This window comes from Mustela nivalis (genome assembly GCF_964662115.1).
Source record: "Mustela nivalis genome assembly, chromosome: X".
Taxonomy (NCBI): Eukaryota; Metazoa; Chordata; class Mammalia; order Carnivora; family Mustelidae; genus Mustela; species Mustela nivalis.
Genome location: NC_139040.1, coordinates 127,971,998 through 129,125,430, shown reverse-complemented (window position 1 = coordinate 129,125,430; position 1,153,433 = coordinate 127,971,998). Strand labels below are relative to the sequence as shown.

General features: G+C 47.9%; 3 protein-coding genes, 2 long non-coding RNA genes and 1 pseudogene across 16 annotated transcripts in view; 3 read left to right on the top strand and 3 right to left on the bottom strand.

Moving 5' to 3' along the window:
* Positions 1-389,306, top strand: part of LOC309856265 (steryl-sulfatase-like) — a 430,475-nt gene extending 41,169 nt beyond the window's left edge. For 2 of the 7 annotated variants that reach the window (XM_082717182.1, XM_082717180.1), the window contains exons 2-10: positions 31,843-31,986; positions 34,669-34,790; positions 34,879-35,001; positions 37,232-37,655; positions 44,704-44,840; positions 69,434-69,571; positions 86,685-86,844; positions 91,824-91,945; positions 102,175-105,140. In XM_082717182.1, coding sequence (XP_082573308.1) covers positions 31,843-31,986; positions 34,669-34,790; positions 34,879-35,001; positions 37,232-37,655; positions 44,704-44,840; positions 69,434-69,571; positions 86,685-86,844; positions 91,824-91,945; positions 102,175-102,548 — 1,744 coding nt within the window. In that variant the 3' untranslated portion in view covers positions 102,549-105,140. Of the gene's footprint in view, positions 1-2,003; positions 2,175-2,199; positions 2,287-31,842; positions 31,987-34,668; positions 34,791-34,878; positions 35,002-37,231; positions 37,656-44,703; positions 44,841-69,433; positions 69,572-86,684; positions 86,845-91,823; positions 91,946-102,174; positions 105,142-236,038; positions 236,125-288,514; positions 288,638-341,863; positions 341,933-389,231 lie in introns of those variants that run through there. The other 5 variants (XM_082717185.1, XM_082717186.1, XM_082717184.1 and 2 more) reach the window with 5 other exon arrangements.
* A 119,604-nt stretch (positions 389,307-508,910) lies between these two features.
* On the bottom strand, positions 508,911-535,479 carry PNPLA4 (patatin like domain 4, phospholipase and triacylglycerol lipase). Of its 5 annotated transcripts, none has more exons than XM_082717191.1 (7): positions 535,381-535,479; positions 533,705-533,889; positions 530,016-530,110; positions 529,714-529,849; positions 519,237-519,302; positions 509,876-510,028; positions 508,911-509,182 (listed from the first exon to the last, which is right to left on the bottom strand). In XM_082717191.1, exons 2-7 carry the CDS (start codon positions 533,882-533,884, stop codon positions 509,051-509,053), a joined length of 762 nt encoding a protein of 253 aa, XP_082573317.1. In that variant the 5' UTR covers positions 533,885-533,889; positions 535,381-535,479; the 3' UTR covers positions 508,911-509,050. The 5 variants fall into 5 exon arrangements, with proteins under 5 accessions (XP_082573317.1, XP_082573313.1, XP_082573314.1 ...); XM_082717187.1 differs by lacking the exon at positions 535,381-535,479 and adding an exon at positions 535,029-535,110; XM_082717188.1 differs by lacking the exon at positions 535,381-535,479 and adding an exon at positions 534,507-535,000.
* Positions 535,480-535,959: 480 nt separating this feature from the next.
* Positions 535,960-963,058, top strand: LOC309856269. Its single transcript, XR_014307123.1, has 6 exons — positions 535,960-536,630; positions 786,929-787,152; positions 863,211-863,341; positions 864,146-864,257; positions 945,625-945,721; positions 962,655-963,058. It is a non-coding gene; the product is annotated as an uncharacterized lncRNA (long non-coding RNA).
* LOC309855677 (large ribosomal subunit protein uL30 pseudogene) lies at positions 623,928-624,431 on the bottom strand (annotated as a pseudogene). Its single transcript has one exon. The product of its transcript is annotated as a large ribosomal subunit protein uL30 pseudogene (transcript).
* ANOS1 (anosmin 1) lies at positions 934,644-1,110,157 on the bottom strand. The gene is made up of 14 exons (XM_082717179.1): positions 1,109,797-1,110,157; positions 1,076,122-1,076,169; positions 1,012,862-1,012,924; positions 994,871-995,093; positions 986,423-986,607; positions 984,275-984,404; positions 974,931-975,136; positions 972,259-972,403; positions 963,980-964,126; positions 944,486-944,580; positions 942,081-942,252; positions 940,914-941,134; positions 939,540-939,681; positions 934,644-938,500 (listed from the first exon to the last, which is right to left on the bottom strand). Exons 1-14 carry the CDS (start codon positions 1,110,001-1,110,003, stop codon positions 938,442-938,444), a joined length of 2,043 nt encoding a protein of 680 aa, XP_082573305.1. The 5' UTR covers positions 1,110,004-1,110,157; the 3' UTR covers positions 934,644-938,441.
* Positions 1,110,158-1,111,244: 1,087 nt separating this feature from the next.
* Positions 1,111,245-1,113,191, top strand: LOC309855864. The gene is made up of 2 exons (XR_014307012.1): positions 1,111,245-1,112,291; positions 1,112,793-1,113,191. It is a non-coding gene; the product is annotated as an uncharacterized lncRNA (long non-coding RNA).
* Positions 1,113,192-1,153,433: the final 40,242 nt, after the last annotated feature.

Below are 1,153,433 nucleotides of genomic sequence, written 5' to 3'. Positions count from 1 at the left end.
ATGGAGCCATGTCGTGGGGTCAGAGATACGTTGCCTGGGACGTGGATTCCCACTCTCCACCCGCTGGCGCGTGTCCTCAGGAAGCGGATGAAGTTCCCAGTGTCCACACCTCCCCGTGCAAAATGGGGGCTCAAAGGACAGGTTCCTACGGTGACTGAAACAGCTCTTGAGTTTGGAGGAGCTTTGCTGCTGGTGGGCGGAGGCTAGGAGAGCTGCTCAGGACCCCACACAGCCCAGCCCCACCACAGAGACCCTCCCAGCCCCGACTGGCAGCCTTGGGAGCTGCAGAAACCCTCCTTGCGGACTTAATCTTCTCTTTCTTCCCAGAATACATTCAGTGGTCTTCTACGTTCAGGGAGCCGCGTTAGAATGAGAATTAAAGAGAAGAAAAAGAGAAAGACCTTTTAGGATTTTTTTTTCCCCTATTAAATGGAAACCCCACTGCAGAGGTTTCTCCTACCTCAGGAAACAGCCACGGAGGCTTAAAGCCTTGGCTTGTGTCCATTCTTAATGCTGAGCCGCTTCACCGATTCATTTTTCTATTGTGATTTCTGTAATTTGTTCCTTAAAAGGCTCATTGGTTCCTTTTCTCTGTTTCAGAAACAAACTTTTCGGGGGTTTTAGAGGAGAATTTATTTTCTAAGCGTATCGTTCATGCAGGAGCTCGCTCTGCGCTCTGACACAGCTTTCACAGCCGTAAGCACCTGCTCAGTTGACTTTTATTTTTACTCCCCTAGGAAACCACCGGACTTTTTGCAGCGAAATGCTTTGAATCTGTGTGTGTGTGTGTGTGTGTGTGTGTGCGATTTTAGTCTAGAGGGGACCGGGACATTCTCCGGACCCAGCCAGAAGAGCTCGGGGAAAAAATGGACAGACTCAGTAGCTAATTAAAAGTATGCAGCTGAAAAGGCTCATGGTTTATTCATGATAAACCAATACACACTCATTATTCTTCCCTAATGTTCGGATGTGAAGTGGGGGTCTTTCGGCGGGGACCACGATATGTGTGCTCACATACCTCGTGACCATATCCATTATATCTCACCAACATGAAGCCATCCTCGAGGGGTATGTTAATGTGCTTCACAGTTTAAAACACGGGGTCCGAAAGGCAGCATCTTAAACTTTTCCCGTCTCCTTGAATGGACTGGCGATCGTCAAGAAAAGACTTGAATCTTATCTCTGATATTTCTCTCTTTTTTCTCCTCCCGAAAAAGGATTCGCGAAATTAAAGTTTTCTTATGAACCCCCCCCCCGCCACCAAAATGTCCTTTTTATGAGACATCATGTTGTTTGACAAGACCTGCTAGCAGGTCCCTTGATGTACTCTGCTTATATATGTACTAGGAGAGTAATTTTTTCATCCTTTGGTGACAGTGAAAAGGTGCTTTCAAGGGGACGGTCAATGCTCAGTAGGGATGTTTTTCTGGTAGCAAGTACCCACGAGAATACACACATTTCGGGGTCAAGATGGTGCCAACCAGGGAAATTATGGTCAGCGTGTTGTGTGTCTCCGAGAAAGCAAGGTTCATGATCAGATACAGCGTGAAAGAAAATGAATCAATCCTTCTAAATAGTAATCAAAAGCAACCAATCAATGTAACAAATCAATCAATCAAACAGAGATGGTTCCGTTGACTGACTGATCGTCAACGGGAGGGCGCCGTGGTGTCCCAAGCGTCCCGATCAGAGGCAGCAGGAACAGGACATCAGCTGCGGAACGTCCCTCCCAGGAACCTTGCCCTGGGATCTGATCACGAGGAAGGGAACGCACAGACCCAAAATGTAGCACATTGTCACAGATAGTTGACCTGGATTCTTCCAAAATAGTCAGTGTCGTGGGACACAGCGGAAGGTCAGGGACTGTTCTGGGTTGGGAAAGGTTTGCCTGAATGTGGAAAGAGTCCCAGATGGGGATGGGGGTGGTGGGGGGGGGACCAGGAGACACAGTTACGTGGAGACCGTGTCGAAGCTGAGTGTGCCGATTCGGCGTTCGCGTGCAGGGCCGGTGTGACGGCCTCGTGCTTATGGAGGAAATGTCCTCATTCTGGGAGACCCACGCCAAGCTCTTCAGAGGGTGACGGCGATGGTTTCTGCAGACACATCCCTGGCGAAACGTCATGACGCACAAGCACAAGTCCATTTTCCATCCTCTCTTCGGATGCAGAGAAAAGGTATGCGTGGACGTGCGTGTGTGCATATGCGTGTGCGTACCTGGGGAGAGACAGCAGGCGAGCACGCAGTGCAAAGTGCGAGCCGTCCGTCAGCCTATGTGGAGGAGGATACGTGAGTTCGTTTTTCTTTTTAATTATTCAGTGAGTTTGGAAGTTTTGCAAAGATAAGTCTTGGGGAAAATACATGTGCAGTGTCGCTGTCCTTCTGCTGTCTGGGGAGCTGTTTGGGTCCCATCGGTGGTGGTGGTCGGAATTTTGTGCAGAACCCGGGTTCAAGAGGCACGTGTCGTGTGCCTCGGGGATGCCAAGTCTGCCACGACGCTGAGCGTATCCTGGTCCCATCTGTGTTGGACGGGTCCTCATGCCGTGTGCTTGTGGGCGGTGCTTGGCAAAACCTCGTCCCTGGAACTCTGAAGATGGTGAACCCTGTGTCTCTGTTGCGTGATGTTCACAGAAAACCGTGGAGGCCATCATGCCTTCTGTGTGGCCTCTCTGTGTGGTACGCAGTGTTTCGTGAGTCACTGTCCATCCCTGACGGGGTGCACGGCACAGCTCGGTCCAGGCACGGTGCCATCGTGGGAGCACAGTCAGGTCGCGGAGGAAGGGTGGTGTGGCTTGGACCGGCCATTCCGCCTTTGCCGATGCGTGGTTTGCCGAGGCAGGCCGGGCCCCGGGGGCCTGGGCCTGTGGGTGCTGGCTTCGGAGCAGAAATATCAGAGTCCACCTTGCTTACCTCTGACCAGCAGCCCCTGGCTTCAGAATCTGGAGCAGCAATTTCGTTGTCCGTTTCTGTCAACGCGTGTCTCGATACCTAAGGAATAAAGCGTTCCGTTGAAGAAGGCATCTGCACACACACTGGCGTCCAACGCTTCGTTTGCGAGCTTGACATCTGTTCGAGGGGACACGTGGAGGACGCTGGGCCCCCTAGGTCGTGCTTGGCACACTGTTCCCGTCGGAAGCGTGAGGGAGCTCCATGGGAAGCCTCCTCGCGCCCGGGGACAGGGGCTCACGTTGACCCCGCCGTCTTCTAGCGCAGCAGCTCTGAGTTTTGTGTCTGTTGGACTTTGTTAGGAGCGAAAGATGCTGTGAGTGAGCGCAGCGGCAGCTCCCGGTTTGCCTGCCTGCCCTGTTTTGGGACTGAGGACCCCGGGGGGTGATGGAGGTTTGATGACTGACATCAAGACGTGCGTCTGTCCGTGGTCGCAGCTGGGTCTTCGCCACAGTTCGGTGAGCGGCATGGCCGTCCAGACACGGGGACGGACAGCGAGAGCAGGGACACATGCCTTACGCTGGAGGACGGGGCCTTCAGAGCATAGAGATCTCTCATGCACAAGATCAGCCGCCACCAGCATTGCTTTCCAGGTGTCCCTTGTCTGTCCATCCATGTGTCCCTCCGTCCATACTGGCCCGGCCAACCATGCCTTGGGCTGAGCTGTCCTCCGGTGACAGGTGTGCGACACACTTGCCTCCTACTGGACTGTGTCGTCCGCGGGAAGCCAGACGCATTTCCTCCAGCCTCGGCCCGGTGCTCCCTCTGGCCGTGCTGGGGCTCTCCGGTGGCTCCCCACTAGAATGGAAATGGGATTCTGCAACCAGGGCCGGGAGGGGCTCCACTGTGGGTGTCCTACCAGCTCTGGCCCTAGCAGACACATTGCATGATAAAGCTCTCCCACTTAGCAGGCACTGCCCCCCCCCCAGGGCTCCACCACCAGCCAAATTCTCCTGGCTTGAGGCCTCCGGCTGGGTGAGGCGCCCTTCCCCCTGCAGACATTCCTGCCCCGTGTGGGATGTTAATCCCGTCTCAGAGGGGATCATGGGTCCCGTCCTGATGCTTGGAGTCACCTCTGTCTGCAGACCCGTTGCACGCTCTGGAGGCCGGAAACACTAGCTGTGGAGTCTGTAAGCGTTGAACGCATGAGTGGGAAAGGATGTTTCCGATGGTCATAGTAGTGGTAAATTTGGTTCCTTCGACTTTTAGTCAAATAAGGTTACTTGCAAAAAAGTGGGGGGGGGGGGGGATAAGGTTTCTGATAGAATTTGGCCTGTCACGTACCCCAGTGTAGAGAATGGTCTTTAACTGTGGGGTGCCTCGAGCTGTGGCTTTGCCCAATAGGATGGGGTGGGCACTTGTTAGTGGTGATCTCTCCTTAACCCATGGGGGTTCCTCCCAGGAGCCAGCGCATCTCGGTCCCGGAGGAGGCGTGTGCTCTTCTTGTTTCTTTGTGCACAGAACCAACACTTTAAAGTCGGGTCCCTGAATTTCCTGACGAGGTCGTCCTGTAGCTGACCACACTGGAAAGTCAGAAAGGCAGCCCCTCTGTCTGCACCCCATGTGCGGTGTTATGTGGATTAGGATTCTTTTTCCCTTTCAAAAGCTTCTTTTAAGCGTCTCATTCTAAGAGTGAGTTCTGTGCAAAGACCATCAACTCGCCTGTGGTTCCGGGTATGAAATAGGAGACGGGCTGGGGGTCAGGAAGAAATCCGTAACGTTCATTGTCATCTCTCCGGAGGAAGTGATGAAGTCCCAGAACCTTAAGTCAGGTTCGGTGTGGTGAGGAGGTTCGGAGCCGACGACTAAAGAAAGAATTCTTAAGACGTCATTGGTGCAAAATGGTGGTTTATTAAAGCACGGGGACAGAACCCGTGGGCAGGAAGAGCTGCTGCCCCGGGTTGTGAAGGTGGGCATGTTATATACCCCACGGTTGGGGGGAGGTGGTGAAGGAATGGGGGATTTCGACAGAGTTCTCACATGCTAGGGAGGGTCTACAAGGTGCCGGGGGGGAGTCTTTGACATTATGGCTTGATTAATGTCGTCCCTAGGTCAAGCACTAACATCAAGATAATGGGGGATTCTTGGTGGGGCATTATGATCTGGCTATCATTTACATTCCTTTCTACCCCAGTCTCCTCCAGTTTATGGTGGGAGGGGGACATTAGGGCTTCAGGAACCAAGAGTTATTTGCCTTTGGAAATTTGTGCTATTGATAAGGTAACCTCCCTGTTTAGGTCTCTAGGACATCTTGTAGGGCAAGGGAGATTCCTGTTCTGCAGGATTGTGATCCCTGCAAGTTAACTATTTATTGTTTTATGGCAGTCAGGGGTGCCTGAGGAATGCTACACATATGGAGGGGAGCGGGTGAAGAGGGGGTGCAAGGCGCCAGCTTTTGCTTTGTCCTCAGCCAGCCTCCTGCTCCCTCATCATTCCCCCCTGAACAATTTTGACCCTTAAATCTTTAAGGTGGTTGAAGGTGGAAGGTCTCATCTTCTGTAACTTCTTCGTGCTGAATAGGGGTGTAGAGCTGTCCCTACCTGCTCGGGTCAATATTGGTCAGGGTAGGAACGTATAAGGGAGTTACAAAAGGTGGAGGCAGCTGAATCCAGGGCTGACAGTGAAGAGGTGTCCTCGCGCATGACAAGGATGGTCTGCCGTGGTGAAGTCATTGTAGCAATGGAGTCTTGGCACCAAGTAGGGAAACATGGAACAAAGCAACATATTAAGATTAATAAGGCGATAAGAATAAGAAGCCCGAAAAGGAGATTCGGCCATAGTCCTCCTTCAAATTAGGAACTTAACCATTTACTGAGAGAGAGAGAGGGATCTTGTAGGGCCTTAATCTGGGTATTCATATCTTTTATTAATCCCGTGACATTTTTGTGATAGTCTGGGATGTATACGCAACATTCTGTCTTGATAATTGCACATTTGCCACCCTGGGCTGCTGTCAGGACATCCAAGGCCATCCTATTTTGTAGGACTGCCTTGCGTATTTGTGAGACTTTGGTATTAAGGAGGGAGATGCCATTTAGTGGATCATTGAGTGCCTTTGTAGTATATTTAGTAAGGGCTTCTACATGCCACATGACATCCTCTAGTCCCGCAGATGGAACAAAAATGGATGCTAAGTGATCATACCATTTAAAAACAGATTGTGTCCATCTTTGTTTCAAGTTGGGAAGATTAGCTGGAGTGGTGATGGTTTTAGTAATGCGCCCATGAATCCAGGCAAATCCTAAAGTACAGCGACCTATCCACCCTGGAGGAAGCCAGGCCCACAGGTTAGTTCCACATATCCAGTGGGTTCCATTTGGAGCTGGCCATCTAATTCCAGGTCACCTTACCCAATCAGTAGCAAAACATTCAGTAGCCTGGAGTACTATTACTTGGGAACACATTTCTAGTGGTAGCCACCCCAGATATCGTGCGTTTTTTGCCCAAGTATCACTCGTATGATTTCTTTGTTCCCAGCATAAAACTGCCTTTTAACTGAGCTGTCCAATCGTGGGTGTGAACCACAAATATGTATCCCGGATCTGATATATGCCATCTTCAGTATAGCGATAAGGAGGGTTTTGTAACTTAGGCCCATATTTGATTGGAGAGTTATGGCTTGATAGCAATCCCCTTTCCTTCCAAATAGCTCCATGGGCATGTAGTACCAGGAAAGCATATTTGGAGTCAGTATAAATGTTAATTCTTAGGCTTTGGCAATTGCAAAGTGCTAGTGAGCACTATGGCACACCTAGCTTTTCTTATTCTTTTCTATGAAAACTACTGTCATCAGAAAATCAACTGTCATTCGTATTTTTAACAGGGGCATCTTAAATCTGGACAAATAGAGTAAGCAAGATCAATAACTTTTGAACATTTTTGCTCTATAGAGAAAGAAGTACAGTGGTCAGGTTCAGGCATACAGGTAACTAGGTTTAAAGTATGACAAGTTTTAAGTATTATTTCTGGCATATCTGTTAGTGTAGCCCAGTATTTAATAAGTTGGCCTCCATCATCCATTGGTGGCCTTTGGCTTCTAAGACAAATCTGGACCTGATGTGAAGTCATTACAGTCAGGGACTGTTTTATAGTGAGCTTTGAGGCTCTTTTTATGAGGAGGGCTGTTCTATGCTTAGCTAAAACATCTGTTTGCAATTGCACCTCAACAGAGGTGGCCTCTAGGATAAATATGACTAAGGGATGAAACCAATAAGACGACCTTTGAGTGGTCCAGCCTTAACAATATCCTGATTACAGAGGATCATTGTCAAGTGGGAGAAAACTTGTCAAAAGATAAGGGGAGTCCCTCATGGATCATTCAATCCATTCATAAAGAAAGTGGGGTCATCCATTATTTCCACAAGTCCATAGTTAATCCTATGGAGTGCGGTATGCTGGCTTTTAGACAATTTCATTATCCCAGCCACACATAAGGTGTTAGTTAAGTTATACAATTGCAGGGAATCAATCCCATTTTCCAGTTGTTTAATCATGTGCAGTGGGGTCTGCTAATATCCCCACAAAATAATAAGATCGACTAAAGAAGCGATTGTACAACTTCTCTGAAGTTTATCTCAAATTTTTTAGCTTAGGTAAACATTTAAAGACAATCAAATCTAGAATTCAACATCCATAAAGGTGTGTTATTAAAACATAATTTTTTTTTTCTCTAAAATAACCCTCATTTCCAGAGATAGCCAAATCAGGACTAACTCACTTGTGAAACAAGTCCAGTGTTAACAAACTTGGCCTATTATTTACATAAGCTCAGCAAGAACAGTGAGTGTGATCAATAGATCTTTTAGAATCTGCTTTGCTGGAACTTTGTATAAGGAATCTCTAGGTTGAACTTTTAGTAGCCTCTCCGGGCCAGAAGCCAAGCCCTGTACTTGCCATGAGGCATGCCTGCAATACCTTTGGGCGAATTCCTCTTCCCGAGACTGCGCCTACCAAGGAGTGACATTCTTTACTCACCTGGTGGGGCTGCTGGGAACTCTGTAAGCAAGGTATCAGGCCAACAGTCCCAAGGGGCTTTATGGCTCCAGGTTTCATAAAGTCAACCTTAGTTCCTTAAAGCTGTCTGGTCATATCTGAGTCTTTTCAAATATGACATCCCAGTCAAAGCCTTGGTAAAATAACCAGTTTCCAATTCTTTCCTGTTACAAGGAGAACAGATTCTTATTGAACTTATGCAAATGACTGATTGCCGTGGAAGAATGAATACTTACTGAGACCTTTTGGTTTCAGAGGGTTCAGATAGAGAGAAAATTTGAATGCTTTGAGCACTTTTACAAATGAGCACTTTTACATCTCTATAAGTTACAGATAACTAGGAGGGAGTATCCCTAGTCTGTAAGAGCAAACAGTAGAGAGAACCAGCAATGTTTAAAGACAAAACATTAAGAGACACAACACTATAATCTTTTAGTTCATTTAGTCCCATGTTACTAATTCTGGTGAATGCGGCTTTAGTCAGTTTTGGAAATTCTTACCCGTTTCAGTTTTAGGATTTTCAAGCATATCAAATATCTGTATTTGTCCTGAAAGTCCTTTATAGGAATCTCCTTGAAGATAAAACTCATTTTACCAGAGAATTAAAACAATTATAAATGACAAAAACTCAGAATGGATATGGTTAGAGCTAAAGAGACACGGGAGTTTACAATTTAGCTGCAAGGAAATCAGGTTATTTCTGTGATACATAGCATTTCCATAATTACAGTATCAAGCGATGATCTCTCAAAACATTAAAACTTTAGGAAGTGCATAGAATCTCTAGAATAGTTATAGCATTTTCCCAAATGTAATCCAATGTTTATCACTGGTTCAGTAGTACTTCATGAGCAACTTCACATACCAAGGAAAAGCCTGAGTTAAAGAGATTTATGATTTAAATCTTGTCAACATTTGCTAAAATCTTAGAAAGTTTTAAAGCCCATGCCTAAATATAATTAGGGATGTTAAACACCTGATAAAACTGAACATAGAAACTCGTTTTTCTGGGCAGGCAAAGAGAAAACCATTTACATTTTCTTAACAGCAGATCAATTGATCTAAGAAAACATTGTCCTTTTGAACAGAGAATTTCAGTCTTGTACCAATGTACCTTTAAAACCCATTCATTTCAATCTTAATCCATTCTTGACCAGGCTAAAATTCCTTTTCTGAAGATTTCCCTTCACAAACCTTCTACAACTTTCCTTTGCATTCAGGTTTTGTCCCAAGCCATTTCCTTCTAAACAACCATCTCATTTAGGACAAAATTACCTTCCTTTACCTTCAACAAAATGTATTCCCATTCCTTAAATCTTTCTTACATACAGAGTTTCCCTTTATTTCCATCAGTCTTAGTTACACTAAGCAGAACTTCGTAATCTTAGAAACACCTTTAGTTATTAACCAATTGTGAACTGTTACAACAGAATTCTTCAGGTGGCAATTTATGAATCAGTTAAGTGGAAAACAAGTTTACCAGCAGATTTAAATACTCTTAGTTTCTTTGCAGTAAGAAGTCAAAAAGCACAAGAAATTAACGACTTAGCATTTTATCCTGTTTGGTTAAGACCTAGATGTCCACAATTTAATTCCATTTGTCATCCAAGCAAAACTTTAAAACTTTCAGGTTACCAAAGACTTTGAAAGTTACTTCAGCAATTACCCATTAGAACTTTGAGATAGACAATTAACCATCAGTTTAGTCATTTCTTTGCTAACAAATTTTAATAACACAAGCTTATTTGACCTTCAGTAAACTTTGATAGAATAAAAGCTTCACATTTACTGCTGTTAACTTCAAAGATGCATCTATCTTAATTAAACCAACAAACTTAACTTAGTTCCAATAGTGATTTATGTTCCACCTGGGCCCACTCCACTTTGAATGTTTACCTGAGACATGCGTGGGAAGATCTGGAGTGGGGGTGTTCTTCTTGCTCCTTGACAGTGAAGAGAGAAGGAGCCGTGGTGCATGATCTAGAGGCTAGTCATGCAGGCTGCACACACGTTGGTACAGAAACACGTAAGGGGGAAACAGAAGAAACAAAGCGCTGCCAGGAGGCAGAGAAAAGATTCCCGGTTTCGGAGCTCATAAGCCCCAACAGAGGAGCAGATGCCATGCTTTCCCACCAGCAAGGGGGAAGGGGTTAGGCAGTCCAAGTCAGGCCAGAGAACACAGGGAAACTTCCCCGAAACAAAGAGAGTTTCGGCAGCTGCTTGGGAATATTCCTTATAGTCTCTGTCTCGAGTTAGACCAACCCCAGTTGGCTCCAGTTATAGCCATTAACACGGGAAGTGAGTGAGGGAGAAGCCCCCACATCTATTAGGAGAAACAGAGAAATAAAGCCAGAGTCCCCTTTGCTAGGGATGGCCCAGCAACCTGGGTTTACTAGAAGAAGGCTTATTTATGTAATTATCACCGAATATGTCAGGAGAACGTTTACTAGCTGACTCATTTGGGCAAACACATTTCACAAAAGCCCCTTAGGGGTCCTGGTGTAGAGCAATGAAGGCCTAGGTATGAGCGGTGCAGGCACCCTAGGTCCATTTGCCCTCTTTCCTGCAGAGATCTAACTGATAGATCCCACTGAGGCCATGCAGTGTTACAGGAGCTCAGTCCTTTCCTAAGTTTTGCAATCCAAATTATTTCCAGTGGGTTAAAAGGCACCCCAAGGTAGAGTCCTTGGGAACTGAAGCCAGAAAAGTAATGAAGGTCCATTACCAAATCTCCCCTGACTCCTGGGTAGCGTCCCACGCAGGATATGTCAGAGGTTCCTGTGTGTCAAAAGCGACCAGAGGCATCCCTCAAGATATCGCTATTGATCACCGTCATGCCTTAAAAGGCCCTGGAGGGGTGCCGGCGTCCCTCCACTTCCCCATCGCATCCTAGGCTACAGATGGGTGCCTGGTGAATGGACTAGGAAATTGTGCCATGCCAAGCCATTGTCTATCCTGAAGACTGCATACTGTTTTGCCATATTAACCCACGGAAGTACTAGAAAAGTTTGGCAAGGGGAAATTACCCAATTTCATAGCTTTAGGCGGTTTGCAGAGGACACTGACGAGAAACAGTAAAGATTGAAATCCATCATGGTCTATGCGACATTCCAACACATGTGGTCCTTACAGCCAACTTCCCTAGGAAACGGTCCCCGGTTGGGTTTTAATTCAATCGGGTACTGGTTTCGGCCGGCTCCCAGTGGAGGTCTCGCGGCCAGAAGTGGCTAGACCGGGCATGTGGAGGGGATCACATTAGATCAATCAGGAGGAAACCTCACACGGGAGTCTTAAGATTGGCAGCCGTCCTGGTGACTTAGGTGGCTGTCCCGTGCCCAAGAGAGACAACTTTCTATAAGAACAGGAATAGAGTGAGGCCATCAAGTTTCTGGGTCTTATTGCCATTCCGGCCAGGGTACTAGCTTACAGCCAAAAGGCAGGCGCTCTCCTCCCCGTGGAGTAGCCACGGGCTAGAGGATTACAGCCTGAGCAATTGACATGCAAGTGTTCCAATAAGACCATACTCCTTGAAAAAGCCCTGGAATGAGAGTACAGGAAAAGGAGAGAAAGTACTCACCAATTTGCACCGAAGCTCAGAGTCCAAATGTAAAGACTCACAAATCTCCTGGCTGGCTCGCCAAAAATGATGAAGTCCCAGAACCTTAAGTCAGGTTCGGTGTGGTGAGGAGGTTCGGAGCCGACGACTAAAGAAAGAATTCTTAAGACGTCATTGGTGCAAAATGGTGGTTTATTAAAGCACGGGGACAGAACCCGTGGGCAGGAAGAGCTGCTGCCCCGGGTTGTGAAGGTGGGCATGTTATATACCCCACGGTTGGGGGGAGGTGGTGAAGGAATGGGGGATTTCGACAGAGTTCTCACATGCTAGGGAGGGTCTACAAGGTGCCGGGGGGGAGTCTTTGACATTATGGCTTGATTAATGTCGTCCCTAGGTCAAGCACTAACATCAAGATAATGGGGGATTCTTGGTGGGGCATTATGATCTGGCTATCATTTACATTCCTTTCTACCCCAGTCTCCTCCAGTTTATGGTGGGAGGGGGACATTAGGGCTTCAGGAACCAAGAGTTATTTGCCTTTGGAAATTTGTGCTATTGATAAGGTAACCTCCCTGTTTAGGTCTCTAGGACATCTTGTAGGGCAAGGGAGATTCCTGTTCTGCAGGATTGTGATCCCTGCAAGTTAACTATTTATTGTTTTATGGCAGTCAGGGGTGCCTGAGGAATGCTACACATATGGAGGGGAGCGGGTGAAGAGGGGGTGCAAGGCGCCAGCTTTTGCTTTGTCCTCAGCCAGCCTCCTGCTCCCTCATCAGAAGCGTCGGAAGACACGCGTGAGCTGCCTGTGGTCAGATCGGTTTTATAACATGGGCACAGTCTTCTAATTTTAAAGCAGTAATCGCTTGATGAGGAGCGGTTAGCATAATGCTGTTGCAACTGTACTGTGGAGACAGTTTCCGACTCTTTATTAAGTCTGGGCTCAGCCCCTGTGCGACCCTCTGTCTCTATTTTATTAAAATCAACGCTGAGATTGACTACAGGATGGAAATTGACCATCGAATATCACGTTTTCCTGGTATCCTTCTTCTGTAACCTAAGAGGTGCATTCTGTCTTTGAACTCTACATTGTTTTTACATTTTTTTTAAAACATTTTTACTTATTTATTTGAGTGACAGAGAGGGCACGAGCCGGGGGGATGGGGTAGAGGAAGAGGGAGAAGCAGGCTTCCCGGGGAGCAGGGAGCCCGACGTGGGGACTCCATCCCACGACCCTGGGATCCTGACCTGAGCCGAAGGCACACACATGACCCACTGGTGGTTGGGGAGCCAGGAGACTTCAGTTATCTGTCTCGTTTGTGTATTTCAAGATCTCACACTCGGGGAGGGGGTAGATCAAGAGCTCGGTTCCTGTGTATTCGCAATAGTGGCTTAGAGGTCGTTTCCGTGATGACTCATGGGCGTTCTTGGCTTTGAAAAAGAAGCGTGAGACTCGTTCTTCTGAGGGACAAAGAAAAAAACATGGACTCCAGAACACCTTTACCTCCAAAGAACATTTCTGTGTGCAAAAAGCGGGAAATGGCCTCACTATGTCCGTAGCTATTGGCGACGTTACTAGGGCAGTGCAGAGAGGTCTGTTTTAAGTGCATTTAATAATGCTGAACATCGGGACTCCTGGGTGGCTCAGTAGTTAAAGCCTCTGCCTTCGGCTCAGGTCATGATCTCAGGGTCCTGGGATCGAGCCCCACATTGGGCTCTCTGCTCCGCGGGGAGCCTGCTTCCCCCTCTCTCTCTGCCTGCCTCTCTGTCTACTTGTGATCTCTCTCTCTCTCTCTGTGTCAAATAAATAATCTTTTTTAAAAATGCTGAACGTCATACCAATAGCTACAAGCGCTTGTGATTTTCTACTCAGATTTAGTTCACGTTTCAACTATCAGAGAACTTTCTGAACTTCTATTTCCCCCTACCCGTAATACTAGTCTTTAGTTTATTTGAAAGATGATTCTAGGTCATCTTCCTAAGGAATGTCAAAAACTGAATTAATCCCCATAGTCTTGTTTTCTTGTGAATCATCTGACCATAGTATTTAAGGGACATTTTTTGTGGTCTGTGTTCTTTCATGGCGTTGAAAAGTGTGCAGGAGGTATGAGGTCATTCCCTTGGGAGAACTCTTTGTCAGACTTGCAGGAAATGTTGAGGTTGCATATGGGAACTCTAGACTTTTTTTTTTTTTTACGATTTTATTTATTTATTTGCCAGACAGAGATCACGAGTATGCAGAGAGGCAGGCAGAGAGAGAGAGAGGGAAGCAGGCTCCCTGCTGAGCAGAGAGCCCGATGCGGGGCTCGATCCCAGACCCTGAGATCATGACCTGAGCCGAAGGCAGAGGCTTAAGCCACTGAGCCACCCAGGCGCCCCAGAACTCTAGACTCTTGTATCTCGAATCGTCTTGCGGTGTATGTGACGGGGACAAAGGCACGTTTCACCTTTCCCTGCCTCATCGATGGAATGGACACCTTCACACTCTCATTTCCGGTGACAGGCCATACTAGAAAGGCAGTGAAATGAGCTCCGTTCTTTTTCCTCCTCTGTTTGGATGGTTGTTGGGTTCCGCGTGGAACTTGATGGGATAAGAGGGAAAAAAAAGATGGGGAGACGCAGGAGAGGGGGTCAGTCTGGTTTGTTTTTTATGGAGGGATGGGAACGAGTCTCCAGCAGTGAAGGTACATGCGGAGTGCCACGGTCGGCGCGTTTCGCGAGTGCTGAGTCTGGTGGTAGGAGCCTTCATGGGTCTGCCCCAAGCACATAAGTCCTAGTGGGTTTTCCAACCCATCACACACAGCCTGTCAGACGGTGAAACTCTCAGACTCAGCAGCACAGATGCTCTTTTAAGAACATTCCCAGCGTGAGAACCCAAACTGATTTTGTTTTCTTAGCCTCTCTCTCTTGCACCCATCCAGGGATGCTTCGGGGCAGAGCAAAGGTGCAGGGAGGTCACTGCGCTAACCACAGACGGTAGGCGTCAGCCTCTTCTCGTACTGGTGAGGGCGTCACTTTGCACCCAGCCTGCGTTCCACCCATGCTGCGGGACGATGTCCCGTCCCCTTCGTCCGTGCCACTCTTCAGTGCCTTCTTCTGGGTGGCAGTCTCCCCGCAAGTGGCTGGTCTTCCGTGGCTTCTCTGTGTGTTTGGGGGGGATCCCGCTGCGGGAGGGGGCCTCCCCGGAGGCTTGTCACCCTGATCTTGGGACACACTGATTGAGATGCTTCCCATCCTGCTGTCGGGGCTGCAGAGCCTGGACCCACCCACCATGTAATACGAGAACAGAGTTTTGAGACGTGAACAGGAGCCGTCCCCAGACTCTGGGCTCGTGGTGCTGCGGGCAAGGAGGGACCCGCACAGTCATGACAGTCTCCTTCCTAACGCCCCCCGTTCGCGTCCACGGTGCCCCCACTGCAGTCTGAAACACTGTCTGTGCCTTTGAACGCTCTCCCTCTTGTCCTCACACGCTTTGGTGGGGGTTTTCTGCTTCTCCAGCTAAACATACTGAAAGAATTGCGGCAAAGGAAGCGTGTTCATGTCTGGGGAAGGCGGCCGAGATCCCGGGTCGAGGCTTTCGTCGGATGGTTTGAGATCCGCAGCTTCAGGGGACGTTGCGCCGTTGTCCTCAGGTTTCTTCCACGAGGGAAGAACTCCGGAGATGAGAAATCGGCGTTAATTCAATTCTCTCGCGATGAGCGTTTATTAAGCATTTACCATGTGCTTGTCTTAAGAGAATAAGCACTTAAAAGGATTTCTCTGAAAAGAAAATCTTTCTCTTTTTTTGTTTATGATTACATGACAGAGAGCAGCTGCATAGCATTTGACGGAATATCATGATTTAAAAATCAGAGCTCATCACGCTGAAGTCGTCTCAATTAGGTTCTCTTCAGGCCAACGGGAAGCCCGGGTTCATTGTCTTTTTATTCCCATGAGTGTAAATCATCATATTGGAGGAGTTCTGTAAATTTAATTGTGACATTGGATCCTTTGGCGCAAAGGAAGTATGATTAAGTTGTACTCTGGAAGCCTTTTTCTGGCTATAAACATAAGTAGAGTATTTGATAAAAGCAAGAATTGTATTTGAAAACCATGTTAAAAAAAAAACAAAACTTCTGGCTGACCCACGCCTGAAAAGTGGTGTTCTTGTTGTTGTTGTTTTAAGATTTTATTTATTTATTTGACAGACAGAGATCACAAACAGGCAGAGAGGCAGGCAGAGAGAGAGAGGAGGAAGCAGGCTCCCCACCAAGCAGAGAGCCCAAGGCAGGGCTCCATCCCAGGACCCCGCGACCATGACCTGAGCCGAAAGAGGCTTTAATCCACTGAGCCACCCAGGCACCCCTCAAAACTGGTTTTAAATGAAGTTCTGTATTCCTTCTTTCCAATTACATGCATGTATCTCTACACACAGGTACAGCTCTAACATACACATCCATGTTAAAGCCTCTGCCTTCAGCTCGGGTCATGATCTCGGGGTCCTGGGATCGAGTCCCGCATCGGGCTCTCTGCTCAATGGGAAGCCTGTTTTCTCCTCTCTCTGTCTGTCTGCCTCTCTGTCTACTTGTGATCTCTCTCTCTCTCAAATAAATAAATAAAATCTTTAAAAAAAATAAGAATTTATGGGCTGCATAATATTTTATGATGTAATTGACTTACGTTTCCGCAATGTCTTCAGCTTTGCGGATTTCTACTGTTGGTAAGCATGTGTTGGTAAGTCACGTGTGTGTGTCCCTCCGCATCTTCCTGAGATGAACTCCTGGAAACTTAAACGCCGGTTCAGAGACTGTGAAACTCGTGACATACCTGATTGTCAGTCGTGCTCCCGAAAGTCTGTCCGACTTTGATTTGCACAGTCGATGAGCACGCGTCCCCATGACCTGCCCCCCTTTGCAAGAGACGGTGTTCGCACAACGTAGTATTAACCCCATCAGTAGGTCACAAGCAGCATTTTCCTTGTGTGTTCATTTTAATTTTCGATTCCTAACAGGACTGGGTATTTTGTGACGTTTCTGTTTGTTTCTAATTGTAGGACGTGTCTGGTTCCTGTTTTCCCTCCCATGATTAATTTCTTCCCTTCCCTTCTGCTTTCTTCTTAGCTTATAATAATGACCTGCTTCCTTTGAACCACTCTGCGGCTGCCCATGGTGTGTTCCACTCTGGGTTCTTCTCGAGGACGGTTCCCGGGGCCTCTTATTGCCGATGAACAGGATTGGGTTCAGACATGTCGGGTGCTCAGACCTCATGGGAAGAGAAAACAGAAAGACCCTGTCTGGGGTCATGTTCCCATAAAACCTTGCCTTGCCTTGAGCAAGTTTGGGATTCTGCAGCCCAGCCCAGTGAAGACAGGTGAATTCCGTGTGCTCTGGGACGTGGCTTCCGTCCGGGGGAGTCAACGTTGAGACTAAAGCGTGATTGCTGGCGCAACACCAGCCTCCCGAGCTCACGGTCAAAGAGAGAGAGAACGGGGATTTAATTATAGCAATTCTTATTAATCAGGTTTTGCTGTTTCCCCCCAAGACAAATGTGACATTTCCCTACACTTCGTGTTTGGGGATGTCCCTGAAGAGTGGGTAACACCCAGAAAGGCAGGCAACAGGGCGGGAACGCTCTGTCCCCACGCCAAGGGGTAGGTTTTTTGGAAGCAGAGGCCAGCGGTCAGTGCTGGGTGTGTGCACGGGCTCTGTTCCTGGGTCCCCTGTGCTGGTTGTGCGACGTCAGCTTGGAAATCATTTTCCCTTGGAATTTGGGGACTGTTGTTATCTGACACGATTCGGCGTGGCTGTGGAAACACCAAAGCCGCTGGGAGTCTCTCTGTGGCTCTTCCACATTGCCGTTTGCATGCAAGTACGTCCTTTCCTTGGCCCTCCGTGTCCTAAGGCTCCATGATAACCGGCTTTTCCTCCGGGTCTGTTTTCAGTCGTGCATTTGGACCCGTGCTCATCCGTTCAACGTGGACCCTCACTTCCTTTAACATCTGTCACTGTGTCTTGTGTGACTGCTTTGGGAATTTATCTGCGCATGGGGTGCCTCTCTCTTCTCTCCGCTGGTTGGACCTCTCTTTCGGAGTCCCAGCTTTCCTGGCTTCTCCCCTGTTATCAATCACCTTGATGTTTTGTTCTGTCTCCCTTCGAGAGACCCTCCATTTCCTCTTCCCGGCTGATTTATTTCCTCTGTCCTGTGCTGTATTTCCAAAACTTGTGTTATGTTCTCTAAAATGGGCTTTTTTTTTTTTTTCAAGGCATCTTTTATTTGTCTACTTATTGATTGATGGATGGGTTGGTTGATGATTTTAAGATTTTTTTTTTTTCTTTCTTCCTTTTGTCTCTGACCCTCATGTTGGAGACCCCTCGCAACGGTCTTCTGGTCCTTTGCCTGTGTTTGTAGAGAACAGGAAGGTCCTGCATTTTGCAAAGCCAGGGGGAAACTCTGTGCTCATGGGGACGTTTACGGAGCTCTTGCTTGTCTGAGAGCTGGCCTTGGCATCCGGGACCTGCAGCTCTCCAAAGCCGTTGTCCCAGAAAGCCCAGTATTCTGGAACCAGGACTGGCAGGAGCAGTTCCCTGGCCCTGTGGGACATTGTGGCCCACCCCATTCCGGTATCACGGGCGCTGCCCAGGGCCCTTGGCTTTCCAGCCCTCCTGATTCTTTACTCAGAGACCCTCTAAGGTCTGCTTGCCATGCTCCAAAATCGCTGCCTGGGTCTTCTTTCCGTCTGCCTTTGCCCGACTGACTTGGGAGATGCTAACGTTTCCTTAGTGCAGTTTTAAGTGTTGTGTAGAGGATATTGTTGGTGATGCATGTGTCATTTTACCCTTAAAACTCTCTGCTGCTGGTGCCCTATCTGTAGAGGAGCAGTTTCTGTAGCAGCCTCGATAGTAAGGGATGGCTGGGAAGTTTCCTGAGAGCCACCCAGGTGACCCGTTGAAGCTGACGTTGGCTCCCAACTTCACGTGTTGCTTATTTTCATGTAAAGTGTCTGTTCGGGCCATATGACACAGTTGATATGCATATGTGACCTACATGATGGACATTTCAAAGGTTTCATCCTCGTGCTTTGATAAAACGATCGTGATCTCAGGGTTGTGAGATTGAGCCCCACGGCCAGCCCCGCATCGGGCTCCGTGCTGAGCATGGAGACTGCTTTAGACTGTCTCTCTGCCTCTCCCTCTGCCCCTTCCACACCTCCACACTCTCTCCCTCTCTCAAAGAAAGATCTTGTCCCAGCTCTCAGGAATTAAAGCTTTTCCATAGTCGTAATACTAATAAGCGTCAAAGAAAAGGATGGGTGCCTCCGTGTTGGATAAAATATCCTATATCCTAAGGGGAACGTTATCCACTTCTGTATCATAAATGGAAGGACGTGCTAACCCCAGTTATGCTGAAAAATTGTGTTGGGACCTGACTTCTTATTTGTCAGATCGCACGGACCCGTGGCTATCAGAGAAAATAATGTATGCGTTTACGTTTGCCGAGCGAATTGATATCCTTTTCCTGTAATCCATTTTGAGAGCTTACAGATTTGATTAAAAATCATACCTGTCCCCTCCCGTAAAGTAAACATGTTTTTAGGAGATGATTGATTTCCCTGCATGGCTCAGGACTCAACGTTAACATCGCATCACCCATTCGAAGCACGGTAATTGGGTGCGTATGCGTGTCCTTCCCGAATTTCTTCGGGATCCTGTGTAGGATTGATGACCTACTATGCCTTCTGTTGTATAGTTTCCAGCTTTTAAATTGTGTTTGAAAACAATTAGAGATTCAGAGATCGATACAAAACAGGAGAGCAGGGAGGCGTCTTGGGTAAGGGACTGTTGTTTTCGACTGCTTTCTGGACTTCTAGTCCTAGAAATTCCGGAATGATGAAAATTCTCGCTGTCGCCCTCCGTGTCCTGCCTCCCGTCCTAGCTTTCTTTCCTCGCAGCCTCCCTCCCTCGGCCTGCTTCCGAGGACTCTTCCCTTGTCTTCTGGGTTAACTTTCTAGGGCCAGTCTCAGAAAGCGCGGCAAAGCTGGTCAGACGGCAGACGGCGGAAGCTAATGATGACCCAACCCTTCGGTGGTCAGAAGTGGGGGTCAGCAGGCTGGCACCAGGGTGTCCACACGGCCAGTCCCTCCGGGAGCGTCTAGGACAGGATCCGTTTCTGTGCTGTGCGCGGCATAAGCCCAGATTCTTTGCCCATCTCAGGGTCTTTAACTGAAACACCACGGCAGAGTCCCTTTTGCTTTCTAAAATGAGATAATCACTGGTTCTGAGGGTTAGGACCTGTCTGTCTCTGGGGGGGCTGGTTTTTGTGCCCGCCCTACTTCCCTTTGTTCCTCCTGCTCTGAGGCTGGTCCATGCGGACGCGTATCCTGGGCCTTGATCGCGTGCCCGCAGCCGGGCGGGTGTCTGTAGCATGGTGGCTCCGTGCAGATGGTCCCCTACTTGTGACGGCTTGACTTGGGTCCTTTCCACTTTTCGTGTTACGAGTCTGCAAAAGCAGTCGGGAGTGCGACTTTGGATCCTTTCCCAGAGGAGAGGCAGGCAGCCCTGGGCTGCGAGGCGACGCCCGGCAGAGGCAGCTCCCAGCCAGTCCCGCCGTCACGGGGGGGCCGAGAACCGGCACACTGACAGGCATTCCGGCCCCAGACGGCCATCTGTTTGTCACTTTTCGCATTCGGGAGAGGACACAGTCAACCCTGTATTCTAGAAAAAGGCCGTGTTAGAAGATCCTGCCCAGCCGCGGGCTCACGGAAGGTCGGAATGCGCCGACGGCAGGCTCGGCTGCGCGGGGAGGCTCCGTACGATACGTGCCTGCAGTGGGTTTTTCAGTTTCCGGTGTTTTCCACGTACGGTGGGTTTTTGGGGACGAGTACACCAGCAGAGCTGCACGATGGTCTGTCCGTATTTGGAGACAGACTGCAGAAAAAGAATTGGATGCAAGCACAAAGGGCACAGAATTCTTTCTTGCCTAAGTGGGTCACGTCTATGCATTTATCACGCAAATATCCCTAGTCCGAGATCTGCGTCATTTGCATAGGAGCGCGTGTGCGTTAACGTTGATACGCACTGTATTTGTGGCTCTGTTTGGTGATAAGCAGTAGCTGCAGACCGCACTCTTGTATTATCTCCCAGTCTCTGCGGGTCACGAGTCCATGCCTGGGATAGATAGATCCATTGAGCCTCTGCCCAGGCGACCGCATCCAGGCGTCAGCCAGACGCCCTTCTCCCCCGAGGCTCAGGATCCTTGTCCACCTTCGGGGCTGGTGGCAGGATTCAGCTCCTTGCTGTTGGGGTGTGAGGTCCCTATTACCTTGCTGCCTGTAGACCCTGGGCCACCTTCGCCTCCGAGAGGTGACCGGTGATTCCCGGAGGGAGCTGGCCTCCATAGGCAGCTCCTGTCGGAGCTCTGGATTGCTTCTTCCAGGCCAGCTGAGCACTTCTGGCTTCCCTGAGGAAGCCGTCCCATGATTGGGTCAGGCCCACCCAAGGTCACATCCCCTTTGAATGAACTGAAAGTCAACAGATGAGTCATCGCGTTACAGGAAAGACCTCCATCTTATTCAGAGGTCCTGTCCTCCCCTCAGGGGGGTGGGATTAGACAGAGCATGCACACCAAGGTAGCGGGATTATTGCTGGCCATCTTGAGGTCCTGCCTGACACTCCCCAGTCTTTCTGGGCTCTACCCTTTGAACCTCATCCCTCTATAGGACGCAGTGCTCCGTGCAAACAGCCCTCTGTCTCTGTCTTATATCCGCAGTGTCGTCTTCTGTCCTGAGCTGCCGTCACTTGCTGCGATTCCCAGGAGGCCCCGAGGTAGCTGCTGGTGGGGTTCAGGGAGCAGGCTGGCCTGCTGGTGGACTCAGTTAATGCCGGCTTCCTTGCTTTCCTCCCCTTTCCCTCCCTCCCTTCCTCGTTCGCTCTGTTTCCCGCTTCCTTCCTTCTTTTTTTTTTTTTTTTAAAGATTTATTTATCTGATAGAGATCACAAGTAGGCAGAGAGGCAGGCAGAGAGAGAGGAGGAAGCAGCCTCCCTGCTGAGCAGAGAGCCCGATGCAGGGCTTGATCCCAGGACCCCGGGATGATGACCTGAGCCGAAGGTAGAGGCTTTAACCCACGGAGCCACCCAGGCGCCCCCCTTCTCTTTTTGTTTCAGGGCTGGAGCAGCCCCTCCCTGTCCAACATGGGTGGGAGGCGTGTGTCCAAGGGTAAGACCCAGGCTGGGATGGAATCCAAACCCTCGCCCTTCCCTTTAACCTCCGCTTCCCTCTGGGGCCTCCCCCACGCAGATCCACGCAGCCAATGGTCTCTGTGCGTTCCTGTCTCTGTCCGCCCATCCTGGGACCCGTCAGAACCTGTCAGGACCACGCCAGCGAAGAAGTGCCGTGTGGGCTGTGGTCAAGGAGAGCTCACAGGATGGCTGAGTTATTGGAAGGTTTCGGGGGAGAAGGGCATGAGGTTATCAATCCTTTGGAGAGCAGGAGGTCTCAAGCTAGACTTTATTTCATGGAGAGTTTACTACTCATAGTAGGGGATTTTATGTCCTGTTTCCGTTGGACTGTGTGCCTTCTTGCACTCAGAGTGAGTTATTCTAAATAGGTAAGTCTTCTAGGGGAGGTGACCCCTCTGAGATCACCAGCATGCGTCCTTACGTACCCACATGTGAACCACAGCTCTGCCCTTTTGCTGCAAGGGACCAGGACGGCCCTGAACGAGTTTCTTGCTAGCAAGTGCAGTGTGTTAATGAATTTGCATGATATACTTGTCATCAGCATTAAATGTAATGCTTGCGGTTTAAGGATCCACACACCTCCTTGCTGTTGGAAATGCAGCCTAAAGCAGTTTGTGATCAGCCCACAGGTTTGCTCTTGTTTCTTTTTCCCTTGTAAAAATCGCCTCCATCTCTGACTGTGGGAAAGGAACCATATACACAGCCGTCTTCCCAGGCTGGTGCCTTCCTGACGTTATCGAATCCCACTGGGATTTTTGCTCCTCCCAACGCGTCCCTGCCTGTCTGCTGCAAGGATTGTTACTTGCTTTTGTTGGAGGACTGCGTGGGCTCTTTCGGACCTTACCGTGTAAAGGATTTATCCGTAATCCTATATCACAGAAGCTCCCATGGGTGAGCACTGAGAGAGCTGCACAGACACCTGATTGTGGGTCCTTTTGAGTTCAGAGGACATCCCGTGACAGAGACCTCCGTATCTCTGATAGATCAGAGACACTGGCAAGGATCCGCTGGCTGATTAAGGTGGCTGACCCAACAATCTGGGCTCACATACTGTTCCACAAGATCACGAGGACATGGGAACGGAATTCTGGAATATTCCATATTTTTTAGCAGATAATTATTATTTCTTTTTAAAAAAACTTTTCCTAAGTCTTTCATTTTAATTCCAAACCGGTACTTGTTTTTGTGCATTTCCGACGGGGGTGTAGGAGCAGGAACATTTTCCCTTCTTCCCTTCGTAGGTTCTTTTGGCCATTCTATTAATGACATTGGCGTAAGACCGATAAACAGAGAAAAATTTAATTTTATGCATATGTGCGGGGCTCCAAGATAGGCCATTGAAGCGTATGTACTATCCTGAGCTCAGGAGAAAGGGGTCACGGTCTGGGGCTTCTCAGAAGAGGAAGGGAATTTGCAGGAAGAGCAGGTGTTTGGTGAGGGTCACAGAGAGAGATCCGAACACATAGGGCCTGGCCAAGCCTCCCCCAGTCAGCCCAGACTCTGTGCTTCTCTCGGACGACAGGGACCAGCCCCTCTGTCTAAGTTCTCCCAGGCAGGGAAGGGGGAGGTACAAGGCTCTTCCTGAATCTTTTGGGCTTTGAACGTCTTCAGCTCACAACAAAACACGTGCCCACGTGGCCCATTTGGGGAAGGCTCGTGCCGAACCCCCTCCGTGGAAATGGTAAGAGTAAACATCATTATTTTGCATCCAAGGGTTGAGTTTCTTAAGAGTCATTTTATTTTTATCAAAAACAACCTTCAACCTGAAGAGTCCATACCAATGTATATACACATATATCCATATGCATACACATGCACATGTATACATATATACATGCATATACACACATGTACATATACACACGTATACACGTATACACATATAAACACACATGCAATGCACAGATATACATCTGCAAATACACACACACATACACAATGCACACCTACATAAGTGTGTATATATATATGAGGCACCCTCATGGGAATTTGGGAGGGTCATTTCCTGCAGCCTGGGGATTTTCTCTGTCCTTTACCACACATTCTCCTTTGCGTAATCGGTCATAAAATACTCAACGCAACCATGTATAAAGTAAAATAGAATGCTCTTTGCAGCCACAACATGATGCTTGGGGGTACCATATGGCTGGGCCCCTCTTGTCACAGTGCTCTGTGAACGGATTTGGGGTCCACGAGTACTGGACTAGCAGCCGTTCATTCCATCAGTCACTTGCCACACATCCTTGAGCTGGTGGTACCACCAGTCAGGTTGACTCTCCATGTCTGTACCATAGGAGACGTCCCAGAGCCTGCCATGCTGGTTGCTGGACGTGGAGGGTGGTCTCAAGTTGCTGGACATAGAGGGTGGTCTCCGGTTGCTGGACGTGGAGGGTGGTCTCCACTAGTTGGATGTGGAGCGTGGACTCTGGTTGCTGGACGTGGGGGGTGGTCTCTATAACAAGGTACTTAGCTTTCATCATTAATGCTATGACACTACTATAATGAGCTTAGTTGTAGCATGTGTAGTTGAGTGTGTGGACATGTGCAGAGACCCGAGCGCCATCTCCTGCGGCAGAGTCCGTAAAAACAACGGTTTGTTGAATAAGTAAAACGTGAATATTTATTTTAAAAGAATTGCAAGCAATTTCTTGCTTTTTGTTAAAGGACACTTGGCACACGACGTTGCATTAGAAAAATCACAATGTAAGGAGCCATTTAAATCTATAGAAACACCTACCTGTTTTAACACATATTCAGATAGGTTTTTGCTGTCCTGATGTCAGACGGTTTTTATGGTTTGAAAACAGGACATCTGTTTAGATAACCCTTTGTTAACCAATTTCATTAGTCAAGAAATTTATTACATATGGTTTAAATGGAATAAAATTGCCTTTGTTTTAAAAAAATATGGCGTGTAATGTAGGGTTTTCTCTATTTTCAATCTGCCTTTTTCTCCATTGAGCAAAGACATCAGGAACATTTTTGTTGCCATGGTGAAGCTTCTGTTATGGAAGCATCGTGTTAATTTTTCCTTAATGAACAAATTTAATGTAATTACATCTCCAGTTACTAAAATGTTCTTTTGTCTCTCTCTCTCCCTCATAATAGCTCTGTTTCAGGAATACCTACTTCCTCCCAAAAGTGTTTTCATGCTTTTTTGCCAAATTAGGATTGTTCAGAAAAATAATTTAATTTTCGAAGGAGGGAAATTATGCTGTTTTTCAGAAGTTAATGTGCCATACTTGTGTTTTGGAGTAGAGCATTTTCATTTCTATTTTAAGTACTTTTATCAACTAACAGTGTTTTAATAGTTTGAAACATCTTTATAAATGCCCATGCTTTGGGGGAAAAAATAAGTTCTGGTTCCTTCAGACAGTAGTAGTTTCTATGCAGAGAGATTCTGAATGTCTGTTAACAGACTGACATTTTCTAGCATTTTTCACTGGGGTAGGTGATCTTTGTCACCCGAGGTCTAGCTGTATCTACGGCGGGCACATTTTGGAGGTACGGTCAATGACAGAATGTCCCATCGAGGTAACCAAACCCAGCCATTCTGTGATTCACAAATTAATACTCTGTAGATACTAATAGTTATTAAAGGGCTTTGATCCTAATTTGATCCTAATTCTAATTTAAGAAACAGAAAAGGTCTACACCTGAACTAAGCCTCTCAGGACAATGCACAGAAACCTGGAATGGATTGTTCCAGTCATGGATGCTCATTGTGGTAATGTCTCAGCGTGAGGCAGATGTTGTCGTGAGCCCCAGACATTTTATGTCTTCATTGTTCTCGCAAAGCGGATGGCCACCATGTCTTTCCGGAGAGCAAGGCTGACGTCTCATTGACTGCTCTCTCTCCCTCTGACGCCTTCTATCCGGTTAAGTACCTGCGTGTATAAACTGCATCTCTGATCAGTCCCGTTGTTCCCTCCCACACGCCCCCAGCTGGTCTGGGTAGCAGCACCTCTGTGGCATCGTGGCCCGGCATTCTGTCCCAACTCTGCCATGTCCATCCGTCACAGAGTGGCAGAATGAAGGGGCATGCACGTCACCCCCAGATTAAATTCTGCAGTGTCTGCCCGTCGTGTCCTGGTTGGGCTGACAGTGCTGTGGTCCGTTTCTGGCCCCCACTCTTCCTGGAGGCTCTCTCCATCTGACAGTGAGGGTCTTGCATGGAGGAAGCACAGACCAAAGCAATGGCATGCGGCTGCAGGAACGTTGTGCGTTCAGACATTCCGGGGGGCAGCACGAGAACAAGAATGTGGAGGGAAACCCATCACCTGAGTGGTTCTCTGCATAGTGGCTGCTCGGTTTTCCCTCTGTACCTTCAGAATAAAAGCAAAAATGCAACAATACAACGTTGATTTTTATGTCCAGTAAAAGCCAGGTGGGCCAAAGTCAGTTTTGAAAGAGCTGGATTTGGGGTAGAACTTTAAGACTTTCATGGAGCCTGGATTTTGCTTCATTTAATCTCTGTCAACCGTATCCCTCTGGGCTGCCGTAAGTCCATTTTTCATTCCCGGTATTTTCAACTTCGGGTCGTAAAACAGAAATTCATTCTTCACATGGTTGGTGAGCGGAGCCGTGTGTCTTTAAATTACTTACATAAATTCTGACTGCTCATTGCTAATGAAGCCTGTTCTTAAAATAAGTTCAGCATGGCCTTTGAGCCCCTGCCATGGAGAGTCTTTGCAGGTCCTCATTAATGCAGTGGAATTTCCCATCCAAAGCTCTTGGCCTTTGTATTAGTTTCTGCTTCTGTGGAACACGTGAGTGTAAAAGTCAGCAGCTCAAAGCAACATGTGTTTATTATTTCAGAGTGTCTGTGGGTCAAATCTGATACAATGTAGCTGGTGCATTGGGATCCAGGTGCCATCCAGGGCAGTGGTCTCATCCGAAGGTTCCGTTCCCAAGCTCACTCCGGTGTTTTGGGCGGGATTCTGTTCCTTGAAGATGGTCACCATGGGGGTCTCATGTCTTTGCTTCCTGTTGGCTGCAGGCCTCCCTCAGTTCCTCGTCGTGGGGGAGGGGGAATCTCTCCAACATAGAGTCTCACTTCTTTGAAATCCAGCCAGAGCAGGAGGCTGCTGGCCAGATGGAGGTCGTGATGTAACTACAATGTCAGGTTCTATCCGTTTTCCACATTCAGAACCAGGTTGTGAGTTTCTGCCACATTCGAGGGGACAGGATTATAAAGATGAGGATACCCGAAGGCGGTCACCGGGGCCAGGTAGTCGGCTGCCACAGTTTGTCTGAAAGTCTATTGCTGTCCTTATTATGGTCTACACAGAGTTGTAATAGCAGCACCGTGATGACTACCACTGACAGCTGCTGGCCTGTAGTGATGAGTCCCGTAGGCGTTTATAGCGCTCAGTGTATACTTTTATCTTCTCCATTGTATGCACAGGGTATTGTTAGGATTATCCCCGTTTTACACAAGAAAGTACCAACAGAGAGGCTGAATCACGGCCCCGGGTTTCTTCGCCACCGGTCAGGGGGCCAGGACTGAAATGTCACATCACCTGCCAAAACCACGTTTGTCACTCCAGTGCTTACTGGGGTGGGTGCTGTGATCCTGTGGATTCCCTCCAGAATGGGGTCATTCTGTGACACGTGCAACCCTGAAACCTTCCGGAGGCCGTCACATACGTTATCCAGTTTTTGCCCCATAAGTGGGTTGAACTGGAATGGATTTGGTGGAACTGTCAGTGACTTTCTCATCCTCCATTCAGGGGCTGTCTCCCACTGGATCATTTCGGAGACTTGTTCTTCTCCTTGTAGGGAGGCGGGGAGATGTACTTCCTCCCCCACCCCCCAGCTTTATTGAGGTGTAAGGGACAAATGAAATTGTGTACATCTGTAACGGAAACGTGATGCTTTCATATCTATATAGATTGTGAAATGATGACCACAAATCAGTTAGTTCACATACTCCTCGACTCACGTAGTAGTCAGCATTTTGTGGTGTGCGGTGAGAATGTTTACCATCTACTGTCAAAGGGCGTAGCAGGTGTAGAGCCCAGAATCATTAACTGTAGTCATCGTGCTGTCCACCGGGTCCATAGGACATGGTCATCATTTAACCAAACACGTGTCCCCTTGGACCAGCTTCCCCAGTGTCTCTGCCCCCTAGCGAACCGTTCAGTTCTTTTCCTTTTTCAAGGTTGCCCATTTGTTTTCATACCGCGTTTGTCTCTCTGCGTCTGGCCTAGAATCTTCCTGGTTCATCACGGTTCTCGCCGATGGCAGCCTTTCCTTCTTTTCACGACTGAGTAATATTCCACCATCCATACAGAGACCACGTCTTCTTCATGCATCTGTTGGCCGATGCGGGGCTCGTTCCTGAGCCTTGGCCGTTGCAAACAGTGCAGAGAACACAGGAGTGTGGGGGTCTCCCAGATGGTGGTTGTCTGGAAACCCTTTATTTCCACCATGGGGGCTGACTCCCCGTGGCAGAGACAGGATCGCAGGGGATGGTGCGTGAGCCCGAGGCACAGGCAGCTTGTGCTTTGTGCCCAAGACCTCGGGGCTGGTGGCCTGAGTGGGACAAGACCCCTGACTCGTAATTCTCCACACGCTGCTTCCCGACAAGCAGGAAGGAAAAGCCACCAAGGAGAGAATGGAGAGCAGCGTTAGGGATAACCCAATGGCTTCGATCAGAGCCACAAGTCCATGCGTTGCTTGTCTTTAGAGGAAGGGAGGGCTGGAGAGCAGAGTTTGATTTTTCCAGAAGGGAGGATGCTTGGTGGAGGAGAGAGATGCAGGAAGGGGGGCAGTGGAAGTAGGTCTGGACAGAGAAGACAGAGAAGACGGTGTCGTTCCCGGCCACCAGCGTGTCAGGGGGCCGAGGACCCTGTCCTTTGGGTTCCTAGAGGCAGCTGGAAGATGAGCGTTGGGAGACGGGTCTCCCCCGGTGCGCAGGGAAGCTGGTGCCCTGCACACACCGCAAAGACCCACAGGAGGCAGGTGAAGCCCGGTCAGGGCCCCACCTTCTCTTTGAAGGCCTTCACAGGACTGCTGCGCACGTGCGCGGGACTCGAAAGCTGCTGTGAGCGGTGGGGGTCCGGCCCGGCCGACGGGCGTCATCGGTGAGCGTTGAAGATAGGCCCGTGGGTGCAGAGGAGGAGTTCGCGGTGACTCGGGTGGGTGGCCGTTGCCACATCCTCCTGTAGACGCGGCCTGCTTGCGCGGGTGAGCAGAGAGGGTGGAGGCAGGCGCGGGACGCAGACGGGAACTCGGCGGCTCTCCCTGGTGGCCGTTTTGCTGGCGGGGAGCAGGTGAGCATTTTCTGGTGAGCAGCAGGCCCCAGAGCAAGGACTCCTCCCATCTCCGGCCTCAGTCCTGCCCAGGCTGGCCAGCCGTGTGCGTATCAGCGGTCAGCTAAGAACCAGTCCTCGTTGATTTACTAGATAAACCAGTCGCAGTCATGCCGTACAGGTAAATCAATCGGGGGATGAGCACCTCCTCCCAGGACTTGTCCATGCAGGTCACTAGGTACAGGACCAGCCAAAGTGCGTACAGGGCCTGCGCCCACTCGCCAGGCTGTGGTTTCCAAGTTGAAAGTTGTATGTCTTTACTCTGGGTATGAAGTGATGCGTGAAAGACAGAGGTGAAGCCGTGACCTCAGGGCTGTGGCTGTCGCCTTGTCGGGGCGGGAACTGTCCCCCCTTGTGTGCTTATTAGGGACCTGCTCCTTTAGGTGCTGCCGGTATCAGTTAGGGATTTGCAAGGCGTCCAGTCCACGCAGGGACCCCGGCCGTGCCCACTGTCCACATCCCATGGGCATCCCTAGTGGGGTCATCCTCAAGCTGTCCTGTGTGGCGGTTCTCCTGGTGACAGACGGATGCTTGTCTTTGAATCCTCCTCTTACCCGTACAACCTTCCAGCCGTCTGACACGCACTGCCCCGTGCTTGTTAATCGCCTGTTCGGGGGAGTAGGAGCGAGGCATGTTAATGCAGCAGAGAAAGAACGTCCGCACTTTGTCTCACGCAGCTTCCCTGGGTCCCCGTTTCCCCAGCCGCTGCCCCCGTGGGGCCCACGGCATGGTTGGGGATGAGAGCATCTTTCTCGGCTTCTGTACACACTAGCGGTCAGTGGTTTTTGCACCTTTGCTCAGAGATGGTCCGACCACATTTGCTCGGTTGCCGAGACCGCTTGGCGTCCGAGGGTATGTTCTGAGAGGAGGGCGTGCAGGCAACACGGCAGTGGGATACGACTGCAGACTGTGGTGTTGGGTCCCCACAGGGCAGGGCCCTGAGCTCCGCCCCAGCCAGGGAGCCGGGTAAAGAGCATCCCCACCAACTCGCGTCCTCACTCTGGCTCAGAGTGGATGGGAGCACCGGCTTGGGGCTGAGAACCCCCGAGACAGACGGGGACAGAGTGCGGACGGAGACCGCGGATGCACGGGAAGCTGACGTTCTCCCACAGAGCAGAGACTCTGATGCCGAGGAGCACAGGCTTCTGGGTCCCGCTGGAAGGTTGAACAAGGACCCTGACCCCCACCTGCTGTCCAAGAAGAGGGCAGAGCAGGAGCACGTCAGCAGAAGACAGGAGGGGAGACCTCCCTGCCCATGGACCGACAAGCCAGCAGGAAGAGCGGGTTTAAGCGTCCCGAGACCTGGAGAACAGAAGCTCCAGGTGGTTCTGAAGGTGGCGCAGGAAGGACAGTGGAGACCAGAGGACTGTTTGCACCTGTGCGCGGAAGACACTGGATTGCTCGGTGTCTGTCCGAAGGCTGCCGAGCGGGCAGGGCCCCGGGGTCACGGAGAAAGGGCCTCAGGAGACTCTGAGCTCTGGGTGCCAGACCTGGCTGGGGCCCAGGGAAACGAGGGGTCGGGACGAGGGGGGAGCATCCACGTCCGTGTCGCGGAGGGAGGGCAGCCGGCTCCTCCCTTCACCGCAGGCCCGGAGTGCGGCCAGCCAGAGACACTTGTCCCCCTGCAGGAGATGCGGGTGCTCCACAGGACACAGGCCGGGGCAGGAGGCTGCGGGGTCCTGACCGTTCATCCTGCCCACACACACGCAGGCCTTTGATGCGCTTCCTGCGTCCTGCCCCGCAGAGGGATTAGACCCGCAGGAGGCCTGGGATCCGAGCAGGGTCTCTACCCCGGGGCGGGGACGGCTCCGTGCTGTAGGACGGAGCGCTGAGGGCACACGCAGCACACAGTACGCCGGCCACGTGTTCGCAGGGAGCGGGTTTCCCTCGATACCGTAACCAACAGGGACCGCTCCGGAGGCCTTAAACCCCAGTGATTCACGCATCCCAATGTTCTGGAGGCACGAAGTCTGCAGGGAGGCTTCTGGGGTTGAAATGAGCGCGTCCGCCGGGCCCTGCTGGACGCTGGCAAGGGCAATCGGCTTCCTCGTCTCAGCGGCTTCTAGAAGCCCCCACACGCCTGGGCTCCTGGGTCCCCATCACGCCACCTTCCCCCTCCCTTTGCTCCTGTGGCTGCCGGATGCCCCACTGCCTCCCGTCTGTGAGGACATTCAGGAGCGCGTTGGGCCCAGCTGGACCGTCTCGGCTCACCTCCCTGTCGCAAGATCTGGACTGCCATCCGCAGAGTCCCCTGCCCCGGGAAGGTCACGTGCTCGCTGTTAGCAAGGGTTAGGATGTGGGCGTCACGGCACGCGGGTGTGCTTGCGATGACCATGTGGGTTCCCTACGTTGGGGGTGTTTGCTCCGCCTGATGACCCAGCAGCTCTCACAGCTGTGCCTTGAGTTTGCAACTATTTACCCCGGTTTCCTTAAAAAAAAGAGAAAAAAAAGTGTCATTTTACAAAAGAACTGATTTGGGAGCACCTCTCAGTCCGTGGCTCAAATAGAGAGCTTTTACCTAAGCAAGGAGCTGGCCTGCTAGAGAGACCTGACCCGTGATTGCGTTTGCATTTTTCCAAAGAGAGTGTATGTTTTGGCGTCGGGTAGAAATGAGGGGTCATTGGTTGCCTGTCCTTGGAGAAATGAGGGGTCATTGCTGTCCTTGGAGAAAGAAGTGCTTGTTTTGGAAACAAGGAGATGTGTCAGCATGTCTTTGGGGCACATGCTGTCCGGGGCGGACGGGTGAGAGGAAGGTCCCAGGAAAGGAGATGGTGGGCCACACGCGGGCATCTTTCACTTCCCTCTGTCTTCTTGCCCTTTGCAGAAACATGAGGGTCCCTGTGCCGCTGCTGCTGCTGCTCCTGTGGGAGGCCCACAGCCACGCGGCCTCGAGGCCCAACTTCGTCCTGCTGATGGCCGACGACCTTGGCATCGGAGATCCCGGTTGCTATGGCAACAAGACGCTCAGGTGCGCTGGCTGGCGGGGTTGCTGCGTGGACAGCGGGCCGTCCTCGCCGGCCGCGGCCACGAGGGATGTGAGCTCACACACACACACAGAGCGCAGAACGCCCACACGGGTCTTGAAGACAAGACACTTAGATCCATACCGGTGGCAACGTTCACGGGTGACTTTACGTAGCTACGCACTGACAGTGGTGTTAGGAAGACGGGTGGGACTTGGGCTCTTTGCACAAGGTAAGCCCAGAAAGCTAAAAAGACCTTCACAAGGACTCTTTCTCACTCAGCCATGCTGGGTGGCTTTTCACCCATCCGCCTTCAGTTCTTCCCGTTGCTTTAGATGTTTTAGGTTAAGTCTCTCGGTTGGGTACTCGCTTCACTGCAGTGGGCACCCCCGTGGCCCCCGTCCCTGCTCTCCAGCTCCAAGTCTTGTTTTTACAATTACCAGCCACCCTGGCCTGGAACAGGTGGCCCAGGGACACACACCAGGTTGGAAGACTGCACAGCTTCTCAAGCAGCCGGGGTCATTATGGTAGGGGAGAATCACAACGGGCACAGGACTTAGGGACAGAGGGGGGCTTTCTGTGTCTCAGCACCCTACGTCACACCGCATTGACGTCAGACGACGTGGAAGGGCCCCTTGATTTAAAAACAAAAGTCGGTCCTTGTCTCATAGGATAGTGGCATCAACACTTGCATTTTCTCTTTATAATCATGGAGAGATGTGACCTGAACGGCTTCTGAGCCTCATGTTACCAACAATCAGTACGAACGGAATGACACAAGGTCGGGGAAATGGAGATCATTAGCTTTTCCTAGAATTTTCTTGTAAGATCTGTGAATCATCATCAGAATCGCGTGATGCCGGGGGACGGATGCACCGGAGAGTCCCGCGGACGCGGGTGGTCTCACGCTGGCTCATCTTGTTTTCAACCTGGCGAGGGTTCTCGGAAGACTGTTACGTAGCATTGTGTCAGATCAAACAGAAAGCGGGCATCCGTTGTCCTTTTGAGGACGACACGGCCTGCAGATGTGGGTCGGTTCCGTGCTGAAGCTTTGCGTCAGCGGCTGCTTGTCGTGTTTGAAACGTGCCTTCACCTGCACCATTGGTTAGAGCTTGAAACACACGGACAAGGACAGAATCCAACGGACTGCTTACGTTTTCCTCCCCACCTGGGGCCTCGCGTTGTAAAACGTGTAGGTCTTACGTTTGGACGCTTTCTTATACCTCCGTTGCTACTAATTTGTTTTTTTCTGAGCAGAGTCTTTGTCATTTCTTAAATTTTGTTTATGATTTTTTCACTTTATTTTTTATTGTATTGTTATTTAAAATTAATTAACATTTAGGATATTAATAGTTTCAAGGGTAGAATGTAGCAACTCATCAGTTGCACACAATAGAATACTCATTGTATCACGTAAGCTCCGTAATGCCCATCACCTAGTTACTTCACCGCCACCCGCCTCCCCTCCAACAGCCTGCAGTTTGTTTTTCCTAGAATTAAGTGTCTCTCATGGTTGATCCGCTCTCTGATTTCATCTTATTTTGTTTTGCCTTCCCTTCCCCGACGCGCGTCTGTTTTATTTCTTAAATTCCACCTTGGAATATTACTCAGCCATCAAAAAGAATGAAATCTTTTCCATATACAATGACATCTCCGGGACCAGAGAGTATTAGGCTAAGTGAAATCAGTCAGAGAAAGATAAATATCCTATGATTTTTAGGATCATACGGATTCCCGAATATCACTGAGATAATACGTGACCTTTACGACGCAGGTGTTTTAATCCAAAAATTACAGTCAAGTTTTAATGTTCCATTTCTACCAGATCTCAAAAGAAAAAAAGAAAAGCATATACAATCACAGTGAAGAACTTATGCACCTGTCTTGTTCCATAACAGATTTCAGTTCCTTACGAATTTTATTTTTGTTTTATATGGAATCAGCTCAGACCCCCAACGTAGTCAGATATTTCTGTGGGCCAGTCTAGGCATGAGAAGGTTGAAGTCAGATACACAGATTCGGTCTTCTGTGCCTTCTAAATCTCGTGACGGAAGGCAGGAGCACGGGGGGGGGGCTGTTAAATGCATATGCTGAATTCATGGATGAGAGAGCAGGTGGACGTGAGCAGTGCAGGGAGATGACCTTCACCTTGTATCAGCAAGGGCTAGTCTGTGTGGGCCCCGGAGCAGAAGGCTGTGGGCCATGATGAACAGGATGTGTACTCCTGCCTCTGTGCATCTGTGTCTAAGGGAGCAGTTCACCGTGCTGTCCCTTTATAATGAGGAGCTGCTGGGACAGGGTCTGTGTCCTACATATGTCCCTCATGGGACAAGGTTGGCCGTAGGAGGCCCACGAGAATCCCGTCTCTGCCAGGAGCTAAAGGATGGAAGGTAGCCAGGTTGGCAGAGAGGCAGCGGCCGCGTTCCCAGTGGAGGATGTGGGCTGAGCGCTCAGCACAGCCGCAGAACGGAAAGAGGTTCATTCCTGAATGCCTCGCAAGAGTGGAATGACACCGGGACAGGATCAGCCAGTCCATTCCCAGAGCAGAGGCACCGGGATGACTTGTGCTGTGTCACCCTTCCTTCTGCGAGCTTCCCTGGATGATTGGGAGGTGACCCGTGATAAAACGCACAGTGCAAACCGTATGTTTCAAGGTCGTCATGAATGACATGAGTCTTCTGTTTTAGGACGCCCAATATTGATCGGTTGGCTGAAGGAGGGGTGAAGCTCACCCACCACCTGGCAGCTTCACCCCTGTGCACACCAAGCAGGGCAGCCTTCATGACAGGCCGGTACCCCATCCGATCAGGTAACCCCCAGGCTCTGTAGCCATGGCTGTGGTCCTCCTGGGGGCATCCCTGACCTCCTCCTTCAATGGATCGTTTCTCCTGCTTCAGGAATGGCGTCTGAGTCCCTCATGGGGGTGTTTATCTTCTCCGCCTCTTCTGGAGGACTTCCCACCAGTGAGATTACCTTTGCCAAGCTTCTCAAGAATCAAGGCTATTCGACAGCTCTGATAGGTATGGGTGGCTGAGGAGGGGGAGTCGAGAGTCTGGGCAGGATGAGTGAGAGAGGGCATGATCACTGCCTTCGGAAGGATGACACCAGTGATTACAGTTTGCACAACTTCACATAGGAGAGAAATGATTTCAATTCTAAATCCAAATACAGCACACCTGTCCTATTTGAAAGTAAAGATGTGTGTGTGTGTGTGTGTGTGTGTGTGTGTATGGATGGTTACATAGACGATAGATAATGATAGATGGGTATATGGGTGGACTGGTGGATGTATGGATAAATAGATAACATCAGTGATAGAGGGAGGAATGGATAGATCAGTAGATGAAATAGATGATGGATGGATCATGGGTGGATGGATGGATGGATAGATGGATGGTTGGATAATAAATGGATGGAGGGATGGAGGGGTGAATGATAGTTAAACAGATGAATGGGTGCATGGATGATGAATGAATGAATGGATGATGGATAGAGAGATGGATGGATGGTTGGATGGATGGATGATGGGTGGATGGATGGATGGATGGATGGATACATGGTGAGTGGATGATGGATGAATGATGGATGATGGTTGGATGGATGGTTGGATGGATGGATGGATGGATGGATGGATGGATAGATGGATGGATGGATCGTTGGATAGATGGATGGATGGATGGTTGGATGGATGGTTGGGTGGATGGATGGATGGATGGATGAATGAATGGATGATGGATGGATGGTTGGATGATGGTTGGATGATGGTTGGATGGATGGATAATGGATGGATGGACTGTGGATGGATGGATGGATGGATGGATGGATGGTTGGATGGATGGATGGATGGATGGATAGATGGATGGTTGGATAGATGGATGGATGGATGGTTGGATGGATGGATGGATAGATGGATGGTTGGATAGATGGATGGATGGATGGTTGGATGGATGGATGGATAGATGGATGGTTGGATAGATGGATGGATGGATGAACGGATGGTTGGATAGATGGATGGATGATGGATGGATGGATGAAGGGATGGATGATGGATGGATGGTTGGATGATGGTTGGATGATGGTTGGACGGATGGATAATGGATGGATGGACTATGGATGGATGGATGATGATTGGATGGATGGATGGATGGATGATGGATGGATGGATGGATGATGGTTAAACATATGGATGGATGCATGCATGATGGATAGATACATGATGAATGGATGATGGATCCTGATGAGTGGTTGGATGGATGTTGGGTGAATGGATGGTTGATGGATGGTTGGATGGATGGATACTGAATGGATGAATAATGAGTGGATGGATGGATGATGGATACCTGGAGAGGTGATGGGTGGATGGTTGGATGGTAGATGGATGGATGGATGGGTGATGGGTAGTTGGATAAATGGTTAGAAGGATAGATGAGTCACAGAGATGAGACAGATGATAGATAATAGATTGATTAATAGATAATTATGCATGCCATGCCTCATACATACAAAACTACATACACGCACAGTGCTATTGAACATTTTATTTTATATATTAATACTAAAACTACCAGACTTTGTTTCAGTTGACATTCTCATTGGCTTTATTAAACGGATACGAACGATCTATTCTCCCTTTTTACTTGATAAACATAGGTCCACATGGGACATCAGACGAATCCTTAAATCTCTCAAAGCAGCAACATGACCGTGCTCTTTCCTCTCCTCTTGTCATAAAACCATCATGTTTTTCTTTTGTGAGGCACTCACTAATCTAGTGCTATAATCAACATTTTATAAGAATTGTACATAGATGTTTAAAATAATTTCTGAGTTACGAGTGTGACTCCGTTATGCTTCAGGGGTAGTGTTTTGGGAAAGTATTCATTTCCCCTTTTAACATTCAAGGGACAAATCCAAGTTGGTTCTGCAACTTTAATTTTAAGGAAAGGTCTTTAAAAAACACTTGTGTTTTTCTATGTATTTTTGTCACCTGCCCATTCACTATGTCAGGTGTTGGTCTTTTGTTTTATTTGGTTATGTTCAGCACAGAATTGGTAGTTGTTTTCTGGCTGAGTGAGTCAATGCCCTGTTGTGCGTGGAGAAGGAACAGAAGCACTGTGGGGTTCTACAGAACAGGAGCTGGGCTAGTCCGTGTACAGAGCGACCCCGCGTTTCCTCGTGTGGGGAGCCGAGGCTGACACTCACGTGGGGGTGTTTGCCGGGTCTGAACGTATCATGCGTTTGTCTTCTCAGGCAAGTGGCACCTTGGGACAAACTGTCACAACAAGACAGATTTTTGTCACCATCCCTTGAGCCACGGCTTTGACTATTTCCATGGGATCCCCGTGACCAACCTGCGAGACTGCAAGCCGGGGCAAGGCAGCGTCTTCACCGGGGGCATCCGGGTGGTGGTGTTCATCCCCCTGCAGATTATCGCCGTCACCCTCCTCACCCTGGCGGTGCTCAGGTTCCTGGGGCTGGTGCACGTGCCCGTCGGGGTCTTTGTCTTCCTCCTCTGCCTCGCCGCCCTGATCCTCGGCCTTCTGGTGTGCTTCCTGCATTACTTCCGGCCCCTGAACTGCTTCCTGATGAGGAACCGCGAGATCACCCAGCAGCCCTTGTCCTACGACAACCTCACGCAGAGGCTGACGGCCGACGCGGCCCAGTTCATGCGACGGTGGGTATCGCCTTTTCTCCGGATGCTGCCTGTTGCCGCGCGGTGCTTGGTGATCTCCGCGGCGGCTGGAGACTCCGGGGTGGCTTCCCTGTGCATGCTGTAGAGGTGGCAGCCAGGCTCTCAGAGGGAGGGGTGCGCCCCGTGGAATGGCCCGTGCAAGGAAGCGCGATGCCGTGGGCTCTCATCCAAGTGGCTCTGCCACGAGTCCCTCGCGTCCTCTGCTTCTGAAACCATGCCAGAAATGTCTCCTAGCCGATCCACGCCCGTCACTCTTGGAGTGGGCATTGTGTAAAGATCCGTGTTGTCCTTGAGACAGAAATGATGTAGGGAAGTCTGAAAGGGTCTGTGCAAATTTCTGAGCAGCACAGCCGTGTGAGCGGCCTGGCCGGGGCCAGGGATCTGGTTTGGGTGTGTGACGACCCGCTGAGTGCACAGTATTGAGGGTTGCCATCGGCTAAGGGAGTAACCCTCCACGGAGCAGGGCGGTGTCCATCCCAAGGAGACACTATGTCAGGAGCCCCTGCTATTGAAGGCAGACCAGACTCTTGTGTTGTCTTTGGAACGCTGGTGTGTGTGGCCACTTGGCACGTACATGCTGAGAGCGTGTGTGGCTCGGGTCCCCTGCGCGGGTCCCAGCTAAAGGGCAGGAGGAAGGACGTGATGCTGTTCCGGACAGAAGGAGGAGAATTTTAGGCTAGCGGTCACGCTCCTGGCCTCTCTCGTCATCACGGGCACGTGGAGGTACTGCTGAGTTAGCGGTGCCTTCGAGAGCCTGAGTAACCGTTGGCCCACACAGCCGGAGTAGGGACTGCCTAGGCTTTGTGTTAGCACAACCTAGAGGCGGTGACCGCCTGCAGATCACCAGTCTCACGTCCTGCCCTTCCTACTGTGGAGCGATCGGGCAAGGCCGCACGCTCCCTGCGCGCGTCTGAACCCCGTGTCTCCTAGGACGCTCGGAGAAGTAGCTTGGGCGCCGTGGGGGTTTTGCCACCAAAGCCACAGCCGTCATCATGCCTGTTGCTTTTTCTCCAAGGAGACGCTGGCTTGTGATCAGAGGCAAGTCTTAGAAGTGTATGAGGTCCACAGTTGATACCATCATCGGGTCTGGCGTACGCAGAGTGTTCCTAGAAACAAGGTTCTCCTCATTTCTTCCTAGTACGGGGGTCGCTTCTGAAACTTTCCCTCTTCCTGGGCTGAGTGTTCACTTTCAAAAACCCTCTGGCGGTGACAGTAAATTAGTGTCGTCGCTCAACAGTGGGGCACGGTCCGCGTGGATGACAAGGCTGTCAGCTCGTGGGTTAACTCGCCGGGTTTTAGGAGCCAACGAACGGCCATTCCCAGGTAGGACGGCGCCCCACGGGGTTGCACTTGTGTCCGTCGAAGCTCGAAACCCAGCAGCGTGAGGATGCCAAGATTGAAAGCGTCTGGATGAAACCATCCTTGTCCCGCTGTGTGCGACGTGCGATACCTGACTCGGCCCGTGGCATAGCCAGGCACCTTGAGAATCCACTTCCTATGGCACCAGAGAAACATAGCCGTATTTGCAAAAAAAAAGAATATGATTTTGAGGATGGGAAGACGCATTTCTAAGCACGCCTCACTGCCCGGCATATCCTGGGATACGTAAGGTCTTTATTTACCATGTTCACGCGGGAAAGGGGTTCAGACGTCGGAGCAGAAGGAAAATGACCGAAAACAGACGCAGTGTTTGTGGCGTCCGTGCGTACGCGTCTGAGTTCAGAACTTCACGGTGCAGAGTGCTTCCTTCAGGGCATTCACAGAAGAGACGGGGGCGGCCCACTTCCCGTCCAACTCATACGTCGGAAGTAGCGCAGAGGATGATTTACACGCTTATTTCTCAAATTTACGTTCGTCCCGTAAGCCTTATCTCTGGACGGGTTTACCCTTGCCAGGGTTGCTACCAACGTGCCCCCGGATTGAAGTGCACACGTCTGTACAACGGCGCACTCCATGGTGCCCCTAATTCCTAAATTAGGAATTTAGTCTTAGGGATGAAATGCATCCTGGGGACATGCTTCTGTTGGGAAGCCAGATAATTAGGTCTCCACACCATATGTTAAAAGCCACAGAGTCGTGCAAAAGACAGGTCATCCTTAATGCAATTTAATTAGCAAGAAGTCCATGTCGCTCTGTCAAGCAGAATAGAGCTGTGGGTTTCTTAGGGATGCCCAGCGCGCTGTCTGTGTCCTGAGTGAAGGACCCTGCAGCCATCCGGCTGGTCCCCTGGGCTGTCGGTTGCTTCCGGGCTCTGTAACTCACAGACAGCGTAGGGTCACCGTGCGCACAGCGGCGTAGCTTGGGGCACGTTCAAGTGTGAATGACCTTCACGGAGCGCTTGTCTGTGACCCACCAGGCCCTGGGGATACGCACGTCACCCGGGACACATTCCACAATCACCATCTCCTTCTTGCTGCAGAACATCCCCGTGGCCTGGGAGAAAGAGACGGCTTCTTGTGGAGGACTTTGAGTCTCCACACTTAGGAGCGGAGGGCCAGAGCCGTGTGGGTGATAGCAGAGATCGGATCCAGATAGCACAGCACATTGCCTACGAAGGCCGTCCTCTCTGTCGGACTGGGCCATGTGGATCTCTTTGACCTGCTTCGGACTCTGCCAGCTCACCTCCTCTTTACAAGAGGAGGAGGAAGCAGATCAGGGAATAGTATAGATGGAAACAGAAGACTCGGGGTCTCGTGCCCCCGAAGTAGAACGCATCCCGGGGATTCTTACGGGAGCTCTGATGTCCGTCCCGTCATTGCCATGGAGATGGAGACTTGGCTGACTCTGAAAAGAATTCACAAGCTGCCTAGGAACAGGTGAACTCAGTGAGTTTATTTGATTCACCAAGTAGTTTTCCCTTCGTGTACGCCAAGGCCACATTTAAAAAGGTTGATGCCAGTGGGGAGAAGGAGACCTATGTTGCTTGTCGTCTTGGACAGAGCAGGTGAACTTTGGTCACTCTCGGTGCGCAGAGCTGGTGATGTCGGACCCTTTCTTCCCTAAATACATCGAAAACGATGCTTGGTGGCTGGAAAGAACATTTACGTTGAAAGAAGCTGCTCTCTTTCTCTGCGAGCCACCCATGTGTAGGCTGAAGAGGGTGTTTCCAAGGAGGATGGCGTCCTACGCACACCCTTGAGATTTGTACGGTTTACGGTCTCCGGTCACTGCGTTCGTAAATTCCTATGACCTTTACCGCAGGTGTTCGGATGCCCAGGCCTCCACGTTCAAGGCGTACTGAACAAACTCTGGGTGTATTTTGTATGTATACATCGTGTTTTCCGCCAGCGCGTGGGTATTCTAAGAGGCTGTCATCAGAAGTGAGATAAACGGTAGTCATTCCCGGTTATGCTCAGGATGGGACATCTGAGGACAAACCCACCGTCTGGAAAAGAGCTGGACGTCTGTTTTTAATCTCTGCCTTCCCAGAGCGGTGAGATCACGTTTCTGCCACGTTAACACACCCTGACCCCTGACTGGTCCCACAAGAGAGGTGAGCGCGCTGTGGAAGTGATGGAAAGCATGGTGCACTGGGGGACGTCACGTGGTCATGGAAAGACGACGTCCTCACAGGAGGGTGGTGGGGAAGAGCTCCGTGTGCCGTGTCCTGTGCTCTGGAGCTGTATAGGAGACTGAGACTTCCTCCTGCAAGTGCGGTTGGTGTCCTCAAAAAGCCCTAAAACGTGGGACCGCTGATAAATGAGCCATTAGGAGACCTGACCTTTTATCCGGTTCTGCTGCCGTCGATACTGGGCACAGTCGGAAGCCTGACATGCACTTACAGGGTAGCCTTTGACAGCCAGGCCTTTGACACCTGCAGCCACACCGTGGTGGACGTGGCCATACTGAATGGCTGGGATTTGGCACAGAGCATGTTGCAAAGAAAGAGATCGCAGGATGACTTGATGAGTTTCAGTAAGTGTTGAAGCCACACGGGAGTAGCGGGGGTATCGATCTTTAATTCACGGCTGCGGTCATGCATCAGAGCAGAATTCAGGGTCGCACACAGGGAGACACACACACGCACACGCTCGCCCGCGGAAAGGTTAGGTAATTCAAGAACGGTCTTGCTGCGTAAGGCTAGATGCCCTAGGATGGGCCTCTGCTGTGCCCGGGTCATTGGGACACAGGTTCCAGAGTGAAGGGGACCTCTGGCTCGTCAAAGGGGCCCCCGTCCCAGGTAGAGCGTTCTGGAAGCCATCTTCAGTTGTGGAGGGAGGCTTGCTTTTCGTGATTCCGCGATCCGTGTCATCCCTGACGGAGTGGGGCTTCAATAAGGCACTGTCCCCCCCCCCACCACCCCGTTCTCTATCAAACACACAGATCCCTTTTATGTCCTGGGATCATGGTCCAAACTGGAAATCAGGAGGCATGAGCCCTGCCTGTCGAGTTCACAGGTCCACGGCAGGTCCAGGGAATGAGGGATGGGTGGTATCGGTCCTGGAGCCCCCGGGAATGGGCTGTGACTCAGCTCCTTCCGGGTGGTGAGCGGCTGCCCTACAGGAATGCGGGCTGGGGCCGCCGACTTCCCGCTCTGCAGACTTTGCCAGAGAAAGCAGAAATGCTGGTTCGTGAGAGGAGCCCCGTGGGGGGAACTTCCCAGTGGTCTCGATATTACTTTGTTTTTTTAGCGCTCAGAACCCTGCTGGATGATTGAATGGCTGCTCTGTCTGCACCTCAGCCTATACCCTGGCCGACTCTGCTCCCAGGGTCATCAGTTCCTGTCCCTGTCCCGCATGAACGTCCAGAATCTGTCTGGTATTGTCTGAGTCGGAACACTTATTCCTAGCAGGACAGATTTGCTCCTACGGGGTGAATACACTCTCTTCTTCCTCTCCCCTTCGAGGGTCCGTCTAAGGAGGCTCTCTGAACCTTTTAAGACGCTCTTCTGGCGATGGCCAAGACACATGATTGATTTTCCAAAGCCACCTTGGAAAATGCATCTCCTCTCTCAGAATCTCATTTCCTATTACAACAATTTTAGTTGTTTTTGAGGCCTGCCACCTAAACTGCAGGGAAACTATCCGTCTGTCCATCGGTCTACCTAATTTGCCGCATAGGCTCAGTATCTTGCCGTCTCTGGGTTCAGACGATGAATCATGCAGGGAATTTACAGCCAGAATGAGCAAAGCATCTTTCCTGCACCTGTTGCGTGGTGGGGGCGTGTGGGTGGCTTTAGGTATTTTTATTCGGATCACACTGGGGTTGGAGAGGGGCCTCACAGGTGGTGATGGACGGGGTCAGAGTCTGGCATCCTCACTGGCCAAAAAGCTCTTGATCTAATGAGAGACCTCACAGTCACAACGAGGCTGCGTCCGCGGAATCCTTGCACAGAGAGCCTCGTGTGAAGCCCTGTCCAGCTGCTGAAGCCAGTGTGCACACGCGACAAGGATGTGAGCAAAGCCCGAAATCAAGCCGCCTTTTAAACTCTTAGACGAATTGGCTTTTAGGACAGAGTGTCCATTGCATCTTTTTTGGGGGGGGAGGAAAGAGTGGATTCCCTACTTTTCTTGTCTTTTTTTATTTTTGAAATAAAAACGTCTCTCCATGTTTCTGTGGCTGCGGCAGGGACATGTGCAACGCTAAAAAATTAAAGGACCAAAGCGTGTCAGGGAGAAAGTTGCAATTGTTGCTGTTGAAACGGCAACAGTTGAAATCCTGGTGTTCAGTCCGTCACACCAAGGACTTGCCTTCCGCGACCCAAGATGTAGCAAAGCTTGTGTATTCGTGGGGTTTTTCTGAAAGTCTTTCCAACTGCATGGACTTTCATTTTATTTTTTAAAGATTTATATATTTATTTTAGAGATGGTTCCCAGTAACGTGCCCAGGTTGGTCCTGAGCCAGCAGGGACCCGGCTCGCTCAGAGTTTGAGTTTCGGGCTGATGATCTGTTTCAAAAGCCAACGGGAACCTCCGTGCGAGGAGCCGCCTTCCGTGTAAAGGGTGATGAGCAGCTGGTCTGCGGACGGCCCCGTAAGGCATTATGGGGACGGGACGAACCCAAGCGGTGTGCTCGCGGACGGCCCCGTAGAAAGGGGGTTCCTCCACATGTCGAGTCGGTCCTTCACTCCGTTGGTGCCCGGCAGCCGTCGGAAGGGCACTCGGACAACAGCCCCACTGAGATGGAAAGGCGTTTCTGGTGCTTTCCAGGAGAAAGGTGAACTCGGAACCGCTTCCATGAAACCGAAGGGCCTCCTCAAAGTGCGTTGGTCAGAGATCGGCACCAGGCAGAGAGCAGGTGCTGGGACTTCCCGACCCCTTCTCAGCAGACCCGGGTAAAAACCCCGAGACCTTCCCACACTCCCCAGGCTCGTGACTGTTGTCACAAGGTGCCCCCCGCCCCCCGCCCCGGTTGACAGCAACTTACAGCTCTCCCCCAGCTGCGTGTTCTCACCCGTTAGAACACAGGCTGTTTTGATACACCGAGGAAAGGCTTTTGCAGTAACTTGACACTCTTTATCGCTTGGGACGCGTTCAAAGAATGTTCCCGGTGACTTCCAAAACGTCAGTGTGGACGGCGGGGCCTTTATTCGAGGAGACTAGTTCGGTCGTAGAAGGTGGGCAGTATGGCGGAACAGTTGACTTGGCGGTAGATGGGGGACAGGTGTTGCCGTAAGAAGTCTAGAAATGGGAGTATTCCAGGCAGTAGCTTGTGTGTGTGTGTCTGTGTGTGTGTTCATATTCCAAAGGGAATAGGCTTTTGAAGGCCCTCGAGTTCCTACTCATCACTGTATAGAGAAGGAAGAATAGAATTCAAGGTCGTTCCCACAACATTCCTTCCAGAGCTGTGTCCTTGGGGGACGTGTTGAGAACATAGCGGGTGAGCCTGCTGGCCCGGACAGGGCGACCGTGACTCTTCTCTTCATAGACACACCGCGCACACGTCCGTTCTCCAGCGGACACGCGCCGTGTTGGACGTCACCGTGGGGTGCTGTCTGACGTTTCAGACGGCCTCACGTCCTGCGAGGTTGGTGGCGGCGGGAACGGAGGCCCACATGCTCACGGCGTTCTGGCTCTCTCTCCTCTCGCAGGCACGCCGGGACGCCGTTCCTCCTGGTCGTGTCGTACCTGCACGTGCACACGGCCCTCTTCTCCTCCAAGGACTTCGCCGGCAAAAGCAAACACGGCGCTTACGGCGACGCGGTGGAGGAAATGGACTGGAGCGTAGGTATGTGCGCGTTTGGCTTCCGTGGCGTGTGCTCACGGGGTCTCTGAGTCATTCTCCTTCTCCCTCACGTCCTGGGAAGGGCCACCTCCGCAACCCCATGCCTGTAAAGACAGCAGATGGGTTTTTGGACAGTTTGAAAAAGGCTGGGAAGACGCCTTTTTTTTTTTTTTTTAAGTGTCCTCTCCATGTCTGTGAGATCACCCTGTCCCCGCCGTCTTGGCTTTTCTCTGGTAGACCCGGGCGATGTCGGGTGTGTTCTGCAGCGTGAAGGGGAAGCAAAGGGTTGGGAAGCCGGTGGTCTGAACCCGTCACTCAGCACCTGCCGTTGCCGGTGACACTGTCCCTTGTGTGGATGCTGCGCAATCCCTGTGGAAAACAGGGGACACCGTTGTCCAAATGTCACCAGCCCATAGGTTGCTTATGATTTCCATGTATTTGTTTTCCTTTCCTCTTTTTTTCCTTCTCTCATTCTTCCTGTTTTTCTTTGTGCACCAAATTGATAGTTTTTCACTCTTTCATCTACATGATTTGGAAATAAGGTGACCATTGCCAAGGAGCATTTTTTTTTTTTTTTTTTTGGTCGGTTGGTTTTGAGCTACAAATGGAACGTGATGCTGGTTGCTTATGGGGACGATGAGAAGAACAAGTTTTGGTTTGTTCCGTTTTGTTCAGTCTCAAAAGGAGCGTTGGGAGGAGGACAGGAGCCTCGTGCTCCCTCTAACTGTCCACGCACAGCGTCCGTGAATCCGAGAGAGTCTTAACTACTTAGGCTTCCATTCTGTCGTCTCTCGTTGAAGAGTTCACATAAGGCAAGCCCTTGGCTTCTTTCTTCTCTGAGGGTCTGGGATTCTGTAGAAGAACAGAGAGGGGGTCCCTGTGATGAATGCTGGGGCTCACGAAAGCACAACATTCCCCTTTTTGAGACTGACGGGACAGATGCCTGTACTTCCGTGGCGTGTGCTCACGGGGTCTCTGAGTCCTCCTCCTTCTCCCTCACGTCCCGGGAAGGGCCACCTCCGCGCCCCATGCCTGTGCAGATTTTCATGTATGTCCCGGAAGCCAGGACGAGCTTGACTCTCGTCTGCTTCTTTCAGTGTCGCCTGTGAATCCCTTAACGTGTTCCACACCTTCGCGGTGTGACTCGGTAAAACGTTTCACCTCCTGGATGACTGTTGTGTTTCTTGGATGACCGCGTTGGTGGGGTAACGCGCGGGCTCGTGCTGGTGCCATCCAGCGGACTGATGAGTTTTTGTTTCATTATCTTGCCTGAGCAAGTCTGGCGCTCAGTGTTTTCCCCCTTCAGTCCCCTCTAGAATGAAACAGTTCATCTGTAGATGATTCTGTGCTTTTCTTTTTGCCAGAAAAGCAAAGCAGTGACGTCCATGCGTCAGGACATTTCTGCTGTTTTACCAGAACATCAGAGTGTTTCAAGGAACATCCCTTCCTTCCAAGAAAAGCCTTTCCTTAGGAGGCTGAGGGGGCGGCGGCGTTCTGAAAAATTACATAATAAAATGAAACGGGGATATTTGCTTGACAACGATGCCTCCTGCAAGGGAGGCTTGTGAGAGGGCAGTGGGTAGCAGCAGAGGGCATATCTCTTCCTTTTGGAGCATTTTCTTTCAAAATTGTTGGACGCGACCTCATTCTGTAGAACCCAGCATTCTCCAGTGCAGGGTTCCCTGAACCTGGAAAGATATCGCCATGACGGAAACGTTCACTACTTAGTTGTGCTTCCTCCGTGGTCATTCCCACGCCACGTCCTTGTGTCATTGCCTTATTCTTAGCCGAGGGACGCCACTGTCTTGGGTAGCTATGGTGAGGGGGCAGATCTGCAGCGAGGACCACAGAAGGGGTCCTGCACGGACCCCACATGGTAGACTCACATCCTGGATCTAGAAATCCCTCTAAGGAACCGACGGGCGGTGAGCCTTCGTTCATAATCTCAGGGACTGCCGGCGCGGGGAGTCTGCACACGTGCCGTCCTCTGTGCCATGGGCCGTCAGTGTGGGACTCTTTGTGCTCATTGTCCCCATTCTGAAGGTGAGGCAGGTGAGGTGGGTAAAGGCTGACGCACCTGCCTGCCTCAGGTGTACATCTTACAGAATCAGTAGACGCGATGAGCAGGAACCTGAATGCAGGTGTTTCCCCAGAGCGTGAAGGTGGTTGCACCCGGTCCCACCGCTTCCCTGTGATGGGAAAGGCCACCTCGTCAGTGCCGGATGGCCAGCCATCAGTCAGAGGGAAGGAGCTCACTCTTGCATTACGCACGTTTGTTGAATATGGGAGCCTCATTTTCTTTTTCGGAGGCGGTGAGTAATATGGATATGGTCCTTGACGTAAGGGAGGTTAGGAACCGTGGAGGATTTAGCATTCTTCCAGGAGATCCCAAAATAACACCGTGTGGAAAGGGCTGAAGGTGTGTCCTGGCAAACCTGCCGATGTGCTGCTCCAGAGTTTGGGGAAGGGATGGACGGGCATATGGGGCCAGGACAGCCCCCCGGGTCATTCTGGCAGGATACCCCCACACTGGTATCCTGGGGGCACCTGGGAGACCTTCACAGGTAATTTTCAATCCCAAGTAATTCTGAAGATGTAGAGCTTCGGGGAGGAATAAGCCAGATCAGTGTGTTCATATGGGCACCCGGTATCTTGAGGGGGTGCCGTCCTAGCTGTTCTCCGTCCCCCAGGAAGTGGACTGATTCTTTCTTGGGATCTGTAAAGTCGAGCGGGGCAGAGGGAGCAGGCGGAGGGCCGGAGGCGGTTGCCGTCGCTGGTTTCTTCTGTGTGCCTCGTACCATTCCAGACGACACCTCCGGTCTGTCGGGCGGAATCGGCATGCATTGACCATTCATTCAGAGCCCCGTACTGTTCGTAGAGCCACGGGAAGGCATCATCAATCAGCACTTCCTTAGGATTCCACTAGCCTGTCCTGGATCCTACAAAGGGAGATGCAGCTCAGGCACAATGAGGTGAACGCTGATATAAATCTCAGGCTTCAGGTCGGTCCTTTCAACTAAGAAAAAGTCCCTGATGCTTCAAGGGTTGGGATCCCGTGGCTGACATGGCTTTTTTTTTTTTTTTTTTCCTTTCTTTCTTTCAAACCAAAACCATAAGCTTTTTTCTTCAGCAGAAGCACCACCAGCCTTGCTGTTGGCATGGAGAAGTCTTGAGGAGCGAGGTCTCCGTTGCCCAGTATCTGTGATGTGGTACCCACTGGTGGCTGTGTCTGATGCTCTGATCGTCCCTTTCTCCCTGCCTTTCCCTCCGTGGGGCTGGACAGGGCCACCTTCTCTGGGTGCAGGGAAGGAACACACAGCCAACCAGAAGGAAAAAAGAGCAGATGTGTTCATGCAAGACAAGCTAGGTGTTATGGGACAGCGCGAGCTCCTCTTTTCCGTGCCCGACGTAGAGTTAAGCACATAGCACGTGGTATCTGTGGCCACACATCAAATCCATCTTGAGGAATGGAGAATAAATTGGAAGGTCTCATTTAGCAGGTCAGGATAGTCCCAAGAACCTCAAGGAACACAAGCATGGGGAGACTTGGGTGTTGGTCAGAGCCCCTCAAACCTATGGCGTAATTCTAACCAAGGTTTGGCTTATTGGGCAAGAGTCTAATGGAGTCTCACTTTAAACATGGACTCTTTCTAGGACCGTTGTGAGACCCCGTGGATAATCCCTCACTTAGTAGGTCCATGTGCATGGGCCTAAGTGCTCTGGTTGGGTTCATGTAGAAGACATTTGCTTCTGGAATGCTGCAGACCAGGAGCATAGCAGGGGCCCCAGAAAATCATATTTAAGGGTGAAATCAGGGGAGTCAGGTGCCTGATACTTGCAAGGTCCTGTCCAAGGTGCTAAGATTGCTAGGAAAGCGTGGCTTTTACCTGTGTGCATGAAGGTCCACCTGTGGGAGTGGATAGGCATGCTTTGAAAAGATACAGAAAACACTTGAGTAAGTCATGACTCAAGGTTTCCTTCTGTTTAAATCCAAGGTAAAAGTTGAGAGATGAACTTCCATGTTTCTGCTTCTCGTCAGCTAGCATCACAGGGTCTAAAAAGGCAATGGTAACATTCTTTTTGTGATTCTTTGGTTCTCTGAGGAATGTAATCTGGGCCACCATGCTGGATATTTCCTTTGGGATTCAATACATCAGTTTTCTGTCTTGAGTGTTTAAACGCTCCTTTTCTTGATAAACGGGGACTCCCTCTAAAGCGTGTAAATAATGTGTTTGCTTCTGATGCATTCTGAAAATGGAAGGCCGGGTCAACCATTCAAAGGAAGGGCAAAACAGAAATAATCCCCAAAGGAAAAACAAGAAGTGTAGAAGACCAAGAAGAATAGGAATGGGGTTATCAGAACTCAGGGGTAAAGAATGCTTCAAAAGACAGTCAACTCCAGCTAGGAAGAGGTGAAAAGACTCAAATAGGTTTAGCTACTAGGAATGTTAGAGTCGTAGGATGTACTCGAGCGCTCAATATTTGAAGAGCTCAGGGTCAGTGGGGGTGGTTTCTTCAAGCAGCACAGAGAGACGTGATTAGGGGGATAACTTACTGGACTCTGTCTGGTCTGTGTTCTGCTTGGAGGGAGACCAGGAGTCAGGTGTTGGCTCAGAATGGGCAACTGGGTAATTTTCAGTCTGGCATTGAGGCAGCAGATGGATCATTGAATAGACTGTTGACTGAAATGCTGCCAGAGAGTATCACAAAAGACAATTCAGCCTTGGAGTTTGGGGCATTAGGGAATGACCCACGTGTCAGGCCATGGCAGGGAAATGAGGAGAATGGGGGGCTAGTGGCTTGGGAGGTGATGGGTTGCACCTCCAAACATGATGCGTTGGAAACCTGGAAGGAGGTCAAAGTGTTTACATGGCAGAGGTGGAACCATTTCAGGTATGCACAGGTGTGGGGGATGCTTTTAGGGGTTTGGATAAAAGACAAGAAGTCAAGCTTCTTGTGTCAAGCACAGCAAGGAACAGGAGAGCCGGGGCATCCAGCTGGCTACTTCTTTGTGAGTACACACGCATAAAAGACACCAGGCTCCGCTCCCCTGTGACTGGAATAGCTGATTAGGTCCATTCACTTTCAGAGTGGAGGTTGATGTCTGCACAAGACACTGGATGAGTAATGGTGTGCTTCAGAGGGAGCAAGTAGAGCCATTATGGACCAACATTCATTAACTCAGCTTCCAGTTTTATCAAATGCTCAGTGGAGACCTGAAAATTATTTCAAGGGTTGGTCACTGGCCAAAGTTCCAGGTTTTCTGTAGGTTTCTGGGAGGGAGGGAGGTGGTCTGTGCACACTAAAGCATGCTGGCTTCCGGCTCTGTACAGCACAGCCCCATCTGTCAGCTCCATGGCACGGAGGCGGTATTAAGAGTGAAATGCTGAGAACGTGTGACTCATTGTCACCTTGTAGCTGTGTTGCACATTGCAGTGGACTGTGCTCAGGACCGTTCCTACTCTGATGTAGTGGGAAGCAGAACATTAAAGCCTTTTGTAGCAAAACTCTAAAGCTTCTCATGTGGAACAAGTATGTCCTCCAGTCTTCTGCAACCAAGGTTGGATGTGTTGTGAGTTCTTGAGTGTTCTTCACTCACATTGTGTTTAAAAGGGTGCTGTGTAGAGTTTAAGTAAAAATAAATAAATGAAGCCAGGATGCCCTGGCCCCAGACTAGACAGAATGATGGAGAAGAACACTAAGCCCAGAAAGAGAATCTCTTGTAAATGTAAAGTTGGCCTTTCAAGACAGACGGCTAAGAATAGGTGATAATGTTAATTGCCATAGGATGGTTACACTTTGGGAGACATTTTGATTACCTTGGTGGTACTGGCCCTGTAGTGAGTGTATTGCATGCACTGAAAAGAGACAGAGGGTATGATGATGATGGTGGTGGTGGTGGTGGTCGTGGTGGTGCTGGTGGTGGAGGTGAAGGTGATGGGGATGGGGATGATGATAGTGGTGATGATAATGATGGTTATGATGGTGATGGAGATGATAATGATGTTGGTGGTGGTGATGGTGGTGAAGAAGATGACAGTGATGTTGGTGATACTGGTGATGTTGATAGTGAAGAAGGTGATGGTGATGATGAAGGTGATGATAATGAAAAAGATGAGGATGATAGTTGTGATGATGGTGGTGGTTAATGGTGATGAAGGTGATGATTTTGAAGAGGAGGGTGGTGACAGTGATGATGGTACTGATGGTGATGATAATGATAGTGATGATGATGATGATAAAGGTGATTTTGAAGAGGAGGATGGTGATGGTGATGAGGATGAAGAAGATGATTTTGAAGAAGAGGAGGTGATGGTGATGATGGCGATCATGAAGATGATGGTGATGCTCCATCATCACCATCATCACACATCACCATCACCACCACCATCATCATCACCATCATCACCATCACCATCACCACCATCACTACCATCACCATATGGTCAGCTATGGTCAGTGATGATGGTGATGGTGATGGTAATGATGGTGATTTTGTAAAAGATGATGGTGATGGTGATGATGGTCATGGTGATGGTGATGGTGCTGCTGCTGATGGTGGTGGAGATGGTAATGATGATAGTGAAGATGATGGTGATGGTGATGGTGATGATGATGGTGATGATGATGATGGTTATGATGTTAATGATGGTGATGATGATGGTGGTGATGGTAGTGATGATGGTGATGATGATGATGGCTATGATGTTAATGATGGTGATGATGATGGTAGTGATGGTAAGTGATGATGGTGATGATGATGATGGCTATGATGTTAATGATGGTGATGATGGTGATGATGGTGATGGTGGTGGTGATGGTGGTGGTGATGGTGATGGTGATGATGGTGATGATGGTGGTGGTGATGGTGATGATGGTGGTGGTGATGATGATGGTGGTGGTGATGGTGATGGTGATGATGGTGATGATGGTGATGATGGTGATGATGATGGTGGTGGTGATGGTGACGATGGTGGTGGTGATGGTGATGGTGATGATGTTGATGATGGTGATGATGATGGTGGTGGTGATGGTGCTGCTGCTGATGGGACTGATGATGGTAATGATGATGGTGAAGAAGATGATGGGGATGGTGATGATGATGATGATGGTGGTGATGATGGTGGTGATGATGGTGGTGATGATGATGATGGTGATGATGATAGTGACGACACTGATGGTGTGATGGTAGTAGTGATGGTGCTGAAGGTGATGATGATAATGAAGAGGGTGATGGTGATGGAGATAATGGTTGTGGTGAAGAAAATGATGGCGAATGAAGAATGATGAAGATGAGGATGGTGATGAAAATAACAAAGACGAAGAAAAATGCAGGTCCAGACAAAGAAGGCAGTTTCTCAGGGAGCTGTAGTTTTGGCAACTAGAGTGACTTACCCAAGCTCATGGAGGGGGCATATGACACCTGACCTGCTGTTAATCTGGTTTTGTGCTGTGCCGCTGTCCCCCACTCATCTAACTGAACTGCCCATGCAGATTGAGTTTGGAAAATTGACCCGTGAAAGAATGCAGGGACATCATTACTGTTGGGCTTTACTTATCCAGGATATGCTTAAGCCAGCTCTTTTTAAGTTTAAAAGCAAAGAAATAAACAGCAAACGACAATACTGATGGACTCACATAAAATTTAAATTTCTGGACGTCAAAAAAGATAAATCAAAATACTGGTAACAAGTCAGTTTAAAAGCACGTGTAGCAGCTACTACAGAGAAAATCCCTGAAATGTAGAAGGAACGTGTACAAAGGAATGGATTAAAAGATAAATACCAGGAAAGGGAGTTGTTTATGTCAACATCGTGCGTCCGATCACTACACACTTGGTAGCATTGAGCATTACGATTTCTGAAATGATAATAATGATGACAATAATCACCTCCCCTCCCCCCCAAAAAACCTTCAGTAATATGATGAATGACACAGGAAACCTGTTAAAATGACGTGTGCCGTGTTATATGGGGTCTTCAAGAAAGCAGACATTTCTCTTGGCTTTTTAAAAAATTGAACAAATAAAAAGCCTGTTGTCATTTATGCGGCAGAGTCAGCACATTTTCTTACGCCCCTAATCCCAGGGCGCCCTGGTGAAGAGCCAAGGCCGTCCAGTCTTCTCCAAGTTGCCGCTGCTAACCGTAGCGCTCAGTTTACTTACAAGGTCTATTTTAACGATTTAGCCCGTATCGGCTTTTTCTGAATCCCAAGGCTTCTCTGACACAATTATTAAAACTCAACTCAAGCAACAAATTGGATTTTATTTTCACACTGGTGCTTCTCGTCGTTGAAAATTCCCTTTTGGAATTTTTTCAGCAGACTTTAATTTGCTTGGGGGCGTGTGTGCGTGTGCGTGTGTGTGTGTGTGTGTGTGTACATGGAGTCCTCTGACCTCATGTGTCTCTTCAGGTGCATCTTAAATAGCACACTTTTTTGGCAGAGTTTGTTAAATCTGTTTAATTCAGTAACTTCCGTGGGATGCTAATTCCCCAAAGTGGAGATTGATTAAAATTTAAGAAAAGGCAACAAAACAAGGAACTCTACTAGCTTACCCCAGACTATCAAATCTTGTGTATAGCCTTAGCGTGGTACCTCAGCTCTGAATCAGATAAAAGACCGCTTCCAGTCCTGTCGCCGTAAGCCCTTCTTACCAAGATAATGATGACCTAGAGCCTGCCGACTGACAGTCTCTTCCCAGAACCTGTATTACAATACCCCTGCCCAGTGGACAGATTTTTTACTCCAGCAGGTCTAGCCAGGAGAGAAATGAAATCACTCCCAGAGAGCACTGTTTACCTGCATGCAGGATACCTAATGAGGTTGCAAAACCTTGAGGAAGACATCTAGGAAGTGAGACAATGCATACATTGTAAAGGGACGTCTAATACAGACCTACCTAGGTATAATTTTTTTCTCCACGGTCGCCAAACTGATTTAATCAAGAGATAGTATAAAGAAATCACATGCTTGATTTGCAAAGGTTTGCACTAAGCTTCGGGGCGTGTGCAAAAAAATTCAGGAAATGTGCCGTGGAGGTAGGTCAGAACACTTAATGTATATTTTTAAAATACAGAACTTCCTCTGTGTCATACATGGGATGTTGTTCCTAGTATATAATTTTATTTAAGTTCGTACACCTTCCAGATGTGAAGAAAAAAAAAAATAAATAAATGAATTTCGTGTACATGAAAATAAAATAATCCGGGCCAGGAGTTTCTGTGATTGTCACTTTCTGAGATGTGTTTGAGGACTCCCTTATGAGTGCTGGTTTGCAGGCCACAGCCAGCACGGGATGGCCCCGACCGACGTGGAATCTTGCTTCCCTCTGTGCTTCTGTGTGGGGACAGTTTTCTGTCCATGCAGGGGCTGCCCTGCGGCAGGACAAGCCAACAGCTGAGTCCTGGGTGCACAGAGCTCAGGAGGACAGCTTGGAGGTACCTGTCCATCCGCATCTCAGTTTTGCAACATGGCTTTGCCATCAGTATTTTTAGTCTAGATTGAATGTTGTCCTCATTGTGGTTGTTTTTCTAATTGCCAAAGGAATCGGACACGAGCAAAACCAAAGAACACAGACCCAAGTGGTGTTACAGACATGCCTTCCCCGTGATGGGCAGCTTCACAGACCATCTCAGACACAGAGTCTACTCCTTCTGTGTTGCCCATATTATATAATAAATTAAGACATGGTCCTATTATTAAGAGTGTGGTTTTTTTTTAAATATTTTATTTATTTATTTGACAGACAGAGATCACAAGTAGGCAGAGAAGCAGGCAGAGAGAGAGAGAGGAGGAAGCAGGCTCCCTGCTGAGCAGAGAGCCTGATGCGGGGCTCGATCCCAGGACCCTGGGATCATGACCTGAGCTGAAGGCAGAGGCTTTAACCCACTGAGCCACCCAGGTGCCCCTTATTAACAGTGTTTTATACAAACTCTCCACACAGGTTTTTGGGACCGTGGAGTTGCTACCAAGTTGTTGTTTTTCTGTTTCAGGTAGCACCATGGTGACGATTCTCTTCTGTTTATCTCTGTGAATTTGTGGGACGTTCCTGAAAGACAGGTTTCCCAGAATTAAAAGTGCTGAATCAAAGGGTCATAGAAAATTGAATTTTAGTAGGTACTGTCTGAAACCTGTTGTCTTTTTTAAACCTTTATAGGGGGACACACATTGGTGATGTGTGTGAATACTAATCTTCTCATAATATCAACAGCTCTAGATATTATGATTTGGAAAAGATGTATACTTTTCTATTTCTCAGGCGAAAACTGCTATTTCACCATTTCAGAGTCCCTTCCAGTTACACCTTTAGTTGAAACTATACATTTTCATGCCGTTATGTTTTTCCTTCTAAGAATTCCATTCTCATATCCCTTCAGTGCTTTTTATTGTGTTGTCTGTCATTTTTGTTATTGATTTCTATGGGCTCTTTACATAGGAAGGACATTAATAGTTTCCTTGTTGTATGTTACAATTTTTTTTCCTGCTTTTTTTGTCTTTTCATTTTATTTGTAGGCTCTTTTTCTGGTGAATTTCTGTGGTCAGATTTGAGTGCCTCTCCTTTGTGACTTTGGGGATTGCCGATGGGTTTTAAAAAGGCTTTTTCTGCCTACAAAGTTATGTATCTTTTCCCTTGTGTTTCCTTCAAATATGTGTTCGGTCTCATGATTTACAGTGAGGTATGTAAAGTATGGAAAGGAACAGGTGTGTGACCATTTGCTCGTTGTTCTAGCTGTTGGTTCCAGGTGGTCCGCGCTCCTGGCTAGCGTGGTTGTTGAGGAAGATGGATTGTGCTGTCCCAGTGCTGCACTTTGCCTCTGGGCAGCAGGCATCGGGTCAGGCTCTTCCTGCAAGGTGTGTGCAGAGTTGACACTAATGAGGCCCCCAAGGCCACTCTCAGCCTGGTCGGTGTCGACCAGCGGTCACGTCCCAAGGTGAGCAGCACCAGTTGGTTCATGAGGGAAGGTCTGCTCTGTGAGTGGGCGGTGCTGACGGTTCCTCCCTGGGTCATCACCAGTGGCTTTGGTGCTAAAGTACATGAGGGCACACAGGGGGGTCTGTTGACCCCTCCCCCCAGCACCTGTCCGCCGCAGGTGTTCTTGCTGTTCCTGGCTGGGACACAGACCCTTCGGATCACATCGAGATGTGGTTGTCCCCAAATGCCCCCAACAGGACATTGCTGCTGTGCTGCGTACCGTCTTCCCAGGCTGCAAGGGAAGCCTGGGGCATCCTGACCTCACTGGTGATCCCACTCGCGTCCCAGAGCTCCAGGTGTGCTCCCGGGACTCTGCGCGGCTGCCCCCTTGATGGGCTCTACTTGTAGTTCATCTATTTAGTTGTTTGACTTTCAAAGAGAGTTAGGGAGAGGGAGGAGGCAGAAACTAGCATGTGTCTGTCTCGTTTCCAGGATATTCAGTGGCCGGTGTTAAAGCCACATTAATGTTTGCCTTCAGCACGGGGAAGAGAATAATGAAGGATCATTAGAAGACATTTCTAGCATGTTCACGAACATATGATTTAATGAAAATTGAACAATTCGCGAGCTCGGTTCTTGCTTCCACCTAGTAAGGCGACTGGCCAAAGGCTGTTAGGGATGTGGACTGTTCCTGGATGTTGTGTTAAGTGGGTGGCTCAGGGTCATGGGTTCACGTCTCCCTCTGGCTCTTCCGGTTTCCTCCGTCATTCCAAATGTCCCATAGCCACACCGCTGCCAACTGCCCCCTGCCGTAACGACTCTGATCCTCCTGATGATAAACATCCTGGTCCTCACTCAGGACCACCTTCTGTCTCTGGGCATCAGGCCTCCATACTCATCTTCATTTGGTCTCCTGAGGACGGACCCTCGCTGGCCCATTTGGCCGATACGGATAGGAAGGCACGTGGGAGGGATGTGGTGTGCCCCGCAGGCTCTCACAGCCGAGAAGGGGCAAGGGTAGAATTCAGACCCAAGACCATGCGTTTGTGTCCTTGATGGTATTGAGCAGGACGCATGGCCTCGTGACGTGTGACTTGTGCATGTTTTGGCAGCCGCCGTGCTAGGAAAGGGTGGAGATTTGGGGCCTGAAGCTTGAGGTTCTGCTGCAACCCCGGGAGCCCCTGGCTGGAAGCCGGGGCAGATTATCATTCTCACTGTGCCTCTCTTTCCTCGTCTGTAAAATGGGGTTATACCATTGCCTGTGTTGCTGGATGTCTTGAAGCAGTCCCGGGATGTATGAAGACCTCTGCACGGTTTGCTATGATGGTGATGATGGCGGCTGCACACACAGCGCCCATCGACTCCCTCCTGTCTTTCTGTGCCTCGCTCGTGCCATTTCTCTAAGTAAACTTTCTAATAATGCTCATTTGCTGGAGGCAGAAGGCACGTGGCCATAGATGTCCCAGGACACGGTTTCATGGGATGGAGTCTTGCTACCCATCTGCTCGTGAGACAGCGGTGACCGCCACCTTTCCATGTCTCTGTCCTCCGAGATCACTGCGCCTGACTGTGTGCCTACAGTCTGTACGAGTGGCATCTCCAAGGAGCCCTGAGCAATGGGAATTCAGGTTTGCTCAGAGCCTGGTGGTTGCTCACCGTCTGCCTTCTGAGCGGACTGCTGGGCTCAGCCGCCGGACCCGCCTCTCTCAACACAGCACCGGAGCTCCGGGCTGGAGACGGTGACGGCTCAGGACTCTTGTTTCCTTAGGAACAAGGCATTTGGGGAGGACAGTTTCCTTATGACAGTGTGTACATTGTTTTATTTGCTCCCAAGCAGTGAGGAGAAAAGTAGCACGTTTCCATAAATGACTCCTTCTCGATCCAAAATAGATCTTTTCCACAGGGCACCGCCAACGCCATCGCTGCAGAGAGTTCCAATGGGGACAGAGATCTGTCCTTTCTGGACTTCCGTGGGTGCTTGCGAATTGCACACCCGATGTCCTTCTTCTCACGTCTCCAACTGTAGGCGGCGTGTCCATTGGCTTCTGACGTTTACCAGTCCCTGACGTCACAGAACGAGTCCTCAGTGACATTCAGCTGCGGAACACCTTGAGCCCGTTGCCGTGGCGAAGCGTCGCTTCTGCACCTGTGCACGTCTCCGGTTAACGGAAGTGCGTATCGAAGGAGCGCTGTTGTCATAACGTCGTTTCATTCCGAAGTAAGACAAGACTCGGGAGAGAACAAATACGACAACATTTTAAGGATTTTAACTTGAATCATTGGCAGGTGGAATTGCCTATCAGATACTTTTGTCGGCACTGCTGTGTGTTGCCACGTCTCTCCAGTAACAGCATCGTATAAATGCATTTATGCGTCTCAATTTTAGCAAGTAAACATGCCGTACTTTAGGCAGAACACAACCTACAGTCACTAAGTTTCTGTGACCATCTCTGAAGCCTCGAGGACTGACTTTGAGGAAAAAAACCCATTTCGCCTTGTTGACACAGCTTGACATTTAGGTTTTGTTTTCTGCTATCTTGCAGCTAAGCAGAGTGGAGGCCGAGAAGTCAAAGCACATTGTGATTTATTTTGACGTGGAAGGAATTAACGGTATTCGCACGTAGGGTGGTTGCCTCCGTCTCTGAAATGCTTTGTCGTTTTATGCACGGGGGTCTCTCTGGGCGGGCATCCCAGCTGGGGGCTGCTTCCGCACAAACCCAGCTCCAGCAAAAAGGAGCAGGTGCTGCTCAGGTGCCGTTGGCCCAGGACGGTTGCCGTCCACGAGGCAGAGGAATGACAAAGGGAATCTTTGGCCAGAATAGTGTGAAGGACACAGGGCAGCCACAGTGTTGGCGAGGACGGGCAGGATCCTCTCCAGACACTATGCGGTCCCCTGCCTCTGTGTTTGCAGGAGCTTTAATATCCTGCCGGGTTCCCCCCGGCCTGTCTCACCAGGAGACAAGAGATGCCCCAGCTGATGTGCCTCCACAGGTGACCTCTGCTTGCTTGGCCACAGCTTCCTTTTTCCGGACCTCACGTTGGAGTCCATGCCCGTGCCACGGCGGCTAGCCTCAGAAAGGCCGTTTCCTTATTCTCCCACGGAAACTATCTATTTTATGTGGAGGAGGGCTCTTCTTACCTTGCTGGTACCTGGATCTAGGTGGCCCTGGAAATGCACACCGTAGGCCAGGGCCATCTCTTCCCAGGTTCACTGTATGAAATGCCACTGGCCTGCTGTTTGTTGTTGGTTTTTTTTCTGCTCTGAGAGCAGCCATGGGAGAGGTCACAGAGCTTGCTTTTATTTTAGGGGGAAGGATGACATCTGCGTATGTGACTGTCAGCTCTGCAGATCTCATGGGCCCTCTGGAGGTCAGCTCTGCAAATCTTACTGGGCCTGTGGAGGTCAGCTCTGCAAATCTCGTTGGGCCTCTGGAGGTCAGCTCTGCAGATCCCATTGGCTTTCTGGAAGTCAGTTCTGCAAATCTCATTGGGTCTCTAGAGGTCAGCTCTGCAAATCTCGTTGGCTGTCTGTCCCTGTCTGCTCAGCAGGATGTGGCATCTGTGCACACGGGTGACCTCCTGGCATCTGAACGTGGAGCTCCTCGTGCCCACGGGATGTGAGTTCCTCAAACATGTTTATCAGGCTTTGCACTCAGCACGTTCTGAGGAGATAAAGGATAGAATTCCTACCAGAGAGCCAAATGCGGAGTAGTGTGTGGTTAAAGACAAAGACACATTGGGCCACCAGGGACATACGAGTGGAGCTGTTAAAGTTCGTTTCTGTCTGTTCCTCCACGACCGTCTGACCCATTTGCTCACGCATCAGACATGCTACGTCATCGCCGCCGTTGGTCCCAGACTCTGCCCTCACCTGCGTTCATTTTCATTGCTTTGTTCTTCCAGATTCACCCTCATCTTCACCAGGACATGCTTTTCTCCATTAACCGATTCTTGGTGGTGGGTGTGCTGCATGTAAGCACATCTGGGAAGCTGCACATAAATCACAGTATCAGAAAAACCCAGTGACAGGGCAGCAAGAGTAAAAGAAACGTGCATGGTGCACATCTTCCTTTCTCTCTCGTTCCTGTGTGGGTTTCCAGTAATGCTGCATGTGTAGCAAAGTACTCCATTGTGTGCAAAAAGCGGTTTTTGCAACCTTAGCCCAGGGGTGTTAAAAACTACAGAGTAGGAGATGGAGAAACACGGGGGAGGTCACCCGGGGAAGGACCAAGGCACGTCTGGCAATCCCCGCAAACATTCCGCTGTAATATTTAGTTGGAAATGCATTGTCTGGACTATTGATTCTGGTTCTCTAAATTAATTTAGCTCATAAATCATTAACCTCTGGATTTCATCAACTCTCTAGGAACGTTACCGTTTTTACAAAGCCCGAAGCTTAATTTTACGTTCCCAGGCTTGGACGGATATTATTTTACCTTGAATTTACATCTCAAATTAAAATGAATCGATTCTAATGCTGTTGGATACATCCTTTCCATAAACCGAGCAACATCATAAATTATCCAGGAAATCAAGTCCCAACTAATTCGAACGGGATTAGTAAAACATGTGGGCGCGTTTGATAATATGGACGTGAGCCGCCATCCCCTCCCCCCCCCCGTGCATGGAGGAGGAACGTTGGTTGAACAACAGCTGCTGGCCTGTGGAATCGTTTGGTGACACTCCGGTAACTCACTGAAGTGTTGCATGTGGGTTCATGAGTTTACGGGGAGGCGTTCTTCTCATGTGTCCTTTATAGGTGAGAAAGGGAGGTTTTGAGAGGGGACGTAGCCTGTGTGTAATCGCCCTGCCAGCCCGCCGACTCGCCGCCCCTCCTCCTCGGAGCCGGAGGGGAATCTGGGCTGTTGCGTTAGCTGGGGCGGGAGACGGCTTCTGTCCAGCTGTGCACTGTCTACGCAAGCCCGTGTGCAGGCTTTTGTAGGGTGCATTTCCAGCTCCTGGGTTCTAACACTCCACCGAGCCCCATGTTTTCACGTTTGCCCTGTATACCGTAAAGACATCTGCGTTCAAAACTGGACTCCCGATCCAGAAAACAGTAAGACGTCCGTGTGGGTCGTGCAGGACAGCAGTGTTTGGGGTAATGTTTCCTGCCCCTTCAGTTAACCATTTTAGCATGTTGAATTTGCTCGTTACTGTTTCTAGGCGTGGAAGGAGAAGAGGCACGAGGGCCCGGGATGGTGAGTTAGAGCAGTGTTTGGGTAACATTGCACTGCGTACCGCTGTGTTTACTTGAAAGGTGAGGTCAGAATTAGAGGTCAGGGGGAGATCTGAGACCTGTTGCTTTTAAATCAGGACCCAGCGAGGGCCTGTCCAGAGATCAGACAAGATGCCTCCCCCCGCAAGCTGCCTTCTGCCCGCTTGAATTCACGGCATCAATCAGCTCTCTGAGGTCATGTCTTCAGAGTACAGTCCACAGTGCCCCGTATGCTCAGGTAGTCAACAAATGTCCTTTTTTTCTTCTTGTTATTTCCCACATGTGGGAGACCTCTTTGCCTGGAGTGTACACACGATGCCTCGACATCACTGTGACCCCCAGTTTCCCGGGGCACAGCTTCCGTGCACTGTCTCCTAAACTCTGAGGTGACACATGGGCTTGACGGGGAGATCGCCAGCTCTTGGAAACAGTTCGTGGATGAGAAAAACGTCGGATGGAAAAGCGAACTTGAATTCACACCGTCTCTGAATATCGCGATGGCTACTGTAGCTTCCGTTTGAGATGGCCCGCGCTGGACCTCATGCCTTCCGGAAGAGCCCGTGTGCCCAGAGCCTCGGCAGGAACGGCGGAACTCTCCCCGGGAGCCTGAGCACTCAGAAGGAGACGCAAAGGTCACTTCGATGAGGGAGAAACACCAGGAGGGGAGCTCGGTGCCGTGTGAGCCCGCGTGCCCGGCAGGCCTGGAATGGGAGTTACGTGCCGGTGTAACGGAATTTCTGACTGTGTGCCTGTGGCTTTGGAGATGGTAGAACCCAATGCCAATAAACAAACAAACAAAACGCAACAGCAACATAAACCCCCGCTTGTAAAGTAACAGTGAGTGTGGGTGGTGTCCTTGAGCATCAGGAATGTTGATTGGACCCTGCATGCCATGAGGCAATGTCTGGAGAACCCCCAGGGCAGGTTCGGCCGGTGGCCGTTCAGAAGGGCAGAGCGCTGCCCCCAGCGCCCCCAAACCTTAGTGTCTAGCAGACAGGGACGTGCAGGAAGTACAACGGCCTGGCAGGTTCACGCGTGGGGAGGGCATTTGGTCCCTCGGAGCACTGCTTTTGCAGGCAGTTCTGCACCAGTGCTGAGAGACCCTGCTGCCCGGGTCCGCCGTGCCACTGTGATGTTTAGGACGCTAGGGAAGCATTGACCGAAAGCTCAAACTCGGAGTGGCTTCCTCTGAGTCACAGGCACGCCAGCTTTGGGCTTCCTCCCACACCCGTGTGTGATTGCTCTGAACAGCCGCGGGGACACTATTCTTCCGCGTGCCTTTGCCTCGTGGACGCAGGAGAACCCCGGTGAGCTCACGGGGGGTGAGAATGAGCTGAATAATAATTCAGATTATTTTCAGCAAATGCAATGCCCCGGGGTTGGGGGTGGGGGCGTGGCAGAAAAAAAAACCAGAGGTTACTGTTAACCCAAGAAGAGAGCAGAGTCGAGCCGCGAAACAGCCCAGATGGCGAGCGCAGGTGCGGGGGATAAATCACACATTACGGCTGTGATGAGGGCACAGACAGGCTTAATGGAGGAAATCACAACATTATCATAACAACCAGGTACCGCGCGAAATAAGGACGCATTTCCCGGAAAAGCGGAGCTCACACAGGAACTGACCGGAGGGAGACGTTCCAGCAAAAAGGGAGCCCAGGGTCATCTGTAGGAGAGCCACGTTGGAATCCTGGGCTTTTCCCCTTTGGTAACTCCCCTAAAAATCCCAAGTCTACGTTACTATGTTTCCTTCCTGAGTGTAAAGTTAGGTGTGAAATGGATACTGTATCCAAATCTCATGATGAAATCCCTAAATGTCAACCATCTCCTTTTATTACACATCAGCGTTTCTTAAACATTTAATCACACGTGCGCTTTCTTCGGAAAGTATGTCCTTTGCAGACGGACAGATGTCATGTAGGAGCGTTTCAGAAGTTCTGCAGGCCCCAGATGGACTGAATCACTCTTCCCGTTAGCGTGGTCCCCAGGGCGGTCAGTCGGCTCGTTAAAATTGGGAGAACGCCAGTGTGTGATGGGAATGTGCTGGGGAACCTGTGTTCTAAATACAAGGTCTCCCTTGTTAGTCTTCTTCCCCCAGAAGAAGGAAAAGCAAAATACCTACATGAATGCCTAGAGCAGCCTTGTTGGATGCCTTGGTGTCGCGTTGGCTTACCTCCCCGCAGCTCTTTGCAAAGTGATGAGCGATGTCTCCTCAATGTGTTTGGAGGGAACTTTTCATGTCCCCGTGGGAGATGTGAAAGTCCTCGACATGACTGAAGGGGGATCCCCATGTTCGTGGGTATGGTGAGTCTGATGGAGCGGAAATCAAACAAGATGCGGCGTTGGGTGCTTTTTACGATATTTTGCTTGCTTCTCCCTAAAAATACCCTCAGATGACAGAGGAGAAGTCTTACCAAAGGACGTCAGCTCTGCCCCCACAGCACAAAAGCCAGCCCATCGTATCCATATCTCTGGGGACGTGAGAGGGGAGATAAAGAATCCCATCTCTGGGATTTCATTTTTGCTCAGATACTTTTTTTTTTAATGTGTGAGCGTTTGGCCTTGGTTTTATGCTATAGATAACTCATAGGCTTTCCAACGTCCCATCTGCGAGATCTCTTGAGCTCCACGTCACAGAGACGATCAGAACCAAATTTTGGAAATCTTGACCATTTGTTCTGGAAGTACTAAGTCAAGTTTACCTGCGTTCAGCGGGCGCTGCTTCCCACTGGAGAGAGAGTAAATGTCTTTGCGCGTTGGCAGTTGTGTCCTGATATATGGGACGTGGGCTCTGCTTCTAATCCCACGTAAGCTAACAAAGAATTGCCTTTCTAGGGCCACTGACAGTCGGATTTCTCTGTGCCGGTCGGTAATAGGTTTGGGAGAGCGTGAGGACACAGGTTAAAGCTAGCTTTCTAGAACAACACCAAGCACGGCACATGCCCCACAGAGGGTCTGGGCCACCCTGACAGACTGTCGTTAGCGACTCTCATTTATTAATCTTCAGCTTCTAAACCCCCCCCCCCCCCGCCCGGGATCAGTTCAGTCCCACCATTAACCTGTTGATCAGATAAAACACTTCCTAAAATAGTTTTAGGGGCCCTTCTTTTGTTCCCTGGGGGTCATGTTGAGTTGGTGGAAATTTTCTTAATTATTCTTGTTGTCTGCTGCTTGAAACATTTTTTTCCCCCTTAATAAGAACGGTGCTTCCGAAGAGTTAAATGGTTATTTCACAGTATTTTGGTCCAATATTTTGTCTGGACCGACCTGCCTTGTAGGAGAAAAGACAAAGACAGAACAGCTGAAATCACAAGTCTTCAAGGAGGCGAGCCTGTTTTCTGACTCCATTGTAAGAACCAGGGTGACTTGATCAATCATAGCGTGACCAGTCTTGGTCTGTGTGGTTTGAAATTCCCCTCTTTTCTGTCTCCTGGCAACACTTTCACTATTGGACATCGTCCTCTCTGACTTAGAAGTTAAAAACCCCACTGAGCCCGCCGGGGACGGACGAGTCCAGCGAGGTCTCTCTTACACGAGCCAGGAGGCAGAGCCTGAACCCTTAGCTCCATGTGGAAGCCTCTCTCTTGGGCAGGATGTAGAACTGGCGTGTGCCTGGGGAAGCCTTCTCTGTCCTGCGTGGAGGGTCACTGTCTCATTCTCGACAGCAGTTTAACACTTGTTTGTGGAATGAACAAATGGAATTTGTTTGAAATTCTGTCGAAATTAGGCTTCTTCTGGAAGCCACATTCACACCCGGAGAAGGAAGGAGCCACATCTGTACATTTTCCAAATTGTGTCCTTCTGGTTTACTTACAAAACCCGGGTCTGAAGTTCTTGCTTTTTGGTAAGCTGGGTCTTGTTGTCCCCAGTTAACTAGCCAAGTGTTCCCGAAATGGCTTATTTTCTGTATGTGTTTCGTGCAGGGAACCATGTGAGAAAGGTTTGGAAACAACACATTTCATTTATCAGCTATCCTACAGCCCACCGTCGGTCATTTGAAACTATCATCCCGTATGAATTGGTATTATTATACCTTGAGAACCTTGCTGAAAAATAATATTTGTGGACCTCTGACTTGCGGCACGGTGCTCTGAAAGCAAGAATAATACACCAGCATTTGTTCTCACGGGAGATTTCCGTTCAGCGTTTTTAGAAGAGAAATATGTTAGACCGTTACGGGATCAATCTTATGAAAACTTAAACAGTTCATGGGCTTGGGGTTTTACAAATGAGATTCTGACCTAAGACCTAAACTGCATGGGATCCAGAGTGCATCTTTTGGGGAAGAGAGAACTCAAAGGAAATCAGAAAGCTGACAGTTTCTGCACACATTTGGCCAACTAGTCCTTTGTTTGCCGATGCGTGATGGGCTCAGCTAGATTCTCTTGTATTCATCCGAGCCCAGCTGTAGCAGGGCACTTTTGATGAAAAAAATGAAGTCATCACTGTAGGCAACGGATGAGAAAAATTGACGGGGACAGAGTGAATATCTTATTATGGTTATTGGGAATACTGGGGTTTGGAAGAAATCCCGGGGGGGTAGGAATGTTGGCATGCGGAAAGATATAATATGTATTTCATAGAAGGAGTCTCGGTCGCAAGTACAACTGTAGGTTCATCTGGAGATGGAAAGGGCCTGCCGGGGACATGGAAAACCGGCGTTGCAGCGAGCTCGAACCAAGAACACCGGTCTCCCGGAGGCTCTGAGGGCCTGGACCAGTCGCCCAGGCCCCCGCCCTCCGCACGCAGCCTGTGCTGCCCAGGTGCTTCCTGACGCGTGTTGGGTACGTGGATGAGGAGTCTTGGATGGAGACGTTGCATCTGAAAAGGCACTTTTTCAGAACGTAGCTGGCAGTTTTTTTCAGCAGTTTTCAGTTTGCAGGAACCTTGAGTCGTAGGTCCTGTTTTCCTTTTCTCCCTTTCTTTTGCACGGGTCCCCTTAGAATATCGTGAATTGGTCGGGTGCATGGGGTGCCCTCCAGCCGACGCAGATGCTTATTGTTGACTAGACGTCAGACTTTCTAGAAGGATTCACTGTTGGAGTCCTGCATTCTGTGGGTTTGGGCTGCGGAGTAATGACATGTACCCATCATCATGGGTGTCTTGTCTTTTTTTTTTTTTTTAATTTTTTTTTTCTTTTTTGTATTTATCAGAGAGAGAGAGGGAGAGAGAGCGAGCACAGGCAGACAGAGAGGCAGGCAGAGGCAGGCGGAGAAGCAGGCTCCCTGCTGAGCAAGGAACCCGATGTGGGACTTGATCCCAGGACGCTGGGATCATGACCCGAGCTGAAGGCAGAGGCTTTAACCCACTGAGCCACCCAGGCGTCCCATGGGTGTCGTTCTGTTGCCAGATGCCTCGGTTTTTTTTTTGAGCAGCATAACATGCCATTGTCTGGTAGACTATGCTTCATCGAGACTGCTACTAAAGGACATCTTGGTTGTTTTCAAGATTTTCATAGTAATACATAAAACTGCTGTCAAATAGGTGTGTGCAGGCTTTGTGTCCATACAGATCATCCCAGATGGCACAGTTTTTTTGAAAAAAATCATGCTAAGTTCCTTCTCAATCTATGGAAGGTGAACTCTGTTCGAAATGGAGGTGCACAGTGGCACAGCTTTTGCAAACTAATAATGACAACACAAGGAAGTAAAATCTTCAGTCGTCTGCTAACGGATAAGTCCGTGTTCTTTTTTTTTTTTTTTTTTTAAGATTTATTTATTTATTTGACAGACAGAGAGAGATCACAAGTAGGCAGACAGGCAGGCAGAGAGAGAGAGGAGGAAGCAGACTTGTGGCTGAGCAGAGATCCCGATGCGGGGCTCGATCCCAGCACCCTGAGATCATGACCCGAGCCGAAGGCAGAGGATTTAACCCACTGAGCCACCCAGGTGCCCCAGTCCATGTTCTTTGACTCTGAAATTGCTGTATGAGTCCAAAGGGGCATTTTCCCTTCAAAGTGTTCAGCGGGGTTATATTCTTCTTCGTGCGTCAACTCATTGAACGAATTACCATATTCGGAACGATATAATGACATAGAATGATAATTCAGCAGAAATTAGTGTTCGCGTCCGATGTCCCCAAGCATGTAGGTGATTTGCTTTGCTGTACTAACACCACAGTCAGTGTCTGCCTGATCCTGATTTACCCTGGGACACAAATCCAAAACAGCCCTCATGCATCTGATTCCTTGGTTCCGAGTGTGACATTTATGTATATGGTGTGGCTTCTGGGATGTTTATTCTAGGAGGTAAAAATTTGAAGACTGAACATACCATAACTTGTAGCATTTGCCGTCAAATAGCAAAAAATTTGTTTTGTAACAGATTTCTCGGGTTCTGCGTTGGCTTTGGGAACCATCTGTGCCTCCTCCATGGAAAGCTGACTCTGCAGCCTCTGCCCTCCATTTCTGGACCACCGAGGTGAAGGGGCAGCCCCAAAGCAGAGGGCCTGTGCCCACTGGGGCACGACCTGTGTGCCGGGTCGCATGTGCTCATATTCAGTTATTCCTGGTGCAAGGGATTTCTGCCGTCCTTATAAAATTTCAATGGCTCTGCTGATCCTGAAGCCATGAGACAGGTCCCCTGCCCTCAATTTGGTTCCCAGATCTCGACTAAGGATGCCACACTAACAGCAAGAGGCGATGAAAAAAAAAAATTAAAAAGGTTAATTACGCCCATGATGAGGCTTTCTTGGAGGGGAGCAAGGTTGTGCCCCGGCTGGTCTGAAAATAGCTTGAGAGGGATGAGAAAAGAGAATGATTGACCTTTCACGGTGGGAAGAGGTCCGGGTCGGGCGGAGCATTTCAGCAGGGGCTGCCATAGCTTGAATGTCCCCACAGCACTGCCGGGGACAGCACCCAAGCTTTCTTCTTAGCTCCCTGGGCGCGCGTCGAATAAGGACTGGCCAGGCTTACGAGCTCTTCCCAGTCAAACATCAGAAGTGGAGTCAGACCGTAATACCGCAGTCAGAGTCCAAGTGCATGCGTTAACTTACGAAGTTAAGCTGGAGTGTACGGCTCTCTGTGGAGATCACAGATGGGGTTCCTCTACTTTGACCGTCTTTTACTGCTGATGTGACTGCCGACCACAGCGTCCTAATCGGACAGGCCGTATTTCAGCCCCTTCTGTCTCCAAGCAGCTTCTGTTTCTTTCTCATGGAAAATGTAGACATAAACAGGAGTAGGCAGAAAAGTACAGTAAACTTGCACGCATCCCTCATGTGCATGGAACAGCCGTGAAGTCATGCCTACCCTTGTTTAGTCTGTACCCCAGCCTTCCTTCCCTTTGTCCTGTATGAATTTGAAGAGAAGCAGCTGTCCTAGCATTTTGTCCAGGAGAATTTCAGTAGGCATCTCTACCTTCCCCTCTTGTAGAATTGCATCGAGCCCATCCGCTTAAGTATGTAAGGTTTGTGGGTCTGGCCTTTGGAAGCAGTTTTAACCCTTATCTGGGCTTTTCAACGTCCTAACTTAGTGTGAGCTTCAGCAGGTCACAGTCCTTACAGAGCCCTGTAGTTCCCATCGGAGAAGGGGAGCCTACAGCGTTTACTCCTAGGGTTTCAGGTGTTCTGAATAAGAGAGTGTGTCATAAAGGGGTTCGAGAGCAAAGAGCAAAGAGTAGGTGGTCCCTGTTGCTCTTACTGCTTTGGTCAGAACTGTGGTTCTGTTGAAGCGTTGCTGTGGGGGCGTGGTAGTGTATGATCTCTGGTGTGGGGAGGACGATGAGGACAAGAAAAAGGAAAGTGTAAGGAACACTGGTACTCGGAATGGATAGTTCTACTGTATCTACGAGTATCTACTGCAGTTATCAAAAGAGGGCGTTCATCATACAATATTTATAGACATCTTTGTTCATATAAGAACGTTGGGGCACTTGGGTGGCAGAATTGGTCAAGTGTCTGACTCTTGGTTTCGGCTCAGGTCGTGATCTCAGGGGTGAGATGGGGCCCAGCGTCAAGCTCTGTGCTTCCCGTGGAGTCCATTTGGGATTCTCTCCCTCCCTCTTCCCCGTTCCCCGACCCCCACTTTCTCTCACTGTCTCTCAAAAATAAATAAGTAAATCATTGAAAAATAGAAGAACATTGATGGTTTGGTGTTCTGCACAGACTACGAGCAATTGGTACATTTCTTTATGTCCTGAAGACCGTCACACCTTCCGCTCAGCAGGGCATGACCTCAGGGCCTGGTGCTTCCAGAATGCTTTCTCGTGTCTCTGTACAGAACCACTGCATGGTGCCTAGAGTTTCACATGATGGTTATAGGTGACACTGGTTCAGTGACTAGACCTTCTGAGAACCCTGCCGCAGGTGGGCCTTCTGATTGCATGGCGTCCCCCAATGGGATGAGTGTGGGACCGCTGCCGCGCGTACGGGAGAATCCCCTTCCCATCTTCAGAGGAGCGGATGACAGCAAGTGATCTCCTTTTCTTGTGTAAAAATGAAACTGTGTAAAAATGGAACATTTCTCTCCTTTAGGGCAGATCTTGGATGTCCTGGAGGAGTTGAAACTGGCTAATAACACACTCGTCTACTTCACGTCGGACCAAGGAGCCCACGTGGAGGAGGTGAGCACCAAGGGAGAAGTCCACGGAGGCAGTAACGGCATCTATAAAGGTGAGGAATCTGTGAAGGCGGGAAGCGCCAATGTCGGCCAGCTCTGGCTTCCCAGCTCACAGGTTGGGCGCCTTTGCTTGGACCTTTGAGCTTTGACATTGTCGGCTCCTTTCCGATATACGGACTTTACTGCACTGCAGGCACTGAACAGGAAAGTGACCAGGTCCCGTTTCCATTATGGTCCCCACGGAGGTTAAAAGCACAAGTTCTCGGGGTGCCTGGGTGGCTCAGTTGTTTAGGCAACTGTCTTCGGCTCAGGTCATGATCCCAGGGTCCTAGGATCAAACCCCATGTCGGGCTCCTTGCTTGGCAAGGTGCCTGCTTCTCCCTCTCCCTCTGCCTGCTGCTCTGCCTGCTTGTGCTCTCTCTCACTCTCTGTCAAATAAATAAATAAAATTTAAAAAAAAAAAAAAAGCACAAGTTCTCAGCTGAGACATTAGAATGAGGGCATTTTCTCTTACAGTAAATGCAGCCTCTCTACTGGATAGCTGGTTAAAACAATAAGCTCGTGTATTAGTTCCCTGTTGCTGCTATAACAAAATAACACAGACTTCCGGCTTAACACAGTTTCTTAAAGTTACTCTTCTGGAGGTCCAAAGTCTGAGATGGGTCTCACTGGTCTAAAATCAGGGTGACAGCAGGGCTGTGTCTTTCTGCGGGCTCTGGGGAAGCATCTGTTGTCTTGTCTCCTCCAGCTTCCGGAGGCCACCTGTGTTCTTTGGCTAATGACCGCTTCTTGCATCTTTAAAGCCAACAATGGAAAAATCTCCAGACCTCCCTTCCTCTCTCTCTGACCTCTGATTCCATAAGGCCATCTCCTTCACTCGCTCACTGTGACAGATGGTTCCTGAAGGACCGCTGTGTTTCTCTTTGTCCCATCCAGATCGTGCAACTGATCCTCCCATCTCAGGATGCTCATCACCTCCGCAGGCTTCCTTTTGTTGTGGACGGTCGCATCGGCCCTGGTTCTGGGGAATGAGAATGTGCCCCTCTTTGGGGGATGATGATTCTCCCCACCTGGGTGTGCAGGGGTGTTTTGGCCTCATGCCTCATTCCTGACACAGCCTCAGATAAGCCACCACCGTGACCAGTCACACTACTCACTGGGAATATGAGCTAATCCAAAGTAGACCCAACCCAGCTGCTGACCTCCAGATGGCTGGTAGCGTGCACATCTGTCTTGGTGAAGTCAAGATATACCTGTCTCATTTAGATAAAATGTGACTCTTTTCACAGACTTAGAGGAGAGGCCCAAAGGGGCATATCCGTGCTAAGGGTTAGGACACTCCCCTGAATCTGTGGTGGGTGTGGATTTTTGGTCGGTAGGACAGGTTGAGTGGAGGTGACCGTGGTGAACCATCATGTCCCAGCGGGTGGGGACCACCTCCATCAGACGACACGGGAAAGCAGGTGACTAAAATTTCCCTAATGTAAGGTGAAACAGTCTCTTATATGGGTGTATCAAAGATTCCCAGGGATGCTGGGAATCTGAGTTGATGTCCAAAGATATAAAAGGATAATAAGTAGGATGCTTGGGTCCATTAATTGGTTCGGAAATATTGATGTGGCTGTGCATCGGGCCCTGGGCTTGAGGCATCAATAAATATAAAACCTGGTCTGTGCCCTGAAGGAACTCAGGGTTTGCTCGTGGCTGGCTGGGTGCGTAGCGGGAAGCCTAGACCACAGAATTTAGGAAGGGCGTTAGTATTTAGGCACAAGAAATAGTGGTGTGTCCAGCCAGGAGAGCATCAGGAGGCCCTGGGACCCTGGAAATGTTTGCCAAGTTGGCAAGGCTGGAGGGAGTTAGCCACAAGAGCGTGCCTCCTGTCTTGTTCTGCTTTTAGCTCTGCCAGCGTTCACGCACTCTGGTCCTGGGTGTGCAAAGAAGCTGGACACGGCTGTATCACAGACAGCGAGGCAGAGAGGCGGGGAGGGGAAGTGTGTCATCTGTCCCAAACGTGCACACCTTGCACTTCTGTTTACCCCTCTCTGCGTGTGTCTGCCATCCTCTTCTGAGGCCTTGGGGTCAGGGACACTGTTTCCACATTCAGTTCCCTGGAACCCCAGACAGAAGGATCCCTGCTGAGTGCTGGTCAGGTTGACCCTCAGAGGATGTGCACGCCTCTCCTTTGCCTGCCCCTGTTGGCTCACCAGGGCCCGGCCCCCAAATGCTGTTGGACGTGGGTCAGGTGGACGGACCACTCGGTTTCATCAGCCCAGGATTGACCGGCCCCAGTAGCCAAGCTTTCGGCCAACCCCCCTCCTGCCCCCTCCTTCCATCGTGTCATTTTAGTGTAGGGAGAAGTGGAAACGTGGATTCCTATATGTTAAGATTAGGTGTATGGCCGGATGTGGGTGAGGTCGTGGCCTCTGTGGACAGAGTTTTTGTACCTTATTTAGTGACGACAGCGTCTCTCAAGGTGGACTTACAGGTTGTGCCTCGTGCTCACGTCCAGCCTTTCATTCACTCTTCCCCCAAAGGACATTCCAAAGTAGGTTAACAGCTGCCAGTGAGACACAGGAATGCGTGGATACAATACTTTGTATCCAATACTTTGGATACAAAGTAATCCGTGATTTCAGAAAGTCACATACATGAGGGCTTAGAGCCTCCATTCACAAAGATGACCAGAGGGCCAGCGGTGGATGGATCTCGGAATGCGGTATACATGAGAAGGAAAATCCAATTAGCATTTGACTACGATGCTTGACTCTCTTGAAGGCATCAGTGGGGTCGGTCAGAAAGAGAATGTCAAGGGTCCGGAAGGACGGTCCCAAACCAAGGTCATCGCAGAGCCCGAACAGCACGTCAGGAGCCTCTGCCCGATTTTCTTTTTTTGGAAGAACCCTATTGGGCGTGTGAGCAGTGTTTCGCTATTTTACTTGAGTGCTGGAAATACCTCTAGTACGTGACACTGTATTAATATCTCTGTAGCTAAGCATTATCCCTTTGTCACATTGAGTTGGAGTCAAGCTCACAGCGCAACATTGTTAAAATATGCTGCCCCGAAAGGAAGCTGTGGTTTCCTTCCAGCGGTCGGAGACGATCCGGAGACTCTGGTCGATGTCACGTCTCGTTTTGTAGAGCTGGAAACCCCAGCACCCTTGGACACAGAGGACTCACGCTGTTGAAACTCGCTGGTCAAAAGAGCATCTTTTTTTCTGAGCGGTTAATGATTTTTAGTCTTAATCCAGACCTCTCAGGAAGATCGTTAGTGTGTGGGCAAGTGCTTCTACCATTTTACCCAGGCACATCTACGTCCCTGACGAAGTCTGCGGGTGAGTTGGATAGAATGGATACACTTAAATCATCCTTCTCTAGAATTCAACCCCATCTTCTTTTTAATCATAGGGACAGGAGATCCCTGCGGTCGTCTTCATGTTAAAGAAAAAATAATATGATACAGGTGAGGGAATTGTGACACCATTAATGCTTTCTCTCATGTTTTTTAAAAAATTTAAACATTTAGGAAATGTGTCTGCAGTCAGCATGAATCTCCTGACTGAATTTAGAGAAGGGTAAACCGAGTTGGTCAAAGGCTGTGATGTCAAAGGAAATTGAACGATAGAAGTAGGGTCCAGTGTGGGTTTTGAATACGACGCTAGTGAAATCGTAGCAGTCTTGGAAGCGTCTTCATCCTAACAGCTCCCGATACACGGACTTCTGAGAGCCTCCTAAATCCATTTTCCTCTGACGGTCCACATGTTCTCAATGATTGGGTCGGCCGTATACACCTAGCCATATTCACCTAGTAACAATCCGCTTCCCTCCTGAGATTTCAGGAAGCGTGGGCTCCGTTAGTGTTTCTGCTTAATCTGACAGGGTTCCCATACTGAGCTGTTAGGATTTTTGCCAAGAGCAAGATAAATAAGTGATCAACAAAAATGCCAGAACGTTTACATTGGCCTGTGACCAACGTATAGCAGTTAAATGTAAGGATTCCAGCAGGGCTGTTGAAGTATTAAAAATGTGCACATTGCTCATTTGAGAGTGGGGATTAGGAATCAGGGCTTTGAAGGAACAGAGGATTTACGATCTCTGTGCGAATTTGTACTGTCTCTGGGACACAGAGGTCATGGCTCTCCCGTTTGTGAACCTGCACCCTGGGAAAGGGTTGGGTCTGTGGTGAAGTAATCCTCACAAGGCTGTCTTGCTTCTGCACCCTCACCGGGACCAGGGCTCAAGACAATCGTCCCATAAACAGGGGTTCTCTTGTGGAGGGAGCAGCTGGCCCCAGGCTACGTCACCTGGTGTCTAAGTCAACATCTGAAGCCCACAGAGCCCTTCTTGTAGTGATAGGCGTAAGCAAAGTCTTGGAACCCAGATTTCGCTTTTCCTCCTCCACTGGCCTGCCTCTCCAAGGTGGAGACCTCTGGGGCTCTTTCCTGAATTCCCTCACTTCCTTACTTACACACTCACACTCTATGATCGCATCCAAAGGCATGACCTCAAGTGCCATTTGGAGTGCTGGTGACCCCCACAGCCAGCCTTGACCCTGGCTGGGAACCCCGGACTCCTCCATCTGGCTGCCCGCATGACGTGGGATATGGGTGACGTGGGACAGGATGTAGACACATCCTAACGAGCAACTCTGCTCTAGAGATCTCCTTCCCCAAGACCACGTGTCTCATGGGCTAACCCCTCTCATTGATTTGGACCTGTCTTCACTCAGTGATCCAACCCCCTGGGTTCTTGGAACTCCCAAAGCCTCTTTCTGTGACCTTCTCTGTACCTCAGACTCCAACAGCATGTCCTGTAAACTTAATCTTCTAAGCATACCTGCCATCGACCCCGTTGTCTCACTGCCAACCATTACAGCCTCCTCCAGGCCAGCAGCACCGCCTGGTCATTGGCCCAGATGGTCTGCCGGGTGCTTCTTTGTTGTCGATTCCCTCTCCCCCCGGCACTGGCTGAACTTTAGTACGTGTGCACGGTCACTGTACTGTGTTGCGTCTCCTAGGGCGGCCACAAAGTGGATGGCTTCCAAGCAGCGAGTTACTCTCTCTCTCTCTCACTTCCGGACGCCAGAAGTCCTAAATCAGGGCTCAGCGGGACCATGCTCCTTCTGAAGGCTTTATTGGAGAATCTCTCCTTGCCTTCTGGTGGTCTCTGGCAGGCTTTGGCTTTCCTTTGCCTGTGGACACATCACTCCAATCTCTGCCTTCTCTGTTTGTTGAGGCTTTTCCTCCTTTCTTAAAACACTCTATCCCCACGCTCAGAGCAAAGTGTGAAGTCTGCATCTTGATGATACACAGCACTGACATGACCCAGAGCTGCTTTATCTTCCTCGGGACTTTCTGGTTTTTTTCTGGGGTCCCCCAAGATTTTAAGCTTGTTTCCACCTTAGGGCCTTTCCACTGGCAGTTCCTTCTGCGGGAGGCTCATCTCTTGGTCTTTACATGGATTGGGTCATTCATCCCCATGATGCCTCTGTGAGACCCCTCTGGGTCCCTCAGCCAGAACCCAGCACACCTCCTTAGTATACTTGATTGCGTGTCTGGTATGCTGTCTGTTTATGATTTATGTGCTCGTGATCTGTCTCCCTCCTTATAAGGTAGATCCCATGGGAGCGGAGATCTGGGGTGCCTTATTCACGTGTCTGTGTCTTTGCTGCAATAAGCACCTGGTAGGTGTTCCGTAGACACTTGCTGAACGAAGAGTGGAGATGCCCCAGATTTCTCTTCCTCCGACTGCTGGTACCAGACCTGAGTACCTCCCCGCCTTTCTCCTAAAATACCCTCCTTTCCCAGGAACCAGAATAACTTCCCTAAGATTTTCTTACAGTCAAGTTTAGAGTTTCCAGCCTCTTTTTCAGAGCAGAGAGCTCCCTGTAGTGTCAGGAAGAGAACAGTTTAGACAAGCTCTGGCTTCATTTCCATTCCTCTCTCCAGTCAAGGTCACCCTGAAGGAGGCTCTCCCCCGCCTCCCTTTTACTCTGCCTGAAGGCACGGAATAAATGTCAATGGAACGGATAAATTAACTCTATGGACGGCCTCTGTGGAAGCGTGGGGGTGCTGGAAATTCTATTTTCCTGAGCTGTTCACAAACGTAGACTTTCTGCACATGTAGGAAAAGATTTTCCGAATTCCCGGACGCCAATGTCTGAGGCCCTGACACCCCTGGCCTGTCTCCTTGACCTTCAGTGCGGATTCCAACAACCAGTTGGGCTCCTGCCTGTACGGCTTATGAGCTGCTTCTTACACTCCCTGAATTCGGCGTGCCGTGTCCTCATGCAGCAACACAACCTTCAGAGAACCGTTGCTGCTTTTGTTGGAGAACAACAACAACTAAAGTCAACAGCAACAGGGTCTGGGAGTTTATTAGACGGTGGTTATGTAACGTGCAGGTTCTGACTTCAGATTCCGACAGATATTTTCATCAGCTTCCCCAGAGTAGGCAAAGCGGCCCCCGTCTTGCTGGTGTGGGTGTTTATTGTGCCGGGAGGCATCCGCAGCCTTTTCACCTCTGAAAGAGGATCGCCCGCGGTCTTCCTTTCTGAGTGCGCTCGTTCCGTTCCATTCCGTAACCAGCACTCATTTATTGACTCCGTACCGTACGCCAGGCAGGGGGCTCGCGTCTAGGGCGTGAAGGCCAAGGAGATGGGCTCCCTGAGCTCTTGTAGCTCATGTGCTAATGTTGAGATGCACATCTACAGAGATAGTTTCAGAGTAATAGACTGTGAAGGGAACTCTCAGGAACCAGCAGTTAGAGGTAGTCAGCTTAACCTGGACTTCTGAGACCCTCCCAGGGGGAGATGACCTTCTGCAGGCTGGTGCGTTGAAGTGTCGGCAAGGAGAGGAAAAGTGAGGAATTTGCTCTAGATGGGAGGGAGATGCTTATGGTTAGCCCAAGAGCAGCAACGTGTTGCTAGAGGTGGAAGAGTAAACCGGGAGTGTCGGGTGATGTGGCCCCTGAGGTCCCCCACATCCAAGTCACATGTCCAGTAGGAACGTGTTAGAAATAACCATTGTCATTCGGGTAGTAAAAATTGCATGAGAAGAATATCACATCACCCGAATCCAGTATAAGGACAGGGTAGAGGTGTGCGAGTAAGGGTAAACTGAGGAATGACTGAGTGTCGGTCCCTCCTCTTTAGACCTGGAGGAATAGGACTGTTGTTAGAGGACTATCATGAAGAAATTTGGTGAGGATTAACAACTCAGTGCCTGTAAAGTGCTGGCAGATGCGCTCAGTGCGTGCAAGGGGTTCCTGTCATCCACAAAGGCACAGTATCTGTGACAACATAAGTGTCATTTACGCACTTCTATAGCTGCAGGAACTACAACAGTGCCTCATGGTTTCAGAAGTTACTTCTGACTGAGTGCATAAGTGGAGAAAAAAACACTTGAGCTTGGGTTTGAAGGACACATACTTCATGAAGTGAATGAAGTACATGAAGACGGATCTGGAAGACCTTGGTAACTCCAGGGCTGATGGTGGTTGATTGGAGAGAAGGCAAGACATCCATGATGTGTCCTGTGTTTTCGGCTTGAGTGGTTGTGTAGACGGATGGAGGATCTCTTGATGAATTAAGACTCATGGGCAGAGACCCATAGTGGGTTGGCAGGTGGGGCGGTGTATGAGATTGTTTGGTGCAAGAGGAGAGTCAAGGAGCATGCCCTGAGGAACTCTTCCCTAAAGGGTGAGGTGGACAATGACGATACCGTAAAGGCAATGTTGACAGAGTGATTTGGGACCTAAGAAGAGAACGAGGAGATGATGAGATTCAGGGAACAGCATGAATGGTGTACGGCGCTACAAAGGCCAGTAAGATGGGGACACGTGTCCATTGCATTCATTACCACATGGTGCTCACAAGTATATTTTTAGTGGAGAGGTGGGGGGCAGAAGCCAGATGGATGGAAATGGGGGGTGAGGGGGAAAAGTCCTCACATTCTTTTGAGAAATTTGTCTGTGCCTGGAGGCAGGCTGTTGTAAGCAGGACTTGGTCATGGGAAAGGTTGGAGCCTGTGTGATGATCCGGGGTGAACTTTCATAGAGAGCTAACACAAGGCATCCCTGAGAAGGTCAACTTCCTAAGAGGATTGAGATTTATGGAAAACAGATCCATTTTTCATTGATGCCTGGTGTCTTACTGAGGAGGTGTCAACTCGTGTCAGAGTTTATGTGAGAGGTGGAGTTTGGGCAAGGATATGACGGGCAATGGTGCACTGCATGATCAGAGCCGGTCATCAGAAACGTAGACAGGACAAGGTTAGCAAGCACCCTGAACATTGCAGTGCCATGATGTGGCATGATTGGGACTGTCTCCCTAAGCAGGGAAGAGACCTGCAGAATGCTTAGCATCTTAGTCCCATGATAGAAGGATTTCATGAGCTGCTTTCATTTGGCAGAACTTATGGCTGTAGATACCATGAAGTAAAATACGGCAGCTTGGGCCCATGGTTACAGAACCCATATCAGGTGGTGAGATTCATGGCTGGATGATGCGTGTTTGATTTACTCACTTTTGAGCCGGAGCAGATGGAAGTGATGTGGTCTAGCACGGTCAGTGCAGAAGAAGGCTAAGGCTGCACGGCGGCAAAGTGCTGGGAAAGATATGTCATGGTATAATAACCAAGGTCTGGGCGGGTGGAGTTGAGAAATTTCGTGGTAATGAGCTCCTTTTCCTGGATAACACGTGGTGTGAGGTTCTCTTCTGAGTGTAGTAAAACTCTGGAGGAGAGAACGTTTGGAATGTAGTTGATGAGAGAAGTGAAAAGTCCTAGCAATATCAACGGACAAACAAGTGATTCATCCATTATTTCATTCATTGAAGATATAGATTGGCCACTAAAATTTGGAAAGGATGATGCTGTGGAGGTCTATTGAGTAAGGACTGAGTTAGACAGTTTGTTTTCAAGATTGTGGTCATGCTGGGATGATGAGAGGTGCACCAAATTGATCATCATGGTTGTCAGGCATCCCATCAACAAACAACTGGAAATACCACAAGGAGGTGGACAGTAGGAAAATGTCACCTGCAGTGGTGGTTGTAGGAGGCTTAATTCAGTAGAAGGGGCATCATGTTGTCCGGGCTTTCAAGGATGTGTAGCATCATTTGGGGTTTGGGAGACATCCGGGAAAGCAAACATCCAGACATAGAACTTTCTAGAAGGCTAGACAGGTTGAGCTGTTTCCTGGGGCACTAACGTGAGACTTAGCTGAACCAAGGTGTGATGTGGTTCACTTTACATTTTCGGCCAAGGTATGTGCTTTAGTTTTCTTCTCGCGGGAGAAACAAAGAAGGTGTTGAGTTGAGTGAGTGACGAAACGCATTGTTCATAGAAGCCTCTTTGACATTTCCTCTCAATACTGTAGGATTTACCATGGCGGAATAAGGTTGGTTGATGCACTCACTGGACCGCACAACCTAAATTCAGGGCTTAGCCAGCTGTGACGTTAGGGTTCCACAAATGGAGCGTGAAGCCTGATTTTGTGAATAAAGTTTTATTGAAACACAGCCACACTCATTCCTTGATGTGATGCCTCAAGCTAGGACACCAGAGATGAGTGTTGGGAAACGAGTTACACAGCACTTGAGAGATGTTGACCAACACCTACGCAGATGATTTAGCAGATGGATGTCATGTTCCTGAAGGAGTTCCTCTTCAAAGTGTGTCAGTTCATTTTAAGGGTGTTTTCCAGTGTTTTGCCCCTCCTTGGAGCACAGACATCCGGACACTGTTCGGTCTTTATTTTGCCCTCAGCATAGGTTGATAGAATGCAGATCCTTATCCTATCATCTCTCGCGACTGGGTTGGATTAATGAAGGAGAGAGTAAAGTCTAGCCTCTTGGGTGAGAAAGCGTTGAATGCAGACGGCACCCTTCCTACACATCCCTGAGGCTCACATCCATCCAGAGAAGCCGTGTTGTGCAGACAGGGAGATGCCCAGCAGGAGAAAAATGGCCACAAGAGCATTGCCTAAAGCTGTATGCCCAGATCCAGCACAAGAATGAGTGGCATATGCTCTCGCCACTGGAAGTGATTTGACCTGACAGGTGGCGGCATTAGAAAGGACAGAAATCGAAGCCTGGTTCGGAAGCAGCTGTTCCTCACAAGTCTCATAGGAAATGTAGAATTTTCTCTGCACTTGCCTGGAGAGACTGATAGGCTCAGCCTTCCTACCTCGGTGACTTCCCATCATGGCAAAGCGCCATCTAGATGTGAGACGGGTGACTTTGACAATTATTTGACAATTCCTTGGTCAGATTTTAAATTTAGACTTTGCTCCTTTTCTCTGCTCACCCATTTTCAGGGGAAAAAAAAAAATCCAGATTTCTTACCAGGTTGGTCTATTTTTGTCCTATCAGCTGCTTCCAACTTTCCTGTGCCTAGTTCTCCCTCACAGCCCAAATCAAGCCTCTGTTGAGTCAGGGCCGGCATTCTGGGGGAGCCCCCCATGCGCTGTTGACTCCCGGTCAGAAGGATCTGTGAGCTGTCCTTGAGAACGTGGCGTTTCCGGGGAGTGAGATCCGTGTCTGTACAGCGTTGCGTTCCCTGTGGGATTCTGAGAATCAGGAAAAGCTAGGGTTTGGGAGCCCCGATTCTGGAGCTGGAGCTGGTGCTGTTGCTTACTTGCCCCATCACCTTGGGCAGAGATTTGCCAGCTGTGAGATGGGGGACCTGTGTGGCCGAAGGCAGTGGGGAGGGAATGAGTTAACATCTGCCAGGAGCTTGAATTGTTCCTGGAACCCAGGGCACTCCATCATGACTCCTGGTCGTTGTAACTCATTGCTTCATAAATCACGGCGCTCGGCGCTGGAGCGTCTGTGAGCAGTTCCCGGGAAGGGAGCAGTGTGTGCTGTCCTTTTGAAGCCCGCTGGGTGCCTCTGGCACACGGCCCTTCTCAGGGAACACGGCAGGAGGAATGCGCCTTTGAGTTCCACCATCTGACGAGTAAGGATATTTGCTCATGAACACATGCCTGGAAATGTGTGATCGTACTTTATCAAACATGTTGTTCCCTGGGGAGAGTGCGCACGGATGTGTTTATCATCTGCTAAAAAATTTTTAAGTATTTTCTTCTTTTACCATTCTTGTAAAAAAACACTCCTTTTACAGCTTTCGAAAGTTGGGCAAGATTCTGTTTATTGATCTATGTCTCTGGTTTCTGAATATAAATTCGGAAGTGTACGATGTGAGACTTAGGGGTCCGTATTTTCCCGACAGTGTAATAGCTCATCCGGACTAGGAGGGTGTGTCTTCCGAAAAATAGTTGGGGATGACAGGGTCCCTGGTCCTGGCATCCTGTACATGCATGGGCTCGGGGGGGGGGGGGGGTGCTGGGTTTGGGGGGTTTACCCCACGGGCTGCCAAGGAAGTCTCATGCCTTCCACAAGGGTGCTTTGAGCATCATACCTGAGCACAGGTAAGCCCCTTCCCTGCACCCACATGCTGTCGGGGAGCTGTTTGTGGCTTGGAACTCTCTAGGGCATCTTGAATGTCTGTCAGGGTGTGATCTCTCGAGGTCTTTGGTGGAGTGTTGTTTTGTTGACAAAGCAGTTCTATGTCTCAGAGACGTTGATGCCATCACCTGGAGGTCTAAGATCTCAGCAAAGCTCCTAGAGCAGAACAGATCCCTGATGTTTGAGTCCTGATAGATACGTGCCTTCAATGAGCCTGTGGATTTCTATGGCAGTGTCTGCGTTTTGTGTGTGTGTGTGTGTGTGTGTGTGTACACGCATGCCTAGAGAAGAGGAAAGGCCTTTGTAGAAATGGTAACAGAGATGCAAAAACTATGGTAAGACTGAGTCTCATTTATGAAGGAAAAGCAAGTATTTCCATTGTTGGTTTTTTCAGCTTTTCTAAAGTAGAAGTAATAAAAATTGTACACATTTAAGATACGCGATTTGATGTTGGAGTGTATGTATGCATTGTGAAATGATCGCCACAGTCACGGTAGTTAATTTAACGAACACTTCACAAGTTACCATTTTTGTCTCTTCTTTTGTTGTTGTGCTGAGAACACTTGAGACATATGTTCTCAACTCCTGTCATGTATACAATGACACAGTGTAGCGTGTTTAACTGCAGTCATCTTGTTACACATTAGGTCCCAGAACTGATTCATCTTGCATAACTGAAACTTTGTATCCTTTGACCAGTATCCCCCCACCCCCGCAGTTTCCCGGCCCCCTGCCGGTGGCAGCCACCAGTCTACTCTCTGCTCCCGATTAGCAGTGTTCATTGTTCTGTGTCTGGTAAAAAATCAAAAAACAACAACAACAAAACAGAACTTCCGTTTGGTCCCACAGTCCCAGTTCCGGGTACGTGTCCAAAGGGAATGAAGTCAGAATCCTGAAGAGATGTCTGTGCCCCGTGTTCATGGCAGTCCTAGTCTAAGACAGGGGAGCTCTAGCCAAGAAGGGGAAGTTTGGCCCATCTCAGTCCCGCTCACGTGTGGATTTGTCGCTGCTGTCCCTTTACTGTCACCCGGGGAGCCCCGGGAGATTGTCCTCGGTCACTGCCTTTTTCCTTATGGAAGATGCATCTGTTGACTGCTGAGAAGGTAAAAGAAGGTGCTCAGTGTCCCTGTTGTTTCTTAAGCCTTTGGTTTAGAGTTGTCTTTCCGCACATGTAAATCCAGCCCACCTGTGGTCCTCTTCCAGCGGTACACAGGCGAGCCAGCGCCGACTGTCTCCTGCAGCAGAGGTGAGGGGGATTGAGGAATCGTGCAAATGCACAGACCCCAGCGTGGCACCAAGCTGGATTTGTATGTGTGCCCTGACTCACCGGATCAGTGACCTTCAGTCCGTAACTCTGCTCAGCCCCCTCAGGAGCAGGGATGGGTAGCCCCCATCTAGAAATTGGTCAGTGACGGTAGCACCACCCTGCGGGGTAGGTGTAATGATTTAATGAGATGAGACGCATATCATAGGCCATCCAACTTTGCTTCTATAGATGGGAAGACATAGTAGGGCCCTTGGGAGGTGGATGTAAGGATTTAGTGAATGAAATGCATATCCTGCTACATATCCCATAGTACGTGATCAGTTAAACGTGAGCCATTAGCAACAGTACATATGGGGCACCCGGGTGGCTCAGACAGTAAAGTCAATGACTTTGGCTCAGGTCTTGGAATCAAGACCCGCATTCGAGTCCCGGCTGAGCCCCGAGTCTGCTTGTCCCTTTCCCTGTGCCCCTGTCCACCACTTGCTCTCGCTCTCAAATAAATAAATAAAATCTTTTAAAAAATGAAACAAACACTGCGTATAAAGCCCTGTGAAGTAATTCATATCGTTTTCCCTGAGGGCATGTGGAGGATGCCAAGTACTTAGTCAACTGGGGGAACACAATACCATCTCTGTTTAGGATAGCTTGTACTTTGGAATCCATACAGGTTCACAGAATCACAGAGATATGAAAGGTAGCTACGGCTTCCCCTGCACCCAGCTTCCTGCAGTGTTCACTCTCTGCATAACCACGATTACTTATCCAGAGACTAACCTTGGAACATCGCCTTTCACTGAGCTACACGTGGTCCACGAATGCACTCTTTCATTTCAGGATCCCATCTGCAACACCACCTTCTACCCGGATGATACATTCTTAAAGGATTCTTTTTCATGATTGTGGTATTTGGGTCTACCTTCCGATTTATTTATGTGAACCAGTGGGACAATAAATATAAACATCTTTATGTTATATAGCAAACTTCCTTTGTTGTTCATAAATGTAGAGTGAGGTTCCGTGAACTTGATCTAGTAGAAGGATAGTCAGTGGCGTGCTTTATCAGCTTGATCCTGCAGAATAATACCCATCTGAAAATTCTATGAGGTACATCTAGAAGGACAGTCGTGTGCATCTAGAAAGATACACAAGAACATATTCATCTCATAGAAGCATGAAAATATTCTGAACTTGATCCCACAGGTGGATAAACAAAAATTCTATGAGATGAATCTAGAAGGATAGTCAGCAAATATTCTATGAGTTTGAACTTGAAGAAGACTCAGAGTTAAGTCTATGAGTTTGACCTCGTAGAATAGATTTTTTTTTAAATTCCATGAGCTTAATCTAGTAGAATAATGGGTGAAAATTTCATGAGGTTCATCTGGTAAAAGGAAAGCATGTGCATCTCCTATGAGTTAAATCATACAGAAGGATAAATATGAAAAATCTATGAGTTTGATCCAGTAGGACAAGCAAGTGAAAATACCATCCGGTTCATCTAGTAGAAAGATTGCATGTGCATAATCTTTGATTGATCTCAAAGAATAAACAGATGGTAGTCTTTGCTCTTGATCTACTAGATGAATAAGCAAGTTTAAATCCTGTGAGCTTGACCCAGTAGGAAGACACATAGATGAAAGTCTGTGACCTTGATCTAGGAGAGGGATAAGCAAGTTTAGATCCTGTGAGCTTGACCCCTATAGGAGGACACATAGATGAAAGTCTGTGACCTTGATCTAGGAGAGGGATAAGCAAGCTTAAATCCTGTGAGCTTGGCCCAGTAGGAGGACACGTAGATGAAGAAGGTCTGTGAGATTGATCTAGGAGAGGGATATGCAAGCTTAAATCCTGTGAGCTTGGCCCAGTAGGAGGACACGTAGATGAAAGTCTATGAGCTTGATCTAGGAGAGGGATAAGCAAGTTTAAATCCTGTGAGCTTGGCCCAGTAGGAGGACAGGTAGATGAAAGTCTGTGAGATTGATCTAGGAGAGGGATATGCAAGCTTAAATCCTGTGAGCTTGACCTAGTAGGAGGACACATAGGTGAAAGTCTACGAGCCTGATCTAGTAGAGGGATAAGGAAATTTAAATCCTGTGAGCATGATCTAGTGGAGGGATAAGCAAGTTTAAATCCCGTGTGCTTGACCCAGTAGGAGGACACATAGATGAAAGTCTGTGAGTCTGATCTAGTAGAGGGATAAGCAAGTTTAAATTCTCTGAGTTTGGACAAGCAGGTGAAAATCCCATCATCTCGCTCTGGTAGAAGCGTAAACAGGTGCACCTTGTGCGTGTGATCGAGCAGAGGGATAAGCAGGTGGGATGCCGTGAGCCTGATCTGGTAGACGAATAAGCAGGTGAAAGTTCTGTGTGCTCGATCTCACAGACGGATCATCAGACTAAGTCACAGGTTGGGATTCCTCTCGTAGGTCACTCCGCTATGGACAGCTTGGCTAAATGAGTGCAAAGTCGTTGAACTTCCCTATTCTTTGATAGGATACCCGTGATGCGAGCGTGACGGTATTTGTCAGATAATTACCTTACTATCCTGTTGAAAAGGTGGAGTGCGATGCTCTTGACTTCTCGTGGAGGCCGTCATAGGAACTGCAGACTATAATATGAATTCTTGTGTGAATTTTCCCTGACGTCTGTACATAAAAAAACATGCCGTGTCTGACGTTTAAAGATCTTGTACGAGGAGTTCAGGCTTCCGTCGCGGGCTACAGTTCATTCTGCAATGGTCAGAATTCAGGGTCGTGGTCATCGAAAGGCAGCATGATGAAGGGAAGCTTTGCTTCAGGACCCCTTGAACCTCTGTCTGTGGCAATCCATTTTTTACGTTTCAGGGGCATTTGCAGCCTGCCTTAACCACGCGTCGTTTTCCTGCCTTCTCTCCCGGCCACACATCTGCCTTCTCCTTCCACTTTCTTCATTTCCCTCTTGATCTCGTTCTTCGTCTAAAGCCCGAGAAGGTATTTTCAAGCAGCTGAACGTCCGTTCTCTCCCTTTCTGTCCAGCCTGACATCCAGTGGTTATTAGACCTGGGCTGCTCAGCTGTGCTCAGTGCGTTTCAAAGCTGTGGGGAACGACTTTGGGGGAAACCAGGCATCTGCTTTTACATCTGTGTCTGTGCTTCCTGCATGGTCTGAGGGGATCCGGCCCTTGGGCTCTCTGAGCTCCTTGCCAGCAAGCCGCTGCCCATGTCCCTCCAGGCGCGTTCTCTGCAGGCCTTGGAGAGCATCTTCTCTGCAGAGCCCCTCCCCGCAGAGCCTAGCGTGCCGTGCCGTCCGGTCCCCTGTCCCCTGCCGTGCTCTGCCTGCTTATAGTCAAGTGACCTCGAATGGACACAGCTCGTTTCCTCAAGGAAACAGTAAGCTGTCCTGCTTGTAAAGGACAAGCATTGATGGAAACGGCCATCTCAGGGGCTCTTCTGATGTCTGGGCACTGCCCTTGGCGATGGGGATAATCCCACAAAATACTCGGCCGACTGTGTTGGGGGTGTGGGGTGCGGACCAGGGAACCGCAGAGCTGCAGTTTTCCTTTCCTGTGGCTGCCCGGAGCTTTGGTCCCTCAAAACAACACAGAGTGAGTATCTTATAGTTCTGGAGTCCAGGGGTCCAAAAGGGGTGCGCCCATGTGAAAATGAAGGTGTTGGCACAGCTGTGTGCCTTTGGGAAGGCTCTCGGGGAGACTTTGTTTCCGGGCCTTTTCCAGAGTCTAGAGGCATCTGGATTCCTTGGTGGGGGAAACTTTTTCTATCTTCAGGCCCAGCCGAAAAGCCTCAGCCAGCCTCGCTGCCTTGGTTCTCACTCTCCTGCCTCCCTCCGTCCCTTACAAGGACCTTGTAATCACACTGGACCCATTCAGATAACCCAGGGTCATACTCAGATTATCCTGGGGTTAGGGAACCCATGTCAGCTACGCTGTGCACCTGCCTCCCTTCCTCCTGTACCAGGACCCCTGAGATCGCATCACACTGGTCCCACTCAAATAATCCAGGATCCTAAGCCCTTTGGCCAGGGAAGGCACCGCATCGCCAGGTTTTAAGGATAAAGACATGGACATTTTGGGGCGCCGTTGCTTTGCCCATGACCACTAGCACAACGTAGAAATGGAATTTTAACTTGGGGACTCTGTAGTCATCGCCTGGAGTCCTTCCTTGCTTTGGGAGTTGAGTTTCCCAGGTGGCAGCCGTAGCTCGTGGCCACCGGGCACAGCTGGCGTGTGCCGTGCACCGTAGGGAACACGTCGTATTTTTTCCCACCACCGTGCGTGCCGTCCTGCTCGCAGAATTTTCAGTGACTCCATGTCCTTAGAGCAGTTTGTTCTTCCAGATTTCCCCCTCCATGGTGGACATGGGAGAGCGTACTGGAAGGAGCCTTCAACCAGGCTTTGAAAAGACACGCGTCTCCCTGCTGCCTCTGTGTTTGGTCTTCCAGGGGGAAAAGCCAACAACTGGGAAGGCGGTATCCGCGTCCCCGGCATTCTGCGCTGGCCGGGGCAGATCCAGGCTGGGCTGCACATCGACGAGCCGACGAGCAACATGGACGTGTTTCCTACGGTGGCCAAGCTCGCCGGATCGCCGCTGCCGGAGGACAGGTACTGTGGCTCACACGCACTTAGGGTGGGTTTGTGTGCGTGACGCCGTGACCGTCCACGGCCGGACTCGTCGTCCACGTCCAGTTCGGGGACGGAGCGGTGGAGCCGCTGATGCGGAAACACCATCTGTCCTGTTATCCCAGGAGGAATGCGGCGGTGAGGTGTGGCGTGCATATGTGGTCCGTGAGCCTTATGCTTTCAACGTCCCACCGATCCCGGGTCCTCTGGCCGTCACGGGGCCGCCGGGCAGCCGCCTCTTTGACCCACCATGCCTGGCTCCCCGACCTTTGCTTGGGGGCGCTCTCCGCTGCTGCTTCCTGCGGCAGTGAGGAAGGCAGCCTGTTCCCCGTTAACGGCTCTCGCTCCCAGCGTGTCTTCCGTTAGCAAGTTCTCAATGAAACGTCTTTCCCTTACATTTAAATACAACTTCGTAGGACACGGCCGGCGGTTTCTTCTTAAGTGTTACTGCCAGTCTGAAGAGTTGTCAGTGAGGCACAATGATTAATTGTCTTCGTTAGTTCGGTGGCAGGCCTTGCGGATGTCATACAGGCGGGCGGCAGAGCTCGATTCAGGCCAGCCGCCCGCGAACAGAGAGGAAACGGGAAACCAGAGAGGCCAGGCCAGCCCTGCCTGAGCTCAGTGCCTGCGCAGGCTTGCTCCTGACCCATCGCTTCTAAACTTGTTCTGTCGTTTATTCTATTGCTTCGGAGTATCTCGTCCCACAAGCGTGTACACACACACATGTGCACACACACACACACGCACGCGCGCGCACACACACACACACGCCAGAGCCGAGGCAGCATTGGACAGCTCAGCCCTGCACCAACATTGTGGTCTCATTGCCCGCCTATATCTTCCGTGACTGACGAACCCAAATACTTTTTGCTTATGTGGATTCTGTCTGGCAACACTTCCCGTAGGAGCCTTCACACCTGAAAACATTGTGAACACACAGGAGCCCCCACCTGCGGACCGTGATGATGTCCCCTCCTGCCGTGAGTGTAGAGAGACGGTGCTGTGCGCTCCTGCGCAGGCCGTAGCTCAGGCAGAGAGACTCTGGTCTTCTCGGGAAAACAGTGCTGGCCTCGTCGGACCCTTTGGAGGGTCTTGGGGGTCCCCGTGGGTCTCTGGGCCACAGTCGAGGAGCATCTGGGAGCATCTGGTGCCGTGCCTGGAAGCAGGGACCATGCTTGGGTTCTGATCTCAGCTTCTGCGCTAGGTCCGTGTTTCACATAATGGACCTGTGTTCCTCGTCCGGAACGTGGCTTCCCTAAGGACGCCGACCCTGCAGGCTCCGTGGGAGGACTGACAGCATGAGAGCACGGTAGCAGGTGAACCTCGTGGGGTTCCAGCACACACTGAGGGCGAAGGAGTATGTGGCTGCATTTCTGTCTTCTCCCACAGTCAGAGCTCATCCGCAATCCTAGAGTCCTGACGGGAGAGAGCTGGGGGCGGCACTGTAGTCTGGTCAGCCTACGTCTTCGCTGTCTCCAGGACAGACGGAAAACGGGGCTGCAAGAAGTCCTAAAACGCTGCTCGGTGTGAAGCCGGACATCCCGCGCCGTGTCTCACCTGCTCTTGTTCCTACACTTGGAGCAAAACTTCCTCTGGCCTTAAGCAGCACACACAGTGTTCAGGTCATTTCATGACTGACCTTTCCCTCTGAGCGCTCATAGGCTTAAGATGAGCAGTGCCTCTGCCTTCCCGGTCTCTGTAAATGGGTTTCTCTGCTCTTCGCGGAAAGAGAGGGGCAGGGAAGGGGCAGGGGCAAAGCGGAGAATCCGCTGAGGGGAACCTTGTCTCACGCGTCCTGCCCACGGCCGTTGGACGGTCGTGGAGGTCACTCTGTTTCCCTTCAGTGCGCCCAGTGAAGACGGAGGCGGCCTCTGTCTTCGGCACGCCCAAAGGAGTTCCCGCGGGAGCCGTGACCTTGCTAAGAACCCACGTTCGCAGGAGCGAAGATGGTTCTTGTAGATCTCAGTGACCCGTGTAGACCCAGCTCGGGGCAGCAATGCTGGCTCTGGAGGGAGCTGACGGGCCCCAGAGAACGCCACGTCATCCTGGAGACGGCGCAGAGCAGGGCACGGAACTCGGCCTCCACATCCTCCGTGGACATAGAATCAGTCCCCCGGTACCTGATTTAAATCATGTCACCAGCCAGGTCCAGAAAACATCGCCCTGTGCCTGTCCGGGAGACGGGGAACATCCAACGTGGCGATTCTTACCCAGGGTGGCTCTGTCTCCCAGCACCCGTGGACCGGGCCTTGGAGATATTTTTGATGGTCTTGACTCAGTGTCACTGGCCTCCAGAGGCCAGGGATGGCCCCAAACATCCTACAAGGCTCAAGACGGCTTCCCACGACAAAGAATAATTCAGCCAACACGTTAGCAGTGCTGGGCGTTCCCAGACGCTGGTCTCAGGTTCCCCGCTGCTCTTTTACGGAAAATGTCATTAAAATGCATTCACGTCGTCATTTTCAAGCAGGGCTTGAGAATCCCCATTAACAGAAGACGGAACACTTATGTCTTCTCTTCCGGAAAGAAAATAAAATTAAAACGTGATTTTTTTTTTTTTTTTTCCAAGTTAAGAAAAGAAATCAGTGCTTGAACGCTTGGTACCACTTTGGTGGGATGAAGACAGGGGAGTGACTTGATTCTCCTGTTTAATGTCGCTGCCCAGTTGCTAGGAAATACAGAAGGGTAGGTGGTCGGAGTCTGGCAAATAAAACTAGTCCCCCTGCATTTTGGGGAGTAAAAGCTGGGACTCGTCCTGTGCGCACCGTCACGTACGAACAACCTTGCGTGATATTTGACTTAGCGAGTTGCAGGATTGCAAAGGGAAGCGTGTTTGATGTTTCAGCCTTCTGGTTACTTGGGGTTTCCCTTCGTTTGGGACAAATGCACCTACCTTCCCCTAAAAGTGTTTTCTTCGCTATGACTTTCTACATGGAAGAAATCACTTTGTTTTCAGAATCGCGCCGGTCACTCATGAACTTGGTGACCCAAATTAACCTCTTTGCCAGTGCCCCCACGTTGTCTGACTTCCGTCGCCCGACCCGCAAAGCTTTCCTTTGTCGTATGGTCCGCAAATCCGAGAGCCGGCCGGGTACAGGCGAGGACATCTGGGCAGACGGTTCCCTGGCTCAGAGCTAAGACAGAAGCCAGGAGGAAATGACATTTACTGGAGCCCGAGGAACATCCCCAAAATGCACTCTTTGCTGTGACGGGAAGGTCGTCCCCGTGGTACCGAAGCCGACCGGAGGTTCTGAAATGCACGGTGCTTGGACACGGATGCTTGACCTCGAGACCGTCGACGTGGCACAGGAGCCCACGGGGGAACGTTCCTACCTCTCGCTCCGCACGAAACAGCCTGTCCGAGGAACAGGCATGTCACAGAACCCGGCGGACGCTGTGGAGGCGTCCGTGCCGTTTCCTAAGGGGGCCCTGTGTGCCCGCGTGCTCTGAGAACTTGAACGTGTCGGCAGGCGAGGCCGGTGGAGGGGACTGTGGAGAAGACACAGCGATGCTCTGTGTCACGTCGACAGAGCCTCGGCCACGGTCCCCCGGGTTGAGACGTCGTGGGACCATTTCCATACAGATAGTGTCAGCGGTCGTGGGCTGTCACTGGGTCACAGCCACGGCTCACTGTGACTCGCACACGCGGTTTAAAACCATCCCCAGGGTTCCGACGGCCCAGGCGCCCCTTAAAAGTTGAGCATGTGCAGTGTCCCATTTTTTAGTGGCAGAAACGAGCCCCGTTTTGACAGGCCATATTTCTGTCTCTCTCGTCCACGGTGGCTTTCCGTGGCCGTGTGATTTGTGGCCCGCTCCTAGGGAGGAGCACGTTCAGTGTAGGATATTAAAAAAAAAAAAATGAGCTGTAGGTCTAGGACATGGAGGTAGAGACCGTGTCCAGGAGATGAAAAAGAGAGTCTGTCCTGACTGGTCCTGGAAAGGCTCTTTCCAGGGAGGTGGTGGTCCCAGGAGGGGGCGGGGGGTGCGGTCCTCTGTTCCCTCCTTGGGGTCATTTTTCATTTCCCGGGGTTCTCTCCTTCGGACACGTACACTGGCTCACTCTCGGGCAAGTATTCAGACTTCCATATTCGTACGGACGGGCTCTTTCCCGAAAGGGATTCGAAAGGACCAAAGCACCGTGACTGCCGTTTTGGGGACAGGAAGCACGTTCCAGAGAGCAAGCCGGTTCTCAATAAAAGCGTGTCTCTGCTTTGCTTCTTTTGTCTCCCCCTCTCATGGCGAATGGGAGTGCGGGCTTGGGAAGGGGGCCAAGGGGGCCTTTTGTTCTTATTTTTAACTCGCGATAATAGAATCTTTTCCGTCCGTGGGCTGCTGCGGAGCTTGTGATTAACAACGAGGGTTGGGGCCAGAGACGTGCTACCCAACGGGGCTGGAATTCTAGGACGGGGGTTTTGGGGACTCCAGGATATTTAAACCTCCCGCGACGCGAACGCCAATGGTATACAGCCCAGTCTGCCTTCTAGTTTCCAAATTCCTCACAATCGGGGTGACGGGCCATGGCGTGTTTTGAATCAGAGGAAGAGAACCGTCAGGGGAATCTACGTCTTTCAAATCACTCTCTGTGCCCCGTTCGATGACGGGGCCTGGTGCTGTCCATGACTTGCGTTGGTCTAGTGGCCGGCCACCCTCAAGGCCGGTCCCAATCCCATGACCTCGGGTAAGTCGTGTACGCTTTCTAGTTGACGTTACGTCAACTCATTGCCCCGGGATGGCCATGGTCCCAGCTCACGGTGCAGGATTAAAGGAGTTTTGACGAGACCGGAATTGGCCCCGTGGGGTTGCATATGGCGCCTGAGACGGGTCCGTGGGTGCTCTTTGTGCTATCGGGGAGACTGACGCACGCTCTCGTGTATGGGAAGGAACACTCAAGGGTTGGGATGATGGAGCCCAAGAACCGTGGGGCTGTTTCCCAGCTGATGCCTCCCTGGTGTGTCCGGCAGGATCATCGACGGACGGGACCTGATGCCGCTGCTTCAGGGGAAGACCCAACACTCGGATCACGAGTTTCTCTTCCACTACTGCAACTTCTACTTAAACGCCGTGCGCTGGCGCCCTCGGAACAGTGAGTACAACATGCCTTTCCGGGCTTCTGAGAGGTCCGCCGTCGGTGCCGGGCAGGGAGAGGAGATGGCGAGAGCTCTTGGCCCTGGAGAGGCCAAGGGACGCCTCTGTGGGTCACGGTGCTTGGCCTTGAGCTTCTCCTCCTGCCTTCTCTTGTTCCTTCTGGTCCCGCCACTCTCCAGGCACAATGTCCGTGGACCCTGGTGGTGACGAATGAGCGGCTCTTCCTCCCAGGCCGAGGAGGGCCCAGTCCTTCATGGCCCGCTGGCTGGCTGCCCGCCCGGCTTCGAGCCCGCAGGTCGCAGTCCTTCTCAGGCTGACTGACGTGCAGCGAAACCGGCACCTCTGCTCTCGGGGGCACGTGCCTTGTGTGTGTGTCCGTTGTCTGCTCAGAAGGATTCCCCTTCTCTTGCATTTCGGGGAAAGCTCAGCAGCTTCGCAGCGCCCGCCTCCCAATGCCTGCTGCAACACAGCCCGTGCCCGCCGTCTAGCGCTTTGTGCCCTCCTGGAGCTTCACGCTGTCCCGCGGAATGGCCTGTAGATGTGCACGCGGCTCTTTCCCCGAAGCCTCGGCCGTGCCAGGGGCAGGAGCCGGATTCAGATGTTGCACGCTCAGTGCAGATGCCTCTGTGTCCCCGTACGTCCCCCACTGGGTGTCCTTTGTGCCGTGTGGTTGGCCCGAATCGGCACGGAGTCCGGGTTTCTGCCCCCACTTTGGGAGTTGTGTCGGTCACGGGCATGAAGGAGCAGAGGCAGCCGGGCGGTCGACCTCGCTGTAGGGATAGGGTTTTGGTTTTGTTTTGTTTTGTTTTGTTTTTTCTTTCCTGGGTCTTTAAACTTAGAATCGCAGTGCTGCTCAGATTCCCACGAGTCGTAGGCACATTACGAAAATGGTTTCTGCCAGCGCTGCCCGTGCGGCAGGTCACTGTCAAGGAGGGTCTCTCCGATTCCTCTTCAGACGTGGAGAAGGACTCCCCTTCTTGGCTCCCCGTTGAACTCGGGGTAACGTTCGTGCTGCTTTTCCACACCCCCAGTCCCCGCCGCGCACCCCACCCTTCTGCCGCGGGCTGGTTTCAAGACCAGCCTCGCCGCTCGGGTAAAAAAAAAATTTCAGTCGTCGCCTTCGCCACGGGTACCCGAACAGGCTGACGAGGTTCTGCCTGAAACCCGGGTGGCTTCCGTGCCCTGTTGCCCAGCAGACAACTAGGACAGAAGCATGAGTTCAGGGTTCCAGGCCAGGAGCGTTCTGATCACTGATCTCGCCAGTGTGTCTGTCGTTCCGGACGTCCGTGGGATGCGCTCTCTAGTTCAGATGGACCGAAACGGTCAGCGTAGCCGTCGAGGGCCTGGGACGCGGGTCCTGCTTCCCAGTCGTGTTTATAAAGAGTCTTGCAGCACAGAAGGAGGTTTCGGGGACTCCTGGCTGGGGAAAGAAATGTGGTCTCGAACCTGTCCCGAACCTCCCAGAACTGCATTTCCCTAAAGCCGGCAACCCCCACCCCCCACCGCCATCGCCCGCGGTCGGAGGAGCCGGAAGGAATATATAGGTTCAAGGGCTACAGACATGCTTGCTGTGTAAGACAGACAGACAGACAGACAGAGACAGACAGAAAGTAGAAGTGCATGAGAAGAATGAGACCCAGATCCCGACGGGCAGCTGGGATGAAATGTGCTTCTCAGACACGCCCCAGGGACATTTCCTTCCGTTGTGTGACCCTCGAACGTCTGCTACAGGAAAGGAGACGGGGCGGTGTTCTGGGGAGGGAGGCGTCCCTGCCGCAAAGGGGTCTGGACGCCGGACGTCGTATCTGAAACGTGGCCACGGTGCTTGTCCACAATCACCACGGTCCCTGGCTGTGGGGCTGTCTACGCAGCACGTCGCCGATTTCTTTGTTCTCCAAATGCTTTTGAGCACCTACGAGGGGGTGCCCTCTGTGCTAGGACGCGTGCCCGTCCGTGAACAAAACTGACCAGATACCGTGCCTTCGGCGGTTGCACAAGGCCTGAGCCACGAGATTTACGATCGGGGTTGAGTCGGTGGTGGGAGCCAGCCCCCACTCGGTCGGGAATGTTTGCCGCGTGCCGTTCAACCGGCGCCGACTTCGAGTCCGTCCACATCGGGCGTGTTGGCCCCATGAAACTCGGCGGACGCAGCCAACCCAGGCTTTGTGTCGCTCTCAGAGAGGACTGGCTCACCGGCAGGTCGCCGCTTGCGGGGAATTGGCCCCGACCGTGCGTGTGTCGTGAAGGTCCCGTTCCCATTTGTCCTGATTAGTTCGAGGCCAGGGTGTTCGAGACGCATGAAGTACTTATTTTCCAAACACTCTGAGCCGCCCTCCCGTTTCCCCCCGTTTGAAACACGGATCCCTTCTAAGGGCTAGATCCAGTGTCTGCTCTATAATTTAATAATTCCATCATGATCATAACGATATAATTTAGTTGTCTCAGCCAGTTGAGTGACATAATTTAATCATGCGCTCGTATCATTTCTCCCATTACGGTGGGGAAGAACTCACCAGTGCGTTACTGAAAAAAAGCCCAAGGGTTCGTGCATTACAATGGGGCCGTCGGAGTGAAAACGGACTGTTGGACGTGCGTTAAAAGTCTTGGCTTCAGGTTTGGGCGTACGCATCCGTGCTGTTAAAAATTTGGTATCATGACAGCTTGATTTTATGGACCAAATTGACCTTAGAAAGGAGGCACCTACTGAGCTCTGGGATTCTGTTCCCGAATTTCAAGCTTGTGAACGCAGCGTATGAAATAAATGCTCACGTGAACGGGGAAGAGCCTCCAGCCCAGCCCGACATGCAGAAACGCACGGGATGTGGTTATCCCGATGCTGAGCCCAGAGGGCCGCACAATTCTGGCTATGTTTTCAAGACCTTTTTTTCTGTGATTTTTTTTTAAAGAAGCATCTGTAAAAACATCAGAACAGAAACACTGTAGAATGATAGAATTCCTTCTCAAGAAATGTGATCTTACCCAACCTCTTAAAAGGTGCCTTCTTTCCAAAATAGGGGATGAGGAAGGTTTATTCTTCTTTAATGATGTAATCTTGTTTATTATTAGGATTTGGGTAAGGAATGTGCAGATTTCGTTAACTCCTCTCTGGTTCCCATGCCTCTGTAGGACATAAGCAAGGTTTAAAATCCAAACAGCACAACGGCGGTTAAGGAAAGAAAAGTGCTTGCTTTGTGGACCATCTCAGTTTTCCACATTTAACAAGTTCGTTTTGCTCTAAATTGCACCCAAGAAAAGAGAAAATATGCACTAGTGGCTGCTTATGCCTTCCTGGCTTCATGGTTCCCCGGGGCTGTGGTTGGCTTGCGTCTCTGTTACTCATCCCGCTGGAAGCCCTTCCCCGTCTGATGGCCGGACATCGCATCTCAAGGGTTAGGACCCGGACGGTCGAGGCTGTTAGGACAGGGGCTGTGGCATTTTTGCTGCTAGGACCTGCTACGGATGTGCCCGTCCTTCAGGTGACCTTGAGGAGGCTAGCTCTTGCCCTCTGCCGGGACTCATGTGGCCAAGGGACAGACGGCTGTACCTGGAGGGATGTGCGTGAGCCTCAGGCTTCTGGAGGGGACAGCACGCGTGCGGTCCGCCGTGGCCGCACGGGCCCGATGGTGCCCCACGACACGGCGGCATCCGGGGGCAGCCTCTGACGTATGAGGATGGAGAGGGCTGCCCAGAAAGGACCAGACTTGAATTTCATTTATTTTCTCTCATTAGCGCTCAGACTCCCAGGAACGGGCTGCACTTCCTGGCTGTTCATTTCTTTTAATGAGAAAAAAAAAGTCATAAATGGACTTTTTGTGTTCCTCCATGGAATCCAGTCAACGTATATTTTCATATGGCACTTTGTGCCCTTTTCTGTTAGCGCTACTAGACCGTTTTTAAAGGAGGCATCCAGGGGCGTCTGGCCGGCTCAGTCGGTGGCACGGGCGACTCTTGATCTCAGGGTCGTGAGTTCAAGCCCCGCGTAGGGTGTAGCTAGGACTTGAAAATAAAGGCTTTAAAAAAGGCATCTTCTCTTCGACTAAAGATTTCGTAAGCCTGACCTAAGATTTCATGAGTAGCACGGATGAAGAAAGGGTCAGCCGTGACTTTGGTGAATTTGTGACGATAGGTCTGGCTGGCTCCGCGAGGAGAGCCCACGACTGTGGACCAACAGCGTTGTGAGGTCCAGCCCCATGTCGGGTATAGGGATTTTCTTGAAAATAAAATCGTGCGGGCGCCTGGGTAGCTCAGTCGTTAGGCATCTGCCTTTGGCTCAGGTCTTGATCTGAGTCAGGATCCTGGGATGGAGCCCCGCATCGGGCTCCTGCTTGGCCGGAAGCCTGCTTCTCTCTACTTCTCTCCCTGCTTGTGTTTCCTCTCTCAGTGTCTCTCTGTCGAATAAATAAATATTTAAAATAAAACAAAATCTTTAAAACAGGAATGCTCACAACACCAATTTCCCTTTTATAGAGACAGACCACATCAAAATTAAATTTTCTTTCTTACGTAGCAGGAAGGACAGTGTGTTGAAGGTGCCAACACCTTCTTCGATGCAAGTGGGGAATGCGGCGTGTCCTCATCTTATCCGACGTCCTGTGTTCTGCCCTTTCCAGCCTGCCCACTGGGTTCGACCGTTTCACTGATGGTCTACACTGGTTTGCGCGTCTCCTCCGTGTGACCTCAACCCGGGGCCTATCGCCGTGCTCCTAGGATGCCTGCTGACATTAGGGCCGCCTCCCGGTGTGCTTCCGTGGGGTCTGGGACCTGCCGTCTGCCACGGAGACCGTGTAGAGCCAAGCACGGCATGTCCTATTTCTCAAGTCTTTGGGTCTTTGTGGACTCTGCATCTTTGATGGAAACCTGTGTTTGTTGTAGGCGGTAACAGGCTCTGTTCTCCAGTCATTGTTCATTCGTGAAACTGGTCGCCTTTTCCTCCTGGGGCCGTGGTCTGTGTTTTGAAAATAGACTTGCGAACCGTACATCTTCGCATCTGTCTATCAGACACACTCCTGCGTGCTTTGCCTCTGATACGTCTTCTACTCCTTATGGTTTACAGAGGTTTTGAGGACATTTATGCCAGGTTCCTCTGTAGCTGGAAAACACAAAGGAACAGTAGCGTCCGTCGCGGGGGGCCACTCCTTTGTCCATCTTATGAGTGACGCGTCCAGGAGCATGGTCGAGGCAGTCTTGCGTCGCACGCTCCAGGCTCCGCTCCACCATCCGGAAGGTGCAGCAGGGTCCCGTGGGCAGGGGGTGGCGGTGGTGTCCACCGAGGGGCAGCGGGTTCGAGAATGAGTGGGAACAATGAGAGGGGAAGAGTGCGGGTCAGTTTTCTCCCCAGGAGGATACGCAGACTGTCCCAAGTACATGCCACAGGCCAGAAGGGGCTCACCCGTCCACACCTGTTTTCAAAGGACGCCTGGTGGTGGAGCCTTCCTGGGTATCTGTGTGCCCACGTAAGACCTGCTGGCTGTGCAAGGCTCGGAGGACAGGTACTGGTGTCTCCCACCGGGGTTCCTCTCCTTTACAGCTGGGGAGACACAGGTGAGCAAGCCACAGCGTCGGCCCTCGGGAGCCGAGTCGATGGCAAAGTTGGATCCTCACAACAGACGTGTTTTGAGTCGGTCCCCACGTGAATGGGAACGTCTTTACCCGCGACCGTGAGCCTCTGATGCAGGCTTTCCCGAAGGCACAGGTGGCTTGTGTTGGCCATGCCTGTCCGTCCGGAGAGCCCGTTGTTCAATGTCAAGAGACTCCAAAGTGTCCAACATCCTCGTTCCCGTATTTGCCGTTAGCGGGATGCTCCTGGGGGAGGCAGCAGAATGCACCGGGCTTCCGTGTGCCCACGCCGGCTCTCACGAGGGCAGCCGGCTTCTTCCCCCGTTCCGTCCTGCCCCCGTCATGGTGTTGTTTGTTGGCTTACCCTGCTGAGGGCCGTGCAAGGTGTGAGGTGCCGGGCAGACCAGATATGCGGGAGATGTCGCTGCCCGTTCCGAGAGCGAGGGACGTGGCGAGACATATGGAGGGAATCCACAGACCGCGGATGTGTCGTGAGCGCTGCTGAGCAGGACAGACGCACCGACCACGTCCGCTGCGCTTCGGGCAGGCCCGCGGAGTGGGCATGGTGGCTCAGCCAGGAACGCTGGGGGCGTTCCACAGACGGAGGCAAAGAGCAGCAGGCAAGGCACTTAGCGTGCCGCGGGCACCCACTTTGTGCTGGGGTTCACGCTTCTGCTCCCACGGACATGTGGCTTCCACAGCGGACGGCTAGTCAGAGGGAGTCTTGTGTGTTCTGACAATCAGGCCTCCGTCAGGGGCGCTGGAGTTGTTGGAAATCCTGCCTGCGTTTGGAGCAGATGCTCTTAGCTCGAGCCCTGAGCTGCGTCCTCGTTCGAGCTACTGCTGTCACGCGGGGTCCCAGCCCGGAAGCAGGCTCACCGGTGATGTACCGGTGTCGGGTGGCTGGCACAGGACAGGGGAGCAGACAGCGTGCTGCTGGAGGTGTATCCCGGAAGCAGGGAGGTCACCGTAGGCTGGGGGTGGGGGGTGGGTTTGCAGACATATGTAGATGGCGTGCACATTCCTGGGGGGTCTCGCCTGGGGTCCCGTGGGCGTGAGTCCCCCCGTGGTGTGAAAACAGAGTGTTTCTGAAGTGGTTTTTTTTTTTTTTAAGATTTTATTTTTCTTTATTTGACAGAGAGAGATCACGAGTAGCCAGAGAGGCAGGCAGGGAGAGAGAGAGAGGAAGAAGCAGGCTCCCCGAGGGGGCTCGATCCCAGGACCCGGGGATCATGACCTGAGCCGAAGGCAGAGGCTTAACCCACTGAGCCACCCAGGTGCCCCTCTGAAGCGGTTCTTAAAGGACTTGAAGGTGACCGTGTAGCAGGAAACCACACCAGAATGAAATCCTCGACGGCGTTCAGCACGGGATGTCTGGGTCTCAGTGATAAAAGCCAGTGTCCCCAAGCCACTGCCATCGAATGGTCTCTACCCGTTAGGCAATTGTAGCGGGCAGGCGTGTCTTAAGACGTGTGACAGGGACGGGATATAAGAGCAGAGGGAGTCCACTGGGTCTCTCGCTTAGACGGAAGCTTGATGTTCCCACACAACGCTCAGTGGCCTTTACTGGGCACCTGACTCTGTATCGAGGGGTTTCCACTCTCAAGGCGGTATCACAGGGCAGGGACTGTTACCCTCCACACTGTGTGGAAGCGGAGAGTGCGCTTCCCAGGGAGCCGCGTCTGAACCCAGATCAGGGCCAGCCTCCCCAGGGGGTGGGTCGCTGCTGAGGACCAACAGGGACCCTAATGTCAGGGACACGCACGTTGGAATGTGCATTGACGTCCATTGTGCACAACAGAGTATCTTCTGCATGACGCTGAGCGAGGTGCCTCTTGGTTCCCCTCCGTTCTGGCTGTAACATGGAACAGTGGGTCCTTGCCGCTCTGTTCTAAATGAGTTGGACATCCCGTTGGGGTCCACGTATTGATCTGTTGCAGCGGCGGGAGAACAGTCTTTCTTCAGAGTAGGGTGGGATTCTAGCAGTAGAAAAGACGTATTGTTTGTTAAAAATCCCAATATTTTCCTAGTCTACGGAGAAATGTAGGAAGGAATACATTATCAACATAATTTGGGGAGATAGGACAAAATACAGCTATTGGCAACGTAAGAGGACACCAGAGCCTACCTGCTTTATCACATGCCTGGGATGTCGCGGTTTCCTTGGAAACGGGAGCTCTGAAAATGTGGATTCCCAGGTTCCCGGGGAAGGAGGAGTGGGGATGAGGTTCACGTGCTGTGAGCCTACAGGCCTTAAAGTGTGTTTCTATTGCTCTGAGTGGAGCAAATCCAAAATGGTCCAGGAAGCAGCAGAGAGAATAGGCCATGTTTTTTGCAAAAATGTTTAAAATTCACATTGGACAACAAAAAGGTGCATAGCCCACAGAGCATACCAAGCCGGCCGAGAGTCAGAAACACGGGTGCTCCGTTCTGCCCTTGTCCGAGCTGCGTAGCGGTTCTGCCGATGCTCCCGGGTGCGGATGTCCGGATTTCCCTGCCCGGCCTTTCCGTCAGGGCTGTGGCTCCTGCGCCGGCAAGCTGGGGCGGAGGCTGTCCGTGATGGGAATCTGTGAGCGTCCCCGACCACGGATGGGCCCTCCGTGGCGGTGGCGTCTGTCACCGGAAAAAGTTCTAAGGGAAGTCGGTCGTACTTGGGGGGACACGGGGAAAAGAGGAGTTCACAGAGAGAAGGTCACGGAAAGCCACGTGGGTTTTAACAGTCTGCTGGAGAGGGTAGCCGTGCTCGAGGCACTGTGTCTGCAGGCTGGTGTGCGGTGGTGGCGCGCTGGGAGGTGGTGCAGGTGTGACGTCAGCCTGTCCCAGCGTCCCCGAGGCCGAGCCTGCCGGCACCCGGAGACGGATTCCCCGTAACGTGTTCATGCATGGCCGAGGCACACAGCGTGCCCTGGGCTTCCCGCGAGTCCCAGTTGTCCCCCAGAACCACGGTGCGGCTCACATGCCCTTGCCTGAGTCTATGCGAGAGCAAGGTTTGCTGGGGGACAAAGCGACACCCACAGCCGTGTGTGAAGTGGACCCCTCGGTTTATTTCCCGCCGACAATGGCTGTCTGCCGAGCGGGCCCCCTAAAATATGCAGAGTACGCAAATGCGGTAGCAGGTGCGTCGGGGGTGCCGCACCGTGGGAACGACTTTGGGGGAGTTCGGAAAAGCCCTGCGGGGAAGTTGCAGAGGGGCGCGTTCTCATTGGGCACCGGCTCGCATGGGTCAGGGGCTGCTCAGGCTGTTGCTGTGGCCACGTTCTCCACACGCAGGAAGCTGTTGGCAGAGCTCTGTCAGAGGCTGTTTGCTGAGCCCTCAGGTCCTCCGAAACGCCTAACATCCTGGAGTCAACTGGGAATCCGTGGTTTCCTAACCATTGTCGGCGAGGCAGGCTGTTCTTTAAAAAGGAGATTGAGTATTGGGGAGATATAAGGGAACACAGACTTGGTTGTCAAAGAGCTAAATTTTTAGGGACGCCTGGGTGGCTCCGTCGGCTAAGTATCCAACTCCCGATTTCTGTTCGGCCTGAAATTCAGTGAGGCTCGTGAGTTCAAACCCCACATCGGGCTTTTAAAAAATATAAATAAAATAAAACTTAATTTTTAAACAATATAATCATCCTACTGTGGGGTCAGTGAATGCTCCTCATTTGGCATTTTTAGCAGCTTTCCTAAAAAACAAGTTGCCCTGAAATTCCAGTTCTGCGGTTTTTAGGAAAGTACAGAGCTCTGCACACGCAGTGCCAGTCCCCGTTGGCCGTCTGTCCGTCCGTCCCTGTCCTCACTCGGAGGCCCCCTGCGTCCTGGACTGGCTGCTTTCAGGCTTTGTCAGGGCAGAGAAGGAAAATGTTCCCTGAGGTCTTAGCAAGAGTAAGACTGAGTGTGAGTCCGAGCCTGTGCGTGTGTCTGTCTGCATGTGCATGTGTCTGTCTGCGTGTGCGTGTGTCTGTCTGCGTGTGTCTGTCTGCGTGTGCGTGTGTCTGTCTGCGTGTGCGTGCGCTTCTCATGTCTCTCGTGCACGTCAGCCGCGAGTCTCCCTGTTCCGGAAGCTCCTGTCCGTTTATCACAGAAGCAGAGGCCGCAGGTGGAGAGGGTCGGGGAGCAGGCGGAGGTGGAGCTGCGAGCTTATTAAGTCTGTTGGTCCGTGTGTGCGTGTGTGTCGGTCGAGAGTCTGCTGTGCAGCTCCACGCTGTAAAGTCTGCGACCCCCCAAACGCCGACGCCGGCTGAGCTCCCCGTGCAAACACAGCAGAGGCTTTGTCTTCTCTTGCCTGCACAGCATCGCCTGGGGCCTTGGGGGTCAGGGAAGAGGAGGAGGAGGGAGAGACAGGCAGGAGGGCAAAGAGAGAGAAGGGTCTTCTCCATGAGAAGAAGACGCCTTGGGGAGCGCGTGTGAGTGTGCCTCGTAGAAGCTGTCGTTCTGCCGCTGCTACCCCTGCCCCGTCCTTGGTGCTTACGGCTAACTGCATGCTCCTGCGCGGTTTCTCCGAGCTGTGGCTCTTCTTCGCAGCGGTCGGGACGAGCCCTCTATCCGTCCGTCCGTCTGTCGCTCTGCTGACTGAGCCTTTGCTTTCCGGGAGGAAGCCCCCCAGCCCCCCGCCGGCTTCCGTCCCCTCTACGGGGACGCTCAGGATGCGTCCCGGCCCGCGCCAACCTGTGTCCTTGTGCACCGCAGGCACGTCCGTCTGGAAGGTCTTCTTCTTCACGCCCAAGTTCAGCCCCGAGGGCGCCAACGGCTGCTTCTCCACGCACGTGTGTTTCTGCCACGGCCACTTTGTGACCCCGCACCACCCGCCGCTGCTCTTCGACCTGTCCAAGGACCCCCGGGAGAGAAACCCGCTGTCGCCGGCCACGGAGCCCCGCTTCCAGGAGATCGTGGACGCCATGCGGCGGGCCGCCGCGCGCCACGCCGAGACGCTGCAGGAGGTCCCCAACCAGCTGTCCCTGGGCAACGTCATGTGGAAGCCGTGGCTGCAGATGTGCTGCTCCGCCTCCGGGCTGTCTTGCCAGTGTGACCGGGAGACGGCGGCCCGGAGGGCGAGCCGCTAGGTGCCCGTCAAGGGGACGCGACAGTGGCCCGGCGCCTGTCCCGCCTCCTGCCTTATGCACGCACATGGGGGTGGCCCAGCGGAGAGCCGGCCCTGTCGGCCTCACACCGGGAACCTCTCTCCATCTCACCGCCCCACGGCTCCGTCGAGAGCTCCCTGGTGACCCCAGGGGGGGCATCAAAGTCTACGGTACCTGCAGGGAAACATGCCACAGCTGGGGCTTCGTGGCCAAAATTCTGAGTCCTGTAAGCGTGGGAAGGTTAGGCATGTAGGAAGGAGCGGAGGGAATCACATCGATGCCTCTGCAAATGCAGGACCCTTGGCGTAAGGGGCCATGATCCCTCGATGCTGTGAGGGGCGTGCTTCCCTTGGCCCGCTGCTATAAGGGGGCATCGCATTGAAAAAAGCCGCAACAAAATCTTAACACATGGAACTTAGAATGACTAAGGGGCCTTCTTCACCAGTAATAGATGCCGTGCATGGCAGATTGGTTTGGAAGGCCGTGGCCATCAGTGTTATATAGAGCACATAGTCGAAACTCTCTCTGATCGATGGACCTACAGGCACATAGTTTATGTCTTTCTTCCGGAAGTCAGAGATACTTAAACCATAAAACTAGATGTTTCACGCTATGTAGGGAGAAGGGAGAGAGGCTCCCAGATGCACTTTCTTCACGCAGCACGCTTTTTTTTTTGGTGAAATCCTTCGGGAACCAGAATCTCCGAACAGTCTGTCCTGAGCGGATATCCGTGGCGTCCCTTATAGTGTTATATCTGGGTTTTACTGTTTCTTTGGCGAATGGACTGTGTCAGAGAAAGGCTACCTCGGGGACACGGTCGCACGAGGAAGCCCTCCCGGTGCGGTGTGGAATTACTGGCCTGGGAAGTGGACTGCTGGGCCGGGCGGACTCGTAAGCACTTTGTGACCCACGCACAATATCGGGATAGCTTTAGTTCTTGCAGAATGTGCTACGACCGCAGGAGCTCGTCTCAGAACCTTTGTTTGACACTGGTGTGATGTAAGAAACACGTGTGGCTTCTGTCTCCAGTGAGATGTCCCGTTTTGTTCTAATCCTGCTTCTTCCAACATCAGCAGTGCAGGACAGGGCAGCGGCTGGCCACGGGCGGGGTGGGTGGGCACGGCTCCGAGGGCGGAAAGGCCTGCGTCTGCACCGCCAACCCCCACGGAGGAGAGTACAACCCTAAGTATTAGACGCTCCTGGCCCTCGATCAGACACCAGACCTCCTCCAACAGGATCACGCGGGCCTTTCCGGTCCGTGGAGAGGAGCCGTACCTGCCCTGTTCCTCTCTGTAGTGCACGTGTTTGCTCCGTTCCGGGAGACGGCAGACAGCCGGAAACCTGGACCGCCGCCCCCGTGGTCGTGTGGACACTGCCTGTGCTCTCAGGCACACTGACCACGGGCCATATGTCTCTCTACGTGTCCCCCACCCCAGGAGAACTCCCAAGATCCGACAGTATTCCCGCAGTCCCTCTTGAGGTCCGGGATTCCACATTTCGCACTTTGCTTTGCTTTCTCTTACAGTCCACAAGGGATGTTGTTAGCCTCCCCTCCCCGGGAAGGGTTGAAACATGTCGGGCAAACAGGTGTCTTGCTTTTCGTGGGGATTTCGAACTCCAGAAATTGGCGGGATTCTGTTCCCTTGCTTGGCTGGTGTTACTATGCCAAAACTATTTAAAACCACTGTTACGGACTTGTGTTTTACGCTGATGGTGTGTATTTAAAGTTGAGCACCCTCAAGGCAAGTGGCCTTCTCGACAGCATTTCCGGGGGTGGGGCTGTGTGTTCAGCATTGAGTGAGAAGACGCAGTTTTATCGATTCTGTGACTACGTACGTAGGTGAAGACTTGTCCCGTCTGTACAATGTGACCAGCCAATGAAGGACACATATACCTCTAGAAATAAAATCAGCTTTAAAGTATTGGCCTCAGGGAGGCCCGGGCGGCTCCGTGGGCTCGGCGTCTGCCTTCAGCTCACATCGGGATCGCGGGGTCCTGGGTTCAAGCCTCACGACGGGGACCGTGCTCAACGGAGAGCCTGCTTCTCTTGCTGCCCGCCGCACTCCCTGTTTCTGTGCTGTGTCGTTCTCTCCAACAAATAAATAAAAATCTTGGAAAAAAAAATTGCCTCAAAATAACGTAGACGACCGTTACGGAGCAGGGTATTGGAAAATCCGGTGTGTCCATGATAAGCGTAATTCCGAGGTTTCAGCCCACTTGCCCTGTCAAAGTTTGGCTTGGGATCCACGGCAGGAAATTGGAATTCTATTTTCAGCAGACGCCTAGCAAACCTCTTTTATGACCTAGTCTGTGTTGTTTTTACGAGGTTGTGTGAGCTGCTTGTTTTCAACGCACCTCATGGGTATGACCGCTTAAGCTGTATGTCCCAACCTTACAGGGTTTTGGAACTTTAAACAAATTCTTTTAAAAGAAAACCTATCAGGGTACCTGGGTGGCTCAGTGGGTTAAAGCCTCTGCCTTCGGCTCAGGTCCTGATCCCAGAGTCCTGGGATGGATCCCCGCATCGGGCTCTCTGCTCAGCGGGAAGCCTGCTTCTCCCTCTCCCACTGGCCCTGCTTGTGTTCCCTCTCTCGCTGTGTCTCTCTGTGTCAAATAAATAAAATCTTTTAAAAGTAAATAAATAAATGAAATAAAAGAAAGCCTCTCTATCTGTCCCATGTCATAGATCTAACGTACCAAGCAAACAGGGACGTACGGACGGGTCTCTTTTCCCAAGGCCTATAACCCTGCCTCAAAAGCTGAGTCCCAGGCGCCGGCGGCGGTCAGCTTCCAAGAAAGGAAACACGTCGCATTGCCCTGGAGGACATACGGCGGAGAGCGGGGGAGAAGGTGCAGGGAAAGGACGCGGTCCGTGTCCGGGAGACGCTCTCTGTAATGACACACCTGCTTAAGGTTTCTGAGAACCTCGTGGCAGGGTCCGTGCGAACTGAAAATAAAATTTTCCTTGACAAGGACATGTGCTGTGCCTTCTCGCGTGACTCGATGCAGCGAGTCTGGAGGGGGCGGTTCGCTGTGTGGCGCGACGGGGCACGGTTCCATTGGAGCAGTCCTGATCCCGAAGCCGCAGGGAGGGGGACACAGTGCAGAGCCGGGCAAGAAACAGACCAGCCCCTCCCCTCTGATCAGGCGGGCGCACCGCCTCGGGCCTCTTCGGGGCACGTGGAAAGTTCCCTAATTCCTTTTAAAATCAGAAGGAAGAGGATGGACCTCGAGGATTGACGATCTCACGCACTTGTGTGCCGACACAGTCGTAAGAAAGGAATCTGGGTGTGTTTCCATGTATTTTAGGTCTGCACACAGCACATCACTATCTTAAAACGGATTTACTGTGTTTTCCCTCCGCGGGCACGTCAGAGTCTCGGGTGGGCCCACACGTGGGGGACACACCTCTTGTGCTCATGAGACATGGGCAGCGGGGAAGTCTGCGGAATCGAAAGGGCAGAATGGAGAACGTTGATCTGTGTGGTTGGGTACCGGGACGGGCTGCCCTCGGAACACCGGAGCCGCGTCAGGATAAAGCACGGCAGCGGGAAGAAGGCTGGGCAAGCATTGCGGGCACAGGGGGCTCTGGTGGGCTCCCCTGTGACTCAGCACTTCTGCACAAATGCCAGCACGGGTCCTGCGGGAGAGGCCAGTGTGGGCGATGTGTGGGGACTTGTAGACGCTCCCCGCTGGCTTCAAGCCTCATGACGCGCTTGTTAGCCCTCCAAGAATGTGCCCTGTGATGTCAATGCTGGCTCCCTCCAGGCCACCTCCAGGGCGCCCGAGTGGGGGACTCTAGGGTCCTGGCTATCCTTGGGGGATCCTTGGGGTCCCGGCACCACAAACTTCCGTGCTGCTAACGCCAGCTCCAGCAAACATGGCTGAATACTGTTGGAGCTGGGTTTACTGCGCTCCCAATAAAACGATCGTCCTAACGTGCCAGTATTTAAGGAATTAAGGAAATTCAGTTCAATTAAGGAGATGCCAGCCTTCCTTCTTTGGGTAGTTTCCAACACCTCGAACGAATACACGTGTTCGCAGAAAGGAGACGTCATTCTTCTAGCGGCGTATCCATTTCCTACGAAGAAAATAGCATCTTGGAGACCCTTAGATGTTTGCCCTACTGAGGTTCCATGACTCGTGAGGGCCGTATGTTCTGAACGGTTTGCAGGGAAGCCCCGTTGAGCTCATAGTCAACTACATTTAGAGGCGGACTGTGCGATGCCCGGTCGGCTTTACCCGGTATGCGGTATGCGGTATGCGACCCTTCAACGTTCGTACCAAAGCCTGGGTTGGAAAATTGGCCTCACGGATCACGTGAGACTCTCAGGTCACAAACCCTATCGTCTACGGTGGTGTTTTCCTAAAGGCAAAATCCCCAGCGGCTGCATTTTTACAACTACGCAGTTTGAGTTGACTATGAAAAGGCGTGCTGTCTTAAATTGAACGCAGCGTGTGAGGTTAAGTACGTACAATGCCGTATTTACCAAGTCAGGCCGTGTTCCTGTCTCTGTCATTACCTCTGAGACAGAAACGTCCTCCTGTGACGGCACCGTTTTGAGTCGGTGGGTACGAGGCAGGGACGTATTTCCATCAACCCTTTTCGTCAGGTTGGGACTCTGAGACGCTCAGGCCTGGCCGGAAGGTTCCGTGTACAACCTCTTTCCTTGAGAGCACTGAACACAGTGCCGGGTAAGGAGTCCTCGAAGACCTGAGGAAGGACGGTGCCGCGGTGCGGTTACAGGAGCCTGGACCCCTGAGCCTTGTCACCACCCAGGGCACCCAGGGAGAGCTGCCTGGTTACCGACGGACCCTGAGCTGACCAAGATCCAGTCTTTTCTCTCGGAAGCCGCCGAGATTCGGAAGTTGACGGTATCCCAGCAGGTTGACTAGGAACCTTGGTTCGCCGAGTCGATTGGCCGCACTCCATCAGCCCGACGTGTTGTGATGGCTCTTTGGACGGCAAATGATGTGTCTGACTCACGGGTGCTGCTTTTCGTAGCCGCTCCGTGCATTACTTCTCGGGTGACTGTGTTCTTTTCTATTGTTTTTTAATTTTAATTTGATTGTTGTCCCAGCACTGAAGCTGGGATCCAGCCCGTTTGGTTTTTAAGTGTACAGCGCTGCTGTTAACTGAAGACACCAGCTTGCGCAGCAGACCTCCAGGACCCATCGTTCTAGCCATTGATTTGCAGCCCCCCTCATCTTTGTTTTTCCTCATATCCCCTCCACCAGTCTGCTGCTACTGCTGCTGCTGCTTCTCTAAGGCGGACGCTTGTAGGTCCCTCCCGTCAAGGAAAGGCTGAAGTGTTTGTCCTCTTGTCGCTGACGTGATTCCCGTCACCTCGCGTCCTTAAGGTTCATCTGCGTTGTTGCCTTTACGCAGATTCCCTTCCACGTTAACATCGAGGGGCAGGAAACATTATTAAAAAAGAAAAAGCCATAAGGATTGAAAAAGATGTAGAGAACCTTCGTGCTTTGGGGACATGCAAAATGGTACAGCCACTTTGGAGAACAGGATGGCGGGCCCTCCAAAAAATTAAAAACAGGATTACCATACAATCCAGCAATACCCCTTCTGGGTGTGTATCCAAAGGAATCACAGTCCGTCGGGGCACCTGGGTAGCTCCGTCACTTAAGCATCTGCCTTTGGCTCAGGTCATGATCCCAGGGTTCTGGGATGGAGCCCCGCATCGAGCTCCCTGCTCAGCGGGGGTCTGCTTCTTCCTCTCCCCCTCCCCCAGCTCATGCTCTTTTTCTGTTAAATAAATACCTAAAAATCTTTTTAAAAAAATGAGATATTCTTTAAAATCCCTGTAGACTTTATGGCGTTTGAAATCCTTAAACGCATCCTTCCTGTGCATACATTAAGCTGTCTGGTGACTGCGTGCTTTAATTCTTTCTTTTTTTTTTTTTCTTTTTTTAATCAGATTTTAGCCTTAGAAAAAGATCAAAAGGCAAACATAATGTCTTCAAGCCACCTTGTTTCGGCAGGCTTTGACATGATACCATGTAACTCCCGGTTAATATTTACAATTACTCCATGCGATCCGTGCTGCTTTTGCTTTTCTTTACAAGTCCGAGTGGAACGGGTTCCGTTACTGTCGTGCACCAGGACGTTGTACGGCGAGATCTGAGAGTCGTAGCCTCACAGGTCGAAGGCAGCAAGCACCGTGGGAGGAGGTTGGGAGAAGTCAGGGTTTCAGATAATTCAGGAGCAAATGCGTATGGCGTTTCATCAGACAAGGCCAATGGGCTGGGTCGGGAACTGCTGAGAGACAGACACATCAGACCGGCCATCTGTTAGCGCTTGTCTTAGGGACCCGTTACCAGCCGTTGCATCTGGAGCGGAGATCAAGCGAGTTTCTGGAGCACCTTGCATAGCCCTGCAGGCGAGGCAGGAGCTGGTCCCAGGAGCTGCCTCATTGGGAGCGGCTGGGATAGGGGCTTGTGCTCAGTTAGCTCCGTGCATCCCTGGCCTGACTCCCGAGTGCCTCTGTACGTTGATCGACTTAATCTTCACTATGCATCTGTCCGATAGATGTTATGATGGTTTTGCTACAGAGGAGGGAAGTGATAAATAAGTTGCTTTAGGCTTAGATTTATGGAGTGATCTCTTGGTTAAGAAAACAAGTAAAGTAGGGCACCTGGCTGGCTCAGTCTGTAGAGAGCAGGGACCCTTGATCTCAGATTGATAAGTCTGAGCCCCATGTTGGCTGTAGAGGTTACTTAAAATCCTTAATCGTTTGTTGTTTGTTTTCTAAGGAGGCTCCATGCCCACCATGGACCTCAAGGCGGGACTCGAACTCACAACCTTGAGATCAAGACCTGAGCTGAGGTAAGAGTCAGATGCTCAAACAACTGACCTACCCAGGCGCCCCAAAAAGTAAAATCTTGAAAAACAAGTGAACAGATACATTTTCAGGATATCCACATATGACCGCCTGTGCTGTGTACCACCCAACTCCAGGGGCCACATTAATACACTGCTGTGGGAACACCGCTTCTTAAATTTGTTCAGTGCACAACCTATGCCACCATATGCAGTATCGGTTAGGTTGTGACGTTGTATAGCGTCAATGACCGCACTCCTTTCACTGGTTTGCCTGGCAAGAAACCCCGAAGGACTGTGTGTGAGTTAAAGCCATGTGTTGAATCCATGAGCTCACATCTGGATTTGACATTTTTCCAGATTGAAAGAAAACGCCAAGCGTGCCAATCATGAAAATACAGTTCAAATGAATCCTTGATGTGCTGCGTTCGAAGATAAGGGCGCTTGGTTTTGTGTTTGTGTGTTTACCATCATGTACATCTCATCCTTGGACTGGGCACAGATGTCCACCTGGCTCCAGAGTCCAGGCCTATAGTCTGTTCCTCTAGGGTCAGTGCATCAGTTCTCAGTATGAAAATGCCCCCGTACATTCTCAACATCCCAGGTAGAGGCTCCTCCCCCTGGCGGTGTCAGAGAGCAGGTGACACCACAGAGAGCCTCACATAACCCTTGGTGACCACACAGGGTGACCACGAGATACTCCTTGGTGGCTGGAGTGAGTGAGATCTGCGTGTTGTCACAACAGAACGAGCACATTCCACTCATCTTGGAGGCTTCCCTTATCACCCCGTTCCTGCAAAGGAATAGTCACGAAATGGGGCAAAATACTTCATAGGTATTTGTGGGAAGCAATCCCATGGCATTTGGGACACTGGAGTAACTGAGGCTTAATCAGGCTTCTAGAAAAATGTTTTACGTAGTGGGAGGAGGAGAATGGTGAGGATGGCTTTGGGCCAGTGTAAAACGAAACAAAGAAGCAAACAGAAGTGAGTGTTTAGGTTGACTGTATCTTCAGAAATAGACACATCTGGGACACCTGGGTGGTTCAGTCAGTTAGGTGTCTGCCTTCGGCTCGGGTCATAATCCCAGGGTCCTGGGATCGAGTCCCACGTCGAGCTCTCTGCTTGGCGGGGAGCCTGCTTCCTCTTCTCTCTCTCTGCCTATTTGGGATCTTTGTCTGTCAAATAAAAAAATAAAGTCTTTTTTTAAAAAAATTAAAAAAAAAGAGGGGTGCCTCGGTGGCTCAGTGGGTTAAGCCTCAGCCTTCGGCTCAGGTCATGATCCCACGGTCCTGGGATCGAGCCCCGCATCAGGCTCTCTGCTCAGGGAGCCTGCTTACCCTCCTCTCTCTCTCTCTCTCTCTCTCTCTCTCTCTCTCTGCCTGCCTGTCTGCCTACTTGTGATCTCTTGCTGTCAAATAAATAAATAAAATCTAAAAAAAAAAAAAAAGAAAAGAAAATAAATAGACCCATCTGCTAACCTTTCCAGAGTGGGAATTAGGGAGGTAAATACCCCTTCGCACATCTTACATCACACTGAGACGCGGTACCCGTTCTGCAAGCTCAATTCTCTTTAATTGTATGTTAAAATTTGGGGACCATGTATTTTAAGCAAAAAAGGATAATGAGACCGCTACTGTTTATTTGCATCCTGCTGTTAGCTTTTCAAAGCAAGTAAACCATCTTTCGACCTTTTATCTTTTGAATTAAGTTTGCCCCTCCTCCCTTTTCTTCCACCCCAGTAATGTTTGGTGAATTCTGGTGCTAAAAAAAATATATATATATATATATATATACAACATCATTATCTTCCACAGCAATTTAAAGGGCGTCTTGCATTAGGGAAATATTGTAAACCACATTGTGTAATTTCTGTCCCAACAAGGCAGTGTGAAAGGCTCTCCAGGACTATAAATGGTTCTTCTCGTGGAGAGTTCTTATACTCTACGAGGATGAGGATATTCCACAACGAGGCCACGAACTGTGTATTGACAGTGGCAGAAGCGGGGGTGAGGCTGCACAGGGACCGGTGTGCGGGACAGAAGCTGCGTCACCCCCACTTCTGTTTGTGGCCACGTTCTCCTTCAAGATGATAAACCAGAGGTTGGGGGTCCGACGGGCCGTCGGTCGTGGCGTGGCAATTACCCAGTACGACTCCCGTCTGCCGTGATCTCCGATAATGCATGGGAAAGGGCTTGATGAATGCTTCTGTCCAAAGCACTGTTTAGCTGCGGGGCAGGCGGAAAAGCCAGAACTCAGGAGCTTCACCCCTCACTGTCTTGAGTGTCAAAACCACGCTGGCCTCGGTCAGCTCATCACTTACCGCGCTTCCAAAAGTCATATTTCTCTGCAGAAAGATGGTCTCTTGGCGTCTCTGCTTCGCACAAGTTTTCTTGAAATACAAGAAATCCCTCTCGACGGAGGCGGGCATTCATTCTAGGAGATGACAGCGTTCTTGGATTATCTTCTGATGAGATCTGGCCGTGAGCGGTGTCCCTAACAGCTAGGTGGCATGGTGCCCTTTCTAGAAATTAATGGCAGTGACAAAACTGTTTTTACCGCAGCGCGGGCAGCTACGTAAATGCTCACTCTGCGGATACCGTAGATAATGAACATCACCCACCCATTTTGAGATGTTCTGTGGCTGGGAAGGGGCGAACCCCGTCCTGTTCTGGCTCTTCCGTACTTCGGATGAATGACCTCTTCCTTTCTCCTTTTCGTGACATGAGCACAGACAGCAGCACACCACGGAAGGAAAAAGATGCGACCCACCCAGTGAATCGTACCCCCAATCCCTCATTTTGAGGATTTCAAACATAAAACAGTTCCGTCTCTGCCATATGAGTAATTCAGGATGGTGAAGACGGCGGTCGCCGAAGTGTGAGGCGCCGTGGTGATGAAACACGATTATTGCATAGAACACATTTTAATTATCCTCCGAAGAGACCGTTCCCCAATTAGAAAATGTTTTCAGCAACACCCTGGTAAGACCCATTCTGATATCTCCTTCCCACTGTTTTAATTGCAGTTTCTAAGGAACAAATGGAACCTGAAATAGTAGTTTAAACCCTTTCCTACTTGGTGGATGAGTATTTTCCTCCGCCATGAAGTAGGGACTTGCCAATGGAGAGAGTTAATCATGCTGCCCTAGATTTTGTTTGTTGTTGGCAGAGAAAGAGAGAGCTCTTTCCAGCGTGAAACTCCGTTCTCTGACTGCTCCGTGGTTCGTTTTCGCTCCCAGTACCGGAGGTGTTACAAAAGCAACACATCTTCATCAAATGCTAAAATATGAGGGGACCTTCCCAGGCAGGCCCTGTGCAGTCTGCATTTCTCTATTACGTGTGGTATTAAGAAAGACCATCTATGTATAATTTGCATGGGATTGCATTGTGTTTCCGCTGCAAGCAACGTGCTTTCCCATCCACCCGTGGAAGCCTCACCAATTTGGAACAGAAGCTTAGAGTACAGTGATGTCGTCCGTTTCGTGAGCGAGGCACTGATGAAAATTTAAATTTTAAAACCCGCTCTCATCTCTGCTGTTCCAAATGGGGAGGCGGGATGGAAAGAGCCCGTTGCAGTGGCTAAGCCTCATTAGAAACAAAACGAAACAACGTACGGTGGGAGATGTCAAACACACACAGAAGTGGAGAGGGTAACTTGGAACCCTCCGTGACCTCGTCCCCAAGCTTCAAAAACGATCCCCGCCGTGTCCGTCTTCAAACACAACTGGGTTGCCGTATTTTAAAATTGTGCATCGTCCTCCATGAGCAGAACAGAAACATTGTAATGTTTTGTAGCACCGACCGCTATGAAAATATTTTGTCTCCAGAGTGTATCTGTTTTCATAGCCCTCCTCCAGATGATCTAGTGATGTCCGCATTGGAAATTTTTTTTTATAATTTAACTTAATTTATTCATCTGACAGAGGGAGAGATCATAAGTAGGCAGAAAGGCAGGCAAAGAGTGAGGGAGAAGCAGGCTCCCTGCTGAGCAGAGAGCCCAACTCAGGGCTCGATCCCAGGACCCTGACACCATAACCTGAGCCAAAGGCAGAGGCTTTAACCCCCTGAGCCACCCAAGCGCCCCAAAGATTTTATTTACTTATTTGATATATAGAGAGAGATCAACTAGGCAGAGAGGCAGGCAGAGAGAGCGGGAAGCAGGCTCCTTGCTGAGCAGAGAGCCCGATGTGGAGCTTGATCCCAGGACCCTGAGACCATGACCTGAGCCGAAGGCAGAGGTTTAACCCACTGAGCCACCCAGGCACCCTGCATTGGAAAAATTCTTAACGGGTCAGGGTGCTAACATGATCTTTCAAAGGAGCACATGTTTTCTGACTGTCTCCCTATCTGGGGTACCCAGAAGGGGCAGGTCACTTGGGAGACCCATCCCAGCTCAGCTGTATTCAGCGTCATCCAGATCACCCAATAAAAACGGCTCCAACAATGACGATTTCCGTGGGAATCCTAGCGATCTGAATTTATGTGTCCAGCACGTTTACTTAATCTCTCATTAACCTAAACATCTCCCCTAAATGACTGATTGTGTGTCATCTGGCTCCCCTTACCCCATTAGAGGACAATTTCTTGTTTTCTTCGAGGCTCCTTTGAAATAAACTGAACATCGCATGACATAATCCTCGAACAGCAGATTCCAAACATGATCTGGGTTCCAAATCCCCAGGGATATTTTGGTGTATGTGGAAAGTTACATTTTTAGCAATAAAAAAAAATCAAAATGCAAACTTGGCTACCTCTAAGAATAAAAGTACCAGAGCCACACACACACACACACACAAAAAAAAAAAAAACAAAAAATTATTATTATTGGGGCACCTGGTTGGCTCAGTGGGTTAAAGCCTCTGCCTTCGGCTCAGGTCATGGTCTCAGGGTCCTGGGATCGAGGCCCACATCGGGGTCTTTGCTCCATGGGAGCCTGCTTCCCTTCCTCTCTCTCTGCCTGCCTCTCTGCCTACTTGTGATCTCTGTCAAATAAATAAAATCTTTTTTTTAAATTATTATTATTTTTGTGGATAACACAGACCTAAGACAGTTGTGATGCATGTTTGAATATAATAAGAGGAATAGGGCCCTGGACTAATTAAAATTATTCCTAATGATTAGGAAAGTACCTAAATGCAACCATAGTACAACTTTCCGTTACTTGAGAGATCACACACTTAGGGTTTGGCAATGAGAATTAAACTTTAGTCATAGAATTAAAGCCTTAAAACTCAGTGTTCAGCAATGTGTTTGTGTTTGCAGTACCCCATCAATCAAATGGATTGGTTAATTATTTTCTTATTGTGTGAGCTGTTCTCACATTTGGGGGATTAAAGACATGAAACAATTTTCCTAAGGCCTGATGTTCTGAAGAAGATGTAGATTTTTCCGAGCGCAAGTGAAATCCATCTGAGCTAATGGGCTGGCGTCAGGTCCAGAATTAAGTGAGTCCCTAAACTGCGAGAAAAATCACAGAAGGACTCAAGTTTGTATAGATTGTAAATGCGTTAACTGTACCGTTTGGTGACTTAAAAAAGTAAAATTTCTTGGGCATTTATGATGCACTTAGTTTGCATAAATACACATTTGCATGATTTGACAATGGAGCATTCAGCAAGGCTGGTTTAGAACACGCCTGTAGTTGCACGGGATTATTTTCGCTCTCTTGCCCGTGTCTTGGTTTGGGGTCTGTTTGGTAATGATCTCTGGTCTTCAGCTCTAGTCATTCCGTAGAAGTCCGTGTAGTGGAAAACCATAGTTGCAGACCTTCAAAGAAGTCCTTTGCTGTGACCCAGGCTGTGGCTTGGAAAGTGTCATGTGTTAGTTAGCTACTTCCACAATGATGCTGTGTAACAAGCAACTTCAACTCAGTGGCATGGAAATAAGCATTTATTCTTATGCTTGTTGGTCTACAGCTTATCTGGTGTGGCTCTGTTGTGTGTATTGCATTCAGGACCCAGGAGCAGAGGACAGAAGCCCCCCAACGGGCAAGAAGAGACACCTGCTGCTCTTCAGATCTGTGCCTATAAATGCCATTTCTGTCCACATTTTTGTGGCCAAAGCATGTGGTATGGAAGTCTGTCCCTCCCAATAGATGTTGAGGAGACATTTATGTTAGATAGTTTTCATTCCTGTGTAATGCATACTGCAAAGCTAGCAGCATAAAATAATACCCATGTAATGTCCCATAATTCCGTGAGGCACAGTCCAGTTCAACCAAGCTGGGTTCTCACCATGCTGAAATCAGGATGTCAGCTGGAATTCACTGCAGTCCTCACCTGGGGCTTGAGAACCTCTTCCAAGCTCAACGGTTATTCAGAGAATGACTCTCCCTCCCACACTTCCTGCCTAGGTTCCTCCGTGGTTAAACCGACAACAGCAGGTGAAGTCCTTCTCTGCCATTTTGCTCTCTTTAGCCACTCAGTGGATTAGGAACATTCAGATGGAGAACAATCTGCTTGGCTCAGTCTACAGAGTCAGATGCTAATCTCATCCAGGAACACCCTCCTAGACACACCAGAACAGGATTTGCTCGATATCTTGGCACCCCCTAGCCCAGTCAGGGTGACACAGAATAAAATTAACCATCACGGCGAATGCCAAGTTCATGAGCATTGTCGAAACACAGAGCAGAGTTGGGGCTGGGGAAAGGCAGGGACCCTGTGTGGAAGGTCTCCTCGGAGATCTTGGCCTGTATTCTAAAAATGTCAAGGACCCCACTGGAGGAGTTGAAGCAGGGGAGAGGGCTGATCACATCTGAAAGATCATTGTTAGCATGGAAGAACAGAGGAATTTGTTGGGGGCTAAGGCCTCACTATGTGTATGACCTCATCTGTCATCTAGACAAGAGATGACGGTGGCTTGGCCATGGGTGTACCATTGTAGGATGTAGACAATGGACACTTTCAAGAGTTTTTTCGAAGGTGAAGTAGATGGGAGTTGGTGGTTGACCAGACATACAAGCTGTAGCAAAAGAAAGGATATGCCCTAGTTGGGGGACTCCGGACGGTTGTAAAGATCTTATGTGAACTCTGGAACAAGGATTTCCAATTGTAGTCTACAGATTGCCAGAGTGTCTGTCTGTGCATTCTCTGTAGAAAATGTTATCTTGCATTATGATTTTACCAATAGACCAAAACCAAAAGTACCTAAATCTTCTGCCTCATGACGGAGCACTGCCATGCTGTTCCAGAGTCTCCACTGGAATTTCCATAGACAGTTACATTAGTGTCCTACAGGGTCCTCGTTTTGTCACAGTAAGCTTGGTCTTAGTTCAAGAGCTTGGTCTTAGTTCAGTAGCTTGGTCTTAGTTCAGTAGCTTGGTCTTAGTTCAATAGCAAAGTTTTGAGGGAATGGAAGTTACTGCCAGGACTACAAAGACAACAAATCCAGAAAATCTGTACGTCAGAAATCAACGTCAGGAGTAGGAAGCATTCTCTCTTACAGTGATTAATGCCCCATACACTGATACTGTATTAGAAGATACTAGCTCTCAGGATGTGGCAGTCGGCTGTAGAGTGTGTCTTGGAGGCTACATGACAAGAGGCAGGGCAGCTAGGAAGGAGGCACACAGCAGTGGATCTTCCAGTAGGAACGTTGCTGCCCACTGTCGGCATCTGTGATAAAAGGGACAGGTCCTGGAAGAAAACCCGTCTGCTCTTTCCAGCATAGGCAACACTGCTGGGAAATCAGAGCTGCCTTAGCACTCCCGCAGCCCCTCCAAGGGTGTGTCCTTGGTGGAACCAGGTCCCTGGCTCTGTGTCTTCAGGTCTGGGCTCACATGTGGCCTGATCAGAGCACCCTGCCCTGACTCAGTTGCATTTCCTCTTCACTGGGGCTTCTTTGCCTTCATAGGACGGGTCAGCATCTGGTTGGTGGTGGTGCCTTGCCACCCCTCTTGTCCCTAGCTGGAGTGCCAGCTCCACGTGATCAAGGACTTCCTGTTACGGTCAGTGCCGATCCCCAGTGCCAAGCTCAGCGTGGAGCTTGGAAGTCATCAGTCAGGCTATGTAATAAATAATGCCTGGTCAACAGAAAACAAATCTGTGAATGAACAAAATAGAAGAGTGAGATGGGGAAAATGCATATGCATAGAAGGTAGCTGGGGATCCCTCCCCATAACGAAGTCCAGGATCTAAAGGAGGGCTTCGGTGAGAAGAAGGAGTGTGGCATGTTGTATCAGTGTGGAACTGAAGGTTGTAGGGAACGGGTGCAAGCTCTCCTTCCCCATCTCATAAAGGCGTTGGTGAAGCCCTCGATGGGCTCTCTCTTCTTTCCCAGAGATTACCGCAGAGACCATGGTTCACAGTTATGGGGACAGGGGTTCCTGGGCCACAGCGGGCAGCTCTGGGGACAAGCAGATTGCTGAGGGCTGTGTGGAAAGAGTAAGATAGACAAGAGATCCGAAGAAACACCCCGGGAGGAACGGATAACCCCTCTCTTAGTGTGGCTGATCTTTTGAAGGACCCAAGGTCCCCCTGGCTTCCCTTGCCCACTCTGGAGGAAGCAGGCAGAGCAGATGGGGAGCTGTTGAGTTCCAGGACAGAGTGAGGGCAGCCTGAGCCCCTGGGGCCTGCTGTCAGGGAGCAGGAAGAGAGGGGGCTGGGACAGCGTGGGCTCAGAGAAGAGAGACGGGTACCCACAATGAACTTTGGGTTTTTTACCACTCACCGGAGTCACGATTGCTGTGCGTCGGGTCGGGATCAAGGACTTTGATGACCGCATATGGTAATTAAAATCAAAGGCTTGGCACTCGTAGTAGAGACCCGAATTAAATGTGATTTACACAATCCTGAGCTTTATTTCTCTGCCCCATAAAATGTGCACTAGCATTTGGCTGCCTTTTTGTTCAAACTTGGTCAGGGGGGATTCATGGTCCTTCCATCTTGTTCTTTTGTCGCCCCCGGGGTGCTGCTTTCCGAGACAATTCACTGCCATGTGATATTACAGGGGGAAAGCAGAAAAGGGGAGGTATGCCTGTTCTGTCTAGGACTTTCTTCTAGAAGTTGGACAGTGTCTGGCTCTTAGCTCTCATTGGCTAGAACAGAGTCATGTGACCAGGCCGAGCCACAGAGGAGTCTGGGAAATGTAGTCTTTTGCAGAGAGCCTAGTGCTCCGATGTTTCTGTAATTGTGAGATACGTGCAGAATAGGTTTGGATGCCAACAGCTGCCCCAACCGCCCTTCGGGATGACGCACAGCCGCGTGTCATCCGTCTTGCCTACATCAAGCCATTTTATTCTCATGCCGTATCCATGAGGGAGGGCGCGTTTTTCTCAGCTTCTGAGTGAGGAAGAGGAGCTTCCCCGGAGGGAGGTAGTTTTTAGTGAGTCGGGAAAGCCGCGCGGGGGTGGGAGGCAGAAGGTGGCACAGGAGCTGGGGACGGAAGGGGGACGTGGGGCCCGACATTCTAGCGATTGCAAAGCCATTAACGTGCTTGTGCGTGCGTGTGTGTGTGTGTGTGTGTGTGCATGCCTGTGGGGGGGGTCTGCCCTCGTGTGTGCGTGTGTACCTGTGTCCGTGTGTGAGTCTGCTTGCATCTGTGTTCACGATGAGGGCTGCAAGAGAGCGGTGTGTGAAGAGGCAGCCTTGCGAGGCTTTACGGGAGGGACTGAGGTGTCTCTGAGACACGCAGGTGCGTCTGCTCTGCGTCCTTGGCACCTTCCGAGCCCACCTGGCTCAGGTTGCCAAGAACCGATGGACATAAAGGTTCCAGGTTGAGTCCTTGTGGCAAGTCTGTGTCCATGCCTTGGTCTAGACGAGAACCTCCGGGTGTGCGACGGAAGGGATGTGCACACCGGACTCTGTGCCGCTTTCTCTGAAACGCACCCATGCTTCCTCCTGGCTCAGCAGCGAGTTGTGCTTTGGGGCTTGGAATCTCGTTCCTGTGGGCAGAGCGTCATTTTCACAAGACGCTCACGTCCCCCCCAAGGACGAAGGAGGGAATGTCCCCTGTACAGGGCTGCTCTGTACAGAGCCCTCTGTGTCCTACCCTCTCTCCCATCCAGTTCCCTCCACACTGCCTGTTTGCAGGAGCCTGGAACGTCCCGCCGCAGGCAGATTCGAATCACGTTAGGATTGTGAATGAATTCGAGTCGTCACAGATGCAGTAGAGCGGCTGCTGTCTTCAGGGAGGACATCTATGCCGAGCTCTGTATCTCGGAGGAAAGATGGCCGCGGCCCCGTTCTCCTTATGGACTCGGAGGTGCCGCAGGAAGCGCTGCACAGGCCAACACGGCCGGGGTACAGAGAGTGACGGGGCTGTAACCGCCCCGGCCTGGCAGCCCGTGCTCGGTGTGTTTAAGGGGATGAGCCTACCTCGCACTGTCTCTGCAGCGAACTCTGCCCAGAGCACCTGCTCCGAGGCCGTGCCTACCTCTAAACTAGGTTCCCCCTTCTCGGCTCAGCTCGCGGTCCCCCAGACATTCACACAAGCAGCGGGGAGCAGAGTCTGAGATCCAGCGACGGAGCCGCACCAGCGCCGCAGGACATGCGGGTTTGGTACAGGGTACATTTCATGTGTTGCTCGGTTCTCGTGTGACGGAGGAGCCTGCCTTGCCCTGGGGCAGACCGTGGAGGGTCATCGCTTGGAGACGCGCGTGGACGCCGAGGCTGGGCTTCCCGGCGAGCCGGCCGGAGACCGCTGGTGCGTGGTGATCACGCAGCCGGCGGCCCAGGAGGACAAAGTAAGAAACAGACGGAAGGGAGCCACACATGGACGCCCAGCACGGCGTCAGGAGAGGCGTGCGTGACAAGCCGAGGAAGCAGGTGTGTCGCCTGACTCTGCGGACTGCAGCTGAACCGTCCGTCGGGTGGTCCCGGGGACAGAATCCGCACCAGGATTGTTGCGCGAGGCTTCTCCAGACGTCCAGCTCCCCGCCCGGGGCAAGCTTTCCCTCTCTGTTGTCTCACGCAGGTGCAGACCAAGAACAAGGGAGCCACCAGTCCGGCCCCTCGAAGCCCTCGGTGGCCGGCTGGGTGCCCAGGCACGGGCTCCCTCCCCTGCGGGGCAGGTGTGCAGACCGCTGTCACCACAGGCGGCTTTGGCATGCGTGATGGACACACAGACACACTCATGCTGGCGCGTTCACACTCCGCAGACCGTGGGCTGCCCCTGGTTCCCCAGGACCGCTCGGCGCCCCAGATACCGTTGGCCGTCCTCGGGTGCACTTGGCGTCCTCTCTGCGGGTTCTGTCCCCTCCCCGGGAGCAGCGGCTGCTGACCTGTGGTCCCAGCTCCACGTCTCTGGCCCCGTGCCCCATGCCCCCACTCTGGACCGCAGAGCTCAGCGTCCTGTGGGACATTCATCTGCAGTGTTGCGTCCGGTCCCCGCCACGTCTCTAGGATCCCGAAACACTTAGGGTTGTTTCTGGTAACTTCTAGCCGCTCCTGCTTCCTGACCGATTACCCTGCCCTCAGCCCTGTCTCCAGGACACCTCCCCTGTACACTGACAGTGTATCCCACTCTTTGTGGCCATCCCAAAGCTTGTTTTTCCTTGATTCCAAGCCCCTGCTGCCGTGCTGTGCGGGGGATGGATTTTCTGGGCGCTCTTGTTCCTCTCCGCGTAGACTCCCTCCTGCCTGTCTTCCTTCCTCTCAGAAGGGACGTCGGACCCCGTCAAAGCTGCAGTCTGTGTTAGGAAGTCCTCCCCATACGCTTGGAATTCAGTTCACCCCCACACGGAGTGGACGAACCTCCCCTTTCCCCGGGAATGCTTAAAAAAAACCCGCATAGGTAGCCCCACTCCTTCTGTGGCGTAACCGCATTCCCAGCTTCCCACTCAGGTCGCCTGGACGTACTGAAGTCACCTTTTCCTCCTTGGCAAATGTTGGTTTCATTTCATTGAGTTCTGTGGATTCCCCTCGAGAAGCTTGTGTTGAACTTTCGCCTCCGTGTTGGGCCACTCTCTGGCTTTGAGGTCTTGTCGTCTCTCACCCAGATCATCTCTGGTTCATCGTCTTCCCTGCTGTGGCTCCTGGTCCGTTGTCGTCTGCTCTGCAGGGAAATGCCGCGCCTGTCTGCCTCGACGCTCCGTCCCTAAGCTGACCTTCCTGTCCGTGTTGGCTCTTGTCTTGATGTTACCGTGTTCGAGGTTCGTCACACGCCTCACCGTTTCCTCTTGCCACTCGTGGCGCTATCTCCGGGCTCGTGTGAGCAGCCCGTACGCCTTGCAGTGACTTTTCTCTGTTCTGCTCTTGGATGTCCGCCTTGGGGTTCTCTTGCTGCCGTAGGAAAAACATCACCGACTTAGCAGCGGAAGACATCCCGCAGGCATCCTCTGGCAGGTAGGTGGGTCAGAAGTTGTTTGGGGGAGGGTGGTCGGCTGACTTGCCTGCTCTTGGTCTCAGAAGGCGGTGAGTGGCCGGACATGTTGAGTGACGCTGGAGACTGTCGGGGAGACACACAATGCTCAGAGACGTGCGCAGATGCTTGACAGGATTCAGTTATATGCAGGCTCAAACGTGCATTTCCTTTCCCCCTGCTGACCGAGCCGGCGACCCTTCTCGGCTCCTCGTGGCCACCTCCGTAGCCTGCCCTGTTGGCCCTCCGTCTTCAGACAACCAGCACGTGCGTCGAGTCCTTCAGACGTCCGATCTCTCGGACTTCTCAGGATAGTACCCTCGTGCTGTGCTTGTGAATGTCCCGTTAGTGCATTATTTTCCTTTATGTCATATTTGGTTGCACGAACTTACCAGTGTGCCGTTATACATTGCGTGAGCTCAGAAAATGCACCACCGTCACCTTGATATCCTGTGGGGCATCCAACACACGGAGGTGCGTTTGTGAAAGAAAATGAGTGTGTTTATAATTGTTTGCTGAGTATTGATGAAATGGTTGACATGTGCAAGACCCGGAGACCCCCAGACCATGAGCCAGTTGAAGGCATCGGCGGATATGAAGGCAAATGTTGGGGCGCCTGAGTCGGTTACGCATCGGACTCTTGATCTCGGCTCAGGTCTCCATCTCAGGGTCGTGAGGTTGAGCCCCACGTTGGGCTCTCTGCTCAGCGGGGATTCTCCTCGAAATGCTCTTTCCCTCTCCCTCTCCCCTTCCTCCACTGTGTTTTCTCTTTCTCTCTCAAATAAAGCTATAAAAATGTTTTTAATTAAACAAATTTACAAAGGTGAACGTATGATAGGTAAATCTTCCTTAGGGCTGCTTACGTCAAGGTACACTCTGGATTACGTGGAAAGAGGAATATGCCCCACAATTGGCTTTATTTTGGGCTCTTTTTTAAAGATTCTATTTATTTATTTGGCAGAGAGAGAAAGAGCCCAAGCAAGGCGAGCAGGGGACAGAGAAGCAGGGTGCCCATTGAGCAGGGACCCTGATGTGGGACATGATCCCTGGAATCTTAACCTGAGCTGAAAGCAGACGGTTTAACTGACTGAGCCACCCAGGCGCCCTGTGCCCCGCACTTGTTCTATCCATTGTGTGTTGCTGTGTAAGCAGGTAATACACACTCAGGGCTTAGAACAGCACAGGTTCATGATCTCACACTCACTGTGGATCAGACATGAAGGCAGACCTGAAGTAGGTCCACAGCTCTGGCTGCCTCACGTGACTGCCGTGCATGTGTCATCCCGGGCTGAGGTCTCATCCGAAGGTCCGACTGGGGAAGGGTTCCTTTATAAGCACATGTGGTCGCTGGCAGAGTCCGTACCTTGCCAGCTGTGCGCTGGAGACCTGTCTCTGTCCCTTCCCACGTGGGCAGTTCCACCTGGTATGTTGCTTCTTAGAAGAGCTCCAGCCAAGAAGGCAAGAGAGACCCGAAGCACGGTGAAGCTCTAATCTTCTATAAGCTGATGACAGAAGTGATGTCCCAGTTGTTGGCTCAAAGCGGGTTTCTAGGTCAGCGCCCATACCAGGGTAGGTGGTAACATGAGGGCATGGATTTTCCAGAGGCGGGATCATTGAGCGTCAGTGAGGGGTATGCTTACTCCATTCGTCTTTCCAGAGACAGGAATGCTGGACCATAGGATGTCCCTCAGTGGGCTGAAAAGCAGGTGCACTGGTAGGACAGAACCAGAGTGGGTGTTGGTAGAGCTTGGTGATGGGCACTTGGAGGAAACTGACTTGGCAGAGGGAGAGATGATCAATGGAAGACTAAGACCAGAGTTCCTAGTCTTGAAATCAATAGGGTGTCTAGCAGTTAACGACCATGCCTGCCCACTAGCAAGCATGGGGCAGCTGCACAGAGCACCACGTTGTGTGTTGGAAGCAGGATGGGTCTAGGATAACCCTCCTCGAATGTTCTGGTCTCAGAACCCTATCTCGGTGTTAAATGTTACTGAGGACCCCACAGGGAGATGTATATGGGCGACCGCTCTGGCTGTGTGCTCCACGACAAGTGAAAACAAAGATACTTAAAAATAGTTACACATTCATGTAAAAGTAACAATCACAAACTATTCCGTGGGAGCATAAAATATTTAGAAAGATAACTACATTTTCAGGGCGCCTGGGTGGCTCAGTCGGGAAAACGTCTTCCTTCAGCCCAGGTCATGATCTCAGGGTCCTGGGATGGAGCCCTGCTTGTGCTCTCTCTCTGTTTTAGTCATATAAATAAATAAACTCTTAAAAAAGAGATTTTTTTAAATAAAATAAGTAATTTTATAACATAATTCTATATAAATCTAATACTTCTAAATATAATTATAAAATATATTTTCTAATCTAATAATTCTATATATAATTATAAAATATATTTTCTAAAATAAGATAAAATGGGGAACTCTGTAGCATTACATTTTTGGGGCACTTTTGTCCATCTTTTTTAATGTCCCGATTTTACCAACGGACAGCCGGACTGTTATCGCTGCTAACGCACTTTGTTGAAATGTGTTGTGTCGGTTGGCGTGTCCTCAGGAAATCTGGCTTCCCACAGTAATGTGGTTGGAAAAAACAGGATCATTAATAGCTGTGGATATCTTTCTCTATTACGACAGCAGAACTCAACACCAGTAGCTTCTTGGAGGTTAACCAGTGTCCTGTGGACCTCTGTCCGTATGCATTTTCTTCTCTATAACATTAAAACTCATCGTTTTATCTTGCACTTAAAGTACACATTTTATGCATGCCCAATTGTGTGACATTATGCATTAGTTTTTTCACAAAATAGCAGTTGGCTTAGTTATACGGGCCTTCCAAATACTCACACATCTCATATCCAACATGGAAACCTCACATATATTAGCGAGTTTATTTAAAAAAAAACCAAAAACAGGTTTTTTTAGGAACGAATTGAGGAGTGTGGGGAGGCCATCCAGTGTACGGCGGCAGAGACAAGATTTCTAAAATACTGATTTTTTCCTGAAATCTTGACTGTGGTGATTGGCAGCAAAGACTTGTCAGCTGTTCACCATCCAGTGACAGACGTGCTTTGTTCATTTTTGAGAAAACGTCTGCCAGCCGTCCTATCGCGTCAAAGTGGCCGCGGCGGAGTCACGTGATGAACGCACACCGTAGCATTTCTTCTTCCTCTCCCGTGGAGACAACCATCAGATGTCCTCATGCAGGAGAACAACGCTATGTGTATAGCCCCCATGTTGCCATGCAGGATATCTTTTTAAAACATTTTATTGATTTAAGGTGACCTCAACTTCACACACCCCTGCTTTTGCTCCCTGAGTGCAATGGTTTGCATGCTGCAAACAGCCCACGGCATTCCTGTATTATTGGGAAGACGGACGTGTTCCCAGGGATCCTGTAAAAATGTCTCCCAGACTCCCAGGGGACCAAGGTTCACACTCTGAAAGCTGCTCACCTGGAATGTAGCAGGCGGTATCCTTGGGTGAGGCTGTGGGAGGTCAGGGAAGTCATGATCAGCTTTACGGAGAGCTTGGGCTTGCTCTGTCGTGCAGTCTGTGGCTCAGCCCCCGCTGGGCATTGCCTCTTCTGCCGTCGCGTTGCTGGTCACCAAAACAAAGCAGAGCTTCTCAACCGAGAAGAAGCTCCTTACTGGCTGTTTCGACTGTAGGCCTAGCCAGGTCTTTGAGCCTCCTGGGTTCTGGTTTTAGTGGTCGTTCATTCATTTAATTGTTGTGCATTCCCTTGGAGCTGTTACTCGTTGACCTGTACCGTCACTCGTGGGTGGACTGTTCCCTCATTTACTTGGGTTTGCACATGTCTGTCCGGCTGGATTCAGTCAGTCTCTGCAGATACTTTGCCTTGGCTCGTTTCTTACACTACCGTTGGAGCTACAGAGATCATTGTTCAATAAAGAAAGAGAAATGGACACCGTCTCATCATACGATAAAGAAAATGAAGATACAGTTCAGCTTATCAACCCCGCGGAGAACGCAGCTGTCCTTGTTTTTGTGATAACAAAAGAGCGGTTTCGAAAGAGAAACACACTGAAACGAGCTTTTCATTCTTGTGCGGCTTAAAGCGCACCTTGAAGAGCTCCCAGAAACCCACACCGAAGACAGCACCAGCCGTTACCCATAAAGCCAAGCTCGAGAGAGAGAGAGAAATACGAGTTGAAATGAATATTGATTGGACAACACGATACGCCTAAAAGCAAGCGATTTTTAATTGGCCTTTGATCGGTGTAGCTTGCACGAGGGAGCGATCTTGAAATGTAGTCGTGACTCTCCATGTTCTCGCCCCCGTGGTATTCGCATTGTAAGGTTTGCTGCCTGGCGTGCCACGGGGAGGAGGTCCGTATAAGCTCGTGATGAAGGACCGCGTGCTGTCCCCCGTGTTTCCACCGCATGCTGGACTCCCCACATGCAACCCACAGTGTCTTTTCGTCATAAAGGCGGGACCTGGTTGTCTTCTTCTGAGCACGGCGTCGTTGGGGGAAGGGTAGTCTTGGCTCTGTTTTCTGCGAAATGGGAGTAAAGTCGGGTGCCGTTCAATCGCCGTGTCAGTCGGGAATCCTAACATGCGCAACGAGTGTGATGTGCTTTCCTAAGGCCCATCGTCCATGCTCACATCATGATTTTTCCAATCCTCTGCTCTCTGAGAAATGGGATTTTTAAAAAATATTCAAAAATACACCCCCCCATAACTCATGTCTTGGAAGACACGTTCGCAAGGGATTTTCTCTCACCACTAATGATGGTAAGGGACCCCGTCTCTCTGCCACTCCTGCCTGTATCTGAACCTCGTGGGCTCCCATGCCCTGCGTTTCCCTCCGTTACGTGGGCTTCATGCGCTTGCAAAAAGCTTTCCTGGGAAATGGTTCTGCGTGTCTGGTTTCATTTTGCCGACTTTCTGTGGCGGACGGGCGTGGGACTCTCGGGAAAACAGAGACCCCCCTGCTTCCGCGGCTGCTGTCATGGGTTCCTCTGTACCATCCACGACAGATCTCCAGCCCCAAGAGACGTGGGCCACGGTCGGGTGACCTGTTGGGAGTGTGTCTTGACTCTTCCTTGCCTAGGTCGGCCTCCGAAACATCAGCCCTTCCTTCGTGCACCGCACTCGCGACGAGATACAAGACATGGCAGGAAGACAGCGTTCGTTGGTTTCTGGAATTCTGATGCATTATTAATTTTCTCAACCAAAAAAATAAAAAAATGTGCATGTCAAGACTGATTAAAATCCTTTATGGGTCCGTCGTTTAAAGATTGTTTCAACATGACTTTTCCCCGGTACCACTGATGGTGGGAAGGAGTGATTCAGAGTCTGGTAGTTCTGCTAAGAGTTACGCATGAGTGTCGCATCTAATGATCTCAGACAGGCTGCCTGGTGACTTTATGTCTGCACCGCCATTGACGCTTGCTTTTCCTAATTGAAATTAATTGGGGTACATATGTGTCAAAGAGTGAAACGCAGAAACCTAATTTTAATGGAATGATTGAGCTCTTTTTCATACTCATGAGCCTGCGTATATTTTCTCTCCTTCCAGAGGTCCGCTTTGATGTGGCTCTTAATGACGGTGTGTTTTTCATAGGCTCAGTCCTCAAATTTCTCAGAAGTAGGGTAGGGTAGCCTCCTGGATCTCCGTTGTGAATGAGAAGAGAGGGGGTCATTTCACGCGTGTCACAAAAGTAGCCAAGGCGGTGAAAAATCCAGTCCTTCCAACGAATGGGCAAAATACCGCTATTGCGTCAAGTAATTATTCCAGAGGTGCTAAGTAAATATATCTGAAATGCACACACGTGTTCGATTAGAATTTTATGGCCTTGGTATCCGGCACAGATGCGGACAGAGCTGTCCACAGGCTCAGGACGTTTCGAGTACTTACTGGGCATAAAAGATGTATTCGCAGGCAAGGCTGTGTCTTGGAATCATTGCGAAATTTGTAATTGGCAATGACTTTCACAGTAGCCCCTAGGTTCCCCAAGTGCTGCGTATTAGTCACGTCTTCTGAGTTTCCCGTGCAGACGTGGGGACACTTTCCCTGGGATAGGGTCAGATGCCGCGTCTGTGCTGGGGAACCGTAGTGAAGCCAACACGTGTGCTGCCGAAAGAAGTCCCGTTGCTTAATTAATTCTGAGAATGTCGTGTGCATCTTGGTTGTTGTATCTTAATGGCATGAAATATCATCATTGTTGTCTACCATATACGTGGTTCTGAACATGGGTCGTGTCGTGTGTGGATACACACGCGGTTGATGGAGAGGAAGGCCATGGCTTTCTAAGGTAATCCTGGTACGGGTGGCCACAGAGGCACAGGCGGGGTGCTCAGGGCCAACCCTCCAGACACATCCAGGCATCCTGGGAGGACCAGACTGTCCCCGAATAGGTCAGACTTCTTGGCTGCCAGGGGTCAGCAGCAAGCCCCTGTCTCTGCAGCCTCTGAACCATCCGACGTGGGTACCGCCGGACTTAAGGCTGTGGGGACTGAGCATTCGTATAAGGTTGGCACAGGAATTTGCCTCGAGATCAGCTTGTGGGAAACTCCCAGGAACAGGGCAGGCAGAGGAGAGAATCCTTACTAGAGCACTGGGTTGGCGTTGCAATTCTTTGTTCTGGCTCTGGAGTCAGTCCCATTGGGTCTATCACAAAGGAACCGTCAGAAGCTACAGGAATGCTTGCTTCAGTAACCAGACCCTCGGGGCCAGGAGCAAAACGTGTGGGTTTACTTCCCACTGCATTTCCCCCGGCGGTGGGATGGGGAGTCACTGTCAGCGGCTTTTTTGTGGCCTCATCTTCTGGTCAACACTTCCACGTGCGCTGGTGCTGGGGGCAGGAGAGATATCTCAGATGCTCAACCCGTGATTCTGGGCAGCACCATGAATTCTGCTTTTATGTTTTAGGTCAATATCCAGAATCAGGGGCGCCTGGGTGGCTCCTCGGGTTAAGCCTCTGCCTTTGGCTCAGGTCATGATCTCAGGGTCCTGGGATCGAGTCCCGCATCGGGCTCTCTGCTCGGCAGGGGGAGCCTGCTTCCTCCTCTCTCTCTGCCTGCCTCTCTGCCTACTTGTGATCTCTGTCTGTCTAATAAATACATAAAATATTTAAAAGAATATTCGGAAGGAGACTCCCAACCAGGTCGGAAACCTCTTCCACACATCTCAAAACCGGGCTCACGCTGGTTCCCAGGGGGCTTCCAAAGCTTCTGGGAGTGGGGAGAGGGGCAGGAGGGTGTTCTTTCTCCTTTCATCCCTTGCTTCCTGCCCCACTCAACTCCCTGCAGTGGGCATAGCCCAGGGTCAGGCCTCCGGATGAAAGAGCTGTGCTCTCATCTCCCCCTCAACTCCCCCTGTCGTCTGCTGAGAACCGTCTTTACTTGTTAACCTGTGCAACTGTCCATGGACTGTGGGCAGCAAAATGCCAGCATTTCTTTCCACGCCTTTTGCGCTTGGGCTATCACAAAACGCTTTTTGAACGTGGAAAGCTCTTTTGTTAAGCGTGATTTTCAGACCGTGGCGACGTGGGTGCGTGTAAAGTTTGAAACACAGGTGCCGTGCCACCCAAGGCGGAACGAGGCGGCTTTGTTCTAGGCACGGGGGCCTCCTTCGGATGGGACCCACTGTGCCGTTTCCCCGGGTGCGGTGGGCACGGCTTCGGGAGCGGCGGGGAAGGAAAGCTATTTGGGTTTAATGCTCTAAGTAGACTATTAGCTTTATGCATTAATATATGTGTATTTTCCATGCAATCACGGATTCCCTGCCTCCAGCTAGTTATTGAAATAAGGCAGTTTTGCATATTTATATTTAGGATAAGGAGCAATTTTCAACGCTAATATTCTAAAGGGGCGAGTGATTGCGGAGGGTGAGTGGAATGGGAAGACGGGCGTGGACACGTTCTTCCTCAAAGACAATGCACGAGGGTCTTTACAGCTCGGGGCAGACTCTGGTCCTCCGGGCGGATTCCCGGGGAAACGGCACAGTGGGTCCCTTCAGAAGGAGACCCCAGGAGCAGGGGAGGCACACGGGTGTGGGGACGTAGAGGACAGGACATCGCCGTCTTGTAGAGCGCCCCTACACCCCCAGAACCGCCAAGACCCTAGGATGGGCGCCCACCGACCCAGTCACCGTGGCTCAGGAAGGGGCCCTCGCTCCCACGTGGGGCTTGGAGAAGGTCCCTGGAGAGTCCCATTGATTCACAGGCTGCCTCTCGATGAGCACAGAGGGCTCTCCCCTCTCTGTGGTCTCTGTTCAAAGCTGGAGAGTTCCCGAAGGGGAATAGGGCATAGACCGGCCAAAGGGGCAAGATGACTGGCGCGTACGGAAGAACTTTACATGTGTGGACATTTCTGGAAAAGCTTTTCCTCCAACATGGTCCTGACATCAAATCCCTGCTTCGCCTAGAAGAAGACTTGATCATTTGGTTTGTACGTTGTTCGGCGTACCTGGAGGTTTCCCCGCTTCCCCCAGAAGCCCAGGAAGGACTGCCGGCCCCGCTGGTAACGCCCCGTGGCAGAGCCCTAGCTCGGCGGACTCCGGGACCTTCTGATGTTGGCGGTACTCAGAGTCATGGTGTGAACCGAGTGAAACGCGCGTCCTTACGGGGCAAAAACCGTGAAATACAAGCAGTGCACATGCTCTGAGGTTCTACCCTTTGGCCTTTACCGCTTGGCTTCCTGGTGGAGTCCGCACCTCAGGGGTGCTGGAGAGATGCAGCAGAGCCGGAAGAAGCAGAAGCCGTTGGCCAATGTCATCTTCGTGGACCTTCTAGACCCACGTCGTGGGACCGCCAGAGGTTCAGACACGAGCGAGGCAGGGTCATCCCGTGAAGGTCCCAACACAGGACCTGAGGCCCCTTCTTCCACGCTCATAGGTGGCCTGCTATCCTCTCTTCACTTTGTGCCCAGCCCCTGGGTGCAAGCCACATCCGCGGCCATCACCCGTGCTTCCCCTCCTGGCTTGTCAAGTACCCGGCCACCTTACCCAGAGATTTCCAGATCGAACTCTCTTTGCTGGGTTAAGCAAAACGGTGCATGTGTTCTTCCGCGCACGGGACACAAGCGTTCAGGACTGTGGTTGGAGGGAGCTTTTCTGAACCCTTTCTTCAGAAAGAAAAGGTCCAGCGTCCCATCCATCTGGGGAATGATGTTTCTTCTAAGCAGATTTCTTTACTGGCTTTTCCTTGGGCCTTTTTATTTTTGAAAATGTGAAAAATTCAAGCAGGATGTGTATCACGAATCATTTCTGAAACATCCTTCACTAAGGAACTCGTCTTCCGTGCTTGCTGCTCATTCTGTGTTTCTTTCTCCTATCATCCCATTTCTTGCTTTGTACACGGCTTCCTTCCGTTCTCGAACCAGACCAACCTGAGGAGTGATCTCCGTGTCTTCTCTTTACTCCTTCTCAAGAAAAATTAATCCCACACGTCCTTGTAAAAATCTCAGTTGCAGACCCAGGCATGCTGTATTGATGCCCTCTGTCCGTATCTCCGTCTTTCAGGAGAGACATTTTCTAAATCACTTTCTGGGCTGGAAAGAGGCATTATTCTAATTCACCTTACCATCCTCTGTACCCTGCCTCTCTTCGCTGGATGCCTTGCACCAGCTCATGCTAGCGTTTCTTAAGGTGGGATTTGGGATGTAAGAGCTCTGGTTCCACACATGTTATGAGTCTGGGCGGCTGTCACCATGGCCAGGAGAGTCAAAGTAGTAGGCACGTTGCTGAGAATGAACACCGAGGCAGAAACAGAAGAGCAGCCTACACCCATCATCATCCACAATCCTTTTGAGGATTCTAGGCTAGGCTACGGTGGGGCGGAGATTGATATCACAGCTCCCCAATCCATCAGTCCTGGGCAGGCAAGCCCCAAGACGAGCAGATGTTTGGGACGTACCCAGCATGTCCCTTCAGATCCGAGATACAGGATTCATTCTGCTTCCCAAGCAAGGGTGAGTTGAGCTCCCTCATGTGAGGGAGCACCTGTCTTCTCCCTCTGAGACCTTGTTCTCAGGATGACGGTGGCAGAGAATTATTTCTATTATATGGTGAACCCAGCAGGAAGGGATTCAAAGGCCTTTCCTAGCAAGAGTGATAGTTGATCTCAAACCCAATCAGTTAAGTGATCTTTCGTTGAGCTGGATTTTTCTTGAACATGAGTCTGGTATGGCATAGGGAGTGGCGAGGCTCGTAGGTGTCCAAGGGACTCCTTCTCTCTGCCGATAGCCTCCAGAGGTGGGACATCCAGTGAGATGGTACAAGAAAGCATTCCGGTCTTACAGGGGCCCTCTGTACCTTTTTCCTAATGTCCTCACAGTCCTCTTCCATCTTGGATAATCTCAAACCCCCACCCATCCGTGTGTAAAGACAACTCGTGAAAAACAAGAGCTTTTGACTTTGGGTCACGGATTTTTAACCTCCAGCCCGTAGAAATCTACATTTTCCAGTGTCGACGGAGAGACGGGGGTGGTAGGGACAGGGAGGAGCAGAGTGAGAAAGTACATTGTCATTGTGTTTCTCAAGCCTTACGGGCTTGTTTCCATGTTGGGAGTTCAGAGCCTTTCTGAAATGAAATAAGAAAGCAGTGTGTTGGGATGCCTGGGTGACTCGGTCTAACTTCAGCTTAGGTCATAATCCCAGTGTCCCATATCTGATCTCCCTGCTGAGTGGAGACTCTGCTTTTCCCTCTCGCTCTCCCTCTCTGTCTCAAATAAACCAATAAAGCCTTAAAAAAAAAGAAAAAAAGAAAAAAAAAAGAATGCACTCTATTGAGAAAACCCACAGAACGTCTGTGTGAGCGCGTTGATTAAAGTCTAGGAGGAGAGGGATTGCTTGTTGTGAATAGGGGTTGTGCCTTTTGCTAACACAAAATCGTGAGATGATGAAACAAGAAGGCGGAAGAAAAGGGAATGAAATCGTGGTTGGAATAATAGATCAAGGAATCCATTTCTCTATATTTTATGTGTCTCGAGTATAATTTCTTTGCATTTAAGCCTTCTATTATCTCGGGCGTGCAGAGTCGATGAAGTCTATTAGAGATACTTATTAAAGGTCTGTGTTCTAATCAATGTAAAATTCATTTTCTGTTTAAAATAGAGAAGTGATTTTTTTTTTTTTTTCAAGGACCTCTCCTAAGCGTCTGGTACAAAACAACACCCTTTACAAGTACAGTAAATGTGCTGCAAGCCAACCAGGGATTTGTTTGCTCACATCTTCCCGAAGGTTTTGGATAGGCCATTCAAACATGAATGCAATTCTCAGTGGGACTTCAACTGCCTAAAAGCTGGAGAAACGAAATGAATACAAGTGCCACTAAGAGAAAAAATATGTTTCTTACAGTGGAGAAGAAATATGCCAGAGCACACACACAGTCTGTACTAAGAAGACACACACACACACACACCCTTTGTACGCAGAAGGCATATTGGTCTTGCTCTGCTGTTATCTCAGAGTATCACAAAAATAAACAAATTCTGCACATTCCATGCCACGATGGAAGTTACGGCTTGCTGGTAGGAGAAGTGGGCATGGCTCTCGGAAGATCACTCTTCTGACACAACCCTGATGACATGACAGTGAAATTTGGCGTTCCCAATGAGGGGCTCTGCGCGCAGCAATTTACGCAGACCATGTCAAGTTCTCCTAATGGTGTAAATTGTTGTTTTCCATATTTGTCACGTCAGAACATTTTTCAAACTAGTTTCTAGAGACAGTCTTCCAAATGAAGCCAAGAAGGCTCTATGCGAGGAGCCCATTTTTCAGAATTATTTTAAAGATTTTTATTTATTTGGTTGAGGGAGAAAGAGTGACCAGGAATGGGGGAGCCCAACACAGGACTCCATCCCGGGACCCCCGAGATCATGACCTGAGCTGAAGTCAGGCACTTAACAGACTGAGCCACCCAGGTGCCCCTATCAATTTTTTTTTTTTTAAGTGAGCTTCACATCCAGCATGGAACCCAGTTGTGTGGCTTGAACTCATGGCTCTGAGATCAAGATCTGAGCCAAGATCAAGAGTTAGATGTGTAACTGACCGAGTCACCCAGGCACCCCACAGTAATCAGTTTTATAAGACTACTAAGCAATGAATCCACTTACTTATTTGCTGATTTCTGAGTACCTAAAAGAGTGCCTGGTGCATCCTAGGACTTAGTACCTATGGGTTGAGTAAGGGAATGAATGAGCACCTCCTGTGTAAGAAGGTGTTGCTGGGTTATGGGGTAAACAGCTGACTGAAATAGGGATGTGGCTCTCATTCCTGATATGGGGAGTCTGCCTTGCTTATAAATGTCAGAAGTTGGAGACAGATGTCGTATGTGAAAAGGGGGTTCTCCCACAAAAATAGAACTTGCAAGTCCATAGCCAGAAAGGGTTAGTGGGAGAGAGGACATCTTTATTTGATCAACTCATGGGGTCAAGAAGCCAAGAGTCACAAAACGGAAAAGCCAGCGGATTTCAGTGCAGATAACAATTGTCTGGGAACCCCCAAAAGAAAACCTAGAGGCACAAGATCGAGTTTTGGGGAGAAGTCACACTCTGTATGCACACACAAGAGGCATCCCCCCAGAATCCATTTGAGGCAATCTTTGAACATTGCCATTAGAATGATGAGTACGCTAGATAGAATAATGACCCCCTCTCCCGACCCCAAAGATATCTATGCCCTAAGCCCTGGAGCCCGAGAATATGGGAGCTTGCATGGCAAGGGGGAAATTTTGCAGCTGGGATTCAGTTAAGAACCTCCAGTTGGGTGGGGGAGGGTTGTCTTGGATTATGCAGGTGGGGTCCGTGTAATCACAGGCATCTTTACAAGAGGGAGACGAGGGGTTGGAGTCAGAGAAGGAGCTATGCCCACAGGAGCTGAGGTCAGAGTGACGTGACTCTCCACCGAGGAAGGTGGACAGCCTCTAGCAGTTGGAGAGACCTAGGAAACGCATTCTCTCCTGGAGCTGCTAGAAAACCTGCTCTCCTGTGTGCACCTAATTTTGTCCCTTTCACAGTATTTCAGACTTAGGGCTTCAAGAGCAGTGAGATACTCCATATGTGCGGTTTGACGCACTTGATGGTTACAGATACAGTGAGCTAATATGTTCTGGGATCCACCAGCCTTTCTCACCGTCGTGTCCTTGCTTGGCCTAGAGCAACAACCTCAGGAGCTCTTCCGCATTCAACACCGTGTCCTGATTGACACGGCCACCGGTGTGAGCTGTGTTTCTGGTGGCACACAGCAGGCCGACCCTTGGAAGTGAATCCACGCTTGATCATTTGCGTCCTGTTGCTATGGGGCCTGGACAAAGTGGGACTACTGCTTCTTTTCTCCCAGAAGGGCAAAGCCATCAGCTCACATATTCCAAGAAAGATGTGCTATTTGTCATCTTGATTCCAGGAACACAGATGGGCACATTATTTTTTTTTTTTCCAGAAGTGTGTGTGTGTGTCAGAAAATCATTTCAATGAGCCTTCAAAATATTTGGGAGGACATGGCCTAAAATGCATAGTTATTTACATCGATTCGGTTAACCTCTGCCCTAGGCTCATCTCTTCTTTCCTATTGTCCCAGAGCAAGTCGTGAATTGTTTGCCCCAAAATAGGAAAGACGTGCACACATAGGACAGCATCTGTTTTCTTGTCTTTCTCCCATGTCCATGATGAAAAATGATGCTTAGATCATCACCGATAATTATGACATTCTCCAAGTGGGATTAAAAACCTACCATCACACATACAACCTTCAAGGATTTATCAGAATGTGGGGAGTATGTACTGCAATTTGTTGTTTAATGACATCTACACAGTTAGGTTCTTTGGTCAACTCTGGAAAACATCACAGACTCTTTTTTTTTTTAAATATCTTATTTTTATCTTGTTTTTTTTCAGTGTAGCAAGATTCATTGTTTATGCACCACACCCAGTGCTCCCTGCAATACGTCCCCTCCTTAAAACCCACCATTCTTTGGATCCAGATTCTTTGGATTTCTACGAAACTAGAGAAATCCAACTGCACTGCAAATTTCCTGGAAGGGGTGAACATTTTTAACCCCAGCCTTCAACGCTGTGTGAACCCATATAGACACAGGGATGTATTTGAGTTGGTTCTTGATTTGCAACAGGACCTCTGTTAGGATACAAACTATGGGCACACCAATCCAGTCCAGCCTCCATGATCATGGGGCATCCATCCAACCCTGACATTCAGATAGTCCTATCTCTCAGTCACCTTAAAGCGCAGCAGGGAGGAGTGAGTTCTGATCTAAGAGAATTCCAGTTTCCCAGGATGCCTGGGTGGCTCAGTCAGTTAAGCACCTGCCTTTGACTCAGGATGATCACGGGGTCCTGGGATCGAGCCCTTCCTTGGGCTTCCTGCTCAGCAGGGAGTTCGCTTCCCCCTCCCTCCCCACTGCTGTTCTCTTTTCCAATGTCTATCGCTATCTCTGTCCGTCTCTCTCAAATAAATAAAATTAAAAAAAACAAAACAAACAAAAAAAGCTTTCCAATTTTCCAAACCCACAGAGAAATGTGCATGGCTATGTGATTAGGAATGAATGCTAAACGTTCTGTTTTTCTGCTTATTGTAATTGTCTACAAAGACAGTTGAGGTGGGAAACAAGTACCTATCTAGAAAACATCAGTTTAAGTCTCCACCTGTTGTAACTCATTTGCCTGGTTTTCAGTTGTTCAGAGATTCTCCCGGTTAGATTTAGATGACCAGATTTGAAGACCCAAGCCCAGCATTGTTAGAAGAACTTCCGGATAGTCATACAAAAATGTATATTTTATTATAGAATGTCTTAGTCCATTTGGGCTGCTGTCACAAAATGCCAGAGTCTGGGAGGCTTATAAACAACAGACATTGATTTCTCACAGTTCTTGAGGCTGGAATTCTAAGATCGTGAGGCTGCAAGTCCAAGTTGTTGAGGCTAGAAGTCCAAGTTCTCGAGGCTGGAATTCTAAGATCATGAGGCTGCAAGTCCAAGTTGTTGAGGCTAGAAGTCCAAGTTCTCGAGGCTGGAAGTCCAAGTTCTTGAGACTCGAAGTCCAAGTTCTTGAGGCTGGAAGACCAAGATCTCAAGGCTGGAAGTCCAAGTTCTCGAGGCTGGAATTCCAAGTTCTTGAGACTAGAAGTCCAAGATCTCAAGGCTGGAAGTCCAAGTTCTTGAGACTAGAAGTCCAAGATCTCAAGGCTGGAAGTCCAAGGTCTCGAGGCTGGAAGTCCAAGATCTCAAGGCTGGAAGTCCAAGTTCTTGAAGCTTCAAGTCCAAGTTCTCGAGGCTGGAAGTCCTTGTTCTCAAAGCTAGCAGTGCAAGGGTCCAGAATCAAGCACCGATAGACATAGGCATGTTGTCTGATGAGAATTCTCGCCTGATTCGTAGGAGGCTGTCTTATCATGTTGACCCTTGGTAGAAGGGGTGTGGAGCTCTTTTGAGATCTCATTTATAAGGACATTAATCGCCATTCATCGGGTCTCCACCCTCATGACATGATCACCTTCCAGTGGCCCCACTTCCAGATACCTTCCCATCAGTGGTCAGAATTACAACATAGGAACTTGGGAGGAAACAAACATTTGAACTCTAGCAAACAATTGCAGTAGGAAAAAATGCAAGACCTTCAAATGTCTGTCAGAGCTCCAACTTGAAAGGGAAGGTGTCAAGAAGACTTGCTCCTTCAGGGTGTGGCAAACCCCTCCAGAGGGTCCCAGATGGTTGATGCTGTGGTACCCAAGGCAAGAGTGACTCTAGGCCTCACTGAGTGCTTGTGTTGGAGAAGACCTTGCTGTGGGTGGCACGATCTCAATGGCGAGAGTGTGCCCACAAAGTCCCTGTGACGAAATACCGTGTTGTAGGAAAATGCAGCAAAAAATAAAGCCTTGGAATGCCATGTTCCAGTATGAAGATTGAACTGGTGTGTCTGTGGGTATGTGACTGCCTCTGGGCACAGTGCTTGCCATGATGCTCATAGTTGAACCAAGAGTTTTGACGTATGGTGGGGAGTAGTCTCCCAGCGTGGAGGGGAGATGTCAGTTGTCCTGTGGATGCTGTCTGGTGCCGGTGCTGAGGTCTCCTCACTGCCACACCAGGCCTGGTGCTGTGTGTGTATGTGTGAGTGCTTTTAGCATTTATCCCTTTTTTATTTGCATAGATTTGTCACACTTAATTTTACCCACAATTGCAATTTGTGCTGGTAATTTCTCCGTCTGCGCACATTGACCTAGGAAATTGATGATGATTATAATTATTATTATTATTATTATTTTGATTTGGTACTTTGGTTTTGTAAACCTCTGGAAATTGTCCTTTTAAAATTTTACACATATGGAATAAGGAAAGGGGTTCTTTCATCTCTCCTGGAAACTGTAGGGAAATTCTGCTACATGAGTTCCCTGGTTTTCAAAGACCCTTTCAATCAAAGTCTCTCTGTCCATCATGTAGGACTATAACTGGTTCTAGTCCTTCTGGTTAAGATAAAAGTTCTCTTCTTAATATTTCATAATAACCCTCGCTGCTAGACCTCCGTGGGCGTGCCAAAATTATTGGACCCGTTATTTTAGGGTGGGGCATGGGGTGAGAGAGGTGTTGCTTTCTGAATTTCAATCATTCGAATCAGAACTCAGTCCAGGCCTGCCCTCTGAAATGGCTCAGGTTGGTCTGGATAAAGTTGGACCAGATAAAGGGAACTCAAATTGAAAGCTCTAACCCTTGGAGTGCCTCTGAAGCAGTGGGTTTCCCAGGGCATCTGTAGAACGTGCTATTTTATCCCGAATTTGCCCTGATCTAAACCCAGGGCTCTCTACCAGTCTATGCATGTCCTGAAAGTTGGGGGCATTCCAAATCCAGGGGCAGCCCTGGGGCAAATCTCTTCTGACTGCAGGAACTGAATTGGCAGACGCAAGTAGGATTTGGGAACCCTGGCCATGCTGTCCAGGCTTGCGACGTCTCACAGCGGTTTACATGATCTTTTCAGTGTTTACTAAGGCTGCTTCGGGAATGAGAAATGCTTTAGGGATTTTTAGCTTTCATGGTCTTCAGTTGTATTTAAAAATACTGGTTTCTATATTAAACATTCACCTTTAGTTTTATAGGAGAGTTTATCAGAAACTGTTAAATGTGGAGGACCTGGGTGGCTCAGTGGGTTAAGCGTTCTGCTTTTAGCTCAGGTCATGATCCCAGTGTCCTGGGGTCGAGCCTCACATCCCCAGCTCCTTGCTCTGTGGAGAGCCTGCTTCTCCCTCTCCCTCTTCCTGCTCCTTCCCCTGCTTGTGCTCTCTCTCTCTGTCAAATAAATAAGTAAATAAATAAAATCTTTTAAAATACAAAATGGTGAATGCAGAAGATTTTGGAGGCATGAAGTCTGTGTGGGTGACCAGCTGCTTGGTTAGCTCTTCATGATGCTTATGGATAAATTGCACCCAAATCCATGCTATTGATGGTTCTCGCCTTCCCTCCAAGAGGGAAATTATGAACAAAGACTTGGTAACCAAGGCCCCCATACTGTTCTAGGTTGACGGTCTTAGCCAGTGCTTTAGAAGAACAGCAGGGTCTGCACACTTTCTGTTGTCATTGACGTAGCATGGACGTTTCCATGCTTAATGAAGCTATCTGTCATTCCAGTGTGAGTTTTAGCCTCTGGGCTTGAGTACACGTGAATGCCTTGTCCTATAACTAGTCCAGCGAGGGTTGACTTTGGGGAGTCTGATGTCTAAAGAGAAGGTGTTTGTAAAGGGTCTGTGGTAGTGGGTAGTGTATCAGTTATCTGTTGCTGTGTAACAAATAGCCACCAACTTAGCAGCTTCAGTTGACACCCATCAATTATCTCCCACATTCCATGTGTTGGGAATCTGGAAACTTCACTGAGTCCTCTGCCCAGAAGGCTGTGGTCAAGATGTCTGCTGACCTACGTTCTCATTTGGAGGCTCGGTGGAAGGAGAATCTGATTTTGAGCTCCCTTAGCATGTTGAGGGAAATTCTTTCCTTGTGATTAGGGCATTCATGGCAACATGTTCCTTCAAAGCCAGCAAGAGTGGCTGGAGGAGGGGGTTTTTGCAGCTTTGTCTGGAGGTCTTCTTTTAACACGCTTCCCCTGATTAGGTCAGGCCCACCCAAGATAATATCCCCTTGGATGACCCCAAAGTGAATCAGTGAGGTATACTTCAATTGTATCTGTGAAACCACTTCACTCCCATGGCCTCTGCCACACTGAGAAGAAAACCAGAAGGAAATCCAGAGCCTATGGGAAATATTAGGCAATGGACAGGACAGCCCCCCCACAGCAAAGAGATAATTGGTTTAAAATGTCAATAATGCCAGTGTCAACAAAAGTTCTCTACTGCGTTTTGGCTTAATAAATTGTTCCTTAAGCATTGCTTTTAGGGGGGCAAAAAAAAAAAAAAAAGAAAAAGAAAAAGAAAACACACGCCCCCCTTTGCTATCATGGAGTTATGCTTTGGACGTAAATATCCACTGCTGTTGGCCTTGTATTTAATCCAGTTCATTTCTGTGATTCCTGCCTCTCACTTCTTTTCAAGTCTTTACGATTTTCCCTGGAGGTGTTTTGCTGTAACAAATTTGTTTGTTATTTCTCTGTGTCCTGCTGTGTCTTCTGCAGCTCTGGGATCCTTGAAAGGGGTGCGATAGAAAATAAATAACAATAATGTTGATGTATATGGTACTTATCCCCAGCAATTTCAGGGGCATCATGAAAGCAGACACAGAGAAGCAAGTAACAAAGGAGTGACTTTGCATCTTGGCGTGTTGTCTATAAATAAGCACAGACTAGCTCTTGTCTGTGGTGAAGTATCCATAGATTTTTTTTTTCCCGTGCATAAGCATGCATTTCGCATTGTATGTATTTTACCCTTGGATACATTCAATTTGTCCTCATTTTGCAGTTTATTCTGTTAATTAGAAAGGGTTATAAGATTAATAACTAGTCACTGCTAATACATCTGGTGGACTTCAGGTATAGCTCGATAAGGGCTCCCCATCTCCGTTCCTCCGCACAAAGAGACACAAATGGTTAATCCGTGAACATTGTATCAGGCATTTGATCAAATGCACTGTGGAAAAAGTGCTCAAGACTCTAGTGGTCTTGTAATGATTTCTAAAATTATCCAGACTTCAAAAATGGAGTTATGTGCCATGTGTGTTTTAGGTTGACGAACCCTTTGAGAGTTAAGACATCATTAACTGAGATGTTAGAAACCACGCGAGCCGATTCTAGGTGAACATCTATAATGACAGCACTAGTACGATCAGGGAGAACATCAGAAGTTTGTATTTGATTCAGGTTCACAGTGGCCTGAGGATTTCACCTAGAAACACAGACACCCGTGAACTTTCACAGGCAGATCGTGCAGATTTTCCCCCCATAGTAGTGAAAAACAGATTGAAGATTGTGTATTCGATGGAAACTTGGAGCTCAGCCCATTTCTACTGACTTTGGGTTTGTTTGCTTTTATATGATAAACCAAGCTCGGTTTTGGTCCAGGGGGCAGGGCGGGGGGAGGTAATATTTACAAAATACTGTAGGGTCTGGGGAGAGCATATTACATCAGTTAGTACAGAGGGAAGTAGTTGCGTATGCAGAGGTATGAGGACACTGGTCTGACTTGTGCACGGCCGTCTCCTCACGTGACTTCACACGGTCGAGACAGGGAGGGAAAGTGGGAGATGAGATGTTGGGGTCTCTTCTCATGGGGGCATTAATCCCTTCACGGGCACCCCCTTTTGTGACCACCTCTGACACTCATGACCCCCAAAGCCCAACCCCCCACCGCCTTTGCAGATGCCATCATATTGGGGGTTACGGCTTCAATGTGTGAGTTTTTGGGGGGACAGAGTTCTGTCTGCTGCCGTGCCTCTGGTTACCGATTGGGAGGCAACCGTCGCGCAGTGCGGCATTTCAGAAAACAGAGCTGGCAGACGCGCTCTGAGCTAGCGGCCAGATTTCAGGATTTTTCTGGGTGATGTTTAGGGACCTGTGATTGGCCTCTCACGGTTACCTGCCTTCATGTCATCCCCAGTCACATGCTATGTCTGTCCACTGCACAGTAACCTTGTAAGTACCGGACTATTAAAACGTTGGGGGTGCCTGGGTCGCGGTGTAGGTTAAATGTCTAACACTTGATCTCATGTCTGGTCTCGATCTCAGGGTTGGGAGTCCGAGCGCTACGTTGGGCTGTGGGCTAGGTGTGGAACCTACTTAGAAAAAATATTTGTTACCATAAGAGACTCTTAATCTCACAAAACAAACGGAGGGTGGCCGGGGGGAGGGGGTTAGGGAGAGGCTGTCTGGGTGATGGATATTGGGGAGGGTATGGGCCATGGTGAGTGCTGTGAAGTGTGGAAACCTGGCGATTCACAGACCTGTACCCCTGGGGCTAATAATATATGTTAATAAAAAATCAAAAACTTAAAATATTTGTTTAAAGGACCCCATGTTTTAATGGAAAGGGTACAGCCTTTTGAAAGGTGGCTATGGGGCTGCCGGTTACTTTCTGATCACTGGCAGAGGGCCAGGACCGTTTTCACAGAGGAAATACTGCAGGGTATTTTAGAAATAGTATTTTACCATTCTGACGTTTTAAAAGTTTCCATTTAATAGATGATAATACCACCTTCATTGAATGTTGCCTTTTAAAATTTTCATCACTCTTTTTAAACACCTTTGTCACCACTTTTTAAAAGTTATTTATTTTTTAAAAAATTCTAGTATAATTCACGCACAGGATTATATTAGATGCAGGTGTACAAGACAGGGATTCAACACGAGGATACCACGCCCCGGGCTCATGGCAAGGGCCTTCCTTCACGTCCCCCATCCCCTGTTTCATCTAATCCAATCCCCCGACCCTGCTCTGGTGACCATCAGTTCGTCCTCTGTCATTAAGAGTCTGTTTCATGCCTTTTGCTCATTTTCAATTGTATTGTGTGTTGGGTCTTGAATTATGTAGGTTCTTTCTGTTCGTTTTTGAGAAATGTCTACACGCGATGTGAGATCAAGAGTTGCGTGCCCTATACGTCAGCCGTGTGCTTCCGCTGTATACGTTCTTTATACGTTTGGGGGCACCAGGGGGTTCGGTTGTAAGCTCAGGCCATTCCCAGGGTCCTGGGATGCAGCCCTGTGTGGGGTTCCCTTTTTCCCTCTCCCTCTTCTCCTTGTGCTGATGCTCTCTCATTCTCTCTCAAATAAATAAAATCTTTAAAAAGAAAAAAACAAGATAGGGCACCTGCGTGGTTCAGGGGGTTAAAGCCTCTGCCTTCGGCTCAGGTCATGATCCCAGGGTGCTGGGATCGAGCCCCGCATTGGGCTCTCTGCTCAGCGGGGACCCTGCTTCCTCCTCTCTCTCTGCCTGCCTCTCTGCCTCCTTGTGATCTCTGTCTGTCAAATAAATAAATAAATAAAATCTTAAAAAAAAAAAAAGAAAAAAGAAGTTATTTATATATTTTTAGATAGTAGTCCCTTATCGGATATGTCCTCTGCAGGTTTGTTCTCCCATTTGATGGGCTGTCTTTGCGTTCTGTTGACAGTCTCCCTCCCCGTGCGAGAGCTCTTTATCTTGATGAAGTCCCAATAGGATCATTTTCCTTTTGTTTCTCTCGCCTCCGGAGACACATCTCGAAGAATGTTGCTACAGCCGATGTCAAAGAGATCAGTGCGTCTGGTTTTTTTTTTCGAGGAGTTTTATGGTCGCGGGCCTCACGCTTCGCTCTTTGATCTATTTGGGGTTTCTTTTTGTGTGTGGTGTAAGAAAGTGGACCAGTTTCATTCATTTTCGTGCAGCTTTACGGGTTTCCCCAAAACCGTGTGCTGAAGACACTGTGTTTGCGCATTGCATATTCTTGCCTTCCTTGTCATAGATTAGTTGGCCATGAAAACATGGGTTTATTTCTGGACTCTGTGCTCTGTCTCATTGATCTTTGTGTCTATTATTTATGCCGTTTCTATAGTGTTTTGATTAGTACAGCTTCGTCGTCGGTCTTGAAATCAGGGATTGTGAGACCTCCAGTTTTCTTCGAACTGAATCTCACTTTTGGCTGATTATTTCAGACTTTATAAGTCAGGGTAAGATTTAGAAACCAGGAATTGCTCTATCTTTTCTTGATTAATTATTAATAAAGCCAATTAAAATTAATCAATTAAAATTAAAACGAATGGGCCATTGGTTTAGGAAAACCAAACCATGGTCTTGTTATTACGGACAGGCATTGGATAGAATGCATCGGTGAGGTCACCTTGAATAATTAGAAAATACTACTGAGTTGCTGGTACTAAAATTGGAGAACGCAGATTTTAGTTGAGAAAAACATGACAGAGTAAGGGACCCCTGGCTGGCTCAGTCAGTAGAACATGTAACTCTTGATTTCAGAGTCGTGAGTTCGAATCCCACGTTGGGGATACAGTTTAGTTAAAAAAAAAAAAATTTAAAAACTGGCAGGATAATACAAAATATAGGAACTGTCCTGAAAACAAGGCAAGTAGATGAATGATATCTAATGTTTCTGGATTTTCAATGGGGATTTTTTGAGTACACTTGGACGTGCATGACCGTTCCCCCCAGTGGTGAGACTTTGAGAAAGTCTCCTCCTAACTTTACTGTTTATAGGAGAGTGACAATGACATCCACGGCCAAGAAATGTTGGGATTGAGTATAAATGAAAAAACAAACAAACAAAACAACAACCAAACCAACCAAACACAAAACAAAAACCAAAACCAAAAAAAAGCTCGGAGAAATAAAAACCATACAAATAAACAAAAAGGAACAGTAACCAATTACCAAGCGATAGTCAAGCAGAATTTCCATTTTATCGTGCATGTTCTCATCCAGACGGGGGAAAAAAAAAAAATGACAGCCAGTCACTTTGGCTGTTAGATCTTTATGGAATATTCGTTAACGACGTGGCAGATTTCAAAATTAGGCTAGGGAATGATCACTGTGGGAAGACAGACGGGATCCTCATACAAGCACAGCTCTCGGGACTTGGAGACGATTTCGTTACTTCCTATAAAGTCAGAGTAAAAGTAATTCCCTCCCCCACCCCCCCGCCCCTGCCCCGATACACAAGGCAAGTCTATAACTTTTGAAATAGAAGGGCTTTATGACAATTCTGTTGCAGTTCCAATTCTGTGTATTATTCATCGTAAATCCTGAAAACTACGGTCCGTTGTCCAAGATGTTGAGGCAGTAGGGACTGTGATCCTGACTTGTATGTAAACCCTTTTCTGGAACCACATTATGATTTCTACTTTCATTTTGAGGAGTTTAAAGATCTTTGGGGGCAGAATGCTAGTAGGTTTCTAGAAATACACTGGATTTGTCTGCCTAGACTTTTATTTTATTTTGGTTTTGTGGAGGTGTTTATTTATTTGAGAGAAAGAAAGAGAGCCCAAGCAGGGGGCAGAAGCGGACTCCACACTGAACAGGGAGCCTGATACTCGGGACTTGATCCCTGGACCCTGAGATCGTGACCTGAGCTGAAAGCCGACGCGTAACTAGCGGACCGAGCCAGCCAGGTGCCCCTTGTGAGCCTAGATTTTTAGAGAAACCTAGTAGCTGAAAACAACACACATTTATCATGTCACAGGGTTTTTGTGGGTCAGGAGTCCGTGTGTGGCTTTGCCGGGCCCTGACGCTTGGGATCTCTTACAAGTCTACAATGATGGAGATGACTTAGGCTGTGCTCCCATCCAGAAGTCAGTCCCGTTCTTCGCCATGCAACCAGGCAACAGGGAGTTGGGTTTCTCCTTGACTAGTAGGAAGCAGGGGTCATCGTGGAAGTCTACGCGCTGCAGATGTCTGTCTCCTAACTCACTAAATCCCGGAGTGAAGCACTTAAGAACAACGAGATGAGGGACTTGGCTCGTTCACGAGACTTGGCGTTGATCAAGAAGGCACGGACGGGAATGGAGCCCTTCTTCTCAGTGTCCGAGACCCCCCTGACAGTCTTCCTCCTTTTCAACTCCGTGGGTCCGGCCAGCATGGCCTGATTCCGGCTACGAAGGAGAAATTCATCCTTGGACTGGTCTCCTGTGGCTTCCAACGTCGTGGTCACGACATGAAGAGGAAAGCGCCTGGGCTGCCCCCGTGCTCATACAGGGTTCGTCCCATCTGCTGTTGGTGGAAACAACCTGCGCGCCTTCACGACCTTCCAAGCCCAGGGACAGCCGGGATGTGAGAATGTTCTTTTCAAATATGCTTCTGTGTCAGTTTTACCAACAACAGACTGTTAGTGCCTGGAGCGATAATGTTGATCATGTTGATTCAGTTGGGAATTTCACCTAGTCTCACTTTTTACCCCATTTCTCTTCAAGGGAGCTCTAGAGATTGGTGGCTGCTGTGTCGATTGGTGGCTCCTATGTCAGCTGTACTCAGATTAAAAAATTTATAGAAATAAAGTCATCTTCTCTCTACACACAGAAAGATGGCCGTGGGGTTATGACCACGTTTTATTCTCCGTTAACAGTATTTGTTGTTTTTCTTCCTGACCTGTTGCTTGACGGGCTCCCCCTGACCCTGCCCCCCAGCCGTTGGCATATCCCCCTGAGTAGACACATTATCGTGTCTAGCAAAGATACATACTAAGTACCGGGTCTGGGCTAAAGTCTGGAGATGCTAAGACAAATGACATCTGTGCTGTCCCTCAACGAGCTTACAGCCGGGAGAGGGTCTGATGAGAAAACCAACAGATGAAATGCAAGTCGAGATGTTGTAGGAAATGGGAGCTTGTTGCTGTAGGGGTGTGTTGCGTTAGGTAGACAGAGAAGGGCCAGAATTCTTCCTGGCAGAGGCAACAACACTGTGCTGGGAACCGTTGTGAGATGTTTAAGGGATTCCCTGTTATTGGTTATCTGACGAACAGATAGCAGATGTGTGATGGGACATGGACGTCTCAGGGGTTACCCCTGAGACCCTCAGGAAGACATTTCCTCCATGGGATGAAGGAGGTGACTGCACTGTGAGAAGACTGTTGGTCAAACCTAAGTGATGCAGGAAGCACAGAGAGGAGGGCAGAACGCCAAAGACACGGCTGCCCAGACGGCATTCCTGGTGCCACTTGAACGCGTGTTGACGGAGACCATCTGTAGGCAGCACGGGGCGGATACGAGAACCAGCATCCCTAGCATCGCAGAGAAGACCTTGCTCTCTAACTCAACCTTGCGCTCCAAAGCATTGGGTCCTTCTCAACATGACTGTATCTTTTATTTCACATCATTGGATTCAAGTAGTCCCAAGAACACCAAACCCAAGAAAGGGTAAACCAGGAGGTAAAGGAAATAGATCTCCTTCACCGTCAATGCCCAGAAGACTGCACAGTGCTTCGGCGCTGAGCGTGAAGGTGATCAAGTCTCATGTCTCATTTCCCTGAAATCTGGGATGCATTGTTGGTCCAGTCAAATTATCCACGTCACCCCAGTGCACAAATTATAAGACACGCCCCCAGGAATGTTTATCGTTAACAGTGTTTAACAACATGAAAAAAAGATACATCTGCATGGTTTAAAAAAAAAAAAAGATTTTATGTATTTGAGAAAGCAAGGAAGAACATGAGTGGGGAAAGCAGCAGAGGGAGAGGGAGAAGCAGACTCTCCACTGAGCAGGGAGCCCAATGCGGGGCTCGATCCCAGGACCCTGAGATCACGACCTGAGCTGAAGGCAGAGGCTTAACCCACTGAGCCACCCAGGCATCCCCCGTAGTTTTCATTAAAAATTTGTGTTTAAGGGTAACATAGGAATCAGGCAATACTTAACCCCAATCCGTTCACACATGACCCACATTCAACATTGCATCCCAAAGAACTGGGTCCTTCTCCACAAAACGATCTCTTTCACTTCACATCGTTTGATTCAAGTAGTCCCATAAAGTTATTAATTTCCTGTTGAAATGCAAATGCTGGCAACAAAACCGTAGTCCCTGGGGGGGGGGCGGTTTGCAGAACAATGCTTTGATTTTACACCAGCACCTTGAGGCCCAGGGTAGAGCCCCGTTGGTTATGACGCGTCACCATTTGTGACACGCGGCTGGCGGCGTGGGCTAAAATTTTCTTTCCGTCTGTCTTTCTCTCTCTCCCTCCCTTTTTTTTTTCTTTTGTTGGATCTGTTGAGGAAGATGGGCCCCTACGTATTCTTTCTCATGCCGCTTTGTTGGAGTGAAGATTATGTGAGCACCGTAAAATGATTTATTGAACCTTCCCTTCTCTGTTCTCCTTAAGAGTCTGAATAAAATTTGAATTACTTGTTCTTTGAGAGCTTCATAATCATCACTGATGAAGCTGGGTGAGCCTGGCATTTTCGTTCTGGGAGTAGTTGACTAGGAATTTAATTTTCTTTTTTTTTTTTTTTTTTTTTTTTTTTTTAAAGATTTTATTTATTTATTTGACAGAGAGAAATCACAAGTAGGCAGAGAGGCAGGCAGAGAGAGAGGAAGGGAAGCAGGCCCCCCTGCCGAGCAGGGAGCCCGATGCGGGACTCGATCCCAGAACCCTGAGATCATGACCTGAGCCGAAGGCAGCGGCTTAACCCACTGAGCCACCCAGGCGCCCCGGAATTTAATTTTCTTAAGGCATATATGACTGGAGGCTTTCTTATTTATTCTCTTGGTTTTTCAATGACATCTTTTTTGGGGGATTTATGGCCTGAATGTTTTTCCTCATCTCTTTAGTGACGTACGATCTTAAGGTACCCCCATTTTCTTTTGCAATATTGGTTATTTCTACTTCTGTCTCTCCTTGCCCGTTGAATGATCAGACTTGCTAATTTGATCCTTTTATTGGACCTTTTGAGAACCAATTTTCATTCTCATCCATGTGCCCGATCCCATATTTACTTTCTATTTAATTAAATTCAGCTCTTCTCTTGTAGGTTTCCGTCTTTCTGCCTGCTTCCTGATTATTGACCAATTTTTAACATTTTAGGGTGGTGATGATTTTGTGAATGTTCGGTCTGTCTTCTTGGCTAATGCACACGGTTTCCAGGAACACTGCTCTAGGTGCACCCAAAAGATTTGATACGTAATTTTCAGATCATTTATTTAAAAACATTTTCAATTTCCATTATGCTTTCTGCATTTACTGGTGGATAATGCAGCCTTTCAAAAACATTTCCCAATACCTGCGGATGTCACAGTTAACTGCATAATATGTGTTTTCAGACTTTGGAAACACACTGAGACTTCTTTTCTGGTGCAACAGAACAGTGATTTACATGGACCTTTTCTGTATGCTTGCAGAGAACTCATACTTTTTAATTTTTAGTGCAACATACATATGTCGATTAAATGTGTTAATTGAAACATTTTATTTTATTTTATTTTTTAAGATTCTATTTATTTATTGCACAGACAGAGATTAGAAGTAGGCAGAGAGGCAGACAGAGAGAGGGAGAGGAAGAAGCAGGCTCCCCGCTGAGCAGAGAGCCCGATGCGGGGCTCGATCCCAGGACCCTGGGATCATGACCTGAGCTGAAGGCAGAGGTTTTAACCCACTGAGCCACCCAAGCACCCCTGTTTATTTGGTTTTTAAAAGATTTAAATTCGTCCATCTGTTTGCTGCAACGTCTTTGTATATTTTTGTTTCGGTTATAAAAATACCAAAATGCATTTATTCATTCACCTGTTGATGGCCTTTCGGGCTGTTTTCTCCTTTGGGATTCTTCGCACCAAGCTGCTATGAACATTCTTCTACCTGTCTTTGTGTGGACATGTCCTTTCATTCCTTCTGCGTAAATATCCAGGAGCAGGCCGGCTAGGTCATGTTTAACTTTTTCAGAAATGGCCACAGTGTTCCCCAATGGGATCATTTCATACCGATCAGTGTATCGTGGTCACAAGAAGAGAAATATTTTGATTTTCAGCACCACAAACTCGTCTTACAGGAAGGGACACAGAGAGCTGATGCAAATAGAACATCGTGACCCCATTCCTGATGGACAAGCCCTGCGCTAGAGGACCCACAGGACGCTCAGCTCAGCTTTGTCGTCGTGAGCTCCGAGCACACGAAGAACAGGGACATCGGGCTGAGGCATAATCAGCCTGCAGTAGGCAGCCCGTCCTACTGGATGATGCTCAGAGGCTTGGCGAGGTCGCAAAGACATCTCTGGCATGAAGAAGGGAAGCGTCTTAATCCATCGTGTGGCTGTACATGAATCCAGCGATTCTTACCAGGCGTCCGTAACTACGTCCGGTTACTGACGTCAGTGCTCAGGGTCTACCTTGGAAGACATGAGGGAAGGACCCGTTCCATAGTTAACTTTTACCTTTCAAATTCATTCCCTTCTTCCTTCCTTCCTTAGTAATATTTACTCCCAACATGGGACTCCCATCCCTGAGATCAAGACACAAGCCCCACTCACTGAGCCAGCAGCACTCCCCAGTTACCGTATCCTTTTGGTCCATTATGTGACCTGTCTGTAAAAAAACATGCCTTTCCATTTTAAAGGCTGGTGTCCAAGAGGGTTTTTTAAAAAGTTTGAATGTTATTAAACAGATACATGTTTTTAATGAATAGATTTTCGTTGGGGGCATCTGGGAGACTCAGTCAGTGAAGCGTCTGCCCTTGGCTCAGGTCATGATCCCGAGGTCCTGGGATCGAGTCCCACTTTGGGCTCCCTGCTCAGTGGGGAGCCTGCTTCTCCCTCTCCCTCTGCCCCTACCCCCTGCTCGTGCTTTCTCTTTCTATGTCTTTCTGTCTCTCTGAAATAAATAACTTTTAAAAAATGGTTTTCTTTTTAAACATCGTTTTATATTTGTAGAAAAAATGAGCAGGAAGTAGTGTCTTAGCACAGAGTCCTCTATCTGCTGCTTTTCCTGCCATTGAAGAAGACAAATATTTTTAAACATCATTTCACTAAGGACACCCAGAAGAAGCTATTCACTAAGTCAAGTCTAGAAATGATACTGTCAAAAAAAAAAAGAAAAAAGAGAGAGAGAGAGAGAAAGTAATGATGCTGCAAAGAAACATACCTGGAAATAAAATTCCATTTTCCCAAAATCCTATTTTTGATTTTAGTGTTCTGAGTCAGTGTGGCAGATTCAGCGAGAAGGGTGTCCTTTTGGTTACACACAGCAAAATTTCAGATACAAAACGCCCTCATCTTTGAGAAGGTTACCGGAAATGGGCGAGTTTATGATCTAGGGACAGGGCTTTATAATGTTTGTGAAACTGATTTCATGGCGGAACAGGATTAGATTTCTCGGGCCCTTAATTTCAGGAGAGTGAGCACCGTTCACTTTGAAAGTTACCCATGACTGAACTATAGCTCAATCCTGGAGCACTGAAAGAAGTTGGGAGAATTTTTATGTTTGACCTGGAGAAGAAGCAAGAGTACCTCGTGTTTCATTAGCATTCCTTTTTTCATATCCTGTTAGGGGGATTGTTACCAGTATTTCCATACCCCTGTTTTTCTGCCCATACTAATAATTTGTCTTCTGACTTTTACTATTTCCTGAAATTTGTAATCCATGTATAAATTTATATATAATAATATAGTGTGAGTGTTCGTAGTTTATGGTCTTATGCAACTCAAGTATCCTTTGCATCGAAAAATTATTCTTCCCGCGTCCCACTTGATTGCTAACAACAGACATTTGTCAGCTTGGCGAGTCTCTGTGGACGGCTCTCCGACCTGCTGTTCCGAAGAGCTGGGTTAAGATGTTAAAGAGGAATAATGGGGTTGACTCTTTTTTTTTTTTTTTTTTTAAGATTTTATTTTTATTTATTTGACAGAGAGAAATCACAAGTAGATGGAGAGGCAGGCAGAGAGAGAGAGAGAGGGAAGCAGGCTCTCCGCTGAGCAGAGAGCCCGATGCGGGACTCGATCCCAGGACTCTGAGATCATGACCTGAGCCGAAGGCAGCGGCTTAACCACTGAGCCACCCAGGCGCCCCAATGGGGTTGACTCTTGAAGAACCAAGTCATACACCCAGCCCACGTGTGCCAACACGGAAGTAGAAGCCAGTGTGGTCGGCAGGAAAATTCAGCAAAGCCTGTCGGTGCCTAAGGAGTATCTGCCTTCGAAAATTAAAGAAGGATTTTGGCTTGGAAAAAATAAATGAGGTCGTGATACGGTTGTCTTTAAAACCCTTCAGAGGTCTCCTCTCGTTAACTTGCCAGTTTCCGTGCCCAAATCTCAAGGAGGTTCCTCTTATCAGTCGGAGACCACGCGCTTTTTTTTTTCTCTTTTGCCATTGCTCCGAATTTGAGGTTCTATTTATATCCCTGTCTTGAAATTCTTAGTGATTTCGGAGAAGGGCCCCTGCGTTTCTCTTTCTCACGGCCTTGTGTGCACTGGGGAGGGCTCAGGTTTGGTCTACAGCGAAGTCTACTGTCTACAGTGAAGACTACTGTTGGACTTCACCAACAGTCCAAATGCTGTAAAACTACGGCGTCGCATGTTTGCATGTGACTTTTACGCTCTCCGTTCTCTTTTAATGCATCTCCGGAACTTTCTCTCAATTCCTCGTTGACTCTGCCACGGAACAGAGGTGTTCCCAGTTAGGGGTCCTCACTTCAGTTGTACAGATTATAGATGGATACATGAGCTATACCGAACTCACGGTATAACCAAGAAACAGTATATATTTTTTTAAGATTTTATTTTATTTATTTGACAGAGAGAGATCACAAGTAGGCAGAGAGGCAGGCAGAGAGAGAGGAGGAAGCAGGCTCCCTGCTGAGCAGAGAGCCCGATGCGGGACTCGATTCCAGGACCCCGAGATCATGACCTGAGCCGAAGGCAGCGGCTTTAACCCACTGAGCCACCCAGGCACCCCGAGAAACGGTATTTTTAAAATAGATGTGGGGTGTGGTGGGCCTATCAGTCATTAGTGACTTTGGAGATAGATACAAATGTTTTTGAACTTCTGAATCTTTTATGTAACTTTCATAGCTAATCTGCTCTTCCCTTACAATTTCTTTTTCTGTGAACTCATTCCTTATACTATGCGTAGATAATTTTCTATATAAAATTAATTTGCTCTCCCCCCTCATATTTCAGTGTTGATGCAGAATATTCCTTCCCAAGCCCCCACCCCAAATATGCAAGTCCGAACCCCACAGTCACCCTGACTCATGCCTGTGTTCCTTTCTCAGACACCACCGTTGACAGAATCCCCTATAAAAATCTGTTTCATCTCCCCGTTTAGTCCGTCATCTTTGCCAGGGTCTGAGTTGGGCTTCATGCATTACAACCAGGTTTCTCTCTTGACGTTCTCTGTTGCTGCCTTGGGCCGGTACTCTGTGCTAGCGTCAAAGGATCTCTGTAGAACCTCGATCTTTTCATGGGCCTGTTTAAAATCCAGCAGGAGTCATTCCTGATTTCCACTGAGATCCAACTCCAGGTTCTTTAACATGGTGCCGAGGCCTCTGGCAATCTTCTTGTCGGTGGCTTGTGATAGACTTTCTGTACAGCTGCCTACCTATGTCCGTTTTCACTTGCTGCTCTCCCAAGAATAGACATTTTCCCCTGTACTTACTTCTTTTCCCGTGTGCTCATTCCTCCTCATCTTTAAAGACACCCCCCCCAGACTTTTGGGGGAGCAGTGGCTCGTACGCTCTCCTGGGCTGATTTCCGACGTCTCACGTGTCCCCATGCTTTCTGGAGTTTATGGTCGCTGCCACATACTTGAGCTTGTGTTGCAGTTTCTCTTGGTGGGGCTGTGGTATGCATGTTGTATGTTGTATGTTGTATGCAGAAGCCAATGTGATTTAGTCGTGCAAAAGCAATCTCTTGTTCAGCCCGGAAACTTCCTAAGTGTTGCGTGCTATACATCTGGGGGGCGGGGGGGTGGGTGAGCGCATGTTTATGGGAATACTGTCTTGGTCTCTCTTGAATGTCTTTGCAGGCTGCGACCATAATCAACCCCCAGTTCTTTTCATTCAGAACTGAGCTCTTTCTATTTGAAAACCAATAGAAAATCATCTTTGTCTGCATAAACATTGACAGAGAGTATAAGGATTAAGAATCTTCCTTCTGCCGAAAATGCATGGGAGTCACCCAATCTACCTTAAAAATACCAGCAGAGATTTCCCTACTGTGGTAGGTCCTTTAGAAAATACCATTCTTTACCGATGAACACGCTTCCCCAGACGGAAGACGATCGAGAAGCTGTCACATTAATAATAAGTAATATATTTTCATTATTTACATCTAAATCCTTGAGTTTCAAATTAACAACACTTGAAGGAGACCTGTTCACACAAATGAAATTTGAATTGTAGATCAGGTGACACTTGGGAAGGGTTAGGTCACGTCACAGCTTTTCAACACCGCCGAGATGTAATTTATGTAGTGTCATTGCAAAGAGAGAAGTCTAATGGCTTTTTAATTATTCTCAACTTCAAAGAATAAATGGGAGGGAGACGCGTTGCCAGACAAAGGCAGGAGATATTGGAAGCTGAGTAGAGATAATTATGCAGCAATGCCCTAGTAAAAGTATCCTAGGACAAGGGAGTGGAGCATGCTTCTCTGCCCATGGACCTGGGGAGTGAAACTCAAGCACACCCTTTGTTCATGTCCCTACTGTCACGCCTCGCTCTCCAAGGCGGGTGGCCACGGCGAGTCACGGAACGTTGGTGGAAAGCTCTGGTTACCATTTTAGGGAAGCGTGTTGGGCTGTGGGTTACAAAGAAGGAGCAGAAGCATCTGTTGTGTTCATTTGTGGAACTCAGAGATAGAGTGACTTTGATATAGTAGCTTCAGAACAACCCACCAAGAACGTTGTCCAGAATAAAACGTTGTCAACAGTGTGCGATAAGAGAAAACCGTTTCTGAAGCTTCAGTCTCTTTGGGTCCATTGTGGGAAGAGAATTTTGGCCCCACTCGGCTAAGTGGGATATGATGGCCTTTCGCTCTGAAAGTGGATATTGAGTTTTTAGTTATAAAATATGAAGCTTGGATGAGAGCTCATTCCCTTAGAGAACATGGAACTGGCGTGTTCACACAGCAAATACGTGCTCTTTCTTAATCATAATGTTTACGATTTATTGAAGCTTTGTAGCCTGCCAGGGACTAGAGATTTACTCCCGGGGGGGCTTCTTGGAGGAGCCAGTTTCATTCCAGTGAATGTAAGGAAGAAAAGAACAGGTGGAGGGACAGAGAGACAGATTAGAGAAGCAATAAAAACTAAGGAAGACAGAGGTGTCGGTGCCATTCTGATGAACACAGGGCATGGCGACCATCCGTAGCCTCTCCTCCAGCAGTCCTAGTAAAAATTTTACAAGGAGGATCTTGAGAAAACCCAGGTGTGCGTGTGTTTTCATTAAATAAAATGACATAAACCAAGACGTAAAGTGTTAGGTTGATAGGAGAGAAAACGAGTTCTGCCAGCCACCGTGTGATAAAGTTTACCGTTTTGGTGAAGTCTTTCTGACGGCGCCTGGGTTCCTACTCAAGTGTAAAGATTCTCCTCAACACTGGCTTAGAGTGAAGTTCCACGCGTCTTTGCAGAGCCTTCGCGAACTATCTGAAAATATCGACTTTGTGACAAGAGGCATTAAGAGTTACTCTCTGCAAACTTGAGCTTCCTATCAGTGGTGTGGGGGAAGGTGTCCAGTTCCTCAGGTTTTAGAACTTTGAATTATAGGCTCAAGGGAACGATGAACAATGCATATGGAAATACATGTCACTAGCTAAGGGGGACATGGCAACAGATTTGGTTAGCGGGTTCTTCTGCCAGCGTGCAGTAGTTCTTTTACGAAGAACTCTTCCAGCATTTCAGAGAGGTGTCTAGTTCTGTGTCTTCATAGTTTCTGTCCCAGTTTGTAAGCAGCAATTTATTCTAGTTCCAAAGTTTAATGTCAAAAGCGTAATATCCCATGGGTAAGCCAACAAGCAGGACTCACGGACTTCAAATGTAGTGAAGGAAGCTGCCCAACCTGGAAAATGTCCACATCAGTGTGGCCGTCAAGGTACACACGGAACCCACCTTGAAAACCAAAGTTCATAGATGCTGTGTACAGAGACACCATGTGTAGATGCTGTGTTCACTGCTTCCCAACATGTTTCATGGTGAGAACATGAAAACCACGTGTGGGATAAGGTTGAAAATATTTGTTTTATGGTATTTCTTGACTCCATGAGCCTTTGATCTCTTTCTGCTTGGACAACGTTATATTCCCTCGTCCTTTGCATTTGGGGGGGGGGGCGATTCCTCCCACCTCCTTTCTAAGCAACATACACCTGCCATATAAAAGCAATGAATGATGCGGAATTGAGGAAGACCCCAGGAAGGCTACCATCTAGTGAAAGAAGCAGACATATGCAAAATCTACCACCCCCGCCATTGTTTGGCAGATGCCAAGAGAACCCATAAAAAGAAGTGAAGAAGCAAGAAGCCTTAGCAACGTCAAGTATAAAACTCATTCAGTGGGCCAGGAAGTAAATCATCCCTAAACTCAATGAGTACAAAGATTGTTCTGTTTCGTACCTCGCGAGGGCCAGTTGTAAACTGTATGTCGTCATAGCCACTGCACAATCTGAAAATGGGCCAATGGCATCAGTTTGCAGAATACAAGAAATAGTGAGCATGCTACATTTGCGGGCCATCGGCATCGTGGGAACATCTCCGAAGGATCCAAGAGGATGTTTCCCTCTTGCAACAAAACTTGAAAATTGACACAACACATCCTTGGTTCCCTACCAAACTTCTCCTGTCACTGGAAGTTCAGAATTTGAATTTTCCATGATTTTGCTGCTGGAATTCCAAGATATTAAAGAATGAATACAGCAGAAGGGGAAATATTCCATCTTCCCCTCATTCCCTCTGCCTATCATCACCGCCATTTTGTTTCTCTAGACTTAAAACCACCTCAGTACATGCCATGTCTCGCATAATTAGGACTTGGCAGTATATGGCTCTCTTCTGCATAACCACATGTGTTCCCATTACTGAGTTTTTTTTCCCAAATTCCCTCTTCCCTTCATTTATTCAAAATCTAGCTACACTTTAAGGTACAAAGGCAATCATGTCTTGGCCATCCTTGTCGACTATAATTTCTCTCCCATGTGCTAAGGGAGTATTTCCTCTTTTCATGAGTGTGTTTGGCAATTATGCTGTAAGATCTTAAGATGGCTCTGTGTCTTCCTTGTTTTTTTATTATCATAATCTCAATAAAATGTATAATGTTGACTGAACTATAATAGTTCCCTACCATGTGGCACAGGGCTGCTTGGAAGGCCTAGAATAACAATGAAATCTGTCCATTTATTTATTCATTTTTGTCCTTTCATGGTTGCCTTCTATGTTTGGAAATTACATGATAATTCTACGTTTCAACAGTAGAATTGCAGTATGCATCTTACATGAAAAGTGACATTTGTTAATAGTTGAAAGAATGTGTATCGCTGAGGGGTCAGGGTGGGTCCAGTCAGTTAACTGTCCTACTCTTGATCTCAGCTCAGGGCTTTATCTCGGGGTCATGAGTTCAAGCCCTGTGTTGGGCTCTATGCCTACCACATTCACTAAAAAAAAAAAAAAAAAAAGGAATTACATCATTTAAGGAATTTAAGGTTTGAAATCATTCTAATTTCTAGAAGTTGAAAAAGTGTGAATCATCTGAAAATCCTGATCATCTAAAGGATACTGCCAGGAAACAATCTATAAAAATAATTGTAGACACTTGCAATTAAATTCCATATTTTTAAATGTAGAAGGAACATGGTACCTGTTGAGTGATATACTGTTTATCACCATAAACAACTTAAGTCTAAGATTCATGTTCTCCTACAGATGTAACAGACTGGAAGATATATTGCCTAGATTAAAATTCGGTCTCTTCCCTGCCTTACAAACATGAAGAAGAAATCAAACTCCATTGCACCTTGAACATTTAATAACAAATAGCAATAACAGATACTTATTTTAACCAGGCAATAATCCATCTGTGAACACGTGTATGAACACTGATAACAATATGAATTATGGAAACAAAAGAAAACAAGACCGCAGAGAGATGCATCATTTAGCATGATTTATGCACTGGCTGTTCCTATAAGGTAGACATATACTCAGACCTCACAAAGCATATCTAGGAGAATAACATGCGTGAGAAGCTCTCCAGACGTATGTGATTATCCAGCAAGATTAGGTACGCTATCGGTGGTGTTGGAAGAACCTTCAGGAAGGATCATTTTTAGGTGGTCTTTGTGATGGACAGTAAATCAGGGAGGGAGAATTCAGGATAAGATTGACTGAAAGAGTCAGGAATGGCAAGGATGCGCACATCTCAAGGACGTAAGAGATAAGATGTCAAAACCCACAAAGAGCGAGGAGGCCTCTACATGTTGTTCGTTATATTTTTGGCCTGAAAAACTTCCTTCCAACAGTCTAAAGGTGAGGGAGGTAATTCCCAGACCTCAGGCATAAGGCGTCTTTCTTTAGCTCTGGCTTGATATCAATTGGGGATTATGTTGGATTTGGATTCAGTCAGGGATGGGCGTAAATCTCTTCATTTCCGACAAGCTCCAAGGTCATGGTCATGATGGTGGTCTGCAGAGCACAAGGACGTTGTCCTATAAGAGAAACCGATCACTGAGAAACTGATCACTCCATCTTGGAATGGGTAAATGGAGCCAGGAATGGCTGGCGTTCTCGGCCGCCATGTTTATTGATACCAGTGTGGCATGACGATGTGCTCATTTTCTGTATCTGCTGGGACAAGAAAAGGGTTGACATGCATGCTGTCACACCATGTTACAGTGGTAATCCTGAGAAATTTATATGCAGAGAGAGAAATCCAGAAGGGGAAAAAATGGTGAAAAGTGGTGCCATTATAGATACTTGGAAAATCAGAGGACAGAAGAGTTCGGGACATGTTGTGCTTGCAGAACAACGAAGATGCTCGCATGGAGATGTTCAGTGGGTGTGTTGGGTAGAATTCTGGCCCCCGTGACTTCTGACCTCTGGCATAACTCCCATAGTTACGTTACATGGCAGAAGACCTACTGATATAATTAAGGTTACTCATCTGCTGACCATATGTGGGGAGATAATGCTGGTTTATCAGGGTGGGTGTTGCATAACATGAACCAGTAAAAGCCGGGAATTTTGCAGACTTGGAGAGGAAAAGATGTGGCAGAAGGGGGGGAGTCCCGGGGAGCTGAAACCTGAGAAGGACGTTATGCAGGAAGGTGAGACCGCAGTGCTCCAATGCCATGCAACGGGAAAGCCAGCTGCCACAATGCACCTAGAAGTGAGTCTTTCTCAGAGTCTCCGCTGAAAGCTCCCAGTGGCCTGCGTGTTGATTGTGGCCTGTGAGACCGGGAGCAGAAGAACCCGCTGAGCCCAGCCGCACTTGTGAACCCCTCAGCTGTGAGATGCCGTCTTCCACTGCTGACTTGGGTCTGGTTTGTTACAGCAGCAACGGAATACTCATACGCCAGAGGTATATGATTTGTGATAAAGGGGGTTTTCTGCACGGTTTAATAAAACACTGCCGAGACAGAAGGTCAGGGGGAGGGTAGGAAGAGTGGAGGGGCTGTGAAAACCGCCGTGTTCCCAGACAACCCGCAGTAGTTCCTCCCCGCCCACGCCATCTTCACGCACACCCATCATATTCCCGGTTGCCTCTGTGGGGATGGGAAGGTAGGGGGGCTCTGTCTTCAGTCCAGTTTTCTTCTCAGAAATTCCCTTCTGGGCAACGCTTTCCTGAAATACAGGAAGCGGCCGTAGGTGACAGCCGTCTGTGTAAAGTGCCAATCCCACATGCGTCGATGGTCTGTTTCCTTGGCCGGGAGATTGAAGATACGAGTACGTGAGGGCAGGACTTTGTCTTCTCGTCCCGATGGCTGGAACCAAGCTTAGCACCTGCCAGCCCTGCAGACCTATTTATTGTATAATGGATGAATCTATATTGTACATGAATGAAGTAAACATAAACATTTAAATGCACCATGAGCCACGTGTGAAGACTAGTCTACAAGCTCAGGGAGGCAGAGGCTAGAAGATCTAATAAGAGCATTGTCCCCATTTCCATCAGTCCTTACTCCTTCCCGAACACGGACCATTGAAGGAAAGTAGTAGCTTACTTTTTCCTTCAATGCATTTTTTTATTGTTTCCCTGTCGTATCTGCACAGCCACCTATGGGGCCCTCATAGCCCCCTGCCGTTACATACACTGAAAACCTGCATAATGAGGCTGTGAATTTATACATGTGGGGATATTTGTGCTGCCCATCGTAAATTTGTAATTCATTACCCCAGAACACCGCCTTGGACACCGGGCACCAGAAGGCATCTTCTGCATGAGCAGAAGATGTTGGCCTTTTGGACGAAAGGATTTGAAGTACCGGTAGGATTAATTTAGCTGATTGAGCTGCCATTGTCTGATTACATTGTCCCAGTACATGCAAAGTGGCTGTGTGTGAATATGAACATTTTCACCTCAACATACTAACATTGAGCGTGTCATGAAACCAAACCTTGCTTAACATCCTTTGCTAGTGTAAAAAAAAAAAAAAAATGCTTTGCTGATTTTCTGTTTTTTGTTTTTCTTTGTGCTAAGATGAATGGTGTCAGGAAAGGAATATAATTGCTCTTATCATTTGAAAAGTTCTGGAAACATTTGGTGCTGCCCTTTGGAAAGATGACTGTATGACATTGAGCAAAGATGGTCAAGGCCATTTATTCTTTGGAAACGGACCCTGTCATCTGTGTCCGGGGGGGCTCCATTTTCCCCTGGAGGGATCTTGTCTATGTGTGTATCCCATAAGGATAATTTCCAGCCGCCCTAGTAGCCAGTCGGCACATGACTGGGCAGGGCAAGCATCCTGAGGGGATGGGGTTTTCCATGCGAAACAAAGCAGATTGCATGAGCTCTCCAGGTCAGTCGTGAAGGGCAAATACTGGGCAAAGAGAGGGAACCAAAGCTGGAGATGAGAAAGTGTAGGGGACTAAGATATCAGCATGTTCCTAGAGTCTTCTCCTCTCTCTTCTCACTTTCCTGGGACCGTCCAATGGGCTTTTCATAAGATAAATATCGGGGAATCCCCAGCGCTTCCAAGAGAGTGGACATGATTAGTCTCAACTTCCTATAAATTCTCTTTTGTCACACCAGAGCCTGATGTCCCCCACCCCCCGGTCCAAACACAGACATGGTTAGAGTCGTGCACTTAATAACATCTATTTCAGACACAAATATGCCATTCTACAATTATTAATATGTACAAGGGTCTAACACAGACCATATTCGGTCATGGCACTTCTGTGTGTTCATAATCACAGTGCACGGCGAGTGCACTGAAGTAATTCAGACAGACACATGCATGTTCTTCCAGAAAATGGCCTGCAGAGCTGCCGGGGAGTTGGGTTTTGCTTTGCACCATGGTTTAAGCATGGTCAGTCCTCCTTGCCCTTGTGGTACGCCCCGCACGCTTCTCCGTCTGGTCCTCCTCTAAGGCTGGGCACTTGGAGGAAGGTCCCTGTGTTGCAGGCTCTGCACGGTGGGGCGGCACTAGCAGTGATGGGTGTCACTGGGTTGAGTTCTGGGTTGAGGCAGCTGCCTTGACTTGCCTCTCCGGGGCTCTGTCCCCTGCTGCTCGAAAGCTTAACAGCTCCTAGGGACATGGTGGGCTCCATAAGATGGCAAAGCCTCCCTTGGCCAGTCTGTGAGCGCCAAGGATGAGCAGAACCTCTCCGCTCATTGCACTGGGGTTGAGGAGTGGGTAAGGCATCCAGCTTTGTGTTCTACCCCAGAGAGACTTCAGAGTGGTTGGGTACGGTCCTGGAACCTGGCTTATTCCCGCTGAAAGTCTCTGGGGAGGGGGGTTAAGTAGTGACAGCAGGCTGTACTCACTTCTGCTTGCTGTCCACGACGAGTTTGCATTCAGCATTTACATGACATTCAGAGGGGATAAGTGACCACTGCGAAAGCTCTAGCTGGTCCTGCAGATCACAACCCACTAGAACGCCGATCTGGAAACATCTTCTTCCTGGGAGGTTGTTATCATGAGTTCTGAAGTGCCTGGACCCTGGCCAGCGTTCTCCGCAGCTCTGACAAACTTGATTAAGTCAGAGACCCCGAGTGGGTAGCTTGGAGGTCCTTGGGGTGGCACACGGTTCCTGGTTTGGCCTGGGCGGTCGAGAACGGTAGAAAAAACATCTTGAGCATTCACAAACACTCCTAATATCACTAGCGATTAATAAGAAATGGCACTCCGAAGTGCCTACCCAGAGTCCACAGACAGAGAAGTCCTCCTTGTGGAGTGGAGCTATTTCGACATGTTCAATTATAATAATAGGAAACTCGGCCGTCATTTCAGTGTTAGGTGGTCGAGGACCCGGGGAAAATTAACATCATGGCCATGGGGAACAATTAGAAGGTAGGCTTGACAGAAAGAGGGAGGAGCGGCTCCTAGGAGAAAATACGAATTTATGCAGAGCGTTTCCTCCTAGTCTTCCTTTTATCCCTAGGGGAAGAGAGAAACCTTCCACTTTTATATTTATAGATACACTTATAAATGTGGTGCACTTCTCTTTTCAACTGTAAGAAACTCGGCTGGCGAAACCTGGCGGCAAGCAGAATAGAATCCCACCCAGGCTGTATCGTTTGGGGGGGGACAAAACCCTTTTCCACAAACATCCAAAGACGAACAGAGTAAGCGTTGCCACGATGTTTTTTTTTTTTGCTGCTCCGTGGGAGTAGGCGGCAGATTTCGCCATCCATTTCTGCATAAGTCCTCGTTTGGTGATAACAAAGTCTATTAACAACCCTTGTTTTGCAGTAAAATGCTGTACCGATGGAATGGAATTAAAATAATAATAATTAAAAGGGAACAGGAGACAAAGGGGGGGTGTGCTGTGAGTCAGAATTATTCATCGCAAACAACCTACCTGGCTTCCTTGTTCGAGGAATCTGATTTTGTATAAAGAGAAGTCATCAACGTCTTTGAATAGAAATAATGGCTGCAAATGCTTGAGTCATTTGTGTCAGAATTAGAAAAAAAGAAGTTTCGCTGATGCAAAAGTTTCATTGATGAACATTAAGTGATTGCACAGCATCGGGCAGAGGAGTAAGTTCATGAGCTTACAGAAGACAAAGTTTATGATGCCGGCAGATTTTTCTCTTTTCTATCTCCCTCCCCTGATTGTGTTCCCCATTGTCTGTGTCCTCAACAGCCCTGGGGGTTCCCAGATGCCCCGTTTCCATCTCCCGCAGGCTTTTTTCTTCTCTGCTCTCTTGCCTTTCCTAGGACCCCTCCTGCTACCTGCTGCAATTAGGGTGATGTTAGAGTGAGATTAGAAGCCGCCGCTCTAACGAATGGTCTGCTGATTCCGGGGCAACGAGGCGTCTCCCTGGTGGAAAGGGCTGGTCTTCAGAGCTCTGAGGTCTAACCGGGGTTGTGGCTGGTGTCCAGGAACCTGGACCCTCCTGTGTCCTCACTGCCGGGAACTGGGTCTTAGGAGAAGGTGCTGCAATGATCGTGGAAGTTCTCTTCCTTGTTGGTACTTAGAAGAATGTCTCTGTTGACTTGGGCACTGCTCTGTGGAGCCCTGAACTTAGCGAGATGAACAAGGAGATGCGAAGTCAGAGGAGGGACAGGACGTGGATCCTGAGGCTGTGCACAAGACTAAAGGTGGTACTTGGTAGCAGGTTGCTTTGATGTTCCAGTGCGTGATGGCGGGGGCCACCTGCTCCACCTGCTCACGGGAGGGTCCTGGCAGAGGGTAGGTGGGGTCCCTGCAAACAGAGGCACCAGGGGGCCCTGAAGCCATCGTCTTTGTCAACCATGGAGCCTTGCCTGTGCCTCGATGCCGTTGTCAAGAGCTTTACGTAGCCAATATGGGCAGAACCTAGGCCTCCTTTTGACACCAAGTTCTTTCCAATGACCTTCCTCTTCCGTCTTGCTGAGTTTGCTCAAAATACCATGGCCTTTAACGCACCTTTTTTCTTTGTGCGTTTCATGAGACGGTCTCTCTTTTCAGCATCCTGCCAGTCAGTCTTCATTTAGCCTTCATAAAGAGAGAACACCAACGTGGTGTGGGACATGCAGCGGTTAAGGGTATTTTGCTGACCGTGGCTGGGTCTGAAGTGACTTTGGCCGTTTCTGGTTTGGACAGCGGGGCAGGGCTGTCTTCTGAAGTAGCAAGCTTGCGGGCAGAAGAGCTCCCGGTGGTGGCTGGAGTCCTTGCCTACAGGCGAGACCCTGACCCTAGAAGCTCTGTTTCAACACACAGCGGGCCTCGCTGAACGGACCGGGGTGTCCATGTATGTGGAATCAGGCCAGTTTGGATCTGCCCGCAGGAACCCGCTTGGAGCCCTTTCCTGGTCAGCACCGGGCCACAAAGCCAGCCTGGTGAGAGATGAATCGGAAGTTCACGATGTCATTGTGCAGATCTGCCTGTTCTGGATAGAGAGGCAGACTGTGGACCGTCGCCGCTGGGGTACGCGTTTGGATACTGGAGAGTGAATTCTCTCTCCTCACCTCTGCTCCTGGGCTTTCTCCTGAGCCCTTTCAAGCTAATTGCTTTGCTTGTACTATAATCTGGCATCAGAGAATAACTCAAGTACAAATAACGTATGCACTACCATATAATCGAAACCATTTTCAGTCTTTTGCGAAGCTATTACGAAGAATTCCTTCTCGGTCTATTTTTGTGCATTGTGCAGACGGGCTGTTCTCTCTAAGTGCCTCCCTGTGCCCGCCGCAGGAGGGGGCTGGCCATTTGCAAGAGCTGAGATCCCGGAGTACAGGTGAGAGAGGGAACAGAGGTGCACCAGACAGTTCCATCAGCGCCCAGAGTGGCTCAGAAGCAGTCAGAAAGGAGGGCTGGAGACGGGACCGGTGACCAGGCCCTTCCTGTGTGTTATGGCTGAATCACGTGCCCCCCAAATCTGTGCATGGAAGGTCCAGCCCCCAAGACCTCAGAATTTGCAGACAGGGGTCTATACAGAGGTAACCGATGGCATACAAGGTCCTGCGTGTGGTGTCCTCCTGAGAGAAGGATATTTGCCTGTAGATGTTCACATAGTGATGGAGAGAAACGTGTGTCAGATAATGAAATCCTGTTGGTTAAGGTCGTTAGTGTGTGTGGTACTTGGTTATGGTAGACAGAGCAGATGAAAGCGTTTGGGAAGGACACTGTGTGTGTGTGTGTGTGTGTGTGTGTGTGTGTGTGTGTGTTTGTAGGTGTCTGGCTGTAGCTGTCTTTCCAAGATAAAACCAGAAGTCAACCTAGTTGACTTCAACCTAGTTGGTTGAGCATCTGCCTCCCGTTCTGCTCCTGGTCCCCGAGTCCCAGGATCGAGGCCCACGTCATGCTCCCTACGGGGCATCTGCTTCTCCCTCTGCCCCTCGCCGTGTTCACGCTCTCTCTTTCTGTCTCCAATCAATAAATAAAATCTTAAAGAAAGAAAGAAAAAAAAAAAAGATAAATCCGGAGACCTAACTCAGTCCTGCCCCCTAGAGCAATGAGGATCCACACTCCGAGGTGATCCCACGACGATCGCGTCGGGCCCGAGGATGGGCAGGGTAATCGCCTCCCCGAGATTGCCACGACCCGATCTCCGGAAACTGCGAAGGCCATGCGCTCCTGGCAAAAAGGGACTTTGCAGATCTGAGCAAAGTCGTGGATCCTGAAATAGAGAGATGATTCTGGATTATGGGATCGGGCTCCATCGGATCCCTTGACCTGTTCGAAGTCACAGAGAGGGGCAGGGGCGCCCATCCAACGCAGTAGAAGCAGAGGAAGCAAGCGGCCAGGTGAGACTTTGGACTATATGCACACATGCTGGTTCAAAATCTGTGTTTGGCCAGGATGCCCAGGTCATTTCTTGCATCCGCCAAGGCTGCCTGTGTCGATTCAGAGATCCAATGAAAACGAGGAACTTACTTCTTATTTAGCAACACGAGGAGAGGTTCCCAGAAGTTACTTCGATAAAACAAATCTCTTAGCGACACCACTAAGGAGGCGGCCGTCTGTGCAACCTTTCTTCTTCGTCGTCGTCTCTTTGAAGCCTTGTAAATACACGTAATTCTCGTGGTCTGTCTCGCTGCTGGCGAAGCTTGTGTTAATGCGGCGTCGATAGGAGCGTTCCTGGGAACAGAGCTGACTTCAGCCCGGATCTTGGCATTTTCAGCTCCAGAGTCGGTTTTGCGTGTGAACACCGATCCGGGCAGGACAGGGCAGCAGCTGCTGTGGAGGGCTTACGCCAAGATCAGAAGTTGGAGGGTATTAGATGTTTATGAAACCACCTTATTACCCCCCTTTCATCACGAACACCTTGGGGCTCCCTCAGTTGTCTCTCTGTCTACCTCCCGCCAGCCGCCGGAGTGTATTATCCTCTGAACCCAGCCACTCCGTCTTCACTCACTTGTCAACTCTTGAAACCCGGAGTGATCATTCCTGTTGGACAGCTGGTCTGGGGAGGCGGCGGGCATACTCATAATCAACCTGTCTTCCCTCTCCTCAGGGTTATCTTGTCTTTACGGGACTCTCCATCAGGTTCTGCCTCCCAGATCCTTGATCTCAGCCCCGTGTTTATCCAACACGAGATGCTCTCAGCCCAGATTTCCGCGCTCTGCACTGTTGTTTTCTTTGCGAACTGCCACACTTGCCAAGCACTTTCCCTGCACGCCAGTCTTTCAAGCATCCTGATTGTCCAACAAGAGGCAAACAAGCTACTTTGATCTAGCTTTTTAAGAGAGAACGTATCCCTGATAAAGCGTTCCCGGAGGCAAACCCAGATGGATGTCAGACTCAAAAAAAAAAAAAGGAATATAGCTTGACATGGAAGTCTAATGACTAATGCATGTCGGACTCAAAACAAACGGAATGTAGCTCGACGTGGAAGTCTAATGACTAATACAGGTAAACTGGGGATTAATTTGTTGAGAAGAAACTCCCTCTAACCTTATCGAGAGGGTGTTCATCGGATATGAAATTATGATTTCAAATGTTGTAAGCTGCCTGCTGACTTTTTAAAAAAATCTTGATATTTGTAAGAAATAGAAACCAAGTGTTATTGCGCTCCTACTGTGATGAAGAGGACAGTCCTGTTGTGGTTAAGATTATTGTCTGGGTGTGACAGTTTAAGCACACGTACAACTAGGGAAGACGCAGCTTGGGGGAAGCTGTACTGCATACATTCAGGAAATGCTGGGACTAAAGTGTGGGCTTTGGAGCTCAGGGCGGGAGGTATAGTCCCCTGGGGAAATTTAAGTCCCACCACAATCCAAACTAAAGATACCGATAAGTGACGTGTTCGTCGAAACACCACAGTCACAGAGTGAAAATGTCACGTAGGGCCTTGGAGAAGGTAGTTGTGACATATAGAGAGAAAAGAGTAATATACTGCATAAATAAAGAACATCTTTCAGTCAGCACCGGATTGGCGGAAAACATAATCAAAGAGATGGGCTGAGGAGGCACTTGGAAACACCACCACGTAAATAAGCAAGATGCATATGGAAAGTTTCCCAGTTTTGATAATCAATCAGGAGAATGGCAATTGAATGCATAGAAGAGTGCCACAGGACAACCTCCAGAAGTTGCCGGAATGGAAAACATGGACGATATCAAGTGGGGGTAAAGAGGGGGAGCGACTGGAACTCTTTTGGGCGTGTACCCTGGTCGGTCTATGGACCCCACAGCATGTGCCAAAGCAAGGATGTGTGCCCACCATGTGGCTCAACAGGTCCGGTCTTAGAAATCCACACGTTTCTTCCCCACCCACATGGAAAAAAACGATTTTTTTTTTTCCATAGCACTATTTATGATTACCTTACACAGGAAACTACTCAGACAGTCATGCGCAATAAACTGCATAGGAAAATACCAAAGAAGTCTTGACAAAGGAAGTGTCCTTTGAACTCAGTATGGAAGAATGAGTTGACTTTTATCCCGGATCTAGTCCGAGAACTCGCTTCTTTATGCTTCTGGTTATTTGTCCGCGTATTTCCCAGGCCTGGCCCAGGGCCCCACATACATCAGTGCGTGTCTCCTAGAGAAGAAGAAAAAAATCAGATAAAACAACTTTTGCCTGCTACTTTTTTCCTTTCAGGTTTATTCAGAGGGTCATTTGCAAACTTTAAAAGGAAATTTAATTACATGAGAGACTATCTGCTATGTGATGCCTCTGTCACTTATGTTGGCTAATTGGGTTTGGCTGCTGAGACGGAGAAGTGGATTCTGAAGAATGGGAATTGAAACTCTCTCATCTGTCGTGTTCAAAAGCGTGCCTAACTGGTGGCAAGAGGCACCCCAGATAGCTAAGTCCTTGGCCGTCCTTCTTGACCTGTATTTACTTCTTCTGAGAGACACACTCTTCAGTGGAGGACCCTTATGTCTGAAAACTTGTGTTCTTCTTCACAGTCTGCTAAGAAATCTAGCTCTCTGAAGAGGAGGAGATGATTCAGATCACTGGTTCCTAAATAATAATACTGTCATAATAAAGATCCTTAAGCTGTCTCCTCCAGAGATGTGGAATTCATAACCCCAACATAAAAATGCCATATTAAAAAAAAAAAAAAAGAATCCGTGCAAAGAATACTTGTGTTTAATTTGAGGCATAAAAAATGCCATTTTTGGGAGAAATCCTTGTGTCAAAACTTTGTGTTCAATCTCTGGGTAGAACAACAAAAAAGAGGGAATGATGATTTATGGCTTGTAACAGCTGAGACCTCTTCCCCAGACTTTTGGTCTGTCCACGCATCTTCTCCTCTGATGTGGTCAGGAGGGGATGTGTGGTGCACCCGACCCTTCAGGAGGTCACGTGCAGGGAAAGACCCTTTGTTATTCTCACGATCTGTTCTGCATGGGAAGCAGGCACAAGCTTAAGCTGGAGCCCAGGTAGGGAAGTAAAGCCTGGATTCTTGCTGTTTCTGGAATTCTTGGTTTGGGCTCATTATCCTAGGCAAATACATGAATTCTAATGATCTGGTTACTTAACGTGCATAAGTAAGATACTATACTAAAGGGTCTGCCTCCATTTTTGATGTTTGTCTGCTGACAGCTTTCATGCAGATCAGCTCCTCCCTTGCTGTCCTACATGCAAACACAATGATAAGAATGCCTAGGCGTACCCTCCTTTGGCCAGGGTGGGAGGTTTAAGCCGTGCAAGCCCCATCCTGTGCTCAGGAACCCTCAGACCATCTCCATGCCCTAACCACCATAAAAGCGTAGCTGTGTCTTTCCGTGCTCTTTAGAGCAATTTTGGAGCAGTTCGAGAGCCTGCCCTATTCTCCCCCAGAAAGCTTCATTATGTGAGTAGTAAATCTTTTCGGATATATTTGATGCTTGTGCTGTTACGGATCTTGACCTCTAAACCAAACTGTGAGTGGAAGGGGGTCTAACCCACCACTGTGGAAGGACTCAAGCAGATGCTAAATCTTAGCCCTGAGCCTACCATGGAGGAGGCCAATATATTCAGCAGAACAACGAGAGCTCCACTCCTTTGAGCCAAAAATGTACTCGCCCATCAATATTTGAATAACTTGCTTCTTCTAGACTTTCCAAAACTGATATATTCTATTTACTGCTCTTTCCTCGGATGCCATCTACATGGGGTTGGGGGTCTAAAGTGGTTCTCTCCCCTATGAACTGACGTAATGTTTCGCTTGTCACTTTCTTGTGCAATTGATTACAGTCTCCCTTCGAGTATAGTTATGTGGGCATGCTACATTGCTTTGGGCAGTGGGGGTATCTGCTCATGATGAAGCAGTGTCTTACACAGTCCATGCTCAGTGAACGTGTGAATGAGGACATCATGAACTCCAGTAGAAAGGTGTGAGGAAGCACAATGCTATTCAATTTGCACCGAGCATTTATGAGGACACATTGAAGCATTTATAGATCCATCTTCAGCCACCGTAGCAAAGATGTAAGAAGCAAACGCTGTTTGTTTTCCACCAAGCCTTTATGAGTACACATTTAAGAGGGTCAGACAGGCTTTTCCTTGCTGTACCACTGGACAAGATCACATGTTTTCTTGTTCACTAATACGGGACAAAAGAGAGAATGAGCCTTGACTGTGACATAACCAAGTGTCTTATGGAAATACAATACTAACTTCTTATCTGTGGAACTGTTAATAGGTGCTACCCATTTTTCTGCCCCATTACATGTAGTAATTCTGGTGACCACGTCAACAGCACTCTAAAGTATGTATCATTTATAACCCCATTGATGAGATCTGTAAAACTGAGGACCAGTGAAGGAAGCTAATGGTTTGTCAAGGTTATAGGATGCTATGATGGGATGCCAGGCACACGAACTAGGGGTTCTCCTGCTAAATTGCATGTATGCTCTTAGCGCGTGCTCCGTTCAGCCTTTTATTAGAGTCCACGCTGCCTCCTAATGTTCTGAACTCCTGGAACCCACACCCTCATGAAGTTGGCTTGTCTTGTGTATGGAAAGGACCTGAATCTTGCTTCTAACCAACAACACAGCAGAGGAGATGTGGTGCCACTTCTGTGATGATGTAACATGAGGTTGTAACTTCTGTATCTCTTGGAGTCTCTCTTGTTTGCTGGCTTTGAAGAGGGAGGCTGCCATGTTGCAGATGCCCAGAGGGCAGAGAGCTAAGGGCTGTGTTCAGCCAACAGGAAACTGACGCCCTTAGTCCTGTTGTTCATGAGGACCGAATTCTGCCAACAGCCGTATGAACTTAGAAGTGGAGCCTTCCTCACCTGAACTTCAGATGAGACCACTGCCCTGGCCAACACCTCAGGTGAAGCCTTGTGAGGGGCCCTGCCGTAGAAGACCAGTCAAACCACTCCTGGACTCCTGACCCACAGTAACATAAGATAATAACTTCTGGTTGAAGCCCCCGAGCATAGAGTAATTTGTTGCACAGATGTGGATAGCAGGAGGGTTAGTACATTTAGAAGACACCATGATTCATTCTCAAAGCCTTTATCCCTGACAGCTTCATTGTCGAACACTTTTCTCTTTTTTTCCCCCTACCTCTCATCTCTGAAAGCAGTACTTTCTTTTTATTTACTTATTGTTATAAAGATTTTATTTATTTATTTATTTATTTATTTATTTATTTGACAGAGAGAGAGAGGGTGAGCACAACCAGGGTGAGCAGGGAGCTCAATGCTGGACTCGATCCCAGGACCCCAAGATCACGACCTGAGCTGAAGGCAGATGCTTAACTGACTGAGCCACCTGGGTGACGCAGAGCAGTGCCTTCTAAATGATCCTGGTCATAAGAATCACCTGGGAGTGCTTTTGAAACATGCACAATTTCTACCCTTTAGGACTGAGTTAATTCGTTCCGGCGTCTAGAGTTTCACCAAGGTGCTCCTGTATTTTTGTGCACAGACAGAGTCACAAAGCACTGTCCTAGATTCCGGCGGCCGATCTTGACTTTATATTCTGGACTCCTGTGGAGTTTGGGGCGCCTTTTCTGCAGTGAAGCCTTGGGACTGGTTTTTGATTTTGTTTTTGTTTTTGTTTTGTTTTTATAGATGGTACCCAGGTCATTTTAATGTGCAGCCAGAGTCGAAAACTGCTGACTTAGAGCAAACTCAACCTCAGTAACTGGCCAAGACTCTATCAAGTAACCACGCTAGTTTTCTAGGCGGGAAGGCATGTCGAGACAACTCAGGTTCAAGCAAATCTGTACTTTCGTATAAGACTGACTCCCTCAAAGCAGAATGGTCCATTCATCCTTTAAAGAGACTGATTCTGAACTATCCCATAATGTAAGCATAAATTGAAAAAAAAAAAAAAAAAAGCTGGCAGTGAGAAGCCACGTGGCTGACTCTATCATAGAGCACATGATCTTCTGAACCCCAAGCTGGGTGTAGAGATGACTTAAAAAAACAGATGTGTCCCAGGAAGATAAGGGCAGAATTTTCTTTATAACATCTAGGTTCTTCTAGAAATGTAGGTGGGATATTTAAAGAGTACGGATCCACACAGTGTCGGCTGCATAATTTGTAGAGTCCAGGAGAAACTGGAAATGTGAGGTCCCATATTCAACGAGTAGGAAAAGCATGCCGTCAAGGGAACAAGGTGTAAAGCTGTTTCCTTACTTCCATACTCTCTGTCTCTTGCCTTCCGGTGGTGTTTTGCATTTGCTCTTTAATGCTATTCTAAGTAAATGAAAATTAAATTTTTAAAAATTATTAGCTTGGGTGTTACCATACATCTTTCTGTCGTGCAATGCCAGTTTTAAATGCAAATAGAAGAGCACTTAACTTTCCTACGGAAAAGTTAAGTGCTCTTAAGTGTTTCATTTGAAACAATGATTGCATTTCTGTCAGGCCTGGATTGTTTCTCACTCAGCTTTCCTGAGTATGACAGCAAGGACGCTCCTAGAATTCTTTACACGGCTGTGAGAGCTGGCAGGGTCCCTCCAGCTGAATGTGCTCTTGGGGAACCGTGGTGATCTGCTCTCAGAGGCTCAACGCAGTGTGCACGAACGTACGTGTGTGTGCGCCTTTATATTGCGTTCATGGGTTTGGGTGGATGGAAGATCTGACTCTCCCAGATGTTAAAGGCAAGAAGATGCCTGGGAGGTCCACCCGTGTTTGCCTCCAGAAAAAGACACAATCAGCCATCATCCCAAGACTTCTCCTGTCTTAAAAAGATTAATTTCTTAATATGCCCTTGCATTATGCACCCTTCCAGGGGCCTTGCCTGCTTGGGGCCCTAAGACGCTACTTAGCTGAAACCATCCATGGCCCGTTTCTTCTGTGAGACCACGCTTGACAGGGGCTGGTGGGGCCCGCCCAGTCTAGGCATGCTGCAGGAGGTTTTGAGGCTGCCGGGAGTGGGTGAGGTATGGGGACACCGCAGTAATTATCACATTAACTCACGTCACTTTATTCAAAGACTTTCAACCTTTGAACTGGTGGATCTACGCTTCAGCACTTGTCTTCTCTCCCCCGAATCCTGATGCTTATGTCGAGTAAATTTGGTGAGGAGCAAACTCATTGTGAGGTTATTATTTGAAAGAACAGTTGACCGTCGTGCAAACTAGGATGCTATTCACACATTAACCTTCTTTGATTGCCTGCCTTTAAGAAGCCAGGCCAACGGATCCCATTAGCAATTTCCATTGTTATTTTGCACCGCTAATAATTAGATTCAGCTCATTAATGTGGGTTCCTTAGACTTTTTTTTTTTTTTTTTTTTTTTAGACCATGAATTTTGCATTCATTGATGCACAGGAAAGAAAATGCAAACCTGAACTACTCTCACACGGGGCCCCAGGTTTAATTTTCTTTCCTGACTTCATTTGTTGGGGACGAGAAATTTCTCCTCCCGCCTCTCAGGCTCATTATGTGGGCGTGCGAGAATGAGCGTACGTGTGCGTTGAAGTGAGCATTGGCCATGTGAGAGTTAAAATAACGAAAGAAAGGTGAACAGGAGAAAAGGCACAGTGTTTATTAATTTCTGTGGGCACAGAAGGGTAAGAAAGCACAAATGATTTTGCTCAGAGGATTATATACCTTTTTAACAAAGATTATATATCCTTTGGGCTTCAAGGGCTGATACATTGTGTGAAAGAGGCTAGGAAATGGGTGGGGGCTACTAGGGCAAGGTATTTTACTAAAGTTCATTTGTGCAAAATCACTGTGGTGTCCACTCCCCTCGGTGCTGATAAGAAACGTTACTCTTGGGGCGCCTGGGTGGCTCACTTGTTAAGTGTCTGCCTTTGGCTCAGGTCATGATCCCAGGGTTCTGGGATCGAGCCCCACATCGGGCTCTCTGCTCAGCCAGGAGCCTGCTTCTCTCTCTCCCACTCCTCCTGCTTCTGTTTCCTCCCTTGCTGTGTCTCCCTTTGTCAAATAAATAAATGAAATCTTTATTTAAAAAAAGGAAGAAAGAGAAATGCTACTCTCCTGGGTGGACAGGTGTCTGAATGTCTACGTACACCCTGCTCTTAGCCAGACCCTAGGAGGCAGGTAACTCTTCCCTAATTTGTCGATTCTCGGTTGCCGGTAGCTCAAAATGATCGTTCTGCCGAAGTGGTGTATTTTGGGATACCAAATTCGGATCCTCTTTCCCATTTTGTCTGTGTAGTTGGAAGTTGTTCACTGTGTTTTTATTCTTATAATATGAATATGTAGGTGTTTAAAGTTTAATATGAGTCAGGGCTTTTCCCGTGAGGATCTCCAGTTGATTCCACTCCATGTAAGATCATTTTTCCCCCACTTGAACTGCACAGTGTTGCCCTAAACTTCCCAGTTTTGCCCCAAATCAAGTGTGGGGGGATGACTGGGTGACTCAGTCCGTTAAACGTCTGCCTTGGGCTCAGGTCATGATCCTGGGGTCCTGGGCTCGGGCCCCACACCGGCTGTGTGCTCACTAGGGAGTGTGCTTCTCCCTCTCCCTCTGCTACTCTCTCTCTGTCAGATAGATAAATAAAATCTTAAAAATAAAATAAAAGAAAAAGAGAAAGGATGGTTCATTGAACAGAAAGAGATACATCAAGTGTAGGTCTCTTTAGGACTCTCTGTTCAGTTCTGTTCTTGAGTCATGACCATACCGTGTTAATGACTTGGTTAATATTGAGAGACCGTAGATCACATGGGCAATGTCCAGATCAAATACGAAAATAGAACTTGGACCAGCCCACAACCCTAACCCCTGTCCCTGCACCAGGTGGCCTGGAATGCTCAGGACCTGGTCACTATTACTGTTCTACCAATTGCCCTAATGTTTCCCCTTCCTTACAACTCAGAACGAACCGGAGAAAGACCACCATGCCCCCCAAACCAGTCCCCTAAGATGTCTTGCTTCTACCTAGCATGTCTCCAGCATCCTCACTGACTGAAGACTCTTGACTTATTTAAAAGAGTTCTTGGGGCACCTGGCTGGCTCATTGGGTTAAACCTTCTGCCTTCAGCTCAGGTCATGATCTCAGGGTTGTGGGATTGAGCCCCACTCAGGCTCTCTGCCTGGCAGGGAGCCTGCTTCCTCCTCTCTCTTTCTCTGTCTCTGCCTGCCTCTGCCTACTTCTGATCTCTCTCTCTCTCTGTCAAATAAATAAATAAAATCTTTCAAAGAGGTCTCATTTAGACGGAGAGATATCTTTGTTTATTTCCACAATTCTGAGTCCTCAGGCGTGGTAGTATATGTCTTCCAACTTTGCTTTTCCTCAAGAATGTCTTGGCTGTGCTGGTCCTTTGAATTTCTTTATTTTCTTTTTTTTTAAATTTTATTTATTTATTTGATAGAGAGCACAAGTAGGCAAAGCAGCAGGCAGAGAGAGAGGGAGAAGCAGGCTTTCCGCCGAGCAGGGACCCTAATGTGGGGCTCGATCCCAGGACCCTAAAGGCAGATGTTTAACTGACTGAGCGACCCAGGTGCTCTGGTCCTTTGAATTTCTATATAAATTTTAGAACCAGCTTCTCACTTTCTATGAAAGTCTGCTTGATTTTGTTTTTGTTTTTGTTTTGACCAGGATTCAATTAAATTGATAAACCCGTATGGGAACAGGACAAAGCTTGGTAACCTTAAATCTTCCCATCCATGCCAGAGTTTCAAACAGGGCTTTCTTTCATTTTGCCGACCAAAGCTTTAGACTGTGTCTTCAACACATAGACCCCTCAGGGACAGGCTCGTGGTGGCCAGTGACTGGAAGGACAGCTTCAGCGCTCGCACACATCCTTGCTAGCTCACCTCAGGGACTTGTCTTTCATACTACCTGATTGTCAGTCACCAGCACCAGATCTGCCTAAGAAAAAAAAAATAAATGAAGTTTACATTTTATCTGTCATTTTCTAGTTTCTGTACTGGATGGGGTTGTTGCTACATCCAGTTGGCTGGACAGTTAGAAATGGAGCTTCTCAGGTTTAAGAAAATGTACTTTAATGTTCCCAAGTTTCCTAGTCAATTAGGTAATAGTATACCATGGAGTTAATGGATTTTTCCCGCTATTATTTCTTCTTTTTTCATTAATACTAGGGCTTTAAATGCAGAGAGCTAGTTGTATTCTAAGCAACAGAAATATATTTATAAAACTGAAAAAAATTAATAACCAGAATTTTCTTCTCAGAGGAAGTTTGCTTGGATTTAAATTTACCGATGTATATAATGAACAGAAAATCCTTTTTTCTTACTTGTATAACTGGAGGCAAACAGAAAAGATTTCATAAAATTTTTCACGTAGAGGGCTATGCGTCTCTAACAAATTAAAATTTATAGAACCCACTGACTTTCAAATTACATTGCAAATACATAGAGATACACATAAGTTATTTTTAATTTAATGTTTTGCAAAAATTTAGCAGCCACATTCTTTATAGACAAAGATATCTTTATAGCCCACTGATTCCCTCTCTGTGTTCCAGTAATAGTGGTGATTAATCCGATAGCTCAGAACATTACCTCTTCAATGAGTAATATCGCTGTTATAAATCGTACTTTCATATTTTTATTTTCCATTCAGTGACTCTTCAAATATATCTGGCTTGGAATAAGTTCTTTCTCTGTGTTTCTTACACAGCTTCTCTGTTAACCGTTGGCCTTGGATGGTAAGACCAAAAACCGTTGGAGAAGTCTATTTCGCCTGTGTTGGCATTGTTAATTAGGTGTATGGTCAAGGTTTTATGTTATTCTGTTTCCTTCCTTGTTCTCTTCTTTCTTCCTCTTTCCCTCCCTTGCTTCCATCATCAGAACATGATGCGTAGCTCTAAATTCATTGTGGTTCTGGTACGATGTTGAGTAGCGTAAGGTTCCTACCCAACTTTGTCAAGGCTTCATTTCATGGGTAAAACCTACACTGAAATCTTGTTTGCCTGTCATGACTTCTGTGTAATTGGCTGTAAATTGTTTTTTTTTTTTTTTTAAGATTTTATTTGTTTTTTTGACAGAGAGGGAGAGATCACAAGTAGGCAGATAGGCAGGCAGAGGAGGGGGGAACCCACCTCCCCGCTGAGCAGAGAGCCCGATGTGGGGCTCGATCCCAGGACCCTGAGATCATGACCTGAGCCGAAGGCAGAGGCTTTAACCCAATGAGCCACCCAGGCACCCTGGCTGTAAATTGTTATTGCTCTATGCATGCACAGTGGGCATACAGAAATCCTTGCTATGTCATGTGCCAAGGAGACTCACATATTTCAGTGAGTATGAACATAGGGGTACATTCATGCACAGGAGCATGGTGGGTCTGGGAACAAATATCTGTGTGACAGATGTCATGTCGAGTACCATGGATTTCAAGTTCTCACAGAAATCATTTTCTTCCTCCTATTTTGAGGAAGGAAGGGATACGTCTGGATGTCTGGTGTGTCCTTGCAATGGTGACTGTAGATCTTGCAATGTCTCCTGCCTTTCCCTCACTCCCTACCCCCACCCCGTCCCCAAGGGACATGGAATGCCTTGTCTGAGTTGTCAGAGGCACGCTTCCACCAGCTGCATCATTGTCCCTTTCTTCTGGGAGTCAGCAGCCCATGGGACTGTCCATCTGTCCACATAATAATGTGGCCAGATTTGTCTCCATGAACCTTTTTTTCCTGATTCCTTTAGAGCTTCAATGGGACAGAGGGATGCTATGAATTGGTCTTCTTGACCTTCAAAGAGGTGCTCTGGATTTATGACCTTTCCTGAGAGTCTTCCAGTGAGCCCACTAGAAGCAGAACAACGGTGAGGTCTTGGTCCACAAAACAATATAGCTGTGTACGCATATGACCTGTATTGTGCATGGGGACTAGGTATATGGGTGTTCTGTTCCTACTGTTCCAGTGCTCATGTGATAAATGGTATCCAACGAAATGATTATTGATGCTGGGGCCAGACACAAAGCTCTCACTGATGTCACATCTGGAATGTTCTTTTATCTTCCATGTAATATCGTCCGCCAAACCGTGACTTGGAGGCTGTGTTCTTTGTTTTCATTTTCGTCCATCTATTCTGCATGAGTTCCATCTTGAAAGTTCAATAAGCCTTAGAATTAAGAGTAAATGGTATCAGCCTTGAGGAGTGACATAAATCATTGTGTGTGTCAGTCAGAATGTCGGTCATCTAAATAGGACATGACACTCGAATTATGCATACATAGAGGGTCATACATAGGCCCATAGCTCAGGATGGAAACACAATTCCTTTAATAGATTCGGCTGTGATTATGCATAAACTATAATCTGCAGCTCTGTGCTGTTTTGGTTGGAGAAAGTTTTTGGAACTGTTTAAAATCAGGCAAGTGTGGGTTCAAAAATAATCAACTTGTTGTAACTCAGGGGTATTTACTATCAGATGAATAATTCCAAGACTGCTGATGAGATTCATAGAAATTAAACATTACAGGATTTGAATTCTCTTAATACCTGAGACTTAACTGACCTTCCTATTACAATTCCTGGAAATAATTTGCAAAGACTTTCTTACAGAGCAGGAAGTTAATTGCTTCTTCTTTTGAGAACCGCTGTTCTGCATACTTCTTTTTATGTATGTTCTTCAAGTTGTATCTACTTTAATAGAAACCTGATAGGACTTCTGTTCCTTGAAATGACCTTGTGACTCCAAACAGAAAACAAAACTTCAAACGATACTCTCCACACTCCATATCGTGTGTATGAAAATAAGTCCCAGAACTCGAGTTCTAAGTGAAACCCTTATGTGAGGCTCTCACATCCACACCAATAGTACGACTCACAGCTCGCAAGGATTCAGAAGAAAATGCTGCCTTTGGTTTCACTGGGATTTCATTTTTATTTTAGCATCAGAGTCAAATTTCTAGTCATGTCCACCTTAAAGGGACCTATAGTGAATGTTTATCTACTTAGAACACATTTAACTGGACAGAAGTGGCGTAAAATGTGGGGCTGGTGGACAGTCATTGCCCGTCCATGACATAGTTAGTTTAGATACATATCATTTGCCTTGAGAAAATAATGTAGCTTTCTTATTTCCACTAAATAAGTCATGTCTGGCATGAAGTTATACATAATGACTGCTGTATGTTGGATAGCTTATCTCAGAGAATTACTGGTAACCTTATGTCAGTTCTCTGTCATCTATCTGTGTATCAATCCATTCATCTATCCATCTGTCCACACATCCATCCAATCATCCATACATCTCTCTGTCCATCCACACATCCATCCGTTCATCCGTCCATCCATCCATCCATCCATCCATCCATCCATTCACACATCCATCCATCCATCCACCATCCATCGATCCATTCACCATGTATCCATCCATCCACCCATTCACCCATCATCCATCATTCATCATCCATCCGTCCATCCACACACACATCCATCCATCCATCCAGAATCCATTGATCGCTACATCCATCGTCCATCCATCCATCCATTCACCACGTATCCATCCATCCACCCATCCACCCATCATCCATCATTCATCATCCATCCGTCCATCCACACACACATCTATCCATCCATCCACCATCTATCCATCCATCCATCCATCCACACATCCATCCATCCGTCCACCCATCCATCCATCCGTCCATCCATCCATTCATCTATGCACACATGCATCCATCCATCCATCCATTCATCCGTGAATGTCTATCATCTTTCAAAATAGAAGTTTACGGACAGAGTTGACAAATTCTTTGTACACTTTCCCCATTCATTCCCATCCTGCCTCCTCCCCCACCCAAAAAGTCTGGATCCTCAATGTGACATATATTTTTTGTTACTTGTCTTTAAAACGTTGCTGTGGGGGACATCTCTTCAGAAATAATATGTTGACTTGTTTTGCAGGGTTTAAACCTTTACACAAATGGGATCATATTATGTACATCCTTCTAGTACTTATGATCTGTGCTCCCCCATTTGTGTTAGAGATTTTTGGATGTTGGCGCGCCTTTGGTTGATTTATTTGATCTGCTAGACAATTCTTTTCATTGCTTGAATATCCAACATAGGACTCTGCTTCTCTATTGATGGAAAGTATAGTTGTTTCCAGTTTTCTGCTGTTCTAGGAAATGCCTCCAGGAAGCTGTCCATGTGTGTTGTTTTGGACACAGGAGTGGTTTTTTAAAATATGTGATTAGGAATGGAATTGCTGGCCCTAAGGGCAGGTGCATCTTTGTATTGTTTTACCATGTAGAGTTTGAACCAACTTCTAACAATTGGCTTTGGCAGACTTTTTAATACTGGTTGATCTTGTGAAATAACACCTCATTGGTGTCATAGTTACATTACTGTGGTTAGTGGTGCGCTCAAGTATCTTTTCGTTTATTTATTAGCCATTGAAATACCCTTTTCTGAGAATTTCCTGTTTATATTCTTTGCCCATTTTTTCTTCTTTGGTTTTTGTTTTTTTAAAGATTTTATTTATTAATTTGACAGAGAGAAATCACAAGTAAACGGAGAGGCAGCCAGAGAGAGAGAGAGAGGGAAGCAGGCTCTCCGCTGAGCAGAGAGCCTGATGCGGGACTCGATCCCAGGACTCTGTGATCATGACCTGAGCCGAAGGCAGCGGCTTAACCCACTGAGCCACCCAGGCACCCCTGGTTTTTGTTTTTTATTGAAGCTTACAAATATGTGGATATATGTATGTATTATCAGTACAAAAATCTTATATATATTTATATAATATGCATCCTAAAACACGTTATATATATTTATGTAATATGCATCCTAATTATATATTATAGATATAAAACTTTCATCAGTTTTTATGCACACAAAAAAAATCAGCTGTGTTTTATGTGTTTTGTTTATTAGTCCTTAAAGTTAAGGCTACAGAATTTATTGTATAATTTTGAGCTGATCAACATATCAGTCATGACCTTCTTGATTTGTATTCTTTGGATCAGTTAAGAAAACTTTTACTACTCAAAGTCATAACCGCCTTTTAATCTATTTTCTTGTCGAAGTTTTAAAGTGTTGTTTTTTTCCCCCACACTCAGGTACAGCGGAATACATTTCCGTTCCAAGTAGCACTCCATCACAACCATCTGGCTTCTGAAGTGTTTAATACCCATCCACTCGGATAATTAGTATGCAAGATGTGTCCTCAGAGTTGAAGGAGGGAAAATAAAACGTACATAACAGCCTCCCGCTTAATCGCTAATAAAAATTAAGATCATCGCTGTAACTCCACAAAGCATCATTAACAGCCTCAACAGGGGCCCGTATAGATGTGAAACCAAGTCTTATACAAGGCAAGCCTTTTGCTACCCGACACTTGCCATTATGCAGGCAATTAGGGCTCCACACCAGTGAGCTGGGAGAAAGGAGAGCTTCTAGCTAATCCCACAGGCAAATCCCCACCCTCTTGAAGGGTTTAGGACGTTTATGCGGAAGCCCGGCTGGCACCTGTCTCAAGTCCCTTTTCTCTCCTTCCAGCAGAAATGACCGTGTCAAAATAGGCCCCGTTTCCCAGGTTCGTTCTGAGTGGCCGTGGTGGTTCTGACCCGAACGGTGGGCCTTGCCTTCTCGTGGCTGTTGCGGACGCCGACATGTTGTTTCATAAATTATTCTGTATCGTTCTGAATCAATTTAGCAGCGTCGGATCGACGCCGGGTAAATAGATAAAAATTGTATTCTGGAGCTGGTTCAGACTGTATTGATCTGAGAGCAGAGGTGGCCGTATTAATCCGTGGACACCCTGTTCTTATTTGCTATCTCAATCCCTGCGTGGAATCGGAAAGAAATGTCCTGTGCTCAAGGAACCCTTTTGTTACTCTGGGTGTCACACCATTCTTGGGATGCCTTGTGGGAGACCTGCGTCACCCCAAACTTGAGATAGCCTAGCCCGTTTGGGGGGGATCAGAGAGAATGCAAAAGACTGCAGACCTAGGGCGCCTGCGTGGCTCAGTGGGTTAAGCTGCTGCCTTCAGCTCAGGTCATGATCTCGGGGTCCTGGGATCGAGTCCCGCATCAGGCTCTCTGCTCAGCGGAGAGCCTGCTTCCCTCTCTCTCTCTCTGCCTGCCTCTCCATCTACTTGTGATTTCTCTCTGTCAAATAAATAAATAAAATCTTAAAAAAAAAAAAAAAAAAAAAGACTGCAGACCTAGTTTTTTCATGCAAGCATGTTTTCTTAATTCTCTTACTGCACAAGTTCCGTGTGTTGCCTCGAGACACTTGTGCAAGGTTATGGTACCTGGCTCGGTGAGCATGGGCCTGTAGTAGTCAGAGGTGAAGAAACGTTCCTGGTAACGGTCATGGTGCCCACGATAGCCCGAGATGCTGGTCAGATTCCCCCACAGCAGACCCTGCGCTAGATTCTTGGGGTCCACAGAGGGAAGGCCAGCCAAGCAGTGAGAACACAGGGCAGGAAAGAAGAGAAGTCCCCAAAGAGGGTGATTTCTGCAAAATCCCAGCCTCAGCCGGATTCCAGGAGGACCCCGGGCCGTCAACAGTGCCTCACAGGTTTTGTCTTTGTTTTGCAGGAAGGTCTGGGAGCTGGGCCGTCCTGTGTACCCCCTATGCAAGTGCTGGCTAGTTTGGGCTGTGGGGTGGATATGATAGAGATGAAAAGTGAGAGAGCCCCTCTCTGTTCCATTAGCCTAAACGCAGTCGGTCCCCTGAGGCAGGTGCTGGAGGAAAACCCTCCCCAGAGTAAGTGCTGGGCACAGGGAACTGGCAGAAGGGTGTGCTGGGAACACATCCAAATCCCAACAACATGGCCGAGAGGAGACATTCGGTATTTATTCAATCGAAAATCTGCCTGTAGAGTTTGCGGTAATTCAGTCTATGGCCAGGTGAAGACGTCATGGGGGGAAAAAAAAAGGAGAAAGGAAAGAAAGAGGGAAAGAAACCCCGTCTCCATCTCCCATATTTCCTGCCTGGAAAACACGGTTCCTGTTGACGGTTTTCTCAGCAATCGTCCTTGAAGAAAATTGCCTCATCGCAGAGTGCCCTTTTGCAAACGGATTCCGTCAGCCGTGCGGGGCTGATCGAAGCTGGAGTTTGCAGGAGGGAAATGGGTTGATCCAAATAGACAGAGGGGACTTAATTGGGGGGAAATTATCGAGGAGCTTTATGGAGTGGCAGAAAGGGTTATCACTTGGGAAACAGCCAGAGAATGCTGCATCGGAGCAGGGATCGTGGAATCAAGGAACAGGTTGCCTGAGAATAAAACAACATGCGATGGATGACACGTGGTGCAAGAGCCGTGACCGACCTTCCGTTGGAAAGGAACTCAGAGGTGCTCTCCTCTTGCCCCCATAACAGGTTTTCACAAACGATTACGTCGTCCGAACTTGTGTGGAGTTGCACCTGGCGTTGTTTTTTGTCGTTGTGGTTGTGTGTTCTTATCCTAGAACAGGATCTCTTCCAGCAGTTAGATACAGGTGCTGTTTCATCTTTTTCGAAGTTCTGTTGCTTCTTCGTTCCTTGTCAGCATTGACCCCGTAGGACAGGCCTCATCCTGTCCAGCGCCTGCTTCTGTCAATAAAGTGTTCTTGGAACAGAGCCGTGGTCATCCTTAGTGCTGCAAGAGTAGAGATGTGGAGGGACAACAGAGACCGTGTGGCCCACAAAGTGTAAAATATTTACAGTCTGGTCTTTTTTAGAAGAAGTTTGCTGACCCCTGCATTAGGGGATGGGAATTTCTTAGATACCCCGTACCCCTCTCCTTCCTCAGCGTTTTGTTTCAACATCCCCGGGGGAGCCCGAAACTCCAAACAATGGATCTTGAGAAAAACAACACGTTCTAAAGTCTGATCTTTTGTTTAATGGTCTCCAAATTATTATTATTTTTTTACGATTTTTATTTATTTATTTATTGGACAGACAGAGATCACAAGTAGGCAGAGAGACAGAAAGGAGGAAGCAGGCTCCCCAGGGAGCAGAGAGCCCGAAGCGGGGCTCCATCCCAGGACCCTGAGATCATGACCTGAGCCGAAGGCAGAGGCTTTAACCCACGGAGCCACCCACGTGTCCAACAGTTTCCAAATTATATGCTGAGACAGACAGACAGGAAACACAGCCAACTATAAACAGCAGTTTACCTCTGACTACTAAAATGATAGAAGAATTTTGTTTTATTCTTTGTATCTGTCTGTATTTTCTGCGCTTTAACAATAAACATGCAAGTGTATGTTCTATAAAAGAAAACACAACTTTTTCAGGGTTTTTAACCTGAATTTCAGTACAGTTAGCATGCCCTGTCCTATTAGTTTCACACACAAGGAAACAAATTTCTGTTGGCAAAGCTACAGACTTGCCAACGGGTCTCAGAGAATTCTTTTCTCCCCGGGCAGGAGAATGATAGGTTTGGGTCTTGGACACAGATCCACATTTAATGAGCATTTTTCAGCGTTGAGATAATTTGACATATCCTCCATAAACGTGATGTGATGTGTGATTTATAATAAGAAATATATGTATTTGGTCTTTGACTTCTGGCCCTTCCGGCCCAAAGCTCCTAAAACCCTTGGCATTTCCTGAAAGGAGAGACTCGGAGGTGCCTTTTGTGATGATAATGAGGAGACTTTTGGAATGCCCCTGAGGAAGGGGGGTGCTTGCCTGAGAAACAGCTGGGACCAAAAGGATAGAACTTTCCGGGTCCCTTCTGAGGACGGGGGAGGGGCTGGAGGTTGGGTCCCTCGCCTCTGGCCAATGAGTTAATCATTCCCGCTGGGGTAGCAAACCCTCCGTAAGGCCTGGGTCAGAGAGTTTGGGTTGGTGAGCACACGGAGATTTGGGGAGACAGGAGTGCCCGGAGAGTGAGTCCAGGAAAGCGCCGTGCCCTTTCCGCCACCCCCTGGTCCTCCGCCACCCTCTGGTCCTCCGCCACCCTCTGGTCCTCCGCGTCTGTCCCAGCGGGGCTGTTCCTGAGTGACATCCTTTCGTGATAAGCCGGAGATCTAGTAAGTCACGGGTTTCTCTTGGGACCTTTGCTCAGAAGTACAGGGGAGAGTGCGGACTCGAATTGTGGTCTGGAGTCTGAGCGTGTGTTTGTGTGTGGGAGCGGGGGAGGGCAGTCTTGTAGGACCGAGCACGTACCCTCGGAATCCGCCTCTTGCTCCCAGCAGAGCGAGCTGAACGGCGGGGCACCCGGCTGGTGTTGGAGGGGTTGGCTGGGCGTGTGGGCAGGAAAACGCCGCAAAGAGTAAATCATAGAGTAATTAAATGATCTTCGCGACCATCTCCAATCCAAATGGTGGGTCTTCATTCGTAAGTGAGTAAGGGGAGGTTTTAAATAGACATTTGAATGGTGGGGCCCAAGTTCACAAGTACCTAAATTAGGTCACGTGTGTTTGCCTCATGTGCTTAAGACGGGGTTAATAAGAATATTTTCTAGAAGAGTCATCCCAGAATTTCCTTCTGTTCAAGGCTGACTCTGGTGGGATAAAATGGGGAGTCCCCTCAGCAAATGGCTAAGTATATTGGAAAATGCTGTCGATCAGATTTTTTTTTTTTTTTTTTTGGTACTGCAGGACTTTTCAGAGCCTTTACCTTTGTGAATGTTCAGGAGAGCTTTTCGGGGGGATGCTGTCTGGCAAGACATTTTTGGTTGCAACAGGAGGGGAGTATGGTGTATTGTTGACCATCCAGGGGGCCCCTAGGGATGCTGTTGAATATTGTGTCGTGCCCAGATGGCCCCCGGGGGGAGAAGCAGAGGGTTTGCAGAGGCTCTGGGTTTGTCTGACCCTCCGAATGTATATCATGGTGTGGAAGCGTTTCATGGAACTCCGGGACTCTGAGAAGTGCAGCCGAGGAGGGTTGGGCAGGGAGGTGGGGCCCCGAGGCCTGGCGGACCAGGAGTGTCTGGGTGTTTGTGACGAATCGTCCCAAGAGACAGGTGTGCTTGAGAGTGGAAACAGCTCGTGAGAGAGCATTAGACAGCTGCCGAGGAGCAGGCATTTCTCCGAACATCTGGTCAACCCGGCCAAGTGCTACCAGCGTCAGTCTGTTGGGTTGGGCTACGAGATTCCTGGTGAACAGATGTGCTCCAGGTAGAGAAGGTGCCCAACCGAAGCCCTCACCCTGTTCAGGTGAGCAGCACCGTTCTGCGTGATTCATATCCAGAAGTTGTTTCGAGGTCAAGGACACAGGGGTCAAATTTAGGAGACAGGATCTGGATGGTCTGATCTGCCCCGAGGGAAGACAGTGGAGGTTTTGAAGACTGAAGTAAGGGATGTTCAGGTTTATTGGGTATTTTGTCTCCCTGGCGCTCAGTGAGTGAAATACAGAAGGAGCTTGCGGCCAGAACAGGACATGCCCTGGGGACATCCAGTGACCGCCGAGACGGGAAGCCTGTTCTTCCTCCTCCCTGCTGCTCCGGGCTGCCGTGCACCGCAAACCCGAGACACCTATCCGTTCGCCTCCCCGGGGGAACCGGGGGCTGGCCGTGGCCATGCTTCCATCGCGTGTGGGTGCGGCATACCGCCGCCACGGTGCTGGCTGGAGGGGTTTGGGTTTGCGGGAGGTCCGTCGGCTTCAGTTTCTAGCACAGCTGAAGAATAACTCCGATGGCAAGAGTGAACCAGCAAATTGAATGAAATCAGATGTGGACTAATGGAAGAATGAAGAGCCGAGAAATAAAAGCTGAGAAGTTATAGGGCTTTGCAAAATCATGGAGGGCTTGAGAACATTATAGGGCTTTAGAAAATGTCCAAATTGCCAAGAGAGAGGAGCTTGTTCTCTGGCAAGAGAGGCTCCAATAAAGTGCACTGTGGGTCGGGATCATAATTGTGGCTGCATATGAATAATGGGAATGGTTAGTAGGAAGACTGGGCGTGCGCTTCTCTTGTCGTATGGCTTCCATCCTCTGCTCTGCTCTGCCCTTGCCGTCTTCGTGCATTAACTGGACACCTGCTGCATTCTGGGAGCTGTGCTTGAATTTGGGAACATAGACATGAATGAAGCCCACTCTCTACCCTCCAGAGTTCACGGTGCAGAGTGAAAGACAGACGTGTGCCCCGAACGGCAGCATCATGTCATTTTGTCGTGCTGGACCCTGCCTTGATGGCCGGAGAGGCCATGGTCTTTAATAACACTGGGGGAGTGGACTGTGGGCTTGGGAGGGGTTTATCCAACAGCAGGACCTTGATATAAATATCCTCTTCAAAGGACATCCAGAAAGCCCGTCCTCTGTGCACGGTAATTTCCGATAGGGAGAAGGGAGCAAGGCCATCTTTGAGAGGTGTCTAAGTCGCCAGCAGCCACTGTTCATCGGGATCAAGCAGTCCCCTAGCTCAGAGTGCAAATCCCCTTGTCTTGCAAAGGGAGCCCACCAAGCCATGGTGGGTCTCGAGACCCCTGGGTGGTCCCTGGGTGGGGGGGGGGTCCCACAGCCCTCGGATGTTTTCATGGGTTATTATCCCTCTCCACATGCGAGCAAGATCGCATCTCCCCCACCTGGAGCATGAAGAAATAAACCCGCTGAAAAGACTTTTCAAAGTCAAAAAGTCAGTGCGATCTGCGGGCCAACAGCTTAACTACATCGCACGATTTCAGGCTTCTGTGTAGGATTCCTGAGGTGTGTGTTATCTGTCTCAGCACACACAGTGCTGGAATTTGCTAATTATTGATTTCACGCGAAACAGGAAAAAAAAAAATGAAGAGGTATTTCCTATGAACGCGGTGTTTTCAGAAAACCCGTAGCCCATTGTGTTGTATTTATAGGAAAGTGACTGACTTTCTATATCCAGTGGGATTCAGGCGTAGGTTAAAGGCTAGGTCAAGTGCACAGGGGAGAAGAGGCAAGTTTCTGTCACTTTTTTGTCCCCCCGAGGCACGAGGTCTGGGAGATGGTGGGAGGTTATTCAGGATAGATTAGATAGAATAATACATCCAGAGATGGGGCCCATAATCGGGGAAAGGAAGGGAACTTGTGTTCATGGAACTAATCGATTTGGATAGTTTGGTAAACACCAAATCAGCTTGATTCAGTAATCAAACAGCAGCCAAAGCCGCTTGTTGATATATTTGCAAGTAATTCCAGCTTCCAGGGTATGTGGACCCGAAATGACCTATTTCTCGAGACATCTGGTATCTGACATATTGGATTTTCTTTCTCAAATGCAAAAATCTTTCAATTAAAAAAAAAAGTGATTTGGGGGGAAATTCTTTTAAAACCTTTGGTTCATCGCTAAACACTACACGTATTTTTTTTTTTTTTCAAATTTTGATGGCATTTATACAGGTTGCTTTTAATTCACTGATCTGCCAATAATGTACTTCATAGCGTTTTGGGTTCTACCTAACCTACTCCAGAGTTGAACCCTTAGAGCAAGGCTGTGGAGATAACTTGCTCAATGCCTCCGTGTCGGGGCTGATAATTCTATACCCCCCTCCACGTTTCTCCCCATGACCTGCCTTGGTTCATGGGTCCTCCCCTCGCCCCCTTGGAGAACCACCTGACCCCCTGGGCAGATTTCCTGTGTCTGAAGGAGTCTGGGAACCAGTGTCGTCTTGCTCACTTTCTGTCTCCTTCTGGAGGTTCTCGAGTACCTTGGTTCTGGGGGAAGGCTTGGCCATCTTCAAGTCTAGGGGCGTCTGTGAGGAGCCCCACTGGTCTTCCTTAGCCTCTACTAGAAAGTTTGTGGTTTTGTTCTATTGACTGATGCTGTCGGAGTATTGGAACAAAGCTTACGTATTTGCCGGGGCATTTTTTGAAGGATCGTGATGCGTTTCCTCCTTTTCTATCCAAGAAGTACAAGGCTTATCCTCGTTCCGTGAATCAACAGTCTGTTAAAATAAGGAACTGCATGAAATGCCGTATGCATACTTTAGACCGTATGAATAGATCAGTACGTCTGGGTTTCCAACTCCCAGTGCGGGAAAATGATTGCCGTTTGGAAGGTCTACGTTTTGTGGAACATCTCACGAGCTACGGTCTTCATGTTACATGTTTACATACGTGTGTCTATCGTCACCGAACTTAGAGGCTGGGTAGTTTGCCCCAAGGAGGTCCGCATGCTGGCAAATCCGCCGGAACGTTTTACCGGAGGAATGGGCTCCGTGTTGATTAGTTTCACCAGATGATTTCATCAAGGTCACTCAAGAGAATTTTATGTGACAGTAAAACTAAATAAGTTCTGATTTGGGTATTCTCTTCTTGCGTGGACTTCTTTTAAGTGAGGAGTTGTGGAAGAGAAGGATTTGGGGAATGAAGACCTCTCCAACCTTTAATTAATATTCTCTTGATTTGAAGTTGTTGTCCATAATACGTTTGTGGCGGGTATGAATTTAGGAGGAGACAAGCCCTGTTTTGCTCTGTGACCATGCATCTGGTTCGACTCCAAACTTTGATCCAGTTTCCCAGACAGCAGGTTTCACAAATGTTGAGCACACGCTATTTGATATTATAGGGGAAACTCCTGTTCCTGTCCATCTGTTCACTGACAGAAAAGACAGGGGAAAAAATCACTTGAAAGGGAGGATTGCAGAAGATACTTCCAACGCACGGTGCAGAAAAATGCCCAGGCTTGTGCATCCTACGATTTCTGTAACCTGCCTCGAGTCCCAGCCCTGAGGTTATAGACCCACCGAATGAAAGAGACCTAACGGCACAGATAGTCTCGGGACAGGAGAATCATTTCTTCGCAGCTCTCCTTGGGCGTGATGCTTGGGCTCACTGAGGACGGGTTCCCTGGGCTGGATCCAAGCCAGACAAAGTCAGGGATGCGGATGGTACCTGGTCATTTCATGTACCTCAGACTGACCCGCTGGCTGAACGGAGAGTCCCATCACTGAACGGTGATAAGTTATCAGATGCTTGTAATTCTAGGGACCCCCAGAGTTTCCAGAAGTGGTAGATAGTTCATAGCTCCAAACCCTCGTGATAATTATCAGTGGACAAAACGTCACTCCCGGCTTTTGCCGTGATCACGGGCTGCTCTAAGAAATACAAAATTAGAATTCGCTTCTCTTCTGTAAGGCTAGATTAAAGGGATTGTGTCTGTCTATTATCTGTCTCTGTCTAAGGTCCTGTGAAGGACGTCCCTGGTATTTTGTTGCGTTCACTGTACTGTGATCCGTTTCACCAACCGTACGGATGAATAAATACTTAGAGTGTTTCTAAACTTTTTTTTAAACAAAAATGGGAAAAGTATGTGTGTAGATGTGTTTGCACATTTCCCTGGTGATGGTCCCGGGATAAATGTCTCAGGTGGGATTGGGGAGTAGATAAGACACGCATATTTAAGATTTTGATAATGTGTTTCTCTACATTTGCTGACATTATTTACTGATATTGGGTAGCTCTAAATATTTTCATCTTTGTCGATCTACCTGTTGAAACAAAGACATTTTTTTTCTCCAGATGTATGAGGTAACTACTTTTTAAAAAACTCAACTCTTTTTTCTTTTTAAGAAAGATAAAAATTAAAAAAAAAATATATATATATATATATATATGTGTGTGTATATATATATATATTTTCTTCCTTTGCTACAGCTGGACTTTTTTTCCCTCATATTCTAATGATTTCCGCTGATCTTATAGTTTGCTTTTATCATTGTGAAAATCAGTTTTTTGTTAGGTCTTATTTGAAAAGAAGGGTCCATAGCTAAGGAAAGGTGAATGATTTAAGATCCAGGGGCGCCTGGGTGGCTCAGTGGGTTAAAGCCACTGCCTTCTGCTCAGGTCATGATCGCAGGGTCCTGGGATCGAGCCCCACATCAGGCTCTCTGCTTGGCGGGGAGCCTGCTTCCCTTCCTCTCTCTCTGCCTGACTCTCTGCCTAATTGTGGTCTCTGTCTGTCAAATAAATAAATAAAATCTTAAAAAAAAAATCCATACAACAATTTATTTGTCAGAAAACTGACTTCTGAGCTTAGGAAACTGAGCAAAAAATGTTTTTTAAATTTTATTAATATATAATGTTTTATTAGCCCCAAGGGGTACAGGTCCATGAATCGCCAGAGCGAAATTTTTAATACAGAAAAGTAGAGGTATTTGTAGTCATTATCCTCTATTGAGGTCCTAATTATTATGAGAGGATACACAAATTAGGATGACTTAAGCATTTATCATTTTCCTAACAAAAGCTATTTCCTCTATGTTAGTCATTCGCTTTTAATCAGGCATGTGTAGGAGAAAAGAACAAATCCAGCTAAATCATTCTTTGAACGCAAAGAATTGAATTATTGGTATGAAGTTTAAAAAAAAAAAAAAAAAAGAAAACCTCAAAGCACTATAAAGCAAAATGGAATTAATAGATGTTCAAATTTTGACATCTATGTTAAAAAGAAGACGTTTTCTAGGCAGGAGGGGGAGAAATGGAATTTTACCAGGACTTCTGTCGTGCTCTACATACGTGGTGGGGTCAAAACATATTTAAGTAATGCTCTTTTGGGGGCGCCCGGGTGGCTTCGACCGCTAAGTGTCTGACGCTTGGTTTCAGCTCCGGTCATGATCTCGGGGTTGTGAGATAGAGCCATGTGCTGGGCTCCATGCTAGGTGTGAGGCCTGCTTAAAAAAATAAAACAGGATGCCTTTTTTTTTTTTCTTTTTTTTTTTAATCTGAATGAGTTTTTTTGGAAAGATGCATCCAAATAGCAGCGTCACTGGGATTTGTTGGGTGTCATTAATCCACATGGGGGGTACTTTCTGGGAACCCGAGCAGCTATGAGAGCTGGTATGTAAGTGCACATTCACCCCAGGTGAACTTAGGAGGAGAAATCTGTCACGGACCCTGAAGGGGACAGAAAACATCCAGGTGCAGCCCGTGTCCTAGGAAGGAAACCCCGTAAAGCAGTGAGGTCTTCCCACAGGCCACCCCTTACGGCGGGGGTTAGAACCAAGAAAAGATAGAAGTCGTCCGTCTTGATTCTGGTGCTGGGACCCCTTCCTTACCTAAGACCATGGCCATCTTTGCATGATTCACTGGTCTCACTTTAGCCAAAACAATTCTGGAAACCCTGTCCAGGAAAAGGAAAGAAGTCAGGGCTTTGGAGAGTTTCATGATCAGCAAGTTTTGACCTTTTTTAAATTTTTTTTCCTGATGATCTGAATATCTTATCGGAGGCACTTTTGTTTGCAAACCGCAGAAAACCTTGTAGGCGCTGAATGAGATAAGCAAACGGAATTTATTACAAGGTTAGAAGAACCTCCTTTAGAACCCCCTGGGTGGGTGGGTTTTATTTCATTGTATTCTTGAGGAATAAAGGTGTGCACCGCAGAGATCTTGGAAAACAGGCGTTGGTTCTCTCCCTCTTCTGCGTGGTCTTGTAAGAAAGAGTCGTAATTCGTTGAAAAACTTGGCGTTGGCTCTCATGTGCCCCTCCAGATGGCTGACTCTCAACCTGTTTGTGGTCTTGGAGCTGCGTTGGACTTCTTTTTTGCTCAAGACAGAATTGGAACTGACCAACCCCCACACCCCCCGAAATAGGTTTTGCCTTGATTTACAGTTCAGTCCCTTTGCTCCGTAGGACTGTGTTGCTTTTCCCCACTTTCGAACCAGCTCTAACATGGGTCTGGGGTTCTTGATGATTAATGAGCAGAATAAAATCTTTAATGTGTTCATTTTTCATCTGTATAAGAGTCAAGCTTCACCTTTTTGGGGAAAATGACCTCTCTTCTCTTGCTTTTACGGATTCTGCACACAGCCAGGAACGTGGCGGTTTCATCCCATGCTGATTTTGCATGATTTGGGTTCAAAGGGACAACGTTTCTAAATCTCAGGTACAAGTTCCTGATAGAGGAGAACATGTCTGCATGTGTTCAGCTGACATCATTGTACCCTTGAGTGGTTAGATGAGTTGAGAGGGTGAGACCTCCCAATGCCCACATGTTTAATGGGCCCAGGATTTAGGATGTTGGGGAGGAAGTTCCGAGGAGAGAGAGGAAAAAGAGAGAGAGGGAGACTGTACATGTGTGTGTGTGTGCACTCTTGGGGGTTGGAATGGTTCTTGGCCAGAGCAGATAGGCAAAGGTGACTCTTGCAGGTGTCATGGCTATAAAAGTCACCCAGACATGCCTTACAGAATCCGGGATTCTTCCGTGGGAAGGGGCAGAGGACCTTAAACCGGAATGAGCAATGTCCATGCCTGCATCTCACAACATTTCATTGAATTATGTCTGTTGTGCAAAGCCCCTGTGAGGGGCTCTGGCATAGATCATGGGGTTGCAAAACAGACATAGAACTCACAATAATTCAAATTAATGTGCGATAAGTACTATTAAGAATGACAGATAAAGGTTGTTGGGAGTCTGGAAGATGTTACCATGACATCTTGGTGGAGGGAATTAAATATGGCTTTCTGCTCTCCTAGCAGGCCGCATGGATCCTGAAATAAGAGACCAGATTGGAACTGGTCCTTTGTGGTGTAGGGGCGTGGTGGGGTTGGGAGTGGGAAGAGGTAGAAAGACACCAGGTGCTCTGCCATAGAAATCTTGGCATATCCTAGAGCCCACTCTTCTGGGCTGTCTGTTCCCGGCACCGTTCATTGTCTTTTAGGTACTTTGTGTCTTTGTGTTGTAGCTAACGGATAGGTCTGCACACTTGTCCACTCAGGTAGACTTTTGTCTGACCAGCAGGAAAAAAAAAAAAAAAGCCAGTTTGCCGCCATATGCAATTTGGGTGTTTTGTTGACTTGGCCTTTCCACAAACTAACATCGTCTTTTTGGCTCCCTATTGCAAGAGTAGAATAAAATCTTTAGGACACACTCATTTTCCACCTGTTTCATGGGCATGACTTTGTCTTCTCCTGCAGATGCGTCTTTGAAAAGCCCACCTGCTAGATTCTTGTTTTGTTGTGGTTTATCTTCCTCTAGTAAGCTCCCAGGCTGATCTCCCCTATTTCAAGAAACTGTTGTTTAATCAACGACATATTAAAAAAAAAAAAAATCTGAGCTCCTACCTGTAGAAGGAGGGATCTCACTGGGCCCATTCTGGCCACAGTGTTTATCCCAGTTCTGATCTGTTGGCAGGACACAGGCTCACTTCATTGTGTGAGTTATGGAGCTTGAAGACAAAGTTCATTATGTGAGTTTTCTGTCTCGGCTAGCAATGCCGCTCTTAATGACGGAGGCACCTCAACCTAGTCATCTCTTGGTTAGCTACCGTGTCTGCAAGATCTGATGTATTTCATAATGCGGTGGAACTCTGTAAAACAGGAGCACGAGATAAAGGCAAACAAAACTTAGTCTACAAAAAGCTAGGAATTCTCTTAATTTATGACAGTAAATCTTTTCCAAGGGAGATTTAAACCTATGAATCTGATATCTAAAATATTTTTAAGTAGAGGTAAATAGTAAAGTCCCTATTGGGACTTTATAGGTCTCCAGTCAGTGTTTAAACGGTGGGAATTTTTTTGCTTGGAGTTTGGTACGATGAAAATTCTTTCCCATTTCTCCCAGCTGCTGTATCGTCTTGGCACGACAAAACCATTTAGGTTTACTTATTCTCTAGCAGTTGTGGAATTGAGGCAAGAGTGTAAAAGCCTTTCTGACCAACCTCTGAGACACTTTGATTGCCCTGTTCATACAGAGGCAACATCCCGCTGAATGTGCATCCTGAGGGCATAGAAAATTAGAAAGTACCCTGGCAAAGGAAGGGCTTCTAGCAGTATTTGAGCTCTTCACTGGTGAGTTGGGACGCAGCTTACTGAACTCTCGGGCACGTGGGACATTATCAGGAAGCTTTGGTAAGATCAACTGACAAAAGCAAAGACAATGGATTTTGAATTTTTAAATAATTCTTAATCCACAGCTCCATGGTGTAGGAGTAAAGAGCAAGAACAGGCCAGACTCCGAGATAATCCCCAAAACGTGATCCGTGGCTGGGGACTCACTGGGCTGGGGGTTAGAAGAGAAGCTGAAAGCGTCATCTTCGAACTGTGGAAGGTGTTTATTCCAAAGTGGTTCTCAGCGACTGTGACATATATGTGTTCTCCGCCTCTCCATTTAGTGGAAGACGTGGACGTGGAAATGGGAAGCGTTTGTGAAAATTGAGAAGACCTATTTCAGAATTTTTAATTCCACAGAATCCATGCTGTGTTCCATCATGTTATTTTTATGTAAGTGCATGTCCTCTTCAGACGCGTATTTTTGAGGTCCGTGTCCATGTAAAAGGAGGAAACAATGAAGCAAACCAGGGGAGACTTTTTTGGTGTCTTCTCATTCTTTTCCTTTAGATGGTGACACCATTAAGAAGATTACCGGGACCATAAATGACCGTAAACGTACCACAGATGCATTCTGTATGTTGAATTAATTGAAGATACATTGCGGACAGAGTCTCAAAAAAGTGGCAACTGGTGATGAAAACAAATGCAATGAAAATAAAATTGATTTTACTGCACTCTTGCAACCTCATATATATATATATGGGTTTGTGGTATTCATCCTTGGATCCATAGGTCATACCTTCTTTCAAAGATGTCACCTCTACTCTTTATATGTTGGGTGCATACGCTTATTATCAGATTTTAAGTCCCGTTCTTTGGGAGTCATTTTTCTGAGCTAGCAAATGCTTATACGTGTCAACATCGAATGCTCTGGAATATTTTAATTTTAACATTATTTTAAACTTACAGAGAATTTGGGAAACTAGTACACAGAATACTGTGTACATTTCATGTAAAATCATCCATTGTAGGCGTCTGCCTCCGTTTTATCTGTCTCTTCTCTCCTGACGCTTTGAGAGCAAGTTACAGGCTCCTTTACCCCTAAATCTTTCATTGTATGTTTCTTACGAAGCACAGAGACGTCCTCTTACCGAAGTAGGTACGGTGGTCACAGTCAAGAAATTTGACCTTCATGCAGTGCTATTAGCTAATCTACTTCTGTGTTCATATTTTGTATATGTCCCTGGGGTTATGTCTATGTCTCGGAGCAACCTACGATCGGGCATTACATTTAGTTTTACTTTTATCGGGAAGAGTTCCTGAGCTAGTTGTTTCCCAAGCAGCCCTCGCGGGCATTGGGTGTCCAGCACTGAAGTGAGTGACGGAGTAGATTTCACATTCCGCCGACGGCATTAGGTGCCAGAGGATATGTAGTTATAGGGTCAACCTGAAGATGAACAAAGAGGCAGTCATCTGGGTCCTCAGAGGGGGCCTTGAGGTTGGTAATATATTGAAGAGGAAGACCCTCTCCTGCAACGGAGGTCTTCAGCCAGGAGGTCCAAGACTAGGTTTTGTTCATTCATCTCCTGGCTGTATGCCTGTGGCCCAAATGCTTGTGGCTATGGTGTTGGCCCCAGTAGTTTTCATATTGTAATGACTCTACAATTGGCCATGTCCTCTTTGACCCTATGATGAAAATAAAAGAACCTCCTAAGGCCAGTAGAATCTGTAGGGGAGAGGTAAGGAGGAACTCCCAGCTGGGCCCCTCCTAGGTAAGTGAATTAATTCAGCCGTTATGGGACGCTGCTGTAGTCGACTGGTCCGCTGGAAAGCCGGTTGTCTGTCTAGAAAACGGTGGATGAAGGGGAGGAAGGCAAGAAAGATGTGGTGGACGTTAGCAGGGACCGGTTTATGAGGAGCCCTGGGGGTCCTGGTGAGGAGCAAAATTTAGTAGACGTTGAAGGAGAATGCTTATCAAGTAAGGTCCACATACATCTGTCCCCCTGTCTGCATTTTTTATGTGTTTATCTCCCGTGTTTCTATTTTGTTCACAAAAGTGTGGAAGAAACAGACGGAATAAAGATGCTCAGACAAGGGAATTACTCGGTTGTGATTCAATTCGAAAACCAGCATAAAAATTCATAGTGGAATATATCAGTTTTGGTGACATCAAGGACAAAGAGGCCAAGGAGACAAGATGATTGAGTGCGGGGTTTTAATCTTCGCCTCGATGGAGGGAAACCGGATAGATAGCAGCTCGAGTCAGAAATGTCCATGTTTCCTTCTGCTCTGCAAACATCTAACCGGAGGGGTTGGCCTTCGGAAAGGCAGAATGTTTGGAGAAGGGAGGGGCTTGGGCGTGAGGAGGTGAGTTCCAGCAGGGCTGGGAGTTTGCAGCAAAGACGGGCAGGTGAGAGCTGAGTACTGGGATCCTGGCCAGTTCAATGCGTCTCGGGTTTCAAGGTCGGGGCAGAGAAGCTTCGCCTCGACTGCAACCATTCTGCTTCTGGTTTGTTTAAAATTGTGTGTTCGATTGCTCTTACTTCCACAACCTAATTACCACAGACCCAGCAGCACCAAACGACTTCTTTGTATTAGCTCAGATTTCTGGAGGGCAGGCGTCTGGGTGGGCTTGGCTGGAAGGTCTGCTTAGGGTCTCACAGATTGGAACTCAAGGTGTTAATGGGGCTGGGTCCTTCCTGCAGGCTCTGGGGGAGGGGATTTGCTCCTAATCCCACTCAGATTATTGGTGTGAAGGTGACAGTGGATCTAAGGTCCCTGGGTCTTTGCTGGCTTTCAGCCAGGGGTCACTGTCCGCTTCTGAAGGCCACCCACACTACTTGCCCTGTGCCCCTTTCCTTTCGAAAGCCGGCAATGCCATTACCAAATCCTTCTTATACTTTGAATTTCTCTGATTTCCTCTCTGTCTCTGCTTTCAAGGGCTTATGTGATTAACATGGAAACTTCCTGGATTCCTACCAGGATGCCTACGGTGATCATCTCCCCATTTTGGGGTCAGCTAATCAGAAACCTTAATTGTATGTCTGCCAAGTGCCTTCTGGCTTATTTCTAGCCTCTGGGATGAAGGCGTGGAAACTTCATAGGAGTCAGGGTCCTGGCCACAGATTTCGGTCGCAGTGTGGCCCGATTGACGGCAGCTCTGCGTCTCTGCTCTCCAGTGTTTTCGGAAGTAAAACGAGGAAAATGGTCCTGTGTGTTATGGGGATGTTGAAGCATGCGACATCCGTTGTACGGCAGACAGAACAGAGCCGACGTGTGGTTCGTGCCCGCGGGCTGTCAGTTTTCATTTTGCAGAGGACGCGTGAGTGCAGCCAGGATCCGATTCTACAGAGGGATTGCTGGGGAGACAGGCGTGGGGCTCCAACACGGAGATCACTGGTTGGCCTGAAGGTCAGACTGGCTCACGGCAACCCAAGCCAGTTCCTCCTGTAGGGGGGGGGGGTTGAGTTTCGTTGATAAGCAAACACATGAGCATATGCGATTATTTCAAGTATGTTTGAGTGTGAAGGAAGGAATTATACAGGAGATCCAGGGAGAATATGGAACTGAAAACGTCTGCTCCTCTTCTGATGTCCTCCCCGTGAGAGACGCAAAACCGTGCGTCCCACTGAAGGAAGGTTCTGAGATCTGCTAGGAAACTAGGAGACCCGAAGGAAAAGGAATTCTTAGACCTTAGAAATTCACTGTGCAGTAATCCACACTGTTAATTCACTCTGCCTGACTTTTAGCAGATATCCGCATAATTTACATAATCTTATGATTTTAGTGGCACTTCTGTTTTCTTCTCTCCTCACTTACCAAAGAAATCTCTTCTTCATTTTGTCAGGAGAAGTTCTTCCTCGAGGATGTATGAATCTTTTAAAATTGTCCAGAGATTCATTGAATGTCCTTAGAACAAGGAAGACGAATGAATTGCCTATCTTTTTTTTTTTTTTTTTCTTTTTTTGGTGCAGAATATCAACTCTTCTTGTTCAGATCCAGAAAGCAGAGCGCCAGGGGGTAGGAAGTCTGCGGGGGAAGGAGGTCAGCGTAGGCCACCGCAGAACATTTCTTAAGCTTCAGAGAGGATTTAAAGTTTTCTGCAGTGCAGAACCACCAAACATAAAGTAAAAAGAAGACATTTTTATTAGACTTTCCTCTTCGTTTCCATGACTCCCATTAGCATAGCGCTGCGAACAAGATACCGGTTCTGTGTACAGAGAATAATGGAAGGTAAACCTCTTTCAGCTGCTTTCAGAAGTTGTCAGACCTAACTCGTGGAGGAAGATAGCGGAACAAGTCTAACTTCACGCTGAAATGCAAACATATATCGAAATATAAATTGAAATGTATAACAGTCTGTCATATATGGGTGTTACAATGTTGTAATACATTGATATATGCATACATTATAATATGTATATATGCATATGCACATATATGTATTTATTATATACATAATATATGTCATGCAATACATTTATGTACTAAATTATGATGCTATGCACAATGTCATACATTGTATAAACACACAATGTTACATTGTATTAACATGCAATGTTATACATTGTATAAATAAACAATGTTATACAGTATATAAATACTCGATGTTATACATTGTATAATTGTTGTAGGACATTGTGTATATGCAACAATGCTTTTTACTGTAGGGTGATGTCATATATACATTATATAATAGGTTCTATTTTTTAAAATTTTATTTATTTATTTGAGCTAGAGAGTGAGAGGCAGAGAGAGAGAGCATGAAGAAGAGGGACAAGCAGGCCCCCACTGAGCAGGGAGCCCCAAGCAGGACTCGATCCCAGGACCTTGGGATCATGACCTGAGCTGAAGGTAGACGCTTAACTGTCCACCAAGCTGCCCCATCTTTTTTTTTTTTTCCTGTTTTGAAAGATGTTTTAAATTTTTAAGTAATTTCTACATCCAACATGGGACTTGAACTCACAGCCTTGGGATCAAAGGTCACATGCTCCACTGACCTAGCCAGCCAGGTGCCCTGTTAGACAATGCTTTGTGTGTCTCTGCATATGGGCATACATACACATGTGTGATTTGGGTGTATCTATCTCGTGTGACCAAAAGCAACACATTTTCCAATTTTTGTCAACGATTTGAGGTAAGCCCGCGTCTAGATGGATTCCTATTTATGTACCCAGGACTGTACATTTGTTACTAGCTGTCCAAAGAATGGACTGTTAGGGAAATTCATTTTTCCTTGTTTTGGGCTGTATCTAGATTTGGGTTTGACGGCAAAGAGAAGAGTTACCGAGTGTTCCCTGGACACAGATGAAGTGTCAGGCCTTGTGTGTACATAGACATAGGCACCAACACACAGTTTACACACTAGACGTGTCATGTACGTAAGAGTCTTAACGAGAGTCAGCTTCCTTCTCTGTCCTGACTGCGTTGTAGCAATCTGCTTGTTCTGCGGGGTGTGCCTCCCTGCCTACAGCCCAGGGTCACCCTGGGTGGACCGTACCCTGGCACAGGTCCGAGTAGACCATACTGTGGTAGGGGGACGAGCAGCCTTTGTGTGGTCCTGACGTGGCATCCTGGGAAGGGGGTGGTGGGCTGGCTGTGGGGCTCTGTGGGATTTGTGTTCTGGCGCGGGACCCCGGCTCCTCCTGTTTCTGTCTCTGTAGGGAATCTGGGGAAGTGGCATCACCCCTTGCTCTGGGTGCCAGCTTCCAGGGATGGCCATAGCTCTGCTGGTCCTTCTTGGGGAGAAGGAGGGAGCTTCTGGCCCCTGGAACATCACAGTCCAGAAAAGAGGGAGCCTGACCATGTCATCCTGCAAATAATCCACTGGTCTCTGCACGTGGACTTTCCTAATGAAAGGAGAGACGGTGAATATCTGCGGTGGGTCCCCTTGAACACTAGTCCCCATTCACAGCGGTAATGACTTCCCAGTGGTCTGCACAAGAGCCAACGCCCAGCAGACTCCTTAAGGACACACAGTTTCTGTCCATGGTGCAGATGAACAAGCAAAAATCTGTTTTTAATTGCATGCGTGCCCACGGAAGGTCACCAAGGAAAATGCAGCCCGAGGTGGCAGCCAGATGTTTGTGGCTGATTCCCCATCTTAAGGTTGAGGGAGAAAGAGATGGGAGCTTCTCGTGGGGGAGGCAACTTACGGGAAGGGGAGCGGGGACGTCTAGGGTAAACAGTGCGGTCTTGTTAAGCAGGTAAGTGTCTCAGGTAGTTATAAATTGTCTCCAGGGCTGATTCTCCTTTTGGTGAAAGACATCTTTACAAATGGAAATTTCCTTTTACAAAAGGGGAAATTTATGTGCCCTCCTTTGAGGTGGTTAGAGGGTGGTAATGGGTACAGAGGTGTCCCTGAGTTTGCCGGTTCTGCCTGGCTGTGGCTGAAAACAGCCTCTGTGACAAACAGGTATATCATGGGGTGCGTACTCTGGGACCCTACAACTCAGACTATTGTAGGGACTTGTAAGTAGAGGTTAGGAATTACGTGATGGGACCCGCAGAATATACGGAGAGTCTTAGAGGGCTCATTCCTTCAGCCTACATTTGTGGAGCCCCGCCGACCTGAGCCGAACTTTGTAGATGCACAGGACACCGTACATTCTGCACATGGAGGTCGAAATCCATCCCAGACCTAATATCGCTCTGTGTTTGTGGAGCATGGTCTCATTCACAGAAGGAGATGGTCATCATAAATTACTGTTTCTGTGCGCGCCGCTCTGCCCTGACCCGAGGTTCCCGGCCACGCGTGTAGACACGTACGACAACAGCTTTGCTTTTGTGTGTTAATTTCTGCTTGTGCTTCACAATCTGCATCCGATCTTCTTTTTCCTCTCTTGTTTGCCTAGTTTCAAATTTCCATCTCCCTACTTCCATAGTAAGTGGAATGTGTTCCGTGTGAGGGAAACGTGATTTCCTTGATGGAACGTGGGGTTAGGGAGTGTGTTCGCGAACGTACCCCCAGCGTCCATAGCACGCGGCGTCAGGTTCTTGGTCGTTAGGTTTCCATTACCGAGGCTCTGGGGGTCGCCTGGGACGGATACCTGGCATGACCGAGCTTCACCAGAACAGGGTAGGTGTGATCCCAGGGCCTGAGCACTCAGCCTCCGTTCCTCCGATAGGTGCTGATGTACCTTCTGTGCCCGGCATCTGTGGGCTATTGGTCAGTCTGTGCCCCTGGAGAGATGACGATTCGATGTCTTTGGAAAGAGTGGGCCACTCCAAGTAAGGCTCTTGGAGATTTAGTGATTCCGATGAAAGAGGAATGGACTCCTACTGCAGGGGTGGAGAAAAAATTTCCTTCTACCCTCTTGAGTTCTTGGCTGAGACCCCAGAGTAAGGTGAACAAGAGAAAAAAACAGAAACATAGTAACCAACGTTTCTCCTATACGCAGGGGGGACCCAGGGAAAGCGAGTCACTCCCTCAGGTGGCCTATGTCACCCGCATAACCATCTTCAGCTAATGGTGAAAGGAAGAGGGGTGTGCGTGTGTTTGGGGGTGTTATGGTGGGGAAACGGAAGGGGATGATAAACAATGATTAGATGTCTTCATGCAGATTGGAGGTGGTGTCTTTTCCACTGGAAAGATTCTTTTCTCCCCTTGGTGCTGAGTTGAACACACCTTTACGCACGGAGACGCCTTTATAAATGCGAATTTTCCTTTCCCCAAAGGAACTTCTCCTGTGTTTTCGGAGCTTCTCCTGCATCTGCTGTTGCTCAAAATAATCAGCTCAAAAAATTTCTTATGCCAAAGAGGGCTATTTTGGGGCACTATCGTCTGCTTTTCTTCATCAGTCGGTGGATTACACAAAACTCTGAGGGACGCTGAGCACACCTGCTGAGGTACCATGTCCCCCCGGGACAGATGTGTGTGTGATGCGTGAGACATGGGGGTTGGCCAGGTCCAGATCCTAGCAGCATTGTCGTGGGTGGGGGGTTTGGGGGGACACCTGTGCTGAGGGTCCCTCCAGGGCTCGTGGGAGATGGGTGGGTACCGGTGCTAACAGAGGTGAAGACGGACAGGATGAAGTTGGGCTTTCTGCTGTTTCTCTTGGCGTAACCCAACCCATGGCCCTCATGCCTCCCCGCCCTGTTTCACACAGTCTGGGTTCAACGTCTCCGCCCCGTGCTGGTCACTCGTGTAAAGACGTGATCTGATACTTTCAGTTCTTGAAAGCTCATCCCTTTGTTTGCCTGAAACGTGCTTATTTTCGATTTCAAGGGAGGTTTCTGTGGGGCTAATGGACCAGAGGGATGTCCCCATAACGTAGCGTCTTATGCTGCTAGTGACCTGTTGGCATATTTTCCGTTAGCCTTTCGCCATCCCCGAGCGGGCTCTCAACCCATAGATTAGTGAGGAGAGAAGCCGCTTCCGCGGGCCGGGCCCGTCTTTCCCTTCACGGTCCGCTGCCTTGTTTCCTCCCTGAGAAACGAGCGTCGTGAACCCTGACAGCCTCAGAGATGTTGTGGGACACGAGAGGCAATCATCTTATTTACTCGTACTGGAAGTGGAGTCGCTCTTGGAGTGGAGGACGCAGAGATGCCGAGGCAGGATGTGTCCGGCTTCGTGGATTTTCACGCCGCGAACCGACGAGGGTCACCGCCGCCAAGATGAGGAAGCAGAACGTTGCTTGCCCAGAAGGCCCGTCGGTGCTCGCTTGGAGTGACCGTGGGCCCCCGAAACACGGCGCTGAGCCCACTCATGTCTGAGTCGCTCCATTCTGCCTGTTTTCTTCCCTTCCTGTTAAACGGTCTCCTGTGCGATGAGCTCTCAGCGGGTCTGTGCCCGGCGACCTGCACTCTGCGCGGTGGTTCGGAGACACGTGCGTGGTGAATACAGCTGCAAATCACCCATTTTTATTGCACTAAAGGACTTCATTGAATATCCCTTGCATAGTCCTGTGAATGTTTTATCTCTCCCCTCAAATTTTTGGGCAGAACATATCCTAAGAATTTATTTTTTGAAAGAAGAAGCATGTGTGCCACAGACGTTACGAGACCTTGATTACTGAGAGACGCTCTCGTGCTCTTCAGCGGTTGGGATGTAAAATCCCGGTGCCCGGACGCCTGGCGGGCTCAGTCGGGGGCACATGGGACTCTTGATCTCGGGGTCGTGAGTTCAAGCTGCACTTGGGGCATAAAGCATACTTTAAAAAAAAAATGAAAAATAAACAAAAAATCCCTAGTGGAAACACGTTTTCCTTCAGAACTTTGAAGTCCTAGCTTTATTCCTTCAAGTCCCTAAGGATGTGATAAGACATGTGTTTTTTGTTTTTTTAAGATTTTATTTATTTGTTTCAGAGGAGAGAGAGAGAGAGCATCAATGGGTGGAGAGGGGCAGAGGCAGAGGGGGAAGCAGGCTCCCCACTGAGCAGGGAGCCTGATGCGGGACTCGATCCCTGGACGCTGGGATCATGACCTGAGCCGAAGGCAGACGCTTCACCGATGCAGCCACCCAGGCTTCCTGAGACCTGTGTTTTTTAGAAAGAACGTCACCCGCCTCCTTCTCTTGACGTTTTTAGAATTTTTGTTTGTCGTCCTACGGTTCTGGGCTTTCACCAGAACGCAGTGTGGCTGTTGTCTCATTAGGCTGCCTTCATGTTGCTCCGTCTGGAGGTGCAGCCATTTCTCCTACGACTGATTAAATTATCCCATAATTTAATGTATTGCCTCTCCCTGCTCTGGGTTCCCACGTTCTGAAAATGGTCTGAGTTTATACTTGTAGCTCCTTGTTCCTCCCTCTAAACCTCTTCCATTTCCTTGCCGTCTCTCTGTATTTTTTGCTCTACGTTCTGGAAGCTTTGCTCAACTTTTCCGTGTGGATCATAAATTTATTCTTCAGCCCTCTTCGTTCTGTTCTGAGATTTTCCACGGACGTTATTTCTACTAACGATCATTCCCTGCCCCTTTTGGTAACATAGTGGACCCTCTCGAGGGTCCCTTAAGATACTAATTAGATTTCAAGAGGATTTTCTTTCTTGAGTTCTACCTGCTTCGTATATTTTTACGTGTTCTTTGACATCCTGGTGGTGACTTCATCTTTGTTTTTCTGCCACCTGGTTGTCCTTGTTGCTGTTTGTAGTAGTGGATACAAGACTGTGTGCACTGGTGGAGGTCCTGGGAGTGAATGCTTCCCAACTGGATGGCTCTGTTCCTAACAGACTTTCTTCACCGACGTGGAGGTGACAGGTCCTGTTCCCCGATGGGATTTTCTGAGAATATATGTGGGGTTCACATAGGCACTCTTGGGATCTCTGTGAACTCAAAACAGAGGATGCCTTGATCCTGCAAAATGAAGATCTGAGCTTTTCATTCCTTGGCACATGTTCCTTTCATTTCATGGTCTGCCTCCAAGAATCATCTCAGGTTTCCTTGCTTTTTGTCTTTCCTCTCTCTATGTCTTTGCATCCACCGCTCTACGAAGCACTGTTCCGTGAAAATCTCTCCCTGATTAGAAAGCAAGCGTGAGGCCTTTGGCTTGGAAGAGAGTCTGCGGCTGACTGTGTTTATACACACTGGGGTGAGCGGCTATCTGGTAGACCACATAGCACGCGATCTACAGGTCACATACTTACATCATTGCTGAAGCTTCCCTTATCCTTTTTATGCTCGTACTGTCTCATTTCCATCTCAGAATGCTCTGGAGGTACCCTGTCTTCTTTCTGACCCTACCATGAAGTTGTGAAGTTGGCATTAGTCTTTTATAACTGTAGCATCCCGGGGAGGGAGGGAGGTAGGCTAATGTGTGGCTTCACTCACCATATTGGGTTAGAAATCCCGTCCCCATGTAATTAATTGACGTCCAGACTGGCCATACAGTTGGTCTATAGCTTCTTCAAATTCCCTTTATAAATGTTTATCCTATACGAGATGATCAGAGCTCTTTTTTTTTTTTTTTAATGCCGGATTTACAGAGAATGTTTTGTGACTTCTACATTTCCTGTTTGGTCAAACATGTTTGTCTTTGGTGGCCCCGAAACACATTTGACCGCGTTGGAAGATGGCCATGCTGCTCAATGCTGTCTTTGTCTTTCGACGTTTGACCTCCCTCTGGTCCATTTGGAATTCTGTTTCAAAAGAGATTCTTTGACCTACCATGACCATCTTTGACCAGGATGACGCTTTCAACGATTTCACGTATCTGTCTCTGTCGCTACTTTTTCTCTTTTTTTTTTCCCACCTCCTCTTTTCCCCCGCGCTTTTCTATTTTACCCGCCCAACTATGCACACGGGGTATGCGTCATTGTTATTAGCAGCCGATCGACCTTGTCTCTATCAGGAAGCCCAAGTGTTACGTTCAGGCAGATTCTGTTTCCACTAATGAAGGCGCAGGAAACATCACTTCATTTGCAAGTTTGTACCCCCTTCCTCGCTCTTAACAAAGAACAGGGCTTTGTCATGTGGAGCTATTTCTTGCAGTTGGATTTCCTCGTTTTTGAAGGAAGCTTTGCAGTCGATAAAAGGGCAGGCATTTGCAGGAGAAGGTGGTTTTCCTGGTACATTTATGAGGTGGCGTGAAGCTAGAAGCAAAATCATCTTTATAGAAGTGCTTGAAAACCGCATCTCATTTTATGTAAATGGCCACTTAGAGCATTTCACTGGAAATAACAAACTATAGAATATATTGAAGCTATGGTGGTTTCTTAGAAGAGGGACTATTTCAATAAGAGAAATATTTTATTAACTGTCCTATCCCTGTTGAGGTATAATTAATCTAACCTAGGACGTCAACACGTGATGATTTACTTAGCAGTGGTTTTCAACAACCAAAAGTTGGTTTTGCCAATGGTTAGTGCTAACAGAAAAGGCATTTCACCCAAATTAGGACTTTTATTGAATTAGTTTGGTATGCCTCATCTAGCAAACAATAGAACCAATCTACGTGGCTCGGAAATAGTAACATAATTTGGTGTTCGGAGCCCACAGAACAGTAATACTAAAGTATTGGATGCCATATGGTGGGGAGCAAAGGTTTGTACCGAAACTTGGTGGAGAAGAGGTTCCAAAGCCTATTCTCTTGTCTAGTGGTTTTAATTACGGTGCCTCCTCTACCTACTCATAGTTTATTAAAAGACACACGAGTCGTAAGTGAACCTGGATTTCTCGTACAATTTGGATTCTCACGTAGAGTCTTCCATTTCTCATTAGAACCTCAGGCAAGGGACGATGTCTTCAGCGTCTCTCCTCCTCTGTAAAATTAAGGCATTCGACATTCCAAGTGATTTTCTTTTTCCCCTTCAACTCTGAATTGAGGAGAACTTGGCTGATAGAAAAATGTTTCCTTGGCTAGCCCCAGGGGAGTCACATACCACGTTGAGGATGTGTTTCAGGGTGAATCTGGTAGCAGTTATACGGGACTGGTTTTGCTGTTCTAAGTGGCTCCATAAGTTATTTAAAATCTTGTTTTAACATTTGAAATCAGTAATTCCCTATTATCCAGGTACACAGTCCAATTCTTGGTCCATGGTCTTATTTAAGCTTTTTGGAATTTTACGTTATGTCGTATTTTTAAACCTTACTGTTTAAAGGAGATTTCTGAAAGTCTCCTGCTGCAAATCAAGCTGCTGAGTGACTTGAGGACTCTTACCCTGTGTTCATTTGAAACTTCCTGTCTCAGGAAATCCTTCCGTGGAAACCCTTGTACAAATACTGATGAGTGTCCAGTTTTCAGGAAGTAGAGTTGCATGGGAGAAAATGAAACAGTTCCTGTACTTTCCTGTTAATCAATCAACATGTAAGTTCCATAACAAAGGAACAAGTAGGTGCAGAGTATTAAATGAGGGAGATCTATGGGTCATGTATTAAAACAGTGCTTCCCATGCATTCTCAAGAGAAATGGTTGAGCATTTTAATGGGAAGAGGCAAGCAAGGACTCAAAGTGTACTTTCATCAACCATGTACTCATTCAAGCAGAGGACCTACAACATAGTCCTAGGCTAGATGTCCAGATTCATGAAGTCACCAGTGGTTTTCATGGTGATGGTTTCCATCAACCATGTACTCATTCAAGCAGAGGACCTACAACATAGTCCTAGGCTAGATGTCCAGATTCATGAAGTCACCAGTGGTTTTCATGGTGATGGTTTCCATCAACCATGTACTCATTCAAGCAGAGGACCTACAACATAGTCCTAGGCTAGATGTCCAGATTCATGAAGTCACCAGTGGTTTTCATGGTGATGGTTTCCATCAACCATGTACTCATTCAAGCAGAGGACCTACAACGTAGTCCTAGGCTAGATGTCCAGATTCATGAAGTCACCAGTGGTTTTCATGGTGATGGTTTCCATCAACCATGTACTCATTCAAGCAGAGGACCTACAACATAGTCCTAGGCTAGATGTCCAGATTCATGAAGTCACCAGTGGTTTTCATGGTGATGGTTTCCATCAACCATGTACTCATTCAAGCAGAGGACCTACAACATAGTCCTAGGCTAGATGTCCAGATTCATGAAGTCACCAGTGGTTTTCATGGTGATGGTTTCCATCAACCATGTACTCATTCAAGCAGAGGACCTACAACATAGTCCTAGGCTAGATGTCCAGATTCATGAAGTCACCAGTGGTTTTCATGGTGATGGTTTCCATCAACCATGTACTCATTCAAGCAGAGGACCTACAACGTAGTCCTAGGCTAGATGTCCAGATTCATGAAGTCACCAGTGGTTTTCATGGTGATGGTTTCCATCAACCATGTACTCATTCAAGCAGAGGACCTACAACATAGTCCTAGGCTAGATGTCCAGATTCATGAAGTCACCAGTGGTTTTCATGGTGATGGTTTCCATCAACCATGTACTCATTCAAGCAGAGGACCTACAACATAGCCCTAGGCTAGATGTCCAGACTCATGAAGTCACCATGGTTTTCATTTTTTTGTTGCTGTTGTTGGCAAGCCTGCTGTGTTGGAAAGGCTTGACCAAAACTGTTACTGAATCCTTCTGGCCACCATGCCCAGTGAATCTGAACCACACATATTTTACGAATGAAACAATGGATGCTCACGAGGCAGGAGACGTTTGCTGGTGAGGGCAGGCAAGGGCAGCCGTTGATCCAAGACCTTCTGTGCATCATCTGTGGTCATTTACATGACACGCCCCTTGTTCGGGAGATGTGGTTTAGCGAATGTTAATTGTGAGTATGGACCCCACACACCCTTGAACGTTTATGAAAGGATTTCTAAATTTGACCAAATGTTGCTGACTTACATTTGGTGAACTGTTTCTAAATTTGACCAAATGTTGCCGACTCCTTTTTGGTGAAACACTCATTTAGCTGGTCTTTCTCGACCTCTTTTCCATGTTCCTCATAGACACTCATGCAACCTTCATTCCTTTGTCATTCCATAAACGTGAAAATCAATCCCTCCCAGGAGGTCTGTCTTTTTGCTGTGCAACTGAAACAAAGACTTTAATTAAAAACAGATTTTTCTCTGATGGCTGGCCTCCCATCCTCTGCTACAGGGATGCACTTTGAGCACATTTAGTTGGTATTAGTGTCCGAGTTTTTAGTTACATGCCACGTTATTTCTGCTAGGAGGTCAGCTGTGCCTCTCGAGTGCAAAATGTTAGCTGTAGTCCATCGAGCTAACAAAACACGACACCGGTCCTGGGTGCCCTCCCACTGCTAGCTTGTAACCCAGTTGAAATTATTTTCTTGAAACTCTGTGTTGCTTGTTTTCGAGAATTTTGGCAGACGTGAATTTTGAAAGTGAACCCATGCTTGAATCAGAAACATTTATATTTTGGAAAAGGTTTGTTGGTTGAGTGGTGGACATCAAGCGAGAGCACGGAAGGTTTTTCTCGCCACGTTACGGAACCCATTGCCGCTTTTCAGTACCTTCATGACCAGGGGCGCTCTGAGAGATCCTGGCTCGCGATGTCGCAGAGGAACGAGTGCATGGAGATTGATTTTAAAGGGAGGTAGGGTCGCTGCTAATTTGGGCTGTATGATATGGCAGAGTTCCAGAAGAGCAGACAGAGGGGTAGAAGGCAGTGCGTTTGCTGGGCTGGAAGCCAGGGCTCAGAGTCATTGTACTTGTAGATGAAATAATAATTATTTGGGATCGTTGGCTAATCAGCAAAACCTTGGAAGTGGCTGCTGACAAGCACTACTGAGATAATTAAGGTGAAACAGTGAATTTGCATGCATTTCCACTCTGATCATTGTTTGCAAGAGTCCCTCTCTCGAAACAGATTTCACTTCTTTCCAAATGCTCACGAAATCCGAGGAAGGGGAAGAGGACACTGTAGCCCAGCAGTAATGCTTCAAACAAAGATCACAGTATCCCCTCTCAGGGAGACAGTTATCTGAAGATGCTGTTCCCTTCGTTTGTAAGGCAGGCTCACCTTCTTCTTTGCAAATTATGAGCTATACCTAATGCATATTCTGCTTTTTGACATTGTCCGTCAACTGAAGGTGGGGGCTTCGGAGACACATTTGAAAGGCTTGTCACGATGTGTGGTTATTGATCATAGAGTACGTCCTACTCCCTGTGCATGTGTGGAGTGGCCTGTTCTAACGATTAATGAAGAGTTGGGCATTGCCATTTTATTTCAGGAGTGAAAGTGCTTACGAGACGTGAACACAGGGCCGGATCGAATCTTTATGTACGGCCAGGACTCCAGGTTCAACAAACTTCCCGTGTGGCTTCCAAATTTATTTATTTATTTTAATGAGTTAAAAAAAAATATTTTTATTTATTTATTTGACAGAGAGAGAAGCATGAGCTGGGAGAGAGCGAGAGTCAGTCTCCCCGCGGAGCAGGGAGCCTGACGCAGGGCTCAGTCCCAGGACCCTGGGATCACAGTCTGAGCTGACGGTAGATGCTTAACTGACTGAGCCACCCAGACACCCAAGGATTTCAAATTTAAAGTAAAGCTTAATTGCAGAGGGGGCGCCCCTCTGCAATATCAGATGATATTGTGATTTGTGCACTGAGCATGGAACGCTTGGTCCAGACCACGGTGTTGATCGGTTGCGTGGCCTCGGACAAATGAATCTGCTGTCCTGGTCTTCAGTTTCCTTCTTTAGAAAATTAATGAGTGAGCCCCCAGGACTGTTGGGATCTCTTCCAGTGCCTACAAGCCTTGAGAAATCACATCAGTAACTTACAGTTATTATGATTGTTAATGAAATTCTGTGGGCTTGGGTTCACAGATGATTTGGAACTTGTAGTTTCTTTACATTCTGTTTTGTTCATGTAAGTACGTGTTTCGTGACTCATGAGAACTGGACATTTTTTTTTTTTTTAAGTGGTGGGGCTTTGCAGATGAACTGGAGAGACGGGATGTCCAAATGGATGGTGCACAGACCCTATGTGGCCATAGTACTCAGATCTGTCTGTCATCTCTTCAGCAATCACGTCTACAGTCCAACGTGCACCCTTTTCGGCAGTCTTGCTAGAAGGGTCTACCTCTCTTCCCATTCAGGACCAGCTAGAGAAAGTGACACCTGCTCCCAAGCTGAGCCCTAGGTCACTCGTGTGTTTGCAGCTCCCCAGGCCAATCGTCTGTACTCATGGCACAGCTGAAGCCTGCCTTAGAGTGTGTGTCAGGCCTTAGTGATGCTGGCTGTCTCCCTGTCTATAGCAGCCTCTGTTTGCTTGCGTTTGAGGGAAGGGTGAGGGGTCTTTGTTGATCTCCACCAGCATGAGATGGCTTCTAAGACAGCCAGGCACCCTGGTGCACGCTGACCGTACCCCCATCCTTGTAGGTCACACGTTGATTTCTGTTTTGCTCGTAGGCGTGTCTTTCTCCTTCATGAAAGTCAAGACTAACCAGAGAATACAAGCGTGACATTGTTGGCTTTGTTGTTGTTGTTGTTTGTTGGCTTTTTATTAATAGTTGAGAGCTAATTTCCCAGTAAGCCCAGTGCTGCTGTTTTTCCTCTCCCCAGGTCTGAAACTTGAGTCAGCGAGGCAGAGTGTAAACGCGGGTGCCCAACACTGGGAGTGGGAGGGAGGAGCAGGACATGGGTGGTCGGTCATTTGAAGAGTTGATTTTGTGCAGAGACCCACCCCAAGAGGGATCTGTGATGGCCGAGGAGATTCGAGCCATTGGAAGGCAATTTATCCGACGGTTTTGGAGAAAGGATGAGAGTCAGGGAACGTGGGTACGGCAGAACGGACGTGTTCTGAGTCGCGGGCTACATCTAAGTGCAGCTGATGGAAGACAACGGGTACTTAACCGTAGGAGCTCTTTGTGTGGGGTTATTTGATCTGGGTTTTTATCCTGCTGCATTCTGTGATCCTAGGCACAGACCTCTGAAGGCTTGCTCTGTATAATATGGTTTTCCTAGCTACGGGCGTCCGTGAGAAGAGGAAAGGTAGATGCAGGAACTGTGAAGCCTCTTTGGTGTTGTCTGTTCTAAGAGACGCCCTGTGGTCTCTCCAGGAATTTCGCGGGAGCAGGACGTGGGTGCTTTGAAGAAGCAAGGCATTGTACAGCTTAATTCTGAGGCCATTTAAGCAAAGAGACTCGAGGATAAGTTGCGAGTTTGATCCCTCGGAAAGGAAGAGACAGACAATGTTTCTGAAAATAAATGCGTTTGAACATAAAACAGAGAAATGGCACGAAAGCAGTCTTCTGTGTTTGATGGCAATTGCCATTTCTGTTTCAACCACTTTTTCAGACAAAATTACGGTGGAGCTGGCTTTCCCATTCAACCTGTCTCTGGATAGAAACCCCAAACCTTTGGCTATTGACTTTGAAACACTGCTTACCGAAAAGGTACCTCTGAGACACACTCACCGTGTGTTTCTTCATAAAAAGAAATCCCAGTAGGACATGAGGTCCGTACCCATGTAACTTAAACCGTCTTAGCATTTCACAGGAGAAGCAGAAGGGCCCTGCTCAACCTCTCATGAAAGCTCGTTGGGACATTTTCAGTGAAATTTGTTGGGAAATGAGGATTTGAAGTTGAGGGCATTTTAGCTACTGATTCTCACATCCTGTCGGGTGGAGGGTGACCCCCGGGGTGTTAACTTCCCAGCAGGAACCCCAGAGGTCTTCAGAGCCGGGAGACCATGGAGCTGCGTAGGGATGTTGGTGGGTTGTGGAGCTGTCTAGTCCCATGGTGCTGAAATGAGGAGAGACGGGAAGACACAACGTCCGTCCCCGGGAGCGACAAGGCTCGTTGGGCTCATGCGGTCCGTGAGGTGCATATATCGTGTGTTCGAGAAAGCCATGGAGAAGGGCCTTAAGGCACAGGACACTCATAAGGGAATTGCATACCGGGGCTGTCCATCAGGATACCTGATGGTAAAAACCAAGACAGGAGATGAGAACGTTGAGTCTGTTGGTGGGGGCTCTTGCTAGGGCTCACTCAACTGCTGGAGAGCAAGACGGGCCTTCCTGAGAACCTAGAAAGTCATGAGCGTGAAAACCCAAATGCAAAGGGAATTTATTTCAACGGGGTTAGATGATTCCATACGTGACTTTGTGAGAGAGAGGGGGGAAAAAAAAAGTGCTGGTTTTTAGTTATTCAATGATAAAAAATTCATGAACCCCACTTACTTCCTGGAACAAAGGCATTTTCTACTAACTCAGCCCTTTGGTCTTTCCAGGGTGGCAGGATCGAGAACCTCTGGCCAGGACACTTTTCCAGTCCTTTTGGGACCATGGACATTTTCATGTTCTGTTCACTGGAGTGATCGTCCTATGAAAATTGTCATTAATTAAGCACACGGGGGGAGAAGCCCAAGTCAGCTGTAACACGGAAGCTACAAAATCATTAGTCAGTGTCTCTCCAGAGGGGATTACACGTTGACCAGGGTTATGTCGTCCTGAAGGCATTTCCACCAAGAAATCCAGAAAAATGGGAACACTTTTCCATACCATAGCTCAGAAGAAAATGCAACTTTGGAGAGGACAATTGTGACAGAAGACAGTGCTCATATCCTCGCTGTTTGAATCACGCATTCCAAGATTTGTCTGTTAGCGGACTATGGCTTAATTTGCCTTTTACGTGAAATCACTCATTTAGTTCATATGTTGGGTTTTTTGGCCGCTGTCAGTTTAACGCCGTACGTATCTTAAATTCTCTTTGTTCCCCTGTGTCATGTTTTGCCTCTTTTCTGTGATTTACTGACGTAGCCTACTCCCCACATTACACGGGTCATTCAAGAGGAAAGCACCGTTTGGAGCATAGCTCGCGTTCATGAGCGCTGAGACGTCTCCAAGGGTCCGTTAAGTGTTGGATCACCATCGAGTGTCAACACAGTCTTCCGTATTGATTTCCACTTGATGGGGTCGTTTCTGCAGTGCAGGAAGGTGTTGTGGCTCTCAGCGTGCACTTCTTTGTCGTGAAATTCTCACTCTCAGCGTGTCAGTCGGAGGGTCGGCACTTCTGGGCCCGGTATCTGAACTTCTCCAGTATTCTCAACAAGGGTCCATGGTGGCCTCACGGGGCTGTTTCACGAGGGGTGGTCTCCGCAGCTCTCTGCTGGCTCGCTAACTCTGTGTGGGCGTCAACCATAGGGTCTTCGTTCTTCCATCTTCTTGTGCATCTGTCTCCCCTAAGCTCCCATGCACACATCCACATATCGACCGTGTCTCTTAGCTAGTAGAAGACACCCAGGAACTGCTGGATAATGTCACTGACCTAGGGTGTAGCCCACCCTCTGGACGTTGGGTCTATTGTTTGGTGGAAGAGGTGGAGGCAGTAACGTGTCCAGTCAGGCGTATGACTTTGCCTTATCCCTTGTTCAGTCTGGATGGGCACTGAACAAGGTGCAGAGAAGAGGCGATATCTGTGATGCAACTCCTCAGCGGGAAGTCAGTGCCTTGTCATTGTGTTATAGGGGATCGACTGTGTTTTTCGTCTTGAATCTCCTGTTGCCCTTATCAGAGCGCTTGCTTTGGAAGAAATGCCAAATGCCCTTAATAATGTGTAGACCCCAGACAGTGTGGCCCATGTAGATGGTCAGGGTTGATACACTATCTCCCCCAAAAGGACCAGACTTGGAAAAATTAACCAGTTGTATAACTCTGTCCCCAGCGATATACCCCAGAGCCAATTTCTGTTCAAGGGACCCTTGGACCCTCCAGAATTTATCCATGATATCAAGCGAAGAATCCCTACATAAGGGTATCAGACTGATATGTGACGGGACTTCCTCGAACATCCCGTTCCCCTGAACTCGGATATTCCAATCAAGTCTCTGGCTCAGGACTTGAGGACACCGAGTCTTTTTCTTTTCACTAATCCCTTCCAACGGGAGCCTTGACTTTTCATTTCCATTGTGCGTTCCTTGATAGCGTGCCATGCCGTGGATTGGGAGGGCCTGGCAGAGCCCTGGATGCGTGGCAGTTTTTCGATAAACAGTTGTCGACCCCTAGCCCTTAGGGTGTGAATGATGCGTTCTAGCAAAAGGCACGGGTTCCATTTGCATAAGTATGAGCTGAAGACTGGCAGGGGAAATGAGGTGCTGACGGACTTGAGACTTGCTTTGGCTGCTACTTCTGCTGGAAATAGTCCGCATTAAGAACATGGAGTCTTCCAAGTTGAAAGTTCCAGAAGCCAAAGGATACGTGTTGTCGTGGGAGGAGTTACAAGGAACATCCTTACGCGCTCAGGGAAGGCTGCAGAATTCCAGCGTGATCAGTTAAGAATGATTGTCCAGGAACGACGCTCGGAAAACGTTCTAGGGACATGGAACTTTGGAATAACCATCGGTCTGATAGCCCCAATGTAGGGATTCTTAGCTTCACCTCATGGATAAAGTCTGGAGGGTCTAAGCGTCCCTTGATAGAACATCAGATTAGGGACATGTGGTGGGCATTTAAGATTCTCGAAGGCATATGTTTCTTTGGAAGGGAGGACCCGTCGCTGTTCTGAGGAGATCCTTTTTCCCGAGTGGGTTCTAGAGGTAGAGAATGCGGCCATACCTCGGTTAGCAGAAGGGACCCCCAAAGCACGTGTGGTGTCGTGCCTGTTGGGATGGGGAGGTACGAAATGTGCTTTTGAAGACATTTGCCACTAGCAAAAATCCGCGCTGTCCAAGCCGTTCATTGGCTGCTCTGACCTGTTCTCTCACGAAAAGGTAATGATGCAAGTGATTAGCTTTGCATTTTTCTCTTTTCCGAACCTCTTCTGCGTTGCCTTTTGGACTCCTGTAAGAACTCTGTTCTAAGAGTCCTCTGGGCACCACCCGGCTCCCCGCAGACATGTAGTGACGGATTACCATGAGCCCTGCCTCTCTTCATTCTCTGCTTTTCCTGAGCCCAACTTAATTCGGTTTCTGCAGGCAAGCCATTTTTCTATCTCGTACCTCCTCTAGATGAATCATTTTGTTACAATTCATGACTCAACGAATCGTGAGAGCTTAGCACCGTTCACTCTGGGGATTGGAAGACAATGATGCGTTGCCACAGGTTTGCAACTCGGTTTCCTCTTTCCAAGATTCTTCCTGGCCTGAAGGGTTTGTTCCACGTTTTGCAGATACAGATGTTTCGTACACGGGACGAGACCAGGGATTGCTCAAGATCGCTTTGCACACCTCAGTCGTGGACCTTTACAAAATGTGTCCAATCAAGAATGATTATATGATAATAATTTAAAAGAAAAAAAAAACTTGCTTTCTTATATAGACTAAAAAAATATTGGTGGGAACCACTGACCCTTAAGAAACGAAACTGTGGTTTCTTGAAGTCTGACCTGCAGAGCCCTCGTACCTGGGCGCAAGTCAATGCCGTGATCCGAAATGGTGTGAATTGTCGCTTCATTCTTCCCCGCTGTACGTTGCTTGTGTATGACAACCCTGTTTCACTTAAGAATGCCCTTCCCGAAGCAAGGGGACAGTCTGGATGCCATCAAGTCTCAACACGGGGGTATAATAAGTCTTATCAGTATTCACTGTGACCAGACGGGGAATGTGTGTACGCTGCTAACAATGTCACGGGTTTGTGGGGGAAAGCGCTTGTCTCGGTCTTTGGGTCTCGTGTTCAGTGGGTCGCTTTTCTTGTGGGATGTCATTTCCAATCGAAAGAGTGATTGCTAGGTGCACTTCAGACTGCATAATTTGAAGGACGTGGTTTTTGAAAGCGATGACAAGGAAACGGTCACTCCGAAAACAACAAGTGACAGTGATCTTTGACAGCTCCCCGCGGCTTGAAGGCCGTTCTGAGGATGCCAGTCGCGATTTTAACAACTGAGGTTTTTAGTACTTTTTAGTAGTACAATGTCCAAGTATTTAGAGGATCTGCAAAACATACAGAAGCATTATTTTGTACATGAATAATGCATCGTGTTACGGAATCATGCATGGCCAAAATATCCTTTTGAAATGCAGGGTATACCCACGGATTTCACTATAACAGCGTATGAAACTTTTATGGATACTGAGTATAGATTCCAAACTTCAGTTAATTGTTAAGAAACTAGTCCTTATAGAATGTGGATGTAACATCAAAGAAGAATGTCCATAGTTATCTGAAGAAGCTATTAAAATACTCCTGTTTTCCAACCATATAGATAGACAAGAGTGGGTTTTTGTTTTTTTGTTTTTGTTTTTGTTTTTTGCTTTGTTTTTCCAGCAGAGAGTAGAATCCGGTCCCTTACAAAGCCAGGCATTAAAGAGATATTCAAGAGTATACAAATAATGACACCCTTCTACATTTTGCAAAATATACTGATTTCCTACAAATCTGTTATTGATGTTCTCACATAGCATCACCTAGTAAATATTCTGGAACTGTCTCCGTTTTAATTTCCACGGTGGAAACCAATAAAGGGATTCACTCTCTCGGAATCCTCAGCGGTCTCTAAGAGTGAAGAAAGGCTCAGAACATTAGTTGGAGAATTGTCTCTGGGAGGTATTCCTGAAGCATAGATTTTTATGAAAATCCGCTGGGACGGGGTTTGACCCTATGGACTGAGAATTCTATTTCGGGGCCGTGGTCCTCGCTCCTGCTTCAAAGGAAGCAACAATGTGTTTTCTACTTGTTTGGGTTTTTCGATTGACTGGTGGATGTAGGCATGGTTGTCTTTGGGGAACCTGTACGTGACTGATCACTCCCTGCTCAGGTGTGGGGCTTGGTCGCTAAGTCATGTGTTTCAACGGGAGAAATGAGTCTTTTGTGTGACCTCCTATGTGTTCTGTGGGCTTGCAGTCCTGTGGCCTGGATGGGCTCAGAATATAACATGCTTCGATTTTCTATTCTCTCTCTCTCTATTTATTTTTTTGTTTTGTTTTGGTCTTTGCTCCGTTCATTCGGTCAGGCGTGAAACACAAATGTTCTTATTTACCAACCTAGTTGCGCCTCAACAGGAACAGCTTGTTAAAAACTGCCATTTCCGTGAAAGAAAACACGGGATACAGTTTCAAAGACGTAATTTCTTCATAATTCCTATGTCATTTGTCGTTAATGCTCAACTGTAAAAGCTGAGGAGGGACCTTGTACAGACAATCTGTTTCATCATCTAGAGAAAGGCTATGAAATAATGGTGAACGGTGATATGGTGAGAAGTTGGTAACAGGATTTACATAGAATTCCAGAGGAAAGGTTTTTTTGTTTTTTAAAGATGTTATTTATTTATTTGACAGACAGAGAGCACAAGTAGGCAGAGAGGCAGACAGAGAGAGAGAGGAGGAAGCAGGATCCCCGCTGAGCAGAGAGCCCGATACGGGACTCGATCCCAGGACCCTGAGATCATGACCTGAGGCTTAACCCACTGAGCCACCCAGGTGCCCAGAGGAAAGGTTTATAATGATGGATCTTTGAAAAACATAAACACATCCAAAAAAAAAAAAAATCCACCAATATTCAGTTTGATTTAAAAAATGTTGAGCTACAGCACGACTGTGAAAAAAAGACATATATTATATGGTTTTGTCCTTTTTTCAAGAATTTCAAGTGTACGATCAGAGAGCTGGACAGAGTCATGCCCAGTTGGGAGTGTCCTATAAAGTGTTGATCATAAATAACGTGGTCTTCTGGAAATGACAATAAAGGGTCCTACACAGAGAGCAGTTAATAGGAGAATAGTAGTTCATAGTAGAAACAGTAACAACAGAAGTTAATAGAAACAATATTGTTGCAATAGTTGTAACAATGGCAGTTAATAGTAGAAACAATATAAGAGGTAAAAATTGGGGGTCATCACACCTTAAGATATTTGGTAACCAAACACAATAGCGCAAGTGACATCATTTCAGTTGTGATTTGGGGGATCTTAGATCTGAAGGGGGGACGCAGGTGGGTCAAGTTGGCGTTGTAATTTTTTTAAAGGATTTATCTATTTTAGAGAGGGAAGGGAGGTAGGGGAAGAGGGACAGAGGGAGAAAGAGAAATTCTCAAGGAGGCCACCGTCTGAGCACAGAGCCTGACGCGGGACTTGATCCCATGACCTTGAGATCATGACGTTTGCCAGAACCAAGAGTCAGGCCCTCAACAGACTGAGCCACCCAGGTGCCCCGGCTCGTAATTAAAATAAATCAATCAATAAAAAGACAACAGTTGGCATTGAACCAAAAGCCATCTCGGCGACATCTCTGTAGAGACAGACACAAAAGCTGCAGACATCTTGGGTCTCGGAGTGGACACTGGAGGCATATTTTGTCAATCTTTAAAGCTGCAGGGTGGGAATCATCCAGCACTCCCTGAACCCATACGTTCCCTACCATTTGGATCATCCCTACCATTTGGACCATCACCCGTTGGAAGCAAGCAACGCCATTACGGCCGGGTCGCTTTTTGCAGACTGTTCAGGAAATACATTTGCAGGTAGATGGGAACCTGGGTGCGGTGGATGGATGTGAATACGCCAGAGTCTTCTCAAAATGCGCCTCGCGAGAGGCATTATGTGTTTATGGAGACCTCCTCCTGGGAACCATCGACATAGCCCCTTGACACATTTCCCCGTAGAAGAGTACATCGTTCCACAGCCCAGAGTGGGGGTTGCTGGTAAGAGCCACAAAAACAACTGTATCCAGTTTTAACCTGGAGGCATTGAATGGAAGACCATTCCTCATGGGGAGGCGTCCTACAAAGGCTGGAAAATCCACCGTTGTAGGGTTCACTGGTGAGTTTCAGAGTCTGAGCAGATGTCTCTCCTGGGCCACCACGGTGTGACCCTCTGCAGATATTTGCAGGTGCTGAGCTCAGCCCATGGAGGTGATGCAAAGACCAGTTTGCTGGCTCGGGCGTGCAGGATTCCTAGCGTTCTGTTGTAGTATCTACATGTGGGGATTCCACACTGGACCTTCGTAGCATAGAATTCACGCCATAGCTGGTGTCTACATAATCTACTCGTACGCAGCCTGTGGTTCTTGGGACAGAAAACATGCTTTGTGGCAATAACGGATTCCCTTTTTACGCGTTAACTGTGAGAAATCTCTTTCCCCAGCTGCTGGATTTGGTATATATCCAGATAATAATAATGTCTCTAGTAAGAAGTGATTTAATTGATGGGAAAATAACAGCCTTTCATCATTGGAAACGTCAAGATGAAACCAAATGAACCTCCCCAGATTTTCTTTGAACTGTCCAAAGTAGCGCAGACCTTCTAAACTATTTGGAAAGTTACGGAGATGCAGAGATGGGCCTTGATTCAAGAAAAGGTGACCCGTCTGAGAGAGGAGTTATAGGAGAATATGATGTGCCACTTACTGGATAATTCAGGGAAAGTGCTTGATTCCTGAGAAAACGTAACCTTTCAGAATTGACATGGAGAATGTAGGAAACTTTAAGCTTTAAAAACAAAACAGAACAAAACAAAAACAGAAACAATCTGGGTCGTTCAGTCAGTGAAGCGTCTGCCTTTGGCTCAGGTCATGATCCCAGGGTCCTGGGATGGAGCCCCGCGTCGGGCTCCCTGCTCCATGGAGCGCCTGCTTCTCCCCCTCCCTCTGCTGCTTCCCCTGCTTGTGCTCTCTCTCCCTCTCCAATAAACAAACAAAATCTTTAAAAAAAAAAATACACTACTAACATACTTCATTTAGTAGATGCCTTAATGGCTGGTTTCTATGTACTTAGTTAAGAATTCCAGCATCATTTATGGCATTTCTAAGAGTGGGGATGGGCCCCCCACCTGGCAGCTTGTTAGAAACCGAAATCGTCAGGACCCCCCATCGGTCTCCCTGAACCGAGTACATTTGCTGCAGGGAGGAGGCCCAGAGGAATCTGTCATGTAAGCAGCTTTCCAGGTGGTCCTTCACGCAACTCGAGTTTGAGAAGCTCCCGTTTAAAATACCGGAGACCGCAGTGTAGGGGAGGAACGGAATTGTCTCTCTGCCTACCGCTCGGATGTCTTGGCTCACACCTGGTTACAAAAGGCAGATTAACAAGGGGAAAACAAAAAAGTGTATTAACATGCACACCTCCTGCTCGCACACGCACGCGCGCGCTTGGGAGATCGGCAGGGAAAATGAGTTCCCCCGGGTGCCTTAGAGTTTCAGCTCTACAGCGTCTCCAAGGAACAGGGTACTGGGGAGAAATGGCAAAGGGAAACCGGGTAGGGCGTCACCGGGTGGGGGAAAAGGCTGGCCAGCGGCATTTGTCAGGTAGATGCCCCTGGTGCCTTCTTCAGGCTTGTGGGGTCTGAAGTCCTCAAAGAGACTTAACGTTTCTCCTTCCGGGGGAAGGGGGGTGAGGAGAGGCACCTTTGCAAATTCATGCCCGGCTTTTAGGCAAATAGGGGATCACCAGTAGCTTTTTTGGGGTTGCATATAGGCCATCTTCCAATAGAAAATATGTCAATGGTCAATTCATTTTATACACGAGTAGAATCACAGGAATGAAAAGATGGGATGAGAAAATTTAAAAGGACATAGAGTACTTTTCTTTATGAATACAGGTGGAACCTCTGCCTAAAATGTTGGCAGGTATTAGAGACGTACAGCTACAAAGAATGATACGATCAAGTACAATTTCATAAATGAACAAAGTTTCAACTTCAGGAATTATATCAATATAATTATGACCATAAAAGTGGGACGCGAGTCCTATCTATGGGATTACTATGCCTGTGGATGTCACGTAGACATTTGATAAGTACAGCAGCCCTTACCAACAAAAAAATCCAGGGGCGCCTGGGTGGCTCGGTCGAGTAGGCCGATCACCGCTCAGGTTTTGAGGTGGTGAGTTCAAGCCCTACTTCGTGCTGGGCGTGAGGAACTTAAAGAAAAAGGCAAAGAAAATCTAACTGAAACAGATAGAGAAACTGCTTATAAATGATAAATATTATTGACCCACAACAACAATCAAGTCTGATCGTGACTCTGGAAGATGTCTGTTCCATTTGGGTACAAGATGGTGACCTCAGTTTTAATCCCTCTTACTAAACTCTTTTTGTTTACTTTAGATAAGGAAACACGAAAGTCGATGATAAAAAAATCCTTTTATTATTATTTTTTTTTACAAAGATATTGTTTATTTATTTGTCACAGAGCACAAGCAGGAACCTGGGATCCTGACCTGAGCCACAGGCAGACGCTTAACCCACTGAGCCACCCAGGCGTCGCTGATAAAATTTCTTTTCATATGAAAATATGAGACAGAATTAATTTGCTCTTCAGTCTACTGGAGGAGAAGTAAAGGCAAAATGAAATTAAGTCCATCTTAAGCGAAAACAACATCAATACAGGTTAATCCACAAATCAATATTTTTGCTTCTCTGCAGGAGTCATAATTTCACCGAAAACAATGCAGAAAATTACCAGCTCCTAATAATGCTGATAATGATCACTTCATAGAAATAAATTGAGTAAGAAAGATTGAGAACGTGTATGCAGGAATCTGTGAAATCCCAAGGACAACATATCAAGCCCGAGCATTTATAGAGATAGTCCCTTGTCCTGCATTTGAATATTTAATTTTATAAAAGGCACAAACATGCAAATTGAAGGCATCCCAGTAAAATCCTAACGAGTGGGAGGAGTTGAGGAAAGGGATTAAATATTCATCATAATAATCTTTTGTGAGAAAGGACAGTGTTTGTACAGTGATGTCTGTGTGTACCTTACCAGAAGCCAAAACTTTCCATAAAGTTCCTGTTAAAGTAGATCATATCTTAACTATTAAAGCAGATACAATGTAACATTTTTAATCATCAAACTAGATAATGTTTAAACACTAGCACAGCTGAAAAAGTAGATGAATTTATTAAACAAGATACTACCAACAGATGTAGGAGTATCTGAATTTATATATGCCAGCCAATATTAAGTATGTAATGAATAATAAAGAATAAATATATATGGCATCAAGCCAACAGTGCAGCTCCGTAGGGAAAACACAAAATTAATTTATTTGGTAACTGATTCTGTCATCAGTGGCTCTCTATTTGGAATATGTTAAAAAAAAAAAAAAACCCTACCTTCAGTCATATTTATAAGCAAATTGCACAAGAGTTTAGTAATTAATGAAACATATATACTGTTAGAGGAAAACTGAGCAGACAAGTGTATCCTGGAGTTCACCTCATTACCAGACTTTCTGTTACCCGTGCGCATACATTTGCATTATTTTTAAGTCATTTTGGGGCTGTAAATGTGTAAATGTATCTAGTGGTGCATTCGACGAGAGGAAACATGTACCAAGCGTCATGCCTGCGTTCCAGAGCCAATAAGTTGTTAATTATTTATGAAAAGGGGACCCGTTATTTTTGTAAAATCGCAGGTGTACACAGTTCAGAAGAAGGACAGACGGACTTCGGGGTCAGCTGATACACAAAAATCTTAGTGAAAAGCCCACTCAGCGTGTCGTGCTGTCTGAAACGGTGTGGGCCATGGGATGTGTGCCTCTCGCATGACGTTTCCAGACTATCCCCCAAGGGGTTGAGCTCTGTGCAGACAAAGAACACGGAGTGGCTGGTTGCATAGATGCGTGTACCGGGTATTTGGGGCAGAGCAGACGTTCTAGGTGCAGAATTCCATCGGGAAGAGGATCCGATTCTAATGGTCACGTTCCTTTCAAAGCAGTGGATGTTAGCGCATCTGGGGCGCCGATCAAACAGAGATGAACACAGCCAAGGGACCCAGGACACTTGGCTCTTGTCGGGTTCATGGCGAAGGACCCTGCCTCTTGCAGCCGAAGCTGAGGCAAGGCTGGGTTTCAGGGTTTGAGGACGAGGCAGCAGGAGTGTCCTGTCGGGGGCAGGAGAAGAGGAAGCACTGGGTTGGCTCCCGCTGGGGGTCAAGGTGCTTGGCACATCTGGGCGGAGGAGGAATCTGAAGAGCTGTGCTTGCGGCTGACCTGGGGTCTGGAGGTCGCAGAGGGTGAGCTCCAAGGGGGAGCAGCAGAGCTTTGTAGGATTTTCCCTAGAGTCCTGCATGGGACGAGGGAACGCAGTGTGGGAGCTCCTGAGAGCTGAGTCAGGGTCTAGGGCAAGACTAGGGGACAGAGTTAGGTAAAGGGAGAATCACTGTGTCTTTGGGACACTGCGTCACGTGTGCGGGTTCTGCGTGGTTATACATTGCGGGGTCCCTGCCCATCGGTCTCTACCTCTGGACGACGTCGCCGCGGACACTCGGCTGTGCACCTGCGCGATCGCGTCCGCTCGGTCTCTACCCCCGGGGAGTTCCCCGCGGACACTCGGCTGTGCACCTGCTCGGTCCCGTCCGCTCGGTCTCTACCCCCGGGGACGTCCCCGCGGACACTCGGCTGTGCCCCTGCTCGGTCCCGTCCGCTCGGTTCTACCCCCGGGGACGTCCTCACGGACACTCGGCTGTGCACCTGCGCGATCGCGTCCGCTCGGTCTCTACCCCCGGGGACGTCCCCGCGGACACTCGGCTGTGTCCCTGCGCGGTCTCGTCCGCTCGGTCTCTACCCCCGGGGACGTCCTCACGGACACTCGGCTGTGCACCTGCTCGGTCCCGTCCGCTCGGTCTCTACCCCCGGGGACGTCCTCACGGACACTCGGCTGTGCACCTGCGCGGTCCCGTCTGCTCGGTCTCTACCCCCGGGGACGTCCCCGCAGACACTCGGCTGTGTCCCTGCGCGGTCCCGTCCGCTCGGTCTCTACCCCCGGGGACGTCCCCGCGGACACTCGGCTGTGTCCCTGCGCGGTCCCGTCCGCTCGGTCTCTACCCCCGGGGACGTCCTCACGGACACTCGGCTGTGCACCTGCGCGATCGCGTCCGCTCGGTCTCTACCCCCGGGGACGTCCCCGCGGACACTCGGCTGTGTCCCTGCGCGGTCCCGTCCGCTCGGTTCTACCCCCGGGGACGTCCCCGCGGACACTCGGCTGTGCACCTGCTCGGTCCCGTCCGCTCGGTCTCTACCCCCGGGGACGTCCTCACGGACACTCGGCTGTGCACCTGCTTGGTCCCGTCCGCTCGGTCTCTACCCCCCCCGGGGACGTCCTCACGGACACTCGGCTGTGCACCTGCTCGGTCCCGTCTGCTCGGTCTCTACCCCCGGGGACGTCCCCGCAGACACTCGGCTGTGTCCCTGCGCGGTCCCGTCCGCTCGGTCTCTACCCCCGGGGACGTCCCCGCGGACACTCGGCTGTGCCCCTGCTCGGTCCCGTCCGCTCGGTTCTACCGCCGGGGACGTCCTCACGGACACTCGGCTGTGCACCTGCGCGGTCCCGTCCGCTCGGTCTCTACCCCCGGGGACGTCCTCACGGACACTCGGCTGTGTCCCTGCGCGGTCCCGTCTGCTCGGTCTCTACCCCCGGGGACGTCCCCGCGGACACTCGGCTGTGTCCCTGCGCGGTCTCGTCCGCTCGGTCTCTACCCCCGGGGACGTCCTCACGGACACTCGGCTGTGCACCTGCTCGGTCCCGTCCGCTCGGTTCTACCCCCGGGGACGTCCCCGCAGACACTCGGCTGTGTCCCTGCGCGGTCTCGTCCGCTCGGTCTCTACCCCCGGGGACGTCCTCACGGACACTCGGCTGTGCACCTGCGCGATCGCGTCCGCTTGGTCTCTACCCCCGGGGACGTCCCCGCGGACACTCGGCTGTGTCCCTGCGCGGTCCCGTCCGCTCGGTCTCTACCCCCGGGGACGTCCTCACGGACACTCGGCTGTGCACCTGCTCGGTCCCGTCCGCTCGGTCTCTACCCCCGGGGACATCCCCGCGGACACTCGGCCGTGCACCTGCTCGGTCCCGTCCGCTCGGTCTCTACCGCCGGGCATGTCCCGCGGACACTCGGCTGTGCACCTGCTCGGTCCCGTCCGCTCGGTCTCTACCCCCGGGGTCGTTCCCGCGGACACTCGGCTGTGTCCCTGCGCGGTCCCGTCTCGCAGCCGCCGTTCTCTGCCGCGGGAACGGCGACTCGGTGCTGACTTGGCTCCGGCGGGCGTCAATGTCCGGCCGCGGCGGGAGCAGATGCTGGGAAGAGTCGGGAGCCTCCGCCGCCGGCTCTTCGCCGCCGCTTGTGCGGTTTGGGCTCCACAGCGGTCAGCCCAGCGGAGCAGGTGTTTCCTCGGCGGTGACTCGGCGATCCACTGGTTTTCCTGGACCGCGGGGAATCGAGTCATCGGGGATCGATAGTTTTCCCTGGCTCAGCTCGATGGACTCGGTGATCCACTGCTCTTCCTGGCGTAGCCGTCGGCTCTCGGCGCTCAGCTGTGCGTCCTGGCGCCGCCCCGGCCTCCCGCCTGCCCTGAGCTGACGGACGGACGCGCTACGGCGCTGTCGTCGCGCTGTTCGCTCGCGATGCCCGAGCCGCGCCCGCGGTCCGGGGCCGACGGTCTCTCCGCTGGGAACCCGGTCTGCCTGGACGGACGCGGTCCCTCCGCCTGAAGCCGGGTCGTCCGCTCTGTTCCCGGGAATGTCGCGGCCGCTGGTCGTGCAGGTGGACGGAGCTCGGCGCGCGCTCCTCGCGTGCTTCGGGGAAGGACGCGCCGGTTTTCCGCCGATCGGAGAGGATTTTCGTGTTACGGGGTCATTCGGCAGAATGGATGTGACCAGCTCTGTTGTCTGCAGGGACTCGGGCATCGACTATTTCTCCTCCTCTGATTCAGTCCACGACCCTGTACGCTGTGCTTGCTCGGTCATTGACTACGTCTCCTCCACCTGGTCGGTCATCGACTATGTGTACTGCGCCGACTCGGTCATCGACTCGATGTCCTGCGCGTGATCGGTCATTGACTAGATCCACTGCGCCAGGTCAGGCATCGAGTATCTGTCCTGCGCTTGCTCGGTCATCGACTAGATGTCCTGCGTGTGATCGGTAATCGACTAGATCCACTGCGCCTTCTCGGGCATCGACTACCTGTCCTGCGCGAGATCGGTCATCGACTAGGTCCTCTCCGCCTGCTCGGTCATACATAGGTCGGCTGCACCCGCTCTGTCATCAACTAGGTTGTCTGCGCTGCTCGGTCATCGACTGTGTCCCCTGCGCTGGTTCCGTCATCAGCTTTTCCCTCTGAAATAACTGGACCTCCCTGGTATTTGCTGGACGCACTCGTTATCAGCCGTCTGCCCCAGGGAAAGCAATGACGTCATGCTCTAGTTCTCCCGACCGACTCAGTGATGCGCCGTGTCTCCTGTGCCCGCGTAGTCGTCGGCTGATTACTGATTCCGCGAGCGAGCTCGGTCGTCGACTCTTTTCCCTTGAGTTCTCTTCCGCTCCTTCCCCTGGAGCAGCTCATCCTCGTTGATCTGCCGTCTCCCCGGGTGACGACGTCATCCACGCTCTCCTGAACTCGGTCATCGACTGTGTGCCCTGGATGATCGGTCATCGACTCTTTTCCCTGCCTGAGTCAGTCTTGGATGGTGTCCCCTGGGCTGGCTTTGGGTCATAAACTGCTTTCCCTGCAGTGGGCGGGTGGCTCTTCCCCATGACGTACGGACTCACTTGGACACTGGCTTCCCAGACTCCGGGGTCGCTCACTGCCGTGTCTCCATCAGTCGCCTCTGGCAGCGTTCTGCCCACAGGCTGGGTTCTCTGGGCAGAGAGTCACCGCCCGCCCTTTCCGATCTTGTCCCTGGACTGTTGCTGTCACTGACGGTTTCCCCAGGAATAACTGGGTCATCGGCCTTTTCCCCTGGGCTGATTTGGTTCTCAGCTGTTTGTCCTAAAATAAATGGGCCATCCACTCTTTTCCCTGGAGTGACTCGTTCATTGACTCATTTCCCTAGAATACCTCCGTCATCAACTGATTGCCCTGGAGTGAGTTGGTCATTGACTGATTTTCCTGGAACAACTCGGTCCTCGACTCATTTCCCTTGGAGTGACTGAGTCATCGACTCATTGTCCTGGAATGACTCGGTCATCGACTCATTTCCCTGAAAGACTTGGTCATCGACTGATTTCCCTGGAGTCCTTTGGTCATTGACTAGTTTTCTTGGAATCACTCAGTCATCGACTGATTGCCCTGGAATGACTCAGTCATCGACTCGTTTCCCTGGAAAGACTCGGTCATCGACTGATTTCCCTGGAGTGCTTTGGTCATTGACTAGTTTTCCTGGAATCACTCAGTCATCGACTGATTGCCCCGGAATGACTCAGTCATCGACTCGTTTCCCTGGAAAGACTCGGTCATCGACTGATTTCCCTGGAGTGCTTTGGTCATTGACTAGTTTTCCTGGAATCACTCAGTCATCGACTGATTGCCCTGGAATGACTCGGTCATCGACTCGTTTCCCTGGAAAGACTCGGTCATCGACTGATTTCCCTGGAGTGCTTTGGTCATTGACTAGTTTTCCTGGAATCACTCAGTCATCGACTGATTGTCCTGGAATGACTCGGTCATCGACTCGTTTCCCTGGAAAGACTCGGTCATCGACTGATTTCCCTGGAGTGCTTCGGTCATTGACTAGTTTTCCTGGAATGACTCAGTCATCAACTGATGTCCCTGGAATGACTCGGTCATCGACTCATTTCCCTGGAGTGACTCAGTCATCACTGATTGGCCTAGAATGGCTCGGTCATCAGCTGTTTATCCTAGAACGACTCGGTCATCTATTCTTTTTCCTGGAGGTCTTTGGCTCTTTTCTGGAGTCCCTGATTCCTTGACCGGTTGTGTCCTTGGCTGTTCCTCTGGAGCGACTCCTTCACGCGCCCTTTCCCTGCCATAGTCCCTGACTGTTGTCCGTAGAATAACCTGGTCATCCCGTTCCAGTCTCCGGCAAGAACTCTCTGTCTGCTGTGACGTCATCGTGTGGTTTCTTTGGGGCGATTTGCTCACAGTCTAGATTTCCTTGTCTTGGCCGTTTCAGTCATTTTATCCAACTCTTTACATCAGCCGAGTCATCGGCTCTTTCCCGCTCCGACGCAGACTCTCCTGTTCGCTCTGTGACGGCTCCAACGCTTTATGCGGGAATGACTCGGTCATTGATTGTTTTTCCTGAAATGACTCGGTCATTGATTAATTTTCCTGAATGAGTCAGTCATCCCCTGGTTTTCCTAAATGAACTCCCGGAAGGCGTTGGTCGTCCACTGTGTTTCCTAAAATGACTTGGTTATCAGTCCTGGAGTGGCTTCATCATAGGCTGCTCTTCCTACATTGAAACAGTGATCAATTGTTTTTTCGGAATGACTCTGTCAATCCACTGCTTTTCCTTGAATGACTCTGTCATTGATTGTTTTTCCTAGAATACATCAGTCATCGACTGGTTTTCCTAGAATGAATAGGTTATCGACTATTTTTCCTGGATGGACTCTGTCCTTGACTAGTTTTCCTAGAATGAGTAGGTCATCTACTATTTTCCCTGGAATGGTTGGATCATCGACTGTTTTTCCTGGAGTGACTCTGTCATTGGTTTTCCAGGAATGACTTGGTTATGCATTGTGGGTTGTGTCATGACTCTCTCATCCGCTATATACGCTTCGGTCACCGTGTTCTTTACAATGTGTTCTGGGATGACTCGATGTGGTCCTGGGCAGGCCCTTGCACGTACTGGGTGTACCAGATTGACTTTGTCATCCACTCTGTGTCCTGGTTTGACTCGGTCATCCACTGTGTGTCCTGGATTGACTCGGTCATCCACTGTTTGTCCTGGGTTGACTCGGTCATCCACTGTGTGTCCTGGATTGACTCTTCCATCCACTGTGTGTTCTGGATTGTGGTTGTGGCATGACTCTGTCATCCGCTATATTCGCTTTGGTCACCATGTCCTTTACTGTGTTTTCTGCGATGACTCACTGTGTGTCCTGGGCTGGCCCTTTCATGTAGCGGGTGTAAAGGATTGACTTTCTCATCCACTGTATGTCCTGGGTTGACTCGGTCATCCACTCTGTGTCCTGGTTTGACTCGGTCATCCACTGTTTGTCCTGGGTTGACTCAGTCATCCACTGTTTGTCCTGGTTTGACTCGGTCATCCACTCTGTGTCCTGGATTGTGGTTGTGGCATGACTCTGTCATCCGCTATATTCGCTTTGGTCACCATGTCCTTTACTGTGTTTTCTGCGATGATTCACTGTGTGTCCTGGGCTGGCCCTTTCATGTAGCGGGTGTAAAGGATTGACTTTCTCATCCACTGTATGTCCTGGGTTGACTCGGTCATCCACTGTGTGTCCTGAATTGACTCGGTCATCTACTGTGTGTCCTGAATTGACTCGGTCATCTACTGTGTGTCCTGAATTGACTCGGTCATCCACTGTGTGTCCTGAATTGACTCGGTCATCTACTGTTTGTCCTGGGTTGACTCGGTCATCCACTGTGTGTCCTGGATTGACTCTTCCATCCACTGTGTGTTCTGGATTGTGGTTGTGGCATGACTCTGTCATCCGCTATATTCGCTTTGGTCACCATGTCCTTTACTGTGTTTTCTGCGATGACTCACTGTGTGTCCTGGGCTGGCCCTTTCATGTAGCGGGTGTAAAGGATTGACTTTCTCATCCACTGTATGTCCTGGGTTGACTCGGTCATCCACTGTGTGTCCTGAATTGACTCGGTCATCTACTGTGTGTCCTGAATTGACTCGGTCATCTACTGTGTGTCCTGGATTGACTCGGTCATCCACTCTGTGTCCTGGATTGACTCTTCCATCCACTGTGTGTCCTGGATTGACTCTTCCATCCACTAATTTTCCTGGACCGACTCTGACATCGACTGCTTTTCCTGGCCAGAGGAAGATGGCCTCTCACTGTTTGGGTTGCAGGTGCTAAAGGCCTGTTTCCTGGGGGACTGAGCGCGTGCATTCATCCCTGGGTAGGTACACGTGCACACGCACACACACGCAGGCACGCAGGCACACACGCACACACTCATCTACTGCAGTCTGTGCCATCGAGAACCCCAGGAGGGCCCTCGCAAGGTGAGACTGATGCAGACGCTGAGTGTCCCCCAGCTTGCACAGTGCACAACGCTGTCCACTGTACGTGTGCTTGGCTCGTGCGGACCCTCGGGTTTCGGGGCTGCTTCTCCATCAGCTGAGGAAGGAGCGGCTCCTGCAGGTGCATGGCAGCCGCCTGTGCTCGGGTGCCGCATTCGTATGAGGTTGCCCTTGGGTAGGAAGGACACAAGACTCTCAGGGGACCGTCGTGCACACGCCTTCCCCTGCGCACCGGGCCAGGATGTCTCACCAAATAGGGGCACCACAGGGCGCAGCGGATTAAGCCTCGCACTCCCGGTTTTGGGTGAGGCCAGGATCCCGCGTGCGATGGGGGCATCCAGCCCCGCATCAGGCCTCACGCTCAGTGCGGGTCTGCGTGACTCCCTGTGTCGGCGTGCACTCCTGTCGGAAACTGCTCCATGTGTAAAAACAACATAAAACACCCCCAAAATCCGTCCTTGCCCTCTTCTTTGGTCCCGCGCGAACTTCCACGTCCTTTGATCTAAGTCCGGACAGTCGTTTGTGATCGTTTCTCTATGCAGATTACAGGAATTATAGAAATTATCAGAGCGTGGAGATCATGGTAATTCTGGAAATTAAGTCACCGAAGGGCACAACTGTATGATTTTGAATCTTCCTGTTCATGTATGTTTGTCCATTTCTTCAGTTTACTTTTCAGAGATCTGTAAAGTCTTTCATTTATGGATTTCTTTCTGCACATCTCTTTTTTAAGGTTATTTGTGATTTTTTTTTAAGATCTTATTTATTTATATGACAGAGAGAGAGATCACAAGCAGGCAGAGAAGCAGGCAGAGAGAGGGGGGGGAGCAGGCTCCTCGCTAAGCAGAGAGCCCGATGCGGGGCTCGATCCCAGGACCCTGAGATCATGACCTGAGCCAAAGGCAGAAGCTCAACCCACTGAGATACCCAGGCGTCCCTTTTAAAGTTATTCTTAAGTATATTATCTTTCTTGGGTTTTTTTTTTATTTGCATAGAGTTTTTTCCTACATCAAATTTGGGATACATTGATTACTTCTGTATGTTACTTCTTCGACTGGATTATTCTATAGTTTGTTACTGGGATCATTGGTTCTCTACCATTTGCAAAACAACTTCGATTTCTTCCCTCACCTCCCCAATCCTTACGCCTCTAATTGTCTTATTCCTTTCTCTGTGCATGAGCAAACACCTCCGACATGATGGTGAATATCTGCACAGATGTTTTGGATCCTTGCATGTTTTGGTTGAATCCTTCTTGGTCATGGCACGTTTTTCAACCCGGTCATAGATTGTTTCAGGATATCTTATTTACTATTTAAACGGGAGTGTTTGTAACTAATAGGAGTCTGACACTTTTTCATTAGAAACTGACACACATTTTGAGTTAGAATGTGGACTCTTTCATTACAGCATCAGAAAATGACATAGCTTTCAGTTGTGTGTAAAGTTGACATATTAACGTAAAAATCTTTTATTGCTCTTACAAATGTTTTCAATTACATCTCGGTATCAGAGGCTGACAACGATTATCCTTTTTAAAGTATATAAGTAAACACTTCAACAACTGAAAAATGTACATTATTATGTTTTCTTCCTTGAAAGAGTATTTATATTTCATCTGGGCCAAGAATCTTATCCTCAACACAAGAGGTTTTTCTGAAAATGTTGATCGTATCAGTATCCTTCTCTACGACCACATTTGTGGATAAACGGAAAAGTGACTTTTATTCCTAATTTCTGAAACAGTAGTTACTTGTGTAGCCCCTTTTTCCGAGTTACTGTATTTTTATTACAATGTATCAAAACATAAATATTTTATTACAATGTATGAAAACATAAAAATAAATATATTTTATAACGGGCGTTTTTATGAGGGATATGTGGGGACGATAAAATAATAGGTCAGCATGAATAGGTTCCAATATTCTCCCGGCCCCGTCGTTGCGCTTTGAACTCATCATTTAGGCACCAAACAATGCCACCAGCCCTAGAATAAATGCTAACACCACAGCCAGTCATTTGACCCAAGACGTTGACCAGTGATCTTTAATCTGGGGTAATCACTACCCAGTGTGTACAAACCACACTCAGGAGGCGTATGGTTTCAATTCTTTTGTTAAAGTCTGGAGGACAGGCCTCTCACGCTTGCCTCAGTTCTGTCTGACATTGAACCCGTAGACTTACGGTTTTTACCTGATTACATTATGGTTGGGTTTTACTATCATGGAAGTATACATATAACTAAACTAACTATAACATATAACTAAACTATCTGTATAAACTATCTATCTATCTATATATATAAAATATACTTACTATATATATTATAGAAGCTATATATAATCTATATATGTAAACTATATATATGATATATATATATATTATATATATAACATATAACTAAACTATTACAAAAAATGTAGATTATTGGAATGAACTTTAGAAGGTACTATGTGTTTTATTTGTGTGTGTATGTGTCTGTGCCTATGATGCCGATTGAGGTTTAGAGTGTAAAGCTTGAATAATGGAAACATTCTAGATGGTCATTATCATTGTTAGAGAAAAGTTTATAAGGCAAATATGATTAACAGAGACAAAGGACACTGAATAATACAAAACAAGATATTCAACTAAGAAAATACTCAAAAGTCTTAACTTGGGGCACCTGGGTGGCTCAGTGGGTTAAAGCCTTTGCCTTCAGCTCAGGTCAAGATCCCAGGGGCCTGGGATTGAGCCCCGCATCGGGCTCTCTGTTCAGCAGGGAGCCTGCTTCCCTCTCTCTCTGCCTGCCTCTCTGCCTATTTGTGATTTCTGTCTGTCAAATTAATGAGTAAAATCTTTTTAAAAAAGTCTAAACTTGTATGCAACGAACAATTTTACTAAAAACAAGAAAATTGGGGCCCCCAGATGGCTTAGTCAGTGAGCTGTCTGCCTTCGGCTTGGGTCATGATCTCCAGGTCCTGGGCTCAAGCCCCACATCAGCCTTCCTGTTCAGTGGGAAACCTGCTTCTCTCTGTCCTTTTGCCCCTCCCCATTACTCATTTCCTTTCTTTTTCTCTCAAATAAAGAAGACTTAAAAAAACTAAATACAAGAAGATCAAAGTGCCATAGTAACTAAAAGAACAAGAAAAAAACAAAAAAAAAAATTGAAAAAAATAGAGCAAGGGAGATTAAAGCAAAATATATCGATAATTTAAACAGCACAATTAACAGGTGGTAAAATAGATACATAATAAAACTTTTCCCCATTGATAGGAGAGTACACAGAGTATTCAAATAAGAAACATGATGAATGTATCCCCGCGCCATGTCTCAGTACAATAAGCGTATGCCGTCCCCCTCTCTGAACATGAAGAAATTAAATTTGAAATCAAGTTAAAATACAACTGGAATCGCACATTGTTCACAATTAAAATGTAATTCTTTTTAAAAATTTAACTTGGGGCCCCTGGGTGGCTCAGTGGGTTGGGCGCCTGCCGAAGGGCTCAGATCATGGTCCGCAGGTCCTGGGATCGATGTCCTAGTTGAGCTCTCGGCTCAGTGGGCACCTGCTTCTCCCTTTCCTTGCCACTCCCCTGGCTTATACTCTCTTTCTCTCTCTCTGATAAATAAAAAAAAATCTTTGAAAAATTAAATTCTTTAAAAAAATAAATAAAAAGATTTATGGTGTATATTTGAGAGCGTGGGTACAAATTGGGGGAGGGGCAACGAAGAACGAAATCTCAAGCTGACTTTGCACTGAACGTGGAAATGGACTTGATACTTGGTCTCACAACCCCAAGATCATGACCTGAGCCAAAAAGCAAGAGTCACATGCTTAGCCGGCTGTGCCACCCAGGCACCCCTAAAATGTAATTCCAAATATTAATACTTTAGGAAAGAAAGGTTACGTGAAAATGAGAAAATAGGACTCAACCAATGTGTTAGGTATGAACATCCATGAAATACTGCTAAAATGAGAATAATCCTGTTGATCCAAGGGAGATTAATAGTCCAAAATATTTACATAGGGTACAGGTTAGAGAAGTTTAAAGATAAGGAAGTAGTCTTCCAGTGTAAGAATACAGAAAATGAAAAAAACAAGAGAAGATGACAAAAGGACATTGGGGCACGAATCTTTTATGCGTACTCTACACAACTGTGTCTTCTGTTCTTTGACACTGTAGGAACCAAGCAGATGGTAGACAGTAAGCGTAGAACCCAGGGCACTTTGTGTCTTTCATCTGCATACGGTGAATTACTCACCCGTCCTTGGTTGAGTCCACAACAGTTTGGGAAATGGGATGGAGGTTCTGTTCTTCCTCAAATTCTCAGTTCTTCAAGGTTTCCTCACTTCCCACCCATGATTTTAGGTGCCCAGAAGCTTGGTCCAGGAAGCAGGACATTTGCTGGGTGGCAGTATGTTTAGCTTGTATATTTAGCTTGGGACACCATATGACCCAGCCTTGCACATACTTTGGCAAAGCCAGAAGAACAAGCGAGTCATGCTGTCTTCCACGCAGTGCCGGCATGGGTGGGTTTCAACGGAATGATCCTCTGTGCATAGACACAGGCAGGAGATGAAGATGGAGTTAGTGGCTGGACTGTCCCACCACTATGTGCCCTAGCTGGGTCATCCCAAAGAGCCCATTTTTTCAAGCCTACCAAGCGGCCATCCTCAATGACTGAGGAGTCGGTGTGAAGGTGAATGCGTGTAGGTGACGTCAGAGCAGAACCCCTAATGGGCTGGAGAGGCTCTGTGGCGTGTGATCTGCTGATGAGAAGTCTGTGCCCTCTCAGCGGCGAGCTCTTAGCGGTTCCTCTCATGGGACACTTTGGAAAGCCATGTGGTGAGACTGAAGGAAGCCTGTGATCACCGGCAGCCCTACTCCTGGTGCAGAGGAAATTTCATGTGGGTGCAGATGAAGACATTAGGGTACTTTGTCCCCGATAGGTTGCCAGGTGGGACATTTCGAACAGCCAACTGCTCGAGAGATCAAAGTGAAAGGAAAAATTACAGTGAAAGGAAGCAGGAGCTCTCCGTGGGCAGAGACAGACCGGCGAACCCGAACTGAGCAGTAAATGTGACAAAAATTTCTGGAAGCAAGAACCACCACCAGCATACGTGTCTGTTTTCTCTCTGCTCATAATTTCCATCATGGCAAAGTCTTGTAGGGTGTGTCGAAAGGGGAATGCACGTCCCAGTCATCGATCAGGGGAAGAGGACATCATTTCCAGGCCAGAGCTCATTTTCCAGATCAGCTTAGAATCGTGGTCATTTTTAATCAACTAAAAAATGGCGGAATACATTATTAAACCTGGTAGAAGCCGTGGGATATTCCACATAATGTGTTTACTAAGCTGGAAGAGGGGAAGAGACTCCTGAAAATCAAATGTGCAACTTCCCTTACTGTATATTTTCCGGCGAGGAAGTCTCGATAGCTTAGAATTTGGATATTACACATGATTCATGAGATTTTGTGTGGTCTTTTTTTCCTTCTCATCTATAATATGTGACTCTCTATTTTTCTCATCCTGAGACTCATGCCCAGAAAGTCAATCTGTTGTTTTATATTCCTTTCAGCTGCCAAGAAAAAGAAAAATGCACTTTTACCTTCTGTTAAAAATCTGTAGAATTTTCACACACAGTGGATTTTAAAAAAAAAAAAATTCCTCCCAATTCAATAGTTCCTACGAGAACGATGTATTCATTAACCAGGATGACACAGAGCAGAAATGTTGTTGATGGTTTTTAATTAACATGGTTTTTAATTTTATATCCTGGGTTTCTCAATGTTTGTTTTCAAAGATTTCATTTCTAACAAATGTCTTCTCCCGACCTAGGGCTCGAACTCACAGTTCCAAGATTAAGAGTGGTACACACCAGTGACTGAGCCAGCAGGGTGCCCCCTGGGTTTCTCAGTTTGAAAGTAAGTGGAAATGTTGAAAGATCCTACCCTAATATTGCTGTAAACACTTTGCTAACAGTTTATTTTCAAATCAGGGGAAGTTGGCTACGAATGGGTCTAATTCTTCTAATGCACAAAGTGCTTGAAAACTAATGGTAGAATCAAGGTCTACATATATGAAAATATATCGGGATTATACCCTGTAGATGATAAAAATAAGACATGCTCATGTAAGAGGAGTGACTTTTACTAATCCTAGTAAGAGCGGCGGAGATCCATTTGTACATACATGGAGAGAAAACGTGAAATCTAGGACTTAATGACCCTCATGATCTTGGTCAGCTTTGGGGCCGACAACTTGTGAAATGTTAACGTTGGCAACATTGACAAAAACATTGAGAACACACGGGGCAACTCAAGAGCTCTGTTAAGTGTTTGTTGCCCTAATTTTGTCAATTATGAGATGTTCAAATAGTTTGTAAGACGACTAGAGTCTGCCTCGTCAACAGGATTATTCTCAGACGAAAGTTCTCCCATCTGGGTGTGTACTGTTCGTCCTCCGCAGACGTCCGGGCATAAAGCCCACTTTCATGAGTAGTACTTCAAGTGCCTACTCCAGGCAGATCCTTGTAAAGAGAAAAAAAAAAATTCTTTAAATTTTAATGTCACAGATTTTGATTTAAACTCTAAATTTTTTTTTTTATTTTATTTTTTTTGGACTGTGGAATGATAGAAGCCACTCAAGCTCTTTAGAGAATACCCAAGTCAAACTCATTTGGTGAGAGTTTGCCAAGCCTTGACTCTGATAATAAAATGATTATGGTAATTAAAGCTACTGTTCCTTCCACATACATATATGTAACAGTCTGATGGGCCAGGCACTTATACTGCGTGATAAAAATAAGCATAGTAGGAAAAATATATACACCGTCACTGCCTTCTGTATGTGTTTGTGTGTTTGCTCAGAGCTGCAGTACGTGCACTTAACTTGTGCCAGGTCCAATGGATGTAAAGACCAAGATTACAAAAGTGAGGAGAAAGCCAGTTCTCTGGGAGAAGATAGTCTATTGGGATAGGTTGGTTGGACAGTTCCTCCAGCAGAGGAAATTGCATGAGCAAAGACCCTGGGCAGGAAATTCCAGACCCAGGCGAGGCAGCAGTGTTATGAATTTCTGTGTCTATCCTAGAACTTAGAAGTTCCTAGAGGCTCTTATGTGGGAATTGGACTTACATCAGACTTTCTAACTGAGGACAGGCTCGGATGGATTTGAGAGACAAAGACCAGGAGGGGATGGATTTGAGGGACAGACAAAGACCAGGACGGGATGGATTTGAGGGACAGTCAAAGACCAGTCAACTTGGTGGTTCTCATAGGTCTGTAGAACTAGGAGGTGCAGAGCACATGCGTAAACTTATACCCTTGGGGACGGCAGCCAGCACCCTTTAATGCACTTAAATGAGGTCTTTTCTGATCACAGAATCTTGCTTTGGGTTGAGTCGCAAAACCCAATGGCGACAACAGAAACCATTGTCCATTGCTTGGTGTCTGTTTCTGCAGCACTATTCAAGTCTGTTGCTACTGTTTGTTCTTCAGCCCCTTTTCAAGATAATTATCTCTTTCTATACCTCCATACCAGCCCAGAACTCACCCACCCATGTTATCAGGGTACCTATAATTTACCCTGTAATGGAGAGGGAAAGGGGAGGTGTGGGCTCTGCATGCTAGCATCTGTACATCTCTCTCGAGCTGGAATATAGACCTATTCTCCCCATTAAATATGAGTAACGAGCTAAATTGTATGGTGCTGGCAAGAGCAGTCCTGATGTACATAAACAAGAAAGCAGTACTTCTGAGGACATTCATAGAACCCTGGAATCTGTACATTGACACCAAAAGAATACCTATTTAGGGGTGTATGAGTGGCTCCATCTTCAGCGTCCAACTCTAGGTTTGAGCTCAGGTCGTGATCTCAGGGTCGTGGGATGGAGCGCCACATCGGGCTCCCTGCTCCGGGCAGAGTCTGAGATTTTTCTCTCCATCTCCCTCTTCTCCTCCTGTGTGTGCACATGCTCTCTGTCTGTCTCAAATGAAGAAATAAATCTTTTTTTTTGTAAAAAGAATATCAATCTAAAAGCACAGATGTGTTTTTAAAAAGAATTCTAATAATTAGGGACAAGATTTCATGCAGTTTCTGAAAGACTTCTCCTGTTGGGTGGGGAGAAGCAATGACTGATTTGCAACTAGAATTTGATTCTCTCCGCAGACCTTTATGGAATGTTACGGTTTTTGCTTGTTAGGAATTTGAAGACTCTTTGAATGTTGATTTTCTTTCTTGTTCGTCTTGGCTTCTGATATAGCCACAGGCCTAAGGAATGTCGGGTACATAGATCGACTTGTTGTATTTTTTTCATTGCTTCTCGTTGATGGCCTAACCCCTGGTTAGCCAAAGGAATTGGACAGCATGCCAGTGCCTAACTCGCAGACCTAGTTCTACTGATGTGCACGTGTTGCTTTAATGATTCATGGAGGGGATTGGTCCTGTCTGTCATTCTCCAGCTGACTAATTTATTGAACATGTCTCTGGGTTAAGTCTTCTTATCTGTAAAATGGTGAAAATAGTACCAGCCATACTAGGGAGTTGTTCTAAGGACGAGAGACCTGAGAAATGTAAAAATCCTAGCTCATTATAAGTAGACCCTACATGGTAGAGTTGTTACCGACCTCTCTGCAAGCAGAGAAATGGCACAGCTAAGTTATTGCTTATGATCTTAGAATATGCACACGATTTTCCAGTATAATGCCTAAAAAAGAGGCATTCAAAGGTTTATCCACCACGACAATCTCAGTTGGATTGGAGGTAGTATTTTGAGTGACCCATCCTTCGGAGATACTTCAAATTTCTTAAATAATGTGATGGACGGATACCCTTGGGTGTCTGTTTTCCATCCAAGTGGATCAATTGAAGGTACTGGATTCAAGAGGAGAATGGGCCATGGTCTTCAAAGGGAGGGACTCTCTGTACCGTCGGGGATGTCCCAAATTCCTTCCTAGCACAATGCCTGGCTGACGGTGGGAATCGCTAAATGTCACGCCCTCCCCTTCTCTTTCTTTCCTGCTCCTTCTTTTCTTGCATCCTCCTCCGTGATTATAACTACCCCTAAGGAGAGGCATCAAGAGGCCACAAAGACCCTGCCTTACCTTGGGCATTTCCTTATCATAACGGCAGTGTTCATCCAGTGCAATGAATAGCAATCTTTAAAAAACAAACAAACAAACAAAACCCATTTTAGCACCGAAGTTCTGAAGCCGTCTCTAAAGATTCAGAGAGAACAAAAACGGCCAAACTTCTTCTCTAGACGGATCAAAGTAAACAGATGAGGTCTGCGTTTTCCATCCCACGGGAACAGATTTTTTCCAGCAAGCACTGAAGACATCAGCCCTGATGGTCCTGGTGAATAGCGTGCTGTATTGCGCAGTGTGTGTGGTCAGTAAAAGTGAATGGATGGAGGGCATTGGGTGGCTTCATTGGTTAGACGTCCACCTCTTGATTTCGACTCATGTCATGATCTTCGGGGTGTGGGACTGAGCCTGACATTAGGCTCCATGCTCGATATGGAGTCTGTTTGGGGTTCGCTCCCTCTATCCTCCCCCCTTCAATCACACATACTCTCTCTCTCTCTCAAATAAATAAAATAAATCTTTTTTTAAAAAGTGAGCACATGATTGAGATTGCAGAAGAATGTTCTGAAGGTCTAGGTTGTCGTTGAAGGTTGAAGGTTCAAGGTAGGGGAGGGACCCATTTACCGAGAATACCTTTGTTCCTTTGGCTAGGGGACCCCATATTTATTTTTATTCGATCCATTTTTAGATGTTCTTTAGCTACAATGTCTGTAGCCACCTCGTCCCTCCTCAGCAGCTGGAGGAACGTGCCTGGATCCATGCCCGTGATGATGACCGAAAGGTGTTGTGGGAGGTGGAAAAAGTCAGGGACCTGAGGAACCGAAACGGTAGCTCCGAATAGGTTCGAACGTAGAACGGTCCAGAGCAGGGAAGGTGATGGAGAGTTTGACAGCCTTAAATGCCAGGCTGACCGTTTCAAATGAAATCTGACCTATGGGTTTAGACGAGATCTGGTGTGTTCAGGGTGGTATGGCTGTCGACAACCAGAAGTTCTTTAGATAGAATTTCTTTTGGCTTCCTGGTATAATAAGGAAAGCAAAGACAAGGGACGGACCCCACAGACTCTGCACTGTCTGTCTGTGATCACCCTGGGTTTCCCACAGATCTCGATATCTGATTGCTACTCAATAAATACTTTTGAAACCATGAGCACATTCAGCTGGAGATACCAGGTTGAGCCAGCAGTGATTGGGCAGTGGAGGGAATTTAGTTGTGGGGGTCTACGGGTACCCGTTATGCGTGTGATCGTTGTATAGACGTTCTCTGTGTTTCTAATGCTCGTTCTACGCTTCCTGATATTGTCTTTGTATCTTAATCTCTTTGCTTGGAATACTTCACGTCCCCTTCTCAGAGGGCTGAGGAGCTGGTGTCCCATCCTGGGGCCATAACTTGGAGAAGGCCACTGAACCCACTTGTATCCTCCCTAGGATATTACATCCAAGAGAGAACTCACCTTCTCTCTTGGAGAACACCAGGTGTGTGTGTGTGTGTGTGTATGTGTGTGTGTTTGCTTTCTTACATCTTCACATTAGACTGTATCCATGCAAGGAAATGTAAACAATTCAGCCATGAGTGTCCGTGAAATAATTTGCAACAACATGAAGGGACGGTGGGTGTTTTGTTTAATTGTTCTTGGATATGTAGGCCAAGCCCAGGATTCTGGTGCAAAGAATAACGTTCTCCTGGGTTCGAGGGGGTGTGTCTTGAGAAGAACTGTCTCCAGTGCAGATGAGAATATCAGGGAAGATCTTCCAGTCCTGACTTGAGAAAATCTAGTTTAACATAATCACACTGGATTTGTCTGTGTATGTTAGGATAAAAGCCCTACACAGACCTATAATTTATCACTCGTTACTTTGCTAGCTGCTGGAGTATTCCAGGGGGGGAAAAATGGAATGAAATCCAGTCAAAGTAGGAAAGCTCTGGAACGTAGCAAGAATGACAATGTTGGGTCACGGTGGGCTCTCATGGTCACCTCCTTCCACTGGTCTCATGGTCCAGTCCTTTGGGAAAGGCACAGCATGGTGAACATGGCCAAACACACTTGAGTCTTGGTCAGTGGGAGCAAAGAAATGGGTGTGTTTGTTCATGCAAAGAATGATAAGAAGCAGAGTGAGGCTCTCAGAACCCCTAGGAGTGCTGGCTTTGCATGTACCCCTGTAAGACTTAGACAGAGCCCAGGAGACTCTTGCCCCCTTCCCAAATTTGTCTTGTTTCATCCTAGCAGTGCATGAAGTTGATCTGTCCTGCAACCCCCTGCCAATACTTCCAATAAAAGATATCTCCCATCATATTGAATGACAAGTGGAAGCTAGTCTTAAAAAAATGATTTCAGAGGACAACGACTTGGTTTCCAAACAGCTTGCAAATGTTCTCCTAATACCGACGGGACAATGAGTTAGTTATTTGCTGCTGGAATTCCCCGGGGCCTCATGCATTGTGTGGAGTAATTCTTTTAGGAGAGCTATGACTGAAGTCTTTGAAAAAGGAAAAACAAGGTTTCCTGATAAACTCTGGCCAGTCCCACCTGCCCTCTGGATGCGGCCCAAACAAGACATATCGTTCCCGATGGCTGTTTTGCAGGGGCCGGCCCATAGCTGTGTCTTTTGTCAGATCGCCATTTCCTGCCAAGACCTCGAAGGAAGACGTGTCCTTACTGAACCAAAGGCGTCAAGCGTTGGCACAACCGTTTATTTAAAACTTAAACACATTAGTGATTTACACCTCCTAATGCCTCATATTTCACAACCACCTTCACAGCAACCTTCAAAATTTGGTTGTTCACAAATTTTGTTTGTTCACAACACCCTTTAAAATTTGGTTGCCTGTTGAGAAATCTGACCCAGTCATTTTGGGAAAAAAAAAATAGCACCTCATCTTCTACGGTGGATATGTCTTCTGATTTTTGTAGCGAGTCCAATCTTCCTTCAAAAAAAAAAGGCATAAAAATGAAATTAGACATTTGTTGAATGTGGGAGATCATTTTCACAGACGGAAATGGTGTGAATGAGATGCAAGCAGATGGTAAGACGGTGTGGCTGCTTGCCCGCTCTGTCGATGGCACAGAAGTCGTGTCAAGGTGAATGGGGTAGTGAAAATAGGAATGTCCTCATCCTCTTTCTGCCAGAAAAGCCAACTGACTCCTCTGACTCTTATCTTCATCAGCTTGAAAGGAAAGTTCCCGAGGGATGAGTTTACACGTTGCAACGGTGTTGAAATCCAAAACAAAACAAATAAAACCTAGTCCTTCTTCTCTGTTTTCCCATATAAGAGAGGAGCCAAAATGAAGTGTTTTCTCTTTGAGGGGACGTCTAGAGAGCAGATCCTGAAGTGCAGGAGAGCAGTGTTGTCCTCTCGGGGGACGTTTGGTGATCCCTGGAGACCTTTCTGGTCGCTCCAAGTTGCAGGGGGAGGGGCAGCGTGTGTGTGACTCACCTCTCGTGGTCAGAGGTCGAGGATGCTGCTGGGACCCTAACCGAGCACAGGTTGTAGCTCCACTCCCCCGCTAGCACAGCGAAGACAAAGATTCAGCCCAGAGGTACTCTGGTTTGCAGAACGGGGAGGAAGAGGTCTTGCTTCAGAACCTTCATGGTCACAAACCAGGCGCGCGCCTACCACTTCCTTCCACGTCCTGCCCATGGACACTAAGTGCTCGGTGTAGGGGCATGGCTGGCGCTGGAGACTGAGGTCGGTTCCCCCTTTCCCCGAGAAACACTGAAGAAACAAACATCCTAAACCCCACGGAGCCACGGTATATCGTAGAGCAAATCGAGAAGGTGCCAGGTTTCATAACTGATTTCTAGCAAATGCGTGCTTTATCTGTTTACGGACACAAGGAAGTTGCTTCTTTTATGTCGGGGGAAAAAAAGTAGCTTATATAATCCAAACAAATTGTTCTCTTTAAAAAAAAAAAATTAGCTCTTTATTGTTGTTCATGAAAGAAGCTGCCTCTGCCTTTTCTCCGTTCTCAATTTTCTGCTCATTCCTTTGTCTCCCTCTCTGCGGTAGGTTGGCTGTGGTCACCCCCATTTAGTGTATTTATGTGAGCAACGCAAACATCTCTAATTCCTCTCTGTCTCATAAAGTTGTTTGAGTTTCTGAGGATAGCTTAATTGCCTGAGTAGCAATTAAGATTTTAGCTATCAATCTGGCCGTTTTTCTCTCAAGGGCAAATACCAAAAGCTCAATTCCCCAACTTTATCCCAGAAACATACAAAATGGGGATCGTCCGTCGTGATTATCCCGGCCAGTCGCTTCTCTTTGGAGGTCCCCAAAGGGAAAACACAGCCATTGTTTGGCTTTAAATCTACCACCAGCAAGTTAGTGGCCGTGAGAGGTGGGTTGTTAGTCTGTAGTATTAACACACGTACCACTCATGGTTGCTTACAGCCCTGGAAGCATTGTCTCTTCATGTTTTCGCATCCCTATTGCAAATTCCAACTCCGTGTCAGTAGATGTTGATAAGCAAATGATACAAGGGAAACCCACTTGTAGCCTCTTCCACGAGTGAGGTGCAGACTTGGTTTTCATGGACCACCGTGGTGGCTGCCGAAAGCTATTTCCTGATGACACCATGGAGTTCCTCCTACATCTGGCTGCTTCTTTGTTGTTGTTCTGGGAGTTTTCTGTTGGAAATACATCTAGGGGTCTACGTTTAGGCCCCTTCTACAGTCTAAGCTATGTGGTTCTCCCACGACATTCTTTGTGCTTCCATTTCCTCAAGTCGATTGCGTTACCGGAAAGTAAGCGTCTTCTCCAACTGGAGCTAGAACGATGTGTACGGTAGCAATGCTAGAAAAAGGAAAGTCTACTGAATGCTTATGATGATGTTAATAAACCGAGTCTTACTTCTTGTATGTTAACTTTGCCCTTTGGGCTCTTGGACTCGGTTATAGGAGTCAAACCGTTTCGTGGTTGGAAGTACCTTATAGGGTTGAGCCTGGCTGCGTGTACTGCCTAGTGCCCTACAGACCGCATGAGATGCTCCTCCAAGGCCCAGAGTATATGCCAGTACTACAGAGGAAGACACTTTCTACTCCCCGATTCTCTCTTTGCATTACCTACCTGCAGAATGCAGAGTTCACAGACAGAGGTGTGTGTGTATGAGACACTGGTTGCTTTTTACCCTATATGTATTCATAATGAGTAGTTCACTGAACGGGATGGGGATTTTGTTTTTTTTAACATGAACAAAATTATTATTTCAGCATCTAAGGAGATACTTTCTAAAACCTTCATTTTTACTTTTTAGTTTTTAAAAATATTTTATGTATGTATTTTCGAGAGGCAGAGAGCGAGAGAGAAGCAGAGGGAAAGGGACAAGCAGATTCCCCGCTGAGCACAGAGCCTGATGTGGGGCTCGATCCTACAACCCCGTGATCCTGACCTGAGCCGAAATCAAGGCTTGGATGGTCAACCAGCTGAGCCACCCAGATGCCCCTAAAACCTTTACAGTTAAAGGGACATTTACTATTTCCTACTTGCATTACTTGCCTCTCTCATCAACAAAGTAAGAGTTTGGTCAATATACTTTGATCCTTATCCTGCCCGTTGGCCTTATATGGAATCACCAACCAACCAAGATCCCAGCTTTGCTTTCCAAAGACCTAGAGGAAATAGCTCCTTGAAGGAAATGAGAGTCACACAAAAAGAAACGAAGAAGCCAGTAAGAAACACGCTACTGAGGATTTGCAAGTCAGGTGTACATGAAGATCGTGGAATTTTGATGCCCTCTTTAGCTACTTAAGGCTTCCTTCCTTCTACATTTTCTTTTGATTTGAAAAGGTTTTTTTTGATTTTTGGTTTTTATCAGGGTATGACGTTGGCTTCCCGGAGTGGTGCTCCCATGTGGTAAGTGAAAACATCAATGCATGGAGGGGATACCCAGATGAGTTGGGTCCCTATGAGACACTGCTACCAGGACTTGATGAGGATGGTTTCCTCTGAGCTGGGAGCATGGGGGTGTCTGGGCAGAGGCACAGAGGAATAGCCAAATGCTTTGTCCAGAGAGATTACAGTCAAGATGGAGGGGTTGACGAAACACCACCAGTCCTATGTTTCATGGAAATACACGCAGGGTCCTCGTGAGAATGTTGCTACTCATGTTAAAAGTGATTCTGATAAAATCACTCTGATGTTGCGTACTTTGAATCGATATTTTTATACCTTATGCAAAACTATGAAAATGTGGAAGAAAGCGGAAACGCAATTATCATTCGCTCTCAGGGGAGAAGAATCATTCATTGCCTACTCTTTGGGATTTATTTAAATCTCGTCAGTCACACAGTACCTTACAGTTGGTAAGCCTTTTTAAACATGAGTCTTGTGGGGAGCCTGGCTGACTCAATGAGTAGAGTGTGCCATTCTTGATCTCAGAGTTGTGAGTTCAAGCCCCAAGGTCATTATAGAGATTACCTAAAAAAATTTCAAAAAACCAAAATGTGTATTTCATTTGGTGTTCATGACCTATTGCGAAGAAACATGGGGTCGACCTTGCTTCAGCCAGACCGAGACCACTGGAAACCAGCTCTCCTTCTTATCAACGATCCTATGATCCCACTTTTGTACATTCATAAAATGATCCCACATTACTGAGTGAGATGGGACGGCAAGACGCAACTCGAAAGCAAATTCGTTTTCCTGAACTCTTGTGAAATTCCCAGAAGGAGACTCCTTGTTCAGGAGACAATTAAGAGGATACACCTACTTTGCAACGTTTCCTCTAGTACTTACTCTACACAGAAATCTCTTTAGAATGAAGCCTACAGAGAAAAGGAATTGCGCCATGGTTGTCTGGTAGGCAAGGTGCCCACATGTTCATCTCTCCTCTCCACTTGCCAGCCCCTTGTATTGTATCGACCTTCAAGACAGAGTTCAGAAATCATTGTCTTACAAAGTAGGTTCCATGGGTCCTTGGTTGTGTCTAAAAAAGGCTGTATTTTGTTTCATTAATTTTTAAGATATATATATATATATATATATATATATATATATATATATATATTTTTTTTTTTTTTTAAAGAAAGAAAGAGGGAGAGACAGAACTTACATGGAAGGGTTAGAGGGAGAGTGAGGAACAACCTCAAGTGGACCCTATGTTGAGCCTGCAGCCTGAAGAGGGACTCGATCCCATGACCTTGAGATCATGACCTGAGTTGAAACCAAGAGTCAGACACCTAACCCACGGTGCCATCCAGGTGCCCCCAGGCTGTATTTTAATAAGTCACCTCCTGTTTCTGGAATTTAAAGACATGAATTCAAGTCTATGAGAAAAGAGTCATTGGCCTTAAAACTCCCCATGAAGGGTGGAGACCATGAACATTCAGGAATGATTTGCCCATTGGAAATTCACTTCGGAGCTGAACGGAGTGTCTGTTGAAGGCATCACACGCTCCTGCTTAGTCTCAATGAGATTCACGTGTTCCCTTGTCGTGACTCATATCTTTCTCTACTTCTGCATGGACAGTTTTGTGGAAGGTTACTCAGGAGTGTCCAAGCTTGTTAATGGTATGAAAACAGGCACGAGACGAACCAACTGAGAATACGTGAGTTCATGATGATTTACTACCACGATGACCGGTATTTCTTCTTCCCTCATTTTCTCCTTTACACCTTTGTGACAGACCATCTGGCTGGGCTTTTGCAGTCTACAGCTCTACCCCTGAGCTCTACCCTTGTGTTTGGATTCTCATCATCGAATGTCAGATTGTGTGTGAGCTTCACCACGGTTTTTCAGCTGAGGTCTCATCCAGGGAAGCAGGGATGCAGTCATCCGTCATCCACCTGAGAAAATGCATTACAGTTGTTTTCTGGGATTCTAGACTTTCTCAACACATACAGAGGTAGAAGCTGACCCCATTGTGGTGTACTGGATTCATGAAGGATGAGAAAGGATCGTCCATTTCAGACCTTTTCACGCCACCAAAATGTCATGAGAAGTTGTACTGGGACATCACATTTCTTGAGTGTGTTTCGGGTTGAATGGGATGAGATCCGTTATGGTTGTAAGCGGTTTTGTTCCAAGCACACGGATCTTCATCTTGCCTTTTTCCTCTCCCTTCCATGCGTTCACAAGAAAGCCGCGATTTTTATGGGATGAAAAGTCAGGTTACAAAATCAGTGAGCGAAGGTAAGCAGGGAGAGAAGGAGGAAGGTTGACTGGTTCTCAAATCAAACATCATGCTCCAAACCTGGGAAGGATCCCCTTTGGAAGATCTTTGCAAGGATAAACTATTTTGATTCTCTTTAAGGAGGCACCTCACAGTGGTGTCATGTCTTAAAAAAGAATTTTGGCACACCCATTCCCTCCTTGAAATCAGGTCACAGTGGAGTGCCTAATATAATTCTATTTCTGGGCTCTGTCCACAGCAGGCAAGAACATTAAATGTTGTTGGGTTATTTTTCGAGAAAATGTTTATTGCCTGCTCCCTGCTCGGTACTCTTAAATTCTTCAGAAATACCGAAACACCAGCAAATTTAAACAGTTTGTGATCTCGTGAGGCAATGCTTGGTAGCCTTTTTCAGATACGGCTGGAGGTAGGCTCTGTAGGGAAGCAGTCTGGGGAACAGAATACATTTTCTGAATGTAATTCTTTGAACTGTAAACTTAATGTTTATATAGCCATTAAAATTAAAAAAAAAAAAAGTCAGGGATATTCGGCTTAAACATTTGCCTAATGTGTTGACATGGTTCTGAGTTGCCTACATTTAAGTGGTTCAGTCCCAAGTTCAGTCCTGTCCCATTAAATTAAAATGTGGTCATGCTAAATTAAATTAAATTATGCATGATCGTGTAAGCATACCCATTTGGGTTCCTTTCCCTCAGTACTCTGGGCTACCTTCTATGGTGTATTTGCACGAGTTTTCATTTCCAGAGTCAATTTGTCTCCCATTTGGTATTTTCTGGCTGCCATGCTTACCTTGGATCACGTTCTCCAGAGCGACGATTCTTCTGGCTTTCAGAATTGTCTTGAGTCTGGTTAAAAGAGAACAGTGAGCAGAGGGAGGCACGGATCTAGAGCTCCATCCAGTGACAATGATCTCAGATGTTGAAACTTTGCTTTTTATAGTCCTGGACGTAAAACAGAACCAATCATGAGACCTCATGGCCTTTTCAGTCCTGTTTCGGGTTAAGAAGCGTAGTGCAAAAGCAGACGACTTAGATCTCCAGTTCCCTTTGGTAGTTGTTTTTGTTACATTGCATTTTTTTTTCCCTCAAAAAGCGCTTCTGTGGGACTTTATTCAAATTAGAGCTGACCTGTAAACAATATGGGTTTGAACTGGGCAGTTCCGCTTACATGCAGATGGTTTCTGATAAATACTGTTCAGAGCTGTGAATTTAGTTTCTCTTCCTTATGATTTTCTTAGGCACCTTTTCTTTTCTCTAGCTTACTTTATTGTGAGAATATAGTATAGTAATATATGAGTATATGAGTAATATAGTATAGTACAGACATATATGAGTACATATACAGAATATATGAGTAATATAGTATAGTACAGACAATTTAAATCCTATGCATCAGTCAGCTGCTGATGTTATCAGGAAGGCTTCTTCTGGTCAACAGTAGACTATTAGTAGTTGAGGTGTGAGGGAGGCAGAAGTTAAACATGGATTGTCAGCTGGGGGCAGGATTGGTGCCCTTAGCCCCCTATGTTATTCAAGCGTCAAACTGAACCTTAGTTCCTCTGCAACTGTAGTGCATGTGCTTGGCGAAATGCACACGCTCTATCAGATTCCGTTTTCGTTAACTGAGACTCGGGCTTCTGAAGGCAGCATGAGTCCCAAGACTCTGAAGGCAGGGCTTACCCAAAGAACGATGCTGTGCAAGTAGAAAGACTCCAGCTGCCCCCCCCCCAGTCCTGCTGATGTCCTCTCCCCTGTTTTCAGAGTTCCTCTGTGGGATTGAGTGTGAACCAAACGATGACGTTTTCCACGTCAGTCCGTCACAGCGTCCCACTTTCATCTATTAGTTAGAAGTGAGGGTATAAATTACCTGTCCATCCTCTTGGCGGTGGGACTAAACATACAGTTGTTTTTCTTAAAATTAGTTTCTCATTGGTGGAGAATTTTTATTAAACAGATGCTTCGTAAGAATGTCTTCATTCTCCCTCTGGTATGACATATATCTATTGATTGAATAAGGAGAGCAACTGTTTTTAAAGACTTTCTGGGGTGGGGATCTTATGACACACGATTGGTGACCTGGGTTTCGTGGTCTTCTCCCTGGGTAAAACTGACCTGAATTTGTGGATGTGGAGAAGGGACAACGAGAGAGGTGTGTTTGTTGATGCCATGCAATGCAGTAGGGTGTGGAAGAGTAGGAATCTGAGCCTGTGGTCTAAGGTGTCTCAGAAACACACCATGTCAAGAACCCATCACTGGTAGGTCTGCAACGCTAAACACCATCTTTGGCATTTACAGGTTGGTTGGTACACACTCCTTAATGAACCTGAATGGAACTCAAGGGCACTGGGTTGAAATGATGTTGGTTTGTTTGCAGATTCTTTATGAAATACTGAGAAGAACTAAGAAGGACATTGAGCATCACAGACACGCTGTCACATGTTTAAGATAGCTGGTGTATGTGGGCTTAGGGTTTTTGATAAATGCCAGCCACATGTGGGTAATTCCATTTAAATTAATTTAAATGTGAGTCCCATCACTGCACGAAGCCATTTTTCAAATGCTCATACCTTTGTGTAGTTACTAGGCTCCCATCATTTCAGAAAAACGTTCTGTGGGACAGAGCTGATGTTGACTTACAATCCTAGGAATATTTCTCAGTTCCAATGGGCTTCTAAGCCAAGGAGCCACCATGAGTCCTGCTCTCTTTGTTTAGTTTTTAATTTAATACGTAAAAAATATGCAACCGTTCAAACATGCAGAAAATAGTGCAGCAAAAATCTCACCCTCTGTTTTTGGCTGCTCCCGCATGCTGGCTACTAGCCAGATGGTTGTACAGTAGGACTGCCTCCGATGCCGTGCCGTGAAAAAACACCACACCTGCTTTCTGCATAGAGTGCTTTGTTTTAAAGGTTGTTATCTATAAGACTAAAAGAAAACACAAAGGGGGTGTAATAAAAAATAACAAGTAAGGAAAGTATAGTAAAACCTTAGTACATTCATCTTGAGGGCAAACCCTGCCTCTTTGTCCTGCTTTATTTTCTTCTGGAGCTTTTATCACATTCTCATAGACTATATAACCTGTGTGTTCATTATGTTTATTGGCAGTCTTCCCTTACCAGAAGTCGGCTCCTTGAAGGCAAGGGTTTCGTGTGCTTTTGCTCACTGTTGTATATTCAATACTATGGACACGTGTGGGGACTCAATAAATATTTGTCAAGTGAAGGGATAGAACAATCCCACTGGTTTATCCTTGTTTTTATTTGGCTTATACATGGTAGTTCGGTTGGCAGGAATTCCTTTTAACTCTATTAGTCTGCTGCCTTGTTATTTCTAAGGATGGGACTCTATCTGGTCTCAGATCTTGGTCAGCAATAAGTCCACAAGAATAGGGCACACATTTCCACAGGGGAAACATGGTGGTGGTGGGGGGGGGTGTCTGTGTGTAGGTGCAGAGAGATGGACCAAATTACAAGAGTGCAGAATGAGGGAGAGGGTCATAGGTGTATGTAGTTTGAAAATGCATATTTAATAAAATGAAAGATTTTCATACTGAAAGACCTCTATTTTTGCAATGCAAATTGGAAGAAGCAAGAAGTGAAGCTGGCAGAAATCTAGCCTGAGTAAAATTCAGGAAAGATGGAACATGTCTCCTCAATAACGTGCTTCTGGGCGTCTTATTCTCAATTTATATGCCAGATGGGAGCTTTCCATGAAGATCAAAGGGATACCCTGACATGCTCAAGAGAGTGATTCTAAACTCTTTCCACCTAATTGAGAGACTGAAATGCACAATGGTCCTTGCACGACATTATGGGATGTTGATATTTTAATCCCATGAAAAGGTATTTAAGAGAAATTTTATCATCAGAAAATATGACCATGTTCTCTATGCAGTGTCAAACCTCAGCCACAGACACAATTATCTTTAATAGGGTGGTTCTGAATTTTTCCTGAGACTGGTTATTTGCTTCAGTTAGAGTGGCTTGTCTTTTATGAGCAGACATCTAGTAGCAGATTCCTGAGACTTGAGAAAAGATTTTGGAAGAAAAACTTTAAACTGACAATTTTTAACCATTGACTTAGGCATCCCTTTCTCCCATGAACTGGGAAAATACGTTGCTTTTGATGGCAGCTGCACGTTCTGTACCTCCAGTTTACGGACTGAGTTCCTGGGAGCAAATGTGTGTGCCGTGGAGATGCAATTAGCACAGAGTGCCATCTGTTAATGGGGGTCTGTCCTGGTGTCTCATTGTCTCCCATGGCTGTTGCTGAATTCAGTCTAGTTCACTGAGTACCTATATTTTGAATTTCTGTGATATGCAGGTTATGGCCTGACAGTGCCAGGGCTATAAGGAAATGAGGCACAATGCTTTCAGTTTTCCAATGTGGAAGAAGAAAATAGTGAACCAGCAAATAAACTCATCTTAGCGGGCTCCCTGCCCTTTGAAAGCATGGTCTCCTTGGGGACAGTCTCAGTTAAAAATAGTGAAGCGTGACTTGATGTGAGCATCCCAGAGTCCTGTGACAATGACCCAGTCTTGCCAGACTCCAGTGATGTTTGCATATTGTGTTGAACATTCTCCACTTTCAATTTCCTTCTGTCCATTCCCCTCCAGCCTCTGGGCTCTGGTCGGTGGGAGTGGACTGCATGAACCCATCCTTTAGTCCTTACTTATTATCAGTTGGACTATTGGGGAATATTGGATTCTTGGCAGGACATTCAAAGAGGTGAACATGAAGTCACTGGTGCTCCTCTCTGCTGTTTCTCTGGGAGAGTTCACCAGCTGGACAAGGGGGCTGTTTCCTGATTTTACATAAGTCAAGTTCCCGCATGTCTGTGAGGAGTTCTTGAGTAAATCTTAATGACCTTGTCTGAATGTGCCGTCTTTTGCTGGATGCCATCTTGAGTTTATAAATACCATGGACGGCGTCAAAAATTGTATAAATTCATGGACGGCGTCAAAAATTGTATAAATACCATGGACAGTGTCAAAAATTTATAAATACCACGGACAGCGTCAAGACATTTTAAAGTACCACGGACAGCGTCAAAGATTTTATAAGTACCATGGACAGCGTCAAAAATCATAAAAGAGCTCTGTTGCTTTCTTTCCCTTTTCACTCTCTGCCTTCCGAGCTCCTTCCTTCTCTTTGTAATTTTAGAGTAAATAGTGAAAAGATGACAATCAGGAACGTGTAGTCTTTGAGTTCCTTCAGTATACCAACAACATAGCCACAGGTAAAGGATTTATCAGACCCATGGCGTTCTCTTAGTAAACAGGTTAAATTCCAGCCTCCCCCAAACACATGATCATCAAATCGTTCCAGTCATTTGCACAATTGCAAAAAGTGAGATGTAGGTTTAATCCATCTAGACGGAAAAATGTTTTCTTTTGTTTCAATTCAAGGAGTGGGGTTTGGTGGGGGGCGGTGCGGTTAAGAAAGCCCGCAGTCCAATGATTACATAAATGGAAAAACAGCAGGAATGTAACTTCTCTCCTGACTGCTCTGTGAAACCGTGTATTGTAAGTCTTATTTCCCACCGACTTGTGAATTGTGTTTATTCCCATGCCTAAACTCACCACATCAGGCTTAAATTAAAAATAGTTCCAATCCTCCGGCTCTTGATAGAATTTGAACGTCAAGCTTGGCGCCCGCTTTCTTTTACTAACAAAAACTTTTATGCCGCTGGAGTCATTGTACTTTGTGGCATTGTCAGTTCCAGAAAGGCCATCTGTAACATCTTAGGATTGTGTGAATACTGGCATTTGTAGGAGATAGGATCAGCCAAGTCTACTCCATGCGTGAGAGCTGAGTAACCAAGCGTAGGCTGGCATAAGGGTTTTATGTCTGGAGACCAGACGAGGGGAGATCATTCTCTTTTATTTAATGTTGTATGTTAAGTGAAGCCTACTGTGCTCCCCTCCCTGATCATACTTTTCTCCTCTTCCTGCAGATATGTGCACTGTCCTCAACTGTTTATTGCCCTTATTCCTGGGTCTGTGTTCTGAAATGATACATTGTTTTATTTTGTTAAACATTTTTTAAAAGATTTTATTTATTTATTTGACAGACAGAGATCACAAGTAGGCAGAGAGGCAGGCAGAGAGAGAGGAGGAAGCAGGCTCCCCACTGAGCAGAGAGCCCAATGCGGGGCTCCATCCCAGGACCCTGAGATCATGATCTGAGCCAAAGGCAGAGGCTTACCCCACTGAGCCACCCAGGTGCCCCGATACATTGTTTTATACATGTAAACGGAGTTTCTAAACAGAGTTTCTAAACAGAGTCCTGCCATGTATCTTTCTGTAAAGAAGACTCGGAGTTTTCTCTTTGAGGCAGTGGGGAGTCACTGTAGAAATTTCAGCAGGAAAAGTGACTTGTTCCCCAAACTCCATGAAGTCCGTGAGCCTCACAGAATGATGAGAGGGTGGAGAGCAGGGGAGGGTGAGGAATTCTCTCCATGTCATGCTTTAGCAGAATGAGGACAGGTCTAGAGGTTTTGCTGGGCTTTGGGGGAAGGACATGTTGGAGAAGAGCCAGGCAGAAACCATCTGAGATTCAACCCCATATGTGTCTTCAGATGCCCTGCTGGCTTGGATTCTGGATTTGAGCCAGTGGTTCCCATTTCTCTGCCTGTGTCTGTGTTACCTCATGAGACCTACCCTTGGGGGGCGGGGGTGGTTGGAAGGGACCTTCTGCATCCTTGAAGCCAGGTACGTCTGTCAAAGGGCCTCTCTGGTGTCTTACAACCTTCAAATGCTGGAGCTTGTCTGTGTTAGGAAGTCTATCAGAGGAGTGGGGATCAGCTGTGAGGCGTTCTGTTTTCTGTAGACTCGAGCAAGGCCCTTCTCCCCTTGCCCGTGGAATTCATGTTTTGCAGTCTCCTGCGAAGGAGCTGACCTTTTTACCTCGTGGGTTCCTGTATCAGAGTTCAGGATGAGCAAAGCTCCACAGGGTCAACAGGACGAACTTTCCACATCAGAACTCACTCGGTTACGATCCCCAGCTCAGAAATTCTGAAACCGAGGGCAGGTCTGACAACACCATCATAAACGATCTCTCTGACAAATATGAGGATGGAGGTATCTTTAAAAATGCATGTAGTTACATAAACGAGAGGGCATCTTGACGGTGACCTACCATGTGGTTGGAAAGTGAATGAGAATTGCTTTATGCAGTGATATGTCCCCTCACCAGAAAGGTGGTAAGTCGAGAAAGTAAGGGACAGGGGAGTTGATATGGAATGTTGCTCCTTTTTCTTCAAGGAAGGGGAAGAATAATTTCTTTTCATATATGTGAATATAGAAGAATTAAAAGGCTCTGGAAGGGGGGATAGCCAGAAGTGGAGGAGATTTCTAAGGAGGCAGGAGACTATTCATTATACGGCTTTTTATATAATTTTTGTTTTGAACTATATAGTTTTACTTGTTACAATTCTTTTAAACAAATAAGATCTACTTGACGACATTGTATCGATGTTCATTTCTCTTAGTTAATAATCGTGCCTTGGTTATATAAAATGTTAGCAACAGAGACTGTGGGGTGAGTCCAAAAAGGAAACGAGAGGGCATCTTGACGGTGTTTGGGGAACTTTTAGTATAACCGTCTGAAATGAGATGTTTTATTTTAAGCAGATACACAAACCGCTGGCAAGCACAAGAAAATGTGTTGGACTTCATTAGTTATCTGAGAAATCCAAATTTAAAGTGCAAAGGGGACATGTGGCGGCGGGGGAGGAGTTCGTCAGAGAAGTGTCTGACTCTTGATTTCTGTTCAGGTGATGATCTTGGGGTCGTGAGATCGAGCCCAGTGTTGGGGTCCATGATCATCAAGGAATCTGCTTGAGATTTTCTCTCTCTCCCTCTCTCTCTGCCCTTCTCCACGCTCACTGGCTTGGTGGTGCAGTCTCTGTCTTTGTCTATCTCAAATAAATAAATAAATAAATAAATAAATAAATAAATAAAATCTTTAAAAAGTAAATATAAGTGCAATGAGACACCAGTTGCTTAGCAAATAGAATGGCTAAAATTAAAAAAAAAAAAAAAAAAGGTGACAGTAGAAATTGCATAGGAGAGAATGAATCTCTTCTGTCCAAGAACTTTGGAGACATGTGGGCTGGTTCTTGGAAAATGAAATATGCATCCACCCTTTGACTGAGAAGTACCAACTTTTGGTGTTTATGCATGAAAAGTTAACTATGCAAGACTGATGGTATCAGCTTTATGTACAAATGCCCCAACCTGGAAATAACCAGAACGCACAACAGGAGAATGCATAAACAGTTCCTTGTGCCCAGAGGAGGCAGATCGTTTTCTGTAGACTCATGCCATGCCTTGTTGCTTAGCAATCGAAAGGATGACGCTATTGATCCAAACAAGAGTATAGATGAAGGTCCCAGATTGGATGATGAATGAAAGTCACCTGAGACTCAAGAATCCATACTGTGTGGTTCCATTTCTAGGAGGTGCTGCAGTAAGCAAAAGTAGGCAGGCCAAACGATGGGGCAAAAAATGGCAGAACAGGGTTTGCTGGAGAGTTGGGTAAGGAGAGACAAGAACTCTCTGAAGAGATGAAAATGTTCTGTATGGTGTTAGCATTTTGGATTACAGGGTATATCCAGTCATCCAAATAGTCTAAATCATTTTGGTGTATTTTGATGTGTGCATATTTTATCTCAGGAAAGGTCTGTAAAAAGAGTAACCACATGGGAGTTGTGAATGGGTAGAGAGATTGAATGGCCCAGGATGGCAGAATATTGATAGTTTTTGGTAGGTTGGTAGATTACTGAGATTTCATTATACCATCGCATTAATTTTTTTTTCTGTGTTTGATATTTCCTGCGGGAAAAAGTTTAAAGTATTTTAGAAAGAAACAAAAAGAAATACAAGGGTTGCTTTAAAGGTAAGCAGTCCTTTGCAGCAATGGCTGGGATTTTTTTTTTTTTCCATGCTAAGATAGGAGTTTTTAGTATATTTTATGCTAAAAGGATTTATGGAGCATCACGAATATTTGAACTTTAGCTGTCCCTTGGGGAGGGGCAGAGGGAGCTACAGAGGGAAGGAAGGGGGGTTAATATTGGCACCCAGGGGTCATGGTTAGAATTAGGTTTTCAGCAATATTGTGTGTTTCTCATTCTTTTCTCTCCTAAATAGGAGATTCTAAATTCATTGTTACAGGCTTCTAGATAGTTGTGTTTAAGCGCCATCTGTCTCTTGTTTCAAGTATCTGTGCTGGCTTAAAAAGAAAAATCACAGTTAATTAAGGGGCTGTTTTCTAAAGGGCAACCCTACTATGTGGAGAAAAGAGATACACAGTGACATTCTCTTTGTCCAGGTTTCCGTGCTCATACTGTCAGACGTTAATTTGTATTATTTTGTGCCTGTCACCCCTTAGCTAATAATCACCAATGAATTAACAAAGCAGAGGAATCACGGCAGCGTATCCCCACCCCCAGCTCCGTTAATGAGTGTTTCCGGTGATTCTGCAAAGAGAAGGCAGGAGCAAATTGCTGAGAAAAAACAAAAAACAAAAAACAAAAACAACAACAACAACAAAAAACAAACCTGACACACTCCTCACCTTCTCATATTCTCTTTTCATTAACCTTGTGCTAGGATTTTAATGACCATCTCTCTCTGCATACCAGCAATCTAGTGGGGAAAATCAATTCTGGGTTTAGGACAACTTCCCACCTCCTGGCTCAGCCACCTTCTGAGTCCTACTGATTATCTTTGAGGGTGTGATCACCAAAGTAAGAACTGTCGGCAGCCTTTCCGGAGGTGATAGCTTCGCGCATAATTATATGCAGCTTAGAATGGTTCTCTAAAAGTTTTCCTTGTTTGTGCAAATTACAATCTGTTGGGGGGGAAAAGGGAATGATATTGTGAGCTTCCTTGGTGTTCCCCGTGTGAAATATTACGATTGAGATGGTTCTGAGGGAGACTTTACAATAATTATCTCAGTAGTTGGGATAAGGGACTGATCTGAGAGTCAGGGTTATGGGCGTGTTAGGAGCTCTGTGACCTGCGGTAGGTCACGCCTTCTCTTTGCGTCAGGTTTTGTCATCAGGGACAGTAGGGACAGCCCTCATCTCTCTGCAGGACTGTTAAAAGAATGATCCTGGACAGAGCCTGGGAGAGCTCCAAGGAGCTCATACCTGTATGGACTTAGCTTCTCTTCACACCCCATTATGTTCTTCCCCTTATGTTCCCTTCCTTTCCTTTTCTTTTCTTTTTTATCCCCCAAAGTGTTTATTTACTATTGGTTGAGTTCCTTCCTTTCATTTTCAAAATAAGCTTCTGTTTTCTTGTTGCCCAGGGAAGAAACATTTCCTTACTTGGCTTTGTGTGGGAGACAGTTTTTCAGAATTTAAATCTCCATAATCCCTAAGCCCACATTCCTTTTGACCTGGTAGGTGTTGTTGGGTGTTCAGAGGTGTCAGAAAAATAACTGGACGTGGGAGTTTTGCTTGGATTGGCTGAGTCGGGTGCTGCTGGGAAGTCTTAGGAAGCACGAATAAGAAATAGGACAGTGGGCAAAAATTAATAATGATGATGATGAAGAACTCAGAGCAAAATGTGAAATACTAGAATGTTCAGGAAGAAAACACGTAGAAAAATGGTAAGATGAGTATCAGAAGTTATCGTTTGGCCAATGTCTCAGCATCCCATAATACCTTTCTTGGAGATTTTTGCTGGTTCGTTACCTAAATAAAATGCAAATTGAAATTTTTCTTAACCTTAGGCCAGGAATGAAAGGCATTCAAGGTGTAATAGGCTTATTTGTGTGGTGAGTTTAACCAATAATAACAAATACTGCTTCCTGTTCCTTGGTGTTGACTTCTGACACAGTTCAGTAGGCCCAACGCTGTAACCCACTTTCTGTGTCGGAAGCTAGGAAAACCTCCAAGCCATCCAGTGAAGCCCACTGTGGTTGCTAATTAGCACCGCCGAGTTTCTGAGTTTAGAAAGAATCTGTTGTGTAACTTTCCTACTCTTGGATGCTGAAAGTATAAATGATTCGTCCTGTGATGGCTAATCCCTTTTGTCCATTTGAAGGGACCATCAGGTGCCTACGTATTTGGTCAAATGCTATTCTGGGTGTTTCTGCAAGGGTGCTTGTGCATGACATTAACATTTAAATGGATTTTCTGAGTAGAGCAGAAGACCCTCCCTATTGTGGAGGGCCTCATCTAATCAGTCGAAGGCCTACTAGATCAAAAGGCTGACCTTCCCTCCTGTGAGAGAGAATCATCTGGTTTAAACTAGGATGGTCAGCGAGCTTCAGGCCTTTGTATATGATGTGGGAAATTGGCTGTGCAGAGTTTACATTGGCCAGTCTCCGTCATCTTGTGAGCTGATTTCCTATAATAAGTATTATATTGAATATATCTATTAAACCATATATAGTGTGACATAATATGTATTACCTCCATTTAATATAATATATTCCCTATAATAAGTATGTGCATATGTGTGTATGTATATGTATATATTATATGTATATATTATATGTATATATGGTATGCATATAATATGTATACATATATACACACATATGATATATACATATATAGTTATATATGTATATAATACATACACATATGTATACACACATATATATGCACACACATGTGTTCTGGTTCTGTTTCCTCTGGTTCCTTCTGGAAATACCCTCTCTACTTACACATACATCGTGAAAATGGGTTTAAATCCTTCCCCAATGCCCCCAGGTCACAGGCTGGTAGTAAAGCATCTGATTAGCATGGGTTATTCTTGCAGACTGAGACTGGAATGGAATGGTAGAATTCAGGCATTCGGTTTAGGAACAAAGAACATTTCATTAATTATCTTTGTTTTGTGCTTCTGTGTACTTTTAGTAAGCCAGCCAACCTAAACTCTGACCCAACTTTCATGGGCGTGGTATTACCAGATAAGGTTCTTTTATGATAGGGCTGGTTTGTGTGAAGAAGGATTATTCTGTTGGGGATATGGGGTGGGCGTGGAAACTCACGAGAGGCAGGGTCCAAGACACATGGGCGTTTGAGAATATAATAGCGTTTGGTGAGCGCTTTCTAGTGTAAGAAGGTACACTTCCGTAAGGACAGCAGTCGAAGTCTCTGTGTTAATGTTTCTCTGTGTAACGAGAGCCTCCTCCTTCGGGGCCGTGAGAAGCGCACAGCTTCACAAACTGCAGGAGAGACACAAGAGCTTCTCTGTTAGGGGTCGGTGGGCTTCCTTGGCAAGGGCTAGACAGTAAATGTTTCGATGTTGCTGGCCGGTCTGTGCTGTGGACGGCCAGCTCTGCCATTCCGGTGCCAAAGTCAACACGGGCAATGTGTAGCCAGAACACGTGGCCGTGCTACAGGAAAACGATATTTGTGGACCCTAATGCTGGAATCTCACATACTCTCCACATGTTGTGATATAGTCTTGGTATTCTGGGAGAACTATTTAAAAATGTAAGAACCATTCCTAGCATGCCGGCTGCACAGAATCAGGCAGCAAGCTGGATCTGGGCTTTGGGACATGGTGTGCCCAGCACCTGTTCTCTCTTTCTGTATATATATATATATATGCATATATATATGTGGAGATATATATAGTGAGTATATGTATGTCATATATATACATATATGTATGATATGTAAATGCAGTACTTTATATTAATATTTTCTATTGTTACATATCTGTATATAGTGTATATATCCATCCATATATATATATACTGTGTATATATATCCTATGGATAAATATACTATATATATCTATATACAGATAGTAGAATATATGTACTATGTAGTAGTGTAGGAAACAGTACATATAGCATATACAGTATAGTATATATGGTATAGTATATAGAGGGCAGTTTATATAGTGTAGTATAGTACAATATACTATATAGTATATATATAGTATATGTAGTATATGTATATAGTGTACAACATAGTATAGTTGTACCATATAGTATACCAAGTGTAGTATGTATAGTATATGTATATAGTGTACAACAGTATAGTATATCAATTGTATATATATAGTATATGTATATAGGGTACAACATAGTCTAGTATATCGAGTATAGTATATATAGTATATGTATATAGTGTATAACATAGTATAGTATATTGACTGTACTATATATAGTATATATAGTATACAACTTGGTATAGTATATCAAGTGTAGTATATATAGTACATGTAGTATATGTATATAGTGTACAACATAGTATAGTATATAGAGTGTAGCATGTTAGTATACATAGTATATGTATATAGTATACAACATAGTATAATTTATATTATGTATATATATTGTATAGGTATATAGCATACACAGTAGTATGCTACATATAGTATATATATATTATATTTATCTACAGGTGTGTTGTATAGATCTATATCCTGTAGATATGTATATGTGCTATGTATATGCTATATATTTATGTCCTGTATGTATTCTATGGATATATACACACAGTATTTTTATATTTACAAGGTATTCTATGTTATCCTATATTCTATATGATTAATGTTGCATATTCAAAAAATTCTGTTAATACACTCTTAACATATGTATTCTATATCCATATATATATTTCAATAAAGGCCTCGGTATGTCATTCTGAGAGCTCTGAAAAGCACCAGCACACGCCAGCTGTTGTGTAAAACATTGCTGTTGCAGCCGGATCTCCTTAGGAGAAATGTTATGAGGGTATTTGTGTGTGTGTGTGTGTGTGTGTGTGTGTGTGCATTTGTGTCTGTTGTGGGGGAAGCTTTTTGCTCGCTCTGGAGTGGTCCTGGAGTTGACGTGGATCTCAGGCTTGTCATTACTACAGGGGGGTCTAATTCAGGTATGCAAGCTGCTTCTTTTTTAAAAAAATATTTCATTTATTTATTTGACAGAGAGAGAGAGGGAACACAAGCAGGGGGAGAGGGAGGGGGAGAAGCAGATACCCCACTGAGCAGGGAGCCCGATGTGGGGGTTGATCCCAGGACCCTGAGAACATGACCTGAGCGGAAGGCAGACACTTCACTGACTGAGCCACCCAGGTGTCCCTGCAAACTGCTTCTTAAAAGGCCTGCCAGTGAATGTTTCATGGGTCAGACCATTTCTGTTGCAAACACCCTTCTCTGCTAGGGTAGCGTTCAAAAGCAGCCAGAGACGCTATGGACAATCTGAAAGTTCATGACTGTGACTGTGTTCTAGCCAACATGAAGGTCCCTAGACAGGGACCAAGATCTGTCCCTTGGACTCTAGTCTAGCTGCTCTTAAGATACCTTCAGATAGGGAAACCGAAGCATGCTGCTTCCTAGAAGTAGGCCATCTCAGGACGCTTGCAATGCTTTCTTCTTTAGTCCAACAAGTTGATCTTATCTGCTTTTTATAATTACAAAACGGGGGGCATAAGGTAGGCTAGTTACCTGTGGCAGTTCTATCAGTGAATCCTTTCTTGGGTCCATTCTTCCATAAAAGGAATCATGTGCTTCCACACATTTACAGGTTTTCGTGAACACCTGTTGCTGACTTGGAGGCCACTTATGGAGAAGAACTCCCTACCATTCTTCTGTTTGGTATTTGTTTGATATGGAAGCGTTCTGCTTGGGAACAGTTCCTAACTTGGGTACCAGATAGGCCTAGACCCTACGAGGGAGGGTCTCAGGCCACGGGGCAAGAAGGTTCTTGGCTTTGTGTGAGAAAGAATTCAACAGCAAGCCATTGAGAGAAAGGGACAGTGATTTAGTATCCAAGGAAAAGAAAGGAGCTACCTCATAGACAGAGGACTGTTCTCTCCATCCAGGTGACAGAGAGGACCTACCCCCTTCCTTGCTTCTGTTGAAGGGTTTATACATTTTTTTCTCGAATTAGCTAACCATATAGGGAGATGCCTGTTTTTCAGCGTTGGGTTTCATGTGTCCTACGGGTGGTTAGTTTCCCAGTGTCTCAGGGTTGTGGAATTACTCTTGGGAGCAATTTTCAGCATCCAGAGTATGTGTCCTATACACCGGAGGGTGTGGGGTCTTGTATGCCCTGAGTCTGATCTTGTGATTGTTTTTAGGACCTGCTGACTTTTAGGTTAAGGGGATGCCTAATGTCAAAATGGCTTTCCGTGGGTCAGCTTGTGGCCTCAGCCTCCCTTCCCTCCTGCCTTAACTCGGAGGTCACCTTATGGAGAGGAATGCCCAACGGTGAACTCATTAGTATTTGGTTGATATGTAAGCTTTATGCTTACAACTTGTGAGGACCATGGTTCATTTAAACACAGTCTCCCTCCTTAAATTTCCAACGTAAGCAAAGGTTTGAAGTGCATTTAAAAACCACGACAAACTGTACTACTCCTCATGGGGAGCCTTCCTGTCTTTTTTCATTATTTCTCATGTGGAGCGTGCCAGGCAACGTAGCTTAGAGAGATACAGCGAATTCGGGTTACAGAAGGCAACAGGGTCATTCATGCAAATTGCAAATGTCCGGAAATGTATCTGAAGTGGCTGTAGAGAGGGCCTGAGGTCCTTGAACGGGCCAAGGGCAATTCACGATTCAGGCAACCTTCCTTAAGTGATCTTTCTTCCATAACTCGGTAGTTTCTGTAGGAAGACTTGTATCGTTGTGAATCTATGGTAGGGTTTCTTGTAAATGCTCTGCTGCGTGGCATGGCGTCCGAATTACGTCTGTCACTCACGTATTTCAAGAAAGTGACACTTTCAGAAGTCACACTGCAGTGAACTAATCCGTAATGTGTATCTTAACCAGCCCGGGTCAATTTTTTATGTGAAATGTGGCTCGTATTGGTTGATCGAGGAATAGAAGGGTTCCTTTTCCCAGACGGTGTGAGGTTTGACGTTCTTGATGGGCGACGGATTGTTCAAACGGCCTGTTGAAATGTTTAGTTTAAAATCTTAAAATGAGTGAATGATTTGGGGTATGTATTCATGATTTTACGTTTCTGGTATATCGCCAATTGACCTAAAGGTATTATTCAGTGAGTGTATCAAATATTTATTTGGTTACTTAATTTCTATCTTCCTACTGGATAAACAGTAACTGGACACCAAGATGTGGTAACTGCTGTGTATGCTAGCAGGTTTTCAGCCAATATTTGTGGAATGAATTAAGAATGAATATCATATTAGACAGATCATATGAGATGGCTACATTAAGCTTTGTCTTATCCTTGTAAGTAATCCGTAAATATATATTTTAGGGATTTAAATAGAAACTCTTTGAATTCATATTCTTTTGTTTTTAAAGAGCTCCCCCAGGGGATTATACTGCCTTAAAAAAAAAAAAATCTGGCTTATTTTAGCTACACTCGCTTTGGGATCTATAAGTCAAATTTATATCAGCTCCGTGTTCTGTTCTTTGGTGCCCAGTGTGGGATCACACCAAAGGTATTGAAAGCACTCGGTTTCCATTTTTCACTCCTTCATGAAACCTTAGGTTTGTTTTGGGAGTTCTGTGTATGCTGGTGAGTTCTCAGTCTGAGAGCATGGGTGGAGTCCTTCAGGGAGAGCATGCAGAACAGAAAGGAACCAAGTGTAAAGTCTTGGTTTAAAAAAATATAGATAGATAGATAGAGATAGATACAGATACCTATCTCTATCTATAGATAGATATCTATATCGATCAATATCTATATCTATAGATATCAATATCTATATAGATATAGCTATCGATATATAGATATAGCTATAGATAAATATATCTATAAATATAAATATAAATATATCTATAGCTATATCTATATATCGATAGCTATATCTATATAGATTGATAGATAGATATTGATAATAGATAAATATACCTATAGATATATTTATCTATAGATATATTAGATAGAAAAATATATCTATAGCTATATCTATATATCGATAGCTATACCTATATAGATTGATAGATAGATATTGATATCTATACATAGATGTCTATGTATGTATGTATATATATATAGACACACACACATATATATACACACACACACACACACATTCTGTATATATATATGTAGAATATATATAGAATACATATATCTTCTCTCTCTATAATATATATGCTAAATACTTGTGTGGTGTGGGGAGTTAGAAAATGTAACCAGGACCTAGTCCTACTAAGTTAATGAAAGCCACATACAATAAGCAAATTCTATTTCTTGACATTTTAAAAGGGCCACTAATATAAGAGATCTTTCTGTTATCTGTAATATCAAAGGTAGAGCATTTATTGTTTCTTTCTTTCTTTATTTGAGAGAGGGTGAGTGCATGAGCTGGGGGTGGGCAGAGGGAGAGGGAGAAGCAGACTCCTCATTGAGCAGAGAGTCTGATGTAGGACTCGGTAACAGGTCCCCGGGATTATGACCTGAGCCAAAGGCAGATGCTCAATTGACTGAGCCACCCAGACGCCCAACGTTAGAGTAATTTAATTACGATTTTATAAGATTTCTTCATTTTGAACAATATGGAAACAGTTTCAGTGTTTGTAATATATGTCACTATGCATCAAAAGTGTAATATCTTAACCTACCAGAATGGATAAAGCTAAGATAGAAATAAGAGATAGAATTCTACCCCTTGGTATGTCACTGTGAGAAATAAGTTCCTATCCCCACCCCAACCCACCCTGCAAAAGACACAGATAAGAATATTTACAGGAACTCTGTTCATCCTTGGCCCAGACTGGCTAGAATCCAGCCGTGATCATTAAGATAATATAATCACACTATATTCTTCAAGTGGGGCGTTATCTCACAATAAAAAGTGAATGAATGGTTCATGTAAGAATATGGGTCGATGTCACAGACATAGAATAAAAGATGTTAGACACAAAAGAATACATGTTGTAGGATTCTGTTGCTGGGAACGTTTTGAGAACATGTGCACTGTGTTTTTTGTTTTTTTTTAATTGTTCTTTTTTTGTTTTTGTTTTTTTCAAAGATTTTATTTATTTATTTGACAGAGAGAGAGATCACAAGTAGACAGCAAGGCAGGCAGAGAGAGAGAGAGAGAGAGAGGGAAGCAGGCTCCCTGCTGAGCAGAGAGCCCGATGCGGGACTCGATCCCAGGACCCTGAGATCATGACCTGAGCCGAAGGCAGCGGCTTAACCCACTGAGCCACCCAGGCGCCCCTGTTTTGTTTTTATAATGCACACTGTTGGATAGAAATCAAAATAATCAAGAGGAATCAAAATCAACCAAGAGGAAATGTTGGTTGGAAAGGAAATTAAGGGAGCTTTCAGGTGGGGTAGGAAAAGTTCTCTATCTTAATCTTAGATTTGGCTTACAGGGACATGTTTGTATAGGAAAAATCATCAAGCTGTGCTCTGTCACCTTTAAGCTATAGAATAAATATGCACTTAATACTTTATATATTTTAGGATCATTCTTTTACGTTGAGGTTTTCCTATGAATACAGTCTTTCCTTCTTAATTTCCACATTGGGAATCTTAACCATCCCAACTTTGCACATTTTATCAGTATCTCGAGAAGGAAGCGTTTGAGTCAAACATGTCGATTTTGTAGAAAAGAAAAGAAGAAATCTCCCACTGCCGTCTTTGGTTCATACTGATGCGAGTCAGTCGGTTACTTCTGTATGATCGAAAGCGACGCCCGGTGTTGGCTTCCCTGAGCTCTCATTCCGTTTCCTGCCAGCCGGTTCGAGAGCGGAGCTATAATGCAGTTTACTCCTGTTTGTGAAGAGCAGTTCATATCCATTTCTGCTGCTACATCATATCTTTTCCTCTATAGGTTTTTTTTTTTTTTTTTTTGCCAATGTAAGAGCTAATACAATCATGTAAGATCGGGGGCGGTTAGAGGATTTCCCTGGAGTTTTCTTTTCCTAATGAATACACTCCTTCATTGTAATGGGTTGACCTTTGAACACTAATGTAAATCTTACGGCTGGTTATTTTATTAATTGCTAGGACCTCGCTCACTGGGGTTGTTAATTCACCCTCAGCAAGGACCACCTGCAATTAATCTGTTTCTAATGCTTGACACCATGGCTTACTATTATTGATTCCCTTTTTAATAAAAAAAAAACCAATTAGATATTTTAGTCTTCTACAAACTGACATAAAACTGCAGGTCCCTTAAATGATTGCTGTGTCAAGAGAAAAGAGCCCTTAGCAGCAGCCCAGAGTGGTAGACAAAGCTGAAATTCATTTGCATACAGTAGTCGGTTTAACTCTTTGAATGGAAACCTCCTTTGTAAGGGACACATGGATACCAATATCCCATTCGAGGAGCAAAGGAATCCATATAGGCTGACAAGGACAATTCACACCTGCCTTGTACCTTATAAATCAGAGCGGACAGGTACAGACTCACCCCTGACTGACCATGTCCTTCACGGTGGCGTGGAGGACCAGGGACAGCAGAGGAGGAGGCCAGGCATCTCTACACAACAGCTACTTCTATTCCGAACCACGATCTGAAACAAAATGGTACACGCTCATGGGCCAAGCCTACTGAGATAGGATAATTTGTCTCCCGACTGGGCGATGCCTCTATTTCATGTTTTCCTTTTCCCAGTTTACTGCATTCCCTATATTGGAACTTGGAATATTGGAATAGTTCAGGAATATTGGAATATTCCAACGATATTGGAATTTGGATATTGACTCCCAAATTATCCCCCCCACCCCACTGCCCGAAGTCCAGACTCATAAATGCAACCTTTATTCATGGACCCTTAAAGAACGTAACCTCCAGGAGGACAGGAGGTGACAAGCGTGACACACAGGAACAGGGACAGAAAGGTGGTGGTGTCAGGATTCAGACGGAAGGGTTTCGAGCCATCAGCCACTTCTTCCGTCTCTGCGTTCTTTCTGCTAACCCTTCAGTTCAGCTCTCAGACATCCTGTGGGCTCCCTGTTGATCCTGACTGATTTTCTCCTGTAGTTCTCTGCCCTTTGGTATCTTGGTATATTTCTTGTCTCCTTTTACCCACTTTGGCTCTTCGAGGGACGTCAAAGTAAAGACTTCTGCCCACCAGCCAAGACCCCTCCTACTGACATATCCCAATAGGAAGCTGTATTAGTTCTTTTCTCTTCTTGGCCCTCATATCCAAGAACTTGTTCCTGGAGGTGGGTTTCCCTCGGAGGACACCTTCTCTCTTACCTGAAGATTCAGGGGGAATGTATCTTGAGGAAAAATAACTTCACTCTTCAACTTTTTCCCTCCAAGATTAAAAATGTATTCCAATTAGCTTAATATGCCAATTAATATTTTTCATGTTCACTAGAAAGTCCATGTAATTAAAATCTTAAGCATGAACATTTATATACTTTATTATTTTTCAATACCGACTTGTTTGGCATTACTTAACGGGTATATGGTTTATTTTTAATTTCTGTTTACTTTAGGGTTCACTCTACTAGAATTTTTCCTACCACCCACCCAACAAAACTAACCTTCTCAGGATCACCAGTTATCTTCCTCTTAGTAAACCTCACCTTTCTTTTAATCTGGCAATCTTTAATCCTCATTTTATCTGATATATTAACATTATTTGAATCAACTGAGCAATCCTTTTACTTGATAAAATGCTCTTTTACATAATTCGAGAAGGCACACTTTGCTGATTTTCCTCCTACGTCTGTGCCCGTTGTCTTTAATCTCAAGTGTATCCTCTTGTGTCCCTGTTCTGTATTTGGAAGGCGCCCCAGTGTTCATTCCGCAGACATTTTCTTTCACGTCTATACCTGATGTCAGATTTCTATGTCCCCTCAATGATAGTGACTCCCAAGTCATGTCACCCCCCCCCCACCCTGAAGTCCAGACTCATAAATCCAACCTTTATTCAGGATTTCTTCCCACCTCATTGTCTCACGGGTGGGCCCTCCGTCAGATGTCGTCCCATATTAAACTCTTGATAACCCTGTTTGAAACCTGCTGCTGGGTTTACCAACTAAGGAAAAGGCCCATGAGTGCTGAGTCCCTGTCCCCCAATTTCCTATGCTTCTTTGCTCAAAGCTCCCAGGGCAACCTTTTTTGGAGAACTGTCTTTTGAGGACCTCAGTCAGGCTTTTAGAAACACCTGACCCACAAATGTGCAAAGGCTAGGAGACCTGTTCTCTTTTTTAGGACGGTTTCAAAGAGGTAAGTCCTTTGCATTTTCATATAAATCTTGAAATCAGCTTGGTAATTCCTTAAAAAAGAAAAAACAAAAAAAACCTCCTTGTGGCTTATACTTGGAATAACGTTGAGTTTATGGACCATTCTGGGGAGAAATGACATGTCACCAATAATGGAATCTTACAGTCTGTGAAAGTGGTCAGTATCCCTGTTAATTGATGTCTTTGTCTTTGTCTTTGTCTTTCTCTCAGCAATGATTGGTGATTCTTAGTGTAGACATTATGGACAACTTTTTTTTTTTTTTAAATTCATATCTAAGTGATTTTTGTGGATGATCCGAGACTAAATGATGATGATAGTTTTTTAAATGTCATTTTCCAGTTGCTTTCTACCAACTTGGAAACACTAATCTTACTAAAACAGACACAAAAATGGCATGTATAGCAAGCAGCTTTATATCCCCAAAGTCTTGCCAACTGAAGGGTGATAGGGGAAAGTCTGTCATTCATGCCATAAGAGGTTTGTGAAAAATTAGAAAGGTGCACAGAGTAGCAGATGAATTCTCATGTAGTTTCACATTCCTCGGGTCATAGCATGGTGAAATCAACGGAATGCACATGACGGCAAATACAATTTGTTTTTTAGCACAAACGCAGCTCTGTTATTTAGGCTAATCATGAACAAGAGGAATGAGGGTGAGTGGAGTCTCCAGGTAATCTCAAATGTGATTTTAATCAAGGGTCTTCAAACACTTTCCATCTCCAAACATGCATACACATCATTATCAAGTAACCGGATTCACTAGATTCAATTTGGCCGCTTTCATTCCCATTTCTGTCTGGCCGGGCGTCTTGTCCATAATTAATGAAACGGCCCCGAAGGAGGCCGACGTGAGAGTGACGGCTGAGATTAGGTACTCATTGATGAGCAGCAGTGAAAGGCATGGTTGGGATACAGGCAGGAGCAAGCTGAGATTTCAGTAAAATGAGGGCGGCTGAAAGGAGAAGCTGAGAGAATTTGGAGACCTTCAGTAATCATTTTATACTTGTGTCGCCTTCGTGAAACAGCTTAGCTGACGCAGTCACTTAGCCTACAAATTATCACCGTTTTCTGGATGGGGTCACCCTTCCTTTTCCCCGTGCCTCTGTCTTCTCTCCTCCATCCTTCAACCTGAAGTCCCAGCTTTCACCCGTTTATACCAGTATATCGCCAGGGCCCCGGCGGGGCTCCGTTCCTCCAGAACCATCTGGGTCGAACAGCAGATAGTGGTGAAGTCTGCAGAGCCTCTCCATTGTTTCTGAGAATGCAGAGCTTTCAGGGTGCAAGGGAAGGGCTCCCAGAGCCATTTAAACTGTTCACTTTTAATGTTGGCTTTTCCTTGGGGTGCCTGGGTGGCTCGGTCGGTTGGGCAGCTGACTTTAGCTCAGATCATGATCCCAGGGTCCTGGGATCGAGTTGTGCGTCAGGCTCCCTGCTCTGTGGAAGTAGATCTCAGCGGGTTGGTCAGGCACAGGACCGTGCTTCAGTTGTGAACATTGGACCACCAGTTTCTTTTATAAACTTCCCCATTGCAAGGCTGGACAAACACGATGAAAATATCACATACACGGTGAAGCCGTGATTTAAAAAAAACTTGAGGCGTATGGAGATGCACGCAGGAGGTTAGTTAAATTGTTATTTGCTAAGCACCAATACAGAGTTCACAGGCTGCACGGTTTGGGTAGTATCGAGGAATCCGGTTTTATAAATTCACTGAAGCTGATTATAAGGTTAGTTGTTCTGTCTCACACACTTGTAAATGGACCCCGTGATACGGGATGGAGTCTGCAGTGATGGCATAGACTAAATGCAGCGTTGGACAACGGTGGGTCTATGGAATTAGTAGAAACAGAGCAGCAGGTAAGGACGCTCGTGGAAATGGACAACACAGTGTAATCTTCAGACCTCCCGTCGGGCCAGGCGCTACTTGGCTACGGCATGTTTTATGCACATTTGTACTCGATAACCAGTCCGAATAGCCAAGACGGGCTCTTGCATTCTGCTGGGAAGCCTGGACTGTTCCCCCTCACCTGTCCGTGCAAAGGGAAGAAGACGGGCACCCCTCCAGCAGAAGGGCTCTCCTGAGCTGGGAGCACGGTGGTGCTCTTCTCATTAAAAAGGGGGTGAATGGATCACACACATTTGTATGTTCTCTCTCCACTCCGTGACGGTAACAGAATGAAAATGAGAGAGTGGAGAAATACGTCTGAATCAATCTCAGAAACGGCAAACATGCCACACGCAGAAAGGAGCAGTTGTAGCAGGTGCGTAAGGACGAAGACCCTTTTCCTTAGGCGCTTCTTGAGGGTTATTAGGGTTCGGGATTTGACGAAACAAGGCTTGTGAGGGCTGTACGAGAGACAGAATGTGAGAACAGGAGAGCCGAGTGGGCTTACAGAATAAATTATCGAGCCCCTTCAGCTTCTCCTACTCTCAACGACGTCAAATGCTCATTGATAGTCTGGGACAGGAAGGTAAAGATTTCGTCTTCCTTATGGGGAGTAAATGTGACCACATCCACAGGAAACCACCTGTATCCGCTACTGTGTAACCACATCCAGTAACAGACCCGCTGCCACAGTTGATACATTTACCCCCTGGACAAGTGACTGAAGATTTGTATCCAAAACAGAAGGATTGTTAACGAGCCGAGGTAGAAGAAAAATCACCCAGGCTAACGTGGGGAGAGGGTGCAGAGCTTTGTGGGAAAGAATGGGCCTGATTAGTGTCCAAAGAAAAGGTAAATTAAAATAACAATATGCCGTCCTGAAAGTACAAAAGAAAGGAAGCAAGGAACACTCCAACCTCGCAGAATTGGTTTTGTGTGGGAACATACGGTACAGCAAAGAGGAAAAGAGGCTGAAGGGGGTGCCCGTTGGATCTTTCACATTCTGTTGTCTTGGGCAAATCTTTCATCTGAGCAGAAAAGAAATAATGGAGGGATTGAGAGAGAGAAAGAGAGAGAGAGACGGTGGGAGGCGGAGTGAGGGAACCAGAAAATGAGAACGAACTTCTCAGCTCATTACAAAGATGCTCTTAATTGACATCCTTTGCAATTTATCTTCGGCTTTTTCGTACGTGAAAAATAAAAGACTTTGCAGAATAAAATCTTTGTGAAGGTTATTTCCCATAGAACAGGCGGATAAGTAGATTCACTCGATATCCTATGATTTGAACTTGCCATGAAGGGATGATTTTTTTTTTTTTTTCTCTCTAAACAGCCGTGGAAAGGACTGTGTTCAAGGGGAGTTGCCTATTTTCATAAAAGCTCACATTAACCTATCTACGGACAGAAATAAGGTCTGCGATATTCTGGGCAGCTTTCCCTTTCTCGTGGAGCTCTGTAATGCAGCCTTGCAAATCTCACCGTGCAAAACCGTTTAAAATGAGCTAGAAAATCTTCCTTCACGAAACTCCTCACCATTCTCTGCAGCAGGGTGTCTGCACAAAATACTTTCTCTTCCTCGGGACGTCATGATTGGCAAGGAAAAGCTCTGCATGATTGGAATTATGTTTATCCACAGGCTGTGTCCAAGACGCCCACCTCACCGTCATTCTTTTGTGGTGTCTGGGGTAATAACAGAAATTGCAGGAAATACTGGGAAAGCTGAACAATGCTTTGCGAGGGCAGTGAGGAGTTTGGAGGGTCTGCGAATGACGATTCCAAGGGCAATGAGAGAACGTACGGGGCAGGTGGAATATTTTTTAAAAATGGTCTCCATGAACAGCTTGGAAACTGTCCACCGTTATGAGTAGAAACATACCCCGAGAGAGAAACATGCAAAGATTTTGCCCCACGTTAGTCTGTTTTGAAACACCCGAGTGCCGTGCGGTACCACTTTTTATAGGCGTGTTTTTTATGATTATCCACCTGGGGAACCAAAACCAATTCCCCTAAATAAGAGAATAGATAGTATTGTTTTAAGCAAAGCTGTTTAATGTATCGTGGAAGTAAGGGTCGGTGAAAGGAATTCATAGGTCCCACCTTATAATGATTTCATGTTTCATGAGGTGACCCAGAGGCATTCTTCCACTCACGGTCGCCTCTACCGCACAACGAAGCTCTTTTCCCGGAACGCTGCCCTGCGGGCTGGCCACGCTTTGTCGACCGCTTATGTTTATTTATGAGTCTTGCTTGGGAAAAGATTTGTGAAGTCGGCCCGGGAGTCCTCCGATGTGTGTTTACTCTTCTTTGGGCTTGGGCATAGCCAGTCGCGGCCGCAAGATCGCTAGTTCCAGAATGAATTATGCATCCAGATCACGAGGCACAATGCCGCCTCGATGTGCCCCATTCAGCGGTAGGGACGGAAAGAGGGAGACTGGGACGATTTGAGTTCCACCGAATCCGCCCGATTAAAGCAGCACGGAGACGCAAGTTCTTGGCACAGTCCTTGCAAAGGAAGACTATTGATTAGGGAGAAAAGGAGTATTATCTCTCCTGGATAGAGTACGGCTAAGGCCATGAAGCTACTATTCTTTGCCGCCAAGGACAGTGTCCGCTTTTTTGCTGAAGAACCGTATCGGGTTAGGGTCCCCTAAAACAACGGGGTATGCACATATGATTCTCTTTGCCTACAAATATCCATGTCTGGAAGACAGATTTATTTTAAGGAATTGGTTCGTGCAGTTGTGCCGGGTAAGTCTATGCCCTGGGGTTGTCTGGAAGGCTGGAAACTCTGGGAAAGATGACATAGCGATTTGGGTCTGAATTCTGTCTTTAGAATGGCAGGCCCTCACGCTGGAAATTCAGGCAGGGAGTGAATGTTGTAGTTTGGGATCTGAGTCCATAGGGCACACCTGCAGGCCGGGAGGTCAGGAAGGATTTCTACATTCCAGTCAGAGGCAGCAAATCTTTCCCCCTCCAGGAACCCTATTTTCACAGTTACTGCCTTCAACTGATTGGGTAAGGCCCACCATGGCAAAGAGGGTAATTCAGCAGATGGGAGAGGTTGACACACCTTCTTGGCAACATCCAGGCTAATGTTTGACCCGTTAGGCACCATTGTGTAGCCAAACTGGCAACAGTGTAGCCATCCCAGGATTCCAGGCCGTCTTACAAAGAAGCGTTTCCAAAAAGGAGGTGCCTTGAATGAACAGTGCACAGCACAGACTTCTGTTCAATGGCTGTTCAGCTGGAATGCGTACTCTTGGAGCTCTCTTATAGGCTTGACTCTGAACACAAGCGATCTTCAACGTCCATAGCAGCCAACATCTGTCAGAAGTAGGCGATATCACATAACACTAGATGGGTATTGGAGAGTCTTGTAGGAGTGATACTCCGATCGTGGTAATTTTAAAAAGCTGTTTTAAGTTCTGTAAGGACAGGAATTAGTGATCTGGTCATCTCTTCATGAGAGGGTGAGTGTCTAGAACAGCACTAAGAAGTGAGAGCTATGGAGCCTTTTTGAATGACTCAGTGAATGAGCAGCTGTTGAACAAAGGTAAGAAGACTCCTCGGGGGACGAGAGCCACTTACGCTTCTTCCTTTAGAGGCTGCGGTCGCGAGGTCTTCGTGGACCGGAGAAGTGGCTGTCGTTCAACATCCAGGGATGGGTCCATGGATGAGAAGGGAAGATGATTCCTCTGCCAATAACTGGTGGGCAAAGCAGTCCTTCTATGGAAGCTCTCCATCATTCCCCTGTTTTGTTCCATCATTCTCTCTGTTTTGTTCCCCGTTTGGCTCTTCTCAAAGGCCCACTTTTTTTTTTTTTTAAGATTTTATTTATTTGTCAGAGAGACCACTAGCAGGAGAGCAGCAGGTAGACAGAGAGGGAGAGGCAGACTCTCCACTGAGCAGGGAGCCCGATGTGGGACTCTATTCCAGGACCCTGGGAGCATGACCTGAGGCGACAGAGACACTTGGCCGACTGAGCCACCCAGGCATCCCCAAAGGTCTGCTTTTTTGTCGTGAATCAGTGTCAGGAGGCACAGCCCACGTGACCCACTGTAGCGTAACCTAGGGAGTAGGTCGCTCCTTCGCAACACCGGTGGTTGTCCTTTGGATTTCAATCATAAACCAAAGTTGGGCACTTCTGCATTCGGCCGGCAAGCAATTACGTCCTTACGGGATGCTGGGCCTATCATGCATACTGGAGAAGCCCCATAAAGGGATTTAAGAGGGTGTCTGGTCTGGGTGTGGAGCCCTTGTCTCTCCTTCCAAAGCCACCATTGCGATGTCGGTGCTGCCGCTGGGCAAATACCTTTCTCCTTTGTCGGTTGGGCGCCTGTTGGCTGCCACCCATTTGGGGCCCCGTAGGAGCTGTTGGGAGGCAAGGGGAGGAGAGCAGACAGTCTCCCTATTTGTCCATTTGCTTTCCCTCACCCCGCTGTGATACCTGACCTGGATACTTCCCCGTTCCATGTTTTTCCAATTACACATTGAATGGCTTTTGTTGGGCTCTTCTCCCAGATCCAGGATCCTTGGTCCATCCCACCTTTGGGACCCTGAAAGCATGCCAGTAAGCTCTTCCCGGGCTCACGTCCTAGAGAAGGTGTGCCAGGTTAGGCAGGATGGTGTTCATATTTTGTGTTGTGACATGCATCTCAACTCTCATGAAGAACACCGCTATAAACCTAGGCATGCACGGATCTTTTCAAGACACTGCTTGTTGTTGTATCCAGAAGGGACATTGCAGGATCATTCTGGTGAGGCTATTTTTAATTTTTTTTGGAATTTTCCGTATTGTTTCCCAGAGTGACTACACCATTTTCCATCTCCACTAACATGGTGCAAGGGTCCCAATTTTTCCACCTCCCTGTGAAGACTTGTTATTTTTGTTAATTGCCTTGACAGTAGCCATCCTAATGGTTATGAAGTGATCATATCACCATGGTTTTGATTTGCATTTCCTTCATGATTCCTAACGCTGAGTATCTTCTCGTATGATTGTTGGCATCTTTGGAGAGATAGATATTTAAATTCTTTCCTTGTTTTTTAATTTTTTAAATTTATTTCGTTCTCTCATTGCTGTCAAGTTGTATGAGTTTTTTTTATCTGCTGGTATCAGCCCCTTGTCAGAGGGATGATTTGCAAATGTCTTCTTTCATTCCATAGGTACCCTTTTCAATCTGTTGATGGTGTCCATGGATGGACTGAAGTTTTAAGTTTTGGTGTCTCAGTTTAATCTGTTTTTAAGTTTGTTGCTTGAGAGGAAGTATTTTTAAGAAATTAGAAAACTGGGGCGCCTGGGTGGTTCAGTGGGTTAAAGCCTCTGCCTTTGGCTCAGGTCATGATCCCAGGGTCCTGGGATCAAGCCCCGCATCAGGCTCTCTGCTCAGCGGGGAGGCTGCTTCCTCCTCTTTCTCTGCCTGCCTCTCTGCCTACTTGTGATCTCTATCTGTCAAATAAATAAATAAAATCTTAAAAAAAAAAGAAATTAGAAAACATTTCAAAATGCGACTATTGGGCTAACTTGAATAAAGGCAAGAGGTTGGCCTCTGTGACTTCGTTGTGTGATATGGTACGGGTGGCGTATTCTAACTACAGATGGTCGAGTATCAGAGGATACCCTATAAATTTAGTTCTTCTGCTCTTTCATTTGAAACAACACAAAATTTTTTTTTAAAGATTTTATTTGAGAGAGAGAGAGTGCAGAGGCTGGGTGAGCAAGAGAGGGGAGAAGCAGACGCCCCGCTGAGCAAGGGGCCCGATGGGGGGGCTCGATCCAAAGACCCTGAGATCATGATCTGAACCGGAGGCAGACCCTTAACCAGCTGAGCCACCCAGGCGTCCCCAAACACAAAACTTTAATACCTGGTTCAGCTCAGACAGAGTTACACGGTCAAATTTGCTGTAACACCCATTGTAGGAAAGAAACTCCACACCTGCGTGCTAAACTTCTGCTTCATAATGCACAGTTTCAATTTGAAATAAAACTAATTTTACCCTGAGTAAAATTCTTACAACAAACAAGAAAACTAAATCAGCCATCCTTCACGCTCAATCAAATAGCAGAGATGATTAAGGTAATGATTTTTAAACGGAACGTCACTCTATCATAGCGTATAACCACGCCAAAACGTGCATTTGGCGGGGACCCAAATGAAATACGCAATAAAGCCAGGAATGATCATTCAAAAGATCTAAACGAAAATGCTCAAGCGTCATTTCGACAAGTGGCTTTGGAGGCACGGGTAGAATGCAAATGACCGATTCTGCCGCTGTGCCTTCAGCCTGGGCTTGTGGGAGATGTGTCTGGTGGCACCTCTGGGAAACGCTGTTGGTACATACGGTCCAGTGAGGTCCTTTGAACTTGCATACACAAGGGTGCTGGGTTGTTGTGTATCATCGTCTTCTCTGAGTAGTGGGAATAACCAGGTGTCCCTACGGTAGGGTCCCAGACACCCCTAAAATGTCTGCAAGACATTGTGTTGCTCGTGTCATTTCCCTTTGCGGATGACCTTGGAATCACGTGCCGTTGTGTCCAGAGCCTGTGACCTGGGGAGGGGGCTGTTTCAGCCCCGGGCGCTCACGCTGCTCTTCTGGGGTCTAACGCTTGCCTGCTGGTTTGCCCTTTGTCCTTCCCCGGGCAGTCACAGAGCTTGCCTCCTGAGAGGCTGGTTTTCAAGATGACCTCATTGTTCCTTCTCTTAGAAGTCTGCATAACTTATTTTTTTAAAAATCGAGTTTTTAGCTATTGGGTAAAATGACTCCTATGCTATTTTTTTTCTAATTGATTGCCTAACCCTTTGTAATAATTACGGGCTACAAGACCCTCATCTGTGTATAGAAGACCCTGAAAGGTGTCTAGCTGAAGCTTTGTACGCTGCTTGCTCAGGTCCCTTTCCCCGTTCGGTCAGTTCTGTGGGATCTACATCTCTTTGATCCCTGTGGTCAGGGACAAAAGGGACTCCGTGTGCCATCAGGTGCTACTGCTGTACCGGTAGACACTGTAGGAGAATCCCTTTCTGAGAAGAGTGGCCCGTAAGTGTTTGTTGGAAGGAAGTCATGTGATGTCAGTGCCTTTGGGAGCCTTCCTGACCTTTTGGGTCCTTTAGAACAGCCTGCAGTGTTATCTTTACTGATGAGGATGGTTCTGCCTTTACTGCCCTTCTGGAGTTCCCCAGTCTCTGTCCCACAAATTATTTTCCTTTTTCCTTAAACTTTGTCCGTGGTATTTGCACGTCGGAAAGCTTACACGTGTGATGACTAATGGAAACCAAGTGGGGCGGCGGGAGGTCATCATCCCGACAGTCAGCTGAATTGTAAGGAATGATCAATCCCCCTAACGTTCAGACACTGATTGTACCATAGGGATGAGACTAAACTAAACATGGTAGATAATGTGACGTCTGGCGGGAAACGTACTTCCTTTTCGATTTGTAGTCCTGTAGGAGAAATGAGAGAAATACAGAAATGACTATATAATAAAACATGGAAAAAACTGCGAGTGAATCATGCAAGTGAGTGTGGGTACGGGTTAGGGGAAGGGAAGGTGGTGAGTGATAAGATTCGAGAGACCGCTCCATTCACGTGCTCATTTTGGACTCCTCCATTCGGTATATCCAACACGCCACGTCCGTTGTTCATCATCAGAGACCTAGAGACTCTTCCCGTGTTTTCATGGGAAAACACTTTTGGCCTTAACTACAAATGTTTTATCGTCTGTCACAATAAGGGCCAAATACTTTCTGTAAATGGCTGCTTTCCCCTCAAAAAGATCAAAACAGACATCTGTCTTACAATTGTGACGGAGTACGGCAGCATTATTTCTAAACGGCACAGAGCCGCAACATGGTCCTGCCGATGCTGTTAGGTGACTACTGTGAAATATTTGGGAGGAGTTCTCCCTTACGATGACGTGGGGATACAAAAGGCACGGTGAAAGTCACTCTTGGGTGTTTCGTCACAATGTTTATATACCATCTTAGAGAAAAAGCAGCCTTCCTGCAAGGTTACTTTTTAGATAATTAGTAATAATAAGATAGACCTAGATCTCTCTTCACCTAAGTCCTTGAGAGTCTTAGTGCCCCCGAGTGAGTGCTGGCAACCTTTCCCTGCAAAGCAACAGACAGTAAATGATTTAGGCTACCTAAACCATACGGCCTTTGTTGCAACGAACGTGTTTTAATGTGCAGCATTGAAAACAGCCATGGGAAATGCATACGGGAACGGGCAAGATGTCTTTCAATGATGTTTTATTCCTTAAAACAAGGAGTGACAAGATTTGGCCCCAAGATCACTGTGCAGGAACCCCTCCTTTGAAATTAGGAGTGCATTGCTTTATTTCTATCCAATTGTAAGAGATTTTAAAGTAGCCAAAATCCAAGTGTTAGGAAGAGACTCAATACCTAGTCCTCAGAGATGCTTGTATGTCTGATTTCTCCAACGGAATTGTACGTTTCTGTAAGGTCCACATGACATGTTCACGATCTTTGTGTATGTCCCAGCAATAGGACCCAGTTCCTTCGACCAGGTGAGCATGGTCGAAGGGGTCATATCCTCCACGGAGACTTCTCCAGGGCAAAGACACCTGTTCCTTCATCTTCCTAGTGTTCTGTCAACAGACATCTCTTGAGTGTGTCTTCTGAATTACCCTCAGCTAAAGAGACCTCCTGTCCCGTGGCCTTGCCTCACGCCATGGGCAGCCTTCATTCAGTTAACGGTCTTGGCCTGGGTCGAAGCATTGATTCACCACCTCATTTCATGGGTGGGTCATCTTGAGGGGTCAGTCCTGTCCCAGAGGTGTCTAGGTGTCTCCACTGAATCCGCTGAGGCTTTTCATGAAGGTTTTTTTTTTTTTTTTACATCAGCTCTTCCCTTTGTAGGTCCTGTGCCCTTCATCTCCAGGACAGGACCTTAAGGAAGGGGAGATCTCTATAGGCGTTGTGGTGCGAGGGGAGATTGCGGGGAGAGAGGCCAGAACGTGGCCTAAAGGAAGGAAGGCGGGGGCAGGAAGTGACCATGCATTGACATAGGACAAGTTTGGGGACGTGGAAAAAGGGATCGGGTCCGGGAGCAAAATGAAGGCACGCTTCGTTTTAGGGTTAATGATAATGGTGTAAAGGGATCCCCTTTGGACAAGTACAAAACATTTTATTGGAAAAGTACGTATTTATTTCTTCAGATTTAAAGGTCAAAAATTATATTCCTATGTATACACACAATGTTTGACCATGAGAGTTAATGTCCCTTAGCCGTTGTTATGAACAGATGCAAAGCATGTCAGCAGGGGTTTGCTACAGTTTCAACAGGACGTCCTGAAGTGTAGCTGATTACATAGTTGCATGAAAAGATGTCCCTTGGTGTAAGAAGGTAGCCGATCTCTGCTGTCGGAGTGTCCCCACTTGCGATACGTGCACCGTGAATTGCACATGCCATGCAGAAATACAGAAATGCCCCCAAAGTAACTTCTAGCACATTGAATTCCCAGCTGTGTTTGTTGGCCTTCATTTTTTTTAAGTTTTTTTTTTTAAATTTTGCATTGAGTGTCCTTCCTTGACCATGTAAACCATAACACTAAATATTTAATAGACATCTGTTCGTTGATTAAACAGAAATTCAGTCCTGATCCAGGCTCTCACATTTAATTCAAGACACGTCTTTGAATTTCCAGTTGTGCCAAAGGCCATTTTTACGAGTCCTACCAGGATGTGGTAAGGAATACTTAGAGCTGATTTCTAGAAGTTCACTGCTCTTTTGAGAAATCGTGTTTCCGAACATTCAGGCATAACATGTATTAATTTTTAATCAGTCGAGTACAGTCTCTGCTATTTGGAAACGGGATTGTTTCCAAAGACTAAGTGCCCTTTTCCAATTGAAAGAGTTCCTAGAAAAGCTGAAAGTGTTGGTCTTGCAATAACCAGAAGGCACGTTACTTGCTTTGGACAGCAATCCTCTAGAAAGCAAGACTTGTAGGGAACTTGATTTTAAAAGTTACTGTGTTTAATCTGCAAGCATCCAAGAAGTTCCTTAGCGCCTCTCTTGTGATTTATATCCGTGCTACAGTAGCAGAATGTGTCCTTACCCCCCCCCCCCCACCTTCCCAGAAACTGCTCACAACTAGTGGGTCTATTTCATGCCCGGAGGAGATTTGAATAGTGAGGTCATTTAAGAATTTCCATGTATGGTTCCTTCCTGTCTAAATTTAGTGGTTTACGAAGGCTTCTCCCTGTCACTCAGGATCTACGATGGGCTTCTCTCCATGGGCAGTTCCATAAAAACAGCACTTGGGTTGATACGCAATGAATCTCGCAGCCACAGTACTCTGCAGCCCACCCGGAGAAGCAGTGCGGGGGCGGTTTGCAAAGCTACCGAGCCAGCAAAGATGTGGGTGCGATGGCTTCTTGTAAAGGCTCAAAACCCACAACTATTCCGGTTGTAAGTCATTCATTTTAGGTCAATCACTTTCAGCGTCTTTAATTTTTCAGGCATCGTTTTAGCTCCCATAATAGAACTGTCATGTGTGAATTTTTCTGGTACTTATTTGCAGGTTTCCTTTTTTTTTTTTTCCTCCTCTGTATTTGCCGCCAGCCTCTGGTTTTCTAGGTTATGATTCCTGCACATCGAGCCGTTGTTATCTGCTCCGGTGTGTTAACGTCTCTTTTCTGTTTGCCTGAAATTGCCCTCTTCGCAGTTATAAGGGAAAGGGCATCGTGGTAACCTGGGATTTGGTGAACAAGTCCGTGTTCATCCCAGGTCTTTCTTTTATGAGTTTATAAACTTCAGTGCTATCCCCTGTCAGCCTCGGTGTTTGCGGACGGAATCCTGCTAATCCTTTCATGCTGTCTGGACTTTCAATCATCCCGTGTTCCCTTTTCTGGACCTTTCCCTACTGTGCTATGACTTTATTGAAATGCAGTGACCTGAACAGCGTGCATTACTATTCTTTCTGCCGTGGGTTTTCTTTAAATTCTAACTATCATCATCATCATCATCACTATTATTATTTAATTCATGGTGTCCGTGGTTTCCCTAAGAGGAACAGGGGCATCGCTATCTTAGGCAGCAGAAGGGAAGAGAATATGGGGGATATTTATGGAAACGTTTTGGGAGTCAGGCTCAGAGGTGACGCCCTTCACCTGTGCTCACACACCGTTGGCGAGAATGTTGTCAAACAGCAGCACTTAAACATTTATTCATGTTCCCTATAAACTTTGTGGGGAGCTTTCTCAGGGCAATTAATATTTCGGCGGTGTTTTACTAAGTTCCTATAGATATATTGGCTGAAAATGTGGGAAGGCCTTTTAAACATGGAAGCAAGGCTCTGCTGTGCATGGATCCGAGGGCCAGTACAGTCTGAGGCTTCCTACAAGGGCAGACTTTGCTTTCCTAAGGAAGAGATCTGAAACTCTCCATGCATGTTCTTGACATCAGCTGGCATTATATAAAATACACCGAGTGGAAGAGAAGAACCTTTGTTCATTTGTACAGCCCTCCCCGGTAGCCCATACCTTCTGGATTCGTAACCAGTAAGACCCGTGAATGAGACTGTCGTGCAATGGCATTGCCTTCTTGCTAGAAGTCCAGCGACTGGGTGAGGAGGCTTAGGCAGGAGGGAGTCCTGTGTTCCTAGCACTCATGCAGGGGGCTCCATCTTCAACTCACAGCGTCCAGGAGTTTCCTAAAGGGTCATCACGCTATCCCGCTCAGCAGAAAGGGGGAGGGAACCCTGGAGGAAACTCACGGGAGGTTTTTATGAGCCAGAGCTAGGATGGGGGGGAACTTTGCTCATAAAGCATAGACTAGAACATCATCGAGCAGGCTTTAACTGAAAGCGAACTCGAAGAGCGTGCTGTTTGAGCTGGTGTCAACGAGGAAGAAATCGATGAGGTGACTAGGTGACAGTCCCCGTAACCCTTTCATTGTCCTACTTTGATTTTTGCCCTTTTTTGCATGCAGCCTGTGTTTTGAATGAGTAGAAAACTCCACGTTTGGAGGAACGTCCCCACAGGAAGGGTGATGAGTGCTAAAGGTTGGTGCTGGCAGACGCACGGAGGGACGTGGAAGCAAGCACATCTCTCCCGTGCCCCGTGTCAGAGGCTACATTTGTGAAGCAGAGAGAGACGAAGGCCAGAAGTGCGAAAGCATCGCAACTTGAAATACAAAGCTTTGGGAGACGGGAAGGCAAGGTGGAGTTCCCAGAGCAGGAGACTGGGAAGGATCCCACATTCCCCTGACTTGGTGGGGTTGCGGGTTAATATGGCAAACGTGAAAAAGCTAGTCAAGAGTTGGAAGAATCCATAGAGAGTCTGATTCTGGTTCCAATTCTGGTTTATTTCTTTAAATTGTATTACAGGTTAAATATTCTGTGAAAGTGAAGTCTGTGTTGTAAAATCAGTATGTATCTATCGTTGTGACTCCTGTCCTTGGTTTCAGGTGTCCTCCTTAGACAGAAAGACACCAGCTGGTCTACTTAGATCTAGTAGATCTCTAGAGGTCTACTTAGATCTCTGGTTCTAAGATCTCTTAGATCTTCTAAGTAGATCTAAGATCTCTTCAACCTTCTAAGTAGATCTAAGATCTCTTCAATCTTCTAAGTATATCTAAGATCTCTTCAACCTTCTAAGTAGATCTAAGATCTCTTCAACCTTCTAAGTAGATCTAAGATCTCTTCAACCTTCTAAGTAGATCTAAGATCTCTTCAATCTTCTATGTAGATCTAAGATCCACTTAGATCTTCTTGTTTTCTACCTCTGGTTGGACAGTTGACCTTGAGATGCCATTGACTCCTTGATATTTTCTTTTGGAATAAGTACAAATGGGAATATTTAAAGAACCATTAATATATGTCCAGAGTGATCCCAAAGGCTTTACCTGGATTAACAGAAAATCTTAAAACATCTCCGTGGACGAGAAAATAGTATTATTCCTGTTTTGTAGAAACGGAACGAAGGGTTAGAGGTTAAATAAGTTTGTCTAGGTCATACAGGCAGCAAGGGTTGGCACTGGAACCCCAGGTTCAGGCCGTATTTTTACTTATTTATATGAGTTTTGAAGAAAAAAATCATCTAAGTCATGCTCAGCACTGTATCTGGGGAGTTCTTCCAACAGTATGCAATGGTACGGATGTGATCCTTCTCAGTCCCACTGCAAGCTTAGCTTTGAACAACTTTATTATCCATTCTTCCTGCATTTTATTTTATCAAGAAATGTCTGAAACAGCGCACGTCATGATCCTGTCCGCACGGTCAAGGGAATAGACCTTTCCTTCCCCTACGAATGTCTCCTTGCATTTCCTAGTTGTGTTTCTGGTTTGGTTTTGTTCATTGTCCTAAGAGCACTTAACAGGGGCTTTTCCCTCTTCACCAAAGTGTAAGTGCACAAGACTGAACTCTTCACTCTAGGCCCCGTATTGTGCAGGAGATCCCTAGGATTTATTCACTCTTGCACTACTGACTGTGTGTGTGCCCATGGAGGAAGAACTCTCCATTTCTACCTTCTCTCCGCTCCTGGCAGCCACCCTCCTGTTCCTATTCTCCGAGTTTAGCTATCGCAGATGCTTCATGTAAGTGGAATTATGCTGTTTTCGTCCTTTTGTGTCTGCCTTGTTTCTTTCTCTATCGTGTCTGTGTGGTTCAGCCGTGTCATTGCAAATGACGGGACGTCCTTCTTCTTAAGGACTGACTGATGCAACGTTGTATGACTATACCCCAGGATCCCTAGTCTGAAACTCACATTTGTCTTGATCTATGTTATCCGTGAGGATCTGCGCATCTCGTAGGCAGGGGGAGGGGGAAGATGGTGAAAATGTTCGAGGACCACGTGCCTAAAGAATGTGGACCATCGAGTCTTCATTACCACCATAAGTGTCATTTCATTAAGCATTGATTTTGGTGCTCTGCCATGTTTTTTTTTAATCCTGGATTTTTGTTCTTTCTTCACCTTTTATTTCCTGCTTTTTACTTCATTGCTCAAGTGTTGTCTTTTTTTTTCCCCACGAATGTTTGAAAATGGTACCAATGAAAACAGAGTTGGAGATATAGTTCTAAAACAGTCTCACTGCCCTCTGCCCATTAGTAATAATTAGCACAGTTTTTAGCTTTTAGCATCATTTCACCTCTCTCTCGAGATTGGGGTAAAAATGAATTGATTTCTGTTTTTTTAACATCAAGACTACTGTAACTTTATCAGTTACAATGTAGTATTTTACATTCTTAAACATTGTTACATTATTTTCTTTTTTGTAGGTTTAGTTATGAATCTTGGTTATACTGTAGTTATACTTAATCACCATGATTACTGTTTCGAGACCAGCGAAGAGTTTCATGGTTTCGTCGCTCGTTGACAGATTGATTATATACAGAACTTCTCCTGATGAGTTTTTGTGAATTTGATTGCTTTGTATGCTTGCTGGAGTTCTGAAAGATTTTTTTTAAAGAATAGCATGCATTTGATAACACGTTTAAGGTCATCGTACAGTAGAAGGTTTTCCATCGTCTGTCTGTCCAATCTGTGCATTATGATCATAAATTCCCAAGTCTCTCTTTGCTTGGAGTTTGTACTTTGGAAGATAATTCCGGAGTTTGGCTTGTATTTTCTTTGGAATAATCCGGTTTCTTAAAGAAGTCAGGCACCAAAGACTTGCCGAGTTTATCCCAGTTTTGAATGCAGGCACTTTCTTAGGATGTATTCAGTCTGGGGTTTCTTGTATCAATTCAGAGCCTCCTCTGGTGTGGAGGTGGCTGTGTTTTCCAGTATGACATTGTATTGTAAGGGACTCCACTGCTCTGTCCAGTTTCCCTCCTCCGTTTCTAACTCTGGACCACAGTCTGGGAAAACAATTCAATGCAGCAAGCTTCCCTGCAGATAAGAGTGGCCGCGGGACATGGGAGTGGCCAGTGAAACAGGTAGCTTCTACTCCCTTTTTTTCTTTACCTTTTCTTCCTCCTTGGAGATCTGGTATGCCAGCCAGAGGCTCAGCCAGCAGCTGTCGGCTGACCGAGCACAGAACAACTAGGAGGAACGAAACCCACAAAGAACCTTGAGTAATAGGGACATTTCTTATGTTGTTCCCACAATGCCTACAGTGTTTCCCGAGATCAATCTGCCCATAACTCTGTAAATTACCCTGCAGAGATTTCTGTAACGTGGAGCCCGACGCAATCCTTGTGGGCACTTCACATGCCTCTCCATTCGGAGTTAGGGTCAAATGCTCGCTCTCTGTCTACTGCTATGGGTAGGGAAACAGTTATGGTGAAATTCAGCTCTGCACGTTTAAAGGCTATGTTCAAAGATCCTGATAGAGCATTATCATTGCATTTGTAAGAACCCACCCATAAAGATCTTTTGCAACACCTCCGATGAAACGTCCCAATAACACTGTGCTCACTCACGATGCTTTCCTTTCCAAATCCAGTCGTCATTCAGACGATTTTGCACCACATTTCCAAAACCGGGCAAGGATCTGACCAAGAAATTCAGGAAAAGGGAAGCACCTGTGGCTGGCACCCAGGGAAAGTAGTCTGTTCTAGTCAAGACGGAGGAAATGAGAAAAATAAAAATGCTGTTTGGACCTGACACGCTGGCAATGTTCGAAAGCTGGGTAATAATCAGTGTTGATGAAGGGACAGGTAAGGACTAACGTGGGCTTGATGATCATCGTCAAGGCAGTGTCGTGGCCGAGGGCAAGAACTGACGTGACTACAAACCTGGTTATCCATCAGAAAGTCAAATGGGAGGCGCTGGTTTTGCTCGTTACCAACAAAACCACTTGTAACGGGAATGGGATACAATGTGTGCTTATGCGATCATTATGAAAAGCAAGTAAATGGAAACCGTGGTTTGTTTTTCACATTATTAAAAATAATAGCTGTTACCAAGGTGTTAAAATTAGTATCGAACACAACAGCTGCTCGGCTCATTTTTGAGAATGATTTTTATATACCGCAGACCAAGTACCTTCATTCAGCAATAAACTAAATTCTGTAGAATGTAAGCACTGAAGCTGTGCGACAGATGGCCGCTCGTCATTTCCCGATGCATTTTGTAATGGAAATTTAACCGAGAAAAACGCTAATAATAATGCTGTTAATATAGTGCCTTTTCCCTGGGAGCTCCAAACACTTGACAAACATTACATAATTAATGCTTAAATATTATGCAAACATCCACGGGACGTGGGAAAGAAGGGGCCTTGTTCTGTGTGCAGACAGCCTGTGCCTTCACATGCCGACGCACTGTGCTTAAGGAGAAACAGGTACAGAAGTGGTTTCCAATTGCTTCTGAACCTCGGCATCACCCCCAGATAGTTCTAACGTGAAGGACGTCCTAGTCCTCATGCTCCCACACTCCTCCGTAACTGATAAAGTCTGTGACAGAACTTGCTGCTTTTTCCATGCCTGAGCCCAACTAGCCTGCAGACTCCTTCCTCAGACCGTATATGGTTTGGGTTTCCGAACCACAACGTCCAAGAGTTAGGATAGTCTTGCGAGTCAAGAGTTATGACTTATGTCATCACTTTTGTGGTTTTTTTATTGTTGATTGTAGCCCGAACATTGGCTTTGGATGGATAGTGTAGACCAAATTACCTCTTTGGCCAAAGGCTGGACCCAGAAGTACATGAGATCGGCTCATCCTTGATTGTAGGAGAAGCCTGGCTCCTCACCATGGGTTTCTCTCATTAAAAACTCCGATGTGAGCCTTCAGGATATTGATGTGTGGTTTTATGAGTGTCCCTTTGTGTAAGGATTAAGAGACAAAGAAAAAGATGCTTATTAACTGGGAAAGTCCATTTTCTCTGATAAACCCTTTGATGGCTCTCATGAACGTCGAAGGCTGGGATGGAAGCTATAGGAACCGGAAAATTTTCCAATCAATCAGTAGATAATTGATGTCGCCATGACTGGAGGAAATTAATAGGTGGGGGAACGTTATTTCTACGTCTTCCTTTTAGAAATGCTATTGAGACCGCTCCTTCAGCCATCAGGCCAGGACACGTTGCGTTAGGCTTGGGGTTAGGGGTCCCTAAAGAGAGTCAAACCAGTGTTTCCTAGCAAAAGGTAACTTGGAACCGAAGCCGTTGACTATGTTCTGCCTTTGTAAGAGCAATTTAAAAAATTTATTTGTTTCATCTTGTGCACGGTTTTCTGGAGGTGGGTAGGAGTGGCTGCAAGGTCCCTTATGTGATTCTGCACTGGACCCAGCGATGGTTACCGCTCAAAAGCATGACCGTATCTGTAACACATGTCCAAGTGTGTGTCTCCCCGGTTTATAAAAGTGTTGGACTTTAGTACAACTTTTAGTGCCAGTGGACTCCCACAAGGTGTGTGTGTGTGTGTGTGTGTGTGTGTGTGTGCGCGTTCTTGCAACTGTGACGCTACTACAATTGAGCATCACTAATGATGTAAATCACACGCTTTTTATGACTAATTTGCCACAGAACCCCTTACTGCCCTTGAAATCAAGTGCCGTCCGAGGAATTCTTGTCATGAACATGGCCCCGATGTCACTCTCCTCACGACATTTCTATTAACACCCTCCAGCATCATTTCAATGTTTTAACAAAACTGTGTCTTGTGCTTTTTCTCCTTCGAGCAAGTCTCTTTCCCCAGGTTCTTGCTGTCCTCTGTTCACGCTAGTATGCTGTTGACTCTCTGGGCTTGTCCTGCATGCCCTTGAGCAAGGGAAATGTTATTTTTAGAGCAAGATTTAAGTGGAATTTCGAAAAAAACAATACACAATAATGGACGTGTGTTTGGTGTCAATTCATCGTTGTGATAAAATGAAATTGAAGATATGTTTTATTTAAAGACAGTTCAGTGTTACAGCTCTTTGGGGAGTTTGCATGGCCGTGTTCTAATAGCATTAGCGACGCAGTGCTGTTCCCACCCATGCACTCATTTAGCTTTGTCCCATCCCTGAGTGCTCTGTGGGTTCAAAGCTTCACTGCTGTCCCAGCACCTTCAGGAACCCCAACTCAGAGCCCTAACTCATTAGGCAGCATTAATGAGCAGGAGAGTTCCAGGATGTGGGGAGCGCTGGGTTCATCGTTCTGGCCCTGCCCTCCATTATCTTCATGACCTTGGACCAGATCATTTCACTTCTCCAATCCACAGAGCCTGCGTTTGAAAAGGGAGTTGATGAGGTCCATTCTCCGGGGTTGTATGAGGAGTGATAAAGGATTTCTGCAAGACGGCGGTGTTTGTCTCGCACATGAGGGGCTTGATAAATGCTGCTTCTCTGTCCGTACTCCAGCGCAGGCTCACTGACTTGATGTGCGAGAGAAATTCGAGACAACAGCACCTTGTGCCCTGGGCTTGGATGAAACCACAGGCAATTAGAGTTCAGATGGCCATGTGAGCGTTCAGGAGTGACGGATGCCTGTGTCTGAAGGGCGGCTTGATTTCACCTGAAAAAGCAGGTTGCATAAGCCATGCAGAGTGTTTGCAGTTTCCGAATAGAGGAATGGGAGCTAATGGAAAAGCAGATACTGGTCTCTGCCTACAGTTCCGAACAGATCTCCTAAATCCTTTATAAGCCCCCGGGTGATAAGAACATCTTGTGTTTTAGTGAGATGACTTGATGGGCTCATGGTTGGGGGCTGGCCACTACAAAGACCAAGCCCCAGTTAGAAGTTTGGAAATGTCCATGTGAAACCCCAACGTCCAGGAAGGGGAAAAGGGCTGGCATGGAATTAGGGTGGGTTGTGATGAAGCCACCATAGAAATTTGTGTAATATAGGGGAGCTTGTAGCCTGGAGAATAATTGGAGGTTCCAGAATTGAGTTGACTTGTAGGGTGTCCAGTTGGTGTCGCAGACTTGCTTGGAGTGGGAAGGCCCCTCCAACCCCTGGTCTCAGAATTGCTCTGAGCAAGGCATCCGTGTGAGAGTAAAGCAGAAATGCTTTAGGTTTTCTAACCAGGCAACGGGATAAATATGAAACTATGTGGAGAAGTAGATTAATGGTCCTTAACGATGAGCTATTTCATTGTTCCCAGTCTAGGGCCATTTCTACCCCCCCCCTTTTTTTTAACAGCTTTATTGAGGTGTAAGTTATATACCATAGAACTCACATGTTTAATTTTTTTAAATAATTTATGCAGTTGTGTGACTATCCCCACAATCTAGCTGGAGACAATTCCCATCACCCGAGGAAAGATCACTTGTGTCCACGTGTATTTGATCCCTGCTGCAACCCCTAGATTCCAGTCACCACCAACCTGCTTTCTGTGTCCACACAGTCACCTACTCTGGTTTTTTTAGGGCTTTTTTTTTAAAGGATTTATTTACTTAATTGAGAGAGAAAGAGAGAGCCTGGGGCAGGAGGGAAAGAGGGAAGAGACTTCAGCAGACTCTGTCCTCAGTGTGGAGCCCGGTGTGGGGCTTGATCTCATGACCCTGAGATCCCAACCTGAGCTGAAACCCAGAGTCGGATGCTTAACCGACTGCACCACGCAGGTGCCTCACCTGTTCTGGGCTTTTAACGTCCACAGGATGATACCCGACATAAGAGCCTCTGTCTGGCTTTTTTCACGTGGCAACACGTTTTTGAGGTTAATCTGTGTTGCTAAATTGCATTGCTTCCCTGTTTTAGTCTTCTTTACTGATAGGGTAACGTTAGGCCTGTTACGATGAAACAGTGTCTGAAGGGCACTGGTGGGACCAATCTCCGGATACTTTGTTGTTGATGGAGTACAACACACGTAAAACATCACGGTACTGCATGCTGCTATGATCCAGAGCTTAATAACCAGTGTTTTTGTTGCCATAATCGTCCTATGCTTAAGAAACTATTGCTTTTTATTCGGTTACCACCATGGTCATTATCTGTTTCATGCATCTGGTGGGGGGGCAGGCATCTCTTGCTATTCATCATTTATGGGAACTTCTATAAATTCATTTCGGGTGGTTTTAATGACATTTGTTTCATTCACTTCTGGAGCCTCAAACTGTCTCCCAGTGCCAAGAAGGGTTCAATGAATGCTTGTTGGAAAAGAAAGAAAGAGGGGATGGGTGGCTTCCCAGCACCAGTAAATGGGGGAATCCAGTAAATACTTCTTGAATAAAATTAATAGAGTTCCAATAATTAAAAATACTACAAAACTATAACCGAAGGTTTAATGACTTAAAGGCATGAGATTCTAATATTTTCCAGGCTCTGATCCAGCAAGGTACATGTTTCCACTCAACTGTTGTCTCGTTGAGGTGCCAGGATCTTAGGCAAAATTTGGAAGTTGTTGGGAGTAGTTGTTCAGGAGTGAGAAGCAGACAAAAACTCTATGTGGAGCCCAGCGTGCTTCCTAGGGCAAACAGAGATGCTGAATCTTGGCGCAAGGAGGGTTCTTGGAGATTTTGGTAGCACTGATGGTGTTTTAACTAACGTGACTTTGAGAAGGTCCTTCAAACCGCCTATAGCTAGCCCTCAGGGGTTAGACCTACCCCTTTGTGGATTGTGATGCTCATCACCCTTGGAAGTCACCATGCACAGGCCAACAGGTCACCCAGACAGGCCCATCGTGCAGGAGAGAGGAAGCCAAGCTGCGGGAGAAATACTGAGACACCAGCACCCAGGGGCAGAAGAACATTTCTACAGACGCCTGCAAGCCTGACAAACACTGCGGCCTGGTTAGCAATCTTGGAAAGTAACACTAATAAAAGGGATCGCCTTTTGATGTCTAGAAGACACATTTAATAGTGAGGGGAGGAAAAAAAGTCTTCAAAAATCAACATTTTTCAAATTAATTTTGTGTTGTTTTCTGTAAAGATGTCTGTGATTTGGTGGGCCCTCAGGTGTGGGTTTAATTTCGTTTGCTTTTGATGTATGACCGCCGAAAGGTGTTATTCCTGAAAAGCCATCAAAATATAATTAAAAAGTCGGCAGACGCGATGTCTCATCGCTGGCTTTGTTTATTTTTTTAATAAAAAAGAAAACCCCAGTTGGGCTCTGTGTGGTGTACAATGACCATAAACCAAGGAAGAGAATTCACACAGTTGGAAAATGCTGCACAGGGTTTTCCTTGGAAACAGAAGGGACTGTCACAGTGCAGAAGGCATATAGAGATAGTCCCCACCTGGATGTGTCTCTTCTTCCAAAGACCTTTTTTTTAAAGATTTTATTTACTTATTTCAGAGAGAGAGAGAGAGCACAAGTGGAGTCAGCAGCAGAGGGAGAGGAAAAGCAGACTCCTCACTGAGTGGGATTCCGAAGCAGAGCTCAATCCCAGGACCCTGGGATCACAGCCCAAGCTGAAGGCAGATGCTTAACCGACTACGCCACCCAGGTGTCTCTGAACTGAGTTCTATTTAAATGATGTTTACAGTGATGGGACTTTCAGGAGGTCTGTACGGGCATGTATTTGCATATAATAATATGCGTGTAATTATTTTTACATGGAAATCTCATGCACGTGAGGTAGAGTGTATATTTTTAGTGTTTGCTCACACTGGACTATTTGCAGTTCTATACTTGTTTTCTGCTCTTGCGACTGCCTCCCTGATTTCTGCCTCCTCTGCAAAGAGGGGAGTGATGCTATGGAGGGAGGCATTGCAAGTGTCTTTCTTTGCACATAATCAACAAGATGCCTTGGGCTTAGAATTGCGCACGCAGGGAGTCATCCAAAGATTCCTGGGCATCAGGAATTCTGATTTTTTTGCTCTGGGTTGATGCCTATGAAAATGCACCTTGCTGGTGATGGGCGGGTGTCATTCCAAAAATCCAATCAAGGCCATCAATGTAAGGGAATCTACTTGTTTGGCTGTGTCATCTCTTCTCAGCCTTGGCCCAGGGAACACACCGGCTGAGTCGCTTCAAAGCGTGCTACACTGATCGCTCCTCCCCTGCACGTTCTATTGCTTCAGTGACGCGGGAGCCCTCTGAACCCTCCCAGGGGACAACCTCAGGACCTCAGGTGCGGGGGCGGGGGGCGGCTCTTGTTTTATGGGAGCCGTTCATTTTAGCATCCTGACCCCTCTTACCCTCGAACCTCCTCTTAGCTCTACACTGAGGTCCGCCACCTCCCTCTTATGTCCAGAGGCCATTTCTGGGTCTGCTGTTGCACGTGTCATTCTCTCTGCTCTGGATGAGTTTTCAGAAACTCAAAGCGCGTGTCACAGGTGAATGCCACCGTGCCAGGGATGTGCCTTGTCTAGCGGTGTGGGCTGTTTCCCCCAGCCTGTCTTCGGCTGCACCGTCACACGCAGCCCTGTCGCTGGGGTGAGTGAGGCCGGTGGTGTCTGTCCTCGGGCATACAGGCTGTTCGTTTCCGCAGAGCTGGGGCTCCTGCTGCCTGGCTCGTCTGTGATGAGATCTGAGGAGAGGACCACAGCAGTGGTCGGGGACCAGCCGGAACCATGTGGGCTGGGAACGTCGCGGAAGGATGGGTTCCTGGGACCCTCCTGAGACCCATAAGTGTGGGGCTTGGTGGTCCATGCTTGAGGCTTTCGGGTGATTCTAATGCAGGTTGAACCTTGAAAATCCCAACTCTTGGGGGCCCAAAGAATGATGAGGGTGCGTCTTGAGGAGGGGCGCCTGCTCTGGGTGAGGTCATTGCAAAGGAAGCAGTGGAGTGAGGCCATCAGGAGTGTTCCGTGGGAGGTGGCTTTTGAGATCCTTCTGTCAGCCTTCCAGAAGTCTCAGGGACTGCTCGTCCCCTCCCGAGGCCTGTTTTCACACACCGGGCCCGTCACGACTCCACATCCGGACATCGGGTCTCCTCTGCACCATTACTCTCCATTCTGGTCTTGATTTTCAGTAGACCTGCCCTTCATAGAGCTACCTATGGGGTCTCCTAGCCTGCACAGAATCCATGAAATGGACTGTTAGCCACGTGTCCCTTTTTTCTTCCAAGGCTTCCCATGTTACTGAAAGCAACCACCCCCCTCTATACGCCGCACATGTGTTGTGTCCTCGTTCCAGTTCAGGGCAGTGGCAGTGGTCTCTGGATCTCCAAAGTGTTGTCTTCCTCCTGCGGCTGGTTTCAGTGTTCCACAGAGGGAAGCCTTGGTAATTGTGAGATCACTGCTGTGAGACATGTCCTCAGCACTTAACCAACACCAGTACCGTCCCTACTGCTTCAGGGAGGTCGGAGGATGTGGATTTTGAATCCCGTCCATAGGAGTCTGCTTGCCGGCATGAGGAAGTCCCTACTGTCTGTGCCTGGGTTCCCCAGAATGTAGGACATGCCTTAGGGGACCTTAAGCAATGATGTTTTACTATGAGATGCAAGCCCAAGGACATCCAGTAAAAGACCACGCATTCCAGATCTGGTCCCAGCAAGACAATGAAACATGGCACGATGCAGTTTGGACGTGTCTAAGGTGGAAGACAGATCTTCTGGAAAAGTCCACTGGGGCAGAAAGGGAGGTAGAGTTATTGTTGACTATGCGATCTGCCCTACTGGGTATGAACAGCCTTGTACGGGGAGGCCTTCCAGCCAACCACTGGGAATACCCACACCCAGAAGTCTGGAACTTCATGATTTCACATGTGAGAGAGGGAGATGAGGTACGTTGATGGAGTCCAAGTGCCGTAGCTCCCACTAGAGTGGACAAGATGGCAGCCCCACTGGGGCCAGCCCTTGTCCCAGCTCTGAAGCCCGGAGCCACTGTAGACAGTGGGTGCCTGGGTGTCTGTGGGGAGGAAGTGTCTCAGGGCACAGAGGCAGGCATATGCCAGGAGAATCCAAGGGGTCCATAAATAACTTCCAATATAGTAGTTTGGGGTGGGCAGCTGTCTCTGTGTTCTTCAGAACTCTGTCCGTTAGGGCAGCAACGTTGTTTTTTGAGTTTATCATGTTTTTCCTTTTCCATATTTCATGACTGAAAGGCAGCAACAACAACAACAGAAAACCCCAAAATGTTTTCTAGCTGAACCTTGTAAACAATTCATATTAATGTCATGTTGATCTAGAAAGAGGGAAAAAAAAATGAGTAGTGCTAAAAAGCTCTGATCTGGTTCTGTGAATTCTTAGTTTTGTTCTGTTTTGTTTTGTTTTTGTTTTCCTGGGGAGGGCCGTCAAGAAACATGAGTTCAGGAGTTGTCTAATTTCCGTGCCCTCTAATAAACCCTAAAGCAATTAGGAAGGTTTCCATTGCCTGCAACAATCAGGGGCCCATTAATTTTTAATCTCATTTTTTTACAATTTCCAAGAGCAGTCGTTTTGCATACTCGAGGTCTTAGGATTTACCCTACCTTCCCCCTCTCTCAAAAGTCGAAGCTCTTGTTCTCTTAGACCCGGCTCGTCTCGGAAAGTTAGTGAGGGAGCAGAGGAAGAAAGGGGCGGCTGTGCCAACAAGCGTGGCGGGACCCGGTCCAGGGGCGGACGCGTCTGGTTGTCCTGTGTCTGTTACCTGCCTGCCTCTGACCTCAACGTGCCACCTCGTAGCACAGCGGCCCCTGCGAAGAAGATACTCAGGCACACAGATAATCCGCGCCCGCCCAACTCTTGTCTTTAGACCTCTGTTTCTCGTTGTCAACCCCTCTGCTTGCCCCCGCATGTCCCTGCTCAGCTCACAGTGCGGCCCTGACTCTGAAGGGGGGGGTTCCCCCTCCCTGTGGCACCGGCGGCGATGGCGAGAGGGTTTCCCCCGAGCCTGATGCACTTCCCGTTCTCAGCTACGATCACATTTACCTTCTACGGCTGCTCTGTCGTGCCTCCCTTCCCCCCCTTCCTCTCTCTCCCTCTCTTCTCTCTCCCCTTCCTTCCTTCTCTCCCCCCCTCTCATTCTTTCTGGGTGTCTTGCTACCTTCTCTCTTTTTTTAAATTAAATTCCTCTCTTTTTCATTAAGTTAACAGATCTCCAGCTTCCTGAGGGCGGCGTCTAAGCCGAGTTTGCGCAACATTGTATCTCTAGTCTGTATCTGTGGAAACAATGAACGTAGAAAGTGAATCCAGACTTGAGTACCGGACACGCTATATGAAAAACCAACAGCCAGGGGCGTCTGGGTGGCTCAGAGGGTTAAGCCGCTGCCTTCGGCTCAGGTCAGGATCTCAGGGTCCTGGGATCGAGCCCCGCATGGGGCTCTCTGCTCAGCGGGGAGCCTGCTTTCTCCTCTCTCTGCCTGCTTCTCTGTCTGCTTGTGATCGCTCTCTGTCAAATGAATGAATAAAATCTTAAAAAAAAAAAAAGAAAAGAAAGAAAAGAAAAACCAACAGCCAAAATGCTGGTAACCCTCTTTGACCACACTGCGTATTTTCTCGAGGTTGTGTTTGGCCCTTGGTCTTGGAAGCCCATCAGGGGTGCGTCGTTACAGAATCTGCTTTCGTGGGCCTGGGTGATTGCGGCATCCGTCTGCATGCGGTGATGTCTGCCTTGCTTGTGAATCTGTCTTCCTTCCAGAAGGCTATGTGGTGGCACAGAGGGAGACGTTTCTTCCAACACGTTTGCCTCTGTGTGCAGACCTGGCTTACTCCCCATCTCCTCTGCAGCAGGCAAAGGGGGGCAGTGCAGGTGTTTTCAGCCGTTCATGGGGCGCCCAGCCGTGGGGAGCTCCTGTGTCAGCAGCTGGTGTTGGCTTCCGTCATGTGCACCAAAACACACACTTCAGCTGACGGGAGATCAGGGCCTCAACTGGGAGAGTGAAGTCGTGCCCGGGGTCTCTGGAATATAGTATCCACTGACCACGGGCTCCACGGCGTCTGTGGAAGGAGTTCAGGACAGCAGCGATTGGCGTCAGAAAACGTCAGGACAGCTGTCATTTCTTGCCGATTGAAGCCATTTCTCCTTTTTCTGTGACTTGAGGTAAAAGACGTGGGATCACTCAGTTATTGAAGTTCGTCTTATTCTGTCCTTTGTCAGATCAATTCTTTTAAAAAAAAAAAAATTAGCAACTGGGGTACCTGGGTGGCTCAGTGGGTAAAGCATTTGCCTTTGGCTCAGGTCCTGTTGTCAGGGTCTTGGGATCGAGTCCTGCATCGGGCTCCTTGCTCAGCGGGGAGTCTGCTTCTCCCTCTGCCTCTCCCCCTGCTTCTGCTCTCTCTCTCGAATAAATAAATACAATCTTTTTCCCAAACAAGCCATGAGAATTAGCGTCTTAAAGGTCTTGGCAGTCTCTCTACCACTGTTCTGTGGATTTGATGTGATATTTGACTTTCAGGCTCTTCCCGGGAATATTACCTGGTTATGGAAACACAGGCATGTTAGTGTGAATTCCTTCATCCCTGTTCTGTACCTGAGACCGGGTTCTAGGTGTGAAGGGTCTCGCAGTGAGGCACAGACATGAAAACCTGCATTCTTGGAGATCATATTTACAAGATTTTAATTGCATGGATTTTTCTTCTTCTCCTTCTCCTTCTCCTTCTTCTTTTCCATTTTTGACTTCAGCTTCTTTCCAACCATCCGTTTGAGAACCTCACATTATTTGTTTAACTCCACTAAATTTCCCACAATTGACTTCTAACTTCCAGACCTGATGGACAGTTTCCTTCCCAAGTTCTGCTCCGACAGCGGTCTCCGAAGGCGTCCATGAGAAAACACCTGGGTTTCGAAGAAGAAGTGGGATTGGCCGTCATTATCTTCCTACTGATCTGTCCTCTGTGATCTGCTCCTTCCTCCATTATTTTGCTTTGATTCTGGAATCAAATGGAAATGTCCTTGATGTCATTAAAATAAAAAGGCAGTAAGGAACCACATTTTGCCCCTATAAAGAATATTTTCTGTTTTAATGAAAGGACATTTTTATGAAGTCATTACCCCAGTTGGCTGAGTAGCTTGGGGTCCCTGCATCAAATGTCCACCTTTGCTGAAATCCAACACTGCAGGTATTTTGCAATCTTTTCTCCGACCTTGAAGGTGTGTTCCTGGGCACGTGTCGAACCACCAGGCATCTCGCTTTTCTTTTTGATTATTTCACTTTCGAGGAATCTGTGCCACTTTCATCTCCTCGTTCTCACCAAGGACAAAGGAAAATCTGTTCTGTTCTGGGTCTAATTAGGAACGAAATGTCAATAGAAAGCTTTATTTTCATGGAACTAGTCATGTGCAAAGTCTGTTTCCGGGAGAGTTTCTGGTGCAATTATAAGACACAAAATTTTGTACATAGATGCGGAGTATGAGGAAGAGAAGTCTGGCCAAATTCATCTCCCTTTTACAAATTCTCCAGTGGTGTTCTCCAGTTAGACAGAAAGCACCATCCACTTTTTCTTTTTTTTCATGATCCAGTTTTAAATCATATTCTATACTTGGAGCACCTGGCTGGTTTAGTCGGTGTGGCATGCGACTCGAGATCTTGGGGTCCTAAGTTCGACCTGTACGCTGGGTGTAGAGACTATTAAAAAAGAAAAACTAAAAAAATAAATAGCTTTTTCTACCAAAATTAAAGACAGTGTTAATGCTATGTCTATCTGTGTATAAACATACTTACCCCCCCCCACCCCCAATCCCCACATGCACAGTTATATAGAGTTATTATTAAACATGAGGATATAGGATGCCTGGATGGTTCAGTCATTAAGCCTCTGCCTTTGGCTCAGGTCATGATCTCAGGGTCCTGAAATCGAGCCCCGCATTGGGCTGTCTGCTCGGCAGGAAGCCTGCTTCTCTGTCTAACAGTCTCCCTGCTTGTGTTCCCTCTCACTGTCTCTCTCTCTGTCCAATAAATAAATAAAATCTTTATTTTAAAAAAAGTGAGCATATATATGTATATACATATCTATCTATCTATCTATCTATATATGCACATACACACATTTGGAAACGTTATCAGTGACAAAATGCATAATGTCTCGCTTTGAAGCCCTTCCAAGGTAGATTTTAATTAAAACAACATAACTGTCTAAACACATCCCAGCGAGATTGTGTCCTTGCATGATTTCATATGGTATCTTAGCAATTTCTGCTAATGAGGTTTGTATTTTGTAAAAAACTTTTACACTCTCCATGGCTTACCCAATCTGTAGGAAATGTTTTATTCGCAAATGTAATTTTCCATATTTTTCCCCTTAACGTTGACTTTGTACATATATATATACTGAACAATTATATGTAGATGTATATGACATATATATAATGTGTATCGATATGTAATAATGTATTATAATGTATGTAATAGCGTATATGAAAACTAATATGTATCTACATAGTAACTAATTATAGCCATATAGCTATCTATCTGTGTCTATATGTAAAATCTTCCAATCCTTTTCTCGAAGTCTTCAGTGAAATGGCCAGAGACGGTGGAAACACTGTTCCTTTTGAAGTCAGCTGAACTAGCTCTTCTTCGACAACCTGAGAAAGAAAACTAGCCTCCAGGTTCCACACACAGCAACGATTTTCATAATCAAAAAATGCAGAAAATCCTGAGAAACAGCCCGTGGTTGGCAAAACATTCAGCACTTGATAGATTATAAAAGGCAGCACATTCTGGCCCACAGACTTATTAGAAATTGCAAGAAACGGTGCTGCAAAACTCGTCTAGCCGTATTAATCCACTTGCCTTGGAAGAAGAGATGCTGAATCAAGGTTAAAAGGGTCATTCCCAGTGAGGTCCGCGCTTGGGAAGCGCCTAGATTAATTCAAACGTAGAACTTCTGTTGATTATACGCAGAACAGGTACCAAGTTAACATGTGAAGCAGAACCCGTCTTCGTGTGAGTCCTGAAGAACAGGACAAGGCTCTTCTTCTACTTCTTTTTTCCCTGCTTGATTTTCAAATCTTAGCAAGGAAAGGGGTTTTTTTAAATTTTGAGAAATCGAGTGAAATGTTATTTTTTAAATGTGTGGATAAAAGAATGTTTTCTGTCCTTCTCAGATGCAGCTCGGGACAATTAATGAGTTAGAGATCATTTTAAAACATCATTTAGGGGGCGCCTGGGTGGCTCAGTGGGTTAAAGCCTCTGCGTTCAGTTCAGATCATGATCTCAGGGTCCTGGGATCGAGCCCCGCTCAATGTCTCAGCCTGCTTCCTCCTCTCTCTCTGCCTGCCTCTCTGCCTACTTGTGATGTCTGTCTGTCAAATAAATCAATAAAATCTTAAAAAAATAATAAAACATCATTTAGGATTGCAAGCATAACGTTTTCCATGATTATCACTCACGTGCATTTTTTTAAAGCACTGCTTATGAATTCTTTGTATGTGCTGTACACAAACACTACATTTTACATCATACTATAGTCATTAGAAATGACTTCATGTCTCTCTCATGTTTTCTTTCATTCTTTCCTGCCTTTCCTTGACGAATATTTACTTAATAAATTACCATGTGTACCGTCATGTATTCTTAAGGCTGAAGTGAGTCAGTTACTCAAGCCACAAAATCTATCTTTATAAAATATGACGCTTTTCTCCCCTTCTATGCCAGTACAGCGCTTTGCCGAATTTCATTTAACCAACCACGTGAAATCAGGCTGGGTTTCTAATTTAAGAGTGAACCTGGAGGGGTCAAGGGAAACAGAGGCATATGACCCCACAGACTCCCCATTCCATCACTGGATAAGGAACACAAGGAAAGTTCTTCCTGACAATGCTCGGGGACACAGAAAACAGTTGCAGTTGTGTTTTGTGCACTCGGTTTACGGGGTCTGAAAATGCATTTTTAAAATGGTTATTCACGGTGTGGTTTACTGTGTTTACCCATGAGAGGGCAGGTGAAGCTGGGTTGGGTTGGGGGCCAACTTGGGTTCATTTGACTGCTTCTGTACTATAACCATCGGAGGGGGAGACGTGGTCTGCCTGTGTTTCGCGAACCTTCCCCCGTGGCAGAAGGTTCAGTGCTGGGTTTGCAACACTCTGGAGGTCCGTCTCTGCTCGGCCCTTCAGGGTAGACAGGGGAGCAGGGAGATTTTCCTTCCTTCTTGCCGTCTGTTGGCCTGTTCAAGGCTCACCTGGTGGAGGGAGTCCCCTCGAGACGTGTCTGTGGTTCCTCAAACTCACCGACTCTGCTAAACACGGTTTTGTCGCAACATTCCTTAGCAGCACGGACTGTAGGGCGACTGCGTCCAGCTTTGCTTTCGCTTCTCAGCTCATGTGAACGTTGGTGACACGGCATCACTGTGCTCCGGTGCTGATGGTGGACACCGATCTCGCACTCGCTTGTTAGCCGGTGAGACCCTCCCTGTGCTCCCATCGAATACAAAGGAACAATTCTGCAGCCCAGAGAGGCCAGGGAGGTTTCTCAAGCTCCCAGAGCTGGCCACTGGCAAAGCCAGGAATAACCCTGAGACCTTACAACTCCCTGCCCTTCGTCCTCCGTGCCGAACGAATTGTTTCTTTTTAACAGGCTGCCGTGCTAGATAAATGCGATTGTTAGGAAATAAGTTCATGCCCGGGAGCGCAGCGTTTGGGAAGGGAGTGGGCAAAGCTACAGCAGCCAGATGGCAGCGTGAAACGGAAATGCTGCGTTGAGTTTGAGAAGGTTTGTTAGGTAACGAGTGCATCGGACAGGGGAGCGTCTCCGAAAACTGGAAAGCAAAGCCTTCAGGTCCTCAGCTCTGTAAGCAAGTCTGAGTCTCGGTGGGGTTCAGCTACTAACCAGCGCGGAACTCAGACCTGGCCTAAAGCAGGCAACCTTACACTGGATGCATTTGCAAAAAAAAAAAAAAGGTACAATTTGCACAGATACCTATGGGCGTCGTGAAGGAGGCCAGTCTTCTTTTATTTGAGAATGTGAACACAAAGGAGTTCTGATATTATGAATGTGACTGTCCTTTAATTCAGTGGGGAGACTCAGCCAGAATGGCTGGAGGTTGACCGGGGGAGGGGGGCAAATCCAGACTGTGGACGGGAGGCCTTGCATTTTCTAACCTCCTTGACTGTGAACCCTTTTCTTGGTGCGTGTTTTGGGGGAGAAACACACGCGGAGGTTTGCAGGTGTGAAGATTGAAACAAAAACAAAAACAAAAAACGAAACAAACAAGAAAACCAAAATAAAACGCCAAACACGGGGGATCTAGTTCGGTGCACAGAGCATAGAGAGTAACCTATTGTTTTTTTTTTTTTTAACCGAAGTCAGGGAGGCTACATGGTCCAGAACCCAAACAAGGCAAAACTTGTGTTTTACCCCAACACCAGAAGCCGGGGTGGAGACTTCGGTTCTCTCGTGCAAGTGCCTGCGACAAGGGTGGTTCGTGTGCTGAGAGAGAGCACGGAGGGAGTGTTCTCACCGCACGCGTCGCCGCGTGTCGCCACAGCCTTGGTCCCTCGCGCTCAGGGTCCTGGGCTCTGCTGGCCCGGAGTGACACCCTCCTTCCCCGAGGGGCACAGAGGAGACACGAAAGCCTGAAAAAGCAGATTTTTGCCCCAAACCCGGGAAGAGCCTTGAGCTTAAACCAATGTCACTCTGAAACCACCCGGTGTTTATTTCCTCATGGTCCTAACTTTCCTTCTGCTTTTGGTTTTGGGGTTTCAGTTGTCTTTTCCTCTCTTTTTCCTTCTTGTTGTGGTATATAGACTTTGCTTTGCAGAAAAACAGCAGCCAGTGTAGCGTTCCCGTAGAACACCTCTCGCTGGGCCTTGATGATGACAGACGCTTCCATCGTCCTGTCGGGAAAAGAAAATGGGGAAAGGCTTTGCTCATGGTCTCCATGAGGCCTGATGGGCTTGGCTATGAAAGGACCCCCCAAAGGGTATTTGTCTGGTCCCAACTTAGCTCTAGGTTTGACATTTTTATTATCAGGGTCTCCCGGGGGTATCTTTCCCCTCCCTCCGAGGCGCCGTTGTATCAGGTTTCCCGTGTACAGACCTTTCATCGCCCGGTAGCAATTTCTTAGTAATTGATACATCAGGTGATTGTCATTAAGACCAGTCTGTTTTCACGGCAAGAGTTATTACGTTTTTCAACAGCAAGGCTTCCCGGACCCTTAAGTCACCAGAGACCAAACAAAAGAGCCAATAAACGGCCCCGGGGTGGGAAAGAAAAACAGCTTTTCGGAAGAGCAGCCCTGGGCACCGAAACCGTTTCCAACTCTGGCCTCCAGCTTCAGCCGCCGGGACACGGGGCGTCCCTGTGCTGTTCTGAGCGCGGCCGGCTTTTAGCATTCGGTGTCCTTGCTAGCGCTCCGTGTAGCGACTTCATGTCAGAGAAGAATTCAGGCTCTGCCCTGCCAGTGTCCCCGAGTTCTCCGTGCCCACACCGGACTCCATACGTGGGTCTCCCTGGGCGGCGGGTAGGGGGCGGTGTGCGATCACCCAAACAGGGATCTTTTTCCCTCAGAAGCTCTGAGCCCCAACAGTTCTTGCAAAAGGAAAGGGCCACCGTGAAGTGGAATGAGGTCGTGGACACCTACGGTGGTGCCGCCGGGGGAGCGGGAGGTGATTCTGGGGGAAACAGCGCGTCACTGTTCAGGTCTCCTTTCCTCTCCGCAGCAGCACTACTGCGTCCGCTGGAGAATGTGTCTTGAGGCCAGCTCTCGGCTCGTGCTCTGTCCCCGCGTGTGTCTTCCTAATTTCCTTTCGTTGTGGTTATTTCAGCCCGTGATTCATATATCGTCACTTATCATTAGGCCGTTATCTTGTCACGAGGCAGTTGGGATGGACGGAGACGCCGTGTCGGGTGTCCTACAGGAGCCCGTGGCTGATAGCCCCGGAGACGAGGAACGCCTTGAACACAGAAGAAGAGTTCTCTCCAGCCCTCATCAAGATTCCAGACCAAGGTCCAGCCAGCTCTCTCTGCAAAGGACCCGATAGTAAATATTTCAGGGATTGCTGGCGAGGCAGCCTCACGCTCTGCCGCGGTGGCTGGGGGAGGCAGGCACAGACAGTGCGGGGATGCAGGAGCGGCGCTGAGTTCAAAGGAGCTCGGAGGGAGCTCGGGTGCCGCGATGGTGGGTCCTGGCCCCAGGCGGTAGCTGGCCGTGCAGACCCCCGTCGGAGCTCTGGAAGAGAGCAGAGATATTTCTTCACCTTCACATGTAGAGCATCCGTGATGGCTGGTTTGCCTCTGATAATGTGTCCGGAACAACCTTGAATGCTTCGGGCGAGGGTCCTTGGAGTGATTCTAGATAACGCTGGTCGGTGACTTGGCGCGCGCTCGCCTCTGAGAATGACATCTCCACAGAGCACCGCAGAGCGGGTGTGGAGGTGCTGGGGGCGACAGCCGCTGCGCAGACCTGACACACCGGAGGCGGAGCTGTACTAAGCAGGGTTCTCAGAACCTCACCGGGAAGATGTTTGCATATGGCGGCCCGTGGGTAGGGTTTCGACCAACACGGTCCCTGTTGTGTGGGAACGCAATGGGGAAAGGGACTCCAGGCGGTGGCTTTGACGTTCCCGTCGACCCTGTGCTTTGGAGCTGATTATACGTCTAAGTCGGTGGTGTTTATCCTTGTGTTGGTATACACGCACACGGATGTGTCTGTATGTATATAGTTATATGCATGTATGACATGACGTGTGTCTACAAGTAGTAGTCTATGGTCATTTTCATGTGTCCTAACTACTCAACTTTATCATCAGAGTGATTAAAATTGCTTGGGGTATTAAATAACATGGGAATCTGGAAATAGAAAAAGCTATTGACTATGTCATCTGAAATATCGTTGGTTTGAACCCATTGGAGGTTTGAACCCATTGAACCCAGGCACGGACGCACAAATCAGCATTTGCGCTGACTCAGATTTAATATTTAGGGAAAAGTCATTTATTGTCACTTATATCAAGATGTGTTGCATATACTCTCTTGTAACAACTTTTTAAAAAAATCTTTATTGGGTTATGTTCGTCTCCATACAATCCATCGTTAGTTTTTGATGCAGTGCTCCAAGATTCTGATGTTACTGAACATTTAAAGTTTTACCTTTATGTTTTTTTAAGTTGAGTTGTGTAATTAAATATCGTTTTGGAAGCCTAGTTGATACCAGGGTGACATTCGTTACAAGTGTATGACACAGTCATTTCAACAGGTTTTCGTATCTTGTGATTATGAGTTTTCATTGTTTTGCTCGTCCATTTGTTGACTGTGAATTATTTAAATGATTTAGAGGAATTATTGGAGGGTCTCCTGGGGGGCTCAGTGGGTTGAGCATCTGTCTTCGGCTCAGGTCATGATCCCGCAGTCCTGGGATCGAGCCCCACCTTGGGCTCCCTGCTCGGTGGGGGTCTGCTTCTCCCTCTCTTTTCTCTCTCTCAAAAAAATAAAATGTTTAAGAAAAAAATAAAGAAATGATCTGACATTCAGGGTAACATACTTCGGCTCTCATAGTCAAAGCCATAATGGTTTATTTTATATCGAGCTCAAAAAGAATGTGTTGACTGTCCTGTGCATTACATCAAAGAGGGAAACAATGCTGCTAAAATTTAAAAATGATCAAGTAGAGGGCACACCACCAGGATGTCTCCGTTAGTCACCTGGCAACTCTTGATTTCAGCTCTGGTCGTGATCTGTGGGTCATGAGTTCGAGCCCTGCTTTGGGCTTTCTGCTGCTTAGGGAGCCTGTTTGAGATTCTGTCTTTCTCTCTCCCTCTGCCTTAACCCCCTCAAGCTTGAGTTTGCATTCCTGTTAAAAGGAAAAAAAAAAAAAAAAAAAAGGTAACGTAATTTCTGCAGGAATCCAAGTTTTTGCCTTTGCGTTCTGTTTTCAAAGGTCATGGAAGTGTTTATTGGCTTTTATCTCTTTTGTCATATTTTGCCATTGTTGGGATCATCCCGTTTGTAGGTTGTGATGGAAGCAGATGTGTATTTCTTCAGAACACCAAGACCTGCGATTGTCCATTGTCTGCGGCAGTGCAGCTTGGAAAGGGGGCTCAGGAGAACCGGGCAGCTTTGGTTCCAGGAGCGGATTCGCGGTTTCCGTCCTGGGCAGCCGTATGCGTGCAAGAGTCTGAACACATCCCTCATCCCTGAAGACAAAGATAATTTTCAGTTGTGAGTGGCTCAACAGCATCGTGCCGTCCTGCCTGGCCTACAGGCTAATCTGGGTGGTAAAGCAAACCTGAATTCAATTACATCAGGTCGAGAGCATTTCTTCTAGAGCTGTGTCCTTCACGGAATGGCCCTGTCCCGCGCACGGCACGGCAGTCTTTGCCCCCGTTCCTCTAGTGTCTGCGGAATGAGTCGGATCGGAAGCATCTGAAAATCATGGCCCCAAATTTGGAGGTTCCAAAGATTGGTGGCATTGAGCGGGGATACGTCATGCCTTTCTGACCAAGTAGGGGAAGCTAGGAAATGAGTCTGATTAGCTCTACAGCCCAAAGTGTTTGTTTTGTATTATTCTGTAATAGTCTGGGTTCCCATCTCCCCATGTCCCACCCCCAGCAGTAGTGAGTGAAGGTAAGAAGGGAGATCATCAGAGGCTTTTCCTTTCTTCCAGGAAAAGGTGGTCAGCTAGGAGAAAGGAGGTTGAATGCCCAGGGAGTGTGCTGTGTGCATATGAAAGGGGAGAATTCTGGCGAGTCCTGGGGTTTGCATGTTTCCTTCTCCACCCCCGTCTCCTGTTGAGTCCCTTGTGGGCCACAGCAGACTCCCCAGGCATGAATCCTGCCTCCCTAATTCTGGACCGCACATGGGAACAGACCCCACTACACTTTGTCAGCGGTAGGAGTGGGGTAACTTAACCTGAAGTGCTGAGCAGTCAGCCTTGGACCTGTGTACCCCATCTGTGTGCTGCCCAACCAGTAGACACCTGTCACCTGCCTCGGACTGTGCTTGTGCCTCGGGACGCCCTTGTGTTCCCCACGGCCATGATGTGGAGGGAGAGACAGCCTCTCCTCGTAAAATCTTGTACACAGCTATTTATTTTTATTTTTATTTTTTTAATTTTTAGACCATCCTTATACTGAACGTAGGGCTTGAACTCACAGCCCTGAGATTGAGAGTTGCATGCTCCTACCCCCCAAGCCAGCCAGGCACCCCCCCCACTGCTACTTTTTGAAATAGAAGTTGTTAGAAATAGTCTTGTGGATGGCCATGGGGTCATGGGGTGCCTTAGCCGCTCAGGGGTCCCTGATACTTTCGTAAGAGATGGACGAGGTTGGGAGTCACACACGCACCAAATAAGCAAAGAAAGATGTTTGGGGCTGAAGGAGGAGTGTTTCTTACTAAAGAAGGGTAACGAAAAAAAGTTTGTAATGTTCTGACATAGCAAAGGAAGGCACTCAGAATGGGCCGCTTTGGCATAAGGATTATTTGGAGCTAAAAGGAATTAGATATCAGCCATGGAATGAATCTATCCGCTTTCTGCCTCAAAACAGGGCATATGTTACTGTTTGCAAAGGTAACAGAGTTTCTTTGGAAAACTGTCGCTTTCTCTGATATCAAGGAGAAAACATCTCTGCATCACTAGAGTGGACTGTTAACTCCTGGCAAGTTGGCACACCAACTTGTGTCTGCATAACGAACCTTACTAACCAAATCCTTTTCTAGCATTAATTTCCATCATGTATTTCTTTTCCATAGTTTGCCACCCCTAGAAGCCCAAATTCTCCTTCCTTAGTTGTCTAGTCTCCTCTCAACAATTAACCCCTCCTTTGTTAAATTGTTATATAGACTTCTGGGTCTAACTAGCTCTTGGAGGTTTTAATTTCTTTTCTGCGAATCCCACCCCTTGCATGTAAAATACTTATCACCAACGGAATCTATAGACCTGTACTTCTACATACCTTTACCCTATGGGGTTCTCACCTTTACTTGTGTTCCTCTGTTTAATTGGTAGTTTAATTTGCATGCTCCAGTCACTGAACCTAAAAGTGTAAAGGGAAAGTTTTTACTCTCTCAGAGCACACGGCGTCTACACATGCTCCTGAAGGGGATTGTGGAGGAAGGAGGCTGAACTTAATGTCTTGGGCTATAATGGGTCTCGCTGTGTTGAAGAGTATGGTCACCTCCAACACACTTGTAAGACAAGGTTAGACCTCCTGGCAAAGGTGCCAGCTGCAGATCCGATGCTCACCCAGAGTTCCCAGGACCAGCTGAGGCAGCCGGAGAGGGCCACAAGTCCTGAGTGGGGATGGAGTGACCAGCTCTCCAGGTGTCCGTGGAGAATGCGGCAGGACAGCTAGTGACCAGGTGGATTTTCTGGGTGTGTTGCGGACGAGACCGTGGGAGCCAGGGGAGTCTGTATCCAGACCGTTTCACTACTTTGTACCATCTTGAATTAGGAAAACACACGCACACAACCCCCACATTTCCTGGATAAACGCACAGTGGTGATATACAGAGAGTAGACTGTTGGGAACCGTGAGTGTCTGAGGATACGCTCCTAACACATTCTAAACCAGTACGATTAATGGGTAATGTTCCTCTCTAAACACAGGGGTGTGTGTATATACATATAATGTAATGTAACATTAGGACAGAATACAAAGTGCATACTTTTTTTTTTTCCTTCGTGTCCCAGCCAAGGTGGAGGGTAAAAACACACTTGAGGAAAACCTCATCTTTTTTTTTTTTTTCTTTTGCATGGACGAGAGGAATTTCTGGGTATCCCTTGTGCCCTGGATGGGGTGTCCACAGACAGGCAGCATCAGCATGCCCAGGAAGGCCGTTCCTAGGGCAGAATCTCCCGGCCCACTCTGTCCTCGGGAACTACACCTGCATTCTGTCCCGAGACGTTTGCATGATTCCTGTGCACTGTAGCATGTAGGAAGAGCTGCTCTAAGTGATGATCAATGATGCTGGGTAGAAAGAATGAATACATGAGTGTATCTAGGAGCAAAATATTGAATAGTGGAGCAATTAAAAACTAGTTCCGGCCATGTGGTTCTCTACACTTGTCTCGAATTCTGAACACAGAGTCATGTTTGCTGGCTTTACGCCAGGCTTGCTCTCCCCTACCTGGCTTCCTTCCAAACCGGACCCCTTAGCTGGTGGTAGTGGAGCTGGGTTTCTTCCCTGAGCCTCCTCGTCGCTTGGACAGATGAAGGTGTCCCCAGCGCACCGTCTGCATTTTAAACTGCCAATCTGTATAAAACCTAGTCCTTGGGATGTGAGAGTGGGCGTCTGTGATACGTGCCTTGTGTTCTCTTATCATACCTGCCTAGGCATGGGAGTAGATGCCAGGGGCTCCTTGCAGCGCTACTCTCTGTGTTACATTGTATTTGATGTTTCTGTGTTACATTGTATTTGATGTCTCAGTGTTACATTGTATTTGATGATTACGACATCATCAGGTTCATACCCTCATTTGTTAGATGGCACTCAGCAGGCTGTTTGCTGAAGGCTGTGTATTATTTTGATTTGCATATGGCTTCTGGAGGTCCGTTGGTTTTGTTCTTAACATCTTGCTGTAATAATTTCTTTTTCCATATGGAAGCTATTTCATGAGTTGCACACATGAGAAAAAGTATCAGAGTCTCGAGCTTAAAAATGCTTCTGTTTATATTTTTCTTTGAATATATTGTCATAAAGTATTATAAAGTATTATATTATATCGGTACGACGTAAAGTAGTACGTTACTTTGAGGCGTACGACAGTGATTCGATGTGTGTCTATATTGCAAAAGGATCAGAGCGCTAAGTCTAGCTCACGTCCATCGCTATAGATAGGTACCATTCTTTTTCTTGGGATTATACCTTCTTTTAAGTTTTCCTTTTAATTCTAGAGAGGGAGCATGCAGTGTTATGTTAGCTTCAAGGGCGCGGTATAGTGAGAGATTGCACAATTTCCGACATCCCCCAGGGCTCACCCCAACAAGTGCCCTCCCGAACCCATCACCTACTAACCTCAACTTCCACCCGCTCGCCCCTGGTAACCATCAGTTTGTTCCTAGAGGGAAGGGTCTGTTTCTTGGTTCGCCTCTCTCTCTCCTTTGGCTTGTTTTTTTTTTTTTTTTTTTTTTTTTTTTTTTATCACATTCTACATAGGCGTGAAATTATGTATTTCTCTGACGGACTTATTTCACTTGGCATTATAATCTCTAGCCTCATACCATGTCCTTGAAGATGGCAAGATTTCATTCTTTTTTATGTCTGAATAATATTCCTCTGTATGTAGATCTGCGTCTGTATCTATCTGTCTCGCATGTTTATGCATTCATCAGTCCCTGGACACGTGGCTGCTTCCGTATCTTTGCTTTGTACACAATGCTGCAGGGAACATCAGGGTGCGTGTATCCCTTTGCATTCCTGTTTATGTATTTGGGGCGTAAATACCCAGTCGTGCGACTGCAGAATCCTAGTGTACTTCTACTGTAAACTTCTTGAGTTCCCTCCATACTGTTCTCCCGGAGTGGCCACACCAGTGTGCATGCGGCGTAAGAGGGTCCCCCTTCTGCCCCTGCCGGGACCTGCTGTTTCTTGGGTCACGGATTGTAGCCATTCTGACAGGTAGGAGGAGACACTGGATTGTGTTTTTGATTTGTATTTCCCTGATGGCGAGTGATGCTATGTGATATTGACCTGTTTTTCACATGTCTGTTGGCCATTTGTAGGTTTTCTTCGGAAAAAAATGTCTGTTTATGTCTTCTGACCCCATTTTTTGATTGCGGTATTTGTTTTTTGTATCAGTTCCTTATATAGTTTGGATATTAACCCCTCATCCAATGTTGCATTTAGTAAAAGATTTTATTCATTTATTTGACAGAGAGAGATCACACTTAGGCAGAGAGGCAGGCAGAGAGAGAGGAGGAAGCAGGCTCCCTGCCGAGCAGAGAACCCAATGTGGGGCTCGATCCCAGGACCCTGGGATCATGACCTGAGCTGAAGGCAGAGGCTAGACCCACTGAGCCACCCAGGCGCCCAGGTATGGCATTTTTGATTCCCTTCTCCCATTCGATAGGCTGCCTTGTACTTGCAGTGATGGCTCCTTTAGCTGTGCAGAAGCTTTTCGTTTTGATGTAGTCCCAGAAGATGATTTTTGCTTTCATTTCCCTTGCCTTAGGAAACAAATCTGGAAATAAATTGCTATGTCTGATGTCACAGAGGTTATTACCTGTGTTCTCTTCTAAGATGCTCACGTTTCCTTGTGGTTTCTCACGTTTCGGTCTTGTATCCCTTTTGAGTTTGTTTTTGCGTATGGTGTTAAAAAGTGGTCTTAAGTTCATCCTTCTGCATGTTGCTGTCCAGTTTTCACAACACCGTTTTTTGAGATGATCTTTTAAGCATTGAATATTCTTTATTTCTTTTTAAAAATTAAAAAAAAATTTATAAACGTATAATGTATTTTTATCCCTAGGGGTACAGGTCTGTGAATCACCAGGTTTACACACTTCACAGCACTCAACATAGCACATACCCTCCCCAGTGTCCATAACCCCACCACCCTCTCCCTAAGCCCTCTGGTCGGCAACCCTCAGTTGTGAGATTTAGAGTCTCTTATGGTTTGTCTCCCTCCCGATCCCATCTTGTTTCATTTTTTCCTTCTCTACCCCCCAAGCCCTCCACCCTGCCTCTCAAATTCCTCATATCAGGGAGATCATATGGTAATTGTCTTTCTCTGATTGACTTATTTCACTCAGCATGATATGCTCTAGTTCCATCCATTTCCATCGCAAATGGCAAGATTTCATTTCTTTTGATGGCTGCATAGTATTCCATTGTGTATATATACCACATCTTCTTGATCCATTCATCTGTTGACAGACATCTAGCTTCTTTCCGTAGTTAGGCTATTGTGGACGTTGCTGCTATGAACATTCGGGTGCACGTGCCCCTTCGGATCACTACGTTTGTATCTTTAGGGTAAAAACCCAGTAGTGCGACTGCTGGGTCATAGGGTCGTTCTGTTTTCAACTTTTTGAGGAACCCCCGTACTGTTTTCCAAAGCGGTAAGCATCAGATATTCTTTTCCTGCCTTGTCAAAGATTAATTGACCATATTATGGTGGTTTCATTTCTGGGCTCTGTACTTAGGTCCGTGCATCTGTCTGTTCTGCCAGGACCGTATTATCTTGATGTCTACAGCTTTTTAATGTAACCTGACGTCCCGAACAAAGCCTTCAGCTTTGCTTTTCTTTTTTAACGTTGCTTTCGCAATTTGGGCCATTTGTGGTCCCATACAAAATTTGGAATTGTTCATTACAGCTTTGTGAAAAATACTGGTGGACGTTTTTTAGGAATTGCATTAAATGTGCTGATTGCTCTGAGTAGTATGGGCATTTTAACAGTGTTCTTTCCGTTTCTGAGCAATGTCCTTCCATTTCTTCGTGTCACTGCCAATTTCTTTTTTTTTTTTTTGAGATTTTATTTATTTATTTGACAGAGAGATCACAAGTAGGCAAAGAGGCAGGCAGAGAGAAAGGGAAGCAGGCTCCCTGCTCAGCAGAGAGCCCGATGTGGGGCTCGATCCCAGGAACCTGGGATCATGACCTGAGCCGAAGACTACCAATTTCTTTCTTAAGCGTTTTATTCATTTTCAGTTGCAATTATAATTTTTAAGATTTATTCCCTTAGCAACTTTCAAAATAAACAATGCAGTGTCACTAACAGTCATCACTGTGGTGCCTATGATAGCCTCAGTACTTATTTTCTAATGGATAGTCTGCCTTTTGACCCCTTTCACCGACGATAGCTACCCCTACTTTCCGTCTCCGACACATCTGTGTATTGGATTTCATTGTTTTATGTTGTTGCGCTCTTCTTGGTGTTTATTGGTTTTGTTTGGTTTCAAACGCCACACGTAAGAGTTGGTATCTTTGGCGTCCTGTGCCTGACTTGTCTCACTTTGTATAATACCTTCAAGACCCATGCGTGTCATCATGCTTCCGATTATGTTACGATTTCATCCATAATTGTGTTCTTGAACTATTACTGCGATGCCATAGCTAATGTCGTCGAGATGTTCTGAACCGCAGGGCTTGCTAGTCTCCTAACCCTAACTGGTTTCTCTCCATACAAGGTTGGAGAGCTTAGTGACTAGCGTATGGGGGCAGAATGTCAGTGCGGGCTTCTGCTGTCGTGCCCGCAAGCATTCGTTCACTGATGGATTTAATAAGCGTTTGTGGTACAACCGTTATGGGCTGGTTATGAAGATGAGAGTCTGCGCTCGTCATGTCGGTGTGGGAAGGATGGTCTTACGAACAGCGGGTGATGGGGTGCTATAGCGTCGGCCGTCTGGCCGGCCTTGGGACTTCACTGAGGACAGCTGGGATGTCCACCTGTGTGAAGGGGACACCTCGCGGAACAGGGTCCGCTTACGGCGCGCCTGAAATGATCAGTTGGGTTCTCCTTATCCCCTCCCTCTAGGTAGTCTTCCTGAAGTTTTAGAACATAAGCGAGGTTCAGTGCGGTGGAGTCCGGAGCCAATGACCGACAAAGAATTCTTAAAATGTGTTTGGTGCAAAACGGTGGTTTATTAAAGTGCGGGGACAGGACCCGTGGGCAGGACGAGCTGCTGGGGCAGTGGAGTCATGAGGAATGTCCCGTTCTCTATGTGCGATTTGGAACGGGGTTAGGGATCGCCCCCGTGTCTAAGGAATTTTGGAAACAAGATTTCTAGGACCTTGAGGGGGTAGCTGTTATTGGGAGAAGGTCCATTTGTTACCGTCTAATAAAACCCGAGTCATGAGACCCTTCAGATGTCTATCGGTGGGCCGTGTGCTTGGGGCTGATGGCCAGCACGCATCTAGGAGGGTTTAAAGATGAAGGAAATTTCCAAAGGAGTTTTTATATGTTAACGTAGACTTGCAGGATCCTGGTTGGGGTGGGGGTGGGGCAGGCTAGGACTGCCTTTTGCCCTTAGCCGACTGTTAAGGAGGAGGCAGTGGAGTTTCCATTTGAGGGGCCTCTAGGTAGTAAGGAAATTTAATAACTTTTCTTCTGCCTCTGTTTCCCACATCATTCTCATGGGAAACCCTCCGTCGGATTTTGGAGGGGGCGAGGGGGTGCAGCAGCTCAAGACAGGGAGAACCTCTTGAACCCCAGTGTCCAGGAGAATGGGCTGGTCACATTCCTTTGTCAGTAGTTGTGTGCCATTCAGAGATATGTGTGCTTTGTCCCTTGATCCCCAACACGGTATGGAGCCCTGGAAATGCCTTTTTCTCAGATCTTGTTCTAAATAAGAAAGGGATCTTCCTTGACCTGTCGCTTGGAAAACAGTTGATGCTTCCTTTCCGGTACCACCAAGCAATGATGTTGTTTTTCTGCCTGCTTTTTATCCATCTGGCCATCTGTCCTCTGTCTTTTTTTATCTCCCTATCTCTGTTTTTTGGTACAGAAAACAAATGCCAGGGCCGCCTGGGTGGCTCAGTGGGTTAAAGATTCTGCCTTCGGCTCAGGTCATGATCCCAGGGTCCTGGGATCGAGCCCCGCATCGGGCTCTCTGCTTGGCGAGGAGCCTGCTTCCTCCTCTCTCTCTCTCTGCTTGCCTCTTTGCCTACTTGTGATCTCAAATAGATGAATAAAATCTTTAAAAAAAAAAAAAAAGAAAGAAAGAAAGAATACAAACGTCAGACAGAACAAGACATAGCATGGCAGGACAAGGATGAGAAGAAGATCTGTTTCTTAAGTAGAGACTGCGAGGCCGGGCACGGCAGTCACAGGGTCTGGGCGTGGGGCTCTGCTCAGAGGGCAGGTCCCGTCTGTGTCTGCAGTGCCGCCCAAGGTCAGTTCAAATGCTAAAAACATGCTCCTGAATGCTTCCTTGTCCCCATCCGCTCTTTCTTTGTAAGTGTTTGTTTTTTTCTAGCGAGGAACACAATTCAGTGTGGAGACAGCGGCTGCAGAAGCCGTCCTATGAATCTGCTAAATCGGTCTTCTCGGGCTTAGCTGTGAGGTGATTCAGGCCCTTGATGGACATTGGTGCTGCCGGTGGGGCGTGCGGAGCTCACCGTGTGCGGGTCTACACCTGCATCATTTTGAAGTCTTCAAGAAGCAGGCTCCTGACCTTTTTGAAGTAAAGCCAAGCCATCCATCAGCCAAACCAACCAACATCCAGACACCCACGGGGCCCTCCTCTGTCTTCTGGAGGGAGCGAGCCAGTAAGAATTCTGTGCTTTTCCACCAACACCCCAAGATATTTGGTTTTGTTTCCTCTCAAGCCACAGGAACTAAGCTTTGCAGTTATGGGCTGTAGAGGATTCACGCCGGAAAGCCGTTCCGAAATCATTTCACTCAGGCTCCTCCGTTTGCGGAAAGCTCGATGTCATTAAAATAAATGTCGCAGTCCCTGTCCTTTCTTGAGATAAATCCTGTCTAACGCGTGGTGGTGGGCGCGGCCAGCTTAACCCCTCGGGGGCTGGGGCACCTTCCCTTGAATCCGTGGCTGTGAGTGTTGCCCACCGGGTATTTTTCTACAGGGGCTTCTGTTGGCGCGTGAAGCTTGCCTGTGGCTCCGTGTCTCGGGACTCGTGGTTCATCAGTGGACTTACTGGTGTAACTGGTGGATGGACTTTGATCCCCGTGTTCAGTCCCTGAGCTGGGCTCGTGGACGGGGAGCTGACATTTCAGGGGAACCACGACTGTGTCTTTCTCAAGTGCCGCTGTCCTGCTTCTTGGGCACAGGACGTCGCTTGGAGCCTGGGCACTTGGGACATTTGGCGCTGGCACTTTTTTTGTGGCGGGGGAGGGTGGGGACTGGTCTCTATGATGAGGGAGCAGGAGGCTGGCTGAGGACAAAGCAAAAGCTGGCGCCTTGCACCCCCTCTTCACCAGCTCCCCTCCATATGTGTAGCATTCCTCAGGCACCCCTGACTGCCATAAAACGATAAATAGTTAACTTGCAGGGATCGCAATCCTGCAGAACAGGAATCTCCCTCGCCCTACAAGATGTCCTAGAGACCTAAACAGGGAGGTTACCTTATCAATAGCACAAATTTCCAGAGGCAAATAACTCTTGGTTCCTGAAGCCCTAATGTCCCCCTCCCACCATAAACTGGAGGAGACTGGGGTAGAAAGGAATGTAAATGATAGCCAGATCATAATGCCCCACCAAGAATCCCCCATTATCTTGATGTTAGTGCTTGACCTAGGGACGACATTAATCAAGCCATAATGTCAAAGACTCCCCCCCCCCCCCCCGCACCTTGTAGGCCCTCCCTAGCATGTGAGAACTCTGTCGAAATCCCCCATTCCTTCACCACCTCCCCCCAACCGTGGGGTATATAACATGCCCACCTTCACAACCCGGGGCAGCCGCATCTCCGCCTGCCCACGGGCCCTGTCCCCGTGCTCTAATAAATCACCTTTTGCACCCACGACGTCTTAAGAATTCTTTCTTTAGTCGTCGGCTCCGAACCTCCTCACCCCACCGAACCTGACTTGGGTTCTGGGACTTCATCATCTACATGCATACAGACTTACGGGGGCAGCCGCCTTTTCAAGATGACCAGACGTAGGGAGTCATACGTGAAGAGACAGACAGTTTGCTGCAAAAATCCTTTTCCTTTGGGGCGTCCAGCTGCCTCCGTCAGTCCATCAGGGGACTCTTGATCTCGGGGTTCTGAGTTCGAGCCCCACATTGGGTGTAGAGATTATGTAAAAATCAAATCTTTAAAAAAAAAATAAAAAAAGACTATCCTCGCTAAATTTTAAAGGATTTAATCAGTCTTGGGCTATTGCCGGCGTCCTCTGCTGGTTCTGGGTTCTGGAACGTCAGCTGTGGCTGGTCTTGGCAATACCTCCGAGCTGCACTAACCTTACCAGCTTGCGTCATAGCTTGACGTAGACCCCCTGCTTGATGGGAGGGACCCCAACTTGCTCTCTGTGTTGTCTCTCTCGCACACATGCACACGCCTCCCCTCCCCCCGCCAAGATAGCCAAGGGTCTTCTGGTCTTTCCTTGCAATGGAAGGACATTAACTGGGTAAACTTACCACAGTGAGATCTTAGTGATAAAGCATTACTAATTCCAGTGAATTCAGAAAGTACTTCGAGGCAATTCTTAACCAGGGTCTGGTTAATTCAAGCAAATAGGTCGTGAGACCCACGTTCTAGTGCTCTCGGAATGCGCCTGTCAGCGGGGCTTGGAGTTAGCCCTTGTTAGAGGTGCTGCTTTGTTGGGGGCGTCCCTGAGCAGGGCAGCGGGTCTGGAAGGGGAGCGCTTGGTCCCCCAAGCCCAAGGAAGACACTACATGAAAAAGACGTGGAGGAGGAAATATGAGCCAGTGTTTTGAATATAATGAAGTGTCAGTATTTGAAGTACCAAACAGTCCCTTTTAAGTACTTTTGGAGTACTTAAGTTTAAGTGCTAAAACAGAGCAGGAAAACCTGCCTCTTGTATTTGCTACCGTGGCTGTCTGCATGACGCTTTAAGCAACTGGCTACCTTGTATCCGTTCCTGCTACATTGTCTCCCCTCTGGCCCAGTGCAACAACATCTCTGTGTTTCCTCTTTGAAAGGTTTGGGTCCATTTTGAATTTGCATTTTCATCCCCTAATTGTGTGATGCTTGCATACGCGCCTGCTTGTTTTGTTTTGTTTTTGTTTTTTAGAAAGAGAAGAAGGCAAGGTTTATGCATTCAGATTCCACACCAATGACGTGATCGCTCAGGCATTATGCATTTTTTGGTATAGAAGCGGTTCACTCATGAGTCTCTTATAATTTGATACTGCCTGCATCTCTTCTCGTTGTGCAAAAACACATGCTCTGCTATGTCCTGTTGGGGAAGTATCCTGTCTACTCCTCTCTCCCCTTTGGAGAAGACTCCAAAGGCCTCAGCTCCTTCTCAGTTAATGCAAATGCCCCAGTCCAGGCAACTTGACCAGAATCGTGCCTCCACGCTTATGGTTCCTTCCCACGGAAGATCTCTGTCATCAGAGGCAAGGTCCAAGCACAGAAAAGGACCATCTGAGTCATGGCCAGTTTGGGCACGGCTTTGTGGTGCACACATGTCCCCACACGCCTGTGTATATGCAGGCACAGTCATGGCCACATCTATGCACACATGACACACACACACACACACACACACACACACACACACACACTGCTTTTTTTCTCTCTCCCCTTAAAGGTTTCTCTTGAACATATAGGGGAGAAAAACAACCTTTTTTTTTTTTCCTTCTCCCTGCTAAATTCAAAGGCTAGAGCCCTGAATCAATCACCTAAATGACAGAGTAACAAGGTGGGGAGCCTTTTTCACTCATTTGCATTCACAAAGACAAAGGTGATGGAAGGAGGCCTCGAGATAATTGAGGTGTTACACCGTTTTAAGGCTAAAAAAAAAAAAAAAAGCCAAAGAGGTTTGGCCTTTGGTGGGGGAGGCAGTTTGGGTGGGGAAGGGGGAGAAGCTGTATCTGGCAAATAGTCAAATAGAGTCTCTTTCCGGGAGAAAATAATTGCCTGGGGACTAGGTCTCCACCTGGTTTGGAAACATCTTTACAAATGGAAATTTCCTTTATAGGTATCAATTTCCATTAGAAAAGGGGAAATTGACTGGGTCGGCTGAGGCTGATGGAGGCAAAAGCTTCTCTTGTGTTTCCAGGGTCTCAATTGTCCTTAGCTCCAAATAATCCCAGAGCCCAAGAGGCTTCTATGTGAGGCAGCTTGTTCGGGTACCCTGCAGACATAAGGAAAAAGTTATTTTCAGGTGTACCACCATCTTCCCAGGATGACACAGTACAGAATACAAACTCTGCTTTCTGGTTTTACTCATTTTGGGGGCAGTCCTGGAAGGGTGGCCCAGGAGGGGACCAGATTTGGACAGAAATGGCTAGAACCAAAACAATCAGGAATGGATGTCTCGAAGCTCGGTGGTGAAGAAAGGCTGTGTTGTCCTGCTGAACGCTGAGCAAACACGGACAGAAGGGTTGAGTTTGTTCTGTGATTACGGTGAGCTCTATGTGGATCTTTGAAGGCCCTCCTCTGGTTGAGCACAGCACTTAGAAAAGAGAAAACAACAGCTCCTTGGGGGAGTGGAGAATACTCCTGAAGCTGTGTCTTTGCTTTTGAAGGACTCTGTATTTTTCGTAAGCTTTTGCTCTCTTTTGGTTGACCTTTCAGGCTTTACATTCAGTTGCAAGGTGCACTCCTACCCCCTCTGTTGCTTTTGCTGACATTCTGAATTTTCCCATTGGTCTCACTCTGCTAAGCTTTGAAACTAAAGAGTTGGAGCAGGAAGGACATTGGGGGGTGGTGGTGTAGTCATTGGATGTTGGAAATTTTAGAATGCAGCAACAGGTGTAGGCCAGGGTGCATGTTTATGATGAGGGAGCAGGGGGCTGGCTGAGGACAAAACAGAAGCTGGCACCTTGCACCCCCTCTCCACCCCCTCCCCTAGGTAATGTGTGTGACATTCCTCAGGTACCCCTGACTGCCCTAAAAGAAGAACAAATGGTTATCTTGCTGGGATCACAGTCCTGTAAGACAGGAGTCTCCCTTGGTTTGCAAATGTCCTTGAGATTTACAACAAAGAAGTTACCTTATCAATAGCCCAATTTCCAAGGACACAGAACTCAGTTCCTCAAGCCCTAATGTCACCCTCCCCTCCACAAAAAAACCAAAGGAGCTGGAGGTAAAAAGTAAATAAAGTTAAATTTCTTCTAAACCTAAATCTCACTCACAAGGACACTTGATAGCAGGAATGTAACATTCCACCAGGAGACTCCCAATTGTCTTTATGTTAATGCTTCATTAGAGGGAAAGTGGCCTTGGCTTGATCTAACCAGCCCTTCAATATCCTGACAGTCTTCTTTACCCCCATAGCCCTTCTGAACACCCCTTTGTCCTCACCTTACCCAACTCCTGTGTATATACCAGCCACTCCTCACAGGCCCTGGGCAGCTGCATCTCTGCCTGCACACGGGTCCTGTCCCCGTGCTCTAATAAACCACCATTTTGCACCAAAGATGTCTCAAGAATTCTTTCTTGGTCATCGGCTCCGGACCTCGGCCCCCCGAACCTCACCTAGGTTCTAGAACTTCATCAGTTATGATGAGGAAGCAGGAGGCTGGCTGAGGACAAAACAGAAGCTGGCACCTTGCACCCCCTCTCCACCTGCTCCCCTCAGTAATATGTGTCACATTCCTCAGGCACCCCTGACTGCCATAAATGATAAACAAATAGTTAACTTGCAGAGATCACAAGACTGCAAGACAGGAGTCTCCCTTGGTTTACCAATGTCCTAGAGATTTACAACAAAGAAGCTATCTTAACAATAGCACAATTTCCAGAGGCAAATAACTCAGTTCCTCAAGCCCTAAATAAAGTTAAATTTCATCTAAACCCAAATCTCACTAACAAGGACACTTGATAGGAGAAATGTGAAACTTCATCTCTAGATCTCCAAGATAGTGTTGAGAATCATTCCCAAGCATATGGCCCATTGATATACATCTAAAGGGTCTCACGAGAAGATTTTTACTACTAGTAATAAGTAACCTTTCTCCCAATAATAGCTAGCCCCTCAAGGTCCTGGAGACCTTGCTTCCATAATTCCTTAGAGACTAACATCACCCCCTTTGTTCTCACCTACCCAACTCCTGTGTATATGACCAGCCACTCTTCACATCCCAGGGGCAGCAGCTCTTTCTGCCCATGGGTCCTGTCCCTGTGCTTTAATAAACCACCATTTTGCACCAAAGATGTCTCAAGAATTCTTTCATGGTCATCGGCTCCGGACCTCAGGCCGACGAACCTCACCTAGGTTCTAGAACTTCATCAGTTAGAACAACATTTCCAAAGGGCATATCAACTGCTGTGTAGGTCCTGGTCTATTGCTATCAGCCTCCACGCATCTTCTAGAACCTTGGGGGGAGTTTAAGGCATTTAGGACCTAATCAAAGGTCATTTAGGACAAGACTCTCTGGGTTGGAAGTTGTATCCCGCCAGAGTTTTGGAGTAAGGAAGTCAGAGACAAATAGGTCTGGGCTCATAGTTGGGCTCTGTCCTGTGTCAGCTGTGTATAAGAAAAACCACGTCATGCAGTCTGATAGAGAGATTAATGACGTGACGTCCTAGTTATCTCGATGCTAAGGAGATCCCGTGTTGGCTGTTGTCATTACTGTTTGGGTTAATAATGTTCCTTTCTGTGGTCCGTGAGGATGGTGTGGATACTTAATGACCTCAAATGATAAGCCCTCCAGGGGTTGGTGGGCACTTTTGCCAACAGCAGACAGTGAGGACACAGAACTGATGTGGGAAACAGAGGCAGAAGAAACTCATTAAAATTCCTCACCTACTGACAAGCCCTTGAAACAGACCAAGTGGCTTTCTTTCGCCTGGGGACTCAACTGCCCTCACCTTGAGGTTTTGCTAAGGTCAATCCTAGCCTGACCGACCCCCTACCCCGACAGGTCTGACCAGGATCCTCTAAGTCTAGTTTAACAATTTCTTTAGGAAACTTTATCTCTAAACTTCCAAGATAGTGTCGAGAATCATTCCCAAGCATACGGCCCACTGATACACATCTAAAGGGTCTCACAGGAAGATTTTTACTACTGGTAATAAATAACCTTTCTCCCAGCAATAGCTAGCCCCTCAGGGTCCTGGAGACCCTGCTTCCAAAATTCCTTAGAGACTTACGCCATCCCTAATCCCCTTTGTCCTCACCCACCGCCGAGTCCACCCCTACTCTGCCTGTAAAAACTCTGACTGTAATCTGGTTCGGGGTCCAAGTCCCTACTCTGCTATGTCGGGTGTACTTGGGCCCAAGCTTAAGCTTGTCAAATAAACCCTCGTGTGATTACATCGGTGTTGGCTCCTTGCTGGTCTCTCCGACACGAAAACCTGGGCATAACAAGACACATGATGTGGGTACTGACATTTTGCTAAATAAAGCTTCTAGTTAGCAGCCGGGTGATTTTATGAGGTCGGTCGGCCCAAGACTTTTAAGGTGCTTCAAGCTGTACCCACACCTCGTCCAGATTATTAACGTCTCTTTGCTTAGAAGCAGGAGGATTGGAGGCTTTTGTTTTTTGCTTTTTGTTTTTTGGTTTTTGGGGTGTGTTTTTTTTTTTTTCCTTATAATGGTTCGATTGCTGAATGTGAGGGGCCATGTGCAATATGGACCAAGGAGGGATTTTGTTTCTTTGGTGTTGGGTCAAGTCAGAGAGGAGCCTGGGATTTCCAGGGCACTGGTCAGGTTGTTTGGTGGAGGATGAATGAAAATGTTTGGATTTCAAACATGTGAGTGTAGCATAGATCCTACCTTCTGGTCAGAGGCGTCCTCTCAGATTACAAAAAGGAGGCCTCTTTGTTATTGAAAAGCAGCAGTCAGGAGAGATGAAAGTCATGTCTTCCTGTTCTCATTGTGGTTAAGGAGACAATGGAAAGAAAATGACCTACAACAAGTGAAGAGGAATGAAATGAAAAAAGAAAAAGTATTACAAGTGGATGTTTAAGAGAAAATTGAGAGAAAGAAAGAAGGAAAGAAAGAAAGAAAGAAAGAAAAAATTGAAGAAAACACAGTTGAATGGGGATTTTCTATTAGACCTTACGTAAGTGGGAGGAATGCCAGGATGGTATAAACTCCCAAGAGGGCAGTTGGGAGACTGAGAAGTCTTTAGCCAGGAAGCACGTAAAGGAGCTGGGGAAGATGAGTAAACTGCTGGCCAGGCAGATCCCACGGAACCTACCAGGACAACATGAGCAGTTTGATAGAAACTAGTATTTACTTATGGGATTTGTTTCTCACCTACGTGGACAATGAGAACCCTTCAAGGGTAACCACTGCCCGTGGGGGACAGTTTGGAACGTAGCAGGACCACTGGAACTCCCTGGGATTTCCCTGATAGCACCGGGATGGACTGGAACCTCCCCAGGACAACTGAGACCCTCTAGCATACATGGGTACCCATAAGAATTGCTTGGATCTACCAGGACAGCCCGAGCCTGTTGGGGATCGCCTGGTGCCCAAGGGATCACTTGGAATCTGCCGGGGAAATCGTAAACCACATGTCTTCAATGCTACGTCTAAACCTGACAATGCTGGGATCTGCCGAAGACGCCAGTGCTCTTTGCCTGACGCTGTGTGTGTACCTGTCCTAGGGACTGGGGTTGGTAAAGGGATTGTTCTGGAAGGATGCTGACCAGTGTGGTCCCAGGTGCCATGTCTACCAGGTGTGTCGAGGACATTGGTGACAACTTGAGTGCATGCATTCTGTCGTGGGCCCCAATCCAACCTGCCAGGAGCATCTGGGTGACTCAGTTGTTAAGTGTCTGCCTTCAGCTTCGGTCATGATCCCAGGGTCCTGGGATCGAGCCCTACATCGGGAAGCCTGCTTCTCCCTCTCCCGCTGTCTCTCTGTCCAATAAATAAATGAAATCTCAAAAAAAAAAAAAAATAGTTGGAAGCAAACCAAGCTTCTGCAGTAGCTGCTTCCCAATGTGCTAGAACTTTCCAACATCACAGAACTTTCCCTGTGGCCAGCGAAATGCATTCCGGAAAACAAAGAACCAGATAACCTATATTAACACCGAATCAAAGTACCACACATAGTTTTACTGAAATCTAGTCTCATTGGTTCCATCTTATAATTGGTTTATTTATTTGAGAGATTTACTGAACTTTGAAGGCTATTCATTTATTTGAGAGAGTGAGGGAGAGCGCACGCACAAGCAGGGGGAAAAGCATAGGACATTGAGAAGCAGCCTGCTCCTTAAGCAGGTTCAGACCCAACACCCCAGGATCATGACTGGAACCCCTGAGTGAAACAAAGGCAGAGGCTTAACCAACTGAGGCACCAGGGGACCCTGAAGAGTCGTGCATTCAAACCTCCAGGTGCACAGGCCCGTCGTAAAGCAGTCCTTCTTAAAACGGGGACTCCGTGCCTTCACCCAGCTGGCCCAACAAAGAGAAGGTGAATCATATAGACACGTGCCCATGATCACCCCTTGTTCTCAGTGTGATGGTGAGGTTGATGGTCAGCTCCCTGTGCTGGGTTCCCTCAAAACATAGACGAGGACCTTGCCAAGGTCTCTCATGGGTTCCTTGTCCTAGAGACTGTCCCATTGGGGGACCCCCTCCATTCAGCGGAGATGATGATGATGGTGAGGATGATGATATTTTGTAGCATCAGGGGCCAGGAGGAGTCACTGTCACATCGAAGGAGTAATTGTAGCAGAATTGTCCATTCGTAGGACCTTCCTGTTCTGACTGGATCCAACTTTGGAGGAGACGGTTCTAAGAGAAACATTTTTAATGTTATAAAGAAATGACCACCTTAAAGGCATGACAGAGATTTGCGTTCGAATGCATTCATTTCCAGAACGTGGACTCATCCACGCACGATCATTTCATACTCGGCGTTCGATTTTGTGGGCGCCGAGGGAGCAGAATTAACTTCTTGTGGTTAATTATCTGTGGTCTGCCATAGGTCTGTTAGATGGGTAGAGGGAATGAGAAAGGACTTTGGGTCAGAAGCGGCACAAGTGTTCTCTCTCTCTCATTGGGCTGTGTGGGGCCACATGGTACCTATTTAATGGATTTGGATCTACTGCATCCCCTGTTTTGTCTGGTACACAGAAAAGAGAAAGATGATGAGGATACGGTTTGTGATTTTCTGAGAAACAGCCTGATACAGTGTATGCTCTGCCAGGTCTGTCAGATGGAAAGGCTTTTTTGCAAGCAGAACTCGCTATATTTGATGTGTGCTTTGTTGAAAAATGGACTGAGTTTCCCTGAAGTACGGTTTCCGTGTTTTTAACATGTTCTGCGTGCATGTACTCCTCCATTTTCACACAAAACGCCTTCCCCGCCTCCGAGACTCGGACGGGCAAAAGATGGGGCCCGCGCGTGTGGCCCTCTCCGTCTGTCCCGCTGAATCCGTAGTCCCACGGAAATATCTTCTTGTGAATGTTGCTGTCGTGTTGAAGGAAACTCTTCTACAGAGTCGTTTCTGTAATTAATACTCTTCCTTTTTTAAGATTGCATGGAAGAAACCGTTATCCCCCTGGCTTTTCGATGCAGTTACAAGATTCCTGGCCTCAACGATTAAATTTTCTTCGTTGATGTCCTTTATGTAGATCTGATTCGTAACATATTACCATGAGTAAGAGTGTAAAGTAGGGGGACCCTGGGTGGCTACGTCAGTTAAGCGTCCGACTCTCGATTTCGGCTCAGGTCATGATCTTGGGTTCATGGGAATGGAGTCCCGTGTGTCAGGTCCGTGGTCCGAGTGGAGTCTGTCTTTTATCCCTGCCTCTTGTCTCTCCTTCCTCACTCCCTCGAGCATGCTCTATCTTAAAAACATAATAGTCTTTTTTTTTTTCTTTTTTCGTTTTTTTTTTTAACGTGTGAAGTACGGAAGCCGGTTGCCTGGTTTTCGGTGATCGTTCTGCACGTATTACATGTATGATCCTAGGCGAGCCACATGGCATCTAGGTTAGTCTGTTTCTGCAGCTCTAAGATGGGATTATCCAAGGACCTCTTTTGTGGTTATAATGAGGATTTCAGGAATATTTGTGAAGCGCGTAGAACGTCTCATGGGCTGTAATAACACTACAGGCATGCTTGTTAGTATGGTGAATGTATAACGCGCACTTCAGACATTTGCTTTTGCCAGCGTAGGAAATCTGGACACGGATCCTGTCCTTCAGCTAACTGTGATCGGACCCCTTTGAGTCCCACAGGGTGTCGTGCTAGGGCATGGCCTCCGGGAGCCCAGCATTGGCATAAATCATTTCGTTTGGCCGGGATCCCTTGTTGTTCGCCGTATCTCATTGCCCTTCCGTGTCCCCGTCATGCCCCAGGGGCTGTGTGATCGCCCTGGTCTGCTTTCCGTGAGAATCGAGTTCGGTCGTTTTAGCAAAGAATGTCCCTGCCTCATCAGTGATTTTTTTTCCCCTTTTCTACATGATTATGAATGGATGAATCGGTCAAGGACGTGAGAGAGAGAGAGAAATGAGCAACTGTGACCCAGCTTTAACTCTGGATGAGGACGTTGTGTCCTATGCAGGCACATAGTTGCAGACCAAGGGTGTGAGACTGTAGGTAGCAAGCCGGACAGAGAAAGACAAAGATGGTATGATACCACTTCTGTGTGCAATCTTTAAAAAAATAAATTGGAAAAAAAAAATGTTAAACTCGAGGCACCTGGGTGGCTGAGTGGGTTAAGGCCTCTACCTTTGGCTCAGGTAATGATCCTCTACCTTTGGCTCAGGTCATGATCTCAGGTCCTGGGATCGAGCCCTGCATCAGGCTCTCTGCTCTGCAGGGAGCCTGCTTCCTCCTCTCTCTCTCTCTCTGTCTGCCTCTCTGCCTACTTGTGATCTCTGCCTGTCAAATAAATAAATAAAATCTTTTAAAAAAAAAAATGTTAAACTCGTAAGCACTGACAGTAGAATGACGGTTGCCCGGGGCTGGGGTGAGGTGGTGGGGCAGCAGGGTGATGGGGACTGGGGTCCGAGGATATAATGGTTAGCGTGGTGACGGCAGTGGACGGAACGTTTGCGTTACTGAAGTTCCATACCAGAGTCGGTCCTCCGTGTTCTCGTGCACACAGAGCATAAATCCATTTGTGATAGATACAGGGGAATCCTTTCGAAAAGTATATGGCAGCCAAGCATTGCGTTGTAAGCTTTAAACATCTCGCGATTTTATTTGTCACATATGCCTCTGCCAGGCTGAAAAAATACATCTGGGTCGTATCGACGGCGTCTCTCTGAGCATTTTATTTCTCGCTGTAAACAGTCTTTTTTTTTTTTTTTTTTTTTTTTTTTTTTTGGGTGTCACCATAGAAGAGTCACTTATGTTCAGCATTGATTTTCAACTTGAGAAAGAGAGCAAAATTACAGCCTTGCTTCGGGGACAATCAAAGAGAGAGACAAGCGAACCGCTCCCAGATCACACGCGCTCCCTCTTTACCAAGCCGCGTGTTTCAGAAGCACAGGTGTCGCCGGCGGTGTCCTCGCGGTTGGATGCAAGGAGCCTTTTTATTAAATGTATTTACTTATTATTACTAAATTTATTTACTGTTTTCTCAAGGAGGAGGATGGGGCCTGGAGATGGAGCCTAGAGAATGCGTCTTTGTAGACTCAGTGTCTGCACTTAATATATAATAAATGATTTCTTTTTTTAAACTCCACATACCCATGAGCATCTCCAGCCTTGACAATGTGTTGGGAGTTTCGCTTCTGTCATCGAGGCTGAGAGTCTCTCGCAATTAAGTGCTGAGCGCTGACATGCAGAAGGGACTCTGTCCGTTGCTTCCAAAGGACTCGGTGGCCGACGGGAATCCCAGGCAGGGAGAAGAGCCCAGGCCGTGTCCGTACACGTGGATTGGAGGTGGCAGGTGCCACCTTCCCACTTTTTGCTCATCTGATGGGGGGTGGGGTGGTGAGGAAGAGGAGTCAGTGATGAAGCCGTGGTCTTCCCTCAGTCTGTGTGGAACAGCGATGCTTTCGGTGCAGCTGGAGAGCAAGGAAGGGTCACCTTGCAGAGCCCGCGTGATGGGCAGGAACGCGACCTGTGGGCATAAGTTCAGGCATGGTTCCCAGGTACAAGGGAGCTTCTGGGGAAGTTGGCCCTTCATCTGGGTGTTGCTTGCAGAAGCTGGTAAGAGCAGAACGCCAGGAGGGTCAGAACAGAATGCCTCAAAGCTGCATCCTTGGGGAGGAATTGGGAAGCTTCGTGGGAGGAGGTGGAGGGAACGGAGGGCCAGGCAGGAAACTGAGAAACACTGACACGTTCGGGAGGAGTGGGAAGACAGAGCCGCAGAACGCAGCAGAGAACTTCACCGTAGACGCGGGACCAAAACAGGTCACTCTTTTTTAATTTGGTTCATTATGCTGTAACTTGCATCGGGTCAAGTTAACCCTTTTAAATGGTCAACGTGGTCGGTTTTGGGACATTGATGGGGGTCTACAGTTGGGCAACACCATTCCATCAAGACAAAGGACAGTTCCATGAGCGCTCCTGCCGCTTCCCCACCCCCTCCTCTAGGTGTCTCCAACATACCCCTTGCATAAACCCGTGGGTCACTTCTCCAGTACTTGTCTCTCCAGTACTTGTGTCTCCAGTACTTGTGTCTCTGTATCCACCCTCCTACGGAAGGGCATGTGGGCTGTGTCTGGGCTTTTGACGGCTGGGTCACAAAACTGTCATCCGTGGCCCATGCTGGAAGGGGTTTAAGAGTATGGGTTGAGGGTGCCTGGGTGGCTCAGTGGGCTAAGCCGCTGCCTTCGACTCAGGTCATGATCTCAGGGTCCTGGGATCGAGTCCCGCATCGGGCTCTCTGCTCAGCAGGGAGCCTGCTTCCCTCTCCCTCTCTTTCTGTGTACTTGTGATCTCTCTCTGTCAAATAAATAAATAAAATCTTAAAAAAAAAAAAAAGAGTATGGGTTGAGATGCAACCAGAGTGAGGTAGGGTGAGCAGTGGATGGACAGTAGTGGGAAGGACATGTGTGTTAAAGACTCCTACGTTACGAATTCTGGTCGTGAAAGGACAGGTAGCCAGAGACGTGTGGTTCCGGGGACAAATACAGGGAAACGTGGATTCTGTTATTTTCATGTCAGGAAACGTAAAGGTATTGGAGCAAATGGATACTTTCAAGGCAAATACAAAGGTTATGTATTTTATTTGCTGGGTGTTTTTGTTTGGTTTGCTGTTACCTCGTCCATACCCACCCCAAAAGATCACTGTGGTAATCAGACAAATAAATTGTCCCAAAAAAGAGCTGGGCTTGAAAGACCCTTCCCCCAGTTGGTAACTAATTAACTGCTCTTTTGTCTTCTTGTAACCGCTTGTGCAAGAATACCCCTCCTCCCCTTGCAATAAAAGACCCTTCCCCCAGTTGTTGACCAATTTAACCGCTCTTTTGCCTTTCTGTAACCGCTTGGCTTTTAGAGTGTGACACTTGTCTCCTGTTTGAACAAGATACCTTCTGCTGATAGCCGAGGCATGGTCAAGTAGGCAGGGGGCCGCAAGGTCACATAGGCAGGGGGCCGCATGGTCACGTAGCCAGGGGGCCGCATGGTCACTTAGGCAGGGGGCCGCATGGTCACGTAGGCAGGATGCTTCTCTGCTGAGTAATAAGGTCCAACTCCCTCTCATCACTCCCCCTTCCCGCCTTTCTCTTCGCGCGCGGGGGTCCTCCAAAGCCAGTCCGCCAACACCAAGTATGCCTTTTTCAAATGTTCAAATTATCCAATCAGCTCCGCCCCACCCAAAACTTGTTTGTACCACTCTATAAAAATCCTGCACCACCCCAGCCTGGGGTGCTCAGCTAGCAGGAGCTGCTGACCACCCGCAGGCGCCCGCGCTGCAATAAAGAACCTCTTGCTGTTTGCATCCTGTGGCAGTGTTGAATTCTTGGGTAAGGGGATCCGCAGGTCTTTCAGGCTGTTTTCCTGTTGAAAATAAATCAGGAACTTCTTTCTCAAAGCCTTCGGTACTTTGTATCCTGAATAACAACAAAAGTCAGTACAATGGTATCAAAACTACTAGGAAATGAAACACATTGGAAGTACTCATTTTATTTTATTTTGTTTTCTTTTCTTGTTTTGGAAGTACTAATTTTAAATGTTTGCAAAGATGAGTGTAGGATATTATTGAAAATTAAATTATGATATCTTTTAAAAATGATTTTTATTTATTTATTTGAGAGAGAAAGAGAACAAACAGATGGAGAGGGAGAAGCAGGCTCCCTGCTGAGCCCAGAGCCAAATGCGGGGCTGGATCCCAGGATCCTGAGAGCAGGACCTGAACGGACCTCCCGAGCCCCGCAGGCGCCCCTAGATAATGAAACCTTGACGGGGCGGGGCGAGGACGTAGGGAAGGATTGGGAAGACTACAGTCTGGGAAAGTGAGTTGATCAGCGTGTCCTCGATGGAGGGGGTATCTGGCTGCCTGTTTCCATCTCTCTGTTTACCCGTGTGGCTGATTGCTTTCTGCCATGTCCATGTACTTTGTATTCTGTGGCTGAGGCTCCCTGGTATAAAACATTAATCTCTGGAGTAAAATTTATATGAAGCAGCGCAACTTCTGCATGATCCCGGCATCATTCCCCCAGCGATCCGCGGCATCGGAGCTCATTCATGACGCGGAACAGGCGTGTATCCGCAGAACGAATGATGCTCAAGGTCCAGGCGAGGAAAGTTCGGAGTGACGTTGCAAATAATTCAGGATCAGATAGATGTTGCTGTGATTCATTCTTTAAGTCTGAAATCCTCTTGGGACGGTTGGAGGTCAACTCCTGATTTTATGAACGGATCGTGTTCCGTAACATAGAGAGGGTCATGTTGACCTCCCGCATGGTGCATAGGCAGCATTTTCCACTGCGGAGATCGGTATGGACCATTTTTCTGAATTTTTCAGTATGACGCTCATCATTGCCTGGATACATCCATGTTGGAGAACTCTTAATAGGATGAGTATAGCCCTTAATGGGATGGACAGATAATTTCATAGGATCCTCTCTAAAGAGACTTACCATTGGTTCTATGGTTTGTCACTTATTTTCAAGAATAAACCTACGCTATCCTTGCCAGCTTGTTGGGCAGAGCCAGGAAGCCAGGTTCACAATACAACATGCCAGTCTCAAGCCGTGACCCCAGACTGCCTCAGCCGCAGAAACGAGGGCTGTGACCGGGGTTCGCTTTCTCATGGATGTGGTGATGGGTGGTCAGTTCCGATCTTGGCCCCGATAATTTCCCTGCTCCGTCTTCAGGATTAAGCCTGGCATGCTGTTGCGTAACGATGCATTCGTGCGTGGACCTTCTCAGTGAAAGCCAGACGTGGGGAGCGAAAGATTGTATCCCCTTCATCTTTGAATCGAGGCTGTGGTCCGTGCTGGGCCGCCGGAAGGTGATGCACTCTGTGCCAAGATGCTGAGTGTACAAACAGGAGAGGGATCCGAATGTTGTCCAGTTCGTGTGAACTCATTTAGACGGAGTGCGTGCCTTCACAGTCACCACGGCTGAGCACTGTTGTGTTAGGATTGGGGGCACAGTGCTACAGACCGGGGCGGTTCAGAGAAGAGGCAAAGCCACCCACCTGGTGTGCACACCGACACCCGCGGGTACGATGACACCGTAGCCTGTTTGAGAAACAGACGCAGCTGTCGGTTATGGCTGCAGGGGTGTCTAGCGCTGGGACTTTGGGCAGGGCTTATTGTCTTCTCCTCCACGTTCTGTCCTGGCAACGGCACCATCCGAGTTGCCTGGGAGCTGGTTAGAAATGCCCACTGTCTGTCTGCACCGCAGATCGGCGAAAACACAATGTGCGGGTTACCTGTATCCCAGGGCATGGGCGCGTATACTGTTCGGAGAAACATGCCTAGACTGGCTTCACTTGAGTCCTTCGTTGGTAAGACAGAGGAACATCACGGGCCTAGGAAGACATGAAGGTTCCAGAATTGCGTTGAAATGCTTAAAACCCCGTGGTGGTATAGAAACGCAGACTCTTAAAAACCGAAATAACTGTAAACTGTCCCAGGAAACGGGGTTTGTGTTGGCTTGAATGGAACTCTAGGGGAGAGTGAGGCCCTCTTTCTTTTTCTCTCTGCACAGGCCCACTGAGCTCTGGACCTGTGTTCATCTTCAGTCGTGGCACTGGGTGTCGATTTGAGGGCTTTTCACCCAGGAGATGCCTGGTAATGTCTGCCCATGTTTTTCGTTTACGTGATTGGGTGGGAAAGACCTTAACGGACACTACCAAGGGGTAGTGGCCAGGAAGGTGGCTAACATCAACATCCTATAACACACAGGATATTGACCTACAACCGAAAATGAACCAGTCCCGAGGCTAGGAGTGCCCAGCATGAGAAACACAGAACGACCTGTAATAGAAACATTTCTTTGTAGAAAAGACACATGTGCAAGTAAAGGTCTTCGAGGAGGGACCCAGATCAATTATTGTCATTTGCAAATGTCCTCCGTCATCAACCGCGGATCATATCAGGCGGGTTCCTCTGTAACAGGAATAGAGGAAGACGTCAGAACTGTCTTGAAATCAATTTCTCCCCATCTCTAAGTACATGGTGTTCTAAAAAGGTTAACGCGGTTGGTTTCTTGCACGTTAGGAAAGTCTGGTAAAACCTGGGGATTGACTATTAAGGCATTTCATGTTGCACGTGTAAGACCGTATGACATAACCCACTAGAGATTACACATTGAGCTCTGAGGCCGTATTTAAACAGGGATTTATGCCTTTAAGCACAGAATACTGCTAAAGATAAAGAAATGTCCAACTTCTATGTGGTAGGGATATCACGTGGAGAATTATTTCACTTATGACAAATGGTCACATTAGTTCTCTGTAATAAAACACAGTCTGGGTCATAAAAACGCACGTCCGACGGAAGATTTACCTTAATTTATGACCTTAATTTTGTGTCCAAATATCCCTAGCCATTCCTTTTTATTAATTTTATGTTTTTTTTTATGGTTTATTTATTCATTTATTTATTTATTTATTTATTTATTTATTTAAAAGATTTTATTTATTTATTTGACAGGGAGAGATCACAGTAGACAGAGAGGCAGGCAGAGGCAGAGAGAGAGGGAAGCAGGCTCCCTGCTGAGCAGAGAGCCCGATGCGGGACTCGATCCCAGGACTCTGAGATCATGACCTGAGCCGAAGGCAGCGGCTTAACCCACTGAGCCACCCAGGCACCCTTAATGGTTTATTTATAAGCGGAATGCTGTCCCCAGACGGATGAGCCTGTTTACTAGTAAATCGGTAAACTGTACACATTGCCTGAAAATAAAGAATTTGGTCGTGATATATCAAAAATGAAGAAAGGTCGGTCTCCCAAGAGAGTGTGGTAGGTTACATCAGGTCAACCAAACTGGGCGTCCATGAAGCAGTAATGTTTGCGGGTTGATGAGCCTTGCAGAGCACAAACTCTCGTTTTTCCTGCTCGGCACATCTCTATCATAATAAATCGGTAATTGGTTTTGTCCTATGATACTCTTCCTCTGTTACTGTTGGCAATCATCACATATAAATCTATAGGCTTATGGTTTCCTTTATGATACGCTTTTCATTAGTTTAACTCATCTTCCCCATCTTTGTGGAAGAGCTCCAGCAGAGATAATCCCCACAGTCAGACCTAGCACAGGCCTTGTATTTGGCCTTGGTTACTTCACTAGCCCTGGCAATAGACTTACCATCTAAAGAGACGTGATTTTTCCTTCCACAAATGACTTTTTGGGATGAAGTCCCGCTACGGATCATTTTATTTATTTATTTTTAGAAGATTGTATTTATTGATTTGACAGAGAGAGGAGATACAGCGAGAGAGGGAACACAAGCAGGGGGAATGGGAGAGGGAGAAGCAGGCTCCCCACTGAGCAGGGACCCTGACGTGGGGCTCGATCCCAGGACCCTGAGATCATGACCTGAGCCGAAGGCAGACACTTAATGACTGAGCCATTCGGGCGTCCCAATATGGAACCGTTTAAAGTGTCATGTACATGTAGCCTTAGCATTCTACAATGATCCTTAAAAAGATGAAAAAATGGGCTCGGGAGAGAATTTGAAGAATGTTTGTGCAAAGTAACATTTCCGCCCTAGAGCACACGCAACCCATCACCAGGGAAACGCAATGTGTCTTACCATACAGGTGAAAGGGAATAGCACAGTTTTCAGTAAGAATTCCTAGCGTTATGCAAACGCTCAAGGTAGTTCTACATCCACGTCCCCCTACCTTCGTAACTTAATAGTCTGATTAGTCTTCAAACTACTGGGGGCTTGTATTTATTACGCTCTGGCTGTTTGTCCTTCTTGTCTCTCTGCTCATGAGGGTCTCTAATGAGACATTCAGAACATGTCTGTTTTCCTGGAAGTTGCCTCTGAACGTGCATGATTGAGACTGCTGCGTGTCGAAGTGACTTTTCAGCTGGACACCTTTTCCGCAGCACTCTTGCGAAGCTACGGCTTCTTGTTTGCCGGCCGTGGGCTTACAGGGTCTCATTGCTTTCATACGTAGCCTGTTCCACCAAGGAAAGAAGCCCTGGGAATCCCAGCGCTCCCCCTACGGTATCGAGAGTCTCGACCGGGTGGTGAAGGAGACAAGAGAGGAACACGGCGTGTCACCTGCAGGCCTCACCTGCTGTATCTCCCGTCTCGTTCTGTCCTCTCTAGTGACGCTTGTGAAGTCAACGCCTTACTTCCTTGTCCTTCCCTCGGACGTGGCAGACCACGCTGCCTGTCCTAGTTCAATGTCCCCATGACTTCCTCTGCGGATGGAGGTCAGCCCAAACACACCCAGAGAGGGTAGAGCCATCTGCGTGACATCCACGAGACAGGGCTCCAAGTTGTCTCCTCCCTAAGAGGAATGAAGAAGGCTTTTTTGGTACTTGAAATTCAACATGCAACGTAGGGGAAGATTTTGAAAATGTGTGTATGAAGACAGGTTTGTTTTTGTTTTTGTTTTTGTTTTCTGGATAATAAGAGACAAGAAATTTAACTTAATGTAATTCAAACTAATTTAATTTTATTTTAACATAATCTCTACACCCACTGAGGGTCTTGAATGTACAACCCCCAGATCAAGAGTTGCATGCTGTACAGACAGAGCCAGCCAGGTGCCCCTGAGACCAGGGATTGCAAATGAGTTTTTGGGTGGGATCCCGTATCTGTTTACCTATCCTACCCCCGATGATACGATCCTGGAGTTTTTGGGGGTGGAGAGGGTTGCATTGGCATCCTGAAGGGGTGAGCATGTCCTGTAAATTAGACCAGTTGGATCGTATCTTTGGGGAATTTGGGTGTTAAATGGAGCAGGAAAAGGGCCTCAGCGGATTCATCCCAGGAACGGCCCTCAAACGAGACACTGGGACAGTCAGTTCCTGCTGCTTGCATCCTGGAGATGTCTTTGTCCTTGTTGGATAATGGACTCAGTGTCTCCAACCTACTAGTTATTCCCATAGGAATAGGATATTTCAATAGGAATTGTGTTAGTCACTGCACAGTTTAAAATAAAAATCAGAACATCTCTCTCATATCTATGTTCCCGTCAAATGACTCAGAGCAGTAGAAGCCAGAGTGATTTCTTTAGTACAGAGCGTTGCCTGTCGTATGGGAAATGCAATCCGTATTCTTGTGTTCAGGTCACCCGCAATGGAATGCGCTTGGGCTCGGCATGAAGTCAGAGCAGAGTAGCGGGCCTTCAGGCAATGGGAAGTGCAGGAAGGATGAAGGGGAAAACTGCTTGTGACAGGCTGTCCGTGAGGCCGTGGTGATGGAGATCACACCCGAGAAGGCCATCAGCACTGGTTACACCACAATCAGAAAACCCGCGTGTGTGCATTGAGCCGCACGTGGTCACGGATGAGATAAACATACAGAGGATGGATTGTGTTGTGCATAGCCCGTGATCACAGATCTCGATGCAAATCAGTTTAATGACGGCTAAATGCATGGTCTTGATTGATCAGTATGACGTTTGCCTTGGGAGATTTCATCTGATGCCGTTGTATTTCACAATCCTCCCTCACCTTGCAAATGTTTGGAAGCCCAGGCCCTCTGGAGCTGCTCACTCTGTTCCCCGCTGAACCATTAGGAGACATGCGTGGGCAGCGAGGATGAATGTTCGGTCTTGGACGTCACCCCCTATTACGAAGGCTAGATATCAGCCTTTTGGGAATGTGTTTTGACTGGCCCTGGGAAAAGCCACACTCCCCCTCCTGTCACGTCTTCTTCCACCATGAAAGACCAGGGCAGTGCCCAAGGAGGGCACGTTTGTTTCTAGGAAACCGAATGTTACCAAGTTAGGGTCCTCTCTACGGAGTCATTGTGCAATGATAGTAAAATAAAGAGCTGAAAATGTCCACGTGGACCGTGCCGTTGACGGCGGATAGTTGGCTATTCATGAATTGATGACGGTGATACGTGGGCCGTGGAAGGGTTCTTTCTGTTCCGTTGCAAAACCCTAGAATGTCTATTCCCCAGTGGGGAGTGAAGGGGCTGACGTGGTCTTCCTGGTCGTGATGCCCTCGAGGACTGGGATGTAGGTCAAGCACGAGTCATTAGGTCAATTATAAACAAACACAGACACACACAAGCAGCACGGCTTCTGTGATTAAGCAAGTGTCCACTTTAGAAAACTAGTGTAGACCTGCCTTTGTCTTCTCTTTCCGTTTGTAGTTGTTTGGAGCTCCCGCTAACACGTCTTCAGAGCTTTGCCTCCTGGAAACTAATGTCTCCACGTTCAGTGTTGTTTAACTAAACTTCCCGTGGCTCCTCTGACTTAGGAATCTTTTTCTTTGTGTTTCCTCAAATGGACATAATGTTCTTGATACATATGTAGGATATCTATTTTCTTTAGGCTTAAGACTCAAATTTTAACATTTTAGGAGTCACCTTGAGGTCTCCTAATAACCCAGCCTCTCCCGTCGGGAGTTCCACGAATTATTTTTCTCTTAAAACTTTTTCAGACATTTAAAAATAAAAAAAATAAAAATTCTCAGCTCATGAAATGTGTGAAAATGGGCGTGGAGACGATTTGGAGACCTGGGGACATGGTCTGCTGGACTGTGTTTCATGTCAGCATTGGGTCTTAGAGCGAACTATTTGCAAGAGAGAGAACAGGCCTGTCTGAATAAGGAGACCTGTTTTCTGATTTTTCTCCCGATTCTGTAGTGCGTTGAGAGTTCTCTGAATGAACCATGGAAGGAAAGAACTTCATGTATATTTTTACAAATATTATCTTCATCATGTGTCCTGGGAGAGTAGACACCGAGGCCCCATTCGTATTTCCAAATGTTTATTTTAGCTTCTAGATGTCATGTTTAATGCAGAGATCAACCATCTGTTGAATTGTTGTGTATTTTTTTATGATGCTCTAGATCAGTGAGACATACAAAATGCATTGACCAAGATTTATAGAAATTGGTCATTGTCTAAACATGATTTCATTGGTGTTTTCGGAGCTGACTGTAATTCCTCTCTATATTTCCATATGTCCGTACTGTTACAGCTAAGGACAGAATCAAACCTTTACATACACTGTTCTGTAAAAGCTTTGAGCCTCAGGTGGTGCACTTGGCTTGGGGAATTTGGGAGGTTCTATTGTGATGTCATGTTTAGACAATCGACTGCCATGAGATGTAGCCTATAGTCAAGGCTGGTTGATAACTTCCAAGACCACATAATATCCTAGCTTTTCTTGGATAATGTAAGTCAGAAGGCTCAGGGAAGGGTGTCCTAATCCTCAGGAGGAAAAACTCTGTGGTAGTTCTAATCCCAGCATCTAGCACTCGACATGCCACATCCTCAAATCTAAGATGGTACTGATTAAAAGTGAGCCTCTCTATGCCACCAAGAAATTGTTTTAAAAGGTCACTTTAGCACAGTCCATCAATCTTAAGACACACGCCAACTTTAAGTCTGTTCCTTAGAATCAGTGAAATACAGTATTAAAATGCCAGGTGATACACAGCGGAGAATTACCTAATTTCAACTTCGAATGTGATGATGATCAAGGCAATACTGATTATCGCACACAAACCATTTTTATTTTTCAGTGCTTTATTTCCTTCTTTCTAGTTGTACTAATACGATCGTTTCTGGGGAGTCAATAGCATGAGACATGTTGAATATCTTATTGGACCTTACACAGTTAATTACTCCATGAGCTGGCAAAACGCAGGTGCACATATGTACCGAATGCTGAAAGGTCACAGAATGTGTGTCTGAGTGGCAGGCTACTTCCCCCCATGCAGGACTGGGGACCCAGGGTCCCTGTGTCTTATGGAAGCACCATCTTCCCCGCCAGCGTTCCAAGCTTTCTGGGCTTGGGGCTTCAAGTTAGTAGAAGTTGAATGAGCGTGGGAGGTTTTCATACTGAGGCTCAACGCTTTTGCTTCCGTGCCTTCCTCTGGCCCTTGGTCACATGACAGCCCGCAAGGCGAGGGGTCCGTTGGGAGGCAACTAGGTGAGGTTGGGATGCGGTCTTGCCTTTCCCTCCAACTGGAATCTTTGAGGTTTCCTTAACTCATATGCCTCTAGTCCACTCTTTCCAAATTCTATCCCAATGGGCAAAGATGACCAACATGTAGGCAACCATGGTCCTCTCCTGCCTTCCCATACCCCGTCTGTCCTTCTCCAGTGTCTTTCATGTTCAATGCAATGGGCGATTCTGAACTTCACTCCCTGTGACTTTAGAATGACGCTCTTTAAATTTTTGACAGTGACATTTCTTCCTAGGCTGGGAATATGATCCTTGCTCTAACCTCCTAGTCTACTGTAGTGACTGACAGGTAATAAGTGTTAAAATTAGCAGCTCAGAATTTCACTGTCATGGTCCTGATGCCTGTTGGGAGGTGTTTCCGGAAGATGTGCTCACACAGGTTTGTGCATTCCATCCACGCTTTAGGTTAAAACCCCATCATTGTGAGAGAAACAGTCAAGCTGTAAGTAGCCAGCACTGGGGGAAAATTGGCTCATTTTAACAACTTACTTGTAGAATGGATGAGACTGCCAAAAATTCTGGAGTGCTTTTGCCTTCTCTTGTCCCCGTGGTGCTTTCTGAATACATTTTATGTTTCTGATCCTGGGATGTGAATAAAAGCCCATCATTGCCAACAGGTGGGGAACCAGCCAGGCACACAGGCGGGAGCGGTTCTCCCTGCTTTACTTCGTGATTGAAACGTCCCACTGAGAGGCTCGAAAGGCTCAGCCATCCCAACAGCTTGGAATTGTGCTTATTGCATTCAGCCTTTTGCTTGATTTTTTAAAAAGTAATGAATCAATTATGCAGATGTCTTTGTAGGGCTCTGCATTGCAGAAATCATGTCTCTTGGCATGGACAATGGCATTAACGCAACAATGAAGGGTAAAAAAAATTGCAAATGTTGATCTTGTATGTAGAAAACCCTAAGAGTTCCATGCAAAAAGTGTTAGAACTAATAACTGAATTCAGCAAAGCTACAAGATGCAGGCACAAATCCAGGCACAAAAATTACTTGCTTTCTGTACGCTGACAGCGAACTCTCTGGAAAGGAAATTAGGAAAACAGTCCCATTTAAAGCAGCATTAAAAAGAGTAAAATACTTAGGAATAAACCAGAGAGATGAACGCTTGTTCACGTCCAACTGGAAAACATTGTTGAAAGAAATTAAAGAAGACAGAAATAAATGCAAAGTCATCCTGTGCTCATGGAGTAGAAGACAGTATTGTTAAAATGTTCACACAACACAAAACACTCTACAGATTCAATGCAATTCCTATCACAGTTCCAGGACGACAGGGGTGCCTGGAGGGCTCAGCGAGTGAAGCATCTGACTTTGGGTTTCAGTTCAGGTCATGACCTCAGAGTTGTGAGATCAAGCCCCGTGTCCAGCTCTGTGCTTGGTGTGGAGCCTCTTATGATTCTGTCTTTCCCTCACTGTCCATTCCGCTCCCAGCACGCACATGATTGATCTCTCTCTCTCCCACTCTCTTGAAAGAAAGAAAGAAAGATAGGAAGAAAGAAAGGAAGGAAGAAAGGAAGAAAGAAAGAAGACAGGAGTAGGACAATAAAACATAAAATTAATATGGACTCACAAGGGACCTCAAATAGCGAAAACATTCTTGATGAAGAACAAATCCCGAAGCCTCACACTTCCTAATTTCAAGACGTATTACAAAGCTCCTGTAATCCAAACAGTGTCCAACGGAACAGAATTGAGAATCCAGAAATAACCTGTTGCATATGGTCAGGTCATTTTCAACAAGAGTGCCAAGACCACACAATAGGGAAATGGATAGTCTTTTTTTAACAAAGTGTGTTGCAAAAACTGAATATCCCTATGGTAAAGATTGAGGTTGAAACTGTACCTTAAACCATATGCAGAAGTTAACTCAAACTGGATTAAAAATGTAAACCCAAGACTTAAAAGTATAAAATTCTTAGAAGAAAATGTAGGGACAAGCTTTATTCCATTGCATTTGGCAATGATTTCTTAGCTACGGCATCAGAAGCAGAGGAATTAAAAGTAAAAACAGACTAAGTGAGACTACATCAAACTTGAAATCCACAGAGCAAAGGAAACAACAAAATGAAAAGGCAACCTACAAAATGGGGGAAATATTTGTAAATTATACATTTGATAAAGGGTTAATGGGCAGAATATATAGGGCTCCTACAACTCAACATTACAGAAAAAGCCCAAGGAGCACTTGGATGGCTCAGTTGATCAAGTGTCCAACTCTTGATCTCAGCCCACGTTTTGATCTCGGGGTTGAGTTCAAGCCCTTGTTGGGCTCCACCCTGGACATAGGTCCTACTTCAAACAGACAAAACCACACCAAGAACGTAAGTGAGAAAAAAAAAAAAAAAGATCAAAAACTTGAATACCCATTTCGGCAAAGAAGATATACAAGTGTCCAATAATCATATGAAAGGATGCTCCACATGAGTACTGATTAGACAAATGCAAACCATAACTCCAATGAAATATCATTGCATGTCCATTATGGTGTTGAGTATTAAAACAGACTCACCGAAAAACCCTTCAAGTGTTGGTGAAGGTGTAGAGACATGTGAGTCCTTTGCACTGTTTAGTGGGCCTAGAGAATGGTATAGATTTTTTGGTGAGTCTGTTTTGGGGATATCTCAGAAATTTAAAAAAAAAAAAATAGAATCATCACATGACCCAGAAATCCACTTCTAAATATTTATATCTAGAAGAATTTGAAGCAGGATGTCAACAAGGCATTTGAGTATCCGTGTGCATTACAGCATTGTTCATAATATCCAAGATGTGGAAGAATTCCAAGTACTCGTCAGTGGATGAATAGAATGTTCTTCAGTCTTAATAAGAAGAAAGAAATCTTATTTCATGCTTCCAAATGCATGGACCTTGAAGACATTATTCAAAGTGAATTAAGCCAATCAAAAGAGACACATGCTACATGAATCCGCTATATGAGGTATCTAAATTAGTCCTATCCGCCAACTCAGAAAGTCGAGTTGTGGTTGCTAGGGGAGGGAGACATGTCCAATGGCAGTAGAGTTCCATTTTGCAAGGTGAGAAAGTTCTAGAGACCTGTTGCGCAACCGTGAACGTACTTCACATATATATGGTGTCATCCCTTTAAAAATGTGTAGCAAGTAACACAAAAGGCTAAATAATAACATGGAAGCCTTCACACTCTGTTTATTTCAAAATACCTTTTTGAGTCACGTCTCCAACGATTCCACACATGTCTTTCGAACCAGATTTCATTATCTAATCACTGTGGGAATCATGTCATTGAGGGTATGTTATTGAAGTCTTCAGGGCATTTTTGAAATCTATAATTCTTTCTGGAGAGCAAGATTGCTAGTTTCTACCTGAAAATTTGTGATTCTGGGCACTGTAGCACGTCCTTCTCTTGAAAGGCTTCCAACAATGCAATTTTTTTTTGGCAATTTTATTGAAAGTACAATAAATACACCCATTGGAAGTTTTACTTTTTACTTTTGTGTGATGTGTCTTTATGCAAATATATAAATAATTTTGAGAAGAATAGTTCTGCACCTACTGAGCATGACCAGAAAGGTAAAACAGGATTTCTTATGTCAGTTGTGAGGGGGAGGTATTAGGACGTATCGTTTGCTTTAGTTTGGGTTCCTCCATGAGTGCACATGGTGATTCGTGTTCAGAGGAAGGGGGTTGTTTGAAATCTAAGGTTAGGTGAATGGGAAATTGAGACAGGGCAGGGAAGGTTGTATTTAGAGAGAGAAAGAGAGCATAAGCACAGGGAGGGGAAGAGAGAAAGAAAGGGGCAGAGGCAGAGGGAGAAGCAGACTCCCTGCAGAGTAGGGATCCCTTCCTGGGGCTCAATCCTAAACCCCCAAATCATGCCCTGAGCCTAAGGCAGATGCTTAACTGAACTGAGCCACCCAAGTGTCCCTGGAAAATGTTTGTTTTAATAATACACCACTCTTAACTCAGTGTACCTGAACTACTATTTGATCATGTAATCAATATAACATTAGTGAGGTCTATCGTGTACATTTTTTATATTAAGTCTTCGGGGTGGGTGTGCATTTTGCACAAAAGCATGTCTTGGTCCAGATGCTGCACATTTCAAGTGCTCAGTCAAGTTGTGCTTAGTGGCTACCCTGTTGGAATTTACAGCAGGAAACAGGGGGTTCTGGGCAGGCTTCCGAGCGAATGCAGAGGGAACGTGCAACATACTGGAAATTTCCACGTGTTTTCATTATAAACATGAAGGAAATACACAGTAACAAAAACGTTATTTTAGAAAATAACATAAATTATTATCACGTCCTATCCTGTTCTAAGGTTTTTTCATGGTGGTATGCTAATTTTTACTCAACTGAATATGAAATTTGAATTTTACCCCCACTCCACAGTTAAGAATTTCCGAGGAATGTTCTAAAAGTCTTCTCAACTTGCTTTGGATCTCTTCCAAGGAAGCCAGTAATTAGGGCTTGAACTTTACTGTCAAGGTTTTGAGCTGATTAAACAGGTTTTCAAGTTAATTAAAATGTGTCAGAATATATCCAGCGTCTCCCTCTTTTCCTAGGTTAAATGATATCTAAGATGAAGGGGAGATTAAAATCTGACATTATCAGGCTTTTTAAACTATATTCAATGTGAGGCATTGTGTCTGGATCGTAGTTTTTTTGTTTGTTTGTTTTTACTAAATCTATAATTCACCCATAAATATCCACATTTACTAAGACATTAAAGCAATTCTTGTAATGAATCATTCTTCCTTTTGGAAATTATCTAAGATGTGGGTTTGCCGGTGCATGTATATTTTCCTAATGAACACAAGGCATTTTGACTTTTAAAGACCTTTGATTGATCTCTGACATCATATTATCTAAAATATCTTATTGCTATAGATGGAATTTGATGGGGGAAAAGAGGAGTCGCTCTCAAGACCTCGAACGTACTCACCTCACAGTGATATTCCCAATGAATTTGAAGAGCCTTGGCGTTGAGTTTGCTCCACACCGCCTCCTAAGTAGTGAGTAGGGAGTCACACTCTGCCCATGTATGCATTCGGGGGAAAGAAATTAAAGAATCATGGTCCTATCATAGAGCCCATAGTACCCATTTATTGGGTTCATTGCCCCTTACCATTAAAATAGGTCTTTGGCGGGAAACTGTAAATGTACCTACACAGAGCTGCGCCGTCCATACTGTCCTGTGGTCATCCTAATAATGCATGTCCTCTCCACGTGCACATGTGAGCCTGTGCACAGCAGATCCTGGGGTACTCTGCAAAGAAAGCACCTGACTAAATGCCTGGATAGGAACTCTAACTGGCATTGTCCGTTATAGTTTACAAAGTGTTTTACCATACCTATGGGAAAGCATATGCACCCTTTCTCTCGAACTAGCTGGCTTTTGCCAATATCTTGCCCACTGTCCTATGCTGTGCTAGAGAGCGTAACTCCTTCTGCAGGTTGGGGAACATGTCCAGCACTGAATCCCCACACACTCTTTGAGTTGGTGTCTGAGATAAGGAATGTCTTCCCTATATCCCAGAGAAAAGCTATGGGGACGTCTCTTGGTCGAGGACTCCAAGTTCCACTGAAAATACGTAATTTGTTCAAGTTCACCTTGCGTATAAATGGTCACCCAGGGAGTTAAAGCTTTATTTCTTTCTCCCGATATGGCCATGTGGATGGGACTGATGTACGCCATTGAATTATGACGTACAGTTAATAAGAAATCATCATCTCAGACCTCCCTGATGAAACCCTAAGTTGGAAGATGGACTTGGAAAACAGGACTTTCCTTCAAGGGATGATGTTGTAGGACGACTGTCTGGAATGTGGGTCATAGGATGGACGTATTTCCGATGTCCTTTTAGGGTTGAGTCTGGACCTGATATCATTGTAGCTTCTGGTTCATGGAAATGTTCAACAAAAGTTCCAGTTGACATCTAAAGAGAGGCGAGAGTGACCGGAAATCATACCCCTGTGAATGCACCATGAACTGTCTCACGGTGGTGTATCAATGCCGGATGGTACTAATGGCTCTGAAGAGCTCTGTGGTAGCACACCAATGATGAGACTATCTAACCATGGGCCATTCTCCAGTATCTGTCACTACGTAAAGCTGTGTACTGTTTGATTCATCACCATAATCATTTAATAAACGTTGGAGGACCCAAAATGTCTGGGAGTTACCAACCAAAGAGGAGCTAAACATTCTTTTTAAAGGGCTGCTTGGGGGAACCACATGTCTATATTGTTGCCTGTCCTGCCCAGAAGAGAAGGATCCTCTTCCCAGAAGTTGAGCTCTTCAAGTCCTGCCACATCGAGGGATAGCAATGGACAGCTAAGGTACGGTGTCATGTCTACTGTTTCATCTGCAACGTATTTCCAGTCACATGTAGTATTTTGATCTGGCAGTCACAGGCATTGCTAAGATGGTCCCAAAAGTCTAATAATTATAAAACTGGATTATGTAGTAATCACAAACATGGAATATCCAGGTCCCATATTACACCCATGAAGGAACACTGACAGATCTCTTCATTCAGTTCTGAACACCAAGTGACCTCCCAATTTGCAAAAAATGCAATATTTATGGAAGGGTGGATTGCAGATGGGGTAACTCTCCTGTAGGCCTGCTTGGCAGGGGTATCCATAGTCCCTAGAGTAGCAGTAACCTGGTGCTGGAATGAAGTTAAGTGGTAAAACGAGAGGAAGGGTTTGGTCTCCATGCCTGAAGTCTGAGATGTGACAAAGATGGTTTGTGAAGGAATTTCCTGGCCTTCGGATCTGCAGTTAAGTGGGACGTCCTTAAAAGCGTGGATTTAGGAGTTGGCCAGGCCTGCAGCCGAATGCCCTTCTCAGTCCTGGTTGGGGCTGGGGAGTGCATAGGAATGGGTTACTGTGTTGTAGGTATATGCACCTTCCAGATTCTTGGTGATGCCAAATTAACGTTGGCCATCCTTCAGTGGTGCACACTTGCATCTGAGGGTTTGAGAGTTTTCACTTCCCTCTATCCTTGAGGCTATGTTCTCACTGGTATTATGTATTATAAGGATCTTTGTACATCCCAGGGTTGTTGGTGACATATGGAAAGATCAAAATGGATCCATCCTGCTACGTTGCAGAATGTGATTTATAGCTGCTGTTCAATACTATTGGGGAACTTTCTGATTATTTCATGTGTTTTCATGGTACATGGCGGACCCCTTGGAAAAGCACTTTGTTCAACCCATTGAGATTCTGTTATTTCCAAATGAAAATGTTGGTTTCGATATGTATCAAAGTCTCGTTCTTATTATCCATGACTTGTCTAGAACTTGGTAGTGACGTGAAATGGCTCTCCTTTGAAATGAAATATGAGTCTATGGCCATACCACCCTGAACACGCCCGATCTCGTCTGAAATGAAAGATGAATGGTCTGAATTCATATGAGTCCATTTCACTATCTTAAGATATCAAGTCCTATAAGAATTTGTCTGAAATAAATATTTCTTTATAAGGAAAAAAATTACACTAATAAAAAACGTTACAATGAACTATTCCATCCATAGGATTTCCTACCATGAATATGTCAAACTACAATTAATTCTTGGAATGGTCATTTGTTTGGTGGTACGGATTTAATGCATGTGTGTCCTACCACCTTCAAGGTTCATGAGCTAATGTGCGACTCTCCAATGTGATGGTGGTGTTTAGAAATGGGGAATTTGGGAGGTTTCACCTAACCATCCTAAAGACAGTCACCTACCACCCAAAACGACGTCTCTCACCAGAACTTGCCCTTCCTGCCACCTAGATGCTGGGCGTCAGCCTCCAGAGCTCTGAGAAACAAATGCTTGGTGTTGAAGTCCCTCCCCCCGTGGAATTTGTTATAGCGGCCTGCACAAACTAAGACAGATCGCTTTCAGCTTTGCTCTGTTTTCTTTAGGTTGTACCATTAAGGAATTATGCTGCGCACTGCCTTGTCTACTTCAGGTTGGAGATCGTACCTGCTAGTCCATACCCACCCTTCTCGGAGAGCATTTTGGTGATTCGTGGCCCTTTTTACACTTTCAGATACATTTAAAAAGATTTCCTCGAGTTCGATACCGTTCTTTTTTTTTTTTCTTGCCCCTCAGTCCTTTTTGTACTTGAGATCCTCCTTCTGGGAGCATTTTTTTTTCCCCCTCTTCCCTAACTACTTGCTTTAGGGATTTCTTTAGTGGGCCTGTCTTGATGGTAAATTGTCACAGTTTCTGTGATCTAAAATCTATTCCTACCTTGTCCTTGAGAAGATTGTTCTGTTGGGAGTGCAGTTACGGGTTGTCATTATTTTCTGGTGATGAGACGAGTGGTTTTGACTCTGCTCTGACTGCCTTTGATCCTATGGAGAAGTTGACTGTCCGTGTGCAGGAAACACCTCATTGGCTAGTGAGTGTGTGTGTGTATGTGTGTGTGTGTATGTGTATACACAGGAGCCGTTCAATCTCCTCTTTGACATTGGTGTTTGGGGCATCTGCCATTTTCATTACTATCTCCACGTGTGGATTCCTTGTCTTTTTTCCTACGTGAGTTTTGTTTGTCATTACTGAATCTGATAAACTGTGGTGCATTTCATCCTCTGTGGGAAATGCCTGTTCTCAACCTGAGGGTCCTGATTCTCTGTCCGCTCTTCCGGGACCTCCGTTTCCTGGTAGTAGAGTTTCCCATGCAGTTTTGTCCTCATTTCATTGTCTGCATTCCTTCCCATACTATCGTATCTCTCTTCCATGTTGATAGTTTAATTTTTATGTCTGTGTCCTCTGCTCCTTGAATATGGCCACCCACAGATTGTAATTTGCATTGGTTGGGAGGTCAAGACGTCCTGCGATGGTGCAGACAGCTGGATTTCATGTCCTAGTTCTGATGCATATTAGCTGTGTGACTTCAGGGCAATCAATTACTTTCCACCCCATAAGCCTGTTGAAAGGATTACATGAGTCAATGTGTTACAGTTCTTATATCTGTTTCTTGCATGTTGTAAACCATATCTTATTTAGGATATTGCTTCCAGTTTCAAACATATATTCACATTTATATAATTTTGAAGCTTCTTCCAACTCTTTTAGTTTTTTTTATTCCCCTAATTTAATACTACTTTCTCCTTACTCATGAGCAGAAACACTTCTTTTTGTTTAATGATATTGTTTACTGTTTATTACTTTGTGTTGGGTTGTTCCAATATCTAAAGTATCTAGAGTGTCCGATTCTGTCATTTGCTCATTTTCTCAACTCTTGCACATTCCCCTGGTCCCTGCTTGGTCTGTGGCTTCTGACTGACTAGTGTTTGCTGGAATTTTGCATAGGATAAGTCTTTGTGGATTGTGATTTCAATCAGCCTCTTTTTTTTTTTTTTTAAGATTTTATTTATTTATTTGACAGACAGAGATCGCAAGTAGGCAGATAGGCAGGCAGAGAAAGAAAAAGGGGGAAGCAGGGTCCTTGCTGAGCAGAGAGCCCAGTACAGAGCTCGATCCCAGGACCCTGAAGGCAGAGACTTTAACCCACTGAGCCACCCAAGGGCCCCTCAATCAGCCTCTTAATGGAAGATTTGTGTTTACACTCGGCAGGGTCCTCAATGTATTAACAACCTAAACCCACATCAAATCATATTTCTGAGCTTGAATTTTTTTAGCTATACAATTGGTGTGAATTCACACCAGAAACCTATAGGGATTTTTAGGGATGGCACCCCCCACCTCAGATGCATCCAGGCCTATCTCAAAAACATAAAATTTTATTTTCCCTTGATTCTGAGTTTTTGTTGTTTTCACTCATTCGTTCACCTTTTCGCAGGATGGATGCATTGCAAGTGTCTGGCCTTATCCTTGTCTTGTCAGAACCTAAGACATTTTCTCCATTACTTGTGCAAACACTAAAATCGAGGCTCTTCCTGGCTGGGATGCACATATATCATAATGGCAGGGACAAGGATTAGTACTAGTTTACTTCTCTTGATTTTCTTTTCCTTCTATTTTATTTTATTTTGCTTTTCAGAAATAATCTTTTGTATAAACTCATGTGCATTTTAGAGGATGCATTCAAGTATTTTATCCTGGCATTCCTACTTCAAAATATGTAGTCTACCACATTGCTAGAGTTGGAGCATCTTGTAATTGAGTAGAAACCCCTTAAAATACTTCTTGAATTTTTATTGAGTTTCCCATTTTTCTGTCCCAGCACTTCTCCATCATGAAGCATCTGTTCTGATTCTTCTCCCCAATTTTGTTCTTGTTGGCTGTTGGTCCCTTTGGATGGATGCCAGCTTTTCTCTCTAGGTTCACTGGGCTTCTGCGGTGTGTTCTTGAAGGATCTGTTCCTGGTAGATTCAGGAAATGGTGCAATAATCAGGATTATTTTAGATGATGTTTTACAGGCTAGATAATTTCTCCACAGGTGAAAGTCTGCTCTCCATGGAGTGGATTATAGCATGGTTTCCATTGTTCAGTGTGCTTGCACATCACCTGGTTTTGTAAAACGCAACTATGATTCAGTTGATCTAGAGTAGACCCTAAGAGTCTGTATTTCTGGAAAGGTCCCCGTAGTTCTAAACTTCTTGGACCAGGCAGCACACTTGGCATAGCAAGGGGTTAGCAGAGAAGGATGAAGTCTTAGGGGAGTTAACTCTCGGGAAAGACACTGTTCCATGTTCATGGAATGGTGATCAGGAGTGACTTCCACCAGTAGGCAGGATAAGCAGTATAGTACAATGAGAAGGGTGAAGACGTTGAACTTAGGCAGGCCTAGACTGAGGACATATTTCAATTAGCAATGGATATGCTTCCTGCATTCCTTAACAAAGGTGCAAATTCTACTTCTTTATCTTTGTCAAGTTATGCCTCGCCCTGTGAGTTGTTAGCTGATAACATGTTGACCAGATGCATCTGTCTTCTGTCTGTCGTTCTCTCTCTCCATTTAGAATCACTTTCTTGCCACCCTATAATTTGTGACGAGCTCCCAGATGACTTATAGGTGTGTACATGTACAGAGGGGACATGATCCAAGCAGCGGGGCCAGGTAGCTTCTGGGAGGGCTTGAAGTATTGCCTCAGCTTTCCATAAGGAAGAATTAGATGTTTGTTGGTTGCACTGGTGAGATTTGGGGATTTCTTATTACTACAGCACAGTCTAACCCTTGATGAGTCACACGCCCAAAACCAGTAAAACTGAAGCTTTACTTGGAAGGGTTGGAAATAGGAACCAGGTTAGTCAATGGAGCTCAATCCTTCTTTTGGGAAGGGGAGATGGTGAACTTACTGGATTGTTACCAAGACGAGTGTATTTGGAGAAGTGTGTAGATACATAAAAGATAGATAATAAGATTTTAAAAATATAGGAATTACTTTTAAATTGCTGTTTTTGTGGAAATAGAATTGTAGGACATGGGTCAACAAACCACAACTTAGCAGGCCAAATTTGATCCTTTCCTTGTGTAGCTAAAAAAAAATGTTAATGAAATACAGATTCTCCCATTCATTTATAAATCATCTATGACTGCTTTGTTATGATACCACCAGGGTTCCATAGTTCAGAGGTCCTATTACCCACTAAGCCAAAAATATTTAGTTTCTCACCTTTTATAGACTGTCTTTGTTGACTCCTGTTGTAGACCTACATCCTAGGCTAACATGGGATGGTACAGGGGTTAAGTGTGATTTTCTTGCCAAACGGACATCTCAGCTCTTTCTGGTTGGATGAAGGTGGAACATGTCAAAGAGAATTGGATATGGCCATCAGGAGTGACTTCCACCAGTAGGCAGAACCATGAGGCGAGGTCACCAGTGTTTTAACAATACTAGGTCATCTATTGGGTTACACCTGATAGGCTATTTATGTAAAATGGGATCTATTCACCGTGTCCTCTGATATGTGAAGTACGACACTAGGTTTTAATATTGGGGTGAAAAAAAAAAGTCCCTTCTTACTTAGATGCTTCTTCCCGAAGAAGCAAAATCAAGAAATGACAGCACACTTTATGCCTCCAGGTGGCAGATTTCTATAGAAGAGTTTTTTTTGAAAGCCACTATTCTATTGTTTTCCTACTGTAAAAGATAAGGGCTCTTTAAAAGAGCAACTAGGAGGATATAACAGTGAGAAGAGCAGCAAAGAGTTCTTTAAAGATCTGTAACAAAAATATGTCACAATTTTAGCATTGTGAAAGCAAGGAGCAGTAATTGAAAAACTACAAAATTAATGGCAGAGGACATGCCTTTGGGCCTCTCTCTCACACGGACGGCTGCGCTTCCTGCTGAATCAGCTGAGTCCTTCCCATTCTCACAGCTTATGGCCAAAGAAATAATGATATGTGATGCCAAATCTAATGGTGGATAAAATACAGATGCAAGGGGGAGATGGCAGAAGGAGGTAGGTTCTTCCCAGCTTTGGAGATTGGATTTGTGTCTACAACGTGAATCCTGGCAGTTAGCCACTTGGTGGGAACAATGCCAGCCAAGATAGGGAGATATGATTTTCTTTTCTTTCTTTCTTTCCTCCTTATTTGCTTTTGGGGGAGGGGGTAGTGTCCGTGTGGAGGGGGGAGAATTGCACATGCTATTGCATATGGAGTTCTTCTGGGGCTCTGAATGTAAATGGCCTTCCCATCCCTTATCAAGGATTGAGCAAGCGTGGAGGCTAGGCTGGTCATATGCTCCATTAGGACACCAAATCCTGTTTAAATTAAATGATGAGACTGGATTGGCATTCACCTGAGCAGCAGTATGGACACGAGAGAGAAATTATTATTTCTTGGGCTGCCCTATCTGTTTTTCATTTCAGCCCTGAATTTTTGGTTATTCCTTAAATTGCATGGACCATAACCAATTCTTTCCAATCACTTTTCTTTTGTTCTTTTGTTAGTTGTGAGTAGTTTAATTGTGTTAAACCAATTATCCCTATCCAACACCCATAGGTATCACATTTTTCGCTTTTATTCTTGTTTCTTCAATTCTGGTCTGTAGGGCCAAAGTTTACACAAACCTAGCCACTATTAGAGCTAGGTTTGAATTGCATCCCCCCAAATTCATACGGAGAAGTCCTAACCCCCGGAACCTCAGTGCATCACTGTATTTGGAGACAGGATCTTTATCAAGGTAATTACAGATAAAATGAGGTAGGTTGAGTGAGGCCTTAATCCAAGAGGACTGGTGTGTTTTTAGGAAGATGAGGTTACAGCTCAGAAAGGCACAGAGGGAAGATGATATAAAGACCGTATCTTCATATCATCAATCATATCATATCAAGGGGAAAGATGGCATCTGCTTATCTGAGGATACAGGCCTCAGGAAAAAACAACCCTATCAACACCTTCATTTCTGAATTTTCATCTCATCCTTGAGAACGTAGATTTCTGTTGCATAAACCATTTAGTTAGTGGCATTTTGTTATGGCATCCCTAGAATTGTTTTTATCTAGTATAGAAGCACTTACATTAGTGGTATTGGGTTTGAATTAGAAGTGTTTCAAAGGATCTACTGCTGTCATGTTTATGTAGTGGTCCTACCCCTACTATCGCTGACATTTCTGTGTAGTTTCAGCATATGATGGAAATGAACGTCCCGGTTGGAAATGGGTATCTTGCTAGTGCAGTGCACTAGGGTTCACAGCTATTAGGAATTCTATGGTGAAATCAATGTAATTCTCCGTGTGACTTCTCTGCGAATTCCTTGTTCCTTTCCCTTAATTAACAAAACCCGGCAAATTCTCTGGAAAATAGTGTATTTTCTTCACTGGAAAACAGAGCCAGGAGAAAGGATGATGTTTCGATGTTTTATTTTGAAGGTGCATCCCAGAGCAGGGAAGGTGAGAGAACTAAAGATGAGGGCATTGCCGCATCATGTGCTAATGCACTAGCTTCTGCTCTCAATAAATCATGAGTCTGTGCAGATAACATCTTGCATCTTCTTAGCGGTAATAAGAAGACTTGAAACAGGTGTCCTCGCTCAGCCTGGTGAGTAGTCTACAGTGAGGCAGAAACAGAGAAGCCAAGGAAAGGTTGCACTGTAGGGAAAACATGCGGAGGAATTTATTTGTTGAGTTTCTGTCTTCTGTCATCCATTGGTGAACATGTACCCCATGGTAGATAATTCACTTCTTCATCTAGCCACAAAGAGGCAAACAATGGGAGATACTCGTTTGGCTTCATATTCACATAGAATCCCTTAGGTGTTGCTGTGATGGAAGTAGAACAAAATATTGATGAGCCAAGAGATCACCAAGGTCACAAGAACCAGGAGAGACCTACAAGATCTGAGAGGTAAATAGCAGAACTCAACGTTTTGAACATCACTTATATTTTAGTAGTTAGTGTGATTAATTAAAGCAGCAGGCTGTACACTTTCTACAAAACCTTTCTAAACTGAAAATGGAAAGATCGATGTTCTAAGCCTGGCTCTAGAAATGCTCCTCATCCTTTCTGACCTCATGCTGTTGTTCAGAACCTCACCAGATCACATGGCTATACCTAATGGTAGGATTCGTGTCGTGACCTGGGTGGAAAAGCCAACAGAGTTGGAGGACACATCACTCTCCTTCTGCAATGGCAGCATCCCTTGGACATTCTCTGTACTGTACGCACTACATAATACAAGTAGTAGAACAATGATATTGTTGGTTGGAGGTACAGTGGCATCCCTGGGTAATAATATTCTTTCGTATTTATAGAACACTGTCCAGTTCATGCTATCCTCTATAGAAGAGCACTAATGCCATTGGAGAGGCTTTAGGGAAGATTACTAAAGAAGATTAAAGTGATAAATTACAGGAAGATAATCAAAGGAACTGGACCTGATTAGCTCAAGATTAAAAAATGACAAAAAGAGAGAGAGATTTTCAGCTCGGGATCATGTAAGCAACAAAATTTAACTTTTCCTTTTCCAAATCCAATGAAAGTGGCCAACATAAGAAAGCACTGCTGGAAAGTAGTGATTGGTCCATCTCACGTAGAAAAAATAGGATAATGAAGAATGAAATTTCCGTCCAGCTGCAGTTGGCTTCGGAAGGGAAGCTTCACTCTCCAGACAGTCTTATGCTGCATAGTACAAAAGATGTTGGTTGTAATCCAGTGGAGTTTGAGAGTATAACACAGGTGAAGAGAAAATGTCCATCTGATGGCATTTTGTGGGGGGAGCAAAGTGACAGACTCTGGAGAACATGACTTTTGCTCTAAGGTGCATGCCTAGTGCATCATATTAAGAGGCTGGCAAAGATTTTGAGATGGGGCCTTGCCGCTCTGGGTCTTTGGAAAGTGGTGGTGTCCATTACGTGGGACGCTCCCCGTTCCCTCCAACTACTACTACAAACACCACAAACAAAAATGTTGTTGTTCATCAGAACGGGCATCTCAGTCTATACCAATCCCTCCTTGCTCTCCAGGCAGCATGCTTTGGGTCATAGAGAAAAATGACGTTGTAGAAAACCTGACTTAATACTTGCCCCCTTTCATATGGAAACCAAACTACTTAACCAGGTTGGCAAATCATGTGTGCCATTGCATGTCAACACCCCAAATAGAAAAAAAAAAGATGAAGCGTAAGTTGCCTTCAGTAGTGGTGCACAAACATAATAGTGACTGTGCAGGCATTTTAATATCCACAAGAAATATTCTCAAGGGCATTGTCATTAGGATTTGAGAGATTACGAAACAAGAGCAATTGTGGGAAGATGGCAACCATAGATCAAGAACATGAGAGATTAAATGGAAATTGGTTTCTGAATATTTAAAATTACAATTAGAACAGGGACATGTATGTTGGATGTGTAGAAGGGCTGAATTGGAAGGTGAAATCTTGAAGTTACCCTATAACTAAGATTATCAAAAAACAAAGAAGTGCAGTTGGTGAGAGAGAGATGTGTTATACACAGTATCCAGAAACTCAACGTGATTGGAAAAAAAATAGAGATGCAATAGGGAATAATAGAACCAAAGGTGACTGAGTAGGAGACCTTTAGTTTTCATAGGTAGGTGGGCAAAATGAAAGGTACCAATGTATTCTAGTGATTTTCATTTTTAATATGTGCATTAAAGAAAATAATCCTATGATATAAGCTCTTTGGCAGGATAAAAATGTCAACAGAAAATGGTACAGAAGAAGAAACTAATCAGACTTCTTTTGACAGTAAATTCCAGAACATAATATAGCAATAGATTGGATTGTGAGAATAAATGGATATGACATTAAATTTCATTCCTCACTTTAAGGTACTCATTTATAAGGGTAATAAAAACATATTCTTAATGTTTAATAGTCACATTTTTTTGTTGTGAAAACTACTTCAGGAAATTCTGTAACTGTTATATTTTCATGATTGATCAAACCACTCATTTATCAAGGCTTCTTCTTGACTCCGGTAGTAAGATTATGGTGATGAATTACCAATAGATCCATAGGAATCAAAACACAGAAAAATAATGATGGGCGAATGAGGGCTTAATATTTTTGGAAGCTAAAAATTGTGCACAAATTATAATTTATTAAATACGGATCTTTTGGGGGGCATCTGGTTGGCTTAATCTGTTGAGTGACCAAATCTTGATGTCTACCGGAGTCATGATCTCAGGGCCATGGGTTTGAGCTGCATTGGCCTCCCCACTCAGCAGGGGGTCTGCTGGAGATTCTCTCCCTCCCTCTGCTTCTGCTCCTCCCCATTTTCATGCACTCACGTTCTCTCTTTCTCTTTCTAAAATAAATCAATCTTCAAGATAACACAGATCCTCCTTGACTAATCGTGGACTGTGTCCTGATAAAACTCATCATGAACTGAGAATATTCTAAATCGAAAATGCATTTAATACTTCTAACCTCCTGAACACCATCGTTTAGGCCAGCCTACCTTGAATGTGCTCTGAACACTTATATCAGCCTACGGTTGGATGGAATGGTCCCACAGAAAGCCCATGTTAGAATGACCTGTTGAATGGCTCATTGAATTTATTGAATACTATACTGACTGTGACAAATAGAGTGACTATCTAGGGACCGAATACTTGTCAGTGTATCAGTTGTAGACCCTCATGATCATATGGCGACTGACATTGGAGGACCCCCCTGCCAGGATCATAAGACAGGATTGTCCCACATGTTATTGGCCTGGGGAAAGATCCAAATTCAAAGTTCTAAGTATAATTTTTACTGAAGCATATTGACTTTTTCCAATTCTTTTGTTCTTTTTGTGTTTCTTTCTGTATAGTTTCTATTGTTATACCTCAGCTTCACTAATCTTTTCTTTTGCAGTGTCTAATCTGCTGTTAACCTGCGCTGGTGTACTACCTCAGACATTATCCTTTTCATCTCTCATTCTTTTCTTTCATCAAGAATTCAACTTTTTTTCCATGTTGGGTCATTTTTAATCATCAATGTAACCAACTTCCAACTTACTTTTTGAACATGTGGAATACAGCTATAGTCACTATTTTAATGTCTTTTTCTCTCGTATGGGTTCTCTTCTATTGATTGATTTTTCCATCATTTTCCTCCTCTTTTCTTCTGTTCTTTCTTATGCATAAATATGAACAAGAGATAAAACTGTGAGTCAGGAGCTATGTTCTTTATTATCCATGCCATTTTGTTTGTTTATCAATATTGAAACAATTATCCCCATAATATATATAACTGCTAGAAAATGCATAATGTTGAAAAATACATTGACCTTTCAGGAAATACCCATTACTGTCCCCAGTATCCATACAACACCCCAGAAAGCAGTTTGAATTTAATTCTGTGCATGACCATGTCTTTGAGAAGGAGCTATTTACTTATATATGAAATACTGGCCCTTTCCATTCATTCATAACTCCCCCTTGGATATAAGTCAATATCTTTTCCATTTGACATCTTCAGAGCTTTATTTTATTATTCACAAAACATTACTAAAATCAAGAGTCTTCCTTGAAACTGATATAATTCACATCACAATCATAAACTCTAAAAGTCGATTTATTTTGATCTTAGAGCATGTGTACATGGTAATTGTGGATTATTAGAATGTATCACGCTGGATGATATATTTTTAAAGTATGAAACAAGTTTTATCAATACTATTTATATTATATTCTGTAATGGCAAAAGTGCATTTAGGAACTGTCTTTCCAGTGTGGCGATGATCATTTCACTTTATTTTGGTAAACTCAATGAAAATATTTTTTTTCCCAATGAAAGTATTATACTCTAAGTTAATGTTTGAACATTTGAAAAGAAGTTGTTCTGCTGGGGTTGTGTTCATTCTCTTCTCTCATCTGGCATTTTACAGTGTTTTCTTTCTCTGGGATCTTTCAGAAATTGTGAGGGGTGCTTTATGGGGCAAAGTAGGAGGCCCTGGCTTTTCTTGTCCCAGAAATAACTACCCAGTCTTTTCTTTGTAGCTCTGGTCATGCCCCCATGTTGTGCTGATCTCCTGTGGCTTACTTATCCTCAACATTGATTATTATGCGTTAGGATCACCAGCCATCTTTCCCTGTCAGTCTCTAATTCCATAATCATTTTCTCCAGCCCCTTTCTCTTATGGACTAACCATTTAGATGCATATGGTATCTCACTTGCATTTCACCTTGGTTTGAACTTAGAGAGCATTTTCTTTTTACCCATACTTCTCACCAGGGAACTCAGCCATCAAATCTCCTGTTATTTTTGGCTTAGTACTTTAACTTCCGCTCTTTATCGTTGCTTTTTTTTTTAAATATATAATGTTTTATATATTGTTCTTAAGATTAAACGATGTCCCCTGCTTTCCTGATCACCACCTCTATATGCTCCCTACCTATAACCACACTCAAATCTGCCCCTCTAGAATTGTGTGAACCATGCATTCACTTAGGGGATTTTTCCACTGTCCTGCTTTCAACCCTCAGGAAGACTAAGCTGCTGTTTTCTCCTGTTCAGTCTTATCTCTATAGACCAATTTTCACTTCCAAGGGCTCCATATGCAGACACATGGCTGTGCTTCGGTGGTGGAAATGTAAAGTGTAATTCGTGTAGCCCTTAGAATCTAGGTGTCAAAATTCAAGACAGGTTTCTATGTAAATCCAAGCAGACTTCTGCCATGACACTTTCTTTGCTTGTAAATCCCCCCAAAATTTGGAATAGAGATTCCATTATCTTTTCCTTACTACTTGTCTGAAGAGCTGATAAAAATAGTGTCATTACATGCAGGAAAGTAAGCTGTTATTACTACCAGATGGCTCCCCATGATTTGCTCTCAATTCACACCAATTTTCTTCCAATTTATCACCAGCCCTCAACCCCCCCACCCCATCTTCATGTCTTTACACACCATTACTTATCTATAGAACAGTCTTACCACTTCCACTGTTAGTCCTGAATGGTAAACTGAACAGAAACATGCTTTTTCAAAACTTTTCTTCTAGTGCCATTTTGTGAGAGTCATTTTCAACAGTCTATTTTCCCACCTCCTTTAATGTTGGTATCTAAACATTTTCATGTGCTAAATGCTGGCAAAGGATTTTATTATCAGCTATATTTGCATATAGCTGTTGTGTATCTATGTCTACAACCTCTTTTTTTTTTTTTAAGATTTTATTTATTTATTTGACAGAGATCACAAATAGGAAGAGAAGCAGGCAGAGAGAGAGAGGAGGAAGCAGGATCCCCAGTAAGCAAAGAGCCCAATGTGGGGCTCGATCCCAGGACCCTGGGATGATCTGAACTGAAGGCAGAGGCTTTAACCCACTGAGCCACCCAGGCACCCCTACAACCTCTTTCTTTAGAAATATTGGAACAGCATATTTAGCTTCTGTTGAAAAAAAAAAAAAAGTACATTATTTACTGAAACCTGTAAAACCAGTCCTCCAGGTCTGATCAAAAAGCCAAATTGGATTGATTTTCTATCAAAAAGTGTGATTCCATTTTTCATTTTGGATAAACGTGTTGATGTTGGGAGGGAACACTCTCCATCTTGAGCGCCGTTGGAGTGATGAGCCACTTTGTCCTCAAGGTGAAGGAAAATGGCACCATGAGACATGTGGAGTGAACGTGAGCTGATGAGGTCTGTCCAGGGAGTGATCAGGTTACTGATGCCATTTTTCTATTCTGCATGGCGCTTGGGGAGTTACTTGGGACTCTCTGTCCAAGATCTGTGCTCCAAAAGACCTGAATCTCCACTGATTGCATCTGGATGCCCCATGGACCATTCAAGCTGACTCTTCCCCCAAGTTAAAGTTCCTAGAAACCTTCTAGTCACCTTGACATCGAAGACGACAGCTCACACATTACCTTGACTGGGTGACCAACTCAAGTTCATAGTAAAGATCAAGGTTATTACTGGGGAGAAGTTAGGATGCTGGCTTGTACTCAGTGATGTGATGTGAGCAGAAAGGTCCTTCACCTCTGTGGTCTTTAACCCCTGTCTCGTCATGTGGAGAAGAAGAAAACCATACAAACTCATAATAATAAAAAATATGCTACACAATTTCTGTCAAAGAGGAGGGGCATTTGACAAACTCTAAGAGGCCACAGGAAATTGAAGTGACATGCAAACTTAATTTAGTGCAGGATCCTGGGACAGAAAAATATCATGAGTGAAATCCAACTCATTAATTACCACGGATATGCAATGGCAGTGTTTTTCGTTGTGATACATGTATCATGGTGATGTAAGATGCTAACATTAGCAGAAATGGGGGAAACACATGTGCTAGAACTTTCTGCAGTCTCTTTCCAGCATTCCTGTAAATCTGAGTTTGTTGTAAAACAGAAAAGATCATTGAAAAAGCAAACCTTGATTCTCACCGTGGGCATCTCCCTAAGTTTTGCAGGTCCTAGCATCCCGTCTTCCTGGAAGATGTTTCTCTTGCTCCATCATCAAATTGTGACCAGTTGCATTCCCAGGCATTCCTTGGGACATTTGTTCTCAAGCTTTAATGCCACTTAAAGCTCCACGAGTCCAAGACAGTTGGCTTTTTGCTTTTTTAAAATTTGGTAACTGCCTCAAGGAATGCACTCTCTTTTTCTTCATCACCAATGTCCATAGTTTATATTGGGTTCATTCACGATGTTGAGTATTCCGTGAATTTGGACAAATGTCTAATGACTTGTATCTACCATTACAGTATCGTACAGGATAAATTCACTGCTCGAAAAATTCTCTGTGCCCCCAACGATTTTATCTCTGTCTTGCCCTCAAGCCTCCTGAGAGCCATTGATCTGTACGCAGTCTCCATAGGTTTTCTTTTTCCAGAATGTCCTGTGGTTGGAATGAGACAGTGTGTCACCTTTGCAGATGGGTTTCTTTTTCAGAGTTGTACGCGTTTAAGGTTCCTCCATGTCTTTTCATGGTTTGGTGCCTTGTTTCCTCTTAGAACTAAAAATACCTCATAATCTGAATTTATTGCTTCCTATTTACCCATTCACCCACTGAAGGATATCGTGGTTGCTTCCAAATTTTGGTAATGATGAATAAAGCTGCTATACACATCCACGTGCAGGTTTTTGTGGGGATTTAAGTTTTCATTTCCTTTGGGTTTGTACCAAGAGGTGGGATTCGTGTGTTACGGTAGGAGCATGATTTAGTTTGGTAGGCAACAGCCCAGTGGTCTTCCAAAGGGTCGCTACCATTTTGTATCCTCTGTGCTGTGGAATATACTTTCAAATCAGGGCCTTGAATGGCAGCTGGCACAGAGGATACCAGTAAGTACTTGTTCAATACTGAAGGATCAGAAGCACCTGGGCTGTGTATTTAAAGTGTGCGTTTCTCAGCCCAGTCCCTGGAGACTCTGATGCAGTCGGTCTGGAATGGGACCCAGGAATCTGCCGGCATAATCAGTGCCCGGGGAAATGCTAATGTGCACGGGCTGAAACCCTCGCTTTGAGGCACTGCTTTATGAGCTCACTCTGGCTGCCTTCCCTCTGCTGCCTCGTCCCAGAAGATGGTTTGCCCGCTCCTGAAAAACGGCACTTCCTAGGGTACCCTATTACTGTATCGCTGTGTTCTGAGATGGCTGCTAGCTTATCCTTAAAATAAAGCAGGCTGCTCTGAGGGAAGGTGGAACCCTGGCTCCCTTCAAAAAATATTTACTGGAATGAAAATCAATGATCATATATGCAAATTCTGACGGTAGGATTTTGGGTAACGATGTCGAGATGGGAAGGGAAATAGTTTTCATACATAATATAGACACATGAATCTTATTCAGGTATTTGACTATGCTTCCCTGCAACAAATTCAAGACTTTGCACAGATAAAGGCCTTAGGAATAGTAAATAGTAAAATACAGCATTCTCTGGCATAACCTTATGTAATGCATAGGATGAAAATCAGGAACGTAACCCTGATCCAGTACTATTCTCTATCTAGAGACCTAGACAGACGCTGCCAACTCTAAGAATAATGTCCGAAGGGTGCCTGGGTGGCTCAGTGGGTTAAAGCCTCTGCCTTCGGCTCAAGTCATGGTCTCAAGGTCCTGGGATCGAGCACCGCATTGGAATCTCTGCTCAGCAGGGAGCCTGCTTCTTCCTCTCTCTCTCTCTCTCTGCCTGCCTCTCTTTCTCCTTGTGATCTCTCTCTGTCAAATAAATAAAATCTTTAAAAAAATAATGTCTAATATTATCCTTCAGTTGCTCTTTTCCTTTAGTGTTTTTTTTTTATTTCTTTTTTTTTTTTTTTAATCTAGAATAACTTTGAGTTTTTCCTGTTAGGTCACGACATTGACACTTCTGAAGAGCGCCATCAACTATTTTACTGAATGACTTCATTTTGAGTGTGTCATTATGGGCTGATTAGGTTCTGGTTATGCAATTAAAAAAAAAAAAAAACGGACTGGATTTTACAGGCAGTGTGCTTTTTTTCCCTTGGCTTCAGGTACGTCGTTTAAGGGAAGATGGATAGCTTAAATGTGTTGGGAAGCTTTCAAGATGAAATTCTGATTTTCTGGAAGGGGAATGATTTTACTGAGGAATAAAAAAATTATATAGGAGAGGAATCTTTCTTCGTTTTATCTGTATCCCAAACTGACAGCGTAGAGTGTGATAGATCACTGAAGTATGTCTTCTGTCTTCTTACCTTTTATTTGACCTCCCTTTGCCCTTTTCCCATGCCATCCATTTGTTGGCGAAAACATTTCTATTTCTAGGAGAATATCTACATTCTAGAATTTGAAGAATGCTTCTTCCTGTTGTGTTTTCAAATGGAATCCCTCTCAGAAAAATAAACGGTGCATGAGTAATAGAGATATCAAACCCTGGGCCAAATTTTGAACCGTTCCTTAAGCACTTGTCTTTTAAGCTTTTAGTAAAAAAAATAACAGGCATTTTGCAAAATTCACTCGGGACACGTTTTGCAAAGTTCTGTTCATTTCTTTTTCTTAATCCCAGACCGATAGTCCCAGAAAAATCCCTTAGTCATGGTGTATCTGGATTGTCCTAAGTGTCCTGTTGGTTTGTAATGATTGCATCCACTTTTCTTGAGTGCTTTCGTATGTGAAGGACATTATAGACACCATCTGGATCTCCTGGTCCTACAGATCAGAATGTAGGCGTGAGGCAAACTTACATTCAGTTCTCAGTCCTGCCTCTTTTTTCTTGTGTGTATGCATGAACTCCTTGTGTCCCAGCTTCATTATTTATAAAATAATGATATTACATTCGCTTCTGACGGTACTTGTGAGGATTAAATATTGTAAAAATTAAGTGTAGGTCAACATCACGTGGTGCCTAGCATGTAGTAAATCCTGAATAATTTGCATTAATTATCACTACCCCTGTTGCACAGTTGTTGAGAGGATCACAGAAGCCCCATCTTGGGAATAAAGTCTCCCAGCTCCAGGGTCCAATGCCAAGGTAATTTCCATAATACCATGTTGCCTTGTTGTGGACGATTGAAAAGAAAGCACTCTGGAAAATAGTTGATTACACAGGTTTGTTTCCAGTTGGCTAACCCCAGAGGTTCTACGGTGAAATCCATCAATGCCGAGAGTAGGATGTGTGTTCTGCACGGGCGCTACTGGATCCTTACCACCGTCTCAGATTTGAGAAAAGCAACTGGGCTGAAATTAGGGTCATTTTCCAAATGCCAAATGGAAAGAACCTACTCAAGATAATGCTCGAGAGGAATTAAGGTTTTAAAAATACAAATGGGTGTAATTAAATACTTAAGTTTCAGTTATGAGATTCAGTACTTTATCCATGCACACTTGTGACTTAGTCCCATAAAAACAAAGCTGAACAAACACTAGCTAGATTACTTTCAGATTTTGAACTTGCTGTGAAATGTAGTAGGAGATTTCTGTGCAACACTACGAGACCCCTGTCTGGCCTTCTGAGTTCTTTGGGACTGAGTAGGAGACATTATGGATTCTGCATATGCTGCAAGTCCCAAGCACAGGGATTTGATGAGAGGGGTGGGCACTGGAGGCCTCCATGTCCATGGTCATGGTCTAGCACTGAGGAATAAAAAGCCACCTCAAACTATGTGGTATGATGCTACCTGCTGGGGATCAACCAAAAAATATGGTTCCATGATGCTCTTAGAGATTTGCCTGGATTGGGGCTTGATGGTACCAGTCCGGCCTCATGAACTGAATAATTATATGCAGCCCGTCAAGGAGAAGACCAGCAGACAACAGAATCATCATGGCCGGCCAGTGAAGGCACACCTGAGGGCTTCTCTCTTTCCCCTCTCGACGCAGTGTCAGAAGAACTTGGATTATACCTGGAAGTTACCCAGCTCTTTGTGTGGGCGTTGGATAACAAGGCTGTTGCAACCAATAAAGTGATAGCAGTAGGGGATGAGACTGAGATGATGTTATAGGACTAAACTTCTAGGATGGGCTCAGTCATGTCTCCAGAAGGTCCGTATGCTGTACCCTGATTCCTAGTATTTGAGAGCATGGCTGTATTTAGGGATTGGGTTTTTAAAGAGATGATTTATGCAGAATGATATTATTCATGTAAGCCCTATTCTAGTGTTTCTCTGTCTTTATAAGACGAGGTAAGGACACAGGGAGAAGATGGCCATCTACGGACCAAGGAGAGAGACCTCAGGAGGAATCAGCCCTGATCATGCCTGGATTCCAGACATGTATTCACTAGGTTAAATGAGGATACATTTCTTCTGTCTGAGCTGTCCAGTCTGCGGTACCTCTAGATAATAGCTATTTCCCTGCCGGGACAGGCTGTACTTCACAATTGTGCCAACCCCTTGGTCCCTAACACAATGGCTGACTCATAAATATTTCTCAAGTGAGGTCTTATACTACCATGATGAGACGTTTCCCACGGAATAGGTGTCTGTCCCGGTACTGTGGGAGGAAGAGCGTGCCGACTGTTGATCCTCCGATAGGAGCTGTATTTCCTCGTCAGCCTCTGCAGGGGTTACGTTCTGACTCTCAGCTGTCACATTCCGTGAGCTATTTCAGGACAGTAATGGCGGCCCCAAGTTCACGGTGAGGTAACACACCTCCCACAAAAGGACAGAGGAGGTAGACTCCGTAATAGCTATTTTTTGGTGTGTCGGCTCCCAAAGGGTGGCAGGAAATTGTAGTGAGATTACGAAGATTGCTTTACAGTGGTGGCCCTGTAATTACCCTCATAGCACAACCTCTCCTGTCTTTTGGTTCTACATGAAAGATCCCAAGTACTTGAACTGAATGCTCACGGCTGAGCTCTGTCTTCCATCAAAGCCAATTGAAAATGCCATTTCGTTTGCTCCTTTTTGCATCCAAGCCCTGCTGTCAAGATAGCTCTAATGCCTGTGCCTTCCTTGTGCTGGGAATCACTGCGGATGAAAGGCTACGATTCTATCTGTACGCGTGTAGAATGGGGGGTAAGGGTAAAGAGAGATGGAGGCAGAAATACCTACTTTCAAATGCTTCCTTTGGGATAATCCTCTTACTTATCTTTGAGATGATTGTGAAGAAGTTCAGGCTGGGAAAGTAGGCAAGGTCTTATTTATCCGGCAGACCTCAAATTCAGACAATTCTGGAAAAGCATACTTAGGAATTGTAAGAAACAATTCCATCAATATCTATGTCTCTTCTCGTTCAATTCCAGGGACTAAATTTATTAATTTTCCCTTTTCGTCAATTGGCATCCAGACTTGTCTCTTTGTAGGCAGAGAGCTACTGTGAAACACAAACAAAAAAAGAAATGATGGCTTTGGAGTAGCTCTTTGTTTGATGTTGAATATTTTCTTACATAATGCTAGGCTTCATCTAACGTGCCCGTCTACACACATATATCTCCTTATTATTTATTTATAAATCTGTCTGGCATTAATGGAAAAGATAAGGTATAAGGGAAAACAAGATAAAACCTTGTTTTCAATCATCGGAAGGCTGTAATTCAATTTGCTGTTTTAAGTATTTTCAGAGGATGTCATACTCTGTGTCAATATATTGCAATTAAATTCTGTTTCACTGACACTATAATTCATTTATACTGTGAAATCCCTGATGTTTCCTTAATTGATGAATGCTGTATTCATTTGAAATGTCCATGAATTACTTTTATTTATATTTGAAGTGCTACTGTCTGAGTTTGGGTTTTCATTTCCTTAAGTGGAAATCTATCATTTTATTACAAGAACAAAAATGTATGGATTTGCAGTGATGATTGAATGTAGTGGTGAATCACGTAGACTTTACACTGTCCATAGCTGGGGTAGATTAAAGATGGTCACAGATTTTGTGCCGATCTCAAATGATGGAGTCCATTTCCCAACCCCACGAATTCCGACTGGCTTCATGGTTTCTTTTCATCAATAGCATGAAACAGAACGATTAATTTTTCAAACCTGAACTCCTAAAATTCTAATAGGCTTGTACTTCTGTTCTTTTTGGATACTGTTGATGTAAACAGGACCGTGCTAGCCTCCTGGAAGAAGTCAGGTCAGATAGGCAGAGGCTCAGACAACTTTGCTGACCCAGACAAGGCCCCAGAACGTTGACCGATCCCAGAGATACCACCAGTGATCAACGTGAGTCATCTGTGTTGAGCCCTGTCCAAAATAACAACCCACAGTAACGGGAGAACAGAGATCATTGCTGTTTTAAGCCATGAAATCTTGAGTAGGTCACTATGTAGCAAGAGGTAACTGGAGGCAGTAAATATAATCAGAAAATTCATCGCAAAATATATCTATACAAAGGCTGGTGAAAGATAGTGACACTGAATTGAGACCTCAGCTAATGTAGAAATCGCACTTATATCCTAATTGCCCTGTTCTTTGCAGAGGAAGGTAAGTTAGAAATTTCTTTCATCATCAATAGATTGGCCAGATAAACACATTTTCTTTTTTTTTTAATTTTTAAATTTTATTTATTTATTATTTTTATTATATATTTTAAATTTTTATTTATTTTATTTATGTAACTTTTTTTAAAATTTAAAAACACATGTTTTCTTGATGCCAAATTTCAAGAGGGACTTGTCTTGTGAGCAGTTTATATATAGCAACTGTGTTGAAGAGAATATCAAAATTATTTTTTCTTTCTTATTCTGAAAAAAGGTCATTAATGAATAGACAAAAGGAATTAGTCTAGGGTGAACACGGTGACTATTTCTGGAGACCTACGTTGACCAATTTTCCAACTTAGAAAATCTAAAGAACACATCAGATTCACATGGCCCATCAACCACCTTTCACAACCCGTCTCTAACTCCAATTGTGCTTTCCGTTTGCAGTTATAATCCAAATTCAACTTTGCGTTGTGTCCAACGATGCCTTTAATGAGATTGTTCTTGAGGGCAGTCAAGCTCATGGTCTAGCTCCTTAGTTCCACCGCTCTCGGGATACGATGTGCTTCCAGATTTGTCCAACATCCAGTGGAAATCCAGATTTCTCTCATGAAATTATAGCTTTCAGCAGTGCATGCAATTATTCATTTGAGAGTTTGTATTTATGTTACTCAAAGCAGAAAGAGAGTATTTTGGCTTAGTAAATGCCATGTGTTTGTTGTTGTTGGCTAGTTGGTTCAAATGTGAAAGTGTTGGTCTGTTGGTTGTTGTCCATTGGTTGGTTCAAACATAAAAGGCTCCGTTGGTTGTTTGAAATGTCAAAGTGTAACTTCATCATAGGTACTTAGTTCTGGTTTTAGGCATCAAGGTCTCATCAGGCAACTGCTGGGATGAATTTGATGTCAGGTGCACCCCGTGCAGCAAATAACACTTATTGAATGACACAATGAAAACCATTTTTCATAAACACGTCTGTAGTGTCTACAATACCATCGTTGAGCTCTCCTTTCTACTTGGAATTTTCCATCAAATTTCAGTGTTCCTTCCTGGCCTCATGCTCTCATTCCTTGCCCTATCCTGTAGACACGCTCTTCATGACGTGACTCTGTAGCTACTGTCAGCATTGGTTCACCTCTGTTGAGTTGAACTGGGTGAGTTCACCTCTGTTCTTGAGTTCACCTCTGTTACTTGGTTTTACCAGCGGATGTCAACACTGTGTCGTGACAGAGGTTGAAAATATCCCTGTGCTCTCCTGCTCATCTGCCACACCCTGAGAGCACTCCAGAGATCGACAGAGCTGGTTGGGGCCACCATCTCAGCCGATAGCCAGGCCACTGCAGGCTACGGGAGTGACGTCAACGGACAGCCCCAAAACTGCCCACCTGAACCCAGTCTAAGTGTCCAACTGACAGCCTCAGGAATGAAATGACTGTATTTTACTTTGCGCCACTGAGAAGAGGGATGTGTACTGTGTGACATTATGGTGGTTCTTGGTACCTGATCTTTTCTCACGTTTGCCCTTGTTCCGTTGACAACACATTGAAACCACCGCACTAGAACAGAATAGAGAAGAGAATCAAAAAAGCTCTTCTTCCCCTGGCGTGTTGTCATGCAATCCAAGCATTGTCTGGTTAATCGACTTAAGTTATTCTACGTTAATTATAGAACATCCCCCGCCCCATCTTATATTAACATGTTAATAATTGTAATCATGATGTCCCTACGGGAGAGACAGAGTTCAGTTGTGTTTCAGACCACATGAGATGAACAGCTAAGATTAACACCAAGACGAAAAGTGGGTTGCCAGGTTATCACTTTTGAGGTATGAAGTCATCCTGGTGCCTTCTGGATAAAGTCAACCTATAGAGCAAGAAAATCTTAAAAAAAAAAAAAAAAATACCCTTCAAGTACTCCTAAAAAAAATAGGGTGAATAATCAAAACCATCATGGAATCTATGGTTTTGGCAGTTACATTGTTTCCAGAAGGACAGGGAAATCTATTAGACTTTGGTTGTGGTCTCCAATATTAGTTGGGCTGCCTAACCTTGGAACAAAGGAGGCCTGTGTTCAGATGCCTGCATGGTAGTTTTTCATGTGGGGGGATTCAGGTAAAGGCTTCACAGATCTCTGAGCGTCAGCTTTCTCCTAAAAACACGAAGTTATTAATATTACTTCCGTAAGAGTGTTGCTTAGAGAATTAAATCTGGAGGTACATTTAGAATGCTTAGCAGAACACCTGGAAAACATTTACGTGTTTAATAAATTATCCTTATTATTATGAAGGCTGTTTGCTGCTCATATAGGCCTGAAAATGTGGGAACAGCACTTTATGGAGAATCCAATTAGTGTAGAATTCTGATAAGCTCTGCAGAGAAGTCAGGAATCACAGTGTTAGGGACTCAGAGAGCTGTCTCTTTTTGAAAATGGTGCAGATGATTGTATTTTTCCTATTTGTCCTAACAGACTCATGCCCAAGGGATTCGAGGAAGCAGAACAAGGATTTAGGTGTCTTGTTTGAAACAAGATGGGAAAAGGTGGTGGAAAGAGATGACCCAGAGTAGCCTCCAGTTAGGATGATTAATCGTACGAATCACAACATTCCAGACAGCATTGCTGATGCTCCCGTATCATTAATGCATTTTGGAGCTACACAGAGAATTTCAGAACTTTGAAATTACCGAGTTTTGGTATCTTTTAAAGAACAATTGCAATGATAAAAATAATTATACGCTAGGAGAAAAGCTGACACTTACAGACAGGTGAGAAGAAGAAAAAATAGGAATCTCTCTTTTTCAGAGCATAAATGTTTTGGTGTATTGTCTCCTCATCTTCCTTGACGTTTAAAGGAGAACCACAAACTAAATTCAGAATTCCTTCATGGAAACTAGTTTTGTTTTTGTTTTTTTAAAGAAAACAGGTGTTACTTCAGAGTCTCTGATAGAGGAAGCTAAACTGTGAATTCTGAGATTCCAGAAACAACATTCCATTAAAATATCAAATCTCTCGTTTGTACCCTTGGAATTTAATCCTTGTTCTACTGAAAGGTGAGAGTTAACTGTAAGCAGGTGTCTATCATAAAATTATATTAGAAGAGGGGCACCTGGGTGGCTCAGTGGGTTAAGCCTCTGCCTTCGACTCAGGTCATGATCTCAGGGTCCTGGGATCGAGCCCCACATCGGGCTCTCTGCTCGGCAGGGAGCCTGCTTCCTCCTCTCTCTCTCTGCCTACCTGTCTGCCTACTTGTGATATCTGTCTGTCAAATAAATAAAATCTTTAAAAAAAAAAATTATATTAGAAGACCCTATATTAGTAGGTTGGAAATATGCTGATGAAATAAAATCAACAGTGTCTTGAATAAAAACAGAAGTGTATTTTCTGGTGTCTCTACCCACCCCAACCCACCCCACCCAAAGGAAAGCCCAGCTCTGAAATCTGCTTTGGTTTTACGTTTATGGGTGCTCTGACTTAAGGAAGGGAAATTTTTTGTTTAATTTTTCTTTATTTATTTGACAGACAGAGATCACAAGTAGGCAGAGAGGCAGACAGAGAGAGAGGGGGAAGCAGATTCTCTACTGAGTAGGGAACCCGATGTGGGGCTGATTCCAGGTCCCTGAGATCATGACTTGAGCTGAAGGCAGAGGCTGAACCCACCGAGCCACCCAGGTGCCCCAAGGAAGGGAAATTTATAAATGATCTCACAGTGCTTCCTATAAGTGCAGTCCATGAATCACTGTGATAGAGACATATTTGATTTCCTGATACCAATTTTAATCGGGTGCATGAGAATTGACTGTTAGCTGCCTAGTGACACCCAGAGTCCTGGTCGATTATCAGTCCAGAAGGGGGTTGGGTGCAATGAGGTCTGATGGTAGCTTGAAGGCTGTTGGAAAGCTACGTAGGTAATTGCCCCTTGAGGATGTAACATTGCTTCTGCATCCTGGATTGAAGTGAATCTCTTGGGCTCCTTGAAAAATGACATCTTTCCCTGGACTCATATACCCTGGGTCATGCCAGACATTCCTGGGGTGGTCGACCACCATCCGTCAGCTCAGTGATCCAGCTCTGTACATGTGTATGTGCTTACATGGTTCTGGACTTGGCCGTACTCAGCCCAGGAGTACCTTTAAGTACTCCTGTACTTAAAGGAGTAAAGGGAACCCTTTCAGCAGATAAAGGAAATTGCTAGCGACCCACTTCTGTGACTCTGGACCTAAGCCATATTAAGAAAAGAACAGCAAATGTATCATCTCTACCACCTGTGCCTTGCAAGAGGCCGCGAAACGAGCAGAATCTTGCAATGCATGTGCCAAACACATGAATTTCCCTGTCGATTCTCTGTAGAGTTGATTTCTAAAGATGGAATAAAGAGAGCAGAGCGATGAATCCGCGCCTGGCAGATCCGTAAGTCTTATCATGGAGGAATGACGGGGAGCCTGCCAGATAATGCAGGAATTCCCCCTTCAAATGATTGCTTTAACTCAGATTTACAAACAGATCTTAAAAATACAGAGCAGGAGGTCCCAAATCACTACCTTTCAACGTTAAACACCAGAAAACTTACTCATCATCACATTTTCTTTCCTAGAAAAGACCTCCTTTTTGCCACGTATTAATTAAGCACTTACTTGAGTCATTACGTCTTTGCTCTCAACATGTCGTGATTTTGGCACTTCCTAATTGCTGCCCACCCACTACATTGAAATTTCACCTTTTTTTTTTTTTTTTTAAGTTCAGTCAGCCAAATGACTGATCTTTTCTACAAATATATACAAGCATTAAAACTATGAGTCGATGCAGTGGTTTAATGGGAATTCTCACACCCCATACTAGTGTTTCCCTAAGGAACCCCACGCTTTATTTCCAGATTGTGCTGATTGCTTAGTGCAGATAGATGAGAGAGAAGCACCTGGGACCACTTTCCTGCCCACAAATTACATTTTGTCCATAGCTGGCTCCTCTGTTTTGTTGTTTTGTTGCTATGGTTGTGCTCACCCTAAAGGAAAGATTTTAGTGTGAAAGGGAAGTCTGGGTTTGGGCTTTGAAAATGTTTGTCGAAGAAGAAGGTAGTAGGTGTGTTCATTGCAGCATAAGCTTCATAGAGTGTCAATGACCAGGCCATCAGCCCTTTATAGATATGAATCTCCCCACTTACTCACGTTCCGTCCACCCCTTTTGAGGTTTTCAGTGCCCTCCTTGCCCCCACAATTTAAAGGCAATTAAATGAGGGAATGTCTGGGATACTTCCATGCATCAGGTGAGGTTGGACACGGAGTGGTATTTAGGGGGCACTGGAACAGGTGGACATAGACATGAACTGAAACCAAGAGTCAGATGCTGAAGTGACTTGAGCCACCAGGCATCCTTCAAAAAGACAGCATCTTGATGTTGAAGTCACAAGTTGGAAGAAATGACTGTAGGCTGTTGGTTTCCAGAGGGCAGGTCCAGACCTCAGAGGCATAACTTCGTAGGAGGCAGAGATAACAATAGACATTAAAATATGCTAGGTGTTATAATCTAAATATGCTACTGTCTCATTTATATTATGACGTAAATTGGGTTTTCCAAAATATAAGTGTTTCCTCGTGATAGTAATTTCATTGCCTTTCGTGTTGTCTGCCCCTTAAGATATGTTCAGTGAGTATGGTTACTGTTATTCTTGAGGTTGTTATTGTTACTTTATTATTAATTCAGGATTTTCCTAGATATTAATAAAGTCTTGGCAGGCACAGATCATAGGTCACTTGCTGACTTCATTATTGTCAGTGCTATTGTCATTCCTGACATGGTCGACACTCCATGAATACCTGGTCATTAGTAAACAAAAGCAACACAATGAAAGCAATATACTCTTTTTGGGTCTGATGGTTGAATAAATATAAAAAGACACTGGAAACCATGCAGAGAAAGCAAGATATAATTATATTAGGAACCCCTGTGAAACAGTCACTAATATTGAGCAATACATTTAGTCCCAACAGAGTTTTTGGTAAATCGAAGGAGGCGCATTGGCGGATTTCACTGTGTATTGAAAAACGGAGATGTTCGCAAAAATGTCAGCTAGGTCCCTCAAGAGGGGCCCAGGTGTTTCTATTTAGATGTGTCGGACACCGTGAAACACCCAAATGACTTTTAGAAGAACAGTGTTGCTGCTAAAGATGTGTCATTTTAATCTAAAAGGAAATGCAACTTGTTTCCTTTAATAACAATGTGTGTGACCTGAGAAGATTTCCTTACATAACTAGATACCGAAGAGCCATGATTATTTGATAGACAAGTATTTGGGTATGGGTGAATTAGTTTATAGTCTCCAGAGGACATGAGTCTGCTACTTCATATGCTAATCTAAGTATGAGTAAGAACGTCTACAGACTTCACGGGGCATGAATGAGCTAGTTGACAGGCTCCATTAGGTATGGGTCAGCTAGTCTGTAGAATTTAGTGGCTATCAGTAGCTAGTCTACAGATTCCACTGGGTATGAATAGGCTTTACTAGGCTTTAAGGCTAAGGCTTTACTAGGTTTAAGTGAACTAGTCCGTAGATTCCACTGCATATGGATAAGCTAGTCTACAGAGTCAATGAGTATTTATTGGTAAACTATTCTATGGACTTCACTAGGTATGAGTAAACTAGTCTATAGACTACAATGGGTATGGGAAAGCTAATCTGTAAACTTCCCTGGATATGGATAAGCTAGTCTACAGAGTCAATGAGTATTGATTGGTAAACTATTCTATGGACTTCACTAGGTATGAGTAAACTAGTCTATAGACTACACTGGGTATGGGAAAGCTAATCTGTAGTCTTACCTGGATATGGATAAGCTAGTCTACAGAGTCAATGAGTATTGGTAAACTCTTCTATGGACTTTACTAGGTATGAAGAAACTAGTCTATAGACTACACTGGGTTTGGGAAAGGTAATGTCTAGACTTCCTTGGGTGTGGATAAGGTGGTCTACAGACTCCACTGGATATGCATAAGGTAGTCTGTCGACTTTGCTGTGTATTAAGATGGTCTGTAGGCTTAACTGAATTGTCGGCAAGGTGGTCTGTGTTGTGTATTGAGAGTGAGTAAGCTAATCTTTAGTCTTCACTCCATACAAGCAAACGAGTCTGCAGACACCATTGGGTTTGGGTAAGCTATTCTACAGACTGAACTGGATTATGGATAAGCTAATCTTTAGGTCCATTAAGAATGGGCCATCTAGTCTATAGATGTCACTAGATATGAGTCAACTAGTCTACAGACTGGCTACATTCTGGCTGTGGATAAGCTAGTCGAGGACTCCAGTAGGTACGGATAAGCTAGTTCAAAGATCTCCCTGGGTGCTATGTGTACAATAGCCTGTGGACTTCTTTCATAGAAACAGGACCATTTATTTGGGGAGCAGATGAACAAGTGAATATGACAATGTGTGCGGGTGGCCCAGTAGTGTTGGGAACAAAAACTTGGATAGAATATTAGCAGTATTTTCCACGGCGTACAGGCTTCCTATATGTTTTCCGTGTGTTCTCGCAATCACCAAGTACAAAATGAAGCAAAATGGATCAGTGCTTGCTCATGGTTAAGGAGTGACTTCCTGAGGTTGCTTCTGATTGCAAGTTACAGTAGTAACAGAGAAGATGGTGCTATTATTAAGTCAGAATGAGAAGTCCTTTGGCTGATGGAGCCTCAGATGAATGTCTCTGAATGTGTGATGGGTTAGAGAATGGTTCTTAGAGCTCAGAATGCTCAATAATGTTGAGGGTTTAGGAATACCTGAACAGTTTGGGATAAACATTTAGAGAAGTCTACATAGACATACTGCTAATTCAAAGGTTTTAATAGAAGACAAGGGGACATTTAAATACTCAGCTACTTCTTTTACATACGTATTCTATGTTATTTAGTTCTTTAACTATCTGTAATAATTTGACTAATGCATTTCTAATACTGGTAATTATAACTAGATAGCAAGTAATGAATTAGATGTTTAAAAGTCACATATTCTAAAATTATAATTGTGTGAGTCATAACAAAAAATTATAATAGGTTATAATGTATAAATTATAATATAAAAGTCACATATTCTAAAATTGTAATTGTGTGAGTCATAACAAAAAATTATAATTAGTCTTTCACAATAACATGTCAGTGATTCATTAGTTCTCAGAAGTTTTTTGGTAATTTTTGCTTCTCTGTAGCTAATTGTTTTCTGTGACAAACTGACGGAAAGAATATTAGGCAGAATAAATGAAAAGAAACTTTTTCGATCGTTGTCATGGTCTAAGGAAACGTCAGGAAAATCTGAGGGTTTTTTTTCTTTTTTCACAAATGATTCCTAGTAATGAAGTGTGTTCCTTGGCTAAGTCTTTTTGAAATGACAAGTTATTTACACCTCTGTTTTGTTTTATTTCATTTTTTAAAAAGATTTTATTTATTTGTCAGAGTTCACAAGTAAGCAGAGAGGCAGGCAGAGAGAGAGAGAGAGAGAGGAGGAAACCGGCTCCCTGTCTAGCAGAGAGTCCAATGCAGGGCTCAACCCCAGGACCTTGAGATCATGACCTAAGCGGAAGGCAGAGGCTTTAACACACTGAGCCAGCCACCCAGGCACCCCTACACCTCTCTTTTAGATGGGTGTCATCACGGCATTTTAGATCCTCCAATTTGTACACTTGCGACTCTCTAATTGCATAAGCAACAAGTCTGCACAGTTCATAATGATACGCAAGGATAATTCAGATGGAAGAGTGTATAATGCCGCTGAACAAGCGGTTTGTTTTATGGAACACTGCATCCTAGACTCTTTAGTAAACAGAAAGGATTATTCTATTACCTGCTCCAGAAAGATGGAATTTAAAACGCAGAATACCTATTACAAGTTGGAATTAAGCATCTTTTATGGCATTAAAATATTTCAGGGATGGAGAGAGTCCAAATCACTGGAGTCATTTCACGGCTTCACTGAGCCCTGACAGATCAATTTAATAGGTGAACATCATTAACGTCAACGTTTCTCGTGCACGTTAAGGCCACCACCGTATAACACAGCGACCAAGTCCCGATTCGGACTTGGAAAGATAGTGAAGAAAGATCATTAAGATTTAGGAGTAGGAGAAATGACAGTGATTAGCGAAGTAGTATGAAATATTCTAGAACATTCTCCACTTAGGCTACCAGATACTAGTAGAGGGTAGAGACACTAGTAGAGACACTTATGGAGTGTCGTTGACTACAAATGTGCCGGGCAGGTTTCAGTTATGGTTCCAGAGTTCATGTGTGTGTTCTTTATCCAGTATGGATACAGAACCTACAGAGACACAGCTCACTTTTACCCCAACCACCTTTCCACCATCTTGTTTTTTATGAAAAGCAGAAGTTGTGAACAGCCAACATGGAAAGCCACTGGACATGGGCTGACCCTTCCTTTTAGGCATTTAGTCCTAAAATAGCACTTCCTTTTCTCTCTTTTCCATGTGTAACAGGAACATACTTAGGGCTATTTAGAACTTTATGTTCCTTCTCAAGTACAAAGACAGAGGATATTCATTTTATGCCAATTATCATAAATACTGCCATAAAGTGTTTTTTAAAAAAATAATTGTTTTTATCTCTAATATTTTCTACTGCAAAAGAGTATGTTTTTTGAGTTGTATTACAAAAATAAATAAATAATAAATCGTATGACAGGGGGTGCCTGGGGGGCTCAGTCACTTAAGCGTTGCCTTGGGCTTGGGTCATGATCCCAGAGTCCTGGGATCCAGCCGCATGTAGGATTTCCTGTTCAGTAGGGAGCCCCTCTCCCTTCCCCCTTCACTCTCCTGCCTTCTCCCCTGCTCATGCCTCTGTTGTTATCTCTGTCTCTCTCAAATAAATAAAGAATACCTTTAAAAAATAAAAATAAATGAATTTACAGGTCTTTGGTCTTGTAATCAAGTCATGAAAAGAATGCGCCCACAAAAGATTGACTTTAGACACTTTGGATTGTGTCTGTTGAAAAAATAAAAGTATGATAGAAATTTGAAATACTTTTAACTTCATCTCATTGGTGTTTTAAATGGAAATATGATATTTCGAAAAGGAGATCAAAATATGAAAACCATAGAACTTGCCTCTGAAATATGTGAAATCAGGTACAAATTCCTCGTAGTTGGAAAGGTGGTTTCTCCTTGACTTCATTTTGCCTGGATTTTCTCATTCTCAGACACACAGTTTGTGATGACAGTCTTTAGACATTCATGCACACAAGACAATTTAACATCCCTATCACAGAATAATTATTATTCTGTGTTTATAGACCCCTATTTCAGGACACATTCATTACAGAGCCAATTTTCGTAGATCCTGTCTAATTAATAATGCAGTTAATGAAAATTTTGTTCTCTCCTGGAAGGATGAGACAGATTTTGAGAATTTTTCCTCTTGGTGCTTCCATTTTTGCCCAACTTAAAAATGAGATGTCAATAATCAGTTATTGAGTTTTGTTAGTACTATGGGTGACCCTCTTGCTTTCAGCAGATCTTAGGGGAGAATGACAGTCCAAGAGCTTCTTCATGAATAAGCCATAGCCCTCTGGTAAAGCCACACCACACCTGTGTCCCTGCATCTCCGAGTCTTGGTTATGAGTTCATGTCTGATTCTTTTTCTGCCAATATTCAGGCATCAGTGGGATGGGAAGGAAATTCAGAGGGAGCCAGAGGGTAATTGCACACTTCAGGGAGGTGAACAAAGAGCTCTTCTCCTTCTGCATTAATTCCAGCAAGTTCAGTTAGGATTGGAGAGGGTGGTCAAAAGTCCTAAAATTATATGATATTCAAGTCAAATCCTATAAAAAGATTCTGATAGAACTGTAGAGGTTACCTTTTGCCTAATATGTAGACCTTACTTTTCCCATCATACTTTTCCCATAATATTTTAAATAACGGTGGATCTGGTTATTTGATCAAGTTCAATTAAGCTGAGTCATTGTTGCATCGGGAATGAAAACATGTTCATTTACTCTCTGGACTCAGAGATGAGTATCTGAACCATTCACCTTATGCTGTGCCTGCTTGGGAAGCCTAAATGTAGACGATTTAATAGAAACCTATCCGTTAGAACTGAAAGTATGCAACCTTATTAAACAGACAGCCTTATGCATTCAGAGAAGTTTACATAAAACCTATGCATGCTCTGTATAATGAGTGTTACTGTTCTCGGTGTTGGCTTTTGCTTTATTTCCTTGTTTTTGATTTTACATAGGCAGTTCATCTTAAAGTATGAAAGAAAACTTCTCATTCTCTGGGAGGCTTGCATTTGCGTGATTTTTGAAAGAGGAACCACTGTCTTCTGGAAATGCGTCGGATTTAAATTCAGCCTTTTCATTGATTAGATTGCCAGCGATTTTCTTTATTCTCCCGGAGCTCTCTTCTAAGAGCGGGTTAAGGCGTGTCAGAAACCCACTGAAATCCTGGGAGGGCTAACCGCGAGCTTAGGGTTTATGTGGTCCAATTGCTTTGTTTCTTTGAAATGCACACACGGTACGCTGAGCTGTGTTCTTCCCTAGAAACCTTGAAGTAAGGAGTTCTGACACTTGAAGCTGGCGGTGCCCCAAACCACATCCTCTTGTGGTAAGTCAGGAGGTCAGCTGCCTCAAAGATGAACCTGGGCTTTCAAGTATGATACTGTGTCCGATTATCAGCATTATTTAATAATGATTGAGGCGTACGCGGTCCGGCGAATGGCTCTGATCTTTCATCAAGAACCTTAGAAGATATTTGGTCGTGAGAAGCTCTAGAAACGCACAGAAGGGATTTATAGAATGTTCCTCTCGTTCGTCTTATATGCGATTTTAACATTCTAGACTCTGTTTGGAGGACAAAGGATTTTTAAAAGCCACCCTTTTTATCTAAAATATTTTCAAAGGCATGTTAAAAAAAAAAAAGAAAAGGAAGATCCTGTCAATCAAATATACTATACTTAGCTAATTTGTGTCGTCACGTAGAGACCATCATTGCCGGGTCTAAATTTTAGAATATTGATGCCAACGTTGAAAGCAATGAGTATTTGCAGAGTGAAAAGAGAGGTTTGCATTTGAGAAATTCACCGTATCTTTTTTTTCCTCTCCCTTTCCTTCCCCAAGTGCTAATAAAAGTTGAGATAAAGTTTTAGAATACAGATATTTTTTTTCCCTATTGCTACCATTAGCATATTTCATAGCCATGGTATTTCAAACTATTTTTGAGATTTTTATTATGCCTATGGGGGTAAGCAGGGAAAAATAACTTGATGTGATTTTTTTCTGTTTCTCTTTTGAAAACTTCAACAGGTGGCTTGTCAAAGCAATGCTTCGTTGTAATAACATTTTACTATGGTACATTATTAGCGGATGATGGTGTGAGATGTTCATTTCTGTCACAGTCAGGGAAACCATTTTCTTGCTGTGCTCTCAATTTAACTTAAATCTTACAATTTCATGTTTTGAACAAACACCTACTTAATTTCTGGCGCTCACTCCCTCCCACCGACAGCCCGGTTTCTGGTGGCTGCGATGATTAATGCATATGGTGTTGGCGAGAAGAATGTATTAAGTCAAACCTTAACTTGAGGAGGGCTAAAATCACTTAGAGCCGAGCAGCGTTTCCCCATACATTTAAAAAATATCCATAAAAATAAATAATCTCACAGAGTCAGATACTTGGGTTTTTTAATCACATCCGCAGAAGTTCTCCACATTCTTTCGGTGTACGCACAATAGGAACCAGTCCTTTAGGGAAGACATCGATTTTGACTTATTCCTCAACTCTTGACGAAAGAAGAATTTGAGTATAGAGTGACCAGCAGATACCTGAGATGCTCCTGAATCCTGCAAAGTCTTTGAGTATTTCTTTCTGGGACACGTCTGGGTGTCTTGGTGGCAAACACACATTCTGCACAAATGTAATTTGGGGAGCACACAGGTGTAGTCATGAGGGAAAGAGAACGCTGGTTGATTCTGACAAGCCCAGCACCGTTGCATCTGACGGTAGGACATCTGTGCAAGGCGGTGAAGCCTGTTGGGGGCCTCAGACACATTGCAGATAGTCCCCTCAGCGAAATAGCTCCGGTCAAGTGTCCCTCTTCTTTGTTCATTATCCCACTTCTGTGCCAGTCGTCTGTCTGTCCAGGTCAGCGTTTCAGCTTCTTCCTGGAGAAAAACGTTTTGTGCCCACATAATGCTTGTGTCCACACGGAGGGCATGGCTAGGCATCGTAGCTCGGGTCTCGCCGCTTGGCTTCCCTTCCCGAATGCTCCTTGTACCTCTAGGGCATTGCTTGTGGCTAACTGCAGCCATCGCTTCTTCATAAGGCTGACAAGGCGTGGGCTCCTGTCAGCTGATCTCACCTACCGCGTGTTCATCCATATTGGATGTTACCTCTTCTCTAACCAGTCTGCTCTTGGTGTCTGTGATTTCCCCCGAGTCAGTCTCCATGCACTGGGGAACCAGACCATGAGCATAGCCACGCCCTCAGAAGAACCCCACCGCCAGCATGCTCCCTCCTGCCCTCCCCTGCCACGCGTCCTCCCTGCATGGACTCCACCTGCAAACCAGTATTCAGAGCTCTGCAACCACAAGGATGCACCTGCGTGCGTGGAAGTGAGCCCACAGGCTAATGTCTCCTCGTACACCTAATTTAGCCCAACATCCTGTGCTCTTCTTTAAGCAGATGACCCTCAAGAGAGCATATCTTCGCTCTAATGCATGGGAGCCAACTCTACAGAGCTGGGAAATTCAAAGTTTAAAAGGCTTATGTCTGGCATTTCAATAAAGGACACCTATTTAGTCCTACACAGATAATGGTTGATGCATCAAAGCTTGAACGTCCTTTGAAACCTATGGGAAATGAACAGTTTTATTTAAAAAGATCCTTTTAAGATCATTATGGCCAAAATAGACAATGTCCAGAATATACATGCACCCACATATATTCATTTTATTAATGTGACTTAAACATGTATTATAAAATGAAGCAATAAATAATTAGGTAGAAATGAATAGGAATTAACCTCTAAAGTCACAGAGGTCTACAATATGTGCCTATGAGTAGCATCTGTATTGTTCACATCAAAAAATTCCACGTGTAATCATGTATGGAGTGATTAAATTTATAGAATTTTCCATGACCCATTTATAGAATGCCTTATCCCATGATTATGCTGAGAAGTCTTGGAGAGCATGGCGGGCATGGGGGACAGGGTTGGGGAGTGGGAAGGATCACTGCTTGGCATTATTGGGCCGTTGGCCAAAGCCCAGGAGCCAGTCCATGTCTAGGGCTCCTTAGTTTCCTCCAAAAATCTCTCCCTGCTTTACCGAACCTCATGAGGTTATGATTCTGGGTCTGACTCACTCAAGGCATCCACCAATCCTTACAAGCTTGTTCGATGCTGGTGGAGTACCTAAACGTACACACAGCACTCAAATGACGTTAGGGTGTCAGGCCATCCCCAAACGTGGTAGGACATCCCAGTTAGCTCCAGATTATTTGAAAAGTCCCCACTACAAGGCTTAACGGCAGAGAGAAGGTAGCCAGATCGCCGAGGAGAATCACAAATCCAAATGTAGGGATGAGGTACCAGAGTCGTCTTGGGAACTGGCTGTGGTTTGACCCATCCGGTTGTGTCCGTGACCTCCGCCATCCATACTGGCTGTTACCTCTTATCTAATCTGTCTGCACCAGCAGTACGTTGGCTGAAAGTTAGGTTTCCACTCAACATGGCATCCGAATGAGTCTGGGCAGGCACGTCCTGGAAAAGTTGGAGGGATATCCCCAGTGACATGAGAGAGCAGGAGATGGTCCAGGACCCGTGACTTTGGGTTCAGACTCCAATTCCAATACTGGCCTTGTATCCTCCTGCAAAGAAGATTCATGTTCACTTTCTCTCTCTACCAATTCCATCTTAACTAAAGCGTGTTTCTGTAAAGATGAAATATGCAAGAAATGTAAAAAAAAAATAAATAAAATCACATTGTCTACTCCATAAATATTAGTTCCTCACAAATCTCCAACACAGATTTGGGGACGTTAGCTGAGACCCTCAACTCTCTTTTTAATACAAAATGAAATGAAACATGGTGTAGAATTTTATTTCTTTTTTTTCTTTAATATTTTTTCACCTCATTAAGATTAACAGGATACTTCTATATGCAAACATCCGTTGCAAGTTTTCAGCCACAGGAAACTGAATTCTCTTTCCATAAGTAAGCTTCTTTAGACACATCACTTTGTATGTTATAGAAAACACTTCTCCTTAGGTCCCAAATAGGAAGGGATGAAATTTGGAAATGCTGCAAAGACGATTCCAAATCTCAGCTAACCTCTTGCCCCAATTGCAACCACTCAGTTAGCCACTAGAGACCAAAAATAGTTGCTTAAACGTCGGTGTTTAAGGGTGTGAGATTCTGGTCACTACAAAATCCCTCCAAAGGCAGTAATGGTAAGTCAGGATTACTGGAAAGCTCAGAACACCTGTAAGGCTTCATTCCAAAGTATTTCACAGAAGGTCACAATTTGTGTTTTCCTAGGTGGAGCTAGGAGCTCCAGATTTCACTTGGCACTGCCCAAAGTGAGTGTCCCATGTCACCTTTTTTTCTCTTATCTTGGATTAGCTTGCCCCAATATACCATAGCCCAGCCCTGCAGCTGCCCAGGAAGCCACTAAGCCTTACTGGCCTCCTTCCTTCCATGATCTTGGCAGCCGCCTTGGCCACCTGGCAACCATTAGCTCCAGATTGGTGTCCCAGGGTCCACCTCCATTGTTAAATACTTCTAAAATAGTCTACATATGAAATCTCCTCCAAAGGAGGTGATCCAACTTTGGTGTTTCTTCCCACGTAGTTATGTGCAAACTAATCAGAATCCACAGTTTTAAAACGAGCCACTGTCTGACTTGAGAAGCTTCATGAGACATCATGAGAGGTCATGAGGCTTCAGAAGACGTCATGAGGCTTCATAAGGTTCCAAAACATCAGTATCATTCATTGTTAATACTGCCTTTTCCAGAACTTTTGAATACATGGGTCTAAGTGAAATTTGATCTTTTAGATCCTGAGAAACATACACAAGATCTCTCCCATGTGCCTTCAGAGGACAGTGCATGGCCAGAACTTTTTCTTTTGCCGTAAGGAGCATTGTTGATCCACCATCAGTCAGGAGAGAAGAATTTGCAGCTGTTCGTGTGCCATAGTGCTCGATGAATGCAGTTTTGAGTTTGGCCATCTGCTTCAGAGAGGAAGGAGAAATGCCATCATCTTTGTGATCTGTATCTTTTCCTGGTACTATGAAGAGTGGAGCATCAGAGAGGAGTCCTATGCCTTTTTGGCCAAGCTGTGTAAGGGCAAGGTGTACTCATCCCAGTCCATCTGGGAAAGAGCAAAGCCGGTGGTCAGTCCATCTGCACAGTGACCCATTTTCTCACTGGTAGAGAACTTGGCCACTGCAGGGAGCTCTAATGATAGGAAATTTAGTCTGAAGCTAGAGACTAAGGGTGCTTGCTGACCCAAAATCTTGGCCTCATGAAGATCAAGCATCATGTTCCTTATTTTCCTTGAATGACAAATACAGCCTCCAGAAATTCACAGTCATGACCCCACCACCCTGTGCAGAAGTTATCAAACCAACACGCATAGTCTTGGGTTTGATGGGCAGAGCTGTAAGCCATGGTGATGGCGTGAGCACGAGTCTCGTCAGGGAAGCCAGCTCTGTAGGCAACCTCTCCAGCCACATCAGTAGGACCAAAGATGATACAACTGACAAATTCCTTTGGGACGTTGGTCCAATGCCGCAAACCAGAAAGTGCTTCTCCAGCCAAATCGTGCATGGTCTTTCTACAAAGTGGCCTGACTTCAAAAGTGGACCGTGCACACCAATCCACCACCACGATACTCCTTTGGTTGGGATTGGGTGAACTTTTCTTTGATTGGGTCTGGGCAACTGGGGCAGCTCTTGCTTGGAGGAAATACACAGAGAGGTTCTTGCAGAAATTCAGAGGCTCCCTTGTGATGTCCTGGGAAGATTTTTAAGACAGACTGGGAGTAACTATAATTTAATTTTTAGGCTGAAAAAAAAAACAGGGGTCGTATGAAATCCGTTTCATATGTAGACTATTTTAGAAGTATTTAAATATGCTCTTTTGGAGTCTGAGTCTCTGTAATGGCCCAGACTTCTGAGTATTTAGCAATCAGGAATGGCTATTGGTTGATCAATTCAACAATTGGGAACAATAGTCAATCTGTTCGTGATACTGTCTACTCTTGAACTACTCTTTTTCTTTTTCCTTTTCCATCTCTTTATCTTATAATAAGGTGGCAAAATAAAAAGGATGCATTTTCATGTGTATAGAGGAAACTCAACCTAAACTTAAAAGTATATTTATGTAAAAAAAATCTGACGCGTGATCCTCTGCGTTTTAAGTCCATCCTGCAAGTTCTGTGTGTGTGTGTGTGTGTGTGTGTGTGTGAATACGTGTCATAGACATTTTGTATGTATACACACCTATATGTATATATACATATATGTACACACACACCTATATGTATACACACAGTCATCAAAAGTTGATGGTCAAAGAAAAAGTTGATTGTCATTGTTCTAATTTTTTTTTTTTTTTTAACTTAGGGAGGGCTATGAGTTAACTGTTGGCATCGGCACCGAAAATGCTTCCATTAATGTCATTTACTGGAATGTTATATAAAACTTCCTGATAATTCCTGTCTTCCAGTGTTTTGATTTTTTTTTTTTTTTTTGCTTCTGGACTCCTGGGTGACAAATGTGCTTTCTTTTCATTTGTTCGATTCGTATATCTGGTTTCTGTGCTTCAGTAAAAATGCCAACTGACAGGTTTTTTTTTTTCCTTCTGTGAAGAATTTTTTCAGCACTCCAAAGGAAATACAGAAAATACAAGATAAGCTACTGCATGAAATAAAATTCATAAAAAAGCCCTTCCTGAGTGGTTCTCAAGAAGCATCCCCTGCAACTTTCTACAGAGTGCTAAGTTTATCTCTTTGATTCAGTGGTACAAGGCAGCTTCCACTTTCATCCTGCCGAGGCGGGGTCGTTTACTTTTCAAGGAGGTCATAAAACACCCTGTTTATAAAGCACTTAGCTGCACTGCACAATGCAAAGAATAACATGTTAAAACACACGGAAGCCCTTCCTGTGGAATTTGAGATTTAAAAGCATCACGGCACGATGGATCTTTCTCCAAAATCTGCCTTGTCGGATTCATGATTTCAATGAAACGAAAGTTTCAAAGGCAAGTCCTCCGGAATTTGCCAAAACAGGCAGACTTCTCCTCTCTTGTCCTGTTGTATTTGAAAAGAGAACTAAATACACCACTGGCTTCTTCTAGTCTTTGTCACAGAAAAAGTCAATTTGCTCAGTTAACATGTTTCCACATATATTAGCCAATTATCCATCAATGCCGTATTTTGATATTAATTTTGTACCAGTAAACAGCGGGTGTACTAGGCGTGATTTGGAGTAAAGCGCCCCAAGGGTCCCTCAACTTTGCAGGCACTCACGTTGGGGCTGGATAATGCTTTCATCTCTAACCTCGAGATTTTTCACGCGTGTAACCTAGCCTCCCTTTTCTACGTTGTAATAACAAAAAAATGTCCCCTGATACTGCCCGTGGTCCACTAGGGAACAGAATTGTCCTTGTAGGGAAGCTATGTCATTCTCAGCTTCCGGATGTTTAAGTTAGTATGGGGAGTGCTGTGAAGTGTGTAAGTCTGATGAGTCCCAGACCTATACCCCTAAGGCAAATGATACACTCTATGTTAATAAAAATATATATATTTTATTTTTAAATTAGTATGTTAAACCACTCGTGGTGATTCTACTGTGCAGCCAAGTTGGAGAACGGGTGGTCTTTTCCTTTGTGGCTCAAGGTCTGGTCCCCTAATCAGGAGCATCACTTGGGAGATTGTTAGAAATGCGGAGTAGCAGGATCTGCCTTTTACCTGGACCCCCAAGCGCATCTCGATGCATGTCCTTCGAGGAAACGTCCTCTCTGAGAATTCTGTCACTTCCGAGTCCTGCTTGTGTCAGCAGTTTGCGGGGGGTGAGGGGGAGACGTGTGCTGTGGTGTTGGATGTCGGGGCAGGAGCCGTCGGAAGGTAGAGAGCCCATCGAATTCTCTCTGGAGAGTTTGTTCCCGTGAGAGACTCAGAGAGATTGTGTTAGGTCTTCCTGGAAGACAGGGCAGGCGGTGCACAGAGCTGACGGATGATGAAGGAGCTCCTTCTACTCTCATCCTGCTCTCTCTTCCTCTCTTTGCTTCCGAGCCCTGCCTTATAGATTTTCCTTTGCCTCCGGCTGTGGTGGAACAGTGTCTCAGCAGATCTCGAGTTAGCTTAGGCGGGCTTTGCTCTTTGCAGCCAGTTACACTGAGACCAAAAAAGAAGAAAAAAATGATGTTCCATTTTAGGTTAATAAATTTGGAGTGTGGGGATAGAAAGGAATGGGAATCTGTGCCACTACGTTTATAAAGAAAGTTCTGTCACTACACGGTGTTGCTTCAAAGCTTCTGAAAGGCCATTTAATAAAAGCCTTTTAAGTGGCTAGAAATGAATACCTACGTCACTGTTTAATATTGCTTTTACGTACATATGTGTGGCTAATATATGTGAAAACATGTTAACTGTGTGTGTGTATGCTTTTTTATTAATTATTTCTATTAGCATAGACTGTGTTATTAGCCCCAGGGGTGCAGGTCTGTGAATCATCAGGCTTACACACTTCACAGCACTCACCATAGCACATACCCTCCCCACTGTCCATCACCCAGCCACCCTCTCTCTACTCCTCCTGCCCCCAGCAACCCTCAGTTAGTTTTGTGACATTAAGAGTCTCTTATGGTTTGTCTCCCTCCCAATCCCATCTTGTTTCATTTTTCCCTTCCCTACCTCCCAACCCCCCATGTTGCCTCTCAACTTCCTCATATTAGGGAGATCATATGATAATTGTCTTTCTCCAATGGACTTATTCTGCTCAGCATTAATACCGTCTAGTTCCATCCACGTCATCGCAAATGGTAAGATTTCATTTCTTTTGATGGCTGCATAGTATTCCATTGTCTATATAGACCACATCTTCTTTATCCATTCATCTGTTGATGGGCATCTAGGCTCTTTCCATAGTTTGGCTTTCCTGGAATTGATGCTATAAACATTCCGGTGCCCGTGCCCCTTCAGATCACTACATTTGTATCTTTAGGGTAAATACCCCATAGTTATGCATGCTTTTATATACATATAAACATATGTTTAGAAATAATCCAAAAGAATGAAAAGGGGAATTAAAACAATTCTATGTTAGCGGATAGGTGAGTGTGAAACGTTTTCGTAAACGGGTAGACCTAACTGACAGCCATTAAAATGATAATCTCTGTGTTTATATAAGAACACTCAAAATATTTGTGTTCTTAAATGACAAAGACAAAACCCAAATTTTATTCATGGCAAGAACTGCAGCTGTAAAATGTGTGCCTGCGTAAGGAGGAAATGGGAGTGAAGTGCAAAGAATAAGCTTAATTGTTTAAAAATCGAGATCGTGCACATTTTTCTTTGTTTTCATAAAGTGAGACAACAGATGAAAATATGCCTGTGTTTCTCGCATCCAGGAGACCATAAATACTGTGTCATTTTTACATAAAGCTTGGGCGACACAAATTTAGGTGTTTTCTTCTTTTAAATAGTTTTCAATTCCCTGTAAACAGAAATACAATATAATGGTTTCGAGTATACCCAGGTGTGGGAAATATGAAACCATTACTTTGTCTGTAGAATCAGGTGTTTTTAGGGTCCCTGGTTAAGCTGTTTTTTATTTGTGTTTTCATTAGCAAAAATGCAGATGTGAATGACTTGGTTGGTCCTGTGTTTAGAGCCTTGCTGCCACTCATGCGACTTTTTGAACTAGGCTGGCTTTCTAAACGTCTGCATCCTGATGCATGAAATAGTTATGCCTATAACACAATGGGTGCCAAGGTTTTGTGTAAGTTATAGGGGACATTGACACACAAAGCTTTGCGCACTGCCTGGCAAATTATTATCACTTAATGGATACCCGTTGTCTGTTGCTTCCGTCATACGTCAGCAGCAAATTCCTGTGTGCGAAGATAACAATAAAGTCATCATCTCCTTTTTACAGATTTTCAGTTTCAGTGTTTTACCACGGTGCATATGCATTCACATTTGACCTGTATTTATTAATATGTTAAATGTCAAGGCATACTTAATGAACCTCAGTTTATAAAGATGATTTAATGAAAGTGATAGAAGCATGCTCACAGATACTTGAATTCCTGTTTAAAATGTTGGCTTGATTGGACACACCCAAACACAAAATCATTTTTTAAGGAGCCCTCATTCGAAAGTACATCTGCATAACCGAGTTTTCAGTAAGTTAGACTGCTGTGTGTTGAGGTCCCCTCGAAATGTGTTCCTGGGAAGATGGTGGCACCACACTGGTGTTCGGCGTCTACTTCCTGTAATAAAGCATTCAAGTTCCTCAAGCTTAGAATTCCTCTCCTGTAACTTAACCCACAGCCCCTGTAGGCTTCCATCTCAGCACATCTGCTTCACCCTGAAGGACCTCGGGGCAGGCAGAACTGATGAACATAGGGTCGTGTTCTTGTTCCTGCTGTGCTGTGAGTAATAACGTTTCCTTCTTCTCTGACCCGGGATCTCTAGTCTTCTGCCAACACTCATGAAACTGAGGCGGGGGTCCTGTTGACTTGCAGGTAGGGAATCGTCTCCACTCCTTCAGGTCTTGGTGTGTGCAGGTGTCAGCCTCTGTAAATACTCAGAACGAGATGCTTGTAGGGCACTTCCGGATAAACCTTCTCTGTATTTACAAGCTCCACTTCGTCCCGTAGTGTCTGGGTTCTCGTTGCAGATACTTTCACATCCACGTGATTCATGTTGTTTCACGCTGCTTGTATTTTTTAAGGATTTTAAAAAAGATTTTATTTGTAAATAATCTCTACAGCCAACATGGGGCTCAAACTCACAACCCCAGGATAGAGTCATGCTCTAGTGACTGAGCTAGCCAGGTGCTCCTATGTTACTTTCTTTTCTTAATTCTAATCATCTATGATCAGCTGTTTGGTTCAGTTAAAAAAGAAAAATTGCCTATGAGTGTGTGTGGGTATATATGTACATACAAATCAACATTTATATTGCATTTTTTTGCAAAGCCCAGGGATTTTTAAAAAATTTACTTCTCAATATTAATTAAAACGGTTCTTTAATCTTGGCAGTAGCACATTAGCCCGAAGGAAGCGTACATTTTAAAAGTGCGAGTGCTTCCATAGAACAACTATATCAAAATCTCTTATTAAATCTCTTTATGTAATTTTAAACATGTGATCAAATTTGAAAAGCATTGGACTGACTTTGCAAAAGGAGATGCCTCGCCTTGCCTCACTTTTGTGCTTCCCAAACTTTAAGACCCATATGGATCCCCTGGGAATCTTGTTAGATTTGAGGATGACATTGGGTCAGTCTGGAGAGGGGGCCCCTACTCTGCTTTAGTACCAGGTCCGCAGCTGAAGTCATTGCTCCTGCTCCAAGTTGAAACGTTGAAAAGCAACGTCATCGTGACCTTTCTCCTCAAAGATTGTGAAAAACAAACCAGTATAAAGCAAAATTTAACTCCATGTTCAAATGTTTCATCGATGGAGATGTAGAACATGTTCTTAAAGACTTTTTCAATAAGAGCAATGGATGAAAACCGGGGACTAAGATAAAGAGAAAAATGGCTCTGCCAGGAAGGGAGCAAACCATCTCTCTGTATCCCATGCACTGAGTTTTGCTGTGTAAATCAATGTCTGCTACAGAAGAAAGCTCACGGAATTAGAAAGTTGTAATCAGCTGAAGGCTCCCTGCCTTGCCTTGGCATTTATGTCCCTGAACGGGGCCATTAGTCTGGGAAATGGTCTCTTTGTGTGGCACGATGTTCATTAGGACCTCACTGTCTCTTCCCTCGTATTTCTTTAGTGCCCCGTCCTGGAGAGACAAACATTGACGTGAACTGTACCATAACACTCTTACCATGTGGGCCGTTACAGGTGGTCTTAATGTGCTCTTAAAAGCAGAATAATTGAAACACAGGAACAGTAGGAAGTCTAGAGATTCTTCTCTGTTCTTTTTTTTTTTTTTTTTTTCCCCTAAACAGTGAGTCAAGTTCCAAAGGCAAGGAAAAACGCAGGTGACAAATATGGTGTAGCTGAAATCTTATTCACGCGTGTGCTCATGCACAGACACACACACACACACAGAGGATAGAGTGATGAATCCACAAGTATAATTTCAGGTGTGGGTATGGCCTGCATTTATACCCTGAATTCACAGGGTATGAATAATGAGCTAAGTGTATCACCACAGAGACGGGCATCCCTGGGTCTTCATTGATGGGATGGGACTCTTGCTTGGAATATAGCAGTGACAGAGAAAGTGTTGTTCAGAGGTGGGTAGACCTGTCATAGAAGGTACGTGTCACGCTGTACATGCAGAAGGCCTAAAATTTATAGAAAACTGTGAACCTGACCTAGAAAATGCAATACAAGCCTTTAGGATTGAAATAATTAGACAACTGTGTAATCTGGTGTGATAGGAGCTTATGGCAATGGTCAATGTCCAGTGACTTCATATGGGACGTCTTTCCTTTGCTTTTTTACACTCTTCTTCCCTCCCCTCCCCTACATGGGGCTCAAACTCTTGACCCCGAGATGAACAGTCCCATGGTTTTTCAACTGAGCCAGCCAGCTGCCCTCGGAAAATGTTTTTTAAACAAAAACTCACAAGTGACATTCACCATAATAATGGGCAACAGAAGGCTACTTTCTGTGATGAACAGAGATCAGAGAGTCTTACTTCCTGAGATTTTGACAAAACCCATGGACATGAAATCATTTGTCTATGTTTGGACGCATCTGTGAGCTTACAAGTTTGTATGTTTGCAAAGATGCATGCACCGTGTGTGTATGTGGTGTGTGTGTGTGTGTGTATTTGCAATCATATAGGCACACATGTCTTTGTGCATATCTATACCTAAAATTTTTTTCTTTACACGTGTAATTTTTGCATTTCCACAAAACCTTGAAACCCTTCCTTTATGGAGCTGACGGAGGGGGGACTCTGAGAGCTTGAATAAATTGTCACGTGTCCATGAGCTAGTCATGGACAGAGCTGGAAATTAACCCACTATATATTTGTTTAATGTATTAAGCAGGGGCACCTGGGCGGCCCAGTGACTTAAGCATCTGCTTTCGGCTCAGGGTCTCAGGGTCTCTGCCATGGTCTCAGGGTCCTGGGGTAGAGGCTCGCATCGGGCTCCCTGCTCAGTTCGTGTCTGCTTCTCTCCCTCCCTCTGCTACCACTCCCCCTCCTTGTGTCTCTCTCTCTTCCCCTGTCAAATAAATAATAAAAAACATACTGAGTGAATTTACCTACATGCTTCCACTTCCTGATTTGACCCAGTTGGGTTCCTGCACCACTGCTGGTATATGCTATGAAATCATAGACCTGTAGTGTGGAAAGATAGAAAAAGAAATGAATCCTTTCCTGTGCCTCTTTGTCCCTAAAGAGGAGAGGCCTCTTGTCCAGGATGGGATTCGTGATGAGCTCATCCCTAACCCTACAGACTGTGCTGAGTTGGTGTGACTGTTCTCAGGTCGTCTGCGAGGAATCGGCCCTCGAGATGGTCAGCTGTCCCCTTAGTTGCCCTAACAGATTGGCACGCATGCCGCCACTCTGGGACCCTGCATTCACCCAACGAGAAGGGGGATCCAGAGCCTTAGTTAAAATCAGAGCGAGAGGGCTGGGCGCAGCATCCTCTTGCCTCTGGTGGATTGAAGCCTTTCTACTGACCAGAAGCTGTTCTGTGGACGAGTCATGTGGCCTGAACCACAGACCTCACTGTGGGGGCCCTCTGTGTCACAGCCTTGTCAAGGATCCCGTACTTCCTATCGGGCAACTTTTTCTTTAGTTTTTGTTCTGAGGACCTCGCAATATTGGGCTTACGTGGATAGTCTGTGATTCGGTTCATGACCCTTCTGTGCGTCTAGACTCAACATCCCTGCCCTGCAGCCCCTGAATTGAGATGCTCCAACGGGTCCAACAATAAGACTCCCAGGGACCTGAAAATGGGCTAAGCCTGGTCCTCCATGAACTACGCTGAGCTCAACGAACCCTATACTGAACGCCTCTTTGAGTGTCGTCACGGGAAAGGGTTCCTGTGCAGGTTCAAGGAACGGTGTGGAGTATCACGTGACCGCCCCAGTGGGTCCGTGTTGCTATGGTGTGGTGTTGTTAAATAGTTGTTAAACAGTAAATAAAAGCGTGGAGAAGACAGGAGATGAAATTGGCTTGAAACTCAGGGAGTGTTCTTCGACTGGGTGACATGGTTTGCGTTCTTGCTAAAGGAAGTGTGACGAACTAGGACAGTGTTTTTGTTTTCATTGATCTGGTTCTCAGGTCACTTGAATAATCCATTTCAACAGCAACGTCTGGCCAAATCGGGCTTCTTCCGTGGTGATGTGAGAATTTCTGCCCCCGTCTTTGTTCTTTTGCGCTGCTGTAATGGATACTATGGACTTGAGGGTTCATACGTAAGAATCCATTTCTCATTTTTTGGAGTCTGGAACTCCGCGATCAGGGCATTGGCAGACTCGGTGTCTTGTAAGAGCGTGTTTCCTGGTCCAGAGATGGTCAACGTCTCGCCGTTGCCTCCCATTGCAGAAGGGGTGAGGGAGACCTCCGGCACTGAACCCATTCTGAGGGCACGATCCTTGTGACCTAATCACCTGCCAATGGCCCTGCTTCCAAATACCATCCCACTGGGGAACGAATGTGGGAGGTGAATTTTGGAGGGTCACTAACATTTTGGCTCTAGCAGTTCTTAAGGCTGAGTTGGCTTCATGGCGCCATCTTGAATGAGGATATGACGTACACATGGGAAATGAACCAGGAAGCCTACCCCTTTTTCCTGGTAGACTGTAAGCAAGAGTGTGAAGTGATTAGAAACCAGGATCCTCGTTTCCCTCAACTGTTTTAGGATGGAGCTGTGTAAACATTGAGATCCTATGAGAATGCTCTAGTGTACTAGATCTTGTCTCCATGGTATCTGCTGGGGCCATGACCAAGCCATCAGAGAAAGCCGATTCTCACAATGGCTCGTAGTCTCACGTGGTTATAGACACGTCATCTGAAGGACCTTTCTCTGTAGGTTGGGGCGTGGCCTGTGACTCATGTGAGCTTTTGTGTGACGTGTAGGGAATGAATTTTATGGAAGTGTAATGAAGAGAGAGGAGGTGCTGAGAGGGTTAGAGGGTCACCAGAGGCTGGCGAGAGGGAGGGAAGTCTTTCTTGTACATCTTGTAAACCAGAGACCTATGGCACATGCTCCCAACAGGATAGACTCCCCTGATACATAACCGAGTCCAAGAGCCAGACCACACAGGTTGCTTTTGCTGCAGAGACGAGTGAATATTCAGGGAACCCATGTGGCTCTAAGCTTTCCTTCTCTTGAGCACCATGACGTCTTGATAGTTTGCCTAACGACATGGATGTCATTGTGCTGAGAAGCAAAACTTGGGGCAGTGGGGATGAAGACTGAGGCTTTACCCAAAAGTCCAAGCCATACAAGAGATAGAATGGAAGACACCATCAAGCTCTGGTTGGATGGTTGGAAAAGTGTGATCAGCTCCATTAATCAGGTGGGAGGGATTCGATCTACCTTTCGACCAATCAAGAAGTCATACACTTCCTTTGCAGTTCTGAGTACAGAACGAGAACATTTTCCCGTGTAGTAGAGAGAGTGGGATGTAGGTTTCTAATCTCATTCTCTGATACCGTGCCACGTTGTAAACTATGGATCAAGAAATCACCTTTTCAGTAAAGCCTACAAAGTAACCTTGGCATGTAGGTCATTTTCGTGCACAGTTTGGAGAGAATTCAGAGTTTAATCATATTCTCCGTTTCTGGGGGCAGAAGAAGGGCGAGCCTTTGGACGCATACACGAAGAGTTCTCTGTAGGCTGGGAGTGAGTTGGAAGGGCTGCCTTGCTAAGTTTACCTCATACGCCTCTATCCCTTCAGTTGGCTCCGGGCACTGTGGTTCCCAGGCAATCTTTGTGACAGACGCACTGCAGTGCTGACTATCAGAGTGAACACTTAGGGCTGTATTATTAAAAACATATTTTTGCTGGAGAGTTTACCAGAATGAAGCATCTTGCTCCTGTTGGTCTTGGGAGAGGTCTGGCTAGTTTACAGCATCCCAATTAGAAAACTCTAGGAACACAGTCATTTATCTGTGTACATCCGTGGTGCGCACGCCCAGATTTCTTTCCTAGGGTGTGTTTTTAAAAATGCATGGCTTGTAGACTAAAATAATCTCTTCAAAGACTGCTGCAAGTAGGTAGGTTAAACAGACGATGATTTCAGAGCTGTTTTTTATTCCCCTCATGGTTGAATCGCGAAGGGACTCTGTGCCGTCCTCCATACCGTCGTCACAAACAGAAGCTTTGTATTTTCCCAGATGTGTGCCAGGGAAACATTCTGGTTGACCATGGCCCATTTCAAGAGGAGGGGTCATAAGGGCCTTGGGCAATTTTAAGTTTGAATAATTGTAGATGAACAGAGGATGATGCAGATACCTTAATCTGATTGTTCATTCATCAAAACCCAATTCTTCGGAGGAACTCCGGGTCAAGTTCACCAACTCAATTTACAAAATTGCTCCGCAACATCTCACTAAGCTAGAACTTGTCTGTGGGAAACTTGGAAACTTTGGACGAAGGAGGCAGGCATTTGCTCTTAATGGAACACGATTTTATGTAGTCAGTGAGGTTGTTTCAATCATATGCACAGATGTGCTTTTTAAATCCGAAGGTAACCCAATAAATGCTCCCGGCAGAACAGCCCGCCTCTTAGAATATTGGGGGATTTCCTGATGGATTAGGTCCAAGAAATATTTTCCTTTCCCAGAGAAACATTACCATATATTTTCTTATAAAAGTTTCTTACAGGTTTCCTTTTCACGTTCCTCATCTGTCAGTAATGAAGTTTATTTTAGATGTGAGGGGCTAAGTCCATGTTCTTTATTTTCTTTTCTATTAATCACCAATGATCCCATCACACTGAGTGATGAGTCCCTCTGTGCACAATCTGTGGTGCTGCCTCTATATTATGTTGTGTTTCCACACATGGATTTGTATATTTCTGGACTAGCTCATCCTTTCTTTTCCGATGGTGACCTGTCCATGTTTGAACCAACAATTATAATCGACTATCGAATGTATTAAGGCTACCTTACCATGTTTTTCTATAAACGTCTTCCAGGTTTAACTTTACTAGGTTTCATAGATTTTTATTTTTAAGGTTTTATTTATTTATTTGACACAGAGAGAGAGAGCGAGAGCACAGACAGTGAGAGCTGTAGGCAGAGGGAGAAGCAGACTCCCCGTTGAGGAGGGAGCCTGACTAAGGGCTCACTATGGGGATCCTGGGATCAGGACCTGAGCCGAAGGCAGACGCTTAACCAACTGAGCCACCCAGGTGCCCCTAAGTGCCATAGATCTTATGATTAACCATAATTAAAAAATATATATATTCATTCTAAGTAATTTCTCGTCTCATTAAATATCATATAACTTGTATATTGATCGTATGGTAGCCCAACTTGAACGGTTCTCGCCTCTGTTCAGTACTTGGCCCGTGCATTATTTTGGGTTTTCCACAAGGCGATTATTTCATCCACAAGCCGTGGCCTTCATTTTTCTGTCTTATCCTTATCCTTTTTGGCTAATGCCAAAATAAAGCATTATTTTAGTCTATAATACATTCTATTCTGTATCTATTCTATTCTATATCTACATTCTATATCTATATATCTCCCATGCAGAATACAATAGAAATGATTCTGTCTTACCCTTGTTATGAACTCGACGTTTGTAATACTTCATTAGGTAAGGTGTTTACTTTTCCTATGTCACGGACGGTCAGTACCATGAATGAGTGTTGAATTAAATGTTTAATAAATTTGCTCTAGGGAGACATGACTTTTTTTCTTTTTTCTTAAGAAACATCCTACCTTGGCTGCCTGGTGGCTCCGTTGGTTAAGTGACTGCCTTCTGCTCAGGTCACGATCCCAGGTTCCTTCTTAGCAAGAGTCTGCTTCTCCTCCTTCTGATCCTCCCCCTACTCATGCCCTTTGGTCTCCCTCTCTCTCTCTCTCTGTCAAGTGAATAAGAAAACATCTTTAAAAAGAAAATATCAGGGCGCCTGGGTGGCTCAGTGGGTTAAAGCCTCTGCCTTTGGCTCAGGTCATGATCTCAGGGTCCTGGGATCGAGCCCTGCATCGGGCTCTCTGCTAGGCAGGGAGCCTCCTTCCTCCTCTCTGCCTGTTTGTGATCCTGTCTGTCAAATAAATAAATAATATCTTAAAAAAATATATCCTATGTATACTTGTAATCAATAATAAGTTAGGTGTATAATATTATAAGTTCATTCCAGTCTTTGTGAAGACTAAAATTTAGCCTGTTTTTACAAAGATCCTGTTGAATAGATAAAAAAAGCAATTTGGCAATTCATCCTTAGGAATTACGGTGTCATTGATAATTATCAGGACGTATTTGATAATTGGCGACTGAGTTATGAGATATAACGTTTCCACGTGACAGTTCATAATATGGACATGGAGTCGGTCAGTGGACGCATTGAGATCACGCCACACATATTAATTGATTTATCTAATATCTTGCATGACATTGATAAATATCAGTGGGTAGAACCACAACATCTCAAGAACAGAGTGTCTTGTATAAATTAGCTATAGTATCATGTCGATGCAGTGTTCATACAAATGACATGCCTTTTCTGGCATGCACCTGTTCCATAAAGGCAATGAGTGGCCCCAGGTGTTGACGAGGGAAGCGTTGGACGTGACACAGAGCAGGTAATCTAATCTTCATGTATTCAAGAGTGCTAGACCAGACACCAGCCGGTGTTTTGTGTTTGGGAATAGAAAACAGATTCTTTCAGCTTTGCGAACCTGGGGTTCCCCTTTGCCACTCGTGGTTGTTGTAAAGCGGGATTAGCCACAGAGAACACGTGACCAAGCAGGCAAAGCTCTTTCAATAAAACTTGATGTAGGAACACTAACCTTTGCCTTTCGTGTCATTTTCACACGCCATGAGATCATGAGCTTCTTTTCATTTGTTCCCTGATGATGGAAACGTGCAGTCCCCCGCCTTAGCTTGTGGGGTGTACGGTAACACGCCGTGGACAGTGGGTCCATTTCCCAGTCCCATTCTGTGTCACAGCCGGGACTGAAGTTGATGAAATGCCTGTCGTGGACTGTATCTTTTTACTTCTCTCGAAGAGACGATCCTATCCAGGGGGTAACTGGTAAGGGTGCCCATTCTGTGTCTTCCCCACTCCCTACCTAGAAGGGAGGACCTCATAGTCCTGCACTCAGCGCTCCTGAGTTCCTCATGCATCTGGACACATCCCAGAGACACACTGTCATTGTCCCATGGATTTAGCTTGATAGGACGCTTTCTTTTGTCTCCTTGAGGGACAGTACCTGGGAGTATTTTTAGTATTTATAGTATTTTTATATATTATATATATTTATATATATTTTTAGTATTTATAGTATTTTTATATATTATATATATTTGTATATATTTTTAGTATTTATAGTATTTTTATATATTATATATATTTATATATATATTTAGTATTTATAGTATTTTTCAAGAACACGTTTGCAAAAGAATGTTATATGACATAACACAGACAGACCCTTTATTCTGATTAAAAATCCCTGAACTAGTACGCAGTAACACCGAAGGGCAGCTTGGCAATTTGTTTCGATGATGGTTTTTTCTTATTTTCCATAAATCAAAGAAATCATTTAGGTTTACTTAATGATAAGCTCATCCTGCCTTTTAAAAAGAAATGTATGACCTTTCTGTGAATACATTTCTCTGGCCTGTTTTTCTGGAAATTTCCCACAGTCTTGTGATAAATGTTGATTTCCGGCAGACTCAGTGTGATCAGGTCCATTCACATAACCTTCACTCTGTCATGGCAAGAAATGTGCTGTCTCCTGCTAGCCCTGCCGGGGGATCCTTCTCAAACACCACCAAAGACTTCCTGATGACAAGTTCTGCAGATCATTGCCTCTGCACATCAAATTTATGATTGAAAGATTGCCCACCAGCCTCACTTATCTACCTAATGAGCAGGAATCGATGACCAATTGTATGCTAGATTTTGTGCCTGGCTCTAAGGAAACAAATGTTTTTGCTGTTCTCTTACACATTAATAATTAACATGGAAACGCGTTCTTCATTTATCTGGATCCCATCTTTGAAAAGCGTTGGGTTAGCTCCTGAGTATAGCGGAGTGTTAGGCTACAGTTGTGTAAATCAACAGCAATCTAGACCTGCCCTTTTCAGACACCGCAGTGAACACTTGGCTGTCATCGTCAAGGTTTCTGAAACTCTCCAAATGATAGGTTCCGCCTTCCTTAAGCAAAATGCCTTTTAAAGTTCCATTTTGCCATACGTACCCAAATTATGAAATAGGGTAACTGCACACACTTTGAATTAACTTACCACTTAACGTGTGACTCTGAGATGAAATAAATGCAAGTTAATTATTTCAATATGTATTTTTCAGCGGGACTGTAGCTCTGGCATTTATACCCAGGTACGAGACAATTAAACACCCAAACAAGACTCCTGCATACATTGAAACGTGAAAATTAACTCACACGAGAGAGCTTCAAACGCTGATTGCCTCATCGGCAAATGACTGTAATCGAACTGCATAAATATTCATGAACCTCTCAAGTTTGGAGTTGCTGCGGTTGAGTTTTGCTGCGTTCCTTTTGCAGGGCTAAAATGGGAATTCTTCTCTGGATCTCGGGAACGGGCCATTATTAACGTGGCCTAGAGAGGTCCCACGCAGTAATGTACACGCTAAGAAAAAACGGGAGTGTGAGTAGAATGATGGTAAATGCATTTAGCTCAGTCTGTCTCTTACGTGCGCCTGAAAAGTCAGTCTTTCGGCAGAACCCGCAGACGTAGCCGGAGACAGTTATTTTGTGCTTGGACACTCTCCGCGATCTGGATGAACTTTTGGTCGTACTAAAAATTAAAACAGCAATCAGCTTACTTCTCCATGTCCGTGCCCAGGGGATAAACTATCGGATGGCGCCTGCGTTCCGCGTCTAGATGTCTTCTGAAGCTGGAGAGCGAACACTCAGGCATTGCTGTAATGGGCTTCTCTGTTTGTTTTGTCTCTACATGTAGGAGGGGGTGCCAGAGGGGTGTCGACTTTGTTCTGGACCTTTGGGACAGTTTCCACACATTGCCATTTTTCTAACCAAAGTTACTTACTAAGGGGCAGGAAAGGTGTAACGGAACTCTTTGGTTTTTTTCTGTGACAAAAGGGTTCCGATATTCTTTTTAAAAAAATTACCCCCATCTACTTGGAGTTAATGACATTTTATTCTATAGCAGGTGTTGTAAGTACGTTTTTTAAGTGGACCTCCCGTGGGCATCCGGTGGCATATATAGACGTGCACGGAGCCCTAAATGAAAGTACTTCTCACTCCTGTCTCCTCCCTGTGTGCCGTGAAGCTGTTCCCCGCTGCACGCAGACTCACATGTCCATGAAACATCACAATCTCACGTGGAATGAATGCAGCCGAATGGAATACACGGTTCAATCGGTCGCCCATGCGGCCCCAGATCCCACGCAGACGTCCGACACAGACTCACCCATTGGTAAGGATGTTCCCCACCGAAGCATGCAACGGAATTAAGTCACACCGTTGCATGTAAAGTGGTTTGCGCTGGGGGAGGAATGTTGTACGTGACAGCCTGTGGATAGGCTCTCCCTTTAGAGAACACGGGCCCAATCAAGAAGAGGCTCCAGGAGGCGTCCTGTGTCCACGAACATGCTGGTTGGGCAGGATACCGTTTGAATGTGGACGGCGTGCGGACAGTTTTTGGAAAAAGGCTTGACTAGGTTTTGGGAGTAGGAGATTGAAAACACCAGACCTCCTGGTGATCCTTGTGGAGCTCCCGCTGTATGATGGGACATGAATGTGGAGTTTAACTCGCTGGGATGACCCAGCCCATCTTCACACCGTCCCCAAAGGCCACCTAGCAGGGGTTCTCTGACCCCAGGAAGGAGCACGCTGATAGCACTGGGCAGCTACTTTGCCGGTGACCCTCAACCCGCTAGGGCTGGAGTTGTGATGAAATGTGCCAGCTTTGGGGCACCTGGGTGTCTGTGTCGGTTAAACATCTGCCTCTTAATTCCAGCTCAGGTCATGTTTTCAGGGTCGTGAGATCCAACCATGTTTTCGGCTTTGTGTGATGTGTGATTGGCATGGAGCCTGCTTAAGGTTCTCTCTCCCTCTGCCTCTGCCCTATCTCACCCCCTTGCTCCTAGGCATGTGCTCTATCTTAGGGAAAAAAAGTCCTGGTTTCTTGGCCCCTTCATTGGACAACGCTGAGACCTGTTCTACAGTGACTTGGAGGATTGGGCCCCTGTTCGCTAAATAGATACTCACTTGTTAACCTCAGGTTGTCGTCCACTCAGCTGGGGAGTGGACACCCAATTTGACACAATAAGTAGAATTTTGGTCCTGAATTTTATGAGATTCGATTTAAGCTTCTGCAGTATCGTTTAACACACCCCCCCCCCAAAATACACACACGCAGTACCCACTGCTTTGCTCTGTCGATCAGCCGTCCTGTTATCTACTCTCTGGTTGTGGGTGTCTTTTGGTGTAATAGTACGCTGCACATTTCTGGTTGAAACATTAATTGTATCATGTTCGGATTCTGTGGGCCAAGGAAGAGAGATGGATGACTTTCTATCTGGCTTCAAAGATACGATGTTGGACTGCAGTTCCGAAACGTTGCCTGTGCTTATTTAGTTCATCAAGAAAACACTCAAATCCTCTGTGGTTCTGCCTCCCTGAACCAATTCAGCTCTTGGCAGGCTTTGGGGGAAAATGGTCCGGCAGCTCTGGGCATCTACGATTCAGCTGCCAGCACCGAGGGAAGGAGGCTGCCTGTTGTTCTAACCTTGAACTGAGGGATCTCTTCAGCCAACATTCAGGATTTCCCTTGCAGCTTTAGCTAAAGGTCTTAATAAAATGAGATGTAAAAAATATTTTAAAAGTCAATAGCAATAGTAATGTTAAAAAAAATTTAATGCCTTGCACATTGGGGAGCCCAAGGGACAGTCTGCGGCTCAGAGTCAATTTCCTGCAGGGCAGGGCAGGAGACCTGTGTGACTATGACTTCACCCGAGATGTAGACTGGTAAAAACCCATTTTCTGGGTGTGGGTAATTAGGGAACACCTTGCTTGCAGCTGTCGAAGCCATCAGGAAAGGGATGGCGCATACGAATCAGGACACTGTGCTACAAAGTCTGGGTTTTAACATCACACTGAACTTTCCTTAATTAAGAAAAATCTTACATGATATCTTAATTGTCTCTTTGCCTCTAGTTTTAACTTGTAAAGCCTCTAGTACACTAGAGTTAATGCATAGATATTTTTGAATGAAAGAAGGCATTGTCTGTGTGTGTATGTGTGCCTGTGTCTTTCATTCCACTTTGTATCTTTTTACTAATCCCCGATTACTGTGTTGCACATACAGTTTCTTTTACTTGGTCTTAGTGATTAAACAGAAAAGAGCTTCCCCCCCGTGTTGCTAAGAGCAACACAAGTAAAGTAATAAGAACCAAACAATCGACGTAGGGAACGTGCATTTTTTGCGTTGTTGGAGAGGAGTATTTAAGGGAGGCATTGCTGTTTGCAGACTTACATGTCAAGGACACAGTGTGGAAACTGATGGATTTCTTTCAACAATTCCCAATACTGTCTCACCTGCCCGATTTCCTCCCTTGTGATCTAAATAAACACATTTGGGAAAAGGACTCAGTATCCCAAGACGATTCCTGCTTCGAGACTGGAAACTGAACTTTTACTTACTAGGGTGAAGTTAACAGGTAATGAGTGTAAATGTTTGTGAGTGGAAAAAAAAAATCTAATTATGGATACCGAGTACTGTTGTGAACAGATGTTGGATGACCATACAAGGAAAAATTGGGATTTATACTGATGTGTTGTACATGTCCTTACCAACATTTAACTGGAACTTTGCCCTTTTCCATTAAGAATTTCCCACATTTGGGATGCCTGGGTGGCTCAGTGGGTTGAAGCCGCTGCCTTCAGCTCAGGTCATGATCTCAGGGTCCTGGGATCGAGCCCCGCATTGGGCTCTCTGCTCATCGGGAAGCCTACTTCCTCCTCTCTCTCTCTGCCTGCCTCTCTGCCTGCTTGTGATCTCTGTCTGTCAAATAAATAAATAAAATCTTCGGGGAAAAAATGAATTTCGCACATTTCCTATTCTCTACACCTTGCATGGGTGCTCTAATTTCTGTGACTAAATATCCAGGACGTGTCATTAAAACAACATTCTTCTCCAGGGGAAATCCCATGACACAACACTCAAAGCATAAAGTGATTAACCTGTAGAGACCTTCATTATCTTTTTAGCGTATTTGACCAGGAGATGGTTGACCTAAAGCTAATCTTATCTATTATTTATCATTTTTTGGTTGTCAGGAGATTGCCTCATTCCCAGGTCTCAGGTGTTACGGTAACAATTGTTTGTTTCTCCTGCTAATTCGTTTTCTATCCTAATGCCTTCTTCTAACGATCAATTTTACATAAAAGAAATGATAAGTGATTTTGAAAATGAAAAATTGGATCTCTTCTAATGCCTTTTATGACCAAGAATCTTTGGTTAATGCTTAATAACTTTGATTGTCAAGACGATCTCTTTCATCTCATACCTAACCTTCCCTTGTTAGCACTTAAATCCATGTACTTGTGCTCTGTGGAGATTAAGAAGACTCGGCCAGAGTTCTCTCCAGAGTAACCCTTCACTTGCTTGCTGACAGTTACCGAGTCAAGCTTCTGGGGACATGTCTCCAATTGGACTTCTTTGCTTTCCCTCAAGCCCGTGTTCACTGCTGCTCCCATAGGTTGTGCTAGACCCATGCGGTGATGTTTCAGAAGAAGAGGGTGAGCTCCCTATGAAGACATCCTTGTCCAGCTTCCTTCCCTGTCTCTGGAGACGGTGCTTCAGAGAGGTTGGCCCACCTGGTCAAGCCCAAATTATCTGAGTGCTTGCTCTGTTGGTTGTCGTCTTGGGCCAGTTCGGGTTGGACATTCATCAGATTAATGAAGAGACTGAAATTGGGGGTTGAGAGGCAGAGGCAGGCACGTCTGGTCCCTGGGATGTGTCTGTGGCTGCTCCCTGGAAGATGTGCCATCTTCAGGGAAGGATCTGCAGTTGTCCTTGTCTCTGGGCTTCGTGTTGTTTTTCCAACTATTTTAGTCAGTCAGTGAGAAACTTAATCCTTATTCAAATTCTCATTTAGGGCTTCAGGTAGTAAAGATTGATGTCTGCTTCTTGAAATCCCAAGTATCCTGCAGGTGCCTGGGTGGCATAGTCAGTTTAGCATCTGACTCTTGGTTTCAGCTCAGGTCTGATCTCGGGGACCTGACCTCACACTCATCGGGAGGGGGTTCTGCTTGGGTTTCTTTCTCCCTTACCCTCTATCTCTCCCCCTGGTCTTTATCTCTTGCAAATAAATAAATTAGTTTAAAAAATTACCCTAATACATGTTTCAGTGCCCTGCCTCTCAAAGAAAAAATAATTCAGCCCAGGATTCTTATGGAGAGAGTGGGCGACCATGTAGCAGAGCTCTGTTATCCAGGAGGGGATGGTGTTACCCTGATCACCACTGTTGACGAACCCTCAGAGGTGGCACGAATGACATTAAATTTCTTGGTTACATCTCGATCTCCTGTATTTGCTGAGGTGTTTACAGGAAGCGATAGGGATGTACGCATGGTTTTACGGGTCCCCAGAAGATGTTCCCTCAAGGAAAGCTTTCACAAGTATCAATGCATGAGGCCTTCCCTTGGCAAAGGAAAGACCATTCCAGGCACGTGGACTGAAACCCCATAACCAAAAGAAGGAACAGCCTGGTGTCAGCCGAAAAATATTTACAGTGGAGATCGAGCAGCTCTTGAGAGCCTACCTAAGGAATGAGGTATGCTAGATGGTTTTCAGCCGTTGCTACATTGGTATCGAGAAGAAAACTACAAGTACAATGAAAACAGATAAGCCTTCTGGACACGGTTGTATGCCGAGGGCAGAGGGACAGGTTAGGCATGAATAATGGTCAGGAGGTGGCTGTGGTCTTGATATTCCTCTCGCACTGCTTCTCTCCCTTCCTGCTTCATCATCATTGTGGTTTTAGTGCTCGGCCCAGGCTGCCTTGACATAATTTGTTTTTCTTTGTCCAGTTATGTTTTGTGTCTCTGCATCCCACGTGACGAGGTCCAGGATCATGTCTGTGTTGTTCCCCTCTTGCATCCACAGACCCAGAACGGTGGCCAGCACATGGCGGGACCTGAACGTTCTTGGTGAATGTATTATGTTGATGGTTCTAGTGCAGAACGTGTAAGGATTCTGTCCCAGAGCTTTCTTCCTCACTGACTTCGGAAAGAAGGAGTGAGACTGGGGTCATGGATGAAGACCCTGAGCGGGTACAGTAGCATGTCAGTCTCTGAGATTTCTTACAGTCCTTTAGCAGCTTCAGCAAGTCCCCCGTTCTCTCGTAGGAGAACATGGTTGACCGTCACCTGGGGAGAAGTAAGAGAAAAACTCCTCTAGTACCATGGCCCCATCCATTTTAGTACCACTGCCCCAACCACTCTCTTACCATTGCCCTGTCCACCCAATTCCCTTGGAGAAAAAACAAAAGAGATTCACCTTTACAGCCATGGCGAAGACTAGAGAAACTAACTGGTTCCCTCCAGTGCTCAGGACATTGTCCCATCTATTTGGGGATGTCCATTCACCTGTCACACAATGACTTCTGTTTGCAGAAATTTAGGTAGATATTTTTTTTCCATTTGCATTGGAAATAATAATCTTCAGTTTAAAAATGTCACCATGAGACAGCACCTTTTTGCACCTGTTGTCATGAATTTGTAATTGGATCCATTGTAAGTAATAAAAGGACACCTGCTGCTTTGAACACCAGCAGAAAATGAAGATACAAAGAAAGCTCACTTTCAGAGCTGCGGACAGGGGCCACCTCCAAGGGTGGGCGGGATAATGTTCCAAAGCTCTAAAGTCATGAAGTGTTTGCTTGTGGGTGCATGGAACTGTGTACTCATCCGAGACGCCTGCTACATTAACATTTGCTAGATGGACATGCATGTAGGTCTTACCATCTCAGATTGTGGGTGAAGATATAGCTCTTTTTTATAAAACAGATTCCTCCTGGAAACTTTATTCCCCAAGGGATGGTTGCTGGTAGTATCTTTATTTTTCAAAGCCATAATGTTTAGAACTCGCCTTGCCTCCATCACGCAAAGGTCCCAATTGCTAAGTTTTGCTGATGAAGATAAAACTCCGAAGAATGAGTTGGCAGAGAATGAGTTGGAATTGCTATCAAGAGTGACAGATATTTAAAATATAAAATTATTCTACGGAACATTTCTACTCAGGCAAAATGCATTCCCTGTAATGAAAACAGAAAAGGGTGCGTGAATATAAAAAATATTTTAGAAATGGATAAAGAGGGTATCATGTTAGCTGATCCTACATTAGTCATGATGTCGCCATACATGTAAATCAAACCCTTATCCTGCACACACAGCTTCGACTAATGCCACACGGATGTGCCGATTATTCCTCATTAAAATTTAAAATTTATTTCTTCATTTTGTGTGGCTAAGGGTTATGTAGGAAGAGAGCGTGTGGATGCTAGTGTGAAGTATAATCAGATTCGTCTCTGGGGAAGGAAATATAGGGGATACTGAGTCACAAATGCAGCTGAACCCACTGGGGCTTAGTGAGTATTTTGCAAGGAAGGCCAAGCCACCTAGAGGCTAAGAGTTTCTTTTGCGCAGTTGCAGACCTGTGTTCAAATCACGCCTAGGCTACATTGGGGGATGTTGAGTGAGTATTGTCCCATATTGTTAAGCTGCAGTCCTCTCATTGTTTTTTAAAGAATTTATTTATTTATTTGACAGTAAGAGTGAGAACATGAGCAGTGGGCAGGCAGAGGGAGAGGGAGAAGCTGAGCAAGGAGTGCCAGTATGGGACGTGATCTTAGGAACCTGAGATCCTGACCTGAGCTGAAGGCAGATGCTTCTCTGAATGAGCCACCCGCACCTGAGTCATCTCATTTATAAAATGTTTATTTAAAAGGCATTCAGGGGCACCTGGGTGATGGAGTCAGTTAAGCGTCCAACTCTTGGTTTCAGCTTAGGTCATGATCTCAGGGTCTGGTCGTGAGATTAGTCTCCTCACTGGACAACACGCTATGCATGGAACCTGCTTCAGATTCCCTCTCTGCCTCTGCCCCTGCCCTCCACCCTCTAAATGGATGAACGAATGAGAATGCCTTTCCTTTATAGGACATGTGTTGAAGGTAATAATGAATGTGAAACCCTCAGTAGCGTGGTGGACACACCCCAATGCAAGAGATTGAATCTCTAATGCCAGTAGGTGTGACTCCAGATGGCAGAACTGAGGGAGGTTTTGGTGAACCAGAAACTACACTCCTGAGATATCTGGGGTCACCATTGGTGACGCATCTGCCTTCAGCTCGGATCATGATGTCAGGGTCCTGGGATTGAGCTCCACATCAGGCTTCTTGCTTGGCTGGGAACCTGCTTCTCCCTCTCCCTGCTTGTGCTCTCTCTGACAAGTAATTAATATCTTAAAAGAAAAGAAGAGAAAAGAAAAGAGGGAGAAGGTAACCATCAGCTCCAACCTCTGACCTGAGGAAACAGACATCCAGGTAGTGCCACATCTTTAAATGACGTTCCAAGGGGCACCTGGGTGGCTCAGTGGGTTAAAGACTCTGCCTCCAGTTCAGGTCATGGTCCCAGGGTCCTGGGATGGAGCCCCGCATTGGGCTCTCTGCTTAGCAGGGAGCCTGCTTCTCCCCTCCTCTCTCTGCCTGCCTCTCAGCCTACTTGTGATCTGTCAGATAAAGAGAATCTTTTTAAAAAAATAAAGTTCTTTTTAAAAATAAAATTACTAAATGAATGACTTTTCAAAAGCAGCTATAGTAAATTTAGGCTGTTAGTGCCATTTTTTTTTTTTTTTAATGTTTGCAAGTGCTTCTTTTTTTTTTTTTCCTTGCAAACCTCGTGCTCTGCAAATGAACACATCTAAGGGCTGTGAATATTTATCCGACCACCAGCTCAGGACCTCCGCTACAACGCATTTTCTCTTAGATTCATTGTTATTCTGTCAGCGTACTCTGATGATGGATATCGTGATGGTTATTTTGCTTCTCTTTTGGTAGCAAAAATCTCTCTCTCGGGATACGGAAACTGTTAGAGAGTAAACAATACATACTGTCATGGAAAATCAGTTGATATGCACAGGTAGATACAATTCAATTTAAGATATCAGTGTTTTATAAAAGGTGCCGGGACAGGAATGAATTTTCTTTCCATTTTCTTTCTTTCTTTCTTTTTTTTTTTTTTTTTAAGATTTTGTTTATTTATTTGAGGGAGAGACAGAGACAGCAACAGAGATAATGAGAGAGAGCATGGGTGGGGAGAGGGAGAAGCAGGCTCCTCGCTGACCAGGGAACCCAACTGGGGCTTGATCCCACGACTCTGGGACCGTGACCTGAGCGGAAGGTCATCTGCCCAACAGATTGAGCCACCCAGGACCCCTTCTTTCCATGTTAAACACGGTTCTGATGTGTGTTCTCTGAAACGCTTTGGTTCATCGTATTCCCATCTGAAATGGAATTCAGACCGATGTCGGTCATATCCCACGTGGGTCATGATCCCCAAGGGAGCTTGCTGTGTCTACTTATTCATGAATGTCATCAGCGTCACCATGGCGTGTACTCAGACAGCTAACCTGCTTGTGGACGTCAGGTCTGAAAACCCGCTTTAAGTATTGCACATTTCCTCAGGGTTCATGAACGTGACACCAAGTATGCAAATTAGCACTTGTTAGGCCTTTGAAGACCTGAGTGGAGATGTTAGATCCAACAGGGGCTTGCTGCTGTAAGGGAGTGAAAGCTTCTGCGGGTGTATCTGTAGGGCCACACTCACGTGCCTCCTATAACATACGGTGCTCTTGTGAAAAAGTCTAAGTCACTAATTATGTAGCTTTTGCATCGTGGGTAACACTTTTACATTCTTCTGTTTTGTTTTGTTTTGTTTTAAGGCGTGCAATCCTTTATTCTATTTTATCTTTCATTTCATTTCATTTCATTATTCTATTTTATTAATTAATTTTCTTTTAAGGAGGTTCCATGCCCTGCATTGGGGTGCCCAATGTACGAGCTTGATCTCACAACCCTGAGATGAAGACCTGAGTTGAGATCAAGAGTCCCAATGTACTGGACAGGGCCACCCAGGTGCCCCAAGGCGTGCAAACCTTATACTCACTCTGTAAGGCCGGTGGAACTTGATGTTCGTTTTACCAAAGAGGAAACTGAAATATGTAGACGTAAGGAATTCAGAGGAAGGAAATGGGCGAATTAGAATTTCAACCCAAGGAGTCAAGATTTTTAGGGTCAATGCCCTTAACTTTCTTCATAAGTTGGCTTACTTTTCATTCTTTTTTTTTTTAAGATTCTATTTATTTATTTAACAGAGATCACAAGTAGGCAGAGAGACAGGCAGAGTTGGGGGGAAGTAAGCAGACCCCCCGCTGAGCAGAGAGCCTGATGCAGGACTGGATCCCAGGACCCTGAGATCATGACCTCAGCCAAAGGCAGAGGCTTTAACCCACTCAGCCACCCAGATGCTCCTATAAACTGGTTTTCTAGAGCTTTTCCACTGGTCTGTTGAGTGGGAACCGTGATCTGATCGACAGTATTTGTGGGCATCATGGTGTTGAGCTGGGAACCCTAACCCAGTGATCCTTGCTGACCGGTGAAAGTGTGCTCCCTTTGGAAATGCTGAGCCACCTGTTTCTGATTTAATTTATATCTGTAGTCATTGTAGTCTCCAGGCCACTGCGATTCAGTGCCAGTGTTGTTTCTGAGAGTCCTGGGGGCACGAGGTGGCACCCATTCTCCATATGAACGTGTCGGTCCAGCGTATGTGCGTAAGACTCTGCTATCAGATCCCCAGACTTCTGGAGCATCGCTTTCCTTTGCTCTTTGGCATTTCTTCTCTGGCGTGCTTTTCCTGAAATATTGTGTGCCTGTGTTGTTCACAGTGGTACCCCTTACCCCAACTTATACAACAAAAACAAGATAGACATGGAGAGACTAACCAAATTATGGAATGGTTCTACAGGCGTCCTCTGGAACGTATTGGGCAAGACAGGCTTCCCTCTTTGCTAGAACGATTTGATGTAGCTGCTCCAAGAAATCTATAGCTCTTTGCCTTACTCCTGTAGAACTGCCGTTGGCCTGGAACATGTACACAAATATTTGTCAGCCCGTCCCGTCACATTTCCCCACACGGTTTACGATACCCAACGTCTCACGAGACGATGTAGACATTACTTGCGCAGCCCCAGATGGCTTACCAAGAGCTGACGTCTTCCGAGCCTGTTCTCCACATGGGCATAGAACCACATTTGTGATATTTTTAATCCTAAAGCAAGCCAAGTAGATGACTGTGGCTAGTCATCTCCCCAGGCTGAGTAACGGGATCGGTGCATCTCAGTTGCGTGGGCGCACATGGGGAGGTTTTCAGAAGCGTGCGTTTTACGGTCTGTTGTCTACACTCTAAGGGAAAGGGCAAGTCAACATTTTACCTGAAGTGCTGTTTGTATTCTTGCCTGACAGAAATCCCAAGAGGCAGCTTTGAGGTAGAGCTATAGATGTTGGGGACAGCCGCTTTTTGGTGTTTTAGAAATCACAGCAGGACGTAAGGCTGTTGGTCATGTGGTTCTCCCAAATGCCAGGAGGGAGGTATTTGGAGAGGATGAAATTTCTTGCTTTTATTTCAACTCGTCTACATGTACCATAATTTCTCAACCTGACCCTGTTCATGCAGGGGGTCAGTAATTCCTGGTGGGGCAGGGAGAGGTATGATCATCTGTTCGCCAGCACCCATGGCTTCTGCTGACTTTGGTGGCAGAACACCTTAGCACCTGCTCCCAACTTGTGACAAACCAAATGTCCGCGCTGTCCCCAAGGCTGGGTCTGGAATAAAGGAACATCCCCCCCTAATTGAGTACTGTGGCTTCTAGAATCATGTCATAAGTGACTCCTTGGGATTTTAACTATTTTCTTCTTATCTGTCTACAGCTTTGGTATCCAATATGGTAGCCATCAGCCACTTCTTCCCATTTAAATTAATTACAGTTAATTCACTCACATGAAACTACCGGTTGCTCTCTCTTACAAAAGATTACTTCATTACAGCGAGTTATATTGGACCGTGCTGCTCTAGACCTAACGTTCTCAGCGGGAGATCTCTCATCTGAGAGGACAACAAATTCTTGTTGGGGGGATAAAACCCTACTCTTAGTATGTATCAAGTACAGAGATACTCAGAGTATCTAAGCATATAAAAAATCAAGGCGTACAAAGCACAGATGGGGTGTGAAAATTATATGTAATTTGGGTGGGATTACAGAAAATGAAGTTTGAAATGCCTAATTTTTTTTAGGAAGAACGTAGGCACCACCCCTAACAAAAGGGGAGAAACACCAATGTAAAAAAAGTACTTGTGTCTCTCTTTTAAGCCATTATTTGGACTTTGAAGGGCTAGATTTGAGAATGCAGAATAGCAGGTTTAAGATAACTCTATGATGAAGACTGTCTTCTCATTTATTCCTGTATTTATAAAGGCTTTTAAATAATTTAAGGTAGCTGAATGTGAGATTTTCATTGAAAAGCAAGCAACAAATTCAGTGACATTTTGCAGAAGAATAGTTTATGTTATAGTCTCCCCTAAATGCACCGTCATTATGCAAAGGAACCCTGTTTGAAAACATTAGATGGATTTTGTATTATAACCCTGATTTACTATGTTAACATCTTAAATTTAATAATGAGAAAAGAATGTTCTAAGAAAATAGTGCTTTGATGATAATTAATGCATTTAATTTACAACAAAAAAGAAAGCCTCTGGCTCTCTCAGTAGAAAGGTTATTGTAATAGACGTGCATAATTATTTGCTCTCCTGAATTTGACACCTGAAACTCTTGGTGGGTTTGGGGAAACTGTTTGTTACTGGGTTTAAGGGAAGACTGAGTGGTGCGGTTTGCTTTCAAAGCAGCCATCTCATATTCTGGCCCAATCAACCACAGAACCGTGACTTTATATTAGCCTTTTGGATGTGCCCTCTCAGGAATTTACATCTGGAGCAGTTGACACAACGTTGTTGGGTCACTTACAATCTTGGTCAGCTACGTCATTTTTAAAAATAAACCTCCATGCTTTTTATGTTCCCCAATACCAATAAGTGTGATTTGTGTCTAAGATTCTTCTCTAACTATTTTCTATGAGATACATCTCTGGTAGGAGTTTTATTTTATTATTATTATTATTATTATTATTATTTTAAAACTTCCTTGGGGCATCTGGGTGACTCAGTTGGTTAAGCATCTGCCTTCAGCTCAGGTCATGATCTTGGGGTCCTGGGATCAAGTCCCACATAGGGCTCTCTGCTCAGCATGGAGTCTGCTTCTCTCTCTCTCTCTCTCTCTGTGCTAACTCTCTCTCTTTTTCTCTCTCACAAGTAAATGAACAAAATCCTTTTAAAAAAAAAAAAAAGTTTTAAGTAAGCGCTGTTCTCATCATGGGACTTAAACTCACAACCCCAAAATCAGGTGTCTTTTGCTTTGCCCACTGAGCCAGCCAGGTGCCCCTCTGCCAGGAGTTGGAGAACATCAGTGCTTTCTGGAACTCTGCCCTGCAGGTTGTTGCTAAGACAGCTTCTCTGAATTTTGTCTGTGTCTTCGCAGCTATATTGTCCCCTTGTGCATTTATCACCTAAAGTGGTCCTCCGGGCACATCGTTATCGCAAGTCTCAGAGTCACCTAACATTTTCTTCTGTCCACCGTCACGTTTCTGTCCTGGCCGTTGTGCAATATCTGAAGGTCATTGTTTCGTACATTTTGTCCAATTTCCTGGTTGTTGATCGTTTAATCCTTTTTCGATCTAAGGGAGAAGCCACACCTCTCCTCATATATTGTGATGTAAAAATGTAATCAGTATCACTGTGGATATATCCGAGTCTATCGTATTTTCCCTGTTTTACCTAAGGTAGCCACAGCCGTGGTTCCTAAAGTCTCTCTCTGTTCCTTTCCTTCTTATAGAATTTCAGAATACGGAACAAAACATCCTTCTGAACCCATTGCTGTACTTGTTTATTGGAAGTCTTGTCCTTGGGGCACTGTGTTTGCACAGAGAATGTGCCCTTGAAATGTGGTCATCATCTAGCTGAAATGACCTTATAGCCCACGAATTTGTAGACTGATCATTTCACAATTAAGTTTGTAAATTTTACCCCCCCCCTTTTTTTTTTCATTTTTTTAGAATACGATCTCTTAGAGGACTTTCCTACGTATCATTTTGAGAAGGGGGATGATTTCATATTATTCATAGATAAAAATAACAAAATACTGAAAGTTCATCTGAATAAGGTTTACTCCTCGGAAAACATTTCTCAGGTTATAGTATTGTCATTGCAAGAATCCCACAGATAGATAGACAGCCAGTGGGCGATCAGCAAATACTCTGGGGGCGCCTGGGTGGCTCTGTCCATTGAGTGTCTGTCTTTGGCTCAGGTCATGCTCTCAGGGTCCTGGGATCAAGCCCCATGTTGGGCTTTCTGCTCAGTGAGGAGTCTGCTTCTCCTTCTTCGTTTGCATCTCCTCCTGCACTCTCACTTTCTCTCCGTGTCTGTCCAATAAATACAGTCTTTAAAAAAAAAAAAACAAAAAAACAAAAAACAAATGCTCTGTATGGTTTTCCATATAAGCCGAGGACCACACAGCCCTCCCACACAGGTCACAAGGATCAGTTTTAAACATTTCACCTCTTCTGTAGCATCCTAAGCCAATTCTCGGTGGCCTGGAAGAGAAAACAAGACACAGGGATTCCTGACATGCGCTCTAGAAGAGTGAATGAAAGTTTCTGCGTGTGACATTGCTGGCTGGCCGTGTTCTTCTTACTTTGTGTCTCCTCTGTTTGCTGAGTCACTGGGTTGAACCATATTGCTGTCATCCTCAAACACATCCAAGTGCTCCGTCTCCCCGTGTGGCGTCTTATAGCAGTGCCCGAGGTTTTCTCCTTCTGATCACGGCTCGTGACATTTGTCCTCATTCTCATTCAGGAACCGTAGTCCGACATCGTAAAGCAGTGGGTTATCCCGAAGCGATAGACGGAGTCCGCTCTTCATCAAGATTCGATCCCACACGTCACGGGAGTACATCTCTCAATGACTTTTTAAACCTATTTGAAGTTTGGGGGCATAAAACGTATTTATTTTTGATGCAGTTCACAATAAGAAAGCCTACAGAAAATGAAAAGATTACCACGGCTGTTTTTCAAATCCTAAAACTTTAGATTACCCAATAAATTGTAGATTCAAGAAAATGCTGGGAAAACAGGTACCAAAAACACGTCTCTCGTCTAGAATGGTCTTTTGAAACACCTGCCTCCGAAAACAGTGTGGGTGTAATTGTCACTTCTTTTGCATGAGCATGCAGCCGGTGTAGACAGATTCTTCTTTTCAAATGCGTGGAAGTCCTTCTGAGACAGCAGAATGTAAGGGGCATGTAAAAGTCACAGTCTGGTGATTTGGACACGGGAGGGTGCCAGCTAAATTTCACTGGGGCCCGTTAGACTGTGGGTCAGGGAGAGCCCTCCCCTTGCTCCTCCTAGAGATCCCACTGGGTGTCAGCAGGAAGCTGGCATGAGATTGCTCTTTCAGGATTCGGGGGGGAAGAAAAGTCTGCAGTCACAGGCTTAGGTCTGGAGAATGAGAACGGACAACAAAGGAGGGGAACAAAGCTTCAGACACCATTGATTAGGAGATCCCATGATCTGATACCCAAAACATGTAGGCTCCAACGGAGATTGATGACTAGCCTTTCCAGGAATTGCCCTGTGCGTTGACAATAGCCATACTGTGCTGTCCCCTTTCACAAAGCTGAGACCCAACCGCTCCCTCCATTGAGAAGGTTGGTTTTTCAGCCCTGTGAGCACCTGTACCCCCAGTCATCCTAACTGCGGGCATGTCTTGTTATCAGAACTAGCCCAGAACAGGAAGTTCCCGTCCTTGATGGGTCCCGTCCTTCTTCAGTCTAAGAGCATTGAGAAAATCGGGCTGAGACAATATTCTAAGATGGTGAAGATTATGGGAACCAAATGATTTCCTAACTTCATACCTGGCCTGCTTACTATAATGTACTTATTTCCCATAGTTATGTGCGTTGTTTGAGGACGTAGCAGGGCTTCCTAAAAATAAGGTTGATAGACACTTCCATTGGAAGGAAAGAGAGCTAACCTGGGGTAACCTGTGAAAATCTCTTTAAGGACTGAGAAGCATTCATCTTAAGCTAGTAAGATAGGCTCTGTTCTCTGCAGAGGACATCTGTTAATGTAGGGAGACATTTGTGGCTGTGTGACTGGAGAAGGGCGCTTCTGGTATCTGGTGGATAGTGTCCAGGGATCAGACCAAACATTCACACAAGACACAGCACAGCCTGACTGACCATGAGGGCTATCCCACTGACAAAATGTCAATAATGCCAAGATTGGGTAAAATACCGCATTAGGCAATTCAGTGGCAAGATAATGAAAGTAGAAATTACTTTCAGTTCCCTTCTAGAAGATCAGTACTTTCTAATTTCCTGCATTTGCCAAGGTGTAGAATTCACCAACGTTCCCTTCTAGAAAATCTTGGCTTGTAATTGGAAGCGTCCACTTGAGCGAAATCTGAAGAATAAAAGTGAGTTTATTGATGTATTCCCATTATTGAATCCAGATGCTTCCCTCGATCAATACAACCTTCCCATCATTTATTAATGGAGTTGAATTTTACAATCTGTAACTTCTCTGTTCCAAATTTCTTGAAAGGCCTCTTACATTAAGAGAATCTTAATGTATATTTTCAGTCCTTGGCACCATGGGTTAAAAAGCATCCCACTGATTTCCACTTCCAAGGTGACTACTTGTTAGGTTCACTTGTTTTTTTATGAACACGCAGTAGCTCGTGCTATGTGTTCCTTAGGAAAATACCAGGTTCTTCTCCATGGGTCCAAATGGCATTCAAGTCTGTGTCTTCTTTGGAAATCCATGAAGGTTCAAACCTCTTCCTGCCCCTGATCTCCCCAACATTGTGTTTCCTACTGTAGGTAATTACCATGTCTGGTTTTGCCCCTTGGACCATGAACCTGTTACCCATTGCTCCTCCGTTAGATTTTAGGTATCTTCTTCCGCTTTCTTTCTAACTTTGGGTTTCTGCCATGGGCGAGTCATGGCGCCTTGAGAAAAGGAGACCCATATGGCAATCCTCTGCATGCCCCGCAGGAATTCGTTCAGTGTCAGAACATAGTAAGACTGTTCATCAAGGCTCACTTGTGGGCATGTGATGGGTCATCGTTGGCCAGTATTTTACTCTATGATATATATTACATGACACAGGTGTAAATGTGAGGTACAGCATGTATGTTTAGACCATATGTATAGGGCCTATGCACATGGATAAGATACGTGTATGCCACATGTCTTTACAAATACACCTATTATGTGAGTTTATATGTCCATATTATATATATATATACACACATATCATCTATATGTGTATACAGTAGATCTGTGTCATATGTAGAGTTGTGTGTGTATGACATATATGTGTGTGGCTGATATATATATATATATATATATATATATATATATATATATATATATATATTTGAAGACAGAAATCACAATACAACTTATGGGGAGGACAAACCTGTAAGCTCTCAGGAATAGTAGACCAAGCACTTTAGTTCATGACCCCGGCCCGGGTTAAAGAGCTCATGACATTTTCCCTTCCCTTTTGTCTTCATTTCTGCTTCCCTTTTCTCTGTGTGGCTGTCTCTGTTTCTCCATTCCTACGTCTCACACATGTCTGCCCAGATTCCACCTGTGTCGTGGTGCCTCTGGCCAAGCGACTGGTGTCCTGTATGAGCTCACTTTCTGCATGTTGTCTCCAAGTCTGCTGACTTGGCGTTTGTAGCAGGAGCACCAAGGAATGCAGGCTGGTGGGTGGTAAAAGAGTATATTGAAGAGACACTTAACATCTTGCATGATCACCAGGAAAAGTGGAGAACCGTAGTAAGAATGTGGGTGGGAATAATGGGAATCCTTGGGAGGTAGGTCCTGCAGATGGGGTACTGACAGGGTCTGAGGAGGACACCATTGTTTTTAGCACAGGGCATTGATGACACAGCTTTGCCTCCATCCAAGAAGCATGGACACATGGTCCACTGGCCCCAGAACCTGCATCTTGTGGTTGCCACTTCCTTGGCGAGCAGGAATTTTCTCTGACATTCCTGATTTTGGGTCACTGGAGACAAACTCAACATCCTCATGATCACATAATCAAACCCTGTCTGATAGGTGGAGGAAGGAACCACAAGTTCTTTTGTTTTCTATGGTAAGAGGTAGACTCTGTCAGCATGACAGCATGCATAGTGTAGGTATCCTAGCAAAGGAAATGGGTTTTGTGCCGAGTGATTCCATTTGGCCCATCTAGATGTGCAACCTTCATTTCCCTCTGCCAGGTAGTGTAACAGACTCCTGGTTTTTGCAATTAGGATATGCACGTCTTCAAGGCCATTGTTCTACTGACCACAGTGACTTGACTTATCAATGATATTTTGGTGAAACAAAACGGTATTTGATGTAAGGAGACGTGGATTTGAGTAAGAAAAATGGTCTTGCGGGCTGACTTTTGTATTTATTAGGCATGATCCAGATTACGAGGCTCAAACTACCTCCTCCAATGTTGTTTTGCTAACTTTTCGCTAAGTCGTGTCTCCCAAAGGAATCTTGTGTGATGGTTCTGTGTGGTGTGGGAACCAGATCAATCTTGCTTTGTATCATGACTGAGCCTCTTCTAGTTAAGATTAATAAGTTCCTGAGTTTATCCATCGCCATTTTCTCATCTCTTTAAGTACAAACTCTTAGGACAGTTGTGAGAAGTGAGTGAGGCCATTGAAGTCGAGAGTCCAAGTGTCATGCTTGGTTCATAGCAAATTAATACCAGAAAATACTTACGTGTATTTAGACCGTGGTCTCTCAAATGTTGCACTCTGGGCCTTTGAGCCTGGCTAATTATTTTCGTTGGCGGTAGAGAGGGCTTCCTTATGTGTTGTGCGATTATCAGTGTACCTGGGTCTTCCCATTAGGGCTGTAACCTCCTCCCCTTCAGCCAAATGTTGTTGGTGGGGGAGCCTGCCACCGACTTATGAAAAGCCCTTCTCTAGATAAATAACGTGTCAGATAACCATATGTTCTTTACAATGTTTAATTGTGAGTTATACATTTAACTCCCATATAAAACACTAAGGGCTAATACATCTGCATGCTGTCCTACAAGTAAATGATATGTAATATGGGCAACCTGCTCCAGGCATGGAGAGAAAAGTGTAAATGACTTTTTTTTTTTAACTTTGTGGTTGGCAGATAAATATCTGATTTATTCAAGACCAAGGAGCCCACACTTAACATCCTATTTAGTTGGGGATACACTCTTCCTTTTTTAACTTATGTACATTCATTTTGAGGCAATTACTACAACATTCTTATCAGTTTAACTTAATCAACTGTGTACGTTCCTATTTTGTTAGAATACAAATCCAAAATAACAAGTGAATGGAGAAAGCTTATCTTTTTCACTAAAACCTATTACTTTTGCTCTTATAAAGGAACCTCAAGCTGTGCTTGCCTAAATGCAAGCTGTGTAGGAAAGCCAAGGCATGCTCAATGTTTTAATTGTAGGCTTCTTGGGGAGTGGGGTGACAGTGACCCCTACCTTTCCACCTTGACCTTAAGGAATATGTAAATTGGGTACTCCAACAGGTGAGAAAGGGACAGCATAGAAAGCTCCTCGTTACGTTTCACAAAATTATATGGATTTTTGATTAGGTTCACACTATGGAACAGTTCAAAAAGATCACCCTCCAGTGGGCTTACCAAATGGGAACCTTCTGCCAGCCGAGAAATGGACATTGAAATGATGACTCTGCTGATTGTCCATTATACACTGATCACGAAAGTCTTTCCCTGTAACCTGGAGTCCAGTGGATTAAAGGGCAGAGATGAGAATGTAGACCCCACTCAACTTTAGGACACAATTCTGAGAGTTAAGAAATGGCCATTTTTGCCTAGATGATGTCCAGACATTGGCTGGGAGGCTGGGACACATCCCATGTTAGAGTTGGGTGGTTTTTAATTGCAGAATGATGGAGAGCTTCCAGAAAATACTAGACCCTTCTTGGTTCTTCAGGCATTCATTTGAAGACTAGACCAGGGCTATAGGGCAATGTGAAATGGATGATGCTGAACTGGGACCTTCAAGGATGTCCAACTGAAAAGACAGAAGGTGACCCAACAGCTGTGTGAGGGCACTGAGGGTCATGTGGTAAAGGATCGCAAGCCAAGACAGCTTCCCAACTGGTAAGGTTCTCGATCACCTTGTCATAATCCAGGAGATTTATACTCTCTCTAGGGAATGTGATTAGGTGCGTCCTAGAAAGAGGTCATGTTCTTGGAGAAAGGAGTGTGGACCCTGGAAAGGTTACCAACGATGGACATAAGCCCAGCAACGTGTGAGGAACCAAGTGGGAGAATAAGCGTACCCTGGGGGTCATCTGGGCTGAGGAATAGAAGGCCTGGTTTTGAGCCTTGGATTATAAGATCCAAGCTAGAGTATATCCAGAATTCAAGGAAACTCATTTCTTCCGCAAGATGGCGTTTGGCAGTCTGCCAGAATTTTGTCTTGGGAGTTGAGTGAGCATCAAAGTCACAGTATGGACGGCATGAACTGGACTTGCCTTTGGATCCCAACCCAGAGACTTGAGGATCAGTCTGCTACAAACGCACGGTTGCGAATGGTTCAGCATTTAACAAAGTCTCTGCTGTTACCTTCAGACGAAGGAAATGTCACCTTCCCACCCGATCCCTACATGGATTTATTTTCTAAAACAGACTTAGCCTTGGGTAAGATTTTATTTTTAGTATTATCTAGACTCGAGATAAAGGATCCTCTTCACAGGAATAGAAAAATAGAGAAATCCGTATCAGCGTGGGATTTTTTTTGTCAGTTAAATTATTAGTATTATTCTCATCTTTCAAATAGGAAAGTCACAAACTGTAAATAGGCCAGAGCCACTGAACCACAAAATGCGTTCTGAATGAAAATAGCTTTTATTATCTTGCCAGTGCAAAGTGAAAATAATTAGTATAGGGGTGTTTGTCAGGTATCATCTATAAGGGGTCTTCAGACTGGCCTAATAATAACAGTATTGAAAATTAGAAATGAAGAAGTTCAGATGATAGTCAACAGAGGACTAGAGCAGTGTAGAATCCATTAGCTTGGAAAAAAGGAAGATAAGTGCACATTGTCTCTAATGCATTTATGTGGTAGGCTAACCCTTCATTTTATACACTGAAGATGATTTCCCAGCCAACAGCTCCAAGTTTCTAACTAGCAGCTATGGCCTTCAAAGAAGAAACAAGCATGTTTCAAATCTCTAGCTTCTCCTAGTGGATAAGTCACAGTGAGGGCTACCAGTAGCCAATAGGAAGTCAAAAGGCAATGCAGAGAGGCAGCTTCTGGTGGGTTGGGGGTGGCTTGGGCGTTAGAATGGAATCAGGTCAGCTTCATCATCACTTGACCCTGGGCAATGTTTGGGTTTGCAGATTCTTGGAGGAAGAAGGCAGTGATGGAAGGGGATGTAGTCTGTGTAGGATCATTCTTGCTCACTGGCAGGGAGTATACTCACTGGTGTCATTTCTAAAAGTCAAGGCTTGGTCAAGGTTTTGCAGAAAGGCAGCTTTTTAAAATCTAGATGTACATCAAGGCAACAGTCTTCTTTGGCACTGGGAAAACAAGCAGGACTAAGTCAAGTTCAGAGAGGCTGTCAAGATCACCCCAAGGTTACACCTTCCTTGTGTCAGCCCAGTCTGAGTCAGAGATGTGCATCCTTCCTGAGGCCATGGACCTGTAGTGTCTCAGTAATTACTTTGGGATACTTCCAAGTAATAAAAAGGACCAAACAGTTTGGACCCACTCAACTTAAGAAGAACGTATCAGGAGCACCTGGCTGGCGCAGCCAGTAGAGCATATGACTCTTGATCTTGGGGTCTTGAATTCAAGCCCCATGTTGGATGTAGAGATTGCTTACTCACCTACATACATAAAGAATGTATATACTAACATTGTACTCAACACCAAAAGAAGTATATATATGAAAGTGTTAAAAAAGCACATTTTTACTTTCTTCTTAAATGACCGCATCTGTTTAGAAATGGTTATGCCTGTGAGTCGCTGTAAAACTTCACCAACTTTGGAATCAGCTTGAACTTACCCAACCTGTTCCATGTAGATTTCTCACACAGCCCCAGACTCAGCTTTGCAGGAAAGTAGCATGATTTAATGTTGCTGATCAGAACACCTGCCAGCAAATTGTTTGCTGCCATCTGAAAGAAGTCAAGTGTTTCTGTGTTTCCCTCAAAAATTTAAAATATCTTCCGTGCCTCTGTAGGTCATCCAGCCTCAAAACATAAAACAGTGGGTGTGGTCACGTTCTAATAAAGTCTTATTTGTAAATTTGCAGGGAATGTGATTGATTTGGCACATACGTCATAGTTTGCCCACCTTTGAGCAAACACTTTCTGTCTTATGTTGTACATGACTGTCTCAAAGATGGGCACGGCCATGAGTCCTCATTGTTTCATTTAATTCCTGTAAGAATCCATGTGTTACAATGTCTGCATTCTAGAGGAAGGCTTTGGGCTTAGAGATGGACTTACTAAAGACCAAACATTAGCCATGCCATGTGGCTAACACTTGGGTTCAAACCAATTCCAGCAAATTGGCAAAGCCCTAGGTCTTTCCGGTCTACTATATTGAAATGGAGACTGGACGTAGGTTCTCAGTGATTTGCTCTTAATTTTCTCCAGTACAGTAGCTTCCCTGGGATACATTCATGATTGAGACAGAGCTAGTGATTTTCCCTTCCCTTTCCAGGCCTCTTCCAGCTATGAAAAGGTCACAGATGTGAAAGATTCTGGAAAAGCAAGGAATATCAAAGCTATAAGGTCCTTCTTCTCAAGAATGGGATCTTCATTCCCTTTTTCTTACCCACATGGGTTTTTGCATGCAGCTATCCATGCTCAACACGTTTTGCAAACTATTTTGTCAAAGGGTCGTTCAATGTTGTTATGATTCACATCTCGATGTCTCTTCTTCCTCCACAGGCTGAAGTTTATTGATTCCTTGTCATTTCTAAATTCTTCATGTTTTGACTACCACAAATTCTTCTCTAGGGCCCATTTGCTCCTCTGATCATAGTTTGGCTTATGGGGACTAAGTAAGCTATCTTCTTTTGGTTAGACAAAACAATTTTCTATTTCAGAAAATATTCCATTTCTTTTAGTCTGTTCTCAGAATACTTCTTTTTTCTTAATTGCTGAGAGTCCTAACAGCATACAACTGAGAGGAAATACCACAGATTGCCAATTCCATAATAAGAATGTAAAAAAAATAAAAATTCACACATAAATCCAATTAACATTTTTGTTTGTGACTTAACTAAAAGATTGGGGAGATTACTACAATACTTGTTTTTTATAATACTCTTCATAATATACAAAATGAATATAGTTTTAAGCATAAACAAGATATAATTGGGGAGGTTTTCATTCTAACTATTTAAAAATTTGTTTGTAAATGCCTTTATTTCTCAATTTAATAGCAACTGCTGATTCACATCCTTGCCCTGTTCTTTTAGAACTCCATAAGGAAGCAAATGTTAGTGTATAGTGGCAGCGATTTAAGCATTTGGAGCTTCTCTCAAATGAGAAGGAGGAAGGACAGAAGAAGAAAAAAACGATGTTTGTGGGAAATCCAAGAAAATAGGAAATAGGGAAAGGTAATGAAAAGGTCACAGATGTGAAAGATACTGGAAAAGCAAGGAATATCAAAGCTATAAGGTTCTTCTTCTCAAGAATGGGATCTTCATTTCCTTTTTCTTACCCACATGGGTTTTTGCATGCAGCAAAACCCTATTTATTGGGTTGATAAATAGCCATGTTGATTTTGTCCGATTCCCATTGCCCTCAATTTATTACAAGTGCAAGATTTCTTGAACATGGCGTCGATATCGGCCAGTGTCAGTGTTCACTGCTGAATTAAAATCTTCCCTTGGTTAGATTTCCATTGCACAAGGAATGCCAAGCAACCCAGTGTTGGGTATGACAGCTGAGGGGTGACGGATGGACACCACCCGTCTTTAGCAGCCATACCACTGCCCCTTTTGAAGACTGAACTTGTGTAAATCAAAGGCTATTCAGAAATGAAACACCTTTTGAATGGATAGCTTTGTGGGGGCATCGAAAAGCGTTCAATAGAGAAATGTACCTTGATGCTGATGTCACCCATGGTTATTGTAATTTGGATCACAGAAATCCAAAACAAAACAGAAAACAAAAAAAGAAAGAAAGAAAACAACAACAAAAAAGAAATTTTCATTCACTTCACTCCTTTGAGATTGTACCATTAATAGACTAAGTTAATATGAATGATAACTGACAAAATGGGTTTGTAGTTTGGGAGGAAGATCATAAATGGTAGTCTGGAAAATTGATATTATATCTTCATAAGTGAACATGATTGACCAGCCTTTCTGGAATCTTGAGGGATGGAAAAAAATGGAAGATACGCACTTGTCCATCATGCAGAAGTGTGATCAGTTGGACGCGTATATTCATTCCATACATGTGTACGCCACATGTACTACGTGTTAAGCAGAATTAGGAAAGAATCAGAGAGGGTAGTAAGTACAAAAGGAACGTTATTGAGATCTTCTTAGGAAGATCTCTGTGTGAAAATTTCTAAACACACAGAATGAATGAGGATCCCGTATCATAAACCTCACTGCTGAATAAGAAAGCCACATGCATTGTTCCTTGTCAACACCGTTCCTCCCTATGTGTGTGCTTCTTGTCCTATGACTTTGGGGTTTTTTCCACTAGCGGCAAAGTATGTTTTCCCATCCCATTGTTGTGCTTGGTCATGTAACTTGTCTTGATCAGTGGGGTGCAAAGGAGGCTTGTAGAGTGTTTATTGTGATGAGGAGTGCACGTTTCAACTTTTGCCACAGCCATAATATGAATGTGGCCCAGATTATTAGTCCCTCCAAAGACTGTGTGAAATGGAAGAGTCCTGCCCAGGAAAGTACAGCTCAGACCCAGTGCCCACCAGATGACCCATACACGTGTGAGAGAGAAGAAACAATTATTCTCTTAAATCACTCAGGGTTGGGAATTTTGTTACACAGCAATTGCTGACTCATACATCCACGTGTGAATCATCTAGATTTCACTAATGTCAGCCCTTGTGACATATTGTATTTGACTTTTAAATTACTTTTTCAAAGTAAATTGTAGATATCGTTGCATTTTATTCCAAGAATAGCTTTTAGGGACATCTGGTTGGTTCAGTCAGTTGTGTGTGTGTCTCTTGATCTCAGTGTTGTGATTTCAATCCCCCCATTGGGTCCAGGTTACCTACAAGTAAAATCTTCAAAACAACAAAACAAAATATCATTAAAAAAAATGAAAGTAGGGGCGCCTGGGTGGCTCAGTGGGTTAAAGCCTCTGCTTTCGGCTCAGGTCATGATCCTAGGGTCCTGGGATCAAGCCCCGCATCGGGCTCTCTGCTCAGCGGGGAGCCTGCTTCCTCCTCTCTCTCTGCCTGCCTCTCCAACTACTTGTGATCTCTGTCTGTCAAATAAATAAATAAATAAAATCTTAAAAAAAAAAAAATGAAAGTATCTCCCACGAAAATCACAATACTATTTGCATACCTAACAGTGAAGTCGTTTCCTGAAGATCCTCAAGCCATATTTCAATTTCCCCAGTTGCCTCCACCAGGATTGAATCAAAGTTGCTTCTTGAAGGCTACGTTCATTACCCCAACCTCGTCATTCTTCAATGATTCTGAGTTGGCGTTGGAGAAACAGACCAGTTAGCTAGAGTGCTTTTTGGATTTGTCTGGTTGTTTTCGTGTGTGTCAACTTGCACTCTCGCCTGTATTTCCTAATTGTGGGTAATTTTACAGGCTTTAGAGGTAGCATGAGCATTTTTGTCACGACGCCTTCCTAAGCCATGTTGTTTAATTATATCTGGTGGCCTACGGTGCTTGATGGTCGACCACACAGAGTCTATGAGCTACACTAAATAAGTGTGTGGGAGCCTAGTCCCTCGATTTTACACTGACATTTACCCCCGCTGTAACCATTAATTTTGTAGGATGGAATTTTGGCGCCTACTTCCCAGGTACCTTGCTTTCGTAATAAATTAACTTTTAGATTTTCTAATACTTTTAAATTTTCAGGAAAAAAGACAAATAGAATACCAGAGTTCCCCTCTAAGCCACATCCCAATTCCCATTTTATCCCACGATATTATGGGATATCCCGGGATATTATATGTATTATATATATTATATATATTATGTTATCCCGGGATATCCCATAATATCCCGTAATATCCCATCCAAATCGTACGTTGTGTTTAGTCGTCATGTCTTCTTAGACTCCTTTTGGGGGTGACCGGTTTTCAGGCTTTCCTTCCTGTTGATGGCCTTGACAGCTTGCAGGAGTGCTGGCCAGTATTTTGTCAAAAGTGTATCAATTTGAATTTGACTGACGTTTTTCTCATGATTGCACTGGGGTTATGGGTTTTAGGGAGGCTGACCTTAGGGAGTGGAGTGTTCTTTTTATCACATCATATCACAGTTGCATATATGATTTAACGTTGCAGGTGTTGACCCCTGATCACCTGTCTGAGTTATCATTTGTCATGTTCCTCCACTCTAAACTTTTCTCTTTTTTTCTCTTTTCTTTATCCCTACACTTTGGATTTTTTAGAAGGAAGTCACTCTGAAGAAGGAGGAAATTACTCTCTACCTTCTTACGGTTGGAGCACAATGTAAATTATTTTTAATTCTTATGCATGAGTTTTGTTGGTTTACTTACCTCCAAGGTCTAATATCAATTATTTCATTTATATTATCACAGACTCATGGATATTTATCTAAAAATTTGGGTTAGTAATCCAACACTACTTTATTCATTTGGGCCATTAAACCCATTAAACTTTTACATAATAGTTCTATCAGTCACAAATCTTTGCATGGTATATGTGTGTTCGATGCTTAGAAAATATTTGTTTTAACTCTGTCATTTCTTATTCACATATACTATGTACCTGTTCACAAGGAAGTGTCCTTTGCTTACCTAGGGCAACCTGGTTCCCTACAATTAAATTCCTAAAGTGGCAGGACAGTGTCTGAAATACAGCCCTTCGGTCACTAATTTGCAGAGGTAGGAGTTGACGTAGTGGTCTACAAATATTGCATTGGTCATTGTTTTTTAAGTTGAATTCATTCACCAGTTATGACGTGGAAGTCACTACACATTGTTTTGTTGACCTCTCACAAGGACCATATGAAAAAACCCAGTGGGGTGGGAGGTTCACTTAATTTGTGCACAATCGTAACCCTCTCTTTTTACTTCTTACTCTTCTCCCGAGGCTCATGAAGGATATACGTCAGCATCCTTGCTTGGGGGTCCTCCAAGGTCTAATATTTTTCTACCTTTTGTCATAAATCCCCCGCACTTTCTAAGCATTATGCACCACCTAGATCTGCCTCTGCTTACATCTTCAAATATCTGTAGAGCCTCGAATGGTTTATCACATAAGATTATTATTCCCTGGTGTCTTCCCTTCCAGCTTTTATTAATTTAAAGTGAGAGAATGCCACACCTCCTGGATGTCCTCCTCATTTCTCGTCGGCGTCTCTACTTCCCAACACACAGACACTCCGTAACAGGCGCAAAACTGGGAGTGTTCCCTGTTTCCGCAGAAGCTGGCTTTGCCTGCTTTGTGGGTGTTTCTCCCCATTTCTACAGCTGCAGATACACAGCGCCGGCCCATAGGAAAATGCACACCGCCCCGGACTCTGTGCTCCCACGTCGGCCTGCTGGTCCCGAGTTTCGTTATGAAAGAGAAGGAGTGTGATATGGGCTTGAAATAGTTCAATCTGTCTCCACGACAGAGCTGCTGTGGGTGCTCATGGGGGACGGCAGGAAGGCCTTCGAGAGCTACAATATAGGAGTCCGTTGTCACACAACAGCCATGCCCCTGAGTCAGTGCCCGGGATCTCACGGGTGCTGTAACTCGGGCCGCATCCCGTCCAGCAAGTGGAGGGCAGCTCTGCACAGACAGACACAGTGACAGGTTCGTCGAGGTCGAGCGGGAACAGGAGGAAAGGCCAGCTGTGCCAAAGAACCCATGGGGTAGGCAAGGTCACCCTCCCAGGGGGAACGAGACGGGCTTAACGGGGAAGTTCTTCACATTGACGAGGAGGGTTCCCGTGTTCAGCGGTTCAGGATTCCGCGCCGGGGGCCCTGTGGATGCCGACACAGTGGGCATCAAGTCTCCGTTTCCTGACTGGGGGCCTTTGCCTGCGCAATGCCCCGTTTGGGTCAGTGGTTTTCTTTCTTAACCATGTTGGCCTTGTTCCTCGATGTGGGAGCAAAGGGTGCAGGACGGCCCTGCTGTTTCTGACTCCCGCCCTCCGCCCGGCAGACCTGGGTCCCCGAAATTGGCTTCTCCTGGAGCTTCACCCACCTCCTGGGATGTTCTGCAGCCTTTTGAGAACACGTACATTCAAAGCCTGGGATGGAAAACAAAATGCTCTGACGCAGCTACGAAAAATTACCAGTCACTCCCTCCCTCTTCCCTAAGAGTCTCCTGAAGAGGAGAAACGTTAACATAGTGTTGAGACCTTTCCAGAGTGCAAAGGGGTTGGTGTTTCACAGCAGTGACTGGCATTGAGGAGAAGGGCCTCGCTGGGCTCAAATTAGGCATTCCGAATCAGATCTTAAAATAGGACGAATTTATTTCCTCGTGGCTTTTGAATTAAAAGATGGTTTAGAAAAACCTCAAACCCAATGACTCATTTATTTACTCATACAAATGAATAAATGTTGTGCATGAGAAGTTCATCGATTCCCATGTATTTCTGATTTTTATCTCTTTCTTATTTTTATTTTTTAAATTTTTATTTATTTTAATCTAAATATATATAATATGGATTTTACATGTGTGAAGAATATTTGTATAAAATACTCCTATAGATAAAAAATATTCCTATAGATACTTAAAAAAATTTTTTTTTCTTTTTAATTATTTTTTATAAACATATATTTTTATCCCCAGGGGTACAGGTCTGTGAATCACCAGGTTTACACACTTCAAAGCACTCACAAAGCACATACCCTCCCCAATGTCCATAATCCCACCACCTTCTCCCAACCCCCCTCCCCCCAGCAACCCTCAGTTCGTTTTGTGAGATTAAGAGTCACTTATGGTTTGTCTCCCTCCCAATCCCATCTTGTTTCATTGATTCTTCTCCTACCCACTTAAGCCCCCATGTTGCATCACCACTTCCTCATATCAGGGAGATCATATGACAGTTGTCTTTCTCTGCTTGACTTATTTCGCTAAGCATGATACGCTCTAGTTCCATCCATGTTGTCGCAAATGGCAAGATTTCATTTCTTTTGATGGCTGCATAGTATTCCATTGTGTATATATACCACATCTTCTTGATCCATTCATCTGTTGATGGACATCTAGGTTCTTTCCATAGTTTGGCTATTGTGGACATTGCTGCTATAAACATTCGGGTGCACGTGCCCCTTTGGATCACTATGTTTGTATCTTTAGGGTAAATACCCAGTAGTACAATTGCTGGGTCATAGGGTAGTTCTATTTTCAACTTTTTGAGGAACCTTCATGCTGTTTTCCAGAGTGGCTGCACCAGCTTGCATTCCCACCAACACTGTAGGAGGGTTCCCCTTTCTCCGCATCCTCGCCAGCATCTGTCATTTCCTGACTTGTTGATTTTAGCCATTCTGACTGGTGTGAGGTGATATCTCATTGCGGTTTTAATTTGTATTTATTTAATATACATTGTATATAATAATATTTAATAATCTAAATATTATTATATACAATGTATATTAAATATATGCATGTTTTATGTGTACAAGACATATTCAATATATTGTATACATTTCTTGATTTTTCCACATTTTTGTAGGTTCTTGTGTCCTATCTTTTCATCTTTGAAATGATAGAGAAAACTCTTGTTTGTGGAAGTGTCAGTGGGACCCCCAGGGGTGTATCGTAATGTGGACTTAATGCCCAGTGCAGACAGATGTTTGAAGTTACCTACAGCCTTGCTATGTCCAGGTGTGGTCTAGCAGCATCCGTGTTTCTGAGCCTGTTGGAAATGCAGGCTCCTGGGTCGGACCCAGACTTACTGAATCACAGGACACAGTTAAACAGTATGTTCCGGTGATACACATGCAAAATATCTAGATGTCTGTAGGACGAGAGTACGTCTTGGGGATCTCGTGTCCAGCTTGGTGAGTGTAGTTAGCAAGCTCTTATTGTACACTTGTACACTTTGTTTGCTAAGGATATTCCTTAATTGTTCTCATCAAAGCAAAAAAAATAAATAAATAACTCTGTGATCATGGTGATGGATATGGTTATTAGGATGATTGCGGTAAACATTTCAGTGTAGACATACGTCAAAACGTTTTGTGTTTCTTAAATAGATACTCTTTTTATTTGTCAGTAATACCTCAATAGAGTTGGGGATAAAAAGACTGATGCTTGACCTTTGGTTGAAGATACTCTGAATTATTTATCTAGCGGAGTGTTCGGGGTATAGGACTTTGTTTATGCTCTCCAGAGGATTGGTCCAACCTGAAGTCAATTCTTAAAACTTTTGAGCTAGACCTTTGTCGTCATGCCTCTTCCTCTTTGTTTCTCGTAGTATGATCTATGCGCCATCTACCTGTGAATCAACTGGGAGGTCTCTGGACATTTGAGATCTTGGACCCTTGAATATTAAACCTGAGCAGCATGGCCCTGGGCCTCATGAGTCTTTGGGGCTTCCAGATTATGTGTTTGACTTGGGGGTTATTCTACCTCTGTCCATTTCTATCTGGGGGATAGCAAGACTCGCACTGGATGCCCTGACTCAGATCTTCTCTGTTTCGGACTTTAATTCTTGCCTCTTGATCTCGATTTCTTTGCACTTTCAAAGGTCAGTGTTTCTTACCTCCTATGAATGAAGTGAGCCCTGTGTTTCCTTAGCAGGTTCTTTGCTTTAGGATATTTCTAACAAATGGTTGAGCTCCAAAGTTCATTGGATTATCCTAGCCGTACAGGAGGAGAGATCTCAATTATCAGACAAAACGGTCGGTCAGACATGTTTCTGGAATTCGGGGTGCTTTAGGCCCTTGAATCAGTACAACCTTCATCCCCTGTGATGTTAAGACAATAGATTAACATCCCAGCTAGCTAACGGCCATTGGTGTAGAAGAAAGTCCGTGATAAAGGGCCACATCAACTAGTCCTTGCTTGGCTTCTTGTACTTTACATGTCATATGCTATTTCTGCTGTAAAAAGACAGTAAAATGTGAATTTCTGATTCAAAAATGGTCAACTCTATAAAATTTTAGCTTGTTTCCCAACAGCTGATGGAAGGATAGAAAATAAGGTTGGTTTAATCTATTAATGATCAAATGTGGCCCTTAGGTTTTTCGCAGGGATTGATTCCATCCTGAGTGCCTTGGGTTTATGTGGTAATGGGTTATTCCATTTAATGGAAATAGGGCGAATCAGACAACACAACTGTCTAGGTTAGGATTTCTACAGCTCCTTTCCTTTCTTCCAAATTTCTGCCCATCACTCACTCCATTTGGCCATTTAACTTATTGGGATGCAAACGGAATGTGTTCTTGGTTCCCATAGGTTTTTTTTTTCTTACTGCCGATTTCATAGGATAAGGACATCTCTCTACATGGACAGTACACCCTGAAGTTTATATTCCAATGACGATGAATTTATGACCTCTCCGTTGCTGCCATTTTCAATCAGAAACACTACACAGTATTGGAAACTGGCCTGATGGTTTAGAAACCCAGGTTCTCTGCAAACTGCTTTCATCCCCACCGGATCCTTGAACTCAAGGAAGTCGTCTGACTTGTTGCTGACACTGTCCATCCTACTTTTACGAAGAGCTGGGTCTTACAGTCTGTGAGGAGACTGTTCACACCAGCTACATATGTAGATCTTCTTAGACACTCGCCTATTTCCCAGTATTAAGATGGCACAGAAAATGATCTGCATAGAAATATATATTTGAACACGTGAGTCACCATTCTGTAGCAACCAATGTAATAAGAGTGCTGTTTGTGTAATATAATTTAGTATCGATAAAACGATAGATGGGTGTCTGTATTTTGCAGAAATGCAGGTGAAAATACGGTTACAAAATTAAATATTCACTAACCGGATTGATCTCCCTGATGTAGAATCACAGCTAGCCTGATCCTATGCCTAAAATTTAAAAACAACCAAACAAACAAACAAACAAAAAAACCAACTTGTGTGATGCATTACGAATATTCGGGTAAAATCACTTTCTGGCATCATTTTAACATACGAGGTTTTCATTGGAAGCGTTTAAAAAATGTGCAATTCTTCACAACTGTCAGTGGATGTTATATAATGCTCTTCAAACTGTATAATACTAGTGCGGGAGGCAAAAGATAGATCAGAAATGACAAGGGCGCCGGTATTAAGTAGCTTTCCAAGGAATGATTCTCAGCCAATACCCTGGAGGTTCAGGAGAGGTAACATACTGTTTCCCATTAGAATGAGAATACTGATTTTTTGGGTCAGGTGCAAAATACCCATTCACAGCTCATCTTCACTGAGAACTTGTTCATTCCAATTTCCTAATCTAGATATTTTATGGTGTGTTCACAACAGACCCGGGGGACTTTCCCCCTGGTTTCCACAGAGATTCCCTAGACCTCGAGTCTGAATTCCCTTTTATAATAATCAGCCCTTTTTCAGGGACTCCTACAGGGGAGTTTGGAGAACAGTATGAAACTTCCACTTGAATAATTTGACAAAATGACATTCATAAAAAATAGATGAATCAAGAACAATGTTGTTGAACAAGAAGGGCTCATGTTTGTTTCTTTTGCATGAAGATTCTCGGGACTGTAAAATCCAGCGGTTCCTTCATTTGTAGAATGTGTTTGCAGAATTGTTTATTCAACCTCCATGTGATCCAAGCATTCCCTAAGGCCATCTTGATTTTACCATGTACTCTATCCAAATACAAAATAACGCAGTATGTATGGGTGGGTCCTATAGACAGCAAAGGAGGGTTTTCTTACTTTGAACCAATATTTCAAGCTCCAGCGCATTTACTTTTCATCTGAATTACTTGGTTTGTCAACTTTATGCACCGGAGAATTTACTCGATGAACATGAAACCTTTCTTTCGAACATGTACTGTTTGCTGCATAGATGTTCACCATAGCGAGGAAGCCAAATTCATGGCGATGATATGAGTTATCTGTCCTGTGGTGACTGGTTTATGTCACATAGCCTAGTGCCCTCAAGGTTCTTCCGTGTTGTACCATTTATCAGAATTTCCTTCCTTCTTATAGCTGAATAACATTCAGTAAGGATCTCCCGTGACTGTTAACAGAAAAAGCATGTGCTGAAGCCAGTGCTTCCCAACGAAGGGGCATCATCAGGCCTCTCGCTCATCAGCGGTCCGCCATGTAACACACCTCGGAAGCCCACCTGGTCATTCCCGTCCAGGCAGCTTCTCTCTACTCTCCCACTGTTTTTGCCCAAGTCAAATCCTATCAACTAACACGTTCTTCCAATTTACTTGGCCATTTCTTTTGGTCCCTTTTGGCCTGTCATGGACCATGGCTAAGTAAATCCCTGGAACTCTGCACAGGCTACTCTGTTACTCATGTTCCCTCTGCCGTAAAAATCACACTTGCTACAGAGTACTGCAACGTGATTTCTCCTCTGTATATGTGAGTCTAGGACACTGCCCCAGAGGTCCTGAAGCACAATTGTAGATTTGGAGGGTATTAGGTCAAGAGGTACTAATGTGTTCGGGGGCTCAGTAGGGTAAGCCTCTGCCTTTGGCTCAGGTCATGATCTCGGGATCTGGGATCGGGCCCCACATCGGGCTCTCTGCTCAGCAGGAGCCTGCTTCCCCTCTCTCTGTGCCTGCCTCTCTGCCTACTTGTGATCGCTCTCTCTCTCTCTGTCAAATAAATAAATAAAATCTTTAATAAAAAATCCGTTGGAATTAACCAACAAGAACTTAACTCTGCATTTACTTTGTTATGGCCTTATGCATACTTTTTATCCTTCCCTACAATGACTGAACAAATGGGTCCTAAGAAACTGTCAGTCCCTTCCCCTCAACTTCTGGTGTGTTTTTTACGTACACACAGTGATATCTGCCACCAGTGAAATGGAAAGTCTGAGAAGAGCACAAAATGGCGGCAGACGTAATTTGAGATTCGTGAGGCACACTCTTCATTTTCTCGTTGGGGACGGAAGAGAGCAGAGCGCTGAAACGGCGGCCCGTGTTCCTGTGATGCCCAGGATTAAATCCCGTGGGCACATTCCAGTGACCGTTTCCTTAGTGTCTGCTTTTCGCCCGCATGTGCGTGTTTGCAAGTCTGTTGAACGTGGGACTCCCTTGGTGGGCACCACAGTGTCTTATTTATGGAAGTACAGTCCGTGCACAAAAACTTACTAAAAAGGAATTCCAGGGACACCTGGGTGGCTCAGTCTGTTAAGCATCTGACTCTTGACTTTGGCTCTAGTTGTGGTCTCAGGGTTGTGACATCACGCCTCACATGGGGCTCTGTGTTGGGTGTGGATCCTACTTAAGGTTCTCTCAAGGTCTGCTGTCCCTACCTGCCCCTCTCTAATTAAAAAAAGGAGACAGAGAGAGAGTCCGTTCCATTCTTTGTGTCTCTCCACAAATATTAAGAAGAATCCAATTAATGGAATGTTTTTATTTTCTGAATTCTGCCCCATTCAATATGATGGAATCTTTTATTCAGTAATCTTCTCCCAAACCATCCTTTTTATTTTTTTTTTACTTTTTCATACTATTTGAATGCTATTCTCTTCGCCCAGCTCACAAATCTACTGAGTCACAAGAGAAGGACACATTTTTATTAGAATCTCCCAGAGCTATTATTTATTTATTATTTATTTATTTGGGCTGTTTTACTTGGTTTAGGTCTCTGTAGTCTAGCATGTCACTTAAAATCTCATTCCCTAGCAAACCGTCAGAGGCAAGATAAGAAGAGATGAGCTAGATTAAGCAAATGAACAGGTTTCTTGACGATGAGCCTGAAGACTGTCCATGAATGGACCAACACACCAGTAGGGAACGTCTTGGCTTTCCGGGTCTTTAGTCCTGATATGAGTCGCAATTCGTCACATGCAAGTACCTGAGGCAAGTTCAATTGTTTTTATGGGATCTGAAGCTTAGAAGGATCATAAATAAATTAGTGAATTGAATCAGGGTTTAAATAGCTTTTCCTTCCAACTGGAATCACTACCAGGTCACAAGGTCCAATAGGAAAGAGTCAAAGACATACTGGAAAACAAGTACAAGATGGCCTGAAACCCAGGAGGAGAACCTTGCAGTCCATTGTGAAGTGTCTTTGACCCACCAGGACCTCATGGAGGGATAAACAGGGGTCCCCCAGTGATGCCGGGCGGAGGTTGTCTTGGGGCTGCAGAGAGGAGGGCAGCACGCCTTGGATAGACACAGGAAGCGGTGCCACATTCAGTTCACCTCAGAAAAGAAAGGTTATACCTTCCTGGAGAGTCAGAGCAAAGGCATCCAGGGGCTAGAGGCTTGCAAACATCACTGACCAAAGTACGTTTTATCTCTGTATCGGTTGGAGTTGGGATCAGAAACAGGAACTGTGTTATTCTGTAAACATTTCTTTTTATTTCTCACTCCCTGTGGAGAGTTTCATGTTTACCGTTAGCTGTCTGATAAAAGCTCTGCTTGAACATTTCTGAACACGTCTCCCATCAACTCATTGGAAGGATACCAACTCATGCAAGAGGTTCCAGCAGACTGGAACGGAGTCTAGCTTTCCAAGATGAATGCTGATGGGGTGAATGTCCCAGCCTTCCTGCAGGTGGCCTGAGGAGAACTTTAAAAAGAAAACAGACTGTGGTTCTCTGGCACAAGATACAAATAGCGTCATGTGTCTTATATAATAAGTTGAAGATGGGCATTGATGGCAAAGAGAGTCGCATAAGATATCAGGCTTCATTCCCGAAGATGCATGTCTGGAATGGAGGTGGGGACCAGGTTGTGGCCCTGCAGGCCAGGAATCAATCGTGGACGATTGGAGTCAATCGGCTTGGAGTCAATTGGCTTGGAGTCAATCGTGGACGATTGGAGCCAATCGGCTTGGAGTCAGTTGGCTTGGAGTCAATCGTGAGGACGAGGACTTAGATACACTTGCACGCACTCCAGACACGTTCCCTCCATTGGGCGTTGGAGTATCTGCCTATCTGTGGTGACATGGAAGTCTCTGAGAATCTTGGTGTTGAGAACAAAGTGACTGTAGGAGGTGTGAGTCCACAAGAAAGACCCCTCCACGCCCCACTTGGTAGAGAATTGTACAACCTGAAGAGCTGAGCCGTACTTGAAGAGAAGCAAAGGTCCTAGTCAAGTTCCTTGACTGCTGGAGGTTTGCTTTGTCTCATCAGTTGCAAGGGGAGAAACAACACTTACCTTTGATGGGATTTTACCCTCACAAAGGTCAGAGGACCTGCCAAGAAAATTCTGTTTGATTCTTGGACTGGTTCTTTTACAGCGGAATTGAGTGAAGACTCTCAGTATTCAGTGTCTTCTCTTTATCTCCTTCAAAAATATGACCCAGGGACGGGTTAAGAGTACAAGCTCTGGCCTCATAGTTATGATGCATCCTTGCCTTGTGGCCCATGCAGCATAGCCACGAGGATAGATGATAAGGAGCTCCAGAATCCTACAAACCCTGGTGGAAAATGCCTGCCTAGATTTCTAGTGATGGGGCCTCCTGCCTCTCACATTGATAGGAGCATTCTAGCCCCGAATCCTGAAATGGGAGGATAGTGCAAGTCCTCATTAGAGCATTTTCTCTGCTTGCATGGTCAGGGACCGTTGAGGAAAGGTGTCTCGGTGGCGGTATTAGGTCAGAAAGCCTTGTCCCTTGTCTCCCAGACAATGGTTTTGGTCAATGCACCATCTCCTCCCCTGCAGATAGGAGCAAATTAGCTTCCCAAACAGTACACGCTGTGGGAAACTGACTTGAGGGTCAACAGTACGCTTGTGTTGACTCAAGGAGTTGTCCTGCTGTGGAAGGGGTCGGTGCTAGTTTCCTTCCCTTGACGTATTTATTAATTTAGGCCGCGGAGAAAATAGGACGCCTTCTGCAATTGAGATGTGAATTTTTGTATTTCGGCAAGAAAAGTGAAATTAAGCCAAGAGACTAAGATGTTAGATTGGGACGTTAAATTAATGTTACATGCCCCTTAGCACAGGCAAATAATGCAAGGTGTGGGGGGGTAATCAAATACCCATATGTCATTTTTGCATTTTATTAGAGCTGTTGTTTATGGCTGGTTTATAGTGGTTCCGTTTTAAGCTTTACATAAAGATACCCGAATTCCCCTATCCAAATGAACATTTCCTTTCAATGTAGTCAACTTGTAAAGTCACCTACTTATTCGAGTAGTGTTTAAAATATTTTCCATGGGGTGTCTGCATGGTTCAGTTGGTTAAGCATCTGCCTTCCGCTCAGGTCATGATGCCAGTGTCAGACCGGGCTCCCTGCTTAGCAGGGAATCTGCTGGTCTCTCTGCCCCATATTTCCCCCCTGCACCCCTCTCCTGCTCATGCTTTTTCTCAATAAATAAATAAAGTCTTTTAAAAATATAAATAATTTTTTTAACATGTCCTTCAGAGCCTAAGGCATTTCCTTTAAATATTCTTATTAACCGCAGGTTTTCCTATGGAATCTAGGTTGATGTCGTGATAAGGCAAAAATAATCTTTCTTTAGATTTAAAAAAAGATATGTGTTTACATAAAGGACAGGAAAGGATGAGAAAATAATTTGCAATCAAAAGGCAGAAGAGGGGGCGACTGGGTGGCTCAGTGGGTTAAAGCCTCTGCCTGCGGCTCAGGTCATGATCTCAGGTCCTGGGATTGAGTCCCGCATCAGGCTCTCTGCTCTGCGGGGAGCCTGCTTCCTCCTCTCTCTCTGCCTGCATCTCTGCCTAATTTTGATTTCTCTCTCAAATAAATAAACACTTAAAAAAAAAAGGCAGAAGAGGTCAATGACAAAAATGTGGCAGCGATCTTGTCAATCGATGTGTGTGGTTTCAAGGCGCGGCGGTACGGGGAGTGAGAGGCGAGGATGTGACGATGGCCCATGTCTTCTCATCTGTCTAGATGATGGTACGTTATGTTGGATGCAAAGCCGTTCTCAAGGTGAATGGGCCACATTCGTCCAAGTTTTATCGGTCATTCTGTAGCAGTGAAGTGCCTTAGTCCAAAGTACTGCCATGCCATGCACTCATTCAGTATCTGTTGATGTATGTGTAGTCTCCGATAGGAACCAAGTCCTTCCAGCGTTGTTGTGATCAACCAATCCATAAGAGAATGGTCAGTGTTTTGGACCGATAGGAAGACGGGCAGAGGATCTCTGATGACCTGTCCATTGTACATACTCTCCTCTGTATTTGATGCAAAGAAGAGGAAACGGAGAGCCTTTAAAACCAAGAGAGACCGATGGAGGCTTCCTAGGTTCTCTTTGACGCAGTGATGCCACCGGGTCCCATAGCATTAGGAGCTTCTGGGTCTCAGCCAGGTTGAAAGAGAGCCTACGTTGATGGTCTTCATGCAGGATGGAAAGATAGGTGAAACTTGAGGAACTCCTGAAAACCATAAGCTTGCCATCGTTATTTCCATTCGCCAGTGACTTATCCCTAAGGCGTCCCTCAGATGACAGACGGCTAACAAAGTAGAAACCAGAAGACATACTGAGTCTCTGCATTCACGTATAGATTCCCCATGTGGGAAGAACCGTACCAGACAGTGGTGATCTATAATATATAACGGGGAAAATGAAAGTATAAGAAGATCTGCGGGGCACCTGGGTAGCTCAGTGGGTTCAGCCTCTGCCTTTGGCGCAGGTCATGATGTCAGGGTCCTGGGATCGAGCCCCACATTGGGCTCTCTGCTCAGCAGGGGGCCTGCTTCCTCCCCTCTCTGCCTGCCTCTCTGCCTGCTTGTGATCTCTCTCTCTTTCTAAAAAAAAAAAAAAAATGATCTACAGAAAACGTTTAGTCTGGACTGTTTAATTTTTTAAATGAAAGTTTATGGGCTTAGCATCCTGCAGCTAAATTCATTTCTGTAGGTTCATTTACGCTAATTCACTTAGGTCACAAACGACAACAGGTTTGCACTCATATGCTACTAAGTAAGGTACTGAGGGGCACATAGGGAAAAAAAGTGAGCCTGCATTCTGTATCTTTTTCCTCTGACCCCCTCAGATTTCATCCCCAGAAGCAACCATGTTGCTGGCCTTGTGGAATATTTACCTTGACCTCATTTTATCCTGTTCACATCAAATCAAGACAAAATGAGCACAGCCCTGTAGACAGGAAAAGGGGGTCAGCAAGTTACTGCCTCCCTTTCTGCTGCTTCACAGATGAGAAGCATAAATGCCGGGGGCTGGGGGTAGGTAGTGAGGAACCTGGAGATGAACACAGATAAAAACCCAGGAAGCCTCATACAGCCCATCATCCCGGGCTGCAGAATGCTAGTAGGGTGTCAGTGTGGACCATGTGCAGTCATCCATCTTATCTCCCAGAGCCCACGCAAAACCGATTTTTTAAGGTCACATGAAATATTAATAAGGCAGTGCCTATGTTCCATTAGTTGCAGAAGGTGAAGAACCAGCATTGTTGTTGGTGCATCCGGGGCCCTCGTCTGCGGTGCTGTAAAGGGGCTGTCGCCACAACCGAAGATTTAGGAGATATACGTGAGCTTGTTAGGAGAGAGGAAGAATGACTGAGAAGGTGTCCGGTATCCGAGATTCATCTCAGAAACGTACGGAGGACGGATGCTGGGCTGATGTGGGTTGAGGACTGCGGGGTAGGGTGGGGTGGGGAAGGCAAGTCGTTGACATCGCTGTTCGTGTTTGGATGTGAAGCAGAAAGGCATAGCTATAGTACTTGTGTGATCACAGGATCGAATTTTTTTTTAATAAGAGAGTTGAACGTCAGCCTTACCTCGTCAACTTACTGTCAGATCAGGGTGAGTTTTCCAAAGAGGCACACGTGGCTGCCTCATCTTCAGTAGACACCTCACCTCCTACAGACGTAGACACCCCTTCCCTTGCCATGTTCTGGGTCAGGGATGACTGAGGTAGGGGCAGTGATCATAGCTGGTATCCCCTGGGTGCACCCTGTTCTATCTCATTTATGCACATCACGCCATGTCATCATCACAAAGGCCCAGCTCAGTGTTATGACCTCTACCACAAGGGGCAACATGGTGAGGAAGCCAAGGTTTAGAGAGAGTAGCCAGTTTTCTGCAGGCCACCAGCTGATCGGGGACCAGGCTGTTATCAGACTCTCAGAAGCCCGCATCTGCCATGCTGTTCCCTTACCCTTGTCTGCCACTCACAACGATAATCAACAAGTGGGTGAACGTGTGCAGAGATCTTTGATCTTCTGGACCAAACCTCTGGCCGTAAAGCCCATGAATGTAGCACTTGGGTCTAAGTGTGGTCCTAGGTCTCTGCACTTGCCTCTCATTGACGTATTTCCTGGTAAACACAACGAACTTTGTTACCCTCAGCTGCAGCTCTGAAGAATCCGGGATTAGCAGTGTGCCAACAGACCAAAAGGAACGCACGTTTATCCAGTGGGCTCCTACTGAGAAGGCTCAACACAGAGGGCTCTGTTCTCTTAAGTGCGAGAGGCAGGAATGTACCTCACTGAGGTTGGGATCGCTCCGTGTTATGACGGACTTTCATGTGTCAGTATGCTGGTGCCCAGAAGCTTGCTGAGACTGTAGTGTCCATGTTGGTGTGGACGTTTTGCAGCCGTGAGCAGTTTCTGCTATCAACTGTCTACAAGGAGATCAGCCTGGATGATATGGGTGGATCTTCTTCCCCTCCCTCGTAGACCATAAATGCCAAAAAGGGCGGGTCCCTGGAGTATGAGATTCAATTTCAAGACTATCATGTAGAAATCCCAAGTTTCTGTCCTCCTGGCCTGCCCTACTAATTTCGGCTCTCGAGATCATACAAGCCTGCAGGCCAGTCTCAATATATGTGAGTACGGTGGTCTGGGTCTAGATAGACCTCGAGAACCCATACGTGTGTCTGTCTTTCTACCTTCTACCTGTCATCTTTTGGCCTAGCACGTATTAGTCAATCGGTCCATCAGTAGATCTCTCCTCTGTTTGTCTATGATCCACCCATCCTGTCGATTTTTCTCCAGAAATCCCTGACTCTATCCATCCACGTGAGGTGGCAGAGGAGTATCAGGGAGAGCTCATGGATAGAACTCTTGTTTCCACCCCTTTCTTTCCAGCTGCCTGTGGTTTGATGACTCCTGTCTGGGCTTGTGGTTGGACTCGTTCTCAGAGTTGGTTCTTTGATTTTCACGTGCTCTTCTCTTTCTTTCAGGATTGTTCTTCTTCTTCTTTTTTTAAAGATTTTATTTATTTATTTGACAAAGAGAGATCACAAGCAGGCAGAGAGGCAGGCAGAGAGAGGGAGGAGAAAGCAGGCTCCCTGAAGAGCAGAGATCCCGATGTGGGGCTCGATCCCAGGACTCTGGGATCATGACCTGAACCAAGGCAGAGGCTTTAACACACTGAGCCACCCAGGCAGCCCCACAATTGTCCATCTTCACCATCAAATATATCTTTTTCCCTCTTGATCTCTTTGTCTTCTTCTCAAAATTTCATCAGTCATTCTACCTTTTTTTTTTTTTTTTTTTAGTTTATTTATTGAAGTCATCTCTGCACCCAGTGTGGGACTTGAGTTTCCCAACTCGGAGATCCCGCCTCTCATGCTCTTCTGACAAATACAACCAGGTGCCCTGGTAATTCTACATTCTTTTAATTGCGTCCACAGACTCGGGCAGTGTGCCATCCCTCCGAAAATTTACTATGCATACATCGCTTTTTTGTACCAGTCAAGATGCATGGTTTCCTGTGATCCCCAGAGGGGAATGCTTGCTTTGGCTCTAAAGGACTCAGGTCACCATCACGTCCAGTGCTGTTAATTACTTACGTACTTCATATGCAAATTTTGCTTTTATGTCTGTCCGTCTGGTACCTCTTGACCACCCTGCTGGGCAGGAATGCTAAGCGACTTGCCTCATTTACTAGAGCAATTCTTAATCTTTGTTTTATTACTAATGTCTATTATAAATTTCATCGGTGGCTTTGGATTACAAACCCAGCTGTTAAGTCAGAAAGTTAATGTTTACAGAGGTAACATAGCTCTATTATTTTATCAAAGGTCACTCCATAAAAATCCATAGACGTTTGGTGCCAGATGAATCTCTTTACAGAAATATGGCTCTTACAATGTATGATCTGAAAGCAAAAACAACAATTTTAATCTCTACAAGTGTCTTGTGTTATTTTCACACGCTATTCCATAGCTAAGGAAATCATTACCCTTTTCCTGTGCAGTTAGTGTGTGCACTTTCAAGTATTAATGGAAGAAATAGATCCCCAGGAGACAAAGAATGTGTATTACAAAAAGAAGATGTGTGGGGGCACCTGGGTGGCTCAGTGGGTTAAGCCTCTGCCTTCAGCTCAGGTCATGATCTCAGGGTTCTGGAATTGAGCCCTGCATTGCACTCTCTGCTCAGGAAGAGGCCTGCTTCCCCTCTCTCTGCCTGCCTCTCTGCCTACTTGTGATCTCTCTCTCTGTGCCAAATAAATAAATAATTTTTTTTAAATGAAAAATAAAAAATAAATAAAAAGATGTATGAGTATTTAATGATAAAAGTGGACAATGTATTACAAAATAAAGTATGAAATGTTGTTTCCTAGAGTGCCCCTTTTTTCTTAAAATATACTTTGGAAATTATTTCTCTTGGTTCCCTGTGCTGCTTAAGTTTTCTCTGATGTCTTTGCAATGATATTGCTCTGCAGATAGCTGAATTATGTCTGATCTACAGATCACATGAGCAGGTAGCCATAGCAACGGACAGGCCAGGTAATGGTTCTGATTTTATATAGATTCATGAGCCCTTAAAATTAGACCTTTTCCATTTTAATGTAAAAATAAAGGTAACGTTTCTACCCTTAACAAGTATGTATATTTCGTGATTTTTACCTTTGACAACGGTACGTACGAGTGATTGGTTTACAATTAAAGCAAGAGTCAGATCCGGTGAGTCAAATGTAGATCCTATTTTGAAAATGTCACGGGGATAAATTGTCCATCAATATAGAAGCTCTGTAAACCTCACTCCTTTACATTCATGGATACAGTCGTTCTAAATGATATTACAATTTGATGGTCTGTACCGGTTTACTACTTGAAACCTTTGTACGATGTAGGAAAGAGAGCTTTGCTTTCGCAATGCTAACATTTTGCCGGGCGATGTCTAGAGCTCATGAATTCTCAATTAGACCAGCAACAATGAGATGTTATCTTTGGAGGGGAATGTCTTAATTAGTAAGTGCCCGTTCATCTGGTGTGTGGAATCAGCCTTGCGTCCGATGGCCTCTTCCTACAGCTCCCTGCACTGTCTGACGTGCAAGGACCTTTCCAGGATGACACAGTAGCACTGTGAGATGCTGATGTAAGCGTCTGAGGGTCTATAGTATGGGGCACCTTTTCCGACGTAGTATTTAAGCAAAAATAGTCACATTAATAAAGCAGTCCCACTGCCACTGACTCATTCTCCTCCTTAAAAATTGCCAGCTAAGATAAGAGATAATACTTAAATTTTATTTACTATTTTAAAGATGCGTATTTATTTATTGGGCAGAGAGAGAGAGTGTGTGTGTCTACAAGCAGAGGGAGTGGGAGAGGGAGAAGGAGACGCAGACTCCCCGCTGAACAGGGAGCCCGTCACAGGACTCGATCTCGGGACCCTGAGATCGTAGCCTGAGCTGAAAGCGGATGGTTAACCCTCTGAGCCACCAGGTGCCCCCGAATCATGCATTATGCTTACAAATTCACAGCAGAACCTTAAACGTGTATTACAGAGGACAAGCAGGTGCTCTTCAAACACTACTTACTCTAGGATTCCAACTATGTGATATGCTGGAAATTGCAAAACAATGTAGACGGTAAAAATACCAGCACATGTCAGGGACGAGGAGGGGCGGAAATAGAGCATGGGGGGCTGGCTGGGGGGCTGCTTTGGTTGGGCCTCTGCCTTCAGCTCAGGTCACGATCCCAGGGTCCTGGGATCGAGTCCCACATCGAGTTCCTTGTTCGGAAGGGAGCCTGCTTCTCTCTCGGCCTCTGCCTGCCTTTCTGCCTACTTATGCTCTCCCTCTGTCTCTCTGGCAAATAAATAGATAAATAAAATCTTTTTAAAAAAAAAATAGGACCTTAAAAAAAAAAAAAAGACTCAAGTTAAGTTGTTCTTACTTCTTCATTCTGCATATTGCCTGGACGGTCCTTAGTTCCCGTGTCCCTGGGTCACGTCGGTATGACACACGTCTTGACGTCTTTCCCCTGTTGCCACATAGAATCGCTTCGCTGCTCAAGAGGACGCCATGCTGGTCGCAGCTGCCCCGTGCCAAGGTCTGTGGTCTGTGTGCGTTTCTTCCCCGTACAACCCTTTGCGCACGTTCTCTGCACGGTGTCGGCAGGAAGGCTGGCTCTTGAGAAGGGTACGCCGGGTTGGGTTTGCTTGTTGCCCGTGTTCTCTGCACCGGCCGTGTCCCTGTGTTCTTTGAAAATGACTCGTCGCCCGCATGGTGAGGGCAATAACTGCATCATCCCCGTCTTCCAGATGTTGGACCCGAGTTTTGTTGGCCGCAGGTGACCAAGCACTCTTTTCTGGTGGAATTCTATCATTTTGTTAGAGCTCGTGTCTGAGGGTCTTTCCAGCTTCAGACATTGGTATCTCCGTGATCTCATGCACAGAAAGGAAAAGGAATCTCACCTCATGAATCCACAAATGGCTTTTCTTGGGTGAAGAAAAGCCGGTCCTGTGTCCGTGTAGAACTTACAGATTGACGGAGCAATCATTAGAGGAACGCCAGAGAGGAGGCCTGGACTGTCTCGTGGCTCCCTTCTGCTCTCTGGGACCTATATTTTGCAGCTACAGAGACATCGTGTGGTGTCACAATAGCGATTTCCTGCTGGAGGCATCCCTGGGTCTCATTGGCATGTGCGCCAATGTCATGGCCCAGGGGCCGTTTCAGAGACGAGAGGTGTTGGCCGCCCCGTCCAACCAGTAGGGGAACTTAAAATACGCTATTGCCGGATTCTGATTTAGTTGGTCTGGGGAGACACTGGGATTGTTGAAAGCTATTCTAGTGGGCTGTCCCAGTGGAGAGCTTCCAGCTTAGGACTCGGCACCGAATCAGGTGATCGGAGCCTTCCGGGTGGCTTCTTGGGAGGTAGCAGTGGGTAGGAATGGGTGAGAGGACCCAGGGCATGTCCTGAACCAGAGAAGCAGACATTAGGGAAGACTTTGTGGACTTTACGGACATCCGAGTTTGCTATAGGCAGTGACGGACGAGAGAAACTTTTATTTTTTTTAATTAGGTTTTTTTATTTTATGCCAGTAAGAGGGAAACTTGTAAAAAATACAAGTGAATACACTTTCCTCCAGTAATTTATCTTATGTATTTCTTGGGGATGTGGCAGGTTTGGGGGAAGACGGAGAAAGACTCTTCAGCAGGCTACACACCCCACGTGAGCCCAATGCGGGGCTCTATCTCAGGACCCCGAGATCCTGACTTGAGCTGAAACCAAGACTCAGTTGCTTCAGCGATCGAACCCCCAGGATCCTCACCCTGATGCCTTTTATCCTTTGGGTCTCCATTCGGCAGCCCTCGTAGTAGGGGACGCGTGGCAAGGCAAGGCTGCTATTTAGGTCCAGCCGTGCAGGGTAGTGATGGCTTCTGTGTTGTGCGACGTGCGGTCCCCGTAACGGGTCGGCATTAGTAATCATGCTTCGAGGTTAAGACACTTGACAGAAGACCCTTTCGTCAGCAATCACCAGCCGGCTAGTGCTCGTCACTGTTAAACTAGCTCCAAATGACGGACCTGACTCCCCACCTCTTGTAGAACTGTTGGGATGTGTGCAAGCTACAAACGCCGATGCTCCCTTTCCGCAGGGGGGCTGTTCCAATCATTCAGATACATTGTTTCCCTTTAGTTTGTAAAGTGTAGCAACGGGTTGGTAAGTTTCCATTGCCACCTACTTACCCCCTGGGCTTTGTAGCTGATCTGCGATGCCCTCTCTCTGCAGGAAATGGGCATTTCTTTTCCCGTCTTCAATAAGGAGCCCGTGTGCTCTTCTCCACCCTCCTCCCCTACCCGCTCTCCTCGTGCAAGGAAAATCGCGTGCCGAAGTGCATTTCAAAAAATATACGGCTAGATTTATTTTAAAATCCCGTGTGGTTTCAGAGAAAAAGCTTTGGCCTCTACGTCTCGTTGAGGGAGGGTTGAAATGCAACATCATTTTTTTTTTTCCTCTTGGCTTTTATGCTTCAAATCTAAAAAGTCATTCATTTTTAATTTTCATCCTGAGGGCGTTTTCTTTCCCATTTACACGGTGCCCAAGCATCTCAGGGAATTTTAAGGAATGGAGAGAATACGTTTTTTGTTTCTCTTTTGATTCCTTTAATCACAGAGAGTTGACACTCTCGGGTTGAAGAAAGGCTGGGGGAGCCGTCGCGTCACGGACCGTGCCCACGGCTCTGTTTGCTATGTATTATTGACTGTATCCTACGTGGGAAAATGCATTCTGTGCTTGCGGTTTCGAAACTCATTTTCCAAAGGATGCTTTGAGTCGGCGTTGGGTTTCTCCGGAGTCACGCTGGCGGCACCCAGAGCCGCAGGTCTCCCTCTCGGCAGTTTCCTCCCGGTGCACAGAGCTCCCCGCGGGCCCCGGCTCCAAGCTTCATTCCCAGAGCCCTTCTGAGCTCCCCGGTCTTGGTTCTGCTGATCCCACTGGATGCCCAGTGACGGAGAAGGAGGGCAGGGAGTGGGTTGGAGAACACACTGTTGAGGAGAAAGGAGGACATGGCCAAGCACCAAGCAAAACAAGGAACTAGCTGCCTTGCATTCGGCATGTGCTCATCTCTCTCTCTCTTTTTTTTTTTTAAAGATTTTATTTATTTACTTGACAGACAGAGATCACAGGTAGAGAAGCAGAGAGAGAGAGGAGGAAGCAGGCTCCCCGCTGAGCAGAGAGCCTGAAGCAATGCTCGATCCCAGGATCATGACCTGAGCTGAAGGCAGAGGTTTAACCCACTGAGCCACCTAGGCCGCCTCTGTCCTGTCTTGTGCTCCTTCCCCAGCGGTCCTCTTGGCTCCTGATCCTGGGTCCAGGATGCTGCACCATGTGTTGTCCTCTGTTCTGCCCCTAAGATCCTCCCCTGAGTTCCTGGGTCTGGTGCAGGTTCCTCCCACAGACTCCCTCTCCCCCAGGTCCCTCCCTGTCCCGTGTCCCGCGATAATGCCGCGGTCAGGCTAAGCGTTCACAAGATAAGATCACTGAAATAATTAGTGTCAAGAAGGCTGGCTCCAATCCTCGGTTAGAATCAATGCATGTAACCTAAGAATTGACTTAATTTTTACTGTTATTTCAGACTATTCGCTTGACATTTGCAAATCTTTTAAGGCTTCTGTGCAACATCATTCCCCCCATATTGTTGGCTGCTTTGTTCCCCACTTCATGCCCCAGCCTACTTGTTGGAATTGATCTGTCCTGACTGAGCACTGCCCTGGCTTTTCTTTCTTTCTTTCTTTCTTTCTTTCTTTCTTTCTTTCTTTCTTTCTTTCTTTCATTGTGCATTTCTTTCGGCCTGAGAGAGTTGTTTGTAGTTCCTGATTTCTACAAGCTTCTTGAGGGCAGATTTTCCGACAATTCTGATAGAAGCAGCGACTCCCTTCTTTACACGGAGTTTTCTACTGGAAAACCCACAGCATTCACCCCCAGTGTACCACTATCCTTTGCTGGCCCAGTCTGAAGTAGAGGACGTGCCCACGTATAGGTATCTGAATTAAAAGTATGTTGATGTTGTTCATTGGTGTGTGTTGGCTGCTTTTTTTTTTTTTTTAAATATTGACTGAACATTTGCTGCTTCACCTTTGTGAAGTCATTTTTATCCTTCTAGTGAAATATCAAAAAAAATGTCTGCTTAAAACTTGGGCTTATCTAAACATTCTATTTAGGGCCACTACACGATATAAATAGAATGCAGAAAGAGAGCTTGCTGTGGCAAAGTCGGGAGTTTTATTCTTTACGGCAACTCGAGTCGTTACATTTTTCTACATCAGCTGACTGGTTTACCCCTAATTTCCTATTTTTCACTTGTTACCTGAGTCATACTGAGCTATTTTTAACGCTACGTTTATGCCAAAGCCCTGAAATTGGGTAAGAAAAGCGTCGTATTCCCAGTGTCTGTTTCCCTAGAGTCGCGGGCAACTTTTGCTTGTAGAAGTTTAATTTGCAAGGCACCATTTATAACACTATAAAGAGACGTTTCTCTTGAAACCAAGGGCCCTATCATTTCTTTTCTCCTTCGACATCTGCAGAGCGAGAGTAAATATTTCTTAATTTAGAGGAAGGTAAGGCTATTTTTCAAGTGAGTCCCTTAAATTAATCCACAAGGGTAGGCGTCCTGTCCTCCATCACACGTCTGCCTGCAATTTCGTACCGACCCAGATGAGGTACAGAAATAGCTTCAGATTTAAATGGGTGATATTGTCTCATCTGGAAGAGAGGAGTCTCGTCGGCGATGTCAATGTAGCCGTGTTTTATACCCTGGATTTGCAGCGGCTTTATTTATTTATTTTTTTCCACAGGGCTCCTTTATTGGGTGTGTAATTAATGGAGAGGTTTCGCTGTGCCCTTCAGAAGCTTTTCATTTTTCGAGGAGGGTGCAATGACTTGCTAATAATGAACTCGTGCTGTATTTGGGGGCTACCTATCCATCTGTTTTCTGTCTACATCGTTGATTTATCTCTAGCCTGTCTCCTGCCAGAAGCTTCGAAGGTGGGAACCTGTATTAGGAAATGGTCTTCTGTATTCATTGTTCCTTTTCTTGTCCTCCGTTTGAAGACACCAGACTCTGGCAACATGACGGTTAAGAGGCCAAGGGATGGTTCTACATGAGACTTGGGATTCTAGTCCTATCACAATAGGCAGGATCCGGAATAGTCCGGGTAGGTTACCTGCCGGTAGGTGCACACGTGGGAACCCACGGGGCCCGCCCATCCTGCCTGACTCTGGTGCATTTCGGCAGACTGTTAGGTACCGAGGTCCTGTCTCCTGGGCTTCCCACCCCGGGGGACTGGGGCTACCATAAGCAGATCCCAGAGACTGAAACGATGGAAATGTCTGTTCTCCCGGTTCCAGAGGCTGGAACTCAAGAGAGCGGGAGATCAGCATCGTGGGATCTGAGTCCGTGTCTGTTGCTTCCACAAAACTCCGAAGCCGGGGTGAGTCCTGAACTGGCAGGAATACATTCTTCACCGTTCTAGAAGCCGGGAAGTCCGAGATCAAGGAGCTGGGCAGATTCAGTGTCTGTCCAGCGAAGAAGTTCTGGTTCCTGGATTTCTAGTTTTCTTGCTGTGTCCTCAAGCCGCAGGAGGACAAACAGACAAATATGTCTGTTTTGTAGCGGTGAAGCCCCATGACTGCGTCAGCTCCTCTATGTAACATCACATTGGAAGTGAGGAGATTTTATTAAGTTTTTATAATCTGTTTGTTTTTAAGTAAGCTCCACACCCAGTGTTGGGGCCCAGACTCATGACCCCGGGATCAAGTGTCGGCAGGATTTACCCACTGAGCCAGCCAGGTGCGCCGGGAGTGAGGATGTCATCTATGACTTCTGTGGGGACACAAACATTCGGCGATGGCGGCTGAGGTCTGGGGTGGGCACCCTTCCTGGCTTGTAGACTGCAGCCTTCTCGCTGTGTCCACCCCTCGTGGAGGGTAACAGCTGTGAGGTCCCCTCCAATTCTCTAAGGGTCCTCATCCCTCCCAGAAGGCCTGGTCCTCGTGACCTCAGCTAAACCTACTTAGATGCCGTGGGTCCATCTCCATTTAAGACCATGCTGGGCATCTGGACGGGAACATACGAATTTGGGGGACACACAGTTGACTGTGTAGCACCTCTGGTTTTATTATGCTTTTTAGAGATTTTATTTATTTGTTAGAGAGAGCTCAAAGTCAGAGGAGTTGCAGAGGGAGAAGGGGAAGCAGGCTCCCCGCTGAGCAAGGAGCCTGATGCGGGACTCGATCCCAAGACCCTGAGATCATGACCTGAGCCAAGGGCAGACGTTTAACCCACTGAGCCACCCAGGCATCTTGCACCTCTGATTGTAGATGAATTTTTTAAATGTTTTTGGTGGATGAAATTTTAAGCACACACTTTAAGCTCAAATTTTGACCTTTGATTTCTTGCCTTCTAACATGTAGAACTGAGGGATAAAACATCAAAAGTAAAAACCAGAGTGATCATTAAACTCCCAAATGAAGAAATAATTTTTCAGGGGAACAGAAACACCCAAACAGTGAGGGACCAGCGTTGCTGGACTCTTGGTCCGGAGCAGGGACAGGTTAGGGGAAATCAGGGAAAGTCCCTGATGCGTCCTTGAACTAGAATTCCTGGAACAGGAATATCGGGGCTCAATATTTCCACTCTCTGTCCTTTTGGGACTTTGCCCACCTTCTCCGTTAATATTTCAGTAACCTTTGTCCCTGTGTCTGTTTATTTCACTCTGACGAAGACGTTGAGTAATTAACCACAAGATGTTGTAGGAAAAATTTATCATCCAATACTCACTGCTGTTTCCCCCTTCCAAAGTAATTATCGATGCAACCAGAATAAAAGGGGGATTTACCTACAATAATAAAAATCTTTCCCTTCCTAGGAGGGAAATCTTTTGGGTCCTTTTATTATTTTTTATTTTTTATATTTTTAGAGCTCCCTGATGTTTGGAGACCCGGGGAATCTAGCTCGCAGGGGGCCTTGAACATGCGGTCAAGTGAGACACAGAGAAAAACACAGCAAAGCCCTTCTTTTTATATTCAAAAGGTTTCAAAAGGCTTTGTTGATCTGGATATTTTGTTTTTTCATGCACACCGGTATGTCTGGGAGCGGCTTCTGTCCGTGACCTCCTGTTCCAGTGTCCCTCTCCCAGCAGCAGCACGGGAACCGGGTAAGGGTCCTCGGCCCGTCAGGAGGGCCCCAGCCTCATGACCTCGTCTAAACCCAGGCTGACGTCAGGCAGTACACCTGTGCATGGGTCCGAGAGGCCACCGTTCCGCTCCGCACAGTGTAACGGCATTCACCCAGGTGCGGCTTCCTCTTTTCTGGTTCCTCATCCAGAGGATCTTTGACTGAGGATCCCAGCTTTAGGCTAAAAATTGCTCTGTGTACTCTACTACGGGAATAAATTTTGTTTAAAGATTTTATTTATTTATTTGACAGAGAGAGAGATCACAAGCAGGCAGAGAGGCAGGCAGAGAGAGAGAGGGAAGCAGGCTCCCCCTGAGCAGAGAGCCCGATGCGGGGCTCAATCCCAGGACCGTGAGATCATGACCTGAGCAGAAGGCAGAGGCTTAACCCACTGAGCCACCCAAGTGCCCCAGAAATAAAGTTTTTAAATACATTCTTTGTTTTTTTTTTTTTTTCAAAGAATATATGACACATGTTCTGACTATTGGGAAAGTCTCAAAAAGGATGAAGTTGGTTCAGTTCTCCAGTGAGGAGGTTCTGAAGCAGGTTCTCTCCTTATTCACCTGCTTAACCTCTTTGCAAATATAGGGACAGTCATGGAATGAGTGTAGTCATCAGAGATTGCAACGATGGATATCATTAAGACACACACACACAGGGCACCTGGGTGGCTCAGTGGGTTAAGCCGCTGCCTTCGGCTCAGGTCATGATCTCAGGGTCCTGGAATCGAGTCCCGCATCGGGCTCTCTGCTTAGCAGGGAGCCTGCTTCCCTCTCTCTCTCTCTGCCTGCCTCTCCATCTACTTGTGATTTCTCTCTGTCAAATAAATAAATAAAATCTTTAAAAAAAAAAAAAAAAGACACACACACACAGACGCGCACGCGCGCACACACACACACGGGCATGTCTTAGGGAAATCAATGCCGACCTTGCATGTTGAGGGTTTCCTCCTGGGGCTCCTCTAGCTGAACAGTCTGGTGACATATGATCATGACTCTTGAGGGAAAATGAGCCATGTAATATGATTGTGCATGAACCCTGCCTTTCAGACATGCAGGTTCCCCTGTGCTGTCCTCAGCACTTGGACAGAGCAATAGCACACATACCCTTGCACAAAATATCGCTCCGTCAAAGTGAGTCCTTGGGGCGGACGCTTGGATGGTTTGGAACCAGGGAAGCTGTGCGACGTGCGATTGAGAAAGACAGACATGGAACCAAATGCACAGGAGTGGCGGTTTCTACAGAAAAGCGTCAGCCCAACAGTGAGGATGTCCGTTCCCTGGCAATCCCCCAAAATGACCTGTCAGTCCAGACGCATTTGCTCTTGGAGCTGAAGAAATGCCGATGAACCTGGGCTTAATCCAGAGTGCTATACCTTGGAGGAGTGACATGGACAGTCACTAACCCACTTATCTCCCCTAGCCCTTCACGGAAATGCTGCTGCCCTTCTGTCCCTTCCGTTGGGGCCCCGTATACAGTCCCCGCAATTCATTATGAAGGAGCAAAACCATGAATCATTCCGTGGCTTATTCAGACACCTGTGAAGAAGGGCGTTGCCCGCTGTGTCTCCATCGTGCTTGGCAGTCCGTGGCGGGGCTCATTTCCGGGACCAACGAGAGGCTGACATTCCCACCAGCTCAAGGTCGTGAGAAGAGGTGAGAATTTTAATCCCCACCCCTTCCAGTCCTGGAGGGTCCATCGCCCTGTAGAAAGCACACCTGCGGGAAAGCGTATCACATGCCCAGCAGAGCAAACACCTGAGCTGGTCCCCAGGCTCCTGAGGCTCTCACGCCCTTATTCTTCCCCGCCAGCTGTGGCCAGCACCGTGTCTAACCACAGCAGCCTCCGTGTCCGTATCAGACATTCTTGGTTTTCTTGTGGTCCCAGCTGTAAACCTTGGCAATCCACTCGACGTCGGAGCTCAGCGTCTTCCTTGGTCCAAATGATGTGTCAGTGTCCATGTTTCAGGGTGAACGTTCAAGCGTCAGCCGTGGACATACATACATCAAGACCTAAGCAGCATGTCAGGCTTTGAGAGGTCAGATCGAGTCAGGAGTGCCTTTTCTTGGTGGATGGCTTTCCCGTGGGGACATGGCCCTCTTGATCAAGTCTTCTGCAACAGGGCCAATGGAAGTCATAGCCACCAGCTCCGGGATGCTCTAGAACAAGAACTAGGTTTGCAGACCATACGGTGGTGGCCCTTGGCTCTGTCTGACGGCACAAGGGAGTTGGGAAACCTAGCTGTTTTTAAACCAAGCGGAAACACACTTTACTATGACATTGCAAAGCTCTCCCGCTCCCGTAAGCACCAAATGCTCAACGTTGGGAATTGCCCACCGGTAGGCAATTAGTCGTGTCTCACCCCTTTACCCCAAAAGCTTTCCTTTAAAGGAACATCCTCCAGCATGGCAATTCTACCTCTGGAGCAGGGATAAATCCAAAGGCAGAACGCATGAAGCCTGAATGTGCAGACCTACTCCTGCTTAGCTGAACTGGAGCTTTTGTCCCTGGCTGTGTTCACAGTGTCTCATGTTAGCCTTAGTGGCTTGTTTGGGTTCAAAGTCTTAACAGAAGTGCAAGAGGAATAGCATGTGGGTGTGTTCACGTCCTATGCCCTAAAGCAGGGCAACTTGAAAAGAAAGTGCCCAGTTTCACTGCCTGCTTTCTAGCCTGTCCCGATGAGGCGATCTTGTACTTATATCCATGACCATGTGCCATCACGATGGCCTCATTATTAGCATTTGTGGCCCACATGCCTCAGTGGGGGTGACGGGCAGCGGCCTGCTAATTTCTTAAAAGAAAGCAAGAAGAGACTGTCTTTCCTGTTGGAGGTGGGTAACAGGGGGTCCAGCTTACTGCCCTTATGAAACCCTATGGTCTCCAGATTTCAGACCACCTGATGAGGTTTGCTGAGCGCTCAGGAATGTGGATCCTGTTTAGCGGACACACAGTTCACTCTCTTATATTGTTGTCGGTGCGTCAAGCAGAACTCAAACCTTTCTGGGAGTTTCTAAGCCCCAGAGGGAAAGACTGGGGCCATGGAACAGACATTATTTTCAAGATCCCAGAGCACTTTAAGGTTTTCTTGTGTGCTTGGTGTACAAGGTTGCGTGTGTCGCTTTATCCCCAAGCTAAAATTTCTGAATCGTTGCAGTTGGAATGTTCCTTTCTGACCGCTTTAGATGTTTGCAGATGCCTGACAACCAGATTCCTTAGGCGTCCGTCTTTCTTTCCTTTATAAAGATTTTATGTGTCGGAGAGGGAGAGAGCATGAGCAGGGGGAGGGGCAGAGGGAGAGAGAGAAGGAGGCTCCCTGCTCAGCGGGGAGCCCGACATGGGGCTCCATCCCAGGACCCTGGGGTCATGACCTGAGCCAAAGACAGGCACTTCACTGACACGCGTGTCCCTCCATAGGCATTCCTGTCACCCCATTTGCGGATGGAAAAACGGGGAGGCCACTTGCAATGTGTGTTTCTTGACGGTCATCGTCACATCTGTCTTCCCAAACTGGGGCTCTGAACGCTTCCTCCCTCCCCAGTGCCACGGAAAAACATTTCGACAGTTCAGCATCGTAATGGGTGTCAAGTCTAGAGAGGTCACAAAATGGGAGCTGCTCTCAGTTTCCCTGAAAGAGTGTCATTCTGTTGACTTCCTGCCTTTAGTCTCTGTCCTGCCTGGTTCATCTCTTTCACGGTGGGACTGGCGTGGTCCTTTAACTCTTTTGAAGTAATTACAGTGCCGTCTCTTGGAGTGATGAGCAAAATCTTATTATTCCCCCGGGAGCCTCCATCAGTCACCACCCTCCCCCTCAAGCAAGCTTCACGTCTAATCATTCCCTATTGCGCACCTTGTGAACGTGCGGAAGAAGTGCTACCTTGGGAATATTGATCCAGTGGCAAATATCGATGGAATGCTTAGCTTTCGGAAGAAACACACAGGTTCTGAGAGGTACGGGGTTTCTGGGCGCTTTGCCTGGGTAAGATCCTGTTCAAACTCAACCCTCTGCCTTCTGTCTCTCAGCATGGGCTAATCTCGTCTAAGAATCAAACCTATTTCAAGGCTGAGATAAATATAGTCCTTCAAAATGTTTTTCTAATTCCGTATGGGTTATCTATAGACGTGGAAAGGGTTCACAGCGAGGAACTGCTTTTCAGAGAAACACGGGTGAGATACAGAATTCTCCAGGTTTACCTGCCCCTTACCTTGGAAAAGCGTGAGGGTTTCAAACAGAATTTTCATCTGGAGATGTTCGAGAGCTTCCTGATACATACTCAGCTTCCTAAGGAATTGGGATTCGTTTATAATTAGAATATTTGGAGTGATTTTATTCTTCCAGATTGCAAAGACACAAAAGCATTCATGGAGTATAAAAAGAGAACAGGACAAGAAGAGACCTGATCAAACCACAACACAACAACAAAAGAATCCAGAAACCCAAAACTCAATGACCAAATTTAAATTTTCCTTGACATTATTAAAGAATGGAAGAGACACACACAGAAAAATCAATTTCCTGGCACGTACACACGTGGGACACTTTTCCAGATGGTGGAAAAGTAGGGAAAATAGATTTAAATGGAAAGAGATTTAAATTACAAATGACAAAGAAACGCATCAACCCATAATTAGTGTTCTTGATGGTGACTCGAAAGCCCACGGAGCAGAAATAATCGTCAGGGTTTGGGACAAAAGAAAACCTCGCCTTCGTGAGGAGCCAACAGCATTCCGGTTTGAATGGGTTCACCAGGGTTTCAGGCAAAGTTAATTGAAATGGAACTGAACCAAGACATGCCGTGCCATCGTGATTTCAGTAACGGTGCCATAGCATCCGAGGTAACCTGGTAGACAAAGCAGGGGACACAGGACGTGAGCAACACTGGGCTTGTCTCAAGCTGATCCGCTAAACCAGGTGCTAAAAGAGCAAGTGACATTTACACAATGTCAAGGGGTTCGTATTTCTGAGACATGCATTCAACCTAAGATTCTCCTCACCTGGGAAGGGAAGAGAATGATATTCTCAGGGGCGCCTGGGGGCTCAGTCGGTGAAGCGTCTGCCTTCAGCTCAGGTCATGATCTCACGGTCCTGGGATGGAGCCCTGCACACCATCGGTCTCTCTGCTCGGTGGGATGCCTTCTTCTCCATCTGCCTCTTCCTGCTTCTGCGCTCTCTCTCTCTCTCTCTCTCAAATAAATAAATAAAACCTTAAAAAAAAAGAAGAAGAAGAAAGCTATTCTGAAGAATGCTGTGAATCATGGTATATGCCATATATGTAACTTTCCTGAAAAAGAGAAAAATTACTTGAAAATATATTCGAGAATACCAAGATACCGATTACGATGATGAATATAAAATTGTTCCCGATGATGAGCCAGTAATCGAGTTATTTGTTTAGGTTACTGGGCAATTATTAATAATGTGGTTGTCACTGCAGTGATGAACTCCATGTGATGTTCGAAAAAGATTAAATGGGAGAAAATACTTATGTGGTGACTACCCTTGTCTATGCAACTTCTAGAAGCCATTCGCTGTGTCTTGCAGTTCCTCTGTCACCTCCTTTCAGGCTTCTGAGAAACGTATGGGTTAGATATTTTTAGCCCCAACACATAGAGAAGCATGCATGTGATGGTATGTCTCCACGATGACGTGGATATTTTGTAAATACTAGATTCAGGAAGACAATTTTTAAAAAATGGGATGACAATTACAATTACTCTTCTAAAGTAGAAAAAATCAAGACCAGGGGTTTCCCAATGTATTTACACTTTGGAAATAACCATGGGAATGTCGAAATCCAGTGATGTCTGCGTGCCCCACTCCTAGATTCTGATTTTATCTTCTGGTGTGTCACATGGCCTTTGGAGTTTGTAAAAATCACGGGATGATTCTAAGGTGCATACAAATTTGGTCGTCACTCATCTAGATGATATCTGATGATATCTAACTTCCCCCCAAAAGACCAGGGCATTGTGTGAGAGGAAACAAAAGAAGTTTATATCGTTCTTTCGTTCAAGGAATAATCTTCACGTGTGGGTGTGTTGCTCATTTTGATAATGATTGACTGTTTGAAGACCACTTCACTCCCTTCAGGGAACTCACGGGAAATGGTAGAAGACTCTAAAAGCATGTCCCCATGGAGTGGGATTGAGCTAGGTCCGTGGTGCTCAGGTGGAGGGTGACTGTCCCCTCAGCAGATACTTGGGAATGCCTGGAGACCTTTTGGGTTGGCATGAGACAGAAGAAGGATCTGGAAGTTGGCTTTGGTGTCTAGAAGAAGCTAGAGATGCTAATGAAACTCGAGGAGGAGGGCATGGGTTTCTAGCACAGAGCGTGTGATGAAAGTGCTGAAGATGTGTGATGGTTCATTTTATGTATCAACTTGATTGGGCCACAGGGTGCCCAGATACTTGGTTAGATATTATTTCTGGGTGTGTCTGTGAAGGTGTTTCCAGATGAGTTGGAATTGGTTGACTGAGGAACGCAGACGGCCTTCCCCAGGGTGGCCGGGCATCCTCCAATCTGTTGATGGCATGAGCAGAACAAAAATCTGGAGGAAAGGAGAAAGCACTCTTTCTGCCTGACCGTGTGGGCTGACTGTTGGTCTTCTCCCGTCCTTGGCCTGGCACTTGACTCCGCCAGCTCCCTGGCTCTCTGGTCTTCAGACTCAGGCTGGAACTAACCACCAATGTTCCTGCATCTCCAGCTTGGAGATGGCAGATCGTGGGACTTGTCAGGCTCCATATTCACAGGGGCCAGTTGGTGGTCTGGTTGGTGACTGAAGGAAACAGCCACGTGAGAACTTCTCAGCTGGCTTTAGGAGGCCCTCACTGCAAACACACGCAAACCACGTTTTATTCACAAGTTAGGGAGGCCAAGAACCCTCCCCAAAAATCTATGCAAAAGGGGACAACGAATGAGTCATACAACCTCACAGTCAGTGACTAGTTTAGGAAAACCTGCCCCTGGAACATTTTGGTTGTAGTTGTGTTCTCTGCCGAGCACTGTGTACAGTAACTTTGGTAGCAACTCTGCACAATCGTGCTATTGTCAAGCTGTAAGTTCATGTACATGAGGATTCTTATAATTATCCTTAGGGGTCCACAGAACCGTTTGGAGCAGTTCTTCTCCCGAAACTCTTCCGCAGAATGATCTGTCATCTTCTCTGCACCAGCCATGGGTCGACAAGGCAATGGTATCAGGAACCCTTCAGACATTGCATCCAAAGAAAGACATCCCTTGAAGGTACATAACAGTTTTCAGCCAATTGCTAATTTTAATGGGCAATGATTTAAGTTCATCAGTTGACTTAGCACACTCTCCTGCAGGTCCTTCTGCTTCTTTCCTTCTAGGGCTGAATCATAACCTCTTGTACGCATATGTTTTCTTTCTCCATTTATCTCTTGACGGACACTTGGGTTGTTTCCTTGTCTTGGCTACTCTGAGTAGTGCGGCGATCAATATAAAGGGTGTAAATATTTCTTTAAGATCCCAATTTCCATTATTTTCGATATGTACCTCCACATGGGTTAGCTGGGCACTACGGTAGCTCTATTTTTAACTTTTTGAGACTCTCCGGTACTGTTTCCATAGCGCGCCACCATTTTGCCTCCCCGGCATTCCCCGTGCCGTCTCCAGAGGTCGCAATTGTCTCCTCATCCTCCCCAACGGTTGTTACCTTGTGTGCCTCTTGTGGTGCTGTTGCCAAGCTAACGGGTGTGAGGTGATATGTCACTGTACTTCTAATCTGCATTTCCATGATGATTATTTTTGGTATTGAACGTCTTCTCCCACACCGGTTTGGACTATTTGTATGTGTTCATCGGGGAAATGTCTTTGCAGGAGAAGCAAGCCAGTTGCAGAAGAACGATGCCAGGACAAAAAAAAAGTACATGAGCCTCCTTAAATTGTCCAGAACACTGCACGATTCTACTTACATAATCGGACGCATAGGAGCGGAGAATACAATGGCGGTTGCCAGGAGCTGGGTGGAGGGGGAAATGCAGAGTTTTGCTTTAGTGGGTATAAAATTTCAGGTATAAAAGATGATTAAGGTCTAGAGACCAGCTGTACAACATAAGGCCTGCAGTTCACAGTATGTTGTAAGGGCAAACTTGAATTTCTGTTAAGACAGTAAATACCGTGCAAGGTGTTCTTTCCACAGAACCAACAAAAAACCAAGACAGGGAACACAAGGACATTTGAAGAAGTGTCGGAGAGATCCATTGTCCCCACTGTGTTACTCTGATCCATGGATGTGTGTGTATGTCCAATCTCATCCGAGAGCACACATTTAAAAAGTACCATTTTCCGTGTGTCAGCTAGACCTCAATAAAGCTGAAAAAAATAAAATAAAAAATAAAAGTCCTCCTACTGAAAACATTTACAGTATCAAAAGTCGTATTAGGCAGAAAAAAAATGTTACATTCAAGGCTAAGAAGATAACAAATAAATTATTTGAGAATCCATAAAACCAAACTTGTGGGGTTCTTTTTTTTCTGTTTCTGAAAGCAATACTATATCAAGAACAATGGAGAAAAGTACTTTAATAAAGAAAGCGTGCCTGTTTTAAAAGTCACAAGTCGATAATGGAAAAATTTTCCATTTAAAAATTGTTAATCTGTATTAAGGAAGTCCTGCCAAAAAAAAAAAAAAAAAGAACTGGGAACCTTTCGTGAATTTATAGGCACCGTTTGCCAACCCGATCCAATTTTTCCTCTTGTTGAAACCGCTTCATTAATTTAATGTGCAAGAAATAAATATTTGATGTGCAATTAGTTGGAGATGATTATGGCCATCGTGGAACCTTTCCAAATAAACAGCTGCTGCAGCAGTTTCAATGCATGACAAGCAATGCACAGAATGCAGAATAGAACGACGCAGCAGCTCTACAGAGGAAAGAAAGTTAAAATATTCCATTAGTGAGTGAGGTGGTGGCTCATTTGGAAGTTTGGCGACAGTTTATCAAAGCAGAACGGCCAAAACACAGGCACACGTTCAGCCGAATATCCGTCCACCTGAACGGCCGTGGCCATGCTTCTGTGTTGATGGGAGGCATTCCCCCCAAGACGAAAATTCTATGGAAATAGATGTTCATCCGGTCTAGCGATTGTTTGGAGCTTGTCCATTTTATGTATTTATGGATGTATCCGTGTGTATTGGTTGAATTTGATTATTGTAGATTAGCACGTAGGCACATGCTCTACGTGGCTATTTCTATATCCAGGAGGGAATGTTTTGAAAACTTCCTGGAAATTTCAACGCTGGCTGGGTTGTTTAAATTTAGAGGAAGGCTTTGCTACTTCACGGCCCTGGCTGAGCCTCTGGGAAGGAGCTCGTTGAGGTACTTAATCTCCCCGTGAGTTTTACAAAATTGTACCTTCCTTTTGAGAGAGGCCGCAAGAATTGGAGTTTACCCCCGTCCTCCGCTACTGCACCGGGAACCACGTGAGGGGAGACATTGTGACAAATAGCTCAATATCTCCAAATCCTTTTTCATGCTCTTCCTCTCGGGGAGCCAGCATCGGAAGGGCAGAAGGGGGTTCCGGGTACTGATACGGTTCTGGCTCGTGAGCACAGATTTGACCGTCAAAGTAGTCGGGACGCAGTGCTCACGAGGCCCCCTGTTCTCCGATCGTCTTCTAGAACCCAGACGTGGGGCCCGTTTATTACGGTCACGCTCTGCTCCATTCGGAGGTCAAGTTCTGCAGAGTCCTACATTTTCCCCTTATTCTGCTCTGAAACACCCACCGCTCAAGGGAGGCCAGATTCTGGGTTTTGTTTTTGTTGTTAATATTTTACTTGGAGAGCAAGCACGAGCAGGCAGAAAGGCAGAGGCAGAGGCAGACGCAGGCTCCCCATTGACCAGGGAACCCAATGCGGGACTCGGTCCCAGGACCCTGAGATCCTGACCGGAGCTGAAGGCAGACGCTTTCACCGACGGAGCCACCTAGGTGCCCCGATTCTGTTATTTATTTATTTTTTTTTGTCTTAGCCTCTGCTGCTTGCATGAAGGACACACACGCACGAACCACAAACACTACAGAGAAACACACAAAGATGTAGAAGCAACAGTGTTCTACCACGTTCGTTCTCCCGCTGCAAGAAGCTGTCTGGTTATCTGTCGAGGCAGAGCGTCCCTGAGAAGGTCTGTGATGTCACTAGGGCAGACGGGATATTCCTTGCTGTCTCTAACGCCTAGGTACCCCAGTAGCTCAGCTTCTCCCTAGGATTCGTGGCACTCACGTGGGGACCCACCGCCGTGCCCTGGGGAAGCCAGGCGGCCGCGCGGACAGGGAACACGTGCGTGGCTGCCAGCAGTCCTGCGGAGGTCCGGCCTGTCCTCCCCCTACCGGGGAGAGTCCCCGTGCTGATGACAGCCTCCAGCTATCCTCTGGCAAGCCAGCTGTCCCCGCATGGAACAGGGACAAGCGGGACCCCCTGCGACCAGCTGCAACTGCAGATTGGTGACAAATAAAAAAGAAACGGTTGCCGTCGATGTCAAGCTCTGAGCATCGGAGCCTTGTCGGAGAGCAACACAAAAGTGACACACACACACGTGCCAGACGTGGGGCCACGTCATCAAGGGGTTTTTAGGGAACAATGGTCAACGGCTATGGAAATGCTGGCCGCGTTCCTACCCGTATCTCTGTCGCCCTGCCTGGCGCAGACGGAGAGGAGAGAACATGTCAACAGCCTTGCCGGAAAGCCGAAGTCAGCCCCTTCCTGCTGGCCGCGGGCCTCCCTTGTGAGAGGGAAAATTGGGATGGAGATGTCAATTAGTGCCGTAGGGCAGGACACAGGAGCGGTCTGCAAGCTATTCAGGCTTCACCTGTGCGTGGAGAACCGCTGTGGGCCAGAACGTTGCCCTGTCCACGTCCTCAGCGAGGAGCCAGATCACGTGACCAGGGAGCTTGTATCCGTGGAGGTGTAGACGGGTAGCCCGCCTGCACGGGAGCGAGGCCACTCTCGAGGGAGACGTGAAGACGGTACAGCCCATGGGAGCCGCGGAGGTGAGCTGGGACCTTAGCAGGGAGTCTGGGAATTCTCTGATGGAACGGCATTTACGTGTGGGCCTGTGCCGAAAGGTGGCTGGCTTTGCCGGCACTCCAGGGACCAGGGAGGGGACAACGGAGCCGGCGGAGGGCCCCGTTGAGAAAGACCGAAAGCAAGGAGCGAGACAAAGCAGTGCAAGGAATATTTTTTGGAGAAAGGGCCAAGCTACAACTGCGGCCCTGTAGGACGGGGCAAGCCACGGCGGGGTGTCGCAGGCCGTCGGAAAGTGCTAGAGCTGTGTTGTTCTGACGGCCGTGGGAAGCCGCTCTGTGGTGTTAAGCAGAAGACTCTAATAATTATTCATCTGTGCTGTTGACAAAGCTCGTCCACTGTCCTGTGGCAGCCGGACCAGAGCAGAGCCAGGGAGACCCGTAGGCTGCAAACCAGACAGCTCGGTGTCCCGTTTTCATCATTTCTGTGCCCCGAGTTTGCGCTCACGTGCTGTCTGGTGTGCATAAGAGTAAGAAACCGGTGTTGGGTCTTACAGGGAAAATCATGAGGGACCTCTGCATCTCATAGATGTGAGGCGTTGGCCTTGCGTCCCACATAAGTGACCAAAGGATCGGTTGGAATGTGCTGTGTTTAAGAGAAACACACTTCAAACAAGGTTACGTATGGATGGGTGGGTAGACATGCGGTGACCAAAGGCTCCGAGAAACGTAGCTGGATATTCTGACCCCTGGGCATAGTTCCGTGTTCGCTCATTCGATGTTGATGGCTCCTGGGCCGACCGTCTCCGCGGCTTAGTGAGGATCAACTGGTGTCACTAGGTCCACGGAGCTTGTGGGGATTGAGAGCGACGCAGATGTCTGGCATGAAAACCCCCGCACGAGTCCCCGGTTCTGATGTTCAGTGGAAGCTCGGAAAGACCCAGCCGAGGAGAGTGTCGTATATGGGCCTACGGAGATGGCGACATCTGAGCCTTGAAAGAAGCTAATGGGGAAGAAATTTATTAATTGCGGGCGCCTGGGTGGCTCAGTCTGCCTTCAGCTCAGGTCATGATCTCGGGGTCCTGGGATCGAGCCCCAAGTCGGGCTGGGCTCTCTGCTCACCAAGGAGCCTGCGTCTCCTTCTGCGTCTCTGCCTGCTCATTCTCTCTCTCAAATAAATCAAATCTTCAAGAAAAGAAATTTATTGATTGATCCCATATACGCGTGTATTAATCTGGGAACTGTGACTCCACAGGGAATAGGAAGCTCAGCTCAGAAAACTTACAAACCAGTTAAGGTCATGGCCTCCGGTATTTTGAAGGGATATATACATATTTTTTTTCACACAGGTCAAGGACCTCAACCCTTATCCACCGCAACACGTTTATGAACTCAAAGGAATCACAGTACGTGGAACAAAATCCGCCCTCGGAGTTAAGAAAACATGCCGTAGCTCAGGTAACAAATGTTTTTCTCTTTGTCGAACTAGAACGTGGGAATGGAGGCTCTAACAGGGGAGGAGAGCTCGACTTTGTAGATGTGAACGTGCTTCACGCGATCGGTCACATGAGAAAACCCAGATAAGGAAAACCCTTATAATACCCTCCCTAGCCACCCGTCCTCCCTTCTCTTCTTCCCTCGGCAGTGAACCCTCGTGCGGCCTCACAGACTGCCCCAGAATCTAGGAATACTGGAGGACTCACATTCTCCTGGGGGGAGAGGCAGAAAATTATCAAGGAAACATGCATTTCCCAAGGGTATGGCTGTACATGGAATAAAATGCCAGAAAGAAAATACAGTTCCCTGGTACGGGGTAGGAATGGGCAGGGGCCAGTTCTAGGAGACGGTGAAGAAAGCAAAACCAGAATAATGCTCTGTGTGGCTAGAGAAGTAAAAATGGAAACAATCGTTCTCTCTACACGGTGCGCTTCTGGACACGTTCTCTGTCTATGCACGCAGCGTGATGGGAGACCTTCGGCAAGCACCGCGGCGTCTCTGAGTGGCGGGAGACACGGGGCTTCACCCGCGGCCAGACAAGGCTGTGTTCTGGGTGGCGTGCGCGGGTCCTCTGCGTCAGAACCGCGGGGACACCTCGTGGAAAAGGCAGGTTCCAGAGGTCCTGGAACATGACGGTTCCAGATTCATCGTGGGCAAGGACATGGTGGGATCATCTTGCACCGTAACCCTTAAGAAAGTCCACGTGTCTGGTCTAAGGTCGTTTGCTTATAGGGACAGCAGACATATCCTTGTGGTCGGGAGTCCCACTGGACCTTGTCTCTTCACGGGAGAACATTCTCGGCCTTCCTACACAGTGCCACGTGCTTGCCGTTCGGAGAAGGGGGACTTGGCTGTGTGAAGGGGAGAGTGTACAGCCAGAAGTTCCAGCCGCGTTTAAGGTCTGCTCCTGGGCAGGCAGCCTCTGCCCTCCCCAGAGTCACGGCAGAGCAGAGGCAAAACCAGCCCCAACGGGGGTCCTTGACCGGAGGCTTCGGGGCTCAGAGACACGCCAGAGGGGACCGAGATCCGACTCTGTGCCAAGACCGTTGCCGGTATCTCCGTGGAAATAAACGGGTCAAGAAGAGAAATCCACAATCTCAGTCTGCTTTTGCCACCGCTCCGGGTGATCTCCAAAAACGTTTGTTTCACTGTTTGAGTCCAAAACCCTTTTAAAAATAAAAGGAAGAGTATTTTCTGTAGTCCCTGCTGGCGTCAGGCAGAAAAGGTTTCGATCTGGGTTTCCTTATGCAATCAGCCCGCCCTCTCCTACCGTTGAGCACCGTGTTCGAGCACGAAACCGTGGCTGAGATCCAAAAACTGTTCGTCACAAGCCTCAAAACCTGTTCATAACTCAAGTGGTGGCTTCGGCGCGGCGGCCGGCTGACCACGAGCGAGATGTTCGGGAACTTATTGCAGAAATTTATATCTATGTGTGTATTTTTTTTTTTTTTTTTTTACTATTGATGACCATCATACCTACTCATATTTCAAGCATGGCGTTCCATTGCCACGTGTATATTAAGTGTTTAATATACTTGTTGCCTTGGATAAAGGTTAGGGTTACGGTTAAGATTTTATTTATTTATTTATTTGACAGAGATCACAAGCAGGCAGAGAGGCAGGCAGAGAGAGAGGAGGAAGAAGGCTCCCCGCGGAGCAGAGAGCCCGATACGGTGCTCGATCCCAGGACCCTGAGATCATGACCCGAGCTGAAGGCAGTCGCCACCCAGGCGCCCCCTCTGATTGCTTATTATTAAAGCAATTTGCTTATTATTAAAACATTTGTCCTGTGACGTGAAGCAGGGTATCTGCCCAAATTTTATTAATCCATTTCACTGCATAGGGTGAAAATCACTATATTGAATATACCTATATTGAATATTTACCAAATTGTAATAAAAGCATATTTAAATGTATGTCCTCTAAATGTATATAAAAGCACTCTGTAGAGAGTATATTAATGTTTTGCATGCACCTGCTCGTAGATGTGTAAGTGTACATACTTATAAACCGGACACACATGTACATGCAAACACCTGTATGTACACATATATATGTATATACAGAATTCTTAAAATCCTATATGATTTTATAAAACCCACACTCCAGCAGCAAGCTCTGACCCGTAGTTGCATGAGCTCTAAAGGGTGAAATTCATTTATTCTCTAGACATAAGTATCTCACTCAGCACACGGCAATCACAGAATTTACTTTCCCATTATTTTAGACATCAGTTCCCTTTCTATACAGCAAACATTCCACTGGAGAAGGTCTCATACTCCTGTGCCTTACTTTTCAGTTTTTTCAACCCCGTGAAATTTAATAGAACAACATTTTACAAACAAGAGAATTAATTTCTATTAACTATCTATCGGTTTGTACAATCCGCGGCTCATAAATCAAATAAAATGTGATACCCTCGAGTAGAGAAGGACCCGTAATACGCCCGCCCCAACATGATGTTTATTATCCGCCTTTGCCTCCAGAGGAATTCGGGGAGTGAATTACTGAAATCTGCTTTTATTACGGATTCATTGCATTTGAGATCAAGAAGCGGCTTCGGATATTCAAGAATTCAAATTGGATGGAGACGAGGAATTCTGACGTGTGTTGTAGGGAAAGGATGGGGAAGACAAAGAGGGAGGTTTTTGATGGGGTCGATTTCCAACGCGGGAGGCGCTGGGTGCCTGGGCCAAGGGGCGAGGGGGTGGTTTGTGACCAAAGCATTAAAAACCCTCGGCCTGATCCTTTTAGCATGACCACCAGTCGTGTCAACGGCTAAGGGCAGACTTGTCCATGGAAGGATCCTGTGACGGCCTCAACCCCTACGTAAACCCACGTACATAAACCCACCAAACTGGGGCAGCAGTCTAGCCCCTTCCAGAAGCTGGGCATACACCATCCAGCTTGTGTGCCTTTCTTCCCTGTGATACTCGTCGGCTAGGGAGGGCAATTATGGACCAAGGCGTGGCCGTTTCTTCTTGAAAGCTTTGTTGTGTGCACAGAGAGAAGGGAGATGGGCGGCTGGAGGGGCTAGAGTGTCGTTTGTATTGCCTGGGTTTCCTCCAGGTGTCTTGCTACTTCCGAGTCTTTCCTCTCGATAGTCCACACTGGGAGGAGTTGATGACACTGATTTGAAGCTTATCAAAAACACGTATGAAATAGAGTGGTCCCTTCTGAGAAAGGCTGGGGTTGGACAAAGCCTTTGGTATCAGGTCTTGGGCTCTGTGATGCTTTGAAACGTGCTTCTGGACAAGAACCTTGCTCCCCGTGTACATAAAGAAACGACAAGCTCTAGATGACTTCGTATCTATGTCCCGGGGAGCGGAAGCCCAACAAAGCCCTTCTAGCTTCCAGCTGAACAGCCGTCCCTGTTCCAAATTGACCCACTCTCTCGCTTTCTCTTCTAGTTTGGAAGTTGTGTGTTTCTAGGGACGCCTGTTGGTGAAACGTCAGTTTGTGGTTTGGACTCAGGTCACGATCTCAGGGGTGTGAGATCGAGCCCTGCGTTGGGCTCTGTGCTCAGTGTAGAGTCTGCTTGAGAATCGTTCCCTTTCTTGACCCCTCTGTCCCTCCGTCGGCCCTGTGCATGTTCTCTTATTCTAAAATAAAAAAACTCTACAAGAAAAAGTGATGCACGTCTCCAAATTTAGGCAAGAATGGGTTTGGTTAAATTGCAAATGTTATAAACCCTTGCCTTATGTTGTTTCGTTTTGCCGTTGCTACCCCAATAAGGCACCTACCACTGTCTGCATGACCACGGAATAAGAGAAAATTCTAAATGTTGCCCAGAAATATGTCCCCGAGGCACTGGAACTTTATGAAGGCATCAGGGACACAGAGAGCGGGCAGCTCGAAGCAGGGAGGTTGGAAAACCTGATGGAGATGCTGTAAACTTGAGACATGTGTCATTCTGCTAAGACCATCCCCGCAATGGAAAACGTCATAAAAATTAATTGTACTTCAATAGAAGGCAGTTGTACAGATGGGAAAGTGAGCATCTCAGGCCGGCGTGCGCAAGGACCGCCCGAGTTGCAGTGGGGAGAGCACGAGGAGCCCTCCAGTAGAACCAGAGCTGCATGTCAAGGGATTCGAGAGGATACAAAAAGGCTGTGTTTCAGCATGAACATTTAAAACACTAAACAAAGGCGCTGTGTTCAGTCACAGCAACTGAAAAGATGCCAGGATGTGACCTGACCCTGAGATGCTCTGCCCCAGATGGCCATGCCCCGAAGACCATCTATCTACCCACTGGGCACGCCGAGGGTTTAAAATGTCTTCACGTACCTCTACTCCTTTAAACACCTTCACTGTTCTCCGCGGCTGGTCCAGGCTCATTTCCTGACAAGAAAAACTGAAAGGCTGAGGGACGTGACCCCAGAAAGTTCTAACCATGTCCAGGGTTTTCTCTGGTCTTCACGAGCTGTGGGACGATGACGGCCACATCCCCAAACGTCCTCGGCAAACTCAGAACCTGCTTCCAGACCTCACAGGTTCATGTGGGACATTGGAAATGAACTCACATTCTTCGACAGTCGCACCTGCAGAAGGCTAGTGACAGAAATACGTAAGCCACTTAATGCTATGAGAACTAGGTGAGTTAACACCCGTGACCTTCCTCCAAGGTGTACGTCTACCATTAAAACTGTTGTTGATACCGTATTAGTACGGTGGACCTGAAAAATGGGCATTGTCTTTGGGGACGCCGAGGTCTTTCCAATCGGTAATACAGAGGAGTTTTTGGCTCCTACACACAGTGTCTTGTAGACACTGTCCTTTGTGCGCCGTGAGCACTATGTCCTGCCTACCAGGGACAGTGTCCTGCTACCAACATCATAGAGGAAGCAGGAGGTACTCTGACCACCATCAGGAATGATCCTTTAGTACAGCCGTTCAGTAGTACCGTCTTGGGCACTTGCCCTTGCTGGGCCACAGCAGAGGTATCACTGGAACCGCTGACCTCACAGAGGAGGCAGGCCCAGTGGCCGTGCCGTAACAACAGAGCAGCTTCAGGACGTCACGGGGGGCCGGTCGCGGCCACGTCCGCTGCTGGATGGGAGCCCCGAGCTGGAGAAGGGAATGCTCGGAGTTTACCACGCACGAAGCGTGCGGGCGTGTGTATCTGAACCTTGGGGAGGAAGACCGAGCGCTGTCCGGGGTGCTGAGACCCAGCTTGGCAGGTTAGGGAGCGGTCCACGGTGTGGTCACCACAGTGAGCACAAGGAAAGGAAAGACCTAAGAGAGGGAGGGTCACAGAGGCCGAGACATGGGGGGTCGTGGAGCTGAGCGCCGTAGGAGACGGTGGGTCTTGTCCACATCGGAACACAGAGCCATTGGAGGGTCCGGAGCAGCGCTCTGAAGGGAGCCGGTGGATAGGATCGTCCCACTGCTGAGTGAGAAGTGGGTTGGAGTGGTTGGAAGGGCAAAGCCGGGTGGCACAGGCTCTCTCACTCCTAACGCATTTACGGAATGGAGAAGATCTGGAACACGTGGTCTGGCGCGGGCTGTAGGATGTTAGGTTGTGCCCGGAAATGCTCTTCCCGTAGAAGTATGAAATACAGTCGTCCTCGCGGAACACCTTATAAAGCCCCAGCGTCACCCCGCTGCCAGCATCAAGGTGACCCAATCCCATGGGAGGCACGACCGCCCCACAGAAGGTCGGACCAGCCGTGCCCTAAGCCTCAGGCAGCATTCTTGAGGAGGACGAGGCAGGGAGCTGTGTAAAGCGTGGCCTGGGGATGCTTCAGAGCACGCTTGGCGAAACATCTCTCGTTTAAATATTTAAACATGATTTAGTGGATGATGGGAACTGGAAGTTCATGACCAATCATGTTATGGGCGGGACAAAATAAGGTGGTTTTTCTCTTCTTTGATTCTTTTGTCAAGCACAGTCTGATTGCCGGGACCTGGCAGATGCGGACGTGCACCCTCTACCCTGACCTTCACCGCTCCCTGCTCTCTCTCTCCTGACTGTAAAGACGATCGTTCCCACTACACTTCCGAACGGCGGCTTGTAGACTGTCAATCGCACCCCCCCCTCCTTTTTGCTCAGCACCATCTTAATCCCGTTTTTCGTCTCACTTCCCGAAGGGGCTCACGTCTATTTCTAACTTGTGATTCCCGGGTCCACATTTTATAGCATCCTGATGTGCGCCTTCAACTACTGTAAAACGATCTCCTGGTGCCTCCTCTGGGCTCTTGGGGGCATGCAGCTGTCGCCATTTTGCTTTTTTATTTTTTGTTTATTTATTTTTTTCTTTTCCTAATCGGTTCTTCCCAGAAGGCCGTTTGCTGACGTTTGTCGAGTTTGGTCTGTTATAGCGAGGAAAATGGGCTAAGGACGTCTCCGTAGCATTGTTCTCGAAGGTAATGCTGTGTGGGCTCCCGTGTCCAACCCAAAATGGTCCATGGGGAATGCCTCATTTCTACTTGGATCTTTTATCATGTATCAAAAAGGGATGAGGATGTATTGTTGTGCTGCTGAAAAATGCAAAACTTTTTTTTTTCTCCCCGAAATGATGCTGAGCAGAAGAATGCCCTCACTGTGTGTTGCCTTCAGGGAAGGGACGTTTTGGGGCAAAGGCAACATGAAGCCTGTAGCTCTGTCAGAGAATATGAGATCGGGCAAGGGCGGCCTGGGAGGAAGACCAGAAGGGCCTCCTGCTGTCGTATGCAGTTGTCAGGAATGAATCACCCATTACCTCTGCACAGGGAGCCTCTCCGTGGGGGATGTAAAAATAGAAGGAGGCGTTCATAACCCACTCCGTCATTCTTTCTCCGTGGGAAACTGCTTCACCAAAGACCAGAGACAGAAAGCTTTGATGACAGAGGTGAGATCAAGGTCTGTTGCTGCCAAGGAAATCTTCTGCATGGAAATGGCTGGAGAGTGGAAAAAAAAGAAAAAAAAGAAAAAGGCAGAGTCCCTTCCTTGAGATTGGTGATGCTTGACCTAAGCCGGTGAGACGTCTTTCTGAGTCAACTAGGTCTGTTGGGGTGTTTCAGACACAGACTTTCTGGACCTTCCAGAATGTGCTAATTGAGAGACTATAATATATAAATATATATATAGCTATATACATGTAGCATGTTTTATGCCTGCTTTCTCTAGAGAATATATGACAGAGATTCCCATTTGAGTTCATCTTTTGGGCAATTTGGAGAATGAATTATTATTCATCTCCTCCACGGTCAGTCATCAAAGCCCACACAAGAAGACATTTCCTGAATTTTCGTTTGGCGGATGTGACAGCGAGTGTAAGAGAAGGAAGAAATAGGGTTTCTACAAATAAATGTGTGTGTTTTCTTTTACGAGCCAAGGATAATATTAGACCCATGTGTCTCTGTTGAGCGTATCTCTCAACAAATGTCGACCTAAATTCTCAACCCGAATTTCTCAAGCAACTGAATTTGGGTGCATAGGAGCACCGCATTCCCAAGTTTTCCGATCGATTGCATCCTGATTCATCTTTATGTTTTTAGTCTGTACTTGGTCTTCATTGAGGAGTTGACTCCTGACCACACGGTTGTCAGCAGATCCAGACTTCAGATGAATGAACAGGCTTATCTTTCCTGGACGCTGTGTATGCCTCATTTTCCTGAGAGTCTCAATTTTCTTGAGGAGTCTAGAAATATTTTTCTCAGTTACGGTGTAGACAGTTCTAAGACGAGGCAGGCTAACGGTTCAAGGCATCTTTGGGCATCCCGCCGCGGTCTGTATTATCTAGATGGTTCATCAAAAGGGAGACATCTTCGTAATTCACTATCACATAAGTCAATGACCCAATATACCATATATATTATATATTAAAAAAAAAAACGGAACAAAAGTAAAAACATTGTAAGTGCAGATTTGATCTCCCGAACCATTTGGGATGGTGGAAGTTGATTGTTAAAGGATAAGCTTGCCTAATGAGTTGGAAGGGATAGATGTTCCTCCATCCTTCATAGATGACTCAGAAATCGCTTGGAGCCATCAGAACTCCCAGTCTCTGGACACCTCATCTTCCCTGTTGTCGACAAACCCTGCCAGTTGCTCACGCACTAAATGACCCTCTTCATCGTAGACCATAATCCTGATTGCTGGCTTGAGAAGGTCAACGTTCTTCAAACTCGTTTTTATTTTTTAGAGTCGATATTACTGTGCAAAGATCATGCAAGCCTGGTTGAACCCATATTTGGACTTAAGCTGCATAATTTATCTGATGAGGTGTGATTCATTATTCAGTCTTGGACATGTCGACAATAATCATGTTACTAGCTTCTGGTTTTCTGTCTTTTGGCAGGTAGTCATGAAGTGACGAATGTCCCTTCCACATGCACACGTCCGGGGCTCTGGCTAACCGGCACGTGGGAGCACCGTCAACCGCAGAAGGGTCTTCAGCACCATGTTGGACAATGAAAGAGATCCGAGTGTCCAGGATAAAAAAGGTAAGCCCATCATGGCACTGGTGTAATATGAAATTATTATGCAGCTGATACGAATTATGTTTCCAATGTGTTGGGTTCATGGGTGAAGTTCAAACATAGCATATTAATTCAGAAATGCAGCCCATAACACTCGATAGAATTAAATTTTGAAAGATAGAAACATATGTATCTACGTGACCTATGTGTACACCTCTTTACGCTCCCTTACGCACTTCCCAGAGATCACACTTAACAGAGAGAGAAGAGGGGGTGCGTGGCCAGGAGAGGATGGAAGGAAACATATTCAGAATCTGGAGGGAGAGGAACAAATCCCTATCTCAGGTAAAGACCTTATACCTTCCCTTTCCTTTCTTCTTTGCCTTTGAGCAGTTATAAAATAAAATTAAATAGTATCCCAACTTGTTATTTTGTAAAAATCAAACGTATATGAGCGTGAGGAATGTGCAGGTTATGTGAGAAGCGTGACCTATACGGATGCATGCCTGCCTAGGAAGAAGGAGCTCTGTCCTAGATGGGACCTGACGATGGTGTGCGGGGTTTTGGAGAGATGCAGCCCTGAAGACTTCTGGGTACAGACGTGAGGGGCAGCCCTTGCTCTTGGTCACGGAGGGCAGGATAAGGCATGCATCTCAAAATCGAGATCAGGGATCTGAGGCTTCCTCTTAGGCAAGCCAATGGGCCCGGTGTCAATGCTGCCTCCCCAGCACGTTGCCCCTAATTGGCGTGGAGGCATGCAAGTCAGACCACGTCACTTAGCCGTGGAAGGACACCAGCCTCCCTCAGCTGAGCCCAGGAAGTCGGTTGTATCAGAAGCAAGCAAGCCTGGCTCTCCAATGGTGATGATTCTCCATGATGTTCTGCTACCCTGGTCTCCCCTAGAAGCTCTTTTTGAGCGGTTGAGGAGGGAGAGGCACAATCTTCCCTTTGGACGTGTACAAAGGAAATACAGATTGTTCCTCCTGTAGCTGAAATGCACATCCCAGGAGCTCCTCTGTTACACAACTAGTGCTGAGAAACACAGCATGCTGGTTCCAACGTGGCCATGCCGCAGGAAATTGGATGATCTAGATTGACTTCCGCCAAGGCCTAAGAGCCAAGCAGGCCCCGTCCTGCCCTCCCTGTGCTGACCAATGGCCGAGTTGCCCTATGTCATTCGTGTGAGACACTCACCTGGGAACCCGCGGTGAACGAAACATCCGCGTGTCACGTAAACAGTGACCATCGTCTGTCAGCAACCTATGGCGGAAGGGTTAGAGGTGCTGGTTGTGAGATTTAAGATAAGATGTTGCTGTTGGTCTATGTCCGTCAGCTCCAGAAAGCAAAGATACTCATTTCGTAACTTCGAGCTCTCCTGGGACAAGCTATCAGGTGTTCCTGACTTCTCGTGGTACACAAGTCTATTGGAATTTGGCCTATATTTTAATGTTCTTATTTTGATTGCTCTCACGTTAAATCCGGGAACCTTGGTGAAAACTATTTAAAATTACTTGGCTCTTGTCCCTCAGTTTTAATCCTTCTTTTCCCATTCATTTCTGTTGTAAATGCATTTCTTTCTCTGTGATGCTAGCACGCACCTGGTCAGTTTTTCTTGGCCTTCCTATCACTTCTGTCCTCCTTGTAAATGGTGGGTTCTCCCAAGGCCCCATCCTGGACTTCCATGTTTTTTTCCAGCTGCTGTGTCTCCCCAGGCAATGTTATCTATTCCCACGGTCATATATGCCCTGTGTATCAAGAAGACCCCCCAGTTCTTGTCTGCAGCTCTGACCTCATCCCTAAAATCCCAAGTGCAGCTACCGACTTGTTGTCGACCCTTGGGTGCCTATAAGCCGCTGTAAGTAAATATCCCCAGCATAAAGCTGTTGCTTCTGTATTGCACAAACAGATACTCTCTCCCCCAGCTTCCCCAGCCCAGTAAACAGCAGGCGACTCAGACGTACGCATCGCATTCCCGTCTTTCTGTCCCGCCACACCCACTAATAGACCACATCAATAAGGCTGTCTGGTCCATTTTAAAATTATAGTGCAGGGGCGCCGGGCTGGCTCAGGCAGGATAGCTTGTCACTCTTGATCTTCTGGTTCTAAGTCTGAGCCTCTCATGGCATATAGAGATTATTTAATAATAAAATATCTGAGGGGCGCCTGGGTGGCTTAGTCGGTGAAGCGGCTGCTTTTGGCTCAGGTCATGATCCCAGGTCCTGGGAGTGAGTCCTGCCTCAGGCTCCCTGTACAGCAAGGAGCCTGCTTCTACCTCTTATACCTCTTGTAGCTCAGCCTAAAATGCCTTCTGTGACTTGCCTTTATCTCACTCCCCGGGCTCGGCCCTGTCTCCCACCCCCCAAGCATGGTGTTCCTCCACTGGCGGATGGTTTTCAGCTTCTCAGGCACAAGGCACAAAAAATATCTCATAAAGTTGTCTTTAGCAAGCAGTAAAGGAGTTAATATGCATCGAGTACGTAGAGCCATATTCACATGGGCCCTCAATAAATTTACTTTTGCACCCAGCATTCGATGACTATTAGCAGGTCATATTAAGTATCCTATTATCCAGGATACGAACTCACTTGTCTTAAATCACATGTAATAATGAGGCCATATTTCTGCCACGCGGTGACTGTATCCAATTTCTAAGTCATCCTTGCTGTCTCCAAAGTGAAGCAGGTCAGGTGGCCTTTTATTTTCTAAATTCTGTAGCTTCAAAATACTGCCGAGTGGGGCACCTGGGGGGCTCTGTCTGTTAAGCGTCTGCCTTCAGGTCCGGTCACGGACCCAGAGTCCTGAGATCGAACCCCTGGTCAGGCTCTCTCTGCTTCTCTGCTCTCTGCCTACTCCTGCTCTCTCTCTCTCCTGCATGCACCCTCTCCCTAATAAATAAATAAAAATCTTTTTTTAAAAAGCCATAAAAAAGAGAAATTAAGAAAAAGAAATACTGCTGAGCAGCGGTATAACCGTTGTTGCCTGTCTCAGTGAACACACGTACCTGTTAATGCTGGTATTTATCCGGGAGTGGCAACGTTGGGTCACATGGTAAACGTGTCTTCAACTGTGTGGATCCTATCAGACGGTTTCCCAGAGTTCCTTTTTCCAAATTACACGCATATGCTGGGTTTTTTTTAACGTCTAGTTGAATGCTTTTCATATCAGCTATATTGATAAGTAATTCCTTCCAGAATACAGTCCATACGACAGAATGTATCCGTATTAGCTCATAAGAGTATTCTAATGACAAAGAAATGCATCAACCTCAAAATTATCTAGGAATTGCAAAGGACGTATCATTCTGTTTTGTATTGTATGTGTCGTTGTTTGGGATACCTCATTCTTTTAACTGCAATCTTCTACCGCAGTTGTCCTAGTCACAGCAAACAGTATTCTGTATTTTAGGAATAAATTAAATATTTCATCTAAGAGTTCATCCTTGCATTCTGCCTTCGTGTGCATGAAAGGATCAACGTCTCTGTTAAGGCTCACAGGGATTTGGAATCCACATACGTATATCATTAGGCTGACCGTGAACATCTTTAAGGTAGATTGACCAGCAGTCTGGAATGTTACAATGATGACTAATGTGCATTTCTGCTTTTAACTTATCACACGCAGTTCGTACACGCTGAGATATCCACGTCGCCTGACCGACTGTAAGGTTTCGGGACCACTGAACTCAGAGCTGCTGTCCTGTAGTTGTTTTATTGGGGTGTTATGGTTGAGTTTCAGATGGTAGTAAAAAAGTTGAACGTAAGGGACACCTGGGTGGCTCCGTGGGGGGAGCTTCTGCCTTCGGCTCAGGTCATGATTCCCGAGTCCTGGGAGGGAGCCCTGCGTCGGGCTCCCTGCTCAGCGGGAAGCCTGCTTCTCTATCTCCCACTCCCCTTGCTTGTGCTCTCTCTCTGTCAAATAAATAAATAAAATCTTAAAAAAAAAAAAAAAAGTTGAACTAAATAGTGCCATTCTGTTGGACTTTCCTCTGCTTACCAAAATGAAGATCCTTAGAGCTGGCCGTCTGTGGTTACATAAATTTTGTGACTTTGTTTCTTTAGTGAAACTGCTTCCTACTCTACAGTGTATTTTTTTTTAAATATTTCATTTATTTATTTGACAGAGAGAGACATAGAGAGGGAACACAAACAGGAGGACTGGGAGAGGGAGAAGCAGGCTTCCCGCTGAGCAGGGAGCCCAATATGGGGCTCGATCCCAGGACCCTGGGACCATGACCTGAGCCAAAGGTAGATGCTTAACGACCGAGCCTCCCCGGTGCCCCTAGTCTACAACGTATTGAATCTGAGCTGTATGCCGTGTATGGCATGGTTCATTCCTTGGCCCAGCTAATGTGCAGATCTGATCGTGGTTTCACTTGGCATTTCTTGTTCCCTGTTTAACCAGATTCTAATGGCACAAACTGCCCACTTTTAGCAAAATTCCTTCTCTTCTGTCTTTTGCAACTGCTTTGTATCAGTTTCCTCTTGTGTTTGTATCATCTCTTGTGTGTCGTTCAGCTGGGGCTCACTGATAGACACAGATGAAGAAATAACTCCTACAGAGGTAGAAATCTCCTACAAGCTTAATACTGGGGGAATGAGCCAATGTGGGTTCATCCACTGGCATTTGTGCTTTTCTTGGCCCGAATGGATTTTGGAGTAGATGGAAAATAAGGTCCATTTGGAGCATGCACGGACCCGAAGGTTGGTCTACGCTTCTTCCTGTTTCTGTCCTAATCCACCACAAACCCAAACCCACAGTCTTCATCCAAATGAAGGCAGAGTGTCTTATACACAACAGGCTTTTATTTCTCATGGTTCTTTGGCTGGAAGTCCCAGATTAAAGTGTGAGCAGGGGACTGGTGATACCTGACTTCCTGGTTTGTAGTCTCCATGACTCCTCTTTGGGTTCCCTTTGTAAGGTTAGGAACCCCACTCATGATGACCCTCATCACCTCGTCACCTGCCAGTGACCTGTCTTTCCAAACACCATCCCATTAGGGCTGAGTTCTCACTTGAATTTTGCGGGGGGGGTGGTGGTGGTGGACAGAAACATATACTTTGCACCAAATTTGGAAACCTAAAACGTGACTGCGAAGGGAACAGAACACCATGGCAGGATTTATTTCTCTCTAAGTATGTCATTTCTTAGAGGGACAGAAACAATGACATGTTATAAACATTTGATATAAAATAGCTATTCCTAAAAGGGCTGTGAGTCCCGGTCTCGAGTCCTTAAGGTCCCATTTTTACCAAAACGAAACTCGAGAACCCTAACGCTGTGTGATTTGTATTTATATCTTGGCTTCAGTGGGAGGGAGGGCAGGAGACGTAACAGGAACTTCGGAGTCTGGCAAATGTGAGCTCGGAACCAAGCTCTGACAGGGGACTTGACGTTTTACGTCTCTAAGCTTTCATTCCATTCTCTGGAGGACACGGAGAATACCATCAACAGAATCTGTAAAGTGCTTAGACGGTTAGACCCACGATCTTTCAAAATGGTTGTACCAATTCACCATCTTCTAGTGCCACTTGAGAATTCCACTGACTTCTCTTCGTCTTGGCCCATGACCAACGAGCCGCTAAGCTCTTGGAACAGAGACATGAATGGTTGTGTGGCGGAAGCTTTGGGTACCCGCGTGTGACGGGGTGTGGCTGGTGAGATGCTGCCGAGAATGCGGGAACACCCAGTTCGTGGAGAACCCAAGGGTCATACTCGGTTAATGTTGGTCTTCACCCTAAGAGGTGAGGCTCTTTCAACGTCTTCTCTCCTTTGGTCATCTGATCTGTCTTCCTTCCCACGTCCCTTGCCTCCTGTCTGGATTGGCACTTGTCTCGTGTTTCCAATCACCTTCCCCAAAATGGAACTTTCTTTTTTTCCTTCTCTCTCTCTCTCTAGCCTACTTTATTCGAGTCCATTGCAAATTCCTGGTTCATCCCTGATGTGACTTTCTCCAGGAAGATTGACTTACACCTGTCCTTGACTTGGGTGGCGTTCTGAGTAAAATCACGTGTCCCTCAATGGAGATACCCATCCCCGCAATGGTTTTCAGAAAGGCACCTGTTTCTCCCCTATGCCTGGCATCCCCAAGGCAGGAAAGGCCTGCACTCTGTTCTCCACCCCTTACCAAATACTCTTTCGTTCTCTTTGCTTAATTCCCGCCCTCCAGCAACGTCCCCCTTCCGAGGCTCCTCTGCCACCAGCCTTGGAGGATCCCTTGACCAACCCACGTGATTTGAGGATCCATGGATTGTGCCTTACAGAAGCAAGCCCCCAAATCCTGACTGAGCGACAGAAGACAGTGAGATTTATAAAATATAAGTGGTATCAAGTCCATTTGCCATGCCTCTAGTGAACTGTGTTCACAGCTTCGCCTGCGCTGTTTCTTACCATGTTGTTTAGAATCGGCTTCCTTTCTCTTCCTGTTTCTTTGTTAGTGAGTTTCCTCATTTCCCCCAGAGACGTATTGAATCCTAGATTTTGCGGCATTTAATTAATTTCTATTGAGTATGGTCTCGGCATACGTCAGACGTACAGGCAGCGTCTACGGATCTCCGTCAGCGACTTCCTGGCACATCCTGAGTTATCAGCCCGCAGAACAGGACACGTACAGCCTCATTAATCTCGCCTCAGCTACCCCAGAGTCCCGCTCCTCCCAGACCTCCGTGGGAAACGTATTGAGTACCCAGTTTCATATATTATTTAGAGAGCCCTATTGATTTCTACAACTTTTCCTGGGTCAGAAGTCTGGTGATTCACTGCCTCCACATTCTGTTTCACTGCGGGAAGAGAAACCGTTGACGCGAGTACAAGTTCTCCGTGCACGAGACCGTGGCAGAGGGTTTTATCTGCTTTCGGCAAAGAAGAGCTCTGTGTAGGTACAACCAACCCCTGGGCCGTGGGGACTGCTTGGGGAAGACACTTTTCGCAGATAAGGAACAGTGAAAATGGTGGAAGCGATCACGGCGACAAAGCTTTCCCCAAGTCAGAGATTATCCCAACACTGATGTGCGGATGAAGAGACTTGAGAGTATTTTGGATCCTATTTCTAGACCTTTCCACAGTAGTGATGAACAAAGGAGTCAGATGGGTCCACAAACAGCTCCCGTTTCTTAAAGCCATTTCTGTATGAAGCAAGTGCCCGTTCCTTACTAAGAACTCCGAAATCCACTTCCGTTACGCGTTTTTTGTGCACATCCTAGAATCCCCACCTTGGCTCACCGGACGTCCCGAAGTTAGCCAAACAAGCAAATCGTGCTTCACTCCCTGTATTTTGTGATGTTTGAGAATTTCAACATAATGGTCCAGTGAAGAGTTTAGAAGGAACCTGAAGGCCAACATCTTAACACCCTTGGAAAAGACAGGGCCCCGGGGCAGTGTGGCAATCCATTCTTTCCTTTGGCTCTGGACATGGAGGAGAAGAAAGACAGGTGTCAGCTCTGGTCAGTGTGTGCAATGCTGTCTCCTAGCGGGAAGGGCCCCATGCTGTCTCGTGGTAGGGAGTCCGTATCTGTGATCTGCTTCAGCCAAACATAGCTGGCGTACATAGGATTCTTTGTGGATTTAGTATTCTTTGTGGATTTATTCTTTGTGCATTTAGTATTCTTTGTGGATTTAGAATACATAGCATTCTTTGTGGATTTCTGGATTTATTCTCCCCAGAAACTACCACAGGATCTACGTCACCATCTGACCACAACAGGAGACGTTTTGGAGACCATGTTCTTTATACAGACTGTTCCCACCAGCAGTGCTTAGTGACTTGGAACGTTAAGCAAGGACCAGAGAGTGTCCTCATGAAAAAAGACAGAACTAGAACAGTGTGGACGACCCCAGACCTTGTTTTCCAGTGTTGAATTATTAGGAAAGTTTGATCCTGGGTAGGATCTGAGGATCTCGTGGAGTAACCCAGTATAGCTGATCTCTACGCTGATTTTAATTTTCTTCACTGTTGCCTATAAACATACACATGTCACATTTTAACATTTTATATCGAATCTTCACTTAGTTCCGTCATATTTGTGAAGAAGAAAGGAAGCTGTTTCACGGTGTATTGTATGGCTTGACTCTGAATAATAGGTATAGAGCCTTAATAATATAAACTCATAAGTCTTTTGATTTAGCCAAAAATTGTGATTGTTACATGGGGTTATGGAGTAGACGTGTTGGAGTAGAAATGTAAGGGACAGAAATCCATAAGTAACAGGTGGATAATCTCTAAAACTAAGAAATAAAAAGAGCACATCTTTGCTTTAAAAAAAAAAAAAAGGAAGTTAATTCTCAAAGAAATAGCTAAAATAGTTAAAAATGCCTAGCTCTCGAGTTCCAGAGACGGGGAAGAGTGAGATAAAGGGCTACAGGTTTTAATTATAGCACGAGTAAAGTAATTTTGCTTTATATACACACGCACATACGTGCCTTTAATACATCTTTAAATTAAACACTTTTACGAACTAAAAAGGCTGACGTAGCCCTGCTTTCCACCAACACCCTCGGTTTCCAGCTCCCGAGTTTTCTGTCCCAAGCGTGCATACCGCACACGTATGCAGGAGCCGACTGATCAGGGTCATCACTTTGGGGCCGTCTGACGGCGAAGCAGACTCGTCACTGACTCTTTGTGAAGCAGACTCAAATCTGATTTTTTTTTCTATTACCGCTCAGGAAATGCGTGTTTTGTCCTGTGTCAACGTAATAGTTTAATTTGCATCATCTTTACCAATTTTGTCCCTTCTCCGTGGTGGTGCCATCGGGCCGCGCTGGGTCCCTTCATTCTAGCTAACACCCTTCTCACTTTTCGTCTGTTCTATCTTATCCCACGCACTGTCTCCCACTGTGGGCGATGTTTGAAGCTGTCTCCCAGCTTTTTCCGCATCCTGGGTCACCTACCACTAACTTCTTTTACTCACTCTGAGAGAATGAAAATCTCAGAATGCATTTCTTAAGCTTTTAATTCTTTAGGACTTTCTAAAGCCAACACTGCATTCATATGCGTCTGGTCCGTCTGTTGTCCCTCCTCTGCCTACAGGGCTCTGTTCTCTTAACCCTCAACCACATACATGGTTTCCTGTCTGAACTGAGATTCTCCAAGGTGGGGAATTCCTCTTGATCGCTTGGTTACAGGGTGAAGAAGTCAACGGACAAATGTCTAGCCTTCTCGTGGTGTAAGGGAACAGCGATCATTCTTTCTCTCCTACGCGCAAACTGCCCGAAACCTAGAAACGCAAACCTACAATGACACCAACCATCGTTCACAGGCTGTTTTTATGGACACCGAAATGAATTAGTCCCTTTCCAATTCTCAAAGCATCCCCTTTTATACGAAAACATAATGGCGTTTTCATAAGACGGTTGTCATAGTGGAAGCAATTGTGTCTATCAGCAGAGGACGCTCGGTTCTGTCATGGAAATGAAACCACATGCCGCAGGACGCGCCCGTGTTCGCTCAGACTGAGCTTCCCGAAGTCCTTTTTGTGAGACCTCATTGATGTGCGACTATTTATCTGTCTTTGCCGTATAATTACACATTATGCAGATGAGGCAGCCGTGGTAGAAATCGTCTCTGAACGTTGCAGAGAAATTACGGGCAAGCTCTCGGAGCTGATTGGGAGCTATTGTTAGTCTTCTTTTGATCTGTAATGTGCGGAAGGGAATGCTGAGCATTTACTATTTGCTAAACCAAGTCGACACGTGGACGTGGAGGTCGGTGTGTGTCCCCCCTTGAGCAACTGAAGCTGGATTGTGACCTTCAGTCTGTCCTTTTTTCTTCACATTTATGCAAACGGATGCCTCGCTGACCCGGCATGCTGGGTTTCCATTTATTTTTACATAGTCAGCATCTTGTACCTGCTTGTATACGAGTAATTATTATTATTATTATTATTATTATTGAGTCAATGTAGGGAAGAGAAATGCCGTCTCTGATGGTGAAGAGAACACAGACGGACCACCAAGTTGCCTGTGTCCATGAGGACCGGGAAGAACACAAAAGGAGTTCTCTTCTTCCCACCATTTTATACGTTTCAGTATTTCTAAAGGCCAAAATGTCTTCGAAGAGCTGGGATTCACCTCGTGGCCCGCAGACCTGCTGCCTGCCCTCTGCCTGTCCCCTGGGAGCCTCTGAGAAATGCAAACCCTGAGTCCTGCCCCCAGACCTTCTGAATCAGATTTTGCATTTTGACAGGCTCCCCCGTGTTTCATGTGCACGTTAACGTTTGGAAGGCACGAGTCTAAAAGATTTTGCCTCAAGATCTGGCAAAACATATGTCTCCACACCCCAGCCCCAACTTTTATTTATTTATTTATTTATTTATTTATTTATTTTAAAAGCAGGCTCCGCGCCCTGCTCGGAGCCCAGTGTGGGGTTTGAACTCAAGACAAGACCTGAGCTGAGATCAAGAGTCAGATGCTTAACGGACTGAGCCACCAGGCACCCCCGCCCCATTTTAAAAAGATACTTGATTGTGCCAATAATGCTTTTTGCTTTCTCAATATACATTAAAATCATTGAGAAATGGCGGGGCACCTGGTGGCTCAGGTACGTGTCCAACTCTTGACTTCAGCTCTCAGCATTACCTCAGGGTCAGGAGATCGAGCCCCACATCGAAATACACACTCCGCGGAGAGTCGATCTTGTTCCTCCCCGGTGCTCACTCTCTGTCTCAAAAAAGTCAATAAGTCTTTAAAAAATATCGAAAAAGACTTGGTGAAAAATATGACTGCCGACTTCATCAGGTGCTGCAGAAGGTCCTGTCTCCGACAGCCTGGAAGGTCATGCGGAAGGAAGCCAAGCGGGTATAGGAGGAAAATCCTAGTGAAGGATCGTGGGCATTGCTCGTGCCTTTGGGCGGGGACATGGCGGAGAGGTCAACTTTACGCCATTTTGATTCATGAGATCTTGGTGGGAGTTCCTGGAGACCAGCAGCTCGAAACCTGTGAAGACCAGGAGAGTGGTGTACCCAAGAAGAACCGACCAAGGAGGTTGGAAACAAACCGCTATGGAAGGACGGAACTGGACAGCGGGGTGTGCACATGAGGAAAGGTTTCCAAGGTGGAGACCATGAAGACTGTGTCCAATGACACACTGAGTCCGGGTGGTTGGATGGTGGAAGCAGGCGGGGAGATGGTTGGATGCGTTGAGTCCCTCTATTGTGTACCTGAACACATTATAACTCTGTACACTAACTGGAAATTGAATTTTTTATATGGTGTAGTAAGTTCACGTGGCTGAGGAATGGCCTAGCGTGCCACGTGGAGGTCACGTGGCACACTCGAGAAATGTGTGATAGAGATCCAAAGACGTCATCATCAACCAGGTTCTTTCCAGGGTGTTTTACCCTCAGGAGAGAACTGGGCAGTTCCTGGAAAAGGAATTGGGGACATTCCCAATCTTCCAAGAAGACTGTTTTTTCTGTTTCATTTGGTGGGCGTGAGGTTTGATGGCAGAGTGATCGCCGCTGCTGGTTGGTGGGGTCTAGTCCCGTGCGAGCACCTCATAATGACAGAGAAGGTCAGGAGGGCTGCGGAAGGCTCAGAGATATCCACGCTGACCGGCCAGTGGAGGGGCACCGCGGTGGACGGAGCTCACGGAGGGACGGCTGGATTGTGGGCGTGACGGTGGGTCGGTGGGTAGACTCGGAGGCAGAGCCAGTGGAATCTCTCTGCTGATGGCTTCATACTTTTTCAGTAAAGAGGAAGGTCATGAACCACAAGCAAGAATGGGGAGAAGGTCCCGCACATCGGACGCATGCCGACATTGAGCTGGGAGATGTAGGATCCTATTAGAACCCCGCCGTTGAGAGTGTGGTCTGCGGACCAGCGGCATCGCCACGACCTCGAGTCCTGCACTTAATGAGTTAGAAGCCACAGGGTCTCTTGTGGGGTTTTTTCTTCTTTAAAGATTTTATTTATTGACTTGACAGAGAGAAAGAGAAGGACTATGCATTGTGGGAGGTGGGGAGAAGGAGAGAATGTCTCAAGTAGGCTTCATGCCCAGCACGTGATTTCAGCTCGTGCTCTGAGCTGAAATCAAGAATCGGATGCTTAACCCCCCTGTGCCACCCAGGTGCCCCGATCAGCCATTGATTTCTAAGCCACTTGTTTCCAGATTTGCACACTGGATCCAACTGGGACGGTTGCCTAGGCTGCGCACAAGACGAATTCCGTGAGAATACAAACACAGCATTCTTTGAGACCACCCGCACCCCAGGGTTCTAGTAGGAAATCCATCTTCCTGAGCGTGTTCTGGGTCTGGAGGTACGTGGATGAACTCAGGAAAGCCCCCAGAGGTCCGTGGCCGTCCTGTGCTTGAGGAGCCCGTTCTGCTAGGTTGGATGTTTTTCTCCAGCTCTCGACTATGGCACCAGTGCAGGTGTCGAATGCGCCACGAGGTGCGTTTCAGGAGGACGGGGGTTTTGCCAAGCGACAGGAACGGGAGCTGAGCTCCGCGGACCCTCCTGCTTCCCTCCCCTGCTCTCTCCCTCTCGCTAACGACAGCAGGTACATTCGGAGCTCTCCTACATTTTTGATTTCTGCACAGGATTTCAAAGAACGTTTTTGAGAGCGGAATGTGCTGATGTGTCCTGTGCTTCCCCGGCCCCGTACTCTTGACCTATTGGCTTCAGAACCATCAGAGCGTGCGATAATAACAGTGCAGTCCCATCGTCTGTGTGTGTGTGGGCAAACGATATTTTGTTGTTTCCACTTGAATAGACTTATCAGTAAATCTCTGATACCCCAGAATCTTTTTTTTTTTTAAGGCTTTATCTATTTATTTGACAAACAGAGATCATGAGCAGACAGTCAGGCAGAGACTGATGGGGGGAAGCCAACTCCCCACCAAGCACAGACTCCAATTCGGGGCTTGATCCTGGGACCCTGAGATCATGACGTGAGCCAAAGGCAGAAGCTTAACCCACTGAGCCACCCAAGTGCCCCAGTGACCCCAGCATCTTGACTCTCATTTCCTGATATTTGTTTATCTTTTTTGCTTTTTCATTTGTTTTATTGATTTACACAGATTTCCATGTTCCTCTCGAGGGCTTGATTTAATTTGGGTAATTTATATTTTCCAAGGATTATTCCCAATTTCTACGCAATTTTCTGGTGTCTCTGCACAGACTCGCACAAGGCATTGCCTTACGCATCCTTAATTTATTTTCTGTGTCTCTTACATATTCTGTTTCTCATGTGCAGGTTTGTTCATTTCCTTCATCTGCCATTTCTTTTTTTTCTTGACTCCTGCTTTTTCGTCATCGTTTACAGAGTTTTGTCTCTTTTCCTAATTAAATCAAAGACTAATTTTCTGGGGGCTTATTAGTATTCCCTGTTTTTTTTTTATGAAATTATATGTGTGTGTGTATATACATACATATATTAGACACACATACTTCTCGTGGAGCAATTCGACCGCCCACGTAGGAAAGGGGAGGGAGGAACAGCCCTCGGATAGAAAGCCTCCGGGACATTGGATGGCTGTCTGCAAAGGTGTGTCGTGTGCTTTTGTGAACAGATGCCCGCTGCCTACGTCGACTTCATCTGGTCCCTGAGTATCGTCCTAATCCCGTGCTCTGTTTGTGGCTTCTTCCCAGTTTGACAGTCACAAAGTCGGAAATGCAGTCGTGGAGCCCGGAATGCAAATGTTCCCAGCTTCTCACTTTGTACCTACAAGCACATTTCTGGGCCACCGTGCGAGCCTTCCTTCTCCAGAACCTTCTGGGGGAGTCAGAGACCGTCACACCTGCCCCCGGCGATTGTGAATGTGAGCATTAAAATGTGAGCAGAAAAACGTGCATTAAAAATGCACCAGGTCAATGCCTGTTGTATAAGCATCTCTTGGTCCACGTTCGCTGGTTTCAAGGTTTGTTTTATGATTGTAAACAAATTATTTCTGAATCTCCCAATTCCCATCTTGTATGGTGATCTGACTGTGTGTACATTTTCCAGAAGCACGACCGTGAGATAAAAGGACCGGAGAGGTTTTAGGTAAATAACCCTCCGGAAAAAGCAATCGTTGACAGGGACACACAATGCTTCCCCACTGTATAATACGGCATTTTCAGAGATGAAAAATTGGGTTGGTTTAATATGACTTCATTGGACGACAGTGGGGTTAAACACTATATGCATGAAAAGTGAGTCCCTATCGCCCTTTTCAACACAGATTCTTTGAGAGAATGAGGCCCTGAGGGTCATGATTTTTTATTTTTTTAAAATTTTTTATTTTTAAGTAATCTGTGCACCCAACCTGGAGCTCAAATGAACAACTCCCAAATCAAGAGTCATACGCTCTGTAGACTGAGCCAGCCGGGGACCCCAGGAATGACTTTTCTTTTGTGCGTTCGTTTCCGTGCTAGATTTAAGACAATGGTCACTAAAATCCCTGTTTCTATGCTGTGGGTCAGATCAACAACCGTCACTGAGAAGGAATTAACAGGAAAAATGAATTCAAAATTCAAATTTGCGTTCAAAAGTGAATGCAAGTTCATTTACTGTACGTAAGATGAATTTCCTGAAAACTGATTTCAGGAAATTTCATAAATTGGGTATGTTCCATAGTTATCAATTGCCTTCAAAGAACTCGTTTTTACTACTGTGACATTAGATGAGTTAAATTGCAAAAAATTGGCTATTTAGTAAATAGACCTGGGGCCATATTGTTTGATATGTAGCAGTTAGTTCAATCTTATTAATTATTCATTTTCCTTGTTTATTTTTGCCTTGTAATCAGTCAAAAGCAGAAAAAAGAAAAGGTTTTTTCCTTCAACTGTTCTCTTTCTGTTTGTTTGCCCATTATTTTTTTTTTCAATTGTAGAGGCACATTTTTCTGAACTCATTAGTTGCCATGTTCATCTATATTTGGTTTGCTGTGGTGTTTTAAGGGTTGTTCCCTTTCCTTTTCCCTTTTGTAACTAATTAAGTTGAATGACTCATGAATGTGCAGTTGGTTTTGCTCGTTAGCTCTCTGTGAGAAACTTTTATGAGTATGAACTTGCCTCTAAGTACACCTTTGACCAATGCCCGTACATTTCAGTATTCTGCTAGTTCTGGTCACCCGCACCACCAGTGGCCACTGACATGCCTCTCCATTGTGTCCCTGTCACCTTATGCTTCTAAATGAGATGAATGAATGAATGGAGTGGACATTTTGTCTTCTTTAACCCAACTTGTCCAATGTATGTATTTCAAAACATTTAATTATTGATGGCATTGTTGAGTAAGACCAAGAAAACTGAGGGAAGGGCCAATATATCAATATGTAAGGCAGTGAGCTCATGAATAAAAAGGTTATTCATCCTTAGAACAGTACGGCGTGAGCAGACGAAGAGAGAAACGGGCAAATGGAACAGATCAGGCAGCTGAGAAATAGACCCACACAGAGTCAAGTGATCTTTGACAACGGAACAAAGGAAATACAATGGAGAAGAGATCATCTTTTCACCCAATGGCCCTGGAACAACCGGCCCTCTGTGTGCAAAGAATTAACCCTAGAGATGTTCAGTGAACTCAGTTGGAGAGCTAAGGACTCTTGATCTCAGGGTTGTGAGTTTGAGCCCCATGTGGGGTGTAGACATTACTTAAAAATCCCACAGGGCCGCCGAGGTGACACTTAACTTTACACTTTACATTCTGTTAAGTGTCTGACTCTTGGTTTTCGCTCAGTCATGATCTCATGGTCATGATATTGAGCCCCAAGTTGAACTCTGTGCTTAGCTGGGAGTTTGCTTGAGGTTCTCCCTCTCCTTCTGCCCTTACCTGCAGTCCCTTTCTAAAATAACTAAGTAATTTTTTTTTAAGATTTTATTTTTATTTATTTGAGAGAGAGACAGTGAGAGAGAACACGAGAGAGGAGAAGGTCAGAGAGAGAAGCAGACTCCCCGTGGAGCTGGAAGCCCAATGCGGGACTCGATCCCGGGACTCCAGGATCATGATCTGAGCTGAAGGCAGTCGTCCAACCAACTGAGCCACCCAGGTGTCCCAAGTAATGTTTTTTTTTTTTTAAATATCTAGAATAAAGACCTTATACCCTTTTGTGTTTTTTTTAAGATTTTCTTTTTAAGTAATTTCCACACTTAACATGGGGCTCAAATTCACAAATCCCAGATCAAGAGTTATATGCTCTACCATCTGAGACAGATGGCATCCCAGTCCTTACGCCCTTTAAAAAAATTAACTCAACTCCATCATAGATGTAAAATGCAAAGCCATAAACATCTAGAGGATAATACAGCCGAAAATCTAGATGATCTGGGTTTTGGCAATGACATTTAATTACAACAGCAATCCCTGAAAGAAAGAACTGATGGCCAACATTGCATTAAAATGAAAAAGGTCTGCTCCACAAAAGACACCATCGCAGCAAAGAGATGACAGGCCACAGGTTACAAGAAATATTTGCAGAAGACACATCTGTCGAGGGACTGTTGTTATCCAAACGTAGTCTTCACACTCAACAGTCTCAAAGAAGTCTTAACACTCAACAGTAAGAAAATAAACCACTCAGTTTAAAAATAGGCAAAATAAGTAGACATCTTAGCATAAAGATATACCAATGGCAAATTCATGGATAAAGAGAAGCTCCACAACATATGTTACTAGGGAATTGCAAATTTGAATAACAATCCAGTACACAAATGTTGGCATGGTAAAAATGCAAAATGTTTACAACACTAATTGCTGGTAAGGATGTGGGAAAACAGTACCTCTCATACACTGCTTATACCCTGATGTCAAGCACAGTCTCTTGGGTACTGTGGGTACCCAAGGTGGGTCGATGTTCATTTGTGGATTTTAACACCTTGTGTGAGATGTTAATCGTGATAGTGCACCAATGGCGGCAGGGGGTGTTTGAACAGTCTGATCTCTGCTCAGCTTTACTGTGAACCTAGAATTGTTCTAAAAAATAGAAGCTCTTTGATCTTAAGATTTTATTTATTTATTTGAGAGAGAGAGCGAGCAGGAGGAGCGGGCAGAGGGAGAGGGAGAAGCAGACTCCCCAGTGAGATGGGAGCCCAACGCTAGGCTCTATCTCAGGACCCTGGGATCGTGACCTGAGCCAAAAGGCAGATGCTTAACCAACTGAGCCACCCAGATGCCCAGAAACTTTTTTTTTTTTTTAAGATAATTCACATGTTTTGAAGAAAACACCTGAAGTTACTATGATAGAGAGATGTGGAGGAGGCAAATTTTGAAGGGTAATTGGTGTTCTCTCTGAGAGAGTTTAAATTCTTTTTTTGGGGTGAAGGAGGCTGTCTAGTTCCAGGCTTTGCTGCTGCTGTTCAGGTGAGAAGAATATCGTTACTACCATATTGTTGGCAAATTGTGTGTGTTCCAAACAATATTTTCAGAACTGTTTTTCTTCAAGCTAATATCATTTTCTTTATTACCTAACATATGATCCTTCTGGTGAATCAAAACCGAAAGAGCCATCTCTTTCTAGGACTCAAGGTTTCATTTATATCTATTAGCCAACATTATTGATCAGACTGTGCATATTCTCTACATTTTCATTAATTTATTTCTATCCACTTCTTCGGTCAAAGACTGGGAAAGTTTGTCAACGTTTCCCCCAAACAATTTAGCATTTTTGCGTTTTAAAACACATTTTGTAATGTGTAAAACACATTTCAAATATATTTGGAAGCTTTGTCCTCACCTCATAAATATTCATGAGGATAATAGCTCCATTGACATTTTATCTTAATTGATGAGTGCTTTCAAATTTTGTCCTTGACATATTTCACCGAATCAAACTTTGTTCAGTTTTAAAGTTGCCTTTAAAAAAAAAAAAAAGAACTTTTTTGTGTGTGTGTGTGCAGATCCATTGGTTAAGGACTTGGAACATTAATTTTCTATATACATTTCTAAAAAAAGATGAACAGAATTACTTAAAATCAACTTCAGATTATGAGAAATAGGGAAAAGTACTTCTCAATAACCTTTCCTAGGCTGATTAAAAGAAGCACAGCCACCGAAGCACTAAATGAAGTCATCATTCGATATGTGCTGATTCTGAAAGGAAGTGGGTGTGACAGTCCAGCCTATATTTTTTAAAATAAGAAAGAGAGAGAACTAAATAACATCACTGGATGTATTTATGTGGTTGAGACATTGGTAGTTAATTTTTATTCAGTGTGTTTCCGAGTGTCTCATCAAATTATGGTTTTCGGCGGGGAGTGCCTAGCTGGCTCGTTGGGTAGAACATGCAACTCTTGATCTTGGGGTCATGACTTCAAGCCCCACCTTGGGTGTAGAGCTTACTTCAAATTATGGTTTCCATGTTACCATGCCATGGACTTCATCTTAGAGACTTTGTGCCATGACATGCCTTGTCTTGTATTTATGGATTTCACTTGGCAAATTATTAAGTGTTAATAGTTATAGGCTTAGAGGTTTCAAAATCAATGCATGAGATTTCGATGTTTTCACATTTTGGGTGTTCCTGCAATAGGCATAGAGAAGATTCCATTTAACAACATTATCGTTGGACATATGTATCAGAATTAGATATACATATACACAACAAGAGCATAGCTTTAAAACGGAATGATGTGGTTTTCAAAGTATAATCTAAATTTTATGCCTAAAATCTCAATCTCATTGGCTCTATGTGCTTCAGTTTCAGATGTGTGACACAACAGGAAGTAGATGATTGCTCCGCCGAGCAGAGTAATGCCCCTTCCCACAAAGATGTCTGTCTGGTTCTTCCCCAAAGGGTGACCACATCACCTGGAAAGTCGAAGGAGAATTCAAGCTGCAAACACAATGAAGCCCGCTAATGAGTAGACCTTAAGATAGAAGGATTATCCTGAACTTGGTCCAGGTGGGCGCGCATAATCGTAATCAATGTGTAAGTGGGAAGCAGAGTCAGTGTTTGAGGGAGGTGACATTGGAGTGGGGGAACTCAGTGGGTCAGGGTTGGCTTTGAAGAGGCGAGGGTCCCCAACCCAAAGAATGTGATCAACCTTCCTACGTTGTACAAGACAGGAAACCGTGTTCTGCCCTGGAGCCTCCAGATAGGACTACAGCCTTGCTGACATCTGTGGAGCTCGTTGTGGATTTGCAAAATCCAGAGCTCTACAAAGATCGGTGAATTTACGGTGTTTCGATCATTTATTAATTTGCACTTGCTAGATTGAGTCCCTTGGTATTCAGGTATTTGCCTCAAAGCAAAAACTCCTCTTGGTTGTCTAGAATGATAACCCTTCTGTCCGCAGAGCAGCACAGTGATGGTTGGTTGGCCAGGTCAAACATGGTCCACCGGGAGGGGGATCACCATGTGTGTAATGCCGCTGTATCATAACTTCCTTCACACCCCCCGTGCGGAGCTCAGAGAGTCCATTGTGTAAATGGGGATGCTATTGCAATTTTGCAATCTCAAGGATTTAGAGCTTTGTTGGAAACAGCGTGATGCCTGCCCATTCTTTATTGTCATGTCATGCTTGGCTTTCATCCATGCCATTGCTAGATTGAAACAGAAGGAGAAGAGCTCAATGAGCTTTTTATTTTATTATTTCCTTTCAGTTAGTCAGTTAGTGAGGCACACGCCTGAAGTTAGCAGAAAGCCTTCTTGGCGATGACATCCTACAGTCATATTGAATTTCATCATTTAATCAATAATTTTATTATTTTATGGGGAGCTCTGTATAGCTCCCCTTTCTGTGTACATATGCACATAACTAGTTTTGTTGTTTTGTAACATCCATTCCTGTCCAAACTATTTATATAATTTTGAAATACTAAAAATGTCCATGTTTTGTTCCTGTCCGCATGCTGCCTTGATTATATCCTGGAAGATTGCTGTTGAGATCTAAAATTTTGACCAGTGACCACCACAAATCTATCGATGTTTTCCATTTTACGTTACAGGAAACGTCTGTGTGTTGACTGTGCTGCTGAGCTTCCAATGCATGTTGTGTTCAGCTGATTGGAGTCCTGGTTTTTCCTCCACTTCTGCTTCAGCTCATGGCTCTGACATACAACAGTGTAGCTGTGTGAGCTACACCTGGAAAGTGAAAATCTAGGAGATTCTACAGGTATTTTTCCTCACCACTTACTGCTAATTCCCACCTCAATACAATGCAAGGAAATGCCCAGATAATGTCATGTCTCCACTTGTGACATGGAAGAATTGTTTTTATTATTTTTTTTAAGGGGAAAAAAGTACTTTTAGGTTCTCTGGCTTTTGTAAGAATCTTTCTACCTAAGTAACGTTTACTCTCACTTTGTGTCCTAGAAATGTTCTGTATATTTATCCTGAGTGATTCTAACTAGTTTATGGGCAGTTTTTTATTCCTCCCAAAGTGGTATTTGAAGATGATTCCTTTTTTACAAGAACGTAAGTGTGCTTTCTCTTTGTGACAGTCCCTTGTACCTCCTGCGTACCCATGCATCTCTTTATTCTTACTTTTTTTTTTAACTTTTAAAAACAAACAAAGGCTTCAGAGTTTTGCAAACCCACAAAAACCCCCTCTGTTACAAATCCTCTTGTATTTAAGGAATTTTTAACCTCGTTTCCAGTTCCATTAATCCCCTGCCCTTCTTACCTTGAGATAATTATCTGATTTCTGTAGTAGAGGAGAAGTTGGTTAGCATTTTGGCCCTCAGATGTCCAGGTGGCATTTTCCATTGAAAACATCTGCAAAGCATTTTTGGGATCAGGGAAAAAGGAAACCAGGTCTGGTCTGGTAGGTCTTCCTGCTTTGAAGAGACGGCTATCTACCTTATTTTTAGAGAAGTAACAAATATGTGTTGAGCTGCCATCGTCCCCCATGTCTATAATTTTCATAAAAACATCAGAATGAGTCCCGTATTTATTTGTTGGACCCATTCTGGTTGAGGAGATGAAGGGACTTGCAAGAAACTGAGAGTAGAGGAGAATTGTGTATTGTCTGTGCACCAAGTCCAGGCTCCCGTGTCTGTCGTCTCCCGTATTTCTGCCACAGAACAGGGACGGTTCTCCAGGCAACTCATGTCCCCGGGCCGTGAGGGAGTACGTGGATACACTGTTGAAACATTGCTCTCTGTCCGGGAAAGCCAGAGAGGATGAGGTTAAGTGGATAAAAAAAGAAGAGTCATTTTAGGAATCTAGGTTTAAAAGAGGAAATGAAGCAAGGCAAGATGATAATTTGGTTATAATACATAATGGATTCCTCAAACACTTAAATGTCTTCAAAGATATCAAAAGGGGAGCACCTGGGTGGCTCAGTGGGTTAAAGCCCCTGCCTTCAGCTCAGGTCATGATCCCAGGGTTTTGGGTTCGAGCCCTGCATCGGGCTCTCTGCTCCGCAGAGAGCCTGCTTCCCTTCCTCTCTCTCTGCCTGCCTCTCTGCCTACTTGTGATCTCTCTCTGTGAAATAAATAAATAAAATCTTTTAAAAAAAGATATCAAAAGGGTAGAGGGGAACATAAAAATGTTATGAATACACAGCACTGAAATTAGTTGCTTTCTTGAGACATACTCTAGTTGAGACTCTTAAAAACAAACAAAACACAAAACAACAACAACAATTCCAAGAGAGAAGGCCCTTTGGGAAGACAAAGATGAGGTAATGGAGCTGCTGCAGGTCGTCAGACCGGGGAAGGTGGGGCAAGGGACGGAGAACAGGGAGGTTCATCATAGGCTGGCCTTCAAGAGAGCCTCTGAAGGACGGTGACTTTGTCCACAGCGCTGATTCCATCGGCAATGGAATAAAAGTGGATTCAATTCCATTGCCATCAGATCCTTGAGATTTTGTATTTTCAGTTCTATTTTCTAGAGCGTAACGAATCTGGAATTTATGTTTGGCAGGACTGTCAAGAAAGCAACATTTCTCTTGATCTGCCTGCTCTGATGATTATCTCATTATGAGCCTGGAATCTTCCAAAACGTTCTCCCGCTTTCAAAGGCACAAGGAATCATCAGATTTCTCCCTCAGATTCATATTTTTCCTAAAAAATGCAGTGTCTTAGCATGGGTTGATCTCCGCCAGATGATGGTGCTGGTCAGTGCCGCAAGGTTGTGCAAGTTCCATTCTTTCCTTAAGAAGGCATTTTGAGATAGGAAATTGGATTATTGTATATACTTTAAAAAAAAAAAAGTGCTGAAAGGTATGTGCCTTTTCTTCTTAGAAACAAATAGTAATTTTTAATCTTAAAAAAACTATTGGAATTCCAAGGCACGTATGTGTATCAGTGAGAGCACTGTGTCTGGACCTCAGGCTTGCCAACATTTGTGTCTGGATCCTTCCCTGCGGTGGTGTCCTCTGCTTCAAAGGACATATTTTTTTTTTTATCATCTGAGGTCTTCCTACCCTCACATCGCAGAAAATGTAAGCTCTGTGAGAACAGGGATCTTGTCCATTCTTCCTTAGCATACTCAGAGCCCCGCGTTTTAATAAATACTTCTTGAATAAATGAAATATAATAAAAATAAATCTGCTCATGCTTTATTGAGTGGATAAAAGAAGATGTGATTTCATTAATAATATATTTAACTCTATTTGAGTTCTTAAGCTTTGTGTTAAATGGAATTTTACTGACCTTGGATTAGTGAATTTTACAAGTAATATAAATCTTCTGCTCTTTCCCATTCTCCTCTCTGTTAATTGGGTTAGAAACTCAACGGATAGGCATTGTGTGCAAGGTTGTAGAGAGATAAATAACAAATATATTAGATATTGTGATTGCTTTGTAATTGATAAGTGGAAAAACCACAAAAGGTGAGGACACCTTGTTGATTGAAACGGAAAAGGGCATTCATATCATTTAACTGGTTGCTTGGCTTTGATTAGTTTCCAGCGGGATGTTCTGGGGTCAGGCAGCTTGTTCAGACTTTGAGGAAGGAACTGATGGCGGCCAAGCTCATAGACTTCAAGAGGAATGGAAGCCACTAGAGCAGCTTCATGACAGACAGGTTACCCAGCAACACTGGAGAGTCAGGGATGGAAGCAGATGAAGGACGTGCTGTCATTCCAGGGACCACACAGGCTGTGCAGAGGTGAGTGCTAGGCTCTGTCTGCAGCTCCAAAGACACCAGACTCAAAAGCCAGAAGCCAAAATGTCTGCAGTATCCAAAATCTATTGTTTATTCATGAAACTGTGGGCAACAGGCCTGGCCGATCTGGAAGCAGCAAGCAACCTGGGGAAGCCATACAAGGTAGGTAGCTGTTGTTGGGGATTTTGAAGAACAGATAAGGGGAAGTTGCCCATCACTGGGGTGTAGGCACTAGGGTAGGTGTTCAGTCCTCTCAGGGGCCAGAGTTACACCTGCCGGTAGACCTGAGGGCTGACGGTCCTGTCGCCTTGGAGGGTTGTCAGGGCTGATGACTGGGTGTTTCCAGACTCACGGATCTCGGGAGATGGGGGGTATGCTTATTTCCTCTGAGGACTTCACCAACTGAGCTTGTAGTGGGGCCATCGAGTCAGAAATGCATGGCTCCACGGTGGCCACTGGGCACCCTCTCCAGCCCCCACACGCTAGGCCACTGTCTCCCTTCCCTCTCCCGGTGGGCGTCAGAGACATGTGTCTTCTGCTGACGCTGGGGACTCAAGGGTACCACGGTTGTGCCATATTGGAAGGGAGGGAGGAAGGGAAGGGAAGACAAGGGATGGAGAGAGAAGAGGAAAGAGACAGGAAAAATGCAAAGAAGGAAAAGATGGAAGGAGAGAGAGGAAGAACGAAAGAACATATGCGGAGTTTTGGAAAAGTCTTAGGTCTTTCATAGGTCTCGTGCTGCAATTACAAGGATAGATTGCACAGTTGAATGTCCAACCTGTGGATATTCTATCTAACTCGTGTCTTGCTATCTTCTGTGGGTTTGATAATGTTGGGAGTGTAGACAGTCCTTCTGGGAACTCTTCAGACAGAATCCCCTGGAATAGGCCAGGCTTCCCCTGCCTGTGGCCTTCAGTGCGCCGGTTCCCGGAACAGAGAACGCCCGGTGAGCTCCAGCTCTCACGGAATGCCCCTTTGTAAGAGTGATTTCCAGTCGGAGGGCACAGGTAGGGAAGCTTTCCACAAATGTGAGTTCTTGGCCTTCTTGGACTATTAAGATATTCAGGTGCATTTTGTGAATGGCTCTTCCCAACATGTCCCCTCAGGACAAAACTTTCTGCCTCCGTATTTCGCTGCTCAACAGCCCGGCTGAGAGCTTCCCCTTGCTGTTATCGATGAGCTCTGCCTCTTCTCTTCAGCGCCCACTTTTAAACCTCCCTCATTCCCCTGATCTCCTTGGGTGCTGGAGCCCGTGGCCCAGCTGCTGCTGGCTCCACTGAGAGATCTCCCCACCCCAGAACTTTAACAGGAGGTACCGGTCCCTTTCCTTACTGGTTTCACTTCCTCCCAGAATGCTTTGTCCCAGGACCCTTCCATTCTCTTGCCTGTGAGTTGTGGGCCTGAGACTGGATGTGGAAGAATCGGATACACCCCACTCCTTTCCCTCCATCTCTAGCACGGCGTTGGGTCTTGTCTTCTCTTCCCGAGCACCTGCCACCAGGCCTTTGGAATCTCCTCACCCCCAAAGCTCTATAGCTGCCAAGGCAGCAAACCCAGATACCGACCCGGGTCCCAGAGCTCCCAGCCGGGCTATTTTTAAACACCATGTCTCCAGTTCCTGCACTGAGTTTGTGCCAGAGCAGCCCCCTCTGGTCTAGACCGTACTTCTGCAAGGTCATGTTGTTCACCATTTTCTTCCTCTTGTCCTCTCCTCAGGGCCAAGGCTGCGTTCTCTGTGGCGCCGAGGCTGGGGTTGTTTCATTCTGGTTTGCACTGAAGGGAGGCTCTCGCTTGAAGGTGGGAGCACATCGTGTGGCACTCCAGCCCGTGGACGGCTGCCCCCTGGGCAGAGCAAGGGCTCCACCGAACTCCACGCCCAAGTGTGAGCCATGAGTCACTCCTCTTGGAGCCAGAGAGTCTGGAAAGGTCCAGCGTCCCCCTGATCTCTCTGGCTTTTGGCTCCTCCCAGGGACCAGCGGTGTGCAATTCTGTAGTCTTTGCAGCTCTTCAGCTCTTGCAACAAGTCTTTGAAAGCTTGATCCTCATTAATTCATAATTAGGGCCACTAATATTTACGATAAATTTCTAAAGAGTATATAATAACTCACTTGAGCAGAAAGAGTATTCCTAAAATATCCATTCCCAAAAATGTATGAAATAATAATGACAAATTTGTGGATGCTTAAAAAAGAGAGAGAGCGTCATTAAAAGGTCATTTCATCCAGATTTAGAAGAATTATTTTGAGTCAGAGTGGAGACATCTAAGGGACCCGAGTAGCATTAATGCAAGAGGAAACGCCATGATTGCTGTTTTCTCTGTCATTCCTTTAATCCCGACCCCTGTCCTGCCCTCCCGGAATTGTAATTCTCTTTCATTCTGCTTACTTCAATCTTTCCTGGTTCTCGCTTAGGGACTTGTGGTTTCTGTTCATGAACTGAGGTGAGGCTGCCTTCCTGCTTTCACAGAGATCCTCCGTGTCTCGGACCGCTGAAGCACTCCGTGCACAGGATTCATGTGGGCCAGCACAGCTCTCTCTCCAGAAGGGGCTGCACTGTCATCTCCCACCATTTGCTGTCCTGCGTCTGGAGATACTTCTGATGGACGAAGGTCACGTGAGCATGGCCCCTGCTTCCAGGGATCTGTGTACACGCTCTTTGTTCTCCCAGAGCGATCTTCCCCGTCTTCCCCAGCCGTGCCACTCCACGAAGGCTTCCGTTAACCACCCCTCCCAAGGCACGGACGCCTTCCCCAGTCTCATTTCCCGGGCCTTAACTCAAAACCTTCCTGTTGTTCTCGGCTGGCTCGGTTGGAGGAGCCTGGAACTCTTGATCTTGTGGTAGTGAGTTTGAGCTCTAAGTTGGGTGTAGGGATTACGTCAATAAAAACGTAAAAAAAAAATCTTTCAGGGGCGCTCATGTAGCTCAGTTGGGTAAGCCTCTGACCCTTGGTTTTGGCTGAGCTCATGAACTCAGGGTTGTGGGACTGAGCCCTGCATCGGCTCCTCACGTAGCCAGGAGTCTGCTTGCAAGAGTCTCTCTCTTGCCCCTCCACCGCCCTCCCCGCCCCCATGCTCCTGCTCTCTTTCTCTAACAATCAATCACTCTTTAAAAACAAGTCTTCCAGTCTACTCTACATGTCAACACGTGAGGACTGCTGTCAATGTCGTGGTCCTGGTGGGTCCTGGAGCTGTGTGTCACCATTTGCGTACCCCCTTTTCCTCCCTCCATATAGTGCACACTGCATGTATGACATAGAGTAATCCATCCTTAATCTTAGGGTTTTTTTCTTTTTAATCATTCTAGTATATAGGATTAATGCACGTATGTCTTTGTAGCAATGAGAATTGTGATCCCAATGAATGTCACCCTTAGCAGGGGAAACTAGTCACCCACCTCATTAAGAGGCCACCAAACCAGATGCTGAAGAATGACAGAAAGGGCAGTTAGCGATGAAAGAGAAGCCCGAACAGAGGTGCGCTTTTTACAGTAGGCCTCGGGGAGGGACCCTAAGCTTAGGGAAAGTAAATCCAGGTGTTAGAACAGTCTTCCTCTCTGTTAGAAAGAAGGATTCTCAGACGCAAATAAGAGGAACCCAGAAGGTGTGTTTCAGCCCAGAATCCGCACGGTCAGAGCTAAGCCAATTGGCCGAAATTTTCAAAAAAATTGAAATTGCCAGCTGAAAGTTAAAAAAATAAAAAGGCTACATTTGGTTGCTATCCACTTAAAGCACCCACAGAACTCTGTTCTTCTGGGGTGGTCATGGGAACTCGCACACAATGCTAAACATTTGCAAGTCATCAACTCTGAGACACAAGGAACATCTGGTTCCAGAAAAAAAAAAAAAAATTATATCCCTCCCATCAAACTTCATTCACCAACAACGATGCTCACTTTTAAGCATTAACTTGAAGCTACGGGGAAGGAAAATCTTGAAACAGATTTCATGAGCACGAGACGGCAGCCGGTAACCCATCGGAGAAGTCCCCTAACTCCGACGTTTGTGTCATTCACATGCTTCAAAGGCAAGACGTGGGTTTGTTTTAATGGAAAATTGTACTTATCTGGAACTTCCGTGATACTTACTTGTCAGTGTGGTCCCTGTAACCATTTTCACAGAAGGTCTTCAATCATGCCTCCGAAAGGCACGTAGTTGGTTTGATGTCGTTCCTGGAGATACGTTGCTGTGTTGTCTTTCCGCAGTGAACGGTGAATGAGCGAGTGCTTAACGGAATGCCGCACGCAGGTCTCTTGTTGGCGTTTCTTCCTCTTCAGATCCTACCTACCTCTCCAGTGAGATTTAAATGAGGACAGAAGGGCATTTATTGGCTTCCTGGCTGTAGCATTGCTTCCTAATTCCGTTCATCAGATTTTCTGGGAGTGGTTAATTTTAGAAGGACCCTAAGCAAATATCAAATTGTGAGGTTGATTCTAATGTTGATTAACACTTAAGCATGTATCGATCGTGTTTATGTGTGTTAATCTGACATACAGACCTTGCTCTCATTTGGAATTACTTTTTAGGACTAGGCAGAAGGCACAGCAACCTTTCTGTGAGGTACTCCATAAGAAATAGTCACTTTCGTGAAAATTTAATGAGCTTACCCAATGTTTATCTTCAAATTTTATAAAAACTTGGGACATTTCAGATGATCCTTTTTTCCTTGTCATAGAAAAATCATTCCTTACTCTCCGTTTTAGAAATCCGAACTCAATTAGAAATATTAATTCAAACATCACATTGGTCTTAGAATTTTAGTTTATTTAGACACAATCTGTGAAGAAATGTGCAGACTTCTCTCCAGCTGCACACCATTTGGTATAAGCAAAGAAATTCAATAAAGTAGAATTTCACAAATCCCATTAATCACGTACAAGCCCAGCAAGTATTTGGCTCACAAAGTCGGAGGAGCATTGGATATTCGTCCATATGTATCTCCTGTTCTCTTAATTACCCGAGCTCAGACAGAACTCCGGTGCAGATCTGCAGAAAGACCCGTCTCTTCAAACCGTTCCACGTCATGTGTAGTGGAGAAGGATGTCTGAGGAAACTTCTCACTCTGCAACATCTCCTCCTGTGCAAACTGTAGAGTCCAGCTTTGGACACATCAGGGCTGGCAGAGAAAATTCTAAACAGACTTACCAAGGTAGATGGGTTACAACTCATGGGCTTCTTGGCGTCTCTCATGAACGAAAAGAAAACCAGACGTGGCCTTCATGCTTGAATTGGGAAATAGGAGTTGAGGGAAAGCCTTGTTTCAAGGCCGAGAAAGGTTCCTGGAGAAGCCCTGGGCAATGAGACAATCTGCCTGCAGATGACTTTCAGGGACACTTGTCTCTTGGATAGATGTAAATGAAGGAATAAGAAAGAGATGCTGCAAGTTTCCCCCCATGACCCCTCCCCTCGAAACCACGGAGAAGAGCTTTACCCCTCCCTGGAGATACACCATCGTGTCCACCAGTTCTAAGAGGGAAAGGAACATATTAACAAGGAATTCAAATAGTGAAAATAGCACAAGGCATGATTTTCTGAATATGCACAAACTTGATCTTTACTGGGATAAAATCAACCCAAATGAAGAGTAGTATGATCTCTAGGTTAAAACAAAGGCCTACTTCCCATTTGTTTATTTTTGTCTACGGGGTCAGTGACCTTTGAGAAGACTGATACTATCCATTGTCGGTGATGGTGGGGTGAAAAAGGTTCCAAAATCTGTTGAGAAACCTTATTTCGTTACAACCTTTTTTGGAGGTCAGTTGGCCCAGGAGCTTTTGGAATGTTAACTGTGTTCCCTGTAGCAATTGTACCTGTAGGAGTTTTTCCTGGTGTAAATATGTATGTTGTGCAACGTTTCATGCATAAAGATTGAAAGCTAAGTGACCACACGTAGGAAATGGTTAGTTGACTTTCAGGGTCCTGAGACAAGGCAATTTAAAAGTAATGAGTGAATTCAGGGGAATGATTTCTGTGATATGCTACTGGATATTGAAAAAAACAAAGTTGCGGAAGAATATATACTGTGTATAAACTATGAACCGAATCTATTCTTTATCTCAAAAAATGTATTTCTGTGTGTGTGTGTGTGTCACACAAAAAACAAATATATACCAAAAATATAACAGGTAATATTCCTAATATAGGGATATGAGGAATGAATTGAAGACTTTTTTTTTTTTTAGATGTAGAGAACGTTCTCATTTTGAATTCAAACACACACAACCTTAAAATAAATACAGATAGACAGCTTTCAAAGTAAGATTAGCCACCATTTGCAAACTTTTGACAAACACTCAGAGGGAAATTGGAAGGGGAGGTGAACCATGAGAGACTATGGACTCTGAGAAACAATCTGAGGGGTTTGAAGGGGCGGAGGGTGGGAGGTTGGGGGAACCAGGTGGTGGGTATTGGAGAGGGCACGGATTGCGTGGAGCACTGGGTGTGGTGCGAAAACAATGAGTACTGTTGTGCTGAAAATAAATTAAAAAATTTTTTAAAAAGTTTGCTCAAATAAAGTCATTTTTACTGATTGAAAAAAAAAGAAAACAAAAACACTCAGAATTTGTGCAGTAGGAGGTAGCTGGGTGTTTGGGTGCAGTTTATTGACCACTTATGGCTTGATAGCCCAAGAATTCTTTCTGTATATTCTATTTAAAGATATATATGGGGGCACCTGAGTGGCTCAATCAGTTGGGAGTCCGACAGTTGGTTTAGGCTTGTGGTCTCGGGGTCTTAGGATCGAGCACTAAGACAGGCTCTCTGTTGGGCGGGGAGTCTGCTTGGGATTGTCTTGCTATCCCTGTGTTCCTCCCCTTCCTTTGTTGTCTCTCTGCCTCCCTCTGCACCTCCCCCTGCTTGCATTCTCTCTCTCTGTCAGATAAAGAAGTCTTCTGAGTCATATTGATGAGGTAGACCCCACACCCCAAAGCTAACATGTCACATCTTGTCCATCACAGACCTCCCTCTTCAAAATAACCACAAGGGCACGTCGAAAGCATCTGTAAACCCAAGTGAATTTTTTCCCCTACAAAATTTCAGGAATATAAACTTCTGTGAATATTGTTGCAGATTCTCTCGTGTCATGAAAGTTGAAAGAATAAGAAAATTCAGCTAAACACAAACAGCTTTAAATAAGAGAGTACTCTTCAGGGGTATGAAGACGGGGTGCCTGGGTGGCTCCGTCAGTCAAGCGTGCAACTCTTTGTTTCCACTCAGGTCATGACTTCAAGGTGGATGTGGTCAGGCTTCCCGGTCAGTGTGGAATCTGGTTGAGATTCTCTCTCTCCCTCTTCCTGTGCCCTCCCGCTACTTGTGGCACACACCCTCTCTCTCTCAAGTAAAATAAATAAAATCTTAAAAAAAAAAAAAAAAAGTACGAAGATAGGTCTTTTACAGATATGCGTCAGAATCAAAATACATTAGCAAGCCCACGACTAAGGATAATATAAATGTTAACAACTATGAATAGTATGTCACTGCTTTGCATGGGTTCTGCCTTGTATCGGATTTTCTGTATTTTGTTATTTGCTGTAAACAAAAGTTTGTTTCCCTTTTTCTTGGCTGTTTTCTCCCATAAATAGCATTCTCCTGATAGTTGTGGATTATTCAGGAAGACTAAGATAATGGCAACTAAAATAAGTAGGTAAGGAGTATTTTTCTTGATTCTAACCATTCCATCTGTCTGACTATATTTATAGTATGTAAAACACCTGTTTTTATTTCCAAGGGACCAATCTGGTTCTAAAGTCGCAGCTGGTGATAGTCTGTGAGGGTGTTTAGATACTATTTCTTGAGCAAGGCAGATGGCTATCAAAAGCAACTTCATAGTTTTTCTTTTCTATCACCATCCCCAGATTTGGACAATCGCATGTGGACAGAATTCACAGGACGTGAGCTTGAAAAGTTCAGGGCATGTGTTGTGCTGGTAATGCACAAGGGATCACCATAATAAGCATGGGAATGTCGAAGGGACCAAACACGGAGAAGGTTCATGTCATAGAAATAATGCTAAGAGAAGTCAGTACCCAGGACTAAATGCAGGTAAGCAAGAATCATTGTCACTTCCAAGACAACATTGACCTCAACGGTCAGATTCGCTGCCTTTGATGACCAGGTCCATTTCAGCACCAGCGGTGGTTGAGAACGGCCCTTCATGTGTATACCGTGTATATTCATACACGGTATGAATATGTTTATGATGCTTATGCATCATGAATATGATGACCTGTACTAAGAACATGAGATGTTCAGATCAAGTGCCGTCAGGGCCAAAATCCCCAATAAAATCAACCAACTGTTGGAAGCAGTGACTTGGGTAATTCCTTCTGTAAAGGACTAAAGATAAGATTAAAAGTAGGACCCCTCCGGTTGAGGAATTGACAGAAGGAAAATCGACTGGGAACGCACAGAAATTTCCATGACCTAGTCCAGCGGATACACCAGATCGTTGAACCATGGGCAGCCATGTGCAACCATCTGAATACTCTTTATCTTTAGGATTAGAAATATGGAAATAGTCAATGTATATACAGTTGCTAAAATCGACGAAATGCAAGAAACACAATTCTAATAATGAATAAGTGAATAAACATATAGATAATAAAGAAATGCACATTTTATTTAACTTATTAGTACTTTTGATCTTATTATCCTGAGTGAATCAGTCCGATTTTCAACATATTCAATATTACGTGCACTTACTGTGTCTGCTCTTAAAGCATTTAAGAAAGACACATCAGACTGTGATTTGAATTAAATGATTAGAAAATGTCATTAGTTGTGTCGTCAATGTTGAAATGTCTATAGAAACCTAATCTTTTTGTATAATAACTTTTTGCTTTATTGGTTCCATAAATAAAATATGGGTCTTTCGAAGAATGCCACAGAAATAAATTGGGTATCGAAGTAAAAATAGTGGTATTCTTCACGCACATAGATATGAGGAATCTAGCAACAGTTAAAAGGGCAGATGTATCGGTATCCTACCTTGTTCGTAGCTAGTAGAAATGGAGATTGAATTTAAGTTCTAGAAATAACTGCTGGAAAGGAGAGGTAAAACTAAGGAAAGACTTCCATCTGGAATATGGTAAAGAAGCTCCTAAAAATATGAGTTATGATCACTATTTGAATATATGTGATTTTAGAATATTTAAATCAAGTAATGGGAAGCAGAGAAGACCACTCCATGGAAATATTTGTTGGATATTCATAGAATTAATTATTCCTCTCTCTCTCTCTCTGTTTTTTGTTTTTTTTTTTTTTTCCAAATAATCCCTATGCCCCACATAGGGCTCATACTCCTGACTCCAAGATCAAGAGTTTCATGCTGTAGCTACCGAGCCAGCCGGGTGCCCATGGAATTAATTCTTAATAGAGGTGTCCACCATTGAAGAGGAAGGATGTGATAGAACTCAGCAGTTCAAAGCATAAGAGGAAAGAACTCAAAGTCAAAGGATAACAGGTAAAATGGAAGACTGTCTATCGTTAACCCTGTGGAAACCACTTGAGAATGTAGAGCATAACAGAGGGCCACTCATGACTGCAGGACAGGAGGGGTGAAACTGGGAGTTCCGTGAAAGCCTTGTTAAGTTTGAAGGCATTTCTGAGACCACCCAGTGGAGGCATTCAGTAGGCACTTGGATGGATGGATCTGGAGGTCAGGTGAGGGGGGCATTTGGGCCATGGCTAGGTCTTGGGCACCATGTCTGATGGACTACATGTCAAGGCTCACACTGACCATTGGGAAGGAGTGGGAAAAGTGGGAGCTTGCAAGGTTTTGTGATGTGCTCCCCCCACCCCCAAGATGTGTGCAGAAGAAGATGCTGGCACAGGGCTCTTTGAAAAGAGGTGAAGGGTTACAAGGTCAATGCACAAATCCTCTCATAAGAGAGGAGAGACTTTCTCTTCATGTGAGCACGGAGGAAGGAAGGGAAGGTGGGAGTGAGTGCCAGATGTGCTGGATTGGTTTTGAGAAGCTAGTGGGATTTCCACTGGAGGCACTTGATTTTCATGGCATGGAAGATGAAGTTCCTGGCTGATTCTGAGAAGAACAGGGGAGGGGTGATAGTTGAGCACAAGAGACAAGGAACAAAACTTTGATCACAGTAGGGTAGCCAAAGAGTGAATTCACTTGCGAACATTTGGCATTGACACCTTTCAAATCTTAGAAGTCATGTAATAGAACTCGAAGACAGATTTTTGCAAAGTTTGGGTATAGAAAAATGATAACACATAAACTTATGCAAACTCTTAAACTCAAAATTATTAAGTGAACTGCTAAGGTCGTTCTACCATTGGAGGGAGCGAGGCCAATAGCATTACCCGCCATTAAAATAAGTTACTACAGAACCTCCCAGCCCTTATTAACAGACTCCTCAAATGGTAATGGGATTTGGATGTTTGTTTTCTGTGAATGTCAAAGGTAAAATGATTTTCTCTAATGAGCTTAAAGCCTTGCTCGCCAACACTACGGTCCGAGGTACAGAAGGTTTTATGGAATTTGGCATCCAAAGGAAAATAACTTGTAATTGTAGTATTCCCCTGTTTCTCTCCCAGACAGGAGTACCTTACTTCTTCTAACCCGTTATCCTACTCACTAAAATCAACATTAGCTCTGCCAGTAGAGGTTTTCTCTGTTGCCACCCTAGGAGCCTTCACTCCATAAAATTCCACTTTTTGCCACTTTCCCACCATCGGAATCCTTAGTCTCTGTTTCCAAGTGTCTGCTATTTAATCGTGCTAGAAAGCCATGGAAGCCACAGAGTGGTTTCCTGAATTGTAGAATAAACGATCCAAGCTGGCTGGGCAGACCCACGTTTCCTTCATAGCTGTTCTAAACTTGAATGGTCTGCCTTTTGTTCTGAGATGAAAGCCAACACCCTGTTTGTTCTTCCGGACCGCTCAGAAATGTTTTGCATAGCCAGCGAGTCTCCTGAAGGTTCTGCTTTTCTGAGAGTTCCTCCTCTGTTTTCCACTAGTGCTTTTGAGCTGGTTTCTACCACCTTCTGCTGGGTTCCCTCTCTGCTCTCTGCCTTTTCCCCCGGGCACTGGATTCCCTCACCTGGTGACAAATGTGTCTTCCTCTTCCTTCCCTGTCTCCCAAGTGTCCCCAACCAAAAGTAGTATCTATCCATACATCTAGCTTCCATGTTAACGGTCTTCTCTCCATCCCTTTAATATCAAACATCCTGGGGAAAAATCTGTTTATAAAATATAGCAATATTGTCTATGCTGTCTGCCATTACTGCCCCCCCCACCCCAGAACAGTCTCTTCTTCCCATTACTATGGAAACTACCATCTGACCAGTGTTTCTCAAAATTCAATGAATCACTTAGTCATATAGTTTAAAATGCAGATTCTATTTATGAGGTTGAGCCTGAAGCCTGAGCTTCTGCATTTCTAACAAGTTCCCAAATGATGCCCCAGTCTTGGTTGAAGAACCACAGTTTGAAATCCAGGAACCTGAAGGTACATCACTCCAAGATTTATTCATGTCTTTGGAAGCTGTCCCTTGAGAACTAAAGAGTAGACTCTCATCTACATTGTTTCAACTACTTTAACTGTCCAAGTCAATATTGGTTTCTTGAGGCCATCCGTCCACAACACTGGTTCTCACTGGATCGACAGTCCTGGGGTGTCACGTTCAACGACTGTGCCATCCATATCTTACAGGTCTTCTCTGCTGAACTCAACACAGGGCACCACTCAGGCAATTAAACTATACAACTCTGGCTCCCTTGGAAGAAGAGTTTCTTTTACTAATATTACTGTGCAAACATCCATTTTATTGAAAGCCAGTGATTAAAATATTTCCATATTTCTCCCTTCCCTTTGGGCTCCAGGACTGAACTTTCAGAATATCCAACTCGAAGTCCACAGCGATGATGCATGACCCACTGGAGCCCAGTGAGAATGTTCTCTTGGACTTTATCTTAGACCTATCCAAAAAGGAATCCCTGCCTATGTCCTATGACCACTTACATGGTAAAATAATGGGTTTTTCTCAGAGAGCAGCCACCTCATTCACCATCTGGAGAAAACCTGTTCTAAAGCTAGATCATACCTGTTGAAGTGATTTGAGCAGCTACACACAGATGTGCCTGATATACCCTGGATTGTGCAGCCAAAGGTACCAGTCCGTGCCCTATAGCATAGCAACTATTGTTCTTATATTTCTTTCTCTTTCTTCCTTCCTTTCTTTCTTTCTTTCTTTCTTTCTTTCTTTCTTTCTTTCTTTCTTTCTTTCTTTTTTTAAAGATTTTATTTCTTTACTTGACAGACAGAGATCACAAGTAGAGAGGCAGGCAGAGAGAGAGAAGGAATCAGGCTCCACATGGGACAGAGAGCTCAATGCAGGGCTTGATTCCAGGACCCTGGGATCATGAACTGAGCCGAAGGCAGAGGCTTTAACCCATCGCGCCACCCAGGCGCGCCTCTTTCTTATATTTCTCTTTGAATTAAGGTCTTTTGAATTGGGTTTCCTTCCCATGCAACAATAGCTTTCAACAATTAACTGCCCTGAAAATGACCTTTATTTGGCTTTCCTTAAATAAAAAAAAAAAACATCTCTAATGCCTCCTTGGAAAAGTGGACAAAAGATATTAAAGAAAATAATGAAGAAGCTTAAGGTCACAAAATTACTTAACCTTTCTTGGCCGTCGTGGAGTGTTTCTTCCGCCAGCTGAACTTTCACATGCATTTGTCACATTTCGAAAACATAAACATTGTGGGTGTGAAAGAAATGTGCAACATTTGTCCCTTAGTAGGAAGAGACTAGATACCGCCCGGAATTTGAGGTTCCTATTGCAAAACATTATATTGTAATGATCCCATAAGTAGGTAAATCTGTAGTGATTGTGTTTCTTTCCCATTTAAAAAATTTGTTTAAAAATTTATTTATTTGAGAGAAAGAGCCATAGGGCACAGGGGGAAGGGCAGAGGGAGAGGGACAAGCAGACTCTCCGCTGAACATGGAGCCTCGTAGCTGGGCTCCATGTCTCCAAGAGATCACGACCTGAGACCAAAATCAGGCTTCACCGACTGAGCCACCCTTGCACATTTTTCGAGATGATGGGCATTGTTTTGTTATTGTCAATGCACTGTTCCATCTCTTAAGTTCTGGTAGAAGAAAAGCACCATTTTCATATATTTCTGTCGACTTTGTAATGAATCCTTCCTGCAGTACTTTTCAGTTGATCGTCTTGTTTTTCGAGGCATGGAGTCCTTCATTCCTTAACTGGGGAGGATTTTGGTGTCCTGGACCCATCTCCAAAGGAAAATGTCTTTGCTCTGTTTTTCCACCATAAATAGAAATGTCATTTTACTGGCATAAGGAATTCAAACAGTTGCAGAAATGACAGATTCCAGAGCAGAGGGAGAGGAAGTAGAAGACAAGCCTAGAGAATCTTGTTCCAGAAAGCAAGGAATTACTCAACGGATGAGGAGGATCTGACATGGGATGGTGACAGGGGAGTCGGCCAAACTAGGTTCCCACTGAGCAAACAGTCACTCTGGGCATCAGAATAAATCATGACAGTAGCTGATTATAATGCATTGAATAAAACAGGAAACCACGAGTCCACACGGAGATCAACTGACCGATTGACGAAGCAGGAGATATGTATATGCTTTTGAAAACGCTTCTCCACACACAGATATGTGTTGATTATAAAGGGGGATAGAGTAAGTTTATGGGGGAAAAGCCTGGTGAACATCCCTTTCACCAAGGTCAAGTCTCATCCCAACTGTGAAGATGCCATGAGAAAGCGGCAGCATTGCATCTGGGATTTCCTTGCCAATCATGAGGATACGCGAGATAAACCTAAACTGAAGGAAATCCTTTAAAATCATTCACGGGACGAACAGTGACTCCCCAAAGTCCTGTCCATCCAGAACCCCAGAATGTGACCTCACTTGGAAATAGGTCTTTGCAGATACAATTCATTAAGAAGGTCAAGATGAGGTCATCCTGGAGGTAGGGTGGTCTCTGGATGCACAGACGGGCATCCTTATGAGATCGTAAACAGACACAGACACGTGCTCAGGGAAGAGACCCAGGGGAAGGGAAGCAGATGTTGGAACGATGCTGCTATAGCTAGGAAATGCCCATGACGGCCAGCGGCCCCCAGAGGTTGGGAGAGAGTCATGGCGCAGAGTTTTCTTCAAGCCTCCAGGAGCAACCAACCTGGCCCACCCCTGGATTTTTGGATTCTGGCCTCCTGAGTCTGTGAAAGAATAAGTGTCTGTTGTTTTAAGCCAGCCAGTTTGTGGTCCTAGTGATGGCCATCCCAGGGGACGCATGGAGAAACGCACCCATCACCTTCCAACCTCCCACTGATACTCCCAGTGCTGTGAAGTCAAAGGAAAACTGCGTAACGGGGCCCTAATGGAAGGAAACTGAAGAGACACGGTCCAGATCAAGGAGACCCCAAGGTGCTCCCTCATCCCTTATGCCTTGTAATGACACAGGGAGAACTTGGCTGGACTTCGTCTACGAAGCTGGATGCCTTCATCTCCGACTTCAGCCTCCAGAAGCGTGAGGAGTACATTCCTGTCATCTGTATGCTACTCATGTGTGGTTTTGTTCTCGCCGCCCAAAGGACTAGCACAGCTCGACACGGACGACAACACTGATCAGGAACGGCCAAGGCAAGCGCTTGCTTCCGCTCCCTCTTCAGGAGGGATCAGCTCTGCTAACTGCCTTGGATTTGAAACCGCCACCGGCTACGTCTGCTTCAGGCGGGTCCGCGCGCCTTCGTCTCCCAGCTGCACAGCCTTGCTCGGAGCTACGGGAAGGGGGCCCATTGCGATTGTCTCCCCCATGTGAGTAAACCCGGGGAGCATTCTCTCTCTGCGCAAATATGCCCCTTCGTCAAGCCACTTCTGCATTGGAACAGGTGTTAACCCTCTGCCTCTCTACTAGCATTGTGGTCCCCCGCCCAGGTGAGTGACAGGTTGGGGGAGAAGGCAGAGCTCTGATCTTGGCTAGCAGTGGACACCAGTATGTCTCTGTCGTCTCTACTTACTTTGTGACCAAAGGAAAAGCAGCAACCCTGCCCCCCCTCCATTTCTTGCATCTCGAGTTCTTCGTTGATCACATGAGCGGCACAAAGGCAGGAGCCCACACGTACGTCCTACAGAACCGTTGTATGGCTCAGTCCCGGTCTTCGGACATAGAACATGTCATCTGACCTCCACTCTTCAGGATGGGGTCATGTCTAAATGCATGAGGCTTCTCAGCCTACAGACCACAGCCCTTGAGCTGGGGGTGGGGAGGTTGGTGGCAGGGAAGGGGGCACAGCTGCAGAATCGTACGGCAAAGCTGAGGGACCCATCACGGGAGGGCTACGTTCCTGCACTGGCTGCAACTTTGTGGCTTTCCACATGTGGCTAGTACACCGATTCCCTCTTTCTTCGGTCTAACCACAGAAGTGAACTGGATGGTGTACAGCTCGAAGGACACTTGTAAACACGGCGGAGAAATGGAAACTTCACAGGAAGCAAGCGAAAGAACTCAGTAAGTGCATGCTTGCTGTCTGCCCTGTTGAGAGGCACATGCCCCGCGCTTCCGGTCCCTGCGTGCCCGCGTACAGAGGCACGTGTAAGGACGCTCGTCCACATTCGTGGTGGCTTTAGTTGTAGATGACGCTGGATGCGCAGTTATGTAAGGAGGGCAGGAATGTCCCTTCGGAAATCCTGTCTACGGTGTCGAAAAGACTGAGCCCTCTGTTTGCCTCTCCGTAACGCAGGCCCGTGCCTGAGGAATTACACTGAAGGGACGGGTGTCAGGAGTGCCTCGTGACGCGTATTAGCGCGGAGCAAGCCAAGGTTTCGGTTGTGTCGCCAGAGGCAAAACGGAGGGCAGAGCTCAGTGATTACATGGTGAATTCAGCCCAACGGAACGGTCGATCTGCAAATAATAATAATAATCGTGATTAATAATAATGACTAGCGATTATCCGTAATTGCTACTGATCCTTCGTAATTATTACTGTTGTTGTTTAAAAACGGGTCCACTTCTGGTGGCCCGCACAGACCGCTTTTCCAGTCCTGCTTTGGGTTATGTGGATAATTGACGGCAACTTTCAGTTTTACTTTGCCAGAGTGCAGACACAGCTTAGGCAAGAAAAACCTCCAAACCGTGAACCTCCTTAATGATTGGTTCCTCTGCTATAAAATTAATAAACTGGATCCAAAAACTTTCTGGGACTCATATTTACAAATATCAAAAGGGAAAGGGAGTCTGTGTATGTGTGTTAACTATCGGGGAAAAAGTGAAGAGCAGAAAAACTGAAACTGGCCGCAGAGAAGGGCCCTGGTCTGTGCAGACTCCTCGTTCGATGCCCAGAGCTGAACGGCTGTTCTCTGTGAGCTGCTGGTGGTGCACACAATACCCCCGATATTGTGAAAGCAGAACGGAACGGAGGTTGTATTTTTGTTTGTTTGTTTTAATACACTGCTTGTTCCTTTAGAGCATTATTTAACTTCAAAACCAAATCCAGTTTCCCTAATTGCCCATGGAAACAGGGGGTGACCCTAGTTACACAGTAAAGAGGGTTCCTGAAGAGAAGAATAGAAAAACTAATGAAATTTTAAATGACAGATTTGAAAGCATTAGGAAACTGCCCCGACCGGGGACCAGGGACGTATCAGGCTGACAATCACAGGAATTACCCAGCAAACCTATCAGGATCTGGGTCTGTTCGGAGTGCCTGGTTTCTGTCAGTCCAGACGCGTGAGGACGCGCTGTGAGCGGCACAGAGCTCGCGTCGGGACCTGTCCCACCGGAGAACTCGGTCCAGGAACCCTGGCTCGCAGAAAGCAGCATTGCAGGATGCTGCTACGATTCCCTCACGGTAGAACACGGCTGCCCTGCACGTACCTGTCCGCGAGCTAACCACGGTGTTCCGGGGGAGTAGTGTCCACCAGGACGGTCAGAGACATAAGCAGTGCGTGATTTCACTTCGATGTCTAACAGGCTAACATTTGTTTGTGCTCACGGGGGCGCCCATAAAAATGGGTTGAAATATCCTCCAAATAGGAGAGTCACATAAAAATGATAAAAAGGGGGGAAATGTAGCGGACAGACAGATGTGGAACTAAACTGAAGATGTTCATGTCACGTCTGAAGCGACGTGTTATGATTCAGCTACCTGTTTTCTAGAGGAGCAGGAAATAGACACCCCAAGGACGGTCACTACCGAGGCCCGAGTCTCTGCATAACTTGTAAGGAAAGAGGCGATCGGTGGTGGTTATGTGCTAAAAATTGTGTATTTGGAGCTTTTAGGAGCCATAAAACTGATTTAAAGGATGGTTTCAAATGTTAAAAGAGAAATGCATAACAATTAAATGCAGGCAATGAAACCGGTTTGTTTCTAACTGCCTCTTAGTAATTAAGAGTTTATGCTTGGCAAAGCCCCACCAACACAGATTTAAGACTTGAGACAGTGTCCAGGAATTAGTATAAACCCACATCCAAGTCCTCAAAAGTGATAGGATTGCTACTTAGGAAGTGGAAAAGCTAAATCAGTGTAACATGACTTAAAATAATGGATGAGTGGCTATTTTCGATTGAATTCTTCTTTACTGGGCGACCGGGTGGACCTGGTTCTTCATATGTAGAAGTGTATCTTCTCGGTTCCTAGAGTAGATTTACCCACTACCGAGAGTGATGGGTCAACATCTGATGGTATGTGGCCTGGCTGGAGACCGAGAGAGGAAGCAAGACTTCAGCTGTAAGAGACAGAGATAGAGATATGGGTAAAGAGACAGAGGTATTACGGAGAGCTGAGGGTTTACAAGAGGGAACCCTGAAAGCAGCCTGATAATCATCTTAGCGGGGATGCCGGGGGTGGGCTGCGGTATAAAAAGACTACGGTGGGCAGGAATGCGTGTCTGCTGAAAAGTAAGGCAAACCCCCCCAGTGTCCGAATCTGCTGGGCTTCCGGGCTGCCACGTCACATTGTCTGTAGGAAGAATGGCGACCTTCAGTTTCAACATCCCATGGTTCACCCAAATGGCTTACCCTCTAAATTTTCCAAAGGACCTGCCTCTCCCTGGAAAGGACTCCTCCGGACCCGCGTCCGTCCTGCCTAATAAAATACCTCTCATTTCCTTGCACAGAAGAAATAATCAGAAATATTACAAAAACTAGTAACAGAGAATCCCAATAGGTTTGTGCTTTTTTGTTTTTTTGTTTTGTTTTGTTTTTTTAATGATTTCATTAGAAACCTCCATCAACAACGATGTGGACAAAAATTAAAAAAAAAAAACAAACAGACGAGTATGCAGTCTTCTCTGCATTATAAACTCGTATTCATTCTATTCAAACCAATTTTCTTTGAGGAGAAACCTAATGGCGTCATCAAAGCCAAGTTGATACAGGGATTCCATTTTCCTCTTGCATGGTGGGAAGAGGGCTTGGTTAAGCCTCACCAGGTTTGCCACGGACAGCTAGAAGAGAACAGATTGAAGGTAGAAGACAGCACAGGTTAACGGCACTGACGGTTTCTTACCGTAGATACAAATCGTGGCTTTAGAAAATCAGTTGGAGAAAATGGAACTTTAAAGGTCTAACTTTAGCCCTAGATGAGCTGCGGGTTTCTCAGCCCCGGCAGTGAGGATGTTTGGGGCCAGACACTTGGCTGTTGTGGAGGCTGCGTGCTGACTCGCAGCGCTCACCCCTATGTACCGGATGCCAGCAGCACCCCCAGAGGAGACAGCCACCCATGTCCCCTACCCGTCACATCGCCTCCTGTCCACAACCACTGGGAGTGGAGGGGAGGGAGCCCATATTTTACCTAAGTTATTCAGTTGAGCTCCAAAGCTTTTGTTCCATATTTTGCCACACTTAACAATCATTTTTAAACAAATGAGCTGATTTAAAATTGCACTGAAAACCTGCCGTATGTTCTCTGTCCTGAGGAAGAGAAGAAAAACAGAGCTTTCCCCAAACAGATAATACAGAGTGAAAGGCCTGTGCACTCACAGTGCGTAGGTTCCCCGACCTGTGTTGTCGACTAGTAAGAAACTATGGCCGAGAAGATGCCATGGGCATATAAAATTATCAATGAGTTTCCAACGTTTCGGAAGCGCGTGGCAGTTTTTAGGTGATTATCTGCAAATGTAATGGTGTCTCCAGCTCACCGTGACGTCCTGATTGGCGAGATTCACGTAGAGGTCCAGCTGCCCTTTGTCCTGCGGGGAGATGTCCAGGCGTCCGCTGAAGGGTGAGATGGTCACCGTCCGGCCGACGGGAAGGATGGGCAGGCTGTTCGTGAGGCCTCCATCCACCCACGTCTGTGGAAACAAAGACCCCTCGTCAGCGCCCGCCAACGTCACGGCGCCTACGAAGAGGAGCACAGACTTTCCAACAGGGAAATTTCCTTCTCCTCGAATCCGTGCCCTGGAAATGCTCTTAAATCACCACCAATCATCACCCATCAGATGGCTGATTTCTGTACGAGTCCGTGCACACATACCATTTACCTATATAATGAGGACCTCACAGAATCGGGAAGCCTCTCCAGCTGCTTATTAATTTTGTAAAACATTTTATTTATTCATGAGAGACAGAAAGATGGAAGCAGGGGCAGTGGGTGAGGCCGACTCTCCCGTGGCCAGGGAGCCTGATGTGGGACTTGATCCCAGGACTCAGGGATCAGGACTTGAGCCGAAGACAGACTGAGCCTCCTAGGCACCCCTTCTCTAGTTGTTTAAAAGCTTTAGCTGGATTATTGTCCATAAGGAGTACCTAAATGTTTATAACAGTGCATAACACAAGAAGCCATGGAAGAAGCTTGGGATGCATCATTAAGTCAAAGTGGAAAGCCACCTTCACAGCTGGTACTGCGTAGACCATCCACCATCACAGGACATTGTTGGGTTTATTACAGGCAGTAGAAACTGGCATTTCCTGTCGCAAACTTAAAGGCAAGCTGAGCAACCAGAAATCCTTCTATTTCTAAAGTGGCACTCGTCTACAAGACAGGAGGTTTCAAAGCCAGAAACAATGGGAAGTATGACCTTTCTAACAAAACAAAACGAAACAACAAACGCTATTGAACTCCGAAGAGGTTCTGTGTTTTCAGACCCCGATCCAAAGGGGACAGGTAGGCAGAGCAGGTAAGAAAAGCTTCCAGAAGCTCCTGGATAACTATGTTAGGAAAAAGGACAGAGAAACAGAAATCCTTATGCTACCCATTTCAAAGCAAGTGAACGGACAGCACTGACATCTTCGGGTCTAACAACAGACACGCAGACACACACAACAGAAGTACAAATTCTCCAGGTTGTATCTGTGATGGAAATAACCTTCAGTTGACAGGGAAAAAACACAGTCTGATCACGGTTGAAAACCCCTTTGAACAGAACCTTGAGTGGAGAATTCTGCTACGCTGTTTTCCCCTGAACATTTGGAATGCGACGTAGGAAAACGCAAGCTGTTCTGTTCAGCACAAAGGCAGTGCTAGGAGAGAGAAACGAGTTAATACAAAATGCCCTGAACTTGGTTAAGACATACATTCGTTTTGTTCTAAGGTATCTGTGTGTGTGTGTGTGTGTGTGTGTATGTCTGTATGTCTTACTCCTTTTTATCGGTAAAGCTGGTGAATGATCAGTCCCTGTACAATTCACAATGGCTTCATCCAGACACTAACTACCCCCGCGGTTGAAAATTTGAGGGGTGTGCATTTTGGTGTCAGAAAAAACAGAAGTAGAGTGGATGATAATACACCAACCTGCGTAACTTGCATATTGTCGTTTTTTCTAAAAGAACATAACAGATATCACCATGTAATTACGTTCTATGTCTCATATAGACACATTCGTGTGTGTGTGTGTGTTCAACACACCCGTGTTCCCATGTGTTTGTGTCTACATATGCTTAAAAACACAGTTCAAAATAAGGGAGATTTGCAGTGAGGAGCCCCCCAAATTCTGCTTCCGTGCCTCCTGGTCCCAAAGCCTCCGTTTGTTTTTCTGATTGCTTTGGGCATGGATACGGATTTCTGGCATTTGTTCATTGCTAGAGAGGGGGAGGGGAAAAAAAAAAAACAACCTTCCAAAATCATCGTTCGTATTCTCAATAGACCATATCACCAGTGATCGAAAAGTCTGGGTAGTTTTCATCAAGCGAAATTAGAAATATGTACGGTGTGTCACATGAGCTCATCTGACGCGTTCAACTTAAGGGAAGGGAGGCTCATCAGGGTGCAGAATGCTCTCATTTACCACAGGGCTAATGACTGCTGTCTCCGGGAACTGAAAATTAGTTCTCCGAATTTTCCTCATTCTCGTTAGCTTATTCTGATTGGATAAATGATGGTGGAAAACGTATAGCTTATCCAATGTCTTGATTAGATTTGCAGTATTACCAGCTCCGCTAGAACCGTCCTCGGTACCAGCTCAGGTTCTCCAAGAACTCTGGACTGGGTTCCTGATTTACACTCTCAGGAGCTGTATTGTTCCCAAAACCACGCATTCCTGCAGGCATGCGGATTCTAGCAGCATCTCTAGAAACAACGGTTACAGCAGTAAACGTTCCTCACCCCCAAATTAAAAGTGGGGATCTTCTATATTTACCGTGCTCTGGTTTACAAGCCTGCACTTACACGCTGCTGTCCGTGAATTCATGGGCAGTTTGCCACAGGTTTCTGCAAGTCCCTTCATCCTTACCCCCCTTGTGGGAAGCATTCCGCAAGGTGGTAACTACCGCCATGAGCTTCTGTGATTCCGGAATCTTCTTTGGGGAGAGAAGCAAACTGTGCTGGTGCTTCCCGTGATGGCTTGGTACCACTTCTAAAGGCACAGTGGTAACTGTCCCATCCACACAGGGCAGGTTATGACGTGGCAGGATGTGTCCAAGTTTGCCTGACACACGGATGTGCTCGGGAACAGATGAGGAACATGCCCCGAGATTCATAAACTCAGACAATTCTTGGTCCATATCTAAAGGGGGAAAAGCTAAGGAAGGCATCTCTCTTCTAAGGGCCTTGTGAATTCATTCTGCAAGGACCTCAGCACATCTGATGTGGACACGGATGAGATACGGATGTTCGTGAGCAACACGGGATGCAGGGCTGAACTGTCTTCAGCAAGTGAGTTCAGAATTCTTTGTCAGGAGAATGAACGCGAAGTTGAAAGCTAGAATTCCTGGAAGTGCCATGGCACAGGGCCTCACGGTTTAGGAAACCAACCCCCTGTATGACTTGGTTTATCTTGGAGAATGCCGGCAGATGGGTAGGTCATGCTCGTATCCTCAGTTTTCCCGTCTTACAGGAGAGGAGACGGAGGCTTGCAGGGTTCGTCACGCTAGGTTGCTGCTAGCGTGCTTTTGTAAGTAAAGTTTTATTGGCATACAGACGCGCCCTGTAGTTCACGTTTTGCTGTTACTGCTTTCCCATGGCAACAGCAAAGCTGAGCGCCCGGGTCAGCAGAGCCGGCCTGCCCCACCGTGCCGCGCGTATTTCCTCGCGGGCACCTTCTGGAAATTCTGTGCACCGCCGTCCTGCGGAGTAGGCACGCGGGAGGTGGGCGGCGGGTCCCCTCACGTGCACGCTGCCTTCTCGCACACGATCACACAGCCCCGGAGATCAGAACCGTTTCCGGAAGGGGCAGCAACGAAGTCCTGACGAATCACTCTGCATTTGCAGGCCTGTCTGATCTTGTGTGGTACAGAGGAAGAATCGTTATGTCCACGAGAATATGCTCGGTCCTTGCGTCTCAGAATGGAGGCCGTGAGGAGAGGCAGAGAGACGAGGAGAGGCCTGGTCTCCGCGACGTGGGTCCGAATCTCCCATCTGAAGTGAAGAAACACAAGTGGGAAGGAGAGACCGACGAACTTTCCTCAAGAAAAGGGAGACGGCTGAAGATAAATACGAAATTTCGGAAGAGGTGGAACAACCCTGCTACTATTTTTACTAAAGATTACTGGTACATTGTGTTAATTTTGGAGCTTTTCATTTTTTAGTTAAAAGATGGGGACATTCAATTTTGAGAAAACACGGAGTGTTACATCAAAAATATTCCCTGGAAGACTAATAATGTGTTTTTTCAAAAGGACCATGCAAAAAATTTCAGAATGTTGCTGAAAAAATAAGGTCTTCTCTTTCCGATGAAGGTGAGAATCGATGCGCAGATTTCCATCCTGCCTGGTGGCTGGTGACCAAGCCTTTGAGGGGACTGAGCCACCTCCCCATGGGAAATGTCTAATCATAAAGAAATAGAAGCCTAAGGTCTGTGGTAACGATTTTATACAAATACACAGTGACGTAGACTATGCCACAGCTCTCCTTCCCACAAATGTCAATAATGAAAGAGTTAATAATCCGTAGCCCATGAAAAATGCTCAATCGACCAGAAGAAGTCAATGTTAAATTTTCTTCATATAAGTCAAAATATTCCCTGAATTCTATTTCAGACAACGAACAAACAACAAGACCCCCCAGAATTCTGAAGCTTTTCTTGAGATGTGCATCTGTCAGCTCTAGGGATGCTCTTATTCTGTTATTCTGACATTTTAGTCACTTGCCAGTCACAGTGCCATCTCTGTGAAACAAAACAACTTGCTAGTCCAGAGCTCCTCTTGAAAATGCTCACTTGTGTTCCAAACTGATGGCAAGAACCTGTGAAGACGTGGCCTGACAGCATGCATGTCCGGAGGCCATACGTACGGATAGAAACGTCATTAGTAAAAAACACAAGTCTGACCTTCAGTGTGTGTGCATTCTCCGTGTATTCAGCTGTAAATGACTCCCTACCATAAATAAGGTTTTGAAAATGCTCTTAAAAGATGAAGCCAGGAAAAGCGACAAGAACTTTTTTTGTTGTTGTTTTTTACGATTTTGTTTATTTATTTTAGAGAGAGAGCGAGAGCGCTGTCAAACTAGGAGAGGGGCAAGCAGAGTGAGAATCAGACTCCCTGCGGAGTAGGGACCCTGAACTGGGGCTCGATCCCAGGATGCTGGGATCATGGCCTGAGCCAAAGACAGATGCTTAACCGACTGAGCCACCCAGGCGTTCCTATGAGGAGTTATTTTTTTAAAAAATTAGGTTAAAGAAAATAGAGGTCATTCCACTTCAAACAGCTGGTGGACAGGTTCGGAAGGAAATAGACTGTTAGTCAAGCGAATCCTCAGTGTTAACAAAAGTATGACACTCTTAAGTGATTAATAATTGATTTTTAAAATATGAACATTCGGTCCACAAATATATATTAATGAAATCCACGATGTTCAACACGTCGTTTCTCCCAGATGAAGAACAAGGAGGTCTGTGCGTTGCTTGGGGCCGGCAGGAGCAGAGTCTGCATGTGGCCTTCTTGGTCTCTGCCACATGGGCACTGCTCTGTGTCCCAAGCCTCGACAACGGCCCCAGTGCAAGTCGTCCGGTCCCTCTGCCCTCACTGTGGGCACAACCTCCCTTGCTTCCGAGAAACCACCTCAGCAAACACCCCATTCAAGACCCGAGTTCCACAAAAACTTTAAAACCTGGAACTCGAGAGATGTTTTCAGCCTGATGGAAATTTTTCTGTAATTTAAATCCTAGGAAGAGCTCACACCCACAGCAGGACACTGTGTTTAAAGCACACGTCCCATTTCCTTGAAAATGGAACAGTTCTGGAAAATAACTTGGCCTAGAAACCCTCTAACACCGTGGGAGGCTGTCAGGCTGATGGAGAGTCCAAGATGAGCACAGAGCGAGGCTGCCCTGTTGTTTGGGGTCTGCGTCAATGGACGAGACCTCTGAGGGCACTGTCCGTCCTTGGCTTCATGCCCTTTCCTCTTGGTGGACATCAGTAAACCACCAAGGAAAACCGAACGCTGTCAGAAGGCATCAAAATTAAGTAGTTATCATGTGTCTCCTATGCACAGATGCGGGTCATCAGGAAGACCTTGTCCTCCTGCCCAAGGTCAGGGGCCTCGGCACTGGTCTCCATCCTTTTCCCGGCCTGGAGGCCGCATCCCCTGCTGCAGAGCTGCGGCTGGGCTTCCACAGCCAAGTCCAAGCGCTCAGTCAGGTAAGGGGAAACGCAGCTGAGAACAGCTGACCCTTTTAACCACTGCTCGTCGTGAGCTCACAAACCGAAGAAGCAGGAAGATGGAGGGAGATAAGCCGTGGGAGATGGAGGGGCACACTACGCCAACTGGGGCAAGAGGCACGGACGGCAGAGACACAGTGGTTGGGGATCCTCCTGGGAAGGCGGCCCCCTTAGTAGCTAGGTGGCCTCGGGGAAGTAACCGAACATCTCTGCATCTGCATATCCTCATCTTTAGATACCAGGGAGTAATCCTTTCTGTTGCCGCTGACAACAACCAGTCACAGCACAAGTTTTACTTCCTTCTCTGGGAAAGAGAAAATGCACGGTGGTGTGCTACAGGTGGCCTCCCCAAATCATTTAGGGCCTTTCTAGCTCACTCTGTGGCCATCTCCAGGCGGTGATTTCTCCGACCTCATGATCCACAACAGCTGCAATGGTTCCAGTCATTGCATCAAGGTTCCAGGCAGCAGGAAGTAAACAGAGTTAGGTCCCTCTGTAATTCAGCTTATCTGTCTGGCCTGCACTTAGATGTATAGCCACAGCTGGTGATAAGGGAAGCCAGGAAATGTGGCCTTTTAAGCACAGTCCTCCAGGTCCAGCAAAGAGCTGTGACTCCGTTGTAAGGAAGGAAAGAAAAGTTGATGGTGCAGAAAAATAGAAGCCTCTCCCACCTGCACCTGCTTCGTGATACTCTTACCAATACTTCAACGGGCAAGTGTTGAGCATGGTCTCAGGGACAATGTCTGGGACTTGGCTGTGCGGTCCCCTCGACTCCATCCTCCCTTTCTGAAATTCCCACCTGGTTATCGTCACGTGCTGTATTGACATCCTCCCTGCCCAGTCACCACCTCTGAGTCCTTCATCACACTGGCAGCTCTCCTGATTGGACTCCCGCACCCCCCTTTCATAATGCATAATCTCTAAAACACCTTACCATGGTTTCCCCAGGAGCCATTTCTGTCACTGTTATTATAAATTGAAGCTCTGAAGTAAAACGATGATATTTCAGATCATTATAAAATTAACGTTCCTAAGATAGAGTTGATTTTGATGGTATCTGTGTTCAAAATTTACAGCTAAAAGTAAATATGAATTTTTACTCTTATAGCAAGAAAGAAAAGGCTAACTTACTTTAAGTCAACTAATTATGTAACGTCCAATACCTTCCAAACAAAATTTTAGATGACAACGTAGCCCACGCTCCTTGGGAACTGGATCTCCTGCTTTCATGCGCTGACGTTTAAATCATTTTATGTTGCTCTTAAAAAAATGTATCTTTTGTTTCTAAGCAGTCGCAGAGAGGGCTTGAGCCTTCTGTACGGACCGTATGCATCCTGCTAATCAACAGAGTTCGAGTCACAGTAACGGTCACACTTCGCCTCTGCCTCTTAGTACCTCCACGGCCTTCCCAGTTACTTCATGTCTCTGTCCCTCGCTCTCCTTCCCCGGCCCTTTAGACAGCCGTCCTGGGGCAGAGCCACTGGGGCCCACCACTGAGCAGGGAGCAAAGGACTGGAAAGCCCAGGAGAGCTCCAAGAAAGAAAACCACGAGGACTCGCGAGATCAGAACCCACACAGGTTCCCAGTCACGCGAGGTGAGAGATCCGGACACGTGCTTCCTTCTGAGCGGCCACCGTGCCGGGCCCTCAGAGTGGGTGCGTGAACGGACGAATGAATGAATGACGGATAGCAAGCGTTTTTCACGTACCCACTAGAGACTAAGGACATATTACATACATCATGAAACCCATAAAATGCGTGGCCTTTATTCTCCCACAAGTATGTGCCTGATCTTGGGTGTTAAATTGGTAAATGTATTTGAGGGCACCCCGGGGTCTCAGTGGGTTAAGCTTCTGCCTTCGGCTCAGGTCATGATCTCAGGGTTCTGGGATGGAGCCCCGCATTGGGCTCTCTGCTCAGTGTGGAGTCAGCTTCCTCCTCTTTCTTCCCTTGCTCATGCAGGCTCTCTCTTTCTCAAAAATAAATAAAATCTTAGGAAAGATACTGTATTTGACTCTACAATATGTATCTTTGGTATGTGTTAAATGGATGCTGTATTTGATTAGAAATACAGATCTCTGTTATGTGCTAAGTTGATAGTGCATTTGATTATAAAATAATTATAAAATAATTATCAATTATAATATAATTATAAATTATTTCTGGTATGTGTCAAAGAGATGGTGTATGTGACCATAAACACTTAACCCTTATAAGTGTTAAAATGATACTGTGTTTGATTACAAACATGTATCTCTGGCACGTGTAGTTAGTGTATTTCATTGTAAGGAGCTAGTGTATTTCATTATAAAATTGTATCTCTGGGGGCACCTGGGTGGCTCAGTGGGTTAAGCCGCTGCCTTCGGCTCAGGTCATGATCTTGGGGTCCTGGGATCGAGTCCCACATCGGGCTCTCTGCTCAAGGGGAGCCTGCTTCCTCTCTCTCTCTGCCTGCCTCTCTGGCTACTTGTGATCTCTCTCTCTCTCTCTCTGTCAAATAAATAAATAAATAAATATTTTAAAAAAAATTGTATCTCTGGCCGTGTTACATGATAGCATGTCTGATTATAGGAGTGGGTCCCTGTGCAGGAGCGGGGCAGGTAGGACCGTAAAGGAGCTGCTAAAATTCCTTCCCTTGAGGTGCCTGGGGGCTCAGTCGGGGGCGTGGCTGCCTTGGGCTTGGGTCATGATCCCAGGGACCTGGGGAGGAGCCCCGCATCACATCTAGCCCCTGCTCTGCAGGGACTCTGCTTCTCCCTCTGCCCGTTCCCCTGACTCCTGTTCATGCGCGCGCTCTCTCTCTCTCTCCTTCTGTCCTTCTCTCTCAAATAAATAACTGAAATCTTTCTAAACAATGAAAAGAAACCCCCTCCCCAGTGTGCTGACCAGGAGCAGATTGTGGGGGGTGAGCCGGTGGGTGCTCACCGCTCCCCTCCCCTCCACAGACCCGCTACAGCCGTCAAGGGCAGCCCCCTGCAGCGCAGACCGTCTGACAAGCGCCTGGGTAAGTGACAGGCCTGGCAGGGGAGGGGGTTGCTCCCCAGTGTGGGGCTCCTGTGTGGCGGACCGAGGGGACAGGGCTCCAGCTTTGGTCAGGTGGGTAGGATATGGGGGGCCCTGATGCCTTTTCCCACCTGATAGCGCAGTTCTGCTAACAGAAGGAGCGCTGAATGGGACTTAATTTTTTTTTTTTTAAGTCTTTCCGTCTTTTTTTAGAACAAGGAATGAAGCTTTTAATCAAATGAAAAGAGAAGCTCCCTGATCATTCTGAATCTCGACATCCCGACTCTAAGGTCCCAAGGCCCCTGTACTTGATTTTTTTTTTTCCTGTTGCAAACAAAAGTATTATGAAAAAAAATCATATAAGCTAATCTGGAACTACCAGAATCATGATAACATCGGATCCCCTGAAGGAAACCTGGGACTGCAGGAGTCACGGGTAATTCACCGGTTACGAGCGACCGTCACCTGTCCTCTGTACTCCACCGGTTTCAGTCCCGCGTAAATGGGCACGAAGCTACTGGCCAACAGCACCTACGTGAACAAAATAAAGAAACACCTCATAAATGTTGGCATTCGCATGCATCCAACAGATTTGATAGATTGACTCTAAAATGTGGAATTTTAAAAAAACAGAACATCATCCGGGAAGACATGACGTGAGTTCCGTGTATCTCCAGGGCACACAGGACACTGAACTGGAAGACGGCACGTTCCGTATCGGAGACGACCTTGGAGGGACACGGACAGTTCAATGTTCTGCGGCTCCGCGGGCTTCACGCGAGGAAGATCGGGATTTGAATAACAGACAACGGAGTCCCTCCCACAGTAAACTCCGGGTAAGGCTCCGTTCTTGAGTAAGTCCTCATGAGCTAGTCAGAGCGCGTGAGCTCAGACTAAAAATCATTCTAACATTGCACCCGTGTGGTCCCGGCTGGCTCAGTCCGTACAGCCTGAGTCTTTGTCTTGGGCTCATGAGTTTGGGGCCCACACTAGTAGCAGAGTTTACTTAAAAACAAAACAAAACAAAACCAAGAAAGTCAGGGGCACTCGTATTTTTCCGAGGAGCGGACCGCTCTGGTTTTCACAGCAGAGACCAGCCTGCGGCGTGGGGGTGTTCTAATTTGTCACAGGATGTTGTTAAGGGGAGCGAGACATTTCGTGGGCTAACAACACGGTCTGCAGACGTAATGAGGCAGTGGCAGGTACGGACCCAATTATCTTTTATCTTCCTTTGGGAAAGTCAAAAAAGGTTGCCCTTGAAAATATTACCATTTCTTCCAACGGAAGAAGCTGGGCATTGGGAACCTTTGACATGTACGTATTTTCCAGTATAGTTTCCAGATCTCTCCTGTTCTGTTTGGTAGACAGAAGACACCGAACATTTAAGCTATAATCTTCCAGCTAGTAAGCGACGATGGTATGGCTGTTCCCTGTGAAGGATTTCCTGAGATTTGGGGGCGGGGCATATAGTATTCAGAAATGGGTTATGGCCCCAAAACTGATGTGTAAATCAAGTATGTAGAATTGTTGAGAACTCAGAGGCCATTTCCTCCAAAGAAACGGTATTGTAGGTATGTTTTCTGAGGTTAACTCCCAAAGGTCAATTTATTCTGAACTGTGAGTAAACAAAAGATCTGGTTGCCCGCAACATGCGCTTTCTATGGGAAATGCCCTCTGGGTTGTCACCTGCCACAGCTGAAGCCCACTCGGGCCTCCATCCTGTCCTGCAAGCTGGCCCAGGATTCCCTAGCTATGCAACGGCTCCTGCTGGCTCCTCGCCGCCCAAAGCTGCCGAAGGGAAAGGCTGTGTGTCTCCTGCACCGTCAGTCAGCCCTTCCCAGGGTGGGTCCTCGACAGATGGCGGTTGTCATCTCCCTCCCCCTCTGCTGCTTCCCCGTCAGTCTGACCCGCAGGAGAAATGAGGCTTCTCCCGTGTGGTTGGGGGCACGTCGAGGACAGACAGAGAGGGCCTCACAGCACCGGGCTCCTGCCACGGGGCCCACAAGCATGTAGGGCGTCAGATTTGTGTGGTCGCAAATTCACTGGTACCCTAGCACAACGGAAGGACTCCGGCGGGAATGGGGGGAGGGAATGACACGGGTCACGCACCTCCGTGGTCCCAGGCTGCTGCTGGGTGCCGGAAGAGCTACCTAGTTAGTGCAGAAAGAAAAGCCAGGTATCAAGGACTGCGGGATGTGGAACGCAGGGCATCAAACCAAAGCACCAGGGCAACCTCGCGTGAGATGGGTGCCCGGCCTGCAGAGAAGAGTGAGTGTCGACAGGCCCGTCGTGAGGCATTCCTCTCGGCACGAGTGGCCCAGCGTGCAAAGCAGCAAAGCAGGAGGGGGCGCGCGCTCTGCCTTGGCGGGACAGTGCCTCCCAAGCCCGCGGGGGACAACAGGACAGAGGCCAACCTCCTGAGTTCCAAAGCATCAGCAGTTGGGTGCTTTTCAGAGAAAGGCCATTCAGCGTGCGGGCCCTGCGTTCGCCCTGACTAAATCTGGCTCTGCCAGCCATCGGCTACTCCTTTCAAAAAACAATTACAGACCCTCGGTATGTTTTGCGGGCACACTGTGGCCACTTAATGACGTTATTTGGCAAAACGCCCCATCGCACTGTGGCAATAACGGACACAGTTTGTGGATCGCGCGCGTACTGGGAAATGGCACTACTTAACGCTCTTTAAAGAACCGAAGGCGCTCTGTAAGCATAGTGATTTATTTCATTATGCTGCATAATTATATCTGCCCTGCAAAAAAAAAAACAAACAATCACTACCATTAGAATCAGAATTATGTGTACTTCCTCCCCAACCCCGTGTCAGAGTATAATGTGAAGTTCAGAAGTTAATGCTTGGAACACTTTTGCGGCATTTGGTTGAAAAATACTATTCAATTACTTTCCTATAGATAAGAACAGTTCCCGTCCTCGCTGATAGGAAGAGCTCACCCAATGGGAAGATGCCTGCCGCTCCTCTAAATCAATGTATTTACTCTGCCATTCATCACTTGCCTTTACATACGCTGCTGGTTTGTGGGTCAAACTATGTTTGGTGGGAAAATTAGCTTCCACAGTTAGGAACAAAGTGGCTTTTCTTATTCTTGTGTGGTCCGCTTCTGGCCATTTTATGGCAAGCAAAGAGGATTTTCTAAGGAAAGAGACAAGCGCTCATATTCTTAGGCGGGAGGCGTACACGTGTCCTTCTGCTGTGTCTTACCGCGTCGTTTTTCCAGGGAGAGTTTTCTCAGTCTCAGGCCCTGGAGAGCAGAGGTTCTTAGCAAAGGGAGGGAGTGTCTTCACTTAGCGATGTCTGGAGACAGTACTGTATGTCACGTGTGTGTGTGTGTGTGTGTGTGTGTGTGTTGGGAGGGTGGTAGGTACTACTGGCGTCCAGTGGGGAGAACCCACAGATCCTTCTACACATGCTGTTGTGCACAGGACACCCACCACAGAGAAGCAGAGGACCCCAATATCAGGGGTGCCGTAGCTAACAACCCTGAGGCAGAAACTGTAGTCTGGCCATTCACGGCCCGTCCCAGGGCCCCGCGCCTTAAGCGATGCGTGGATTTGCTTTGTCTCCTTCTTACTAAATACACAATGATGAAGATAAGTCAGTCACTTCCTGCGGCAACTGTGTCAACGTTGCCAAGTGCATATGCAATCCACGTTCTGACGAGCTCTTTTCATTTCACATTTTATAGAAAAGGGGTGTTTAGAAAATTATGTGGCCTGGCTTCCTCGGAGAATAAATTCCCCACAAGTTCCGTTTATGCCTGAAGTTTGCGGTGGAGTTTAATGAGGATCTGGCTGTTTATTCAGAACCTGCTGGCGTAGTTGAAATGCAAAGACGGATTCAAATTTATCTTCCCCGGTCTTCTCAAGAAAAGGACCATCTTAAATTCAGGCCTTACTTCACCTTCAGAAGGCTCCGTGGGAGAAGATCTTGCTATCAGAGCATTCTCGCTATGTGCGCAGAAATCTAGAACATCCTAGCAACGGAGACAGAGTTGTTCTTCTTAAGGGGGACACGGGGGAATAGCCTTTCTGGGAATACAGATCAGTGAGCTTTCACTTGGGTGAAAAGACCAGCTCAGACCACTCATGTCCATCAGCTTGAAACCTGAAGAACTCAGTGACTGATCCTAATTCAGACAAGTGGCCAGCACCAGCGCTCCACGGCACGGATAATTTCAACATAATTTCTGCTCAGCTGTGCAAGTGACTTACGAGTTTCTTATAAACAAAGGATTTACCTCCCTAATCACACTCGGCTGAAGGCTAATATTAAAATGTGCTTGGATTTCCTGATCGCATCTTTCCTTGCGAAGACAAATAGCGCAGACATCAGGCGATAATGTGTAAAGGGGCTCGCAAGGAAAGGACTTGACACAGACCCATGGCACACAGGAAAAGAGTCAGAAGAGCCAGGGTCCCTGAGCTGGTAGGTACTCAAAGGACCTGAGGAAGCACTTCCATGGACGTGATCTCTGCCTCTGACTGTGGGATAGATGGCACAGCGTGGATTCCAACTTACAAAGAAACCAAGGGACCGAGAAGTTGTGCCAACGATCCCCAAGAGACCAAGGGATAGAGAAGTTCTGGCAATGATCCCCAAGAGACCAAGGGATAGAGAAGTTCTGCCAACGATCCCCAAGAGACCAAGGGATAGAGAAGTTCTGGCAACGGTCCCCAAGAGACCAAGGGATGGAGAAGTTCTGGCAACGATCCCCAAGAGACCAAGGAACGAAGACGTTGTACCAATGATCCAATCACACTCCACGCAACACAAGGGCTAAGCTCTTCCATCACCAAAGCACCATTGCCTCTGCAAAATGGGGCCTCGATTTGGTACTCATCTGTCGAAAACAACCGACCCACAGCCATAAATGATCAGCAGACTTCATCCTCCAAGGGAACACTATTTTCATCCGCCCCTCAACTCACTCCCCTCCCCCGAAAAAAGTGCGGCAACCAAAATGAGTCTCTCTGGTTGAGGAGAACAGAAAGTGAGGCCTTTGCAGGAGGGGGGCCTCTTGGGGGCTCCGGTCTAAGTATATAAAGGGATTCTCCGGGGTGGGGGGTTCATCTCCTCCTTGTGTGGTAGCCAGATCACATGATTCTTCCTTTCTTGGCTCAGTCACAACAGGGGAGCAGGGGCGGACTTGACAGAAGTAAATTCTGGACAAAATAATATGTGAAGACCACATGCCTGCCTTGCAGTGGGAGAGAATGGGGCGGAAACACCTCCGCTACCAGTCCTGACGGTCTCAGTCTTATCCAGGCTGCTCTAACAAAATACTATAAACTGCGGGACTTACAAACAACACCACAGTTCTGGGGACGGTAGAGCCCAAGAACCCAGCCTCAGCAGGTCTGGTGTCTGGTGAGAGCCCACTTCCCATCTTCTTCACTGTGTCCTCTTGTGACCGAAGGGGCAAGAATGCTCTCTGGGATCTCTTTATAAGGTAAGGTTGCTCTTCCCGTTCATGCACGTTCTGTCCTCGTAATCTCGTCATCTCCCAAAGGCCCGACCTGCTAATACCATCTCGTGGGGGTTAGGTTCAACCCACACTTTGGTGATAGAAACATTCAAAACATAGCATTCCACTCCTGGCTCCCCCGAAGTCATGTCCTCCTTTTGTGCAAAATCCATTCAATCCCCCCCAACAGCCCCCAAAAGGTCTTCATTTGTTCTAGCAGCAACTCAAAGTTTAAAGTTCCAAGTCTCGCTGAAATGTCATCTCAGTCAACCCCGGCGAGCCCCGCGGTACCCTCCATGCGGAGGCGACCTGCTCTCCCGCTGTGAGCCTGTGAGATCCCGGTGTTCTGTGCTTCTAAACTCAGCGGTGAGGAGGCACAGGATAGACATTCCCCTTCCAAAAGGGAGAACTAGGGAGGCAGAAGGAGGGGACACGTTCAGAGCAGGTCCGAAGTGCAAGGGGGCAAATGCCCTTCGACCTTCAGTCTGGACGACAATCCTCCTTGGTGTGCCGTGCGGCCCTGCAGGCCCGTGGCGGTGGGTCCTGCCCCGGATGCTCTGCTGGGCGGGGGAGGTGCCCCACCTCTGAGTGTCCTGCCAGGAGCTCCCCAGAGCTTTCCTCGTGTCTGGGGTCTCCACGCCCATGGCTCCGAGCGGAGGAGGGTTGTCCGGTGAGTGGAGAGCGTGTGTCTCCAGTCGTCCTCGTACTCTGGGCTTCTCCGGAGAGGGCCATCCCTGAGGACGTCTGCAGTGGCTCATGGGTCACACTTCCATCGTCTTGGACAGTCGCTGTGGCTTCTCGCTGGGTGGCCGGCCGCCTCCTCATCACGTGGCCGTGGGCCGCCCCTTCCAGCTCCGTTCTGAAGACGCAGTCCCTGTTCAGGAAGGACAGGCTGAGAGCGGGCCAAGTCTTTCAGCTCGACCTTGCTTTTGATAAGAGATTCCACCTCGAAGGCCTTTCTCGCTTCTTGCACTTCACACAAGCAGGCAAGAGACGCCAGGCAGCATCTTCAACACTCTGCTTAGACGGCAGCCTCGTCACATACCCATTTTTATCTCTCGCAGATTCCATCTTCCAGAAAACACTGGAAGCCTTCACGGATCCCCCACAGGAGGGAGAGCCTTTAGTCCAGTGTCCAGGACCACGTCCTTGTTTCTGTCGGAGACCTCATGACCCCCAGTCCTACCGCCATTCCGCTCATGGGCCCTTCGAGAGTCCCTGAGAAGACAAGGCTGTCTCTGCAGCTCAAGTCTCTCTTGTCCAAGTCCTCTGCACACGTGCCTCTCAAGGTCCCCTCACGGCGTCGTGGGCTCTTTCCAGCACGCGCCTCTCCCAGCCTCTGTCCGCTACCCGCTTCACAGCGCCCCCACGTCTCAGTGCCGCTTTTCTGTCTTAGTCCCTCTGGGATGCTGCTGCAAAACACAGACGCGTGGCTTCCAAACAACAGGGACTGATTCTTCATGTTGCTAGACGCTAGGACGTCCAAGGTCACGGTGCCAGCACATTCCATGCTTGCAGTCAGCGTGCTTCTCACCATGTCCTCCCAAGGCAGAAAGATCTTTGGACCACATAATTGGTCAACACAAGTTCTAAGAGAATATTCAGCGATCATTGCAGATATCAGAGGAAAGACTGATCTTTTATGCAAAAATAAGCAAAGTTGATACAATGTAAGTGGGAGTCCTCACACAAGAGCACATTTATAAAAGGAAGCCAGTGGTCAAAGGATGCAAAATCCTATGCCAAAAGGTGGTAAAACCAGGTAATGATCCATTTCCCGAGATATTGTACAGGTAGGTCAGCCCACTAGTCATGAGCACAGAGGATAAGGTAGGGGCAGGAGAACCACTTGGGCAGGAAAGGCTGACTCCCGCTCCGCAGAGAGCCGGCTGGCACACTTGACATCTCATGACCGGCTCACACCGGCATGCCGACCAGTCACGCGTGTGGCTTAGTACCTGACCTGTTTACTACTTGCTGAATACGGGCTGTGACCAACAGCCAGAAACGCGCTTCTGCTTGCTTTATTCATTGTTCTCCCTGGTAACACAGGTGGGGTTATTGCGTCCATCTCACAGCTGGGAAAACCGCGGCTTGAACATCATTCGCGCTGGAGAGCACCGTCAGGAAGTGACAGACCTGGATGCGGTACTGAGAGACGCACGTAAAACACGCAGTAGTGCAGGAGACCACCCACGCGCACACGTGCACGCACAAAGGGCTGGACACACGTACACATATGTACATGTGCACACACGCTTTAACATATAGAGACACCCCGTTTGGAATTAAAGGTGGCCGTCACCTGGTGGGTAGTGAAGAGCCCAGCGTTAAGAAAAAAATAAAAACACTAGTTAGAAAGGGAATAAACGAGTTAACGATAAAACGGGAATAAAATGCAACTTGCTGGTCGGAATCCGTAGTACTCAGTACTCCCGGCTCCTTCACCAGCGGCCAGCGGACACCTGACGTCCTCTACCCTCTGGTTTTCGTCTCCGTCTCTCGGCCTGTGTCGGCGTTTGTCTCTCTCACCTCCAGCATCTCCGAACACTGGGAAGGACACCCAAGGCTGTGTGCGGAGGGCCAGGTGTGCAAAGCTGCCAAGAGACCCAAGTGTGCACCGTGGTGCTGCTTCCCCGCTTGGCTCCGGGGCCTCCGTCTCCCCCGGAGGGAGGGAGCGGAAGGGCCGGCAGGCGGCTTGCTCCGGACCCTCCCCACTGCCCGAGGCGGTCAGCACGGCCGGCCTGCCGCGTGGCTCCTCACTGGCCATCCGCCACGGGCCTCCTCGCTGCTCAGAGCACAGAAGCTCACGATGTCCCCGCCACGAGGGAGTCTGCTCTCTTTCCTCTCTATGCCTTCTCCTCTCAGTCCCCACCCGGTCTTACTGTGGAACTAACTGCTTCTTCGTATTCCTGGGACGGGTCTCCGACATGTCCTAGCCACGGCCTGCCGTCAACGATCCGTCCATCCTTCCAATTTCTAGTTCTGAAAAAGGTTAGCGCATTCTGCTCAATGTTTAAAATGCTGCTTGTATAACCTAGGATAAATGTTAATTATTCAATTATTCTCCTTACAAGATATTACACATTTGTGTCAACCGTTTCTCTTCCGTTCAGTGAACTCAAGTAATTACACCAATTCTCTGAATAGTTATTATCCAAAACAAAGGAAATTGAAAAAAAAATCATGTTTACTTACTGCAGTAGTTTGCTATTGCTGCTGTAACAAATTACTACAAACTTGGAGGCTCAAAATAACAAACACAAATCTCTTACTACATAGTCTGGAGATCAGAATGTCTCGTGCAGCTACAACCCAGGTATCAGCAGGCCTGCATTCCCTCCGGGAGGCTGTAGGGGACAGTGCTTCCTGCTGGGGCACTTAAGTCCCCTTTGCTTTGCTGGCCGTCAGAGGGGATGGCTCACAGCACCCACTACCTCTGTGCTCTACCAGCCTGAGAGCTGGGAACCGCAAACGTGCTTGGCATCCAGGAACGATCTCCATTTCCAAGGACTTACGGATTTATTTGGACCCCCCCGGATAATCCAGGGTCATCTCACCATTTCAGGATCTTTACCTCAATCATGTCTACAAAATGCTTTTTGCCGTGGGAGGTGGCATGTCCACAGGTGCCGGAGATTACGGAGTGGACATCTCTGGAGGCCACGATTCAGCCAAGCACATTGCCATATGAAAGGAAGTGAGAGTGGGCTAGTAGATCCCGCACGGGATGTCACCGAGCAGAACGCTGGACAGCTGGTCGGTGGTCGCAGCGGGGACACTGACCAGCTCAGTCATTTTGTAAAGATCCCTCAACCTGTAGGATCCGGATGCTTCCTTCTTTTTCTTTCTTCTCTTTTTTTAAGTAGGTTGCACCTCCATTGTGGATCTCAGTGCGGGGCCTGAACTCACAGCCATGATCAAGAGTTGGATGCTACAGGCTCCTGGATGGCTGAGTTAGTTAAGGGACTGCCTTTGGCTCAGGTCATGGTCTCAGGGTCCTGGGATCAAGCCCCGCATCGGGCTCCCTGCTCAGTGGGGAGCCTGGTTCTCCCTGTCTCTGCTCATGCTCTCTGCTGTCTCTCTCAGATTAAAAAAATAAAATCTTAAAAAAAAAAAAAAAAGAGTTGGACGCTTTATCCGCCAAGCCACCCAGGCACCCCTTCGTTTGTTCCCAGGGAGGCCACTGTCACAGATGCTAGCTCATTCATCTACCTACCCATTCCCATTGTCAGGCACGAGGGCTGTCACAATGGACAAAACAGAGCAACCGCTGCCCGCTGGGAGCTTACACTCATGCGAGGAAAGACTGGCGATAAACACCGAGTATGTAAGGCAGTAAACGACACAGCACATGAACGGTGACGGTAAGTCAGGAGGATTGCATGTCTGCACCGGATTCCAGCAAAGTGCCTATTTTTTGCGATGGAGAGACTGTTCATTTGTAAGTGCAAGAGTGGCGTAGTCAGCACACCGAGTAAAAATATTCTAATCTCTGAAGTCACAAAGTAATTTGACTTGTCAGTTCAGCATTTCAGGTTATATCATTCACACGGTGGAACTCCAACCGTTAGACTCGACAGTAAAAATCAATGCGTTTATCACGTAATTCGGGCAGAAGTTTCCCCACTTACCCTCAATCCATCGCCCACCGCTGTGTCCAAACACGCATTCTTCACATGGTGTGAAGCCGGCCGTGACTCCCACCAAAGGGAAAACAGAGAAAAAACGGCCCGGCTTTTGTAAGAAAAGTGCACTCTTTCCAATTTACAAATATTTGATGTATTACCTTAGCAAGCACAGTGTTATTTGCACCTGTAGCCAAAGTATTTCCCAGAGATGATAAATTCGCAACCGAGCAACTTTCCAATGTGTCCGGGTAGAAAAAGCAAGAAAACGGATTGGGAAGGTGAAACGGAACGTCAGATGGGGACGTCAAGAGACCCAGGGTCCAGAATGCCTCCCACAGCCGGTCGGTATGACCCTGGTCATACCGTCACGTAAAATCTCTCCACCCGTATCCTCTCTTTAAAAGAAGAAAGCAGTCAAAGGGCAGGAATCACAGCTGCCCTCCCTGATGTACAGACAGCCTGCGCAGGACTGAGTAAGACCGCACAGGAACGAAGTCTTCCAGGAACGGGGAGATCCCAGCGACGTCATGCAAGGCACTGAGTACCACTGTGCTCCCCGGCCGCACGGGCGACCCGCTTCCCAGGGGCTCGTGGGTGAACAGCAATCACAGGGAAAGCAGGGACCCAGTACGGGACGTCTCCGGGGCCTCCGAGGTGGCCTCTGAGGGACGCCAGTTAAGCCACTCACCACCCCCTTCACTGATCGAGCCCTCATCGTGTCGCAGGCGTGATAGGAGACCTTCCTTCTAAAGAACACGGTGATGCCCATGGCCTGGGGGAAGGAATTAAGTCCTTGCTGAATCCCTCAGCCCTGAGATGCGGCTGTGTTACCTTAATGAGGTCCTCCCTGGAGCGAAAGCTGGACACCAGGTAATTTTCTCTGGTTTTGGTGTTGGTGATGGATACGTGCAGGCGGCTGTGGGCCAGCTCATGAGCGTTGGAAGGGAGAATCCGCTCCATTCCGCTTCTAAAGCAGAAAAAGTGCCTGCGTTACTCACCTTGAATTATTGAACGCCTTGTAAATATTTTAGAAGGGAGAACGCTGCCCCGAGCGTGCCGCAGTTTACACAGAGTGTCCTCAGCCGTCTGTCCGCACGCGCTTTGAGGGAAATCGTCTCTATTCATGTATGTACCTCAGTCGGGCCATGAAATCGTAGCCGGGTGTCACCGCCCCAAAAGACTGCCTTCGGGTTTCTTCGGCAAACTCGTAGGTGAATTCATTACATTCCTGAGGAAGAAAACAAATACGGGAACCTCTGATTTGTAGAGAAAGAGAAAATTCCTTCTTTTTCCAGAATTCTCTGGCCATCCCACAAGGTGCCTGGACCCCACATCTTCTAAACCCAACACTCAGCCCTCGGCGTCCCTTTCCTTCACAGCTGCGTGAGTCCCCACCCGACCCGTCGTCACCCCACTATGCTTAGTCCCCTGGCAAGCTATGCGGCTCCCCAATCCAGTCCCCCCCCCCTTTCTTTTTAAACCATCTCGAAGGGCTTTGCCCACATCTGGGAAATTCTTGACGGCTCAGTTCTGATTCTCATTTAGCACGTGTCTTCAGCACAACGGACCCCCTCTCCCATGGCAATTCTGTGACCTCTGACACAGTCTGATGGCAGCGGTTCTGATTACTAAGGACGATAGCGGTGACCAAGAGAGGAGTCGTGACGATGATCGGTCTTGGGTATTGGGAGCCTCCGAGTGGTGAGGAGGGTGGACACGTACTGTGCTGGGACTCCCTGATGCAGATTCTGGAAGCTCTTGTAACCCTGGGAGGTGGATATAATACCCCACTTGACAAGTCAGAAGACCAGGGCTTGGGAAGATTAAACATCTTTCCCAACAGCTCATCAAAACTCGTCCAGAATCAGGGTCTGAATCAGGCCTCTCTTTCCTTTATTAACTCCCGCACAACACAACCTGTACTGCGCCCTCGGCACTGGGGCTCGGGTACAATGAAGTACCAAGAGGTCCTGCCCCCATGAGACCGAGGACTGCCTTGTGTGTAGATCCAAGAACACGATGAGGGGGCCTTGAAAGTGCAATAACCTAAATCAAGCCCCTCCTCCAACGATGGCTACATTCTAGTCTCTGGATCCTGTGACGGTTTCCTTACAGGACCAAAGGGATGTTGCAGAAGTGAGTGAAAGATTTTGAGACGGGAGGTTATTCTGGCTTATCCAGGCGAGTCCGGTGTCATCGCAAGGACCCCTGTAAGTGAAAGAGGGAGGCTCGAGTGTCACCGCCAGAGACGGAGATGGGAAGACGCTGTGCTTCAGGCTTAAAGACGGAAGGAAGGGCCACGCGCGTAGGCATGCAGGCTGCCCGCAGAAACCGTAAAGGGCAAGGAAACAGATTCTCCTCCGGAGCCCCCAGGGGGGAGCACTGCCTGGCTGAGAATTTGGTTTTAGCCCAGGGAGACCATTCCAGAACTATGACCTCCAGAAATCTAAGACGATAATTGTGTGTTGTTTTAAGCCACGGAGTTTGTGGTCATTCAGTGTAATGAGCAAGAGAGATACTACACAGTGGGCGTCAGCCAAGGCTTCCCTCCAGGGAGACAGCCAGGCTAAGACCTACCATGTGAGGAGGAGCGGGATGGGAGATGGGGGCAGAAGAGGAAGACTGGCAGGGGCAGCTGGGAGCACGAGCCAGCAAGGGCCACTGGCCTGAAAGTCAGCGAGCCAGTGGAGAACCAAGTCGCGGGGGCTCCCGGGAGGCAGCCCAAGAAGTCTGGATCCTGTCCTAAGTCCAAACAGAGCCCTGTGGGTGGCAGGGGAAGGGAGGGGGAGTAAGACAGCCGGATTTGTGTTTGTGAGGTGGTGGTTTCTGGTCGTGAGTGGACACAGGGCTGCTGTCGGGACGCTGCCCCCAAGATGTGCGCTCCTTCTACCAGACCAGACTGCCCACTTAATGTACTTTCTTGTATTAATTTTACTTACACACACACGCACACGCACACACACAATCCCCTGACCGCACTGGAACCTGATTAAGCAACGGACTTACTCATCTTTGTGCTCTCTGCTGTATATCTCACACCGTGCCTTGCAGATTATGGGCTGAGAAAAGGCCGGCAGCACTGAGCTGTTCCATACGGACGTCTAAATTTGCCTGCCTCCCAAAATACATCCGGCATCAGGTGCTCCTCTTAATTATACATGCATAAACTCAGAGCTAGATTAATTACTCACGTATTTGTCACAACACCGCAAAGCTCGAGGAACCATCCGCAAGAGCTGAGCTAACACGGATGTGAGTAAGTAGAAAACAGTTTGCTAAAAAAACTCAAAGCAATGGTGTATTTCAGATGCTAACAACAAAAGAAATAAAATAAACTTAAGTCAATGGGCTGAAAATTTATTTTGACAAAGGAGAAATGAGGATCGTGCAGGTAAAGACGCAGAATCATTTCATACCTTCCAGTGTGAGCACCCCGTACGTCCTGCTCCTTTACGCACCCAAGAGCCCACCCAATCTCACCCACACAGCTAGACAGTACAGCAGGGTCTTGGATTCACTGAAAAAAGATACAAGAACAGGTAATCTGGCTTGAATATGATATCAAGTCTCAGATCCAAAGGAACCATTTGTGTCTGAACACCACAGATTGTCAGTTAAGTGGCTATATCGTGGCAGTATTTCTGAGTCACGTTACTTGTTAATCACACTTAATACAGTTCTAAATCTGAAGATTGAAAACCAAATCTGTTCAATTGCAAAGCTGAGGATTTGCCCCACGTCAAGGAAAGATGGCACTGAGGAGAACACAACCCCTTCGGTGTCCCTGGCCTCAAGAGTTCTGGAAAGGAACTAGCCTGCAAATCCAGCTCCTATGGTCCTGCTAGCTTGGGGGTGGGGGGGTTGTGTTCACACCTTACGTCTACCTTCACTGCTTTCAGGTTCTCGTTCTGTGCGATCTGTATGGCACTGCATCCGTTCTCTGGTTTCCCAGAATGCAACGTGCAGAGACAGGAAGAAAACCTAAGTGGGTTCTTGTAGGACTGGCTTCAAATCCAGTGTTTCCTACGTAAGCAGCTCATCTTAGGTGATGAGAACAAGAGTCTGAAGGTTTCAAGTTTTGTAGTTTTGACATTTTAAATGGGACTTAAATTTATGCTCGGGCACACACGTGTTCGTTATTGAGTTGTTGTTCAAAGCCACTAGAGTGTGTAAGTCACGAGTGAATAGGATTTTCGGCACCTCTAGAAGAAGACAGTTTTCCCAGTCAGCAAATGCAGGATTGCTGTCGAGAAGCAGAAAGCATTTTTACAACATAGATGGCATTCAGTGGAATACCTAATGAAGGTTAATTTTCATTACTTCTGGAGAGACTGCTTAGAATTCACAGGTTTTTAACCGGGAGAATGAAAAATAAAATCTCTCCATCATTCTGATGAATAGAAATTCTTGGTCTACATTTTCCTTTAGACACCTGTTTGTAAACGGGAGGGAACAAAGCATATTGGCCCTGTGTTCCGGGTCTTGAAAACAGGGCTGGTTGTTCTCATGATGAGATAAAGAAGACATATCCTTTGCTTGAACGAAACAGAGAGCTGGGACCTTAAGACTAAATAGACACCCAAGGTGGGCGGGGGAGTGGGGGGGAGGCATTTTATTTCCTTGTCTCATTTCGGAAATAATCTTTCCCAAATCCAAGAGACAGGTGCATAATGATTAATTTTTGAAAGAAAACTCTTAACCTTTTGTGTTAGCCAGGCAAAGGATTATTTCTCTGCAGCTCACTTGGTGGGGGTAGCCTTCATGTCAGTGTCGGGGTGTTAGTTTGCTGGTGAGAAATGCAGCCCGGTTACAAGTTCATTACCTCGATTTTTTCTGGTGCGGTCAGCAGCACGGTAGCCACCAAGGATCCCGCAGAAGCCCCTGCAAAGGCCTTGACAGCCTTCAGGAGCTTCTGGCCGTGTCTACAAAGTGCAGATGCTGCCCCCAAGTGGTAAATGCCCAGGAATCCGCATGCTGCAAAGGACAAGTTGATGTGCTTCATTCTAGCTGCAAAAAAAAAAAAAAAAAAATTAAAATTAAAATTAAAAATTAAAAATCCCCCAAACAAAAACAAACAAACAGAAAAGGCTGTCAGTCCGTACAGTATATTGCACATGCTGTGTTGTCTCATGCCTCATCCTTCCAAGATTTTGTTTTAATACAAATGTTCTGTGCTCCACACAGTACCGTCCGTGAAAATCTCATTCAATATCAACATGTTCAAGGAAACTTTTTTTTTTAAACCCTCTCATCTTGTCCCAATACAGCTGTATTAATTTTTAAAAAGGGCAGTGCCCTATGTCCTCATCACATAGACTGTGCAAATCTGCTATTTGATGCACCTGGCGAGAAACCGATCACTAGGTTCCATGTGGCAGGCCTCTGGTGTTTTTGTTGTTGATGAGGTTTTTTGAACTTCTTGGGGGACGGCTACTGTTGGGAAGGTGGATTGCTACACAGTAGCGAGTTGCAAACAAAGTAGCGAGTCGAGTTGCAAACACGCGAGCTCGCGGCGAGTGCATCACCGCATCTCAGAAGCTCCTGCCTCCCTGGCCCCACGCTCGCGTTGCAAGCACCCGTGTGGATAGTGAAGGACCTCCAAACCCCAACCCAAAGGAACACACAACAATGATGCCCCGGTTCTCGAGACAGACAGAGGTCACGGCCGGCAAGGGCACTGGAAGGCTCCGAGGCAGGTTATTCGCGGCAGGCGCCCACTCGTGATCAGTTAAACGATGCAAGTGTTTTCCCGGAGGCTCCGTGGGCCCGAGGGGCACAGGTGCAAGCCATCGCGCAGTCGCAGAGCGGCTCACCTGCCCCCTCCCCCCGGGGTCTCGCCCCCACCCCTCCCCCACGCCGGGGCGCTCAGCCCGGGCCTCGAGTCCGGGGGCCTTAAGACGTTCGTTGGGCTCGGGAGTAGCCGAGCCCCGGTTTGGGTTTCGTTTGGGCAGAGTGGACTGGAGTGGGGGCGCTCAGCGTCCAGGCGGCAGCACGCGCAGGCTCCGCATCCCTCTGGGGGCCTGGGGACCTGGTGGGGGGGCCGGGGGTCACCGCCGCACCAACCCGGGGGCCGCAGAACGGCTCCGGCCCGCCCACCTCCGGGAGAGACCTCTGCGGACCAGAGCCCGCCCAGCGCTCCGCCCTACCAATGCATCTCTGAGGCACCTCCATGTTGAAAGGCCCCCCCCAACCCGGAAGGCGGAGCCGCGCCGTCACTCAACAAGGCTCCGCCAATCAGAGCGGCCCTACGCTCGCGGAGGGCCTGCCCAGGAAGGTCTCGCGGAACAGGGTCGGGGGCGGGCCTAGCGGCGCGGGACTGCGACGTCATCAAGCCGACGCCCACCGTATTTAAGCCACCGGGCTCAAGATGGCGCCGCACATTCGGACGCTTGACCCCGGTGTCCGGGGCGCGGGTAATGGGCACCGGTGTCATCTCGCGCCCTGCTGTGTGGGATACGCGGCGATGCGCTTTCGTGCGCCCGCGCGTCTTAACGGCACCTGCGGGCGGGCCCGTCACTTGCGAGGTTGCTCGCCCCGAACGGCCCTCGTTGGCGGCGCCCCGGAAGCGCTTGTCCCTGCTGGCGTCGGTGCCCCGGAAGTGGTTCTCCCCTTGTTTTCCTCACTCTGGGGGCGGTCCAGCCGGCCGCGAGGGCGGCGTCCACGTGCCAGGTCGTGGGCAGTCGGCGTCCCGGCGTGTTCGGCGCCTCGGGCTGGTTTTTACCTGAGCGTGTCGGGAAAGCGCGCACGTGGGCTTCGGGCGGCGTCCGCCCTGGACCCCTGAGGCTGGGGGACCCCGGGCAGCCTGGCTGACCTCTCGGAGTTTCCCGGGGGACATGTGTGCCCCGTGGGAGGCGGGCATCGTTGCTGCTGCTCGGTCCTCGAGCTCGGGGTAGACTCGGGACAGCGGGACGCGGTGGCCCGGCCCGCCGACCTGCCCCGTCGGCCGGCTGCCCTGTCCGGTCCGAATCGGCGCGCCCGGAGGAGCCGCAGAGTCCTGCTTGGAGGATGCCCGGGGCCCCCGGCTGCAGGACGGGCTTCCTCTGCGGCCGCGGAGCAGAAACAGCCGTGCCCCCGGGGCCTGCCTGCCGAGAGCCGGAGGAGGGCAGGCCCCCGCCCAGCCTGCACCACGGGCTTTTTCTGTCCCCTGTTTGGGATGCCCGGGCGCACCTGCACGCGAGGACTCAGGGAGACCTTGTGTCCTGCGCTGACCCCCTTGATGCTGGCGACCCCGTCATGCCTCAGCACGGCTCAGCTCCTGGGCGAGTTCTTGACCGCCCCGAGAATCGAGGCCCAGGCAGGGCAAGCTGTCCTTGGGGGAAATGCAGAAGGACAAGCGCTTGGTTCTGGCACTCGGGGGCACAAGGTGGTCCTCGCCTGAGACCACCCTCCAGGACACTTCCCAGAAAGGACCAATCGGAGGTCTCCTAGCCGAGCTCCGGGTGCAGAATCTGCGTGTCAGCAGAGCCCCCCACCCCCGGGGCTGGCCATGCTTGTCAAGTCTGGGAAGGCCCCTGTCTCGCGGGTGGCCTGCTGGGGCTCACGGAGATGCGGGGACATCAGAAGTTTAGGGAGAGACAGAGCCCGCCCGGCCAGACGCTGGCGGGGACATAGCCCTTGCAGCTGGACGCTGCCACCAGGCGGATTCCCGAGATGAAACAGCTGTCACTGGGCAGCTTCGATGAACATGGGACTGCGAGAGCCTTGGCGGAAAGGGGAGGGGACATCTCCCGCTGGGAGCACACCTGCCGGTGAGTCACATTCCACTACCTCTGAGTGTCCCGGGACAAGGGTTCCCAAAGTTCCAAAAGTTCATTCTTACCGTGTTAAACTTTCTCTTAAAAATTAAGTCTCCTCCCCCCACCCAGGTGCAGCTCGTTAACACGCTCAGCTCCCCAAGGTAAGGAAGGATTTCCAATGCATCACGTTTTGTTTTTGCAATTTAAGGGCCAGCCATAACATTAAGGGTGTCGTCAATAAATACATTTTGTGTGTTAGATTTAACTAAATTCCTGTTCTGAACATAGAGTAATTTAATTGCCCTTAAGACCTCTTTTTTTTCTTTTTAAAATTTGCTGGTTTTTGCTTCTCCGTGTTCTTTAGTAGTTTAGTTTCGAACTGGTTTATTGATTTAACCATTTATCTCACGTTTCTTAGGCTGCTGGTCCGGGGCTTACAAAGTTGGGGGGAATTTAGTGGTTCCTCATCAGAGATGCAGACGCGAGCGGGCAGGGAGTCGGTTGATGGATCGTTACAGAGACCGGATCCTGTGCGGGGCCTGGGCACGCAGGTGCTCTGGATGGGAGCGCTGAGCTGGGGGAGTAGCAAACTCTTAACTCGGAGAGACACCTGGAGAGAAAACAGACTGTTGGAACCTGACTCTCCTTTCCCTGTGCCCGGCGGCGTCGCGTAAGATTTTATCGTGTGTTCCACAGAGAGGGACAAGGGGACAGAAGAAGGGGTATTTGCCACACTCTGACCCCAGGACAGGACCGTCGTCTCAGTGTTTCTGAGTCTAATCTCTTCTAACAATCTGCTCTGCTCTTAGTGTTTTTTTTCCCATGTTACCCCCTTAACACCAACTAGTACCGGGGGGGTGGGCATTCATTGCCCCTGCAACACCCGTGTCCTCCCTCCTTTTCCGGGAGTCCTCACTCTGTCACCGCCTCCTCGAATCTTGGACGCTGATCCTGATTTCAGGAGGATGCGGCCACACTGTTGGAGCGCACAGCAGTGCCCTTTTCGGGGGAGCAGGGGCAGTAACAGTTCGTGTTGGCCTGCACTTTGTGCCTACTTGAAGCATTCCCTTGTTTTAAAAGCACCGTGGAATTCAGGGAGAGGTGAGTTGGCAGTCATGGAGGAGAACTTCCCCGCTAAACATAGGGAGACAGGCTGTGTCCCTTCGTAGGTGTGGCTGTCCCTAAAGAGGGACACACAGTCACCAGTGAATGTGGCCACCCAGAGGTGGCCAGCCCCCAAGTGAAAGCAGCCGAGGGGGAGTTAGGGCTGGAAACAGAGAAGCAGGGGTAAGGTGTGAGCGCATTTCTTGAGCCTGAGGCTACAGCTATGCGTGTCCCAGAGTTACTCCCCATTGGTTCCCACCCCTTTCTGTTTGCTTTCTGAAGGTAAGAAATCTTGCAAGACAGTTCTCACTGAGGGATGCACTTCTCCCACTGCATCTGACCATTTTCTCGACCAGTTTGCTGGAAGAACCGGTTATTCAAAGGAACACTAAGAGTCTCTCTCTCTCTCTCTCTCTCTCACACACACACACACACACACACACACACGGGAGGGGCAGAAGGTGGGGGAGAAGCTGACTTCCTACAGAGCAGGAGCCTGTCTTGGGGCCAGATCCTGGGATGTCAGGATCTTGACCTGAGCAGAAGGCAGATGCTTAACCAACTGAGCCACCCAAGCGACCCTTAAGTGAATCCTTCCTAAATGGGAAGATATTTTTTCAAGAGATGCACGAAGTATGTGTTTTATGTATTTTTTTCCGTGACATACGTGTATATGCACGCATAACAAAGGACTTGCGTGAGATCTGAAAACATTTCCAAGTAGACATTCTAAAGTGTGGTTCATTTCTGGTTGGACGCATCTAGGAGTATAGAGTCACCTGTAGGTCTTTACATGACAGAGAAATCGAATACCAAGTCGTTTCTATGCAACAGACATCTTTAAAATTTGACGTTGATTTATAAGCTCGTTGTATTTCTAACTGTTTAAGCTTCATTCTGTTTTAACACATTCCCAACGTGCTACGCGTTTGCACTGGACAGCGGAGACGGTGAAGGTGTTCGGAGCGTTTCCGCTGCCCTATAGGAAAGAGTTACGGCACTTGTGGGTGATGATGTACACAAGCATAAGATAGAGCATCTTTTAAAATGGGCGTTCTTCATATATTTTATGGGAAAGGGGTGTAGGTCTTTGATACGCACGTGGTGGGGTTGGGCTACCGAGTGCATTAGAGCATCCTAAATATCTCAGAAAGCACAATAGAGGAAAATCTGTGTCCTCTGCTCCGTTTGCTGTGTTGCCCAACGGCTGTACTCCGTGACCTGACCACACTCGTGGTCCACGGTTTGTACAGGTAGATGGAAATTGTCTCTCTTTCTATCCTTACGTGGTGTTCTTAGAGTAGAAGAGATCATTAGGGAGATAATGTAGATGTCAGGTAAGCTAAATTGTTGAGTGGCAAACAGAATGTCAGTTTTGGTGCCTTCAGCTTTATTAAATTTACCAAAATACTCTCTTTTAATGTGGAGGACTGTATTTAAGCATCGCTGCTGCTTTTATCCAGAGAAACACCCTAATTGCTAAAACATCCAATTACCTAATCACCTCATTTTTAGGAGACAAAATAAAGATTTTAGTCTGTTTCCTATTTGCAAAACGCTTTCGTTTCCTGAGCACCTGCTTCTGTTTACTGGGATCTCGTTATTAACAACGACTTCACCGTTGACCTTCCTCGACCTGCCAGTCCTTCACTCGCGTTGTCTTGTGTCACTTTTGCAACGAGGACGAAAGGAAAAAATACACGCAATAGGTGAAAATGTGGAGTTAGAACAATTTTCCCACATGCACACACAGATGCACAGACGGTCCGCCCAGGTCCCCCTCAGCCCCAAGCACGCCCTGTGCAGAGCCTCGGCTCTCCTGCGCGGTTTCGGCCGTGAATTAATACAGACTTGAGCTCTTCTTCTGTGCTGACTTGTGCCACCACAGGCTTCGGAACCTTGGACCGGTTCTTTCTCTGGTCAGAATTTGTCATCACTGTTCATTCATATTTAGAGATATATGATTTTACTGAAAAATGGCACAAGTCCTTAGTCCTTACGACCTATGAATTTGTTTATTTACTTAAAGCATTTAGAGAACTCGCTCATAGCTAGGAAAGAAAAAAATACAAGCAACCCAGAAATTAATGAAAGCTCGCCTTTCTGCGCTTATCCATCTCAGCAATAACTCATTTTGATGATGACTTTTCCTGGAAGCTGCGGCGGAGAGTAGGTTATTGTAAAAAGAGGCTAATTTCCTGTAGGAGCAATGTCGTAAAAGGCCATCCTGTCACTGACCAAGGTCTTAAGTCCCAAGAAACTGTTTATCCAATCACTTATCTTTATGCCTTTGCTCATGCTGTAAACTGTGTTTGGTGTCTAATACATGACAAGGACTTGGACTAGGCATTAGGGAAAAAAAATTTCTAAAGATAAACTTCTTGCCTTCTGTTCACTGGGTTTTCTTACTGGAATGTCCTTGCACATTTTTCTTTTCGGTTCGGTCCTACTTACTCTTCAAGGCTGAGAGCCGGCTCTGCTGCCTCATTGTCTCCTTTTGGTGGTGTTCAGCCGCCGTCTGTCGGTGTTTGCCTTCCCTTCCTCTCTGTTGGTGCATGAGGCATTGCCATAGCATCTACGACTTTCTATTTTGGCAGACTTGTGTTGCCTCCACACTCTGTGCTCGGTTCATTTGGAGCAGGGACTGTCTTGTACTTCTTGGTTTTTGCCAGGTTCTGGTAGAGAACTCAAGGCTCGTAAATATTCATTAAGTGTGGGGGCATCTTCAGTTGGCATGTTTCAGATATCTAACTGGATTAAGCAGGAAGTGAACTGCTAGTTGAAATAATCTCAAAGTTAGACGACGGGTGAACTGCAGGTATGGCTGGATCAAGCACTTGGGTTTCATTTAGTTTCGTTTTGCAAGTAGGGCATCTCCAAGAGGTCACTGGCTCCATGTCCTCTTCACCTGTCACTGTCTACCTCCCAGATTTAGGAACCAAGACTCCTGTTTTTATCATAGGACTATCCCTGAATGAGTCATTTATTGGGATGCCTGGGTGGCTCAGTCAGTGAATCGTCTGCCTTTGGCTCAGATCGTGATCCTGGAGTCCTGGGATCGAGTCCCATGTCAGGCTTCCTGCTCAGCAGGGAATCTGCTTCTCCCTCTCCCTCTGTGCATGCGTGTGCGCTCTCTCTCTTTCTGTCAAGTAAAAAAATAAAATCTTTTAATAAATAAAACAATGTATCTGCTATAGTATGTATTGTGTCGTATGTATTGTATGTATATAGTATGTATAGTAAGTATTTGTTGAATTAAACCCAAGGAAAAATGCAGGTATAATCTCTCTATGAAATAGAAAAAATGTATTTACTCCTTCGCTCTATAAAACTGTACAATACATAATCATCTGATGAGTATTCCCCTAAAGAAAGAACACTGTTGTGGCGTTTGATGCCTTGAGAAGTTAGTGGCGGTGCGCCTGGGTGGCTCAGTGGGTTAGAACCTCTGCCTTCAGCTCAGGTCATGATCCCAGGGTCCTGGGATCGAGCCCCGCATCGGGCTCTCTGCTCAGCAGGGAGCCTGCTTCCTCCTCTCTCTCTGCCTGCCTGTCTGCCTACTTGTGATCTCTGTCTGTCAAATAAATAAATAAAATCTTTAAAAAAAAAAAAAAAGTTGGTTGCAATGTCAGTTCTGTTCATTACAGTATGTCTAGGAAGTATTAGTTGGCATAAATGTTGTTTAGCATTCTATTAGCAAAAGTGTTGTTTGTCCTTTGTTTTTGAATTACCTGCGACACTTGGTATGTTGTCATCAAGTTCGTGTAAATGGATGGAAATGTTTCACTGTGATACATTTCCTGTACGAAGGTGTGGTACACTTGAAGCTGTGGTAAGCATCTTACCTTAGACCTAGGGTCAAAAAACGGATGCTGGCAAACGTTTGTTTTTGACACAGTGACCGTAATGGCAATGCCGTTCTACCAAAAATATTTCACCGAATAGAACGTGTTCCCAAATATCTTTTCATCTCTAATTTTAAACCGTTTTGAAAAAAATTGTGGTCACCATTTAGTAAGTGTCCATTACGATATCTCTTATTTTCTTTTAGAACTGTAAAGAAGTATGTAATTGATGCAAACTCTTGAAAACAATCTCTTTTTTTCCCCCTAAGATTCTTTTATTAGAGTGCACGCACACACATGAGCGGTGCGGGGAGAGGCAGGGGGAGAGGAGGAAGCAGGCTTCGCGCTGAGCAGGGACCCTGAAGTGGGGCTCAGTCCCAGGACCCTGGGAGCATGACCCGGGCTGAAGGCAGACACTTCACTGGCTGAACCACCCCGGCGCCCCTCAAGAGCTTTCGTTACAGTCTCCTCACTGAATTTCTAAGGTAAAAATGCCATCCCCAGCTACACAGATGTGCTCCCTATGTGGAACACTACAGAATGAACAGTGACGATGGATCAGAAGTCTGCGTTTCGAAAGGACGCAGCCTGACGTGTAACAGACTGCCGTAATTTCAAGATCTGTGATGGCTTGAACTTCCAGGACGCAGGCTGCGGAGTAGGAACTAATGACCTGTGACCGTACAGCGTGGTAGCGTTTGTTGAATTAGACGGCCTGGTGTGGTTTTGCCCGAGAGGAAAACAGTTCCCGAGTTCTAATGAACCGTCCTAGATCCCTCTAGGCACATATATTTAAAATAATGAAAACATAGAATTCGTTCTCTGGAGAGAGAAGCTGGCAAGTTCAAAGTCATTCCAACCACATCCCTTGCCTCGGGAAGCCTGCCTCCAGGTGTGGGCCCGCCTAACGTACCTTTGCGTTTGTGGATTTCTCGTGGACGGCTGCTAGCTGCACTGAGGCTGTCGTTATAAGCACCAGGCTTTCTTTCCAGTATGTTCTGCTCGCTCTCTCTCTTCGCCTTGGGGTGCGCGATCCCACTGTTAACATAGTTCTGCAGTGCCATATTGAGAAAGTTGGCTTTTCGTACATTGTATAGGCCTTGGACTAGCCATAGCTTCACGTCTCACTTAAAAAGCCATGTAGAGGCACCTGCGGGGCTCAGTCGGTTAAGCATCTGCCTTTAGCATGGGTCACGATCCCAGGATCCTGGGATCGAGTCCCACATCGGGCTCCCTGCTCAGCGGAAAGTCTGCTTCTTTGCCTGCCCCTTCTTCCTCTCAAGGTCTTTCTCTCAAATAAATAAACAAAATCTTTAAAAAAAAATAGTAATAGCTACTAATAAACAGTTTACAGTTACTGAGCGTGGAGCGTGTATCAGGGTCTTTGTTAGTCATACATGTGTCACCTCAGTCTTGACAGTAGCTGCTCAGGATGACGTTAAGAAAGTGTCCTCACCGACATGCTAAGACAGTGTTCCCAGATGATCTGGGCAATGGGGCGCAAAGGAAAGAAACCCAGGTTCATCAAAGCTCAGAACTGTACTCTTTGTGTCGCCGGAACCTAATAAATAAAGGCTGGGTTTTTTGTTTTGTTTATTTTAAATTTTATTTATTTGACAGACTGAGATCACAAGTAGGCAGAGAGGCAGGCAGAGAGAGTGGGGGAAGCAGGCTCCCCGCTGAGCAGAGAGCCCGATGCGGGGCTCGATCCCAGGACCCTGGGATCGTGCCCTGAGCTGAAAGCAGAGGCTTTAACCCACTGAGCCACCCAGGCGCCCCAAGGCTGGGTTTTCTTTAAAGTGATGTCTGCCGCCAGGGTGGGACTCATTCTCACAAACCCAAAACCAAGAGTGGCACGCTGCCCCGACTCTGCCCAGCACCCCCGCGAAGGCCGGGCCTCGTATATAGTCTGTGGAAAGGCTGTTACTGCTCTCTTTGACTTTCCATTTCCCCATGGTTATCCATTGTCTGCCCTCAAAGAGTTGAGGACACTTCTGGTTCTTGATTTTGTTCAAGGAACTCCGTGAAAATGATAGTCGCAGTTACGCACAGCAGATTCTCAGAGATGCTTGCCCTTCGTTAATGAGTGACTTCCACAAAAGAGGCTGTGTATTCTCCAAGATGACGCGCATCGTCCCACAGAAACGGATTCCACGTGGAGCCGACCCGTGTGGGAAAATAGGCTGCGGACTGCGTGTTGTGTTCTGTGACTCTTTCCCGGCTGCCCCCTCCTGGGAGGTCCCATAGAGTGGGACCCTTCACTCACAACAGAAGTATGTCAACGCCCAATGCCGGGAAGAAGCTCCAGGGAGGTCTCCATTGCATGTGGCCTCCGTCCTGTCGGAAACGGACCTTCCTGTATGGCGCCCTGCCCCACGTCACCTCCGCAGCAGTCAGAAAGGGTGCACTCCTGCTGTCATCTACTTGCTGCTTCCGAAGGGCTTGTGGCTTGGGGTCATCAGGAGTGAAAGGTCCATGTAAGAGTAGATGCGTGAACACTGGAAAGCAGATAAGTTAGGTGAATGGCGGTCCCTTGGGTCCTCGTCCTCCCTGGCTTTCCTCGCCTGTACTCTGCACGGCGCTTACTGATTTCAATCGTAGACGAACTAGATTCTCTCCTGATAAGGAATTACGTCGGATGGTTAGAGATACTTGTTTAGACTCTTTTTAATGCTTCATTGTATTTATAATGCTCATTGCGGTGCCAGTTAAGGCACAAGTTAATATTAAGTCCACATTATGAATTCATTTTTTTTTTTTTTTTAACTGAAGAAGGTTAAATTTAAAAAAGAAGCATAAGGTGGAGCTCCTGGATGGCTCGGTCTGTTATGCAGTCCAGTTCTTCATTTCAGCTCAGGTCATGATCTCAGGGTCGTGGGATCGAGAGCTGCGTCGGTCTGGGTGTTCGGTAGGGAGTCTGCTTCAGGTGTCTCTCTGTCCCTTTCTCTTGCCCCCCCAACCCCCCCAGCTTCTCTGCACACATGTGCGCACTCTCTCCCAAGTAAGTCTTTAAAGAAATAAAAAGCCAGGCACAAGGTGATTTCTGTATTAGCTCGTATAGTTATTCATTAGCTTTCGTAATTAAAGCTAATGCGAAGATAACATCTAGGTCGTGAAAATAAGCCATAACGCTTTGTGTGTGGACACAGGAATGCACTCAAATGGGGATAATTATTTCACAAAACAAGTGTCTTGTTTTTATTTCTGTTAGAGTATAGCTTTTTAAAGAAATAAAATCTTATTCTTGTTTCCAAGGAAGCATTCCTCGTAGAAGATCTGGAGAATACCAATATAGATTTAGAGAAATATTGACTAGGCCTGTAATATTTCCATATGTGGTTATGTATCACACACCTGTCTAGGTAAGTGTAGTGTATAATTTACTTTCTATCTCAAATTTTCTATCTCAAATTTTAATACAAAGCATTATACCAAAGGCCATAAATATGCGATAACCAGATAACTGACAATAACTTGATTATCTAGTAAATAGGCTGATACTATTAAATATATGTAAGATTCCTTTTCGCTTGTTGGCTTCCAGACATCTTATCTGTAACGTGGACCGGTGAGTATCGTTTTCACACATGGTAATGCCCGCTTGTGAGTGAGACCAGAACAAAGATTAGATTCGATATTCGTGTTCGGTTACCTACTAGGCTTTGTTTCCACCTCGATGACCTCTCCCCACCGATTTTAATAACCAAGCTGTTTCAAGTTTAGGTCTTTATGAATTTATAAATTCTGATACACCATGGGCCTTCGGCTAGAAGTTTAAATGCTGAAGACAAGGATGTGTACGGTGTTAATGGAGCAGGTTTTTAAAAGCCCATCTGTTAGAGCTCGTCCTTTGCAGGACGTGTTTTGGTGAACACGGCTGCCTAAGAGGTTACGCGTCGTCTCCGCAGTCTGGGACTGTCGGTCGTGAATGTATTGATTCAGCAACGCCGGGTGCTGTGTGTTGGCATTTTCACAGGCCCTGTGGATGGAATAATGGATGAGACACGTAGGCTGCCGTGTCGTGAGGGAGAGCGGTGACAGCCAGCCCTTGTGAGACAGGAGTTCAAGCCGTGAAGGGAAGGCGGAATTCCAGTGGTGGGTGGGGTGCTGACAGAGAAAACAGTGTCCCAAAGAGATGAACGCAGAAGCAGACATGGGCTCCAGTTGTCTTCCCTTACCCCAGGCGTTAAAGAGATTCGCAAAACGACGGCACACTTCTCATCACATTTTTTGTTGGGGAAAATACATTTTTCATAAAAATATATGAAATATGTAGATGTATATGTAAAAAAAAAGTGCATGAGTCATGATGGCTATAGTTAAAGCCAAGAATGCCTGCTACTTCGGGAGACGGTTAGCGTCACATTGACCTTGGAAAAGCCCCAGGATTTGGAAGAGGGAACGGCGTGCAGTAGGTACCCTGCGAAAGCTTCCTGATGATTGACTGACATAATGATGGTTGTGCAGCTGCGAAATCCCTGTTGAGGTCTAAGCCCAGATAGGTCCAAGCCTCGGACGGCTCCCTAATTCGTTATCTCACTTCCAAGAGTGCCCGAGTCATCCGAACGAGAGAGTCCAGGCGGCCAAGGCATGCGGAACCGGCCTCTGCCTCTTGGGGTGAGTACTGCTTGGATTCTAAACTTGGGATACATTGGTTTACATCAGACTCGTTTGACTTAAAATCACCCAGTTGGCACATGCATGGATACGTTGACCTATGTACACACACTCACAGTCTAAAAGTCTAATTGACGCGGCTTGAGGTAAGTCGGCCTGTGTTTTTCCTGCTTTGTGCTGACTAGTTCCAAGCCAGGCTCTGCCCCTTGTGACTGTGTGACCTTGGAAGGTTACTTGACCTCTCTGTTCCCCAGTTCCTGATCTTGACGTTATGGGTGATGATTACATCTCAGTTGCAGAACGCGTATGATGCTCTGAGAAGTAATACGTGTAAGGAGCGTAGATACTGTTTGTGACCCAGAACTGTGTAACTGTTGTACTGTCGTTATCCTCAACTCGAAAATATTAACGTTAAGAGCATGTAACTCACCACATCCAGGTGTCTGTGCGATAGTTCTCAGTATATACCTAGTCTGTACAATAGTTGTCAGTATATACATGATAAAGTTTATACTTGAAATTTTGAATGTTTTGGGGGGCACCTGGTGGTCTTAGTTGGAAGAACATGCAACTCTTGACCTTGGGGTCATGAGTTTGAGACCCACATTGGGTGCAGAGATGGCTTAAATAAATACACTTTAAAAATTCTTTTAAATGTTTTTGAAGCCAAATCCGTCGATATAGCAAAGAGAAGAGAATACTGTGTTGTGGTAATAGTCTATTGTTACCGTTTTTATCCGTGATAATATTAGAAACATTGAGATTACTAGATCAAAGTAATACTTCAGTTTACCATCTGTCATAAAGGTTTTGGTTATTTTCAATGTTTTAAATCTGTAGAAAGGCATGAACTACGAAAACGAGGAATGAAATTAAGTGGAGAAAATGGAAATGGGTCATTAGAATACCTTTTCTGTCTTCAGATGAAAAATATATCCTCAAGGAACTCAGTTCCTTGGAACTGAATACATTTTAAAATCGAATTCATTTTTCTTGCAATTTATGGATCTGGAATTATTAAAATGTTCGTATCTTTGAGCTAATGTGGCATAACAAATTTAATTTGCAAAACAAAGATGACATGACTAGAACACGATCCATAATCACTTTTTTTCCCTTCAGCTTCTCACTGTAGGCACTCTGTTAGGAAGATAGACAAGTCAAGCGTATTTTATAACTTCATAGAACTTTCCCAATAAATAAGCTCTTAGAAGATCATCAAGGAGTAGAATTTTGGAACAAAGCAATTCCTCAGAATTTACCTTTTACGGTGTTTCTCAGTTGTGTGGGGCACGACCCTGCGGCGCTTGGCAGGGGTGTTTGTTTGGAATGTTTGGGGGTGCTCTGGGCTCGGTGTACCTGGGTACGCGTCGCGAGATGGGGGAGTTGGGGGAGGACTGAGCGGAGAGGACAGGCTGACCAGAAGCTTGCCACAGAGCGGCAGTCCTGGGGCAGCCATGGCCGAGCTCGTTCCGATGACCGAGCCCGAGCCTCGGCTGCAGCTTCCCCGAGAAGAGTGGGCCCTCCCTTCCCACGCGGCAGCACGTCTGCAGGGGCTGCGTTTGGAGACGGCCGGCCCAGCGCCTTCCTTGCACGGGTGGTCTCTGAGCTCCTTCTGCAAGGCCGACTGGATTGGAGCAGCACAGCTCCATGGCTGCTGGTCACCGACGTGTCTAAACCCAGTTTAGCACCTGCCCGTGGTCTGATTGTCCCGTGTCTGACAATGATGACCATGTTCAGTGTTGGTATGCTTCTGGGCTGTCTGATTTCATAGTGTCCTCTTTGAAGGTCATTCATGTGTCACACTGGTGTTTTGGCAGAGTCTGTGGGAAGAGGGTAGAGATGGTCAGGAATCCCGTCTCTCGGAAGGGCCGTTTACTCTGCCCGTAGCGGGGGTGGTGGTTGGTGCCGGCAGTGGGAGTAATTACAGTAGTGAAAGGAGCGGAGGGAGTGGGAGGAGGAATCGGGTAGCGGGATTAGTAACGTTCGTGTAGACTGGCCCCAGGACTAGGGACTGCTGTGTAAACGCTCGTGAGCTGCTTCCAGCGACACGGCAAGGAACGGATCAGTACGATTCACACGTTAGAGGCAGCGTACAGAGCAGTGCAGTAACTTGTCGCAGCTCGTCAAGCGCGTAAGTGAGGGAAGTGGAGTTCAGACCTGTCAGACCGATCCCTGCCACCGGCTCCCGTGGTCTACCCTTTGAATCGGGACACGGGCTCCGTTATCCCCAGTGCTGGTTGTGTAATCTGATCACAGCGGATCTTTCATGCCTGGATTTTCCCATGCACAGAAAGTCTGTAATCCTCATCACCATCTGACTTGGTCGCGGGGTCATGTGGGGGAGAAGGAGAAGATGATGTCAAAAGCACGTTTTGTAAACTGCAAACCCTTCATCAGTAAAGGCTGGTTCTTACCTTGCTGGTTTTAACTGTTCCGCATTCTAGAAATGAGAGTAGCACGTGGTTCTAAAGCGTTGACAGCAGCGAGCGCTGTAGATTCATTTTCAGGAATGATCCCAGATCTTAGGAGCTGGAGGTCCTCTGGTTCATAGGCCCTCAGCCCTGCTGCATATTTCTGTCCTTGGGGGGAGGTTTTAAAATGACTGTTGCCCAAGATTCTGTTCACTTTCGGAAACTGGATTTAATTCGCCTGCTGTAGGGCTTAGGCATCTAAGTATACTTGCTTGCATCCGTATTTGTACTGGACATGGCTGGCTTGAGCAACAAGCTTCCTTCTGATGTGTGGGGCAACCGTATGTTTACAAGGGACAGCCCCCTTGGTGCCTGTTGCCCACTGTCCCACCTGGTAGCCATCCCTTTCACTCTCCAGTGTCTTTGAGATGGTAAATTATATATATTATATAAATCATGTTTCCTACTGATGAGGAACCGAGGCGTGAGGAGGCTGTTTTCCTCCTCAAAGGAATTGAATATGGGATTGCTTTAGAGTTACGTTTCTTCAGATTCTCAAGCTGAGAGCATTTCTTGATTTTTCTTTATGATAAGAACTGTTTAAAGTAGAAATAGGCTCTGTTTCCATGTAAGCCAACAAAATTTTGCAGTACTGAGGTCTCCTGTCCCACCAGATTCATTTATGTAGAAAACAACTGATCATCCTTTATGATTTCTGAAACCACTTTCTTGTGAATACTGCCCTTTGTTATTTCAAAAATTGAAGTGAGAAAACAAATCAGTGGTTTTATTAACTGTCCCAGTACCAGTTTTCTGAACATTCCACACGGCCCTGCTGGATATGACATGCCTAATGACCATGTTTATGAAACCTGGAACCAAACAAAATTTGACTCTGACCAAAAGATCTGACCTGTCGTTTCTCCGCGGGCTCTGATGCGGTCTTCTTAGCTGTGTCTTTGTCAGCCAATGTCAGACTTGGTTTGGACATCAAGGTCAGAATAGCTATAATACTTTCCAGCCGATAGCCTGGCTTTTCAAGGGCACACGGACGTCTGCATTCAGTACACATACCAGTCCGGGCCTGTGGGCATCTTGTGATAGCAACAGTAATAGTACCGTCTCATCATCGGACACATTGTTGCAGGGTGGCCCAGTCGGAGGCCCAAGTCTCGGGAAATAACACATCTCGGTTGAAGTCCATCAGAGTGAAACCAAATAGTAGAAGTTCCTGTCATCCGGCATTAATGACTCGATCTGCCTGTGGAATCCGGGGCCTGTAGGACGCCGTGAAGATTCCGTGCAGTGCAGCCTGCGAGACGGCGGTGTCCACAGCTTCGTCGGCGAATGATCATGGAGGAGAGTCAGAGGTGGGTTGAATTTTTTTAATTCCAGTGTAGGGAACGTAGGTGTCATGTTAGATTCAGGTGTAGAATACAGTGATTCAGCTGTTCTCTGCATGACTCCGTGCTCGTCAGGATCAGTGTCCTCTTCACCCCATCACCTGGTTCCCCACCCCCCATCTCCCCTCCTCTCCACACTCGAGTCTGTCCCTTGGTGAGCCTCTTTTCCCCCGTGTTCCCTTCTTTCTTAAATTCTACCTGTGAGTGAAGTCATACGGCGTTTGTCTCTAACTGACTTAGTTGGCTTAGAATAATCTCTCCAGCTCCATTCACACTGTTGCAAATGGCGAGATTTCGTTCTCATAACTACCTAATTTAAGAAAGAAAGGTCAGCAAGTTTCTGCAGACATTTTCTGAGGGAAGGGGATGATGAAAAGAGTTGTTTAATCCAAGTGTCTTTCTGATTCTTCCAAGACATGCTGGGTGTCCGTCCTCTGCATGCTTAGGGCACGGTGCACACATCCTTTCTCAGGATTCGAGCCGCAGTGTACTATAATTACTATTTTGCAAGCCCTTCTCTGGTCTAGAGCAGAAACCATGTCCTACTTAGCTTTGCATTCCCAGCACTTAGCAAAGACATCAACCCAGACTGGATATTTAAAAAACTTTGAGTGAATTAATAACTTACCACGAAATGCAGAGGAGCTTGAGTATCCAATCAAGAAGTGCATCCTGGGGCGCCTGGGTGGCTCAGTGGGTTAAGCCACTGCCTTGGGCTTAGGTCGTGATCCTGGAGTCCTGGGATCGAGTCCTGCATTGGGCTCCCAGCTCCACGGGGAGTCTGCTTCTCCCACTGACCTTCCCTCTCATGCTCTCTCTCTCTCTCTCTCTCTCTCAAATAACCAAAATCTTTTTTAAAAAAAAAAAAGTGTGTTCTTGGAGAGAACATGTAGTCAGGGAGCTATGATATTTGGGCTGACATGAAAGTATACAGTGATGCATCCTGGAGACCAGGCATTTCCTACGAAGAGAGCACTTAAGCTCATTCAGGATTCCGAGACAACCGAGCACCTTACTCTTGGAGCTTGAGGGAATGAGGGAGGTTGGAAGAGCTTATCAAAAGCCAGTTTTGCTCAAATTGATCAATATGTTTTAATGACCCTCCCGTGAACGCAGAAACAGTTGCGCTCATCAAAGTGCATTTTGACTTAATCTGATCCGTGGGGAGTCTCTGTCACTGTGGAAACGGCCAGAGCTTCATGGATAGGCTTTCTGGAGCGATGGGTGAGCTCAACCAAGGATGACCCAATGCAGAGAGTTTAAGTAGTCGTAGATCTGCATGAAAGTGACAGCTGTATACACAGTGACAGTGAGTGGCTAATGCTACTGTCACCTGCTAAGAAGGGCTCCACTGCCACAGCTCTTTCCAAAGAGGCAGTTCCGTGGTCAGCTGCAGAGCGTAAGAACTCTGCCCCTTCCCGAGCCCGTGAGACGTTCCTCCAGCCCTCGGTCCATGGAGGTATCCGTTCCTGAAGCACTGCATGACCTACATGATGAAGAGGAAGGGGAGTGAGAGATGGACTTGGCCCCTGAGCAGGAAGGTGCTGTCTGTAATACCAGGTCCTTCCCGATCTCCCCGTGTGTGTTCAGAGGAGTGTAAACCCCCTGGCCGAGTTCAGTTGTGTCCATCCATAAAGCGCCAGGCGGCCCCCAGACGGCGGCCTTGCTTACTAATCACAAGCCAGAGCCGTGTCTCTGTTGGCGTAAAGCGCAGGCTGGTGAAGGTACGCAGTCGTCCTGGGACTGGGGACGTTCTAGAATCCCCCAGCCTCTGTGCATCACCGTCTGTGATGCTTACAGGCCGCTTTGGGGATGTTTCTCCGAGGATGAGTCTATCCCTTTCATCTTAATATCATCTGTATGTCACTGGGGTCTTTGGCTCTGCGTTTTTACCTGTGGGCAAGATGAGTGGGGAGTCTTCCTTTTGGATCTCAAACCAGCATGTGACCTGGGAAGCAGCCGGCCACGTGGGAACCCCACCCGACCCGTGCCAAGCGCTCTGGGCCCTGGGCTGTCAGCAATGTGTGTAACCACTCGGGGGTGGGGGTTGCGCTGCTCTCCGGAAGCAGTTTGTAGAGAAAAGTTTCTCTGACGTTAGACACGTGACTGAGCCACCTGGTGTTTCTTCCAAGATATTTCCTTTGCCTTTCGGCTTACAGAAGGGGAGCTGATATCTACGGCTGTCCGCCATCCTTTGAAGGAAATCTTGCAGAAAATCCACCTCTCAGTTTGCCAGTGGCAGGTAACTGTTTTATGTGACGGGAATAATTTCTCTGCTTTTTGAAAAACAGTCATGACTTTAAAATGGAATGTACACCACGGGGCGCCTGGGTGGCCCACCTCTGCCTTTGGCTCAGGTCATGATCCTGGGGTTCTGGGATCGAGCCCCGCATCGGGCTCTCTGCTCGGCAGGGAGCCTGCTTCCCTCTCTCTCTGCCTACTTGTGATCTCTCTCTCTCTTTGTTAGATAAATAGAAATCTTTAAAATAAAATAAAATGTAATATACACCAGTACTATTTTTTTCTAATGTTTTTTTAAATAAGCTCTATGCCAGACGTGAGGCTTGACCTCATGACTCCAAGATTAAGAGTGCCATGCCCCACCAACTGAGCCAGCAGGGGCCCCTTAGAGCAGTGTGATTTTTTTTTTTTTTTTTTTTTTTAATTTATTTGACAGAGAGGCAGGCAGAGCGGGGGGGGGGGGAGCAGGCTCCCCGCTGAGCAGAGAGCCTGATGTGCGGCTCGATCTCAGAACTCTGGGATCATGTCCTGAGCTGAAGGCAGAGGCTTTAACCCATTGAACCACCCAGGTGCCCCAGTAGTGTGATTTTTTAACAAGAATATATCACCCATGAGCTGCATTAGTGAAATAGTTAAGTCTAATTGTCTAATGTATTTTCTCTGTATACTGTTCCACTGTTTTTTTTTTTGTTCCTTTTCTATATTTCATAGTATTTAATCTACAGAAAATGATGTGTTTTAGAAGTGGAGGGCTCTGCCATTGTCTACTTCTAGTTTAGAAAACAAACATTTATTTTTTTTTTTCACTTCTGTTATTAGCGTATAATGTATCATTAGTCCCAGGGGCACAGGTCCGTAAATTGTCAGGCTTACACAATTCACAGCACATGCCCTCCCCAGTGTCCCATCACCCAGCCACCCTCTCCCTACCTGCAGCCCTCAGTTTCTTTTTGTATTTTAAGAGCGAGAAAGACCTTGCCTAGGCACGAATGGGGGCAGGGCGGGGAGGGGAGGGGTGTGGAGGGTGTAGCCGATACCAGCGGAGCCAGACAGAGGGCTCCATCCCACCGTGACCCAGAGATCCTGACTCCAGCCGGACTCAAGAGTCAGACACCCAACTGCCTGAGCCACTCAGGTGCCCCCAATGAAACATTTGTGAGGTGATTTTGAAAAAAGTCCCATTTTCGTGGTGGAGTTAGACTTCCCAGGAGGAAAGCTTTTCTCAGCAGGATCTGCAGTGTAATCGCCACGACACGACCGGGTCTGCGTTTCACAGCGATGAGGAAACCAGTAGATGAAGCTGATGTTGAGGACTGTCGCCTTTAGAGCTGCTCTCGTGGTATTACCGGCGCGCCCAGCTTCCTGCGATGGAGGACTTACTGGAATCCCTTTCTTAAATGGTTCAGTAGGGTCTGTCGTGAAGGAAGACCTGAGGATTGGTTTCTTCAGCCTTTTGATAAGGTTCTAGGAGAGATGGGGTTTCTTGCTCCTAGATAACTGTTTTCTCAAATAATCGCGAATGTTCTCTTGGATTTCATAGACGCGGGTGCTCTGCTCAGGCCAGAATTCCGGAGAGAGCTGGATCACATTCGGGTGAGCGGGCGCTGACTCGGCCGGGCTCTTGGTCTGTCCTGGTCCGGACCGTCAGGACAGTGTCCCGTCGCAGCCTCTTCAGGGCGTTCTCCCGCGCTCCCCGCAGGTGGACGTCTCCGCCGCGGAGCTGCTGTCTGACTTTCTTGATGCCTTTCTCCGGACAGAAGGGCCCCTGCTCTGAAGCCCGTCCGACTCAGAGCTGCAGGGAGGCCAGAATTCTGGGACCGCAGGCGCAGCGGCTGATGTTGCTCGTCGGCCCAGACTCTCCCGTGACGCCGCGAGGACTCTCCATCCGTTGAAACTGGCCGAGAACAGACGGCAGCGAGCCCACGGAAGGACGCGCTGCACCTCCGTCCTCCGGGAAACGCGGATTAGAACCACGACCAGGTGGCCCCACGCAACGGTGAGAAGCGGGGCCGTCCGAAACAGCGACAACAGCAAACCCAGGGGTGGAGAAGGAGCAGCTGGGACCCTCGCACGCACGCACGGAGGCTGGGGGAGCGAGACGGTGTGGCTGCGCTGGGAGACGGCGCGTGGGCTTCTCACGGAGCTGAGCACCGTCTGCCCACGCGACCCAGCTGTGTGCTCCTTGGTCTTTGTTTACCCAGAGGAGCTGGGAACGTGCGTCCGCATGGAAACCTGCGCGCAGACGTGCGTGGGAGCTTCACTGATAGCCGCCGAAGCCCGGAGGCCGCCCAGACGCCCTTCAGGAGGTGCTGAGTAAACGAGCCGTGGCCCGTCCACACACGGATCTTACTCAGAAAGGAGTGAGCTCTCGGGCCGTGGGAAGACAGGGAACTTGCAGTCCGTGATTACTAAGGGAGAAAAGTGGACGTCGAGATGCTCCCTACTGTAGGGTTCCAGTTCTGTGACCTGTTTGGGAAAGGCAAAACCCCAGAGACAGTGAACAGATCTGTGGCTGCCTGGCGCTGGGGCTCACGGAGGTACAGAGGCTGTATGTTCAGGGCATATGATACTGTATGATACCGTATGATACTGTAGTGGTGGGTACATGGCAGTAGATGTTTGTGCAAAACCCGCAGACCTGCAGCACCAATAGTGAATAATAAGAAAACGGTGGACTTTGGACGAGTGTGGTGTGTCACTATAGGGTCATCAGTTTGTGCCATGCTCACGTTGCTAGTAGGAGAGGCGGTGCCTTTGTGGGGGAACAGTGTCCGGGACGTCCCTGGATCTTCCTCTCAGTTCCATGGTGAGCCTGAGGCTAAAACTGCTCCAAGAAATAAAGACTTAACAAGAACAGCAACTCGTCCAGCACCTGTGGGGCTCCGTCGTCGGTGCTTCCGACTCTTGATTTCAGCTCAGGTCGTGGTCTCAGGGCCATGAGATGGAGCCCCGCGTCGTCGGCTCTGTGCTGAGTCGGGATCTACGTCTTTCCTTTTCTGTCTCCTGCTTCTCCACTTGCTTGTGCGCTCTGTCTCTGAAATACATCTTGTTTAGAACATTAAAAACGAGTGATCCAATTTTGGTGTAATCCGATCAGTTAAGAGATTGGAACCTCAGTTTATTCAGTTCGAATGCAGTTTAGCTTGCTGGTTGGTGTAGAATTTAAAAGACCCTGTGTTCTCTCTCTGGGTTCAGGACCTGGTGTCTTTGCAGAACTTCTGCTTAGGCCCTTGCTTGGGTTATTTTATGCATCCGTGTCTGTATACTAAACCCTGCAGTGTGCTTCCTGCACGCTGGTGGCATCCGTTGCCTTCTCCTTGTGTTGCTTTAATATGAGCCGCTGTTTGTGCGTGCTGGCAAGGGTCCGTTACCGGCTCGGGTGGCGGGCCCGGCCGGGCATCTGTCACGTGAACTTGCACTCCGGAAAGCCTTGCAAACCACATTTCCGTCTGAACGTTTGGCATTTTCATAATTTTAGGAACAGTTTACCAAGTGCCGCTTGAGAGGCACTTGCCGTGTAACCTTCCTGTAACGTCCCAGACAAGCTCTGTTAGGTCGCCCCAGCCTTGGAGTCGAGGTCGCTTTCTGCGGGGAGTCTCTCTGTTTCACCGTGAGCTCCGTCAGCACCCGCAGGATTCTGTGGACGCCGGTCTCTGTACATCTCTGTCTCCCTGATCTGCAGTGCTGAGACTTGACCGTGAGGCCGGAGTATGTGCTCCAGTTACCCAGTGCCCGTTTCCTGCGCGTGCATAGCTCCGCAGCCCTGGCTGGCTGTGACTGTGATGTCGCCAGGCCGCGATGCGGGGGAGCGGCCCTCTCTTGCTCTTCTCCGCCCCCTCAGCTCTACCAGGCAAACGACACATCCCCCTGCAGGAGCCTGTGGGCGTCTTGTGCGCAGCGTGTCCTCCGAGCTGCAGCCGTCCCGGACTCGGCTTCTGGAGCCTGACTTACGTCCGTCCGTGTCTCCTTCCCCTCCTCTCAAGCTCCTTCCGGCTCCCTTTTCCTTGCCCCCACCCCCATCCTCTTTCTCTCTCCTCCTACCTCTCAAATTCCTCTTTCTCCATCTCTCCTCTTCCTCTCTCTCTCTCTTTCGGTGCTGACCCGGGGCACGTGGCTGGCTTACACCGGATAGCCTTGCTCTTCTCCATGTCAGCCTCAGGCGTTCAGGCCCCGCAGGGGATGTAGACGTGACCTGAATAAATAAACATTTAAAAAAATTTTAAACACTGAAAATACATGTTGACTTCCGATCTTCAAATGACAAGGTAGAAATAAAGACAAATGTAAAATTCAGCAAAAGAAACGCAAGATCATAATGATAATGAGAATGGGGTAGCTCTTGGTGGGCCCTTACAGGAACAGCTTCGTTTCTGGACTCCCCATGACCGTGCTTGTGCCAGGGGTCCCTGAACTTAGAGTCTCCCTTTTCAAGAATCGCTTGTGTTCTTGTGCTTCTCTGCCCTTGCACACGCTCTGCTCACTGCGCGTGCCTTCCTCCCTCCGTTGCCGCGTTCGTCCGGAATCTGCAGACGGCTCTTTTGCATCTACCAAAGTCTGCGTTCTTTGGGCAGGAGCCTTCACGTGTGCCCTCCCCCGTTAAGGAAGAAATGATGCTTTCTTCTTACTTTCTTTTTTTTTTTTTTTTTAAAGTAGGCTCCGTGCCCAGCGTGGGGCTGGAACTCATGACTCTGAGGCTGAGAGGCGTGTGCTCTGTAACGGAGCCAGCCAGGTGCCCCTCCTTCTTGCCCTCTTGATCTTCCGTGACAGCCTCAGTCCACTGGGTCATCCCTGTTTAGGTGCACGAACGTGTTTATATCAGTGTTTATTTATGGACAGATTTTGGACTTCTCTCCTGTTCCTCTTTGTACCCTAACACCGCGCACTGCGTCTCGTACCTCCCTACCGGGAAATGCTTTGCCAACGGGCCTTCCCGCTGCACAGTGACTTCTAAGACGCTCACTCATTCAGCCTGGAGCTCCATCCGTCTTCGGATGGAGAAGACGTGACTTTCTTTCATGAACCATAAGCACATACATCCATGGCGATAATTTTTTATCTCAAAAGCTGCATTACTTATTGTAAAAAAAAACTCCCCATTTTTACAAGCTTGCAGAAATGGCGAAAGTGAGTTCGTGACTTTCACCCAAAGTATAACGAGAGAGCTGGTGATTTCCTTTCAGTGTGCGTCCGTGGAGTTTTGTTCCAGCGGGGTTATATGGTTTTTGGAAAAAGCAGGTATTTCGGAGTGCTGCGAAGGGGTCTGTCTGGTCTCCGGAGTTCCTGAGAACCCCGCCTGCGGACGCTCGCCGTCCTGGACCTGACCGTGCCGTCTCCGTTTTGCCTTCCACCGTGTGGTGACCAGCGAGTGTCCCTTATTTGTAAAGTACGGTGTTTTATGTCATGATATTACAAGAGAGAATCTGAAGATGGTTTATAAACGGGAGGTAGTATAGAAGCCCAAGAATCTTCCAGCATACAAACGTAAGCTGTTCATTCCTACTCTCTTGTTTTCTGTGTCTTTCCTCTTCTTCCGCTCCGTCTCCTGCCCCTCCCTTTCTTTTATGAGGGCTGCCTTCTGGCGAGCTGTGCTCACCTGCATAGCAGGTGCCGGCCCGACGGCTCATGAAGATGTTCCTTACCGTAGGGAACGCTAGGGATGTTTGTTTGAATCCTTTTCTCTCTAGAAAGGAGAAACCAAAGAGAACCCTTGTGGGATGCTCTGCCGCTCAGCAAGCGTCGCTGCTGCCTTCGCAGTACGGCTCACCTGACCCTGTTGATGGCCCTTGGGCAGATGTGATGCGTTTCACCCACAGGGAAACCTGTATTCGGGGGACCACCCTGCACCTGTTGCAGTGAGGCCTGTGCGAGACTCATGTGTGCCCTGGATACACCGATAAGGCGGGACTCGGAGAGCAGATCTGGGCTGCTGGTCAAAATGGGAACCCCAGAACAGTTTTCTTGGATGGACGTCTGCCCCCGAGACCTGTACATGGCGTGGGTACCTGTATGTGACCCAGCGGCACCCCAGGCGCTGATCTGGATTACTGGGTCCGCGTCACGTGTCCTGCTGCCCCGTTCTGTTGCGCTTGGAAAACTTAGTACTTAATGCGGATCATTAAACATTCTTCACGGGGGCAGTGTCGCGTGTCGACAGCGGCGCACGAATGCGCGTGGTCGCCTTTCTAATATGTTTGTCACTGACGTGTTCCTATGAAACATTCTTCCAACTAAATAAAGTACGTCTACTTAATTTCCTTCAGGATCATGACTTCTGTACAAGAAGAAGCTGTTTTCTGGGGAGTCTTGTTTCTTTTTGACCTCGCTGTGGCTTTGTCACTAATGCTCCGTTCTGTTCTGTGAGGACGTTGCTCGGCCACATGGCCCACTTTCTTTTCCCTGCACTTTGCTTCCCCTCTTTGCGTAAGTTCTGGGCGGCAGGTATGCTGCGTGCATTTCCACGTGCGTCCCGTTCTCACGGGGACACGTCAGCAGCCACGGTGCACTTGCCCTGAGCACAGTCCTTAGGGGCGCGTTCTCAGCGCGCGAGCATCCGTATGGGGATTCTGTGCAGTGTCCCCCACGGCAAACAGTACTTGACCCCTCAGCACTGCTGTGCAGGATTTTCCCCAACTGTTTCCTTAGACCTCGGAAAAACACTCATCTAGTTTTCATTTTTGTTCTTAAGATTTTCTTGTTCATTTCATAGCGCACGTGTCCTCAAGAGTTCGTTTCCTGTCTTTAGGTCTTTCTTAACATTTGTTTCAAAAATAAACGTGATGACCTTTTGTAGATGTTTGGAGAATAAAGCCCTTCGTTTAGCGGACAGGAGCATGGGACATATTGATAGGTGCCTGCAAAGGGTCCGGGTTGTAAACTTTATTGGTTCACCGATGACCTTTTCTTTCCCTCTCGTTTCCAGTGGCTGTCTAATCCTTTTCTTACAGTGCTAGGTAAGTCCATCCCTTTGAAAAATTATTGCTCCTTAACAAGGAGGTGGGACATACCCACATGGGTTTATGTGTGTACATATATACACATCACACACACATACGGCACACACACTTTATGTGTATATATACACACACATAATACATATACGCTGTACGGGATAGTATATCAGTCATATGTAAAGTATATATTTGTTGGTAGTATATGCATCATGTACAAACTACATAGAAGTAGTATGTATTATATTTACACAGGCATGCGTGTATATACACATATAACGTATTTTTACATCTGTGTGTGTATATATGCCATATAGATAGTATATATTTATTAGCATGTTTTACATATATACTATGTGTGTGTTCTAAATATACATATATCTACCTCTGTACTACATGTCTATTATACCCGTGTGTATATGTGACAGTGTGTGTGTATATATGTATATATAGTCTTATTAGTAGCATATGCATCACATACATATATACTACATATATGTTCTATATATACATATACATACTTCCATACGCAGGCAATATGTATCTGTTATACCTGTGTGTGTATATGATAGTGTACGTATATATATGTCATATATAGTCTATATTAGTAGCATGTGAAGCATATATGTATACTATGCATATGCTCTATAAACATATACATATCTCTGTACACATGTAATACATGTGTGTTATACCTGTATATATGTAATAGTGAGTGTGTATATGTCCTATATAGTCTATATTAGCACGTATATCTCATATATACACTGTGTATGTTCTGTGTATACATACACATACCTCTATACAAATGTAATACACGTCTCTTTTGCCTATGTGTGTGTGATAATGTGTGTGTATATATGTCATATGTAGTCTATATTATTAGTAGCATGTGTATCATATATATACCATGTGTATATTCTATATGTACACACACAGACCTCTATACACATGTAATACGTCTGTTATACCTGTGTGTGTATGTGATTGTGTGTATATATATATGTCATATATAATCTATACTATTAGCATGTGTATCTCATATGTATAGTACTTGTATGTTCTATATATACATACATATACCTCTGCACACAGGTATTACATGTCTGTTTTACCTCTGTGTCTCTGTGTGACAGTATATATACATGTGCACATGCTACTAATAAATGTAGACTCTATATATGACATATACATACACTATCATATACACACAGGTTTAACAGACATGTGCTACACATGCATATCGGTAAGTATATACACACTACGTGTATGAACTATACATACATGCCTGTGTAGACATAGAACATGGATCTGTTCTACCTATGTGTGAGTGTATCTGTGATAGTGTGTGTGCATGTATGTCATGTATAGTATGTATCCGTACGGTGTGTGTCATATTAATGCTACGTGCATGTACTCTACATATATATACACGTATATATACACATGCATGCATAGGAACTTTGAGTGTAATAGTAATGCATCCTTACCCTGCAGCTTAACTAATGAAGTTGACAGTAAGTGTGCTAGAGCTGAGGAGGACCTGAAGGGCGGAAGGCCAGAGAAGTCCTGTCCTCACACAGATTTCTAGTTAGTTGTAGGCGAGGGCCGAGGAAATACTGGGCAGGGGGGCCGTGGGTAATCAGGGGTTCTTGGCACCGTCGGTGATAGAAGACGGCCGTGGAGGATGAGGGAAATCCGTAAAGGTTCAGGCAAGAGAAAGTAGAAATCGAGTCCATCTGAGAGATGGAGAGAAGTGCTCATGGAGTCTCCAGGGGTCATTGTCAAAACCAGCCAACCGGGCCTTTGGGCTCGTGCCCTTTGTACGATAAGGAACTGAGCTGGAAAGCAGAAATCAGTGGGAAAGCTCAGTGGTCAATGGGCCAGGAGCTCAGCCACGTCTAAACTATCTTGTCGTCCAAAAAATGTGTATTCACTGAAAAAAAAAAATTTCAAGATGCAGATTATAAGTAAGAAAATAAGTAGCATACACATAAGTGGCAAGATTCACACTGAAGTTTTGTTTTGCTGTTAATTGAGGTGAGCTGGTGGGTGAAGAGGGACAGGTTCTGGGAGAGGTGACTCGGAGTGCCAGTGACCAAAACTCCTAGAACCTGACGTTATTTTCGTGGATTTGGCCAGAGGCGGTTACGGATCTCGGGGTTTGGTGTCCAGGTGAAAGGGGGAGACCTGGGAACGTACCGGGCCGGGCTGGGGAACCGAGCTCATTTGGATGCAGTGGCTCCACGGAGAGCAGCCTGGAGCCGAACTTTCTTCTGTTCCTATGGGGACCCCTGGGCGTTTCTGCATCTTCGCTGTGGTCGAAGAAGGGCAGGGCAGCTGGCAAGGTAATGACCTGATGCATGCGTGAAATCTCTGTTTTTGTGAATCTTGGGTCATCTTTCTTGGGTTTGAGGTTCTTAGTGCAGGGTTCAGAAGTCTGTCGTGGGGACTGCAGTTCTCCAGTGGAAGTTGCTGTTCTGCTCCAGTCCAGGAAACTCAGGCTCCCTGAAAGCTTGCAGTGATTGATTGATCGATTTTATTTGAGAGAGAGGGAGAGAAAGCTAGAAAGACCACAGGCAGGGGGTGGGGGGAAGCCGTGGAAGAGGGAGAAGCCGACTCCCCTCTGAGCAGGGACCTGACCCCAGACTCGTTACCTAAGCTGAAGGGAGACAGTTGAGCAGCGGTGCCACCCAGGTGCCCCCGCCGGAAGCTTTTATGGGACCGAGCCAGAGGATGGCCAGAGGAGCAGACCCGTGTGTGTAGATCAGTGCAGGTGCGTTCCGCCTGACGCTCCAGAACGCACACTCGCAAGGAACGGGCGGCTGGCAGGAGGGGTAGTACAAGGGAAGTCCCTGGGTCCTGTTCGGCACGGGTGTGCAGGGGCCTCTGACCAGGGGCCGCAGGTTCCCTTCCCTTAGGACACGTAGAGTCTCCCGGCACCAAGCACAGCACTAGAATGAAACTGAAAAGAAGCGCCGCCAATTGAATCCTTTGCGTGTAGACCCAGGCCGTAGAATTGACACAGGGCTCCAAGGTAACCTCTTCATGCAGCACACGGTCTCCTGACAGCCCCCCCAACTTTCTCCCTCTTGCACCGTGTGTCTTTATTTTAGCCGAACATGAAACCAGCCCAGGTTTCTGAAGACCCAGTAGATCACAAGGATGGGAAAACAGGAGACCGATGACAGAAATAATCAAGTACAAAATCGGTACATCAAAACTTTGTACTTTCCGCCTTAGAATATAGGTGAACCAGCCATCCTGTGTCATAGTGAATTCAGATAAACCGTTTATGAGCCTGAAAATTACGAGACCGTTTTTACAACGACAGAGATAATTGGGTCTTGTGTATTTTCCACAAGAGAAATTCTATCATTGAAAGTGCTAAATGGGGTGTCCTGGGGCAGGGCTCAGTCGTTAAGCCTCTGCCTTTGGCTCAGGTCATGATCCTGGGGTCCCAGGATCGACTCCCGCATCGGGCTCCCTGCTCGGCCAGTAGTCTGCTGCTGCTTCTCCCCCTGGGTTATGCTTCCTCCCTCTCTCTGTCAAATAAAAAAATAAATAAAATTTTTTTTAAGCAAATGCTGTATGAAAGGGCCCAAGATTGTTCTTAGAAGATTTTGGGTTCTGGGTGGACCAGTTAACTCTTCGTTGTCTGCACGGTCCCCCCGCCAGGACCTTCCGCCCAGTCGACCGTCTGTGAAGCATTCGTGCCAAGAGCAGCTTCTCCATTGGTCTCTCCAAGAGCCTCGCAGACAGCTAATGTGTGGGGAGGAATGTCGTGAGCCTCCAAGTTCAGCGCAAATTTAGAGATGTCATTAAAGTATATAGTCCTTGCTTTAAGTAGCAATATATATACGTTTTTTCTTTTAGAACTTTATTCATAAGGAATTAAGTACTCCTGGAATAGTAATTCTAACTCCTTGAGTAGTAAAACGAACGACAATTTCTTTTTCCTGCTATATATGCCATTTGATAGCAAGACAATAATGTTTAAGGCTTTCATAGGTTTAATGGATAACGGAGATTAGAACTCTTTTTTTTTTTTTAAATGATCGAATTTGTCCTTGAATAAAAAGGCATTGTAGTCAAATTAGTATTCAGTTGGCTTGTTCTATCCCAACTTTGTGAGCGATTTCCTCAAAAATCATTGCCTATTTGCCACCTCTTTTAAAATTCAGAAAATGATATTTAGGGAAGCGTTCCATTTTGGAAAGATAAAAGCTACGCAGCATCGCAGGGGTACTTAACGCTGTGCAGATATGTAGAAAATATGTAATAGGGGTTTTGGTGGGGCTCAGAATGACAACCTGGTTTCTGGTGACGCTTGCTAAAATAGACCGTTGCGCTCTTCACCCACCGTGATTTCTCTCGTACGGGCTGATTGATTTGGACACCTGCCTGGGGATAGCACGGACAGGACAGAGAGTCTCAGACCGCGCGGATAGTTGCAACAAGGAGATGCGTTTCTGCTGGACCGCCCCGCAGGAGGGGGCACGGTGGGGTTGGCTGCGAGGCATGGACTGAGACCTTTCAGACCCAGTCCTGGGGGCGATGATGGAGCCCCCGATGTCATTCTCCTAGTGGAGGGAGGAAGCGTTCAACAACCTGGCGGGAATGTCTGATATGCAGACGTGTTGCAGGTGAGCCCACCACCCTGGTGGACACGGGATGGCTTTTGGAGTTAACATTCGGTACAAGATAAAACAGCTGTTTGTGGGGCGAGCCGGGGAGCCCCTCTTCTGGAGATGAGCAAGTCAGTCTGCAGGTGATGGGCAGAACGCAGTAGGTTTTCTTCTGCCCCACAGCACAGGGGGTGTCGCTGAGGTTGCATCGCCTGCCATGCCAGGTAATAATTTCCCTCCGCATAAAAGCCCTTTGCAGTTAAGGCTTTTGACTTCTCCATGAAATTGTCCTGAATGATGTGTCTTTTTTATTTTTTTTCTTTGTGGGTTCTTGGAAGACCCAAGAGAGTATGAACGTGTGTTGCTCCTCGTCTGACCACCGCCGTCTGTATTTTACGAGAGGCTCTGGGGAGGAGACGGGAGTCCTGCCGTGACTGCTTGTGTCCTTGGCAGCCCGGCTCCGCCATTCCGCGGCACGTCCCCGTTCTTGCATAAAAAGTGTCAGTCACTTGATGATGGTTTGTACTGACAAATACGTCCGCGGACGTTAGCTGCCGTGCGAAGCGCCAGGTTGCTGGGCAACCGTAAACCGACGTGGCATCTTTGACCAAAATACTTCAAGGAAGAATGAATTAGCAGGACCGTCTGGATGAGAATGTTGTTCCTGAACCAGTCGGGATTCTCAAAGGGTTTTCGGGAAAGCATGGATAAGAAGAGCGCGTGGCGTGGCCATGGGATGCTCAGGGTCGTGGTGGGAGAATCTGAAGCCCCGAGGGAAGGCTGGGTCTACTGTAGCCTCACGCTGCGAACACAGACTTTGTCTCCGGCGCTGTCGGAAGCCTTGCGGGACATCCCGCGCCACCTCTGAACTGGCTCTTCCTGGGAGGGACTCCTTCGAGTTTCTGTCCGACTCCGCGATTCCCCGCTTGAGTTGGGTTTTGGCACAACTTTCCTGAAGCCTCGGGTGCCGGGATTAAACTCAGGGCCGTCACGTTTGCCCTCCAGGAAGTCACTGGCAAACACCCGTTCTTGGTTTGTGTTCACATCTGTTACGTGGCCGGTGGCCAGACGTGTCCATCGGCCAGAAAGTGTGTCTCCTGCACGTCACAGCTGTAGTCCATTTGCTGGAACAAGGCCGACCTGCCAGTTTCAGAGGAGAAAGGCGGGGTCACTCAGGAATCCCATCTAATTATGCAGAATTTATGTGTTTTGTTTTTGTTTCTCCTGAGGGTTGAACTGTAAAGGGCAGCTAACGAGAGAGAACACGAATCAAATGCCTTATGGGGTCAGGCAGACGGCAGACGTGTCATACGGGGTCCTTCTCCCTACTCGTGGGCGCCTCTCCCTGTCCTTCGCCAGGAAGAGAGTCACGTGGTAGAGGTCACCGGTCCAAGCTTCGGCCAAGGGGACGAGTGCAAAACGGTGCACGTGTGTGTGTGCGTGCATGCATGTGTGTGTGTGAAGATCTAAGAGGGCAGTAAGCTTAGAACACGCGGTGGCTTGCCTCCTAGCAGCCGGACTGAAGCCGCAGAGGACGGTCGTCCACTCTAAGAACCGCACGTGCTTCGTTAGGTGAAGGGTAGCTCGCTGCGTGGCGATCTGGTGGCCAACGTGTGCCCCAGACAGTTTCAGAAATACCATTATGGGGGTGCCTGGCTGGCTTCATGGGTAGAACGTGCAACTCTAGTTCCCCAGGTCAAGAATTTCAGCCCCATGTTGGTGTGGAGCTTACTATAAAAATAAACAGAAAATAAAGTTTTAAAAATTAAAAGAAGGCAAGCATCAACTGCCTTAGGAACAGCTCTGGTACGTGCCGGGCTCACGCGGCAGCTGGGGAGACACACTGATATGTGGGGGCTCACGCGGCAGCTGGGGAGACGCACTGAACATTTCCATGTCTCCACGGCCAGCCGTCGGCAGGCCTAGCCCTGACCTCCACCAGCTCTCGAGCTGCTTTACGCTCCCTCTCACTGCACGTCGTCTCCTGGTCTTGCTCGCAGCCTACAGGTGGCAACTATTGTTAGTTTGGGGGCAGAAACAGGGGAGTAAGTAATGGAGCGACGCCCAGCGCATGCCGTGAGGGCACAGTGATGAGAGAGAAGTGCTTACGGGATCTCAACCCTACGTGTATTTACTTGAGCCGTTTCTACTTGGTAATTCGGAAATGGCACGAAGAGGTCTTGAAGAAGGACACACTCGGGTTCAGAAGCTGTGTCTTCTGTGCTTCCTCTGCCCTGTGCTATTTCTGGATCCATAATCCTTTGATTTTGGAATTCACAGCAAAATTAGAACTGTCATTCCTGGGTGCATGATAACAAGCTAAAAGGAGCGGAGGCAGAGTTCAATGGGCTGCTCTTCATTTCCGAAAAGGGCAGAAAGTATAAATTGAATGATGCCATCATCCTTAACGCGCTGGCCGGATGGAACACATGGCTAGATCTGTATACAAGCAAAGTGGGTTATCTGCCCGTGACCGGAATTACTTGTCAGGCTAGTCCTGGCAACATGTGATTTGGAGATTTTGCCTGGTGATCACCAAGAAAGATGCCAGGTCCGATGGAGTAGAATGAAATCGTGTGCAAATTAGTAAAACAATGTCACGACGGCCTGGGGAAGCCTCCCGCCGAGTCTGATTCCAGAGCTTTGTGACACAGGTGGCGGGACGGACACCCGTAGGCGGGGCGCGTGCTGCCCGTCGGTTTCGATGGACATCACCGGGGGCGGCTCTCGTGGTTGCTTAAGCAGAGACGGTTCATGGGCAGAAAAATAGGAGACATAAATGTCTCCGTGATGCTTTCTGCATGGCTTTGTGTGACTCTCTTCCTTGAAACACAAGTCCTGGGGATGTGGTGAGTTAGCCAGTACGGACTCACGGAGAGGAAAGCTGAAGGAAGCCTTTAGAGGGCACAGTTCACTTCCGTGAGACCAGGAGCCCGGGACGTTGCTTAGAGAAGTGTCAGCATTTTGCCATCCCAGGGATTGTTGCCCGGTGACAAGGACGCAGGCTCTGCCGGGCTGGGACTGCCCTTTCCGATCCTCCTACCGTGACCTCCCGGCAGCCAGCTGGCCTCGCAAGCGTGCTTCACCCGCGGTCACCGCTCAAGAAGTTGGATTAGGTATTTAAGAATCAGAGGCCGGGGCGCCTCGCTGGCCCAGTCAGTGAAGCGTCTAACTCTTGATCTCACCTCAGGTCTTGATCTCAGGGTGATGAGTTCGAGCTCCACACTGGGAGCTCCAGACATTAAAAAAAAAAAAAAAAGAATCCGCTGGAATAAGGTCACCGGCTCTGAAAGGCGAAGATTTGAGGGGTCCTCCTGTTCACACTCCTTACTCAACAATGTACCACGGAGGAGAGGAAACATCTCTTGTTCCTCTGCCCTTTTAAGTTGTGGACTAGGACCAGGTAACAGAAGACACATTAGCGGGGGAAACTACGCAAGTCGAGTAGAAGTTGGCGTGGCGTGGAGGCCGTGGTGAGGAGATGACGACCAGAAGACAGATTGCGCGTGAGTGCGTCTGTGCTAGAGTTGATGCAGAGTGCGAGGCTGTGGACCATTGAGGTCTCCCGGGGGATCTTCTGCAAGACCCGGGGTGTTCAGATGCCCTTGTGCTGCCTTCTGTTCAGAGGTGGGGACCCTCCTTTCTCTGAGGATGGGGAGGGCACCTCTCCCGGGAGAGCAGGGGACGCCCAGAGGGGCCTGTCTGTACTTCTGGAATTCCTGCTGCTGGAAATGTTCAGTTAATGGAGGTGCACGTCCTGATCCCCATCCGGTGAAACCTGAGCAGGTCAGGTTTCCATCAGGTCAGGTCAGGAACGGGACTAGACTCCCCGTTCTTCCCCTCCATACAATGCCGTTCCCTTGACCCAGTGCGATACCCGTTCCTCTGTCGGACACTACTTACTTTCTGTGACTTATTCGGATTGTAATCCGTGTTCGGTTAGAAATATCAGATCTTGGGTATTTGCCTGGAGCCTGGGTGGCTCTGTGAGTTGAGCGTCTGCCTTCAGCTCAGGTCATGATCCCAGGGTCCTGGGATGGAGCCACAATCAGGCTCTCCGCTGGTCGAGGAGCCTGCTTCTCCCTCTGCCTCTGTCTGCTGCATCCCCTGCTTCTGCTCACTCTGCATGCGTGTTCTCTTTCTCTGACAAACAAATAAAATCTCTCTTTTTTTAAAAGATTTTATTTATTTATTTGAGAGAGAGAGAGAGAGAAAGTCAGAGGGAGAAACAGACTTCCCATGGAGCTAGGAGCCCAATGCGGGACTTGATCCCAAGACCCCGGGACCGTGATCTGAGCTGAAGGCAGTCGCTTAACCAAATGAGCCACCCAGGGACCCCAAACAAAAAAAACTTAAAAAAAAAAAAAAATCAAATCTTCTAGTTAAATATTTAATAAGAAAAAATATTTCTTTAAATCCTCTTTTTCTGTTATGACACTCTGAATGTTTCCCAAGAGTGTGCATTGTCTGTTGTTTGGTTGGTTGGTTTTTAGATTTATTTATTTATTAGAGCTTAGGGAGGGGCAGCGGGAGAGCTGGGGAGAGAGAGCCGGGCCACGCACAGAGCTTACCACGAGGCTCCAGGCCAGGACCCTGAGATCACAGCCTGAGCCGAAGTCAAGAGTCGGCCGCTTAACCGGCTGAGCCACCAGGTGCCCCAGGATTTTGCGTTTCTATCAAGGAATTCTGCGGAGGCACATTGTATCCGTTCATGTGTTATTGTGGCTCAAGAGTTGTATCCATTAAGGTAAACTCGACTCACGAAGGTTTCCTGTCTTATTTGGTCACATGACGGGGGCGGCTACTTTAAGGAGTTATTAGTTCTGGTGACCTTTCTGATTAGGCAATGCACATTTCAGACTGAGTTCTCGTGGAGGTTTACCAACACAAACCAGACCGTTACAGACACGACGTGTCACACAGCACCTGGTCGGGGGGACCGTGACACATAAACTGTGGGGAAAGTGAAAGAACAAGACACGGTGTAAGATGCCCAGATTTCTCCTTTCCTGAGTCTGTGGTCATTCCCCTTCTTACTTGCTGCTTTGCTTTCACGAGACAGAGTGTAATTAAGGTGGCTTTGCTCTGTGGTTGCTGTCCCTCACGTGGCGCCTGTCGGAAATGAGGCTGGAGCACGGGGGCGGCTGGTCCGCCAGCCCGAGTGCCGTTAGCCACACGTCGACAGAAACGACTTTGATTCTTGGCAGCGCGGGTTCGGCTGCTCCAGAGCCTGCCTGACTGGGATCATTTACCTTTAGCGGGTCCCTGTGTCTCCCCCACTTCCATGTCCTGCCGTCTCCTCACAGCGGGCCCAGAGAGTACCTGCCTGGGCACCCCCGTTTCAAGGCTTTTGCTCCCCGTGTTTCCTGTCCCCTGCGCTCCCATCTCTGCTCACCCGCGTCCTGCTCAGCCCCGAAGGTCTCCCTCCCGCCCCTCAGTCACCGATCTCGATCTCGGCTCTCTCGTTCCTCACGTCCCTTCCTGTCTCTGGGTTGCGCCTCTGCTCCCCACCCTCCTCTGTCGTTGGTATTTCTGCCGAAGGTGGTATTTTCTGAAAAATACTCCGGTGCTCTTGCTTGCCCTTGGGCATTGCTTTTTCCCCCAGTGAGCCGGAATCATCCATTATCTGAAATGCCGATAAGGGTTTCTAAAGCAGGAAAGGGAAGCAGAAATAATGAGGTCATTGTTCACCACCACCCCCAAGCCCCCTGCTTTTGGAGAACGGGTCCTGAAAGTCAGGCTTTATCAGGGAGCAGGGGGATTTACAGCTGCCTTTACATATGAAAAGGGACGCGGTGGCCTGAATGTCAAGTGTCGCTTCAGTCCTAGAACAGAGAGAGCCAGGCGAAGTGTTCGCTGGGAGCCGCAGACGGATGCTGTAGCGCTCGGAGAGTCAACATTGGCCACTCGCGCCTCCGCGGGCCCAGCCTCGCAGTCCAAAAGGCCCGTCCGCTGTGCTTCACCCGGGGAGCGTGGCTGAGCCCCAAACAGGTCATGTGAGCCCCTCCATCTGAGTGGAAATCACTTTCACGTGTCACTAAATCTTCTTTTGACTTTTTTCACCCATTAAAGTCAATGTCCACAATTCCAAATTCTTACCTGTCGGGCCGTACACACCCAGGACAGAGGCTCCATTTCATCTCCCTGGGGCTGTGGCCTGCAGACCTCGGACGTAAAGGCAACTACCCCCCCCAACACTCCACGTGGGTCCGGGGTGGAGGGGCAGCAAGAAGGGAATACGACGTGTACGAGGCTCAGGAGCAGATCTCCGGGGTCGTTTGGAGTTGCCTGCAGTGGGAAAGGCCAGCAGGGAGATTGCGGGGAAGGAAAGCCAGGCGCGCGGGGCGTTTTCCCTGCTTGCAGCTTGAAAATCTGCGGCCCAGCGGCTTAGAAAGGGTGCGGTGCTAGCACGCGGTCAGGGATGCCCAGCGGGGTGCAGATTGTTGGTGACATGACCGCGGGGCCTCGCTCGGGGAGCCTGCCCCTGTGTGCAGCGGGGAACCCCGTGCATCATCAGGACTCCCTACAGGGGCTGGGGGGCGTCCCAGAAAGTGAGTCAGTCGTGGTGGCAAGGGGCCCAGTGACCTCCAAGCAGAGGCACTGGGGTGGACAGTAGGGGACATCCGTGGCACGAAGAAGAGGAAACGGTCCCCACAGGAGTTGACCTCCAGCCCCAGGAATTTAATTCATGCATTTTCCCCCTGAACTGTCGTACTGTCAACATATGTATTTATTTCCTCTCAAAACGGGGAGTCCTTTGAGAAGACTGTCCACTGTCTTAACCCCCTTTGTCGCTTGGACTCTAGCCTCACTGCTGTAAGAAGCACGGGTGCCTGATGTTGTCGTTGAGTCAGATGCTGACGGGCTCATTTTGTCAATCCCATGAGTCTTGATTTGGGCTCAGGTCATGGTCTGGGGTCTTGAGATGGAGCTCAGGGTGGGCTGTGCTCAGCATGGGGTCGGCTTGTCCCTCTACCCCGTTCTACCTCAAGTAAATAAATAAAGAAAATCTTAATAAGAAAGACTCTATGGTGTTTTATATGCATCTTTCATACAATGAAAAGGAACTGAAGACCCAAACTCACATGTTTTCCTTTAAGCCTGTGGTTCAAATTATTTTATAATTATTTGTCTAATCTTCATGGTCGTTAATGCTCCTAGATTCCTGAGCAAGAACTTTGGGTGGTACGTGGTAAGGAGATTTGTGTTCTCTCCTAAGGAACCTTCACAAAGTTAATATTTATCTTACTCTTTGTTTTTCTAACTTTTCTACGGATCTTCACATTTGGTTGTTCTTTGTTGCTGTATAAACCGACACTTTCCCCTTTCTTTCTCTTTCTCTCTCGTTCCTGAAGGGAGCGGACACTCACCACGTGGGGGGTGAGGTGGTTGGTCAAGAGCACGGTCTGTACCGAGAGCTTTATGAACTTCCATGGTAGAGTGTGTTGAAAGGCAGCACCTACCTAAATTTCATCGTCCCAACCCATCACCTTTCAGACAGGATTTCGTATTGCTGTTTGGGCACTTTGGAAAATGTGTATCGGAAATTTGGTGGTTTTTCTTAAACGCAGTGCAAATCTGCAGTGAATGGAAGGACGGAAGAAGCCGATGTGGGCTTCAGAGTTGCGTTCCGTGATGGATGTGACTGCAGTGTAGGAATATTCCTAAATACTGGGGACGAGCGTTGTTGGTTCCCTTCATTACAGCACATGGAAAATAAATCGGCTGCATGCCACAGCTAAGGATTATGGTTTATTGAAAAAAAAATTTTTTCTCTGGGACACTGTTAGGGGCTGAATTGTGTGTCCTCCACCTCCCCCAAATTCATAGCTGGAGTTCGGACCCCGGGACCTCAGGAACGGTCTGTCCTGGGGGACACAGCCTGGAAAGAGGTGATGACAGTAACACAAAGTCACCAGCTGGGCTCTCGTCTGACCGGTGCCCTTAGAATAAGAGAGGATGAGGTCACAGACACACAGAGAAGGGCCACCACGTGAGGTCACGGGGGAAGCTGGCATGCGTGTGCTAAGGAGACAGCCCAGCTCTGTTTATGCTGTGATCTCAGACTTCCAGAATAGTGCGGGAATCAGCGTCTGCAGTTGAAGCCCCGGTCAGCAGGGTTCTGTTGTAGAAGCCTAGAAACGAGTACAGAGGCCCTGGTGGGGGAGGGGGTGGGGTTTGCAGATCCCAGGAGATGTGGATGATGAACACAGATGTTCTAATACCCCATTCTGGCTGGGAGTCCTTCAGCTCATGACCTGCCGGTATTGAGATGGACAGAGCACTGGTGACCGTTGAAGCTCCCGGAGCAGTTGGCCTCAGTGTGGCTCATTTGGGGAGTACGTTGATGTCTGAGTGTCACTGGGGTATGGCCAGCTGGCTGGTCCCCGTAGGCCTCAGAGGGCACAACCGACTCCAGTGAGTTCTACACGTCCAAGATTTCATCCTTCGCTTTCAAGAGTCAGAAATGGATTCAGGTAGAACCCGCAGGGGTGGGTCTGCTCTAGGTTTGATGACAGTCAGTGTGACTGATGAGGTACTCGGTCTGGTCCGACTGTGGTCTTCTCGTCTGCGTCCTCTTTTTTTTTTTTTTTTTTTTAAAGATTTTATTTATTTATTTGACAGAGAGAGATCACAAGTAGGCGGAGAGGCAGGCAGAGAGAGATGAAGGGAAGCAGGCCCCCTGCTGAGCAGCGAGCCCCACGCGGGACTTGATCCCAGGACCCCGAGATCATGACCTGAGCCGAAGGCAGTGGCTTAACCCACTGAGCCACCCAGGCGCCCCGACGTCTGCGTCCTCTTGAAAGGGCCTTCGAACATCATGATTGTCAGCATGGTGTGCCGGCTTTGTTCAGCATTCAGAGGACCGTGGGTGTTCTGGTGCTTTCCCAGCCCTGGCGAGGTGCTCTTTCTGCCAGGAACACAGCTACGCACGCACGTCGGTCCCTTTCCGTCAGCGTCAGCCGGGTGCTTGCTGTGGGGGCTGGTGTTAGGGAGACAGCAGCCGGATGACGGGAACATGTGCAGGCCGTCGCGCGCAGCGCCGGGTGACTTATGCTGCTGGTCCCCCCCCCCTTTTTTTTTCTTTCTTTAATGCAGAAGAAATAGTGCAAATACTTGGAAAGTAGCTATTGTTAAAAAAAAAAAAAAAAAAAGCTATGTGCCCAGAATGGCTTCCCTCAGGCCACGTCTCCAAACTGGGGCTTCATGCTGAACCTAATTGCAGTTTGAAAATCGGTCAGCGACCGATTTTCTGATAAGCACCTGCGAGGCTAATTGGAGTTGCTATCGTCACCGTAATCCATTTTTCTTTTAGTAGATGATTTAAATGCTTTTTAGTTTATTCCACTCTCGTGCCAAGTAGTTTGTCTTTAAGAGACGACACATTGAAGCCATTGGATACTCTCTATATAATCCTGAAGGGATGAAACACGACACAATACTAATAATTCTAATTCAAGCATATTTCCTTTACATGAGAGAGGATTTGAATCCGCACGTTGAAAAGACACACTCTATAGCTGGGAAAAGTAACCTCGGTAAAACCGAGATACATACTTTAACCAAATTATCAGACTTCTTCTCTCCCTCCCTTCTTTCTGTCCGTCCGTCCGTCCGTCCATCCTTCCTTCCTCCCTTTCTTCCTTAAGATTTTTCAGTAATCTCTACACCCAGCATGCGCCTCAAGCTCATGACCTAGAGATCGGGAGGTGCACTCCATCCTCTGAGCCCGCCAGATACCCACAATTTACCAGGCTTTAAAGAAACAAACAAAATCATCCCCAAGACTGCCTCCAGAAAGCACTACAACGGTCTTTCATTTTTGAGCCCTAAGATCTTTTTGGATTTCTGATTCCCAGAGCTGTGAGGTAAACCTTTTTTTTTTTTTTTTTTTTTTAAGATTTTAATGATTTATTTGACAGAGGCACAGTGAGAGAGGGAACACAGGCAGGGGGACTGGCCGGAGAGGGAGAAGCAGGCTTCTACTGTGCAGGGAGCCCAACGCGGGACTCGATCCCAGGACCTTGGATCATGACCTGAGCCAAAGGCTCAATGACAGAGCGACCCAGGCGCCCAAATGCGTGTCATTGTAAGCCACTAAATTTGTCGGTCAGCATGGCAGCAATAGGAAACTAGTAGAGGGTCCATTTTATTTTCAGTTGCTCTGTTTTGCAGAAGGATTTATGGAGACTTCAGAACGGTGCTGCTGTGGGAGTGCCTGGCCGGCTCTGTGAGTCGGGTGTGCGACTCTTAATCTCGGGGTCATGAGCTCAGGTCCCACAATGGGCATCGAGCCTACCTAAAAATTAAAAAACCCTATAGCCTTTATCTTGTCTTTGACATACCATTTTCTAAGTGATGATTTATTTTAATTTTAGGGCGTGAGACTCCATTGAATGCACATTATTAAATAATATATTCCTCCCCAAAACCGGGATTGGAAGCAGTATTTTATAGGTAAGAAGACAGGATCCATGATCCTGCCTTTTAAATAGAAATACGTGTTTTTAAAGAAAACATGCCGGGCTCGCTTGTCGCGTATAGGAAGGAAAAAGGAAATGCGTGTTGTTTTTCACTCCCTCTTGGCAACTCGCGTGCTGTGGCGACTGAAATCGTTCCTGGGCGCCTTCCCCGTAGGTAGCACGTTTGTGCTTCTCTGAAGCTGTTCTAGAGACAGGGAAGCCGGGAGCCCGGAAAACGTGTGTGTGTCACCCAGAAGGAGTGTGCCACACTGCCCTCTGGCTCTGGGAACTGCTGTGGACGCAGCACTCACTGCTTAGAAGCTATATCGAGATGACTGATCACGAGGACCTTTGGGAAACGTTCTTCCAAACAAAGGGAGCAGGGATGGTCAGTGGGTGATGTGACAAATAGTCCCATTATAGCGACTTGGGATAATAAGGATCTAAAACTGGGGCATACACTTCATAGATGCCCTGTCCCCTTCTAAGGTCTTCTTAAGCTCTTCTCTTAAGTTAAGCCCTTTTGCTTAAGACCTTAGCAAAAATCCCAGCCCTGTAGCCCACCTCCCGATTTGCCCGCACAGGACACTGTGCACCGTGCCTGCTCAAGGTTCTGGTGCCCGAGAGAACTGAAATGAACGCGTGGTCTGCTGTCGCTGACCTTCATTTGTGACTCCGGCTGCCGGCCGTGGTTGACAGTCACCCGTCACGGACTGTCAGAGTCCTCTGGACCTTGGAGCTGTCCTGTACGACATGGATCACCTTTCTTATTACGACCGAAACCTCAGGACAACAAAGAAGAACTCAAGGCATGATACCTTAGGGATGCAGAGTCTAGACTCCAACATCCTTGCTGCAGTCAAGTGAAATGGAGCTTTGGGACTCGTGTCCGGATTAACCCGCTCTGTAAGCAAGCGTCGGCAGACTGGTCAGCGGCGAGCCGTCGGCAACTACTGAAGCGGTTTTGTTGAGAGCCGCGTTCACAATACCCTGGGACGTTACTGGGAAGCATTCTCTCTCTCTCTCTCCCCCCTGTTTTTAAAATACTGTACCTACTTGTGCAGAGATCTCTAAGCCCTTCCAAATGCTATTTCATGAATCCTGGTTCCAGCCATCGAAGAAGCCTACGTGTAATGGTAAGTTATTTCAATAGAAGTTGGAGAATAAAGGTCCAGAAAGGGCTCAGACTTAGAGCGCGGTCAGTGATGCTGTGAGGAAGACGCATGGCTGTGATCTACATCACTTCTCTGCAGAACGATACAGCTGCTCGTTTGTTTTGTTTCTGCCATAACTTTAGGGCCATATTATTTATTAGAAAATAGGAAACCAGTTGCCCGCGAATCTCTCCCTTCGCCGCAGCTTTCTGTTCTCTTTGCACCCCTTGTCTGGTTCTCGGTGCCAGGAGTGGTCTAGCTGCATCCAGCTCCTCTGTTTCCTGCCAGCTCGAACTTCTGGTTGCAGCTTGCTTCAGGTGGCTGTGTGTGTGTGTCCGCATTCTGATCCTCCAGCTCACCCCTAGCACAGTTCCTAGATCCCTGTGCCACACGTCGTCCCTGAGCGTTCCTGTGTGGGGGGCGTCTCCCGAACGAGCGTCTCCCAAACTGTTTGCCGGCCGGTGTGTGTCTCACACTTCAGGGCACCCTCATAGCTTAGTCCCTGGGATACTGTGAGTGTAGTACAAGTGGAAGGAATACGAACCGATCCGTTTGTTCATTGAAATGACGTAGCCGAGCTGCTACCAGATTGGAAACATCATCATGTCATCAAATATCACTCAGCATCTCGATCCCAACAAAGATTCACTAACTGTGGAGATCTGGGAGTTTTGCCTGCAGCCCTAGCCTTTGGACTGTGCGCTGCATACCCCCTGAAATAACCCGTCAAAGCATGCTCCGTCAGACACACAGGTGCCTGAATACACCGTGGATATTATTCGATTTTATAACCACATACGGGAGGGAAACCCTAAAGGCAAACACTTTATTTTATGAGAAAGGTGTAGCGTTTGAGAATCAGTTTGGTCAGTAAACATAGAAAAGTTTAGGACAAAGAAGCTATTTGTAGAAAATCACAGCAATAAGTATAAGGTGAAAAACATTAATCTCATTTTTTGAAAAAGTAAGTACGGAGCTCTGGGCAGAAGTTTCCCCCACCCAGCTGATGGTTGCGTCAGATGTGACTGTAGAATACTGCACCCCCCCCCCCCCCGGAGCTCCAGGCCAGCAGTGAATGGTGGAACCAGCGTCATCCTCACCAACTCCTTTGAACCCCAACCCAGTGCATATTCTCTTTTACTCTTGCAGATTCTCAAACTTGCAGAATCTCTAGGGAGGTCATGACCACCTGACATCTGTATGTGTGCATCTCCATAATTACATTTTTTTTTTTCAGGGGAAGCATCTTAGTATTTCAAGTTTCTCAAAAGGTCTTTTTTCTTTTTAAGATTTTATTTATTTATTTGTCAGAGCGAGAGCACAAGCAGGGAAAGTGAGAGAGAGCGCACACAAGCAGGGCCAGCGGCAGGCAGAGGTAGAGGAAGACACAGGCTTTCCACTGAGCAGGGAGCCTGATGCGGGGCTCGATCCCAGGACCCCGACATCATGACCTGAGCCTAAGGCAGACGCTGAATCCACTGAGGCACTTGGGTGTCCGTTCAAAACTTTTTCTGACCCTTATGAAGCACAGATAGAAAAGTCAATAGCAAAGGAAACCTGTACCACGGAAACACAGGCAGTTTCCCATTGCTTCTATTTAAAAAAATATGCTTGTCACTCCCACAGAACAGACCTTTAAAACAATTTTTTTTAAAAATATAGAATAAATAAAAATTCAGAATGCACACACACACACTCACACACACACACCATGGCTTATTGATTTGTTAGGACGGCCCTAGAGACAATGATCATAAAAGGTGATAGTGGTTCTTCCGTTACATACAAATAATACATAAATTGTGTAGCATTTCCAGGAGCCAAATAATAGATGACAGTGTTCCAGTAAAACTCACTGATAACATTCATGTGTAACAGCAGTCTCTCAGTATAAAAGGGGGTCTCTGAGCCTGTGGACTTAGAGATGAGCTTTCCTTACTGTAGGGGTATCTGGGTCCCGCAGGCGCCGCAGTGCCGGGAACCACGGCTCCGAGGCATCGTGTACACAGCGCGCCCCCTGGTGTTGGGCGGCGCGCAAGTGCAGGCTCCTTGCCGCGGTCCTGATTCTGTGAACCAAAAGGGAAGAGCTCTGGGAGAAGCTGCTAAACACTGGCCACATTTCAGGCAGCAACTGGACGAGACTCAGGGGGGAAGGAGGAGCTGATGACTGGAAAGCGAGCAGGCAGGGTGCCTGCGAGGCTGGGGTGCTGTGTTCTGGTGCGTAGAACGCACCTTCCCTCACAGGCTGAATGTACACCCAGTCTCCGAAGAGAATCTGGGTTCTGAACGCAAGCGGGAGAGACGAGGCAGGGCCCCACTCCGCATCGCCCCCACTGATCCACGGGGGGACTGTGCACTTTCTGTGTGTGCCGCTCTCAACTTGGCCAGGTCAGAGCGGCCCATCCCCAGGGCAGGACACCTCTGCCAGGGGACCGAAAGAATCCCCTGAAGCTGTGTGCTACTTCTGCAGCCGGGGCCCATTCCACGCCCTGCTTGCATTAGGCACGAAAAGGAGGGGTCATCATTTTTGACCTTCATCGGAAGAGATAGGCACACAGTGAGGTGACGGGGCCAGGGAGGAAGAGGTGCATCACCCAAAGGGTCTGCTTTCAGCACAGCGGGGTGCCGCGGCCATGCGTGTGGAGAAGCTGGGTGTCCGGCCGCAGACCCCGCAGGCACGAGGGCTCCTGTCCCTGCCGCGTGCAATGAGCTGTCGCACTGGAGGCTGCTGTGGGCGCTCTTGACCTTTCTGTACTTAATTCCCCCTGGAGGAGAGGCGGGGTCGCCCTGGAAGACGTGGGATCCCTGATCAGAGATGAGGACAACGGAGGAGTGTGTGGGCGGGAGGCAGCCCCTTCACGGCTGCTGTAGCTGCACCGCCCGAACTAGGGGGACCAGCATGCAAAGGCTGCTTGCAGGAGGGACGGTGCTTGGAGGCGTCTGCGGCCTCACCTCCGGTGGGCTTGGCTGGACCTTGGCCAGGTGGCGCTGGAGTCCAGCGAACGGCTCCTTCCACCCAATCGTCTTTCCAAGGCCCCCGTGCAGGGCCCGTCTCCGTATCGAGTCCCAGATGACCCAACCTGCGGCACCCGTGTTCTCTGAACAGCATTTCTTTAAAGAAGATTCTGGACGATTATCTACTTTGCCGTTTTTCCATTTGTTTTCACCACTTGGCTACATTCTGAGAACTTGACGACAATTAGTTTGATCCACGTACATGAATTCTGAGAACTTAAGTCCAGTGACCCAGAGTACATGAGATGGTGTCCTATCTGAAGTAAGGACAGTGGAGGCCTCGTTCCTGGATTACGGGTCATTGTAAGGCAAGAACCTCTCTGCAGAAATGTACTTTGCTAGATTTTAACTCCCTGACTGTGGGATTCATTTCCCCATGGTGAACTGCAGTTTGTGTTGCGTTTTGTTTTGTTTTGTTTTGTTTTGTTTTCATCGCATTCTGGGTGTATCTGTTATAGATGGTGGACAGACAGCTTCCTTTTCTGCACATTTTTGTAACGTGTTTAACATTGTGTTCCAAAAAAGAAAGCCAGTTTATTGGCGCATGTTGCTGTGAGCTGAATCAGTGCAACATAGTAGCCCTTCCATCTGAGGTTCCCTGGGGAGACTTCTCACCTGCAGCTCTCCGAAGTAAGGAAACCTAATTCCAGACCCTGAGAGGTTAGGGGAAAAGCCTTTCCTGTGGAAGGGACGCCGCTCGTTGTTCCTGCAGGGGGCGCTGTCCCACAAGGAAAAAAGACCTGTCCGTGGTGCTTGGTTTTACCCTGCCCTCCCCTCACACCTCTGCTGTTGGGCGTCTGGACGGAAGGTCTGCAGAATGTTTTCCGTCCCGTGACAGCAGCCGTGTTTGCGGCAGTATTGGCTAGCTCCTGAACCTGGTCTTTTATTTAAAAATGGACGTAGATAGAGTTTGAACTTCTCTGCATGTCAGATTCTCATCTTCAGCACATTTTTGTTCTCAGTACCCAAATAGTGAAATGATGTCGTAGCTTGCTGCAGCTCATTGTAGCAGCCTCCTCCTCCCCCTCCCGAGTTTTACGAAGCCGGGAAGCCTGCGGGTTGGTTGAGTCATCCTGAACGCAACTGAATTGCCTGTCTTTAGGCAAAGAACTGGGGACTGGGGCCCGAAGACACAGGGTAGTCACCGGTGGTTCGGACAGAACGACACCAGCGCTCTGTTGACAAGCCTTACGGCCTTCCTTGGGATCAGCTGAGAGAGGAACCGCCTTGGCACACGGTTCCTGCGTTCCTCCCTCACAGGATCTGGGAACTGAGGTCCTGTGCCTGAAACCTTTGGAGTCTGTCCCTCTGGAAAGACCAGAGCTGCAGTACTGCTGCCAACTTGAGTTTCCACTGGCGCTGAGAAAGAAGGCCGTCTCCAGGGTTGGCATTCAAATGCAAATCGGAGCTTGCTGGCCCACCGCAGCCACTCTGGGGAAAGAGCTCTCAGAATCCTGAGGCTTCAAGGACTGGGGTGGGGGGGGGGGACCTTCACTTTCTTGACTCTTCTCAGCCCTTCCTCAGTATCTCGCTCCTTCTGTCTGTGCAAGCGTGGGTCACGCACAGGCACACGCGCAGCAGAGCAGCCCAGGAATCACGCAGCTGGTGGCTCTGTGTTTCCATGCGCTGTTACCACTGTGTCCACCCAAGACCCACCTAAACTGCCCCCAGCGCTGCTTCACCCCCTTGAGCCTCCTGAGCACCCGTGCTGCCCCTGGGAAGCTGACTTGTGTTTGCACATGGCCCGGCAGTAACTAGAAGCTTCACTCGAGTGCTCCGCGGTCGAAGGCTCTCTTTGCGTGTTACTTCTTCTCCTGACCCTGTTCTGAAACTTAATCTGATGATACGGACTCCGAATGTCTTACAGACCAGGCCCTCCTGAGCCTCGTGGAGACCTGTCCCCCCGGGGGCGCTGCTAACGTGGTTTCCGCATTGCCGCCCCCAGCACGTGGGAGGCATCACTGATGAACAGTGAGACAGTCTGGCGCTGGATGATTGGAGGCACCTATCCGTCGTGAGAGGGTCCCATGGACTAACACAGCCAGAGTCTCCCGTTTTTACCTTCTTGTGCGTGTCTGAGGCCATCTCGGTTCCCCGGTGCTAGGGCATTTCAGTCACGCAGCTCGGCGTCCCCGAACGTCGTGCCCGTGCCGTAGGTCAGCTCAGGTCTCCTTCACCCTGTAAACCTGTACTGTTTGCACCCAGGCATCCCCTTTCCCCCGCTCACAGCCCCTCACCAGCCACCTTCCTGCAGTCTCTTTCGAGGAGTTTGACTTTGATTTTTTCTTAGAGTCCACGTAAAAGCGAGACTGGGCTGTTTGTCTCTTTCTGGCTTATTTCACTCAGCGTCGTGGTCTTAATGTCCATCCGTGTCTTCAGAAGTGGCAGGACTCCCGTGTCTGTTAAGGCTGGGGGAGGCCTCTGTCTCAGCCTGGTTGAGTCTTGGGCAGCTTAGGGATCACGAGGATGGCGTCTGTTCCGGGCCGGAGTTGGGTGCTTGTCTACCTGCTCGGCCTGTGCTCTTCCGAGTAGCAAATCTTGCCTGCAGTGTTAAAGAGGTTCATTTTTTTCCCTACCAGGTAACTGTCTCTATAACAATTTAAGGAGAATCTTTAAAAAATCCATATTTACAAACACAGCAGAATACTGTCGTGAGGGTAACACAGCTTGCGTTCTGGAATGAAACTCCATACTGAGAAGCGACTGTGCAGACACTGATGTGCCGGTGCGCTCTGTGCACAGTGGGCTCTAGAACACGTGCAGGGGGCACAGGGGAGGACTTGCCCTTGCTGTGGAGCCGAGGGCCCTCCGTGCCGGGCAAGCTCGCTGCTGGGGAGTTCGTCCTGCAGCTCCTGTTGGCGCCGGAGCGAAACTTCTGAGGAAATCCCTTTAGAATTCCTCTGGCAATGGTAGCTCTGTTTTATTGTTTTGTTTCTTTAAGATTTTATTTGTTTAGTTGACAGAAGGAGAAGGAGAGGCAAAGGGAGAGGGAGAAGCACACTCTTTGCTCACTTGGGAAATGTTTACAAGCAAGAAATCCCCTCATTTACGGGACATGCGGACTCTATTTCATTACGTAAAGGTCAGGCTCCTCTTCGGATCCGAATGCATCACTAATCACAACCACGTGGCTATGCTGCGGCAGTGCAGACTGCGATAGCCTAGCGGGCAGTTAGCAGGTGTATTTTAGGGATTTTTCTAAGAAATGACCGCTTTGCGTAGAACAGAAACATTCTCTCGTCTCCGTGTCATGTGGGATGCTCACACAGTTGCTTTTAAATGCTGCCCAATAAGAAATCTAGAGACATTCTGGGAGTTTGTATTGCTTCTTGTTAAATGCCCAGCTTGCTTTCAAAGTACATGCTAGGTCTAATTCCTTTCTTTATTTTTTATTTTTTAATTTTTAAGATTTTACGTATTCTTTAAAAGATTTTATATATTTATTTGACAGACAGAGATCACCAGTAGGCAGAGAGAGAGGCAGAGAGAGAGGAGGAAGCAGGCTCCCCGCTGAGCAGAGAGCCCGATGTGGGGTTCAATCCCAGGACCCTGAGATCATGACCTGAGAAGGAGGCAGAGGCTTAATCCACTGAGCCACCCAGGTGCCCCAAGATTTTACTTATTTATGAGAGGGAAAGAGAGTGCAGAGGAGAAGGGCTAAGGGAAGGGGAAAAGCAGAGACCCCACTGAGCAGGGAGCCCGATACACGACTCGACTTGGGACTGGATCCCAAGATCATGACCAGAGACTGAAGGCAGGTGCTTAACCGACTGAGCCACCCAGGAGACCCATCCCCTTTCTATTTTATTTTATTTTATTTTATTTATTTGACAGACAGAGATCACAGGTAGGCAGAGAGGCAGGCGGAGAGAGAGGAGGAAGCAGGCTCCCCGCTGTGCAGAGAGCCCGATGCGGGGCTCGATCCTGACCTGAGCCGAAGGCAGAGGCTTTAACCCGCTGAGCCACCCGGGCGCCCCCCATCCCCTTTCTTGACCACTTCCTTGTAGAACCACAAAATGGCTTTCACCGAGAAACGGAAGAGTTCGAAGTAAGAGCCACCACGGGGCACTTCAGTGCAGACTGAGCCTGAACCACATCGAGCATGTGGGGGGAGGGAGCCCGTGTTGCGCCGGGAGGAAATGGGAGCTCAGGAATGAAGGCTCTTACGAGATTATTTTCCTCCAGGACAGGGAGCAGAGAAAGCCATATAGAGAAGCAGAGCAGATCAGAGCTAGTGACATAGTCCGGGAAGGCCTTGTCCAGGCACGGTCTCTGGATAGTAAGCGGCAGGATGGTAATGGATACATAATGGATACGTAAACTGCAGGGAGCAGAAGTTTGCACGGGGCCCAGCTGCTCTCTCTGGGTGACACAGCGGGCCAAATGGGACCAACAGGCTTCGTTCCTCTCTCCTCGGTGGGGGCCCATGCAGACTCTGCTGCCCAGAACAACAGAGGCTGTAAGGACCCCAGGGGTTCCCAAGGGCCAGGTCCCAGCAGCTGTAAATGGCCCATGCCCAGTCCCGACCACGGAGCAGCCCCTCCGCGGTGACAGCTTTGTTAAGGTGCCCCTCGGGTATAACCCTCGCATTTTAAATGAGCTGAGACCTATACTTGGTGCCCGCTCAGGAAGCAGCCGTGATCAGGGTCTAGAAGGAAAGAATTTCGTCTGAGTTTTTAGAGATGGCAAATACCAGTTCCTCTTTTGATACCGACAGATACGCCTCTGCTGTCCAGACTGCAGAGTGCGGAGTTACGATTGTCACGTAAACGTCATCTTTACTTTTGAAATCCGCGTGGCGTTTTAAGAGAGACAGAACCAACGTGGAATGTTTCCAATTAAATTTCACATACCTCTTAAACCTGTTTTCTGCAAAATTCATCAAGTGCAGGTGCATTCAGAGTAAGAGCTTCCCAAGTGTTTTTTTAGGAAAACAGGAAGCCACACTTGGGACAATGATAGAAGCAGTCTTAGTTTCCAGAAGACAGTTTTCTAACCCAGATCGGTTTCGGTCATATTTACGTACGGATTCTCACAAGCAGTGACACTTAAATTTAGAGAATCTGCTCCTAAGGCAGTTCGTCACTTTTCTCGTGAGAAGATACAGGTCCAAGGGAGCCACCGTTCTCGGCTTGCGCACCGTTACCGTTTGGCGGGGTCACGGTCAGGGGCTGTCCTGCGTGTTGGAGGAGGTCCGGCAGCAAACCTGGCCTCCACCCACGAGATACGCGGTCTGGACATTGCTTCTGGGGGACCGAAGGGTGCACGGAGCTCCGCCTGCTCGAGAGCCGCTGGAGCACATTGTAGGATTCTCATGTAGGTTGAAGAACCCAACCCATCCGAAATTGTGGCCATAAGCATAGATTACCATTGAGATTTCTACTTGCGTAGAATTTTCAACATTTACATGATTAGATGTATTGTATTTTAAGTAAAAATTTCAAGAGAAAAAGGTGTTGGGGAATGAGTGGTTCAGCCAGGATGTCCCGAGCCCGCCCTCAGGTAGGTTGGGAAGGAAGCCTGGGCCCGCGCAGGTGCCGAGGGCGGAAAGCTCCGGCGTTTGGGAGGCCCTCCTGGCCCGTGATGCAAGTGTTCGTTTCACGGCAGCTTTTCAAATACCTTGACTCCTATTTCCTGGCAAAGCCAGCATTTATGTTGGAGACATTTGCTTGGCTCACAAGGTAACTCAGTTGTTTGCTCAGGAGAGGACAAAAACATTTGGGAAATGCTTTTCAAGTTAGTTGTCACCTAATGAGTTCTAAATTTCCTTCAAAAGGAAGTATCTGGGGTTGTGTGAGTGTTAAAATGGTTCAGGAATGAAAGACTTAGCCAAGAAGTCAGAATAGCCCCGTCACTGTTCCTTGGACATGGCGACTCTTGGCAGAGGGTTAAGGGTTTGAAAAAAGGGAAACCTGAAGATAAAACTGGAGAAAAACCTCGAGTAGATAGCAGACTAATGGAAGCAGAAACGGAAGGAGCTTAGAGGGAACAAGGAATACCATTTTATCCTGAGTCCCCCTTTTGCCAAACTTCCGTCCTTAGGCCGATCTTGTCCTCCGAAGCTGGCGTGGAAAGTTGGTAGATACCGGTACAGTGCAGGCTGCTGTTGGCTGTGAATTAGGTTTATGACCAAAGGACAACACGTCCTACTGGCAGGAACAAAATCTTTTCAATAATGGGATTCCACAGGATGCCTTGGATAAGGGGAGATGCAGGAGAGAGAGGAGGTGATGTGAAGCCCTCTTCTGTCACTGTGGGGAAAGCAGTAGTGCTGGGACGGTTGGACCAGGTGATCTCTGACACCCTGGTGCTCCCCGTGGGCAGGAATACATCTCTGATGTCAGCTCAGTAAGTTCATTGTTTCCACTTAGGTGACTGCTGCTCCTCAGTTTAGCTAAAGGCAGCACTGCTGGGTTGCAGATGGGGTATGGACAGCCATAGGCTTGAACTAGGTGTTCTGACACTTGCAGCGGATGTAGCTGACTTGCTTTTCACTGGGCAATAAAACATGATTCCAGAGATCCAGAGGAAAGGCTTTTCTTCACCTCTTTCCCCTTTTTAATCTCTTGGTGAAGTTGCCTCCTCTGTGCACTTGAAAAACTTTTTCTGTTTTACAGCCCTGTCAGTGCCTTGTTTTTTTCCAGCTGTATTATGATATGCCCAGGGAAGGGTGCCCATCAAAGCCGGCTGGGGCCATGAATAGAAGACATTCCTTGTGGTGTTTCTTAGGCACCATTTGCTGACATTCAAAGGGACTCTCATTTCTTGCAGCCTGAGGAGTGCAAACGCTCAGATGGGTAATAATCAGACTGTCTTCCCGTGAACAACAGTGTAGGTGACCTTTTACGTGCATTTCTCTATTTCCGGAGGCTTTTTGTAGTGCCTTATGCATGGAGAGTGCCCACGAGATATTTACTGAAAGGAGCTCAACTGAGATGAATTTGCTTATTGTAAAGCTCCTGGTAGAGCCACAACTCGGGGTAGGGCAGAAGGGGCAGCGTCTGTCATCGTGCAGATACGTATTTCTAATAAAGTTTGAACTCTTGAGGAGTTGGTCTGCATTCCAAGCCTTCTGTTAGGACTCATTCATCGTCTGAGAGCAGTTGAGAAGTCTTGTCAGCACCACATCATTGAGGGCACGGATGAATTCTCTCCGCCCTGAAAGGGCATACGTGGCCGCAGCCTTAAGACACAGCTGGCACTGTCCTGGGGCATTTGAGGCCCAAGGTTGCAGCTATCTGATATGGCACCGGTGCCATCGGGGTTTAATTACGCTGTGTCCAGCCCTGGCAACACTGTCACCCAAGCCGCTAAGGGAACAGCAGCCTGTTTCTTGGAGGAGTGAAATGGACTTCATTCACACTAATAGCCAAGTGCTCTATGCCAGTAGGTCACACGTAGCTATTGCTTGAAGTTAAATTTGACTTTTCTAATACGACGGCACGTTCTGGCAATTCTGATATCTAGATGTATTGATTCATGCATTAAGGCATTTATGATTTTCTAAAAACAACTTTGTGACTGCTATCATTTCACATTATTATTATTTTTATTTAAAGATTTCATTTATTTATTTGAGAGAGCGAGGGAGAGACCGCGAAAGAGAGCAGAACGCCGGGGTCATGACCTGAGCGGAAGGCAGACGCTTAACCAGCTGAGTCACCCAGGTGTCCCTCATTTCACATGAAAACAAATAAAAAAATATATGAGCTTAACGTTTTATATTTTGTTCTTAAGTTCTCCTCAGTGCAATGTCCTTTAATTCTTTGTATGAAAATCCTTACAACGCACTTCCCTTTAACTTGGCTAATAAGCATATCCATTTCCCTTGCTTAAGAAGTGTCAGTGTGTGTGTTACTGAGAATGTTCCACCTGCAGATATTAACCTGCACAAAGGTAAACACAGGGGTAGAGGAAGGACGAACGGAGCAGGGGAAAGCCGAGAATATGAGCGAACTGTGTTTCAAGTGGTACAAAGAAACAGACACATAAGAAATAGCAAACTTCTGGGGGCGCCTGGGTGGCTCAGCCAGTGAAAGCCTCTGCCTTTGGCTCAAGTCAAGATCTCAGGGTCTTGGGATCCAGCCCCACATTGGGCGCTTTGCTCAGCGGGGAGACTGCCCCCCGCCCCCGCCTGCCTCTCGGCCTGCTTGTGATCTGTCAAATAAATAAATAAAATCTTTACAGAAAATAGCAAACTTCTGCAATAGTATCCCAAGGCGACGCAAAGAGCATGAACTGGGAATGGATGGAGACGTGGTGGTTTTCAGTGGGATGGCATTCCTCCTTCCCAGGGTGTTTTGGGATTCGGAGGAGGGCCTGTTTCTGTTGTCACAGGTACAGATGTGATCCCACAGATGCTGTCCCACGTGCTAGCATTCTGCTCAAGGCAGAGGCACCTGCGTCAAGGCACCCGTGTCACACACCTTTTTTTCAGTGACCCTGGGAGAAAGTTGTGTATGATTCTCGGAAGCTAAAAACCACCGTATGGTACATAGAAACCCAAGGCATTCTCTTCTTGGTTGTTTTTTTTTTCCCTTAAGATTTTATTTTTCAGTAATCTCTATACCCAGTGTGGAGTTCGAGCCCACAAGCCTGAGCCCGAGAGTTGCACGCTCTGGTGACTCAGCCGGCGGGTGCCCCTGTGGTGTTCATATGCACTGAGGATTCTAGGATTACAACCGGCAGGTAGGTCGAAGAGATATTTTACTGCGTTTCATTGAGAATATCAGAAAGAGCCGTTCACGGCTTGAGAAAATCGCACTACTTTTGACAGTGCTCCTCGCTGAGTTGTGGGTAAGACTCCTGCTTTAGGGCTCACGAGACATTTCTGTATTTATGTTACATTTACAACTACACACACACACTTCCCTGTTTTCAGAATTCCATAATTTTCCAAAAGTATCATTATTACCAGGTGAACTATGTTTTCTTTCTTCTGTCCGAGGTTCTTTATAAATGAGAGCTAGCAGGGACATCTGGGTGGCTCCGTCGGTGAAGCCTCTGCCTTCGGCTCAGGTCATGATGCCGGGGTCCAGGGATTCAGTCCTGCATCGGGCTCCCTGCTCACTGGGGAGTCTGCGTCTCCGTCTCTGTCTGCTGCCGCTCCCCCTGCTTGTGCTGGCTCTCTCTGTCAAATACATCCATCAAATCTGAAACAAAACAAGACAAAAACAAACACACAGGAGCAGGTGTGTGCAGCCTTACTCGGCCCTCTGCTATCCTGCTGCCCAATCATCTCCATATTTAAAAAGATGACTTATTAGAAATGATATTTCCTTTATTTCTGCTGTATATGGCAGGGGCCTTTGTTTTCTGTAATGGTTGTGATACCCGATGCAGACTGTAGAGTTCATCTGGGGAGAGGTTAAAAGGGCCCGATGGAGTCTTACAGTACAGGGGGGCATGCGTGGTCAAGAGGAAACCAGTGCTGTAGCGGATTCGGGATTTGGGAGGAAGTCTAGGACGGGGGAAAGGCAAATCCCTTTCGTGACGGTCTCGAGGCAGCACTGACATTTTAGGCTTAAAAAAGTCCACCTCTGAGTATTGGAGAGGGGCCCATGGTTATTAAGGTCAGGCAGATTCTGGGAAAGCCGAGGCCCGCAGTCCCTCTGAGATGGGCTGTTTGCAGGATGTTGACCATGAATTTAAATGTCTAAAGGGGGGTTTTCTACCCCCGAGGAGAAGTCACCTGTTAGTGACCAAGCTGTGTCCTATGGAACAAAGAAGACTTTGAGGGAACACGTATAAGCACTGACCTAGGTAAAGACAGTTGGCTCAAAAATTTGAGAATGGAATTTTTAAACATTTTATGTGAGTTTTTGTGTCCCAGAATTCATTGTTCGTGCACCCCACCCGGTGCTCCATGCAATCCTGCTTAATCCCCGCCACCAGGCTCCCCCAACCCCCACCCTCTGCCTTCCAAAGCCCTCAGTGTGTTCACGTTGTATGAGATAAGATTGGTAATGTTGCAGAAGGTGCTGATGTTTGAAAGACGGAGACCACCTTTGTACGCTTCTAAAATGCTTCTGATGTCCTTTTATATTTTTACAGTTCATGAATGTGTGTGTGTCTACTTGTGCATATAATTATAATAGAAAAATAGATTGAGACGTTTAAAATGCATTCACCTGGGGGTGCCTGGTTGGCTCAGTCAGAAGATCGTGTGACTCTTGATCCAGAGGTCCTGAGTTCGAGGTCCACATGGGTGTAGAGAGGACTTAAAAACCTAAAATCTTCAAACAGCAAATGAATACATGAAAGTCGTTGGCCTCGAGATCACATACTCATATTTTTTTTTCTTGAAGTTTCATACTTTTCATTGAATTCTGTAAAGTGAGATTAAAGTTAGTTTGATTTGATGCCAAACTCTAAATCTTTGTCATTTACCACAATGGCTAGCCGGTTGCCTGGCTCCTCTTTATTGCACGTTTAAGTGTCTGTTTTAATGCCACTGTAGTTAGCATACAGTGTCATGTTGGGTGAGCAACACAGGCATGCGATAACTCTGTGTTTACCCCGTGTTCCTCGAGGTACGGGTTCTCCTAACCCCCGTCCCCTAATTCGGCCAAGCCCCACCCACTTCCCCTCTGGTCACCATTGTTTGTTTGCTGTGGTTCAGGGTCTGGGTCTGGGTTTGTCTCTCCCTCTTTCGTTTTGCTCATTTGTTTTGTTTCTTAAATTCCACGTATGAGTGAGATCATGCGGTGTCTGTCTGTCTCCGACTGACGGACTTCACTTAGCCTCACACTCTTTGACTCCGTGCGTGTTAGTGCCAATGGCAAGATTTCATTCTCTTGCGCAGCTGAAGACTGCTCCGCTGTGTGGATTAAATACCACCTCCGGGGCGCCTGGGGGGCTCAGTCAGAGAAGCGTCTGCCCTCGGCTCAGGTCTTGATCCCAGGCCCCTAGGATTGAGCCCCGCATTGGGCTCCCTGCTCTGTGGGGAGCCTGCTTCTCTCCCCTCCCCCAACTCACCCTCTCTTTCTTTCATTTTCGCTCTATCTCAAATAAATATAAAATCTTAAAAAAAAAAAAAACCCACATCTTATTTATGCGTTATTAGTCGGTGCACACTCGGGCTGCTTCCGTGTCGCGGCTGTCGTGAAGAAGGCTGCAGTAAACACGGAGGGGCGGGTACCCCTTTGAATTAGTGCCCTTGGATTCTTTCGGTCAATAACCCCGTAGTGTGACTGCTGGGCCGGAGGCTGGCTCCGTATTGAATTCTCAAGGAACCTCCACACTGTCCTGCACAGTGGCTGCGTCCGCTCACATTCCCACCGACAGTGCGCGAAGGGTTCCTCTTCCTCCCCATCCTCGCCGGCACTTGCTGTTCCTAGTGTTGTTGATGTTAGCCCTTCTGACAGGTGAGTCGTTTGGATTTTGCATTTCTCTGATGGTAAAGAGATGATGAACATCTTTCTGTGTGTCTGTTGGTCATCTGGATGTCTTCTTTGGAAAAATGGCTCTTCATGTCTCCTGCCCATTTTTTAATTGGATTATTTGTTTTTTGGGGTGCTGGCTTATATAAGGTCTTCATATATTTTGGATACTAACACTTTACTAGGTATGTCATTTGCACGTATCTTCTCCCATTCTGTAGGTTTCCTTTTAGTTTTGTTGATGGATTCCTTCACTGTCCAGAAGATTTTTTAAATATTTTATTTATTCGAGAGAGAGAGAGAGCGCACGTGCACAGAAGCAGGGGGAGGGGCAGAGGGAGAAGCAGACTCCCCACTAACCAGGGAGCCCAGCACGGAGCTCAATCCCAGGACCCTGAGATCAGGACCCGCGTGGAACACAGATGCCTAACTGCCTGAGCCACCCAGGCGCCCCAGGTGCAGAAGAGTTTTATGCGTAGTTCCAGTGGCTTCTTTTTGTTTCTATTTCCCTTGCCGCAGGAGACATATCTAGAAAAAAGGTGCTACGGCTGACGTGAGAGAAATGACTGTATATGCTCCCTCTCGGATTTTTATGGTTTCGGATCTCACATTTAGGTCCTAGTCCACTTCGAGTCTACCTTTGTGTGTGGTAGAAGGAAGTGGTCCAGGGTCATTCTTCTGCACGTGGCTGTCCAGTTTTTCCACCACCATTTGTTGAAGAGACTTTTTCCCATTGGACATGGCTTCCTGCTTGGTTGAAGATTGATTGACCGTATAATCATGGGTTCACTTCTGGCTTTTCATGTCTAGTCCGTTGATCTAAGTGTCTGTTTCTGTGCCAGTACCGTGCCGTCTTATTGCAGCTTTGTAACGTGGTTTCAAGTCCAGAGTTGTGATGCCTCCAGCTTTGTTGTTCAAGGTCGCATGGGCTATTTGGGGTCTTCAGCAGTTCTGTACAAATTTTTGAAGTGTTTGTTTCAGTTCTGTGGAAAATGCTGGTGGTATTTTGATAAGGATTGCATTAAATGCACAGATTTCTTCGGGGTAGCATAGACATTTATCAATACTTTTTTCTTTCAATCTGTGAGCATGAAACGTCTACGCAATCCTTTGGTTTCTTTCATCAGTTTTATAGTTTTTAGGAGACAAGTCTTTCACGTCGTTGGTTAGGATGCTTCCTAGGCGTTGTACTGTTTTGGGTGCAGTTGTAAATGGGATTGTTTTCTTTCTTTTTTAAAAATTTTATTCATTTATTTTACAAAGATCACAAGTAGGCGGAGAGGCAGGCAGAGGCAGGAGGGGAAGTAGGCTCCCCGCTGAGCAGAGAGCCTGATGCGGGGCTCGATCCCAGGAGCCTGGGATCATGACTTGAGCCAAAGGCAGAGGCTTTAACCCACTGAGCCACCCAGGCGCCCGTAGGATTGTTTTCTTAATGTGTCTTCTGCTGCTTCATTATTGATGTATGGAAATACAACAGGTTTCTCTGCACGGATTTTGTATCCTGCAACTTTACAGAATTCCCGTATAAGTACTAGCAACTTTTGAGGTGAAGTCTTTTGGGTTTTCTACATAGACTATCATGTTGTCTGCAAACAGTAAACGTTTGATTTCTCTTTTGCTGATTTGGATCCCTTTTATTTCTTTGCGTTGTCTGATCGCTGGGGCCACGCCCTCCCGCACTGTGTGGAACAGCAGCGGCCAGAGTGCACGTCCCTGTCTTATTTCTGACCATGGAGGAAATGTTCTCGGTTTTTCCCCATTTAGGATTATATTAGCTGTGGGTTTTTCATAGATCACTTTTATTATGTTGAGATATGTCCCCTCTACACCTACTTTTTTGAGGGTTTTTATCATGAATGGATGTTGGACTTTATCGAGTGCTTTTTTCTGCATCTGTTGAAATGATCATATAGTTCTGACCCTTTCTCTTATTGATGGGATGTGTCATGTGGATTGATTTGTGAATATCGAACCACCGTTATTGCTCTTTGTTTCTCCCCGGACTACAGCAGGCCTGGGTTAGGAGCCACCGCCCCCCCGTGAACTGATGTTTTGACACACGTTACCAGGTCCAGCTCAGGAACACTATAGTAACGGAAGTCCTGATAATACATGATAAATGGGATTATTTCCCTGATCTCTCTCACACACTGATCATTTCCAGTTTTTAAAAAATGCTGTATTGAATTTAATAGACCTCTGGTGTCTGTTCTTAGAAGGATACTCATCCCACCATGGGGGCCCACACGCACGGCCTCATCGACAGTAATTCTTTCCCCAAGGCTCTGCCTCCCACATCCCGCAGGCTGGGGGCTCGAGCTTCCACCTCGGGATCTGGGGGCACACAGACATCCCGCCCGCAACCGCATCCTGTCCCTATAAACATGGCCGTTATTTTCTCAAAATTTAATGAACAATTTTGATTTCTCCATGTTTTTGTTAAAATGCAAAGAAAAAATGTTAAATCGTTTTCTGGCTTTGCTTGTATCTCTGTAAAGATCATTGTATATTGCAATGGAATAACAGGGTCATTCCTCAATCGGTCCTATTAATGATATTGATATTGGAACTGTTCAAGTGAATTGACAGAAATACATTATTCCAGTTATCAAATCTTTATAATTCCCTTAATATATGATGGTGGCGGTCCTATGTTACATACATTTTTGTTAAAAATTTCATCAGTATTTGGTCCCTGGCTGGCTCAGTCCAGTAGAGCATGTCACTCTTGACGTCAGGGTTGGGAGTTGGAGCCCCATGTTGGGTGTAGAGATTATATAGAAAAATGAAATTTTGAAAAACAAAATTGCCTGGATATTTTCAAGCATAGATCTTCCCAGTAATTTTTTGTTACAGTTTATAGTTCTTGCTACATGCTCGTCACCTTCTGGAGATTCTTTCTTCGTGGCTGAGTAAGTGGAGTTGACGCTGTGAACTACAGGTCACAGAGTGGGTCAGCAGGATGCTTTGATTTAAGACTCATATACAGGCCTACCCACAACTGAATTAAGACTGGCCGGCTAGTGTTCCCGCATTCCAGTCTCAAAGCAGAGAACACCATTGGACTAAGTTAGTTAATTCCTGTTTTTACACACCACTTCCTAAGCGATGGGGGCAGTGAGTCGTTGGTGACCTTCATGACGTAGATATCATGTCTTCACGTGGAGACACCATGAAGAAGGAAACATTTCCATTAAACAGAGACACGTGTGGCTGGCCGTCAGCCTCTGAGGCAGCCTGGTAGTCTACTGCACGAGTCTTGTCATGGTCTCAATGCCACAGGTTAATAATGCATACTGCAGTGTGACGAACCAGATGTGGACTTTGTGATCACATCCACAGAGGCTGACCCGATCCTTCACGGGGATGAACGGTCGCTTTAGCCTGGTAGGATGCTACCACGTAAGATGGAAACTTATGCTGTATGAATGGAATATACGTCTTCTATCTAACACAGAGTGTAACGTTTATGGTTATTTGTATTAAACATATTTTTCTACTCCATTTAAAAACTGCACACAGACATATGTAGAGTATATCTTTTTAAAATAGGCGAGATTATGAGTTTACCCATGACAGCGACAAACCTTGCGTTGAAACTGCTTCCTTGTCTCCCTCCTCCTGCTTGGGAGTGAAGGTGAGAGAAGGTGAAGAAGTCGCCTGTGTCCGGAGCAGAGTGGCCGCGCAGCTTGTCCTGGTCATGCGAGGCTCTCTTTTTCTCAGAAGGATCTCAGTGGGAAGCTGGAAAGGGCACGGATCGCGTCTTCAGCCTGGCTGCCTTCTCTGACGGTCTGTGACTTGGATGTGTCTCTTTCTCAGCCTTGTTTCTGTGTCTGGATAAGTGGAAGCAGGAGCCACGTCACACTGCCGTGGCACTGTCTCCAGCACTCGGAGACGTCCAGTACTGCGGACCTATAGTCCTCTGGCCTCTTCCCTCGGCCATTCACCTTCTGCACGTGTCTTGCAAGTTCTTTCCCGCACATGGGAACCCCAGATGTGCAGTCTTTTTTTTTTTTAAGTCATCTGCACCTAACACGGGACTCCAGCTCACGACCCTGAGGTCAGGAGTCACACGCTCTGCCACCCAAGCCAGCCAGCTGCCCCGGAGGTGCAGGTCGCTCAAGGCCGTGTCCCTGGACGATTCTCCTCTGCACCAGTGCATTTCTCCTGCCGTCTTCTCAGCCAGTCTTGCGTCTCTTGGCCTTGAACGTGCGTTGGGTCTTCGGGCTGGGAATTTTTAGGTGCCACTGTCTTAGTCCAAGGTTGGGTTTCGCCTAAGATCCTTGGCCGGGTTTAACCCCTGTGGTTCTCCGTGGTCTCAAGTACAATAATACATCATTCAGCTGCACATATGAGATCTAATTTGTTTCAGGGGAACGAGATTTCTAAGTTAGAGACGTGAATTCTGATGTGCGGGTTATGACATTTAATGTAGAAATGATAGTATTACAAGAAATAAATGCATTTTAAAGGCAGCTAGGCATTCACAGCTCATTATTTCATACACAATTTAAGATAGAAATCAAATAAAGGCGGCATAGAAATCAAATAAAGGCGGCATAATTCATTATTTTGCATCAAGTAAACAGAGCTAGTATCTACTCCGAGTGGGAAAGTGAATGCATTGTAATAACATTGTTTGTTGACAAATAAATAATTTATCTTAGTTATTGTCCTAACCTGAATCAGAATTTGCGGCACATGTGCTTTTCTTAAACACTGTCAGACCCCTTGGGACGGTACCCACCGCTGAGGAAGGGTGATGCACCGGAAAGCCTCACGGACCTGCCCATGGGAGGGAAGCACGTTCTTGTCCTCGTGCTTTGCTGTCACAATGGCCACGTCTGTCGCTCTTTGGAAAGTGCCCGTCAGTGTCTTTGGCCTAATCGTACTGCGTCTTGTTTTCCATTTCTTTCCGCCTCCACACCCGGACTAGCTGTTCTTCACATGTCATGCAAGTTGTGGAACTTCCACAACTGGAAAACTTGTATTCCCCCGTGTGTGCAAATCTGCGTCACCCTGTAGCCACATGGCAGACTATGGGGCTCTGGCCTCTTTTGCACCCAGAGCCCCACATCACATTGCTAACTACTGTAGGCGCCCAAGAAAATGGATTTTTAATTACGATAAAAATGTGATTTTTGAAAATATTACCCCAATAATATCCTTTCAGAATACTTCCGCATTATTCTGATTTTATAAAATCATTTCCTCACCCTCTCGAGTCCCTTTAAATCTACTTCTGGTGCAGTCACTGTGTGAGTATCGTGGTCGAACCCAACCATACGAAGGTCCGTCCTTTCAGAGGGCGTGGTTTGCATCAGAAGGTGGGTCAGTGGCTCTTCGTTTCTGCGTGACTGACGTTCAGAGCTGGGTAACTCTTTGCTGTGGAGCTGTCCCGTGCGTCCTAAGATGCTGAGCCGCCTGCCAGGCCTCCACCCCGCTGATGCCGGTAGCATCCAGTGCCCCGCTGTGACGACCCAACATGTCTCCAGACATTGCCGCATGTCCCCTGGGGAACAAAATCAGCCCTGATGGAAAACTTTGGAGCTGGGTTAACGTCCTGCTCCTCCCAAGGCTGGTCACTCATCCCGTAGCATGGGAGACTTGGCCTGTTGTAGCAGAACAACACAGAGAAGCTGGGTATGACCGCTCATGGCTGCGTGGCTTTCCGTGCTCCCTGAAGAATCTTGGCCACTGTTGCTGCAAAGACACTCTCGGGCCTGTTTGTATCCCAACCGGGTCGGCACTCAGAGTCCACGTGCCTCGGGATTTTGTGGTCAAAGCAAGGTGTGCAGCAATCATCGACATCAAACTATCTGGATTTGAATAGCGTATGTTTCATGTACACACGTCAGTTTAAAATATCAGCTTAGGAGGAATGAATAAACAACGGGAAAAGGCAGTCTCTTCAACAGTGTTGCGAAAACTAGACAGGCACATACGGAGGAATGAACTTGGACCCGTTTTCTTTCAGCGCATACAGACATAGACTCAAAATGGATTAAAGGCCTTAACGTGAGACCCGAAACCATACAAATCCTAGAAGAAAGCACAGACAGTAATCTCTCTGACATCAGTTATAACGGCATTTTCCTAGATAATGTCTCCTGAGGCGAGGGAAATAAAAGCAAAAATAGACTGTTGGGATTTTATATAAATAAGAAGCTTCTCTGCACAGCGAAGGAAAGAACCAGTAAAACTAAAAGGCAACCCACAGAATGGAAGAAGATATTTGCAAATGATCTATCCAATAAAAGATTAGTATCCAAAATATATGAAGAACCTATACATCTCAGCTTCCTCCAAAAAGAAATAATCCGATTAACAATGGGCAGAAGAGGGGCACCTGGGTGGCTCAGTGGGTTAAAGCCTCTGCCTTCGGCTCAGGTCATGATCTCAGGGACCTGGGATCGAGCACCACATTGGGCTCTCTGCTGGGCAGGGAGTCTGCTTCCCTCTCTCTCTCTGCCTGCCTCTCTGCCTGCTTGTGATCTCTGTCAAGTAAATAAATAAAATATTTTTTAAAAAATGGGCAGAACACATGAACAGACTAAAAAAAAAAAGCATTTTTTAGATTTTAAGCAGTAGTTTTCGAGTCGGTATGACAGAGGTGGAACGGGGATCGCAGCACTGACTTGGAAGCGTCGTCTCGGTGCTGTAAGAGGAATAGTTCTCCTGGGGTCCTTTGGGTTCTTGGTATTCAGACAACTTAGAACTGTTCCTTATAACAAAATCACTAAAATTCACCTGGAAAACATGAAACATTTTAACTTTGAGCTTTGGTGTGTTTCTTTAAAATAAGTTCATTCTCTGGTAAAATTTATGTATATTCTGATCACTCGAGCTCTAATGTAATGCAGGAAGAGTTTGCTGGAACTCCAATTTAAAAATTCTTATTTTTAAAAATCACCAACTATGTTCTCAAGCATGATCCTACTGAGGGCTTTTAAGTGGCTTGGAGAGATTAGAAGGAACCTGTGAGTTAAATTCTATGATTATATGTTGATTTTAAATAATAATAAGGACAGTGATGATAAGACGTGAACAGAATTTGCCAGACGTTTACTAGGAAGGATATCTAGCCTCAAAAAGGTGAGGAGAACACACGTAAACAAGGCTGGTCCGTTGAAGGGGGTAGGAAGGGCAAGAAAAAGAAAAGAGAAGAAAGAAGAAATGAGAAAAAACTCATCGGATGTGGAATGGGCAAAGGGGGTTAAGAATACACTTATGGGGGTGCCCGGGTGGCTCAGTGGTTAAGTGGCTGGGCTCTGCTTGTGATCTCAGGGTCCTGGGATGGAGCCTCGGGTTGGTTCCCTGCTCAGTGGGAGACCCTTCTGCCCCTTAAGCCACCAGCGCCCACCCCAGTGTGGAGAACAGTCCGGAGGTTCCTCAGAAAGTTAAAAATAGAACTCTGTTGCCATCAGTAATTTCAGTACTGGGCATTTACCCAAAGAATACAAAAACGCTAATTTGAAGGGATACACGGCCCCGATGTTTGCGGCAGCGTTATTTACAGTAGCCAAGTTAATGGAAGCAGCTGAAGTGTGCATCCGTTGATGACTGGATAAAGCAGCAGGGGTGTGTGTGTGTCTGTGTGCGCACGCACGCGCGTGTAGAATGGAATATTACTCAGCCATAAAAATGAAAGAAATCTGGCCGTTTGCCGTGACATGGCTGAAGCTGGAGAGAACGATGCTAAGCAAAATAATTCCGTCGGAGAAAGACAGTACTGTATGATTTTCCTGATGTGGAATTCAAGAAACACAAGCAGATGAACAAAGGGGAAAAAAAGGAGAGAGAAACCACGAAACAGGCTCCTAACAATGGAGATCGCAGGGACGGTACCCAGAGGGCACGTGTGGGGAGGGGGACGTAGGTGATGGGGAATCAGAATACACCCGGCATGATGAAATAAAAATAGAAAATCTGCCTCATCGAGTGAAACAGCCGAGCTGTGAAAACTAATTTTAAAGATAATTACATTCGCCGTGTAGCGATCTAGGCTTGGCTTTTTAAAAATTAAAGTAAAAGAATGGTACTGAGTAAGACAATATATCCTTATTCATAGTGTTAACACATCCAGTGTTTCTGAATCGTAAGGCTTTCTATTCTGCAGAAGTCAAGGTTTTCTGATTCCTTTTGTAACTTTATTTATTGATTTTTTAGTCCTCTCTGTACGGGATGTGGGGCTCGAACGCACGACCAGAGGTCGAGGGTCACATGCCCTTCCAAGTGAGCCAGCCAGGGCCACTTTCAATGTGCCTTTCCAGAGAATTTTATTGCAGATGTAATACTTGTTAATTTTTACTTTGCAGTCATCGTAGACTACAGCATCGTTGCATGGTTGCGTGGCCACTTTGCCTTCTGTCCGCGGCTTGGATCCAGGTAGTGATGCGTGGCTCGGTCCCTTTCTGCGGTGACAGCGGCACCCCACGTCCCGCTTTGCCAGCGGCGCTCGTCCTGCTGTCACGGCGAGAGGCTTCTGTCCAGTCACCGGAGCCTCGCGCGTGCCTGTTCCTCTGAGTCCTTCCCTCCGCAGCGGCCCCTCGGCCGCGCTCTGCCTCGCGGGACCGGCCGGTTTGGGGGGTTCTGTGTGAGGTTATGTGCACTCCGTCCTGCGTGTCCCCGTGACTGTGCTGGGGTCGTGGTGCTCCAGGACTGCCGCGGACGGGACTGTGTCCTCCTTACAGCCGTCCGCGGGGGTTGGCCTGCTGGCTGGACGTGGTCAGGCCCCTGCAGGAGGTCCTGTGCGGGCCGCGGCCGGGTTCTGCTCCTCATCGGACCGGCAGTCCCTGGCTCGCACGTGCCTCGTCCGTCGTCCAGACCCCGCCGACCCCCCCACACCCGCAGGCTCCGCCGCCGGCAGCCCGGGAGTCCGGGCTGGCCCCTGTAACACTGCCCCGTTTATCCCCACGGGCACCGGGTCCGTGTTTTGAGGAGCGGGTCAGGACATGTGTGTCACCGCTGACGCGATGCTGTCGCTCCCCGAATCACGGTGCCCGCATCCCTGCTTTCCCGCACCACCTCTTCGTCAGGCAGCGCCTCGGCTCTGTCCTCGGCTGCTCGATGTGGCCCGGTGCCCGGCCCCACCGAGCCAGCGGAGCGGGTCCCTTCACGCCCGTGTGCCTTCCTCGCTCCGCCGCGCGGGGGGGACAATGCACGCGCCGCGCTGGCCCCGCCTGGCCCCGCTTGCCCCACGGCGCCCGGCTGCATCCCGCCGGCCGGACCGCGGCATCTGTCCCTCGGCGCGGCCGTACGGAACCAGGTCACGGCCTCGTCCCTTGCTGAGGCGACGGCAGCGGACACCTGACAGCCGCGCGCCCCGTTCCTCTGCCTCCCCCAGAAGCGCTTCTGTGGCCGAAGGGATCCGTCTCGGCCGTCCTCACTCACCCCGTCGTCCCGGAGCGCCCGCCGGCTTCCCCGTGCCCATGCCTCCCCCTGCCCGCCCCACGCGCCGCGGCCCGTGCAAGCTGGAGGGGCTCGTGGGATCCACAGACCCCGACGCCACTCCGTGCGGGGTGGGCAGGGCTGTCTGCGGGAGCGGCTCTCAGAGGGCGGGTCGGCAGACACACACGTGCACACAGTAGAGTCACTGGATAACGTCACTTTGTCATCATTGCTTTGCCTCTAGACGCATTTTCCCTGCCGCGCCAATTCCAGTCGGTCAGGGGCTCCGCAGGGCACGTGGGTCCCCCATCGTGGGGGTCCGGGCCCAACAGGCCCCCGCGCGCTTCCTCCTGGCAGAGCGCGGTGCATGCCCGCAGGTGAGCGGGGCAGGAGCGGACAGCAGGTACTGCCGTGAGATCATCTCACACGTTGTCGTGGTTTCTGAGTCTCCGGAAGCCTTTCCAAAGCTGATTTTCTGCATTGACTACGTACTGTGCTCCAAGATTGTCCTGTCCGGACTTCATCCGACCTTCCCAGGCTCCTGGCTCAGGGTCTCTGCTCGGACACTTACCGTTCACCCCGGATGTTGCTGGAGGAAGTACGCTCAAGTTCAGAACCGATTTTGGGTCTCTGCGCAGGAAGCTGAAGGCCCAAGCCTAATGCTTATCCCCCGAACTGGCGGACCTGGCTGCTGCGTACGGCGGTACAGTCCCTGCGTGTGGTTTAGGGACGTGTTGGCGATGTGTGTGATGCTGCTGGTAAGTGTCCTAGGACTGTTTTCTCTTCCTTTTTAAAAATGCTTTTCTAAATCCCTTGATGCTGTCCTTACAAGTCACACCGGTGTTTTGCTTATAGGTGCGCAACTCCAGAAACGCAGTTTAGCACTTCTTTTGTTACCCGAAGGGACTTATCTCTTTATTGTTTCTGCTTAATTGCAGAGACATTGTATGCTTCGGGGCAGTGTTTTATGTTTTACCCACAGTGTGGGTTGGGCTGTTTTCCAAAATATTTGTATCATTGTTGCTGACTACAGGAACTCAAGAATATGCAAGATAAACAGAGACACCTGAATTGAAGGAAACAAAAGTTGGTTAGACATAGATTCACATTTATATCCTAGCACGGCTGTTGAAACCGGCGGGTTTGTGCTGATTTATAGAGCAGCACATTAAGAAATGGCTGTTTCCTGTTTTCTGGGTTCCCGCAGTGCACCAAGAAATAATTTCTAATCTGTTCCCAGGTTGGGGAACCTCACCTAGACTCTAAGCTTCAGCTACTTTGTCTCCTGTTCTTGTTGCCATGACATGGTCTGGAAGATGTCGAGGCATCTAGAATTTTTCCCTTCGGACGTTTAGAACCCCAGTCAGTATCAGATGCCCGTCCTTTGGTGCGGAGCACGTCCGCAGCTCTCGGGGGTGCCTTCTGGTTCGTCGTGGGAGGTCGGGATGCCGCGGCGGGCCGCGCAGAGCTGGAAGCGCACGTACCGGATGCCTTGTGTCTCTGTGCATAGTTTTACTTTTTTTTTTTTTTTAAAGATTTTATTTATTTATTTGACAGACAGAGATCGCAAGTAGGCAGGCAGAGAGAAGCGGAAGCAGGCTCCCCACTGAGCAGAGAGCCTGATGCGGGGCTCGATCCCAGGACCCTGAGATCATGACCTGAGCCAAAGGCAGAGGCTTTAACCCGCTGAGCCACCCAGGTGCCCCACGTAGTTTTACATTTTATTAACTGTGCCGTGGCATCTCCTCTGATTCTCCAAACAGCCCCAGTGCGTTACAGTTTTAAACATGAATAAAATACAGTGCAGACAGGTGAAGTCACACAGTCAGACAGCGACCGGGTTGGCCCTCGAACTCCTGTTCTCCGCACCACATGCCGAGCACTTTCCCTACAGCTCATCCGCTGTGTCCCGGAATGTTGCCTGACTCACGGGGCACAGGTGGGAACTATTGTTTTTAGGTGAATGCCAGTTTGTGCTTAGAAGCCAGGAACACTGCAGTTTTCTGTTGTGTTAATAATAGTTTTTTTATTTATGGCACGGGCGGGTTAGGCATGACGTATCTTATACCATGTTTTAAGACACAGTTAAATCCCCAAAACTTTTGTTGCTAACAAGATTGTGCCGACTGGAAATTCTCTGAGCTTCCTTGGTGCACATTTGTCTTATTTTTGGAAAAGCGATCTGGGGGAGGGAATTTGAATATTGTGTCAGATCATTTTCTCTTGTAAGTGTCTAGGGTTTTAAATTTAACTGCTCAGGATGAGGCTTTAATTCAGACGGTTTTTGTAAAGTGATTAAAAGGCGATGCAGTTTTTAATCGGGTCTGTAAATCTTGTTCTTGTTTGCAATAATGAAAATACTTAAAAATATCCCTTGGCTGTGGAACAGTTGTTCTTAGTAAATCAGAAGTGGTTGTGTATCTACAGCTCCCAGGGTTCACAGTGTGAAGTTGCTGGTCTGTCGTGCTGGATGAATTATTCAGATAAGACTGCAAACTTTGGGACGCCTGGGTGGCTCAGTTGGTTAAGCAGCTGCCTTCGGCTCAGGTCATGATCCCAGCGTCTTGGGATCGAGTCCCACATCGGGCTCCTAGCTCAGCCGGGAGCCTGCTTCTCCCTCTGCCTCTGCCTGCCATTCTGTCTGCCTGTGCTTGCTCTCTCCCCCTCTCTCTCTCTGATAAATAAATAAAATTTAAAAAAAAAAAAAAAGACTGCAAACTTTCTTGGGAACACCGTTTATGTATTTTGGGTCGTTCTGTTCAGTTGACTTTGTATTTGAAGTGCAGCGTATTTACTTAACTCTTCCTAAAGGATTTGTTTATGGAAGAGCCCGTGTGCACCTCCTCATCTCGGTCAACAATGATTCTGCGTTTTCGGACCGTTATCCATGGAGACCTCTCTCGAGAGCTGCTAAGGGTCTGACGCTGTAGGAGGCTGTTGGTACATGCAGGTGTGGCACATGGGGCCTCTGACCTCCGGGGGCTGCAAAGAATGGAGAGGTCCCTTCTCCATGGTGCTTAAGAGACGGGCTTAGAGAAGATTCCCAGCGGAGGTATTTGAACTCTGTCCCAGCAGGCACCATTTCCACTGGGTACGGACATGTCAGGCAGCAAGGAAAGAGCATGTCGTGTGCAGAGAGAGACAGGGGACTTAGGACACGGCTGGCACCGTCCAGCAAGATTTTCCTGATCGGGAGCTGACACTACAGGAGCGTGGGAGCCTGATGATGGTGTGTGTTCAGGAAAGCCTGTGGGAGCGTGTTTGCCAGTGGCAGGGAGGTTTTAGGAAAAGGGAGACAGATGTTTGAGACTCTCATCAGAATGGTTAGGAGAAGAGGGAGAAGGCTGTCCTATGGGGGAAGGTAATGATCTTCATTTAGGGAATTACTCAGTGTGGGGCACAGCAGGACCTGTCTTCGGATAAGTCTGGCATCTGGGGGATACACGGATTGTGCAGGACTCGCACACTTGCCGTGTCGGAGCTGGGGTGGTATCACCAAGCCTTATCCGTGGGGATGAGTAAGGTACCAGGGAGTGTGCTGGGGTATTAGGGCAGTATTGGAAGAGCACACAGGTGATATTCTTGCTGTGGCCTAGCTTCTAGATGCTCTCCTCTGCCGCCAGGCGAGGTAGACTGGGTTGGGTCACGCTCTCCCGCCGTTCTGGCCCTCCTCAGAATGGTTTCTCTTAACGCCACTGGAGCCGTCACGGCTGACCTTGCAGGCATGGCTCCTGGTCCACCCGACGCACAGCACTCGTCCTCTGTCGAGCAGCTTCCGTAGATCACCTACCACGTCGTCAATTTTTCCCTTTGTAAAGAAATTTTGGGGGCGCCTGGGTGGCTCAGCGGGTGAAGCATCTGCCTGCGGTTCAGGTCATGATCCGGGTCCTGGGTCGAGCTCGGCACGGGGCCCCCTGCTCAGTGCGGACTCTGCTTCTTTCTCTCCCTGCTCGTATGTGCCCTCACTTGCTCACTCTTTCTAATCCATAAATAAAGCCTTTTTTAAAGAAGTTTTGATTCTAGTGTAGCGGACGCAGTGCTATGTTCGTGTCAGGCGTACAGTACAGTGACCCAGCCCTTCTATACTCAGCGCCCATCAGGATAAGCTCTGTCTCCTGCGTCTACTTCACCCACGCCTCCCCGCTGGCCACCACCGCTTTGTTCTCTGTGTTAGAATCTCTTCCGTAGCTTGTCTCTTTCTCCCCACTTTGTTTGGTTTCTTAAGTTCCACTCTGAGTGTGATCCTATGGTATTTGTCTTGTTCTGACTTATTTCACTTGGTTTCATACCCACCGTTTCCATCCACGTTGTTGCCCATGGCAGGATTTCCTGTTTCCCTTACGGCTGCGTCACATTCTGTTGTGTGTATGTGTATGTGTGTGCGTAGATCTGTATATACCCGCGCACATGTGCATACACCACATCTTCTTTATCGATTCCTCAGTTGGTGAATATTTCAGCTGCTTACGTAGTCTGGGTATTGCCGATAATGGTGCAGTAAACGTAGAGGTGTATATATGCCCCTTCGTTAATGGTTTCCTCTTCTTTGTGCAAATACCCAGCAGTGCGATCCCTGGATCGTAGCATAGTTCCGTTTTTCACTCTCTGAGGACCCTCCGCGCTGTTCTCCAGAGTGGCTGTACCGGTTTGCATTCCCCCCAACAGTGCACGAGGGTTCCCCTTTCTCCACATCCTCGCCAGCACTTGCTGTTTCTTGTGTTGTTCATTTAAGCCATTCTGACAGGTGTGAGGGGACATCTCATTGTAGGTCTGATTTGCGTTTCCCTGATGGTAGGTGATAGTGAGTGTATTTTCATGTGTCTGTTGACCGTCTGTCTGTCTTCTTTGGAGAAATACCTGCTCATGTCTTGTGCCCATTTTTGATTGGATTATTTATTTTTTGGTGTTCAGTTGTATCAGTTCTTTATATATTTTGAATACTAACCCTTCATTGGATATGTCCTCGGCAAATATCTTCTTCCATTTAGTAGGTCATCTTTCAGTTTTGTTGGTTTTTCCCTTTGTTGTGAAGAAACCATTTATTTTGGTGGAGGCCCAGTACTTATGTTTGCTCTGAAGACATATCTAGAAAGATGTTTCTGCAGCTGCTGTCAGAGAAATGTCTGCCTGTGCTCTCTTGTAGGATTCTTGTGTTCCAGATCTTGCATTAGTTCCATAATCCATTTTGAGTTTATTTCTGTGTGTAGTGTAAGAAAGTGGCCCAGCTTCATTCTTCTGTGTGTGACTGTCTAGTTACCCCAACACCATTTGTTGAAGATATTGTTCTTTTCCAACTGGATCTTCCTTCTTGCTTTGGGGAAGATTAATTGACCATAGAGTTGTGGCTTTGTCTCGGAGCTTTCTATTCTGTTCCATTGATCTATCTGTCTGTTTTTGGGTCAATGCCATACTGTTTTGATTACTATAGGTTTGTAATATCACTTGAAGTCTGGAACTGTGATACTTGTAATTGTGTTTTCCTTTTTCAAGATTGCTTTGGCTACTTTCGGGGTCTTTTGTGATTCCATACACATTTTAGGATTGTTTGTTTTAGTTTTGTGAAAAATGGTGATGGTGTTTTCTTGGGGATTGCTTGGCATGTATAGGTTGCTCTGAGTAATATGGACACATTAACAATGTTTGTTCTTCCATTCTGTGAGCACGTGGTGTCTTTCCGTTTTTCCATTTCTTTGTATCATCTTCATTTTATTTCACCGATGTTTTAATAGTTTTCAGAATATGAATCTTTTACCTCTTTGGTTAATTAAAGATAAATCTATGTTTATTCTGAACTTCATCATCACAAAGCTGAAAGTCTGACTAAAACTGCAGAGACCTTCTTTCTAATATTGGCAGTATTCTACAGTTGTAACAAAGGTCAGTGACTTGTAACCTGGAGTCTAGAACGTGTTTATTGCTGCCCAGACATTTGTTAGATTTTTGCTTCAGAAAACTTTTTCTTTGCTCAGTTAAAATTTTGAAACATGTTTAGTACGGTTAGATGAGTGTCTGACCGCTAGGCTTGGAGAAAGTAAATTTTTAACGACCTCACTAATGTTGAGTTAAACTCAAGCTAATAATTTTTTTGTCATTAAATAAGTAAGTGTGGGGTGCCTGGGTGGCTCAGTTAGTGAAGCATCTGCCTTTGGCTCAGGTCATGATCCTCGAGTCCTGCTTAGCAGAGTCTGGTTCTCCCTCTTCCTTTGCCTCTTTCTCCAGCTTTGCTTGTGCTCTCATTCTCCCTCTGTCTCCCAAATGAATAAAGTCTTTAAAAAAGTTAAGTGAGTTAAAAGTAATTTGCAAGTAAAATGCAGAATCATATGTCAAGTCCCAACAGCAAATGAAGAGCGTGAACTAAAAAAAGAACTTGCTGGCCAGTGGCAAAGCCCGAACTATACCCGGTCAGGTCGTTGATAGATTGATCCATCGTCCGTCTGTCTTTGACTTATCTATGTTTAATGAGTTAAAGTGTTCCGCTGAAGAGCACGTACGATTACAACAGAGCGCCAGGACTTGTGCTACATTCTCCAAGTCGAAAGGCCACACATTCTGTTTTTAGGTCCGTTGTTCTGAAGGGAGCCCCGCAGAGGCGTTCTGGAGCTCACGCCGCTGCCCTCCGGAGCGGGTTCAGACCCACCGCACCATCCCACAAACACGCGTTCCCGGCGTCTTCTTCAAATCCGAGGACTGCAAGGGTTCATCCGCTCGCTCGCTTCCGCGTGGACCTGCCCAGCGATGGTAGCTGGAAAAGACATACATCGAGCCTTTTCGTGCCCCCCCAACGCTTTCAGTACTCGGCAGAGCACCCAGAGGCATCTGGCCCGGAGAAGCGGGGGGCCCGAGTAACAGTTGGATGATGTGTTAACAGTCCGCAGCTGCCAAGCCGGAGACCCACATACGGACCAGGCCCGAGGTTTGATCGCAAGCCAGGCACGTGAGGGGAGACAATGAGGTCTTGGGCACGGGGCAGAGGCTGGTCTGGCTCTCTCTGCTGCGACGGAATCTTGCTTTCCGTCACATGGAGACGGATGGCCCGGCCGCTGGCTGGACAGGGGAAGCGTGGGACGCGGACGGTGAGCGTTCGGGGAGAGGAGCCGGCGGCTGCACAGCAGTGATGGGGGCGGCAGCGATACCTGAGTGCTGGGAGGGCGACACGGCGTCCGTGAGAGGATCGGAGTCCGTGGCATGGGCACCTCGTGAATTCTGCAGGCGCGCACGTTCACTGAAAATTACCTTTTTAAGACTAAAAGCGTATGTCTGTATTAGCGTTGAGAAGACATGCACGCCTCTCTGTGTGTCCCAAACACAAGAGCCAACCCTCACACGCTCATTCAGGATGTTCGTACATTTTGAGAAAATTAGGTTTCTGGAGTAAAGTTTTCACGGATTTGTAAAAATTTCTTGTCCAGCCCCGTCAGAGCTCAGAGTGGTGGTTACGAGTATTTCCCAGTTCTCATGGGTATGTGCAGGGGGTGCCTGCGGCGAGCTGGTGAACTTCTTCACATCGTGACTGTGGGAGCTCACCTGTGACTGCTCTCAGCGTCATTCCTAGAAAATAGTTTATGGATTTTTATGTGGAAAACTGAATGCACATTTCCATTAAGTTTCTATATCTACCAGCCTTTCTTTGCTCCGAATGATTGTTGGTTCCATCGTAAAGCCAAGTCATGGGAATGAAAACTAGAGAATATGGAAAGTAATCAATAATACGGAGGTAGCGTGTGGTGACAGAGGGTGACGACCGTCAGCGTGGTGAGCACAGAGGAAGGTAGGAGACGGTAGAACCAGTACGTTGTCCTTGGAACTAATCAAACATTGTTACTGTACTCCAGTAAAATAAAGGAAATTAAAAAAAATTTAAACCTACTCTAAAAGATTTCAGATACGCAGCCGGCACAAAGGAGGGGAGACTCCAAGCATGGCTGGGAGAAGGCGCATTATTAAATCAAGTCTCGAAGACAAGTGCTTAGAAGGCAGTGGATGATTTGGGTGTGCAAATGTAGGTGTTGGCCAAAGCAGTCTGTGCCCCAGAGAGACACTCTGTTAATGTCTCCGACTGTCATCCTGGAATCCTGGGGGCATAAAGAACAGCCCCCGCCAAGGCCACAGTGCTGCTGTCCGCTTACTAGATTCTGACCTCGTCCTCCGCCATTTCTTGGACGGCTGCCCGGCTGTCCCGAGCAGTGGCCATGTGGCTTCCTGCTCTCCAGGGCCGTCAGGTAGGAAGATCGTCAAGGAATGCTCACAGGGAAAATACAGAAGTTTTTCAGATTGCATGAACGTCCCATTAGGTATTTTTCAGATCAATGAATCTTGGAATATTCTAGACTTGCAAGGCTGACCTCAACATTGTGAAAATAAAAATTATGATGTGTTTAATAGGGTGGCTTTTACTTAGGTGTTGAGTATTGCATTTGGTCATGAACCTTGGAATTTTTATGGCCGTTGTTGCAGCAGGAAATTGCAAGGGAGTCATTTTATGATTTGTGTTTCACTGCTTACTCATAGCTTGGCTTCGGAGTCTGTAATGTCCCCTTACCTTTAACTCTCTGAATTAAGCTGAAATATTTTCAAGACCTTCTTTGTGTTCTAATTGTTTTTGGCTTCAGTAGATTAAGGCAGAGCCAAGTAGAATACAAGAGTGGGTCTTAAATAAAAATCAGAAAATACTGGAATCGCCAAAAGCTTTTCCCCTTCATTGACTTGGGGAACACTCTTGTATTTTGCCAGACTGTGAAACAAAATCCTATTGTCCTCCACTACCTCGCTTTCTCATCAGCTGCTTAAATGCGGCATGTGGTTCCCGTGCGTGGGAGTTGGGGGGAGGGGGCGGGGGAGATGTCTCTAGGTGACAGCAGTCGGCCACTGCCGTGTCTGCACCTGCAGAGAGCTGTGGAGGCAGGGTCCGCTTCATCACTGGGGGAGGCCTGGACCCCCGTGGGGTCCATGCCGCCGTGATCAGTGTCTTGTACAGACTGAAGTGGGGGGCTGCGCAGAACAGGGGAGCAGAGCAGCCTCCTTCAAAGTTTAGGTTTAATTGTGCGGAATTTGGATCCCGCAGGACTAAAGATCAGAGAATGTTTTGTTTGCAAAGGACTTACTGTTTCGATGCAACCGTCTACTGGGTTCGTAGATGGTATTACTGAAAACCCTCTGCAGACCTTCACTACAGAATGATGAAGTCACTACCTTCTGAGATGACCACTGGCATCTCTGTAGAGATTCCACGTTCCTGCTTCTTTCAAAACAAAAGAAGTCTCTGGAAGGCCTCTGCCTTGGTTCTTGCGCTGCCCTTCTTGGCAACGCTGAACAGCTTTGAGTTCCCCAGACGAAGCCACTAGTGGTCTTGGAGGCTTGCTTCTGTCCCGCAAGCTCCAGGTCTGGGCCCCGCTCCCCTGCCCTCTGTCCGGCGTGGGGCTCGCGGTCCTGTCACCATTAGATTCACCCTCGGGAACGTCTGTCCAGCTTGCGGCCCGCGTCCATTTGCTCAGGTCCGGGAACAGCACCCGTGGGGCTGCGTGGCAAGGGGGGGAGGTGGGAGCTGCTCTGTATCATGTTTCCTTGTGTTCCCAGTTCTGCTAATGAACTCGGGATTGCATTAGCTTTTGAGACAGTAATTACACTCTTGATTTATAATGAACTCACGGTGAAGCGACTTTTTAAAGTAGTTTTATATACTACTCCCTCATATCTAATATTTCTGGATTTGTTTTTTTTAATTATAGTTGCGGGATGCTATTTATTTTACCACTATTTTAAAATAATCATCTGTGAGTAAAATAATGCTTAGGAAACATCGAATCAAAACTATAATAACAATGTGACGATGTTACAGGATTGGGGGTTGACTTCTGTTTCCTTCGTATTGCTACTTCTGCGTTTCTTCCTCCTCCTCCTCCTCCTTCAAGATTTTATTTATTTACTTGACAGAGCGAGACAGCACCCGCACGGTGAGCGTTAAAAGGAGAGGGGGAGTCAGGCACCCCGCCTAGCGGGGATCCTGATGCCAGGCTGGATCCCAGGAGACTGGGATCATGACTTGAGTCGAAGGCAGGCACTAACCATCTGAGCCACCAAGGTGCCGCCTATTTCTGGGTTTCTCTTAACACTGATATAATATTTGTTCCCCTGCATTAAAAATAAAGCTGCCTGTCCGCCGTCCTTGCGCAGGCAGGTCAGTACCTGTCAGAAGTCAGCACGCTTCTAGAGCCATGAGTTTGAGGACGGTACTGCTCAGGGACAGAGTTTTGCATAAGCATAAAATGATGACTCTGAACCCCAATTATTTCCTAACATGTGGAAGCTAAAAACTGCTAATGAAACCATTTCAGCCCAGCCCATCTGAGGGGAAAAAAAAAAATCGCAGACCTCAGCAAGGTTGTGAGCGCCCTCGCCCTTGGGGGGCCTTGTTCAGATCTGTTTCCAGATGTCGTGAGGGCCAGGACTCATATCTTCTCTGGATCCCAGAGACATTTCTGCCATGTTCTTTGGTGTTAGGGGGCGAATAGGTTCTTAAATTTCTGGAAAGTTCTGTGAGTTGGAGGTGTGAGTCTTGTGCTTGCACATTTTTTTTTTTTTTAAATCTGGAAATTTTTAATGTGCTAAGGAAGTGAAAATGGGATTTCTAGATTGTGGATGGTGAGCCCATTCTCTTTCTTCTTTGCTTTTAAGTTTTTGTTCTTTGTTTTAAAGATTTTATTTATTTATTTGACAGAGAGAGAGATCACAAGCAGGCAGTGGGAGAGGAGGAAGCAGGCTCCCCACTGAGCAGAGAGCCCGATGTGGGGCTCAATCCCAGGACCCTGAGATCATGACCTGAGCTGAAGGCAGCGGCTTAACCCACTGAGCCACCCAGGCGCCCCTGCTTTTAAGTTTTGAGCACATTTTCTTACTCCCCTCAAAGTATGGGAGCACATGTGACACCTCTCACATATTTGAAAACTTTTCTTCCTCTTTCCTGCCCTTCCTTGTTTGTGTGTGTGTGTGCGTGTGTGTGTGTTTTCTTCCCTTCTCGCCTGCCTTCTGTTTCGGTGTCCCTTCTTCATAACTGATGTTCTCTGACACGTCCTGGGATTAGCGTAAATGACCATCCCTGGAGCACTGAGCCTGGGGTGCTTGGAGCAATCGTAAGAGATCCGGAGGTCGGGACCCCGAAGAGAGGATGGTACGTGCAGGTCAATAGCTTCTCTGAAAACGGGTGTGACCCAGCAGGTGAAGCCGCACGCGCTTGTGTCTGCGCCCCTGCGGGCCCCTCTGAAGCCTGAGGCGTCCCGGCCCGCGGATCCCTCCCTCCGGAGCCGCAGACACACACGCGTTTGTAGCTGGAGGCAGACGCGGCGGGGGAGCAGAGCGGAAGGGTATGTCCTCCCCCTCCCGCTGCTGGTGGGCAGCCCGTCCTGCTGTCCCTACCACTGCCCCGTCAGCACGCGCGCCCGGCTCCCTGGGACAGTGGGGGCCGCATGGCAGGACGTTCACCGAGGACGTGTGAACCCCACGGTCTGACGCCGTCCTGCACTGAATGTTCCCCTCCCGAGTCCTTCCTCTGCAGATGCGGGAGCAGGTGGGTTCAGCGCAGGCTCGAGAGTCACGCTCCCGTGTCCTTGCCCGCGGCCAAACACACACGACCGCGCCGGGCCCAGGAGCGGAGCTGGTTGGGGACAGAAGGGCTGCTGTCACCATCCTGCAGGGCAGCGCCTGGGCCTCCGCCTTGCTTCACCGTGGGTCGTTGTCGTCTGCACACGGCCGGAGCTTGTCGGAGGCGTCGGCAGGCAGCCTGCTGACTCACGACACTGGGCTGAACTAGGGATTTGGGGCGAAACAACAGGATAAAAGGATGTGGGTTTTTCACACAGGGCCGTCCACAGTGCGCGCGTGAAGCGTCGGGTCTGCGAGTGCGGCTGCGGCACCGGAGGCCCCAGGTGTGTGTGACCGAGAGCAGCCCCCGTCGCACGAGCCTGCACAGTCACACTCCGTAAAAGGTGTTTCTGAAGTTTAAGATCTTGAAAAGCATCACTGTTCATTTTTATGAACACGGCGGGAGAGAGTGTGCCGGAAAACGTTTCCAGGGGCGAGCTCAGCGCCCCATTGCTGTGGGCTTTGGTGGGAGCTGTGCTCGGTCATCCCAAGAGTCCCAGTGTCCTCAGTGGGTCCCCTCCTTTGCTGTGGCATCAGCTAAAGGACACGGATGTCTCCTCTTGAAAATTGGTTTTGGTTTTGGGTGAGGACAAAGTGTGTTCATTAGGTTCAAACAAGAGCAGTCAAGAAGCCATCGACTTGAACCTTGCCCGTGTTGTGCCCGCGGCCCTTCCTGGGGGACTGTTGTGATTCCTGTTGCTGACCACCCAAGTCCCCCTTTCGGACCGTCCTCCGTGGCGCGGCTGCCTTTACTTCCTGGAGCTTTGCTTGCACCGGCGACAGCACATGCACGTACGCTGAGGTCTTACTCGGTTTGGAATACGACAGGGAGGCAATAATTCAGCGAAATTAGGGGAGTTTGGGATCCTGAAGGAAGACGTTCGTGGAAGGACTGTTGTGCCACGGGCTACACAGGTGAAGCATAGCGATACGGTCCGGGGCTTCTGAGCCGAATGGGGCAGGGTCTGCGAGTTCGGTCGGTCGCTGCGGAAGCGCATGGGTAACACGAGACACCTAGCACTGCCTGCAAAAGCATGAAGTATCTTCATTGAGGCTGATCCTGAGGAAGACCCTGTTGAGCCCAGGAACGTGGCGCGCATTCACCTGCTTTCCACGTCTGGCTGGGACACGTCCGTCTGGCGGAGGCTACGGTGTGTCAGAAGCACAGCTTCGTCCATCAGTGGCGACGCACACCTGTCTTCCAGCGCCAGGACACGCGGCATGCCGGCCGTAGTGGCAGCTGAGAAGGCGCCGGGCTCTAGTCGTTTCTTCTCACCCAGCGACAGCCTGGTGCGCAGGCAGCCCGGGACCGTGTGCACACGGATGGCTCGGGGACTTAGACCCTGCGGCCTTCCTGCATGACAGCTCCCGGACTTCCAAGCCTAGGGCTAAGGTGTTGGTGGAAAGAGAGACCCGAGGATGCAGTTAGGGGGCCGTCCGTAACCCAAGCTGACTGCCCTGTGACAGGAGAACGTTGTTTGGGGCTGTGCAGTACGTAGGTCGTGTCTGGACGCAGGGAGGCTTTCAAGGGCAGGTGTTCGGGAGGACGAACATGGTAGAAACTCGCTCTAGAGTGAAGATCACGGGAGAGTGTTTATGACAGACAAAGCAGCCTCCCCGTAATGAAGATGAAGGATGTGTTGTAAGAGCGAAAAACTGCGAACTGGACCGGAAGGAACGCCAAGGAGATGTGGGGAAATTAGTCAAAGACTCGACAGGCTGGCAGGGCGTGGGTTTCTTGTGGGAGGACAGGAAGCGCGCTCTGGAGGCCTTTCTGTGGGCGGACGGGGCGCAGACGCAGCCTGGGGGGGATTCAAGGGCCTGGGGGTTGGAAGGGAGGAAGAGAGGGGGTGAATACGGAGAGCTGGAGGGAACAGCAGGACACAGCTTGGACCCCCTCTGCACGAAGGAACGGGGTGCCAACACCCTGTGGGGACAGTCCGAGGCCCGCGGTGAGGGGTAGGACGTGCACCAGGAGAGGGAGCCGCGGTGTGGGAGTGGTCGCTGTGAGCGCTCCGTGGGCACCAGGAGCTTCAGCATGACGGGCGGGGACAGGCCACGGGAGCTCCGCACAGGAGGCGACTCCTAACATCAGGGAGTTGGTGTCAGTGCATGATGTAGGAATCTGAGCCCGGGCATTCGGAGAGCAGAGCTGTGGACAGAGGCAGGACGTGCAGAGCAAACACAGAAAGGTTGCATCACGGCCTGAAGAAGCAGTGAGCTGTGGCTTCTCCCCTGAAGTGCGGGTGTTGTGCCCATAGGACAAGACACACCAGAAACAGTCTGTGTAGGCTTGTAGAGAAAGAGCCTGGGGCTGTGTTTTCCAACCGTGTGCCCGGGGTCCTGCGTGCTGACCTTAGCCAGTCCTTTAAGGGGGAGAATCCCACTGCTGGCGACTTTCATGGCATTCCCTGTGCGTAGAACTGGGTCCTCAGCAGGGATACCGGCGTGGGCTAGGGAGATGGCATCATTTAAAAAATGTGTGGGATTTGGGAATGTATGTTGACGTTGACGGGAGGCAAAATCACTCCAAGCTTGCAACACTCTTTGCCCTTCCCCCCCAACGGCATGTGCGAGGATGACAGTGCAGCTCGTCTTGCTACTGAAACGTACAGTGCTCAGTCGAGACTAATACTGTGGAGCTGATGCAGGAAGGGGCGCACTGTGAGGGCTTGTGGAGCAGAAGCCTGTGCAGTAGGGTGTGTTTGTGTGACGCAGAGAGCAAAGCCAGCCCTTCATCGTTCCCAGAAGCTTTGTAAACGGGGAAGGTGGACCCAAACATGAGCTAAGTTCATGCTCGCAGGTATTTGTAGCTCCTGAGTACGTATCTCATGCCTCAACAACACCGGCGAAGTGGAAAAGAATGAATCACTTACTTGTCTCATCACATGGAGGTCACTTCCCACCTTGGGCTTATTTTTGCTCCCAAGGCAATCTTCATGCTGACTGTGCAGAGAGCATGTGTGTGTTGCAGATGAGGAACCCGTAAACCTTACTGCCGACTTGCGTCAAGCCTAGGGGGGCGTATAAGGTGTCCACAAGTCTGGACTAAAACTGTTCTTAAAAACATGAGCAGAGCCGAAACGGAGCCAGTGTGAGCTAAAGAGGCTCCAGAATTTAGCAGAAAAAGAATCAGACACGTTGAGACTCATCCCTCAGCTTTTGCTTTACCCTTAAAGGAATATGAAACACATTTATCTGGGCTCTACAGCCTTCTCGTCCATATAGAAAATAAGCTTAAGGGGTGCCTGGTGGCTCAGTCAGTGAAGCGTCTGCCTTCGGCTCATGTCATGATCCCAAGTCCTGGGAGGGAGCCCCGCATCGGGCTTCCCGCTCAGGGGGGCATCTGCTTCTGCCGCTGCCCCTGTCCCTCCCCTGCTCCCACACGCATGCTCTGTCTCTCAAATAAGTAAGATCCTTAGAAAGGATAAGCTTGAAATGACCATCCACAAAAGCACTTCTGTCGCTCAGATTATAGGATGCCAGGGATTTGACGCATCCTGTATCTCCACCGGCTTTCTGGGGCGAGGAGAAGGAATGGTATTGAGAAGCCTGGTCCAAACGTAGCCTTGATCTCCGTTGAGCGAGGTGATCCACGGACACAAGTCCGAAACCTCTAATCACCCCTGTACAACTGGCTGGACACAGAACCTTCCAGAATCTCAGCCCTGCCCCCTTTGAGCAGGCTTCGCAAGCTGTGAGCACGGGTTCCCTGGGGCTGGGAAACAGTTTTGATTTGGAAACAAACGTCAACACGCAAGTTGGATCGATCTCGAAACGTTGAATTCATCCACAGTTTATATTTATCCACGACCCCTTCTGCCCCCAAAGATTGTGTTATTTGATCCTGTCCTCTTATAAAAGACACTGGCCCACTAGGAAGGCAGGTTTCTATAAATCCAGAAGAAGCGCGAGCGACACGGTGAGCTCACCGACAGACACGGAGAGAAAAACGATCCTGTCCCTGGGTCACGAGACGTTGACGTGAGCTTTGATCATTCAAAGGGAAGGGGAGCCTGACGGGCACTTCTGTGTAGCTGCCCGTGGTCGTACACACCCCAGCAGCAGCTGTCTGCCGGACCCGCCTGGCGTGGACTTTCTCTTAGCCATCTCAGCGGTTAGGCCTAGGACTCTGAAGTAGGTCTTGGGTGTGCGCACAGTGAGATGGACACTTGTGTCAAGAGTGTATGCGTGCGTGTGTGTGTCCGCACACCACAAGCACGCCGTGACTTTGGAACAGGCTCCAGGCAAGCCGTCATGTGCACATGTGCATGGAAGGGATATGAAGTGTCTGGTTGGCAGTTCTGGGCAGCGGGGAGCTTGCCGTGTCGTGTTCCCGACCAATTTCAAGGAGGTGATTCCCGGATCGGGAGGAGCCTCGTGGCGCCGTCCAGACGTCCGTCTGTTCTCGCCCATCCTTGCTGGCCCTGCTTCTGCGCCTCGCCCTGAGGCCCCACCGCCTGCCCCACTGTCCGTGGCGGAGGTGGCTCTTCCCGATGATGTCTCAGGCGCTCACCTTTGTGTGCCAAGAGAGGCGTGTTCTTTGGCTCCTCTCCCAGACTTTTCAGGGTCTCAGCAGTGGTTCTGAGTCCCCGAGTACGGCCAGAATAAAGCCCGGGCCCTCTCTCTCGTCGGAGTTTGTGTGGTCTGCGTGCCTTGCTCTCATGGGTCAGCTTCAGCGGCTGTGTGGTCCTGCCCAGCAGCCGTACGTGCGGGGAGATGTGTGCAGGGACCTCTGGATCGCTTGTCGGCTCTCACTGCCGGAGGAAGCCGCTGCCTGGCAGTGGGCAACTCTCTGCACTTACTGCTGCCCTTTCCTCCCGGTCCCCAGAGACTGATGCTCTCTGGGTGCAGACGTGGTCCTTCTGGGTCGCATAAAACGGACGTGTCCCAGCAAGTCCAGCATCACTGGGGAAGGTAGAAAGGAGAGTAATCATGTGGCGCTTAATGTACGTTTCAGAAACAAGTCCGCTTTTTTCTTTCCATGGTAGGAAACAGGTTCCAAAGCTTGACGATGTATATTTAGTTTCTGATGAGCTCTGGACCTTCATTCTTTAGGACATGTGATGTTAAAAGCCTGATAATCCCCACATACTGCCGACTGAAGTTAGTTATCCTAAATAAATCTAAAATGTCATTCTACAGCCTATTAAAATTGTGGACCAAGGCTCTTTCTCTATAGTCCACGTAAAGATCCTTTCCATTCCTGAATAACCTTGAATAACCTTGAATTTTGAGAGTCTGACATCGACTTTATGAGGAGTGGGATCTTTGCCCAAAAAGTTGTCTGTAATAACACACACATCTATGGTACGTGTCGTATGTTGACATGTGTATGTTTCCCGGTTCCTTTTCTAGTCGTGTGATCTGACTTTAGCTTCTCTGAGCTTTACTCACTGCATCTGTGAACAGCGGAAGAGCCGACAAGATGCAGAGGCTTTGGGACTCAGCAAAATTCGAGAGATGCTCATTAGTTTCATCGCTGTCTGTTGATCTGCGCATGTATGCGTGGCATTTCTGGGGCTTTTCTGAATATGCAGTATGTCGAGAAGACGCACACACCATCTGGGACAGGGACACAGCCACATGTGAACGTCGGCTGGTCAGCCACGTAGGGGTTCAGCGTGCCGTGATGAATATGAACTTGACTCAGAGCCCGCAGGACAGGTTCCTAAATACTGCCCCGTTATCAAAGAATTACCGACGCCTTTCCCGAATGTGTGAATCCAGAGTCGGTCCAGACTTCGACCTTGTTTTCCCCGGGTTTTCTTCACATGAATGTGTTTCTTTGTCCACCCAGGCAGTCAGGAAACCAAACTGGGGAGCGGCAAGAGGCAAGAGCGAGGTGAAAAGACAGCCTCACACTGTTTTCCTAAGAAGAGGCAGGGCCTAAACCCACCTGTAGACATGAATGAAATCACTGGGGTTTCGGAGGGTTTTTCTCAGGAAATGGCAGCTTTGTTTGTTTTCTGTTTGAGCTGCGTTTCATGTGTGTGGAGCAGGGAGCTGTGCTTTTCCTCACCTGCCTGACACCCCTGCCATGCGTAAAGGTGTCCAAGGGAGCCACAGAACCTTACGCGTTCCTGTCTCCAGAGGCCCCGGGGTTTCTCTTCGAGGCTGCCTTCGGGAGGTGGGAGCTTTGTCCGTCTCTATGCCCCGGCTCTGAGCGAAGGCAAGAGGGAAGATGCCTTTTATTCCGCTGGCGAGCAAAGAGCAAAGGCAGACAGAGGGCCGAGAGGGCTGCGGAGGCCTGTGACAAGGCACGGGAGGGAGGTCGCCTGCTTCTGGTTAACGAGCCTCTGCCACATTGCCAGCCGGCCTTGTGGGAGCCCGAGTCCTATCACAGCCCGTCAGCCTCTGGGGTCAGGTGTAAAAAGGATGCGACAGTCCCACGTAGCTTGTCACTCAGGCCGGTTTGATCCATGCGGTCATCCTGCGTTCTCAGTGCGGTGTGCAAAGCCCAGCACGGGCCAGCGAGAGCACAGGGAGCGGAGGCGGCCTTACTGCGGCACAGGTGCGGCACTGCCTTCACGGGACGGCAGGAGAGAAAGAAAAGATGGGTCTGGTCTGGCATTGTCTTGGGTGAATGTGTTGTGTTCCAGAAAGCACCACGGGACTGTAAACAGTGACCCATGGCAGTGCGGTGATTTTCACCTGTTCCTGGAAAAGCCTCTGAGGGAATGCGAAACCTCTGTCTTTCTCTCTTGCCCCTCCGCTGGACCTGCAGGGGGCAGGCGCGCGCGTCTGGGCCAAAGCTGGGCCAAAGCTGGGCCAACACCACCTGTGTTGTGAACCAGGTTTTGTGGGAAGACGGCCGTGGCCGCTTGAGGACATGTCCTTGGCCGTGTTTGCCCCCCGTCGGCAGAGTTGAGTTCTCGAGATACTCGTTGGCCCGGAGTATAGCCGAAGATGTTGGTGTCGTGGGTCTCTGCCGCAGAGCTCGCGTAGCCGCTGGCAGACCCTCGTGGTGCTCCGGCTTCCCCTTTCACCCACTCTTCTCGCCTGTTTGACCTTGGCGGCACCTCACCTGGCGCGTCTTCACCGGAATGTCTTTTACTAGACGCCGTGTCTGTACCCTACTGGAAGTGTGGCCGCCCAAGCCGGGGGACTGAGTTTTGGATTTTCTTTTTAAGGAGTTGAAATGTCAATAGTTACATTTGGCGATCGGCCCCTCGGTCGGGCGTCAGAGCGGGTGCGGCGCCTGCATCGCCCCCGGGGAGCCGGGTGGGCCGGCGGGGTCTGCTCCCGCGCGGCGTTGTGTTGTGAAGCGTGAGAGACACGGTCTTCCTTTCTTTCTTTTTTTAAAGACTTCATTGATTTAAGAGAAAGGCTACGCGAGAGAGCATGAGCAAACTCCCCACCGTGCGAGGAGCCCGATGCCCCGCTCGATCCCTGAGACCGTGACCTGAGCCGCAGGCGGGTGCTCCACCGACGGAGCCCCCCGGGCGCCCCGTTCTTACCTTTCTTGTGAAAAGATCAAGCGTTGAGCTGTTTTATTACATGGTACGCTCTCTTCGGAGTTCCTGCTGTCCGTTATTACCGTCCTTCTACTGTGTTGACTCATTTCCCAGACAGACCGTGTTTGCTTAACGGCTTTCAGTTCTTGCCACAAGAGCCTTGAGCAGTCATTTTCCTAATCTCTACGCCTTTTACGTTCACGTTTTCTCTGTCCTTCTCTTTGACCCTCTCCATTAGACGGGCGTGCACTTTTCTTGAATTATCCTGCTTGGGATTGACTGTTTCTGAATCTTTCTGATTCAGAAAATTTGTGTCTTTCATCAAACTCCAGGAAAAAAAAATGTACTTGTGTTCCATTGAATATACCTCGGACCTTGTCCTTCAGTCAGCGAAATTGAAACATTGTATCTGGTTTTCCATTCTTCTTTACCCCTGGCGGCCCCTGGTGGTTTACTTCTGTCCATTTGTGTTACAATGTATCTGCCTTCTCATCCACACTCTCAGTCTGTTTGTAATCCTGCCATTGATGTTTGAAATGTCAACCATCTTTTTTTGGTTTTTCTTCCATTTTTAAAGCTCTACTTGGTATTTTCCTCAAAAGTCTGCCTGGCCATTTTTATCTTGTTCCTTACATATTTGTTTATTCCTTCTATTTTTTAAAAAAATATATTGAATGTATACTTATTTCATCATCTGCTTTGATCGTCTCCATGTCTGATGTCTTTTGGGGTTAAATCCTCCTGTTTGATTCCAGTAAGGATCACACATGGTGGGTGGAAATCATATGTTTTATGATTTTTTGTTATGCTTCTTTTTTCACTTGAAACTACTTCTGTGGGATTTTTATGAGGCTTGTGTGGAGGGCACCTCCCGCCAGGAGAATTTACCTTTGCTGCTGATGCCTTGGAACATTTCAGAGCCGAAGGCTTCTTTCAACAGAATGTCCTCTTGGTGCTTCTCTGGCCACTCGGGGAGTTTCCTGGCCTTTCCTGTCTGAGGTCAGCTTGTTTGTTTTTAATACCTGAAATCTCAAGGCACTGTTTTTTGGTGGTTTGTGTATCTGTTTGGGATTTTTCTGGAGGATGTGTTTTTATTGTAACCCTTGTTGTGGACCTCCGTGCACAGCCAGAGAGCAGCTCCTCTGTCACTTAGGAAGAAGCCGCACCAAGGAGGTAGGCGTGCTGGGTGACACGATGCTCCCTGTCCCAGACGAGACTCCCTTCCTTTCTCCTGCAGTGTAAGAAGACAGATGTGTGAGGACGTTGTGCTGATCTCAAGGAAGCCCAAAGTCTGCCCTCTCCAGCACCCCCCGGCAAACACACACACTTTTATAATCACCCGGAACGTGTGAGCCCAGCAGATTCGGTTTGCTGAATGCATGTGTCGGTGACGTAAGCAATTCATTCCCACTGGATGAGCCCCTGTGTCCTGAATAAGTTGCTCGTGGCGAGATTCTTCCTAAGTTTCCCAGTATCTGGAAAGCACGGAATAGGGCACGAGTGGTTTCCTGGGGGGCAGATATATTTCATAAAAGTGGTTTTATACCTGCAAACTGAGAAATCTGTTGGTAAAGTGTATCTGCTTGATGGAAGGATCGGATGTACAGACAGAAAAACTTGTGTTCCTTTTAGAGACCTGCTTTAGAGCACCGCCCGGCATCCAGACTACTGTAAATGCTGGTCCTGTGTGTCTGGGACATGTTCAAAACCCCCCACCCGGACCGCTTTCCTCTAGTCCACTGGCATCGGGTTTACCAACCCTAAGATGCCTTTGCTTCTTTTTTTTTTTTTTTTAAGATTTTATTTATTTATCAGAGAGAGAGGGAGAGAGAGCGAGCACAGGCAGAAAAAATGGCAGGCAGAGGCCAAGGGAGAAGCAGGCTCCCTGCTGAGCAAGGAGCCCGATGTGGGACTCGATCCCAGGACGCTGGGACCATGACGTGAGCCGATGGCAGCTCCTCAACCAACTGAGCCACCCAGGCGTCCCGACTTTGCTTCTCTGTACAAAAGCAAGTTGTCTTAAACGTTAATGTGGGGCACCGAAATGTTTTTATCACCCTCAAGCTTAGAGAAGTATCACATGATTATCTTTCTGTTTGCGGACTTCAGGCCAGGAAACGAATGGGTGGATGACATTTTTCAAAACAGCCTACATGTCTGGGGAGATCGTTTTTTCCTATTAAGCTCTAAATTCGAGTCACAGCCTTATTTGGTCGTGGGAAATTTGCCAGAGTACAAATGTGGCACGGACGTGAATTGATCAGTGTCTGCTCCATCTTTTTTTTTTTTTTTTTTTTTTGCATTTTGCACTTGCTGTCTCTGAGACAGACATCTGGGTACACACGGGGAGGAAGTAACAGCTCAGGGCTGAGGCTCGCTGTGTTCCTTGGCTCGCTGTCCCCCGAGTCCCTGGCCGGTTGAGGGACTAGGGGCGACACGTGCAAGCCCTCGGGGTCTCCTTTCCCTCCCCCGTGAAGTGAAGGGAACGGTTTGTCAGCCCGCCGTGGGGGACACTCAGTGAGGCGATGTTTGTAAATGCTCTCATGCTGTTTAGCCTCCGAGAGATGATGCGGCGTGTTGCCGTGATGGTGACCGCTGCTCTGGTTTTCATGTTGGTGATGGTCACTGTTACATTAGAAGACATGGCGTCAGTCTGTGACGATGGCACGGTGGGGATCGCGTCTGCCGGTACAAACAGCTCCACACCGGGTGGCTGAGACTTTTGCACAGAGCGTTGGAGGAGTCAGCAGAGACACGGATTGATGACACTGGGGCCCTCGAAACCCCTTCTTTCTCCCCAGGGGGAACATCGCGTTCTAACCCAGTTCTGTATGTGTCAGTTCCTAATGGTGATCGAGGAATTCGTAAACATTGTTAACCTGTTTTTCTAACATTTTGTTTGAAGGATAGATAAAAATGTAATGACACAAAAACATGGAAAATGGGGCAATTGGGTGGCTCATTGAGTTAAAGCCTCTGCCTTTGTTTCAGATCATGATCTCAGGGTCCTGGGATCAAGTCCCGCATCAGGCTCTCTGCTCAGCGGGGAGCCTGCTTCCTCCTCTCTCCCTGCCTGCCTCTCTGCCTGCTTGTGATCTCTGTCTGTCAAATAAATAAGTAAAATCTTAAAAAAAAAAAAACCATGGAAAATGAACAGGTGTATTCTTAAAGTGGTTATGTGTGGTAAGATTGTACCTAAAAATGTATGAGAGAAGACCCCAGTCCTGATTCTGAGTAGACCAGGTAGATGATAACAAAATAACTAAACTTTTTTTTTTGTTTTTTAATGCCAAAGGTAAAAATAAATAAAGTGTCAAAGGTAAATAAGCGGCAAACAATAGTTTGATACACACATGTAAAAATGAAATACAGACACATCGGTACACTTTTTGGACAAAAATTAGAGTAAGTGAACTCAAAATGATTTGTATGGGGAAGTTCACTGCTTGGTTTTTTATTTTTGGGGAGGGAAAACTCAAACATGTACCGATAGATGAAGGTAACTGTGGAATAGACCTGTCACATGGGATACAATAAGTTTAACATTTAAAAGTTAATTCACTATACATTTGAAAAGGTATCAGTCAACAGCATAATAAAAACCAAGTTGTAGGAGAAGATTAACTCTGTACCATTCACGGTCACTAAAGATGCACAGAGCACTGTACTCAGGAGGAAATTCTCCCTTTAAAAAAAAAGATTTTATTTATTTATTTGACAGACAGAGATCACATGTAGACAGAGAGGCAGGGGGAGAGAGAGGGGGAAGCAGGCTCCCCGCTGAGCAGAGAGCCCGAAGCGGGGCTCGATCCCAGGACGCTCAGCTCATATCCTGAGCCAGCAAAGGCAGAGGCTTAACCCACTGAGCCGCCCAGGAGCCCCACCTTATTATTATTTTTTTTTATAGATTTTATTTATTTATTTGTCAGAGAGCATGAACAGCAGGCAGAGGGAGAAACACTCCCTGCTGAGCAGGGAGCCCAATGTCAGACTCGATCCCAGGACTCCGGGATCATGGCCTGAGTCAAGAACAGATGGTTAAGCGACTGAGCTACCCAGGTGTCCCTAGAACTTCCCTTAGAAGAAGAGTCTGCCTATGCGTCACATTCTTTTTTTTTTTTTTTCCCCTTTAAGACTTTATTTATTAATTTATTTGAGAGGGATGTCAACTCGGGAGGGCGAGAAGGAGGAGGGGAAGCAGACTCCCCACTGAGCACGGGGGGCTCGGTGCAGAGCTCTATCCCAGGACCCTGAGATCATGACCCGAGCTGAAGTCCGATGCTTCACCCGGGCACCCGTATGCATCAGATTCTTGGTGCTAGTTACAAGGAGCAAGAGGAGAAGGGATGCGATAAAATGTGGTCACGGGTGACTTCATCCTAATGTGCAATGTTTCGTGCTCTCTTTAAATGCCTGAGCCAGACCAAAAGTGACCTCTGTTGTTAATTCTGGATGACGTAGGTATGGACATTATTTAAATATTTTTATACCCTCTTTTCTTTTTTTAGAAACAATAAAGCACGCCTTCAACGAATTAAACGTAGACTTTCAGAACAGGATGTCACTATTTAGAGAAGAGCACCGCTGCATTCCAAGCAGAAATGTTTTCACTGTGTTTGGAAAATTAGACTTTTTTTTTTTTTTTTTTTAATCTGCAGAAACACCCATGTACTCATTCCCAGGTCATGTAATATCATCAGATCACAGCCAGTTAAATCTTTTTTTTTTTTTTTTTAAAGATTTTATTTATTTATTTAAGAGAGAGACAGTGAGAGAGAGCATGAGCCAGGAGAAGGTCAGAGGGAGAAGCAGACTCTCCATGGAGCTGGGAGCCCGATGTGGGACTCGATCCCGGAACTCCAGGATCATGACCTGAGCCGAAGGCAGTCGTCCAACCAACTGAGCCACCCAGGCGTCCCAGCCAGTTAAATCTTATCTGTGATTTTTGTCTCTGAAGGAACGGAAGCCTCAAAAATTTCATGGCGTTATCGATCACGAGCACGAGGTCCTGAGAGTCCTTCTTGACTCCAGTGGCTTCCAAGGGTTGCAGCGGTGTCGGCCTCTGTTGGATGTCCTTTGTAGGCCGTGGTGCACTGTGATTCGGGTGTGGGCAGAGAATAGTGAGGCATCTGGGAATAGAACTTTCCATCACTGTGCAACCATCGTATTCCCTCACGATTGTCAGGGAGAGGAAGGCAGTATTATTCCCGTAGAGAACATCTCTCCTCCAGCTACTCACAGCGGTAAGCCTTGAATAGTGAAAAAGGAAGGAGTGAAACTTGAACAAAGTTAGCACAATGAAAAATTAAAGCAGAAGAAACATCTTTTAAATTCGCTCTGTTTTGAGATACTGCATATTGTCATGTGACAATGACATTATTTCCTGGGTCATTCTTTGGTTTCCATAGTCATCTTTTCATTACGTAGGATCGTCACTGTCAATGCGTAGTCTGCAAAACAAACTACATTCTTGTGCCTGTTGATCTGGTCTTCTCTGTTGCCAGCATCTCCACCTTCCCCCAAATGAGTGGTCTTTTTCTTCATTCCTCCTCGTGGAGCAGGTAATTGGAAGGGCCATCAAAAGTCGTTTGCCTCTTTGAAACGTTTTCCAACAGTCTACATTTCGTGAATCAGATCCTCCACGCAGATGACGCCGTATTTACCAAGAGATCGGGCAGTCCGTGTGTTATCTGTCAGGGCAATTCGCGTCTTGTTGATTTTGCCATAACCACGCTTGTAGAGCAGTTTGTTCTTTGACTTCAGGTTTGGGTGCCCCCATGCTGTATATGGCTCCACAATCCTTAACATGTTAGCTGAAGCCTTGTTGAGCTTAACAAAGGTGCCATTGACGATTTGACAAAGGCAAAGAAGCAACACCTTCCGAGCCTTTGGCCTCACACCATCCATCCCTCTGATCCTCATGAGAAATGCCAACTTGGGTTCCACAGGTGCGTAGAAGTTGCCGGCTTTTCTTGCCATCCTCGCCGTTCGGATCTCAGTTCTGTATCTCTGTCTATATTCCTTGTGGTGATGCTTAGCTTTTTCATAGAGAAGCTTCCTCCTTGCCTTTCGAAGCATCTTTTGAGCAAACTTCTTCCTCAGACGCTTGGTCTTCGGCTCTGCGAAGTTCCTTCGCTTGTTTTTAAGGGTTTCTGGCCCAGCAGGAACCTTCTCTTTCTTCTCTTCTGCACCCTTCCTGGTTCCAGCGGGAACAAGAGCTGTAGGGTAGTATTTCTATTTTTAACCTGCTGAAGAACCTCTTTGCTGTTTTCCACAGTGGTGGTACCGGTTTGCCTTCCCACCCACAGTGCAAGAATGCTCTTTTTTCTTCACATCCTCACCTACATTTGCTGTTTCTTGTGTTTTGGATCTTAGTCATCCGGTGTGGGGTGGAATCTCATTGTGGTTTGGAGTTGTGTTTTCCCTGATGATGAGTGATATGGAGCATCTTTTCATGTGTCCGCCATCTGTCATCTTTGGAGAAATGTGTATTCATGTCTTCTGCCCATTTTTTACTTATCCATTTTGGGTTTTGCGTGTTTTATAAGGCCTTTATATAGGACACGAACCCTTCATCAGATACGTCCTTTGCCGATGTCTTCTCCCATTCCATAGGTTTCTCTCGTTGTGCAGAAGCTTTTTGTTTTGATGTCGTCCCAGGAGTTTAGTTTTCATTTCGTGTCCTTTGCCTCAGGAGACATCTCTAGGAAAAGCTGCTATGGCCAATGTCAAAGATGTTACGGCTTGTCTTCTCCTCTAGGATTTTTATGATTCTGCTTTTCACATTTGGGCCTTCAGCCCATTTGTGTGTGGCGTAAAAAAAGTGGTCCACTTTCATTTTTCTGCATGCGGCTGCCCAGTTTTCCGAACACCACTTATTGAAGAGACTATCTTTTCCCACTGGATATTCTTTGCTGCTTCGTCAAAGATTAATTGACCGTCCAGTTGCGGGCTTATTTCCGGGGTTTCTATTTGCTCCACTGGCCTGTGTGTCCGTTTTGTGCCAGTGCCATACTGTTGCGGTCACGATAGCTGGGTAATAAAGCTTAAAATCCAGATTTGTGAAGCTTCCCACTTTGCTTTTCTTTTTTAAGATTGCTTTGTCTACTCGGGGTCTTTTATGCTTCCTTACAAATTTTAAGATTGTGTGTCCCAGCTCTGTGAAAAATGCTGATGGTATTTTGATGGGGATTGCATTCAATGTGTAGATTTCTTTGGGCGGCATGGGCTTTTTAACAATATTGGTTCCTCCAGTCCATGAGCATAGAACATCTGTCCAGTGCTTGTATCTTCCCCGGGTTCTTTCATCAGTGTTTTACAGTTTTCAGGGTGTAAGTCCCATCTTCGAAGAGGTTTACTCCTAGGTATCTTATTTTGGGTGCAGTTATCAATGCGATTTTTTTCTCAATGGCTCTTTCTGCTGTTCATTATTGGTGCATAGCAATGACAGACTTTTTTCAGTGGGAGTTGGCATTTCACATACAAGGCTATTTGATTTCTTCGATTCTTGCTTCTGAATCTCTTCCTGATTGATTTAATTGCTTGTCTACTTCCTCATGACACAGTTACAGCACTTACCTGGAACCCCCAGTTACGGCAGACCTGTCGGCTTCAGCACTGAGAGCCAGGCGTCCGTGGCTCTTGGTCACACGTGCCTGCTGGCGTGTGCACCTGTGAGTTCGTGAGCACGCGCTCAACTCCACGTGTGAGGGGAGGGGTCACGTTGAGTTACTCATTCCAGACCAGGACTTAGAACAGTCACTAACCCATGGTAGAGCACCGGTACGCGAATGTGAAATGTGAATTTATTTCCTATGCAAATGTGAAATAAAGAGCTTGAGCGACCTTCCGTTTGTTTCCTCAGATGAAGAGTCACTTAGGGTTTCTCTCCCTCTCTGGTTTTGTCTTGCCGGAGGGGAGGAGGTAGGAGAATGGGGTAGCTGGGTGATGGACGTCGGGGAGGGTATGTGTTATCATGAGCACTGGATATGACCGCTGAGTCTCAGATTTGTACCCCTGCAACACATAGTACTTATATGTTGATTAATTGAATTTAAACTAAAAAGATTCGCGAGCTTGAGAGGAGAATTGGAAACCACCATTGAAGCCACGTTCAAATAGGAGAACCCGAGACAGGAGGACTTGGGTGAGTTTGAGTATGGGAGATACACTGGGCTGGTCAAACGCATGTTTTTCAGTTTTTACTCTGAAAATTTTAAACATAAAAGTTAAGGAGGAAGTAAAGAGCTACAGGAAATCACCAGTCCCTCAGCTTTGAAACGCGGGGACTCATGGCCAGTGTTTTCCCATCCATACGTCCTGCCCCTCCCTGTTGATGACTTCGAAGCCAACTGCACGTTCCCTTTCAGAGTCTGTCTCTAGAATATCGGAATCCTCTCTTCAGAGTCCGGGGAATGTGTGACTTTGGAGAGTAGGCGAGGGCTGTTTTGTGAGGGACACAGGTCGACGTGGTCAACACACAGCAGTGTAGCCCAGACAGAGTGCGCGTGGAGTGAAAAGGTCAACCAGAGAGAGGCCGTGCTTCACCTTGATGAGAAGGACAGCCTACATGGCTGACTGTGCATTCCCTTTGAACGCGCGTTCCCCCAGGAGACGCCTTCCGGCTGCAGCCTGCCGTACGGCTGTGGCCTCTGACTCAAGGCGGTGTTTTCCAGCTGCCTCAGTGACACTCACCAGAAACCTTGTTTTGTCACTTTCTGTTTGTGACAAGTAGAGGTCTGAGATTAGAATAGGGTAAGAGAGCCGGTGGCCAACTGACCTGCTTGTGCAGGGACAAGTTCAGGTTTTGCTCTTTGTCTGAGACTAACGCCTGAGTGTAGACCCTTTCTGATTCATGTCCAGGCTTGAGGCTTCTAATACATGGTGTCCCTAGATGTCACTGTCTTAAACGAGGTTGGACGCCACAGTGGTTGAGGGCCACTGTCCCAGATGGAAATGCATGGGCCAGTCACCATGAGGAGGCAGGGTGTGCAGAGATGCCACTGGTCAGAATGAACTATTTTAGGAGCTCAGACGAGTCGTAGAGGAGTCCACTGCCGACAGCTCTGGGTCCTCTGATTCCAGCGCTGAAGGCAAGTGATGTCTTTGCTTCGTTGGTGTATCCTGTTCAGGGAGGCAGAAGTAAGCTGTCCCTGCATCCTGCAGTCTCAGAAGAGTCTTCTCCAGGACCAGGACTGTTCATTTCAGCCTGCAGAGGCTGGAGCTTTCTGGAATTCTTCCGTTGCTAACATGCCTGCTCTCCAGCGAGCAGGACCTGCTCTCCAGAGGACATCGTCATCTCCTTGACAGCAGAGAGCTTCCGTGCTGGGTGATGGTTTCACGAGTAAACATGTATGTTGTTCTGCATGAAGCACACTCATCAGATTGTGTACGTTCAAGTCACGCCGTTCTTAGTATTAGCATTTTAAAGATATTTTTATTAAATATCTTTATTAAAGATATGCAAAAACGACAAGAGAGAAAAGTAACAGTAAAAGAAGGAGGAGGAGGTAGGGTCCCATGGTGGTGGGCGTCAGTCGCAGACTCGTCACGTTTTTGTATCCAGACTGTGGGGACAGAGAATGTCTAACAGTTTCATTGACGTCCAGGCTTGTGGGGACACTCACACTGATGCACAGTGTTGCAGGGAGATGTTTTTACTAGTCGTTTCTAGACCTATGGGGAAAAGTGGGTTGTGTATGTGATGGTATCAGCATGAAGGATAAACCTTAGAGGTGGGACTGGTAGACGCTCTCGGCAGATTTGCTTCAAGGAACAAGCAACGAGGTGAAAAGGACAAGACGAATCAGTCAGGTGTGTGACAGCGCGGTGCGGGAGCGGGAGAAGAAAGAAGCCCGCGGAGAGGGGATTCCCGTGGGACCCTGGGAGCATGTTGTGTGCATGACACAGATTGTCAGGGAAGGCGGTTTTGAGTAGAGACGAATTGGGTGAACAAGGCTCCAGTTGCTTTATCAGAGAGGGACTTTGCTCTTCCCATGTAGCAGCGGATCCGCTTTCACAAAATGTTGCGGAAGCCCGTCCGGCCCTTTCCTATAATTGTTTGCCTCAGCTCTTGGAGGAGGACCATGATTTCGTTAACACATGATTTAAACTAAAGCAGAAGGAACCTTGATTCTTCTATCCCTTCATCGCTTGTTGCTTCACTGTAAGACGGGTGTTTAATAGATGCTCAGGGAGGGGCGTCTGGGCGGGCTTAGTAGGCATAGCGTCCGCCTTCGGCACAGGTCATGATCCCAGAGTCTGGGATGGAGCCCCATGTCGGGCTTCTGCTCGGCGAGGAATCTGCTTCTCCCTCTTCCTCTGCCTCCCCCCACTGCCCGCTCATGTTCTCTCTCTCTATAAATATTTTTTTTTAATTGTAAAAAAAAAAAGATGCTCATTGAATAACTCTAGATGAAAGGCTCACTGAGCCTACGAACCAGCGCCTCATAACTGTTCAGTATTTTGATTCTGTTCTGATACTCATAATGGTGGCTTAAGCATTATCATGTCAATTTATATTTAGTTCAGATGGTTACATATTTACATATACAGATGGGTATATTGTGTATATAGAACTATGTATATACCATCACAGATGCATAGTTGATGTATATATGTCAGGTGTTTATAGCTCATGTGTATCTATTATGTGTATGTATATAATCTTAGATACAAAGTATACAGACAGTCTAGGGATATGCATGCCAGGAACAGAAATAAAAAAGACAAAGTATCAGCCTCTTAAATACCAGTGCTGAAAAGAGAGAACTAATTTATTTATTTATTTATTTTTAAAGATTTTTATTTGTTTATTTGACAGAGACACAGTGAGAGAGGGAACACAAGCAGGGGTTGTGGGAGAGGCTTCCCACCGAGCAGGAAGCCTGATGCGGGGCTCGATCCCAGGACCCTGGGACCATGACCTGAGCCAAAGACAGATGCTTAAAGACTGAGCCACCCAGGTGCCCCAAGACGGAAACATTTTAATACAGAGTTTTGTCATGTGAATTTTTTAACCAGAGCTAATTATTTTCCATTGCTATTCCTCTAACAGCACCCATGCAAAAAAAATAAAATAATGAAAACAGAGTTGTACTTATATGCAACATACGGTGAAAAGTCTTTGGAGCCCAGTAAGGCTGTACTTTTACTCCTTCTTGTCATACGGATTTCGAAGAACTTGCACATTTTTTCCTGTCGTCTTGTGCCTTGATTTTTCATGTTCTCTGTTTGAGCAAGGACTGGTAAGACAGTAGCTAATAAGATGGGGAATTTGGATGAATTTCCTACTGAATAGAACAGGTGATTGAAATATGTTTGGTTTTCCCAGAAAGAATCAGTAAAATCTGGAAAATTGTTAGTTTCACCCTTTTAGCAGAAAATTATAAAATCAGAGTCCTCTTCTTCCCAGATTTGCCCTCAGGTCTGAGCGTGGTAGGTTGGGTTTGTGAAATTCAACAGAAAAACAGTAGATCATGTGGGGTGCCTTAATCAGTTTAGGCGGTGGTCCCTGTGGAACCGCGGTCCTGGGACAGAGGTTAAGGCAGTAAAACGGGTCAGTGAGCTGTCTGTGTGGGAGTCGGTTGGAGTTGAACTCGGGTAACGGATCGTGTGGGACCCAGCTACTTCTTCCGTCAGGAAAGGAGGGCGCGCGTGCTCTGCCGGAAGGCCATCGGCCATCGATGAGGCAGATCCTTCACCGTCGGTCGCCGAACGAGACTGGGAGGTGCAGCAGGGTCCCTGGCGCTCTCTGGAGGTGCGTCCCAGTGCGGAGGGCCCGGGGACGTGTCTGCGGGACTGCGTTGTGCACAGGGTGACCATGACTGCGAGAGGACAGCCATCCAAGGGCTGGATAAAGTCACGTGTCGGTATCCTAAATACACGTGTGAGGGGTTCGGCGCCGTTCCCTGCCTCCCCAAGGTCGCGGGGTCAGTCAGTGAACTCACAGCGACTAGAAATCATTTCTTCCGGATTCCGGCGAATATTCTGGATACCACCCTGTCCCTTCTTTTCCTTTTTGTGTTGGTTTAAACGAGCAAAGGAAACGGCCTCCGGGTCCTCAGTTTCCCTGTGGCCTGTGGGCGCTCACGCACGCGGGGAACATCGTGGAAGACGCGGGAGCACGGTTCCGGGCCCGCGGGGGTCTCTGCGGGTTCTGCACCCCGCGTCACATCACACCGGGGGCGACTCCTCCAGCTCAGAACCCCGGAACGGTCCCGGCAAACGTCCGGCCTTGCTCCTCAGGGTCACGGTGGGGATCAGGTGAAAACTCCCGCCTCGCGTGTTTGACTCTCGCACTGTTCTCACGGGCGGTGGAAAGACCCGAGACCTTTGCCGGCGCGCGGTTTCCTCTCGCCCTCTCGGCCACAGGCACGGACGCCTCATCCGCAGCCCCTGGTGCTGTGGCCTGGCCGGGCGTCGACCGAAGAACTGCCGGGTCCCAGCGGTCACCCGCACCCGTGTCCAGCGGCGCGTCCGCTGCAGCGGTCTGGAAGGGCTCGGTCGGGTCGCCGGCTCTCCGGGCCCGGCCGCTTCTCCCGTCTCCGTGTCGGGGCCTTTCGGTCGCCGCGGAGGAAGCTCACGAGCGGGGCCGTCGGGTTGGGAGGCGCGGCCGGCTGCAGGCCGCTCCCCGCCCTTCTGCCTCGGGGGTCCCTCGTCACTCCCGTTCTTGCGCCCCACGAGGTTCGCGCGAAGGGAGGCTGGCAGCTGGAGTCCAGGCTCCGGGTCCGCCGGCCTCCGGATGGGGATCGGCGCCCCAGCACGCCCCGACCCCGCAGGCACGTCAAGGCAGAGTTGTGTGTCGCGGAGAAGACAAGCAAAAGGCAGACGTGAGGAGGCAGGACGTGGCCGGGACTGAAGAGATGTAAGACGTGGGGAGCTTCGGGCTGCGCGGAGGCACTCGGGCACCAGGGCCGTGGAGGGCCGCGTCGCTGAGAGGGAGCCCGGCCGGCAGCGAGAGAGACGGCGGGGCCTGCGCCGCACGTCCGCGTGGGCGAGTGTTGTCCCAGGAGGCAGCGTGAACTTGAAGGTGATTCTCTCCCAGGGTCTCCAGGCGGAGCCTGGGGACTGTACGGCCTCATTGACTGTGTTCCGGTGCCAGTCCTGAGACGTACCTGTTCCAGCGGCACCGGCACAGGGAAGCGCTCCTGATGGAGCCCCGTGGGCTTCCCCTTCCCAGCCAGCAGAGAATGCGCGGTCCACGCTGGGATCCCGGGAATGCGCCGCCCACGCTGGGATCCCGGACCTGTGCCGTCCACGCTGGGATCCCGGGAATGCGCCGCCCACGCTGGGATCCCGGGAATGCGCTGCCCACGCTGGGATCCCGGACCTGTGCCGTCCACGCTGGGATCCCGGGAATGCGCCGCCCACGCTGGGATCCCGGGAATGCGCCGCCCACGCTGGGATCCCGGGAATGCGCCGCCCACGCTGGGATCCCGGGAATGCGCCGCCCACGCTGGGATCCCGGGAATGCGCCGCCCACGCTGGGATCCCGGGAATGCGCCGCCCACGCTGGGATCCCGGGAATGCGCCGTCCACGCTGGGATCCCGGGAATGCGCCGCCCACGCTGGGATCCCGGACGTGCGCCGCCCACGCTGGGATCCCGGGAATGCGTCGTCCACGCTGGGATCCCGGGAATGCGCCGCCCACGCTGGGATCCCGGGAATGCGCCGCCCACGCTGGGATCCAGCCCTGCTGCCTCTCCCACGTCTGTGGCTGCCCTTAGGAGGCAGAGCCAGCCGCGCTCTCCTCCGTGGGTTCCTGCCTTCCTGGTTCCTGCCGGCTCCCCTCCCGAGGAACACTTTCCCTCCAGACACCTGCCTGGCTTCCTCCTTTATCCTGACTCTCAGAATCCTTCTTTTCTCTGTTAAAGTTATGCCGTTCTTTGTATTAGCAGCTACACTTTATTAAACATATGCAAAAACTACAACACGTTCCTCTCGGTAACCTGGCAGCGGCCCTTACCGCCTGCCCTACCACGTCTGTCTTGTCGGGTCGTTGGGCCTGTCCACGCCGGAGTGTGCGCTCCATGACAGCTGGTTTCCTCTGTGCCGTTCGTTCTCCTCTTCCCCGCATCTGAGTCTGCGTCTGTCCTGAGCACGTTTTTAGTCCCTGCGAACTTGAACGAACAAACGGCTTTATTCTTTCCATAACTCCCAGTCATTAGAGACTTGGTTTGAAAGAGAGAATCTTTCAGGAGAGAATAGAAACTTTTGGTATATAAAAAAGAGCAAAGGGAGAGGGACACCGTGAACCCAGAATAACGGGGTGATGGGGTGGGCGGCACCCGGAGCTGAGGTGGTCCTCAGGAGGGCAGGGAGGCCGGCAAGGGACGTGCCCTCCCGAGCCCAGATCAGTCCAGGACAGCCCGGCCAGACCCAGAACAGCCTTCAGACCGTCCAGACTATAAACCTGCCTCCAAGAGGTGAAATAAAAAGGTCCTGGTGAGCAACTGGGACTCCCATCCCTTAGCGCCTGCATATTGACCCGTCACAGTGCGACACTCATCTTTCTCTCTTTAAATGTATTTCTCTAAGACAGTGTAAATGCAGAGAGTCAGACAGACTGCCAGTTTGTGTTACGTTTTTTATGACTGGTGAAATAGCTTTGGTTTCAGCAATGAGCCTAGTATTTATTTATAGCTAAGTTTGAACGGGCAAAGATATATTCATGTTTTCACAGCGTAGCGTGGAAGGAATACGTATAAATAAATGTTACAAATAAAAAATGAACAGCAGTAGCTTGCATCAGGAGGGACGATTTATTTAGGATTGCAGGAAAAAAGGACAAAATACTGGATAAACAATGACCCAATGGCTACATCAGCCCAAATGGTATTTCATGAGGTAAGTTATAAGAGTAGTTGAAGCAAACAAAGATGATTTAAAGTTGAATCATAAAAGGGCATAGGGAGATGAAGCGAGCTACGCTGTCGACCAAGTCAGCCTCACTTATGGTCGCACTGGATGGCGGATTTCCATCGTGGCCCGCGGTGGGTGATTTATTCGGAGACGTCATACTTAGCGTGTCTGGCCAATGCGTGGCCTCAGATTCAGACATAACACTCCCTCACTCCTGCCCTGTGGTTCTGATGTATCATGAGCTTTGTCTAAAACCGTTCTCAGTTACGAGCAAATAAAATCTTCACACGTTTTATTTAACCGGGGTGTCAACGAGAGGCGGTTTTCCGTACCTTCCCCGTTTGCGGAAATGTCAGACATACAGCAGCGGCCCCCCGGCGGCCGGTGCGTGGCCGGATCAAAGCTCGCTCTCCCGCGAGTTCAAAGGACAGGATGTCCCACCACCACTCCCTTTGGGCGGCCCGTGTCCACTTGAACCTGCCTCTTCTCCGTCTCTCTCCCTACGGTCTCTGGGACTCAAACGGCTGCTCAGTGCCTCCTTCCTCACTTTCGGGTTTGAGCTGGTTGTTTTTGACATTTGCTCCTTTTGAGCAGCCCAGTGGTGTCGGCTCTCCTGTCTGCCGTTCCTTATGCCTTCCGGCAGCAAAAAGTCCTGCTTACTGGGTCTCTTCCAAAGCTGATCGTGTCTGCTTCTACTTTTCACCCCCCTGCTCACAGTTAGAGCTTGTCTCCAGAGCGGTCCCGTTAGCTTTCTGGCCGTTGTCTCTGCCTCCCTTCTTTCCTCGTGCGGATCCATCCCAAATAAAGCCCAAAGAGTTTGCAGAACCAAGTCTTTCACTCGCCTCCCCAACCGGGGGAGTAGATTGCAGATTTCAGCTTGACACAAAGCCTCCCTTTTCCCTCATTCACACCGCCCCCAACAGCTCAGAACCCCACGGAAATCTGTCCAGTTTCCAGGCACAGAGGGCACGTTCCCACGTCGGTGACATTCATCCAGCTGTGCAGCGTTTCTGAGCGCACCTTTGACTGACTGATCGCATCATTGTAATCTGCACCGCGCCTTACCCCATGGTGTGTGTCTGTCTGCCTTGCAGATGGGAAAACACTGCAGTGTGTGTGTCCTTACACACACGCACTGTGTCATCTGCCCAGTATTGAACAGAATGCCTGGCCCCATAGTAGCTGCTCAATAAAACATTGATTTTCTCTTGATCCGGTAGGTAAAGTTCATTCCCCGCAAAGTGCAACATATCCCTGATCACTTTCCTCCATAATGAAATGCCCTGTCTGATGTTACCAAGGCTTTAGCAAGTGACCCTGAGTTTCAGTGGGAGGTACCTGCCGTAGAAAATCGCTTTATGGTAAACTCCTCATTGGATAATGATTCGTGTATCCTCTCTTAGATGGGCGAGTTATGCTTTAGTTTGGCTCCTCACTACATAAATTCAGTGTGTGACCCACTGAATTCAGTGTGACCCACTGAGACTGGGTGATGCTGAGAAATTGGGGTTCTGGAGCGCTTTCAGGAATCCCTAAGCGGCATCATGTAGGTGGGTCCCTGGGTCAGAAGAGCCATGAGGTCATTGAGCATTTCGCACCATTGCTCGCTGCTCTGACCCCGGGGCCTCCCAGGAGAGGCAAATCTAACGCTGCCAGGGGTCTCAGCACAGGCTTGAATACACAGCGGGACTGACCGGCCCTTCGCAGTCACCAGCAGTGTTTGAGCTGTTCTGCTTTGGGGTCAGTATCCTTATAGCTCATTGCGTCTTATTAAAGGGTGTTGGGAGGGGGGCTTATGTTACCTTTAGATTCTCCTCTGGAGATGACAAGCTACTTCTTATTGTGGCCAACTTGCTCTTGGAGAGAGAGCACTTTTTGATGGGGTCTTAGAGGTGTACGCTATGGAGGCGCTGAGAAGAGAAGGGTTCATGAAGAATTAATTCTGTTTCTGAATGAAAGAAAAATCCGTGCAGTCAATTATGACCCACTAAGAGGTACAGTAACCTGGGGACGTGAGTACCTTCTTTCTTCTTAGCCCGTGTCTACCGCGTCTCTTAGCCAGTGCCTTTGTATATGGTGGTGAATCAGTCATTGAATAAAGCTTTGGGAAAGATTGATACTGTATGAAAACAGTCTCATAGTTACATTTCTATACCTGAAATAGGATATAAAGTTTATATTGTATTCTCCTTGATGAATGCCGTTATAAAAGTTCAGTAATCCAATAGCATGCAATTAGCCGTTACCTGCTGTGCCAAAGAAACCAGAAGTACAGAGCTCCGCGGGGATGGCCAGGTCAGCTGCACCGAGATCCTAGGTTCATGACAGTCGTCATAATGAGCGCATTGCTGGATTCGGGGACCGCCTTTCACATGGCCTCCTTCCTCATTGTCACGCTGGCACTTCTAGTTTAAGAAAAAGTATCCCATTTCCCTTCCTACAGAGTTATTTTGTATGTCTCTTTCTGTGTGTATGTACACATGCGTGTACTTTGTATTTTGGGGGTTCGGATATCTATATTGCCCTTTCTAAAAGTGACTCCTTAATTTCTTTCTTCTGTCTTGCTGTTGGTCTGTAGAAATGCAACTGATTTCTGTGCCCTGATTTTATATCCTGACACTTTACTGAATTCCTGTACAAGTTCTAGCAGTTTTGGAGTGGAGTCTTTTGGATTTTGCACATAAAGTATCATATCATCTGCAAAGAGTGAGAATTTGACCACTTCTTTGCTGATTTGGATGCCTTTTATTTCTTTTTATTATCTGATCGCTGAGGCTAGGACTTTTAGTATTGCGTTCAATAGCAGTGATGATAGTGGACATCCCTGCCGTGTTCCTGACCTTAGGGGAAAAGCTCTCAGTTACTTTCTCCATTGAGAATGATATTCGCTGTGGGTTTTTCACAGATGGCTTTGGTGATATTGAGGAATGTGCCCTCTGACCTGACACTGTGAAGAATTTTATTTTATTTTATTTTTATTTTTTAAAATATTTTTATGTATTTATTTGACAGAGATCACAAGCAGGCAGAGACCTAGGCAGAGAGAGGGGGGAAGCAGGCTCCCTGCTGAATGGAGAGCCTGATGCGGGGCTTGATCCCAGGACCCTGAGATCATGACCGGAGCTGAAGGCAGAGGCTTAACCCACTGAGCCACGCAGGTGCCCCCTGTGAAGAGTTTTGATCAAGAAAGGATGCTGTACTTTGTCAAATGCTTTTTCTGCATCTATTGAGAGTATCCTATGTTTTTTGTCCCTTTTTTTTGGTTACTACAGTGAATGACATTGATTTACGATGTTGAACCAACCTTGTAGCTTGGGAATAAATCCCATTTGATTGTGGTGAACAACCCTTTTAATGTACTGTTGGATCCTATTGGTTAGTATTTTGGCGAGAATTTTTACGCCCATGTTCATCAGGGATAGTGGTCTGTTAACTCCCCTTTTTGATGGGGTGTTTGTCTGGTTTGGAGGTCAAGATAATGCAGGCCTCATAAGACGAGTTTGTAAGTTTTCCTTCCATTTCTGTTTTTTGGAACAGTTTCAGGAGAATAGGTATTAATTCTTTTTTAAAGGTTTCGTAGAATTCCTCTGGGAAACTGTCCCAGAGCTCTTTTTTTGGGAGATTTTGGATGACTGCTCCAATTTTCTTGCTGCTTATGGGTCTGTTCAGGTTTTCTATTTCTTCCTGGTTCAGTTGTGGTAGTTTATACGTCTCTAGGAATGCAGCATTTCGTCCAGATTGTCAAATTTGCAGACATATAGTTGTTCATAATATGTTCATATTCTTGTATTTCTTTGTGTTGGATGTGATCTCTTCCCTTTCTTTCATCATTCTATTTACTTGGTCCTTCCTCTTTTCTTTGGGATAAGTCTGGCCAGCGGTTTATCAGTGTTGTTAGTTCTTTCAAAGAATCAGCTCCTCATTGATCTGTTCTACTGTTCTTTCAGTTTCTAGTTCATTGATTTCTGCTCTAATCTTCATCATTCCTCTTCTCCTGCTGGGTTTAGGCTTTCTTTGTTGTTCTTTCTCCAGCTTCTTTAGGTGTAGGGTTCGGTTGTGTATTTGAGACCTTTCTTGTTTCTTGAGAAGCTCTTGTAGTGCTGTATACTTTCCTCTCATGACCGCCTTTGCTGCATCCCAAAGATTTCTTACAGTCAAAAGGAATGATGGTTAATACCACACTCAGTATTATTATTGCAAGAGATTGCTGAGATATGACCTGTTCAGTGTGTTACAGTTCCGTTCTCATTGGGCTCCCTTACAGATTTCCTTGAGTATTTTTGTCACAGTAGGCCTCATGCTTGGAACTACTGGCATACCTTTTCCCCAGCATTAGGGATGATGGATCATGAAATAGTACCTCTGTATTTATATGCAGAGATGGGATACAATTATTTGTACATCTCTACGTGTTTTATGATCCAAATTTCTAAATCTGAAATGAACCAAGTGCCTGAATAAACTTAAGTCAAATATTGGCCCTTTCAAATAAAAATGTTAAAGTAAGATGTTTATAAGTAGGAAGGGTGAGTGGTATGTAGTCTGATGCTGGTCTTGTTATACTTTTAGCTGTCTCGATGGTTAGATGCATGGGCAGAGAGATAGAGCCAGCATATTCATTGCTATAAGCTATAAGTAAAAGATACATGTCATATAGTTTTTATACATGCTAAATGAATCTTTCATTTTTTTACACATAAGATTTAATTTGGAAATAATATGTTCAGGCCCAAACTGCCTTCTATATTTTAGTTTTCAGCATTTCCATAACTTGTATCTATTTTATTTCTAAGCATGGAAAGTATCAGATTTGCAAATGAATTTTATTTGATGGTGGCCAAATGAACCCAAATGCAAAGGAATCATCTGTCTTTTAGAATAAGCTCTAACTCTTTGGACTGAGGCTTGGGAACAACAAATGAAGAAGGCGGGGAGCCAGGAGAGGAAACCTTTTCTATCCTGGGTGTCCGGGTGTATCATTAGAAACACCTCAGGGGCGGTTCATTTACTTGTATGAGCAGCTTTTCCCTGAGCCTCAAGAACTGAGAAACACCCGCTTTAGGAGAAATATCAGCTTCCCCGGTGCTGTCAGCTCTGTGAGCGGAGAAACACTCCTTCCTTCCTTAGCAGCTTAATGAAGGATTTGGGAACAGACGTGCTCGTGACCCCCACACCAGCCTCATACTTACAACGTCTGATTGGAAGATCGTGACGGATTCTTCTTTTCATGTGCCTGTTCTAGGAGGAGCTCATGTCTTTGCTTTCAGAATCTAAACCATGGGCATTCACATCTCAGTTTTATTTATTTATTGACTGCAGGTCTTGCAGCAATTTATTTAAAAATCAAAATATAAAAATATGTTAAAAAATAAAAATATAACTGCAGTGTGGTTATATGTCACCTCCCTATCAAGTGATTTAAGGAAATAAAAGGAAGATCAATAAAGACAAAGTGTCAGGCACAGAGAGGAATAGAGAAACGATCCTGTTTCTTGTTCGCTTCAGCAAACAGTTCTTCCTTCCACCCACACAGCTCACTTTTAAGAGCATAATTGAATCGAAAGGAGAACAATATTTTATGTTTCAGGTCATAAGTCTCTAACAAAACCCTCGCTTAGAAGTGGCTTTCCGGATGAGAATTCTCTCTAATTGTCTAGCTTGAAAGGGCCGCTGATGAAAACATCCTAGTAATTTTTAGAGCGAGTTGAAAAAAGTGAATGGAGACCCAGTCATCTTCCTAATTGGATGGTTCCCTCTCTTCCTGTGTGTCTAGGCCATTCAGCCTTTGTCGGTGGGAAATTTTCTTCCATTTTTGTTTTCTCAAGGAGCTTCAGTTTCCTCCACACACAAGGAGCCCTTGCTGGTGACCAGTGGAGCATGTCCCCACGGGAGTGACCTTTCATGTAGGGAGGACTGAAAAGGCAAAGCATCGTCCAAAGCTGACTTGGCCTAGAGTGACGTTCCAGGGCCCCACAGCCGGGAGGACGGCCCTTGGTTATGAATGAAACTCAGGATGGAATAGGACCATCACCTCCAGTTCCCACAAGCTTGGGGCTTTTCTGTGAGCGCGGGGTGCCTTTGGGTCTCCTCCGTACACGGGTGAGCACCTCTGGATGTGTGATTGCTTCGCATTCCTCCGTGCGCACTTGAAAGAAGCCTGACGGGTATAAACAGTGTTATTCCCAGTGTCTAGGCCGATCTGGGACTGAGTTTCTGGGCTGTATGAACCCCTGCTATCGGGACAAGTCATCCATTTGGCGGAATGAACTATGAGAAGCCAAGATTTGTCTTTTGGGAACATGCTGGTCTGTCAGAGAAGCAGATTAATATCACCGAAGACAGCATTCTGTATCCAGGCCACATGGATTCAGGTCTCCGTGCACTGGAAGAAAGATGAGGCGCTATGGTCATTCTCAACAAACATTTAAACCAAGTGTGCCCTGGTATGCTCTTGATTGTCCTTGAGAAGGTTATTATGGTTCAGGTCAAGCGTGGGAAGTTCATGAGATGTAACCTTCGGGTCCATTTTCTCCAACTCCACAGCATTGGCAATGAGTTCCTCTTCCCAAAAGGAAACCGAGAATCCGGTAGTTCCCCACAGGTAGTCACAGTGCGTGGGTGTGAGGCGTCCGTGGAAAGGGGAGTGGGCATGAAGGACAAAACAGGAAACCGCGGGTTCCCAGAACACCAGGTGCGGCCCCCGCGGCCCCAGGATGGCTGGAGCACTCGGGTGAGCCCGTGGGGCCGGGGTCTGTCCCGTGGTGCCGGGTTGCCGGACGCAGCACGAATGCTAGCACTGGAGTGTAATCACCAGGATGCGACACGTGGCGGATGCACTGGAATGACAGAGTGGCATCTGTTAAGATCAGGCTTGGCAAGGTTCGCAGCTTTTCATTCCTTAAGAAAAATAATGATGGAGGAGTCCTTTTGTGAGGAAAGAGAATTTGGAGACACCGTTAGTGATGGCTCTGAGCTGCAGTGCCTTCCGATCCCTCGGAGACGGTCCTGTAGGGGCGTCTTTGGGCCTCCGTCGGCTACTTCCTGTCCCGCCGAGGTACAGCTTTACTTTTCTGAGGTACAAAGTTTGGTACTAGCCCTTCAATCCCTTATCACGTGGGGGTACAGCTCCGTGAGGGAGTAAGTTAAAAGGAGGAAAAAACTGGCAAAAGTTATGTTTTACAGTAACATATACACCCAGGACAGAGTGCAGTGAGGATTTAGGGGCAACTAAGAAGGTTCACGTTTTCAGAATGGGGTCGATGTGTGCTAGTCTGCCTGTGCTCGCTTGAGGCACTTTAAGATGCTGTTCTCCCCACTCAGAGCCCGAACTCTTTGAGCTTTTTCTTCTCAAGAAAAGTCCTAAACAGATTTGCCAGAGAAAGTGCAGGATACCTGGTTAAATCTGAATTTCAGATAAACGTGTTTTAATTAACACCTGCTGCATGCATCGTCTAACAAATTAGCCACTGTTGATCTGAATCTTTCAATTTATTTTTTTAAATTTTATTTATTTCACAGATGGAGAGAGAGATCAGAAGTAGGCAGAGCAGCGGGTGGGGGGGTGGGAAGCAGGCTCCCCGCTGAGCAGAGAGCCCAATGTGGGGCTTGATCCCAGGACCTTGGGATGACAACCCGAGCCTAATGCAGAGGCTTAACCCATGGGGCGCCACCCAGGCGCCCCATGTTGATCTGAATCTTAAGTTTACTGTGATAGCCTATATTTTTTATTTGCCAAATCCGGCAACCCCAGCAGCGTTGCATGTTTTAGTATATGTGAAGGTCCTTGTTCAGGGAAAAACAAAGCAAATTGACTTGACAGCTCAGCATAGCAACAGTTCAGCATGTGGGAAAACATAGTCCGAAGGCACCTGTTTGAGGGAAAAAAAAGTCTTGTAAGTTTGGGAAATAGCATATATTACAATTCATTCTGGAAATTCAAAATTTGCATTAGTATATTTGAGTGTTTAAGGATTTCTCAACTTAAAAAAAAAATGTTTATGATCCCAGAATTGCATAATCGTACTTTCCAGAGAAGCATATTTATTGCCTTCATTTGGAGGAGGGAGTGAGAGGTCATTCCTCTGTGTGTGTGTGCGTGCGCGTGCATGCGCGCACATGTGCATGTGTGTGCATGTTCGTGCATGCGTGTGCGTGTGTGCACACGTGTGTGCATGCGTTTGTGTGTGCGTGTATGTATGTGCACATGTTTGCGTGTGCCTGTGTGTACATGTGTGTGCACATGTTCATGTGTGCACAATGTGCATGCGTGTGCATGTGCACGCATGTATGCGTGTGCATGTGCACGTTTGTGTGTTCGTGTGTGCACGTTTGTGTGTGCGTGCGTGTGTACATGTGTGTGCATGAGCATATACGCGTGCTCATTCCTGTGTGTGACATACCGCTCTGAAATACAGGACGTAGGAGTCAGTATGAATCCTGTGATTATGGTTTCACTGCTGTATTCCAGCACAGCACTGAACAATGGCTGGTGCCTTTCATGGGTCTTTTACCATGTGTCTCCTGAAGTCTTGGCTTTCAGTGTTGAAAGGGGAGGAAATGTTCTCATCTGCGTTGTGAGTCATTCTCAGGACTCCGGAGACCTCCCGAGCATTCAGCGTGTCCCGCAGATTGTGTGTACAGTCCACAGTGAGAGCATCTGCTGAGAACGTGTTGAACATTCCGAGTCCTTCTAAGTGACGGTGAGGTGTCCGCCCTGGGAAGCCTCAGCTGCCCCATTCTCTGGGTCTGTCCGCCGCCCGCCCTTCTCCCTCTTTCCGGACCCCCTTCCTGCTCGGTCTCTGCCTCCTCCTCCTCTCTCCCCGTCCCCTTCTCTTCCTCCCTGCCTCCCCCTCCTGCCGTCCTTCTCATCTGCCTCCTCTCTTCTTCCCCCCTTCCTCTCCCCTGCTCCAGCCCTGCGCAGTGCAGTGCAGGGATGCCCCTGGCAAGAGCAGAGCCTGCCAGTTTCTCTTCCTGGAGGGCTTTCGACTCTCCTGCTTCTTCCTTTCCCTTCACCATCCCCCTCCCCCCACTCAGGCTTTTCTTCACAGCGGAGTGCGAGGGGCTCCTCGCGTCTCAAGAAGGCAATGATGCCCCAGTACGTGCTCACAGACATGAGAGTAGGTGAATCGTTGAAGTCAGTCCTGTTCACTTCCAAGTGAACTGTTGGGTTTCTGGTTTTGTTTTGCTTTTGTTTTTTTCTTCTCTGGTACTTTTTGGAAGTTTGTCGTGTAGCTCTTGATAAATTTGGGAGGTTTTCACTTCTAGGGGTGGGGGAGAAGCATCGATCATTAGACTGTTGAATAGGGTCATTGTAGGGTACGTCTTCTTTCTCTTCTCTTGGCCGGGAAGGAAGGAGTGCATATTTCAAAGGTGTAAAGAATAATTCTGGGTTCCGTGCAATTCTTGTGAAACTCAACATGTCCCAGACTATGTCCATCCTGTCCTCCATCTACCCTGCTTTTTCTGTTCCTAATCTCAGCTGGGAGCAGCTCTGCCTTAGACATCAAAGACAGAAGCCTGAGAATCACATACTGTTTATAAAGGCACTTCTATGTGGCCAGATTTGTGTACCAAGTGATATATCTAGAAAGTATACATATTTGTGGATTATTTGTGAAATATTTGGCTTCTTTGTGGAAACACGAATTTGCTTAAAGACAGGATTTTTCCTTTTGCTCTGAGCTATAGTATTTAAAAATACAGGAACCTCCTCCTTATAATAGCAGTTGGGTGTATTGTTTGTTTAAAGTAACGTCTCGGCCCAGGAGGGAGCTTGAACCCAAGACTTGGAGATCTGGAGGCACGTGTGGTACCATCTGAGCCCGTCCGGCTCCCCACATGGGTGTGTTGTTAAATAGTCCACTTAACCTATGCGAAAACGGACCAAAAATGTAAGCTCGTCCTTCCCGCACCGTTCGGGTGTAGGGTTATAAAACCTGCGTATGAATTGACTGGAAACCCCGTTTCAGCCAGGTATGGGCAGCAGCCTCCACAGAGTCGCATTTCTAATTCATCCGCATTCATCCTGCGGGTAATGAGGTTTACCGGTTCGTGGCCTCGGCTCTTGCCTGATGTGTGCGTTGGAAAGTAGATCCAAACGCCCATCCCTTGGGTGATTCCGAGAGCGGCGGCTCCTCTGACAGAAAGAACCGGTAAAGAACTGAGAGTAACACGTGGCACTCAGTTCGTGGGCTCAGTTGTCCTGCTGAAGCAACGAGAGTGGGGACTTGGAACTCCGATCGGAGTGGCAGACGAGGTATTCTGCAGCTCGGATGGGAGCCCCCCCCCAGAGTGGGGACAGGAGGGGGTGTTTCTCCAAGGGCTGGAGGCATGAAAGGTGACATCTGGAAAGTCTCAGTCCCGTGCGCTCCAGGGCTCACACTTAATCCTGCTTGCGGAGAGGACTCCGGATCGTGCTCAGGGAGAGGAGTAAATCGCCTGAGTTAGCATAACCCCCATAAAGCCTGTGCCCCATTCCTCGGCAAGCCGGACACAAAGACTGTAGGGACGTTGCAGGAACCCGTAGGACTCAGACTCATTTTGCCCTGACTTGAATCTGGATAGTCCTTAAGAGAACAGTGCCCACTGAAACGTCGAACATTTTGTCTCGTAATTCCAATGCATAATATACGATTGACTGATGAATTTTAGGATGAAAGGCATCAAAGTATTTTACCAAGTTCACTGAAGATAATGGAATTTTTGAGAACCCGAGATTTTGTAGGTTTATAAATCTTAGTTCATTTATAAAAATTATTCAGCTTCATGGAGGTTTTGTCAGACTATCAAATTCACTGAAATGATTTAAATATTAATTCTATACATGTTGAAAAATTGGGTTTTGGTGTGTTTGGCCTAGAGAAGGTTGACCACTAAGATCATATCCACAACAGCGGTCCCCATTCAGACCGTATTCTTTCTTCCGCAAGGTTATCAGAGGCCGTCATGTAGCCATGCCAGAGCCAGGACAGGAAGAGCCACTCTTGTTTGGTTCTTTCTTCCCTGTCCGCGCCCCACCCCAGCGAACTCCCACTGATCCCCCCGTGTTGTCCCACAGCTTTTTCTTGGGACTTTTTCTCCCTGGTCTTTATTCCCGTTCTCTGAGATACAGTTACGGCCCCGTAACCTTGCGGGAGCCCCGGGCTTGTTCTCGTGCCGTGCACACGCAGACGGACACCGGCCGCAGCTTCTGGAGCTCGGGCCCGGTCATGCCCTGGGATCTCCAGTTCAGGAGCCCACACTGGCTCCCCTTGAGCCTCTCAAATAGCTTCACACGTCAGGTGCCAGCCTCATCCCTCTGCAGCGCCTGCTTGTGCTTGCCCCACCTGTCTGTCTGTCTGTCTGCCCTCCCCGGAAATCCAGGCCTTTTGAGAGCAGGTGTCTCGTCCGCCGTTGCATCATCTGCCCTGCGCACAGCCCTTGGCCTCACAAACGCGCCCAGTGAATGTTGAGCAGATGCCTGAGCTACCGGCCGCTTGGCCGTCTCACTGAGAGCGGCGCGACGTCGGTGTTCACGGCGTCAGAGCTCAGAGCAAACCCGTGAGCCGGGAGCAGGTGCTTGGCTCCCAGCGGGGGAGCGTCCGACAGTGCTGGCCGGTCTCTCTGGCGTACGTGATTGTGAGTAAGTGCGTTTGCAGCCACGCTTCCCAGCGGCTGGGCCAAGAATCTGCCCTGGCAGCAGCGTGGGGATGACTTACCACCCGCTGACCCCAGTTGTCTGTGGCTGCAGACCAGGGACGCGGACAAACAGCACTTCTTGAGACAGAGAACATCTACGGGGGTCACCCATGCGAACGGGCGGGTCGTGGTGATTTGGAAGTTATCTTCCATGAGAGCCACACAAGGCGCACCTGTAGTATGGTCTGTGGCCTCCCAGGGCTGATTCGGGCCGGCGCCCAGGTCCTGTTGGGAGCAGGGCCCGAGTGACTGTCGGCCTCGCTCCTGTACTGCCTCCGAGCAGAGCCCGTGGTCTGCGGTCCATTTACTTCGGCCTCCAGTGTGTTGGTATTAAATTCACCTTCGTGGACTTTTCGTGGTTTCTTCTCTTTGATTACTAAACCGTCCCTGAGCGGATGGCAGGTTTCGGCCAAGAGCGAATTTTATGGCCAAGATCGGCAGCAGGACCAAGAGTAAGTACAGAGCAGAACCATTTTCATGCTGTTGAGTCATGAGCGATGAGCAGATGGGCCCGTCCGCTCGCTGGAACGCCGTATGCGTGGCGGTGTGGCCTTCCGTAGACCTGGGCATGTGTGGGTAGGCACATAAATATGGGTACAGGAGTTGGCGTTCCATTTCTTTCCTCTTGCTGGTTTCTGGGAGCTGCTCTCAGCTTGCCTGATGCTCTCCCCATGTGCTCACGGGGAGAGAAGGAGCTTCAGCCTGACCCACTGGCAAACAAAAACCGTGCGTTGTCCGTGTGGTAGCTCCTAGGTAGTCGCTGTTCTTCTGGATGTAGGATCGTCTAAGAACAGAAGTCTAGGCTGCGTCCTGCTGCTCCTACAGTCCCCGCTTTGAGGGAGAAGGTAGACGAACTCCAGTGAGTGACGTAGATCCGTGTGTGTGGCGGCGGGTGGTCTGGTAATTAGAAGTCATGAACGCCGCACCGTTTGGGAACTCATTAGACAAAACAGTATGTGGATGAAGCCTTGTTGTGCCTAATTGCCACAGCTGTTTGATGGATGCGAGGAAACTCCTCCAACTTTTGGAAATGGTGAAAAGAATGACATCTCTTGACGTCTTGGGGTCTGGTTGATTCTCACCTTTCTGAAGCTCCTTAAATGCGTCTACTTCTGAGGCATCTGGGCGGCTCAGGCCGCGGAGAGTCCCACTCTTGATCCCGGCTTGGGTCTTGATCTCGGAATTTCGAGTCTGAGCTGCACATCGGGCTCCAGGAGGGTGTGGAGCCTACTTTAAACGGAATAAATCCCTCTGCTTCTCAGACGGAGTGAGAACCGCGTAGGCAAACATGAGAATATGGCAGCAGATTGTCTGAGTGACCAAATGGGCGTCGCATTGTTTGTATGCATGGCTGAGATACGAAACCGGCTCCGCTCCGAGTTGAGAGAGTGCTGTCAACAAATGGAAGAGGAGAGAGGCCGATCACAGAAATCACAGCTCAAGAACACGCATATATTAGGAACTTAATCTTTGGAACACCACAGTTTTTTAAGCCTCTCTGTCTTAGTTCATAGGAATCTACGTTGACCATGTAACTTCAGATGGCCAATCAGGCCATTGATAAAGCACAGAAGCGATTTTTATGTGTTGCAGCAGTTTCGAAAAGATCGAGCTAAACATGCTAATGGTATGAAGTGCGTTAGCATTTGGTACAGACAGGACAGAGTAGGTTTATTTCCACACAACTGACAACATGTCCTCTGCGTGTGGGCGTCTGCCTTGTTGTTGGAGCTGAGGCCCTGGACTCTGCAGCTGTCCTTTTTCCTCGGGTCAGTTAATCCAGTGTGTCAAGTGTAACTGCCTTCTATCTTTAGAGCACCAAGTCCTTGTGGTTTTGTGCCAATGGTGAAATAAACAAGTTCCATCTTATCCCTCTCTTGTGACATGCCACCTGCCTTTTCTGGTTCTAGTGATTCGTGATCTGTGATATCACTGTCCTCCCCAGAACCCTAAACTCCCCAAACTTGGAAGTCTCCGACCTTGCCTTGAGGGTGAGCCGCCCTCGTAAGCCTCTTCCAGATGTCCGAGCTGATGGTAAGGGCTTGAAGGTAGCTGGAAAGGAAGGGGCAGTGGAGCCCCATGAAAGGACACTTGTATCGCTCCCTTACCTTTGGGATGAATCTGGTTCCTTGGGAGTGAGTTTAGAGGCAACCTTCAGTAGTGCTGCTGCTGCTGCTGGGGGCAGGCATTCAGAGCCGAATGCTTTGGGGCCCTGCTGTCTGCTTCCAGAGCTGGGTGGTGCCTCTTGGCCGCCCCTGTCGCTGCATCTCCTCCTCCAGTTTGCTCTGCTGCATGGGTGGCTGAGACCCTGGGTCCCTCTCACCGAGTCGCATTACTCGGTGCAGTACCGCGAGTTCCTCTGGCGCATCAGGTACTTGGCACACCGTGACCCTTAACCTCACGAGTTTATAAAACTTAAAATATTATTCCCTTTTTATGTAACAAAAGAAGTCAGACTCAGTTTAATTAAAATTGTAGCATAAGGGGCACCTCAGTGGCTCAGCTGGTTAAGCGACTGCCTTCGGCTCAGGTCAGGGATCTGAAGTCCCGGGATCGAGTCCCACATTGGGCTCTCTGCTCGGCGAGGAGTCTGCTTCTCTCTCTGACTTTCCCCCTCTCGTGCTTTCTCTCTCTCTCTCTCATTCTGTCCCTGTCAAATCAATAAATTTAAAGAAATCTTTAAAACTGTGGCGTAAGAGGCACAGCCAGGGAGTGGCGGAGTCTGAACGTGTCCTCGGGACCGGTCCGTTCCAGAGTTTCCGTCTGTAACCTCGAGGCCAGTCCACCGTCCCTTCTGCGTAACCTCTCGACTTTCTTTGTGCATCCGGCTGACGCTCTCCCGTGGGTGGGCCCGTCTTCTCTGTGTTGAGTCAGGCTTCTGGGTGTCTAGGGATTTGAGCAACGCAGTTTCTCCAAGCGGGCAAGTTTAAATTTCTAGTCATCCGCGGTCTGCTGTTAACCTGTCCCACTGCTGATAGTCGCACCGTGCCTGGCTGGGTCCTGAGCGAGAACGCAGTGATCTCTCTCTCAGTGCCCCGTGGGGAACAGGGTTCGAAAGTGTGTTTTGATCTAGACTTTCTCTGAAATAGGCCTTCGGTGGCTCCTTCAAGATAAGAGCATGTGGTTGTCATTTTCCAGCTCTGCCATATTCCTGTCACATATGGGGAAGAACCCAGTAAGCCTTTTTCTTGTTTCCTATAAATTACTCCTAAAGACTCAAGCACGTTGGCAGCTTCTCACCAGTTTCATAAGGGTTCCAGCCACGGCAAGGCGATCGTTCTTCTGCCGTTAATACCTCCTGGCCATGCAAGTCATGTTATTACTGAAGGTAACAGTTACGGTGCACAGTAAAACACGCCTGCAGATATAAGCAACATTGTATACTGTCTCGAGGATGTGTTTATTATATTAGGAAACTTCCAGCAGTCTGTTTGTAAGTGGTTTGTTGAATTCAGAGCACATTTGCTCATATAAATAATGTTATAAATCCTAGAAATATTCCCAGGATAGCCCATAAAAAACTACTAAATCCATATGTAGCTGGATTAATGGTTTGGGAAGCGTCCGTTTCGCCCAGTAGCTGAACCATGTGTTCTAACCGTGAACACGATTTCGAGTCAATGCTGCCTGTGCTGTAACTGAAAAATGTCACACTTTAAAACTCTGGATACGGTGCTACTCTAGACTGGGTTAAATTGTCCCGTCCCGTATCAGTCAGGGTGCTGTGAGTGTGCTGTGCGCAGCCCCCCCATTTGGAGATGCGGAGGGACACGTGCTCACCCCGTGAAAACCGGCTCTCCTAATTTCATCTCTTTGTCTAAGCGCTTGGCGTTTGTTCTCATACTGAAGTAGAAGTCAGCTAATCTGACAGTGAAAAGGTGATCAGATACAGTGTTTCCATCGCTTACAAGGAGTAGAGCTATCATTTCTCCTTTTCTGAATGAGCAATTTAAGGCATTTTTGGTGAATCAGGGCTGTTGCGACTTAATGCTGTCACAGGAGCACATCTCCTGTTGTAGCGTGGCCGCATTGTACTAGGAAGGTGATATATTAAATGCTAATTTGCACAAGTTTTGAGAATGATTTTGCTGCACTCTGACCTCAGGAGATAGTAAAATGCAAACGAGGCAGTTGGATTGCATTTCCTCAACTCATGCCTCTCACACCCTGTTTAAAAAAAAAAAAAGCCTTTGTTACTTTTAAGAACATTCAAATTGCATTGCCCATCGTCATTTCAAGTTTGTATTACAATATGGGGAGAGCGAGGGAATATTCCAATGATGTAGATTTTATTTCATCTCCCATCTCTGTAACACGCAGTGCCTTGAGGTAGCCCTTTCGCACCGAAATGGTCTTGCCGTTACTCGAAGAAATAATTCTGCAGCTGTTAGGTTTTTTGTTTTTGTTTTTTTTTAACATCAGCATCTTCTTGGCCTGTATTGAGCCAGTAACTAGATATGAGATTCAGCAAGATCCCCCCAAAAAAGGGAGGGGCTCCAGAAGAGCTGTTGAGTAGGGAATTTGCCGTGGTCGAACCGAATCATACAGTGTCTGAAGAATATTCTGTGTTGTCAGGTGTCTGCATGTCCACAGTGGCAATAACACACACACGCACAGACACAGCTTGTCGTCATCCACAGTTGTATATGACGACAGCCAGCTTCACCCCTGCTTTTCAGCCTTCGGAGAATATATAATACTGGGTCTGCAGACTTGCACAACAAAGCCTTCCAAGTAAAATAAAACAGCTGTGTTCACCGGTGTTGAATATACAAATGAAATGTTTTTATTTTTCTTTTGAAATACAAAGGAGTAGGTATGCATGGAGTGTTGGTGTAAGGGGTTTTCTTTTTATTAAATATGCATCCTGAGTTTTCATCATGAGAAATACGATCTTTAATGTGATTTTTGGATCAAGAAGTTTAATCAAACCGAAAAGGGATAACAAAGGCAGCAGTGACCTTGGTGTGAAAGGTTGGTCAAGTCTGATCCGTGCCTCCTGATGATAAATTTCCCGCCTTACAAAAATGGAGCTAACTGTACTTGACCTGCCTTTCATTTTGAGGATGGTAGAGGATGAAATGACACAGCGTTTGCAAATGCACTTTGAAAACAAAAGCTGAAAAATAAGTAAAATACATATTTTATAATTTCTTTTTTTGTGGGCCTGGAGCCAGATGAGGACCGTTGAGTTTAGGTGCACACATGGAGAAATCAGGACAAACAAGACAATTACTCCTTGAGCCCAGCATTATGAACACAGTATGAGGAGCTCTAAGCTGTGGAGGTGAAGAGAAAAATAAAAAAGCACAGAAACCCAACAAATCAATACGTAAATAAGAATTTTAAAAAACTGAGAGCAGTGATGCACTGGTAGGGAAGGCAGAGGTTAATTATTAGTTGAAGGCAGTAATTGCTCCAGGAATTGAGAGGGGAGCTTGGCTGAGGATGAGAAACTTAGCAAAGGCTCTCATCTGATTTGAGTCTTGAGGGATGAATGCAATCTGTGAATTCAGAGCAGCGTGGCCAGACATCTTCCCAAGGGGACTAATCAGCAAAGCCAGACTGACATGTGCAAGACCCAAGGGGACCAACACAGACTGGTAGGTGCACCTTCACGTACTGGACATCTGTCGGGAATGTTCGGTCCCTGAGAAGTTACTTAGCGCCAGTCACTGGGGATCTTTGCTCTACAAACTTTATGTAATTTAATGCCACAGACCGTCTTCATTTACTCTTCATGGATTTGGACATTGAGGGAAAAGAAAATAAATATGTTCAGTGGTGCACGAGCTTTGAGGGCAGATCAGACTCTCTCCAAAATCAACGACGATTCTGCAATACTGCTGTACTTGCGCGGCTTCCTCACTGTCACGCGGCTGGTCAGATCCAAGTGTAGACTTAGAAGCTGGTCTGCCTGCCATCCTACCGCCTCTTGTGCACCGTCCCCCGTGTAGAGATTTCTCTGGCTAAGTAGTCTCACGTATCTCGTCTCATTTTACGAAATAAAACTCCTTCCAGGGAGTTTGCTCAGATCAGTAGTCACGGAGAGAAAGCATCTCCCCACATCAGAGTTGCTAAGTGCTAGCTCCTGGCAGAGTTTGGTATTTTAACCCAGATCTTCCGAACCTGAATCCCTTGTTCATTCTGGGGTATTGATTTATTTTGAAATGAATGATCTTATGTTGCCTTATTTGGAAATTTGTATACACTGTCTTTGATAAAATCAAGAGAGTATCAGATACAGTGGAGAAATGCGTGCAGGTAGGCCAAAGTCACCTTGATCGTAGCAGTTGAGATATTCCATGGTAGAATGTAGGATCCAGACAAACGTACGGAACAGACTCGTAAGTGGGAGAGGAGTGCCGGCAACACTCCGCTTCTAGAGAAGGATCGACATCGGACTCAGCATTTCTCAGCCTGTGACAGGCGTAATTCAAAAAAGAACTATGCAGAAATCCGGCTTTTCCCATCTAGGTCTTCTAGGGATTTTTTTTTTTTTTTAATTTTTGCTTCACATTTCTTCTGACGATCATTTGTGTCTCTGCATGAATCTCAAACTCATCTTTGGAACCCGTGCTACCTGAAAATTGTAGTCCTATCTGAAATCTTAGGATATTGCAAAACAGGTCCCAAATTCATAACTTCGTCTACTATTTTTTTTTTCATTTTTTGGAGTTCGTGTTTTCCCCATCATTCTGTACCTTGTCAGCATCTACTAGAACCAAATTAAAATTTATTTGCGTTGTTGATTCTTCATAAAAATAAATAAATTATTTAAATCTGATCTGAAGCTCTGAGGGAAGGATGTATGTTAATACACTGAATAGATGGGTTTAAATTTCTCCATGATCCTAAAGTGTAAATGTTTAATTCCTCCCTCATCTTCCAGGCTGCCCAAATCTCTATAAACCCTTAAGAAAAGAGGCACACATTACATGTTATCAGGGAGATTTACGGTAGTGTTCCGTGTGCAGCGTCAGGATTTCCCTTGCATTTTCAGAGGCTTTCTGAATAATAGTGTCATTATTGGATCCAAATTTAATTTCCCTTCAAGGTCAACAGTTAGGAACATTTAGGAACATTTTTATCTACTGTACTTTCTGAATTAGGGGGATTGTCCTACTTTATTTCCTTTTGAGTTTCCTTATTTTTAAGACTTTATAATTATCATTGTTCGTAGTCAGATGCTTTCAGAGTGACCGTAAGATTGTATTCATTAACACATTGACTGAAAAACATAACGGATAAATAGAATTTAATTTCTTTCACAACTGTCATGCTGACTTAATCTTGGATTTTAAGTTAAGTCTTAATTTGAGGTGACGTAAACATGTTATTCACTAAAGCTCAGTGTCTACTTTTCCAACAATTTATGACAGCAGTGTTCTAGTATATGCTAACGCTGTTTTTTGTACAAGGATTTTTTTTTTCTGCATTAATGCTTCTTCTAAACTGACAGAAAGTCCTTGATTTTATCAGTGGGATGAAGATGATGTGTGACTTCCCAGTGCAGCAAAACCTTGAAAGAGAAAAACTCAAATTAAAGTAGATAATACTCTTGTTAAGGAGAAGAAAGAAATTTTTACCTTTAAAATTCTTGGGGAAAAAAAAAAACCCTAAATCTCTTTTGCAAAAAGGCTATCACATCCTAATCCTTTAAGATTGCTTATTATAGTAAAAATTCTCTGGAAATTCACTGTTCATTGACATCAAATTATTCTTGAGTCTCTCTGCCACTTTATCTCAGGGACGATGTTGTAAGGAAATTAGATTGTTTGTATGCTTTCACCTTACAGAGTTTAGGCATAATCCAAATGAGAAAAATAAACATATTTGCACTGTATCAAGCTAATTTTCATACACATTATACTATATGTGGAAACATTTAAGAAATCTGTACCATTTCCCATTAAAGTCTGATGCCTTATACCTTGAAATTGCAGTGTTTCGACATCTGAAACTCTTACAGGAGTATCAAAACTATTCTTCATTTTCTTACATTTTTATTTTCATATTGTGTCCTTCATACGTACCAGGGATGAGCGGATGGCACCTGTTTGCAGAACTCGGTCGGGTACCTGTTTTTGTAAATAAAGTTTTATTGGAACATATCCAAGGTCATTGACTTACATATTATCTGTACACGTTTCTGGCTGCAGTGGCAGAGTTGAATAGCTGCCCATGTGGCCTGCAAAGACACACATGCTAATATCTCACCTTTCCTGAAGATACTTGCAAATCCCGAGTATGTATCAGTTTATGTCATCTTTATGGGACACACAGGAAACGTATAGGAGCAGGACAGCTGATTTATTATGTTCAGGATTGCAGTAATGGGGTACTGTCCCTTTGTGTTGGGCTCTGCCTGCCGAGGAAGGTACAGAAATCTATTCATGGCGGACTGTGAGAAGCCTAAACTTAAAACAGTGATACATAATATATATTTAAGTTTATTTCACAGTTATTTGAATCTGTGCAGTGCTCTAGTGTATAATGCTAACATTTTTAAAAAAATTATTTTATAGCAATTATTATTTTTATCACACTAAATATATAGCATTGCCAACCAGAAAACTCTTGTGTTAAAAAGGTAGAAGAATCACAGACACAACCTCATCCTTTCTTTCAGGAGAGGAAAACATGTTGGAGAAATTGTTATTATTTTCTCACAGTGTGATTAAATGGCAACTGAATTTAAATCCTGTGGCAGCTTCTGTTTCCACTTCTTTGCCTCTGAACCCGAGTGAACATATTCGAGGAAGAAAATGAAAATAGCTCTGTGCTGGTCCAGCTGTCTTCGAATCCAGTCTGAGAGTCTACAGACACATTTCTGGCAATTTGGCTGATTTTCTACCGTATTGTTTCTGCTTATTTTTTGGTCTTCATTTTGATGATAATCTAAAGTTGAATGAAGCATGCCCAGCATCAAGATGGGTGCCTTTATACAAGGCTCGCCGTGAGGTCTCAGTACCCTCGTTTTTGCAATTCTCTGGGTCCTTCCCCTATTCCAGCTAGTGAGAAAAGAAGAGAGATGGGCCAGGTCCGTAGAGGATGTGTTAATTCCAAAGAAAACCAAAGGATTTCAGCACCGGTTGTTGGATGCACTTTGCAGCTCACGTAGGTGGTAAGGAGGAGGCACTGTAGCTGAGCTCAGCGTCCTGTGGTTTTGTACTTCAGGTCCACACACCTGCGCGTGGGAGCCGGCCCCATGGTTCCGTTCTAAGCAAGCATCCAGTGTTAACAACATGGCCGCTTCCATCACACTACTCTAACAGGAATCTGGGTTTTCTGGGTGGGTTGGTTTGCTTTTAACTGGTAAATTCGGTTTGCTTCTCCTGCTGCATCGCGCTGCCCATCAAGGAGGGCATCCTCAGTTCCCATTGGCATCTAGTTACGCAACACCAGATGCTAATTTAAGCCAACGCTGGGGATCAAAGGGTTGATTTTTTGCTAAGACAATTTTTTTAGAGCAGCTTTAGGTTTACAGCAGACGTGAGGGTAAAATGCAAGAGATTTCCCATGCCCCCCCCCACCCCCCGCATGTGTGCACAGCCGGCTCTATGACCAGCAGCCCCTAGCAGACGGGGACATTTGTGGCGACTGAGGAAGCTCTCCAGTGACACGTCCTTGTCATCCGGAGTCCGTAATTGGCTTCGCAGTTCGCCCTTGATGCTCCGTGTTGGGAGGGTTTCCGCACACGCAGGGTGACACGATTCCGTCATTGTAGCATCGTGCACGGTGTTCTCCCTGTCCCGACGATCTGCGCTCCGCCGGTTCGTCCTTCCTTCCCCCGACGCCTGCAGCCGCGGCGGATCGGTCACTGTCTCCACGGCTCCGCTCTTTCCCGCGTGCCGTGCAGTCACCGCTGGGCCGTACGCAGCCTTTTCAGACTGGCTTCTTTCCCCGAGTGATACACGGTTCTGGTTCCTTCAGGCTTTTCATCAGTGCACGTTGCTTTTTAGCCCCGAATTACATCCCAGTGCGCCAGTGGGTCCAGCTTGTCCACCCCGTCATTCACTGAAGACTTCGTGGTTCTGCGAGTTATGGGTGTGTGTGTGTGTGTGTGTAAATAAACCTTCTTTTAATTGTGGTAACATGTCGATAACCCTGCAACTTGCCATCTTACCCGTTGTTAGGTGTACGTGCAAGGGCATTAACTACATTCCCCCGGTGAGCAACCAACCCCCAGCACCATGCGTCCGCACAGCGTTTCCACCCTGCGAAGCTGAAACCGTGTCCCCGTGAAGCACCAAGTCCTCTCTCTCTCCTCCCACGAGCCCCTGACAGCCGCCCTCTCCTTTTCCGTGTTCGTGAGTTCAGTCACGCCCGGTGCCGCACAGGGGTGCAGTCACACAGCCTCTGTCCTTCTGTGGCTGGCTCATGTCGCTTAGCGTGGCTGTCCTTGTGCAGGGTGCCAGGGCTGCCTGTGAGTGTGAGAACGTCCACGGGCCGGCGATTGCCCGTGGGGGGCACAGATGCATTTCACTGGCCCGTGGTTTGTGGGGACACAGGAGCCATCCCTGCTCTTTTACTTAATTCAGCACGAGAAGTGTGGCTCCTGGAGCTGAACCACCTGTCCGGGCGCGCTACCAGAAGTTTCGATTTCACATCCGCGGGGCAGATGCCGACAGCTTTTGTTGTATCAGCCGTCCCCCAGGCCAAGCACCTGACTCTCAGGGGCTGGGAAACTCTGTTCCGGCCGCCAGAGGCGGGTGGGCTCGGTTGTGCAGAGCGCAGCGGTTAGAGATTCCTACCGCCAGGGGCTGGGATGCTGACAGAGCAGTGAACGCTGCGGCTGACATCCTTTCCAGAACATTCCGGACACCCCGCCCCCTGCTCCACAAATGATAACAGCGGCCGCCGTGCCAGTAGCAATGGTCTGCAGGTCCTAGAAGAGAGGGCACATGTGGGTTCATGCCGCCGGCAAGGATACACATTCTCTTTAGAGCACTGCAGTTCCCGCCCACAATGCATCGAGGTGGTTTCACGCCGACCCACATAAGCGTGATTGCTCACCGGACCGGCCTACTCCCTTGGTCTTCCGTCCCCTTCAAACAGTCCAAGGGAACGACTGAGCACCAGGGTAACCGTGCAGGCCGACGACACCAGGTTCCCAGTCCTCAGGACGGGTCTTACCGAAGCTGTGGTTACGTCAGTAACCCTCCATTAAGATGGGAGAATCAGAAGTCATCTTTATCTTGATTTCTCCTCCTATAAAGTGGTCTCTTTCTAAATACTACGTGTTGCTCTGAGTATTAAAAAGACCACCATGTATTTCCCAATGATTTACAGAGGAAATGTTGGAATGACTTGGAATTATTTCTGATCTTTTTTCTCCTTGACTTCCCTTAGCTAATTTCTCACCAAACCCCAAAGAATCTTCCTGGTTGGGGTTTCTTGTTACGATCACCCTGTTCATTCTCCTTAGTCCTACGCTGATCTCTTTGTTGCAGCTTGGTAGTAGCTTTGACCATCTCCTGCTCTCCTGACCTCCTGCATCTCTAACCTGCCAGTGGTCAATCTCCCCAGGTGCGACTCGGCTCAACACTGCCGTTGGTCCCATGTTGTAAGAGGTTAGTATTTAAATGTCTTTGCTTCCAGGGACCCATAAAATGGAGCCACTGTAAGCATTCTTGTTACCTGCCCCAGGGAATGACGTCTGTGGTCTTCCTAACTCCAGCTTACCATATCCAAAGCTGTCCTCTCAGGCAAATTCATTGTCTCCTACTTCTTTACGATGACTTCAAGGTTCTGTGTGAAGCAGCCCTTTCTTCCTTGTCGTTCTCAGCTCACGAGAACCTTTCTCTTTTCCTGCACCCATCCACCGCACCGCAGCCTTTTGTATCAAAACGCACTGGGCCCTTCGATTGTTAACACGGTTTGCAGGTGGCATTCCTGCTTACCTAGAAATGCTTCCCTCCATCCCTTCACGTGGCTATTGGCTACGTGAAGGAAATGTCCTTTCGTGAGAGGACTAGGGGACCCTTTTTAAGTTGACTCTTTTTTTTCTTTTTTTAAAGAGAGAGAGAGAGGGATGAGGAGGTGGGGGGAAGGGAGGAAGAAGGTCTTAAGGGAGACAATCTTAAGCAGGCTCCACAGCCAGCACGGAGCCTGACGCTGCTCTCTATCTCAGAACCTTGAGATCATGACCTGAGTTGAAATAAAGGGTCAGACGCTTGGGGCCCCCGGGTGGCTCAGTGGGTTAAGTGTCTGTCTTCAGCTCACGTCATGATTGCAGGGTCCTGGGATGGAACCCCCATGTTGGGCTCCCTGCTCAGTGGACAGCCTGCCTCTCCCTGTCCCTCTGCTTGCTGCTTCCCCTGCTTGTGTCCACTCGCTTGCTCGCTCGCTCTCTCTGTCAAATAAATAAATAAAATCCTTAAAAAAAAAAAACTACAAGAGTTGGATGCTTAACCGATTAAGCCATCCAGGCGCCCCTTAAATCCACTCCTTCTGTCTTCTCGTGGCATTGCCATTTCTACCTCCTTGGCCATTCGTTTCCTAGCATGTACTTACCTTGTGTGTTCTTGTTTTCTGTCTCGCTCCGGAGGCCAAGCTCTCTGTATGTCCAGTCTCCACCGCAGTGGCCAGCATGGGATAGGCGCTTGGTGCGCACATGGGGAATGAATCAAGGAATAAGTGAGTGGTTTTGCTCTCTCATTTCCCCTCTCTGGAAAAACAAGTCTCTTCACATCATGTAAAAACTCTCTTCATCCCTCAAGCCTGCTGCTTCTCCCTGTAGCCTTCAGACAGCTCAGATACGGACGAGGCCTCCTCTCTTGGCCATGCTGACCTTCCTGGCAGTGCTTTGGGGAGGGGCAGCTGCCACGTGCTGGACTTTTCTGTTTTTAGAAATACATTTAGAGAGCCGGTAGGAGGGGTCCCTTCGGGCTGGTTGTTTTCTTCCCATTGCGTGGCCCAAGAACTTCAACACACTAAATGTTGAATCAAGGTACCAAAATGGGTTAGTTGAGGGTCAGCATACAAAGAAGGCACAACTTTTCTTCCCCAGCTAAAAATTTTGAGGCAGTTGAAGCACACGTCTGTGGACAGCTCACAGCTTCTTTTTCTCGACCGGCCGTCTCTTAAATAGGACAGAATAACAGGAAGAGAATGAGCTCCCTTTTCCTTCAAAGGGATCTTTGTTTCACTAAGGTTGCGGAAGGCTTACCTTGGCGATCCTTTTGAGCTGATGGCAAGAAGGGCTGGAGCCTTCTGCGGCTCCTCCCACAGACAGGAAGGGGCAAACACGACGAGAACCCGTGGAAATAAGTCTTTCCGTAAAGATCCTGTTTTTCAGTTTGGGGACTGTCTGTTCCCTTAGCTCCTTTCCTGACTGTGACTGGACTAAGGGGAAAGGTCCGTAGCTGTCCGAGAGAGGAAGCGTATCACAGGGATCAGAGACAGATCTCTCTTGCGGGGTCCAGGGCGGAAAGGTAAATCTGGCTCTGAAGGCTCCTCCAGGAAAGACCCCAGGGAGCAGGAGACCCTCCCCCTCCTCCCACGACTCTTCATGCAATTCTGGTGTTCCGGCTTTTAGCCAGCAAGAAAGAAAAGGGGGAGAGTTCGGCATAAGCACCCATAAGGACCTGCAGCTTCGTGCACTGATTCTGCGTGCTCCCCACTTCGGAAAACTAGACGCAGACCACATGTGTGCCCAGAGACCGGGAATAAAGGATGCAGTGACTCTAACCACAGAACAAACAAAAAACAAACAAACAAACAAAAAGGAAAAAATTAGGGAAATATGCGGAATTCACCCAAAGTCCAGGCACGAACACAGATGCACGTCACTTAACTTCTACTCGTGGAAATACTTGGACTTCGTTGTAGAAGACAGTCCCGAGTCCGTGCGTGGAGCGCGTCCAGCGGAAAACGCAGGGTCTTGAGAGAGACCCAGTCCTCTTCTTCACGTCCGTGTGAGGCTCCTGATCGCTCACATTTTAATCAAAAAAATTACAGGCTGACTTCCGTGCCCTCTCACATGGGACACGTTCCGTGCCGTCACAGGGTTGACACGGACCGCTCCCGCGCGGAAGGAAGAACCAGGAGCAGACATACGGCAGTCAAGAAATCTTACTGTGGTTTCACGAAACAGAAATGCCCCAGAACCGTCGTTGTTTTCCAGTGGGTTGACTCCCCGGTAGGTTCACATGCCTGTTGCTTTTCCAAAGTTCTTTTCTAGAGCAAGGTTTCCAGTCGGCCTCAGAGGGCCTCTGAGAAGGAATCCGTGAAGGAAGAAACGTTGAACACAACTTTCTCCTCTTAATCTAGCTGCCATGAGGTCACCTAATAAATTGGGTGACCTCCTGAAGCACGTCATTGCCTTTAGGCCTGATGTCTTTATTTGCCTCAAATGGTTTCAGATGGTCTCGGAGGGAGGCCTCCCGCAACATTTGTAATCCCTGCTGGTGAACACGCACAGTTTTCTTTTTCTTAATAAGCTCCATGTCTGACCTCCGTATTTCCTTACATCCTCTGCTTGCGAACTGGCCAGTTAGGGCCCCCGTTAATCTCCTATCTCTGTAATGCCTTAATAAGAGCAGTTAGAGACCGCGGACGTAGGAACCTTCTGTGTGTTCCGTTCACGTCCTGCAGAAATTGCATACTCTACCTTTGAGCTTATCATAGGAGACAGATTCACCAACTCTTTTCAAGGTTTGTCCAAGCTCCTCAGCTTTGTACCCTACTAGATGAGTTTCTGGGCTGCCCCGTTCCCCAAACCATAAGCCTGGGCCTTGTTGGTTATTGTAATCCAGCACCGTACCTGACCCAGGTTTCGTACTGGATAGCGGTCCTGACTTCTCATAGGATAACATGCTCTGTGCTCACTGGACACTATGGAATACAAGCATCGTAAAGACACTTACTGTAGAATCCTGGACCCGTCGTTGGAAAGACTCGGAAAAATCTTGCTGATCCCATCAAAAGTTGTTGACCTTAGGCAAGTCGTTGGACCCATTTATATTTGGAAAGTTTTTTTTTTTTCCAGGGCCGCTTTTAACGCTTGTTGAAGCAAGCCAGTGTTTGTGGCCAAAGGATCCGAGGCCAGAAGTAGAGCAGAAAGGAAACGGAAGGCGTACGAGTGAGTTTCAAAGGGTCAGCACAAGCTACCCCAAAGACCCGGAACAGGATGGCCAGCGGGAAATGGTCGTGCTCTCAGGAGGGGTTTGGTTGATGGATGAAGGCCAGACACCGTTTGCTTGGTATCGCGGAGCATTTCCACCAAGTCCTCGCTATAGAAGCATCCTGTTCCTGATGAACCGTACTGAGATGCTCGGATTGCTTTGGGCAAAGTGGATCATTATTCTCCTAGTGAGTGTGACCAGAAGAGCCCTGCCTGAGTTTCGGGTTGGCTCAATCTCTCCCCTTGAGATGCTGCAGATTCGTTTTCCCTGACTTAATTGAAACCGAAGGTAGCCATGGACATGAGATTTCCAATGTGAATTTCAAGTAATTTTAAAGATGACTCATACGAGGAATTTATCATTGTATTACTTTGTGGTAACTGACATTATCCAGAAAGGCAAATATTTTCTAACTGAAAAATGCATCTTTTCCGTTTTCTCCAAGGGCAAAATAATTATTTGTACTATGAGGAAAGGGTACTGCTTTACTTCATTTTAAATTCTAGGATGGGGAGGGTTTTTTTTTTTTTTCCCCTCTCGTCTAAAGGTCCGAATAATTTCCCACAGTATTGATTTCAGAGGTCATCGCGCCGGCTCTGCTGTCAGGGTAGCTGGTCCTCTTTCTTGCGTGTTCCTGACTGACTCTGTGATGTCAGCTTATGCATGGTTTAGTTTATTTTGGACACAGTCTTGTAACAGTGGGAGCACAAGCTTATTTGGAACTGTGGTTTTTGATTTTGGAAATTCTCCCTGCTATCTTGACTCCTCGGGGTGGATTTAATCACTTGCGGGCATCAGCAGTGAAAAGGAGAATCCGTCTGTGACTACGTAGAGGACTTCTAGGCAGAGAGGACACCGTGATACGAGAATCGAGTTTCCTTTCTACTCTTCGCATGTATTGGAGGAAGAACATCTATTAGCACAAGACTACGGGTGTCTCTCTGCTTCGCACTCCCTGCTCCCATAGGGGAAAGGAATTATGTATCCTCTGTGAGTTTGGGAGAAGGAATTGGGATACATGGCTCTTTTTCTTCCCTCCTACGAGGCAGCCCACCCAGTGAGATCCTATGTTCTCGTCTGATCCTCTCTAATCTCAATCCCATAACATATGAGGGCCCCTGGGATCAGTTAGCACCGCTGTTTGCTGAGTGGAGAAAATGAAGTCTTCTAGGGTTTGGTTTTAGCCCATTGTTGATAAACATAAAATACTTCTCTTCTGATGTAGCATTTATCGATAATGAAAGTGTTATTTAGCCATGTGTCTGCCTACTTTTTGCGGGCGGAGGGAAGAAGTGGAATCATTTGAGACAGCCCAAATACTAAACTCGGGCCCTTTTTTGGTGGGACCTTGAGAAAGAGTCACCAGTTGTTATTTGGGACTTATGTCGACTGGAAGTTATTGAACTTTCAAGGGGGGTGGTGATTTGGGCTCAAGGCTTCTGGCCTGGGAATTAGCAAGTGGCTTTGCTAGAAAATCTGAATTTCTTACCCGACTGAGCCACCCAGGCACCCCTGGAAAATTTGAATTTCTTGAGACACTTCAAAATGGTCCCTTTGGTGAGCCAAGCCAGCTCTGGGCATGTTAACCATAGAGAAGAAAATGTTTTCATAGTAATAGGTTACTCTAGGTGAAAACCAGCCTCAAGAAAGATGCCAGCTAAGTGAGCTTGTGTGGGACTCAGCACGGGGCCCTGGGACCTGTGGAGATGGGTTGACGGAGACTCGCACAGGCCCTGGACACAAAGACCTTCGCAGGTGCTCGAGGACTTGGAAGGCATCCGCTGGAGGAAAGGACTTGATTCCAGAAAAATACACTGTTTTCATCTTCATATTCAGCAGTTTCAGATATGATGGGGACAGATATTGGCAATCATTTGCCTTTTTTTTTTTTCCTTAATAAGGTGTTTTATAGTCCGGGTTTCATGGTTCCATGCCAGGCCTTTAACTTGCACCCGAGTTCCGTGCCTGTGGGGGGCAGGGCACCTGAGTGTGTGGGGTTCCGGCGTTAGAAATCGTGCCCAGCAGGCGGACCTCGGCGGGAGGGGAGTGGCTGCGGCCAGTTCTGTCGCATTACCCGTTTTCTTAACTGCCGGCACCTGAGGAAGGGGTCGCAGGCGAATCTCTGGGACCCTGGATTGGAGCTGTTAAGAGTCTCTTAGCAACATGTGGCCCACGTTGGCTTTGGCTGTGAAGATCGTTTCAGCTCGCCAAATGGCCCTGGGTGTTGGAACTCAGTGGGATGCAGTTTAAGTTTCTGGGCTTGTGTCCGAACGAGGAAAATGTCTAGCACATTTGTTCCATATATATATATATATATATGCTGGAAAATTGGGAGACCTTTCTCCAGACTAGCGTCTCTCCATTTCAGACCTTGTTTCTCTTGCACATCAGACACACCAGAGTGCTGGGACCCACTGATCACGGTCCCGGAGAGAGAGCAAACACTGCCGGTCTGGCACCACTGGCTCACGTCCCTGAGAGAATCCGTGCGGTAGGCAGGGAGGGACTGTCCTGGAAGCCATCGCTGTGCTGGGAGTTTCCAGGAGGTAGAGTCATGGCCCCCCAGAGATGTCCCTGCCCTGATGCCCAGAGTCCGTGCATGGGTCCTCCTCCACGCCGGAAGACTGCAGATGTGACGGAGTTAAAGATCTCAGGATGGGAGGTGATCCTGGATGACTCAGGAGGTCCCGGCGTCATCGTGTGGGTCCTCTGGGATAGGAACGGTGATATGGGAGAGAAGGCAGGGGTAAAGACGACAGAAATGATCACTGAAGGCAGAAAAAGTGTCTCACTTTTGCAAATGTTCCTTCAGCAACTGTCGGTGTGAACTGAACCCTATTGGGGTCCACGGCCAGGGGTGGGAATAGCACTCCATCCCGTCCAGGGGAAGTCCTGCCTTTGTATAAGGTTTTGATATTTTGTTCAAAGTTTGGTCCCTCCTTACCCTGCACAAGCAGACATTGTAGCGCGTGTGTCTGCACCACGGTGTCGTAGGTCCGCGTCCGTCCTACGGTGATTGGACGTCTAGTTTGGGAGATGAACCACGCCGACATCCAGTTTCTGCATCTCTAACCTGTATCTTTCAGTTCAACTTTAATCAGACCCACGTTCTGTATTTTTATTTCCAGTGGCCTGTCTTCGGTCTCTCTTAATTGTTCCCAAATTCGGGTGAGAAAAAGTTGATGTTAATCTAATAGGTCCTCAGGACGCCCGTCTGGCTCAGTCGGGAGAGCGTGCGACTCTTGATCTGCCGGTCCCGAGTTTGAGCCCCACGGTAGCCCCACGTCAGGTGTAGACATTGTTTCAATAATTTTTTTTTTAAAAAAGCTGTAAATTAGTACATTCCCCAGTTTTGGATGATTAATAAATAATTAATTTATGAATTATGAATAAATATAAACTTAGGTTGTATTTTACCTCTACATCTATTTTTTGGTGACTATAATAAAACCACTTCTCCGTGCTATCGATCTTTTTAAGAAATATACTTTCCAAACACCCATTGTGTGTGTGTGTGTGTGTGTGTTGCTGGCAGGGAGAAGCCAGACTGGGTGTATTAAGGGCTTTTAGCTTGCATTGTGTTGGGTTTGATTTGAATTTGATCTGTTTTATGTTCTGGGTGGAAAATAAAGTCCAAGTTTGACAAAGGAAGAAAACCGAAAGCAGTGTGGCAACGACATAGTCTGAAACCCATGCTGCGTTTGGACGGAGACTCACGGCCGGCCGTGATTGCAGCAGACAGGTTTGGTTTTAGATTCCACTCGATTTTCCAGCCTTGGACCTCGTTGTTTGTCAGGCGGCCAGTGTGTGAGTTGCTCCGGCTGACAGACGTGTCGCAGCCCAGAAATCCTTCCCCTGCCTCGTTCGTCAGTGTCGGGAATCTCTTTGCCGGGTGTCCAGGTCCGTCGTTTCGGCCTGACACCGTGGCTGACACCGGGACCCAGGACCCCAGCAGGTGTTCCTGAGGGCCCTTCTCCTCCTCATCGCGCACGTCGTCCTCCGTGAGGCCTTCCGCGGCTCTGCCTGCGGCCCTGCAGAGACGGTCTGCGCTCCTTCGGGAAGGAGCCTGCAGCCTGCCTGCCGTCTCTCTGCGATTCTGGGCTCAGCGTCCCGCAGCCCGTCGGGGGCCTAAGGAAAGGCCTCTCCCCATCACCACATTCAGAAACTTGACACCAGTCGTGCGTCAGCTGAACAATGTCACAGTGCCTCTGCCTAACTTGAGTAGCTCTAGTTACTGACTGTCTCTGAGCCGACGTGCTGGTCGTACTGAGGCAAAAGAGTGCGACTGTTTAAATCCTAGCGTAGCCCCGCTTTCTGCCCCGTTGGGCTGGCCAGGATTTTCCAAAGTGCTGAGCAAGGAGCGTGTGCAGTGACCAGCGCACCAGCCTGCTGGACGCAGGCCGGAATCAGACTTGGGACCAGCCTAGACTCCAGCACGCTCCTGTCCCGTGCTAACCCATTGTCAGCCTCTCCTTTTTACGGCGGGAAAGCCCATTTCCTGCGGTGCCCTGTGGGTGTGTGGCTAGCGGATCCCCGGCATCATCAGGGCCGTGGCTCCTTTTCGCACGCAGCACAAGCGTGGCAGCACCTTGCAGCAGCTTCTCATCTCCCGGCCACTTCCCTGTCTCCTTTGAGCGCTTCTGGGCCTCTGCCCTGCGTTGAACAGCTCACTTTAAATGCCCTCTGTATGTCCCCGGTGCGGATGCCTTTCCGTCAGACGCGGGCACACGCACGGGACGGTAGCCCTAACTGCCAGCTCACATCTTACCGCAGTCTTATATTCATATGTTCTGATTCTTATCTCCCTATCATTATGCATTCTGGCCCGAGAGCACCCGCGCACGTCCCTCCCCTGCACCCTATTACGTTTTTAAACATTCCCCCAATCGTTTCTTCACCCTTGATGAAATCCCCCGAGACAGGCATGACGGACCAGGGAGAATTAAGTCCACCCCAGGGACCCCCGTTTCCCCGGGAATTTTGCACTAAGCCGTGTTTGCACTTGCAAATGTGGAAACATCCTGTGAGCTTTTCCCGATGGACCCTTGTCCCCTCCTGGTGAATTATGTCCGTCTCGGAAGTGAAACCTAGCGCATGCCCCAAGGTTCTCCAAGAATGATTTCGAGTCAGAAGCATTCTCATAGAAAGGACAGGCATAACTTATTGATGAGGCAGAGACAGAATTTGGCGTTGGCGACCGATGGGTCTTTCCTGCCGTGCGCGGAGCTCTGCTGCTTCGGGTTTTATGTGACTCCGGACCCGCGCTTCTCCGAGCCGGCCGTTACTGGGCACTGACTTGACTCTTCCTCCCCATCCGCAAGCCTCTCCTGGACACTGAACCCCTAGTTTTCGTTCTTGTCTCTAAGTGCCTCGAATGCAGACGAATGTCTGTGGCCAGGGTGGCGATTTGGGGATGGAAAGACGGCTCGCCTCCAAGTTACCGGTCGCCCTGAGGAATAAAGCAAACGGAGTGAAATGCCAGCAGCTCGTGGTGTGAGGCTTTGCAGAGGTGCCCCTGGTCTTGATTAATTCCAAACGTTTGATGATTTTTAGAGAGGTACTTATTTCAGAGAGAGGGAAAGCGAGTAGGGGGAGAGACGAGGGAGCAGGGGCAAGCGGACTCCCGGCCGAGCGGGGAGCCCGACGTGGGGACCGTGACCTAAACCGAAACCCAGAGTCAGATGCGTACCCGACGGAGCCACCCGGGGGCCTCTTAAAACTTTTACTAAACCATGTCTGCAAACATTGGTCCAGACAGAGACACCCGTGTCGTTGCTGAACAGAACTATAGAACAAGAGAAACAAGAGCTTGCTAGACTGTGTATTTGTGGTACCCAGAATCTCAAGTCGTGCCTCCCGACCAGGAAGGTCCCTCGTGCTGCGAGAAAGGCTCCCTGCCCAGCTAGACCAGCTGCATCTCCGTGGTGCATCTCCAAATCGACGAAATGGGCTGCACGTCCCTGCCCGCCTGCACACTTACTCCCCTGAGGCACACTCCCACCCTCCCCGGTGAAGGGAGCGCACCTCCCTTCACTAGCCAGCCAGTCTCCCAGGCCCCTGCGGGCTCGCGCTGCTCCCGAGGGCACTCCCAGTGTGCGCCCGTCTGCCGTGCCCTCCTCCCCAAGATCGTGCGTGTATGTGCCTCCAGTGGGGCCACGGGCCTCCGGTGTTTGCTGTGGCTGCTCGGCCTCTAGGTACCGTTCAGCCAGAGGGTCCCTCTTTCTGCTTCTCCCGGAGCTCAGCTATGAGGCCATCGGCACAGCCTCCTGTCCGGGGAAGCAGCAGTAACGTGTCGCATCGCGGAGCCTGTTGCTGGACCTGTGCTTTCAGGCACGTGTGCCGGCTTCCCACCAGCGCATCAGCGTCGTGCTCCTGTGGACGCTGGCCCCGGAGCTCGAGACCCCTGACCAAACAAGAAACGCTTCCTGTCGTCCGAGGTCGCGGCCGACCTGTGACACAGACTCGAGCTCCACTCTGCAAGTTATTAGAGGAGTGAATTTAGAATTCCGCTGAACGCAGAGAAAGAGCTCATTAATTCCGACTGCGGGCAGGGATTTCGGGAAGGCTTCATGGAAGAGAGACTGTTGGCGCTCGGCCTTGCAGGAGAAGTGGATGTTGGCAGAGGACAGCAAAGGGCGTTCCAGGGAGAGGCGAGGCTCGGCCAAAGCGGCAGGCGGGGTCTCTGGAAGGAAGGGGGGCGAGCGCGCCGTCGGGCCGCGGATCGGGAGGTTGGAGCAGCGACCACAGTCCCGCGGGGGACAGCTCTGGAGGCAGTGAGGCGGCAGTCAGGCCTCGCTCTGCGGGAAGTGGGGAGGCGTGGGGCGTGTCAGCTCGAGGGCTGAATGCTCTGAAGTCCGCTTTGAGCACGTGTGTCCCACGGCACTGGGGTGGGGGCAGTGCGTCCGAGCCTGCGGAAGCGCTCCCCGGAGTGCGTTTGAGAACACGCCCGACCCGTCCTCCGCGAGTCCTTGTCTCTGTCCGTCCGTATGTACCTCACGGCGAAGCTGCAGGTGGCAAGCGTTTCTATTCTGCAGCGTTTTTCCAAAGTCACCTCAAAGGAGAACTGGCTCGAGCCAATGCCTCCTTTACCAGTTATGGGGTTGTTTGTTTTTTGCCCCCAAATAAACATTTCATTGTTCAAATATTAGGATTGGTTTAAGGAAAAAAATGTTTTCTCAGATGGCGTCTGAAAATCACAACTTAATATCATGTTAAAAACAGACAGGGTTTTCCATCCACCTGTTGGTCTCCTGAGTGAATCCTTGGCCCGTGTTTGGCTTCTTGTCTGTGGCACAGAGGTTTCCTGTTTTTGTGGGGTACAGATCGAGGGAGTCGTGATGGGACCGGGGCGCTGATGAACGATTTCCTGCTACCGCAGGGAAGGGTCAGAGGGGTAGGTGTCTGTGCGTTTCAGCCAGAGGAGAGCATACTCCACCGGGACGGAAACGAGATGCCATTTCCAGTTGGATACAACCTCAGCCTCCTGCTCGGGCTCCGTAGATGTCGTGTTCGGAACCAGTCGGATCCGTGGACGCCGTCTGCATCACCGGGGAAACGTCTCACGGTGTGGTTGCATTGTCACAAGTTGTGTGGGGACCCGGCTCTTCCACGGTGTCCGTGGAAGGACGTCCGTGTGCAGAGCCCTGTGCACGTCTAGAGAGGGGGATGCGCGATCCCGATTCTCTGTTCTTCCCGCAGACCCATGCGTGTCTAACTGACTGCCTACAGACAAAGTTGTACTGGTTGAGGAAATGATTAAACAGGGAAAGAACAAACAGGGACAAAGCAGTTCTTCCTGGAACAGTTGTTTGTGAAGTCCACGAGATCAGAGTGGTTTTTGTATCAGGAGCCTCTCTGTTCAGTGGGGACCTCGGTGCCCTTCACACTGTCTGATCCCTGCAGAACCATCCAGTCCTGCAGGACCTCCACCACTCATGCACTTCTCTCTCTCTCTCTCTCTCTCTCTTTTAAGATTTTATTTATTTATTTGACAGAGAGAGATGACAAGTAGGCAGAGAGGCAGGCAGAGAGAGGAAGGAAAGCAGCCTCCCTGCTGAGCAGAGAGCCCGATGCGGGACTCCATCCCACGACCGTGGAATCATGACCTGAGCCGAAGACAGAGGCTTTAACCCACTGAGCCACCCAGGCGCTTCTCTTAACAGGAGCTTCTAGTCTGGTCCACGTCTCAGTATTTACACGGGAAGGGTGAACTTGACCTAAGCAGACCATGCTGGGGAAAAGCATCAGTAAAACTCGACTCACAATGTTTTGGAACCTTTTTCTCTCTTTTGAACTAATGAGAAGCATGAGACGTGGCTCACATTAAGCACCATGCATGAGGGGATTCAAAAACATTCCTCCAAAGACTCTGGGGGTAACCTGACATGTCTTTTGGCAAAGCAGCAGGAGGACAAGGCGATGTTTCTGAGAACGCGTCAGAAGCTACAATGCACATCATTATGCCGGAGAAGCTTGGTGCTTCTCAAATCCTCAAGCTACAATCTTACGTTCAGTCTCAGCAGAATCCTTGCACGAGGACGGTGTCCATTTGAGAGGTGCAACAAGGCTGTGGCACAACCTTTACTGGTGCAGCTGGGTGCGTCTGGAAGATGGTTTTGGTTCATGTCAGAACGGAGAGGCGTATTTGTTTATATTCCTTCAATGCCTTGAGCTCCTTTTCTCTGAGAATCTCAAGGTGCTCTTGAGAGACGCTGCCGGCCAGGAGCCCGCCGTGTCTCTGCAAGTAGCGGGCGGTCGAGGAGGAAGACAAAGAGGTGACCAAGGAGACAGCTTGACTGTGACAGCCAGTTGGGTCAGATGATGCCGCAGACTTGCCGGGCTGCTGCCGTGGTTGGGAAGCGGGACCTTGAGAGGCAGGCCCTGGCTCTCCCGTGAGACCCAGAGGTGACCGGTGCAGAACACCCACCATTTGTGACTGTCTGGACTCCAGGAAACGCACCATCTCCAAGGATGCGTGAATAGCATTCATGATGTAAGTGATTTCCACGTAGTGAAACCTGTCCTTGATGCTCAGGAATGCTAAATGTTCTAGAAATTCCATCCTGTTTTTTTTTTTTTTTTCTTTCAGCGACTTAGGCCTTTGAATCTGCTTTTGCATTTCGTCCCCTTCCTCCCCGCCAGTCTGGAGCCCAGGGCCTGCCCGCCGGCGCTCGCGCCTGCTTCTTTCTCATGTGTCTCTCGTGCCGTGGGGCCAAGATGCCTGTGCAGAGCTCCGTCCTCCTGCTCGCTGGCCTCTGTGTGCCCCTTGACCGCAGCCTGTGTTCATTCCTACCGTCTCCTGTCCTCTCATCGTGCCTGTGCTCCGCAGGTCAGATGAACTTTGCCTTTCCTAAGGAATGCTCTTCCCATCAGCGGGTTCCCTGTCTCTGTTCTGTCCGTCAGAATGTGTGTTACAGGCCCTGGTAGCTTTCCTTCCTGGATGTTCCCCGTCTTCCAAGGCCGATGCCCATTCCACACTCTTGATCCCAAGCCTTCTCCACGGTGGGATGCTCTCCTGCAAGGGGCAGCTTTGTTCCCCACCCCCGTGGCCGGGGGAACTCTTCTCTTCAAGCCGAGGGACCACAGCGACTGCAATTCTCCGAGGCCGTGAGCAGGCATTGGCATCCTTCTCTCGTTCTCAAGACCCTGATTTTTGTTGCAAACTGGGGATGCTCACGTGGTGCCGTGGACGGAATCCCACCACCACCCCCATTCCTGCGTGGGAGCCCTAAGCCCTCCCGTGAGAGCATTTGGACAGGGGCCTTTGGGGAGTAATGAGGTTTGATGAGATCATGGAGCGGGAGCCTAATGCTGGGATTAGTGGCTTCATAAACAGAGAAAGAGATCACAGAACCTGCCAACACTTGACCTTGGACTTCACACCCTCCAGACCCGTGAGAGGGAGAGGTCTGTTGTTTAAGCCACTCCGTGGATATTATTTTGTTCTAGCAACCTGATCGCCCTAATACAGGCATGCAGAGCCTCCAGCAATCTGATCGCCCTAATATGGGCACCCAGAGCCTCCAACCTCCCTGTCTTCCCTGTCTTCCCTTGCAGCACGGGTCACAGTCGCATACCGCAGTGCCCACAAAAGTGCTTAATGTTTCCCATTCCCTTACCTGAGTCCAGAACCTCAGAATGTTCTCGGTCTTTCCTTCTTTTTAGAAAACTGCAAAGACCAAGTAGGTTTGTTCTCAAATTGTTTATGGCCCCAGGAGGGGGATGGGAGAGGAGGTTTATATTGTCGGGTCCAGAATCCCTCACGGGAGGCTCGCAAAGTGATGTGAGAGTTGTTTTTTTATTTTTGCTTTTGTTTGTAGTTCATAGATTTTTCCCAAAGTTATAAGTACAGTAAACACACGCAGAAGAACAGGGTCCCTGGTACATAGGGTGTAGGCTAAAGCAAAACAATTTTTGCCAGAATATTGTCCGCATTTTCCAGTTCTGATTTGAAGTTGGTATAAACCTGTAGGATTCTGTCCTTAGCTCTTTAGTTCTGTGATTAACATAGAATGCTTGCAGCCCGGTGCTGCGGGGAGAAGGGAGGCTTTCCGTGGAAATAACTCGTTTGGAAAAATGAAATTGGCTTTGCATTGTAAACGCATAAATACCTTAATTATTTGGCTCTCTGGCTGATTGCGAGTTGCAAGCGGGGGACTGTGGCGTCTTTGCCTAGTGTATTTTAAAGTTCATTTTAATACTCTTGGACAGTGTGATCAGAGAAGATCTGGCTTTCTCCAAGCAGAACGGTGTTTGATTTCTAATTCATTTCAGTCCACTCCCGCCAATGAAGCCTGGCAGAGCGGTGGGGCCGGGCCCCCCGTGACTGCGAGACCAGGAGGGCCCATGGGATGTAAAATGCAACGAATCCGGCCCGTGTCTTAGGTTCCCACACGACGGTCGCGTTCTTACTCATAAACACTCAGGATCTCGTAGAAAACTCGTATTTCTCCTTGTAAGTGATGGACAGGACAATAAATCTGTCAAAACAGAAATTCGTACGCCTTTCCGTTGCTTTCCAAACAGGAACGCTGAGTCCTGACGTCTGTTAGATTTCACGAGTTGGGGTGGTTTCTAAAAAACCAAAACAGTCTTGTTGACTTTCAGTTACATGTAGTTTTTGAAAGCTTGGCTCGACCATGGATAGGTTAAGAAAATATTTCTTGAAATTAAGGAGGGGATTCTTAACAGTAGACCCAACGACGGAGATTCAAAAGCGTTTTTGAGAGCTCGAGTATCATCACTGAAGGACTCCGTAAGCAGCGTTCGTACGAACTCTCCTTGAGTGAAAGGGACTGAGAAACAGGCCGGCGGACTGTTCTGGGTGCCGTGACTCATGCCGGGGGAATGCAGGAGATTTGTGACTCAAGTCAGCCGAGCTCCAAGTGCATTTGGAGTCGGACGGGATTCACTGATGAGGACAAAACATCAAACAGAGCCTACTTTAATGATAGTAGATTAGAAGTCAAGTTCTGTTCCACTCGGAGAGAGCTAGATCTTCTTTGATCACACTTTCAACTAGTATGAAAATTAATTTAAAAAAAAAACACCAGGCGAAGACACCCCAGCCCCCTTTTTGCATAATGTACTATTCATCTACCGTAATCCGGTAACCATCATTAATTGGCTTGACTTGGCATGATGGTGTTGTCTACGGCAACGCAGTCTCCCCAGAGAAACGGGGGTCAGGGGTCCCCTGCCTTCAACCCTCGTCGTTTGTGGCTGACCCTGCTGCTAATGGATGCACTTGGGGAGAAGAGCCAGGTGCGGGCCGCTTTCTCCCTTCTCCGCACCCTTTCACCCTCGAGACCAGCCTTTGGGTGGAGGGTACGGCCCAGCAGAGTCAGAGCGCTGGACGCAGCAGGAGAGGGGCACACAGCGGCCGGCGGCACCGAGCTTCCCGGCGGACGGAACGCCCACGATCGCAGGGAGGGCTGGAAGCCCGGTGCGTCGGCGGGCACACGCCAGGGAGGAAGGACGCTGTGGGAGCCGCACTGGGTGGAGGGCGCTGGGAAGCAGGCGGTTCCTGCTCTGCCTCGGGAGGAGGAGGGAGGCCTGTGTGGACGCAGCGGAGACAGAAAAGGCAAGACGTGAGTTGGGGCCTTGCTCTCTGCACTGACATAGACTCCGAGTCCCCGTTCTGCCATTCCCTGCGTGGGGCTGTGGGCCGACTTGCCCGGCCACAGTGGAGAATCCCCTGTCCTCACTGGCACGGGAGTAACAGCTTGTATGAATGACCTCGTAAAAAATCACTCTGTTCATCCCTGTGCCACGCCGGAGGCCTTCTGTAGAGCGAGGGCTCAGGTGTGAAGGGCAGAGGCCGCCGTCCGGGTGAGAATTCTCTGCCCATCCCCAGGACGCCGTGTCTTCATTTCTCTGCGCTGGAGGACCTCTGTCAAGCCGGGCTAATGACTGCCATTACCCCGCGGCACCCTCCTGGGTCACGCATGTAAAATATTCAGCATCACGACTCGCTTTCTAAATCTGTGACGTGTGTGATCCGTTATTCAAAGGCCGATTTCTGAACGGCCTTGTGGAGATGAACAGTAAAGGCTGTGGGGTTCTGAGGTTCCTCGTTTGACTCACCTGTCAATACCTGTCCGGGATTTATGAAGAAGATTCGGGTGGTGAGGAGGGGCTATGGGTCTCAACCAACGGAAGATGGGCAGTGGGTGTCACAGAAAACGGCCGTAGACACTCCGTGTTTAATTGTAGAAAGCGCCGTGGGTGTTTATTTCGGGACCCGGTGTGGGGGCTGGGAACGCGGTCCGTTCGTCTGGGAAGTGTGATGTGTGTGTCCTGTGCCGGGAGCCATGCTAGAAACACGGGGAGCAGCAGGTGCGGCGGCGGGCTCTGAACTGTCAGGGGTGACGAAGCATCGGGCGCAGGACAGCGACACGCAACGCAGAGCCCCACACTGGGGTCTCCAGGGGCACCCGGTTGGGGATCCACACCTCCTGCTTGTGCTCAGCCCCTCGCTTCTCCCTGGACCTGGAGCTGCTGGGAAGGAGGGTTACGCGGAGGCTCCGGCAGCCTCTCACGGTTTCTCTCCGGTCAGGGCGCACCCCCTTCTCTCACCGAATTTCCGAACTTGGCACTGGGACTTCGGGAGCCCCGCGATTCTCTCCTGCAGAGCCCGCACCGTTGCCGCAGGGCTGAGGCACTCATGGGGGGCGTGGGGGTGGTGGCTAGCAGCATCCGGCTCTCCGCCCCGGCGGGGCCAGGAGCGCTCTTGCAGCCGGGACGACCACATGTGTCCTTGGGTATTGCCCTGTGGCTTCTGGGGGACAGAATCACCCCCGGGTGAGAAGCCGGGTCTGATGGCATGGTCGGGGTCCAGGGAGCCGTGCAGTTCCTCGCCGGTGACTTACCGCTGTCCTCGGAGGCGTGGGGCAGGGATGGGGTCTGTGGTGTGCGTTGTGCAGGGGGCTGGTGGGAGCGGGCAGGTGTCCCCGGCTTCCCCGTCTGTCCTTGGGTTTTCGTCTGTCTTCCCGCATGAGGGGCGCGCATGGTGGGCAGGTCTCCGCGGTGTCACTCGTCGTCACACGGCACCCCTCCACGTTCAGCCTCGTAGACAAGACCGTGCGGCACACAGAAAGGGCCAGGTCCGCGTCTGTCCCCGGACAGCTGTGAGCTGGTCTTCTCTGATGCAGCACAGCAGGGCCGTGGGCTTTGCCGTACGCGTTACTGCAGGTGCGACGGCTCAGCGTGTTCTTTGGCGGCGGGTGCTTTGAAGTCCCACCGGCGGGGGCAGCTTAAAGGAAAGAGCTTCGCCGTTTTGTAGTTTTGAGGCTGGACGTCCACGATCAAGGTGTGGGCACCGTGGCTTCCTTCCGAGCGCGGGGAGAGGGAACTGCTCTGCGGTCCTCACCTAGCTTCTGCTTTTCTGGTGGTCTTTGGCGTGACTTGGCCTCGAGAAACATCCGTCCGTTCCCTGCTTCCATCTGCGTCGGGCACTGTTCCTGTGCACCTTCCTGTCGTCTTCCCTCGTGCACAGCCGTGTCCTGCCTCAGTGTCCCCTCCTTGTAAGGACACCAGTTTATGGGACAGGCCCCCACCCTAATGACTGCATTCAGCTCAGTGACTTCTGTAATGACCCAGTGTCATGGAAGGTCACGTTCTCAGGGAATGGGGGCTAGGACCCCAGCTATGAACATTGGGGGTGCACCGTTCCGCCCAGAGCAGTAGCTAATAGGGAAAGCCTCGTCACTGACGTAGCAATAAAAAGGAACAGGATAGGGCAAAAGAGAAATGAGAATGTCAGTCATGTCACGTATCATAACGGAACATCCTTTTGTAGACTGGATGAATCAGAAACCGGCGGCAGAAGCGTATTCTTCAGTGACAGAGAGGTCATTAATGACTCAAAGAATTGAAAACAGGTGGTTCTCGGTTCTCACGCTCGAGGACTGGACGTGAGATCCACGCTTCTGGATCCGACTGCAAAAGCTGTAGGAAGCTGTTGACATGAATGGAACCCCCGCCTCTTCTTAAATCCCGCCTACCGTCTCGTTAAGTGACATTGAATGTCCAGTGGAAACTTGAGGCCTCGTTAATTCATTCATGAAAATCACAGAGGCCTTTCTGGTACGTGGCCCGCCCCGTCACTGTGCAATATAGGGGCCGGCGTGGGAGGTTTCTGTTGCTAGTGTAGACACTTACTACCTAGTTAGTGGCTCAAGCCCGAGCCGATACATGATCTTACTGTTCCGGACGTCCCGATTCCTGAAAGGCGGTACAGGGCTCAGAGTCCCAGGGTCAGCAGGACTGGGCTCCTTCTGGACGCTCTAGGACAGATCTGTTTCCTCGTCTCCTGCTTCCAGATATGTCATGTATCATAACGCCGCACTCATCCCTGGTCCCGGGGCCCCTTCCTCCTCCTCCAGGGCTGGCCACGTTGCCCCGTCCAGTCTCTCTCTCTCTCTCTGACCCACTCCCCCTCCTCCGTCACTGAGAGACACTAGAGGTTACATCACCCTGACGGGGTAACGTAGGATGCTCTCCCTTCTCGAAACCCCTAACATAAGCCCATTAGCAAAGTGCCTTTTGCCCCGTAACGTGATGGATTCACAGGATCTGGGGAGTGGGACGGGGACATCTCGGGGGGCAGGGACTTATCCTGCCTCCCCAGCTCAGGGAAGGACAAAGACAGGCAGTTGGAGAGTGCTTGAAGGGACGGGCCCTGGAGGATGGGAGATTCTGCCCTTGACAACAGCCCGTGGCTGTCGCTCCTACACCTCCTCTAGCAATGCCGGGGCCTCTTCCTCCCCCGGAGGCCACTTACCGACGATGCTGGTGAAGGTGGCGAGAAGACAGCGGATGCTCTGTGACCCTGACGTCCTGGAGGGGCTGGCGAGGTCCTTGTGCAGGACGAGGTCCCGAGTGGGGCAGGATGGCCCGTCCCCTGAGCCAGAGGGCGATGCTGTGGGGCCAACGTCCACAGAGAAGCTGGGAGCGTGGGGAGTTTGCCTGGCACGCAGAAGTGCAGAGCTGTGCGGAGAACATCTCCGGAGTTCGGTTTACAACCCCATCAAACGTGCAACAGTTTACGGGCGCCTGGGGGGCTCAGTCAGTTAAGCATCCAGTCGGATCACGATCCAGGGTGTCCTGGGATTGAGCCCCACGTGGAGGCTTCTCTGTCTCCGTCTGTCCCTCCCCGCTCTTGTGCGCACTCTTCTTTCTCTTAAATAAATAAATAAAATCTTAAAAAAAAAAAAAAAAAGGAAAGTTTGAAATAGAGATTGTGACTGAAGTAAAATGAACGAAACAGAGCGTGATCGAGAATCCATGTAATCACTTGCTCTGGGGAGGACAAAAGAAACAGTGGTGTTGGGGCGCCTGGGTGGCTCAGTGGGTTAAGCCGCTGCCTTCGGCTCAGGTCGTGATCCCAGGGTCCCGGGATCGAGTCCCACATGGGGCTCTCTGCTCAGTGGGGAGCCTGCTTCCTCCTCTCTCTCTGCCTGCCTCTCTGCCTACTTGTGATCTCTCTCTCTGTCAAATAAATAAATAAAATCTTTAAAAAAAAAAAAAAGAAAGAAAGAAACAGTGATGTCGACGGTCTCCAGTAGGCAAAGCCTGTCATCGCCGTGTGGTCTGGCCACCAGCACCGGGACAGGCCAAGCACCACTGTCCCTCTAGCTGCCCGAGCATCGCATTAACTTAGACAGTGATTTCTTTCTCCTACTTCCAGTGCTGCTCCGAGGCTATACATTCAAACATAGGGATAATTTAACTAAAAGAGAAGTATCTTGCAATTACTAAATTCAGTTGTCTTTATAGGAGTCACACACACACACACTTACAGGGACAGTTACGTGCAATTCGATGTCAAAAGGAAGCAAGCCAAGAAGTTAAAAGAAACCTACATTTCTTCATGTGTCTGAAATAATTTCAAAGGGCATTTTTTTCCTCTAATACTCAAACAGCAAAATTATGTTGGCTTGTTACTTCTGTGTGTTTTTCTATAACCTTAAGAGTTATCACAAAAACCGTTACTGAGTTTTATGTCCGCGCGTATCCGTGTTGCTAGTTTCTTGGTCTTTACGGAGGTGGAATTGATGCAAAACATGCCCCTCGTTTCTGTTCTAATCACACCAGTCTAGGAAGGGGGAGATTTCTTAATGTCTCCCCAAGGTCAGTTTTTATAGATAACGTTTAATCCTAATGGGAAACCGTGCTCTGTAGAAGGGGTTAATTAAACCTGGTACGTTAGCGGTATACCGATGAGCGAGTCTCCGGTGAGGAGAACCTAAGTCCAGTTGGTGGAGGACAGGAGGAGCAGCCTTTGGTTCCCTGGTTGGGAGAGGCAGAGGGACCTGCCACATTCCGGGGGGGGGGGGTCTCGGGCACAGTGTCGGTCTCCGTTCCTTGCCTCCGCCCGCCGTGCTGTCTTCCTGTGTCCGTGCACTTGTTTATGTGGTGAGGCAGTTAGGGACTCCTGAATGCGTCTCCGTGCACTTCTCCCTTGGGAAGTCATCAGCAAACCATCCCCAGACCCTAGGTCTCTCCACTTAGTCGTTTTAGTGCCCCACAAACCAGAATGACGGAATGTAATCCATCAGCCTTGAGCTCAGAAATGGCATTTACTGAGCTAGCTGTTTTTTTTTGGAACTTCATTATTGGAAAGAAAAAAAAATATTGCAGATCAATACAGCAATGAAATGCTTAACATTCTGTCAGTGCCCGAGCAGATCTGAAAACTCAGTTGGATCTGTCAGAGTAGCAATGACGTGGTGAGAAACAGAGATCGTGTGTAAATATTTTGCCCATGTCGGCAAAGGGAACATGATTCTTGTGTTTGCTTAATAAAAATTGTTTCCAATTTAACCGACAAAACCATCTCCATGTCTTTTCACAGAGAAGAAAGTAAATCAAGTTGTTTAATTTTAATTAGGTTAAAAATAAGGTGAAACTTTTTCGAGATAGCCAAAACATCATTTTAATAAAATCGGCAAATCATCAAGATGCATATATTTTTTTTAAAAGATGCATATTTTCATCTCAGACTCCTTTAGAATTTAAGACTTCTAACTAATACTGTGGAACTTTTTGTAGTTATAATTTTAGTTTTGGAATTAGGAAGTTAATTTTGGGCATTCAGATGTTTCTCACTTGAGGTGCCTGGGTGGCTCAGTGGGTTAAGGCCTCTGCCTTCAGCTCAGGTCGTGATCTCAGGGTCCTGGGATCGAGCCCTGCATCAGGCTCTCTGCTTAGCGGGGAGCCTGCTTCCTCTTCTCTTTCTGCCTCTCTCTGTGCCTACTTGTGCTGTCTGTCAAATAAATAAAATCTTTTTAAAAAGTGTTTATCCCTAATTGCATTTTGTCCTTATGTTAGAAAATGATAAGCGTGTTTGCCTATATGTTCTCCCCTATCTGTTATTTAGGCGGGTAAATGATAAAGCACATTGGTTGGATGTATGTGTTTTAGCTGTAATGCTGATTACGAAGCATTCTGGAATGCTCAGAGAACGCAGAATTACCGGGAACCCATATTTATGTCCGTGGAGAGAGAGATTACATGTACTCCTAGTTGATGCCGCAGACTCAACTTACCTGCGTCTTGTCAGTGGAGCATGTCATGAGGCTGCTCTCAGTAGTACGTTCTTGAACTCCGTCCTGTCCCCATGGTATCAGAGGGGTCTTTTTGCTCGGTCCCTTATAGTTAAAGCCGGTGCGCCAGAAAGCCGGCGTAAGGACGACAGCTGCTCGTCGTCTGGTTTCGGCTGGCGTCAGGTGCCTCGAGACTCACCGTCCATCCCAGTCTCTTTACATTTTCTCGGCGTTGAGGGGTTCAGAAGCTTACTAGGGTCCCGTTTGATCCTCTCTGATCTGTGCACATGAAGCAAATCGGGTTTGGCAACCAGAAGCCAGGTCCCGCACAAAGGCAGCGTCAGCGGTCCGTCCCAAGGCTTCGGCTTGAAGGCGAGGTCATTCCGACCAGGTATCTGGGGCGATGCTACTTGTGCGAATTCTAGATCCTCCTCAGCCCTTCCCTCGCAAGGAGCTGCTGGCCTTTCCCCTGCGTGTCTGAACACTGCGAAAGGAGAACCTACCACATCTAGCTTCTGTGGACACGACCTCCGAGCCGATTCTAAGCTCTGGGTTTGAAAATGCCGGTAATTCCATCCGTCAGAGTGGAGGATTCAGGCAGTTGGGTACACAGAGAATTTGGGGGCGGCGAGCTCACGTGTCTGCAAACCCATCCTGGCGCCATTCTCCCGAGACCTGAGTGCACAGTTGGAACAGAAGTAGCGAGCGGGAGAACCCCCACATGGGGCTCCGTGACGCCTGGACCCCCACATGGGGCTCCGTGACGCCTGGACCCCCACATGGGGCTCCGTGACGCCTGGACTGCAGATGGTCCTGATAGGAAGCCATCGAGGGGAAGCCTGTCGAGCTGGCCTCCCTGTGAAAATACCGAAACAAAATTAAAGTTGCATTCTTGGGGAGAAAGGCAGAGATTAGTGCCTCCACCCAAACTCAGAAATTTCAGGGGCAGTGTTTTCTGTCCAAGCCCCGTTGGACTGCTGGTTTGAGCTCTGCCTGTGTGGCATAGCTGGGACTACGGTGGGTGCCTGGGACTTGAAGAATGACAGAGCGTCACGATCACAGACAGCCACGGGTTCCGTTGGCAGCTTGGGTTGGGGTATTGTTTGTCCTGTTCGAACGCAGAACGAACAGCCGGGCCAGATCCCTCCGTGAGCGAGTCAGGTAATGCCCATTTCCTAATCTCTGTCTATTCTCCCGGATGCCTTTTGCACATCAGCGTAACCAGGTCTGAGTAGACCTGGGGGCCTCGAGCCGGACCCTGGATGGTTCCCACTTCGTATGTGGTCTTGTTAACTACGTTCGGGCCGATGGAACAGGAACCGTGGGGCCGTGAACCATTTCTGCCTTCCCTTCTTGCGGGAGGAAGACGGGTGCCTTCCGTTTGAGTTTCCTGCCTGTGGCCTTCACAGTGGTGGCAAGTGCAGCGGCTGACATTCAAGAAAGACCTGTGATATTGTCACAGTTTGCAAAGCTGTTACCTAATGTAACTGATTCAGGATCTTGTCTTTAAAAACTTAACTCCTTACTGATAATGTAACAGGTAATGTCGGTAAGACTGACATTGAAAATCCTTTTCCAAATAATGGAATCTAATCACAGGAAATAGCATCGCCACTTAACTTTATTGCTAGACTTGGTTTATTTTTCAAGGTCACTTTGGCTTTACTGAATTACTGTAAAATGGGAAGCAAAAGGCACCTGTAATTTGTGCGTTTTAAAAGTGCATGGGAAGTTGCTTGCTTCCATTTCGGTGTTGCTGGCCAACGGAAGAGAGGACCCTGAGTCGTTGGGAAGTTCTAGTCTACCAGGGTCTTAGAAGCAAGATAAGTGACAAGTTGACCTCTGGGGTTTTTTTGGCATCATGCGATTCTAGAACGTCTGTAAAAACACCCCAGGACCTGAGACTGCGGTCATTGCTGGCGATCGGGGCTTGCCGTCATCGGCCCCTGTGGACTTTGGGTCTATTCCAGGACGAGGCAGTCAGCCTCTGGGACAGTGTACGTTCACCGTGGGTCTAGGGAGGAACGTGGCTGGTCGTTTCCTACAGTGCGGAGCGGCTGAGGAGAACCCCGTGGGATGGATCATGCTAAGATGAAAGGTGCGCCTGAAGCTGCTAATGTAGCAACCTGTTTTCAAACACGTGATGGCCTCGTTATTCAGACAGCAGGAATGGATGTAGCCATGGAGAAGGCTGTGTTTGTCTTCACGTAGGGGTTCTCAGGGTGTGGTCTTGGGACCCACAATGTCAGCATTACTTGCGAACTGGTTAGAAATGCAGATTGTTAGGGCCACCTGGGTGGCTCTGATCGTTAAGTGTCTGCCTTCAGCTCAGGTCCTGGGATCGAGCCCCACGTCAGGCTCCCAACATAATGGGGAGCCTGCTTCTCCCTCTGCCTCTTCCTCTCCCCTGCTTGTGCTCTCTCTGTCTCTCTCTTTCAAATGAATAAATAAAATCTTAAAAAAAAAAAAAAAAAAGAAATGCAAACGGTTAGGCCCCCATCCCAGACCTACTGAGTCAGAGCCTCTGCTGATGGGTCTTGGCACGCTGTGCCCTAACCGACCTCCAGGGATTCTGCGTCCAGTTCAGGAGTGAGACCCACAGCTCTAAACCAGAGGTCGGAGGTTTGCTGTCCAGGGCCGCATAATAACAGAGGATTGGCTTGGTAGGTGTAGGGTTTCCGTCTCAGCCACTCGGCTCCGCTGCTTTGGCCTGAAAGTGCGCACAGACAGGGCAGCGGGGAATGGATGGGGCTGTGTTGCAATAAAACTTTATTAAAAGATGTGGGCGGGTCTGCTCAGCGGGCTGTCATCACACACCCTTATTTAAAACTTCTCTTACTGGGGCACCTGGTTGGCTCGGTCAGTTGAGCGTTTGACTCTTGATACGGTGTCAGGACATGGTCCTCAGGGTTGTGGGGTCCTGCCCTGCACTGGGCTCAGCGGGGAGTCTGTGTCCTGTCCGTCTGCTCTGGTCCCTGCTCATTCTCTCTTTCTTAAATGTAAAAAAATAAATCTTGAAAACTGCTCATTAATTTTAGATCGTTTGGACTTGTTTTCTGTGCGTTGAAGCATGTGTCCACACATGTTTTTTTTTTAAAAGGTTGGTTTTCATGCAGAGTCTGTTTATTCCCGAGTACAAAGTGAAAACGTGATTTTGCATGATTTAGATTCGTAAGGCTTTTATGTGTAAGCAGAAAAAGAGATACTTAGGGTAAAATTAGTTTAGGGGAGGTAAGTATTCTCTTTAAAGAATTAATAGTATATGTGGGTTCATCACAAATACATAATGAACACAGTGTTGCCTTAGATCTTATGACTGACTTTGGGCCATGTGTCATATATCATCATCCTTGCGAGAGTTTTCACGTCTCCTCTCAGCACAGGAGGATCATACACGTCATTGCCTTCGCCGCACAGCTAACGAGTGAACGGCGTGGCTCACCTGAGACATCCGACGTTGGAAGCTATGTCAGCAAAAACAGCTCCCTGTCACCCGTGTTCCTGCTCACACAGAGGCGTGGAAGCCAGCAATTTGGAATCAGAGAATGTATCGGTCAAAGATGAATTCGTGATACAATGTCACGAGGTTCGTTTTCTGATACTTTCATGTCGCAGCCCTGGGTTTCAATCCATGCCATTTCTGATGGACGGCTGAGGGTATCCTGGTAGATCATTTCTTTCGGCCGCTTGCTTAGCACAAGGCTTTGACGTGCTGCTGGAGCAGATGTCGTGTTCAGTCGAGGGGAGCGTGCTTGTTTCCAAGCCCCGTCAGCTGCCGCAGAGGCCCAGGAAGCAGAATCTGAGTGACTCGCGGTGGTTTCACCTTGTGCTTTGAGAAGATTCTGCGACGGCGCTCGCGTCTCCAGGCATGGCAAGCTGGTCCAGTCCTCTGTCCGCACTCGTTCCCCTGTGGGTTGTGATGCCGTGTGGCCGGTCAGAGAAATACAGATGGACACAGCTCACATTCGTGCCTTCCGGAAACGTTGTTCATACCAGCAAGTGTTCTCAGTATGTATAATTTCCTTTTTCCTAAATCCATAAACATGACTTGATAGTATGTACCGTGATTAAATTGTAATGATGTATTGTAAATATTTGTGTGTGTACGTGTGCAGGACATGGTAGCTGTGAACGGTTTCCCCTTCCGTTTCTTAAAATCAAAGATGATGGAAGATGTTTCTTTTAATTTTCATTGTTATTCCGGTATTAACACCGAGTCAACGCAGAGTATCCGCTTCGGGTGGACAGTGTGGTGATCCAGCAGTTGGGGGTCTCACCTAGTGCTCGCAGGACGACTGTCCTTCCTCCTTCTACCCCACCCCCCGCTTTCCGGTAACCCTCAGTTTGTTCTCTAGAGTTCAGGTTCTGCTTTTTGGCCTTTTTCCTCCCTTCATTCCTTTCTTTGTTTCTTAAATTCCACGCATGAGTGAAATCAGGGTTCATCTTCTCCAGACCCGCCCATGTTGTCGGAAGTGGCAAGACTTCCTTCTTTTTCTACGACTGAGCAATACTCCGTTGTAGGTATCGATACACCTTCATTCATCGATGGATGGACACTTGGGCGGCCTCTATAGTTTGGCTGTTGTAAATGCTGCTGCTGCTGTAAACATAGGAGTGCGTGTAAGTTTTGCATTAGGGTTTTCATATTCTCTGGATACATACCCAGTCGTGCAATTGCTGGGTCGTAGGGCAGCTCTATTTTCAACTTCTCGAGGACCTTCCGTACTGTTCTCCAGAGTGGCCGCACCAGCTTGCAACCCCACTAACAGTGCCAAAGGGTTCCTTTCTCTCCACGTTCTCACCAACACTCCTTGTTTCTTCTGTTTGGGATTTTAGCCCTTTGACAGGTGTAAGGCCATGCCTGTTAATTTGTTTTTCCCTGTGGATGAGTGATGTTGAACATCTTTTCATAGATCTTTTCATGTATCTGTTGGCCATCGATCTATAGATCTTCTTTAGAGAAGCGTCTGCTCGTGTCTTCTGCCCACTATGAATTGGGTTATTTGGTTTTTTGGTGTTGAGGTATATACATTTTTTACGTGTTTTGGATACTCCCTCTTTATCAAATATGTCATCTGCAAATATCTTTTCCACTCAGTCGACGAACTTTTAGTTTTCTTAATTTTTAATGTTGCTGGGCAGAAGTTTTTTGTTTTGATGTAGTTGCGGTGGTTTATTTTTGCTTTTGATTCCCGCGTCTCAGGAGGCATATCGAGACATACCTAGAAAAATGTTGTCATGGCTGATGTCGGAGAAGTTACTGCCTGTGCTCTCCAGGATTTTTATGGGTACAGGTCTCCCATGTAGGTCTTTCATCCATTTTGAGCCCATTTTTGTGTGTGATGTAAAAAAGCGGTCCACTTTCATTCTTTGGCACGTGTCCGTGCAGTTTTTCCAACACCCCTTGCTCAGCAGACTCTTGTTTTCCCAGTGGAGAGTCTTTCCTGCTTTGTCAGAGAGTACTTGTTCATAGAGCTGTGGGACTATTTCTGGGCTCTCTGTTCCTCTCTGTTGGTCTACGTGTCTGTTTTTCTGCCAGTACCGTACTATTTTGATCACTAGGGCTTTGTACTATATCTCAAAATCTGGGATATTGTGGTACCGTCTTCCCTTTTCTTCTTCAAGATGGCTTTCGCTATTCGAGGTCTCTTTTGAACTCTACAGGTTTTAGAATTGTCTGTTTTAGTTCTGCGAAAAATGCTATTGGCAGTGAACGTGTAGATGGCTTTGGGTAGTCTGGACGTTTTAACGGTATTTGTTCTTCCAACCCATGGGCGTGGAATCTTTTTCCATTTGTTTCTGTCAGAGTCAATATCGTTCATCAGGTTTTTATGGTTTTCAGAGTACGGGTCTTTCATTCCTCAGTTCAGTTTATTCCTAAGTATTTTATTACGTTTGGTGTAGTTGTAAATGGGATTGTTTCTAAGTGCAATTCCATGATTTATTGATAATAGAAAATTGTTTCCTATTCTCCTCTGCATTTACAGAACCCAGGATTGTAATAAAATGTATTTTGGACAGCTTATGGCACTGACATAGTCTTTTACTAAGAAGAGAACCACTATATTTGCTGAGATACTGAGTGAATGAATGAATGACTCAATCATCAATCAATCAGTGAAGCAGGGACTTCACTGATTGAAGAAATTCTTTTTTTTTTTTTGAGGAACATTAATTGAAATATGCTTTAACAGAATAACCCCATGTAACTACTCCAAAATCACGATAGATGATTGGCCTATGTCCATATGTGAATACATCTATATATTTATTTATGCTGCATATACATATTTTTTTCTAGATTAGTATATCCATTTTATGTTGTATCCTTTTGTTTTTAAATGAAATTACTATAAAGCTATGTTTAATTCTAATGAAGTTTCCACAGGCACTAAAAACCAACAAAAATAGGTATTAGTTCCATTCCCAATGCATCCAGAATTTGAAAACTATTACTTTTCGATCATTTAACCATGTTTTTATATTTTTTTCTGAATTGCATTATGTTATACATGTTTTTAATATGCACTTTTTACTTCTTGCCAGTTTTTTTTTTTTTTTACGATTTTAAAGTTGATTTAGAGATTGTATAACCCATAGAGAGTTCAGTTATTTTTCCAGTGTTCCTGTAACAGACACGGGGAGGGCCTCGTTGGGGTGAGGCAGAGTGTGATGCCCTGAGAAGAGAAAGTGTGTAAGACAGAATTGGCCAGGGAGAAAGTCAGGAGCCCTTGCAGGACGAGGCAGTGGGACAAGTGCCGCGAGGAACCCACGCCCAGCAGCCTGTGGGGGCACGTGCATGGTGTCCTACGCCCCAGCAGCCTGTGGGGGCACGTGCATGGTGTCCTACGCCCCAGCAGCCTGTGGGGGCACGTGCATGGTGTCCTACGCCCCAGCAGCCCCTGTCGGGGAAGGAGTTCCTTAAAGGGGTGACATCCCAGGCGATGACGTTGTGCTCAAACACCCTGGGGCTTCCAGTCACAGGAAGTGTAGCAGAGGCAGGAAGTAATTCACATGTTGCAAAAAAGTTTTTTTAAAAATTTCAGCTCTTGTATATTTCAGATACACTGTTACATTCGTGTAAGCTATTGCCGGTAACTGTTGCGCATGTCTGATGTCAGTACGAACTCACGCAAGCACTGAGGAGCGTGTATGTGCCGGGATCTGTCACCGCTGAACGCGTGTTGATTGGGGAGTGACTGTTGACTCCGCTGTTTTGTTTGTGGGAATTTCTGCCGGTGCATCGTTTTCCATACACATTGAGCCAGTTGCTGTCTGCATCCTACAAAGCTAGGTTCAACTTTCAAATTCCCTGAGCCTACTACAGACCAGTGTCGACCGGTTTTTTCACCTTAGAAATGTGAATTAAACAGGCATGTGTTGCGCATCGAAGGAGGTATGGGACCACTTTGAATAGCAGCAAAATCGGGTCTATTTGTGTAAAAGTAAGAGATTGTGCAACACCTAAAGCCATTGGCTAAAGGAAATGCCCCACAGGGAGACACCAAGGAATCTGTGCAATTATTGTAACAGCCTCACGTTACAGACAGAGTCTGCGTGACAGAGACGTGTGTAGAACACGACACGACTCTGCCGAATGCCCAGACCGCCAGGCACCTGCCGGCTCACCTTGTCCTTAGAACACCAGCGACGGTTTGGCCTGGAAAGGCCCGAGTCACCCAGGGAGAGGGAAGCCGTGGTTGAAACATAACCAAACTTCATTCTAATCAACGCCAAGGAAAGACCATCTCTCTTACATTCAAAAATAACTAGTCGTTTTATAAATCTCACAAACTTTTTTTTTTTTTTTAATTTACTACAAAGGATCTGATGCCCTTCATTAGGGAAAAATCTAAATATTTACTGTGATGGAAATAAAAATACTAGAAAAGTGAATTATGGATATAAATAACATTTAATATTGTATAAATTTTGAAATAAGCATCATAAAAATGATTTTTTTCAGTGTAAAGGAAGAGTGCCCTTCTTTCTGGTTTTTTTTTGAGGGGGGGGTATGTTTATTACTTCCAGGATACTTTGTGCTCCAAATGCGTGTTCCCCCCGCACCGAGCACTTCTGTGACCGCACCTGGGGGCCCCACACTCTCACTCCGTGAGGCCCAGTTCCTCTGGAGATAGGGTCTCATCCCACAGGGTCAGGGTGCGGTCCCACAAGACTGCACCCTCTCACCCTCCCCAAGCCCATCTGACGTTCACACTGTCGCCTGTGTCCGACCCCCTGACGTCTAGTGTCACTCGTGTCCGACCCCCGGTCTGTAAATCAGAGATTCCTCCGCTTCAGCTGTGTTTAATTTGCTGGAGCTGCTCACAGAACTCAGGAAAACATTTCCCATACCGGACGCTGGTTGATCCTAACGGGATACGACCCAGGAACAGTGCGGTGCGAGGGCCAAGTAGAGGGATGTGGGAAGGGGCTGGGAGCCTCCTGGCCATGCTGGCTCCAACGATGATCGCCAAGCCCTCTCCCTTCCCCAGAGCCGCGTGCGGCTGACCCTTCGCCCCCGCTCCGCAGCAGGGCGGTTCCCCTGGCAGCCAGCTCCCGCGGCAGGGGCTTTCCTGAAGTCATACTTGCACTTGGCCTCAGGTGTGGTTGAAGGAGGCTTTCGACGAAGGGCAGAAGCACCCACTTCACCTTTGTGGCTCTGGAGCTGTTTCAGGAACTGGGAATACAGTTAAGTGCCATAACAAAAGACGCCTCTTTGCCATTGCCGAGGCCACGGCAGGAGTCTCGGGAGCCGTGGGCAGGAACCAGGCCCGAGATCAGATGCGAATCTCCACTGTAAATCCCAGTGTCGCAGGCCACGAAGCGGCTGTGTTTCTTCCGTTCCTTAGGAAGATGGGATGCGGGTCTGCACTGGACTGATCCGTCTCTGGCCCTTTGATTCCCTCTCCTACTTCCCGTCTCTCCCAGTAGCGGAGGCTTGTTTTCCCCTGGTACATACTGGAGGTGCGTAGCCTGTGATCAAGCAGCGGACGGCTCGGAAGGCTCACTCCCGAACTGGTTATATGAGAACATGGCCCTACGCAGTAAACTGAAATTGGGAAGTGGAAGCTCTTTTCACTTTTTAGCAAACGCTTCACATTCCTGAGCTCCAAGTGCACCTCGGGGTTGAGGTGGGGCGGTCGGCGTGGTGATAGGCACGACCTCTCAGGAGTTGTTCCGTGTGGACCAGCCCTTCATGGAACACAGCAGTGTAGCCACGACACGGGACTGCCCGAGCCCTGACCCTGGGGGGCCCAGACAGACCACACCCAGCCACTCGCTGCTCAACACAGTCCCAAGGCAGCGAGACAGTGGGGTTCAAACAAGAAATTCATGTTGGTGACGCCAACCCGGGAAAGACAGAGCACTAACATTGAAGACTGTGTCCAGGGTGTGGAAAATACCTCCAGGGTTGTAGGAGGAGAATGTGGGACAGAGGTCGGTGGGTGCAAACAGGTGCGCAGGAAAGGTGGGGTCGATCGTAGTCTTGGGGTCAGTCCTGGGGTCGGCTAGCTCAGAGCAGTCCTTATGGCTTGAGGGGGTAGTTTCGTTGGCATCAGGGAATGCTTTGCTCTTTGGGTCTTTTGCCTCATTGAACAGATCAGCTGGAAAGAGCCTCATTAATTAAGAGGTTTGAGGTCAGCGTGGAGGTCACCGGAGATGTCTTTCAGAGAAGCCGACGGCCGCCGCTGTTGCTCACATCTGTGCGGTCTGACATCTTGGAGCACCGTGGAGGGGTCATTCGCACTTGTGTTTTCTGTGGGCCCTGTCTGCGCCGCATGCCGTCTGCGGGGACACAGCTCGGACGGTTGGAAAACCCGGGGCATCTCCGTCTTCCGTGCTGTGAGCACCCTGTGCTGTAGGGCGGCGAGGAAACGGGACAGGGAGACAGCACGGGGCGGTGGGGCGAGGGCCGTGCGGCCTACTCGGTTTTCCGAGCAGAAACCGAAGAAGGAAATACGTGAACCTCAAATCCACAAAACTGTTCTAGAAGAAAATGATTGTTTCTGGGAATGTGTCCGTTGATTGGCCTCTTGAGCCATCAAAATCCCCCAGGACAGTTCGGAAACCAAAGCTGACAAGGTCATCAAAGACCATTTTTTCAGACCCCGAAGACCACCCGACCTCTTTCCGGGAACTTTGGTTCACTTTGAGTATTAACGTGCCCGGATAAGTTACAGAATGAAGGCAGTGGACATGTTTGAATGTCCTTTGTTCAGGCACTCAGAGAGCCTCCATTTCAGCTACGTCTCCTGGACAATAATACTGAAATGGAAAGACAAGAAATGAATGAAATGAGTAATTCCAGAGAATTAGGGGAACTAGGGAAATGATTCTTCCAGAGTCCCCCTAATTTTACCTAGCTGCTGGAGAGTCCGTCTCCTGGGTACGGGTTACTGTGTGTCCTAATGGTCACCATACGTACTGGGTAAAACCAGACCTCAGACCCTGAGCTAACGGGGCATGTAGATACGTATCCATGTGTGACGTAATCCTTGTAACACATGGGGACGCAGGAATTATTTATACCGTGTTTTTAAAGTTTTTTTTTTTTTTAAAGACCCTACTGACGTACTTAGGAGAGAGAGTGAATGAGACAGAGAAAGAGAGAGAGAGAGACAGCATGAGCCAGGGGAGGCGCGGAGGGAGAGGGAGGAACAGCCTCCCCCTTGAGCAGGGAGCCCGACACGCGGCTCGATCCAAGGACCCCAAGATCATGACCTGAGCTGAAGGCACGTGCTTAACCCACTGAGCTGTATTTTTAAAGTTTTTCATTGAAATCCGAGTGTAGTTAATCTCTCGTGTTATTTCAGTTTCAGGTGTACAATTCAGTGTTTCAGCAATTCTCTGTGTTACCCACGGCTCATCCTAAGTCTATTGTTTTTACTATATTTTACATAAAAAATGAATCCCCCACTTCAAATAAACAGAGTAGAATTTCAGGGGCCTAGGGAACTTCTCAACTGTAAGAAAAGATTGGAATCGGATTCGAACTTTTCCTGAACCACGACGATCTACCTTCCTAAGTTTACGAAAGTAATGGGGTCAATCAAGAAAAAGAGCAAGAAGTAGCACAGGCCAGGGAAAGAGAAGCAATACATGTATGAATAAATGTGCGTATCTTAAAGTTTCTCTATTTCTTATGCAGCATGCTGCTTAGTAGATGAATAAGGTCTACCTTCATTATTGGTTCACCCAGTGAATCATTCATTGGCGGAAAAAAAAGTGAGCCGGAACAGAGTGGGTTCTACGCTTGAATGGAGATTAGGAGGATCGTCGTAAACGGGTGTTTAAGAACTCTGTTCCGAGTCCTGTTGACGGGGGTACCACGCGTCGACCCACAAACCGTACACATTAGCGTCCACGATGTTTCAGTTTAAGAAGATAGTTTTCATGCCCATTTGTGAAAATACAAAGTCATTCATGAACACATCACCTATTTCAACTTTGTGGCTTTTATTCAGTAAATACCTAGATGTATTGACCGGTAGGTAAATTTATGACTTTGGTACAAAGAACAGAGGACACCCAGAAATTTATGCAGCATTGAAAGTCTTTGGCCACTGGGTGTCAGGGTTTTCCCCGGTAATGGTTAACCCTTCCCTAATACGTGAAGGGCTCCTGTGTTTCTGGAGCAGAAATATTCCGTGTTAACGTTAAGTCGCACCCTAAATGGAAAGTTTTGCCAAACCGTGCACAGCTGCTCTTCTTACAGATGACTGTGCTGTGTGACAGACACATGGCCGGTAGCATCGTCTACCTGAAAGTTGCTGGTGAGGGTTGAACGTGCAGGAGTTGACCTGGCGAGGAACGGTGTGATGGTGCCGGCCGCCCTTCCGCTTTACCGTCCGCGGCCCGGATCGGAGGAGCGTGTGGGGTGCGTGTGTGCGTGTGCTTGGGTCCGCTGGTTGAAAAGCTCCTGGCCGCCCGGAATCGCCACATACCGAGATGTGCTGCCTGGTCGATGGAGTTCTTGTTTTTTAGCGTCTAATGGCCATTGCCCTCCGCCGCGTGTGTGTGTCTGTGATGGCAGACAAACCCTAGAACCGACCAGAAGCAGGCAGCCTCGTGAACATGGTCCGCTCTGCCCTGGAGGATGGGAGCAGTGCCTTCCGTGACTGTCCCAGGTGTTGGGGACATAACGGAAGTGCCGCCCAGCGTGTGGGAAAGTCGGTTCAAGACAGAACGGCCGGAAGACGGACCAGGCAGCATTCCAGCCCCGGGAAGGGCTGTGTGCAGGCAAAGTGTTGGGAAAGAGGAACGGGTTCGTGACCTGTCTTATCTCATTATCTTGTTTTTGTCGCCGCTGTTCAAAACCAAACATGGAAAGTCTCCAGGTTCCACTTCCGTGCGTAACACTGAATCCTTGACGGAATCGTTCGTATTTTATTTTTCATCTCTGTACCCGGCGAGGGCCTCGAACTCATGCCTGAGACCACGCGTCGCACGCTCTACCAGCGGAGCCAGCCAGGGGCCCCCTGCTTGCCCGAATCTTTAAACGGTAATTTCCACGTATTCTGCTTCTTACACGTCCACGAGTGTTGAACAGTGGCTTGTTGCTGGTCACGCCGGTCTCTGTCGGGACGGAGGCGGAGAGCAGTGTCTTGATTCTCTCCCAGGAACGACTGAAACAGGCACAGCAGTCAGTGGCCGTTAGCAAAATGCCTGGGTTGTTGGAAGGCCAGAGGTCGTTTGAATGAGAGGATTTTTTTTTTCTATCCGTATTGTGAAAACAGAGTAGATGCCCACCTCTCTCAAATCCACGCTCCGTTTTGGGTGTGGGAATGGTGACACGGGAGGAGTCAGACAGCACTGACAGACGGAAAAGTGGTGGTGGTCCCAGTTACGACGCCCCATAGGAAAAAATTGTAAATGAGACAGAAACCAAGAAAAATGAAAAATCACGCATTAAGCAGACATTTTTGGTGTGCTTCCCGTACGGATGAAAGTCAACTTTCCCCTCAACAAAACGACTCTCCTTAAGGAACCTGCAGGCTTGTGGATAGTCAGATATGGACCAATAGTCACAGAAGCTAAGTCTTTACGAACGTGACACGTTCTCTTGGAAGGCCCGTCTGGTTCGGGGGTACAGAACCGTGCCCCTGACGCAGTGACGTGCGCTCATCAAGCCTGGGGGAGCAGGGCTGGTGGCGAGGTGGTGTGAGCTGTTTAGGGGTCACTCGTGACCGGCGAGGTGCTGGGGTGGTTGGGGAACCGACGGACTGTTGACGCAGATGGACTTGGTAGGGCAGGAGAGGCATCGGGTGTTCCGAGGGGAGGCACAGCCCCGCATGAACGTGCAGAGACGGAAGGGAGGAAGGACCCCGCAGGGCTTTCTAGGAAGAACCGCGAGTCGTCGCCATTCCTGAAGAGCAAGGGGAGGGGCCGAGGGGTCAGCCCAGGCACTGGAGCTAGCCCGCAGGGGATGGTTAGACCTTAGACGTCAGGTGACGGCGGCGTCTGGCAGGTGGTTCCCCGTTAAACCTGACCTGGTTAATAGGTGGCGATTTGCTGGAGAGAAGAGGTTGGTGAGGGGGGTCCAAGGGCGTACGCCAGGCTTCTGGTGAGCACTGCCGGCAGCACGGTTCGGCTCTCAGAAGCGGTGCGGTCTGCAGAGAAAGGCTGTGCGTTCTCTCTGGAAATGGGGGGCGAGAGTGATCTTTGAAACCTGCGGGGATAAACACGGAGTGCACATCGTGCGACTGGTTTGAATCTCGAAAGGAATACCATCGAGGCACGGCGTCATAGTTAGTTTTCCGCGTCCGCTCGGCCGGGCTGAGGTGCGCGGGTTCGGAGTCCGTCGGATCCGGTCCGCCTCCGCCGAGCTCTCCAGCCCGGACCAGACCCATGGATAGCACAGCCCTTAGCCTTACCTGTCCCGACGTTTGGCTGCGTCTCCTCTCGTCCCTTCTCCAAATAGCATTGCTACGCGATGGGTCACCTAGAACTGGTCTTCAGCTCGTGTTCCTTGTGTGTAGACCACGAGCCGTCGGCCCCCCTGCGGCCTGGCCGGCAGCTGTGCCCGTTCGTGTCCCCCGTAGGCATCCCCGCCCCGCAGGCACAACGGGCACATCCGCCGGGGACGGACAGTGTGTGCTTGCACCCGGTCATTATAAACGAGTGCGGGGGCTCCCTGCTGAGCAGTCACCGGACGATTTCTATGGCTGTGTCCCACGTTTCTTTGCTACGCAGTGAACCAAGCGTGAAGGCCTGCAGAGCCGCTCTCTTCACCCAGGTCGTGCGGCTCCGCAGGGGCGATGGGGACTTTGCAAACGCAGACCGTGCTCCTGCCTTTTCCCAGGCTCTGTGTGTACCCAGAGAGAAGTCTCGGGATGAACGAATTCCTGCTTTCCTCGGTTGAAGGGCGAGAAATCTCACCGGCCCAGTGAGAACAACAGGCACGCCTGACACACGTCTTTTGCTTACCAGCGGGCATCGCAGTTGTGAGTCACGGCGACTTCTGGACTTCTCTCGCACTCCTGTGAAAATCAGAGGTGCGGGGCTCTTTGGGTCACCGGCAAATCAATCACGGTCATCGCCATCTAGTATAGCTTCTTTAAATACGTGTCCTGATCCAACCAGCAGGCACCCCGGACGAGTCTGAACAAGTGCGATAACCCTGAGGTTTTCAGGTGCCGAGTAGGAGCTCCTGTGCCTGCGCTCCCCCGTCCCACGGGGCCTGTCTTGTGCCTGTCTCGGGCTCCCCAGAATTGTATCCTGCGGCGCTGTGCCTGCTCCGGGATTCCTGCCTGGGGGGACCTTCGCTCTGAAACCCAGCATTGGCAACAGCTGAGAGGGGCTGGGTCTTCCCGGCAAAGGGACAGCCTAGGTGCATGTGTCGGGAAGGACGACCCCCCTGCCCCCACTCCTCCCCAGGCCCCCAGTAGGAGCTCTGCCCGGGCTGGGTGGGGGATGTGATGTGATGTGGCTCCGCTCCCCTCACAGAAGACAGAGCACGGCGGGCCTTTGGCGCCGCGGGAGAATCGGAGCAGAAAGCAAGGGGAGATGATGGAAGACCGCGGGCGGCTGGAGCAGACCAGGACGGGCACAGTCAGAGGCTGGTGCAGGGCAGTCCGGACAGTAGAAAACAAGGACTGCGGTGTAAACGGGACAGAGTGAGGGCCCTGGGCTCCACAGAGAACGTACATGGATAACGGACAGAGAAAGCAAAAGACGTGTGTCAGGCGTGCCTGTCGCACGTGCACGTGTGTGAGTGCAGAGATTTCCCGGGAGAGGAGCAGACACAGGAGGGGACGTGCAGTCTGCGTTCCGACAAGCTAGGCTTTGCTGCGAGACGCTCAAGAGAGGACAGCCCTCCCTCACGCACTGTCCGTTGCATCAGGATAGAGTGCCACCCAATTATAAAGTCACAATACCGCGATGATTGTTATGGTACCTTTTGTGTCCTTCCTCTGGAGTATCGTGCTGTGCAAATTGTAAGAGAACGTGAGGTTAACATTTCGGAGGAGTGCGGCGCAGCATCTGTGCTGTAATACGTGTGCTTCACTCTGTGCAGACCAAAATAAGTTTCTAAGAACTTCCTGTGGTGGTTACATGAAATCTAACTGCCAGTGCATGGCTTGGATGCCTCACACGGGTCAGGCACGGAAAAATGCTGAAGGAAGCTGGCCCGAGAAGCATGTCTGCTCATCGTTGAGACGCACGGGGAATACGGCGCATGTTCTAACGTGAAAGGATTTAGTGATCCAGGGGTTCCCACATGGGGGAGACTCTGCCCGACTCCCAGGCAACAGCTAAACACCTGTGACGAGTGAAAAGCTGAGAGGGATCATGTAGGAAGCCAAGTTTCTGTTCCTCGACCAGGACAAGGATTCAGGGATTTAGAAGTGGAGAAAAATAGGGAAAAGGTGTCATTAGGCTCGACGACCCCCAGGCCAGTGCAGGCGGAGGACAGAAGACTCAGGATATGGCGGCAGGCGGCTTGGAAGCACCTGCAAGGGCTCGTGTTCAGTCGGAGGGCGGGGTGGGCATGGAGGGCTCAGGGCAAGAGCGGGATGGTTTGCAGCTGAAGAAGGACGTTGTTTGGCTCCGGTAGAGAAGTGGGGTTCGCACACTGAGGGCAGAGATCGCTGCTCAACTTCCAGACGATCAAGGACCACCACACAGAGGAGAAACACACGTGCGGAGAATGAGCCTCAGATACGCTGACCAGCTGTGTTCCCGTGTGTTCACTGGCACTTTCCGTGGTGACTGAGACGTTCCTGGCTGTGACATCCAGTGTGAGAACTGCTAGGTACATGCGGCTTTTGACCATAGACGTGGGGCTCCAATGGTTGAGAAACTTGATTTTTTAACCTACTTTTTTTTTTTTAAGATTTTATTTATTTATTTGTCAGAGAGAGAGTGAATGAGAGCGAGCACAGGCAGACAGAGTGGAAGGAAGAGTCAGAGGGAGAAGCAGGCTCCCTGCGGAGCAAGGAGCCCGATGCGGGACTCGATCCCAGGACGCTGGGATCATGACCTGAGCCGAAGGCAGCTGCTTAACCAACTGAGCCACCCAGGCGTCCCCCTATTTTTTTTTTTTTTTACCGATCACATGGTTTTTATTTTTAAATTTTTTCTTTATTTTTTATTGAAGTGTTGTTGGCATATAGGGTCATATGACTTTCAGGTGTACAGTGTAGTGATTCAGGAATCACGTACTTTCCTTCATGCTCACCGAGGTAAGCATACTCGGGTCCCCTGGGTGTCTTAGTTGGTTAAGCGTCTGACTTCTGGGTTTGGCTCAGGTCAGGAGCATAGGGTCATGAGACCAAGCAACCACATAGGGTGCCAACCTCAGCAAGGAATGTGCTAGAGTTTCTTCCTCTGCTCCTTCCTGCACTTTCTCTCTCTCTCAGATAAGTAAATAAATCCTTAAAAGGAAAAAAAAAAAAAAAAGAATCCACGTTTAATTGTATTGCATTTAAATATGAATGTAATCCCCCTGTTTAGTTCCTGTCTACCGTATCAGACAGCCTACCTATATAAGAATATAGACTGGAAACAAAAAAACTTGTAAAACGTGGTGAATAATGTAAGATTCTGTCCTGTGGAGGTCAGGAGGGTTCTCTTGTCCCCACTTCTGATTCTCTCAAGTCCATTTTCAGTCCATGCCTGTCTTCCTGTGGAACTTGGAGTCACCACAGTGTGAAGGATGCCCTTCGGGTGCGAGAGACCGGCGGTTCGTGGCTTACTCTAATTGAGCAATCCACGGTTTCTGTTTTTCTACCTGTTACAGTCACTTGACCAATTTTAATTGAACATTTTCGTGTAGTGTTTATCACATACCCTCAGCCTTTTAACACGCTTTCCTTGGTGGCAGCTCGTTTCTGAGGTTGAATTTCTTCCGCTGGCTGAGAGAAACGTCGCTCTCCGGAAAGTCATTTCATGCTCCGAGATTTGCGCTGCTGTAATTGATTTAGGTGTTGGGCGGGACAGTCCAGGTAGGAAGTGTGTGCACACAGGAAGGTCATCACTCTGCGAGGAAAAACGTGCCTTGGAAGACCGTAGGCAAGAACAAAATAACAGGGAGGGGCTCTTAGAATTAGGGAAATCCAGTCAAACCAAGGGATTCCGACCGCCCACGTGAAGACTTTCATGACTGTGCCCATGGAAATGGACTGACCTGTTACCGATGATCTTGGAGGTGGGGTCCCACTTCTTTCAAGCTAATGTGGTCACTCGTAGTTCGGGAGACACAGTTTGGGCCCCAGTCCTATTCTGTGTGGACCTTCAGGCATCTTCATCGTGCCCACCATCTAGAGAGAACAGAGTTGAACAAAATAACTGTTAATTGGAAGAAATTGTTTCAATGCTACTCTAGAAGAAAGCAGTAGTTCCTGTTCTCAGCAAGGTCACCCAAGAAGGACAAAGGGGCAGACGGGTGGAAGGAAGTAAGGAAAAAAGGGAAAGAAGGAGAAAGGGAAAGAAGAAAAGAAGGAAAAGGCAAGGAGAGAGTGAGGAACTCTCAGTTTGTGGATGGAAATCCAAAAGAGTCTAATGACGGTATGAGATACTTGGGAATTGGGTTAGCACACAATGGGAAAACTAGTTATTAATATACATCGTCACATTTCCAAGTAAAAAATAAAAAATTAAGATGCTGTAGATGACCTAACAATGAGAATGTTTATCAAAATTTCTTAATCTATCAGTACAAATGATGAGGTCTCCACACCACAAGCAAAGAGAGCAAAGAACACCCCATCCCATGGCCAATTCAGTTCAGCCCTCTGGGGTCTGAAATTCTGGTCTGCAGGGTTTACACTTGGCGGGGTATTCGAGCCAGTAAAAGCAGATGGGGACACAAGTAAGGGATTCGATTCTGGGTTCACCCCTGGGTTTCCATTGCTTACGTGATAGCTCCTTCTCAGGCAGCATAGTAAGAGTGACGGGGAACGCTCGTCAAGAGTATTTTCAAATCCCCACTGCTTCGGTCTTGGTGTTTTGTAGTTCTCAGAAAAAGATACTTTTTCCTGGGAACATGTCTTAACACGTTGACGTTTGTTGATGAAACTTTGAGAGCAAGTCATTGCTTGCCTGTGTGGTCGAGCCAGAGTGGGCAGAACATTTCGGGACGTTCACTCTCACAGCCAGAAAGGAGGAAGGCCGTCTGGTCCTTCGCTGGTGGGGAAAGAGCACAGACACGTTTCTCAGATCACCTCAGGAAGCCTCTTTCCCTCATTAGCCTGAATGGTGGCGCGGTATTCCTGAGCCCATCGATTTCAAGGGCAGGAGAGCCGACGTCCTTGCTTGTTGTAGACCATTGTGTTGTGCCCATCGGGTGTGCTGTGGAACATCCCGCCACCGTTGCCTTCCCCAGAGATGACAACCTTGGCCCACACGGGTCCTTATTCAAATGTGACTCATGCCCGAGGCCGGACGTGGGTTCACGTCCCCTGTCGTCCCAGACTGAGCACAGCGCGGGGAGAGAGATTAGAACACAGAGAAGGAACGGGGAAGGATGGGGACAGCCAAGAAGGCAGGGATAAGCGGACGTCGATCCTCATGGAATGTCTTTCCTGAGTGACACGTCCGCCCGACTCCTTATTTTTCTTCCGTAGTCAAAATACTGTTTTCCGTATAAAATGTGACTGTGATAATAAAGTTACTTTTGTGATAGAATCTGCTAAATCCCTTATAAGAATGCATGGATCTAAAAGCAGTGTTGGTTGTGCCTGTGTGGTCCCAGTCGTGTGGGCAGCCTGCATAAAAAGTAAGAGTGGACAAGAGGTGCCGTCGGACATGGATTGAGCAGGCTGCCGTCTCTGGGGATCTAGTGTGGAAACACTCGCTAGCATGATGCTTAAAACGTGGTGCTTCCTTAAGGACATTTTAGAAAGAATACTTTTGAACACATACACGTTGCCTTCAGGTAGGATATTTTCACTGATTTTTGAGTCACTTACTACTGTAAAACCTGTACTATTTCTGTTTTATGAAAATGTGTTATTGTGATTCTACAAAAGTGCCTGGTGACCACAATAACTTGGAATTAAGAATTTTTACTTCTTTAAGGAGCCTGCTACCCATCTTTCCCTGAAATCGTAGAAAACGGTCACTAATTCATAAGGAAATGCAATACCTCCACCACTTGTAGCTCATATGGCTATTAACATGTGTCCCAAAACAACCTAAATGTTTTCTTAAGCAACCCTGGATAATAACATAATTGTTCTATCTGGATATAGGATTATATCAACACATTGTTATAAATGGATCATTTTTCTAGAAAGAAAAAGAACAGGGATGAATTTCACTGCCCTTACTCTCTCATCACTGGAGACCACAATTGGTTTACTCCCGACTCTTGAAATCAAGTGAAAAGGTCTACTCGTGTGCTTACAGAATTATTTGTTCTAGATTTACTCTTACAGCTACTTAGGGAGAAAATTGAACTTAAAGGTAAAATGTCTGTCTCTAGATGTATTTTCAAATCTTGCTCAAAGCGTTTTGATTATGTTCGTGTTTAGAGTTATCTTGACAAAAACATTTAAATGCTTACTTCACATTCCCTGAAAATGCCTCGTGTATTTTTCTGAGATGACTATCCCAGAAGGCGAGGAACTTCTCTGTCCCACAGGGAGAAATTTAGGAACAGACAGTGGGATAGTTGAAGTTGCTTCTTCAGACATCAGTGTGTGATTTTTAAGTCCTGAAGTATTAGTTAACCCGTCGGCTGTCTGCGTTACAATGTGTGTTGTAGGTGTGACTTCGTAGAGCCGCAGGTATCATAAATAGGGACGCCTGATAAATGACTCAGGAAACAACCAGTGTTGTGAAAAGCAACGGACGTGGAGCTACGAGAGAAGGGCATACAAATTCCTGTGAGGTTCTAGAAGACAGAGTTCAGGTGGTCATCCGGGAGTGTTTCAAAGGAGTTGGAAGGCACAGTTGTGTCAGCAACCTATAAAAATCCATTTGTAATACGCAGTCTGTACTGTTTTCCTGTTGAGCTCGATCATCAGGCATCTTCCTTGCAGATTCCTAGGCTGAGTCAATAAAGTACCGATAAAACGCATTTCATGGTCTTAAGGACAATGTGCGTGGGAACGGAGAGGCAGTATGCACGTGAGAAAAGAAATGGTAGCACGAGTTGCCTGCCCTGCTTGCCAGATCAGGGGTGTCCTGAGGACCATGTAATTCAGAGCACCGAGGCACTGCTTGGAGACGGATAACTGAGTCTTCCAGGAGTTGTAGGGGAGAGAAGATCCGACAGAGCCAGTGCAGGCAGAGGGATGAGGAATCGAGGTCTGTGTGTGGGGAGAACTTACTAACACGTATCCCCAGCTTTGTTGAGATGCAGTTGACATAGAGCGTTGTAGAAGGTCAAGGTGTACGATGCCCTTGATTGCACGCACTGACATGTTGCTGTAGGATAACCACGGAGCATCAGCGAACACCACCCTGTCCCCTAATTCCATTTCTGTGTCGTGCTAAAAGTATGAGATGCAACTCTCTCAGCGACTTTCAAGTACAATGAAGAGCTGCTCACTGTCTTCACAAGGCCACGTGTCGCAGGACACGGGGGAGAAGGGACCAAAGCCACCTCTTCCTGTGAGCAGTCCCCATGCTACGGTCCCCATGCTACGGATTCTACCAAGGGAGGCTTTCTACCCTAGGTCTCCTTTGAGAAAGGACTTCTGAGCGGCATTCTGTCTACTCTTGGAATAATGGCCTTGTGCATATTCATTCACTTTGGCACCCTGTAAGAAGGGCCCTGCACTCTTCCTCTCGCCACAATGGTCGTTCCTTCAATGGGGATTTCTCCAGACAGGGCAGGGGCTGTGTGGAGCGCAATTAAGGAACACAATTTAATTTTTTTAAAAACACATTTGAAATAGATTTTCAGATGAAGACACTGCTTACTCAGATTACCAATAAAAAGAGAGTATTGGGACTTGAGAAACGTTGGAACCAGATAGTGGATCATTGGACCCACTGAGTAACAGTGGAACTCTGGTGTGCGGAGCCGCTTTCTGCGACAGGGAGTGCATTGGTGCTGCACGTCGGTGCCGTACTCGGGAGTGGGTCTGCTGTGCTCCCGATTCTCTGCCGTGTTTAGGGTTCATGTTCCAACCATCTTTTCTCAGGTGTTTATCTCTCCTGGCTGTTCAGATGCTAGGACGCAGCTTGCGGTCAGTGAGGGGCAGCTACGGCGCTGGTCCATTGGGTAGAGGATGCAGTAGGAGCATGAATGAGCCCCTGCCTGCCCACAGTTCCCCACCCCCCAAGGGAAAAGGTCATTTCACATCGGTCCTTCTACAGGTATTTCCAAAATATGAACTTTGTGTGACCTTGGCACGGAGCAGATAATTGGAGCCATTATGTAAGTGAAAACATACTGTAAAAACATACAGAAGACAGACCAGTCATAACTTCTGCAAGGGCCAGCTGTTTCGTCAGACCAGCCTGTTCTCATTATTTGCTGCGGTAAATAAATATCGAAGCCAAGAATTAGCACCTTCTTTACAATTCGTAGAAAGGCCCACTCCGTCAACTCGTAAGTCTACAGTAAGGAGTCAGGTTGAAAACTCAACATCATGAGTTTGACTGAAAAGGCAGAAAGTTAAGGCATGCCTTTAAGAAAAAAAAAACAATAATAATGTGATTACGATGTATCTCGCATTGATTGTGGCTCTGCCATTCTTCACGTGGAGACCACGTATCTGTGATCAGATCCTTGTGCTGTCTGTGTCCGTCTCAGACGTGGGAGCTGTGCCGTTCAGCGCAGGCACTGGAGCCCGGGAAGTCTGTGGGTCTCCTGGGGATGCTGAAGGGGCCTGAGTCTCAGCACAGACACGCCGTGGGCACCGTGGGCGCCGTGGGCGCTGTGGGTGAAGGTGCAGTCAAGCCGCCCAGCACTTGTGTGTGGGGTCACGGTCTGTTTGAGCCGCCCCCGTGATGCTCACTGTTTTTACCCCTGAAACACTAGTGTGTTCCTGTCGGGGTCCGACCCCCAATCCGTTGCTGGCTCTCAGCTGCAGGGACTCGTGCCCAGCTTTCGGGGAAGCCTGGGCTTGTGGTCGGTGGTCAGGAGAGCCCCGTAGCCTGCAGCGCAAGGTCGGTGTTCATTTCGGGGGGGGGCAGCGGCGTTCGCTCGGAGGAGGGAGCACAGACACAGGTGTTCTGTCCAGCGAGCTGTAAAGATGGACAGGCCTAGAGAAAAGGAATTTCAGACGGTGCTGTCTTCCTTTTCAGTGAACCCCGGCTTTGCTGCTTGTGGTTTTTCCACATTATTAGACTCTCCTGCAAATATTATCTGTGTCACCCTGACATTGATGTAGGAATGCTTTATTTCCTGCTGACTCTCCTCTGTTAAACTGGGAAGCTTTCTTTGAAAACATGAGATAGTGCTGGAAACGGTACGTGGAAATTTTCTCTTGTTCCTCTAAGTCATCCTTGACGGATAGAATTTCAGGAGAAGCCAAAGTCTGAGGTAGCTCCGTAACTGTAAAGTTTCTGGTAGCCACAGCGAGACGGTAAAAAGACGGTGGAGAAATGGACGTCACTTGACCGTGCATGGAGCCCAGCGCGTCCACGCTGCTGTGAGTGCTGTGTGCGGTCATTACATAGAACACGAGGACACACTTTACTCCTGGCCGCATCCGTGCTCTTCGGGGTCACAGCGTATTTTCTGTTAGCAGGACGGTCCGCAGGTGCCACCCTTCCCCGTGCCCGAGGTGAGTGGTGACCGTGTTGGGCAGGTGGCTCTAATGACCGTTGGCGCGGGGAGACAGCGTGGACACTGGCCTTCTTCTTGGCCTTGCATTACCCCACCCTGTGGCTTGTAGAACTGATTGTCTGTGAAACGCCCTCCTGGGATGTTGTGCCATTGACTCAATGCTCTTACAGCAGAGCAAAGCCCCCGCGGCTTCCCCGCACAAGACCTCCACCCTGAATTCCTTCACCGGCCTCAGGCATTTCTCGGAGCCCTGCGGGGACTGCCAGACCGCAGGGTGTCCACGGAGCGTGTCCGCAGGCACGGAGACGTCCACCTCCGAGACGCGTGCTGTGGCTGGGGAGGAGTTGACTTTCAGGAAGCCCATTCTGCATGCGCTCTGCTACTCTTGGAAGGACTAACCAAGCTGAAACTTTTTTTTGAAAGATGTATATATTTATTTTTTTACCCAGCGTGGCAGGGGGAGGGAGGTAGACGGAGAGGGAAAGAAAATCTCAAGCAGACCGCACTGAGTGCAAAGCCCAACACATAGCTCGATCATGACCTGGAGATCCTGACCTCAACTGAAACCGAGAGTCAGACGCTTAACTGACTGCGCCACCCAGGCGCCCCAAGATGAATCTTTTGATGTGGACGTCTGCTCAACTCCCCTGGAAACAGTCGGCAGGGACCCAATAATATGATTTAACCCATTCTCCTCTTCTTAGAGTTGAAGAAACCGAGCCTTATGCAATGTACCCAAGTCACCTAGGACTTTGAAAAATATTTTTAAGTAAAACACGATCTTCCCATCCTTAGAGATGCTGTTAAAAGATGGATGTTAAGGGGTACCTGGGTGGCTCTGTCGGTTAAGCATCTGCATTCAGCTCAGGTCATGACCCCAGGATCCTGGGATCGAGTCCCGCATTGGGTTCCCTGCTCAGCGGGGACTCTGCTTCTCCCTCTGCCTCTGCCTTTCTGTCTCTCACGAATAAATAAATGAAATCTTTTAAAAATATATATTGGTATGTTATTACCTGAAGTCCAAACTTTTTTCCAGATTTCTTTACTTTTTACCGAATGTCTTTCTCTGTTCCAGGATAACTTGTTACATTTAGGTGCTGTGACTGTTTTTTAGACGTCCCTTATTTTGGATGTCCTTGTCCGTTGCGAGGGGGTACTGCTTAGGTGTTTTATAGAATGTCACTCCGTACGGTCCTGTAGAGCCAAGCTTGGCAGACTTTTTCTGTAAAAGGCCTCAGAGTAAATATTTCCAGCTTTGCGAACATTACACGGTTTCTGGTGCAGTCCCCGAGCTCTGCTGTTGTGTGAAAGCCAGCGGCCTAGACAATACACAAATAAACAGACAAGGCTGTGTTCTCATAAAACTGTATTGACAAAAATAAGCAGGGGCCTGAATAGGTCCTTGAGCTGTTTTTGCCAAGCCCTGATACAGAGGCAAGAAGGCTACCCTAGACCAAGTCTTTCTGGTTCTATATAGGGGAAGAAGGGAAGAAAAACAAAAAACAAAAACAAAGACAGATTGGAAAAGAAATGGAAAGAGACAAGAGTCAACTCCAGGCACAGAAAGCCTTGAACCTTGTGGTTAAAGAGCAAGTAGGAGAGAGAGGAGGAGGAGAACCTTTCTGGGGGCTGTGTTACGGGAACCCCCTCGACTTCCGTCGGCTGTTCCGCCAAGGCTCGCCTGCTCAGTGCAAGCCTAGTTTTTTTCTTTTTTGTTTTTTTTTTCCTTTTTAATCAAAACCGAGACTTAACTATTTCTCTAGGTTTTCCAGGCTTCTTAACATTGGTGATATTATCATTACCACTGTTCACAGTGACACCAAGTCCTTTAAAGACTGAGTCGATCAGGTACTTTAGATCACATGCACAGCTGTATAAAAATGCTTTTTAATTTTTTTTAAATAAAAATAAAGCTGTAAGCTAAATTTGAGTTCGCATTTTGCCAAGTGGCAGACAGTTAGGCTGTAGGAAAATTCTAGGAAGGCTCATTCACTTAGAATCGTCAGATCATTTCCTGCTTTCTTTGTCCTCTTCGGCGAAGTGACATCTGAAAGCCTAGGCTGTTGATAGTCCTTGCACTGGAGCGAGGCATCGCTTCTGGTCATCGGCTTGTCTGTTTGTTGTCCCCGATTCCCAGCCGTTGGTTGGCCCCGTGCTGAAAGGCAATAGGATATTCTGTCCCTCTGACACAGGCGATATCGGACTGCTCGTCCCAGCTCTGTCTGGTCTTCGGTGACATCCACATCATTTTGGGAAAGTGAAATTTTGGCCATGGTTACCTTTCTCTCAGAGGCTGTGGGAGACCGTCTGAGCTAGTCTTTGCCTGTATCTGCCGTTTCTTCTCCAGTGCTTCTCGAGGTCTGGGTGACCTACAGATCCTTGCTCCTGGCCCCCAGGGTGTGAACATGTGTTTTTCTGCCCTAGGATTCCTGAGTTCATTTGGGGGTTCTGTCGTCTGCCCACCCCTTTGCCTTGGTGTGAGGGAATCAGGAGGCAGCAGCCTCTCTTGCGACCCGAGTGGGCATGTCCTGATCTCTCTCCCTGCAGCTCTGTTTCTAATCCGGCCTGGAGTCTGAGTCTCTTCTTTGATGGTGAGAGAGAAGAAAAAGGATCACAGAGGAAGAGGAGGGCGAGAAGAATTGACCCCAACTTGGCAGTTATTGACCGAATTTTTCTTAAATATGTTTATTTAGGAATGCAAATAGAAGTATTCATATTCCTGTAGAAATGGGAATCGGCCTGATTTTCCCGCCACGTTTTTCTCATAGATCTGCGTCAGTGCCGAAGCAAGGCTGACTCTGGTTTCAAAGCTACAGTCTCTCATCTGGACAACAGCAGCCTCCGACCAGCCGGTCCCAGACGGAGTGGGCGGTTCGGTGTTGCGGCAGAGGGCATCTTGGGCTCAAGGAGAAGCCTACAGACCTGCTGTATTTTGCGTTTTCACCTTTCCCTGTATCCTCTACAGGACGAGACCTCAGGGATAGAACACCAGAAGCGTCAGGGGCGTGCTCCCTTCTCCGTGGAGCTGGGGAGAGGTCACAGTTGTGCCCTCTGGAGCAGACTCCTACACGAGCCATCCTTGCAAGCTGTTGTATTTAAATCCATTTCATAACATATTTCGTGACAGTGGGGAAATCTGATTTTCTTTTTCCCAGTGTTAGTTTTTGATCAGGGGGCACTGCTGCATGCATCAGGTCAAACATTATGAAATAGAGGACAGGCAGTGCCCTGTGAGGCCCTGCCCGCACCTCGCTCCTCTCCACACGTCTTCTCCAGGACCACACAAGGTCCTGCCACTCCCGACAGCCTCCGGCTCCTCCTCTGATCTGTTCTTCGTAGCAGTGACCCCCCCCCCCTCGACATACTGACATACTGTCGACATTTTTTGGCTCTTCACGCTCAAACCGGTTCTTAGTAAGAACAAGCTGATTGGTTTGGACCGTTGGCAGGTCACCAGGGTAATGTGGAGGGCTCAGTAAATATTGGCTGGGTGAATGAGTTGAATGGCATGTATACATTCATTTTTCTGGAGTGATTTTTTTAAAATAAAGAACCCACGATCCACAGCAGACATGCAGTAAGTCGTTCCCGAGCTATGTGTGGTATGTTGTTATCGTAACGTTATGAGCGGGCTCTGCCAGGTGGAGGAAGTGGAAGGATATCTCTGGGCATAGCCTTGACTTTTCCTGTGTGTGGGTTTGGGCCCTTCATGGGTGCGAGCAGGAAATGAAGCACTGAGTACGATACCCCTCTGACTTTTTCTAGGACAGTGTTCGCGTCCGTGGTGCTCGTTAGACCTGACCTTCACCGAGAGCTTCCAGAGGAATGCTCTGTGCACGTACCTCGGAGCTGAGCAGCTCGCACGTGGCTGAGGGTTCAGTTACCAAAACAAGCCCATGAGGCAGGACCTGCTGTTGACTCCTGGGGCTTGGGAAGGCTGAGGAACTGAGTCAGAGACCCACGGAGGATACGTGATGGGCCGAAGTTCCGAGAACCGTCTTGTCCTGGCACCTGTTTTCTAGAATCAAGAACAATTTCTTGGATGCAGCGTGGAGCCTGGATACAGAGAATGCTCTGTGGAGTCTTAGAGTGGGCACGGGAGCCCGAGGCTGGCGGCTTCGTGTTTTCCAGTGATGTCAGAGGGACGGAGGTCAGGGGAGAAGAGGTTTCGGGGAGCTTTGAAAATCAACCAATGGAAACGATTCTGAAAGTCTCCGAGAATGCAAAGGACAGAACAGATTGGGGCCACTCCGAAAAGGCCGAGGCAAATCCCCTCAAATCCCTATAGGAAATAGGCCTGTCTGAGGAGCTGTACACGCATACGCTGCCGGCTTCCCTCGGGTAGAACGGGAATCCTGCTCCTAATTGTGGGGGAAAAAAACCAAAAAATCACAATCTCAGAATGATGACTCTATTTGGGGGCTTGTTTTGTTCTCTTTTTGTTTGTTTGTTTGTTTGGTTTGGTTTTTAGGTTCTTATGTGAGGGCACGGGTAAGTGTTTCATCTTGAAATCACCCCAGAGCACTTGGAGTCGATCCGTGGACTCCTTCACCCGAGGATGCCGTTCCTGGGTTCGGTTTGCTGGGCGGCGTTTCCCTGGGCCGGCGTCTTGTGTTTCAAGCGCTGCTTCCTTTTCCAAGCGGCCCCGATTCCTGAGCCACACGGTGCACGGTTTCAGCTCCCGCCCCATTAATCAGGCTCTTGCCAACTCTTCACAGCTTGGGAAGAATTTTTACTCAAAACATTCAAAACCAGCATTTCACGGAATTCAGCCGCGGTTAACAATGGGCAGCCTTGTTGGTGGGGACCACATTCAAAGTTAATGGGCTTGAAGGAGCGTTTTGGTGCCTGTTGGAAGGCCTGGGAGCCGGAGCCCAGGCTGCTCCGTTATCAGCAGCCGAGTGTGGAATCAGGACGCTGGGGGCTGGCACGCCCGCCTTAGAGACCAGTCCGCCGGCTCCGCAATGTTCTCAGGCCCTGGGATGGGGGAGAAGTCAGTGCTTCTCCAGACGCGCTATTGTGAGCGCTCCCATTGGAGGCAGGGACCCGCCACCAGAGCAGCGCTGGGGACTGTGCCGCCCGTGCTTTCTGCTGCCCTCAAATCGGGGTCACAGTGGCCTGGTTTCTCCCCTGCCGCAGAACAAAGCCCTCTAATAAATTTATTAAGTCTCCGTTATTTGCAATTCATGTGCTCTTTGCACGTCCAGCGTGGATTACGGGATGATGCCTTCTTTGCACAAAAGAACGGAGGCAGGAGGGGGTACGTAGACAGCAAGGGAGGGGGGAAGCCCTGCGGAACCGTCTCAGATGCGCGTCAGGGAGGCTTCTCTGCACACCGCACACGGCACCCTCTGTGCGTCCGGGCTTTGCAAAACTGCTCTTTTGACGTTTCTGATTGTTTGCTGCAGAACCGTAGTGGACCCCCTGCGCCGCGCCGTGCCCGTGGCGTTTTCCCAGCAACCTACTGGGGAAGGCATCGCTTACCTTTTCTACCAGACAAACGTACCATTTTCTGCATTCTGTGGATGGAATTTATTTTAAAAAAGCAGTAGACTACTTCTTAGCAGTTTTAGGTTTACTGACAACTGCAGCAGAAAGTACAGTTCCCCTGTCTCGTCTGCGTGCCCCCTCCAGCCCGGGCCGTCTCCGGCTACCTTCTTACATTACAGTGAGGTCCGTTTGTGAAAATCCGTAAACCAACATTCATTCCTCTTGGTTCACTAGAGTCCCCAGCTTACAGAAGGGCTCACTTTTCGAGTTCGGTTGTATGGATTTTACCGAACAGATAATGTCATGTACCTACCATCACAGTAGCATACAGAAACGACTCCGTGCCCGCGGTCCCCTGTAAGCCGCTGAGCTGTCCCTTCTGACCGTCCCCCGCCACCTAACCATCCCTGCCGACCTTCCCCTGATCCCGGGCAACCGCTGCTGCTTTTTCCCGTCTGTATAGTTTTTTTTTTTTAGTTTTTTAATCTTGAGTATTTTACCATCTGAGTATCTTCCTTTCTCAAAACTGAATTTATTTTCCTGAAAGGGACCAGCACCAAAAGAGATTGCAAGTACGGTGTAAGTTCCAGTCGTATATTGGGTTGTCATATGTCACGTGTTTTTAAAAAACCCGTCAAGGGTTAATGGATTCATTTGTTTGTGGTGTGGTTTCAGAGACAGGGAAAGAGCACGGATGAGCCCGGGGTGGGGGAGTCAAAGCAGGCTCCGTATCCAGAGCAGAGCCGGACGTGGGGCTCCGTCTCAGTGCCCCGGGGGGACCGTGCCCCGAGCTGAGCTCGCAAGTCGGACGCACCAGCCAGGCGCACCTGGAGTCGTTAGTTCATTGAGTGATAACACAATCATTAAACAGCCCTGGACGGTAATGGGGAAGAACTACCCGAGTGTACCAGAAAGAACACCTAAGCTCTGGGTTGTGATTTTCGTGTAAAGAAAGGTCCTGGAAGGACGTGGGTGACACGCGGCACGCTGGGAATGAGCTCAGCGCTGTTCCTGCCTCTCTCCTGGGCCCAGTCCAGCTGTGGTGTTCGGGGCGAGGGTGGAGAAGGAAGCTTCTGTTTGCTTCTCCAGATCCACTGTGCACGCTTCCCTGTGCCCTGATGAGGGGCATGTGCCCTTGGCAGGCTGGGGCAGCGCCAGAGGGCAGAGCAGCCCTCATGAGGATGCGTGGTGCCTACTCCATGAGGAGCGGCTGCCACTGTGGGCCTCCGAGGTGCCCCTGTGCCTGAGCGCCATGCGGGTGGGCCGAGGCCAGCTGGTGTCCGCCTGTTCTCTGAGTGGCCAAGTGCTCCGTAGTCTGTCCCCCGCGAGTGTTGCCGTCAGGCGGGGATCTAGCCCCACTCTGTGCCCATTCTCACGCATCTGCCCGCACCTCTGCCCCACACGTGCTGTCCTAGTCTCCGCGTCCTGTTCTTCTAGACCCTGAGCGGACACCGGACCCTCCGACTCTGCTCCCTGTGTGCCTGCAAGTCCCCCCGTGGGCCACGTCCCCTTCCAAACAGTGGCCACAGCTGGCTGTCTTGCTTACGTCCTGCTCTGCCTCCAAACTCTCCCGCTTTGTCCTTCCGCATTCGCACTTCATAGGGAGCCCTGCTCTGCTTGTCCCGGGTCAGGACGTGGCGTGGGGGAGGACCTTAAAACACAGGCTTTATTACTATTCAGGTAGGGCCAGGCCGCTGGGTCTGGAAGAAGGTCTAGAATAAGGAATGAACCTAAGGAAGAGACAGGGACGAGGAAAGATGTGGTGTAAGTACAGACACGTGAGCACACGTGCGTGGGATCCCGTGCGCGCTCACACGTGTACGATCTCTGTCTCACCACGGAGGACATCTATATGGAATGACACATATATAGACAATACGTCTATCTGAAATGAAAAAGGGAAAAGAAGGTGCTGGAGTATTTGCTTGTTCCTGTATGAGCGTTTTCTTCTGAGTTTTTCAACAATTCATTTCCAGTGTTTAAAAGCTTGGATTGACTTTAACTTAGGTTTTAGATCCCGTTCCTACGTTTTTACAGAAACGGTGTCAGCTGTGACAGATGTTTGCACAGGGAGCGAGCAGCGGACCTGAAGGATATGACCCGGGCCTTGAAACTCCATGTGGACCCTGGACGCGGCCCCGGGGTTCAGTGTGGCCGTGTGGGGTATTGCCGTGAGGCCCCAAGCAAGGCAGGTCACCTGGAGCTGGACACGTGGAAATGCAGCAGATGTGATTTCCTCCTTGCCAGACATTTGACTTTTGCATGACATCGGAGATGAGACTTTGCACGACATCTGTGATGAGATTCTTTTCAGCAGCTGTAAAGTTGTCCACAGTTGTCTTTTCTGGGGAGGGTCGCAGAAGAGGAGCCTCTGCTGGTCCGAGAAAGCTCAGCTCTACTGGACAGAAAGACTGACAACCCCTCGAACTTCGTTGTGTTGCTGTGGCAAGGCTCGTGGTACGCGGAGCGGACATGCCGTCCCTGGGGTAGGAAGTGTCCCTGATTCCACAAGGAGAATGAGGTGATGACATCAGTGAGGCCCGACCTGTCCGCGCTGCTGATCTGCTGGGGCCGACTGAAGCTCAGATGCAGAGAGAGACACACGACACAGCCCCCCCGGCAGCTCCGCTGGGTACGTGGGATCAGACCATCACTCGCTTGAGTGAACACGGAGCTGCAAGTCCCTGAGACGACCAGGGCCTGCCGTCTCAGGGGGGTTGGACGCCTGAGTGACTGGGCTGCCCAGGCGCCCCGAGCTGTGTCTCTGCTCAGCCATCACGGGTAAAACCCATTAGAGATAAGGACAAGGAAGAGGAGAGGCTCCTCCACACACTGCTCGGACCTCAGAGATCACGTAAACAGAGTTTGCAGAGTTCGTGGAAGAACCGAGGGAAATCGTTACCAGGAGTAACGTATGCGTCTGTTTAACTCATAAGTACGTGTCCGCAGCCACAGTTCGGCGGACCGGCCTTCCGTTTCAGCGCCCACAGAATATTTACAAAATCTGGCTTTACGTTTGACCACAAAGAAAACCCTCCCAGAATCAAAGGGAACAATAAGAGACACCACATTTTATGACTTAGAGAACCTAAACTTAGAACCTAATAAAAAAAAAAATGAATAAAATCGGAACTGGTGTGTTCTTTGAAAAACAGCACGATTTAAATAGCAAGCGTGGAAGAGGACGTGGACAGTGTACTGACAGGTGCCTCACAAAACACTGCTACCAGGCAGGCCATAAATCAAAACGCGTTAGAGATGGGCCGTGGTTCGCAGACAAACATTGAACAGCGGGTTCCCCATGTGCGTATCCGGCCCGAGTATTGTTTGTGTATCTGCTTATGCGAGCAAGGAAGACAGAAATCACACCGTGAGCACGAACGTGACAACCTGCACATCAATAACGGAGAAGCATCTGCTGACGTGGGTAGCTCCTGGTCTTCGGGTCCTGGAAGAGATTTCCTGTGTGTGTAACGCTGTGTGCGTGTGGATGTGTGTCCGTGTGTGTGTGTGTGTGTCTGTATTCTGTTCACAACGTAGCGGCTTTGGATTCGACGGCCTTTCATAGTTAATCTGCATTATTACCGTTTTTTGTAGCATTTTCTTACGTCGAAAGAAAATACTCCAAGCGGTTGGCTTCAGTCCTGCTTTGTAGCCCTGTCTGCCTTCTGGGGTGCAAATCCTCCCGCCGCAGCCCGTTCCCGGCTACCAGTGTGGTCACTGTGCACGGAAATGGGGAGAGGTCTGCGGGACCCGGCGCTGTTTAACCTTGCTGCCGGAGGCGTACATAACCTCAAGCAGACATGCTACGTCATGAAAAAAATAAGACGATGAGCGAATCATAGGATTGGCTAGGTATTGCTATGGTTTTAGTACAATTTTGTTTTATAGAATGTGATTTTCTGTTTTGTCTTGCTTTGTATCGTGTAATTCAAGTATGTTTCCGTGACATCCTTTCTGCTAGTGACAGTGTTGAGCAGCAGCTCCCAGACTCCTGAAAAGGAGCGAGTCACTGGGCGCCGCCTGGAGCCCACGACAGACAGGAAGCCCAGTTCAAGATGTTCTTAGAAGAAACTTCACACTATCTGATGTTTTCATTTCAAACCCAATAAAATAAAGTGTGAACCTTACAATAACTGAACTAGACAACCCTAGAAGGAGGAGAAGGGAGACATTAATATAACTAACAACAAGACAGTAGTTGGAAGGGAGGAGAGTGCGTGAGATTTATGAATAAGCACCAGTGGATTCTCAGAGCACACGGGCAGCGTGTACAACGTCAACCTGTGAGGATTGTTATTCCCGTCCACTCCGGCGGTCTTGAGAGAGAAGGACCCGGACGTGGGGAGCGGGACACGTGCCGCCAGAACAGGACTCCGGGGAGTGCTGGTGAGAGGTGGTAGGGACGGGTTCGGACAACGCTGAAGGCTTATCTGCATTCCTCCATTCCAGAACTCAGGTCCCTTTAAATGGCAAGTATTTCGGCCTAATTTAAAGAGCGTGGGAGCTATAACGTTTCCCTGCAGTCCCGGAATTTGATTGGGCTCCGTATGGCTTCACCTGGCCCATGCTGGGAGCTTCTCAGCAGCCAACAGGTCCTGCATCTAGTTCCAGGGACTCAGGAAGGATTGTCTCGCCACCTGTAGGACTGCCTTAGACCGGTCCGGCTTGCCCAGCACCTGTACGTGAGCGGAACAGACTATGCTAAGGGATCCCCTCTTTGCAGACACTTATTTAGCGGCAGAGGAAAGAGCAAGACCAGGTAGACCCGAGGGACAGCGTCAGTTTCCATCCCTGTGCTGGGCTGAATGTGGGGTGCCCGTGGCTGGCAGAGGACACGAGTGTGACGCCGGCTTGCTGGCAGCGGGGCACCCGCTTCAGACCCGCGTGCGTAGGGACTCAGAGCAGAGTCAAGTCCGGACGCAGCCATCAGATGACAAAGCAGACATGTCCCTGCAGCAGCCTTTGTCCCGCAGAGGGCTCTGTGTTTGTCATCCTTGCTTCTCGTCCTTGGGTTTGGAAGCTTGCTTCTTCTCCCTGTCTCATTCCATGATGACGTGACCATGTTGGCTTTAGGGACGGTCTCACGTCGGTTCCTGGGAGGCTCTCGGTGCAACGACGGATAAGCCAAGGGTCAGGAGAAGGTTGCAGACGGAGCCCAGGTTTACATTTGCTGCCTCAGAATGGGCCGTGTGGTCTAGAAACAGCCTTGACAGTTACTCATAGGGTTTCATTTCTGAAGGCAAGGTGCACACCGCACACCTACAGAGAAAATACTGTGTCTGCTGGTCTCAGCAAAGAAAGGACAGAGGAAAGAAAGAGAGGGAATCCGGGAGAAAGAAGAAGTGTAGTGGAAAATTAAGAACGTAAAATGGGCATGTACAGGGGAAAACGGTAGAACGCTTGAGGAAGACCTTTTTCTTGGTGGGATTTTTGGAAACATTCTGTGAGAGTCGTGGTCTCCATTGAGGAAAGATACCAAAGAGGCTCCAACTCTCTCTACCTAGGAAGTGACAGATGAAGCTTATTACATAGGGAATCTTAGCCCAGGATATAAAGACAGCGAAATTTCTATGCTATTAAACTTTAAAGGAACAATTTATCCCCAGGGTACTAAAACTGACCAAGACCATAAAAAGGAAGGCATACGTGTATTAGATATTATAAAGGTAGATTAACAGGGATATTAAAATCTGAGCGAGATCAGAAAATAAGACAGTTATGTGCGTATATATCTGTCATCTCAATTACAATAAATATTAATGCAAACTCTTTAAGTGGGCATTTAAACTAGCCATCTATTAGGAAGTAACACCCCACCATGAAGTTAGTATCTATTTTAGGAATTCTGGAGTGATTCAATATGAAGAAATCTATTAATGTAATTCATGACGTTATTAAGTTAAATGGAAGAAATAACTTTCCTGTTTCAGTAAATCACAAGTAATTTCATACAACCCAACAGTTATTTCAGATTAAAAGTCTAAGCAGAATAGAAATGAGAGTAATAAAAGTAAATTCAGCCAAATATGCTTTGATGCTGAGATATCCCATTGGAGTCAATAAGAAAGAAAAAAAACAAACTAAAAATGGATTGAATACCTAAATCTGATACCTGAAGCCATAGAGATGTCATTCCTCTGACATCAGCTGTAGCGACATTTTTCTAGGTATGTCTCCGGAGGTACGGCCAACAAAAGCAAAAATAAATTCCTGGGACTTCATCCAAATAAAAAGCTTCTGCACCGTGAAGAAAACCATCAACAAAACTGAAGCGCATCTTACGGAATGGCGGAAGATCTTTACAAATGACAAACCCGATAAAGGGTGAGTATCCAAAATAGATGGAGAACTTAGGAAAGCCAATGCCCAAAACACAAATAATCCGGTTTAAAAAATGCACAGAGGATAGGAACAGACAGTTTTCCAAAGAAGACCTCCACATGGCCATCAGACACCTGAAAAGATGCTCCACATCACTGATCACCAGGGAAAGACACATCAAACTGTCGGGATGGCTGAAGTCAGCGACACTTGAGACGTCATGTGTTGGCGAGGATGCGGAGAACGGGGAGCCCTCTCGCACTGTTGGTGGGAACGCAAGCTGGTGCAGCCACTCTGGAAAACAGCATGGAGGGTCCTCAAAAGTTAAAATTAGGGTGGCTTGGGTAGCTTAGTCAGTAGAGTGTCTGACTGTTGGTTTTGGCTCAGACTATCATCTCTTGGGTTCTGAGATTGAGCCCTGTGCCAGACTCCGCATTCAGGGGGCGTGTCTGCTGAGAGGGTCTCTCCCTCTGACCCTACCCCCACTCATGCGTCTGTGTACTCTCTCTTCAAATAAATAAATCCTTTAAAAAAAAAAGTTAAAAAGAGAACTATCAGGTGCCCAGGTGTCTTAGTCCATTAAGCACCTGCCTTTGCTCAAGTCATGATCTCAGGGTCCTGGGATGGAGTCCTGCATCGGGCTCTCTGCTCAATGGGGAGTCTGCGTCTCCATCAGCCTCTGCCCTTTCCCCTGCTTGTGCACTCTCTCTCTCTCAAAAATAAATAATATCTTTAATAAAACAGGACTACCATTTAACCCAGCAATTGTGCTACTAGGTATCTAGTCAAAAAATAGAAAAATGCTTAAATCAGGGGCATACATGCATCCCGATGTTTATAGCAGCGTTTGTTACGCTAGCAAGATGTGGAAGCAGACCAAGTGTCCATCGATTGAGGGACGGATAAAGAAGATGAGGTATGGGGCGCCTGCTGGGCTCATTTGGAAGAGCCTGTGACTCTTAATCTTGGGATCTTGAGTTTGAGCCCCAATTTGAGTGAGGAGATTACTTAAACTACAAAAAAAATTAATAAAAGATGGGGTTTATATACACAATGGCATATTACTTAGTTATAAAAAAGAATGCAATCTTGCCATTTGCAACAGTGTGGATGCAACGAGAGGGTATTATGCCAAATGAAACAAGTCAGAGATAGACAAATACCATATGATTTCACTCACATTTGAAATTAAAAAAACAAAACATATGAGCAAAGCAGGGGGGAAAGAGAGGCAAACCAAGAAGTGCACTCTTAACTCTAGGGAACAGACTGAGGGTCCCTGGACGGGAGGTGGGTTTGGGGATGGGTTACGTCAGTGACGGGGGTTCAGGGGGACCCTTGTCGTGCTGAGCATTGACTGTTGTATGGAGTTGTTCAATCACTATGTTGTATACCTGAAACTTATACTACACTGTATGTTAACTGTATGTACTATATGTTAAATAAAAACAGAAAAAGAAAGAAGGGTGCCAGTCATTTTTCTTATTAACGTCAGTGTGGAAGGATTTTTTTTTTTTTTTTTTTTTTAAAGATTTTATTTATTTATTTGACAGAGAGAAATCACAAGTAGATGGAGAGGCAGGCAGAGAGAGAGAGAGAGGGAAGCAGGCTCCCTGCCGAGCAGAGAGCCCGATGCGGGACTCGATCCCAGGACCCTGAGATCATGACCTGAGCCGAAGGCAGTGGCTTAACCCACTGAGCCACCCAGGCGCCCCAGTGTGGAAGGATTAGCCAACACAATTATTTAAAATTTTGGAAATCAAAATGAGCACTGAAGATGGGAAAGTCAAAAGAATAATAATAATAATAATAAACTAACAGAAAACATAAGGATGTTAAATACAGTAGCCTTTTAGAAAATAGACATATACATGTAGTTTCCTGTAGTTAAATCGCATTGAATTTATAACAGAGTTTAATATTTCATATGTAATAGCACAGATTCTTATAAATACTCCAGAACTCAAGGAACATTGTTCCCATACCTTTTTCCTTAGGAAACTACTTAAACGGTCTTTAGTCTTGGGAAACAGTAGAAGTTACTAGAGACCTCACCTTAAGAATACTGTTCACCACTAATTATAGGCACATTATAAGACGAAGACAAAATATAGGTTAAAGCGGAGAGAATTAGTACAGTTGCCTGTACTCTGACACCCTGGATACAGTATCGTGATTGAAAATGAGAGATAATGGCAAGACCATGTGTAAATCATTGAAGTGTTTTTAGCAATGATCATGGGTCTTGGTACGACCCCATTGTGTTGGCGCTGTTGTGTTTGCGACGTGGGGATACTTCTCACAACTACGTTGAAGATTCTTAGAAACAAGGACCGAGTCAGTAACAGAGGCATTCCTAGGAGCCAGATTTTGGTTTCGGTATACCGTGAAGCTTGAGTTCCTTGGAGAAGTGGCTGCTTCTTGCCCTGGGGCAGGGGATGCAGAAGATAAGACTAGAACATCAGAACAAATCTGAACAACAGCATTGTCAGAGCCCGGTAGGGTTAGGTCAGAAGGCCTCTGCGGCCAACCTGATGGAACTCGACGTGGCCAAAGCTGAAACAGAGCTTTCCTGAGCGTGACGTTGGTAATGAATTGGAACCCGTCAAATACACCGACATCCATGAGTTCATGAAGATGTTTAAAAATAAACTGGTTGGTCACGTTGTGGAGAGGAGAGGTAGACAGTTTATTACATGAAAATCTAACATGCGTCTCGCGTTTTCTGTGTCAGCAACAGAATGTTCGCTGAGAATTGCAGTTACTACAGTTAAATAAATGAATAAATGATCAAATTAGAACATCACCACTTTTGGCCCTCAGTGAATTAATGGGTATAGGCCCTGAACACTCTGTGCTGATAATATTAAAAAAAAAAAAAAAAAGAGAGAGAGAGAGAGAGCAAAAGCCAGAAAATATTTACATCCTGTTGAAAAATTTAGTGCCAGCAATGGTCTCGCCAAACGGGTCCAATCTGACTTCGATCGAGCCCCGGAACTGAGCTGACAATCCAGGAAAGCAGAAAACACAACAACTTGTTTAGCGACAACATCTGTAGGCAGTGGGCAATAAATACTCACATGGAGGGAAACACTATGATCCAAACAGCCCCGGCTTCACAACAGATAAACGGTTATGGAAAAGTGGGATAGACTTAGCAAGACCAAAATCTGGAAACGCACAAAGCAGACACTAACCAGGGGACTCCCCAACACCAGCAGCGTTCAGACAAAGGAGTGGATTTATGACCAGCTTGCTGTGAAGCCTGGTTTCCTCTCTCTTTCGAATCTCTATAAGGAGAGACGTTGGTGAATCTCAACCTGTTACCCCTCAGCTGGGAAGAATGGCATCAGGATAGATGAAGAATTGGGCCCAAGATGGAGTGGAGGAAATCTTCCACGGAAAGGAACCGCTTTCTGAAGATCCTCATGCCATCGAAGACGTGAGAAGACCAGTAGAATACGGGCTATGATGAAAATATGGAACAGGAACAAACTGTCTTTCTTTTCTTTCCCTGGATTTTCTAAATACCAGGAACATAGGGAAGAAGAGGGGTAGAGAGAAATCAAATCGTTCAAAATCTGCTATGTGAGTCGGGCCACCCGGAGAGCCCACAGGGCGTGTCCTTCCCCATCGTCAGAGACCGAAAGCCGGGGCCAGCTTCCAGCTCTGGCTCGTCCCTTCATTGTCCGCACGGTGCATGGAAGTGGTTTCAGTGGTGCCGTTGACCTTGGTCAGCAGGAGATCCAAGCCGACTGTGATGGAAGGAAAAAGCCTTCAGGGTTTGAAGCTGAACTCAGAGGAGAACCAGATGCCTGCGAGAAGCATCTTCCGGGAGTAAATCCATCCCCTACAGAAAAGTCCAAAGAGCCAAGGTTGATCACCCAAAGAATGGCATGTCCCGTGTCCCCAGAAGACTACAAACTAACCCTTCTCCAATACAGGGCCTCCAGACAACTTGGTATTTAAGTCACGCTCGTTACCAGAAACAAGGGAAATAGTGTGGAGAAGTGTGGGTTTGTGCTGTATCCGTCAAAGTAACGTCTCTGCGGAGGGTCAGACCTTGTGGGTGTGGTCAAGAGGGAACCTGAAACCAAGGGTCTGTGAAAACGCAGGGGCTCTAAACATGTCAGGGGAACTGCTCTGGGTTGCTGGAAACAATTGTGAGTGTGCAGGCCTTCTCACAGATATCGGGACCGGTGTTGTTTCTGGCAATTTTGGAAGATAGCAATTTTAGAGATAGCTTCATGCAGATGGTTGCCCATGTCCTTGGGTCCCTCCTGGCCGCATATTTAAGGCACTACAGTAAGACGAATGGATGCAGAGAAGTTAAAATTCTGGGGACAAGGTCAAATCCAGTACTCTGGGGGGAAAAAAAAAAAAAGAAACCAAACTACTGGTTGAGAATAAATAAAAACTACAGAGAATACAATCATTGTTCCAGTAAAATACCAAGCGTTAGGATCAATTGTAACATGGCAGGGACAGAGCCGTACTTACGGGGACGGTAGTCGCAGCCAGATCACATAATACGGACGGCAGACCTCACGGCATCTGTTCCTGGCTAGCTTTGCAGATGCTGTTCCCTCTGTGAACTACTCCCTTCTTTGGGCAGGGCAAGCCTGCCTATCGGTACTGTGCTGAAGCCTACCCCGACCTCCCCAGAGACCAGTGACTTCCCTCTGTGCCTTTGCCACCCTCTTGTCCTCCATGTAACCAGGTAGACAGGTACGGAGGCAGACAGATGGCAGAGGGGCATGGGTAGTAGATCCAACGAGACGCAGTGACCTGAAGGAAGGTCTGGCACGCTCGCTCTTGATTAAAGCCTCAGTGTTCCCACCGCATAGGTACTCGGAACAGCTTTTGATGACGGAATGGATAAACTTTGTTTCCAGACTTGTTTAGAACCTTTATGGGGGTTTCGTGAAGGAGAAACACAAAACCAACATGGTAGGCATCACTCCGTTTCCAATGCATGTTGTAAGTGTACTAAATACCCCATCCGTCCAACGTTTATATTTGATTATTGAAATCGGTTCGTCTTGAACATCCCTCTTAGTTGTGTCTGGGAGAAAACGCTGGCATGTGGGAACCATACGTTTTCTTAACATCTTCTGAAGCCAGCGGGCTGACTGCTGGTCTGTTCTCCTCTTCCTGTGTGCTGGCCAGCGACAACGGACTGCTTAAGAAATAACAAAGTTAAGCCTTATCACATGGAGATAGTTCAGTAACAAAGTGCAAGAAATGACGGAACGGGCTTGCCTCTGGCTCCTTTGCATTTGCAAAAGTAAAAGTCGGGGATTCGGGGTGCCCGGCTGCCTCAGTCAGTAGAGCGTGGGACTCTTGACTTCGGGGTTAGGAGTTTGAGCCCCATGTAGGGCATGGACATTACTTAATTTTTTAAAAAAAATCCAACATTTTCCATCATTTAAAAACAAACAGAAATAGGGGTGCCTAGATGGCTCGGCTGTTGGAGCACGCACTTCTTGATCTAGGATCATGAGTTCAAGCCCCGCCTTGGGCAGGAAGCCTACAAAAAAAGATCAATGCGGTGGAAAATCATCAGCCCCTTAAATAACGATGCTTGAGTCGGTGTATATTATGCAGCTCATAGTTCTGCCTCAGTAAAATGTCATCAACATATTGGGTCCTTCTGTATTTAACGGATCCCCAGAAAAGAAGACTTGTATTCCCCAAGGAGGATTCAAAATATAAATCAGGCAAGGGGCACCTGAGTGGCTCAGTGGTTAAAGCCTCTGCCTTCAGCTTAGGTCGTGATCTCAGGGTCCTGGGATCGAGTCCCGCATCGGGCTCTCTGCTCAGCAGGGAGCCTGCTTCCTCCTCTCTCTCTGCCTGCCTCTCTGCCTACTTGTGATCTCTGTCAAATAAATAAAATCATTAAAAAATATAAATTGGTCAAAAACACAGATCCATGGCCTCCCAGGACCTCGGGATAGATGAGCATTGGAAGGGAAGTTGGGCGTTTTCTAGATTAAGTTCACAGCACTGTTTGGTGCTTCCTATGAAATCCTGTTACGCGGGCCCCCAGCTGCGTTTGAACACCTTCCGGAATGAGGATGTTCCAAGCCCTGGAAAACTATCCTTATGAGAGGCTAAAAAAAATAGAGCTGTCTACAAAGATACGGATGATTGTCGTTTGAAAAAGAGTATCTTGCCTTTCGGTTTTCAGGCACAAATACATCAGGAGATAAATTATGTGAACTTTGTGTCAATTCATGTAATTTTTTTTCAAATTAAATTATTTGAAGTTCTTATGGCCACAACAAGAGGGTCAGTGTTAATCCAACACCAGTCGTGGAATTTTCTTGATATTTGGAAACGTTCAAGAGAGCATTCAAGCAGTGAACCGATTGATGACGTTGAGAGTGAATTCTTTGTAGATAAGTCAGCTGAAAACCACACCAAGAAAGCAGAGTCTGAAGATGGAAAAAAAGGGCAGTGAATGTTAGAGCAAAGATAGAAAGTCACCGCGCCCTTCAGTTACAAAGACAATGGCTGTGGGCTTCCAACTGTGGCATAAAGATACTCATTTAGAGGCTTTTAGGGATATAGGAAGGATTTCAAAGTCTTTAAACAGAAACACCTTAAGCATGTCCTCATCTGAAAACCTGAAAAGAGGTGAAATCTTTACAGGTGCTTTTTCACTTAAAAAAAAAAAAAAATCCCAAAACTTCATACGTCTCTGTCCCCGCTGTGATACACACTTTTCCTAGCTTCCTAGCTCAGAGGTAGGGATATACCATGTCCTCAGGGAATATTTGCTTAAAGAAAGAGTAAAAATGGGGATTTTCCTGATGGTACCCTGGAGAAGGGTAAGAGGAAGAGAATATAGTAAATAATTAAACTGAATTAAAGAGGTTGACCGTGGTGATCATTTTACGTTTTTGGACGTGGTGGTATCAGTGCAAATATTCTACATACAGTAGATCAGAGTTCCTAAGTAGGCAGATTGCGGGACCGACTTGAAATTAAGGATATCTGCTGTCATAGTCTTCTTTGCCTCAGTTTGCTGCTACAAAACCCTAGTATCTGTTTGGTTTTCAAGTATTATTGGAGCCACTTAAAAATCGTACTGCATTCTTCAAAGTGTTTATGTAAAACTTGTATAAGTTATCGTGTTATAAATTCATTTCTGGGCCTCTGGAGTTATTTCCTGTTATTTTAGTTTTCAGACAAGATGAAATTCGATCACTTAGAAAGACATTTCCAACTAGGCCACTGCACAAACCCCGGATTCCGGAATTACTCTTCTTCTAGGCTTCTGTGGCAAAATATAGGATGTTCCTTCTTTCACGTGTGTCCGGGAGTGTGATCGGGATATTAGGATGGCTTTCACCTGTCTGTAGAAGCTCCTGGTGTTCGCTGGGAGACACGGGTGCTGTGTAGACGGCACCATTTGCACCGTAAACGAGCCAGGCTGGAAGAGAGCCCTTAACCCTCAAGCAAGACAGAAAAGAGCAGAGCTCATCCAGTGAGAGATTCTCGTAGAAGCTGGGATTGTGGCATCACACAACTGCAGCACAGGCTGTTGACTCTACCCCGCTTTCAGAGCATTTGAATATGTAACTCATGGCAGAGGTAGAGGGCTCAAGATAGCCGAGAAGGTTTGAAACAATTCATCGTGCATGACCGCATCCCATCATGTATTACTTGGCGGGGCATCATTTGCTACATCACGTGCTTGTGTTGTTAAATCAGGCAAGATGTACACCCAGGAAGTTGAAGTTTCTCTTTGAATTTTTGGGTTCCAGCCCCCGAACTAGAGACTGCCCCAATACCCATGAATAGAAAAATACATTGTGTTATGTTGATGGACCTGGGCCGTGGATAATTACAGCGAACACCTTACAGCACGCATCCCACGTGTGATTCTCGGCGGTCTGACAATAAACCTACGAGAATGTGAAGGCCTGCCTTTTTATTTTTAAGATTTTTTTTTTTAATTTATATATTTGACAGACAAATCATAAGTAGGCAGGCAGAGAGAGAGGAGGAAGCAGGCTCCCCGCTGAGCAGAGTTCCCATGCGGGGCTCGATCCCAGGACCCTGGGATCATGACCGGAGCCGAAGGCAGAGGCTTTAACCCACTGAGCCACCCAGGCGCCCCTGAAGACCTGCCTTTCATGTGTCAGGGGGACAGCAGGAATCATCGGAGCCAGTAAACCCCGAGGATGGGCTTATGTGGGTGAACTGAGAGCCGTATCCTTGAGTTGTGGGTGACCTATTGGACATGGAATGTTGGGGGGACAGGGAAGACAGGCAGCAAGGTGCAGGGGTCTCTCCAGCACTGTGATGGTTCCAGCCTTGCGGCCAGCAGCATCTGTACATCACTCTCCCCGCCTCCCCCCACACAGACCAGTCCCCAGCATGAAGCACGGGGAGCCCCGACCCTTCTGTGTGTGCCTCGGAGCTCAGGAGTGTCACAGGCAGTCCTGTCCGAGGGAAACTCTGACACCAGTGTTTGCATGCAAATGTAGCCCTCAGGGTCACCTGTTCAACCTGCTGTGTCTATCAGAGCCCGGCCAACCTTGCTAGGACCTCCTGGCAATTGGCCCGGGAACATTAACGGATCCGTAGCTGTTTGCAATGTCATTGTTTCGGGTTGTCTCAGCTCCCTGTTGCAGAATTACTGACGTGCACTGCCAGGCCGATGACTTTGCTTCTTGTTTTGCATTTTCTTCCTAGGCCGTAGGCGGCAGCTATTGGACATATACCAGAGCTGGCGGCAACCATCCCAAGACGCCAGGCTGTTTCTGGAGGAAGGCAGCTCAGGCTTTCTGCAGCTCGGCCACTGCAAAGGGCCACAGCTCTATCAGTGCCCTTAGGTTTTTCCTTTGGCTCTAAAGCTGCAGGCTCAATGGGTCTGCTTTGTGATACAAATTACACTCTTTAAAGAATTTCTTTAAGTTCAGGTTACACCCAACTCACACTAATATTTTATCAGTGTCAAAAGCTATAGAGTATTCAAATTTAAAAGCGTCAGAATTCTAACCTGCTTAAAACACAGAAATTTTTAAATGGTTTTTAAATGTTGTCTTAGAGTTGGGTTTTCTCTGTGAGAAGTTAGGTTCTTCCCAAGGTGTTTTACTGTGCTTTCTGTTTTAACACTTTATCAGCGTGGTTTTCCATAGACCCAAATGTGTTTCAGGATTATAATGGGTGTCTTTTGGTCGAGATACCAAACCTTGTCTACTAATCTCTGTTGTGGCCATTTCACCATTTTTACTGCCCGGCATATTTCATCACATAACCTTGGATTCATTAAAACAGTTTCCTTTGGTAAAGATTTGGAAAGGAGGTTATTGGGACGACTGTTTCGAGAATGAATGAAAGCACAGCAATCCAGACCCAAGAGTTGGGAGGTCAGCTGAGGCCGTTGAGTGAGTTCTGTCCTGTCCTTGAACAGTCGTGGGACCTTAGCAAGTACCGAAACTTTGGAACCGCGGTTTTCTTCTTAGGAGATGAGCGTAGACACACGTTTCCGACAGGAATCTGGTCGGGATGGTTAACATATGACCTATTCCATCCAGTGGTAAAATAGCTAAGTGCTCAATTCATGATGTTTAATATTTTCTTCATGGGCCTTATAATATCCTTTTCCAGAGTTTTATGATACTTTCCTTTCCCACCATCTGCCTGGGGTCCCTCTCTTTTTAACATCTGTGGTTTATATATTGGGCCTATGTTTATATCGTAACTTTGCTCTGATTTTGATTTCTCTAATTTTCTCTGGTTTTGTCCTTCTTAAGTGAATCAAATAGTTATTGTGTTATACGAAAAAAGTAACGGGTAAAGAAACTGTCCATCGCATGAATTGACAGATGATATTGTCATGAATGTTTATCAGACTTTAGTGGCCATGAGAATCCGAGCCCACAAACGGTTTCTGTAAACATGTGAACATAGAATACTGCATCCTAGGCCTTGAGAACCCAGAACAACAAAGGCAAATCCGGGACATCTGAGGAGAGATTTGGGATTCTCCCTGGCATTTGAAGAGAGCTGGAGACCCCGTAATGCTGGGGGGTGGGTTGGGGGGGCACCGTACTGCCTGCATTCTGAGGTTTTGAGAGAGACCACGACTGTTTCCAGGGCCATGGGGCTCCGTGTAGAGAACCACTTTCAGGAGTAACGGACCAGTAGATGATGCTGATGTCCTGCATCGGACTGTACTGTCTTTGAACTCAGAGCCACCATTCCTTGTGATTTTCTAATGTTTTATTATTTTTAGGGCAACTTTAGGTTTATAACCAAATTGGGAGGGAGGTGCAGAGGTTTCTCATGCAGCTCCTGCTCCCTCACATGGGAGCGGCACGGCCTTCCCCGGGATCAGCATCCTTTCCCAGAATGGCGCACTTTTTACCGAAGGTGCGCCTACGTTGACCCGTCGCGGTCACCCAGCACCCGCAGCTTCCCAGAGGGCCCGCCGTGGGGGCGGTACGTACGTACGTACGTGCAGCCGTTTGGGACAAACGTACAATGCTGTGTGCCCCATGATCATGTCTCACACGTGAGCTTCATGGCCCTCCGTGACATCCTCCGTGTGCTGTCCATGTCCTGCACTCCCTAACCTAACGCTTTTGAAAAAACACTGTTTTTCATGAAAAGTCACACAGGATGATGAAAACCAGAAAAAGAGTAGAATCGAAAATCATCTGTGCCCTTGACGTTTTCCGACTCTGTGAACACTTTCTGCGCTCTTTTATACATGCACCGGCTTTGGAAACACGGGCTCCCGTTTTCACGCGGTGCGGTCACAGCCAGGCCTGCGTCTCTGAGCCGCGCGAGGATGGCTTTCACATAAACCGCTAGCGAGTCCAATAGTGCCTTAAGTGCAGAAAATAAAATGGTAGGCGTTGTAACTGGTTTTCTTTGTGCTTGTTTCTCTTGATTTATTTTCCCATGAGAATGTGAGGAAAATATGTTTATGTGTTTAGAGATGCATACAGAGGGTAAGGTCACACATAAGTATGCACTGACTTCACTTGTAAAAGTGTCATTTGTCATCCTTTCCATGGTCCACTGAGACTGTTTTAATATATTTTAATGTATCTAATGCAATGTGCCCTTTTCATAGTCATTTTGTTTCGAAAAGATACAGACTTTAGTACTTTGTAGAAATGCGAAGCAGAAAACTCAAGTCAGCCGTCAAATGAATAATTACCTACCTCCCTTCTCCTTACTTGTGTAAGAATACACAAATGTGTATGGTGTTAACTTGCAATAAGAAAAAAAAATAAATTCTTCCTCAAGATGCTTGTGAACACAGTCATTTTTCTTCCTCAGCAGTGCCTTTTGGGTGGATGCATATTCCTGTGCTCCTTTAATAGAATTAAATACAAATTGGAAACGAAGTGACAAGAAATAGAATGCCACAAAAATTGCAAAGGAAGATTTATAACTTGGATATTATGAACAGTGCTGCTAAACCTTGGGATCCCCGTATCCGTCAGTCTTCCTTTGCACGGTGCCTAACGGCGGGTCTCAGGCATCTAAGATTCATAGAATGAAGATTGGTAAATTGCAGAGGCACAGACTCTAGAAATCCTCAGGTCAGATCACGTGGCCACCATGTATTACTGTCATTCACTGAAAGATGGTTAAGTTCTACGAAATGATTTTTTACTACTACATCGCAGTGTGAACGAGGGAGGAAATGGAAGAATAAGCGAGAAAGACTCCCATGATCTTTCCAGGGGCAATGGAATGCTTGCTTTCACTGTATTCTAATGAAGCTAATAAGATTGGGACCCAGAGCTAATCAGGTGTTTGAAAATCTGCATAATCTGAAACTATGCCCGTGAGGAGAGAGAGGGAAAGTCACCCAGTTAAATCAGCAGCATACACTAGAACGTCTGTAAAATGCGGCCGTGTAAAGGGTCCTTTTACACGGAGAACCGTGTTCTAAAATCCAGACAATAATCAAGTCTTTGGAGGCCATACAGACTAAAACTGGGGAAAAATGGGATTGAACCAGGTGTTGACAAGGTCTTCTGTTTGGAAATCAACTTTCCTGATTTGTGATGCTTGTTTGACTCTATTGATTAAAGAGGATGGGCAATTGATTTGGAAAATGAGTTCAAAAGGGATACAGTTCCATGAGCTTTTAACGGAATGAGGTATTTTTAAAACCATTATAGTGCCACTCAGCCTCAACCACATGAATTAGTGTGTCTCATTTCAGCTTCACGGTGTTCTTAGGGAGACCCAACCTTACGGTTTGTAAATAGGCCTGACACGGCTGTTAGGTGATGGGCTTTAGAGCTGGACTTTAGAGCTGGACTTAGTGATGTCTGTGACACTCATGGAGCCCGTGGCGCGTTAAAGGCAAGACGTCGCAGGTGAGGGGCAGCCTTCGCCGGAGGACGTAAGGAGGCGTGCGTCATTGCAGGGTTCCAGGGACGATGGCTGACAGCCAGCAGATCTTTACGTGCGTTAGACAAGGTATCACATGGGTGCGGGTAAGTAACTTTGTTGCTTCATTTTGATTTTTTTTCCCCTCTGTGCTGTTGCACGGTAAGGCCAACAAGACACGTGTTTGTGAAAATGCTGGTTTGGGTTCTAAGTGTGCGGTGACAGCGTAGGAAGCGGGTGGGAAATGCCTCTGTTCTTTTTGAGCTCAATTTTGAGAGTTGGTTTGAAGGCGCGTCTGGGGCAGAGAGGAGGGCCCGGATCATAAACGGGGTGAGGCCCGCGAGAGCTGCTGGGGCCGTCGCTAGAAATAAACTGTCCCCTTGCAATACGTTTCAGAGATACCTTGGCGTGTTGCCGTGGAATGTCCGAATGCGCTCGGAATGCGTTCTAGAGGAGTGTTTCCCCTGAGGAGTGGCCCACATGAATAGTCTGGAGGAAAATGTCTCAGGTTCCCCGCTTGAAATTAATAAAAGGTGGCCATGGGATCGCAGAATGCCCAGGACTGGCTTGAACGCAGCACATCAACTGCTTGATTTTTGTTTCTCGTGAAGGGGCCCGTGTGCGGTTTGGAGCTGCAGCGATGGGAAATTTCAGGGATATTAAGAAACCATCCCTCTGCCGTGTAACAGTCCCGGAATGTATAAATACTCAAGAGCCGAAAACAGTTCAACAATGTGTCTGAAAAAAAAATACCGAAAGGGGCGTCTTGTCTCTGTCGCCTTCAGCTGGTTGTAAAGAGTGTCCCCGGCGATGCCGGAGGTCCGGCAGTGGTAACGTGCAGAAACCCACCGGGAGGGCAGCTGTAAATGGACCGTGGACAGGGGATCCTGGAGGGGCAGATACCAGATCTGCAGCCACGGCAGCCCCGGGCCCGGGAGGCACTGGTCCTCACGTAGGGAGAGACGCCCCCCCCCCCCGCAGGCAGCCCTAGAAATGTATGAAGGCAGCCAGTTAGTTGTGTGCGTATCTGCAGACGTGAGAGAGAAAAATCAAACGAAAACCTTTCCCTGGAGCCCACTGTGTGGTTTCTTCCTTCTGATATTAAATCGGTGCGTGTTTGTGGGTTCCTGAAAATGCTGGGCGTGCCGCGGGCAGTGCGCCCGCCCTCGGCTGAGCTCTAACTCCCGCTGTGGCCTTGTGATGGGGCACACATCTCGGAAGACACGGCTCGCTTGGGCTTCTCGCGGGTGTGCCCAGCGTCCCCCGTGACAGGCGGCGGGCGTTATCGTCCCACACGGATGGACGGGTGCCTCTTCCGTCTTCAGTCCGCGCTCGACTCCGGTCCCCCTCCGGTCTGACCCACGACCGTCCCGACGGCCCGTCCCCAGCCGGCGGCGGCCCTCTTTGTGGACGTGTCTCGCGGTCGGGGCCTTGCGGGCACAAGCGCGTGCTTCCTGAAGCGTCAACGGACTTCCGTACGTGTCCCGACCTGCGAGCACGTTGGTGGACCCCGTCCCATTTACTTTCGTTTAGTCATTGCTGCTGTTTTTGCTGAAAGGCCCGGCAATGTTGCAACCTTTGGGATATTCGCTTCCAGGATGGCTCTTGGCCGCTGCTTGCCGGCGCCCTGGCTGGCTTCTTGCCGCTTCCCTACCTTGGCTCCCTCCTGACTCTCCCTTCCGTGCCCCCCTCCTGGGCGACTTCAACCATTTCTTGAGACGCAGACGTTCTCTTTTTTATATTTTCCTGAATCACGTCTTCCATTTGTGTCATCCGGGAGACCGTGCGGGACACAGACTTTAGAAGCCTGAATGGGTTCATGCTTTCCTTCTTCAGACTTGATTAATAGTTGGACTGGGTTCATTCCGTTTTTTCCTAAGAACCCGGAGTTATTATTCTTGGTTCTATAACTGCACTCCCGTGTGAAAGGTCTAAAGTCAGTCTTAATCTCATTCGCTTGTGCATGACCTGGGCCGTTTAGACGCTCTGCTCTCTCTGAGCTTCACCTCCTACTTGACCTTGGGAAATTTCACAAGGATGTGCGTTCTCATTCATTCATACCAGCGTTGACCTAAAAGCGTGCGTTTCTGACTTTATAGTTTTAAAAGTAATTTGTTCCCTTTGTTTGCTTTTTGTGTAAGCTGTGCTGCTGTGATCTAAGCTCTTGATGCCACCTAAGTCGTTTATGTCTCATACCGTATGTGTTTATCTTTTAGCTCAATGTTGTAGGAGTTTCCTTACGTGACCTTCCAGCCTTATAGTGCATTATTTCCATCCTTACGTGGTTAATTTGCAAGTATTCTTTCTGGCTTCCCCATGACTTCATACCAATCTTTTCATATAAATCTAATTTTTGTTAATGGATGCAAAATGATTTGAATGCTGTTGAGGGCAGGGTCAGTGTGAGTGTGTGTGTATGTGTGTGTGTGTGAGACACATTCTCCTCCCTAAAACATCTGTTTTCTTTGAGATCAGTTTTATCTTTAATGTACAGGGGTTTTTGCTTTTTGTTTTTTACCTTACCTTCTACATAACTTCTTTTTTAAAAATTTTATTTCTTTTTAGTGTTCCGGGATTCATTGTTGATGCACCACACCTACAGCTCCATGCAATCCGTGCCCTCCACAATACCCACCACCAAGCTCGCCTACCCCTCTCCCCTCCAAAACCCTCAGTTTGTTTCTCAGAGTCCACAGTCTCTCATGATTTGTCCCCCTCTGTTTTCCCCCAACTCACTTCTTACTCATGACTTGGGGTTTTCAGGCGATGGGGTTGATTGTACCAAGTGGTTGCTGTGAGTTCTTTCTCCTGTGGTTTTGTAACATTCCATTTTCCCACTGCTTTCCCCCAGTGAACGTGAAACCCATCCAGTATCCACTGCAGACGAGCATTGTGGACTTGCAAGGGTTTATAGGATGGAGCTTTTCGGGGCTGGACTCATATCACAGAGCTCCTCAATGGTAGAATAAGGATACTCTGTATCCCGGGACACCAGAACTCAGCCTGCTTATTTATTTTCTCCAGGCGTGCTTTCAGCTTTGGAAGACAAGAACCCTTGGGTGTTTGTTCTGTGCAGGCTTGAGGAAGGCAGCTAGACAGACTGCCTAGGAAGTCTGTGCTGGTCAGCTGTCATCACCCAGCTCCTGCTCCTGTCCTGTGGCCTCTGCCGCTTGTTCTCTGAGTCTGAATGTCCGTACATAATCCAACACGTGTTCTGGAAGCTGGGTCCACAGAGCGTCCTTCCAGAAACCTGTAGGTATCTGTTGTTCAGAGCTGACCTTCTACGTTTCCTGCCGACCATCTGCTCCTCCTGGGCGCTGTTGTTCTTCCTACATGGGCATCTCAGAGGGAAGAGGGGCCTCTCCTTGCTCTCCACCCACCATGTGGGACCAGAAGATCCCACGAGTTTCTGTACATCACGGAACTTACAGAACCGTGCGTCCGTGACCACACCCCCGTACGTGCAGTGCGGTTTGATGATTCAGACCAGAGACACGCAGAACAGTTTGCACAATAAAGCCACACTCTGTGAACTTTGTTTTTCTTCTCCCATGAGGTGAAGGGAATGGACAGATCTTCTGTAACATTTCTTCCGCACTGATGTTTCTTGTCCTGCCCTCGTAACATAGTATAAGGAAACATTTAAAACACTTAAATAAAATATGCCCTTTCTGAAATTTGATTCACAAAGAGACACAGTTACTAATGGTAACCTTTTCCTATGAAATGTTTCCATTTTATATGACATTTACACTAATCATTTATAACTTGACCTTATTTTATTGGAAGTAACTTTCATAAATAAAAAGAGAACGTTCTGAAAGCACAGAACATAAACACTTTTTGTATGAATTTTAACGAAAATATTTTTATTTTCTTAAATATGAATGCACATCTCAAACGCTTTTCCAGCCGGTTTATTTTAAATCTCAGTTGTCTTGTTTTCACTTTTTCCTGGAATGATGAGAATGGACGTTGGGAGTCTGCGTGATGAACTAAGGCTGCAGAATGAAGTCTTCTCTCTCTGCAGATGAAAGCAAAGAAAATGCCTTCCGGGATGCCTGGGTGGCTCAGTAGGTTAAGCTTCTGCCTTCGGCTCAGGTCATGATCTCAGGGTCCTGGGTTCGAGTCCCGCATCGGGCTCTCTGCTCAGCGGGGAGCCTGCCTCCCCCTCTCTCTCTTTCTCTGCCTGCCTCTCTGCCTACTTGTGATGTGTCAAATAAATAGATAAAAATCTTTAAAAAACAAAAGAGAAAAGAAAAATGCCTTCCGAGTAAGGACTCTTAGATTTTGGAGTTTGTATCCATCTTGCACTCATCAGGTTTAGTTTACACCGGAGCCCTACCATTTGCCTAAATCCGATTGGAAATTAAGGAACAGAGGATGCCCAAAGCAAAGGACCGCACATTTTTGAAAGTTTGAGCAAAACAGCAGAGAAGGCATCCACCGGCGTCGGGACCTGGGACCCATCAGCAGCCTGGAGTCACTCCTAGAAACAGGCCTAATCTGTGAAAGAACCTTGGAGACTTAATTTGTGAGCTCTGTGCCTGGTGAAAGCAAGGTGTTTTAGGTTTCCTTTCATCTCACTGCTAGGAAGCAGCCGCCCTTAGCCTGTGGTATCTCTATGCCTCTGGGGTCCAGTCTTCCTTTCCTCTTTTCCTTCGATCCTGTCTTTGAAAACTCAACGAACAGAGAACCACCACCACGACAAAAACCTCAATCATTGGTATGCGATGCCCTGTCATGTGGCGTGTTTCCATTTAGATGCGTATCGTGGACGTATTTGGAGGAGACCCTGACATCCGTAGGTACTCCGGAGACTCGTCATGTTGGGGCCTCTGCTCAACCAGGTGCTCAGAGGGACACACGGATAAGTACCATCTAGATTTTGCCTTTTACAAGCTTAGAAGGACTACGAGGACGCTAGATCGTGAGGCCTAGACTTCCCAGGGCCACGTTCTTGCACCGTGGAAACCGGAAGTGGAAGACACACTTGTATTACGTGAGAGGTCTGTGTGTGCTACGCACATCCGAACGCCATGGGAAGAACGACCCTGGCGTGTGCTTCCAGTGCCTCCCTGAGGGCGGGCGCAACTTAGATCGCGCTGGAAGAAGAGAAGCGCATCCGTTTGCATGGGGCAAGCAGTGTGCGATGTGAGCAGAAGGGAAATCATGCCCGACGGCTGGACAGCCGACGGGTCGGGGAGGGTTCGCGTCCCCTCAGGAAGGAGTTACCGGGAATAAAGTGTCTCGTAGTGATTCATGAAAAGCTTCCAGTCCTCAGGGTTGTGTGGTCCCAGTTGGGTTTCTGGAAGGTGACTCTAGTGGCGGAGGATATGAGGGAGCTCAGGGCAGAGGCTGCAGGTGAGGAGTTGGCAGTGGGGGTGACTTCCAGAAGTCTAAATGGAGTTGAGGCTGCAGGTCAGAAAGGGAGCATTTGAGAAATGTGTAGGTGATGAAGGCCAAACGACTTCTGATGACAAGTGAAATGCTGAAGAAATAAATGCTCAGGTAGATGCTTGCTCTGCAAACAGTAGAGCCCGAGTTTTAATAGAAGACACTGGTCTTAGTTTTAATCATGGTGTATCACATTACCACAAATCTGGGGGACTTCAAACAACGCCTGCTTACTAGCTCACAGTGCCGGAGGTCAGAAATGCAGCAACATCTGGCTGCCTTCTCTCCTGAAGGTCTTAGAACGCCCACGTCACAGGGCCAGGCAAGGGTAGGCCCTGACCTTCAGGGTCTGGAGGAGAGACGTCTCCAGAGTACCGCCCAAGACCAGGCCTGGAGGTCCCAGCTCCTGGTAGGACAGAAGGCCTCGCTTTGTGGCTGGATGTTGGGCAAGGGCCCCTCTGAGCTGTCCGCACGTGTGGCCCGCTCTGTCTTCAGAGTCAGCCACCATGCACGGGCGCCTTCTCCTGCTGGGATGCCGGTGGCTTCCCCTGCCGCTGAGCAAATGCCCTGCGTATGACGGACTCCTGTGACAGGACCGGGTATCTCCTGGGATGGCGTCCCTTTTACTTATCTCAAAACCCAGTGGTCAGTTGTATGTCTTCCATCTTTCTGGATGGGTTGTGAATGCGTACATTTGGGGTTCCGGGCATCTGAGCAGGGACGGTCATGGTCCGGCCGTGTCTCCGCACCGCCCGCCACAGCCTCTGAAGGAATGACTCCCGCGGGAGCCGTGTGCACCCGTGCTGCGTTCTCCTTCACGCAAGCTGTGCCATTTGTTGCCTTTTACATGTTCACTCCGGAAACAAAGGCAAAGGAAATGCACAGGTGAGATAAAGAGCTGTAATCAGGCAAAAGTGCTGTCCTAAAATAGTGCTCTCTCGGAAAAGTGTGGGCTCAGCGCATGTGCTGTGAGTCGGCAGAGGATCGGGCTTCTCGGGCTGGGAGGATGCTCGGAGCTGATGGCGTCTGTCGCCAGTCGGCATGTGCCAGCGCAAGCGTCGGGCCGCATCGGCCACGAGGCTACGAACTGGGTTGTGGGCATGTGATAAAAATAGAGAATTATAAATGTGGAAGATGTCAGAACTGGCCAGCTCAACCTGAGAATTCCAAGTGCTTATTTTATGACTGCAGTATTTTAAAAAAAAAAGGCAGTCTTTTGACATGGATAACAGTTGCAAATGTGAAGTTCTGCTATCTGGGTGTGTGTGGCAGTTAGAGTCTCCTATCTCCGAGAGATGGACGGAAACTCGTAGTCTTCGCCGCCGTCTGTCTCTGTCTGTGCGGACGGGGCGGCGGACTGCATCGTGTCTTCCCGTCTCTTCCCGCTCCCGTTGAGGAATCCCCCAAGTGAATTCCCCCATGGGGAATCAGCCTGGCTCTCTATTTAGGAAAGCAAAAGGAGTAGAGTCCGAAACGGGACTCATATTGAACGGAAATAGAATTTCTAATGGGACTTGTTCTTTCCAATTTTTTTTTTTTTTACTTACGCTATAAGATCACGTTGTAATGGTGACTTGTGACATCGGAGCCAGTGCTACAAAGACCGTTATCTGACAAGACAGCCAGTGGGGCTCCCCAGTGACATCAAGACACATCGGAAAGCACACGTTTTTGGTTCCGAATTTGCTTTTATTCTCTTCCCCATCTTTCTCTCCACATGTTCTGCCATCTCTTAAAAAAAAAACAAACAAAACTCTTTACCATTTAATTTTTTAGATTTTCTAGGTGTTTGAAAACGCTCATAGAATCTTCAGCCTTAGTCACACGTTTCTATGAAATCTCTGAGAGTTCTTCAACAGATCAGCATATATTTATCTTCAACATATTCCCTGTGGGGCTCCATCTTTCACGGCAGGTCTGGCTTTTATGAGCCCTGCCTATCATAACTGCAGAAGTGCTGCCTCTCTACGACTCGCGTGTCTCAGATCTGCTCATGGTCTTAAAAATTACAGTTATGGTATTAATAATAGACCTCTCTGTAGCTACAGAACCATTGTTTATGTTTTTAAACTTAGCTCACTGGAAACCTGTATCGAGACTGAGACGCTTGGGGCGCCTGGGTGGCTCAGTGGGTTAAGGCCTCTGCCTTCGGCTCAGGTCATGATCCCAGGCTCCTGGCACTGAGACACTAAAAAGCCATGTGAATGTGAAAGACACTTTTGAGAAGTATGAATTTTCTTACATGGGAGACAGATGTCACAGATGTATACAATGGAGTGAAGTTCTTTTTTTTAAACTAAGAGGTAGTTTCAGAGTCTACTCTCTTTAATATGCGAATGTGATACAATTAATAGAATTATATCATTTTAAATTCAAATCACATCGTGCTTGTCTCAAATCTTTTTTTAGGCATTAGGTATGTAATTGAATTTGAAGAGGTAAATTATTTAAATATACATATTTTGTCATGTCTAAGTAATTCAAAGATGATGGCATAAAAGTGGCCTTTGGTAGATGTTGTAAGCACAGTACCATATGACATTTCTTAGTTGTTGTGCGTTTGGATTTGGAATAAGATCACAATATTAAAGTTGAAGCATTTCCCATTGTGTGTTTCACATTTTGTGCTTGGCCCAAGGGAAAATCACTTTGGAATGTAGGCCCTGTTTTACTTGTGGGAATGGGAAAGATGTATGTAGGGTTATTTGCCTACATTTTCCCAAAGGAAACTTTAAAACCTTAAATGTAGCCTCTAGCTAGTGGTCGTCTTAGTTTTCTAGAACTAAAACATGGATAACTTGTGGACCCAAGAAGTCTATCTCCGTGCCCAGAGAGAAGCCGGCTCAGAGCTTTGGAATGCCCTGGAATCCATGCTTGGATGCCTCTGGTTGGTAGAAACAAAAACAGAGGAGTGAGAATGAAGAGGGCAGTGTGGAATGACTAATCAGTGGTCAAATACTGTTTCAGAAATGATTTACCCCCAAAGAAAACGAAACCTCTTCCTTTTCCACATGTCTTAGACCTGCAAAGTCCCATGCACCAGTTCCCAATTCCAGAGACTATTTCTTTTTTCTTAAAGTGAAGTGAAATGTGTCTTGGTAGAGATGAGGCTCGATTATGCTTTTCCTGGGTGGGAGTGGCCCATAGGAGCTGAGCTCAGGACACACAGGACAGGCAGTAGTTGGAAATGGGAGAGGTGGGGGAGTGTGGCCATCCTGGTGACGATCAGCACCACAGGAGACTGGACAGAGCCCAGGTTTGGTTTATGTCCTGCAAACGTGGCGGCGGCCAAGACCTAAACGGGGAGACTGGGGCGCTTTCATACACTCGCCACCAGACAGCTCTACCGTGTACGTAGGAAAGCGAGGCCTTAGAAATTCTTGGGCACAGTCACACTTTCACACCCACAAGTCAATTATAATGAGTCATAAGACACCATTTTTGCGGTTTGAAAACCACTTTGACTCTTGGTGATTGTCGATTCACCGACCCGTTTGCGTTTTGGGTCTCTCAGGTTGGTCTTAAGATTTTCCTTGTTTGTTTGCTGGCTCTTAATATCTTCAGAGCGTCACCCTCGGGAGTGAACCATTGGGCAGGATGTAGATCTCAAGAAAGATGTTTCAGGTTCTTATTACTGGCATGCATTGTGAGAGAGGGAACGGTATCTTCGTTTTTACATTCTTTTTTAAAGATTTTATTTATTTGACAGAGAGAGGCACAGCGAGAGAGGGAACACTGCAGAGGGAGTGCGAGAGGGAGAAGCAAGCTTCCTGCCCCGGTGCAGGGCTCGAACCCGGGACCCCAGGATCATGACCTGAGCCAAAGGCAGATGCTTAACAATTGAGCCACCCAGGCACCCCGAGAACAATATCTTTATTTATTTATTTATATTTATTTCATTTCAGTATAACAGAATTCATTTTTTATGCACCACACCCACTGCTCCATGCAATACGTGCCGTCCCTAATACCCACCACCTAGTTCCCCCAACCTCCCACTCCCCGCCCCTTCAAACCCCTCAGATTATTTCTCAGAATCCATAGTCTCTCATGGTTCACCTCCCCTTCCAACTTCCCTCAACTCCCTTCTCCTCTCCATCTCCCCATGTCCTCCATGATATTTGTTATGCTCCACAAATAAGTGAAACCATATGATAATTGACTCTCTCTGCTTGACTGATTTCACTCAGCATAATCTCTTCCAGTCCCGTCCATGTTGCTACAAAAGTTGGGTATTCATCCTTTCTGATGGAGGCATAATGCTCCATAGTGTATATGGACCACATCTTCCTTATCCATTCAACTGTTGAAGGGCATCTTGGTTCTTTCCACAGTTTGGTGACCGTGGTCATCGCTGCTATAAACATTGGGGTACAGATGGCCCTTCTTTTCACTACATCTGTATTTCTGGGGTTAATACCCAGTAGTGCAATTGCAGGGTCATAGGGAATATCTTTAAATAAGAAGTGTTTAAAATACAATCTTTGAAAGACACTTCATGACCTGAATGTCTGGTAGTATCAAGTCAATTACAGCATCACTGTTTATGGCTTTAAAACTAAGCTGAGGGGGTGCCTGGGTGGCTCAGTCCGTCAAGCATCCAACTCTACATTGCAGTTCAGGTCTTGATCTCAGGGTCATGAGTTCAAGATAATACTACTGTATTTTTCCACAAAAGGAACTGTTTCATCATTTGTCTTTGTCGTTTCGGCAGGAGTAGGGCCGACGAGCGTGCCTAGTGTATCAGATTAATGCAAGCTCCGTTTCTGAACAGACCACTGCCGCTTTCCCGAGACTTTGTCCTGATGCGTCTCTCATACCGTATATGTTGCCCGTCGTACCTGGGCTCTGTTGCTGTGTGCCAAATGACCACAAACATCACCGTGTTTAAAACAGCACCCAGTGGGCTCCCCGGGTGCCGCAGTAGGTTAAGTGCCCGACTCGATCTCAGCTGAGGTCATGATCTCAGGATCTTGAGATGGAGCCTCAGGTCCTCAAGCCTCCGACTTTGGCCTCCACACTGAGCAGGGAATCTGCTTAAGATTCTCTCTCCCGCAGGGCGCCTGGGTGGCTCAGTGGGTTAAGCCTCTGCTTTCGGCTCAGGTCATGATCTCAGAGTCCTGGAATCGAGCCCCGCCTCGGGCTCCCTGCTCCCCACCAAGCAGGGAGCCTGCTTCCCCCTCTCTCTCTGCTTGCTTCTCTGCCTACTTGTGGTCTTGATATCTCTCTCTCTCTCTGACAAATAAATAAAAAATAAATAAATAAGATTCTCTCTCCCGCTACTTCCCCCACCCCCATCAAATAAATCTTTTAAAATTTTTTAACCGCCCCCACCCCCCACGCACGTGTGAATGGCTGGTCGTTGGCTCTGGGGTTTCTCATGTCTGCGAGGGCCGTCGTCTCGGGGCTTGAGTGCCAAGATTTGATTCTAAGCGCAGGTGACTGTCGGCAGGCTTCACGTCCTCACCCTGTGTTGGGCTGCGAGCGTCAGTTCTTTGCTAGACGGTGTCTGAATGCTGCCCCCATTCCTTGCCCTGTGGGCCTCTCGAACATCGCGCCTTACTTTAGCGAAGTCTGCAGTCCTAGAACATAGGGCAGAGTGTGTGTTCGGAAGGTGGAGGCCACGGTGTTGGGTAGCCTTGTTGGAGAAGTGGCCTTCGCCCTGTTCCGGTCACCGGTCAAGGCCACGCAGCAGACGGGGATGACACGGAGGCCTGAACGCCGCAGGTGAGAGTCACGAGGGGGCTGTATTTCCAGTTGGCTTACCACACCTGTGTTCCAGCCTCTCACGTTGCGTGATACAGTTTGACAGTGCACACCTCCCTCCTGGAAGCTCCTTCCTAAAGTAGGTTGGTCATCAATCATACGTGCCCTCCCCCCAAAAAGGAAGCACTCGTTCTCCATGTGCCCGGAATGAGACCATCTCCCCCCCGTTAGGACCCCCTGGCCCCTGCTCCTCGCAGTGGAGGCTGTGCATCCCCTGGAGCTCATGAAGATGCACATTCTCGGGCTGCACCCCAATATGAAATCCGCATTTCAGCCAGTTGCTTGGGGGACGTGTGAGCACACGGAAGTGTGAGACCAAGTCCCACGCTTCTCACCCCAGCTGCACACGGGACTCGCCCTACACGTTCTCAGAGTGCAGGTGCCCAGGTCACATCTTCCAGAGATTTGCATTTTAGCAGCCCGAGGCTCAGCCTGGCCAGGTTCCTCACATGCTTCTAGGGTATAGTTACGTAGACAGATTAAGTAATTAATGTATTCCAGCATGCTCTGTAACAATCACTGACAGAAAGAAAATTCCACAGAGTTTTGCATATATAATTTTTCACTTATTTTTATATAAAATGAAGTTATTTAAAAAAATTTTTTTTGTTCTGGGCGCCTGGGTGGCTCAGTGGTTAAGCCGCTGCCTTCGGCTCAGGTCATGATCTCAGGGTCCTGGGATCGAGTCCCGCATCGGGCTCTCTGCTCAGCAGGGAGCCTGCTTCCCTCTCTCTCTCTCTCTGCCTGCCTCTCTGCCTACTTGTGATTTCTCTCTGTCAAATAAATAAATAAAATCTTTAAAAAAAAAAAAATTTTTTTGTTCAACTAAAAGTTGAAGATAGCTTATGCCAATCTGGTGTAATTTCAGTGCCTAATCTTTTCTTATAAATATTTTATTTATTTATGTAACAGAGATTACAAGTAGGCAAAGAGGCAGGCAGAGAGAGAGGAGGAAGCAGGCTCCCCGCCGAGCAGAGAGCCCAATGCGGGGCTCGATCCCAGGACCCAGCTGGGATCATGACCCGAGCCGAAGGCAGAGGCTTTAACCCACTGAGCCACCCAGGCGCCCCTCAGTGCCTAATCTTGATCACAAATGAATGAAGACAAACATTTCCTGAAATTCCTGATAATTTGCCTATTAATTAAAGATTTTAGAATCTGAAGTGACATTCTTGATCACTTTGAGAAGGCGTGCTTTCAGTTTTTCTTGTGGATATTTCTTAGTAAGTGCAGAGAACTGCCGAGGTGCATACGAGTTCCGTTCCGTCACAGTTGTAAGTTGGTTTGTCGTTGTCCCAGGGGCACTGAAATTCGAGTCTGGAAGTTCACTGTGAAGGAGCAGATGTGCCATCGGTTCATACAAAACTTGGGATATTATAGATGCTCATCCTCAGTTAGAAACGTGTCCTGAACACCTCCTCTGCCCATTCACTCTGCTTGAGGGTTCAAAATAAAAACATATGCGAGAAATACGGCCATGCATACGGAACCTTCAGTTACTTTGGAGAAAGAGATATGACCTTTCTCGCTGACCTCCATGTGTAGTTGAGCGCTGTGAGGAGACGTTACACAGCGTCCTGTGTCATGATGCGTTGTCGTGGGCTATAGTAAGTATCTCCGTCAGAGATGGGGAGCACTGTCCGAAGCCGTAATGTCTAAATGGGGCCGTGGAGAGTGAGGGGTGCATCCCTGGTGACATGTGTGTGGCTGGGGTCGTACAAAGGAACAGTTACTACATTGTTGGCTTTTTGGAGTAGAAAGGGGCTGAGCTGGGAAGGATTCATGACCAGTGAGGGTGAGGAAGAAGACGACGGGCAGACCAGAAATGGCCTTTTGGCCACCGGAGGAGTTTGGACTCCTCGTAAGAGTAATGATGAGTTAAACCAAAGGCCCAGAGCCAAACACCAAGGAAGAAATGACTAAGGCATGATTTCTATCTTGGAAGACCTCGGATACAGGGGCAGAAAAATCACAGTCCTCTAAAGGGACCCGATAGATACTCCAGGGGAGGGGACCTGCAGGAAAGGCTGTGCGCGGCGGTAGGAGCACCCCCGTGTTTCTTGCAGAATTAGTTACAGTGGCCAGGAGAGGGAAGCAACCCACGTGTCCGTCCTCTGATGGCCGGACAAGGAAGGGGGGGCATGTATGTCTAGAATGGGATATTACTCGGCCATCGAAAGGAATGAAACCCTTCCATTTGCAATGAGGTGTTATGCTAAGTGAAATAAGACAGAGACACAAATGCTATAAGATGTCACTTATATGTAGAACCCAGAAAACAAACCAAATGAACAAGCAAACAAAAAGCAAAAACAGACCCATAAATGCAAGGAACAAACTGATGATGGCCAGACGGGCGGGCGTTGGGGGTTGAGCAGAACGGCTGAAGGGGTGACAGGTACGGACTTCAGGCGTGGCGCGAACACGTCTCAGGGATACAGGATCAGCACAGAGCACGGGGTCTGTAGGGCAGTGATGGCGTGGGGGGTGGCAGGTGAGGGAGAGCTACACTCGTGCGTACAGCATCACATACCACGTCGTCAGCCCACTCGGTCGTACGCCTGAAACTAATAGACTGTTGTGTGTCCACTGTACATCCATTATAAAGGGGGGCCCATCGACAAAGACAATTGTCAGCAAATGCCTCACGGGCAGTTGGGCTGCAGTGAACTGCCACAAACACTTACTACTTTTTTTTTTTTTTTTAGTATATAATCAATAATGACATGAGACCTAGTGAAATCCCGGGAGAAATTGGAAGCCCTCAGAATCTCTTATCTCGAGAGAGAACTCTTTCTTGTTCACGCATCTGTGTATCAGCTTACGGTGTCACGTTCACGAATCTCGGCCTGCTTGTTACTACTGTAGCGTTAAAGTCAGGGTTTCCCCTGGCCTGTATTTTAGTTTTGTTCATTTCTTCCAACCCTGAAATTTTCTTTTTAAGTTTGGAAACAAAACAAATGGTGACATCCACAAGGGAGCCCTTCCTCGGGTAAGAGCGCTCGGCACTGCTGCATTTTCACACAGCGGCTGCGGAGGACGGCCGGCCGTGCCCATGAGGACATGTCTTCGGCATGTCTTCGCCTGTGCTCCCCGTCCCTTCCATATATCTTGGACCGAATAATTCAGTTAGAACACAGTAGTCCTACCTGGCCTCAGCACAAGTGGTCGCAGTAAGTATTTGCGCTGCGGTTTGGGCACGGATCTGTGAGTCTCCTCGTGGAAAGAGGCTGTCTCTTGTTTCTCGGTCCTTATGCCAAGCTGCTGGGCACACAGCAGCCTCTCGGCAAACACTTGTCAATCCCCTTAAGCGCCAGCCCTGGGAACCCAGAAATAAAACTCATCCAACTCACTGGAGACTCCGTGGAAACCCAAGAAAGCACATCAAAATCCTAGCACAACAAGGACTAAAAGAGTGTAACTAAAAGCAGAACGATCCTGCTCGAATCGTACAGAACTGCAAGGAAATCTCAGATATATTTTTCATGGACAAAGCACCCTGGGAGAAATCATGTTTGTGCCTTTGAGTCTTTAGCTAAAGGAATATTTCTTGATTGCTTCCTTCCTAGCTCATAATGTTAACCCAGTGTAACCAAGGATATGGCCAGGAATAAGATCCAACTTAGATTTGTACACTTTTGAAATAAATGAAGCCATTTATATCAGTCTTTATTATGAATCTATGGTTTCCATATGATAAATATTACTTGGAATTGGAATTATTCCTACGTTTTTCTCTTAATATCTTCATACGGATTCTTTTTCTTTCAAGGCCGTGCATGCAATACTGTAGCTTGACTGATTAAAAGGAGATAGTCTGTGTTTTTAAATCTGTGGGGAAGAGGAGAAAAAAAAGTGTTAAATGTAAAACCCTTAGAAATATTTGATTGGTCATAAATTCTAGAATATACAGCTTTTCTTTACGAAAGGAGAAATAGCCAAGAGTAGTTGTCTAACACTATCCTTGTCTGTCTTGAGTATATGATGAAAATGATTTATTGGAAAAAAAAAGAGGATGGGGCTCCTGGGTGGCTCAGTGGGTTAAGCATTGGCCTTCGGCTCAGGTCATCATCTTGGGGTCCTGGGATCAAGTCCCACGTCGGGCTCTCTGCTCAGCGGGGGTCTGCTTCCCCGTCTGCCTCTGCGTTCATGCTCTTGCTGTCGTGCTCTCTCTCAAGTAAATAATTAAAATCTTATTTAAAAATATATATAAGGAGGCTAGAGTATGAATAGAAGGATAGTTTAAAAATTGTGCAAGGAAGGCCTTACAAAGCAGAACTACCACTGCCCCCCCCCCATAGTATGATCCTGCAGAGGCTCTTTGAAAATGCAGCTTCCCAGGACATAACCCTGGATGTTCTGATGTAGAAAGTCCAAGATGGAGCCTAACAATCTGTATTTCTTATTTAATTCCGGTGAGCTGACGTACAGTGTCGTATTAGCTTCGGGTGTACGAGGTGGCGATTCAGTACCTGGGTCCGTCCCCCGGAGCTCATCACAAGTGCTCTCTCCTTCCCGTCCCTGTGTCCCCATCTGCCCCCTCACCTCGCCCCAGGTGACCCTCCGCGCACTCTCTAGAGTTAAGGGTTTGTTTCTTAGTTTGTCTCTGTCCCCTTGGTTCATTTGTTTCTTAAATTCCACATTTGCGGAATCTTACACTATTCCTAACAGTCTATATTTTAAGAGAAAACACACGCCAGCTCTCACGAGACTTCGGCGCACTGGCAAAGTTAGGAGCCACCAGGATAATTCCAAGTCCCCCTTTTCCAGATGAGGAGCGTGAAAGCATTCAGGGACCACGCCTCGATCACTGTCATTTCTGCTGTTTGTCCCAAGACACAAAGGCAGGACTCAGGAACCTAGGGTTTCCAGTAGTTGCCGCAAAGCTGAATGAGTGCACAGCTGCTGAGTCCTGAGCCTAACGTTACGCGAGTGCTGTGAAGGACTTTTTGGCTCAGACACCTCCCTGTTCCCTTGGCACACTCTGCTTCACAGTGCGTGAAACACGCATGTCCACAAAAACGTATGATTAGGTAAATATAAAATAAGGGCAGACGGCCGTGGGACAGGAGGAGAAGGAACGTTCTGACTCGGACGGGAGTCCAATGAGTCTTAAGAGAAAAAATGCAGTCATTGGAGTCTTGAAGCAGAAGGGAGGTGTCCAGGATAGGAAGACGGGAAAGGAGACATCTGACATGGACAGAGCGAAGGATCAGGAAACCTCGCCCGTGCTCAGGAAAGTATAAGTTCCGGCACATGGCGGTAGAACCCGAGACAAGCAAAGAAAGACGGTCGGATGAGATGTTCTTGAACCATTAGGTGATGGCGATTAAAAGCGAAAGTTGAAAGGCGAATGCCAACCTCTAGGGTCAGGGAGGTAGCAAAACGGGGAGCTGGTGAAGTAGCCACGGAGACTGGGAATTTGGGGGCCCATCCAAAGCTAATCGAAAGCAAAATCATACTTTATAATGGCCTAGTGGCCAGAAAGCAGACCTATGGAGCAGATGGAAGTCACCCTCCCCGACCACAGATGCCACTTTCACCTTCTGAAAGCCGGGCTCGGGACTCGAGCTCGTCCCCGTGCCGTACGCTCTTCCCAGCAGTGTCCTCCAGGCCCGAGGCTTCAGCTGCTGTCCACATGTGGACGTCTGCGCTGTGCTTTCTCCTTTCCTCCCGTGCCCCTCACATCTCTCCGTGGGTGTCTCTGCGGCAGCTGGCACATGAACATGACTGAGTGAACCAGTACTTGACCTCGATAAACTCCCTATCTCCCCCCACTTCCTGCTGGTCACCTTGCAGCCGTCTGCTAGTCCTGCCAGTTTTACCCTTCAAATACCTCGCAGGCCCACCTGCTACCCCATGTCCGCGAGTGGGTCACTCATTGCCATCAAGCGTTTCCTGGGAGGCCCTTCCTCTGGACACCACCGATCAGTCCTTTCTCAGTCCCGCAGAAACCGTGATCACTGCAGGGGCGAGGATACCCCACCCCTCTCCCATGTCTGCCGGAAAAGCCCTTCATCTCGCACACCGCCCCTACACCCTGGCGGAGGCTCTCACTCCCAGCGACCGCTCCAGGCTCATTGGGTACGATGTTCTGGTCTTTCTCTCAGGACGACAACAACATAGATTTTTTTTTTTTCACTTTCTTGAGCACACCCTGCTTCCTCCGGCTAAACCCCTTTGCACAGAAACACTGTTCCTACCCCTGAAACCTTCTCCCTCTTTTTCTTCTCCAAGACTGCTTGTGCATCCATGAGATCTGCATTCTAAGGTCAGGTTCCATAAAGGACTTTCTGAGCTCCTACATTCAGCCATGAGGCTGCTCGGTTTTTGCCAACACTGTTCAGTTTCCTGTGTGCTATTTAAGAAAGTCCCTAAACTTCTTTAAATTTTCTTATTATTTTCCTTAGCATTTATTCTCATTATGATTATCCCATGTTCTACGAATTATGTTTATACGCAAAGTTGTTGTTAGAAGGAGTTAATGAATCATTAGTGTGTTGGAGGATAGTAAATATTAAGCTAAAGAGGAATTTTGTGTTTTATTCTGGAAGTAAAGTTTGTGTGTGTTTCGTTTTGTTCACTTTTTAACGGGGTAGATGACGGTATGGCGGTTCCTTGAGGAAGCGACAGTAACTCTGGGCGACGGTCCTACGGACGGCGGGAGCAGGGGCTGGCTGGTGCCGAGGAGGCGTAAACAATCCGTGCTGGGACCGAAGCACAGCAAGGGCTCCGGGAAGGGGGCGGTGCAGACCCCAGTGACTGGGGAGGACTTGACGGGCGTGTGGACTCGTGGGGCGAGGGGAAACGTGAAATGTGAGTCAAATGGCTTTCCAGTTTCTAGGCTGGATCTGTAGAAAAGCCGCCACACCCTAACCCCATTTAGGAAAGTCGTCAGTAACCCCAGGACTGTTAATTCCAGTTTCCGGTCAAAGCCAGAGCTGAGGAGCCGGACGCCACCATATAGCTCGTGAGCGCCGTCAGCCGCATCTCAGGGATCCTCCAGAGTCGTCGAAACCAGGACCTCATGAGCTTGTCACAAACTGCATTAGTGCGCCGTGCACGTGGAAGGGAAGTGGCCTCCCAGAACGCAGCCTGCGCCGAGGTGTGTAGCAGGGAGACATTTTCGTCGTCGTGTGCATTTTTATATTTGTAAAGTGAGAGGCGCGGTCTTCAGGCACCGGTTGCCGTCTTGAAATAGCTTCAGGTACTTTCTGTTTTCAAATCTGTGTGAACCAACCACATAGGTGTAGTGGACTTGATCTTGGAGCTTAAATTACCTGGCTTGCCTGAAGGGAGTTTGAGGGGATCAGTGCATGATTTCCGTTTTAGGATACCACGTGAGCTTCACACATTTTGGGTTTGCAGATGCGATGCTTTCAGGCACGGAGAATACAGAACTGGATGGGGTGCCGGGGTGGCTCAGTCAGTTGAGCTCCCGACTCCTGGTTTCGGTTCAGGTCGTGATGTCAGGGTGGTGAGATCGAGCCCTGAGTCAGGCCCCGCGCTCAGTACAGACTGTGCTTAGGGTTCTCCGTCTTCCTCTGCCCGGCCCCTGCTCTGTCCCTCTCTCTTCTCTCTCTAGAAATGAATTGAATAATTAAAAAAAAAAGAATACAGGACTGGAGAATTTTATTAATCCAATTCACTACTAAATAACTAGACAAGATAGCAAGGACGAGTCGCCGCCGGAAGCAGTCAGACGTCACACTGGGCTGTCCACGTTTGTGCGTCTAGAGTGTCGCCCTGTGCTGTCCGCTGTGCTAGCCACTAGCCACCTGGGACCACCTTTGCATTATTCAAGATGAAGTAAAATTTAAAAATCAGTTCCTCAGGAGTACTAGCTGCCTTTCCCAATGTGATTCCACCTTGGAGAGTGCAGTGATAAAATATTGCCATCACTGTAGAGATTTCCGTTGGACAACCCCTGGAAGGGTTCCTCCCTGTGCTATTCCGGTAGCCGGTGTGTTTGGAAACAGTAGTATTAAAGGAGCAATTAATATCTTCCTATCACGTCAACTTCCGCAACGGGGGAATTCTTTTAAGGACACTTGGCCTTCCCCCTTGATGCAGTCGTGTGAAGTGGAGGACATGGTCTTGGGGCTACAGTGTGGATGCGCACCAGTGGCGTATAGCATCTCTTTCCCAGCACTCAGAGCTGTGCCGGGCTCCTGCAGGGGGCAGGGCCGCTGACAGTGAGAATGCCAGCATTGCCCCCCGCCCCAGCTTTTCCACCGTCAGGGTCAGTGTGTTTGAAACCTTTCCAAGGTGCATTGCAGTGCGTCTTAAGTAACCAGTGTTCTTGTGTCCCTGTGCTCTCAGAGGCAGAGCAGCAGGAAAGGAAAGGATGGGTAAGTTGGTCTTCCTGGTTCCCAAAGGGCGCTGTGTATGCAGTTCCTTTCCTTACTGGTTTGAACCCATGTACTCAGTTGGGCTTACGAGGCTTACCGCACCCTCACACAGTTAGCGGTAACTTGCAGAAACATTTACAATGGCCTCGGAAAATAATTGAAATAAGGGAAAGTGAGGTTAGGAGGAGCTCAGTGCTCGCTGTGACAGAAGCTGCATGTGGAATGCTGCTTCTAAAGGCAGGAGCCGGGGGTGACCTAAGAAGCTCAGGAAACCCCCGTGTCCTTCGAGCCCTTCTCCACAACGATGACAGTCTCCATCCTGGCTTAGAGGAGAACTGGGCGACCGTGACGGTCCCCAGCCTGGCTCGGGGATACCTGCACGGCACAAAGACGCTGTGAGCTGCTGCGCAGGGAGGAGTTTGGAGTGTCGCACGTTCTCGATGAAAGGCCGGTCTGGGTCACTTCCCTGACTGACACAGAGGGCCACGTCGTCACGTTCTTTTTTTTTTTTTCCCCCAAAGATTTTATTTATTTGACAGAGAGAAATCACAAGTAGGCAGACAGGCAAGCAGAGAGAGAGAGAGAGAGAGAGAAGAGGAAGCAGGTTCCCCGCTGAGCAGAGAGCCCGATGCGGGACTCGATCCCAGGACCCTGAGATCATGACCTGAGGTGAAGGCAGAGGCTTTAACCCACTGAGCCACCCAGGCAGCCCCTAGTCGTCACGTTCTTGAAGTCTGTGCGCCTGGAGACAAAAACATAGGGTTTTAAGTGGGTGTCCGTGGGCAGCCCAGCAGAGAGCCGACTAAGGACCGTCTTCACACAGTATCCGTCTGGAGGAGACTGTCCGTGGCCATGGAATGATTTTATAATTTATGTCCCAGTTACCTGCGCTTATATGGTAAAGCCACGTCTACCTTTTCGCAGTGCCGTACCTGTGCCTACCTGAGTAATACTTGTTTTCCCGTCGTGAAGAATCGCTTTCTCCGGTAGTGACTTGTGAAACAGCTGAAATCAAACGTGCAGCGTGTGGCGAGGGTCAGAGCACGGTTAGCCTCCCACGGGGGGTTTCTGACCCACCCTTGACCTTGTTGGCAGAGTGTTGTAAGGGACTTTGTCCCGGGAGCAAGGAGGGGATGTCCTCGCATGGTGCTGTTACCCGATCTGCTCCCCTGACTTTTATCTCTCAGTCTTTCCATGTCCTATACATACCAGCCTGGTCTCCTCTTTCAAACAAAGCAGTCGCTTTGATAATTTGGGTCAAATTTTATTTTTCCTGTTAACTAGGTAATTACCTTCTTCTCTGCTGTAAGTAGGCAGCCGAGCGTCGACACTCCGCTCTAGACCTAATAGGTTGCAGACAGCCCGCCTACTTGAAGGCCTCCCCTTTCTCTCTAGAGACCATCAGCGTGAACGTGAGCGAGAGACTGCCCGGAGGTAAATTAAAAACAGGAACTCATTTTCTGTTTTGCAAAACCCAAGATGACAGCGGGGGGCCCTGAAGTTACATTTACATTAAAATACGACTTTTTCTCCCTCACAAGATTCCATGGAACTCACTAGCTGAAGTTGTAAAACCACAGGATTTAAAACTTCAAGCACATACCTTTCTAAACATGCAAATTGAAAGTAGGGCTTTCTTCTCAAGAAAGGAGACTGTTGGATACAATCTATGTATCAGCAAATTGGCCATAAGTGTAATAAAAAGTCCTACATCATTTCCACATGCAGGATTATGGCTTTAAAGAGCATCCAGGATAGAACAACTGACTCAGAAAGAAGTCCTCCACATGTGAGAGTTACAGAATGTCTCGGGGACCCACACTGACTCGTGGGTATGGTTTTTGCAGTATAGTGATGTTTTCCGAGAGGCAGCGATATTTTAAAAAGGCAATGGTGGTTTAACGCCTAGCACTATCTTTCTTCCACTTTGCAAGAACTAGCTGTTTCTCTTGCAGGCAAATTGTGCGGTTTGGAACTAATTTCTTTATCAATGTTGACACATATCACTGACCTTTGTCAGTCCTTTAAGAACCTGAAGTCGTAATTCAAATATGTTTTTAAGATACAGGGTGAAACCAGGCACTTTGTAAATGCAATTACAAATCCCTAAAATTAGACAAAAGTTAAACCAGAAGCTTATATTTTTCTAACCTGTAAGGTCTGGTTTGCAAGCTAATCATAATAAATTTTATACGTCTAAGTAACACACTCTATTCTGTACGACAGACAATTCTCAGTACATTTCCGTCAAAAGGCTTTCGTACGTATTGTACTTTATGACACTTTATCTGAGATTTCTCCGTACAAATTTTACCAAAATCACAGTAATCACAGGAGTTGAAATAATTTTTACTTCCATTTTGTACCACATCGGGAGCTGGTGCTTATGTCTAACTTTTGGGCCTTGGTTTTGTCTGGAAAATGAGCTTCTTGAGCTAAAGAGTCTCTAAAGTCCTTTGCCTTTTAAAATTTCTGCAATTCTAACGGGTGGGATTCACTGCTTAAAACGATAAAATTGACAGTAATTACTCTACTTATTAGGTGCAAAAACACCACACTCCAGTCTCCAGTGGAGCAGAGAGAAGTACTCACAGATGCATCTGGACACAGTGGCTTATAAAACTGTTAGTTCCGTCCGAGTGTCCCCACAGACCTGCCTGCACAGGAGAGGAAAGGGGCAAGGTGGATTGCTTTTTTACAAGACGTACAAATCAGTCGGGGCCAAGTGTTTAGAGGCTTTGCATATTGACTTAAGGAGTTTCTCGATCCCAGCCAATTCCCGAACTTTGCAAGAACCGTATTATGGTTCGTACGATGGGGTACGATGCAGAGCCCTCCGCTGGAGGAAGAGGATCTCTGTGGGATTGTTTAGACTGGCTTGGGGCAGCGGATGACGGGGGTGGCTCTGATGGAGATGCGGAGGCAGGCAGATCCGAGTCAGAGGGGAAGGCTGCCCGGGCTCCGGTTTCTTGACCTCTTCCCGGTGACCCTACTCCCATTTTCTGCGATGGCTTTTTTCTCCTTCTACTTCTTTGGCTCTTCCATCTCAATTTTCTTTTCAAGATGTACTTCCTTACAAAGTCCTGTAAATCGTGCTTTCAGCAGAGTGGTGTTCTCAGCTGTACTTTTACCCTTAAGACTGAGAAGCACTCCATATTTTTCCAGTAATGGAAACTTTCTCCCCAAACCTCACAGTTCCCAGTAGCACATAGATAGAGCACTGATTGGAAAAGTCCCAAATATTTAGTCCTGTCATGAAACCCTCTAACGTACTCATCTTTATAACCCAGAAACTGTTAGACTTTTCCTGTGGTTTTACCAAGAGTCCCTTGAATTACAGATTCTCAAAACCAGTTTATTATTTCCTTCAAATCTGCACCTTCTGTCTTCCTCCTTACATTTAATAAATTGATGTTTCATCTCTTTCTAAGTCCCAAGATTCTGTCTGCTTTTTATTTCTCCAAGCTACCTCTGCATTGCACCAGCTGTCAGTTTTTAAATTTTGATTATTGTAACACACTCCAAATTATGTCTTTCTATCTTTCAACTATTCCCACACCAAATCATACTCCAGGCAGCTATTGGAGTGAGCAGCAAAAAGAAATCTTACATAAATCCCTTTGTTCAGTTCTTTCAGTGGTTCCTTATTAACTTTAAGATAAAATCCTACTTCTTTAACGTAGTTGGAAAAGAACTTTTGTTTTTAAAGGAATTTTTAAAAAATATTTTAAATACTTATTTGACACAGAGATAGCAAGATAGGGAACATGGCAGGGGAAGTGGGTGGGAGAAGCAGGCTTCTTGCTGAGCAGGAACCCCAACGCAGGGCTTGATTCTGGGACCCCGAGATCATGACCTGAGCTGAAGGCTGACACCCAGGCACCCCAGAAAAGAAGTTTTATAATCCTGTCCCTGACAACCTATAAAGTTCTACCTATCCCACTCTGCCCTCCATAGCTGGGTGTTCTGGTCTGGTTTTTGTTTGTTTGTTTGTTTTGTTTTACACAATTTATTCATCTTAGAGCAAGAGAGAGAACGTACCTGCACAGGGAGTGGCTGAGGGTGAGAAAATCCTTAACAGACTCCATGCTGAGCACAGCCAATGTGGGGCTTAGTCTTATGAGCCTGAAATCATGACTCTGAGATCATGACCTGAGCCAAAACCAGAAGTCAGACACCTAACGGACAGTGCAACCCAGAGGCCCTGCTGGTCCTTCCCAAAGACCCGCAGTCTCCCTCTCTACCTATCTATGCTCATCCTTAAATCTCTTCTTAAATCTTACCTCCCTGGCTAGCGTTCTTGGGTATACACACTGGTTCCATACTTGTACCACCATTGCCCTACACATGCCTCCTCCAAGCATTGACACTGGTGTTTATAATTGTGTGTTTACTTGCATTTATCTCTTCTTTTCTCTTACCCCCTAAAGTTCTTCTCTATGTAGAGTGTGCACTGATACAAATCCCCTTGTTGGCTCTCATTTCATGCCTGTGGATGAATAAACAGATAAATGAGAAGTCCAGAGAGCAGGTAGTGAGTCCCAGACAAGTGCTGTTAGGGAGGATGGGGAGCGAGATGGGAGCATGGAGACCGAGTCACAGATGGCTCCTTAGGCCTCGAAAGAGCCTCAGAGGAACGCAAGCTTGCATTTCTTCAGGGCTAGAGGGTGTTCAGTGGTGCCCGTAATCAAGGCACACTCCAGGAAGGGGAGTATGTGTGGACAGGTGCATAGGAATTCTCTCCTCAGCAGAATGCAGTAAGGTCATGGCGGGCACAGCCTGATGCGGATGGAGGCAGTTGAGAAAGCAGGCAGCTGGGAAAGAGGAGTCTGGAAGGAAAGTCTGAGACTTAGGAGAGGAAGCCACTGGCCTGGAGATGGAGGTGTAGCCCTGGAGGTAGGGGACACTGCCAAGAATTTAGAGAGAAGGAGGATGGCTGGTGATAAATCCTGAATCCGCGTCAACATTAAGGGGCAGGTGTGGGTGGAAGAGAGAGGAACCAGCTGGAAAGATTTGGAAAGCGCGGTCACAGAGAATGACAGACGGCAGGGAGACTGGAGGAGAGCAGAAATCAAAGAGGAGCGTAGTCCGTGGTCTCCAATGTGCCAAACTGCTGAGGTCTAGCATTGAAGGGTTAAAAAAAAAAAATCATCTTGTAAAGCAAACTCCAGAAACAGTTTCAGCTTTACAGTAGAGGAGGACTTTGTATTGCAGAAAGCTAACAGTGTTGAAAAGGGGAAAGCACAGCTTTGCTGACATTAGAATGCGATTTCACAATTTTATTATTTTCCTGAAAGGGTAGAAGAACAGGTGCAAAAATGTAAGAAAAGGAATTGAAGGGGGTTCCCTCAATGCAGAGAAGTTGAGCATATCTTCAAATCTGGGGGAAGTTAGCAATGGGAATTCTATAAAAATAGAATTCGTTTTGTACACAAACCTGAGTATCAGTGAATTAGCATTCTGCTATTGATTCATCATTCATTCTTCAGTGGTAAAAAATTATTCATTATTATGCCATAAAACAAGTTTTAAAACATCAAATCCAAAACAGCAAAACAACAAACTCAACTGAAGCTTTAGTCTGGTCATACAGGTATGTGCTGGCCAAAAATGTCTTTGGGGACATTATGAGTTTATTCCACTTGGTGTGGTTAAGAGCCAGCCATAGGAGGGCAAACTGGCACAGTCTCTGTAATAAGGTGTTCAGACAGTATGCGTTTTTGGAAAAAGAACCAGATAAAGTGATTTTACTTGGATGTTAAAAATGTGTCATATTCTGAGGCATTCAGTCAACTGGTAGCAACCTACTTTGATTCGTAGTTGCTAATCTACAGAAATCATCATGCGTTAGCATGGTAATGGGTTCAACCTCTCATCAGGAAGGAAATCAGTAATGTCCGACACCATGTAAACCTAACGTGGGCGAGCAATTAATAAGGCACAGCCCGGCGCACTGTCAGCTAGAAGAGGCCTCACTGCACCGGCATTCTGAAGAGAAATAACAAATATTCATCCAAGTGTGCAGTTTTCTGTTTGAAAGAGGCAACTTCACAGCCATGTAACATACATCAGTAAAACCTGTTTTTGTAAGACATCAGAGCACAGTAAGTAGGGTGCTCACAGATCCTAAGCAGGAAGCTACTGATTTCTACTGAAAAAAAAATAGTTAAAACACATGGAGTAATTGTATTTGTATAAAATATTCCTTTATAGTAACATCATTTCTAAAATTACATCTGTGGGTTTATATTATGGATAGACATGTTTGACAAGTTCATGCTTTCTCTCATGAACAATGAGATATATAGTTTACTTTTCCAAATTATCAAGTCAAATTAGAGTATTCCCCAAATTTAGAAATCCACATTATATGAAAGGTATCATAATGCAGTATTTGCATTTCATAGGCTAAGGAACTGAATCCAATTGAAATAAAGGCAAGGGTGTGATAATCCAACAAACAAGTTGAAAATAGACTCGTTTCCATGATCCTGTCTCTCGTTTTAAAGGATGGTAGGTTATTGGTACTTAAAATGCTGTGTATTCATTCATTCTTAAATTCACTGAAGCACTGTTTTTGTATTTTCTTCTCTGTGTAGCCATGATGTCAGTTTCACATTATATCATGGGCTGTTAGAAATGTGTTTCAGTATTACCTTGAGTATTTCAAATTGGGTGGATAGAATCCCCTTATTAAAATCTGCCTCATTAAATTTTGTAGAAAAGGGACAGTCAGTAACACTTATGAGCACTTGCTGTATGCCTTTTAATCCTATCCTGTAAATTATGCAATTAAATATTATGTCCCACTTTTATATATCAGAAGACCAAGTCTCAAAGAAGAGAGCTTATTTACACAAGTTTCTAGTCAAGAAAAGAGGAATCTTGGATTAAAAATCAGAGCTATCTGGGGTGCCTGGCGGGCACAATTGGTTGAGCAAATGATTCTTGATTTCAGCTCAGGTTATGATCTCAGGGTGATAAGACTGAGCCCCACACCAGGCTCCACACTCAATGCAGAGTCTGCTGGCGTTTTTCTCACCCTCTCCCTCTGCCCCTCCCCTGCACTCATGTACTCTCTGTCTCTCTAAAATAAATAAAAAGCAGGACTATCTGATTTTAGTCAATCTTCCCACTATACTCTTTTGTTTATTAAATTTTAGCTCTCTTTTTTTAATTTATTTTTTTCAGTGTTCCAAAATTCATTCTTTACACACCACACCCAGTGCTCCATGCAATACGTGCCCTCCTTAATACCCACCACCAGGCTCATGCAAACCCCACCCCACCCCCCTCACCTCCAAAACCCTCTGTTTGTTTCTCAGAGTCCATAGTCTCTCATGGTTTTTCTTAAATTTTAGCTCTTGAAAGATATTATGCGTATGATTTTAGAACAGGTCAGGTAGAATAAAAGTGAAGATAATCATTAACTCCAGGCTTTGTTAAGGTAAACTTGTAAGTTAAGTCCCATAAAATAACCAGTAAAAGAACATTAATGAGATACAAGGAAAGATCAGGAGGCAAGAAAAACAGAACTGGGGGAAACAAAGAGAAGTCACAGACAGTTAGTGTGGTATTAGGCCCAAGCTGGTATGGTGTAGGTCGGTTATCGGAATAATACGTGCATCTAAACAAAGGAATGAAAAGCACTGGAAATAGCAATTATGCCAGTAAATGTATGATTTTTTAAATTGTCTAAGTATCTTTATAATACAGTCGATTGTATTACCTAAGTTAATAAGAATATCTTGTGAGTTTTTAACCCCTGTAAAAGTAAAACGCACAAAATCAGTATGAATTCTAGGATGAGGAATAAAGTAGTAAACTATTTTAAGGTTTTTATACTAAATGTGAAGAGGCATAATAGCATTGAAGGTAGAGAATGATAAGTTAATGATCCGTCGTACGAATCTGGCAGTAACCCTCAGGGAAAGAAAAGTTATAGCTAATACCCTAAAAAGAGGAGAAAATGGAATCATAGAAACAAGCCAAAAGAAAAAGGGTAAAGAGGAAGAAGTCATAAGGAATAGGCAGATAGACAACAGGTAGCAGGATGGGACCCTTACACCGCAACGTATCAGTTATCCCATTAAGTATAAATGGTTACTTCAGTTACCACATTAAATATAAATGGTTACTTCAGTTACCACATTAAATATAAATGGTTTACTGGGTTGAAGGTATCTGTCAAACTTCTCTGAACGTGGCACTTGAGATGAGTGGATTTTATTGTTCATAAGGCATGATTCAGTTTATGAAAATGGTACCACAAGAGAAAAAAAAAAGTCACAGCTGAGAAGAAATATTGGCAAAACGTATTGCCAATGGAAGAATTTTTCTTCAAGATGGCTAAATAATGTCTGCACATCAATAAGGAACATTCATACAAGTCAAAGGAAAAATAGGAAAAAATGGAAAGTGTTTCATAGAAGAAACACAGATTGCCAACAAAAATAAGGAAAGATGTTCATTTGCATTATTAATGGGGGAAATGCAAATTAAGCTATGCTGAAATACTGATTGGCTGAAATCTAAATGTCTCATAAGTATGAGAGGACATGGAAGGATGAGACACCATTGTTGAGGGAAATAAATTAATAATTGCGTTTTGGAAAGAGATGTTGAGTTACCTAGTAAATTGGAAAGGTATATAAGGTGCAATAAATTTCTTTCTATTTCTTAAATAATACATATATTGATGAGTTATCTTCAGTCACTGTTTTTTATCTAAATACATCTTCTGCACAGAACTTCATCTCTCTGGCTTTGGCAATGTCACTCTCCTATTTAAAAAAAATATATATATATATACATATATAATTATATATATATAAATTTATATATTATAAAATTATATATTATAAATTTATATAGTATATATTATATATAATATATATTACATATATTATATAAAATAAATATATAACATAAATATATAATAATAAAATGAATGATAAAATAAAATAAAAATAAATATATATAATATAAATATGTAAAAATATATATTATATATTATATAATTATATAATATTATATAATTATATATAATAATATATATATTATTTTGAAAGATTAAATTTTTTTACATATTTATATATATTATATATATTTTAAATTATTTTAATTATTTAAATTTATTTAAATATTCTTTATTTAATTCTGCCTACAGAATTAATCCAAACTCCTTAACCTCATTCTGGCCCCTCATGGTTTTCCATTCTCACCTCCCAAGACTGACTCACACACTCTTGGTTTGGATGCTTTCTGTGCCTCCTGTGTACCCCCAATTTACTCCCCTGGAATAGTGGGAGTATATTCCTCTGCTCACACTCCAAAACCATTCTGTTCAAATGCCAGTCATCCGTCCAGATTCGGACCCAACACTCTTTCGTGTTTGTCTGGGGGTTGGTTCCAGCCTTGCTTTAGAGATCAGACTTTCTGATTCCCACAATCAGGGGAACTATGTCCTTACAATCTCTCTCTCTCTCTGCCTCTCCATATATATACATACATTCTGTTGATTCTGTATCTCTGGCTGGCTGATTTATTATGAGTCAGTCATGCTTTTCTTGTGCTTCTCTTGTACCATGTCATGTCTTCTAAATCCATTCTTGTTCTCACCTCCCCTCCACCCCTCATTACCTCTTAGTCAGACACTAGAGACCAAATCAGTGTCCCTTCTTAAAAGGATGCTCCTGTTAAGCTCCCATGCGAGCTATCAAAGCACCATGCACCTGCCATGGCAGGGAATTCATCAGAGTTGTAACTTCGTATGTGTTAGCCTGGTTTTATTAAGTTGTTTGCCCCAGTTTATTGTAGGGACCATAGACACATGATCTATGTCTGTTTTTAGGACAGGACCTGCCATGTTATAGGTGCTATTTATCTTTATAAATTGTGTGTGTGCATGCTTGCACATGTGTGTGTAGTATAGGAATGAACGCTTTTTGTCATATATGTTTCAATTTCTTTATTAGACATTACTCTTTTGAGTTCAGTATTCATATCTGATTCATCTCTCCATTGCCAGGAATAGGGTCTTTCAACAGCGTCTTTAAAGTATGATCAGTAAATGGACATCATAATTATGAAGAAGCTATTATGTGCTAGATACTGTCCTAAGGATAGGTTTTCAATGAATGCTTAGATGAAACCATGGATTAATTACTCTCCTTGATTTAAGATTAAGTCCTGAGATTGAGAATAACATCACATTACTCTGTAGAAATGACTGAATAATTCATGAAAGGCAGTTGAAATGGGGAATGAGTATGGTTGGTGGCCCTCAATCAATTCAACATTTTGAGAGTTTAAGGATATTTTATACATGCCCACAGCAGCCTTATTGTTCCCAAATTATCCGTCCCAACACATGGAAGAAGAGTAATCAATCTTTCAAGAAGGAAATGTCACCCAACAGGGATGGTTCTGTTAAAAAGTAAGACCAGATGAGGTCGGGACAATGTCCTTTAGGTTTAGTGAAGGAGGAGACCAGTGAGCTCAGGAAGATCTGCACCGGCCCGAGATGGGTCTCGCAGTCAGACCACAACAGGTGAGGGTGGGGGGGTCCTGCATGTGTGAGCCGTGCTCCTGAGGGACCTGGGCTGCCGCACAGGTATACATGTGAGCCTGAAGAACATGCTGTGTGGTTTTGCAGGTGGTATAATCCCTCCGCAGCCACAAAGAGTTTCACGTCTCTCTGCATAGGGTGGCGGGGATATGGAAGTTCTGGCTGGTGTATCGTCTTGTTCTCCTGCCAGCTATAAGAGCCATTTCAGACATGTGTTGGAGGAAAGATCTGGAGGCTGAAACGGAAAATCCGTAATCTCTCATAAAAGAATCTTGGGACATTTGCACAAATGTGAAGAAATATTTTGAAAGGCCGTGTATAAGTTTTGCTGTTTCCTGTTCTGAGTTTAATGTTTTGTTGGCTCAAAATAGCCAGCCTGCAAGATGAACCAGCCTTCTTGGTGTTAAGGAGACACCAGTATTTAGAGCATGGTTCAAAATGTTTGCACAGCATGCACAGGTGAGTTTATGAGATTAGAACCAAAAGCAGATGAGCCTTGGAAACCTTATGAAATCTCCCTCTTATAAATGAAAGAGAGGGAGGTGTTCTTGGGTGGCTCAGTGAGTTAAGCATCTGCCTTCAGCTCAGGTCGTGATCCCAGGATCCTGGGATCGAGCCCCACACTGGGCTCCCTGCTCGGCAGGAAGTCTGCATCCTCCTCGCCCTCTGCTCCTCCCTCTGCTCGTGGTCTATCTCTCTAATGCTCTCGCTCTCAAATAAATAAATAAAATCTTAAAGAAAAAAAAAAAAAGATGCTTTCAGAACAACACTGTCATGAAGAAATTGAGTAGATGAGCAGTTAACCCAGATAGAAAGAACTTGCCAGCAGAATTTGTATAATACGTTAGACAGCTCATATCACAACCTAAAACTGAATGATGGAACATTTCAGTGTTTGCCGCTTAAACAACGAGAGATGAAAATTTTAGGAAAATCGTAATCAATAAGAAGACTCTATTTTGGTCATTTTTCACTGTTTTATTTCATGAAAAATTCCATAGGTCTATTTTTTTGCCTATAAATTTATACAAAATTCAATTCCAATGATTTTTTTAAACATTTGTAAAGCTGCTTATTTGCATTGTTTGTTCCACACTGTATATTGTCGAAGTATCATTTTCACTGGAAAGCTAGTACTTACGCTTTTAAAAAGGCAGACCTTGTTGTGAAGAAAATGAACATGATGCCAAATGAGAAGAGCCAGATTTGATTTTCTTACACAGTTTTTATCATTTTCACTTTCTATCTAACTTATCCACAAGTGTTCTTGAGTGACAGATTGTGTAGACTTGTATTTCCTGGATAATAGACTTTAAGCCCTGCCATGAATGAAATATTGCTGATAATAGAAATAATCCAGACATTGAGGATGATAAAATGAAGATGTTTTTGAAGGTGTTACAATAAAAATTGTGTAGAAGCAGTGGCATTCTGATATTTGGGGTTACATAATAAGTTCGGTGTCCGTTCCATTTTTGGAAGATTAAACGTTGGAGGCACTTCAAAGTGATCCACAGTAGTTCTCCCTTCGGGTTGTGTTAAGTGGACCTGACAAAACAAAGAGCTGTCATGTCTGCTTGGGCTCTGGTTGTTAAAACTCCTGGCTTAAATCAGGAGATGTCCTCTATACATTGTTCCAGTTAAGTACAAATTCAAACCACTCCATAAATGCCTAAAGGAAAAGAGAAAAAACTTTTTCTTTTAACTTTTACCCCAAGTGATAATTTTATTATCAAGTCCCCCCAATCCACCCACCAGAGAAGTTTATCCTAATAGAATGAGTAAAGGAAAGTTGAGCACTAAGACCATCAGAATGTTGATAAATATTTCATAAACGTATACAATTTTAGAATGAAAAAATGCATCACAAGTTCAAACATTTCATTTTAAAATACATTTTTTGTTGTGATATAGCATTGTGCTTATTTCTAGGAATTGAAGAAGAAAATTGATAGGGTGTTCTGTCATCATAGAAACTATTATCAGATACAGGAAAAACAATGCAAGAAAAGAAAGTAAAGTTTAAAATGATTCCAATTTAACATAGGTGCTATCTAATAGGTGCCTTGTAATAGATACAGTCTTAAGTATGACATTATAATGGGCTGTAGTTCCCTACTTATCATGTGCAATGTGATATATAATGTTGCAATATGATTACATATTTTTTCATTTCAGAACCAAAATTGAATGGTGCAAAAATAATGGAAAAAGAATATACCTGTTCTCACAAGTGGCTATGGAATTTTGAAAAAATGTATTTCAGATTAGGCCCACAGAAATTCTAATGATTGAGATCAGCAGTGAGCTCACACTTTGAGATTACTGGGTGCCCAGGAAGGTGGGAGTTCACAGAGAGATTTCTTCTAGATCATATAACCTTTAGATATCAAATATAGAACGGATGGGTAGAAGATGTTTAGAGAAGTAGGAAAAACAGTTCACATACGTATGAATGGAACTAGAGATTGTTAGGCCTGAGAACAAACATTTGAATACTAAGAAAAGAGCTCCTCTAAATTAAACTGGGATTCCTGAAATTTAGGAAAGCTCAGTGGACAGGATATATAGCAGACGTGACACAGCGAAAAAGAATACTAGGGAACTGGAAAAGGTAATGCGTTTGTCAGGGTTCTCCCTAGAAACAGAGCCAACAGGAGATTGGGAATGCAGAGAAAGAGATGTGTTACGAGGGACTGGCTCCTGTGGTTCTAGAGCCCGAGTCCTGTGATGAGACCTGTGCAAGCTGGAGGCCCAGGAGAGGTGATGGGTGGTTCCAAACCCAGAGGCCTGAGAGGCAGGAGAGGGAAAGTCTCTGGTTGAACAGAGAGCACATCTGTCCCTCCCCCAGTACCCTGTTTTTGTACTGGCGCTCCCAATGGCTGGAGAGTGTCCGCCCACGCTGGAGGAAATGGACCTGCTCAGCGGGAAGCCTGCTTCTCCCTCTCCCACTCTCCCTGCTTGCGCTCCCTCTCTCGCTGTGCCTCCTTTTTTTAAAAATCAAAAACAAAACAAAACAGAAAAACACCAAACCTGACAATATGAAGTATTGGGGAAGAGCCAGAGAAAGTGGACCTCTTGGGTTTTGCTGCTGGGAGTATACAATGATCCAATTTGGGCAATTACTTGACAGTCTGTCTGTCAGTATTTGCTCACTAAACAGTCTGGCTATTCCGCTCCTAAGTGGGTACCCGAAATAAATGAATGCCGTCCTCCACAGAACGGGAATCTAGAGAGAATCTAGAGAGAAGCCTCTGATTCCGAAACAGAAACGAGTGGAGTGGCCATTCCCCGCAGAAGGAGGAGCTGCCCTGCCTTCCTACAGCGGCGTCGTGCATAGAGACCAAGGGGAACCAAGCAATGCCGACAGTCACGCTCTGAGGGAACCCGGATGCCACCGCAGACCACACGGTGTGTGATAAGCTCCCACAGCACGTTCTGTGCAAACTTGTGGAGACACGGCTCACACTGCTGGTAGCGGCAGAGAGGGGGATGCTGGCTCACCACCAGAGGTTCGTGTCCTCTGCATCTTGATCTGGCTCACCGCTCCTGGAGTGCGCTTCTCCCCGAGGGGTCACGGACCATCACACACACGATGTGTGCATTCCGCTGCTTGTAAACGGTGCCTCGCCAAAAACGCACGCGTGCAGAAAACTATAAAATGAGATGAAGAGGAGGAAAGCACATATGTCGGTGATGGGTCTTCGTGTGAACACAGGGCAGCGTCCGGTCCAGAGACGGGGCACTCGGGGGAGGCTAACGTACTGAGCCCGGCCCTGCTCCTCGGGTCCAAAAGTCACGTCTAACACTAGACGGGAAGAAAGGTGAGAAAGACAGGTGTGCGCCAGCTTGCGGGAGGCCGGCATAAAGCGGGAAGGCCGTGCCAGAAGCAGCAGACGCAGAGTCACGCTCACGACATTCTGAAAGCCAAGGACGAAATAAGCAAGAGTTCGTCACCAAAGTGCATTCCATAAACAGTCAGTTCCCCGGAAAAACCCGGCAACAATGAAAGAAACACAAGGCTAAATAAGGCCAGGTCTAGTGTTGTGAAAAAGATAATCCCTGGGGTGTGTCTTTGCACAGAACTTGTTCTTGGTGGGGTGAGGGGGGGAGGGATTAAAGTGTCCGAAAGCCGCTCATGTAAATAGAACAATCTCAGGTAAAAATGCAACCGAACCATTTCTCCAAGGACCATAAATACGAGCATAACTACAATTGGGACATTTAAATCAGAACAGTCTGTTGAGCGACTCAGAGTTCTTTGCTGCTACCCGTCGTTCCCGGGACAACGTCTGAAATCTGCTGCGGCGTACGCCATGGTGTTGTTTTCCTGTCCTTCCTTCGTGCGGCAGATGGAATTGCCGTAGCGAGCTACTCCGAGGATTTGTGTGTCTTTTTCTACAAAACAGAGGAAGAAGGAGAACGCGCAACAAGGAGAGAGAACGTGTACAGCAGTGTGGCCGGGGCAGGAGACGTCCGGTTCCCAGAGGACGCGTACTTGCTGTGTCATGGCCGTATTGGAGAACAGAGGAAGTTTGCTCCCTGCGTAGGATGACAAGCATCTTCGCAGTGTTCCCGTGGAGGTCATGTCACGTGCAGACACACTCCCCGTGAAACATTCCTTCCTGCGGGGCCCGGACCATTCCGGCAGCAGACGCTCACCTGGGGAAGGAATCTGGACGCCGCCAGGTTCCAAGTCCTGATCCCTTCACGCACACGGAGTCTGCACAAACGCTCTTGGTAGCCACACGTCCATGTCAAAAGTTCAAGGTCCTTCCAGGAGGGAAGGCATTCCTAGGTTTGGTCGGTCCTTAAACCTCCCCATGCCTGACGTGTTTCAGGGGAGTGAGAATGAGGAACGGCAGAAAGGTTTGACCTCTCAGACCCTTCCCTTTGTGCGCCCTGATTACCAAGCACCGCTCAGTCTCACGTCTACAAACAAGGGCTTCTGGAATGCAGTCCGCCTGCCAGGCTGACTGTTCACAAGGTATGTGAGAACTTGCACCTGCGAACGAGTACTTTCTTTGGACGCGTGGATTCCAAAAACGTGATCATGGCTCCAAGCACTCTTGAAAGCTTTTTTGTTTATTTTTTGAATTGGTGTCAGAGCCACCTTAGGGGTCCTCTGCTGGGAAAGATGGGCTGATCGTCATTGGAAAGATTTGTTCCAGAGACTGTTGGAAATAAGTCCCAGAGAATTTCACAGGCAGTATGTCAGATGAGAGAACTATTATTTTCTGTGCTCTGCAAATGAAGAAAAAGACACTCTAAGTGGTTAAACATTCAAATTGAAATATTCCAGTTTCTCCTTTTCTCTTAACAAAATATCATCAAACACAATCGCTTTATGGACAGATTCAAATACAGTCGCTTTGTGGACAAATCCATCTTGCTGTGAAGTTAGCTACAGCTCTCTTGTGCCAGGTTTGCCTGAAAACATTAGGACTTCCACTGTTGGGATCGTCAAACGACTATGTCTCGTAAATTTGGGTAATAAGAATATTTCAGTATAATTGTCTTGTTGATAACCAGGTATAATCTATTCAAAAATTAATTACTGCCTTAAGCTTTATGAAATTATGCTTTATGAAAGCATAAAATGAGTGAAGAGAAAGTGAAAACATTCTGCCTAGGGTTGCTGGATGATTTTGAGGGAATATTCTTATCTAAAATATTCACCTCCGTTAAGGTTTGCATCTTAAGAATTTAAAGAAATCATTGTCATAGTTTCATGGGACCCTCAAGTGGGTGAATTTAAAAATGTTCGCGAAAGGGGGCACCTTTGGCTCAGGTCATGATCCCAGGGTCCCAGGATCGAGCCCCCACCTCAGGCTTCCTGCTGAGTGGGGAGCCTGCTTCTCCCTCTGCCTGCTGCTCCCCCTGCGTGTGCTCTTGCTCTCTGGCAAATCAATAAAATCTTTAAAAAAATTTTTTTAAATCAATTAAAATGATCAGGAAATACCCACAAGAAATCTGGCCATTTTCTCTTGGGATACCCTTCTTTGGTTGGTGGTGGGGCAGGGAAACACGTTTGGGAATGCTCTGACTGGTCATTCAGAGGTCTCCTAGCGCTGGACACCGTATTCCCTTGATGCAGCGGTCAGCGGTAGTGACGGTGGCCCTGGCTCGCACACCCTAGGGAACGGCTGAAATGACTCAGCCTTCAGGGAATGTTCAGAAGAGATTGTAGGACGCACGAGCTCTTGCCAAGAAGCAGACATCCCAGTCTCAGGAACCAGTGCTTTCTTAATGCTAAACTTACCGTGGCTCTGCAGGGCCGTGAGAGACAGTCTCTTTAACCATGAGACAATAAATCATGTTTTCATGTGATGGATCAACCTTGTCCACTGATAATGCCAGCCACTTGTCATGGAGCCTGCATACGAACGCCCCTTGTCTGAACGTGGGGTTCGGCCGGTCCTTGGGGCACTCTCAGAACTCGTGCTTCCTTCATCTTCAGAGCCGCTGTGGGATGGTTGGGGCCGGGTTACGCAGATCCTAGGTGATGAAGCTGGACTTGATTTCTTCTTTTCGTGGCCCTGCCGTTGGAGGGCTTCCACTCTTCATGAAGGGACTGGCCAGCAGTTCATGCCAGGGGGAAATCTGGGATAAAGGAGAGACTCAGGGTGCGGTGGTGGAGGTGCGGGGGAGGGGCCCTGACGGGGGACAGGCGCGCTCCGTTTCCCGTCCTGTGTGCCTTCGTCAGTAATTTCCGTTTCCCTTGGCTCCTCAGGTTTCTGTCTACAAAAACACGTTTCCCCCATCTTCCACCCAGTGTAGGAGGGGGCAGTGGATTCTTCTCACCCTTGTCATTCCTTCGTAGGATGCACAGTCAGACCCAAGACACAGAACCCGGTCTTTGCCCGTGAATAACTCCCTCGGAAGCAGGGCTGCCTCCCTGTCTCGTCACATTCACACGTCTCTGCCGCTGGGTTTCAAAAGGCGCCGCGTGGCGTAGGTTAAGACAACTTGCGAACTCCCCAAAACGAGGGAAAACGAAACCCAGAAAAGTGCAGGATAAGAAGATGCTCTGCAGAAGAATTCCTTTCCCGATAATCACGACTGTTTATTTTCCTCCGGGAAGTACCTTTCAGTTTAAAAATCAGTTTTTAAACTGTTGCTGGTTCTGGGATGTGAAAGGGTCGGAAAGGTTGCCTCCCGCTTGAAGCTTGTATCATCCGACAGTTATTGCATTGAGGACTTGGAATTCCGAACGGAACGTGCACGCCTATAATCTGTTTCCTCATCAGATGTCTGCTCTGGAAATCTTTACTGTCATAGTATTTTTCCTAATTCTGTGGTCTTCTGAGGAAGTTTTAATACCAGCAAATACCATTCAGATCATTAACATAATTCCAAAAATAGCAATTGACAGTCTCATTTGTGATGGCAGAGGCAGGAGGTAATGAGTCACAAAAAAGAGAAAAGGTTTCAATTTACTTGACACCATATGGAATGATCGAGTCAATTTAATTTTGTATTAGTTTTCTTCATGAAATTCCAAATTCGCAGTACTTTGAGACATTATTTTATGTTGCATTTTAAGTCATACTTAATTTCAGAGAGCTTTAAGGTTAAATAGAAGCCGTATTACCCTGTTTCCTCTTTTACTATAAAACGGTATTCTGTAAAAAATACTTACAAAGATAGGAAGTCCCTTGTTTTATGTACATTCCAAAAAAGGGACATGGAATAATATATTTTACAGCTCCTTCAAAGAGGTTAAGGGAAAGTCACAAATATTAAAAAATAAGTTTTATCTTTGGGGCACCTGGGTGACGCAGTCCTTGAAGCATTCGCCTTTGGCTCAGGTCGTGATCCCAGGGTCCCGAGATCAAGTCCCGGGTCAGGCTCCCTGCTCAGCGGGGAGCCTGCTTCTCCCTTTCCTACTTCCCCTGCTTGTGTTTCCTCTTTCACTGTCAAAGAAATAAATAAAATCTTAAAAAAAGAGTACCTTTTATTTTTGGATCAGTTGATATGTGAACATTTGTTCACCTCGTGCTAGTTTCCATTTGTAAAAGAGGATTTCTTTTTAAATTCTCCTGATGAGAGAAGGTAAGTTTCTTCTGACCTCTTTGTGTGCAAGGACAGTGGCACTTGACCCTTAAAGAATGCAGAAGTTGTTGTTCGGATCCCCTGTGCCGCTGAAAATCTACAGATAACTTTTGACTCTCTGAAAGCTTTCCTAATAGCCTGCGGTGGATGGGAATCTGACCTATAACATAAACAGTAGATTAGTACATTGTTTTTTTAGAGGTTTTATTTAACTGAGAGAGACACGGTGAGAGAAGGAACACAAGCAGGGGGAGAGGGAGAAGCGGGGCTCCTGCCATGTGGGGCTCGAACCCAGGACCCTGGGATCATGACCTGAACGGAGGCAGATGCTTAATGACTGAGGCACGCAGGCGCCCCAGATTATTGCATTTTTTTAATGATATATGTATATTATATGCTGCATTCTTATAATAAAGTAACCTAAAAACGGTATGATTAAGAAATTCACAAGGTAGAGGAAATATATTTACAGCACTGTCTGATATTTATCCAAAGAACCAACACACCAGGGCTCTAAAATGACAGCATTTTGAATTACCAGGGAACCTAAACCCCAACAAAAATCTGTGATTTTATGGTGGAAAATTTGCATTTTAATAGAATTTTCGTAGTCTGTCTTGACTCTAGAAACACTAGGTATTTTAAAATAAGTCCATTTTTGCCTAACAATTTTCTTGACCTGAAAATATAGACTTTAAAGACACACCCTAGGAAAGGGGAATCCTAGTAACTTTTAACAGGCTTTCATTTATTTCCCAAAGATAGAGAAAACATATACTTTGTGACACTCTGTTCCTTCCAGCGAGAAATACAAACTAAATGAAATACAAACATTTATATGGCAAAACTAAGTGTGTGTGTGTCATGTTTGGGGGGGTGTGTGTGTGTGTGTGTGTTACATATATTTTTGATACTAGGGTTATGACTTTGGTAAGTGCCTCAAAACTCTGCCAAAACAACCAAAGCACAATATTGCTTGATTTCACGGTTCGTGCATCTGCTCTCTGTGTCCATGCAGAAATCTGTATGTGGGTATTATTATCTGCTTTATGTATACTTGCCAAAACAGAACCGAGATGCCCCTGGGTAGCCGAATGGATGAACTGGTACATGCAGACAGTGCAGTGTTATTTAGCACTAAGAGGAGATGAGCTACCAAGCCGTGAACACATCGGGAGAAAACTCCAGTGACTGTTATAGGTGAAGAAGGGCAGTGTAAAAAGCCCGCATACTGTATGTCTCCAGCTCTGTGTTGTGTAGGAGATGATGGACAGGGTCAGTAGTAGCCCGGCAGTGCGGGCAGGGAAGGATGGACAGGCAGCACACAGAGGGTCACCCGGGTCATGAAACCATTCCGTATGATGCTGTCATGTTGGCTACATGACGTTCTACCCTTGTCCCAACCCACAGAGTGTGCAGCAGCAGGAGAGCACCTCAGGGTCCCTGTGGACTTTGGGGACGATGATGTGTCCGTGAAGGTCTAAAGGCACATCATGAAGGTGTTTTGCAGGGGTGTTGCTACCAGGACTGGCTACGCGTGAGTTGGGGCGGGCACGTATGGGAATTCTCTGTTCCTCATGCTCATTTGTCAGGAACCTAAGACGGCTCTAAAAACTCAAGTCTATCAAATAGAGAAATAATAATATCTTTCGAAAGTGAGTTCTAATAAGCTCATCAGGCGAAAGAGGCAGCATTGGTGCTTGGGAATCGCTCGGGGTCATGTGCACGAAAAGAACGATTTTGCATCACATACACTCCTCTGACCACACCGACTTTGGTTGCCCATCTAGTGTAGCCCAGCACGCAATCTGCTTTAGAAATGCTCTGTTACTGAGTCCTGGGGTATACAGTTCGATAGATGTTCCTTCCTACCAACACACAGTCCTATCTTCTCCCTTCCCAGGGGTGAGTGAGCTGTGTAAAAGCTGTTCTGTGTCCTGTTAGGTCGGTTACTCACTCGTCCATCTGTCTCGGTGGTTGAGTCATTCACATCACAGTAAGTATACGCAAGTGCTGTAGACATTGAAGAAGACTTCTGCGTGGTGTCTGCTTTCTCCGTGGCTGTTGGGTGGTTCGCCCATGCCACGCATTCTCAGCAGAACCAATATCATCACCGATGGGGTACGAGTCTGTTCTTGTGGGTAAAAAAAAAAAAAAAAAATTCTCACTCTTTTATAGGTAAAATCCAGGTGTACCTACAATACATAAATAAATATACAGACTCTCGGAGGGGTTAAAATTCCATTGGGAATGGCAAGTAGAGAAAAGAATGCCTAGCAGGGATCCTTAGGAAAGTGATGATGAAAAGAAGTTGAAGCAGCAGCAACTTGTGCCCTCTACCTAGAACCAAATGGCCCTGCCAAAATGATCTACGTTGAATCAGCCAGGGGGACCACCGTGATTCTTCCAAATACCATTGTCCTCAGTGATCTTCTTTGCTTAATAGAACCGACCGTGGAGCCCTATACTGATTTGGATAATTCATCGTGTTCTCATGAGTTTAATCCTCCTCCAAATGTCACTGACTTGCCTCAAAACAAGTTCATGGAAGGAAATTCAGACACTGTACAACCACAGGACAGGAAGCGGGAGAGGTTTTCTGGCTTCGTGCGCATGGTCATTCCATGGCCCGTTTTGAGATGATACCTGTAGTGTTACTGAGTTGCTTCGGGGCCAGGCATGAACCGGACGCCATTGGCCGTATTATTTGGAAGCACCCAGCTTCCAAACCAAAGTGCTCCATGGCACACTGAAGGAAAAAATTGCTTGTTACAAGCATTTTTCTTGAACCAACACGATCTGTTTGAAGCTTGACATCCTTGAATGAAGTGCATCTTTATTTGTTGACTTTGTTCTTTAAGTGTGTGGACTGTACTTTAGTTAAAGTCTCCATTTTCCCGTTTTCGTATTTTCCTACTTGCCTTGCATACCGCTCACTCGGTAGATTGTGGTTGGGTTGACTACGAAAAACCCATTAGCCGCAGCTCCCTCTGGCCGTGTTACTAACTCCATGCTATAAAACGATTGATTTTCCCGTAACTAATGCTGTCTTCAGTCAGGTCCGTGTCGGCACCGATACATGATTTGAGACGTTGCAGGAGTCTGGTGTCTTCAGCAGGTGCCGTCACTCGTGCTGGACTGACGGACTGGACACGCTGTCCGTGGCTGGGCTCCGCTCCCATCTCGGCCTGTCCGAGACCAGTGAGCCTGAGCCTCTGACCACAGAGCCGGAGCCGATACCGAACAATTTCTGTGAGAGTAAACAAGATGTGTCCATAGCTTTACCGAGTAATTTCTGTGAAAGGAAAGGAGACATACCCACATCTTTTTGGAAACCTTACAGATGAGATGCATTTTTTTCCACTTGGAAATACATGCGCCGTATCTTCACAGGAAGCCGGGGGATGGTGTAGTTTGAGTCCTCCTTTTACAGTTGAGGGAACGGCCGTCTAAGATGTTTTACAACGCGCTATAGGAGAGAACATTTGGGAGGGAATACACGGGCCTAGGCTGAGTGCAGGCGTTTCCGAGCAGTGGTACTGTTCCGCGTGATACTGTATTTTCTTTTCCGTTTTTCATTACTTTCTAAAATTCCGGTATGATTAACATGCTGTGTCCTGTTCGTGTCAGGTGTGCAGTGTAGCGCTTGGGCAGCTCTCCACGTGACTCGGAGCTCCTCACGGTAAGTATCGTCTTACTCTCCGGCACCCGCGCCCCCTCCTTCCTCACCCCACTCCCGGCTGGTGCCACCAGTTTGTTCCCTATAGCGAAGCGTCTGATTTCCCGTGTATTCCTTTTCATGTTTATGACCGTGTTCCGTCTCCGTTTTGTGTTTATTTCTCATGCATGTTGATTATTAGGCATCTTTCCTCCTAGTGGGTGTTGTTTCTTAAATTCCACGTGAGTGAAATCAGACGGTATTTATATTTGTCTGACGTCGGTCACTTACCGTGATTCTCTCTGGGCCCATCCGTGTCATTGCAGATGGCGAGAGTTCTTTCTTCTGGACGGCTGCGTAGTCGTATTCCACTGCGTGTGTGCGTGTCTGTGTGTGTGTGTGCCCCCTCTTCTCTGTCCATTCACAGCCGGTGCACACTCAGGCCCTTTCAGTATGGTCGCTGGTATAGACAGTGCTGCTATAAACATAGGGCTGCATGTGTCCTTTCAAATCAGTGTTTTTGTATTCTTTGCATTAATACGCAGTATTCACTGCAGTGGTAGATGATAGCATGGCTCTATTTTTATTTTTTGGAGGAACCTCTAATACTGTTTTCCACAGTGGCTGCGCCGGTTTGCTTTCCCAGCAACAGGGCACGAGGGTTCCTTTTTCTGCACATTCTGGCCAACACGTCTTGTTTTTACTTTAGCCATTCGAACAGGTGTGAGATAATATCTCACGAGGTTTTGGTTTGCATTTCCCTGAGGATGAGCGATACTGAGCTCTTTCTCATGTGTGTGTTGGCTACCTGGATATCTTCTTTGCAGAAATGTCTGTTCAGGTCCTTTACCTATTCTTATATGTTACTTTTATTAACATATAATGTATTATTTGCCCCAGGGGTACAGGTCTGAATCTTCAGGCTGACACTCTCTTTTACCTATTTTTAACTGAATGACTTGGGATTTTCTGTGTGTTCAGTAATATAAGTTCTTTGGATGTTTCGGATACTGTTTATCAGATATGTCATTTGCAAATATCTCCTATGCTGTGAGTTATGTTATAGTTCTGCTGATCATTTCCTTTGCTGTGCAGAAGCTTTTTCTTTTCATACAGTCCCCGTAGTTTATTTTTGGTTTTGTCTCCCTTGCCTCAGGAGGCGTCTCTAGAAAAATGTTGCAGCAGCTGATGTCAGAGAAATTACTGCCTGGGCTCTCTTGTAGAATTTTTATTGTTTCAGGTTTCACATTATTTTTGTGTATGGTGTGAGAAAGTAGCCCAGGTTCCTTCTTCTGTGTGTACCTGTCCGATTTTCCCCAATACCATTTGTTGAAAGGACTTTTTTACATGTCCATGCTGACTTTGTTATTTATGAAGTGACTATATAATTGCAGGTTACTTTCTGGACACTCCGTTCTGTTCTGTTGATGTGTGCATCTGCTTTTGTATCATACTGTTTCTGATCGCTACTGCTTTGTAGTATATCTTGAAATTGTGGATGATGATACCTCCAGTTTTGTTCCTGTTTTTCAAGATGGCCTTGGCTATTCAGGGATTGCGTTAAATCTGGACATTGCTTTGGGTAGCATGAACATTTTACTCTCTGTTCTTTAATCCGTGAGCGCGGAATGTCTTTCCATTTGTGCCATCTTCAAGTTCTTTCATCAGTATCGTAAAGTTTTTAGAGTAGAGGCCTTTCATCTGCTTGGTTACATTTACGCTTAGGTGTCTTTTTATTTTTGGTGTAATTGTAAATGATGATATTTTTTTCATTTCTCTTTCTGCTACTTCATTGTTGGTGTGTAGAAATGGAGGAAAAATTCTGTATATGGATTTTGTATCCTACAACATTATGAATTCATTTATCAATTCTTAGAGTTGTTTGGTGGAGTCTTTTTTTTTTTTAAAGATTTTATTTATTTACTTGAGAGAGAGACAGTGAGATAGAGCATTAACGAGGAGAAGGTCAGAGAGAGAAGCAGACTCCCCATGGAGCTGGGAGCCCAATGCGGGACTCGAACCCAGGACTCCAGGATCATGACCTGAGCCGAAGGCAGTCGTCCAACCAACTGAGCCACCCAGGCGTCCCTGTTTGGTGGAGTCTTTAGGACTCTCTATATGGAGTATTGTGTAATCTGCAAATAGTGAAAGTTTTACTTCTTCCGTACCAACTTGGATGTCTTTTATGTATTTTTCTTCTGATTTCTGTGGCTAGGACTTAAGTTCTTTGCTGAATAAAAGTGGTGGGACATCCTTGTCCTGTTCCTGATCTTTGGGGACAAGCCCAGTTTTTAATTATTGAGTATGATGTTAGTTGTTAGTTGTTTCATATGTGGCCTTTAATATGTTGAGGTGTGTTCTCTCTAAACCAATTTTGTTGAGGTCTTTATCACAAACAGATGTTGTACTTGGTGAAATGCTTTTTGCACATTTATTTAAATGATTGTATGGTTTGTATCCTTTCTCTTGCTTATGTGATGTATTATGTTCATCGATTTGCAAATATTGAACCACCCTTACATGATAAGAGTAAATCCCACTTGATTGTGGTGAATGATTTTTTTTTTTTTTTTAAATCTGTGTTGCATTCAGTTTGCTAGTATTTTGTTAGGAATTTCTGCAGGACCCCTTTTTTGTAATGCCTTGTTCTGGTTTGGGTTTCATAGTCGTGCTGGCCTCATAGAATGTATTTGGAAGTTTTACTTCCTCTTCTATTCTTTGGAATAGTTTGAGAAGAATAATTATCAGCTCTTCCTTAAGTATTTGATAGAATTTACCTATAAAGCCATGTGGTCCTCGAGTTTTATTTGTTGGGAGTTTTTAATTTCTTTTTTTTTTTTTTAAGATTTTATTTATTTGACAGGGAGAGCATGAGCGAGAGAGCAGAAGTAGGGGGAGCAGCAGAGGGAGAGGGAGAAGCAGACTCCCCACTGATCAGACAGCCCAATGCAGGGCTCAATCCCAGAACCCTGGAATCATGACCCGAGCTGAAGGCAGCTGCTTAACCAACGGAGCCACCCACGTGCCCCTGGAAGTTATTAATTTTATTGCTCCTAAGTGTCCTGTTCAAATTTTCTATTTCTTCCTGATTCCGTTTTGGTAGCTTATATGTTTTTAGGAATTTTTCCCATTTCTTTCAGGTTGTCCTGTTTATTGGCGTGTAATTTTTCATAATATTCTCTGATAATCCTGTGTATTTCTGTGGTGGGGTGGTTAATTCTCCTCTTTCATTTCTGATTTTATTTGAGTTCTCTCTCTCTCTCTCTCTCTCTCATGGCTTTGTAGAGTTTTATCAATTTTGTTTCTCTTGTCAAAGATCCAGATCCTGGTTCCTTTGATCTGTTCTATTGGGTTTTCTGTTTTGTTTGTTTGTTTATTTATATATTTATTAGTTTCTATTTCATGTCTTTTTGCTCTCTTTTATTTACTTCCTTCTACTGGTTTTGGGTTTTTTTTTTTTTTTAAGATTTTATTTATTTATTTGACAGACAGAGATCACAAGTAGGCAGAGAGAGAGGAGGAAGCAGGCTCCCTGCTGAGCAGAGAGCCTGATGCGGGACTTGATTCCAGGATCCTGAGATCATGACCTGATCCAAAGGCTGAGGCTTTAACCCACTGAGCCACCCAGGCACCCCTTTTTTTGTTTTGGGGGGGTTTTTTTTTTTGGTTCATCTTTTTCTGGCTCCTTTAGATGTAAGCTTAGGTTGTTTATGTGAACTTTTTCTTCTTGAAGTAGGCTTGTATTGCTCTAAAACTCCCTCTTAGAACCGTTTTGCTCTATCCCACAGATTTTGGCCAGTATTTTCGTTTTCATTTGTCTTCATTTGATTTTTTAATTTCATCTTTGATTTCTTTATTGACCATTCGTGTTTAGTGGTGTATTACTAAACTCCTTGGATTTGTGTTCTTTCCAGATTCTTTTCTTGGGGCTGATTTCTAATAGCGTAGGGTTGTGGTTGGAGAAGGTTGGTGCTATGACTTTGGTCTTTCTGAATTTGTTGAGGCTTGCTTTGTAGCCTCACATTGGGTTTGTATATGGCATCTTATTTATATAGCAGTCTATATTAAGTTGGTGGTCACTAAATTTTTACTCTCTTCCCTCCCACATTATAGGCATATGGTGTAAAACCTTACATCCTTTATTTTGTCAATCCCTTGACTGATTTTTTTAAAGAGATACTTTGTATCTCTTTTTTAAGAGAGATATTTTAAAAGACAGCTGCTTTTGTGATTCCTTCTTTTCTTATTTCTGCTTATGGTCTTTCATTTCCACTCAGAGAATCCCCTTTAACATTCCTAGTGAGTCTGGTTTTGTGGTGATGAATTCCTTTAACTTATGTTTGCCTGGAAAACTCTCCTCCTGTTTTGAATGAAAGCTTTGCTGGGTAGAGAATTCTTGGCTGTAGGTTTTTTGCCTTCAGCACTTTGAATATATCATGCCAATTTCTTCTGGCCTGCCAAGTTTCTTCTGAAAAATCAGCTAATAGCCTTGTGTGTTTTCCTAATATGTAACTCTCTTCTCTTGGTGCTTTTAAAATTCTCTCTTTGTCACTGCCTGTTGCCATTTTAATTACTGTGCATCTTGGTGTGGTCCTCCCAGGGGCTGACTGTGTTGGGAGCTTTCTGTACCTCCTGGATCTGGATTTCTGTTTCCTTCCCCAGACTAGGGACGTTTTCAGCTGTTATTTCTTTAAATAAATTCTCTGCACACTCTTCTCTCTTTTCTCTTTCTGGGATTCCTGTAATACAAATGTTATTAGACTTGATGGTGTCACTGAGTTCCCTAAGTCCGTTTTCATTTTTGTAATTCTTATTTAGTTCTCCGGCTGTGTTCATCGCTTTCCATTATTCTGTGCTCTGGGTCACTGATTCCTTCCTCTGATTTCTCAAGCCTACTATTCATTCCCTCTATTGTATTTTTAATTTCTCTTAATGATGTCTTCATCTCTGATTATTACTTATATTTTCTACTTTGCTGTGGAGGGTCCTACCGACATCCTCCACTCTTCCCTTAAGTCCAGTGAGTATCTTTATGACCATTATTTCAAATTCTTCATCAGGCATGTTACTTATCTCTGTTTCCTTTAGCTCCCTTGCTGTGATTTTGTCCCATTCTTTCATTTGGGATATTTCCTTTTACGTCCTCATTTTGTCTAACTTTGTCTTCTCTATGTACTAGGAAAGTCAGCTGCATCTCCTGCTCTGAAAAATAGTAGCCTGTTGAAGAAGCATTCCTGTAGTGGCCCTGTTTACCAGAGTTGGGCACGTCAGGGGTGTCCCCTAGGTGTCTTGCGTGAGCCCGGCTATTGTTGTTGATCTGAGTTGGTTTTCAGTCCAGTCTCATCTCCAATGGCTGTGTTGGCTGCTATGGGCAGGTTTTGGTCCCTGTGTTGTTAGTGGACCAGTCTGGGGCTGCCGTGGACTTGAGTCGGGTCAGGTCAGGCATTTGCCACAGCGGTGGTAGCACCAGACTGTGGGGCGCTGTCCCTGTGTTTTCCCCTGAGAAGCTTTCATTGGCTGGTGCGTGCAGTGATCTTTCTCTCTCCCCAGGCAGGAGTCACTTTGGAGTGGTGCTGCCCCTTTTTGTGGCTGCTTGTGCAGTGCCATTATTTTGGTGCTGCTTTTGAGAACTCGGGTGTGCTGTGGGAGGGACGTGGAGTGGCTCTGGAGGGATTTCTGCTGCACACAGTCTAGATGGAGAGGGTGCACAGGACAGCCTCGTGCAGGGGCACGCTGTTAGCACGCAGGGGCATGCTGTTGGCAAGTGAGGCAGACAGTGTTTCTGCTGGCTCCTGCTGGTATTGGTGTACCTAGGCTGCAGATGGTACCCACCAGTTCTTTTTTTTCTTGGAGAAGTCTGCTAATGATCCCTGCTCCTCCAGCGTACACCCTGAGGTGAGTGAATGAATCTCCCTCCAGGACACCCCAGGCATTTTTCAAAGTGCTGCTTCTGTGCTGTGTGTCAGCAGGGTGGCTTGGTATGCTGTCTCTTTAAGGATGGGGCCTCAGTGTCCTGGGCCCCCCAGCTCTCCACAAAGACAAAGACAGAGCCCTCTGCTTTTTTAAGTTCTGGGTGTTAAGCCCCACTGATTGTAAAAACTAGCAGTGCTAATCCCCTTGCAGTGTTAACCCCCTCTGCTTTTCAAAGCCAGTTGTTACTGGGGAATTCATCTTCCCCAGCAAGTCCTGGAGCCTGGAGTGTCTGGTGTGGGGTCCATTCCTCTCCCACTGTCCTTTCTCTGTGTTTGTGGAGTCCCTCCCTCGTGCGGTGCGTCCTGCTGCTTGCTTTGGTTCCGGACCATGTTTCCACCGTTCCTACCATTCTCAGTGTGGCCTCTTGGCTGGGATAGGCTGCAGAGGGTGTGTGGTACCAGTGTTGGGGTCATTCTCCGGGTTATTTACACTGACGGGGTGTCATCTAGACAAAGCCACGGGATGGGGTGTGCCTAGGAGCCTCCCACTTGCCCATCTTCCTCAGAATGTTCTTCATTGTCCCCGAGTGGTGGATGTGTGTCATTACCCATCTGTCGGAGCGCATGTGATGTCAGCACCGGAGCGAGCCCTGATGAAGCCTGGGGACTCAGGGTGACGCTGATGTGCCAGTGACAGGTTATTGACGGTCAGCTGGCGATGGTACAAGTCACCACTCAGGTGGAGGGTGTTGACAGAGAGGGCTGTGGGGGTGTGGGGGCTGGACGAACATGAGAACTCTGAGTACCTGTTGCCGAGTTGTGCAGTGAATTGAATACAGCTCCAAAAAATGAGGTCTGTTTTTAAAAAAGAAAGAGTCTTTATTATGGTTCATAGTCCTTTGCCATCATTAACATCTATTAAAATTTAATGAACTGATTCAGTCTCTTCGGGTCCTTTTAAATACAGCTGGAGGGGGGCACCTGGGTGGTTCAGTCAGTGAAGCATCGGCCTTAAGCTGAAGTCATGGTCCTGGAGTCCTGGGATCAAATCCCGCATTAGGCTCCCTGCTTCTCCCTCCCTCAAGGAGCTCCCCTTGATCATTCTCAGGCTCGCTCGCTCTCTTTCTCTCTCGCGCGCGGTCTCCTGCTCTCAAATAAATAAATAAAACTTTTTAATAAATATATATACATACATACAGCTGGGGGAGTTGGTTATTATGTGACCGTTGGTACGCTTCTTAACTTCTCTGTCTCCAGGTTCACATCCATTATGATGGGAAGCTAGCTTGAAGAAGTGTGACATCGAGGTAGTAAATAATACACATAAAGTATTAGTTTCAGTTAATGACCCTTTGAATTAAATGTTTGATTATAAGATACCCATTGCTAAGTTTCCTATCGTCACAATTTATAATTCCTCTTACAAAATGTTTCATATCTAATGTTTTTATTCTAATGCATACTAATGTTTTAAAAGAATATTACTTGACATTTGATATTGCAGTTGCAACATATTTCATTTAATTTCTTAACATGACATTATCACTCCTTGCAGAATGAAAAATATTACACTAAATGTCATACCTTCGCCTCATGGTGTGTCCGTGTGTGTTTAATCTGTGTGTTTGGTCTCTTTCTAACACGAGTGATAACTGAGCAGTGGCACATGAATCACGTGGGGGCAGAGTCAGGAGATACGGTGGGAACAGCTTTACAGCCCGGAGCGCGTCCCTACTTTACTGCTGTTCCTGGATCCCGTCTTCCCTAAGAGGCGGTCGTCGGGACTCATGAGAACCGCACCCCTTCAGTACAACCTGTTACAAGCAAATGGTCTCCGACCTGCTGTGTCCCTGCTCTTCCCTCGCAGCCCCTGAAGCGGTGTCGCCCCGGAGCAGACAGAATCGGAATGAGCAGCAGGAAGGAACCCTCCGAGGCGCTGTAAACTACGAAGAAGGCATTATCGTCACGGTCCTCTTTCAGCAGAACAGCATGAAGGAAGAGACGTGAGAAGCCAGGAGCCGTGGTTGCCTCCTTTTCCCGCAAGCGGGAACCGCCGTGTGCTGTGCGTGGCACCCCTTTGCCCAAAGAACAGAATCATGGACTTTCTGGAAGTGCATAAAACCTGGGACTCGTGAATTCCACGTGTCTCCCGGCAGGCAATCTGGAACGCCGTGGAACCGTAGTCCGAGAGGAGATGAGATTTGGGCAGAGATGGTCCGGGACGTGCAGCATCGCTGCTCGTATGATGGGGGGAGGGGGTCGTGCAGCCCGGGTGCAGCCAGCCTCCGGCAGCCGGCGGCGCAGGGACAGACCCTCGCCTCGAGCCTCCAGAGCAGCACGGCCCTGCCCACAGCTCGCCTTGAGCCCACGAGGCCTGTGTCGGCCTTCTCTGACCTTCAGGACTGTGAAGGTGAAATGTTTGGGGCTTTGGGGCCACTCCATGTGTAGTAATTAGTTACAGCAGGGATAGAAAATGGGCACAGGTCACTCGTTAGTTCAAAAAACATGTTGAATGTTGGACACGGGACATGGCTCCTACCCTTTTAGTTATGGGGCAGAAATGCTATAGGACACAGAAGGTTGAGTGTCCTACGTTTCGACAGTGGGAAAAGACGGGACAGAGGAAGAATATTTTTCATTCAGAACATCAGAAACTTGCCAGGAGGGGAGGAACAGAATGAAGCTGTCTGTTTCCTCTCGTGTCCCGCCGCGGCAGAGGCCCGGCCATCCAGGACATGCTGGCCGCGCACTGGTTAGTCCGCGGAGCCCGCGACGGGTCTCCGGCAAGTCCTGTCTCCGGCCGTCTGGGCCGCCGGGTGCCCCGGCTCTCGGCCCGCGCCCAGCTTCCGAGCCCCCGCGCACGCGTCTCCCCAGCCCAGGCCCTTCTGCGGCTGCTGACGCCTGCCGGGCCCGTGCATGTGCCGGGGACGGTAGCCCTGCCCAGCTCTGCCCAGCCCTGCTCCGGTGCTGGACAAATCGTCCTGGACCTTCGTGAACCAACTCCGTGACCAGCCACAGTCCTTCTCTGTCTTAGGTCGCTGCTCTGCCCCCACGCGTGTGATCACCTCCGGGGAACAGCCTGCCTTCACAGCTTTATTCCAAGAAGCGCTTCGGAGGGAAAAAAAAGCCCGACTAAGACAGTGGCCGTGCGTTTTCCAATCCGCGGAGAACTGAGAAACCGTGTTCCAACAGGTGGACACTCCTGGCATGGATCAGATGTCCTGTTCAGCCCTGAGTCGCACCTGGGAAACCGGGGGACCTCGGTAAGAGGCCTGCAAAGCCTCTTACAAAGGCAAACACAGAGAACCCCACTGGGTACTTCGCGGGAGGCAAGTGTGTGCCCGGGGCCTGTGTTCTGTAGGAGTCCCTCGATGTTACCGGAACACAGATGCTCTTCTGTCCCTGAAAGTAGTGCCTGAGGGCAGCCCGTCCCCAGGGGCGCTTCAGCAGTGCCCACAGGGCCCGCCGGCCCATTTAAGGAAACGTCAGTCTAAATGCCCAGAGCCCATGGAAGGATGGACTGAATGACCAAGGAACCATAATTAAGGTATAACCTGTTTGTTACAGACATTGAACATGATGGTTCTATGGGCTCCGAACATGAATTTCAACCATCCAGAACCCCCAAACTGAAGTCGTTTTTCACATTTTTTTGCTACAAGGCAGAATTATTGAGTCGTCTCTTCCAAGACAATTGCCTGCCCCTCAAATCCTTGCACATTGACAGGCAAGAGCTTCCGACAGGAACACTGTGATTTGTTTTTGAATTTCACTGAAGAGCAGATGTTCAGATTTTATGATAAATGCATATAAATATACAAGCTAATTTTATATTGTGCCAGTCTTTTGAAAATACAGATGACACAGTACCAGGACTCTGGCTTATACTGATTTTCGTTCCTTCGACACATTTTTCATGATGGCTCGACCAATGTATCCACGACCTGGATTCGTGTGTCCCCAGAACCTTACTAAGAACCGAAACCTAATTTTATTAGTTTTTGTTTGTTTGTTTCCCATAGATTTTATTTTTAGTTTTTAAATTTTAAATGCGGTATCGTTAGCAGAGCGCATGGTGCCGGGTTCAGGCACACAGCACAGACGTTTAGCAGTTCTCTGTTGACTCAGTGGTCATCCCAGACATTTAACAGTTCTCTGTTGACTCAGTGGTCATCCCAGACATTTAACAGTTCTCTGTTGACTCAGTGGTCATCCCAGACATTTAACAGTTCTCTGTTGACTCAGTGGTCATCCCAGACGCCCTTCTTCTTCCCCACCACCTCCTACCCCCATTTCCACCCCCAGCTCCGCTCTGGCCACCAGCCCTGGGTTTTCTGTCATCAAGAGTCTGTTTCTCGGTTCATCTTGTTAAACTTTGTCCATGTGCTTTGTTTCCTCACATTCCCCATCTGAGGGGCGTCCCACGGTGTTTGTCTGTCTGTGACTGACTTATTATTCTGGGCTCCTGAGAATAAATCTTGAACTTTGGGAGAGTGTGAGTCATCTTCCTGTTTTCTGGCAGCAGCGAACTTGTGTCGGTCCCGCCTGCAGTTGGTGGAGCCTAGTAGGAACATGGTACGCTTCGGTTTCTGTTGGAATACTAAATTTCAAGGCCGACCAGTGATCTTTCTGCGTCCTTTCCTTGTCTTAAAAATGACATGAGCAACGTGTTACCAGCGTCCGAACACGGCATAGGTTATCCCTGATGAGCTCATGTATTTATGATGCGGATCAATAATACTGAAGATTTTTGTCTGTTTTAAGGACCAGGAGAGCATATATTTCACCTACTTTTCTTGGTGCTGATGGCCATGGCTTAGCACTAATAGCCCAGGAACTCTTCCCCAAATGCCCCTGACCTTTGCCCTCCGCAGGGGGAGCGGGGCATCTCCTTCTGCGAACGACGCTCGTGAAGAAATGCTCTTCAGCCTGAAGTCCTCTCGCGAGCGCCGCTGTCGAGAGAAACCCAGAAGTGTCCACTCCGGTACGTGCTGTTCCCCGCCCTCCTGTGGGCAGCCGCACGAGCTCTGACCTTACCTGGGAGCTGTGCCGACACTGTGGGCTGCAGCTCCTCCAAGGGGTCGTACACTCTGCCCGACAGCGTCTCCCGCCCAGGGCACGGTGTTCCTCTTAGGTGTTCTACCTCGGCCCTTCTCAGCCTGTGCTTGGTAGGACCCCAGGGAGCATGCGTGCGAGTCCAGAAGGGATGAGCATCAGGGACGATCTGGTGTCCATCGGGTCCTTCTTCGATGCCCGCCCTGGCTGCCTCCTGCTCCGCTCCTCCTCCTCCTCTCGCTCTGTCTCTCTCCCTCTCTCTCTAGAGAATCCGCGGTGTGATCTGTCATCTGCGAGCAGAATGACAGAGACACACACCTCTGCGGAGTCATTTTCAAGGACTGCTGGTGTACTAAAGGCAGTTTTATACGAGTGAGCAAAAAACTCGATGACTTCTCATCGATTCTTCTTTTAGCTATGAAAGTTTGTTAAAGGCCGCGTGTTACGGATGAAATATTTATGCCCCCCCCCCCACCAAATTCATATGTTAAAACTTAGCCCCCAGTACGATGGTGTGTGGGGCTGGAGTCTTTGGGAGGTGATCAGGTCATAAGGGAGAAGCCCCCATGAATGGATTAGTGCGTTTCTAAAAGAGGCCCCAGAGGGCTCGCTTGCCCTTCCGCCGTTGAGGACACCCAAGGTGGCCCGCACTGGAACCCAACCGTGGTGGGATCCTTAGCTCAGACTTCTGGCGTCCGGAACCGGAGTGGAAGAAGGGCCCGTTTGCTCATATGAGCTTCCCGGCCTGTGGCATTCTCCTACAGCAGCCTGACCGGAGGCACGAAATTTCTCTGTCTTTCAAGGAAGATAACATGCGCATTGTAATTGGGAGATCTGAGTGGGTTGAGGGGCCAAAGGTCAATGGCAGAACCTCTGTGAGACAGAACTCTGAGTCCCGATGTAATACACAGCTGCTGTTTAAAGCAACAGGGCGAGAAAAGCGTCATGGGACAAGGTCCTGTGTCTGCCCCACCTTACCCTGGAAGCTGTTCACGGGCAAAGGTGAGCCATGAACACCTGTCCTGGGTTCCCTCCTCCAAACACAATCCTGTGTTATTTTCATAACAATAGTGCTGCAGATTTCTTTGCTGCTTGTACTTTCACAAACTGATACACACGAGATGACTTTTTCAGTTTGATTTTTTTCTTGGGACGACGAGCTGCGTGCCTGGTACCTCTAGTGTCGACGTGGAGTGTCCGCCAAATGCGAGTCAAATGAGGTGATGCTTGGCATCTCTCTGTATGCGATGTTATGTCCATAAGCTCCTCAGAGAATAACATCCCGTTCCATATAAGGAGCCTACGGTCCCGTCTTAGACATCGCTACAGCTTTGTCTCTTCTGGTTACAGTGGTTGGACAGGGAGCCGCGGTCTGTGACATCTTGGACAGAAACTCCAGCCTCAAGACTCGTGAGAGGGACGTAAGGCGGAGACTCCAGGTTTGGAGCTCCTTCCGGCCTACGAGCCGTTTCTTCAAACCGTGGATTGCGCCACCCTGGGGTACCTTTGAGATGGGTTCTCTGGAGCTATCTTCACCGTAGAAGGTCATAAGCAGCTGGGGGTCATAATACTCATTCCCAGTCGATGTGGACAAACACTAAGAGTGGGAAATGCTAGAAGCTGTTATAGTTTCGGTGGAAACGAGAGTTTGCATTTACGTGCAGGTTACTTACTTGACAACAGAGTGCAAGGCTCTCTCCGTACGTCAGGGCACTAGGCAGCTTCTCTATGTCCAGGGACCCTGCTGGGACTCGTTCCCATGCCGGAAGAACCCATTCTTTTCTGTCAATCATCTCTCTCATTTCCAGTAAACTTCATTTGTACTCCTGTGTCTTATTTTCTTAAGAAAGAACCACTTCAGACATTCATTTCACTTGAAAATTTAGCTCAAAATCATTTTCCTTTTGGAAGAATCACTACTTTCACTTTGCTAGAGATGGCAAAGAAACAAAGCTGTCTTTTGTTTGTCAAGAGGGAATCATTTTAAAGACGAGAGAGCAGTGGTAGTTGCTCAGTCGAGAGGGTAATGGAGCTTGTAGATAGAAGTCCTGACCCTGGAGACTTGCCCTCCACACCTCACCTGTACACCTGCCATCAGGCCTCTATTTGGAAAATGTTCACACGCGTTTGTCTGGGAACAGGTCTTACCTACGAACGTGTAAAATAAATACACTGTTATCGGCAGTGGCCTGGCAACGGCTCAGAACTTTTCAGCACAGAGTGTGTTACTCATGCAGGAATTAGATTTACAGGCATCCTGAGATGTGTCCTGCCCGACGGAATACATCCCAGGCCGCGTCTGCTGGCTACTAACGTGGGTGCGTAGCACTGATTCATAGGCTTGTTTTATTACCATCCAGAGAGAGTAAGAGGACTGCGGGTTGGCTAGCCGGCACAAAGTGAGGGTAGAGCACAATCCCCGTCCCTGCCGTCCTCATCCGAGCAAGAGAAACTGAGACAGCTCGTGCATTGGCTGTATCCTTGTGTTCATAATGATGCAGTCTCATACTGGCCTCCTTGGAAAATACACTTGGTAGTTGTCCGATCTTCACTAAGAAGGTTGCTGATTTTTTTTCTTTCTGTAACTCTAAGTTTGAACTATCTTTAGGACTCTGCCTGAAGTCTTTTTACATTTGATATTTCAGTGCATTTGGGATTTAAATTCTGTGGGTTAATACAGAATTCAAAACTTCTTACTTGAAGACCTATCAGTAAAGTAAAATAGCATAAAATCAGTTGTTTTTAAAATCTGTCTATCTAGGGGCACCTGAGTGACTCAGTGGGTTAAAGCCTCTGCCTTCGGCTCAGGTCATGATCTCAGGGTCCTGGGATCAAGCCCTGCACCGGGCTCTCTGCTCAGTGGGGAGCCTGCTTCCCCCTCTCTCTCTGCCTGCCTTCTGCCTACTTGTGATCTTTCTCTCTCTGTAACATAAATTAAAAATCTTAATAATTTTTTTAAAAAATCTATCTATAGATAGATATCTATATGTCAACCCTCTCTTTCTCTGTCTCTGAGCTGTTGGTTTACACCTGTGTCTATATGCATGTGTCTGTGCACAAAGCAGCACATTAAACCAGACATTGGGTAACTCACATCTAAACAGTTTCAAATGACTTTATTACAGGCAAAACTGAATTCTCTTATTGTCAACAGAAATCGCGGTAAGACTCGGTTTAGTGGCCTGAACGTGCGCATAACCTTGCCCCCAGGATCTAGGAATCGCCGCCTCGCACCGTGACACAGCCCCACTGTGTCTCCTCTCTTCTCTGCATGTTCTTTCTTGTGCATAACTCGGACGTGCCGGTGGAAGAGAGAGGAACAGCTCTGTCCCCTGCCTGAGCCTTTCCGGCACTTGCCACCATGGCCGGGGCACTCTTCGCCATGCTGACGTCATGTGGGAAGTCACGTGTGTACCTATTTCTTGTGTCCAGCAGGACCTCCCCCAACCCCCACTGTTCTTGCCGTGCTCCTATCGCCTCCACCCTTGGAAGCCAAGAACAAGGTGGAAATCGCAAGCACGAGAGCACTCCTGAGACACGTTTGTCAAGTGGTTTCCCGTATCTGGGATCTGACTCCATTTTCTTCTGGGCAAGACCAGACCCAGCTCAAGGTCACCTGACCTTGTTGGAAGCGCCTTTCAGCCCCGTTACTCACGGTCCCCTCAGTCCGTAACGTTTCCTCTGTTAACGAGAGACTCTTTCCTTCCTTACGTGGTAGCATGTCACAGCAGGGCAAGCACGTCAGCGGGACTCATACGCTGTATCTGTGTCTCCCGCCGTTTTGGTTCTGTGTCACAGACTGGATGATGTGGTTGGTCGGATCATCAGGCTGCAAGCGCCCCACGTGGGCAGAGCACTAAACGTTAATGTCATCTTGACCTCTTGTACAGAGCTTTTCTCACCATGAAAGAAAGCCCAGTGTACTGTCCTATTTTAACTTCAATGAACCTCATGATGTTGCGTCGAATAAACTAACAGCCTCCAAAAGTTACATGCTCTACTATAGGTTTCATTTCCGTTTTCTTTTCCTTTTAAAAAAACCAAAAAGCTATGAATTTATGTCCCTGGAGGACTCGCTCATAAATTAATGGAGTCAGACTTCTCAGCAAACGGCCATGAGGACTGTTTCAAGGGGCAGACAGAACCATCTCCATAAAATAATCGTTTTCCTTGTCGGGTGAAATCCCACAGACATTTTTGAGTCTTCCTGACTACGTACTGGCCTTTCTGTTAAAATTCCAGTACACGTGATGGGCTCCTTAACCACAGGGCCAGACGCAGATCGTGGAGAGGACGTTTTGGCTCATGGAGACTAGGATGTTTTCACTTTCATCTTAAATCCTGAAGCTTTGGTATACAGTGGCATATTGGGTAAAACCCCATTGGACGGACATATAAAAACAAAGCTGGTCGTGTGGAATCGCAGGAGCTGCCCGTTGTCCTCACGTAGAGGACTGTATGCATGGGGCCCTCTGTGTGATGTATAAAATGGCACTCGCTCTTGGCTTGGCCCTCACCCCGCTGGGTGTTCCTGGAGACAACGTGGTGCAACCCCGTGGAAACCACGGAGTCCAGACACACGTCTTCATTTTACCCAAGGTGGGAGTGAGTGAGTTATTTGCCGCAGGCATTCTCCAAAAATCTCGCTGTATACACATAGGAAGCAAGATATGATACAATGTACAAGCAGAGATCAATACATCCTGGGATGAAAATCTCATGGGGTGTTGATTAGGAAACAATGTTTCTAACGTCTTCTTGGAAAGTGGTAATGAAGAAACAGAAAGACTCTGCCTGATACATGAAGCTTGACTGCCCAGAAGGTGAAGGACAGCGAGAAAACCCCGTTTGGAAATGTTGGCTTCATGGAGACACCAGAGAGAGGAAACGCCCCGTGGGTCTGCTAGACAAGGAGTGACTTGAGCCCGTCTGTACTCACAGCTGTGTGTGCCTTTAACATCTCCTGCAGCACGGTTCGTCTTACAGACCTTGTCCTTACCCTTAAACACACCTTGACCCTGTCCTGTTGCTTTCTAGACATTTCCGGTTCTGAGAAAATGTCTCGTTTTTTACCATCAGGTCTCGTTTGCTGGCCTGAAAAAACCTCATCCACTTTCGCCTTTGGAACGATATTGAGCTTCGGTTCCTCACACCGCCTTTAGGGCACGGATGGGCAGAAGAGAAAGTGTCCATGGTTGACTTTCCCGCCTCCTTTCCCACTTTGCCTCTTACAGATCGAGAGCAGGGGACACAAGAACTTACGGAATGTGGAGATACAGGTTCACCCAACCGGGCTGGCTGTTTCAGGGCTCTCTTCCCTCACGTTGGCTGGTGGTCAGCGCTGACTTCGTGGCAGGTGGTTTTTTTGTTTGTCTTTGAAAGATTTTATTTGGTTTTTTGGCAGAGAGAGCGAGCATGTGCATGAGTGCGGGGAGGCGAGAGGGAGAGGGAGAAGGAGGCTGACTGCCCGGTGTAGAGCTCGATGCGGGGCTCGATCGCAGGACTCTGAGGTCATGACCTGAGCCCAAGGCAGACGCTGGACCCACTGAGCCATCCGCGCGCCCCTGTGGCAGGTGTTTGAGCCGGGAGTGCCGGTCTGCTCCAGAGTGGCCAGCGGGAGTTCTTGGAGGGACGCGTGTGGTCCTCAGCGCTGCGCAGGTGCCCTGTTCCCAACAAGGCTGGCTTCCCGTTGACCGTTCACGCTCCTTCAGCTCCCCCTGCAGGCGCCGACCGCTGGAGCGCTGCGGGTTTGCGCCACCTGAGCGTATGTGTGTCGGGACAGAGCAGACACGGGTGCCCTTTCTCACTGTCCTGGTAACTAAGGAAAGGCCTGTTCATCTCACCCAGTTGAGGGGACGTGGGCAACCCCCACCAGGCCGTCTGCCCTTGCTGTCGCTATCCGGAGCCGCTGGGGCCCGTAGGATTTCCCGGTTCGTCAGCAGGCAGCCCTCCCCGTGTTCGTGTAGACCCGAAACTCTCAGCGACAGCGGCGAGGCTCCCGAACCCTTTCGACACACGTGGCCATGCGCACGGGGCGGGAGAAGAAGTCACGTTCTGCAAGTTAGCAGGCACGCAGCTAAGACGCGGCAGACCTGTCATCCCTCGGTCCCTAAGTTTTTTGAGTCTCCGTCATAGAGACACTGTCCTCCCTACCTAGTGCCACAAACTATCCCTTGTGGGGGGGTAACCCGTTACAAGCAGACAGTTACTGCGGTCACCAGATTCCCTTGAATTCCCAATTTTCTCTTTTTTATGGGTGAGAGGTGGGTGCGTGGGAGGAAGTCGCAGAGGTGCCATCTTTATGATAAGGAACGAAGCAACGTGTTTCTCTCGTGAACGTGTCCTTCCCGACTGCCGCGCTCAGCCGCACTGGGGCTGGCCGATACAGCAAAGCTGGCCTCTTGCCGAGGCCTGTTCTTCATGGCAAGGTTTGGGGGAAGGCATTTAACTACATTAACGGGAATATTTTTTTACTCTCATTTAATTATTTAGGCCGAAGGACTTCTCTCTGAATTTTAAAACCCAGTGTTTTAAACCCTTCCTAACGCCACCTGGAAGCATTTGACTTCTTGGATGTAATAAATTCTAAATCCATGTAATAAAATTCAGCTACACCCTAACTGAGTAAATTTAAGTCATTTAACGTATCAGGTGCGTCTTTTTCAAGGGAAGGAAAAATGCTCCGTTTGTCACACACCGTGCGTTAGGATTCCGCGGGACAGAGCCAGGAAGCAGAAGCAGAACTGCCGCTACGCGGCATAAAGCCGGTCACGAGCTTCGGCATGTCTGGTCTTAGAACCCTGGTGCTACCCCTTCCCCTTCTGGCCAGCGTCTCCGTAACAAGCCGGCCCCTCTCGGCTCCTGCAGCCCGTCTTCTGGGGCGGCCGCCTCGCTTGTACCCAGCCTCAGCTCTCCCGGGACGGGGAACACAGCTGTCCTGGACGGGTCCTGCCCCTCGGGGCCCCCAGAGACCTGCAGTTTGCACAACAGCCTTTAAACTTGTGCACAGAGGATCCTCCCAAGTTACGGCCTCTTCCAGAAGCCGCCGCGCTCTGGGAGCTGCAGACCCGCTCTGAGAGGTCGGTGCGGCCCGAGGCTCCAGTCCCAGCAAGGACACGCGAGCGGCAGACGCGAGGCGCGTCGTCAGGGAGATCTTCGCAGAGAGCTTTCCTCGGGGTCCCCAAACCCTACCACGGGTCGTCCGGTCCCAGATGTGCCGCTTGGATCCTGTTTTCCCTTTATACCCTTCGGTGTGGTGTTCTGTTGGGTTGCGTTTGTGCATCCGATTCTTGTTCCTGAGTTTGCCGGTCATGCGGCATGGGTCAGCTTTCTTCTGCACAGAGCATCGCTTGTTTCTTTTGAAAGAGAGCAGCTTGGTGTTATTATTATTATGATGATGATGATGATGTTGGTGGCTGGAAAGCTTTCAGAGGAAAAAATGGGTTGAGTTTGGGTCACTGCTCAGATCTCCCTGCTGCAAGACAGAGAGGTGAGTTCCCGGGCGTAGCTCCGTACACATAGTGCGCCTTCACGCGGGGCTCCTGCCGCACCTCCCGTTCCCTAAAGCGGAGCTGTTCCCTGTGCCCCACGGTGGTTCTCCGAGACGGGAGTTCTCTGCGGACCCGGCCTTTTGCTCTCACTCACGGACTAGGAGTACACTCTGTGCATTAATACCAAATGTGGCATTATCCATTCCCTCGTCCTGGAGGAGAGATGAGTCTCCTTCATCTCTTGATGTCTTAGTCGCGACAAAAGCTTACCCCGTCGGAACTGCTTCAGACGCTCCTTCCTGCCGAAACCGACCACAACACGTTATCCCGGGGGCTCCGTTCTTGAAGAAGCAGAATGCTGTTCTAGCATGTCGAAATGCAGACCTTTCGTGATGGCGACCCGTGTTCACCGGGGAGCCTCTGCGTCTCCCCGCACAAGGTCTTCTGGAACAAGAGGGGTCCTGGGAAGGTGATTTGCATCGGTTCCTTTTTCTTGATTCATTCTTTTTTTTTTTTTTTTAAAGATTGTATTTTATTTATTTGACAGAGATAGCGAGAAAGGGAACACAAGCAGGGGGAGTGGGAGAGGGAGAAGCAGGCGTCCCGCTGAGCAGGGAGCCCGATGCAGGGCTCCCAGGACCCAAGGCAGACGCTTAAGGACTGAGCCACCCCACGGCGCCTCTTAGATACTTATTTCATAGCAAACTGTATGTGTCGGCTATTTCTGGAAGTTGACAAAGGCCACCAAAAAGTGTCATTTTCAGGAGATATAATTGTGACAGATGCTCCGAAGGGAAACATTTTCTTTAGTGAAAAAGACATGTTGCTTGCAACTAAAAAGTGATTCTCCTCTTTCTGGTGGAAAGAAAAAAGGGGAGAAAAGAAAGGAGCCTAGACAGAGCAGCCACACTGCTGTCACCCCGCGCGGCCGTGGACAATGCCTCCCAGGACGGCGAGTGAGGTCCACTCGGCAACGGGCTCTGTGCGGCTCGCAACAGAAGGGAGCCCTTGGCGGGCCCTGAGTGCGGTCTCTCCGGAGTTCTCGCCAGTCACACCCGATCTGCCCGCGCTTGGGCATGGGAGAGGCCGCGCTCAAACAGGCCTGCGCAAGAGCGTGTTTTCAGGGCGGGAGTCCCGGCGCCGTGACACATTCTCCGGCGTAAACGTTGAAGGAGGCTTACACACACGTCTTGGTCCTTCACCTAAAATGAACACATGTAAAATGCTAACTGTGGGGTTTTTTTTCTTCCGTTTTCCTGTTTTTCAGTTATTCCGGCGTGAAGCGCGTTCTGTGCCCCCAGTCTTTGGAAACTGTCCCCGGCTGGGCGCCTTCTGTCCGCTGCCCACAGTGTGGTCCTGTGTCCCCACCCCGGCCGAGGGGCCTGACACGTAAACAGCCCAGCCCCTGCATCGCCGGAGAGAGTCCACGCTTGCGAAACCGAAGCCAGGACAGACGCCTCCATCGCCGACGGCTCGGCCAGCCACTCTCCGGTGAGTGCGGACGCGGAAAAGTGGGGCTCGGACACATGTTCCCGCCTGGCACGTCCGCCCGTGCTCCCGTAGCCCCGTCTCTGTTCCAAGTCCCAAGTCCCAGTGAGCACTTCGTGGCACGACACTTGTTTCGTCCAGCGGGAGTGCCTCCAGCGGACAGACACGGCCTCCCCGGCCCAGGAGGTCCTGTTGGCTCCCCTAGGGCGGGGCTGCTGCCAAGCTTGACAGTCCCTCACACGGAGTCCCCGAGTCCCCGCCAGGAGCCGTGGCCCGCGGTGTCGTTGCAGACGGAGCTCTAGCCGTCCGCATTCTCCCTGCCAGCCATCCTGAATAAGCCCTGTGTCCCCGGCCTGGCAGCCCTTCGTAGGGCTCCGGGGCCGTTGGAATACCCGTTCTGGAGAAGTGTCCCCTTCCCTGGCCGTGAGGATGAAGCTCAGGCCAGTGCGCGTCACTGCCCATGGGCAGGGGGGACAGAACCGGCGACCACGAGGGGGGGTGCGGCTGCAGATGCGCCGGGTGGGGAAGCAGCGCAGGGCCACAGGCGTGAGGCGGCTTCAGGATGTGCACTGCGGTGTGCCCGTGCCAGGTCACCTTCGGGGCGTCCCCGCTGAGACGTGCCGCTGGGGGGCTGTGTCACCCTAGCCGTGCCGCTGGGGGGCTGTGTCACCCTAGCCGTGCCGCTGGGGGGCTGTGTCACCCTAGCCGTGCCGCTGGGGGGCTGTGTCACCCTAGCCGTGCCGCTGGGGGGCTGTGTCACCCTACCGTGCCGCTGGGGGGCTGTGTCACCGTAGCCGTGCCGCTGGGGGGCTGTGTCACCGTAGCCGTGCCGCTGGGGGCTGTGTCACCGTAGCCGTGCCGCTGGGGGGCTGTGTCACCGTAGCCGTGCCGCTGGGGGCTGTGTCACCGTAGCCGTGCCGCTGGGGGGCTGTGTCACCCTAGCCGTGCCGCTGGGGGCTGTGTCACCCTAGCCGTGCCGCTGGGGGGCTGTGTCACCCTAGCCGTGCCGCTGGGGGCTGTGTCACCGCTGGGGGTTGTGTCACCGTAGCCGTGCCGCTGGGGGCTGTGTCACCGTAGCCGTGCCGCTGGGGGCTGTGTCACCCTAGCCGTGCCGCTGGGGGGCTGTGTCACCGTACCGTGCCGCTGGGGGCTGTGTCACCCTAGCCGTGCCGCTGGGGGCTGTGTCACCGCTGGGGGTTGTGTCACCGTAGCCGTGCCGCTGGGGGCTGTGTCACCGTAGCCGTGCCGCTGGGGGGCTGTGTCACCGTAGCCGTGCCGCTGGGGGTTGTGTCACCGTAGCCGTGCCACTGGGGGCTGTGTCACCGTAGCCGTGCCGCTGGGGGGCTGTGTCACCGTAGCCGTGCGCTGGGGGGCTGTGTCACCGTAGCCGTGCCGCTGGGGGCTGTGTCACCGTAGCCGTGCCGCTGGGGGGCTGTGTCACCGTAGCCGTGCCGCTGGGGGCTGTGTCACCGTAGCCGTGCCGCTGGGGGGCTGTGTCACCCTAGCCGTGCCGCTGGGGGCTGTGTCACCCTAGCCGTGCCGCTGGGGGCTGTGTCACCGTAGCCGTGCCGCTGGGGGTTGTGTCACCGAGGCCGTGCCGCTGGGGGGCTGTGTCACCCTAGCCGTGCCGCTGGGGGCTGTGTCACCCTAGCCGTGCCGCTGGGGGGCTGTGTCACCCTAGCCGTGCCGCTGGGGGGCTGTGTCACCCTAGCCGTGCCGCTGGGGGGCTGTGTCACCCTAGCCGTGCCGCTGGGGGGCTGTGTCACCCTAGCCGTGCCGCTGGGGGGCTGTGTCCGGAGCTGCTGGTCCGAGAGCCGCCGCTGTGGCTGGCCCATCGCGCAGAATCCACGTCCTACCAACGCCTGCCACGTTTCCGTGCGACTTTCTCTTCAGTGTCCCCTCTGGTGACTAGTCATTTCTGCTTCTCAGTGCTCCCATGTCCCAACCACACAGTCCCCCTGACTCCGCTGACATTGTGCGTTACAGTTAACACCAGAGACCAGGCTCCCGGGTGCTCTGCCCCGACGACGTTGTCAGGAGCCCGTTCGCCGGGACAGCAGCGGCGTCCTCCAGCGTGACGCTCCAGTCAACCTTCCCTTGCATTTGGGATCCCACGGACAGGACACTTCCCTGCAGAAATGACCGGGAAATGCAGTGCCTCACTATGCTGACGGTCGAACGTCATAAACAACGGGATAATTGGGATATTCCCAGCTGGACGTCCGTTCAGGGAACCGGACGGAGAAAATAAGTGTTTGACTGATGCAGAAGGACCCTGACGAGCGACGTCTCTTGCTGTGTTTTCTTTTCCGTGAAGTCAACAGCTACTGTCGAAGGTACAGAACCATGATTTACTGTTTGTTAAATCATCTGCGTAAGGGATGGGAAATAATTGTCATTCGGAGAGCCGCTTCCGTGCTGTGGGCTGGGTCTAGTTCTGTCTCTTCGGGTCCAGTCAAAAATTCCACCGTACAACGTCACGTTCTTGCCACAGCGGGGTCCTCGCTGGTTCCAAAACCGGGGCAGGGGTCCGTCGGCTGTTCGTGCCAAGGGTCAGGGAAGCAACAGCTTGGGCTTTCTGCCCAAGGGTGGTCTCCGCCGTCCTAGTAGGTGAGCTTGCGGACGTACCGACTGCATGAAAGGAAACTTCAGGATGCCTGTGTGCTAGTACAGTTTTACTCACACAGTTTGAGGGGGGTCGTGTCGTAGTCCCTATCCCTGACGTGATACCACGATTTCTGTGTAACGGAGAACACTTGTGTTTCTGTCCTCCGATCTGGGCACAGTTCCCGTCTTTGCACCGTGCTGCCCGGGGACAAGGGCTCTGCTCCCTTCCTTCCAGAATGGAAGATCTCCTTGACGCGTCTCTGCCGTCACCGTGCTGCACGACAACGTTGGTCTTGTTGTGTCAGACGTGCGTTATCCTGTTCAAAAGTGCCCCCAAGGCAGGGCGGCGTGGTGGTTTTCTGGGAGGAAGGAGGCCGTCGGGTATGATCCCTGGAGAAGTCAGAGAGTGCGGCCCCAGGAGGATGGGTGCTGATGGCAAGCGCAGGGAGAGGGAGTCAGACCCAGAAGCCAGAGCCCTGAGCAGGGGCTGCCACTGGGAGCCAAGTCCTGCGAGGAGAGGAGGAGAGATGTTTCGTGCCTGCCGGCTTCGGGCAAGAAGAACGAGCGTCGCAGCTGTCCACAGTGTTGGTGCTCAGAAGCGGTCCCTCTGCAGGCCCCTGTCACGTGAACACACGCAGTTGTGTGAAGTCACGTCCTTCAGCGAGGAATTTCGGTTAGCCGCGTTCCTGCGCACACGTTACGCATTCGAGGTTTAAGCTTTTGCAGCAACACGAACCTTCCCGGCCGAGAACCGGGCAGTGAGTGATGGGGTTGCAGCTGACACTGTGCTCTGTCCCAGAGGTCCCCCTGCTGCGGTGCCGGGGAGCCTGCCCTCCGGCTGAGGGGCCTGATGCTGCCAGTGCCTGATGCTCGCGTCGATCCGATGAGGGCTGCCCGTCAGGAGGAAGCCCAGTCCCGTCGCCCTCCATGTGCAGACGTGGGGTGGCGCCATCGGGGTCCCTTCGTCTCCCGTCCCTGGTCCCTCCTCATGGGTTTCAGATAACGGGGCTCCTTCTCCCCGATTACTGCTTTCAGCATCTGCGTCTATCGGCTGAGAGCCCAGGGTTCTCGGTAGCCCACGATCTTTCCCAAGCTCGGCTAAGCGGCGCTCATGCTGTCGTCGTTCCGTGAGTACTTGGGAAGTGCGGGGTGAGGCGTGGCCGTGTCGCTGCGCCACCCACTCAGTCCTCGGCGCGACCCTAGGACAGGCCCCGTAGCGCGTGTCGTAGGAGCAAGGGCGGCCGAGGGCTCAGGGCCGCGGATGTGAATCGTGGATTTGGGCCGGACCAGGTGGACTCTGTCACGCTGGGACACGGTGGGCCTGCAGAGGCCACGGGAGATCCTGCTCACGGCGTGTCGATGAGCGTTAGGCCTTGGACCTGCGGTACAGGAGGAGGAGCGCACACGGCGTGAGCTTCCGTCCGCAGAAATACCTTCCGTGATTCAAGGTATTTCCGTGATCAGTGAGGCCGACTTCTCTGTTGGTTTTCCAGATAGGAGGGGAGTTCGAGGTGAAGGGAAGAAAAATCCAGATAATGTGGAATCTAACATCCCTTCTGACTCTCTGAGACAGTAGTAGGCGTGTGCTCGGCTCTCTCAAGACGGAAAGGCGCCCGACATACAGAAGGCTCCTTCTGCGTGGACGGCCGTCCTCCGCGGGCTGGTTCAGGCAAGCAAACAGAGCCGAAGGGATCATCACTCCATGCGCTGTGCTTAAGGTGAAGAGGAGACCCAGACAGGTCCATATTCACAGAGAAACTGACTTCAGAAATGGTTTTGAAGGGAGCCTGGTGGCTCAGTGGGTTGAAGCCTCTGCCTTCGACTCAGGTCATGATCTTAGGGTCCTGGGATCAAGCCGTGCCTCGGACTCCCTGCTCAGTGGGGACCCTGCTTCTCCCTGTCCCTGTGCTGCTCCCCCTGCTTGTGATCTCTAGCTCTCTGTGAAACAAATAAGTAAAATGTGGAAAAAAAAAACGGAATGGTTTTTGTTTTTGTTTTAAAGACTTTATTTATTTGACAGATCACAAGTAGGCAGAGAGGCAGGCAGAGAGAGAGAGAGGAGGAAGCAGGCTCCCTGCTGAGCACAGAGTCCAACACGGGGCTCGATCCCAGGCCCTGGAATCGACGTGAGCCGAACGTAGAGGCTTAACCCACTGAGCCACCGAGGCGCCCCAGAAGGAATGGTTTTGAGCCAAGCCTGAAATAGAGAAAGTTGGCCAGGGGAGATGGGATTTAAGATGGCATGTGCCTCCATGGCCTGGGGGTGTATTTCTAGCGCTGGGTGCGTGGCTGTAGCTCAGTGCAGGTGTGGCACGGAACACAGGGCCTCACGCGGCAAGCAAGAGAAGTTCCTCGGTAAGGCCAGTCCGTGAAAGACAGGCTGTGCCGCAGACATCTCCATGCGCGGGATCTTGCTTGCCAGGCCTCAGCCGCTGCAGACTCATGAAGCAGAGTCCAGCTCAGTCCTCCTCACGGACGCGCGCGGCTCTTTTATGAACGGTGCAGAGGATGCGCCGGAGAAAGAAGCAGGACACCTGCGGGACCTGCAGGGCAGGAAAGAGGCAGCTACGAGGACTCTGCGCACGCAGGGGTGAGAGCACGCACAGTGGTCTCCACTGTAAAATCCCGAAGTGCTCCCTTATGTCTGCGTTCTGGCCTAACTCCCAGGACTCGGTGACCAAATGCATGCGGAGTGTGGTGACGTGGTGGGCGCTGGGATGACGTGCACGTCCGCGGATGCCGGCCAGGCATCATGAGACAACCCAAGTGCTTCCCTTTCCTGACCCAGCCGGGGAGCAGGGGAGGGCGGTGTGCGTGCTGCGGGGACCGGCTGCGAAGGGAGGTCCGATGCGGGGTGTGACGCGTGTGGCACAGCTGTTGGGGGTCCAGGTGGAGGTCAGGGCTCATCGATGGAAGGACGGATGTGACAGGGACAGGGAGATGAACCTGAAGGCAGGCCCTTGGGGGAGGAAGCAAAGACCCGTGTCACCAGGTACAGACGCAGCTCGTGCGGTCACTGTGCAGCTGCTGCGCACCAGCACCGCGGATCCCTCCAGCTCGTTCCTTGCAGATGCACGCGGTGGGAAAAGTCTGTATCATGTGATTCACACTTGGCCCAGCTGAGATCAGGCGAGGCAAGTGTCCACCGTCCCGTGGCCGCGTCTGTGCCGTGGTCGGTGCCTGCACATCTGCCTGCGGCAACACCGGGTTCCTGCGCTTCGGCGCTCTGCTGCCGTGATCCTGCCATGGGGGGCGGCCCCAGGATGCAGGGCCGATGAGCTGGGCGGCGTTCCTGAGCGCGAGCGGCCAACCGTGCTCCCTCGGCCTGCCTCGGCCGTCACCATGCTGCTGGCTCTGCGGTCCACATTCCTGCACCAACAATACGTCCCGAGTGAGGTGTGCGTCAACAGGAAGGCACGTAAGACAAGGCTCTGTATCGTCCGGCTGATGAAGATACAGTGGTCAGGGGCCCACGGAGAGCGGACACAATGTTTCCCCGTGCAAGCCACTTTTTGGGATTTGCAAGTCTGCGTTCACAGACAGAGTATGGAACCCCACAACCGTGAATCATGAGACTTGACTGCGTGTGTATCCTAAATCCAGACAGGAAGAAAACTGAGAAACAAAACAAAACTTACAAGAATTGTTTTTTTCTTATTAACATAGAATGTATTATTTGCCCCAGGGGTACAGGTGTGTGCATCATCAGGCTTACACACTGCATAGCACTCACCATAGCACACGCCCTCCCCAGTGTCCGTCACCCTGAAATCCCATCCCTCCTCCCCACCACCCTCAGTTTGTTTTGTGAGATTGAGAGTCTCTTGCGGTTTGTCTCCCTCGCTGCTTTCATCTTGTTCACTTTTTCCTTCCTTTCCGCTATGATACTGTCTTGTTTCTCAAGTTCCTCCCTATCAGTGAGGTCATATGATAATGATCTTTCTCTGACCGACTTATTTTGCTCAGCACAATACCCTCTAGTTCCATCCACGTTGTCGCAAATGGCAAGATTTCATTTCTTTTGATGGCTGCATAGTATTCCATTGTGTATATATACCACATCTTCTTGATCCATTCATCTGTTGATGGACATCTAGGTTCTTTCCATAGTTTGGCTATTGTGGACATTGCTGCTACAAACATTTGGGTGCACGTGCCCCTTCGATCACTACATTTCTATCTTTAGGGTAAATACCCAGTAGTGAAATAGCAGGGTCATAGGGAAGTTCTATTTCTACATTTTGAGGAACCTCCATGCTGTTTTCCAGAGTGGCTGCACCAGCTTGCATTTCCACCAACAGTGTAGGAGGGTTCCCCTTTCTCCGCATCCTCGCCAGCATCTGTCATTTCCTGACTTGTTAATTTTAGCCATTCTGACTGGTGTGAGGTGATATCTCATTATGGTTTTGATTTGTATTTCCCTGAGGCCGAGTGATATGGAGCACTTTTTCATGTGTCTGTTGGCCATCTGGATGTCTTCTTTGCAGAAATGTCTGTTCATGTCTTACATACTTCAACTTTCCTTGGGCATAGCTTCATCCAAAAGCACCGTGGGGCGGAACCTGCCATGTACTGGGTGAGTGTGATGCTCAGATTGTCATGTCAGGACCCACTCAGGATCCTCTTCAACCTGGACCAGAGGAATGGGTCAGGTGGCTTTAACATGATGTTCATGAGGTCACTGAAGCCAGAGCTTGATCCTGTCCTCTGAGCCGGGGCTGTTCTGAATGGCTTGCCTCACGTGCAGGACCGAAGGCAGAGGGGATGGTGTGTGCGTTCTGAGTCTCGCTCATAGGAAAGCAGTGCGGGTTCTCGATTCTCGGGGATCCCTCATCTTGAAGGAAGTCAGGTGTCATGTCCTGAAGCAGCCCTGGGGTAGGAGGAGCCGTGGGGGTGAGGAACGACGGACAGCCGTCTGCCACCAGCCAGCACGGGACAGAGCCGTCCTGTTGGCCGCCCAGTGAGTGAGCCTTCACAGGAGCTTCGGGTGACCATGGTCCCGGCCGACTGCTCACAGGCAGCGGCAGTGGACACCCCAGGCCAGAATGGCCCAGCGAAGCCGCTCGCGTGCTTGACCTCACACGCCGCGTGACGTCCTCGTTCGGGAACCCCGCTGACGTCCGGTGCTCATTGGAGATGCAAAGATAGGTGACCAGACCACCTGCCGTCCATCCTTTCCAGATCTGCATTCACTAAAATGGCGCAGTCGGGGAGAAAAGGAGCCTCTTACTCTAAGGAAACGGAAGAGCCACGGTGAGACATTCTAGGACGTTCATGCCCTTGACAAGCGGTGGTTGGAGCAGAGCGCGGTGGTCTCCAGCAAGGGCGAGTTTCGTTTATTTAAAAAAAAAAAAATGCCATGTGCTTTTGTATGTAATTGGGAAACATGGAAGAATTTTAAAATATGATTAATACACTGAAACGAAGGAGAAAGGAAAGACAATTACGAACCTAAAAATACGAAATGCTGGGGTGCCTGGGTGCCTCTACCTTTGGCTCAGGTCATGATCTCAGGGTCCTGGGATCGAGGCCCGCATTGGGCTCTCTGCTCAGCGGGGAACCGGCTTCCTCCTCTCTGTCTCTCTCTGCCTGCCTCTCTGCCTACGTGTGATCTCTGTCAAATAAATAAATAAAATCTTTTAAAAAATAAATAAAAATACAAGTAATAAATGCATTCTACAAAAAGATACAATATAATTAAATATATTGTTCAAGTCTTTAAATACTATGAATCTACAGTGTACTATTTATTGAATTTATTACACTTGTACCAGAAATGCGACAGTGACCTTTATAATGCTAATGTTAGTCATGTTGATTGATTTTTTTTCTGTATATATTATCAACCTACATAGGAAGCACAGAAAATAGAATTATAGAATTATTATCTATAAATATAAGTAATGTGTATAAATATAATTATAGAATTATATACAGAATAATTATATACAGAAATAAACATAAATGGTGTGAACATTGACTGGATTCCAGTCAGCGGGTTCAAGAAAGCACAGGACTCTTTTAGGTAGGGGGTGGAGGTCAGCCAAGAAGGGAAAGGAATGACTTTACCAACGTGCGTAGCTGTGGCAGTGGCCGTTACAAGTCGTTCTCTGTATGGATTCCCATAGCGGCGGGAATTTAGACCAATAACTCACTGTAATTCTGGAGTTGACTAAATTGCAGGATTGTCGGACAGAAGAGGGGGCGACATAAGGAAGCCGGAAAACGTAGACGCTAATAACGTGGATGTCAAGATCATAAATCAACAAATAGCTCTATATATACACATGTTTAGAGCTAGTGGGACAGAATTGTAGATTAATTAAAAATATTAATTTTTCATCGTATTTGATCCTTGGAGTGGCGTACATAATGGCAGGTGTAGGGAAAGGGATTTTTTTTTTTTTTAGACGAGCTTAAAGACCATTAATTTCTTCAGTCTGTCCAAAGCCGTGTGTAAACCAATCATTAAATTCTAGGTTTAGTCCAGCTGAAGAGTTCCTTCCCGAGATACACGAATCTCTGAGAAGGGCTGATAATCCTGTGTCGCTGCAGTCCGCACGATTGTACCTGTAGCCACTCGAAGGAATTAAAACGTTGGTAAAAATGACGCATTTTCCGACGTCATGCAGAAGGCACCATTTCCGTGCTGCCGATTCCCATCGTTTCGTTTTATCCTGGAGCTGCAACGTGTTTCACTCCCGCGGTTGGTCCGTTTTTCATGAGCTCAGTCTCGTGTTCTCTTCCGGTCGCTCGCTTACCCCGCACAAGCACTGTGCACACTTGGAGAAGCGTGTGCGTGCGGAAAGCTCGCCCCCGTTAGAGCACGCCTCTCCCGCGTGCTCCCGTTCTGAGAGCCACAGCTCACACACAGACCTCTGGAAGCCCGTTGCTTTGCAATTAATATCTTAAATGAAGCGTCGCCCAGAGGTGATATTGAATTATTCATAGTGTGTTGGTTAGGAAAACACATTTCATGAAAGGAAGCCATTTTTTATAAAATCATCAGCAAGTCTTAAAACACCTCGCGATTTTTATCCTTCCGGCCAAATCCCAAGGATGCTGAGAACGTCCCTAAGGGGGGGAAATGTTTTTAACAAACGTGGCAAAGTAAGAATTCTTTAATTTGGGATTTTGTTAAATTCTACGATGTGATACTTTCCCCTGATCATCCCACGGCTTCTTTTTCTCATCCCACAGCGGGTCTCGGTGTTTGGGTTCTTCCTTGGGTCCCAGGGACGCTCCGGCGTCGTGTGTAACGGCAGCGCCCCGCGACATACGCACGACTGCCGCCCCTGGGCCTCGGCCTCGAAGGAAAAAATCATTGTATTCACACTCAGAACACTGTTTCCTTCTTTATGGAGCGAATCACTCCCCATGTCTGGATTTGGGGATATGTCCACAGATTTCAACGGTGTGTCGGCAGCAACGTAGCACGGTGAATCCTCGCTGTGAAGATTTTCGCTGTGACTTCAGGGGGACTGCTAACCAGGTTTGGGAACGGTCCGTGCCTGCACCATAAATTATGCCGTTTTCATGTTCATCTCTGTTATCCTAATGCGTATGGTCAATGGCCATAATGGAAAGTGATTTTTTCCCTTTAGATGCCCGTGAACTAATATCTCCACCTGCTTGCGACTTACTGTCTGACGATATTTCTGTCTTCTCCGCTCATCACAGTCTCTAGAAAGTTTGAGTCCTCCTTCTGGTCCTGCTGCGGAGAGAGAGAGACCTCCCGACAAAGGGACATGCCTCTAGTTACATGCAAATCTCTCTTACAAAAGGACAGCTTCTGCTGGGGTTTCAGAGCTCCTGCGTGTGCTGTTTCTTAACTGTAACCAGCCTCAAGGTCATCCTTACACCCCACAGGCGTAGCAGGGAGAGTCACGGTCTGTTCCCCTTAAACCGTTAGAGACCAAGGAAACCATTGCCCGAAACTGTTAACGTACAGAGTCAGGAAACCGGCCGTGGGTATGCCATGGGTTATTGGTAGCCTTTGACTGGTTGCTGTTTTCATAATATAAGCTACCTGTCTTTTAGCAAACGCTTTAAAACACATATTCAACGTCAGAGATCCTTTTTTTAAATTTTTTTTTAAATTTTTTACTTTTTATAAACATATATTTTTATCCCCAGGGGTATAGGTCTGTGAATCGCCAGGTTTATACACTTCACAGCACTCACCAAAGCACATACCCTCCCCAATGTCCATAACCCCACCCCCCCAGAGATCCTTTTAAATATATATTTTTTAAAGATTTTATTTATTTACTTGGCAGACAGATCACAAGCAAGTAGCGGCAGGCAGAGAGAGAGGGGGAAGCAGGCTCCCCAGCGGGCAGAGAGCCCGAGGCGGGGCTCGATCCCAGGACCCTGAGATCACGACCTGAGCCGAAGGCAGAGGCTTTAAACCACTGAGCCACCCAGGCACCCCCTTTTAAATATTTTTAATCCGTAAATCAGAGGAGTCTCTGAAATACTGATTTTTTTTTTTAAGTCTTAGGATGAAATTTATTGAAAGTTCCTATAAGAATGGACGCCACTAAGAACAATGTGGGTTTAAATGCAGACTTAAATACAGGACCCTCAGCTTCGTTTCTTCTGCCTTTTTACCTGCCTCGGAAAAGTAATAATGAAAAATGAATTAAACACAGTGGGTTCAATGGAGCATAATGTAATGCTAGACAAGTTGTATGTTTAGGGAATTTCAATATAAAGGAGATATTTAGGCAGAATAATTGGATGGCAAAACAACTGATACAGCACAAGAAGGTGATGCGCCATCATGATAGAAGAAACAGTGTACAGTTCTGTCAAAGACAGTGAATTCTCGTACAGAATTTCTTAGGTTGCACATTTCAGGTCGTCTCGGGTAGAAAGAAGGAATGTTCCTTTGAGAAATCAATTATGCCCGTCTGGGTAGAGTGATAAGCAACTTTAAAAAAACTAAATTGGTTTCCCTTAAACAGGAAGCTATTCCTAAAAACTCAGAAGCTATCTCATACAAGTGATTTCCTTCTGAAATCTGTGAATTATAGTCAAGATCAAAAGCCAGTATGACTCCTGTCTCCTTTACATAAGAGAAGAGGTTCACCCTTCCTGATGTTTGCCTTGAAAAGAAGTAGAATATCAAGAACAAAAGAAAAATGCAAATTAGCCTCCTTTCCAAATAGTTTCTGAAGTTTCCTTGCAATGCATTTGAGTTCTACTTTCTAGCTCTGTTTTATTAGAGGGGCACAATAGCAGCTTTTTTTCCCCCTTTCTTACTGAAAACACTTCCAGAACGCCTTTCTTTTTATTACCATTGTCAAAAGTCTATTAAATGTGTGTGTGTGTGTGTGTGTGTGTGTGTGTGTGTGTGTAGTGAAAAAAGTTTAAGGAGCAAAAACTCAAAAATAAAATATAGAAAAATAGCTAATGTGCGTCACAGCAATAAATGTACATGAGATAAATTTATCCACATATCCAAAACAAAAGCTCCTGGCACCTAGACGCACGCATACACACACACACATGCACACACAAAATGAAGATTCCGGAGAGCAGAAACAGTAAGAGCTACCATAGCTTCACAAACAGGAAAATGAGAAATCAAGAACAAAACGGCAAGTTTTAAAAATACCGGAAAAATGAAAACTACGATGAAGTCAAACTAATTAACTGCAGAATAAAAGAGGAAATAAAAACTCAAAATATATAGAAAATAGCACATTTTATTGTGGGTGGCTAAAACATGCTCAGAAGAAATTCATAACTTTCAATAGTTAGCAAATAGGAAAGGGAATGGGTGAAGAAATTCAACTAAAGTTAGTTGAAAATAAAACTAATACTTTTAGATTTTTTTTTGTTTGGTTTTTATTTTTGTTTTGTTTTACATTCTTTTATTGGTACTAAGTCTTCAAAATCTGGTGTGTGTGTGTGTATAAATATAGAAAGCACAACATAGCTCAATGTGAACAGTAAATTTTCATCAAAAATGCTTAATCTGTATTTAGATTTCATAAATTTTGCAGTTGGAAAAGTAGATTCACACACTTTAAATGCGAATTTGTTATTCCTCTGATTTTGCTGTGACCCTTAAACTAAAATACTTCTGAATTTTAAAAAAGAAAAGACAACAAATGAAGAAATAAAATGAAAATAATATTAGGAAACAGACAAATGATAAATAAAACCCAGTGTTGTCTCCTTGGGAAAATAAGTAACACAAAGTCAGTAGATAATATGATTTAAAAGTTGTCCAAAGTACAAATCCGAAATTTGATATAAAATTAAGGTAGTAACAGGGAAAATTAAACATTTAAGAAGGGATTATGGGAAGCCTATTCTCTGGAACCACTTGAAAACTTCATAATACAATAAAACAGGTTAGTTTTCTAAATAACGAGGTACATATGCAGAACCGTATCGATAAAAATTGGGGACACAAAAGGACAGTGATGAGTACGTATTTCTGAAGAGTTTTCTGTGGCTCTCCGTGCGTCCTCTGGTTTTCCGGTTAAAGAGGCACATACGGGTAAGCCGTGACGGCGTGTCTGTGTTGGGACGTGCGGATGCGGCGCTGCTTGTCCGTAGGACAGAGACGTGGGACAGGGAAGCCACTCAGACTCAGACCCGGTGCCGAGTGCTGGAGAGTCCGCCGTGAGATGGCAGAAGCCATGACCCCCCTCCAGGGGCTCACAGCCTCGTGTTGGAAGAGGAGTGTCCAGTCCGTGCACACACACACACACACACACACACACACCCCTGCACTGGGGCTCCCATAACTGGTGGAGCCTTCGGGCCAAACGTCTGAGCAGCGTTTCCCCGAGACGTACTGTCCGGGAAGCAGCACCTGGAGGGGAGGGACCCTGTGCCTGGGAAGCCCTCGACAGGAAGGAACACAGATTGATCGAAGTTATTGATAAAGAGGTTCGTGGACGGCGTGACGCCCACCCCTGCCCTCCCGGTGCAGCTCCCCGGCATCCTAACAGCTATCGGCATTAGTTTCTCGACGCAAACGTGTAGAAATTCGACTCCGTGTCCCTCTCCGAACAGGACGACCGCGCACCGCTGTGCGGTCTGGACGCATAGGATTGCCTCGTGTCCCTCCTCCGTGGATGCCGCGATCGCGTTAAGGCCCCCGTGGTTGCTGTCTCCGGACGTAGGACCAAATGCCGCCAACACCGACTATAGCTAGAGCGGGACGCGGCGTCATCTGTGTCCCCGGCCTCTGCTGAACGGTGGGTCGGCAGTTCTTGTCCGACGGCAGCTTCACGTTGTGGACTCGGGTGTGAGCTTTGTCCCCTTCCCCCCGCGGGGACGAGCGCTGAGCTTAGCCCCGTGGGTCAGCCGTCCACCGCGGGCACAGCCAGCAGCCGGGAGCGGCAACTGCCCTAATCCGTGAAGCTGGACGCTGAGCTTGTGTCTGGGAGACGCCTTTGCTGGTCTCTAACCCATGTTGGGTGTTCTGAAGTAATGGAGGACCCGACGCATGGTCGGGCGCTGCCCCTCCCAGGCCCGCGGGGTTCTGCCCGAGCTGGGCGAACCGCGGCCCTGGGTGACCGCACGGCAGCGGGTCTGCACGTTCCACACCTCAGTCCAGTGTGGACGCGGGAGCGTGTCCAGGCCACACTTCCTGTTGGGGCTTTGAGTCACGGATTTGAACCCCTCTGCCTCTGTGAGTTCTGTGGAATCCAGCGTGAGAGGAGGGGTCTGTGCTGTGCTTCCTCCGCGGCTGTCCCTGCTGCTTCTGCGGGTACGGGTGTCGCTTTGGTCTGTCCTGCAGGCCGTGGTGCTCAAGCCCACGCCATCATGATCTCTGCATGCCCTGAATCTCTCACTTCCCCGATAGTCGACGTCACCCCTGGCTCTTGGTGCTTTCCACGTCTCGTTCTCACACAGACTTTCCCAGCTCCGCCGCGAGCGCCTCGAGTCCAGAATAAATATTTGCCAACCTACGTACCCTGAGTAACTGAGACAGAAGCGTCTTTTGGAACCGACCGATGCTTCACAGGCAGCTCTTGACCCAGTAACATCCATTTCCAACAAACGGAGGAACTTTATCGTCTGAACATCAAGACCTGGGAGCCTCCACGAAACGGGCTTATGAGATCGAAATCTGGTAATACTCACTGTGAAGCCCGGGCTGGGACGTCGTGGGAGTTGGCGATGTTCAGTTTCGAGAAGGGCGGCCCCCTCGCCTGAGCGTTATTCGGGACAAATGGTGCAGGTCAGTGGGAAGCAGTGATTTCTTCGGGATTGTTTCTCCCTTTGACGAGCCTGGGCAGGAGCCAAATTGCCCGAAACGCAAGCAAATGTTAGTTGAAATTCATACGCACCCCACCATCATGAATCTGGTTTCCAATATAAATAGCATGAGATTAAAATGATGGATATTCTAAATCGTTTGCCACCGCCTCTAAATGTTTACATTCAGTAATATATACAGCCTACGAAAGCTGTTCAAAGTATGAGAAACTGGGTGGTGTACCATCTCACAATGATCCATGAGCTCTAGAAGCCTTTCCAGAGCAGCTGCAATGTTGACTCCAGACTGAAGCTTTCATTCCCCGCCATCTCTGTGATGTTAGGAGAAATTCCAACGCCGGAAGGAAAGGAGAAAGAAAAGTAGGCAGGGAGCTATTAGGTACGGATTTTACATCTCTCCTTTAGTAGCCGTCACCTGATCCCATCTTCAGTGATTTGGAGGTCATAGCATGAAGCAGACAGAGCCAGAAGGACTCGTCGTCCTGTCTTAGCTCTCCATCCACCAGAGGGTAAACTTCAGGGTGGGCAGTTCTGAGCCCCTGGACCTCGAGTTCCTCATCTGCACCAGGAAGACATGGGGTTTAAGGGAAACATAATGCGTCACGCCTTGAACAAAGTACGGACGTGACACAACTATTTTCCATTTCGACTGAGCTCTCTTGACTCCTATAAAATTCGTAGTAAATTACTTCTTTTCCTATTGCCCTTTGATTTATGACTCCTAATCCAGCTGTCTTTTCTCAGGGTAGTTGAGGCAATAGATAAGTCCCAAGATGACATAGACAATCTAGAATATGCAGGCAAGACGTCCACATCGTAATTACGGGGAAATGTCAAGGACATGTAAGTTACTGCAGGGCCGCTGGAACCTTAACCCTGAGTTTCTGGGAGCCACGGCAAGGAGAGAAAGAATGAGTTGAAAGTGCTGGTTTTCAGTGATGCATCTCAAATCTGGATCTGAGCGGTATATATGGCACATACTTCATGGAAGCTTGGCAGAGATGATCTGGTCAATGGTGGTGTTTCCAAACACAGCATAGTGTTGGCTTCCTTGCGTTCGTATCCTGAAGCTCTTGATGTCGTAGGAGTTGACTGTGAGCTCGGCGTCTAGGAAGCTGATACTCTGCTCAGTCTTGGGTTACTTTTCTGTTGTGCAGAAGGGATTCTCCCTGGGCTCACTAGAGCCCGATCTACCCTAGGCAGTTGCGAATAGGAAGCGGAGAGGAGTGAGCTCCCCTGAAGCCGCCCCCAGGGCTTTAGGTAACCCTCAGTGGGACGATTCTGAGTGTTCCGGACAGTCTTCAGCTGGAGGAAACTCTCTATCCTGAGGGTAAGAGTGTTTTGTAGCTCTGCTTCCTTTTGTGTTTGACCTTCTCGCTTCCTCAACAGTACCTCCCAGGAGGCCTTTCCAAGTAAACGGTCTGCTCTTGTGTCCTGGACACGGGGTCTCCTTTGGGGAATCCCAGACTAAGACAGCTGTCTGTTAAAGTCAAAGCATGGTGATGAATTACAGCTCTGCGAAGGCTTTTCTGTGGGAGAATGATGTGAGCCACGTAACGTGCATGGTGTCTGGGTAGTGACCCACCCAGTTGCGTGAATGAAATTAAAATAATCTCTGGAATGCATAGACCACGTGCACTACCTCCTTGCGTCAAGTAATGTAGGAAGCTATCCAAGTTAAATTTCTGATGCACACTTTGAAATGGAGAAATTTTATGTTACCTGTCTGTACCACGAAATGATTGTTCAGCGGTTGGACCGTGGTGAGACTCCAGTGATACGGGTAGAGTGCTTGGCCCTGGTCTGGAACAACTAGGAACTCAGCCAACTGTCCCTTTGTCCTGTGTTTTGTTTTGTTTTTTCTTTTTTAAAGATTGATTTATTTATTTGACGGGGGATGGGCAAAAGCACGGGGAGATGCACGCAGAGGGAGAAGCGTTTTCCCTGCTAAGCAGGGATCCTGATGCAAGAAGGAATCTCAGGACCCCTGCCCCCTACCTACCCCCTTCTCCCCCCAGCAACCCTCAGTTTGTTTCCTGAGATTAAGAGTCTCTTATGGTGTGTCTCCCTCTCTGGTTTTGTCTCATTTCATTTTTCTGTTCCTTTCCCTATGATCCTCTGTCTTGTTTCTCAAATTCCTCATATCAGGGAGAGCATATGATAATTGTGTTTCTCTGATTGACTTATTTTGCTCAGCATAATACCCTCTAGTTCCATCCACGTGGTTGCAAATGGGAAGATCTCATTTCTGTTGATAGCTGCATAGTATTCCATTGTGTGTATATACCACATCTTCTTAACCATTCATCTGCTGATGGACATCTAGGTTCTTTCCATATTTGGCTATTGTGGACATGCTTGCTATAAACATTGGGGTGCACATGCCCCTTCGGATTACTACATCTGTACCTTTGTGGTAAATACCCAGTAGTGTGATTGCTGGGTCACAGAGTCGCTCTATTTTCAGCTTTTTGAGGAACCACCAAATGTGTTTCATTTTTAAATCAGAGAGAAACAGAGCATTTTGGAATGATTGTAAACATAACTATTTTCATCAGGTATTAGTATGTACCTGATCCTAACGACACTGTCAGGGGAATGCCAGTTTTTATTTTCCCAACCGTACCAGTAAGGAAACTGAGGCCTCCGAGATGAACGGCCAACTTCAGGTTGCCCCGCCAAGCGTGCGGAGCTGGAATTTGAGAGCAGGGGATCTCTCTTCCACAGCCAGTGTTCAGCCGCCCACAGGAGGAAAGGTCTTCTCAGGTTCAGTAATCTGCTGAAAATGGACACATTTGCACGACGGTGCGTAACGACCCCTTACCTTCTTGCATGGAGAGGTTTGCGGACCATGTGCCTGTTTATGCTCACGAGGTTAGAGGTGTTTCCATTTTGAATAGTTCCAAAACACTCTGTTTGTGTACCGCTTAGTTACTTGACTCCGGAATCTCGTACTAAATCTTGTACTGCTTTCCCTGGACATCGAGCCGCGTGTTTCTATAGCGATGGTCTCCGTACCTTTACCCATGACAAGGGTGACTTTTTTTTTTATGTGACACAGAGAGAGAGATCACAAGTAGGCAGCGAGGCAGGCAGAGAGAGAGGAAAGGAAGCAGGCTCCCCACTGAGCAGAGAGCCTGATGTGGGACTCGATCCCAGGACCTTGAGATCATGACCTGAGCTGAAGGCAGCGGCTTTAACCCACTGAGCCACCCAGGTGCCCCAGGGGTGACTTTTTAAAAGGCACAGGTTAATTCTGCTCTTCCCCGGGACCTGGTGAACGTGGGGTTGTTTCCCTACATAAACTTGGGATGGATGTGGGGGTCGGGACACGTCTTCCCGTGGATTTCTACCACATTACTGTCGCTGGTCGTCTCAGAGGGTAAAGAAGCATCATCTTGTCTGAAACGTCTTCCCTTCCTGAGTGGCCCTAATATAGAATTCGTGTACGTCATCACTGTTTTTCTTGGCCCTTTGAATAATATCATTGTAGCCCACTAACATACTAGAGTAGGAAGTTTGATGACTTTTTTTTTTCTTAAAAAAAAATGATAAAAATATTTACTCCCTTATCTTTCTCAGCCCACTGCACCCCCAGCAAAAACAAAAACAAAACCAAAACAACCACGCATCCTCCATGAAGAGAATATGTATTGACTTGATTAAAACATCTTAGCCTTCCTAGTGATTCGGGGTGTTGAAGAGAGTACCCCAACACAGGAAGCTTTTAAGCTCTATGTTCTGCTTTATGCAGACCTCACTTAGAAACGCTTTGGCAACATTCATATTTCCCACATCCAGTTGTTTCCAGAAATGATGAACTTGGAGATTTTCCTCATGCTCTCACTCACATGTATAGAGATGATGCTTGACGCAGAGCATAATCACAAAGGAATTCACAGACAGGAGGAGAAATGGTGTTTTTGAGCTTTGGTTGAAAAGGGAGCAAGAAATTTCTCAGAATAAGAAATCCCCGTCATGCTGTCTTCCTCATGAAGTCACAGCTGTTGTGTTGGGTAGGTTGGTGGCACGTAGTTCGCAGGCTTGGTGGCGTGCGACGTGCACGCGTTAGTGGTTAAACCCTTACCTCTGTTCCCCAGGGGGTGTGCGACACCTCAAAAATGGAGCTGCTGTGCTGGAGATGGGACTCTGAGGGTCCAGGTAAGCACGGATTGGGGGCGGGGGTGACGGTTCCACGCAGCAGGACACCGGCGGACCCTGGCGGAAGGGTGTGTCTTTGGTGGCTATAGTGTTTGCTGTCGCTTTGTCGCACAGTGATGTCGTCCTTTCGTTGTTAGAGAGGCCGTCTCAGAGGGCTTGCAGTGTTCTCTCTCTCGACAGCCGGAGCTGGGCTCTGGTGGCCGCAGGACGACATCCCTGTTCTCCTGACGGCGCTGCCGCCCAGGTGCGGAGTCGGCCTCCCACGGGCTGCCCAGAGTCAGCGTCTCTTCGCGTCGGCAGCGTTCCTTGTCCTGCTGCCTGTCCCCTGTCCACGCCTGCTGTAGCCCGCCGGGCCCCGCTCAGACTCGAGGGGCACGGCTGTTTGCTGTGCGTGCCACGTTCTCCTGTGCGACCCCCGCACGTAAGCCTGAGTCTGAAGCATCCCTAGATGGTGCCTTGGAGCATGAGTCTGGGGGCCTCCTGTGCCGGGAGCCCCTCGCCATGGGGCGGTCCCAGACAGACATCCTCCGAGAAGGAGCAGGTCAGCTCGTGCAGAACACAGTACCTGCTCACTGTCGCAGTGGGACGGTCATACGAACAAACGTGGGATCCCCTGAGCGTGAGCGTGTCGGAGCGGTGTGTGTTCTTGCCGCTGCGCATCGTGCCTGTACACACACACACACACACACACACACACACGTTTGCATCTGTACATGTGTGTGCGCGTCCTACGGATGTTTAACCCGCCGCCCCGGCAGATTGTGTTAACCGCTCTAGGACGGCAAGCTCCGCCAGCTAAACTCGACAGGGACAGATTGACCCCACGCATGCTCCACGCCGGTCGTAGTCACACGCACAGGGAGACACTCGTTCCGGACGGGGCCGTGTGGCCAAATGGTGTCCGCGTCTGTGCTCGGAACCACGTCTTTCAGTCCCACCGGCCTCCCCCCAGCACCCCTGCTGTCCAGCGGTCCAGGCCCCTGTCCCCCTTCCCCACCCCCGCTGCAGACACACACGGGGCTTTCCTAGCAGCCTTCCCGTGCACTCTCCAGCCTGCCGTCGGGCCGTCTGCGCACAGCACGAACCTCTACGTGCTTCGCCCACCCGGGCCCCCCACGGGATGCGCGCTCCAGCGTGCCTGCCTGTTGGAACGTGTTCCTGGAAGGCGGTGCGGAAAGAGCACAGCGTGAACAGGAGGCTCAGTGAGGCTGGTGCACGGACCGCAGGTGTCTACGCAGGCCCCAGACCAGGAGACCGCGTCCCCTCACCGCGGCTCTCTGCCGCGCTCCACTCCCTCTCGGAAGCTCAGTGCTGTGTCAGGGTCAGGTCCTGACGCCCCCGCCACCCATGGGGTCTAACGTCCGCGTCTGCTACTTTTTTTCCGCATGAGGAAAACCACACCACCGGCTTCTCCCTTGTGCCCATGAACCCCTCCAGACCCCCATGAAGGGCCTTTCCTCCTGCCCCCTCACTTCTCTACTGAACTCCTCTGTCCCCCCAGAGCCCCACCGTAAGGCTGGGCGGGGACGAGAAAGCTCGCCGACCGCCCGCCTGCTTGCCGTGCCCCCGCTCTCTGCCGCTCGCCTCTCCCCGTGCGGCGCGTGGCACTGTCTTCCCCGGTCTGTCCCGTGGAAGCTTCTTGAGAACACTGCTCCTGTCCGCCGCCGTCACGGAGCAGGATGTGGACCTGCGTACACAGAGCCGTGCGTGCGTGCCTGCCTGTGCATGTGCTTGCGTGCGTGTTCTGGGAGGATTTGTCTCGCACCTTCGACGTACAGGTGGGGCTCGGGGGTCAATATGGAAACCTACGGACGAGGGTCCGACGGCTAGGTGACTGCTTGTGGAGTGAATCAGCAGGCAGCCAACAAACGGAGCTCACCGTCTGGCCCTCTGCTCGACCCCGACACCCCAAGGTGAAGAGTGCAGAGGACTGCGTTCACATGCTGCTGCTCTGCCGTGGGAACCGAGTGAGCGAGTGTGTCCGCAAGGCCGTGTGTCCACCGGTATCCCCGCTGCAGACTCTCCTCATGACTCAGCGTGCTCACTGGGGTGATAGGACGCCTCCTCCTCTTCATTCCGGGACTGTGCACCTGCCCCCTGGGAGCCCTGCTCCTGTCCATTTGACGACAGCTCCTGTGCCCCCTCCTCACTGGTCTCCCGCTGTTGTCTGCACTCCTCAACCCATGGTCCGCTCGCCAGGCAGATCCACTAGACACACAAGACACATCTGGTCGCTGCAGTGGCGAGAAGTCGTCTGAGACGTTCTGGAGTTTCTCGGGTGAATCTCAGCCTCCCTCACGGTCTCTAAGCTTTCAAGAACCTGGACCTCCAGTTCTCTAGGCTCTTGCTAGAGATCACACTGCATCAGCCTCCCCTTTCCGAACGGTACCTCGTCTGCACGGGACACTTCACTGAATGGCCGCTTCCTGCCCGAGCACTGCAGTCAGTGTCTGGGAAGAGCATTCCATGCGTCCCGTGTCAGCAGGAAGCAATTAGTCTTCCCTTGGACGCACACCATACTCCCGTCCATGGCTGTCGCTAACCCCCACCGTACGACTTGCTTCTTGCCAGCACTTTTCATAATGGGAAGTAGAACTAACTGGTTCCTGATTGGTTGTTGCCTGCCCCCGGTCAGTGGGTCGTGTTCCTGTGCTGTAGCTCAGGTGTCACATCCATAACAGGTGCTCGGTAAACACGTGTGCAGAGAGGACAAGTGGGTGCGTCCTCGTGGATGAAACACACCGCGTCGTGGTCTCCTCCAGGCTGGCGTGTCTCCCTTGTGTGCACACACACGTACCGTGATGGCGTAACGTCCTCCTGTCGCAGTCCTGACGGCGTGGGCTCTGTGTCTTCCGGCACTCCCTGGTGGTCCTTTCCACCGAGATAATCTGCTTCATCCCACACCGCCTTCAACGGGTTCCCTTGGCGTTTGAGGACTGCGTTCCTTTCTACTTCATTTTAAAAAGCTTCGTAGAGCACATACGTGCATTTTCATCACCTTTGCCAAGAACTCGGTGGATCTGCTAATTCTCGACCTGCTTTTCATTTCCAAGCTCCATGATTTCTGATACTTTCGAGAAGCGAAGGTACTGATATCACATGCTTTTGACACTTGAGTTCATTGGACGCTTCTCTCTTCTTTGCCACGTGTTGAAGTTTAGGGAGTGTGTTTTCACGTGTTTGGGGTTTCGGCCCCAGTAGTTCTGTTCGTTTTCACGTTGCTTTGTGTTATGTTAGTCCCTATGGTGTACGTTGGCTTTCAGCTGCTTTCTCCGTGCACCTCAACTTTCACCTAAATAATGCCTGCTCGCAATACCAGATGTGGACGTTCTTTGCATTAATAAAAGGAAAAATAACGACCCTGAAAGGTGGCCGTGAAAGGATCAGTAATGATAGGCCTTTGGGACTAAGGACTATAATCAACCCAGTATGTCCTGCTAAGATTCGGGACTGTTTTAATCTTATTTAGTACACGGTAGATAAAAGCTGTCTACAGTGTGTATTTAAATAGTACCTAGTTTGTCTCTCAAACCCAATATAATTATTTGTTTCTCAGTTGGACTGCCGCGAGACTAGACAAGCTTCGTACGAACCTGACAGGGAATGGATGCCAAGTTATTTTCACTCGAGTCCTAACTAAGAGTATGTGACGAGAACGCGTGCATTACGGAGGTAAATAGAGCATTGTCATAAGGAATTAGCAAGCAGACCTACCACGGCGAAGGGACTGCATTGGTACAAAATACAGCCTACTTAGCACTGTCATTTACTGTTGCGACCTACTTTGTTTTGTCAGAAAGGGAAGTGTGAACAAGACAGGGCAGGCAGAATAATGGCGGAAGAGATCAGTGGAAAAATTGGGGAAGAGTCTAGACATTTACAGTTTTGAAGAAAATCGCAAAAGTCATCTACGCCAGCCTTTTTTTGCTAGCTATGGTGATGAGGTTCATGATTTGCTCTCCTTCGTCCATGATTATGTTCAAACGGTCGATAAGGCTTGTACCGTGTCTGCTCAGGAGTCTGTGTGGCAGGGTCAGCGTCACGTCCGCGGGGGTGGGAGGCCCGGGATCGGCAGTGTGATTAAACAAATTGAAGGATCAGGGAAGGGAATCTGGTCCAGTCTCCCATTCCCGTTGGAAGATAATGGGAGGTGCGTAGGGTCACCTTAAGAAACTGAAGGAACTACTAGTTAAAGCAGGCAGAAGTGTACACCAGCAAAACATGTCCGCAGGAAGCGGGGTTCTCATCTTCAGATGGAATCCCCGGCTGGGCCACGGGGCCACGGGGCCATGGGGCGTGGCTGGTGACCGACTAGAGCAAGCTGAACAGATATTATGAGGACTGTGGGGTCAGGAATAGTCCAAGACAAGCACTTGGACCCGATAGGGCAGTCATCTGGTCTAGCGTAAAAGGCGGTGGTCCCAGAAAGGGTCAGCATGGGATCCCCTGTAGCCGTGGCGTGACCTCCTCTGCGTGCTGGGTTGGGCCCTCCAGTCCCTTAGTCGGAGGTCTCGATGGGCGCGAGACCCCAGGACAGCTGGGCATGGAGGTGACGCAAACATCTCTAACGGGAGGAGAGAAGGGTGTGGGAACCAGGCAAAGCCAGCAGGATTTGGGCTATCCTCGTCATCACTATGATTAATGATTCTTATATGTGTCTCTCTAAGGAACATGAAGCCCTCCTATATAAAAGTAGCAGAACTGGTTTTAACTTCATGTATGCAATCACTTCCTGGAGGTCGGTGCTTAAAGCATTCGATCATCTCAGAAACTGGGAAAGCACGTCCACGAAATACTCCCACGAGCCCAATGTCACAGCATGAAGGTGCCATCTTAACGGGGCCGGTGGAGGCTTCAAGTCTATTTCCGCACGCTTCAAGGACGCCTGGTCAGCCAGCATGTGTGCCCACTTAGACCAGTCCACACGTAAACAAGGCTGCTGTGCGAGGCGCAGAGACCCTAACGGCTACTTAACCACAGCCCGAGTGACCCCTGGAAGAAATAATGATGATTTCCAGGCATCTGGAAGGGGCTCAGTGGACTCACTCGCCACTAAGAGATCATTAAAGTCTAAAATAATTTGTCCCCAATTCCAGTCCCATGAAAGCATACAGAGATACGGTATCTGGCTCTTTGGAACAGCTTCTCAGTAGCCCAGACCTCTCTGAAGTCTAGAGCCTGTATGTAGTCACACATCTAGGGTGACGGAATTTCACGCAGAGGCAGGGGACAGGAGGAGGTAGGTGGCTTGGGAAAGGGGCCCACGACTTTGAGGATTGTGCTTGAAAACCGGCAATCGCTTACGGGATGTCTCACTCTAGTAAAAAATGGGCTGTAGTGCATGTCACTGTGTAGCCGATGATCCTAGCACTTTGCAGGAAGCAGTAAACGCATGTGACGTGGATGTGGGTACGTATTTTTATATACCGGTGTTGCTAGGAGTGCACAGTCGTAGTCTGTGCACCCAGAGTTTGCAAGTGACACAGCCGTGTGGTTCAGGCTGGAAGTGTCTGGGGACCGTGAATCCGAGTCACCGGTCAAGGCCGTAGTCTCTGACGGCTCTGGAAGACAGCGCTCAGCCTCTGTGGCTGATGGCTTAGTCCCCGGTTTCTCGTTGCGTGGGTTTCCCCATCGGACCTGCGTGGCCCCCAGCGTCCTCCCAAGCGAGAGATCCAGCAGAATGTGGAAGGGAGACTACAGTGCCCTCCACCCAAGGCTGGACGGTCGCGTGCCGTCATCTGTACAGTGTGGCTAATGCAAGCCAGCCCTACCCGGCAAGGCAGGGGACGCTGCAGGGACATGGACACCAAGCCAGAGGGATCGCTGGGGGCTTTCTTGGAAGCTGTCTTAGGACCAGACGGGAAAGAATTGCATCACCGCTAACTGTCCGCATCTCCACTAACTGTCCGCATCTCCACTCGCTGTCCGCATCACCGCTAACTGCCCGCATCACCGCTAGCTTCCGCATCACCGCTAGCTTCCGCATCACCGCTAACTGCCCGCATCACCGCTAACTGTCCGCATCACCACTAACTGTCCGCATCTCCACTCGCTGTCCGCATCACCACTAACTGTCCGCATCACCGCTAACTGCCCGCATCACCACTCGCTGTCTGCATCACTGCTAACTGCCCGCATCACCGCTAACTGCCCGCATCACCACTAACTGTCCGCATCTCCACTCGCTGTCCGCATCACCACTAACTGTCCGCATCTCCACTCGCTGTCTGCATCACCACTAACTGCCCGCATCACCGCTAGCTGCCGCATCACCACGAACTGTCCGCATCACCACTAACTGTCCGCATCACCACTAACTGTCCGCATCTCCACTCGCTGTCTGCATCACTGCTAACTGTCCTCATCACCACTAACTGCCCACATCACCAGTAACCGTCCGCATCACCGCTAACTCCCAAGTGGTTTTCAAGGATGAAGGACGGGCTTGCTTAGTGCACCTGACTTTTCAGAGATAAGTTACGGTGCTCGTAAAGAGGCCTCACGTTTGCTATCAGAGAGCGATTGCAAGAGGCTTAAACCAGTGCTGTCCAATATGCCGAGAGGCACGCAGACAGGCCGCTTACATAACTGTACGTTTTCTAGGAGAAACCGGTGAAAGTAAGTTGAACAGCACAGCTCCCTGCCCCAGTTCATCTAAGATAGTATGATTTCAACCCATAGTCGGTACGGAAGCATTTGTTTTATGGTGTCTGGCATCCAGTCTGTATTTCGTGCTCGGCGCACGGGACCGTCGGTGAGCCACACTGAACGCGTGGGAACTGAGGCGGATGGAGGGAGAAAACCCCAGTGATCTCTCTCACCACCGCAGACCTGACCAAGAGGCTCAGGTCAGCCCAGTCACTCGGGACATGTCTGTCTCGCTGCTCTGCCTCTTCCGGTGCTGCTGTAAACAGGAGGCACTAACACGTGGCTGCTGAGTCCGCCAGGTCTATACTAGCGTCCCTGAGCGGCCCCCACATCCGCCATAACCATCCACCAGTCATGGTAAGAATGAGGGTCTCACGTAGCTCAGGGTCTCAGATGCTGTTTGACACCCGTTCTGCCTCTGTGTCCCGCATCGGGTAGCCGGCCCATCCTGGGACTGGCCACGGCGGTTAGTATCACCGGGTCTGTGGGTGGCCGAAGGCCCTTCAGGGCTACTGCAGCCTCCCAGAGCACATTGTGTGTTAAGAAGTAGGAGTCAGTTGCCCCCCACCCCCCAAAAAAATCAGAGCCCGGTTAGCAGGCCTTGTGGGAGACTGTAGAGAAAAGCAGGGCCACGAACAAACACACGTCCACGATCCACGCGGACAGATGTCTGTCTGGGCTCCAGCCCTCGATGCGCTCAGCGGGAAAGACAGGCAGACGCAGGACCACCAGCGCTCCGGGTCCGCGGCGAGGGCCACCTACCTGCCCAACTCGGGGCTGCGGTTCATCCAAGGACGGTAGTTTACAAGATCCGTGCCCCGCTGGTCATTCACTCGTATGCTGCTAGGGACCTGCATCAGTCTCTACAGACCAAAGTCGCCTCTTCAGTTTGCAGAGTGATAGAAGCTGCGGTGGAAGGGCCGCACCCTCCTGTGCAGTGAGGAAACGACTCTACGTGGAACGTATTTTCAGAAACTCGAGCGTGACGCCAGACTTTCGTGTTAACATTGAAATGCCTCCTAGAACCTTAAAACTGTTTCCTCCTTAAAGACGCATTTCAAAGGTCTGTTCTTTCCCGATGTTTAGGTACACGGATCTTCCTAGGGAGTATTAGGGGAATATGAGTGGATTCCTTGGATCTTACAAAACGACTTGAGCAAAAATTCCAGTTCCGCCAGAGGCCAAGTCAAGTCAAAGGAATTCCTTAAAACAAACAAAGGAATGAATCAGCTCCTACTTTGTGTTACACTATAATAGAACTGGGTTAAGAAGTATGTATCCACAGGGACAAAACCAAGATGGTTTCTTTTCTTTTTAAGGAAAAATGTGTTAGAGTAGGAAGACAGTAGATGGTATTTTTTTTTCCTTCCGAAGTCATGTGTGGATGTTATAAAAGCATGTGTGCGAGTTTTAAAAGAAAATGTGTTTGTTACATCTGTGACTATGTCGGGAGCTTCCCCAAAGTTGGAGAACCAGGACGGAACAGAGTCCCACAGAGAGAGGAGAGAGACACGGTTTTCTTTCACTCTGAGTCCGTCGCCATAGATCCTGTGTCGTCTTCCAGAACATTCTTAGGAAGGCAGAGGAAACGTATCCAAAGACGCATGAGGTAAGGAGTCGCAGAAAAGTCCGCGGTCTGGGAAACGGGGCGTCTTCTGATGCGCAGGGATAGTGTGCCGTGTGCGGACGTGGTGGTCGCTTGTGTGAGCTCCACGCGGAGAGCCGGTGCCATGTGTAGCATCCTACATCCATGTGTAGCATCTTCTACATTATCCCCAAAACCAGTTTTCTCACACTAGGAGGGACGGGTGGAGACGAGAAGGGAGACCTTTCTGTTTCAGCGACGGGAGTGCGTTCTCGTCCTGCGTGCGGCTCAACCGAAACTTTCCCAAGCAGAACCAAAATAGCTCCCACAGGATTTCAAACGATGAGAATCAAGTCCAGATGGCCCGGACAGAGTTGGGTGACTCGGATGCTATTACTGTGGTCCACGGAGATGACAGATTGGCATTCTTCTGGTTCTATTTATAATTCGTCTTTGGAAGAGGTCCGTCTGCTCCCAAGTGTGTTTCTGTCCTGCTCGGGCATGAAGTTCTACCCCCACGAACCCGAGTCATTCCCTGGACAAAGGAATGGGGGGTTTGAAGGTCCTTGTTCCATAGTACGTCTGGCTGTAGAGCAGGTGAGACCGTAACCCAATGAGCCCTGGACTGCATGTACTGGCAGGTTTCTGGGGGGCCCAGAGGACGCGAGAGTGGTCTGCCGTGTGTGTGCACGCACCTGGAAAGAAAGGAAGTGCAGGTCCTCTCCACACCACTAAGTGCCCGTTTGCTGGTTCCGGAACGACAGCTCCCTGACGTGTCTTCTCCCCTCTCCGTCGACACGCGTAGTGCCCCTCATCTGTTGGGAGCCAGCCTCTGTCGTGACGAGGCCTGGTCAGGCCATAGCGTCTTTGCCTTCTGCTCGAGTCAGAAGGCCTGTGTCGGGACTTTCTGAGTTTCCGGGCATATTCTCACATCATCTTCTTTGGATAAAAGCAGCCTTTTCTTCTTCCTTCTCTTTTTTTTTAATAAGTCTTTCTCAAATCTGTGCTGTTCTTCCTCTGTGCATAAGTCTTGGCCCTCCAGATGCGGACCCCGGGCTCACATGCCACGACCGATACTCGGGCGGCCTGAGGGAAGGAGAACCTTCCTGTCCTGCCGCCGCTGATGAACGGAGAGCTGTAAGCGCCAGACGCCTTCACTGTCTTTTCTCCTGATAACGTCAGCGAACGAGGTCTTCTGTCCGCTCTGCGCAGTGTGCGCTAGTGGCTGACACGCAGAAAGTCCCCAGGAATGAAGATGACTTCTTGTCAGCTAACATGTGGCGTCTAGAGATCGGTGTCCTGTAACTATGTCCCGGTTGAAAGGTGGTAACAGCACAAAGGGAGAGACAAGGGGAAGCAGGATTATAGCCGGCTACGCCTACATCATAAACATGCGGGGAACGATCAAGTCATCAGGGTTTTCGAAACCATTCTAATTAGCCAGGACCGGCTCACACAGGATTCCGAACACTAATTAAAGAATGTTTCCATGTTGCCACCAACACTCCTTTGATCGGGTTAAGCACAACATGACATAGCTAACGCAGGTCTCCTCAGAACCTTTTTCCCAGGGCATGGTGCTATTTCTGGAATGGCGCCCCTGAGATGTGTTTACGCACCATAACATTCACTTTGAAGTGTACCATTTGGTATTTTGTATCATAGTCTAATTTCGGAATATGTTCATCACCCGTGAACCAACCGGTAGCTTTTAGTGGTCACCCCTGTCGTGCCTCCTCCCGGCCCATGGCCAACCCTCGTGCACTCTCTGTCTCTATGCGTTTGCCTGTCCTGGACACTTTATGCAAATCGGGTTACAGGATACGTGGTTTTTGGTGAGCGGCTTCTTTCATGCGGCGTGTTTTTGCATTTCATCCATATTTGAGGAAGTACCAGCTGCGTTGCTCTTCACTGCTGGATACAGCTTTTGTCCGTCCATTCTCGACGGCCCCTCCGCCCATGGTGTGCCCCTCCCTCCGTCCAGACTCCGCCGTGAGCCGCGGAATCGCTTTGAGCAGCTCTCCGTGGCATGTGATGCCGTGGTAAGTTATCTCACATGGCCAGGAGAAGTGGGCTGCACACCAGCTGCGGCCTGATCAAAGCAGCATGCGTGTTCACACGCTGGTCAGCGAGCCATGCTCCCTCCAAGAAGTTCTAAACCCTTTCCCCGTCCGCCTTTGCTTGGGAGCTCTCCTCGAGGCCGGGAGCACCGTGTAGCGTGCCCGTATGTCTGCTCGCCCCTCGTCTGTCCTGGCTGAGAATTTGTTGCATTAAACTTGCCCTGCCCGACCTACTGCATGCTTCCCGTGTCCGGATGGGCCCAGACTGCTGGACGATTGTGTTGGACGGGCACAGCCAGTACTGTTTATGCGCTCTTCAGTGGGTGGGCTCCTTGCATTGTTTCCTTCGGCTAGGCTTTTGGGAAAATGCGGCGGTGAACGTTGGTGTGCAAGTCTCTGTGTGGACACGTGCCTTCGTTTCTCGTGGGGGGACCCTTAGGAGCTGAATTGCTGGGCACATGGGATGTGGAATCTTTAAGAAGCTGGCAAAGTCCTATGTGCAGCGGCCGCCGGTATTTACCTCCCAGCAGCAGATGCGGGCTCTGGCTTCTCCGTACCCCCGACCTGCACGTGTTCCGTTCTTTTCCAATGGTCTCGTTCTAGTGTATCTTACTGAACGTTCCGAGTACCGAAGGCAAAAAGGAAGACGGAGGGAAAGCCTCAGAGCTGTGTCCACTGTTCAGAAGCGAGGGCTAAGCCTCGTCTGTTATTTTGTTCACCTCCTTACCCGGAGTTGAAGGGGGCAGTTTCCTCTGGGCTGCGCTGATGACCGTGCTCCCGGGGGTGGCTTGGCGGCGGGGTTCAGGAGCGCAAACTCTCGCTTTCCCGGGGACCCCAGGCGGCAGCAGACTCTGTTTCCAGAAAGACTTCACATAACCTCCAATAACCGAACGTGAAGAAAAGTTTGAGCCAAATGACAGTTTGAGTTTGTGTCTTTTCATACCAGAGTCCATTCTTTCTTTTTGTGGGGTAGGAGCGTTAGACCTAACTCGTCTGTCGGTCCAGAAACAACATTGAATCGCTAATTTCTAGGCGGCGCATGTGGGCCCCGCACCGCTTCAAGGAATGGAGGAATCCTCTGAGTCCGTTTGGAATTCCGGGAATCTCTCCCTGGCTGTGGGACAGGTTTCCTGTTTTCCCTCCAGGGTGGTTGAAACTCAGGCAGTTCGGTGAGGTTCAAATTCTGCCGGAAGACCTCTGGCTCTCCACGCGCAACCTAACGCTTTGAACCCCCACCCAGTCTCTTGGCGCGCACGGCCAACCCGCCTCGTCGGTCTGGAGAGACTTAAATGGCTTCGACAAGACTCAGATGAGAGGGGAAAACTAAAGAAAAATTTTTTGATCACATTAGATGTTGCCGAGACGGTCCGATCACAAGCCCCCTCCGTGCCGCCCCGCAATAGTACTGGGGAGGTGACCATGATGGGCTCATCAGGGTTGTAGGTTTTTTAAAAAAGGCACATACATTGGAAACTGTTCGCTTTTTTTTTTCTTTCTTGAATTGTTAAAAAAAATTTTTGACGAGAACATGCATCAGGATAGGGGAGGAGCAGACGGCGCAGGAGAGAGAATGTGAAGCCGACTCCATGCTGACCGCAGACCCAGACATGTCGTGAGGCCAGACCTCACAGCCCCAAATTCATGGCGCGAGCCAAAGTCAGGAGTCAGAGCCATCACTGACGGAGCCGCCCAGGCGCCCTGACTCTTCCTTGCAATCCTGCCCTGATTTGTAGCCTGTCCCAGGGTCCGACGCCAAGTCCGCACGGGGAGACAGAAAGCTTCGTGGTGGTGGACGCGGCTCCCGTGAGATTGCTTCTGGTGGTGGATTGTGCCCATTCTCAAGGAGAGCAGAGAACGCAAAGAAACGTGCCCGTGCTGTGGCCCTTTGGGCTTCCCTATGTCCAAAAGCCAATGCAACTGGAGATCGTTGGCAACATGGTAATCCTTAGTAAGAGCAGAGCGGGTTATTGTGATGCTACATTCATTTCTTTAATTTTGGGCATAGTTGACACGCGAAGTTACATCAGTCCCGGGTGTACACGGTAGTGATTTGACAAGTGTGTACGCGCACGCCGTGCTCCCCGAACGTCTACCCCCGGCTGTCCGCCTACGGCAGTCTTGCGACACCATTGGCTGTGCTCCCGATGCCGGGCCATTGGCTCCCGTGCCGTGTTTGCTCCGTAACCGCAAGCCTGGTCTTCCCACCCACCGGCACCCGTCTTGCCCCTTACCCACCCTGGCAGCCCTCAGCATGCTCTTGCGGTTTACAAGTCTCCTTCTGCTTTCCGTAACTCTGCATTTACAGACAGATCTGTCAAATCGCAAGAAAGAGTATCATTTTATGTCACTAACTTGTCACCTCACGGTATGTCATTTGAATATGATCCTTTTCCATGTCCTGTGGATTTGATACAGTCTTAGAAATGTGAAAATAGTTAAATGTAACATGTGGGTTTCGGAGCGCCTGGGGGGCTCAGGCAGGCGAGTATCTGACTCTTGATCTCAGCTCACGGATTGATCTCAGGTCATGGGTTCACGCCCTGGGTTGGGCTCCACACCGGGATGGAGCCTCCGTAAAATTAACACCACCAGTGACAACAATCTCCTCAATAAAATGTGGGTGTGAGTGGCAATCCGGTGCTGATTGGAAAATAGCGCCGTCTCTTCTGAGTAATTATGAACGTCTACATCACTTACTGTAAAGGCTTTGGAGGTATTTGTGTTTTAGGGATCCGTTATTTATTTAGATATTTCCCTACTCCTTAGGGGTCGCTTCAGTAAAATTACAGTCTTCAGTGTTCCACGGCAAATCTTTACATTGAACTTGGCAGGGATCTAGACAGAAGATCCCCACTGTGTGAATATAGGACTTTGATGTTGTAACACTGAAAAAGGACACTTTGGGTACCTACTGGGTAGTCCAGTATGGTTATATTTTAAGTGGTGATGTTTTAAGACAGTGTGAGCTCCACATGTTTCTGTATGTTGTTGAGGCACAAGCAGTCTTTGGGAAGGTGCTAAAGTAATGACCTTGGGGACCCGGGGTCCGTAGTTCAGAGACATGTCCCCACTCTGGCCGGAGTACCGAAAAGCATGGTTTGCCCCCTTACCTGGCTTTCCAGGTAAGGGGGGGAAGGTCACATCACCAGCGCATCTTTAGAAAACCAAAACATGAAAGAAAGTTACATTTTGCCTGTTTTGTCATCTGATTCAAGCAGCATTATTACTTTAGGAGAAAGATTTAGATCAATAGCTCCCGAGTCAAAGGACACAGGAGTACAGTGAGGAAGGCACTTTTGTGGAAAAGAGCGTTGCCTGTACCTTAAGTGAATTCTGTATGGGCCCTTGGGATTCCGTACCTAGGAATCTGGCTTTTCAGGCAATTAAACAACAGTGTAGACCAAGATTTAAATGCAAAGATGTTCTCTGCATAGGATTTGTCATTTTAAAAAAAGGTAAGTCAAGTAAAATAAATCACATCCTACAGCTCTATTGTTTGTATAAAACTTATGTAGTTCTGGGCGCCTGGGTGGCTCAGTGGGTTAAGCTGCTGCCTTCAGCTCGGGTCATGATCTCGGGGTCCTGGGATCGAGTCCCGCATCGGGCTCTCTGCTCAGCAGGAGCCTGCTTCCTCCTCTCTCTCTCTCTGCCTGCCTCTCTGCCTACTCGTGATCTCTCTCTGTCAAATAAATAAATAAAATCTTTAAAAAAAAAAACTTATGTAGTTCTGTGAGTTTTTTAGTACTGGGGGAGTAAAATGTTACAGTGATGCACCCCAAATTCATCTCAGACCCAGTCCATGGCAGTGTGTAGGGAAAATCCTTCCAGACTTGGCCCAACACGGGCACACGATGGTCAGCAACAAGACAGGGATACAGATAGAAAATGAGTGAATGCATTTTTCTTAAATTTAGGTATAGAAAAGAATACTGAAGAGATGCCCAAAGGATTGCTGATTCCAAATATCGGATGTTAAAATGTGTGGGAACACAGTGCGACCTGAATTCTTGAAGGTGGGACGGGCCACAACCGTATGGGCGCACCGGTGAGTGAGATTGCCGCGGCTTCACGTTCCCAGCTAGGAAAAGAGCGAGGCTGACGGGGGAGACTGGCTCTCCGTCGGCTAAAGAGAGGACGGAGGGTCCAAGAGGAAGAGAGGAACCAGCCTCGGACGTCTGCTGCGCGGCAGTTTATGCCTCAAACAAACAGGCACAAAACCTGATTCTGATTTGTGTGACCCTAACACAGAGATCCACAACGTGATTCTGACCATTCCTCATCTTTGAGGAGTTCGGGATCTAGTCATAACTAATGGATCATGAAAACATTTGGGGGGAGTAAAATCTCCTCTAACTTGTATCCTCCAACAAAAGTTTTGGAAATGTATCCTTCTAAATTCTTTCGAATAAGAATAAAAGAAAGAAGATAGAGCGAGGGTCTTATTCCAAGAGTGAGTCTCATTAAAGGTTTTCCGAACAAGTGGGATACATTGAAGAAAATTTGAAGTCAGCACAGGTCACTCTTCCTCCTTCCATTTTTTCGGTAATGACCCTGAACAAGAAAAGCCTGAGCCCGGTATATTTGTTTTGAAATAACATTGACAACTGTATAAAATAGAAAATTGCATCCCAACTCCTCCTCCAGAAATCATAGTCTAAACATACCTCGTGCGGCTGAACGCTCACAGACCACTGTTCTCTCTTGGTTCTGTTGGAGCCATCACTGTTCCCCTCCGGAGCACGGGGTGCTACGTCACACTTCCTCCCTCTGTGTCCCTGCGTAGTTGTGTAAAAGAGACTTGGGAATATCGAGGGCTCCTTTTAGTGACTGAAAAGGTCCACAAGCCTTCCCTGTGATTGCGTGCTGTGTGCTTCTGCCCCGAGGAAAAGAAACGAAAGAAAACAAAACTATGGGACATCAGTGTTTGCTATATTCCCGTTCTAACCCCGTGTAGTGAGCCCAGAGATTACCTGTGTTTTCTTTACATTGCACAAGAGACCACGTCAAAGACGGCAGGTGAAACCTCGAGGTAGGAAGTAAGGAGACAGAGGAACGATAAGAGAGCAAGACGGTGGCGGAGAGAGATGGCAGAGATAGAGAGATGACAGAGACACGTCAGCCCTCCTTTGCGGGTCGCCCCTCAGCTCAGCGTGGACACAGCAGCCCTGCGGCCCTGCCTCGTTCCCAGCCTTGCTCTCACCTTGAACCTGTCCCCGTTGCTTTAAGTGCAGTGTGTGGAATGTATTCCCTATTGCAAAGCCTTGAGTTACCGGGTTGTGCCGAAGACAGCAGAAGGGGCAGGGCATCCCGCCCCCGAGACCGGTCCAGGAGCACACGGCCCGGCGGAGGTGTTTACGGCGACGGCCACGCTGTAGAGCCCCGTGCAGTGCCGCGTGGGAGCCACGGCCGTCCCGCGGCTGCTGAGCCGCTGGAGTGTGGCCGGCCTGACAGAACTGGACTTCTCGTTCTGTTCCAGCGGAATTAGTTTGAGTACAAGTTGCCGCTTGCGGGAGGTGAGACTGCACAGGACAGCTCCAGGAAGTGCTGACATGCTCCATGGCTAAGTCCCTGGGAAGGTCTCTAGGTCCCCGGAGGGGAAGACGCAGCTCCTGGACCTTCTGGATCTTCAAGAGGATAATTGTTAGACAGTGAAGGATCGGGCACGAGCAGGGTGTGCACATATACGCACACTTTTTCCCGGATCAACAACAGTTTTCAAATCTAACGTAACCTAAACTCGGGGAGGGAAGTACTTCCCAGCGGGGGAGGAACCTTCCTCCCTCCCAGAAAGTGCATGAGGGGTCATTGGAGGTTAAGGTACGGCAGGCGGCTGGGAGAGGGGACATCTTAGAGTCCATGCCGCCTCCGAGAGAAGCCGCCTTCCCAGCCAGAGCACGCGAAGAGCATCGTGGGACCGAAGGGGGCATACACGTGCTGCCCCACGCAGCGCAGAGGGAGGACGAACCCCCCGTCCTCACCTCCCCGCGTGCTTTGCCCTAGTTTACAGGAACCTCTTTTCACTTCGAAACCGTACTCTTGAGTGCTGCCGGAAAGCCCCACTGGGCTTCTGGTCCCAGCGCTTTCAGTCAGAACGGGGACAGCGGGGCCGACCTTTTCCAGATGGGGTCAGGGGAGGAAAAAAGAATCGTGACCTTGAAGCGGAAAGAAGGCGACGGTAGTTCTGTTCCTGAATGGGGCAGCTACAGAGGGGGAACGCCTGGGCTTTCGGGCCTGGGCTGTGAAGGCTGCGGGCTGGCCGTGCGTCCTTGGGCGGGATCCGTAACCCCGCGGCAGCTCACGTCTTTCCTGTCCGATGCAAGGCGTGTGAGTCTCTGTCTCCCAGGCTTTCTGCGGGGCCACAGCGCGGGGACCCAGCGTCGCGCACGGCATAGATCCTGGGCTCACCCCCTGGTTTCTGACGCAGCAGATCTTGTCCGTTCTTCTTCCGTTTTGCGAGTTGTTCAGAGCAGCCTCCCGGGAAGAGAAGGTCGTGCGGGCTGTCCAGAATCACTGTCGTTGGAGGACCACGTGCCTGTCACGACTTCCACCTCAGGACAGTCACGTCAGCGTTACGTGTAGAAACACGCCGTCTCTTTTACAGAAAAGGAGACTCAGGTGTGAATTAAACATGCAGAAATCTCACTGCGTGTCTCGGAAAACGTTGTATTGCCATGCAGGGTCTTTCTTTCTCAGCCCTAGAGAGAGAGAAGGCGTGAGCGGGTTTGGGAGACAGAAGGAGAGAGAACCCCAGGCAGGCTCCACACTTGGCACAGAGCCCGCCACGGGGCAGGGCCGGACCCGCGCCATGAGCTAAGCTTCAGTCCAGTGTCAGCCGCTTACCCAAGTGAGCCCTCGGGTGCCTCCCGGAGGGTCCTTTCCTTAAGACCTACATGCCCGATGCGCACGGAGAACAGCAGTTCTTAAACTTTGTCCCACACTTGTCTCCAGCCGTACATCTTGAACGAACCTGCCCCACTGCCCGCACACACGCCCTGCGGCCAAAGGCCGGGCTGGGCACCAGGATTGTGGCGGCCGTGAAAGGTCCGTCAGTGATGCTCGTCTAGGGACCACAGTTTGGGAATCATGGATCTAAGAAACGATCACACCCCCGTCAGGGCAGTGTTGATGTTTGTACTTGCTGGAAGCGACTTTCATTGTTTATGAAAGTAAACAATGTATTTCGTATGAAATACCAAAGCTACTTTCGTGTTTATCGTTCCAGTTTTAGTGTGTGTGCTGCCGAAGCGAGCACAGTTCTGTTGGTGTTTAAGCCGCACTTCCTCGTGAGTTCCGTTGCCGGCAGGCTGCAGTGTGCAAGGAAGACAGGGACAGGACGGCGCCTGCCCGGCACCGCCCAGGAGCCAGTCTTCCAGGGAGCGCTCTTGGACGTCCGTCGCACCCTGAAGTCCCATAAAGTGGGGAGCTCTCTGAATTCTGAAGGCTCCCTCTTGTGTGGAAGTGGACACGTGTGTGTGGACAGCCGGGGTTTATCCCTCTCGGCCAACGTCGTGAAGATGCGACCCAGCACCATTCCTGTTGAGGTGCTCTATGCGCCTCCGTAAAGGGAAGGGGAAGCTCCGGTGCCTGTTGAAGTATTGGATGTTCCTTAGGAACAGAGCTCGAACGGTCCTCGCCGTATGAGCCGGCGTGAGAGATTCGTAAACACGTGGGCTCCGTGTTAATGGTGCTTCTTGGTGACTCTGTTTACTCAGGATCCGTGACAGAGGCAGAAAGGTCACCCAGCTCGCCAATGGTTTAGAAACGGGAAGAAACCACAGAGGACCCAGATCACCTGAGGTCGGGAACATCTGTGTCCCATGGACGTCCTGTTCACCCTTTCCCAGGCAGGGGCCGCGTGGGGATGCATTGTTAGGAAACCATATTCATTTAAACTGCATCACCACCAAATTTTTTTTCCTATTTGCAAGCAGCTTCTGCTTACTGAAGCCATTCTAACTCGACTGCACGGGACAGATGTCGGTCCGCCCGGACTCATGAGTCTGAGGACTGGGGGTGTGTGACAGTCTTCGAGGGATCTACTCCATGGCCCTCGGTGCGCCTGTTTATAGAGCTCTGTCCGTTGTAATCGTAGTGGACACGGTCATCTGCCCCTTTTTCGGAGGAAAAACCATTTTTTTCCTTAGATGTTTTCATGCGATAACTAAAGTTTTCTCCCAGAGCTGTAACCAGTGTGGGGTCTCAACTCCTCCAGGAATGATTTTTTTTCACTGAAGTTATGCGAATCTGTTTTCTCATCCTCTGCTCCGTTTTCCCCCCGCACAACCGTTGGTTCGGGTTTCCGTCTTCACACAGGACCTTCAACGCGCTCAGTACCCGCACATCACCAATCGTACGTGTCCTGAGGAAGTCCTCTCTGTTCTACTTTACTAGTCTACAGTCATTAACATGAGATAGAAGGACCGTGTCCGTAACGATTCCCAGACTAAAAACAAAGCTGAGAACGTTGCAGCACGTTGTGCGTGAGTTCAAAGCAGGTAAAGAGGCAGAACTTGAAAAGTGACGACTCTGCCGATGCCTGCATCTCTTTGGCTCTCCTGCCTCCGCCAAAACATGTGCCGTTTTGAGATTCTTTTCCCCTTGAATCGTTTTGTCCATCTTCTTTTTATCTTTGGGCTCAGCCGTGGCTCCTGTTTGATGGCCGGAAATCCCGCCTTTTACAGACACGTCCTCAGCTTTCCCTGCGCGGTTATGATGTGGCTACCAGCGCTCCGTTACCCCAGCCGGCACAGCGGTGCACTTGGACGGGACGCTCTGAGACATGGATTGAACACGGGGAAAGGCCGTGTGCCGCGTGCTTACACACTCTGATTTCTGACTGCCAGTTTTAAGTGACCCATTTATAGAAATAGGGACTTCCACTGGGGTCTGAGGACTGTGTCTGTTGTACAGGAAGAAGCAATGTTCTATTGTCTATAATTTTCTGTAAAAAACTCAGTCACTCTGTATCTCAGGGATGGTTAATTCACGTCCGAAGGACTCTCATCAGCCAAGCTCACGACCCCGGTTGGGGGTCGGTGGCCGCAGGAGGCCCCCATAGGGAGGCCACGGGGCAGACCTGGTTCCTTACACCTACGTGTTGCGACTGAACAGTATTTAAAACCATAGCGGTTAGTCTGTTAAAGAGCATTGGCCATAGCAGAAACACAGCAAGAGCACGATGGTGTCGGTTAGGACAGCCGGGGCAGGCGTGCCGGCCGGCCGCAGGGGAACAGCCAGCCCCCACGCAGCCCGCAGCCCGCAGCTCTGTCCTTGGGTCGGAACAGCCCTTTGTTTCTGGGTCCTCTGCTCCCTGGTGCGCTCCTACCCCAACAGTCCTGGTGTCTGGCTGGAGGGGAATCTTGGTGGCCAAGCATGGCTTTGAGTCCCGAGCTGCTACCACGATCTGCCTGGGGGGTTCGGCGTGCTCGGCCGACGCCGGTCTGAAGCTTGTGTGCTTGTGACACGCCATGTGGGAAAGTTTCCGGGCAGAAGACCACGCTTCCTTGTCCCTCTTAGCACAAAAGGCTGGAAACTGCTCCACAGCCAAACGCCCAAGGTCAGCTGCTCAGGGGGAAAGGGTTTGAAGTACAGAATCCAGTGCAAGGTGCGTACTTATCCTGAAGGTCATCCGTGTCGATATTCATGCTTCGTCGGTAAGTAAGCTATTGGATGCGAATCAAGTGCGTAGTGACTGGATTCCCCTCGTTCTCTCTCTGTTTTTTCTAAATATGGTCAGATTCTGCCACCTCTAACTTCATGACTTTAGAGAAATCCTCCAACCCCCAGTTTCTGTCCGCCCATACCATGACTGTGCTGGAGACAGATACTTTCCCTTCTCTCTCTTGAACACGAACTTTCAATCCTCACTCCGAAAATAGCATCCGGCGGTTACGAGCTAGGAGGCAAATCCTATTAATAAAAACCCACATCTCTGGGATTCAGTCTATTTTAAATAGACTCTCAAGCATAATTGAATATTTTAACACGCCGTCACATACTTGCGATCTGCTTTTATCGATGTGGGAATAAGTTTAGAAAGAAATGTACGGATTTTAGGAGCAGGTCCAACAAGGATCAGAATGTAACTGCAATTTCAACGTGACAGTTTGAGATCATCGTAACCTCATCTAAAGTAAGCTATTCAAAATAACCTCCTTTCCGTGTTGCTTTTGTGTCCTGCTTTGGAAATTTTTTTTTTTTTTTTTTTTGCTTTGGAAAATTTTGAATAGAACACAAGATAGACCAAACTGCTTCCCATTTTCCTAAAATAACATGAAAGATGTGCACGGGAATAGTTAAGACTTAATGAGTTGACGTTCCCCAAGCAAAGGACGTGTAAAGGCTTTCCTGGTTATGTGGACAGTGAATGCGAGGAAATATGATTGTGGTGTCCCAAGGACCAAGACTCATGTCCTCACAATCCGTCTTTATCAAGGTCCAGGCTTCTGGTGGGAACGTAGCACAGAGACACGTGAACTCAGGCTGCCCAGTTTGGAGCCGAGGATATGGGCCAAGAGAATAACCCTCGTTACAAGGAAGACAGGAGCCTATCTGCTAAAGCAGTTAATTCTGGAAAATAAAACGGAATTCCTCTGAAGGATGCTGCGGAGAAATGTGGACGTTGCGTAGTCTCTGGTTCTCACTCATGGTCGGTTCCTCCCTAGAACATCCATAAGCGAGTCTCCACTTTTTTTTTTAATTTATTTTAATTAATTTATTTTTTTGTTAACCCAGAATGTATTATTTGCCCCAGGGGTACAGTTCTGTGAATTGTCAGGCTTGCACATTTTGCAGCAAAGCGAGTCTGCACTTTGAACCGCAAACCCGTGAGGAGAGCAAACTCGTAGCCACGATCGGGAAGCTTGTTTCCTGGCTCTGTCTTTAGAGTCACGGAAGCAGTCTAAAAGGACCGTGAGGTGTGGCCAGTGTAGGAAAATCTTATCTTGCAGAATCCCAGCAAACATCTCAAGTTCTCGCCTTCCTTAGCTGGTGTGATCCCATATGTGCTCGATCATTATATTGTAATTCTGTGGGCACCGAGAATAGAATTAATCTGTTTGCTTCAAGCAGAGGTTCCCAGCTGGGGGTGACCTAAGGCCCCTCCCAGGGGACCACGTTTGGAGACATTGTGCTCCGAGGGAGCGGGGGTTCTGCTCAAGCAACTGCTCAAGGATGAGAAACCCAAGGCCAGAGGTAGGCTGGTTTTCATCTCTTGAGGCTTTGAGTTTTCACTGGCGAGGGACCACTTCCCTGGGGACTTGGTCCCCAGCCTTCCTGGAAAGAGGCCTGTGTGGGTCCAGACCCTCCTGCTCTTTGGCTCGGCCATAGCAAGAGATGCCCTAAGCGGCCCCAGAGCGCGTGTCTGATGTCGGGCCAACTCGGCCCCAGAAGTCTATGCTGGGAAGCCACCTGACTGCAGCCCGTTTCTCCCCGGGGCCGCCTGACCGGACACGGGGGCGCGGCTGTGTTTTCACTCCGCTCTTGTTTGGAAGCACTGGCCGTTTGTAAAGTCCTTCCCGGAGACGGGAGACGCCGTAGGCGCGTAGACTTGCACTGGGATCTCGGGTTGCCTGCGCGGTGTTCGCAGAGAGACACGGGACTGCGGGCGAAACGAGGTTCCCTGGCTGAGCAGATCCGAAGAGTTGTCGTTCTCACGCGGATGGTGAGCAGTAGTTCCGCGGCGTCAAGGATGCTGGGAACGAGCGCGGGAAGGGAGCTTCGGTGTGCCTGCGGCAGGCGCCGCCTGTGTCCTCGGGGGAGCGCGTAGCACAGCGTGTTACTCCCTGCTGCTGCGGGCGCGTCACCGCCGAGTCCTGGGGATGCTCACACTCACGGGCCACCCAGCAACACGCCTAAGGATTTGAGCTTTATATCTCACATATATTTTCAGATGATTAACATGACAGGGGGACCTCCTACCCCTTTTGGCACAAGCTGCAAAGGGGCTGTCATTGTCCCTGAGCCTCGGCTGGCCACACTGCGAACGGATCCCCGCCTCCAAGGCTTGTCGTGAGGGTTCCACGAGGTGGTGCGCGGGGAGCTGGGCGTGGGACCGGCTCTCCGTACGCGCTCGTTCCTTGCCTCCGTCTGCCGTTCCCTTTAACTCCGTGTCCCTTACGAGAAGGAGCGGAGATGCTCGTAACAATGTAGCAGTAAAATTCTGTTCCAGAGTTTTAAATTCCAACACGGGGTCCGGGTGGGAAGAACACATTATTAGCCACATGTATCGCTCGTGCATGAAGGGGCCGTCCTTTTAAGAAGTAGGTTTATGGCCCCTAGTACGTGGCGGGCAGAGGGAGAAGAGCTGTGACGGGTCCACAGCGTTTTGCCGCCGTCGCGTGGTTGGCACCGAGCGGGGGCGAGGCAGAGGGGGCGCGCGTCCGAGGAGGAAGGAAGCTGCAGTGATGGCGATCGGCATCCGGACTCCGGCGACTGGTTCCGGCTTCTCTTCCCGTGCGGGGGTTTGCGGAGGACCTAGCCAGAGGACGACGGATGGGGGCCAGGCTGACGACGTGCCGCTCCTTGGGGCTCCTGGGCCTGACGTGGCTTCCAGCTGCCCTGCCCACCGTGGCACGTCCAGACCCCTCCTCGATGAGCCCACGGTGGTGGGTGCAGCAGGACCTCCCTGACACAGCGGTCTCAAGACTGGCTTTCATCTCCGACCCCCCGAGCTGCTCCTCCCGCCCCCCCACGTCCACGTTCCTGCCGCTCAGACTGTCGGATGAGCACAGACCTGCCCGTTTGCTCATCTGCAGCCCTCGGCGCGTCGCAGCCGCCGCCGGCCTCTCTCGCTAGGTGTAGACTCCGGCCAAGGCGGAGCATGGAGCATGGAGGGGCTGGATTTACGGTGCGGGGCCGTAGGCTGGACCAGCAAGGGGTGTGAAATGGGAATCCGTAGAGACATTTGAGGAACTGAACACCGCTTTTTAGAACTTACTTAGAGTTATGGCAGAATTTGTCTCTTCACCTGGCTTGGGGGAGTCAGGTCCTTGCGGCTTGAATAGACCCGTCCATTTCTATCTGTCCCTTCCGAACGGGCGTAGAGTACAGACAGCTGTTCCCGACGGAAAGAATACTGGACACGTGAGGTCACATTCAGAAAGAAACCAAGGAACGTCCTGAAATTGCCTGTTGTTTTGTCTCCATCGGTAACGGATGGATAACTATTGAATTCTTGTATCCCGTGACCCCGGGCACAGCCAATAAATACTGTTTTCCTGACAGCTGGCATATTTCTTGCCATTAAAATAACAATGACAAATCTGCCCCGTGACCTCCCCTTCCACCGGGGACATATTTCCTCTTTAGCAACACATGACGGTGTTTGGCCGGCAAATGCAGATGACACATGGACGCTGATGTCATGGTCTGGGAGGGGATCCAGACACGGTCTGTAAAGCAACTGTGTGTATTCGTGGGTGGAGGGACAGCTTTGTCAGCCGTTGTTTATGACCGTTGAAGTCGTCCAGGTTCTCCAGATTTCACGGACGCCTTCGCCCGCGCAGAGATCAAGCTCTGCGCTCATGTAGTGAAGGCATCCGCTCTCTGTCACGTTCAAGATCTCCATCACGTCCCGTCCGCCGGCGGCTCTCGGCAGGAGTCAGGGGCGAGAGTCTCCTCCAAGGACGCACCCTTCCCGCCATCCCGGCTTCCGTGCGAGCGAACGGGGCACCCTGCCCCGCGGCCCAGCTGGAGATGCGGTGGTTCACAGCCGTCCGTGGCAGGTGGGCTGGCCTGCAGCCCCCCTGAACCGCAGGGGACCGGCGGTCGCACGGGCCACCCCGAGGCAGCCCCCGTGGGGTGAGCACTGTTGCCCGCCGAGGCAGCACTGGACGCCTGTCACTGCGTGTCTCCAGGAGCCGCCCGTGGACAGCTGCACCAAGTCCTGGAAAGTTGCTGTACTCACGGAAAACACAAGCCTCGACCTGCACAGAACTGGGAAAGGGAAGGGAGCGAGTGAGCAAAGCAGGTTGTTCCATGAATTATTTTAGAGCCTGGTACCGTGTACGGGGGGAGACAGTCACTTTTCCTCACTGTGCAGCCTCCTCGTGCACACGTGGTGCCATCTCTTGTATGCACGTATGCACACATGCATCTGTGCACGCATGTGTGTGTCTCCATTCATACACACACACACATATCAAAGCACGGCTATGTGTGCAGGTGTGTATCTAGCTACACGTCTTTGCACCGTATCTCCACAGATGTCCTGCATACACACACCTGGACTGTCCGTACTCCGGAGGGACAGCCCCACAGGCCTGCTCCGTCAGCCTGGCTCTCTCTCTGCACTCCCGCACGTGAGAGGCTCTCGCCGTGTTGTGACAGCGAGTTGATCTGTGTCGCAGATCCTCGGATCAAAAGGCGACTCTGCAGCTGATGTTTCCACACCGGCAGTGTGGACCTTGAATGTGCACTGGCTGCCCTAGGAGACGGGACCCCTGCAGGGTTTGGAGAAGGGAGAAGTCAACCTAGAACGGTACGTAAAAGGAACGTGACATGAAGAATAGAAATAGTGGGTCCCTGAGGAGCAGAGCCTGCTGCTTTAACAAATGTCCACAGACTCCTGACCCCTTCCCGTCCAGAAGGTGGGGCGTGAGGGATGGTGCCTGTGAGCTGGCCGGGCTGAGCCTGGACGGGCTTTGGGGACACCGTCGAGAAACGGGGTGCAGCCGAACCTTCAGCGCTTTGCTTCTGAGGCCCGGTTACACGAGTCAGTGCGTTGCTACAGGGCTCTCTGGGACAGGGGCTCCTGGAGCTCTGCGTCGTCGTGTAAGGGGTCTGGTCTGCAGAGGTCACTGTGTGGAGAAACCACGGGCAGAGACGAGAGCAGGACAGGGAGCTGGTGAGGCGTCCCGGCTGTGCTAGCACTGCTGCTTGAGTCATCCCCGACCACACCCACACCGACAGGGACGGACCCGTGGGTGGCCTGGCCCCAGCCCCGGTGGGACAGCGGCTGCAGGACCACAGCCCTGGGGACAAAAGCCTACCTGACCAGATCCTCCTGGCCAGCCAACCATCTGAGCAAAAACACTCTTCTGGTGCGAAGCCAGTGTTTGGGGGACACTGTGTGTTGTTCTACAACCAGGGGTAACCGGAACAGCTATGCTCCCTGCCGGGAAAGTTTGGCCAAAGTTCCGCTCCGCGTGTATCCGTGGACTGATGAGTTCATGTCTGAGACGGAGCTTTCAGGTTCGAGTCGTTTGGAAGAGTTCCTAAAGCAGAAAACGTTCTTGTGCTGCTGTAGTACTGGGTGTCGCCGACCCTCCTTTTCTGCGCAGACTCAGTTTGCTTTAAGTCATGCCTCAGAATGGAGTTTTTCAAAGACACTTTCTAAGAGTTCTCAGAAACACCCGCTCCCACTGATGCTCTTGAAAGGTCCCCAGATGTGCTCCTCTAGTCATCTGCTCACCCTGAGGGGCTCCCTGGTCCCCGGCCTCACTGACATGGGTCCCAAAGAGAACTGATGTCCCCCAGAGCACTGTGTCCCTCCACCGAGGGCTCAGGGACAGCAGAGGCCCTGGGAGAACCTGATGTGGTGTGGCGGCCACCAGGTCCGCTGTGGGGGTCGGGACGTGGCCGAGGGCGCTGACTGACGACAGCTTCTCTCCCGAGCCGGGCTCCATGCGGTCACTTCCCCACGCTGCGGTGGCAGCCCAGGCTGCCCCTTCCCCTTCCCTCCTGCTGTTCCTCCTCTTCCTCCTCCTCCTCCTCCTCCTTCTAATGCTTCTACTTCAGCCAGAGTTTTTGCCCGGAGGCTGAATTCCAGACAGTGAAAAACACAGTCGGGAACTTCATAGCGACATCAAGAGTTAATCTCTTTGTTTAGTCCTCAAACGGAGCTTTGCCTTAAAGTCAGTCGCATTCGATTAAATGTCATCTCGGTTCTTCCTGGTGCCGAGAGGATGAAGGCCGTGCAGAGGACGTCACGGACAGGCCAGAATTGCCCTCACGTCATTTTGTCAGAATAGAGCGCATTCGTCAGGGGGGAGAAATGAATAAAGCTATCAAAGTTATGAAAAATACAGCAGGAAAAAATTAAAGGATTATACTTTAAAGCCTCAGGACCTAGAATATTATTCTTTATAAAACATCCCTGGCATTATTTCCTGGAATACTCACTTATCACTTTTTTTTTTTTCTTTTTTAACGGCTCAGCGAGTCACACCGCAAACCTACAGCCGCTGCAGAGCTGCGGAGACAACGTGCCGGTGTGTCTCCTCCGTCAGGTCTACCGGAGCCGCTAGCTTTCTTCGCGTGACGTGTCACCTCAGAACAATGAGTCCTAAATAAAGGTGTCATTTAAAAATCAGTAAAATACCGACTCCTCTGCACAACCCTTGTATGCCTCCTGCAGCTCTGTCAAACGGGTACAGGCTTCCCCGTGGAAAGGCCAGCGGAGCTCAACCGTCAAGCAGAAGTTCCTACAAGAAGCAGGGGCCAGGCCAGGGTATGCACTTCCCACCTAAGCTTCCTCTGGAAAGATGCTCTTGCAGAACGACAAATTCCACGGTCCGTGCCACTGAAGGTACCGTGTGGGCAAACCACCATGGACTGTCTAATAACGCAGACTTGTCATAGCCAGTCCAGGTCGGGCTGGGGGGCTGTCAGCGCCGTAGGTTGTGAACTTTGTCCTTAATCTGCTTTGGAGACGGACAGCCAAGGTCCTTGGTGTTGTGGCGTGCAGTGCCTTTGCACGGACACAGCCCTCGCCCAGGCCAGGTGCCTTGTCCTGTCACAGCCTCTCCTCCGGGAGGAGCTTGGATCCCCTGGTGAGGCGTCGGTATTCCAGGTCCAAGAGGGAGCCAGAGAGATGCGGGACGGGGGGTTGAACAAAACTGACATCCTCTCCCTGGTCAAAATTCTGACTCTGTGGGAAAAAACCAAACCAAACCAAACCAACAAACCAACCACTTGTGGCAAATATGAAGTCTTCAGTGGGCAGCGCGATGTGTACAGCCAGTCCCCAAATAAGGAAAGTGCTCTTTTGTTTTCAGCACGCCTCAGGAAATGTGGTGATGAGCCCTTCTGTGTCCTGGGACGTAAACGCCGTTGATTACCAACGGTGTGTTTGGTTTGTCTTTACTCTGGTGTAGAGCGAGCCAGCGTATGCTGGAAGGGAACTGGGGTTCTGGTAACTTCCTCATGGGTATTGATAGGGCTAAGCAGACGACGTTTTCACCTTGAGAGCTTGAAAGGCCTTGACCTACCTGGACCTATCTTTTCTTTCATTGAAAGAGCTTGTGTATTGGTTTGCTTTGCGGCTTTGATGCCTTCCAGAAAAGGCAACTCTCACAAACCCCTCTGAATATCTGGTGTCTGTCGGTAGCAGGGGATCAGACTTTCCTTTCCCATTTTGTGGACCCGTGTGCGTGGCGTCCCCACGTGGGCGACGCCGTTAGACGGAAGAGTCGATCCAGGTGTGCGTGGACAGACGGACACAGTGACATCGCAACGCTCACATCTCGTTGCTTAACCTCTTGTTGGTTCTGGGTGCCTTTTCTTTGTTTCTTTGTTTCCATTTGTAACTGCAGCGACTTCACAGATGGCGTTGTATCCGTTTCAGGTGTACTTTGAGAGAGCGACTCAGCACCTTCCTGCGACACCCGCGGCCCATCCCAGAAAGTGGCCTCCTTGGTCCCCGTCACCCGTGTCCCCCGTCCCGCACCCAACTCCCCCGCGGCTCGCGTCCCTGTGTTCTCTACAGTTAGGAATCTGTTTCTTGCTTTCTCTTTGTCCCTTGTGGTGTTGCTGTGTCTCCGACCGACGTACTGATCTCAGCAGGATCCTCTCCAGCTCCATCCGTGTCATCCCAAATGCCAAGATTTCCTTTCTTTTTCTTGTTCATGGCTGAGTAGTACTCCATTGCCTAGAAAGACCCCCCTCCCATTCATCCATCCGTCTGTCGACGGGCACAGCTGCTTCCGTCGTTGGGCTGCTGAACATAACGCTGCCGTAGACACGGGCTGCGTGTGTCTCTGTGACTTAGTGTTCCTGATGGTATGGGTTGAGGGACATCTTTGTATGTCCCATTAGCCTGAGGGCTTCACTCTTAAGGAAGGAAGAAATGGCCCACAGATAACTCCTTCTGTGTTTTAACTCTCCAACAACTCTGTCCTGGATCAAAAGGAAGGGACACGGGTATACGAGCTGGCAGCACCAACTGTGGGATGACACTGTATTCACTTCTTATCCACCGAGCAACCACAAGGAAGTTTCTTTCTTTTTTTTTTTTTTTAAAGATTTTATTAATTTATTTGACAAAGATCACAAATAGGCAGAGAGGCAGGCGGGGGGTGGGGGAAGCAGGCTCCCTGCTGAGCAGAGAGCCCGATGTGAGGCTCAATCCCAGGACCCCGGGATCATGACCCGAGCCGAAGGCAGAGGCTTTAACCATCGAGCCATCCAGGTGCCCCCACAAGCAAGTTTCTTAACCTCTCTGTGCCTCGATGTTCTTATTTGTAACGTGCAGAGGATGACAGTACCCCACGTGAGGCATTGTTGTGAGAAGCATCTGAAACGAGAGGTTAACGGGTCAGTTGATGTCATGTAGTACGTGATGGGGACGTGTTAGCTACTCCTATTATCGTAGATGTAGAAAACAGTATTTTAAAGATGTTAATGAGAATCCGCAACTGCGCAATTGCAGATCCGTGGTTAAAATGCAGGTCTGGTTCCACAGTCCTCTCCTAAAGAGGGCTTTGCTGATGGGGGTGTGGGTCTAATGCTCTGAAGTCTTGTTCCAACTTTCTGGAGCTCAGACTCCCAAGAACCAGGCCGTGTTCCTCTTGGATCTAATTTCCTTCTTTGTGGATCATGAGGGCCTCTTAATGGAATTTCAGAGTTCTTCCAAGGTAGGGCAAGAATCAAACAATGTATAAGCAGTTATTAGAGAGGGCTGACAAGGGTTCTGCGGTGCAATTTCCTGGCTTTGAGAAAAGGTTCCTCATTATATACATGCAAATACGAGATGGAAAGGTTCAGCATTTAGGTCCTTCAGACAAGGAAAGGAGACATCATGGGCATCCTTGGGGGTGGCTTCTAAAAGATAGCCCATACATTTTGGTTTTTCCTTCCTCGTATGTTATTTTTTCAGGGACTTCTGCTTCTGGATTGATTTGGATATTGTGCTTATGTTTCTATTTTGCTGGTGTTTTTTACATAAGTTGTGGATAACAAGAACAGACATCTAGATATCTAGAAAGGGTTTGAAGAGAAGCAGAATTGTAAACAAATAGTGTAGGGCCAACATCCAACTCTCCGAGCAGGTAGGAAATGGAAACCAAACCCCCAATTCTGTGTGTACAGCTTGATATATTCCTGGCAGACATGGCCCTCTGTCTGTGAGAAATCCGATGTGAATAATTTTTGGACATTAAGGAGCTTTTCAAGGAAAATATTTGATGAGTTGACAAAGGAATGAACAATAGCCATGGGGTGCAAATTTCCTGAGAATTCTCTAGAGTTGGAAGTGAGAGGAATTTTGACTTTGGCACAACACATCTCCAAGTTGGCAGGACCAAACATATTTCTAAGAGAATTTGCACTCTTACTTGAGCCGAAGACATAATGGTCCCCCCCGCCCCCACCGCCCACACACACACAAGCCTTAAAACCATCGCTTTTTTCATCCACAAATTCTAGTTCTTTCCATCCCAAGGGAAAATGTGAATTTGGGCTCGTATGAAATAAGTGCAAGGTTTTAAGTCAAGATGACTGGTCTGTACTTTACAGAATGTAGCATCTTCTCGGTGGCGCTGACGCCGCCTGCTTCCCGGGGCTCACCTTCCTGTCCGCGCCTCTCCCTCCTCGGGCTGCGTCGGGTCTGCGCCCCCCATGGAAGTGATGAGCTCCCGTCGCCGTGTTCTGTGTCACAGAACGGCTCGTTCCCATACAGCGGTCCTGTTCCAGATCAGGAGTCAAAGTCTCGGATCCCTACTCTACGGGTTAAACGTCGGTGACTGTGTGCAGACAAAAAAGGCAAAGAGAAAACGCGTCTTCTGAAAAAGGGTTTTTTCCTACCCTCCCCCGCAAAATAGAGTGACTGATCCGCCTTGTCCTTGCGTAGAGACAGTGTGGGAAGGTTCGGTGTTCGAAACGCCGTCCGCTTACGTGTTTTGCGTCTGATTTAAAAATGTCAGAGAGCAGTGCCTCTTACAACCTATCGGGTGCCTTTGATCTTTTCTGCTTATCACGCTGGGGACATGTGAACACACAGGCGCACCAACAATATTTCCTCAGGAGAAACAATCAAGAGGAAGATCGTAGGTTTCTGTCTAGAAATAAGTCCCTCAGAATCTCCTAATTCCCCTGTTCGCAGCAACCTCCCGCAGAAGTATTTTACTTGCTAGCACTTTGGTAAATATGGCCTAAAAGTCCTGCTGTAGCTCAGAATCCTCAAGATCATACTTTCTGCTGGGCAGGGGAATGAAAAGTAGCCTTTTCCCCTAAATGTCTACTTTGTGGAAATGAATGTATCCGTGGTCTTCTGGACTTCAAATCCATGGGACAGTTCTTAGGTGCCTTTGGCAGGCGAGAATTCTACCACTGAACCACCAATGCCTGGTTCTTAGGTGCCTTTGAAGTCAGCTTAATTCTCGCCGCCGTTTCCATGGTGGCCACCGGAAAAGTGTCCGTGGTCCAGTAGACACGGCTGTGATACGTGACCTCCGGTGGCGTCCACCAGTCCTGGTTTCCAGCAAGTGTGCGTGCACCGAGCACGTCAAGGACGCATCCCGAATGGTGGCGTCTGTGACTTCACACCCAGGGGCCTCCGCATAGCTCCAAGTTTCTGGGAGCTCGTTGGCGAGTAGAGGCTGCCTTATCTTTTCTCCCCTTTGATCGAACATTCTCTTGACGCTATTCATTCAGGAGACCCCTGTCTTTCCGTTTTGCTGTGGCAAATTACGTCCGGCCAACTTGCTTATCATCAAACTGGTAATAAAGAAAATCTCATTTGTTTGAGACAGTAAAAGGTTATATACATTTTAGGGGGTGGCAGGAAGAATTAAACCCAGAAGTAAGTCTCCTTTTTACAAGGACACTAAATTTTAAGTGCCTGCTTTATTTGCTTACTAGGTGAATGACTGAGACCCTCTCCTGCTGGATTTCATTATCCTTGAGGATAGGAGAAGACTTGCAGGCTCCCCACGATACCGGATTTTCAGCACTAATAATATTCTTCCCAGCAGGTGAAAACTACTCGGTTTTACATATCGGGGACATTATTTTCATCGTCAAGTCGAAAGCTTACCTCCCATCAGTATGATACGGATCCTAGGTAATACGTGTTGGCGTCATTTTTATACCAAGGTCGCCGTGAAGGTTTTTAACCTTATTCCCCGGCTGGAAATGAAACCCACCAGTACGTTAATATGGTAATAAATTACGCTGCTCTTTGCAACTCTCTCCTACTTTGTCCGTGTTGGACCACAGAGACAGACTTTGTAATGTCAGTGTTCTGAACGTCTGTTGGTCCCAAGAGAGAGCGAGTTATTCCTGAAAACATAGAAAAGGCCCGTGAAGGTGAATTTCTTTTCAGTTGGCTACTTAAGACATATCTTTAAAAACATTTTCTTCCGACCGGCAGCGTGCAGTTTGAATATATATATGTTTGCTCTCCCACACCGGTCTTACCACCTCCTGGAAAATGCTTTTCTGCCGTGTCCTGGACACGTGCCTTATTCACCAACACCTGGAGGGGGTCTGCGTGTGTCTCTGTCGACTGTACTTGTCTTCTTGAGCTGGACGAGAGACCAGAGCAAGGCGTCCTCGAACCTGTTTCGGCTGGGGGAATGGTCCGTTGAAAAGTAGACCCACCCGGTGGAGGTGGCTTCGACCCTTCTGTTCTCACGTCCCCCTAGTGGGGCTTTGGGTAATTTAGGACACTCTCCTCCGATGTGTGGAGATGCTGACATCTCTCCGTCAGGCAAGGACTCTGCAGTGCAGCCGCCCCGTGTGGGTCGGACGGTGTGTTGCAGCCCCTCTGACGGGAACTAGGATTCTGGCTTCTCTCGCTGAAGAGAGATGCACGCCCTCGGCCATGTCAACATGACGGCCTTGGTCCCATATTGGGGAAAGGGGGAATGACTGTCACGTGGAGACGGTCCTCTGCTAGCCCACGCATGCAGCAATGCAAACTCGGTGCCGTTGTGCATAATAAAGCATTAGCATGGTGGGACATCTTTCAAAAAGTCATTGATTGTGACTTCCGTGCACTCTTGGCACAAAACTCTGTCAGGAAATTTAATGATACTCGCATCAGCCACAGTAAGGCGTTGGGTGACACACGCTTTCCGGGCGCCGATGTTCTGTTGAAAGCTGTTTTGAGCGGAACCCCTGTAGCATGTCCCGTGTTCCCAGACTTCACCCCCAACACTGCGTGGCTGCGGTTTCCGTGGCAAGACCCGTCTCCGGAAAGAAAAGTTGGGTGGATAGAGACGTGGCTTCTTTAACCTGATTGCGCGAAAGAGACGGCTTCCAGCCCTCTGTTTTGTGCAGAGGGCGTCAGTCTGGACCACACAGACGACGGGAAGTTAATTTTCATTGTTCTTCATCCTTTTTGGTTAGAAGGCAGGAGGCCAGGACAGGAAGGGAGCTCAAACACGTTCATGCTAGACTTGCCCACAAAGGGAAGCGGGAAACCTGGGGGCGGGGGGCTCTGGTGAGGCCCGCCCCGTGACGAGGCCCGCGCAAATGACACATCGGATGACTGTCCAGCCTGGGAACCACGCCCCTAAATATTTACGCAACCCATTTGAAAAACAGGTGCACACGAAAACCTGCCCGTAAATGTTCATAGCAGCTTTAGTCTTCATCGTCCAAAGTGAGTGGAAGGGACCGAGATGCCCTTGAGTATGTGAATGCCGAGCCAACGTCGGTCTGTCGGGACCGGGGTACGTCCTTCGGAGCTTGAAAAACACAGACCGAGCCGTCGAGCCACCAAAGAACATGGGTGAATCTGAGATGTATGTTGCCGGGGGGAAAGCCGGGGTTGAAAGGAAGCATCCTGTGTTTATCCGTTCCCAGGGTGTTCTGGGAAAGGGAACGTCGCAGACACAGGAGAGCATCTGTGCAGTGCAGGGAGGGACCGACGGGTAAGGTGCAGATCCTGTAAGTCACGGGGGTATGTGCCGCCTCGTATTTGACACAACCCACAGAATGTGGCAGCACACAGTGCACTTGGCTACCTGCCACGTTTCCCAAAGTCACGGGACATTGGGAAGGTTCAGGATAGACAACTGAGAACAACACACCCTGAGTGCGTTACACGTTTGAGAAACCACCTGACCTCGGGGAAGGGACCGAGGTGCTCACGTCGGTCACTTTGGAAAAGAGGAGAGGTTCCGAGCTAAAGGCAAGAGAAACGGCACTCTCCTGGGTATGGACAGCTCTCTGTGCAAGCGTACAGGGGAAGGTTGTGATACCACGAGAGGCATGTCCTGGAACTGAGCCGCAAAGTACGTGGCCGCTGTGCGGCGGGAGCCTGTTTCTGTCTGTCGGAGTGGGCGGTGCAGGCCACCGAGCAAGAGGCCAGAGGAATCCATGCCAGGGTAGCTGGAGACGGCCATGTAGGTTCCCAGACGGCCGAGCGCAGACACGCGTCCTGCTTTGCTGGCCACTGTTTCCTTAACCCTCCGTGTGCTCAGGCCGACGCGGTGTTCACCGTCCCCTGCTGGGCCGGGGGGCTTCGTCGGCGTCCGGTCTGCGCCGCGGGTGGACGATGCGTTCCCTGCCCGCCGCCCAGCCGTAGCCGCTGGTGGGCAAGAGATCCGAACGCGCCCGAGTGGTTTCCACGCAGCGAAGTCAGCAAACGTCCGTCCCTCTTCACTTGGCACGTTCCTCACCCACAGAGCAGCCTTCGGCTTCGGCACAAGCTTCAGAACCCAGAAGCCAGAGTGTAGCACGTGTGCCTGGGAGCGCGGCCGCGGGGCTCGGTGACGTCCGCCCGCCCCTGCTTCCGGCAGCGCGACCGTGCGCGGGGGCTGACTCCGCTTTCCCGGGGACCCTCGTGTGTCTCCCGGGGCTACGGGCCTCAGTCCGGAACTGAAGCGTCCTTGCGAGAAAACACTCGCTTCCTGAAGGTCGTGACTTACTGAATGGAAAGTGGTGCTTCTGGGGAAACGTCCCGTGTCCTCCCTGCATTCCCCAGACGCGGAGCCCTTGGCCAGAGCCAGAGGCAGTGCCAGGGCCAGAGGCCGTGCAGGAAAGTTGGGGGCCTGAGCATCCGAGTCCGAGACCCACGTAAACACCTAGAAGGCACGACCGGAGCGTGGACCTCCGTAACCGTCCGCCTCCCGTGGGGACCAGACGGCGCAGCCTGCTCCAGTGTGGCGCGGGGGCCGGAGGGCACGGCAGCTGGAGTCAGCGGGCCCGGGGCTGGGGACATGGAAAGTGTCAGAGCGTCATTCTTCCTGCCCTGTACTAATGCGTGTTGAAGCCCTCATTTTAAAACCGCTGTGCTGGCCCCAGAGCGTTGGAACAAGACATTTTTTATGACGACACGCGGTGCTACAACATGCAAAGTTCACATTTTAAGACCATCCGCTTCCCGTGGAGCCTAGCAGGGCCTCTAGAGGTGGAGCTCGAGGTTCTTATTTTTGAGCGATGGGAAGGGAGTCCCTCCTCACTAGCCGGCCATCTGTCGCCTGTCCCTGGTTTAGGAGACCCAGAAGGTGAATGTCCGGGAGAAACCGCGAACTGGCACGTGGTTATTATTTCTGCCTGTCAGCTGTCGAGTCTGCACTCGCAATCCCATACTGATAGAAAACAGAGGTGACTCTTAGGAATTCCTTGCAGCGACCTAGCCCGCCCGCCAGTGGGTTCGGACCGAAGTCAAACATTGCACAGAGGCTTGATAGGGCAAGGTGGATCATAGGAGAGGGGTTTTAAAGTCATATTCTGGCATCCACACAGCCTGACACTTTCCACTCTGCAGTGCTGACCGAGGTCCACCTCCCTTTCTCTGGCCTCACGTCCCCCACCCATTTCAAGGGCACAGCACGGGAGACACCTGAACAACTTCTCGGATTCGGCTGTGCCCAGTCACAACTGGACAGTTCTTGTGATTCTATACACCATTTTTTTTTAAAGATTTCATTTATTTATTTGACAGAGAGAGATCACAAGTAGGCAGAGAGGCAGGCAGAGAGAGAGAGGAGGAAGCAGGTTCCCCGCCGAGCAGAGAGCCCGATGTGGGGCTCGATCCCAGGACCCTGGGATCATGACCTGAGCCAAAGGCAGAGGCTTAACCCACGGAACCACGCAGGTGCCCATTTTTTTTTTTTTTTTTAGAACAGGTTCAGGCTTTTAGTAAAACTGGAAGAAGACACAGAGGTTTCCCACACGCTGCCAACCACCCACACGTCCCTCCTTCCCGCGTGGTCCACACCAGTCACCAGTCACCAGGCATTTTTTTTGTGGAGGGTGAAGCCATGTTGACACGTCGTCCTCGCCCAGAGGCCATAGTTGACCCTAGGGTTCACGCGAGGTGGTGTATGTTCTGTGGATTTGGATAAATGTGCGATGGCATATGGGCATCGTCGTATCGTGCATTCCTGCGCAGTATTTCCACTGCTCTAAAACCCTCTGTGTTCTGCTCATGTCTGTCTCCCCTTCAACTCCTACAGCGACTTGGTTTTTTTTTCTTTCCATCTCCATCGGTTTTGCCTTCTCCAGTGCGTCCTATACTGGGAGTCCCACAGAACGCCGGTCGCCTTTTGAAACTAGTTTCTTTCACTTAGCCATAGTATTTAAATTTCCTCCGTGTCCCTAGTGATCTTTTAAATACATGGATCAGGTGCCATGACCCCCTTCAATTTTAAATTACTTACTTGCTCCCACTGAAAACTGACTAGTGTGTCCTCAGCGTCTTCCAACATATTTTCTGGTCCAGCGTACCCTGCGGGAAAGACCCCAACGCCATCGGCCACCACAGTGTGTCCCGCATCACATAGATGTGGGATTTACAAAAATGAGTTGGACTGCACCATTTGTAAGATTCTAACCCAAATGCTAAGCAGGGTTTGTTTTTATAAGTACAATTTACTATGCAATGTTCCATGGCTCCAAAAAACATATGGGTTCCATCTGTATAAGTTACGAGCCATAAGAATAAAAGGAACGCCTCTGAACCCTCCAAACACCTGTGCAACTAAATTCCTTTTCTCTCATATCATCTTTCCTGTTCCTAGCGACAGACTCTGCAGTGAGTTTTGGTGCTTTTTATTATCTTGGGTGTTTTTTAATAGAGTTTTATTATGTGTACATTTGTCCCTGATTAGATTTTGTTTTGTGGGCTTTCCAACTCACTTTCATATATTGGTACTGGTGTCGTGGAGGTTATTTCATGTATAACGAGATGCATCTATTTTTTATTTAGTTCATTAGTATGTACTGGTAACGACCACCGTAATGTGCCGTGAGCATATTTCTATCCATCACCCCGAAATGTTACTTCCTCCTCCTTTAGGAGTAATAGCCAACATTGCGCTCTTACCTCCCAGAGACCGTTGACTGTAAATTCTCATTCTCATTAATCATTGGAAAAAGCACATGTAAATGCCAGTGAGATATCCGTACCCCCCGACCCAAATGATTAGAATTGAAAAGACTGACCACGGCAGGCCCCGGTGAACATTTAGAGCAGCGGGTCCCCTCGCATGGTGGGCAGGGATGAGAATTGTCACAACCACTTTGAAAAACAACTTGGCGTTTTCTTAAAAAGTCGTGCTACGTGTCGCGCTCCCCCGCCGTGCCTTCCAGAGTCCTCTCCTGATTTCCCTGAGAGATGGTGACGTACCGGTCCGCACACAGATGCCCACGCGAATGTCATGGCCGCCGTGGTCACGCTAGACCCAAACCTGCAGTGTCGAGGGGAACTGACGTGTGACAACACCGCAACAGATCACGTGTGTTTGTGCTTTATAAAACGAAACAAAACACCGGTACCCCGTGGATGCAGTGTGTAGTGACTTAATTGTTCCCTTTAGTACCAAGTTTCTCAGGTATTGCACATTGCTGTGATGGACCGTAGCTCATTAATTTTGCTCGTCGTGTAACATTTCACTGCGTAAACTGGTAACATTTGGCCGGCGGGTCATAGTTGACCCACTCCCACCAGAAGCTATGATCCCGGTGCTCAGGACCCCGGTCTCAGGACACCTGGAAAATATCTGCTTCTACAGCAAGGAACAATAGGCTGTAGTCTGTGAGCCAAGTCTGGCCCACCCCTTGTTTCACTAAATAAAGTTTTATTGAGACACGGCCACGGTCATTGCTCTGTGCATTGTTTCAGCTGTTGTCGTGCTAGAAGGACAGAGCCAAGTAGCTGCTCTTCCAGGCCTAAACTATTTACTATCTAGCATTTTGCAGGAAAATTCTGCACAAAAACCCCTGGACCAGCGTATGAATAAAGATTTTAACCTAAAATATGAGGTAAGCAAATGTAAGCAAAGACCTCCTTCAGGCTGTTAGGTAAGGAAAGCAAAGGAAAAACAACCTTCTGAAATTATCCCAAACTGGAGCTATTAAAATTGTCCAGGACTGAACCGAATGCCTACACCAAGGCCCATTGTAGGGCACCTAAAATAATTGGAATATTTCACTCTGTAGGGCCCAGATGCCCGTGGCTTGGGGACATCCACACCCTTTACAGGCCAGGCACTTGTCTTGGCATCAGTCACCGCTTGGAATGGCTTTGTTCGTCAGTCTGGGGTTCCCCAAAGTGTGGATGAGGTTAGGAGAGCCCACGTGGACCCTCTGTCATCGTGACATTGGTATCCACGAGGAGTCTGTGTCTTGGGGTTCCGGTGCAAAGACGCATCCTCTGACCACGATGGCGCCTCTTCCAACAGCTAAGTTTATCTGCAGAAAATTAACCTGCCCAGACCCTGTGTTTCTTTTCATCGTTCTTCTTTACCCTACCTGGACACAATCTTTCATTCATACCAGGGAATGTTTCCATGTTCCGGGGCCACCTTCCCGAAATGGGCAAAAACCCACATTTGTGGAGGTGGAGGAGGGGTTTTCTTTCAACTCCGCAAACAGGCCTCTTTCATTTCCTGAAACCATTTCAAGAACCTCTTAGTCAAAGTTATCCTTAAAACACCCCTTTTTCTGGCTTAGTAACAAAACCACCTTCTACTTGCTCTCTTCCTGTTGCTCTAAGAGAGGCCCCATTCTCTAAGAAACTAAGCCGGTGGCTCCGTGCCCGAAAAATCCCCAAATGTGGGGCAGCATCCCCTAAGGTGTTCTCGAAATCACAAACCCATGCTTCTGTGTCTCCTGGGAAATATTTAAAAGGAGTGTCCTTCTCCATAAAAATCTTTCCCTAAACATAACTGGAAGACGTAGCCTCCGAAACAAGTATTATTTTGGCAAGAAGAAAAAAAAAAGTTTCCCAGGTTCTTGTTCTCAAATTGTCTCCTTCTCAGCCTGCCAGGCCTACAGTGTACAAAAATGTGTGTCCTGATGTAACTTCATCTGTACCCGGTGATTCTCATCTGCCCGGCAGTGTGATCTGAAGAGCCGTATGGCCAGGCAGAGCCTCACTCTTGAAGCCGCTGCCTCTGTTTGCTGAGCTGAAAGGGAACGGAGATTAGGAGGCCAAAGTATTCCGGGCCCCTGTGCCAAGAAGACACCTAAGAATGTGTCCCAGTGTGTCGAGCCTCTTGATAACATGGGGTGGGAGCCAGCTCCGCCCTGCCTGTAAGGTGAGAACGTGAGACTCACCCCGAAGAAAAATGTGTCCGTTGCTTGCTGGCTGCCTCTGGGGTCACAGTGACCAAAATGCTGGCCGTTAGGGACGTTCTCAAATTACGCGTGCCAGCTTGGCGAGTTCTCATTGACCACCTTCTCCAAGTTCCAGAGGGCCTGCCGGGGAAACTAAGCATCCCTGCCTTCTGTTTGGATGGGGTTCCCTAGGTGGGCACCGCGGCAGCCGGGTTCCCACCGTCTGATAGGAACACCAGTGTCCCTGGAAGGCAGGGACGAATTGTATCCGTCCCCAAGGGCAAACACCATACACGGAAGAAAGGACACGTCTGTCCTGTGTCCGGAGCCTCAGCGTAAGGATCACCTACCCCTCGGCTCTGCCCGCAACGGGCGTGGCCAATCCAGGTCCTTTGGCAAGACGTTTTTTGCTCCTTGTGTGTGCAGAGAAGTTTGTGGAGTGCTCGTGTTGCGGCCGGGCGGGAGGGAAATCCAGAATGGTCTTTGCCCTCCTGTAACGCTGTGCTACAGGATGTCCGAGCTCTTATTTCTCTAGAGAGCCTCACCGAGGGAGGCGGGTATCTTGAGGTCACAGGGGGACGTCATTATGTAGAGGGTTCGGGAGTCAAGGACCTGCAGAGTTAAGATCATTTGCATCCAGTGTATGTGCTGTCCCTAAAGATTATCCTTGATTCTGTCTTTCCTTGATTTTTTGTTTTTGTTTTTTTTTCCCCTCCATCAGAGGAGTCGTTCTCAGAAATTTAGACTCCTGATCCACATGGTTCCACTGAAACCGTGAAAACGTAGCACTGGTTTCTGTCGTGGCTGTGCTTGCTTTAATGATTATCTTGTGCCCGAGGTATGTATTCTTGAAAATAGAGTATTTTGTGATAGTCCTTCGTATGAAGAGAGCAGCAGGTGAATCGTCCCAGCGCCCCCGTCCTGACGGCCCTCACGCCCAGGCAGACCCCGGCGCTCACTTCTCCGGCCCTCCGTGCACTGGACTGACCCAGGGTCGGACACCTGTGGGAAGGGACTGACTCTGCCAAAATCCCGTGGCTGCGTCAGGACGCCGTTCGAGCTCAGGCTGGCCGGGAGGGGGTGAGCACGGCCGTCTGCAACAAAAAACAACCGGAGAAGTGTTGTTACTGTGGGTCACTCCGTGCCACCTCTGCTGTTCAACCCCGGGGAGCAGGGCTGGTCTGTGCCGACCCCCAGGGTGCGGCTGGGCCTGTGCGTCTCCCCTCTTCTCGGGAGACGGAGCTTTCCAGAGCCCCTGTGTGTCGCCGGGGAGATCTTAACCTGTCAGCGTTAGAGGAAGGCATCACTCACTTCCCACAAATGTACCCCCACCTCCTACGTGCAGTTTATTACGACTTAACAACTATCCCAACGCAGGGGGTGTGTCTTCTGTGTGAGTCTGTGCTCGCTGTGGCACATCCGGGACATGTCCTGCCGGGAGGGCAGATCGAATCCCGTGTGCGTGTTTCTTTGCACCCGCAGAATGCGTCTCGCGCTCCGGGGCGAATCTGAAATGGTCTCTTTAGAACTTTTCCCATCATAGAGCTTGTCCCGGTCACAATCTGGGGCTTTGAAACCAATAGTGAGGAGTCTCCTTCCCCAACTTCTGAACGTTTGTCCTCGGTTATCAACACTTTGCTGTACCTGCATATGCGGGTTTCGCGGTCCAAAACCTGACCGTGGCCGAGTTTTAAAAAAAACGCTAGAGTGGGTCACGGTGAGTGACAGTTGGGAAATCGGGGTAGGTGAGTGTCTACATCCTCCTCAGGGAATGCTGCTCAGCAAAGGACTGACTGCGGGTCCACTGAAAAGGATTCCAGGGTCCGAAAATGCTCCTGTCCACCTCCAGAGGGATACACATTGGGGACAGAGAAGCATCGGGTCCCTGAGAGTTTGGGGAGATTCTGACAACGGGGAATGTCGAGGCACTGCAAGGGAGTGGTCAGTGAACGAGGGCCGCAGGTTTCGGGAGGAAGCGGAAAATGGCGTTGCACGGCACACAGCACACAGCTGGCCACGTGGGGTGCCAGGAAGCATGCGTGAGGGGGTGGTCGGCAGTCCCCTGGGGGGTGGGGGGCTCGGGCTGCAGTCCTGCAAGGTGTTACCGTGGGGGCAGTGGTGACGGGGACTTGAGATCTCTGCATCCTTCCCTGCAGTTGCTTGTGCCGTAAAAAGTGCAGCGAGAGAAGCTGTGTGCAGGGATGCAGGAGGAGAGCGGGAAGACGCCGGGCCTGAACATTGTCCACGGAGGGCAGGCAGGTGGGGCAGGTGGCTGTGACCTCTAGGGTCCCAAGAAGGAGCAGCAGAGCTTCTGAAGAAAGGCTGAGCAGGGCGGTGTGTTACTAAAGACCGAGCTCAAATACCCAGGATGCGATTATGACCATGAAAAGGAATGTCTCCGGGGTGTCCTCCGCCGACACAGACACACAGACCCTCCGTGTTGCGTCTGGACGGAACAGAGACCACCAGCAGCTGCCCTTGCTGTTCGTGCCGGCTCGCACGTGGAATCCTGAGGCTCCCGGTCGTCTTTCTTGCACAACAGTGAAAGCCGGAATCGGGCTCGTGAGCCGATCAAAAGTATCGGTGACGGCTGTCTTTGTAGTGTCTGGAGAAACCCGCTGTTGGGTGAGATGCTAATCAAGTTTGACGTCAAACCGTGAAAATCAGAGCAGGGTCGGGTGGAGAAGCGGTTGCAATGGACCCCCGGACCTAGTAATGTTGAGGGACGCCTCACAGCCTGGCCACCAAGCTTTGCTTCCGCTCTGGGGCGTCTGGGATCTTCGATTTTGTTTTCCTCTGCAAGCTTTCCCATGCGGAGGGGGCGAGGTCTACTAGAGGGCTTCCACGCCAGCTCCCCTGTGTTTGTACGAAGAGACCCCAAGAAGGCAGGCACCTGCTCTTTCCACGAGTCTGGGCTGAAAGGGGACGGCCGAGACCTGACCCGCTGCAGTGGTCCACCGAGTTCAGTGTGTCACCTGAGTGTGTCGAGTGCATGTTCGGTGACTCACTAGAAACATCATTCCTTCCCCGCAGAAAGGTCATGCCCACCTGTGGCTTCAGGATGGCTCAGCTCACGTGTCCAGTGTGAGGACGCAAGCAGTGAGCAGGGCTGTTGCAGTAGTTGTTATACTATTTATCATTACATTGTTGTAAGTGTTAAAATGGCTTTACGTTCATTTTATACAGAATTCTTATTCGTTTTCCCAGCACTTCAGAGAAATGTACGAGCCCACCTGCTGAGAAACTACAATTAATAAAAGATTTTAAACTCGGTGAAAATACAAATATAAATAAATAATCACAAATACTGTGAATAATTAGGAGTGCAGTGGAAATTTCCATTTAAAGATGTTGACTTCAGTCAAGTGTGGGTTTTTTGTTTCTTCTTTTTTTTTTTTTCAGGAGTAGAATTGAGTAATTCATCACTTCCATACACACCCAGTGCTCATCACAGATGCTCTCCTTAATGCCCAACATCCGTCACAACAAGGATACCCCTTAACACCCCTCCACCCACTTCCCCTCTGGTCACCGTCACTGTGTTCTCGAGACTTACGAATGCATTTGATGGCCTGCCTCTCTTGTTTTTCCCTGTGTTCCTCTGTTTTGTGTCTTAAATTCCACGTAGGAGTGACATCGTAGGATGTTTACCTTTCTCTGACTGCTTTAGCTGGGCATTGTACTATCTATCCCTGCTGTGGCCCATGGCAGATTTCATCGTTTCTGATGGCTGAGACGTGTTCCGGTGTGTACACACACATCTTCATCCGTCGATGGACATTTGGGCTCTTTCCATAGTTTGGCTATTGTCCATAGTGCTGCTAAAAATATCAGGGTCCATATGTCCCTTCAAATTAGTATTTTTAAATCCTTTGGGTAAATACCTACTAGTGCATTTCCTGCATCAAAGGATGATTTTTAACTTTTTGAGGAACCCCCATACTGTTTCCAGAGTGGCTACACCAGCTTGAGTTCCCACCAACAGTGTAGGAGGGCTCCCCTTTCTCTATAGCCTCGCCAACATTTGTCATCTCCTGTGCTGTTAATATTAGGCATACTAGCAGATGTGAGGTGGTGTCTCATTGTGGTTTTGATTTTAATTTCCCTGACGATGAGTGATGTGGAGCATCTTTTCACGTGTCTGTTTGGTAACTGGATGTCTTCTTTGGAGAAATGCCTGTTCATGTCTTCTGCCCATTTTTTATCTAGATTATTTGTTTTTTGGAGTGTTGACTTGTGTAAGTCCTTTATATTTTGGAGACTAACCCTTTGTGAGATACATCATTTGCAAATATCTTCCCCATTCTGTAGGTTGCCTTGTAGATTTGGTCATTTCCTTCACTGTGCAGGAGCTTTTTATCTTGATAAAGTCCCAATGGTTTATTTTTGCTTTTGTCTCCCTTGCCTCAGGAGACATGGCTAATAAAAAGTTGCTAAAAAGCCGATATCAAACAGGTTGCTGCCTATGTTCTGTTGTAGGATTTTGGTGGATTCCTGTCTCATAAGAGATCTTTCCTCCATTCTGAGCTTATTGTTGTGTATAAAAGTGTAAGAGAATGGTCCATTTTCCTTCTTCTGCATGTGGCTGTCCAGTCGTCCCAACAGCATTTGTTGAAGAGACTCCTTTCCATTAGATCTTCTCTCTTACTTTATCGAACTTCTTTCAAGTTTTAAAATGAACGATTGGGTGGTGCCCGGCTGACTCAGTTGTTAGAACATGCGACTCTTGACCTCAAGTTTGGGTTCAAGCCCCACATTGGGTGTAGAGACTATGTTAACAAGAAAAAACAACAACAACAACAACAACAAAAACAAACCTGCATTAAAATTTGGGGGGGGGGGGAATGAATGATCAGATGCATTTCCAAATTTGTGATTTCTCAGTATTTTTAAATGCATTTATAAAGTTCAGTAAATGAAACTTTACCTTATGAAGGTCTAACAGGGTATTAAATCATCAACTGATAAGCATGGTGATGTTAGACTATTCTATAGTTGATCTTAGCCAAAAGGCCAAGAAGTGATGATGTTAGACTATTCTGGAAAAAGGAAATGTGTTTGTTAAACGTTGGAAATGGTCCCTTCTTTCAGACGTTTAGAGCTGGAAGCATGGGATCACTTGCATGGTGACAGGTGAAGCAGAGGGGCGTTTCCACGCAAGGACAGTTGCCGGCGTGGGAAAGTGCACCCACAGTTTTTGGGCACCAACAAGTTTGGGCACCAACACGGACAACAATCTGGAGAGCGTTTGGTCCTCAAAAAAGTCCTGAGCACACCAGTGGTGGCTTCTGTCCCTGCCCTTGGCAGTGGCCAGCTGAGGATCAAGCTGGGCTCTTCTGAGGAGCTTCTGTTTGTAACGCTTATTTCTGAATTCCTGTATTTGAACTCCCAAGGTCACTGGCATATTTCTTCTCAGTCTAGAAGATTCCTGCTGTGTGGACTGGTGTGCCCCAAGCAGGGTCCCCCGTCCCTTGGGGCTGCCTCCCCCGCATCCCCACAACTCTGCTCCACAGTGTGACCAGGTGGCCCAGCCCCCCGGCAACCAGGAACCGTAAGACTTCTCCCAGGTCGGGACCCTGTTACCCCGCCGTCTCCCCAAAGCCTGCCTGTCGCGCTTCCCGCGATGGGGATTCCCCGGCCACCACGCTTCACAGATGCGCGTCGTAGGAAGGGAGGGAGGTTGGGTGCGTCTTCGGTGTCTTTCAGTGTCTGCGTGGACAGCGTGCTATCCCCAACACCGTCTTTGTGAGGGCTGGGGTCTTGTTTCGGGGATCTAACGGAATGATCTCATTGGAAGGCGCCAGAGTGAGGGGAGAAGCTGGAAATTCGAAGCCTTGGACTGAAGGCGGGTACTATGGAGTAGTGTGTTCCGAGTCCGAGAACAGCGCGGCGGCAGGACCAGGATTGGGTCCCTCCCAGGACCTCTGGTCCTGATGCAGGAGAAGCTTGGTGCCTCCGCTTATGTGGGCACAAAGGTCCCAGGAGGAAGGTTGGGGAGGGGCTCCCGGGCAGTGAGCAGTGCGGGGAGCAGGAACAGCAGATAAAGAGTGGCCCTTTCGAGTCCTGCTGTATACCAAATACTGCACACACACGTGCCACGGACAGACATGGGGAAAACCCTGCAGAATTCAGACGCAGACCCTGTTCCCTAAAGGCCATTGGTTTACGAACCGGCCATTGAGGGGGACAGATTCGGAACTGGTCACCGCAAGGCAGTGGGCTGTCACGACTGAAGGATCCCCAAGGCCTGAGCCATCACGGAGGAGGTCACGACCGCAGGAGCGTGGAGTAACGGTGGGTCCGGGCAGAGTCTCGGACACAGAGAGGCAGAGTTCAGGGTCAGGGCTGAAAGTCTGTGACGTCTGACCTTTGCTTTCCGAGGACCCTCTTCTTCCCGTCTGCCATAGGGGACGGCGCCCGTTGCTCTCTCTTCTCCTCCAAAGGCCTTGATCTCACTGGCGTGAGGGTTTCAAGGTTGGAAAGATCACCTGGAGTGTTAAAAGTGCCGTGTTTCCTCTCGCACCGCGTCCTGCTGACTTTAAACGTTCCGCCAAGGGCAAGACTCAGACAAATGGTAACCTCGCGGTGGGCCGGCTTTCCAGAATGATCCGGAAGGGGCGTCTCTCCCTCTTCAGCCACACGAAGCAGCAACAGAGAGGCTCTGTGTGTGACCGAGGAGGCCACGCTTGGGTCCTTGGTCGCAGCCCTGCGGAGGTCCGGCCGTCCGGGTTTGCCTCAACTGCTGTGCCTTCCGCCCTAGCACACGTCCCTGCGTGTGGCCACGGCGTCTCCCGATGCTACCAAAACACAGAGTGCGGCTTTGAAGGTTCGAGCTGTTGGTTTCTGCAGAGACCTGGGAGCGTGCGGTGACGGTTTGCATCTTTTTTTTTTTTTTTTTCACTTACCCTTGAAAACCGGCCGACGCCTGATTCTTTGTAGGTGACGCTTGCCCACAGCTCCTCCTCCAGCCTTAATGGTGGTTCTGAATTCAGTTTACTTTTTAGCATTTTATTTCAATACGTCTGCACCCAGAAGTTCCTTTTCTTTGTTTTTTTAATGATTTTATTAGAGAGAGAAAGGGCTGCCTTCCCTCCGGAGGCCGGGGCAGCAGTGAGGTCTTGTTTCTTCAGCCGACACTCGCCTGCGGTCCTGCTGTCACGCGTCCTTGTCCGATTCCTGTCCTCCTGCCTCCCTGTTGTGAGGAGCCCCCGGACGCTCTCCGTGTCTCAAGGTTCTTCGCAGGGTCACACCTGCAGAGTCTGGTTTCCACAGAAGGTGACGTAGTGACAGGCCCTGGGGATTAGGACGTGGTCATTTCTGGAGGCTGTTCTTTTGCCTACGTCGACTCCGTGAGTGTGTGTGCACACATGCACGTGTGTGTGTTGATTATACACATTACACATGTGTGTGTGTCTGATAGATGCGATAACAACGCGTGACTTTCCCTTGTGAGGACACAGCGCACAGGTTTGAAATGGTACCAGTGCGTGCATGTGAGCGAGCTCCGGCTGCCGTAACAAAACAGCACACACCTCCTGGCCTGAAGAACAAACTGACTTCCACGCAGGTCTGGGTGCTGGAAGGTCCGAGGTGGAGGTCGGCCGTGGTCTGCTGTGTGAGTGCGCTCCTTCGGGCTGGCCGCTGGCCGCTTCTCAGAAAGTCCCGACTCGGGCGCGGAGGGACCGCGGTCTCTTGTTCTTCTTCCTGGCGTGGCGCCGGCCCCGTCCGATGAGCGTCGACCCACAGGACCCCACTGACGCTGCATTGCCTCCCCACGGGCCCGCGCTCCACATACAGTCTCCCTGGGGATTCGGGCTTCCACGTAGGAATCTGGGGATAGAGCACCATCTCTGTCCACGTAGACCGGTGGGTGCAGATGGAACTTGAGCGGAAAGCTTGCCAACTGCGGATTCTGAAAGTGCAAAGCTACGGCTTGAGTACATAGAATCAGAACAACTCTCCGAGCGAGGCGTCCAAAGGCCATGTCTACCCGAACGTCCGCCCACCGGTGGCTGCCTGGGTTTTGGCATAGTCTCTGCATGTGTTTTGTTGTGGAAAGTGGCAACCGTGGCACCTGCTCTCCCTTCCCCGATCAGGTAGTTTCTGGGATAAAGGCAGACGGCTCTCTCTCTTGTCAAGAACTCTGAGCTGCTTTTTGAGGGTCCCTGTTTTTTTCCAAATGGTTTCCTGAAAATGTTTGCCCACTTTGGAGAGAATCTGCTTGAGGGCACGAGGCAGCAGCAACAGTGGTATTTTTTTGTGCTCTGCTCTTCTGTAAAGGGAAGGGGAAAAAAGGAGAAATAGCTACTTGATACTGAGAAACGGCTTTTCCTGACAGAGAGATCCAGCTCCGGGCAGGTGCCACCCAAGATGAGACTTAATGGCTCTTCAGAAGGAGAAGAGGAAAATAGACTGCAGTCCAGAGCTAACGGAGAGAAATTTAGGCTTCTTGGGTTGTATTTACGAGTACGTGGGCACCCAAATGTTCTTACTTCTTACCGTGCTTAAACTCAGCAGATCGTGGTATTTTGGTACATCTTACCATCGTAATAAAAATTACCTAAAAACCCAGAGTACGGGATTGTCTGAATTTGGTGCGAATGTCCAGAAACAACATGGGGAATGCGGACAACCCCCTGGCCAGCCCTGCTACTCCCCCAGAGGCAGCTTTTGAAAAAGCTGGAAAACAGTGCTAGACAGAGAACCAGTTTCTTGGACGACGGCCTTTGCAATTCGAAACGTATGTGCGTTAACGTCACAGAATAGATCTGATGAAAAGTTGGCCGCGCGAACCATCCTCTCGGCCGTTTTACCGCAAGCGATGCTTTCAGAAACTGTCGATGCACACCGTCTTACAAAATCCATATGAGGAAGGAATCTTAAAATGTCGCTGCCAGCTTTGTGAGGAGGGAGCACGATATCCTGTGACGGGGAGCAAGTGCGAGCTCGGTTTCCTTATTGTCTACCATTCTGACAGCGTAGCCTGTCCAGTGTGTGTCGAAACACACGGCTTTGAATCAGCTGAAGCAGAGTGACCTTATGCTTCCAGCCGGCTGCTATGCTAGTGGGCATGTTGCTCTCCGAGTGACGTCTTGCAAACACGACAAAACCCAAAGTCTCCCTAGGTCTCTTGAACGTGATCAGGGTTGCTGATACGCTGTGTCAGCGAGTGCGGGGAAAATGTTGGATCTGTGATGGAAGCACTGGTTTCTTCCTCCAAAGAATGCTAGAGAATAAACTTAGAAGAGAATCCGGTAATGCCGTACATAATTTCATGGTGGTGATACCCAGCCTTGATGTAGCCTCTTTTCCAACATCTCTGTTATTCTCATGGCTTGAAACACCTTACGCAGGCCCCACTAATTTCAGGAGCATAGTATAAAAGGAGACTTACTGATCGCAGCGATGTGCCGGTGAATTGCCTGCCACACTACTCGAAGGAAAAGGAAATGGTGAGTCTCACCCGTTACGCCGACCAGTACGCCGTCCAGTAAGCTTCTGGGGCACACTGTTTCAAGCGAAATATAGCTCCTCTATAGAGAACCAGCTGTACTGACAATCAGCCATATTTTAGGGGAGAGAATCACTGAAGTCGACGTCGGCCGGGTTTTCAGTAATGCAACACTGTGATTCAGATCTCTTGTAGACATCACCGAGCAGTAACACTTTCTGGCCTGGTAGGGCAGGTCTCGTCTTGCTAAGTACAGATACATTTTACCCTCGGACGTACACTGGCCCATGGAAACACCGTGCTTTCTGCGTTGGCCAGCCGAAATGCAGGGATCCGCTTACGAGATACCTCCTGCATATCGTAAAATACGGCGGTGCGAGGTTATTGGAAGACCCAATCATTGGTTTGGTTAAAACAACGAAACCAACAGAGAGGATAGTAAGAAATCATATGGTGGCCTCAAGTGAAAGACTTGGTTTCCCTCCGTGTCCTAGGAAGTTAGCGACACCGGGCTCTGTCCTCCCTGGGGCACGTGGAGGCCAGTGAACGCGGCCGTCCCTGGTAGTGGTGATGTTTCCACAGATGGATGCTGAAGCCCAGACGCACGACAGGCGTCCAGGACACCAGCATCATGCTCGGCTCAGCCACGTGCCATCCTCACTGTTTCATGACCAACCCGAGCTTCCTACAGATCTGGGACCAAGTGTCCCTTTATCAGAAGGGACTCACCACACTCTGTGACACAGAGCACCTAAGCTGCTTCTCTCCTAAGCCTGCTGTCCCTATGCAGTCCCTAATTTCTCTCTGCGTCCCCTTAAAATTGCTAGTATTTCAGAGTGTGCTTGCTGTCGGGCCTAGGGGGGACAGGGTCTTTAAAGGGGTAAATTAAAACAAGACCATGAGAGTAGAATGCATCCTGCACGACTAGCATCCTTCTAAGAAGCGATCAGGACACACAGAAAGACACCAGAAATGTGTGCCCACCGAGACAGGCCCTCTGGGAACACAGAAGACTTGCCCCCACCCAAACATAATGGGCTAATGAGCGAGGCAGGACACTGGGCCGCCGACTTGCCGCGTGTTATGCCACCCGACTCTCAGGATAACTCCTGAGAATGACCATGGCCTGTTTTATACGAGGAGCCAGGTTGAGATCTGCCCACGTTCCCAGAAACGATGCTCTTCTTCCTAGCACCTACGGACCTGTCGTCCCCTTGGCTGACGGGCCTGCACGTGGCGAGCCCTCCAGTACTGTTTGTTTCTGTTCATCTGAAATCATTTTTATGCACCTATCCTGAGATGGCCATTCTCAGCCACGCGGTTGGATCTACAGCGCGGGACGCGGTGTGGAGTCAATGAGACAGAAATACCGTACGATTTCACTCCGATGTGCAATTTAGGGAACAAAACCAATGAGCGGTGGGAAGAGAAGTGGGGGGCTGGCGGGGCGAGGAAATCGAGAAACAGACGCTTCCCTGCAGAGAGTGACGCGGTGGACACCAGAGCGGGGAGAGACGCGGGAACCCGGGACAGGGATTAAGAGCGCCCGGACCACGATGAGTTCTTGCATCACTATGGCGGACCCCTGAGACTGATTCGACGCAGGGTGGTCACAGTACCGGAAATAAAACAAAAAGCTTGATAAAAAAAAATAGCCTCCGATGATGTCTCTCGGTGGCCAGAGCCTTATAGAAATGTACTGAAAATCCCGCAGACCCCGAAACTCCTGGCCAACAGGACGTTTCCGGAGATGCGACTGCGTTCTCCATCATCCCTTACGTGTGTTAAAATCCGTGGAATCGGAACCACTGTCGCGTGGGAGCCTTGCGACCCGCCGTGAAGTCTTCCATAAATGTCTTTATGTGCCCAGGAGTGAGGGGAAGGCATAGGACGTGAATATTGGCCTACCTGTTTGAAAGCGATTACTGCTCTTGTGAATTTATTCCAGTCAGAATTGCCCGTCGTTGCAAATTGAGCACATGATGTCACATTCGTTACCCAAGGGCCATTTTCTTTCCAGGGATGACTTTAAGATGTATGTGAGATAATATGAGGGCTGTCAATGGCCAGGTACGATCTAATTCTTTGGGGTAACATTTCTTTGGAGATACCAATATATCCTAGGATCGGGGCAATCGTTTTTACAAAAAGGGATAGTTTCATTTCACGCATCCACTCATTTCAGCGACCGTCACAACCCCTAATAGCCTCCGAGCCCCCTTTTTTCCAATAAAGGGAAGAGAACGTATTTCCTTTCCATCGTTTTGTTGTAATGCACAGTCTGTGAAAATGAAAATGTGTATGTGCGTGGGATTCTAGCACACAAGAACCAGAAACCAGAAATCAGAAATCACTGTTTTGTCCGTTTCAAGTTCACTGTGGTCTGTAGCATCTTCCCATTTTTGTTTTTTTTTTTTAAGATTTTATTTATTTATTTGACAGACAGAGATCCCAAGCAGGCAGAGAGGCAGACAGAGAGAGGAGGAAGCAGCCCGATGTGGGGCTCGATCCCAGAACCCTGGGACCATGACCTGAGCCGAAGGCAGAGGCTTTAACCCACTGAGCCACCCAGGCACCCCACATCTTCACGTTCTTAAATCCTGAGAGAACTGTCGGACCTTGCCCCGGGTGGAGCTCGTCCTGTCGCACCGCAGTCGGGCCACGCACGGATCTCGTAGTTGCTCGGAAGCCCAGCTCCGACCGTAGCGTCTCCTAACCAGCTCTTCACGGCATGCTGGCATGTTCGTCCCCGCCCTTGATCTCAGCTCTGTCGCTGCCGCTTCCTCTAATTGTGCTGTAGACACGAAACCGGGACGTCCGCCCCACCGCGGCTCGGACGTGCCCTTGGTTCTCGCCGATGGTGCTTCTGGAGTCTCTCTCTGTATCGGCTTCGTTGGTCCCCGCGCCCGAGGAAATGGGTAGATCACAGCTTGGTCCTGAGCCAACTATCTTGTGACCCCTCAGCCAGATACCGTCAAGCGCTTCTTTGAAATCGTGCAATCCTTTCCCAAGTCAGGGGTGCCTCGGGGCTCAATAGGTTAAACCTCTGCCTGCTCCTCCGGTCGTGATCTGAGGGTCCTGGGATCGAGCCCGGCATCGGGCTCCCTGCTCAGCGGGGACTCTGCTTCCCCCTCTTACTCTCTCTGTACAACCGTTCCTCAAATAAGGAAATAAAATCTTAAAAAAAATTTTTTTTTTCCGAGTCGTCTAGTTTACGTTTGTCATTGGGTCACGTAGACTCCTCGTGGGAAGACAGCCTTTCCCCCTCAGTGTCTCCTCACACCGTGGGGTCCATCCGTGTACGCCGAGTATACGCAGCAACAGTCTTGGGCTCACAGGTGATGCTTAATAAATATGTGTTGACTTAAATTTTAATAAGTGCAAATAGGAAACCGTAATGTGCTATGCTTTTTTGTTTGAGTTTTGTCAGCCGTGGCATCCTTAAAAAAAAAAAAAAAATCTTTTGAAGTGCTAAGATGAAAAATAGGCAAACCTCCATTCTGGGCTGCTTGAGTATCATTAAAGAATTCCGAACCTTCCGTTTTTTTAAAAGCATATAATTTGTGGGCATTAAAAAAACCCCTTTGTTTTCACAAGTCAACATTGTTAATGCAGTCTGTCAAAGCGCCTTCTCGCAAAGTTGCTTTGAGGAACGTGCCAGCCCCGTCACTTTCTTCTAAGGGGGAAGACAAGAAAGAGAGAAAAGAAAAAAAAAATTTTTTTTTTCTCTGCAGCCGCAAAAAAAGTAAACAGAACAGGTCTAGACTTTGCTGCATATTTTTAGATCCCAGGTTGCAAATAATGTGGTGGAACATTCTCCTGAGCCCGGAGTCTACCTCCAAATTTGCAATTCAAAAGGTCTTTGTTTTGTAAGCGAACCAGACCGGAGGGCATAGTCACCGTCCAGCTAGGAAGGTGGTCCTCGGCCTGCCCAGCCTGAGCCCTGGCACGGGGAGGTGGTGTGCACACGTCTCTCCTGCACTCCTGCACCCCGAGAGCTCACCTGTTAAGACTTCAAGCACTGGGTCTCGTTGACCTGTGAAATGACTTACACACACACACACACACACACACACACACACACACTTAGAGACAATTACTTGTACCTGACCTTGGTGCTCAGCAGCTGTAGGCTGCCCTTCCCTTCCTGCCCGATGAGCCCAGTGTCTCCGCAAAACACGGTCAGCGGAGGAGGGATTTGCAGCGACTGTGGGATTCCCGCATTTCACTTGATGGCTGACGGGTGTCTCCGGGGGCAGAAAGATGAAGAAGAGGTTTATGACAGGAGCTGCCACCGTCCTAGGTAACACAGTGTCAAATCAAGAAGAGTCCTCAGTGACTGTGTCATTGTGTGGACACAGACGGTCCCCGCGATGTTCTCCATCCCTGGATGTCCGCGTGGGCCTGACCTGTTTTGTTCACCACCTTGCGGCAGCGGGCAACGGGCCCTTCCAGTAAAGCACCTGTCAGAATGCCCTTGCTCTGGGCCTGAAACACCTTGCTCAGGATTTCTTCCCCAACCAGGAGGTTGCAGCAGACCGATGCCCGCAGGTTGCTGTGTGTCCAAAGGAAACAGGGTGGGGAAAGGCCAGCAACCCGGGACACGGGCCGGTGCACGGAACACGAGGCCACGGCCTTTTCGGGTGGTCCTGGAAACCCCACAGGTGACAGCACACAGGCACGTCCTTCCCGAGCGGACACTCGGGTGGCTTCGGGGCAGTCTTTGTGCATCCTCAGGCTCTCTGGAAGAAACCCACACCCTTGCACTCGAGACGCAAGACTGCAGGGCGCTGGGGGAGAAGTGAAAAGCAGAGAAAGGGGGTCTGACTTTCAGGACTTCGTTTGGTCGAGCCTTGGGGTGTACTGTCACCTCCTAGCGGTTCTCCCCGCGCACGGACTGTTGGTGAGCCTGGTCCCGACTCTGGAGCACATCCTCTCCTGCCACATGCCCCACGCGACCAGCCGCACCCCTGCACGGCACCCACCCCCGCTGACTCCTCCTTGCGCAGAACAGCAGCCTCCTCTTTGCCTCTAGGAGACCCCCGACCACGATGGCGCCAGGCTCACGTCCGGGCAGAAGGACACTTCCCCAGCGCTTCGCCCTTTCCCGAAAGCATTTCTGGGACTATTTCCTAGTCTGGAGGGGGCGAGGCCCAGAAGATAAGATTCGCCCTGACGCAAGTCGGTGGTTGAATCAAGGCCATGGAATGTGCGTGTCTTTCTCAGAAGGATGATGCTTTCTCTCCAAGTGCTTAGAAAAGCCGTGATGACGAAAGATGACCGGTGTTTCGCAGTCTTAGTCCAGCTGTGTGTGTCCCAGTGCCAACCGTCATTTCCACGAGCGAGGACTTGAGAGAGACGTGTGGAGGTAAGGGTCTGGACTGCGCCGTTTGCACTGGTTAAAGACCGCGGCACCCACACCTTTGCTCTTTGGAAAGCCGGCAGAGGCCGCACCAAAACCTGGAAGGGCAGGAGCCCCGCCTGTGTTGCGCAGCATCGTATCTGTAGAATCCTGTGTCGGGAATGAGCTTTTTCTCTTAAGCATCTGTGCATACTCAATAAGCGAACAGGCCAGCGTGAATGAATAGGGAGCCAGTTCTGGTGTTGAGAGGAAACCCGTCCATCGGGACCAGAAGCAGAGCCCCCCCGGAGCCCAGTGTAGCGGGAGGCATGCCTTCCGGGGACAGAGGGGCTCCCTGTCCCCCATGGGCCTTGAGACACGCAGGTCTAAGGGCAATGAGACATGAGAACCGGGAGCAGGAATTTGACGGGGTTGAGCCTCAGAGGGGATGTCTTCCCCCTTTCGGCTTCACGGACGATGCAGTTCTGGGGACAGAACTCTCACAGGGGTTCTCGGAGGGGACACGAGCTATTCCTGACAGTCCGTCGGCTTCCCGTGACTGTTCAGATGAACGAAGATCAGCGGGGCCTCTGTTGTCACGTATCCAGTCTAGTTCGGTCTGCAGAACACCGAGGCTTAGACACTCTGTGTTCCTTGTCCCGTGACCCGGAGCCCCCCATAGACCGACTAAAATCTCTTCTTGGGTCCTGTCCAGCTTGTTACTGAAAACCTCTTTGGTCTTCGGAGGCTCATTGTGCTTACTTAGATGCAAGCCCCTGAAAGACGGCAGCGATGGCTTGCTCTTGGTTTTCTTAAAGGATTTGTGTATTTATTTAAGAGGGAGAGACTGAGAGGGAGGGGGAGAGAGAATGAGCAGGGAGGAGGGTCAGAGAGAGGAGGAAGCAGGCTCCCCGCTGAGCATGCAGCCCGACGCAGGACTCGATCCCAGGAGCCTGATATCATGACCTGAGCCGAAGCCAACACTTAACCGACCAAGCGCCCCAGAACCCCCGTGGTTTGTTCTTTGTGGTTCACAATGGCTAATGTAGATAGGGCTTGTCCTAGGTCATAGTCCTACACGTGTGTTGGGTTTTCCTTGTTCAGGTTCTGTAGTTCGCCCTGGGCGCCCCCTCAAGCACATGAAGCCACGGGAGACGTCCTGCAGCTCTCTCTGTGTCTCAGCACGTCCGCCGAGGACGGGCGGTCCCCGCTCCTCGTTTGCGGCCAGCTGAGCTGTATGTGTTACTAGGGCGCAGCCTGACTCCGACTCGACCCGACTCGGGACGGTTCTGGGGCGTCTCACTGCTCAGCGGCGTGTTACGGTCTCGCTGGGTGTCGGGGTCCAGAACACCCACAGACGTTGTCGTAGCTCCTCGGCAGGGTCGTGAGGGAAGCCCGGAGGGGTGTGCTTCCCGTCGCTGCTGGAGTCTGCGGACGGTCCCCGGTTCCACAGCCCTGGAATGAGCTTGGGCAGCGCCTACCTTATTGGACATCAGGCCAAGTGGAGCTAACGTTGTCCTTCTTCAAGTTATGCCCCTTACCTGCTGCACATGCTTGCCTGTCACTAGTGTTTGCAACAGGCTTGAAGTTCCTGGGATTCCTGTGCCAACCGCAAGTATAGGAAAGGCTGGTTGGAGGAGGGTGAACTCGAGGGCTGCGCCACTGGGCGGCGTGGGGACATTTCAGAGGCACAGCGAGGACCAGCACCTGGCTAAGGTGGTCTGTAAGCTTCTCGGCGTTCCCTTTGACATCCGTTGGCTGGGGATCGCGTTCCATGACGAGGCTCCAATTTCAGGAGGTCTCAGGTCCTGTAATTAAAAGAATTGAGTGAGATTTTCTTTTCTTAAGATCTTATTTATTTATTTGAGAGAGAGAGAGAGAGAGCATGGGGAGACAGTACACAGGGTGGGAGAAGCAGACTCCCCGCTGAGCAGGGAGCACGACGCGGGGCTCGATCCCAGGACCCCAGGATCATGACCTGAGCCGAAGGCAGACGCTTAACTCACTAAGCCACCCAGGTGCCCCTGAGATTGTCTCCAGGAGCGCTCCCAGTTTATAGAGTCATGATTCATCTGTGAACAGTGAAAATCCCTGAGCCTTATCTGCTTTGGAATAGAAAACATTCATTCTTATCTCGGAGTAACAAGTCCCCTTCGAAACCCCGTGATTTCAGGAAATAAGCTGCATTTTTCTCTTTTCACAGAAGATTTGACACCAACATGTGACCTTAGCAAATGCAGTGTGGGTCATATTTGACTCTGCTCTGTCCCTAAAACCTAAGGATACATTAAAAAATTATTCTAACATCATGGAGGACATGGGGAGTTAGAGAGGAGAAGAGAGTTGGGGGAAATTGGAAGGGGAGGTGAACCATGAGAAACTATGGACTCTGAAAAACAACCTGAGGGTTTTGAAGGGGCGGGGGGTGGGAGGTTGGGGGAACCAGGTGGTGGGTATTAGAGAGGGCACGGATTGCATGGAACACTGGGTGTGGTGCAAAAACAAGGAATACTGTTACGCTGAACATAAATAAATTTAATTAAAAAAAAACAAAAAAAAAGAGCTTCTTTTTCCTGCACGGAGATGTAGGCGGTGCTCTCGTGTGAAGTAAACCCAGGCTCACAAACGTCATCTTCTCTTGCGTATTCTGCCACCTCATACCGTGCGGGTTTGAGTAAATATTCATCATAAACAATATATGATTTGGTAGGTTTTTATCAAATGCTCCACATCGTTTTAGTCACTCAGAAACACGAAACACTTAGGTTTTCGTCCCATGGAAACATTTCCTTGTTAGACTGAGGCAAGGGTCAGAGCATTCCAAGGGACCTTGGACACCATGATTTCATTCGAATAGGGTTTTGTTTGTTACTGTAAAATAGTACAATCAAGGGGCACCTGGCTGGCTCCGTTGGAAAAGCATCACACTGTTGATCTCAGGGTCGTGAATGCCAACCCCACACTGGGTATAGACATTGCTAAAAAAAAAAAAAAATGCATAAACTTAAAAATAAAATAAAATATTACAATCAAGAGCCAAGTATACAAAAAACAAGATTTGGGCAGTAGTTGTATTCTTGTATAAGTAACATTAGATACCAAATGTGTACGTGGATTGTATGCAAATCTATATGACTTTATTACATACACATTTTATAATATCTAATATTACATATTTATAATCTCTATATATGGTGATATATGATGTCATCTATTATTTTATTTCAGGGAACCAGCAAAACAGATACAACAGAACAGCAATGACTCTCGGAAGGCAAGATGGTTATTGTAAGAAGCCAGCTCTGTCTCTGTCTCCGCCACCTCACTGAAGGACCAGGAGGCCGACGTGTCCAACGGACGTGAGTGCATCTGCCAAGGTCATTCTCTGTGACCGTGGCTGTCTTCCTGCAGGCTTAGTTCTCGGACATGGCTCAGCCACATCTCTCACACTGGACGCAAGGAAATGTCTTCCAGAGTGTGGGTGAGCCTGTGATCGCCTCTCTCGGGGTGTGAGTTACCGAGGAATAGAAAGAAGGAAGATTAATAGAAGCCAGGTTTTCATGGTTGCAAACCCAGGGACTTCATTAAAACTCAGAGAAAGGAGCTTTCTAACAGCAATCATAAAAATGCTGACCTTGAGACAAGAATATTCAAAAAAAAATAAAGGCAAGTTTCAAAGGCTTGAATCAGGGCAGTCCCAAGAATGGCTGAAATGGCCGTTGAGCATGGAAAGCTAGTGGTTCCAGTGCTTTTAAACACTGGGGCTGCATTGGCACTTGACATTTTAAATTATTGTTTGGGAAGGTGGTTGCAAAGAATTGCCTGGTGATTTGTTATTGTTCTGTCGGGTTTTTGTTTTTGGATAGTCATTTCGCCTTAAATTTAGAGAATGCTGTCAGTGAGAAATACTCTTTTGGATACAACAGTTTGATGAACGACCGAGATAGGAAGGAGTCCTCTTCTCTCTGTTTTCGTTTTCTCCCGCAGCCCCACGATGTGGTGCGTGTCAGGAGGTTATTGGTCCGAGTCTGCCTCTGTCTCTGCCGGGGACCGCTCTGAGTGATGATAGTGTGCTACTGCCTGAGTCTGTCAGGGCAGCTCCCACAGAACTCCGCAGACTGGGGGGGGGGGGCTTATAAACAACAGACATTTCTTTCCCACAGGCTGGAGGCCAAATGTCCTCCATCATGACACCGGCATACTCAGAATTGGGTGAAGGCCAGCTCCCCGGGTCAAGGACAGCCGTCTTCTCCTGGTGTCCTCGCACGGAGGAAGGTACGAGGGAGCTCTCTGGGGTCTCCTTGAGAAAGGTGCTAGTGCCATTGACTAGGGTGCAACCCCCGACATAGTCATCCCCCAGAGGACCTCGTCTCTAACGGTAGGGCTCACAGTTTCAACACATGAAAGGCTACAGGGCAGGTGGCAGTAACACTTAGAGATGGGGTTTTGAAAATCCAATCCTTTGAGTTATCCCGTTACCGTGCTGGTAGGCGTAGACACACTGTGAGACAGACAGCATGGAGAGTCGATGTAAACACGATGGGGCAGTGAGCCTCGGTCCGTGTTACATGAATCACCCCCAAGGTAAGGACCAGGAGAGTTCCAAGGCCAGGGTGAAATCGGTGATCTCAGACCAAGGAGATTGGCTCCATCCGTTTTGGTGTTCAGATGATAAGGAACCCAGGAAGGCATTCATCCGGAAAACCTGTTATGCACCCCCATTCGTAAGAAGCAAACTGTTGAGGGTTATTGGCTCCTTAAAATAACAGATACAAAGGTAGTCCTAGAGAAAGAGATTTAAAAACTGTGTGATTGATTGCCCGGGAACATGCCGCTTAACGTTTCTTCCTCAGCATAAAAAAGGAACCACTGTTGTCCACCGGGAGTCTTCTTTCACTCACCATTCACTGGGCCGTTTTACCGTGAGTATTGGTCAAGCACTTACTATGTACCAAGGAGGAAGCTTTGAGGAGAAGAGAGGGAGCAAAACCAAAAATCCAAACAAACATCCCATTTTCTGCATCATGGAATGTATAGCCTCTTGGTCAATCAAAGGTTAAGCGAATGATTTTTAAAATGTGAATTATGTGTCCATTCCATGACAAGATGGGGTAATTTGGGAGGCATGCGTTTGGGAATCAATGAATCAGGTTCTGTGGGAGTAACGTTGAGTGGAGATCAGACGGAGTCAAGTGAAAATTTCTATGTCAAGACAAGGTCACCTAAGGCAGTGCCTCAAATACTCTTGATCCTAGGAAATGTAGCCCGGTGGTGCTGTGCTTAGTCACCTAGGGGACTAAAATCTCAGTACCCATCATACCACATGTTCTCTGCTCATTGACTTAAGAAAAAACTCTAAGGTGGTTTAATAATTTGCAGCATCTTTGACTTACATTTGGGGGATTTCATTCAGCTTTCTTTTATATGGATGTCATTTATATATGTGCGTTTGTCATTTGACAGAAGTAAGTTATTATTTAATCAAACTCAATTAACCCCCAAATAGCTCTCATTTTATATTATTATTTTATATTATTATAATATTATCTTATTTTATATCATTCAAATCTATCCTGTTAAAATAGCACCAGAAAACGTGTATGATGCAAGAACATCACAATTCCATATGACTCTGACCTCTCCAAACACATTTTAGAAAAAATGCTGAGAAATGTGTCATAGCTGGGGTTTTTTTGCCCCCTAACAAGAACAAAGACAGATATATCTAGAGATTTATTAGCAAAACATGCCTCTGTGGCAAAATTATTAGGAGTCTAATCCTTGAGATTTACAGAAAGCAAAACAAAACAGGAAAGAAATCTTCTTCATTAACCCTATCATTCACGAGATAGAGCATTTGAGAAAACAAAGTACAGCACTCGAGATTTCAGCACTAGTTCACGTATCAGATGTTTAGGGGACTTTAGGGAAAGGAGTTATGGGTCTACCTCAGAAATAAAAATAAATTTGAATGATAAAATCTAAAATTCCTAAAAACAAAATTTTAAATGCTGTGTTTGATCCATATAGCCTTATAAATGGTCAAGTTAGTGGAATTTGGAAAGTAAAAAACAAAGGACCGATAGTTAGTCGGCCCCGTCCTTCTCTGCCACAAGGAACTGTTTAAGACTAGAGAATGAAGAGGAAGCAAAGTCCTAATTTTCTTGGTTCTGGACTGACATTTTCAGTGTATGTAATTATTTTCTCCCGGGTGGAAGTTGACTGTCAGCTAACGTTAAGGTGATCGTGGACGGCCTGGGCAATGGACGGCGAGCATCTCATTGGTATTTCTTCTTAGCAACACTGTGTCTGGGTCCCGATGCGCTGTAATCATGTCAAAAACAGAGTCGCCGTAGGTGACTGTGTGAGTGCCAGAATTCGCCTAGTTCGAAGAGCATTCGTTTTGAGTCCTAGAGCGACTGTGTATCTAGAGTACTTTTCTAGGAAGCCAGTTGATGTCCCCTCAAACAGAAACAAAGGCAAGTCCTGTGAGGGACCAAAGCAGGGGCACAGTTGACTTCTGTGTCGTCGTCGGTCCTGAGCAGCTTCCCATGCTGTCCAGCTCCGGCCTGGGGCAAACTCAGCCCCGCCTGAGGCCGGGGCCAGTCCTGCTTATGGCTCCCGGCATGGGGAAGCCCAGCCCTGCCCACACTTGAGATGTGGAATGTGTCTCGCTGCAGGGACCGTAAGGGTCTGCCGTGATCCCTCCAGCGGACGCCTGTCCCAGGGCGCAGATGGCCCCCAGCCCCCAGCTGTGGACGGGCCTTCTGCTCTGAGCCCGTCCGTAACGGGATGGAGCAGCCCTGCCTCTCCCGGCCACTGGGCCGTCCACCTCTCCTGGCCTTCCCGGTTGGCTCCTTCGTTGTGAACATTTCTCTTAGGATCATCTCTTTAAGAACCTGTGAGCCCTCGAGTTTGCAGGGCAGGAAGCCCCAGACGCTTCCTCATGTGGGTTTGGAGGGGATGGAAGCATGAGCACGTTGGGTGACCGCGGCTCTTGGAGTCACAGTGTCTTTGTCGGCACAGCTTCCAGAACGTTGGCTCTGGGAAGGGCCGTGTGGCCGCAGTTGCTGGAGCCCCGGGATCTGTGGAGCAGTTTCTAGCACAGCCCTCCCAGGCAGGGAGACGCAGCGCTGGCAGAGCCGTGGGGGCTGTTGGCGGCGGCGCCCTGCTGGCCCGCCAGACGCGCGGACGGAGTATGTTGAAAACTTCATGGACTCGGCGTTGACAGAGATGAAGGTCCAATTTTGCTTCATGTTATGTTATCAAACCTCAAGTTGTGTCAGCACAGTCCTTGTATAACTTCTCACGGGGTGAGTTATAACACAAAAACGTGTTGAAAACGCTCCAGCGGACCTCCCACGCAGATGGCTGCGTTTGCGGCAGGTTTCCCCGCCGCTCCCTCTCGATCACGCGTCTTAACTGGTGGTGTGGGGTCACGTCTCCCTAACTGGGCTCCACTGCGAGCAGAGACGACTCACGTCCAGGAGGCCATTCGACCCAGTGGTTCTTGTCGGGAAAAGGAGCATTTGAAACACCGAGTGTACAAGGTACACTTGCGGTGAGACCGTCCTGCGGTTCCGGCAGTTGCGGTGAGACAGTCCTGCGGTACAGACAGCTCCGGACTGGCACGTCGCTGGGAGCTGGATGTGGTGTCTGATCCCCCGTTTTCCAGGAGAGGAAATATCCTTCTCTTCTACTGCAAGAGCCCCTGTGGGTCAGGAGGCACGCACGGCGCCAAGATTCCGATCGGAACGGCGTGATTTCTAGAGTGCCAGTGCTTGTCTTTGCAGTCACGTCTCGTACTATTCGTGATGCCCTCCCAGAGGGCACGGAGAAGGACAGAAATCGAGCAGAGAAAACCAACTTTTATCACTTTGTTCTATTCAGTTTCAGCGTTCAGTGTCTGTAATTGGCGCCTGAGTGAAAACGGGTCCGTCTGCGGGTGAGCCAGGGTAAGGCATGAGGCTGTTGGCGGGGAACAGGGTAGGACGGTGTTGTGTGCTCCCTGCCCTCGGAAAGCCCACGGGACGCTGCAGAACAGACGCTCCGTGTGTCCTCGCTGTTGTGGAGTTCGTGCGCGCACGTCTGCTTACTCGCTGGTGTTTCGTTGCGACCCCCAGACCGACACCTGCAGTGCCCTTGGAGTCACGCGTGGACACGGCGAGCCATGAACGTTTGTCATCGACAAACACCCACACTCCCAGCCCAGTGGGAACCAGCGTGGGCGTTGTCTTTGTCTTTCCGCTCTTGTACTGTCAGCGGGTGTCCTTTGTGCGGTCTGAGGTCGTTCTCGGCTTCGTATCTTTGGTTGGTGACTGCGGGGTTTACAGGGACCCGAGCGCCGTGCTGCCGGGCTGCCTGGCCTTCCCGCGTGTAGGGCGGCCGCGATGGGCCTTCACGGGAGAACAGGTGTGATGTAAGTTTGGTTCAGGCATGCGTTATGCAGGGCTCAGCGATGTGCGTTCCGTGTGGATGAGGCAACATGAGACATTCCATAAGGAATCTGTTGTTTTTAAATGTCTTATTTCTTTTTACCCCTTTTTCCCCTTTTTTTTAAAGTAATCTCTATACCCAGCATGAGGTTCAAACTCATGATCCTGAGATCAGGAGCCGCAGGCTGCACCTACTCAGCCCGCCCATGTCCCTCAGTAAGGAACGTTGAAGCAGGAAGACACGTAAAACAAGGAGATGTATTGATGCTGATGAACATGACCGGAGGCTGGGGGCTCCCCCTCCCCCCGCACTTCCCTTAGGAGCAATGGCTCAGGATTAGCAAATTCAGTGTGCTTGCTGATGTATAGAGCACGAGTGCCACAGATAATAAGAACTGACTGTGTGTGTGTGTGTGTGTGTAAGGATATACGTATATGAGCATTTCTGTGTGCGTATGTATCTGCATGTATGGGACTATCCCGCTGGAAGTGTGCGTACATAGCACGGGAGCACACGAAATAGCCCCACCTGGGAAAGGAAGGGCATGGTCAGGGCCCCGCATAGCTCTCCGTCACATCCACACCCAGCGGCGGAACCGCCGTCTGTTTCATCTGGGGAGCACGGCCTCCCTCTGGCTCGCACGTCTGCCTGCTGAGAGGGGACACGGACAGTCACCACCGTCTGGTTACTGCAGGTCCGCTGAAGCTGAACAATAGAGAGGAGATTGGAAACACTGTCTTGAATACTGTGATGCCCAAGATTTCACACAGACGTAGCCTTCTTTTGGAGGAAGGGTTTAAAATTCCCTCCTTTGGAAGTATTCGAAGTGTCAAATCTAACCCCCCCTAAAAAATCATATTGATTTTATCTTTTTAATAGTAAGGCAAGGAACAAACCAAAATACCACCTCATAGAAGCATGTCTCCTTCTTCCAATGTCCCCTTCGTATAATAAATTATCTGAGCGACAGCCAGAATGATCTTTCTAAAATATAAGTCACGAGGAGGGAGGGATGGCTAGGCAGAGCACAGAGCACCGTTTGGGCGGGAAAATGACTCGGCGACACAAGACTGATGAATACCCAGCATTATACATTCATCTAAACCCACGAGGGGAGACACTCGGGGGAACCATCACACAGACTCTGGACTCGGGGCAGTTATGATGTATCAGTGCCTGCCAGTTTGTTGTAACAAGTGTCCCCCTCTAGTGGGAACGTGGACACTGAAGAACGGGGAATCTCTTAACCTGCCTCCCTCAATTTGTCTGCGAACCTAAAACTGCTTTAAAAATAGTCTATGAAATCTATGTGTGCATGGATATAGTTAAGAATATACACTTACATATATTTACTAACTAAGTAAGAGTACATATATCTTTACTCAACCCACTCCCTTGTTTATCAGCCATCCGTTATCCGTCAAGGAAAGTCTTGAGTCGTCCGTGTCATCCGGCCATCCGCTAATCGGAACTCATCTTCAAGCTCTTAGCTATGCGCAGACGCTTATACAGGCTTCTTGGCATCTGAAGCTCAAAGAACTATTTGTAGTAAGAATATAAAATAACAAAAACCTGAATTTAGGTGTGATGTTTTAAAAGGTGCCTTGCTAAGATTCATTCGTGGGATGGTAAATCCAGCGCTGCTCAGTAACCCGCCACCGAACTCACGCTCCTCTTGCTCATGGAAGAGGCCAAACCCATTCGCAACTCAGAGTGCTTGTGCTGGCTCCAAGCAAGATCCTTCTCATCCCGCATTCACGGAAATCATGCACAGTCTATACTTTTTAAAAAGAGCATGTCACGACAGTGTTCCATTCCAGGTATCAGAGAACCCGTCCAGGCTAACGCTAGTAAACACGATGACATTGGTCATAATGACAAAGTCAAAGCAATAAGATTCTCTTGCTGCTGCCCAGAAATAGACTTCTGAAAAAAAAGTTAACATTCAACAAAATTCCTCAGTTAAGTCAGAAGAGCTTGCTACTTTCTTAATCGGAGAGATGACAGGGGGCATATTACACCCTCATGCCAGGCAGTGAGACGTGGTCATCTTTCTAAGCATGATGGAAATAAAGAGAAGTGTTCTGTTATCACCAAAATGTTTACACAATCCCCTGAAAAGGGCTAGTAACTAAAAACCTTTTCAAAGAGTTTGACAAGGAATTAGGGGAAAAAAAAAAACCCACACATTTCAAGAATTCATTTATGAAAGGTGCTTGTATGGAAACGTTTCTATTCCCAAATGACAGTCAAAAAATAGCATGTATGAAATATTGTATTCACAGTAGCAAACAAAATAATTATAGTCCCAGGAGTAAACTCCACCAAGTGTTATTAAAGCCAAAAAGCTAAAGAAAATTGTAGTGCCTCAGAGGCATAAACTGTCACTGAGATGCCTCAGTATTGTAGAAATGTTGGTTTCTCTAAATTAATTGATAAAAATTCAAAGAACCCCAGCCCGTTTCCTTTTGTCGACTTTTAAAATTCATCTAGAGCAGAATAGCCAGAAACACCCTGAAAATAGAAATTATGGGGCATTGAAGCATACAGGACCATAAAATTGAAGCAATAATAAACATAAGCTAGAATAGATCACAAAAACAAGAATATAGTAACAGATAAATAGAAGGGGCATCTCATAAAGCTAGTACTCCAAATCTGTCACAAAAAGATGGATTATTCTCAAGAAAATTGGTTTCCTATCTCACTTCACCCAACAAAGCAAATTAGAGGTTTTTTTTAAATTACATGTGGTAAACAAAACTGCACCAGTACAAAAAGAAATTATGGCTGACTCTTTGGTAATATTCTGCTGAGGAAGGCATTTCTAGGCATGGCAATTAGAAATGAAAGTGTCAGAAAAACCTGGATATTTTATTTATTCTACATGCAAAATAAATGCTGTAAAAATCAAATCAGACAATTACCTGGAAACAAATGGTCCTATGTCAAAAACCAAAAAGTTGATATCTCTTATTTACCCCACAGTCAGACAAACAAAAACGACTCCTTCACAGTCAGCCAAACAAAAATGAGCAAATTTGTGAACAGGCAATTTCCAGAAAAAGAGAAGGAAATTAACTAATAAACATTTTTTAAAAACAAACTCACTACTATCCCTCCTGCCAGAAAATAATTTTGCAAGATTTTACTTTTCTCCTATTGTTTTAGCAAAAAATCAACAAAGTAGTAGTAGTAACATGATTTTTCTTAAAAAAAAAAAACCTGGGGAAAATGGAAAAGTTTATACAATCTTGGGTTAAGTTTATGAATATAGTCAAATTTCTGTCATATAAATATATATATATATACACATATACACAAAGTATATGAAAGTGTATATAGTTCTTGATATTGTGATTTGTTTCAAATGAGCTAGTTTTAAAAATATTTGCAAAAATGCCCAAAGATACAGCTATCTAGAAGGTAAGAATAGGTAAAATATGTAAGACACACAAATCCAGCTGTTTATACAGCAAAAAAGCAAAGCCATAATTGTTCACAATAGAGTATTATTCAATAACTTATTTTATATTCATCCCATAGAACAGTGCCCGAACTTTGAGGTAATGCCGTGAAAATGAAAGATGCTATGGAAAGATATGGATAGTGTATCGTTAGGAGAATGTGTAATGAGATTCAGTGTCACAGATTGACATTGACGACATATTCTGGGTCTCTATCTGGGAGGAAAAATTATGGGGGAATATGAGTGCATACTTAGAATTTTTAAAAACTTGTCTTTACATATATGTCTATTTCTTTGAGGACAAGAAAAAGAAGTAATAATAGTCATGGTTCAGGTGAAAGTATCTGAATAAGAAAATCATCTATTCTGTAGTCATTGGGGAGGCAAGGTTTGTGTGAGCAAAAGAAGCAACGAATTCTTAGAAAAGAATTTTTAAGTTGAGTCCAGAAGAGTAAAAAACACATGCTCTTTATTTTTTCCTATTTTATTTCTTTTTAGTGTTCTAAAAGTCATTGTTTATGCACCACACCCAGTGCTCCACTCAATACGTGCCCTCCGGCCCTCCATAATACCCACCACCAGGCTCACCCAACCCCCCACCTCCTCCCCTCCAAAACCCTCCGTTTGTTTCTCAGAGTCCACAGTCTCTCAAAAACACATGCTCTTTAGTTGAAATATAAGAGATGTCTCCCTCATGGTGAGAAAATCAGCCTCCATTTTCTAACATCTTGCAGTTGTGTTGTGTTTCTCCCCATATGTTGGGATCACTGTGCTGGAGAAGAAAATATAGTATCCCTTGAAAACCAGTCCTCTTTTCTGGTCCAGAAGAGGAATGATTTACACCCTCTGCCTTCATAAATTATCTTATGGGATAAGGAGATTGACGTGTGTTTTCCCCAAATACATGCTATTTTGTATTAATATTCTTGCCATAAAAACATGACAACAGAAGGATGCCTGGCTGGCTTAGTGTGTGGCTCATGTGACTCTTGAACTTGGGATTGTGAGTTTAAGCCCCATGTTGGGTGTGTGTGTGTGTGTGTGTATGTGTATACATGGTCTGGGGGAAGTCTTCAAGAACTGGTCATAATCTTTCTGTCATGTTGAAAAACACATCTCGGCAATTTGGCTTCTGACTTAAGGTTGGACTATGGTGAGACTGAGTATGGTCTTCCTAGCACCAGGAGCAGGTTGACTTTGAGAAGGTTCCCAATCTGGAAAAAAATACAGCAGATCTTTCCAAGAGCTGAGGTGTGGTTGGCAGGGACAGATGAGTGAGTACATGTTTCTTTCCTTCAGTACCTAAGTTTTCCGAGTACAGACTGTTCAGTTTTTTTCTGGATTCCCATGAAATTTGTTAATACCACCTTCTGCCTTGTGTGAGCTAGACGGATGGAGTGTCCATTCCTCTCAATCAAGAATTCTCACTGTCCGTTTTCACACGTTTGCAGCTAGGCAGAAATCGGTCTTTCTAGGTCAGCCGGAAAACGGCATCACATCAGCAAATGAATTGACCTGGGTAACAAGAATCAAACCATTTACTTGGCCCTGGTCATTTCTATCACAGCAAGTGTTCCACATACCCCGAAAAGAAGCAAATCCTTACACACAAGTTTCACTACTTTTGACAATGGCTGACACACCGTAGCACAAGGATGTAGGCTTTGTGATTTGCAGTGGTTGAGACCGTGTTTCAAGGAATGACTGATTCCACTCGGATGTGTTTATTCAGGGAAATTCCGTAGTACGTGGAGAACAATCTAGATGATTCAAAGTCAGTTCCTGTAACTGCAGAGTGAGTTGTTTCATCATTTTCCTGCATGCTGGTGGCTGTAGCAAAGCATAGAGCTAACGTGGTACATGACGTCACAGCTTTGAACTTGTTTGCTTGGAGTTTCCTGTTGTTCCGTTTAAATAAATTGGAAAAATGGGAAGGCTTTCAGATTTTTTCCCCATTTAACTCCATTCAATTTGGATCAATCACACCAGACATGTTGGATGCCCTTGTAAATCTCAGACCTGTCTGATGATCCCCGTACCTCTCTGTTGTGTTCAGATAGATGTCTGGGAGCATGAACCAAACGCCGTGCAGGGAAAATAACGGGCATGACATGTGTTATAAGCAGTGGCTTTTGTAATCACAGCAGGAATACATTTTCTGTCTTTTCCATGAAAAATACATTGCAAGTTGCCCCCTTAAAGCCGATAAAACTAAGGCAGGGACCGCCATTTCTGATGACATTAAAGAAATGCCTTCACAGAGAGATCTTGCTTGTTGGTTGATATGAGAGGCTGGGAGCCTGTTGTTTGAGCTGTCGTGCGGGCCCGGCAGTGTGAGAGCATTTGCAAACTGTCGTGCCCAGGTTAGGTGTTGCTAATGAAAGCCTGCATTTGAGACTCAAATATTAATTTCAGTGGTCAGGATCTATAAAGACCTCCTCAAACTCAACACACACAAAACCCAGACAATCATATCAAAAAATGGGCAGAAGATATGGACAGACACTTCTCCAATGAAGACATACAAATGGCTATCAGACACATGAAAAAATGTCCATCATCACTAGCCATCAGGGAGATTCAAATTAAAACCACATTGAGATATCACCTTATACCAGCTAGAATGGCCAAAATTAGCAAGACAGGAAACAAAATGTGTTGGAGAGGATGTGGAGAAAGGGGAACCCTCTTCCACTGTTGGTGGGAATGCAAGTTGGTGCAGCCTCTTTGGAGAACAGTGTGGAGATTCCTCAAGAAATTAAAAATAGAGCTTCCCTATGACCCTGCAATTGCACTCCTGGGTATTTACCCCAAAGATACAGATGTAGTGAAAAGAAAGGCCATCTGTACCCCAATGTGTATAGCAACTATGGCCACGGTCGCCAAACTGTGGAAAGAACCAAGATACCCTTCAACGGACGAATGGATAAGGAAGATGTGGTCTATATACACTATGGAGTATTATGCCTTCATCAGATCATATTTTCTTTTAAGATATATTTATTTGAGAGAAAGAGAGCGTGCGCGTGCACACCAGCTGGGAGAGGGGCAGAGGAAGAGGGAAAGAGAGAGAATCTCAAGCAGACTCTTGGCGCAGAGGCTACTGTGGCGCTCCATCTCACAATCCATGAGATCGTGACCCAACTCGAAGAGTCAGACACTCAACTGAATGGGCCCCCCAGGCGCCCCAACCCCAGATTTATTTTCAAAAATGTATCCTCCACTGTACCTATTTTTTGTAAATATGAGCAATATTGGTTTAGAAAGTGGGAAAACGTAACTTACTAGAAGTTTTCTCTTTCTAGAAATAGTTGGACTACTTCTTTTTCATTAGTTAACAAATTGGTGTTACTGAGTTTGTTTAGCATGATGAGTTGATTATCTGTTGGCCACACAAGACAGTAGGGAAAGCTAACTTGTCCCTAAAACTATGTCTCTGTCTGAGACTTTGCAAACCATATTTTGATAAGTGTCTTTGGGATTTTCTCTGATCATTCTATAAATTAAAATTACCACGCATTGGGTAGATTTTAAGTATGTAGAAATTCATCCTTTCCCCTTCTCTTATGATAACATGACCATAAGGGATATGCAAGGCAGATGGTAATTACGAGTATCAAATTTGGAATTTCATTCTGGCACATACCTTTGTATAGAAGATTTTATACATCTGTAGGAAAAAGGTGAACCTTCTAAAAAAAGGAAAGGGGGGATGCAAGAGACAATTTGCAAAATTACAAATTGCGTATGGCATAGTTCCTGAAGGGGAACCTGGTTGGCTCAGTCAGGGGACAGTGTGACTCGTGATCATGAGGTTGTGGGTTGAAGCCTCACACTGAGTGTAGAAATTACATAAAAATAAAGTATTTTTTAAAGAATACTTATGGAAGATATGGTTAAACAACAACAAAATGAGTAGAATTAAAAATACGTTAACATAGGGCGCCTGGTGGTTTATTTGGTAAGTGTGTGCCTTTAGCTCAGGTCACGATCCTGGGGCCCTGGGACTGAGTCCCTGCTCAGTGGGGAGTCTGCTTCTCTCTCTGCCATTTCCACTCCTCGAGAGTGCGTGTTCTCACTCTTTCAAATAAATAAAATATTTCTAAAACTGCATTAACACAGGAGACACCATAAAATCCAGCTTGAAGAAAATCAGCCTACACAGGTTCTGGACATGGTGGGGACACGGGCATCTTACGCACCATTCGCAGGAGTGCCAAGTGACATGGCATTCACGGAGGGCACGTCCGGACAGTACTCATTGTAAATGCGCATCCTTGGGATTGAAGGACTCCATGGCTGCTTTCCAGAGATCTCAACCACAATCACACAAGGCAAACGTACAGAAATTCTTTTAACACTGTTTTGTAAAAGTATAATAATCAACTTCGTAAAATGACACGGCAGCTCTGGGTAAAGAAATCTATATCTGTGTGAAGAGCTACTGAGAACGGGCAACACGGGGATACGGCATCATTGCTCAGAGAAGATGGTTTAATACCAAGTAGCAGAGAAAACACGTACATCTAATGCCACGTCTAATGTCTGTGGATAAACATGCCCCACATTACGTGTGCCAGGCTCTGCACAGTTTATTGTAGGACACACGGATGAATGGGGGTGACAGGGGTACAGAGGCCAATTGGGCTCGACGCTCTGTAGTTTGGAGTAATTGAACATACGAATTCCTAAGAAAATACAAGGCATATGGTGTCTTCTCTGTTTCCACAAAGCACACGAAATCGTACCAACCTCCCGCGTGCCTTCTCTGCCCTGTAAAACTGTGGAAGTGAGAGACCAACGTCACCGTGTCCCTGGAAAACCCAAACAACATAACATGGCAGTAACGTTCAAATTTTAAGCTAGAACACAAATGTCATGCTGTACGACTGTCAGTCTTAGTCTTCATTTATTCACGCGCCGTAACTCAACAAAGTTGCATTTAACTCCGTAAAACGTGAGACCGGTGCCCTTCGAAATATTCTGAAGAAACACGATTTTGAAAGCTGGAACCAAAGTCCTTGCAAATGTGCCTTAAAATAGATTGAGCCTAGGCAGGGGTCATTCCTCAGGGACACAGTTTCCCCGTGTTTCCTTCACTTCCTTCGGGGCAGTAAAGAGGAGACACCCCGTTTCCCGTCTCTAGTCTGATACTCGGGCTTTACAACGTCCTCGTCTGACACCAGCCGTGGGGACGGATTACAGTTTGAGACTCGGTCCTCCTGCGGTAGCAGCGCACTCGGCAACACGGCTCCATTACCAACACCCAAGGGAGGAAAGGACAAAGCCTGTTGAATTTGCCCCACAGTGCAACCACACCCTTCACGAGTTCAAGGACTGATTCGTCCACTGGGTGAAGTGAATGGACTCCGACCAGGTTAGGGCTGGTTTCCAAGCAACTGGAGAAAAGCTTGTTAGATGGTTTCTCCCTCATCTTCTGGGTGGCTTCTGGGTTGTCTCACCGGCCTGTGGAGCACGACTCACTGATCTCCATTAAAAAGAGAGTGACAGAAACAGATGCAGTAGAAAGCTGGAGGTCGGCCTGGACCCCCGTGTGGGTTATGAATCGGGGCTGAGGGCCAGCGTCCCAGCAGACTCCTGGCCACACAAAAAGTCTACAGCAGTGTTGGAAAGGCAGACGTGGTTTGAGACAGGGCCTGTTTCTACATGAAGTGGATTTAATGGTGCTGCGTGATAAAATTAATGCATATTACGTATAAGCGATTTTGAAAAGCTGGTCCGCTAGCTGTTGACGGTTATTGCAAACGGCCTTCCATAGCTACTAATTTTTCTTCTGTGTATTTGTTCCGTATTGATCAGAACCCTGCTTTATAGTTTTCAGTTTCTGTTACCGTGTCCATGACAAACATTTTAATAATTGCATGACAGACTGTCTTAGGTTTTTACTTACACACTTTTCTGCTGCTAGAGATTTTTCTCCTTTGGCTAATATTTACTATTTTGACTAAGGCCTTCGCAGATTTTTTGGATGTTTGTTGATATGTGTTCATTGTGACACAATGATAGCTTTTTGTGTTTCGTATCCTTAGAATACATTTCCAAATGAGGAACTGCCGTACAAGGAGTGTGTGATCCCTGAAGACTAGACTCCTATTGCTGAGAGGTTGCCAAGTTTCAGTTAATATCCCTGGATGCACTCAGACAGCGGACAGTCTGAGTTTCTCAAAAGTTTTGTGACTTGCACAAACTGAAAGCCTTGTGTTCCTCTGTCTTCCTCTCTGCCTCTCTGCCTCCGTCTCTCTCTCTCCTGCCTCCCTTCCTTCCCCTCCTCTTTCAGTAGCGAGACTGTTTCCCCAAACATTTTAAAACCCACTCTCTTGAGATGTGATTGATATAGAAAGTGGTACAGGTTTAAAGTGTGCACGTCAGTGAGTTTGGGCAAACGTCTGTGAAAACATCCCCACTATCAAGGACATAAGTGTGTCCATCACTTATGGACATACTTATGGTACTGTTTTTATTCATTCCTTTTTTTTTTTAAATTTTATTTCTTTTCAGCGTAACAGAATTCATTATTTATGCACCACACCCAGTGCTCCATGCAATCCGTGCCCTCTATAATACCCACCACCTGTTACCCCAACCTCCCACCCCCCGCCCCTTCAAAACCCTCAGATTGTTTTTCAGAGTCCATAGTCTCTCATGGTTCACCTCCCCTTCCAGTTTCCCTCAACTCCCTTCTCCTCTCCATCTCCCCTTGTCCTCCATGCTATTTGTTATGCGCCACAAATAAGTGAAACCATATGATCATTGTCTCTCTCTGCTTGACTGATTTCACTCAGCATAATCTCTTCCAGTCCCATCCATGTTGCTACAAAAGTTGGGTATTCATCCTTTCTGACGGAGGCATAATACTCCATAGGGTATATGGACCACATCTTCCTTATCCATTCGTCCGTTGAAGGGCATCTTGGTTCTTTCCACAGTTTGGCGACCGTGGCCATTGTTGCTATAAACATTGGGGTACAGATGGCCCTTCTTTTCACGACATCTGAATCTTTGGGGTAAATATCCAGGAGTGCAATGGCAGGGTCATAGGGAAGCTCTATTTTTAATTTCTTGAGGAATCTCCACACTGTTCTCCAAAGTGGCTGCACCAACTTGCATGCCCACCAACAGTGTAAGAGGATATGTGTCATTTTTAATAAGAAGCATTTGGGGATTTTTATTAAAACAGTGATGAATCCTTAAGTAATTTAGGAAATTGACAATTTAACGCTTTGAACCTTTCAATCCATTAACATGATTTAATGCTCTTATTTTACCTGAAACTTCTTTAATATTTTTTTTTCCTTGGGAATATTTGTCATGTTCAGCATACAAGTCATACTTATTTTTTAGTGAAATTTATTTCTAAATGAAAACATGTCCCTGTCCATGAGGGGGATGAGGTGAACCATTCTTCTTCTTCATCAGCAGGAGGTGCCAGCCGTCTTGGGCAGTGCAGGTCTCAAAGTGTGCGTACAGCTCGATACTGGAAACGCCAGGACTGGTTTTAAATCCCAACTAAGTCCTCCTGTCAACCTGAACTGTGCCATACTAATCACTGCTACTTAGCGTGTAACCTCCGATTGGTAAACTTTGATTTATCCTGGGATGTTTAGTTAAGAGAGAACTTTCTGGATGAGCACGCCTGAAACACTGGGAAGCCTTCTGGCTCACGTCATGTATTTCCCGTACAGCGCCCACTCAAATTTGGACTTGTTGGTTCTCGTGGTAGTTCACGCTCAGGAGCTCAGGACCCTCCCTGAGGGTGTCCCTCTGGTGGTGGTCCCAAGGGCAGCGTCAGTGCGGTCTCCTGATGACTTTGTACGTGCCTGATGTGTCCCAGGTCCCCTTGACCTTCCTGCAGTGGCTCACTTTCAGGAACTAGAGAGCTGAATTTTCCTTTCTAGCAACAGCTTTCACATGTTTTCAATAAGAGAAAACAGATGCGTATGCAGATATCTTTGCAGTCCATAAATTCACAGAGAATGTGGTCTTTTTCCTCCCGTCCCCACCAAAAGCTGCTGAGGTTTCCCAGGCATCCACAATCTTGCTCTTGACACATGACCTCTGAGCTTTGTGCAATCCACAGCAAGAAGACCCAAGCCTATCCCCCAAAACAGTACACCTGCTTAAACCATCTAGAGTCCAAACAGATTCAATTTCCCTTGCACTTCATTTATGCGAACAGAAATCACCCGGGTGAAGCTGAGATCACCCCACCAGGCACTGACGGAGACAAAGCTGGCTCAACCCCAAGTAATCGGCATGGGTGGTGTGCCGAAGAACATCTGTACGCAGAAATCCATTGAAGTCTTCTGCTGATGCGATGCGCTCATTTCGGAAATTAGGAAACCAAAGCATCTGGTCCCAGAAGATGACCTGCCTCTTACGAGATCACTGGAGTGCTGACAGACTCCACGGACACGGTTTCACGACACCCATATATAACGGCTACCCAACTCAGTTTTCATCTGTTAAATACGTCCCATTTGGAGAAGGATGTCTTAGCTATATCCCGAACAGATCGTTGGTTTTGTGTTGCGCTAACAAAAGGAGATTGTGGTTGCAGTTGAAAACACTAAGATGATGATACGCTGCTGTGCAGGTGTGGTTCAAGAGTACACCAGGCCTTGCACCATTCATTTATAAACCCAGGTACTTATGTTCCAGTGTGGGAAAATTAGCTGATGGACTTCCTCTGTTCTCTACACTCAACATTTGGCAACCGTTTCTATGATTCTCTTTACTCCAAGGGTGAGATTCAAGCCTTTGGTAATGTCCCGAATCTTGAGCCGGCTCTCCCTGTGTGTCCTTGCCTTTTTGTCTTCCTCTTCTTTTTTTAATGCCTCCTGCTCACATTTTACTGCCCTATCCCTGGTTTTCTGCAGAAGGATTGAAACTGCTAGAGATCTCAAATATTATAAGTAAACTAAGCACTTGTGGCTCAATTCTGCAATGTCAAAGATGAGGCTCGGTTAAATCAAAAAATTACGTAATTGTGGGAAACAAGCCTAATGAATGAGGCATAGTGAATGATAAATACAAATATGTCAAGTCTAGATTTGGCTACAAACCTGCTCTGATTTCTTTGATATTCTAAGACATTTCTATGGTCCCCCAAATCAACACCTTTTTAAAAAACTGACATTATTCTAATACTATCATTTCCTAAATGATAATCTATGTAAAATTTGCTTACAAAAAATGGAATGACCTAGTAAGGTTCATAAAAACTATTATTAATAAGTGAAAAGATATTAGTAACAAAATGGCTAATATTTCATCAATCAGTGTTAATTACAGGGCTACTCATGAATAGAGGGCGATTCTGAAAGGCATTGTATATTACATAGTTGTGCAATCTATTTAGAAGAGACTTTTTTTTTAAAATTCATTTGACAGAGATAGATCACAAGTAAGCAGAGAGGCAGGCAGAGTGAGAGAGGGAAGCAGGGTCACCACTGAGCAGAAAGCCCGATGTGGGGCTTGATCCCAGGACCGGATCATGACCTGAGCTGAAGGCAGAGGCCTTAATCCACTGAGCCACCTAGGCGCTCCAGAACAGACTTTTTAATATAGATATGTTTTTAATTGCCGTAGAGTTAACGTATACAGTTTATATTAATCTCAGGTGTACAATACAGTGATCCAACAATCCATGTTTGACTCAGTGCTCATCCTGAACAACTGTCCTCCTCATCCCATCACCTGTTGCCCCACCCCCCACCAACTCTCCAGTGGCAACCACCAGTTTCTTCTCTGTAGCTACGAGCCTGTTTCTTTCTAGATCTCTCATTTTTTCCCCCTTTGTTGGTTGGTTTTGTTTCTTAAGTTCCACATGAGTGAAGTCATGATGTTTGTCATTCTCGGACTTGTTTCACTTAGCATTATATCCTCTGGATCCATGCACGTCATCAAATGGGGCAAGACTTTGTTCTTTTTATGGCTGAGTAATATTCCATTGTAGATGTATTCTACATTCTTTTTTTATCCATTCCACTACTGATAGACTCTTGGGCTGCTTCCATATCTTGGCTTTCATAAATACTGTTGCAATAAACACGGGGGTCCATAGAGCTTTTCAAATTCATGGTTTCATATTTTGGGGTAAAATACCCAGTAGTGGAAGTACTGGATCCTGTCATGGTTCTATTTTTAATTTTTTGAGGAACGTCCACACTGTTCTGCAGAGTGGCCGCACCAGCTCACATTCCCACCGACAGTGCTCAAGGGTTCCTCTCCCTCCACATCCTTGCCAACACCTGTTGTTTCTTGTGTTACTGATTTTAGCGTTTCTGACAGGTGGGAGGTGGTATCTCATTGTAGTTTTGATCGACATTTCTCTGAGGATGAGTGATATCAAGCATCTTTTCATGTGCCTGTTGGCCAACTGTGTTTTCTTTACATAATGTCTATTCCCATTTCAGGTCTTCTGCCAATTTTTAATTAGATTATTTGTTTTTTGGATGTTGAGTTGTATAAGTTCTTCATATATCTTGCTGGAGTGCTGGTGTGTGGGGGGATGGGGTAAGTGGGTGACGGCCTTTAAGGAGGACACGTGATGTGATGAGCGTTCAGTATTATATGCAACTGATAAATTATTGAACACTACATCTGACACTAAAGTACTATAAACTGGCTAACTGAATTCAAATTTAAAAAATAAAATAAGGGACTTGAGCAGCAGAATCTGGTGCTTTCCAGTTCTAAACTTCTAGGATTCTATGAGTCTAGGTGAGCTCCAAACACTAACACAGAATCTGCTCAAAGCATAGATCTGAAGAATTCATACCATACCAAGATAACGTAATGATGATGACGATGGAGAATGTGGGAGGACACTTGGGGACGTGATGGACACACTTCTGTCCTTGATAGTGGGGATGTTTTCACAGATGTTTGCTTACTCCCAAACTCACTGACGTGCACACAGTAAACCTCTGCCACTTTCTATATCAATCACATCTCAAGAGAGTGGGTTTTAAAATGTTTGGGGAAACAGTCTCACTACTGAAAGAGGAGGGGAAGGAAGGGAGGCAGGAGAGAGAGAGACGGAGGCAGAGAGGCAGAGAGGAAGACAGAGGAACACAAGGCTTTCAGTTTGTGCAAGTCACAAAACTTTTGAGAAACTCAGACTGTCCGCTGTCTGAGTGAGTCCAGGGATATTAACTGAAACTTGGCAACCTCTCAGCGATAGGAGTCTAGTCTTCAGGGATCACACACTCCTTGTACAGCAGTTCCTCATTTGGAAATGTATTCTAAGGATACAAAACACAAAAAGCTATCATCGTGTCACAATGAACACATATCAACAAACATCCAAAAAATCTGTGGAGGCCTTAGTCAAAATAGTAAATATTAGCCAAAGGAGAAAAATCTCTAGCAGCAGAAAAGTGTGTAAGTAAAAACCTAAGACAGTCTGTCATGCAATTATTAAAATGTTTGTCATGGACACAGTAACCGAAACTGAAAACTATACAGCAGGGTTCTGATCAATACGGAACAAATACACAGAAGAAAAATTAGTAGCTATGGAAGGCCGTTTGCAATAACCGTCAACAGCTAGCGGACCAGCTTTTCAAAATCGCTTATACGTAATATGCATTAATTTTATCACGCAGCACCATTAAATCCACTTCATGTAGAAACAGGCCCTGTCTCAAACCACGTCTGCCTTTCCAACACTGCTGTAGACTTTTTGTGTGGCCAGGAGTCTGCTGGGACGCTGGCCCTCAGCCCCGATTCATAACCCACACGGGGGTCCAGGCCGACCTCCAGCTTTCTACTGCATCTGTTTCTGTCACTCTCTTTTTAATGGAGATCAGTGAGTCGTGCTCCACAGGCCGGTGAGACAACCCAGAAGCCACCCAGAAGATGAGGGAGAAACCATCTAACAAGGTTTTCTCCAGTTGCTTGGAAACCAGCCCTCAGCCGGTCGGAGTCCATTCACTTCACCCAGTGGACGGATCAGTCCTTGAGCTTACGAAGGGTGTGGTTGTGCAGTGGATGAATTCAAGCAAGCTTTGTCCTTACCTCCCTTTGGAGTTGGGTGTTGGTGACGGAGCCGTGTTGCTGAGTGCGCTGCTACCGCAGGAGGACCGAGTCTCAACCTCGGACGAGGACGTTGTAAAGCCCGAGTATCAGACTAGCGACGGGAAACGGGGTGTCTCCTCTTTACTGCCCCGAAGGAAGGGGAGGAAACACGGGGAAACTGTGTCTCTGGGGACTGACCCCTGCCTAGGCTCAATCTACTTGAAGGCACATTTGCGAGTACTTTGGTTCCAGCTTTCAGAATCGCGTTTCTTCAGAATATTTCGAGGGGCACCGGTCTCACGTTTAACGGAGTTAAACAGGACTTTGTTGAGTTACGGCGCGTGAATACATGAAGACTAAGACTGACAGTCGTACAGCATGACATTTGTGTTCTAGCTTGAAACCTGAACGTTACTGCCACGTTATGTTGTTTGGGTTTTCCAGGGACACGGTGACATTGGTCTCTCTTTTTCACAGTTTTAGAGGGCTAAGAGGGCACGTGGGAGGTTTGTACATTTTCATGGTCTTCACAGAAACACAGAAGACGCCATATGGTTTGTATTTTCTTAGGAATTTGTACATTCAATTACTCTGAACTACAGAGCGTTGAGCCCAATTGGCCTCTGTACCTCTGTCACCCCCATTCATCCGTGTGCCCTACAATACACTGTGCAGAGCCTGGCACACGTAATGTGAGGCATATTTACCCATAGACTGAAACCCGTGCTGGCATTAGACGTACGTGTTTTCTCTGCTACTTGCTTTTAAACTGCTTTCTCTGAGCAAGGACGCCGTATCCCCGAGTTGCCCATTCTCAGTAGCGCCTCATGCGAACATAGACTTCTTTAACCACCCTGTTGCCATTTTACGAAGTTGATTATTATACTTTTACAAAACAGTGTTGAAAGAATTTCTGTACGTTTGCCTTGTGTGATTGTGGTTGAGATCTCTGGAAAGCAGCCATGGAGTCCTTCAATCCCAGGGATGCGCATTTACAATGAGTACTGTCCGGACGTGCCCTCCGTGAATGCCATGTCACTTTGCACTCCCACGAATGGTGCATAAGATGCCCGTGTCCCCACCATGTCCAGTATTTCCCAGTACCTGTGTAGGCTGATTTTCTTCAAGCTGGATTTTATGGTGTCTCCTGTGTTAATGCAATTTTAGAAATATTTTATTTATTTGCAAGCGTGAGAACATGCAGGGCTGGATCTCATGACCCTGAGGTTATGACCTGAACTGACATCACACCCAACCAACTGGACCACCCAGATGTCCCAAACTTAGCTTTTAAAAACTAGGCCTATTTTAAAAAGACGTTCCACGGAACACATCCTGTTGGAGCATTTAATTTGGTCTATGCTGCAACAATTGTCCGTACCTGATGCCCCTCAGTGAACCGTCCTCAGTGTCAAAGTTTAAAACAAAGGAACGCAACGCAGAGTTTTTCACTTCGGACTTCAAATAAAATCGTTAGCAGCTTCCTGCAAGACGTGTGAACGGCAGCCTGGGTAAAAGCCACCCGAGCTGCCAGCTCCCGGCGACGTGGGGACTCAGCGTCGTTGCGGGAAGTTTAAGAGGCTGCTTCTCCGCAGGCGTAGGACAGAGAACGATGCTTGTCCGGACGCTTGTGTTCCCTTTGACGCTCCCCCGGCCTGCTGGTGGGCTGGTTCGCAGTCAACTCGCCTCCGTCCCGAAGACGACGCATTATTTTACGGCCCAGACTTCTGTTTCTCCTGACCCCGGCCAAGGCACTTGCTTAGGGTAGGGCAGGAGAAAAGCTGCACCTGTTTTCCGCATGTAAAGACTGAGATTAGTCTGGCCACGAATCCTAAAATGTTCACTGCCTGGCCCTTTATGGCAGAGGCTGTATCCCCTGGTGTTCACTGTACACCAAATAAAAATAAAAATGTCAAAAACACCATGAACAAGAAGAGTGGAATGAACATTTGAGGGAGAGAGGGCGTTGAAATACAGATGTCACAAACTTAGCCTCTTTCCTATGAGAATAAACAACCCAAACAGAACTAGACTCGTTCAGCTTCAGTGAAACCTGCTGGGAATCTCTGAGAAGGTTTTCATTTTTAATGTAAAGTAACCGTCATTTTTTTCCAAGTGTAATTTTATTTTTACTTAGGATGTACCGTGTTTTATCTTATAAGAAAAAAAAAATGTTTTACAGATAATCAAGAACCACAGTGTGGTGACTTACAAATCCATTTGGTGGAACTGGGAAAAAGGTCTCAGGGTTGTGGGAAGGCAGAGCACGTTGTGTGCAGAAATGTGTAAGTGCTTAGAGGTTTGGTGTCTCGGAGGCGGCCAGGGGAGGGGCCCCCGTGACATCCCCAGGATCTCGAGATGGTCTGAGAAGTAAGAGGAGCCCTTTTTCACTCTTGTCCTCCTTGGAGGGGCCTCGGCCTGGAAGGGATAACAGCAGTGATGATCCGGGGTAGAAGGAGAACGGAGAGATGCCGAGGTGAGGGCCGCGCCGGAGACCACCCTGAGCGAAGGTACCGCCCCGGTTACTGAGACCGATGACCGGGGAGTTTGTGGTGTTCCTCAAAACAGCCGTCCGTTGATCCATGCGCTCCTATCCGCGGGGCACCTGCCGAATGACGACATGGGTTCTGTGCACAGGCGGCCAAACACAGCTGCCGGCCCGTTCCCCGTACCCGCAGGAGCCCCGTTGGCATGTCCCTCAACGGGCACCGCATCTTGTCCCGTAGCTGTCCCCTCGCTCCTCAGCCCCAGGCCGCTGGACCCGTCCGTCGCGTCTTGACCGAGCCGAGGGCACATCCTCGGACCGTGTTCTGGGTGGCAGGGGGCCAAGGACGTAGACGGCTTTAGTTTAAAAAAACAGTAATACTCAGTTATGTTTCTGTTTAAGTGCCGTTCCCTTTTCGGACCTCATGGTGTGTACGGCTTCGCATTCCAAACCTGCGAACATCCTGTTCTGTCCCGCCGTGCTTCTGCATGGGAGCTCTGTATGGTGCTGTTTCGTGTGTCTGGTCACGATTAACGCACACATCTTGGCTAGGAGGATGCATGGGGAACCGTCAACATAGGCACGACATCAGGAGTCACCCAGGAATAAGTAGATGACATCCTGCATCAAGGGGCAGATCATTTAATGTCGTGGGTTAACGGATCCTTTGTATTTAACTTAATTTAGAGAATTAGCTTCTGGAGCATAGAGACGTGGTCTGAGCGAGGACAGCGGTGACACGGATCGGTCAGTGCTTATGACACTGGGCTTCCGTCCTGCAATCTGGTGTGGGTGACGCAAGGCTAACCTTTCCGTGTGGTGATGGACCCGTTAATTTGACATTGATTTTTAAAGCACAGGCTTTAGTTTAGGAAATGAAGACAGCAGCCCTCTGGCCGGCGTATCGACAAGCCCGGCCACGAGGGAACCGTGTGACCTAGGTCACCGCAGCTACTAGAGGTCCGGAGGGCGATTAGGTCAAGCCCTGTTTTAATTAACCTGACATCACTTGAGCATCACTCCTGATGTTTTAGTCACTGCTGTCCTCTTAAATGGACTCACGGGCTGCCCTGCTGCCCCAAGGTTCAGCGTAATTATGTCCTTGTTACATTTCTGTTATGTCTCAGAAATGCAGGTTTCCTCCTTTAAAATTAAATGTCTCTCAGATGGCAGGTTTCTGTGTATCCCTGCGCGCGCGCGCGCGCGCACACACACACACACACACACACACAAATGGATGGTTTTCTGGAAAATTTTATGTGTCCTCGTTGATCAGTAAAGTCCTACAGACATAGCAGAGCAAGGCACACTACCCATCGTGGTTCAGAAAGATGACTTTAGGGGCTCCTCTGGCTCTGTGGGTGAAGCCTGCCTTTAGCTCAGGTCCTGCTCCCAGGTTCCTGATATCGAACCCTGCGTTGGGCTCCCTGCTCAGCGGGGAACCTGCTTTTCGAAACGTCTCCTCCCTGCTTGTGTTTTCTCTCTCTATCTCGTGTCTCTCTCTATCTCAAATAAATAAATAAAAATCTTAAAAGAAAAAAAAAACCAAAAGAGCCATGTTCATATGTGTTATTACCCGAACACCTTGAGTTTTGCAAAAAGATGTCTTCTGAGATTCTTGCAAAATCCCAAAGACGTGAGTACCCCTAGGACGTGACCCGAACCCCGAAAGGCAGTGACGGTTCTGTCCGTTTCAGAATCTGGGCAGTAGAGATGGAGTAATGAAACATGTTCCTAAGGAAAACCGCATTGACGAGGCTGAGGGCCAGAAAGCCAGACAGGCCCGGCCGAGGAAGGAGTCCTGCGGTTCCGTCCGCGTCCCCGGGAGGCCGCGGACCAGACTGACCCAGGATGGGAACTTGCCACCAAGCAGTCTTCTCTCGACGTGGCAGAGAAATGTTGCTCTGAGAAGCTCCCGAAACTTGTCCCATGCGGGCAGCTTCACTCACGGGCTGACGTCTTACTGTCCTTGTCGTATGAGCATTTGATTTCACCGTGGGTCACGCAGGCTCCCAGTCGGGTGTCAAGGACCGCCGGGCGGGGGCGTGGGCGCGGACTGTCCCGCGGCCTCTGCTGAGCGTGTGCTCGCCCTCGCGGCCTCTCTGGCCGCCTCCATTCTTCACAGGCTCGATGGGAGCCCCACGTCCTACAGTGGTGGGGACGTGTTCGCCAGTGGCAGAAGGAAGCCGGGCGGCCCGTTTGCTGGTGGATGTCGGCCGAGTGTGCTTTCCCCGTATTGGGCTGTACGTCCAGTTTAAGAACAGCCCGTCAGTCCGCGGCTCAGAGGGTTAACCTTGTGCTGAAAGGAATAAAATACGTTCTCTCCGAGGCAGACCCCATTTCTGAAAATCCGGAAGTAAGTCTTGGTCACATTCATTACCTCAAGACCTTTGATGTCCATTAACGCTGGTCAAATAGTGTTCGGCTGCCCTGTGACTCATACGCAAGTTATACACAAGGTTTCTGCGATATTTATATCCTGTCTCCCCTTCACTGTATTTAAAATATTAAAGGGAAATGTTGACCTTTTAAATACGAGCAAATTACCTTTCCATAGTCCGTCACGTCCCTCACTGCCCACATCAAAGACTGAAATCTCTGTATGTTTTCAGACATTCATTTCCTCACTCATCTGATAAAAATTAAGTCTTTTTTTTTTTTTTTAATGATCTGAGTTTTTGCCTCAGTCGTCCACCTCGTGGTCCATAGACCATTGGATGTGAAAGACACACAAATCGCAACGACAAGGAAAATCAGGGCCCTCTGCATCCCAAGCTTCTTGGCGACGGATGGGTTCCGACGAGGCGTTCGCACCAGCACGGGCACCGCGAGCCCACGTGGGATCGGGACAGTGGCGATCGCGGGCCTTGTCCCTTGGACAAGAGGTCGTGTGACAGCTCCGCTGACTCACCATGACTTTCCGTTCTGAGTGGGACGGAACCCGCCCCCCTACAAGCCAACAAGGTGAATTTAGGCAAGGGCTGCCTTCTTGTTGTGGACACGTCCGTATCGTGCAATTCGATGACACAGGCCTAGAGGATTTCTACGGAAGGAAGCCTGGAAAAGCAGGAGGCAGAAACCGGAAGAGCCAGTCGAAGGAGACGGAACAGGGAACACAGCTGGTCTTTGAGATCATGCAACAGGTCATCGAATCGTGCAGCGTGAATGGCCATGGTTGCACTAAAATACGCTTGGATTCTGCCTTCAGGGAGGCCAGTATCGAGGTCACGGTGTAAAGAAAGCCGACTTTGGCACATGCTCCAAACACGGCACATGTTCTCTGTTTGATTTTGAGTAACAAACCTGGAAATGTTTATGGTAGTTTTCATGATTCGTGGAGCTATTGCCAAGAAATACACCAGTGAAGGTCTGGGAGACGCGGAGCTTTCACGGGACCAAGACTTCTGTTGAGTGTCACTGTTGCTCCTGGGAAGTCCCAAGGCGGCAGGACGGTGTGGAATGGGCGTGAGCCGTGGAGGAACACGGGGTGGGGGGGACGCGCACCCCACAGGGGAACTCACCAGGCGGCCCAGAGGCACGGACACACACCCTTCGGGTTAAGGCTCTATCGTGAATTCAGTTCAGAACGCCTATCTTTGTAGCCAGCAGGACGTGTCTTTTGAGAACAAACGTTTGGATACTGAGGACTGTTCCTTGCTTTTAGTAAATGAGCTGTGTGCGAGCTGTTCCCGTCTCGTTCCCAAGAAGAGAAGCAGCTGTGGGTGTTTCTCCCTAAACCTTCCAGACCGGGATCTCGTGTGCGTGGAAGAGAAACGAACGTGTGTCCGCTGCAACTCCCGGGGTGTCTTGCTGTAGAGTCGCGCCCGTGAGTCAGTCACAGCAGGGAAAACGCGCACGTGGAGGGGGGGCCTCGCCAGGGAGAGGGTCCTTTCGAGACACGAGGCAAAGAGAAGCCTCACGAGTGTATTCCGTGCCAAACAGCCGTCTGGGCTGGACCCGCAGGAGAAGTCCAAGGGAACATGCGGACAGATGTCTGCAAGGTTTCCGTGCAGGGGGAGCTTGCTCCCCGGCTCAGACAGGAAAGAGGACCTTCTGGAGGAATGGAGGTCGAGCCTGGTCCGCTGGGTGCCTTTGGAGTTCCTGCCACACCACCTCTGGTGTTTATTAAACCACTATCAGTGTGTCTGAACCGCTCCCCTGCTCTGGGAACCAAGGCCTTCGTGTTCCTGGGATGGATTTTCGGAGAAGGAAGACACACCTGTATATTGTGCGTCGGGCGCCTGTTTGAGGCTGTGCCCTGGGGAGCCCCTTCCAGCTTTGCAGCCCCGAGCACGTCAGCCTTGTCTTCATTAAACCCACACTCGTCCTGATTTGGTGCGAGAAATCCGATACTGTGCGCAGAGACTACGAACACGAGCTGCCCGTGAATGGGCCGCTCGTTTCCCTCAGCAAGAGTGTCTGTGATGGACTCGGTTTTGCACCAGACAGGACCCCTGTTGTCAAAACGCAAGAAGTCCTGGAACACAGACGAGGAGTGGCCAGAGAATGACAAAAGTCCTGAGTGGCATGCAGGAGATGTGTCTGCGTCACAGGGACGCAAGCCCTCCACGGCATTCTGGATGCAGCTATGGTTCCGTCTCCCGGGTGCCCGAGTCAGGGGGGTCTCCGGAGAGCCAGAGGCAGGGGGCACTGTCTGCAGAGGCGTCCTGAGGAGTCGGCTCACGTGATGGCCACGTGCCTGCTGGAGCGGAGGGGCTGGTGGTGTCCGGTGCCGCGTGAGGGGGAGGGTTTGAGCTGCGAGGTGCTGGGGCTGGGCCCGCCTGGTCCCCCGGGAGAGCACGAGGACTGTGCTGATGGGAAGCGTGAGCCCTCGGAGGGCGGCGGCGGCGGGCGGCCTGGCCTCTTTCCCAACAGGCAGTACCTTGGCCACTTTTCTCTAAGTCCCAGGCTGTTCCACAATGAGACGTTCCTGGGTTGGTTGGTTTGCTTTCACCTGGACGGGATCGGGGGTGCCAGAGAGGATCGAGATAACTGGGGAAGGGGGGACGCACAGTGGCGGCAGGACGGCCACCCACTGATGGGGCCGACGTGATTAAGGACAGCCGCGGCTCGGAGCTGACGGAGGAGAAACGTGGTTTTCAGGGTCAAAGTGGCGAGAATACGGGAGCGGGGAAGCGGTTTGTGTCCGGACGTGGCTGGCTGGTGTCTAAGCCCGGGCAGACGTGGGGAGGGGTCCGAGCTGGGACCCACCGAGGCAGCTCCTCCAGCCGGGCCGAGGCCCCGAGAAGAGGGAGCTCACACGGACCAGCACCGGGGGTTGGGGCAGGCGGGGGTTTCGGGTACCCCAGAGCAGCGTGCCCAGGAGGGGCAGGGGCCCCGCAGGCCGACGGAGCCGGCACGCCGCTACCCGGACAGACATCACGGGGAATGAGAGCAGTGTAGACTCCGACTGCAGGGGAGACAGCAGCATCTCCACGTCCAGGAGCGTGAAGGAGGCTTCGGGGAAGGAGAAACGGGCCCGGCTGTGTCGTGCTCCAAGCGGTGCGGGCGGGAGGCTCGGCCAGACAGGACACGGGCGTGCGGCCGGGTTTCCTGACCTCCACGCTGCCGGCCGCGGGCCTCAGGGGCCTCCGACGAGGGGCGTTCTGCGCGCTGCGGGCTGGGGGGCAGCCTCCCGTCCCCGCCGCCCCATGCGGTCGGGTATCTCTCAGCCCCCAGCCGCCGCAACCCACACCGGCTCTGGCCCTCGCTGCCCGGGCTCAGCCGCTGACCGGGCACTCAGCTGCACTTTGTGGGCCGAGGCAGGAAAGGGAACACAGGCAAGGAAGAGGGGGCGTCTGTGTGTGTTTCTGCTCCGTGCAAGCCTCAGCTCCGCCCGCCAGCGCCCCTGCCCCTAGACACTCCCCGCCCCCCGCCGCGGTACCCGCTGGACGGACTTCGCAGGCCGGAAGCGCGGGCATCGTGTGTCCCGTCCGCTGAGCCGAAGTTCACATCGACGAATTCCCTCGCAACGTGGGAAGAATTACCCCGGTTTGTAGGCCCAGGTCCCAGGCGGCGCCGGGTCACACACGGAGCACAGATGCCAAGACCACTGCTTGCGTGGGCCTCCCGCGAGGGGGCCGTGTCTGTGGAACCGGGCCGCTGTTTACCGCAGACGGGAGGGAACAGAGTCAGGCTGGCCGCTCGGTTCCTACAGCAGCAGAGCCAGGGAGCGTGTTCCAGACCAACCACTGCCCTCATGCGTCATTCCTTGCTTGCTGCTGTGCCCACGCGCTCGGTGCGTACGGGGCCCCGTCCTCGCTCCTGCTTGCTGGAAGCACACGTTGGCCCACGATCCGGACACAGCCGAGGCTGCTGTGCCCAGCAAGGCGTCCAGGGCAGAGGCATTGTAAACACATGCTCGTGGAGTCTGGGACCTTTCCAGGCACTTCCAGAGCATCGGGCACACCTTCTGAGTAAATACCGTTGCTCCAGGATTCTTGACTTGGGCCCTGATCGTGCCCGCCAGGTGTGGTGTGTTGAGGACAGTTTACTGCCATGGGGCTCATCCCCCAAACCCGTACGCCCAGGCTGATGCTCGTAAAATCAGCCAAACCACAGGGACAGGCGTTCTGGAAGGTTCCCGACCAGCACAGCTCGGTATGGTCAGGGTGGCGAGAAACAAGGAAGCACAAAATGCCATACAGTGTGGCACTAAGGAGACGTGGGGATGACCGCACAGGGGGGCCCCTCCCGGCATCTGGGACGGGAGGAGGGAGTTGTCCCCGGAGAACTGAAGAAACCCAACCCCGGCATGGAGTGCAGCTTATACTACAGAGGCTACGTCCATCTCTTCGTCATTGCGAACGTCCTGTGGTCGTTGAAGATGAGGCCATCTCAGAGGCACACAGGAGCTCTCTCCGCTGCTTCCGTCTTTCCGAACATGCAGGGTGATTCACAAACACGAGGTGTATTTAAAGACAGTGACGTCCTCAAAAGACTTGGACGTGTGGAAGTGTTAAATTCCAAACGCATGAACAGGGCGGCCGTGCCATAGCTCCTCCTGAGTCTGACTTGCAAGTGGGAGGCCCAGAAGAGGCCCTCCTGGCGGGAAGCGTTAGGAAGGAAGGCCAACAGCGGAGCAGGAGAGCGACGGAAGCCCGCCACGGTGCCGCTGTCACTCCGTGCTCCGCGTACGGCGCCCCGTGTCGGAAGTCGGTGCTGTCGCACGTGAAGAAACCTAAGGGTACAGGAGCTCAGCCGCTCACCCCATGTCACACCACTGCCTGCAGCAGACGTGACTTTGATTCCCTGTCTGTCCATGTAAAAGCCCCCATTTCCACTCAGTGCAGGTTTGGCGTAAAAACGTAGGACACAGGAGAAGAGATGGAGGATCAAGAAGATGTCTACCTATTCCCAGAATAGAAACAGCTTTGTGGACGGGCATCAAATGGGGAGAAGATACAGCAGCTGGGCACCGCGGAGAAGCCTGTGCTGTGGGGTCCAAGGAGCAGCTGGGGAGATTGGAGAAGCCTGTGCTGTGGGGTCCAAGGAGCAGCTGGGAGAGTGGAGAAGCCTGTGCTGTGGGGTCTGAGGAGCAGCTGGGGAGAGTGGAGAAGCATATTTTATGGGGTCTGAGGAGCAGCTGGGAAAGTGGAGAAGCCTGTGCTGTGGGGTCCAAGGAGCAGCTGGGGAGATTGGAGAAGCCTGTGCTGTGGGGTCCGAGGAGCAGCTGGGGAGAGTGGAGAAGCCTGTGCTGTGGGGTCCGAGGAGCAGCTGGGAGAGTGGAGAAGCCTGTGCTGTGGGGTCTGAGGAGCAGCTGGGGAGAGTAGAGAAGCATATTTTATGGGGTCTGAGGAGCAGCTGGGAGAATGGAGAAGCCTGTCCTGTGGGGTCTGAGGAGCAGCTGGGGAGAGTGGAGAAGCATATTTTATGGGGTCTGAGGAGCAGCTGGGAGAGTGGAGAAGCCTGTGCTGTGGGGTCCAAGGAGCAGCTGGGGAGATTGGAGAAGCCTGTGCTGTGGGGTCCGAGGAGCAGCTGGGGAGAGTGGAGAAGCCTGTGCTGTGGGGTCCAAGGAGCAGCTGGGAGAATGGAGAAGCCTGTCCTGTGGCGTCTGAGGAGCAGCTGGGGAGAGTGGAGAAGCATATTTTATGGGGTCCGAGGAGCAGCTGGGGAGATTGGAGAAGCCTGTGCTGTGGGGTCCGAGGAGCAGCTGGGAGAGTGGAGAAGCCTGTGCTGTGGGGTCCAAGGAACAGGTGGGAGAGTGGAGAAGCCTGTGCTGTGGGGTCTGAGGAGCAGCTGGGAGAGTGGAGAAGCATATTTTATGGGGTCTGAGGAGTAGCTGGGGAGATTGGAGAAGCCTGTGCTGTGGGGTCTGAGGAGCAGCTGGGAGAGTGGAGAAGCATATTTTATGGGGTCTGAGGAGTAGCTGGGGAGATTGGAGAAGCCTGTGCTGTGGGGTCTGAGGAGCAGCTGGGAGAGTGGAGAAGCATATTTTATGGGGTCTGAGGAGCAGCTGGGAGAATGGAGAAGCCTGTCCTGTGGGGTCTGAGGAGCAGCTGGGGAGAGTGGAGAAGCCTGTCCTGTGGGGTCTGAGGAGCAGTTGGGGAGAGTGGAGAAGCTTGTGCTGTGGTCCACGAAGAGGAGCTGGGAGAGCACTGGACAAGCAGTGGCACCGAGGAGAAGGAGAGGCGTGAGCTGGAGAAACAGGCTACTTGGACGTAGGGTTCACCCCACCCAAGCTGTGGAAATGGATGAAAATTAACATTTCTAGTTTCACATTCCTCTCAGGTCACAGACAGGGCTAAGAGTGCCAATCTCACACCTGGGATTCCTTCAAATGGTACGTCCCTTTGAATGTGGTCTCGTAGGATTCATTTCCCCTGCAAGGAATCCCCGATGCACCAGGAGCCCGCGCATCCGTGAGTCATTCCCCGGAGGAATTGTGATTTGTGCGGGCGACGAGTGTGCTCACATCACCGGGAAGGTATCCAACAGTGCCTCCTGCCCCGCGCACGCCCGTCACCTGAGTCCTGCACAGGGCTTGTTTCGGACGTACGTCAGCTCCAGAGGGACCGTGGGAGGCACCTGTGTCCTCCGAGCACAGCATCAACCGCCGTCCTCACACGGTGTCCCAGTGTGAAGTAACCGCGCCTCCTCTGTGCTGAGGGGTAGCTGCTGTTCCGGGACAGGTTTTGATGCCAGCCCTCTTCCCACATCTCCGCGGCTGTCTCCGTATGCTGTGCAAGGAGCCTGACAGCTCAGGGCGCCGTTTCCAAACAAGAAAGAACAAGGCGAGGCTTTTATCAGTTCCTTAAACGGCGTGTTGAGTTCCGGAAAGAGAATTCCATTCCATGGTGAAGCCTGATCCTTTCTAAACCTATTGGGAAGCCGAGGGTCTGCTTTGGGAAAGCTTTCGTTGGAAACAGCCAGTGACCCTGGCAGTTACATAGCCATGAAGCTCTCTGTGCTCCGCTCACACCTCATCATGCTGGGGAGTTAGGGTCTGGAGGCGATGACGAGTCTAGCAGGTCCCAACACGGCGCTCGCGTGTTCTGTGTGGGCAGTAAGGCGCGGTCCGAGCCTGTGCGTTTCGCCCAAGAGCGGAGTGAGCCATACGGAAAACACGTCGGGTTAAACCGTGTCTGCGACGTCCTTCCTGGCTTCATACAGCTGAGTGTGTTCATCACAAAGCGGAATGTTGGAGAAGGAAGGAATTGTAGTAAGTCAGGGAGGAGGAAGACGTGTTGAAAATGTAACATTAGGTCTTAAGAAAAAAAAGAAAAATTTTAATCATAGTAATACTGGTTGGGTGGAAAACCTGGGTATGTATCTTAGTTCTGTCACTTTCTGGGGGGCTAGGTTTTTATTCGTGTTTATTCAAAATGCTTTCCGATCGTAGAATATTTTTTAAAAATTTATTTATTTGAGACAGAGACAGAGCACGGCATCAGGTAGGGAGGGGTCTAGGAACAGGGAGGCAGAAAGCCAAGCAGACTCCACTCTGAGCCCAGAGTCCCACGTGGGGCTCGATGTCACGACCCTGAGATCATCACCTGAGCCGAAAGCACAGGTCAGAGGCTCAGCTGCCCTGGGTCACCCAGGGCCCCATAAGATATTTTCTTAAACACACATAGAGAATGTGCTAATGAACGGTTTTGCACTTTGCATAACTTACTCTGCATTATTTAGTTTAGATTTTTTTTTAACTATTAGAATCATCGACCACCGGTACTGCTCCGTATCCCGTCTGTCCTGCGTATCCCAGACGTAATTACTAATCCTTACTTGGTTTTTATTATCCTCGTTCAAGCTCCTGTACTTGTATTATGCCTCCATGTGCATCTGTAAACCATGGGTGCTCGTTATGTAAATGGCATATTTTCTATATTCTTTTATACTCGTTTTTGCACACAAAATTATGTGTGGGAAACACACACACACACGCACGCACACTGGACTGGTTGATAGAACAGAGCCACCCCCTTGATCTTGGCTGCGTTCTGGTCTCTTAGAAGAAACAGCCTCCCCAAAGTAAAAGACTTACATATATACAGAAATAAGGGTAAACACGGTAAAAGGATGGAATATGATTGGAAAGGGGAAAATTTTAAAAAGATTGTAAGGAAAAGGAATTGATACGTTGTTTGGGAACAGGGGGGGAAAAAGAGGAGAGAATGTGGTCAGGCTGGAGACTAGAAGGAGAAAGGCCTGTGATAGGTTTAGGGTCTATTTTGATCCTGCCACCTTTTCCATACCATCACTTTCTATAATGCAGTTTACAGTTGACGCGTGAACAAAACTGCGGTTTGGGGGCCAACCCCCTGCACAGTCCAAAATCTGCCTATAATGTCTAATTCCCCCCAAAGTTAACTAGTAATGGCCTACGGTTGACCGAAAGGCTCACCGACAACAACAGTCGATCATCACATATTTTGTATGTCGTGTGCCTTACGTGGTCTGTTCTCAGAATAAAGGAAGCTAGGGGAAAAAAAGGTACGATTACGAAAATTCACAAGGAAGAGAAAATGCCCGACAGCACTTTACTGTACAGTGGACCCGCCCAGATCAAACCCCATGGGACCCAGGATAAAGTAATCACTGTATTATTGCTCTGGGACCTTCAGTACAACAGAGAATAAAATGAGAATAAATACGCTTTTTTTTTTTTTTTTTAAACTGCAGTTTAGTGGGAAGTGTTTCATCTTTCAGTGTCAGACTCCCGCAGTCGGAACTGGGGCTGAAATTCCGTCACAAGTCCGTTCTGCTTCTCCATGTACCGTATTTCTCTCTGACACTCATAGAATCACATTCTTTGGTTCGTACGTGGTAAAATGCAGCCTTGCATTTACGGAATGAAGCTTCTTGGCCGTAACGGATTAACCTTTTATCCCTAATGATTGCTGAACGTTATTTTGTTCAGGATTGTTGTGATTATGTTTTACTTCTCTTACTAGTCTTACTTGGTTTTGGCACCAGGCTTAGGCTTTATTCAGTCCTACGTATTGTGCCTTCTGGTTTTTTCTGAAGGAGTTTGTCTAGTTTTCCTATGAATTCTTCCTTTCATGTTGCCTAGAATTCATCAACTGAGCGACTGGACCTCAGATTTTCTTTGGGGAGGATGATTTTCGTTATAAATTCAAAGTCAGACCTATTCTGATTTTTTTTTTTCCTGCGTTTGTCTGTGTGCTCTACAAATGTAGGGGTTTTTTAATGTCAGCTTTGTCCAAGTGTTTAATTTTCTGGGCATGAAGTTTCTCATAGCACCTCCTAACTTCATGTGGTGAGATGCCCCTTTAATCTCTTTAGGAACACCAGCAGTCACGGTGTACCCCGCTTCTTCCTCGGCTGCCCCCACCACACTGGGTCAGGTTGTCCGTTGCTCTTGACTTCTCCCCATGTACCGTACCGGGGTTGGGCTGACGTTCGTCATCACTGCTTCTCTTTCTAGTTCAGTACATTATAATCTTGGATATTTCTTGTTGCCTTTTTTTTTTTAATTTAATTTGGGATTAATTTGCACTTTTATTTCTAGCTTAAGAGGAAGCTCAGTGTGTCCGATTTGAAAGTGTCGTTTCTAAGAAAAGCCTTGAGAGTCATCAACTTTCCTGTACGTGGTGTCTTCCTTATCGTTGAGGTTTACCCGTTTTCTGGCTGCTGTTGTCATATCTTTCTTGTCCTAGAAACGTGCTGCTTAATTTTCAAATACATGTATTGGATTTTTATTTATATTTATTGATATTAATGTATCTATTGGGATTTCCTAGATAGCTTTGTTCCTTATTTCTAATGGTCTCCTAATTGCTGAATATGTCTGTATATATTCAGTCCTTTTAAAGCGAGGTGTTTTTTGACCCTGCAGATATCCCGTGTAGGAATCATTCCACGTGTCCGTCTAAAAGGACATACACTGTGCCGCAGTTGGTGGACGGTCCTACAAACAGCAGTCAGTTCGGTCACGTCCCTGAGAGTGTTAGATCCTCCGTGTCCTTCGCGACTTCTGTTTTGTCTAAATTCCCTAACAATTCTGCAGAGGACGGGGGTGTCGGTTGCATATTTTCCCCTTTCTTCCGTCCTGACCTGTTCTCGCATGTGTCCTATCTGCCGGCACTGTAGTTGCTACTCACTCCTGCCGAATTGTGCCCCTTGTTTGGGACGCACTGTCGTTTCATCTCTATCCTGGGAAGGGCGCCGTCTCCCTGGGATTGTCTAGGGTTTGCTGGTTTTACTGATCCTGCTTCGTACTGGATGGCACGTTTCACTGGATGACTCTTGTCTTTCTTCATTTCTCTAAGGTTCCGTAATGCTATTTTTTTTCTTAAAATGTTTGCTTCTTCTGGAACTTTAATTAAACGTATGTAGTAGCTTCTCAATCCATTCTCCAAACTGTTTAACTTCTCTCATGTTGCTTTCCTCTTTCTCTGTCTGTGCTGACTTGGAATAAATTCGTACTCACGGTCTTCCCAGAGACAAACTCTCTTTTTAGATTTTGAAGTCTGCTGTTTATCCTAGCCCATCAAGATTTTTTTTTTTTTTCATTTTGTAAAATATGTTTTCTTTTTTTTCCTCCAAGCTTCAGTGTTTTCCATTATCTCTTCAAATCCATTTTTGATCTATATCTGGCTTTAAAAATTTCTCTTTGTTAATATTTGACTTTTATCCACTCTTTTGGGGGAACCAGAATAGTTACTAAGCCCGTGACATGGTTCGTAGGCCTTCTTTTGAGTTACTGGGTACTGTGTCTGCCCTAGCTGGGGCCCCAAGCCTCGGCTTTACAGAAAGGTAGAGCCACCAGGCTGGACACAGAAAGCTTCCTGGTCCCCGTCCTCGGTTTTGTGGACGTGAACCTGGCTCCAGCCCCCCGTCCCCGGCTGGGGACATGCAGTCCTTGCTCGGTCCGTGCAGACAGACCCCCAGCAGACCTCGAACCCCGTCGGCAGACACCCCAGCTAGACCCAGTGATAATGAGGTCTGTTGGTGTCTGTCTACACTGCTGCCTGTTGGAGACAGAGGGGTTCCTCATCCTGAGCTGTCTTAATGGGAAATCAACGTTGGCTTTTGTTTTCTTTTTGGTCTTGTTTTGGTTTGCTTCCGGGGCAAAGGCTTTCCTGTGCCTCTGGAAAGGACTTGGGCCGTAGAGACTGTGGTCTTGCGGGCTGGGGGGTGCCCCGCAGCAGATCCGCGGTGCCCCTCCCTCTAGGAGCGGGTGGGACGCTTCCACTCCTCCTCCTCTCACTGTGCTCGGCTCACCCTCCCTGGGGGACGCCCACAGTGGGCTCCTCTCCAGCAGCAGGAAGCACCGAGGGACGCTCCTGTCCTGCCACCTTGTCCGAGTACTGGCTGAGCCATGGGCCGCCCCAGCCGGGAGGGCTCTAGTGCCGCTCGTCTGCGCTCCTTGCGTCCGACCAGAACCCTCCAGGCGCTTGTCTGGGTCTTTAGTGAGAGCCGAGGGCCGCCCCCCGAGCTCCGGCTGCTTCTGCGTGGTGTTCTTCAGCCCGGCCTTTGCCTGGCCACAGTCGCTCAGGAAGTCCCACACGAGCATGGCTGATCTTCCGGTGAGAACAGGAGCAGAAAGAGCAAGTGTCACAGAGATCCTGGGCTTGGTGCATCCACTGGGGATCTGTTCGAGTTCTTACTGAAGCCGTGTGCCAGAGGGGAGTGAGAAGGGGTTCTCCTGTCCAGAACAGCAACGTTAGGCTTAACTGTTTACAGCTACGGGTCAGCTCATTGCATTATGGTGCGGGCGACGGGCCGTTGTCTCTGCCGAGATGCGACTTTGCCCCGAGCAGGAAGTAGCAGTCACCGAGGCCCTGGCCCAGAGCACGCCCCCAGGAGTCCGTTCAACAGCCGTGCGGAGGCGTCATCTAAGTGTGAATCTCATCAGGAGATGTCCGTCCGATTTTCCTGGGGTCTCTTCTTGTTCACATCCTCGGCTAGCCCGACACGGTGTCCGACCTTGGCACAACCCTGCGGGTCTCGTTGTCTTCCTCTGCGGCGGACAGCTTTGTGACGCTGGCCATCTGCTGATGGAAGGCTTCAGTGGGAAACCTTGAACTTTTCGGAGGCAACGTTTTCCTTTCAAACAGAACGCTGTGATTTACATCAAGGGGCATGGTGTGGCCTAGGCCCGGCTAGGACTGTGTTCCAGCTCATGCCGGCACAGTTCAGGACCCTGCTTGAGGCAGAGGGAGGCAGGTATGTCTCCTGTGTCCTTGAGAGCATGACGCGTGGGACAGAAAGTGGGCAGACGGGGCCGAGCGGGAGTCATCATGCTACTTGCCTGTGGCGAGGGATGGAATGCGGTGGAATGGCCTGCTGGTTTGCGGGAGAAGCAGCTCTTCCTCTGGCCACGGCCTTCTCTACCAGCAGTGCCCCCGAACCCAGGACTTAAAGTACCAGCGCCTCCGGGCATCTGCCTCCTGCTCACAGCTCCAGTACGACTACTGAGTGAAGACATTTATTCAGTGCCTCGTGCAGTTTCAATGACTCTGTCTGAGAAGTACACTTTCCATCGTGACGATAACTTCAGTCTGACTGTCATCTGTCACCAGCAAACAGTTCCACGGCAGTACATGCACCACTGTGAACAGTCACATTTCTGCATCCAGCACTCACGTCAGCGACCACACGAACGGCAAGAGAAGAAAGAACCTTCCATGTGTGCAGACAGCAGTGCTTCCTCTGCCCGACTAGAACAAATCTGGACTGTTCAGTTATCCACCGAGGCCACATAACAGAGCAAACCTGTGGGAAGAAAGCATGCACTTGTTTGTAACACTGACGACCTTTGCAGTAATCATCAAAGAGAGCAAATGACATTCCCCCCGCCAAAAAAAGTATGTGGGGTTCAGCGGCAACCGCAAAATGCGAAAGCCTCATACACGTCCAGTCTTTCCCAAACTACGCTATTGCTCCACTTTAACAAGAAAGGGTCAGGAAACAATATTCCCCTGTGTTTGCGTTGTCTTGTCTTCCCAGGTTCCCGGGAGGGCGAAACTGAAACCGTGAAGCAGGTCCGTGCCAACGTGTGCAGGTGACAGGAAGACATTCAGACGCAACCTGGTTTCCTTTCTTGGGACCCTTGGAAAGTGTCTCCTACTCTTCTTTTTCTCTTTGTCTTTTTCTTTCTCCCATTTGGCTCCCTTGCCTCCTCTGAACGTCAGCAAACTGCAGGACTCCCATCAGCACTGTCTCAGGACACCTCCCCATCGTGGCCAGCATGGGGTTCCATCACGGGTCCCCAGCGAGGAGCACGGAAACCAGAGCCATCCGTGGCCGTCCCAGCTGCAGGGTTTGTGTCAAAGGAAAGGCTTCCTTGGGCGAGACGACAAGGACATGTCCCTCTGTCTCCTGGCGTGATAGCCTCCTACCCTGCTTTGCTTGGGGAGTTTGCTCGTCTCCAGCTGTTGCCATCAGCTCAATCAGGCCTTTTACCTTGAGTCTCCTGAACTAACATCATCATGATCGTTGTAGCCTCTGGCTTCAACAACACAGACGTGGGTTTCTAATCCGAGGGTCTGAGTGCAGGAAGCACGTGTGTCCCCTCCCCTTCTGACCTTTCTCACTCCTTTCTGAGGTCCCCCGCTCTACCGTCTTCATCTCAACAACTCTCTCAGCTTTCAAAACCCATCACTCTTACGGATGGGATGTGTGACCTCCCAGATTTCATATGCTGAAGCCGTGCCCCGCAGGGTGTTGGATTTTGCAGGTGAGGCCCCTGGGAAGGAACAAGAGTTAGTTGGAGTCGTGAGGTTGGGGCCTGTGATAGCCTCAGTGCGCTTACAGGACAGACACCAGAGAGCAAGCACACACAAAGAGGCCATGTGAACACACAGCAAGATGGCGGCCAGCTGCAACCCAAGAGAAGACAAGCTCAGAGTAAAACCCACCTCGCTGGCACCTTCATCTTGGACTTCCCAACCTCACAACTGTGAAAAAAATCAATGTTGCCTATGGCATTTTGTTATGGCAGCTGTAGCAGACTCATACTAACTGCTTCGCTGTAGCTAACTCATACTAACTAATACTGCACCATAGTTTAGATCGTGTCCATAGCAGGGAGTGGTAACCTCTTTTCTGAATCTACTGTGTTACTGCTGTTGGCGTAACCTGCTTCCTGATACAATCACACATGTGCGTGGGTGTTAGTCTTTAGATAATAAGCTGTTTGAGGGCAGGGACCGTGTCTCATCTTAGCATCTACCGCTGCGTCTGTCTACAGTACGTGATCTATAAAGCGTATGTGCGGAAATACGCCGTTAACAGCGAGTGGGGTTTTTTGGTAGAGATTTCGTCACTTCCTGTAATATTTCAGTTCTGACTGTATTCACTTGAAATCCAAGGGAGACACAAAGTGAGGGCTATGACATCTCAGGGAAAATGTGTGGAAAGAATGACTAAGGGATCCATTTGATGAACAGCCTGTGATTGGAGTCATGGAATCGTTCCAATATGTTTATCCACGCAAAAGGCTGGCTTCCCTCCCTTTGACTTACGTTTTATGCATGGTTTCCTCTGTCCCCTTTCCCCCACAATTCCACACTTGGGTCTTCTCTCATTTTCCCTTGAGTTCGATCCTTTCAAACCCTGTTAAGCTCACTTCCTGGAAGAAGACTTCGGAGCTCATGTTGCATGCAAGAGGGATCTTGGTTTGGTCCTTTTCTCAGTTGAAGTAGACACTAGCAAACGGGGCTCCCATATGTCCCTTGTTGTTTCGGTGCTTCTCATGGATAATAACTTCTGTATCTCCCACTGGTTGGTCGTGAATTAAGACCAGTGACTGACCTTTCTTCTTTCCTTAGAATCCCCGTCGAACTGTGAGCTGAGCCTTGCGCACAGTTTAGGGTCAATATTTTGCTATCGATTCTTCATTTGTTAACTTTAATTTTAGGATCATTTGTTTCCTGGTTTTAATCATATATCCTCTCCAGAATTTTCATTAAAGTATTTTGAGGCATTCATGGCAGACTGGATACCAGAAGTAACAAAAGATCCATCCCCCACTAAGTCCTAAGTATTAAATCTTTGATGTCCCATAGACCTGTTTGCAGGTTCTCTGATGGGAAAGTGAGGGCCCTGGATTTGGTCGTGTGCCATGCTGTTGGTTTTCCCGACCTTCATCCCCCTTATTCTGGCATCTGCCCTGACCTCTTGCCTGCACACCACATGAACTCCGTGTCTAGAAATTTCCAGCATGTAGACAGGCACTGGTGTGGATGGTATCCTCTGTGGGTCATCTCAAGGCCAGGGGAAAGGAGCTCTTGTCTTCCTCTATCTGGAGCACTCAGTCAGCCGCTGAGGCAGAGAGAGCGGGAATTGCCTGATTGGTGGGTGCGGTGGAAATCAGGGCCCACGCCCAAGCTGGGTGGGCTACCTAGTGGGCGGGGGATGGGGTGTGCACTGTGGGGGAAAGAGGAGGCAAGCGTCGTGATGACCACGGCGCTAAAGTTACTTAGCGCATAATGCAGAATGTTTAATTTGGCATTTTTGAGAGGCCGGTTACCGAATTTAAGAAAATTACAGTTCATGCATTTGAAACTCTTGAATGAAGTCAGCATATACCTTTCATCTCCCTAGAAATCTTCAGATTACAATAGTCAATCTGGTTTGGGGTTATATTGGGATTCGAATTTTAAGTATTATATAAGATAAAGTAAAAGTTCTTGTTTATATGTACAAACTAAAATTTCATTTTGTGGAGTCCCGTTGAACTCAACCATTAAATTATTAGATATGCCTCTCTATAATAAAAAAAATCTTACAATGGCGATGCAAGTAATTATAATGCATCTTTAACACCTTCAGATACTAGTGTACAACCTTCAAATAATGTAAGAAGCACACAAAGGTGCACTTACGCACTGTGTCTGGTCCTGTTTTCTTTTAAGATTTTATTTTTACTTGACAGAGAGAGAGAGAGAGAGCACACAAGCAGGGGGAGCAGCAGGCAGAGGGAGAAGCAGCCTTTCTGATTAGCAAGGAGCCCGGTGCAGGACTTGATCCCAGGACTCTGGGATCATGATCTGAGCCAAAGGCAGACACTTAACCTACTGAGCCCCCCTCCCCCTATTTTTGTTTTATTTAAATGGACAAACAACTAATTTGCTCGAAGCCGCTGATTTTTTTTTTTCTAGCATTCTATGCACACACTCTTAAAAATAGCATTGATGAAATGTGTGTCATAGGTTTGTATTGCCAGTATTGGCCGTGAAGACTTTCACATTTTAATGGCAATTTTCACTTCTGGAAGTCACGTTCCACAGGGTCAATCCAAGGCAAACACCAGACTCTTCATTTTGTCTCCATTCAGTAACACAGAATCGGCTGGGGGACCGTTGACCTGTTTGTGTCGGAGAGGAAAGGGTGCGTGTAATCTGGTTGCTTGGTTCTTCTACTTTTTTATGTAGCTTTTATCTCATGGGGAGCACTGACATTGCAGGAGTAATGTGTGAAATTTATTTAAAGTCACAAATGAATTCCATACTAAACAGAAAGTCTTTGTCTTGGTTTTATGTGTCTTGCGTTGTCATGGTAAAATCTCCCCTATTATCAAAGGTAAAAGATAAATTTACAAGTGCTAATTTGTAAATTATGAAACATTAAATCTTCGAAGACACGGGATGAAAAATCAAACTACCAACAGGGGAGGCTGGTGGACTGTGAAGCCGTGACAAATCCTGGGCACACAGACATTGTGGATTTCTCCCAGGGAAGAAACCGAGATGAAAGACACCCGTACCACGTCCAGTACCGGTCAGCGTGCTTGCCTCCTAGAAATGCTTTCCTTGGAATGCAGAAGGGAGCGCGGTTTCGTTCCAGATTGACTTTGCAGTGTGCTTAAGAGCAGGCAGGTGCTAAGGAGGGTGTGGTTAGTGACCAGTTGTAAGCGGCCTGGGCTGCAGGAAGCAGGGCCACAGGCTGGGACCAGGGGTTCCCCAGTGCTTGAGCCCGAGGCGGCCTCCCTGCTGATCGAGGCTGGGACCGAGCCTGGCTGCTGTGTCCTCTCTCAGAGCGCGTAGCCACCGCCAGCCTCTCTACGGCTTCAGAATTCCCGCAAGACCGTGCGACACCCAGCTGCGCGGCAACGGAATTCAACCAGCATTGCATGACATTAATGAAAGTGAAACAAAGGACAATACGCTGAACTCTGGAAACGTTCACCTTTGTGAGCAGCTGATGTGACGTGAGTGGTGACAGCCCGTACCAAAGGTACCGGAAGGGCAGAAAAGCACGTGGCGTTTGCCGGAACCGTGCCCTCTTGATTCAGTAACGTCGACAGAGCATCCACGGTGTGGCAGACAAAGGGGAGTGTGCTGTGGGTTCGCAGAGGGCGGAACACACGCTCCCCTGCAGGTGCAGGAAGCAGACACGAGGGTGTGCGGTCACTGGCGTGCGGTTCTCTGCAGTCTTTTCTTAATGCCTTCGCAGGGGACGCATTCAAGTCCTCATCTCTTGGACGAGGGTCGGGTTCGCGATCACGCAGTGACTCTCATTCTGTTTAAGAGAATGTATGTGTGGATGCTGCAATTACTTACATACAAACTTGTCTTCGTTATCCTAAACTGGAAGGCGTGCCTGTGATTTTTCAGGAGAGGTTATAACTCACAGCGTCTACGCTTGGTGACGAAAGGACATCTATGGCATGTAATTATGTAAAGATTGACAAGAGAAAGGAGCGCAGGCATTTTATTCTCAGAACCGTGTCCTTAATCTCACCATGTCTGAAAGCAACATCATCATTTCGAACAAAAAACAAACGTTGGCGGCACATAAATTTCACGTCGTCCTGATAATAACTGTTCAGAAGTATGTACTCATTTCTCTGTTTCTATGATTGTTCGTCCTGCTCTACATTCGTCTATCTCTGATCTGTGCGTGTTGTAGTCCACAAAAATAAGTTTCCTTCCGAGACGCTATTCAGAATTTCTCCTACTTAGACTAACACTAATTCTGCAGTGTTAACGTGGAGATCGGTGCAGGCCAGCGCTTCTCAACTTTGATGGACCCGAAACGTACCTGGCATCTGTCACGATGCACGCGGTGATTCAGCAGGACTGGGTGCAGACCTGGGATCTTGCATTTCCCTCCGTGTCCCAGTGATGTTCACACACTGGTCCGTGGGCCACGCTTGGGGCAACTAATCTAAACGGTGTCTGATCCGTTTTGCTCACACCATCTCAGAACTGGCCCTGGTGACTTTCCCTGGAACACTCAGTCACACAACCCTTGGCACCACGGATAAGACCTCCATCAGGAGACGCACGAGTCCCATTTCTTACACAAATTTGTCGTGAAGGGGTTTCTTCATTGGATACATCATGGGCCACTTGGAATGATTTGTCTTGTGTCGTCATGACCTTTGTGTCTGCCACGACAGAATCATCTATCGGAAATTAACGTTGTTCCTGGAAATGCTCTGGGATGTTTTGTTATTTGTTTTGTGTAATAATTGCTAAATGCTCATCGGGGAAGAAGACAGGCACAAATTATTTGCATCCAATTAAATTCAGACACGGCGATCATAGTGAATGACCTCCATGACAGACTTATTTTTCCTGAGAATTATAACGATAGCAGTTGTGACATTACCTACGACTTACTGAACGCGTGCTGTGTGTGTTTGCTGCGTAATGACCTCAGATCCTACCTGCGACCTTAAAAGTGGGGTGTTACTTGATCCCTGCTTTTGCTTCAAGGAAGCTAATTTCTGAGACGTCAGTTTGTTTCTTCTTTATGTCACTAATAGCGAGTTAAAAGCGGACACAGAGATGGAGGGATGTACAGGTTCTTTTTGTCTCTGTACGTGGCTATAGCTTAGCTCCCCACCCTGCGTCGCACGGACCCCAAGGCTGGCTGTCCCTGAAGGTGAATGGGCCAGTGCATTTCTCTGTCTTTTGAACTCCTTTGTCTCAGAAGGGTCTTCATTTCCAGGAGGTCACCTGCTCTTTTCAGCTGAATATTTCGGGGCCCCTCAGCCCCTCACACGCCTTGGGTTCCAAAGGTCCCCCGGATATGTGGCTGTGACTCAGGTGAATGCCTCTATCTCTCTTTGTTATTATCCGCCCTTTGGAGGAACGGATTGCCTCCTGCAAGAGGTTCAGGCGTGGGAAGGGCCCATAAACCTGTCTTGATGTTTCACCTGCTTCCTGATATGAGGCAGCCATGCGCCCCGGCCAGCAGCCTGCCACTGTGGCTTCTCATCACGGGCCCCTTTCTCTCGGGACTCTGCCTTCCAGTGCTTGGGGAGATGCTGCTCTCATAGGGCGACGTTTCTCTCACTGCAGGCGGTGAAAGCCGTCCCCGTATGGTTTGCCCTTCTCCAAGGACCTGTCAGTATTTAAATGACATATTTGGAGTTTAAGAAAAAATGAGTGTTTCAAGCACCACTTTCTTGGAAGAAGTGCTTTGCTCTCAGGACCCGTATTGCGGCTGTGCACGGAAAGCTCAGGTTTGCCGCTCAAAGCCACAAATGTGACTCCGACCTTCCTGTCCTCCTGTGTGCTCAGTAAGCTTCCGCCCTATGGCTCATTGCAGGGGTGAGGATCTGCAGAAGACCAAACACGACCGAGAAGAAGAAAATACACCAGATACTACTTCCAACATTTGTTGAAAAGGTGCCTTCGTATGGTTAGAAATAAGAGTACCAAGGTGAGTACGGTACTTTTGGACCGTGATTATCCAGAAAATAATCACGCAGCCAAGACACATAATTTTCTTGTCCACATGCCGCTCGCTGTCAGGGTTGAGTCGGGAAGGTGCCCTTATTGGAAATACTTGGATTTCTGTCACTCTATGTGAGTCAAAAAGAGAAGGGATTTGTCTGAGACGAAATTGTCATGAAGTTTTTCCAAAAATCCTGAATGAGTCTCTTGAGACGCTTTGGAAGTGCGACTCCCACAAATCACAGTGTTCGTTTGTTGGTTTGGGTGGTGATTTCCGTCTTCTTTCATCGCGATTTTCTTATCTGCATCTCCACAGAGAATCACCCAAATCGAATGAATCTTTTTTTTTTTCCCCATCTTTTTGAATTCCTGCTGAAGGAACGTTTCAGTTTTTTAAAAAACTGAAGGGTTTTCCAGACGTTCTTATAGTCCCAAGCTCGGTAAACGGATATAATTTATACTGATAGTGCAAACATTGACCTTCTTTTTTTCCACAAAGGCAATTGTCTTTTTTCTTTTTCTTTACTTTTTTTTTTTTTTTTTTTTTGCTAAAGTTACAACTGATAGAAAACAGATATTTGGCTCAGATGAAAAAGCAAATGCCACGCGTACGTGAATTCACGTGGACGCGTTTGCCGAAATTGTCACAGGAAGCGGCGGGGACAGGAGGCACGGTCTCTTTCCTGGCTGGTCCTGGGGGAACGTGGTATCGTGTGGCTTGTAACACGGCCCGCACGCCCTCGTGAGCTATCGCACAGATGTCTGATGGCGCAAACAGACCCCGAGAACGCCCACCGCTCATGAAATCTCCGCGCAAGCCGTCGCAGCTCGCTCGAGATTTATGGCTCCCGCATCCCAAGACGGCCAGACAGCCCTTCCTGCTCCGGGGACGTGGGTAAGACGACGCCAGGTGAGCCGTCTTGTTTGCAGGCGCCAAGGGCTGCCAGGCCTGCAGCGTTGAAACCACATGTGGGGGAAGGACGCAGAAGCACATTCTGGTCCCCCTTGTCCAGTGTCCCCTCGGGAACCACATTTTCGGGGTTATGTAGGGATGTGTCTGTCCTCCCTGCATCGGGCTCCCTGAGTCTGCTTCCCCCTGCATCTGCCCCTCCCCCTGCTCAAACTCTCTCTCTCTCTCTTGCTGTCTCTCAAATAAAAACCTTAAAAAAAAAAAAAACCCGCTCCAGTGGGAATTTAGCATCTCCGAAGTTTGTTCTAATGTTGACTCTCAGTGGCTTAGACTTCGGGGACAATGAATTTAGTTGAAGAGCGCTCAGCACGCATGTGGTCAGGCCTCCATGAACAAGTGAGCTTCCTAACTGAAAAGGAAATTAGGTCCTGACCTGCCGCTTTTAAAATCTGGCCCTCGCTTGCAGAAGGGAGAGTGGGTTTGAGGCGGCGATCAGGGAATCGGTCGCGCCGTGAAGATAATGGGACTGCGTGGGTGTCTTCCTTTCCACAAGACTGACGCGTAGGCGGCCGTCCGTGCCCAAGGCTGGACGGAGCGGGTCATGACAGAGGTGACCTTCCCACAGGAACAGCCGCCGTGTCCCCTGCATACGCACGGTCCACAGTGGGCTGCGTGTTTTCTGGGAGCAGGCTTGGAACGCCAGGTGCGTCTGGGAGACCCCCAGTAACGTGCCGCTGGGAGGAAGCACCATTTCCTCCTTCGTGGTAGCACATGTGAAATAGCTCGCCCTGCGGGGTCCCGGGGGCTGCCGTTTCCGTGAGAGCTGCCGTGGTGCAGAGCTCTTCCAGATGTGACTTCCCGTCGTGGGGAGGCTCGGGTGCCGTGTCAGACACCGAGGAAGAACATGGCCTAACGCTGTAGCTGAAACCCCCTTGGCCGCATGCTTCCTGCTGGGTTTTTGTCAAAGGGTCGGGGCTGCGTGGCACCAGGCCTTCTGCTTCTGTCCGGGGGAGAAGCAGAAACCGTCCCGGACAGAGCGTCAGATACTAGAGTGGTTTGTCGCTGGACACTTTGACATCTGCTCTTCTCAAGGAATGAGCAGAACTACTCACCATGTCTTTAAAAGTGTAATTAATGTACAATATCAGAGGGGTTTTAGGTGTTCAGTGTACTGACTCCCCCATGCTGTGCATCCTTCAGGGCTTGTCATAAGCTCATGCCTTCATCCATCTCCATTACCGGTTCCCCCCGACGCCCCCACTGCCCCTCTGGTAGACATCGGTGTGTTTTCTCGGGAAGACTCTGTTTTTTTCACTTGTCTCCTTTCCGGTTTCTTTCATTTATTTTGCATGTTAAATTCCGCATGTGAGTGAAACCATGTCGTATTTGCGTTTCTGGGACTGACTGATTTCACTGAGCACGATACCCTCTAGACCCATCCACGTCACTGCAGATGGCAAGATTTCATCCTTTTTCCTGCCCGAGTAATATTCCTTTGCGTGTAACTACCACGTGCCTTGTTTTTCCATTTGTCTGTGAATGGACCCGAACTTATAATATCCTTAAGACCCATTCAGAAAAACAAATAATGGACTTGGTCACTATTTGTAATATTCTGCAAATTCTCTCGCTCAAGTCCTCTCATTCACCGGGGAACTAGAAGATCCATTTTCCACATAGATAATTGGCACCAAATATTTCTAGCCTAAATACCTCAAATATGTACATCACCGAGGGCCTTGAACTCTATGAATAGTCTGAGCGAATTGTATACGTATGACTAAACTTGGATTCTGTCACAGGAAGCTGTTTGGATGAATCCTTTTTTTTTTTTCACATTTCATTTAATAATGTCACTTCTGAAAACATTTTACATAAAATTGGAAAGCCACGGCATGAAGCTGACAACCGCATTGTATTATAGTTCACCATCCATAAATAAACACATCCATAAATAAACACATAAATAATAAAATTAAATTCAAATCTAAAAAAGCATGATCGTTTCCAGCTTTTACAGTCGGCCTGAGGCTTTGCACCAATTTCGCAGTTGGTGTTAAAAAGCCTCCCAGACATTACGTGGGCTCAAGTAGTGTACTCTCCAACAGCATGAGATACCCGAGTATTAGTAGGCATGGTTCTGGTTAAACACATTAAGTTTCAGTGCACTCCATGTTACGAGGCATTCTGCTTAAAGAGACTGTCAACGGGTGTTGTCGTTCAAGTGGACTGTAAGCACTCGTTCCCTCGTTTCTGCTTTCCGGGAACAAGACCCACCGCGAAACTCCGTTCATCCCAGAGTTGAGTCGGAACGTGCGGGCATGCAAGTTACGCACAGATGTGTAATTAGAGTTTTTGAAAATGTTATTACCGAGTGCATTTAGCATACGATTTGATTTATTTTTAATTCTGATTTTCATCCGTGTGGATCTTTGTGTCACTTTTTATTTTGATGTATTTTCCAGCATACGGAAAATGTCTTAGTATAAAATTGACTGAAAGCTGTGACCCAGTTCAGGACAGGCTGTTTGCCACATTTTCTTTGCTCTATTTTCCTTCCTTCTTCTTTCCTTTTCTTTCCTGATTTCTTCCTTCTTCCCATCCGTCTCTGTCTGCCTCTCTCTCCCTCTCCCCCTTTCTTCCTTCTTCTCCAGATAGAGAAAGAAGAAAGGAAAAGAGATGAAGACTCTTTTCCTTTCTTCTTTCTCTCATCTGTCTGTCTTCTTCTCTCTGTTTCTCTCTCCCCCTTTCTTCCTTCCTCCTGTCTCTTTTTCTTCGTTCTTTCTCTGTCTTATCTGTCTCTAAAAGTGGTGAGAGCAGACATCTTTTTCTTGTTCCTGATCTTAGGGGGAAAACTCCTAGTTTTTGTCATTGAGTGTAACGTTAGGTGTGGGTTTCTCATCGCTGACCTTTATTAGGTAGAGGATGTTCCCTCTACGCCCGCTTGGTTGTGGATTTTTATCACGAATGCACATGCTACTTTGTCAGCGGGTTTTCTGCATCGATTGAAATAATTGTTATGGTTTCTATCCTTTCTCTTGTCCATATGATTTGTGATTGATTTGTGAATATCGAACCACCCTTGAAACCCAGAAATAAATCCCACTTGATTGTGGTGAATGATTTTTTTAAATGTATTGTTGGATTTGGTGTGCTGATTTTTTTTTTTGTTTGTTTGAGGATTTTTCATCTATGTTCATCAGAGATAGTGATCTGTAGTTCTTTTTTCTAGTGTTTTTCTCTGATTTTGGTATCAGGACAAGGCTGGCCTCATAGATTGAATTTGGAATCTTTCTTCCCTCTTCTGATTTTTGGAATAGCTTGAGAGGAATAGATATTAACTCTTCTTGAAGTGTTTGGCAGAATTCCCCTGTGAGGCTATCTGGTCCTGGAATTTTGTTGAGAGTTTTGTAATGACAGGTTCTATTCATGGCTGGTAATAGGACTATTTAGACTTTCAGTTTCTTTGTTTCAGCTTTTGGAAGTTACATATTTCTAGGAATTTATCCATTTCTTCTAGGCTGACCCAATTTGTTGGCCTATAATTGTTCATCATATTGTCTGATAATCCTTTGGGTTTCTGTGGTATTGGTTGTCATTTCTTCTCATTCGGATTTCATTTCAGTTCTTTCTTTCTCTCTCACTTTCCCTCTCTTCCTCTCTCTCTCTCCCTCGATGTATCAGACTAAAGACTTAACACTTTCATTGATTGTTTCAGAGAACCAGATCCCAACTTCATGGATCTGTTCTACAATGCTTTTACTTCCGGTTTCATTTATTCCTGCTCTAATCTACAATATTTCCTTCCTTCTACTGGCTTGGAATTCTGTTCATTCTTTTTCTAGCTCCTGGAGGTATAAGGCTAGGTTATTTATCTCATATTTTTCTTTCTCCTTGAGAAAGGCCTATATTGTTATAAATTTCCCTCTTAGAACAGCTTTGGCTGCATCCCAAAGATTTTAGATCATTGTGTTTCATTTTCATTTGTCTCTTGGATTTCATGGTCAGCCCATTCATTTTTTAGTAGCCTGTTATTTAATCTCTGTGTATTGTTTTTCTTTCCATATCTTTTCTGGTGGTTGATTTGTAGTTCCATCGTGTTATGGTCAAAAAAGATGCATGTTATGACTTGAATCTTTTTTAATCTGTTGAAACTTGTTTTGTGATATATGTGATTCACTTGGAGAATGCTCCATGTGCAGCTGATAGGAATCTTGTCTTCTGCTGTCTTAGGATGGAGTGTTCTGAATATACTTGTTCTATCTGTCTGGCCCAGTGTCATTCCAAGCCACTGTTCCTTGTTGATTGTCTGTTCTGGGTGACCTATCCATTAATGTAGTGAGGTGTTAAAGTCCCCTACTAGTATTGTATTACTACCGATGACTATCTTTTTGTTTGTCATTAACTCTTTTTATGTAGTTGTACGCTCCCACATGGGTGCAGAACTATTTACAATTGTTAGATCTTGTTGGGCTGTTCCCATTATAGTTTTGTAGTGTCCTCCTCTGTCTCTTGTTATGGTCTTTGGTTTAGATCCATTTTGTCCATTACAATTCTGCTACCCAGCTTTCATTTCACTTCCATTTGCCTGATAAATGCTTTCCCTTCCCCTCACTTGTAATCTGCGGGTGTCTTTAGGTCTGAAATGAGTCTCTTGTACGCAGCATATAGATGGGTCTTGCTTTTTTTAATCCATTCGGTCACCATGTGTCATTTGATCAGAGCATTTAGTCCATTTATATTCAAAGTAATTTTTGTTAGGTTGTTGTTCTGCCTTTTATCACTTATTTTATGGTTGTTTTTCTAGTTCTCTGATCATTTCTTCTCTGGCTGTTTTCTTTCGTGGTTTGCTGGCTTTCTTTTGTGATAAACTTGGGCTCATCTCTCTCTCCCTCTCTCTCTCTTGCTCTTTTGCATGTCTGTGAGTGGTTTTTGATTTGTGGTTACGAATAGGTTTGCATAGAATATCTAATGCACATAGCAGTCTGTATTTAACTGATGGTTGCTTAAGTTTAAAACCATTCTAAAAGCACTAAATTTTTACTCGTTTCCTCCCACATTTTCGGTATATGGAATCATACATTTTTATCTTGTGAATCCTTTGGCTGATTTTTATATAACTTAATTTTATTGCCTTTGTGCTTCCTACTTTTCTTACTCATGTTTATGGTCTTTTTCCACTCAGAAAGTCCCCTTTAATATTTCTCGTAGGGCTGGTTTAGTGGTGATGAATTCCTTTAGTTTTTGTTTGTCTGGGAAAGTCTTTATCTCTCCTTCTATTTTGAATAATAACCTTGCCAGATACAGTATTCTTGGCTTGGGGTTTTCTTTTAGCATTTTGGTTATATCATGCCAATTCCTTCTGGCCTGCAACATTTTGCTGAAAAAAAAAAAACAGCATCTAGCCTTATGGGGTTTCTCTCATATGCGACTGTTTTCTTTTTCTTGGTGCTTCCAACATTCTCTCTTTATCACTGCTTCTTGCGATTTTAGTCATTGTGGATCTTGGTGTCGATTTTATTGATTTTGTTGGGGACTCTCTGTGCCTCTTGAATCTGATTTCTTTTTCTTCCCCAGATGCAGAAAGTTCTCAGCTGTCATTTCTTTAAATACATTTTCTCTTCTTCCATTTACATACTAACATACTTCTTTCTCTTAAATACATTTTCCCCCTTTTCTCTCTTTTTCTTCTTCTTCTGGGATCCCTATAACAAATTTACTACAGTTGATGATGTCACTAACATCCTTTAATCTGTTTTCATTTACTATTTTTACTTTTCTCTCAACTGCTTCTTATCACTCTGTCCTCCTGGTCGCTGAGCCATTTCTCTGCTTCCCCTACTGTTTATTCCATCCAGGGATTTTTAAAAAAAATTTCAGTTGTTGGGTTCTCCATCTGGCATTGTTCTTTTTGAGGTCTTCTGTCTCGTTGTTAAGGGTTCCCCTGAGGTCCTGCACTTACCACTGTGTGTCCTCATTTTGTGTGGCTCTGGTCTGGTGCCGTGCATTAGGAAAGTCTGCTACATCTGCTGCTCTTGAGGAGGAGACCCTGTAGAGTCCTGCTGGGCACCGTCCCCTGGTGACGAGAATCTGGTGCTCACGGTGATGCCTGTGTGTGTTGCATGTGCCCTGCCACTGGGTTGAGTGTCACGTGCTTCCGTCCAGTCCTCTGCAGCGGCTCCCTTGGCTTGTTGTGTGCAGGGTTTGGTCACCGTGTTGTTAGTGGGACAGCCTGGGGCTGCCTTGGGCTTGAGTTGGGATTTTGTCTGTTCTTTTTCCAGCTCCTGGAGGTAGAGCAGGCATCGGCCAGAGCTGCCTCAGCACTCAGCTCTAGAGTACGCTCCCTGCTTGTCCCCTGAGGGGCTTTCATTTGCGGGCAGAGACGGCAGTCACAGCAGGTTTCCGCCTTCAGCCCACAGCCGCAGCCACAGTCAGACGGCCCTGTGTGGTCATGGTTCCCTCTCCCCAGGGCAAGAGGCACTTTGGAGCGAGGCTGGCCCATCTCAGGGCTGTGTGTCCAAGGCCTTCCTTGTGGCATCACTTGGGGTGGACTCCTCCCAAGGATATGTTGGAGGGGTCCGTGCCCCGCAGGGCGCTGGTGGTTTGTGACTAGCCATGAGAGAGCCGGGGGAGAGTGTTCACACCGCGCGGGTTCCAGCAGCTGCCCACGTATCTAGCAGGAAGTGGTGCCCGCCAGCACTGATTTCTGGGAGATGTCTCCCAAAGATCCCTGTCCTTCCAACTCTGAGATGAATAGATGAACCTCCTTTCCGGGTACCCCAGGCATTCTCTGCCCCTGTGCTGCATCTCGGGGGTGGGGGTTGTGTGTTATACTATCTGTTTAAGGGCAGGGACTCTCAGTGTCCTCTTGCTCTCTGGCTCTCCCAGAGCTGAGCCCACTGTTATTTTTTTAAAGATTTTATCTATCTATGTGAGAGAGAGTGAGAGATAGCATGAGCAGGGGAGGGGCAGAAGGAGAGGGAGAAGCGGACTCTGCATTGAGCAGAGAGCCTGATGCGGGCTCCATCCCAGGCCCCTGGCATCATGAGCTGAGCCGTAGGCAGGTGCTTAACCGACTGAGCGCCCCAGGTGCCCTGCGCCCACTGGGTTTTAAAGTCCCATGTGTTACATCCCACTGATGGTAAGGAGTGGCAATACTAAGCCCCTCCAGTTTTCAATGCCAAATGCTATCGGCACTTACTTCCCAGTCAGATGCCTGGGATGCCCAGGGTGAGGGCTCTCCTCTCCCTCCTCCCTGCTTGCAGTGTCCTCCTCTCCAGGACCGTCCTGCAGGCGTGCTTGGCTCCAGAGCCCGTCTCCACCCTTCCTACTGTCTTCGATGTGGCTTCTTCTCTACGTTGAACTGCGGAGAGTCTCTTCTGCCGGTCTCCAGGTCATTTTCTGGGTTATTGATGTCGATGTGGGCATTTTCTCAGTGTACCTGAGGGACAGGTTGACCGAGGGTCTTTCTACTCCACTGTCTTCTTCGGACGTTCTCAAGAGCACCTGTTCTCTCTTAAAAGCCATTCCTTTGCTAATTTCTCTAGTTGGTGTTTGCTCTACATTATGAGTAGGGACCCTTCCTGAAATCGTCTGCACTGTGCCCTGTTTTGGCTTAAAGAACGGTAACAGTGCCTCTTCTTCGTCTTCGTACAGCAGCCCTGACGTCTCCGAAGGGAGTGCCCTTGCTCTCTTAGATCTGTCATTCTCGGCTAAACAGTCCCTCTCCCACCTCTGTTCTCAAAGACACAGTTTCCCTATTGATTCGCTCCACTCATCCCGGTCTGTGCAGTCTGTGTTACAAAGGTACCAATTCCAGTCAATTACTACGACTACCTGGACCACTGTGGTTGAGAAAAGAAAGATCGCGCTCAGGCCCTTCGGTCGTTGCAGTCTGCCGGACCCCAGGGAAGACCATTGCTTTTCTTTCCCATGCTATATGGTGAACCGTGACTATGCTTACGTATGATACTTAGATGTGGCCTAACCTTGGGAGCATACTTGACAGTCTACACGAAATGAAATTACTCTTCTAATATGCCAATTTCTAAACGTCGTTAAATTTTATCTCGTTGTTAGCATAGAACAAATTGGTAGTCGATGAAAAGGTCAGAGCTTTCTATTTCCCCGTAAATCATGGGATCATGGCTTAGTATATCATGTATCTGTGGCTGGGAGGCTTGGCAAACCTCCCCACCGGGCGAGATGGGGATGACCATAATGAGGGAGGCCAGGTCAGCCCTCTCTGCAGCTCCAACAGCACGACCAGGCAGCACTGCGGGATGGGTGAGAATTGAATTTGCTTTCGTTCGTAGGAGAATTATTTTGAGTGTGTTCAAACATAGGAAAATATGTCAGGATTTTCAAGGGGAAAGCTGTGCTTACACATTGAATCTTTAGCTTATGCTTACCTAGCAGGAGATGTGAAACAATTCTACTGTGCTAATAACATGTTTCATGAAAGTGTGCTGTCCTGAAACACCGGCTTCTTTTTCCTTCCACGGGCTTCTCCGGCCTGTCCCGTGAATGAAGGCAGTTTTGGGGAGAACATAGCAAACTGTAGCATTGTAAGCACTTAAGCTCACAGGAACCATCTTTCAGGGGCGAATTCTTTGATTCAGGAAGAAAACATTCCTTTTTCGAGGCCTTTGAAAATGCTTCAGAAAACATAGGAAGCTGGAACCATCACAGCCCCGTGGTCCGAGATGGTGACGGTTGGAAGAGAAAGCCGGCTACAAGGTAGAAAATCCAGGTGGACATTGCGGAGGGGGAAAGCAGGACAGCTCCGGTTTCCGTAGATCAAACCAGGGGCTCATTTCAGCACCTTCCAAGTCATCTGATCCCATAAAGCATTTGACTCAGGAGAACGTCTTCGTCCTCGTCCCGAGAACCCTGTCTTCCTAAAGATGGGGAAATGCATCTTTTCACCGTTGGCCACGGATTTTTAATTAAAAATATTCATGATGATTTTAGAAAAATCGTCAGAATTCCAATACACTTTATAGAATAGAGAAAAGCCTCTAGAGATCGTCTGCCCAGGCTGCGTGCCTTCTGCCGTGATGTGAATTCTACCCGAAACGATGAACACTTGCCTCGTCTCGGTGGCCCTCCCGCGGCCTGCAGGAGGCCTGGGCCGTCCGAACGCTGCCTCGTGACGCCGCGCGATTCCGACAGAGGTGAACGGACGGTAACAGACACAGGAGCAGCAGCGCACAAAGGAACAGCACTCCTCGGAGGGCACGTCGGTCCGTTCGCATCCCGAGGGATGACAAGACCGGCTCAGCGTCCGAGTGACCTTACGGTTCTGCTTCACACCAGAGGCGGCGGCTGCCGCCTCCCTCCCCCATGCGGAGAGCCCGGGAGGAAGCGGACGCTCACCCCGCTCCCGCAGGTGCCCTGCTCTCTGAACGAACTGCTCACGAGATCTACTGGTTCCTCTCGGTGTTCGGGAGAAGCTCTGTGTTCACTTAGACAAACAGGGCAGCGGCCGGACCACGAGCAGAGACAAAGGTCCATTTCGCCACTGTACGTGCCATGGGTTTAGGTGCAGCCCCTTCCGGGAGGAGCTCCAGGCGCCCAGGGCAGCTGAGTGCATCGGCTCAGCGCCTGCTACCTGAGCCTTAAGACGAAGTGCTTTGCAATTCCACGTCTTTCTGGGGTTTCATGCCTTATCCAAATCCTCATTTCCTGAAGGCGGTTCTGAAGACACAGTTAAGGAAGGCTTTTACACTCGGCAGACCTGACATGTATTATCAGAGACGGGGCGCTGGGCAGTGAAGTAAGGTCCGTCATTCAGTAGGACAGGTCTGCGTGTGTGGATATTGATGTGGACGTATTTCAAGTAAAGTCTTCACGGGGCTTGTCGTTGACCTTGGTGTTCGATATCCTCCTCCTTCTGACTCGGGAAACCCGCACCTGCTTGATAAGGCTGGCCTCACCTTCAGAGTTAGGTCGTGAAGTCTTGCTAATGGGGAAAAAAAGTCATAGTTTTATCCATTTTTTAATTTCCTATATTCAGAGACAATCAACTAAGGATGCTGTTACTGTTTGGGTTTTTTTTTTTTTTTTATTTTGTTTGGGTTTTTTTATTCTTAAGAGGAGGGGGAGGAGCAGAGAAAGAGGCAGGAGTGAATCACGAAAGGACTCCATGCCCAGCGCAGAGCTAGAGCAGGGCTTGGTCTCCTGCCCCCGAGATCATGACCCGAGCTGAAATCAAGAGTCGGATGCTTAAATGACTGAGCCACGCAGGTGCCCCAGGATGTTTTTAATATGTAGATATTAAACATTTATCTTATATTCTCATTATATATTGACTCTCCCTCGATTAAAACACATTTTTTCTGTAACCAGTTCTGCCTTCCTTATTAAAGTAAGAGCTCTTTGGTGATTGGGGACATGAAAAGAATTTCTGTTGGATTAAGTCCCTTTAAACGTCAAATCCCCCGCACACGTGATTTTAGCCTCATGAGAATGCTCCATAATGGGCTTTATCATTTCCATTTGGTTAATGAGACACAGACTCAGAAAGACCACGTCACCCGCTCGAGATCGTACCACAAATGCATTGTTGATTTCCGGCTCAAAACCGATTCTGCCGAGAATCATAGAGGAGACGTCCCCACGGCTGTCACGGATCTTGTATGTTCATCTTCGTCTCCTCGGGAACTCACCTGTGTTCCATCCGAGATTAAGGCCATTTCGACCAGTATTTGGGGAATATCTAGTTAGTTTGCAGCGTAGGGAAGGATAGGACACCACGCTTTGTATTTACTCGCTCCTGGTGGATCCGGTGAAGGAGTTATTATGAAGTTTCTCTATCAGAGATGGCACAGTGACGCATCAGTCACCGGTGCTGGGTAACAGATTGTCCCCAACTGTACTGGCAGACGGCGGCAGTGCCTGCCTCGCCGTTCCTGCGGGTCGGGAATCCTGGCTGGCTTCTCTGGCGGGCGCTCTCTCATGAGGCCGCGGTCGCCTTGCCCATCGGGCCGAGCTGATCCTTCTCAGCTTCTCATGTGCCCTTGGACGGAAGATCTCAGTGCTTTGTCGGTGGTTGGCAGGAAGCCGTCCTTTGTTCCTGGGCGTATGGCTGTCTCCGTGGGGCCGTCACAAGTTACATCACTGAAACAACAGCCAGACAGAGAGGGTCCGTGAAAATAGAAGTCCGTCCCCTAGAGTAACCATCTCCAAGGTGTTGACACCCGTCAGGGCTATTCCTTCAGAGCGAGGAGTCCCTTCTCACCCATGCTCAGCAGGAGGGGTGACACGGGCATGAAGGCGAGGACGCAGGGGTCCCCGGTGGTCATCTCAGAAGGCTGCTTGCAACTGTGAATGTGACAAGGGAGGGCTTGGGACAGGACAATGACAATGGACCATATAGGAAAGACGGGAGTGAATGTTTTCCCGTTGTAATTCCATCTGACCCCCAGTTGGCAACAGGAAAGGGCGCCTCTCAGGCACAGTTCCATAAATACCTTCCAATAATACACAAGCATGTTCCTTGCAAGGTCTGGTTTTTTTTTTTTTTTTTTGGACATTGACTATAAACCTGGGCATTATGTAAATCAAGTAGGCACTTTGTGTGCTGGCCCGCCACTGTTGAGAGGCCAGCCGTGTGAGAGGGCTGACATTAGTCCTGACCTGCCCCTCTGAGAGCTTTAAATAAATGTGAAACGTGTGTGTGTGTGTGTGTGTGTGTAGAAAGTAATATGAAAAAATAAACCACCTAGCGTTATATTTTAACACGGCACAATTCAGACTTTATGTTCAACTATGGGAAAAGTCCCTTTTCTTGAGTGACAAAGAATATTAGACTAGAAAGTTTTAAAATATGTCCCCCTGAGGTTTTCCCTAAGATCAGCCTAGAAACCACACACGAATGGTGACAGAACCGAGGCTCATAAGATCCTTTTTAAAATATTCTGACTTTGAGTCATGTTACAAAGACAAGAGCCTCATTATCTTTTACCGTTTATGCTTCTGAACCGTTCATGTACGGATTACTGTTCCGCAGGTTATGAAATTTCATTTTAAATGGAAAACATTCATCTTTTAGCTCCGTGCTTTAAATGGTGTTAGGACGAATGTTGTGATTCTACCTTTTAAAGAGCACCCTTGTCAAGTTCAGTTTGAATCTTTGGAGCTTTTATTTCCGTGCTGTTGGGAAAGAATAGTTTGGGGGCATGGATCGTCCTGAAAGTCACATAATGAGAAGCTGGCCTCTGTGTAACTTCAGTGCATCTGGGGATGTCTTTGAAGGTGCCTCCCTACCGTGTGAGAGACGCAATCAGTTCAGACACAGGTACCACACGGAGCCGGGGACGCTGGGCTCCAGCAAGACACCTGTTTTCACCTCCTGTCTGTCCCTCTGAACAAACCTCTTCCTACTTTTCCCTTCTTTGTTTTTTCTCTCTGCCGTGGATACAAGGGTTGGTCATAACAATGCACTTTGGGCTCCTTCTGTGTGTTTTACGGTCCCGGATACTCACCCTAAGGAAGCCAGTGTAAATGCACTAGGCTGAAAGACAGAAGGAAACCTGGGCCCTTTTTTCTCTCTTTAATTCATTATTTAAGTCAGTTATTTAAGTCTTGTGAGTCCTGAGAGGTGGTCCCTGCGTCCTTCTCCACAGCACCTCCGCATGGAGCATGTGTGTCCGAGCATGGACAGTCTTCGTTGGAACTATGATGTGTGTCTGTGTGTCTGACAGACACTGGGGGAACAGGTGCAGTGTCTTTGTGCCCCCGCACACAGGACAGGGCCTGGGACTGCCCAGACGCTCGGACACTGGAACCCCGCCCAGCACCGCCAACCGAGACTCATGCTTACGTCGCTGACGGTGGCAATTCCAGACGCCGAGATTTCCAGAGCAACCGGAGGGCTGTGTGAGCTTGCAGGGGAGTTCTTCCATGTTTCTTCTCTTTGTCTTCAATGTTTCAATCTAGTCCGTTAGCCTACGGCTGCAGTATGGGTTTGGGGAGTAGAATCCAGTGGTTCGCTTTTGCACAGCGCGCACTGCTCATCCCACGTGCCCTCCCTCCTGCCCATCCCCCGTCTAGCTCGCCCCCCACCCACCTCCGTGCAGCAGCCCTCAGGGCCTTCTCTCTGTGTCAGAGTCTTGAATGGTGTGTGCAGGAACACATGATCTGGCATCAGCATTCACGGAGGGAGAGCGCCAGCAACTTGACCAGGCTACCTACTCTTGACCAGCGTGGGAACTAGGTTTTCCCAGCTTTAAACACAGAGAGACCCTCCGTTTACTTCCAACAACGAGACTACACGGGAGAGGGTCGAGCCTGCAGAACGTCCGGCAGGAGGCCGCCGGGCCGCAGAGCTCTTCAGCTGCGATGGCCCCTGGAGGTGCCCTGGAAGCACCGCGCCCAAACAAGGCCAGAACTGGGCAGAAAAGGAGTTACATGCCATTCTGACCAGCCACGTCCTTGTTCCTCTCCTGGCTCTCCAGTTACGGGATTTCACTAATTTGCTTCTGGTCACTCTGTTCCATTTTCCCGTGTCTCCAACACAGTGGCTTTCCCCTTTACCAAGATTTCCAAATGATGGTTTGGGAGTTTGTGTATAAGGAACTGCCTGGGCTCACTCGCTCTCTCTCTCTCTCTCTCTCTCTCCTCCCGCTTGGTCAGGGCTGTGGCTGAAGACGTGTTCCTCACGTGGGGACTTGGATGGGTGCTAACACCTGCAGTTTGGACCAAGTAATGGTTCTGTTTGAGCTCTTTCTTTAAGGCAAGGGTTACTTACGCAGCCAAGCCCTGGTTACGTCATTTGTTACGGAGCTAGTACCACAAAAACACGAAGCAGAGAGAGAGAGAGAGAGAAGAAAGAAGTGCATCACCCAGAACCGGGCCATCGACAACAGCAAACACGTGAAAGCTCACGGCTCTATAAATAAAGCATGTAACGTTTTCAGGCCGACTCAGCGTTTAAAGACAGATCGTTGATTTTGTCTCCGTAAGGACAAACTGATTTGGAGACTCTTCCGTTGGATAAGCAAAATACTTTAAATGTTTTAATCACCGACATGACCCTAAAGAGTAAGGCGAATTGATAATTTTGACTAATTCTCATGGAATCGAGCAGATCCAGTGAGTAACTCTGTCATAGCGCAGAGGTCAACGTACAGGCAAACTCATGACCTCTTGAAGCCATTCTTGATGAAGAACTTTCTGGAAACCGTGTGTACCCACACTGGATGACCAAACTAGCCTGAAAGGGCTTTGATGATTTCATGTAGAGACGCTCTTGTCATCCTTTCAAAGACCGTTGGAGGAAGACCAGAGAGTATCATGTGGGTTTCATCTCCGTCCGTATCTCCTTCCTTTCTAAGCATCCGATCTCCGAGATCACGTCCTGCATCAGTGGATGTAGGGTCTGTGTGAGGAGATCCTGCCGAGGAGATGGAGGGATAATGTCCGCATCCTCTCGTAAACTGTCTCTGGCTTATCACAGCAGGACCTACACTGTTACTTGACAACCATACCAAGGATGATAATTCAGGAACCCCTCAAGTTGCCATCTGTTGGCGTAGGCTGGAGTGATGGACCACGGATGGCTGTCCGCCCACTGGAGCTTCGTCTAGTTAGAAGTGACTGCAAGACTGTAATCCAGTAGCACACATCATATGGACAGGCTTTGTTTTAGTCAGGCTTTTTCTCAAACCGGCAACTGCATGTTGACCAGGACTAAGCATACCCAATACTGCGGGATACGCCAGACTTTTAATGCTGGGCTTTTTCCTCCAAAGAGACGTTGCTCAAATGCTAACTTCGGTTGTCCCAACTTGGGTTTCTGTTGTTATTCAGGGAGAAGATACTAAACTAAAATAAACTCAACTTCTAGCCAGGTCTCAGTCATCATCCTCTTGAAACAGGGGACCCCTAAGACCTGCCGACCGAAGCTTGGAGAAGCCATGATCAGACAAAAAGTGACCCCATCTGCAGCTGCGTGCATAACAGGGCCAAGCCGTTTTGCCTATAGCATGCCATGGTCCATGTCCCATCACTTCAGTAAAGACAACAGGTTGCAATCTGAATTAGAAGAGAGATCTTAAATTCTATAATATGTGTATTACCCGCCAAAGACTGTTACCAGAACACGCCAAATCCTTCTGTCCTCGTCCTATTAAGATTAGCTGCCCCTGGACGTGAGTATAGCAAAAAAGAAAACTTATTTCCCACCATGGGGTGTGTGTGTGTGTGTGTCCCCATTACAGGAGCTACTGTTGAGAAAGAGATTGGAATGTGAGCAATTGATGTGGGATGTGGTCTTGAGAACCATCAGGGGAAGTAGGGTGAGGGAAGCAGCCAAGAAAGGGTGTGTTTTTCCAGCAGGCTCCGGGTGGACAAGTGCAGCATAATTCCCCTGAGGGTGTCTGGGCGGCAGTGGTGAACATGGGCTTTGGAGCTCTCCCTCCCACGAGAACAGGGCTGATGCTGTTGGCCGTCAGTGCCCAGCAGTCCTTGGGCGGGGCCCCTGGTGGGAGGCATTAATCCCCTGGCCCTTCCGGCACGCGTGTGCTCAGCCGAAGCAGGCGCCGGTCGCCGGAGAGGCCCCAGCCAAGGACACACAGTTGCTGGGAGCTGAGACCCTGGAAAACAGACCAGAGCAGGGTGGCTGAAAATCATGAGGGCTTAGTGAATATGGGCAGGATATCTGTGTATCTCCCTGTTTGTATCTGTATGTATGTCCGTGTGTCTGGATCTATGTCACGTACTTTAGGATGTCTCTGTACACTCTATCCCTGTCCAGAGCCGTAGCGGGATGTGCACTTGTACCGACATCTGTGTGTTTCTATCTCTAGATAACACATCTGTGTGCGTATGGTTATCTACATACTGGCTGTGACTTTGTGAAACGGAAATCCCTATCACGTCTAAACCAGCCAGACTTTACAAAACACTTGGATAAACAGAGTTACATATCAACAATACAAAATGAGCCCCCAAACCTAATAGTTTGTAGGTTGATAGATTTCTGTGGGAACTGAACAACAATTTATAAAAAGTAATGTGTGAAACAATACCCAGACCAATGGGAAAATCACACCAGAGCTGTCAGTCGTTTAGCAAGTAACAAAGTTAATTCCGCATGTCAAAGCCTGTGACAGACTTATTTACACCCACCTAAGCTTTCTTTGTTCTAGAGTGTGGACTCTGAGAAACAAACTGAGGGTTTTGGATGGGACGGGGTGTGGGGGGTGAGCCTGGTGGTGGGTAATAAGGAGGAGTCGGATTTCATGCAGCTCTAGGTGTGGTGCATCAACAATGAATCTTGGAACACTGAAAAAAATTTAAATTAAAAAAATTTTTTTAAATCTTCAGAAAAACACAAAAATAAAATAAAATGGAAAAGACTGAATATAAATGAATTACATCTTTAATATAAGAAAATAGATAAAATATAATTTAAAAAAGGAAAATAAGGAGCCCCTGGTGACTCAGTTGGTTAAGCATCCAACTCTTGATTTTGGCTCAAGTCATGATCTCAGGTTCCTGAGATCAAGCCCCACATCAGGCTCTGCTCTGAGCATGGAACCTGCTTACGATTCTCTCTCTCTCTCCCTGTCCCCCTGCTCCCCCAGTCCCTGCTTGTGCACACACGTGCTCTCTCTCTGGGAGAGAAGATAATAAAAGGAAAAGCAAGATTACTGGTTTCTTGGATAAGGAGAAAAATCAACTCTTCTTAGATCCATAAGAGAAGGGAAGACAGAGGACAAAGCTGCCCCCATGATTGGAGATACGGACAAGCAAACCCACGCAGTCCTATCTAACCAGAGCAGAAATGCAAAGAACCTGTGTCACAGTAGGAAAACCTGGGCTGTAACTCATAGAGATTCAGTGTAAACCAACTCTGTGTAAACGAGTCCGAGAGCTAAAATTCCCAGCAGACTGGGGGATCCTAAACTTCTGTGACTTAGGAGCATGACTAGGTTCTCATGGTAGATAGTGGTGGAAAATTTCCTCCTGATTCCAGTAGAAGGGGAGAGGGAGTTCAGCATCCTGAGTCAGCTAGATATAATTGATGTCTATGAGCTACTCTGTCCAAAAAAGAGAGAACACACATTCTTCTTAAGCTCACACAGAGTGTTCCCCAAGAGAGTCAACATTATGGGCCATAAAACACACCATTACAAATTTTTTTTTAAAAAGTACAAACCATACCATGTATTCTCTCAGACCACAATACAATTAAACTAGAAATCAATTATAAAAAAATTCCTGGAAAATTTCAAAGCACATGGACATTAAACAGCCCATGTCTAAATAACACAGTTGGTCAAAGAAATTACAGAATATTTTGAACTCAATAAAAATGAAAACACAACTTCCCAAACATGTGGGATGCAGTGCAGACAGTGCTTAGAGGAAAACATATAGCAATGGGTGCAAATATTAGGAAAGAAGAAAGATTGAAAATCAATCTTAGTTTCTAAGTTTCACATTAGGAAACTAGAAAAAGAAGAGCAGATTAAATCCAATGTGAGCAGAAAAAAAAAAAAACTGGAGAAGAAATCAATGAAATCAGTAGAGAAAATTACTGCAACTAAAATCTGGTTCTTCAAAAATATAAATAAAAGCAGCAAGCTTCTAGCCAGGCTAAGGAAAAAAGAGATGGGATACAAACCAGTGATGTCAGAAGGGGACATCACTACAGATCCCATGAACCTTGAAAGGCTAATGAAAGTACACTATGAATGGTTCTGTGTTCACAGATGTGAGAACCTACATGAAATGGAACAATTCTTTGAAAGACACAATTTGCCAAAACTGGCACAGGAAGAAAGAGGTGATCTGAATCAGCCGAAAACTTAAAGACGCTGAATAAGTAAATTAACAACCTTCCAAAACAGAAAACACCAGGCCCAGATGGGTTCGTTGGTGAATTCTACCAAACATTTCATCAAGGAGTTATACCAACTTCCTACAATCTCTTTCAGAGGATAGAAGCGGAAGAAATACTTCCCAACTCATTCTGAGGCCCACATTACCCCCTTATCACAACTAGGCAAAGGTATTAAAAGGAAACTACAGACAAATGTCTCTCATGAACATAGATGCAAAAATCCTTAAGGACATACTAGGAAATCAAGTCCAAAAAAGCATGAAGAGAATTGTATACTGTGACCCAGTTGGACACACCCCAGCGCTGAGTCCAGTGCTGTTTCCGCACTCTGAAATCCAGCCCATCAGCAGGCTAACAAAGAAGAATCACATAATCATACCCACAGACACAGAGACGCCATTCAAGAAAATCCAACACTTTCTCCTAGTAAGTGTACGGTAGGAATAGGGTATGGTATGGTACCTCAGTATGGTAGAAATAGGGGGAAGCCTCCTCAACTTGAAGAATGTTTATAAAAAAGCAAAATAAAAGAATCAAGATCGAAATAGCATACATGATAAATCTATCTAAACCTTTCCTTGAAATTAACTGCATATAGTTACAACCATATATACATTTACAATGATGTATGATATCTAGATCACAACTGTATGTATGTTTATAGTGATACATATTTATAATGACATAAAATCAACTTATAAATGAATATATATTATGTAGTTATTGTGATGGATAGAAGTATATATGTATTTCTAGAAAGATGGATAGGGAAAATGAGAGGAAACCAAAGATGAGATTCTGGATAAAAATAACAATGTGATCACAGACAGTAAAGGGATTAAAAGAATTGCGAGAGCACATTTACTGCGCTGCTATTGAGAATTCTCATTGGAGTGGTTGATTTCCTGCAAAAAATCCAACCCTGCTTTCCAAAGAGGCAGAAAACTGAATCTGCAGATCATTAAGGAAGGTGTTGAAAAGCCAATTGAAGGAGATGCCAGGTTACAAAATAAAATACCTCTGGCTCAGATGTGATAATATACCTTGGGCTTTACAGCTGAGGTTTATTTGGGCTTTAAGGTACAAATCATTTCTATGAAAGAAAACCTTATCTAGGCTACAGAAAAAAGCTGGAAAACGGCCCACTTTCATGATGTTAGCTTAATTTTAGTGCTGAAACCTGTTAAGGTACAGAGTAATTGACAAAATATAGAATGATTGTATATGATTATCACATATAACGAGATGCAAAAATTCTAAATTGCTTTTTAGTCAGTAAATTCTAACATGGTCAAGGTGGCTGATAGTTTTACTCCACGATGCACGATGATTGAAGATATTTTGTTCTGACCCATTGAAGGAGAAAACCACCTGTTTATATTCATGGTGGCTGGTGATGGAAAGGCGAATTCAGCAGCTACTCCGGAAAGGGTCTAAGAGCTAGAGCAAAACGAGGTAATCATGAAATGGCCTGGTTACCAGCAATTATCAAGACAAAGAACCGATGAACTTTTTTTTAATTTATGTATTCATTTGAGAGAGCATGAGTTGGGGGGCAGGGGCAGAGGGAGAGGGAGAAGCAGATTCCTTGCTGAGCAGGGATTCCCCCTGCGGGACTGGATCCCAGGACCCTGGAAATCATGACCCGAGCCTAAGGTGGATGCTTAACCAGCTGAGCCACCTCGGTGCCCCACCCCCCCATGAACTGTCTGTATCAGAATCAAGGAAGATGCAGAGATACACACCAACCTCCCTCATATTTAACATTGATTTAGAAGTTGTCACGAAAGCACAAAGACCAAAGAAATTAAATTATCACTGCACGTGTATTGTTCTGAAGTTACAGAATGCGTAGTGTGTAGATGCTTACACTACATGTCTAAAAAAAATGAAACATAATAAAGAATTCACAAGATAAATTAGTAAGGTAAAAAGTACAAGTCATATATAACAACTTTTTCCCTATTCTAGCCATATCCAGTAGGAAATTAGAAAAAATATGTTTATTTCTTAAGAGCAGAAACTACAGAATGATATAGAGAAACCCACTGTAATATATATTGTATACCACTATTTATTTTTCTTTTTTAGTCACTATACATTTATTTTATAATATATAGTGTTTATATAGTACAGTCTAGCGTTTCTATAGAACTACACTTTTATAGATTCTGTATTAACTTGTGAACATTTAGATGGAAAATATAAGTTCGGGAACTTTGTTTCATGTTGGAGGAAAGAGCCATGTCCTTAATAAATACTCCTCAGTGAGAGGATCGGGGGAAATGATGCTTCGGAATCAATGTCTGAACTCGGTATAGTTCCAGAATAAATGTCTGAACTGGATACAGTTCCAGAATCAATGTCTGAACTGGATACAGTTCCAGAATCAATGTCTGAACTCGGTACAGTTCCAGAATCAATGTCTGAACTCGATACAGTTCCAGAATCAATGTCTGAACTCGGTACAGTTCCAGAATCAATGTCTGAACTCGGTACAGTTCCAGAATCAATGTCTGAACTCGGTACAGTTCCAGAACCAATGTCTGAACTGGATACAGTTCCAGAATCAATGTCTGAACTCGGTACAGTTCCAGAATCAATGTCTGAACTCGGTACAGTTCCAGAATCAATGTCTGAACTCGGTACAGTTCCAGAATCAATGTCTGAACTGGATACAGTTCCAGAATCAATGTCTGAACTCGGTACAGTTCCAGAATCAATGTCTGAACTCGGTACAGTTCCAGAATCAATGTCTGAACTCGATACAGTTCCAGAATCAATGTCTGAACTCGATACAGTTCCAGAATCAATGTCTGAACTCAACACAGTTCCAGATAGCGTATTTTTTCCCGTTCCTGGGCTCTCTGCCACGTCCAGTCCCTGTGCATGTCGCCAGAAAACACCAGTGTTCGATGCATGGGAGTGCTGCTCAACTCCCTGCCCAGGCATCTTCCTATTTCCTTTTTTCCCAGGCACCGAGGGGACGGGGAAGAGGGTCACGGCAGACGAGGCAAGAGGGTTTATGGCCCTGAGAACCCTCGGGTTGTCTGCTTTCCCCCAGATGAGTTCCCCGTTCTGATCAAAGACACTTGAGGGTCGTTAGGGGAAGCACGGGGTGTCGAGAGCACCGTGGCACACCACCACGTAACTCGAAGGGGGCCGTCCTGGAAAGCTCCAGAAAGCAGTAGTAAGATGCTCTCTGTCTGCTCGCCGCCGTGACTCACTCCTGGTGTGTGCTGTGCAGCCACAGCGCTGGCCCTTGGTGGCCCGTCTTTCTGTTCCTTCCGCTGGTGGTGGGATAAAAAGGAACATGGCGTCCGTAAGGGATGGGGAGCCCGGCTGTGGTGCCCTCAGAGTTCTTTTGAACGTGGTGGACCGTGACTTCCTCTTCGCTCCCTGTCTCTGTCCCGAGGAGGACTTGCCCTTTGGGGCTTTGTGTTTGACTCTGTTGGTGCTTTGGGCGGTGCCGGTTTAAACACCGACAAGGGTGTCCTGTTGATAGTTAGGGCTGTGTGAGTGGGTTTTTTAAGGAGAGGTCAACTGGGACACAAATGAATGTGTTGGAGTTGGGCACAAGATAGTGTGTTTGGGGAAAACCGGATCAGCATTTCCCTCTGAAGAGTCAAGAGTCTGGTTCTGGTTGGTTGGTTTGCGTGTTCATTTATTCTGTTTTTCAGACTGCACCTGTGTGAGACTTTGTGATGATATTTGTCTTTCTCTGACGTACTCTCCCCAGCGCTGTACCCTCTAGATCCACCCATGTCTTTGCAAATGGTGTGATTTTGTTTGTCGTTATGGTGAATAATGTTGTACGGTATACAGACTCCCCATCTTCTTTCTCTGTGCATCATACCCGTGGACATAGGACTTGTTCCCATCAATGGCTGCTGTCGGTACTGCTGCATTAAACACGCAGGCGCATCTGCTTTTTAATTACCGTTTCTGAATTCTTTTGGTGCATGCCCATTAGTGCAAGGGCTGCATCAGATGGTAGTTCCATTTTTAGGTTTTTGGGGAGGAACCTCCATACTGTTCTCTGCAGCAGCTGTGCCAGGTTGCAACCCACCAGCAGTGCACGAGCTCCCCTTTCCCTGCACGCTCGCCGACACCTGCTGTCTCCCCCGTTGTTGGTTTCAGCCACTCTGACAAGTGTGAGGTCATATCTCTTCATGGTTTGATTTGCATTTCCCTGACGTCAAGTGACATTGAGCATCTTTGCCTGTGTCTGTTGGCCGTCTGGATGTTTTCTTGGAGGAAAGGTCTCTTCTTGTCTTCTGTGCATTTTTAAGTGGAGAATTTTTGGGGGGGTGTCAATGTTTGGTTATATGTTATTTATATATTTTGGATCCTAACCCTTTATCCAGTATGTCATTTGCGAGTATTTTCTCCCATCCCGTGGGTGGCCTTCTAGTTTTGTTGGTGGTTTCCTTTGCTCTGTAGAAGCTGTTTATTTGGCTGATGTCCCAGTAGTTCATTTTTGGTTTCGTTTCCTTCGCCTCGGGAGACCTGCCTAGAAAAATGTCACGACTGCCAATGGCAGAGAGATGACGGCCAGTGCTCTGTTCTAGGATTGTTACGGTTCCAGGGCTGCCATATAGATCCTTAACCCACCGTGAGTGTATTTCGTGTCTGGCGTAAGATCGTGGTGCAGGTTCATTGTTCTGCATTGATTTGTAAGATCGTGTCCAGGACCATTCTTCTGCAAGCCCCATTGTTCTGCCGGCCAGTTTTCCCAGCACCACTGGTGGAAGAGACGGCCCTTTTCCCATTGCACGTTCTCGCCTTCTTTGTCGAAGGTGATGAGTATACAGTTGTGGGTTCATTTCTGGGCGCTCTGTTCTGTTCTTCTCTGTGTGTGTTTCTGTGCCGGTATCACATTGTTTCGGTGACTACAGCTTTGTAGTCTATCTTGAAATCTGGGATCGTGATACCTCCAGTTGTGTTCTTCCTTTTCAAGATGGCTTTCGCTATTCAGGATCTTTTGTTGGTGTCGTAAAAAACCACAGGATTGTTCTAACTCTGAAAAATGCTGTTGGCATTTTGGTAGGGATTGCATTAACTCTGCAGATTGCTTTGGAGAGTGTGGCTAGTTTCACAGCGTTTGTTCTTACAATCCATGTGCTCTCTTCAATTTCTTTCATCAGAGTTTTATACTTCGCAGAGTACAGACCATTCTCTGTTGCTTCAGTTTATTCCCGGCGTTTTGTATTTTTGGTGCACTCGTAAATGGGATTGTTCTCTTAATTCCTCTTTCTGCTATTTCATTATTAATGCACAGACCTGAAAAGGATTTCTGTATATTGACTTTGTACCCTACGATCTTACTGAATTCTCTTCTCAGTTCTAGTAGCTTTTTGGAGGATTCTTTACGGTTCTCTCGATACAGCATCATGTCGTCTGCAGGTGGGGATCGTTCGACTTCTTCCTCGGGTGCCTGGGGGGCTCCGTCGGTTAGGGTTAGGGCTAGGGTTGATTTTGGCTGAGGTCATCATCTCAGGGTCCTGAGGTCAAGCTCCAGACTGGGCTGTGTGCTCAGTGGGGAGTCGGCTTCAGACTTTCTTCCTATCTGCCCCTCCCACCGGGCTCTCTCTCTGTCTCTCTCTCTCAAATATATAAGTGAATATATTTTTTAAAGTTTTACTTCTTTCTTACCAATCCAGATACCTTTTATTTCTTTTTCTTTTTTATAAATTTATTATTATGTTCGATGACCCAACATAGAGTACATCGTTAGTTTTTGCTGTAGCGTTCAACAGTTCGTTAGCTGCATGTAACACCCAGTACGCATCACCACAGCTGCTCTCCTTAGCACCCATCACCCGGTGACCCACCCCCCACCCTCCTTTCTGGGACCCTCATTCTGGTTCCCAAGAGTCCAGAGTCTCTCATGGTTTGTCTCCTTCTCTGATTTCTTCCCATTCAGTTTTTCCTCCCTTCTCCTGTGGTCCTCTGCACTATTCCTAATGTTCCACACATGAGTGAAACCATATGATAATGGTCTTTCTCTGCTTGACTTATTTCACTCAGCATGATCTCCTCCAGTCCCGTCCACATCAGTGCAAATGGTGGGTGTTCATCCTTTTTGATGGCTGAGTAATATTCCATAGTGTAGATGGACCACATCTTCTTTATCCATTCATCTGTTGAAGGGCATCTTGGTTCCTTCCACAATTGGGCTATTATTTCTCTTGTCTGGTTGCTGTGGCCAGGACTTCTAATACTGTGTTGGAGAAAGGTGGTAAGAGTGAGCATTCTTGTATTATTCCTGATCTTAGGGGAGAAGCTCTCTGGTTTTTCCCATTGAGTGTAATGTTAGCTGTGGGATTTCCATAGATGGCCTTTATTATGTTCAGGTACGTGCTCTCTAAACCTGCTTTGTTGAGGGGTTTTGTAGTGAGTGGAGGTTGTACTTTGTCAAATGCTTTTTTTGCATCTATTGAAATGACCATATGGTTTTTACACTTTATTTTGTTGATGTGATGAATCACATGGATTCACGTGGCGCAAACAGGCCCGCGTGCCGGTGAGGATAGGTGTGATGAGGCTGCCACGGGGAAGCGTGAGCACGTGTGTGACCCTGCGTGGGGCCCGCCCGCACCCTCTGACCGTGGCTCGCGGCCCTGGCTCCCCGCATCTCACGGTCTCCACTTACCACCTTCTGTTGTCCGGTCGCTGCGTCTGCCGGTCCCGTGTCCGCCTTGTAGGATGAGAACCATTGCAACAGGGGCTTTCCCTCTGCGGGCAGGTGCCCCCCGGAACGGGACCAGGTGCCCGGCGGAACCGGAGACGTGGCTCTCGGAAATGTACAATCATGTGGGGGACTGTGCAGGGGAGAGCAGGTCCCACCTCCCCGGGGTCACCCCCTGGGGCTCCTCAGGTTTCTGGGGTGGCGTCCGGCTCATTCCTCGCTGATGCCCCAGCGGCAAAGCAGGAACTCCTGGGGGGGGAGTGGGCTGGGGGGCTCCGTCTGCTAAGCATCTGACGGGTGGTTTCTGCTCGGGTCGTGACCTCAGGGTCGTGAGATGGAGCCCCACGTCGGGCTCTGCAGGGAGTTGGCTTGATTCTGTCTCCCTCTAGCCCTACCCCGACTCCTGCCCGAGCGGGCACATTCTCTCAGACCAATCTTTTTAAAAACCCCACGGAAGCCATCAGCAATACCAGCCCTCGGTGAATCAGATGGAAGGTCGCCCCCGCGGTGATTCTCAGGGCGCACGCACGTTCGCGAGGAAGGCACGCACCACCCCCACCATCCGTTCCTACCAACTTGTTGAGTCTCCCTGGGAATGCAGGGCAAATGTGGAAAGTAAAAGTCTTTTCTTTTCTTTTTTTTTTTTCCATAAAGAAATGAGTCCAGTCCACTGGGCGGGTTTAAGGATCCTTTATTACTGAATCAGTATGTACAGAAAACCCTCACGTGAAAACAATGAGTCACAGGGTAGCAGACTATGTACAATACTTTTCCGTTTTTACAAAATTTTTTACAAGATTACTTCTCTCTGAATAGCACGACAGACACACACAAAAATCGGACTTTTTTTTTTTTTTATTACAGCGATAAATAAATATTGACTTGACATGACCAATAGAAGAGACGAGGTCTCTCCAGGCCATGGGGATGAGAAGGTAGCTGCTGCGTCAGCCATACGCGACAGCATCGTTAACGAAGGAAGTAGCGGTCCGTTACAGACAGACCTCGGTTAATCACTCTGTAAATGGTGTAACTTGCTACAAGACTCAGGACAGGGGAGACACGGAGTCCGGCCATGCACAACCGTAGGTAAGCATCAGCGTCGTCACGCAGCTATTACTTTAAGTGAACTGTAAGTACATGCAACACGTATTTAGGCTTCGTGTGCTGGCGACAGCGTGAGAGTTTGTGTAACGAGGCAGAACTATTTGCAATCATGGGAATGAGTCGTTAGTCAATCCATGGCCCACGGCGTAGGAAAGGGCATTAAATAAATAAGTCATTATCGTTAGAGATGCCGACCGATAGGATGGATTAAATATCTATGCTCGGGTGACAGACAGACACGTGCGCACTCGGTCTACCCATTAGGTTTTTCAGGGACATGGTTCAGAGACATAATTCAGGGCTTTGCAGTCCAGTTCCCAGCCTGGCTCCCGGGACAGACTCCTGGGCTCCTGGGTCCTGCAGACAAGGCAGGTTCTCCCGAGTTTAGTAAATTGCACCCCGTCTCTGGTGCACGGATTCTCAGCGGGGACGGGGGACCTCACCCCCAGGGGCGCGTGGGCAGCGTATGAATGGTGGATTGTCGCAACACGGGAGGGTGCTCTCGGCACATGGTGGGTGAGTCCAGGGCCACCACTCGGTGCTCTACGGGGCTCATGGTGCCCTGGACACAGACTTTTCTGCACACTTACAGGTTCATCTAGGTTCCCAGCATTATGGACGCGTCTTTACACTTGAACTTTGCTTAATCGTCTTCCACCGTCTCTAATATGACCCAGTGACACCACGAAGGACTCGAAAGGGCACACGCTCCCGTAAGAGGCACGTGCGGAGCCCCTGCTGGAAGGGCAGGGAGCGGGTCCCTTCCCCAGAGAGACCGCGGGCGGCAGGCAGACAGGGAGGAACTGTGGTGAGTATGGACTTAACCCCTGGGATCTCAGCACGTGGCATTCTCAATGGGCTCAATTGTTAAGACTAAGTATTCTCCCCGAATGTATTTTTTCTCCTATGAGAGAGACGCGTTTCGTTTTCATAAGACGTATTGGAGACGGGCCACGAACAGTGTTTAGAGAAAACAACGCATAGTGTGTATTCTTTTCGTTAGGGCGCTCAAATTTTTAAAATCAAAGAAAAAAATGTAATTATATCATGGCCAACGTGCATATTATTGAAGGTCACTGGAATTCATAAACTCCTGTGTCCTTGATCATCTAATTAATATTTTTTTCCAATAATGTGAAAAATTAAAATTTTGTTATCGCAAAGTCCGATGCTCACAGGAGAGGCTTTCAAGTTTAAAGAAGGCTCTAAGCTTTAGAATCTTCCAGACTGAAAATGTATTTTCTCATTGTCTATTGCCCAAGAGACAGATAACGAAACTTCATAAACTCAAGCTTACAGAACAATAATATTTCATATCTCTGTGTACACTCCTGCGTTTTGAACGATACAATGGCACAAACATTTGGGGACACAAATACTGGATTTGTTCATGACAAGTTCAGGGTAAAGATAACCTTGTGGCCAATATTCGATGTCTTTGTTGGTGAAAATTTGAGAACTGGACATTCAGATGCGGCTCCTGGCACTGGCTGAGTCCTGGCTTCCGTGAAGGTCCCTGTGCGGCTGGTTCCTGCTCAGGCGGTTGGAAACAAGCGGTGCTCCTGTTCGTTCCGTGGGGAAGCAGGCGACTTCGGGGCACGTCGTGCGGCCCGTCCTGGCTGCGTCAGGAGCCGAGCTGGAGCACCGGGAAGCCCGGGCACCTTCGGGCGGACCTTTCCCACGGGCGTCCCTGGTGCGGAGCTGCAGAACACCGCGTGCGTCCTTGCCGGAAGTCTTGGCTGCACAGCAGACCGTTTCTACTCTGTTTCCACATGTCCATGCGGACAGACCGCGTTTCCCAAACATTCGCATCCTTCTGATCATAAAAACACTCCGTCTCGGTTTTCTAGCACGTTTGCCTTCAGAACTCACGGGTGGAGGAGTTCTGAGCCGTCCCTGCGTCCACGCGCTTCCAGAAGCCCACAAGTACCCGGTGCCAGGCGCACAGCCCAGGAGCGCGGCCCGAGAGCTCTCCCCGGCCACGGGCATGCGCAGAGGGAGGAGGAAGCCCTTCCTGCAAGACGCCGGGAGGTGGCTACGCTGCACTTTCCTCCCGGAGTGAGCGCCGGCGGCAGACACCGGCCCCACGGGACCCTCCTGGTTACGAGAACCGGGTCTGTCTGCACCACAGGGAGCTGTCACAGTGAAGGTGTGTGTGTGTGTGTCTGTGCACGCTTGCACGCGCACACACACACACACACACACACACAGATGGTTGCGAATTCCACATGGCATGTGCGGACGTTCCCTCAAGGAGAGCCTGGATGAGACTCAGCGTTTCGGGGTCGAAGGCTGCGCCAGTGCTCGCTGACCCGCGCTGGGAAGGCTGGTTTGGAGCCAGGTGGCGCCACGGGACGGATTCGGAAGAATAAAGGCAGGTGAAGCGCTCTCCTCTCCCCGACCGGCCCTGTCCCACGTTACCGAGAATGTCCCAGCGTTCGCTTCGCTTCCTGGGATGAAGGCAAGGCGAATCTGGGGAAAGAGCGCACGACACTCCACAGCTGGGATGCTCTCTTGAAGCGGGAGCTTTCGTACATCTTGAGATGCACGACGCGGTGAAACAAAGGAGCGCGGCAGCTCCTTTCTGCGCGGAGGGAAGGGAAATTGGAACTAAGAAAATGTGTCCGGGAGGCCTGTCCTGTTCTAGGAGGAAGCAGGAAAACACATCCCCAGGAAAGGATTCTGATTGCTCCACGGCCGACGGACAGCGGCGAACTCGCTGGACGCGGCCTGCTCCGGGAGCCCCTCGTGAGACACGGGTCGCACACGCGCCGCTCGTTTGGCTCGGTGCGAACGGGGCCTGGGCTGCGGGTGTGGCCGGTGGTGGCCGGAACTGACCGCTGTGTACTGGAGGTTGGGAGGAAGTCCCGCGGTTCGAATCGTCGGAGAAGCGCTGTGACTACGTCGGGCTTGCAGACGGCCTCCCCTTACGTGATTTTGCAAATCAAAGCAATCATTGAACTTTTAAAAACGTTTTATTGATGGACGTCACGCTCGGTACGAGTGTGCCCTGCATGTGTGTTACACGGATGTGTTCCGGGCACGCGCGGCTCCGGGTCCGGGAGCTCTCGCTGTGCGGCCGTCCCGTGGAGATCCCGACGGTGTGTGCGCCGATGGGGGTGCGGGGATGTCCTGCGTGGGGGCCTCGTGATTTCCTCCATGCCGGGAAGCGGTGTCCACCCCCACCGGTGGCCGTGCGTCACTCCTTTCCACCTGCGTAGAGATGGGCAGAGGGAGCCAGGGCACAAGGTCACACGGGAGAGGGAGGTCATGCGGGGCGCCCGCGGCCCTTGCAGCCGTGCGTCGACGCCGCGCAGCTCCACCCGCCGGCTCGTTCCGTGATTCTCAGACGCTGTTGGAACCGTTTAGTGTCTTTCTGGAGAAGGCGGGTGGTGGTGGGGATGCCGAGCTCTCAGATGGGGTCCTGGAGGGGGGACAGGACACGCGGGTCAGTCATGGTGCGCTACGGGAAGCAGGGGCTGGCGGGGACAGCGTCCGACCCCCAGAGAGCTCCCGCCTGCAGCCGCGTCTCTCCTGCTCGGACCCGGACGCCCCTGCCGCCCCTTCCCTCCTGCCTTCCGCCCCGATGTCCGTAAGATCCCGGGAGGAAGGGGACAAGCCCGCTTCCTGCGTCTCCGTTCAGAAGCCAGCCCGGTCCTTCCCGGTCCTCAGGACAGAAACACGTCACCGCTTCCGTCCGAGACCCAGTGTCGGAGGAGGAGCCGTGGGCCAGCACGGCCCGACGGCACAGGGCAGGGCCGCTCTGCTCGCCCGTCCTCAGCGCGGTCCGCGTCCCCGCAGGTGTGCCCAGTGACGGACGCACTCGTGCTTCTGCGGTCCTAAAGGCAGAGGCAGGAGTGCATCTCCGTTCTCTTCCCAACACACAGACCTTTGGGCCCCGCTTTTATGTGCAGCTGGGGACGATGACGCACGTGATTGAAAAGTCGGCAAGAGCCTCACTGTCTCGAAACAGTGGGTGACAGTTTTCTCCTTAACCCGGAGCCGACTCGGATCCATGTGGGTCGTACGGTGAAGCAAGCTCACGGGGTGTGTCACGGCAGACCTGTGTACTACCGTCGTCCTCCCCAGATTCACTTCCTAGACCGCCAGATTGGAAAATCTTCATTTTTTAAAATTTAAAAATTTAAATTTTAAATGTTAAATTTGAAAAATATTCCCGGATCACAGAGGGTGACAGACGTTCTTCCCCTGGACGTACTCACGGGGTGACAGGGAAGAAGCGTGACGTGTGGAGACCAGGGCAGGCCCCAGGAGGAAAGCGCGGCGGGCCGGGAGCGAGCGCAGAAGCCGCAGCCGCACACCCGCGCCAGCACCGTGCGACGGCGTCCGGCCCGCAGACACTCGTGGGAGACGGTTCCGGGTCCGGAGAACCCGGAGCCCGGGGACCGGCGCCAAGCTTAGTGTCTCCTGCAGACCGTGGCCCGTGCGTGTCCCCCACTCACTGTGCGCGGAGGGCGGCGTGAGGTCAGGCGTCCAGAAGGTTTTGATGGTGGCCGGGCCTTCGCCTCCCGCGGTCAGCACCTGCACTTCCAGTCGGTACAGCGTGGACGGTCTCAGGTTGGGCACCGCGAGGACGTAATGGTCCTGGGAGCCACACGAAACGAGACGCTCGTCAGTGAGACCGTTCCAGAACAGGCACGGGGACACGCGTCCTCTGAGCGGCTCCTCCCCGGCGGAGAGCAGGCAGGGGTGCGTGCGTGGAGAGGGGCGGGCGTGAGCGCGCAGAGAAGGGCAGAGGTGGGCGCTCGGAGGGGGCGGGGGTGGCTGTGCAGAGAAGGGCACGTGTGAGCCCAGGGACAAGGGCAGGCGTGGGGGTGCGGAGAGGGACAGAGGGGAGGCACGGACAGGGGCAGGGGGGAGCGGGGGGAGGGTAGAGCGGCAGGGGGGAGTGCCCAGAGAGGAGAGTGGCAGGGTGAGCACAGGCACGGGTGGCCGTTGCGTCTGCTGCCCCCCGTGCCCGTGGAGCCGTCTGCCGCGTCTCCCCCCCACGCCCCGGGCTGGGCAGCCCCACGCTTGGCCGGGAAGGGCCGTGGGGAGGGGCCGGTTCTCAGGCTCGCCCTTGGGATTTCATTTTTTCCTCCTTAACGTAAGACTTTCCCATGGTTGAAAGTGGTCTTCTGCCCGTCTTGTGGTGTGAATTCCTGATAATCCAAATTTCAGGGAACGAGCCAACGGTTTCCCTCAACACACAGTGCCCATGACTGAAAATGTTTATTTTTATGCCAACACATTCTTCTCAAAATTCAATAAAACCTAATACATTCATAGAATAACTACTTTCTAATTCCAAGGAATTTTTCCTTCCGGACTTAAGGTTTTTTCTTTCTTTCTTTTGGGAGCCAGAGTTGGATATCCTAAGGGCATTTTTGGAGGGAGTGAAAGCCCACACATGGGTTTTTTTTCCCAAGCCAAGGAATTAAGTGGCCTGGAAGACAGGCCAGCGCTTTATGGGCTCGAGCCAAATGTGAACCGGGAAAGGGGGAGAAACAACAGGCTTCCTCTAGCTGGTTTCCCCCCCGTTTAACACTTCAAACAGCGCACGTCCGCTCGGACCGCAGCGACATGGGTTCACAGACTGTTCAGTCACTTGCCTACGACCCAGGCCGGGGCTGCCGAGGCTCAGGGCTCACGGACCGGACGGCTGGCCCTGCTCCCGGCGGCCCCTTGTCCTGACCCCCTCCAGCACCCTCCTCCGGCCCGCGGGGGAAGGCGCGGCAGGGAGGCTCGGTGGCCGGCAGGCGGCCTGGCGGCAGGACCCCGCGGGCGGCCGGCAGGACGGGGCCGGCGGCGACACGGGGAGCAGAGCGGGCACCTACCGAAGGCAGGATCTGCGAGCGGGAGATGATGCTGTTGGGTAAGCTGTTCTGTCTGCTCTCGGTCGTGACCTCGGCCCAGGTCACTTGGAAGCCGGTCATGGGCTGGTAGAGGTTGGCCTTGGCCATCTTCCAGGAGAAGTGGGCCGTGATGTTGGCGTCCTGGACGACGAAGGAGGCAGAGAGGTTTTCGGGCTTGGCGAGCACTTTGGCCGTCACGTGACCTGGGGAGAGGGGGAGAGGGGGCCCGCGTGAGGCTGCCGGACGGACACGGACAACAGGGCCCATCTGCACACACCGCGGGCCCTGCGGGCGGCGAACCCAAAAGGAGGCACAGGCAGGCTGAGCTGGGCCTCCACGCACGGCTTCTGGAAACCAGCTTTTTTGCCCTCCGGGGACGGTCTGTGAGTCAGAGTCGCTCTTTCCCTGCAGCTGCGTGCTGGAGCTTTGGGAAGTCTTTCCTGAGCCCTGCTTTGGGGGCGGACGAGGGAATTCTGCCGTGTGGTGTGGCCCGGCTGCCGCTCCGAGAGCGGAGGTGACCACGGCGACAAGGGCAGACAGTGAAGTGATGATGGGACGTCGTGCCGCGTCGCTCGGGGGAGCTCAGGGGGCCGCCAGGGAGCGGTGCGGCTGCCGGGAGGGATGTGCGCAGACTCGGGGTTTGGTGCGTGGCCGGGCACAGGGCGTAAAGGCAGCTGGTGCGGCAAGGGGCCGGGAGAGAAACGGAATAGTGCGGTGTCGCCGAAGCCCGCGGTACGGGAAACTTTCCTTCGTTCCCAGCGGGCAGGGCCGCGAGTGTGGGACCTCGTCCCAGGCCTGGGACAACGGAACCATGACGTGTCTAGCTGTGAGCACATCCGCGCCTGAATGGGGCCACCGGACGGCCATCCGGAAGACGGCAGCTTTCGGCGGGTCCGGCCCGCAGAACCGGTTCGCGAAAGTGTTCTGAGTGCCGCCAGCATCCTAGAGCGCGCCTGGAAGCTGGGGGGAGACGCGCCGGCTGTCCGGGGCAGCTGAGTGGGGGGCAGGAGACGCGTCTGGCTCTCCGGGGCAGGTACTGGCGGGGAGGGGGTGTATCTGGGTCTCTGGGCAGCTAACATGGGGGGCAGGGAAGGGACAGAAAGAGACGCACCGGGTCTCCGGGGCAGCTGAGGGGGGCGAGAGACGCACCTGGCTCTCCGGGGCAGCTAACGGGCTTGTGGCTCTTCCCCTTCAGGGCGGAGCAGGGCGGCGTGGTAAAGAACACCGTCTCTGCCTTCAGGCGGCCGGCGGGTCGCGTGGGCTGCACGGTCACCTTGTATTTGCAGGAGAACGACAGATCTTGAAGAATGATGTAATTGTCCTAAGAGCAGGAGAAAGAGAAGATGCTGCAAGAAGTCTCGTTAGGGACACACGCCCGGCAGGAGCTGAAACCCTAGAGCGACAAGGGCGACGTCCTCTGCACGCAGCGTGCGCGATGTGGCTTTTACACACAGCAGAGAAGCGGCCGGGTCCCCGTTGGGACGAAGGCCCACCGCCCCCTCCACCTCGGGCATGGAAGACACCCCTGGACTTGGGCAGGACCGCGGCGCCTTCCGAGCAGGCCTGACGCAACCGCAAGCACCAGTGTCCGTGGTTGGAACAGGACGGAACGGGGAACTCGGGCTTCTCTGGGACTCGGGTCAGGGCTCCTCTGTCCGTCTGCACCTTCCTGCCCCGTTGCGGGCTGCTGTTCCGGCCTCGGGCCGTCCTGCTGCGCCCGCCGACCGCAGAGCCGCACCGCGCACTAAGGGGCGGGCCTGGGTGTGGGGCCGTCGTGAGCGCAGCTCCGTGCCCGGCACGTGGGCCCGCGCTGCCTCTCCGGTCTGCGCCGCCGCCGGATCCGAGCCCGATGCCCTCGAGGGAAAGACGCAGACGCGACCCCTGTCCGGGCGTGCAGGACCGGCCCCGCGAGAGCCGCGTGGGCCAGGCGGGCGCACACACGGGGAGGGCGGGACAAGCCGAGGCTCCGCCCACTCCGCCCCTCGCGGAGTCCCGAGTCCAGGAGCCCCGGGGTGCGCACGGAGTGGGGTGCGCACGGCGGGGGAGGGGAGGGGCTGGCCCTGATCGCGGGGCAGTGCGCACCCCGGAATTCAGGGCCCCGCGCACCTGCAGAGTAGCAGGGAGCCTCGCAGGCCTGCGGCGTCGTGGGGGACAGAAATGCTTTCCTGCGGGAGTGGGATCGCACCCTCCCTGGGAACACGCTGCAGTCCCGACCCGCCAAGGTCAGCGCTGGGCAGCTCTTTCGGATCGCTTCCAGCGGGCGTGGGAGGCAGACCTCGAGAGCACGAGGTGGACTCCCGGCCGCCCCCTCCTAACTGCAAACCAGGCGCCTACAAGCTGTTTACAGACGGCGGAGGCCAGCGGCAGCGTCTAGCAGGCGGCAGCGTGATGCCCACTTCTCTGGGACACACGTCCAGGTCCAGGTCCGTCTTCCCTTTGGGGTTTGCGGAGGGGAGAAGTCAAGGTTGGCTGCACCCAGGGAACAAGGCAGATCCCCGACCACGGCAAGGCGCACCGGGAACACTAGGGAAAGCCTCGCCGGTGCGCACAAGAACAGGAACAGACCCTGCTTCGCCTGCCTCCCTGCGGTCCGAGTAGGCTTCCCTTGGACCGATGCCATTCTGTCTCTGTTACCCCAGGCCCCAAACTTTGGAAGCAGCCTACCACGGGCGTGCTTTGGGACAAGTCAAATCTGGTAAAAATCTATATTTCTGCAGATCCACTGACTTGTGTTATCTCACTTTATCTTAAAGTCATGTGATCCGATTGGATTCTGAACATACTGTACTTGGTGCTTCAGAAAATATTCAGAAGAAAACTGTTCCCCTTGTCGATCGGGTATCAGCCCCTCCGATGGCTGGCGCTGCCTGTGGGTGTTGTGAACCGCGCTGCTGCGTCCCACGCCCGCCGCTGGGTCCCTGCACCGACACCCTCCTGGCACTCTCCGCTGAGTGCTCGAAGCTCCTCTCGAATTCATGCGTCGCCCCCGTGTTTGGAAGAGCTCGTGCGGTAACACTGATCTGGTGACGGTCCCCAGGGCGTTGACGTTCTTTCCAAATTAAGTCGGGAAAGCGTCGGGGCTCCGTCTGGGGCGCAGACAACAGCTCTGCGCACTGAGCGACGGGGTGCTGGGCAGGGTCGCGGCAAAGCAAGGCGCCGAATGGTCGTCAGAAGTTGACGGGGACAGTAACCCCTTACATCGTGCCGCCAAGATCCAGAAATCAAAGCAAAGCTTTTTTCCAACAAAAGGCAGACGCATAACAACCTGGAACCAGGTCCCCTCTGACCCCGGAGTCCCGAGGAAGCGCGTCTTTAACCCTGTGTTCTGTGAGCTGCCCTGAGCCGATGGGCTCGAGTCCCCAGGGAGGTTGTGAGCAAGGACGGAGCACGAGAGCACCTTTGTGTGGCCCGTGTCCCTCGTTACTAGTCGGCAGCCACCGGGGGACAACGAGCTCTCGGGGGCCGGGGGGGAGCGCCCTTCACCCATCTCTCTGCACAGCTGCTACCCAGACCCCAGGGAGCCAGACACGCGCGAACCGCGTGACGCCTCTCACCTGGGTGATGTCGGAGGAGGCCTCGGCCGCGCTGCTCCGGTTCTGGGCACAGGCCTCTGGGAGCCACTGCACATGGTAGCGACTGACGCCGGGATCTGCAAGGTCAGAGGAACACAGGCTGCGGCCATGGTCCCCATCGGCCGCGGCTCCCAGACTGGGGCGCAGCGGGAGGGGCGCGCGCATGTGCTGCAGGCGTCCGAAAGCGCACACGGGACAAGGCAGGGAGCCGGTCTGCAGAACCTGGACTGTCGCCGAGAGGAGAGTCCAGGAGAAACCCAGGGAAGAGGCCAGAAAGTACAGGACAGGCCCGGCAGCATGGCCACGAGGTGCGGAGGGGGACCTCGCCCTGGTTTGTGGACCGAGCGCACCCCCACGCGAGAGGGCGGCCCTCGGCCCAGGAGGCCTCATTCCTGCAGCGGGGAACCGTCAGCACAGGTGCGGCTCCGACCCTTCCGGGAAAGCCGAGGGCCCGTGCAACCCGGGCCACCTGAACAGCACCTCCTCGCAGCGGGAGCCCCGAGGGTCGCGATGCGGTCCCCAGTGCGCATGACCGTTCCCGCAGCCCGCGGCCCGGGACAGCAGCTCCCCGTGTACTCCTTGCATGTGGTCCCCCAAACCCTGAGCCGCTCAGGGTGCCCGTGAGAGCACAGAGCCCGCAAGCCCGTCCTGCCTGGGCTGAGCAGCGTGTTCTCTGCCCAGTGCTGGACTCTGGGCCATCGCTCAGGGAAAGGACAAAGCCACGACGAGCCCCTCGCCCAGTGTGGGGAGGGAGGTCTGGCCTGTGTCGGGTCAGTCGCCCACCCGTGGGCCCGAGGGTGGGAACGGGTGCCTCTGCCACCAACCAGCGCCTCATCCCGGTGCCCAAGTGCTGGATGGGGCTTTGCTGAGGGGAAAACGCTCAATGGCACTGGAGGACCCCAGGGGAAGCCGGTTTGAGCACTTTGGAATGAGAAGAGACCTTAGGCCTCAAAGGCTAAGCAGGGGTCAAGCAGGTGCCCTGGGTGTTTGCTTCGAAGGGGAACCCCCGACCAGATGCTGTGCGAGGCATGCAGCAGGTTGCGGGGCTTTTTTGAGGGAAAGAACGGGACGTTCTACACAAGCGTGAGGTCGGCGAGTGACTGCCTCTGCTTCCGTTGCAGTGCTGCTGGTCGGGGCACAGAATGGACCAACCACTCCGAAACAGCTGCTCTCGGGACCTTAGGCACCGACGGGCGAGGGAAACAGTGAACAAGGCAGGTGCGTACGGTCCACCTGAGGCTAGAGAGGGTGTGTGGGTTCACACGGATCAGTACAGAGAGGAGGGGCCGGTGCACAGCCAAGACGTACAACTGTGCCGACAGTGGCTGCAGTGTTACTCGGAGATCGAGCTCTCAAGGGTGACACGGATCAGGCCTGCTGGTGGGCGCGGGCCAGTCTATACACGTTCCTGGTAGTGCGGGTGGTCCTGGGTCGTCTGTAAAGCTGTGGCCAGTGCAGATGTCCGTGGGAAGTTTAGATGTCCATGGGCGGTGTAAATAGTGGTGGACAGTATAGATGGCGGAAGGCAGTGTAGATGGCCGTGGGCGGTGTACATGGTCGTGGGCAGTGTTCATGGCTGTGGACAGTGTAGATGCCCATGAGCAGAACTGGCGCTGGTGTGGGCAGTGTCGATGGCCCTGGGCAGGCCTGGCATCCGTGTGGGCAGTGTAGATGGCCATGGCAGTGTACATGTCCATGAGTAGGCCTGGTGCTGGCATGGGTAGTGTCGATGGCCGTAAGCAGTGTAGATGGCTGTGGATTGTGTAGATGATTGTGGGCAGTGAAGATGGCCATGGACAGGTTGGTGCTGGCATGGGTAGGATAGACAGCCGTGGGCAGTGTAGACGGCTGTGGGCAGGCCTGGCGCTGGTGTGGGTAGTGTAGATGGCCATGGGCAGTATAGATGATTGTGCGCAGCGTGGATATCGTGGGGAGTCTAGATTGTTGTGGGCAGGCCTGGTAATGGCAGTGTACATGACCGTGGGCAGAACTGGGACTGGTGAGGGCAGTGTAGATGGCCAGGGGCAGGCCTGGAGCTGGCATGGGTAGTGAACATGACCATGGGCAGCATAGATGGCCATTGGAAGGCCTGGCACTGGCATGGTCTCTGTACATAGCCGTGGGCAGTGTAGACGGCTGTGGGCAGGCCTGGCACTAGCATGGGTAGTGTAGATGACTGTGGGCATTATAGACAGCATGGGCAGGCCTGGCGCTGGCGTAAGCAGTGTAGATGACTGTGGGCAGTGTAATTGGCCATGGGAAGGCCTGGTACTGCTTGGTCAGTGTAGATGGCCGTGGGTATTGCAGATGGCCATGGGCCGTGGAGATGGCCGTGGGCAGGCCCGGTGCTGCCATGGGCAGTGTAGATGGTTGTGGGCAGCCCTGGCACCAGCCTATATAGTGTAGATGGCCATGGTCAGTGTAGATACCGTGGGCAGTCTAGATGACCTTGGGAAGTCTAGATGACTGTGGGCAGCCTAGATGGCCATGGATAGTTTAGATGACCATGTGTAATATACATGGCTATAGGCAGGTACATGGTCCTGAGTGGGCCTAGCACTGGTGTGCATAGTGTCGATGGCCATGGGCAGTCTAGATGGCCGTGGGTACTGTAGATGGCCGTGGGCAGGCCTGGCGCTGGTGTGGGTAGTGTAGATGGCCGTGGGCAGAGTAGATACCATGGACTGTCTAGATGGTCGTGGGCAGTGCAGATGGCCTTGGGCAGTCTAGATGACCATGGACAGTTTACATGACTGTGGGCAATGTACATGGTCATGAGCGGTGTACATGGTCGTGAGCAGGCCCAGGACTGGCGTGGGGAGTGTATATGGCTGTGGGCAGTCTAGATGGCTGTGAGTACTCTAGATGGCCAGGGGCAGGTCTGGTGCTGGTGTGGGTCGTGTAGATGGCTGTGGGCAGTGTAGATTGCTTTGAGCAAGCGTGGCTCTGCTGTGATTAGTGTAGACGGCCTTAAGCAGTGTAGATGGCTGTGGGCAGTGCAGAGGGCTGTGGGCAGTGTATAGGACAGCGGGCAGTGTAGATGGCTGTGGGGAGGCCTGGCCCTGGCATGGGTAGTGTAGATGGCCATGGGCAGTGTAGATAACTGTGGGTAGTATAGATGACTGTGGGCAGTGTAGATAACTGTGGGTAGTATAGATGACTGTGGGCAGTGTAGATAACTGTGGGTAGTATAGATGACTGTGGGCAGTGTAGATGGCCGTGGTAGGCCGGGCAGTGGTGTGGGTAGTGTAGATGGCCATGGGCAGTGTAGATAACTGTGGGTAGTATAGATGACTGTGGGCAGTGTAGATGGCCGTGGTAGGCCAGGCAGTGGTGTGGGTAGTGTAGATGGCCATGGGCAGTGTAGATAACTGTGGGTAGTATAGATGACTGTGGGCAGTGTAGATGGCCGTGGTAGGCTGGGCAGTGGTGTGGGTAGTGTAGATGGCCATGGGTAGTGTAGATAACTGTGGGTAGTATAGATGACTGTGAGCAGTGTAGATGGCCGTGGTAGGCCAGGCAGTGGTGTGGGTAGTGTAGATGGCCATGGGCAGTGTAGATAACTGTGGGTAGTATAGATGACTGTGGGCAGTGTAGATGGCCGTGGTAGGCCAGGCAGTGGTGTGGGTAGTGTAGATGGCCATGGGGGAATGTAGAGTGTAGATGGCCTTGGGCAGACCTGGCGCTGGCATGGATAGCATAGATGGCTGTGGGCAGACTTGGCATTGGTGTGGGTAGTGTCAATGGATGTGGATAGCTTGGATGGCCATGGGCAGTGTAGATGACTGGGCAGTGTAGATGGCCGTGGGCAGGCCTGGTGATTGCAACAGCATTGTAGATGACTGTGGGCAGTGTTGATGGCCATGGGCAGTGTTGGTGGCTGTGGGCAGTGTAGATGACTGTGGGCAGTGTTGGTGGCTGTGGGCAGTGTAGATGACTGTGGGCAGTGTTGGTGGCTGTGGGCAGTGTTGGTGGCTGTGGGCAGTGTTGGTGGCTGTGGGCAGTGTAGATGACTGTGGGCAGTGTTGGTGGCCGTGGGCAGTGTTGGTGGCTGTGGGCATTGTAGATGACTGTGGGCAGTGTTGGTGGCTGTGGGCAGTGTTGGTGGCTGTGGGCAGTGTAGATGACTGTGGGCAGTGTTGATGGCCATGGGCAGTGTTGGTGGCTTTGGGCAGTGTAGATGACTGTGGGCAGTGTTGGTGGCTGTGGGCAGTGTAGATGACTGTAGGCAGTGTTGGTGGCTGTGGGCAGTGTTGGTGGCTGTGGGCAGTGTAGATGACTGTGGGCAGTGTTGATGGCCATGGGCAGTGTTGGTGGCTGTGGGCAGTGTTGATGACTGTAGGCAGTGTTGGTGGCTGTGGGCAGTGTTGGTGGCTGTGGGCAGTGTTGATGGCCGTGGGCAGTGTTGGTGGCCGTGGGCAGTGTTGGTGGCTGTGGGCAGTGTTGGTGGCTGTGGGCAGTGTAGATGACTGTGGGCAGTGTTGATGGCCATGGGCAGTGTTGGTGGCTGTGGGCAGTGTAGATGACTGTGGGCAGTGTTGGTGGCTGTGGGCAGTGTAGATGACTGTAGGCAGTGTTGGTGGCTGTGGGCAGTGTTGCTGGCTGTGGGCAGCGTAGATGGCTGTGGGCAGTGTAGATGGCTGTGGATAATGTAGATGGCCGGGGGATGACCGTGGGCTGTGTAGATGGCCGTGGGCAGGCCTGGTGACGGCAAGGGCAGTATAGATGACCATGGGTACTGTAGATGGCCATAGGCAGGCCTGGCGCTGGTGGGGGTAGTGTAGATCGCTGTGGGCAGTATAGATGGCCATGGGCAGGCCTGGTGCTAGTGAGGGCAGTGTAGATGGCCGTGGACAGCCAGGCCAGCTCATGACCATGTACACGGCCCATAGCCAGCAAACTATCTATGGCCATCTACACTGCTCACACCAGTACCCGGCCTGCCCACAGCATCTACACTGCCCGTGGCCATCCATACTATCCCCAGCCATTCACACTGACCTCGGCCATCTACAATGCCCACAGCCGTCTGCACTGCCCACAACCTTCCACACTACCCAGGCTAGCGCCAGGCCTGCCCACTGTCATCCACATTGCCCATGGCCACCAACACTGAAAACAAGAGCGCCAGGCTGGCCAAAAGCCATCTACACTGCCCACGGCCATCTAAATTGCCCACACCATCGCCAGGCCTGCCGACGGCTATCTATACCCACGGACATCTACACTGCCCATGGACATCTACACTGCTAATGTCATCTACGCTGCCCACACCAGTGTTAGGCCTGCCCACGGCCATCTACATGCCCCATGGTCATCTACACTACCCACACCACTGCCCAGCCTTACCACAGCCATCTACACTGTTCATGGTCATCTACACTACCCATGCCAGCTCCAGGCCTGCCCACGGCCGTCTGTGCTGCCCACAGTCATTTACACTACCCATGGTAATCTACACTACCCATGCCAGTGCCACACCTGCCCACGGCCATCTACACTGCCCACGAGCATCTACACTGCCCACGAGCATCTACACTGCCCATGGCATGCAGAGTCCACGCCAGTGCCAGGCCTGCTCACGGCCATGTACTTGCTCTTTTTTTCAGTGTTGAATGCCATGGGCCGTGTACATGGCCGTGGGTAGGCCTGGCGGTAGTGTGGGCAGTGTGATGGTCGTGGTTAGTAGCCACTGCCTGTAGCCAGTGCCAGGCCTGCCCACAGTCATCTGCACTGCCCACGGCCATCTACAGAGCCCATCCCAGTGCCAGGCATTCCCACAGCCATCTAGAGTGCCCACAGTCATCTACACTACCCACGACAGCTCCAGGTCTGCCCACGGCCGTCTACAGTGCTCACGGCCGTCTACACGACCCACGCCAGCGCCATGCCTGCTCATGGGAATCTACACTGTCCACAGTTATCTACACTACCCACGGCCACGTACACTGCGCACGCCAGCACCAGGCCTGCTCACAGCCACGTACTTACTGTTTTTTCAGTGTTGAATGCCATGGGTAGTGTACATGGCTGTGGTCAGGCCTGGTGGTAATGTGAGCAGTGTAGATGGCCGTGGGCACTCTAGACGGCTGTGGGCAGTGTAGATGGCCATGGGCAGGCCTGGTGGTGGAATGAGCCGTGTAGATGGGAATGGGCAGTGTAGATGGTCGTGGGTAGTTTAGATGACTGTGGGCAGTGTAGGTGGCCGTGGGCAGGCCTGGGGATGGTGACATTGTCTACGGCCATCTACACTACCCTCACTAGTGCCAGGCCTGCCCACGGCCATCTACGTGCCTATGGCCATATACACTACACTGCCCATGGCCATATACACTACCCTTACCTGTGCCAGGCCTGCCCAAAGCCATCTACGGTGCCCACGGCCACCTATACTGCCCATGGTCAACTCTGGTGCCCTTGCCAGCGCCAGGCCTGCCCACAGCCATCTAGACTACCCATGACCATCTACACTACCCATAGTCATCCAAACTACCCATGCCAGCGCCAGGCCTGCCCACGGCCATCTGCACTGCCCACAGTCATGAACACTACCCACAGCCATCTATACTGTCTACGTTATCTACACTGCCCTCGCCAGGCCTGCCCACGGCCATCTGCACTGCCCACAGTCATGAACACTACCCACGGCCATCTATACTGTCTACGTTATCTACACTGCCCTCGCCAGGCCTGCCCACGGCCATCTGCACTGCCCACAGTCATGAACACTACCCACGGCCATCTATACTGTCCACGTTATCTACACTGCCCTCGCCAGGCCTGCCCACGGCCATCTACATTACCCACACCAGTGTCAGGCCTGCTCATAGTACGGCCCTGTACACTACTGATGGCCATCTGCACTGCGCACGGTCAGTCTAGCTTACACACGGCCATCTACACTATCCACAGATATCGACACTACCCACGGCAGGACCAGGCCTGCCCATGGCCATTTACAGTGGCTGCCCCAGTGCCAGGCCTGCTTACGGCCATCTACATTGCCCACGGCCATCTGCACTGCCCACACCAGCACCAGGCTTGCTTACGGTAGTCTACACCGCCACAGCCATCTGCAGTGCCCATGGCCATCTACACTACCCACCACAGCACGAGGCCTGCCCATGGCCATCTTCAGTGCACACGGCCATCTAGACCGCCCACGGCCATATACACTACCCTCACCAGTGCCAGGTCTGCCCACGGCCAACGACAGTGCCCATGGCTGTCTACACTCTGAAAAGCAGAGGGCAGAATTCCATCAGGGCAGCTGAACAGCTGGAACTTTGACCCTCACTGGGCGAGACTCTGGGGAACTGGGCGGTGGTGGGGGAGGTGTGGGGAGGCGGTGCGCAGATGTGGAGTTCCTCCCCTGCCAAGAGACTGCACAACAGCTGGCGTGCAGAGCAGCAGCTGAGAAGCAGCAGCGTGCAGCACACGGGGGGTCCCCGGCAAGGACATTTGTTCCCTAAGCTCAGAATGTGTGGGCCTGGCAGGGATGTGTGGGACATGAGTCCGAGAACAAACGAGGGTGGGCAGCACAGACTCTGTGCCAACAGTGCTCCTCTGCAGATGTGGCTCCCAGAGCCAGGCCTCGGCTGCAGGCCTCCCCGCCAGGAGGCCCTCAGGAGCCCTGCTGCCGGCACACGTCCTGCCCCCGTGTGCTCCTGAGCCACCCACCCCCTCCCACACCGTTTGGGCCAGCCCACGGAGAGCGGGGCCACGGGCCTGGCACTGTGTCGGCACCACCCCCAAGGTGATGCCTTGGGGAGAGGGGCAGAGGGCCAACGTGCTGTCTGGCCGCAGCCCCCGTGGCAGCCTGGGGGCTCCCCCCACCCACAGATGACTGGGAGCGCGTGCCCTAGGGGTGGGAGCTCCTCCAGCTCTGCCCGACACCAGGTGTCACCCGCTCAGGTGCAGCGGGGCCCCGCACTGGCCCGTCAGCACCATGGGGACCAGTCCCTGCCCGTGATATGTAGAGCAGAGGACAAGAGAAGAAAAAAGAACTACAAAAACAACTGTAAAACAAGTAACTAAATGACAACAAGCACACACCTATCAAAAGTTACTTTGAACGTAAATAGACTAAATGCCCCGATCTAAAGACACAGGGGGAGGGAATGGATAAAAAAGCAAGACCCAGCTCCATGCGGCCTAGAGAGACTCATTTCAGACCTAAAGACACCTGCAGACTGAGCATGACGGGATGGAAAAGCATTTATCAGGCAAATGGAAGTGACAGGAAAGCCTCGTGGCAACACTGAAATCAGACAGACGAGACTTTAAAACACAGACCGTCGCAGGAGACCGGGAAGGACACTACGTAATCATAATGGGAGCCGTCCAACAAGATCTAACACGTGTAAATACTTACGCACCCGTGTGGGAGCGCACAACTCCATAAAAGCAGTTAATAACAAGCAAAAAGGGAGTAATCCATGATAACACAACAGCAGGGGACTTGACCGCCGCACCGCATCAACGGACCGATCACCGACGCAGGAAATCAGCAAGGAAACAGTGGCTCTGAATGAGACATCAGACCAGAAAGATCTGATATACTCAGAACTTTCCACCCTACAACAGCAGAATATACATTCTCCTCAAGTGCACATGGGACCGTCTCCAGAGCAGATCACTTCTTATGCCACAATATTAGTCTCAACAAATTAAAAAAGGTTAAGTCCTACTATGCATCTATCCGAACCACAACACTCGGAAACTAGAAATCAACCACAAGAAAAAGTCTATAAAAAATACAAATACATGTACATCACATAACATGCTACTGAATAATGACTGGGTCAACCCCAAAATCGAAGAGAAAATAAAAAAATACATGGAGACATGTGAAAATGAAAATACAAGGCTCAGAATCTTTGGAATCCATTAAAAGCTGTTTTAAGAGGGAAGCTTATAGCAGCAGAGGCCTACCTCAAGAATCAAGAAAAATCTGACCAACGTTACACCTGAAGAAGCTAAAAGAAGAACAAACAAAACCCAAACTGTTTTAAGAATGAAGTAATAAAGATCAGAGCAGAAATAAGTGAACGAGAAACCAAAAATACAACAGATCAATGAAACCAGAAGCTGGTTCTCTGTAAGTAGCAACAGAACTGATACACCTTTAGCCAGAGTCAGGAGAGAGATGGGGGTGGGTTGGGGGGCTCAAACAAAGTCAGATACAAAACAGGAGTCATAGGAACCAAATCCACAGCTACAGAGGATTATCAGAGAATATTATGGAAAATTAAATGCCAACAAATTAGACAACCTAAAAGAAATAGATAAATCCCTCAAAACATATACCTCCCAAAACTGAATCAGGAAGGAAGAGAAAATATGAACAGACTGGTTATCAGTAATAATAGTAACAAAAAAAGTCCCAACGAACACAAGTCCAGATCCAGACAGCTTCACAGGCAAATTTTACTAAACATTTAAAGAAGAGGAGTTAATACCTATTCTTCTGATACTATTCCAAAAGATAGGAGGAAACCTTCCAAATTCATTGTATAATGCCAGCACTGCCCTGATACCAAAACCAGATAAAGAAACTACCAAAAAAAAAAAAAAAAAAGGAACTACAGACCAATATCCCTGATGAAGACAGATGTAAAAATCCTCAGCAAAATATCAACAAATGAAATTCAACAATAATGCTTAACAAAGTCATTCTCCATCATCGTATAGGATTTACTCCTGGGACGCAAGGGTGGTTCAGTATTTGCAGGTCAGTCATATTGTGTGATATGATACATCAACAAGAGAAAGGACAGAAACCATATGATCATTTCAAGAGATGTAAAAAAAGCCGCTGATAAAGTACAACATCTGCTTACAGTAAAAACCCCCAACAAAGTAGGTTTAGAGTGAACATACCTGAACATATTACAGGCCATCTATGAAAAACACACAGCTAGCACTACACTCGCTGGTGGAAAACTGTGAGCTTTTCTCCTAAGGTCAGAAATAAGACAAGGATGTCCACTCTCATCACTTTTACTCAACATGATAGTGGAAGTCAAAGCCACAGCAGTCAGACAAGAAAAAGAAATAAAATGCACCCACACTGTAAGAAACAAGTGAAACTTTCACTATTTGCAGATGACAGGATACTATAGATAAACCTAAAATTTCCCCCCAAAACTAATAGAACTGATCAGTTCAGTAAAATCACAGGATATGAAACCAATATCTTAAAATCTGTTGCATTTCCATACACCAATACCACCATAGCAGAGAAATTAAGAAAACAATCCTATGAACAATTGTACCCAAAATAATAAAATACCTAAGAATAAACTTAATCAAGGAAGTAAAAGACCTGTACTTGGAAAACTATAGAACACTGATGAGAGAAATTGAAGGAGTGCTGGGATGAGCATGGTAGAGCATGTGACTCCTGATTTTACTGTCAAACCCAATGTTAGAAAGAAGGAGACAGAGAAAGAGAGAAAGAAAAAACTATAGAGGACACAAACAGATGGAAGGCTATTCCCGTGTATCTAAATTAAATACTAAAATAATTAAATATTAAATATTCCTATAATATTTAAACATATTATTAAAATGCCCATTGTACCCAGAGCAAATACACATTCAAATCAATCCCTATCAAAGTAGCATGTTTTCCAAATAATGCTCAAAAGAACATTTTTCACAGAGCTAAAACAAACAATCCTAAAGTTTGTATGGAACCACAAAAGAGTCTGAGTGGCCAAAGCCATCTTGAGCACAACTGGAGGTATCTCAATCTCAGATATCAAGTCACCCCTGAAAGCTATAGTAATCAACACAGTATGGTTCTGGCCATAAAAACAGACACAAAGATGAGAGGAACAGAATGGGGAGAACCCAGAAATGGACCCACGATGATGGTCATTCCTCTTTCACAAAGGAGGCAAGAATATACAATGGGAAGATGTGTCTTCAACAGACGGTTCTGAGAGAACTGAACAGGGACACACACAAAACAAACAGGACCACTTTCTTACATTCTGCACAAATAGAAGTCCAAAATGGATTAAAGACCTAAATGTAAGACCCGAAACCATAGAACTCCTCCAAGGAGCACAGGCAGTAATTTCTCTGACCTCAGCCCTAGCAGCGTTTTTCCTGAATACAACTTCTGAGGCAAGGTAAACAAAAGAAAAAATAAATTATTGGGATTTTATCAAAATTAAGGTTTCTACACAGCGAAGGAAATCAGTCACCGGAACTAAAACACAGCCTACTGAATGGGAGAAGATGTTTACAAATGATATATCCAATAAAGGGTTAATCTCCAAAATGTATTAAAAACTTATCAAACTGAACACCCCACGCCCCAAGAGCCCAATTAAAAAATAGGCAGAACATATGAAGAGACATTTCTCCAAAGAAAACCTACAGATGGCCGACAGACCCATGGAAAGAGGCTCAGCATCAGGGTAATACAAATCAGAACTAACTGTGAGCTCCCACCTCGTACCTGTCAGAATGGCTAAGATAAAAACCAGAGGAAACAAGTGTTGGCAAGGATTGGAGAAAAAGGAACTCTCATGTACTGTTGGTGGGAATGCAAACTGGTGCGACCACTGTGGAAAACAGGATGGAGGCTCCTGAAATAATTAGAATTACCTCATGATCCAGTCATTTCAGTGCTGGGTATTTACCCAAAGAACACCAAGACACGGATTCAGAAAGCCATATGCGCCCCTCCGTTTGCAGCAGCGTTATTTACAACAGCCCAATTCTGGAAGCCGCCCAAGTGTCCATCCGTCAATGACCGGATAAAGAAGATGTGGTGTCTACACACAATGGAATATTATTCAGCCGCAGTAAAGAAGGAAATGCTGGCGTTTGCAACACCAACCATGGATCTATAGAGTATGATGCTCTGTGAGTTGTCAGAGAAAGACAAAATACCATATGATTTCACTCACGCGATGGGGGATTTAAAAGTCAAGAGAAAGAAGCAAAGGGAAGAAGAGACAAAACCATGACACAGACTCAACTCTGGAGAACCGGTGGTTCCCAGAGGAGGGAGTGGGGTGTTGTAAAATATGGGAAGGCGACGGACACGACACTCATGGTGAACACTGAGTAGTACACGGGATTGTTGGACCACTGCACTGTCGTCAGAGCCTAACATGACACTGCCCGTTAACGGCACCGGAATGAAAATAAAATACAAAAACGCTAATTCAGAACGATACGTGCACCCCGAAAGAACTGTTAAATCACTCAGTTGTACCCCTGGAAGGGTAGGGCACCATATGTTCATTATACTGGATTCTTTTTCCAAATGCAGACCACAAAATGCCCACCCTCGTGTTAGTTGGGTTCTAACTCTCCTTTCTGCAAATATCTGTGTATTTATACAAATATCCGTGTATCTATACAAATATCCGTGTAACTCATTTATACAAATGTCCTGTCCTCCTTAGCTTCATCTGGGCAATTATGAAAACCCTGCAAGTCCGTATTTAGGAGATGACTTCAGGACCCCATCTATGACCAGAATATGAAAAACAGCATCTTCAAGTCAAACGTTTCCTCGGGGGATACATACGAAAATTCTCTGCTAAGTGCCTGTGTTGCTGTGGTTCTCGAACTGAAGTTCTTCCTTCCGCAGATGAATCATAACGCACTTGAGAAGTTTTTAAATATGGAAATCTGCTTTCGGTGTGCCTCAACTGTGATTCGAAAACTAGATGTATCTCATCTGTTTCTCAAAGATAATTAACTCACAGTGTCCGGCGTACATGCAAGGCTGCCCAAAAATATTTTCAAGGATTGATTTATTATAGAGAGGGAAACTGAGAACGAGGGGGCATGAGCGAAAGGGGCAGAGGGGAGAGGAAGAGAGAATCGCAGGAGGACTCCCCACTCCCCGTGGGAGCTGAGCCTGACAATGGGGCTCAGTCCCCGGACCCTGAGATCATGACCCGAGTCCAAACCAGGAGTCGGAGGCCCGACTGACTGCATGGTCCAGGTGCTATATAAGGCTGTACATTTTTTAATGGAATGTTCATCTCTAAATTCCAAAAGTCGAATGATGAAGCGTGCTGGGTGGTTGAAATCAGAGCTCTGAGAGAGGGAGGCCATCGGGGAGGGCCGCACGATAGCCGCCACAGTGAAGAAGGGAAGTCCCAGCACCGGCAGCCCCGCACAGCACTCGGGAACGCATTGGAAAATGCCACTTCCCCGGGGCAGGGATTTCCGTTCTTTGCAGCAACTCCGATACCGGAAATAGCACCCAGTATGCAGTAGGTGCTCAATCAGTATCAGCGGAATGACATCCTTTCACAAACTAATGTCTTGTTCTCGCTTCGTTTGTAAAAATGCTTTGGTCCGACAGACTTTCGGATTTGGTACAATTTTGTAAAAGAGAAAACTCAAACACCTACTTGGCAGAAGGCATTTCTACTCAAAGTAGAAGTAGGAATGTTTTTTCTCTCTTTTTGAGCTAATTTTTCACATTTCTGGAGTGCAAACACGAAGTCTAAACCAAGGAGCCTGAGAGAATCAAGTGTGGATTTTGTTGCCACACAGTAAAACGGAACTGTTGTCTGAAGAATAATAAAATTGCTAATTAATAAAAGTAGCCAATTTTTTATTCCTTTTAGGGCTGCAGATTCATTCTTGAGGGTACGTCTTTCCTTCGAGAGCATTCACTGTTACACCCCAGCGACACAGGCACTCTGTTGGGCTAACACATGATGTTTGAGTCATTTCCCTTAGAAATAATATGCTCTGTCATCATAAATAATAATAATAATAAAAAAGGACGCTCTCCCTTTGGGAAATTTCAAGGAAACTGAACAGATTTGTGCTTGTGAGTTCCTAGCTCCAAGTCCAAAACCAACATGCTGGCCAGCTTCGCTTTTTTAGGAAATGTGACAGATATCTAGAAACCCATTTCTACTTACAGTTTTATCTTGACTAGTGAACAAGATTCTCATCTACTCTGATCTGTCACAAGCATTCAGGTTTTTTAAGGTTTTCAACCCAGTGGATCCACTGGTGGAAATTAGTTATGATTCAAGAATATTCTCAGAATTTTTTTTCCTATTTTAATATTGTTTTTCACTTTTATTTTTATTATGATCAGTTAGCCAACGTACAGTACATCATTAGGTTTCGAGGTAGTGTTCAAAAAGCATTTGAGATGGGTGTTGCAGGTTGCATAAGAGGCCCACAGTGTATGATTTTACAGAGTCAAAAAGTCCAGAAAAGCCAGCCACAGGGTCCTTTTCCAGGACAGAGAAAGATCTCACATTCACATTCTACCCAGAATTCGTGAACAGTGGGACCATCTGTTGACTTAAAAGGAGTCTCGTCTCCTACGTGTGCAGTAGTTATGAACAGCACATGCTCCATCACTGTTTCGGGAAACTCGGGTTTGGGATACTGTAGGTCCTATGGTGCCTGCCCAACGGGCTTCTGGGAGAGAACAGATGGGCGAGAGTCTGGAACTCCTGCTGTGTCCCCCCCTGGCTTTTAGACGTGCATTTGGCTTTCACATTACCATCCGAAGGGACATAGGATGGATAGAATTTAAGGAAAAGGGCTTATTAGAAAAAAAGACATCTCTAGGGATGGCGTGACTTGTTCTCGGTCCCTAAGGGGCCGTGTAACCTACGTGGAAAGCGACCTCCCCGGGCAGACGCCAACGGCAAAGTCACTGCCGCCCCGGCAGGCGTTCCAGTTCAACCCACGAGCCGACCACAGAACGAAGTCCTGAGCTGTATGGGAGTATTAACCATTTCCTGCCGCAGACAGAGGGCAGTGGTGGTTAATCCCACTTCATCTGCCAAGCGGAATGCTTAGGAATGCTTAGAACTCCTCGCATTTGGGTTGCAAATCAATCACGAGACCGTTTGTGAAAGCATCATACCTCCTTGTCTGCAAAGGAGGAAAACGGAGCTGGTCCTAAAGCCCCAAGAAGTGCCTAGCTCAGAGGCGCTCACCGTCCTTCCTAGCGTCCTGTTTCCCCTCTGCCCGTGGGCCAGCCTTCAGGGCTCCACCTACAGGAAACCCCGTAAGAACCCTGACATTTCTGGGGTGATTACTTTGTGCTGGGCACTGTCCCCAAGCACTCGGTATGTGTACTGTCATTTAATTCCCACAACAAACCTACGACACAGTCTATCACTTTCCCTTTAGATCATCATGTTAATACAATAAAGAAGAAAAAGTCCTTGACCTTCTCATTACTTTCAAGAAGAATATGTGATAAAACTGCACATGAATCCGTGAGAAAAACACTGCAGATAACAGTGGGATGGGGCATCTGGGGGCGCAGTCGGTTCAGCATCTGCCTTCAGCTCACGTCATGATCCCAGGGTCCTCGGACTGAGCCCCGCGCTCGGCTCCATGTTCAGCTGGGAGTCTGCTTCTCCCTCTGCCCCTCCCTGACTCACACATACTCTCTCTCTGAAATAAATAAAATCTTAAAAAAAGCAAAAGCAGTAGGGGATGTTGTTCATCTGGTGAAGTATGTCTACTGAAATCTTACATCAGACATCATGCCTGCGGTTAGTGTGCTCCATGACCTTATTGTGCAAATCCAATCATGGTAGAGATGTACATCCAGTCGTCACGCTGGGCACCTCAAATATGCACCATGTTCTAGAGCAATTCTAGTCCATAAAGCTGGGGAAGGTAAAAGCAGCAGATACTTGTATATGGACATAAAATCTGTTATGTCCACTTGCACACGTTGTGTTCATGCACACACGCACACAGGTCCCATGACATCACTCACCACCCCCGTGAGATGGGCACCATTACTCCCTCTTTACAGATGAGAAACTGATGTGCTGCCTGGTGAGTGATTTGCCCGACACCACACGTTGGTGAGTGGCTCGCCTGGGCTTTTACACAAAATATATCTCAGTGTAAAGACCGTGTTCTTAAACTCCATGTTATTGTGGCTCAAATAGTAGTTTACAAGCATGCAGTGTTTTACATATAATTCCTAACAGATATTTAGAAAACTGACTTGCCTCAACCATCAATACCATTAACCTGTTTCCATGTAATCAGAAGGACTAGTAAATCTTCAACCACGTAACCAAGAGGAAGAAAAGAAAGCAGCACTTCTGCTTCATTTCCGCTTTGAACAAACACAAATGAGGAATCAAAAATAAAAAACAAACGTCACCCCTGCAGGGATCACTCCTACGGCGTCCTGCACTGAACATCACAGCCGGCGTTACAGCAAGGACAGAAGGAAAGGTCCAGGTCTGGGCAGGAAAATATCACATTCTCCTTATGCACATGCTACACGGTAGCTTTTATGGAAAAATGGGAAAGAATCATCACAGGAAATGCAGTGAGCAAGGGAATAGAACAAGAGAGTCCGATTCACCATCAAGACATTGAAAGAGGATGTCTATGTCTGTAGGACAGCCACAGTTAGGAGACAAAACTGAGGAAAAGTACACATGTATGGAGTGGGATCGCAATAAACACAAACACCTTAGAATAATCCTAATAGAACTATTATAGCCTCTGCATTACACATTATAAATCACTGTTACCATATGTTGACTGTAATCTCAACAGAGATCTCACAAGGTTTCTGTGGGCACTGACAAATTAATATAAACACTGATATAAAAGCACAAAGGACCGAAAACAGTCAAGACAACTTGATAATGAAGTAAAAACTGCAGAACTATGATTAAAAATATTTACAGATTCACAGTAGTTAAGACAACATGGCAATGCCAGAAAGTTGCAGAGGGGGAAACGCCAAGTGACTCCAGAGAAAGTCAAACAGATAAGATGCCCATACGTGGGAGGTAGGGCCGGGGCAGCAGCCCGCAGTTCAACAAAGGCTGCTCGGTCAGCTCTGCTGCAGCTCAGGAGGGCCGGAAGCGTAAAGGAGCAGTGAGCTCCACACGTAAACTCAGTTCCAGGAGGAAGACAGCCCCAGAGAGAAGGGGGAAGCGGTCCAAGTTCCAGGACGTGAGGGGAGGATCTGTGTGACCCTGTGTAAGCAAAGATCCTCAACCAGGGTCTCTCACCCAGAGAAACAAAATGATGAATGGGTCCCCTCTACAACACAGAAGCACTGAGGAAGGAAGGAAGGATGGATTGGTCACGCAAGGAGAAAACGCTGAAACCAGGGAACCGGCAGGTGACACCTATACTCAACATGTAAAGGCCTCTTGCAGGACAAACAGCGCGGCTGAAGAGCTTAAAAACGCAATCAGACAGTACGGAGCCATCGAGACACAGGTCCCAGAACTGCTCAACTCAAAAAGATGGAAACTCCACGCGGCAGAGAGAGGGGGGTCCACTGGGGACGATCGTGCCCTGAGAGTGGGAATGGAAGCTGCAACCTCTGTGAGAAAGTGTCAGGTCTTCCAAAGCTCTGCATGCTCCAATCACCCAGGGTCCCCCTCGTCCGGGAGAACACGTGCATCAAAGACCTGTGTTCACGGCAGCCCTGTGCTGCAGAGGCCCCCACCGGGGCAAACCAAATCCCCAGCCCTGGCTAAAAACAGCCATCGGTGGAGCTCCACACGGAGCAAGGGCAGACCAGCCCTGCATGAAGTACGGCTTCCCCAACAGAATGAGGTCGTTTCCCGCTCCCTGGATCTCATGCACCCGAGAGGCCCAGCGTGCACGGTATGGTTCTGAGTGATAAACATTTCAAATATCAGCAAGACAGATCTTCAAGTTTACAAGTCACAACAGCAATGGTTGCTCTTGTATGGTTAAGAAGTATTCTCAATGCTTATGGTTGTATTTCATTATACGTTCATGTTTTCATGCTCTTGTATGCTTAAGAAGTATTCTCAATGCGTACATTTGTATTTCATTATATATTTATAGTTTCAATATTAATGTTTTACGACTGATACAGTTCTAATCTAAAGTCAGTAAACATAATAGATCAAATAAATTTTGTAATTTAATAATTATCCTAAAACTTATTATGTTTACAAATAGGGATATACATGAATGAATAACTTTTAATAAATAATACTGAATAAATGGAATTTAGTTTTAATTAACGTAGGAGAGTAATAAGACATTAATATTAATTGTAATATTATTTTGGCTACAGAATGGATGTCAGCAGCTTAGAAAAAATTCTGGAACAAAAAGAACTCCAGCACCAATATTCCCTTTTTTTTTGCTCATGTAGGTTCCATGATCAGCATGGATCCCAACGTGGGGCTTGAATTCACAACCCTGAGACCAAGACCTGAGCTGAGATCAAGAGTCAGACGCTCAACGAACTGAGCCACCCAGGTGGCCCTCCAACACCAACGCTCTGTGTAACAGTGTTCTTCGGAAGAACTGTTAAAAGTGAACTCTTGAAACAATCGGTCTTTCCTGTGTTTCCAAAGGCATACGAGTGGTAGATATGGAAATGAACATCAAATAATTCCAAAAATACTAGTTCGATAATACACACAAAAATCTTACGAATAAAGAAAACCAAAGAAAATGAATTTATCCTAAAGACAGCTATTCAAATACAAACTCAAAACAGAATTAATTCCAAGGGTAAATCTGGCTTGCAGTATTAATTGTAAAATGGCAATTCTGAAGACATCCGGGAGTTCTGCTATAGTGGGATGATGGTGTGTTAGGATATTGTGGTGTGTCCGTACACAGAAGTGAGTTAAACAGAGAACAGAAATACAGGATAGTGCAGAATGCTCCTACATTATATGAAAATGTGTACTTTTTACATACATATATGGACTTGTGTGTGTGTGTATAAAACAACTGAAGGAAGAACAGAAGTGTAGGAAAATTTTGAAAAGACATCTGCCAAAATACTGTTTCTAGGAGACCAGACTGAAATAAGTGACTTCTTTCTCTATTTCCCAAATTATTTGGGTTGTGTGTCTTTTTTTAAACAACAAACTCATTTAGAACAAAACTTTATAGAGCAGAATAATGAGTGTTTTGAGTGTCTTGGAGACAGGACTGGCCTTCTGGGAAAGCAGTGAAGCCAGGCTAACATCCCTGAGATGAGAAAATGCAACCAGCTGACTAACGGTGCTGATTTCTAAACACGGTATGGGTTCCTGGGAGAGAAGCAGCAGCTCACTTAGACTTCACAGCAGCAGGAATTTAAAATAAATAAATAATAATAATAAAAAGGATCTAAATATTCTGTTTGGGTTTCTGTTTCCCTTAATGTCACCCCCATGGCAGGGCGCCTGGGTGGCTCAGTCAGTGAAGCATTTGCCTCTTGGTTTCAGCTCAGGTCATGATCTTAAGGTCGTGAGATCCACCCCCACACCGGGCTCTGTCCTCAGCATGGAATCTGCTTGAGATTCTCTCTCTCTCTCTGCCCTCCCCTGCCTCATGTTCTCTCTGTAAAATAAGTAAATCTTAAAAAAACAAAAAACAAAAACTATTCACACCATGGTTCAACCCTGAATCTTTCACTAGCCCTCTGGTGTCACGGGGCCTCTTACACAGATAACAAGTTGTCAGAGAGCATTTGCATACCTTCGGTCTTTTTCCAGTAGACCTTCACCTGAAGTTGGTTGTCTTGATAGAAGGGGGCTCCGATTTCCAGGAGCCGCGTGGGCCGTCGTCGTTGGAAAGGCGGCTGCAGGTGTGTCCCGCTCTTTCCCGTTTTCCCAAGTTGCTCTTCTGCAACAGAGTAGAACACTGTGATTTCCTGGTCAAAAGTAATCTGTTACCAGTACACAGTCGCCGGGTGGGACAGCTGCTCTGACTTAAAAAAGAGATGTGAATGGTATTTCTCCTTTTATGCATTTTTTGTAGTTGTAAAGAAAATAAGTGAAATACTATGAAAATACCACGTGGTCTCAATAGCCAAACTGTAGAAAGAGCCTAGATGTCCATCAACAGATGACTGGATAAGAAAATGTGGTATATATACACAATGGAATACTATGCAGCCATCTAAAGAAATGAAATCTTGCCGTTTGCAATGACGTGGATGGAACTAGAGGGTATTATGCTAAGCAAAATGAGTCAGTCAGAGAAAGAAATTATGCTATGATCTCACCGATATGAGGAATTTGAGAAACAAGACAGAGGATCATAGGGGAAGAGAGGAAAAAAGGAAACAAGACAAAACCAGAGACGGAAACAAACCATAAGAGACTGTTAATCTCACAAAACAAATGGAGGGTTGCTGGGGGGAGTGGGGAAGGAGAGGGTGGTGGGATTATGGACATTGGGGAGGTATGTGCTATGGTGAGTGCTGTGAAGTGTGTAAGCCTGATGATTCACAGACCTGTACCCCTGAAACAAGTGATATGTTCTATGTTAATAATAATAAAAAAAAAAACCACGTGGCCTGAGAACAATACAGAGAGCTCTTCCTGGACATACCAGCATTATATATCAATGCCCAGACAGGCCCTACATGTTCAATCGACTTTTTACATGAAATACTAAGGGTCAGCAAATGCAATGCGATGACACCTCAGACGGGGAGTGGAGCTGAAGGGTGCATTCATCCGTTCATCCATTCGCTCCTTGTTTCTTGTCAGTACTTAGTGACCACTTCCCAAGTGTCTGGCAGTGAGCCAGAGACTGCAGATACAAAGCTTGTGCTTCGGGAGTGGACACACGTGCGAGTGATCCCACACACAGTAGAGGGTGTTCCCAAAGGCTCACGCACAGGGCAGGGCATAGTCAGGCGGGAGCACAGGGAGGAGAGAAGGTGGTGTTTGCATCTCACAAGCAGCTGGTGCCTATGCTTTGGAAAAGCAGCCAAAGGGTGTTTGTGGAAACGAGTTACGAGAAGAGGCTCGGACGGCTGCAGTAGAATGCTTTAGGAAAGACGAGATGGGTCCGTACGCATATTCACCGCTATTTCTTAACATGACTTTCCCCACCGTCAGTGTAACACTGCGTTTACCGTGTACTTGTTGCAAAGCAACGACGATGTAAACGTGATTCAGAATGACCCCAAGCTCAGATGTCCCACATGCAGTGGCACCCAGAGAAAGTCTCTAATCAAGACACCAGGAAACATTCCTCCGAAGGAGGTGATTCAAATTGTGATTTCTACCACCCTAGGCCAGGCCACTTCTTCCCCGTCACGGTTTCATGGCGCAACTGGCTCTGCTTTTACCGTTCTTTTCGTTTTCCTGTTTTGATGCAGTCGCAGGTCTGTGCCATTCTTAATCCCTACAGTATATCAGGCTCCTTCGTCACTAGGTTCCAGACCCCGTTCGCTCAGAATGCACTGGCTGGCTCTCCTTGTCCGTGTGGGGTACGACACTCTGTCCGTCCGTCGTCCCCACCTGTCTGCTCTGCAAGACTATCTCTATTCTTACTGTCGTCCTACGAAACGGAGCAGGGTCAACCAGCTGTGAGCTGAGGGCTGGACGGCGAACATTTTGGCTTCGGGGCCTGTGCAGTCCTACCCCAGTCCTCAGCTCTCCCGATGGCTCAAAAGCAGGCACAGATGATCTGCAAACAAGGGCTGTGGCCGTGGGCCGCTACCGTCTTATTTACAAAACCAGGCGGTGGGCCAGATGTGGCCCACGGGCCACCGTGCGCAGACCCCCCGAGAAAGTGACGTCAGCCTGCACATATTGAAAACGAAAACCATGGGGTTCAAAAACACTAAGAAGAGTGTCCAGTTCCACGCAGGTGCGGCCGCGGTGACAGTGAGCTGTAACCCCAGTGCCGTCTTCCATCAGGTTCCTGCTCTCCGTGCATCATGGGCCACTTCCGTTCACGGAGCCAGGCCATTAGCTACAGGGTTTTGTAATAAGGATCTCAGAACTTCCCACTGACCTCACAACTCTCCTTTACCCAATGCCTAGTTTGGGAAGCAGCATGGTTAGAAACTCCACCAAACTTTCTGCTTTCTGAGTCCCAGGAGCCCCGGGGAGGAGACCAGATGGAGCGGCATGTAATGTCCACCGATAGGAACCTTTCCCGACAGGTCCGTGAGGGAAGACAGGAGCCCGGGGAAGGTGCGGGGAACGTGCACTGACCGCCCACCACTCCTCACACCAGTACACGCACAGGATCACCTACACGATTCAGAGGGAAGGGACACTTACGCTACTCAGGTTCTAACATACCACGTTGTGCTTTAGTTGAAATAAATGTTTGCATTCCCAAGAACATTTGTGAGGCTCTAGTCTTCTGCACCCAAATCCAGTGTGTACAGTGGGGGTTTATCACATCACTGACCAGGCTCAGACCCCCGCGGGGTGTCCTACAGTTCAGCTCAGGTCTGACACTGTGTACCCTAAGACGGCATCAGATCCCGTACAGACACCGTCCACGTCGGTGGGGCGTGTCCCCCTCTGACACCATCTACACCATCTACCTGCACATGACATCGGATCCCTATGGACACCGTCCCCGTGTGGGGGGGGTGTCCCCCTCTGACCCCGTGTGCCCTAAGACAACATCTGATTGCCTACAGACACCGTCCAAATCAGGAGGTGTCCCCCTCTGACACTGTCTACACCACCTAGGTGTAGATGGCACCAGCTCTTCCCGAATAAGGGCTCGGTCCTATAGGACTGTGCCGCACTTCAGATACTCGTCACCATTCTAGGTTGTCCCCTGTGACTCTCACTACCTGCTATCGAGTGGAGGTTTCAACCACCAACTCCGTGGGCTCGATTACTTTGCTAGAGTGGCTCACCGAACTCTGAAACATTTCCTCACTACGTTACCTCCCAGTTGATTATAAAAAGCTGTACGTCAGGATGAGCCCGGTGAGGAGATGCCGTCAGGTCCGGGAGAAGGGCTTCCGCGCCCGCTGAGGACCAAACTCATTCTGTTTAATACAAACCACAGCCTCACCGGCTCCCTCGTGAGAGGCACTGGGTCACCCCCCAGTGAGAACCAGCAGCGCAGAGAGCTTGGAGCACACACACGGGCTGGGCCCAGACAGAGAACCTACAGGGCTCTCGGGCAAAACTCATCCCTTTCCTGATTACCACGTTCGTCAAGAATCCTGCTGGTCACAGCAAAAGTATCTGTTAACTCATAACTAAGGACTTAACGATTTTCACAAATGAACTTATGGTTTGTGAAACCCCTTTAGTAATCTGTGACTTTGGGCATTTGCCAGAGAATGAGCAAATGTGTCGATACTGGTGGCTAATCTCTACGTGAATTTTGCCTTTGTACTTTACTATGTCCTACACACAGTTTTGTTTTCCATTACCTACACGTAAGGATGCAGGTTTCTGTATCTCAAGATGGAAATGTGGTTGCTTTACTGAGAGGCACAGACGCGTAGGGTTGCCGAGCCCCACGCCACTCGGAAAGGACAGAGACAGGGGCTCCGTGCTAGGAGCGTGGCCCTGGTTCTGAGCGCCAGTCCTGCTCTGTCACTATCAAATCCAAATGCACTAAAATCATGTCTACGTGTTGTGAAAAGATCGGAGGTCTGACGGATACTCTATCAGTCCCAAAAGTGAGACAACGGAACGAGTTCGCTATTTTTCCAAATGTCAAAATTCGGATTAATTTTACAGATCAAGAGCCTCAGCGTATTTCCTCTCGGCTCCATTTTTGTTATGAAAAACTAGAAGAAAACCCCAGTTGTCTCACGCAGCTGGAAAAACCTGTGCAATCTGTCGACCGTGGAAAAGGTCCTCCTGCCTCCAAAAAGCAAGCTGCATTTCCAGCCACGCGTGTCGGTTCCTTCCTCCTCAGGGGCCCTTTTCTGGTACGACGTGAGCAGTCCGCTTCTGCTTCTGTGGAGATTTTTGTCACTGAAACGCCTAGTGGCCCGCAGACCTGGGAAAAGGTCCCTCACAAAGTAATCGACATGCTGGCATTTACTACTCTCTTTCCTATAAGATGTCATTCCCCTGGCTTATACCAAAAAGTTGTAATTACTCTTTACTTCTCGTTGGTCTGCGATGAAATTCACAGTGTTCTTATAAAAGTCATACGCTAGGGGCACCTGGGTGGCTCAGTCCAAATCGTTTGCCTTCAGCTCAGGTCATGATCTCAGGGCCCCGGGATCGAGTCCCACATCAGTCTCCCTGGTCAGCGGGGAGCCTGCTTCTCCCTCTGCCTCTGCAGCTCCCTCTGCTTCATTCTCTCTTTCTCTGTCAAATCAAGAAATATTTTTAAAAGGAAGGACAGTCCTATCCTAACCTTCATGAGATTGCATTTCAACACGAGCATGGGACATCCTGACAAACATTCAGCTATGTCCCTCACAGTCCTTGATGAAGCCTGTCTCTTCCACAGGACACTCTGAGACTGAACGACATGCGTCAGGCCAGGTCATCTGAACGATTCGTATCTTCCTTCTCCTCTGTCACCTTTCGGAAGCCAATGGAGAGGCATCAGCTAATCCTCGGAATAAAGTGGCCTCTGAGGGGTTCACTGTGGTAACTCTTCACTGACCAGGGGAAACATTATCAAATTTTACAAGGTGACTAGAAAGTGACATTAGCGCTCAGAATCAGCCTGTCCAATGAAGGCTGACTCTGGCTGCGGGTCACAGAGGGATTCCTGCTTACGGAGCGACACTGTTCGGTGTGTGTGCACGTGGGGAACAGCCCCGGACACTTCTGTGCTCCGTGACCTACATGAGAGCTTGGTTCGGTGGATGTTGTTTGCCGAGTCAGAAAGCGGTGGGCTTCGACCCACGGTGGAGTCTGCCGTAGGCACAGGGAAGGAGGTTTCTGCCTCACACTACAGAGGACGGGGAACAGAGACGTGATATGCTCCTGCTTACGGGGAACCACGTGTCTTTCCGAGACCGAGGAAGCGGACTCTCTGTGCCATATGGCTGAAGGCGTGACAGAGGCAGGTCTACACCCTCCTGGAGAGAGTGGGAGACAAAGCTAGTCGAAGAGCAACTCACTGACCCGGCCAGCTTGTGGGAGCTGCAGCAGGCAGAGTGGGAAGCCCAGATGCGCTTCTGCGGGGCCCCAGAGCCCCCCACGCAGCTCCCTCCAGGCGCGAGCCCGGTGAGGGGCACCCCGAAGAGCCCTCTAGGAGGGGACGCGGAGCTCGGAGTCTTTCCCTCCGTGTTCTCGGCTGTGGGAGCGCACGCGCGTCGCGGCAGTCTGCAGGCCCACGCCGGTTTCTCCCGGGGAAGGACTGTTGTTTACCGGAACAACCAGGACACTAAAAGGCAAACTTACTTTACACGACGGATGGAGTCCCCACCAGGACGAACAAAAGGTCTGAAGGATTTGGGTCTGAGGAGGAAGCTGGGGAGGGACAGGGGGAAGCAGTGAAGGACGAACTCTGGGGAGAAGACGAAGAGCGACAGAAGGCAGAAGGGGGAGAGACCCGTTACGCGGCGCGCATTTCTAAAGCACGAGTTGGCCGCCATCTACAAAACGGGTAGTTAAGAAAGAGAGGAGACAAATACACATCAGGACAGTATTTTAATTCTAAGCAAGAGGTGGGAATGGCCTAAACATGGCAAAGAATTTCACAGATCCCACGGACAATCTGACATTAGAGACAGAACGGCTTTTTAAAGAATGGAATTTCTGGAGAAAAAGGAAAGAGAATCCTGAAGAAGGTGTCTTGGGCTCTGGTGTGAACAGAAGGGTGAAGGGTGAAGCCATCTGTAGCAGGAGAGCCCGGGGGACATGCAGGTGTGCTCTCTGAGCACCTGTTAGTCTGAGCACCTGTTAACCAGAGGAGAGCCCAGGAGAGGAGCAGGTGTGCTAAGTACCTGTTAGTCTGAGCACCTGTTAACTGCAGAGAACCCGGGAGAGGAGCAGGTGTGCTGAGCACCTGTTAGTCTGAGCACCTGTTAACCAGAGGAGAGCCCAGGAGAGGAGCAGGTGTGCTAAGTACCTGTTAGTCTGAGCACCTGTTAACTGCAGAGAACCCGGGAGAGGAGCAGGTGTGCTGAGCACCTGTTAGTCTGAGCACCTGTTAACCAGAGGAGAGCCCAGGAGAGGAGCAGGTGTGCTAAGTACCTGTTAGTCTGAGCACCTGTTAACTGCAGAGAACCCGGGAGAGGAGCAGGTGTGCTGAGCACCTATTAGTCTGAGCACCTGTTAACCACAGGTGAGCCCAGGAGAGGAGCAGGTGGGCTGTCTGTGCACCTGTCTGTCCACCCCCCAAGTGCAGGTGCCGAGCTAACAGCTGAGTACGGGGCTTAGGCACTCAGGCTGTGGTCCGGCCAGCAGACATGGGGAGTCAGCAGTACACAGATGGTGGCCGAGTCCATGCGACTGACGGATGTGACTCAGAGACAGCCCTGCCTCCCACTTCCCGTTCCTTCCTTCTCCCCGACGGGAGGACTGTGACCTCTCAGCACGCTCGGTGCTCTTTCTGGTCTCGGCACTCACACGCACTCCACACTCATACGGGCTGATGCCCGTGCCTCGGGGGCCCACGGCGCCCTCCCTGCTCTTCCTGGCTCTCCTTTCCCACCACCACCTTCGTGGCTTCTGCGTCCATGGGTCCCCACGGCTCCGTGTGCAACGGATGGAGGCTCCCGTGATCCTGTGGGCACAGTTATCTTCCAAAGTCAGCATGAGGCAAAGCTCGGAATGCATCTAGTGTTGCAGTTATGGGCGTGCACATGTGTGTCCATGCATATGCATGTGTCTCTGTCTCTGTGTGTGTGCGTGTGTATGTGTGTGCATGTGTGGGGTGTGTGTGTGTGTGCATGCACAAGCACATGTACAGGAATGCATGATACACTAGACGTGCCCTCCTGATCTGTGCACGGTACACACTCTCTAGCGCAGCTGTGTTCCTCACGTAAGAGTCTAGCACGTCGGCCTCCCCATCACCAGACACAGTCATGCAATTCGTAGCCAAGCGCTTCAGGGAGAGGAGCGGAGAGATGACAGGGCTGGAAAGTACCAGCCTCAGTTGCTAAACACATAGAAAAGTTTCTATGAGAAGTTCCAGGTAGAAGTGGTGTTATGCCCCGAGCCATACAGAGAAACCGCAGACGGTTTCAAACACATCTAATCTCCAAAGACCTGGTTGCTCAAGCAGCGAGGAAGCTCTGTGTCCTGAACTTTTTTGAAAGCCTCCTATCAAACAGCCGCTGGTTCGATCCGATGTTTCGCAGGCCGGGGAAGAGGATCGCAGGCGCTGACTGCGTCTCACTCTGCAGAGCCGGGCTCGTCTTTCCGAGATTCACACCAGCTTCCCGCCCGCTCTGCTACCCTCCGCACCAGACCCAGGATGAAAGGCGGACAGCACCGGGCTCTGCTCCCGGGGGAACCGACATCACACGCTCCTGTCACGTGCCCCGGTTCTCGGAAACCTTGCCGGGCGCTTCTGCGCCGCGGCCCTAACCTGTCCCCTCTCGTGAGCAAAGCCGGACACAAGAAAGTCACTTATTTTCTGGCTCCGATACGCGTGCCACGTGGGGTTCTCCTTTTTCTTTGCACCGTGTGGGGCCGACATACCCATTTAGGAAAAGCGGAAACCAGGAAACTGCGCAGGGGAATAACGCAGATCCTGGGATACGCAGCGACCTCTCCAGAAGGGAGGGGGAGCACCGGGGAGCAGCCGCGGAAATGGTGTGTCGTGCTGCCTGCCACGTTTTTAGGAGACCTACGTTTTCTTGTTAGAGTTCCATTACGACACCAATACATTGTATATTCAGTACATAACCGAAAGAGAAGCTTCCAGGGTGACCTTGTCTGACACGGTCACCCCAGCGGTCACCTAGCTCGGCACTGTGGCTTTGCCGCCTGCAACATTCCTGGCTCGGGAAACCTCTCTGTTCCTCTCTCTCTCCCTCTCTCTCTCTACCCCCCTCCGGGGGAGTCCCAGCTCCCGTGCTCGCCCGACGGCGACAAGCTCGCGGCACTTACTGTGGCCGGCGGCGCGCGCGGGCGTGAAGTGCAGGGAGGCCTTGGCCCCCTTCAGGCGGGTCTGCCCCCAGTACGCGATGGCCTGAAGCTCCACGGTGTAGCCGCAGTCCGGCTGCAGGCGGTCCAGGAGCACGGAATTCCGGGACTGCGGAGGAGACAAGAGGCGCGAAGCCCGTTACGAGCCTGCCCTGCCCGGCCTCTCCGTCCCAGGGCCCGGCAGCCCCTCGAGAAGCGCGGCCATCGGCACCCGCCGGAGGCCTCGCTCCCTAAGGCTGCACCGTCCCTCCCTCCTGAGCGTCTGAAAATGCGGTTTTACTCGGCATCCAAACACACTGCACAGAAGGGCCGAACCTCTTTTTCAGGATATGGTTCCTTCTCGGATTCCTGGATCCTCTCCGATACCTTAGGAATGAATAATTCTGTCGCCTCCCTCCCTAGACACCACCCCCCAAAGACACAAGTTTGTGACACGCTGACCGAGCTCATGTTGGCGCACACCTGGAAAAATTATAAGCCGACATTCCCTGTTTCTTTAGTTTTTCTTTTAAATCTTCTCTGAGGGGATTTCAAAAGGGAGAAAAATCTTCCTAAGAAAATGCTTGAAGACTTATTGGTCATCATCGTTGTTAGGATGAAGCCCTCATCCAAGTGTCTGTGTGTAAGGACATTCGGAATTATGAGGTAAAGTGACATTTAGGAGGGACAGGAAGCGTCCTCCGAGGCAGGCCCCGCAGCCCGCACGTCCCGGCGGAGAGGCTCCCGTGTTCTGCGCGTAGGGCGCTGGCGGCCGGACGGTGCAGCTGCAGACCGTCAGACAGAGTCACGTCAGAAACTCCTGTGTTTAAATCGCACAGTCGACTTTTAGCATCCTGACCATGACTTCGGGTCTTGTGAGATCTCTTTTCAGCGAGAGAACGGGCTGTCCGTGGGCTGGCCAGGACCGTGCGCGTATCACCCGCCGAAAATGACAGACGGCTTCGCGCCACGGCTCGGGCCTTCGAGGAGAGACGGGTCGGAACTCCGCGGGGCCCGGGCTCTGCCCCTGATCCCGCCAATGAGAAAAGCCCCCTCGGGGCCTCGTGGGGGACGGTCTCCCTCTCCAACCCACAGTGTATCTGCATCAACTACTGATTCTCACTTTCTTCTAAAGAGGGTTTCCTGTTCCTCTCTCCCTGAACTCATCTCCAGAGTAAAACAAAAATGCACTTTTGAAAGAACATCACCTTGAAAAAAATCTCCCTTTCTCCTTATTTACCAAGGATATTGCAATGGCATCTCAGGTAAAGGGAATCCACGAATGCCCAAAAGGAAAATGTCATAATTCCTTCTGTTCTTTTGGATTTTCCCCGTTTCCAATCCTAACGTGAACTGCATAGATTTTAACTCTGAGAATTTAGGGTTCCATTGGACCTGGAGCTTGCCTTCATTGGATCCAAAAATGAAAGTCACTGATAAGACAGTGATCTACAGTTTTGGCTACTCTGGCCTATTAATGATGTCAACTTTGCTGTTCACATTTTATTTATCTAATTGATATAGAATAGAAATAAATGGCAAAGTTTCCTAGTAACCTATGAAGGTGTTTGATGACTGATGGTGTCTGTGTGTGTGCCCGTGTGCACACGTGTGTGCATATGCACGTGGACACCTTAAGCCCTGCACAGGTCACATTGTGCTTTGCACCCCTGTGATCCCACAACGTGAGTTCCCCTAAGTTGTCCTATGAGATAAACATGCACTGCCAACGGCCTCTTACTGAGAAGTCCTTCAAAATAAAGGACAGAACTGTCAGAAAGTTTCTTAAAAATAAAACCAAAACAGGCATCAGCTAGATACTGAGGATGCCAAGTTTTGGACACATGTTTTATAATTCTAAATGGCATAGAAACTGGAATCTTCACTGCTGGGGAAAAAAAAAAAAGTCTTGTTATCTTTTTTAAAAAATACTTTCAAATGTATTTTTTTATAGAAATCAGCTTTATAAATTCAAGGTTATGTAAGTTTTCTAACTTACATAAGGGGGAAGTTGTTCATGTAAGTTTTCTAACAACAATAAAGGAAACCAAGGGACTCCCTTCCGTGCACTAAGAATTTCACTTATTCCCTCATGCCAAATGTTCACTCTCGTAGAAATCTCATTTCAGAAAACGGTTCAGTGGAGACTTTACTTCTTGGCCTCTGGGAAAATAAACCCTTCCAAGTTCTTTTAATCGACGAGAGCGATATATTGTCAAACGTGTGTTTTCTGAGCGCCGCAGCTTACAGAAGAAAATCGGCTAGGACAGGAAAGACGCGGACTTCTGCTCGTCGACTTAGAAGGATCTCAAAGAAAAACCTAAAGGTAAAGGACGTCTTGAGTTCTATCATTTTCTTTGACTGGACAGTCAAGACCACATGGCTTCTGTTTCTTGTCTCTATGGAGTTGCAGCTACCATCTGGACAGGAGGCGCTCAATGAGCTTAATTCGGCTGTTTTCACCAAAAATGTCCAAGGCCACACTTCTGGGCTGGCCCTCCATTCTCTGCCCTTCCTCGGCCCAGACGAGAGGGACAGGAAGCTTTCCTTCACCCGTGCCTTCCCTGAGCTCAGCAGAGCCCACCCTCCGATCCGCGGCCCCGAGTTCAAGGACACGGCGCCAGGAGACGCCACTCTTCCTTCTCACGCCCACTTACCCCCTCCGTGGTTTTCCTCCGCTTCTTTTTCGTGGGGACAAGGGATTTGCTGCTGACTGTCCAGCTCCAAAACACCTTGTAGTGGTGCACGGGGATGTCCGGTTCCTCGGGGAGATCCCAAACTACGGCCACGGTCACGGTGTTGTCACCGTTTATGGTGGAATTCGCAAGCCGGAGGTTGGCCGGGGCGGGGGGTGCAGACGGGTCTGAAATGCAGGAGAAAGACAAAGCGACTCAAACACCGAGACGATGGCAGAACCCGTACCCTCGGATGGCTAAGGACGCCGTGGCCAATAGGTGAGCACTGCCCTTTCCGCGGAGAAAAGCTGCAAACACATACAACCCCTCCGTAAGCCTCTCCTGAAAACACGGACACAAAACAGTTAAGATACACTTCTCTGGGCCACATCTGTAATCCAGAAGGCTTCTTGTAGGCATTTCCATACAACTATTACCCGGCTGAATTTCTGTTGTACCAGAATTGATGCATCTAGATAGGACATGGTAACACTGAGGGCACCTGTGTGGCTCAGTCTGTCGAGCGTCTGACTCTCGGTTGTGGCTCAGGCCACGGTCCGACGGTCAAGAGATCCAGCCCGCGCCGGGCTCTGCGCTCGGCACGGAGTCTGTGTGAGGTTCTCCCTCCCGGTCCCTCTTCCACTGCCCGTTCCCGTTCACAACGCTCTCAGCTTGTTCACAACGCTCTCAGCTAAATAAGATCATTTCTAAAACATGGTGAAATTCCATTTAGGCGGGTTGACATGAAATAGGTCAGCAAAGAAGACCCATCTGGGAAAACTTTGGGGAGACAAAGACAGGAATGCAGCTCGCACCAGTAACCGCTTTCATCTTAGTGGTCCTGGAGCTTTTGATCCTTGATTCCACCAAAGCCCCAAAGGGAGATCAGCAAAAATAACGTGTTTTTGCTACATCTACATGACCAATTGGATGACGTATGGAGAACACCCATCTTTGTCATGTCACCATTTCTGGCTCGTCACAGGAACCGAAGCCTTCCCGGCCGTCAAGAGACAGACGAGGGTCTGGAACAACGACTCTACAAATCCGCATTTTACATACATACACGAAGACGACAAAATACGCCAAAGCTAGACGGTCGTTCCTTCCTGCTCCGCCACCAAGGGAGCACGCGTAGATGCCGCTCACTGCAAATCACATGCAGATGGTCTCCTTTTAAAACGCCCTCCCGGAGAGATACTGCCCATAAATGGAATTATAATACCATCTGCGTCACAAGCGCAAGGAAGTCGTATCTAACTTGATAGCAACGAAAACGGCCGAGGGAAAAATACGCATGTTCTTCCTGTCGGGGTCGTTCCTGGTCTGCGAATGATGAAAATATGGATTATTATTAAAAATGTCTTGCTTTTCTCTGCGATGGGTAAGGAAGGACCAGAGGTTTGGCTGACTGCTCCGTGTTCTAAAAACAAGAACGTTTCACAGTTGCTCTCTCAGGGGAGTGCGTTATCCCGAGCACGTTTTGGGACGCACTCCACCGGGGTGGGGGGTTCTGATGCAGTCTGGGTCAGGAACCTTCTGAGAGCGCCCAAGACGTGCACCGGGACGAGCGCATACGGGGAGTCCTGCATGCGTGTACTTCCTGTCGTTATATAAATATGTACTTATAGGTTTTATGTAAGCTATTCTCGATGTAAAAGACTCGCGCCGTTGTGAAGTAGGGGATCTCTCGGCAGGCCAGTCCTGGGACAGCGTCGCGCCCGGTGGCCGGAAAGCAGGCGGCGTGCACCTGACTCCCTTCTGCACGAGCTGGAAGACGCGGGTCTCCCTCGGCCTGGACACAGGAGGCCGAGGAGCAGCCCCGCTCCTGCCGTCCACCCGCCCTGCCTTCTCCACGGCTCCCGGCCGCCGCTCGACCCCGCTCCGCTGCACGTCCCTTCGGTCCTGCGGGACGTGGGAGTTCCTCTCGGCCCTCCCCTCTGCGTCCTTGTGCTCACAGCCCTTCCGGCAACGGACTGATTATGTGCTTCCTTGCTGTCTGACTCCGCTCCCGATAACGAAAGCTCCATGAGGAGAAGACTTCTTGTTTCATCCGTTTTGTTCACTTCTGTAGTCCCAGCGTTGAGAAGAGGGCCCAGCCCTCGTAGTGGGCACTTGGGAAACGGGCGCCGAACACGTAGAAGAGTGGATAAAACATTTCCAAACCGTCAGCATTCATTTGTAAGGCGAATAAGATTCCACTGCCAGGTTGGAATCCCACCAGCCAGAGTGGGTGAATCCTAGCAAGACCGAAAAGTGAACGGCGAAATCCGAGGGGAGCCTCTTTCGGGCTCGAAATAAGAGACCCCAGGCCATCCCCCTTCCTCCGCATTGCGGTAAGACTCCACCTGTAACCCAGACACCCCCGAACTATCGCAACTCAAGTTACAAAGCAAAAGACAACAGCAGACCCTGGTTACTGGCCTGACTGTCGTCCGTAAACCAAATATTCACTCGTCCGTTCATGGGCTGTGGACATCGGGAGAGCAGCTGCCTGCCCTATTTCTCTAATCTGGAGGGATTTCATGGTCAGTCTGAAAATTCCCATAGTCAAGCCATGGCTTGCTTTGTGGGATGGCTCCCTGCATCACAAAGCAAAATACAGTCCCTTTGCTGAATCACACGAAACCCTTTCTATCAGTGGGCATGATGTCTTCATTGCATTCAAATTTTGACATGTCTACTTGGAAGTCTGCTTGTGGAAAAAAATATATATATATAGATGTGAAGAAGCTACATTTTAATAAATCCCTAAGGGATTCTACAATTTATTTACTTGGCACTTTTTTAAAGCAACTGGGCAAGGTCTTCAGGTTAGAGACGCAGAGTGACTCTCTCAAGGTCATTCAAGTCAAGGGTGGCGGCAGTCGGGAGACTGAAAAAGAGGGTGGGGAGAGAAAGTTGAGATTCTACAAAGAAGCCTGCACACATCCAGCCATGCTCTAGGTCTTCATCACGACCACGGGCCAGAGGGCCTACAGAAGGAAAATACACAAAGCCCTTCCGTGCAGAAAGTGTCCATCGTAATGGTCTAGTGCAGAGTGACAATGTCTTTTGGTCGGGGGCTGAGTCAAGTCAGCTTCCAGATTTGCAGACCATACAGTCTCTGTGGCAACCGCCTGACTTTGCAACGGTAGCTCAGAAGCAGCCAGGGAAAAGACGTCTACAAATGAGCTGTGGGCCAAGAACACGTTATCCATAAAAGCAAGCAGCGCCAGATTTGGATGATGGGCCATACAGTGCCTATTCCTGAGCCGGTCTTCCAAAAGCAGGGATACCCCTGGCTCCTGAAACTTGACATAGACACCGTCTCGGAATGCTATAAATGTGTGCTTGTACTTTGTGGCAGAAATGTTGGGCGTTTCGCTCCCATGTTTCCGATGGGGAAACTGAGCACGAGGGCTGAATGTTCTAGAGCGTGGACCAACGCTGTCCAAGCCCTCCGGCTCAAGCTGGAAGCAGAGCACGTCCCGCCCATGTCAATACCCTTTCTGCCGCTCTGCACTCCCTCTGGGTGACCTCCCCAAGTATCTGTGGACACACGTCTCAGAACGCAGACAGGAAACGCGCTTCCGAAGAAACTGGCCTGGGAAGGCCGTGCGAGCTTTTCCTACTGGTCTACAATGGCCAGTGTGAGCTCTATCAATCACGGAGCGTGAACAGCCAATGTTCGTGTGGGACAAAAATAGTTCCTTTTATTAACGATCACACGGGGTGCTTCTAGCCACGGAAGACGGAATATTTGGGTTTCCTCTGGGGAGGTTGAGGTTTCATTCTTTCCTGAACATTAGTGGCCAATGCAACCAGTATGCAAATGGCAAGACAGTGAGGATGAATGAATCACCCCATACACATACATTTTTAAAGCAGCGGTAGAACTACTCACACATTCAACAACTAAATTAGAGGGCTCATTCGAATACTTCGCTTTTCTTTTCCTGTCTGGACTCAGCAGTTGGGATCATTTTCCTTCCCTCATTCAAAAAATAGGAATCACCCTGTAGCATCCAGACACACAGCTCATAAGCGTATGAAATGCTACGGAGGCTACACTGCGGGCGGTGGGTTTCCAGGTACGCGACAGTTTGCAGGAGTCCAACGCAGTGGAAAGGGCGCTCACACAGCCACAGGGAGTGACGTCAAGAGTCCCCGCGCCACAGCAGGGAGCTTTATGACCCCAAGGGACATCGCTTTAGGTTTACCGACCCTGTGCACCGTATGCATGCGACACCAGCCCGTGCGGGACTCTTGCACTAGGAAAACAGTGCTGTCTGCTGCTTTTCCTGGTGAATGGATCCTGTGCCCATGAGGAAACGGAGACGAGAGATGGAGAAGGAACCTTGAACCGGGAGGGAAGTGAGTATCATCACTAAAGACGGTGTATTAGGTCAATGACAACGCAACGTGGATTTTGACATTCTTCCTTCTAGGTTCCCTTTAACGTTTGTGATTTCAGAAAGCTAAATGGATACTGACTGGTCGCAAACATCCAAACAAATGTTGGCGGCTTTGAGCTACGAAAAAAAAAAAAAAGCCTATTTTCCTTTGTACCACGTAGAAAATTAGAAGTCTTTTTTCTGTCACTGTATGTTGACGTATGGAAGTCACGCTGAAAGGCAGACACACTTTGTCCCCAATTCGGCCGACTTGTAAGGAGTGTTTTGGCACAGGTATGAAGACTTAGCAATGTATAGTCACAGTCACAACACTGCACAATACATACACATCCTTTCACTGGTTAGTATCGACCTGATCAAGGAAAGCTGAAACACCGACTTGGGACACAGGAAGGGCACCGGAATGCACTCATGTGGGCATTCCTTTCATGTAGGGGTCATATATTGATTTTAAACCACGACTGAAACTGTCCTAGATCCGTCTGTAACTGGAATGCTGCGGCTGTGGACTAAACCCACTGCCAACCCCCCAGGGTCCCAAATCTGCACTGCCCTATTGCAGGACACGCACAGCTCAACTTCTGCCTGCCAGCCCCTTCCCTGCGCCTTCGCCCGGCCCCCAGCAGGCTCGGGCCCCCTGCAGGACCGATGTGCCGGGAGACGGCCTGCGTGTGCTCCCGCGTCCCCACGGGAAGGAGCTGTGGTCGCCCACGGCGGCAGCCAGGAGGACAACACAGCTTTTCATCCTCTTCTTCTGTCTCGTCTTCCTTCACCTCATACCTACCTGGTTTCCCGGATTTCCTCCGAAATAAGCCACCTCCACCCAAAGCTTTCACTCGCGCGCCGTCTGGAGGAGCCCCATCGCCGCAGGAAACGTGCGCGGGTCCCATGCCTCCTACGCTTTGTTCAGTGCAGGAGCAGGAAAGAGTTTGGGGAGACCGTCCGATGGGGCGGCTCGGTAGCCAGCAGTGGCCTGGGAAGGTAATTCTCCTTTGGGAAGCGTTACCTCTTCCGGTTTCCAAAGAAAGAGACGAAAACCAGAAAGAGACATTAGGATACGGACTTACTCCTAATTTTGATTCTTAACGTTGACTTTCCTTCTTAAGTCCTGGGGGAACAGTAGTAGAAAATTTAAATAAGTAAATACAGGGATGATCCGAACCTGTATTTTGGGCTTTCTGCTACCAGCAGGAATGACTGATCATCTCCATTTTATAGTCACGCCTGTCTTCATTTATTTCTCTATTTGATTTTCCTTTTATTTTGAGAAGGGTTTACTGTAGATGGAAAAAAATCTCTTCCCCTTTCCCCTGACCCAGACTTAAATCACCACGGCCGGCCCTCCAGCTAACTCAAACACCCGTACCGGTCACACAGGCTGTTATCTGAGAAGCAATCGGTCCTTCTCAAAGCCATTGTAAGCCACTAGAGGACTCACAGAATGGTTTCAGGTCTGGGGCACGGCAGGGATCAATGGGCTTTTATGAAATGAAAATGCGCTATTTTTGGAAACAGGACGGCCTCTGGTACAGAGTTCTATTCCTGGTTCTACAAATACGCCCCGTGTCCGGACTCCCGCACATCTCCGTGTGAGCCGCGTGCTAGATGGCCGCTTTCATGGCCTTGCCAACTGGACATGCCGGTGCAGAATTCCTAAGAGGTTCTGCTACGGGTCCGGCCAAGATGCGTCGTGGCGTGCTAGAACAAGCACAATTCTGCTCGACGGTGGAAAACTTCCCGCACGACTTGTGTAAAGGGTAGGTGACCACTCGCGAGACGGCACCATGTCGTTCCCCACTTACTCAAGCTCGACAGCTTCCTGGGGGAAAACTGTCGAAGCGACTTTATTGGGACTTAACTTCCATTCCGTAAAACTCTCTCACATTAAATGGACAGTGCAATGACTTGCAGAATCTTCTGAGCTGGGCAGCCCAGGTCACCCCCTTCTAGAATGGTCCCACCCGCTCAGTAAGCGTCTTCGTGCGTGACTGGAGAAAGGTTATGCTAGAAGGCACGTCGTGTTTGTGCCTTCACCTCCAGAGCTGGTTCGCTCGTGCTTCTCGGCTGCAACCCTCTCCGCACGTCCCTCCACTGAGTGCCTCTGCTCCTGAGAAAAGGCCGTCTGCAGGAGGAGCCCGAGACATCAGTCACAGTGACCTGGAGGGGATTGCGCCCCTTCTGCATCACGGGGTCTTGCCCTCCTGCTCTCTCTTCCCCCTAGATCTCCATCTCAATCGTCAGCAGCGCGGCTCCTCCAGGAGTTTGCGACAAGGCAGCCCTACAGCCCGTCTGCATCCTCCGCGTGTCCTGCGAGCCATGGGCGACGTCTCAGGTGCTGTCCGCTGTACCCTCCCCCACGTGTGTCCGCCGCATGGCTCACACCTGACTTCATCCAAATGGCCACCACCTTCGACCGGGAACGCTGCAGAGGCCTCTGCCGCATCCCTGATTCCGTGTCGTCTTGCCTCTTCTCTCCTGTTCACACAACAGCTGGGGAGGCCCCACTAAACGCTCAGTCACACCGTCTTCTTTGCTCAGCATCTCTCGGCGGTTCCTTGTCCCTCCCACAGCAGAACAGCTGTGCTCTCTGCAGTGGCGATGAAGACCCGACAAACCCAACACCTTCCTTCCTCTCAGGCTCCGTCTCCAGCTCCCCTGCCCCCATTCCGCTGCTCAAGGCTTCAACAAACACGGCAAGCTCCTTCCTGCCTCAGGACCTTTGCACCAACTGCTTCCAGGAACCAAAAGGCTCTTCTTTCATCAGGCTTACTCTTCCCCCTCCTTTCCACAGCATCGCTTTCTCACCAAAACCTCCGTCCAGCCTCCCTAAAACTATCAACAAAATACACCCCCACAACATCTCCTGTGTCCTGTTCTTTCTTTTTATCATGAGTTGTCGCTACCTCCCCTACCATACAGCAGTATTTTACTCATTAATCTTGCTGACTGTTTCCTCATACCCCCGATTGGCCCAAGTGTGTGTGTGTGTTCCAGAAAAGCAGACACTTTTGTCCTTTTGTTCATTCCTTATCCCCTGTGCCTAGACCAGTGCCTGACACACATAAGCACTCAACAAATGTTCGTTTAATACAAAGGGAATGACACATGAGTGATGAGAAGGAGATGACTCAAACAAACTTTGTTTCTACTTTCAAGTTCCCCCAGGAAGGCATGAAGGCTCCTGGTGGGTTCTAGGAGCGGACGGCGGTAGTTCACACGTCCACGTGCAGCGGAAACGTACAGCGTGGGCTGTACACGTAAGAGGAATGAATTTAATGGCACGATCATTCTATTTCAGTAACGCTGTCAAACACTGTTTCCCTAATGAGGCCCATTTCTCCATATAACGAGATCTGAGTAAGGTCAGGAAGGATGTGGTGCCATCTTGTCAACGGTCAAGGCTGCTTCCGACAAATCCTGGAGGAAATGTCCTCATTGCCCGGATCTCTTCCATTCCCACAATTCCGTGATGTCTCTTCATGGGCAAGAGCGTAGAGCTCTCCTGTGAATTCTGCGCAGACATTTTGGGTTTGGAAAAACAGCAAGGAAGAGAGTCTGGAAGGCTCGGTGTTGGGCGTGTTTGGGAAGGGAGGAAATCAAACAGAGTGTCACGGCGAATGCTGGGCTTCCCCAGCACGGTGCTGTCTCGTTCAACAGAAGCCCCTCTAAACTTGAGGGGTGCCGCTCTAGTTCTGGACCATTCAGGTGCGCAGATATACCGGAGGCATTGGGACAGCAAGGCTTTGTGACTTGCTCAGAATAGAAGCCTCTGGGGCAGCTGGCAGCCGCATAACCGACCCTGGGAACTGTCAGCAGGGCTCTGCCCAGATCCCCTTAAAGTCTTCCGCATCTGTCTCCAAAGGCCAGCAGCGGCTTCTGTCTGCTGTCCGTTTCTGCAGCCGCGACCTGAAAACACGGCACCAGGCAACCAAACAGATGGGAACCCATTTGACCACAACATGCCTGCATCGCATCTGAACCCTGAAACCAAGGCGAAGAGTTCTCGGGCCTCTGACGGAGCTTCACCTCTGAACCCACTGCTGTGATTTCTCTTCCTCGCCTCTCTAAGTTGTCAGACCAACTGGACACACGATCTCAAACAAGGATTGACGTCTCTGGTGGCACTTTCAGATTTGCTCCGTGAGTTTGCGTCTGTGGAGGGGAAAAAATGCACCTTTCCTTTCCTAAAAGGTCTTTTTAGAAAAGAGTTAAAAGTGTACAACGTGAGGTGTAATAATAGAATCCAAATATTAAATGGCTTCTGTTGCAAGCTTTCCACTTCCGAGGCCAGCGACGTCATCGACTAAGGGTTGCAAAATGACATAGAAAGGCGACAAGAGACAGGGCAGGTGAGAGCAGAAAGTTCCGACCGTCCCGTGACGAAAGACACGGGACGGAGGAGACACGTCTTACATCGTTCACTAACATCACAAGCGTTTTGTCTGAAATCCACCTCAACCACTTTCCACGGAGGAGGAGCACGGTGGGGGGGGGTCCGGGAAGGGGCTCACTAGCCCCACGCCGCGACCCGGGATGCTACAGCAGACGTAGTGCACAGAGAGGACGCACAGCCCACTAAGCACAGCTAGAGAAAGCACGCAGGGAGGCACGATCCGTACCGAGTCCTGGAACGTCCTTCCCCCGCACCCACGACACTCACCTGACAGACGGGTCACAGCTTTCGTATTAGCCGGACTGCAGAGGCTTTCCCAACAGCGACAAGATAAGAACGGAACAATATTACAGCAATGGCACAGGGAGCCCGGGTTTAAACTCTGGATGTTAAGAAGCTTAACAGATTAATTCACACTCGGGGCAACCACTGTTTCAAGAAGAACCACCTGCCGACCAACCGTACAGACAGCACAGCTCTGCACCCAGGGGTGTCCGGCAGGAAGGTGAGCCTGGGGTCTGCGGGGCGAGACTGACCTTTGGAGGAGCGGAAGTGTTTGCTGGGCGCCGTGAAGCCCCGGGTCCCGTGCACGTTGACAGCTGCCACTCGGAACTGGTACCACCGTCCGGGTCGAATGTCGGTCAGCCGGACCCGCTCGTCGGTGGTCTGCAGAGAAACATCGCAGAGCACAGTCAGCCGTCTTAGCCAGACGGGTCAGTCGGGTGGGCCTTAAAAGAACACCATGGTCTCAGCCCACGCAAGGTGGCCCTGAGCTCCCTGTGCATTTGGGGTAAGTGCAGTCATTGTGCTCCCTTATGAGAAGAGCTGGGTGGGCAGGGAATTTCTAGGGCATTTCAGGTGTTTAACTCCACTGCTAGGAAGCTCACCCCAAAGACTTAAAGATTTCTGGAGCCCACGTTATGAATGTGCCTGGGCTGCTTATGTCTGGTGACTTCACATAGCTTTAAACCCGCGAGGGGTTCCGTCTCAGTTACGCCTCTGAGCGGATACATGCGTGAGCTACTCCTTGCATGGTAGGCAAGAGGAGGAAAGAAAATGCCTCTTGAACGTGCTTGCTAACGACCGTCCTGGAAGTCAGGAGGAGGACCCACGCGCGTTAAAGGACGCTGACCATTTGGAGTAGTACGTTGCACCCCAAGCCTTTCCTCCTGGTTTGAGTAAATGGGTAAGAGTGCAAGGACCTGGTCGTGGTCTTCTAAGGGACGTGTGCGGAGATCTCTCCGTCCGAGACAATGTTGACAGGAAAATACCGGACACCGGGGAAGGTGCCTCGTTGGCTGCCTCTCCTGCTGGAGTCGCGAGGCTGACTCAGCCCGTGCTCCGGGGATGGGCACGGGCAAGTGAGACTGAACGGAAACCCTCCCAAACCCGACTCCGTAATAACCTCTTGAAAGGGGCCGTCACCTCTGCTCTCGTATCTGAAAGCGGAGGCTGTGAACTCCTCTGTGGGGCCTCCTTTCGTGGAATGCAAGGGGACTATCTCCCCGGCTTCCACAGTCACTCTTACTGGCCTCGAATTTAAAAACCCGCCGTCAGCACGAGCCCCACGGCGGGTAGGAAAGAAGGGGCAGAGGACGTCAAAGGACGACGTGAGCCAGGAAAATAATGAACGTGATTCAAGACCCTCCCTCTCTGCAGAGCAGCAGGGAGAAAGGAGCTGATCTCATTGTGAGTGGCTGTCATAAATCTTGAAACAATCTGGAAAACTTACAAGTGAGATTGTACCATTAAGGAAGCACACCACGTAAATCAGAGACTTTTAGGCTGTATGCCAGACATCTTCAGGTTTTTGGAAGGCACACTTTTTTTTTTTTTTAAACAGAATACTAATGAAATACAATCACTAAATTTATTTGACCAGGTTTCTTTTTTTTTTTCCACTAATTTGTTTTTTGTACCTCGAATTGCTCATTTCCTTTGGAGTCTGTAAATCATTTTCAATGTGTCTCCTCTCTCAGACACGACTATTCGTAAAGCACCGAAGTCCTCCTGCAACACCTGCGTCCTGAAATTTATTTTGTGTTTCCTGAGAAGACCAACAGGAGTCTGCCAGCACGAAGCCCGGCCCCCCGCCCGGTCAGGGTCTCTGCCCGCAGACACACGTGGAGACACACACTGAGGGCACGAGGCCGCGTATCGTGGAGAATCTGCTCTTTCTCTAAAACCCTGTGGGTTTCTTGCAGCTCGTAGTCCACAGGGCGAGGAGCGGCCGGTCGTGTCTGCCCAGACCTGCACGACACTTGTCTCACTCTGTGCTGCTCACGTCCTTGTGCGGAAGAGAGGCCTCCGTGTAGGACAACCAGAATCGCTTAGGCGATCCGGTGTCACACGACCGTGCCCCAGGGCCGGTGCATTTCTCTTCTTCGGGTGGGTTTTACATTTATCTCAAGGAAATACCCTTCTGGGAGGAAATCAGTGGGGCCCCTCACAGAACTATCTCCCTGGCACACGTCTTTCAAGCAAAGGAAGCCACGAGTCAAGTTCCAGCTGCGCCGGCGCCTCCCTCCGGAGCGCATCCTGCCTTCTGCAGACACGCGGGCCAGGACGTCGACGCCCGCGTCATTTGGGCAGGCGGCCTCTTCCGGCGGAGGCAACGCTGGCTGCGCGTCAAGGCTGTGTGGGTGTGCGGTGGGCGTGACGTCAAGGACGGGGGTCCCACTTACCTGGGCCACCGTCTCCCACTGCGTGGCGTCGTCTTCGCTGGGATGGATTCCATAATTCCACCTCCTTTGCACTACGTAGATCACGGGCTCGATGGAAATGTTGAATTTCGAGGACCACTTGACCTCCAGCTGTCCAGACTGTAGTTCTGTAAATCGCAACTCTTTTCTGGGCTTCAGGGGGACCCCTGAAACAGAAGCACGGCCATTAGAACAATCAGCGTGGGATGCCAGGGCAGGTCACGCGGAGGAAGAAAAGCTCTAGAAAGGGCCATTCTCATGTCAGGACCACAGATCCCCAATTTCCCTCCAGAAAAGTGGCTCGTCCCTGCCAGGGCAAGGTCAGCCCCCACCACCTTCCAAGTGCATCAGCTCCTTTGCTTTGAGCTTTCTCTGTTTCTAAAGAGGCTCTACGTCGGGTCACAGTTTGGAACAAGAATATTTTTTCCCCCGATCATCTCGAGAGCAATTCTATTACAAGCATTCTTTGGAATAAACAATGTTAGGCAGTTACGTGACTGGAGGTTAACTAGGAATTCACAGGAGGACACAGTCAGGAAGCTCTGAGGATCCTGTCCCCATTCGACACGCGCTGTGTCTACGGGGAGCATCTAACGTCATCGTAACGGGCCTCCCCGGGTTGCTCACCTCTCCTGCCTCAGAAAGTTTGCCTTTTAAGGGAAAAAAATCGTCCCGGGTTCATTCCCCGGCATCTCCAAACAGCCAAGGGAAAAAAATCATAAGGCTACATGCTCTCCTGTGGTCAGACCTTACAAGAATGATTTCCAAAGCACGGATTTTTTTCATTCCCCAACTGATTGAGAGACTGACTCCTATAGACTTTAGGGTTTAAATGTGGAAAATGATAAAATTTATACTGTTTGGTTGTGGCACGAGGGACTGCCTTGCTTTAGACGTCCCTCACGGTCTCATGTGGAAGTAGTTCATCGTCCTGATCTTCTCCCCTTACGGTGCAGGCCAGTGGCCTGGCAACAGACGGCCCTAAGAACCAGCATCCGAAATCATGGCCATTATGGAAAGGGAAACTTAAAACAGAGTTCTACACGCGTGTGGATGGAGAGCGGATGGATTAGGTAGAGGCCATGGTACCATGAAGCCCGGGGCCATCAGAACCCGCAACGCCAGCCGCCGCTAATACCCGTTCCTCCTGACGATGCGCGGCATCTCTGCTCGACACACTGACTACTCACTTGCACACGGCCTTTGACCACGCTCTACTGCTTTCCCCATGCCTTCCAGGTAAGCAGAAAGGAGGCTGAACAATGTGCAAAATCAAAATGTAGACACGATCGGACGTCGGTTCGTGATGTCACTGAGGGTCAACTCTGATTTCCGCCTGAGTCTTCATCACACCAAGTCTTGTCTGGGGGAGATTCTCAAGCCCTTACACATGTAGGTGGGGGAAGCTGCAGGTCAGAGGTCAGTGAGGTCTACACAATTCTTTCTAGAAGACGCTCTCCCCGCCACACTGCACTGCTTCGATTTGCTGACGGGTCGTGCCTCTACTTGGTCCTTTCCTAGAACGCTGGTGCTTCAAGGAACCTTCCCTGTGAGTCTGTGCTGAGGGGGAAGGGTTACTGGTCTGCATGTGGGACATCAAGTAACTGAGTCTGGGAAAATGAAGTCACCAGGAGCCATGACCTGGTCTCGGGTTTCTCTCCGAGTTTCCCGTTGCCTTCGACATTTTGAATTAGGAAGAGCCACTCTGAAAAGTAGAGAGGAGAGGCGGTTGTCACAGCTCTATGCATCCTTGAGAGATTCCGATCCCAGTGTCTTTGATGACCCTGCTTGGCGTGGTGTGGGTCTCCCTTTTTGCCATGGCGTGAGGGTTCTTCTAAGTTCGAGTCATAAACTTTTCTTCCCAGGGTACAGCCTTACACGAGGACCCGTTTACTCTCACGCCTGGAGTAGTTCTGCTAAGCGAGGGGTTCTCAGGTCTGTCCCCAGTGCCCACCGACGCCGCGGCCGCACTGCCGAAAGGACTTCTCCACGCAAATCCAGACTGAAGTGGCCGTCCTGCGGATGCCCCCTCCCCTGGTGAAATCTTCACAACCGCTCCATGCTTGTGGATAGCTAAGAGACCTTCCGACTCGCTCCTGGACCCCCGGCATCTCTTTGCTGGCCTGCAGACGGCCGTTCCGGGCAGCCTCACATCCCATGTTCCCACAGGCTCATCTTTTTCTCTAGCTCCCTCTTCACGGTCTTCTGTGATGATGATTTTCCTGAACTAGGGGACAGACGGTCTCCCGCACCGTCTCTGACTACGGACGTGCACCCCGTTTCCTGTGGGATGAACACTTGTCACGTCCCGCGTTATCTCATCAGACCACCTTGATGACCGACCACCGGAGATCCCTGCACTCAGGTACATGGCACGTGTGTGTCACACAACCTGCTTTTAAACCCCCTTTTCTAGAAACCCAACGCCAGGTACTTCTGGCTAATGCTAGCTGTTTTCAGTCCAAAATGGCTTTCCCCCTACTTTCTGACTACGGACACGTGACCACGTCCAGGTTCAGACTGACGGCCACTGCTCAGAGCTACGTACCCCAAACCTCCCACAGTGGAAATCAACCGTGCATTCTTCTGCCCCCTCTTGGGAACCTTAGCCTGTAACTGCTCAAATGTGCGTCGAGCCGCCTCTTACAGCAGAAGCTCCTTGGACGGTATCGGTCCTCCCCAGGAAGCACGGGGTCGTAGCCCTCAAGGAACAGGTCTCCTTCCTTCCCAGGCCTCGCAGTGGCCCAGGAGAGCACATGTTGCGAGAGCACATGCTCAGGAAATGTCTGCTGAAGTACTACAGCCTAACCCGCCGTCCCACCCCGTACTCGAGAACATATCTGCGGAAATAAGAGGGTACAGAAACACTGACCCAATCTCTGCCCCAGTGGTCACGCCCTCCCTGCGGGCGGGCACTCGCCTTAGGGACAGGAGAACACTTAGCACAGGTACGCGCTTACTCTTACATTTTTAAAAAGCAAATACTAAATAATAATACGATAAAACTCCATTTGTAAGTTTACAAGATGGAATCAATAGTTTTATTTGCATCGTCAGAATTTTCCTAGTTTTTTTTTAAAGAAAGACCAATTCCTGACAATTCCTAATAGGATGGGAATCTCAACGTATGCTGACGAGTTTTCATCCAGACGTAGCTCTCTAAAGACTTAGATGGAGCAAAACAGGTACCGGGGCACCTGGGTGGCTCAGTCGGTTAAGCAGCTGCCTTCAGCTCAGGTTATGATCTCAGGGTCCTGGGATCGAGTCTCACATCTGGCTCCCTGCTCACTGGAGAACCTGCTTCTCCCTCTCCCGCCTCTCTGCCTACTTATGTGTGCTCTTTCTCTGTCAAATAAATAAATAAAATCCTTAAAAAAATAAAAAAAGGATAAAAGATACCAAAGTTTGCTCCGAGGGAAGAAAAACCAATCTCAACAAAACGATTGCTTTGTGTCGCGTCTGCCTTCCAGGAGGGACCTAGACACGCTGTCTACCGAGGGCGTATCTGGAGAGAGCACGGCTTCGGAGAACGCTTCGTGATTCACGGGGTTTCTCTGTGCACAGTAAAGAGAAGATGGCTGGTCCGTTCTCTAAAGTCATCGAGCACATTCTCTGAGATTTCCAGTGCCCGCTTCTCCTTGGCTCTCCTGGGCGGAATCCCCTTGTGTAAATCCAGCCCCCAGAAATGCTCGTGCCGCTGAGGTACCCTGAACTCAGCAGCAGCAGAGCGAGCCTCGGAACCCCTTGCTACCACAAAGGTTGAATCCTGAACATCTTCAACTACGGAGAGCCTTAATGGAACACGATGAGATGTCAGTTCGCACTTCTTCCTTTAACAACCTCTTCAGTTATTATGTACAACAATCTTACGATTTGCATGTTATTATGTGCAACAGTCTTACGATTTGCATGTTGAGAAATGGTCCATCTGCTTTGCATCAGGGTCAGCTGGCTGCGTTGATTGGAAGTAAGTCCAGCGCTCGGCTGTAATTGTGAGCAGATGGGGCTTGGCCTCCCCAGCCCCCAGGACCCCCAGCCCCCACTGCCAGGCCTTCTGCACAGAGCTGGGAGCTCACCCAGCACCCCAGTTGCATAACCAGATGTGCAGAACCCACAGCTCCTGGGTGCGTTCTTTCTCATGGAAATGACTAGACTTTTTGTTCTGGGAGTTATTTTGGAACAAAGGAGTCATCTGAAATCCACGCTGTTCTGTCAAAAATGGGATCCTATAACATCCCGCGATACGTGGCAATATGGGTGCATGGTCTACACCATCACAAGGACTGTGGTGAAAGTCGGTGATTTTAAAAATCTGGAAAAATACAGTGATAGAAAAGTCGATGATCAGAATCAGCAGTTGTAAATCATGAGATCTGATTATTCCCATAAAAATGTTTGTCAGGGGGCACCTGGGTGACTCAGTGGGTTAAGCCTCTGCCTTCGGTTCAGGTCATGATCTCAGGGTCTTGGGATCGAGCCCTACATCGGGCTCTCTGCTCCTTGGGGAGCCTGCTTCCTCCTCTCTCTCTGTCGGCCTCTCTGCCTACTTGTGATCTCTCTGTGTCAAACAGATAAATAAAATCTATTTTAAAAAAACCTTTGTCCTAAGTCTAAATGCTATGCAAATGTAGCAAAACATAGCGTTCCAATGACTCAATAATTAAGCACCAGTCAGTGTCTCTGCTAGAGGCCACCAGTTCTCTGGGATTTGTGTTCCTATCCCAATAAGGTACTGGGTCACTGTATGCAAAATGATTTAAAAAAAAAACAAAACAAAACCAGATTTCTGAGTAGTGGGATGAGTTCATGTCTAGAGACCTAAAGTTTCAATATTTCAAATATGAAGTTATTCACACAAATATTATGTCTACAACATGATCAGATTTTCCAGTTCATTTGGCGACCGACTGATAGGGGATTCGTTTTGGTCTACGCACAGTATAGGGAGGAAGGGAGATGAGAGAGCCACAGATGACTCTCGGTCTTCACCGGCGGAAAACAGGTGCAGCTTCTCTCCCGCCCTACCCTATCTAAGCAAGTGCCTTGGCCGGGGTCAGGAGAAACAGAAGTCTGGGCCGTAAAATAATGCGTCGTCTTCGGGACGGAGGCAAGTTGACTGCGAACCAGCCCACCAGCAGGCCGGGGGAGCGTCAAAGGGAACACAAGCGTCCGGACAAGCATCGTTCTCTGTCCTACGCCTGCGGAGAAGCAGCCTCTTAAACTTCCCGCAATGACGCTGAGTCCCCACGTCGCCGGGAGCTGGCAGCTCGGGTGGCTTTTACCCAGGCTGCTGTTCACACGTCTTGCAGGAAGCTGCTAATGATTTTACTTGAAGTCCGAAGTGAAAACTCTGCGCTGCATTCCTTTGTTTTAAACTCAGACACCGCGGACGGTTCACTGAGGGGCATCAGGTACGGACAATTGTTGCAGCATAAACCAAATTAAATGCTCCAACAGGATGCATTCCGTGGAACGTCTTTTCTAAATAGGCCTAGTTTTTAAAAGCTAAGTTTGGGACATCTGGGTGTCCCAGTTGGTTGGGTGTGATGTCAGTTCAGGTCATGATCTCAGGGTCGTGAGATCCAGCCCTGCGTGGGGCCCTGTGCTCAGTGTGGAGTCTGCTTAGAGCTCTCTCTCCCACTCCCTCGGCCCGTTCCTGCCACCCTCCTCCTCTCTCTCTCAAATAAATAAATACTTGTTTTTAAAAAAAGCTCAAGGACATAGATCGGGTACGTCCGCCATCTTCCATACACAAACACAGGAGGTCTAACACGAAGCTTGTGTTTCTGTATTCTGTAAAAATTTTAACTAACCCAATAGGCAATACAAGAAAAAACAGGATGGGGGTGGGCACATACCAATTTATTGCAAAAGTTGGGATCCTTATTTGGGCCCAAACGAGCGTTGCGTGCATGGCCAGCTTGGAGAGGACGGACCTGATCTACGTAACCACTGACAGGTGAGTGATTTTATCAGGACAAAGTAGTCGACACAAATTCATCTTTTGATTGACCTATACTATAGCAAATCCATGATTTAGGGTCCAATAGAACCGTTGGATAGGCTCAAAATGAAAGCAGGAGGAGAGTGGGCCCATCTGGGAGCCGGGGACACACGTATTCCTGCTCCCAACAACCAAATCACCCGAGCAACGGCTTGTAACCTCAGCCTCAGCCCTCGTGGCCTGGGAGTGGGACCCAGTCATCCCCACCGGGGACAGGGCGCTCCTTCCTAAGGAAAAAGGTGGCAGAGGCCTCGCAGGAGCAGAGAGAGGAGGGCTAGCGGATCTCCCAGGGGTGGCTCAGGGCAGTGACAGGGGAAGGCACGGGCTAGGACAGTGACGGCCGGTCCTCCGCAAACTGCTCAGAGGGACGTGTGTGCACAACGGCCGGCTGGGGAAGCATGTTTGTCCCTGCAAGGCCAAGGCCTGGGTCCAGAAGGACCCTCTCCTTGAGAGACACGAGCCATCACTGCCACAGCCCTCTCCTGAGAGTGAGCACGCAGTGTGAGTCCTGGGCAGGACCGTGAGGGGACTCTGCCGGGGGTTCGTGACCTGCGACGTGGCCGTGACCATCACGCAGGTTGTGGCGGGCCCCGTGCTCACTCATACACGCCTAGCCAGGGGCACTGTCTGACGCCGCCCAGACACGGAGACCAGCCTTCCTTCAGGGACTGCCCCACAGGGCAAGGGGGAGACATCACCGCGGACCTATATATATGCATTTTCAAAACACCAGTGCTACGATGCAAGGCTCACTACCCAAAAGGCATCGTCAGGTCAATGTCAGGTCTGTTTGTTCTACTTCTAGTCAGTTCTCCAAGAACGGCCTGTCTCCGCAAAGAACCCAAGTTAAGAGCTACTCTATAGAACAGGGGCTTCAGGGCTTAAAAAAAAAAATCATTATTTAGCTAAGTGGAGGTTTAAATTGCAAGTCTCTTAATAATTAATCATTGATGCAGGCCCTTTGTAGAATATCTCCCTTATTCCTAATGAACCAGACTTACCTGAAATTCATACTGACTCTTCAGCACTTTTAAATAAAAAGCATCTTTTAATTTATACTGCCTCTTTACAACACTAAGGGTTTTACCAATGCCTTTTCAACAATCCTTCTAAAAGCATCCTATTTTTATGGTAAATGCTAAACATACTAAATGATCTGTAATAACAGAAAGGGCTTCCTAATAATAGACTTTAGAAAACTTAAAAGGGGCTCGGTTTTGCAAAAGTGATTTTACGTCGTTTATAATGAGAGGCATGAACACGATGAAACTTCAAATCCGTTAAAGAAACATCACCCGGCAAGAAGGGGAAAGCGGCAGATCCTTTGAACCGGAGACATCATCCTTGAACCAGGTGTCCCCAGCTCTTGTGCAGAAACCAGGAAAACTGGACGGACTACCCAGGTTTGAGACGAGACTAATTCCTAAGGGAGCGCCTGAGGGCAAGGGCAGGGACGCGCGTTCTGGGAGACGGGAGGCATTGCGCCAGTGAGAGCAGACGTCGGACGCCAGGCAGCACGCAATTCAACGCGGGCCTCGCTGCGCCCATGCGGTTTCATGGTTTAAAATAACCGACCTGTATGTGGACATCATGTATGTTTGCTGTGAGTCAGAGAGAGGAGGAGAACGTCCCTCTTTGTACTTGCCGTGAACGGCGCCCAGTGATGAATTCTATTGGACTCTTCATACGAGATGCCAAAAAGCAGCACCATGTTGTGTCCTGGGATATTCTGAGCGTACCCAAAACGGGCCAGAGCACAACAGAAGCCGCTTGGCTTAAAAGAACGGGGTCGCCGTTACCGGCAGAGGCAAGTGTCGCTTAGCACCGGAGTTAAGTGCTCTGGAAACTGCCTAGGAACGTCAACTCTAACGTCTGCTCAATGGTTGGGTAGACGGAGTCCCCATCTTGGGAAGAGAGCAATTCCTCCATCTGGGCTCGCAAGACACTAACCAACCGCAGTATGGAAAGTGCGCGCAGTGACCCTGCTGGCCTTGCGCGGAGCCAGCAGCAGAACCACGACGCCCACGCCTTTGCGTGAGGTCTCCAGGGTGCTTCTACTTCCCAGGGATGTCCGTCGATTTGCTCCTGTGTCCCCAGGGCCGCTTCCCTGACTTACTCTTCGTAGACCAAAGGACCGGTACTGGACTGAAGTTTGCTTCCTACATGGCCCACTGAAGAAGAATGACCTGTTCTGCCCTGGAAGGAGTTCCCCGGGGCTGATCGGGCGGATCCACTGACACTGGCAGATGGTCTGCGTGGTGCAAGGGGCATTTTCTGATCGTTCCTCTTCTCTTGCAGCGGTGCCTTTCTGGACTGACCCCCATCCCCACGCACACACACCCCCATCTCTGGCCCTTTCCCCGTGCATGCAGCGCTTGCCCCCCGTGAGTTAATGACGTTCCCTTCACGTGGGCTCTGCCTCTTACCTTTGTACAGGGTCTTGGGCACCTGGCAGGTGTGTCCACACCCGTTCGAACAACATTTCTTCACCCCGGAGCACTCCCTGTCGGCTTCGCAGCTCTCCACGCAGGCGGCGGCGAACCCGCTGGCCTTCTCAGGGGCCGGGCAGTCCCCCTGCTTCACCGACAGGACGTACTTGAGGAACTCACAGCTCGTCAAGCATTCGTAGTTCTTCTTGGGGAACAGAGGCTGACGACAGAAGAGGAAAAATTCTCTTTTTTAAGGATTTTATTTTTTTTTTTTTACTCAACCTCCACACCCAACGTGGAGCTCCGCATGTGCAACCCCAGGATCAAGAGTCACACGTTCTCCCGACGGAGCCAGCCCGGAGCCCCGTAAAAGAAAGTTCTCTTATTGAAGACACAGGACGCCCGATTCCCAAGACATCAGAAAGGAAGGTGAGCATTCTTATTTGGTGAAAATGTCCTTGGAATGTCTAACAAAATAAACGATTTGTTTTCTTTCCTCCCTAAAAAAGTAATATCTTAGGCTAATCTCGGAAAGGAATCCAGCCCGCAGGTGGTAACTTTGTACGCACCGGACAGATACTCAGGGACACGCACGGGAGTGCTCAGAACTCACACAGCTGGTCGTATTCGTAAAGCATCTCGGAACCATCGAGGGCCGCTCTGGGACTACGGAACGCAGACGCGGACTGTCATTCTCTACAGAGTCACTCGTTCCGTGTGGTCAACGGTAATCACGAGCCCTTTGCTATGCGTCTCCGGAAACGGGGCGGTTCTCACAGCAGTGATGCCGGCTGCCGTCTTGTCAAAAGCTGCTCTAAGCCTCCGTTCCCTGAACCGGTTTTAGTAATATCCGGCTTCTACTCTGCACCCGGGACCTCGTATCGCGATGGAATTACCGGTCAGGGACGCCGTGGGACTATGTGGGTCAGGGTTACGTGTGGGACACAGCCCGGTTCTGGAGAGCATCTGGCCGACGGCATTTCAGGGCCGCCCAGAATCAATCACACACTCGGGACGACAAGGATTCCCCGATTTTTTGAGAGACTCACAATAAGGAAAAAGCACGAGGAGTGGCAAGAACCCGTGACCAAATGTAGCTTTGTCCTTCGGAAAAACGGTTCAGGACAGCATTCGGTGACCACTCAAACATGAGAAGCAATCAGGGCTTCTTTCTGCCATTCCCGTGGGAGCTTCTGAGGGTCCCTAGAAGGAGCCCCACCCCCAGGGACAGAGGCCTCCCACGGTGGCCCTCCTGTTGCTGATGGATGGTGGCTGACCATCAGGCATCACGATCACCCTAACTTTCAGCCTACCCCTCCTCCTGCCCTGATAGCTCACCTGGCCCCCAGTGGGAAGTCTGACCTCCAGCCAGATACGTCATCCCCAGGGAGGCCGGCAGGGGACCGTCAGCCAGAGAGGGTCTCACGCAGTGGGAGACCTATGTTAACAAGGGGTTAAAAGGAAAGGAAAACCCTCCCCATCGCCCAACTCCCTGATTTAAGGGAGGAGACAAAGGAAGGTCTCTGACTCACTTCAAGGTAGAGGGTTAATTAGAGGCTGCTATTTGGCATGTTGATGGTGACCAGAAATCTCCTTGAAAAGCCCAAGCGTGGTAACTTCAGCTCAAGGACCTATGTCGGGAGCCCCGGCGAACCCCGTCGCCAACGCAAAATGTTCCACTGTGCTTCTCCTGCCTCCTTCCCCCAAATGATGCTGCACCAAATCTGCCTATGGGGGTGCCTGGGGGGCTCAGACAGTAAGCGTCCAGCTCTTGCTTGCGGCTCAGGTCCCGGTCTCAGGGTCCTGGGATGGAGCCCGGGGTCGGACTCTGAGCTCAGCGGGGAGTCTGCTTGAAGATCCTCTGCCTCTGCCCCTCCCCCTGCTGCTGTACCGTCTCTCTCCCTAAAGTAAATAAATCTAAGAAATAAAAATTAAAAGCCTGTATATGAGTTATGATGGCAAATGCTACACCATGTGCATTTTAACGGAATTAAACGAAAATCTACATCAGAGCGAGAAACATGTGTGTCCCGTGCCCGACACAGATGCTCCCTGATAGACACGGGGTCCTTCTGAAAGTGTCAGTTTAATGTTCCTGAGGAGCCAACTCCGTGTGACCATTAAATACGAGGGAAGAGCGCACACTCTAACACAAGGTGAAAAAACTGGAAACGCTACCTAGAAAAAGTGCAACCCCAACGTTTAAACGTCCGCAATCGGGGACATCAAATAAATTATTCACCCTCGGTCAAAAGAGGGTCTCGATCTAAGAACTTCCCAGGTACAACTTACAAGGAAGGTCACGGTTTCAGGACGGACACTTCAGTCACACATCTGTAGCCAGTTAATTTTTTAAACACTTTGGTAACACAAAAGCATCACTTTGGTAACACAAAAGCTCGTCTCCCTTGGTCGATTGCACAGCTCATTTTTCTGGGAGCGGCTAGATGTGCTCTCCTTTGCTCGCTTTTGAATCTGTCCATGTAGGTCCAAGCCAAACTTGGGAGTCCAAGCAGGGTGTGAGGGACCTGCAGCCGGAATGGCGGCGGTTTGCCAGTCCTCCTGCTCCACCAGAAGGCACACGGGACCCGGCGCTGCAAGGACTTAGTTACCAGAATTCCTTGGCCCGCACGGGCTGAAATTTCCAAGTAGAAATAATTTTACTAAACCTGGCAAGTGCTGACCGCTCGCTCACTAGGAAGTCACCGGGACTGAGTCTGTGCCATGGGATAATCCAATCAGCTCCCTTCCAGAGTCCCATGTGAACACAGGGTCGGACTCGCCATTCAAGTAACAAAGCGCGGGGCCGCCTGCCCCTGCTACCCGAACGACCTGTGTGCCGAAGCCACGCCCTTGAACCCTGAGCGTCGGAACGCAGAGACCGTGTCTCCTCACCTTAATAATAATTTACTGACATAACCACACATTATATGTTTATAAAAATAATTATAAAAAAAATAATAATTTCCTGACGGAGCTAATGGGGCAGAATAAGAGACAAAAACAGCCGCCGACCCAAACGGGAAACACTGGATCGTGATGAACCCAAGGAGGGTCGTAAGGAGCGCGACCGTTCAGATGTCCCGGTGGATGTGAGAGGTGTTGTGTACGTTTATTCAACAGCCCTCCTTTTGGGGATGGCTTCGAAAATGTGGACTTGTGTGTGTGTGGGGGGGGGGGTGCGTGTGTGATTGTTTCGAGAACCATGGAAACAAATGTGGGAAGAAAAAAAAGTTCATCTTCGCACCAGAGCTTTCGAGACTGACCCATGAGCCTGCAAGAGCACAGACAGTGTTATGAATATTACATGAGGTGGTGCACAAAGGACCGAGCTCTGTTTTGCGGAGCCGGCCCACAATGGGAGCTCCACAGCACTGGGGTCATGGCTGTCTCCTTTCTTTTCCCATGCTACACGTTTACTGTCAAACATTTCCAAATGCTTCTGTGATTCTGACCAAAACGTCTGAAGATCCACAGACGGAAAGCTGGCCCGCTTCCTCTGCAGTGACCATCCACACGTTTCCAGCGCACTGCTGCCCAGTCAGCATGGAAACCGGCACGCCTGTTCTGCTGTTTATGTCAGTGGAAGGCAAATCTGGAGGCTCTCTATCCGTTATCTTGGATCGGTATCTTGGATTAGGCTGAAAAACCATGAGTGGTCTGACTATAAACTGGAGAATGTGTGGTTTCCCTACACAGGTCTCTCACAATGCCTTCGAGCGTAGCTTACTGGGAATGTTCTCGTTGAACAGAATCAGGACCGAGATGAGTGCACGTCAGGAAAAATGATGTGTGGGTATTAATACTCTAGATCTAAAGACAATGTGTCAATTGCTCTACTAATGGCCAGTTTAAGTCCTGGGGAACAAAGGTCATTTGGTGTCAGTGAAGACACTTCTGACCAGTAAGCACCTTCTATGTCTTGTGATATTCCGAGTTAATTATTGGTGGACCTGGCAAGAGGGATGTGAAAAATAGGAAACGGGCGAGTAATCCAAATCATGAGGACTAGGATGGCCATCAGCTCCATGGTGAATGAGAGCAGATGCAAAATGTTGTACTACTTCTTTATAAAAATATATCCAGCCGTTGAGGCAAACTATTCATTGTAAAATTAAGGTACCTACAACGCCTCTATAAAATTACTCATAAGAATCACTGCCCTTCCAGGATCCTGCATTTTTCTAGAGTCTTCGCTATCTTGTGGATGTCAACATGCTTCCAAAGAAGGGTGGGATAAAGCAGAGTATGAAGTAAATGAAAACACTCCGGGGAGGGGATTAGGTGGAAAACTTCATAGTTTGTGGACTGTTACATATTAGTTGATTCTTATAAATCTCTCCTACACCGCATCTCTTTGATTAAAGACTAAACTGTGTTTCTTAGGGCCGTATGTGGGCAACATGCTAATCTCAACGTGCCTGGCAAATGACAGACATAAAGTCAAATCCTAACAACAAAGAGTAGGTTAATAGTTCCCGGACGTGTTAGTGAAAAGACACTATTAACTTTGTTTTGTTTGTGTGGTATAAAATGCAAGGACCATACAACGAAATAACTCATGCCGCGACCATGGAATGAAGAACATAAAAACAGCAAGTTCGTAAGTCATCTTCCTATGTTAGAAACCATATATATATGAGGCCTCAGGTATGGATAGAACATTGCCCTCGGTATTTAATTCAATCCAACAGAACCATATCATGCATCAAATGTCACAGCCTTTGCTGAAAGCCAGGGCCTTGAGTGGGTTTTCCTGCCCCAGCTAAAAAGCAAAGGCAGCCTCGCACAGAGAATCCCTCCTGCGCGCCGTCTGCTGGCTCATCTCACGGACGCCCCTCAACCCCCATAACCATTATTACTTCCGTCTTACAAATGATGAAACAGAAGCTTGGGGAGATTATTATTTATCCCAACTCACAAGACAAGGACGCATGTGAGCCACGATGTCCACCGATGGCTTTCTGAAGACCACACCATATCTCAGGGTGAACTAGGGAGACGGCTAAGCCAGCCGCTGTCCACTTGCATTCCTACGAGCAGCACCGGGAGCCTGTAACTCTTGAAATACCCACGAAGAGAGGGAACGCACTGCAGATAGGTTTTTAAATACATAATATATGGAAATCATCTGGATGATTGATATATACACACACACATAAATGTATATATTTTATGTATTTCCCATACACACACACACACACACACACACGTGTAAATGATATATATGTAAATCAAAAGGACAGAAATCTTATCCAGGAAAACTGAAAAACAAGCAACACTGAAATATAGCTTGTGTTACTGAACTTCAAGGACGAAAATAGAACTTTTCAGACATCCAGGTAGAAACATCAGGTGGATTCCGATAGAGAAAATATGGTTTCCTCCAAATCAATTTCTCTTTACAAAATTTATTAATGTCTGGAGCCAATACAGAAATAGCTCTATAACATTAAGTAAAATAAAAAAAAATATATATATATAGTTTATACACATAAAATCATATTATCTATAGTTTATATATATAATCATATCTGTTTACATATATAAAAAATCAGCTGTCATTCAAAAGTATATGCGACAGAAACAGTCTCAAAGACTGGAAAAAACTCAGGGACTATAAGGCACCCATGGGCCTTTCTTGCTAAACAATGCAGTGCCACATTCAGCTGTTCTAAAGATAGGCAGGCGGCAAGAATACATGGGTTACTACAATACTCAGTACCCAAAGAAAATGATGCCTATACTTATATGAGGAGAAGTCTGCGCAATTCAATTTGGACTTCATGTGTAATGGGGGGCAAAGTTTGTTGTGAGTGGTTTCAAAAAAAATGGTATCTATGGATTCTTTCTAAAAGCAAAGTAAGATATGATCAGAATTTTTAAAAAAGATTTTAAGTCCTCTCTACACCCAACATGGGGCTTGAACTCACAGCCCCAAGATCCAGAGTCACACGCCGCACTGATTAAGCCAGCCAGGTGCCCCAAGATGTGATAAAATTTAGAAGCCAGGTATAAAGAAATTAGCATTATAGACTCAATCATTTTATCACCCAGTAAGTATAAAATGAAAATGGAAAAAAGTAGGAATTGTAGTCCAGGAAAAGTATTGGATATAATAAAACTAAGAATTAGGAAATAATGTCAGAAAAATTGGTAGATAGGAGTGGTGTGAGGAACATCTAAGTAACTTACACTGAACTGAACTTGAGGGCATCCGTCAACAATCAGACAAATATAGAATTTTTAAAATAATGCTTTCCATTTCATAATATTTTTCATGATCTCTTTCTCCCTGAAATGTGGGGGTTTCTGTTTCTTCTGCTATACTCAAATAGTATTAAGCATCAAGCATCATTAAAAGACAGCATGCGTAGAAATGTCAGGTAGGGGGTCTGCTCAATGGTAACGTAACAAGGTCCCCAAGACCGCCCCCAGGTCTGATAATTCACAACAGCGACTCACAGGACTCAGCATATAGTCATATCGTGGGCTCGGATTTGCTACAGCACAGTCAGGAACAGGGAAACATGCATGGAGGCAAGTCCGGAGCAAACCAGGAACGAGCTTCTGGGAGTCCTCTCACAGGGGCCGTCACACAGGATGTGCTCGATGCCTCCTGCAAGACTTGTGACACCACATGAGAGATGCTGTCACCAGACAAGTTCAGCAGAGACTCTGTGTCCACAGTTTTTACTGAGGCTGGGCACAAAGGAACCTGCTGCCTAGCACGTCACCAAAATCCAGACTCCTAGGAGGAAACAGGTGCCCATTATAAACCACATCCCTGAGTTGACAGTTTAAGACCAGGGAGCACCTCTTGTCGGTTAGGGAATGATGAGAACCCTCCCCAGACCTAAGTTCCCACATGCTGGCCAAAGGCCAACGTTTTAATCAGGAATTTGTAAAGAGAGCAGTCTTAGGTTTCCTACGGTAACTTTTCTGCCCAGGTAAGCGTGGCTCTTCTGGATGGCAGAATTTGGAGTCACGGGTTGGTCTTAAAATTCCCCGGTGTTTATATGAAGTTTTCAATGTGCATATATCATTTCTACAAAATAATAAAAACACAGTGTTTTTTTAAAAAGATTTTTATTTATTTATTTGACAGACAGAGATCGCAAGTAGGCAGAGAGGCAGGCAGAGAGAGAGAAGAGGAAGCAGGCTCCCTGCGGAGCAGAGAGCCTAATGTGGGGCTCGATCCCAGGACCCTGGGATCACGCCCTGAGCCGAAGGCAGAGGCTCTAACGCACTGAGCCACCCAGGCACCCCAAAAACAGTGTTTAAAAAAAAACAACCAAAACTGCCAGTTGCATCTTTCAAAGAAAGAATTTAAATACTAAGTATGCATGAAATAGGAAAAAAGCATTCTCCATTCAAATGTTTCAAATTTGTTCTTGTAAATGCAATTATGATTTGCCTGGAAACTCAATTATACACACTAATTTATTAGATGGGATTACAATCCATTTAGTTCTGGGGCAAATTATACACCTTAGCCATGAATAATATAAAATAGAAGAAAATCAGAAACATGCGTATTAGGCAAGTCTCTTCCAATGAGGACGTGTCCCTTTTGACAGATGACAGATGACAGTCATCTTTACTTACACTGATTTCAACCTCCTCTTCGTTGACCTGCTTTTCTATTTGTTTGGAAGGCAAATGTGCCACCTTGTATGGAGAGATCCGTGGTCAGTTTTTCCACTGGGAGCAACACTCTGAAATCTCTCTGGAAGATCTTTGGACGATCCCTAGGCACATATGTGATTCCAGAAATCTAAAAACTCCTCGGGAGCCAGGGACAGCGAGGGCCCTCCAGTTAAACTCTCATGTCCTTCTCTCCCCTTCGGCCTGTATGTTGTTACCTGGAATGACCAGGCGCGCCTACGAAGCAATCACCCTGTGACAGGATGTATATACTAATTCATAAGCCAAACTGCCGTCCTAGGAGGTAGGCATGGATGGCGAGCAAAAGAACGTGTGGAAATGGTGCTCTGCTCTGCTTACCGCTTCTACGGTCAGCAGCAAGCAGGTAAGTCGTCAAGGAGTTTAATGTGTAGTAAAATAAGGCAGACACAGCAAGTCGTGAAAGTACAGGAGGCCAACAGAGGATTAGCCCAAGGGAATGAACAGTCACGAGGGTAAGAGATGCAGCGTAGGGAAGACAACCCGTGGCACTCTCATATGATCGTGTGCTGACAGACGGGGGCACAGCACAGAGTGACCAGAACCTGAGTCACTACGGATACTCCCGAAACTAATGTCACACTGTGTCAACCATCCTGCAATTTAAAAAAACGGTAAATAACCCTCTTAAAAAGGATTAGACAAAGAGAAAGCCCTTAAAAAAGAGAAGTTGGGATCTCGGCGTCCTGGGATCGAGCCCCGCCTTGGGTTCTCTACTCCGCAGGGAGCCTGTTTCTCCCTCTTTCTTTGCCTGCCTCTCTGCCTACTTGTGATCTCTCTCTGTCAAACAAATAAATAAATAAATAAATCTTTAAAAAAAAAAAGGTAAGTCATCAATATTTAGAATGATGTGAATACAGAATATGATGTAAAGGACAGAGGAATATTCTAGAAGAAGAGAATAGCAAATACATCAGTCAGGCAAGAGCCATAGGATTTGGAGGCAAATCTAATTTTACAAGTCTTAGTATCTCCAAATACAAAAGGGGGATAATTATGACTATTGTGTACTATTACCTTAAGTATTAAGTATGCAAAAAATTAGCAAGATTGTGGAACATCATAAAGGTAAAATCAGTGTTAGCCATTAACATGAGTATCAGAATTTTTAAACATAGTTCTATAAATCCTACAAAAAAAAAAAACAAAACAATGGGAAACAGTACAGGTTAATTGCCTAAAATCCCCATATCCCTAATTACTCACAAAGAGGAATGAATTCTAGGGCCATGTAGCTGGCTCTGTTGGTAGAGCATGTGACCCCTGATCTCAGGGTCATGAGTTCAAGCTCCATGTCCAACATTAAAATTAAAAAGAAGAAGAAGAAAAAGGGGAACAAATTCTGAACTTGTGAAATGTAGCCATTTATTCTTTTATTATGTTTTTAAGCTTCTAAAAGTCTTCCATCTCAAAGAGTTTTGCAAACACTTGCAAAACCATCGCACCCATTCAAGGTACAAGTAGAATCATACTTTAGAATAGATACACACTTTACCCTCTTACACACTGAAAAGTTCTATGTCCCCAATTTCAATGCTGGTACGGTGGTTCCACACACAAGCTGCGTGTCCTACAATTCAACTCAGTTCTGACACCATCTACTCGCAAACAGCTTCAGATCCCACAAGGATGGGCTCAGTCCCACAAGACCACATCCTCTCCCTTCAGAGACCAGTTGCAAGTCCAAAAGGTAAAAGAGAAAAAGGAAATCTAAAGAAACAAAACCAGAAATGATAGAGATGACAGAGTTAGCAGAAACGGACATTTTAAAAGTCATTATAAATGTGCTCTGTCTGCCCAGGAATGTGGGAGAAAGACACAGAAAGACCTGCACGGAACTTCCAGAAGTAAACACGAAGAAATGAAAACTATGACCAAGAGCATCTTAAGAATGTCAGGCACTCTGCAAAGAAGGGAACTTGAAGACACAGTGGTGAAAATTAGCAAAATAAAGCAGGGGGTGGGGAATGAAGAAAAAACACGATCAGAACACTCAGTGACCCAGGTCATAATACAAAGTCTATCATGTATAACTAGAGTCCCAGAAGGAGGGGATACAAAGAATGGGATAGAAAAAAATATTGGCTCATATACAGGGCCACCTGGCTGGCTCAGTCAGTTAAGCAGCCAACTCTTGATTTCAGCTCAGGTCATGATCTCAGGGTCATGAGATTGACCCCCATGTTGGGCTCTGTGCTGGGTATGGAGTCTGCTTGAGATGCATTCTCTCCCTCTCCCCGACTCTCACCCCCAACCCACTCATGCACAGTCTTTCTGAAAGAAAGAAAGAAAGAAAGAAAGAAAGAAAGAAAGAAAGAAAGAAAGAGAAAGAAAGAAAGAAATGAATATTGGCTGATATGTAAAAAAATTTATTAAAACTATAAGCCCAATTAAAATTAGAAGAATCTCCTCCAAGCCCAAGAAGTAGAAAGACTACCCAGTCACAACTCCATCATCTTACTGCTTAAAACCAAATACAGCAAGGAAATCTTCAAAGCAGACTGGGAAATACAAGGACATTTTATACACAACAAGAAAATGAGAATGTCAAGAGATTTTTCTGAAAACATACAAGACAAGAAAATGAAGAGAGATTTTTTAAACTACTAATTAAAAAAAAAAAAAAGTCAACCTAGAATTCTATACCTAGTCAAATACCTTTCATGAAGGGATGGAGACAAACCCACAAGTAAAGTTCTGCAATGTGAGTGATTAGGACCGTGGGGCCTTTTCCTCTCAACACCATCCTCATCTGTTTATTTTCAGTCCTTACGAGTGACTGCATCACAGAATTCGCAGGCAAGTGTAAGTGAGCGCTTGGCAGGGAGCCCCAACACCGTAGAGAGAGATCCATGCTCTTGCTGTACAGGGCAGCCCCTGGGCCCGCGGCCTCAGCACTGTCCATGGGAAATGCAGGCTCTGGGGGCCCACAGCCCACACCCACTGAGTCGGAATGTGCCCGTCTAAACCACACCCAGGTGATCTGTGCGCACAGTGGGGTCTGGGCCATCCTGGATGCTGGACTAGGCTTTTGCAGGGGCAGTGGGTGTCCCTGTGACTCATCCCTGCTTTCACACTCCAGAACTCTGGGCTTCTGACCCACGCTGACCCACTCTCTGACTTCACATGCCTCACAGGACTCATTTCCCCGAGCACACAAATGGAGTCAAGTCTTCCCAAAGGAAAGGTACTCACAACTCATGTCCTCAGACGGTGAGACCCTGGCCACGGCCCCTTCTCTCCCCTTCTCCCACACTCGTGATCTTGGTGAAGGAACCTAAACGTACACAAACAGTTGTGTGTTTTGGGTCTGCATTTCTCCCCGTACTTTCTATCTGACAACCAAGAGTTGGAGACGTTGCTGACGACTCCTCCACGGAAACCCTCTGACCTGCTTCTAGTCACCTCATCAGGACAAAACTCCTCTTCAGCCTCTACCTCACTGACCTATCACAGAATTCAAAAATGTTAACCTTGCCTTTCCCTTCAGAGTAAAAATGGCTAATATTCACTCCATGTTTCCCCTGTTCAGACACTGGTTAAGTGTTGTACAAGCATCTTTCATGAGATTTTTATTTTACTTATTTTATTTATTTGCTTATGTTCATTTTACTTAAATTCGATGCTCTTACGATTTCCAGCCCATTCCCTTAACTCTTTCTACCTGCTCTGTCCCTCTTTCCCATCCAGATAGGTCTTCAAATCATTCAGAATAATCTCCAATCTTCAGGGTTGGGTTTTTTTTTTTTTAATCAACTTGCAAAACGCATCAAGTGTCCTCTAGTTGAATCTCCTATGATTCTATATTCCCCTGGCGTCATATAAAAATTTAATGAAAATGGAGTCTCCCTATTTCAAAAAGTGAGGGCAAAAAGCCTCCATTGCACGGAGAACACGTCCTGTCTAGCCAATAAATTACCGAACAACGTTAAGAAGTCACTCAGTAGGCTTGATTTTGTCATTCTGCAGGGCTATAACATTTGACATAATGAGGATAACTTCCTTTCCAAGATGCAGGTAAAGGAAATCTCACAATAATTATAAAACTTCATAAGCATCGCTTGGAGTGTTTCATTCCATGACGCCCACTATCTGCTACATTGAGGGGAAACCAGGACAGAGTCTGCACATGCCACCACCACCACCCAAAGATCACAATCCAGAAATACAAGGAACACTTTGATGTGTTACAAAAATGTAAAAGGTAAAGGCTTATCATTTCTAAAAAATAAAGGTTTCCTATGTATAATAGTAAAAGCCACCGTTTTTTGAAAATGAGCTCCGTGCAGGTGCCCTGTACCTGCACCCCATCTTACGACCACTCCTGGCCACGCATGGGATTTCAGCACGGAACGTGGAGGTTTCAGAAGAAACCTTCCGCAAATTCCTAACTGACACCCTAACACACCTGTGCGGAGTCTTGTGTCTACCACCCCCTCGCCGACATGCCCTCCTGGGCATATGACACTGTTTTCTTGTTCGGCATTCAACTTCTTCCCATACATTTAACCCTTGGACTGCTGTCCCAGACACCAGAAGGTGCAGCTTCCATTCCTGAAGGGAGGCATTTACTGCGTGCGCTGGGTTCTGGAGCACTGGAAGGATAACAAGTTTTGAGTGTAAGAAAGCCCCCGCAGGAGCGTGGTAAACCCCAACAGCTTTAGTTTCTGACGTGTGCTGTCAGGAGGACTGGAATTATCTATGGCCCTGGGCATCCAAAGTCCTAAGGAGCCTTATTGTTCCTTCAGTTCCTTGAAGTGCCCTTAATTAACCAAAATTTTGCATAACCAAACCTCTCTTTGTACTTCAAGGGTGTTTAAGCCCAGAGGGCTGGCCAACAACATTACATTAGACACAGGCTCAGATTCATTTCCCGTGGGGGGGCGGGTAGTATGGCTTCCCCCTCCACTCTGTCCTGGGACACAGAGCAGACTTAGGAGGGGCACACCTGGATTCCAGATCTTCTGGAAGAAGCCGTTAAACATGGGATCTTGGGCAGATAACACCATTTCCCCCTTGTATGTCAGTCCTGTTGTCCCGTAAGTTCACCCAGTAAAACTCAGGCTTAACTTCTTATAAGAATCATTGTGAAAATCCAATATAAGAAGCTTGGAAAACATTTTGAAAAGGGAAAAAACAAAACAACAACAAAAAAATTCCCTTAAAACTCCGACAAAGGCAATTTTAAGACAAAATTTGATTTTATACCATCAAGAAAGGAAAAGAGTAGTGTCCTTGATAAGTTAGATGCCTGCGGTTATAAGAAGGGAACATTTAAACGTGAAGAAATGTGCATTTTATGATCAGGAAGAAAAACGGTTGATGATGATTTTTAAATCTTTAAAAAAAAAATAGTGAGATGGAGATCATGTTTAATGACTAAACTGAAACAGTAAAGCATGACTGACCCTCCTCCAAAACCAAACATGGGGAAAATTCTCCCATGTGATCCGAAGAAGGCATCCTGCACGATTCCGACTCTGACACAGTCAACTTTTTCATCTAAGGGATAACATCCTTAACTCCAGCAGCAGCTTGAACTGTAGAAAGCATCAGACATGAAGTCTAGGAGATCAGTGTGTGCAGCAGCCACAGACCCACTCTAGGGGAGTGATCGTGACCACACCTCCAAAGACCTCTCCTACGGAGGGAAACTGATTTCGTGACTAAAATAGCAAGAACAATGGAGCTTTGTTTAGAAACAGGTGCTGGGCGTACAGGTCAGGAAGCAACAACGTTCTGAAGGGTCCGGCAGGGTCCTGGCAGGATTAGGACCGCTTCATTGCGTAGGGCAGGAGGTCGAAAACTCCGCAGGCGCCGCAGTAAGCAGCCTCAGCCTCGTGCACCTCCGGACCCATCACAGGTCCTCAGCTCTGCTGCCGTGAGGCCCCGACGCGGCCTGCGACAGAAGCCCCGTGAGCCGGCGAGGCCGAGTTCCTACACACCTCCACTTGTAAGAACGGGAGGCAAACCGTGCCTTCAAAGACAAATAAAGCTCAGAGTGTCTTGCAAATCAACACACTGGTCCAACCCAAGGGTTCAGCTGTTCCACTGGGAGAGGAATGACCTGTAGAGTCCTTCTGGGTGTAAACGTTTACGAAGGGAAAGCGTGGCAGGTTCGCGAAAACAGGGATCCTGTAGGCACGCGAGCAGTGACGGGGGAAGCGAGAGGCAGACGGGATTGTCTTAGGGCTGCCTCGGAACGATCAGCCTCCGAACGCTGAAACGGGAATCGGTCCTGCAGGACTCGGTCTCCGTCAACGTGGGATGCAGACGGGAACGCAACACGGAAGGAAACAAGACACGGAGATGAAGGCGGCCGAGAGGAACTGACGGGGAACAGGAGCTCGAGTGGTGGGACCAGCGGGCTGAGGTCCGTGAACCGGCCTCGACTTGTCCCAGCTCTCCGGTCCAGCTCACCTCTCCTGCCGGAGCAGGAGTCACCATGGGTCCATGAGTCCCATTTCTATCAGCTGCATTGGGTTCCGCAGCCCTCACGGCTGTTTCAGAGAGAAGAGCTATCACGGGAGTGCGCTGTCACATTTGACACTGCTAGCGAGAGAGGTTTCGGATGACCTTCATAACACCGTCCTTCAGATGTCACATCATCTGCCCAGCATTACGGATCTTAAGGGACCATGTGTTTATGCAGCCAACACCATGGTCCACCTTGTTCCTCCAGATCCTACGACAGCTTATTTTAATTCACACGGATGGACGGCGTGCGTAGAGCACAGAATGCAAGATAGGACCAGGAGGGCAAGTTACAGAACACATAACACCTGCACCGATATACCGGTTCTGCTCTATTTCTGACGACTCTGGCTCTGGTCAATGCCGCACGGGGCATGAACCACCGCTTTTTATTGGCTCTTTGTAGCAGACACAGCTCAGAGCGAGCGCCACTGAGTCACAACCGCCCCTGGTGTCTTCACCTCCCTTGGCGTGTGTCCGTGTGTGTGTGTGCATGCGCGTGTGTGCATGCGTGTTGGTGGCCGTAGTGACTTGCTTCCAACCAGTAGAATCTGGCAAAGGGGAAGAGAGGTCCCTCCGGAGACTGTTGTATTATGGAAAGGTTGGTCTCAGCAGACTCCGGGTCGAGAGCTCTTGCTGGCCTTGAAAAAGTAACTAGCCATGTTGAGACCAGCCTGGCGGGGAGGGTATGTGGTGAGGAATGACAGGCAACCTTCAGATGTGAGAGTGGCCTCCAGCCAACAGCCACCGAGGGAATGGGACCTCATTTCCACAATCGTAAGGGCTGCATTCTGCCAGCGACCGCCATGAGACTGGAGGCCGACCATGAGCAGAAGCAGCTGAGCCCACAGACAAGAAAGCTAGCCCAGCAGACACCCTGATGACGCCATCATGAGACCCTGACACAAAGATCACCTTGAAGTCATGTCCAAACTCCCATTGCACAGAAACTGTGAGGTAAGAAACATCTTGTCCGTGGAATGGGAGAAGATATTCGCAAATGACAGTATAGACAAGGGCTGACATCAAGATCTATAAAGAACTCCTCAAACTCAACATTCAAAAAACAGATAATCACATCAAATAGTGGGCCGAAGACATGAACAGACACTTCTCCAATGAAGACATACAGATGCCTAACAGACATGTGAAAAAATGTTCATCATCACTGGCCATCAGGGAGATTCAAATCACAATCACACTGAGATACCACCTTACACCAGTTAGAATGGCCAACATTAGCAAGACAGGAAACAATGTGTGTTGAAGAGGATGTGGAGAAAGGGGAACCCTCTTACACTGTTGGTGGGAATGCACACTGGTGCAGCCACTGTGGAAAACAGTGCAGAGGTTTCTCAAGAAATTAAAAATAGAGCTACCCTATAACCCTGCAATTGCATTCCTGGGTATTTACCCCCAAAGATACAGATGTCATGAAAAGAAGGGCCATCTGTACCCCAATATTTATAGCAGCAATGGCCACGGTCGCCAAACTGTGGAAAGAACCAAGATGCCCTTCAAAGGACGAATGGATCAGGAAGATGTGGTCCATAGACACTATGGAGTATGATGCCTCCATCAGAAAGGACTAATACCCAACTTTTGTAGCAACATGGATGGGACTGGAAGAGATTCTGCTGAGTGAAATAAGTCAAGCAGAGAGAGTCAATTATCATATGGTTTCACTTATTTGTGGAGCATAACAAATAGCATGGAGGACAAGGGGAGTTAGAGAGGAGAAGGGAGTTGAGGGAAATTGGAAGGGGAGGTGAACCATGAGAGACTATGGGCTCTGAGGAACTGAGGGTTTTGGAGGGGACGGGGATGGGGGGATGGGAGGGCCTGGTGGTGGGTATTGAGGAGGGCACGGATTGCATGGAGCACTGGGTGTGCTGCATAGACAGTGAATCTTGGAATACTGCAACAGAAACTGATGATGTATTTTATGGCGACATAAAATAAAGAAAGTGGAAGGTGGGGGGTGGAGGAAGGGAGGGAGGAACTTGTGTTGTTTTAAGCCCCAAAGCTTGGGATCATGTGTTAGGCAGCCAGAGATAACTAATATAAAGACACATGAAATTGAAGGCGGGATCAGTATATGTTTCCTGGAAAAGTCTGGACGGAACCCCTGCAGAAGCCAAACTGTTCTGGCGAGAAGGGATGGATGATGCGTCAGGTCCCTTGAGGGAAGACAGAAACCATGACCGAGGCCAGAGCCCCACCCCCAGCACCCAGAAGGACTGGAGACAAAGCCACAGGAAGGCTCTTCCCCTCTGGGCGTTCACACCCAACCCTGAGCCCAGCAGTGAGTGTCCTTGCAGAGCAACTGGGTAAAGAACTAGGACTCTCGGCCAGTCCTCGGTATCCCTGGAGGCATCCAGTGTTCGCCACTAGGAAATGCTCGCAACGACTGCAGCGCCCGTAGGCCTCAGGTCCGACGCGCTCCCAGCAGCACGGACTCATCACCAAGCGCGTGCAGAGCACCACCTGCCGGCGCCCGCCACCACGTGCTGAGCAGAACCTGCAGAGCCGAGTAAAAGCGAGACTAGGACAATCCCGCACCGAACCTGCACCCTGAGAAGCCCCCCACACCGCACTCAGCTCTGCAACCACGCCGAACACTTCGCTTCGAGAACCCAGGCATGCCATGCACCCCCGCCGCTGTCCGAGGGACGTCGAATCCCAGCGTGCCGGGACGCAGGGAAGGGGTGCGGCCGGCGCCACCGTTTCAGCCTGGGTCCGTCTGCCTAGGGTGCGGCCGGCGGATGCGACGGGCTCCCCCCGCCCAGGCCTCCACACATCCCCACGGCACTGTCGCCCACGCGCCACGTGCTTTGCTCTTCCCCGCGTGTGGGGACGGTGAGCGGTGTCCGGCCTGCGGGTACCTGCGTCCTACACACGGATGCAGCTCCTGTCACCCCGGCTCTGCATTCGGACACTCGGGCGAGGCCCTGCGCACCCTCCGGGTTGAAACGCAGGCTGCCGGGCCCCAGGAGCTCCTCGTGCCGGGGAGAGGCGGGCTCCCGCGGGCTGTGCACAGGGGACTTGGCAGGGCTCCCGCCGGCCTCCTGGTCCCTTCCGAGGCGTCCTGCCCAGCACTCTGGGCCATGCCACAGGCCTTCCCCTCTGCTCTCCCAGGCCTGGACACAGCCCTGGTGTCTGGAGGGGCTCTCCCACCGCTGCTCTCCACAGGTCCGGAGGGGACGGTCCTGCTCTCCCTCCTCTGCGTGGCCGGCGGGCGGCGACGGGCCAGCCCATGTCCTCCTGACTGCGTCCCGGCGGACCCCCGACTTGCCCTGGAGGAAACGGGTCCCGCAGCGGCTTCCGCCCTCCGCGGCAGCACGGGGGTCCAGGCGGCCGGTGTGCGGGACAGTCACCCCCTCTATTCTGGGCCTGCAAACGCCCCCGCGTAGAGCCCCCCACCCAGCACATGGGCCCGCGGGGGGACGGTGAGCCGACAAGGCTGAGAACCCGCTCCTTGCAGACATCACGAGAGTGTCAACACCACGCTGACAGGGACTCGGATGACAGCCAGGACGGGGAGAAGGGGGACAGGCACAGTTTCTACCTCGAAGACGGTCCCCGTCGCTACGTTTATGTCCTAAAGTTGCTTCCAGTGACAGAAGCGCTGGGGGGCTCGGCTTTAAGGCAGCGCAACGACGTTCCTCCTCTTCCCATGAGTGGCGTCTCAAGACCCGCACGGCCACCCCCCTGCAGTCCACGGAGGTCCGGCCCGCGGCAGAAGGCGGCGGCCCTCGGTGCCACTGGCCCGGGTGGCGCGCTGTCGGGTGGCCGGGGGACCTCGGGCCACGCGGGGGGTCCCCTTACCTCACAGAAGCTCTGGCACTGCTGCTTCCGCGGGTCCCACGACTCCCTGCACGGCTCCAGGCACTGGGGGACAAGCAGAAGGACAGAAAGCACGGGTGAGACACAGCCCAGGGAGAAGCACCTGCCCCCCTGCCCCTGCCCTGCCCGCTTCTGCTGCGGCTTTGGGCAGGGCCGCTGCTCGGGGCATCCCCGGCGTGGGGCGGGATGAGCACCTGAGTGAGAGCCTCACGACACAACACAACACATGTCTGTGTCCACGCGACCGCAAGAGCCTGCAGGGGACGCGGGACACGGCGTTCACCCTCGGACACACCACCAGGCAGAACCACGTGAATGAGAGTCTCTGCATTCGGTAAGAAATGTTTCCTAGGGGCGCCCGGCTGCTGGGTGAGTGGGGCACAGCTCTCCATCTCGGGGCCGAGAGTTCGAGCCCCACGTCGGGTGCAGAGAGGACTTCAAAATAAAATCTTTTAAAAAAATGTTTTCTAAAGGTGGTTGTCACAGACAAATTTTGTTTTTTCAGAAACTTTAACATGGACGTGCTTTACAATTTCAACGTAGGAGTGTTCTCTATAAAGTCTGCAGGGAATTGGGTGAAGTTAATTCGTATTAAATATCCATATCCATCATCACTGTTAACTAATCTTTAGCTCAGTGGGTCTCACAGCATTAATACACACCCAGTTTAATTACTCTATTAGAATACATTAAATGCATCATAATGTAAAATGTACCAAATAAATATAGAATATATTAAATCTACTGAAATATACAGAATAAACTCTCTGACATGAGTTTCAGAACAGACAGTAAAGTCTGAATATGTGTTTAAAATGTTATTATCCCATACAGTAACAAATCAAAGTCAATAACTAGGCTCCATTATTCATTAACAATCATAATGATAGTTAATAATAATGTATAGTATACATAATAGTATGTTATCTAATTAAATGTATATGCATTATATATGTAATAACAAAGAGTATTGTTGAAAAAAGTATATATACACGTATATATACTTTTCAGCTATATATAGTAGGATCTATAGTACTAGTATGTGTAGCTGTTTATATAATTTATTACTCTATATAGTACTTGTATAATGTATAAAATATAATGATTACATACCATATCTATACTATATACATACTGTATATGTTACATATACACCATGGAACTCTGTATATACACATATATATGTACACCACAGCATTACATATTCTGCATATACTATATATACTACATAAAATACAGTAAGCTTATGTAATATATATTACCATATATACTATAAACAACATGTAGTAATAAATAAGAGATCACAGCCAGTCCTCATGGTTGAAATTAAAATGTTACATTAATATGAATAGAGATTTGATTCTCAATTTTATATTTTAATGAGTAAAAATGAATATTCCCATACAGTTAAATGTCAGTTCTCTAAACACTGGCTTACTGCTGGCTCCGATCAGGCCATTATTATTTGATCTATATGATTTTTATTTCATTCTTGATAAATTTTCCAATTAGGATCAACGTTCTCAGTTAAATTCCAGATAAGTATACCCTAGAATTCGGGATCTATAAATAAGTTTTTTTTTTTTTCCCATTATTTTTTTACTCCACTTGGTAGCCAACTCCCCCTGTGTTTTAAAATAGAGTTTAAGGTCTAAGGCGCTCTGCTGTCCACGCGTCAGCTGCCTGTCACAGCAGCGCTGCTCACGGTGCGGTCGATGACAAACAGTATGAATCTTTCCCAGCAGGTGATCAGAAATGCAAGCTCATGGCCTGCCCCCAGCCCTAGAGTCAGAATCTCTGGGATCGGGACCCAGGAGTCTCTGTTAGCAAGTTCTCCAAGAAACTCTGACGCTTGCTAAACTTTGAAAAGAACCTCCTGATTGCAGTAAACATTTCCCAATATATACTTGTATCAAGGTACAACTTAAGTGAAACAAGGTTGCGAATTATATCTCAGTAAAGCTAGGGGAGCAGGAAGAAGTGCTACAAGATTTGATGGGGGGAGGGGGAGTCCATAGGGCCACCTGGGTGGCTCAGCTCCTTGAGTGACTGTCGATTTCAGGTCAGATCATGGTCCCAGGTTGTGAGGTCAACTCAGGCTCCACACTGAATACGGAGCCTGCTTAAGACCCTCTCTCTCCCTCTCCAAATCAAACAAAGAGAGTCAATATTGTTCCTTTATTTTATTTCTCACTACGTAAGACCTGATCTATTTCTTGTAAGAATATTTTACATTTTATATGCTTTAATGTTGCATATGAACAACTCATTTTTTAGTTATTTTAATTTTTAAAAAGTTGAGCTTTTCCATGATACTTTTCCAAGAGCTACACAAGCTTCTCCCAAACTTGCCGGTGTGCACCTCTCCCAAGCATGTTAAAACAAATGCACAGTTTTTTGCAATATAACAATTGTAAAAGAACACCATCTTTTTAAGAGCAATGAAGTCACTTTGAAAACTTGTCTCTCGGTGTCCCTGAGTGGCTGTCAGTTAAGCATCTGCCTTCGGCTCAGGTCATGGTTTCGGGGTCCTGGGATGGAGTTCTGCAGGCGCTCCCTGCTCAGCGGGGAGACTGCTTCTCCCTCTCCCTACGCCCCCCCCACCTGTTCCTGTATGCACACAGGCACGCGTGTGTGAGTGCTCTGTATCTCAAATAAATAAAATCTTAAAAAAAAAAAACAAACCCAAACATTCTCCCTCACATATTTTATGAATTCCTTCAAGAGTTAGTTTTGTTTCCTAAAGGTCGAAAGGTATGTCTGATTCCTTATCCTCAGACTTCTCTGTGTTTGTTTTAAGACTTTGGCTCTGAGCCAAAAAAGTCTAATGGTCACTTAATAAGTCTATCTAGACCACATTCCTTCTCGAGACCATTTAAAGTGAATTACTGGCACTCCTCAGAATACTTGGAGATTTTGTTCCTTTGGAGACACGTCCTACAATGAGGGAGGACCCCCTCCATAACACTGGGGGATTTTTCATGGACACAAGCTCAGCTACTGACGCCTGAAGTCCTTATCATTTTGCTCAGGAATCATCCAACAAACATTCCTTCCATATGAAACCGCTCAGTGCGATGTGGCTGACGGTGTCTCAGCAAAGTTCACATTGCTTTGGATCGTCGCTGAGAATGTAGGTTGTGACACAGGCCAATTGCACACGTGCTCAGCGGCCTTGTCACAACCCAAGACATCGGGGCATTAAAGAGCGTCGGTCCTGGGAGAGCTCCACAATTCTATGTGAGCCTACTCCTGCCAGGCTGGGGATCAAATACTTTATATAAAACAAACACCACTTACAAAAAGAGACACACTTGTGAGATGCTAACGGAAGCAAGGCACGACACACTTGTCTTCTTGTTAACCTAGCACCGCTCTCCGCCAAGGCCAGTGTCACAAGACGCCGTCTACTTCAAGTTCTACTTCACTGGCACGCCTGCCGCCTTTCCAATAACCAGTCATCATCCGTGTCTGAAGATACATCACAAAACGTTACGAATGACAGCCAATATTTTCTTTTAATATTCCCTCTGTGAAAACTATCTGACAGGAAACGCCTGGATATGGAAATACGAGTAAATCTTTGCAGGATCCATAGCCAGGTAAAATGATTGCAGTAAAAGCCGGGCAGGTAAAAAAGCCCAACCATGTCTCTCATCCTTCAAGCAAAATGAAAGAGCATCTTGTTTTTCCAGATTAAAAAAAGGGGGAAGGATTTTGTCCAAAGAGGGCAGACGCAAATCTCATTTCCATAAGAAAAATACTACATGGAGACAACTGTTTTGGAATGTACTACATATCACAACTGTAAGTGCTCTGGTCAAATTACAAAAAAGAAAAAAAAAAAGAGAGAGAGAGAGACAGAGAGAGAGAAACCCACCAAAAAAAGTAACTGACTTTACTATTTTAGCAGGAGGCATGCTAAGCAGGCCAACGACAGGCCAGATTCTCGGGACCATCCCATGGGCTGTGGCCACGCAGCCGGTGCAGAATGGAGTCACAGCCCGCCTGGGTGTGAACCCCATCTCTGCCATGCGTCTAACCCACGACTGTGTGAAAATCACATAATTACTCAGCCTCCATTTGCTAACTCAAATACGAGAAAACAGTCGTTCATATTAACTCGTGAAAAGTTGAATTTTTCAAACCGTACCAGAACTTGTATGGCTTAATAGAGCACTCTGAAAATTATTTACTCAGTGGAGCCCCATAAAACCAGATCGACAGAGGTCTGTAAAGTTGGCTACCATCATTCTCACCTTTAAGAGGGAGGAAATGTCAGAGTACAGAGGTTGACTGAACAAAGCAAGGGACTATGGTCGAGACTTCAGGAACTGGAAGTTGGACCCATGCTCTGGCACACACAAAAGAAAGTTCTTCCCAATACAGAACATTGCTCTGTTTCTGCCACGTGCTGCAAAGCCTTAATGCAGTGATACACGTGAAAGGCATTTGGAAACTGAAAAGTACTTTGCTAATCTCTGAGATTCCTGAATCGCTATGATCTCGGAAAGGATTCAGCTCCAAAATGCCCTAGGTAGGTGTTCCAGATTCCAAGGTACTTATGAAATCATAACCAACAGGACTGACTGTTTCATCTCACAGACAAAGGGAAGCAACCATTCAGAGCCGAACTACTGACAAAGAGTGAAACTGTAGATATCGCTTTGGTGAACCACCGTCTGGACAATGAGCACAAGCATCCATATCTTACACTGAACCACACACTTCCATAAAAGGAAAGTATACTGCCTTATATCGCATTACCAGCAAAGGAAATTCTATTACCTAAACACCAATTGCCATAAATTCTGAAGCATAAGAGTTTCCTTAAAAATTCAAATTTTCACACACATCCAATAATTGGGAAACAGAACCCATAATTAAATTACATTAAATAAATAGAAGCCATTAAAGCAAAGCACCCAACATTCTGCACATTCCAACTTGTTCCAATTAACAGCTGATAAATCAACAAATAAAGATGAGTAGTTCTTACGTGCGATGTATTTATCTAGTCTCCAAGGTGGCGGGAACGGGCAGTCATTCTGCCTTAAAGCAATCTATAATGTGCACGGGAGAAAGCACGGGCATAAGTGCAAGGTGGTGAGGCGTCAGACAACCGAGAGAAGATGATGTCACAAGAGCCTGCGGTAGTGATGCACGTTTCCATACAGGACAACAGGAAAAGCCTGCACAGAACTGAGAACTCGTGAGTTAACTTAGGAGAAGGGGGACTGGACCAGCTTTAGCCGATCTGGGGCCTGGATGAGGTATGCGGGCTGATATGGTGCAGGACAGCTGAGAGCAGACGCAGGGGGCCGAGGCTAGAAACACGGCCTTCGGGATTCAGGGACGAGCCACTGACGGTCCTAGAACAGCCTGAGTGTTGCTGCAATAGAATGATTTGTAAAAACTACATATATTTGGTCATTTAAATAACCAAAATGTATTTCTCAAACACATTTAGTAATCTTCACATCCACTGCTCCTGAAAATGTTTCAGAGCCGTGAAGGTGACATGGGGTGTCTTGCTACCAAGAAACGTGACTTTAGGGCTCGCCCCTACCCTCACCAAAGGGCACGGGCTGGTTGACGGGAGGACTAATGATGTGAACTCGCAACCCCACCCCCTGACTTGTGGGGAGGGGAGACGGGCTGGAGACTGAATCAGCTAATAGTCAATCCTCGCGAGGTCGTACAGTTTTCATAAAAATGCACCAAAACCAGAGCACCGGGCTGGTTCAGTTGGAAGTACCCCCAATTCCCGATCTTGGGATCTTTGAGTTCAAGCCCCATGTGGAGTGTAGAGATGAATTTATTAATATATGTACATTACTATATGTGTACTATACACACACACTTGTCCAAATTATGTTGTAATATATAAGTACACTATGTATACACACAGTACTTGATATGCATACTTTATATACATTATATACATAGTGTATATATAGTGTTCTGGTATATTAATGAAGCAATCTACGTTGTTATATACACTATACATATTTGAAGTATATAACTTAACACAGATGGCTTTATACATATATGAAAGTATCCTGGAAAGCAAAACCCACAAGGGGACTGGTCTTCTGATCCCTTCCAGACATTTTTCACGCTTGGGCAACCAGAACACTTCCATGTGCCACAGAGCTGGGCCCCAAGCTCCAAGAGGACAGAAGCTCCTTTGTTGGGGATCCTGCCTTCGGTATCTCTTCACCTGCCTGCTGATTCGTGTTCTGTGCCGTATCTTTTAATACACCGGTTAATGCGGAGTGTTTCCCTGGGTTCTGCGAGCTGCTCTAGAAAGTTAATCGAATCTTAGGAGGGAGTCATGGGGACTTCCAGTCTGGTCTGTATGTGACACTGGCCCATGAAGTCGGGGTCCAGGGGACAGTCTTACAGGTCCTGCGGGATCCGATGCCGGACACAGCTCCTATCAAGAACGGGAAGGAGGGGGAAATGAGAAAAAGAAAGCACACCGAAATCTCCAACCTCGACCTGACAGAAACCCATGGGGTCCCTAAGACGGAGGGTTGGGGAGAAACTAACGTCGGGCAGGCTGTGCAACGGAGACTCTAACGTGACGAGTTTGAAGCTTCCGGTGGTCGTACGTGAAGGCAGGCCCGACAAGCTACTGAAAAGGCGGACACGGAGTTCTGGAGAAAGTTGCAGAAACGAGGAGCCTTTATAACCTCCGCTCTTCCTCTCCACATCATTCATTCATTCATTCGTTCCTTTTATATATATTTGCAGAATTCCATTACCACAGCGTCATGCTAGGTGACAGGTCTGCTAAATCCTTGAACTACACAAAAAGAATGCCTCCAAGTTCTATACCATCTAGAAAGGTTTAAAAAAAAATAAGCCGTGTTTGTTGATAAGCAAAAGTCCAGGCTACACGTGAGAAAGGACAGAAAATAGAAGGATTTGGAGAGTTGGGATGTTCAAGAGCTAGAATGGCAACAGTGAGGAGATCTCTTTGCTCAGCAAAAACGTTTTTGGTCCTCCTTTTTGTGTTTGTGCACAGGATGCTGGAACTCGGGGAGACACCAATGCTGGACCATGCTGGTGAAGAGAAGGAAGGGTTGGGGGGAGGGGGTCTGACTGCAGATGGAGGAGAAACAGGAAATAATCAACAGATCGAGATCCCAGAGAATGTTGCACAGGCTACAGCACGGAAACACAGAATTTTAGAGAGGCAAGGAATCTGTGATGCCGTCTAGCCCAACCCGACACCCTCTAGGCTCAGGAACTAAAACGTTTTCATAGAGGCAACGGCTGGTTAGCAGGACTTCCACCCATGGCTCCATCTATGATTGGGCACAGGCCATAGAACTTCATGGTTCAACTTAGAGGAGGTAAGAATTTGGATGTGGAGATATAAAACAATGGTCAGGAGAAGCACCACTGTTCCAGCGAGAGTCTCCCCATACAGTGAGAAGACGATCAGACGCGTGTGCCCTTCTGGGTGGAGTTCTGGTGGCTGAGCGTGAGAGGTGTTGAGTCGATGGGTAAGACAGATGAGGGCACAGAAAGGGGTGATTCCTGGACTCCCTCAGGACAAGAGACCGACCGCAGATCCTTGGAGGTGGATCAGCCTGAAGGACCGACCATTCCTTATCCACCACCTGCTGACTGGTTTTTCCCTATTCTAGCTGTATCTCAACCTCTCCGAACCCTAGGTTTCTACCACATAAAAGAAAAAAATAATATTTGCCAGAGGATCGTTTTGAAATAAATTTTATAAAGACAACCTTTTAAAATACCTACACAAAAGGAGGTGCTCCGTGAATATGGTGAGTGTGGTGCCCTGCCCTTTCTAAAGGACCAAGAAAAAGAATTCGCTTTCATTCTTTCCTATTTCCCTGATAACTACTTTTTTTCTTTGAACCAAAGAAGACAATAGAATTTCTTATCATTCCCGTCTCTCAAGCATGTTGCAATAATTGTTTTAAAACTGCCTTTTTTTTTTTTTTTTTTTGCCCAACAGCTGTGTTTGGTTGGGGTGGCTTTATTCTTGTGTGTGTCCAGAAGATGGAATCAGAAGGAAAAAAATCAGAGACCAGGGCACTGCACATTTCATAGAACACAAGGTAGGCTTTCACAAAAAAAATTTTCTGTTGAATAATAAGAAAGCAAATAATGATTTATATTTAATTTTTGTCTTTATGGTTGGCTGGATATGAAGAAAAAGCTTTGGGTCTCACCAAAAAAAAAAAAAAAAAAAAATCCAACTTCACATTTCATACAGGTAATATTAATGCCATCAACAGAAGTTTCCAAAGACCATTTCTGTTTTCTAAATTAATGGCAGCAATTTCTCTGGGAAACCATAGATCTGGTTTTTAGATGAAAGTGGAATTTTTTTCAAAATATTTCCTAAATATATTGTGCGCCCTACTGCCTTTAGAAGTATTCATGGACTCTCTCCAGCTCTAAATTGGTATAGAAATTGTTACAATCCTGTGTGTCGAAAAGTGCACTGTCTCTTGCCAAAATAATGAAATCTTTTGGCAGCCGTCCTGTGGAAGTACAGTTGAACAATCATCAGACCCGAAACCGCAGAGGGTTGGCGTGCCAACTCCGCACAACAACATTACGCCTTAGACACTTCATATCACAAGTCAACTTTCTCTGAACTGATCAAAGGGTAATTCCTTTCCCACCATGATGTTTATCTACAAATCCGGGCCCCCTTTTATCACAACTGTTTCTCACAATCCAGGGAACTCTGACTTTAGGAGCTCTTTTAATGTCAGTGAAGGTGTTTAGAAATAAAGAGAAAACAAGTCAAGTGGAAAAACAAGATTCATCAAGATAGTTGCTACCAGAAAACCACTCTCTCGAGGTCGTTCTTCCTCACCTAAACCATGTCCTTGCGCGTAGCATGAAGTCGGGAATTCTGTTCCACTGAAGACCACACACGTTTCTTCGCATCCAGATTTTCCGCCTGATCTTCTGCCGTGGAATTTTAGCATACTGTGGCAGTTCCAAATAATATTCTCACGGTTAGTTCTCAGATTAAAAAAGCTATTAATTACAAAGGGAAAGTCACAACTTCACGGTGGAGAAACCAGACAAAGAGTACTTGAACTACGTGACCAAATCCCATCTTCCAGGACGGGGAGAAGCAACAACATCCCCAAGGCACGATCCCCGCCCAAAAGGCAGAACTCGCCCTGAACCACAAGAAAAGAGCAGACAAAGCCTTCCCCGGAGCCACAAGCCTCTAGTCTTAAAAAATACCAATGTTGTGGAAGACCAAGAAAGAATGAGGAATGCTTCCAAACTCAAGGGGGACTAGAGATCCGCAGCAACTCAGACTAAACAAGGTTACAAAGGGCATGACTGGCACAAGGGCGAGCCTTTAAATGCAGACTCTACCTGGGGTAAAGGTGTTACGTCAGTGTTCATTTCCCTGAATTTGGTAATTGCACAGTGGTCACTTAGGAGATGCATGCTACAGCATTTAGGGATAAAACAGACGCGAAGCCTGCAACTCATTCTCCAATGGCTGGAAACAAAATAACAACTCTAAGGACAAGCGTATGCCCGATTTTTTGCTACGCAGACACAAAGAGAATGTGATAAAGCAGATAAGGCATGCGCACAAAGGTTAACAATCGGTAAATCTAGATTGGGGTCAGCGACGGGAAGCCAGGGACCGAACTGGGCCCACACCGCCGTTTTGGTAAAGAAAAGTTATCGCAACACAGCCACACCCGTTTCTGTCCCACTAGGTGTGACACACCTTATGTCCAAGAAACCAAAAAATATTTACTCGTCTTTCGTAGGAAGTTTGCCGTACCCGGATTTAGATGTATGGTATATGGAAGTCCTTTGTACTCTTCTCATAATTTCTCTGAATTTTTAATCATCAAGTTAAACATTTAAACTATATAAAGTAGGGGCACCTGAGTGGCTCAGCTTGTTGAGTGTCTGACTCTTGGTTTTGGCTCAGGTCACGATCTCATGAATCACAAAATCAAGCCCAGCAGTAGGGAGTCTGCTTTAAGATTCTCTCCCTCTGCCCCTCCCCGTGAGCTCACCCCCTCTCTCGCTACAATAAATAAATCTTTAAAAAAAGAAATGAAAAAAAATTTTAAAAATATGTAAAGTCCATTTAAAATTACCCCAAATCTCAAAATCACAAATTTTCTTCATCTGGCATCATTAAAAAGCTACAAGGGACATAGATCTATGAGCAAAAGAGGATGGGAAATCCTACAGCAGCTCTCAGCGAGCTTTTCGAGATAAGGGCGCAGATTCACAGACAAATGCTTCAGGTCTGAGACCTGTGGAGACTGGATGGTACATCCTCTCACAGAACTGTGGGACAGCCTCCGGGCTCCGTAAAGTTAGACCCAATAGGGACCATCAACAGGATGGTTTCACCACAGCCTCGGGAACCCTGCAGTAAGGGGGTACAGGGGTGGCAGACTCACCCTGGAGAATTCACTCAGGTGGCTGTGCGCTGAACCCTGTCGTCCTCACTTTGTCTTGGTTTCTAACGCCAAAACACAGGAAGCAAGTTCACGCTTCGAAAGCGGCCCTCCCGCCTCTGTCCTAAATAAACCCTTCTTACAACATCAAAGCAAAAGATTCCTCACGATGAAAAGAGGAAATGAGTCAAACCTACTCCTTTCGCAGTTGTGGGCCACTCCGTGACACGTCCTGAATAATTATTAGCTTTCACCAGTATTTGCACTTCCTGCCGAGATTCACACATAAATTCCAGAATCAGTAGATGTCATGTTTATTACAAGTCCAACGAGGGAAAAACGGATGCTGGTGCTTGGCCAAGGCAGGGAAGTAAGGAGAGGTGGGTGCCCTTTCCTCAAGCAAAGAACCTGACGCCCAAACGTGAACAGTTTCCTGGAGACACGTAAGGACCGACCCTCGGTAGGAAACGTATTCATCGAAGAAGTAGATGTACCTGCCAAGTCAGCCTCTCCGCTGGGAAAAGTAAAGCATTTGTATGTAATCAGAGTGCTCGAAAATTCAACAACAGCTAGAAAATATTATCTCTGTGTGTCGTTCCAAACCCAGAAAGGATAAACACACACACAGGCCACATTTTTTAAATTATACCTTCATCATCGGCATCTGTGTCCTTTGGCAGACCATCCACTCAACCGCTCACCTTTCTCCAATACTGACCCCCAGGAATCAGTGACTCAAGAAACTGATCCCCGCTGTGAGTCGGATCTTGGAGGCTGAATTACGGAGAACCCTCTTGGGTACCCAGAATCTCAAGCTTTCGCTAGATCGGATTCTGCATGGCCTGGCATCACCAGTCACGGCATCCCGCAGGCTTAAACAGCCAGACCCCGTCTCCTGAGTGAAAGCCAGAATGGAGTCTGCACAGCATGCTTTTGACACCACGGAGCCCCCAGGTTAAAGAACTCCTCCGTGACATGCTTCGAGTTGAATGGAGATTAGGATTTCCATCACTTCATGCTACGTTTAAAAGCTTATGCAAGTCTGGCATTGATGCTTATCTTCGTATGTATGTTTTCTACACGTTTTCCTAGCAACACTCAATTCCTAAGAAATCCTATAATTGATAGTACTGGAGAACCATGTCAATCGTATTCCCAAGCTGGGTGGCCTGGTGTCCTTCTTCCCTGGGCCACTGGCCTCATGAAATGTTGCGCATGTCATGGGAGGAATTGGATTTTTTCTATTTGCTCCTTTGTTAAATCTCCGAGAGCTACTTTTCAATAGCTTCCATGGGCTGCGGGTTAATTAGATGGTTTCTACCAGCAGTATGTAAGAATGGCTTAGGTAGATACACGCTTGTCAGCGTATGATTTCCGAGAAATTGAATCTGTTTGTCGGAGAGGTGAGTGACTGTCGTAGGTTCTAAGAGACAACCTAAAAACGAGGCAAGTCCTTCTCTGCTGGGTGGATTAGCACGAGTGTCAACACTAATCCTTTTGAGATAGAAACGGTCTATAACATTGACGGCTTAATATCTTATCTGTGTGGTTTGGCTGTCTGACATGTCAAGCTCAAGGAAGCCATGGTGCGCTCTTGAAAGGACCAGGGGACCGAAACTCAGAAGGACTTTCATGCTTCCTGTCTCTCTTGCCAGATCAAATCACCCCAGCTTTGTCAACATGAAAGCGCCTCCAAGACATTAGCGTATCCCTGAGCAAACCCATTCAACTCGGCGTTATGCGGTAGGTCTGCTCGAAATTAATGAGTGAGTCCCAATGTTCATAACTTTGCAGAAGCTGAAAAGAAAACACTGTCACTGAGGGTTTATTTGTATCAGTTATGGGTGGGAAGCCCTATTTATACAGAACCTATGTGACCTTTCACCCAAACTCAGAACGCGCACCGTCTCTTCGGGATCTTTACTTTGGTTTTGCCCTCACCCCCAAAAGGCTGATACTGAGTTTCCTGGGTCTAAGGGGATGCCATTAGAGTAAGAGGACAATTAAAGCTACTTGCGAACCCAAACTAGCAGCAAGTGCAAACTCGGTAAGGACGGGTCACAGCGGACGTCTGTTTCATGCTTCGTAGCTTTCCAGGAAATTTTGCACCGGGTTTCGAATGGCCTTCTCTACACTGTCTGCGATGCTCATACAGGTTTCTCATGCTACTTTCCCGCAAACCTCCCTTGGCCTGAAACACAGAGTTGGGAATCCAACCTCAGAGGTCTCATTTTGTTGTTCTGTGCTTAATTCGCAAATTTGACAGTTTAATTAACTCTGTGCATACTCTCTTGACTCCTTTACCCACTCGTGCATTTGCTGAACCAAAAGGTCTAGGAAAAGAAGGCCGCTCGAATCATGGGCTATCCAACATGCTGCAATGGTGGAAATGCTCCGTGTGCACACAGTCCAAAAAGGCAGCCATCGGCCACATAAAGCTACCAAGTGCTTGAAATGTGGCCAGTGCAACCAAACACGTCATCTTAATTCACATCAGTGTAGACAGCCACATGTGGCTAGCAGCCACCATATTGGGGAAGACAAAGTGAGCATTAGAAAAGTACAAAGGTGTGCATTCAGCATCCACTACTCTTTTCTACGGGGAGAGGAAGTTAAAAACTGCATTTCCCAGATGACCTTGCCACTGAGAATCTGAATCCATGAGGCTGTGCTAATTAGCACACTCACGCAGCACTAGGAGGCAGAAATGAAGCAGAAGGTATTTTCTTGCCTCTGCTCTGTGCACGGTTTCTACCGTCATCGTCACTTTTCTTCCTCAGCTTGTCACATGTCTAGAGAGGCTTCCTGGGGGGAGGACCCTTGACTCGGAGGTCGATGTTCTGGAGAAGCCTCCGTGCAAGCAGCACGGTCCGCTCTGTGCAAGCAGGACCCGTGCTCTCTGGACCCTGGGCACATAACCCGTCCTTCCCTACACACTTCCAATCACCTACGAAGCGCCTCATCGCCCGTGACAGTTCCTTCCTGCGGACAGACCTAGCGCGGTTGGTCTTCTTCACTGTCGCCGCCCAATACCAGCGACGAAGAGCCAGCCCTGCGCTGACGTCTACCACGGACGCCGTCAGAAAGGCAGAGAACATGGATACGGCTCCTCTGACTGTGTGCTGGGTCAGCAGTGCTCGTCCGTAAGCCCAGGACCCCCTCACGTTGGAGCAAACAAAAGAAAGTAATGTCCTCCCCCTGCTCTGCTTCTTCCCTCCGTCCCTCTCCCACATACACACGGATGTGCCCGGCGCTCTGAGAGGCACGGGGAAGACGCGTGCCCATCGAAGTCGGTCAGCTCCGACCTGAAGCCCAGCAGAGGGACAGACTTAAGGACAGCGTCCACCGCAGCAGGTCAGCGCCACGGAAGAAGAGCAGAGAGACACAGCGCTGGAGCCGGGCAGAGCTCCCCGGGGCACCCGTGCTAGGCAGAAAACAGAACCATGCAAGAAAAGAAGGAGCAGCAGCAGAATGCGGACAGAAGATCGTGCTGCTGTCAGGTCTGGTGTTGGGAGGGGCGGAAATAGAGCCGTAACCTTCAGGGACACAGAGCCGCCCGACAGGTGTCTGCCGGGCTGAGATGAGACATGTCTGTGATTTATGACACACGGGCTACTCGCAGTAAACTTCAGCTTGTGAGCAAATGGAAGCTGAGAACTTTGCGATCCTTACGGACATGGCTGGATGTGCTTCTAGCAGCATAGCAGGCCTGATGTCGAAATGCAGAAAGGAGGAAAGAAAACCACTGTTTCTCAAGAAATGTATGTTCCCTTTATCAGAGACAAGGGATCGAGTTTCCGTTTCCCCAAACACCCGGGACCCTTTGTAGAGGCGATTCTTTAATCACCTCGTAAACACAGCCCAGAGGGGTCTGCTTGATGCAGTGCTGAAGTTCCCTGAGGAAGACTCCTCGCCCTGGAAAATGACGAGTAGCTGTCGTGCAACAGTCACGTGTGGCTCGCGCTGCTCTGGACCGCCTGCTTCCACGTGGGGGGACGGGAGCTGAAACACGGTCTCACTCACACGTAAAACGATTCAGGAAATCCAGGCGGCACCTACAAATCCCCTAAATCTGAACCAGGAGCTTCACGTCACTCGGGGCCGCCGCGTTGACCAGTCTAACTGGCTGGTGGCGCGCGGAACAGACAGTACACGGTATTTCTGTCCCACGTTTCATGGCTCGCTTCCCCCTTGGGTTTGTTCAGCCCACGTTTCAGTTCACGAGAGTGACCTGAGACACGGTGCAACCGCACAATCGCGCAGCAGCCAGACTCAACCAAGACGCCGCTCCCTGGTCACGACCGGGCTGCATCGCTGACTGCCAACCATCCATGCTTTGTTGCTGAGGCCACTGTCACGTGCTGGCCCGTGCTGGGCTTCTATCTCTTCTACCTCTATCGCTTCTAGCCCTGTCTTCTATCTATCTCTATCTCTATGTCTTCTATGTCTTAACATACTATCCAGTCTCTGTGCGGATTCAAAACATCGGGACTCCTACCAGGGTATTAACTCTCAACAGGAAATGTGATGGACTCGTGCAAAGACCCTATCACAAGGACAAAGCATGGGAGCGGCCTCCTCTGTAGGAAACAGCGCTACGAAACATCTTTAGAGAGCCAAGACTTGTCCAACGAGGCCAGTCAGTCCTTGCTACGAAGCGGAGAGCTCTTCTCTCTCCCACGTGTTTATTCTGCCCGGGAAGCTGCGTTGCTGTTTGCTGCAGGAGCAGCGGTGGGAGCGCCCAGGGGGCTCCGTCTCTGGCACGTTCTGCGGCCGGTCCCCACCCAGAAGACCAGGTACTGGGGGCGACACAGTGCTCTTGTGCCCCGGGTCGTCTACTCCTCAGGGGTCTTACAGACCACCTAACAGTCAAAGAAGGGGGGAGAGGCTGCCTTTGTGCCGGGGTTACTATTTCCTCGCTCTCTCCCCAGGCCCCCCCAGCCCCGCCAGCACCACCGCCGTGCATGGCTAAGCAGCCAGAGATATGGGGCTTTTCATTCCGAATTTCACGGCGTAATAAAACGCAGGGGCTGTTTCCCTCGGGACCTAAAAACCCTCCTTTGTGAGCACGGGGGAGGGTCAGGTTAAGTCCTGCATCTGGGCAGCCGGTGGGTCCTCTAACGGGAGGGGGAGAGGAAGAGAAGCGAGGCACGTCCCCCCTCTGCTGCTTGACAGAAATCAGGCCAAAGGGAGTCCACTGGCCACCGCACAGGAGCCCTGACAAATCAATTTCATGAAGCCGCAGGGACAGAGCTTTCTCTTTCTTGCAGGCTGAGTTCACTTGTTGCTTTACAAAGAGGAGGAAAAAAAAAAAAAAAAGCACAACCTTTGGCTTAGATGTTTTCGTCCAAAAGAATCTAAAAAAATAAAATGGTATTGGAAATACTAAAAAGATAGGTTTCTTGGATCTTCCCCTCCCCCACTTGCAATAAAACCAGAGAATTTTGGAATTAATGCCTCCCGATACGGGAAACCTGTCACAGCCTTAGCAGACATGGCTATTCAAGCTTAATAAAGGGCTCATTCTAAGACCGGTCTCCACGAGGAAAAGCTTTACAGCACGTGATTAAGGTCGATCATTTCTGTAAGCGACCGTGACGGTTTCTGCTCTAGAAGGAAACCGACGGACAGACACGGCCCCTAAAAATCTTAGGTCATTGGGTATGACCCACATCAGCAGTTGGAAAACAGAGAGGGTCTTCTAACGTAATTGTAACTGACACAACAACGCCATTCCTCATTGCAGCAGGATTATATTTCCTTCTCAGGTGCTGTTCCCAGATGAGATATTTACTTCAGAAGCTCAGCCCATTTGCAGAAGAAGCATTTTAATGCCATGAAAATAAGTCGGATCCTCACACAGATGGGATGCCCACGGAGGAAGGAATTTTTCAGGGGACGAAGCCAGGAGAAGTAAGACATTTTATGGATCTGAAGTCAGTGCAGACATCATCGGATAGAGGCAGACGCAGATATGCACACACACACACACCCCAAATAAAAAAGCAATATGCTGCCAACTAAACAGTTCATCATTGGTAAGTGAGGGAATAATCAGACGTTGGGAATGAAGAACAAAGAGGCTGTCGGCAAAGTGTTCAATGAAATAAAAGAGCCACCTTCACCCTAATCTTTTCCTTAAACTTGTTTCTTGTGATCCTGTTGTTTTCTTTTCCACAGACAGATGCAATAATTCCAACCATCTTTTTAAAATAAATGCTAGACCTGCGTATGCAGGGTTGATACTTCCATTTATGGATTCCCAACGTGCTCTGTGATCCACACAACGTCTTTACGCTGGGGAGGCGGGGGAAGGTGTCTTTATACAACTTGCATCCATGGACCTTTAGCTAATGAGCCAATGTGTGAAAATGATAGCTCCACCCCAGATACCGGCCGCCACCATGGGAAGCTTAAATCCAACGTTGCACAAAGGAACTGCGCCCTTCTATTCCAAGTCATGTTGTCACTGTGTTCGGCTTCTGCGTAACACTTAGGTGGACCAGAACAGTACCATGTAGAGTACCTTTTGGTCTTAACGTTATATTAGATAGGTTTCCTATGTGTCCTTTTTTTATTTTTTTTAAAGATTTTATTTATTTATTTGACAGGCAGAGATTGCAAGCAAGCAGAGAGACAGGAAGAGAAAAAAGGGGGATGCAGGCTCCCCGCCGAGCAGAGAGCCTGATGCGGGGCTCGATCCCAGGACCCTGAGACCATGAGCTGAGCCAAAGGCAGAGGCTTAACCCACTGAGCCACTCAGGCGCCCCTCACACATACTTTTGAAATGCAATGCTTTCACCACAAAACATCACGCTCCTCCACGTGCAAGTCAAGGTTGCTCCAGAAGTGCAACGGGACAGAACTGTGACAGGGAGGGACGGGCCACCTCGTGTCAGTGGAGGGGAGCCAACGTGTCCGGCCGTCCAGCCGCAGGAGGAATGTCCGTGCTCCCGGAATCCGAAAGGTGAACCAAACAAGCGCTGCGCAGATGCGGACTCGGATCTGGACTGTGGGCTTTCCTAAAGAAAGACTTCCTGTGTGGACCCTCAGATTGCATGAGCGGGACGAGCAGAGCGTCCAGTTAGGTCTGTGTTAATCAGCGACCTTGCCTGACCGATACAGGCCTAGATTCGTGGGACTGCACTTCCTGCTTTTACTGTCCCTGCCTTTTTTTTATATATGTCTTCACTCGCCTTCTGAACGTGTTATCCTTAAGCTCTTTTGTTCTATTCATTTTATAGTCCGTCTCATCCTTCACTTGGAAGTGAAGACACAAAGTCAAGCTCTGCCTAAAACCAGAAAGTCGGGTCTACCTGTTCTGTGTACATTTTTTCTTCTTATACAAGAAGACGGGGGCTGAGGGGCTATACAGAGACACAGAGACGGTCTCTGAATCGGGAAAAGAGGTAGTTTTAAAACTCTCTATGATTTACTGTTTCCAAAGAGACCAGAGGATCTCTGGCTGTGGTTAGGCACTTAGTGTTAGGACAATCTTCTCCTGTGGGAGAAAAGCAAACAACCATGTCTATCACAGATTCTGTATTTTTTTTTCAAATGTCTATACTGCCGAGAGCAATCTATACTTTTAATGCCATTCTGATCAAAATTCCACCGGTATTCTTCAAAGAGCTGGAGCAAATAATCCTAAAATTTGTATGGAATCAGAAGAGACCCCGAATTGCTAAGGAAATGTTGAAAAAGAAAAACAAAACTAGGGCATCACATTACCTGATTTCAAGCTTTACTCCAAAGCTGTGATCACCAAGACAGCATGGTACTGGCATAAAAACAGACACATAGACCAGGGGAACAGAGTAGAGAGCCCAGATATGGACCCTCAACTCTATGGTCAAATAATCTTCGACAAAGCAGGAAAAATACATAGTGGAGAAAAGACAGTCTCTTCAATAAATGGTGCTGGGAAAACTGGACAGCTATATGTAGAAGAATGAAACTCGACCATTCTCTTACACCATACACAAAGATAGACTCGAAATGGATAAAAGATTTTGTAATTTTTGAAGTTAATAATAAAGCAGAAAGGAAATGCTGGCGAGTTCAGGAACCACACTAATAAGCACGGGACACTCAAGGAAGCCATCTCCAGACCCGTGCACGTGAGTTTTGTAGGCCTCCTGAGTTGGAAAGCTGCTGCTGGGGTCTCCAGTACTTTCCGACTTAGAGAGACGTCCCACTGCTCAGCACGCACACAAACGGGAGCCCCAAGACACATTTTCCATCTATACTTGGCTACCATAGAAAACTTTGTATCTTTCGTAGGTTGCATCATACTTTTAAGAGACTATTTCGCACAGCATTGGCAGACTCTAACGAGGTCGAGGCCGAGGGCCTGAGCCCCACGGGGCACCACCGGCCGTACAGAGAAAGCCGTTCCAGCACGAGAGGCGGTCTGAGCGGGCCGCTGGTAAGAAAGGCGCTGTGCGCCTCGCGGAAACAGCCGGGGGTTCTCAGCCATGACACTAGTGACGTCTGGGGTGGGATAAATCTGTTCAGGAACGGTCCCGTGTGTTGTAGATGTTAGTGGCATACTCAGCCTCTCCCTCATGAACACCGGTGGCCTCGCCATCCCCCCGAGAATGGGCATGTCCCCAAACATGGCCAAACGTCCCCAGTTAGGAACCAGTGAAACAGGACAAGACCCTGAACATGATAAATAAGTGGGAAACCGTCACCAGCCGGGAAGAGACTCAGGGCCGCTGTGCCGAGGCTGAATCAGAGCCCTTGTGTCCATGATGTGGGTTTCTCTGTAATGGAATCCAGACTAACACGGGGCCATGAGGCTAAAACGAGAGGCCAGAACAGAAGTCATTCATTACAATGGTTCAAAGGATGAGAGAAAAGAGGAAGTAAAACAAATAAGAATTATAAGACTTGAAAATACTTTAGGGTTTCCAAAGTATGTCCACAAATCAACATGGCTTTGAACGCTATTTCTGTGGGAGTTTCGCAATATTCCTGCAAAAACAACTCAAATCTGTTAGCTCTTTAGCGAACAGGATGTCTCTAGCTAGAAGCTATTTTAGAGGTACTTTCTCTCTCAGATCTAAACAGTCGGCAAATAGAAATACTGTGTTCAACCTCCTTGAGGAAAAACCAAGGCTTCCAAGAAGATGAATGACAGAGGAGAGAATGAATTATCTCACGACTGAAATTCTCTCGTTAAACTCTCTCTTTTTTTTTTTTTTTTAAGATTTATTTATTTGACAGACAGAGATCACAAGTAGGCAGAGAGAGAGGAGGAAGCAGGCTCCCTGCTGAGCAGAGAGCCCGATGCGGGACTCGATCCCAGGACCCTGAGATCATGACCTGAGCCGAAGGCAGCAACTTAACCCACTGAGCCACCCAGGCGTCCTGGTTAAACTCTTCTGAGCCAAATGAGCCCCTTCAATGCATACATTTTGACTTTATCACATTTCAAACACTGGGGCCCGCTCTTCTCAGCTGAGCCGTCTCAGTGGGAACAGCAAACACCAAAACTTCCCATAAAGCATCCGACACCCAGAGAAGCTCATCAGGTTGTAATGATGTGACACACTGAGAGATGGGACAATTAAAATTCTTCTCAGATCAATCCTCACAGTGAAACATAATTTATATGCCTCTAACGTACACTAGATAGTACATAAAAACAGAATAATTATAAAAAAAGATCATTTATAACAAATAAAATGAATTTAATCAGATTACCCGCTAAAAAGAAACAACCCAATAAGCATTCAGAATAAGTAATTTAGCCATAATTCTGGAATCTAAAATAAGCAGAATAACTCAAAATAGGCCAATATTTTTTTCAAAATAGGCCCATTTTTAACAATAATGCTACACCTAACCAAGCGCAAGAATAAAAATTCACTAATACATAACTACATTCTTTATATTTTGACCAAAGATGGTCCCTTCATAAAACGAAAGAACCAGAGACATTTGTTCCTCTACTTATATTCAGTAACCATATTATTTTTAAAAATATTACAATGACTCTGCAAAGTCCAGATACGTTAGTAAACAGTTTTGACATCTATAAGCTCGTTTCCTTTTTAATGTCTTGTGTGTCTGTTCTTTCTCTGGAGGCTGCGGTGGAGGACGTGCGCATACGGAACGCCCAGGGGCCCCACGCGGAGAGGGTCAGGGACATGGACCGTTGCTGTTGCATCTTCAGCGCGGAGAGGTGACGCAGAGGTGGCAGCCCCACGGCGGCGCGGACGTGTGCTGTGACGGCTGTGGTGCAGGAAGGTTTCAGGACGCGAGCACCCGTGAGGCGAGCACCCCCCTGCCCTGGGCTCCCTGCGCTCCCTGCGCTCCGCGGGGGGACCCCTGAAGTCCGTCAGCGCCCGGAGTGTCCACAAACGGGCGCGTCTGTCGCTCCAAGACACGTCGTGAAGTGCAAAACCGAAACGGTCCCTGCATCTCTCAGGGGAAGAGGCAGATCCAGGCGGGTCTCTGGGACCAGCACAGAGAAGACAAAACGCAAGCACCGGGCAGCCGGGAGCAAGCGTCGGGAGGGCCTGCAGGAGGCCGTGTCTTGCTGGGGACGCTGCGGCCGGGGCGGCCTGCACGGTGGCCTGAGGGCAGCACGTGTGCATCACACGACAGCCGGACCGAAGACACAGCCCAGCACGTGGCCGCCGCACTCGGCCGAGCCCCGCGCACGCCCCCTCCGGTCCCGGGGTCTTCCTGGCCCCATGAGAGCACATCTGCCAGAGCCCCGCCGCCTCCCCCAGCCCGTCTGTGCCATAGCCCTCCGGCCCCCTGCTCTCGCCCACACCAAGCCCAGACTCTGTCCACGCGACGCCCTCGGGGACAGCCTGCCCGGGAGGGAGGCCCTTGAGGAGGGAGCATGGCAGTCCCACGCCACCCTCCTCCGGCTGTACGAGCCCAAGTCCGCAAGCTAGAACCCGTCCTGGCCAAGAACGGCCCCGCCGAGGTCTGCCAGCACGACGGCGCCCCGGGAGCCCCAGCAGCCGCACCTTCCCCCCGCAGCCGGCCTCCCCGCAGGCGGATAGAGCTCCCCGGGGAGCCGGTTGGGCAGGGAGTGCAGGCCCCGAAGGACGTCCTCGCAAGATGCTCAGGGACAGAACCAGCAGCTTCACGTTTCCGCCGCTTTCCTTACGGAGGTACGTTTCTGCTCAACACGCCTCAGCCACACGCTTCTTAAAACCAATGCAAACAGGCTTCGTTTCTGGCAAAGGGTCGGCCGAGTGTTGGGTTCGGCCGCTGCCCGGGCAGGCTGCAGCCCCTTGTGCAGGCCGCGCCGTTCCCCAGAGGCTGCGGGTGTGCCAGGTCGCCCCTAGGCGCTCTCCGGGCGGCTACAGGGACCCTGCGACCTTGTGGCCTCGTGACGCGCCAGGTTGTGTCTGCGGGTGGGCTTCCGGGGGCCCCTTAGGAGCACAGCCCTACAGGCCTGTCGGGTCGCCAGGGAAAGGCGAGTGTGAATCAGACAGTGTAAACCGCTTGCATTCGAGGGAAAAGCCTGGTCAGAATTTAGAGCCGCATGGAACCAGAACCAGCGCAGGGATGACCAAGCAGAGAGCAGAACCCGGGGGTGGGGGACACACTGCCACGCGGCAGGCCAGCGGTGGGGCCTAACACACCGGGAAGCTGTCCTTTGCGTAACCAGGCTGGAGCAGGCCGCAGACTCGGCGTTGCAGGAGGGGTGTAGACAGGGGGAGGGACCCCATTTGCAGTCCCGGAGGGAGAACTGCGCGAACCCCGTCTCAAAAGGAGTCCAGGCTGGACAGAACTAGTTTATCAATGAAAGACGTTTCAAAGCCTTAAAGAAAAATTACTAATGCCCATTGCTAATTAATCATTCTACAGATTCTCATGCAAATGCTCTTTGGGTGGCTTTGATCCGCGCTGACACCTGAAAGAAAGCGCACAGTGTCTGCCGGCGGGACAGAGACTGGGAAGGAACGGGGCCTGGGAGAACACGGGGCCCTGCGCCCGAGACCCTGGGAACGGCCGGGCCGCGTGCGCGGGACGGCCCAGCCGCAGAGAGCAGGGCCGCGTCCCCGCCTGTCCGGGGACTCAGACAGGGCACCTTGCTGGCCCCACACCTTGCAGTCCACGAAACGCATGCCCTGCTCCCAAGCAGATGGCCTTCCCAGGCCCTCCTCTTAAAACCAATGCAAATAGACTCCCGGCACTCGCTAACGCCCCATGCATGAAAAGGAAGCAGAATATGTTAAGGCCCCAAAGAACTGGGTAGAAAACCTTCAAAAGAAGTAGCCGGAGACTGGCAGAGGAAGGGACCTATCACCTCGTTGATGAGGGAAAGAAAAGATGGAGGAAAATCACAGAGAAGCCTCATTTCAGAGCAATATTCTCATGCAACGGGCAACCAGGGGGATCAACCCCGATGTTTTCACGGGATTTAGAACGGAAGCGCCTCTGCTTTGCGGAATTCTCCAGCGAGTGCACTAAAAACCATTTAAGAGGATATTAAATCAAGAAACAAGTCCCTAAATTGCGACTTCTCCACCGGCTTCCACAAAGCCACACAACGGGACACAAGTGGGAAGCCGTGCACACACAACGAGGCCGACCGCTGGCTTTCGTGCCTGCGTCCAGCAAACGCCTGTCGAACCCGTGGGTTGGCTGGAACCCCACTTTGTCCCTGCCGTTTCCATCACCGGGACCGACCACAGGGATCAGAGGTCCTGTCGCAGGATGAAACTCCTCCCCGGGGCACGTCGTTTGCACGGCAGCTCGAGAGAACGGGAGGTCCTGAGCGCAGTCAGTCTTTGACTTCTGTGTTTAGGAATGACGGAAAATGACACACGTGTACATAAAAACATAGGGAAATAACCTGAACTGGGGGTCAATGAGAAGAAATGAGGGAAATCATGACGCGTCTATCAAACTGTGCTGCCCACTGGCCTCGGCCCTCACTGGAAGGAGACCACGAGTCCTGGTCTGCGCGATCTAGCCCGCAGAAGAGCTTCCTCCGTCCGCACAACTCAAGGATACGTCCGTGAAAGGCAAGGACGTCTCTGGGGAACCAAAGCTTCCTAACACGAATACCAAAGACAATCCACTTCCCAAGCTCAGAAAAACCACGTTCTACTAATGGAGCGGACTCAAGAGTGACTTCGCGGTGAAGGGGTTCGCAGGATTCCCAGGGCCCCTTTGGGAGGCATGTTGCACGCAAGGGTAGCATCTCAGCAAAGCACACTCAACACCCTCAATTCTGAAGGACCCACAGTCTAGGAGGGCGTAACCTATCCTTTGCCCGGCTGGATGTGGCCAGCCTTCGGCCCACTGAGAACACTCGGGGTACGTGACGCTAGTTTGTTTCTGTCAGGCTGATCTTTCTCACGGGCTCCTCTGGGCGTTGTACGGGTTAAGTTTGGTGATTCTGAGGTGGAAGAGAGAAGAAACGGCTCAGCCGATGGCTAGCCCCGAGTGGACGTCTGCAAACGCACCGTCACGCTGCCGGGATGCCACCCTCCGGGGATGGAGAGGAAGTGCCGGCGGAGACCCTTACTGTCTCCCCCAGATCACGGCTACGTGTTGCGAATACATAAGATGCTGAGCGGTGGCCTTTTGCAAAAAGAAACCTCTTTTTTCCCAAGCCCACCTCCCCCCTCGCGTGCCTCCTTTGTTCCCCATGGCCCTCCTTGGCAACTAGTGCATTTCAGAGATGACCCTCTAGAGGGGCTCCGGGATGGCTCAGTAGGTTAAGCATCAGCCGGCGGCTCAGCTCACGATCCTGCTACTGAGCCTGCTTCTCCCTTTCCCTCTGCTGCTTCCCCTGCTTCTGCTTTCTCTTGCTCCCTCTCAAATACATAAATAAAATATTAAAAAAAAAAAAAAGAAAGAAAGAAAATTGGTTCCTGTGTCTTCATGCATTGCCTACACTAGAATGTAGTTCTACAAGGACCTGAAATGGGTCTACTTTTTCATTTTGGTATGCCTGGAGTCCATACCGGGCTTTGGCACCCAATAGGTAGTCAAGAAATGTTCCATGCCCTCGTGAAGAGTGAGCGGGAGAACTAGGGAGAAAATGTACACGTGGCTGTAGATAGGAGACCAGCGTCCTTGTTTTCCAGCTGTACAAGCATGGTGCCAGGTGCCAAGGATTCAGAGGTGACCAAAATAGACACGGCTGTAGCCCTCGGGGCATTTTCCAGCTAACTCCTCTGGCTCGGACACTGAGTGGGATGAAAGTCGTGGCTTTCCAGGTCAGCTTCAGCTCAGACCTTGTCTCTGACCTCACTTTGTCTCCTAGCCACGCAGCCTCAGCCAGAGCTCATTGCTTTGCTGCCCACATCACGCCCCTCGTCCTTGGAGCTGGACCCTGTGTCTTGTCTTCCCTTGGTGGCTGACTTCCCTCCGCCGCTGACGACAGCCTACCGCTGCGGTACGTCTCTATCCACAGACCATATTTATATCCAAGGGCAGTCAATGACATTGAACACAACCCCCTTCCCTCCTCAAAATAAGTCTGGGCTCGATGACTAGGAATTGTTAGTTCCATGAAAAAGCCAATAAACTGTGGTCTTGTTGAAGGTCTACTTTTATTCCATGTATGCGAAGAGATATTTACCCCTGCAACCAAAAGTTATTTCTGATCTTTGGCTAAGGACGTGCCATGATGGGGACTAAAAAAAAAAGTTCTTATTCATCCCACAAGATTTTACATTTTCTGATGCTTGCCGGTATCTCCACTGAATACACTCAGTGTAGGAATTGGAGGAGATTTTTAGAAATTAAACGTTATGCACACGTCCAGTAGCAAACTGCATATTCACGGCCTCAGTATGTTTACAAGCCCTAAGAGGACGCCAGGAGATACCCACCTCCTCCACGTTGTCTTGTGGGTAAAGAGGCACGCAGCGGAACGCCGTGGAAAACAGGCACCCTTAACCCACAACTGTATTCCAGTCGTGCTGAGGACACAAACCGTGTGTTGACTCCATATGTACACACGGCATCGCAGAGGACAGTGGCTCTTCAACGGTCGGCCCTCACTCTGTATTTGTCAAAACCGCCGGACTTCGAAGGCCTGGAGAGGGATATGTGCCAGAGTGGGCAGAGCAGACACGAGATTTGGTGTACAGCAAGTTAAAAGCATTTTTTTTTATAAAGATTTATTTGTTTGCGAGCATGAGCAGGAGGGACCGAGGGAGAGGGAGTGTCAAGGAGACTCTGTACCAAGTGTGGAACCTGACTCGGGGCTTGATCCCACAGCTCCGAGACCATGACCGGAGCCAAAACCAAGAGCCAGCTCCGTCATCCAGGGCCCTGCCACCAGGCTCCCACACATGAAAAGCATCTCAAAAGAGCCTGTGACAGTACTGGACGGACCACCCTGGCGAGAAACTGGAAGGGACCAGATAGATCTTGTTTCCTCGGGCTGCCAAGACCAAGAGCCACAGACCAGACCGCGGGAACAACAGACACGTGCTCTGTCTCAGCTCTGTCCTCGGTGCGTAGACACAGTCTCTCGCTGTGCCCTCGAAGGTCGTCCCTCTGACCGTGCCTGGGCCTCCATCTCCTCCCCAGACGAGGTCGGCGTTCATGCAAAGGTTTAGGAAGCATAAAACCAGCTCAACGGCAACGGGGCTCTGGGGAGACGGCAGCCGTCCCTCGGGATCACGACCCATCCGAACGGCCCGATTCTACCTTACGTATCCCTTGAGTGACCTGGAGTCCAAACAGTCACTTTCTGAGCTGCGGACGGTGACCGCTTCAGACTGTAAACCACACGGAGGGCACAGTTCAGCCCAAGCAGTAGAATTTTGGGATTTCTACTACTGGCTTGACTTTAATAAAGGATTGGCTCTGACTGAAAACACTTCAACAGCACGAAGTTGAGCACAAATCAGAACGACCGCACTGACGCTCCCGCAAAGCTTGATATGAAAGTAACCTTTCGGGGGCGGCCTGCTGTCTCTGTCGGGAGAGCGTGCAATGCTGGATCTCGGGGTTGTTAAGTTCGAGCTCCACAATGGATGGAGAGATTAATTAAAAATAAAATAAAATCTTAGGGATGTCTGGGGGGCTCTATCGGTGAAGCATCTGCCTTTGGCTCAGGATAGGATCCTGGGGTCCTGGGATTGAGATCCATGTCTGCTCCCCTGCTCCGCGGGGAGCCTGCTTCTCCCTCTGCCTGCTGCTCCCCCTGCTTGTGCGTATGCTTTCTCTCTCTCACTCTCTGACAATAAATAAAATCTTTTTAAAGTTTTTTAAATAAAAAATGAAATCTTAAAGTAACCTTTATGTCTCTTCCACAAACCTCTCCCCTCTGTCTTAGTCTTCAGCTTCAGGAACCCAGCAGCACCCTGAAAACACGGGGAAGGAGGCTGACGGCCATCGGCTAGCTCCTGTATTTCCCTATAAAACACCGCAGCCCCTTCCTCCAGGAAGGCCTGCGGTTTTTGGAAGGCTGTGCCTGCTGCAGCCTCCCTTGCCGGGCAAAGCGATAAACCAATTATTCCTCATTATCCCACACTCTGTCTTCGCATTCTACTTTGGCTCCGAAGCACAGACGTCGGTTTTTGACGTGACCATAAGTTGAAAAGCCGGCATGAACCAGGAGTGGCCGCTGCCCCAGTGAAGGTAATAAAAGCCTCGTCCCCACAGCCCCCACGTGGCCAGCGCGCCCGACCTCAGCGGACTGCTCAGGCTTGGACACAACGGGCCACCACCCCATCAGCAGGGCTGCCTCAGAGAGCAGCACAGACTGGCACATCCGGGCTCCCGGCCGCCCCCTGCAGCGGAGAGGCAAGGACCGTCACATTCCGAGGGGTCGCACATCAGGAAAGGGGCAGACCCTCTTGGAGAAGCTCCGTGACAGTTCAAAGCAGTCATCGGAAATGGAGCAGACGGGAGGCAACGTAAAAGCCATGCTGAGCGAAGACAAATCAATGAAGCCAACACCATAAACAAGCGCTAAGCGACCCTTCATTTTTGGTGAATCACAGGAACCTTGTGTGCCCGTGGCTTTTGATTATGTTCAAGGCAGATGCATCTCTGTTTCTGGGGTGGGCAGAGGTCCCCAGAGCCCAAGACTCCACTCCCGGCTCTGCAAGTGAAGCCGGGATCACAGGATTTTTTTTGTCTGCAAATGGCCAGTCGATAGTTTCAGCTGGTGGCTTCGTGAGTGTGCGGTCTCTGCGGCCGACACGGGGCCCGGGTGTGGAAGGCACCACCTGTGATGTAGTGCTTTGCTGGCACCATCTTGAAGTTGTCAGTTTTTAAAAAGGCCTTCATTCCCGTTTTGCACCAGGCCCTACTATAATCCTCAAGTGAGGGATTCTCCTTTCTATGTTAAAAAATAAATCCAGGGGGTACCTGGGTGGCTCAGTTGGTTAAGTGTCTGCTTTTGGCTCAGGTCATGGTCCCTGGGCCCTGGGATGAGCCCCACATTGGGGTCTCTACACAGCAGGAAGCCTGCTTTTCCCTCTCCCTCTATGTCTCCAACAGCCTCTTCCCCTCCTGTCCACCTGGCTTGTGTTCTGTCTCTCACTCTCTCTCTCAAATAAATAAATAAAATCTTTCAAAAAGATCAAAATAAATAAATCCAATATCCTAATTGCTGATGCAATGCACGGTGAGTTGTGTTTTTTTTTTTTAAATACTTGCCATGTTCAAACATATTTGTACCCCCATTAGTGATGGGTTATTTCACTTGGACTTTCCCCATACAACTGGCAATCGGTAAGTATGTATATAAGGCATTTAAATCTATCAATATCTGCATGAGTTTATGGCCACAAACTAGCACAATGACTTGGGGAGATACGTGGATGTGAGATCACCAAACACAGAACCATGTCCCTCGGGAAACAATCACACAGAGCCCTGGTTTGGGGAAGGAGACCCACACGCTTACCAGAGAATTCTGTCCCCACAATGGGATTTGTGGAGCAGTATCCCAGCAAACATTCTCCAGTGATTTTTTTAAAGTAGTTGTTAGTCATTTCTCAGGCAACAATACAGAAACTGTAACCACTGAGAATACATTTGCGCCGAAGCGTGCACGTACACACACGCCCATCACCCTTTCCGATAGGGCTTCATTCGTAAACAGAGTCACCCTACCCCAACCACCTTCATTTACAGCCTCAATTTTTAAAGCCTAAGCTGAACGTCAAGCCTGCTGCCCCCGGAGGTATCTCCTGGTGTGTCCGGAGAAGCTCTCCCAGATGGTAAATTCTCGGCAGGTGAGAGCACCCCAAGGAAAGCAGGCGCTGGCCTTCCTCTGTGATGCTCTCACAGGCTTATTCCCTTTCTGTTCTTCTCCAGCACCGTCTACCTCTGCACAGAACTCCACGTCTGTCACTCTGGGGACACATTCTCCAAGACGACGTAGGCAAGTATTTTTAGGCATGCTATCTCACATGGTCCTTTCTGGTAACTGCCACACCAGCGACAACATGAACCGAGGAAGGGCATGTTCGCGGGGCTTCTTGGAGAGATGCCCGCTTGCAGATACGGGGCAAAGCGATAAGAACGGGGGCCTGGGACATCTTTCTGGGCCAGAAATTTCAGAAGGGCCCAAAACGTTCCAGCGCAAGTCAGAAGGATGTAGAATGGGGCTGAAGACGCTCCAACTCCCTCTCCTGGACCAAACTCTAGACAGGCTCCACCGCGCTCTCTCTTGACGAGGTCCCATTCCCGGGCCTGTCCCCAACAGCCCATCTTAGCAAGAATCCTGCCGGGTCAGTTTAGCAGAACCTGCACTGGCCATCTGGTCGCCTTCAATAACTGGTCCAGTTCCTCCAGCCCCCTACCCACCCACCACCCCGACCCCGGGAGATATCTGATCACCCTACCAGCCTTCAGCAAGAATCCTGTCACGTGGAGGTAGCCAGGGTCCCCCTCCAGGGCTGAGGTTTGCTCTCGGCCATTTTCCTTCCACGGACCCCCGTCCTGCTCCTTGGCTGTAAACCCCCACTCATCCCGGCGGGGTTCTGAGGCGAGCGCCATTCTACGTTGAGCTCGCTTTCCCCCAGTGCAACAGTGGCCCATGGAAAGTACTTTTTCCCGAGCTCTGGTCAGGCTCCGGGGTTCTTTGCAAAATAAGTCAGACTTATCTTGAGCCCACCCTGATACTATGAACAAGAACATGGGAGGGACCGGCGGGCTGGCCCCGCCCACGGTTGGCCCCGCCCACGGTTGGCCCCGCCCACAGCTGCACCTGCACTGGAGCTAGTCCCAGTCCCAGGTACATCCCAAGCACCACTGCCAAGTTTTCCTCCTAACAAAGAGTTTCCTGTTCCTGGGAAAAGACTGGAAGGAGATGCCACCAAATGTCAACACGGGACTAGCTCAACGAGGGGTGGCAGTTTTTGTTCCCTTTCTGTACGTATCTCTTTAATGATCATTTTAAGACATCTGTACCCACCACTGGGCTGGAACTCAGAACCCCGAGATCAAGGGTCGCATGCTCCACAGACAGAGCCCACCGCCCCCCGACACACATATTTCTGAAGGGGTGTGTATTGTCTTGATCAGGGAAGTAGCATTTTTTCTACTATGCACTCACTAGGGCAACTATTGAACTTTGAAACACTGAATGCCTTTTTTTAAAAATTTTATTTATTTATTTGACAGAGAGAGATCACAAGTAGGCAGAGAGGCAGGCAGAGAGAGAGAGGAGGAAGCAGGTTCCCTGCTGTGCAGAGAGCCTGATGCAGGGCTTGATTCCAGGACCCTGGGACCATGACCTGAGCCGAAGGCAGAGGCTTTAACCCACTGAGCCATCCAGGCGCCTCCTGAATTATGCCTTCTTGAACCTACCCAAAAAGGATGTGGATATCTGAGGTCCTGAAGGTCTGGGAAGCCCATTCATGTAAATGTTTAAAAAACACGATCCTCGGAGTTACCAGTATTAGAAAATGAAGCGGTCGCTTAACTGGACCCTCAAAATACTGAAGCAGGTAGGCAACTGTGGCAAAATTTACTGCGCTGATTCTGGGAAAGCTGATGATTTTTGATGATAATCCTTAACCTTGAAAACACTGACATTCCTTTTATCCAACACACGCAAACACATTCCACAAAAAGTGACAAAGAGAGAGAGAAACAGAGAGAGACGAATGAAGGAAGGATGTATCGGAGGGAGGTTGGGCACCCAGGCAGGCAGGCACCACGGAAAAAAGATCCCCAAATTCAAACTCGAGGTAGACTCTGAGATGTCCTAAACAAGTATTTGTTCCTATTTAACAGATTTTATTTCTAAAAAATATTTTAAGTCATCTCCACAGCCAGCATGGCTGTGGAACTGGCTCACAGCCTCAAGATCGAGTCCTGCGCTCCACCAGCCGGGCCAGCCAGGCGCCCTCCCATTTAACCAACCTTCAAGATTAAAATGCAGAATATACGGACGCAAAGGAAATCAGGAAAGGTTGAGAAGGTTATTTTTCAGTGAGCTTCAAACCAGTATTAGGGGATGTTTGCCTGCATCCAACATGCTTTGATTAAAACAAAAACAACAACAAAAAAAACTAAATAAAGCTGCTACTGTGACCCAAGGGGAAATTGTTTCCCTGTTTCTGTCTGTCTCTCTCTCATACACAGACACACACACACACACACACACACACACAATGGAGTTCAAAAAATTTTCAAGTTTTAACTTTTAGCGTCTTATTGCCTCATTCCAGTTGGTCACGGTGGAATTTAGGAAGGCTGAGTTTCTATATCCCAAATGCAAAAGATAGAATCTATGACCGGTTAAGACCCTTCAAAGGAAACACTCGATATTCTCCAATGTCCAAGAAGCAGAAGAGGAAAAACCGGTTTTGTGCTCAGCTAAACGGCAGTGTGTACCGAGGACAGGGAGATTGACATCACTTGTGAAAAGTTTGTATCTCCTCCCAGTATCCGGACTTCTTGATAGCTGGAAAATTCGAGCCTCGCCCCCACTCAGTTCACCTCATGGGCCCTGGGATGAGGTCCAGGGATACCCGACAGCCGACAGCCTGGCCTCATGCGAGCAAACCACGCTCGCTCTCCCCACCCCAAACAACCGTGCCGAGTGCCAGCAGCAGGAGCCATCTGGGACAAAACCCATCCTACTCGAGGCCGAGTGGACTCTTGAGAACAGAGAGCCCAGCCCTCACCGATGGCCTTGGGCCAAACACTGCAGAAATAGTGCAGAAATTATCAACTGCGTCCACAGCCCGTCACCCAGCCCTACCCCGTCGTCCTATGGGTCCGTGTTGCTGAAACCTACCCTTAAAATTCTAGGACGCAGCGAACAAAATTCAAGTCTACAGCGGGGAGAAAAATGAGTTCACATTTACTTTACAGGAGAGTCCAGCCTTCCCGCGCCGCACTAATGAAACTCCTCTCTAATGTCACGCAGGTCTTAGAAGAACATCAGTCACCCTTCGCCTTAGAGAAAAACCCAGGAGAGCTTCTCATCCAATCACTTCACTTTTCAAACAGAAAATGAGAGTTCTGGAGCATGGACAGGACCGCAGGACGGGGCTTACCCAGCAAGCGGGAGACACAGAGGTCCCCACCCTCGTCCACGTCAGTGCACCATGAGGTCAGGCTGACACAGCATCATTAGGGAAATGCGGGGTTTCTAGGTGGCGGGCGGGGGGAGCAAGTGAAGGGATTTAGTTGCGAATGACCAGAAAGGACCAACCAGTTATTAAAGGCCGTCCCCGGAGTGTGGTCTGGGCTGCGGGGAGAAGACTGAGGTAAGAAGGAAGAGGAAGACAGGGGACAGGAGAACAGGGGCGGGTGGAAGGTCAGAGCATGCCCTGTGGAGACGGGGGTCCTGGGTCCAGACTCCGTCCCTCCTAGATTCCCCGCGCGCCGCACAAGGGAAAGAAGAGGAACTTCCGCGTTGGACTGTAATGGGGTCCGAGAGGGTTGATCCCTGCAAAGCGCCCGCAGCCGCCAGGCGCACCGTCAGGGCTACGGAGTTACCGGAACCATAACGATGAGAGAGTCCATGTCCCTGGCAGCAGAACGGGTATTATCCGCCAAGGTGCAGGACGTCAGCTTCTAGAGCAACACCAACCCACGGAAGGTGAATCAACTTTGTGGGAACTTTCCGCTGGCTGGATTCCAACATTGGCGTCCGAGAGCTCTGGGTTGAGGCAGGAGCAGCACAGCACCAAAAAGGTGTGGCTGGGGTTAGGGGGGTGGGCGGCGACTGCGCGGTGACTGGGCGGTGACTGGGTGGCGCCGTCGGGTTCAGTGGCGGAGTCCTAATCTCAGCTCAGGTCTTGATCTCAGCGACCTCGGTTCAGGCCGTGCACTGGGCTCCCTGCTGGGCATGGAGACTACTTGAATAATCATAATAAAAAATAAAAGACCCAGCTGGGGGGAAAGGTAAGAGCAGGACATGGGGAAGGGTGGTCCCAGGGTACATACTTCCCAGTGTGAGACACGTAAGTTCTGACGGTTCCGCGGGATACGTACGGCTAATGCTACGGTCCTGCACACCCGAAGGGGCGAACGGAACAGGTCCACAGTGTCCTCACCACACACACCAACGGGAACCACGTGTCAGCTGCTGTGGGGAACATCTCCCCACAGACCATCTCTGTACTACATTCTCGCACTGGACACTTCAACGGACACAGGGTTCATGTCGATGACATCTCCACGAAGCTGGCGGGCAAAACATCCAGGCTTGGGACCCGTAACAAGTCAGTCCCCTGTCACTGTGTCTCTGGTGCTTCTCCTTGCTTCTCGGTGGTCTTTCTTTGTCTCCGGACAGCTTCTTCCCTGGGGGTCAGCGGAGCAGGACCCGCCTCTCGGTAACTGGAGACGTGTGAATCCGTGTGTGGGAAGTTCAGAGGGGGCGCTCGGCAGCGCCTGCGTCCCTCAGAGGTCTCACAGCGAGTTCTTTCATTGTGGCGACACAGACCACTAACCGCCAAAAGCAAAATGAGGGTGAAAATCCAGAGCGTTTTCTGGCGACAATGAAAAGATCTGTGGTTGTCAGGAGTTTGCAGGGAGGGCGGGACGAGTAGGTGGAGGACGACGGGGTTTCAGGGCAGAGAACGGGGTGTGTGATCCTGTCACAGAGCACAGGACGTTGTGCGTTTGCTCAAATCCATGGACGCCCCAAGCGCCCAGCCCAAGGTAAATGACAGACTGTAGCAAGCAATAACGGACTGATACGGGGTCATCCTTTATAACATATGGGCTGCCCTAAAGCAAGAGGTGAATGACAGGGACACTGTCACGAGTGCACTGCATTTTCTGCTCATTTCTCTATCCACCTGAAAGTACTGGAAAAAAACACCAAAACGTCTATTAATTTAAGAAATCCAAGATGTCTGAAGAGCGCGATACCTAGGGCCGTGAAGTAAGGATGATCCCTCCAGGAACAAACCTATTGAAAGTACAAATACTAGGTTGAAACAGACGCCCCCTCAACGTGGGAGGGCCGACGCAGCTGCTGTGGGACACGACGCAGGGAACGCAACCCAGAATTCTACACAGAATTGTTTCCAGGCACACACACGATTAATGATTTAATGATTTTACCAGCAAAACTGGTGAAAATGCCAGTCTGCATATAGTACGAAGTATCTCTCATAAAAATGCAGGAGACATAAAGGTAGCTTATCACATAGATAAGGACTGAAAGAAGTGAAGAGATGACCAAAAAAAAAAAAAAAGGTCCTTTCTAGATCCAAAAATGTCCCGCAGAAATCGGTATTGCCACTGCGCATCCAGGATGTGACCAAAAGTGGGATATTCAGCCTCTGCCTAAACAGGGGCGCGACTGGGCTTGGGGACTGAAAGCGTGTCGGGCACGGGCCGCCATCACCGGCGTCTGGGCTCGTGGCTCCCTTCTTGCGGTGAGCGGACAAGGCATCCGTCAGCACCCGGCCCCTGAGATGTGCTGGGAAAAGCGCATAAATCGTGACTTCCCCGGGTGCTGGACGCTCTGTGAAGCGGCAGAGTGATTTTTACGCGTGAATTTCACAGTCTTCATTTTGGGGGAGCAAAAGGCGGGAGAGGAAGGGGGTCTAGGGCCACACGGCGGGCAGCAGAGCCTCCATGGCCCCGGCCTCTGCTTCTGGAGGTTGGAGGCACCGCTCTGTCTGCCATTATGCCAACGTTCCAGGCCACGCCAATGCCATCGACACGCCAATGCTTGTTGAATTACCCCGGAGGGAAGCAATGACCGGTACTCCCAACAGACACTGGCCTCACCCAAGCATTAGGTGGCCATAAACATCACGCAAACGGGGACCGCTCAAATGTCTATTTCCTGCTCTGTGTTTGTGAAATAAAGACCCCAGTTACCCCCGATGATCTCACACTGAAATTTATCACGTCCAAGGGGGAATGTTGGCGTGACTCCTCCACACCAAGAAAATCCGAGCCCCTCCACTGCTCTCCACCGCATTGACTGACCCATGCTTCTCCCGACCTCCCAAGAATCCCCGGCCCTGGAATCTGGAGGCTTGCCTCCCCTCACACCCCATGTCCAAGCCCGGCCAATTCTGCTTGGTTTTAAACCAAAATCCATCTACTTCACCCTGCCTTTTCCAGAGTCTCACAATTCTGCCTGACTCTGCACACACGTTTCTTGTGAATGGGTCCCCAGTTTCCATTTTCAGCCCCATTAATCTTCCCCAAATGTAAGTTGTACCCTATCACACGCCCACGCGTAGGACGCCTCAGCGTCTTCTCCTTCCTACAGAGTGTAGAATGCTTGCTCCTGTGACGCCCTGCAGAGGTGAGACCCTGCCTACTTTGCCAGGTCTCAGCCACCAAGGAACGGCTTCTTAAAATTCTCTACAGATACCTAATTTTTTTCCTGCCCCAGGGCCTTTGCACATGGTATGAACCCTACTCTTCCAAATTTCAGAGAAATTTCATCCTCAGAAAACATTCTCTTAACTTTCCTATTATAGTATCCTATGTTTTTTCAAGATATTTGATGCAATGTCTATTCCTTCTTAAAATTGGGGCCTTGCTTTTCTTCTGTGTCTGTAATACCAATTCTGCTTCATGAACACACAGTCTATGCCTATATGCTACTAGCACAGAAAGGGTACGGTACAGGGACACCTGGGTGGCTCAGCGGAGTAAGCGTCTACCGTCAGCTCAGGTCATGATCTCACGGTCCTGGGATCGAGCCCCGCATCAGGCTCCCTGCACAGTGGGAGTCTGCTTCTCCCTCTCCTTCTATCCCTCCCTCTGCCTGTGCTCTCTCTAATAAATAAACAGAATCTTTCTTCAACAAGGGTACGGTACATAAGAGGTGGAAAATGAGTATTTTAAATAAGTGAATAAATGAATTATTGGAAAGTAAACATGAGGAATAGGATATTGGAATTCATTCATTTACTAAGTTATTTACCATCTCCACATTCATTTCATCGCAGGAAGGGGAAAGTCCTTCCCATACGATCTGTCATTCACTACATGACATCGCGGTGCCTGTTACGTCGCAGGAAACCTCACTTCCAGTAGAGAGAGGGGAACAGTGAGATTCTCGCGATCACTGCCACTTTTCATCTCATGGGGTATTCATAAAAGGTCAGATGAGTTACTTTTAGGAAAGACGTTTTCCTGTCCATGAAGGAAAAGTGGTTTATTTAAATATCCCACGTTCAAATATGTTTTTCCAGAAAAGTGGGTCAAGGCGTGTGAAACATGAGATAAGAGGGTATTTGTAGAAAGGTGCAAATTACATTTCCTTTCTGGTTGTTGCTGAGGGACACGGTGCTAAATTAATCCTCGGAATAGTAATTTCCTGCTGATTTCAACCGAGAGAGAGAGAGAGAGTGAGAGAGAGAAGAAGCCTCAGTTTTGAGGAGAAATGTAAACCCAACCAAATGTCCAGAGCCATCGCAAGTCATAACGTGCTTTATGCCTGAAGACGTATTTGTCCACGCTTATTAAAAACCAATGTTTTGTCAAAGAAAGAGCAACGTTAGTTTATATTTTGTATTCGTGATGCAACATGGTTTGTGTAGGACTACTACGTGCGTGCAGAACAGCATTCGCCAAAAAAATGCAATGATCGGAGTCAATTTCCTTAAATTGTGTGCAAAAATCACTATCCCAGAGAAGTCAGAGACGTAGACTGCCCCCGCCCCGACACACAGTTCTGTTTACTTCCATGGCTCCTTTGACATTAGAGAGAATGAAAACTTGAGCCCATCTGTCATGCCGATGAGAGTTTACAAATCTACTTCTATAGACGGGAAATGCCAGTCCCCGATGGCCACCGCCCGGAGAGCTTTCCCTGGAAGAAATCCCGCTGCTCCTGCCCGATCCGTGCATAGAAATCCCTCCTCTGTCAGCCCCGTTGCCCGTGAACCGTCTATTTCGGCTTGGCTGGAAGCAGTGGGACGTCGAGCCACGCCACAGTGTTCGCTTGTCAAGTGACCGGAGGTCAGTGTGCTAATCTGTGTCGGGGGCAGGGGCGCCTCCGCTCGCCGCGTGAGTCTTTCACAGCTAACGAGCCGCGCTGCGTGTGGGAGAACCAGGAGCTCGGGGCCGGGGGCTGGTCTCCCGTCCTCGGACCGGGAGCTGAGCCGGAGACGCCCTCCGCATGCCAGTGGCCCCGGAAGGCATCTGCAGACCTGTTAGTGCAGCAGCCCAGTCACGTCGAGCCGGTCGTCGGAAAGGTCATGGGTCTGAGGGGACACAGCCTCACCGAGCAGTGGGGAGACTGGGAGGCATCTGCTGCGGCGCTCTAGGGCCGGTAAGGTCTGGTAGTGTAGGGCACCGAGCAGGAGACAAGAAGCGAGCCGGCTGTGGGGGTAGCGCACGGGACACCCGCACGATGGCTGTACCGGGCACGCGTGCACCGCGGGCAGACCGCGGCCCAGAACACAGCTCGCGACCGTTCGCTGCGTTGTCGTCAGGTGTCACATTAGGTGTCTTTTAACTTGAAAATAGGAAGGTGTGGTCCCCCGCTTTTCAGATAAAGCCCACTTGTAAAACGTGGCTTTTCACCTTTTCGACGTTAACTCGGAAAACGCTACCCACAGCGCTGTGGCTGGTGAGCTCCCGCTCGTCCACGGTGTTTGGGAAACGGCCAGGAGACACCAAATCCGGCTCTTGGCTGTCTTCACGGATGTCATCAGGACCGACGTTCTGTTGTTTTCACAGGATGACGAGGGCTTGCAGAGGGCGCGACGACGCTTCACGACCGTTCACAACAACGAACTCGGGCAGCTCGACCCGCTTCGGTTTGCCGTTGTTACAGACTCCACGCAAAAGCGGGGTCTCTGTCAGAGCTCGAGAGTCTCTGTCAAAAACAGTACCCTGAGGGGGTTCAGTCGTTGAGCCTCTGCCTTGGCTCAGGTCATAGTCCCAGGGTCCTGGGATCGAGCTCCACATCAGGCTCTCTGCTTGGCAGGGAGCCTGCTTCCTCCTCTCTCTCTGCCTGCCTCTCTGCCTGCTGGTGATGTCTGTCTGACTTGGGACCTCTGTCTGTGAAATAAATAAATAAAATCTTTAAAAAAAAAAGGAAAGCTCAGCGAACTCGTACTTTTCAGAGCTCGCCGGTAGGTGCGTTGCCTGGAATGGCTGCGGAACCAACGCTTGATTCCCGTCCTAGGCTGAGAGCACTCAACGGTCAGTGAGACGGAAGGACCAGACGCGCAGAGGTGAGCAGAAGCGACCGGCAGGGGTGAAGGCAGAGCGGAGGGGGTTACCATGAGCTTGGCACCCTCCAGGCAGGCCGGCCCCGACCAGAGCAGCTTCCCACCCACGGCACAATCTCTGCCGCTCTCTGCCCAGCGTGTCAGCCGGTCCATGTGCTCGCTTTGTCCTCAAGCCCCAGACCGCAGCAGGAAACTTCGCGAGCTTCCAAGAACAGCCCCATAAACCAAATGGAAGGACCTTTTGGCTCCTCTCTGCACTTTCTAATGAGAAACTCATGGTCCGGATCGATTTTCTTTCTAACACGGGAAGAATCCGTCAGGCCCCTTCCCTTCCCTGGGACAGAAAAGCGAGACCCGGAATCAACACACAAATCTGTTCAGAAAGCACATCCTCAACGTCTCAACCCATCTCTGCGTCTGAAGAAAATGATTCTTGTTAATTTTCTTTGTTGTGTAGAAATGGGGGAAAAAGGCCACTGGGTCTGTTTTATTAATTATGGTAGCGTGTCTGCGATCCAGCAAAATCTGACTTATAAAATCGACAAGTTTCTCCAGTAAAAGCAAAAATCCTGCCTTAAACTCACAAGTGTTCCTCGCCGAGGGGTGGCGGGGCCTCATGGACTTCTTAAGGTCCTCGAGACATAGATCTAATGGGGCGCACGGCCATCGAAGCCTGAAGGTCACAGTAAAATGCACAGGCCTCATCCACAGGAAAGTCACCATTCCCACATGGAAACCTCCAGCCGCCCCTGAAACGCCGACCAGATCTTCTCCGGCAAAGTACGGGGTCTGCACACTTCACGTCCCTGCCAGTACGGGGTCACTCCTCCCCAGACGGATCTGCAATGCCTCCGTGGGCCCCACGAGGAAGCACAGAAACGGAGTCTAGCGCGCAGGGACCGCCCTACCTCCTAGTCAAGAAAGGAACTGTTCAAGCCCCAGAGCTGCGAATTTGGCACCCCTGACTCACACAAATCTCCTTTCCAAAGAGAAGCTCCCGAGTATTTTGTTGCATAACGGATTCCACACTTTCACAGGCAGCATTTTTAGGCCAAAACATGTGGTGATACATAAATACATAAGCTGGTCGTATGCTGCCTGCGGGTCTCAAAGCAAGAGACGCGGCCTTGCCCAGAAAGGCACGGTCCTCACCTCGGCAGAAATCTTTCCCTCTGGGGTGCTGGGCACAGACGGTCCACCCACTCGCCTGAGCCGGAGCAAGTGGCGATGACGGGAATCGGTGCCTGGAGGCAGAGACCAAAACAGCCCGGCCTCTTCGCCTCCGGCAGAGCGCAACGGTTGGGATGCTCAAACACCACAAGCCTGACCCTCCGTCTCTACCATCAAACCTTTCTAGCTCCACAGTCCCATTCAGAAACAGTTAAGAGGACTCTGTCCCTGCGTATCCTAACAGATAGCCCTTGCTGTTGCAACCAAAACGCTGTTTGACCGTTTTTTGTTTTTTGTTTTTTTAACTTAACTGCAACATCAAAGCAGCTCAAGTTGAGTACTGAGTTCCCCAGTACTCAGCAGAATCCGCTTGGATTTCCGCTCCAAAATCATTCCTTCGGTTGAGACACCTAACAGTAAGTGCCCAATGACACGCACAACTTGTCTTTTGCAAGTGCAAGGTCCCAGAGGCACATGCGACATGCTACCTTGTATGCACAAATCACTTCGGAGAAATGGCCTTTGCACATATGAGAAATAGTATGAGTAGAAACTCTTTCTCAAATGGTGCACCACTTGTCCATAAATCCCAGTGAATCAGCGCAGGGAGCGGGGAGAGGCCTTCTCTCCTTTAAGGAGATCTTCCAGAAAGAAGGCGTTCAGGGAACCATGAGCGGTCCCCTCGGACACACCCTTAACTGCCTCAGACTTGCACAACGAGCGACAAAGAATCGCATTTCCTCCCTCGCTGGCTTTCCCGTCGAGAGCGGCATGGAGAGTGGAGACGGAATGACCATTCTCGGTTCTGCGGGTCGGCCTGGTCTCCTGTTGTCCACGGACCCCCTCAGTCCTTAACAACTTTGCCACTGAAGGCAGTCAGGACAGGGTGGAAAGGGCTCGCGCTCCCAAGCCAAGAGACCCGGGCTGCGCTCGGGCAGCAGGGGCACGGGGAAGCCGGCTTGCTTCTGGAAGCCACTCGTTCCCTGCCACCGTGAGCAGGCCGAGTGCGCCAGCGGCCCTCTGGTTCTCAGGCTTCCGTCAGATGGGGAGCTCCTGCGTGGCAGGGTGTGCAGACACTCCGTGAGGAGCCCTACACCCACAGAGCACCCGTCGTAACCTCGCCAGCACCGTGACCCCGGGAGAACGGGGTCTGAAACAAACGGCAGCAGACGGTCCATGCAGGGCTCGAGAGTCTGCGGACGCTCGTTCAAAGAACCGACCCGATGAGAAACTGTCTTCCCCACCGGCGCCTCCTATCCCACAGGGAGCCACCAAGCACGTCCTCAGACATTCCCAACCATCACGTCCCGAGACGTGCCTGAATGTCACCTGGCAGCGGCCAAATTATTTCTGGTGGGAAACCACGGGGCTATGTGACTGAGGAGCTCAATTTCTAGTAGCATCCGATGTACGTTAATGTAACTAGCCAGCGTGGTCCGTGAACAGTAGGCCGGGCTGCGTGGTCTTACCGCTTCTGAGATGATTGTAAAAATCCAGACTGACTGTTGACAAATCTGTTGGGAAGTCTGGGTTGTTTTTTCCCACAAGGGCAGAGGATGGGCGGAATGATTAAACTTTTGATTTATTAACGCATCATTGTGTATTTGCTGCCTTCAGCTCAGAGCAGTGGGGGGATCCGAACTCGGCCATGTGTACGAAAGCTACAAAACTAAGAATGAAAGGAAACAACAATGACAAAAAAAAGGAAATCACCGCAGGGGTCGTCTCTCCATACCTGCCACCCAGGGAGGGAATAATGAGACACACAGCTCTGTCCTCGCAGCAGGTCCAGAAGCAAAGGCAAAAGTAACAGCCGTAACCACCCCAAGCTGTTCGTGCGCCTGCAGGCCTCGTGCCACAGAGCACGCACAGCATGCGGGAGCAGGACTGGTGGTTCTGGGCAGCCGCGGGGAGCTGACCTCACGCGCTGTCCTGCGGACCTGCGGTGGTCACCCCTCGTGTCTGTGGCTGGGCTCGGCCAAGCCCAGGCCCCGGACGGTGGGATTCCAAGGCTTTATCAGTACTCTGGAAAGTTCAGAAACGAGGCCCTCCTCTGAGGAGTGAAAACAACGGTCTCCAAATGAGATCACTGTGTAGGTTAGAGAATCCTGTCAATGACTAGAGAGTTCCAAAATGAGTCCAAGTTCAAAGGCAATACTGCACGAAAGAAACGGTCCTTCTGAAATCCCAACGGCGGCAGAGCCCCAAGTGCCTAGAGACACGCATGTGTGACTTTCCAGATCTACGTTTCAAGAAATGGACAGATATCGCTGGAGAGAAACAGTACTCAGGATGATGAAATACACTAAAAGTGTCTCCAACTTCTTGGACGGGGAATCTATGAACAGACTCTGGGGCCAGGAACAGTCATTTAAAGTACAAAGAAAGATTGTGGGCTCCAGAGACAGCGTCCTGCCGTTTTGCTCACAACTGGCCAATGTCAGGAATCTTGGACAAGACTCGTTCCAACCGGACTCAGCTATTCTGATGGGGAACATCAGAATGACCTTCCTGGCTTATTGCACAAATTGAAAGGACATCTTTCAGAGTGTACCAACCCGTCTAGGCTTCCCAACGCACCTTCTCTAAGCCTCTACCCTGCTTTATGGAGCGGCCGATCTTGGAGTGAGGCTGCCCCTCCCCCTTTCAAAAAGCTCCCCGCCCAAGAGGTGGTGAGCGCAATCAGTCCTCTCCTCTCAAGGAGACGCCCATCCGTCTAAGGAGACAGACACATAAACACCAAAGCAGATGCAAGTGCCCAACGGAAACACAGCACTTACCGCGGGAGCAACTGGGACTCCACGGGTCATATAATCTGGAGAGGGAAGGCCCCTCTGAGTGAACAGAGACCAAAAGACCAAAACAAACAACTCTCTTGAATTGTGACACAAAAACTGTCAGGCATCTGTTAGGTTCAAGGGCTTTTTCCAATGGACAAAGAGTTCAAAAAGCACTGATTCACGGAGCCCGTATTCCTCTCAAGAGTCCTAGAGATGGCATGACAACACTGGCCCGCCGGCCTTTCGTTCAACAACTGAGAGTACAAAATAATAATTAACCGAATAAAAACTTGGCTTGAAAAGACGACCCAGTGCTGGGCGCCTGGGTGGCTCAGCTGGTGACGCGTCTGCCTTCGGCTCAGGTCATGATCGAAGGTCCTGGGACAGAGTCCCATGTGGGGCTCCCTGCTTAGTGGGGAGCCGGCTTCTCCCTTGCTCTCTGCCCCTCTCCCCGCCTGTGCACACTCTCGCTCACTCTCTACAATAAATGAAATATTAAAAAAAAAAAATAAAGAAGTGGGGAGCACCTGGGTGGCTCAGTCAGTTGAGCATCTGCCTTTGGCTCAGGTCATGATCCCAGGGTCCCAGGATCAAGCCCCACGTCGGGCTCCCTGCTCTGCTCAGCAGAGGACATAATAGCCTGCTTCTCTTCTTCCTTCTGCTGCTCCCCTGGCTGTATGCTCCCCCACTCTCTCTCAGTCAGATAAATAAATAAAATCTTAAAACAGAAAAGAAAAGAAAAGCTCTATGCACAATATGGGGCTCAAACTCATGACCCTGAGATGAAGAGTCACATGCTTTACCAGCTGAGCCAGCCAGACGCCCCTCAAACAGTAACTGTTTAATCTTCCGTGTATCTTCTCATGGTAAAAAGAACAGACGAACAGCATGGTTATGCGGCTGTGCTAGGCACGAGGCATGCCCACACCTGCACGTGCACACTTCACACCTGTGCAAACCTCTGCGATGAGACAACAGGAACTGCAGGGCAACACCCACCGTGCACCCCCCTAACAGAAGACGAGCAGCCCTAGAAATGGACCATTGTCCCGCGTCTGTGCTTGGGCAGAGCTGCAGAAGCCGTGCTAGGGCAAGAACACGAGCCAAGGGCTAGCACTTCCCTCCCTGTGGATAGCTGTGGATCTCATGCTTAAACCCAGTCCCTTCTCCTGCCCTGCGCTCACATCCTGCGGCGTAAAGTGTTCCATTTGCCTTGTAGTCACGTCAAAGCAGCTTTTCTGGTCGATGAGCAGACGGCTAACAATGAGACACTCTTTCCCTCCACATAAAAGGAACTCGTCTCTTAGGCACAGTATCTCCTTTTAAAAATAATGGCAATCAAAGTTCCTGGAACTCAGCTTGTCTGAACGGATTTTAGTTTGTGGTGAAATAAAATTAACTAATGGCTTGGGGCCACACAATAATTTCCATCAGGATGAAAAAAAAAATAAAAAATAAAAAGGAGAGTAACACACAGTAAAATGGAAAGTTCACTCAACCACATGTAGTAACGGTTGCCACTAATTAGGAAAAGGATTCTAGATGTGCTGCTACCCCCACGGGCTGCTGCATTCCCCATTTAGTAGGTTACACACTCGTTAGGCAAAATGTAGGCTATGGACCAGCATATCGGCACGACCCAGGACCTAGGAAATGCAAAACCTCAAGCTGCACCCAGACCTGCTGAATACTTATCTACAGTTGGACAAGATCTCTAGGTGATGCCCTTGAAAGTTTGAAAAAACCTGGTCTAGAGGAGTGTCCCCAAAGTTGGGGTTTGATGCAAATGTGCTTAGTAACATGTCGCATGATATGGCTCCAGTAACGTGTAACCTCTCGTGCCAAGAAGAGTCATTAAATGTCAAATAAGTAAACAAGGACAGATCCTAGATTATTCCTTTAAAATGCAAATCTCACAGGTTTGCATCTTTATAAGCTTCCTTGACTGGAAAAGGAAGTGGGGTGAGGAGAGAAGATGCAGCCCATGTCAGAGCGTTGCCTGGCGGCACCCCTGCTTATGCCAAGGCAATAAGCAGAATAACGTGTAAAATAATTTAAAAATTTTAACTGGCAGAAAAAGAATTTCCAGCAGAGCATTATGCAAATGTGTGTATTAAATAAATACACACATTTATTGGGCCTGAAATTTCACACATTAAAAAATTTACACTATTTCATCCAGGTGAGTAGCACTAAAAGCACTAAAAGTTTCACCGCCATGGAAGTACAAGAGGGCACCGTTTTCCCTGATAGCTAGATACCTGAGGGCTTAGGTGTGATGCTAAAAATCACTTCTCCTACCCGTACATTTTCATTGTAGATTTTGAAAACATAAATGAATTGAAGTATTTCCTAGTACTGCCATTGTGTGCAGACCTGAGAAATGCCTAATGAATAAAACTAATATTTCATCATTCTAAGTGATTTTCCTAGCAAGGCAGACTGCATGCTGATCCCAAATGTCCCTTCTAGAAGACGGTGGTCCATTGATGTCACTCTGGGCACTGTGGCTTGCTTGGCCAGTGGGCTGTGAAGTGAGATGTGGCAAGTGTCGCTTGGAGCAAGAGTTCTAAGAGCCATCCCAAGGGTCTTCCTTTTTTTTTTTTTTCTTTAAATCCGTGCCTCAAAACTAGCATCCATGCCATGTTAAGTCCAGCCTCAAAACTACCATAAATGTGAGCCAGGAGGCCAAGCTAAAGAACAGAAGAGGATAGAGGAAAAGTCTTCCCTGCCTACACAGGTCGACTCCCCCATCAATTCTCTACGGGGCAACGAAAACCAGTATCAGTACTAACTAGTGCATTATGAAGAGGAATATTTATCTATGAAGCGTGCCAGAGAATATAGCAAAAGTCTATTGTTTGACAGATCATCCAGCCTCTCAAAACCCTGACCTCCCTCTTTATTCTCTTCTCTTGACACCCAAACTACCAAAAGGAGGGGCTGCCATAACTTCAACCTAATTTTTCTTTTTCCACATTTTCTTCAACTAACATGAAGTTAGGTTCCTGTCCTCCAGGCTCCCCCACACCCCTTCCTTCAAAGTTACTGTGGATACCAGGGTCCATCTCACTGTCCTGACATCTCATTAGCCACGGGACTTTCAAGAGGCTACTCTCTACAGCGTGTCTTGCACAATAGCCGAAGAAAGTTAGTGTTTTCCCTTCCCTTCTCAGAAAGAAGCCTTGAAAAGCAAACGGTATTAATTTATGCAAAGACGTCTGCAAACGATAAATCTTAAGCGAATGGAAGATATTAACTTCATAAGTGAAGATCAAGTCAAAGTTGCTATCAACGCATTTCAGAAAGCATCTAGAAGCAATAAAAATGTCAAATTAGCACTCATGTAAGCAGAGGACATGAGGGACTCATCCTGATCACAGGATCCTCCTTGAGAGCACAGAACCTCAGAATTCTGATTCCGACTAGTAAATTTTCATCCAACCCACACCCTACCCCTCACCCTAGTGAAGTCTCCACAAGCATCGGGTCAGGCACTTGGATGGTCCGTAATTAAGACCTAACGAGCGTCGAGTAGGCTCAGAAACAGAAGGCACAATCAAGGGGGAGGCCAGTGACGAGGTCCCTCATGCAAACCCACAGAAACAAAACCCTACAAGATGACAATGCGTGTGAATGTAACCACAGTGTCTTGTTAGCCCACAGGACCGACTGATGGATTGGTCCTCAGACTGAAGAAGCATGAAGGTCGTGGAAGGGTGCATGTAAGAAAGACTCTACATCGGACCTGCAGAGGAAAAGACCCACAGCAGACATACACGAAATGGACACACCCAGCTTCCAGCTCTGCCTGAAGGACCGTGAACGTCACCGCTCCATCTTAACCGCAAGTAAAAAGCTGAACAGAGTGAAACATGAGTCTTTTCAGATCCGTCACACAAGGGGGAACACGGAAGGAGGCGCTGATCCCAAGAGTGGAGAGCAGAGCAAGTGAACGCACAGAGTCACGCTGTACCAAGGGTAGGAAGCGTCACAGGAACCAGGCCCGTGGAGGAAAGCCTGAACTGGGATTGCCCAATTGCCTGGAGGCTCAGTGTGGCAAGTCTGGGAGTGAAAAACATCAGGGGGACCCAGTGATTAGGGAACCCCACAATACTATGAGATGTACCTCCAGGAGCTCAGCCAAATGAGCACAGCAAACACTGGAGAAAAACTCTCCCGAGAGTCTGGCAGGCAGAGAGGTAAAGGAGCGGCTTTGAAATGGGCCAGAGCAGCCTGTTCTTACGGGAAGCGCCTGCGTTCTGGAAACCCAGGTAAGTAGAGTCTCCCCTGCCGGACGGTTACCATGGCCTCACTGACCTGGGACAGGTTAACACCCAGTGGCAGCTGGCTTTAGCCTTTCTGTCCCACCTTGCAGAGAACTCTTTTCAAGTTCACAGCCCAGAGCCAGGGCTCACCAAAACACCAAGACCTCATCATGAGCTTCAGAACACTGAAGCCCCCACACACAGCTCACCACCATGTACTAAAACCCAATGTCCAGCAGTTTCTTTTACCTGGTGGGTCAGATCTGGCTACCAAGAAAAAATTACAAGGCATACCAAAAGGCAGAAAACAGAATCCAAAAAGGAAAAGCAAGCGTGAGAACCAGACATGGCAGGGATGTAAGAATTATTACACTGACTAGATTCACCTACTAATGGCTCTGCTGGAAAAAGTAGACAACATGGAAGAACCAAAAGATGGGTGATGTCAGGAGAAAGATAGAATATTCCAAGAAAGAATCAAAAAAGAAATTCTGCTGGCAATACAACAACTACAACAAAAACGAGCAACACATCAACAAAGAAAACTCTAGTAACAGAGAGAAATGCTCTGTTACTAGGTATCAGACCCCAAACTACAGATCCTGGAACTCAGTGATCAAGGGGCAGGTCAAAAAACTCTACCTTACCATATCACCTTCAAAGTACAGAAAATGGAGGATTATAAAAAAATATCCTGAAAATACTAAGGAGGGGGGGGGAATCTACTTAAAGATTGACAAAGGTAAGAATTACATCCGACTTCTCAGAAACTGTGCCAGCAAGAACAGTGGACAGAAATATTTAAACTATGGAGGTTAAAAAAACAAAACAAAACAAAAAAAAACACCAACTGGAATTCCGTACCTATAACATTACCTTTCAAAAGAGAAGGAGAAATCAAGGCTTTCTCAGACAGAGAAAATGGAGGGAATTTGTTGCTAAAAGATCTGCCTTGCAAGAAATGTGAGAAAGTTCTTAGAGAGAAGAGAAATCATATAGGTCCGGAACTCGGCGCTAAGTAAAGGAGGAAAGAACATCAGGGGTGCGTGGGTGGTCGGTGGGTTTAGCGTCTGCCTTCAGCTCAGGTCATGATCCCGGAGTCGTGGGATCGAGTCCCGCATCGGGCTTCCTGCTCAGCGAGGTGTCTGCTTCTCCCTCTTCTCTGTCCCTCCCCTCCGCTACTCTCTCTCTCTCTCTCTAATGAATAAGGAAAATCTTAAAGAAGGGAAGAACATCAAAGAAGGAACGTGCTTAGATAAAATAAAGATTTTTACTTTTCTGGCTCTCCATCGATAAGCGTGTTCAAACGAGGGTATTTCTGGACAGAGCATGCTTGAGTTACGGCAGCAGGGATGGCAAAACAGTCCGAGAGATGATCGTGAAAAGCTTTACGGAAGGACGGACATGAAGGTTAAGGAGAAGAAGGCTTTTAGCTTGCGTGATGGAGTGAATATTCACGTTTTTCATTAATACCGGGCAACCAGGGGGAGAGAGAGGCCTGCGGATGGCACAGAAACAACTCAGTCCTAGTCACCAAGCCAGCGAGTCCCACTGTCAGGCCCGGAACCCACAGACCGGCCCCTGGAGCTTGCCGCTCGCTCTCCCACCAGCAGCAGAGGACGCATGTTGTCATGAAGACACCGTAACTCCAAGACTTTCTATGGGGCCGTCAGCCGGAAATGAGCAGCACGGAACCCGATCCACAGCCGTGCACAGAGATACCACAGTGGTTTGCGTCTGCACAGATGAAGCAATGGCAGGCAGCACACCGCAGGGACGGAAGGGACACGCAGGTGGCCAACACGGACTTCCCACTCTGCCTTCCCAATACCAGAGAGCAAACGCCGTGGTCCCATGGCTGTTAGAGTCTGCTGAGTCCGAAAGAGAGTCTTCTAGTCTGTTCTTCAAGCGTCTTAATACCGGACTTCTGCGATTATAAATGCATCACCGACATGACCTGGCAAGCCAGGGGGAACGCAGGGAAGCTGGTGACGTCGGACTCCCGATCCGGACACGGCCTTCCCAGAGCACGCCAGCGAACGGTACTGCGTCGGGGCCTCCCAGCAGAGCGGCCCACACACGCGTGGACACGTGACTCTCCCAGCGCAGGGATGATTCTCTCCGGCCAGAGACTGCACCCGGGTGGGGCCGAAAATGGTGAGGCCGCAGCCCAGAAGGCCTTCCCTGCGCACGCAGTTTCGCAGGCCGCCCGAGTTCACGCCTCCTTACATGTTCTCCATTACCGCTTGGAAAACAAAAGTTGCAAGGGGTCTCCCTGCCTTTTTGTCTGAAAATGACAAAGAAGCGAAACAGGGAAACAGACACAGAGAGCTCCGGACAAAAGTGGGGATGGATCCGGACGCAGCAGAGCAGCGTCCCGGGGCTTTAAAACACAGCGAGGAAGAGCATCTGCCTCCCCTGCATTCCCGGGTCTTGGAACGCAGGTCTGTGTGTGGAGCGACGGGGCTTTCTGGCGATCAGAACACTTTCCGGTGCTGGTTTGTGCAGCCCTTCTCGAGCTGGCCACGATTTACAGTTGATTTGCGTGCATCGTTGAGTGGCTTTCTCAAAAGATCCTAGGAAGGGATTATTTCTGTGCCCAAAGAGCCCCAGAGAATAGGGAGGGCCGCTCGCGGCCGTTCTGTGAATTCCCCGGACTCCGTACACTGTGCTCACTGAAGCAGATAAAGCAAAGTTAAAGAAGCATTTAGTTCTTCAGAATACCGGCCTTAATAAGTATCTTTTTGTGGAAGGATTTAGGAGGAGGGGAGGGCTATCCTCAGTGTAGGCATTATGTCCCCGTACAAAAAGGGAAAATGTGCATACAGTTGGATGTAAAAAGCCAAACCGCACAGGCCCCCGCCCCACCCCAAGGAAAACTTGCTGAACACACACTCCCAAACGCCAAGGCATGAATCTTCACAGCTTAATGGTCCCGGAGCCATTGTGCACTTTCTCTTGGGAAACGCAGCTCATTGATCTGCAACCGCCCCAGTTCAACCTTTCAGCGGTGAGAACCGGGAGCTGCACGGGCATCAAAGCCCTACCTTCATCAGCAAGCAGGGCCCAGGACGGGCCGTGTCCCCAGGCAGCGCTGGGCGGCCTCCCTTGCACTCTCAGCAATGCTGCTATCAAGGCACATGAGAAAGGTCTGCGGAAGGCTGACGCGGGCTGTGTCCGCAGGCTGCTGAGCGCTCAACGGGACCTCTGCTTGCCCGGTGCAAGGCCCGTCCCGGCCCCAGCAGCGTTCCGAGGTTCCTCCTGCCCACAGGCTTCCTTCTCTGCGACCTGACACAGAATTAGTCACTTGCAAGGACTTGAAATGCGTATTGTTTGATGAGGCAAGGCCATGGGATCCCATTTTTGTAACCATCAGCTCATGCATCCCTGTCACGTCTGCCTTATCCCCAGCCTGGCTCCCGACAGGAAGAGCTGCGCGGACAGACGCGCACCGAGCTCTTGCTCCCGTGAAGGCCACGTCGTGAGTCCCACGGTCGCTCGAGTGGAGTTTCCACGGCAGGTACGAGAAGGCCAAAGCCCCGTTTATCTCCATGCCTTTCTCCCTGCTTAAAATTGTCCGTGTGGACCCCCAGAGCCTACGGCAGATGGAGAAAGATCTTCACAGCAATCGACACAAACCAGTACTACGATGATGACAACGACCAATGGAAAGGAGCAAGCGAGCGAGCAAGAAAGACATCTTTACAAAGTGCACACTTTAAGTCATTTTCTGCCTCCACACAAACGGAAAATGAACTCACCCACATGGGCAGCTCTGCTCTGAATGGGGCCCGTTGAGAGGAGGCCTTTCTTTATTGTGTACTTTTAAAGACTATTCTTTGACCTCTGCTATTTGTGACTTCAGATCTGTGAAGACGGGGCCGCAGCCCTTTGGTTCCGAAGGGTGCACACGAACAAAAGGCTTCCACCTTGGGTCCAGTGATGTCATTTCCCATCAGAACGCGTTCCTCCCGCTCTCCCTCCGCGTTGGTCATTCCACACGGCTTTTTCTTGTCTCTTTTGGCCAGTTACAGCCCTTACCTCATCGACAAGTGGCAACCATTCTCCTTTCCAAGTATGATGGCATAATCGTCACTGCCCTGTCGCAAGTCTGCTGCTGGGAACACAGATGTCTTGTCCCCTCATCTCGGCTCACCGTGACACCGTGGATGAAATGGCCCCGGCTCGTCGGACCCGTCGCAGCTGCGATACGGCAACTTTTTAGTCATTCCTTGTTCCGTGGGCTTATGAATTTATCAACAGCCCTTTTCCCTGTTAAAGGCATTCAGAAACAATGCACCGAGACATAGCCATGGGACATAGCCAAAAAACAGATCTTAAGTGTGTGGGAAGAACAAGAGAAAGGGAGACAAAAAACAAAGATAATGAACAAATAGATGGAGTCAGGATAAGACTAGTTTCCAAAATACGTGAGATTCATTTCAGCACCTGTGTTAGGAATAGGGCATTTTACTGATCTTTTAGCTTTCTGAGCGCCCATGCAAGGGGAAAACACTACTGGCTAAGGTACACAGCATCCACAGGAGGGGGAGAAAATCCTACCAACCTCTAGGGGAAACCTACTTAGTACTGATGATGCCAACAGGATGGATGCCTTCAAAACCCTCCTTCTAAGGACGGCATGGGATGATCGTCCCATGTTCCGAGGCTTCTCAGGGTGGTCCCAAAGGCTGGGACTGGGACACAGTCTCTGAGAATATGCCACCTATCACCCTGTAGCAACACGCACTGAATAATAACCATTGGTTACAGGACAGTCTTGAGATGGGGACGGCAGAAAGTCTCAGGTCTGTAACGGAGGCCAAGACTGCAGAAAATCTGGAAATGATGGATGCACCAGGCTGGTCTGCGGACGGTTTCTCCCTGCTGAGTTCTGGCGGCACGAGCTTACGGAGCGTGTGACAGCCTGCTCCTTGGCGAGTCCCAGGAGCACGGCGGCTGTGTGCACGTGTGGCCGTCATTTCAGAGCAGCAGAACTTTTGTCTGCCTGCTATGAGCTGTGGAAATCAAAGAGCCTAACAAAGATGTTGGAGTAAACGTGCAATGCAGTCCCGGCGTAGGCAGGCATTGGAGGTAAAGGGAACATGCGACAAAGATCTTCCTTTAAAAAAAAAATAAAATTATTTTCTCTTTCAACCAGGAGAAAATAGAAGGAGGACCTCAGTAGTACATCCCATAGAGTACAGCCACAATAATTTAATTGTAGGCTGAAAAGGAATTTAAAACAAACATCCAGATTAGTCGGCATGTGCACACACACACACACACACACACCCACACACACACTTCAAATCACCCAAAGAACAACACCCTTTGAGCAATGAATCTTACAAGGGCGCTCTCCGCCCTAAAGTAGTTGCAAAATGAATAAAGCCAAGGAGTTGCACGTCTTTGCTTACAGGGCGATGGAAATTCTTCTGAATCAAATAGGTCAAAGACAAGAACGTTTGCGAAAGGAAAATTAGTTTGAGGAAATCAGCCTGTATTTTTTCAGGTGAGAGAGACAGCAAGAGTGTGTCCTTGTTCCCTCAGCTAATCAAAACAGAGTTGGGGGGCGCCTGGGTGGCTCAGTGGGTTAAGCCTCTGCCTTCAGCTCAGGTCATGATCTCAGGGTCCTGGGATCGAGCCCCGCATCGGGCTCTCTGCTCAGCACAGAGCCTGCTTCTTCCCCTCCCTCTGCCTGCCTGTCTACTTGTGATCTCTCTGTCTCTGTTAAGCAAATAAATTAAAAAAAAAAAAAAAACAGAATTGGAATTAAAACCTACATTTCACAAATAAGTAAATTAAATTAAATTACACCTAGATTTCAGGTGCCTGACTGGCTCCGTCAGTAAAACACGGGACTCTCAGGGTCGTGAGTTCGAGCTCCACGCTGGGTGTAGTGATTACTAACCAATAAATAAAAGAAATAAAATAAAACCTAGATTTATTTCTTGCAGTGAGGAAGTCATGTATCCAAGGCAGAGGAGGCACGACACGAATGAGATTTCTAAGGGGAGGTCCTCTAAGAGGAGGTCCTGTGCATGAATAGGTAAGACACCAAGACCTGATGCTCACGTCAGGGACGGCCGACCGGACGGGGTCCACATGAGGCCCAGAGCTAAGCAAAGGCGGGTCCCATCCCGTGAGTGCTCTTGCGCCGCCCCTCTAGTGTCCGAGGCTACTTTGACAAGGACCCTTCTTGGGGGAAGTTGGGCGACAAGGGACAATCCCACGTGTGACGCCCCCAAATCTGCCTACCAGCCAGGTCAGACCGCAGCATCTTCAAGCCGTCGGGGCTCACCCACGTGGCGAGCGCCTCCGGATGGACCCGTCACAGGTCGGCACAGCTGTCACACCGCAGTCACTGTGCGATGCCTCCTGGGGGAGACGCTCTTCCCGTGGTCAAACACACGCTCTTCCAAAGCCGGCTCTCGGGAGCTCGTCTTCAACTGGGAGCCGAACCGGAGACTTTGCCGGCGGCGTCCTTCGTGGGACGGGAGGAGAAACTAACGGTCCGAGGAGCGAGGGTGCGAAGAAAGACTCCCACGGAGGTGGGCTGTTCCCTCCTGCGGGTCTTGGCTTTGGACTGTCCGGCAGGTGGAAGCATCGCTCACCCCCGTGAAAAGCGGGCACGGAAAATCGGAACCACATCGGGCCGTTCCCGTGCCACGTGCTGGACTTGAATCTAAAGGAGAACCTGCTCCCTTGCACACACGGTGACTGTGGGTCCGGCAGGAGGTGCGTGTTCTGTCAGGCTAGTTTCCAGGTCCAAAAAGCATGGAATGTTCCAGCTCCTGCAGGCTAAAGATCCCCCACCCAAGCACGCTAATATGTTGGATAAAAGTTCCCAGCTTGAGCGCAGGGAACACTTACCATAAGAATGACCCGGGCGGAGGAGCAGATGGAGGCTCCAAGCCTGGGCCTCTTCCCTGCAAGAGGTGGCAATTAGACCCTGGGGGGAGTGGGGGCACTCTGGGGTGGGGGGTGCTGGGGTGACAGGCTCAGATCTCATCATTGCTTTGGCCATTAACGCCTCGACCCACCTGCATGACGGTTGCAGGGACAGTGCCGGAGGCCGCCAGCCTTTCTCACGCAGCTCCGCTCTGCTGCCTCACGGCTTCCAAGATGAAGTGTTGCCTCCAGATGCTCCGTGAGCCCATGTCTAAGTTATTTCTGCTTTTGTCTGCCTCAGATGCTGTCCTTTCTCTCTGTTCTCCCCAGCGTGGCCTGCACGTCACAGAGGACAGCCTCGTGCGCGTTCTCGCACGACACTGGAGGCCTTGAGAAGGATGCTGTGTGAGGAGCCCTCCCCCAGGCTGGCGGGTCGCTGGACTCAGACTGGGAAGTCCACGGACCCCGCGGTCCCTGAAACCCTTCTCATATGCATCCCACTGGTTAAAGGAACAGAAGAGCCTCTCTTCTCAGAGCGTGAGATCCCCCTGATTTTCCCCAGAAATGAGGTCATGATGTTCACTTATGGAAACAGCACGGGGAGCACAATAAAGGGAATGAATCGTTCCTCTTGGGGCGGTTTCCAGAAGAAGCTCTCTCTCCTAGGGGTCCAAACCTGTAATTCTTTGACAATTGCTATCCGTGGTGGCTTCGCCGGTCAAAGAGCGGGTAATTCCCAAGAGACAGCCGTGGTACGTAAGAGATATTCTAAATACATCCACTTTGTCCTGAAGCTAGTGGTATAAAGTCAGGGAAAACAACAGAATATCAGGAAGTATTACCATAGGATTTAAATGTTCTAAACTTTGTAAAACATAAAAAAACTTTTCATCCACTGCTCGTTAGGGTTGCAAAGAAGTCGAGGTTGTTCTTGGCTATTGGGACACAGTGCATTTCCATGGGGGCCCAGGCTTTTCATTTTCCTCCTTAAGCTATGTTTTCCTTGGGCTCTATGGACTCACCAAACATCTAACACAAAACAAAAACCTTCCACCGCCGCATTCTGCGGTGTTTCAGAGGTTTGACCCTTCTCCAATAAATTTCACAGATGTCACATGAAGCCGTCCAGATGTTTGGATGTTCGTACAAGCAAAACCAATATTCCTCACCTCTAAATTTGGCTCTGAATCAACCTGGAACATGACTAAGAATCTGGAGTTGGAGCCCTTAGAAGAACGGAACTCCCACTGAGATCAAAGCAGCATGCCAAGGCACGGAGACGGGGCCCTAAATTACCCCTTTTCAACACACAGCCTCAGCACCACATGGGAAACAAGTCAAGGGAGTGAGTTACAACACCCATAAGGAGAAGGAGAAGCAACCCGCTTCCCACAGAGAGAGGAGGCTTGTCACGGAGAGCAAGGTGTCCAGGTACCAGGCCACAGAGCATAAATATGAAAGCGAATTATAGATCTTTTAGAAAGCCAATGCATGACTCTCGTGCGAACATAACATGACCGTGTGTCCACGATTAGATTCCAGCATGAAACACTGCAAGGATCAAGCATAGGTTACATTTGGTTCAAAGGAGACATCCAAAAAAATATAAATATATATTCCCATACAGCAAGACATTCCCATACAGCAAGACATTCCCATACAGCAAGACGGGCTGGACCAGATTTACAGATAGATGCGAAAGGGCCTATTCACGGGGCCAGCATCAATGGCATTCCTCTGGCCACGGCCCATTTGCATTTCCATGGACAAGACTCATCTGCATTATGGACAGCTTTCTACCATTTGCAGACTAAGAAAACAGCGGAAAGACAATGAACAATGGAGGTAACCTGGACGGGTCTGACAGAGGACATGCACTCGGACGATCTGAAGTGCTTCACCATTTCTGCCGGCTCTAATAGCCCCATTTCAACACTGAATTTTCAAAAGCTGTGATTTCTTCGACGTTGTCTTACTATTGTTTATCATGCACTCATTCAAAAATTCCTCACACACCAACCAACAATGATCCATAAGTGATGGGAGAAACTGTCCATTTTTGTTTGAGTTTGAATACATCCAGATATGTCTTTGTGTGCGGAGAAGAAAGCATTTTATTGTTTTGTGTCCGTTTGGCTTCACGTACGTGAACGCAGCGGCAGAGAACAGACGGACGAGCTACCGCAAAGGCCCGAATGCAGCCCGGCACCTGTTTTCTGTACAGCTGGTGAGCTAAGAACTGTTTTTGCATTCGTAAATGCTAACTTGGGGGAAAAAAATGAAATTTCATGACATGTGAAAATGACATGAAATTCAAGTTTCAGTGCCTATAAATAAAGTTTTATTGGAACATGGCCAGACTCATCCGTGGCTGTCTTATCGGTCACTGATCTCGTGCTACAACGGCAGAGTGGATGGTTGCCAGAGCAATCGTAGGATCTGCGAAAGATGAAAATATTTACCATCCGGCCTTTAGTGCTGACCCCCGGCATAAGGTACGAGACAGTAACTACGTGTGTGTGTCGACAATGAGCTTCCCTACGCCAGCAAGCCCTCCTGCTCTGTTCCGACCGCATCCACCCGCAGACGGCGCCCCATCCCATCACGGAGGGCTCCGTCCTGGAAGGCTGTGTTCCTCCCACCCCCTCAGCCCGTCCTCTGTGCTTCTGATGACTGGCTGTCACTCGGAGATTCCCACCACCCCTTCCTTGAGTTCCAGGAATTTCCTAGAGTGGCTCACGGGACTCAGAGAAACACGGTCCTTCCTGGGTCAGCAGGTGGTTGTAAGGGATGTCAGTCAGGAAGAGCCGGACGGAGGAGGGAACGTGGTGCTTCCGAGTCCTCTCTGTGTCTGCTCCCCCAGCACCCCGATGTGTCCACCAACCTGGAAGCCTTCCTAAACCCTCCTTTTGAGTTTCTGCTGGGGCTTCATTACCTAGGCACGATGGGTGAAATCTCCGGCCATGGAAGACTGAACTCCTGCCCTTCTCCCCTCCCTGGAGGTCCCGGATGGAACGGGGGGTCCCAACAACTCTAACCTCGTGGTTGGCGGCACGGAGAACCACACTCCGTTCTCGGATGGTTTCCAAGTGTCACCTCATTCAAGGAACAAAAGACATCTTACTGTTCTCTCCATTTAGGGAAAGTCAAGGGTTTTAGGAGCTCTGTGCCAGAAATGGGGACGAAGACCAGATACGCGTGTATTACAAATCACAGTATCATAGCACAGTGCTTAAAACCATGTCTCACTGAGGGACGCCTGGGGGGCTCAGTCGGTGACGCGGCTTCGGCTCAGGGCATGATGTCAGGATCCTGGGATCGAGCCCCGCGCTGGGCTCTCCGGGGAGCGGGGAGCCTGCCTCCCCTGGGGTGGCAGTTGCCTTTGTCAAGATATAACTCTGCTTTGAGGTCCGATTCCCAAGGGCACTATGAATGAATTCCTACAGTCCTCCTAGCTTCGGAATTCTCCTGTCTTTCCGGTAAGAGGGATCGCAGTGAGCATCCCTCACCGTCCACCCGCCCCGCCCCCGCCCCCCAGCTAACTCCTACCACAGTCCTAACACCCAGAACCCAAGTCCCAACACTCCAACACCCCAACAGTTCTGTCCTTGATCGCCAAATATTTGCCCCCAGGTGAGTCCTGAGTCATGGGCTAGGAGAGACTCCCAAGAAGAGGGCAGAAGCGCACACACTTGCATAACAACTAGTTAATGGATGAGTTCAGAGGAAACTCTGAGTGGCAGAAAGGAGGGAGAGGGGGCATTGGGGAAGAACGAAACGGAATCAGCAGAGAGCAAAGGAGGGACGGATCCTAAAAAGACACAAATACGCCAGCTGGCGAGGTAAGAAGGCGGCGGCCTACGGGCCTGTCCACACCATCCTGGGGACTCTTAAGGGGTCCTGGGCCAATTTTTTAAAAGGAATGAAGGTTGTTAAAAAGTGGATTTGCTCAGCAAGCCAGACAGGTACAAAGTAAGAGCCAAGACCAAAGAGGCTATTGTATTACTTAATCACACGGGCCCAGGACACAGGAGGACACGGTCAATGAGCAGTTGTTGAAACTGAAATAATCAAACTCTCTTGCCTCAAGTAAATGAAATTTATTTCAAGAAAATGTTAAAATAAAAACATCGATAAGAGGCCTGAATGGCCATCCATTGTGGTGTATGGGGAAAAAAAAAAAGGAAATTGTATTTGGTATAGAAAAATATATTATTTAAGAGACAGATTAGTTAAAAGAAGTTCTTAAAACAATTAAACTGAACTTTTTATTTGGATATTTTATTAGGTTTTTGTAGCACCGCAGTAATATTTCATCCCCAAAAGTATTTAGGATTGCTTGGATGAAAACATTAAGATAAAAATTGGTGACCAAAAAAATTTGATTACAAAGACCATTTAGATAGAATACAAAAATGCCTCTTTCTTTTATGCCAAAGGCATAGGTTTACAGTCTTAATTAGAAACAGATGGTCTTCTTTTTTCTTTTTTTTTTTAGACTTTATTTAAATTCAAGTTAGCTAACATAGAGTATATTATGAGTTGCTGGGGTAGAATTCAGTGATTCGCCAGTTGCGTGTAACACTCAGTGCCCATCACATCACGGGCCCTCTTGAAGCCCATCCCCCACTTCTTACCCCATTTCCCCACCCCCTTCCCTCTAGCGACCCTCAGTTTGTTCCCTAATATGAAGAGTCTCTTATGGTTTGCGTCCCAGATGATCGTACGATTTAGTTATTTCTAAAAGTGAAGTTCTCAAAGTCATTCTAAAAGATAACCATTTGGGGGGTAGATTTGGTTATATGTAGAAAGTCCGCTCCAAATCACCCCAGACTGACACTGAGTTCAGATGGGAATTCTGCAGCTTATTTTGCAGTGCAAGGCAGCAAACCACGTTCTCCTGGGTTCTGAGTTCATCTCAAAGAGAGCAATGACCCTCATGGAGGAATTTCTAAGGCACCCATTTCTCCACGCACTTGCTGTGATCCCTGAATGAAGCGGAACCAAGAGAGAGGGTCACCTTGAGACAGCACCTTGCTACCCCTGCACCGGACAATGGAGATGGAGAAGACATGATTCCTTCCCTAGAGTTGGGCCACAGTGTTTCCCGGAAGTAGTACCTTTCATAGCAACCCTAAGATGGTTCGGGAAGAACCCAAAGCACCAGGAGAATCAACGGCTACACTGAGCAAAAGACCTTTCAGAATATTCTCGTGGTTCTATACTTCAAATGCGTAGGGTGTCTAATGGGGAAACCACAAGCTTTGGATTCCATCAGAACTCGTTCAAATTCCATCTCTGCCACGTCCTAGTACTCAGTAGCCAAGTGACATCGCACAAAGGTCATGAAACCCTCCCAAGCATCTGTGAAACAGAGATGGTCACGCCAATTAGAAAGTCAAGATTCGGTTCATCTTTACACAACAACAAAAACAAAGTTAAAAAAAAAATCTACTTTACCTAACATAGAAAGTTATCTGTCTTCCATATGCACATAATTTGAGAGGTCCAAGACTGAAAATGGGGGCTCCGTGCAATGAAAGACCCAGACACCTTCTACCTTTCTTACTGGTTATTCTCACACTTGCCTCCGTCGTTAAGGCTGAGTCTTCGAGTAAGACAGCTGCTGGAGCCCCTGAGGTCTGTCTGCGTCCTCCACAGCAGAGGACAGAACAGGGGAAGAAAGACCCAACAAGGATGTTTTCTAGCTAAACCAGTTCCTTTTTACAGAGGCATCTCAAAAGTCCTTCACAATGATCCCAACTGCATTCCGTGGGCTAGAAATAAGATAAATGGCCACACTGAACAGCAAAGAAGATTTGGGAAATGTAGATGCCTAATTCTAGCTGGTGAGGAGGCAGGTTTTAGTTTGAACAGAAACTGGGTGAGAAGGCAGAGCCACCCACCGGACATTAGAGAGTCTACGGGGAGAATGAGAATTTCTACAGGTGCCAAACCCCTGAAGGCGTTCCACGCATACCACGTGCCCAGTAAATGACACACTTATTTTTCTATCACATCAGAAAGTAAAACTGGGGAGACTAGAGCTGTGTTCTTCATTTCTTTTATAGCTGCCAAAATGCACGGACCAGGGTTCTCCACCTCGACACTACGGACACGTAGACCAGGTGACTCTTGCTGTGCGGGGCTGTCCTGGGCACTGCCGGTTGCCGGCAGCATCCCCGACCTCCAGGCACCTGCTGCCTGTGGCTTCCACCACCACCTGAGACAACCAAGACTGTCCCCAGCCATTGCTACTTGTGCTCTTGGGAGCAAAATCACCCCAGGTTGAGAACCACCGCGTAAACCTACACGGGACAATCAGTCTCTCCTCCACATGACCTACAAGGTAAAAGTGCTGACTTCGTTACGGACAGCAGAGTAGAGGACAAAGGTGTAGATTCTCTGAGTAACAAATAATCTTGCTAAGTTACATGGATACAAAATGGACTGTATTGTTACTTTGTTATAAAGGTAATGCACTAAAGATGTACTCTGGGGAGGAAGAATGTAACACACCAGTCTTACTGGTTGGTGACTTCATCAGAAATATGTGTTGAGCAGCTGGTAGCTGCCCCCCAGCATCGTACGCGAGGACAGTGGGGAACACCACGGTCAACAAAGGAGACAGAGTCGGCTTCTGCCAAGAGCTTACTTTCTGGTCGAGGAGACAGAGTGTGAGAGAGAAAACAAGACCTCTGTAACCGCACGTCAGGGTGTAAAGGAAGCATGCCATGAAGGGGTGGGGAGAAGAGCAGCCTCCAAGGGCCAAAAGGAGGAGGAGATGGAGTAGGAGAGAGAAAGAAGGGGAGACACGGGGCCGGCGTTTGGGTCTGAGCAAGATGGAGAGAGAGCGACAGAGGTAGGGCGGACAGCACGATTCAGCTTTTACATCTAGGAGGTCATTCCAGGAGCTCTGTGCGGACCGCATGGTTTGGGGCAAAAGCCGCAGCTGGGAGCCTCCACACGACGCTCGTGGACGGCCCAGGCAGAGGATGGCCCGCTGCACAAGGGGCGGGGACGGGGCTGGTGCAGGAGGACCGGAGGAAGGGGTCATGTTCGTGGATGGCTGCCACGAATGCCGAATGCCAAATGCTTCTACGAAACATTCCACGATCCCTAGCTTTCAAAACATATTCAGAAAGTTACGTCATGATTACTCGCAGGTTTGATCTGCTCCTCGGCTGACCCAATATTTATTCACAACGGGTTTTCAAGCTGTGGATCTCTGGGCAGCACAACGGAGAAGGCGGAGCTCCGAAGTCTGGGACCCCTCCACCCCTCTGCCGGGTGACTCCAGGACTGTTACCGAATAGGCACGTGCCCGAGTGTCCCCACCTGTAAAACGGAGTCCCTAACGCTCACGCTTCCCCGCATTAAGCTAAAGACGAAGAGCAAAAAGACTTTATGGGTTCCACAGATCTGAAAAGAAACGCAAACTGTAATTCGCTGCAAACGTAGCCGGTGGTGATAAGATCCAAAGGCAATAGCTTGGATTAGGGCGTAAGATTCAGTCCCAAAGATTCAGACTGAAGCCAACCCTTTAGACTGATGTCCGCTTTGTACTGTATTCCAAAGGTTCTCGTGGGGTGAGCTGTCACTTATTAATGCGTTCCTTGCTTTTAGGCAAAGGGAATGGATTACATTTCTTGTGAAATGCGGTCTCTCGTGTCTGCCTTGATCATTCACGAGAAGATATGGTTTAACAACCCATCGTTCCGATGGGTGGTGTTGGGGGGGGCAGTTCTTTAATTAGGATACTTAAAAACCCAGTTCACAAGAAACTTTTCCATTTGAATTTCTTTTAAAGGGATTAAAAAAAAAGAATTTTTTAATGGAGTAAGGAGAAAGGGCATCGCTTAAATGAGAGATAATATTGGTAATTCCTGAAACACTCAACTAATAGAAATCGGGGCAAAAAACGCTACTCGGGGAATCTCATCAGCCTCGTGTCCTGTTCTCTCTGTCTGTGTACACACCCCTTCCTGCGTTGATGACATACACGAGTTACCCAACACGCCAGTGGAAGAACAATGTCAGAGAGCCTAGGAAACCTCTCGCCAGAGCATATGCTGAAGTTATTACATAAAAAAGTAAACCATAAACCAGGCATTTCATTTCTGCCCCAAACTGAGCAAGTCAGAGCTAACCGAAGCTTACTTCCATCATTATTCTACATTTCACCTACGAATGCTACTTTTAATAGAATCCGTGTGCATTAGACGTCGTCCTGTGTGCACGGACGCTGGAACGGATCACGTGGTGTAGGGATATGAGTCTACAGTCACTGGGAGAGAACGGGTTTGGAAGGCCCTTCAAAATAATAATATTCTTCATAAACAAGCAATTAGTACGATGTGCTGCCCAGCTAACATTTTACTTATAAAATGAAGGGCTGTTTGAATTTTAACTCTAATAGGAATGCGGATGAAATAAAGCTCATCAAACACTACCAGGATTCCAGAGTTGCCGATATCTTCAGCCAGTGTACAGTACATACTACAAATGTATACCGATGTGCATATGTATTTTTTTCAAAATTGCCGTGTTTGGGGACTGAGGTAAAACGTACGCTATTCACTGCACAAATCAATACAATGACAACTTTCGAGTGTGTGTGCATGGCCAGGGTGACTCAGAAACGGAAAAGAGGCTTTTTAAGCAGTCAAATCATTTAACCAGCAATTCTAGAAGTTCTGCACCCAATTCCAACTTGTGTGTGGGTGGGCGGGTGCAGCTTCTAGAAACGCCCACCAGCCCTCCAGCATCGGCTGAGAGTCCTACACGTTAACTCACTTCTGATACTGCGTACCTGGTGACAGTGTCCGTCTCAGGGTGTAAGGGCTCGGTCGCACAGGCTGCTCCCCACCCCTGTGCCATGACCCCCGTGCCTCACGCCCACCTCAGTGCCCATCACAAATCCCAGATGTCACCTGCGCTTCTGCCTGACCCGCTGCAGATGGCGGGGTCCCACTGACCCCCTTGCTGGCTTCTAATCATCCACTAGGGCAGTTCAGCAGAACACGCAACCAAAAACTTCACTGAGCCGCTCACTTTCGATGGGTTGATTATGAGAGGATATCAGCTCAGGAGAAGACAGGGAGGAGAGACGCACAGGGCCAGGCACGGGGCACTGGTGGGGAGCTTCCACGGACCCCACCTGTCCCGTCTGCATCTGCACACGTGTCACATGCGGGAGCTCTCCAGACCCTCTCCCTTTTGGTTCCGCTTTAAAAGGAGGCTTCATTATCTAGGCATGATTGACTAAATTATTGGCTGCTGGTGATTGCATCAACCTCCTGCTCTCTCCTGTCCCTGGAAATCAGAGAGTGGGCCTGAAAGTCCCAACCCTCTGTTCAGGGTTGGTTTGCATAGCAACGGCCCCCTTCCTTAGCTGTGTTCCAAAAGTCCCCTCGTTCACTAAACCCCTCTGCGGTGGAGAGGGGCTTGTTAGGAATAACAAGACACTTGTTTACCTCTGGGACTCCGGAGGGATTTTAGAAACCAAGGACAAGAGACCAAGTAGCCCAGAAGATGGTCCCAGTGTTCTTGTTGCTCAGAAAGTCCCAAGGGTTTGGGGAGCTGTGAGCCGAGAACGGCGGAGGAAGATCAAATACACGAAGAAGATATTCTGGTCATCTGTATGACCAACCACACATGTCCCACAAATCACAATATCGCAACTTCCTGCCAACAAAACTACATACAAAATAGCTTAAGTGTGTGTAGAATGCAGCGAATCTTCTGGGCAACCGGAAGACGTTTTGTCCTTAACGTGTTTTTGGATTAAAAAAAAAAAAAAATTACAGGGAGAGAAATAAGGTAACGTAGGGGAAAACTGGTATGTGTGTCTTGATTGTAGCGGTGGCTAATTGAGCCTACAAGTCACGAACTGCGTATGATGATACCCGTACATTGCACCGATGTCAACGTTCTGCTTTTGACATTGTCCTACAAATATGTGAAGTGCCACTTTCAGTGGAAACTGCATAAGGGATATGTGTAATCTCTCTGCCGTCTCTGCAACCTGGTGTGACTCTAGAATTATCTCAAAATGACAGGTTTTTAGAAATACTGACGCAGTGGTAGGGAACCTACCTTAGAACATTGCTTGTGATTCCGGCACCAAACCAGGGAACCGTTGTTCTGCAAAAAGAGAAAGAAACATTGTCTCATTAAATAATTTTCTAACTGATAACCGTACACTGTGAATATCGTTTTTCCATATCATCCTCAACAGAAGAGCAATTTCGCCATCCTGACGTTCTCTCTTCCCAAAACCGAAAATGTGTTTCTAGCCATTATTTTTTTTTTAAGATTTTATTTATTTATTTGACAGAGAGAGATCACAGTAGACAGAGAGGCAGGCAGAGAGAGAGAGAGAGAGGAGGAAGCAGGCTCCCCGCTGAGCAGAGAGCCCGATGCGGGACTCGATCCCAGGACCCTGAGATCATGACCTGAGCCGAAGGCAGCGGCTTAACCACTGAGCCACCCAGACGCCCCGAAAATGTGTTTGTAACGTAAGTTCCAGTTTCATCCTTGACCTCATGATCGAAACACAGACGTAGAAACTAAGAAAGATTTCAAGTTGCCTGAGAAGAAAAGGGTCCAAGCCACCTCTCCTGGCGTGCTGAGCCGTGAAATGCAGACCCGTAGGGAAATGAACACGAGGCATCGGTCCCGTAGTAAGCAGTTTTGGTAAATTTACAAGTCAGGGGTTTCCATCTCAAGCCATTCACAGTCTCCGAGTTTGCGCCTGGGAGTCAGCGGTTACTGACAAGTCACCGGGTGGATGTGTGAGTGTGGACAACGGACTTGCTATCTTTATACCTGAAGTTTATCCGTCTGTAAAAGGGAACACTATACTATCTCATGCCTGATGTTGCCGGCATCAGGAAATAGTACACCTACACCACGTAGCATGGCTTGATAACTCAGCATGGAAGAAATACCAGAACTATGGTTTACTCTATCTACCATCCACATTTCTGCTGGGAAACCTCTCATCCCCCATGACTAACGTCTTGGTCGTGATTTCTCCCTTGGCTGGGATACGCTATGTCAGAATGTGTGAGGTTGCCGTGGTTGGTAGAGACGGTAAAAGCAATCAAGCCATAATTTGGATGCTGTGGCCCCCGGTTCGCTGACGTTCAGGATTGGGTAGGACATATACTGGCCTGTTCCTCTGTCTGAATCTCTAAACTTTGCATTTTGAGAACATCATCTTCTACCCAAAGAATAGTAGTATTACTTTTGTTCCCCATGCACAGAAAAGAAAACTGAACCAATATATCTTTTTAAAAATATTTTTACAGCAAGTTCATGGAGATATAATTCATGCACACAAACCGTACGTCATCCGAAGTGTACACACCAACGGTTTGTAGTAAGAAGTCCGTTCTGAAGACCGAGAAGGGCACTGACACGGCTGTGCAACCGCCACCACCATCGAATCGTCGAACACCAACCCCAGAATGAAACTCGGACCCGTCAGCGGTCATGCTCCCAAGTCCCTCCCTCGAGCGCCTGGCAACCACCGACCTACTCTCCTTCTCTGTAGACTTGACCGATTCTGGAAATTTCATGCAAATGGAACTGTAGAACAGGTGGCCTTTTGTGTCTACATTCTGCCACGCTACACCATGGTTCTCAGCTGGCTGAACGGTAGAGTATTCTGCTCTGCCAATACTGCTGCAAAAACCAATACTTCCTACCATTTTGTCCGACTGCGTTGTATGGGAAGATCCTATTTCTCTCTTCTGCTCCCAAAAATCTACCTAAACATACCCCACGTCCAATAACACACTGTCCTAATACGGGATTCCCACTGGAATAACCTCAACTGCATAGAGTCAGAAAGTTTTCTCCGCTGGTCCGCGATGGCCGGGCTGGAAGGCCACAGCCCCATGTCAAAGCTTTAACCGTGAGATCTACCACGAGGCCGTAACTCTCCTTTGCAGCCCCGCAGCCCCAGACCCGTCAGGCAGACCCACAACGTCAGCTAATCTGGTATCAACCTCCCCGACCCCCGCCGACCTCTGCACGCCCTCAGTGCGCCCACATCTCTCGCTGTTTCTCAAGGTTCACTGGCCGGACCGGCCGGACCGGAGCCGGGCAAGGACAGAAACAGTCGGGGAGGAGGGAAAGTGTGATTTTTGGCAGGGTCTTTATCAGAAAAATACTCAGACTGGGTGGAGGCCAAGGCAAGACAAATGGTGGCCGTGGTTTAATTCCCGGGAAGGAAGGGGTCGTAGAAACGGCGCGAGAAAGCACCACGCGCAGACGGACACGCATCAGGGGAGCCCCTGGCGCGGTGACACACTCGGAGCTCAAAGGAGGATCCGGCAGGCTGCGGCATGGTTGCCCAAGCACAGGGCGACCACGGCAAAAGGCAGAGGTCAGACGCAGAGAGGCGCATCACAGGAAAGCGGAGAGCAGCCTCCAAGGCGCCCTCGGTGAGCCTCTAGGAGAAGCTCGCCTCACCGTCCTGCCGGGGACGGCCCTTCCTCCCGGCGCTGCGCGGGGTGGGCTCCTGCGGGGACCTCCCAGGACCACACCCATCGGGGCGCCCCAGTCCCCAGCCCGAGTGCCCCATGCTCAGCGCCCAGTGACAGACAGTGGTGAGGTCCCTTCCCAAGGGACTGCGGGCTGAAATGAGTGAACCTGGATGTTGGAGACGGGGTCAAGGCCAGTGCCTGCACCAACACAGCCTCTTTCTCGGGGTCACGGTCTGAGGACCGTGGTCAGAAGGTCCTGCTCCTTGTGCAGGGAAGCTACACATGGCCCAGCTTCTGCCCTGTTCCCTCCCCATCCTCCCGGCCCTGGACAGATGGACAGGCCTCTGGAGGACGTCGCGGTGCCCTAACGGCCTCTGTCCTTGCCGCGCTGCTCTGGAGACATGCACCCCCCACCCCCGGTCTCTGGGCTTGGGATAGACTTTCTTTTACTTAAGTCGGCTCGGCGACAGGAGCGCCTTCCCCCTCTGTCCTGGAATGCCTCCCAGGACAGCAGCCCAGCTCCTGGCTCTCATAGAGGTGGCTTCTGTCACCGGCCCCAGGAGGCCCCCAGGGGCTGCCGAGTAGACACGGCAGTTGCTGCTGGTCTCGAGCGAGGACCAATGAAGTATTACTAAAGGGGGGTGGGGCTATGTCTTTGCCGGGACTCTTTTCCATCGGGACTGTGGTTGCACTATTGCCTACATCTTCATGGTGAGCCTGTGCTTGGCGCTCTCACACTCAGGTTGCTCGCACACCCCATGCCGTGACCACCAACTTCATCGACCTGTTTCACAGCTGAGAAACAGGGACTCCCAGAAGCCAAGTGAAGGAGCCAGAGTCATGAAGCAAATGGCCAAGCACAGCGCGGACACCACCGTGAGTAACGGCTCCAAGGAACAAGGGGTGAGCCCGCCGGTGGGTCTTGCAGGAATCTGCAGAGTCAGGATCCTGGGAGGGGGGAAGGTTGCTTATATGGTCCTAAGTGTCATGGGCTCAGGAAGCAGCAGATCAGACTGATGGGCTGGAACAGAGACCAGGAGAGGAAGGCGCATGCACAGACAGAAAGCAGATGAGAGTCAATTTGGACTGATTGCTAGAAATAAAATGTGTATGTACTAAATCTCAGAGGATAAAAACAAAAAACAAATAGAAGCTAGGAAGAGTGACGTATCTGACACACCTTGATTTAGCTCCCTCTTGCTTCCTTTGACTATCGATAAAATGGACAAAGCTTGACAAGAAAACACCAAGAATGGAGCACAGAGGGCCTTCAGCACCCCAGCAAAGGCACCCTCTACCCCGCCATGCGCAAACCCAGGGCCCCGAGACCCATCAAACCAACAGCTGTGGCCTCTTCATCAAGCTGTACGCTTTTCGAGGGGAATTAACATCAGGGCTTTTCCTCGGCCAGAACATTTTCATGTTAAGCAAAATTTCCCACTAATCATAAAATGAGACACTATCATTATGGAGAAATATTGGGGGCCACAGCAAGCAAGCCAGGAAGATGATTACGGCGGTAATCGGGTTTGCTGTTGTTGTTGGTCTTACCGACGACGGTACGGTACGTTCCAGAACGCTCGGGAGGATTAAACGCAAAATCCTCGTAAGGTATTTAGCAAAATGTCTGCAACGGAGTTAGAGGTCAGAAAAAGTCCATTATGACTGGCATTACTTTGCCGTTATGACTGTTTTCAGGAGTGAGGGGGTAACCCTGTACTCAAAACCCCCGGTTCCTATGCATCATGGAGTCCAATCTTCTTCCTGAGGCTCAGGAAAGGGAGCGCACGTTTTTCTCCTGGAGGGTAACAATCTTGACAGTTTGCCAATAGGAACGGGCAACGGTATTATTTTCGGTTTGATTTCCCTCAGGCACGTGTATTTCCTTTCGCGCGAACCGTCTGCATTTTACCGTTTCCATTCTGGATTCTTTAACCTTATCGACGCTGGCCGCGATGGGTGCCGACTAGATTTCAAAGTCATTTGTGTATAGCAGGTGTTGTAAACATTTCCACTGTCATTCGGCTTTTGGATTTATTTGTGTTTTCTCTCTGTGCAGAAATTTCTATACACACACAACCACACACACACACACACACACACACACACACACACACAGACGTTCATAGATAGGTCCGTCCGCATTTCCTTTTTGGATTTTAGGTTTCCCGTTTTTTTTTAAAACAATCGCCCCACGGCAAGGTTTTGCAGCTGTTCTTTGCTTTTCCCTTTTATCAATCAGCATCCGCCATTCTATTTACCTCCACAAAGAACTTCTAAGAACCCTGCCTCATGGCATCAGGGATGCTGGTAAACCGCCCCCCCCCATTAACGCCAGGTGCACACACAGCGAACCGTCCAGCCCCACTGCTCACCTGTCATGTTCTGGGAGCAGAGGAGCCATGGAAAAACACAAGAATTCAGTACATTTCAACATCCCGCCCCTGGGGGAAGTTCTTAGTCAGATTACAATAGCCTTCGCCCATGAAGCCACTGGAGAACACAAACAAAATCCCGTATTTGCAAGCAAGCCTCCTGCTGGCTTCAAGCCAGCAAAGACAAAGAGTCACAGGACGATTGCCTGTTGAATCATTATTGTACCTCCAGGTAGGATCAGACATGGGGGCTGGGGTAAGGATTATACCCTGTATTTTACCGGTTTAACTAGATCAAACGTGAGCGCTAGTCAGTCCACCTTTCAAAGAGTTGAGGTAAGTTCAATCAGCTGCACCCGGGCGTTACTTCCATGACATGTTCAAAGTCTCTCCATTTCCAGCTTTTTGATTTACTTCCTCCTTAAAGAAAAATAATTCTCCAAAAGCTTCGAGTAAAGGAAAACACTTCATTTACTCCAAGACAACCCACAGGAAAGGAGAAAGATCAGTGAGAACTAGCTATCTAGATAGAAGCTTTTGCAAACAGAGAAGAGAGAACAGAAACCGTCCCGGAAAACCCACATAGACCAAATGTTTACCATCCAACCCTGTGAAGCTACAAGTCATCAGCTTTGACTGTCCGTTGACAATTCTCATCTCATATTAAATTCAAGTTTTGGGGGGCACCTGGGTGGCTCAGTGGGTTAAGCCTCTGCCTTCAGCTCAGGTCACGATCCCAGGGTTCTGGGATCGAGCCCCCCATCGGGCTCTCTGTTCGGCGGGGAGCCTGCTTCCCCCTCTCACTCTCTGCCTGCCTCTCTGCCTACTAGTGATCTCTGTCAAATTTAAAAAAAAACAACCTTAAAAAAAAAAAAAAAGATCTTTTTAGAAATAAAAAGTAAAAATAAATGCAAGGTTTTTTTAAACGAAGCCATGGATGGGCACTTGCGTGGCTCGGTCAAAGACCGTATGACTGTTGATCTCAGGGTGCTGAGTTCAAGCCCCATTACTTGAATAAAACTTAAATAAAAAATCAAAAAAGGAAAATGAAGGTATAGATTAAAATTTAGGAATTCATTTGCGTCCAGAATATTTTCCTATTACTTTGGAACCACGGAATAATATACTTCATTGCATTTATTATTAACAGGATGTGCTTGTCTACTGTCGATGCACTTGGAATCTCCCCCGGATTCCACAGCAGCGAAAAGACAGTGAAGGAGAAGGACATTATGAGGAGGCATTTCTGTCGCTCGGACATTTTTTTTTTTTTTCCAAATGGATCTTTGCCAGTGATCATTTTGACTACGGATTTTGTTCACCATATTTCTCGGGACGCTTCTATGTACATCCCTAAGTGCAAGAAACTCTTCTGGAAAGGCTCTGTGCTGTAGGATTTCAAATATGCAAGCTTCCCAAAAAGGCAAAACTAAGGAGATGGGGGAAAGATCGTTGGCAGGCAGGCAGGGCGGGGGGAGGGGCAGGGCAGAGGAGGGCGGGACAGAAGGGATTGTTAAGGCAGTGAAAACACTCTGATGGCAGAACAGTGGCTCCATGTCCTTGTCCATTTGTCAAGTATAGCACCAGGAGGGAACCCTAACATGAACTGTGGCCTCGGGGGATAACGGTGTGTCACGGAAGGTTCACAGACACAGCCCACGGACCATGAGTGAGGGACGTTCATCCCGGGGGGGGGGGGGCTGTGCATGTGTGGGAACAGGGAGTCTCTAGAACAGTGTACCTTCTACTCGGTTTTGATGGGAACCTGAAAATACTCTAAAAAAAAAACCCACATCACAGTGTCGAGAGGGGAAAAAAAGCAAACTGTGTGTGTATTTGTTGATCGTAAGTAGGACTTCTTTTGGATGATATGGGCGCCCTCCTTAAATAAACGGCCATCCAGCCCCTACTCTCTGTCAGAGAAAATCCTGATTCCACCAACGTTACACTGAACTGAATTTTCAAGCAACGTCGGCCATCCACATGTCCGTCTCCGCGGATGCCCAGCCCTTCCCCGTGGCCAGTGCCGGAATGCACACCCGGCCACAGTGTCTTTGCTTCACATCTTTGTGCCCAGCAGCTCGTTGGGAACAAAAGCCTTTGCAAGCCCTGTCCTTCCAACCAGGACATGTGCCCCCAGCAGGCCAGGTCCCCTGCGTCCTTCAGGTCCCAGAAAATGCCACTACTTTGGGGAAGGCTTCCATGACCCCTGCACCCTATCCCAGATCCCTGGTGACATCCCAGATGCCCGGTGACACAAACTCTAGCAAGCTCCATGCTAGAGCTTAAGAAATATTATTAAGAAATATTATTAATTAAATAATGAATGAAAGGGAATCGGAAGTCATACGAGAAATTTACACTTTAATCACTCGGTCATAAGGACCTGAAAAGAATGAAATTCAGTAGACTGAGGTGTGCAAACCGTTCATTTTCTCTGAGAGGAGCTTTGAGCAAGTAGGTTCATTATTTTGTTCCCTATAGAGCTCAAGAGATTCAGCATCGCAATATCAAAAATGGAACAAAAAAAGCTTGCCTTCAGAATCAAATACAAATTATTTTAGAAATGATCATGCTAATTATCTCTTTACAGATGCACATAATTAAAGTTATCTAAAGAAAATTTATAGCACAGCAAGTGCCAGACTATGCCATATGGGAAAACATTACATTTTATTAACATACTACTATGAATTTTGACAAGGAATATTCTAATGAGTTCTACATGGGGGAGAGCATTAGATCAGGACAGAAGTTTTACTCCTTAGGGTCCCTGTGAGGAGGGCGGGACCCAACAGAGGATCAGAAGCAGCAGCTTCTCTTAGGATGCCTCAAGCAACGCTCTCCCACGTCAGTCCCGTCCAGGAGGGCCTGCTGGTCCCAGAATCATTCTTACCAGCTAGGACTTCTGATACAGATTCCCTAAGCCGTGTTTGGCATTCCAATGTGTATTTTCAGGAGACAACTCCAGAAAGGTGGGCCATCCCACAGAATCACATAAAACCCCGAAAATTTCCCGATTTGTGCTGAAAAATCCCTGATTTGTGCTGAAATAATTCTAGCCTGAAGCCGGGTTAGCGGGAGCACAGGGTCGTAACTAGAAGTGAGTGAATGACTCCTTGTACCAGGGGAAGCGCGAGAAGAAGAACACCTACTAGAAATCCGACCCGACAGCTACGGAAATGCTGACAGAAAACCTGAACAAGAAAGAAACGTCCCTGTCCATGTCAGTCTCTTTCACGGCTTCCCATTCCTCTCTCTGAAACGTGTACTTCACGCGCCGGTTGTGTGCGAGTTCTTCCGATCGCAGGAACCACTCGCCCGTGGCCTTCTCGACGTGTCGACACAGTAAACATACGCTTGGGGACTCACGCGGCCAGTCCCGCAGGGCAGAGACTTTGGGTTCATTGAGGAGGAAGGACACCCGCTTCCCCGGTGGGGGTACTGTAGTCAGACACACCTACGTCTGTCCCCAAGCCTTTCTGGGACACTTTCCTGACCTGAATAATTTGTGTCTAAGTGATGTTGACAAAGACAAGACTGGGAAGAAGGGAGAAGAAGGAGCAGTCGGAGAAGCAGACAGAACGGGGAAGAGAAAAAGTGTCCGCACAGTCTGGGGTAAAGGGCACGTTGGGTCTATGGGCATAAGCGTGAGACTTCAAGCCGCACACAAATGGAAGAGCAGATTGGAATATAAAAGCAGATTTTGTCTGTGACATCGAGAGGCACAGGGAAATCCGCAGGGTTTCGGATCTCTGCGGCCCGGCTTACATGGCGCTGGCCGTCCGTCGGCCCTCCGGCACGGTCTGCGCCTCGGATGCTACGGGGGGCTACGGAGCTTCAGCTCAGCCTCCTCGGCAACCCTCAGGACTGTCCGATCTGGGGGAGGGGGTCCCCCCTAACACGTGAGCAGCCCAGCTACACCCGCTGTAATCCACAGTAATGAGACCCGAAGCACAGGAGAAAAGCCTGGCGGAAATGAGAGGGGCGTGGAGTTCTGGAAACGAGAGTGAAGGCCCGGGATCCACTTCCGGGACACAGAGTGCGTCCTTTCAGCAGCCGTGGGCAAAACTGTGAGACACTGTGGTTCACGGAGACACACAACCGGACCGTCATCTTGCCCCGACGGCGGTGAACGCGACACCATGACTGCTGACCGGTCACCGTGGCCAACATTTCACGCACGAGGACTCGGTCACCGCTGTGCGTGCCCTCACCAGTGAAACGAAGGTGTGTACCTTCTTGCTTCCACACAAGGCGGATTTCACTGCCATTTAAAATGTGATCAGTGGGATGCCTTTGGGTCAGGTCATGATCCTGGAGTCCCAGGATCGAGTCCCGCATCAGGCTCCCTGCCCCGTGGGGAGTCTGCTTCTCCTGCTGACCTCTCTCCTCTCCTGCTCTCTCTCTTTCTCTGTCTCTCGAATAAATAAATCTTTAAAAAAATAAAATAAAAATAAAATAAATAAAATGTGATCCGTGCAGGGGCCCCTGGGTGACTCCGTCATCGGCAGCCCGCCTTTGGCTCGGGTCAGGATCCCAGAGTCCTGGAATTTAGCCCTGCGTGGGGCTCCCTGCTCAGCGGAGAGTCTGCTTCTCCCTCTCCCTCTGCCCTCACCCCTGCTCCTTTCCTCTCTCTTTTTCTGTCTCTAATAAATAAATAAAACCTTCAAAAAAATTTTTTAATAAAAAAAAAAGTAATTGATATAATGAGACAATGGTTTGGCATTGAAAGGGGAAACTGTGGTGTATGCAGACATGCAAATGAAGAAATGAAAAAGTGTGGCCAACACTGCCACAAACCTGAACTTTCGTATTTAGCCAATACCGTACAGGATGCAAGCAAGCAATAGGACACAGCAGATGACGCTGTGTCGTGTGATGAATGTTGTATGAACAAAAGCAGTCACAAAATGCAAATGAAACGCAAAAGAAATCACCAGAACTCCTGGACCAAATAAAAGGTATTACAGAACAAGATATTCGTGGAACTAAATGATGTTTCTTACCAAAAAAAAAAAAAAAAAAAGATTTTATTTATTTATTTGACAGCACAAGCAGCGGGGAGCTAAGAGGGAGAAGCAGGCTATCTGCTGAGCAGGGAGCTCAAGGCTGGACTTGATCCCAGGATCCTGAGATCCTGACCTGAGCCGAAGGCAGCTGCTTCACCGACGGAGCCCCCCAGGCACCCCCCAAATGATACTTCCTCTATGAAAGACCATCACTGAGCTTGTGTCCTGATTTTACGGTAATTTTTTTTTTTTTCATTTCTTAGGGTTGCATAAAAATGGATGTTGCACCCGTGGGTTCTTAGATTCATGAAAATCTCTTCTACAAATTCATGGTGGCTCTCGACAAACCTTATCTTTCCCATAAGGACACGTCGTGAGAGTCCCTCTTTCGGGGCAGCCCCTCCGTTCCCTAACCTGCTGCATTCAAGAAACGAACAGCGACTTCTTAAACGGACCCGTGTGTCACAGAAAGTGAGCCTGTGGTTATAGGCAGTGAAGGATTATTCTCAGTGCTACATGGAGGTCTGTCCCCACCATGAAAAGATAAACTCAGTGTGACTTTCAATGACCTCGAACGTCGCACGTGCATACAGAACTTCTAGAGACGTGAATTGTGCTGTCTGTTCTTCTCAATGAAATTAGGACCAATGTCAGTTTCCAAAAGGAGTGAGCCATGGAGGGGGCTTGGACGACAGTGTGAACATCCGGGTTAGTTGCTGAAGGAACGTGGGAGCTGAAGCGAGTAGAACTACACTGGCAGAATGGGTGGACGGTACACATGTTTACCTGAGGTCGTGAGCTACGCAGATTCATAGGAACACCGTTCCACGTGATTGGGTCATTTTTAAAAAATATTTCATTTATTGATTTGAGAGAGAGCAGGGCAGAGGACAAGCAGATCAAGCTTGTCTCCCCACCAAGTGCAGCGCCTGATCCTAAGACCCGGGGATCATGACCTGAGCCAAGGTCAGACACCCAACTGACGGGGCCACCCATGCGCCCCAGACTGTGTGAGTTTCTCCAGCAGGACCCACCCCTGAAATGACACATCTTGAAATGACACACCCAAGTAGGCAGCTTTAGGGCTTGATGGATTCAGAGTCAGAAATCTGCAGTCAGAGATTAGCCAAAGGGCAAAAAAAAAAAAAGGAAAGCTATTGACCAAAAAAGCCAAAATTAAAATGATACATCGTAGGCTGCAGACAGCACGCCACAGGAAATTAAAAGTGGAAGGGCCTGTGTCACAGTGCTTCCCACGCTAGGGGTTCAAAGAACCACATGCGGAATCTGTTACACACTGAGGTTCTCTGGATCGAGATCTGACCCCGGAATCTGTGGACGGACAGATGTCCTACATGTTGCTTACACTGTGACACTTGTGGTAACTCTAGGACAACAGACTGAGAACTCTGAAGGATTACGGAGTGAAGGTCTAGCGATGAACGATACAGAGTGGTTGTAAAGAGCGAATTAAAGCATGAAAATGGTTAAGTGTTTATGGTCAGGGTGGAAAAGTGCGGTTTAAAAAGTGTGAGGGAGAAGAGTTCCGGCGGATGATAGGTCCCTGCAGTGCCAACAGTTGGAACCACTTCCACCCCACAGGGTGCACCAGAGTAATGGTCGGGGGGGCGCCTGGGTGCCTCAGTGGGTTAAGCCTCTGCCTTTAGCTCAGGTCATGATCTCAGGGTCCTGGGATTGAGCACCGCATTGGGCTCTCTGCTCAGCAGGCAGTCTGATTCCCCCTCTCTCTCTGCCTGCCTCTCTGCCTGCTTGTGATCTATCAAATAAACAAATAAAATATTTAAAAAAAAAAAAGAGTAATGACAGGTAGTGAATCCTGTCACATGCCACCCAGATGTCCCCATGCGTCCACGGCTGAAATGGACGTTCCTACTGAGGGTGTTGAGCTCAGACAGTTCACGGCCAAACTCTACCTCTCCCCACCTGGAAACTGTACTCAGTGGAAGAGAGGATCATGAACCAGGCCACACCCCAGGTAGAAGAAGTCCACATGGAGGGACGACGGTCTGGCAGATGCTGTGGGACAAAGGACCAAGCTCCCTGTCCCAGGCAGGGTAAGCTGGCAGGCGCAGCTTCAGATGGTGCTGTGGTACCACACCAGCCCAACTCCTGCCCGACGCTGCGTCCTTCACTCCCCCTCGGGGACTGATCCTGAGAACATCGCCCAGCCAGGTTCTGAGCTCACATCTCAAAAGCTCAGAATGTGCTCCATGAATAACAACTGTGCCTCCCCATCACTACATCCAGGAGGAAAGAGTTTTCTCCAACAGAGAGACTTTTGGAAAAATCCAAGTAACAATAAAGCCAAGGGGACAGGAAGCATTCTCTCTTGCAAAAGGTGAGGGTGTTGAAGGAGTGAACCAAGTGGTGGCAGGCAGAAGGGCGCCCTTCCAGTGCCAAAGATGGAAGTGGAACCACGGGAAACACCAGGTGAGCCGGGAACATTCTCGCCCAAGGACAGATCTCACTACGCCCCACAAGGTCTTCCTCGGTGGGCCAAGCATGACAATTCACCTTCTAAAACTAAGAGAACTGTATTCTCATGAATGTGTTCACCAAAGAATAACGTAGTGTTGTTTCAACTTGTTATCTGTGGCTATTTTTCATTTGTGCATTTAAAAGCAACTTTGTTGTGAGGCTGTGGACCCAACCACTGAGAAAACAAGAGAAGTCCTTTCCTTAAAATACATGTCAGCACCATTCCAAAGTTCCTGAGAAGAATTAAAGTCATTATCAAAGCAGGAAAAAAAATGCAAGAACAATGCGGAAAAACAATGTAAACACACAACAATTCTTAATTACATCCTTTGTTCGAGCTCCCCGGAAAGGTTAGGATGGAATGCAAATTTACAACTCGCTCAAAGTATACTTTAATGACTAGCAATGTTTAGGAGGCTTCTTTGGTCCCTTCTTTCCCTAATTCTTGTTGCTGCTGCTGTATTTCTTTCTATCCTACGCTGTCTTTAACATGAACAAAACAGAAAAATTCGTCAAGAGGAATTCTAGCAAAATAGGAAAGCATGCAGCCAGCCACTTAAACAATGATGTCATCAGCTCTCTGAGTTACATCAGGGTTCAGCCCTGTTCCACCTGGGAGTGTGCAAATGCTGCCCTTATTCATAGCAACTGAAAGCCAATTTATTATCCTATCAAGTGTTGTGAGGGCATTTAGAATTCTGCCTCTGCCGCAAGTAATCAGCTAAGCCGGGTAGGATTCCAGACCTCTCTGGGACTTTCTGCATCATGACGAACATCACCTCTGTGCAAGGCGTTCCCATCAGTGGGCGTGTTGGTCACTCCTCTCTGGGAGAGTCCACAAGTCTATCCAAACACGGCCAAGCTGTTCTCTAAAAGCAACCGGGACAAGAAAAGGGACTCAAAATGTGTTTCTAAATACCCACTCAAGATGTTTGTAAACTGCAGAATTCTGACTCAGATGATACCATATAATTACAAATCAGCGAAGACCTTGGAGGTTCATGTAATCCATCTTCTTGCTGAAAACGAGACAAATCTAACTCGTTAATGACATGTAATTGTCTCATAACACAAGCCACTTTCCAAGGGAAAGAGTTTCAGCATCTCGGTAACATGCTACCCTGTTCTCATTGAGTTTTCCGTCCCTGAATTCCTGTTGAAACGCATTCGGGGCAACAGGGGTGAGGAGTTATTGAAGGTCAGACTTCCCGCCTGCTGATACCCTCTTCTGTGCTTAACAAAACGCTCTCATCACTCTCCCAAACACAATGTACAACGTACAATGCCTTAGCAAAAGGTCCAGACCAGATGAGGACACAACATGGGGTCCATCCTGCCTGAGCGTGAAGAAGGAAGATCACACAGACATTATTCATTTCCATAACACTCAGGGGGTACGACCCAGAGGATGATGCCAACAACCCACACCTTGGACGTGAACGTGACATGGGGACCTTTCTGAACACTGCTCAGCAATGTCTGAGGAGAAGGGCAGGTGCAGAGTGCCCTTTGGAAGGGAGGAGCTAAGCATCCCGCAATGGCATGAACCCTCAAAACCACCCCGCCTAGGCTCTCTGGACACACGAGGTTACTCCCTGTTGTGGCTTTGAATCACATGTGAAAGCGGTCAGCAATACTGGCGACACAAGACTCTGGAGAACATTCTAGATCATTATGAGAATTGCGAGAGTTTAAATAGAGACTCGAGCCCAATGTTCTCCCTGTGTAGATGAAGACACTAGAGCCCCCAGAGGCTAAAAATGGGCAACCCATGGCTGATTCAAACAGAAAGAATATACCTCAACTTGGAGTCACCAGAACCTGGTCCCTTATCACAAAAATGCAAGCTTTTGAAAAAAAAAAAATCCATTTCTTCTTTTCTAAAAAGACAAGAAGAGTATTTTTGTAAGGCGGTCACAGATATTTATGAAGACCATCTGTGATCATTTCAAGTCAAAGTGGTAGTCAAACTGGCAAGAGGCAGAATCCATCAATATGAATGATTTGCACGTAAAAGGTGACCATTAATAATGTAGAAGGAATCCGAGAGGTCTAGGGTCCTGGGTGGCTCATGCAATTAACTATGGAGAAGTCAGAATTCCAAGAGCCCTTAAGAAGTTCTGATATAATAAGAAAAAAAAAATAGTTTTCCATTGCTTATGAGTAAGATCAATCTTATGAATTTCTACATTATTTGGTTGTTTCAAGACTTTCCAATGGCCCACTATCCACGTAAAGCATAAAGATTGCATAATTCTTTAACACGGGGCTGCACTAAACTGAATTCATAACCCACAACCCATAACCCCCTTTTGGGGAACATGAATCCAATAACATCAAAGACTATTTCTTTTGGGTTCCTGCACTCAGTTCCAATGGAGGATGGGCTGTGGGATTCCCTACACTCCACCAAACAGCTCCCAGACCTCAAAACGGTGTGGGAGAATTTACCTCAATTCAGATTCCACAGGCAAAGGGCTCAGGCCTCCAGGACTGCCCCACACCGCACCCAGCCCACCAATCGCCCCATACAGATTCCTACCTGTGCTTCTGACCACCAGGCCAAAGACTCAAGGTTCCAACAACCCCCTCCTTGGGTTTGACTGATTTTCTAGAGCAGCTCACAGAACTCAGAGAAACATTTTACTAGGCAACCGATTTTGAATAAAAGGTTGTACTGTCAGAATAACCAGATAGAAGAGACACTTCGGGCAAGGTATGGGGAAAGAGGATGGAGCTTTCAGGCCCTCTCCAGGCTTCTCACTGCTATGTGCTCACCAGCCCGGGAGCTCTCTAGACCCTCCTCTGCTGGGTTTTTCTGGTGCTTCATGACACAGGCATGACGGATTAAATCGTTGGCCACGGGTAACTGAGTCAACCTGCAGCACCTCTCCCCTTCTGGATGGAGGGGGACAGTTGGAAGTCCCAACCCTCTGTTCGCAGGCTGGTGCCACTAGCGACCTGCCCCCACCCTTAGGTTACTTCAGGACTTTCCGAAAAAGTCCCCTCATGAACATAGCAGAAGACACCTCCATCACTACATCAACATCACAGGAAATTTCAAGGAGTTTGAGCCAGGAACCAGTGCAAGAAAACCAAATACATGAGAAATCTAGTTTGGTCACCTGAGTTACCAGATATATATTCCTTATGAACCACAATGTCCAGCATTCTTCATATTATTTAAAATTCAAAAGGAAACATAGTGACCCAGTTTCCTCGGGCTGCTACAAGGAAGGACCACAAGCTCGGTGGCTGAGACCACAGAAAGTGACTGTCACAATTCTAGAAGCTGGAGGTCCTCGAACAATGTGTCAAGAAGGCCATGCTCCTGCTGAGAGCTCCAGGAAACAATTCCTTCCACGTCTTTCTCTTCACTTCCCGTGCTTCTTTGGCTCATGGCGGCCAGTCTCACCTTCACGTGGCCTTCTACTTGTGTCCTCACGCCTACGAGCATCTGTGTCCAAATTCCCCCTTTTCGTAAGGACACAGTCATACTGCTTCAAGGGCTCAGCCTGCTCAGGTCTGACCTCATCTTAACTAAGTCCATCTCCACAAATCTTTTCCTCATACGGTCATTTTTGGAGGTACTGAAGGTTCGGCCATCGACTCACAGATCTAGGCAATGGGGGACACAAGTCAACCCTAAACAGCGGCAAAAATAAAGCCCTGAGGCAAATGCTATGTGGTTTGAACCACACCCCAACAGCACCCAGTTGGGAATCGCTGCCTTAATATCTTCACGGATGTTGCCCATTGGCTTCAAAAATCACTGTCAGTGTTTGTTCCTTAACTTCGGACTGCCGGCCACGTCCAGGCATACGGCAGAGCGCAGTGTCTCACTCTGACCCATCTGACTCTCCATCTTGCTGACAACGACTCATCCCTTGTCTGTCTTTACAGAGAGCACTTAATTCTCAGAGCATGTTTGCATCCTAAGGTGGCACTTATTCACCGTAACATAGACCCGTTTCAGATCCAACAGGCCAGCGCTGGGTGAAAACTAATAGCTTAAGGAAGTGTGGAACAGGGCGCCTGGGTGGCTCAGTTGGTTGGACGACTGCCTTCAGCTCAGGTCATGATCCTGGAGTCCAGGGATCGAGTCCCAAATCAGGCTCCCAGCTCCATGGGGAGTCTGCTTCTCTCTCTGACCTTCTCCTCGCTCATGTGCTCTCTCTCACTGTCTCTCTCTCAAGTAAATAAATAAAATCTTAAGAAAAAAAAAATGTTTAAAAAAAAAAAAAAAAAAAAAAGGAAGTGTGGAACAGCCACACATTCATGATGAGAGGGTTCTTGTGCAACAGAATAAGACTCTTCCCAGCCTGTTCTTTCTACGCTACGTCCATGTCCTCAACCTGATATGCTTTATTTTTGTTCCATAACTGGACCTTGACTACTTATGAACTGTCCTCTCTAAGGTTCCCCTGGAGGAGTCTTCATCCTAGACCTCCATCCCTGAACACACGTGGTCAGAGGAGGCACCCATGGGCTCCTTCCCCCACTGACCTGGAACCACAACCGAGGTTTCAAAAGAGAAAACAACGGTTCCAACCCTCTCCTTGGACACATAATTGCAGTGAAAGCGACTATGTCCTCAGTTACGTTTCTGCCGTGGGAGCCACCGCGGACTCCTGTTTCGTAAGCCAGACCTTAAGAAGGACCCCGAATGAGGGACGGCGGGTTGGAAGAAGAATGCGGGTCCAAGAGTCAGAGAACGGAGGACCGAGTGCGAGAACCGGGCACATCTTACCGAGCAAAGAGAGGCACCAGAGAGAAAGCCAGGGCGTAGAGAAGGTGACATCAATGGTTCTCAAAGTGGGGCCCCGAGACCAGAATCATGGGTCGGATGCTTGTCAGACAGGCAAGTGCTGGGGTCTCACGGCAGACCTGCAGCATCAGAAGCACCGGGGCAGGTCCAGGAGCTGCATCTATGATAGGCCTGCTGGGCGACTAGGACCTTTGCTCTAGCTGCAGAACCTCAGGGATGAAAGAACAATTTCCCTTACTTGGCTGCCTCCGACTCCATGAAAAATCCCTCCAACTGGTTCTTTCTCCTCTCTCTCCACGTGTGCCAAGTCGACGGAGTCCTCGGCCCAGCGTCCGGATGTCTCCCCGCATCCCAGTTATTGAAACCGTGTTCTGCATCCGGCAATAAGCCGACCTCTGGATGAGTGTGTGCACACGCACGGGCTCTAGCCTGTGTCTGCACGGGTTGGTCAAGGCGAGGACGCCCCGCACAGACCGGGCCAGTGTGGCCTCCGCTCTGGTTCGGTCTCACCTCTGCCTACGAGCCTCTTTGTAAGAAACAACCCCGGGAAGAGGTTATGTCTTGCTCAGGGTAACAGTGAGGACAAAAAGAAAAAGGAGTTTAAAGGCACTCTCCAGTCTCCGTATTTTTCACAATAGAGGCTGGACAGATGTGAGGCTTGACAGGTGTGATCTGTTGTTCCTAATAAGCAGTTCCCGCAAGGCACATTAACGCCGAGCTTCTGGCAAGTTGACCAGCGGAGGATTAATTTCAAGTGATCGAGCTAATGACTTACAAGCATTAACAGCAGCCAGAGAGAAGCTGTTTCCAGAGAGTAGGAGCTGAATTCTCCTGCTATAACAGCAAGAACGGTTTGAAAATTTCTACTTGCACAAACATTCCGTGCTTCGGAAAGGAGAATGATTTTTCCATTTGCATTGGTACAGAGTATTTTAATAACAGGTTTCATAATACATCGAGTCCTAAAAGTACTTATTCTAATACGAAAGCAAAATCTACCACCTTGTTATACAGTCACAGGCCAGAAGAGTCAGGATTTAGTTGACTTCTATTTGTAGCGGGGAAAACCTAAACAGAAAAGAAAAAAAAAATACTAGAACTACATGTTTTTCCCATTCAAATGGACTTGAAGTCAGATTTTTGTCACATTGTTTGCTTGGGATATATGTTTTTCATGGTGCTAAGTTATGTGTTATTCATTAGAAAGTGCAGAATAATTAATCAAACTAAAATCAAGCACCTTGTAGTCAATTATACCCTGACTTATAGGAGAGTCTAACCCATTCATCAAGATTCTGGGTTATTTTAATATGAACTTCAAAAGACAGCATGCTTTAATGAGAGACCACTTGAGAAAACATGATGAATTAAATGTGATACAAGACGAACAGAAATAACCCCAAGAAGAGACTGAACGTTCCCAAAAAATCAATTCCAGGAAAAATGTGTGTTACCTGCAGAATTATAAGCACCCAGCATCTGGGAAGTCAGGTATGTTTTCATAATAGACTAGATGACCTAAAATTCAATGCCCTTTTGTCCTTACACAATACTTATCCAGGATTTCAAATTTCACGTAAAAATCCTACCGAATCTATTCTTCGGCCTCATAAGAGAATAGAAAATCTCTAAGTGACGAATGCATGTAAGACATCTGAATTCCATTCTCTTTCCACAGAACTAAGCATGGTCAAAGACATTTCAGAGGGTAAGTTTCTGAAACTGAAAACTGAAAAATATTTTATTTACTTTTTCCTAAAATAAATTTTAATTTTTAGAATAGTTTTAAGTGTGTACCAAAAGGACAAGAACGGTGGTGAGACTTCCCACGTCCTCTGCCCCTACACCTGCACGGCCGCTGCGGTCATCAACACCCCCGAGCAGAGGGTACACTTGTCACTACTGGTGAGCGTCCGCGGACACAGCCTGTTCAGCAAGGGTCCGTAGTTGACGCTCAGGTTCACGCTGGGTGTTGGGTGTTCTGTGGGTTTGAGCAGACGTACGAAGACAAGGATCCACCATCACAACAGCACATAAGTAGTAGGCTCCCGGCCCCGAACATCCTTCTCCCATCGCAAACCGGCAAACACTTGTCTCCCAAGTTCTGCTTTTTCAAGAATGTCATATATTTGGAATCACTGTATTGAGGGTTTTCAGATCGGCTTCTTTCCCTTAATAACAGGCATTTCAGTTTCTTCACGTCTGTCTGTGGCTTGGTAACTCATCCTGTCTGAGCACTGAGGAGTATCTGATTATCTGGGTGGACCCCAGTTTGTTGATCCATTCACCTACTAAAGGCATCTTGGTTGCTTCCTAATTTTGGTAATTATGAAGAAAGCTGTCTAAACATCCATGCCAAGTTTCTTAGAAACATGAATCCTCGATTCGTTTGGGTAAATACCAAAGAGCACAATTAGCGGATTGTATGAGAACAGGATGTCTCGTGTCATGTTCAGAAATAAGACTTGACAGAGTAAATTTAAGATCTAATTGGGTTTATCAAGCAGTTCGTGAACGCAGGCAGCACACCATCTGGTAAGAAGGGAGACGCTCTGATGGGCGGCGCGAAATGGCAGGTTCTCAAAGGAAAAGGGTGGGAGGGATTTGTGCCGTGGAGATTCCATCGCGAGAGCAGATCGGGAAATTTCAGGCCCAACTGCTAAAAGCCGCCATTCCTGGGGCAGGTTGAAACGGTACGTGAGCCTGTGGTCTGCTGTCCGGGAGGACAAATGACTCTCATTGGGGACTTGCTGTCTCGGATGGTCTCCTTCTTTTAACACACACGGCCCGCCTGTCTTCCAAAGCGGCTGCACCATTTTGCGTCCTCCTGGCCGTGAACGGGAGTTCCTGTTGCTCCACGTCCCCGGCAGCCTGGCTGGTGTCTGACGTGTTCCAGATCAGGATCGTGCTGGCAAGCACGGAGCAGTATCTCATCGTTCTTTTCAGGGGCATCTCCCAAGGACCTCGGGCACGGAGCGCATCTTTTCATATGCTTGTTTGCCCCCGGTATGCTTCCTCTGGGGAGGGGTCTGTTGAGGTTTCAGGTTGTTTAAATTTGGTTCCTGGACCAGACCGTGCAGCACCAAGGTTCAAGGGGACACACTACTTATTGTCAAATCCCCAGATCTTTGGCACCAGGCACGCATTTGGTGCCCCGCTCTTTTTTTTTTTTTTTTAAGATTTTATTGGATTTATTTGACAGAGACAGAGATCACAGGTAGGCAGAGAGACAGGCGGAGGGGGGGAAGCAGGCTCTTTGCTGTGCAGAGAGCCCGATGTGGGGCTCCATCCCAGGACTTTCAGATCATGATCTGAGCCCAACGAAGGCAGACCCTTAACCCACTGAGCCACGCAGGCACCCCAGGTGCCCGCCCCACTCATCTTAACAGCAACAGTCGAAACTGCTGGGAAGCCACTGCCCTGAGAGGTCCTGCTCACACTCAGTTCCATCGTAGTGAGACCCAGTGAAGCACTTCGACCCACTCACTGCCCCCATGTTCGAGGTCAGGAAATTGAGCAAACGGCAGTGAAATGGTCTCAGAGAAGGTTCAAAGACAGAACTTCTTCAAAAGGAAGAGCAGTTTACTTGCAAAGAAGATCCAAGAGAAGCAGACTTTAGGACCAGCTCACAAAATTAAAAAAAAATATAACAAAAATAACAAAATTTTAAATTACCAGGTATTTGAAGAAAAAAAATAAAACCCTGTATTTTCTTAAAGGTTTACATCCAGAATTTCTAGGACCTATCCTCAGAATGAGCATGATTACTTTTTTTTTTTTTTTAATTTAAATTTTAGGTCGTTAACATACACAGCAATATTGGTTTCTGGAGCAAAATTCAGTGCGGAATGAGCATTATTAGAGAGAGACGCAGTTGCGTCCTTTCAGAAGAAAGTCTGCCGTAGAATGGAAGGGCGGCATTTTTTCCTTCGAATCGCATTTCCTAGAAACAAGTGCCTTTTCTTCTCTAAGTTCTCCAGTGGAGGCATAAATGAGCACCTTTCCAACTCCCACACTGTACGTAGAAGATGGTGAATACAATCCGCTTGTCCGTTTCTGGCTCCGAGTTTCTTTCTCGACCCAGGACACAGGAATATGTAACAAAAGACTCACGTGTACGTGTGTGTGTATATGTATGTATCTCCAGATTTCGACTCGCCTACCTAAATACAGACACGGATGGAGAGACACATCCAGATCCAGAGAAATGTGAAGTAGAAAGAGCTACCCTAGGTCAGGAGGGGTGATTTTGCCCCTCGGCACGTCCTGAGAAAGCCTGAGCTAGGCACGGATGTGTACTACACCGACAGACATGTATATGCAAATAAAAACATTTTACGTAATCTCTACACCCAACGTGGGGCTAGACCGTACAACCCCGAGATCAAGAGTCACACACTTTACCGACTGAGCCAGCCAGGAGCCCCACGTGCATACCAACAAAACTTTCAGCCCTAATTTCATATGGGCTCAAAAGGAGCCCATATGAAGAGACTCAAAAGGAGTCTCTTTATTTTTTTCTGAAATTGTAGAGTACGTGATAGGACTAAACCATACAAACCTTGCCCTCCTAAAAAATAGGTTCCAAATATGACACAAGACCACGGCTCTTGAATAATCGATCGAAATACAAATGGATGTCTTTTGTAAGGTGGTCTCACCTCCAAATAGGTTTTCCTGCGGTCAGCGCAACATTTAACAAGTGAATCCATTCCGTCCAGAATTTGTTTAATTTCTCTGCAGCTGTGAGGACATGATCTCATAATCCCGGATACAAAAATGTGCACACAACAACAACACAGGAAAGAAGCTCCCCACTTTCTTTGAGATTCTGGCCCAAGGGGAAAATAACTTCCCAGATGTAGGCCATTTCTGGAATGATCAGCAAATGGGGTTTGGTTGTGCTGCTTTCCAAGTGGTACAGCCAAGTGTCAAAATAAAAAGAGGGGGAGGTGGTGGGGAACAGAAAAGGAAAATGCATTTCTCGTCAGAGATGTGCTGTACAGATTCACCAAACCTCTGCTGAGGGCCCCCCATGGCCCAGGAAATAAGAAAGGAACTGCAGGGTGCATGCGTTAAAACCGTAAGGGCGCGGTTCCTGTTCCAAAGGGCTGCGACAGCCCGAAACACAGAAGCCAAAATGGGAGAGAAAATGCCCACCTTCCAACAAGGACCGCTCCTCATGGCGGACAAGATCTCGGCTGATTTCTCTGCAAGTCTTGCCACTGAAGAAACGTGAAGCAACCACGGGGACCATACACAGCACAGCAACCCCCCACCCCGCTCCAAGTTTTGTCTCGTTCTTTCAGAAAGGAATCAGGATTGCCGGATGAGACAGGCCGTCGGGCATCCGACGGCTGGTTTTTGCTCCAGTCGTGGGACTGAGCCCTGGGTCGGGATCCACGCTCAGTGCAGAGTCGGCTCGAGATTCTCCCCGTCTCCCTGTAACCCGTCCCCCACCAACACTGTGCTCCCTCTCGCTCTCTCGCAAATAGATAGATCTTTTTAAAAAAAGTCATCAGTAACTTCGGTATAAAGTGAGCATTCTCCTAATTAACAGGCTATATACCTCCAAGCAGCAAGCACCCAGTTTGTGCTGTGATGCAATCCCTAGCTTTCCCTTTACCTGACTCGCCCCCAGAGCAGGTCTGTTGGGCAACGCTGGTTTTCAGCCCCAGGGCCTGGACACCACTGGCGCTCCGTGTAGCTGGCGTGGACTTCTGCTCCCTTCATAAAAGGCTGTTCCCCTACTGGGTGCAAAACACTGCTCCCTGGGGGAAATGGCCATCCAGTAAGGGCTCGCCGTGGAGGAAAGCGGGTGGAAATCTGAGTTAATGCAAAAGAAACTTGCGTGGAGGTTTGTTGGGAAACATTTCTACATTTCCAAATGTGGGGGATATTATTATTATTATTATTCCCTCGTGATTATCAAGGGGCTCGGTATCCACATTGTACAAAGCTGCCCATCGGCTGCAATGCCAGCTAATGGTCCTGGAATGCCAAGCTTCTCTGCAGATCTGGTTTCTTACACCAGCACGCGGGGAACGTGCCCGGGGCACAGGCAACAGATCAGCATACGGTATGTGCCCTCTTTTAAATCTCTCCTGGCATTGCACGTTTGCACGTCTCTTTCTCAATTTTCTCTGCAGTCCACAAAGGGTATCAGTATACATTTCAAGAGTGCCCTGCCTAGCAGTGGGGTAGGCAATGCAACACAGGAGCGGAGACATTTATTTAAGTCTAAAAAAGGGCTGTTTCTCAGTTATGTGTTACTAGAAAATTAAACAAGAGTCGAGGCACATCCACGGCATGAATAATGACGCTGCTCCGGCAGGAATGCAGGGAGTAGGTAAAACCACCTTGAACCTGAAAGCCTGAATTTTGTTTGCATTTAGAGTTTCTCAACTGTTTTAGCCTTTCTTTCAGAGGAGCTGTCAGTAAGGAACCTCCCAGCTAAGAACGGAAGCCATCTGGGTTGTTTCTAGATAAGCACGTTGCTGGCATTGCCGGGAGTGAGGAGCACCAAAAATAATTTTATGGGTTTCAAACATACAAATTATTAATGCGTTATAATATCAGAGTGGATTTTAAAAAAGTGTAGAAATAAGAGGAAAAAAAGCCTCTGAAGTTTGTAAGTCAGTGAATTCCCAATATTCCTCTGACCCCACGTGCCGGTATGATTAATGACATTTTTGGAAAGTGACGCATTGCTTTGCAAAACTAATGTCTTTTCTTTCATTAGAGGGACTCTTGGATTTTTATTTCTGGACTCGTACACTCATCACTTCTTGGGACACAGTAGACATTAACTATGAAATTTTAAACACCATCCATGACGATTAGATGCTAAATTAGGGGAAATGAGGATTTTTGTTGGCTGGAGGTCACCTGAGATCCTGGGCGAACCACGTAAGGAAAACGCCCTTCCCCAAGATAAAGATTCGAGTCACTCTACATGATACAATCTACGTGGTGACAACCTATCCACCTTACTTTTCAAAGAAAGAAGGCAATATGAGAAACAAAATTATGTACTTGTGAGGTCATTGTAACAACGCTTTCTCAAGTTGACCAGATATTAAGTTGGAGAATAAAAATCATTTCAAGGGAAAAACGTTACAATTTCAAACAAAAAAGGTAAATACCATGCAAATTTAAAGGTTCCCTCTCTGGATAGGCTACGGTTTCTCGGGCTCCCCTCAGGATAGATTTGAGCCCTCAGGGTAGGAAAGAATGCCAATTTGTCACCCTGTTCTTCTCACGGGCAGCCGTCCTCACCGTGCAATCTGGTGTCTTACAGGGAGGTTGGAAAGAACCGTCAAGCATAAACACACTCCCGGAACTAAGACGAAAGCAAAGACAGCCAGCATGGAGGGCACCGCGAGGTCCTGGAAGTACCACAGTACACACCAGCGACAGTCGCCACTTGCAAATACCGCAAACGTGTTCCGCCGCCATTCGGAAGCAGGAAACAAGAGCAAAGGCACAAGTCCCCAGACCCCTGGGCCTCCCGGAATGCAACCTCAGACCCTGCGGCACGGAGGAGCCCAGCGAGTTCCAAAGAGCAAGGACCACAGTGGTGCTCTGCCGTGTCGCAGGGTGGTGGACAGACACAAAATTCACTCGCGGGACAAAAACAATGCTTCGTCTAGGAGATGGTCACTGCACACTAAACCATCATGTATGATGATTATAATCGTTTCTTTCCTCAGTTCAGAACTCTCTACAGCTTTTTGCTTCGACGTCTGTCTCTCTCACGAGCAGAAAATGATGCTTTGGAGGGCAGGAGACCCATCTCGCTTGTGCTGGGTTCTCTAGAACCCAAGATCCTTGAAAGGGGATGGTCTCTGACTCATTCATATTGGCTGGAAGAAAAATGTGCATGGTTAAATGCACACGGAATGGGTGTTGATGGACAGGAATTTTTTAAGGCTTTTTCCACCACATCATTACTCTTTCCATTAAGCACAACTGTGCCTCCACGAGCCAACGAGAAACGGAGGGGTGTTTCCCCCCAAAACTGCATGATTCTCAATTACATCACAGTTGGTATTTCCACTCTGTCTTCTCTCACTGTTAATAACCTGAGAACAGGGTCGTTTCGTGTAAATATTTGGGAAGATGACGACGGGTGATGGGATGTGGCTGTGAAGCCTTGGCTACCTCACTTGCAGACCTCGGTTTTATTATCTCTGAAAGAGAAACAGCGCTCGTGACCTCACAGAGCTGCTACGGACGGTCAAACAGATATTTCATGAGACACTGTTCTGTCAACACCAAGACGCTGTGCAACGCAATGCTGAATCCGTTCTAACCTGCGGCTCCGTAATTCGGGAGAGTTTCTTCCTCTGGGGCCACCCCCACGAGGTCGGGCTGGGGTCCTGCCGTAGGCATGATGGGGAGGCCATGGAAAAGGCAACTTCTTACGCTCCTGTGAGGCTCCTTCTCAGGGGCGGGCGGGAGCGCTGGGAAGATCCGATGAAGACCACTGCACCTGCCAGGAGCGTAGCCGAGACCGGCAGGGGACCCGGGAGAAGATCTGTGCACACACCTCCAAGTGCCATGGCCGGGGCACGTTCCTACCCTGACCTGCACAACAAGGGACGTGAGCTCTGTTCCAGCTTCCGGGGATGAGTTCCCCAATGCTGGCTGCTTGCTGAGGAACTGCCCCTCTGTCCCGTCCAGGAGGAGCCCTCAGAGCCCCCGACACACAGACCAAACTGTGGCGAGACTCTGTGTGGACTCATGCTATGCTGGTTGCTCTGGCCGTGAGGAAGCCAGCGTTTGCGGGTCAGCCCGAGAGTCACCTCCCTTAGGACGCTTTCCCGACAGGGCTACGCTCCTTCCCCAGAGATCTCATACGAATAACCCCCCTTGCAGTCACGTGCGGACTGAAGCTGCTTCCCAGGCTGAGCCCCTATGGACTCTACGATCCCCGTGAGCAGGAACCTTACTTAGAGTCGATCTTCGAAAGCGCAGGAACCCACCTGTATTCACAGAAACGAACGGAACAGATTCAAGCGGCTCTTGAACTTTTTTTACTGAAATCATCGGGAGACACAAACTAAATCCAAGTAGCAGAAAATGTTCAGACTCCAAGGGCTTCTTCATCTAGAAAGTTTTTTTAATTTGCATAAAATCTCGGGATTTTTTTTCCGGGATAGAGGGAAAACACCTGAGGGTTCTGAAAGCTGCTGCTTCTTCTCTGCGTCCCGCTACCATCTGCATGTGCTTGAACGAGTCATTTCTAAAAGCACCGAGCCGTCCAATCTAAGACCCAACGGTGCTGACTTAGATCAGCTGAACTCTTCCGGCGGGTGTCCGAGACTGGGTTTCCGAGAAGCAGAGGCGGAAAAGGGGTGTCCTGCGTATGTGCTATCTTGGGAGAAGCCCTCGGTGCAACAGAGAAGGAAGCCGGAGAAGGAGCGAAACGGGGAAGGGATGTCAGCTGGAGACCTGCAGAGGTTTTGTCCCATGAGGGGGAGCACAAACAGCCCAAGAATTATTCCCGCAGGAGGCTGGCCTCCTGTGGCCTCCAGATCTTGCCAATGGCCTCATCACTGCTTCGCCGGCAAGATGGCGCCCATCGGAGAAAGGTTCGTCTCTAAGGGGGAGCCGCTGGAAGCCATCAGCCGCTGATACAGAAGCTGGGGGTTAAGGAGGGGAGGGACAGGTCACCAACCGCATCTCCTGAGAAGGAAGAGGTCTATGACCTGTTTTCAGAATTTCAGAGAATCCAAAAGGAATTGCACATCTTCTCAGATGACGGTCCCCAGGTAACTAAAAGGTCAGGAAGACGTCTTTATCGCTCCGCTCGGTCCGACGGGCCACCTCCTGCTGATGCGAAGCTTGAAAGAGTTGGGGGTCTCTTTGATTAATGAAAAGAGGAGAAACTAGGTCATCCTGAATCAATGCCATATGTTGACAGACTACACGCTTGCACACTACGGGGTCCCGAGCCCGTGAACAGACGTGTGCGAGGCAGCGGAAGCTGGAACTCGAAAGGCCTGTGAGCTCGGACGCGTCTTCCCGAGGCTGACGTATGCAGTCATTTGCACAAGGGCACGGCGATGGGGACATCTGCGATCTCCTGGCCCTGTGTTTCATCGAGAAAATGCATTCTGATCCTATCAATGTGCTGACCGGACTGTGGTCCAAGCCCTCACCCTCCAAACTGTGTGGAATTCTGTAAAGCACTGCCACGTTGTGCAAAGGAACCTCTCACGCCTGAATCAATACAAGCAGAGCCCACTAACCCCTTCATCAGCTTGTCCAACTCCGGTTTTATTTCTTAAAGGATTTTTTTTTTTTTTAAGTCATCTCTACATCCAACGTGGGGCTCAAACTCACAACCCCAAGACCAAGAGTCACAAGCTCCTGCCACTGAGCCAGCCAGGCATTGCCTGCCCCTACAGTGTTATACCCACTGCCAGCAATAAACGCAGACAGGTTACACACTGCAATCATTTCCAAGGAATCATAACCTGAGAGCTTAATCATTGCACGACAGTAACTTTCAACTCCAAGTTACGCCTTCAAACACACACACATGCATGTAGGGTATCATAGGTAACCACATACGGGTGTATAAGAGTATATACAATATAAACATATCGACATACGGGTGTATAAGAGTATACACAATATAAACATATCGACATATACATATATATTTCTTCTTCAACGATACGGTACACAAAGAAATGAACAAGTCAGAAAGTGCCTTTTTTTTTTTTAAAGAGATTTATTTATTTCACAGAGACAGAGTGAGAGAGGGAACACAGGCGGGGGAGTGGGAGAGGCAGAAGCAGGCTTCCCACGGAGCAGGGAGCCCAATGCGGGACTCGATCCCAGGACCCTGGGATCGTGACCTGAACTGAAGGCAGAGGCTTAACAACAGAGCCACCCAGGAGCCCCTTTAATGTGTTTTGGAAATGTTTGTAATAGTCACAATAAGATAAACTTTTAAACCACACTCAAGGAGAACCACTACATTAAAACCAGAAAAATTTGCCCTGAATAGCCTAATGCTTAGCTTTGGTTAAATTCAGAAATTCTTAGAATGACAGCCAGCGATCCAGGGAACCCAGACCAGGCAATATAAACGCCAGAGCGGACGACGGCCCTTCTTTCGGGAACTCTCCAAACCCTCGGCCACTGTGGCAAGTAACCCAGTCTCCCTGCAGGGTGAAGAGACACACCAGGGCTGGGTAAACTCACCAGGACCACGGGAGTGTCCTTCCAGAAGTCTCTGGGGCTGGGCTGATGTGTGGCTGCTAAGGGGTTTTGATGCGATCATTGTTTATTTGCTTTTTCTTGGAGGAGATGCTGGTCCTCCTAGTAGAAGGAGCTAATCACCAGCTTAGTTCTCCCCTTGCCAAAACAAACAACTTCCAATTACTGTAGGGGAAGCGTCTGATCTCTCTCATCGGCTACCTAAGCGTGTCTCCCCGTGGTATTTTATAGGCTGAATAATGTCCCATTAAACAAGAATCTCTTAGCACTAATAAAATTCTAGACCCACAGGGCCCAGGCTGCCTGCAACCTGCTACTTATCTTCCAAGAAGATCGACTCTTTCCCCCAAGCAGTGCCGAATTCTAGGAAAAAGCAGACATGCTCCCCGCTCATCTGCTGTACGCGAGCTATGTCTGTGTTGTACATGACCTCCTATTCTCCTGAGCCTCCTTGGAGACAACACGGGCACAGAAAGAACAGGTTCCGGGTCTCCTAATGCTTAGTGCCATGACTCTATCTGGAAGGCTCTAGATTGGCCTGCATGGTTGCCACAATGAGCAGAACCAGGGCAGACGAGAGTGGTCTCTGCTAAGGCGGATCCCACCTAGCGTACGAGAGGGAGTCACTCTGAAGTGAAAGAGAAAGTGAAGTGAAGAGAAAGAGAGAGCTCATTTCAGACAATGTTCCCTCTTCTTTAATATCCCCACGAGGCTGAAAACACAAGGGGTAGAGGTTATTCCCAAGTGAACGTTGGTGGGCGTCGTAAGCGTGGACACGGTGGAAAACCCTATGAGGGACCCCCCACTTAAGCAAGTGGGCTTAAGCCCTCCCAAGAGTTCTGCACCCTTGAGGTACCAAAATCCACACCAGGGCCGCTTCGTGGACATAGGACCGAGGCATGGGGTCCACGCTTCGGGGGACCAATGACCGGGCTTAATGCTCTGTGGCCAGCACACAGAGATCTCCAAGACTGTATCCTGGGCGGGTGTGTCGCATGGGCAGTCTGATGGAAAACCAGAACTGGTTCTGGAGGCTTGGAGCCTTGGACCATGCGGGATCCTGCCTGCCACTGCTCTTGCCCCTCCTCAGGAAAGGTTCTTGGCTCCGCACTCCCTTGTCCCTGGCACCCCGGTCTCCAGCCAGCCTCTCCCTCCCCACTCCTTGCCCTAAAATGACTATCATACCCCAGGCGCTGCCGGGACCTGGTCCAGGGTCCAAGGACGGTCCGAGGCACGCATGAGGCTGCCCTCATCACACACCGGAAACAGCACCGGGTCTTTAGTGGGCGGGCAGCCAGAGTCCAGGGCTTCCGGGGGGCAAACCCATCCCTGGGGCAGGGATCTGCCAGGGAGAAGGCTGGACTTGGGGCTGCCCACTTGCTGTCCTGTGAACAGGAAGACGGGGAGATCCCTAGCTTGACCTCCTGAACACGACACCCTGAACAAGGCACAAGGCACGCGTCTAGAAGCTTGCAGAAGAGGGTGCCAAGCACGTGTTCTTCCTGGGCAAGCATCCAAGCACCTGGAGACCACAGGCTCCGGTGAGGTCTAGGAACATCCCGCAGGACCCCGTCGTGGGGCTGGGCACGCCATACCATGTGCACCTTGGGGGAGGGGGCTCGCTCTTCCCCCTCCCCACCTTCCTGGGTCTCGTGCGTGTGTCCAGCCGTCTCAAGGCCCCCTCCAGGCCAGGAAACAGAAACTGTGAAATGCCGCGGAGGCGACATGCAAGTGAAATGCTCCGATGTTGGCACGTAGCACTGGCATGGAATAATATAAAGAGGAAGAGTAAATCCACACTCGTCACTGAATTGTTACACTTTTCCTTACTGAGAACAGCCTTGAACAGCACATCTGAAACCCCAGGACACACTGCAAGTGCCACCAAAGAAGGAAGAGCATTTTACATTTTAGATTCTTTAACAACACTCCTTTCTTTTGCCATCTGAAATACTGGACATACGTTTTCATTTTGCACGCAGTCCCGAAAATGAGGCAGTCTTTCTTGAAGGAAATTAACTGCCAACCAACACAATCTTAGAGAGAACAGAATAAAAACCCAACAGGCACCCTCGTTCGGAGCCCAGCTGCACCGTCTCTTCGCTGTTCGAGTAACCTGCCTTCTCAGCACCTGTGTTTGCTCGTGAGCTGGGAAGCAAACAGTACCTTCCTTACACAGCCTTGCCGGGCTCCTAGAACAGAGGCCGGTACTGACTAATCTCCCGGTTAGAGTTAGCTCCCTGGCCACCATCACTCCAGTAACCCAAACACCGGCTACGACCTCCACCTTGCCGGGCAGTTCTTGTCCTCCATGGGACACAAGAGAGGCTGGACGCTCAGGAAGGCGATCGGCCCAAGTGACCCCCCACACGGCAGCAAGATCGGCCTTGTTCCAAAGCTCACATGCCCCGTTCCAGACCCCACAGCCCAGATCTCCTGTTCGTTCGCAGACAGAAGGATGTCCTTCGCAACCCCCTTGGTGAGTGGGATTTGAACGATGCTGTGTGGGGGGCAGGGGCTAACCTGAAGGGGCAGTGTGGCCAGCGCCCGGCACCCGGGGTTGGGAACAGACACCCTGGGAGGTGCTGACTTGCACGGTTTCTTTCCACGAACGGAGCCAGCATTTAGCCGGGACGTGAAGCCGTTCACCATCCGTGATGAAATCCAGAACTCTCCCAGGTCAGGGGCTGGGCCAGAGAATTCAGGAATCCCCCGTCACCGTTCCCATCCCCACGCATCAGTAGTGGTTAGCTTGGGCGCCCGGGCCTGGCTGCGGGCCGCAGGGCAGACAGGTGAAGCCCACCCCGACAGCAGAAGCAACGGCCCCAGGTGAGCAGCATCACGGCTCGGGGCCGGTGGCTGGCAAACGCGTGCAGCTAGGGCACAGACTGTGAGAATGAAGCGTCCCTCTGCAAGCCTGTGGGGCACTGCAGGGCACTGCTCCCCACAGCTCTGAGCCTCTGTCCACACCGTCATCACACAGGTTAGGGTCTCCACAGCCAAGCCCTGGCAGCTGTCACATCTAAGCGTCCCCATGCCAGGCTGGTCTCAAGGATGGAGACTGGCCTTCCGTCCTTAAAAAGAGGCCGAGGGCTGTGGGACAGAAGTTGAAAATGGCCACCTGCTCTGGAAAGAGACTTCTGCTGGGCCTTCTGTGCACAAGGGGGTGGGGTAACCCGGAGAGAAGGGGCTCGTCTGCAAGCTTCGTCTCCCCCTGCCTCTCCAGCCTCTTAATAAACACCACGCGCCCTGTAAGGCGTTGGCAGCAGCCGACTCCTCTGTCATCTCCCAATTATTTAGCAAGAGGGAGGGACAGGGAAGCTTGGGTTTCTAAGGAGAGTGTGTCGCTGCCTTTTCAAATCTTAGGAAAACATAATCCCTGCAACTCGGGTAAATCAGAAAGGCATTACCAGGTTAGGGTTAACCCTCCACCAGTGGCTTGGCAGTTGATGGCAAAAACAGCCGTTCCTAAGTCCTAACAGTAATTTGCAGCTTCTTCCACCCCAGCTAATTAAAATGTAATCAGGATTGTCTGGCGATGTGCATTCTGTCAGCGGTTTTTCTTCGGAAGAGAAATCGTGCCAGGAGACCACAAGAAAAGCCTTTCATGGGAATTGGCTTGATCTAAACTGCTTCTTTAGCCGCTTAAACTGTAAAACAAATAAATTACGGCGAAGGACAGTTCAATTAGAAAGAGAGAAAGAGAGAAAGGAAAGGAAAGGAAAGAAAGAGAGAAAGCAAGCAGAGATACTCTTTCTCTCCAGGAACGGGTCGCTCTGTTTTGCTTTCTGTTGATGAAACAATAGTGCAGCATCTTCCCCGGAGAGGGCCTGGCAGGGCAGGGCGGGGCGGGGCAGGGCAGGGCAGGGCGGATTTGAAACCAGGTGGCCAGGGAGGAACCCTCTCCGGGATGTCGGCGTCATTTCAGCACAGGACGCGAGCACTCGGGTTTCCCTTTGCCCAAACCAGGAGGGACGCGGAGTGCGCCAGCTTCTCTGAAACCCACTACAGGTCGCTTCCCCGAGAGCGCGCACCCCCGCACACGCAGACTTCGCGAGGGGCTGCGGGCTCCGAAGATCCAGCTGGGAGCGCCTGCGCCCCCGGGCGCCAGCTTTCATGAGCTCGCAGGCCAGGATGAACACCCCGAAGCCTGCGCACATTCGCCCCAAACTCCGCCGTCACCACAACCGCCTGCTCTCCCAGCTGAATACCCAGGGCCCCTCTGGAAGCCCCCTTTACCCTGCCCGGTTTAGTTCCTAAGACCGAAAACCCGCGGCAGGGCCCCGGGTCTCCTCCTGGCCTCCGCACTGTTCCCTGCGGCGAGACGGAACCCGAGTCTTGGAACAGGTGAGCCGCTAAGGCCAGGAGCGAGCCGGCCAAGCGGAGACCCAGAGCCCTCGAGAGCAATAAGGCGTGAGCGCGAACGAGCTCGGACAGCGCGCACTCGCGTCGGCGCGGGCAGGCCAGGGGACGCGCCCCCGCAGAACCCGCCAGCGGCGCGAACGCGCCCCCAGCATCCCGGGTTCCCACGGAAGACTTGTGGGGACCCTCGGCGCTGTCGCTTCCCCCAAGGGGCCTGGCAATGCACAAGCGCCAAGCCTCCAACATCCACACTCACTCACACACACGCTCTCTCACACTCAAGCTGGAAGGACCCGCGAGGGCTGGGGGCAGAGAGTGACCCCGGGACTCTCGTCGGAGCATCCCAACGTGGCCCTCCAAGTCCCGCGTCCCCAGGCTTACTCCGCACACTACGCACGGACTCAGAAGCTGCCGGGCTCCGAACGAGCGCGCACGGCCGCCCTGCCAGCACCCTCCCCGACACACACACTCTGGAACACACGACTCGCCGCCTCCGCGGCTCCACGGGTGGGCTGCGAGCCCCGCGCCCGCCGAACGTGAACGCGGCGCTCAGTGGAGACGGAGGTGTCCACCCGCGGGCACCTGCGGGGCCGGGCGCAGCTGGGCGCGCTTCCCGGCCTCGCTCCCGGGGCTGGCGGCGCCGCAGGCCCGGGAGCGCGGGGGAGTTCGCGGGACCCGCCACCAGCCCCGAGTGCCGCGCGCCGAAGTCCTGGGAAACTAGGAAATGCACACACCCACCCGCGGAATCCGCAAGAGGCTCTCCACTGGGCTTTCCACCGGGGAACAGGGGAGTCGGGGACTGAAGTGCACGCTTCTCTCTCCTTTCGGGAGCAAGGAGGCGGCCGGAAAGGGGGAGGTGGGGGTCCGACCGCCCCGAGGGTGAGATCCACGCCGCAGGCGAGCGGGATCTGCCGGCCGAGGCCGGCGAGAAGTTTGGGCGCCGAGGCCGGGAGGCAAGCGCCGCGCGCGCCCCCGGCCACGGCCCGCAGCGCAGGTCGGCCGCGGGCGGGCGGCGGCTCCCCTACCTGGAAGTGCTGGAAGAAGGCGGAGATGCGCGTGATCTGCAGGCTGAGGCACCTGGACGAGCAGCGCGCGCGCTGGACGCTCACGGCCGACAGGGACTCGTCCAGCCGCCGGGCCGCCGCGGCGCCGGGGCCGCCGGCCAGGCAGCCCCCGCAGGCCAGCAGCCAGAGGCAGAGGGTCAGGGCCGCGCCGGACGCCCCGGGCTCCATGGCTGCGGGTCGGGGGCGGGAGGTGGAGCGCGGGCGCCGGGCGCTGGCCGAGGCTCCCAGCTCCGCGCCGGGGCCGCACTGCCCGGAACCTCGCGGCGGCCGCAACTCCGCTGGAAAGTTCAATCATTCAACTCCAGCCCCGCGCCCTCCCCGCCAACCTCCTCCCGGCTCTGCCTCGAGGGGTGGGGTGAGGGTGACAGGCCGCCGCGCCATTGGCTGCGAGGGAAGTGAGTGACAGGGCGGCCGGGCGGAGGGCCGTGGGCTGGGCTACCCGGCCGCGAGCCCCCGCGCTCCGAGGCAGGGCGGCGCCGCCCGGGGCTTCCCGGTGCGCCCCGCTCTGGGTGGTCGGTCTCGCGCGCCGGGCTCCCCAGTAGTCCGCATCCTGCGCCCACTACCACCATCCAGGAGAACGTCGGGCGTGAGCGAGCCCGGCCTGGGGTGGAGGTGCTCCCCTCGGAACGGAGGGCCTCGGCACCCCCAAGGACGTCCAACCTGCCTAAGGAAGGACGCAGCGCCTCAAAGTTGCAGGCTGCCTCCCCGGTTTCTGCCCCGGGTCAAAAAGCTTCGCTCACACTCTCGCGTATTTGAATTTCCTTTTATTTCCAAGTCCTGGAAAGAGCAAAGGCGCGACTGGTCTGGAGAGCAGCGAGAAGGCACGCAGGGACACCGGACTGACAGTTCCCTCTCTCCCCTCCCGCATTCCTTCCTTCATTCCTCCTCCCTCCTCTCCCTGTTATGACCTGGAAACCCATCTGGGTACAGAGCAAGCCCCGTTTGTGACACAGACGCACGCTACTTGCTTCCTCGGGCGTCCCATTTTCTGGGAAGCACTACTCTCTCCAAGGAGGCCCCAAAACAAATCTTTCCCTAAATCTTCCCCCCCTGTGTGCCCCCCCCCCAACGACTCTCGGTTCAGCCCCACCATGTCCCTTTCCCCTCTAGGGACCTGCTCTGGGTCCCCACAGGGGACCGTGCCACGGAAAGAGCCGGGGCAGCATTTATAGTGCACCACCTGTAACCACTTTTGTGCTTCCCTGAGTTCCACCAGGACGTGACAGCGGGGAGGCGGCAGCCCTAGAGAGAGCTGGGATCATGAAGAACGTGCTTGGGACACGGGGATACGTAGGTAACGCAGGTGAGTCGAAAAGCCCCGTGCTCACGTGTGCTTGGGCACAGACCACCTGATGGACAGAAACACCTCTGCCCAGCCCTCCCCACATCCTCCTACAGAGTGGCCTTCTGGAGTCCAAACCCAGCCCGACCATGAGCCCACGACTGAGCACAGCTGGTGCTGAGATGCACTCGACCTGCCCCGAGATTCTTCTCAGGGCGGGTTCCTCCTCCCACAGAGCTTAGGCTCTTTCCAGCTTCCAGCCTCTCCCCACCCCCCATTCTCCCGCGTATTTTCCACTCTGGATGCTGAGCTCTTCCTGCTAAAGGATAAGGACAAGGAGCGACAGCCGTCCTGCTGTACCCAGGATTCTTTCTCAAGGACATCATCTGTGCATGTGTCTTCCCACAGTGAAGTCCGTGAGGCCACACAGAACTCACGGCTTAGTCTGTTTCTCCGTGAATTTTTAAAAACCAGAATGGTCTCACTCAAAAGGTTCTGTAGAAAGAACTGGCTTCCTGGGCGTGCCCCCTGCCCGGGCGTACAGAGCCCCATCCCAGAAAGATCACACTTGGCTCAACGTTCTTCCGGCACCATCTTGCTTTTAATTCTGAATGAGGTTTGAGTTATGGGGGCAGCTCCATGGGCAGGTTAGCAACACCACACTGCCCTTGAGCGGGAAACGGAAAAAATTTAGGCGTGAGCTCAGTCGTTGAACAGATGCTCAGAACTGTTCACAGAAATCTTTTTCAAGTCTGTTAAACACGGGGCGCCTGGGTGGTTCCGTCGTTAAGCGTCTGCCCTTGACTCGGGTGGTGATCCCGGGGTCCTGGGATCGAGCCTCACACTGGGCTCCCTGCTCAGCAGGAAGCTTGCTTCTCCCTCTCCCTCTGCCCCTCCCACGCCCCCTGCTTGTGTTCCCTCTCTCGCTGTTTCTCTCTCTCTAATAAATAAATCAATCTTTTAAAAGTCTGTTGAACACTTAACAATGACTAGAGCAAAGGAGCTAACCAGGGTGACTCCAGGCGGGGAGGTGTCGACGGCCTCCCAGCAGTGACTAGAGGAGGGACGTCTGCACAGAGGAACTGACTGCGAAACGTTGTCACTCACACTGCGAATTACCGAAAGCGTTTCCAAAAGCTACGGCGGAGGCTTCCATTGCATTTAACTTTTGAAGGTAAGCAGATACCTGCCCTTGGTGAAAATGAGGGTATCATGCACGTCTACATTTTCCTAGTATCTTTGATTTATAACGTTGCGTGTCATATCATGAAATGTATATTCTAGAAAGTGAAATCATAGGGACGAACACGCTGAGCTTTTAAAAACAGCTCTTGAATGTTCAAAGGAATCACTGTGTTTTTTTATGGGTTCTATAGCATATTCACTTCCATGAATAAATGCATTTTATAACAAATCACAAACGTGAACATCTAGCCTGTTGAACAGAGAGCTTCAGATTAAACATATAGGGCCACCTTATGCATATGTTAAAATTATATGGCTTTCTTGTTTTAGAATTATCACAGACATTTTCCGTGACTACGCTGGCCTTTTTTATTTATTTTAATTTTAGTTTGAAGTAACTTGTAAAAGGAAAACGTTTTGGTAAAGTCAGAATAACAGTTGAAATATGAGTTTTTTTATTCTGCTTATATGTGCCGAATTTATTCTGCAGTTCGCCCTAGAAGTTGTCTCCCAGAAGCTAACTTTCGACAGGACTGGCCACGTTCATGAAGATCTCTGAGATCACGCAGATCCACCACATGGGAGAACTGTAGTGTCCAGAAGGAATGGTGGGGAAAGTGATGGGGGACAATTGTCCAGGTACCTTTTGCAAGAAAGCTTGGCAAGCCTTTGCTCACGGTCGACTTGGACCCCACAGTCTGAATTTGTGTAAAGAAGTTGAGTTCACTTTGACTTTAAATGAACAAAACACCCACCCAGCAAGGACAGTGGGAAAGGGTCTTAACTGTCTGTCTCTTAACTTTTATCTGTGTGAACAAAGACCCAACTGTGTGGCCCATCTTGGTCAGGTTCTAGAAGAAACGCACAAAACAAGGTCCTCATCCAAGAAGCTGGCTATAGTCTTCCCTACCATTTATTTAGGATACAAGTTTCTTCTTCCTTTCCTTCCCTTCTGTCTGTCCCTCCTATTCTCCGCCATCCCACCCCCCGGCCGCATTGTGCACAGAGTAAGAACCTCCTGAGAAGGTTGCTGAAGATGCACTCCAGAGCTCCACGGTCACCGGCTCTGGCTCAGCGGACCTGGGTAGGGCACGGGAATCCCAACTTTTAAACAACACTTGGTGCTCCTCAGCCACTGAACCGGGGCAAGTTTGACAGACAACTGGTTCAGAAAACAGCCCACTGAAAGTGGGTTTCAGTAGCATTTATGGCTTTCTCGTTGTTTGAAGTACTTTTTCGGTGTACTTGTTGATCTAGGTTGGACATACCGAACTATTTCTCCATGATCACATCACTCCACTTTCCCCAGTACCTTCCAGTCCAATGACATAGTGTTACACTCCTTCTTCCAGAGGAGCAGCTGGTCTTTTCAAAAGCTTCCCAGCTGCAGTTGATAAGAATAAACTAGGAAGGAACCAAGCATAATCTTTCTCAGATACATCCCCCCCCCCACCGCCTTGGAAAAGCAAATTGAGAACTCCCCCTAAAATTGGGGAAGACCAATACTTAAATGTGATGGCATTCATGAGGTCCCCAGTCTTTGGGTATAGGAGACGATGACGTAAGGGGAGGTGACCAAGAGCTCTTAAGAGGAAAACTTAGAGAAACGGGAGTATGGGATGCAGTTAACAACTGAATGGATACGGATCAGATTTCCATCTTTTGTAAGAGGATTTCGGGCAAGAATGGGGTGAACCTCTCTGGTACCGCTTACTGCGCCGGCCCCTGCCAGCCAGTTTTATCCTTCTGCAAATGAAAGTGATAACTTTATGCAACAGGGCCATTGAACACGCTGTGCTTTGTAGAAAAGGACGCTCACATTCCTTTGCAATCATCTGCCTTATTTTTTTTTTTAATCACTGTGCACTGTAGATATCCTGTCAGGGGATAAGGTAAGCATACGACACGCTTTGCAGCGAGATTATAAAAATTCAGCTGCTCCATTTATAGCCTTAGAGGTATTGATGTTATTAATGGACTGGCTATTTACGAAGATGTTATTAGGAAGCGTCAGAAAACAGCTATTACTTTTGTGCGCTGAAGAACAGTCTAATGAAATTTCAATTTTTTCTGGACAGAAGGCAGAAAGGATGGTGACATAACATGATTTCAAGCTATTGCTTGTTTTCATGCCGTTTCGTCTCTCCTCCCCCAAGGCTACAATCAATCTTTCAGTTAGAATTAAATTTGGCACCCGTTGTGCACACCTACTGTAGATGAAGTCATCCCTAAAGGTTTAATCCGTCACTGCAATAATTACTAAAACGAGAAGAGCTACTAAAAAATAAAACGTATCAATATGCATGGTTCATGTTCTAAGAGAGTGTGATATTCAACTGTGAATGCTTCTTCCCTCCCAGCACCTACTGCCAGAAATTTGTAGCTTTAGCACATTTCATGGCCCCTGTCGAGTTGAGTGTCTTACTGAGCGTAGTGGCTGATGCCAGAACATTGGGTTTTGGAAACCCAAAACACAGAGCCATCAAATAAGTACTACTTAATCGTCAAATGCAGGAAACTATTTAAAATAGAAAAAGTAAGTCGTGGGTTTCCACTTCTTGACATGACCCCAATATCATAACTGGTTTGCCCCCAGCAAATTTTTGAGAATCCTAAGCACATTCAAATAAACTGAAATCATATAATTTTTACTGAACCTTAAATAATATAACTTTTAAAAACCTCATTACCCTCTTCCGACGGGCCCAGTTCTCATGTGAACTACATCAGGAATCTTTCAGTGAAATTCATATTTAAAATGTTGTGGAAATCACACTTTTTAAAGCTTTCTTAAAAGGACGTTCTAATAAACAATCACTCTTTTATTCTGTTCGTTCCTCAACGTGCAAAGAAACCTACAGGTGCTCTTCAGAAATACTGAAACTCTGTTCTGTTTAAAGACTTAAGTGGGTTGTTTCTTCTTTGATGTTTCGAGCCCAGTGAAATGTAGCTTGAGCCACTGTCACCAGGGCAGATTTGCAGAGCTGGGAGAAGGCACCAAGGCAGCGTTTCACAGGAAACAGTGCCACATGCTGGCCACGTCCGTAAAATGCGGCCTCAGAGTCCTTCCTCTGTGATGACCTGATTGTGGGACGAAACTGTCAGCTCCAACGCATGAATCTGACGAGGACAGTCATGCCGCGTTCTCAGTAAAGACTACTGCGATTCACGCCGGGGTCGATTTAGGCACCAAAAGGCTTTCCTGTGTTAATGCGGTCCCACTGAACTAAATTACGGAAATGAGCGCAGCAGTCTCCAAATGAATTTTTTCTTCGCTTATGAACACTTTTTAAAAAAAGTTTTTTATTTATTTACTTGAGAGAGCACGAGTGGCGGGGGGGGGGCGGTCACAGGGAGAGGGAGAAGCAGACTCCCCGCTGAGCAGGGAGCCCGACCCCAGGATCATAACCCGAGCTGGAGGCAGAGGCTTGGCTGACTGAGCCTCCCGGCCCGGGCCCGGCCATCCTATTAGCTACAGCACCGAACGACAAGGGCCAAATGTGTGCGAGTTTTGTTCGAAGAACCTTCCGTTCAGAAACCTCTGCAGCTTACACATCGCTTGCTTCTTAAGGGTCCCCGAAACGTGCCACTGTCCCTATGAAATCCACCGCCAGGGGAGACTAATGCACAGAAAGGAGACGCGTTATCTGCAGGGCTGGGAGGCGGCGGGGGACGGGGGAGCCTTTTGAGCGGCAAACGGGCCACTTTATACAAGGTGAACCTGGAGTCCAGACATGAAGATAAACCCATTTAAGGACGAGAAGGAAGCACCGGGATACTCCGACCCTGTGAACAGACCCACGAACGCACCCACGTCACGAACGCATGTTCCTCTTCTGAATCCACGGGGGAGTGGGAGGGAGAACAGAGTCCTGTAGGACCGAAAAGGAACAAAAACAAAAAGTCTGGGTCCATTTGCGGGATTTCCGGCAGTGGCGAAGTGGCTCCCGCTGGAGAATATCCTCCGTCTCCTTGAATTTGGGGCATTTCAGCGGGTGGGAAGTCAAAGGTCATCCCCTTCCCTCTCCTCCCTCCGGGGGCTTCTGTACTTTGGAATGCCCCCCCACACACACTTCCACACACGCTCACACTCCCTTGCACATACAGTGTTGGCTTTCGGCTCCAGAGAAGGAATGCCAGGGGCTCAGGGATCCGAGCTTCCCCGGGACCCAGACGGACAACAGGCAGCGGTCAGAGACGGTGACCAGCCCCGCCCTGTGCTTGAGTGAGGTTCCGCGCGCGAATGTTCTTCCTGGGGTCCTTCTGGATATCACACCACATGGAGAAAGGACTCCGTGATATGATAACACCGTCTGTGCTCCAAAAAGAACTTAAGTGAAGGAACGGACTTGTGTTCAAACCCTTTCTGGGTCTTCTGCAAATAGTTAGAAGCCACCCCTCTGGAAGGCGGCAGTCGACCAGCATTCAGCTGGGAGAGATTTGTTTTCAACATGTTGAGATGCAGCACGTGCGGACTGTGCTGGGAGAGATGTGCAGTTGCGAACAACCTCACAGGTGCCCTGCTCCTGCAGCCCGGAGACAGGCGAGGCCCGGGAGTCACGCCGAGAGGCACAACGGGAGAGCGGGTCCCGCCCTCACACCAGCGGGGCGTCACCACGGGAATGACGGCTTCCTGGCCACAGGCACCGGGGAGAAAGGAAAGAAGTCAGTCCTTTCTGTTTTCAAACAACTGTGTGCATGCTTGTATCATTAATTTAAGATCGAAGACGCTTTGCCCCTGACAAAGGTGTTATCCACCCTCCACCCCAAAAATCAAGCGAAATTACCATGATGTCTGCAAAATGTTTTCAGTTAGGGAGGGATTTTGAGGAAGGATATTGTTTGAAGACGAAAAAGGGTGAACGGTATCCGTTTGGATTTAACCCACGACTAAACCTGAGTTGCGGAAACAAGGTATATATCTTCCACTTCGCCCCTTATTTATTTGAGAGACATTTATTTATTTGAGACTGATTTATTTGAGAGAGAGAGAAAGAGAATGAGTAGGAGGGGTCGAGGGAGAGAATCTCAGGCAGCCTCCACGCTGAGCGCCGAACCCGACGCAGAGCGCCGAACCCGACGCAGAGCACGCCCGGGGCTCAATCTCGGCACCCAGAGATCGCGACCTGAGCCGAAACCAAGAGTCCGACGCTTAGGGGACTGAGCCCCCCAGGTGCTCCAAGGAACGGGTCTCCTATGCAAACTCCTTCACTTGTTTACATCTCGAGACCTGCCTCTTGTAAAACAGAGGTCTCAGTAGAAACCACCTCCCCAGATACCGTATTTCAAAAGGACTAGGTTGGGTCCTTCAACAAGGACCGAGTACTCCAACTAGGCAAGGTAGATAGAGCATTTACAGGATTAACCCGCGAATTTATAAGTTTTGTTTTGGCTTTTAGCTACTCTTGTATGTTTTTAAAATTTTTTTTAAAAGATTTTATTTATTTATTTGAGAGAGAGAGAGACAGAGACTGAGCATGAGCAGGGGTAGGGACAGAGAGAGAAGCAGGCTCCCCAGCTGAGCAGAGAGCCCAATGTGGGGCTCGATCCCAGGACCCTGAGATCATGACCTGAGCCGAAGGCAGAGACTTAACCAACTGAGGCGCCCAGGCGCCCTCTTTTATTTAGTATAAACTTTATATCAGGGTTTCTCCACCTCGGCACTACTGACATTTTGGGCAGGTGATTTGCAGTGGGGAGCTGCCCTGTCCCGGGGGGAGCTTAGCCGGCTCCCACCCCCTGGACATCAACGGCAGCATCCCACCCACCCCAACAATCTGTTCTAGTTTCAGGCAGAACCATGTGTCCCCTGAGTCCAGTGCGGGGGGACAGCAAAACTGCTGGCAGTGGAGAACCACCCATTTGACTTAACGTAGAAGTCTGACCCCATGAAAGGAAAGGTAAGATAAGAATGATGCTTAAGTGACTTCTGAAGCAGACGTCTGTTTCGGAACATGAGAGCCGACTCCCCTTTCCAAAATGATTTATCAAGACAGCTTATGAGACAGGAATGGTATTGGTGAGATACAAATGATGACAGAAGAAAACGCCCCGGGCGACTGCCATCTGCCTCCCCAGAGCACTCACGATAAGCGTTTCCACCTAGAATATTACCCAGAGAGAACTCACACAGCAGGTGGGGACGCCAGACTCGTTTTTGACACCTGGTCAAACACTCAACCTGATTTTCAACATCTTTTTTAAGACTCGGTGTTTGATACACGAAATGACCTTGTGGGGAGTGGAATTATACATTTTTTTCTTACTAAATTCTTTCTTAGTCAGCTTTCAGGTGAATATACATAAAATAGAATTAAGTGGGACATGATAAAAAACCGCAAATTTTAAAGGGACACTCGACTCTCAAGGAACGCAGTTATGGAGCCGATACAGTTGTGATACAAAGTATTTCTGTCCCTGTCGACAGTTTTCTCATGCCTGTGCCAACCTCTGCCCTCACCCCAGCCTCCATCAACCGGTGATATGATTTTTGTCCTTCCATGTTTGTCTCTTCCAGAATGTTCTATAAATGGGATCCTATGGGACGAAGCTTTGAGTCTGGCTTTTTTGCATTTAGCGTAATGCTTTCCAGTTCAATGTATTTGGTGCAGGAATAATTGGTTCCTTTATTTATGAGAGGTTTTTTGTTTTCGTTTTTGTTTTTTTCTAGAAAGAGCATTATAGTGAGAGAGAGCACGAGCAGAGCAGAGGGAGGGGCAGAGAGAGGGAGAAGCAGACTCCCATTGAGCAGGGAGCCCGATACGGGGCTCCATCCCCAGCTGGGATCATGACCTGAGCTGAAGGCAGACGCCTCACCGACAGAGCCACCCATACATCCTGAAGTTTTTGAAAGTCTGATACGGAAGTTCACTAACAGCCTAAGACTATCTAAATTACGGGAACCTGCAACACATGGAAATCCTTCACACCACACTCAGCTCTCTGCTCCCCAGCTCGCAGTCTGGCTGACTGAATGCAGCAAGCTGGGTTACAGCTGCCTACAAGGGGCAGCCAAGGGCAGGGCGCGGGGGAGCAGCACCAGCATTTGCCCCCAGACTCAAGATAGCTGGAACTGGGCCTCATGACGTGCTGTCCCAGGCAAAGCAACGTGAAGCTAAAAGCTCTAGAAAGCAATACTGACTTGTCCCACCCTCCCCCAGGAAAACCTGAATGAGGCCCAGGGAACCAAGAAAGGAAGGGCTCTAAGCGTCATCTAACAAGAGAGAACAAACCAGGAGTCAGATCAAAGATGAACCCAGGACTAAAGAAAGACTTCTTAAATAAAACGCGGAATGCATTCGCTAACCACCGAAACAAAACATTGATTGATTCACTTACATTAAAATTAAGACATGTTGTCCTTTGGAAACATCTTAAAGAAAGAAAAAAGAGACTCCTTCCAGAGTAGGAGAAACTATGTTCACGGCACACACAACGGACAAGATGTTGGAAAGAAGACTAGCGCAGGAATTCCTACAAATCAGCAGGAAAAGAGGACACAAACAGATCAAGAGAAAAATAAGGAAAAGCTGTGACTAAGCTTGGACAGATGACGGGACACAGATTTCCAGAAGATGTAGGAAGAAAGGTTGAGCATCACTGGTGGTCAGAAAAAGAATACGTAAAATAAGGGCAAAATAAGGGATGTTCTTTTCTACCCTTTTTCTTGTCTACCGTGGAAACTTTGACTATGCTACAACTTGGAGAGTAGGAGTCCCCATAGTGGCTTTTATACATTGCTGGCAGGGGCAGAAACCGATGCCCTGACTCTGGAAAAGGGCCAGGCATCATGTCTACACGACTGTCCAATCCCACGATCACTGATTCCTCAATCCCACTTCCACGCAACCCAAGGGAAGCTACTGCACATCATCATATGCACGGTAGACAGACGTGTTCATAGCAGGACAGCTCATGTTGGCAAGACCTTAGAACCAACAGACAGCCATCAGGGGGAGGGCAGATGCATAAACTCCGAGGTAATCTCATAGGACGTAGTATCCAGTTGTCAGCATAAATCAGCTACCGAGGTGTATGTGGTTAAAGATCCACCATTGTAATAGAACAGGAAGTGTCTACTGTTACAAGAGAATGCATATAGCGGGTTATCCTTGCTTGGTAGTGAAAGGATGACTAGGATCAAAACTGTATTGATCAGTGAGCATATCTGTGCAATAAATATATTTTAAAAAGTAAAGGAAATAGTTGACCTAGACTGCAGGGTCATGGTAGACAAAGCAGGAGGACTGGCTGATGATAAACGATATAGCTTGTCTTGCCCAGAATGGGATCTGCTGCTGTCCATTACACTATTAACAATAACGAATTCAATAGCTCGTTCAACATGTAAAATGGGCCATATTTTGAACAATGGTGAAAACGTGATGAACCAGGAATTCTAATTTATCCAACCCTGCGTTCCTGAAATTTAATCTAAAAATATAATGAAGTAAAAATAAGTGCCGGACACAATGTGTTCAATTGAGCAATAATTCAGGATCCAAGGCCTCTATAACAATATGAAATGAATTATTTGTTGAAAGAATGAGTCAGAAAGCAATCTGTTTTTTCTGGGTGTGAAGTCAGAGAACAAAAGGGTTTAGTCACTGAATGTTATTGTTTTCGGGAATCGTAAGGAAGAGAAGGCAGTGTTTCGATGCTGACGGTGAGGAACAAGGGTTTCGAATCCCTAGGAAAACGACAGGTCCCTGTCAGACAGACTAGAAGGTAAAATGCAAAAGGGAGGGGGTGCCGGCTTCCTGGGAAAACAGGAGAGCGACGTGGTTTAAAGAACCAGCATGAGAATGCCCGGTCAGTCACATGGTCCATGGGCCCGTGGCTGCCTCCTGCTAGGGGACATTTTGCTTGTCAGCTCTTCGTGCTCCGGGTAGGTAAAGATTTGACGATTGTCACATACAGATGATATTCACAGCCACGGACTGATGGACATCGCCTCGGGAGCAAGCATGAATATAGATGCAATCGCTATTTTTTAAAATCATCTATGTGATTCAGATGCCACCACAATTGAGAATTAAGAAGAAGGCTTGTCCTTGAATTCAAACTATGTGTTTAAGAAAAATAATGGGGATTTGTTGAAAATGGTGAGAAACGCACAATTTTGGAACATCGACACCATTGAAGTTTTGGACAGATCATCCTTAGATGTGGGAGAAGCTGTCCTGTGCACTGTAGATGTGGTGGCAGGACCCAAAAATGTCTTCAGATGTTGCTCAATGTTCCCTCAGGGGACAAAAATGCTCCCCTTGAAAACCAGTGATGTAACCAATTCTCACATTCCAAGATCTAAGGAGTACTTTCGTTCTAAGAAGACCAAAGGAACAAACATGTTGTTCAGTGAAAGCAGCAGTGTATCCGTAATCCCAGAAAAGGGAGCAAGAGAGAGGCCGGGTCTTTCAGGGAGGTTCTAGATGCGTCTGTAACTCACACTACGGGAAAGTCTTCCATTTCTCCTAGTTCGCACTTGGGGATCTGCACCCCACGCCACCTCCACTCCGCTCTCTTTTCACAGGCCTCAAAGAGACGTCTTGTCAAGACATACAAGCCCCCTCGTCCCTCTCTCCCTCAGGAAGGTGGTCAAGAGCTCGCAGGCTAGCCCCTCCCTCGCAGCATCACGTTCTCAGCCCCCTTCCGACCAACGAATGTACGGACGTGCTCACCTCGGTCAGTTGCTGGAAGCCCAGCCAGGAGGGAGGAATGGACATAGCATCGTTGTCCATGCGCCTGCCTTGTCTCCTGCCACGCAGAAGGTTTCTGTGTTTCTCGTTCGCTACCCTCCGCTGGCCCACGGCGGTGTGCTTCACGCTCTGGCAACAAGCTCAGGAAGACCCGTCCATCCGGGGACTATCTGAGCCCCTTCCCACGTTTCAGGCAATGCTCTAGACACCGACGCAGCAGTGGACACGATGGGGTCCCCACCATCCTGGAGGTTACTTCTTAACAGGCACGGAGGTCCACCTTGTCCTGGTTAATGAGATGCGGCCCTACAGTGTGCACTTTCCTATTGCTTGAGCTCCGCTTCTCAATAAATATTCAACTTCTCGTTCCAAAGAGTGTTAAGGACGAGCTCTTCAGATGTTGAAGCGGCGAACCTGCGTGCAGGCGGGCACCGTTACTGGTCTGCTGGGGTCGTTTTGTTACCCGCCGCGGCCCTGGGCTTCGTCGTGAGAGGCGGACGAGCGTGACTGATGTCATGCTGAGCTACAGTCAAAAGCAATGGACTGTTTGGGGCAGCGAGTGAGGGCACTTAGCAGTCCTGGTGGTGAGCTCAGGTCCACTGCCATCCATCACCCGGGGGCACTGGGGCCCGTCGGTGCTGGGGCGATGGTACGGCTCCACGGTGCCGGGGCTCCCAGCACAGGGAGCTTTGCGTGGGGTCACCCGTGTTGATGAGCCATGGGCTCCATCGGAGCTCAGGGCTGATAGGTGTGTACATGGCAGCCCTCCAAGGATGAGTCCAGGAAAACAGAATTCGTCGTGGTGAGTCTTGGCCAAAGCTGTGACAACGGCCTGGATTTCTGCGCACTTTGCGATCTGCCTGGCTGGGACTGAACATATACAGCAGCCCCGGGAACACCGCTGGGTTTCCTCTCGGCCAGCCACTTGTGAACCGGGCCCTGGCATTCAGGAGGACCTCTGGGAACCAAGGGCACAGCTGAGCCAGAGGCCTTCCAACAGGCAGGCGAGTGGGAGATAACATTTTCCACAAAGGGGGAGCTACAACTGTGGGAAGCAGCGGCACCCCAGAGCCACATCAGTGGCCTTCCTGAACCCCCCTTTCATTCAGACAGCTGAGCCTTGGTGGGTGCTCCCCACCTTGTTGGTCACTGAGTCACCGCTGACCCAGCTGGAACGGGAATATCGGTCAGGAATGTCACACACCGTCTAGAGCCCAGCGTTTGGTTTAGACAAGAGCCCGGCGAGATGTGAGCACTTGCACACCCCGGGGAGCAGGGAGGATGGTCCCTCGGGAGCCAACATTCAACTGAGCCATCACTGTGTGACTCTGTCCCCTGCGCAGAGCTCCCCAGCCCACAGGGACAGATGCCCCTGGTCTTCAGTTCTGCTTGGGGACAGGGAGACCTTGGTCCCAATCCTCACGATCTTGCTGCTCCAGCGGCAAGGCTGAGGGGCGGAGGGTTCCCAGAGACAGCAGATCGGCCGCAGGAGGCAAAGCACATGTCCTTTGGTTTCCAAGTGCCTGGCGCATGTTCACCGATTTGATTCGGCACCTGCTGTAGGTTTCCTTGTCTCTTTCCTCGTCAGTCGAATTATACACTCTTGGAAGTCGAGAAACTTTTGTTCAAAGTCTGCCTAAAGTTCCGTAGAGATTAAAGCCCAAAGCCTGAACGGCAGTCCAGGAGATGTGCAGAATCTGAGGGAGTTGGCACGTTCCGCCGTGACCGGAGCCACCCAACGCATGGTACCAACGATCCAGCACGTTCACCGGAAGGGACTGAGGGCCGCGATCACGTTCAGGGTGGGAGCAGTCTCCTGCCTGCTGTGTGCTGTCTTCTCTGGGCCAGCGTGATTCCCCTACCCTCTGGCACCTTCCACAAAGATGGGAGAAAACGGAAGAAAGGAGCCCACGTTTGTCTTCAGATGCTGAAATCCTGTTGGAGATGAAGGAGGGAACGCGTAGCTCTGTGAGATAAAGCAGAAGCGACAAAACCAAATTAAGAGACGCACTCTCCTCAAAATGCTTACAGTGTGGCTTTCTAACTTGACCAGGGTCCTCACTAACGCTTTTGAACTTGACATCCGAATGCTCCTTGCCTCTACTCTGCGATCAGGTAGGACGACAGCGGCCACGTGGTCACAACTCGCGTGGACTTTCTGTCTCTCGGTGGAGCGTGTCGCCATTATGGACTTCCAATCGTACTAGAGTTCCAGAAGATATCTGAGAAGCAATTCTAGAACCATCATCCCAGACTTTCCAATGACACTGGCTGACCGGATTGATTTTTATTTTTTGTACCAAAATGCCTAGCCTAGCAAATGGGAAATTTCAGTGAAACATCCATGGTTGGTTCAAAATAAAGTAGTGAAACTATGAAGATCATTGCCAGCTGGGTTTGTGGGACTTGTACGCCCATCAACGGGGCCTACTGGGAAAGCGTAAAATAAAATGCGCGCTGCTTTTTATGAGGTTATTAGAATGTACATGGTAATCGCTGCAAAATGCGAGACCTGTCTTTCTATCTATGTACGACGTGCTAGAAGATGGCTTAAAATGGTTTGAGATTGGTAAATGATACCTATTTCACTGTCTTAAAAGTCTGTGTCGTGGGACACCTGGGGGTCTCAACTAGCTGAGCAACCAACTCTTGGTTGTGGCTCGGGTCGTGAGAACTAGCCCCACATCAGGCTCCCCACTCAGTGTGGAGTCTGCTGGTGCCTTTCCCTCCCCTAGGCCCCTCCCCAGCACTTTCTCTCTCTCTAAAATAAATACTTAGAATTAAAAAAAAAAAAAAAACTCTGTCCTTAGAGAGCTAGTCACTTTTTCTGTCATCCCCATAAATTGGTATGAGTTTTTTCTTTTTTTTGAGAGTCCGCAAGGGGTGGCCGGCATACGGGATGGGGAGGAGCAGAGGAAGAGGAAGAGACAAAATCTCAGGCAGGCTCCGTGCCCAGGGTGGGACTCAATCCCACGACCCTGAGGTGATGACTCAGGCTGAAATTCAGTTGGACACCCAACAAACTGAGCCACCCAGTTGCCCCAAATTGGCTGACTTTTTTTAAAAAAGATTTTATTTATTTATCCATAACACACAAAGACAGAGAGGGACACAGTGAGCGAGAGAGAGAGAAACAGAGGGAGGGGGAAAAGCAGGCTGCCGGCTGAGCAGTGAGTGTGATGTAGGGCACGACCCCAGGACCCTGCAGACTTTATGCTGAACAAGGAGTCAGATCCCATGACACCGACATCACAAAGTGAGCTAAAACCAAGAGTTAGAGGCTCAGCTGACAGCACGGCCCAGGCACCCCCCATATGACATTTGATGAAAAATTTAGAAGATGTGGTTTTGGGGGTGGGTAATGGGTGAGCCCGGTGGTGGATATTTAGGAGGACACGTATTGCATGGAGCCCTGGGTGTTATATACAAACAATGAATCATGAAACACTACATCAAAAACCAATGATGTATGGGATGGTGACTAACGTAACATAATTAAAAAAAAAAAAAAAGATGTGGTTTTCCTGCTTTGTATGTTGTACTCCCTGAGAATAATCAAGTAGTTAATTATCTTCTCTGAATATATACTAATATTTTATTTGTTTTATTTGCATAATGTTCAAATACAGCTAAATTAAAAAGCCACTGAAACTTTATGAAAATATATAGCAATGAAGTATTAACTGGAAGTGCCACCAATCTTAGCATTTTCCATGGGGCTCAGACACCCTCTCATTTGACTTCATTTTTGTAAGAAGGAAGACCTAAGTTGTTATATTCCTTGGTACTTTAGGATTATCGTTTAGTATTAATTAGTCTGTAAAAGAAATTCTTCTATTCTTCTCTGAGTCTTACAGAGGAAGGAAGGAAGGCTCAGAGAAATTCAGCAATTTGCCCAGGGCACACAGCGCTAAGTGTGGAATTGTCCAAACCCAGGTCCAGCTACTCCAAAGCCCATGCATTTTGCGTCCGACCATCCTTCCGGACCCCAAAAACGAACAAAAGGATTTGGAAGGATGAAATAAATGGAAAGGCAGGAAAATTCGCCATGGCATTCTTCGTAAGGGTATGAAGTTAAAGGCTAACATTCAAATCTTACACAGATGTAAAAGATTTTTAAGTAAAAAGTTAACGCTCAGAACAATATTAACCCAGTGAACTGAAAGGATCACATTAGTCAGAAGATTGAGTGACTACAGGTCAGAAGTCAAGAGGAGAGGTTGATGACCAGCTTCACATGTCTAGAAGCATGGACCCCAGCCAGGCAGATGGCTGGCGCCTATGGCCACAAGCTCGTCTGTGGAGCAGAGGTCAGGAGACTTCACAGGTGATCCCAGAGTCTAAACCAGGGGTCAGCAAATTATTCCCCGAGGGCCAAATATCCTGCCTGCTTCCTGTTTCTGTAAATAAAGTTTTATCAAAACCCAGCCACTACCATACATCTGCATATTATCTACGCTGCCTTCACCCTACGTGACTCCTTGAGTAGTTGGAACAGAGACCTTAGGACCACCAAGCTTAACATATTCACTCCCTGGGCCTTTCCCCAAGCCCTGGAATGAAACACAGACCAACTGTAAGCCAAATGGCCTCCTCTTTCCTCTTCTTCTTCTCCTTCTTCTTTTTTGGTTCTGCCCGTTCGTTTCATGTTTTTTTGAAAGGTTTTCATTTTAATTTCAGTATAGTTAACATTACAGTGTTCTATTATGTTCAGGTATACAATATAGTGATTCAACCATTCCACACATCACTCAGTGCTCAATCCAAGTGCACTCTTCAATCCCCATCACCTATTTAACCCAACCCCACCCACCCACCTCCCTTCTAAGAACCACCAGTTTGTTCTCTCTAGTTAAGAGTCAGCTTCTTGGTTTATATCTCTCTCTTTCCTCTGCTCATTTGTCTTCTTTCTTCAATTCCATGTATGCGTGAAATCATATGGTATCTGTCTTTGTCGGACGGACTTATTCTGCTCAGCATCATACTCTCTAGCTCCACGTCATGGCAAATGGCGAGAGTTCCTTCTTTTTTATGGCTGCATAGTATTCCATTGGATACCTATACCACGTCTTCTTTATCCATTCATCAACTGATGGACACTCGAGTTGCTTCCCTAACAGGGAGCATGTACCCTTTGTGTTTTTTGTTTGTCTGTTTGTTTTTAAAGATTTTATTTATTTGAGAGAGAGAGAACACGCACAAAGGGGGAAGGGCAGAGCAAGAGGGAGAAGTAGACTCTGCACTGAGCAAGGAGCCTGACGCAAGGTTCAATCCCAGGACCCTGAGATAACAACCTGAGCTGAAGTCGGCCACTTAACTGACTGAGCCACCCAGATGCCCCGCATATCTCCCTTTGAATTAGAGTTTTTATTTTTTGGATAAATACCTACAAGTGATGGGTGATAGAATAGTTCTATTTTTAAAACATTCTGAGGAACCTCCATACTGTCTTCCACAGCAGCTGCACCACTTTGCATTCCCAGAAAAGGGAGCACAAGTGTTCCCTTTTCTCCACATGCTCAACAACACTGGTTTCTTGTGTTGTTGATCTTAGCCATCCGGACAGGTATCTCATCATGGTTTTGATTTGCATTTCCCTGATGAAGAATAATGTTGAGCATCTTTTCATGTGTTTGTTGGCCATCTTTGGGTCCTCTTTGGAGAAATGTCTGTTTGTGTTTTCTGTCCATTTTTAAATGGATTATTTGTGGGGGGTTTTGGTATTGAGTTGTATAAGTTCTTTATAGATTTTGGATACTAACACTCTGTAAGATATGTCATTTGCAAATATCTTCTCCCATTCAAAAGGTTGCCTTCCACATACTATAGACAGAAAATTCTAAAGATTGCACCAAAAAACTACCAGAACTGATAAATGGATTCAGTAAAGTCACAGGATACAAAATCAATGTACAGAAATCTGTGGCATTCCTACACACCAATAACAAAGCGGCAGAAAGTGAAATTAAGAAAATAATCCCATTTCCAAGTGCAACAAAAACAAATAAACAGGAATAAACTAAATCAAAGAGCTGAAAGAACTGGAAACTATAAAACATGGATGAAAGAAAGTCGAGATGATACAAGAAAAAAAAAAAAAGGAATGACATTCCATGCTCATGGATTGGAAGAACAAACCTTCTTAAAATGTCCACACTACCAAAATCAATCTACAGATTTAATGCAATCCCTAGCAAAATACCAAAAGCATTTTTCACAGAACTAGAACAAACAATCCTAAAATTTGTATGGGACCACAAAAGACCCCAAACAGCCACAACAATCTTGAAAAAGATAAACAAAGCTGGAGGTATCACAAGTCTAGACTTCAAGTTCTATTACAAAGCTGTGATCGTCGAGTTAGTACGGTATTGGCACAAAAACAGACACATAGATCAATGTAACAGAACAGAAAACTCAGAAATAAACCTACAACTCCATGATCAACTAATCTTCAGCAAAGGAGGAATGAATATACAATGGGAAAAAGACAGTGTCTTCAATAAATGGTGTTGGGACAACTGGTCAAGTACATGCAGAAGAATGAAAGTAGACCACTTCCTTACACCACACACTAAAATCAACTCAGAACGGGTGAAAGACCTCAATGTGAGACCTGAAACCATAAAAACCCTAGGAGACAGCACAGGCAGTAATTCCCCTGACACAGCCATAGCGACATTTTTCTAGATATATCTCCTGAGGCAAAAGAAACTATTGGGACTATTTCAAAATAAAAAGCTTCTGCACCATGAAGGAAACAATCAACAAAACTAAAAGGGCAAATAGAGTTCTTAGTGTCCCCAAACCACTCGGTCTGCCTCTTGTGGGCATATCATCGCCCTAATTTTTCCAACGATATCATTTTGCATCAATCTCCGACACCGCTTTCTGTTTACTAGTTCAGTAGCTGTCTAGAGGGTCCTTCTCCCTCACACCTGACCTTCACACTGTTGGCCAATGCCAGCGGAGTGAGCCCTTAAAGTGCAAAGAAGACGATGACACTCCCTGCCCCTCCGCTCCCACCCTTCCGTGGCTTCCCATCCCTGAAGATTAAATTCTCTCTCTCTTCCGATCTGCCTCCTCCCTCTTCGACCTTGCCTTCTCCTCGTTCTGTCCACTCCAGCCCCAAAGCACATCTTGCTGAGTTCAAGTCTGTTCCCCCCCCTAATGGATCAGCAAATGCTCCTGCCCACGCCAAAGACATTTTTATATGCTTCTTCCCTTCACCCTCCATTTCTCCTCTTAAATGTCACCATGTCGGTCTTTGCCCCCAAGGAAAATAATGCCGCAAATTGCAGAAGCGACACTCTTAGTCTTTGTGAGTTTTGCATTTTGACTGTCATGCAAGAAGCAACAGCAAATTTCCTCAAAATTCTCAATACATAGAACATGGTATGTGACTAGATTTTCACTTCCCTATCCTCAGCATAACCCAAAGAAAGTTACAAAATGGATTTACGCGTTAAGAATGTTCTTACCAGGTTCTTCCGATTTCTCCATCTCTAGCACTGCACATACTCTCCACTCCCCTCACTCACTAGACCCGACCTCATTTTCTTCCTAACACTCACCTCTGCCTGAGATTGTAGAACTTCTTTATACCTTTGTTGTATTGACTTGTTTGTTCTGGATCTCAATTAAAATTTAAGCTCCGCGAAAGCAGGGTTTTATGTATCCAATTTGCCGCTGTTGACGCAGCATAATGCAACAAGTAGTGAATACTTATTAACCATTCAGTAAGTATTAACAGGAAATTGGATGGATCTTCACGCTTACAGATGAAATACGATGGTTTAATTCCTGTACCCTGCCATTAGGCTGATGGCGCTGACATTTTTTGGACCCAACTGGTCCAGGGCATGTTACCTGGTGCCCCTTCCCTTTCTGACCTTACCTAATCCTGCTTTTCCCCTTTCAGACTTAAAAAAAAGGATCTGCGACCCCAACGTACTCAGCCTTAGCATCTTTGTTCTTGCAGTTTCCAGTGCCTAAAACACGCCGGTAGCAGCATTTTACATAACCCGCGTGTCGCCGGTCCCGTCTTGGCTCAGATGCAACTTTTCTCCGCTAAGCCGACCTTGCCCCGCATGTCTGAAGCCGGGAACTGCTGCCACCCTGAGACTCATGATCCCCCTCCTCTCCACTACTTTTTTCCTCCCATGGGACCCACCACTCTTTTTGAGATGAAAACACCGCAGCATCCAATTATCCTGATGGAGAATATAATAATCATGTAAAATATAACGATAAATGATATACAGTGCTTCCTGTTGATGATGTCTCCCTAAAACATGAGCTCCACAGGGGCAGAAATCTTTTTGCATTGGCTCCACGGCTCGTACCTGCCTATCTTGGTCTGTTCTGGCGGCCGTGACGGACATGCCGTCGGGTCGGTGGCTTACACAAGCATTCATGTCTCCCAGTTCTGGAAGCTCGAAGGCCAAGAGGCTCGAAGGCACCAAAATATCTGGTGTCTGGCCAGGGCCACTTTCCGGTTCATCGATGGCTGTCTTCTCTCTGCGTCCTCACATGGCAGAAGGGGTGGGAGAACTCTTTGGGATCTCTTTTGTAAGATTGCCCGTGCCTGAGGAATCCACACTCATGACCTGATTACCTCCCAAAGACCCCAACTCGAAGTACTCTCATGTCGGGAGTCAGGTTTCAGCATACGGATTCTGGGTGGACACACACATTCAGTCTACGGCACCCCCTTCCCTCACGACCCCCCGGGGCCAATCCCCGAAAGCTGGTCCCAGGCTCTCCTACCGCAGGCTTTCAGCGGGGTTTGGCCAATGGGGGGGATCTACAGGGGCATCCAGGATCTAGAGCCTCTAGACACGCCAATGGGACTGCAGCTTCCGCCGTGTTTCCAACACCGTGCATCTGGAGGTCACTGCCTCGTCCCTTGTTCCTTCCACTGGGAGTGACACTGGCCCGTAGAGGTCATTCTCTGCTTTGCTTGACCATCCTGTATTAGCTGTAGTACTTCCAACACCTTCTACCCACTTCCTGAATTAAATTCCCACTGGTTCAAACACCTAGAGTAGTTTCTGTTTTCCTAGTAGACCTGGAAATACACAATTCTATTTCTTTTGATTCTGAGCAGAGGACTTGGATGTCAGGTCAGAGAAAGTGAAGCAGTTCGGGGGGCAGTGACACACTCATGACGATCCACATAATGAAACCAAGTAACTTAGCAGCTCAGTAGGTTTCGCCGAAACACTCTCGTTTTATAGGTTTTCTTCATTAGCATACGGGAGACGCACTATAAATCACTCACTGTAGACAACAGCTGTAATCGCACGTACAGTAGATCGGCAGTCACATATGGCAAAGTGATTTATCAAGAGATTTTAATTATGTAAAGAGACACATTAAATTTATCTCTGTGTCCTCATCAGCCAGCTCAATGCCTGGAACGTAACGGCTACCTGATAAATGCTCATTTAATGATGAAATGCATGAAGTGAAAATACTAAAAATCATGCACACCGGGCTTCCCACGTTATAAGATAAGGCAGCACAAGAATTCTGGCAACTCATGAGTCTGTGAATGAAGAAAACCCCCCTGGTTGGTCACACAGAAAGGCTGCAGCCGCACAGCCATGTGGGGGTCCCGAGAGGAGGGCGCCTCTGGTCGGATCTCAGGGCACCTGGCCGCCCAAACCTCCACAAACCGCCTCGCTCACCATTGCCTTCTCCTCAGTCTCGGCGTCTTGCGACAGGAAACACCGACGGATGGATGTTTGCCAGGGAGAGAGAAGTACTCAGAACTCAGGTCTTGGTGCGGAAGGCCATTTCCCTGAGGTGCTGGTGTTCAGTGCACAGTACAGAAATGGTAAGGATGACATTACAGAGAGGGAGGGGCAGAAGACAAAAACTATTGTATCCTGTCGTGCAGGCTGTTACCGTGGCCTGGCTTGAATGGCTCGCCGGGACAGAGAGCCAAGATTCCATGATTTCTGGCTCCAGCTTTCATAAGCGAAGAGCTCCCTGCAAACCTGATACCCCCTTGGCCAACGCCGGCTTCAGAGGCTCCTTGTGGAATGACGACTGCCAATGCTTCTGGTAGACTAGAGGAGCCGCACTGTGCAGCATGGTTTATGGAGGCACAGAGGCCCTACTCTGACACTCTGGTGTCCTGGCCCTTGGCATGTCTCCCCGTGGCCCACACAGGCCAACTTTGACCACACCCTGACCCATGGCTGGTTGGAACATCCTATGATTCCTTCTGGGGCCAGGGGAGATCGCCCTGGTGGGGAGCTGCTGTCGGACATCTCCCAGCCCCACTTTATGGTCATCTCTCCTCCAACGGACTACACGCAGTCACCCAGTGCGTGGTGTCTGTCCCCTGACCTGTTTGGTTCTGTGTTGTCCTTTATGACGAAAGTCGTGGACAGCGGCTGTCATGAGGACCTTCCTTTGGCTGCCCGTCCCTGGCTATATCCATGTGGGCCCCTGTCTCCTTACTGGCCAGTCCGTGGAAGAGTGGCAAACCACATCGGCAGAAGCCACCATGCTGCTGCTTCGTGAGCATGAGACCGTACAGCGTCGTTTTCTCTGCTCACCGGATCTGCTTCTGCGAATGGGCTCCAGCGCCCCGTGCGGGGGTTTCGAGGCCCTGCGGCTCAGGGCACCCGGATCCGTCAGGATTATAGAGCAGCCATGCGGCCACAAGTGCTTCCTGTTATGTCACAGTGGTTTACACACGTCCCTGCCGTGTCTGCAGGTCGGGGTTCTCCTGTGGGCAGCCCCAGCACTGTGGCAAGGCGTCTGTGAGGAAGTTACCGGCTGAAACAGTTGATGCTATTACAGCCTCCCGTTGTTCCCAGTTCATGGAGGTTCTTGTGGCCGTCCTCTAATATATAAAATGCACAGATATTGCCTGAAAGAAAAAGGAAGTTCCTGAAGTTTTTTTGCACACCACTCATATGCTGTATTTCACCATAGAGTGCGTTTTTCTTAAGATTCTATTTTTTAAGTAATCTCTGAACTCAACGTGGGGCTCAAACCCACAGCCCCGAGATCAAGAGTCGCATGTTCTGCGGAGTGAGCCGGCCAGGGCAGATCTTAGTCATGTACAGGATAGGAACCTCTCCTCTACTCGGGATGCTTGGAAAGCCCTCTGAACAGACTGGGGAGCAGGAACAGAGTTAAAGGAAACATATTTGACTCTAACTGCAGAGTATTTTACTGTGGCCACAAGCCTTTTTCTTAGGATAGTTTTAAAATAAATAAAAGTGCTCGTTTTTTTTTTCCAGCGAACTGGCACTCGCATCTGTTTTTAATCACGGCTCTTGTTCGTTCTGAATTCTGTAAGAAATCAAATTCATTCTTAATTATAACATTACTATACTTTGGCAAAGTATAATCCAGATGTGATACATTTGGAATAAAAGGCACATTGCTTCATCACTGCCTAAATATGCTTCTCTCATAAAACTTATCTGATTCTCAACGTCTCGGGCTGTGCGGTGACTGATGGCAGCCAAGCTTTTTATGCTCTGCCAAACGAAAGAACGGGCACACAGGTGTCAGAGAGGCTGGGCTCTCTTGAGAGAGCAAAGGGGACCCCACCCGGGTCTTCGTCAGGATTGTGCCCAAGGACATTTTCTCGAGTCATGCGAGGTCAAGGAGCTTTGGTGCAAACTCTTTGAGTTTCCTGCTGCCTCTTTTCAGAACTAAAAGTCGTAAGTAAAACGTGATTGTCTGTATCGTGACTCAAGGATTTCCTTCAAGTCCCTGACTCAGCAGTGTGTGTGTTACATGGTGAAAATGTATGGATTCTTGGGACAGACGGTGCCACGATATCAACATGAGATTTAGGGGTCTTCGAAGTTACTTCCGTCCCGAAGGTGAGTTCTGCAGAAACTCCAGGAATACGGAGCCGCCTTTTGCTCATGGGAAGAGCCCGCTTATATTTGTGTGAGGGGACATAGAAGCAGAGACACCTCCCCGCCCGGGCCTCAGTTCCAAGGGGCCTTCAATGGCAACCCAAATCCACAGAGTCGGAGAGCAGAACTGTGGTTGCCACGGGCCGGCAGGGAGGAATGGGGAGTGAGTGCTCATGGGTGTAGGGTTTCCTTTTGGGGTACCAAGTGGCATTACAAGGGGTGATGTTCACATGCCTCTGTGAGGTACAACAAAACTCCGTAAGCTGTACACCTCCTCGTGGTGAATTTCATGGTATAAAACTTCTCTCTCGATTTTTTTAAAAGTAATCTCTACACCCAATATGGGGCTTGGACTCACGACCCCGAAAGCTAGAGCTGCGTGCCCTTTGAACGGCGCCAGCCGGGGGCCCCAAGTTCTCTCTCAATTAAAACAAACAAATAAAAGGCAGCAGAACCCAAGTGTCTCCTGTATGCACACACACCACGCATTCTACGTGGGCCATCGTTAGCCTAAGAAGGTATTGGTTTTGTAGCTGAAATTCCCATTTAGTTGGGTTCCCCACGGTTTCGTGTCCACAGGCTTTATTTTCTAGAATTGTTTTAGGGTAACAGCAACCTTGAGTGGAAAGCGCGTCGAGTCCCCATACACTTACATGCCTTCCCCAACACATGCCCAGTCTTTCTATCAGCATGTCCCCATGGGCTGCTACTTCTGTCACCATGGGTGTGTTCTATGGGTGCCAGCAATATCATAGCAAAGTACCCACCATTACAGGATCATTTGGAAGGGCTTCACCGCCCTACAAATCCGAAGTGCTCTGCTGACTCAGCCCTCTCCTCCCTCTAACCTGACCCCCGGCAACTACTGCCTAGAGGGACCACAGTTCAGCCATTCACCCAGTGAAAGACAGTGTGGTTGCTTCCAAGCTCGGCCGATGACAAATACAGCTGCTTAAACATCTGCATACCGGTTTTTGTGTGAACACAACTTATCAGTTCATTTAGGTCAATACCAAGGAGCACGACTGCTGGGTCATACGGTAAGACTTTGTTCAGTTTTGCTAACTCTGGCTACCCTCTTCTCAGTGAACTTGCCCTTCTTTGGAAGAGACAGAGAACAAGGATGTATGTACTTCGATGAGAGAAGGCAGCTAAGGGTATCTTACTTGATCTGCTCATTCACCGACTCATTCATTGGTACTTGGTGAACAAAACTGTGTGCGAGACCCTCAGAAGGCAAACAGACACACAAGAAGCACGTGCTGTCCAACACAGCAAAGCCGTGGGACTCGGGCGTCAGGAAGGTTTCCAACATGCAAGGTTGAGAGCAAAGAAAAGATGGAGCGATTTCCCCCATGGAAGCTGCAAGGGAGGCTCTGAGAGTGTACCCCAGGGAAAGAAGGCCTTCCTTTGAGGTATGTAGATAACCCCGGCGGGGGTATTGATGAGAGAGAGACCCACGCAAGAAAGAATGCTCCGAGGGGGAGGTACCAAGGTACAAATTAGCAATGGAATACATTTGTTTGGTTAATATTCAATATCCTGCCATTATGCTGGACCTGAGGACACAGCTTTCACAAAACACGCAGCCTGGACAAGCGGTCTACGGGAGAACACTTCACACAGGTTTGAGCAACTCAGAAAGGCACGCCTTTCTCATGGCTGGGAAAACAGGTGCCTTCAAAGACCGAGGGTTCTTTTTTCTCTCGGGTATCCCTCCCCTTCTATCACTGGGCAATTCCCAAGATGAAGAGTTATATCCATGTGTGTATACATAGTGCTTACCATCTATTAGAACTTCAAGACTTGGTTTGGGGACTTACCCCCCTAACTACTGAAGTTTCCTAAGTTGAGTTATCACTGTCCTATGTGGGATCTTCGTATCTTGCGCCCAATGCACTAGGTAGACACGTCTTTGTGGGCATTTTAAGATTTACAGGTGCACTTGATAAAAGAGCTGGACATTTTCGAGATGTTTTTCATTGGATAATTTATTCCATATGTACCCAACAGCCAAGCACTTGGCAAGTGACCAACAGATATGATTTAGAAAGCCTGACGAGTTCGTGCAGGAAATAAGTAGCTGTCAGAGAAAGAAAAATGGCAACTTCGTGCTTTAATGGCCACGTAAACCTTCTAGAAGAGACATTCATCAGTTCAACAAGAATCGATTTTCTTCACTCTCAACCCCTATAACAAATCTCTTTCTAAAAGGTCGGAGCATTTGCTCTGGTAATTTATTTGTTTATGTATAACTAGCCCGTCTCGAGACTCTCTGGGAGACATCTTTGTCTGGCCCATGTTTTGTCTTGATCCCGGGTGGAAGATAATCCCTGAGTCACCTGTTGAATCGGGTACACTTGGAGGTCAGGGAAGGAGAGTTCACCTGCCGTGCACTGTGGACGTGGACGCGAGTGTGTGAGAAGCGAGATCGGACGTGGGGCGAGCTTCAGGCCTCACACAGACGACAACTGTCCGCCCTGTCTGATTTCTGTTCCACTCCACATTGTGAAAGGATCTAACTTAAAAGAGACATCCCTTATTCACTAGTAAATATCTAAAAACAAAGGGCTTTGGTTAATTTGTAAGAAACGGGGAGTCCGAATAAACTTCAAGGCAATGTTTTAACTAAGTAACCTCAACTCTAGTATTTGCCTCCAAATGGGGAATTGCGAATTCATGCTTATTCAACACGTATTCCTTTAACTGTCGACCATTTCTTTAGTATATGTTTTTTGAGCAACTCCTGGATGCCTGGGACTATGCCAGGTTCCGGAATAAAACCATGAATATGAACAAAACGTCTCCTCTCAGGGTAACCGTTAGGTAAACAGCCATCATCAGTGATGGGAGAGGGATAGAACCACGGGAGAGAGAAGAACAAGTGTGTTTGAGAACCCAAAGACGATGTGTTCTAGAGAAGCCCAGATCTGTGACTTGGGTCTTAAATGAAAGAACAGATGTTTGCTATACAGAGATGAAACCAAGTGTAGTCCAGACAGAAGACAGACCAGTCATGAGGATTCAATATCAACCATGTCTATCTTTTTTTTTAATAAAGATTTTATTTATTTATTTGAGAGGGAGAAAAAGGGAGAGACAGCAAGTGACAGAGCAAGAGCAGGGAGAGGGAGCAGCAGGCTCCCTGCTGAGCAGGATACCCAATTTGGGGCTCGACCCCAAGACCCTGAGATCATGACCTGAACCAAAGGCAGATGCTTAAGTGACTGATAAGTGACTGAGCTCCTCAACCGTGACCACCATTACCAATAACTTGCTCTTTATTCCCAGGCCAAAGTATTTAGCTCTCTGTCGGTTTTCACATCTGTAGAGAGATTAATAATATTTAATTTGCAGGCTATTAGAAGGATCCACAGAGACAACAGACCTTAAATGCTCAGACCATGACCAGTAAAGGCTGATCCTATGGAACCTTCCAATGAGCTGGGTACCCACGCCTTCCTCTGCGGTACCTGGCGGACAGATGGGGTCCATGTGCCCCACCCTCTCCCCAGAACAGCACAACTAACTCTAAGCAACCTGGAACAGGAGATCAAAGTTCTGTTCTTGTTATTTATGTGAAGCAATCCAAAGCCGTGTGACATGGCTCTCGAGAAGGCACATGTACCTCATCGTTGATGTTTCTCTTCTAGAATTTCTTACCATTTTAGAAACATTTTTTACCTTGTCTTTTACTGGAAAGGGATTCTTGGGAGAAGGAACTATGATCGAATCCCATCGCTAGTAGGTTGATTTATGCTTTGATTCGGGTTTCTATCGAAGTATTCCCAAATTTACAATCTTATGGGATTGTAATGAATAAATGGGGAGCATACAATCGCTAGGTTTTTACAAGTCTTACTCCTGGCACCCACGCATGGCTTCGTTCTTGGGGTCAAGTGAAACTGTGGGATCTTTGAGCAGTAGAACCAAAGTAAGGGGAGGTCCCTGATCATCCGCTTCGGGGAACCAGGATGCACCGACTGACCAGACAGAGGACCCCTCTGGCCCACTAGCAGATGCCTCCATCATTAAGAGTTCCTTTTGTATGCCCCATTCAACCTCCTATTCCCCGAGTCTGACAGATGGTAGATATTTAGTAATTTTCCTTAAGCAGATGAATAAGTATTTCTTCTTACTCTCATGTAAGGACCATGTCTAATTTTGTAACACATTAACAAAAGCAGAAACCCCAAATAAAAGGACCTTTCGAAACCTCTCATCATTTTTGGGCATTTAATTTACTCTACCAGTACTCTGTTTATACATTCAAGGTATGCTAACCGCCCTCTTGATATTGGTGAAGGAGTTTGTTGGAATTTTACTTGATCAAACAGCACAGCACCAAAGATAAAGTAGCTCTTAAGCATGAATTGTAAATAAGGTAAAAAAAAAATTTTTTTAAAAGCACAAACACGGAAAAGTACAAAAGTATGATTCTATTTCCTCAAGTAGCATAAACACCGAGGAAGTAGCCTCGTGGTCTAAGAACATCGTCAAACTTGGAAAAGCAGTAACTGGAAATGCAGTTTTAACGATGGCACTGCTTGAGGTATTTCCTCTTTCTGAGCAATTGTTTTTGGCTTTAGCACAAGCTACCAAAGCTAACAAGAGTGAAAAATGTAACAGCATTTCGACTGAGTGTGAGGAGAAAGACATGAGATTTTCGCATACATCATCATTCACATTTTTTACTTTTATTGGTGGAGTGATAGGAGAAAGTGAGAATTTCCAAATGCCCTCAATATGTCTTTGCCTCCTGCCATTCGTGCATCTGTGAGAAAATCTGTGGTATTTCAAAGCAGACTGAAGACTCACACGAAGAAAGCTATTTACTTTATCGGGATCACAAACTGTACACTCTGTGACTGCGGACTCTGACGATGGAAACACTAATTGCTGAATCAAATGATTCTTCAAATAATCACATGACCATTGAATTAAGCGGGGTTGACACTGGTTTCCAGTTCTCAATTCTCTTTAAAATTTTCATCAAGCCCTCTGTTGTAAAGTTCTTTCAAGGGCTTCACAGAGAAACTTCAAACAGGTTTTACTTTATTTTCAAATGGAAATTCAATTTGATTTTTGCCCTGTTTTTTGAGCTATAATTGACACACCCTAAAATCCCCCCTTGGAAAGCACAGAGTTCAGTGATGTTACCATGTTCACAAGATTGTGCGAGCATCACTACTACGTAATTCCAGAATACCATCATCACGCCAAAGAGGAACCCGGTACCCATTAGGAGCACTCTTCATCCCTCCCATGCTCCCAGCACCTGCCAAGCACAAATCTACCTTCTGTCTCTACAGAGTTGCCAATTCTGGATACGTAATGTAAGTAGAGTCACATACCATGCAACTTCATGTGTGGCTTTTGGTACTTAGTAAAATGTCTTCAAAGATCATTGATACTTAAGCAGGAAATGAGATTTCATTCCTTTTTATGGGTGAATAATATTTCCTCGTATGAACAGGCCACATTCCATCCCCCTGTTCATCAGCTGGTAGACATTTGGGTTGTATCCACTTTTTGGCTAGGAGGAACAGGATGCCTCAAATAGTCACAGTCAAGTTTGTGAACAAATGTTTTCAGTTCTCTTGGGCATGTTTCTAGGAGGGGAAATGCTGAGTCACATGTTAAGTCTGTGTCTAACATTTTGAGGACTGGCCAAAGGGTTTTCCAAAGCAGCTGCTCTGTCTTACATTCCTACAGGCTGTGTTTGAGGGCTCTAAATTCTTCACATCGTTTCCAACACTTGTCACTCTGTTAGGCTTTGGGAAATATATCACTGAGGATAACTGATGAGTATTTCATGAAGACAGGAGTTACTGTAACACAAAGAAGCTAATGGTTGAATGTCAATTATAAGTGGAAAAACCCTGAATATGGTAGCAATTCAGGAAGTGCACATCTCCTTCATCAGAAGAAATATATAAAATTTAGATTTGCTAGCAATACTTGGTTATTACAGAACTATGTTTCAATTCATCCTTTTAAAAGAATGAGCAGAAGAAAATGAAACAAACTTCAGAAGGAAATCCTAATGGCATCATCTATGAAAACGGAGGGATAGTAAAACCTGTATAAAAACATAACTATTAAAAAAAAAAAAAAGCACCTGTTTCGAACACGTAACACAGGACCCTCATATCCAGAAACATCAGTGTTCCAAACATCAATGTTCAAAACACTGGCCTTTTTGCTGACTCACTCATGTTTGTGCGGCTGCGGTATTTCGGTTGGTCGACCAAGGTATAAGCCACGTCCACAGTATCGCTGGCAGGAGGAGTAAGGGGCAGTGCACAGGCAGGAAAGAGTACGGTCCTCTCAGGGAACAGAAGTGGCTCCTGTGAATGAAACATTAGATACTACGACGGGGACAGACCTAGAGGTACATATGGGCACCCGCCCGACACGAGAGGCATGAAGGTCACGCAGGAAGTATTAACCTAGGGGACCTCAGAGTACTCTCCTCCAGATCTCCTGCTTGCCGAGTTGGCCTTTGGTTGGCATCTGGGAACTTGGGAGTTCAGGAATACTGTCCCCATTCTCTCGTAAGAATGGCTCACTGGGCTAAATTGTTGGTATGAACAATGTGGTTTATGGTGAACACCTGCTCTCCTTCTGAGAGTCTGGATTTTGGGTTCATGCTGGGCAGGGGGTATCTATGTCATCAACCCCCTAGTTAAAACCGTGGATCCCGATTCCTTAATGAGTTTCCCTGGTAGACAGTATCTCACACACATCGCCACAAACAATGGGCACTGTCTCCCTGTCTCTGTCTGTCTGTCTCTCTGTCAAGCTCTCTCTCTCTCTCTCTCTTTCTCACACCCTGTAAACAATAAACACTCAAAACCCCAATCCCTTTCATTTCTGAAAGACCGAGAAAGCTGCACGTTTAGAAGTGATGGGCAATCACGACTCAATTCTGAATTAATCATAGGCTTAAAATACAGCTTAAGTAAACGGGGAAAAAATCCAATCGAGTTGATGATGAGAAAGAACTTTTTAAACTATAGTATGGTCCAAAACCCTTGAACAATCAAAATACTAATTCCATACAGCACAGAGTATTTTTTTTTAAGTCTGAACTTCATTTTCCATACAAAGAAGGTTTCCAAAAACACCGATGATAGAGAAAATTGCAACTCTGGCATCCCGCACGCTACAATTAAGAAATGTTTTTAACCTCGTCTCCTGACCTTAGCATAAGCTTCTTAGCTTGACGCTGGAAACCTAGCACTGACTGTGTTATTAGGTAATGATGTCTTGTGGGAACAAAAATCACAATCTCATTATTTCACTGACATTAACAAATAATGTTCTCTTGTTTACTCCATTACTCTTCCAAACTGGGTAATAATTTTTAGGCAACAGTCCTGGATCACTGTTCCTTTGGAGTTGATTTAATTAAATAGGGAAATTAATGTTATGCTGTCTTCTTGCCTGAGGGACAAGATGACCTTCTGCAAATCTATAAATGTCAACTTCTAGCAAGAACAAAGGTGTCCCTGGATAACTCTGAATGATTTCCAGCGTAAGCTTTCAGAACGGCAGTGACAGTCCCTCTCATTTTAGGGAGAGGAAAAAAAAAAAAGTAAAAACAAATCTTCTCCTCAACCTACCCACATTTTTTCCATATTACTATCTGGTAGAATTTTCAAAAATGAGTCTTAAACATTTTCCCATTTCTGTAGATAGGTCATAGTCCCACAAACGCTTTCTATATGCAGAGAGAATATATTTTAAATTGTATTTTTGAAAACATGCCTGATAAAGTAGGCCCTAAGACATCTGAAGACCTAGGTCTTTTTCTTTTTTAGTATTTTATTTATTTGTTTGAGAGAGAGAGATGGCGAGAGAGAGCAAGAGCGGGGAATGGGGAGAGGGAGAAACAGGCTTCTCACTGAGCAGGGAGCCCAACGCAGGACTCGATCCCAGGACCCTGGGACCATGACCTGAGCCAAAGGCAGGCCCCCGGGACCATGACTCAAGCCAAAGGCAGAGGCTTACCCGCTGAGCCACCCGGGCTCCTCAAAACTTCACAATTCTTGATAAAAACTGAAAATCTAGGCCAATTCACCATGTGCTTATGCACCTGAAGCTTCTAAGACCTCTCACCAGCCTCGAACATATAAACCAGGAGGCAATGATACAATGTGAAATACTTACTTTGGCTTAACATACAAAAACAAAATTGATAATAAAAATCTAAAACAGAAATGATCCAAAGAAGGCCTTTTCGGGAGTCAACCAGAAGGGCAGAGAAGTGAAAGTCTAGTCTGCAAACCTGGCACGAGGTTGATGGTGCTTGTGAATTCCCCACCACCGGACACCAGGTTAGGAGTGGGTGTGGACGTCTTGTACTCTTGGTTGAGAACAAGAAACATAAGTTGGAACCCAAATGAACCCTCCTGATGTGTTTGAAATGTTTCACAAGCGCGGAGGAGGAAAGGATTCTAGGGCCCTTGGAGGGCAACTGGGATTGTCCTGTGAGGTCTTCGAGAGAGCTGCTCAGGGCACAGACCAGGGTTCTTACGTGCCTGGGGGTTCGGTTAGATGCGCTTGAGAAGGACACGGGGGAGTGAGACTGTGGACGCTGTCAGCTCTTGGCAATCTTTGCAAGAAGCATGGCTCTGAATTCACGTGTGTCTCCGGAACCAGAAACTCCAGGGAGAGAGAGCAGATGACTACCAGGGCTTGGCGAGGGGAGAGAGGGACTACTAGTGGTTACAAGGTTTCCTTTCAAGTGTGGACAACGTTCTGGAATGGGACAGTGTGAGTGTCCCCCTACACTGTGCCTGGATGAAATGCCACCAAAGCGTGCACTTTAACACGGTGAAATGCCACTTTCAGACGGTTCAAATGGCCAGTTTTATGTTCTGTGTGCTTTCCCACATAACAAAAATATGGCTACGAAAGGAAAGGGTAAGGAGAGACAGCGGGTGTAAGGCGATGCGAAGACATTTTTCTTCCTGGGAAGGGGATAACTGTACAAGTTTTATAGGTTTTAGGGAGTTGAAGTCAAGGAGCCCGTAGAGAAGGCAGCTGAAGGTGGAGGACAAGGGGCGCGAAACTGCTCAGAATGGGTGCTGAGGACCAGGCTGTGGACTTGGGCAAAGGGAGGATGCTGACAGGTCAGAAGGAAGACGGAAAAGGCGGGGGAAGCTCGCTGGCTCATGGAGCAGCCACCTGAACTCCGCTCTGACTTGACTGTTCTTTTCCGTCTAGCAAACAGAGGAAACATATCACCCAACCACCCAAGGAAGCAGAAATGGGAAAGGAGGCTTAGATGAGCAGTAAAGAATGTGGCATCACCACCCTGGGTCATGTTGGAGGAAGCTGCAGGGTGAAATGAAGCCGTCTCTAAGCGGTACCAGGGCCAGATAATACTGGAATTCATGGCACACACCACCCCCCGCAACGGCACAGCCCCTGAGGCCAGTTGGTAGGTCAATTAGGTTTTCTTCAGCAGGAAAAGAGGCAATTGTTGTCTGATGCTAGATCAGAAAAAGCAGATAACTGTGCTGATCTAGGGTTAGGCTTGGCAAAATGGGCAGAACAGGAAGACAACGCAGGATCTTGAAGTTGTGACAAGCGAACTACTAAGGAAATGCTTGTTTGCCCTTTGGTCTGATTTTGGAAACCTGAACTGTTTTTTTTTTTTTTATAAGATCTTATTTATTTATTTGACAGACAGAGATCACAAGAAATGGGCACACAGGAGCAGAAGAGGTTGGACAGCAAGTGACCCAGTGAGCCTTTACATGGGTTAATCGGTGGCAAACTTCCCTCAGTTACCAAAAAAATGATTTGTAAATATTTATGACACAAGCCATTGGGATGTGGAGGGCTGATGCCTCAGAGGGAGATACATTTGCAGACTTTGAAAACTTCCTTATTTGGGAGAGCGGGAGAGCACGAGTAGGAGGGGCAGAGGGAGAGGGAGCCCCAAGCAGACTCTGTGCTGAGCTCGGAGCCCGATGCAGGGTTTGATCTCACGACCCTGAGATCATGATCTGAGCTGAAACCAAGAGTGGGGCGTTAAACCGCCTGAGCCACCCAGGCTCCGCACCTCGAAGGAACAGAAAGAGGTCCCAGTTATCACAACTTCCCCAGCTCTGAGGACGAGGCAAGATGAACTCAAGTGAAACAAGTGGACCCAGAGTAGATCAGAGATCAGGAGCGTCATACCTGCAGCTCACCGCAGGTTCAACGTGGCGTCCCTCTCCCCACACTGGCTTCCAGAAAGGCCTGGAGGTGAGAGAGACGCAGACAAGAAAGAAGGACTGTGCTGAGCTTTGTATGAGGCTAGAATCACACTGATTTTGGAATCCCATTACTGCTCCTCCCTCTTAATGTGTCTGCTGTAGGCCAGTGCATTATACCTCGTGATACTTCTGTCCAGAACCAAGTGGTGTGTCCAGTTAACTAGCAGAGGCTGACCCCATTAGTGTTTAGCACATCAAAAGAATTCTCAAAAGGACTATCTGTCACTTTTTTATGGTTTAAGAGACATCAAATACCGTGCTCCTGGTTTTAATGGACTTCAGTAAACAGAGACAGGACTTTCATCTGTGAATGTCCTCCATGCCTGACACAGCCCTCGGTAAAAAATGAATGAAAAAAAAAAATCAACTGTCTTATCTATTTGATCTACCTGAAGGCTTTGGTAAAAATCAATCTTGATCATAAAGATGAAGCTGATAAGCGTTTCTAAAATGCTTGACAAGACGATTACAAAGAGAAGCAATGCGTCAGTAGCCCTGAATTCCTGCCTTCGGTGTCTTCTCTGGCTCAAATGCCCAACAGCTTGAATGTGTCCACTTTGTGCCATCAGCAGAATTACCTCTCTAATTTCACCTTGACATGAAAACAAAAGGAGAATCTTCTTTTTGTTTATACTTTTTTGGCTCAAAGTCTATACATAATTTTGTGGCTGGATTTAATTTTACCTTTGCACATGGAGACGTACCGACACTTGTAATGCAGGGATGATTTATTACAGTTGGGCATAACCCAACCATTGACATTTCTTCTACGCGAAGGATGAACGTGGCCTCCTCTTGGTCGATTTTCTCCCAGCTGCAGGACATACACATGAGGCTCTGTAGACGGGGTCAAGGGGACATCTGCACGGGGACACGTGTTGTGTGCTACACACAGGAGACAGATCTACTTTTATGATCTTCAGTGTCAACCACGGAGAACCAAATGACTATGAACAGCCTCACCGTCGGCTGCCTCGGGAAATCCCCGAAAACTGTGTTCTACTATTTTTATGGACTACGTCAGGAGCTGCGGTTTTGGGGGCAAAATGAGAAAGAACTCTTTTCTATGTATATGCTCCAGAATTCCTGTAACTTCTCTATCTAGAAACAGGCGAAATTACCCATACACAAATTACCCAGTTCTACTTAGCGGAAGTTCCCACAGTACCTGGGACTACTCAGTAAGGCGTCAGTTAGGTAAAGGAAACACATCTAGAGTAAAAACCGAACAATGAAAGCGGTATCTTCAGGAATCCAAATATAACTTTTGCAGGCAGATCAATAAAAAGTCTTGGGAAACTTTCACATTACAATGTATGTTTTCTGATCGTGCAGTAAAATCAATCAGGTACAGAACAAATAGACTGGTTTTGAGTCTAACGCTAACGAGCTCTGCCACTCTGGGCAGGATAACGAAGTCCCTGGACTTTCTGTTACATGGAGGGGCCTAGACTGACTAATGTAATCGTAAAAGTCCCATGAATTCATGATATCATGGACTATATCCTTCTGGTCTTTATTAGAAAACTACATATTATTTTGCAGGATCCCTTGACTCGACTGGAGGATGTCTCCTGCCTCGAACACATATCATTTTTTTAAGCTGCTGTAACGAATTCTCTCTAGTCCTACATTGTATTTGAATGACTGACACTTAATTCACCCAGATTTTTAAGACAGTTTTGCTCAGCTCTCAGGAGACTAAGCTACTATGTATCATTTATAAAATATTTACAGCATCAGTAGAGAGCTCTGAATCACAAATGGCTTCTATTTTAAATCACGAGAGACTGTCTAACATTTTCAAACTTGGCTTTTCAATGTATTCTCAATCTCACTTAATTTATGATCTAAATTTGAAACAGTTCTAATCAAATATGTAGTCTAATAATCTTATTGATGGAATTTTTATCTATATATTTGCGTTTTGTTTCATAACGATAATTGGGAAGGATTCACAACAAAATCAATTTTCTAAGTTGAAGTTGGAAGCCTCAGGGTCCTATTTTTTTTTTAATCTTATTTTTCTGCAAAAAGCCACGTTTAGTCTAAATTGCATTATTAAATTGTCTATAATGACATTTAAAAGCTGAAGGAGTTTAATTCCACAATAACGGTTTCATTTTTAAATTCGAGACATCTTCAGTTTATGCAACTTGCCTGACATTGCACAGCTGTTTTTATTTTTAGTCTAATGGGGGAATTTCACTCATCAAAGATGCTATGACAAGTGAATGTCCCCGTCTACATTGCATTTGGTGACGTGGCCCACTTGCAAGCCAACAAAATGTCAAGAAATACCATTAAAATCCTTTTAGCTGCAAAGACACTGAATTCTCATTCTTTTCAAGTTCTTACTCTGTGAGGGGTTATTACAAGAAAAGTTTACATGCAAAAAAGTCCACTAATTTATGTAACATGCTTACTATATATCATTAAGTAAAGAAACTCGGGCTCCTCTTTGGATCCGAATGCATCACTAATCACAACCACGTGGCTATGCTGCAATGGTGCAGCGTGCGATAGCCTAGCGGGCAGTTAGCAGGTGTATTTTAGGGTTTTCACTAAGGAATGATGGGTTTGCATAGAATAGAAACATCCAGTCCTCTGCTCGTCTCTGTGTCGTGTGGGATACTCGTGTAACTTCTACTAAATGCTGCCCGATATAAAAACTAGACAAATTCTAGGGATCGGTGTTGTTACTTGTTAAATGCCCAGCTCCCTTTCAAAGTACACAATAAATCTATATATTTTTAAAGATTTTATTTATTTATTTGAGAGAGAGAGAGTGCATGAGGGGAGACGGGTGGAGAGAGGGAGAAGAAGACTCATCTCTGAGCAAGGAGCCCGATGCGGGACTCGATCCCAGAACCCTGGGACCATGACCTGAGCCAACGGCAGGCAGTTAACTGACTGAGCCACCCAGAGGCCCCTAGATCTATTTTCCTTCATACAAATATATGATCTGGAGTTGTTTCTGAGCAAGGATGACTAAAAGGTACCAAACTGGAAGACCATTGCCATTTCTTCTTCAAAAAGCTTCCTTGCTGGTACTTCTCACTGAAGTTGGCCATAGGAATCCCAGAGGAGACCTGGGTCTTCCTTCTTGTCGCCTTAATGTTGGCTTGCTGATGGTCATGGGACACACCCAGCTCACAGTTATTTCAGGATTTATTATAGAATGATGGTCTTTCCAGGTAAGGCTATTTGAGGAGGTAATGAAATCTCTATGTACTTTTATTTCTCCTCCATGCTTGCTTAAAATTCAATTCTGTTTACAAATATGTGTAATATATATATATTTATATAAATTTATATATACATAAATATAAACATATATATATACATAAATATAAACATATATATATTCTGGTTTGGAAAGATTTATTGGGAAATACAAGGAGTGTTAATGCATTATATGTGTTTTACATCCATACCTGTTGGAGCCGTGTTTCAGTGTTTTCAGGCACAAAGTAAGACCAATCTTTGGTAAAGGATAGTAAAAGCCCATGCACAACCTCAACAGTGTTGGGAAGATTTCTTAAAGGTCAAGCGCCTTTGACAACATGAACAAGGGATCTGTTATTCACATTACAAGACAAAAATGTTTTACAAAGATACGTAAGAAATGACGGTGAGCAGAAAATTCTATTCAGTTATTCATTTCCCTAAGATTTGCAAAACATTTTTCTGTGCAACATCTTCAGGTATTTTGAACTCAGCCATGTAGTCAGATGTTTCAGTATAAAATATATGGTGTTTGTAGGGAATCCGGGTGGTGCAATCGGTTAAACGCCCCACTATTGGTTTCTGCTTGGGTTACGATCTCAGTGTCTTGAGATCGAGCCCTTGATAGGCCCCCAGCTTAGCACGGAGTCTGCTTAAGATTGGGTCTCTCTCTCCCTGTCCCTCTGCCCCTCCTCCTTATGCTCCCTCTCTTTTAAATAAATAAATCTTTTTATAAAAAAATAGGGTGTTCGTATGTGGAGATTACAGGAATGATTTCCTACCCTTTTCTTTATTTCCCATTGTTACTTTTTCGTTTGTTTCTGAGAGCTGTGTTTGCCTAATAAAGGCTCCCTTTTCCACAGACCTAGTCTTCTCTTTTTATGAAATTACTGAAAATTATTATTTTTTTTAATTCTACAAAATCTAGACAAGCAACATTCTTGCTTTTAAATGTAAGCTCACTTAAGATTTTCTCCCCAACAGCATCGCAGCTTTTCAGGAGCCAGGGAACCGAAACCAAAGAAGGCCGTGCAAGTAACAATTGGTGCACCTGTCAGACTGGGGCGGGGGGCGGGGCTGGTTCACAGTCATCACCTGAAAGCCCTTTCTGGTTCTTCATTAGGGGAAAGCAGAAGGCTCACCCCACCTCATGCAGATGTAGGTCTCTGATTTGTGAACGGCAGAGTATTTGAGTCAGATATCAAATCTTTCCGTCAGGAATTCCTAGCTCCACTATCTGTGGTTCCTTTAATGCAACCAATATCGACACACTCTCCTCTCCCTTGAATGTCCTAGACAATCTCAAATTTTAAAAAGGGTATTTTATTCTGTAGTTTTAAAATTAAAAAAAACTTCAATCTCTGTTAGCAGATGGCCTCGCCAGTACTTATTTGAAAATACAGTTAGGTCTATTTTTGAAGCTTCCTCTGTCACATGAATGCAGAAATCATCTTCATGAGATGAGTATTAATTTTAGTAATTGCCAAAAACTACCTAATGCAGGGTCTTTGTTTCAAGACATACCGTGATACTTTTGAAAAGATATTTTGAGGGCTGAAAAGGAAAGTTCCAGCATAATCATGAAGAGATATTTAAAAAGGTAGAGAATGGACTTGTATAAACCTAAATAACTGTTGGTATAAGGTAAAATAAGTACGATTACTATGATGACGCTTCTCATTAAGGACTCAGAAGCATGATTTAAGCATTATCGCTGGAGGAAGATACAGATGAAGATAAGGAAAACATAGAAGACAAGTCCCGAATGAAGGTTGCGCGCAGCCGAGTGCACAGAAGCGAAGCCACAAAGAATAGAGGACACACTCTGCCGATCCTGGGAACTCCTCACACAGTAACCGAACGTGGACATTCATCCTGGGAGGGGCCACCCAGAGCTTGCTCCCTGGACTCTCCTCGGCCCCAGCAGGATGAAGCCAGTTTCCAAATCCCGGACATGCTGGTACCATTGGGGTTTCTCGCCCGTGTTTCACAGAGAGTAGAGGAAGCACAGCCCAACAGTGGGCAACAACAACTCACAATTCTAAGTCTCTGGTGCTTGGTTTGACGTTAAAAGGGTTGTTTTTTTTTTTTTTGGACCTTATTGACAGCATTGCGAAATAGCTTTTTGTAGCACGGAACGTCACGAGAAACCAGACAACTGCTAATGGGGGACATCACAGCAAACAGAGCTGTAGGTGCTGGTGTGGGCCCTTCCCTACCCCCTTTGCTCCCCAGGTCTGGCTAACTGGCAGTCAGCAGGCAAGGACAGGGGAAAACTATAGGATTTTTTTTAAAGCTGTGGTTTTCAGGATGAAAACGTATCACGCAACCTAATTATTTCCTTACTTTGTGTATATTACCGTGCAGAACCCAAACTTCAGAGCTGTCAAAGCAAAGCTCAGAGATGGGGAAGGTTGACAGGGAAAATGCCAAACAAAACAAAAACAGCCCATTTTTCAAGGACAGGGTCTTTCAGTTCCATTAAAGTTCCTTGCTCTCCAAATAAGGAGGGGCAGTGACCCTAGAGCCAGTGTAGAAAATATGTCAACACAACCTAACAATGTCTAAAGGTTAAGTCATTTTCCTAGTCCGTTCATCCCAGCCACTCTGTTTGGACTTGTATTAATTGGGATTTATGATAAACATCTTGGATGCCGTGCGGTAAAACTGACCACCTCTCTAGAGCCTACCACGTTTCACGGGCAGCAAGTAACAAATGACTTCTTAAAAAATCAGTGTGAACCAGCTCCCTGAGGTCACAGACACTTGCTATCAACCACCCTTGGCTTAAAACCCTTGCCTTTTTAAAGACTAGTATACTTTGGGTGTCTCCGGAATGACGTCTGAGAGATAAAATCAGCATCACCAACAGGATAGGCCCAGGCTATGCGGCATTTCATTGCCTAAAACAGTGACTTCATGAACTCTCCTGGGTACAGAGAACGAAGATATTTTTCATAACTGTTTAAATAAATGTCATTCTGTTTATCAAAACAGAGAAATCTGGCAGGCATTTCAAACCATATGGGGCTTTTGAAAATATATGAGAAACATCTGATTATGTGTTTAGCTGAATATTATTAAAACTGCATGTAAGCCCTTGGGAGAGCATTTGGCCTAAGTTCCCTAAAATCACTCTCTAGAGCATCCTATGTTGTATTTTATTATGTCACAGAATTATTTCAATAGAAACAAAACAGAGCCTCAATGAAACCCACACAGCCTTCCATTATTGAGCTGATTCCATGAATCACAAGTTACAAATACCCATAGTCCTTTATTTTGACTCTGAGGATAATATAGAAAACCAAAACCTGTAGAGCTGCTCTGAACCATCGCTAGATCATCCAGGACCTTCTGTAACAACCTCATTCCTCCATGAAACATCAAAGGCTGCTTTCAAGGAATGTAAAGTAAACACCAGGGACCAACCAAGGCTTACTTCCTCTGTACTTCCACGTTTAATTAGATGTTTACCCAATGAATAGTCCTAGAGGCCAATGTCAAGTAGGGCTGCTAAGAAGAGCCCCCGGCAAAATATTCCAAGGTGGGATTTATAGAATATAGGATTTTTAGGAGGGGGGGCATCAGCGAGGCTGCCATTAATGAACGAAAAAGAAATGGTGCATATTAAAAAGCCTTTCACTAACTCAAGTTGAAACCCAAAGCCTTGGAGAGAGCCCTGATAAGAAACTGCATCAAACAGATTTCGGAAGGGGATGAGAAAACTCAGGCAGCTGTGAACTCGAGTTGTGGCAGCAGAAATGTGTCTGCAAATCATGGTGGCTGAGACCCAGCAGGGAACACAAGCAGGGGGAGTGGGAGAGGGAGCAGCAGGCTCCCCACGGAGCAGGGAGTCTGACGTGGGGCTCGATCCCAGGACCCGGGGATCCCCAGGGCACTCTAGGATAAAAGGTATGTACTATACACTTACTTATTCCTACTTTTTATTTTGGGGGATATTCGAGCGTATATTTTTAGAAATACCATTGTTGAACTGTAATGAACATTATGTTATCAATTTAAGTCACAAGTGGGGTTGCCAGATAAAACACAAGACACTTCGTTAAACTTGAATTATATGTTCATAAAACATACTTGTACCAAAAAATTATCTGGTGTTTATCTGAAATTCAACTCCCAGCAGGCCTACCCATGTTTTCACGTGCTGCACATGGCAAGGTTAGCCCTAAGCACAAACTGCACATGTCCTTAAAAGACCAAAAATCAGAAGACATGGAAAGAATATTTCTTCCCATTCAGGAATCGTATAAAGAACAAAGTACAAATAGGCTACAAGTCAATAGTGCTTTGGCTGTGAACTCGAGGAAGATGTGGGTGGAAAATCCCCTTGATCCAAGCACATCTTTGATCAGCTGGAAAAGGAAAGAGTCGCGTGCGTATGTCAGACACATGGGAATGGACAGGGCTGCGGCAAAGCATGGGAAATCGAGTCAGAAACAGCCTCCAAAGCCGGAATGTGAGCATCAGAAATGTCCTACGGAGAATTAATGCAGGCGGGCAGACTAGCCCGGCCAGCAAGCAGCACCACATACAAGTACAAGGCAGGGACCAGCAAGTGTGTTTTGGGGGAGAGACTGACAGCCAATGTCTTCAGCCTGGGGGTCACGGAGTCTCCGTCACGCCTACGGGACGCTGCCTTTGCAGGTCCGCAGCGGCCACGCACAGCACAGAAAGGAACGGGTGCAACTGCGTCCTGATAAAACGGTAAAACTAGGAGACGAGCTGGATTGGACCCTTCAGCTCTAGTCTGCCGACCCCTGACCTAAGGCACGAGAAGAGTTCTCACGTCATACGGTTGATGCGATTTTTACTCAGAGTTGCTAAAAGCAATTGCAAAAAATGCAACGTGCGGCCAGTGCACTCTAACTGAATATGCCGGAAACAGAGAAGCCTTGGTTTGTGATGCTCTAAAAACCCAAACCCTCCATGGGACGTGCAGGAAAGAGACTTCGTTAGTCATGACGTGAGTAACGACACCAGCCAGCTTGTTAAATCAGATCTCCCCTTCGACCGCTGGCAAGATAAAGAGGTTGGCTTATCCGCGATGCATTTCAGCACACACACCTCTCTCTTGCGTTGAAAGCTCACAAGGAGGGCCTCGAAATCAAGGCCTTCATTCACCAGGGTGAACAGAGCGGGCACGAGCCAGCAGCAGGGAAGATCTCAACACATTTGAGAAACAGGAAGTGAACGTAAAATGATAATTGACGAGGAAGCGAAACATTACAGTCTGGGCTCTGGTCATGCTTGGTCCCCATTTAGGGCAGAGGTAAGACTGGAAATGACCCTTCCAGAAAGTCTGGTAGCAAAGCAAAAGGAGAATTTTTAAATGTTGGATGAAAAAGTTATTTTTCCCATGTATCACGATTCAAATAATTCTTTCCAGAGAGTCTCAAACACACAGTCCAATGGTGTCCTGACTTGGAAAGAACAGCTTCAAGCACCTGAATCAATACACATTAGTAATCCCAATTTTATTAAATGCAATAGACAGGTGTCTCGGTCTACCACATTTTCACATTACCTTGAATTAATACCTGCAGAATAAAAAAAAAAAAAATTCTATGGGATTTCTTTGGGATTGGATGTGTTATCTAATAACTATGGAAACCTACTTCACCGAAACAAGGGATACTGGATTTACTTAAACTACAGTCAACCCCACCATATTCCATCTTATAAAATATTAATGCTAATATCATCTTAAAATTTGTACTTTTCATTAATAAGACATAAAACATACAGGTTGCTGGAATGATTCATTTTTACTTCAGTATCTTTTCTCTCTCATTAAATTAAGAGGAAAATAACACCATGATGTCTAATGGAATTAATGGAATTATGTCTGAATTTTTATAGATTGTTCTTAATTAATTATTCCCAAAAGCCTAACACCAGCACATCTATTTACCAAAAGAATATTATGTCCTTTATCATATGCCTTGTCTAATCAGAACTAGCAACTTTATAAAAGACATCACATTGCATTACTGCAAATTAAATAATGAAT

Bases quoted from the DNA above. Each gene is read 5' to 3' on its own strand.
- ANOS1 (XM_082717179.1), bottom strand. From the start codon at position 1,110,003: ATGGAGCCCGGGGCGTCCGGCGCGGCCCTGACCCTCTGCCTCTGGCTG. The intron at 986,608-994,870 runs GTAAGAGGCAGA...CTTCTGTTTCAG, and splicing joins GCCCAAGACCCTGTACAAAG to GGGTCCCCCTGAAGCCCAGA. The intron at 938,501-939,539 runs GTGAGTGGGGGA...TCCCCCCTCCAG, and splicing joins CACGCCGCCCTCCGCGCACA to GACCCCATCTGAGAGCTCGG.
- PNPLA4 (XM_082717187.1), bottom strand. From the start codon at position 535,053: ATGGAGGTGCCTCAGAGATGCATTG. The intron at 510,029-519,236 runs GTGACGGTCGCT...TTGTTTCCACAG, and splicing joins CGGTGGAGTACAGAGGACAG to ACGTGGGTGGATGGAGGCCT. The intron at 509,183-509,875 runs GTGAGCTGGAGA...GTTCTCTTCTAG, and splicing joins TCGCCAATCAGGACGTCACG to CTGTCCGTGGCAAACCTGGT.